Source organism: Emydura macquarii, unplaced genomic scaffold (genome assembly GCF_026122565.2).
Source record: "Emydura macquarii macquarii isolate MOO-44397 ecotype Brisbane River unplaced genomic scaffold, CSIRO-AGI_Emac_v2 contig_3451, whole genome shotgun sequence".
Lineage (NCBI taxonomy): Eukaryota > Metazoa > Chordata > Testudines > Chelidae > Emydura > Emydura macquarii.
Window position 1 is genome coordinate 7,096,482 of NW_027133588.1, and position 1,153,433 is coordinate 8,249,914.

Below are 1,153,433 nucleotides of genomic sequence, written 5' to 3' on the forward strand. Positions count from 1 at the left end.
TGGAGGCAGGCTTGCCAAATATCAGTCATAAATGTGGTCTATACAATGAAAGCAACCCGCTCAAAAAAAAAATACTGTGACTCCTGATCATTGTTTTTTAACATTAGAATCAGCATAGTTTAATATCAATGGCTTACTTGCTATTTGCATGCAACTATATTTTTAGACGTAAAGCAGTTTTATTTTAAAAGTGGTCCACTGCAAATCAAAGTACTTTCCCCACGAATTATTTGTCCCATATTTCTTTATTGCCACTGTATCAACCTCCCATATCTTGCCTATCAAGTGCTCTTCTTTTGTACCACTTTTTGTCAAAGCCTTCCAGCACTAGTATCAGGCCAACACTACCCTCTTGCAATCCTCATACAAAGGTAAAAAGACAGGAAAACAGTTCTAACTCCTAGTTCTTTGCATCCATAGGTCTCAAAGCTCTTGACAAAAGATGGCCATTGTATCATCCCCATTTTACAGATGGGGAAACTAAGGCACATTGAGATGCTTTTCCCATGGCCACATAATAGACCAGAGGCAGAGCCAGGACTAGAATTCAGGTCTACTGAGTCCTCTCCCAGTGCTCTGTCCACTAGGTAATATTGCCTGATTTTTCTCAGCAGTTTTGTATAAGTGAATTAGAGTCTGATCCTACACTAGTTAAGTCAATGGGAGTTTTGAGATTGTCCTCAAGATTAGGCAAAACTCCTATTAACTTCAGTGAGGATGTAATCAAATCTTTAGCTTGTAAGTGCTTCAGGATTCTCGAGCTTGAGTCTACACTGATGTAACTTCATTGACCTCTAAGTCTAAGCAGCGATTAGAAGGAAAGGAATGGACAATCAGTTGTTAGTGTCATTTTTGATTTACTACAAGCTGACGAAGGGCATTATATGGGCCAGATCTAACCCAAGTGAAGTCAGTGAAAAGTTAACATCAGTGTACTCTAGATCCAGCCAAGTATCATCACCTCATCACTGGCCAAATAGGCAACATTAAGGGGTCCCCAGCCTTCTGAAACAGCTTGATTCTCATTCTGCTAAAACTGTTGTCTATGTAGTTCGTAGAATAATTGGAATTTGACACGGGCTGCTTAATTTTTCTCCCTGATGAGAGTAGTGTTTTACTGCCCATTTGTTCTTTTTCCTGCAAATTTAACGGGGAAAAAAAGCGGGGGGGGGGGGGGAGATACTAGCCCTGTAAAAACCAAAATGAAGTGATAATGACCAAGTAAATGTCACTTGAAGGGCCAGTGAAAAGTCAGTTTTGCGATGCTGCAGAACTTAAGGCAGGTCTAAACTTCAAATGCTGCAGAAGCGCTGCTGTAGCACTTCAGTGAAGACACTATTACACTGATGGGAGAGCTTCTCCCCCAGTGTAGTTAATCCATCTCCACATACGGCGGGTAGCCATGTTGACAGAAGAAGACTCCCATTGACTTAGCACTGTCTACACCGGGGGTTAGGGCAGTATAACTGCATTGCTTAGGGATGTGAATTTTTCACACCCTAGCATGGTCTAGTTTATACCGATGTAAATTTATAGTATAGACCTGGCCATAGTGCAGTATTTCCCTTGCTTGGAATGAGCTAGATGGGAGAAACATTCTACTACAAGACAGTAGATGTTGATTTTTAAAAGGCACAATTACAAAAGTTTTATGGTCTGTGTATTCCTTACATGATACATAGTTTCTGTATTATATGGCTGCTTTCTTCACAATTCCTTCATTTTCTGACCCCCAGATTAATACTCTTCTTTCACCAGAAAATTCAAAATGAAAATACAACACAAACCCTTTAAAAAAAAATTATATAGCCCAGGTCCTCAACTGATGTAAATGTATGCACTCACTTCAATGAAACTATGCATATTTACACAAACTGAGGATCTGGTTTAATATGTTCAAATTAATAAAACATGAAGCATGTGCAAACAGCAGCAAATTGAGGCCTTACCTAAATATAGCAATTGTACCACTTTAACTATACTGGTATAGGTATAGCAGTACAATTTCCCTAGTCTAGATTATATTGCATCAGTATAAGGTACCTTTATACCCATGTAGCTTTTCCTGTAGGGAAAGGGGAATGAGTTATTTGGAAGATCCTGACAAGCTATATATTTCACCCTTTCATTTGCCTTTGAAAATTGCCTATTAAACTATGAGGTTTTCAGCTCTGCTATTACAGACTTTTACTGTGCTTTATTAGATTGCTAGGTTCTCACTTCTTTTCACTGGTAAAAAACAGTGAATCAGATCCTTGATGTGTTCTGGGTACCCACAACTCATTATTCTTGCTCCCATTGTGAGCAGAACCTCAGATCTGTCAGTATTTGTCCCGTGGTTCTTTTGTAATTTAACTTGGTTCTAAATGATAGAGCTAACAAGATGGATTGACTTGCACTGATCTTCAAGTTAGCACAAACAAACATTGGCCCATTCCTGTAGTGCACTGATGTGGTTTAATATTCTCCTCTTTTTAGATGACTGCTGCCATTTGGGGAGTGTTATTAGACCGACCCACGCTCCTGTCACTAACTCTTCATACCAAAGGCTAGCTGACGAATGGAAAGTGAGTAATGTTTTATATGACTCTATTGTACATTGGCTAATACAGAAAAGTGCAGCACAACTGCATGCTCATTATTTTAGACTTAAAAGGCTGAAGACTAAATCATTTGATCTTTTTAATCAAAGCTAAGGTTTTAGAGGCCCTTTGCCATATCGCTTTCATGATTACCCGTGACACAGCCCTGTCACCTTGGGCAACCAGCAAGTCTCCTTAATAGAAATAATACCTGTAGTAGCCATTAGCAGCAGGGAGGCTTAGTCAAGGGAATTAGGAATTAGAATAAAGCTAATACCAAGAGCGGACATTTGCACCTACTCTTGCAGTGTAGCAAAGCTTAAAAAAACCCAAAAACAACCAAACCTCCAGGAGTTGAGAGCTATGGGAATCGTTTGATTTTACACCAAACACGATCTGCATACATGTAGAACTAACATATTTCAAGGCTATGTTGCTTTCCCTATGTCTGACAAGGTAGGTTTTCTTTTTCTTTTTTTAGACTAGATGAGAGTTTAAAGCTAATTGAACTGGAGGCTGTTGTAATGGGGAATCTGTGGCATTATCTGTCCAAAAAAAAAAACCCCACAACAACTTGTGGCTTTGGCAAACCAGTGTGCTGTAAGGGTTGCCTGTTGGTCTGCCAGTCTGAGGAAAGCAAGGACTGTGGTATCTCTCACTGTCCCTTCCCTGGTTGTTTATGCACAAAGTGCGCAGTATTGATCACAACCTTCTGTATTAGATTTCTGGCATATTGTTACCATTTTGAATGTTGGAATTAACTTGTTCAAGAAGGACTTTAGCTGTTCTTTTAATGCATTGAAGCATAACTTCAAACTGATATTTGGAGTACCTTTTACCGAAGTCAAGAGGGATCATATCCAGTATATCTGTTAATTGGGAATCATTCCAATATTCATGGATTATTAGATGTAAGCTATAAGTTTGGTGAAGCATGTTTTGGAATAAGCATCGGCATGAATACATTTCTTTTGCTATGTATGTGACCCACCAATGTTCAGATTCCTTCAATATCTTCTATGCTCTCTACACCTGATGGTTTCACCACGCTGTTTCATTTCCCACAGACTGATGGTATATTAAATTTTGATTTTAATTAAAATGCACTGAATATTGTAAGTAGGATTTTTAAAAAGTGTTAATGATAAAGATGGTTTTCCTTTCTCACGAGTATATGAGGGATGGGGTGTCACAAGTTAGCCAGTGAGATATAAGAACGACTTGAAGTGAAGTGAGAGCCCAGCTGTGATATTGTGAACCTTGTTTTATTGAATAATTGTGAAAGTGTACTTGTGTTTTAAGACGTGAAGAGTGTAAGTAACAACTAATAAAGGTCATATTTAATGAAATGCCAGAGATATCGATCGAACCTTTATCTACACAACAGTATAAAAGATATACTGTTCCTACTTTTGCCATGCGTAACACACAATGTTTGATTACTTTCTAAGACTGCAGAACATAGACTTTTGCTCTTCCTAATACTGTCTGTCTCTAATTCCTGTTGTGAAATAGGCTACAAATGCAATAAAAATAAGGTATTCAAAAGTTAAACGAGTTGGGGGGGAAGTACTGAAGATGCTTCTTGCCTAGGGCGCCATTTGGTGTAGGGCCAGCCCTGTCTAGAAGCATCTCATAAAGTGTTAATTGTGAATAGTGAAATCACAAATCACACCATTTACATTCATGCAATGGGGCTATAAGGCTATTATTTATGTATTTTGTATTATAGTAACACCTATGAGCCCAAGTTATGAACCCTACTGTGTTAGGTGCTCCACAAACAGAATAAAAAGACAGTTTCTATTCCCAAGGGAGCTTTCAATCTAAGTAAAATTAAATAATGTATACATGAGGTTACACTGTAAATTAAATCCAGATTCATATATTTACTTAATTTGGTCACCATTATAAAGTTGTCTTATTGTGCGCTTCCTTTAGGCTCCTGTACTGTAATAGGCCTACTTCTACGCCCTTTAAAGTCAGTGGCAAAACTCCCATCATGGCGTATTTGCCAGGAATTTTCTTACTTTTGTGGAACAGCAGTGCAGGAGCATCCTACTTCACAGGAGGTCTGATCCTGTAGATTCTAGGCAAGCAAAACCCACGTTGATTATACTGAGGGTGAAATTCATCTCAGTGCAGACGGTCAGCACCAAAGTCTATTACACATTTAAGTCCTCAAATATGCCTTGTGCTGGCTTTCTGAAGTAGGATGAATTTCACTCTTGGAGTTTTACCTACATAGGGTCTGCAGGATTAGGCCCAGTAAGCAGTACTAGAAATTCCCCCTGTGAGAGACTGCTACAAAACCATCTGGTAGCAAAAGTGAAGGAACCGCACTGTGTGTTGAAATCTCTTCTGATGTTCAAGATGTTTTCCTCATCTTATGTTGAGTGAATGAGAGACACTAGCAGAGGAATCTTAGAATTCATGCATTATGTACAAATTTACTTTGAAAGCTGTGTTTTCTCTAATGAAATATTTACCCAAGATTTTTTTCCCCATTGCATTTGTTTCTTTTAGAGGGGTGTCTTGAGACGAAACTAGCCCTCCTTAGGGGATTGATTAGGAAGTATTTATTGGGAAGGATTACCTATCAATTTACATCAGCTGGGTACATGCCTTTTTACTTGTGCAGCTTTTATGTATGCCGTTACTGAGCCAGTGAGCTAGTAACATGAAGCTATTCCTCTTCAAAACTTTAAGCCCTGATGCAGGATAGTTTTGAAACTTGCACAGGCAGAGATATCTGATGGTTATATGAAGAGACAGTTACTCCCCTGTGCAAAATCCCTTCTAGTCTAGCACTGCTCCCAGCCCCCTTTACAATAGTGGCTCTTCAGACATTTGCAGCGTTGGTAGTTATCATTTATTTGTGCTTCAGACATAGTTTGGGGTTAAAGAGTTGAAACGATGACCTCAGCTCAATTTCTGAAGGATAATGGGGTTTCGAAGGCGTAACTGAAAGCATTGTTGTTTGCAGACAGTGGGCTTGAACAAGCGGAGCAGGGGGTTTGATATGACCTGCTACATCTTGTCGCTGGTGGAAAAACAGGGAGAAACAAGATTACTTCCTCTTCCTTTCCTTCATCAAAATTGCTCTGCATCTTGCTGTCAGGAGAGAAGATTCCTCCTTCTGCCCACTAGAGGAAAACCCATTGCACTGTCCAGTACTTAGGGCTGGAGTACACTACAGAGTTTTGTCAACAAAAATCAGCTTTTGTGAACCAAACAGTGGAGGTGTACACACTGAAATGCTCCTCCCACTAATGTAGCTCCCCTGCTATGCCGACATAATAAAACCACCTCAACGAGAGGTGTAGGGCTTATGTCGGTGTAGTCAGGGCAACAAGTGTCAGTGTAGATGCCGCATTCCTTACATCAGCTGTTGGCTGTCGTTCTTGTGAATTTCATGGCTCCTGGTGAGGATGCACACCACTGACCCAAGGAGGGTAGAGTGGACATCAGCCACCGCAGTAATTAGTGCAGTGGCTGTAAGTTGACCTAATGTAGGTCAACTTATCTTTGTAGTGTAAACAAGGCCTTAGTCTTTGTGCTAAAGTACAGAATTTGGCTCTAAATGGGAAGTCAGTGAAAGTCATTGAGACAGTGTTCTTCCCTTGCCAGATTTCTGACAGCCCAAATGCTAATTCCTAGACAGCATAAGAGGCTTTGAGCTGTAATATCACACACTGATTTGCTCATGCTGGGTTTCATGAACACACACAGTACGCTTTAAGGATTTATTTAAAGACCATTTTCTTTGACCCCCCCTTTAATTTCCATTCAGTGGAGCAGCAGTACCCTCAACTAGCCAGCAACACACCCGCAGTGCTGTGAGGAACGGGCCATTTCAACAGAGCTGAGTTTTACGCTCTTGGTTCTTCCACAAGCAAGTGGGTAAATGTAGTCCTAGCTGAATGGTTAGGGAAAGATTAGTTTACTTCAGTGGACTTACAGTAAAGCAAGGACCAATCTGTCATGGATTAATCCAAATGTGATCCTATTACAGCGAGGTCAGATGGGATTGTACTGGTTTTGATTGCCTCAGTTTGTTAGTTTGTTTTGACTTTCTCCATTTTGTATATTTTTAAGCATTCCTTTTCTTTACCAGTGGCCCTCTGAGACATGACTCATGCGCCTGATCTTTTTGCTAAGTGTAATCAAACAATGTTGTAGAGTGGCTATGACTAGAAAGGGGTGGAGGTTTAAAGAAGAGAGACTTGGTGTCCCATTACCAATATTGCTCATTGCAATCCAGAGAGCAGCGAACGAAAGTCATTACAATTTGTCAGCAGCTTGGAGATGTATGTGAAATGGATTGGTCAACTAGAGTATGTTGTTGTGCTAAGTGTTCTTAGCACAAATAGCTGGAAAAGCTGTAACTGATGCAGAAGCTGGTGACTTTGTGAATTCCCAATCTAGTATCTGGTGGACAAATGTCCATGTCTTAAAAATAGCCAGTATTAATCTGCATCATATCAGGAGAGAAAGCAAGGTTTAAATTGGCAGGGACACATGTGGTGCCCTCTCCAGGACTGAGTAACAATGACAAGGCAGCGTGGGAAAGACTACATTTTCACAATCCATGCTTTTTTACCTGTTCTGTAGCTGAACAGAGGATTTGTGTTTTCCAGTCACTAATATGGCACCTTTCACCGTTGATCACAGACAGGATCTGATTTCTTGTTCATTAGATAAAAGGGATCAAGTGTTCCAAACTCTCCATTAGTGAGAATGCATGGCATTGTCTTTCTCCGGCACTAGTATTTAAGTAACCCTCACTGGACATTGCTTATGAAATCAGGCAAAAAAAATCCCTTCATTTTTTCTTATTTTTTCATCTGGCTATTGTACATAAATGGCAATAAAATACTATATCTTTTTGAGGCTTATGTAAAGCAATCAGCAAATCATACAACATTTGATAAAGAGATGGGAACAACGGATTCTCTCCTAACTGATTTCTTAAAATCTCCCTTCATTTGGTTATGTTCCGTTCCTGTCAGGGACATTTCCCTTTCTTATTTATATGATCAAATTTCCTTCAGTAAAAGCTTGAAACATTGATTAACAATGAAAAAACTCTCACTACAAGTCTAAAACTGAACAGGACTTCATGGAGTTTGAGTAACAATCGGTGGTAACCAACAAAAAAAAAAAAAAAAAAAGGTGATGTTTAAATATGACAGACAGTGCTGTATGCCAGTGATTCATTCATTGCTCATTGACCTGCTAAAGACTGTACCAAGTTGGACTTCATGGTTTTGAACTTTGGAGGTGAAGTGCCTGTAGTTCTCATGAATTCTAGTACTACAATAACAATCCAGAAAGATGTGATCTGTGCTAGTGACATCATATGTATGTGCATTGCACTTCCTTCTAGTGATGAATAAACCCCTAATTATGGTTCAAATATCCTTTCTTTCTGCTGATCCTTTAAATGCACGTGCTTAGCCATTCCTCTGATTTTCTCCTCCTTCCCTCAATTCTAGTTCAAGTTTGCAAAGTACTTTGAAAATATACGATGCTTGATAAATGTTGTGATTATTACTTACTTTGACAGTTTCTGACCCCCTCTCTGTTGATTGTTGTGATGGGATTGCAAACTCAGTATCACTGAGACCATAACAGTCTGTGCGGGGGAGTGTCAGCTGGTTTTGATACTGAAAATAATAACAATAATGAATATTATTATTTACATCCAAGGATCCTGGAGAACTTTTCAAACATTAATGAACTCAGTCCCAGGCTAGGTAAACATTATTGTTCTTGTTGTACAAATGAGGAAACAGAGGCACAGACAGGTCAAAGGACTTGCTCAAGATCACACAGAGAAGCATTGACAGAGCCAGGAATAGAACCCAAACCACCTGATTCAAGTCCTGTATTTTATCTACTCAGCTATGCTCCACCCAAAATTTACTTTTATCATTTTTCAGCCAGTCCAAGGGTTTCCGTAACTGACACACACACAATATCCCAATTTGATTTCTCCTAGCTCTCATGTGACACACATTTTCAACTGAAATGCCATCACTTCTCTAAAATATGCCATGACCTGTTCGCTCAGTAGGCATGCATATGATTTTTAGCTGGTTGCTTTGACAGATACAGAGGCTCCCCTATATGTTCTGATTTTTGAAACATCATTTTGTGTGTCTGCTTCCAAGTTAATCACTTATTTACTTATTTCTGTTTGGATAAACACCAGAAATAAATTTGCCAGAAGCGAAAATAGTAACATTCCATTTTACCCAGTACTGTACAGTTTATTCTTCTTTCTCTTTCTGCTATTACCATGTACTTATGTTTTACTGTGGCCTGTTTTAGAATGTCTGTGGTACGAGCTATACATTATAGAGAATTGTTTGCTGAGTGACTGCTTTTTATGTAATATCTAAACAGAAATTTTGCTTCATGCTAGACCTGTAATAGTTTTAAATTATTCTACCAATTCATAGGCTAGTAATTAGTCAGTTTCTTTCTCAGGATACATCTACTTAGGGATAAAAGACCCGCACCCTGGATAGCCCGGGTTAGCAGACTCGGGCTCAGGCTGCAGGGCTAAAAAATCACTAAAAAAAACCTTGCAGGATCTGAAAGCTTGGGCGAATTTCAGCCCTGCAGCCAAGCTCCTCAAGCCTGAGTCAGCTGACCCAAGCCAGCTACAGGTTGGTTGTTTTTTTTTTAATCCCTGTGTAGACATACACTTAGGCCTGGTCTACATTGCCAGCAAAATTCAGTGGCAGTCGGGGGAAGTTGTGCAAGAGACTCTGTGTAGCTTGCGTAACTCCCGTCGACTTCATAACTTCCCTTTAGCGTGCTGTCTCCACTGTGCTGCGCTTTTTGGGGAGGTAGTTTTATTAGAATGACTTCTGGATCGATTGAGCATGTCTTCACTGCTGCTCAATCAAACTGGAAAAAATTCCATCTGACAGCAGCAGATTTGCCGCTATCAGTGTGTACGTATGTACAAATTCACCGCTGTCATATCGTTTTTTCTTTTGTTTCTTCCCTCCACCAGTTCGATTGAGCAGCAGAGAAGACCCGCTCAATTGATCCAGAAGTTGATCTAATAAAACCACCTCCCCCAAAACACGTAGTGATTCGTCAACGGGAATGCATTTCCTGTCGGTGCAGCATAGTGGAGATGGCACACTAAAGGGAAGTTACGAAGTCGACAGGAGTTACACAAGCTACTCTGTGTAACTCCCATCGACTGCCGCCAAATTTTGCCAGCAGTGTAGACCAGGCCTTAGTGACACATTTCTCTGAAAATGCCTGCTTTCATCTTGGCAGATTGCCAGGGAAATCGGTTTGCTGTATTTCTTCATTTAGACTAAATTAGTGACTCTAGACTGACTATTCTGAAATCCATTAGTCTTTCAAATAGAAAAAATGTGTTTCTATTAACTAAACAGCAGTCTTGTCTCTAGGCATTTCATCCTGAAAAATGGAAAATCTGTAATGTTCTCCTGGACAGAGAAACGAATGCGTTATGATTCTGATGTGTTCTTACCAGACCTGGATGAATAATTCACGATAAAGCATTCAATTAACTTCACCCCTTTTTCTGTTTATGAATTGTCTATGAGCAGATCATGATTTTCTCAAATGTATTCATTGTTCAAAATTGTCCACTGAATAATTTCTCCAAATTTTGGGCTTTTATGAAAAAATTAGCTGCAAGGATTTATGTTCTAAATTCCATTCATGTTGCTTGGTTTTTATTGGAGTCTTATGTCAAATGGTATATTTCTATTTACTGACTGGATCATCATAATGCTTAAAATTGGATCTCTGGTATAAATACTCATGCTTCTGTATTCGACATCATATCCAATAGTTAAATGTCTTCCCTGATTGTCCTCTTTTATCTAGTGAACCCCGATATAGGCTTAAACCTTGCATGTGTAAAGCCCAGTACAGTTTGTTGCATATATATGTTGTTGTCATTTAATAGGATGCAGCAATCCTGATTGAGTTTATATAAACATAGAAATGCCCTAATGTCCTTTACTGGAATTTGTGCAGAAGTACTATGGTAAAACAATAGTCTGTCTAAAAACCAAACTTTATTGATGGTTTTAGTTGTGGTCTGACTTAATGCTCTAAAGCACTGAGTTTAATATAGTAAAGTCCAAGAAATGTTCTGAGTATAAGTCTAATTCCTGAGAAAGAAATACTGTAAAGTATGGATTAATGGAAAGCCTAACTCTGAAAACCCTATTAAAAAGCTAAGCTATGGCTGTCCTAGTATTAATGAATAGGGTGCAGGGAGCAATCCATTCTAACTGATTCTCAGGGGCAGAGGAGAGGTTTGTTGCAGCAGTATCTTGTGCAGCCTGAATATACAAGGCAACACAGGCACAAGAGCCAACCCTCTAGCACAGTCACACTTCCTTTTCCCTCCTTCAGATGGACTGGCAGACAAGAGGAGAAGGAAGGTGAGGGCAGTGCTTAATTTGTAATGAAATTGGTGCTGGGACTCAAACCATTTTTTTTACATTCATAACTGATGCAGCAAGCCCAGAGGTGCCAGAGCTATGAACCGGCAAGCCTAGAGGGTGAGGGTCAGTGTCACTAGTAGATCCTGTAAGTGTCACATAGTGGACGTCCTACCGAATGTTACAGGATTGGATAGCAGTTGTTCTGAAGACCTATAATATTTAAGAGAAAATGATCCCTCTTGCTGTAGCTATTTTTACACCAATCCATACATCTCTGTAGCAGAGAGATAATTCACTATTACATTCTAGAAGAGGGTTCAAAAAGCCTGTCAAAAAGTTACCATTTTCTATTAACTTCTATAGAACTTGTCCATTGGGGCAGGACAGGGGGAAGGACCGTGAACACCAGCTGAAGACAAAAGAAGCAGGAGAAAGTGAACAGCAAGCCATCCCTCAGCAGACTGCATTAAATGTGAAGGGCCCTGCTGCATAAAATGTTTCTAATGTGTCATATAGTATTTGGGGCGACCATTTGTTAGCCAATTATATTAAGGCCTGATCCTGCAAGCCATACTCCAACAAGTAGTCCCACTGTCTTTACTAAATAACAAGATACGGCTCTCAGAAGTGTTCCAGCGTCGCCAAGAGGAAAGGAGGAAAGAGCCAGATGTTCGACTTCTCCAGGATTTAGCATGTGAGTAAGAGTTGCAACTTGGGCTGTAAGACCCTAAATGCACTTAATCTGGACCTGCTGATTTGTATGTGTGTGCATTTTGCAGAGTTCCCAGGTTATCTGTGCATTACAATTTTCCATTGCTGCCTAATTCTGTGAATTGTTTTCCTCCTGTGTGTCCCTTTACCACCTGCAGCCCCCACATTAAAGACAGATGTTCAAAGTCACAGGCCTTGGGGTTCTGTTGGATACATCTAAACTGTATCAGAAAAAATCATTGGCCAGTTAGCTTTCTTCTCTTATCCAGCCATTTTAAAATCTGACCTAGATACACTGAAAATACAAAAACAAATTTAATCAGATTCGTGATTTTTATTTCAAACTAATTTAGTGTAAAGTAAAATAAAATAAGTGTAACATATTTAATAAGCTGTAATATATCTACATATCAGAACTAAAGTAGTGCAGTGATGGTGGTAACAACACAAACACAAACTACACTCTAAAATGCTTTATTTTTTTCTTCAAGAAGATATAATTCTGCAAAATACCCAGCAGATGGTGCTGCTGATACTAAAAAATGCTGTTTGTGAGTGAGGGAAGCAAGTTAGAAACTGTTCATCTTTAAAAGTGACAGAGCAAAGTAGGCATGTGAAATATTTATTTGTCCTTCCAAAGCTAAACCTTATTTATCTGTGTCATAATGCTATAAGTGATGTATAATTAGGTGGTCAACAAAGTGGTTAATGGAAAGTCCATTTATAGCACTATGTAAGAGTTCAGTGCAGGTAGCAATTCCATTCTCCTCGACCAAGGAATGGTTACTTTCCTCCCTCTTAACAATGCTGGAGCACTGTTGGGAGCCTCGTTTCATTATTTAGTGAGTTTACCAGCACGCCACGACTTAAGAGTAACCTGTTACCCAGACCCTCCAGTGAAGCTAGCAAGATTTGGGAGGATGCTTTTATCACAGGTTGTACATTTTGTCTCGGGACAGAAGTAAACTGCTCTTCTACAGGGTTATGGGCCCATACTTCCATGACTCAGGTCAATAGGGATACGTCTACACAGCAGCTGGGAGATGTGATTCCCAGCGTGGATAGACAGATTCATGCTAGCGCAAATCGAGCGAGCGTGCTAGAAATAACGGTATGGATGTTGCAGCATGAGCAATGGCTCAGGCCATTGAGCTCGGACTCGGGAGGGTTGGACAGGCTTGGGTTTGGGTGGCTAGCCTGAGCCACACCAGTGCCTCAACATCCACACTGCAATTTTTAGTGCACTAGCTCAAACTGAACTAGCGTGAGTCTGTCTGCCCATGCTGGAAATTACATGGCCCATTTGGAGTGCAGACATACCCTAGGAGTTTTGCTATTGGCTTCAGTGATGCAGGAGTAAGACCTTAATGCTTATATTTAGATTCATCACACTGATTTTGTTTTTCACCAGCCCCCACACACACTTTACCTTAATGCCCAAGACCAGTAGGCAGGCAAAGTTGACTTCTCCCTCCTCACTCTTTAGTCTAATTATTATTAAATATAGAAATTATATAAATGTATTTCACTGTTATTGCCTGAGGTGGCAGAACATTTCAGTACAAGGAATATAGTTAAATGATGGCAGCTCTTTGCTCAGTTTATACAGGGACTGGACTTGTATATGGGCTTAAGCATTGTCTCATAGCTGGTGAACATAGAGTGATGATAGAAATATAGAGGGTGAAATCCTGCTCTAATGTAAGTCAATGGAAAAACTTCCTTTGACTTCAAGATTGTAAGCTCTTTGGGGCAGCGACTGTCTTTATTGGTGCTGTTTGTACAGCACCTAGCACAACTGAGTTTTGTTCATTGACTGGGGCTCCTATGTGTTATTGCAGTGCAAATAATAATATATAATAATGGGGCCAGGATTTCACCCAGGACATTTAATTTTCATTAAGGAAAAGTACTGTGTGTACTTCTACACTAACTTCACTAATCATGCCCAGTGATATAGAAGGAGACAATAACTACAGGCGTTAGTGTGAAATATTTAAGGGTGTTCTGTTTGCCACAACCAAATGTTTGAGAATAAATAAGGTGCTTATAAGGTAACATTGAAATAGGGGAATTCAAGAGAAATTATGGAGCTTGGTTTCATTACTCAGGTAAATTCATCACGATGTTCCTTCAGAAGTTGAAATTGTCAGTAGTTATTGCCATCTGGTGGACTTGGATAATAGATATTTTAATTTAACTTCAGGAAGATGCTTTGTCATATAGACAATCTGAGTGCACTGACAAAAATCTTTCTTCAGAGTTAATGGTGTACAGGAAATGGGGAGAGCTGTAGTATGGCTGTTCTTTACAGTGGGCACATAAAGTACAGTCCACAGCTATTTATTATGCAGTTGTGAATTATGACAGCATCAGGTGCTAAAAGGGGCAGGAGGGGACTTGCACTTGTGCATGCCCCTACAATTAAGGAGGGTCAATTAAAAGACTGTGAGGTTTAAAGAGCATCAGCAGTGTAATTAGTATGTAGCCTGTGAAATAGAAAATATCCCTATACCAGATGTAGAAGTCCAACACATTTTTAAGGGCTCAGTTTTGTCCTGTAAGACCAGGTCAAAGTGCTGGGCAGTGCAGAGTCGCAGTACCCAGAAGGAGCACCAGGAGGCATTCCACCCAGTGGTCCTGGAACAATTTGAATAGTAGAGGTGCTGACAAACTGTAAGCCCTGTATATGATGTAAACCACTTCAAGGTAGTGGGTGCAGAAGCACCCCTAGTTCCAGCACCTATGGTTCTGCCTGAAGGAGGCAATATGTCTTGCAGTGGCCATGCGCTTACAGCTCTGGTTCAGTCCTGTTTCTGGTTCAGTTTACCACCACCACAAAGCCAGCCAGTTCTACAAATTGCAGGACGGGGGTATAAAAAATTAAACTCTGGCCCTTCCTTCCTTCCTGCCCTTCCTCCCTCCCCGCCCCCACTTCCTCTCTTAGGGCTACTGTGTGGCACCTAAGGGTATAAGATTAGAATTCTGCCTGGCTCAGGGGATTGGGAGGATTTTCCTTATGTTGCATATCCACAAATGGCCTATCAGAGGCTCTCCCCAAGTTAATACATTCCAGTGCTGATATTTACAGAATCGTGAGCACATATCTCTACTGGTTACAGTTACCATTTGGTCCATATACCTCTGCACCATTTGACTTGGAAGAAGACCTACAGTTATCACTGATAAAGTCTACAGATGATACACAAATGGGTAAATAAGGAAGCGGACAAGTCACTGATTCAGAGAAATCTGGATCACTTGGTAAACTGGGCACAATACAGCTAAATAGTAAATGTATTCATCAAGGAACAAAGAATGTATGCCATAATTTTAGGATGGGGAACTCTGAAAAAGATTTGGGTGTCATGGATAATCAGCTGAAGATGAGCTTCCAGTATGATGCTGTGACCAAACGAGCTAATGCAATCCTGGGATGCATTAACGGGAAGCTTGAGTCGGAGCAGAGAGGTACTTGGCCCCAGTGAGACACCTGCTGGAATATTGTATCCAGTTGTGCCCCCAGTTCAAGAAGGGTATTGATAGGGTGATCGTATGTCCCGTTTTGGTTAGGACAGTCCCTTTTTTAAGCCATCCCAGCTGTCCTGACTTTTTTGGCAAAAGTGGGCATTTGTCCCTTTTGCTCTTGCCAACTTCATCAGCTGGAGTAACAATTTTGCCAAGGGTTGTGGTGGATTCTCCATCCTGACCATTTTAAAATTACATTGGATGGTAAGATAGTCTACCTTACCACCCACAAATCTGGTGAGATTCCAGTGAAAGATGCGAAACAAAATCTGCACACCTGTAGCTTAATCTATATGTAGAAAAGCTATATTATTTACCCTCTAAAGCAAGGACACTTTTTCCTTTGGTGCTCTGTACAACACAGAAATGATTCCCTATGGAAATAAACTCCTTATCAACATAATGAATGTGAGTGATAAACCCATTACAAGTATAATATTCTAACATACACCAGGCAGGCTGCTCCTGAAAAGGACATGAAAATATTTAGTAAATAAAAATGTACCACTAGAAAGTTCTTTATGCATTTTTTGTTAGTTGCTGATCCTGTCTAAATCTTTTTTTACATTAGTTCTTTAGTCATAAGTTTTATAAAAGAACACAGCTTCCATATAATTGTAATGGCCCAGCTGCCTTTCTGAGATAGGAATTTACTAGGATTGCCCTGGCAACTTCCTGTTCTGAGATTGCAATGGACAATTTAACAAGAGCAGCAGACACGTTCTGCCTCGTGCCAACTATTGGTTGCCTTGGTATCAGTTTTGTAGCTAAGTGCAGAAGCAAATGAAACCGAGGGTTGTTTTCTTTTTTCTTTTGTTTTTCTTTCCACTCTGTTGGCTACTCCTGTACTTCTTCACTAAGAAACAGCAACAGTAAAAGGACACGGAGAGAGAAATTTAGCTGACTCTTCCCCCTACTCTTCTCTTTACAAAAGTATTTTAATTTACAGAAGTTTCTGACTATTAACTGCATAGAACAACTTAGCTCCTTTTTCACAGAGGAAGTGGAAGGCAACGCCAGCCTAAAAAGTTAACTTTCAACATAAAGATCCTACATTCTACAACAGTGGCTCTCAACCTTTCCAGACCACTGAACCCCTTTCAGGAGTCTCATTTGTCTTATGTAGCCCCAAGTTACACCTCGCTTAAACTATTTGCTTACAAATCAGACCTATCAATACAAAAGTGTCACAGCACACTATTACTGAAAAACTGCTTACTTGCTCATTTTTACCATATAATTATAAAATAAATCAATTGGAATATAAACCTTGTACTTACAGTTCAGTGTATAGTATATAGAGCAATATAAAAAGGTCATTATCTGTATGAAATTTTAGTTTGTACTGATTTTGCTAGTGCTTTTTATGTAGCCTATATAAAACTAGCCAAATATCTAGATTAACTGATGTGCCCCTGGAAGACCTTTGCTTACCCCAGCGGTAACCTCTAGTTGAGAACCACTGCTCTACAACATTAAAACTAACACATCCCCTGAATAATTGAAAGTTAATTTAGATCTGAGGTTTACAATATTTTTAAAATATTCCTCTTTGGATATTTGCCTTGCTCTTCATTTGACATTCTGACTCTGAAGACACAATATAAGTTTGTTTGGAGAAGGTATTTCTGGGTAACCCAGAAAATGGTATGGGATACAGCAACCTTCACTTCTAGATCTGACTCCAGTCCAGACTGGCTATGATAGACTGACTGCCATATGACTATGCAGTAGCCGATGTGAAATGATCTTAGCACAGTAATTCAGGTTCCCAGTTAAGTGTCCCTATATAACTATCTTCTTTGCAAATAGCTCTAATTGGCACACTTACTGGCAGTGTCTGCGGAGAGGCCAAAGACAGAATGGACATGGAGACCCTGGGAGATCATCCCTCCAGGTCAAGGTTGAGACCAATTAGTGGGACAGTGAAGGGAAGATAGTCTTGTCCCTGCCTTGGTTGTTCCTGTTCCATAGATAAATAAGACCTAAGAGCTATCAGTTACAAATAATTCACACACATGCAATTTAAAAAAAAAGATAATATGCTAATAGTTTGCATTTCCACAGAACCTTTCAGTGGAGGATCTCAGAGCACTTTAGAACTACTGATACTCATGAAACTTCACTCTGGAAATGTACAGTTGACATTATTATCCTTATTTCATTGATGGGCAAAATGAGACCGAAGTTAACTGACTTGCAAAAAGTAGTCAGTGAGGTATGTAGAGAGACAATGACACCATTGATAAGAGAGTTACTTCTGCTGCCTAGACATGCTCTCTAATAACTAAACCATTCTCCTGTATCCATTACCATCCCCCTCCCCCCCCCCTCCCCCCTGCCATTTAGACCAAATTCCCAATAACTTGCTGTGGAAGGGATTTACCAGTGTATTCAGTGGGAGCAGAGTTAAGGGAACATTGTGCACTTTTGCAAATCTCACCCTAAATTCCATCCGTGGTTCAATGAAGTAACAATAGCTGAAATTTTAATTAATTTTTGGTTCATAAAAACACAGAGCAAAGAAACATTAGAGTCTACATAAGCCAGACCCAAATAGCTCAGCATGGAAATCTAATTTAGGCTTTTCATTGGGCAAAAACATGATGATTTATGCTAGGTGAAGGCCTGAAATGCCACATCACCACTGACCAGCTGCATTATTTTCAGACTCTTTGATTACTCCCCACAAAGACAGTTATCGAAGTGCCTGTAAAACGTTTTTAATTTACATGCAATATTGTTTCAAGTATCTTTACAACTACTTTATTACAATTCATGTTCTGGTCCACCTACCTGTGATCTGAGCACATAAAGCCAACAAATCTCTCTTCTTTTCCTTTTCTAATAGGGAACATAAGAACAGTCGTTCTGTGTCAAACCAATAGTCCATCTAGCCCAGTATCCTGTCTTCTGACAGTGACCAATGCCAGGTGCTTCAGAGGGAATGAATAGAATAGGTAATCATTCCCAGCCTCCAGCAAACAGTAATCTCTGCCTATCCTAGGTAATGGCCATTGATGGACCTATCCTCCATGAAATTATCTAGTTCTTTTTTTAAGCCCTTTATAGTCTTGGCCTTCACAACATCATTTGGCAAGGAGTTCCACAGGTTAACTGTGCGTTTGTGTGAAGAAATGCTTCCTTTTGTTCGTTTTGAACCTGCTGTCTAATAATTTCATTTGGTGACCCCTAGTTTTTGTAATATGAGAAGGAGTAAATAACACTTCCTTATTTACTTTCTCCACACCACTCATGATTTTATAGACCTCTATCATATCCCCCCTTAGTCGTCTCTTTTCCAAGCTGAAAAGTCCCAGTCTTACTTATCTCTCCTCATATGGAAGCTTTTCTATACCTCAATCATTTTAGTTGTCCTTTTCTGTACCTTTTCCAATTCCAATACATCTTTTTTGAGATGGGGTGACCAGATGTGCATGCAGTATTCAAGGTGTGGGTGTACCATGGATTTATAAAAAGGCAATATGATATTTTCTGTCTTATCTATTCCTGTCCTAGGGGAAATGGAGCTGTTTTCAGATTTTTGGGTTGAGATGCAGGACTGATATGTTGGAGCATGTCGGTTTATCGGAGCATGTGCTCACTGAATACTCCAGCTTAATTATATATCACACATTTACATCCATGAAATGAATCAGTGGGATGAAGGGGACTGTGTTCTTTTCCTTTTGGGGCAGGAGGGAGAAAAGTAAAGCTGAAAACAATACTGTGGCTCCTAGGTGCTACTATAATAAAAATAAGATGTTACTAGCTGTTGTTGGTATTAATAGCCCGTTAAGGAAAGTGCTAAGCAGGAGGATGCTCTTGACTATAAAGAAAAAAGTCTCCCCAGCATGGGGGCAGAAGCAACAGGAGGACACTTGCTTCCCCCGCAGCTGGAGCCCTCGGGCGCTGGCAGGCCTGAGCTGGGGTCGGTGCGACTCCCGGGCCCTGGCACCTGCAATAGCGGGAGCCCAGCCGGCACCCGGAGCCAAGGCTCCCCACTCGGTACGCCGCTGCTGCAGCCTCCGCTTACATGAGCTGGAGTTGTTAAGCACCTCTAAAAATTGGGCCTTGGGTGTCTCATGTTCGACACCCAAAGATAGTAAGCCCTTTAAAAAATGTCCATTAACTGCTGTGTCTCTCTCCTCATCCGTGCAATGAAGAAAATAATGCCTTCCTTACTGGAGTCTTACGAGTAGTGTTAATAATCTAATGTTTGTAAAAACCTTGCGATACATGGATGGTGGACGCCATGATACTGCAAAGAACTGATTAGGTATTTTTAATCTTTATTATTGGAGGCATGATCTAGTAGTTAAAAAGCACAAGACTTGGAGTTAGGAAATGTACATCTTCTTGTTATCTGTTATGTTGCACATTTGTTGTGTGACCTGGATTGCCATGTGGTGTCCCAGTGCAATGTTAAACAGTGTTGCATTTCAACTCCAGAGGTGATTGCAGTACAGTCGTGAGTAGAAGCCTGTTAGTAATGTGCTTTGGGATCCTTTGGGAAGAGAGGTGCCATATAAATGCAAGATAATCATACTGTCTATGAAGACACTGTACCAGGGTGACCTCTTTTAGGACACTGCATGAGGATGTAGGGTTTCTTTGCTAAGTTATCCTGATGTGAGGGGCTTGAATCCAGCACAGAAATACAAAACTGCTTTAAGATTAGATCGGATGTGTCCACTCTAGCTGCAAACTAGCAACATAAGAGATTTGAACCTGTCTCTGAGGCCAAGGGAATGAAGAGAACATGTAGCTATCTCCTCCTGTATGGGGAAAAAGGCCCTAGGAGCAATCCAACTTTGAGAGAGAGATTGGCTGAAGCTTGTTTTGTTGTTCAAATTGCCAGTATTTGAGAGTTTCTAATTTATTAGCAAAAGTGGTGGGAATGTCACCAGTTTACAGGCACGTTGGAAGAAGTAGAGCTCATTTCCCAGGATCTACTTAACCTCACTTTAAACCTATTTCTGCATTTTAACAGAGAGGGGAAAAAATTAGATCTGGAATAACTGATCAGAAAAATAGCTGAATTAAAAATTATGTGTTTTAATAATCAGTAACTGGAGTAAATGAAGTACTTGAAGCAGCAGTGAGCCTTTCACCAAGCCTCTTAACCATCAAATACAAATCTTAAAGGGACCTTGCTTTCAGAACAGATATTACAAAACTTTTCTCTGTTTTGTAATTTGCCACATTTTAAATAAAAACTGCACTTTCTTGGAAGGTTTGGTTAACAAATCACCATTTTGAGGATATATAGATTACACTGGGCTAAAATAACCACGACAGTTTGCTTACTTACGGCTCCAATCCCAACAGACGGCGCTGTATGCCCTTTTTATGGTATGTAATCAACAATGTTCTGGCTATGTTAGATCCAAGGAGAGAAACAGAAACAATTGCTAATCTGCAGAGTCACTTCTTCATAACAAGGCATGTAATCTGTAAAACCTCTGCCTGAGCTAAGAGAATACTGTAACTTCCTATATCAGAAGAAATATCCATGTCAGAAACCCTAGCCATTCTGCTATCATCACAAGTGATCTCCTCACCTATTTTCATGTCATTTAATCAAAACTAATAAGAGCTCTGCAAAAATGGTGTATATTTTTCATAACAATGTTCATTGTTTCAGTCCCCCCATCAAGGCCCTGGCCATAAGCAGATCTCTTTGCCCACATGGAGCTCCATGATTGGGGCCAGATTGTGGGGATTCTGTAAAATGTTGATAAATAATCATTCCATCAAAAATGTCTTTGATTTGAACTAATTTTCTTGCCAAAGGAAAAAAACTAAAATGTACTTGTTTTGTTTGATAATGGCTGTATTTTTTAAGGAAAAACCATGCCATTTCATGGGGAGGAGTTCATGACTTGGCCCATTTTAAAAATTTGACACAGGATGTGACATCTCTATTTTTGAGGCCTTCAGCTTTGTTGCACACCTCTGCTAATAAAGTGAAGGGACTGCATGGCACCTTTGTGTTGCTGGTTTGACTCTTGTTCAGGTTTAGTAGTGTGACCAAAAATCACTACCATGCATGTAGTGGTGGCTTATTTTGATTGAAAGTTCTTGGTTCAGTACCTAGTGTCAGCTTCAGTCCACGTGGAGGAGGAATAAAAAGCACTATTGAATTTGAAACTAATTGGCATGCTTATTACTGAGGCAGAAGTCTGGAATGAGGTTGGGGCCTTAATTCCTCTTTCTGCAACAGGCCTATCTGGATTAGAATTGAGAGAAACCTGCACTAGGGAGGCTGGTGCAGTATTTGTTTCGTTGAAGAATAGAGGACTTCAGTCTTCTTGCCATCAGCCTGGTACCTTTAGATGTGAGCACTAGATTCTTTCTTTTTTAATACACAAATGGTATTTGATATTTTAGCCTCTCTTAGTCCTGAGTATCTCAAGGTCAAATAGTGGTGTAAGGACAGTTATTTAAAACAAAACACTTCAGCTTCTACTGAAATGTACTAGGTGAAGGAACTTAAATACTTCTGGGGGAAGAAAATGTTGCTTTGACTAAAAGCAAAAGCTTTTATAATAAGGACTGTGGAGCTTGTCTCTTGGCAGATACTGAAGCCTAGTGGTTGTGTTTCTTGTATGTTTTTGAAACACATCTCTAAGTAATATGCCTATTATTCTCCTCATCTACTGGATTCCTTTTGAACCATATCTGAAATTCAGAGTGCATGGACTGTTACAGTAGAGTTCAGATATAAGTGAATGCCAAGTAATTTGCATGAAAAGCCCTTTTCAGGGTTATGTGTGAGGAAAGGAGGATTCAGGAGGCCAGTGAGAAGTCAGGATAACCAGATATCTGTAATTTTTCAAATGTTAAAATTGCATCTATAGCTTAATGTCCATAAACTTCCCCTTTTGAAGGGGTGGGGGTGTTTATACTCCTTTTTGAAAGCTGAATCTGCCACTCCAAAAATATCTTATTTTTAGCAAGCAGAGCAATTAGCCAGGATTCAGCACAGGAGGCTTTCTCATTCCTTTACCTTAACTAGCACCTAAAATATTATAAATCCCTGATCTCATTCTGTTCCTTCTGACTTTAAGGGGCACAGAATTGAGCCTTCCATTATTTCCTTCTGGGCTTATTTGTGCAAAGCCATGAAGGTTTATTCTTATTGTTTGCTGCTTATGAATGTATGGATTGCAACAGTAACAGAAAAATTGGATGATCTGAGAAGTTTGTGTATTTTAAGAGAGTTAAAAATATTTTGAATTTGTAAACTGGCATTGCAAAGCCAGCCAACCTGAAAAAAGCATGTAAATGGATTAACAGGATTAAGTCTTTTTGCAGAGCAATTTTGACATTTCTCTTTGTTTTCATTTTGGGAGAAGAGCAGATTTATCCTGGAGGGTTACAAAACAGATGGGCTGCTTAAAGAGTTGAGCGGGTTTGAAATAATAATAGGTAGCTCACATTACTGTATGATTTCACATATTCCTTGTTTAGAACCCAGTCTTTATGAAGAAAAATTCCCATTAAAGTTTAAAAATCATTTTTGTTGGCAAACTGGGCCATTAGGCTGGATGTATTGGTAAATTGGGAGCTTTTCAGTTCACCCTAATGCATCAGGTTCAGGTTATTGGGGAGAATGTATATAACAAAGAGAACTCTTTTTACATATTTTTATTACACTAATTCATTAGTTATACATCTTTAATGGAATGCTGACCTTTTATAAGGCTATTAATTGTCATGGGCTTCTAAACTGATTGTGTTAGAAGTGTCAATTTCAGATGGATACCAACATATTTTTAACAAACATTTCAATTACGGTTTCAAATTCAACACCATAGGACTTTTCTTATTCTCTTGTAGTTTTTGATTAACATTAGACCTTATCAGCATGTATATACTTAGGTTTTAGTCAACGTTTACTCGGGCCTCCATAATCTGGCCCCAAATTAAGAACCTCAGGATTTGGGCACTGTTCGGGAGAAGAAAATAAGGCCAGAACTCTGCCATCAGGGTGAGCCTCCAGAATTAATGGGACCCTAGAAACTAGAACAAAGTATAGGCCTGATCCTGAAACACTCTTTCATGTGAGACATTTTTACATACATACAGCTCCATCTGAACTTGGGATTCTGTGTATGAATAAAGATTGCAAAATAGTGCGCTGCAACATCCCTCATTTGATGGAAGTTTTCTATCTGGGGATTTTTGTATTACTTTGTGTGGGGTTTTTCTTAATCTAAGTGACCTCATCTTGACTAACAGTGGAATGACTTAGTGGCACAAATTCCAAAATCCGATGGGACTTATGCTCCTAAGTAACTTGGGCGCTTTTGAAAAATCCCATCTTGGTGCACGTTTTATTCTTTGCACATAGAAAACTGTGAGGCTAAATTTTTCTAAGGAGTATGGGACCTGATCTTCAACTTCTCAACAACTGTAATTGAGGCCAAATTTTTCTAAGAGCTCAGTTCCCATTTAGGCACCTAAATAAGTGGCCAGATTTTCATAAGCACTCAGCACCAAACAGCTCCCATTGTAACTTTCACAGGTGATGGGTGCTGAGTTCTTCTGGACATTTGGTCCACATTATTTTGTTACATATCAGAGACATTCCCAAGGGGAAGAATTAAAACTCACAGGATTACCAGAGCAATGTGCCTAAAATAAAAATGAATTCCCATTCAACTTCTAAATGATGCCTTAGAAAATAACTCATACTGAGTTTTTTACCTTCTGAGTAAAGTGTGTTGTCTTGCAGCAAAATAATCATGATGTGAACTTAATCACAATTCAGAAAACGTCTAGTAGTTATGGAGAGTTATTAAACTGGAGAGAAATTACTCAAAGTACATGAAAATAAAGGCAGAATAAAAGGAGGTGGAGGAATGATGATAGAGCAGATTAGAGAAATTAATCCTAATTTTTTTCACTGTATAATGTATTTAGTCCATTTGGCTTCAGTGTTGGCATCTGCAGTTAATGATCTTATCTTATGCCTAGAGGTCAGCTATATTGTTTGTTTGCCAAGGGCCCCAGAGGGACTAACAGCATGCTTTGCAGTTCGGTACATGATTTAAAGCGTTACTGGATCAGGCCAGAGTGCCCAGTACTTTGCAGGACTAAAGCTGAAGTGAATTGCTTCAGTTGCGTCACATCCAGTTTTCAAAAATAAGTGAGAATGAAAAGATGTCTCCATTCTATACAGCATTGTGGTCACCCTCAAATGTGATGGGAGCATGGTAAATGCTTTTCATGGTAACCATGGTAGAGCTTTATCTCATGTTAAATTTCTCATGGGCAATCACATTTGGGCCTGTGTTTTTAACAATATTTTTTCTGTCCCTCATTCACAATTCTTCCTAACTCTTGCAGACTGACCTGTGTCTTTAATTTGCCTGAGAACCCAGTCAGAGTACTAGGGTTTAAAGAGAATAGAGCACACTTACCCCCAACTTTCCCATGCTGAGTAAGCCCCACACACATTTGAACAAGCTTATTTTTTCTCCTTTCCAGAAGTACCACGTGTCACCTCTTCTGGCTAACGCAATATGGCAATGCTTCATGAAATTGCTTTGTTATGGCAAGACATACTTCAATACCATGTAACATGCAGTGCTGAGGATATACCTCAGAGGTCTGTTTTGCGTTCCTAGAGACAAGTTACAGAAAAGTAACTGGAAAACAATCCCTTAGATCTATATTTATTCTTCATCAACAGCATACATGTTGAATTCGTTTACATTACAAATTCAAAATGAGGATGGGCCTCATGTGGATCTGGTAGTCTGCCTACGTGCTGTCAATTACGGGATTAGGGACTAAGGTTCTCAACCCATTCCAACCCTCCAGGAAAAAGTGCTGGTTCTCCCCTCTTCCCCACAGAAGAACAAAATGGTAAATTTCATGGGAGAACAATAACTTGTACAAACACATTTTAATGATAAGCATCAACCAAACCGTGTCCTTGAAGGGACTGATTTTTTTTCCCCCAGGACATCCTGAAAAGAAAAATGTAGAGTTCCCACTTCTTTTTAGCTTGTTGAAGCTTTGTTTTATTGATATTACCAGTTAGTGCCTGATTTGCAGAATGTCCTTCTCAGCCAATTGAAACAAGGAGCCATTCTGCCAACTAAGCCATTGAGAACAGTAGAGGGAGAAGGAAGAAATGGAAAGCACACAGAGTTAGAACAGGAGAAGATGGCCCTGCAGTTTGAGCACAATGCTGGTTTTATTGGAAGAACCAGACCTCCACTTCCCCTAAAATTTTGTGGGTTTGTTTTTTCCCCTGTTGTTTTCAATGGTCTCTTCCAAAGGAATCAAAGAGCAGACCAAATGGCTTCAAACAACATCCTGTCCACATGTGCTTTGTGCTCCATCCTCTCTGTAATGAGATCCACAGCTCTCGGGCTTGTCTCTGCACAGAGCCAGTAAGAAGAGGGGGGGGAAACAGGCGTGAAGTCTCAATTTCACATTTTCATGGCATAGTCTTTTTCACGTTTTCTATTGAAACACAGATGACCGAGAACCTAGACACACTTAATGATTAGGAAGATGACTTTCTGGGCTACTCTCTCCCATTTGGGTTTTCACTTCTGTAATGGCAAATTGAGCTATCTTATAGTGCCAACGGCAAGAGAAAGAGAGAAATACAGGCACTCCAGCTTAATGGTCAAACTCCCAGACAAAAGCTTTCCTGTTTTTATGTTTTAAACATGTCACATTGTCTACTTTTAATCCAGTTTGTGGTGTTACAAGGCAGTAAAAATGAAGCGAGTAAACGAAAAGAAACCTACATGTTTGCATCTTGTCAGGTGTTGTGATTTAATTAATTAGAGCAAGAAAAATTCAATAGGGATTGCAGGACACTGATTGCTTGCTCATCCCACCTGAGGGTTGGAGCCCAGGGCTTTGAGATTGCCCAGCTAGGCCAAAGAGGCCCAGAAATTTCTAATTTCTCCCCTGTAGCTGAAGCCTTCCCACAGGACGTAGCAGTCGGGAGGTATGGCCTCCCTCAGAGATTGACAGTGAGGGAGGGCCACCACTCCCAGCCCACGCTGGGGATCACCTACAGTGTAGCACCAACAATCACTAGTCACTTCATAGGCACATATGAAGACAATATGCCTGCTCCATTGCTCTTACAATCGAGTCAGACAAGAAACAAGTGCAGGGAAAGGGAAGCATCAGCAAGCTGTAGGATCAAAGAGTGAAGTTAAACTTGCATCTTATTTTCATGACTTTTGCCTCCCAGTCTTCTTTACAAAGGGCACATCAACTAAAATGAGAGATTTAGGGAGGGAATTCTGAATTGTTCCTGTGAAGAAAGTATTAATGGGTGCTGCTCATGTTCTGTGAGAGGAAAATATACCTTTTAAGAATCAGAAGTTGTACAGTGGTCTGTGTAACTTCGCCCCTTTCAGCAGATCAGAAAATAATTTGCAATGGCGAGATACATTTGAGAGTAGAATCTAGCCCAAGATCTCCCTACAGTGACATTTAAAATGCTCTAAAAATCAATTAACATCATAAAGGAACATTGGCTTATGTGATGAGGTTTAATTTTACAAGCTTAAAGTCTACGTAGATAAAGTCTAGGTAGATAGAGGGCTGATTCCAATTTTGTAATGTTCTGCCACATTATCTCATTCACCTGTGTCACAGTTGCAGGGTGAGCTGCACTTTAGACCCCTTAGTCCCCCTTGAGTGCACCTTGCTGGTGATAGGTTTTGTTGCCGTCTCTCCTCTCTGGCCAGAGCCTGGTGGTTCAGCCACTGTTAGATGGTGTCTCTGGCTGAAGCCAGGCAAGTGGGCATTCCCTGATTAATAGTTTCTCCTTAAGAAAGAGATCTTGGAGTCACCATGGATGGTTCTCTGAAAACTTCGGCTCAATGCACAGCAGTGCACAAAAAGACTAACAGTAGGTACTATTAGGAAAGGGATAGAATATAAGACAGAAATTATCTCAATGATTCTATATAAATCCTTGGTGTGCCAACACCTTGAATACTGTGTCTAGTTATGGTGGCCCCATTTCAAAAAGTATATAGTGGAACTGGGAAAAAATTCAGAGAAGGGGCCACAAATGTGATCAAGGAACAGGTTGCTTCTATGCAAGCAGTGACTAAAAAGATTTGGGCTGTTCATCTTAGAAAAAAGATGACTAAGGGAGGATATGGTAGAGTTCTATAAAATCATGAATGGTGTGGAAAAAGTGAATTGAGAAGTGTTATTCCCTTTCCCACAATACAAAAACCAGGGGTTACCCAATGAAATTAATAAGCAGCAGGTTTAATACAAACAAAAGGAAATACCTTTCACACAATACATAATTAACATGTGGATCTCATTGCCATAGGATGTTGTGATGCATAACTGTGTTGAAAAAAGAACTAGATAAGTTCATGGAGGATAGGTCCAGCAATGAATATTAGCCAAGATGTCATGACCCTAAACTTCAGACTGCCAGAAGCAGGGCAGGGAAAATGGGTGGATTGCTCCAGCTGCCCTATTCTGTACACTTTCCCTGAAGCTCTGGTACTAGCCACGGCCAGAGACAGGATATGGGGCTTGATTGACCATTGGTCTGACCCAGTTTGGCAGTTCTTAGGGTCCCTTAAGGGAACAGAGGACCATATCTCGGTCATTGTTTGATTTTTCTGTTTTGTCATCCATTTCCCCCCTCTCCCCTCCACCAAACATCCTCCTTTGATTGACGTATATGCAGTCAGACAGAACAACATCAAAGAGAGAAACCGAGATACATATGCTATCCCTCATGCGCCACAACCTGCTACTTGACTAACATTACGGTTGCTTGTGACCTTGAGGGTTTTGAAATCTTGACTTTATCATGGCTTTTCCATCCCGAGATCTGCTGTAGGCACTTCTCCCATCAGCAGCAATGCTGAATGTTCCACCAAGCCTCTAACCTCTAGACTGCTGAGGACCATCTGCTCTTTTCATGCGCCCTTCTGCTGATACCAAAATCATTTCCATCTGACCGCTCCATGCTTTGCATGAATAAAAAACCTTTCACGCTGCTGCTTCTAAAGTAGATTTACCTTCAATCACCATTTATTAAATCTCCATCCATTAAAAACCATAGCTTGCAGTAGCTGTGTGCATTAAGCCTGATTATAGAGTCTGTAGAGAAGGAGGGAGGGGGACAGCAGTTTGTACCATTTCACTGCCTTCTTTTTCTGCTTCTGTAGCCTGGCTTGTAACACTTGTAACCGGGTGCACATCAGAGCAGGACTCTCATGTTCTTGGGCTTTGATTTTGTTTTACACAGCCATCTTTTTTTCTGTTTAGCTGTAATTTGCTGATCTTTGGCTTCAGTGAACGACAGCGTGGACTATATGAATAAAATTAGAGTTTCCCTTGGTGTCAGGGTGCTAGGTCACACATGGAGGGTAAGGGGCAGGGAACTAAAAAAGGAAGAGGAGGGAAGTTCACGGGTTCCTTAAGGAGGATGAGTGGCTCCTTCAAACGCACTTCACTAAAGAGCTCAGCATCTGGATCTCAAAAGGTAAGTCTGCAGTTATCTAAGGGATAGAATAGGAGGCAAATGGCTGGAGAAATGTTTTGCTCCCTGTTCATATCTGTTTAACCACCAACACCGCAAAAGAACTGTTCTCGCCATCCCTCTGTATTCTTGTAACTTGTGAAGGCAGCAATCATGTTAATTGCAGTGATTGTACCAATAACTATTCTCCCCCCCCCCCCATGGAAATTATTTCATACACATATATATACATTGTAAAAGCAACTGAGATGCAGAAAGTTTTTTTTCCCATAAAAGGGTTTGACTCTGATGCTATCAAAAAGTGTAAAATTTCTTAATGAACATTGATATTTTGTGTTGATGCTAAATCAATATGCAATTGGTGTGGAGAGTGATAACATGTTAAAGGGATTTTTGTGATTCACAGGGAGTCTAAAGCAGGCAGATACTAAAGAAATATAATTAATAGTTAAATTATGTGCTGTGTACAGTGTCATGTGAAGTGAAGAAAAAAAAACCGAGCTGGATGAAATTTCCTGGTGATATCTCTAAGTTCAGCTTCTCAATGTCATTAACTTGCAACTACAGGATGAGCTTTTAAAGTTAATCATGACAGATGATGTGTTCATTTTTTTATGCTTGTAGGATTTTTTAATACACATTTTTTAACTATGGATTGGTGAGCTAATTTGAAACGAATCTGAACTGCCTCAGACCAGGACTTCCTAGGGTTTCTGAACTCAACTGGAACTTTTCTCAGTGGTTGAATCATTTGAAGTAATGAAAAATGTCTTCCTCCTTTCCTGTAACCCAGTGGCTTTTCCTTTTAAACCAACTGCTGCTGCCACCTACTGAATTTCAGATGCATAGAATTTGGTAAAGGGGTGAAAGTAAATGCAGCTGGGCAATAGTAAGATAAAATTGGGTTTGGAAACTTCTTGGAGGAAGAAGATCAATACAAATAGAGAGACAAGGTGGATGAGGCAAAAATCATTTATTGGACCAAGCTCTGTGAGAGCTTGAAAGCTTGTCTCTTTTCACCAAAAGAAGTTGATCCAATAAAAGATATCCCCTCACGCACCCTATCTCTCTAATATCCTGGGACCAACATGGCTACAACTACTCTGGAAGCAATACAAATACAGGCAGCTAAGTAGGTATAAGAAGTGTCCTTGTTTAGAGTCATCTTTCTAAGTTGGGTAATGCATTTTGTAGTCAGTTGTGGATGCTAGCAAGAATAGGGTTTGGCTAGGGGAAACCCACAACAGCAGACAGATTTCTCCTTTATAATTGAAATCAAGGGCTTTAGTTTATGGAATTTTGAGAACCATAAAGGACCATTTAATATTATTTGTATTGTGGTAGGTCCTGGAGGCCTCAGCCCCATTATGGTAGTTGGCACTATAGAAACATGTTACGAAGAGATAGTCCTTGCTCCAAAGAGCTTGGATCAGATAACAAGTTGGTACAAGAACCAGACAATCCTGATCACTGTGATAAGCTGTGGTCAGAGAAAGAGATTTTTTTTGTAGGCATCAGCGCAGAGGGGAGTCCTTATAGCCGCATTTTGAGTGGATGTAAGTGGGGCTAGGTTTTAGAGATCTTGTACAGAAAAAAACAGCAAATTTTAGACATGTCCTGTGTGGATTGAGAGAGAAAGAGAGAGAGAGGGCTGAGGCAAAGATGATGTTGAGGTTACAGTCCTAATTGCTGGGAGGACCAAGGGAAAGGAGTGGGTCTTCCAAGCCGTTGTACTCAAGTGTGATATTCCACAAACACATCACATTGAGAGAGAAAACTGAGAACCAAGAAGCCTTCACATCTGGGTTATCTTTATTCTATACCATTATGTACAAAACTATAATTGAAGCAAAACAGTGTGTTACTGTATCGATTAAAGCCTAGCAAAACTATCATGGACATTTACCATCCCAAGCAAAAGAAATCTACATTCCAGGCCTTGCTACTATAATTGCTTATTATCTGTGTATAATAGCACCTCCACTGGGATCAGAGCCTCATTATGCTATGCACCGTGCATACGCAGAGTAAAAGGACAGACAAAGAGCTTACAGTCAATTCAAACAAGTATTTATTATTAGTTTATCAACAAAATTACTCACCATAAGTGAACAGAATTTTGGTAGGCTTATAAAATTGAAGGTATTTGTTGACTAATACAGTATCCTAGTGGAAAAGGGAAAAAATGAATAAAAGGAAAGTCAATTTTCCCCTTTGCAATGTAATTTTCTGTGCTGATACTCTTTAAACTTGCAAAATTGGTAAGGAAGATCCACAATAAATACCTATTATTTAGCAAAAATATTTTAACACAAGTGCAGTCAACATTTTTTTAAAGTCCTTGAGCTCATCTCATGATTGTAAAACATACATAACTTCATTTCCCATTAATGAAAGGCCAAACTGAAATACCCAGATGACAATGGCTTCTTCTGACCCTGTTTATCTTAGGGGTTAGGTTAAGCCAATCAGGGATAGAGGGAAAATACAAAGTTGAATTTGCAGTGGGCAATGCTACAATTATAACACTCTAAGAAGCACTCTGAATTTTAGGAGCTGCACTTTATTTATTTAGGATTTCTGATTTCATTGAATTTCTTTGTCCTTACTTTTAATGTTTGGTTTTAGACAAGTTAAGACTTATTTTTTAAGAGAGAGAATCACTTATCGGTATTTGCTAAAATTTTCCTTGATTTATATGAAAGTGTGACTGTTACGCTGCTGGCTTTGATCATGTGAGAGACTGGTGGTCTTGATCCAGCCAAGAGAGGCTTAAGTGGGTTCAGCTGACTCATTGAGGCAGACGGAACATTATTTCACAGCATACAAGGCAGATGAAAGTGGCTGAGAGATAGAGATGTGGGATGAGATGTCCTGAAGTAGGAATTCTGGGTGCAGCTACAGCTAGGGAAAAAGCTGAAACCAGGAAGGAGTTGAATTTAACTGTGGTGTAGATTTAAAACTAATCCCAGATTTTGGTCCTAGGCCAGTTTTGTTTTTGTCTTTTTATTACTGGGATTTAGTGTTTTCAGACAGAGGTTGGAAATCCCAGCTATGAAATGACATAACTTCTGTGAGGTGGTTGAAGGATATATAGATTTATAAGGAATAATTCACCTGCTACTTTAAGCCCTTTGGGGCAGAGACTGTCCTTTTCAATGTTTGTACAGGGCTTGGCACAATGGGGTCTTGGTCCATGATTGGGTTCTTCAGCGTTACCTCAATACACATAAATAAAAATCGTAATAAGAAAATGCCCAGCAACTCTACTCAACAATTTAGGACAGAAAGTGAAGAGGCCTACTGTGGAATAATGGCCATACAATAGCGCTTGATTTACACCACTAGCAGAATTTGTCCCAACTTCTTATATCCAACCAAAAGGCCAGATTTTGATGCCCTTATTCATGAAAAGCACCATCTTACTGCACAATGGTACCACTGAAGATACTACCCCGTGTGAGTAAGGGCACCTTCATCTACCCCAAAAGTAACTACCCTTGGTGTGGTTCAAGAATGGCAGTGTCTAGGTAAAGGAATACTTATTTTGTTGTGTTGGATGAATTTATTGCGCTTAAATGTTCAAATTTCCAAGATTAGTCTATGAGGAAACATCTTCTCTGGATGTACATCAGTTTGCATGTAACTCCCATTAACACTAATGGCAATTACACTGGTAAATTCCAGTGCCATGTGTTGATACTCTACAGTGCACTTATCTATTCATCCCATTCTCACTTACTTGTTCTAAAAATATGTTAAATGTACTGAATGTGACCAATTTCCCATGACTTTTTGGATAGAATTTTATTACTGAAACTCTGCTTCTCTTCTCTCTGTATATTCTTTTCTATTCATCTCTAATTCTGAAACCTCATTATTTCCATGTCTGTGAACATGGTCAATTCTTTTAAATAGGGATGTATCCAATAAAAGCTTTTGTAATGCTTGGATTTCCACTGAGTATATTGCTAGCAAAGCTTTATTGGCTCATACCTTACATCTGTGCCCTGTTTCTAGGTATCAAATTGCAGAAACCATCAGATCATTTACCAAAAAATGTCTAGAATAAAACCATGGTTGAGATAGTCTTAAGATGTGTCTAAATCCCCTAGCATGACTGGTATTAGACTGGTATTAGGCTGCCTGGTATTAGAATTGTGTTACTTGGTTATGATTGATTTGATTAGATATGTCATTTGATTGATTAGATATATCATTTGCTTATTGTATAAGCATTTTGGCACACACACTCACGCTTGGACACTTAAAATTCAGTTTCTGTAAATACTCCTGGTTATGACTTTGAAATTCTTATCTCACAAATATTTGGGTCAATAGCCTTCATGTTATTGAGGTAAATCCATTGTCTTGTGCCGCACAGGTTTCCAGTGGTGAGAATGGGAAGATAACCTGGGGATAATCTTCCTTTCTTCCCTCCACACAAGTACAGCAGGGTAGGATCTATATATTACTTAGTGGTCTGGAAACATTAGGAGGATAGCCAAACTTCCACGCCAGCTGGCCTTCCACGACCCCAAAGGGGTATTGTCGGAACCCTAGATGACAACTAGTGTACAAGATCCTGTCTGGAGAATAAACTAGTAAGGGAACAGGCTGCTCCATTTCAAAGGAACAGCAAAGTGTGCTTACCAGCCCCAACTCTAAGCCATCAGGAGATAGAAAGTATGGCTAGTACCCTTCTGCTTGCATTCTCCTGCATCTCTGGGAAGATTTGCCTGTTGTGGGAAGTTGACTAATTAATCTCACTAGCAAAGTCACATACTGTAGCTGGATTTTAAAAGGGGCTGATTGATGTTTTGGCCAAGAATATCATTTGAAGTTCTAATACTTTTGCAGAGAGGCTTATACTGAGTCGTTTAATTGGATGATTGTTGTCTAGGCATTGGTACAATTTAACAGTTAAATTTAGTATTTAATGTCCTTCAATTTTGTGTGTGTTCAAAGAAATTAGATAAGTGTTTTAGAAGTCCAGTAAATAATTAGTGCATGCTGCAAGGTGCCAGCTGATTACAATGGGAAAGGAAAGAATTTTTTACGGCAGCACTGCACAGTTGGCCAGGTGAACTACGCCGCAAGGCTTCTTTCCTCTGAAGCACAAGCTGCTGCCAGAGACAGGATGCCAAATTTGATGGACTATTAATCCAGTCTTGGGTGTCAAACCTAACATCCCTAATAGGACAGTCCTTGGACTGGTCTACACTGGCAATGGAGGTCGACGTAACGCCGCTTACGTCGACCCCCTGAAGTATGCGTCTCCAGTGGCACGTAGGTTCCACTGACCTAAAGCGCAGTAAAAGTCGACCTAATAAACCACCTCCGCAAGTGGTGTAGTGCTGAAGTCTAATTCCATGGGTTGCATTAGTGTAAATGTAGGCAGAGCGCAGCATAAATTGACGCCGTTGGCCTCCAAGAGATATCCCATAATGCTCTGTTGTGACTGCTCTGGACTTTTTCGCTCTGCTGTATCATGGCCACATAAACAGGAAATAGCTCCTCAAGCCCCAGGAAATTTTGAATTCCCATTTCTGATTTGGTCAGTGTGGAGAGAGCTTTGGAGCTGAACCACCCATGGTGACTGCACGGCCCAAACATGCTCCAGCATGGAGTCAGCCAGAAGTCTTGGATCTCATCGGTCTGTGGGGCAAAGAGTCTGTTCTGGCTCAGCTCCGAGCCAGCAAAAGAAATTTGGATATCTACGAGGAGATATCTTGTGGCATGTTAGAGAAGGGGCACAACAGGGACGCGCAGCAGTGTCGCGTTAAGATCAAAGAGCTGAGGCAGGCTTATCGGAAAACTAGGGAAGCTAACAGCCGTTCTGGCTCCTTGCCCAAAACATGCCACTTTTACGAGGAGCTGCTTGTGATTCTCAGCAGTGACCCCACCACTGTGCCACCATGCAGCATCGATACCTCCAAAGAATCAGTCTAGGACAAAGGAGGAGGACTGTGTGGATGAGGAAGAGGATGACAGCAGGATGCAGGGGAGCAGTGTATCCATTCTTCCTGGGAGCCAGGACCTGTTTATTACCCCAGAGCAGCCCAGCCACACACAGGACAGCAGAACTTATCGAGATGCCAGGGAAGGCACATCTGGTGAGTGTGTGGAAAATCTCATTTTTGTGGTTATGTTCCCAGTCCAGCTTCTTAAAAGGATTTTTTGTTTTTGAGAGGATGGGCTTCTTGTGTGTTGGCAAATTTCAGCGGAGGATTACCCCCAGAAAAGACTATTAATATGCAGAGGTATGCTCCGAGAATACTCTGTGGATATCTCAAGGAAATTTTCATGTAGGTAATCTTTAAATTTCTGGGGAGGGCAGCCTTATTTCTTCCACCATGGTAGGAGACTTTACCCCGCCATTCTGCTATTAAATGAGCAGGCATCATCGCGGAACATAGCATAGCAGCATAAGGGCCAGGCCTGTGTCCCTATGCTTGCATCAAATCTTCCCTTTCCACCTGTGTTACCCTCAGGAGGCTGATATCACACATGGTCACCTAGGGAAGATGGTGCAATTTTTATATACCCGACCAATATAGTCACTCGGTGTTATTCCTCTGTCATGGATGGTGTCCCTGGCCACCTCCACAAGACAATTCCTAATCATGGTATTGTTGCTATGGGCGTAAGGGGTCGGGACACTGGCTGCCCTATGTTTTCTGCTGTGACACTTCACCCACAGCATCCTCTAATCTATTTTGCCCTTCTCCTCCCAAACCAGTCTTTGGCATGTTACAGGGAAGCCTGGTGATCCCTCTCCTTGCTCAAGTGGGGATTGTGGAGTTTAGTGTTAATGAAAACTGTCTATAATGGATACAAGGGCCCCTTGCTTACCATGTCTGGAACACCACTCCAACCCGTCTGATACGTACAGATTGGAATGCGGGTCTGGCTTCACCTTGTGACCATGAAGGGGAGTTCTTTTTACATTGTAACATTTCTTTAACTACTTTGGATCAGCTAACAATGGCAACTTTATGCTTTGCTTTTCTTACAGTCGACACCTCGGCCTTCAGCCCACCTTGCAGAAATCCTGCTGAAAGACTTTCCCAGATTAGGAAACAGAAAAAAACCCCGCAGGATGACATGTTCAGCAAACTAATGAATGCTTCCACAGCTGCTGATACAGAGCTGAGAGCCTGGAAGATGTCCTTATCTGAAAAACTAGACATGGACATGGAACACAGAAGATCGGCGCAGGAGCGTGATACGCAACAAGAGATGTTGCGTATTATGACAAATCAGTCCGATGTACTGAGGCATCTGTAGAGTTCCAGGAAGAGCAGTGGCAGGACAGACTCCCTCTGCAGCCCCTCCAAAATGCTTAACTGCCTACCACTTTCTTATCAACCCCCACCCCCAAGCGCTCTAGGAGGAGGCTGAGCCGTACGTGCAATACGTGCTGCACTCTACACCAGTGGAGGCAAGCAGAGAGACGCGACAGCCCCTTTAAGAACTGCACACAACCACAGTTGCTTGCACAGTGACACTTTCTTTCCTCCCACTAAAACGGGTAACAAATAAAACTTTGCTGCTTTAAAAAAACATCTGTCTTTATTCATTCATAGCTTGGAAGGGGAGGGAGCCAGTGGTGCGAGGGTGGGGGATGGGAAAGAAAGGCACAGCGGAGACATACATTACTGCAGTTCATTGCAAAACTGGTTTTTCAATGCTTCCCATAGGTGAAGTGCTCCGCAGTTGGCTCTGAGCATAGCGCTGGAATCTGGCTGCTCAAAATTTGTGGCCAGCCTATCAGCCTCCACGCAGCACACAGATGAGTTCCAGAGAGGTAGCCGTGTTAGTCTGTATACAGCAAAAACACGAGAATTCTGTAGCACTTTAAAGACTAACAAATTTAATTTCATCAGGCATAAGCTTTCGTGAGCTTCAGCTCACTTCCTCAGATGCAGTTGGTAGAAATGATAAAGCAAAGAGGAAACATATATAGGAGGTAACATTATGCATATCCAAGGGCATAGATAACAATGGGGTAGGTGGATAAAAGCAGGGTAAGCAGATATAACTGATGGGATGTTCTTTTCACTGATGTCAAGCCTAGTAAGTAGACATCTCCATCTGGCTTTTAAACGGCCAAATGCACATTCCACCACCATTCTGCACTTGTTGAGCCTGTTATTGAAACGCTCCTTCTCACTGTCCAGGTGCCAGGTGTAGGGTTTCATTGGCCAAGGGAGCAAGGGGTAGGCAGGATCCCCCAGGATCACTATTGGCATTTCAACATCGCCAATATTTATTTTTTGGTCAGGGAAGAAAGTGCCTGCCTGCATCTTATTGAACAGACCTGAGTTTCTAAAGATACACATGTCATGCATCTTTCCAAACCACCCCACATTGATGTTGGTGAAACGTCCCTTGTGATCCACACGGGCCTGCAACACCATTGAGAAGTATCCCTTCCCGTTTATGTACTCTGTGGCAAAGTGGTCAGGTGCTAGGATAGGGATATGTATGCCATCCATCTTCCCCCCCCCCCCTTTGGGAACCCCATTGGGGCAAACCCGTCCAGTATGTCCTGCATGTTTCCCAAAGTCACTACTCTTTGTAGCAGAAGTCTATTGATGGCCCTGCACACTTGCATCACAGATCAACAGATTGTGGATATTCTACAGCACATTGTGTGGACATACTGCAAGTAATGTATACCCAGCTTGAAGATGACAGGTTACCAAAAAGGCACAAACAGTATGGCTGAAGATGTGGTGTGTCAGAATGGGATCTGAGTCAATATTTTGTAAATTTTATAGCTGTAAACCCTTCACTTTTCTCTAACTTAAACCTTCCCCGTAGGTTATTGTTCACATGTAACGTGGTACCAGGACATTTGGGTATTGCTGGAAGCTGTAAAAATTAACATTCTCCCGTATGTCTGAGCCCAAGGTTGGCAAATATAAGTGACAATTGCCATTGGCTTGGAACAGGGAACATTTGGGGGAACATCTATACATCTGGGCACAATATTATAGGTCAGCAATTTACAGTAAATGCAGGCTGTTCAGCACTAGAAATAGCAGTGGGTTGTGGGTTTTTTTTTTTTTTTTTTTTTTTACGGGAAATAAAACTTATCCAGGTTTGCCGATTTTTCAGGAAAATAGAGTAACTAATTTCCTTAAATGTCCAAGTCTTTATTGGTGAGAAATCAATTACCCCAGGAATATATTAATTCTTCCACAGTTAAACCCACTAGCTAAAATATATTGAATAAAGAGACAGTTGAGTGCAAATGAAAATGGCTAAAGTAAATACAATTATATCTAGAATCTCTAGAATAAAAGTTCACAGCAGCTGCCTGGAGCTCTGCAGCAGTCTTCACAGTTGGATTTCAGAGGATTATATAGGCTATGCAAAACACTGAATAAAAGGATCTAAAATTAGATCCATATCCATTGTGAAAATGGATAAATAGCTAACTCTCCTAAATGACAGTAAAAATGGCTGCTGCTTCTGGTGTGTTTGTCCTTCATGACATGTTTGTCCTTCATGACATCTGAGCTAGTTGTGGAAAGATAACTGCCCAGTAAATAAATTAATATTAACTTGAGCACCAATTAACCAGAAGATTATAACAGAGACAGGCTCATGCCCAGTGTATAGTTCATGTTGTAGGTAATATCTCTTCTATTGTCTTAGAGACTATAACTGACATTTAAACAGGTATATTGTTGGCGCCACTACATATATCACAAAGCCAGGTCATTCCTATTTGAGTGATAGAACTGTTGTTGACCATACTCGTATATTGTACAACAGCTGTACTACTTACAAAATCTATTGGATGCCTGATGTTGCTGTCAGTCAGGGGTTCCCCTGAAATCCCAAATAGGAATGCTTGTTTTTTGCGCTATGCTTGACATTAATTTACAGTTTCAGATTAACAGAACATTAATGAGGTTCTGCGTTGTAATTGCTGTATTAAAATAGCTCAGAGATTGACAACCAGAAGCAAGGGAGAAGTGGGGAATGACAGAGAGGTGACAAGAAGAAAGAGGTGAGGTAATTGACTAGAAGAAGGGTAGGGAAAGGGAGATCAGGGGAAGGAGAAAGAAATGGGAAAGGAGAAGGGAGGCCCAGGATAGGGAGCGTGGATAGATGCTTGCTCTCCAAAGTAAGCCCCAGCCAGAACAAACATTACAGTTAGAAAGATCATGCTTACTAGATTTCAGATATTTTGTTTTTATTTTAAAACAGTTCTGGGCTAAGCTATCGGTAAGTGCTACTGAAACCAGAAACCCGACTGAATCTTCTCTGAGAAAAATAGTCAGCTCTTCATTTTCTTTTTTGTCCTATTCCATGAGAGTGACATAGCAGTAGGGGAATGTGATCCCAGACCATCACACAGCTATGGAGTATGTGGGCTAATTTCTGACTGGCCAGACAGTCTCAGAAGCATAAGAAGGCAGGGCACCCTGGAGACAATACATTCAGCTGCACACCTTACTGTTGGTCCAGAAAGCATCCTGGATCTGGCCCCACCACAGATACAAGGATACCAGGAGGAATGAATCATGTGTCCCACCTAGCGCTATGTCACCAATCTGCCTGGCTTCTATGCTATATGTGCTGGACTTGGGGGGAAATACTTTCTGTATCCCAGCACTACCAATGCATTCCACACAATATCAGACAGAACTTATGTCTGTGTTTGTGTGTAAGCAACACTTTTATGCATATGGCATGAGGGCAGCTGATATTCTCAAGCATGAGGCATTAGGATAAGCAGAGCCATGGCCATAGAATTATCTTTACCACACAGTCATCGTGAATGGCATAATGCACAACTCCACAGACACTGGCTGGAATGATGATATTAATGGTAAGCTATTGATACCATTGTTCACTACAGAGAAACAAAATTGCATCTAATTCTTAGAAAAGTACACAGGGCCATATTCTGCTCTCAATTTCACCCAAGGCAAAAATCTCTGGAGTCAATGGGAGTTGTGCATGTACCTCCAAGTGCAGGATTTGACCTACATTAAATAAAAGAAAGAGCAGTTCACAGTGTTACTTTTTAATGTAAAGCTATAAAAACAGTCATTTCTTTTCCCTGATAAATTGAACTGATAGAGAGAGTTGCCAAGTTTTCATGATCTCTCAGGATCATCCATTATCTATGAAAGTGGCTCAGAATAGAATACAGAAAACTGAAGGAGTGATTTACATGCTCTCCTGAGAGGCAAGCAGGGAAGATGAGCCCAGTTTTAGTTGACAAGGCCATGAGCTAGAAGACTGCAAAATATTTAACACATACAAGGAGAGAAACAGGAGTAGAGAGGCAGGGCACCAGAAAACAGGCATTAGTATGAAAAATCTGTTCTGTATAACAAGCTAGAGATGAGACCCCAATAAACGTGCTTTGCATGGGTTAACAATAGCACAGATACATAATAGGAAAATAAAAATATTGGGTACAAAGGCAAATCGGTTTAAAGCTTTCTCATAGATAGTAAAGTAAGTATTAAATCTCACATGGATGGGACTCTTTTTTCTACTGCCTTTTGGGTCACTCGTGCCCCTGCTTCCAATTACAATATATTGCTAAGCATCATCCTCATGCTAAACAGTTTGATTTTGCTTCAGAAGATCAGATGCAAAACCAGACGAGAACTTGACGTGGAAGGCAAGAGAAAACTGGCGTCAGATATTCAAAGAGAGAAATGTTGTGGTCAGAGCAGACAGAGATCTGTTTAGTGATGGGATTTTCTAGTGATCTCCGAAGAAGTTACTGAGATATCAGGGGCCAGAAGTTAGAAGGTTGCAGTAGCTGAAGCAAGAGATGGCTAAGACTTGGGCAAAAGTTTTCATAGCATGGATGGAGTAATTATGATGTTGAATAAGGACCTGGGCATCATACCTATCCTGAAACCCTCCGCTAAGGCAACCCCTAAACCTCTGGCAGTGCTAAGTGGGTGCATGGGAAAGCCAGTGTGCTATGAAAAATGGCCAGAATAGGGTATTGAAGGTTCTATAATCCTGGATATTGGGGGAAAAAGAGAAAGAGAAGACAAATATGATACTGGCGTTACACATACAGATGACAGCTGAATACTCAGTAGTGATGGAAAAGGTTAGGGATGGCAGTGGAGATGTCAGAAGGGCAGCTGTAGATGCAGGACTAGACAGAAGGAACAGATGAGAGGTTTCGGGGGGGGAGGGTAGATTTTGGAGTCTTCAGAGCAGAGAAGATAGCTGGAACCATGGAAGCAGAAGAGGTTGCCCAAACAGAGTGTGTGCAGAGAGAGAAGAAAAGCTGGAGGGATAGTTGCAGATTCTGGGAGAGGGAATTAGTAGGAGCTACCAAGGAGTTACTGAAGGAACTGTTGGGGTGGAACAAGGAAGTGCAAGAGAGAGCAGAGTCAAGAACTCTAAGAGTAAAGGACCATTTCTCACATTTCAGTTCATGCTGTTAAATTAATTCATGTGCAATCTTTAAGTAAGAACTAAAGTCCCAATGAACAAAAACCACAGATACCCTGATGAACAATTACCATGCATAATTCAAGAATCATTGCTGCAATAGCAATGATATTTCACAAAATTTGGAAGCTACAGTATAAAGAAAGCAGATTTTCTGTAACTGTGACAGCAGCTTTCCCTAGTGTACTTTGTATTCCCCATAACACTTTATGTATCTCCTCCAGAAGTCAGGAAACTGATTAGAAGCTTATTTTTAATGGTAATCTGATAATCTTTAATAGAGAAAGCTGGCCTCTTCTGACAAATCTAATATTTGTGGAATAATGTGATAATTTTGTGATTTTGAATCATATTCCATCAACCACTGAGTTCACACCAATTTCCAGAGGGTCTGCAGATCTGACCAGCTAAAAGTCTCCAGGTAAGAAGAGCAATATCTTCAGCCCAATTAAGAGTGTCCAATTCTCTAAAGCAGTAGAGAGTTCACGTGGTTAAAACTGGGGGTCCACTTGAAAGAGGTTTTGCACTTCACTAGAAAGTACTAGCTGAAAATGATCATTGTTAAACTTCTATTGCAATGCTAAATATCCCACATTATTGTCCTCTCAGAAAATAGCACATATTATTAGATGTTTCTTCTTTTACTTAATTCACTCCCTCCTACTGTTGATTGTAAATGACTGCACTCCTTACAGAAGCATACACTAAAGAACGTCAGTATTCTTTTTTCTTTTAAAATAAATAGCAGTTCCAAGATTTGTGCAGTAAAAGAGCAATTATAATTTCTGACTGGACTATCAGTATCCCTAATAAATATAAATGTCTCAGATTCTAAGGATACTAACAGACATTACAATTTACCCATATAACCATTATTCTCTTGCCTTTTTGTGCTTCTTAATGCAGATATGTTGTAAAACAGTATCGGCTTGTATGATGTTCACTTGGAAATGGCATGAAAAGGCAGCCTTGCTATATAAAGATTAATCTCTGATAATAGCATAGTAAAAGATGTAACAGCTGGTGTGGATTAATATTCCTTTAATATCTGCTTTCATGTGATTAATAGATGTATGGATAAAACCTTTACCAGAAAAGCAAGCAGAGATTACCAAGCTCTCAGAAATGCACCATTTGTAATGTTTCACAGAGTGGATATTTAAAAGTCAAATGACTTTCTGCCAAACTTGATATCTTAGTTTTTATTTCCTTTTTTGTTTTCAGTGTATTCATCATTCCAGGTCATGTGTTACAAACGTTCATTCTCAGAAGGGTAGAAGTAAGTTAAAACCCAAAAAATAGTTACCAATAACTTATGACAGCTCAGGGCACTGCACACATATCTGCGTGCACTGGCCCTTTCTCCTGTACACGGAGCTGTTTACAAGCTTGTGCCTTTTGTGGAATATCCGAGACTATCCCCAATATAATTCAGCAAAGAATCATTGGTTTATTTGTTGGAGCTATGCACAAAGAGGCAAGGTGAAGGGAAAAAATGATGGATTTTGCTTTTGTTGTTCATGTTACCTGGTAAATATTTTTCACCAGCATAACATTTTCCTTTGTCTCAACAGAGGGCGGAGTTGAAGGTCAAAGGGTGAATTCCAAAGCATTTTGAAAGGTTTAATCAGCATGTGATTAGCTGTGTCAGGATTCATAGTGGGGAGAAGTGGAAAGAGAGCTGCTTTCTTGAAATTGCCTCTAAAACTCTTAGTAATTTAGCTGGGCTTTAACTGGAGTTCCCCCATAATGTTTGGTTATTAAATTGTGAATTTGGTGCTCATGAAAGCAAGGGATTAATGAGTATGGTTAGAGTCAGGCATAACAGAGTTAAGAACTGGAGAAGCTTTCCACATTTATATGTGCTAATGTACTTCTGTTCAGCTCTGAAGCAAGATGCGTGATCCTCCAAAGGCTTGGAAATTGGCTTTAGATGATCAGCTTTGTAAAAACAAGCTTTTCTTCTTTTGGTGAGTTTTCTTTATCATGGTTCTAGCGAGGCCAGAAAAACTGTTACAAGAACAGTCTTTCTCATGTATACCAGCGCTTTCTTTCCAGAAATCTGAAGTGCTGACATCCACAACAAAAGGGAAACCAAACTCAGTCTGTTTAAGATTGCTAAACTTTAAACTAAAATTTAAACTCAGTCTGTCTCAGTCTGTTTAAGATTTGGTTCTTGTTTTACTTGAACTATTTTGCTCAGCCTTCTTTACATCATTTCCTGCTTCTTTGCTAGTAAAACCACCAGTTTTTGGTTTCCACTTGTGATTTGAACTAGGATTTGAGTGCAGGACTCCAAAGGTGGAAGGCCAGTGAACTTAGCCAATGTGCAGGTCCTACAGCGCAATATGCTCTGCACAGCTTGACTGTTTACATTGTGAAAACATTGACAGCATTACAGGATATCTAGTGAAGATCATACCCATCACAAGGCTGGCAGAATATAGCCTATTCATATCCTATATTTTTGTAGTGTTTTTCATCCCAAAGAATCCCAAAGAGCTTTACAAAACCCTGTGTCTCCCTAAGAATCAATTCACCACTGAAATACAGCCATCTCTGGGAAGCAAGGTGGCACCAGGATTCTGCGCGTCACTCTATTTGAACTCTTTGTCTCACTCACCAACAGAAGTTGGTCCAAGAAAAAATATTACCTCATCCACCTTGTCTCTCCATTTGAACATTGGCATTTTCATAGGGATATACCAGCTACAGTTCATAAGGGATTTTATAAGTGTCTTTCTGGTAATCCTGGAAAAGATTTAGCAAGAGGGGAGTCTTGCAGCATGATCTAAAGATGCTCACACTCTGGATTAATCTAATCTCCTCTGGAAGGCTTTTCCCCAGTTGGGTCCCAATGACTCAGAGTGCCTTATCTCTGGCTCTCACTGCTTTGTCTTGGCAGTTATGTTCTCCCTTGTCCCAGAGGAACACAAATATTTGGTGGTTTATAGAAGGAGATGGAGTCTTGAATGTAGATGGTGACCTGATCTATTAATGGCTTTGAAGATCAGGACCCTTGCCTTAAACTGGGAGGGAAAGAGGGCTGGGAGCTAGCATAGGGACAGACGCACAAGGGTTTTCCAAGAGTTTTGTATTAGTTTTTCAGTTGTCAATAATTTATTCCAATACAAAAAGTTTTTCTCTGTTGCGCAAGTAACTAGTCCATTATATTAGTCATTATGAGCTTTCCCAAGGTTGAGACCTAGACAGATGTTAGGCAAATAATGATGCAAACAGAAGCTCTCTCTCCCATAGAGAATCCCATGGTCTCATCCAGAGTTAAATAGCAACTGGCAAAACATTCAGATCAGTTTTTTAAGAAGTCCTGCTAGAGATGGGTGAATATCAGAAGGCTCAGAGATTCTATCAATCAACTATTCTTCCATTTAATTCAAATGCTTCACATCTATCCTTACCAAGAAATCAGCTGTTCAGTTAGAGCTGATTTATCATTTGATTTTTCCCAAAGTCAGATCTTCACTTGAATTTTTATTTATGTAAGAATTGATCAATAACAAATTCATGGAACAAACAGTAACTTTAAAAAACAAAAGTACCATCAGAAAAAATCCCGGTAAGTTAGAGCAATGGAAAAAATTCACATGTACTCAGTGGAAAATGCCATATGAAACAGGCCTGAACAGACAGTCTGTAAGCCCTGCATGTTTATGTAGGCCTTGTTCTTTAAGCAGACACTTATTCATTGAGAACAGTCACTGTTAAATGGAGCGGGTCAGAAACTGGAATTTCTATTCCACAGGAAATTTGGTGGGGTGGGAAAGGAAAAGCTCTGAATTAGAATAAAAAGCTGAAATTTCTGCTGAATTAATATGTTTAAAAATTATTTGGAACCTTTTGAAAAGTTTCATTTCAAACGCTGAAACTTTCATTTCTATAAAGGAAAACATTTTATTCACTCTTATGTTCAAATTAACTTTTAAAGTAATATAAAAGTCCAAATGAATCAATATGATGAAGTCAAAATGAAACATTTCTATCTCATTGAAATTAAATGGTTCAACTTTTTTCCATAAACATTTTCATCAAAATGAACAAGTTCCCACAAAACATCCAGATTTTGACAAAACTGCATTTTCCAAATGGAAAATTGTATTTCTTTACCTGCTCTACTGTTAAAGATGCAACATGCAGTAAAGGAGTTGGACAAAGCAAATAACTTAGAGGAAGCAGTTTGAATATAGGCTTTGAGTGCTACCATAAGATAAATATTTAACACATTGGTTGAGAAGTAAATAGAGACTGAGCTACAAACCTTCTCTAGCCTATTTAACTCATGTATGTGAAATAATAAAGCTTACGTTCATGTTACTGTCTGGAACAACGTATAGAGAATAAAGATGCAGCTGAACAAGATATTCTGGCTAGAGCTTTCACAGATCAGAGTAATCTAACACTAGTGCCAAGAATATTGATGGGCAGTATTCTTTTGTCCTAATGGCACTAAAAGAAATGTGGCTGCCTTGTTTTCTAGAAAAACATTATGTAACATTCAGAGCTATTTCATTGATCCACTTTGTGGGCTTAACCCTGAGCAGTGTTCGAAGTCACTATGTTGTATTCTGGTGTTAGCCATTTACAGATGCTTCATGACTTTCAGTGCTACTTTTCCCCTGTAGCTATGTTTTATTACCTTGAGATGTTTAACAGAATTTTGAAATCTTTTGATTTTTTGGCATCATACTTAATATAAACCATTATTAAGATGATTAACCAAAGCTAAATTTAAGATGATTAAAGCATTGATAATGTACTGATAACCTTGTACTGGTATTCTTGTGATTGTCTCTGTTCCCAAAACCCTACAAGTATTTCTTTAGTGCTGTGAAGGTGTGAACTATTTCCTTAAATCTCTAGCTGGCAGACAGCCAAGATAGAGTTGGAGACGATTGTAGGCACAAAAGTAAATATCTTTCTTAGAAAAAAATTCCTTGTTCAGCATTAGGCATAAATGAAAAGTGTTTGACCATATCCAAAACTGGCTTGGCATGTCCTCTTGGAACTTTAGAGTGCTTTAGGCCCATCTCCTGGCCCTCCAATGTTCAAGGAGGCAGTTTTCTGCCTATATCCTGGTTTGTAAGAAGGGAGAAACTCCCAGCACTCCATCTTTCCCCTCTTCCCAAACCCACTCATTGTGGGCAAAGCAGAGTTTAGGGCCCAGTTTAGAAAAAAGCATGTACATAGTTGTAAGCATGTGATTTGCCCCATTTTGAGTTCAGTGTGACTACTCATGCTTCAAGTTCAAGTCCTTTCCTGAATTAGAACCGTAGCCCCAAGAGTCTGATCCTGCAAACACTTGTGATGAGAAGAGTGTTTCTGAAGCTGTGTTACTAAATATTTGCCAGAATCAGGACTTTAGTTAGCAATGTTATCATTAATTAAAGTAACTAAAAATAGCTCATCATCATTCTTTACTAATGCAGCATGCTGGTCATGCAGGGCGAATGAACCATGACCAGAAGACAATAGAGACAGCTTGCTGAAAGATAACTTATTATTTTTGTGCATCATTCACCTATTGAACAACATAATATTGCTGATGTTCCCATCATGCCCTTCTTTTATGTCCTCTTACCACAAAGTGAAATTAGAATCTTTAGCCACTAGATAGCACCATGGTAAATATAAATGCACTATATTCCATGCATTATGAAGTTTTACAGTGATTTAAAATTTTTCATTGATCACATTACCAGAGATATGTTAACAGTAACAGTCAACGCTGAGATGGGGAGGAGGAAGAATCCTATCTTCCAGCTAATATTAGCTTAAATTGTTTTTTAAAATAATAAATATAAGAATAATTGCTTTAGTACAAAAGAACATAATGTCACCACTTAATACATAGAAACTTTTATGTCCTTTCATGCAATTATTAAACAAGCCATGTCTTTAAATCACAGCAGCAATTAATATTTAATTAAGCAGTTACTGTACATCTTACATTATTTGTTGTTATAGCATTATTACAGACCTGGCTCTCTCAAGCAAAACTTATTAGCCTTTTTATGTGCTATTGGGAAATGGTCACGTGTTGATCAAAAGATCATAAACATTAGAGAAGTAAAATACCTAATAATGATGCCATTTAATCAAGCCCTCTAACAATGTAGGATTGTTCCCTACAGGAACATCTGCAATATTTTGTCCTACTCATGTAGTTTCTGTTAGTGAACTTACTTTTAACTGAGTGTTGGTTCTAGAGAACTAGAGAAGTGCCTCTTATAATAGCTCATCAGTAAAAGAACTAATGAAGGGATTAGTCTTCTGATTGTGTAGAGGAATTTGTTTGCACTAAAGCCACGTAAAAGCCCCATACATCATATTCTGCAGCTCTGTGGATTGTGATTATGATATAATTCAGACTCTGAAAATATGTAGAGGAGTAACTCAACCAATGGAGCTGGTTGGAACCTTTTCGACAAAATTTTAATTGAGTCTAAGTATGCTGTTTCAGCGAAGCAGACATGGTTCATGGAGACATCAGTTTTCATCAGAGGGGGGAAAAAGGGATGAGAACTTCACACTCCATAGCCTGGTAGTTTGGGCACTGGCCTGGGACGTGGGAAACCAGGTTCAAGTCCATTCTCTGCCTGAGTGATTTGGGATGGAAAACTTCTGCTCTGAATCTGGCAGAGTGGGGTCTTGAACCCACATTCCAGGCCAGTACCCAAACTACACATACACATTTTGGGCTTAAACAAGAAATTTAATTGTTCAAAAGGTTTTGGGTTTATTACAATGCAGAACAGAACCAAATTTTAAAACCTCAAAAGTTGCCACAAAACAGAATTGTCACCCTCTGGTCAGTTCAAGTAACAAACCATTTTGTTTCTTTCTGCTTAAGATAAATATTAGTGCTAAGTTTACTGGTTAACAACAAAAGGAAAATGACAATGTCCTGTAGTTTTCCACAGAAAGAAGAATAAAATGGACAGTGATGGTGCAAGATAGGCTCATGCTATCCTGCCAATATGCCTCAACCCTGAACTGGAGGGACCATATCTAGGTATTTCTTAATGGCATACCCAGATGAGGTTCAGTTCTTAACCTCCCCTGACCTTGTCAACAGAGTCAATTTAAATTTGAGACTTAACTACAGACCCAGGAGCCTCTTAAAGGAACTGTGCAATTGTAATTGAACATCTCAATTTTGAAATGTACATCATTTGTTTTTTACACATTTATTTTCAATTTTTCTTTGTCTAAACTGCAGTCAACATTACTCCTAAGACTTGTCATTTTTCAGACCTGAACAAACATTTCTGAATACACATGAAGTGTGTATTTCACTCCATTTTTAAAGTTCAGCTTGATTCTTGCTTCCTGTCGGTATCATGGCACCCAGCCTGCTGGTTGAGTGGTTTTGTAATTCTCTCCAAGGATCAGCCATGGATTAGTGAGGTGCAGCTGGTATGTTCCACATGCCAAGAGGTTTTGGCACATTTTTAAAATTTTAATGTCCTTTTCTGAATAAATCCTTTCTTTATTCTCCCCCCCCCCCCTTTTTTTTCCCCTGGGGATTTGTTGGTTTTTTTTCTGTAGTATATTTTATCTTTCACTAATTGTGTATTATGAGACTGTGTGTGTGGCCAGCAGTCAAGTGACTCTTGTATCAAAGGGAAAATTCAAGAAATAAATTGTTCTGATTTAACAAGTTTAAACCTCTTCAAAATAGAGGTATAAAATAGTTACCTTTAAAAAACTTTTTAATTATCTATCATAAATGTAAATGGAGATCATATACTTCGTTGGTCTCTTTTCATGTATTTTGCATTTCAAGAAACCAAGAGCTTTCTAAGTCATTCCTCTGTTCCCCTCTGGAAACAAGATAAAAATTATTGTGTACTATAGAGAATACATATTGTCTGTTTTTATTTTATTTTTTTTAAAGTAAGTATTTTTAGTCCGGTTCAAGTCATATTGTTCTATGTCCATCCATCATTAAATAAACTTAAAGATTAGAAAGCTCAACATTACTCTTATGCTTTACACAAGTGTCACTGTTGCCAGGCAAGTTGTGCTTTACACCCCTTTTTGGCCTTCTCAAGGGTGGGTCTACATAGTCCTATCACTCTAGACTGCAGCCCAGAGAGTATGGGTGATGGATGGATAGTGCCCCCTCCCTTGTGTGAAAGTTTAAAGCTCAATTTCGTGCATGTGTCTGTCTTCCATTTTGCCGCTGTGTCCACATCAATGACTGCACTGAATGCAAAACACACTGCAGTTCCAAGCACACAATCTCTTTCATAGTTACTAGATAGAAGTGTGATTATTTCTAATTAAAATATTGGCATTGCTAATGTTTCCTTTGGATCTGCAATTAGCTGTTATTAGATTTGACTGGCAAACAATCCTGATAGCTCAGTCTGTGTTACTCAAATAAATGAATTTGCCATTAAATTGTTTTTAAAGTTTTAACCCCAAATTATCCAGGTTAATAAATTTATTTGAACTTTTTTCTTTAAAATTAAGCTTCAAAACTTGTGTTTATATCTCTAAAACTCTGTAGGTGCTATCTTTGAGTTTTTGGCTCAGTTTGCTTATGTTGGATATTTCTTTATGGTATTCTTTCTAAAGACATGGTCATCTGATAGGTGAATCAGTATCACCCACTACCAAAATGAACCAGAAAGTCTGATCTTTGAAATCTTTTAATAGAAACATCCAAATTAATAATTTAGAAAGAGCTCTCCACTGTAAATAATTGAATTTATTGCAAGGTATCCATTTGCCAATATGTACTGCAAGCAGTAGTCTCTGACCCATACAAAATAAGAGTTATATTAGTAGACTAATCTGTTTCAGACTAAGTACCTGTAGTGTCCCTGAATACTTATGTGGCCCCTAAGTACTTAAAAATAGAAATGACAATATCTCTTGCTGGCTATTTCCCAGCCTTTAGGAGAAAAAGCTGGGTGGGGGGAAGCATTACATATGTTTGTGTGAGAGAATGAACAGGTATTTTGTGTGTCTGTGTGAAGAACTTGTTGAAGGGAAGCTGAGGCCTGGTCTATACAAAAGTCCTACATATTCAGTACAGAAACTGATGTAGTGAATGTGCAACCCCCTTATGTGAACACTCTTAAATTGGTTTCAGTGCTATATATCAACTTAGCTTAATTCAGTAAGGAAACAGCTTAAGTTAAATCTGTTCATTAGATTTTAAGAATGTCTATGCAAGTTACATCAATGTAATTACATCTGTTTCTGCAGCTTCTTTGAGTAGATAAGGCCTAGGTCAAAGAAATAAATTTTGCATTAGGTTCTACAAGCGGTGAAGTCCAGGGTCATTCTTATCTCATGAAGGGGTGAGCTATGGAGTTCACCCCTTCACAGGACATAGATTCATGTCCTGTGAAAGTTCTGTATCCTGCACTGACAAGTCTGCTCCCATTGGTCAATAGTTTCATTGGTCAGAAAGAGAGGCTAGGGCCAATTCTATGGATGTCTGTGAAAATCAGGAAAGAGGCCTTCAGCTAGACTCTGTATTCAATAGGTAGACAGTACACAGGGCAGAAATCAAATCAGTATCTTAAATGTCTGTATACTAATGCAGGAGGTATGAGGAATAAGCAGGAAGAACTAAAAATGCTAGTTAATAAACCCAGTTATGACAGATGGTATCACAGAGACTTGGTGAGATAATAAACATGACTGGGATAGAAGAGTACAGCTTGCTCAGGAGGAAACATGCAAGGAAAAAAGGGAGGAGGTGTGTTGCCTTATATATAAAAAATGTATGCACTTGTACTGAGGTTGAGATGGAAATAGGAGACAGACTTGTTGAAAATCTCTGGTTAAGGATAAAAGGGGTAAAAAACAAGGGTGATGTCCTGGTAGGGGTCTACTACCTTCTAAGCAGGAAGAAGGGGTGGATGAGGCTTTTTATAAACAACTCACAAAATCATCCATAACACGTGACTTGGTGGTGATGGGGGACTTCAACTACCCAGACATCTGTTGGGAAAAGCAGGATACAGATTTTCCAACAAGCTCTTGGAATGTATTGGAGACCATTTTTTATTTCAGAAGGTGGAGAAAGCTAGTAGGGGAGAGGCTGTTCTAGATTTGATTTTGACAAATAGGGAGAACCTGGCTGAGAATTTGAAAGTGGAAGGCAGCTGGGGTGGAAGTGATCATGAAATGATGAGTTCATGATTCTAAGGAATGGTTGGAGGGAAAACAGCACAATAAAGATAATGGATTTCAAGAAGGCAGACTGTAGCAAACTCTGGAGCTGGTAGGTAAGATCCCATGGGAAGCAAGTCTAAGGTGAAAAAACAGTTCAAAAGAGTTGGCAGCTTTTCACAGAGACGTTATTAAGGGCTCAAGAGCAAACTATCCCACTGTGTAGGAAATATAGAAAGTATGGCAAGAGACCATCCTGCCTTAACAGATCTTCAAAAATCTGAAACGCAAAAGAGAGTCCTACAAAAAGTGGGAACTAGATCAAATTACAAAGGATAAATATAAACAAACAGCATAAGTATGTAGGGACAAAATTAAAAAAGCCAAGGCACAAAATGAGATTAAACTAGCTAGAGACATAAAGAGTAACCAGAAAACATTCTACAAATATGTTAGAAGCAAGAGGAAGCTCAAGGACAGGGTAGGCCCGTTAATCAATTGGGGGAGGGGGGCGGGAGAGAAGTAACAGAAAATGTGGAAATGGCAGAAGTGTTACATGACTTTTTTTTGTTTGTTTTCACCAAAACGTTTGTTAGCGATTGGACATCTAACTTAATGAATGCCAGTGAAAATGATATAGGATGAGAGGCTAAAATAGGGAAAGAACTATTTAAAAATTACTTAGACAAGTTGGATGTCTTCAAGTCACCAGGGCCTGATAAAATGCATCTTAGAATATTCAAAGAGCTGACTGAGGGGAGATATCAGCCATTAGCAATTATCTTTGAAAAGTCATGGAAGACCGGAGAGATTCAAAAGGACTGGAAAAGGGCAAATATAGAGCCAATTTATAAAAATGGAAGTAAGAACAACCTGGGGAATTACAGACCAGTCAATATAACTTCAGTATATGGAAAGATAATGGAGCAAATAATCAATCAATCAGTTAATTTGCAAACACCTAGAGAAGATGATAAGTAACCACATGGATTTGTCAAGAACAAATCATGTCAAGGCAACCTAATAGCTCTCTTTGACAGGATAACAAGCCTTGTGGATGGGGGGAAGCAGTAGATGTGGTATGTCTTGACTTTAGTAAGACTTTTGATACTGTCTCACATGACCTTCTCATAAACAAACGAGCTACTAAATTGTGGGTGCATAACTGGTTGGAAAACCATTCCCAGAGATTAGTTATCAGTGGTTCACAGTCAAGCTGGTAGGGCATATTGAGTGGAGTCCCGCGGGGATCCGTTCTGGGTCCAGTTATGTTAAATATCTTTATCGATGATTTAGATAATGGCATAGAGAATACACTTATAAAATTTGCAGACAATACCAATTTGGGAGGGTTGTAAGTGCTTTGGAGGTTAGGATTAAAATTAAAAATGATCTAGACAAACTGGAGAAATGGTCTGAAGTAAATAGGAGGAAAGTCAATAATGACAAATGCAAAGTACTCCACTTAGGAAGGAACAATAAGTTGCACACACAAAATGGGAAATGACTACCAAGGAAGGAGTACTATGGAAAGGGGTCATAGTGGATCACAAGCTAAATGAATCTCCAGAGTAACACCGTTGCAAAAGAACCCGAACATAATTCTGGGATTTATTAGCAGGAGTGTTGTAAGTAAAACACAGGAAGTAATTCTTCTGCACTACTCTGCACTGATTAGGTCTCAGCTGAAGTCCAGAGAAGAGCAACAAAAATGATTAAAGGTCTAGAAAACATGCCCTATGAGGAAATATTGAATAAATTGGGTTTATTTAGTTTGGAGAAGAGAGGACTGAGGGGGAACATAAGTTTTTAAATTCAGAAAAGGTTGTTACAAGGAGGAGGAGAAAAATTGTTCTCCTTAACCTCTGAGGATAGGACAAGAGGCAATGGGCTTAAATTGCAGCAAGGGCGATTTAGGTTGGACATTAGGAAGAACTTCCTAACTGTCAGGGTAGTTACAGCACTGAAATAAATTGCCTAGGGAGCTTGTGGAATCTCCATCATTGGAAATTTTTAATAATAGGTTGGACAGACACCTGTCACGGATGGTCTAGATAATGTTTGGTCCTGCCTTGAGTGCAGGGGACTGGACTAGAAGACCTCTTGAAGTCCCTTTCAGTCCTACGATCTTGTGATTCTACGAGTCTAGTACACAGAACAGAGCAGTGATGAGATATATCCACAGCTAAGCAAATATGCTGGTGCATTTTGTAGAACTTGGTGTTTATTCAAGGTGTGTGGGCATTAATTTTGGCCAGGGATTGAAAGAACTAGGAGAGGGCAATCTTTACAATTGACACAAAAGGAGATATATAGCTTCTGGCACTTCAGCCCACATTGTCTGTCTCACCAGCCCTCCCAATGGCATTATAAAGCTATCTTGATGTCTGAGGGGAAAGGATTGAACTTGGGGGATGATGGCTTTGAGCTATAGGAAAGACTTGAGTCATTTCAGTTTTTCTCTTCATCCCATGGGTCCTTGGAGGCAGGACAGGAGAATATGATGATCAAATGTACTAAATACAGCAGAGACATCCAAAAAGATAAGTATGTACAGATAAATGGGAGGTTTCGTCCATAATATTACTTTACAGTGAGCATTACAGGAAAATAACTGCATTTGGTGTGCTGCCACAGACACACAGAGCTGTGCAAATAACCAATTTTTCAGTTCAGTGGACTCTTTAGCAAGCAGAGAATGGTGGTTTTCTCTTTTCATGTGTGAATAAAGGTTGCTTTTCTTCCCTGTCTTTCCAAGGCAATCCTTCCTTTCACATGCTTGTTCTTTATCACATGAAACTCCACTTTGGAGGGAAAAAGATTCTATAGTGTTTGCCATTTAAAGACACTGTGCAGCTCCTTGCCACCATTTCTCCTAGCCTCAGAACCATGCCTTGTGAGTCAGCCTGTGAAAATGTGTCAGAAATCTGCATATTGCTGTCTTTGCAACCAAGAGGTTTTATGTTTCTTTTTTATCCCAGCAATTTCAACTTTGGTATTAAAAGATCATCCCTGACAAACATAGAGATGCTTTACAAGATAATGTCTGTTCCCTGGCTGGAAAATAGCTCAGTTTCTATATTATTCTCAGTAATAGCTAAGCACCAGTCTCAATTTTCAGATTTGTGACAGGTAACGGAATTACCCACTGTGCGGTGCTTTGCCAGTCTGTAAATCTAGTTGTGAGTGTTCCAGTGTCATGCAGCTATCAGATCAGAAATGTGAAAGTAATTTACAGTTTCTACTTTAGAACCCTACTGAGGGTTAGGATGTGTCTTCAAATAAACCTTTCAGTCAGCAGGTCTTGATGCTCTATAATTGTAGTGAGTTTAGAGCTTTCTGCTGTATTTCCTAAAGACCAAGAGGGGTCATACACAAGACCTTGAAATTGTTCTCAAATGCTATTTAGAGAGAGAGAGAGAGAGAGAGAGAGGGAGGGGGAAAAAAAGGTAAAACTCGACAGGTATAGGAATCTTCACCAAAAAAGAAGTGTTCAGAATCACAGCCCCCTGGTCCTATACGAGCTGGGAGAGGTGAGAAGGTCAGTGTATTGCTGTCTGCTGTTGTCTGCCTCTGAGTTCTGCTAAAATAACTGCTTTGTGTCAGCGCTTGTGTGGAGCCTCTGTGTTTTGTTGCGTGTTGCAGCACAATAGACAGAGTATGATAGTTTCTCAGTACAAAAACTGTTAGGGACGTTGCTCACTCTGCTGATGTCATAAAATTAGATACACGTAAAGCACCCGAAAAGGGTTCTTCTGTCTATCCAGTGGCTCAGTTAGCAGGACATTGCATGTCCTCTTGTACAGTGGGACTCCTGCATTGTCAGTGCTGAAGAGGGAAGGTTTTCTAGTGTATGTGTTTATATTTTAAAACAAGCTCTGTGCACGCTAACCTATTCCTCTTTGCAGTGTACTGGATTGGGGTCCCAAAGCATGGGCTCCTGTTCCATGCCTGCCAGAAAGCTTGCCTGTTCCTCTTATCGGTGCTCGGGGCTGGGATATTGAAGCTCTGCATCTGTTGGCAAGCCAAGCCAACCTGCTCCTCTTCACAGATCTGTAAGTCGTGGCCTTCAAGGACACCTTTTCTCACATGGCCACTTAGTAGGCTGCCATCGCCCTATTCATCAGACTCATGGTTGGCGAAATACAGCCCAGGTTCTTGCCCCTTGCCCGCATATTGTCCAGTACATTCCTGGGTCCTGTCTGCCGTGCATATAGAGCACTGGTTTCTCTTCAGTGCCAGTTGGCAAGCATAGTCCCAGACCTTTCCACCTTCAAACTTGCCATGACTGAAATGCAGAACAACTGTTTTCGTGTTGTGCCTTCATTATAAAGATTTTTTGTACTGTAAAACCTGTTAAGGATATTTTCTCACTGTGTAAATTAAATATACTAGTTTAAAAAGAAAAAACACTGGAAAAACAAATTCCATCATGTACAAGTGCTCCCCTCCTGGGTCATCGGCAGCATTTGAACTCTAGACCATCAGATCCCCAGTCCAGGCCTTTGCTACTCAAGCTAAAAGGAATGACTGTTAGCCTATATGTGGACCAGGAAGGTGTGAAAAACATTTGCAAGAGGGTTATGCAACTATTTGCTAGAAAGCAGCAAAATGGTGGAGATCAGGAACCCTAGGGTCTCTTCCTAGATCTGAAAGGAACTATGGTATAACGGTTAGATCAGTTATTAGGTACTGGATAGACAAGCCCATGGATTTAACACATTCATTCTGAGAGGAAGTATGATTGAGTGTATATGACATAGGTCTGCCATATTTGAGATATGGGTGGGTTCTATTCAAAGGTCTGCCAGAGGAAACTTTTTCATAATACCCAAAAGAGACAAGCAGGAGAACCCTTATGCATGTGCATAAATTGTTGTAATTTAATGACATTCAGATAGGTGTCGAGATTAGAGAATTGTTTTTCAACATGAAATGTTTGTTGGACTCATAATTGCTATTCATTCTATAGAAATGCTAAGCTGAGCTGAAGATAGGAAATTTAAAATATCTTATAAGATCATTGTATAGTATTGTGATATAAGACAAAACTGAGTTTGGTATGTTTTTAGAAATAAATAATTTTGTTCGCAAACACTATTACATTGATTTGTGAGAGGGAAACATATTTGTATAAAAAGTTAAAAAGTAAGTATAGTGGGAAGAAAATTCCTAAATTCCTTTCTTGCAACTATGCAAACAAAGCTTACTGAAACCAAATACGATTTAGAGATTTTTGCAATAATAATGACAAAATCTCTCTAACGAGTATTTACTGTTTGTTTGCATTTCTGTATTAATTGGAGGGAAATAATGAGTTTAACAAAGCTGAAAACAGCAGTACCTCATCCTGTTTTAGCAATTTGTGGTGGTGGTTTCCTCTAACAACCCACATGTGTTTTATCCCATCAGCAGACCTGCATTTATGGTAGCAAGTTTCTATTAAAGTGTTTTCCACCAGCTAGGGGGCTGGCTTTCAGAGCTCCTTGGTTCTTGTCCTGACTCAGCTGTTTGGCCCTGGGATGGATTTAACCTCACATGGTTAGTTTGTCCATTTGTAAAATGAGTATAAGAATTATTTACTTTACAGAGACACTATGAAACTTAATTTATGTTTAGAAAATGCTTTGAGACACTTCGATAAAAGTCCCAACAAAAGTATAAAGTATTTTTGTTACTTAAGTTAATGTGTAGAAGATAGTATTTTATGTCAGATACTTTTTAAGGGAAATGAAGTGCTCATTAAGGCCCTAATCCTACAAATGCTTATGCACATGTTTAGTTTTACTCTCATTCATCCTCCCATTGACTCCATGGGAACAACTTTATGCCCTTGTGTTTTCTCATGGAAGTCAATGGAACTATTCCTGGGTGTAAAGTTAAGCACCTGAATAAGTTTTTACAGGATCAGGGACTAAGCAAATACTCGTTTCTACTAAAGAGAGGCTGAACTAACTGCTTGCAGTCCAGGTCGGACTAGGAGTCAGACATTTGCTCTCTAATGGGTGGTATAATATTCTAATTTGCTGCCTCTAGTGACTAGTATCTTTTTCCAATTATTACATCTCATCTTGAATTTCTGTTGTACTTAACCAGCACATGCATTTTGTTACCATTAGTCTAAAGGTTCATTTTCATCCAAATGCATTCACTAAAAAACAAAACAAAAACAAAAAAAACCAAGGAAAGAGAGGAAAGGGTGGGGGGAGAGATACAGAACATATGATATATAATCCCCACTTTTGCTATTCAAGATGTCCAAAAAAAAATTTCCATGAGGGAGCAGTAACTCTTTAAGGCATCTGATTGAATTGCAAAATCATTTACCAGTGGGAGAAATCTCACCAAAAATAAGTTATTTCCTTCTCCTTATAGCTCTCATTGGATGGGACAGCCTTTCTTATGAGAGAGCCACATAGACCAAGGAGCGGTGTCAGTTTCTTAGTTCTGCATTAGAAATATTCATCAAAAGTTTAAACTGCTGACAGTTTCATATGTCATCCAAAGAAGACTGCAGATGAGTTCAGAGTAATAATCCTACCCAGAGGTAAATTTGGATAATAAACAGAGTCATTGTTCTAGTTTCAGACACAAATTGCAGTGACAATGTTCTAATGGTGAAAGTAACCATCAAATCTATTTTACAGACCTGTCCAGTCAAAAGCCCTCTTTCCTTGCAGGAAGGAAGAGTGTTGTTTTTTACAGGAACTCAGTGTTGTTCAATAGAACATACCCTGCAGGGCAGGAAATCCCATGCAGCAAAGAATGCTAAATAGAGAGGACGTGGTTTATTGCTAGTGTATTGCACAGTTTTCATCGGTGCTGTTGAAGATCATAATAAACATGCTGTGGATAAGAGCCTTGTCCTTAGAGCTAGGTGATTCCTTTGTGGATCCAACTGAATTTTACAAAAAGATTGTTTATTTTTATTCAGAAACTGCAGATTACTTTATATGAATTGAAATGGGAACTAAACCATTCTCCAGCCCCAGTGTTCATGGGTTATACTGTTACTTGATCATTCTTTAAGGCTTGAGTTTGTTCTAATGTTAGCTAGCCATTCAGAAAGGAGTGACTTTTATTTAGTATTGAGAGAATTTCTGTTTACTTTCCTTCCAAACGTATTTTCTTTTCTTTTTTTTCTTTCCAGAATGAGTTCAGGATTTGTAAAGTGTGCTAGATTGACAGCCATGGAGACTGCCCATCAGCAGTCCTGTACTTTTCCACACAACATACTGGCCTACATAGTGCTTCAACCTTCCTTACACCCAAATTGCCAATTTAGCTGCACCCTCAATGCGAGGACTTCCTCTGGGGGTGAATCAATCTCTATGGCTAGCCCTTGACCTTTCTGTTTATGACCCCACAGTTAGTGCCCACTTTGTATAGTATGTTTTTGTGAGGTTTGCTAGGGATGAAATCCTAGCCCCGTTGAAGTCAGCGTGGCCAAGATGTCACCCTAGGTATTTTACTGAGACTACCAACTTACACATTACACATAGGTCACTCAGTAGCGCTTAGGTAATAACAAGTTACTTGGTACAAGAACAAACCATTGACTCTGTGGAGAAATGGAATTTACCCACCCCCTGAGAGAGTTTGGATTTAAATCGCCCATTCACTGGCATTCGTATTGGTCAGTAGTTACAGTTCCCAAAGTACTGTGAAATGGATCCTCTCTCAGCTTTTTCCATCCATTGCTATATTTTTAACAATCTTTTCTGCTTTCCAGCCAGTCCATCTTGTGGATTTCTGGATGATGGCGAGGTGATTTCTGTGCTATACCTGAATTTGCTGGGATGTGCATGTTTTTTAGAATTTAATTTTATAAAACTGTAGCCCAGGGCTTGGTTTTATCTTTTCAGATATACTGTTGCTTCCGATGATGGATTCTGTGTGGCCAATCAAAGCATTGCTGTGGGTGTTCAAGAATTCTTCTGTTTCAAAATATTACTGAGTAGTAGGATAGCCTGAATAAATACTCCATTCCTATTTCATGTGAACAAGTCTGCCATAAACAATTTAGCTTTTATCTCCATCCGTCTCTGAGCTAGTTTGTTTTCCCTCACAGGCAGATTGCATACTATCATGTGTCATTTGTCATCTATTCTGATGTCCATCTACATGATATCTGCATGAATGCTCATCACAAGTCTCACTAGTTTAATATTGTCACATTCTGTGAAATTCTAATCTTTGGTTCAGGATTTAATTTGGCTATCAAAAACTGCAGAACTCTTGGTTTATAGTTTGTCCAATAACATGCTCTCACTTTTAACTAATACCTGGTTCAATCCATATACTGAAGCCCAGGCTACTGGTTTGTGGGGTTTTTATCTGTATTATTTTAACATTTTTCTTCTTAATTAACTATGTCATAATCCCTACAAAATTCTTAATTTTTGTTCACTCTTTCTTTAATATTTTTGCCCCTTCACACTACTGCAAAGTTTAAAAAAAGAAAAAGAAACCAGGTATTTGATCTGCTAATGGAAGGTCTCTTTTAAAAAGAGGCTACTGTCTATTCTCTAGCCAACTTACATTTGTGTATTGTTCAGTTCTTTCTGCTGTGGAGTTGTATATATATGCTTTTTCAGAACAAATTTGTTCTCACATAATATTAATTGTGGTTCCTAATCATTTTTTTCTGTTCTATAATAATACCTCCTATAATAACTAGTTCTGCTATGAAGTTGCATTCTATCCTGTCCAGCCCCTCTGCCTTAGTGCAGGGGGCTGGACTAGATGATCTCCTGAAGTCCAGCCCTACATTTGTATGATTCTGTTATACCATCTTCATTAAGATGTCTATACTTGTGTAATTTTTGGTTCTGGGTCCATATTTCAAATGCTGCAAAGTTCAGGGGGTTTTCTATCGGGAGTTTTCTGTTCAGCCCTTTGAAGAGAAGAGAGGCACCAGGGGCTCCGACATACTGATGGATGCCATATAAGAACCTAGTGAAAAAAGTAGTTGCAGAATTCCAATCTAGATCCCACCCTCCTCTCACCCCCTACTTTGGATGGGAAGGGGTTCAGATCTATCCCACATTTACTCAGTGCATTTTACTTTTGAAATATGATTTAACAAACCATCATTTAAGATATGAAGTGTCTGTTGGGTGAGTGCATTATAAAATCCTGGAGGGACCTGATGTTCCACTTTCTATTTCAAGGGAATGCATGAGGAGTAAGCAGAAAAAAGGTTATTTTCTTCAGAAATACATCAAACTGCTTCTGCTGGGAAAATACTTCCCTGTGTCTCTGGAAGGAATGTAATCTATTGTGAATAGGCTGCTGAATATTGACATCATTATATTTCTTTCAATTATATGGGCACATTGGGTGCTGTAGCTATAGATGTCAGATCCTTAGAAGTATGTAATGTATTTTATCCTTAATGGTAACTTCTTAACCAAGCTCTGTGCAGGATTCAGGCTTCACCAAGCATGCCAGCCAAAAAATGGAAACTATTCTGCCATTGGCCTTAGATAAAACTAGTTGGTTGGTTGAGTTATTGGGTTGTATATTGTTCTAATATAAATATACACAACAACCAATTCAATGTCATATTTGTATACACTTTGTAAAGTCTTATTTAAAAGTTTCAGATTCTGTCGTTCTAAATTCACATCAAATTTTCAAAACATTTAAACCAGAGCATGAATTAGTTGTAATACAAATACAGGTCATGTATTTACTTATCTTCTAAAATAACAGATTCTAAATGGAGAGGTTATACTATCAGTGAAGTCAGGAATAAATAACATGTTGGCAGTGAAAGGGCTGTTGCTTCCCTCCGTGTGTGAGCATTTTGTTTAAATAGGAAAACAAATTTAATTGATTTTCCATGCTCTTGTTCCTGTTCCCTGCAAGCACCTCCATCCTTGGTACACAGGAAGTGTTGCAGACTGACCGAGAGTATTTTTGTGGGAACCGCTCTGAAGGAGTGGAGAGATGCGTATCTTTACCCTGTTAGTACACAGTGCATTTATAGCAAGCTATTTCACAAAACAAGATCCAAGTTCCACAATCTTCCCATAGTATGAGTGCAGGCATCCATGAGCACTGTCTTTTGGATAGCTGCATTTTCTCTGGGAGTGGCATATTTTTTGTGCAACTGTGTTGTTTGAACTCTGAATGTGCACTTTGGTTGAAGTTGACAGAATTATATGTTAAAAAGCCAATGCCAGTGGCGTCTTCCTATTTCCATGCAATACTTTATGGGACAAGTAAATCAGACAATAAGGTAGTTAGGCTTTACCATCGAAGTGCATATTTTTTGTCAATTTGTTCTAACTATTATAATAACATGCATAGTACATTCCATGGTTTATTTTGCTTTTTCATACATACATAATTGTTTCTTCCCTTACCTAAAGCTGCCAAGGTGTGTCAGAGCACACGGACCACCATTTTATCCACCAAAATTTTCCCAAGGCATCTCTTATAATTTTACATGGAGGACTGTGATGTCCCAACATTAGAGAGATCAGGTGGGTGAGGTAATATCTTTTATTGGACCAACTTCTGTTGGTGAGAGAGACAAGCTTGTCTCTCTAATATTCTGGGACCAACATGCTACACTGCACGTCCCAACATTGGCATTTAGAGCCACTCATATATCAAGCATTACAGTACAAGTTAGATTATAACCCATAGATGTCTATTTCAGGACAGGTAAAGCTGGACAGGAATCTGTCTTCCAGATCTTTGATTAAATCAAATAACTACAATTTTAACATTGTTACGGCCAGTGAAATTAAACTCTTGCTTTGGATTATTAAACACAGGTAATATAAATGCTTTGACGATTGCAGTACCCATGACTGCACAGAGGCACCTGTGAATTCATCTACTGTAGCAAACCTGTGGATTCATGGTAAAAATTTGGGCCTGTTCCTGCTTGGAATACCCAGATCTTTACTAACCTTCCACTGATGACCTAGTTTCATTTTGAAGTCTTATTCTGGGACTGAAAATATTGCTGTTTAACCTGTACTTTACATATGAAACCATCAGACATCTGCCACTAAGTTACAATACTATTAATTGCCCTTTTCTCCATAGACCATGAGGAATTAGAGGATGGATTTTTGGGGGGTTTTTTTTTAGGTTGAATGGCTAGTCATGTATGACCTGAGATAAATCAATGCACTTTTAGCAGTTGGTATAACAAAGATGTAGAAAATGATTTTCCTCCCATTTGATAATTCAGCCTAGAGTATTTTATGAGGAAAAAATGAGTTCCAGAGCTAAGCACTCTCCCAATATGAAGCACTCTCCATCAAGGGTACCATGGGTGAACTCGTGGCCTCACCGAAGTCAATGGCAAAACTCCCACTGACGTCAGGATTTCACCCCAAAGCTCCAGCTTCCAGACACGTACCTTTTTAAGAGCCATCATCAAGACCTCTTCAACCAATTCCTTATGCTTGTTTTGGATACAAGGAGCAAGGTGGTTTCAAAGCAACCGGGACCTAAACTGTATGTGACTTCAAAGCTCAGAACCAGCAACTTGAACTGCACTCGGAAACAAAGTAGAAGCTTATACTGCTTTGGAGTACAACTGTAATATACCCTCTAAGAATCTGATAAGTGTCTATTGAATTTCAATCTATGGAAAGTCTTCCATTAACTTTAATGAGCTTCTGATCAGACCATAAGTGAGAAATGCCCTCAGAGTAAGTGGACAGCTACACTGTGCACAGAGAGGATTCTCTCTGAACCTACATTTATATTTATAATATGTGCTCTTCATTTGTAACTGTTTGAAATGGGTAGATTTTGTAGGAAGTGACAGACAAAAATTATTTAAATCCAAAATTGTTTTGGCATCATCATTTCCCAGATGATAGACTAATCCTTCTCTTCTCATTCAGTTAAAACTGACACTGAAGTCCATCATTGTGAAATCAATGGGAGTTTTGATTGAGTAAGAAGTTCAGGTCAGGTCCTACATGCATACTCTTTAAACTGGATGTATAGGCCTTGAGGGGAAGGTCATGTGTTGAAATTTTGTCTATGAAAACGTTTCTTTGCCAGTCAAAACCAGATGTGGTGTTAGTATTTTGAGGAGGGATTGAGTGCCTGGATACAGGGTCACTGAAGGCGAGGGAGTAGCAGGCTACATATTTTTATGATACAGTGCAACAAAAGAGGTGAATTAGATCATATTTAAGTGTGTTGGAGATGTGGTCTTTATTTATTGTCATTCACTATATTGGCAACCTAAACAAAAAGAAAGATGAATCATTTCACAGGAAGTTAGAGCAGCAAAATGAAGAGCTAACCATAGACTGTGTCATCTGCCATTAATAATGTACATGTAATGGAAGATACAGAATAAACTTTCATAGTAAACTAGTTAATTCAAGTGGCAGCAGCAACAGGGGATGAAAATGTGTGTGAGCTGAAAAGTATAAAGTTCCATAATGGATGGCTTATTTACTACTTTGGCTGTTTTAATACAGACATCTTGCCTAACTTCAAATTGTTCTAAAAAGGATTAGATATAATTAATGCTGTATGACCTCTTTTTTTCCTTCATTTTCAAAGAATGTAGAGCTGTGCATCTAATGAGGACCCCTGAAAGGACAATTATGTCCAATTGTCTCAATTATGCAAATAACGTTGAAATTTTAGCAGAAGGGAAGGGACACTTCAAATTAAAAGTTTCAGCTTCTGCATTTAGTCTTTCTGCAGTACCAGCATTCTTACAGTGAGCAGAGCCACTGTTTGGAGAGAGAAAAAAAGGCTTAACAAATTGGAGATTTGGGCACTATCAAAGTAGATTTGTTGTGCCTTGTTCTACCATGAGATGAAAATACCCTGTGGGCAGAGAGATGGGTCATGAGACTTCTAAAGGATTACCTTCAAAGGGAGTCATGAGATTGGTTTGAACAAAGAAACTGCTCACATGGTTATCATATGAGATTCTCTTCTTAAAGTGGTGGAAACCCATTTCCTTGGGGATTCTCAGGAACTTCAGAGAGGCTGGAAGTCTTAGCAGGAAGATAAGAGAGAAATCTGAACAATAAAAAGAAAGGTGGAACAGAAACTCAGAGTTAAATTCAACTTATTTCTATTACATTTAAATCATCTTTCCAAACTCTGAAACAAAACTTTCCAGCAACAAGCAGGTAGGACTTTTGACTTAGTTTTAAAACTACTTTTCTGTGTATTTTTCACACTCTTCTGCTTTCTCTTTTAACGTGATCAAATGTATTTGAGATTTAGGCTAAAAAGATGTATAATTAATTATGCAAAGTTGGGTGTTGTAATTAAGGTGCAATTACAGTAGTACAACTATGTTGCTACCTAAGCTTTTCATTGTTTGTTGTGATGGATATGTAATTTGAAATAGGAATTGCGAGAAGGAAAAGGGAGAATGGGGCAATATTCCAAATTTATTTTGTGAATAGTTTTAAGTCTTCCTTTAAACAAGTTGTTCTGAATAAGCAAATTCTTTCAATATGACAATAATAAGGAGAAATGCTGTAGCTGATAGATAAGTATATAGAGCATATTTTCCCCAGTCAAGTGTGTGAATGTTAAACTGGCATCACATTTGCGCCAAATACAAAAAGAATTCTAGTTTGGTTGGTTTGTTTTCTTCCCAAACTGAGTGAAAGTCAACCAATAGTCTTTCTGTTTTGGAACTCAGTATTGATTTCAATGCTCACCCCTTGATAACCAAACTTTTTTCTTTTTAACTGGGATTTATCAGATTCTGGTGATATTTGGGTATTATGGAAGTCTGATAAGGTGAACAAAGCATGATCCTGATTTAGGCCTGCATTGCCAGCTGGTTCTCCCTTACAAAGAGATGATGAACGTTTACTTCACCAGCATCCTTCCTAGTTCATCATGAAATACTGTTGCTCTAACTTATGGGCCAGGTGGTGTCTTCTCAGGATAAAACACATGGGAGTGGGCTCTGAGGGTCAGAAGTCTCAATGGGGATCACCTCACTGAGATCCTCCCTCACAACATCCCAGAAATGGCCATGGAGCTCAACTTCAAAACTTGCAAATCTGGAGGATCCATTGGAGGCCAGGTTCAGCCTTCCCTTCGTTATCCCTCAGCTCTCTGGCAGCATGACTCCAATGGAGCCACACTACCAAAACCTACCCCCAGCCATGGTGGGCCCCAGCTGCTCACGGGGGAGCACCACATAAAAGGTAATATCAGTCACCGGTGCAATTATCTTTCTTGTATTCTCTTATGGGGCTAGAAGGAGAGCCATGTGTATCAGCACACCACTGCCTCTGACCTACTGGTCTTTTGGAGTATGTTTTGAGAACCATGTACATCTTACTCTGCAGACTTTATGAAAGAGGCTTTCCTGAAAGGACAGTGAGGATTAATGTACCCCACTGTGTATCAAATTTGCCATTATCTGGTAATGATTTTAACTTCCACCTGTCTTCAACTAACTTCTTAGTGCAGAATATGTTGGTAAGTCATCATTTTTAGACAGATGCAGTAGTCAATGTTTACAGCATGTGAGCATCAGTAGTAGTAATGTATTTCATGTATTTATAACCAGTTTATGTTATCTTTTGTTGAAGTTAAGGGCTATATATTTTTTTTCTGTCTTCAGAAAATATCCATTTCTTTGGATGCAATTCAGAAGTGTGCCTTACCATACCAGAGCGTGCGGTGTTCTGGTCACAACGGGCCCAGCCTGCTGCGCCTACGCATTCCTTACTCAAGAAAAACTCCCATTGACCTCAACCTCCATTGACAGCTATGGAATTTTTACTTCAGTGAGGAGGAGTAGAGGGTTGACCCCAAATGCTGAAAATTGCGTTTATTTACACATTTTTTTAAAAACCATTTTTGAAATTGTTGCTTTTACTTTCTGTGATGATTTCAGTCCTGGAATAGTCAAATTTTTAGAAAGTTCTCAACTAGTGTTGACATTTTTCAGAACATCCTTTTATTATATAATATAGTTTGTTTATTTATTTATTTATCGCCTCTCCAGGAAGGTGTTTTAACCACTGAGTTCCAGTGTTTCTATTATGGCCATTAAAAGAATGTGGGGAACATTTCTGTGCGATCACAGCAGCCTAAGGGTTAAACAGTCTGGAAATTTTTTACATTTTCAAAATGACAAAAGGCAGCAGGGCGCAAAATGTGGCCAACTCTGCCATGATATATTAGATTATAGCTTACATACCAACCAGTGTCTGTAAAGTAATTGCTTTACTGAGTGCAAAATTAGCCACAGCAATTAGCAAATTCTCTACAGCCAGAACTATTTAGCAGACTTTTGCCTGCAGATTCTTGCTTTCAGGAAAAAGTACAGCATAGACTGCAAATTAATGTTAATTTCCAAAGGGAATAAATTGGGTAAACAGTATAGAGCCTTAATGTCTATACTCGGAGGTGTGGGGGTGGGAATGTATGTTTGTGCAACTTTTTACAGAAGAAACATTTGTGCATCCTACAGGACATAGGAGATTAAAGTTTATTGTGCTTAGGAGTCACCCTAGTCAAAGTCATATAGCTTTTTTAAACGTTTTATACATTTTGATTATAAATAGGAATAGCACTATGCAGTAATGAAATAACGTTTATATTTTACAGCATGCCTAGCATTAGTATATACTGGTATTCCTTCCCCTTCCAGCCCACCCCATTTTAAAATGTAATTATAAATCCTTTAAAAGAGTGAATAATTCAAATACTGAATTTCCCCACTCATTATCATCCTTGTAATGTTGTTGCTTGTGAATCATGAGATCATAGCAAAGTGAGAATAGCACAGGAGGAATTCATGTTCAGTGCACTATCAACTCCCACTAGTACTAATTCGATCTGTGCATTTAGGGCCCAGTCTTGCAAACATTTACATGAGTAATCCTTACTCTCACAAATAGTCTGCTGAAGTTAATGAGGCTACCTTGATGTGCATAAGGATTTGTAGGATGAGGCCCATCGTTCCCTGTTAAATAAAGCATCCTATTCTAATCACAGAGATACAGCAACGTGCATCATGAACTCTTGCACCAGTGTCTGAGTGTTTAAAGAACATTAAAAATGCAGTTAAAATAGAATGAGTTTCTGCTACTTCTAAAGTACATGCACAGGTATCTTCTGCATTTATCTCTTGCCAACGATTTTAATTGTTACAAGCTAAGATTGTACTCCAGGTTTAGCATATAGCAGCATCTTTTCCAATTTATCAAATCCCTGCTATGATAGCTTTACTTTCTAATACACCATTGTTCATAGTGTCCTCTTTTAAAATATCTTTTCAAGTAAATGGGAGTGTGATTAATTCATTCATTTTAACAAGGCTATTCATAGGAGCATGTATTGTTCTTATCAAAATAATTTCATTTTGGTGATACTAGCAATGTATCCTTTGTATGAATTCTTGACCAAATTTAAATAATTATGTTAAACATTTTATATATATAAAATATATATAATATATAAAATGGGGCCAAATCCTCACGTGTGTAAATTGGAATAGCTCCATGAATGTCAGTGGAAAATTGATGTAGCTTCATTCTCATCAGAGGAGCTATGCCAGTTTACACTAGTTGAAGACCTGGTTTATAAAATTACATTTTTAAAGTAATTTATATTATGGAGGGGCCATCCTTTCAGGAAATGTAGTCACTTCTTTGTAGAACATAAAGACAGCTTAAAATCCCTTGCAAAACCAGAAATCTGAAATAATAAAATCCACATTTAAAACACCATTTGAATAAGACCTAAAATCTGAATGCACAAAATTAAGAATATTGTAGTTTAGGGTTATCCCTTTGCTTTATTTTAATGTATCTTGCTGGAGTTAAGAATTACAGTTTACTGTTCTGTATTCTGGATCCTTGAACAGTAGGAAATCGCCTTGACGTAATGTAACCTTTTAAGAAAAATGTCCTGGTTCACAACTGGCTGAAAACAATTGTGCGATGAGTCAGCATATTTGTACTACTTTCTCAGAGATGAATTATAACGAGGACTCAAACAAAATTAACTATGAGATCCCAAATGCAAATCTGTATTTCCAGATTGGCTCACGTAGCTGTTATTTCTAGACCTGTAATTTCATCTCCTTTTACGAATGTAAATTTTAATGAAGATTATTCCAAATATTTCTGAGGATGATTTCCATGGCCCAATTCTGCCTTGATCATGAAGGTGAAAACGCCATACCAAATCAATAAAATTTTGTCTGTGTAGCTTAGGGCAGATTGGTCTTATGACTGTATGTATAAAAAACTGCCATTAATTTAGTCTTTCAGGTCCTAATTCAGCAAGGGACATAACGTGCAAAACTTTAAATATATGAAAGTCCCATTAAAATTACATACCTGCTTAAGTACCTTGCTGAGTTGATATCATAAATATCAAGAATTTGTCATTTAAAGCACAATGTTTTTAGGGGGTTGCATAGGATAGATTTTTCCTTTTAATACCTGCTATTCAGCTAATCTAGCCTCTAATGTTTCCATTCAGTATGAGCCTGTATTAAACACACTTTTTTTTTTTGGAAAATGATCATTTGGTACAATTTTACCTTCTTGTTACGGTGTGTGTAGCAAAGACTCTCTGTGTTACTAGTGGATGGGCTGCTAATTAATATGAAGTAGAACCCTTTCCTAAGCCTCACCAAATTCAGCTAACGTGGTTATCATCTAGCCTCAATTAAGACTTATTGATTTTATAGCAGAATATAAGTAACTGCCATACCCTATGGAGTTGTGCAGCATGAAATTTCCAGGTGGGTTGCTTTATTCTTGCATGTCCTTCTCTGCCGGTTCAGCTAATGCATATGCGACTCTGGTACCAATGCTGTTTGCTATCTTTACACAAAACTTCAATGAGAGCTTTGCCCAAGGAAGGACTGAAGAACAAGCCTTGTAGTAGACTTTCCAAAACAGTCCAAATAACTTTTATTTCATTTTACCAGCCAACTGGAGTGAGATGGGATTTCCTCCTCAACTCACTTATCAGACATGAAAAATATTTGTTTACTAATCCAGTAGTGCTGTACATCTCTAGCCCTCTGCCTGCCTTTCTCTGAGTGTGAGCAGCAGGCTGCTTTCTGGATTCTTAGGGCACAACAAAAGGACAGCTGGCTTTTCTAACATTAATTATTGCTTGAATCTAGTCTTAACTATTGAGCATATTTTGAAGGCCTTGGTCTTATTACCTGCATGGTCTACATACTAAGCAACAATGCTCTCCATTTCTCACTGCAGGATACAAGCACCGTCACTGAAGGCAATGGGAACTACTCAAAACCCTGTGACGGGAGAATAAAGCCCAATATTAATGAATGTTCTTTCCAGACAGAGCAGTAGATTCGAGGCTGCAGTCCAAGAATTAGCAAAGGTTTCAAGTTGTTTTGTTTTACCTTAATTGAAGAGACCTTTGTCAGTTTTCACAAAGGAGAATAAATATGCCACTGAGCATTTGAAATGCATCTTTTCAAGACTCGGTTTTGATTAGAGCATTTTGTGTTTGTAATAATAAGAGTTTTGAACTTCAGTACGCTCAACAAGTTTAGGTTTCGCACTATTGTGTTTCTTACAGATCAATAGAAAACCTGCAAAGAGCATTTGTTAGTGGCATGATCTTGCTGGCAATACCTATTTGTCTCTCAGCATAAATACACCCACTGGCTCTTGGCCTGAAAACTCTAGTTAATCTGTCCTCATCCTTTCAAAATTATTCTGTTCAGAGGCTGTTAAAAAGTACTTAGTTTTTCTAAACTCACCAGGGATAGTAGGCATGCTTATATTTTTCTCAAGAAACCAAATAAGTTCCCATCCAGAGTGATTGTAGCGGCTTTTCAGAATTGTACAGAATCCATATCAAATAAATGGGTAAGGTGCCTATTTTCTGACAGTGGATGTGTCTGCTGAAGTATTTGCACTGGATTATAATCAAGCTCTGAGTAAGAAGATTAAACAGACAAGGGCAGTGAAACTTCAAAGGCTGACTGAACATGCTTTGTGAGTTTTTATTCCACTGATCTGTAATGCCTGCTTTTCCCTTCCTCTCATTAACATTGAAAAATAAGCCAGCAGTGTTTTATTTGTATGTGGTGCATTTGAGGTGTGGACGTGCAATGCTTTTTTAGTGCAGTGACAGATAAGACTTCATTAAAAATAACTATAATACAATTAATGCACATCTGGGAATTCAGATACTGTAGAGCACAATTTAGAAACTTCACTGCAAAATCTTTCCTTCCAAACATTAAATGAGGAGCAGACATAGTCTTAGACTTCAGGTTGTTGCTCCAAATTGTAGCTAACTTTAATACTTCTCCACGAAGAAAATCAAGTAGCAATGAAAAGTTTGTTCTCTGTGCAGAGTAAAAAGAATAAGGAGAAATAACAGCCTGCATGGACAGTATACAATCAAGTTGTTTTGATAATTGTCAGGTTGTCTTTCAGCATGCTGTTTGGAGGAGGTCATTTGCACAGCATCCTTTATTGACCACATCCTGAACGTATACATATATGCTTACAGTAGGGTTTCTACAAATATGGGTTACAGATCCCTTGAGGAGTTCATGGAGAGGATGTATGTATCTATCCAGGCACTTACATGGCCCTCATTTCTACAGTAGCTTAGCACCTGAGGAGGGGAGTTAGGAAAGGTTATTTTGCCCACACACACAATTTAATATATTTAAAATGGAAAAAAATGGATAAGCATAAGCCTGGAATGTCTACCCCTTTAAAAAACCACAATAGCGATATAAGTACCCTACCGAGGGGTTTGGTGTAGACTAGAACAGCATGTGTGTGCATGTGAAACAGGCTGCTAGAGACTCCACTAGTGAAACATCACTAATCGCTTATGGGAGGATGGTTATATGGGAGTGCTTGGATTTACCTCACACAAAATGGTACAGGTCCAATTAAAAATGTTATTTAATGTGTACCACAAATCACAAATATCGATGCACGTGGTCCATGGCAAAATGTGCCACTGAACTGGAAAACTGGATGTTCACTGTAATCACTAAGTTCTGACAGCGCTGCTGAGTCTCATACAGCCACATGGTATCTGTCATTCAGTCAGTGGAGCTCACTTCTGGCCACAGGTTGACTGAGAAAGATTGACTATCTGAAAATGAAGGTGGCACAGCAATATGTTACCGTGATAGCTCAGAAAAGTCAAAGAAAATGCCACATATGGTGACATGTGACATATGGTTTTACATCAATTGATTCAAAAGCACTGGTTGTAGTGTGCTCTAAAATACTGGCTGCTGCCGAGAGCATGATGCCTTCAAAGTTATTGCAATATTTAAAAATGGAACATTGAAAGATAAGTGTGGAGTTTTGGGAGGAGAGAGCCTGATACAAGGCTTGATTACTCAGGCTGGCATTGTCAGCAGGAGTGCCCTTCAAACATCTTATTTGGTACCTGTACAATCATACAGCTGCAAAAGTCACTTAACATTGCGGAAAATCTTAGCTTACATTCACAATAGACATGGTTTCAAAAGTTACAGAGACTGAAGCAGGTATATTTTATCAGATAGCACTGTTTTATGCCATATTAGCCACATGGCTCAAGAAATCAGAGACCAAACTGATTTCAAAACTCAGGAAAAGTTATTACTCAGCAATTTAGTTTCATAAATATCCAAAGTTTTTGACACTGCAAACCTTCCAGCATATTTGAGCTATGTTTCTGTTGGTACTATTGCAAAAGACTTGCTGTCTTGTAAAGCTGTGCCAAATACATACAAGGAGAATGTTTATTTAAAACTTTTGGAAAACAAATATTTCTGTGTTCATTGCAAGGGGTGTATTGCAATTTACACGGGTGGTGCCAAGGCAGTGTCTGGAAAGAAGTAGCGCCAGGCCATACTGATCCACAGCACTGCCTCTAGTACCTGATGGCTGCACTGTTTCAGACTCCATCAAATTCCTGATGCTAAGAAAATACCTGAAAGCCTATTCCATGTGGTTCATGAAGCTGTAGTAAATTTCCTTAAGTGCTGTCTAATGAATTCTTGACTTTTGCATTGCTCTGTGAATGCATGGGTTCCATTCACCTGCAATTCCTGTCAAAATGAAGGGAGGTGGCTCTTCCTTGGTATATTGATAACTTGGCTGTTTGAAATAAGAGCAGGAGTGCAGGCTTTCCTGAAGGATTGGCTTTCTCTTTGGGCACCTAAGGGAAGTGAACTTTTCTCTCCTGGGACAGAATATTTAATCCATCTGGAAGACAAATTTATCCATATCCTTGAATTGCGAGTGTGATTAACATTTTGTACCTCTTTACATTCAAAGTATGCTTTTCAAATCTTCCTACTTTGCTGTTATAATGGTGACAAGGTTTTGCCTGCACAGGGCCAAGGTTACAGGTTTTGAGGAAGGCTGGCAATTGCAAGCCCAGAGTTTGGAAAACCTTGGTGTACGGCTATTTTTGAGCTGTACTCCATTTAGTGTTTTCAAATCTAATTGAACTCTGTTGCTGCAATAGACTTTCTCATTGCATTGGCCAGAACTGTGGCATTGTTTTAGTTCATCTATAATTCTTGTTTGAAAAAGATTGCGAGCTTGATCTGAGTAGTTCTGGTTTGCATTTGCAGGGGAAAATGGTCTCACACAATTCCAGTTTGTCTTCATAATTAGTGCCGTTCTTCTCCACTCCCACTTCACCACGGTACATTGGTGGAGGAGTTCATGCTTTCCTCAATAGATGGGAGCACCCTGCTAGAATTTAAGGAGTCTATCTTCCTGAAATGCATATTGTAAATATCTCATTTGACAATGAAAACTATATTTCAGGAAGTAAACTAAGAGGTAGATATTTTGCTGAATTGGCCACTCAGCAAATATATCAATATTTGATTTCCCTTTTCCTATTTCAGGGTCAAAAGGCTTGGATAGAGAAGACCTTTTCAAAAAGAGAATGCATCTACATAATTGCCAACAACAAAGATGTTAACAGGTGACAATTTTTAAGCTTTTACATTAGTAGATAAAACAAAAGTTAACAATGAAGTCAATGAAATTATTCTGGATTTATATGGGATAACTGAGAGCTGATTTTTACTCCATTGTCCTTGACGGAAAGAAGACAAGGGAGCAAAAGTGAAAGTGAGACATAGGGCTTGTCTACATGGATCAGCAATGCACACTGAGCGGTGTGGAGGGACTCCTAAAGCAAACTAATGTGTTGCTCATTAATTAGTCTATGTAGAAATTGCTGGAGTGCACTAAAAGTACTGTAGTACTTCAATATAGTACTGTTTGAGACAGCAGGATGTACACCGCCAATTAATGTGCAATACGTTATTGCGCTTTAGAAATCTCTCTCTCTGTCGTGCACGCACGCACACACATGCGCACACACACACGGTGCATTACTTCACCATTCAGACAAGCTTATACACTCGCACACTCTGCTCCTTTCCTTCTGTTCTATGCAGAAAGGAGGCCCAGACTGGAGGTGTGGAATGAGTGTTAGGGGAAGAAGATGGAGGTAAGGCCAGAGAAACAGAATGTAGCAAATCCTTAGAGATTTCATAAAACCAGAACACAACTTTACATTGGAACCTAAGTTAGATGAGAAGCCAGGAGAATGGTATAATCCTGGTTCATGAAGCAAGATAACAGCATGGCCTCATTGTTCTGGATGTAGTACTATAATATTACTATTCCTGCTACTGTATTATCAATTTACTATTATCAATTTAATTATCAATTTTACTATTCATTTACTATTATCTATTTAATTATTAATTTACGATTAATTTACAATTACTGCGACTGTATTATCAATTAGCTAAATTGTGCCCTGCTTGAGTGGCTGCCCACAAGTGGAAGGGGGTTCAAGGTGCCCTCTTTTGCCCTTGCACAGGCTGTGCCCACATTGTGGGTAGCAGCAGAAAAATAGAGGTAGACTCCACACACAGGCTATTTTCCCCTGGCACAGGAACCATATCCTCAGTGTCCAATCCTCTTACAGAAGTGAAGTGAAATATTTGGTCCTTAAATACTAAGAAATAGCTGTGAGCTGGCACCTCTGAAAAGTGGGTTGGTATGTGTGCCTAGGTATGGCTCATAAGAAGTGTTTCAGTGACTCACAGAAAGTCCTATATGCCAAGTAGAATATAGGTAGGTAAGCAAGTATCGTTTGTGTCTGAAATCTTATTTTTTGTTTCTGGGGAAGTTTGGTTTCTTTTTTGAAGAGGACAGTATCTGGTATTGGAGACAATATGTTCATCATCAGTGCAAAGTCTAACTTTGATTTCAGGTGCTGCTGTGGCCAGCTTATTAGTCAACATATTCCAATACCCCCAAGCACAACATCTAACAAAAATGGAGAGGAAACAAAGCAGTTGGAACCTCAGCCAGAAAAGTGGTCCGTCAGTAAACACACCCAAACATGTCCAACAGATGCCTATGGAAATCTTGAGTTCCAGGGAGGTGGACATTCAAATAAGGCCATGGTAAGGAACAGAACACATACTATACAAACATCTGTCATCTAGATCCTCAGATCATTGAGAGCCTGATCCAAGTTTGACAATGTTGGAGACTAAAGTCCTGTGTTTCTTTCAAGAGAGCAGGTATAATATATGTAGCCGCAATCTAAGCTTCTCCACTCAAACATTCCTCTGTGCCTGATCTCTGTTCTGGAAGGAGCCACTCCTGGTCCCTGTGCACATTTGTTCCATGGCCTCTCTGTAAGACTGCCAAATGAGATATGCAAAGGAGAACAACATATTGCAAAACCAAAAAAAGATAAAATAAGAAAAAAGTTACAAAACAACAAGCACACGTGGTTCTCCCATCCACATTTAATAGAATGTCAGTAGTTTAAAAAGAAATTACCATAAAGTCATGATTTTTTAAGTAAATATAATATAAAAAGCCAATGCTTCAGAGGTAGAAAAACTAACAAAACAATGAAACAGGATAAAATGATGCATAAACCTACTACTGGCTATGTAGATGAGGACTCTTGTTTGGTAGACAAACCAGAATTGGATGAACCAAAGAAAACATCTTGATCTTTTTTAGGGAGGTAATTTCCCCCAGTTCAAATTCTTAATGAGAGTTTTGTATCTCCGCTTTCCAACACAAGCTGGGTTTTTTAAACTGGGCACCAGTTTTATTCAAAGATTTAATAGAGTCATAGACTCCAAGGCCAGAAGAGACCACTGTAATCATCTAGTCTGACCTCCCATATAACATGGGCCGCAGAACTCTCCCCCCGCCAAAATTCCTAGAGCATATCTCTTAGAAAAACATTTAATCTTTATTTAAAAGTTGCCAGTGGTGGAAAAACCACCACAATCCTTCGTAAATTGTTCCAGTGGTTAATTCTCACTGCTAAAAATTTGCCTTATTTCTAGTCTGAATTTGGCTAACTTTAACTTCCAGCCGTGGAATCGTGCTTTATAACTTTCTCTGCTAGATTGACTATTATTCGATATTTGTTCCCTGTGTAATAAATGGCATGTTCTTGGCTCCTCAACAGTGGAGCAATGCATACTAATTCTTCTTATTACACGCAATATAGAAACTTTGATACAGTGTTTAAAAAGCATTGAAATCCTTCCTTGCTCATGTGAGACTTGATGGTTCCTCAATTCTCAGTCAATGAAAGAAAAAAACAAAGAAAATAGCATGGTAATATTAAGTCACTATTATAAACTATTTTGCAGTATATCCGTGTGTCGTATGACACCAAACCAGATTCACTGCTTCATCTCATGGTGAAAGACTGGCAACTGGAACTTCCCAAACTTTTAATCTCTGTCCATGGAGGCCTCCAGAATTTTGAATTGCAACCTAAATTGAAACAGGTATTTGGAAAAGGCCTGATCAAGGCTGCCATGACGACAGGAGCCTGGATTTTCACTGGAGGAGTTAGTACTGGTAAGAAATTACCATCTTCTGAATTTTATTTATGGATTAAATGTTTCTACATACTGTCTTTCTCAGTGGTAGAAGACATGTAAGGGCCAGAAGGAACTACTGAAACCCTCTAGTCTGATCTCTTGCATAACACAAGCCATAGGACTTCCCTGAACTAATTCCTGTTTGAACTAGCACATATCTTTTAGAAAAACATCTACACTTGATTTAAAATTTTCCTGTGATGGCGAATCCACAACATTTGATAACTTTGTACCTTCCCTGTCAAAAATCTGCACCTTATTTCTAATCTGAATTTGTCTAGCTTCATCTCCCAGTCATTGAATCTAATTATGTCTTTATCTGCTAGGTTGTAGAACCCTCTATTATCAAATTTCTGTTCCCCATGTTGGTATTTATAAACTATGATCAAATCACCCTTTAACTTTCTCTTTGTCAAATTCAACAGATTGAGATCTTTGAGTCTTTCACTATAAGGCATGATTTTCAATCTTGAATCATTCTCCTGGCTCTTCTCTGAACCCTCTCTAATTTTTCAGCATCCTTCTTGAATTGTGAACACCACAACTGGATACAGTATTCCAGTAGTAGTTGTACTAGTGATCATATAGCCTATCTTACTTCTACTCAAGATTTCTCTGTTTATACATCCAAGGATCACATTAACCCCCTTTGGCCTGGGTGCTCATGTTCAACTGATTATCCACTATGATCCCGAGGTCTTTTTCAAAGTCACTGTTTCCAATGATAGAGACCCACATCTTATAAATATGGCCTGTAATTTTTGTTCCTGGATATTATGACTTTATATTTGACTGTACTGAAACACAAATGGCTTGGCCCAGTTTACCAAGCAATCCAGATTGCTCTGTATCAGTCACCTGTCCTCTTAAGAACATAAGAATGGTCATATTGGCTCAGGCCCATGGTCCATCAAGCCAAATATCCTGTCTTCTGGATGCTTCAGAGGGAGTAAACAGAATAGGGCAATTTTTTGTGTGACCCATTCCCTGTCATCCAGTCCCAGCTTCTAACACTTGGTAGTTTAGGGACACCCAGAGCATGGGGTTGTGCCCCTAGCCATCTTGGCTAATAGCCATTGATGAAGCTGTCCTCCATGAACATATCTCATTCCTTTTTTAACCCAGTTATGCTTTTGGCCCCCACAACAACCACTGGCAACAGGTTCGACAGGTTGACTATGCATTGTGTGAAGAAGTACTTCCTTATGTTTGTTTTAATCCTGCTGCCTATTAATTTCATTTCATGATCCCTGGTTCATGTTGTGTGATGGGGTAAATAATACTTCCTTATTCACTTTCTCCATATCATCCATTTTATAGACCTCTGTAATACATTCTCCGTTTCTAAGCTGAACAGTTCCAGTCTTTTTAATCTCTCCTCACATGAAAGCTGTTCCATATCCCTAATCATCTTGTTGCCCTTCTCTGTACTTTTTCCAATTCTAATTTTTTTTGATGGGGTGACCAGAACTGCACACAATATTCAAGCTGTGGATAGGCCGTGGATTTAGGCCTGCCGATGGGGGGGTGCAAAGGTAGCAATTGTCCAGGGGCCCGGCGATTTTAAAAGGACCCGGGTCATTGGCAGCGGGTGAAACTTCCCATCATTGCAGCTAGCTCCCTGTCCCACCTCTTCCACCTGTGGCCTCGCCCATAGACCATCCCTGCTCTGCCTTGGGCCCCACTCCACCTGAGGCTCTGGCTCCACCCCCTCTCTTGCTAGCCACTCTGTCTCTCCCCCCATCCCCACTTGGCCTCCATCCTCTCTTCCATACACACCCCCATCCCCTCTTGGCCTCCCTGCTGCCGCATCTCTCCTCCCCGCTCAGCCCCCCTGCCGTCGCTCCCCACATCCCTCCTCCCCCCTCCCACTCATGCCCCTCCCACCACACTGTCGCTCTCCACCTGGGAGAAAGAAGGATGAGGAAGAGAGGAGGGGGACCGAGCGGTGGGGGAGGGATGTGGCAGTGAGCAGGACGATTGGGGAAGGGCGTGGGGCCTGGGAGCGGAGTGTGGGCAGGGATGGGGGTGGAAGAGGTGGGATGGGGAGCTAGCCTTCCAAGAGGAAGCTTCACCCAACGCGCATGGTCGTAAACCTCAGCCCTCCCTTTCTAGGGAAGTTGGATCCATTGACTGTTCTGCCCTGGGACCCCAAATTGCTGTTGGCAGGCCTGCCTGGATTTGTATAGAGGCATTATGATATTTTCTGTCTTATTATCTATCCATTTCCTAATGGTTCCTAACATTCTGTTGGCTTTTTTGGTTGCTGCTGCACACTGAGCAGACGTTTTCAGAGGCCTATCCACATTGACTCCAAAATCTCTTTCTTGAGTGGTAACAGCTAATTTAGACCCCGTCATTTTATATGTATTGTTGTGATTATGTTTTGCAATGTGCATCACTTTGCATTTATCAACACTGAATTTCATCTGCCATTTTCTTGTCCACTCACCCAGTTTTGTGAGATCCCTTCTCTGTCAGCTTTACACTTAACTATCTTCAGTAATTTTGTATCGTCTACAAACTTTGTCATCTCACTCTTTGCCCCTTTTGCAGATCATTTATGTTTATGTTGAATAGTACTGGTCCCAGCACAGACCCTTGGGGACACCACTATTGATCTCTATCCATTCTGAAAACTGACTAGTTATTCCTACCCTTTGTTTCCTGTCTTTTAACCAGTCACTGATCCATAAGAAGACCTTCTGTTTGCCAGAGCTGGGAGTGGACAACAGAGGGTGGATTGTTTGATTGCCTGTTCTGTTCATTCCCTCTAAAGCACCTGGCATTGGCCACTATCAGAAGTCAGAATACTGAGCTAGATGGACCACTGAACTGACCCAGTGTGGCCATTCTTATGTTTGTCCAGTGGTCCCACTGATTTATTTTATTTTTTTTGACCCACTCCTCATTATTTACTACTTCCCCAATCTTTGTGTCATCTGCAAACTTTATCAGTGATGATAAAGATGTTAGATAGCATAGGCCCAAGAACCAGTCTTTGTGGGATCCCATTAGAAATACATATACTCAGTGATGATTTCCCATTTACAATTACATTTTGAGGTCTGTCAGCCAGTTTTTAACCTGTTTGAGGTGTGCTGTGTTGATACTGACTGAGCTTTCAAATATTCAGATGTAGTGTATGATGGATTTTTTAATTACACTACATCTTTACAATTGGTTATTTAATAGAAAACTATATGAACTAAGGCCCTGATTTCGCATTATGATGCATGCAGGCCGACCTCTGTGCCTGCGTGGAGCCTCTTTGACAGATGTTTCATAGGTGTATATATATATATATTACACGTCTTCCGAAGACCCTCACAAAAGTACGATGCTAATTGCTCTTGATGAGAACAATTTTTAAATAAAGAAATGTTTTGTTTATTAGATATCTGTCATTTGGCTTGCTGCCATATCAACACAAAAAAAGACCCCAATCTTACCAAGACTTACACGTGCTTAAGCTGAGACACTGTGAATAGTCTTACTGAAGCCAATGGTACTAATCACAGTGTGTCAGTTTAAGCAACTACTATGAGTCTTTGCAGGACTGGGGTTGAAATGACTTCAGTGGGGCTTAATGAGGATGCAGGAGTTCACCCACACACATTACAATATAAGATCAGTGCCTAAGAAGGCAAATGGAATAAGGATGGTTTCTCTCTTTGGGCTCTGCTACTACTAAGTGTAATCTAAGTGCAGCTCCTCATAGGAGGGAGAGTTACCTGCCTCAGCTTCAATTTTGACTGTTTCATTTTAATTTCCGGGACTTCCATGTAGTATCTAAATTATTGCAATTCCTCAAGCTAAAGTAAAGTTGACCGTTCCAGGTGTATCCTAAATCATAGATGTCAGAAGTGGTAAAGACTTATTTGGTCATTTAGACCCATCTCATTTTCAATGCAGGATTATTTTCCATAGTATATTCCCAGTGCTTTGTCCAATTCAGTTATAAATTATTCAAGCAATGGTTCTTCCATCAATTCCCCTGAAAGGCTATTCCATTGTAAATGTGTCAACAAAATGAAGAGACAATGTAGAATGGGGGCAGTGTTATAACAATATTTTTCACTCATATCTTACGTTTTTTATATTTAAATGGGCTCTGTCAACTTGAAACTCACATTTCCCAGCCAAAAAAAAAATCTCCTTTAGTTACAAGTAGCACCGAAGATTGCTAGAACTGAAAAATTTTAGCAAAATATACTTTTCTCTATTTTTGTTTGTTTTTGTTTGTGTATTTTATAGTGCTTTCTCCCCCTTGCTTGTGAAGATCCTTGTGCATGGAGCAAGGAAACAGAAAACTGTTTTATTAAAACAAAATTTTAAGGATTTTTTTTATTTCAAAGCACATTATTTAAAAGATGCTTTATCAGACACTAGAGTTTTCTGAAAATAGTTTAAAAATATGTGCATTTCAAATATATTAGTATAAAGATTGAAAATAGTAGCTAAGTACCTGTCAGCACTTTAGCATAAGCCTCTAAAGTGTCAAGAATGAATTTAAATGAACTGTACTTGTAGGTGTAATTCGCCATGTGGGAGATGCCTTGAAAGATCATTCTTCCAAGTCCAGAGGACGAATCTGTGCCATAGGAATTGCACCATGGGGTATTGTGGAAAATAAGGAGGATCTGATTGGAAAAGATGTAAGTCTCTTCTGTAAGAAAACTCTCATGTAGTGGGACATCAACTGTGTAACAAAATGCATGTTTCATCTTTTTGCAGTTCTTTCCCCCTTCCTCATTTCCAGAATATTTCTAGAGCTAAAATTAATGTACATTATTGTCACTAATTTTCAGTCCGATTCTGCTCAGAATATTTTGCTGAGGAAAGGAGGAAGAAGGTAACAATAGCTGGGCAGGTAAGTGGCATCTGCTCCATATACAGAGAGGAAAGGAAGAAGCTGAAAGTGATAACTTACCTTTAGTCCCTCAGTGGAGACATGAGAGAGGAATAATTGTCATCAGCGTCCTGCGGGTTAATAGATGTTGGTTGATTTAACTCTTGAATTCCAACATAGTGCATATGGCTCTGTGATCTCAAGTGGCTATTGTTGATGACACTAAGGACCATTCATGCAAGCTATGAAACGTGTTCTGTTTTCAGCACATCTACAGATGTAATATATGAGTCCTTCTAGGAAGCTGATTATTCTTGAGAATGTTTTTTCGATAAAGATATACTTATTATATATACATTTCGCTTGCTGCCATATCAACGTAAAATAAGTATCGTGTGTGGAGCTAAAGAGGTACTACTTTAGTGCAAGCAGCAGGGGTCTTTTTTGTGTAATGGAAAGTGTTGGGTTCTAACCCCAATGACATATGCTGAGAGTTTTGTAGGCAACCATGGATTCATTGAATATGAGTTACAGGAGGCTCCAGGTGTTCAGGAGAAAATTTCGTCAAACTGGATGAGGGAACTACATAGTACAATGATTATGGAAAGGGTGTTTAGCATTTGTAAGGGAGCATGTGAGAGATCTTTTAGTTACTGGATGGATAGCTAAAGACAGGCTCTTCTTTATTTCAGATGATAAAGGCTCTATTGCTAGATTCTCTTCCTGGTGCTGCATATCATTATGTTGAAAATTATGACTCTCTTGGTTACCTGTGTATGTAGTAGCAAGTAAAGCCATTTTTTTCATCTTTATGCACGTATCGTTTTGACAGGTGTCAAGGGTTTACCAAACAATGTCAAACCCTCTAAGTAAGCTCTGCGTGCTCAACAGTTCACATACACACTTCATCCTGGCGGACAACGGCACACTTGGTAAATACGGAGCTGAAGTTAAGTTGCGACGTCAGCTGGAAAAACACATCTCCCTTCAGAAAATTAACACACGTAAGTGCAGGGGGAGATTTTAGACAAACTGTGAACATATCTTGAATGAAGTGGATTTAAAAAAAATATTTTGGTTGGACTGAAAGTTAGATTTTTCTCCCAGCTGTTGACCAGAGACTGAAATTTGATCAGATCAGTGTAACTGGAACAAAAACATTTGCTGCCACTTAACACAGAAAGCTTGAATCTAACAGGAGGGAAACCTAGAAGAGTAAGAATCAGAAAAAAGAGGAAGGGAAGGGGAGAAATAATAGGGAGAAGGAAATCCAATGACACAAGACCTAAAGTGACGTAGGGTCATGAAGGAAAAGGAAGATCAAGATATTTTGTCTACTCTTAGACAATGTGCAGAGGCATCACTGAATACACAAGCTTCATCTAATTCCTGTTAACCAGCATTTTGTGAATAGCTGTGGTTCATGTTTCCAAAAGTTCGTGCTAACATATTTTATTTCTCTTTATTTGGGTTTGAATCCCTTGAGTTTCGCTTTGATGTTCACAGTCAAAATTCTGAAAATCTTCTAATGAACGTGACCAGAGAATTGGATTTTTAATGAATCTCCAACCCAGGCAAATCTCACCCAGTTTATGGGTTTCATGTGTAAAGTTTCATGCAGATCTGATGTTTATTTCTTCCCCATTATCCATTTCTAAATCATTTATCAGATGCCTTTTATATGATTTCTCTCAAGACTTGATCAGTTATTTCTTTCTCCATTGAACCTTCTCTAGCATCCTGAGCTTGAAAAACTTTTATATAAAAAAAGTAGATATATAAATGAGAGAGCTGACTGGGCTGGTTTTCCTGTGGTTGCCGAGCAGCAATTATTTTTATTTTAAATAATGCATAGTGATTTAATAATGTCTCAAAACAGGAGGCCGATTTGGGAATCTGCAACTGAGACAAGGGCAAAAGGAAAACGGCATTCATCGACATGTCAGCTTTAAAATTTCCCTGCCGCCTCTTCAGACATGACATATCATTGAAGTTTGAGTCTCTTGGGCTTATTATCTGAGGACTGGAAATGGGCACACTTTTTTAAAATGACAATAAAAATGTTAATTAGATCTCCTGAGTTTGAGAATTTGGCATTCACCAGGTACGGATTCCTAAACTGTCGCAGGAATAACTAGTCTTGGAATTACTCAGTTTTATTCAGTAAATATTAATAATCATTGATTTTTTCCCCTAATCCAAAAATCAGTGGGAGGAAAAACACCATCATTAATAATTGACACTACTTTTTAAGTAGTCTGTGATCTTGTGGGGTGGGGATTTGAGGAGGTGTGAGAGAAAGAAGTTAACATGAAATAATGTTTTCTCTTTCTGACACCCCATGATTTCATAAAGGTCTTATGAAATATCTGAAACCTTTGTAAAACCAGGGTTTTGTAAAACTAAATTTTGGTTTTGATGTGTATTTCAGAGAACATGGAGATTTGGGATCAGAAAATCTGGTTTTACAGAAGTAATATGATTTTTGGTTTTGAACCTTTTAGGAATCTCAATTTCTTCAATTAGTGGGCCAATTTTTTCTCTCAGTTGCAATCAGATGCCCAGTGCTTTTGCAGTAGTGTAACTGAGAGGAGAATTTGGCCCACTACTTTTCAAATCAATAATAATTAGTATATGTAAAGGGGGCTTTTTAATTTCATGATTGAAAAAATAGGATGATTTTAAAAAAGACATTAAAAAATAAAATCCTTCCTATGATTCAAATAAATGTTAGTATTTTGATATCTCAAGTAATGCTGATAGCCACTGAGAGCTTCCGAGGATTGTCATTTCTTAAAAATAACAGGAAATCAATTCAAAATAGTAGTGGCATAGGGACTGTATAGCAGCTACTAATTGGATTTTTAAATGGTATTAAAAGACAGAGCAGAAGAACAGAGTAGAGTGTCAGGTAAAGGCTAAAGCACCCTTTGTTTGGATAGCTAACGGAAAACATTCTGGAACTGCTTAGGCTGTTGCTTGTCTCCTGTATAGGCTGAATGAACTGAACGTGGCCTGAATAATACATTTTGCCAGTGAACATTGAGACACATGTCATATTGTCTCTCACACACAGAGCTATCTAAAGAGGATAATCTGGCTGTGCTTTTGTCATCTTTTTCTTCTGCAGATGTGCTGGGAAGCGTGCAGTACTTGTAAAAAAAAGCATCAGCATGAGAGATAAGGAAATTTAGGGCTAGAGAGGCAAAATGTGCTGTGTAAATTATTTTTATACCCTTTTGCAGTTTGGTTTGCTTCCTTTCTTGTTTAATTGGTGTTTGATCATTTCACCATCTATAAAACTAAAGTTGTGGATCTGATAAAGTACAGGAGTTAACAGCATGCTGGGTGGGGAGCCTCAGTCCAGTTACTAGTGATCACATAATTTAAAAAAAAAAAAAACAAAACCCACCATTTGTGGCACTATTTGGCACCCTTGTTCTGCGCAGGGATGTTTAAGGATTGGGCATAAAGGCATGAACCAGTCTCTGGGATCCCTCCAGATCAGAGGTGGGATGCACTGGTGGGGAAGTGTGGGGAGGCTTGAGCTTCCGCTGTCCATGCTGTACCTGCTCTGCAGAGAGAGGAATTAAATCTACAGTGTTGCTTATGTGGTACCTTTCACAATCTCTCAACCTCCTTATGAAAAGTTGATCATTTTACAGAATTAAGAACTTGATCTAAATGCTCCCGGTCATGAAATTTCACACCATGCTTTTTGCCTTGTATTTTCCTGGGTTGTAAGTGATCATTGGACCAAGACTCCGGTGACCATGTGACCTGTGGGCTTCCCTTTGTCATCCTATGCCTGGAGTTTATAGTGAGGCAGGGACAGCAAAGGGATGCTCAGCTGTCGTCTCTTACATCGGCCAGCCATTTCAGCCTAATGATACAGAGAGCAAATTAATGCGTCTATCTTAGGAGAAAGCATAGGTGGATGTCATGTTGATGACAACATGGTGTATAAGTAACAAATGAGTCAAAAGGAGCCAGGAGATAATAGCCTGGAGCCATCAGAATATTAATTGGGCTAATAAGGTATTATATTTAGCATAGCTGATCTATCTGCAGATGGATTCTGACAAGATTCCCATGCAACTGAGATTGCAAAACAGATCACCTACCGCATGTGTGAATATACAGACAGTAAACAACAGGACTGAAGAAAGTCACCTTGCGTTATGATGGCATGGGACTGTGGAGCTGTGGAGAAGCATAGACGATATCTTTCAAGCTATCATTCAATAATGCTCACCCTCTATTTCTTTTTCTGAAGCTTCCACGCTGCTCTGGTTTGCTGTGAAGCTATAACACAGAATTCAAACACATTGACAGCATTCCACCTCTTTGAAACAAACCCTAGCATTGCTACTTGGGGTTTAATGACACACCTGTTTGTTTTACAGGACTGGGGCAAGGTGTGCCCGTGGTTGGGCTGATAGTTGAAGGGGGTCCCAATGTGATCTCCATTGTCCTGGAATGCCTGCGAGAAGAGCCCCCTCTCCCTGTTGTGGTCTGTGATGGCAGCGGACGAGCATCTGACATTCTGTCTTTCGCGCACAAGTATTCTGAAGAAGGGGGGTAAGATTTTTGGGACCATTACAAAAGAGAGCTACCAAGGCTGTGGTTGGGTCAGCACAATGTTGGGCAATACTACACTGTTTGCCTCTATGTTGCCAGTAGAGGTGGTTGAAAAACTTGAAATTTTGACACATTGGAGTTTCAAAATTGAATTTTTAAGAAAAGGGATAAAAGTTCACAAAATGGTCCTGTTTTTCAACCAGCTCTAGGTGCCAGTTTGATTCTAGCCCAGGTGGCAGTGATTAAAAGTTACCACTGTTATTTGGCTGTTCTGTGGCCTACTGAAATGTGTTTGGCTGTCCCATCCCTATCGTAGTAAGTTGCACTGTCACACAATCCCCCACCGCAAACGACACTATAATTTACAGTTTGTTGGGTGTCTTGGCAGTGAGGCCATGGACTAAATGGGCCCAAAGAATGACCTTCCATGTCAGGACGGAGAAAAATTGGCCGGGTGGGGAGAGGTGTTAGGAGATGCTTGTGCTATCATACCATGTGTCAGAACTTCTTTCTCCAGGGTGTCAAACCGGCACCAATTCTGTGTCTTCACTGAAAGAAATGTGTGTGAGATAGCTCCCTTCAAGTGAAATCCTAGTGGAGGCAAGTCACTGTCATTTTTACCTTGATGCAACTAGTTGAGGTAAAACCTGTATACCGAGCCCAACCTGAGGTTGAGCTTGACCGGCTGTAGTGAGATTAAAAACTACAGTCTCTTGTCTCCACTAAGATTTTGCATCAAGATAGCTAACTCAATGTCAAAATATTTTTTTTAAATTTTTTTAAATTTATTTTTGCAGTGAAGACACAGCCTAGGGTGTGGATTCAACTAGGTAATTAGTATGTATGCACGTGCTTAACTTTAAGCACAAGAGTAGTCCTGCTGAAGTCCCTTAAAGTTAATGCTTTACATAAATACCTTGCTTAATTAGGGCCTAAATTCACACACACAAGTTTGGGGTGTTCTTTACATGGTGTAAATCTAATTTTTTCAGCTTGCTGACGCTAGTAATATTTGTAATTCACCAGCACATTTCTCAGTTTTCCTTCCTTCACTGTCTTTCTAGTGTCCTCTAGAATATTTAAATTTAGTTGAAGTGACTTATCAGAAATCAGTCTGTTTGATATCTCTCTTCTGCATGGCTGTTTCTTGCAGTATGCATGATGCTATGTCCAATTTTCCTATCAGATGATGATATTCTGTGTTAAGATAACTGTGTTCAGGCTATAGAGGTTGCTTGATGAGGAGGGATCTTTGAAGTCTCTGCTTTCAGATTAGAAAGAATAATTTTCGGATGAGCTCTGAGTTTATCTGCATTTTGTAGCTTCAGCAGTTTTGTTGCTCTGAGTGCCTGCCGGTAATATTTGCCATCTTCTTGAAATAAATGTGTTTTATGAAGAATCCAGTGAAGATTGGAGGGCTCACACTCGTTTTTCTTTGATAGACCAAATCAAATCAATTAAACATTGCTAAAACATTTTCAACTTGATTTTTTAAAAATAATTCATTGTTTTATATTTTTATTTAGATTTCATATTATTAAATAGCCTGTATGAGCTTCCAGGCACACCTTGACAAGAACTAAATTCATAGTCCACTTACAAATACCACCCAGCAGCATAATACAATAGTAAAAGTTAACATGCCAGCAATGAAATATTTCCCATCCCACTGTACCAAAAATCCCATTTCTTCAGCTTTACAGAAAAGTATTTGCAGCATTTTATGGTGAAATTAATGGTCTTGTAAAGTGTGCCCTTGAGATCTCTGATGACTGTTTGATCCTTGGGTGATCCTTTTGGTTCCTATATTAAGATTTTCAGACCTCCATGCAGGAATCAATTTTGGTATGGATCTCATGAGAGTGCTTCTAATTCTTTTCATAAGTCCTTTAATCTTATATCATACAATAGGAAGATCCTGGATAAATTATATATTCTCGAAACAAAGAAACTGAATGGAAGTAAAATTTTGCTAGTTTTGTTTTGTTTTAATACTGGAGTGTAATCTATATTTTTTTTAGGTATTTTCTCTTTTGTTTCTTTCTTTTTTCTTTTTTTTTTTATTAGGATAATAAGTGAATCCCTAAGGGACCAGCTTCTAGTTACCATTCAAAAAACCTTCAGCTATAACCGTAACCAAGCCCATCAGCTGTTTGTCATTCTCATGGAGTGTATGAAAAAGAAGGAACTTGTAAGTGCCATAATGTTCATTCACAAATGCCTTAATCTCAGTACAACACTACCCTTCCTTTCAAATGCCATTTACATAATATTATTATTTATCTTTCATTCACAGAGTGCCAGAAATGTACACGATGACTCACAAATATAGACTAAGGCAAGATCATTTCTATCCCAAACCAGTTACAACTCAATGGCCAGATTCTGCCCTCATTTAAGTGAATGGGAACGTTCCGATGGATTTCAGTGGGACAGGTCTGGGCCCTAAAATAGGCATGAGAGAGGATCAGATGCAGAAGGTAGTGAAAATATAATTGGAGGAAGGATTCCCAGAAAAAGTGATTTTAGTCTTTTGTAATGCAGTCTTTTACAATAGACTGGTCTTTCTAAGTCCTGCAAAAAAAAAATTTTTTTCTTAAGCATCAATGTATGCATGGTCCATGTTTGCCATGATAGCATTATCCACATAATTGATTCAGACTTCTTCAAGTCCCACCAGGGAAAAACTTACTTGTAAGGAAAAGAAAATTGGCTAGGATCCATAAATGTTTTCATCCACTAACAATCAATAGTACTTGTACTCAGGGGGTTACGGTCTGTTGTATTTAGCATGCAAAAGGAACCAGTGAATGTTTCCACTTGGTTAATTGCAGCTGTGGATCTTATATTCATATTTTCATTATATGAATGCCCTTTCTTGTGTCAAGGGATAGATTTCTAGTTAATTGTTTTTGGTTGCAAGTCTTAAGGAGCCACTTTCAAACAACAATGACATTTTAAAAGCTTTGTTTTTAACAGCAGTTTCAACTGGTGAAGTCTAGTTTTTTCTATTTTCAATGTTTTCTTTTCTAAATGCTGGTTATTTTTAGAAGTGGGAGTGGGACTGAAATACCAAACCCCTCTCTCCTAATTACCTGCGGGTTACTGGATGTGCCAGGCTTTTTAGTATGAAATTTAGGACAATTGCCTTATCTCCGCTACACCAGATTCTCTCCCTGGTGAAGCGATGCCACGTCTCCATGAGGTAGACTATGGGGAGGTAACTAGACAAAACATTAGGTGGAAAGAGGTGCTCTCTTCTCTTGGGGGAAAAGAACACTTGTCCGTTTATGGTAAGAAAGGGAAAGTCAGTATTTATCTCCTCTATTTCATCTTCCAGAATGTTTCCTGCTCCTTAGGGCTAAGCATGGCAATTCCTGTCTGCCAAAGAAGTGTGGGACCTGAATTCTGGTCCTCACAAGTTTTACACTTTCCTAACGGACACTAAAGGTGACGCCCATGCTGCAAGTGAAGGCGTGACTGTAGCAAGCTAGGCCTCCAGTGATAGTTTAGATCTACCTAGCACAGGTAACAGTACTAGAGAAGACACAGACTTCAGCCTGGGCTAGCAACCCCATTAGGTTGCTGCTGGACAACAAGCCTGAGTACTGCCACATCTTCACCTCGGTTGTTACCTGAGCTAGCTAGATTCAAGCTAGCATGGGTGTGCCTGCCTGTCTTTGCAGTGAAAACATACCCTGAGATGCTTTTTGGTAAGAGGATTGCGAGCAACGTTTTCTGCATCTGTTCATTTCAATGGGGAAGTTTTTGCATGTATCAGGCTTTGATACCGAACACCCAACCAGCGGGTTGCTCAAAGAGTCTGTGTCATGAGGGCTGGCCTTTTCAGAGCTGTCAGGGACCAGCCTACCGGTGACAGGCTCCGCTAAGGAGAATGAGCCAACCCAGATCCACCTGAGAGTAGTTTAATTTCCTGGGTGGCAGTTAATTAGCTTAACAAACACTTGGGAGGGTGGAGAGAGATCAGTCTGGCAGCTGGAACCACAGGGAGCAGCCAGGCTCCTGTGGAAGGCCTTGGGCAGGGCCTGCATGGAAATGGTACTCCAGAGGAACAAGCCTCGAGCCAGCGCTCTAGCCCAGAGCTGAGAGAGAAACTCTCAAAGGTAGCCCGGAATAGGGTTCAGGGGGTGGTCTGAAGAGAAGGCCCAAAGGGCAGAAGAACCTTTTTATTTCTTGGGAATTTTTACTTGTTTTGTGATTTGCCCAGAGGGCTAAGACACACCTCCAGAACTGACTGGTGTGCGAGGAGCTGAGGAGACCCACCTCAGAGAGGGAAAATGAAGCAGGGAGCAGCTAGGAGTGGAACGTCTGGTTGATCACTGTGAACATGTAGGCTCAGATCCTCAAAGATATTTAGGTGCCTAACTCGCATTGAAATAATTGAAATCCATGGGCGTTAGGCACAAAAATACCTTTGAGGAATGGAACTATAGTCCATCATAACATGGCACTGTTTGCTGAGACATGTCAGGGAAAAGAAAGGAGATTAGTGTTTGTTTTCTCCCAGATAGTTACGTGATATCTGCAGCTGTTTGTATTTCCAGTATGGGATCTCAGATTCTGGCAGGTTAGATGAACACAGATGTTTTAACCTAAGCCTGAATAGTAACGCTTTTGTTTGAGGCCCAGTTCATCCACGCTTACACTGCAATAAAGGCAGTACTCATGGAGTGAGGTGCTACTCCTTGTGTGTAAGGGTAGCAGATTCCAGCTGCTGCTCCCTACTCATGCATACTCCATTGACTCACAATGACAGTTTTGATTGAATAAGATACAAGTTAAGGACTTCAGAATTTGGTCCAATGAATGTGTGAAGCTGGTGAAAGATTCCACTGGGTCAGTTCTGCCCCCAGTTCCATTAATGCTGTCTTCACCATAATCAGCAGGAGCTGCATCTGTGTAACTGAGCCATGTATTTCTGTTCATCTCAAATTGATGTATGTACAGTATTATATGGTTATCATGATAAGGCCACTATTTCAGACCTGATTGCAGGTAAAATGTATGGAACCCAACCCAACACCATTAATATGAACCAGCATCCAAAGACTACATCAGAAAACCTTTTCAGAATCCTCAAGTCACATGTTATACTAGTCTGAAAGGCATCCTCTTTTATTATATAAACTGACTCCAGCAGGCAAAGCATCAATCAAAGGATGATTTTTCATAGCCTTTCGCTGCCAAAACAAAATTAAGTAAGTTACAGAATGAGTATTTAGCAATTAGGGTAAATAATGGGAGTTATGAGACCAATTTTATCGTCTTAAATATTAATCCTGGTGTCCCACTTTGGGGATAAACAGCAGCAAACAGAACATCCAGAAATCCAATTAATCAAATCTTCTCCATCAAATCAACTCTGAGTCTCAGCCGCCTCCAACTTTCTTTCCCCTTCTTCTATAATATCCTTCTCCATAAAAATATATAAAAAAAGAAGCTGGTAAAGATCTTGGAATCATAATATAGAGATATAATGAATTTTAGAAACTTTAACTATTTTTCTAGTCCTGTTAGGAGCTAGGCATTAATATTAAAGTCCTGATATTTTTCTCTGGTTTCTCTGGCAAAACTCCTGTTCAATATTGATCAATATTCCCTGGCGAGGAAGGATGATCTAGCAGTCAAGGCACTATATAGGGACTCAGAAGATCTGGGTTCAATTTCCAGCTCTCCTATATAATTACTTATTTGCATTAGGGTACCCTTTAGGCGCCTCAGTTGTGGATCAGGACCCCATTGTGCAAAGCATTGTACATACACATAGCTAGAAAGATGGTCCCTGCCCCAGAGAGTTTACAGTCCAGTAGATGCCCTCTTTGACCTTGGTTGAATTGCTTAATTTCTCTGTGTTTCAATCCCCATCTGTAAAATGGGAACAATAATTTCCTTTCCTCCCCCTTGTTGTCTCCTTGGGACAGGGACTGTTTCTTATTAGATGTGTGTAAAGCACCTAACACAATGGGACTCTGATCTTGTTTGGGGCTTCTAGGTGTTATTCTAATACTAATTTTAATAATCATTCTAATAATTGTTAGACTATTATTCTAATAATGCATAACAATCATTAATGCACAAAGTTATTTACCTGATTATTCTTCTAATTTAGTTACTTTTATTGCGCAATCATATGGAAACATAAATCTGCACATTCTCCTTACGGCATATAGAAATACTTTTCAGAAGGCCACTGTGAATATATTAAGTCTCATTCAAGTAGATGTTCTGGGGTAACATGAAAACGATGCAGAGTAAAGGACTATTAGAGTTGTAAGGTGCTCTAGTCTCATAATCAGTGACAAACTGTCGGATACTTTCATTGAAAGCTAAACGATATTTAAGTCCATTTTTCTCTCCAGTTCTCTGCTGCAGAAGTAGTATTTTCTAACTGGGCAGGATGTTTATTAATACTTGAAGCACTGGCTATAAGGAAGTCAGTGTTCCTATATTCCTTCATCACACTTTTTTTTCAAATCCAGATCAAGTTTGCATAGAATGTGAGTCTCATATCAACTTTTTACTGACTACTTCTTCTTGCGTGCGGTGTAGAGTTCCATTCGAACATTCATTCAGCAACTGTATATAGCAGACCTCAGACATTCCAGTGCATTGTCGGTCAGGAGGTTGAGGGAGACCCATCCTCCTTCAAGGCAGTGGATGGGGCATTCCTCCACAAGACGGTCCACTGTTAGTATTTCTCTGCACTCACAGGTTGCAGTAGCACAAAGGTTCCAGCTGTGCATGCAGGAGTTAAAGCTCCCGACACCAGCCCTTAGGCGGTTTAAGCAGGTCCGCTCCTTTCATGGCAGGCTGCAGCCTATGGGTGAGGTGGAGATGGGAGGCAGTTGTTGCCATCTGCCAGGGTGTTGTTCCTTCTTCCACTGGCTCATGACCCACTCACTCTGGCTTTGGCCATTATCTGCTTGTATGAAGGCCTGACCCGCTCTTATGAAAGGCCTGTGGCTCCTGAGGCGTTGAGCTGGCAGAGGCTGGAGGATCCTTTCATGAAGGGGGTGGAGTAGGCTGTTAGCAGCTTTGAGTGCTGCTTGCCTGGTTGCAACCAGCTGTCTCAGGTGGTGGGGTGGAACACCAGACAGAACGGGCAATTTGTAAGGTGGTGTGGGGCGCAGGCATCTGCTGATAATGTGAAGAGCAGTATTGAGATGTGTGTCCAGCTTAGGTGTATGTGTACTGCTGCCCCAAGCAGACACGCAGTATTCTGCTAGAGCGTACACAAGTGCCAACACAGCAGAGTGCAGGGTTGTGAAATCCGCACCCCAGTCATAACTGCACAGCCTCCGCAGCGGGTTGACCCATGCTGCCACTTTTGCTACTACTCCATTGATATGATGGCGAAAAGAAAGGGTTCTATCCAGCTTTACCCCTGAATAAATTGGGGTGCTCAAGAATGGCAGGGACGATCAATTGAGTCGGATGATAAGTTCTTTGTTTGCCTCCCTGTTGTTCTGGTGGAAGGCTGAGCAGGTTGTTTTCTGAATGTTAAGGTGAAGCTGCCACTGATGATAATAAGTACGCGTTGCTTGGACGTCCCTTTCTAAGATCTGTCGTGTGTCCTCAAAGGACTTGCTGGAATAGAATTGGAATATGGAATATGAATTCAAATCTGCATCGGACACCCTTAAACCCAGAAAGGCACCAGGCCCTGACAACATACACCCCAACTAGCTCATCCATGCAGCTCCTCTACTTTTAGACTGGCTGAGGGACTTCATGTCATATTACCTAACCAGAGCAAAATTTCCCCGCCTGTGGAAAAGAGCCAATGTTGTTGCCATATTGAAACCACATAAATCAAACCATGATCCAAAGAGCTACCACCCCATTTCCCTCCTGTCAGTGCCATTTAAACTTATGGAACGTTTAATATTAAACAGGATTGAGCCACAGTTTGAGCAGGCCTTACCTAACAAGCAGGTCGGCTTTAGGAAGAAAAGGAGAACAGAAATCAGGTCCTTGCAGCCACAGACTAAATTGAAGCAGCCTTTGAGTCCAACCAAAAGTGTGGTGCTGTGTTCATCAACCTCTCCTCAGCCTACAACACTGTCTGGCTCAGTGGCCTTCTCCTCAAGCTATATAATTGCCTCCAGGATCGTCATATGATACATGCAATACCAGAAATCATCAGCAACAGTTGCTTCCGCGTCATAGTAAATGGACAGTCCAGCCAGACAAGGCTTCTCAAAAATGGTGTCCCACAAGGGTCGGTTTTGGCCCCTGCACTCTTCAACCTCTATACTGCTGACCTTCCACACACCTCAGGCATGAAACTCGCATATGTCGACAACATGGTCATTCTCTATCTTTTTACTGTAGCTGTGATTAATAAAATACATTGTAAAGCCATTGTGGTTTCTGTGTTCAGCCCTCCAGGATGCTGTGCACTCTGGCCCTGATCCAGCAAAGCACTTAAGCACATTTTTAAATTTAAGCATATAAATAGTCCCAGGGACTACTCTTGGACTTAAGTGCTTGGCTGGATCAACGCCAGCATGCTCATCCTCTGGCAGGTTTGAGCCGTTTGTTTCCAATGAGGTATCTAATGACACTAAGCAGATGGAATCATAAGAAATCTTGCCTTTCTTAGGGCATGTCTACACTGCTATGGCGGCAGGCATCAATGCAGTGGTATTGATTGAGTGGGCCTGTGTAGAGTGGGTCTGCTCTCCCATCAACTGAATTAGTCCACCTCCCTGGAAGGCACTTTCCCGTCAACATAGAGTCATGAAGACCCCTGCGGTGTAGACCAGGCCTTACAGTGCTTTGGCACTTCTGTTTCTAATGCCAGCCAGAACCCAGAAAGGCAGAGTCACAAATATGAAAAATAATGGTGCAGAAAATTAAATAGACTTTTTTTCCAAACTATTTTTCTTGTTGAAGAGGTTAAGATTCAGATTTGTTTTTGTTTTAGCCACCTATCCCTTTGAAAAAGGGCTGTGAACAGTTGCCATTGCAATGCTTATGAGAGCACAGGGAGTGTTCTCTTTGTGAGCCTGGAAAGGTGCAGTCCACCCCAAAGGAGGTGAGGAGGGTCAGGGAGAAGAGGGTGCTTGGTGTGAAACGAGGTGACAAGCGGTACCATCCAAAGGGTGTACTTTCCACTAGTATGCTTTGGGCAGGAATGGTGCTACCGGAGGCAAATCCCTGCTGGAGTTCTCCACCACCCAGAACACAGGTCACTGACTGTATGTGCAAGTCACATGCGAGAGGAGTGTTTTGAGAGGCAAAGCACAGGAAAGCAAGGGAGCAGAAAGACTGTCCCAAGGAACTTGCTTTGTTAGGGCACTGTTTTGCACTTTTAACTCAGTAGTAGATTGGGTTGAGTAAAGAGGTTCTGCAGGGACTTGCCTTAATGAAGTTTTTGGAATTAAAGAATGCTAAATCACAGGAGGCTTCATCTGCTGAGTAATAAATGAGGCCGTAAACTCATTAAGCAGAGGGTGGCTCAAGGATTCAGATAAGACTGGTTGGCCTGAGCAGGGTGATGATTTGCTTGACTGAGCAAGTCTTCCACCTTGAATGATTCTTGGATCACTTTGTTTATTTCCCTGTCAATGGATGTAACTTTTCCTATGCCTCTTCCCTCTGCTAAATCAATGTACCTTTACCAAACACATCTCTCCTGTGTACAAAAATGATACAAGTTATTGAAAGTTGAAAAAATTGCCATACCCAATGGTTGCACTAGTTTATACAGTGAAAGAATGCTTTTGGATGGAAATGAATTTGGCAACACTTTGTCTGCTATATGTGAAATTATCATAATTTAGACATGTGAAATACTATTAGATTATCCTCGGTGTTTGAATCCTACATTACATTATTTTTCTTCCTGTTCTTTTTGTAATGCAGGGCTTCACCTCAGTTATCATTTCTTAAAGGCAGCAACTATTTTCGTAGTTTCATAGGTACTAATAAGCAATTGAACCAAACATTAATACAAATATTCACTTTTGTTTACAAAATAGTTGCCCCAAGGTTCATCTAGGGTTGTACTTTTTGCCAAATGTATTACTTAACTTGCATCTCAAATTTGTGTGTATGTTAAATTCAGTCAAAGACATGCTGTAATGGTTATTTCAGGTATTAGTGGGTAATTCATGATACTGGAAAATACTAAGGATGGTTGGAAAACAATATAAAATTGGCACAACAATTTTGTCCTGTGCTTTCTGTCAAAATCTGAGATGTCAAGAAAATAATTTCATCAAAACTTAATTTATTGATTTATTTATTTTTTACTAGCTGTATAGCTGGTCAAAGAAAAGGACAATGATATGGAAGTTTTCACCCCCTTTTTATTTGTCAAAGTTAGAAATGTCAATGAAAAATTTAATTGAAATTGCAAATTTAATTTTTTTTCTAACAATATAGAAAATCTGCAATTTATCTGCTCTTCTCTTTTTTTCTCTTTTCTCTCACAACATTTTTATTCTTTTCCTTCACTTATTCACTTTCTTTCATTTGTTCTAACTTACCTTCCTGAATTAATCGTGTGCTTGGTTTTACTCTGTCCTTTAGATAACTGTGTTCCGAATGGGTTCTGAGGGGCAACAGGACATAGAGATGTCTATTTTAACTGCTCTGCTTAAAGGTGAGTTTTTATTATGCAGGCAACAAATAAGGATGAACAAACCAACTGGAAATAAAAACTAAAATAAACACTTGGTCTTTGTGGGTCATTCTAAATGCCAAAGCTTTCAGTGGTTCTCCACCCATGGCCCTTGGGCTGCTTGCGGCCCAATCAGCACACAGCTGCGGCCCAGGTGACATCCTCAGGGCCCTACAGATAGTATATATATTGTGTGGATGCGACCCACATAACACATAGAGCTGCATATGTGGCCCAAAATGGTAATAGGTTGAGAACCACCACTTTTGACTATTCTTATCAGTTCAGATTAGTAACGACAAAGCGTTTGGTGTTTTATGTTCAGGTCTGATAAGAGATATATAAGGTTTTTATAGATTTACCCTGAAGTTTCCACAGTTTCCTGCTCCTACTTTCTGGGCTGGAAATGCCAGAAGGACAACTTTTCTCATTTTTGTTTGCAGTGTTGTTGTAGCTGTGTTGGTCCCAAGATATTAGAGACAAGGTGGGTGAGGTAACATCTTTTATTGGACCAATTTCTGCTGGTGAAAAAGACAAGCTTTAGAGCTGCACAGAGCTGCTCTTCAGGACTGGGAAAGGTACTCGGAGAGGGTCACAGGTAAATATAAGGTGAAACAGATTGTTTAGCATAAGTAATTAGCACACGTTGTAAGGGATCATTCAAAGTGAAGTGGCCCATTAACACCACTGCAGTCAGAGTACAGAAAAGGGGGGTTAGTGGGTTACAGATTGTTGTAATAAATCATAAATCCAGTGTCTTTATTAAAACCATGATTTTTAGTGTCTAGCAAAGTAATGAATTTAAGCTCCTTTGCTCGTCTTTTGAAGGTGTCATGTAGGTTTCCTTTGAGGATGAGGACTGAGAGGTCAGATATGTGATCGCTTTGCGAAAAGTGTTCATCCACGGGTGATATGGTGTTTTGTCTTCTATCATTTCTCTGTGTGAGTTCATTCAAGAGCATAGTGATTGTCTCGTTTTGCCCACATAGTTGTTGTTGAAGCATTTACTGCATTGGATGAGGTATGTCACATGTTGTGACAGGTATGTGTGGGACCCATGGATTTTGAAAAGTGTGTTGTGGAGGGTATTGATGTAACTGTGGAGATATGTCTGCAGGTTTTGCATCTGTTGTGGCAAGGTCTGGTGCCAGTTTGAGTTGGTGGGTCCTGGGTCTGTGGGGAGCGTGCTTCTGATGATGAGTTTGGCAAGATTGGGGGATTGTTTGAAGGCCAGAATAGGTGGTTCAGGAAAGATTTCCTTCAGTGTGTGTGTTCCCCATCAAGAACGGGTCTTCAAAGGACCAGCCGAGAAGCTTAAATTAATAACTTTATTAAGACCATGATTTTGTGTGTCTAGCAAAGACACTGGATTTATATTTTATTACAACAATCTGTAATCCACTAACCTCCCTTTTTTGTCCTATAACTGCAGTGGTGTTAATGGGCCAATTCATCTTGAATGGTACCTTAGAATGTGTATTAACTACTTATGCTAAACAATCTATTCCACCCTGTATTTAGCTGTGACGCTGAGAGAGTTCCTTTCCCAGAGCTGAAGAAGAGCTCTGTGTAGCTTGAAAGCTTGTCTCTTTCACCAACAGAAGTTGGTCCTATAAAAGATATTGCCTCCCCCATCCTGTCTCGCCAACCTATCTAAATACATTCAATTCTAATCCTGGCCAGTGAATGCAAAATAATAAATAACTTGGGGAGAAATAAAAAGTTAACCAGATTTTTCAAACCTCAATAAAAAAGGTTAGTTCAAGTATTGGAGTGAGGTTTATGGACACTTCTTAATGTAGTTGGTTTCTCTGTCTAATAAGATCTCTCTCTCTCTCTCTCTCTCTGCAAATCTAAGATCTGTTCTGCACCCAATAACCCTCCTTACCTTTGCAGCTGAGCCTGTCAGTCTTTGTTGGAACAACTGCTGTTATCACATTTTATGCACTTCGGAAGTTGATACCAGTTTATTACAAAAGAGTGAAGATTCTTAGGTGAAGGATGTAGGGAGAAGAGACGCATGGGATTAAGGAATCTCCAGACCTGTGTTTATGGCATCAACCAGACTGCTGATTATACTGTATGGAAGGGAGGGGGAGCAGGATTAGTGATAAAGTCAGCAGGGTTTAGAAAAGTAAGAAGCCTTTCAGAGGAGCTGGTTAAGCTCTGATAAACATCTAAACTCTTAGCAAGGACTGTGTGTAAGAGTGAGGATTTGTTATGGAGTGGCAGTAGCCCCTGAAACCAACCACCCACACTTATCATAGCCCCACAAAACTTGCAAAAATATACCCGAAGTTCAACATAGCAAGCGACCCATTTCCCGTCATCTCCTACTAAATTATTTACCTTTACAGAGGTTTTAACGAAAGTGTCCCATTAACAAATGAAGTTTCAGTGTGTGGTGTAAATCAGATGGGTGGTGATGAGGATGGAGGATAATATGGCAGTGGAGAAAAACATGGATCACGCAACTGGCTGGATTAAGGGATCCAGCTAATTCCCTCTGCCGTATAATTTCCAAACATTCTAACATTTGAGTTTTGGTTTTGTTGTTTTTAAAGTAAATCTTTGTAAAGCAAGTAATGTTGGTTTAGACTCTTAGCTGGATTCCAAAGCACATTCTAAGCCATATTGCTCTTCTCATGAAGATTTTTGTTTGTGAGCTAATCTGAACCTTTTGAGATTATTCTATCGCTTCTGACAATTATTCATTAAAATTTAAACTACATAATGTTGTTTAAACAACATTTATATAAAGTGATGTTGTATCCCTGATGTTGATGAATGAGACAAGACTAATACCCTTGCTAAAATAAGTCAGGGACTAAAATCCATTTCTGTGAACTGCAGGGAGCAATTTTACTATTCCCTATTTTGACAGGAATATTGGACCGAATCCTCAGTTGGTGTAAAACATCATAGCTCCATTCATGGCAACAGAACTACTCTCCTTTACACCAGCTGAAGATCTGATCTAACCCCCAGAGAATTAAATTACAGTGGTGTCCACTCATTATTTACATGAAGCATGAAATGCCAAATATTCGTTTGCGCTTAGGTACCAACGCATCTGCACCAGATCAGCTGAGTTTGGCATTGGCCTGGAACCGAGTGGACATTGCACGCAGCCAAATCTTTGTCTTTGGACATCACTGGCCGGTAAAGCCTCTTTTCCTAGGCAGATTATTTATTATTTAATTATTTTAAATTAAGTGGCTAATATCCCTTCCTTTGATTTTCTTGGCAATGACAGTAATAATGTTCAATTCTTTTGGTATGCGTGATGATCTGATGTGGGTTATTCCATATGTACTGTTCATTATCGCTAGTCTGCAGATTGCAAAAATTTAACAACAAAACACGTGTGTTTTTAAAAGGAGAAATAGCAGCATAAAATCAGCAAATTAATGTATTCAAGATTCCTCCGGAGGCAAGAAATTCAAATAATGGAAATCATATGGGGCCTGGTTTACACTCTGCATTATCAGTTATCACACCCACAGTGAACTGCATTTTCTAGTAATACCACTTAGACCTCAGGCTGCTTGATGCGTGGATGCAAGCAGGTGGTTAGATGTCTAGCTCTAATAAATTACACAGTTAAGATGGAATTTACAAAGGCACTTAGGAGACTCCTTTGAAAATCCCAATTTGAATTAATGGGACACAATCATGACCACAGCCAGAAACCAATGCTGAAAATCGGGCCCTTGGTGTGTGGGATTATGCAAAATGAATCTACGGGTAAGATTTTGCAGGAGTGCCTAAGGCATTGGGATGGGTCTTGTGCTCCTAAATCATTTGAAGTGTGATACTGCACCCATTGAAGTTAACAGTAAAGCTCCCATTGACTTCAATGAGGGAAGATCAGACACTTGATTTGCTTTTGAAAATTCTACCCCTAGAGTCATTCATGTAACTAAAAAAACCTTGTTTTAAGCCAGTTTGCTGATTCAATATGCTGATGCATTTTGCTTTACTACATGAGCCATCTGGTATCAAATTATTATAAAGTGTTCTGAGGAACAAGGAAGAAACAGGCCGTAAGAGTTAAGTAAGGTTCTTTTTTTTTTAATTAGATGTCTTTCTTGAAATTACGTACAATAAAATGGTCAGTAAAATACTTAACATACATCCTATGTACTTCATCGAGGTTTTATTTCATTTAGAAACCTCAGTCGTTAAAAATCTAACCAACAAAGCTTCCTGTACATGCTGTTTTATTCCTTCCCTGATAGTAATGGGATGTTTCCAAATAGTCACGGTCCATTAAACCATTTTTATAAAGAGGATTTAGGGATCCTAAGCAATATAAGGTATTATTATAAACCCATTTATAATTTCCAATCTCCACATTATTGTGTTTAGATTAAAAAGTACCAACTGGCAAACAAAACCTATTACTGCTTTGTCCTGTTTCATCTTTGTACTCTTCAACTATTTGTGGAAATTACATGAGCCAATTTCAATTCATTGTCATTTCAAATTCATGAAGATTGCCTTTGAACTAGTGTTTCTTCTGAGTTTACAGATCAATTTCTGTCCTAGCTTGTAAATGCTTTCATGGTAGGATAGTGTGAGAGGACTTTGTGCAAAAAAGAAAGCTTTGTTAAGCAAAAGTTTATGGCTTTGATCCTGCAGTTCTTTGTACAATTAACTAATTTATTGTGGTCTAGCATAAATGTTTGTGGAATGTTATGTCTGAGGACAAGTAAAGAGTTAGATGCAGCCCTCCAAAGTGAGAGGAAGTAGTCTCAAAAATTTTCAGCCAAAACATTTTCCATTGCAAAATGCACATTTGGTGGCATTGAAACATTTTGTGAATTCATGTTGGTTTCACCGAATTGTTGGCTTAAGAAAAAAACAAACAGATTCTGAAAAAATGGATTTTTCCATTTAAAATTATTTTTGTTTCCAAATTTTCCTTACTATTTTAAAAAATTCAAAACCCTTAAATAATCAAAGTCTAAATGACAGGCCTTGTTTGATCTGGAATGAATATCTTTCAACTGTTAAAAATAGCTAATTTTTCAGTTGATCAGTAATTTGCCCAGTTCTAGCCTCAGGCATGCCTTTCTCCCTGCTCCGAAGAGCACAGATTAAAATGGAGAAGGGTGTAGTGGAGAATAGGCATGTTCGAGGAGACATGAGCATGATCTATTAGCATGTAAATGAGCTACTTAAGTGCACTCTTCCCTCTTTGGTGGTCATGTGGTACTCTTATTAACGCCAGTCCCTTCTGCTCTTTATCCTCTTGTTACTTTTACTTTAACATTCCACTGTTTCCTTACATACGTTAAAAAGTGGAAAGACTGTAAAGTGCCAGGCGCATACTCAGCATTGTACCATATATCTCAGATGAACCGTATTTTGAAAGACAACCACTTGAGTCCCAGACTTACCTACTCCAAAATCCGGTGGTAATGCACTTTTAAATGGTGTTGCTCAGATCAGAAATAAAGAATCATGCAAATGGTTATGGAATGGGTTATTTGCTCTCAGGGAATGAATCCCTACATGAATTTGTTGAGCATGGTGTTCCTCATTTTGGGTCTCTCTCACACATTATGTCCCAATTTGGGCCTTGGTGTTTGGAGAGATTTGCCACTTCAGATAAGGACAGTTGAAAAAGCAATGCCTAGTACACAGTGAGTTCTCTGCCTACTCGTTTTTTTCTCTTTGTGCTCCTGAGTAAGTCATAAGCAGCCAGGGTCAAACCTGGGATGCCTAGAATGAAATTAAAGCACGAGCCTCTACACTGCCTGAGCTGAAAGCCCCAGGTCTGTTAGCTAAGACTACCAGGCTCATCGACCTCTATGTATGGCCCAGTAGCCACTAGAAGGGGACAGCATGCCACACTGAGTGAGTGTAGGTTACACATAGCACCGCTGTAAAAGTGTGCGGCAGTAATAGATTCAACAGAACATTCTGCTGTACAATCCTCCATTTGCCAAAACGATTGTATTATCTTAATACTTGTGCATTATTAAATGTAGCCTTTAGGAAGCCTTACAGTGACTGATGGGACAGCACCCGCCGAGAAGGAAAAGAAATCCCCAGCAGCTCAAACTAAAGCAGCCAGAGGGAAAGGAAAAGGGAAAAAAAAAGGAGGGAAAGTGAAAGATGAGCCGGAAGAAGAAACAGATCCACGGAAGCTTGAACTACTGAACTGGGTAAGATGGAAGTGTGTAATCTTTCTTCCAGTTGCTGCTCTGTTCTTTGTCTTGTTTGACTCCTCCTTCTAACCTATTCTTCTCAGTTGTCATATGCACACACCCAGCCTATCCCGAAGCTAAATTAAAGAATGAGTTACCTAGACAGAACTAGTTCTTAAATTTTCTACAAGGCCCTTGAAGTGAAGCAAACAGACATATTAATCCTATATGGGATGAAAGGAATTAACTTCTGGTGAGAGATATATTATTCCTAGATGCCCAGAATATTTTCAGTCCTGGGAGACCTTGTATGTATTTTAGTGTCTTCATAATAACTATAGGTAGATTGCATAGATATGCATATAGTTAAGGTTATACAAGCATTTCCATTTGAAGTAGTAATTTTAAGTTGCTATTAATACTTGTACATTTTACACACTTTTGCTTTCCTGCCTGAAATGTGGCAGGTTTGTTTTCAGTTCAGGAGAAAATTGTTTTGGAAGGTTTGAACCAAAGTGATTAAACCATATTTGGGAACAGAAAGAGTGGGAAAATATATACTTTTTTCCATTATAAAAAGGTATTCTTCTGAATGTTTCTAAACCATCAGTGATTGGTGGGAGAGACGTCACATTTGACAAGCAGACAGTTCTTTTGTTTTGAATTTCCAATGAGGTTTTATTTTAAGTTTTTTAAAAGTTGAATATTCTATTGAGTTGCTTCCATATTTGGCCATATTAAGGGAAGTTCTTGTATGTTTTCTGACCAATATTTCCAGACACAATTTGGGGGTTCCTTTTCAGAAGATCTGAGCCTTTCACCAGTATATATTTCCACTTCTGTCTATCTGAAGCAACAGCTTGTAAATTGAATTGATGTTGCCTATGTGGCTTCTTATGACACAGAACATCAGACTCTTTTTACATTCGTGCAGTGCATTCTTTTTAAATTGAACAATCTCCTATCACACTCTGCAAGCAAACTTTCCCCGTCATATAATGTATTTCACTTGATTTAGCTATAAGATACCAAATAGAAAGTACTGAAAGCTACAGTCATGCTCTTAAAGATTTCATTTACTGCTTTCATTACTTCCCCATTAAGGATGCATCCAAAAAACCACACAACATCTATATCCACCTGCAGAGGATGTTTTCATGTTTCAAAATGGCATTTGACTAACAAGTGACTGAACATAGCTGGAAATTCACATGTAAATTCTCTTATCAAACAACCAAAACAATTCTGTTTAGCAGTTGCTGGCGCGGCAACTCTTACTCATTTCCCCAAGGTTTGCATTGCTTGCTTATGTGTTCTCTGTTCTGAACTTGCAGGTGAATTCCCTGGAGCAGGCTATGCTGGACGCTCTGGTACTGGATCGAGTTGATTTTGTGAAACTCCTGATTGAAAATGGAGTGAACATGCAACGTTTCCTCACTATTCCTCGACTAGAAGAGCTTTATAATACTGTGAGTGAGCTGAAATTCTGATATAAACTGTGGCATCTCTCACTATTGAGTTCAATGTGACACCTTTTTCCTTTCTCTCTTTCTCTTCCTAATAATTGGCACAGAAACTGTCCAAACTGGTGGTTTCACTTTATACTTCTACAATTCAAGGAAAAAAGCTGGGAGTTCTGACAGTCCATGACTGGTGCATAGCACTAGAGAGAGTCACTGTAATAACTCATTGCTTCATAATACTTAAGATACACAGAGTATTAATGACTAAACCTAGAGCAGCTCTTAGAAGTTCTTATGGTTTATCATGTAAATAGTGAAGAATTTTTAAAATGTGTATTAAGAACTCTTCAATAACTAGTATTGCCATTAAAACCATAATATCACCCAATTACTGTGGCTTTTTTACCTGCATTTTCTTAACTCCCTCACTGATGTGTGACACAATCATGTTGACCCTCAGTTAATTTTTCTTTTGTTATCCTTATTATTGTTGTAATAATAAAGCAGTACATAGAAACTTTCATCCATAAATCCCAAAGCACTTTACACTGGAGGTGAGTATCATTATTCCCATTTACCAGAGGGGAAACACAGGAACAGAGAGGCAAAGCCCCCCCCTGAATCCTGCAGAGGCACAGAGTTGACATAAATTACTTCTACATCACCTCTCCCTGCTGCTAGTATGGGAGGTGTGGCCAAAGGTCATTGCCAAGGCATCCCAATACCTGGCAATTCCTAGGTGGGCAATACAGCCTCTTGTAGCTGTTAGCAATCAGTGCAAGTTAAGGCAACCTGAAGGTACTGTGACAGGTATCTGAGACCTGGACCATTGCACAGGGTTCCTAGGATGATAGTAGCACAAAGGTGGCTGTTAACTCTACTAGTGAATCGTTACTTTTGGCCAGTTATGCCTCCCATCTTTTTATCCATGAAGTTGTTCTGATAATGACCAAATGCTGGTTCTGAGAATTCACATCCAAATCTCTTATGCTCTGCAGAAACGACATATTTTTATTTTAAAATAAAGCCAGGAAGAATTTGAGCACTAACAAAATCTGAATGGTCTCTCTTTCAGAGATTGGGTCCACCAAATACACTGCATTTGCTAGTCAGGGATGTGAAAAAGGTAAGATTTTTATATTATTTCCAGATACTGGAATTTATTTTCATGATTATTTTAATTATACTAATCAATTGGGGAAAGTGAACATAAAATAGGTGGAAAACAAAACTTTGAAATTAAATTATAGTTTTTAAGGAGAGGGAAATTAAATCACTAGCAGTGCAGGATATTCAGACCAGATTTAAATATTCCTAATTTCTTTTCATATCAAAAGAAGCCTACATACAACATTATAATGGAAAAATATTTCCTTGCAAAATTACAGAATCAGAGAAGTCAGAGAGAGAAAATACCTATTCCATTATCTAGTCCATCCACCTTCCAATGCAGGATTATTCCCTTTTGTATAATTGCTAGTGTGTTTTTCAAACTCCCAAGCAGTGTTACTTCCACCACTCCCTTGGGAAAAAGTCACTTCTACTCTTCAGAGTTAGAAGTCATAAATCTGTTATTCATTACCATCCACTGCATATAAATTTACTGTAAGGCTTAGTGTTAAATTCACTATATTTGATGGGGTTTTGCATCTGTCATTTTGCTACACAGAGTATATCCTGCATTCCTATTGCAAGGAAAACTCCCACTGATTTCCGTGAGAGTTCCTCGTGAAAAATTTGCAGGATTGGGTCCATGTATAATGCACAATGATCCATTTCAGGGTTTAATTCTTACCTAATTTTTCATTATTCACATTTTCCAATGGTACTAACCCTCTTCTGTGTATTTTTCCTATTTGTCTCTCCATTTTTCTCCTGGTCATCGCATTTCCATGGCTCACTCTCATTCAGCGACAAGTTCGGGGATTTGGTTGGGTTAACATGGAGGTGATTTGCTTCCCTAGAATGTAGCTCTTTCATGCTAGTTTATTGCTCAGTGGTGTTCTAGACTAAATCTTGCTGTTGTGTGGAAAAAGGATACAGTTAGAACAGTGAAAAATAGCTTCCAGGTCACAGCTCTGGAAGATTTAATGTAATTGTCTGATCTTTAACAATATGACAATATGTGTTATTCAACCGGCTTGTTTACTGAGTTTGGACTGCAGTTTAACCCAAATCTCCCTGTACATGATTGGCTGGGAATTGTAGATGATAATGAGGTGGGGATGTGGGGGTAAGGGGTGGAAATCTGATTTATCCTGAAATAAATAGATTAATTAAAACAAATCCTAATTTAGTAGTTCAATTTCTAATCACAGACTTGATCCAAAGTCAACTGAAGTAAACAGGAGTCTTTCCATTGACTTAAATTGATGACAGCCAAGTCAAATATGATGGGGATTACTGAAAATCTTTATCCTTTATATGAAAAACGTTCCACCAATCCCAGAGGATCAAATACATTACCAAACAGGTCAATGAACAGTTCAGATCTTACCCAAATGCACACTTAAAGCCAATGATTATTAACTAAACTCTAACCCTAAACTAATATTTATTTTTTAAAAAGTAAAGAGTAATGGTTAAAAGCTCAGTATACATGCACAGATGAAAATAAAGCTCTTAGGTCAGTTTCAAAGTAGAGATGATAACTGAATTACAAAATTCTTAAATTGCAAAGTCTCTAAAATTACCCAAACAGCTTGGGGTCATCAGTTCTTGTTTAGTTTCTTTGTTAGAAATCCAGTCCAGAGAAATGAAGACTAGATAGTCCATGTACAAAGTTCATTCTAATTCTCCCATGAGAATTAGCAAGGTGATTCCAAGATGGTGCTGGGATCCTAATCTTGCGATCCAAACTTTCCCTGACAAGCTTGGACAGATTTGAGATAAAAAGGATCAGTCCACTAGAGTGTTTTATAGATCCGTGCAGGCTCACTGATATCTTCTTGACAGCAGGTACCTCCTTGAACAGTTAATAGGTGATTACTTGTGGCTCTGAAGTATCATCTCCTATGTCCTGTGCACATCTGTAACTAGTTACATTAACACATAATCATCCACAGATATTTACTACTTAAACTTCAAAGAGAAATAAAAACAATAGTATTGTTACATTCAAGTTCCATCTAAATGTTAATATGTTCCTTTTGAACTATTAATCAATAGAAGAGTGATGGACAGGAAAGCAGTTTATATCGTTAACCTCCAACAAGATATACGTAAAGAACATCATATAATTACCAACAATACACTTTCATCTCAAAGCTCTAGTCTACTTGTAAGAAATGGCCCTCGCTATTATCTGTATTTTCCTTTAATATGTCTTTAAAGGTCAGATTTGGGCCATGCAACTTGCAAAGCTGCTTAGCCTTTTCTGGCCCAGTGTCACACCATGGTATCTGAGCACCTCGTATGCTATAGAGTTTGCAAGTACTATGATGTTCTCCATAACTGAATATACTTAGTAGCATAGTATAGTTATAGTTTATCAAATTTAGTTTAAAATTAAGTTTATAAGCTTTCATTGTATACAATTATTAGTGATTATATGTATACATTAGGAGTACGAGCAGTACAATGATATTTCACTAAATTATTGCACAGATCATAAGTATTCAAGCAATGTATTAGTGGAAAGGTTTTAGTAATAAAATGTTGGTTTTGATTTTATTAAGGGGTACAGAAAAAAATACCCACTCCATTATACAAAAAGCCAGCTTTAAACCATATCAAAACCAAAATGAATTCTTGCATGAATAAAACCTTAAAATAGACAAAGCTGTTCCGATTAGTTTGCAGTTTGAAAACCCATTCAAACACAGAGGCACCAATGCTTGTAAAGATGTAATGTTATTAATTGAATTCAAAGAACTCAAAGCCACTGGGAGCCATCCCGCAAGCCCTGTTTCCCATGAGCAGTCCCATTGACTTCAGAGGAACTACTTGTGCATGTGAAGAGTTCTTTTATCAGGAAGGCTCTGCAGAACCAAGCCTCATGGCTATTATACACTTCGTTTTTATTTTTAAAATTAAAAATGGTTTCAAATTAATTTCTCAGCACCATGTACCTCTAGTAAGATTGGTCATCACTTTAATCTTTCAGCCATGAGATAGTCACACTAAAATTAAGCAAGTTATCTATAAAAGTAAAACCTATTAAATTATATCATATGTCAATGGAGCACATATGCAACAGTATGTTTATAAATCTTCAGCTGCATTTATTTATTAAAAATGTGATATCCATTTGAGCAGAAATATTTAAAAAACTATAAAGCTCTTGCATCAGACAAAGGAAGAAGACATTTATTGTTCCATTACATATTACACTGCTGCAAATTACTCTGTACTGATATATATGGTACCAATGACCACTGCTGTAATTCTACCCTTAGATACACAGACAGATCCCATGGGAGAATTTAGCCCCAAGTAAAAAACTTTCCCTGGCTGGATATATTAATAATTAATAAAATACTAAAGTCTACCAAGTATCAGTATAAATGTATCATATTGTGTATAGCCAGGGCACCTCTCTATATATGCTTTATTGTTGTTTTATATGCTGAAAACACACTTTGTATTTTGTAGGGAAATCTTCCACCCGATTATCATATCAGCCTCATAGATATTGGTCTTGTACTTGAATATCTTATGGGTGGAGCTTATCGCTGCAACTATACTCGAAAAAGTTTTCGGACCCTTTATAATAATTTATTTGGACCAAAGAGGGTAAGACTGAGTTAATGCTGTATTTCCCCATAGTGCTGATAATCAAAATAACTAATTCCCCACTTCTTCAGTCTTGTCAACCATTGTTTGTCCAGTTCAGAGCAGATGCTTTAGGATTTGACTTGATCTTCATTTAATAGCCTGTGGAGTGAAGATCAGGATAGTGCAAAATATCCTGAGCTGAAGAACAAAGACAAAGACAATATGTGCAGGTGTGCACTTTTCACACTTCTTGGTAGGTTTATCCAGACCTAGTTTTAATTTGTGAGTATGACTTCCCAAAGATGCTGTAACTGCATAAAACAGTTACATAGAACAAAAACCAGGATAAACTACAACTCAGTGAGCAAGTAATTGTAATAATCACGGTAAGCCAAAGGAGCCACCTCAGAAGAGGAACAGCTTTGCAAATATTGACTAGCAATCCTGTAAAAGATTGCTTCCACGCTTAGGGCTTATTACCCAAAACAAACTGTTCTCTTTCCAGAATATAGCATTGTTCATGAAGTGAATGGAACATAAAGAGGAGTCATTTTAAGAAAATGTAATAGAACAAAGATTCTCATTTCTTAAGGGAAATATGATAGTAACAAACTTGAAAATAGGTTTCACCTTTGTTTTCTATGAGTGGCTTCAACCTGTCACTGAGATAGTAAGCTCTTTTGTACAGCACCTAACACAATGGGGTCCATGACTGAGGCTATGATATTACAAATAATAAATAATACTAATAATAATTAAAGTTTTGAAATCTGACCTGCTTTGTGGTTACATGACAAGGGCTTATTTCTCATAGCTGCCTCTGATTAAATTTTTTTTTTAATTCAAAAGTGGTCTTTTTGTATCAGAATTAAAGGATTATTTCCTTTAGAGGCAGGATGAGAAACTTGGTTTTATCTCTTCAACCAAATATAGTTAGAGGTATTAGCCAGGTAATGTTCCTATCTATGCAAATGAAAAGATTACTTTCTTTGGCACTTTCACCTTTTTGCATTTTCCCCTCCATCTAACTAGATTTTTTTTTTTTCTTTTAAATATGCAGCCAAAAGCTCTTAAACTTTTAGGAATGGAGGTAAGTTGGATTTTTTTTCCATATAACTAGGAAAAACACCTTTCTGCATCATTCTGAGCTTTCTCGGTTTTATGCTGGTTTAATATAAATTGTATCTGGCTGTGATCTTCTATTTTATAGACTACGTTTGAAACACCAGCAACCTGCTTTATATTTAAGGTCTTGAGTTATTCATAGACATTTGTACACATAATCCTCAAACAGTTTCTAGCAGTCCTATGTAATTACACACACGTGTTGGAAAATGTTGTCGATAAAACCATTTTAGATGTGAACGCAGATAACATAGTGATGAGAGAGAATACTTCAGCTGAGTAATTTGTGGTCAAATCCTCTTTATATTTAAATTACACTTTACGCATGAAAGATTTAAGCTATCACTACACCTACAGCAGCATGTAGAGTACAGGCACTACTCATGTAGTCACACACCGCATTGAAAGGCAGGCTGTGTCCACACTGATCGCTGTGGTGTGTAGCTATACACTGCAATGAAAGTCTTCGGCAGTGGAAAGGAAAGGCTCTCGCAAGGGAGAGGCAGCAAGATGTGCACAGTTTGGTCAAGTAGTGAGCTGTGTATGGTATATACCCTGGGGGTTAAGGTGTGTAGGGCACTCTACTCTTCTCACCTAAGCCATATCTCACATCTACAATGCTATTTATGACTGTGCTAGCTGTGCCTGCAGTGTCTATACTTACATGCTACCATGTAGGCGTAGCGTAGACCTAGCCTTAGCTAGCTCAGAGGGGGAAATATTTAACTTGACAGAAAAAGCAAGGTTTTATGGTATGTTAGTTATTTTCTTCCATTGTAAAACATAGCTGATTATTTCAGAGCATATCAGCACTGTTCTGTAGTAAACAGCACAGAGATGAGATGGACCTGAACCAGAACCCCAGGTAGGAGCCCTGTCCCAACCACCCTAGAAATTCAGGGAAGTTGAGATTTGGATCCAAATGTTGTACCTGGGGCCTGTCTCTCCCATGAGCCCAAACCAGAACCCTGATTCAGATTCCATCCAATTTTGGAAAAGCTTAGTATCTGATCTGAAGACAGAGCTAAACATTTCTAAAAGATACCTTAGAACATACCAGTTAGATACTTGGTACGTGAAAAGGTTAGGGACCTTTGTTTATGAAGTATATAAGTAAGCTTGTATTATCACTGTGTGAATACAGTTTTATGTCCAAGCTAAAATCAGTTGTAAAATATATACCTACAAAGGCCTATGTTTTCCAAAGCAGATATGCAGCTTTTCCCTGTATAGAAGAAGTGTAAATGAAACTTAATTACCTCTCACATCTACTTCATATTTTCTAGCATCTTCAGGGCAAAGTGCTCAGATTACAGATGAGTGGAGACAGGACTTGAAGAGATGTGGTCTCATTTATATACCAAGGAATTGAGCTCTGATATGTGGTCTTATTCACATGCAAGTCACTCTGAATTGATTTTATAAAATGTTTATCACCACTACTCGCACTCCCTCTCTGATAGTGGAAACAAGCCCTAAAAATTATCACTAACTCTATCTATATATGCAGTATTCTTCCCACATTGTTTAAACCCTAATTTTCCCAATCGTGGCTTTTCTCCCTTTAGGATCCTGCTCCATTGTCTGTATCTCCTTTCAGTTACTTCCATGTTGGTTCCGGTAGTAATAACCTATCCTCCTTATGCTTTTAGGAAATGGAATAGTTATACCTTCAGTTTGTACTGCATACATACGAGGAGATTCCTTATTGAAAGGTGAACATTCCCTTTAGTATCTTAACACTGTTCTTAAGGACTCAGTCTACCTGCCCTTTCTCTTTGCCTGTTTTTCCTTCTCTTCATCTGCATGTTGATCTAAACATTGCTTTTTATGACTGATATGAAGCATTATTCTGCAGGAATAGATGTAGAGCATATCAAATTAGAGACTGGAGTGGAAACTTCTTCTATTAACTGTCAGCTTCACTAAGAAAAGTCCTAAGTTGTTTCAGTTCACTGCAAAGCAACCAGTGCGACTACATATGCAGCACAACTCCACCTATATTATAGCTGGTCTGTGTAACATGAAGACTTTAATATAATAGAGTTGTACTGTATTTATAGAACACTAGTGACTCATAATGAAGCATGCAAGTAATGGTTCTATGGCCAAAATATTAACCTAGAGGTGCTAACCAAGTGCATGATCTGTTGATAAGGTATTATTTCATTATTATTGGCATTCTTTGTCGAAACAAATCAGGAATTAAACTACAAAACATTATGTAATTCAGGAATGTAGGCTGCTTGTCAATGGGAAGTTCACCATTTCCTTTGGAAATGCCAATAGTCATCTCAACATCTATTTTTGTGCATGGAATATGTGTCACAATAGCTTTCAGAATTCAGTGGCAAGAATTTTGTTTTGTTTTCCTTTAGGATGATGAGCCTCCAACCAAAGGGAAGAAGAAAAAGAAGAAGAAAAAGGAGGAAGAGATAGATATTGATGTAGATGACCCAGAAGTCAGCCGCTTTCAGTACCCATTCCATGAACTCATGGTATGGGCAGTGTTGATGAAAAGGCAGAAGATGGCACTGTTTCTTTGGCAGCGAGGGGAGGAGACCATGGCCAAGGCACTTGTGGCATGTAAACTGTACAAATCCATGGCCCATGAGTCTTCAGAAAGTGAACTGGTGGATGACATCTCTCAGGATTTGGACAACAACTCAAAGTTAGTTAACTGGAATGTAGTGCATGGCTAATTTCTAGATATGGGGCCTATGGACTCCTCAGAAGTTAATTTTTGAGCAATTGCAGTTAATTTTTAAGATGGTGGGTCACAGGGATGATTGTTTGACCCATTTTACTGATCATATACAAAAAAAGTTGAAGTCTGAGGATATAAGGACAAGACTGGGGTACAGGTTGAGTTCTTATCACAGCTTGGAGTCCCTCTATGGCCTTAGGAAAATTGCTTAACCTCTCCACCCCAGTTTTTTCCTTTATAAAACACAATTAGCTTACCTTACTAGGTCAGGATTAACTGATGTAGATGAGTTCTCTAAAGAGGAAATTTTTGTCTACTAAGTATTATTACAAACAGTCTCACAGAAGCTGTGAAAGAAGTTGACATGTTGGAAGAAATGTGATTAAAAATAAGAAAAAGTTTGAAGGGAATGGAAATTACATGCACTCTACTTCTTTTTTGTTAGTCTCTGTGCCTCATTACTTTTTTAGTTTTAAACATTTCTTCAAAACTTTCAAATGTAATTGACTTTATTTTAACTGTCCTTAGAATGTTGGAAGTTTACAAAATGACAGTTACAACTTCTATAGTGCCTTAATCAAAGGATAAAAAATTTCAAAGCAATAATGACATTTTTAATCAATAGTTTCTTACTTAAGCACCTACATTAGTTAATTATCATTTATATTTATTTGTGTGGAGCTTTTGCATGCTACCACAAATCATGATTGAGACACAGTTGTGCCTGATGCTGTGCAAAACAAATGGGAAAACACAGTCCCAGCCCAAAGAGTTTACAATCAAATATAAGGGAACACTATAATTTTTAAGCAAAGTTTATCAGATTATTTTTGTGTGTCTCCTTTTCTCTAGAGACTTTGGCCAGCTGGCTGTTGAGTTGTTAGATCAATCCTATAAACATGATGAACAGGTTGCCATGAAATTACTGACCTATGAACTGAAAAACTGGAGTAACTCCACATGTTTAAAACTTGCTGTGGCAGCTAAACACAGGGACTTCATAGCTCACACCTGCAGCCAGATGTTATTAACAGACATGTGGATGGGGCGACTACGCATGCGGAAAAACCCAGGCCTTAAGGTATTTCTTCTACGCAATCGCAGTAATTTCCTTGACATTGTTATTGAAGGTACAACTATGGCACATAGCATTGTATCATATTTAGTATATTTATTCATATTAGCTGTTCAGCCCCCTAATTAGAGGAGTGCTTTAAAAGTATTTCTGTTATGAAGCTAATTTTTTTGGCTTCCAACCTCAGAATGCTTAAGGGACAGCATTCCCATGGCAGAGGGGTGTAGAAGGCAATAAAAGGCTTAGTATGCTTTAAATCTGGAAGCAAAGCCAAAGCATTTGATAATGACAAAAGCTGTTCATTTTAAGTTTATACCCCAGCCATGAAAATTAGTTATATTACATAACAAGCCAAAAGAAATTAATCATGCTCAAATATTACTGTGGTGAGGGTCATACAATGAAAGGCAAGAGAGAAAACAAACCACATGTGACAGATGCTAGTCACAGCTCTTAATGCAGTACTAAAAGGAGTTCAGATACTACGGTGAAGATGGTGGTATAAGAACCTATGTAGAATAGTATAGAGTAGAATTATGGGGGGAAACACATTATTTAAAAACAATCTTCTCTTGTTTTGAGGACTTGAATACTTGTTCTGCTGATTTCTCTGTTTTTCCATTGATTGGGCTCAGGTGGTCGTTCAAGAGTAGGTTCAAAGAGTGAATAAGTGCTAAGAGTGAATCATGTTAGGAGAGTGGCCTGCGTGGAAAGGAGAGACATATAATGCACACACTGAGGAGTGTTTTGATGTTGCTTGTGATTTTCTGGTCTATGATTAGGTGAAATCCTTCTCTCATCATTTAATGTAATCACTGCCTTCCACGTGTAGGCCAGTCACCTTTGGTGTCATTCCCAACCCATCTCTCATTATTCCAGGTCATCACCAAATCCAGTTCATTTTCCCACTATAACTTCTACAAAATCCATCTGTTTTCCTACTTCTCCTGCCAAAACTCCTGATCCACTCTCCATTTTTCTCTCTCCTTGACCTGTTTCATTGTCAACTCTCTTACTCTCCACTTTCCCAGGTCTCTCCCACTTAAATGACTCAAAATCTTGAGTCAAATCTCATGATCCTCCCACCTTTCAGATCACATCACCCTTTTCTTAAATCTGTTCACTGACTTCCCTTTCTCTTCCATGCAAAATTCAACCATTCCTAACCTTCCAGTTTTATCCTCCTCACCTTATGTCAACCAAACCTCCTATTCTCATTTCTTCCCCTCACTACACCTTTTATCTCCTTCTCTAACTCTTTTTATGTGCCTTCTTTCATGCCGTCTCTCATACTTACAAAGCTCTCCCAGTTGTCGTCTGCCAAGCTTCGCCCCTTTATTCTTTCAGAACCCTTCTGAGAACCCGCCTGTTTCATATCAGAATGTGATTGATAAGCTTTGGTAAGAACCTGCTCCCCTCACCATTCTGCTGTATATTGTTTCACAGAATTTAGCTGTTAAACTCTGTGCTACAACACTTTTGCCTTCTGATGTCTTCATCAGTTTTATTGCAATGTAACTACAGAGATAAGTCTTCCAGAGCAAGCTCCATGTTATATCTTACATCTCTTTATGCCATGTGTAATACTGGTGCTTTGTACATACTAATTACTTCAGTAGCTTCCTGTATGTTGAATGTTATTCAGAGAGATTACTGCAACAAAAGAAATAATTTTGTTTAAAAAAAATCTAATGACGTAATCAATGATGCATTGAATTAATACTTCTTTTCTTGCACAGGTTATAATGGGGATTATCTTCCCACCCACCATCCTGTTCCTAGAGTTTCGCACATCTGATGATTTTTCTTATCAGACATCAAGAGAAAATGAAGATGGCAAAGAAAAAGAGGAGGAAAATGTGGTCAGTGCTACACCTTATCAGAATGTTATTAACTTCTCCAGTATACTTGATATTCAGAATTGTCTACAATAATGCCATTGGCCACTTAAAATTGAAATCTGCAAATTTTCCATGCCACCTGCCTGTGTCAGAACAGAAGTTCCTGTATATCAGAGTACTGAGAGTATGTGGGCCAAATTCTCAGCCAGTGTAAATTGATGTAGCCATACTGAGGTCAGTGGAGGTATGCCAATTTACAGCAGCTGATAACCTGGCCTTATATTTTTCAAAGAGCAGTGGAACCGGGTAATTAGAGAATAAAGTCTTATTATTCAGAAGGAAGCTTTGTGTAGCTACCAGATGATTGAGCATCATGACTGAAAGAATTTCCTCTAGGTGACATTATATTGGTGACAAGAAGCCAATTTCTGTCTTCCAGGATGCAAATGCTGATACCGGCTCCCGAAAAGGAGATGAAGAGAATGGAAACAAAAAGCAACGGAGCCTTCCAATTGGAAAAAAAATCTATGAATTCTATAATGCACCTATTGTAAAGTTCTGGTTTTACACAGTGAGTATGTCATCTTGACTTCTGATGATGAACAATTTGTTACATTTATGTAACATCAAGGATTCAAATGGAAAAGTAAAAATAATATAAATATTGACTTCCATGAAATTTCCAAGCGCACTCCTCAAGGAAGGATTTACTCTATTAGGAAAGAAATGAGTGGACAGAATGAAGAGATAATGATAGTCTATTTTATTTATAGTATATAAAGTTCCTGCAGAATATCACATTGAAGAAAGAGCAGTATTAAATAGCAATGCAGCACTGTTTGTGTGTATTGTCACAATCCACGGCCAATGCATATTGCACTTTGAATGCTATTCCTGCCTGATCCTAGTCCATTTATAATTGCTTCTTTTCATTTCCACAAGGCTCTGGTCCCTGATTCTTCTCTCACATACAGTGGTTTTATACTGATGTAAGTCCATTGACTTGAGTGTAATTATTGTTGATTTACATGAGTATGAATGAGATCAAAATCTGGATGTAGATTCCTTCTTTAATGCCCTGTGTGGGCTACAAATACAACCATGTCAAGAAATCAAGTTACAATGCAGCCATCCTCTAACCTGCTTGTGAAAAGTTACAATTTGTAGTATAGATTGGACCTTAGTCATGTTTTATTTCTATGCTAAAGCCATTGTTAGTCTTTATTTACATAAATGCTCTCCATTTCCTTGTTTGATATCTATGTTTATGCATACACACCCTAACCAGAAGCACAGATCAACACATAACTTAGACGTGCTATTACATTTTCTAAGTACATAAGTGACAAACGCAATCTAAATGCTGCTCACTTTTCATTCTTTACTGGAATTAGAGTACTATGTATCAGAAAATATCTGGTACCCACGTTACTGACCTTAACCTTCCTACACAGCCTGTATAAAAGATATAATTTCCTAAGACACAGATACAGCTATGTCTATATCACATACACGGTCTTTAAACAATAGGTTAGGAAAATTAATAAATCTTGGCTACTAGGTTTCTGGTTATAGGACATTGTAATCACAGCTCACTACACTGATCTCTTGCTGCTAACTATATTAATACTTTAAAAACAAAATTCCAGTTTATTTCACAAAGAAAAATACTTAACATGTTTTTCATAGGTATTTATGAAACTGACTAAAAATAGCTACAAGCATTAAGGGCCAGATCCCAAGCCTGCTGGAATCAATGGGAATCTTTCCATTGACTTTACTGGGCTTTGGATGAGGCTCCTATAACTGAATCCTAAATTCTACAGCAGCTTTCATCACTCCAGCTGCTTGAACTGTACAATATGCCCTGCAGGTGCAGCCTGGGATTCACACTGTTCTCTCTTTCAGAAATGAAAAAAAACTTATTTTCTCCTGGTCAGCCAAATCCAGGCCTTCAGTACTAAAATCCAGTCAGGAGAAAGAGGACAATTGACTGGAAATCCTGGCAGTTCTGGAAAGATCATACAAACTGCAGTTGCCTCAAACATCCAAGGGCTGGCAGCACAATTTTCACAGTTTAGACTGAGAAGGCCTGTGTACCGAAAGCAGCTTTAGCGATGCTGTAATTTAACAGACGGCTGAAGCTTATCTGTATCTACATTCACTTAAGACAAAATAATGGGATATCACCTTGATATCTACTTTAAAGAATGGGTATAAACAAAATACACATTAGTGTAGGTATCTGTTTCTCTTATGAATTTATCCTGCTCCTAGCATCGTTGTATCTGAGAACGTAACAAAATTCTCATCACACATGGTCTAAATCCCTTTAAAACTTAAGGAGATATAGTTAAAATCTTTTTAATCATTTTTCCATTTTCTATGCTGCTTTATTGAATCTAATTTTTTTAAATACCAAAAAGTTCAAAGGTCTCTACTCATTCTGGATTTCCAGCTTGCGGCACCTGTGGCCATTATTTCCCCATTTGACTTTTATTAAAGCTGTGAGCACCCGGTATGTTTTGCAAATCAGGCCCTAGCATCAGGAGGAGGTCAAAGGGTGATTTGATTGCAATTGGTAAGTACCTACATGGGGAACAAATATTTAACAATGGTTTCTTCAGTCTAGCAGACAGAGGTATAACATGATCCAATGACTGCAAGTTGAATCTAGACAAATTCAGACTGGAAACAAGGTGTAATTTTTTAACAGAGAGAGTAATTAACCATTGGAACAATTTACCAAGGGTCATGGTGGCAATTTACCAAGAGTTTCCATCACTAGCCATTTTGAAATCAAGATTGGATGCTTTCCTAAAAGCTCTGCTCCAGGAATTATTTTGGGGAAGTTGTATGGCCCGTGTTTTACAGGAAGTCAGACTAGAAGCTCACCAAAGTTAGTGGACAATTATGAACATTTGGACCTGAATATTTAGGTATGTTTCTGCTGATATACATTTATGTTCTGTACTTTAAACTTGGTGGAAATGACTTTGTGCACAAATTTTGGAAGACTTCCAATTAACGTAGTGCTGTCTATGCTGCCATGGACAAAGCAGTCACTGTGTAATAGCCTTGCAAACTAACGCCTGGAGTCCATGCACATAAAGGATTCTTTTTTCCAGATATCATACCTGGCTTACTTAATGTTGTTCAATTATATAATCTTGGTGCGGATGGACCGCTGGCCTTCACTCCAGGAATGGATTGTCATCTCCTATATTGTGACTCTGGCTCTAGAGAAAGTAAGAGAGGTAATGCTAAGCACACCAATAACTGCTATTTTACATAATCATGGGGAAGAACTTGCCATTTATAAATAATGGTGACAGGTGCTGGAGGAGTAGTGTAGACAGGCATGCGACAGGCGATTCCCTTCCCTGCAGCTCCTCCCAATCCACATAATTGATGAGGGACTTCAACTACTGCCCACTCCATGGCTCTCAGAATCTCTCCTGTCTGAGCAAAAGATCAGTCAAAAATTCCATTAGGTCAAATTTGCAGTTTCCTGAATTCAATGCCTCTTTCTTACATGTATTTCCCTGGGAGGGCATGAGGATATAACCCATAAACAGCCTCATGTTATGTCCTATTAGTGTATGTTGCATTGATCAGTTATGATGTATGATCAAGAGGTTGGGGGGAGGAAGGTGTTTTATATGTAAATTAGCAGTAATATTTAACTCTTTATCATCTCAGCCCTTACAGATTGATAGCATAGCACAAAAAGTCCACTGCTAAAACAACTCACCCCGCTGTAGTTCCCTCACAGTATGTTTCCCCACCCACCATATCCCCAAAATAAACTCCTCATATAATTTTGATGTGGACATAAATGTGGACAAAATGTTAATGGGTCTCACCTGGTGAATTAAGTGAAAATGATGAAATCCTACAGTTTAAAGAAAGTTGGGTCAAACTAGAAAAATTAAATAGAGTCTGTAAGCAGCAATGCGTTCTGCTGCAGGGGCAAATCCTGCTTACCACACAAGTAGTCCTGCTGAAAACCATTACACCTGTCAGACTGCCCTCTGTCTCACCATTATTTTAGAAATGCACCCTAAAGATTTTCTTCAGGATTTGTTTCCTTTTGCTTTCAGATTCTGATGTCAGAGCCAGGCAAGCTGAGCCAGAAAGTAAAAGTCTGGCTGCAGGAATACTGGAATATCACCGATATGGTGGCTATTTCAGTATTTATAATTGGAGCAATTCTTCGCCTACAGAACCAGCCTTACATGGGTTATGGAAGAGTAATCTACTGTGTGGATATCATTTTCTGGTACATTCGAGTACTGGATATCTTTGGTGTGAACAAGTATTTGGGACCCTATGTCATGATGATTGGAAAAATGGTGAGTACATCTTAAAGTATGTAAGAAAGCAGATTTGGGAAAGTAAAATCATTTCCTGTTCTAGATGCCAATCCTGCAACTGTTACTCATCTGAGTTGGTCTGTGAATAAGGACTGCAGAACAAGGCTCTTAATTCTGACTCATGAATTACATACTCCCACAGAGATTTTTCGATACACTAATAATAACCTTAATTCAAGTGACAGAATATTTCTTTAACTATTTCAATACCCTGTATCTTTAACACCCTGCTTCCTGTCCTATTGCAGTCTCTTCAGAATAGTCTACTTAATATCAGTGTGAATCTGAGTGAATAATTTGACCATGTGAGGGTATTTTAGGTTATTCCCCTTCAGAAAAGTGGGGTTTAAAATTTATAAGCTTAGGTCTGATTCTCAGAGACCCTTTTAGATCTTCAACTCCCATTGACTTCAGTTAGAATTGTGGTTGCCCAGAGCTAGTGGTTCTTAATATCAGAGCCAAACTGGTTTCCCTCTCTCAAAGCATGGTATTAAACCACCTTCCAGTTAATGGAAGCTAATATTTTTGGAACTTTGTGCTGTCGATATTATAACAATAGGTTCCCATAGCCTGCTTAGCCTGTAATAAATCCAGTATATTAGGGATGTCTGGGGAGTCCACTTGATTTCCCATTTAAATGAATATAAATGTAACTAAGGAAGGAAGTGAAACTACAACACAGACTTCTGTTAAGATGAACTTTGCTGGAACTATGTATTTTGGGTCTTAAGCTCCTAGATTGCTGAGGTAGCTATGAAAATTTTGCCCTCTGTTCCAAAAAAATATATTGAGTATATTGATGATACAAGGGAACATTCAATTTGAGAGGGATGAGGCCCTGAATTTGCACTTAGAGATTAAAATGCACTTTCACTTGGTGCAATGTGGTGCATTCCAAAGGCCAAAATGTTGCTCTTCAGAAGTGTTTACATGTGAGCCTCTCGGGCAGGGGTGACTTAGCAGCATACAGAGAGGGAAAGCACCAGCAGCAGCAGAGAAGTCATCGCATTCTTCCCTTCAAGTCAGTGGCAGAATTTTAACAAGAGCCACTGTCCAACATTTCACTACCTATGTGCTCAGGGAAAGCATGGCTGGGAAAAGTTGAAATACATACTTTTGTCACTGGCCCAAGCGCTTATCTGAAGATGCACATTCTGCTTTCTTTTTTTGAAAATAGGAATGTTATTTATTTGCAATTACTGTCATTGTTATTGTTATACATTTCCATGGCACCCTAAATGTACATACATCATATCATACAAGGAATAGAAAAGGACAAAGGCCCAGAACCTCCACTATGACTGAGAAGCATCCAGTCTTACTCAGGAGAGATGTTGCAAAGGTGGCTTTAAGGACACTGAAGACTGCTCTGACTTAAACTGACTGTCTTCAGCTCAAGGGCACATTACAGCAGCAAGAGATTGCCAGGGCACAGGAATGCCCTCTAAGCTAACAGTTAACACTGTAGCCAGTTATGCTGGCTTGAGGAGAGGTCTGTTGGCAGGGCAGAGTAGAGTGTTTCTGATGCAGTGGGAATCTTGTCTGTAAAGCCATATGGTCTGATAGTCCTTTTAGTCATAAAACATGTAACAAGTTTAAATGGATCTCGGGTATGTTTTTCTGTACTTTATATGTTTTCAGATCATGAGCAGCATTTGTAATAGCACAATAGTATCAGGGAAGCAACTAGTTTTGGGAAAACATTTTATTCTCATGAGTCTTTTTCTTGGTGGTTTTTCTGCACACACTCAAATGCACACATTCTTTCATGTATGTTAACCTTGATTATGACAAAACGCTTTGTATGATCCCTCTGTCCAGATGATTGACATGCTGTACTTTGTGGTCATCATGCTTGTGGTTCTGATGAGTTTTGGAGTAGCCCGCCAAGCTATCCTGCACCCAGATGAGGAGCCCTCTTGGAGATTAGCCCGCAACATCTTCTATATGCCATACTGGATGATCTATGGAGAGGTGTTTGCAGACCAGATAGACCGTAAGAGTAGAATTCATAGTAAGATTCTGTTTCCTGTTTCTGAGGCAGATGATCAGATCCAAATTAATGAAAATGATTGTTTTTAATTTGGAATTAGTGTGTTTGTCTTTGGTTGGTTTTTGTGGCAGATTCCGGACTTCCAAACATCATTTTCTTCTCCCTAGCAGAGTACAATTGGAACCATGTACCTGTCAGCATATGTTCTAATTCAGTTACTGTTGAGAGTGATGCAGTCTGAAACACTCCCCAGTCTTGGAGGTTGTTAAGAATATCACCTCGGAGATGCTCCACTTCCTCAGATGGTTCAAGAAGAGATAATCCTTGAGTTACTGCTGAACCTGGTTCATCACCAGACTCTGATTCAGGAAAGCACTTAAGCACAAGCTTAACTTCTAAATTCACGCTGAAACCCTGTTGACTTCAACGAGACTTAAACATGTTCTTCCCTGACATTATTGAGCCATAGGCCTGTACGTGCTCTAGAGCAGGGGTTCTCAACTTGTTCAGTACTAGAGCCTCTTTCCTTTTGCAATATGTGAAGGGCAGGGTGGTCACAACCCCTGCCTACTGCTTATCACCCCCAGGTTTAGAACACATGTCCCTAGAGTATTTTAAGTGATGATTAACTTTTGAAACGAGTCTTTTGGCAAGACAGTCTGGATATATCACAAAGGTCCTGTCTCCCTCCATTTCTGGGGGCAGGGTAGTGTTTATCAAAACATGAGCCCTGCCAGCTGGAAGAAAAGCTGCAGTATCATCAACTGGGAATGCAGACGCTTGTTGTTAATGTTCCGACAGGTTAGTGATCCCCCAGAGTCAATAATGAGTCAGTTAGGGAATAAATGAGTTTTATTATAAAAACAGGAGTAATATAGATTTTTAACTAGTTATACTCATCTAAACAAACAATTAACTATGAAATATAGACTAATATAAAAGGATATAAAAACAATTAAGCACAAAACATAAATTGATATAAGAAAGTATTAAACAGGCAACTAACTATAAAGACCTAAACTAATATTAAACAGACAGTGGTTCCCTGCCCGGGAATCAAACCCTGGTCTCCCACATAGCACACAGGGACACTTACCACTGTGCTACACAGATGATTAGTTAATTGGTGGACACAGAAAGAGGTTACACAGATGGTTAACTGCAAGGCACAGAGGCAGTTAACTGCAAGACAGAAGGATTTTACACAGACACACAGCGATTTCACACAGACAGTTAACTGCAAGACACAAACGGGCAGTTAAACAGACAACGTAGCTGTAAAATACAGACTGATAGTTAACTCCTCACCACACAGACTAGAATCCACAGCATTATTTGTTTTCGGCTGGCAAAAAGACGTTTCGCACTCGGGGGGGGAGGGAGGGGGACGGGACGGACACATGGGAGCGGGAGAGTCGGGACCAGATGATCAGGCTGGTTGCGATGAGGCTCTCAGCGGGGGCTTGGGAAAGACCCCTCTTTATGAACTAAATGGGCCATGAAGGGTTAACTGATTGGCCAAGGGATGGGATATGGGCTTCGTGCCAGCACTGGATTGGCCGGGGACACTTGCAGTTTTCCTGGTTGCTGGGGAGTTTCGTCTCCCATGGTCAGTTACATTCCTCATATATGACGTGGGAGCCAAAGGTGCAGCCGATTCCATGGTTACGCCCTAATAAGGTCAGGTCGTGGGTTGACTGTTAGCCCGAATGGATGGGGAGGGGGGAGGGGTGGCCATGTGCAGGAATTCGTCCTGCAACAGTTAACACAGGAATGAGATGGAGGGAGCAAGAAACAGGGCTAATAATAATTTCTAATAAAAATAATTTTAAATGTGAAAATCCTCTTTGCACGGCTTACAAAATGTAATGACCAAAGTGGCCCTTTGCTCTGGTTTCATGGCTCAGCAACACACTGATGTTAAGAATGCTGCAATCCAAACAGTAATTCTAGTTAGTTTTTGGTCAGGATGAATAGTGTTAAGTAGGAGTGGGGAATAAAATCAAGGCGAAAAGAGAGAAAACGATTTCCAGATATATCCTCCTCCTCCACCCTTGCTTTGGCCACCTTGAACTCACTAGGAGCCCCTTGCCCCTCTGTCTGAGAACAAAACATGGCCGTTAGTAAGATCCGCTGCTTTTTGGAGGTATAGGCTTACCTTCAGCATAACAGCAGAGTTAACTTAATTTGGAATAAAGTTTCTGCCTTAACTCTGGATTCCTTTGATTATGTGTTGTAATGAGATCCTTACATTTTACATTATTTTGTAATTGTTAACCTTCAATATTTTCCCCTTATACAAGGGCTTATATGGTCTAATCATTAATGGTCAGAACTCCCTAGTGCATGGGAGGGAGGAAATGGCTATAGGGGTTGTGCCATTAACCTGGTCCTGAAGTTACATTGTGGTAGTGCTGTTTTGTTTAGTTAGGACGCTGAAACACTCTTATCTTCTTCCTTTCCCCCATAAATTATCATATTATTGTAACTTACAATATGTAAAATTGTTCTTGGAAATAATTGGGTCAACCCAGTTACATATTACATGATGCCTCAGCTTCCATGTGTCTGGATAAGTCTCAAATGCGTTGATTCTCCTGTTGGGAGGAAATGACTAAAGCGGAGACTGAGGATATTCCTGCAGTTTATGTGGTTCATAGTATGTACAACAAATTCCTGTTCACCATGAACACAAATAGTAAAAGTAACATCAAAGTCTCAAGTAAACAGGTCTGTTTTCTCAAAAGTCAGTCAAAACACAGGCTGTTCTCTGCACCTGTAGCCAGCAGCAGCTCTCTCTGTCTCTGTATCTTGCTTTACATGCACACTGTCACAGCTCTGATCTTCATTCTCAATTGTACCCCAACTATACACCATAAACTCCTATTGTGGGGAAATGTAGCTAGCCAAGAACTCAGAAAATCCTACCTCAGCAAGGTGAAAGACCATCCGGGGAACCCCTGGCCTAACAGAAGGTAGGTTATATGGGGCTTATCTACACAAGAGATTTCTCTGGTTATACTAGTATAGTTATACTGGTATAGTCAAACCGATGTAGTTATTCTGATATAACTCTCCATGTGAACACTCCTACTTCAGAAAAAGAGTAGTTTTATTCATCTTAACTTAAACTGCTTCCAAAGTCACACAAGCTAAACTGGAAAAAGGCAGTCTTACACTGGAATAAGAATGTCCACATGGGAAGTTATACCAGTTTAATTATATGGGTTTAAAATTCACACATTATCTGATACAAGTATAACTTTCCTGTGTAGACAAGCCCATAGGCTCCTACTTTCTAAACAGCATTCTGCTTCAAAGACAATAGGTTTCAATCTAATCTTTCTATGATTGTAGGTAAGCGCCACTTAACAATTCACCTGGGTATGACTACGGTAGGCAGTCCAACAAGTATGTCAGATACTTGACGTCCTTTTGCCAATACCCTGAGGTGTAAATGATTTATGGGAAAGTATCATCATAAATGTCTATCTCAATAGTTCAATAAAATGCATTGCTATGCCACTTTCCTTTGTCACAATTGTACATCAAAGATAAAACCCTGGTATCATTGAAGTCAAAAGGAGTTTTGCCATTGACTTCAAGGGAGCCAGGATTTTGCCCTAAGGATGAAATACACTCCAGTGCTCCAATGTAGAAGATCCACATGAGCATGAAATCAGAAGCACCTAATACTTAGTAGGATCAAGTTCATAAGCAGCAGGAGGGCCTCTCTGTCTTCCTATAAATAGTAGGGTGACCCTGCTTACAACTTTTTGAGGACAGGCATGCCAGTACCTATAATGATAACCAAATTAGACTTTAATGATATTAGATATTGTAATAATATGTCAATATCATAGCTATTGATCGTTTTAATATAAAATGATAATGGGAAAGGCAGAAGCCAAGAAAGTCAGTGCCAGGACTCTGCTTCCAGGAAACAGGAGGAAGTTTGTTTCCATAACACCTAAGATTAATTTTGTGTGGTAACTTCGTGTTGTTTATGTTTGTGGTGACTCTCAATTGTGTTTACTGAAATATCTTGTATATTTAAATGATCATCTGCCAGCAGCATTTTGTGATTTATTTTTACCGTCATGAATTTGCTGCCACGTGTAGCCTTTGGGGAAGACAAAGTGAAAAGGAAATTGCAGAATGTACTGTAACTCTAACAAAGCCATTGTTTCTAAGCATATGTCCCTACTGTTCTGATATTTAAGTTGCTTATCTTTTCTTGGCAGCAAACCAGATACTGTATTGTCAATCATTTGTTTTCTTTTTCTCCCCCTATTATTCTGTTGTTTTCTTTCCCTTTTTTGCTTTCAAATTGCTGTGTAGTCTATGCCATGGAAATTAATCGTAAGTCTATGTGGAGAACTGATTATTTCATTTAGTTAAATGTGTTCATTAGTTTTTTCCCTGGATATTGGTATTTTAATTTTAATGTTCTGACAAAATTCAGGTGTCAATTTTTTGTCTTTCTACTGAATCGATTTCAAGTATCGAAGAAGCAGGGAATCTTTTTTTAAATAAAAAGAACTGATTGGGTTCTACTTTCTTGATTTGCAATCAAGCGCCAATGTTGTTGCTCATTCTATTGAGTTACTACCACAACAATCCTTTTTTATGATATTATGTGAGTTGTGGCACAGAGAGAATTTAATTTCCTTTGATTATTCAAATTCTACATTAACTTTTTAAAAAGCTAGTTGGACAATCTGTGTGTTTTCTGAGAGATACTTGACTTTCCATGTCCAGTTTCCACATGATAACCAGAAATACAAGACTAGTGTAGAACTTCGTACCATGTTTGGAAACCAAGTTTGAACTTTGCTTAAATATGGTTCTGGCTAACCCAGGTTTAATATGTGTTTTCAGGTTAGCATAGACAGGACCAAGCTGATTTCAAATCACTTTTAAAAAATGATCTTCAAAAGAGGTTGAAAAAGTTTGTTTGTTTTTTTGTAAACACTTTTAAAATAAATTGGTTTATGCTGGCAAACCAGATCTTGCAACAAATTTCTGCTGGGCGTAGTGTCAATTATAAGATTTCAGTGGGAGAGTACTTGCCGTTGGTTAAGCATGCCATCTAATGATAAGTGTTTGCAGAATCAAGCCCCATGTTTGAAGCCAAATGAACTGGAACTATATTTTAAAGAACAAACTTAGGGCTTCTCTAAACGGTGGCATAATGCACTCTACAGGGCTGTGATTTCTAAAGCACACTAACTAGTTACATATGAATTGGTTCGTGGAGACCTGCTGGCATGCCCTTTAACATAGTACTGTTTCTAGCAGTTAAACGTGCACGGGGGCAGCCTTTAGTGCACACTGGTAGGGTCTATACAGACCAATTCATGCACAGCACATTAGTGCGATTTAGAAATCACAGCCCAGTAGAGCACATTACCCTAGAGTGTAGACAAGCCCTTACTTTTCAAACATGGTTCATGGGCCAATATCTTCAAACGCAACTAGTGACTTTGGGTGCCTGACTGGAGACATCTGAAACAACCCTGATTTTCAGAACTTAGTGCCAATCCACTGAAATTCAGGCCCCTGTTAAACAAGTGTCTCACCACTTGTTTGCCTCTGATATTAGTTTTTTAGTCCTTGTATTGTTTTAAATTCCTCTTAAATGAGGAATACTTCTGATCCTGCACTGTTTAACGCAATAGGAGTTTTGCCATTGACAAAGAACTTGGTCTAACTAGGAGCTCTGGGAGGGAGGAAGCTTAAATATCTAGGCTGTGGCTACACGACAGAGCTTACAGCGGCGCAGCTGTGGTGCTGCTAGTGCACATGCTCTAAACGAACAGGAAAGAGCTCTCCCATTCACCTAATTACTCCAGCCCTGCAGACAGTGGTAGCTATGTCAGCTGGAGAAGCTCTCCCACCAACATAGCCCTGTCCACACCGGCGCTTAGGTTGGTGTAATTTACGTCACTTGGGGGGATGGCATATTCACACCCCTGAGCCACATAACTTAAGCTGTAGTGTGTACATAGCCCTAGTCTCCTCACCCTCCAGCAACTTCAGATTTCCCCATGTTAGCTTCATTCGCCACTTTTAAGTGGATCTTTATTAATTCTAATATCAAAAGATTTACATGTGCTTAGATGTATGAGATCTCTTTCTAGATCCAGTTTTGCTATTGAAAAAAAAATCCAAATGTCCTAAAGGTCAAATTCTAATCTCAGTTACATCACTCTAAATCTGGAGTAACTATTCACTATGATGGGAGGTTGCTTTGCATTTACATGGTGTAACTGGAAACTCCATTTAATTCTACTGGAAATAAACTCTTAACATCTATATTTGTCCTAGCAAATTTTATGGAGATCTGATCTTTACATAAATATGATCAGTGTTTTCAATGTCAGGCAAACACTGAAAAATAAACCTTCAATTGTCTCTTCAGCTCCTTGTGGGGATAATCTTTATGATGAGGATGGTAAACGTCTCCCTCCATGCATACCTGGGGCCTGGCTCACTCCTGCTATCATGGCTTGTTACCTTCTGGTAGCAAACATTCTACTGGTAAATCTGCTGATTGCTGTCTTCAAGTAAGTGCTTAACCATATGACTGTTAACTTAACTTTCTTATGTTCTTAATTCTGAAATGATATGCCTGTGAAAGTGTGAGAGCCTATCAGTAGGACCAAATTATACTATGGTTTTGCAAGTACAGTAGATAGCAACTTGTGAATCTGCACATACACCCAAAGTCTAAATGTTCTGTGAATGTGATTGACAAATACTCGGATTTGATAGAAAATCAGTTTACAAGTCAGGGATGTTGTGATAATTGGGCCTACAAATTTACCTAATTGTGAGCTGAACTGTAAAAGGTGAGGTGAGTTCATAAAATGTCACAACAGCCTATGGGAAAAGGTATAAAAAGAGAGACTGAATTAGTCCAAAAAAAAAGACCTTGCTATAACTCAAGGACTGTGTTAAGATCATGCCTGGTAAACAAGAACAGTGCAGAACCGGAAATCAATTAACCAAAATTGATGTGTCAGAAATTAGACCTAATTGGTGGACAAAATAATGAGGGAATGGACTATTCCACCCCTTACTCCCTTTTGGGGTGTTTTTGTTTGGGCGGGGGCGGAGGGTTGGGTTTTTTTTTAAAGGAGGGGGTACACAGAGAGAGAGAAACTTTGGGGGAAAAGTTTGGATACTTGAGCAAGTTTCACCATCATGACTGCTGTCCCTTCCATCTCCTGGGGCCTCAAGCCTTCATCTTTCTGATTCTCATAGAGTTCCTGACCAGTCTGGGCCAGAGAGACCCAGATGATATATCCACTTCTGCCGGCTCTGGATGAATCCCAGCCACCATTCTGGATAAGAGATTTTCTCTCCTTCCTCCCCATCCACTCCACTTTTCCTTCCCTGTCTTATTTCTTCTCTTTCCTTTGTTTCTCCTTTTTCCTTCTGGGAGTTTGTGGAGCAGCTGGGCTCTCAGCTCCCCACACTGCCCCTCCTAGGTTGGTGGAAGCGCTCCTGGTGAGGACATGCACCACTGACCCAGGGAGGGTAGTGTGGATATCAGCCACCGCAGTAATTAATGTTAGATGGACTTCTCTTTGTAGTGTAGAAAAGGCCTTATTTTTCTCAGAAACTGCTGACAGGCTTTACGGACTGGGGCAAATATTCTAAAAGGGTGACCTTCTGGGAAGGATACCAAGTGTGCTGCTGTTTTACCACAGTCAAAAGGAGAGCTGAATTATCCGTTCAACTGGATCAGCAGTCTAACACGCTCTTCCACCTAGAGCCTCCAGGCTTTATCATAACTGCTGAAACTATTGGCTACAACCAAGCAATTCATGTCAAATATTGCAACTGCTATTTAATATCGGTTGTATTTTTAATTGTGTTCTTGTTCATGGCAAAGGATCGTAGGGACCTACGGAAAACAATACACCCAGCTATAACCTCTCTTTCAGCAATACTTTCTTTGAAGTGAAGTCCATATCCAACCAAGTCTGGAAATTCCAGCGATATCAGCTGATCATGACATTTAATGACAGACCTGTCCTACCGCCACCTATGATCATCCTCAGCCACCTCTACATAATCATCATCCGCCTCTGCTGTCGCTGTAGGAAGAAACAAGAAGGAGACCAAGATGAACGTGACCGGGGACTAAGTATGTGAAGGATTCTCTGTTCTAAATAGAGCTCTTTATACCATTTCAAACACAAAGCAGTCACTTAGCCTGTGCTAATAGCCATTTATTTTCTTCACCTTGGCTGTTGGCGGTATTAATAGAAGTCAGCACAGTATGTGACAACACTTGCATCAGACTAATAAACTCATAGAGGTCTCCAGGGTCCTGAGTCCCCAGAATATCATGCTGCACTGCTGCTGCCAATCTTTTCTTAGCATTTTTTTAAAGTGGCAGACTCTATTGTGTTCACATCTGTTTAGTCCAGATTAACCAAATTATAACAAAAACCACCCAGTGGGAGGGAAAGAGTAGGAAATGGAGGTCATTCACAAAGAAATTGAGGAGAGACAGGAATTATGGTTTCTAAATTCATCTGTGATATTGACTCTTTCTCTGGCTTTTAACAGTTCACGTATGACAGTTCATGTATCTGTGCCTCAGTTTCCCCACATGTAATAATACCTACCTATCTCATAGGAATGCTGTGAGGATTAATTATTATAATTTGTAAAATGCTTTGAAGATGGAAATGCTCTGTAATTGTTACTTTTAACATAATAATAATAATAATAATAAAGAAGAAAAAACTGATTAAATCAAACAGGTGTTTACATTCATTTAGTAATTTTACCTATCCTGGTTTCTATTTTTCATAGGAAACATATTTTGTAGGTAACTATATTTTTGTTACGTATGCCCCTGATTCAAAAGAACTGCATATATAAAACTCTCTGAAAATATAACAGGTCAATAACCTTAATACAATATGAAGCATTCCCAAGGGTATTTATTTCTCTGATATATTCTCCTGCACCCTTTTTAAAAAAAATAATAATTGCAATTTTTAAAAAAGTCCTTACCAAATCTATCAGTGGAACAAACTGATGCATTGTGATGGCATCCCTTTTTCAAAAGAGAGGTAAAAAAGAAGATTCCTCTAAACGAGCAATCGGATTGGCTGAGTATGATAACCAAAGTCCTGAGAGCAATGTTAAGTGTTGGCTGGTTGCCTGTTTACAAAATATCCTGTTTATTAAGTGCTCAAGCAAGAATTGCAGGAACAAAACCTTGAATTCCTTCCCCTGTCTCCTCCCGCTCCAAATAGCAAAAGAAAAAACTACAAAAAAAAAAAAAAAATCCCACTTGCTATATTGGATTTTGAAGAATTGGAATCTTGGGCAATTAAACTAATACATTTTACAATTTTATGCAGAATTGTTTCTGAATGATGAAGAGCTGAAGAAATTGTATGAATTTGAAGAGCAATGTGTTGAGGAATATTTTCAGGAAAAAGAGGATGAACAACAATCCTCTAATGATGAACGTATCAGAGTTACATCTGAAAGGTAACTAGTGAAAACAAAAACAAACAAACCCTAACTTTACTAGTGATTAAAAAGCTTTTTCTTTTTCTGTTCATTAACAGCTGGTGTTGGTCAAGCTATGAAATGTATGTAGCCTCGAAGAAAGGCATTAAAAGTTTTTATGCTTATCTTAACCATACCTAACAAGCTGTCTCCAAAACTGAATCTCTCACAAGAGCAAGCTTTCTCATGAGGTCTCTAGCACTGTTTGCTTCTGTGGTCTGGATGTACCATAAGAGCCTTGCCCACATCTTACTTCTACACTTCCTGTTCCCCCTCAGCTGTGTGAAATTCAGAGTCATTTTCTTTACCTAATTTAACAAATGACTACTTGCTCAGCTTCCAACAGATTGATTCCACTTAGTCTAATACAATTGGAAAAATGACAAGAACAGTGAGATAGAAAGACAGACATATGTTCTAGTGGTTTGCATGTTGGGTCCGGCACCCACGACTCCTGAATTCTAATCTCAGTTCTGATACAGATTCCCTCTGAGGCCTTGGGCAAATCATTTAGACTCTCTAAATCAGATTCCCCATCTGTAAATAGGGATCATATCTATGTGTACCTCACTGACGGGTTGTGGGGCTTAGTTAATATTTGTAAATCAGTATATAAGCACTAAGTAGTGGTAGTATATGTCCCTATCACTAGGTCATCTGATCAACAAAACCTGCCAGGGCAGGGTTGTCCCCTATAGAATGTTTTCAAAAGTTCTACATATTCCAGTGGCAGTTTTAAAATAACTCAAATGATGGGCCTTCTGTCACATCCTTTGGATGACTATTCCACAAAATAAGAAAACTCTCTATTAAGAAAATGATATCTGAAATTCAGTCTAAATATTTCTTTACCCTGTTGCATCTCACTAATCCCTCGTTATAGCCCCAACCTGAGACCATCCTAAATAATTCTATACCGGCTGTTTTTACACCCTTAGAATAATAATAGCCAAATATAATAAATCCTTTTAGTCATCGTTTAGCCAAGTCATAACATTTACCATGTGCAAATAGTGTGACTGTGATAGTAAAGGGAATGCCTGCAATGCCACAGTAATGCTAATTAACTCAGAAAAGTAGATGTCAACATTTTAATAGTGACTACTCTATCCATATGTTTCTTTTAACATATTCTCATAAATCAGTGCCATCACTACTTAAATGTCTTTCTCTGAATTCCTTAGCATCTTTCTGATTGGGAAGTGTCTGAACATCAAGCAGTGTCTATGTGCAGACTAGAAGTCAGAGAGTAAATGAAATGTGCATGTGTGTGTAATTTCTACTGCATTGTTTATGCCATGGCAATTTGTCAAATCCAGGGCTATTGTGACAGTGAATAGAGTAGAAACAACATGCCTCTCTGATTTATTATGGTACATGGTCACAAGTAGATCTGCATATTTCTCATGGCTACTTGTTCCAGATGCTCCCCCAGCTTTTGTGTGTGGGAGAAAAAGAATGTTAATTTAATTCTCACAGTTGATTTGCTAGTGTATGATCTCTAGTCTCAACCCTGTATGAAGCTTTTATATCCAGCCTTCTTCTACCATTATTTTCAATATGATATAAATGATACAAAAAAGGGAAAGAGATTTTTTTTTTATTGAACTAGACAATGATTCTACTGTCTGCAAATCTGGTATATAAATGGAAGGTAGAAATAAAAAGCTAAAGTACTGTACAATTCCATAAACTCCAGAGTACATTCTCTTTCATGCAGCAATCAAATATGTTTCTCTTGATCTTATATCAAGTCAACATTTGAGCCGGTCATTAGAAAATACTTCCCATAGAATTAATAGAGTTCCTGATAGAGAAGAATGACTATTATACCTGAAGAGGTTGACATGTGTGGAAAGAAATGTAAAAACATACTGACCTCAAGGCTCACATGTCTTCTACTTGCATGGACACATAACAACTAAGAGGGGGAGAGAGCTTAAATTTCCATTTTATTTAGCGTGATGAGAGTAGCTTGACAGAAAGAGCAGAATCTTTCAATAATGTGTATATGAATCAGAACAATAAACTGCTTTAGTGTATTGATAAGGAGCTGATAAAATTATTTTAGAAAGTTCTTTTTTTCAGATTGTTTAGGGAACTAGACCTGATTTCTACAAATTTATTCATAAATATTCACTGAATAACATGCAAATAGACTTCAACCTATGGATAGTTTGTGTACCATTCACTTTAACTGTTGATCATGGTGTGTGATTGGTTAGCTAGGTCACAGTGGATATTGTTTCTGCTTCACGACTGGATGTCTGAGAGTTTTTAAACAGAAGACTAAAGAATGGCAATCGTATATAATATGTTTCCATTATGAATTTTTGGATGAATAACAATTGGTGGTAGAAACTGTGAAGCTTACAAGGTTCTCAGACGTTTTCATGAATTCCCAATGATCATCCAAATACTCATGAACAGCAAATTATTGGAGTGGGATGGAACAAAGGTAAGGCAATAGGAAATGGAAAGAGGTTTACAGCAAGAGAATCTGATGTTAAAGCTCCTTACTTAAAGTAAGAATCTATCCAAAACTCTCTTTGGGATATTCTCATTCATTGCACAAACTCTTGTACGAAATGGAGAGAAGTTTGTGCATTAGAAAAGTGAACTGTTCCTTAAAATAAACGGATAGTGCATATGTTGTAAAATTCATCCCTATGCAGAGGTGAGCACAAAACTTATAAACTACTTAAGTCCTGTTTTAAAAGCATAAGTGCTGCAGAAATCTTGTTTTGGTTTTCACCCTGTATGTGAAAATTGCACATTCAGCACTTATGACCTTTGACCTAGTTATCTGTAAGGAACATGTATTGAGCAAAGTTCAACTCTAATTGAATAAAAACATTCAATGCTTTATTTAATGAATCCTTATTTTTATATTCCACAGAGTTGAAAACATGTCCATGAGGTTAGAAGAAGTGAATGAAAGGGAACATTTTATGAAAGCTTCTCTTCAGACAGTTGACCTTCGACTTTCTCAACTGGAAGAGCTATCTGGTCGGATGGTGAATGCCCTCGAAAAGCTGGCGGGTATCGACAAATCCGAGCTGACGCATACACGCTCACGAGCTTCTTCTGAATGTGATGCTGCTTACCTCCTAAGGCAAAGCAGTGTCAACAGCTCTGATGGCTACAGCATGTACAGATATCATGTCAGTGGCGATGAGTTAACATATGATGATAGTACCACCCCTATGTCACCAGCCATGGGATTGTGCAAAAGAGCCTATTATTTTGGTACAAAAGAAGAGAAAGACTGTGCAGACTCAAAGATGCAGCTGGTTCCAGAACGCCAGGGTAGTCTCCGCTATACCTCCAGCGCTAATGCAGTTGCCACTACAGATTACAATAAAACTGCATTAGAAATTGGACAGTATGTCCCTAGACCCCATTCTGATTCAGAGGTTTGTGTTTCATCTGATGACAAGAAAGGGATTTCCAAGGGGGATGAAACAATTCCACAAAGCAAAAATCAAACAGATGTTGTTATGAATGGGCAATCAGTCACACGACCAGATTTTCAGAACACTCATTTAACATTAGAAAGGACCAAGTTAGAAGCTACTATCTCTTATCCCTTGGACAAATCTAAGGCAATGCGTTACTACCCTGCTGAAACTTTCAATGCTTGTCAAACAACCATGCTGAAGTCAAGGAGCTTTATATTTGCACAAGGAGGGAAGCTGGTTGGAGGGGTCAACAAGTGGACCGCAGAATATAGTACCATAATGGATCAAGTGTGCCCTTCCACAGTTGAACAGTGGACTAGTGAGTGGAAATACCAGGTTGAACAGAAAGTTTTGAATGAAGCCAGTCCAGGCTATCTTGATGTGTCTGAAGGAGAAAGGCAAGAAGAGCAGAAACAGTTACTGACAGATACAGAAGATGACAGCGATGTTGGCGAAGCAGGTGTCAGTGCCTCTCATACTTCTACACCTGTCACCGACAGAACTGAGACAGAAAACTTACTGTCAGTGAAGCCTGACAGGACTTGTGGATTCCCGTCTGTACGATCGAAGAGTTTACACAGCCATTCTCGGAAAGCCAAGTCCATTAAGGACAAATTAAATAGACCAGGACATGCCAGCAGTGTAACTAATCTAGTGGTGGCCTGTGGCAGTGCAACAGAAGAAAAAAAAGCTAAGCAAGAAATCCCTTCCACGGAAACTGAGTGCTAAAATGGATCACAATCCATGTGGCAGTGATGGTCAAGAATCTGTTTGGATTAGTTTTACAAATATACCACACTGAATAGAAATGTTTGAAAATTTAATTCCTAAAAAATCTTGCATTTACTGATTTATATATATATATATTTTTTTTGTATTTTTAATTCTGTAGAAATGTTAATGCCCTGTCTCAAGCAAATATGTTGTGATTTGCATGAAAGGAAGACATTCCCGTTAGGAGTGCATGTAAGGCTAGGTATGGTAAGAAAATGCCAAGTGAGTCAGATCTTTCTTGGGCCACATTCATTTATTGACCGACTCTTTAGAAGCACTGGTTGAAAACTGGAAAATATTTTCATAAAAAATTGAGAAAATTCTCTCCCTTTTTTTCATTGGAAAGCTGCTAAATTCAAAGCTTTTTGATTAGCTTTATCTTCACATATGCATCTGATTTCCTTATGGATGTAGTCTTTAAAGGAAAAAAAAAGTACTGAATGCAAAGGAAAGTTGTACAATCTCCTTGATTTCATGGATACCTCTTAGTTAAATAACCAAGGAATGCACATCAGAAGTGACTTTCAGTCAATAAAATAGACATAAACTGAGTTAAAACAAAAACATGGCAGGTTTCTCCAAGCACAGCAGGACTTGGAAGCCATCAGTTTGGTCTGGTACCAAAATACTTCACCTGTCTTTGAACATGGGTGACAGCATCTTGTTTTCTGTTACAATACAACCTGACCAGCCTCTTCAGTTTTATTAAATGCAAAATAGTGTGAATCTCACCTGTCTCTTTGAACATTTCTTATATAGGAAGATCAGGTTGTTTTCCCCTGAAATCTCTCCCCAAATGAGAGCAGAAACTGAATATTTTCCTTTGAATCACTGCTATAATTTACAAAACAATTGACACAGGGAAAACAAAACAAGCTCCATAAAATAAATTCTGGCCCTCTCCCCCCTTTATTTTCTTCCATGAAGGGGGGGGGGCCTAAATTTCACAATTTATAGTTACTATTTTTCCAACACAACTTTCAAATGTGACTTCTTGTCTACACCGCAGACTCCGCAGCGATCAATGCAGTGGGAACGATTGAGCAGGTCGAGTAGACCCACTCAATTGATCCCAGATGGGCTTTCTGGTCAACGCTGTAATCCACTCCCCAAACGATGGGAGGGTATCTACTGTCAACACAGGGCCATGAAGACGCTGCGGTACGTCAACATAAGTACGTTAATGTAGCTTGCATATCTCCTGTCAACCACCGCCGCCAGTGTAGACCAGTTATCATTCAAAGGTATTGTGGACTACAGTACTGAAAAGTACTTGTTCTCACAATTTTGTTGGTGATTTTATACTTTGATTACCTCAGTCTTATTTGTTACTTTTCAGGGCTACTTTTCTAAAATATTCAAGGCGGCCCCCTTATTGTAGGGCAAATGTACCATTTAACAGGTAAGAAAGAAAATAAGCTAATTGATTTTCAATATTAATTTTTACAGACTGCTGTTCAAAGGTTTACACTCAAGTCCTGTTGTTAGTAGCCAGGATTTTTGCATGAACAATTTTGAAATTTTAGAGTTTAATATGTATATTCTTCTATCATCAGATCCACTGTAGCATGAGTCCTACTGTACACAATTATAGCTTGACTACAATATTTGAAAAAGAGAGGAGAATAAGTATAGGGGTGTGTGCGCATGTGGGTGTGTGTGAGAGATTCTAGTAAGGTTTTTGTTGTTGGCATTTTGTATCATATCTCCATATAAAACCTGTACCTATGCTAAAAAGAGCTGCTAAACTTAAATGAAATGGACTGTTACAGAAGTTCATTCTTCACTAACTACAGCATTTCTCCCTCCTGTTGTCATTCACAAGCTTGCCAATACTATCAGTATCTCAAGACAGGATTTTTTTTCATGAGGGCTTTTTTATTCAGTGTTTCAGAATTTGAGATTTGCTGTTGTAAAATAGAACAACATTTGATATTGTTGCTGCTGTATGACAGTTTGATGCAATTTCATGGTCATTTTGTATGTGTAGTTAAAACACTTGTTCTAATTTGCAGATGCCTTTTATTGTTTGCCTGTACACTCTTGCCGTAAACTGATTCATCAGCAAACTCAAAAGAGATACAAAAATTTTCAGTATTTTTGCTAAATGAGCAGTATCCATTTCAATATGCAGTACAATATGTTGCATGCATCTTGTTGTAACATCTTTATAAATTATGTTAAATCATGCTTTATTTGCCCAGAGTCGCTTTCTAATTTTAAATTATTAAATTATCTCAAATTAACCATTGAATTAGACTAACATGGAACTCTCTCAAATTAAAGCTTTTTAAACTTTATATTTATTGATTTTCTTTGTGTACAAATAACCAGTTATATTAGCTTCCCTAGGAATAATACCAAAAAGATATGAAATAATAAATACAATGTAACAAATTTGTCACTATAAGGATACTGAAAACACTGCGAACTGTCTGTTCTTTTTTATAGAATACATGAAGTAAAGCAAAATTTCAATTAACAAACAGTTGCCAGTAATTTTGATTTAGATGGGATTCTATGGAGTAATACCTTTATAAGGCCTTAATCCTGCAATCCTAGTGAATATATAAAAAAAATGCTGGGTTCTTTTTATTTGCCTTCAGGTTCATGTTTTCAAGCTTTTTCCTCCACAACCATGAGGGCTAGAAATTTTTTTTAAAATGTGACTCTGAATTTCAGGTTTCATGACTTCAGGATCTTTAAGAAAAACACCAAATATCATGAGACTCATAATTAAATCAAGAGAGTTGGCATTGCTGGTTCAAAACAAAAATGTTTCCACAAAAAGGAATTCTAAAAAAATCTTTTATTTCAGGACAATCAAAATGGACTTTTTTTTTTTTTAAATGCAGGGCGGCTGGCCAGCCAACAGGCAGCTTGAAAGTTGGGGAACTGGGAAGCTTACCAATCAGGCTGCTGGGGCGCAGGTGGGTTGGCAGGAAACCAGGCCAGCTGGCTGGCCTGCTCTCATAAAAAAAATGTTGAGGAATTGACACAATGAACATTTTGATTTTGTCAAATCAGCATTTTCTGCTGGAGAACTATTGCAGTTCCGAAAATTTCAATAGCTTTTAAACTCCATGATCCTTTGCTGAACAAGTCATTTTTTCAGAGTAGAACTGTATTTCAATCTATTCCTTAATGGATGTTTGTCCACATCACAAAACCATTATACGTAAGTAAGAAGATTGCATTTGCAGTTTTATTTCAAGAGGGCTAATGCTGAAACCAAGTGCTGTTGCAGATCTGGTGTGATATAAATTAGTTGTTATTTTTAATAATATGGAGACAAATTGATAAGTGCAATTTCAGGCTTTTTTACTGCGTTTTGTGGTGGGTTTTTTTGTTTGTTTTTGTTTTTTGGGATTTGTTTGTTTTTTTGCAAAGTCTGCAATGCTGTTGGAAGAAGGGGGTTCATACTAAAGTTTTGTTTCTTTTTCCCTTTATATTTTTTTAAAGATGCTAGTAGCCTAGCTCACATAATGGACGTATGCAATAACAGAACATTGTGTACAGTTTATGGGCAATGGAGGAAAAAGAATTTGTAAAAAACCAGATTTCAGCTGCAAATTTCCAAGTGTTAGAATATGATATGCTTATTTAGGCAATCTCATACCTAAACTTCTCAAATAATACAATTGACTTCAGTGAGTCTACTCAGTGTGAATAAGAGTATAGGGAGAATATTTATTTGATGAAGGAAAAATACTTTGACAGTGTCTGTTAGAGAGAGAAGCTATGACAATATATCATCCCATAACAGACAACTTCAAATTAACAAGACAAACAATGGTCATAGCAGAGATACCATGATGCAGAGATATAGTGACAGACAGGACACAAACAGGAAAAAACTCTTTCTCTCTCTCTCTCTCTCTATATATATATATATATGTGTGTATTGTATTGTATTGTTGTATTATATATATAGAGAGAGAGAGAGAGAGAGAGAAGGGCAGAACTGTCATGTTAAATTTCAAAAACATAATCTATCATCTGTGGAAGATAGAAACATTTGTAATTAACTACTCTGTCAAGTTGTGTTCCTGTTATGTGACTCCATCATAACCAGTAACCTAATTGAACTGGGAATCAAGCCTTTTTGTCCTTTTGCGTCAATCTCATTCATGAAACCAAACCTCTCAAAAATCTGTCTCATTTTTTAATTTATCTTCAGTAACCTTTTTGAATGTTAATAGAGTGCTTTCTGTGCAGAATACAGAAGATGAAACAAGCTTCTGCACAACTTCTCATTTAACAAACCCATAAGGAATTTTAACTTATAAAACAGGATCTATCACCAGTAGAAAAGCAGAAGGAAATTCGTAGGGGGGATCCCTGGAACTGCTATGAAAAGAGTATCACAACAGCAAGAGCTTTTGCAGAGAAATCTACTCTCCTAAAATAAAAAGTGGTTGATTCCAGAAAGGATGCAGGGTAAAAATACTGCAACAGAGATGATGACTTACGAGTGTCTTTAAAATGTCAAATAAAAACTTAGATGAGCAAGTACAGAATAAAATGTGAGGAATTGCATGCCAAGATTTAATCTAATGGTGCCTTTCTGCAAGCTGCTCCATATGCTTCAAAAAATACAGGTTTTTTCTTTTTCAAACTCTACCACAGAGCATGATGGTCATATAAAATTCTCCATTTATGTCAATTGCGTGTTTTGTCTGGATAAGGCAAGGATCAGGCCCTGAAATCTCAACTCTTAATTTTAATACTCTCAAAAACATATGGGACTATATTTTATGCCCGTGGCCCAGGTACTCTCATGCAACCCCATTAAGTTTAACAAGAACATAATTTGGCCATGGTACTAATGCTGGATGCTATGTGCATCATGTGTCCTAATCTGAGCTTTTCTGAGCAAGTCAACAAAATTTGGGTTTTGATAAAAGTAAAACTAATATTGGAAATATGTTCACAAATTAAATCTTTTTAAATTGGATAGAAATAGTCCCCTGCATAGTTTGCAACCCAAACACTACACTATAGTGCATAAGAATGAGAAAGTGACTGGTATGTTATCATTGTTCCAGCTTAATTAAAGAGTGGGAGCAGAGTAAACAAACGGCACAAACAATTAATAATAAATGTGATAATGTGGTGCAATTAGTTGTATTTTAAACATAATTACTAAGCGGTGACCCTTTAATAACACATCCAAATCCATAAGTAATAAACAAAACCAATAAATTAGAATGGCTGAGTACTCATTGTCATTGTCTAAATTACATAGCTAGGTCATCGGACTGCCCCCTGACAGCTGGCAGTTTCATCTTTATCTGCAATCTCTCTTCTCCCTCAGCCTTTTCTGATGATTGACTGGCTCTTACTATCTCAGTTTTCGGTTCCTGATCATGCATTTCCATCTAAATTGCTGGTTTTTAAAGGATGTCTTTCCACTGCAGATGCCAAGTTCATATAACTGGGTGATCACGATTACTCCCATAGCATCCATGTGTTTGCCAGCTAAACAATGTGAATATTCAGCTTCTTGCTTTCCTTCTAACCACCAAAGGCAGTATCAGAAGTTCTTTTTTTGCTTCTAAAATCAAGTGCGACAATAAACTGTGGAACCTTAAATACTTTGCATTTTCACATAAAAGATGAAACACAAAACATGGTAAAATCTGTTTCCCATTATTTTTTCCCATTGCTCCTTACTTGTCCATAAGTTGTGTCAAGCAGACACTACAGCAGACTTAACAAATTAGTAGAGTTCTTCATCCTGTGGTTGGACTCAGGCTGTTTGCATTCTGTGGGTTACTGCAGCCAAACCTAGAACAAGGATCTTCATGACAGCTCGTACTGGATGAGGCAAAAGAAATCAAACCAACTGGAGTTATGCTAAGATTCTCACCTGCCTTGAACATTGTTCTTTGCATGTCTTAACATTTTGCACCATTCCTAGATATGAATCTCAGCAGAAGATTCAAAGCAAACAAGTAGGAGATAGACTTGGCCAAAATGGGAGTTTGTGTCCGTGCTTGCTAAAAAGAAGCAAAACATGAACATTTCCCCCAAAAGGCTAATGCATAGTATGAGCTGTATGAGAATAACTTCAAACTACAAACCATATGTACCTAAAGAAACAGACACAAAACCATGATTTGCATGTTGTAGCTTTTTACAATGTACAGAAAAATACTTATTGTCATTAAACAAATATTTTCCAAAGCTGTAATTAGGTTTCTTCTCTATAACATATTGTATTAATACTTTCAACACACAAGTGATGTAGGCACATATATTTTTGTGATCAGAGGTACTGGTGAGTACCTACGTCACTTTAGGGTCTTGATTATGACCTTCACTTACTATAACTATCAGGACAAGTTAATCACAACCTCTTTTGTCTTAGCTGGTGGGTTTGTGAACCCATCCAGTTTTGCACTGAATGGGCAGTGGGGTTTTGCTGAGTGTTGTGTTGTTTGGGTAGGGAGCGTTTAAGAGGAAAGGGAGGCAGAGCAGACAAAAACGAGACTCAGAGGAAGAAAGAGAGCCAAGGAGCAGCAGCCTATAAGCCATGCCAGTGCACAGTGTGATCCTGAAGAAGCCTTGAGTCAAGTTCTGGGTCTAGTGCTACCTAACAGGTTTGGGCATGTAAACAACACTTTCTCTAATTGACAAAATGTTCAGATTGTTGGTTGAACGGGTGGTAGGGAAAGAAGTTAATCCAGAAATTATTTCAATCAATTCACATGGTGTAAAGCCTGACAGAATAACAAATAATCAGACCAGCCCACCATTTAATTTTCTTTAGCTAGAACTGATGCTGAGCTCTCACTGAAGTGAGTGTCAGTTTCCAAGTGATGCAGCATTTATGATGAATGCTCTAGTCAGGATTATTCCATCAGACATTAAAATTATTATATTTATCGTATTTGCTCACAGCCAAGTGCACAGAGAGACAAAAGAGTTTGACAGAATGAGCAGTAGATAGACTAAACCAAGAACACCTAAATTCTGTTCTTGGTCTGCTACCTCTATGCTGTGCGGCTTTGAGCATGTTATTTAACCTGTCTGTCTCATTTTCATTATCTGAAATGGATGTAATATTCACTTCATAAAGTGATTAAATAGTTAATGGTTTTTCAGCCCTCTGAAGTTGCCACACTATACATGTGCTAAGTATTACTATGTTTATAGATATATCCAACACTTTATTTTTGTAATTTTAATAATTATGCAAAATTAATACAGGCAGCTACTCCTATAAAGTACTAAAATCTCTAATGTGAAATATTTTTCTGAGCTATTTGGCTGACAAGGGAATAGGATAGTGGTTAGGCCTGCAGTGCCACACAAGTATTCTTTGAAAGTATTTTTATTCTTTTCTTGGTTGTTCTTCGTCTGTTTCACAGTTGTGTTGGAACTGATCCCAGCATCTGAAAAAGAAACAAGAAGAAGTGACCTTGAAATACCCTAATATCTCACAATAGAGTAAAAATACAGTATGATTAAACTAAACATTCATATAGAACCATATTTTCGCCACCTATACTCACATGGGGTCGTTCCTGACTCCGAGTACTCATATGGATTTAATTCAACATGACTTAACGATAATAGAATATGGCCATGGAGCCTGATTCTCATCCTACTGACAGTAATGAAAGTTTTGTCAGATAGACATATAGCAGTAGCTAGGACATTCTTGTTTCAGGTTTCTCTTTGATCCTGGTAAGATGGCATGAGAAAGGGATGGCAACAGAGGGGGGGAAAAAAGGACCATTACAGTTTTTCCAAAAGTGATGTAATTACGCCTAGAGCTGCCTGTCACAGGGAAAGGAAAAGCCTGATACTTTCCTCTGGAATGAATGCGCGCACACACAAATGCACACAGCGATGCCTAGCCAGTCAAACAAATATTGCCTATGTTGTTACTTTTGACTTCAGTGGTTATTTTTTTTTTAAATCTTGAAAGTACACTGTCCTTGACGTCAAGTCACGTTTGAAAACGGGGACTTCAGGTGCCAGATGCTGCCTCCGTCAGAGCCTAGCGGGGCAGGACTCATCCCTCTGGTCTCCCTGTCATCAATCTATTTGATGCCACTTCCATGCCGGTGGCACTGCAGCCATGAGGCCCGTCGCCCCACCCAACGGCCCACGATTTCGAAGCCAGGCCTGACGCCCTCCAAAAGCCCAAGTGGCGGGTCCGAGGCCAGCTCCGGGCACGCGCAGGCCTCTTGTGGCAGCAGCGGCGTGTCCAGCGAACCTGGAGAGGTGCAGGCAGGACGGCGGTGCCTCTGGCGCCAGGCTCGCGCCCTGGGGCTGCCGGGGCGTTACGGAGCCTGGCCCAGGGCATGGAGCTGGGGCAAAACCAGAGCTGGCAGTGGAGCGCAGCAGCTGCCCCAAGAGCACAGGCCCGGGGCAGCTGCCCCTTCCCTGGGGGGAAGCCAGGCTCAGGGGACGGGCATCGCCTAGCCCGCAGCCAGGCTCAGGGGACGGGGATCATCGAGCTCCCACCTCAGGGCTGCGGCTTGGCAGATGTCCCTGGGCCTGGAACGGCCCCGCCCCGCCCCGCCCCGCCCGTGGTCACCGGGCCCCGCCCGAGGCAGCCCCTGACCCCGTGACGAGGCAGGCGAGGCCGGGCTGCCCGCAGAGCGGGAGCGGGGGTGGGGCGGGGGGAACGGCTCTAGGGGCGGCCGCTTGGCCCTTCCGCGCTGCCGTACACATTCATCCAGCCGCCTCGCCTCCAACATGGCCGCCCGGCCCCCCGCCGCCGGGGCCCCGTAGGGCCGTCGTTGCTGCCTGTTGCGGCGGCAGGGAGTTGCTAGGGCGGGGAGGCTCGCGGGCCCCTCACGCGCCCCCCCCCTCGCCCGCCCGCCGGGGAGGGAGCAGCGGGGCTGACGGGGCTCCATGAGGGGCCGGGGCAGCCCCAGGCCGGACCTGCCCAGCCGGCTGGCTCCTCCCTTGGGGAAGTGGGGCCGCCTCCGTCCAGTGCCGCCGCCGCGGAGCTCCAGAGCGGCGCCGGCAGCCTGCAGCCCTGGGCCGCGGGGGAAGCTCGGGCAGGACTGGACAACTCAGGGGGGCGCCCCGCCGCCTTGCCTCCCGCCGGGGGCAGCCGCGATGTTTTCCCTCAAGCCAACCAAACCCACCTTCAAGTCCTACCTTCTGCCGCTGCCGCAGGTAACAGCCCTCCGGGTCCATTGCCCAGCCCGACCCGGCCCGGCGGAGCGCCCGCGAGTTGGGGCTGGGCCCGGGGCAGAGCTTCCCCTTGGGCCGCGTCCCCCTGAGCAAAGCTCTTCCCCGAGGCTTCGCCCCGGGCTTCCCGTCAGCAACGTTTGCCAGCCTGGGAACGGCTCTCGGGGGGTTCACACGGCACCTGCGCCGGGGAGACACCCCGGCCGTGCGGGGAAAACGTCCCGCGGGCAGAGCAGCCGCCGAGGGAAGGCAGCATCGCTGGAACGGGCCGGGCTGTGGGCGTCGTTGACCCCTTTTTGTCTAGGTCTCGCTCTGCCGTCAGGCCCAACTGTATTGAAATCGCTTGCTCTGAAATTAGGGACAAGCCACAACTTTTTACCAAACACAGTCACGAGCTAATTAAAGTGTGTCCACCTAATGGAAGTTAGCGCTAACTGCCAATGTGTGAATGGCTTTCCCTTCCTTTCCTTTCCTTTCCTTTCCACTGTGATTCCCTGCTAGACCCTTGTTTTCGCAGTAGGCAAATGTTGGGTTCCTTTAAAGAGAAAACATACGTGCTTGTCCCTTATATGCAAGTTAAGCAGCTGCAATAGTCATTAAACTTATCATCACTAGCTAGATATCAAAAGCTGACCAACAAGAAAATAGTATGTTTCAGTAAACTATTATGAACAGGTTCTAATCTATGTTTACTTCAGTGTTAGTTTCTGCACTGCACCAAACAATGAGTGATTTTTAAATCTAGATTTATGGGGTGGGACTTAATAGTTGAAAAATTGGATACGGTGTCATATTAACATCTGTGGCCAAATATAGAAAACTGGATATCTTTTCACATTTTCCCAGTGTAGTAGAAATGTCAGTGGAAAAAATGTTTGCAGTGTTCTGTTTGTTTTTGGGGTTTTTTCTGGGTAGGGCATCCCTGTCTCCGTGGGAAATGTAAATAATTACGTTGTGTCAACTGAGGTTTTCTGTATCTGTTTAATGGTAAGGTGTGTGTTGGGTTTTTTAAGATCTGGAATTTAAAAATAAAAAAGGATTATAAGATACTTTTTAAAAATAAAAACCACACACCATAGAATTTAGGCATTGATCTTATACATCTTTCTACTCAGATAGATGGTTATACATGCGTGAAGCCTTGTTTAAATCACTGGGCGTCTGTGCAGGCACATGGATCCATCTGCATATATCTTATTGCAGGACACCGCTTTAGGACACTAGACTTACTTATGTGCTTAAGTTAACACACTATGAATAGCCCCATTAAAGTCGATGGAGTGTGTAATATTAAATGTGTACATAACTCTCTGCACAATCGGGACCTGAGATTTAAGACTCAAAAAGTTTTAAACTAAAAAAGTTGTCCAAATAAAATCAGAAAATCATGTATATTTTTAATTTTATGAATAGTTTACTTTTTTGTGGTGTTGCTATTGTGTTTCAGGTTGAAGACAAAATAATCCCAGAACCCAAGATTAAAAAACTGGAACCAGTACTTTTGCCAGGTAAACGTTAATCAACGATTTGACAGTTGTCTACATAGATTGTTCTGTCTGTTTTTTTGTTTGTTTGTTAATGCCTTCTATTCACTCTGGTAGTATTTGTAGGATTAGCAGCATGCATATAACTCCATTTCTATCTACTTTTTGACTAATACTAATATTTATTCTACCTTTAATGTAGTAATTAAGGAGTGCAGCTTGTAACTCAATAAGACAATCTACTGACTTTTGTCTGAGAGAGATTCTAATTTTGTTTAGTTGTTGACTCTTGAAACTAACTAAACATAGGTAGGCATTTGTTTTGTTACTCATGCCTTGATATTTACTTGCTTATCTGGAAGTGGTAGTCACAGTAATTTGATAGCCATGGTGACAGTGTTTAAGGGTTTCTCTTTTTGGATGATCAGATTTAGTGTCCGATTCTGTATTTGGATCCACATGGGCAGACCTTTGCACCTGTGCTTAGTCCTGCCTGCATGACCTGGGTTGCAGCCCTTCATTCCTTTTCTCTTCCTGAATATCCATTATCTGATTCTAAGCTTTTTGAACCTGAGAAATAGTTTGAAATTCTAATCCATAATAATACTATTTCAAATGAGTGTGAGTGAAGTTCTGGAATAGCCTTCCAAAGGGAGAAGTGGGGGCAAAAAACCTAGCTGGCTTCAAAACTGAGCTTGATAAATTTATGGAGGAGATGATATGATGGGAATTAACTGATCTTTGACTACTTGTGGTAAATATGCCAATGGTCTGTGATGGGACATTTGATGGGGTGGGTTCTTAGTTACTACAGAGAATTCTTTCTTGGGTGTCTGGCTGGTGAGTCTTGCCCATGTGCTCAGGGTTTAGCTGGATTGCCATATTTGGGGTTGGGAAGGAATTTTCCCCCAGGGCAGATTGGCAGAGGCACTGGAGGTTTTTCGCTTCCTCTGTAGCATGAGGCACAGCTCACTTGCTGATGGATTCTCTGTACCTTGAAGTCTTTAAACAATGATTTGAGGACTTCAATAACTCAGTCATAGGTCAGGGGTCTATTACAGGAGTGGGTGGGTGAGGTTCTGTGGCCTGCATTGTGCAGGAGGTCAGACTGGATGATCATATTGGTCCTCCTGACCTCAGAGTCTATTATGAGTCTGAGTCTATAAGGAAGGAATAGTTTTTTGTCATTCTTCATAATCAGTAGTTTATATCACAATCCAAGATGTATGACTGCTTGTACCACTTTTTATTAAGAAAATAAAACTTTTGATTTAGCTGTATTACTGCCGAGAAATGTGTAATTGTAAAATCTTGATCTGACATTAAAAATTCCATCAGCCTACTATACTATAGATGTTACTCAAATCACAAACTATTCATTACTAATTAGAGCAGTAAGTATGGTGGTCGATTGCAAACATTGCTTGTTTGCTTTTGAGGGATTATTTTTGCTAGAACATATCTAAGTGGCGTATCTATTTTAAATATAGATAAGAAAAATAGATGATCTAAAGTATCACTTATTTTAGTGGGACATTATCGTGGTTAAAGAATATTTAGATAAGTCAGATGTATTCAAGTTAGCAGGGCCTGATAAAATTAATCCTAGGGTACTTAAGGAACTAGCTGAAGCAATCTTGGAGCCCTTAGCGATTATCTTTGAACTCCTGGAGGACAGTAGAGGTCCCTGGAGAAGGGCAAACATAATGCCTATCTTTAAAAAGGAAAACAAAGGGGACCCAGAGAATTATAGACTAGTCAGCCTGTCTTCAATACCTGGAAAGATATTGGAGCAAATTATTAAACAATCAATTTGTAAGCATCTAGAGGATAATGGGATTATAAGGAATAGTCAGCGTAGATTTGTCCAAAACAAATCATGCCAAACCAATTTAATTTCCTTTGTTGATAGGGTTACCGACCTAGTGGACGGGAGAAGCAGTAGACACGATATACCTTGATTTTAGTAAGGCTTTTTTTTTTTACATAGTTCCACATGACATTCTCATAAGCAATCTAGTGAAATGTAGTCTAGATGAAATTACTATCAGATGGGTGCACAACTGGTTGAAAGACCATACTCAGAGTAGTTATGAATGGTTTGCTGTCAAATTGGAAAGGTATATCTAGTGGGGTCCCTTAATATTTTCATTAATGACTTGGATAATGGAGTAGAGTAGATTTCTTATAAAATCTGCAGATGACACCAAGCTGGGATGCAAGGATTTTGGAGGACAGGTTTAAAATTCAAAATGACCTTAACAAATTGGAGGATTGGTCTGAATTCAACAAGATGAAATTTAATAAAGAGAAGTGCAAAATACTTCACTTAAGAAGGAAAAATAAAATGCACAACTACAAAATGAGGAATAACTATCTAGGGGGTGGTACTGCTGCGAAGGATCTGGGCATTATAGTGGACCACAAACTGAATGAGTCGTCAATATGTTGCAGCTACAAAAAAAGCTAATATGATTCTGGGGTATATTAAAAGGAGTGTTGTATGTTGTATGTCACAGGAGGTAATTGTCCCACTCTATTCTGTGCTAGTCAGGCCTCAGCTGGAGTACTGTGTCCAATTCTGGGCACCACAATTTAGGAAGTATGTGGACAAATTGGAAAGAGTCCAGAGGAGAGCAACAAAAATGATAAAAGGTTTAGAAAACTTGACCGATGAGGAAAGTTTACAAAAAAACAAACAAACCAAAAAAAAACTTGGAATGTTTAGTCTTGGAAAAAGGAAGACTGAGGGGGCAACCTGATGAGTCTTCCAATATGTAAGCATCTATTGTAAAGAGGATGGTGATCGGTTGTTCTCCATGTCCATTTAAGATAGCACAAGAAATGGTGGTCATAAGCTTCACTGAGGTAGATTTAGGTTAGATATTAGGAAAAATAACACTATAACACTAGGCAAGCTCTGGAATAGGCTTCCAAGGGAAGTTGTGGGGAGTCCCCATCATTGGAAGCTTTTTAAAATAAGTTGGAGAAACACCGGCCAGGGATGATGTAGGTTTACTTGGTCCTGCCACAGCGCAGGGGGTTGGATTAGATGACTTTTTGAGTTCTCTTCCAGCCCTACATTTTTATGATTATCATTACAACCCTCCAAGTGAACAATAGAATTAATAAGTAACTGTTCCACGTGTCTACGTTAATTATTCACCTGCTTACTACCTGGCATTTGACTATTGTTAATCATCAAGCAGTATTAACTACTGCATGCTGTGATGTATTGAGATAAAGTTCAATGAGCTCAAATTGTGAGGAGTGGGGAAAATTTTTTGGTTAGAGTTCAGTATCTTATTTTTAGCTGAATGAATAAATACTGATTGACTGCATCATCTTATGAAAGAAAGTATAGGATCTTGTTTTGGGTCTTATAAAACCTAGATACAATGCAAACAGCAAAGATTGTTGTTTATCTGTAGAAAACAGTTAAAAGTTCTTTGTTATTCAACATCTTCATGTTACATTACAGTAACAAACAATGAAAATGTAGGGTTGGTTTGTTTAAGGACAAATTCAGTTTATGTTTTTTCCATGGGGGAATAGGCTTTTGTGTACTCTGAATTGTTGAGAATTTTGCCTGCTCATTCCCATTACTGCTATTCTTTCCTGAGGTCACTATCCTTCTGCATTAAAAGCATTTTTTCAGGAAATCACTTATACCTTGTTAAAACTGTTCTGTAATTGGTCTGAGCTAATTTCAAATTAGTACCCCAGCATGGTGTGAGGGCAGAGAAGTGTAGTGTTATGAGTAAGACATTGAACTGGAACTCAACACATGCACTCTGTTCTGCTAGAGGTGTTGACTTCTCCATGAGACATAAAACCAAGTTTGTGGCCAAATTCAAACTTGTTTAATTACATTCTGCTTTACTTGCATTCCCCTTGCAATCAATGAATGTGGTATTCTTCATTTCCTGACAATAATTGTTATATAATGTTGCCTGTGCTGTTTAAAAAAGTCACTGTATGTTACCCCAGGGGAGCTGAATTTCAGGGGTTGAAGGCTGATGTATAGTTAGTAAGTTGTTTTAGAATCCTTTGATATGAAACTATATACATACGGGTAATTATTAATCTCAGTAATTCTGACAACTGCAAATAGCTGGTGTCTCAAACTGTTAATTCCTAAAATATAATAGTTTTGAGAAAGCAGTTGACTTAGCAGAAACTAGAATCCAAAGCTAGAAGTTTGGTGAAATACTCATCCTGTCTTCAAACTTTTTTTGGGGGGGGGAGTCGGGGAGAGTCGAGGGAAGATGGAGTGCCATGACTGGACTGCAGTATTGCCAACCTCAAGCATTCAAAAATCATGAGATGTTGTTAAAAAATAAATCAACTGAGTCTCTAGAATTCACATTTTTCATCTTTTATTCTGCCACCAGGAGGCTTGCCCTTTTTGTTTTGAAATGAAAACTCAGAATTTAGTGTAATCGCATGACTTCAGGAAGGTGGAGGGAGCGCTAAGAAAAAATATCATGAGTTTTGCAGTTAAAACCGGGAGAGCTGTTACACTGAGACTGTAGTAGTAGATAGTGGAAAACTAATCATTTTATGGCCTCAGAGTGTTTTCATTCTCATATTAAGTTTTAAAGTTTCTTCATGTGTAATTGTATTCAGAATTAAAATCTGTTTTCTTTTACCTTCCCCTATGTTCTTCAAATCCTGTTTCTTGATCAAGAATGCTTGCCACAATTGTTTGGAGCACTGGCCTCAGCAACAGTTTCTCCTCCTTTTGTTTTATTAGTTTATTGCTCTGTCTGAACAGGTTACATTTTAAACATTTTTAATAAGCAAAGTAGAGAAACAGCAAGTAGTCTGGCAAGTAGTCCCTGGTGTAACATACCCAGTTAATAGGATATTAGCTGGCTTCCTTTTAAAGAGTTGTAGTTATGACTAATGATTTTACAAATTGTATATTAGAGTAAAACTTGTGTGTGAGTTTTCTGCTTACAAGCAATCGTCAGGGAATTAGTTACACTAGTTGCTGTTCCACTAAGAAACTCTATAGCATTTTTTAAATTGTATAGTATATGAAATGTGTCCTGAGTGTTATACCAACTGTCTTATGTTTAGATAAATTATCAGCCACACTGTGCAACAGAACAATGCAAGCTGACAATAGACCTCAGTGGATTTTTAAAAAAAGTTTTGATTCATATTTATACCCAGGACCTTTCTTTCTGCTCCCATCTAGTCTGTTCTATATTTTGCGTAAAGTCTAAATCATGGTATAGCGTTTCGCCAGGATGCAGGCAAATGGATACATGTTCCTGTGCTGTTTGTTCATCTTCCATTTGTGACTCCACTTCTTAATGGTAAAATTAAAAATACTGTGTAGATCAGGGGTGGCCAACCATTCAGGGACGAAGAGCCGCAAAGAGCCACATTTACCTTTTCAGTTTCCCCTTGTCTCTTACCCTCCCCCTGAAAATTCGCACTGATCTGTCAATTTCGGTGGCCCCTTGTCAAAGTGAAATTGACAAGCTCTGGTCTCTTACCCTCTGCTGAAAAGCCTGTCAATTTCAAAGAGCGGCATGCAAAGAGCCCTGAGCCACATTTGTATGACCAAAGAGCCGCATGCGGCTCGTGAGCCGTGGGTTGGCCACCCCTGGTGTGGATGAAGATTTTAAATCTTTCTTTTGTAGACAATATCATACCTAATTTTGAAACTATAATATCCAAGTTGTGCTTTCTGGAGGAGTACTTAATGAAAACCAAGGTCCTCTTCTGTTTTTACAGGAGGTAAAATTACATCTTAAAGGCAGCACTATGGTCTATCCAAATGGTGAGATACATACTTACTGCGCACATAGCTCTGTTCATCTGCACATCTCACAGTGCTTTATAAAAAGGGGGTAAGATTTATTATCCCAACTTTTCAGATGGGAAAACTGAAGCTCAGATAGAAGTAGTGACTTACCCAAAGACATGCAGCAGGTCAATGGGAGAAGCAGGAATCTGAGAGTTTACAAAACATGTGGCTTTTCTCATGTTTTGGAAGTCTTAGAGCTCCCCTTTCAAGGGAATGACCTATCTTACAGTTTCAGTACATTAAAGAAAGTTTCTGAAGCCCATGCCTATTCCCTGGCATGCAACCCTGAACACCTTCCTGATTCAGCCAAGCTCTCCTGGTGTGGAAAGTAAAACAGATTACAGATGTCCTGCTCAGTAGTTGCCATTCATGTCTATACAGCTGCTGATCTCTAACCCCTCCACTGGATGCTGAATCAAGGATTATGGCAGTGTTGGAACACTGGAGAGTCATGTGAATGAAAGCTTTCTGCTTTCAGACTTGGGTGCGAGATTCCACCATGTGAGTGAAAACTGATGAAAGTGAAGATAGACCATCTCATAGACCTAGCTGACAATTCTGAAATTGAGCTGTTTGATGGGGAAGGTAGGCCCCTCAGGGCTAAAGATCTCCATCCTAGGGCAGTGAAGATGTAGAGGTTATGAGCAAATGTACAATCCCCCAGGATTCCCATCCACAAACCATTTTAGCCTCTCAGTCGTCTTTTTTGGTCCCCACCCACCCCTTTGCAGAACTTAGAGAAGTCTCAGAAGCACAGTAGCTTTGACTGGAGTGAGCGTAGGGCAGGACAAACAACTTCCTGCTGCCCCATGCAGTCCCTTAATTCACATTAGCTCGTCACTTCTTTCAGTAGCTCCACTGGTAGGACTGGTCAGAAATTTTCCATCAGAATTTTTTTTCAATGGAAAGTTGGGCTTTCAATAAAAACAATTTTTGCAGAACATGTCTTTCTGTAGAAAACTTTGACTAATAATATCCAGCTCTTACATAGATGTAAGAGTGCTTTACAAAGAATGTCAGTATCATGATTCCCTTTTTATGTATGTTTTCCACGTGTGGAGGGAAACCATTTTCCACCCAGCTCTATCTGCTGGTCTAGAGCCACTCTTCTGTATCAGCCTGACCATCTTTTGAATTGAGCTGGCGTAGTCTCTCTGTGTAGGGACATATGGGGCTAATAAGTTCCTTTAAAATCATAGGAGAGAGGGTCAGGCTTTGGTCCATACTGCAAAAAACTAAATGGATCAGTGGAGGTTTATGTGCTGATTTCTGTCACCCTCTAATTGTGCTTAAAATCTGACTAATTTAAGTAGCAGTTGTCTGTAATAAAATAAAATTGTGATGGAAATTCTGAGTTCCTCAGCTAAAAAGGAAGTTTAGTTTCTGGATCCTTTTTTGTCACTCATATATAGAGGGGGAGGAGGAACAGTGTCTGTATTTTGTGTGGTTACCAACATCTACAATTAGTCTACAGTCTACAATTAACTATTAAGAAACACATTCTTTATAGTGAAGTGAAAATGAACATTTCTCTATTTAAGAGGAGCAGCACCATTTTTTCACTTAGGCACTATATATCCATATCTGTAATAATTCCTTTAAAATGTTGCTTCTATATAATAATCTGCTGCCAGGTAAATGAACAAAACTTAATAACTGGCTTCTAGAAATGTGCCTTCATAATAATCTAGCTAAGGAAGGCTGTTTAGCTTGCCTTTTATTTAAAAAAAAATTATAGAGTATAAATTAAGTAAAACAAATTAGGTAGCACTTGAATTTTTCCAGAACCTGTCTGTATCAGTGCTATAAAGGGTGTGGTAATAGTACTGGTTAGACAACTCTGCTACAGGAGGAGGAAGAAAGGGGGGGGGCAGGCCTTTTTGACTCATCTGTTGGTCCAGGATCAGACCCCAAAAACACAGCATAGAAGTCAATAGCAAAATTCCCACTGACTTCACTGGTACAGGATGAAACCTTTAGTAAGTTTGTAGTCTGGTTGTCACATGGCTGACTCCACAAGCTATTCATGTTCACACAGACACATGGTTTATAACCAAGTGAGTGTACCATGTTTTTGAGCCTGTCTGTTAGTGGATCTATGCCATGATTCTTCGACACAGAACTGTTCTTCAGCTGTGTTGGTGGTAATGCCTAACCCTGCTTCTTTAAGTGAGCTAAATAGTCTGGCTTCAGAAGTCTCTTATACAGGAGGACATCCCAAAGTTTAGTACCATGTGAAAGACACACAGTCACTTGTTCTTTGGTCCTGACAGCTGAAGCATTATGGTATTATTGCCCATGTTTTCTAGAATGCACTGGCGAGTATGCTGAATACATACACGTAATAGTATAAGGTAATGGTTTTGGATCACGTTTCCCATGGTTTTGGGAAATGTGCTATTTTGTGGATGAGCTTAAACTATGCTGCTTATGTAACCATGTCAGCTGAGCATGCCAGAGTCTGGTTACACTTAATATACTGTGATTTTATTCTTTGTACAGAGACCCTTGTATGTTATAGATCCTTTGCATTTGGCCTTATGTGGGTTTTTTATTGTAAATGGAAAGCAAATAAAATGTTGTGGTACTGAGGGCCTGCTTCTGCTTTCACTTCGCTGTTCAGGTAGTGTAAAACTAGCGAGAGCAGACGCAGCTCCTAAGACTACAGAGAACTCTCCTTAGCAAAACAGAAAAATTTTAATGTAAGCTCATCTTTGTACCCAGATGTATTGTCACTCAATTATTTGATAGCTTTCCTCAGTTCTCACTTGGAAAGCACTCTGTGGAAAAGTAGATATACACATACACTTTCAAACCTTGCAGCTATTGGCTTTTATCCCACCCTTTGTTTGTACAGTCTTCCCATAATCCCTCTTTTGTACATGTGTGATTGCAGTGGTTGAAATGTGCAGTACATCTTCAACAAGGGCTGCTGTTTTAATGTCACTTGAAAGAAAGCAGATTTATGTAGTAGGGCTTGTGCTATGTGTGATAGGTGACTTCTTTAAATGTAGTACTCATTTCATAGCTGTGTATTTAATGACTACATCAAAAAAAGAAGAAATGAAACATGAACATTTAAATGTGGGTGCTTTTTTGCTTTGAGTTAGTATATTTAACTTCAAACATACTTTTTAATACAAATGTGAAGGACACCAGTAAATTCAATATAATGGATTGTTATTTACTTGAAAATGTACAGAAGTTTCTATAGCATAATCAGACTTTTTAGCTAGTGTACCCTCCCAACAGGTAACATTTTTATTAAAGGGAAGCTTCTGATATCCTGATACTACTGAGAATCTGGGTGTGACAAGTTGGCCTCTCCTGGGGCAGCCTCCAGAATAAAGTCACAGCGTGACTGGTGTACCTTCCTCAGTTTTCCCTTCAGTGGTTCCCACATAAGTCCATAAAGGCTTTCCAAGTGTGTATGAATAGCCCTTGCTGGGCTCTCCTTTTACAAAAGAAATCCCCATGCACATAAACAATAACAGAAGTTCCACAAACATAATCCAGAGTTCACCAGAATAGTCTAAATCAATGATGCTCCGACTCCAGTGGTTCACAAGCCAAATCAGCAATCAACAATACCCAAAAGAGCCACAGTAGTGTAAATTCATTGTTTCATTTACTAGAGTACTATATATTCATAGTTAAACAGTTTGATGGGAAATATTTTGGTTTTTATATATACATTATTTTTATATATATATAATATATATGTAACACACGTTCTCACAGCAAAAAGACTGAACAAGTAGTATTTTTATCAACTACAGTTGGTTATAACATAGTAAAAGCATCCTGATTGGTTAGTAATTAAATCACACAGTGTTCTAATATCATGTGCTGCAAAGAACCACAGGAGATGCATTAAAGAGCCACTTGCAGCTCTTGAGCTTCAGTCTGAGTATCACTGGTCTAAATGGTACATTCAGTCTTCAAGTTCCAAGAAGGCAATAAGGGCACACTGTTGACTCATATTCAGCTTTTTGTCCACTGTAACCCCCAGGTCCTTTTCTGCAGAACTGCTGCCTAGCCAGTTGGTCCCCAGTCTGTAGCAGTGCATGGGATTCTTCCGTCCTAATTTTAGGACTCTGCACTTGTCCTTGCTGAACCATATCAGGGTTTTGTCTTGTTTTTTTTTTTTTTTTTTTTGGCCCAATCTTTCAATTTGTCCAGGTCACTCTGTATTCTATCCCTACCCTCCATGGTATCCATCACTCCCCCGGCTCAGGGTGTGGTGCAATCCACCCCATTCTCTAGATCATTAATGAAGATGCTGACAAAACCGACCCCAACACTGACCCATGGGGCCCTTTGCTTGTTACTGCTAACTAGACATCGAGCCGTTGATCACTATCAGTTGAGCCCGATGATCTAGCCAGCTTTCTATTCATCTTATGGACCATTCATCCAACCCATATTTCTTTAATTTACTGATAAGAATATTGTGGGAGACTGTATCAAAAGCTTTGCTAATGTCAAGCATATCTTGTGCACTGCTTTCCCCACATCTACAGAGCCAGTCACCTTTTCATAGAAGGCAGTCAGGTTGGTCAGGTATGACTTGCCCTTGGTGAATTCATGCTGACTGTTCCTGATCACCTTCCTCTCTTCCAAGTGCCTCAAAATGGATTCCTTGAGGACCTGCTTCATGATTTTTCCAGGGACTGAGGTGAGGCTATCCAGTCCGTAACTCTCTGGTTCCTCCTCCTTCTCTGTTTTGAAGATGGGCACTATATTTGCCTTTTCCAATCATCCGGGACCTCCTCCAATTGCCATGAGTTTTCAGAGATAATGGCCAGTGTCTGCAATCACAGCAGCCTACTCCCACAGATGCATTGCATCTGGCCACTTGGACTTGTGCATGTCCAGCTGTATCTGTCATATAGGACAATGCTTTCTTTCCCATTATTTTATTATATGATTCTAAATCTACATCCACAAAGATGATTTTCCAGATATAATTTACTGCCTCATAATTATATTTTAATCTTTTCTAGTTCTCTTTCACTTAACTCTTTTATCCACATTCAAACCCAAAGAGCATGAGGGAGTGTATCGGGTCAGGCTGCATTTCGTCCACTTAATTCCCAACATTCTTCATATATTTTTCCAGTGTTCTTATCTTTGCTATTTCCCTTGACTTCAGACCAAACTGTCAGATCTAACACTTTCACTCTTAAATTGACAGACATTTCTCCAACATCTACCCAGATTACACACACTGGTGTTAGAAATGCATCACATGCAATTCATACTGCCAGCTCAGGCTGTCCGGGCTTTCCCATTTATATGGCCTGGATGCCCACTCTTAAAACTCAGAAGGCAGCTGAGGAGTCACAAGTAGACTGGCCCCATTAAAAGGAAGCGGGATCCAGTGCATCTGTGACTACTGGGCTAAGATCTGTTAAATATTTTATGATTTTTTTTCCCTGCCTAATTCTATTTTGACTGTGTTATACAGCCGCCTGGAAGTCAAACAGCTAAAAGAGGTATTGGGTGTTGAACTTTGATTGTGTGTCCTGAGGTAAAGGCTGAATTTTGCTATGATGCAGCCTTAAAAATTGCCACCCTAAAATTAAAACTCCTTCCTGTGTCTAGTGTCCTCCCTCTCCTTCAGATTTCTTGTTTAAAACCCATGGCTCTTGTTTAATAAATAGTATGATCTCATTAGTTTTCTGCCACATTGCAACCACTTCTTCCATAATTTATATTGTATTTTGTCTGTTAGATTGTAAGTATCTTAGAATAGAGGATATTTGATCTTAAAAGTAGCACTGTTTGAATATGTTATAAGTAACATCTAACAACTGAAAGAAAATTGACTTTAAATTTGCTTTCTGTATGGTCCATTTAACTGTTTCACAAATATAGTCCAATTAAATAGGCTTACATTCCACAATGCAGTTCACTAGCACAGGCCCCCTGTGGCCAAGTGGTATCCCATTAACTTTTTAGTTAGACATTAGATCACATTCCAGGATTAGAATCTTAGTCCTTCGTCTACCCCTTTTTAAAATAATAATTGAAAATAACTTGTGATGGTAAAACTATCAGTTAGCAGGAGGAGTTCAGCACAGGTGTAGCAGCTGACACTGTTTTTTAACTTCATTTTTGAAGTCCATATCATGCAAGTGTGTGGAGTTCTGTTCACCATTGCAGAAATTACTGGATTTTTATTTGGAAAATATTTGAAATAATTTTCTGAAGTTTTTCTTTTTGCACTGTATTTGATCTTATGCAAAGGATAATACATTGCTAATATGTTGTAAGAGCTCGCAACAATTCCCTTATAAAAAAAAAAAAAAAAAAAAAACCTTTAAAAACTACTTCATGAGTTCACAAGTAGAATCTCATCAGAACTTCAAAGGGAAAAAATTAAGTCACTACTGAGCATGCTGAATAGAAGATTCCTTTAGAAGTGGATTAGAGGAAATTTACATTTAAATGCTTAGAGCATGCTAATAAACCCAGACTATTTTAGTATTCTACTTTCCAGCAAGGAACTAGAAAAAGGCAGTTAATGATTGAAGGTGCTTGAAGACTTCAGTTTAGCTTCATAATTAAGTTACTGAATACTTCACTTTCTTACATAAGAAATTGTTCAGTTTAAATTTGTCTTCAGATCCATGTATATTTTGCCCATTATGTTTGTAACAAATATAAACTATTATGCTAGTTAAAAAATCTTGTTAAACATACCCGTCTAAATATGCTATTGCACTACCAGGATACTGACGCATACATACTTTAATTGCTAAATAGTAATTGAAATTAGCTTTTGATTTATTTTATAATGTGAACTTTTCAAGATACCATTCAGTCCTTCCATAGAAGTTATTTTGCCATTTTAATAGAAATGTAAGGCATGAGAGGTCATCTAGTCCAGCCTCCAGCAGTTTGGCAGGACCAGGTATACCTAGACTATCCTTGACTGGTGTTAGTCTAACTGGTTCTTAAAAATCTCCAGTGACAGGGATTCCACAGCCTCCCTTGGAAGCCAGTTTCAGTGTTTAGCTATCCTTAGGGTTAGAAAGATTTTCCTAATATCTAACCTAAACCACCCTCACTGCAGATTAAGCTGATTAGATCTTGTCCTATCTTCAATGGACATGGAGAACAATTGATCACAATATTTTTTATAACAGCCCTTAACATATTGGAAGACTGTTGAGAAAAGAAGCCTGTGAGTGGACTTAAGTGTAAACATGCCCCATTTTATTAACCATACGTCATAGTTCAGGTTTTCCAGACATTTTATCATTTATTGTTGCTCTCCTCTGGATTTTTTCCAGTTTATCTACATCTTTCTTAAAGCATGAACTAGACCCAGAACTGGGCACAGTACTCTTGCTGAGGCCTCCCCAGTGCTGAGTAAAGCAGGACAGTTACTGCCCTTGTCTTACATATGATGCTCCTATTAATACACCCTGGAGTGGTATCAGCCATTTTCACAACTGTATCACATCGTTGGTTCATATTCAGTTTGTGATCCACTGTGACCTCCAGATCCTTTTCTGCAGCACTGCTGCCTAGCTAGTAATTCCCCATTTTGTGTTTGTACATTTGATTTTTTTCCAAGTACTTTGCATTTTTGTGTTAATTGAATTTCATCTTGTTGATTTCAGACCACTCTCCTATTTATCAAGATCATTTTGAATTTTAATCCTGTCCTTCAAAGTATTTTCAATCCCTCACAGCTTGATATCTCCAGGTTTTATAAGCATACTCTGGCTTCCATGATCCAATTCATTAATGAGAATATCGAAAAGTTCCAGGCCCAGCAAAGACCCCATGTGGGACCCCACTAGATATGGTCCCCCCGCTTTGACAGCAAGCCAATAATAACTGTTCTTTGAGTATGTTCTTTCAAACAATTGTGCACCCACCTTATAGTAATTTCATCTAGACCACATTTGTCTCGTTTGCTTATGAGACAGTCATGAGGGATTGTCTCAAAAGCCTTACAAAAATGACTGTGTATCATATCTGTTGCTCCTCCTCCCCTTCCATCCACTAGTCCAGTAACATTTTCAAAGAAGGAAATTAGGCTGGTTTGGCATGACTTGAATTTTGTTAGGCCCTGACAACTTGAATGTATTTAACTTCTCTAAATAATCTTTAACCTGTCTCTTCCCTGTTCTGACTTGTTTCTTTCTCCCTCATTGTTAAACCTCTGGTCACAATTAACCTTTTTAGTGAAGATTTAAGCAAAACAGGCATTAAACACCTCCGCTTTCTGGATGTCCTCCGTTATTAGCCCTCCATCTCAGCTAAATAGAGGACCTGTACTTCACTTTCTCTTGATCCTAATGTGTTCATAAAATCTTCTGATTGTCTTTTGTGTCCTTTGCTAGGTGCAGTTCATTTTGTTCTTTAGCCTTTCTGATTTTGTCCTTACAGGACTGCACAATTCTTTTGTATTCATCTTTAGCAATTTGTCCATGTTTCCACTTTTTGTATGGTTCCTTTTTTGATCAGCTGTACTTCATATCTCAATTCTCCTTGTGTTTTATAATGTAGATGATATCTCCCCAGCTGGCAGATATTATTCCTGGCTGAAGGTAAAATGACTGCCCCTGAAAAACTTGTTTTACTATAGAGAGGAGAGGATTTGGGGGCATGAAATTTATTAGTAGGATTGTTTTTTTTGTTTTTGTTGAATTCAGTAATTGTAGTCTGTGTATAGCTTAGGTCTGGGAGTTAGCTGATCCAAGATCTGTTACTGTTTGTCACAAACTTTCCGTGCACATGAGAAAAGTTGATAAATCTCACTATGCTCCAGTACTGCCATCAGGAAAATAGAAACTATGCCTACCACTCCGGGGTGATTGTGAGACTTTGTTTGTAAGGTCCTTTGAGAACTCCAGTGAAAGGCATAATGTACGTGCAGAATGATGGTACTAAGCAAGTAGTCAGGCATGCCCTTTACACAATGAAACTGCTTCCGCATTCCAGAAGTAGTTTCAGATCTGTTTAATACATGATGAAATAGACACAGTATTGTTCATTCTGAAACTAAGATCATGGACCTGAACTACAATCAGGAAAATTCAGTTCATACATCTATATCTAGTTGTTTTTTTTTTAAATATATCCCCATTTCTGTCCTCCCAGGCCAGTAGAACCGTTAGAAATTGGTTTAGATAGAACTATGTTTAATGGCTATATAAAGGAGGCCTTGGTGATTGCTGTAGTGAGCAGTCAGAGGTCTAGAATGTATTTGGTTGTCTCTCTTCTCTACCTGCTCAACATATTCCTTGAGCTGCCAGCCATAAAACAGCACCCTAAAATCTCATGCATCAAAATTGTAAAAATAACATATAGGGGTATGTCTATACTGACAGTGGCAAAGTCGCTGCTGCCAGATCGATCTTTCTGGATCGATTGAGTGGTCAGTGTAGACCCGCTCAATCGATCAGGAAGTCAACTGAGTAAGACCACCCCCTCAAGTAGCGTAGTGCTATGTCGAGAGGAACACAGTTCCCGTCGGTGCAGTGCAGTGAAGACACCGCACAGAAGTGAAGTACAGCAGTCGACGGGAGTTATGCAAGCTACTTTGTGCAGCTTGTGTAACTCCTGTTGACTGATGCCGAATTGCCAGGTCAGTGTAGACCAGGGCTAAGATATTGGTATATGAATAAGAAGACCTCTTATTGCCCTTCAAGAGTCAATGCCTGAACATTAGGGTTGATTATGGAAGCTTTAAGGATTCAAAGTCAGATGCAACAAACCCCAACTACTAATCTTGTTACAATCCTAATTCCAACAGTTCTCACCCAGTTCATTTAAATCCTATGAAATTGACCAAGTCGAAAGTTTGCCCTATTAAACATTGGCCATATTGTCAAAAATGACAATATATGTACAAAACTGGTTGAGGAAATCTCCATATAATTTATGGATAGTGTTAATTCTTTCAAATGAATATTGTAAAGATAGCAACATCTAAAGCCCTTGGCCCACAAGCACAATAGTAGAGCTGAAGTCCTTGCTGATGAACTACAGGAGTTTTGCCACAGGGAGCCTTGGTGATGTCTTTCTCTCTGCCTGTTTTTAGGCCACCTTGCTATGATGGGAAGGGGAAGGAAAAGGGCAACATTTGGAGCTGAAGACTGGAGACCCAAACTGGGTTTAAAACACCTTTCTCATCCAGCAGAATCCTCCTGTAGTTTGCTGGCAAGGAGTCCAATTCAGACAAACCAGAGGAACTTTATTACACTGTCAACCATCCCTTGAGGTCTTCTCAAAGTCCCTTACAGCCAATGGTGTTGTATTAATTTTGATGGAATAAGTAGGCCCAGAGAGTCAAAGGTGATAACAGTTTTAAACAAGGTTTGGGGTTTCTAGTACAGAGACTTAGGATGCTTAGGACCATGGCAAACACCTTTAAAAATCTTTGTAACCTTTTAATAAAGATATAGACAAAGAAAAACAGATCAAGCATTTGAAAGACGAAGTATTAAGTATGGTTTTCATTTGAACATCCCGTGTTCCCTTTTCCTTTAGCTAGAGACTTTTAGAAGGAAAGTCCCTGTGTGACAGCTTTTTAGATGGCAATAACTGTCTTATTTTGGGGGGAGGAGGGAGAAAAATAGTAGTTGAAATTGGAGCTGTTGTTGCTGCTGCTGTTTACAGTCCAATTCTGTTTCCAAAAATAACAAAATAAGAGAGGTGGGGGGAAAAGCAAAGATATAAAATGTGACTTCTGTCTTGTGTTGACCCTCACTTGCAGCTTCAGCCTCACTGCTGGTTTTATTAGCCATGCTGGCAAACTTGTACCAGCATTGGGTTGTTTAGGGCATTGCTATAATCTGCCTCTTTGATCGCAGACTCACTGCAGTGTTGCAAAATATGCACTTTTGGCCAGCCTGACCAAATTCTCCTTAGGTAAAAGGCAAAAGGCCAGACTAGGAAAGAGAAGAAATAGTGTGAGAAAGGAAACACATCTAGGGGTGGGAGTCCAATATCTGGGATTTAGCTAGAGTAGGTGGAGGTGGCGATAATATCTGGGTCCATCTCTCTCTATCCCGATCTTGTCAGGATAACTCTCTGGATCAGGATAGTGAAGGTCCAGTAACGTCACAGTGGATTCTGGGTTCCAGGAGACAGCTGGGATGGTAGCCATGATGAATAACTGCAATCTTCCTCTGTTTTCCACATCTAAGGTCATCTTCCCCACCCATCCTCTGCACTTAGGAGGCTCATTGATTTTTCCCCTTGAAAAGCAAAGTTGCCTTCTATACCAAAAGGGATACAATTTGGTCATGGATTCTGTGACCTAAATGGACCTCTGTGACTTCTTTGGCTTCAATTTCAGCTGCACGACAGAGTTGGAGTTGTCAGCTCCCACAGCAGCAGTCAGTGCCACTCCCTCCTCTCCACCCCCCCCCCCCAACAGGTTGTGAGCGTCTGTTAATTTTTGTTTATTGCATGCAATCTGTCCTTGACTCTTACTAAAAGTAACTGTGACAAAATCTTAACCTTACCTGTAAGCAACTATGGTCTCTCCATGAGCGATCACCTTACAAGCAAAAATATGAAGGCAAGGTCCCTGCCACAAGTCTCATAGACTCTAAGGTCAGAAGGGACCAATATGATCATCCAGTCTGACCTCCTGCACAGTGCAGGCCACAGAACCTCACCCACCCACTCCTGTAATAAACCTCTAACCTATGACTGAGTTACTGAAGTCCTCAAATCATGGTTTAAAGTCTTCAAGGTTCAGAGACTCCACCAGCAAGTGAGCCATGTGCCATGCTATGGAGGAAGGCGAAAAACCCCCAGAGCTTTTGCCAATCTGCCCTGGGGGAAAATTCCTTCCCGACCCCAGATATGGCGATCAATTAAACCCTGAGCATGTTAGCAAGACTCACCAGCCAGACATCTAAAGAAAGAAAGAATTCTCTGTATTAACTCAGAACTCACCCCATCTAACATCCCTTCACAGGCCATTGGCATATCCACCACCAGTAGTCAAAGATCAGTCAATTGCCAAATTAGGCTGTCCCATCATACCATCTCCTCCATAAATTTATCAAACTCAGTTTTGAAGCCAGCTAGGTTTTTTGCCCCCACTGCTCCCCTTGGAAGGCTATTCCAGAACTTCACTCCTCTGATGGTTAGAAACCTGCATCTAATTTCAAGTCTAAACTTCCTGATGGCCACTTTATATGCATTAGTTCTTGTGTCCACATTGGCGCTGAACTTAAATAATTCCTTTCCCTCCCTGGTATTTATTTATCCCTCTGATGTATTTATAGAGAGCAATCATATCTCCCCTTAGCCTTCTTTTGGTTAGGCTAAACAAGCCAAGCTCTTTGAGCCTCCTCTCTTAAGGCAGGTTTTCCATTCCACGGATCATCTTAGTAGCCCTTCTCTGCATCTGTTCCAGTTTGACTTCATCTTTCTTAAACATGGGGGACAGAACTGCACACAATATTCAAGATGAGGTCTCACCAGCATCTTGTATAACGGCACTAACACCTCCCTATCTCTACTGGAAATACCTCGTCTGATGCAGCCAAGGACCGCATTAGCTTTTTTTCACGGCCACATCACATTGACGGCTCATAGTCATCCAGTGTTCAGCCAATACACCCCAGGTCCTTCTCCTCCTCCGTCACTTCCCACTGATGCATCCCCAGCTTATAGCAGTAATTCTTATTAGCCCCTAAATGCATGACCTTGCACTTACCACTATTAAATTTCATTCTATTACTCCAGTTTACAAGGTCATCCAGATTTTCCTCTATGATATCCCGATCCTTCTCTGTATTGGCAATACCTCCCAACTTTGTGACATCCTCAAACTTTATTAGCACATTCCCACTTTTTGTGCCAAGGACAGTAATAAAAAGGTTAAATAAGATTGATCCCAAGACTGATCCCTGAGGAACTCCACTAGTAACCTCCCTGCAGCATGACAGTTCACTTTTCAGTATGACCCGTTGTTGTCTCCCCACTAACCAGTTCCTTTTCCACCTTTCAATTTTCATATTAATCCCCATCTTTTCCAATTTAACTAATAATTCCCCATGTGTAACCATATCAATGCCTTACTGAAATCTAGGTAAATTAGATCCACTGCATTCCTGTTATCTAAAAAATCTGTTATCTTCTCAAAAAAGGAGATCAGGTTGGTTTGGCATGATGTACCTTTTGAAAGCCATGTTGTATTTTATCTTAATTACCATTGACCTTGATGTCCTTAACTACTTTCTCTTTCAAAAAATTTTTTCCAAGACCTTGCATACTACTGAAATCAAATTAACTGGCCTGTAGTTACCTGGATCACTTCTTTCCGTTTCTTAAAAATAGAAACTATGTTAGCAACCCTCCAGTCATACGGCACAGCCCCTAAGTTTACAGATTCATTAAAAATCCTTGCTAATAGGTTTGCAGTTTCATATGCTAGTTCCTTTAATATTCTTGGATGGAGATGATCCGGTCCCCCTGATTTAGTCCCATTAAGCTGTTCAAGTTTGGCTTCTATCTCGGATGTGGTAATTTCTACCTCCATATTCTCATTCCCATTAGCCACCCTACCACTATTCCCAAGCTCATCATTAGCCTCATAAATACTTTGCCTCCATTTTTAGTTTAGCTATTCGGCCATGCCTAGATTATCCTTAACCTCCACCCCATCCTCAGTGCTTAGTGGTCATGGTCCCACTTCTTCTTTCTTTGTTTTCTTCCTATTTATATGTCTATAAAACCTTTTTATTGGTTTTAATTCCCTTTGCAAGATCCAACTCTACTTGGCTTTTGGCCTGCACCACTTTACCTCTTGGAAGTCAGAACATGTTGAGATAGCTTTCCTGCTGATCCCTCCCATCTTCCATTCCTTGTAGGCTTTCTGCTTTCTCTTAATTACCTGTCTGAAATGCTTACTCATCCAGCTTGGTCTACAGTTCTTACCTCTGAATTATTTCCCCTTCCTTGGGATGCAGGCTTCAGATAGTTCCTGCAACTTTGACTTGAAGTAATTCCAAGCCTCCTCCACCTTTAGATCCGTGAGTTCTTCAGTCCAGTTCACTTCCCCAACTAATTCCCTCAATTTTTTTAAAGTTAGCCCTTTTGAAGTCAGACCCTAGTCACAGATATATTTTTGTTTATCCTTTCATTTAGTTTGAACTGAATTAGTTCCTGATCACTCAAACCAGGGTTGTCCCCTACAGCCGGTTCTTCTGTGAGGTCCTCACTACTCACCAATACCAAATCTGAAATGGCATCCCCTCTTAGTTCAGTAACTATTTGGTGAAGGAATCCATCAGCTATCACATCCAGGAAAATCTGGGCCCTATTATTACTACTAGCACTTGTCCTCCAGTCTATATCTGGGAAGTTAAAGTGTCCCATAATCACACAGTTCCCAGTAGTATTTACTTCATTAAAAGCCTTAAAGAGGTCTCTATCCATGTCCAAATCAGATCCTGGGTCTGTAGCACACCCCAAGCACTATCTCAGGGGAAACTCTAGTAGTTTTCTTCCCCAATGTGATTTTTACCCAGACAGACTCTATCTTATCAATTCCATCACTTTTAATTTCTTTACAATCTACCTCATCATTGATATACAATGCTACTCCACCACCTTGGCCTTTATATCTGGCTTTCCTAAACAGCACATACCTGTAAATACTGTTCACCAGTCATCACTGCTATTCCACCATGTTTCTGTTATCCCTGTAATATCTGGTTTCACTTCCTCTACCAGTAGCTCTAGTTTCTCCATTTTGTTACCTAGGCTCCTCACATTGGTATACAAACATCTTAATTTTTGCTGTTTGGCTTCGCTCACGTTCCTTACCTGATTTGGCACAGTCATTCTACTGCCAATATCACCTGTTAGGCTGGTATCTACACTATCCTTCCTCCTAATGTCCATTCTGCTCCCCGCTGCTGTGTACTTTCTTACTTCATTTTCCTCCCTCTCAATGCTAAAATCAGGCGTGGAGATTACCTGGGCATCTCCCAACCATCTCCCCCAGCTTCCTAGTTTAAAGCTCTCAATCAGTTGTGCCAGCCTGCATCCTAGAAGTGCATTTCCCTCCCTACTCAGGTGAAATCCATCCCAAGAGACCAGCCCTCTATCCATGAATGCCTCCCAGTGACCATACATCCCAAAGCTCTCCTTATAACACCACTGCCTGAGCCATCTGTTGATCATCAGAATCTTGTCACGCCTTTGTTGTCCTCCTCCTAGGGACAGGCACAATCCCACTGAAGATCACCTGAGACTCGATTTCCTTAAGAATCTTCCCCAACCTGGCATAGTCTCCTTTGATTCGTTCCAGCGAGAATCTAGCTGTGTCATTTGTACCCACATGAAGGACAATCAGCGGATTCTTTCCCGTTCCCATTAGGATCCTCTTCAGCCTCAGGTCCACATCCCATATTTTAGCACCTGGCAGACAGCACACCCTTCTGTTCTCCAGATCAGCTCTGGTTAAAGGCCTGTCTGTTCTTCTCAGCAGGGAGTCCCCAGTCACATAGGCCTGCCTTTTCCTGGTAACAGTGTGATTCACTGACTTATCCCCTGTTCTTTCTGGCTGCAAGTCATCTCGTCTAGTATTCTTCTTTGCAATCCTCTGCAACTGTTCCTGTATCCTCCTGTGGCTCTTATCTGGCGGTATCTCCATTGGCCCATCCACTCTTTGTATAGGACTAGCTGCTCTTCTCTTCTTCCTTGCCCTCCCACCTTCAGTATCCACCTGCTGTGCCCCTTCTTCATTTTCCAACTCCGCAAACCCATTTCTGAGCTCTATTTCTCCTTCACTATCCTGTCTTTTCCTCTGCCGGGTTCTAGCAGTTATATGCTTCCATTGGCCACTCTCCTCACCCAGCATTCTCCCCTCAGAGTTTGTTGGTCCTGCTTCCATCTGCCGGTCTGGGTTTTTCCATTCAGCATCCACATTCCCTTGCTCCGTCATCTGCTTGAACCCCCTTCTAAACTCAACCAGAGTTTCCACCTGCATCTCCAACCCTCGAATGTTCTCTTCCATCAGCCCTATGAGGTGGCACTTCATACAAACAAAGCTCTTATGAGGCACCCTCACCAGGATCTCATGTACATCCAGTCATCTACACTGTCTCTTCCACTGCTTGAGTGACTTCCACTACCACCTCTGTATCTGTCATAGCCTTTCCCCCTACTTCCTGCCAGTGAGAGAGAGACACACACACAACTCCACAAAATGCACCCACTGCCCTAAGGCCCATTCAAACTTCCCGTTTTCAGCTCTCTTTGCTGGCCCCTGTGCCACTGCACAGCTATCCATGCATTGTTTAATTTTTTTTGCATAAGGAGAAAAGAATGGAATAGAATGTTTGACTTGTTTCCTTGACTACAATATTGCTTTTTCATTCACCTAAAAAAATCATTTTGTTTACGGAGATTTAATAAAGCTATCTAACATGATCTGAAGACTTAGTGTGTTCATGTCTACCTTATATAATGAACAGGTGATTTCAGAAAAGTGCAATACTTAAATAACTACAGTTAACTGAGAACAATCTTTGGTTTTACCTAGAAAATTAGATATTGTAGGTATTGAATGTATTGATTAAGATTTTATTTATGTTGATTGTTAATCTCTGATTTTTACAATTGTGGGATGTAGGAGGTAGTGATGTAATAATACAATGGATCAATTACATAAATTCTCATGGATTCTCATTCATCTGCTTTTATGGAATGTTTATCAATCTCAGAAATCCTTAATTCTCTAAAATTGTATGTTTTAAAATGTAGAGATTTAATAACACAAGAGCCCAAAGCTTCTTAGTAGTTATTGTGAATCATGTATTTAATTTGGGTAGATTTTTATTACTTGAATACACTTCATATATAATGGGTGGTAACCCTGTAATTTTGGTCTAGCTTCCTCTCAAAGTTAATACAAACTGCTCTCTTGTCTCCTGAGATCACACTTCGACTGTTCAAATCACATGACCATGTTGACTGCTCTTCCGTATCTGGAACAGCTTGTGACTGTTTACTGGAAAAAGAAGCAGCTACATTGTAAAAATGTGCAGAGTAATATCTCTCAATAGCTTAATCATAGACACTTTCATAGAAAAAAACATCTTTTAAGCTGTGGATTTTGCAAAAGCGGAATGTAGTTTCCTGGTATAAGATCAAGAATTTTTTTCACTTTAGTTAGTTTTTCCTCTGTTTTACAGAGATTTAGATTGCACCCTTCATGTTGTTCAATATAGCCAATGAATAACAAGTGTTAAAGGTAAAGTGTCTTAATATGAAATTCCAGGGTGAATGTTTGGGATCCCACTAAGAAAAAGTGCAGACTTACACTAAGTCCCTCGAACACTCCATTTGTTAAAGGTTAAGTGCATTGCAAACTTTCACGCTTGATTGTTTTTAAACTTCAAAATCCTTATTAAAAAATGGTTGTGTGTGGGGGTGGGGAGTTCCACTTCTGTCAAAAGGACTGGCATGTACTTTCTTCTGCCTTACATTTATGATGTAAGAGTTTTCTGAAATAGATGATTGAAAACTAATATATTAAAAAGTCTCTGCACAAACGTGAGGAATGGAGGGAAGAAGCAAGGAGGACTAGATATGAAGATTACCTAGTAGGCATATCCCAAATGTTGGTTGGTTCTCATTAGCGACGTGAGAAGTTGTTTTACAAATGCAGGGTTACTAATGATGAAAGAGGTCCATTAATAAAAGAGCAAAACAATACTGATGACTCTGAGGTTACTGAACTGCTTCATAAAAAGACACATTTACTAAGTTGTATAACAAGAGAACTGTAAATTGGAAGCCTGAACAACAGTAAGGAATTGAACATTTAAAAAAAAATCCAGTTGACAGAACATTAAAGGAATACCATACTTGAAAAATGTTAGCATGTACAAATCTGCCATTCTGAATTACATGTTTGAGTGTTAAGGAAAATAGTGTGTTCATTCCTGGGCACCACATTATCAGAGAAATAATGGTGCATTGGATGGGCTTGGAGAAGAGCAACTACATTATCAAGGGGCTGGAAGGATTCACTTATGAGGAAAGAGCAAAAATGTTTGGCTCAGGGACTAATCCAGGCAGGAGGTGTGGGAGGGAACGTGGTGTAAAGTATATGAAGGTTGTTAGCGCCAAAGATGAAGAGGCATTTTAATGTGATATTTGGTGGTACTTTACAAGAAAATATAAAGAGTACAATTTGGACATCATGTAGATGGGATATCAGGGAAAACATCTTGACAGTAAGGTGTATTAGGATGTGGAATAGTAATGGAAGCACAGAAACGTTATCACTTGGAAACATTAAAACTACTGAATACTGGAAAATGTGCTGACCAGGGAGCTGAACTGTGGATGACCCAGTGGGGTCTCTTTCCGTGTCTGATTCTGTAAATGATTTCTGCTACCATTTAACTCTAGTCTATGAAGTAATGAATAGTAAAATCTATAGAGCAACTGGGGCATGTTCCTGCGAGCTGCTGAGCACCATCAGTCCCATATCAGTCAACTGGAGGTAACCTTGGAGAATTAAGCCCTAGATGAGCAATTTAGTCTTCATCACTATTAAATCAGCCGGATGCACTATTTAGGACTTATTTTTTAATAATTTAAAATATTTAAACTATTATAAACTTAAATTTCCATATGCATGCTCTTGTTACCTATGGCAGCTGACTCCTCAGCTATGGAAGAGAGCTTCGTTTATATGTGGGGATTCAGCAAATGACAGATGGCACATCCTGAAGTAAAAAGTGGAAGCTGTATGTAGGTTGTAATTTAGCTTCCAGAAATTTCAATTTCAGATGCTAATAGGTTAAATTATCAGAGGTGAGCTATAAATGCTGCTTGAATATATATAGGTGTAGGGTGACCAGATAGCAAGAGAGAAAAATTGGGACAGGGATGGGGGATAATCACCTATATAAGAAAAAGCCCCCAATATTGGGACATCTGGTCACCCTATATAGGCCTCTGTGTGCTCCTCTTGTTTAAAGCTTAATTTCTCCTAGAAAAGTCTTTGTACTTGAGAGACTTCTGTCTGGGAAGTATCCTGGATGAATTAAAATATATGAATATTAAGTAACCTCTTTTACCAGAGAAACATTTTAGTCTCATGCATCAGATGGTCATGGTAGAAGCTTTGAAAAGGAGAGTGATATTTGCATGTAGTGTTAGTGTTACACATTGTGTGTCTTTTTTTTCAGGGATTTACTTTGAATATTAATCTGAATACAAATCAGACAATTAGTTGTGCAAATGAGGATTTTGTTAGCTATCTGATGATTGATTCTGCAATTTGGGATCCTGCAGGTTCACAAAAGAACTGGAATATACATATATCTCATACATTTTAGCTGAGGCTTTTAAAACAAATAATTCTTATAATTTCCCATTTTAAACTCATTGCTTTTAAAGGGGGGGGAAAAAAGAAAAAAACTTTAGTGGTGGCATATCACAGTTTTCCTGGACCCATGCACTCATGACTGAGGGTTTTTTATTACTGCCTGATTCAGTACTAATATAAGTGGTGGTTACAGTTCTGGTTTCCCCTGCCCAACTTTCATGTTAAAATCCAAATTAGTATGTTTTCTGGCCTATCATTTGAAAATGCTAAAAGGTTAAGGGGAACACTTCATTTGAAATCACCAAAATACAATGTTTCTATCTTTAAGAAGATTTAAATATCTTACTTTTTCCCTCTGGTTTTGTTTTAGGTGAAATTGTGGTAAATGAAGTCAATTTTGTGAGAAAATGTATTGCAACCGATACAAGTCAGTATGATCTCTGGGGAAAGTTGGTTTGCAGTAACTTCAAGATTTCATTTATTACAGAGGATCCCATGCCACTTCAGGTTTGTTTTTCTTTACAATTGATATTTCATGATTTATGATAAATATGATTGACAAAATAGATTTAGTTAAACCACAATAAATTCCTTAAGTAATTGAGGGGTCCAACCTCATTCTATAAAACAAAGGAAGTTCAAATATCAATCCTGAATTATTGGTGTGCCAATCTTTAATTTGCCCTATTGAATCTACAGAATGTAGGTGTTTGACATCAGAGTATTATTTTCTGAATTAATTGGACTATGGTATCAAAGCATTTAATGATGGAAGTACAGTGAGCAATTGTTTGTAGGACGCCTTTTTGGAGAATGCTGTTAAAAAGCCAAAAACTTTACTATTAGTTGGAAAATATAATGGGGCATCCTACTGAAAAACGGAATTCCAAGTTTCCTTTTATGTAGATATAAGCACCAGTTCAGCAAAACCTTCAGCATGTGCCAAAGCCCTATTTGAAGTCAGTGAGAGAGAGGACAAGATGACAATGAAATTGTCATATTTAGTATAGAAGCAGCAATATATAACAGTTAAGGCTAGTTATTCATAATAATAGAAAAGGGAAAAGTCAGAGCAACACATGCAGAAGTCAGCCTTAGTTTAATTTGTAAACATCTTTGCGTAAACTATTTTTAATACATTAATGATTGTTGAAACTGAGTTGTCAATGATACTTTATTTTGCTATTAAAATTACTTCATCATCTACAACATATTTAAAGTACTCAATTGCCTGGACATGTATTTAACTTCATTAATGAAAATACATGAGGGAGTCATGCTCAGTAGTGGCAAACAAGGTAACAAAGGCCGTAGCTTTTATGAAAAAGCAAACTTATTTTGTGTTATGGAAATTATGGCTATAACAGCCTTAAAGTTTAATAATATTCTAGTCCATGATATTCAGTGTCTTAATTTTGGAAACCAATAATATATAAGGGTTGGAAAGTATATTACTTTTAAATTAATATGTAAAATTAGCATTGTCATCCTTATCAGATGCATTCTTCGCCATTTTCTCTCTTCTGCTGGCATTTTTCTCATTCTTTCTAACAACCCACAATCCAGCATGTTAGATTAGAGAAATATTGTTGGATCACTTCTACTCTTCAAGTTATGAGTCTAGACTTGTAAACTATAAAAATTACACTCCTTTGCACGCACTTATTCCTTGAAGCTCCTACACTTGTAAAATAGTATGTGGCAATAGTAGCTGATGGCTAATTGCAGTATATACATTAATTATGTGTTTGGCTTGAAGTATTGTTTTTGAACTTTCCAACCTGGAGTCTGCAACTGCTCTGAGGACCAGTCCTCCACACTTAATCTGTTTTGTTACATCTGGTGTTATAAAAAGGAAGCTTTGATTTTTTGGTCATTTTTCTTTTCATAGTTGCAGTTATGGTTTTTCATCTTAAACTGCAGCCAACTTGAAACTGAAAGAATTTGTGATTAGGCTAAAAAACTCAAAGTAAATATTGGTTGTTTAACTTTTATTTTTTCTATACAATCTACATTGTTTTTATTTGAGAAATATCTGTCCATGTTCTCTTTAAACTATGTTGTAAAATCCTATGCTAAAATCAATATGGCTGTAAAACTCCTGTTATGAGCTTCTCTCTTTCTTCCAGAAATTCCATTATAAAAACCTGCTCCTTGGTGAACATGATGTGCCACTAACATGCATTGAACAAATTGTCACAGGTATGGAAAAGCCATTTAAGTATTATGAAAAGCTTAAAAGATGAGTTGGTATATTAAAGTTTAAAATGATCAGTGTTTTCTATATTAAGGCACAGTTATTAAGGTTGGACTTTATTAATCTTTCTATGAAGTTAGGCCTAAATTTAAATTTGTAAATCAGAAAAGCAATATAAAGACTGAGTAAAATTGAAAAGAGACACTTTGCAAGATTTGCATTAAACCCAGTTTTCATGTTCTTTCAAAGTATGAGATTACGATTCTGAATCCATAATTGTTCAAGAAATAGTACCTTTTTAACAACTGTTGGTTTTCCATTTTATTTATAACTACTTTTACGTATAGTTGAACATCTCTTCCACCTTATGATTTTAGATTGTAATTCTTATCACCATTAGTTATCTTTTTTCAGTTATTTACAGCCAATTGGGCCATACACAACAAAATACAGCATTATATTGCGGTTTTTATTTTAAGGTGGTCTTGTTTCTCTGACTTTGATGACCTGTTTAAAAACCACTATAATCAGCAACCTCTGGAGGTGTATTTCTGTCTTCTGCCAGAAATTATGGCTAGAGTGTGTTTTATTTCTGATTTTGAAGCTGTAAATTTGAAGCTAATTAAGTAGAAAGTATTAGTTAAGTTTAAAATTGAAGAGACACTCTTACCCTATTTAGAAGCACCAGCTTTTGGACCTTAGTAATCCAGCATAAGATCACATAGTATTTATTAAGATTGTATCAAAAGGCTGATAAGCATCGCTGTACTGATTATCTTGTAATTTTGACAGTCTATCTCTTTGGACCTTGCCTGTTGCCCCTTTCTGGAATGACTAATTTTCACAGTACTGGTATCATCTGAATGTCACTAAGTATATACTCTCTGCTTGATCTTTAACAATGTGTCTTGTTTTTGTTTTTCATTTTTTAGTAAATGACACAAAGAGGAAACAGAAGGTCCTTGGTCCCAACCAGAAACTTAAATTTAATCCAACAGAATTAATTATTTATTGCAAAGATTTCCGTATTGTTCGATTTCGTTTTGATGAAGCAGGCCCTGAAAGTGCAAAAAAGGTATTTAAAAACATGCGATTTTTCCTTAAAGTTCCTTATTGTGTTGGGGTATGTGTAATTCCAGCTCTGGTATTATGGAACTTCTCAGTTTTTTTTTTTAAGCTCTTGATAGAGATTGGTGAGATTGAATTTGTCTTTCTTAAGTAAAAACCACCTTGTAGTTTTTCTAAAACCCATATATGTATCTATAATAGTGTTTTAAGATAATTTTTGGTTACAGAAAATCATCTCGGGGTGAAATATGAATCTTTTCTTCTACAGATGAGGTTTATATACCTAAAAATTGGTGTATGTAGATATTATGAATGCTTCTAGATTAAAGGAGGTAGTGTCTGAACTCTGCTCACTTAAGAGGTGCAGTTACAGGAAGTGTTGTTTTCCTAACTTTGTTCTGGAAATCCCTCAGTGAGGGGGTGAGTAGTTTAGTCTCCCATTCCCATTCATTCTTTCTACTGAGGCAGTCAACAGGTGTGCTAATTATAATAGTGATGTGCTTTGATGTGGATACCTGTTCACTAGAAAATGGAACTCCCTTTTACATATGCCACCACACAACTTTTGGGTGATGATCCATTTTCTGCCATTGCGAGAGGTCATATTCAGACCAATGACCTAAAGGTGAAAGGCCAGTTACCAGTCTCCTGCACCATTCAACCTTAAAGCCTGATTTTTTCACCTCAAGTAGACACACGTTTATACATCTGCTTTATATGTTCCCTTCCAGATGTGTACTCACTTATCTCCTATTGTGCATGTACAGTGCTAAACGTATATTTTAGCCATGTGCATGCACAAACTGGAAACTTGTGCAAATATTTTCTAATGTGCACTTACAGTGTATGCCTATAATTTCCTTTCCAGGTAAGTGCACTCTTTCTATGCATTAGTGAAGTCAAATCTGTTCTACTTTAAAAATTGACTGCAGATTTAGGGAACCAGTATTTTAAAGGTTCTTGGTTTAAAGCTTCCAAGTCTGCAGTCAGATGATATATTAGAAATACACATCCCACTGTAGAGATTTTGTTACAAGTAAAAAATGGAAAATGTTATGTACTTCCATTTGTGTAGCTTTTAACCTAAAGTTACCCAAGGTTAGAATGTTGAAATTTAAATATACTTCCTGGAATCTTTGAATAACAGATATTCTCTGGCAAATGCTTGGAGTTCCAAATTTGTTAAAAATTCCAAGTGAATGTTTGGAGTTCAGTAAAGGGTGAACAACAAGACCATTCATTAACACTTCCTGATATATTGCTGCTGGGCTTTCAAATTCCAAGAACACTGATGTAGAAAAAGTCTGATCCCTTGGGGGAGGGGGGAGGAAAGGAGAGTGTAAAAACGGTAGCATCTTCCATCCAAAACACATTAGATAATTTATTAGCTGCATTCATATTTTCAGTGTTTAAATAAAAGGATTTTTTCCTGACCTGCAAGCTGGTTTGTATTCATTAAACAAGCAACCTCGATTGTTGGCATTTTCTTCCAGTACTGATGATGTAAACTTTCCTGCCTCTCCTGTTGAATTGTTCTCTGGCTCTCTGCACTTTTTCTTCATTTTCCTGTTTATTTAAAAAAAAAAAAAATACCCTGCTTGTACAAGTTGCATTTTTTATCTGGCATCACCACTTTTACATGCCTAGTTAGTTGGCACTAACAAAATAAACCAACCAACAGGTTCTTTTAACCAATAAAGATCTGGGAAGGTTCAAATAGCTGTTTTGATGAGCAGAAATTCAGTTTATATAACCATTTCAGCTCATTGACCCATTGGTCTAGAGTGAGGGTATACAGTATTTTGAATATATAAATGCTATATAAGTACAAATTATTATACAACATGGTGCCTGTGATCTGTAAGTGAGTCAACTTTCAAATTTCAAATATCAGAATGTGTTTGCTGGAGGGAATGGAAGAAACAGTTAATGCACATCTTAACTTTTTAATTATGTGGGTTCTGGGCTTCAAAATTATGTATGTGCACAAAGTACATTTAGGTAGTAGAAGCATCTTTCCTTCTCTGGAGGGTGGAATGACAAGAAATCAACTTTCTGGCGAACACAGAATAAGAACACTTTGCATAGGTAATTGAAGTTTTGGTCTAGTCAGGATTTTGTTTAATTGGATTATTTTAGGATGCAGCTTAATCAAAGAAGGGACCTATGGTATCTCGGATCAGATACTTCTGTCTCTAGACATTTAGCTTACATCTTTCAAATCTGTGCTGTGGCGTGCTTTTTAATCTGGCCCGTTTCTTCCATACCTAGTTTTACAGCAGTGAATAAGAGACTGTTTTGTTTGTTGGTGAATCTTTGTTAGGGAAGCCTGGTCAGCCTTTTCACACCTACAATTTTTTAAGACTCCTTTAACATCACTTGTGTCCACAGGTTTAGATAAATGTCCAAATGACATTAATTGTGGGTACAAAATTCTGTCTACAATTTTGCCCACAATTTGTGGGTGCAAAAAGGGAGGGCCACATCTTTAAAAAGCAGGGCCTTGTCAAATTCTATTGAGAGAAAATCTTGTCGAGTTTTCTTTGGCTCGAAGGTGGCATAGTGTAGTGAAGGCTGTATAAAGTTGTAGAGAAATCCCGACTTTTCCTCTGGGAAAAATCAAAATGTGTCTGCTATACCATATTTTGGCTGATGGATTTGTGTGCTGCTTTTTGTGCTAGGTTATGAACTATTCATGAAAACTATGAGTTGTAGGGAATTGTATATTTATAAATTCCTCCAAGGTCTTGTTGATTGGACAGTTTAGTTTGAAGGATGCCTGTTTCAAATATTGGGTAATGAGACCATAAAGCTGAGCAGTACTGTCATGGACTGTGAATTGGTCAGACTAATTTGACTCAAGACATATGTGCGAGATTTATAACAGTTAGAAAAAGGTGGTCCTTAGCTAGCATTTTTTCTCTCTTGGCAGTTAAAAATAATTGGGAAGAAAAGTCAAATAGTAGAACTGACCTATTGTTATAGATTGAGTTCCGCGGTCTGAGGTACCTTCCATTTAAAATCAGAAGCCTACCAATAAAGCAGTTATAGTGACTGAATTTTAATGATTTATAAATCAAATCCCCAACATGACATTTAACTTGGCAAATCTTGCATAACTGAACTTGGCTGTGCAGGTTGAAGCAAGGGAATTCTCCTCTCTCCCAAAGTGAGCATGGCCTCCTTAGGCTGTGTTCCTCTGTGTTATGAATGAAGTCACTGTTGAAGAAAAACAAAGACACTTACCTTTTCACTGTGCCTATAGAAGACCTTGAGATATCTAAACATAGTCAAACATCAAAAAATGTAGTCATGCTGGAAACTTCGACAACTTTGAGTTGCACTCTGCCAACCAAGACTTTGGCTTCTTTTTAAAAGCTGGTATTTAGAAACATTGTGAGTAGAATTATTTTTTAAGATAGCTTTAAATTCCTTTTAACCTTTCCACACACTTGATGTCTGGAGGCCTGATACTGCGAACACCTCTGAAGCTGAGTAACTTGAGTCATGTGAGTAGTCCCTTGAATTGTGTGCGCCAGTATTTTCAGCCTTGGGCCCAACCCTAAGGGAGTGAGCGTATATTGTTTGGGGAGGAAGAGGATGGGGAAAAAGCTCTAGTAGCAAAGTTGCTTATTAGTATTCCAGCAGGCATGAGACATTCAGGAACTGATAGTACTGATCTGTCTCTTAAGTGGGAAAAAATTAAGTTTGAAGCCAATTGTAGACATCCTGATTTAGTTGATTATTTGACTGTGTTTGTAAACAAATATGCTGTGTTGATGATACTGATACAACTTGAAAAGCTCATTTTTCTGATTTTCCCCACCTACAGCCTATACCCAGCCTATACCTATGCTCAGAAAATCTTTTACCTTGGGATGCTAGAATGTTTGAAATTTCAGGAGGATTAATTTATTTTGCGGGAAATTATGAAGGGGTTTGAAAATCAAGATTATAATAAGAAACTATCTTCAGTGTTAACTATGGAGAAGCAGCCAATGCACTTCTTAAATGCTCCCTTGCACCCTTAAGTTACATGTCCATTTGGGGGACATTATATCCAGAAGAATGTAGATACAGGGTTGGACTCGTGAATAATGGGGGGAATCTCCAGACCCATCAGCATTTTACAATTTAATTCTGCTGTTTTGCCATCAATTTAAAGCTGAAAAGTCTTGAATGGAGGAAAACAGATAGGTGTGGGAGGAAGGGGAAGTAGGAGTAATAGGGTTGAGGAAGGCTTAAGCCAGGAAACTTGAAAGGAGAAGTAATGGCGATTTTCACAATGTAATGAAAAACCAAAAATTTTAATTTAAATTCAATTATAATTAAATGTGTTAATCATCAAAAAGGACTGCTGTCTTCTGGCCATTACAGCAGCTGGCTTAAGAGTGCAATTTAAAAGGTTTGAAATCTTGAGGACTGAGATTTTTACTGACTGCACAGGTTTAACTATAATGTATCACTTAATTTTAAATTAATAAGTATTTGGTGCCACAATATTGAAGTGTTAAAAATCAGTCTGTTTTCCTAATTATACTATGGCCCAATTTCAGTATTATCAAATAAGACTGACTGGGGATATATCATTCTGTGATATTATCACTTCTTTGGGGGGTGCAATATTTTGCCTTTGGCATGTTGCCTGATGATGCCTGTGGGACTTGGCAATACAACAGAATGGTGCACACTCTGAAGTGCCTAAATACAGTATCAGTTTCTTGGTCTTTCCAGTCTCCAACACCCCCATCTCCATTCCTCTGAGAAACCTTTTTAAAGTGTGTGAGGTTTATGTGATCTAAATTATATACACGGACACATAACTAAATAGGAAGAAGGAGAAAAACTAATCCATGCTGAGTCCTGTTCAGTCAAAACCAGCTCTCCCCCCACTAGAGTGACCAGATAGCAAGTGTGAAAAATCAAGATGGGGTGAGGGTGATAGACACCTATATAAGACAGAGCCCCAAATATTGCAACTGTCCCTATAAAACTGGGACATCTGGTCACCCTACTTCCCACAAGCCATATTTTTTTTTTTTTTTTTTTTTCTGAGTGGAGGTAACATTTTTGTTTTCAGTTGCCACCTTCTGTACACAGCGACAATATTGCAGAGACCCAATCCAGATTGAGGAGCTCACACAAAAGGTGACTGAGCATGTTCTAATTGTTTGTTACACAAATCATTGGAATTAGTTATCTGTCAGGTTCAGGAACATCAAAGGTCTGACCTTTGTTGGGCCTTCGAAGGTGCCTATGTCTTTAGAGCCTTTGGAGGCATAGGCCCTTGGAGTGCTTAAAAAAATGTACTTACGTTTCATTTTGAGAAACTGTATTTTAGTGTTTCTTTTATGGGTTACTAGAAAATACTGTGCAATTCAATAATTAACATGTTTTCATAAACAAAGATTCTGAAATGAGAAACAATTGCAACTTAATCTTCAGTGTGTAGAAATAGTTATACTCTTACCTATTACCTATGCTTTCTGTATTGTTACACACAAACTAAATAGATGCTGCATGTAATTGGCCTTTATGGGTATGTCTACACTGCAATACAATGCCCATGACTGGCTCATATCAGCTGACTTGGGCCCAGGCTGTGGGGCTATAAAATTATCCAGACTTGGGCTGGTACCTTCTCCTCTCATAGGGTCCAAGAACCCAGGCTCCAGTCCAAGTCCAGCATCTGCACGGCACTGCAATTATAGAGCCCTGCAGCCGGAGCCCCTGGAGTCCATGCGGGTATCATATTGCAGTGTAGACCTACCCTAAGAGTTATTACAAAGTAGAAGAAAATTCCCTTAACTTTTTAAATTGGACTGAGAATGGCATAAGAGCTAAGGACCATTATCTGAGACTAAAACAACACTACGAGCTAGGGGTGTGATTTTCAGTCAGACATGCTAGCTCTTATCTGAACTAGCACACTAAAAATAGTAACATAGGCAGTGACAACACTAGTTGACCCTTGAGTTCAAATCTGCCTGAATCCCTTGATGAGCTTATTGCTTCTAGTACTTACTGCTGTTATCAGTGCCACTGTGGCCATCCTGGTATTTTTGCCAGGCTAGCTCAAATGAGAGCTAGCACAAGTCCATCCATGCAAGCTGGAATCACACCTCTAGCTTGTACAATAGATGTAGCCTGTGTGTTGGGGTCAAGAGGGTCATTATCTCACTGTGCAAAAAGAGCACTCACAAATGCGGAACATGTATTCATGAAACTCGATTCAGTCCTTGTTACGTGCCTTTCCATTGGCAAACCTCTGCCTCCAGTGCAGAGTTGCAATGCCATGGGGAGCCTGCATCCAGCCAGTGAAACTGTAAAAGCAGTTGGTGTGGGCTGGGGAGTTGAATGGCCTGCATGACCAGGGTCATGTGCTTGTCTGGTACGTGCCTCCGTCGGCCTCCGCTAATGGGACGGCTGATGAGCCTTGATGCTGAATTAGAGCTCTCCTACTTTGTTAGAAATGTGGTGGGGAGGTTTGCAGTGCAAATGTCACTTGCATTTCCGAGATATGGAATTGCTCTTGCGGCCCTGCTAGTACAGGGAGATGCAGTTTGCAACAGTGTGCACTGATGGGGTAATTAAGTCCATCATTTTACTTTTTAATTAACTATCTCTCCTATAAATGAAAACTGTTCTCATGTTTTTTAAATGATGATTCAGAATATCTGCGGTTTTGCACAATTGCAGTTGGCAGAAATACTGAACATTTATCAGTTTGGTACAAGAACACTTCCTGCAAAACATGCTTGTCCTCTAGTTTAAGAGCTTTCGGCTTCGGATGGCATTCTTCTGAGAACTATGGAATTTGCTTGTCTTTAAAGTCCCAGACAGACAATAACGCTACTATATGGAGTTGCATAGTCAGGAATAAATAGAGAACAAATCTGGCTTTAGTGCTTGTCAGCAAATAAATTGTTGTTAGGATGCATTAGTTTCACTGGTCTAAAATTCCAAGTGAAAATTAAAGCAGAACAAAATGCTAACATTTATGTGGAAGAAAGAAAGGCCCTGACTCTACACACTATGATCAGCACAGGTGGACAACTGCACCTGAGAAACACTTTATTCACGTCATTTGGGGTCCCTCTGGCTGCAGCAGTCCGCCTGCTGAGTTCACAGTGCAGAATCAGGGCCTGAATTGGCAGTTGCTCTGTTTTTGTGTTCCAGTTGTTTGCTTCACTGCATATGTAAACCTCATTAAATCTTATTTAATTTTTAATAAATACTGAATTTTCTTCAGGTTTGCATGTATTCCAGAGGGAAATTAATGGTGATCTTTAAAGATTATTTACATATGTGTTCATAGTGATTTGGGATCTTAGATAATAGTTGCTTTTGTTTTCAACTAAAAAATTACAAGTATGTTAACATATTAAAACAAAAATAGACAAAACACTAGAAAAATGCAGTAAGTAACAGCCTTATTGAGAGGAGAGATGGACCATGTATATATGTGACCTAAATCATTTTCACTTTTTCTGTGATTCTGCATTAAAATAAAGATTTTTGAAAAGGTGCCCCTCCTCAATTTATTTTGCAAACTCCAAGATTAGCATTTCCCTGTAGTAGTGAAGGTCACTACCACCTAAAACAATGCAGGAAGGTGCTGTTTCAGGTAGTTGTGGTAATATCGCAAAATCCTGAACTCAAGCCATGGCAGGTAAATGGAGATGGAGTCAGGTTTCAACAACTTTATTTTAAAATTAGCTGTTTTTAATTTTCTGATTTGGAACTCGAGCCTTTTCTGTGCTGCTCGCAGTTCATCTTCAAGTCTCAAATTTAATCAGACTAGTACAACTAGGGGGCTTTGACTCTTATCCCATAGAAGTGTGTATTCAGAGTAACTCTGCTGACTTCAGTGGAGTTACACTGGTGTAAAACTGATTGATAAATTAGAGAATTAAGCCCAGCACATACACGTTTGCAACCTCTGTTCTTGTTTTAGTGCAATAGATTGATTGATTAATCAAATAATTAATTAGAATGATTCTTATCCTTTTTAATAGGATAAGAAAGGTGCTCATTATGTTACAGAAATTACATAGCTGGAAATAGCAACAGTATGAGATGCTCTTTCTGAAGTCTAGAAGTCTGATATTAAAATGAATACCTACTTTGCCAGTCAGCTAAGATTTGTATGTTAAAACACAAAGTATATATCGAAATTTCATGTGCGTGACTTCTAGCAATTCAAATGGAGTTATCCTGTCCTACTCTTGGAACACCGTGAAATGGCTGAAATAATTTCCTAAATGGAGTATATAATCAGTAGTGTAATGAACCGTGTTTCACCTTAAGTTTGTGACCACTTTTAAAGAAATGGACCAACCGTCCTCTACCACCTGTGTGTGTGCACGCGTGTGTGTTTTAAAAAAAAAAAAAAAAAAAGGCAAACAAAAACCAACCAAGAATCTGCTTAATTAACAATCTGCTTTCAAAGCCCATGCTAAGTAATTTTCCAGTGATTACTTAGATTGGTGTTTTGCCAGGAATGACATCAGACTCAACCTGTTTTGAGCTGCAGTTTCATTGTTGAGCTGAAAACACTAATATGGGAGAAGAGGAATATGGGACTGTTCTTTTAAGACTGTGTAAGGATTTTAATGACCTTTATAGTGTGCAAAAAAACCCAGTTTACAATTAGTCATACGCAGCCATTAAAAGTTGATTCTATAAATAGTGAATGTTCTCATCAAAAGCCAAATCAAAATGAAAACAGCCAATATAAGCTCTTTTTATGTGTGGGAGACATAAGGGCTAGAAATACCGTAGTAATCCCTGCAAAGAGTTCAGCCCGAGTGTGCTCTCTGACTCTTCTGAGGCATTATGCCATCAGTATTATTAATCCCTTCATGGCCTGCCCCAGCCATCTTATTTTCATGTGTATAACCATAAAAAAATGTTTCCCCATAACAAAAGAAACAAAACATGAAAACTTTCTCAACCCCTTGGAAGCAAAGAATGTTGTTGGGTTTTTTAAATAGTGCCCTACGTGTACCTAACTCTGCCGTACAGTGGCAAAAATGTGGCAAAATAAAGAGGTGGCAGGCAAAATTTGATGAAGTACCAAAAATACCTAATAGAGTGGGGTGTGATCTTTGTAGTGAAGGTGCCAGCAGTTGTCATTGTGTGCATGTGGGTCGTCATCTTGTAATGTAACGCAAACTGAGCAACAAAAACGAATAGTCATACTGCTGATTATCTTTGCCCACGTTAACTTGTTAAGGTCTCTTTACTATTGAATAGGATTACTTAATATAAATCTTACTAAAGGTTTAAGACTTTATCCGTGTTAAAATCTTTAACAAAATCATTTTTGGCAAATCAAGTGGCCATACTGTATTTTATGGTGTGCTTGGGGTGTGAAGAGGCACAAAGTATATATGTCTAGGTTTCATAGCCTCCTCTTACATGAGCTTTTGCCTACAATCTTCAAGCCTGAAAAAATCAAATGGTGAGCGCCTACAACTTCAAGTAAAGTCAGTGCAGTCGGTACCTGTGAAAACTGGCCTATTGTATTACTTTTCATATGTAATTTGATACAACTTGGAATACATAAATAATTAAAATGTATTTTTTGCCTCTCAAAAACTAGCTTCCTCTCTTAATGTTTGAATCGTCCCATTGCATTTGGATGCAATGCTATTTACATATCAGTAAGTGTGTTTAAGAAAAGATAAATAAGACATTCAGTCTAAGTATTCAAAACCAAAAGCATCTTTAAGATGTTCAATCCATGATCCTGTGGCAGCAGTAGCCGTGATTCCATGCAGGAGACTCTTCAGTGCTTTGAATGTCAAGAAGCTCTGGGTAGCAGGTCTCAACAGCTCCTTGCAGATCACAATGACTCAGCCTGGTCTACTCTGATCATTCTTATAAGAGATGTTGGCACTTGCTGAGTTCACAGACTTTCTAATATGATAAGCAGGTGTTTCCTTGTCTGACTAAATACCAGTCATCTAGAGGCAGAATTTCTAAGGGCAAGGCCCACAGTCGTCAGGCTGACAGCCATTTTCAAGACCATTTCAGGAATGGAGAAGAGGCCACTTACTGATATATGTAACTAATTGTAAATTCTCATGCCTGATCAAAATAACACAATACCTTGATTTTTTTTTTTTCCCCCAAGAGGGGCTCTGCACCCATAGCTTCCATTTAAATTGTAAGTTGATGGGAAACTACAGGTGCTCAGCCCTTTTGAAAAACAAGCCAGAAGTGACTAGACGGAGGAGAGCACCCCACATAATGGCGGTTTGGCCATTCCTTATTCCTAGATAATCCCTTTACTTCTATTCCAAAATTCTTGGAGCCATCTGTCCCCTGCATCAGGGAATGGGATTTATTTTACTGCAGGACTAACATAACTCGTGCAGGCCTTGGAGGTAAAAATGGGAGGCTGCTGTTTCAAGAAATAATATGAGGGTTGGGCTCTAACACACAAGACTTACATATTATTTATTTTATTTGTGATTGTTACAGTCATGCCTAAGGACCAAACAAGAATGGAGCCCCATTGTGCCGTTTTCTCTATCTGCTCCCCTCTGATTTGTACACAAACACACACACACCAGCTTGTGTGTAGCTGTCGATAAACTGAGAATTGTATATTCTGTAGCTGGCAATCTTTCTGCTAAAAATTAAGTCCTATTAAAGCACTGAGAAATTATATTACTTAAATCAGTCTATAACTTCAAGTCACTCTTGATGTAAGATGAGTTATTGACCTTACAATGTTGACTGCTATAACATTTTTCCAGCAAATATTAGCCAACTGAATCAAATATCAAAATATGTCATCCCCTTCTCTTAAATCAAATCTGCAAATATTACATCAGACCATTTTTTAACATCAGTCTTTTGTTTATATTCTTACAGTGCCATAATTCCTGGTAATCACTTCCTTTTTTTGAACAGATGTTTTGATTCTTACTCTAAAGTACTTTTACATTCAAGTAATGCTGAACAGTAAAAACAAAATTATTTTTCCTTAGGTGTGCCTTGCCATAGCACATTATTCCCAGCCAACAGATCTCCAGCTCCTCTTTGCATTTGAATATGTTGGGAAAAAATATCATCATCCAGGTAACTGTGTAAATATTTTTTTCCATTCTGTCATATGTGCACGTGTTTTAATGTTAGTAAGACTGGCTACTTTTAGCCAAAATGGTAGGAATGTTTTGAAGTTTGCTCTGGAAGGTGACTTAAATTAGTTTACACGGCACCTGAGCCCCCTGCTGTGTATAAATTAATTAGTGTGATGGTAACTCATTATCAAAAACAAAACAAACTTAGCTTTATCCAAAACAAAACTATCCATACCAGCATGAGTACCATTATCTCTCATTCCACGCTTAAATCCTTCTAGTGTGTGTCTATACTGATACTCTGGGTACCTAGATAATCCCCCTTCAGGCAGGTTTGTTCACCTGCCCTTCTCTTGGGAATAAGTGTGTCTTCTGGTGGTATTGCAGGAGGATTGGTGCAACTTGGGACTCCATACCTCCTTTCCTAGAGGCTTACTAGGTATTACCTCCCACTCAAATCTTCCACCACCCCTGCTGAGTTGGAGCACACCCTCTCTGCTCAAGGCCAGTCTCCAACTGAACCTTGTCAGTTCGGTAAGCTTGGAAAAGATGCCTTTGGAACTTCATTTCTAGTGTAATGCTGCAAGGTCACTGCTTCATGCTCCCCAGCCGATATATGGCTACAAATTCCATCACATGTAGAAAGTGCTGCCGATGTGGTTCAGTGGCATTGAAACTTTTCTTTACTCTGCCATTTGCATTAGAAACAAAGGATCTAGTTACTATACAAGCGGAATGAGTGTGTTTGAAAATTTGAATGAGTAATTCCATGAAAAAGAAGTGTTTGCTCATTTCTGCATGTGCATGCACGCTCAAGTAGAGGTTCGTATGTGACAGTGCAAGTGGCAGATACTTGAAAATGGGCAGCCATTTAAAAAAGGACTTCATTAAGTTCCACATCCTCCCCCCAGCTGCATAGCCCAATAGGGAGCAAATTTGTAGAGAGAACCACAGCTGGGAACTGGAGAGGCAGAAGCAGGTAAACGAAATGCGGGGCCCACCACAACCTCCATAAAGCCACCTTTACCCCCCCCTCCATGAAATATCCCTGTGCCACATGGGAAAAGGGCCAGTGGAAGAGCTGCACAAAGTGGGTAAAATAAGCAGTGTGCTAATGTTGATCCTTCAGAGTTGCAGTGAACCAGTGAACGAAGCAAGTGGTCTTGCCGTGTTGCAGTGGCTTGGAGTAGAGAAGGCTAGAGAGCACTTCAGCGTGCGAAGTCCCGCTGTGCAGTAAGGCATGCTCTGCAGTGGTCATGGCTGGGATCCCTGGTGGTCCGGTCACTTTTCCAGCACCGCATTCTAGCCAAGCTGCACCCTTGCCACTCCCAGGGAAAATGGAAGCTGCAGTGTTTTTTCCATTATTTCTTCCAGTTCTCTGTGCTTTTGCACAGAAGAACATATGGCTCATGTTGTATTGTTTTCTTCCCAGTATGTTTTTACCACCTGTATTAATAATACTAGTATTTCCCTCTGTGAAAAGACAGCAAAAAAAAAACCAACCCAAGTTTGCACAGGTGAGCTTTTTTCTCACCTTTCCTAAAACACTAATAGTTTTAATCATGAAGAGGGGGTGGAGGGAGGAAGCAAATTACTGCATGCATACATACTTCACTGTTCTGAATTCAAATAAAAGTTGACGTTTCTCCCCACGCCCGTCCCCTTCAAAAATATATTGGGAGCTAAGGGCCAGATTCCTAAAGGTATTGGGAGCTGAGCACCTAGTCTGTTCAGGCATGTTTGAAAATCCCAGTAAGTGCCTATCTGCATCTCTAGGTACCTATTACCTTTGAAAATCAGGTCCCACACCTTGTGCAGGACTCCTAAGGTTGTGTGTTTTATCTCTAATGTGTGGGTGAGTATACAGCTTGTTTTGTCAGTGCATGACAATGCCCGGCCGGCAGCATCCCCTGCTGTTTCATTTCTGGGCCTACAGAACAGAAAGTATCCCTCTTGGCATCAAGTATGTGGTGGTTTTTGTGATGTGCACAGATGACAGTAGGATGAGGTTATCAAATTAATCTTCATTTATGACCTAATCTGAAACTTTAACTAGATCTGCAGGAATTGGTCCATCTTCTATTTATTTTATAAAGCATTTAGGAAATAAAAAGATGACGCATATACAAATAATCTGGGCATCAGCATTATTTTGATGTCACTGAGAAATATAAAGGGACTGCTTTAGTATCGGTTCTTGAATATAACTTTTTTTTTCTTACTCTAGTTTGAAATATCTTTAAATCACCTGGAAACCAACAAAAAAGAAACCATCAGATTAGCTTTTGAGATGCCATTTGTTCAAGGGTATAATTTCAAATTCCCTCTTCCCTTCCTCCCCCTCCACGCACACTTTATGTAAAAGATACCGTGGTGATTGGCACAGTAGTAATTTGTATATACATAGATAATAAGAGAATTGGTAGCGGGTTGAAGCTTTGGCCAATGTAAATAACTATATATTGGGTGTTAGTTGAACAGCCCATTGGAACATAAATACCACTTCTATCTTGATTTTTGGCATAGGTTTCTTTTGAAAAGCATAAAAAGAGAGAGTGCTTCTGTACCACTGAACAGATTGAAATGTTGATGTATAAACAGCAGGCAAAGACTCTTACGGGGACAATGATATGGCCATAATCCTGCAGTCTGATCTGCTCGGTCACATCCTTATGCCCTTGCAGACTCCCATTGTCGACAAAAGAGGTTGCACCCATGGATCGGATCACAGGACTTGGGCTAAATTTGTGTCATTCATTTACAACTAAAATCAAAATAAGTTTCAGAAAACAAAATGTAATTCCAATTAGCATGGCTGACCACCCCTCTGTCATTATAAGGAGAGAACAGTTGAATTTAACTCAGTATCATAGTACAATTCTGTCTTGTAGAACCAAGGCTATTCTCCAGAATACCCCCATCAGCTTTATCAGGATGAATAATTTAATGTGATGTTACTAAGAGTTGTTACTTCAGCAATTTTTACCATAGCCTTTGTGTTAACAGCAAAAAAAAAAATAAAAAAATCAACAGCTTCTTTCACCTCTTCACTGTCTGAATGTAATAGCTTGCCTGAAAAGCAACCGCAGAAGAAAAACTGAAACAGTGTAAGGGGAGATGAATCAGCCCTGCCTTGTAAGGGGTAGGACTCAATAATAGTCAAACTGCTCAGAATCTTTACTTTACTTTTAGTGGCAGGTGGTAATTGAGCTACAAGAATAACTTTTTAACACAGAATTTCCTTTTTAAAAAAGAATAGTGTATTGTAGCAGGTCAATATTGTAATATGGAGTTAGTTTTGGCGTGATTTAGAGGGAGACCCCCATGAGTTAATTTGACACTTTTTTGTTTCCAATTTCCCTTAGCCTCTGTCTTCCAGCACAGCAGTTTTCCTCTGCTTGGTCTGTTAAAACAGAAGGAAAGATACACTTGTCACTCTTGCATATTGCCAAACAGTACCACTACTGGTTATTCTATAAAGTGGCAACATCCCTTCTAATAGAGATGCTTAACTACCTTTGTGTGGTGTGGGAGAGAGCATTATAGCAATTTGCATGACGAAGAGCTGAAAGGGATGTTTTTATAAATCTTGCACTGATTGTTTTCTTCTTCCTAGCAACAGTGAATGGAATAGACCCAGGAGGTGGGGGCAGTGGCAGCGGCAGCAGTGGCAGTGGTCAACAGACTCCTTTATTTGAAACTTACTCGGACTGGGATAGAGAAATCAAAAGAACGGGCGCGGCAGAATGGAGAGTTTGTTCAGTTAATGAAGGTTACATGATTTCTACTTGGTAAGTTTAAACAAAGAATGAAAAAAAAAGCTAATTTGACTCTGGCATCACTTTGATATTCTTCTAGTAGCCCAAGGAGAGAGCAGATACTTGGGGAGGTGGGGAGGGAAACCGATGTATTCAGATGAGAGATGAGTGTTTGTAAAGGTTCTATAAAGATATCTAAGGTGACTTTTTATAAAATGTTTTGTAATAGCCACAATCCCTTTGAAGAGATGCCCCAAGAGTCAGAGCAATTTGACTGTCTTGTGTATCCCATAGCTTATTACTATATTTATATCAAATTAAGTGACAAAAAAAATCCAGGTTTGTTTTTACTGTATTCTTTATAGTTTTATCCTTGCGGTACAAACGATTAGTAATGTTTAATACAAATGTGTATGCCTGTAAAAGAAATATTAGCAAGATTTGAAGTTTTATAAGAGGAAATGAGTAAAATAATGGGATCAGTTTGACCAGCACTGACTGACTGCTGCTAAAGTGCTTCTTTACACACTCGTTTATCTCGGTGGCCCGCTTTTGGTCTCATCTATAATTTAATTTAATTTAATAAATATATATATTAATTAATTAGTGGGCCACTTTTATGCATGCACACCATCCATGAATTCCTTTTCCTCAGGGTCAGATCCCATGGAGGGCAGAATAACCAGTTAGCACATTATAGTACTAATATTGGTAAGCTACCAGTGCAGTAAGTGGCGCTGTGGGTTTGACTTCCTGTTTGGGTCATATTTTTTGGCTTACTTTCAGATGGTTTGGTTGGAGGTGGGGAGATCTGTGCTCCTCTTTTCCCTTTCCCCCAACACATACACTGCTGCTGCCAATGACCAAGTGCGAAGATTGCATGTTTTGTTTTTCCTCCTGGTATCCAAGCAGTTGTAGTGGTGGGACCTAGGAGTGTGAGTGGCCCATCCATCATAATACCAGAAGTGCTGGTATTGTGAGTGACTCAGCAGGAACGCGCGAGGAAGAGTGTGGTAACAGAAGTCAGCATGGCTGTCATTATACTGTGACAAAATATAGCCCGTATAACTTGGATTGTCATTCTGTGGCACAGGTTGTTATGCACTAACACTCCTTGTTATGTTTTCTGGATTACAACCTTTTATTTCCAGAAAAGTAGGTAAAATACCTAAAAGAAAAATGACTGTGTGTTGTGTTTTCTCCCCCAAGCCTTCCGGAATACTTTGTCGTCCCATCGTCCTTAGCAGATCAAGATCTAAAGCTCTATTCTTACTCTTTTATTGGAAGACGAATGCCAGTAAGTGTAAATTTTATTCTGCTGCTGTTCACGATTGCTGTGCAATGTCCATGACAGTGATATGTCTGAGTGAACATGTTTTGTGTACTGTATACCCAGGCTATCCGGCAATGCTAACAAATTATCTCTTTCTGTTAGTTTTGGTGCTGGAATCACTCTAATGGGAGTGCTCTTGTGAGAATGGCCAACATTAAAGATGTATTGCAACAAAGAAAAATAGATCAAAGGTAAATGATAACCTAGCACAATTTCTTAATCAGACGTATAATATGAGGCAAATAGTGCCTGTATGGAATGCTTAGCTGTACTTCATAATTGCAATAAGGGAGCCCCAAATCAGAAAATCCTATAGCCCACTCACATGAAAGGATGCAGCTCCCAGTTCAAATCTCTTCTCCCTCTTGAGGGGACAGTGAACCAAAGATCTCCCACATCCCAGGCGAGTACCCCAACCACTTGAGCTAAAAGTTGAGAGCTGCTCCTCCTCCTCCCCCCTCCACCATTTTGAGTAAGCTCATCCATATGCACCCAATGTGATAGATGAGCTGTAAGCGCCGTTACCAGATCAGGCCATGCAGAGGACTTAGGTGGAAAACTCCTGTATTTCCCATTTGTGCATCATGCTGGGACGGACGTAGATGTCCAGATACCAGACTTGGGGCTACAGTACCATACTCAGAGGCAGAAACATAGGTAAGCTATGGTAGCTTTGACTGAAAAAATTTAGTGGCCAAGCATGTGTAGGCAGCTGAGTGGGGTTTTTTGAATCCTAGTGGGACCTGATTATGGGATTGAGGTGCCTAAAGTGACAAATTAGGCATCTAAGTTCTTTTGTGACTCTAGCCCTTAATATCTGGCAGAAATTCACACCACCTTGCAAGATCACTTGCTTGGTATCTTTTTGGTCTGTGTTTTAATTTGTTGAGACTTTGTAAACCTTCTGTTGCAACTATTAGTGTATTTTTGCTTCATACTTAATTATAAAAAAAAAAAAAAAGGGGGGGCCATACATTTAAAGAAGAAGCAGTTGGGCCGTTAATCAGACTCTCTTGGCATATGCTTTTATACACTGCTTTCCTATCGTAGGTGTTTTGCGAGCTATTGAACACTGAAAATTGGCTAAAGATCATCAGTTTAGCTTTTGTAATTAAGATACAATGTCCCTCAAACTTTTACTTCCACTATTGGGGTTTTGGTGGTCTAGTTATAGCCAGAATTCTTGAATAATAGATTTTCATCGTCAACATTACCTAATGTTTATATTATTTGCCTCAGTTTCTCTGACTGTAAAATGAGGGGTATCGGTTATGTAACTTTCTCAAGACTGTAGACTGGAGAAAGCTGGTGTTGGAACTGGGACAAAACTGAGGAGTTTAGGCTTCCAGCCCTGTACTCAGATCACCTGGCCAGGCCTCTACTTATATACACTGGAATATGTTACAAGAAATACCACCTAGTTCGATACCACCTAAAGGCTTTATTTCTTACCCTGTCTGTGTTGCTGTAAAGGATCGCTGTTTCTTGTAGATTTTTAAACAATACATTGTTTTTCAATGTTTCCAAATATGTCTCAACAATAATGGGAACTGAATGTTTCTGAAATGTGTTAACAGTTTTGCCTCCACATGGCATTCCATACGACCAAAAATGTATGACATGTATTCTTGCTGAATGCTGATCAGAAGCCTGTGCTCTTCCATTTTGCTGTTTTGAACGAATATCTTTGCTATGGAAGCCAGTTGCCTTTCTAATTACAAGGAAAACCTTTTAAAAAAAATAGGAAACTGGGCACCTATTTTTAAGTGCTTTCAGATGCTTACACTTCTCTGTTTTCTGCACAACTTAATTTGAAAAGCTTTTCTCCTTGTCAAGTAATACAGTTTGGTTTTTTTGGGTTAGGATTTGTAATGCAATAACTCGAAGTCATCCACAGAGAAGTGACATTCACAAATCAGATTTGGACAAGTGCCTGCCCAGTATCCAGGAAATCCAGGCAGCATTTATCAAACTCAAACAATTATGCGTTAATGGTAAGTCATGATATCATCATTCTTCTGGAGTGTGTGTGTGTTTGTTTTTGTTGTTGTTGAGACGTTGGGGGATATGGTTACAAGAATGTAATGTGTCAAACTTTTTTAGGAAGCAATTGACTTACCTGCAATTGAAATTCTACATAAAGTGTGTTGGTGCGTGTAGGTTATAATATAATATAATATAGATCTACATTCGCTTTCTCCTCTTTGAGACCTGGGCTTTATTCATGCATGAGGTAAGTGCTTAAAGTAGTCTTTGTGCTTTTCTGAGGATTTAAAGTCATGTGGAAAATTACGGGCAGCGTAGTCTGTTGATCTGACTTGCTAACAAAACTAGCTAAAGTAAATTGCTATTTAAAAATGCATCCAGACATTCCTACTTTTCTTGCTGCAGAACCTTTTGAAGAAACAGAAGAGAAATGGTTATCCTCGCTGGAAAATACTCATTGGCTCGAGTATGTCAGGTACGTACAAATATTATGACTAGAAAGTAATGGTTAATAGTGTCTTTAATTTTTCATCAACGTGTAAATATGCGATAAAACAAATACAGATGGGATTTGTATATTGTAAAATGAATGAGAGAAATAGACAGAGATTTGGAAGGTTTATACACTTAAACATACACTACATATATAGGCCTGAATCCTGCAAAGACTTAAGTGAATGCTTAAGTGTAACTACTTCAGTGAGACTTGTATGCTTCAAACTAAGCACGCACACAGATCTTTGTAGTATCAGGACTATAATGAGCATCATGACAAATGCAGTATTCAGACAGGCATTTTTATGGTACTACAATCGTATTGGGAAAAGCTGAGGTTTTTATATGATTTGAATATACGTTTGATTTGGGATGGGAATTTTCAAAAGTACCTAAGTGACTTAGGAGCATAAATCACAGCGAACATCAATGGCAGTTGTGCTCCAAATCCCTTCAGTCTTTTTGAAAAGCCCATCCTCATTGCTTAGAAAATGTGCAATATCTATAGTCTTAACAGTTAAATTAAACCACTTTTTCTTTTTGCCTAGATCCTTCCTTAAGCATTCTGCTGAACTCGTATATCTGCTAGACAGTAAGCATGTCTCAGTAGTTCTGCAAGGTAATATAATTGTATAGTGTGCTGTAATTGTTATGATTGGTAGGTTGCAATGTTTAAGATGTTAGGTAAACTACATTTAGGGTCTGTATACTTTACTGAAGTGTTAAAATATTTTAATTTAATAAAATTCCCTCCTTGTAGTTGATATGTACCTGTACTGTAACAACCAGTAGCATCGGGTAAATCCTCCCCACCCCCCCTTTTTTTCCTCTGATGATGCACATCTGATGTGATAAAATCAAAACTATAGACTTAAGTGAGTTTGTAGATCAGAATGTTTGTCTACTCTAGCTATATTATATATTTAACTGGCATGTGATGCTGTCTTGGTCATTTCCCCAGATAACATGCTGCTTCTAAGAATTACTTCAGTGTTGGGCAGAGTTGATTAGTTGACTCTGATACTCCTTCTGGAGGTAGTAATGCCAGAAACGGTATTAAAAGCGGTACTGCACACCAATTCAGAGTACCTATAACTCAGAAAGAGAGTTTGAAGCTCTCTACAAATTTGGACTCTCTCCATTTCAGCCCATATCAAATGGTAAGCATCTGGTTTTTGGACAAACACTTAGCAAGTTATTCTTGAGTTAGGGTTATTTACATACCAGTGCTGTATATCGTTGGGAATTTTAACTAGAGCGTGAGGTTCACTGAGGTAAAGTTTCTGGCTACATTGTGTTGCAGTGTAAGTGTATTTTGATATTCACCCTAATCTGAATTACCAGTTTCTGCCCTCTTTATATAATTATACACAAATGCTCTTAATGTGTTCCACAGAGGATGAAGGACGGGACCTGAGCTGTTTTGTAGCCTCTCTCATTCAAGTAATGCTGGATCCTTATTTTCGGACAATTGTTGGATTTCAGAGCCTAATACAGAAGGAATGGGTCATGGCAGGATATCAGTTTCTAGATCGGTGTAACCACTTAAAAAGAGCTGAAAAAGAGGTAACTAAGTTGTATTGATAGTCGGATCACATGTATGCAGTGAAATGACTTGTCCCCACAAGTTAATGTCCAAAATCTTAGTATAATTTTTTTCAATAGTTTTGAAAGACATGAAGCTTAATGTGTAACAAAAGAATGGTCATTGATCAGATGAATCTCCTTTTTATTCTTAACTGTTGTATCAGAATCATTAATACACTGGGTGAAATCAAATGTCCATGTTGATATTGATGTTGTAATCACGTTCAAATAAGCCTTTTCAAGTCTATTTTACAATGTTTAAACCATCGGGGCCCAAGACTTTGACCCAACAAGGATTTCAGGAGCCTCTTTTCAACAGCTCCTGCTCTTTTCCTCACCTCCTTACTAGTATGTGGTTATTGATGCAATTATCACAACGCTCTTCTGATAGAGAGGCCTGTGAAGCAAAGTATATAATCTTATATACTGTTGCACAATTTCCAAATTGCAATCTAGAGCTCACTGGTGGTACTTCACAAATTGGTGGGTGGTGACATGGTGCCTGGATTTGGTGGCTTTCAGACACTTCCAGTTTTCCAGGCTTTTCTCTGCAAAGAGTCTGGAGACCTGTAAAAGCATCTGGGGGCAGAGGAAACAGTGTCTCTTGGGGAGGCACTTGAGAATAAAAAGAAAATGCCCTCACGGACGGGAGCCACCAGCAGGAGTCTAGAGCTGCCAAGATCAGCAGTGAAGAACTATGTCTGGGTGCAAAGGAAATAAGGCGGTTAGGCAAAGGAATAGGAAATAAGACAACACAGCCTCAGAAAAGCACGTGGAAAATGAGGGAGAGGAGCTGATCAGACTGGGAGAGATTGAAGAAACAGCCATGCTGTCCCTTTTTGCTCTTTGACTTCTTTCCAAACACTCATTGCATTATAGACAGTAAACATGCATTACTTTCCTACTACTGTGTCATGCATGGAATTGCTATATTTGGCACAAGGGTGTTTTGTGATTTATGATCCACTGAGATGTTCTTTGGAGAAGATTCTTGGCACGTTGTGAAAAAAGTTAGGAAATATTGAAGGGAAAAAATTAATTAAAATATTGCTAGAACTGAAAAACACACAAATGGCCTCACAGAATTTCTTTTCCGCCTTAATAGATGCAACCAGTGAATTTTTGCTTTCTGTAGTATATTTTGGGCTCATTAAAGGTTTTTTCATGGAAATTAACACCAGACTCATAGAATTAATTACTTTATGCCAGAAGGGACCATTTATGACCATCTAGTTGACTTCCTGCATAGCACAGGCCATACAGTTTCACTAGGTGGTTCCTCCATTGATCCCATAATTACTATACTGAGGTAGAACAGCAAAAAAAGGTATTCAGTTAGATATCAAGTAGTTTAAACTACTCCAGATATCATTGAGCCCATCTTAATTTATCTACAACCCCACAATACAGACCAAGATTTGGAGTGCTGCTGTGAGCAAATTCTAGTATTAATTTATGGCAACAGAGCACATTCTAACATTTAAAAAAACAATCATCTTCCTTCATCGTTCAGTGAAAATGGGTCACTTGGTTTTTTTGTTGTGTTTTGTTTTTGCTGGGTAAAAACACATTTTTAAACTAAATTTAAACGGAAATGTTATGAAAATAGACACAATGATTCAAAATATGGCTGGAAAGAGGCCTACCCTTTCAACGTACTATAATTTACAGGTCACAGCCTTCCCGTGGTTTTGTTAGAGAGATTTTCTGATAGTGCATGTAACAATTTAAATCTATTTGAATGAGAAAACAGAGAGAAAATATAGTCTTCAGAATTTTTTCCTCGCCTACTCACAAAATTTAATATTTGCTTAGTCCAGAGATGATGATGACACTGTAATTCCTTTGTATCACTCATTGGGAAGCACATGAAATCAATTTGTTTGGTCAATGTACATTGCTACAGTTTCTTGAGTTGTCCAGCTCATATAGTCATTGAGGGTGAAAGTGCTAACCTTGGGTATTGAGTATTTGTGTTATAGGTTGTGTGATTTTTGTTTAGCTACAAACTTCTCTTCCCGTTGAGGAGCATATTAAATTTGTGGTTAACAAGCTGGTAAGGTTTTGACAAAGGTTATGTTAATTCTAATTACTTATGTCCATTTATTCTCAAGTCTCCCTTGTTCTTGATGTTTCTGGACTCTGTTTGGCAACTGCTAGAACAATACCCATCGGCCTTTGAGTTTTCTGAAACATATTTAACCATATTGTATGACAGTACATGGATCTCGTTGTTTGGCACCTTCCTTTTCAACTGTCCACACCAGCGAGTAAAGCAGAGCACTGTGAGTATGAAGAAATGTTACCCTTACCTTTAAAATAATTGATCTTAGACCTGAGTTGTACTTGGGGGGAAAAAAAATAAAATCTAAACTAAATGGCATTAATTCACTTTTGCAAAATACCACAATTGCAACATGAGCTTTTAAGGAAAACATTGAACAAAAATATTCAATGCAAGATGAGTGTTCTTCAGATTGTGCTTACAATGCTCTTTGCATATACTGAAAATGGTAACAGTTTGGGGCAGTGGAGGCAGAGCGGGGAACAATCTCTATTTTCCATACCTTATTTCTATAAGAGCATTGTTATTAACAAGTGCACCATCGTTTCCTTTATCTGTTCTCCCATAAAAACCTGACAGTGCTGCATTCTTGCAGTGAGATTAGTATGCAGCTTCCTTTCATCTGTATGATCGACAGTGACTTGGATGGTATCTGATGCTACAAACAAACTTTGAAATCTCATGTGATGTGGCCACATAATTATTTAAAAATACCCAATGACAGCTTTATAAAAAGAATGCTAAAACTCTGAGTAGTAGTGATCAAGTATTCTTCATACAGAAAGAGAGAACAGTGGTGCTTAAACCTAAAAAAGAGCCTCTGATAAATATCTAAAAAATCCCAACCTTCAAAGGAAGTACACACACAAATGGCTGACTTGTATACTCTGAATGGTACAGGATATGAGCCATTTGTCTCATGCATCTCCAAGGGCAGGACAAAAACCAGGAGACCTAAATGTTTCTCAGACAACTCTTCTACAATCATTACTGTTTAAAAGAATCAGTTTAGATTTAATTTATATTTAGAACAGTGCAAGGCAATTCTAATATACACCAATACACCCATAAAATTCTTTAAACTAGAATTAAGATTGTAAATATTTACAATGTTCTCTTCATGCTATTCCTCCACCAGTTGTTTTTTCAAACCCATACGTTAGCATAGAAATAAAGTTTAGAGGTTTTATTTTTAAAAAGCAAATAACCACATTTCCATAATTTTTAATGTTAAATTTATCCTTAACTAAACATTAGCTCTCCCCCAGCATTTCACCCACTGAACAAGCAGAAACCAGGATTCAGTTCTGTCTTTCAGCAGTGGTCACCTTTGTTGCCCTATATACTTTGACATTTGGTCTGTAGACACCCATGCTTGAAGCCCTGCCCCCTGCTCCCCTGAGCGACATGTAATAATTATAAAGAGCTTTATATAATCAGATTTGTAAGTAATTAAATTAGTTTGTTTTTAATATGTCTGAATATTTCTTCTTGCAGGAATTCGGTATAAGCAAAAACATCCAGTTGGGTGATGAAAAAGGTCTAAAATTTCCTTCTGTTTGGGACTGGTCTCTTCAGTTTACAACAAGGGATCGCTTGCTCTTTCACAACCCCTGGTATATTGGGAAGAGTGCCCCATGTGTACAAAATGGGGCTGTGAAAACTTTTAAAAGAACAAAGGTAATAATAATGGAAGTGCATTGAAATCAAACTTCTGCCAGTGGACTTGTCCTTTCAGCCGTTCAGTTACAATGCCTTTATTGCATAGTGTCCCAGCCTATAGGTAAGGTATTAAAAATTAATTTCCCTAGAGGTACAACTGTCCAGTGTTGGGCCATTTGGCTTCCAATGCATCCTCTGGTATGCTTGGGCTTACTGCCTACATCTGAGACTTACTGCATCACTACAGCTATGGTGTGATAGAAAGGTGCTTTGGATTAACACTCTTCTCCTTATAGTTTCATAGATCTTTAGAGTTTTTTCATAGATTAGACAACTGATTTAATATTGTAGTATTCAGTTAAAAAGTACAACTATTTTATTAATCATGAATGATCAAATTATTTGCCATGCAAGCCACACAGTAATTAGAATTGTTGCCTTACAATGACCGCGAAATGTTACCTCTCAGTCCTCCAGTGGAGAATTGTAAGCATGCATAAACACCGCTGTTGCAGCAGATTACATCTGAGGAAAATTAACCATGTTTATGTCCTATCTTTGTTTTCTGCAGAAAAACTATAGCTCAACGCTAAGAGGAATTCCCCCATCATTAAAGAATGGGATCATCAACGATCAAGAGTTTCTTCCAAGAAGAAATTCATTGATACTAAAACTGAAACCAGACTTTCTTCAGCAGATGGATAGCCAGACCAATAACATGGAGCAATATTTTAGAGACTGGTTTTCAAAGCCTGTCGACTTGCATGGTGTAATTATACCCCGTCTGTCTGGAACACACATAAAACTGTGGAAACTCTGTTACTTCCGCTGGGTTCCCGAGGCCCAAATTAATAATGGTGGCTTCATCACTGCCTTCCATAAAATCTCTTTGCTGACAGACCAAGTAGACATGCTCAACAGGAGTCTTCGGCAGCACAAAAGCAGCTCTTCTTTGCAAGCTAACTTTTCGGAACTGGATCAAAGCAGGATGTACTTCAGAGCAAATGGTTTAAATGACACTGCTGGCACCCCAGATTTTCTCTCCTCCTCATTCCCATTTTCTCCAATAGGGAACCTATGCAGACGGAGCATTCTGGGAACACCTTTAAGTAAATTTTTAAGTGGTGCCAAAATCTGGCTGTCCACTGAGACACTTGCAAATGAGGACTAAGGTATTGTGGTGCCTAAATATTTGGGGGGAAATCGCAGACCATTGTGTCTTCTCTAAGTTAACACTGCTAACTGCAGCATCTGAAGCTGTAATAATTTTATTTACAAATATTACATAAGTTTTTGCACAAATATTTAAAAGCAAATCATGCTTCAAATCGCACAATTTTGTTTTCAGTGGTGTCACATAAACATCTTGTCTGGTATCTGACCATTCTTTCTGTATTCTCTAGGTCTGGCTCAACATGTAAGGTGCAGAGATTTCATTCACTCATGCGAAGGTTCCATGTGGTCACTAATCGGGTTTTCTTTTTGTTTGCAATGTCTGTTTTCCCAGCTGTTGACTGAAGCTAATATGTCAGCACAGATTAGCAAATCAAATTAGTGAAAACAAACATCGAAGAAACTTAGCATTACTGTAGACAGTATTGACTGGCAGTTGTAGAAATCCGGGAACAAACTACTTTATCACAGTACAGGTTTAGTAAGGACACATTTATATGCTTCCGTGCTATCTTTCTGTGACTTGGTTTATTTAGTATATGTTGCTTTGGTGCCATGTACCTAATTATTTTTTCAATTATCCATTAGAAAGACCATTCAAATCTTTGCTCCAATGTCATGAGCTTGCCTTTAGTTCACAGGAACTGACTTCAGGACAATATGCACTGTTAACCTTAAAATGTTCACTGTAGGTAATATTGTAGTCTTAAAAGTGCCTTTAATTGGAATGAAGTACTAGTAAGATGTCTTATGCAGCATGAAACATAACTTCTTTTTCCAATAGGTTATAAAGTACCCACTAATATAAACATAATTTCCATATTCTAGTTAGTCAAACTAACTCTAGAAATCACCAAAAAGCCATTATCATTTAGCCTTCTGAACAGCAAAAACCTTAAATGACAATACGCAAATTAGTAGACAAATTCTGTTTAGCCCGAAACCAGAATGATTTCCTGTCAGGCCCAGAATATAATTAATCTTGATCAGTTTTTGTTAATTGTTTTTAAGTTTCTTATGCCCTATTAAGAGGAGTGGAGGTTGTGCTGGGGAAGTCCAATTTGTAACATGTAATTTAGTTGCTTTTTTCCCTTGAACTACAGAATAGTTAGGGAATGTATTCTCTTGGCTTCCACACACCATTTTAAAAAATATATATATTTCTGTGAAGTTTTTTTCAATTTTAAAGATAAAGCAGATTGGTTTTTTTAACATTTGTTTGGCAAAACTTCCTTTTCCAAACACCTTGTTTTGCAGCAGGAGAGAACTGGTTAGGAATTTTCCCGTTTTGTTGAAGAAACATTACTTGAAGCTGAACAGAACACTTCCCATCAATGTGCCACAACGTTACAGTAGCCTGATTTTTCTCAAAGAAAATCTGATCCTGCGAAGTCTTCCACAAAATAGCTGAGAGAGACTAAAATAAGTAAAATTTACTGACAGGTCTGTTGAACCAACAGGTTGGCTTTTCTGTTAATTTTTTTAATTTGGGCAAAGCTTTCCCTCGCCTGATACTTGACATACAAGACTTCAACCTGTGTGCTAATTTTTGGTACCAAATTTTTAAATGAATAAACCACTTTTACTGCTTATAGCATAAAAAAATTTTCCTAAAATGGTTAATGCACCTAAGAGTCCAATTACCAAAGTTTGGAATTACTTTAATCAGATAAGCATCTGAGGGCAAAAAGCGTTAATATTTGGGATTTTAACCTTTGAAAAAAGGGTGCTGTACCAGAACAGGAACTGCTTTGGTAAGGCTTTCTAGCTTGCATTTTCAGTATTTTTAATTCCTATCCTGTATATCCTATATCTGTATTTTACATGCTACAAATGTTCTTGTTGGTAAATATGCCTTTACAAAAACTGTCTACAAATCTATTTACCGAACAGAACAGCTTTTGGAGGCTAAGTAAGCAGAAGAGGTATTACGCTAATAAGTGATATTCAGATTACTCTAAAAATTAGGGCTGTCAAATGGTTTTTTAAAAAAATCACAATCACAAGATTAAAAAAACAGTCACGATTAAAAGCAGTTTTAATTGCACTGTTAAAGAATAATAGAATACCAATTTAAATTTATTATAAATATTTGTGGGTGTTTTTCTACATTTCCAATATAAGCTAGGAATGGAACTGATTTATCTGTTCTGTTCATTCCCTCTGAAGCACCTGACCACTGTCAGAAGACAGGATACTGGGGTAGATGGACTTCTGCTCTGAACCAGTGTGATCTTTCGTATCATTTTAATGACAACACAGAATAAAAAGTGTACAGTGCTCCCTTCATACTATTCTTTTTATTACAAATATTTGCACTGTAAAAAAGAAACACAAGAAATAGGATTTTGCATTTGCCCCTAGAAGTACTGTAGTGCAATCCCTTTACTGTGAAAGTGCAATTTACAAATGTGGAATTACTTTTTTAACATAACTGCACTCAATGTAAAACTTTAGTGCCTACGAGTATGAAGAGGGTATACAAATATCTGGCATGTAACACCTTGCGACGCTGGCTACAACAATGCCATATGAACACCTGTTCTCATTTTCAGGTGACACTGTAAATAAGCGGGCAGCATTATCTCCTGTAAATGTAAACAAACTTATTTGTCTTATCGATTTGGTTGAACAAGAAGTAGGACTGTGGATTTAAGTGAACAATACTATTGGTATTTATTATTATTTAACAGTCTGATTTAAAACTGCAATTAATTGTGACCATTTTTAAATCTAACTAACACAAAATGCAAAACAAATTAATCACCTGCATTAATTGCGATTAATTGACAGCCCTACTCAAAAATCTGTCCTGTTGCATCCTTGGGTCCTGATTCTGCGTACTAATCACTCTGATGTGTTTGTTTTACCCTGAGTGTTTTAAATACATTAAAAACTGAATGTACTGTGGAAAGGCAGCTCCTAATGTATAGTTCAGGAGCTGTCTGCCTGTGTAAACTGTTACATTCCCTACTGTAAACAGCTGCCTTACTGACCATACCAACTGCTCCGAACTTGCCTAATGGCTGGCTCTTCTTGCCAGTAGCTCTGAGGACTGAGTACGTATCTACAGCTCTCTTCCCTAGCCAAGCTCACATCTCTTTCAAGTCTAGTTGGCAACTTTGAAACTAGTGCTTTGTAAAAGTACAACAACTATAAACAAGCTTATTTTAGATCTTTGTTTTCTAACCACATGCACTGCTTTGGTTGATAGTGAGCTGTTGTATCATGATTATTTTACTAGATTGTAAACAATATTAACATACCTACTGGGATATGAAATGCTGGTTGATATGGTTAAAATACAACTCTAATGCCTTTAGCTACTGCAGAGTGGAGGTCATGGTGATGTCAGGAGTCATGGTAGTGCAATTTCATTCACTGAATTACTGCCATGTACCAAAGAAATGCCTACAACTTTAGAAACCTATTGAATGGTGTGTATTTTTTTAAACATGCAGATGAAATACCACTCTAATATTTAAACCACCTTTGTGCTTTTAATGATGTGTGTAGTAGGGGCAAAGGTTTTGGCTGTTAATCTCAGATGGAAAGATACATTAAAACCAAAAAATTTCTAACCTTTTAAGGAAAGGAAGAAATGTCAATCTGCATCCCACAAGAGCCTGAACAACTGGTTTCCCAAATCCCTTTAGGTAATAGATTGCTAATGCTGTTGCTGCAGCAGGTTACAGCGTTGACTATTTTAATTGAAACTAAAACCTTTGTGCCTAATGCTGATGACTTACTGAGAAAAGTAGAATTGCCAGGATGAACACAAAACCCTGGCAGTGAGGTTGTGAATGTGAAGTAAATTAGACTGTTAATAAAAGTTCATGCCTTTCCGTTGTAATTCTGAATTTATTTTTACTGATTTCAGAAAATGGTGCAGCAGTCGACTAGTCTACAGAAAGGTGAAGCAGTATTTCAGCAGGGTAGCCCCTGTGATGTTTGGGTTTTTTTATTGCCTGCCTGACTCTCTTTTTTGCTTACCAAACACACCTATTGACACCCCCTTCCAAAAAAAAAAAAAAGACCATTTTGTGATTTGTTTGGTTTTTTTCCCCTCAAACTCAGACAACCCACTTTGGTTAGAGGCAGAGACAGGTTCTGGAGTAACATTTGTTGATAAGTCAGATGCTCAGAATGATCTTTCCTGGTGGTTACCCTCTATTTATTACATAAACCACCTACCATATTACTGTAAGTACTGCTGTAATAAGTAGCTATCTAGCCAGCTGCAATTGTGTATGAAGGAATCGTAGTATGTGCCCCTTTAATCATTTCACATGTCAAAATCCTAGTATACAGTATATGTAACAGCAAAACTATCCTCAAAAGCTTCAGTGATAAAATGGCCAACTTAAGAATAAGAAAATGGAGCTGTAATGATTATTTTCCCCCACCTAAATTGTAACAAGTTTTCTATAAGAGCAGTCACTACTCTCTGTTAAAAGCTGATTCTGTTCTCCTAGTGTACTGCTATTCTATTTTGAGTCTCCATTTAATCTATCCATCCCTTATTTACAGCTTTAACTATCTTTTTGGAGAGTTAATTCCTCACCCCACATCCAGTGAGCTAGTGCCTCTCAAGCTGTTTCATGGATGGAAGTAGGACAGCTGGGGTTGATCTCAGGCAGTACTGAGGTGCATAAAAGCCATTCAATAGGTGTGCCTAGGAGTAGTATTAAAAGAGCAGAATTTGGTGTTTAAACATGGTTTAATTAGCTAAGCAAAGTGAGGCTGTGCAGTCATTCTATAGCACATCTCTCTGTAACATAAATACAGCAGCCAATCAATCAGGGACTGTTCTAGAGCTCAGCTGGGAGAATGATCCCCTATCATCTGGTTGTATGCCTCTTCAATTATGTCTGTGGAGACCTGATTTATAGTAAATAAAACCTCTTAGTTCTTCATCAAAAAAAGCAAGTGTCTTCAAATCTACATTATTTCCAGTTGGCAGGGGCCTAATTATCTAAAGTAAGACATGTCCATGGTGGCAGATGCTTAAAATAAATGCAACCATTAGCAGGCATTCATGTTTGGTTTTTTTAATCAAATCCCCCCCTAAACACCAAATGTGCAAGATAGTTTTAGTCAAGTGAGGCATTTACTCTTAGCTCCGATTGCAGCCACATGACAAACTTCTACTGCAGCACCCAACTTCTTCAGTTCACCCAGCCAAATCATCTGTTTGTGGGAGAGGCGATCATTGGGACCCTTAACTTCCACCAGCTGAAATGTTAAAAAAAATAAATAAATAATAATCCTATGCTTAAGTTTAGGAACTGAAACAATCATCCAGGCCCATAACACCATCTGTTTCCTATAGTGACAGGTAAGAATTCTCATATCCAAGAATGAAGTTCAACATCTTCCCCCTTAACTTTTTGAAACAAAATTTGAATACTCATGTTAAAGGAAGGCCAGGAAGATGTTTAATGACACAAATCAGCTTCCAGTGTTTACGAAGAGCCCTGTGTACATAAATTGGCTGTTAGTAACTGGCTAGCATCTGGGTGACCTCTTCTAAGGAAAAGACAGTTCCAGCAGAAGAGCATAGAATCATAGAATATTAGAGTTGGAAGGGACCTCAGGAGGTCATCTTGTCCAACCCCCTGCTCAAAGCAGGACTAACCTCAGCTATATCATCCCAGCCAGGGCTTTGTCAAGCCTCAGCTTAAAGATGGAGATTCCACCACCTCCCTAGGTAACCTATTCCAGTGCTTCACCACCCTCCTAGTAAAAAACTTTTTCCTAATGTCCAACCTAGACCTCCCGCCCTGCAACTTGAGACCGTTGCTCCTTGTTCTGTCATCTGCCACCACCGAGAACAGCCTAGCCCCATCCTCCCTGGAACCCCCTTTCAGGTAGTTAAAGGCTGCTATCAAATCCCCCCTCATTCTTCTCTTTTGCAGACTAAACAAGCCCAGTTCCCTCAGCCTCTCCTCATAAGTCCTGTGCTCCAGCCCCCTCATCATTTCTGTTGCCCTCTGCTGGACTCTCTCCAACTTGTCCACATCCTTTTTGTAGTGGGGGACCCAAAACTGGACACAATACTCTAAATGCAGCCTCACCAATGCCGAATAGAGGGGAATAATCACTTCCCACGACCTGCTGGCAATGCTCCTACTAATGCAGCCCAATATGCCATTAGCCATCTTGACAACCAGGGCACACTGCTGTCTTATATCCAGCTTTTTATCCACTGTTACCCCCAGGTCCTTTTCTGCAGAACTGCTGCCCAGCTCGTCGGTCCCCAGTCTATAGCTGTGCATGGGATTCTTCCGTCCTAAGTGGAGGACTCTGCACTTTTCTTTGTTGAACCTCATTAGATTTCTTTTGGCCCAATCCTCCAGTTTGTTTAGGTCCTTCTGTATCCTATCCCTACCTTGCAGGGTATCTTTGCACGTTGGGCAAAGACGCAGCCTCAGGAACCAATTTGCCTTAACCGCTATGTTAAATAGTTTATGTAATCCACAATTGCTGAGGATCCCACACCAGAACAAACAATGCCTGTCAACCTGAAGGCAAAGTGAAGTGTGTTCATGCAATTGGCCCCGGCAGCGAGTTTTTGCCATTTTACAATTTTTGGAAACAGCCCCCATTTAAAAGAAAGATCCAGCAGCCAGGTTCTGGCGCATGTCCACTTGTAAAAGGTAGGGGAAGAGAGACCAAAAGTTGAAAAGAATTCTTAATGGTAAATCAATGATGCAACTTATTCCCTAGCAGCCCAACTCATCGTTTCCTGCTAGAGCTATACTATAACCTACCTCAGGAGCATTCCCCTTAATTGCTGTAGAAGAACGGCCATACTGGATCAGACTCTATGGTCCAGCTAGCCCAGTATTCTGGCTTCAGAGCGCATGACTAGAACAGGTAATCATATGATCCATCCTGTTGCCCATTCTCTGTTTGTTTCTGGCAAACAGCAGTCCCTACGAATCTGGCTAATAATAGCTGGTTCCATCCTCCATGAACTTGTCTAGCTCTTTTTTGAACCCCATTATACTCTTGGCCTTCCCAACATCCTCTGGCAAGGAGTTCCACAGGTTGACTGGGTGTTGTGTGAATAAATACTTCCTTTTTCATCATTTTAAACTTGTTGGCTATTAATTTTACTAGTTCTTATGTTAAGGAAGTAAATAATATTTACTTTCTCCACACCAGCCATCATTTTATAGACCTTTATCATATTCTCCCTTAGTCATCTCTTTTTCCAAGCTGAAAAGGCCCAGTCTTATTAATCGCTCCACCTAGGGAAGCTTTTCCATATACCTAATCATTTTGTTGCCCTTTTCTGTACCTTTTCCAATTCCAATTTTTGTGTCAGATGGGACAACCAGAACTGCACCGGTTGGTGCAAAAGGAAAGCTTACAAGGCAAGCTCTCCACCTCTCAACTGACTTTTCACAACTGTTTGATAGTCAACCAACAGGTTCCTTACAAGACAATATTATCTGTGCCTCTCCCTGTACTCAAAATGGCTCAAATAGTCTAGCTGGAAAAAAACTAAGGATTTTCAGTACATAGGTCTGTTGGAGGAACCCAGCAGGCAGACTAAAGGCTTCTGGTATAAAGCCCTTAGTTTTTGATTACATACCACAGGGTGAGTAAAAGCTGCAGAATGTAAGAGTGCTTTATAGCAGTGTTATAGTCAGCACGAGGTGCTGCTCTACTGGACCTGGCAACTGATTACTACATTGAAATTACTGTAAAGCAATCATCTGTGGTCCATGAAGTATTTGACATTCATCCACGCAGACCTAGCTGGTCACATAGTGCTGGCTCTCGTCCAACTAATAAGCTGCATTAAAAGGTATGCTAAAATGACCTCAATATTTTCCATATAAGCAATTACTGCAGTGGTGTGTAGTCCAGAGCTCTGTGAATAGCATGTGGTCCAGGCTACAAAAAGTTTGAGGACCCCTGCTGTGACAGATGGAAGTTTTTCTTTTGTAGCCATACCACTTACGCCCCAATGAATTATTTCAATTTAAGTTTAGGAGGACACGCCCTCATATGCTGCTTTCACGCCAAAGCTAGGAACATACCTTGAAGTGGTGCTCTTGAGTACTCCACACGACTAGATCAGGAAGACCTCCTCGGCAATGGCGCAGATCTTTGGAAAGCCTCCTACACACACCACTTAGAAAAGGGCCCCTGAAGCAAGACGCTAGACTCTGTAAATAAGTACATTAATGAAGTCTTTATCTTGCCATTTCCAGTCTTACAAAGGTAAGCCAACTGTATGCCATTTCTGTTGTCTTGTTTTACGTATTCCCCGCCTTCAGCATTCCCAGCTTCAGTACAGGAAAACTGGCACCAGGGTCACAGATTATTTCTATGCACCAAAAGAGAATGCTGGGTTAAGCATTAGCGTAAAGAGCTAGATTCAAGTCTTGGATCTGCACAGAATTCCATTGAGACCGTCGGAAAGTTGCTTAGTGCCTCCGTTCCCCATTTGTAAACTGGAAATAAAACAGGGCTACTTACCAGTAACTGTTGTTCTTCGAGATGTGTTGCTCATGTCCATTCCAATTAGGTGTGCGCGCGCCCCGTGCACAGATTCCCGCAACCTTTTTCCTTAGCATACCCACAGGGCCGGGTACGGCGCCCCCTGGAGTGCCGCGCTCATGTCGCGGTATATAGGGCACTGCCGGCCCCACGGGTCCCCAGTCCCTTCTTTCTGCCGACTCCGGCAGCGGGGACGGAGGGTGGGTTTGTTAACATGGAAAGGACCAGGTTTAAATCCCAGGGAGGGATGGGGTCTCGGACCTGTGGAAACACCCTTTCAACCCCTTTAAGGAATCTGACGGACATGGGGTGAGAAAAAGGGAACGCCCCTCCATCGGCCGATGGATGGAAGGCCGAGATGGCCACCAGGTGTACCTTTAGGGAGGCCAGGGCTAGGCCCTGAGTTTTAAGGTGTAGAAGGTATTCCAGGACCACCTGTATGGGCGAGCTGTCTGGGGAGATACCCAACTAATAAAGCGCCTCCACTTTGCCCGGTATGTAAACTGTGTGGAGGGTTTCCTCCTACCCAGCAGAATGTGTTGGACCTGCAAGGAGCAGGCCCTTTCTCCCTCCGTCAGCCAGAGAGTCTCCAGGCCGTCAGGTGGAGGGGGTCCAGGTCCGGGTGCAACAAGCGCCCCGGTCCTGGGAAAGCAGGTCGTATCGCCTGGGGAGCGTGATCGGAGTAGCGATGGAGAGGTCGATCAGGGTACTGTACCAGTACTGCCTCGGCCACAACGGGGCAATCAGAATGATATTCGCTCTGTCCCTCTTGATTTTGAGCAGGACTTGAGGGAGGAGCGGAATAGGGGGAAATGCATACATCAGCCCCCCCACCCACTGTATTAGGAAAGCGTCGGACAAGGAGCCCGGCTCGCGACCTCGAAGCGAGCAGTATCTCGGGCATTTCCTGTTCAAGGATGACGCGAACAGGTCCAGTTGGGGAGTGCCCCACTCTCAGAAGATTGAAGCTGCTACCTCCGGATGCAATGACCATTCGTGGCGGGGTGAGAACGATCTGCTGAGGCGATCTGCCTCGTCGTTCCTGCTCCCAGGGAGGTGAGAGGCGACTAAATGAAAGTCGTGTCTCACTGCAAAGTCCCATAGACATGTAGCTTCCTGGCACAGGGCCGAGGAACGCGCTCCCCCCTGCCTGTTCCTGTAGAACATGGCTGCGGTGTTGTCTGTGAGGACCTGCACCACCTTGTCCCTCAGGAATCTGAGGAAGGTCTTGCAGGCCAGCCAGACCGCTCTGTGCTCTCGAACGTTGATATGCAGGGCTCTCTCCGCCAGAGACCACAACCCTTGGGTACCTAGGTCTCTGCTGATGTGGGTTCCCCATCCCACATCCGAGGTGTCCGTGATAAGAACCACTGACGGAGTCAGGTCTGTGAACGGGACTCCCTTGAGCACCTCCCTCGGAGTCCTCCACCATTCGAGGGAGGACAGCACCTGTGGGGGAACCGTGACCACCTTGGTCAGTAAATGTCTAGAAGGGGCATAGACCGAAGCCAACCAAGCCTGTAGAGGTCTTAACTTGAGACGTGCCAGCTTAACCACGCACGTGGAAGCTGCCATATGCCGCAACAGCTGTAGGCAATGCCTGGCTGTCGTCGTGGGGGACCTGCAAAGGTCCGCAATAATGGAACCCATCGCCTGGAATCGGGGCTGTGGAAGGAAGGCTCTTGCGCTATTAGTGTCTAGGGTGGCTCCTATGAAATCTATGCGCTGCACCGGGGTAAGAGTGGACTTGGTGCATGTGGCGCAAGTCAGCTCAAGGCTGTTCTGGACATGGATTCTGGATCTGCCCTTGATGAGCCAGTCGTCCAGGTAGGGGAAAATCTGTACCCCATTGCGGCGGAAGTGGGCCGCCACCACCACCATTCATTTGGTAAAAACCCTAGGAGCCGAAGACAGGCCAAATGGGAGAGCCGTAAATTGATAATGATCTCCCCTGATCCTGAATCTCAGGAACTTCTTGTGTCCTGGGAAAATGGAGATGTGAAAGTACGCATCCTTCAAATCCAGGGCAGCGTACCAATCCCCGGGATCTAAGGCGGGGATTATAGAAGCCAAGGAGACCATACGAAATTTAATTCATCTAATAAACCTATTCAGGCGACGGAGGTCCAGTATAGGTCTCAGACCTCCCTTGGCCTTGGGGACCAGGAAATACCTGGAGTAAAAACCCCTTCCCCTTTCTCCTCGCGGAACCTCCTCTATAGCGCCTAGTCGCAAAAGGGAGTGAACCTCTTGCACGAGCAGGTGTTCGTGAGCTGGGACCCCTTAGGGGGATGGGGCAGGAGGAGAATTCGGGGGAAAGGCCGTGAGTTGAAGGGCATATCCGTTAAGGACCACCCCCAGAACCCAGCGGTCCGTAGTAATTGTCTCCCAGGTGTGATAGTATGGCCGAAGCCTGTTTTCAAAGGGCCGGCTAACTTCCAGGGTAAAAGGAAGAGTGCCAACCTCAAAACCGCTGTCAAAAGCGTTTATTACCGTTTCCGGATCCAGGCTTGCCACCCTGCTGCGCCCATGCCGAAGAGCCCTGCCGGTCCCGGCGATTGGGCCCTCTAAACCGCTCCCGACCCCTTCTTGGTTGGGTGGCCCTAGGAGGTGGCCTGGGCGGGGGGGGGTGGGCGGCGTTGAGGTTGAGGTCGAGACTGACGTCCCGATGTCTGGGGGGTGTAGAGTCCCAGGGACCTAAGGGTGGCCCTAGAATCCTTTAGGGCATGCAACCTGTCATCGGTCCTCTCAGAAAAGAGGCATGACCCCTCAAATGGCAGGTCCTGAATCGCTTGCTGGACCTCAGTAGACAACCCAGAAGCCTGCAACCAAGAGCAGCGGCGCATGACGATGGCCGAAGCCATCGCCCTGCCTGCAGTGTCTGCGGCATCACTAGCCGACTGTAAGGCTGCTCGGGCCACAACCTCTCCCTCCTGAGCCACAGTGGCGAGGTCTGCAGCTTGGTCCGGGGGAAGCGCTGCAACTAAGTGCTGCAGGGAGGCCCACAAGTTCTGGTTGTATTTACTCAGAAGCGCCTGGTGGTTGGCTACCCTCAATTGTAAGGCGGCAGTGGAGTAAACCCTGCGGCCAAAGAGGTCTAATTTTTTTCCCTCCTTGTCTTTGGGAGTACTTCCCTGAACCCCCTGGCGGTCCCTTTGGTTGGCCGCATCCACTACTAAAGTTCCCGGGGCAGGGTGGTTATAAAGGAACTCAAAGTTTTCCTTGGGGACATAGTATTTTCTCTCCGTTCCCTTAGATGTAGGGGGAACAGAAGAAGGCGTCTGCCAAACTGCCCTAACTATTTTCATGACTCTGTCATGAACTGGAAGGGCCACTCGAGAAGGCCCAAAGAGGGGGTCGTCCTCCTCGGACATTTCCTTAAGGGTTAGCCCAGATTATTGGCTACCCTCTTAAGGAGGTCTTGATGCGCCCAAAAATCAAAAAGGGTGACTTATGATCCCTCGAGGTCCCTTCATCAGAGGACGACGAGGAGGATAAGGGAGTAGGCCCTGTAGAGGGGCCCTCCTCGGGGTCAGACTCCGCTTCTGAGGGCACGTGCGGAGCTGGTTGAATTGGGGGTGGTGGAGGCTGAACCACCCCCGAATGGAGTGACTCCACCCCCTGGGTTGGATGGGAGCCCCATGGACCCCAGTATGGCCCTTGCCAAGGGCCTTGGGCCCAGCCCGGAATTGGGTACTGAAAGGCCTCCCCATGTCTGTCACGGTGGCCAGAGCCCGCTGACCGCCTCTTACGGGCTTTAGGCGGGGAGCGGCTTCGTGAGGAAGAAGAGGTCGAGACGTGTCTACGCCTGTGGCGCCGTCTAGAAGACCAGCTAGAGGAGCTGGATCTCCTATGTCTATGGCATGACCTCTTGTAACGCTGCTTGCCACCTCTGGAGTGCGAACGGCGATGTCTGCGGCTATGTGCCGGGGACTCTGAGCGGGAACGCAGCTTTCCCGCCGCGCCGGTCAGTCGGTACTGTGCCAGGATCGAGCGTAGAGTATGCCGGTATCGTCGGAGCCGAGGGAATCGGTGCTGGTCTCATCGGTGCCGAGGGAATCGGTGCCGGTCTCATCAGGGTCAGTGCCGGTCCCACCAGTGCCGAGTGCGTCGGTACCAAAGTCATCAGTGCCTGTTGTGACGGTACCGAGGTCGTCATCACCGAGTGCGTCGGTGCCGGTAACATCGGTACCAATGACGTGGGGTATGGCGGTACCGGGTACGGCGGTGCCGGAGCGCTTAGGGTGCCGATGCTGACAACGCAGCGTCCGGTGCCGTAGCAAGGGTGCTCGGCAGAACCTCCTGGCCCGGTGCCGTCAGTCTGTGATGGTGACCGGGGCTGCCAGTAGGTGAGCCGGTGCGGTGCCGAGATGTTTCCCGCACCGGGGTGCTCAAGCCCGAGCTGCGATCGGTGCCGGAGCCGGCGCTGGAGCTTCTGCGTCGGCTCTTGGGGCCTCTTGACCGCCCCCGGTGCCGAGGCGCTCGACGACTGAGAGTCGGAGCTCGGAGGGGAGCGGCTCTCCACCCTCCTTGACCGTCTGGGCGAGGATCGGGAGCGGTGTTTCCTCCACCCACCGGGGCCACCCAGCGCGGGTTTGCCCCGAGACGCAGGTCCCTTGTCCCTCGGCCGAGGGGGGGACGGAGGCGTAGGCAAGGCCATGAGGGCCCCTGCCGTGGCGAACGCCTCCGGCGTCGACGGCCCTTGTAGAGGCGCTCCCCCACTCGCATGAGTCGGGGGAGGCTCCCTATGAGGAGACACCGGTGCCAGAGGAGCCTCCACGGCACGTGGCTGGGGTGTCTCCTGGACAGCTCCCTGCTTAGGTGGTCGCAGGGAGGAGTCCGTCGAAGGGATCTCCAACCGCTTCTTCTTCTTAGTTGGCACCGAGGATTTCGGTGCCGCTGCCGGAGGCGCACTCTGCACCGAAGAGACGCTCGGTGCCGAGGATCTCGACGGCTCGGAGGCCGGGCGCAGCGCGGACTCCATAAGTAAAGCCTTCAGTCTCGTGTCCCGTTCTTTTTGGGTGCGAGGCTTAAATGACTTACAGATTCGGCACTTGTCTTTTCGGTGCTGCTCCCCGAGGCAACGAAGGCAGCGATCGTGAGGGTCACTCACTGGAAATTGCTTAGAGCAAAGAGTACAACTCTTGAAGCCTGTGGAGCCAGGCATGACTCCGCAGGAGCCCTTAAGGGCACTTAACAAGTAACACAGTCACCAACTGACTTTTTTGAATAACAAAAAGAAAACTAAATTAACAGTAATGGTTGTTGACCAAGAACGATAAGCTAAGGACTACTGCTTGCAATAGCAAGGGGCAGAAGTTCCAGCAACTGTCAGAGGCGGAAAGAAGGAACTGGGGACCCGCGGGGCCGGCAGTGCCCTATATACCGCGACATGAGCGCGGCACTCCAGGGGGCGCCGTACCCGGCCCTGCGGGTGTGCTAAGGAAAAAGGTTCCGGGAATCTGTGCATGGGGCGCGCACACACCTAATTGGAATGGAAATGAGCAATCACTCGAAGATAGAACAGCTCTTCCCTACCTCACTGGGGTACCCATTACATATGGTGGGGTGCTGGGATACTATGGTAAAGTACCTTCGATGGCTAGATGCATATGTGACTTAACACAAAGGACTGGATTCCCAAAAGGAATCTCTCTGGCCTGGTGGTGAAGCTGCTCCACTGTGGATAAGTAATGAAAGCATCATTGGACTAGAGAGAGAGAAAACATGAGAATGACTATGGGATGATGGTTGGCACACTCAGCTGGGAGATGGGAGACCTGGGATCCAGTGCCCCTGCACCAATGACTTTTTAAAATTATTTATGCAATGGGGAACAGAGAGACTGAGGGAGCCCCACATCAATGTCCTGAGGCTAGAGCACTCACCTGGGGGCAGGGGCGGTGACAGATACTTACTCAAATCCCTGCTTGCCCTCAGGTGGAAGGGGGGTGAGAACCCCAACTAAAGCTCTGAGGGAGGTGGTTCTCCCCACCACCCAGCTTCTTGCTAAAACATCACCAGGCCTAATGCCTTGAGAAGACGCCCAGCTGAGAATCCCAAGCAGTGGAGGCACGTCCCTGCAGGCCAAATGTAGGTGCCTATCTTCAAGTGGGGTGGGACTTAGCACACCTCCCTCCTCTTGATATCCCCCAATGGTTGGCGTAGGCAAGACACTGCCTAGCAACCTGGAGTCACCAGGCCTGAGGTCCTTCTAGGCCTAAGTGTGATGCGATGTTTGCTATTTTACCTGAGCCTGCTGGAGAGAAGTAAATCGGTCCCAGCTAACTAGTGCTGCTGCTTTTCCCACTTGAGAAGTCCAGACATTGGCAATCATCTCTTTCAGGGTCTCTGAGGAAGCTGCATGCAGTAGCTGGAGTCTGGATTCAATAGCATCCCTCCTGTTCTCATAGAAGCTGTCAGTATACAAATCCAGGGGGAATGTCTGTATGAAAATGGAAACACATTCCTCAGTAACTGCTGCCTGAAAATAATTTGAGGGCACTTGGAGAAATGGCAATTCTGACATGGTAAATGCTCTGCTTTGAAAGATGGGCTACAATTTAATCAAACCCTGACTCCTGCAGATTTAAAGGTAAGTAATTTCAAAACACAGCAGCCACAGAAACCTTAATCTAATGGAATAGGTTACACTTGCATTTACACATTTCAGATAATTTCATCAAACACTGCCACATTCAAGAGCCTGACATATTGGTCTAATGAATCACAGCATCTAATTAAGGAAGAAGAGTCATGTCTAGGGTCTTGTTAATTTAGAAATCTTTAACTACAGAAGCTCCCCTTTTAACCAGATATAGTTCTCAAGACTAGCTAAGAAACTAGGGCCCCCAGAGGTACTAATTAACAGTTCAGGGTTATAGTCTGCATGGAGGATGTAGACTCAGAAGAAAATATTTCCCTCCCCTTTGAAATGTGTGACAAGGACAATGACAGTCTGGGGAACACGTTTCCAGGAAGTGTATTGAATTTCAAACATCACTACACACCGCATGGCACTGTGCCATTCCCTGGGATGGGGTGAGAGCAATGGTTCTATTTTTGCTGTCTGCAGAGAGAACAAAGACTCTTATCTACCGAATAGAGGGGTTTTCAGGCAGGAAACTCCCAGCTCTCAGAGTTCCCTATCAGTTGCTCATCTGATTTTTCATGCATGTGCTTGCTGCACAATAATAATGACTGAAATTTGGATTTCTGAATCACACATGCAGAACATTTCAGTGATCTGGATTTCTATCTTCCTCACTTCGCTGCTGCGTGTATGCTCAGAGCAGAGCACAGTGTAGGAATCAGAAGCAGGGAAGGAAGAATAAATTGGAGGAGAGAGGGAGGGGGACGGGTGAGCTTTCAACCTCTTCTGTGCTCAGGCATGAGTCTCCTGCCACCTTTAATCTGCATTAACAAATGAAATTTGCCACACAAGGGACCCAGCTATGAAAGAGCTGTACAGACCAGTATCGTGTATGTTTAAATTCGGTTATAAGCAGGCTCTGAGTTGTTTTAAAATGGAATGATGTGTGTATAACAAGCTAAATTTTATAAAAGAGATTGGAGTTATGAAAGAATGGGCTTCAGTAGAGTTTTAGTATAGGGGAAAGCAGTACTAATAGAAATCATCTAAACTCACACAGACCACCCACTCACTGTATGTATGTTTGTACTAAACTAGATTCGTGAAATTTAGTATATTCACGTATGTGCCTCTGAACTGAAAGAAAAGTTGACCTCCAATCAGAAGTCACCAAAAGATTAATGTCTCAGGTTGCAAGCATTCTCTGGCCTTTACCTATGTGTTGGGCATGGGGCCTCCACTCTGGAAAAATGAAGGACATCTGAGGTCTTTAGTACTAGTCAGATTTTAGTCAAGAACAATCACCACAGATAAGTGAATACAGCACACTGACTGTGTCAGTCAAGGCAAACTAATACCAACTAGCAAAGAAGAACATTTCAGTAACATGATACAACCATTTCTGTGTATAACAGCAAGAGCAAGTGATAAAAGCAAACTAGTGCCAAGGTGTTCGGAATTTCCATCAGATTAAAACGTTGTAAATCCAGAATAGACCATAACAGATGTTTATCATAATTATCTATTTCTGTAAACAAAGCTTTTGATAGGGAAAATACCATTCATGAATACCTGATAAGAATTTCTGAAGACATCTGGTATGCCATCCATGAAAATAATATCCCACATTAGAAGGCCATAGAGTGTACTAAATGTGGACCCTTCCCCATGAATCCCTGAAGGACAAAAATCACATTCAGATTTCTAGCCATGGAAACAAAGACAGGCATATTTCAATCTCTGAGTAGTTAAAGTAACCTCTCCTGAAATACAGATTAAAATGTTCAGCAAGAGCAATGTGTCACGTTTAGGATTACACGGTAACACAACAAATGTAGTGAAGTGTGAGGTGTTTTAATGGCACTGATACCACTTTCCACAATTTGCTAAAGCGATTTGTTTAATGCCAATATACCTGACTAAAAGTGGCAAGCTTAAACAAGGCAAGACCCTTTTGAAGGTTACCAAATAACATTTTGGACATTTCAAAGCCTTAAGAATCTCGTCTATTACCCAAGAAAGCTACTGCAACATTGGCTGCTTCACTGAAATTATCATTTTAAAAGGAATTTCATGGCTGGCACCACACACTATCTGGAGATAGCACTGTATGAAAAGTCATCTTTGTGTAAGGCAGGAGTAGGAATCTAGCACCACCCACTAATAAACCACGTAGCATGCATAACATCACTTGTTGCGCCACCATTCCCTGTAACTTTCTCACAGCCTCATTGATCCAACAGATACTTCACTTGGTTCCCCCCTCCATTATTTGGATCTCTGGCTATGACGTGAGTTGGTGCAATGCGTGGCCTCTCTGTTCTCCCTTGAGATATGATATTTTTAATGCTTGCCTACTCTGTTCTACTACATTCAGATTTTTACTGCCACGATACAGATAAAACAAGAAAAAGATTACTAACCTCTCAAAAACCTCTGAAGCTGTTGGGATTATGGTAAATTTTAGAAAGTCATGAGCAAATGAAAATGAAATAAAGGAATCTGTTATGTGACCTCAACTAAAGCAGTTGCTGATGCTCTTGCTATAATAGACGTACATGTGTCTACTGTTAACTGCAGTGACTCTGAAATGGCAGAAGACTAGGGAGAGATGATCACCTAATCTGGATAATCACAATGGGAGCTCTATAAAATCCTTTTCTTTACAATTTCTTTCCATAAACAGGTTCTATGGTGGCACTCTTGCACCTGCTAGAACTCAGCCACTTACAGTTACAGTGACTTTTGGAGTCCCAAACTTCTAAACGTGTGAATAAAACAATTTCAAGTAAAAGCCTATTGCTCTGACAGGCAAGAGGAGAAACTTCTAAAGGACTTGGATGTCGAGAATGATAAAGGAACATATTTTTTCCATTTCAAAATAGCAGCTGGGATGTGGAGGAGAAAAGGAATCAAAGTCCAGGAGAAAGGCTCTAAAATGCCATTTCCAACTACTTTTTGGAAGGGAAAGGAATTGGCACCGTTTCATAGACTTTCAAACAAGGGGAGCATCGACTGCTAAAATTGGGTTAAAAGACTCTCTTTGCAGGCTGATACTCCATTCCTTAATATTATTGTATTGGTAGAAGAGAATTGTTACCATTACCCTGATCAAAGCCATTCTGTCTGTAATACGTTAATGCCAGCTCCTCAACTGAGCACATGACTGTTGACAGAGTGAAGTCTTCTCCTTCCTCTTGGTCATCAACGTCCTCCACTAGAAACACAGATTTTCCCACCCCAGTCTGGGGACACATCTTTCCTTTGATTGTAACCTGAATACATAAAAATATCTAGTTAATGTGAACATTAAAGGTGAACAGCCTTATTTAAGTATCTCAACCTCTCCTAAGGAATACACAACTCCCTAGCCCTGCTTTTACAAAGAGAAATAGACAGACTTTCAAAAAACAAGTGAATTAATGGTCAGCTAAATATAAAGTATTCAGAGTTTAAGCTGCCATTTCTTTGATAACTTTTTGCTAATGGAGCCAATTTTTGGATGACAAATCAGACTGAAATAGCAAATGTTCATAAAGGAATCACACTAGCACAGCTTCTGGGTTAAAGGGAATGTTAGAAGTCGGAATACAAAGGATCAAAAACCTGATTCTACCAGTCCTGCATTCTCACAAGCCCTTCAAACAGCACTAACAAACCCCCAGTGAGGTTGATAACATCCACCCACATCTTACACATGGAAAATTGAGGCACACTGTGATTAAAAGTCATACAGTAAGTCAGAGGCACAGAAAGCAACATTTTATAGCTTTACTGGAGAGCTGGGAGTGTACACATCGGGTCAGATCGACAGCTGGTATAAATCAACATTTAAATCAGTGGTGCTTCACTGATATACACCAGTTGAGAGTCAGGCCCGTTGTGTTGCAGAGTATATAATACCAACACAGGGCATACATACACACACACACACCCAGTTTCCAAGATTACCCTCCCAGACAGAAGGAAAAGACTTCAGGCATTTATAGGTTCTCAGGAACAGTTTACTCACATGTGTAACATCTTCCACAGTTATGACAGGCAGCTCCTGAAAGAGGCTCCTGAACTTCTTGCAGCTTGGTGAGTCTCTCAATCGCAGAGCCCGCTGGTAGAGAGCGAGCCGATGGCCTGTGCGCACAAATGGATCTGACAGCCCTTTTTTAATGCACTCGATGGCCTAGGAAATAAGATCTCAGGTAATGATCTGGGAAGAATATATGAGTCTATTTCTACTGAGCCTTAAGGAACATCTTATTTAAAGAGCACAAAAAATGAAAGTGAGAGAGAATAAAGAATGGCGTTAAAGGGGAATTAGTTTCCTTTCTCATTCTTATTATACTGAATAAATTCCTTTTAAGTGATATTTTGCACTAAATAGCAGAAGACAGAATTTCAGATTCTGATCCCAGTAACACTGGAGTTACTCCCCATTTACACCACTGAAACCTAAGACTAAACTCTTCCCAAAGAGTACCTGAAAGTTATAACTTCTACTCCATACATGGATGTGATTCAAATGACATATTTTAAACTGCCTGGTACTTGATTCAAAAGCAATTAAAATGCTCATGCATTTAACATCTAACATACTTTTGACCAAGATGTGGCCATATTTTTCCCCACCACCTTAAATCACTGCAATGCATTTAAATGCAGCAGCTAAGCAAACAAAGACCTAGAGAGAATCAAAGTAATCCATTCAGCCTGAGTGGCAGGCAGAAACGAAGAGTAGGAAGCCACTGAACACAGAGGATGTCCTAAAATGACAGGAGAGACTTGGCTTAATAACTTCATCTCCATGAGAGGCAGTAGCTGTGGTGGTGCAAGAAGCTCTCCGGCCGAGACAGCGCTGTCTACACAGGGGGTTGCTGTCGGTATAACTACGTTCCTCAGGGTGTGACGTAGTTATACCGAAGTTTAAGTATGTAGTGTAGACCAAGCCTTAGCTTCTTACAACCCTCAGCCCTCCAGTTCATATAAAATACAAGCACAATGTTTTTAACTCCCAGCTCGTATTGTTCTCCTGCGACAGACTATGCAGCTAGGAGATACCTTCTCCGTGTGTTTCAAGTGCTGGTGTAAATTTAGAGCCAGCCGATCCCACCATCGTCCTCTGCTGTCAGTACAATACACTTCATGAGACAAAAGATTCTGCAGCTCTTCCACAGCCTCCTACAGCAATGCAAAACTCTTCCATTAGGTGACACAGGAAAGCAAGCTGAAGCTTTCATTATACAATTAAGCAGCTACATTTCCCATGGTGCTGTAATAACAACACAGTAGATTTACCCTTTCAGGTATCTTTTCTTCCCACACCCATAGTGGCTACTTTAACTCTCAGCAATTCTCAGCTCGAGTCCTTTTTACCCTTTAATATCCCTTTCAATAACATACACATCCCACAGCTACTATGAACATAGAGTCATTTAGACATAGGTCAACTGCAAAGAGGAAAATGCTTTTTCCCTTTTTTGTTTTTTTTATGATATACAAAGAAGGCCTGGAAGTTGCTTGCTTGTTTTTTTGGTTAAAGAGGTTTTTTTTCCTGTTTTTCTTTCTTATATTATAAAGATGTGTTCCCGAGCAGGAACTTCTTGAGTGGGAGATTCCTAGTTTTCAACTGAAGAAGCAGAGCATTTCAGAGCCAGCTTCTTCCCCAGAAGAGTTTGGCTTTCCAAGGTGTTAACGAAATCCAGTGAAAAGGAAATATCTTTAAACAGTCTAAGTAACAAAACCTCAGTGTTAGACTCTTGCCATGTATAATCCCCATTTGAGTCTGCAGATACAACAGGGAAGTCATAACCTAATGTTTTCATGCAAGAAAAAAAGTAAGTAAAAAAAATTCTTCCAAAAAGTTCTTCCTTACACTTCCTAATGCAGCAAGAAATATGGCACACTTTTTTTCTTCACAGGTTACCTTTAAGCAAAGCTGCATCAGGTCCTGTCATCTCTAAAGCTACACAACAGATAAACTATTGCAATGTCAAAGCCTTCTACAATATTCCCATAAACTGTACCATTAGCGAGCTCAGACACTGCACATTTATAATGTATTAAGACTGTCACCCAAGGAAAATGTAGGGATTTTACACTTGAGACCTAGCTATGGTAATTTCATTACAGAAATATTAGCCACTAAAAATGAACCACTGTCTTGCATCACTGCTTTACCTCATACATATGAAGTCTCTGCAATATTTCAACCCCTCGCGAGAGGATCCTTGTATACATCCACCCAACCGTAAAATGTCGCAGATACTCAGGTAAGTCTCTATGGCATCTTAAAAAATAAAGACCACATCAGAGATCATTTAAATAGGAATGACTATCCAAATCATTTAGAATCTTTCTTACAAAGTATACAAAGAGTTGAGCACTTATAAAAACAAAATACATTGAATATATATAAAAATGCAGTAAAAAGAACTTCAAACTTGCAAAATCTAGCATTCCAAAGTTAGCAAGTGACAGAATCAAGGTGACTGGTGCAATCAGTAGTTTACTATTAGTATATTTGCAGCCATGTTCTTTGTCTCAACAATCAGCAAAATTAAAGATTCACATATCACAACTCAGTTAAAAGAAAATTTAGTTACACCACATTGATTTTTACAGGTGTTCTCTACCAAGCCAGAAGCTCAGCTAGCAGACAAATAGCTGAACAAAATGACACTGACTGAAACAGCCATTTCCTGCCCTAATAAATTTATTTAACTTATAGATATTACCCATCTCTTTTCAATGGTATATACTATTCAAGGGCATGATACTAGTCTCACTGAAGGGAAGTTTTGCCATTGATTTCAACAGGAGAAAGATCAAGCCTCAAATGACCCTCCATGAATATGATTTTAAGTCAGTGCCATGAGAATGAATATGATGGCAAACACAGGGCTATGATTTTCAAGGTATCATCAAGCTAGCAGAAAAATAATTAAAATGAAAAATGATGAAGGACACTTGAACAACAATACACAAGTTCAGTTCTCAGATTTATAATGCTTCCCGCATAATGCCCACTTGGAAGTTTCAGCCGATGAATAACCGATATATTTTCCCATAACCTTTGCAACATTCCTTTGTTCTTTGTGAATTTTAAATTCTGCTGATTGTTGTTTGCCTAGCAGCCATAAACACAAACTATGCCAGGTGAAAAATAGATTCTTGTTCTCCTTCATTTTAGCATGTAAGATACAGAGCTGGTTTAGTGCTTTATCTTTGTCTACCAATTCACTCTGCGCTTTTACAAAAAGATTCTCCAATTTAAACCATTTAAAAGCTAAACAACAAAGCAGAAAGTTCAAAATGTTCAAGAACAATGAAACTGCTATATTCAACAGGCTTGGGTTAGAACATAAGAATACAAGCCTCCTTCAATAGGATCTGCACCAAAAGTGAGATCATGAACCTGCTAGTTGCATATGAATTTGTATGTGCATTTCTGCTTTAGTACCTCAAAGAAGGATGATTTTTCAATTCATGCCAGGTTTCCTTTGCACACATATAGAGACGTTTAGCTTCTGTCCAGTTCCCATTAGCCATTGCAATGGCTACATCATTTGACATGTGAGCAGCTGTTGCATATCTAACAAACAAAAAACCAAATACAAATACCAGGTGCAAGAGCATTTACAGTTAAAAATAACCTATTTTCTTTATATGATGTTATCTGATTTCCCTCCCACCCTCATCTCCAAAGACATAAAAAAAACCCCACAAGGCCAATTTTATTCTTGGAGTAAGCCTCTGAAGTGAATGGAGTTTACATCAGGGTTCATTAAGTTTAAAACGTTTTCTCTAGTATAAAACATGTATGTAATCTTTTCATTGCTCTAGAATTCATTCTAACAGCAAGCATGGCAATTTAATAAGCAGCTTTCATCAGTAGATGAGCATGAAGCAATGAGGTAAGCTACTTTGGTTCAGAATATAAGGCCACCATGCAGTACAAATTTTGCGTGGGTTCTTAGTAGACTCTACAGTAAGCAACCACAAATATTCTGTTGTCTGTTTCCCTCAGGTCTTCTATGGTAAATCTGTATTTGCCCTACAATTTGTGGCAACAGCACAGATAAGTTGGCAAGGTACAGGCAATAACAGTGCTTATTCAAGAAGTAAACACACGGATGTCATTGCTGCATTTCACATGCTGTCCCCATGAATCGGTTTACAGATAGCCAAAGTTCTTCCTACCTGACGAGATCTTCTCTGTCCTGGAAAATTGCTGTTTTCCTATTTACTGTGTAACTGGGAAACACTGTACGACCCATGTTTACCATAAGAACGATGGAAAGCTGGCTTTGGCCACCACTAGCTGCTTCCTCATCCTCCATTGAATCAGTCAGGGAGAACAGCAGCAGAACTCGAGAGAATACAGCCCGGGGGCCTTTACAGACCCTGACAGACTTCCCAGAAAGGTCTTTAGCCCTAGAAGCCAAGCAAAATGTTTATCCAGATGTAATATACTTCCAAACCAATTATTATACAGCTTGATTTTGCCTACTGTATGAAGGAGCTTGAGAAATTAAATAGTATATGTGGTCTCTGATGAAAAGCCAGATACAGGGACTTAATACAGTAGCAAAGCTTCCCTCAGAGGCAAATATAACATTTCAGTAAGTGAAGTGGAATAATCTAATTATATATATGGCTCTACAAAAAGTAAGATTCTTTCACTCTGCCAACGACTTGCTGTATGACTTTGGGCAAGTCAATAAAAATCATGTCCTAAAGTGGAATGCTCAAAATTGAAGGCACTCAAAATCAGAGGCCACTTTTGAAAATACATCCTTTCACTTTACTGCGGATTTTCCAGACTTAATTAATTACATTTACCAAATGCTTTTAGATTCTCTGATGGAAGATTTATAATGCTTTGCCCTTCTACTAAATTATTATTTATTATTATTATTGAACCTACATTCAAATTGTATATTTAAACCCTTATTAGAGGTTTTTGCTGACAAAAATATGGAAATTCAGCCTCAAATTTAAAATGCAGTCCCCACCAGGACGTGAGATTTTTGCCTAGATACTGTAATGGATAATTCTTCTATCATAGGATCTTTACCAGTACACGATCTTTATCGGAACATGACCTCCACATATACAAAGGGCAGCCAAGGATGGCGGTCTAGCCATTATTGTGAATTTCACTGATTTTTCTTTTCCATTCCGCTGCCCCATGTAGCGAGGGGGTGTGGCCTTCCTCAGAGACGGACAGGGAAGGGCGGCATGTTTCGGTGGGATCCCTGCTAACTCAGTGGCAGAACCATCCTCCACTGTTAGAGCCCTGGGATGGGACACAGGGTCCCATGGGTGAAGTAGGGTGGAGCCTGGGTCCCTCTACCCCCTGCGGCCAACTCCATTTGGGGTGGCAACCTTTCCACCTTAGGCCAAGGTGTTTGCTTTCTGCCTGAGCTTTCCTGTCAAGTGAAAGACTGGTGCTCCAACTGGCCTGAGGGCCTGAGCTCCAAAGACCGCTAATTCCCTATTAAGGGCTATCTTTATCGATATGTGGCAGCAAGGTGGTGTGGCCTCCCTCCAAGGCTGATGGGGAGGGACGGCCATCATCCCCTTACACTCTTAATGATATTTCAACAGTGTATGCTGCCACATTTCTTTTAATACAGTTTAGAGATGAAAAATCCAAATGAAAATGGTTTAAACAATTGTCTAAATAAATATCTATCTACTAGGCCATTGCAGACATCCTTGCATGTGAATATTTAAACAATTAGGGAAATGGTAGTTAATCCATAATCCTAAAGGTCCTATTGTTTTAAATCTGCATTCTGGTCCTGTGGAGAAGTAAAAAAGATCTCCTGAATCAAAGGGAAAGTATAAATGGGTGGTGACAGCCCAATCTTGGAGGAGTAAACTTGTAGCTAAATGTATGCTAGTAAAAGTGCTTTAACACAGATCAGTGGAACTTAAAGGTAGCAGTTTCATGTACAACTAAAGTAATGTCAGGAGTCTTTTGTAGTGAGCAGCATTCTAGTACATACAGGTCTGTGCAGTGGTGCTGGAATTAGGGGTGCTGCTGCTGCTGCATCTCCTGGCTTCAAGCAGTAATGATGAACACCAAATACATGGTTTCCATGATCAGCACGCCCATTATGAAAATTGTTACAGCACCCCTGGATCTGTGCCAAGGGCAAAATCCTGAAGCCTTTACAAGAGTGATGCGAATCCAGTGAGACTATTACCTGCAGAATCAAGCCTACGTCAGAAACTGCCACTTACTTCAACAGTTTTATACTTCGCACCTAAAAATATTTAGACAAGAAAATCATAAAAAAATGAGCAGGCACATTATACCACTTAACGTATTAAAAGGATATACGGAGGGAAGAGGAGAGAATTACAAGGGCTATTTTAGAAGTAAGGAAACTCAAGGGGAACAATCATGCCCCAGCAATACAGAAACTTCTGGCTTCTCCCTTAATATGAAAAATCAAGAAAAAAGAAGGCAAAACACCTGTAAATATTAGTGGTCTAAATAATGGAAACAGCAGGAAAAAGATGACAAAAATCTAGGGCATATCGTGTCTTTGCTTAAAGTTGTCTGTCTCTCAGGATTCAAGGCTTCAGGGAAAAAGATTCTCAAGATTTTCCCAATAACGAGAGCAAGTCTAGCAGGCACAAATAAACTTGTTAAAAATAAATTTATACACTGATTCTTTTAAAACAGATACTAACAGACCCTTCCCTTCTCATAAGTGTTAGCTAAAGAAACTCTAATTACAATATCAGCCACACTTTCACAGTAACAATGCTGTTTCCAGAATTCCTTAATCCTCAGGGTTTCTAACGATTTAATTTAAATTTAACAATTTAACTCTCAAAGATGCTTTCAAGTACTTATTTTAGTAATTTTACTGTTAAAGTTTTACACACATGCCCCTTGTTCCTGATAACCTCTTGCAAGCTTCAAAACAACATTTCAGAACACAAGTTCAGTCCTGCCACTCACACAAGCAGTTCTATTGAGTTCAATGGGACGGCTCACATTTTGCATCACCAGGGACTAGCTTTGCCCTTTTTGGTTTGGCTATTGAAGTAAGTGGAGTTTATGACATAGACTTCATTCTGCAGGTGAGGTAGTTCTCAAATCCTTCAGGTGTTCATTCCACAGTTTTCGACCAGCCCCCACAAACTTTATGCCCTGGTGGCAGGTAACTCCATTGTGCTAGAATGGGGGGGTCACTGACAGAAGAAAAGTCCTTATACCACAGCTTAAGGCAATCTTTTTGGCATCCTGAGCCCACATCATTAAGCACTTTGTAGATAAGGACTTAGATATTCAACTCAATGCAACATTACTTGGCAAGTCAGTCAGTGTTCACTAGAGAGGAGAGGGCAGGTGGATGTGCTCTTTTTGTTTGTTAGCTCTGGAGAATCACAGTAAAATTATTAGGGTCGGACAAAGTACTGTCTGTTTTGGGTGGTTTTTTTAAGTTCTCATCACTTCTGGTGAATTTAAAAAGATAAAAAGGACAGATAATAAGGATTAGAGAAAATTTCAAAAAATATTTGGCAAATTTTAAGATAAAGCTTTGGTCTTAAACTACTAGAAAGCTTTTTAAAAATCTTATACTATAACTGATATCCACATTAGGTAGGCTAGAAACATTGCAAAATACAGTATAACCTGTCACAGCAGTAGAACTACAAACTATATACTGAGGACACTTAATTCTTTTTCAGTTTTATTACATTCCATTATAAGGGATTTAATGTAAGGTCTTAAGATGTCTCTCTAAAGTAAAATAACGCCAACGTATCCAAACCGGTGAGAAACTTCATTTAATAAAACAAATATTTTTTTAGCCTCTCTTTGTATTTATTGGACTCCATATTCCTAAATCAAGTAAGCTTCAATACTGTGATATTTATGCAAATTATGCAAATATCAACCGAGAAGTTCTTTCCTCAAAATGATAATGTAGTTCAAGTATCTGATATCAAAGAGTGAAACTGAAATCTCATGGGATGCAAGTATTTTCAAACAGCAGTATTTTAAAACTGGGTTAGACTTCAGAAACAACTGCATCTCCTGAAGCCAAAGCTATTTTATTAGCAAAATCAGACACAGGAGCCAGTATTTTAAACTGACATGAAAGTGCCATACTTCGGGTACTTTCATCTGTTCTCCTCCAGGCCAAATGAAATGAAATGTTGCCAGAGCCAAAGATGAGCTGTTCTTTGCTGCCATTAGACTATATTTAACAGGAAGGGGAAACGCAAATGTCATATTGTAACATACTAAGAATGATTGAACCCGCTTCTAAAATAGCTAACATGCACAGAAACACAACCTACAGTATCACCACACACTACAAAACCTTCCTGGTCATGAAACTTTGTAGGATATTAGCCAGCTTGAGTCAGCTTTATGTTTTGCCTATCTTCCACCCCTAAGAGAGGGGCAAGAAAACATTTTGCTTCAGATTAGTCTCCTTCCATAACTAGGGAATTCCAAATCTCATTTTTCAACATTCCAAATTTTCAGCATTGTAACCCTCAAAGCCAACTAGCAAGGGAATCAGAATATTCTGATCCTAGCATGTATCTTCTGGTTCACCAAAGGCAACAATTTGAGATCTTAAATGAAAGTCAGGGTCATGCTGGTCATTAATATTGTGTGCAATGTTTGTACAGATACTATATAAGGAGTTATGTGTATTTATACTGAAAATATGTTCCAACAGTCTGTATCAAGGCAGAGTTGACAAACAGGTTTCTGTCAGGCAAAAGATGTTTATTTACCTATCAGTTGGCATGTAAATTAAGCATTATAAGCCAACACAATGAAAGCCCTATTTAAGTCAACAGGAAAAAGGAGGATTCAGGAAAAAAAGCAAGGACAGTGTGTGGTGTGGGGATTACTGTCTCTAAGGACAGCCTATGAACTTTGGGGATATAAGTAGAAGGCAAGAGACACTTTTTTATCCTGTACGTAGGAAGTAAATTAACAGTGTGTTTACATTCATGAAAACGGGGTCTCAACCAGGCTTGGTTGAAACACTACAAAAGATAAGAGAACTTCTTTAGATAGGTTATCCTATTAAGTTTAGTCTCTAGAAATTGTGTTATGATTTTGTTTTATATATAACCCTTTTGTTTCCATTATCTTTACTCACTTTCTCTTGAATCTCAAAGCTTTGATAAATTTACATTGTTTTCACTATAAATATATCCCAGGGCTGTAGTATTATACAAGGAGCTGATCCTGAGTTGAATCATTCAACCTGGTGTGTACACTGTTTCTCTGGGGCAGCAGACCTAGTATTTCTGTGAATGTTCTATGGTTACGGGTTGGACACTACATGGGAAAACTTCAAAGCAGCCTGGGAACTGGTGTGCACCTATTGTTAACCTGCAAGGCAAAGGAGGCAGAGGAGATTTTTGGGTGAGTAACAGACTGATGGTGTCAGGGAGCTGAAACCTAGTTTAGCAGCAACAAGTCTCCCTCTTGCTGAAGACAGGGGGGTAACAAGGTGTCTCACAGTCCTGGGCATCCCAAGAACCATCACAAACACCAAGGACACTACTGTTTTGGGTAACATAAAAGAAACTTTATTGGGGGGAGGGGTGACGCTGGCTGAATTAGGGGGACAATTTATGATAGTATTTAACATCAATATTTCAAAATTATAATAATTCATGAGATATGCCATTTCAGGTACTGTTAGAAAGGCTAAATATGATGATATTGTTTGTGTGTGTGTGTCACATTTGTGTTGGAAGTTATGGATATGTTTGATGTATGTGTATTTCAACTTGTGCTGTGTTTCTGGGCAATACTCCAGACAGGATGGCTGTAGCAATAGCCGGCCCATTAAGGGAACTCAAAGATAAAATAAACCTAAGGAAAGAATCCAGGGGCTACACCCTATGAGTCACCAGGACTTACTCATGTGACCCGGACTCCATCTTATTTCTGTACATTTCCACAAGCAGCATGGCAAAGGCCAAGGGACAAAAGGCAGCTGCACCACATCCATTTTGTCTTTAGTCTTCTTCAGCCTTCACCTACCTCTAAATTAACTTATCTACAACTGAAGCTGTGAAACAAAGGACTGAGACCCATCCAGGTACTGGATGTATACAAGCCTGCAAACCACACAATTCTACTGGAAACCTGATATATATGGATTTTTAAATTATTTGTACGGATCTGATTGCTTTAATCCTTTACCATTTCTCTTGTAATTTGTTTCTTTCCTTTTATAATAAATCTTTAGTTTTAGTTACTAAAGGATTGGCTGTCAGTGTGGTATTTTGGGTAAGAACCAAACATACTGATCTGGTAATGTGGCTGGCTCTTTGTGGTCAGGAGAACCTTTCTGGTAAAGAGCATAGAGTTTTGAATAACTTATCTCTTTACTGCACCTACTGGCTGATTGAGAGCCAGAGACTGAAATGCAGTAAAGGGGGCTATGTAGATTTTGTTTTAGCTTCTTGATAACCAGTATGAGGAATCAGAAGCATTGTTTGTGGTTGGTTGGGAAGTCTGACTTCAGTGTCACCCATCAGTGCTGGGAGAATCTGCTCTCCTTTTGCAGCCTGCCCTGCCCGTAGCATTTTCAGGTGGCTACCCTAGGCACGAACAGGTCACAGAGGGGACGAACATTGCAGTATTTTGAGATGAACATTTGTCCAAAGCACAAAACTACACAAAATTTAAAACAGCTTCTGCCACTGCCAGAAGAACAGAGATCTCAGGGAATTGGACTGAAGTATGGGAAAATGGGAAAATGGGAAATCTTGTACAATGACATTCCACGATATAACCACCTCCATCTCTCTATCCACAGTCTTCACCTAGTGTAGTGGCAAAGGTAGAGATGGGACCAGATCAAAAACCTTAAAACTGAACCTAACCCCAGAAAGGTTGGATCAAGTAAGCCAAATCAGAGCTGCTATTCCCACCCTAAAGGTTTTGCTTCAGAAAAATATCCAAACTTGGGGAAAGGAGAGACACGGGAAATGGGGAGGAGAGGGAAGGAAACAGGAGAAAGGGGCCCAATGATGGATGACTACAGGTGAAGGAGAACAGAGTTTCAGGGCTGGTGGACAGAGTGGCAATCTGCTGGAGTAAGCAGATGGTCTTCCCTGCCACTTTCTTTCTTAAGAGACTATCAAAGGCTACTACTGCCCCACCCCAGCCACAAGGCCAGTCACCTTAAGGAAAGTGGTTACTACTCTGCCCCTGACTCTAGCAGGGCCAGCAAACGAAAAACAGGTGGCAACGGCCTTATCTTTATAGGCAGGGACCAAGAAAAGCCTCTCCTCCAGGCTCAGGAGCTGTTGATTTTGTACATCTACTGTAGTCTGCACTATGTTTTGTTTCATGCATCTAATCATATTGCAGACAACTTGGGGGGCTGTTTTGCTGCTTGCTCCAATACATATTTGAGGCAATGCAAGTGGATGGCTAACAACATACTCCTTATAAACAGACCAAACTGTATTTGCCTTGTACAAGTAATCTCATTGATGCAGTTGCAGTAGTAAGAGGAGAAGGATTAGGCCCAGTAAACATATTCAGATTTGTGCTGCTGATGCCTTACTACTTCCATGAAGTTCCACAAACATAGCAAGAATTATTTACAAAAGTAAAACAAATTAAACTAAAACATGTCATGAGTGACATGGGGAAACTTGGAAATACTCTGTACTACTATAGACTATGCTTTTGGTTTTGTCCTTGGAAATGTAAAACTGAGAGACTGAGCTTTAGCCAAAACCAAAGCACAGTCATCCGAGCCCAAGTCTGAAGAGAAGAAAAAGGTTGAGGCACTAAAGACCCTCCTCTGGCAGCCCTTTTAATTTTGTATTTGACCCATGATATAACACAGTTACTAAAATTATTAATAAAACCTTAATGCTTTTCGGGTGTTAGTTACTGCTGCTCTTGATGCTTTAATTCACAATACATATGAAATGTATTTCATTTCCAAAATACATCTAAACTCATGGTCATCTCGCAGATAATTTATATTCATCTGCAGAATTAAGTAGAAGATTTTACATAAAAAGCCCAAACGGTACCTTTTCAAAATCATTGCCCCAATACCAGCCGGATTCCTGCTGAATATCGAAGGTTGTTTCGCCAGTCTGAGAAAGTCCTCCATCAGCTGCTGTTTCTGACTATTTGGGTTCTTCAGGTGAAACGTCTTTGCTAATGTTTTTAGCTCAGGAGCAGAAAGCAAGTCCAGCCCCTCAGAAAGGTCTTCTAATTCAGATTCTGCAGGTACACAGGAAAATACTTGAGCATTCAAAATATTACATAGGGCAGTTTAAAGTACAGCGAGTTTCTGGACAGTAAGTAGAAAGTTCTACCTATGTATGAAATAGCTATGGACCAGTAATTTAAACTAACTTTCCAAATACAATTTGAAATTTATTTATTATGGAAATTAATAATGGTGCACTCGCAGAAGTACAAGAATCAGGAAAATTGCACGGCAATTTCAAAACAAAACACGAGTATACAGAAATCTGGTCCAGCTAAATCGGAATTAAACTGACAATACAGGCTAATATGAATTAACTTTTATCTTCTCATCCTAATGACTGAAATCTAGCCTGCTCAGTCAAAAAAAACCATGCCCAGCTCTCCCTCTTCAACTGATTTGCACTACTAACTTAATTTAATGGAGCAAGCTGCCAATCTGCCTGAATTGCTCAACTAGAATGCTCCTCAACTTGACTCTCTTAATTGGCCACCCCAAGACACAGACTGGCAGCAGCCGCCAGAGAACAGAATTTAATTCTAACAACGTGCCGGTCGTTTCCCATACCTGTTTGCAGAAAGCCTGCTTCAACCAGTTCTCCAATTACTGGCAACAAATCTGCACTGATCTCCGCATACTCTATTTTGTTAATTTTTATCCAATTCAGCTTGCGTTGAAAAAGTCTCACATACAACTTCTGTCCACTAGCTGTAGTTTATATTTAAATCGGGAAAGAGACAAAAAATCATTAAAGCATAAAAGGTTGCATTATACATATACACAGAACCTACAAAAATTATCACTCTGATGCAGCTTGTCTGTTAAAAGAGTTAGGCAGCTTTAAGATATTTTTACAAGTTGATTCAGTTAAATATCAGATTTCAGCCTTTGAAATAACATGAGAAGCCCATAACTTCGTATGTGGGCTTGCAAAACTGATGGAATGGTTGTTAAAAATGTATTTTGCACATTCAGTGCTAACCTCACAAGGATTTTTATAAATTTTCTTTGAAATGGTAACTCCACTTTTCAAATGTAAATAGTCCAAATGCTTACATTCTCTCTCTTCAAACGCGCAAGTCTCTTGTGTGACACTCTCTGGAATATGAGTGACCATTTATTATAATATAGATACCAATATTGCAAAATTACAACAAATCTTACAAAATATGCCATGTAAGGTATCATTGGAAAAGGTATGATTTACTGAATGTGATAAGCTCATCTATATGTGTGTATTGTCTTTGTAGGGTAAGTATTGAACGTGTGATATTTCTATATCTAAAACCTGTGCTGAGCTATTGGGTGACACACCCAACAGATTACCATCCGTACTGTCCAGCCTGCTTGAGGGCCAATCAGGGGCAATCAGCTATACAATGCACTCAGGGAGAGAAGCCAGCGGCTACACCTATGAGTCATCACATGTAGAGACATGCCTCTGGCTATGGGCTTGGACTCTTGAGTACTTTTCCATGCACATTTGCCACGGGCTTGTGTTTGAAACAGGCAACATGGCAAAGAATATAAAAGGCAGCTTCACCATCACAATTTTGTCTTGATCCAGAGGTAAGAAGCAGGAATGAACTACTTCACTGGATCAGCTGAAGCTTAGAAACAAAGGACTGAGACCCATCCAGGTACTGAATGTACTCCAAAGGAACTGTACAAGCCAGAAACTCATCAATACTGCTGAAAATCTGATATATATGGACTCTGAAGTCATTTGTATTTAACATCTCTCATCTTGTTTGTTTCTTTTCTTTTATAATAAACCTTTAGCTTTAGATACTAAAAGATTGGCTGGCCGTGTGGTATTTGGGTAAGATTTGAACTAGTATTGATCTGGTAATGTGGCTGACTCTCTGGAGATCAGGAGAACATTTTATACAGTAAGCAGAGTTTTAAATAACGTCTCACTTTACTGGACCTAGTTGCTGATTTGCAGCCAGAGACTGAATGCAATACAGGGGGCTGTGTATTTCTTTTTTGGGGCTTCCTGTTAACCAGTGTAGGGGATTCCCCAACCAGTCACACAGGGCTCCTAACTTCAGTGTTAGCCACCAGTTTTGGGAGAATCTGCTCTCCTTTTTGCAGCATGCCCTGACCCTGGCATTTTCAGGTGGGCGACCGTAGATACGTACTGGTCACATCTGGTTCTGAAGAAAAGGAGTACACAGAGGATTTTTAGTGGACCTTTGTGCTTTGGGCAACTATATGTATATATATATATATATATTTTTTTTTTTTGCTGAGCTATGTTTTTATACCACAGTCACAGCACTATCTGATTTGCCTCTGAATGGGGATCCTTATTTTTGCCAAATACAGACACTGATTAAGCCATGCATTGTTAATAGGTCTCCACTTAAATTGCAATTCTGCCCTGAAAAGATGCCATTTTGAGGTCAGATGTTATCAATTAAATTACTCTAGGTCAAATCTAATCTGATCAGATCAGTACAAAGATATTTTAACTGCTAACTATGCTAAATTCTTCCTGGAATCAGAAAGTTAAACTTGTTTCTTTCCTTCTCATGTATCAACACGAGCATTTTAGAGGCCAAATTATGCCAATTACACCTGTGCAGCTCTTCTGCTGGCAAATTATGCCCTCAGACTCATGAAACCCCAGTGGTTTTAAAAGGATTACATAGATGAAACTATCTTTGCTCGTGTGGCACAAGGATAACAAGAATTCCATTGATGCTGGAAATTTTGCACATACTCATACCTTTGGACAACTAACAAGAATAGAGTGTTTTAGAGCCAAGTTTTACCCTCAGACTTTACTAAGGCGCACCATCTGCACCACTGCCACTAATATAAAGGGAGAGGACTCCAAATACACCCAGGGAGTAGGTCTTTTGACTCAGAGTGTGCCATTTTTACAAACACTTCAGAGTAGAACCACTCTTCTGGCTAAATTGTGTTTCATTCTGGCTGTCCAAGCCTGATCTACTTTTCTAGTCACTTTCTTAACCAAGATGAGGCAAGTGTATAGGATTAGCATTGTGTCCTTAGCCAAAACCTACTGAAGTCACCCAAAACATCTGTATGACTTCAGTTGGTTTTTTGGATCAGACTTCACAGAAGGAATATCCTATTTTTGTCTTAATGGACAAGTTCTGTACTTGAAAAAATTTGTAATGTATCTTCAAGTAGATTTTACAACTTATTCCTACTGAGAAATAATTCTTATGTTTCAAATTTTCAGATGTCTGGTCAGATCAAATAGGGTTTGCTTTTCTTTCAGCATTAAATATATCAGAGCCAGATCTGCCACCAGTAAAATTATTCAATCCATTTACTCATGTGCAGAACCAAAGTCTTCCAAGAAGTGTCAAATTCATCTGATATCCGTATGAAATTTTGCATTTGGATCTTTGGTTTGGCTGAAAGACAGGAAAAAATCACATACAGTAGAACATCAGAGTTATGAACTGACCAGTCAATCACACACCTCATTTGGAACTAGAAGTACACAAACAGGCAGCAGCAGAGACCAAAAAAATTCAAATTCAATTTGAAAAGCAAATTCAGTACAGTCTTGTGTTAAATGTGAATTACTAAACAAAATAAAGGGAAAGTTTTGTAAAAGATTTGACAAATTAAGGAACTGTTTCTGTGCTTGTTTTATTTAAATAAAGATGGTTAAAAGCAGCATTTTTCTTCTGCGGAGTAAAATTTCAAAGCTGTATTGTCAATGTTTAGATGTAAACTTTTGAAAGAACAACCATAATGTTTTCTTCAAGAGTTACGAACAACCTCCATTCTCGTAACTTTGAGATTCTATTGTATAGCCAAATAGTTCCTTATTGGCTACAGATATTGAAGAATGCAAGTTAAACCACGTAAGGTTGGCATTAACCTGCCCCTGAAAGACAGTCTGTTTGAAATCTAGTCATTTAAAAAAAACAGAAGGTGTTTCAGGTATAGCACTGCTTCCCCTGTGACATTTTTTCTGGTTTTATAATAAAATGTTCATATTTGACAACAGATCTCTCCTTGTTGCTGTGTGAAAGACCCAAACAAAAGGAGATAAGATCAATCCATTCATATAGTGTGTAGGTGCACAAGGTGTTTTGCAAACATAAGACAAGGCCCTTGCAACAAGGATCTTACATTTTAAGAACTTGATGCTTCAAACACTAATAGGATAAGTTACAAGCAGTCCCACACTGGAACCACTCACCCGTATAAAGTTACTTTTAGGTGCTTTTCAGAATCTAACACTGCAGCAGTGTGCTCATAAAGGAACAAGAACTAATTTCTCACTGTCTAAGATGAAAGAAATGCAAAAATTAAAATATTGACCATAATTTAATTTGAACATTAAAAAACCTCATTAATCGAAGATTGTCTGGTTGGTGGATTTAAATGTGTTTACTTTCAGCATCCTCCTGCATGCACGTAGTTCTCTGACTCCTGATGAGCTTCTAACGCGTTTACCGCTTTCTGTTCCTGCTCAACTATAACTGATAATAAAAACAGACATATTAATTTGAACACCGTCAATTCTGATGTAATTAGAAAATAGCAGCTGACTTATACATGCTTATTAAACTTTTCTTTTGGCTGTAAACTTACTTCTGTCCTCCAGACTCTTTTTCTCTATCTCTTTCAATAAATCAGATGGATCATTCCACTGAGAGAACTCTATTCAAAGACACAATTTGTCGCTTCCCCAGTGGTCTTACAGTTTCTTTGAAATGTCTTTGATTCTTTGCAAATCAGAGACAGAGAGAGAGAAAATGCTGACTTGCACAAGAGTATCCTACTCCTCTTACCCCCCCATTGGAAAATGACAAAACTAAGTCTGAAATTCAATAACTGCAGTGAAAAGATGGCTTTAACGCAAAGGGATTTGAAAGGCAGACAGGAAAATAAAAGGTCCTGTGCTAAAAACTTACTTCTATTCAAGCATTATATTCTGCAGCATGTTACCTGGGGGTAGGGTTTTTTTAGTTGTTGTTGCTATTGTTAGTAAGATGGTTTCACTCATATGAAAAAGCAGTATCAGGTGTTCAGCTGAAATTAACAATCTCATTTTAAGTGAAAATATGATTGGGAAAAGATGCAAAAAGCCTGAGGAGAGTGATTACATGGTAATTATTTTCTTCTGCATTTTTAAGTAAGCATAACTGGCAATCATATTTGCTTTGTTTAGTTCCCTGATTGTGCATTAGTACCAGTTTGGTCTGTAGGAACATGTTACTCCAAGATTGGCATGTCATTTGCAGACTAGAATGAGGAGCTCCCATAGTGCATTAAGGAGTGTTACCAAAATGGTATTTTAATTTTTCCAATAGCGATATGGATTTTAAACAAACAAACATGTAAAATACAGAAAACATTCCTCACCAAGATTATCCATCTTGAATAAAGTAGGCAATAATGATAATGAGACAAAGTAGGACACATTTTAAGCCTACAGGTTTTGGTAATGCACCTTTACATTAACTGCTACTATATTATTTTAAAACTCAAGAACACCTCACAGGTTTTCAGCTAACAATGCTACAGAACAACTCACAACAAATCTAACAATGGTACAGAAAACTGCTTAATGATGGGCATTTAGAACCAGGAAGTATCTAACCAGTATATGAGCTTTTCTTTAGAACATTTGATTTTTATCTTTTTTTTGCATCCATTGCTTAAACAAATGGACAGTTAACCTGTTCTCAACATAAAGCACTTCCTTTCTTGTAAAGACTGGGGTGGGAGAGGGAGAATGAAAAGTTGCTTTAAAAGGCATTTGATCTTTAAAAATACATAGTCTCCTGCATAATAAGCACTGCAGCTAAAAAAGCTTACTGCAGAACAGATAGCAACCATACTCTGTAAAAGTAAATTGCTGGATGGAGCAATGCTGTCATAACATGTACTACTGGCTTGTCCTAATAAACATTCCTACATCAAAAACCATCAGCTGCAGAAATCAGATATGCATTTTAGCAGAAACGAATGAATTAGTGAAGTATACATACTATGCAAATATCTTAAATAATGCATTAGGTATATAGCAACAAGAAAACAGCCTTTTCCAATAAACGTTTTTATTGAAGCAGCATGACTTTGCATTAGAGTGGACTGATTTAAATCAAAGCAATTTAAATAACCGATTTTAATCATCATTTGAATCAGCAAGCACAAAACTTTCATCTAAATAATCCATTTCAATCTTGTTTTGCATTTGTACTTTTCAGTTATTTTCCTAAAAACTATCTTGATTTGCAACCAAATATAGTCTTTATGCTAAATTTGGTACTACTTTTTGCTAATCAAGAGGATGTGTATATCTATACACATTTATTTAAGCAATTATATATTAACAAATGTATTCAGATTCCTAATTTTTATTACATCATAAAATAGTGAATGATGCATTTCTTTCTTACTACATGATTCATCTTTTAATGGTAATGTGTCAAGCTGCAATTAAAAAGGCACAAAACCAGCATTTTTTAAAAGTTATTATTTAAATAAGACTACCTTAAATGTACTGGATATACAAGGAAAAAAAGTTTATCAAAAAAAAGTTCTGCACTTAAAACAAACTAATTTAATACACAAAAGAAGTATTATCCCTAGTTAGTGAACTGAATTTATTGTTTCTGGCTACCATGCCCTTAAGGGTTTAGAACTAGTAAATCTTAATCTTCATTCTTAGATTGGAAGAGAAAAGAAAACTTTCTTGTATTTTCAACTGCCAATCAGTTTCTCAACTTTGAATTAACATTGAATAGAACTAACTGAATAAACTGAAATGAAGAAAATATTCTCTCTGCACCTACAAACTGGTTTAGCACTTCAACAAACTCTGGCTCCAGGGGCCTGGTTAGTGACTCCAGCAGTCTAGTGGTTTAATTTTCTTTAAAACCTCACAAATAAAGGGTTCTGGGTTTTTTTAATTTGATTTATATTATTTTAGTAGAGCATAGTAAGGCATTAACATAGGTTATTATAATTTCTAATTTAATTTTAAAATAGGTTTATTTTTTCAGAAAAAGGCATTTAATTTAAACTAAAAAATCCAACAAAGAAATCACTGATTTTTATCCACACTGTATCGTACATAGCTGTTCAAATGACAACACAGGCTTTGGCAGCAAGATCTAATAGGGAACAGGGAATAAGTTTGTCGGAACGTTTAATCTATTTTGTCCAATATATGTTAAACTGAAGATTCTCTCATTTTATAGTAGCTTCTGTACAATCCATTATCTGTTGCTTTAATGCTATCCAGTCACTTCCTCAAAGCAACACTTCTCAGGGAGTCACCATGCTCCATCTCCTAGAGCAGGGGTGGGGAACGTCCGGCCCGCGGGCCGGATAAGGCCCGCCAAATCATTTGGTCTGGCCCTGGCAGTGGGGGGAATTCGGCGGCGGCACAGTTTCAAGGCGGCGGCGGGGTTCCGTTTGGGGGGCGGGGGGCAGTGCCTGCCACCGAAACCCTGCCGCTGTTTGCCTGTTTGGCGGCGGGGGGGAATTCGGCGGCGGACACTCAGCCGTCTTCCGCATACCACCATCAGGCCCTTAGCAGAAAAAAGGTTCCCCACCCCTGTCCTAGAGAAAAGGAGATCCCAATTTTACTATGATGCTGGGACACCACAGATAATTTATCAGCAATGCTTTGCAGTCACACTTATTCTATGCTCCCTGAACCATTGGGGGAAAAATATTTAGATTACACATTGCAAAAAAAAGCTCCCTCTATATAAAAGAGTCAGTGGAACTGCTCTGACATATTCTATGGGTTGATTCCAGGGTTTCTACAGTAACTAACTTGATTTGCACCTCATCACTGTACTTACATAACATGTTTACAGCCCATATAGGAACATTGATCCATTCTTTGTGTATGTTTCTATTTTACTTATTTACCATATCTTCAAACTGTCACCATACACATTTAAATGAGACAGAAGAGTTCTCAAAGAGCAAATTGTTCTAAAGCATCTCCACATCTGTTGTTCACTTATGTTCACATTGTATGTTTTCTCCATGCATTTATGAATTCTTTAAAATTTTATACAATATTAATTATAAAAATGTCTCCTCTTCCTCTAGTGGCAAGAGGACACCAGCATACTGTATTGCATTACTGCGTTCTCTACAGTGGTATGTATAGCTTCAGATCTTTAAGAAACAAACCTTACGGATTAGGTATGTATATGAACTGCAGCTACAAAACTACTCGTCCTAACAAGCATGAACCAATGTTTTCATATTCTGTCATCCAACTCCCGTTTGGTATTAAGCACCTGGTGATGTCAAACAAGTGAAACAAAAAACGTGCAGTATTAACCTTTAGTCCAAGATATGAATATTAAGAAAATGTTCAATGAAAGCTTCCTACTTTCTGTGATGACATTTCAGAGGATGCCTATCCAAAAATTCTGGATCTTTAGAGATTTATTTTTTATTATTATTGTGCCATGCATCAGAGTTTAAGATCATTTGGGACTTTTAAGAAGACTATTAATGGACAAAAAACTAACAGCTTTGGAGTCATGGTCCCCTAACAGCATTTATTTAACCAGCTTTCTTCTATTTTAATTTAAAAAGTGAAAAAACACACACGAGAAATTTTAAACTAGCACAAAAGAAAATGAATGTGAATAATTCACTTTAGATAGCAATGCAAAGGAACTGAACATACAAAAGGTTCCACTAGAAGAAATATTCCCCTTCTGAATTACAATGAAGCATTTCATCCATTAGTTAATCCAAACTGAGTTAATATAATTCATTAATTAGTGCAGCCAATTCAATGCTTTCAGGCTCACGTTTTCAAAAAGGTATGCATGGAAGTGCCTGGCACTTTTGTGCAGTCAGCTCAAACATACACTGATGTTGCACGAGCACATACCTATTATGCACACAAGCCTAACGTGCATTGTGAGGGAGCTGCACATCAGACTGGGATCTTGCAAAAATACAACAAAACTTAGGCATTTTGGAAATTTGGTATTTAGTGCCTTCAACAGCTATCTGTCAACATGACCAGGTGCCAGCTTCATTTTGTGCACCTTCCTCAGGAGGGAACTGCAACAGTAAAAACAGATAGGGAGCAATGGGAACTCCCATTACTTCCAGTCTGAAGCTGCTGGAGAGAAATGGGTGCTACCGATGTCAACATCACCCCTACTCACATCTTTGTTACTGCTAGTCGTTACTCTCATCTGAACAGACAGCAGAATGCAGGTTCTCTCTACTTGCAAGCAGTACCGGGTTTATAATGGCGCTGTTGTGCCGGACCCACACTCGGAAGGGGCCCATTATGGTCGCTAGGCAGGAGCGACGGAAGCTTCCTGGGGTGGGAAGGGGCACTGGTGCCCAGACTGTGGCCCTGCCTCTCCCCCGTTCCACCTCTCCCCCTCTGATCTTGCCCGTGCTCCGCCCTGAGTCCCCACCCCTGCTCCACCTCTTCCCCAAGGCCCGGCTCTGCCCACTGCTCGCTCTGCTCAGCCCCTAAGACTCCCACCTCCCCCACTGCTTGCCCCTAAGGCAGGAAAAAAATGGGAGAACACAACCCTCCCACTTTTAAAAGTGATGGGGCTATGAACCCGTGGCCCCTCCGATCCGCCAGGCGGCCAATTTTTAACCAGAAAGTATTGCTGACTGGACACTAAAAGACCAGTCACAGGAGGAACCACAATCAGCTTCCCCGCCAGGCAAGCAGAAAGAGCAGCTGCTGCTGCCTGGAGGAGCAGCAGTTCAGCTGGACAGAGAGAGCGAGAACTGGCTCCCCCCGGCCCTGTTGTGCTCTGGCCCCTGCCTTGCTCCGGACACTGACCCTCCAGTCCGCCCCACTGTACTCTTGGCCCAGGCCCCTGCCTCGCTCTGAGGACTGAACCCCTCCCCCTCTGCCCCACTGCATCAAAGACAACTTCTGTGTCCATCGCCTGTCTTCTACAATCATTCCCACAGGGGCCCAGAAAAGGTTAATTGGGCCCTGCTTGCAAGGTTAGAGTTGCTAGGATTCCTTCCTCCACTGTCTGCAAGACAGTAGTTTATGACATATATGGATTTGTTGTAGACTGCCCTCACTGCAGACTGCCACCATTCTGATAGATTGCATGGACCTGAACACGGGTGCAACTAAGAGAGTGAGAGAACAAACTTTGACAGAGATAATGACCACTGCAGATGGACAGAAAATGGAGCATCTCATAAAACCGAGAATCGCATGTAGTACTCAGCTGCCCTCATACTGCCCAGTCTAAAGAAAGTTCTGCACCTACAGCGTAACTCAGGAGTTCAAGATTGAGGGTTGATAGCCTCACTCTGGGTGATGCGCTCCTTTTAGCCCAGTGCTTGTGATATTTAACAACTCCATATGCTGATCAGAGAGGAGACCATGCTGCAATATAGGTTATAGCCAAACTCCCAAAATGTGGAGAGTTTTACTCTCCAAAATTCAAAATATTTGTACAAGGTTTAGAAACTATCTTAATAAAATGTTCTTATCAGTTCCCAGCAAATCTTTTATATATTTTACAGCAACCAAAGTCAAAATTGCTTTTCATTTTTTATACAATGTTTTATACATAATGCTATAGAATTCTGCCAGGATAGATTTTTAAGTCTATCTTTATTTCATACAAATTTCACCGGGTCAAAATGAAAATCACTTTTCCATATAAGATGCTTGTAGTGCTGTAAACATGTTGGTCCCAGGATATGAGAGAGACAAGGTGAATGAGATAGTATCTTTTATTGGACCAACTTCTGTTGGTGGAAGAAACAAGATTTCGAACTCCATAGAGCTCTTCTTTATGTTTGGAAAAGATAACCAAAGTGTCACAGCTAATTAAAAGGTGGGACAGATTGTTAAACAAAAGGAGTTAATACAAGTTTCAAGAAACCACCTAAAATGAAGTGGGCAACTATCACCTCTCCAGGTATAAGACAAAAAAGGATTCTTGGTTACAAATTGCAATGAGCCATAAAATCAGTGTCTCTGTTGAGACAATGATCTTTATTATTTAGTAGAGTTATGAATGTAAGTTCCCAGGATCATCTTTTGAAGATGTTGTACAGGTTTCTTTTGAGGAAGAAGACTGATAGGTCAGATATGGAGTGATTGCTTTGTAAAAAGTTTTTGCCCATAGGTTAGTGTTTTTGTCTTTTATCATGTTTTATCATGTTTCTGTAAAGTTCATTTGAGACTGTCTGGTTTCACCCACACAGAAACCACAAAGTTGGTCCAACCAGACCAACCAGACCGGTTATCTCAACCACCTTGCTTTTCCCATACAATGATTATTAAGGAAGATTTAATCACGATTGTTGCTGTTTCTCTTTTTGTTTGTATTTTTTGGGAAGGAGGAAGAGGGGGTTTCATCCTCACACTATCTACCTTGGGGTTTTATACTGTTGTCTATCATCATAGCATCTGAACATCTTCAATGTAAAAATGATAGCAATAGCCAAGACACTCAACACAACAATAAAGTAACTAAAGTAAAATATACCTGACAGTTGGTGGAACTTTGCAATAGTGTTGGTGTCCTGCTCATCAAAAAGTCTCATATCATCATAATTCTCCAGGACTGCTTTCAGCACCATCAGGAAATTCCGGAGATAATACGGGTGACCAGAAGAGTCCGACGCAGAACTAAGTGTACCACTTACTTTGTCTAAAATTTCACTGGAAGTACTCTGAAAATCCACCCTTTGCACAGGTTCTGAGAAAGCGTAATAAATCATCTCATTCCTTAAATCTTCATGATCTTCCATAGGAAGTACTCCTGTATTACCCTTCACTGGGCAGTTTTGTGTATGGCTCTCACACCTCACTTGTGTCCTCGATGAAGCAATATCCTTAACAGAAAACTGAGTTTTGGCTTCTGAACTATCAGATCTCTCTACTTTATTATAAGTTGCTGGATGTGTTGTGTGTTTGCCAAAATTAGGCACCAGGCCTTCAGAACAAATGTCTTTCTTGGTGTTCCCTGCAGCAGACACTAGTTCCTTGGCAACAATGCTACCTGAGGGTACTAATCCCGGAGCAGAACCCACAAGTGTCTCTTTATCACACTCTCGTGTTTCTCCCTGACTTTCAAGTTCTTTTGTTAAACTGTCTTTTGGGACATGCTGTTTCTGGGACCCTGCCAGAATTAAGTGATTCTCTTTCTGAGAGCCATTCCCAGCACAAGTCTCTCCATCACCCCATTCTGCAGCATTGTCACACATACTGTGAACAGCTAGAGGCGAGGAATTCTTCTTCTGGTTTTGTTCTGCCAGTTGTCTATTCTGGATATGGTGCCTTCTGGATAGTTTAGATGACAAGCTTCCCAAAGAGATACTTTTAACCATTTGCACCCTTGGCTCATTCTGAAGGTTGCTTATTGGAGCATTATTCTTCTTAAAGTAAGGACTAGTCTGCTGTCCTACGCCTGCTCTCATTGTCAACAAGTTGCTTTCGAAGAAACTTGTATTTTTCTCTGGAGTCAAGGTTTTTTTTGCAATGTATGGGCTGGAACTAGTGTTCAGATCTACACCCGATGGACTCTCACTCATAGAGCTGTCAAGTCCTGAATTAACCAAAATCATTTCCCCAGGGCTCTTCTGACACATTTCATCTATGTGCTTGTTGATCCCATATCTGGGCACCATCTGCCCGCATATAGGACAGGTGACGTTAGCAGGGGGAGTGTTGTTAAAAAATGAAAGGATAGAGGAAGGAGCTGAAGGTATGAGTGGTGTTCCTTTAATTTCTGCTTCATTCTTTTTCTTATTTTCATTTTTTTCCTTGTTTTTACTGAGGGACAAGCTTCTCCGGGGTCTTTTATTTTCTGGAGACTTGTCTTCCGACATTATGGGCTTAAAAAACATGTAGACTGCATGGGCTGCTTCATTTGAGTGATATTTTCTTATTCTGAAATCATTAAAAAGAGGAGTTTTCTTGGCTTTATGTTATTTGCCTGTCTCCTCTGCCCTGCCTGCAAGGAAATACATGAAAAGTTAAAAACAATTCTGAGTCTACTGATCAAAAAATCTATTAAGCGCCAAATATCACCAATGTGAATAGTGAAGATAAGAAATAGACTGAGCAGGTCTGGAACAATTAACTCCTTTTCAGCCTGCTACCTTTCCCAGTGCTACCACTATCCCTTTAATGTTTCACTGTGCACCAGTAGTGGACAGAACCTACTATATGGAGCAACACAGCTGTGTTTAACCGAACATTTCTAAAAAACTCAGTAACAGTCAAGTAGATAGACAGAACTGTTCCCCCTATCAGCATTTCAAGATCTACTTTGAACAGGAGAGTCTGAACTCTGACCCAGACTCATCAGGAGCCTTAGGCTATATCTAGGCTGAAATCATGAAGCAATAAGCACCTGAAGAGCATATTTGCAAAGCACCTGAAGAGCATATTTGCAACTCCCACTAAAGTCAGTGGGAGTTAGATGCTAAGCAGCTCTAAGGATTTGGCCCTTAATTTGCATATATATTTGAGGATTAGAGCTCACCAATATGCTAAAAAAACTGCTACAGGATGAGTATAGCTGCACTCTAAGGACTGCACTAACAGCTATATTTTGCTCTTGCACCCTGTCAACCTGGCTTCCAAGTACAACTACAGCAAACATTTCCATTTTGGCAGGACTTGTCAGCCACAAAATTGCATCAATGTATTTAAGAAATCTTTACACGGCTGAGGAGAGACAAACACCACAGGAGTGAAAAATAAGGCTGAACTAGAGAAGCTGCCACCTATCCTTTCATGCAGAAGCAGCTTGGCTCTAAATTCTGAAGAGCTGCATCCATATTTGAACATTTCAGTTCCTTTATTGCTAAGCCATATACCTTATGACTGACAATCTAAATGCTCAACAAATGGGAGAAAATGAGGCATAAAGCAGTCGAAGGAACATTGTGAATTTAAAAAAAAACAAAACCTATGGTGTAAGCAAACAAGATTATTTACCTGTTATTAACAGCACAACGGTTTATTTACCAGTGAAAACTTTTAAAAACTCAGTGTTCAGGCTTTTGGCCTTAATCCTGAAAAGACTTTTATGCACACACTTAACTTTACGACCACATGTAGTTCCACTGATTTCAGTGCATGAGTGTTTTCAGAATCAGGACCTAGGTTTTCATGCAACAAGTATCAATGAAGTTAACTTCACCTTGTTTATAGTCAAACATGGCAGGGGAGTGCTTGTTTAAAATGTTTGCATTTGACTGATTTAATTATGGAAACATGTTATGGGCTTAGACTGTTATATGTCATGGTAGCTTGTTTATACAAACTTAAAATTTGGGGCATTTAATTTGAATATCTATTTAACATGCGTAGTCACACAAGTCAGGGACTAAGTTTTCAACCCAGGTCGCCTGACTCTCTCTGTTGTGTCTTTTGCTCTTTACACAAACATACTATGCAGGAAGAATAAGGGCATAGTGGGGCCTAAATAAAGCTTCCTAACTATCTGCAACATGCAAGCCCTAGCTACATATACACTCCGTTGCACTGGCAGCTTCTAATATACAGACCCACTGAGCACCACCACCAGAGCTACACTGTCCCACACTGGGGTAGTCAATAGGTGACCCATGGGCCAAATCCGGACCACCAGATGCTTTAGAATGGAACGTGAAATCTTTTCATTTACTTATTACTATAATAATTATTTTTGTATCTTTTTGTCTGGAGTCTGGACTTTGACTATACCTTGACCAAGAAATTTGGACTTCAACAAAAAATAATTGATTAGCCTTGTCCTATGCTCCCACACCCACCCAGTCCCTGGTCTCGGCACCAACAAGAACGTGCAATACATATTTGTTGGTGGATCCTGCCCGGCATCCAGTACAATTTCCATTTAAAGGCAACATCTTCCATTTAAAACAACCCTGTGTGTTGAAACGGGTTAACAGAGATTCTGATGCTACCCCGGCCAGTTTGCAATCCCGTTTACCGCCCCGCTCCCCTGGCCTTGCTGGTACCCCAGTACCGGTACCCCAGTACCGGTACCCCAGTACCGGTACCCCAGTACCCCAGGACACGGGCAGGGAATTAAACCAGGCACAAAGCGCTGCCAAAGACACCCGGCGAGCGGAGGGGCAGACTCGAGCCCCCGGCGTTACTGTTACCGTTACCAGGCCAGCAGGGCAGCCAGACCACTCCGGTCCCAGCGCCCCGGCCCCCTGCTCGGGGGCAAGGCAGGGCGCTTTCCCAGGCAGTCCGTGCTCCCGCCTGGCACCGGCCCCTGGCCCGCTGCCCAGTGTCACCGAGAGGCGGGGCAGTTACACCCGCCTGCATGGGACGGGCAGCCACGGGGCCCGGGGCACCGGCCTCCACAGAGCGAAGGGCCCCGCCCCGCCCTCAGCGGGAACACTGCTCCGCCCGGGGCGACACGATGACCTCATGCCGTGACGTCATACTCCCGCCGTGACGTCACCGCGCAGGGCTCCAGCTCTGAGGGCGGCGAAGGCGGGAGCCTGTCCCGGTCCCGCCGCCCTGCGCCCGGGCAGGACACACAACAAGCGCAGCGCTACCTGCGACCGACCCCGAGGAGCCGGGCCCGAGCGAGGCGGCGCCATGTTGCGCCCTCCGGCTCCCTCACGCGCCGACAGCCGCTCGCTGCCCCGCGGGCACCTCCCCGCCCCCCTTCCCTCCCTCACCGCTCTGCAGCCCGCGCCGCAGGGCCAGGCGCGATGAGCCGAACCCGGAGTGATCGATACGACACGACACGATAGCCCCGGCTGCCAGCTCAGTCAGCTCGGCCCGGCCCGGCCCGGCGAGAGCCCGCGCGCTAAGGCAGCGAGCGGGGTGGGTGGGCGGGAGATGAACGGCTCGCAAAGAGCGCCGCGCCCGGCCACGTGCGAGCCGGGGCCGGGCCGGGCCCCGCGTGCGAGGAGCGGGAGCTGTGGGCAGGCCGGCAGGCAGCCTGCGGGAAGGAGGGTTGTCGCTGCACCAGGTGTACGGAGGCCGTGTGGGGCCGGGCCGCGCCGGGCTCTTCCCTGCGAGGGCGGCTCGGCTGGGAAGGGAAGGGAAGGGCAGGGCCGTACGGGGCCGCGCGCGGTTGGGCTCGGGGCACGTGCGGGCCAACCTCCGGCCTGCCCCGCCCCGCCCCCTCGCAGCTGCTCGGCCGAGTGACGTCGGGAAGGACGCCGCCTTCCCACGGACGGTGCCGCGTGGCCGGCTCGGCGCGGCGCAGCCGGGGCTAGTTGCGTGGCGCGCTGACTCCGCTCTAGAATACTGCCACTTTCGCAAGGGGGGAGGGCAGGGCAGGTCCCGGCGGTCTGCCCCACTGCGTTCTGCTCAGCTGGTCTGCACCTGACTGCAGACTAATAACCCTCCTGCTGCTGCTCCTGCCCCGAGCACGGGCCGGGCGTGCTGCGGCCGAGTGCTGGAGTGACGGCTTTACACAGGACGGCTGGTGAAGCTGGGAAGGATGTTACACGTGAATGGAAATTCTTTGCATTTAACATGAGCATTCAGGCTAACGACAGGCAATAGAGATGTAATAACGCAGGCACTCAGCCTGCACTAGATCAACAGAGGGATCATCTCTGCATAAGCAGGAGGGTACGTGAGCATCTGTCCAGGCCTATCCAATTGCAGTCAAGGTCTTGGTAACGCCCTGCTCCTGCACTGAGTCCCTCCCTCCAGGCTGTAAAACACCTTGCTTTATGGTTTAAAGAAAATACACATGAAAAATGCTTGGTCATAGGCAGGTGTAATTCTTTAATCATTAGATAGTTTGGCTCTCAGAAAATCTTATTTACCTAACCTCTTGTAACAAATATAGCGTATGACTAGCATCAAGAAGTTCAGCAAAGATATTCCACATTAAACCAGAGCCATCATACAAAGGCCAGGCTGAGATCACAAACTATTCTAATAGACAGTAGGTGTGGGATGGATTAATGGTTGAAAGGAAGTAACAGAAAAGGGGGGGAAAAAAAGAAAACCTGAAGCTGCATCCCTTAAAAAATTATTTTGTGAGTTGAAAGGTTTAAAAATGCTTACAACAGTATCTCCAAGGAGACTGAAAAAAGGCTCCAAATCCTAAAAGATGAACAGCTGCTCTTGAAGCTCCACGGGGAGGCTGAATCTGGCAAGTGTAAGATAAAGCATCCAACTTTCTATTTATCATTCAACCAAAGCAAGAAGCTGAGAGATCTCCAGAACTCCCAATTTTAAAGTCTATTGAGAAAGTTCTTGAAGCCAGAAAAATGTTTATCCTTAATCATTAGAAGGTTGAAAAATTGAGCTTAAGCAGTTTCACAACACTGGGTTACTAAATCACATACATTATAAGGGAAAGGAAAGGATGTTCCTTATTAATTTGAAAGGGTGGTAGCATTTGCAGTGGCATACACCCTATCCAGTGCATTATTGTATTTTGACTGAAGTGGTTCAGTAAGATACTATTCAGCCATCATTTCCTGGAAAGCATCTTACAGACAGCGTTACAACAGACAAGTGCTGAATAGTTAAGTCATCCACGACTAAGCTTCTCAGATAGTGAAATATTGGATTTAGGCAATGTTTTTAAACCTGCCTCCCCCCCCTTTTCTGTGTACATGGGGAGAAGTAAGAAAGGTAATAATTTAAAGACAAATATATAAAAATACTGAATTTTCACACGTGCTGTGATTACTTATCTGCCTGTTTGAGGCTTTACTTCTAGAGGAAGAAGAAACACTGAATTCCTAGCAGAGAAAAGGGAAGCAGAAGGTTGAAAGAAAAAGCATGAACAGTCTAGCACATTTTCATCACTAGCAGAAAGACAGACACTCAAATGAACTTCAGTTTACAGAAGACTTTTGAACACTATATAAAATAAAAACTACTATTCAAAGTGCAATAACAAATTAGAAACGTTTAATATATACAAGTTACATCATGTATAAAATGTATTATAATTTAAGTTTTTGAGCAGAAATTTCTCGCTTTGTCTTCTGTATTTTCTTTGCACCTTTGATTTGCATTTTTATTTGATCTTGTAATTGAGAAAAGAATGCTTGTGATGATTTCAAAGCTTTGTCTTTACCTTCATCCTGTCAATAGACAAAGTGTTTATTTTTAACAGAGGACAAGACAGCAAAATGCTCCCATGGACTGATGTAACTACACAATTACTAATTTAAACCTTTTTATTTTAAATATACTGTACTCTACTTATGATCTAATAACTGATTTGCAGACAGCTGTTATGCCACTCTGGGTTTTGGTCAGATCATAACTTCAAAAGACTAAGGGATGTGTTCTCTTGTCTTGCGCATGCTTTAACACCTATTAATGTCAATGAGAGGTGTGTATGCTCACCCAGGAGTGAATCCTTGGATATTATCAGTTCCCTCTAGAGAAATGCAAATTATTTGTTGCTTTTACAAAAATAAAGTGCAAATGCACAAATGTTTTAGATGTATTAAGGAAAACTACTTTCCATATTCTCTTTTCACTAATGTTTTTAAAACCTCTCAAATTTGGAATTAATGGTCTCTTGTACATGGTAAACCCCAAAGAAATCCTATAAAATTAGGTATTTGTTCTTTTAAGATTTGATATTAGTTTTTGTTTGAATTTAAAGTAGTATTCTGAATTATATCTACAAAGCTCAGGAGGAACTAGCTAGGATCCAATACTTATGCATGCAAGTAATTCCACTGACTACTCACATGCATAAAATTAAGCATGTGTGCAATTTTTTCCAAGATCGCAGCTCAAGTTGTGAACTTAGAAATAAACCAGCAAAGAATATAAATAGTGCATGTCACTTATACTTTTAGATTAAAGATCAATTCCAAAATAACTGTTGTACAGTTCATATATTCTTTGCTGGATCCACAGATTAAGTTATTTGCACATACTAAAGGAAAGGGCAAGATGCCTTTAAATATTATGAGATATCCTCATCTGGAAATAGCAATTGCAAAAGAAAGCATCTATGTAAATGTTCCTAACAATCATTTAAAATCATCATGGTTTATGCAAAGTAGAAACAAAAAGCAACACAAATACTGCAAATAGCAATAAACATAACTGGTCAGACTTCTCTTTGTTTTGAAATTAAATATCGATACCTTGGGTCCATTCTCATATTGTCAGTCAAGGAAGTGCTCAGTCCAGGTAGGAATAAAAAGGCATTCTTTGCCTTCTCCCAATACTGGTGATTTATCTGGACAGAGCTCGTCCCGGCCACAGGTTAAAACAGCCTTAGCATCCCAAGGAATCAATATAGCAGCTGCAGTTTACCAGGGTGCAGGAATGCCCCAACCTGAGCGGGCTGCAGAGGAAGGATGATGACTTAAGAGTTCCTGTGACAGTGCGTGCTGTTTGGGTGCAAGGCTGCTTTATACCAGGGTGGGGGAGGAAATAGGATGAGACAAAGCAGATGTGCGACCTAGCACTAAGGACTTGTTATTTAAACACAAAAAAAAAAATTATTTTTTTTTTAAATGAAAGACAGGAAACCAATACCTAATTACTAAGGCCTTGTCTACACTTAAAAAATAAAAAGTCAACCTAAAATAGGTCAATTTGCAGCCACAGCTGTAATTACAACTGTCCACACTCCCTCCTTGGGTCAGTGGAGTGTGTCTTCATCAGGAGCACTTCCACTGACCTATGGGGTAGTGTGGGGAGCTGGGAGCCCTGTCTCTCTGCTGTGGGCTCCTGGGTTTCTTGTGGTCTGCCCCCCCATTCCTCAGTCCCAGCAGGGAGCCTGGTGAAGCTGCTGGGGACTTCCCCCCTCCTCTTTCTCTCCCAGGAGCTGAGGAAAGCTGTGCTGGTCCTCTCCATTCCAGCAGGCAGGCATGTCAATTTCACAGCTCAGCTGTGTAACTGACAAGGCTGCCAGGGAAGGGAGCAGGTGGAGAAGCACCAGGACTTCTTGCCCTGGCTCCCAACTGAGAGGAGCCCAGCTTGCAGCAGCCCAGGCTTGGGTTTTCTTGTCAATTTCACCGCTCCAAGTGATAAAGGACAGCCCCAACACCAACATAAGGGGACGCTGACACTGCGTCTCTCTAACTAAGCCAACAAAAGCCCTACACCTCTCCTTGAGGTGGTTTTATTTTATCAAAAAAACAGGGTAGTTTTGTTGGCGGGGAGTTGATTGCAGTGTGTACACCACCTCTGTTTTGTCGACCGAGCTGACTTGGGTCAACAAAATTCTCTAGTGTAGACCAAGCCTAAATATATAGATTTGAAATTACTACTAGACTACATAAGACAGTCTTACCTTCAGCAAAGTTGTTTTGCCTTCTTTGGTGAGCTTTTTTAATTTTGCCGCAGCAGCTTGTTTATTGAGTTGTGTGCCTTGTTCCGGTTTTGTTTTTTCCAGGAGTTTTTGACGCTTCTTCTTCTCCCTTAGCTTCATACATCTGTGAAGCTTCTTTTTTCTTCGTTCTCGTTTTTTGTCTGTGGTGGTCTTTTCTGCCTCTGTTTTCACATCTCCAGCTTTGCTCTTTTCCTAAAGATATAATTACATAACTTTGGATCCAAAAATGCTGTCTAGGCTAATGATGAGTACAAATAGATTGGCTACCCTTGTATGTACCCTATACATCTCATTGACTAGCCAGCATAAATTAGTTTTTGTGATTATTTCATTTCTCCTGTACCTTGTTTCCTGCAGCTGAGAGTGTCCCTGAGAGTTAGTAAAATAGTTGGCCCCAAATGGCATAACTCACTAATGCTAGCCATGGAACTAAAGATTCTTACAGATTGTATTATGCATGTATATATTTTATTCCCCCTTCTTAACTTTCTCCCTATATGTACACACTCATATACATATGGGAAAACAAACTAAGTCAGAGGAGTAACTGTCTAAAGATAAAGATGGCTTAATGCAGATTAGGTATAGTACATTTTCTTAAAAATTAGAGGTATTAGGCAGTCAAACAGTCTACATAGTAGGGTAGTTTTCAAAAACAGAATAACCCATGTTGGAAAGAAAGCTCAGAGTTTCCAGCATGTGGCAAGGAAGACAGTCAAATCTAGTTAAACAAAGCTAGCTCATCCCACTCCCTCCAACTTCACTGTGCTGGAATCCTTAAATCTCTATGAAGGGGGTTACAAGCGAAGAATGTTACAGAAAATTAGTACTCTCTTCTAAGGGTGCAGGGTACCCTCAGTGTGCATACGCGAGGGAGCCTGTCTACAGCTCTAGATTAATTTCTTACCTTAATCTCTTCTGGAGCCAGGAGAGCTGCATCACTAACACTAACTGGTGCTACTTCCTCCATACTTATAGCTGGAAGATTTGAGATGATTTTAACTTCTGGCACGGGCTAGAAAGAAAGAAATGCCATTCATGTACATGCATATCATGTCATAGCAACGTATTACTAACTGAATTAGGCACACTAAATAAATTCCCATTTATATTAAGGCTGTTTATAATAAAAGTTTCTAAAATACATAATATGCAATTGCATTGAATGTATCCCTCACTTTAGTGAGTATTTCCCAAATGTATTTATTGTATGGAATTTAGGAAAGTGTGAAAACTAATGGACTCACTGGTTTAGGTGTGAAGTGGAAGTTGGAAAGAGCATCCAGTTTTAGGAAGAGCGAGTCCATCATTTTCTGAATTTCTACATGTTCAGGATTTTCTTCCTCTTCAGTTTTTTGCTGTATTAATGATAATATAATGTTAATAGCAACACTTATAGGGCAACTTGCATATAAAGACATTAAAGCATTTTACATTATAGCTCGTAATGCTGCAGTATGCAGTTTATACCCATTTTACAGATGGGTACATTGAGCCACAGAGGGTTTAAATGATCTTCAATATGTCAATAGCTGAGAGGAAGATTTCCAAAGAGAAGTGGGAGTCAGGCACCCAACTTGCAGTGAAAAAAATCAAGGAGAAGTAGGTACCTCTTACTTATGCCTTTGAAAAAAAACTCCCCTCCCACTCAGGAGCCCAGAGTCTCAGACTCAGTAGATCAAAATCTGGGGTGATGTTTCACATTGATAAGTGGTTGTGCGGCTCAATATCATATGGAGTTGGCTAGAAAAGGGGAAGTTAGGGCAGCTTAGGCTCCTATATATTCACTTTAAGCCAAATTCACATGTGAATTTCTGTGTTTCTCCACACTCCCATTAGATGTAGTAAAAAAGACTAAAACAAAGGCCTCATAAGTTCAAGTTTGAGATTTACTGAACTCTTAATATTTTTTAAAGTGATCTGAAGGATCTGCATTATTAGCGAAACTCAAAGACTTCAGCCAAATAATTATTCTGATGGTACAAACTGGAGTGGTTTAATCAAAATAGGAGAACAATTGTATCAAATGTGAGTTATTCAAAAGATGGTCCAATATTAATCTTCCCTGATGGACATCTTTTAAAGCAATCACTGTTCCAGAATGTAACTTCTCTATTATCTTTTATGCTGTATTTTAAAACAATGGGTCAGTCGTCAGTATTTGTTCAAATTTAACAGTACATGTTGAATTTTTGGTATCATTTCAGCTGCTCTGGTTGTAGCAATTGAACACATCAGATTTTCCAATACTTATGGTAGTTCAGTGTTTAAAAAAATCAACATGAAAACTTCCAAGCAGTCACTGATTCATCCAACAAACAGCAATGGCGTGTGTGTGTGTGTGTCCCCCCCATTATCATAACTTACTTGGTTGAGCGTCAAATACTCTTGCTCATAGATTTCAGCAAGACTCAATTTGCTCTTTTCATGATCCAGAGTTAGACGCTTCTTGTATTCAAAGGCATCCTCTTTTGGTTTTTCTTTACGTATTACATCATCCCAAGCCTAAAACAAAACCATAAAATGGTTAACAAGATGCAAATGCATCAAATAAGCTTCAATGGACCATATTTATACATCATTTTCTATCAGACATCTAATTTGTTGTTTTAGCTAACACATACACTTGATTTTACAACATTGCATTGAGCAATTTCTTATACAATGTGAACTACCTTTTATTTTGCTACAACACTGGCAATTACTAAATCTGCTAGCACCATACTATAATTAAGATAGTGCCTTTTAAGGAATTTTATTTAATCGAGTTAAACAAAACTGAAGCATAGACACCTTCACTTGCCAGAGTTTGTTGTTTTTTTTTTTGGCACTGATACAACCAAAGATAATATATTAACAATCAAGAATTAAATTTTGAAAAAAAAATTCATATGAATTACAAAACAGTAATATGGTTTCTGTTCAATTAAACAAACCACCAATTTGAACGGTTGCAAAAAAAAACTATATTATACTTATTTACCCACAGAATATTTATTCTAAAAAAAATAATTCTTGGTCAATATTCTGAGTAGAGATTATTAAACAGAGATTTCCATATCTTCATTATATAAATTCCATGTACACAACTCCAAAGGAGTCCTTTTATAGTTGTATCTGTATACTGTGACAGTAATTTCAATTATCTATCTTAAGATAGTTTGAGATATGTTATAGCACCCAAAGCATACAGAATGGGGCCCTTAAGAATGCACTATCAGCATTAAGCAAAAGCAATAATCAGTTATTTTATTTCTTCTGGAAATGCTCAGGAGATAAACCAATATCTAAAAAACTTTAAGGACCTTAAACTTATGCTTGGAATTTATTCCTGTGCCCTCAAAACCCCAAGTCAATGTGAGTACATTTCAATGTTCCAGTGTTTAGGGTTGGTTTTTGAAATACATAAGCTTCCAAATAAAATAAAGAAGTTAAGTCAAATCTTATTGACCTGATCTTTTATCCTCTGTTTGATGATATCTTCAAGCTGAAAGGTGGTTTCCTCTGTGATCACAGGTGCTAAGAGGGCAAAACAAAGCAAGTTTAAAGTATTTAGAAACTAATTAATTAAATAAAAAGGAGGAGATTAACAGCTTTGGAGATATTATTTTTGCTTAGATTTTAGCTAGTACTTCTTGTTCTATAAACCTCTGAACAAAAACAAAAAGATTGACAAAAATGCTAGAAAATATATATATGAAGCATGTTGCCCTGGAATGAAGATAGACTAGGTAAGTTTATTTCCCCAGGAGAGATTGCACAGCATGAAAGATTGAGAAAGATAACCAAAATTGTGTTTGCTCTATAAATAGGTGGATCATAAACAATGGGTCATTCTCATTTGATAAAGCTTAGTTTATATCTGAAAGTTCAACAAATGGGTGAGGTTACAAAATTTTTATAGGAGAAAATGTGGTCTTATAAATATTCAAGTTTAGTTCCTGTTCCCATGTTACTTAGGTCCTGGGTCTGTAGGCCTGGGCAATGTTTGGCAAGCTTGTAAGGATGGTGGGGGGACTGAGGGGAGTTTGGGGAAAAAAAAGATAGCAGTTGTGCACAACCCTCACCAGGTAAAAACAAACAAATTACCTAGCATAATGTCTGAAATTTGCCATAACAATATTTACCCATTCTGACTGCATGGTCAAAGAGCAAAGTTTCCTCCAAAAGGCTGTTTTCAGGTCGTTTTTGTCCAGTCACTTCTCCTGTAAGCTGCCAAGGTTTTTCCTCCAACAACTCCTTTTCTAGAGATTTAATTTTTTTATTCATCTGAAAGATAAAATTTCCTGAAAGTTAAAACATTTAAAAAGTTAAACACACTTATGTAGCAATAATCAAAGGGAAATCAAGTTAGAGAAAAGAATATGAATCATTATTACAGGTCTTTCTAGATTCTTTCCACATCTTTTGCCTTCTCTTTCTGTAAATATACCATTATTTGATCATATTTTCTTCTAAAATTGTTCTGAAGTTTTCAGAAAACAATGATATTTACAAATACAATCAATTTATTAATAATCTACACGCCTTTGGATCAATGTTTTAGTGGAAAACTTCAAATCAATTGCTCATGAAGGGATACTAAAACATCTCAGTTACCTTTTCCTGCCTTTTCTCAAAAGAAGATTTTATTCCAATGGGATGAGTTCTCTTTTCATCTGGTATATCTGTATTGTCGTCTTCTTCACCGTCTTCTGGTAAGTTAAAAGTAACTTTTTTAGCGACTTCTTTAGCTTTTGTATTCTGCTCCATTATTTCCATTTCATTATTTTCCTCAATCCTATAAACATTAAAATGCCATTGTATAAATGGAAGTAGAACGTGCTTGTGACATTTGTTTAATATATTATAGGAGCCACAGGTAAAAAACTTCCCCCTTTTAGGTGATATAGCTGCCAACCTATTATTGCAACTAGATAAAATACATTTTCAGAGATTCTCAAAACTTTTACTGCACTTTCCATAAGATCTACCATAACTCCAAAGGTGGGCTTTTGGGTGACCTGCTACACATCGAGTGGAGATATGCTTCCCAATTGAAGCAATACATTATTAATTTAGTTAAAGTAATTTACTCAAATCCCACAGGGCAACAAAAAAACTTTCTAATAAGTACTTTTTGACTGAGAAAAGAACAGTCAATTAGTGAACATGTTACACTGACATTACAGAAAGACAAAAACAAGCACATTAACAGATAATGAAATACTTGCTACAAGTGTTAAAAGGCTGCTCCTTCCTTAATACAACAGTATTATCTCTGCCAAAGAGATTTCTAATTTTCCATTTTATTTTCCGTTCACACTGTCAGTGACAATTCAAATAACTGTGCAGAGCCCACAGAACAGTTACAAATCATTCAAATGTACATACTCGTCAAAAATGCTTTCTTCATCCTCCTCCTCTTCAAAGTCACCTTCCTCTTCCTCATTCTGATCATTTTCACCATCATCATTAGCTAAGTCATTATTGTCATCAATAGGGTCAAAGAAATCTTTATATTTCAAATTTCTAGAACTTTTAACTGGCTGGGGAGAAGAGAAAATAAGAGGTTACCCAGTGACAGTGTACATGAATAAGAATCTTTCATTAACATGAGGACCGTGTTACATACCTACAATGTAAAATTTGCAATGGAAATTCAATGGACTTCAACATTAACCATTGGTCTGACAGACTGTGGCCTTAGTACAAGTGAGACATTTTTAATGTCATCAGTTTATAGTCAATTCTATTTTAATTTGCTCAGAGACCCAGGCATGGAAAAGAAGTGAATGTGCCGTTAACAACTGAAGTATTTGCAGAGCTGTGTGGGGAAGCTCAAATCCCCAGACAGCATCACACATGGGTCTGATGTGCATCAGTTTATGACATCCAGAAGCACCTTATTTTTCTCTCTTATCAACTCACAAATAAGATACTGAAAGAACAGAATTGTCACAAGCAATGTTAGTTTAAAACGCCTGAATGTAATTTTCAAGCCAAAATACAGCAGTTTGTTTATTCACAGCCTTATAAAACCCTATGTCTTCCCATAAAAGAAATCTACAAAACCCTTATGACATGTATACTACTCACCTAAGGCTATGTCTACCCTACAGCTTATGTCAGCATAATTTATGTCACTCAGGGGTGTGAATAAACCAACTCCATTGAGGGATGTAAGTTACGTCAATATATGCGTTAGTATAGACAGCACTATGTCAGGAGAGCTTCTCTCACTGACGTAGCTACCACTGCTCATGGAGGTGCTTTTATTTTGCCAACAGGAGAGCTCTCTCCCATTGACATACAGCGTCTTCACCAGATGTGCAGCTGTGCAACTGCAATGCTGCATATGTAGACAAGCCCTAAGTGACCATGTAACCTTGTTCTTTCCTCCCTCTACCTCTCAGAGTTTATCACCAACTCCTGTTTTGTCTTAAATTGAGCAGACTCCTGTGCTCATGAAGAGTCCCAATGACTTCAGTATGAAAGCACGAAGATCCATCCAAATGTATGTTGTAAACTCTTTTGGGTAGGGACTTGTTTATTTGATCCCACAAATTTATGGTAATATATGTTAATAGAGTAATAGATTTTTTTAGTCTAGAAGGGGTCATTATTGTCATCTAGTCTGATCTCCTGCATAATACATGCTATAGAATTTAATCTAGTAATTCCTACTTTAAATCTAATAATTGGTGGTTGAACTACAGCATATCTTTTGGCATCTGATCTTGATCTTAAGGTTTCAAGTAATGGGAACCCACCAAATCTTTGTTAATTATTTCAATGTTTAATTACACTATTTTTTTTTAAAGTCTGCATTTTGTTTCTGATTTGAATTGCAATTTCAATTTCTTGTCAGTTTTTCTACTGGATTGTAACAAAAGAATTTCTACTTCTGGGTGCATTATTTCCTTACCTTGATTTTATCTTTTTCAGATCCCTCTTCATCCTCATCCGAAAGAATGTCTTCAAAATAATCGATCTCATCGTCCTCATCCTTCTCCATCCTTTCTTCCTTCTCTACATCTTCCAAAAAGGCCTCCATCTCAGCCAATCTGAAAAATTTATCATCCACTATGGACTTTTCTCTTGATTTTTTCAAGGTAGTCTTCTTCAACTTTTGAATTTGTTGCTCCAGCTCATCAACATCAAAGTCAACATCAGAATCCTCATCACTACATATCTGTCTTTTCCTTGCTCTGGATTTACTTTGCCTTTCTTCAGCCTCACTTTCATCTTCATCTTCAGTATGGGCAGATTCTGCTTCCATGCTGTCTTCCTGTTCCAGTTGCTTCTCACTGTTAGCCTCTGCCTCAAAATCATCCTCTTCTTGGACTGGAAGAAGGTAAAGGTCTTTGTCTTTAACATCTCTAGCAACAGCTTTCTTGAAGTAGTCTAGAACTGCATTATTCTGGAGCTCTACTTGTTGCCAGATCTGTTCTTCATCAAAGTTTTCTATCACCAGTTCTTTTAAAGGACTCCCACGAACTAGTTTTGTCCCTAGTGCTTTATGCAAATCATAAAGAGTCTTTGTCAATGAACTGAAGTCTGCAGCCAGTACATCTTGCACACTAGTAAAAACAAAATTAAAAACATCACTGCACATAAAGATAGCAAACTGAAAAAAAATGTTAACATTCAAAAATCAATTAGAAATTGACCATTTTAAAATTACTTTTTAAAAATATGTTTCTCTCAGAAAGCAACCTGAGTTAAGGCAAATGCATTTTTACAGAGGGACACTTGTATAGGTTTAATATTGTTTCTTTTTTAGATATCTGTGGAGTTTAGTTGTTGGGTGCTGGGTTTTACCAAATAGTCCCTCTGCTGCTCACTTTATGTCTGTTCTTTTTTTCCTTGGGATTAACTAGTTTGCCATCTTTTTCTCAAAATATATTTATTTTTAAGATTTCTTCCAATATTTTTGGTAGTCTATTAAAAAAAAGCTCAACAAAACCAAAGCAGTCATAACAGAAATTCTCATAGGATAAAACCTAAAGACTCCAATCTTGCAACCAAATCCATGCAGAATACCATCAAATCGTGGAATAAGGGCCTAAAATTGCTAGTTAGAATTCAGACATGCCCCAAGTTTTACACACATATGCAAGGATTTTCTCATTTATAAGTAGTTTTTAAAATATCTTCCCCTTGTTAAAAAGGATTTTGCTCTGTGTGTTTCACTAAGATTTGAAGTCTCTTTTTTAACCTTAACTCAATCACATCAGCAGAAGGCCACAGGTTTGAGCCTTAATGTATAGCTACATTAAATATTTCCCTCAGTGACAAAAAGCAGATTTAGGTCCATTTAAAGTTAATTTTTATTTCTACAGTTCAACAGTTTATTTTAATCAATCAAGTATAACTTTTAGAGCCTTTTTCTCCCTGACATGGAAGATGAGGTTGGGTGGCGAGTCTTGAAAAAAAATCACAAACCAAGTTCTCAAAAATCATGAGATAACTTTTTTAAAATCTCATGATTAAGACTATTTCTTGTTTTTAAATTTTTACTTTATGTTCAGATCACATTTTCAAGCTTTTCCCTGCAACCATGAGTGCCTACAAAAGTAAAAGTACGTTTCAATGAAGGTTAAAATCTCCTTGCCCCACCATCCAAATCAGATAAATCCAGGACCCAAGGCTTTAAGAAAAGCACCATTTGTATTGTAAGAGTAGCGATACAATCCTGAGTCTGTCACACGCTAACACTCCTAGAGATGCCAGCTGGACCCCAAAGCAGGCTTAGATTATAAGTCCTTTTGCTCTGTGTTTGAGCAACATCTCGCACAACATCTAGGGTCCTGATCTAGGACTGGGGCCCCAAAGCACTTGTTATTTTATTATCATTATTATTATTATTGTATTGTGTTTCTGGAGAACTCCACACCGCAGAACAGGAGGGTTCTTAGCTCGGCTGGTGAAAACGCCACCATTTGTGATGCGCTCTCACAGAGGGGCCCCAGACCCGGCGAGCTAGGACCCGCCCCCGTCCCCTTCCTCCCCACACCAGGGCAGGCAGCGGGGCCGCGGTGTACGGCGGTTACCCAGGGAAGCACAGAGGGAGCAACACAAGGGACCTGGCCAGGGGCTGAACTTGGAGCTCTCCCCCGGGATGGGTGAAGGGAGCAGGGGGCAGGGCGGGGCACCGGAGGCTGCTGAGCTTCTCCAAGAGCAGCGTCCGCTGCGCTGCGCTGCCCAGCCCGGGCAAGAGGACGAGCGATGCACGGCGGCCAGGGATCCCGGCTGCCCCCCTTCGCGGGATGGGGTCGGGGGCCGGGAGGAAGTTTCACCTCAGGAAGCGCTCCGGCTGGGACGTGGCAGCGCCCAGCACCTTCAGACACGTCTCCAGCCGCCGGGCCGCCGCCATCTTCCGCCTCCTCAGCCCGCCTCAGCCCCACGCGTGTGTTGGGCCTGGGACAGGGCGGAGCGCGGCGCCGGCGAGCACGTCCGCCAACCCGCCCCGGCGAGCAACGCGGGCGCCGGCAGAACGGTTCCGCCTCGCAAAGGTTCCGCCGAGGGATGCTCCCTCGCTACCGGCGCCGGGCCCGTGTGCCGCCGGGTGGAGAACACGCCACGGTGGTGGCAGGGTCGCAAAGGCCTGGTGGGGAAATTAGCCACACCTAGCAAACTGCCGGCCCCACAACGGCTTTCCGATTTACCGGAGAGGAGAGGCTCTGGCCCCCACAGAAACCGCGCTGCCCCCTGCCTGCACCATATGGGTCGTCACGGGTCTGTTGGCCCGCGCCCTAACACCCAGGGGCCGGGCCTTGCCCTGCTCGCAGGGCGCTTCTGACACACAGAGGGAGGCTGCTCTGTCCCCAGCCCTTTCAGAGGCCGGCTAAGTAGGCCCCTCCTGCACTGCCTCTGCCAATGTCCTGCCTGCCTCCGTCCCAGCCAGGGGCTCCCACCGGACTCTCAGCATGCTTGGTGGTGTTGCCGCAGTAGATGCTCTGGAAGGGAAGAGTCCCAAAGAAGGCCATTCAAACTTACCAACATGGTGTTATTGGTCAGTCCCCTAGCACCGAGGCTGCAATGGTGCCTTCTACGATGAGATGACTGGCTCCCTGGATGTGGGGGAAGCAGTGGATGTGATATACCTTGACTTTAGCAAAGCTTTTGGTACAGTCTCCCACAGCATTCTTGTCAGCAAAATAAAGGAGTTGGATGAATGGACTATAAGGTGGATAGAAAGCTGGCTAGATCATCAGACTCAATGGGCAGAAATCAAAGGCTTGATGTCTAGTTGGCAGCCTGTATCAAGTGGAGGACCCCCAGAGGTCAGTTCTGTGGCTGGTTTTGTCAATATCTTCATTAATGATCTGGAGGGTGGGGTGGATTGCACCCTCAGCAAGTTTGCGGATGACACTGAACTGCAGGGAGTGATAGATAAGTTGGAAGTTAGGGATAGGATACAGAGTGACCTAGACAAATTGGAAGATTGGGCCAAAAGAAATCTGATAAGGTTCAACAAGGACAAGTGCAGAGTCCTGCACTTAGGATGGAAGAACCCCATGCATTGCTATAGACTGGGGACCAACTAGCTAAGCAGCAGTTCTGCAGAAAAGAACCTGGGGGTTACAGTGGACAAGAAGCTGGATATGAGTCAACAGTGTGCCCTTGTTGCCTAGAAGGCTAACGGCATATTGGGCTGCATTAATAGGAGCATTGCCACTTGCCAGCAGATCGAGGGAAGTGATTATTCCCCCGTATTCGACAGTGGTGAGGCCACATCTAGAGTACTGTGTCAGTTTTGGGACCCACACTACAGAAAAGATATGGACAAATTGGAGAGAGTCTAGCAGAGGGCAATGACAATTATTAGGGGGCTGAGGCACATGACTTATGAGGCAAGGCTGAGGGAACTGGGTTTATTTAGTCTGCAGAAGAGACAAGCAAGGAAGAATTTGATAGCAGCCTTCAACTACATGAAAGGGGGTTCCAAAGAGGATGGAGTTAGGCTGTTCTCAGTGATGGCAAATGACAGAACAAGGAGCAATGGTCTCAAGTTGAAGTGGGGGAGGATATTGGGGGGAAAAATCAGTAGGAGGGTGGTGAAGCACTGGAATAGGTTCCCTAGGGAGGTGGTGGAATTTCCATCCTTAGAGGTTTTTAAGTCCTGGCTTAACAAAGCCCTGGCTGGGATGATTTAGTTGGAGTTGGTCCTGCTTTGAGCAGGGGGTTGGACTAGATGACCTCCTGAGGTCCCATCCAACCTTAATCTTCTATTATTCTATACAAGATTTTTCTCATTTAATTTTGAAAATGGTAGTGGGTTATTTTTTCCCATAGGAAAGAGAAATCCAGGGAATCACTGATGACTTATATCCCCAAATAAGTCCTGTGTCTGTAGGTGACTCAGATCCACCATCCTCTGCCTATATCTCCTATTGTCACTCACCTCTGATCTTGCTCATCTCATACATACCCATTAGATACCCTTTCCCATTATTGCAACCTCCCTGCTTACAATTGCACCCAGACATTCCCTCTTTGTGCCTCCAATTACCCCCTCTATACATCCCCCAACTTCCTACCCATTTCCTTCCCCCTCCCCAAACTCTCCTCCCCAGGAATCCCACTTTCCCACCTTCCACATACAGGTATATTTATCCAGAACTTTTTATCCTCCACCTTTGCCTGGAATTCTCTCCCCCTCCCATTCCTCCACAAGCTCATCATCCCCACTCACTATATAGAGCTTCTGAAATCTTTTTTTTCTTAACTTGGAGGTAGCAAATAATTGTTCCTCTTAAGGCTACAATTCTCTCTCTTCCCCCACCCCCACACCAAGAACCTGCAATGGCAGGACCATCTCAGATATCCCCAAAGGACAAATCACAAGCCTTGTTAGCAATTAATAAATTCTCAGTAAGCAATATGCCAGCTATAGTTACTTTTGAAAGAGGGATTATAACTTGCTTGCAATCTAGAAAACCATATGGTTTTATCCAGTTATTTTGATAATTGTATTAATTCTATTCAGACAGACTCTTTTTTTTAATTATTATTCATTTCATTTAATAAGATGAGTGTGGATGGTGGGGACAGAAATCATAATAATGTTATATATTTATATAGTAAATAAAGTATTAGACATTGTTACTATCATAACAATTTTAATACTGTACCTTTTTTCCCTCTATTCCTTTGCCTGCTCCCTGCACTAAAGTAAAACTTTCCTCCTCTCTTTCCTTTCCCACAGTCTCACCACTATTTACGTAAGAACCTTGTCCTCTGCAGTTCCCACCTTCTGGAGTAGTCATCCAAGCATACCACTGTGTCATTGACTCTTTACCTTTTTAAATCTCCTTTTAAACAAAATATTTCAGTCTATGCCTTTTGAATGGAATCTTTTTGTTTATTTACCATACAATATCTTTCCTCCACCATTCCCTGGATTTTACACTATTTACTGCCTGCACTTGGTAGATCCAATGAGGATTTTCACAGGGTCAGGGACCTGTCATAAAAAGGGAGTTACAGATTCAGGCCTAATTTTGCAAAGTGTTTTAGAGATATACCTTGTTTGGAAGACCCTATATAAAAATAAGTTCTGATCCTCAATCCTTTGCTAACATGAATAATTCTTACTTATATGAGTAATCCCATTGATTTAAATGGGACTATTTGTGAGAATAAAGATTTACAACAGCAGGCCCTAAAACTATATTTTGCGTAATCATTGGTTTGCTGTTGTTTTCTCCCCTTGGGTGACTTTAATACTATGCTAAATTTGGAGAGTTATCAGCACTGAACACATTTTCTAAGTATGGTAACAGTATAGTCATCTTACTATGCAGTTTTGTCTCTCTGACCTAGATTCTAGGATATTTTTAAACTTACATTTTCAGCAGACAGAACAAAATGCTTGATGGTATTTTGCATCACTAAGCACAACATTCACCTAGGCACATATTCACAGAACTGGTTTATTAGCATGGATTAATGTTTTTCTTTCCTTTTTAATACAGTTACATTACATGATAATTTCCTTCAAGATTATTTCCTAAAGTCAAACTATGCACTAAGGCTAAGTAAACAGCCTCGATGCAGGAACTTCTGCAGCAGTTGGGGAGTGGTGTGGGAAGGGAGGAATCCACCTATCTGCCAGGCTGCAATTTGCAAAGATGCCCTGAAACTGTTATTCTCTGAGGTTACAGCAACCTTGTCTGCTGTTGTTCTTCCCGTTCTGCAGAGTTTTGGCAGGTAGATCCACATAGTAATGGATCTATTGGCCTCATCCCAGCTGCTGCCACAGTCCACCTCTTAAAACCTCCCCTGTGTGCTGGGATGGAGGGAGATCTCCGTTATGAGGCTGAGCTCTATAATGCATAGAATGTTCATATGTGCTGCATAGACTCCCCATACACTCTTTTAACTGCACTTAGAGCCTTCCACACTCTCTTATAGGAAGAGGGGTGAGAGAAAGATCCCTATTTGATGAAAGCAGATAGCCTGTTTTGAGAGTCTTGCAGTTTGTTTCAGTTAGGAGAAGAAATTGATGGTGGAGTCAGGTATTTCTTTGATACAAAGCTGTTTATCTACAATTAATTATAAAATCCTGTTTCCTGGAACACGGTAGGACTCAAGCAACAGAAGACAGATTGCCTGCTCTCCCAGGGCTTTCAGAGGTTCCAAGAGCCGTGCCAAAGCCCAGTTCTGCAAAAGGAAATCAGCCTCTGGCTGTGAGCACCAGCAGAGACCCAGTGGAGAAGCAATTCTGTTGTTTGCTCAAAAATAACATGTTTAATATTTTGAAACTTGCTGATTTTTTATTTTGTGGAGAAAATTTCTCCTGGAAACAGATTATTTGTAAGGTTTTTATAAACGTATATTCATGAGGAGAAAAATGAATCAATCGAATACATGCTTACATCTACATTAGCTTTTCCCTCAGGCCTATGGCCATGTTTGTGGCTCCACTTCATTAACTGAAACACAAATGATAGGGAGACTAAAGTTCCAATTCTGTGTCTAGCGTGTCCACTACTGCAGTGTCTAGGTGCTATGCAGTTCTATTAAAACTGGAACCATGTCATTCTAGTAATTTTTTTAATTTTTATTAAGTTTAAAAAGACCTTGAAAAAAATAAAGCTACTGTGGTATGTGCACAGTTTTCTATTATGCTTCATGAATTTTAATTATTTGGAAAGACACTGCCAATTTAAAGTTCATATATTGCAAAGAAAAGCCTAATCTTACAAGTTACTCTTGTGCAGGCAAGCTTCTGTGCCCACAAAGAGTAACCTGCAGGACAGGGCCAGTTTTCTTTTCCTCTGTTGATAACTTATTGGGTCACTAAAATTAAAATACAGTAGAACCTCAGAGTTATGAACACCAGAGTTATGAATGACTGGCCAACCACACACCTTATTTGGAACCAGAAGTATGCAATCAGGCAGCAGCAGAGACCAAACAAAACAAACAAAAAAAAAGCAAAAAATCCCAAACAAATACAGTACAGTACTGTGTTAAATGTAAACTACTAAAAAAAAAGGAAAGTTTTAAAAAAATTTAATGAGGTAAGGAAACTGTTTCTTTGCTTGTTTCATTTAAATTAAGATGGTTAAAAGCAGCATTATTCTTCTGCATAGTAAAGTTTCAAAGCTTTATTAAGTCAATGTTCAGCTGTAAACTTTTGAAAGAACAACCATAATGTTTTGTTCAGAATTACAAACATTTCAGAGTTACGAACAACCTCCATTCCCAAGGTATTCGTAACTCTGAGGTTCTACTGTAATTGTAAAAGTTCATGTACATATTACTATGGGCTTTATTTATTTTTGCATTTCTGTTAGCTTGGACAATGAAAATCAGTGTTACCAACTTTTCTGATTTTTATTGTGAGTTTTGCAGTAATTATATTTTTCCTTGAAGCCCCAGCTCATGGAGTCAGGAACTATGTTTCTGTGTGAGAGAAACAGCAAAGACAGAGAAGGAAAGATTAAAGAAACCCAGACACAACAAGGGAAGCCCCAGTAGTATGACCCTCAGAAAAAAGCTAACAAAGAGAGCTTTTTGGGTAAAGTGCTATTAGGAAGAGGCTGGAATTGGTTGCCAAGTGTCACAACTGACAAAAGCAGCACTGCCAATCAAAATAAGCGCAAGACAAGCAGTCCATCCATCATGTATCATGACCAGAAGTGAGTGACACCCATGTCATGTGACCGGAAGTGGCGGCCATGTCATGTGACTAGAAGGGACGGGGATGGGGAGTGCCAGCTGCCAGACTGCTGCTGGTGCCAGGTACCAGGTGGTGGTGGGTGGGGACTCGTGACAGATCGGAGATGCACGCAATGATAGTCAGTTTGCTTCCTGCTGCAGCTTATGCCTATTGCCCAGCCAGGCCAGATCAGTAGGAGGGAAATGCTGCAGTACTGCCATGAAGACATCCCATCCATAGGGCACAGAGTACCAAAGAGAGCAGAAAGCCTACTTCTTCCCTTTGTTAGATAGGCATAACTCTCACTGAGTTTGGGAGTTAAATCTACCTAAGGTAGATCCTGGTTCAGGAAACACTTAAACATGAAGTCAATGGCACCCGAAGTGGGTATATTTACACAAAAAAACAGAGAGGCCTGTAGCACTTTAAAGACTAACAAATTTAATTTCTGCAGGCATAAGTTTTGTGGGCTGCAACCCACTTCGTCAGATGCAAGAAATAGAAATCAGATGTGGGTATATATATACATCCAAGGGTAAGGAACAACAATGGGGAGGGTAGGTGTTAGCAAAGTTAGCTAATGCCTGCAGAAATGAAATATGTTAGCCTTTAAAGTGCTACAGGACTCTTGTTGTTTTTGCTGTATACAGACTAACACGGCTACCCCTCTGGAACTTATATTTACACAGTAGCTGGGAGCGCACTAGAAAATCACAGTGGTACCAGTGGAGGGTAGGTCTAGCCACCCGAGCTTGGACCCAGGAGATAGGATGGGCTTGAGCTCAGTGGCTAGCCCAAGCCTCCACCAGTACCACAACATCCATACTGCTATTTTTGGTGTGCTAGTGTGAGCCCTGCCAGCACATCAGCCTCCCAGCCCAGGTAGACAATCTTCCTTCTGCAGTGTAGATGTACCCAGTGAGGCTGGAAATAAGCCCTAGTGCCCATGAGGGAGACTGTGATGTCCCAAGTTATTGCAGAACCTGTTAAAACAAGGCCCTGTGACTTCAGATGAGTACCGTACACCAAGCAGTGTTGAACATGTCAGCCCTGCCTAGGGATCCAAGCAAAAAAGCCCAAGTCCTGTTCCAGCATGCACTGGGATGGATTTTATGGAAGCTGGTTTCTTCTTCAGTGGTTCCAAAATCTTGGAAGGCAGCTAGAGGGGATGTGCTCAATGTAGTGCAGACAGTACTGACAGGCCACAGAGATGCAACAAAATCCGTCAGCGCCATCTGTGCTACCCTTCACTTCAGTAGGGTGAGGTTCCTGTGCTTTATTAGAGAGGATATTCTGCAAAGCAAGGTGCATCTGCAGTCTGAGCTCACAGGAGATGTTGCGGTAATGTCAAGAGTGTGGTGTGGTATTTGTTTACTTTTACATGGCAACAGTCATATGCCAATCTGTCCCACTGCTCACCCGGCCATCTACCACCTGCCTCATCTTGCAGAGACAAAACAATGATTTATGTAGCAATGCTAGAACTGGAAGTACAGATAAAAAAGGTCATCCTCAGTCTCTCCATCTCTTTCTCCATCCTGCTGCGTGGTCTTTGTTGCCTCGTGTGTATATTCCCTTGTTGAACCGCTGAAGCATATCCTGAATTGGGACAAAACCCTTACAATAAATCCCCAGTCATCTTAACCCATAGCGGATATGCAGTTTACTGGTCAAAGTCTGTTGACTCATCCTGTATTCTGGAGCTTGGACTTGACAACGTTCAAGTGAGAGAACACCCGTTCCACCTCAGCATCAGTCAGAGGCATGACAAGTAGGGAAAACACAAAGAGGGGTAGCTCTTTAAAGCATCTTTCACTGCTGTTGTCTTGGAAGTTGTATCCTGTCAACCAGAATTTTTTGTCATCTGTCGTCTTCCATTTTTGGAAGTTGATGACTAGATACTGGGCATCCAAGACCCCCAGGTCACCTTTGAAAATTTTCAGCACAGAGAGGGTATGTAGTTGAGGTTTTCCCTGACCCTGAGAAAGAATGACTTAGGGACTGAACGCCGACATAGAGTTCCACAGGTTAATGTTTGCAGGAAGTCTCAACTGCATTTGTTTTGCAGCTTCAACAAGAAAGTCTCGCCATCTATTCTTTATACCATCTTCAATAGGTCTGTCAAGCTTTTTATCTCGTATAGCCATACTAAATGCTGTGCCAAAACTAACAGCAGATAAGGGCAAGTAGCTGCCTGGATCGTTCAAATGGACTTCCAGGAGACTAGCATCAGATACAAGGATCCTTTCTGGACACAACACTCTTGATGCAAGAGAACAGAAGAAAGACTGGCGGCAGTCCAGCATTTTGAAGGCATTACCTCCAGATTCCAGTTGGAACAGTTTATTGATTCTAGCAAATTAATGCAGAACTGATATTAGAAACTATAAATAGAGTTTATTCACAGGGTCATGATACATCTGATACAGGACATCTGCCTCAACGCATCATTGTTTATCTCTGCTCGGTTGGAAATGCAACTTTAACTCTTCCCACTGATCCAGTTCGCACACACTGCGATCGTGAATGGCAGGCCACCTCAGGGCTGATAGCTGAAGGAGCTTGAGTCAAAGGCATGTTCCTGTGATGGATCACTGGGTATATTTTCACATATTCATGCGGTCTTGGGGAGCAGAGAGAAAACCAGATGTGGGGACATGGAATGCTCTACTCTACTCTAGATGGTATGGCGGTGTACCCACAGCTTTACCGGCGCACAGCTGGACTGAGGGACGTGGTATCACATGGTGATGGAGGCACTCCATCCAGCAGGATTTGGTTCCCCTGGACAACAGGCCGGGAAGGTGAGAGGTCTGACACCTGACGGGGCACGCCCTCCAGCAGCATGGGATCGCTCCGGAGCAGAGAATTCCCCAGAGCACGGGGAAAGGAAGCACATTCGGCCCGGCCCGGCCCGGCCCGGCCCGCTGAAAGGCCCTGTCCCAACGCCACAGAGACCGGGACGGCGGCGAGCTCCGGCCGGACACAGTCACAGGGGCTCTGGGCAGCAGCTCAGTCAGTGCCGGGCAGCCGCCAGCCGCCAGCCGCCCTCCTCCCGCCGGCTCTGGGCGGGGTGAGCGGGTCCCTCTCCCCGCCGGCAGGGCACCTCTCGGCGGGCGGCTCGGGCCAGGCCTGGCGGGGCGGGACGGGGCGGGGCGGGGTCCGGCCGCCGCTGACTCGCAGCGTGGCTCTGCCCGGCCCGGCCCCTCCCGCCTTTGCCGGCTGTGCTGCTCGCGGGCGGGAGCTGTCGATAAAGTTAGATCTGAACAAGCAGCAGACAGACAGACAGAGGCAAGATGGCGGCCGCCTGCATGGGGAAAGCGGCCGCAGCAGGTAGTCGGGGTTTCCGGGAGCCGGCCCGCCCTGCCCCCTACCCAGCGGGGACCCCACAGCACGGCCCCGCTCGGTGGCCCGGCCCGGCCCGGCCCGGCCCAGCCCCGTCTCCTCTGCGGGCCCTGCACAGGCGGAGCTGAATGAGGGGGCAGGTGAATTGCGCCAGTGGGGACGGGCCCGCGGCGAGACACGTGTCACATGGGCCCTGGCCGGGATGTGTGGGGCAGGGGGCGGGTGCAGATCGTGCAGGCTGAGCAGGCGGGTGCAAACGGCTGGTTGTCCATGCTGAGTAAATGGCTGGTGGGATGTGGGGCTTAGAGTCAGGACTAAGAGCCCTGGCTTCTTTTCTTTCCTTTCTTTCTTTATTTGACTCTGCCCTGGGCTTGTGTGACCTTTGGTCAGTCACTTAGCTTCCGTGACTCAGTTTCCCTGCCTGTGAAATAGCACTAGCCTTGTGAAAGGCTATTGATGGTGGCAGATCAACCTTTATTATTTTAATTCATTGTGGAGAGTCATGACATTGCGTGTGATAAATATTTCTGTACAGTTTAAATGCTCTTTTTTTTTTTGGTGTCCTAATAATTCAAACCACTGGGCGAAGGAGTGTTGCAGGTTTTGATTCTGATCCTTCAAGTTGCTCTGCCTGGTCAGATCTCTGCATAGAGCCCTGTTGACTTTAATAGGTGCAGAATGCTATCCACATGCAGCTCCTTGAAGGATCAGAACATAATTTTTCTTAGCCATGTAGAATTAAGCCTCTTACAAGCAAACTTCCCTGTCTCCCATAGATGAAATGTACTACACACCCACATTTGTTCTTATTTTCAAACATAGTTTCTACATTAATCAACTTTTGCAGTGTTTTTCGTTAGCTATATTGTTAAATGTAGACTGCTTTAATTGATTTACAAACAAAGTCCTCATCCAGATTGTCAGTGCAAGAGAGTTATACCAGTTGGTGGCTTTTAATGTTAAGCATGACAACAAAGAAAATTTGGATGTATTTACTCTATGAATAGGACTTTCTGGTATGTACAGTTAATTGTTAGAATAACTCTTAAAATTGGATCTTGGCTTGGTTAGAATCTTGTTTTCTAGTGAAAATAAAGATTGTTAACCCTTACGGGGGAAAGCTTGACATATGATGCCCACTTTTTTAATGCTCAGTTTGGAGGTTACATGCAAACTTCTTCTTCCTTTATAATGACATTGCCTTATGTGGAGACATGACTCTTTTCCCTCTGGAGAGTTAAAGATCATTTGATCTCAATTTACTGTACCTAAAACTAAATTATGTTGCAAATTTAGGCATGGATGATCTAAACAGGGACTATCAAAGAAGAGGCACAATGCTGTCTAGTGATTAGTATGAGGCAGGGAGTTAAGATACCTAGGAGCACTCAGTCCACCTTACGGGGTTGTGCAACCTTTCTGATTCCCTGGATTCTGGGATCATCTGGGGCAGTCCCCAGTATAAATTACAGAAGCTCAAAGGCTGTGTAAATTGTGTTGGCTTGTTAATGTCACGTGGAGATTGCTGATGTTTAGGAATAACCAACCCATACACTATATCCACTGTCCTCAGGGACTTGGAGGTGGTGTTGGATATACTACAATGGCTCTATGCCACATGAGGATTCTTCCCCATGGCCAAACCCTCTGGGGTTAGGGTTGCTTTCCTCAAGCATATTGGAGAATTGTGCCGTCATGTAATGGTGACACACAGATGTATAACCTCTCTCACATGTATTATTACTGGGTTCAGTGAGACTCAGCATGTGTTTGATGTAACCATTAGGTTGGTTGTGCAGTGCCCATTGTCTTCAGTGGGGCAGGATCAGACGTATTTTTATGAGGAAGTATGTGCTGACTTAATTTTATGATGGATGCTGCACCAGCCCCCCAGCTTTTTTAATCATTTTGTCTGTACTAGAGTTTAAGCTTCTTGGGGAGGGAGGGAGTTAATTATTACGTGTCTGAACAGAGCTGAACACTCTGCTGGTGGTCAGTGATCACTAATATAATGAACTGAGTAGGTATATATAATGAGTAGGTAGTCCAAATAGATACTGCTTAGAATCATTAAGAATTATTTTGTGAAATACTGTAGTTGAAATAAGTGACATAACAAGCATTCCACTATAATCTCAGTGAAATTTCTCAAAGAAATACAAGAAAACAGGATCTGCAGAATTTTCTTTAAAGGGCAAAGTCTCTGAACCATCCCTAGAAACGTGAGACCTTCAGATGGGTACATTTTAGAAGTAGGTCTTCATGATACCCTCTGGAGACTGACTGACTGCATTGGAAGAAGAAAAAAGGGATTGCATGTAAGAATTTTTTTTCTATCTCCACATGGTCAGCATCTGCAAATTTTGCAATCAGGAAAAATGCTTCAGTCAAAATAACTATGGGCTATGCAATGATCAGAGAGAGCCTGTTTTTTTTCTTATGTACAGTGGAGTAAATCAAGAATAATTAAGTTGAAGTCAATGGAGAGTCATTTGTGTGACTAAAGAATCTATCCAGAGACCACAAAACCAGTCACCAGAAGAAAACAAACTTTAGAATGAGTTTTGTGACACAGGCAGAGTTCTCAGTATCTGTCTCTTGACAAGTCAATAGTAAAGCTCCCATGGACTTTAATGAGACCGTGATTTTATCCTTTGCTTTTATGTTTTATTTACGTAGATTGGAGGAGACTGCATAGTCCCAGCCATCAGAATGTTTGTTCAGTATGATGATTAATATTCATGAGTGGTTATCTATAGAGCTGGATGGGTTTCTGTAAATAAATATTTTACATTGTGCTGATCTATTTATCAGTCCAAAAAGAATTTCTGAATTATTGTATTTACTCTTTTTAATTGTTTGCATTGTGCCTGTAAAATCTGTAGACTTAAACATTGAAGAACACGTACAATTTATCAATTGTAGCTTAGCCAGGCATAACATTCTCTCTAAGCTTGAAATTTTTTGCTTGGTGTGTATCTATTGGTCAGTGCTCAGTGAGGCTTGGGTTCAGGGTCCGAACCCCCTAGTGTCTTCTGTGTGCAGTGAACCCAGGCCCTGCATTGAAGAATGAAGTGGAAATTCCATGAGTGGATGTGTGTGAAGTCTGAATAGCTTACTGGAGTTCATCACTTTTAATTTCCGAGAATAAGAAGCTAATTTAGGATTTAAACTACAGCTACTGTTAACTTGTTTTCTGTTACACAGGCCATGTTTATGCTATGGGTGCTACAGGAGCATAGTATACCACCATAGCTATGCAAATGTAACTCAGTAGTGTAGACACAGCCTATAGCAACAGAAGAGGTTTTTCTGTTCCTGTAGGAACTCCACCTTCCTGAGAGACAGCAGCTTGGTTGACAGAAACATTCTTCCATCAACCTAGCTGTGTCAAAACCGGGTCTTAGTTTGGTAAAGCTATGGCGCTCAGAGGTGTGAATTTATCACAGCCTTGAGCTCCATAACTATGTCAACTTTGTTTTAAGTATAGACCAGGCCAAAGAAGACAGAAACTGGAAAATATGTGAGCCAAGCTATTCTGTATGTTCTACAAAACATCCAAAGCCTTGGTGCGTCCATGGCACAATCTCATAGTAGAATGGTGCATTTGAAGATGTGAAGAAGTTGAGAATACATCAAAGGCTTCTGATACTCAAGCTTGGCCCTGAGGCATTGGGAGCTTTGACGTGGTCTAAAGCAAACTGGCATAAATGTAACCATTGGCTTCAAGTATACATGCTTTTATCTCATTCTGGCCCCAGTGTTCTAGAGATGGGAGATATGCCATACCCTGCACCGCTGTCTCTGTCCCCACTGCACGCCCCCTCCTCTCAATTTCAGCACCCACTATCAACAGCTTAACTTTTTAGCAACCCATTCATTTCATGCATCAGGATATGCAATTTCCTGCAATATCATGGACAAACCTTATTGAATTAAGTTTAGTATTTTAGGAGTTAATTGTATTAAAAAGGCAAACGTGTATGCATTGTTGTGGGATTATATGGGACTTCTTTAGGCAACATTACTAATGTAAACCCTAGGAATTGTTATGAACTTCAGAAGACTCTTCTAAACAATGGGCCAGATAGGAATGAACTTTTAAAGTTAAGTGTGTTTCCCAGGAAGTCTTTAAGGGGTGGTGTATGCAAATGTAAGAACTCAGTCTTTGAAGTTTTGCAAGGAGGAGAGGACCTCTTTTGTTGGCTGATCACTTGTTACATGAGGACAGATCAGAAAGACCCAAACTGGATAAAAGAGCGACTCACAGATTAATGGGGGTTCACCTGTTTTAAGCCAAGCCAGTTGTGAACTTGTGACCACAGATGAACCTTTGGTGGGTTTTGAAGGATTGTCCACCTGCCAGAGCCCTTCTTGGAGTTGGGGTGATCTCTGATAAGCTTATTAGCATGTGGGTACATTCCTTTACTGTTTTTAATGTTTTCTTTGTAATGCTTTTACCTTTAGTATAAATACCACACTCCTCTTTCTGAGCGAGCATAACTGTGGGCAATTACACGGCTAATAGCCTCTGAGGATAAAAGCAAAGCAGTCTGCCTTGCTGGGGACTTCATTGTGTAGTGAGGGAACTGTGCAGCCTGGCAAACCCGTCAGAAGGGAGGCAAACCCAGGGCTCTGTCTGAGAGATGTAATGTTTGAGGAGCTGGAAGCCTGAGGGTGGGTGCTCTTGCTGGAGTTTGTAATCCTAATTTCAACCCTCTGTCTTATGCTGTAGTTTCCTCTGATTATCTCTGCAGTCAGTTGAGGAGGCCCTAGATATTCACACAGCCAGACCATATGTTTGTGTTGTTTCCTGTTCATAATAGCTAGGGTTAGTGGCTTGTTTCCATTAATTATCTGGAAAGTCATGATGGAAAAAAGCAAGAGTAATCCATTTATGTAAAAACATCAAAAATCATGGGTTTTAATTTTAATAAAAATATTTATTTTACAATGAAGACAGTTAGTTAAAATTATTTAAATAATGATTTAAACTATTTACAATCCCTATTCTAGGGCCTGCCAGTTCAATTTTGCATTCTTAAAAATCAAGCATTCTTAGCAAGCTAAGCAAAAATGGGATAGTTCAGTCATGGAAAGAGGAAACCAACCCGATTATTATAGGCGAATCAGTAGGTGATACTTGGCCTCAGAAAGACCTGATTGCACACTTAGTGAAGTCAATGTCAAAGCTCCTATAGATTTCAGTAGTGTAGAATCAAGGCATAGTTCTTCAGTATTACTCGACAACCTGTAGCCTTATTATGCCATCAATCAGTAATCAGTCTATCTCTTAGACTGCAGTGGTCAATAAAAATTCAGTCTCCTGAGGTCTACAGCATCAGGAATATTGATCAGTATTATTAGAATAAGAGACCCTAGAAGAAGATGAGAAACAATTGCAATTTATCACAAGTCCCTTTATTGATAAATCCAGTAAGCAGATAAACAATCCCACCAACACTGAAATAAAAGAGCACATAAGAGAGATAGTGTTAAGCCCTATGACTGGCATCACTCACATCTTCTCCTGGGGGTCCCTAGAGTGTCAGTCATTATCTTCATCATCATCATCTTCATTGTCCTCATCACCTGTGGTTGTCCTGGTGGCTCCCTGTGTGTTCTCCTCATTCCCACCCCAGCACACAGTCTGGACAATAATTTTTTATCCTGAGTTATGCTTATGCCGGCTAACGCTTTTTATATATATGCATAAAGATTCCAACCCCTTTTTCCCTATCCATACTTCCATACCCCAGTAATTTAGGGCTGCCCCATCTCTTACTGGTTATCCACTTAGTTCCCCTTAGTCTCATTAATATTTATGTACCATAGCAACTTGAGGTTATTACAGAATCCCCCAAAACATTACCATCAGGAATCTTGTGGTATTAACTGGTACATTGTACCACAGTTTCCAGTCTATTGCTGCATAGTTTCCAGAACATCAGCATTTAACATATAGTTTACTGCAATTTTACGCTTCACTGCTACAGGATTATCTTTCAGTCAACTAGTCATGCAAATCTGTTTCAGGCCTTAGGCTTTGTGTGGCTAAGCTGTATTACAACATTAATTAATACTTATATTTCACCTCTATATTCTAAATATACTTAATATCTCTTATTCTTTGCCACGGACCTCATCCTCTCCAAAGGCAACAGGAGCAGCATTGCTGTATAGATGCCTCTTAAACAAGCTGTACAAATTTGCAGAACTTCTCTATCCCTCAAAAAAATTCCCACAACCCAGAGAAATCACAAAATCCATGAACCACCATAGCAAACTACTATTCCTAGTTATGAGATCCTTCCTTCTCTAAGCCTGTCATGAATCCACGCTTTTAATGCCACAGCTCTCAAAGTTCTCAGTGCAATTGGTTCACAATCAGTCATTCACAAGTAAAAATCATAATGCCACTTGTTCCACTGACAAATATACAGCCCTAATAATAGTCCAATATGAATAGAGACGAGTCCACAGAAGCAGGTTAAAGTTCAACAGGTGCCTCCTCAGAGAAATCCAGAAAGATGCTCAGTTGCCATAATTGTCCATGTTTTCCATGACTAAATTGTCCCAGATCTTATTCACCCATTTCTGCATGGTTGTAGATTCCTGTCTTTATGTCATTGAATGACTATATTTTTAGTGACCTCATGTATATATTCTGAGCCTAATTCTGCTCAGTTTCTCATGGAAGTAGTCACACTGAAGTCAGAAGAACTATTTGCATTAATAGGGCAAACAAGCTTTGGCCCTAGCAAATGCTTTGAGATGGAATACCCTTAAAATGGCTAAGAAGAATACTGTATTCTAAGAAGAATAATGTTTAGAATTCTTTCTGGTTTCAGAGCGTTCACTAACTTTTACTTTTTATCCTCAAACAGGCCTGTGACATAGGAATTATTAGTCCATTATACAAATGTGAAAACTGAGAAAGAGAGAAGCAAAATGATCTACCCAACATCACAGAGGGATTGAATAGAAGAGATGGAATAAAACTTGGGAGTTACTGGCTCTCACTCTTGTGATTTAACCACTCGATCACATATCCCTCCACTGGGAGGCAACTAAGATTCTTTACCTTTCAATTGGTATTTGGACTTTAGGAATAACTATATTAGTTCTGTATTATGTTGACAGGTTTTTTACATCCTCATTTCTATTTCAATTTCTGTTTTATTAAATGTGAAGCTCTGAATAATACAGAAATAATGTACAGGTTGGTGTGTAGCGGCCTTTAAATTGTATAAACTTGTGCATATAATTATGAAAATCTTATTTTCATAATAAGCTCAACTGAAGCTTAAAATTAACTTTTTTTATTCCTATTAGTGTTATTTGTAATGGACATATCAGAGCATTCAGGTTATACATTCTTCATTTACCTTCTCTGAATTAATTTAAGTTTCTGAACAAAAAAAAAAAGCTATTGAACTGATAGCACTAGAAGAAGAAATGCTTCCCTCTATCTCATTATCTCTGTCTTTAGCATACTGGCGAATCATAATTTGTAAATGTAATGACATAGAAGTTATTTGCATTTTATTAAAAGGGGAAAGGATTTTGTTTCAAAAGCATTATGATGACGCTATTCAATTTTTCAGGGCTTCTTACAAGATTGCAAACTACAGCAGCCACAGTACGGACTTTATCAATGTCACACTCCTTGACTCAAAAAGTTCCATGCTCTTTGTGGAAGCTGGGGCGACTCAATCACATAGCAATTGCAGTACCTGATTTGGAGAAGGCCCAGTCTTTTTACAAGAGTGTTTTAGGAGCCCAGGTGAGCGAGACAGTTCCTCTTCCTGAACATGGCGTCTACACTATTTTTGTGGAGCTGGGAAATACGAAGCTGGAACTGCTGTATCCTCTGGGAGAAAAAAGTCCAATTGCAGGCTTTCTGCAAAAAAACAAGGCTGGAGGAATGCATCATATCTGCATTGAGGTATTATACAAACATACTTTGTATTATATTTTTAATAAATATCTTGTTAAAGAACTTCATACTTTCTAATAGATTGAACCTGAATAAAAAACTACATTTGTTATGCTGAGTCATTATAATTTGGGAATTTCTACTGAAAACCAACAAATAGAAAGTGAAGTTGCAGTGATGTAATTCAGGCCAATTTTACATTGTCGTGATACAAGCAATTTTATTTTCTTTTTATCTGCCCAAACTAAATTTGGGATTTGTCATGTCCCGCCTGAAAGAAATGGGGACAAACTAATGGAATGTAACAATGTACTACAAAGGTCATTAGGCATGTGGCAATTCCAGGATGTTCAAAATACATGCACTGGGAATACCTGTGTGTGTCAATTTTTATATATTGCTTGAGATGATGTGTACAGGTATAAATTAGAGCATAATTTGAAGAGAGTGGTCCTGCATTTGATATTTAGTTGACCATTACATATGCAAATCAGAAAAGAATCCTGGGCAAACACATACAGCTGTGTTGGTTCTCAGAGCTGAGAGTAGTAAAAACTTTTTTTCAAGTAACTAGAGATTAATTTGGATGTACACAGGAAGTAGAACTACTCAGCAAGGTGATGTCTCTTTTGTGTGTGTGTGTGTGTGTGTGTGTGTGTGTGTTTGGTTTTTTACAATCAGTTTTCAGAATAGAATCAAAGTTAAAAGTTATCACAATATTCATGTAGTTGTGTTGCATATTGTTTATGGTCCTCATATACTTTATCGGTCTCCGTGTTGTAAACATACATGCATAAGTTTAATTGCATGAGTAGTTCTGTTAAAGTTAATGGGACTATTCACATGAATAAAGTTAAACACACAAAAAGTAATTGATTGCCAGATTGTGGCCATAAACTGTAAGTGTAGTAAAGTACATACTTATAAAGAAAAATGGAAAATTCTGCACATGCACAACATATCCAAGTTAAGCCTCCATATTTTCAAAGTAGAGATTGTCAGAATAGACAGGCCAGTCACCATATAACACCACTCAAATGACATGTAGAGCAGTTGGTATTACAAACCCACCAGCTCACCTTATTCTTACAGAAAAAAATTCAGAAGTATATTACAAAATTATAAAAATTGGATAGGACAACTCTCAGGCTGTTAATTGCACTAATATCCAGTATTGTCATAACTTTTTTACCTGAAACTGAAAGACACCTTTATGCTTTTAGAGCCTTTTGTCTATGTTAAAGTCTGTAAATTGATAGGAAATTAATGCATTAATTTCCTATTTTCTTTATCACAACTGAAATATAATTGCCCTGAAGATTCTTATTATTTAATATTAAAACTTTAGGATATATTCTCCATTGTACACTAAATTAAATCTTGAAGGCAATGGATTAGAATTAACAAGTAACATTCAAAAATACAATTAAGTGCTTAGATGGAAACTCCACAATTTTCAGTTGCTATGGAAATTTGTCATTGACTGTAGAAAAGATGCAAGTGAAGATTAAAACAAGAAGCCTTAATTAATTTGGATGTTCTTACATATGAATTGGAAGCTTGTCATATATAGAAGAAAGGCTACAATGGGCTGTTTATGAGACAGGGAAAACAAACTCCCACATTTTACTATCTGTTGGAATAGCAGAAGGACTACAGGTCAATGTTGAATTGACAGAGTGGGGAGAAAATATTGCTCATTAATAGTTGCACTTATATAGGTCTGTCACAGAAGGAACTCAAAACATTTCACAAACATTAAAAACTCCAGAGATATTCCTATTTTATAAAGGCATTAAATAAATAAGAGAGAATTTAAATTAGTAGTTCTCGGCTAGATAGTAAATCAATAGTATAGGAGGGAATAGAACACAAGAGTCTCGGTTACCAGTTCCCTGCTTTTACCCCTGAATGATGCTCCTTCCAAGGCTGAATGTTTTATATTGGCAATAGGCAATTATAGATTCTGTTTTGTGATTCACGCTAGCATAGACTTCCTGGACTGCATTTATTCTATACTTGTCTCAATAATTTAGAGCCTTGCTAATTTATTAAATCATATTAGTCTATTTCTGAAGTAGTAAGAAGTTACTTTAAATAAAATACTTTTAATTAATGACTTACACAGGAAAAAAATAGAACCAACATGACAAAAGGTGGAGGGAGTAATGATTTGCCCATGTATGGCAGTGTATGATTGTGCAGAATGCTATATTTAAGCATATTGAAGTTTAATAGAAGGGATGATTTAGTGTACCATTGATGGTTGTGGGAAAAAATGGGACAAAAAGCATGCTTTTATGACAGTTCTCTTTTCTGGTTCCTTCACTGATTTTGTCTTTTTGAATAAGATGCATTTTTGCTGCATTAAATTATTATATACCATTGCCAAAAAAATACAATTCCGTTTCAGAAGTGTAGATTTTTCCCCACAGAAGGAAATTTCTGCCTATGGCTGTGTATCAGGGAGGGATGACTATCCCTTCTTCCATTTCCCAAACAATGAAGAGGAGGGAGGAAAACATTTAAGACTTTATCCTGTAAATACTAAGCCTTGTTTACACTAGGAAATTAGGTCAGTATAACTGTCACTCAGGGGTGTTTATTCTCCTGTCCAGTGTCCCTGGGGAGGTGGAGTATCTATGCCAATAGGAGAAGCTCTTTTGTTAGCATAGGTAAGTGTCTTCACAGAAGTGCTACAGCAGTGCTGCTGTACTGTTTTAAGTGTAGACAAGCCCGTAAATGTGCTTTAGTTGACTACCATGACTGGTCCCATTGAAATCAAAGTTAAGCACATATATATATATAGTGGATAATAAATCAGAGGTGGCCACTGTTCTCTTTATAAATGCTGTTTTAATGACTCAGCAATTACATTCAAATTCAGCAGATCAGAATATTTTATATTTCTTTTAACTATAGTATCTATTTGCAGTTATTTAAGAAATTAAGATTAATTCAATCTGCTCAAATTGCTGTTAAGCAGAATTGTTATTCAGTGCCTTTAGGGGAATGTGAAAGACTACAGGAGAACTCAGGAAGTGGGGGTGGGGAAGACAGAAATAATATGTGATAAGGGAGGTTTAAAAAAAAAAAAATCCCAAACTGCTAAATTAATAAAAATAGCGACACTGCTTAGTTACAGATACAAGAAGAGGAACAAAGTAAAAATCTTTAAAATGACTATATCTACTTAAAGCTTTTAGAAGCCGGGAGTGTTTTTTATTTGTTTCAAAGATACTTCAAGAAGCGTTCTGTTAGCAACACTGATATTATTCAGTGCAGAGCTCTGTTCAGCAAGAGATCTGTGACCTTCCATGGTGCAGAAGTTACCAAAGATGACTGTCAAAAGATGGCATGCTGTTAAGTCTGAAAAATACAAGAAATGTGGCACGCAGTCCTCCCTCGCTGGGAAATGTAAAAATACTATGTTAAAAAGAAAAATGTATTAGGTGTAACAGGTCCAGTGAGCCCAGATGAAAAAAATTCAGGGGTCAGAGTTTAAATTAAATGGATGAGATAAGGCTTCTGGCAGCTAGGGTTTTGCTGTGTGAAGCCAAGAGATTCTTAGTGCTAACATTTCTCTAAACAAACTCAAAAGAGTTCAAATAAGACCATCCGTAAAGGTTTCCTCTATATCTAGGGTTTTCATTAGGATGGTCTGGTTCCTAAGGCCAAATGACAATGAGCAGCCCTAATCTATCCTAGAAAAATGACCCAGTGTGTTGAACTCCCTTTAAGTGGGGTTGAAAATAATTTGCCACTGGCATAGAATAGTTAGAACACTTTAACACCTGTTACAGAAAGCATATAGGACACCTAATGGAACAGGATTGGAACCTGTTCTTGACACATACAGTCACCAAGCAGATATTTTCCTAATGTAGATGTACTCGGAGACTCTTCACAACTTACTCTCATTATTGTCCCTTGGGATGCAGTAATTCACTCCAGCTGAGCCCAGCCACATTTCCCCTTCTGGCTGCTTTAGCTAGCTATCTCTGCAGTAAGTGCAGGCAGCTGTGATGATTTCTCTACTCAGGGAACTAACCTAGAGGGGTCACAACCCCTCATAGCATGCATTACACTTGCTTTCTGATTTTAGAGAATCCTTAATCATATTTTTTTAAAAGCAAGCTGGTAACAGTATGTGGGTATGACTGTACCAATTTTAGGATTGTTACAAACAAAACTCAGTTGAAAAGGATTAACACTTAATTGAACTCTACTTTCTCTGCATTTATATGTAAACTTTGTTTTCACAATTACATCTGTTAAGCTTATCCATTTAGCTATGTCCAGGCATCTCAGTCTTGTAAAACAGCAGCCCTGTTATTCTAATGCCAGGATTTTATTAACTGCTAGTTGTGCTAAACTGAGTGTTAATTTTGTTCTTCCAACAAGAATGCATTAGAGATCTGGGTGAATCAAAGTCTTGCTTTATATCAGCACATCAGCAGTAAAACCATTTGACACAACTTAAGGACTGGCCCATGTTACATACTCTTTCTTATTAGGTTGCCCTGAAATTACAGGTGTGATGCTACTTTTATTATTAAGTACAGTTGCCCAATAGGAAAACGGGCTACAGTGTGTATTATCCTCTAGTATTCCTGACAGTTCTCAAGGTGTCTGTGAGGAGACCAATTAATATCAAACCTAACTAGTAAGATGAAGGTGAACCTAAGTGAAATGGTACATCACCCCAACATTTAGTGAGTCAGGATTCTGTCTTCAATTAGACAGGGAAGCATTATTTGGCTAATGATATTCTAAAGCTATACAATCTACTATTTAGGAGCAATGTGGAGCTTATAGCTACTGATTTTGATTATTTATGAATATTTAATTATAAAGTAACTAAAAGGTCAGTGGTGTATTATAAGAGTGATTTTCCTAACAAACAGAACTATTAAATATAGCATAATCTTCTTGATGTTATATTTCTTGATAGAATTTTCAGATAATAGCATATTTCTGTAGTATTTTTTGGTTTTTAGAATTACGTAGTGCTTTATGTTTATTATGGCACTATACACTATTGTTCCTAATGTAGAATATGTGAAACATAACACTTTAATGTTCCACATTGCATACATTTTTATTTTTTTTAAGGTTGATGATATAAAAGCAGCTATGGCAGAACTGAAGGAGAAGAAGATCCGAATACTGAGTGAAGAGGCCAAAATAGGTGCACATGGCAAACCAGTGATTTTTCTCCACCCTAAAGATTGTGATGGAGTCCTTATAGAACTTGAGCAAGCCTGAGATGTAATCCTAAAAGATGGAACTATGAATTAATTGCAAACCTAATTGTGTTGGAATTTTTTATTGTGCATTGCACTGTGTAAAAGTAATTGTACTTAATTTTTTCTTGTTGATTAAACACATTACAGCTCTTAAGTAGTGAAATGTGGGGAAATAACACTACATACAGGAGGAAGCTAAAGCACTGTTAACCCTCCTAGTTGTTTGGGGCCATGACTTTTGCTTTGCTGTTCAGAACATCAAAAATAATACATTTAAGTGTGTTTGGATTCCATTAGACTATGAATCTAAATAGTAACATAAAGTGAGGTACATATACAAGATTTATGGTATGTCTATACTGACGGCCACAAAGTCATTGCCATCAGATCAATCTTTCTGGATCGATTGAGCGGTCAGTTTAGACCCGCTCAATCGATCAGGAAGTCGACGTTAGTAAACCATCCCCTCGAGTGGTATAGCGCTGTGTCGACGGGAACACAGTTCCCGGTGGTGCAGTGAAGACGGCATACGGAAGGGAAGCACAGCAGTCCACGGGAGTTATGCAAGCTACGCAGAGTAGCTTGCATAAGTCCTGTCATCTGCCTCCAAATCTCTAGGTGAGTGTAGACCAGGGCATAGTCACTTATTTTCTGTTGTATCACAGTTTGCAGCATAATTTTTATATAGAGATTTCTAGGTTACCCTACATCATTTTGTTCCATATTGCCCACTTCTTAATGACAAGATAGCTCAGATATTCCTGTAAGAAAGAAGTCAACAAGGGAACATTTTATTTTCTGTCTCCACTATTATAAGCATTATCTGAACTTCACACTTGATTGGTTCACTCAATTATAGGATCCTTGCATTATTGTATAGATGTCTGTGATTGCTAAGCAACTGTTATGTACCATAAGAATTGCTGCTACAAAAACTGTTGTGTCTAAATCACCATTTTGTAGCTTTATGTACTATATATGTATGTGAATAATCAAAACTTATAGAGGAACAAATGGTTTCTTTTAAATATACTGTGATTACAAAATGCTTATTTTGTTTTACTTTTGTTAGCAGATATATCTTTGATCTTTAAATTTAGTCCATACTGTTTTATTCTGTTTTCTTCCTAATTGAGCTCAACTGCCTGCACTGAAACCTGACTGTTAGGAAAATATCTGGGATATACACAAGAGGCTAATGACTAATATTTTAATTTATATTTATAGTTTCTTGTTTTCCTATACAAAAACATTTTCAAGTGATATCTTATTAAAATTTGTATGGACTTTTATTTTAACTACAGATAAATAAAGCCATCTAGGTTTGGATCCTGCAAATACTAACTTTACATAGGTGAGTAATTCCATTGAAGTCAGTGGGACTACTCATGTTTACAAGTGTTTACTAGATTGGGGCCATACTTTGCAAATGGCCAAATCCTGTTCACCTTATTCACGTGAAGGCTCCTCTTCACTTTAATGAAGCTAATGACGTGAGTAAAGTGAACGCCATTTGGCCCAATCTCTTCTTTCACAGATTTTTTGGCATTTACAGCAGATACTGAAATTACATATTTGATGGTCACATCTTTAAGTGTTAAATAAATATTCAATCTTTAAAGGAGTTTTAAAGAATTAAATTATTCTGTATTTTATAGAACAAAGCATATTTCTTAATTTCACTCTTTCTTAGATCTCTGAATACAATATAGATGAAGTGTTTCATCCTTTTAGGAACAGAGTTTTTTTTAAATCCAGTTTAATCTACACTGGTGCCCACTTGTTATGGAAATTGAATAGTTTGTGCTCTATTTCCTGTTTGCTACAATAAAAGCAACAGATATATTATGGGGATCTGAGTCAGATTTAATCAGGATGGATGCGGATAGCATGTGTGATCTTCTGAAGCAAGAACCTTAATAATGCAAGAAATCAATTTTTATACATTAGAGGTGTTAACTTTGTACTCACAGTTCTACTCCTACAGGAGAACCAATTTTTACTTCAAGGGAAATGCACTGAGCCTTGTGCAGGGCTATGACATCTGTTCAGTGAACAGTTTATAGAACAGTGAGATACTGCAAGTCTATATTTTGTAGATAACTAAGCCACTGAAAGGAAAGCACTTAATTTTTTTTCTTGAAATTTTGTTCTGCTAATCGAGAAATCCCAGTTATTTTAAGTAGGGCTGCTCTTATTTTCAGATCATATCATGTGAGGAACCGGAGGCTTTTTTTCCTTTCAGAAAGGATCAAGATTTAAAATGTCAAGATTATAGTTGTCTGTTAAAATTAACGTTAATGTTAAATTATGTTAAACATGTTAACATTTTTTTAAAAAATGTGATAACGTTTTTCTTCACACACTATATCTGGTACAGGACTCCAATGGATCTTAACCAGTTTCCCAAATACTCACTGGAAAATTATCTGCCATATTTGCAGCAACAATTACTAGCAAGTTCTTAATTAATTGATTTCAGAGGGGGTTGCATGGGGTGTAGACAACTACTACATTTGGCTCACTGTAGCTATCTTGTTTTGGGTTGAAGTAAAAACTTTTAAAATAGTTTTAAATAGGGTTCTCACCTTACTCTGAAGAGAGCACACCCTATATACATCCAAACTTATTATTTCTTTAGAGTAACTGGCCATTCAAAAATAAGCCTACACTGTCTCTTCAAATTTAGCCACTCTCACTACATACAGGAAAGATGCTCAAGCCCTCTTATGCTGCTACTAGATTGGAGCTAATTGGACATGCCTGCTCTGTCTTTCAGCACTTCTCAGTGGTTGCTCAGTGCCTTGCAGGATCAGGCTGTGTGTACACTTGCCTGGTCATGCACCATAGTACATTTTCAGTGAGCCTTTCAAAGGTCCCCATAGTCAAAAGCCAGACTAGAAATACTGTTCTTTAAATCTTACTGTTAGTCTTTAAGGCCATTTATAACTTTAAGTAAAGATGGGGTCTGAAGTACAAATCCAAAATTCATGTATATTCAGGTCCAGGCATTTGTCTGACATCCAGCTCTAGTTATAAATCCCAAAGAAAACCAGATCATTTCTCACCAAAGAGATGTACAGTCTCTCTACTACAAAATATAACAGCATGTGGTAGTCCTTTAAGTCAGGATCAGGATCAACTGTGGTAGTCCTTTATCAGGCTCTGGATCAACTTCTAACATGTTCCTGGCTCCAGTTCAGAGGAATACTGGGATTTGTAGGTCATCTGGATGAAGAAAGAACTGAGGAGGAAAGTTGCCTGCTGTCTCACTCAATGATAAAGTAGGAGATTGTGATGCATACAAAAGCAGAACAGTATAAAGACCACCCAACCTATTGCAAACTATTACCTAACTGGGAAAAGAATCTTCTTTGTGATGAGTTTTGAGGTGCTTTCTAATGGCAAATATTTTTCTACAGCATCCCTCACCTGGAGAAGCTTAAAGCCTGCTCCCTTGACCAAAGTTTTCCTGTCTCTATACTTTACCATGGGTGACATAAAGAATAAATTGTTATCTAATTGTAACACACTTGTCTGCTTTCTAAATTCCTCTTTCAAAGTCAGTGGAATCCATGGGTGAGCTCTGCCTTGCAGGACTGACTTCCCATCACGTGCACACACACAATACTCTTGCACTATCCTCTTAATACTGGAGTCACCTAAGTAGAAAATCTGTTCTGTCCTGATGTTTGATTCCTTCCCTCCCCACCCTAATTTTTGGATCAGGGTGGAACCGACTTACATAAATGCCTATAAACATCTTGAATTTGAAGAATTGCAATCATTAGTGTACTTCTGGCAGACCCAGAATTGGCCATCTTTCCTTGTGTTACTTTTTGGCTGGATGTAATGTTCTGATGATTGCTTAAACAGCTTTATAGCTGTTATCTAACTTTGCTGAATACTTTATCAGGCTGTGGTAACAGGTACAGATTCCTTCTGCACTTTCATACTAGCTTAAGGGGGACATAAAATTTCTACTTAAAGGCACCTTTATTTAACAATACATTGTCTCAATATTTTATACATCACTTTTCCAGGTAGGTAGTTAAAGAAAACTTTTGATTTCAGTTATAAATTTAGCTTTAGTCAAAATGGAATAATTTATCACACATCTAATGTAATATGCTTGAAATATGGGAATATTACATGCTGTAGGATGCATAATTTAAGCCTGATTTTCTAAATTTCTAACTTCAGTAACAGTTCAACTTTCACTGAAGTACAATATCTGTCTTTTATATTTGTGATATTAAAAAATAAGGTAGCCTCATAACAAAGTAGTGAGATTTAGTACCAGAGTTAAAAACAAAAAAAAAAACCCTCTAGAAACACCTTTATACAAATTTTAATATAAAATTATAAAATATTCAAGATGGCAAATACTCCAATGTGCAAATGACATTTAGAATCTTGACTTTGTTCTTGAGGTGCAGGGCAATAGCTTCACTGTGACACTTTCAAAAGTCTCTTCTTTCATAAGAAAGCACAGCAAAGGATAATTTTACAGTACTCATATAATATTGTCATATTTGACATTGTTTTCTAGATAGCAAACATAAGAGTATAAGAAAAAATAATGATGCTCTGCATTATTGTAAGAGATGAAGATTTTAATCCTTTGCTGCTTTGCTCCTTCATTGTCAAGCATAACACAGAACCTGAACCTGTTTCGATGACAAAACTATTTTGGACTTCACTGGGAGCAGGAGTGGCTCTAGTCTCTTAGTAACAATTCCAATCCATCCCCTTAAGTTAAATGGCTGTCACAAAGGTCACTGAGGACCTTCCCCTAATCGTATCCAGGGCCTTCTCTTTGTTCTTGTTGGGCCTGATTCTGCTCTCACTTATAATGTAAATGAGGAGTAATGTTAATAGAATAAATAAGCCTTGTTCAGTATATTTCCTTGAAAAAAATAGGTTGGTCAATTTAGTGGCCCTCCCAGCAGCTGCTGGTGAAGGGAAATCAGTGTGTCAGTTCCCTTCTTGCTGTGGTCCCACTGCTAGAGAGAGGGTGTTCTACTGGTGGCACTAGGGTAGATCAGACAGATCTATGAATTACTCATTGAGCAATTCATATATGTTGCAAAGGAGGATCCCCAAATGGTGTCTTGTGGCGCTGGTCTTTAAATCCAACCCTGCTTTCTAGTAAAGAAATGTCAACCTTTAAATGGAATCATAGGGGTCACTGGGTAGGAGTTGAGGGGGATTAATGATTAAACTTCCCATTGAAATGCATAGGTAGGCACTTTGTAGAGGGATATGGGTTGGTGAGGAGGAAGGGTAGGCAACATTAACATCTGCCACTTCCAATAGTGGGTGCTCAAGGTGTCATAGGCACAGATATTACAGCTGTGAAAGTGATGCTGTACAGAGAAAAACCCCTGATTCTGAGCCTTGGATTAACTGAATTTGGCATAGCTGGTGGTGGGAGGGAGAAATAGGTGCGGCAAGGCACTTGTATATTATCTTTGATCACCAAGATTCTGGACCTGGGTGGGGACTAGTCTGTTCCTTGGCAGAAGCTAAGGGCTGCTCTAACTTATTCTGCTGCAACAGCCCATGGGAAGGAGTTGTGGCAACTGAATAGTTGTAGGGTACAGGCACTCTGGTGCCAGGCCCATGTCATGCTCCTTATTTGGGTTGTGTAATTTAGAGCTGTTCTGCTGATACTATGCTTCTTAGGGAGTCCCTTTGCGCTGGGGAAGTGGTACCATTGTAAAGGAGTTACAGAAGAACATAGAACGGGGCCCAAAGAGCCAGGTGTGGCCCAAAGGACAGTCCTTGACTTCCATCCTTGGAGTATCACCTGCTTTGTGAAGTGCCAGTCTGTGGAATTTTTTTAAATATAAAAATGCATGTCTGACTTTTTTTCCAAACAGTGCACAGAAAATGTCACCACAGTAGCTGAGGTGAAGCTACTTCACCATTTGTAGGCGGGCATCAGCTGCCTGAGCTGAAGAGGGGAGTGTGGGATTAGCGCTGACCTAAAATACCTTGAATAACGTGTCTGACTCACTTCCCGATATTTTAAAGCAAAGTATCCCGTTGATTTTCACCCCTTTTCTAGCTCTTTGTCCACCACGCAGAGCAAATAGGGTCGGTGAAGTATCTGGTTGGAGGTCAAATGAAGTATTAAAGGGTATTCGGTCTGGCCCAGCTAGAGGCGCCTCTGTACCACCCCCAGAATCAAACACTCCCCAACTTCACCAGGGCAGGGGCAGGCCAGGCCGGGGCAGGGCAGGGCAATAACCCCAGCTCTGCCCCAGCTCTGATCTGGGGGCTTGAAGCCGCTCCAGTTAATACCCTAGAGAAGCTGGGGAAGGCTCTCTCAGGACAGTCCTGTTAGCCGTGGTTCTTGCTCTGCCGCCGCCAGGCAGGGCCAGGGACCAGGGGACAGTGTGAGCACGGTGAGGAGGGAGCGGGCGGGCAGCGGGAGAGGGGGGCTGCAGTGGTGGCCGCCCCTTGCTGAAGCCTCAGACCCCCAAGGCGGCCGGGGCTGGGCTGGGCTGGCCTTCCCGGAGTCCCCTCCCTGGAACGCAGGAGGCCGGGCTGACGCGCCGTGCAGGGTCCCGGGCGGCTGAGGGGCGGTATCCGCCGCTTCCCGCCCCGGGCTCATTAGTAGTCACTCTCCGTGTGCGGCGCTGGAGCCGTCACACAAAAGAGCTGCTCCTGCAGCTGCCCCCGCGCGGTCTGCGAGGCGCCGGGGCGGAGGGAGGGAGCCCCAGCCCCAGCCCCAGCCCCAGCCCCAGCCCAGGTAAGGCGGGGAGCCGGCGGAGCGCCCCTGGGGCTTTGCTCCCGGAGCGCGGTCAGCAGAGGAGGGGGCCGGGCCGGGCCGGGCCGGGCCGGCAGAATGAGGCGCTGAGGCGAGCCCCTGCGCCCCGGGCACCGAGCGGGGGAGCCGCTGGAGTCGCCTCCCCCGCCGCGAGCTGCCTCAGGCGCGGGAGGCGGGCGGGCTGCTGCCTGCGGCGGTGCTGGCGGCCCCCGAGCTCCGGGCGGGGCGGGCCGGGGCGGGGGAGATGCTGCCTGTGGGTCCCACTGCCCCCTGCCCCGAGCTCTTTGCAGTGTGTCTGTCTGTCTTGTCTGTCTGTGTGGGGAGGGGGGGAGGAGAGGCAGATACTGCGAGCAGCTCCCCTTCCCCGAGCCCGGCTCCTTGCCGTGCGTGAGGCGATGGAGGGGGAGGAGGGAGGTGCGGATGCTGCCAGTCCCGCTGCCCCTGCCCTGAGCGCCGTGTGGTGGGATGCTTATTGCTGCTGCTGACAGGATGGTGCGGGCAGTCTCAGCCTCCCCCCTCAGCCAGCCAGCCAGCCGCGCTGTAGCTCCAGCTCGTCCGGGTGGGGGGGGGAGGGAATTAAGCTTCTAGAAAGGGGGCTGGGGGCGGAGAGCTGCCTGCAGTGCAACCCTTGGGCTCCTTGCGAAGCGAGGGTTTTGCTGCCACCAAATCTCATCCCCATCCTCTCGCTGTTGCGGGGGAGGGAAGGAAACCAGCCCTGCCAGCCGTGCAAAGAGAAGCCAGGTTGGAAAGAGACTCCAGCAGGAAAAGAGTAATGTTACTAACCTGATTGTTTATTGTTTAATGCTTAGCAGGCGATGAGAGAGGGCTTTGCTTGGTGGGTCTGTTGCTATAGTCTTGTGAGATAACAGTATTGATGGTATTTATATAGCTCTGCCTGGTGCATGAATGCAGAGATGGATGTAGACGATGTTCTCTGCCTGGTACAGAAGAGCTTTTCTTTCTGTTGTGGTAACATAGTGGTGGCAGGGAAGCTTTAATGCTGCTGCCTAATTTCAGTCAGATGAGAGAGAACTGGAAATGGGAAGTGTTTCTAGCCAGAAAGTTGCTGCTGCTGGGATCACCTTTTTCTTTGACTGCAGTGTATGCTTTATTCTGTTTTTTTTAATGTTGTGCCTCTGTCCCTCTTCTACTAATTTATGTATGCAATATATTAGAGTGTAACTTTCACAATTTTTGATATTACCTCGTTATCTAATATCTTGTATGAAGTGTGTGTATTTGTGGAATGTTTATATAGTGTATCTATCTATATATATTTCATTATTACCTAGCGCTCTGTGTGTGTGTGTGTGTGTGTGTGTGTGTGTGTATCTGTACACATTGCTCATCTACAGTGCTGGAAAATTCAGAGTTAATTTGTTTTAAGAGATCTGAAAACCACAAAAGAAGACCCCATGTAAGGCACCACTTTTTAGAATTTTTATTTGTTTCTGGTTTATCATGCCTCCAGTGTAGCAACTGAATTAGAGCTTTTGATCAACTTTTTTTTTTCTCCCTTTCCCTTCATAATGACGTCTGGAGGGAAAAGCTACTCAATTAAAAATTCTCCACTTAATTTTTCTTGGGGTAAACAGTGGTGACAAATTATAACATGATTCCTCCCCCCCCCCCTTTTTTTTTTTGTGTGTGTGTGCAAGCTTTACTATGATGCGGTTGACAGATGATGGGGTTTTTGGTATTGCCAGAAAGGAAGGGGGATGCTGTGTGTATAAGGCTCAATGTTCAATAGGGAAGAATTGGCATGGTTTACCTTAACAACTGGTGGGCTGTGCTTTTGATTTACGAAGTTAGTTTGCTCAGTACCCTTCTGTTAGTGGTTACATATGAGCAAGGGCATAAAAGGAGATATAAGAAAAAGAAAACCTTACTGAATTCTCTATAATATAATCTTTATGTAGTTATACTTTATAGTTGCTTTCTACTCTGCCTAATCTACATACCTTGAGATGGTTTAAAAAACCCAGTCATCTTCGCTTTGCAAACAGGCCATAGTAATTTAAGTGATGATTTTCAATCATATTAGCCTGTCGAGAGCCACAGAATATCCCAGGATATGGTGGTGGTTTTGCAGGAGGGGTATTTTAGGTGTTAGTTGAGTCTTTTGCTCAAAAAACCTTATTAGTTCTGCAAGACAATGGAACTATAGATACTTTGAAGCTGTTATCTTCTTTTATCTTAATTTAACTTGGATATCTGTAGCGTGCAGTATATTATGGCATATAGTGATAAAATGGTAAAGGTCTTTTTGCAAATAGTTTGGTATTCTTGAGGTTTCCCATGCAAGACTGTAAGCTGGCCAGCAATTATGGCTATGATAGAAGCAATACTTGTCTATATCTTGGCTTTTTTTTTTTTCTGATTTTAGCCGACTGTATTGAGAAGCTATGTTCTGGAAATGAGTCGTCTTATTTGCTGCCTTTAAAATGGAAAACTCTTTGAAACTGACATTTCTCAATATGTCTGAGTTGCACAGACCTTTCTTAAGAAAGTGCAGAGAATTGTATATGTTTTCTTCTATTCCTTCAACTGTGTTTAACTTCATCTTATGATTATAGATAGGTGGGGAAAACAGCTGTCTTGACACTTTTTGTGTTAGTACATCTGCTGATGTCTATGGATGTCTTAATGTCTTTGCAGATTGCAAACCTGCTTTTCATAGGCTCTGGCTCCTTGAGACTTCTTAAATCTGCATTTTCTAGTATATTAACTCCTCTTCTTTCTGCTTTTAAACTAATGTTGTTGACTAGAGGCAACCAGTGCTTAATTTGTAATGAAAGAGGTGCTGGGGCTCAAGCAATTTTTTTGCCTTCATAACTGATGCAGCAAGCCCAAAGATGCCAGGGCTTGCCAGGACTAAGCCCTGGCACCTCTAGGCTTGGCAGTTCATAGCCCTGGCACAAATTAAGCACTGGAGGGAGTGTCATTCATGTCAAAAAGAGGCAAACAAAATTAATCAAAACCTTTCCCCCTTCCTCACTTGCTGCCCTTGACCTTTTAAAGTCATTTAAAATGTTTAGAAAACACCATTGCCACCTGAGTCTTCTGGTCATATGTCCATTGACATTCGAGTTCGGTCCCCCCAGAAGCGGAATTTCATAGCAGTCACTCAGCAGATGCTACTTCCTACGTGTAGGATGGGTGCTGTAGATGAGAGGATTTAAATGAGATCTGTGATGGGAAGTCTTAAAAACTGAGCTCTGCTTGAGGCAACAAACTTGTTTTGAGCTGGAAAACAGCATAACAATATACTAGGATTTGCCTTGCTTTGCCACTGACCCTGTTAGAGGTGGAGCACAGATGTCACAGATTCTTTCACCCACTATGTTGGATGAGGGCATGTGCCAAAAAGGCCTTTAACTTTTCAGAGCTGGGAATATAGCTTTGCTTAAACCTCTCCAAATAGCTTATCCTAGAATGTTTTTTACTGCTGCCAATTTCCATCCCCCTCCTCCCTAATCAGCAAAGGCAACTTGGTCAACTACCTGAAAGGGGGTTCTAGGGAGGATGGGGCTAGGCTGTTCTCGGTGGTGGCAGATGACAGAACAAGGAGCAACGGTCTCAAGTTGCAGGGGGGGAGGTCTAGGTTGGACATTAGGAAAAAGTTTTTTACTAGGAGGGTGGTGAAGCATTGGAATGGGTTACCTAGGGAGGTGGTGGAATCTCCATCCTTACAGGTTTTTAAGCTGAGGCTTGACAAAGCCCTGGTTGGGATGATATAGCTGAGGTTAGTCCTGCTTTGAGCAGGGGGTTGGACTAGATGACCTCCTGAGGTCCCTTCCAACTCTAATATTCTATGATTCTATGATTCTAACCTAGTGAAAAGAGAGAGTGTTTCTGCATGATGTGTACTAACTTGTGTGGAGAAACACACAACGTTAAGTTTTGTTTCTCCCTCTAAAGAAACCTAGTGAGATGGTCTCAAAGTTCATGCCCAAGATGTGGTTGGTCAAAAGAGTTACAGTTCTAACAGGCTTCAGGCACTTAACAAATGCTAACAGCACTTTTATGCTACTGTGCAGGAGAAATCAACATCGCTAAGTTTCTTTATTTTTGTAACTCTTATTTTTCCCTGTAACCTTTTCATCTTTTCCCTTTCTTGTATATAAGAACTTGCTTAAAATACATTAAAAATCATGCAGGGATCGAGAGAGACAAATGACATGGTAGGTAGATTGCTTGACTTTTGGAGGCATTTATATAGCCTCCTTCCTCCTCCTTCCATATTTAGCTGAAGAAAAATGAAAGAAATATATCTATTTTAAAAATTATATACATGAATTAGGGGAGACACTCTGGTCCTCGTCGTGATATCTGATTGATGTTGGTGAACTCTGATCCATCTTCACCAGATTGTAGGATTGAGACCTTAATTTGAAATGTGTAGCTTTTGAATTAATAATATTCTTGTAATACTTCAAAAATATTTTGCACTTGTGGTGCCTCTCATCCAAGTATTGTGGTTTTATGAGCACTTGTGAGCAAATTAAGCCTTACACTGATGTGAGGAATGGTAATGTTTCTTACAGATGGGGAAACCAAGGGACAGAGGTAAAGTGGCTTGCCTGAGTCCACACACTTAGTTGGAGAATTTGAAGTAGAATCCACAATTCCTGACTCCCAGACCTACGTTCTCTATTTTAGTCAATACTCCTACTCATGTGATGTGATTCTGTTGTATTCATAGAACAATCTGCTGACCAAAATAACAACTTTCAATACTGATAGATGTTAGTAAAAATATCTTATTGTAGATACAGGTGGTCTTATATTTCAGATAGAACCCAAACAGGATTTGAACTCTTATTTTTAAATAAAAATAATCATATTACTTTGTTCTCTGTGACAATGTCAACAATTATCTTTATTATCCAAAAATATTTGACCAAAAATACTTTTCTTTTGGTTGAAGAACCAAATTCTTAAAAAGTCTTACAAATTCTTCATGCCTGGGGGAGTGTGTACCCTCTAGTACTCAGCTTCTTCTGAAAGTGCCTGAGGACTTTCCCCTAAGGACAAATGTGAAGATGGAGAGTGGAGTTTGGAAATGAGGGTTCAGATAGCCTTGTCTGTGTGTCTCAATATATCCAGATAACTTCTTCTGAATGTTTATCGAGTTAAGTTTCTGGATGGTTATCAAAACTTTTGAAAACATCCGCCAGAATGCATCCTACCTATAATTTTATTTGGGGAATTGTCCCTGGGATACTCATCTTCCAAGCAGTTGGCAACTATTTGAGGGGAATTTGTGTCTAGAAAGTTATTGCTAAAAAGGCTGTGCATTCAAACTTAGATAGTACAGTGATTGTGAGCCATGCAGGTACCTAGGTAAGCTTATATCACCTGTACTTTAATAGCTTGTCTCAACTCTAATAAAAGTCAATGCTTGGAATGTGTTTCCATTATATTTATTTAACTTTATGGGCTCTCTCTGGTGTCTGATATTGTATTGTGGGAGATGCTCAAAGGCACAGAACAGTTCAGTATGCGTCTGCCATTGACTTTCAATGAGAGTTAAGTGCCTAATTGCCCTTCATGCCTTTTAAAACATCTCTCCCTCATCTTTACAGTTTCCCATAAACTATTTTAGATGTTGTGTATTAAAGTTTTGATTGAGATTTTTCTATCTGAGTAATTACATCTAATAAAATGCTACTTTGTCCTCTTATAATGCCTTTTTGTCCAAGGATCTCCTCGCAGTCACTACAGAGTAGGGGCTTGATTCTGCAAGCCTTTCTCTCATTGAACTCCATACAAAGGAAGACTGGTCTTGCCAGATCCAGTCCTATGAAGATTTGAAAGTAACTTCAAGTGAGAGTCCTGCTTCATTATAGAGGTTGGATTGGCCCCACTAGCTGATCAAGGCTGTGCTCAACACCATGCACAACAATATGGAGTATCATGTATAAATGTGGCCTGAACATCATTTGACAACCTGTATAATGCCTTTTTGCCCAAGGATCTTGCAGTCAGGCCAAATTCAGGCCAACCAGTTCTGATATGACTCTTCAGCCTTGAGCTCAACTCCTAAAGCTGTTTTTCACCCCTGCATGATGCCAACAGCTGTCCCAGATTCTAAGTCTACTGTGTTGGCAAAGAGAACAAGGTTTTCTGTCCTGCATAAATGTGTTTATACATCAACTGTCACTCAGCTACAGATCTGTCAGTGCATGCACGGTAATAAACGTAGTCTTCTGTAGAGAGATAAGATGGGTGAGGTAATAGCTTATATTGGACCAACTTCTGTTGGTGAGAGAGACAAGCTTTCGATCCACACAGACCTGAAGAAGAGCTCAGTGTGGCTCTAAAGCTTGTCTCTCTCACCAACAGAAGTTGGTCCAATACAAGATATTACTTCACCTACCTTGCCTCTCTAATATCCTGAGACCAACACAGCTTCAACTACACTGCACTAGCCTTCTTTATGCATTTCTGAGATACTGCAATAGCCCCTCTAAAGTCTCTTTCATCCTAACTTATGTCAAGATTAAAGCTATTTTTGACCTGCATGCTCAAGTACGTGTGGTTAAACAAAAACAAAAAACCCCCTCTAAATTCAGAAGCAAATGCTTAGCAACTGTAAGCAGTATGTGTTGAGGTGGCAAACTTAGGATTTCCTTGTTGCATTTTACGAAACAATTGTCATAAGAACATCGTGTGGACAAATGACAACTTAGGAAAAATCTGCAGATCCGTTACAATGGGTCTTATTCCTTGCAGCTCTTTAACAGGTCTGAATTCTGCCTCCAGTCAAGGCATACATCCTTGAAATCCAGCTAGTATAAACTGATTCCAGTTGCTGCAAGACGGCTTTTTCTGCTCAGAGCAACAAGAGAACAAAACAACCAGAATGGATCCTTTTTATTTGGTTTATTATATTCTAAGCATTACTGAGTTGTTACTTAGCCTTGGGTATCTGCAGCAAGATTGTAGACACCCCCTTCTTGGGACAGCAGGTTCCAGCACATGTTTGGGCAGGAACATCTCATGGACAACCAGAGGAATAGAAAATGTGACTGAAATGCCTGGGGTAATTGGACTCTGCTAAATATCATGGGCCGGCTGTTGCCACATCTGCTGGGCTAAAGGGACCCTGCTCATGCCGCAGGTTGGCCATTGCCAAGCCACTTTCTCTATCTCCTCATGCAGCTATCCCTGGAAGGATGAGAAGAAAATGTCCCAGTTGTGGAGGAAGAAGCAGGTGGTAAGTGGTAAGCCAAGGGGCCCCTAATTTCTGACTATTTCCTCATATCCTTTAACAAGGTGTGAGTCAAGCTTTTATGTAACCCTGCTTGGCTCACTGTGGGATACAGTGAGTCTAAATAGCTGCCACATGTGAAGGCTTCCCTCACCCCTCCCTCAAGCAGGGGCTTAGGGCTCACCTGTAAAGTTTAAGGAGCCCATGTAGGGATCATCTGAAGAATGAACATTTCTAGTGTTACACTTATTTCTATAGCACAGACCTGGGGTTAGAACTCACAAAGGAAGGACCTCAGAATCGGTGTTTTGAGGCGGAGTAATATGAAACTATTCTCAGGAGTATTATGTGGATTCTGTATTCCTCCATATAGACTCTCTGTAAAAGGAAGCGTGGGGGAGAAGGGGAGTTAATCCACCTGCAAGTAAATCTGTTCTGATTGATACTCCCATCAGTTGATGCCAACCTAGTGTCTGGTTAAAGAAAAAGCAAGTCTTTTTAAAATAAAGAATAATATAATAAAAACAAGGTCAACTCAGCAGTGCTTCTGAATCTGCTGCCTCCATGTCTTGTGCTAGAGCCATACCTGCATGGTCAGACTTCTGTTGTAAAATTGTGTCCCCACCTCCCCTGTTCCCTACCTGAGATTTACAATATGAGCAATGAACCTCTCTCACAACCACAATACCGCTTCTGCCTGAGGCCATGGAAAGCCAAACCCCAGGCAATTGGTAACTGTTAAGCATCCCTGTTAAGCAGGTGTTGTGGTGAGTATACGTAGATCTGTTGTGGGAATGCCATTAAAAAATAAAATCTGAGGCCTTACAGCCCAAAAAGAAATTTAGAGCTTATAGGTCTTGACAATTCTTTCATCCAGCCTAAAATTAGTGGAGAGAGCAAGCAAGCATGACTACAGGCTGACTGTGTGTGAGGTGGTCGCCCAAACAGAGGACAAGTGGCAGGAAATTTCAGTGTTGGGACTTTGAAAGTATTCAGTACTACATCAGAAGAGTGAATCTTGGGGAAAGATGTCTAACCTAGCTAACACTTTTGAACTAAATGCAATTCCAAAACCAATTTTATTGATATCCCGCCTCTTCCTTCAGAACAGATTTGAAATACCAGAATACAAAGACTGTAGAATATCCTGTGCTTCACACTGAGTAATCAATTTCCAGGGAACAAGACGGCTTAGCACTCTACTCCATCCTCTTTCCTAGTGCCCAAGCATTCCAAAGACAGAATTCCCTCAACCAGGAGCTCTTGAACAGACTCTTCCAGAAGTCATAGTTCAGGATGGAGACCCTAAATTTCACGATGCGGCAATTTACAAAGGCCTTTTTTTATCAGTAGATATGAAGAACATCTATCTACACATTATTATATGAACCTTCCAGAGGATAGATCTCAGCTTCACATGCAGCATACGATGTTACTAGTATGCTCCTTTGCCTACTGGCTTACTTGCCTTTCTGCGATGCTTTCCAAAATGCTAGTTAACACTGTATTATACTTGGGAAGAAAATGGTTAATGTATACCGATTCTAAGATGATAGAGGAAACTGAGGCAGGGATTCACTTGCAGTGCTACACTGGGTTGACCTCCATTCCATTATAGGTATCAATTAAAGTAGTCTTTTCAGATGTTTTTATAACCCTTGTGGTTTTTTGCCTTGAGACTGCATTCTACAAAGAGGGGATCTTCTGAGGCATGGATGGATCTAGTCAATACAAGAGCAAAGCAAATTCCCCCCCCCCCCAGATTTCTTACAGTAAAGTCTTAAAATGGGCCTCAGAATCTAAAATCCAGTTGTGGCTATTTCCAGCTTACTAGAGACAGCAGGCAGGCACAGGACTGTCTTCCCATCTGGACACACAAAGTTTTCTTAGAGCTGGCATGCTTCTCAAATCCACACCAAGGAGGAGAGCTCCCTCCCAGAACTAAATCTTGTGTTAAATGACCTGACTCACCATCTTTTTAATTCCCTTGTCAAAAGTTCCTATTTCTAGAGTTTCTCTCTTTAAAGGTTGCCATCCTGATTGCAGTCACTTGGACAAGGAGTATTGTTGGAAATTAAGTTCTTAGCAGGGAACAGTAGTACTTACTGTATCTCTCATGAGGGCAATTTTTTGTTGTTGTTAAAAGATAATGCAGCATTTATTCCCAAGATAAATCTGGTTAAAAGAAATTATTTCTTTTCCAACCCTTTTGCCCACATGCAAAACACCCTTTTTCTAAAAAAGCGCTAAATAGGAGCTAAATATTAACAGACGTGACTCTGGAACAGGCACAGCCTGAGGTATGCTCAGCTTCTCCCAAAACATTGCTGATATCATGTAGGCCCATCTGCCTTTAAGAACTCAGCTGTATTTTTCTGCTCATAGCTCTTCCTTCTTCCTCCTTCTCTTTGATTAGTAGCCCACTTTTTTCCTTCTTTTGCTCCTGTGCCCTCTCTGCTCATGAACCTACTGACAGGCAGTTTGAAACTGCGATGTATGATGTCACTCAGCCCTGCTCCAGCTTTTCCTGTTGTCTTCATCTTGTGGGTAAGAAAAGCTGCTGCTTCTTTAACCATGTGTTGGCTTCTGGGCAGCGGGACTGTTCCCAGTCTGCCACACTGAATGCACCTGCTCTTTTTACCTTACCAATCACAAGTGGTCAGCACCTTGGTTTTATGTCTTATCCAAAAGACTGCACTGTCATCATTGTTTTACCCTGTCCTGGGGCACTGGTTCAGTGGTGCCACCTATTGAATCACCAGTCATACTCAATGCAGGTCCTACTGCTACTTAGAGGCCTCCCTTCCATGCCAGAGCTAACAAAATCCTATTTATCTTGTGATATTTGATTGGGTAGCTCCACAAGCTGGGGCTGCACAGTAGCTGACCATAAAACAAACCAAACTTAATTGTGTATCTCGCATTATCCTGTGAAAAAACGTTAAGCTACCATTTATCGTTACTTCATTAGTGTTCGTTGCTTTCAAGTACTTCCTTGACAAGTGTTTTTATCTCTTGAATGTGGTTTCATTCTGGTTTTGAACATAGTTATGTCTTGTTAGATATGTTCAAGTGTATCAAAGGAATGCAAAATGTTATAAACCAAATTATGTTACCAAGTACATAATTAAGTTCGGAAACATAAGAATGGCCATACTGGGTCAGACCAATGGTCCATCTAGTCCAGTATTCTGTTTTCCAACAGTGGCCAATGCCAGGGGGTTCAGAGAGAATGAACAGAATAGGTAATTATCAAAAGAATACAGTACTTCACTTACAAAGTGCTGATGTTGATAGCTACAAAACCAGCCGTATATAGAAAGGTTCTTTGGATGATTATTCCATATATGTGGTGTTTGTTTTTTAAACAAATGTTTTGGGGCTATGTGGATGGAGAAAGCTTAGAGATCCAGTAGCAACAGGCAGTTCTTCACCGTGTAATAGTCTCTATTGTGTGGCTACCTATTGGGACATTATAGCTAGATGTAGCCTTTCTGCTATTGTGCTCCATGCTGGCATCTTCCCTTATGCTCCATAATGTAGGCTTCTTGAATGTGTTGGGCCTGGGATTTTCATATCGCCTTTCCAATGGATAGTTTTTCCTTTGTCTTCTGTTTTCTGAAGCCACATCTCATTGTTAGTCAGATGGACTGGTGAGACGTGTCATCTGAATCAGATGATGTACACATTTAAAGTGTGGGCTACTCTAGCACTTTCCTTTAAGTATTTCCCATGTACAGAAAAGCAAATCTATGCTTGACAACCATAGTCAAACATGGTTATAACTACTAGAACAGTAAAGTGTAAAGAATTCTGTGTACACTGGAACAAACAACCATATTAGCCAAAACTCTGCTTGCTATACCATCTAACAAGGATCAAGCACAGTTTCTAGCTGCTATCTTGAGTGGGATGCAAACCTTCTTCCATCTGTTTCAAATGCTGTTACAAGTACTAATGTGGGCAAAGTCTAAAGGACAGTTCAGCAAAGGGTACAAAAATTTCCATTATAAACTGATCCAGGATGGGGAAGAGCTAAAAACTGTATTTAGTTCCAGACTTTTACTATGCAGGATGGTGTGTGTTTTGTTGCTATCCCACCAGAATTGCTTGCCTAGATATTTAAATTTATCCTTAAGATATTTGCAAGCTTTCTAAAATGTAATTGTTATAGGAATACATGGACGTATATAATAACCTGACAAACTATAAATCTTGCCATTAATCTGTTCATGTGGTGTTGACCTCTGTGATTCAGCAGATTCATTTGTTTCTTCTTTTAATGATGGAATGAATAAACCAAGGGAAATATGGAAACCTAACTTCTCTTTGCCAGTGCAGTAAAAATGTGTAGCAAAAGGACCATAAGAGAGGAATACAAATTACAGCTTCTATCATGAGTAGAAAATGCATAGCTTTTTTACTTTGTACATGTCCCTCTCACGATCCTTCAGAGTCAGTGAATATATTTTGATACAGTATTACAAAGGAGAATCAGAGCACAACGTTTTTCTTCTTGTAAAACCTGGGTTGTGGAGGGGGGAGAAGCTGTGGTGGTTCTGCCTTTTAAATAGAAAATATATTCTCTAGGTTCAGAACGCTGTTAATTGAAGATAACTGGATTACAGATAAGACCGGTTTAAAAAGAATTGTATCTCTGTGATACACTGTGGCAGTTAGTCTATCAGTATAGCTTTAATTATGCAGAACTACTTGACATATTATGGCCCAAGGAGATCAGAGCTTTGGCATATTGGATGATAAATAGAAAGGGAAGGAATTCTGTTGATGATTGAAGATTTTACAGCCCATGCTGCAGCAATGGTCCAAGCCATTGGTGGCATGTGATGCCTGCCTTTGGGGAGGCTGGACCAGGGAGGCACGGGCCCTCCTCCTGAGATGCCTATCCCTCCCCCGAGGCCCCACCCACACTCCACTTCCACCCTCTACATGCAGCCATGGAACGAGTTGGCCTGGTCCATCCCTAGTGGCGGCTTCTAATCTCCACACAACAGTCAGGATACCCAGCCTGGGACGGGCCCGGTGCTGTAGCTAGTCACCCTCCAGCGCCACAGGTACATGGGTGGGGCATGGGTTGTGCCCACAGAAAGCAAAGGACGCCTGCCCTCCCATGTCCAAGAAGAACATGAAAACAATCTATTGGGTCAGACCAATGGTCTATCTAATTCAGTATCCTGTCTTCTGACAGTGGTCAATGCCATGTGTTTCTGAGGGAATGGACAGGACCGGGCAATTATCTAGCGATCCATCCCCTGTCATCCACTCCCAGCTTCTGGCAGTCAGAGGCTAAAGACACCCAGAGCATGGGGTTGCATCTTTGACCATCTTGGCTAATAGCCAAGCTATCCTTCATGAATTTACTTAAGTCTTTGTTGAATCCAGTTATAGTTTTGACCTGACAAAAGGTGCATTTGGTCTCCTGTCTGACACAAATGTCATGAGGACTGTCAGGAATCTTTCAGCTCCTTGCTACTATTGGTTACTTGGTTCCTTCACAGAAGACTTGCCCTGAACATACAGGAAAATATTTGTCAGTTATCAGCAATATACATCTTAAATCAATTGTTTTATAAGAAAAGTATTCTTTGTGTTTGAGGAGGTAGGAGAAAATCTTACTGTATTCTCCTCTGAGATAGCAATCACCATGTATAGGTGTTGTGGTGCTCTCTTTCCATGTTTTGTGAAGAGGCACAACTTAGGGGTGTGTTGTTTTATTTTGTGGGTTGTTTTTAAGCAATTTTGTCATCGTAAATAGGTTTAGAATAGAAAATGATCTCTAAAGCATGTGTTTCGGTTGATATTTATCCCCCGTTCATTATGCTGCACATCATAACTGGAGCCATCAACTAACAGCTGATCTAATTAGAAATAATGATTTGAACAAAAAAAAGCTATTAAGATTATTTTACTCTGGGGAAGAATATCTTAGCATCAGTTTTATTTCAGCATGAAACGCATGTGTTGGTGCATTAATTCTTTTGTACTGATGTGCTAGATAATAATATTACCTAGCTCTTATAACGCTTTTCATCAGTAGACCTCAAAGCGCTTTACAAAGGAGGTAATCATCATTATCCTCAAATTTACAGATGAGGAAACTAAGGCATAGAGGTGTGGAATGGCTTTTTCCAAGATCATCCATCAGGCCAGTGGCAGAGCTGGGGTTAGAATCCAGATTGCCTACATCCCAGTACAGTGCTCTGTCCACTAGGATAAATTTAAGTGGGGCTTTGTTTTGGCTTTTCTAGCTGGCATCCCTTCTAATGGGCGGGAAATAGAATGATAGCTGGTTATCTTTCCGTCATACAAATTCCTTTTATCAGTCCTGTACAAAAGTACATTTTACTGGATGAATAGTTTACTGGGCTTTTGGACAAAACTTAATGCATCTGCTTGCTAGAGGTTGATATTAAAGGAAAACTGAGCTGTCTTTATGTATTATGTTAAAACTTTGTGGAGGAAAAGCTTTCTCTGAATGTATTTTTAAAAATTTGATCTATTACAGCACTTGAGCTAGGTTTTATTTCTGAGCCTGTATTAATATCTAAAAAACCCAGTGGTGCAGACCGCTCTCACTTTATGATAAGTCTTGTGATACTTGGTTTTTTACTTATTGTCCCTTCTACTGGAATCGCATGAATATGTGAAATCTCAGCTTTCATTAAATAATTTAAATTTATATCAGGGCACACTCCTAATAGAGATATGCTGAATTGGTGTGACTTGCACGAGGAGTAAGTCACTGATGTTGCACCAGTTCAATTCCCCAATTTTGCACTAATTCAGTGCACCTACATTAGAAGTCTGAACTAGTGTAGCTACACCAGTTCAAATTTCTCTGACATACGTTGGTCCTTAAAATTTCCCATCACCACCAGTAATATAGTGCAGCTGCACCTGTGTTAGCAACATTAGGCGCCCTTGTTAAGATGAGGATCCAGTGGCCACAGTTGTTTAGCACCATGTCAATTAAACCTGCTAAGAAAGAGCCTAACTGACTTGGTGTTGAAAAATAGCTGTGACCCCAGGAGTTTTGTCTGTGCACCTACTTCCCTAGTGTGAACAATGCCATTTAATAATACACCATTCACTTTGGACTAGAATCGGGCAATCTTGTAATTCCATTGAAGAAATTGGGACAATTCCTGGAACCAAGATACTATGCAACATGGGTGGTTGTGGCAGAATCTGATCTTCTACTGAAAACAGACAAATTCTGTCCTGAAAATCAACTGAAGAAAAGCCAAAGTACTAAAGAATACGAGTCATCCAAAACCATTGCTATTTATACCCCTATTCAGCAACTCTTTTAATTGTATGCTTAATGACTCTGAAAGATTCCAAGTACTGATGAGAGAATTCATAAATGGGGAGAACAAATAATACCAAAATTGGGACATTGCAGTTCTTGTTTAATATCTCTAGTCATATGTATCAGTGGTCTATGGCGTACGTCATTCTGAAAGAAAAACATTGAATTCCTGAAAGTCCTATCCAAACGCCTACATTTGCCAAGGATGATAGCAGATGGGTAGTTCATTAAAATAACTAAGGAAGAGAGAATTATATTGTCATAAGCGATACAAAATCGGCCAAATGCTTGTTTTTGACTGAGCATGCATGCTGCACTCAGAATGTAGTTGTGGGGGGGAAACGTTCCCGTAACCAGCTCTCTAATCCTTTGCTACCCTGTGCTGTAGCAAGTCAGGGAGGGGGCAAGCAAAGAGCTTGGAACTAATTGCAAGTTTCAGTGGTTATTTAAAGGTCCCTTGGAGTTCTTTCTTTTTATCTTTATTTCTTTATCTTTCTTTTAGTAGTTTCACTGAAATATAAATAATGGGAAAAGAGCACACGTGACATCTAAATTCAGGACCCTTCAGGCCAGTGACTGCACTTATGTATTTTTCACAGAAGCTGAATTGACAGCATCCTTCCAGATGAAGCGTCCCCACCAGTACCACACAATGAGATGAGTTTTCAGTATGAAGACCTGTTTATGCTGTAAATGATTGTCATATATTATATTAGGTTGGACAGTCTGCCATTGTCATAGCAGATGTGGCATTACATTTTTCCATAATTTTTTTCTGAAAGACACATCAACTATTTCTCTTCATTTTGCTTTATGATCTGCAGATTGCATGGTACAGTGCTTTTCCATCTGTGGTCCTTAGATCCTGGGGGGTCTGCAGACTATGTCTAAGATTTCCAAAGGGATCTGCACCTTCATTTGAAATTTTTTAGAGGTCTGCAAAAGAAAAACAGGTTGAAAACCACTTGCAGCAGAGTGTAAACTTAAATATTGGACCAGAATTTTGGCCCTGCTATATTTGTTTTGTGTCATTCTGGAAAGCATAGAAGCTGTAAAGCTGGCATAACTATCTGGTAGTTCTCACCCTTAAGAATCTCAACATATCGACCATTTCCTAGTGGATAAGATATTGTATTTCAGAAGCATACAAGTTAAAACATAATTCCATTTTCCAAAAGTCAGAGCTCACTACCTCAGTTATGGCAGCTTCATGGGTAGAATGATCACATGCTCATAAGAGGAAATCTATAAATTACTTGGTCATTTGTTCATACCTCCTCCAAATTCTGCAAGCTGGGCATCCAGACATCGTCTGAGGTTGCATTCAGTAGATGCTTGCTCTTTGCTGTAGCATCCCAGTTACTATTAGGAAAGGGTTTCCTGCTTTCACATCTGAACATAACTATTTTATAGGTGTACTTAATCATGCTTCTTATGTACGCTCTCTTGGTTTTGAGTGAACATATCAGTCTGTTAAGTATATTTAAAAATTTTTTGCTACCTTTCATACAAGTATGGCTGAAGAATTGGCAGACTGGGAGCGGAAAATTCTCTTTCTACAGGTCATATCTAATATACTGCAGAAAACCTGAGTTCAAACAATCTACAACATCCTAAACTTCATCTAGTGTTAATTTAGAGTAAGAGAGATACCTAGGGTACTGCGTCATGACCAGCAGCAGCTGATTGCTTTTTTTGAATTGCATTGATTAGTATGGTGAAATTTACATTCCAGATTTATAGCTAAACCAAATTAATTTTACCAGGGTCCTCAGCCATTGTCCTGGAAATGGAAAGTTACCAGATGGAAGCCTATTGGCCACCTTTTGTTTGTTTAGTTAAATTATTTTGTACTGAACATGAGGGATGGATAAATTTGTAAATTAACTGTTGGGTTTCCTTGATACAGGTTTAAGGGGATTATTTATGCAGTAGGATTTAATATCTGCCAACATGCTGCTCATTTGCTTGATATCACTAGAGACTGGTTCTTTTATTTGCAATTTATAAATCCACATCATCAGACACTCAGCTTTTCACTGAGAGCTGAATGTTTGAAACATCCTGCAATTACCATATTCTTAATGCCATGCATTTTATCTCAAATGGGCTGTGACAGTATTCATCCAATCAGCATTATATACATTTTATATATTATAGGCCCCATTTTTAATTCTCTATTTAAATAGAATAGCTAAAGCTACCCCAGTGGTTTGGCAAGGGGGGACCTGGTGCTCTCCCTGAGCTTGGATGTGGTTATTGAAGAGTGCTGTCTTTTTTTTCCTTTGTTGACCAGTTAGTGGATTTGGATTTTCAGTGTCTTTGGCGTTGAGGTACTGTAGTAGTGGCTGTAGAATGAAGGAGGAATGAAATACAAATGCTTGGCCTTCATAGAATCATAGCAATTAGAGATGAAAAAAGTACTGTTCCATTTTCTAGTTTGTCGTCTTGTATAATGAGACCTCAAACCCTAACACATTGTCAGCAAGGATAGGACTTGGGACCTTCATCAAAGATCTCAACTACTTGAAATATGCAGATAAGAGAAGACTTCTATTCTGTGCAAACAAACTACTAGAGGGGATGCAGTGTACTTAGCCAGTATGTTTGGATCGTCTTTACAGGTGTAATACCTTACAGTGTACTCTGGTATATTAGTGGTTAATTCTTTGTAGTCTAGTTTTAACTGCCAAATGAGACTTCTGTCACTTCTCTTAGGAGAATATTCCTCAGTGTTATAGATGGAAGAGTTGGTGTTTAGACCTCTAATTTTTTTTTCTTTGCCAGGGTTCTTGTCTGCTCAGCTGCTCCCTATCAGCTTGTACAGGAGTTGAAGTGGCTGGTTCCAGAGAGCTGCTCTCTCAGACTTCCCATGCAGTAAGTGATAACCTTCTTGTAATGCAGGATTCTTGAACCGTTAAAATGCAAGAGTAGAAGATGAAATCAAAACTTGAGTCTTGTGTGTGAAATGCCTTGTTTGATTTAGCCAAATCTTTATGCTGTTTTTAAAGGGACACCACCAATTCCTTTCTAGTTAAAACTTTAAATAATTTTATTTACACTACACTGCTCAGATTCCTGGGTGATGAGAACCTTAGAAACGCCTAAGTCAGAGATCTTATTAATAGTGATATCTTCTTAGAAACTTGAAGATCTCACTTTCCCCTGGTGTGTTTGTCCTATTCCATTTGGCATGTACTGTCGTATGGTGTTTCAAGTGCTGCATGAGCTACTCTAGATTGCTGCTAGGCTCAGAATTCAATTAGTTTGTAGTCAAATGAGCAACTGCTTGGGTACCATGGACTGCCAAAAATGCAACCCAGGAATGTCACACAATCCTGATTTTTATAAGATCACAGTTCCCTATGGTTTTAGTCATGGCACATACTGTGCTCAGTTTTCTTCTGGCTGTGAACAGCTGATGGAGCTGCAATTTCCCGTTTCAAGCTTAATGTCATTTCCTTTGCTATTAAATCAGGACTAGAGTGTTATGACTTGCTTTGAAATTACACTTTGTTGCCTGTTGAACCTTTCTTTTGTAATGCCCCAATAATATAAATATTTTGTGGTACTGCCCCCCTGCATCCCATTGCCATGCTCTCTCTATCTTGCATGAACCTGGAAGGCTGTGAACACAGAGGAACTAGAATAGTGCTACTGCATGGGGGTTTCAGGAAGAGGAGAGCAGGTGTGCATCTTCACTCCTTGAATGCCATGGAACTGTCCTTTTCACCATCTCCACAAGTTCCCAGTATGAGAGGAGGCAGGTGAGGTCTGGAAGTGGGGCCAGTGGACAACAAAGATCCACTCACTAATCTCTATGTTCGTATTTGGGTGTAGAGTAGCCTAGGGTAAATATTGCATCTCAGTACTGTCAACCAAATGTGCTAGCTGGAAATACCTTCAGTTTTAGTATAGGATGTCTCACTGAATTCACCCCGTCTAAAATTGCTCAGTTTTGCTTCATAGTCTTAAAGCTTGGAACTAGAACTTTTTGTGAGGCATCTTGTAATACATAGAAAGGCACCCTCAGGGCATTGTATAAATTAATATTCTATCCATGGTAGTAGCTAGTAGTTAATTTATCTCTTTTTCTGAAGTGAGAAGCAAGAGGCTAGATTTACTGATTTGATTATAATCAAGCTTGCATAGTGTTCAGATGTATACTGAAGTGGAGGCATTCATACACCACTGACTACCTTTTGCTGTTTCACTTGGAAGGTATTTTGGTGTTGTTAAATTTGGTTTGCATTCATTCATTCATTTCTGGGCAAAAAAATGAACACTTGTGAACAGTAGCATTACCTTAATTTAGCAAATTAAACTTCTATGGGTAGCACAGGTATTTATGCACCTTTCAAAGTTTGGCAAAAGGAAATAAAAACTCGCAAGAGTTGGTTTTTCTGCAGTCTGTCATATCTTGTTACAATATTTCCAACTCCTACTGATTTTAAAACAAAACAAGCCAAACTTTCCTTTATTTTTCTATATAAAGAACAGGAAAGAGTATGCAGTAACCACAGCCAGTAAGCAAATCCAAACAACAGCTAGTAAGTAAATACTATAACTGAACTAAACACTCTTCTCTAGGTATGTAAAAACTATCAAATAAGTATATCTAAGAATAATTAGCACCTCTCTCTTGGGAAAAGCCTTCAGGACAAAACTGGGGGAAATGCTCAGAAATTTTAATAACTGTGTATCAGGATGGTTATCAGATGAAATAGAAATAAACACAAGTATGTGGTTTCCTAAGGCCAGGCCACCCACTAGCCAAAAACATGGGAGAGAGGTGTGTGTGTGTGTGTGTGTGTGTGTGCGCACGTGTGCAAGGAAAAAAGTTGCCACTGAGCAAATGGCCACTCTGCATCCTTCTGCTGACCATCACCAGCTGCTTCAGATATGTCTTTACAGGTACTCCTGTAATTGGACTGGAATTAAATATTTTCCAGCAAATTAGCCCAACCTTTGGTGCACAGCAGCTATCTGTGTTTCCAATCTCAAACATTCAAAAACCATGAGATTTCTAAAAATAATAAACTTTGGGTTCCCTCCATTTGTTTTATGGCTTTTGACCCTAAGTGTTAGGGTTTCCATTTTTTAAAGTTTTTCTTTGTACCATGAGAGCTAGCAACTTCCTTTTTAAATGAAAGCTGAGATTCTTGTGTAATCATGTCACCCCAGGAGCTGTGGATTTAAAAACCAACCCACCAGACAGTGGGAGACTTTGATGATATCACAAGACTTGCCAGAACAACATAAGGAAGCCTGCCGTTGGCTACACCCAGTTTCCACCCACACTGCCTGTTTCCCCTCTTTTGTGGCTGATGTTATGTTAATGGCTCAAATTCAGTTCTCAGGGATGCTGGTGTAATTCTTGAGGGAGATACTTCCTGTGGCTCTCTTGGATCACAAGTCAGAGCAGCTGTTGCTACTAGCTTTGGGATTGTGTAGCATGAGGCAAGGAACATGATTCTTCCCTGACCCACTTACTCAGGTGATGCCACTTTCAGCCCCACCCTCAAGCCATCCCTGTACTCCCTGAAGGAAACGGCTAAGAATGTGCTCTTAGTTGTCAGATGTTGTTCCCTCTAATGAACACGTGTGCACCAGTGCAGGGCCAGATGAAGCCTGACTGAAAATATGTCCTGTTTCTCAATTTGTCGCAGGATAGAGGGAGAGTCCCTTTTTAAAATAACCACTACCGTTGTTGCAAAACAGTTGTGTTAAGGACATGGCTGGATGAGGTTGGCTCTGAGCTTGGCGGGGAGGTGTGTGGTGATGTGGGGAAAACTAATTAAGACATGACTGCTGTAATAGAGACAGTCGAAAAATCTGACAACTTCTCACCACATCCTGTACTCCACAACTCCACCACCAGCTTTCTTATTCAAAACTAGTCTGAAAGGCCTAGATGCACAAAAGGAGTGAGGCGCCTAAGTCTCTGTTTTAGGTGTCTATGTCCCAGTTTCAGATCTATTGCAATGGACAAAATTCCCGCTGACCCCTGTATGCGCCTAAACTCACTCAGCATCTGAGTTTTTGCAGTGAAAGTTCCCTAGGCACCTGTGTTCCTGGCTCTGGGCATGTGAAGTGCTGCCTCCCTCCAGGTATTTGGATGCCTATCTCCTGCCCAAGCTCCAGAGAGAATAGCGGTTCACAAACCAGGGGAAGATAGGCATTTGGCCGCCTCAGTCACACATGGGGTAGATTCCCTCAGAGTATACCTGCCACAGTGGGCCCCTCAAGGAAATTCACACAAAGCAGCCCAGGATGGGGTGGGAGGAGGAGGACCTCCCTCATAACTCTTAGTTAGAGTTTTCACTTGAGAGGTAGCAGAGGCCAGTTCAAATCCCTGCTCCTCCTCGGGTGGAGGGGGACTTGACATGGGGGTCTCCCACATGCCAGGTGAACACTCTAACCACTGTGCTAATAGTGATGAAGGGTGGTCCTCCTTCTGTCCCTCCCCCAGCCTCTTGTTATAATGTCATTGGTCCTAAGTCTGAAGAGAGTTTTCAGCTGTGAATGGCTAACAGATAGAGGCAGCTCCTTCCAGCCTGGACTTAGGAACCTGCTGGCTAACCCAGTCGATCATGCTGACTTCTGTGAATCACGCTGAAAGGGTACGTCTACACAGCAAAAATCAACAGTGCAGCAGTGAGTCTGAGACTGGATCAACTGATTTGGGCTCGCAGGGTTCATGCAATGGGGCTAAAAATAGCAGTGTAGATATATGGGCTGCAGTCTGGGTTCTGAGACCCCACATAGAGGGGACGGTGATTTTCTAGGTGCTTAAAAGTTAGATGCTCTGATGCTTAGTGTCAAAACGCCTAACTACTTTTATGCATCCAGTGGAGACATGCCATTAAACACATTAGTAGCCCCCTGCCTGCATCCTTCCCAGGTGCTGCATGGGTGTATTGCGAAGGGCAGAGGCTCTCTGACAATCTTCAGCAAACACTCAGAAAGGACAAGGCTGTGCCCCAAGTATTGATTCGAAGTGCAGATTACTTGATAATGCTGCATGATTACTTGATAATGCTGCATGATTCTTCTCTCTCTCTTACCTGTGTAAATTGGGATTCATACCACTGAAGTTAACTTCACCAGTGAAAGCGTGGAGCAAGTGAAATCTGTACTGAGGCCAATTCAGATTCCACTTGCTCTACTCTTTCACTGGTGAAGCTCAATTAATTGAGTCATCTCCACACTCCTAAAGGGAACAAGCCATACACGATAAAAGCAGGTTTATGGAAAACTTCCATGTTGGTTCCCCCTTCTTGCTTTGATCCTGAGAACATGAGGCTTTCATTTTGGAAAATGGATGAGAGTTACAGGCTTTTTAAAATCTGTTCCCTTCGGTTCTTCTTTCTGGGTGGTTTGTGTAAAGAGGACCTTTCAAAGAGGATTTGGTTAAGGGAAGACTTACTTTTTTATTGAACTGCCTTTCATAGAGTCGTAGATTCTGAGGCTAGAAAGGACCATTATGATCTAGTCTGGCCTAGCGTAGCCTTGGATTGTTCAATAAAGTACTGAAAATATTATGTTCTTGTCTTGATGTGCATGTCCATATTCTCTGTAACTACAGGAGTTATTTAGGTGCCTGCACCACTTGGTGTTATCCTTTAATGTGTTTTTTCTCTTTTGACTCTGTTTATTTTACAGATCACTAGTTCATAGTTTGATGCTTCGGATTGCCTTTCAGGTTTTAAAAATGTTACTTAGAAGTTTAGTTTTGTTTATATTTTTCACATGGGACCATTAAGATTTTTGTATCTCCTTTGTCATGCCCTTTTTGCTTTTGCTAAAACACTCATTATTTTGTTCTAATGCCTGAAACTGCCTTTCTTGGGTTGGTGTGTTGCAAATATCTTCACAGTCATGGTTAGTACAGATTCTTTGTTTCTATGGACAGCCTTTCAATTTATTTATTTCCTTCTACTTTTTAATGGTTACATTATGCTTATTGTCTTTGTTTCTGGCTTGTGTTAAGCATTCCTTAGAATTGTAAAATTATTTGTCCTGGAAAGTATCTTTACCAGGTCATTTAGCCCATTGCCATGGATGACAGGATTTCAAGGACACTGAATTTAGATAAAAGACCTAAGTTTGGCTAAATTTGAATGAAAGAAAAATTAGGAAAAAAAAACCCTTGAATTTTACCTTGTCTGTCCTGAGCAAACCAGATAGCTGATAGGAGATTACAGTGTTGGAAGGATATAGGTACAGGCTATGTTGTATGCATATTGCTATATTCTCTCAGGGTGCCCTGCAGCCTGAGATAGCCTTCGCATTTGTCGTGCAATGTGTGCATATTTGCAGACCTGCACAATAATGATAAGACACCCAAGTCTATTTCAGCACTGCATAGGATTTACAAGGGGGTATAATGTAGGGAATTTTTGCCATATTTTATTTGCAGGTCTATCAGTATTGATACTCTGTGGGCAAAGCAGCAGCTGTTTTATTTTCTTTCGAAAACCTGCCAGAACGGTGTCTGGATTTATGGGAAATCTTTCTCAAGATGTGAATGAACGTTTTAGGATTAAAAATACTTGGCCCTGGTACTGCGTGTCCCGGCTCAGTGGCTAATCCTACTCCCTTGAACAGTTCTGTAGCCTTCAGATGGACTGCTCAAATGGGTAAAGTGGGACTACCCATGAGAGTAACGAAGGATTTTCAGGATAAGAGTCTTCATTAATGAAGTGAGAACATTTTATTTTTATAGGCTAATCATGCTTTAGCCTTCCTGTGCAGATCTGTAAAATGATTGGTCCCCAGACTGGGACTGAAGTTGCTTCTCCACAGGTTAGTGATGTTCTTAGGCTGTGGTTGAAAGAGAATAGAGAGAAGAGAAAAAATAAGAATAGATAGCTACTGTCATTATGGTTTCATGTCAAAATGATGAAACTGAAATATCTGTGGTTAGCTACTTAAATCTTCAGTGACTAAAGTAATTTGGATTAGAGGCAAATTGGAATATTTTTGAAGGGATTTCAAGAGACATCTCATGATAATCCTAATAAGCTATAAAACAACTGATTATGTATTCAGAGCTACTTAGAACTGATAGTAGAGCATTACATTCATTTGAATTTTTACAATTTAATTTCTCTCACATAATGTGCATAGTCTGGGTATGTTTACTTACCATTTGGTAATATAAATGTATGGGTGTTTCTTGTTTAGTTCATTTTTTTAGCTCATTTGACAGCTGTTATCTGTCATTTCTCACCCACTCCTTCACCGCCAATTATATCCAATTTCAGTTCTCCAGCATCAGCCATGCAGTAGCTGGGTGAGGAGCACTGACCAATCTTTGTCAATTTTTTTAAAATTGGTTTTTCAGTTAAACTATGTATTCGCGTGAAGGGCCATTTTTAATACATTAATGTATGTATTTTGGAGGCCATTGCGGGAGCTGTACCCTGAGTATTCAGCCTCCCGTGCAGCTAGTGTGCATGTGTGTGTGGGGGGAGGGGGGAATGGCATGATACAAATTTCCCCAAAAGAGGCAGGGAGGAGATAGGGCCAACCTTTCTCTCTACCAGCCTGATGAGCTGACCCAGTGCACCAGAGGAGAAGGCAGCTTCATCTCAAAGGCCATTGTGCACGAAGGAGCTTGAGGGAGTGAGGGAGTTTTGAGGGTCAGCACTGCTCAGCTCTTGCTGTAAACTGTAGCTAAAGGCCACAATCTGCTCCAAAGTAAGTGTAACGTGAATCCCGAAGAGTTTAAAAAAATTCCTATTATAGCTTAACAGTAAAATGGGCTGCTTTGAAGTTCACCCTATTTACAAAAAGCTGGGACTATGATGATGATGATGTATGATGTATGATGAAGTCATGACAGTCTGATAACTCACAGGACATTCCAGACATTATCAAAATAGCTTGTTCTGAGAGTGATGGGATTGGGAGGGAGCTGAGCATTCTGATTAGCATGCCCTCCTGTGGTGTAATTTTAAATAGCCAAGTGTAATAATCTGAATTTAATTTAGTCATTTGGTAAGCGTTTCACTAATTTTAAATTTATGCTAATTTGCAATTTGGAATGAGTATCAAGTCAAATAGTATAGTGGGTGTCTTAAATGTGGATAAAATATAACTTACCATTGCCAGCGTGCAAACTAATGGACAAAATAAGCACCAGAATATTTTAAGTTGCTTTTTGTTTCTCCTGTTTGATATTGTTGCTTATAACTATATTGAAAACTAGACTTTCTTATTCACTGCATGCCTTTCTTAGCCTATTGCATAAAGTATGTATTGCCATAACTCTGTTAAAATGCTCCTTTTAAAAAATATGAAAGGGATAAAGGAAAGAAACAACTATGTTGAGACCTTAATGAAATCATGCACCTTTTTCACTACTGTGGGCCAGATTCTGATTTCATATTGGTGTAAATCTATAGTAACTGTTGATTTCACTGTTACTCTTATCTGAGGCCTGGTCTACACTGGCAACTTAGGTCGATTTAAAGTCCCTTAATTCGAACTAATAACTACCGTGTTTACACTGGCACTGCTGTTAATTTGAATTAAGGTGCCTGTAAAATCGAATTAATAAGACCACCTCTGCAAGTGGCGTAGAGCCTAATTCGAATTTGTTCATTCGAATTAGTGTCAGTGTAAACGCAATAGGACTTAATTCAAATTAATTGACCTCTGGAAGGTATCCCATAATGCCTCATTTTAAAGTCCCCTCCCCTCAAGCAGCCCCGGGAAGATTTGAATCTTCATTTCCTGTGCTTGCTGCCAGCGTGGAGAGAGCTTTGTCACTGTTCTCAGCATGGCTACTGCAAAGCCCAAATGTGCTTCAGCATGGAGTCGACCAGAGGTCTTAGACCTCATCGGTCTGTGGGGCGAGGAGTCAGTTCTGGATCAGCTCAGAGCCAGCAAAAGGAATCTGGACATTTATGGGAAGATATCACAGGGCATGCTGGAGAAGAGACACCAGAGGGATGCTCAGCAGTGCCGAGTGAAGATCAAGGAGCTGCGCCAGTTGGATCAGAAAGCCTGGGAAGCTAACAGCTGATCTGGCTCCTTTCCCAAAACATGCAGGTTCTATGGTGAGGTGCACGCAATTCTAGGTGGCGATCCCACCATGGTGCCTCCATGCACCATTGATACTTTCACAGTCCAAGATCAATGAGGAAGACTCTGTGGACGAAGAGGAGGAGGAAGCGGTGGATAGCAGGATGCAGGAGAGTGGGGTGTCCATCTCCCACAAAGTCAGGAGTTATTCCTGACCCCTGAGCAGTCCAGCAGCACACAGGACAGCACAAATGATCCTGTGGAAGGCACATCTGGTGAGTTTACTTTCTTATTAGCATTTCTGTCCTTGTACATTGGGTGGTGGGGGGGACGAAGGGGATCTTATGTGTTTCATTGACTGCCATGGGTGCTTACCCAGGGCTTAGTTTTTGTGTGTGTTGATAAACGCTACGTTTATCATCTGTTGATATCACATGGAAAATTTAATGTATGTACTCTGTGAAAAAGTTTTCAGGGGAGGGCTGTCTTGTTCCTCACTCCACGGTAGGATTGTTCTCTGCAATCAAGGCAGCCAGCATCCCCCACCCCCCCCGCGGTCCGCAGTTGGTCTCTGAATGAGTTTTAAATGCAAACAACGATTCCCAACCCACAACAAGCCCTTTGGAGTTTGTCTCTGTAAGGGTTTGAAATACAAGCAGAGATTTCACCCCTCCACCCCTCACAGCGCGGTCTGCAATTGGTCTCTGAATGGGTTTGAAATGCAAGCAGAGAGAGGAAATCATTTGCTACATTGTTTCATGGGCTCATTATGGAAATTGTTATTTTTGTATGAGTTTCTTCACTATGCTACATGTGGCTACATTTTATCATGGGCTCATTATTGAGATAGAAACATTTGTATCGGTTTCTTTACTATGCTAACTGGGGCTCCCTTGTTGTTTATATTTCATTCTGCAGATACCTTGGCAGTGGACCGACCCTTAAGAAGTGCTGCTGACAGACTGTCTCAGATTAGAAAAAGGAAAAAAAACCAGAGATGACATGTTTGCGGAACTCATGAACGCCTCAGCCGCCGCAGAGACAGAGCAAAGAGTGAGGTGGCTGAGCTTGTCCCATAACAAATGCAGGACAGTGATCGCAGCACCACGCAGGAGATGCTGTGACTCATGCACAACCAGGCAGACATTCTACGGTGTCTTGTGGACAGAGTCCCGCTGCAGCCCCTCCATAATGCTCCTCAACCGATAGCTATGCCGCCCTCCCCCTTAGCCACCCCCAAAAGGTCACAGAGGAAATTATCCAGGCTGCAGTATGTGCTCTCCTCTACCTCTGTGGAGGCGAGCAGAAAGCTGCGGTGGCCACACTGAGTGCTGGCCAGCAAGCTACACCCTACCCCTGGAAACACTGAATGAACCCTCCCTCCCCTCCCCCCATGACTTGAATGTTAAAAAATAAAGGTTTGCATCATTCCACAACTTTTCTTTATTAAATCATATCTAGTTCAGGAGTCATTTCTCGGGCACAGATATCGAAGGGGGTTGGGGGTGGGATGATCATTAAAGGTAAACAACATACGGGAGGGTGTATGGGGGGGATCATCAAAGGCAAGCAATATACAGGGGAAGTGGGGGGATCATCAAAGGCAAACAACATACACTCCTGCATCTCACTCCTGCATCTCATTGCAGAACCTAGTTTTCAAAGCTTCCCTAATGCAAAGCGCTCCGCGGTTAGCTCTCAGCGTAGTGCTGGCATCTGGCTGCTCATAATTGGTGGCCAGTCTTTCTGCCTCCACAGCCCAACCCTGGGGGAACCTTTCACCCTTCGCTTCACACACATTATGAAGAACACAGCAAGCAAATATCACAGAAGGGACATTCTTCTCAGTCATGTACAGCCCAGTCAGAAGACTCCTACATCTACCCTTTAAATGCCCAAAGGCACATTCTACAACCATTCTGCAACTACTTAACCTCTTATTAAAACACTCCTTGTCACTGTCAAGCTGACCGGTGTATGGGTTCATTAGCCAAGGGAGCAAGGGGTAAGCAGAATCCCCCAGGATCACTGAGCATTTCCACACCCCGATGTGAATTTTTTGGTCAGGGAAGAAAGTGCCCGCCTGCATCTTAGAGAACAGCCCTGAATTACGAAATACACGAGCGTCATGCACCTTCCCAGACCACCCTACATAGTTGTTTGTGAAACGACCCCTGTGATCCACAAGCCCTGCAGGACCATGGAAAAGTACCCCTTGCGGTTTATGTACTTGGTCGCCATGTGTGCAGGCGCTAAGATGGGGATGTGCGTCCCATCAGTGCCCCCCTGCAGTTTGGGAAGCCCATCGTGGCAAACCCTCCACTATGTCCTGCATGTTTCCCAAAGTCACTAGCCTTCATAGCAGAAGTCTGTTTATGGCACTGCACACTTGAATCGTGGCAGCTCCCACTGTAGATTTACCAACTCCAAATTGATTCCTAACCGAATGGTAACAGTCGGGGGTTGCCAGCTTCCAGAGAGCGATGGCTACTCTCTTCTCCACCGTCATAGCTAGTCTTAAGCGAGTGTTCATGCGCTTCAGGGACGGTGCCAGCTCCGAGCACAGTTTGAGGAAAGTTTCCTTTTGCATATGAAAGTTTTGCAGCCACTAATCATCATCCCACAGCTGCAAAATGATGGGGCCCCACCAGTCTGTGCTTGTTTCCCTGCACCAGAACCTGTGCTCCACGGACTGCAGATGACATGTTACAGCCTGCAGCAATCAGGAATTGTTCTGCTTGATGTCTTGTAGCAGGGCAGCCACGGAGGCATAGATCAATCTGCTGTGCATTCTTGCTCTATTTCTAAAATACTCTAGGATAAGCTGCGATGTATTTGTCACGCTCCCAATTATAGTGCAGAGTTCAGCTGGCTCCATGTCTCTGCAGCAATGGCGTTCGGGGGGAGTAAAAAAAGGCGCAAAAATCCTTTTCCTGTTTGTTTGGTGGGGGAGGCGAAGGTAGGGGAAGCGGCGTTGCATCATGGGACAAAGACACTCGTCCCAACAGCCACCGTGGCTAGTTGCACTGTGGGATAGCTACCCACATTGCACTGCTTTCTAATTCGAATTAAGGCTGCCCAGTGTGAATGCAAGAGACCAGCACAAGCAGCGTAGTGTGGACAGTCTGCTGCGATTTCTATAAATCAGTTTCTGAAAGTCGAATTAAACTAATTTGAATTAGCGCTGCAGTGTAGACATGGCTTTAGTTACATCAAAGGAAGTCCAGAGTCTGGTTTTATTGCTTTAAGAGCCAAGGAATGAAGCGGATAAGTTATCTAAATTAGCTTATATTTATAATATAAATTGACAGTTAAAATGAAATATGATCATGTCACTTTGCATTTCTTTACATCAGAACGATTGTTTTCCTGAAGCAGAACTCTGTGCAGCTCGAAACCTTCTCTCACTAAAAGAAGTTGGGCCAATAAAAGATGATATCTCACCCACCTTGTCTTTCTGTTTTCCAGAATACACACTGCACTTCAGGGCCATATGCTGCTTTGCCAACGATAACCACATGTAAAGCAGGTGCTTATAGTGGTGTAAGTGCATAGTGTCAGAAATTCAGAAGCTGAGTTGCACAATTCTGCACTGTCATAGGGCCAGGCCAGTTGCTGCTAACAGTTACAGACATGGTCTGAAAAATCACAGAAAAGCTACTCTGTTGAAGACATGAAGTATTAGGGAACTCCATGTGTTATAAGTCTCTGGTGCTTCCTCTCAGCACCATACATCAACCCCTCTTCCCCCTCAGTATTTGTCTTGCCATCTTGCCATTGGCTTTCCACTATCAGCTGCATGGATAGGACTCCTCAAAGAGGTTTGCATCAGCAACTCTGTGTTGCCTTTTGCAATAGCAGCAGTGATTAATTCTCTCCTTTCCCTATTGCTGTCAGTTTTGGAGGGGGATAGTGGCAATCACAACTCGGTGGGAGTTCATTCTTCCCATGTGCTTCTGGGTGAGCACATCCATTTTTGACAAGTTGCAAATGTATTGTGTAAATGTACTGTACCATTGAGCATTTGCTTACATATAGACTTCTTCCCCCTGCGCTGCATTATGGATGGAAGCATCTGACCCTTGATAAGTGATGATGATAGTAGTTAGAGGTTCTTCACAAAGACATTAGCTAATTAATCATCCCAGTGCAGTTGCAAAATGGGCAACCAATGTCCTTCCTGTCACATATTATCTAATGTTTGCATTTAACTGACGTATTCTTGTTGTTTTGAAGAAAAAGAAGAATACTTGCTAATTTTGCACAATGAAAGTTTTGATGCTTTGTTTTATTTAGCACCTGGGACCTCAGAGTGCAGCACTTTCAATGAAATCATCATATATTAGCATATAAATTAAGCAACTCTGTTATCCTGATTTTCTCCAAACACTTCTTTCACAAATCAAAGGAATGAATTGATGTTGAATTGAGTGCACAAACAGGAAGGAAGCTGTTCATGTCCTGAATACAAGTAACTGAACAAAGAGGTTTTACGTACGGGGACTGAATAGCACCAAGTTTTAAGATGGTAATTATAAATCTTGAGTTCTTTCCTTAAGAATAAATTGCTTTGGATTTAAGCTGACATAAAATATTTTCCCCCTTTGTCTGGTAAAACTAATACAAGTTGGTACTATTAAACTAATTGTCATCCTCTTTATTGCTGAAGTTCAATGAAGATTTAATGCAGGTCTTTTTACGTACTTCACCATCTGTGTAATAACTTGCATGCAACGTGACTTAGTGGTTCACCCAAAATTTAGAGAGTAGGATGAAGTGAGTGCCCAAAGTGCTGTGTATTGGACACGGAAAACATTTTTTAGCGTACAGCTGAATTCGGGTTTTGGAATGAAGATGAAGCTTCTTGTAATCTATAACTAGGAAGAAAAGGGTGGCCCTTCAGCAGACTGATCTTACAGTTCTGCTTACAAAATTTAAGGCATGTTGTTATGCATGAAAGTGAATTTATCTGGCAAAGCACTGAGAATCTTCTCTTCAGGATAATGGGAGATGAGGTTGCTGAAAGCACTTGGCCTTGCTGATCAGCATAAACTTGTGTGCCACCAAGCACAGCTGCTTTATGAGACATTTTATTAACTCTCAGCTGGTAATTCTTGTGAATAAAATCCATATGCTGCTTTTGGGTGGCCAAAATCTCATGAGAAATACTGCTGCTAGTGGTCTTTTGTGAGATTTAAGCTGAATCTAAATTGGAATTAAAAAGGATTTTTTTCCTGATCTGGAAGCAAAATTGGAGGGGTGGAAAAAAATTGGCCTGTCCCAGAAACGTCTCCAAACTCAGAGCCTCCTGGAACTCAAAGGAGTTTAGACCAAGGTTTTGGTTCTGGCTCCTTTAGCTTTAACAGAGCAGTTGGTAGATGCTTTTTTTCCTCTGGAATCTCTTCCATTCTGTAACTTGTTGGTCAGCCCTAAAAGTACAAAGAAGAGCTGTAAAAATCAGTATTCACAGTAGAGTTTAGCTATTTATCTGTGGAGTGTCTAGCTCTAGAATGTGCTGAAGTCAGTGGAAACTGCTATTGAGAGAGTGGTTTATGAGCATATATTTCTTAACAAGGCCATTTTGCACAGTATACTCTAGGCTTTGTTTTTCTGAGTTTCTTTGCAGAATGATACCCCTCTTGTCCAGTTTCTCACATAGACACTTTTTTTTTTTAATGTGTAACCATAGCTTTAATCCATGCTTTAGGTTCTTCCCTCCCACTTCACACCTGTCACTGATTCAGAGCGATTTGGAGTGCTTTGTAAACTGGGTGCAAGTAAACAATCTGTGTTTTTAATATACCTAAATGTATATATCTAGGAACAAAGAATGTAGGCCATATTTACAGGATGGGAGACTCTATCCTGGGAAGCACTGATTCTGAAAAAGTTTTGGGAGTCCAAGTGGATAATCAGCAGAACATGAGTTCATAGTGAACAAAAGAGCTCATGCAATCTGGGAATACATACATGGGGGTATTTTGAGTAGCAATAGAGAGGTTATTTTACCACTAAATATGGTGTCCAGTTCTGGTGCCCACGGTTCAAGAAGGATGTTGATGAATTGGAGAGGGTTCAGAGAAGAGCCTGAGAATGATTAGAAAACGTGCCTTAGAGCAGTGGTCTTCAAACTGGGGTACAGAAGTATGCAAGAAAAATCCTGTAATGGCAGACAATGAATTTTATTTAGTAAGACTTGGCAATCTAATCATAGGTATATTATGACCCTATTTCAGATGGGGGTACACGGTAGACTACGTTATTTGGAAAAGGAAACAGCCTAAAAAGTTTGAAAGCCACTGCCTTAGAGTGATAGATTGAAGGAGCTCAATCTAGTTAGCTTAACGAAGAGAAGGTTAAGGGATGACTTGATTACAGTCTTATAAGGATCTACATGAGAGACAAATATTTAATGATGGGCTCTTCAGTCTAACAGAGAAAGATAAAACATGATCCAATGGCCAGAGGTTGAAGCTAGGCAAAATCAAACTGAAAATAAGGTGTACATTTTTAACAATGAGAGTAATTAAGAATTGGAGCAACTTACCAAGGGGTACTGTTTGGATTCTCCATCACTGATAATTTTTAAGTCAAGATTGTATGTTTTTCTAAAAGATCTGCTCTAGGAATTATTTTATGGACGTTCTATGGCCTGTGCTATATGGGAGGTCAGACTGGATGATCATATTGGTCCCCTCTGGCCTAAGAATCTATAAGAGGTGCTGTCTCTCTAAAGAAAGCTGCTCACTACAGCATCCACACTTCTTTAATTTTGTGCTCAAAAAGTTAAACTCAAGAAGGAAACAATACTCCCTTAACAACCATGCTTTCTAAAGGTTTGTTTTGACTGGAATCTGTCAAATTATCCTTTAGGGAACCTGCCAGTACTTCAGCAAATGCTTACCTTGGAGTTCTGTTTGTTCATTCAGAGTGGATACATAGTTTTGTGGCTTAGACTTCTGAAATTGCTGCAGTATAATGCAGTGGTATATCAGCTAACTGCCCCCTTTGGCACTGAGCCCCAGGATTCTTTCTCACTGCAACTGGGTTTGTTAGTATTGTATAAAGGACCTGTGATGTCCGTATAATTAGAGATGAATTAATTTCATCAAGCAGGTTGCAATAAAATAATGTAATATAGTATAAATTGCATAGTCTGGAATCCTATTGTACAGCAGAGGCATCTTGATAAGTGAAGAGAATGTGTTCAGAATTCTGTGGAACGAGATTATCAAAGCAAGCTCAATTAAGTCTGACCTTAAGGTGTCTGTCAAATCACTTCAATAGAAAGCATCAGGATCTGTATTGATGAGTATTATCCATCAGAACTGTACCATATTCATTGTTTTTCTCTTCACAGTCTTTTTAGTAAGTGGGCAAATAATTCTGGTGCATTTATTATAAAAAGTTGGACATCTTAAAGGAAAAAGGTGAATTAGAATGTTAAGTTAAATTCCAGTTCTGGACAGGACACTTTTTAATATGTCCGGAATCTTTAATAAATAAAAAAAAAAAAGAAAGAAAGAAATGGACAAAACCCCTTCTTTAACCATACTTGTTTATTGAAGTCCCATCTGTAAGAAAGAAACTGACTGTACAAAGTGCTGGCAAATGCACAAATTTAAATAAATTGAAATACGATGGAAAATGTCATTTTGCTGACTTCTTTCATTTATGGTAACCGTAGATGTTGTAATAATTATAGATGGTAAAGAATTTTCAGACAAATGTAACTTTATTTTCCCAAATTGATAGTATTTTTAATACATGTTGAAGCAGGTGAACACCTTTTAGTATATAGACCTACTGGATTCACCATTAACTACATGCCTCTCCAATCTGATTTCATTTAGTTTAGAGAATGGTTATTCTATCCATTTGTATGTTCAGTTAAAATTTTGCTATTTAGAATACGGGACTGAAGTCAAGTTGAGCAACAAAATTGCTGTGGAACTCATTGCCCTTAGTAAGAATTTGCATCACAGCCACATTAGATTATTGCCTTGATGGTCAAGTTAGATAGATCAGAGTATACTAACTGCAGTCAGTTCACCTCCTAACAACTAACACACAGCTGCAATCTAAGACTGATTCAGCGAAGCACTTCATATGCTTCGCCTTAAGCATGTGGGTAGTCCCATCCTTACTCAGCTAAGCACTTAAGCATGTGTCTGAGTCCCATTGACTTCAGTAGGGTGTGCTTAAGTATCTTGCTAAATTTGAGCACCTGTGGGCCAATCCTGTTGATGTTTACCACCAGGTATAGTGCTTAATACTGTGAGTAGTCCTGTTGACTTCATTGGGGCTAGTTACAGTATTAAGCAATGCACCCAGTAGTGTTTGCACGATTGTGCCCTAAAACTGTACCATTTGTGATGTGCCTTCAATGTGAGACCCATCATAATTTCGAAGAACTTTGGCTCTTAATGATTCTAGTTATAGGGGTGATGCCCCTTACTTAGTATTCTTGTTTAATTAACTTCTTCCACATAATTCCAGATGTGATCTCATTAGCTGCTGTTTCTCTTCTTTTGTTCTACAGGAATTAAATGCCAAAGTGTTTTGAGGGCTGGCTGGCTGGTAATGTAGAAAATACTGTTCAAACTAAATTTATTAAAAACTGAATTTAACCTAAAATTGGAGTCAAGCTTTAAAATCTCAGTCTACCTCGGAAAACAAAGCACATCCAAATCCTAACACTTAACTCAAGTCTAAAAATGAAACAAATTAACATTAACTGAATCTGGAGTTGTGTATGGAGAGTTCAAAGGCACAGACTCTATTTCAGTGCCAAGGAAGAGAACCTAATTTCACTCCTGAATTCTCCTTCTATGTTAAATTATTTTTAGTAGCTTGACTATATTATAGCTAGTGTAAAGAGGCCTCCATTGGTATGTGTAGTATATTTATATTGAGGCACAGTTTACCTCTGCTTTGTGCCTAATCTTCTGTGTATAAAAGTTAGAGGGTAACCTCTGCTTTAAGCAAAGGAGGATGTTAAGAAAAATGGGTAACAAAAATTTTTATACTTGGTTTAATTATGGGCTCTGTACCTCAAGCAGAAATATTCTGAGGTTATAGTTCAGTTGTGATTTCCTGTGATTGTCTTGTTCTAGGGAGAATTGTAGGATTGCCCCTGTTTCTCCCTTTTACTAGTTTCAAGTACTACTCTCTAAGCCATCAAGGTGACCTTCTCTTTCAAGCTGAGAAGGAATGGATGGTATGCTGGGGAGCTTGGCACATTCAGTTCAGTTCCTATTAATTAACTTCTTAAAATAAGCATCTGTTTGTTTATTTAATGAGGTGGGAGGCTGCAGTCTTCTCATTTTGCCTTTCTGATGTTTTTTTTGTGGACAGAGTGTATGGAGGAAACTGGATGAAATTAGAATAGTATCTTGCCCAGACAGCTAGTCAAATGATCACTATAACAGGATTGTATTTGTCCTTTCATTTATCCTAAATAAAATCTTTTTTTATAGCTGCAGCTACAATTTGTGATTTATTAACATGAAAGTTGGCTTTAAAGCCAGAGTTAATTTTTTTCAGACTAACACAGTAAAACTGCGAATCTGAGTGTAGGGGAAGGCAGGACTTTTCAGATCAAAGAGAAGTTGGGGAGTTTCAAATAGTTCTGTATAAATCTTGTTGAACCTGCTTTTCTGGGTTTCTAAAATATCTTGTTAATTTCCCTTTTCCAGTAAAGTATAATTGTCATGTAAAATAAACTAACTTGTCCAATAAGAATCAGGTGAAATATTCTTTATGTAAACAGAGGGGTTGTGATTACATGAGCTCTTTGGAAATAGAAATTAATGGTCATAAAAGGTGCTCTTGTTCTTGTACTTCCATGAAGAAAGGACAATCAATGCAACTTGGATTTCAGTGTAAATTTTCAGCTTTATATGGTTATGTCTGTTTCTCCTACCCTCTTTCATTTGATTTGACAGATGCATGTGAGAGATGTGGAGAGCCAAATGAGAATTTTGGTCCACAGAAGGTATTCAAGATGTCTTTTTATTAGAAGCATGGAAATGAACTCTCTGGAAAAGTCAGGTCATGAGAGAATCCACAATGCTTGGTGTGAGAGGCATGTTGCATCTTCCCCATCTTAACATCACTCCTTGGGGATTGCAGTTAAGATAATTGGAACCTATTTAAGGCTCACAAGTGCCTAGAGTAAGGTTCTTCCCTTCCACACCGTTCTTCATTCACATTATGTGATCAAATCTCCCCCCACAGGATCACATTTAAGACTGGAACAAACATTTTATACCTTTGAGGGCCTGACAGCAGCCTCCTTGCTTAAAACATGGCCTACATGTCACCTGCTGCTGGTCAGAAAGGGTCGACTTCCAGATCCATATGGCTTCAGTATCTGTAATGGTATGTCCCCAAGAAAGAACATGGTTTGCTCCAAAGTAGACTATTTAACACCAAATCCTGAGACTCTTGTATCTTACCTTCTTGAACAGTTGTGTACTATCTCATTTTGTGAGAATAAATTACTGCCGACCTTAGATTAATGTATGCATTGCTTAGAAGTGTAGCTAATATCTTACTGTCTAGCTTCGTAATATCCTTCAGCTCAACCAGTGATACAAAAGTTTGCCCTTTGCAGCATCCAGTTCCTGCATGATGTAACTGGGCGGACTTTGGGCTCCTAAACGAATAAAGTAATATATACTTTTCATCTGTGACAGTAATATTATGGAGGGTCAATTTAATGTAATAAAAAAATCCAGACACAATTCAGTAAACATTACTAGCATGCATTGAAATGAAAACGTTTGAGAAAATACTATGTAATGGAAGCTGCTTATACAAAAATTCCTTGCATATTGCTTCAAGTAAATTATATTTCTGATTTATTTTTCCTGTGATTGTAACATTTATGAAAAGACAGGAGACTCTGGAGAAAATTGTATACATTTCCTGCATGTGCGTATGTATTGTGCCCAGCTATTCGGACCCTTTAGTTTCAATCAATGATTGTTTTTCACTTTTTTATGAGAAATCAATAGTAAAGCATGAACACCGTAGATTAAAAAATCTTTATAGATTACACGTGAGCATAGATATAGATTTAGTACTAACAATGTTTGACAAGCATGGATTGGCAGGCAAGCCCTCAGTCAATTCAACAAACACAGATCCACAAAAATCATAGGGCACCCATTCCACACATCTTGTAATCAAAGAAATATGGTAAGTGTGTGAAATGGAAAGTTTGTTTCTTCTAATGAACAAATTTCACCTTCAGTTTGGCAGTCTACACGAGTGCCATTGCCTCTTTAGGAGACAATCCTTTGTTCCTTATCGGCACAGTCATGTATTTTAAATGACACTGGTTGAGTTGAAGAATTTTTTTCACCTCATCAACTGCATCTGCAAAATCTTTACCAGAGGAACTCTCCTGAGCTGTAGGTAATCTTGCCCTGTCTCTGTAACCCTTGCATGTTGGCTCCATAGCAGAGTTGCATTGCCTTGGCTCCATTGCAAACATGTATGTTTATTACTTGTGAGGAACTTTTCTTATTTAGTGGATAGGATCAATCATATCGGAACTGGTCTGACTGCTTCTGTGAAAATGATAGCGTCATGAGAGATGGAAAATGTACCCTTGCTGCTTCAAAGAGCCACTTGGGAGATGGACTCTTGTCCTTTGTGGTTGATGTAAGGCCAGTGGGAGATTTGGGCTCCCTGTTGATTATTACTCTCTGTTAACACTTCTCTTGTGGAGAGCAAGAGCCCAGATGGTCTTTAATAATGAGCAATTAGCTCTGCTATCTTTCAACATTAATGTATTATATGTTTTTATTGACAGCTTGAGATTTTAGTTCCAGTGGCCATTCTCTGTGCAACAACACATTAGTAAGCGATGCTGGGGTAGCTCCAACAAACATGCAATCCTCAGATTTTTTTGGAGCCCTGTGTGTTTTCAGACCAGTAAGTGAAACTGTTGCTCTCAATAGAGGTTCTCCTGCTGGCAGCAGACAAGAATAAAGAGGGTCATGTCGTTGATACTAGTTAACTGTTGACCCTGGGGTACTGTTTACTTGCTTTCAAGAGTGTGCGGACTGGCTATTCAGTGGGTCTAAATTTTCAGAGAAATGCCAAATGTTAGCATTTGGCAGTTGCTAGTCCTCTTCGGAAGGTCTTCTCAACTGGATCTCTTCAATGTATTAGTGTTAGTGATATGGCAGGGGTGATATATTTTGAGCTTCAGTAACATAGGTGTGCTGATAAAGAAATTGAAAAGGAAACTTATGCACTACCATAAGTTTCCTTTTAATCAAAACCAGAGCCTGCAGTTTTACCACTTCACTTGTTTCTAGATGAGATACAGACTTTTATGTAAGTGAACTGTCTGACTCAAAAAGGACAAGTAAGGAAGAGATGTTTGGTAGGAGGAAGCATTTAGAGGATTGGACTGGAGTGACACCTGCACAATTTAGGAAGAGTTTATACTTTTTGTTTGTAACCCAAATGATTGTCAGCCAGGAAAAATTGAGGCCTGAGATCTGATATGTATCAGGAGGTATTTTGGGTGGGTTGATTTAATGGTTTATAGAGTTCTGATATGTGATTTAGTATGGTATGTTATCACCGATGTTCCCTTGACAGGTTGGCAGTGCAGTTAGTGTGGGTAGATATCCAGTATATATTTTTAATTATTGGTTCTTATTTCAAGACCTATGTAGCTTAATTGACTTGGATGGGCTCAGGTTCTTAAACAGATCACATGTTGTCATCCCAGGTTTCAGTGATTAGGTTTATTTGATGGAAAAGGAAAAGGTAGATTCTTTCAGATTTGGAGGGTGGGGGATGTTTGATAATGACAGTAAATAAATTTTTGATCTCTGTAGGGGTTTGTCATTAATTCATTTTTTATTGTATTTTAAAATCTTTTGACCAAGATCCAGAAAAACTGAAATAGAATATATGTTGTTAGGATAGTCTGTAGGGTGTGTGGGGCCAGTATCCACTAATAATAGATGCCTCCATTTTTTAGTGTCCAGTTTAAACTCAAGTAATAGAAATAGGATGAAATTTAATAGTGGGATGTGCAAGGTCATGTATTTAGGGTCTAATAACAAGAATTTTTGCTACAAGCTGGGGATGTATCAGTTGGAAGTGACAGAGGAGAAGGAGGACCTGGGCGTATTGGTCGATCACAGGATGACTATGAGCTGCCAATGTGATGTGGCCATGAAAAAAGCTAATGCGGTCCTTAGATGCATCAGTAGAGGTATTTCCAGTAGAGATAGGGAGGTTTAAGTACTGTTACACAAGGCGCTAGTGAGACCTCATCTGGAATACTGTGTGCAGTTCTGGTCCCCCGTGTTTAAGAAAGATTAATTCAAACTGGAATAGGTGCAGAGAAGGGCTCCTAGGAAAACCTGCCTTATGAGAGGAGACTCAAAGAGCTTGGCTTGTTTAGCCTAACCAAAAGAAGGTTGAGGGGAGATATGATTGCTCTCCATAAATACATCAGAGGGATAATTACTAGGGAGGGAGAGGAATTATTTAAGTTCAGCGCCAACATGGGCACAAGAACTAATGGATATAAACTGGCCATCAGGAAGTTTAGACTTGAAATTAGATGCAGGTTTCTAACCATCAGAGAAGTGAAGTTCTGGAATAGCCTTCCAAGGGGAGCAGTGGTGGCAAAAAACCTAACTGGCTTCAAAATTGAGCTTGATAAATTTGTGGAGGGGATGGTACGATGGGACAGCCTAGTTTGACAATTGACTGATCTTTGACTACTGGTGGTGGATATGCCAATGGCCTGTGATGGGACGTTTGATGAGGTGGGTTCTGAGTTATTACAGAGAATTCTTTCTTGGGTGTCTGGCTGGTGATCTTGCCTATATGCTCAGGGTTTAACTAATCGCCATATCTGGGGTTGGGAAGGAATTTTCCTCCAGGGCAGATTGGCAAAAACTCTGGGTTTTTTCGCCTTTCTCTGTAGCATGGGGCACGGCTCACTTGCTGGTGGATTCTCTGTACCTTAAAGTCTTTAAACGATGATTTGATGACTTTGATAACTCAGTCATAGGTCAGAGGTTTATTACAGGAGTGGGTGGGTGAGGTTCTGTGGCCTGCGCTGTGCAGGAGGTCAGACTAGATGATCATATTGATCCCTTCTGATCTTAGAGTCTATGACACACCTTAGGGCTGAAGAGTCACAACTTTGATTGAAGGCAGTAGTGAAAATGTAAGTACTCAACTTCTCTGAAAGTCAGGCTCAAGTTGGGAAGCAAAAAAACCAGAGACATCCAAAATCATTGACAGTTTTGGAAGATATAGGCTTCTCTGTGACTGTTTCCCCAACTGCAAAATAAAAATGGTGTCTCTACTTTTCCTATTATGAAGATTAACAAATTAACATGCTTTGATGTAGTGAACAATGGGGACTTGTGTCTTTGCATCAAGGAGAGAGCACTCTCTTTTAGTGAGTCCTCAGTGTACAATGTCTTTAGGACTAGTGTGGAATAGGGAACCCATGAATACCTTTGATCCAGTCTTGGTGTCAAATCCTGCAGATCTGCCTTAATCAGAACTCCCATGAAATGGAAGTTTTACTTGCATATGGACTGCAAGATTTGGCTATCAAAAACAAATAAAAAAAATTAAGGAGTTTTCCCCCTTTCTTGACCCTTCCCAAGCAATACGCAGAGATAGAGTGGCAGCCACTGAATATTATACAGTGCAATGTAGTGTAGACATTTACCCATGGCTGCTGTGTGTGAGCTGACTTGGACTGTGGGGCTGTACAATTGCAGTGTAAACCTTCAGCCTCTGGCTGGAGCCCAGGCTCCAGGACCCTGTGTGCGGGGTCCTAGAGCCCAGTCTCCGGCTTGATGCTGAAAGTCTACGCTGCAGTTTTATAGCCGTACAGTCGAAGCCCAAGCCCTGTAAGTCTGAGTCTGTTGACAAGCGCCAGCTGCAGTTGTGTGTTTGCAGTGTAGACATGCTCTGAGTCCGTCTTTTACAGCAGGAACAACGTTACACCTGGAACAATCCTGTCAAGCTGGTTTGAATGTGTATGCGAAGGAGAGCTTTGTACTTCTAACAGCTAATAAAAAACAAATTTTTAATCAAGCTGGGACAGATCACAAAGTGACCTGCTCTGAGTGAAAACAAGGCTTATGTAGTGAGTGAGCAGTAGATGGAGAGCTCACTTTGATTATGCTGAATGGTAATAGATTCCAGAAGAGCTTATAATGCAAATGAGTAATATTGCAGTCTTAAATTGTGTAGGATAAAAATATGCAGTGCTGAAATCCTAATTTTTCTTATGTCATTAGAAGTGTTTGTTCATGAGACCTGTTCATAATCTTCCTGCTCACACAGTGTGCCTGCTGCCAATTAATCTGGAGAGGGATCAGATAAGAAACACTGACGCAGAAATGGGAAAACATGCAACTTGTACAAACAGTGTTGCCATCAAACCAGTGGAACACATCCTAAATGTTGGAGTATGATGTCTCATAAAACATGAACTCAGCTGCTGGTATTAGACCCCAAAGCTTCTAAATCAGAGATCAGAGCATGGGGCATTCTACCTCCGTGATTCCCAATCTTTTTGGCTCGAGGGCCACAGATATAATTTTTACAACTCTGAAGAGCCACTAGTCTCCACCAGCAGGACCCTCCTCCCCAACTGATAGAATCATAGAGTTGGAAGGGACCTCAGGAGATCATCTAGTCCAAACCCCTGCTCAAAGCAGGACTAACCAGGACTAACCTCAGCTAAATAATCCCAGCCAGGGTTTTGTCAAGCTGCAGCTTAAAAACCTCCAAAGATGGAGATTCCACCACCTCCCTAGGTAACCCATTCCAGTGCTTCACCACCCTCCCCCACTGCAACTTGAGACCATTGCTTCTTGTTCTGTCATCTGCCACCACTGAGAACAACCTAGCCCATCCTCCCTGGAACCCCCTTTCAGGTAGTTAAAGGCTGCTATCAAATCCCCCCTCATTCTTCTCTTCTGCAGACTAAACAAGCCTAGTACCCTCAGCCTCTCCTCATAAGTCCTGTGCTCCAGCCCCCTCATCATTTTTGTTGCCCTCCGCTGGACTCTCTCCAACTTCTCCACATCCTTTTTGTAGTGGGGGGCCCAAAATTGGACACAATACTCCCAATGCAGCCTCACCAATGCCGAATAGAAGGGAATAATCACTTCCCGCGATCTGCTGGCAATGCTTCTACTAATGCAGCCCAATATGCTTTTGGCCTTCTTGACAACCAGGGCACACTGCTGACTCATATCCAGCTTCTTATCCACTGCTACCCCCAGGTCCTTTTCTGCAGAACTGCTGCCTAGCTCGTCGGTCCCCAGTCTGTAGCTGTGCATGGGATTCTTCCGTCCTAGGTGCAGGACTCTGCACTTGTCCTTGTTGATCTCCTGTCCCCACAACTGCAGCAGGGAAACTGCATGCATCCTGTAGCCCCGTGAGCTCCACCTGGGTCCCTAGGCAGTGGCTCCCTTCTGCAGCCAGGGGGATGGGAGATCAGTGCTCCCTTCCCTCTGGCTCCATCAGGGACCCCAGCGCCTAGGGACCCGGGTGGAGTGCTTTGCTGTGTTCCCTGCTACAGCCAGGGGGAGGGGAGCGCTGATCTCCTGTCCCCTTGGCTGCAGCAAGGAACCTGCACTGGTCTTGTAGCCCTGTGGCAACACAGTCCGCCTGGGTCCTTAGGCAGTGGCTCCTTTCTGCAGCCAGCGGGAGGGGAGCAGCGGGCATCTTTGAAAGACCCTGCAAGCCACGGGTTGGGAACCACTGTTCTCTACTTTGTCTCCAGGGGTCAATATAACTTGTGCATGGTGGCATTTCAGTACAGCTCTGTGTCACTTTAATTTATGCCTGCAGATCTTTTGCAGTATTTTGCATATCAGAGCAGTAACAGATATTGTACATTTGTGGCTCTTAAAATTATAACAACTTGGGCCTGTCAGCCACAAAACACAGCTCTGACATCCAAGAGTGAGATTAGTCAAGAACTGGGTACACATTTATTTTTAGCTTTGGAAATCTACAGTATGTCACTGCTGGAGTTTAATGAGCAGCTAACAGTCAGGTTTTGTAAAGATATGAAAAGAAGACGATAATAACTTCAGTTTAGGATACTTTATATGCTGGCCCTGGGGAGTTATGCTGGCATGAGTCTCAGTAAGAGAAGGCAGGAGTAGGGGGTGTGTTGCTACTAAAACTTTTCAAAAAGTTGGAATGACATTTTCATGGACGTGTACGTGGATCTATATCTTCCTAGCTCCCCATGCACAGCGTTGACAGCTTATCCGTAGATGATGAATTTCCATGTGTCTCCCACTTTGCATTGGGTGGGTCATCTTTCTTCCTTCCTTTACCTCTCTTTTCCCATCTTAGTGGATTTGCCTTTTCTTCCCCTCTCTTGCTTGGTTTGTCTCTTATATTCTCTTCCCTGTGGTGTCCGTCATTAATCCATTGTCTTGCTCCTTATTCTCATCCTTTGCTATTCATCTTCTTTGTTCCCTTCCATCTTGTTTTCTTAGCTGCTCAATGCCTCTTTGCGGAGATCCTCTGCCACATAGTAACCTCAATGAAACCGGGCGAGACTTTCAAAGGATTCTGTGCTATGCAGGGATTCTTGTATGGGAGAAGAGTCCTCGGAAGCTAGTTAAACTGGCTTTATGGTCTTTTCTGTTGTTAAAGCAGCACAAAGGAGTCAAGGGTTTGGCATGTTCTCATACCTGTCTACACTGAAGACTTGCACTGTGTTGTTCTGTCTAGCTAAATTGGAGTGAACGCTGATGTAGATGTGCTGCACCAATAATAAGGGAGGCTTACACTGATGTGACTTGAGGTTTGTCTACATGGGGACAGTCAGGAAAATTAATCCAAATGAACTAAAGTTGTGAATTTAAAGTGGATTTAGTTAAACCACATTAAATCCTGCATGGACATTCTCATTCAGAATTAGTGTCCAGAAAGGGATTTAATGTGGTTTAACTAAACCACTTTAAATTCACAACTTTAGTTCATTTGGATTAATGTGGTTTAATTAAATCAACTTTAAAAAACTACTTTGGATTAACTTTCCTGACTGTCCCAGTGTAGACAAGCCCTTATTCCTGTAAGGAAGGGTATGTCTACACTATGGGCGCCACAGCAGAACAGCTGCATTGTTGTAGCTATGCTCAGAGTCCTGTGCCAATACAAATATGTGGCTCCACATCCGATCAGCATTTGCTGGAATAAACTTTTACCTGACCTGCCATCTGCCCTCCCTCTTTTAGATTTAACTGCATCCGCACATCAGCTGTTTTGGAACCAGCAGCCCCCAAACAGCTGATCATCCCCGTCCTTCTGCCCAACAGCTGATGAGCTGTTGAGCCCTGCCAGCAGTTTAACAGCTGATCAGCTGTTCAGGCTGCACCCGTCAGGCAGCTGCTCCAGCTCTGCCCCAGAAGTCAGAGGTCTGGAGCGATATGACCCTCTGACCTGTGATCCACAGAAATGGTCCGCCAATATCCACATCTGCAGGGCTCTAGCTATGCTGCTGTGGTGCTATAGCAGAGATGCTTCCTACATCCAAGGAAGGGGTTTTTCTTTCGATTTGTGAGTAAGTAATCCACCTCTCTGAGCGGTGGTAGCTAGGTCGCCAAAAGAATTCTTTTAAGTTTAGACTATGCCTAAGTTGTGCTGCTTTTATATCAGTGTCGTATGTCTATGTGAGGGGTTTGCACTAGTGCGGCTACATCAGTGTAGTTGGACGGGGTTAATGTAGACAAAGCCACTGTCTCACTTGTCTGTAAGGAGAAGCTGCTGATCTGGCCTTCATTTAAAAATGCTGGGTGCAGTGACTGACCAGCATGCCCTACCTGAAACTGAGAATTGTTCTTTTGCCTAAGTTGCCTGGTAAACATAACTAACTAGCAGTTTTTCCCAGTATAGTACTGCATGTTAGGAACTGCACTGGCACAGATGTGCTATCTCTAGCTGGTTAGGGCTAAGCAAAGTAGCAGAAAATAAGTATCCATTGTTCTGCCTCTTTCGTGGTCATGCAAGTGAGCTGAGGGGACAGTTCTCATCTTTGTGGATTCACATTGGAGATGCCAGGTTTCCTGAGTGGAGGTCAGCAGCTTGTGTAGAAAGTGGCAAGTAATTAAATGTCACTTTTCCAGATATAGTTCTGGCTATTCAAAGCTGCTGAGCAATAGGCTTTTTCTAGTCTGCACTGATTGGCATTGAATGGTTAATTTTCAATGTGGCCTGTAGGTATTTAACTATATAATGTCTATTAAGGTTAATGTAGATCATGAGGATTGATCTACACAGATGGCTACAAATATAAAACTCAGAATCATGCAAGAAATCTTTGGTTTTCTGTTGATGTGGTTTTTTGGGGGGAGTTGGGGTGGGAAAGACCGTGCCTTTTTCAACATTCAGTTCATCCTTTTTTAGTATGTGAAATACTTTACTGTCAAATAAGTGGCTTGTTGCGAATAATTTATTGTGTGTATTGTGGTTATTTCTCGCAAAGTGTCATGCACGATGCAGTCTTACTTTGGGGAGGCACTTCACGATTTTCAGTCATTATGCATTTAAAAGTAGGTATTACTATTCATTATTTCAAGGTAGACATATCTGAGCAACTTAAGTTTTTATTCTAGTGTCTCAGGAAATTCACTGTGTAATATCTCTCAAACTCTACCCTTTGGACTACGGCAGAAGGAAACTGGTTTAAAAAAAATAACACGTCAAATTGCACAATGTTTTCTTCTACATGTGTCAAAATATTTGAAGAATATTATATTAGTATATTTCAGAAATTGAATTAGTCCGTAATATTCTCTGATGCTAACCTGGTGTGTGTTTTTATGTTAAGAAGTGATGGAAAGGAATAAATACCTCTAAAAATATTTGGAGACCAATTTAAAAAAAAAAAAATCTATTAAACATCACCATTTCCAGAATTCTTTCAGTGGTTGTGCTGTTAAAACTACATTCTCTTGAAGTTATAACCATTCAAAATGGATTTAATACCAATCATTAATACACAGTGTGCTTTTAGCTAACTCCTTCAATTTAATCTGAGATTAGTCATTCCAAACTACAAGTAACATTGTCATTATATTTTTAAATTAACATTTTACATTCTCAGATCAATTTATTTTTAGCACTCTTTTTCTGTATTTTTATTATGATATATCTCAAATATGAAAATGTGTTACCTAAGTCCATGAAAGTAAAGCCTAGCTGTTTAAATCCGTTACCATTTTGCTATTGTTAGGTTGGAATAGTCAGACTTGCTCTCAGACTTGTAATCTGTTACTTGGTACTTGCATCACTGGAATTACATGTATTATGGTTTTGTTTAATGTTGGTGATATTGGCATCTTTATTTGAAGAACACTTTTATCACAATAAGGAGGAATACAGTTCACTTGGTTAATATAAAAATCACACTATTTATGTTATGGGCCATAGTCTCACATGCACCAAAGGTAACATAGGGAGTGGAGGAGGTGATGGTGATGAGATAATGGTAGAATTGTCACTATAATGTTGCATGAAAATGTGTCCAAATACTTGCCCAAAGCCAAATTCAAAGATTGCTGCTCCTTTTTCTCTAGATCCTTTCTTATTAGAAAGAGTAAGACTTGGGCAGGTTGTCTTTTCTTACGTACAGTAGAACCTCAGAGTTACGAACACCAGAGTTACGAACTGACCAGTGAACCACACACCTCATTTGGAACCAGAAGTACACAATCAGGCAGCCACAAACAAAGTAGGAGGGGGGAGGAAAGCAAATACAGTACAGTATTGTGTTAAACATTAACTACTAAAAAAAAAAAAAAAAGGAAAGCAACATTTTTCTTCTGCATAGTAGTGTTTCAAAGCTGCATTAAGTTAATGTTCAGTTGTAAACTTTTTAAAAAACAACCATAACATTTTGTTCAGAGTTACGAACAACCTCTATTCCTGAGGTGTTGATAACATTGGACTTTATGCCTTGTTTACAGCAGTAACGCAATGTACTGCGAGCTCATTTAACTTTAAAAAACTAGGGTAAGCAGAGGTAGGCTTGATCAGCAGTTGGATGGGAAACTTTTAGGAAAAATATTTGCTTCTTGTGGTATTCTTTGCTGAGTTAGTATTGAATCAGTGACTCAGCATGGTTTTAGGGGACACTGTTATGCACAAAATATTTCAGATGAACTATAATACTGAAGTCTTACTGACTAAGTAATTAAAGGTCTCTTGGCCCTTCTGATAGGGGTACTAACCCCAATGTTCTGAACAAATTTCATCCCGAATAATTCCAATCTGCCTACTTGAATCTCACTGGCACTTTCAGTTGGATAAGTTACTGTTTTTCTGTTTTTAGTTGTTGTGCAACATAGCTGTGTGTTTGAACAGTTGCTCTGTTTCACCCAGAGGTGACTGCATTTCAGTGTTGGATGAAGGGATCCTGGAATATAGTTTGCATATTACTTTGAGTTCTTTTGGTCTGAAAGGAGCTCATACAGGTGAGAAACTGTTGTTAGTGTAGGCAGCACATCCAAATGCACTGGACTGGGACTTGGGAGACTGGGTTGTATCCTGATTCTGCCACTAGCCTGCCATATAACCTTGGGCAACTAACTTTGCTTCTGTTTGCCCTCCCAGCCTTTGGCTAGTCTACTTAGATTATAAATGCTTCAGGGAAGAAACTGCCTCTTACTATGTGTTTGTAAAGTACTTAGCACAATCCCCAATCGTAGAGGAGATGAGTAGGAACTACTGCAATATAAATAATTAGTGGGCTAGGTCAGTGAATTACTCTATTGCCATCTTGGCTGGCACCACAAGCTGGACATCCTGCTTACCTCTGTTCCTCTCTTGCCAGTCCTTCTGCTGAGTATTGATTGGCTGTGGCAGAGGTGCAAGAATTGGTCTTGTACAACACAAGCAAGAAATGAAAGTGAGTTCCCATTCCTAAAAATATACTACTAAAACCCCAAATATATTCTCACATTGATATACTGGGATTTTTTTTGCCTGGCTTCCTTACCTATTGATATGGGATTAGAGCCATAAACATTCTTTCCATCAGTGAAGATGCCCCAGTAATATTGCATGATATTTACGAGATAGTCTCCGGCGTTTTATTGGAAAGTTCTCTTTCTTTCTGCCTTGAAATGTTTTTTACTTTTTGGTACCTCCTGTGGAGGAACAGGGTTGCTACATGCAGTGCCCTAAATTTAAACGGTGTTCATTCCTGAGTGAGACACCAACTTCTTCTTGATAGTGGTTGTGGTGGTTGGAAGGCCACTCTACATGGCAGTTAAACAGCTGTAGCTGTTTTCTTGGGAGTCTATTCAAAACTCCATTTTTGCCTTCCAGTCCAGTTTTAAGGTACACTTCTTTCATTTGTCAGCAGTCTTCTGTCGATGGGTTACGATACTGATCTTGGTAGTTTTTGTATCTGCTTTTGAAAATCTGTTTGAGCTATTTTATTTATATCTGCAGTAGGTATTGCTACATACCAGCTTTGATATATTGTAAACACATTTTCCCTAGCTGCCCTTCCCATGAAAGAGGTACATATTACTTTGTGATGTAGTCACAAGAGACAGCCACTAATAGTGCAAGCAGAGAATTAATTTGCATTTCACACAGCAGAGTCCTTTATCAGACACCAACACAGGCATGCAAAGACAGTGGGGGAGCAACAGTTTTCAAGGCAATTGGAGAAGGGGTACAGATAAAATATTCAGGGAAGATTTTTTTGAAGGAATAAATGGCAGCTGGGACTATTAACTTCCATTTATGCCTTTGAAAATGTACCCCTTCATCTCTAAATCTCAGAAACTCCTTATACAATAACTGGGGGGTAAAAGTTAACTTAAAACAAAAACTAAAATTACAAAAAAGAAAAATTTTAAATTTACGAAGTAGGAATTTAAGTAGAAGCTTTGCCAGGATCCTGTGGTTTGACTGCTATGTTCTGTGTGGGCCTGGGACGGGGGGAGGGCAAAGGTGGGTTTACATCCTTTGTGCTCGCTCAATTCCAGGACCTGCCAGGGAGCTAGTCTACAGGCTGCTCTAATCTATGCCTGGCTGCGCATGGTCCCACCCCAATGGGCTTTTATGGCAGCCAACGATGGGCCACACATTGTGGTTCCTCCACCACACCTCTTTCCCCTAGCCATGCCTTCTATATGGATGACTGGGGAGAAGGGGTATGTACAGCCACTACAGTTCTCTCGCCACCTGAAGATTCTGTTGCACAGGAGAATCCCGGGATATAGGTGGTTAAGCTGGAGCCAGGCAACAAACTGGACCAGTCTTCACAGCTGTGTTTAATTTCTGTGCAAAATAAATGTCTCTATGTCTTAACCTGCTCTGACTTCCTAGGCGTGTCTGCATCTGGAATTAGCCAAGAGTCCTGCAGCCTCAAATATTTAAACTTTCACTATTCATTTTATTCCAGAGATTTTAAAAAAGTATTTTAACCTATTTTTTAATATGTATGAATGTGTATTTCAGATGTTATGAATACTTGCCTCAATAAAGGATGTTTGACAAAAACAAAGAGGAAGTTTTTTGTAATAAAATTGAATTTTAAGAAATCTGCATAAATAAGTCATAGATCCCACTCCTCTGGCCTTTATATACATAATGCAATTCCTAAGTAAATTTCAAACGTGCACACAAACTCATTGTTGAGTATAACTCCCCTCCCCCTTTTATTTTTAGTTAAGGTTTTTATATTCTATCCTTTGTGTCGTGCCTTCCCCCCAAGACACCCACCCTGTCCTTATTCCAAGCATCAGATGTGGTCTTTAGCCAACATATATCTGGTTCACATGTCCTCCTGTCCCCAGTCTTTCTCTCTGATTCATTAAAGTGCCAGTATGGACATAAAACGAATCAAGTGGTCAGATACTTTTGATCCTTCAAACTGATGGCATAAAGGCTGAGGCGCCTTCTGTTACCTTTGCTTTGCTAACTGCTGAAAGTGTCTTTTGTAGGGCTGTTTTGTTTTAATATTCTGTACTGAACAGCTTTGGTACAGTTTTATGGGTAGTGAAGCTGCTTTCGTTCCTAATGTTACTGGGCAGCAGACGTGTAGTTGCAAGACTCTCAACAATGAGGCTTAGTTGTGACTATTAGTTAAACACATGGAATACTTTGGAAGTACAAATCCATTGCCGGCAGGGGAAGCTACTGTGGGGCTTTGAGTGGAGTCTGACATCATAAGTGGTCTTTCGCAAACTCTTGCTTTGGCATAGTGTAGTCTCTTCCTGGTTCTGTCCATGGGAAAAATAATGGTTAACTGGTAGCAATTCAGGTCGTCATATTCCATAAACAGTGTTTCCAGCACAAACTTAGACTCTGGTCAGTGTGTATGGAATACAGGTTTTAGACTGCTTTTCCATCATCACTGCTCTGACTTTGATCATATTTACAGCAGTGCAATCTGTGTCCAAGATAGGACATGTAGTTTCTCCTGAGTTGACTGTTAATACTGTGTTAGCCCTTGAGATAATTGACACTACAGAGGGAAATGCTACCATCCCTGTTTTACAGATGGGGAATAAAGGCACATAGAGATGAAGTGATTTGCTTAAGGTCGCACTGGATGTCTTTGCTGAAACAGAGGATTGAACCCCAGTCTTCTGAGTCCCAGACTAGCACCCTAGCCATCCTCTGCATATTTTTCCCAAGAAAATGTTTGACCTCTGTGAATGTGTCCTGAGGTGAAATTTAAACCTCAGTATTCTATGTAAGATGATGATATAATAGTCCCATCTTACTCAGCTGGGGAAGTGTGTGAGATTTGCAAACAATTTTGTGAACACCTAGAAGATAACAGAGTGATAAATAAGTCAGAATGAATTTGTCAAGAAAAAATCTTGTCAAATCAACCTGATAGCTTTCTCTGACAGGGTAACAAGCCTTGTGGATGGAGGGAAGCGGTAGAGATGGTAGATCTTGAATTTAGTAAGGCTTGTGATACTGTCTTGCATGACATTCTCATAAACAAACTCGGGAAATACAACCAAGATAGAGCTACTGTAAGGTGGATGCATAACTGATTGGAAAATCGTTCCCGGAGAGTAGCTATCAGTGGTTCACAGTCAAGTTGGAAGGGCATATTGAGTGAGGACCTGCAGGGATCAGTTTTGCGTCCAGTTCTGTTCAGTATCTTCATCAGTGATTTAGACAATGGCATAGAGAATACATGAATAAAAATTGCAGATAATACCAAGCTGAGAACGGTTGCAAGTGCTTTGGAGGTTAGGATTAAAATTCAAAATGATCTGGACAAACTGGAGAAATGGTCTGAAGTAAATAGGATGAAATGCAATAAAGACAAATGCAAAGTCCACCACTTAGGAAGGAACAATCAATTGCACACATATAAAATAGGAAATGACTGCCTAGGAAGGAATACTGCAGAAAGGGAGCTGGGTGGGTTATAGTGGAACACACGCTAAATATGTGTGAACAGTGTAAAGTTGCGTGCAAAAAAAAAAAAAGCTGCTAATACATTCCAGAATGATGTTAGGAGTGTTGTAAGCAAGACATCAGAAGAAATTCTTCCACTCTGCTCCGCGCTGATCAGGCCTCACCTGGAGTATTGTGTCTAGTTCTGGGCACCACACATCAGGAAAGATGTGGAGAAATTGTAGAAAATCCAGAGAAGAGCAACAATAATGATTGTCTAGAAAACATGACCTATGAGAAAGATTGAAAAAATTAGGTTTCTTTAGTCTGGAGAAGAGAAGACTCAGAAGGGACATAACAGTTTTCAAATACATAAGAGGTTGTTGCAAGGAAGAGGGAGAAAAATTGTTCTCATTAACCTCTGAGGATAGGACAAGAAGCAATGGGCTTAAATTGCAGCAAGGATGTTTTAGGTTGGACATTAGGAAAAACTTCCTAAGTGTCATGGTATTTTAAGTACTGGAATAAATTGCTTAGGGAGTTGTGGAATCTCCATCATTGGAGATTTTTAAGAGCACATTAGACAAACACCTGTCAGGGATGGTCTGGATAATGCTAGTCCTGCCATAAGTGCAGGGGACTGTATTAGATGAACTCTCGATGTCCCTTTCAGTCCTACAATTGTATGATTCTGTGATTATAGGAGTATTTTGTTATGGTGTGCACAATATAATAAAATGCCTTCTTCTCATCTGTTTTGTAGCAATAAGCGTATAATCAACTATAAAACAGCCATTCCTATAAAACAAATTTTAGTCATGCATGCATGGACACAGCCCCCTTACATTTCTTGTGATGTTAGTTGGCACATACCTAAGAGACCTGTTTTTTCCAGTGTGAATCATTTAAAGAAGGAAACAGGCACAAACATCCATTTTAATACATGTATGAAGCTTTTGATGTAAACATTGGAAGTTAATTTAAAAACAAATATAAAAATCAGATCTTTCAGTGGTCAGACTGAGGGTATTGCAGGGCAGGGTTTATGAAAAAAGAAAAGACCACTAAACAAAGACAGAGGAACTTCTTTCTTAAACTGTCTTTGTTTTCAACAGAATGTTGCCTTCACACTCTTTATTATTATTTTTCCTTTTTGCTGCAATTGCAGTAAATAACACCTTCAGCATGTGTACAGGAACAATTACATCAAAGCAGAACCTAATAATAATAATACAAAAAATAAACCCCCCACAAAAATTGAAATCATCAACCTGATTTTTATAGACTAAAGAAACACTGGCAGTGTAATTTATTTTAATGGACGTATTATTAAGCTTTCACCATCTGTTCTGTCCCTAATTACGAATGCCAACAGAACATATTTCACAGTTACATCAGTAAAAAGACATTATTAAAGCACTTACATGTTTCTTCTACACTGAAGCTTCTGCAGTGTTCTTATGCTGCCTACGCAATTCAGAGAGCAAGCTGCTCACAGCTGAAATTGAAGTTTTTGATATAATGCACGTTTTCAATCATAAACAGTATTTCAGTGGAAGAGAATTCCATTTTGTTATAATACATATTTTAAAGCAAAAAACTGCAGACTTTAAAGCCTTTTGTTTTCATGATACTGTTTCAGATACATTTCTATAACTTGGAAGGAAATTATTTTTATTTTGTTCATCTTTAAGGGGTTTGTCATAGTTAAACTGTAGTGTGCAATATTTTAAAACAAGTTACTCTTCTTGGACAAAGTGTGAACAGTCCTTTTGAATAATTTTGCATCCCTTCAGCTAAATTATCTTATTTTTGTTTATTACTGATGTTAAAAAAAAAAAAAAGACTTCCAGATTTATTTAAAATGAGCAGTTTTAGGCCTTGATTCTGCAAACACTTGTATGGGTATTGGGGTCTCATTGATTTACAGTAGAAATTTGGATATTTATAATAAATTTCAAGATCTTAGGGAAAATTAAAAAATAAGTGGAGCAAGTCTTGAGAATATGTGTAAGATACTTTTAAGTTTGTGACTGAATCAGACCCCTAATAATGGAAGTAGTCCTTTAAGTACATGGGTAGCTTGAGATAGTGTTGTCAAGTTGGGTAAGGCACTGGCCTGAGATACAGACCTGCATTCTATTCTTGGTTCTACCACTGATCTCTAAGGCAAGGGCAGAGAAATAGAGACGTGAAGAGGTGTGAAGTTCATTTTGGCACCTCTGCTTTCCCATCTCTCTTGTCCTTCTCTCTTTTGTCTGTTTAGATTGTAAATCTCTTACTATGTGTTTATACAGCATCATGCACAACAGGGCCTCAAGGCACTACTATAATAACGATAATAAATCGTGGTGTCTAAGTACATATTATAGGAGTTGTAACACCAGATCAGTCGTATAGGCCACCTGGTCCTGTAATGGACCTCTGGGGATGGCCATTTTTCTCCTGCTTCAAAACAGAGGTACTCAAACTCTACATAAATGAAGGCTACCTCATGGCAATCTCCTAGGAGCATCAGGGATGTGCTTAATTTGTTGACAAAAGAGAGCACTTGGTAATAGTTCTTAATGTTTAACATTGAAATGGATGGGGCCAAATTCATCCGGGGTAAAGTGAGTGGACCTCCACTGAAATCAGTTTGGAATTTTATTCTTTTGGTCATACAATGCTTGGTCCAAGCGAGAACACAATGCTGGGACTGTACTCTGTTAGGCTACATCTCTGGTCTGAGATCAGCTCCTAGATACTGTGCTGATTAGCACTTTGTAAATACCTAAGATAGAAACAAGAGTTGGCTGTGTACCGTATTATATGACACCACATTTGGCCACTCATCTTTCAGAGAAAGGCATGGGGGAGAGAAGGGGAACAATCGAGTATAACAGACTGGGCAGGGGGTATGGCTGAGAGTTCAATACTATAATCAGAGCAATTGTAGAGAAACAGATTCTCCCCTTTCACTCCTAACACTTTTAATAATATGCTGTGCTTTATCGTGGGGCTGTAACTCAGCTTTTAATACTTGCTTGGCATTGAAAGTGGTGAGTATTATGACTTATGATGAGAGAGAACTTGAAAGAAGGTAACAAGGAAAGGTGAGAGTACTAGAAAATAGACTTAAGGAAATAAGGCTAATTTAGGGGGAGAGACCTGAGAAAAACAGTTGGTCACAGCAAAAGAAAGGTCTACATTAATATAACTTAAAAAATTAGGGAAAGAATTTGAAGGGAAAACAATTAATTGGCATTATGTAGCTCGCTAGAGAAGGAGTTGAAGACTGATGATAGAAAGAATTCAGGGCATTGAATTCTCAGAAAAAAGAATTTGAACTTTTCTTCTTCCAATAAAAATGCTAAGACAAAAAATGTTGAAGAGTTTTTAAGGATCATTTTTATTTAAAAACAAACAAAAACCCAGTACCCCCAATCTTGAAGAACCTGACTTATTGACAATGGCATGACAGCATCATAGTATAGTGGAACCAACACTGTGCTTAGGGTTGAGAAGGAGCTTTTGTAGTAAGCCTCTAGTTTTCAGGTACTTAACACTTTTTTGTGTGGGAAAATTAGCCATCTAACTAAAATTTTTCTGTGCTTATTCTCTGCCAAATGGTCAATTTCTTTGGAAAAGTAGAAGAAAATCCTTTCAGCTATCTTTAATTTTAGTTTTTTGATTATCAACATGAACATTTTTTTAACTCATTTGAAAAACTGCTTAGTGGTATTGTTGCTCTTATAACTCAACCATGAATATTGTTTTAAAAGTTGAAACTTGGCATATGTAGTTTTTAATAATTAATGTATACTCTCCAATATTTTAAAAGTTTTTCTTAATGTATTATACATTAACATCCTTGTTGATTTAAGCATAATTGAATAGTCACTTGTATATATGTGATTGTACCTGAATATTAACATATTGGAATATTTATCTGAAGTGATCTTGTGTACACTCTGAGAACATTCAGATGTGTTAAAGTTCCAATCCAATGCTCACTGAAATCAGTGCAAGGATTTTTATCAACTTCAGTGGGCATTGGCTCAGGCCCTAAGTGAATTTATTTGACTGTCATTAATATTTCTCCCCCTATTTTCTAAATAAAAACCCAGGAAATCTAAAATGCAATGCAGTCTCAGGCCCATGTTTTCAATGAACAGCCTTCAGTATTGTGGGCAGCCCAAATGGCTACAAAATTGTAAGCATGGTTATTTTGTGCTTGCTTTGCATCCGTTAGATGCCTAATTACTTGAAGGTAGTTACAAATCAAGCAGTTTAGAGAGTAGGCATTAAAGAGCAGAAAATTAAACCAGGTGAGTAGGTACATACTTATAAGGAATTAAAATCTGAATATGCATTGGGAATGGTAGCAGTGGGTGATTAAGATTTTAAAGTCAGTTCAGGAAGTCCCACATAGCTTCCCATGGCTCATTTCCTGCTGCCAGCTAGTGTGTGGTGTGAAGATGTCTGCATTATTTAAACATGAGGAGTAGTATGGTTTCTTACCAGCAAGTCTTGTTCTTTCAGAGAGTTTGTGTCCACTAATCTGAAGAAGACTCCTCTTTTTATCTGTTACAGAAATTTAGGCACAGGCAGCAGTTTTAATACTTTTAACAAGCTTCAAAATTTTGAGATATCCTGCGTGAAAAAAAATCAAAGCAGTCATACAAATTGGAGAAGGTCAAGGCCTGTTGTTAAGTTGTGCTTGTATTTGCAACAACATTCCAAGGTGCACAAAAACTCCCCTATTTCAGGTTTTGTTAGACTCAAAATTCAACCCCTGTTCAGCAAAATGGTTCATTGAGGCCTGCAGATGTTCACCTAATTTCAAATAAACCTGAGACAATTTATTGCTACTTTGTGGATGTTACATGAGTTTGAATTTGACATCTTGGGTTTCTTTAAACCTAAAACTCAGGGAAAACTCTTATGTTATGAGTCCGTCAGAGACAATGCCAAATAATTTTTTGGCACATACTTCGGTGATTTGAAAGAGTTCACTAATGCATGTAACCCCATAAATCTGAAAGCACTATTTATCTGGCTAGTAGAGAGAGAGAGAGAGAGAGAGAGAAGAACAGAGACCTGGCCAGAAAAGCCCCAAACCAATGTTCTCCAGCAGTGATACCATTAATTATGCATTGTATTTGCAGTGGGTTTTCCTTCCTTTGTGTTTCATTTCAGAGACTTTAATTATTAATTGAAGGGTTTATAAACAAGTGAAGTGGTCTAAAAGTTAGAAACAATAAAATTATTTTTTCTGTCCTACCTGTCTATTTAAACCTTTTATCTAATTCTCAAAGTAGTATTTTGAGTTAATGGATGTCTCAGCATAAACAATTATAAATAAAAGCTATTTTGCTTCTAAAGTCACTGACTAGTAATTAAAGCATTAGCTTAAAATTTGGAACATACATTTGAATATAAAAAAATTAGGGGACTATATGATTCCCAATAGGCAAAATAGAATGCAAAGGGTAGATTTAGGTACAGGCAGTTTTGTATAAAAAATGTAAGTCTGTGTGTGATGTTGAAGGAATAGAGTTCTGTGTATGAATGCAGTTTTAAAATGTGATTCCAAAAGTACCCATATCAGTAGCTACTCATGAGTCCCTCTGCATTAAGCATGATAATTTACAAGAGGACATCACCCTCATACACAGGTGTGGGAGGAATGGTCTTGTGTTTCCTTTCTAAGGTATACTATGCATTCATGGGGATCGGTGGGTAGCCAGACCTAGGCCTGGTCTACCCTGCCGCCGAAATTCGGCGGAAGTCGACGGGAGATACACAAGCTACATAGAGTAGCTTGCGTATCTCCCGTTGACCTTCTAACTTCCGATTACCGTGCCATGCTCACTATGCTGCGCCGACTGGAAATGCCCTCCAGTTGACGCAGTGTTACTCTTTTTGTGGGGGTGGATTAACGCAGTCGACTTCCTGATCAATTGAGCAGGTCTCCACTTCCGCTCAATCGATCCCGCTGAATTGATCTGGTGGTGCGGACCATGCTGCCGTCAATGTGCACTTACCCCCAGAGAGCACCTGAAATATAAAAGCTTTATTTTCTGGGGAAAGCACATTTCGGTCTATTCAGACCCAAGTACAAATGTGAAGCACAGTTCTTACTAATACAGCAGAAGACTTTGTGTCTCTCTCTAATTTTCTTGTCACCTCTGCTCTATACAATCTGGGAGGTGGCCAAAAAGAAGTTGTTTGGCTAGAGACATGTTCTTTTGTGCACACTGATTCACTCTCAGAAAATATGCAATATCCCATTCTGCCTAAGCTCCATTTTCTTCCGATGACCTGTTGTAAGTAAAATAGATTGTCACTGTGTTTTTATTAGCAGGTCAGTTCCCCAGTCTTGCAATTTTTAACTGACTATTGGTCCAACATATCCAGATTTACATTGTATGCTTCTGTTCTCTCTGTGTCAGTTCACAATGATGTAGGTGGATAAATGCATCTTGTTAGCAAAGGTGAGAATTAAATGAGTCATTAGGAGGGAAATCTTATTTATACTTGTTATACTTGTAGGGTCTGATTCTTGCCTGGTATTATTTGATGCACCTCCACTGAAATCAGTGGAGCTATATTGATTTACACCAGCTGAGGTGCTGGACCATTTTGTTCAGGCAAGAATTTATCTGACATAAGTAGATAGGGAAATACTATGTTTTTGCTACACTTTAGGTTATGCAAGACAGCCTCTTAACTGCATACCTGCAGTCATTTTAAGCCTGCATTCAAGCCTGCATTGCTAGTCTTTGTGTGAGGCACCTGCAACATTGATTATAGGATATGTTGTCAGTTCTGCTGTGTCAACATGAAATATTTCTTTTGTTGGGGGAGTGGGGAGGTAAGAGATAGGAAGGCATCTGGCATGTGCGTAGCAGGGTTTGTGACTAGAAAGTTAAAGGAAATAATGTGGCAGCCTATGATCCTAGATTGATTTCCTCCTCCCCCTCCACCCCCCGTAGCCTTTTGTAACAAGTATGTTCCCAGTGAGATAATACTTTATTTACAGATTATCTTAATAAATAGAATTGTAAAGAAAAGAACAGCTTTTAACTTGTTCCAAAATGATTTTCATTGGATTGTTCAAATGTATTTCTCTGCAGTTTGCATGAATCAGTCTCATGACTGATCTTGTTGGTAGCACATAAGCTAGAAGAAAATAATTTCATACTGTACTGATTTATGCTTCAGCCTCAAGAATTTCCCATTTTAAAAGTCTCTAACCCAAATCAGATAAAATTGTACATGAAACAGCTTAAACAATGATACATTTTTCTAAGCCTATAAGAACACTGTGTATTTCATATTGGTTGAATGTTAAGCACAAAAAGCCAGTCTACAAGTATAATTTCTAGAGTCTTCATAGAAACCATGCATTAAACTGTCCCTGAGAACTATAAATCTGTAGGAACAGTCTCCTTGTTGTAAATTCTAGATGGACTTCTAGTAGAAGAAACTTTATAGATGTGACAATATAACCCATCAGAACTATACAGTGGTTGGAGATAGAGTTTAAGAATAGAATTTTGCTGCTTGGTTACATTTATGATGGAAATGAGCCTTAAATGTTGAAGTTGCTTTGCTTTGCTTCCCCTTTTTAAGCCCCTCTCCCCAATTTAGAATAAAAAAGTTAAAATAATTATCACTTTATTTACACCGAACTGTCCATTTGTTCATTGCATTTATTAGCTTAGTAGGAAAAAAGAATAAACATACGCCAATGAGATATGTCTGTCATTTAGTATTTTCATAGAACTTTTACTTATGTAAAGTTCATATCACTCTGTAGGTGCACAGTAACATTTAAAAAAAATGTAATCTAGGATATAGTGTGTGGTACAAAGTCAGTTCTCATAAATAGTGCAGGTTTACTCTGTGACAGTGGAAATGACCAGATTAACAGATTTAGTGAATAACTAACAATCGATAAATCTCTTAAATTAGCTATCAACCTCGTTTTGTTTGGTAGCTGTACATTTTCCCCATGTATTCCACCTGAGATGAGATGTAGAAAACATAATAATGGGCCAAAACTTCCATTGGCTGAAGATGAAATCTTCACTACTTTTATTCAGTAGTATTATTTAAAGCCAGAGGCATTTAGAAGGTTAGTTCCTCTCCTTACTAACCATGTGCTCTCTCAGTTCTACATTACTGTTCAAGCACTTACTGCATCTTTGTTGTTGCCACATATGTCCCATTTATGCTCCTTTTTCTTTATAATGTGCTCATCATAAAACATGCTTTTAGGTGCATTGTCTGTTTCAGAGAACAATTTGGTCTTTCATTCCTTTCAGACTGTAGACGTATATTAGGGCCAAATATTTAAAGGAGGTCTCTACATTTTATGGCGTGCTTGATTTGCACATTCTTAAAATCATTTTTGTTAACCTTTTTTTTCATTCAACATTGCAGGCCCAAAGTCACTAGCTGATGGCATTAACTAAAAGAATACCTGGTTCACATTAAATGTGAACTAAGTACCCCCTAATTCATGCCAGCAGGCCTTTAGAGCGCTCTACAAATCACACCTCTCAAATGCACTTTACCATGTCACATAGACAAGCCCTCACACAGGTACCAATCATCCTCAGGGGGGAGAAAAAGAGATGAAGGAAGGAGGACTGTGACAAAATAGCAATTGTAGAAAACCGAATATGGTCCATACAAGATTAAAAAACTATACAGGCAAATACATTAATTGTCTGACTTTACGATTGCAAGAGTAAACACCATCTGTATTAGTCTCTATGGGCTAGATTCTGCCAGGTGCTGATCACTCTTTCACTAAACCAGCAAAGCGCTTAAGCTTGTGCATAACTTCAACCATGTCAATAGACCCATTCAATTGAGGCTTACTTATATGCTTAAAGTTAAGCATGTGCTGGATTGGGGCCAGAGTTCTCAGCCCCTTGCAGGATTGAGGCCTAGTTGCTCTGATTGACCTTCCACCCAGCATTCAGTCTAGCATGTGGACATAATCCTGCAGTTCTTCCACGAGCAGCTACTTGTAAGGGCTAATGGAAATCAATAGAAATATTTGCCTGCGGAAGGATTATTCTCACAAGTAAGAGTTGTGGGTGGTGTTCCTGCATCTGCAGCCTTTTGAGCCATTACCCGTAGTAATGAAGCTTTTAAAATAGTTTATTATGCATATATTCTGTATAAATCTTGAAGAAATGGCTAATGCCTCTACTCTTGATATCTGTGAAATAATTAAATGAAATAAGTTATGAAAGCAGACTTTTAAAAATCTATTAAGGCTGTGGGAAAATTCTATTTCATTTATTTGTAGATAGCATTCAAATTAAAAGCACTTCTGTTTGCATGTTCACATCAGTAAATTCAGCTATTAAGGACATCCAAACTAAATATTAAAACTGAACTAATGCAGAAGTGTAGTACTGTACATCACTTGAAATATTAGGTTGCTTTATGCTGCAGATGATTTTGAATGATGTTTGCAACCAAAATAATATGAATTTCCCTTTCTAAATGTACAACCCCACAAAGTGTGTGCTCTCTTTTCTTTTGTAAATTGAGTAATTTATTGGATAAGTTTATGCTGTTTTGAAGTAATAGTTGTTTATATTTTCAACGTGCAAATAGTTGCGTACTGTAGAAGCAGCTAATATTATTTTAATGCTAGTTTTTAACTCTGAGATCTGTACTTCTGGAGAGTTGAGCAATACATCCATAGGGTCAGAATTATTTACACATCAAGAACTTAGTTTTAAAAAACAAAACTTCACTCTGGTTTCATATTGTGAGTTGAAGGTGGGGGGAGGGAGGTGGCGAGAAAGCATTCTCATGTTTTTCATCCACTTACTGTGGAAATAATATTGCTTACCTCCTTAGTAAAGAAAGCACTTGGGGATCTACAGAGGAAAAGTTGAGATGTAAGTACAGATGAGATGTAAGATGTTGTTAATTATATGTATTTACCACAATTACTGTGCTCCCTCAGCTCAGCCCAATTCCCCACCTCCTTCCAAAAATGTAGATAATCTGAGCAGCTGGGTTTGGCCTTGGGGAGAAATCCACCTTTACATGGCTGAGGAGGCTTCTGCAGCCTAATGACTGGAGTAGCCTCTATAAATCATAATATGCTTTTGCCACAGAGTGGTGTTGGTAGTAAAAACTTGGGGAAAGAGGAGGACAATCTGTGTCGCGTTGGATCCACCAGCTCTTCCCCATACTTCCACTTATCATCCACCACATGGGGATCTTCCACAGAACTGGGCGGCTGCGAAAGTTAGGGATATCCACTATATTCAGTTGAACAACTCAATGGGACCATAGTTATCACAATGGAACAAATGGGATTTCCTAAGCATAAACCGAAAATAGCAAATGAAGTTAATGCATTTCTATCACAAGTCCATTTTTAGGGACAATCCAAAGAGGGGCTGGCTGTGGGTGTGGGGTGTGAGAGAGAGAGAGAGGGAGGGGCGGGAGGAGAGGATGATGGAGATTTGGCTTCTGTTCCTGTCAGATATTTTTCCACAGTCAGAGTTGCACTCTTTTATTCTTATTTGTTTTTTTTTATTTTTTTACCCAGAGAAATACTAATGAGAGACAGTATTATGCACTAGATTTGCTATCAAAAACCTTTCTTTGTACTTAGACATGTGACTTGGGAGGACACAACCTTTTCTGTGGTTGGTAGAGAGACTTTGGTAGCGATCCTCCATCTAGCACAGATATGGAAAACTCATTTGAGATAGATGCCAGCTACTTTTTAACATCCGTCCATTTCTTCAACAGATGTTGAAGTTGGGCAGTGCCTGACTATTGTAAAGGGACGTTAAAATATTTCACACAGTGCCATAGCAAAGACTTATTTTCCAAGCATGTGAATGTCATCTTCCTCCTTATTTTGCCAAATGCCGACTCTACTCTGCTTGATGCCTGTATTGAACAGGATGCAGAGGTCAGCCATACTAAAAACACTGAAATGTTCCTGAATTCTGAGGCACCAAAATGAATCCGGTGTCTCAGATCAAATTGGCAGTGTGGCAGAGGAAGTGGAAGCAAGTGCAGTAAGAATAGAGAGAGCAGGTATTTGGTAGAGTAAGATATCAAAGTCTGGTATCTAAAGGGCGCAACAACAGACAAGGATCCATAACATAGGTTAGCAAATTAGGATTTTTAAGAAAGAAAGATTGTTGTCTAGTTTCTCTATAGCTCATTGATCTATATGTCAATTTTCTATTGAATGAGATTAATATACATGCACTGTGGATCTGTTAACAGCCTTTTGATATCTTGAAAGCAAAGGAGGGGAAGTGGACATTTAAAAAGATGGGATATGAAAGAATAAAATGGACACGACAAAACATTCTATGCTGTTATTTTATGTTCCCATTTTGGGAAAGAACATGTGCTCCCTCCTTCTCCCTCAAAGTCAAAGCAATTTAAAAAGGAAACGGCAGTGTGAGAGAGTTAATGGTGGGATAACACAGCAATAGTCATGTTAGATCATGAGCTTAAAACAGAATTACAGTACTGTATTTAGTAATTGTGAAAGGTGCTGGATTGGCTGACTTGGATACTGAAGTCCTCTAAATATCCACAAAACAGGTAGTGTAGGCACCTGAAATCCAAGCTTTTTCCTGCCAGTGAATCTTAGAATTGATTCTAAGAATTCACCTTTAAGTGTGAAAAGACTGTTAGGTTGCCATGGCCAGTCAGTCTTTGGCATGTCGGTACAGACTGTTGACAAAGTTGGCTATTAGTGCCATTTATGGTGATGGCTTCTGTGATGTGGACATTTCTACACTGGGGAGATTAACAGACACCATGAAATCTGTTTCAGATAGACCAGCAAACAGTCCTCAGATGATAACACAATAAGGATACTTAAAAAATGCAGTAAGCTTGCCTACGTAACTTCTTGGTAGTATGTAGTCAATCAGAAATGGGGGGTTGCTTTTCCTCAGAAAAATTTATTTAAGAAAAAGATGATAGTGTGCTCCTAATTATGGAAGTAGGGCTAAATGAGTGTCATTTTACTGTGATTGCATTAAATGCTTCTTGGAGCAAAGGCATGCTAAAGGAACACTCTCTTTATTAAGAAAGTCTTACGTAATCCTAAACCACTGTGAGGCCAGCCATATTTTCTTTTGTCTTCAGCTCTGCTGAGCAATAATAGAGAACAGCTATGGCTGTCACTTTGGTGACCAGTTTCCTACCTTCCACACTCTTCATCCACTGAAGTGTAACGATGCACAAAAAACCCTGTTTATTGTAAGGTGTCAGTATGATGGGAGAAATGATGTTCCCCAGTTGCTGTGAAAGTAAGGAAGTTTGAATGTCAGTACATTTCCTTTTAGAAAGTCGAATCTGAAAGCAAATATTGCTTACCTCTTTTAGAAAAATCATTTTGCAGAACGCTTGCATGCTCTTCATTTCAGAAGAGCTTTGGGTTACTAGCGCTCTCTAATTTCCAATTTCTTCCAAACAATTTGATCTCCTGGATTATCAAGTGCCAGAGATACAATGACTTTGTCTGACATGCTAATGACTTGACTACAGACATAGTGTTCGTATTTGGTGTTTAATTTTTAAAATTTTAATGAGTATTTCTAGTGATAATTATTAAAGCTCTGTGAGCAAAATCCTCTGTAATATAAATTATGCATCTCTGCAGATAAAAGATGAGATTCTGTGCAGTGCAGATTAAGGGAGATAATTTGGACCTAAAACTTCAGAAAATTACCATGTGTCTACATAAAAACTTTAAATTAATCTTCAGCATAATTAAAATGTTTATAAATTTATATAGTGATGCTATATATTTATTAATAGTCCTAGTAGTAGTGACTGAATTTGTGTAAAAAGAAATGGACACTTAGAGTAAATTATGTACTCAGATACATGCACACAACTCTTGTGAAAGTCAGTGGGACTTATCCAAGGATGGAATTTGACTCGGAGAATTTCATCATTGTTCCTTGTAGAGCATCTCAGAAATACCATTGCCCATTGCTAACCTTCTTTACCCCACTATTTCTTTGCCTGTTATGTTTCCCCAAAAGGCTTTTTCCGTTCTTCTGCCAATCACTAAATGGCCTTTCATCCTCTCTGCATGCTTTCTTCACACTGTTTATTGTTTGTTTTATTTAATCTTTTCATAAGGTTTTAAATCTAAGTTTCCTCTTGCCATTTCTACTCTATGCGGTATCACCTAAGGTATGGAACTGCTGAGAATGAAAAGGAATGGGACGATTGGGGATTGGACTAGATGACCTCATGAGGTCCCTTCCAACCCTAATATTCTATGATCTTGGAGAGGTAGGCCAAAGGCTGCTTGAGTCTAGCTATTTAAACTAGCTAACTGACATCCAGGAAATTCCAGAAGTTATGATTCCACCTGCAGTGTGTTCTGGGTCATGATGACATCTGAACTTCTTAAATGGTATATATAGTGAATTTAACAAGAATAGATTAAAGCTCACACTTTTTAATGGGGAAAAAGGGAAAGTGCACAACATGGTTGAGTTAATTTTAGGCACAACTTTAACTTAGGTGCATTACGTTATATTGGGGGGGAAGACGGGGACATATTTAAAAGAAAAAGAAACCAGGGGAAGAAAATCTGGAGGTAAGTATCTTGGGGTAGTTTCTGGTTCCTTAATCTAGATTGTAAGGGGGCATACAGGTCCTTTGAGTCATGTGGAGGTCGCAGCCCTTGGGTCAGTAACACCCCTTTCCAGGTTTGCCTATTGTTTATCCCATGATCAGGGGACATTTTCACAGAGGCTGAGGAAATAGTCTTGAGGAAGCAGTCTTGGGTTTATAAAGAGGAGGCAGAATTCAAAGAGTAAAGTGGCCTAGGGACTAGCATTTCCCTCTTCTCTTTCTGGTTGTGGATCAGGCAGGCCTTGCTGACTCTAGCCAGTGTCTCAGGGAGAATCAGGAAAGCAGATCAGGTTATGATCCCTACACATCAGCCATGTTTGTAGTCCGAACATCTAGTAAGGCCTGATGAGAAATGTGTATCAAGTTAGGACCTGTTTTCCATAAACCCGTGTTGATTGGTATTAACGTAAGGCCTATATGTACCCAGGTCATCTTGCTTACTCTATGCACATTAAAATAGCTACACATTTGCTTTCTTCTGTACTCCAAGACTTTTTAAAAATCAACATTAATGGTCCAGCAATATCCTTAGCCAGCTTTTGCAAAACTCTTGGGTGCAGCACCTGCTCATTTAAAATGTATAGTTTTAGTGGCTGATGTTTAACATCCTCCTGAGTTACTGTTAGAGAAGAAAGTGTTTCATCATGTGACATCCATTTTCCTCCAAATACGGAATAGAAATATTTACTAAATACTTCTGCCTTTTCTGATAGTAGATGGAAATAGTATAATCATCAATAACAGTCCAGGGCGATTGCTAGGATTCTTTTTGTTCCTAACATACTTTAATTAAAAATCCTTCTTGTCTTTAACTCGGCTGACCATAGATTTTTCCTTGTGTCCTTTGGTTCCCCTATACATTTTCTGCAATTCCTAGCTTCTGATTTATAGTTATTACTGTCAACTTCCCATTTGTTATATATGCTTTATTTTTTGTAGCTGCTTTCACTTCCCTTCTAAGCCGAATTGGTATATAAGAATTTTATTGAAGATAATGTTTAAAAAATGGTCAGGTACAGAGTTTAAACGGAATAGTTTCTGGACATCCAGGCATAATGTACAGATTATCAGCAGGTACAGAGTTTGGTTGGGAGTCAGGGAGGACAATGAAAGGATAATCTGTGGTATTCTGGATGGGGGGGTAATAGGTATAGGTAATAGTTAAGAATACAAGCGATCAGTAATTAGGGAACATCACTTATTGCAGGGGTTACATAGGATGCGGTTAATGGGGAGTAGGCATGTCCATAATACTGGATTGTCCCTCATTGAGTCAGGTAAGTGGTGAAGTTAGTCCATTAATCTATAAATTTCTCCCGGTGGCACTCCGGCTTACTCATCCCGGTACTGTCTGTGTCCGGTGAGGTGTTCGATGTAAATGTCTCTCGACCACCGGATTGCTTTATTTTTTGTAGCTGCTTTCACTTCCCTTCTAAGCCAAATTGGATTTTTAAAGGGCGAAGTTATATATATAAATACTGTGTACACTTCCTGCAGACCAGGAAGAGGCCTGGTAATTTCTCCTGGGTAAGGGATTGGGCCGTCCTGCCCTGTTTGTCTGGGAGGGAGGCTATGCCCCCTTGCTACGGTGCTTCTCTGGATACTGAAGCTATAAGGGGAAATTAGCGTTCGGGAGAGGGGACAACTCCGGCCCCTCTGGCAGTGGGGTGAGCAGGCAACAAGTGCTCTGTGGCCGCAGACCCTCAGGCAGGGCGGGGCAGGGGTGAGCACCAGGGCTGCCACCCCAAGGATGGGATTAGCGGTGAGGGAGAGGGGATGGGGACCAGCCCCACCAATTCCACTGGGTCGCAGCCAAGGGCCCTCCCGGTCAGCAAGACTCCAGCCGAAATGCACTGACATGGCTTCAAGCCACAACAAAACTGGACTAATGTCTGGTTTCCCTGGGCTCCTTCCTACCCCGCTTTCCTGGAGTACATGGACCTCGGGGTCGCTGTCCGTTACCCCTGGGTAAACCGCAAGTGGTAACCCTAATAGCTCCTCAGCGACACAGGCAGGTCCTTTGGATCCCAGACAGCAGCTGGTCAGGCAGGGAACCAGCAACAAGGAAGAGACGTCCCCCTCCAGCAGCTCCTGCCAAAATGAGCTAGAGCCTAGGGCTCACCTTTTGTACTTCCTGTCCTGTCCCTCTGCTTCTGGCAGGGTGGGTGTGGGTGCCCTGGCTCCGCCCACCAGGGATTGGCCCTCCCTCTCTGTCAGACTCCAAGGGAGGCCACGCGCCCTCGATACATCCTGAAAGAGTGGGCAAGAGAAAGCACTCTTAAATTTTTGTTTTGTCATGACCTTACTGCTGTTCCCTTTTGAATGGTGGCTAGAACAATACTTGAACTTGCACAGTTTTGTTCCCTTTGGCAACTGTGCAAAAGAAAATGACCTTGACAAAGGGCATTCATTGGCTATCGACATGTTTCAAGGACTGATTCTGGACTATGTCAAATATTAAATTTAAAAAAAAAACCCACCTGTGTTAAAAGAACATTGTTAAAGTTGTAATGTCAGGCAACGAAAAGTTAGGAAATGCCAGATTTTAAGATTTCTTACGCAACCTTAATTGGGCCCCCTTGTACCCATGCATTATGATACAATCTTTCGTAGCATGATAATATACTACTTTTTCAAAAACAAAACAATTTTTAACGTATTTTTTGTGTGTAATTTCCTGGGTTTTAAAAAAGGCAAATTACAAAACTGAAATTTCATCATGTAGAACCATGTAGCCTCTGACTACCAGATACGGAGACTGCATGACTGGGTGAATCACCGCTCATTGCTCTGTTCTGTTCATTGCCTTTGAAGGATCTAACTTTGGCCATGTCGGAAGACAGGATACTGGGCTGGATGGAACATTGGTCTTACCCAGTATGGCTGTTCTTACGTTCTAAATATATTGACTCCTATCTAGTGGTTCAGCAGGGCTTGAACCTTTAGACCCACAGCACAGACATCTACCATTTGAGTTAACACAGTAAATGATAGCAATAGTAAATTGTCATTCTTTTTGTAGGCTAGCCATTAGAGAGAGATGAGACACACCTCTTGCCTGTGGATTTCACAGCTATTTGCTGACGGGAGAATTGAGACTCAGGAATTTAAGGGTGTAGGGGAGTGTGCTCTAATGGTTAAACACTTCTGTCTCTATCGTCATTGTCATCTGCCCTACTTCCAGCCTGACTCCTTCTGCCCTTAGCCCTTCCAGTCTGTTACTGTCCCAGTCTACTGCCTCTGGGACCTCCCACCCCTCTGCATTGCAATAAGGCTGTTTCTCCATTCTCCTGACTGTTTGGAACCAGCAACTAGAGAACAGCAGAGACCCTCTCTTTGCTCTCAGTTCTTGGGCCTGCCACCACAGTGATCCCAGCCTGTCAAGAGGAACAACTTGTAGGGCAAGTCCTGCTCAGGCATCCCCTGCAGACCTGGCATGAAGCTTGCCAAGTACAAATGAAATCTTGGGAGAATTTAGCTGCCAACCTCTAAGAGCATGTGTGAACTGAGATTATTAGAGACTCATAACTTGCCAGACTTGGGCGGATTTTCACAGGGATAGCAAAAGGCATATCTTGACTCCAGGGAGACCTCCCTTGCCAAATTTCAAGTCTCTGCTCCAAAACATAAAGGTTCTAGAGTGTCTTAGTGAAAAGGTTATGAATTTTTTAACATGCACCAAACAAATTTTTCCCTAACCTCATTCTGATAAACATCTGAACAGTTTTTTGCTGAAATTGTTTAAAACAAACACACACAAAAACCGCACCCCCCACAGTGGTGAGATAGACACACCCGATAGAAAATTTCAGCCCAAACAGTTAGTTTGGCAAAGTTCAGTCGATTATTATAAAACACAGGGTCTTCTAATGGAAAGTGTTAGGCAACCTTGACCACTAGGCATCACTGCTTGCAGCTCCTCCTATAATATTATGTCCAATACATCCTGTGTTGTTTCTTCCTTAATTAAGTTTTCCTTGTAAATTGCTTGTTATGGAACTTTTCAGCCTCTGAAGTTTACTGGCTTAACCAGTAGAATATGTAAATTCCTGGAGGAGGTAATAATAAAAGTTTGATAAGGTGGTCTCACAAAAATCTATAAAACAAACCAGATATAAAGTTCCTATTCTCAGCTGTTTGTGTCATCTGAGTATATTATTGTGGAACTACATGTGAAAATCTTTAAAATAACTCAAATGGGTGAAATTATTTCACTCCATCTGTATAAAATATTCCCCATTTGAATAGCACCAAGCAAAGGAAGCTCTGACCCCAAAGCAATGCATCTGCATTGCAAACAGAAAAGTGGAGGATTGTTAGAATGGAAATTGCATTTCAGATTTGACTATATCAGGTGGTGGTGGTGATGGTGCTGCTATTGTAAATAGGAAAATAATATCTAGAGTTCGAGATCGAGAGATCGAGATCACAATAAGTCTTCAAATATGACTTGACATTTTTCAGGAAAATGAATCTAAAAGTAAAGCACACACTCCGAAATCTATAGGTAGAAATAACTCCTTCCTCTATTACCTGTTGTTCTGAATGGAATTAAATTGAGCAACTCTACAAATAGAATCTTAAATAGTTTCCTGAACTCAGAATATCTTCAGCCTCTTCAAGGATACTAGGCAAAGGTGCCCATTGTCTCCGTTAGTTTTTGATTTGGCTCCTGAGCCCTTGACAGTAGCTATGTGGGCTCATATACATCCTAGGCATGCAACTGAGTTTGATGGAGTATAAAGTAATGTTATATGCAGATGATGTGCTTTTGCATATATCCAAGCCAGAAACCACAGCTCCAGCCCTCCTATCATTAATTCAAAAATTTAGATTAATATCTGGTTACAAAATAAATTGGGGGAAAAATCAGAACTATTGGAAATCTCCTGGTTGTCAGGTAGTGTGATTTTTCTCTCAGTGGAATTTCCATAGGCAAACCAATACAACTTAAATACCTTTGTATAAAAGTACCAGGAAATATTAAACTAGTGAAGATAACTTTAGATCCTGTATTCTTGCAAATAGCGATACAAACAAATAGCATCCTCTCTCCCTGAGCCTGTGCTGAAGGGTTAACATAGTAAAAATAGGAGTTCTGCTTAAGCTTCTCTATGTTCCAAGTGGTCTGCCTGTGTGTGTCCCTGTTTCCTAACTGCATATGTCTCTCCATCTTAATTTAGAAATTTTAATAGCATTATTAGAGCCTTCCTGTGGGGCTTTGACCAGTGTCCACTATCATTTAAAACAAGGGTTTTCAACTGGGGGTGGGGGTGTTGCAGGAAGTCTTTCCACTTACTCACAGGGTCACAATGCCACTCACTTAAATTTGACCCCGCTGCTGCTACATCATGACGAAGATGTGGCTGGGCCAAATTTGAGTGAATGTCATTGCAACCTGGCATGAGAGAGTGGCAACTTTACTAACACTCTTCCATTCTGGAACTGAGAAGTACTTTCCTGAAAACTTTGTGGATATTAAGGTATGTGGTTATAAAAAGTTCCCTAGACTATGTACAGTTAGTAGGATTAAAGGACTGATTTATTTAAAGTAGAATCCCATTTATTGGAATCAATATATCAATGGCCCCAGTTCCATCTAGAATAGATTACATTGGAAAGTCCCATTTTAACACTATTTATTTAGGAAGTTTTAACACGTTTATAATTCCTTGCCATGTAAATATGGAAAGTCCTATTTTGTAAAACTCCCCTCCCTGAAATTTTTTTAAAAAAGTTGAGAACCCTCTGATTTAAAAAACTCCAGCTACATCTAGGCAAAGGAGGTGTTTGGGCTCCCAGACCTCCAAAATTATTATTATGCTTTTATCATACCACAGATTTTAAACTGGTCCCAGCATGCTAACACCCGTATGCTCACATGGGTGGAAATTGAACCTATATTAATGCATACAATTCCCCCTGGAGGTCTCCTCAATTCCTCTTTTTGTCTCATGGAATAAAATAAGGTGCCTTCAATGGTGGCTGTCCTAGCTGAGAGATATCTGGGCTATCCTAGCTGAGAGATAACAATTACATCCTTGGCATCATGCAAAAACGCCTATTTGGGGCAACCCAGACTTGCAAATTGGGGACAAACCTATAATATGGAATAATTGGCTGAACAGGGGCATTATATTCTATTAAAAGAAATTTGGACCCTGTTTCTAGATACATTTGGATACAGAAGTGTGGAGATGGCTCAAAGAATGCCAGATCTCCATTCCACCGAACGCCCCCCATGGTGACCTCCTTTTTTTCTGCTCCCTATTCATGTATGTCCTCCTATTTTATTACTGTTATCCTCACCCTGACATGTTATGTCTATCTGGTATAGTCAGGTTTTTTATTGTCTGGTTTTGCAGTTTTGTCCATTTGTAAAATTGTGTAATTGCATAATTCTGTTGGAGATGATGAGAAGCATACAATATTTGGAAACCTATACATGCTGTAAATCAATCACCTTTTTGTGTTTTTCATTGTCTGTTTCTTTTAAAAAAATCAATAAAATATTAATTTAACACCCCCCCCCCCCACTTCCCACTTTGCATAAGGAAGGTTAGGGTTAAACCAGACCCTTTGGTCCTGATCCTGGTTTTACATCCACTTATGTAAATCAGGAGTTACTCCACTGGCCTCAATGGAGTTAAACTAGTGTAAAACTGATGCAAGTGAAGCCAGAATCAGCCCCATTGACTATAATTGAAGTTGAGAGTACTCAGCACCGTGAAACAGTTGAGCAGCAATTTGCAGGATCTATTTTTCTATCTTTTTCTCTGTGGATTTGTGCTTTCATAAATGAAAGTGCAAATCACAGTGGGATTTTTAAAGTTGGAAGCCATCCGTAGGAAGTGGTAAAGAGAAACCCACTGTCTGCCTGAATTACTAGAGTGGCAGTGTACTGTCTTTTTATTTTCATACATAAATTATTCTCTAGTTTCTGAGCTCCATTAGCTGTTGGTACAGTTATAGCTATAGCCTGTACTTAAAAATATAGGGAGCTGTCAGTGTACAAAAGTCATGAATAATGCACAAGTCTCTTTAGTGGCTGTCCTTGCCTGTCAATAAGTGGAAGCATGTGGTATGTGTTAAATACATGCTGCATTATCTGGCACCTCTAATGCAACAATTACAACTTCTTAAATCTGTATGAAAGCTATTCTAAAGTGCAAAATCAAAAATATGGTAATATGATGCTCTAGAAATTGATTATTGTAATCTATCTGTCTATATTGCACTGATCACCAGGCTATCTAGGCACTAAATACAGAAACTTCTACCTTTAGCATAGTTCAAGTTACTTCTTCAGCTTAAAAAAAAGTACTGATGGAGCGGTACTTGATGGCAGTGTTCCCACTTTCTGGGGTTTGCTATCCATTGTGTTCTGCCTCTGTTGAGGGAAGTCTAGGACAAACAAATTAGCCTCACATTGTGCCCTAAAGGATACAAGACATAAGTATATCCTGATGTGCTGCAGAGATTTCTACATCCAGGCCCCCTTCACTGAAGAGTGCCTTGTTCCAGGGAGTTTTGTCCTGGCTGCATCATACTCATTCTGTAGTGGCTGACGGGAAGAGGCATCCTTTATGTACTTAGATCTTTGCCCCATGAGGGCATTAGTGCTGACCTTGAACTGAACCTGAGAGTGAATGGGAAGCCAGTGTAGTAATACTGTGTACCTGTATGACGTGTTCTTTTGTACCTTCTCTGCTTAGCAGATGGAATTTGTATTTTGAGCTAGGTGTGGTTGTGTGGTTTCCATTGACAGCTCCAGGTGTAACTGTTGTGATAATCCAAAGGATTACAAAGGAATAGATCACTGAGACCATGTCTTCACTTGTGAGGAGCAAGCGTAGTCTTCTTGGAGATGAGAAGAGAAACTTCCAGCCACTTCTGCAGCCAAGGTATTCAAGCACTGGGAAGAGTTGAATTTCACTCTAGACCAGTGATACTCGGACTGAGGTTTGCGAGTCACAAGTGGCTCTTTAATCTGTCTCCTGTGGCTCTTTGCAGCATGTGATATTAGAACACCGTGTGATTTAATTATTAATTAATCTAAGTTATTAAGCAATCAGGATGCTTTCACTATGTTGCAAACCAATTGTAGCTGATAAAATAATACTTGTTCAGTCATTTTGCTGTGAGAATAATATATAACTAAATATATCCCCGCCATACTGTTTAAATATGGATATATCGTACTCTAGTAAATGAAAAATGAATTCACACTACTGTGGCTCTTTTGGGTAATGTTGATTGCTAATAATTTGGCTCCTAAACCACTGAGGTTTGAGTATCACTGTTCTAGACTATGTACCTCCCTGACAATCAGTGGACAGTATCTTTAACACAGCAAGTGGTCAGGAATTCTGTTCTTTCCTCTAACCATGCCACAAATATGAGCTAGTCTTACTTGGGTTAAGTAGAGCAAAGCTCTCGTTATGTAGCTACTTTTTATTTTTCCCCAGAAGATGCTGGCTGGCTTCCTTTAATATATTTAATTCCTACCTTAACTAAAGATTACTGATTCAGTATCAGCAGTTGGCAAGGTTAAATTGTTAAACCTTACATGAAGTATAGATTTATTAAAAATAGTAAACTGGAGTGTATGTATCAGCATATTGTTGATACGCCTCATTTGCACATGGAAATTCCACATTTAGGTGTGCAATCATAGCAACTGCTAGTGCAAATGGCCATTTTACTGGTCATTTGCACTAGCAGAGGTGGATCAATCCTATTGTTAGTGGAGTCAGTTTCTTTTAACTGGCCATTATGGCCATTATGTGACTGTCCAATAACATTGAAGCACGTGGAGAAAGCAGTAAACTGACTTTAGATGCAATATTGCTTCTTTTTTTTAGTCTGTTTAAAGTTTTACACAGCTTGTATCTTATTACATTTCATGCAGTCTTTGCACTATGTTCTCCATGTAATTAATGTGTTATTGGTTGAAGCATATCTATTTTTAATTAAATGGCTTAAAATCCAGAACAACCAGGACCAAATTCTGCTCGCCTTACCTATGTCATTTACTTAAATGGGTTTATTTGCATTAGTAAAGCAAACCTTATTTGACCTGTGTTGGTGCTGCTAACATTTCCTAAACAGTAAAATCTGCCTGAGCCATGTTAAGATCAATGTGCAGTGGACCAACTGTACAGTGTGCTAGTATGGTTGTTGTGGCTGTGTTGAGTCAGAAATTAGATAGCATGTAAGAATGGGCTGGTTTGTTAGAGCCCTTACTCAGATGCTCAGGAGGGCTAGAGGGAGTAAGGCTCTGTTGCTGCATACTCTTTCCTGATACTCAAATTGCAACTCTGGCGAAAGTCAGAGAGCATGGGCTATTCTCTCCTGTGCGCAAGTGGGCAGGGATAGGCACAGAAGGGTGGGGATTGAGAGAAACCTTGGCTCCACCCATTCTCTCTAGTTGATTAGCTTTACTGAGTCCTCCCCTAGATCAAGAGGAGAGGCATGACAACGTGATTGGGGTGTCTCAGTCTGTGTTTCCAAGAGCTACTTCTGGGATGGTTGAGTTTGCAACCACCCTTTGCTCAAGATCCTGCCTAAGGGCAAGATTTAGCTCAGTGTGGTAATACTGAACTGAGACAGATCCATTTTGACTCTTGTTTATTTATTTATTTATTTATTTATTTATTTTACTATACTAGAAGGATTCTGGCAAAGTGGCTTTTTAATTTTATTTAGTTGTGTATTTTCAGTCTGACTGAATAAGAGAAGGATGGTTTGATGGTTCAGGGGCAGGATTGGGAAACAGGAGATGTACTTGTTATGTGACCATAATCACTTCAGGTCCTGATGGAAAACCTCGCATCCTTAAAGTTAGACGTATGCTTAAATACATTGCTGAATAGGGGCCTTAATTTCTCTGCCCAGATTCCTTCATTTGCAGAATAAGTGGGGATAAAAATACTTAATCTGTTTTAATATCTATTTAGATTGTGAATTCTTCAGGCTAGGGGCTGTTTCTGATGTGTTTATACAGCACCTAGCAAAATGGGTGACCCCAGTCTTGCATTGGGCTTCTTTTTTGTACATGTGTAATATAGATAATTACTAATACTTTAAACCACATCAGTATTATTAACGATTTGGTTGTTCCTGCTAATTACAGAGATTAGTAAATTTACTATGCTTTAACAATGTTACACAGAGGAAATGTGGATTATAGGACTGATCATTTCATGTTTAATTGTTGTATTACTGAAAACTCATATTTAGGAGGAAGAGTCTTATTTCTGTAGCATTTGCAGAAAAATTTGCTGCTGACATTTGATGAGAACGATGAGGTGGGAGTTTTCAAGCCATCCTGAATAACCACTAAAATGATTGACAAGAGAAGAGCATTTATCTTCTAACAAGTTATAAATTAGAGAGTGATGAGTAGTAATCCACCAGCAGCTTAAGTGTTTTGTTTGTTTAGGAACAATAACAATAATGTTGTGCTAACAGCAGAAAAATATTTTATAATCCTTTTATGCTAATTGGATGAATTTTTGGTGGGTTCCAGTATTTTCTGTAAGATTTTGGAAAGTCTGGCATTTAAAAAGAACTTCATGTAACTTCCAGGCCTGTTGATCAGTGTTCCGAATGATACTTGGAGTGTATATATTCTCAATTGTACTTTAGTTAAGCTTTTTAAACAGGAAAATGGTGTGGGGAAACTGCTACTTGCTTGAGTAAAATAACTTTTTAATAGGATTCCAATACCTCTGGCTTCATTTTCCGGATGGGACAACATGTACTTAGGGGTTGGTTTCATGGGAAAGCTACTGTGAAATATGCTGTGGTGTGAATTTAAAGTTTAATGGAGTAGGTATTCTGCAATAACTCTCCAAGTGGACACTTTTATTCTGCATTAAGAGAATGCGGTTTAGTGAATGCACTTTGGAAGTGGAGAGGAGTAGCTATTCTGGGCTATTTCGCCATGCAGGCTAACCTTTGTATGCCATATGTAGTGAATAACTAGTTTTAATATAAAACATTTTACTCTCTTAAAATCAAGGCAAAATTCAGTTTTGACTGCAACAAATTCTTTTGGCAGCAGAAATTTGGTGTAACTACTCCAACTAATTTTTTACATTCTTTTTAAAGAGTTACTTACAGTATTATACTATAGATTATTAGCAATACGTAATTGTTACTGCTTGGTATACATTGCTGATAGGGAATTTATTTTGATCAGAGCAGTCTAATTTCTTTAGCATGTAAAGTGTTAGAATGGTGCCATTAATCCTTTTGCCTTAACTGTGGCACGCAAAGGTTTGTTTTCTCTATAATAAAGTTAAGTGAATGCCTGTAAAACGGTGGGAGTTTTAAGGCCAACACTGATTAAAATACATTTGTCTCATAATTTCTGAACTCTGTATGTGCAGTTTTTTGGTGAATGGTCAGATGCAAACTCCTACATTGATTAGTTATACTATAGATTACTAAAAAAGTTAATGTCCTCTTGATTTGTGATAGGTCATTTCAAAGGAATGACTTATGACCATAATTAGGATACATTTTGGCACTTTTAATACTATATAAATATTCCTTAAATGGGTACTGATGCTGTGAGGTGCAGAATGCTCTCATCTACCATTGTTGATAAATAAGCACAATTTGAGATGTTTTGGCACCCTCTATTCTTCACAAACACTTCAATATTTTTCTTTTTTTGTTTTTGTTTTCTCATATCATCCTGTCCCATTGCACATTATGATTCAAATATATTTTACTTACACACCATTTCAAAGATGCCTTTTGCCAATCTTGGAATATGAATTGAAGATTTTTTTGAGGGAAACATTCCCTTTTTGTACATGAAGCTGGGGGAAACCTAAAATGTCAATCCTATTAAAATGATTAATTGATTATTGTTGATAACCATTTCAGTGTTTTATCTAGCCTTGATTCTATTAAATGGATGCATCACAGAAACAAAATTCAAGGACTCTTCTTTTAGTGAACTGTAAACTGCTGCACAAAATACTAAGGCCTTGTCCACACTACACAATTAAGTCGACCTATGTTAGGTCTATGTACATCCACTGCAGTAATTACTGTGGCTTTTCATGTCCACATTACCCTCCTTCTGTCGGTGATGCGTGTACTCGCCAGGAGTGCTGCAGCTGACTTAAGTGGGGCAGTGTGGGGCGCTGGAATGCCTGGGCTGGCAGCTACTGGCGGCAGGGCTCCGCGTGGAGCCAACAGCCCAGGATGTCAGTGCCCAGCAGTGAGACTCACCGCTTACAGGCAATGTAAGTAATATAGTGTCTATACAGACAGTGTCGCCCTAACTACATTGACCTAAACGCTACGCCTCTTGTGGAGTTGGAGTTATTAGGGTGGTAGTGGGGGAGGTACATCGGCAGGAGCAAAGCTGAAGTGTACACACTTAGCGTTAGGTCAAAGTAAGTTGCCTTAAGTTGACCTAATTCTGTAGCGTAGATCTGGCCTAAGCAAATATGTGAGGAAAAATGAACTGTGTCCTGGGAATTACCTTATTTTTGGAATTCAGTATCCTTTTTTCTTTGTAAAGTTCCCAATGATGTCAAATTATATGACATACTAATAATAGACTTGGCTGATTTGTCTTCTATCTTCATTTATTATATTTAGATATAATAAGCTACTGTACCTTTCTACATAGATTGAGATATAAGTTGCACTAAAACATGGAAACTTTGCTACTCACTTCTGTGACATGAGGAAGAAAGCTGATAGAGGAAAGCAAAGAATAATTTTATAGCTGTAAAATAGTAACAGATGGGCTTCTCTGTAAATAAAATCTAGCCAGGAGAGGAATTAGAAGTAATTGTCTAATGAAACCACAGCCAGTTTTTGGAAGACTAAGAGGAGTGAAAGGGTGGTTGTATTTGAAAGTGTGCTATATTTTATTAATGTATAAATGTCAGATCTTCGGTTACATACGTGAAATCCTTGTTGTAGCATTATGTCTACATAAAAATGTATGTCTGGTTGCTAATGGCTTTTAAAAGCCAAGTGTTTATTGTAAATCTAAAATATTGCTACAGTATATTTATAAGCTTTGCATTGTCTCTGAAAAAGTAATTTTTAAAATGTATATATTTTTTTGAAAGCTGTTAGAATAGAGTCTGTTTTATCTGATTATACAGACCTCAGAAATAAATATCGTCTTTGTATCTTAGTTGGAACTGGATGTGTATTGAAGGACTGCAAATACTGAAATTTATGTTTAGTCCATATTTTTTTAAAGAAATGAGATTAGTTAGCCAATGTTCTATTGTTATGATCGTCATTTATCTGTCATTTTAGTAAGTAAACTGATCGTGTATAGTAAGGGCTTTGCAGCCTTTGTGTCATAACAGTTTAAAAAGAAATATAAACAAATTTCAGGAAAAACATACTGGGCAAAAAATATAAAAGCATGAGCATTTATATTATGCTATCATTGTCCCAACATCTTGTGAAGTTAGAGCTTCTGATACAACCTCTTTGGATAGACCCACAGTTTGTGCCTTAACATAAGGAGAGAGGTGAGATGGTGATGCAAAGGTATGAGAATATCTATTAAACACATTTAAACACAGGTGGCAAATTTTTTACGACCCATTGTGATATATAGTAGATACCCATTGAATATATGGCTGGACTTCTCCGAGGTGCAGAGCAGCCACATCCCCAACTAAAGTCAATGGGAGCCATGAGGTAGTGCTCAGCATGTTGGAAAATTGGGTCCCAACATAACAAATACTTTTAAACCATGATGGGCCAAATTCTGCTGTTTTCATCAAAATAAATCTGGCGTGACTCACTGAAATCAATGGAGTTTCTCTAGATTTATGCTGGAACAATAAAGTTTAGAGTTTGGCCTGATAGCTTTAAAATACCAACTTTCTTTCCTTGCTTCCTAAGTAGAGCCCGTGTCCATTGCAATTGCTTACAACATCACAAACTCCAAAAGCGAGGCCATGGTCAGTGAAAGAACTGATTTTTTAAAAAAACGTATCATCTCAACTTGTATTCTGTTACACTGTGAGCCTTTTATAGTATGTGAGAATTTGTGGAATCGATCTACCTACAGCTTATGAATTCTGGTTGATGTTATAATTATATGAAATTGTGTCATGGAAGGCCTAGGTGGTGGGGGTCCAGTTTAACTGCAGGACCCGCCACAGGCAGAGGAAGTTAACCGACACTGGAAAGACTCCATGATTCTGAAGAAGAAATATGAGCTGTATAAGAGGAAAAATGTTATGCCCCAGAGGCCTCTGTCATAGCGCAGAGAACTCTCCAGAATGGTGAAGAACCTGAGGCAGGGAAAGGTGTATAGATGGTGTTCTTTGAATACTTGCTCATGTCCATTCCCAATATAGGTGTGTGCACACCACATGCACTGGTGCCGGGAAACTTTTCCCGTAGTGGTACCCGTACAAGCTGGCTGTAGGGCCCTTGCAGTGGCATGCACATGCGCCCGCATATAGGTGCCACCGGCTCCCCCTCCCACTCAGTTCCTTCTTGCTGCTGGAACATCTCTTGCCTTTGCAAGTTCTCTGGCTAAACCTAGTGGTTTAGTCTTGATTCTAGTGTACATAGTTTCTTGTTTAGTTGTACTTAGTATTAGTTGGTTAGTTGTTAGAGTTCCAGGGTTGGGGCATTCCCCAGGATTTAAACCCTGCTCTTCTTGTAAGAAGCCTATGCCGCAGAGTGACCTGGGGCAATCCTTAAGTGGACCTCTTTGCCACCAGGGTCAACAGGAAATGCCATCGTTTCTGTTCTCGTCAGGGACTCAATGCAGGCTCTATCAACTGATGCCTTTCTCCTTTCCTGGTCTGGGAACCTCTTGTACGCCTTAATCTCTTGTACAATTTAATTCAGTCTTTACTCAAGATCCACATACCTCATTTTGGGGATTTTCCTGAGTAAGGAATAAAAAAGTACTTCAGGATAAGCCAAAGGGAAATAGATCTTTAGGGTAAGAAGGTACAATTTTCACATGCTTGAATTGCACTTTAAGACAACTTTTTAGAGCTAATTCTTGTTGCATTTGTTGTTGCCAGGATGGGGGCAAGACTCAGGAAGAGGAAATCTTCTGTATTATCAAATTGCTACCATTGAATCTTTGAGTTGCAATACTAAGGAACAATATAATATAAATATTCATCAGAAAGTAAAGTCTTAAACCATTGGGAGAAGGAAATTTCATTCTTTTGAGTGTGTATTTGGTTCTGATTTCTCATTTTACAGACTTGGCAAATATTATTAGAATATTTGAAAATAATACCCAGTGGGTATATGGTCTTTTCTCTTGTCTTGATGGCATAGGGCTAATTCCTGTTGACACCATACACACATGTTCCCACTGACCTCAATAGATCTCCTTGGGCAAGTACATCAATCAGGATTTGGATAATATCTTCTACAATTAAAGTCTGCAGTAATCATATCTTACTTAAATTTCAACTATTTTCAACCAGTATGGCTTTCTGTAGTTCTAAGCATTATCACTGGATTGTGTTTGACTGGATTGTGTGACCAACCCCCATTTTGTGGGTTGTGAGGTGTACGTCTCTGGTGGGAGCACCCAGACACATCATGCCTGAATCAGACATCATGCCTCTGGATGCACTGGGTAGCTTGGCAGCTGCTCTGCCAATTTAATGGGTGCAGCTTCCACCACTGACCCTAGTTCTGCTGCCTAGTGTGGATGGGGACAGTGCCTTGGCCATGACCTGGCTCTCTCTGCTCTCTTTCAGAAGGGTAGCATTGATATTGGCAGCACTGAATTTGGGTAATCCTGAGAATCCCCAAGCACAATAACTGGGATTGAGTTAGGCACCTACTCCCTGACTTTCTCTCCTTATGAACTCATCTCCCCCTTAAGGTTCAGTGCTCTGTCATAAAAGTTTCTAATTTTAAAAAGAAGAGCTCCCTGTGGTGTACATAACAGAAAATTAATTTTAAGGAGGACTGTGCATAGTTGATCTGTTAAGAAACACAAGGATAATTTTGTGCTGAGTCAGTGCAGAAGGTGACCTTGCTATTGAGATAAAATATTGCTCAGGAAGTGGGAAAAGATAAACATGGAAAACATGCAGATTAGCAGGAGGCGGAAGGTTTCCCAGACTGTTCTGGGTTATCTCTATAACTGACAGGGAGAGGCTCTGTGAAGAATTGAACACAATTGTACAATCCGTTCTAAAACAATTTTAAAATTCTACTAGAGCTTTGAATGATAGCCAACACACCATGACATAGCATGTTGTAATCTTAAATGTATTTGGTTTAGGTTGGAACTTGGAACGTATGTTTTACATAGTGTAAATATGTAAAAGAGAGTAGAGCATTTTCTCTAATTGCCAATGAACCAAAGGTGTTTCTGAAAGTGTCCCTTTAAGTGACTTAAAACAAACAAACAAAAGCCTTTACTATGAAATAAATTAAAATAGTTAAACTTCCTCTGTACAATTCTTCTTAATGTATTTTTTAAAAATGAGGGTATTTTTGAGTGAGGGCAGAATGTGAGGAATTCTGCTTGGCTATTTGGAAGCAAATTCTCTTAGATTAGATCTAACTATCTCAGCTCTGAGGCCAGAGGATCTCCTTGCCTTAATTTTGGGGATGCATTCCATTGTGCTGTTCTCCAACATCTGTTTCTGCCTGTTCAGTTAGAGGGTTGTCTTTCTACTGGCTGGTGGGGAGGCTCAGAGATACCAGCTGGCTGACCGTGCTCAATTGTTTCCTTAGTACTTGGCAGGTAGAGGCAACTTTTCTGTCAGTCTAGGATGATTTTGTTTCCTGTTGGTGAATTTGTTCCCCTCCATTCTTTCCTTAATTTCAAGATTAAAGTTGCTGTTTTAGGCCTCAGTTCTGCAATTAGAATAGTGCACGGGTAGCCCCTGTCATTGGTGCAGAGCCCCACTATGGTGTAGATCTCCGTATAGGTAAAAGAGCCCGCTGCATAAACCAAGTTGTGAATTGGGGCCTTAGTGACAAAACCTTCTGTTTCCTCCTCCTCCTGTTCTGGGCATGTGACTGACCTGTTGCAGTGTATTGTTTGGGGTTCCTATGAGCAGTTAGACTCTTCCCTTTGGCCTGTCCATGGTGCAATGAAACAGGTCCACTATTGTAACCAAACATTTTAGTCTGGATCGTACAGTCTCTTTACTTAAACAATTGTAGGATTGGGCCCTATAGATTTTTTTTCTTTATTGGGGAATTGCAGGACTAGACCCTAAAGAATTCTTAAGAAGATATAGTCACTAGCTTGAGTTTTGTGCCTGTTCTATTTTTTTTATTTCAGTTGACAGGTTCCAATTATAGGGCATTTTTAGAATGTAATTTAAGAAGTAATTATCAATTTTAAAGGCTCATTAGATTAAACAAAACATGATAGATATTGATTGTAGTTAAACCAAAAATACGCAGTTCAGAATGCAACTTCAACTTCTAATATGAAAAAGAAACTTACATTTCTTAGGTTTTATTGTGTGGTGACTCTAGGTCTTTTTAGGATGTCACTTATACATTGAGTAAATGGTAAGAAAGAGCAGATCTCTGTTTTGCTCGAGTTTCCTCCCTAAGTAAATGTGGTTTTATAATGCTAAAAGTTAGATTTTTTTTCTACTGAGGTAATGCAACACATGAAGTATATTTAATTATATTTCTTTTTAATGTAGCTTAATAGGAACAAGAGGAATTCCACTGCAAATTACCTATTAATTTCCTTTGTGTTTTTGGAGGGCATGCATTAGTATGAGACTAGTCAATATGAGTTAGTCGTTTTTTAATTTTCTGTGTCATCATTTCTTTCAATAAAGCTAAGTAGATTTTTTTTTCTCAGAAGTTTTTCGGTAAGGTGTCTAAGTCCATGTTTCTGGAGACTATCCCCTTTTTTACACTCACCATTAGATCTCCAGCATTGCAGCCACCATTCTTCTGGTGAAGGTAAGGCTAGATCAATGGTTCGGTCAGCCTTTTCTATACCAGGACCACCCCAGGACCCTTGTCTGAACTATTGACATCCAGGTTGAGAATCCCTGGGCTAGATTTATACTTCCGTGTTGTAGCTCTATAGTATGATTCTTAACTGGCCAAAGGGGACAATAGGAGCACTCCCTTTTTTAGTACTGACCATTGTAACACTCTTGTCCTCCCCTACCACAAAGTTGGAAAACAAGACACCAAGGTCTGGAATCAAAATGATTGTCTCCTTTATGACCGTGTAAAGCATTCATGCTAGTCAACTGGGCTTCCACTTTCCTGGTAGTTTTATTTTTAATCATATTTAGCTTAAAAGGAATATCCCTTATTTTTAATCAACCTTTTCTTTAATTAATCAACCTTTTCTTTAATTAAGCTTCTTTCTTTGGCTTTAAAGGTCTATTAGGCAGTGCTGTGTCTACTGGTTACAACAGGAGACTAGAAGTCGGGTTTCTTGTCTCTGCTGCTTAGTCACAGCATGTCTTTGGGCAAGTTATTTAAACCTTTTGTGCCTCACATTACTGATCTGTAAAATGGATAATGATAATGCAATCGCTAAGATAGCTCACAGAGGTGGTGTTAGGCTTATTTAATATTTGGAAGTACTTCTGGATCCCAGGTGAAAGGGGCTGTTAATATCCAGAGAAGTAATAAAAGATGAGGTACATGTTTTTTGGAAATTATTGTTGCTGTTGTATGTGCAGTCAGGATCAGGGTTGTCTTGTGCTAGTTGCAGTAAAGACAGAGATGAATACATTCTTTCCTGAAGAGCTTCATTTTGTTATAGCCAAAAGTTCAGGGAACAAAGTATATGCATTGTGGGCAGTGTTTTTAACCTTCAGGCAAATAAGAAGCATACCAAACCACATGGATAGAGTGGCTGGTGCTTTAGAAATCTCAGACAACTTGTAATATTTGTATTGTGGTGGTAGTTCTATAGTTCTGGACAGAAGCTATGCAGTGCCTAGTGCAATGTGTTTCTAACATATAAAAAAAACACAAGCTCTGCCTCAATGAAACAAACAAAAATAGAGCGGAAGAATGACTACAACAAATAAGTACAGTGGTGGGTGATGACAGCACTTGTCATTTTAGGATTTAGTTCTGTATAACTTCTTGTGATCACTTCCTGACTTTGTTTTCCTAGACTATATTTTTGTGTGTAGTTCTTTTAATCTTGCTGTTTGCTTTGCTGTTCACTTTAGCTCTTGTAAATTTTCTCTTGTTTTATTTTAATTTAAGTTGTACCTCTTCCCTCTGCAAATATTGATCTTAGATACTTTCTTGCACTAGTTATTGTCAGAGGCTGGTTGGTCTTTTAAGGGGGGGATCAGTCTTGTATGATGTGGCAGTTAACTACCAGTTGATACTGTTCTGGGTTCAATTACAACTAGTGATCCCAGCTCTGGAAGGGTCAGGAAGAAGCACATAGAGAGGGAAGAGAACTCAGGGTATGTCTAGGCTGCCAGGGCTGCAGGGATTGATGCAGTGGGATTGATTGAGCGGACTGTGGAGACTCGCACAATCGATTTCAGAAATGGTCTCCGTTCGACGCCATTAATCCACCCCCCACTTTCTGGAACGGGGTAAGGCTACGTTGACTGAAGGGCATCTCGTGTCGACACAGTGCAGTGGAGATGCCGCAGTACGGCTATGTAATTAAGTCATCGGCGTCAGTGTAGACCAGACCTCAGTGAGTGGGAAATCCCCTCTCTCTGCGTAGGCAGGCTGGAGAGAGCCACGGGGAGCAGGTTAAGCTACTGTGGAAGGTGCTGAGATAGGACTTCTAAGAAGGAAAGCCTGGAGAAGGGAGCAAATGGGGGAAGCCTTCTAGGAAGAAAGGCCTCCAGGGAAAAAGTCCTGGGAGTCCATGCTTAGCCTAAGATGCAAAGAAGCTCTGCAATACCCAGGAATAGGAAGGCTCTTCTCTTTAGACGTTGATGTGGATTCTTTAGTTGTACTTCTGTTACCCTGAAAGGGGATAGAACTGGAAAGAGGTGGCCTGACCAGAGGGCTGGGCCACAGAAGATATAGACAGAAACAGACCACAACAGGGCCAAAGAAGTGATTAGCAGGGGATGCTAGAGACAAAGATCCCTGCAATGCCATGGTCCGATGCTAGGAGTGCTACATTGATGCGTGGAACCATTCTCCGTAATACGTGACATACAATCAACTGCTAAATGAATGCCATTTAGGTTGCAAAGTCAAGCAATTGACAGTTAAGAAATGCCAGATTTATGTTTGCTTATAGATCTATAGTTTGGCCCTTGTGTGTTCAGTCCGTGCACCGAATGTCACAGGGATACTGTGAGGAAAAATAGTATCTCATCATGCAATTAAAGATCGCATCGTATATGCACAAAAGGTCAAATTAAGGTTGCAAGGGAAACAGCGTCTGGCATCAGCAGCTTGGTTTGGGTCCCGATCCTTTGGCACCACAGCAGAGACTTCTACTGTTTGCGCTACTGGACTAATTATGTTAGCTGGCAGCAGAACGCTGTTATTCCAGAAGAAGGGGAGGAGCTGCTCGTGGCATGTGCAGTTTCCAGGGGGTGGTCACAAGCAGCACAGCCCAGCTCTCTTCCTGCCTCCAGAAGGATGATGTGGGAGCGCCTGCTCCATGTGGTTTCCAAAAAAGGGGTGAGATGGACTGCTGGGATCTCATGCTCGGTCCTGAAGGATTTACAGTCAGAATCTAAGGCCTGGTCTGCACTATTTTAGGTTGATTTAACTATGTCGGTCAGGGGAATGAAAAATCCACATCCTTCAGGGTCATTGTTAAGTTGACCCAAGTTCCAATGTAGACAGCACTGGGTTGACAGACAAATTCTTCCGTTGACTAGCTGCCACCTTGCAGGGAGTTGGATTACCTATTTCAATGGGAGAATCCCTCCCATCAGCATACATAGTGTCTACACCTAAGGGCTACAATGGTGCGGGTGCAGCAGCGCACCTGTGCCATTGTAGCATTTTAAGTGTAGACAAGCCCTAACTTGGTTCTCTGTCTGTCTTCCTCTGGGAGTTGAGGGAGCTCCTGCCCCATGTGCTGCTCTAGTGGGGGCTGAGATGCTGATTCTGGGTAAAGGAGGTGATGGTTGGAGAAAGTCCAACCTGGCTCTGATGTTGGACTTACTAGAATATTCAGTGATTTTTGGCAGGTTGATAACATTTTCCGGAAGAACACAAGTGCGAGAAGGGAAATAGTGATAAATTACAACTTCAATAAATCTGAATAGAATTTCATGGGACAAAGAAAAGGCATTTCCATAGCCTGACAGGGTCTCCCTGCTGAATATGAAGGGCATGTTGCAAGCAATGGAGGTGCTAATGCTTCTCAAAGAAAAGGTTGCAAGATTTTTTTCGTAAAGGAAAGTGTTGATCAACTTAAATATAGAGGTCTTTATCTGCTCCACCTATAACTTATGCATATAAAATATTTATAGACTACAACCTATTTCCACTCTTATGTACTTGACTCTTTTACGCTTTTATTTTTACCCCTATTTATTTTTTATTTATTATTTGCTTGTTTGTCTCCTTTCATGCTTCTCCCTCCTATGACTGGGATGGGAAGCCATTCTCCTAGGATGGTACTAGAGCTGTACGGTGGGGAAGGAACTGAAAAGCGTGATTTTGAACAAGAAATGTGGCAAACCATCTGGAACTGGTGGTTTCTATAAAAATTATGACTAAATTAACTTTGAGACTTTAGAACACATCTAGCTGTAGAAAAATGACAGCGTACTTCTCGCATTTATTTATACATGCCATCTATTAAAGAAAGAGGCAGAAGCCATTTCTAAACTCTCTATCTTCTGCAGGATTTTCTGTAAAACATTTAGCTAAGCCATTAAAAAACCCTTTTCTCAGATGTGTTCTTTATGCATGATTACTGAGGGAATGAAATTAGGCTCTGCATAAATTTGTTGAGTTGATGCAGTTTTCTTTCTCTGCCTGATTTTGGTATGATTTTTACTGACACTGCCCGTATCTTCCGTTGTATACTACACACTGGAGGGTGAGTTAGTGGGGATGTTTTCAGACTTTCTGCATTCCTTATAATTGTGTTAATAAAAAATGTAGAAAACTTTCGAAGGAAGTGGGCATATTATGCATTACAAAATGCAGAAGTAGCATTAACACCGTTTAAGGACATAATTAGGTTGTTAGACTCTGTACAGAATACTAAACAATTACTAACATTAGTTGTTGGTCCAGTAATCAAAGCTGAATTTTTCAGCTGAAAAATACATGGGTAGGGAAAAACCTCTAAAAATTGATAGGAGTTCCTGCACCCAAAGGCTTTGCTTGTTGCTCTGAGGTAAAACATAAGAGAACAAATGTTTTGTGCCTATCAATTGTAACTGCCATTGTGGAGAGCAATGAGATACGATCTCTAAAACAGCATAGTCCTGACTCACTTTGTTTATAGCAAAAGAACTAGAAAGATGAAACAGGCCTGAAATTGGATCAGGTGCCAAAAGAGAGCCAGGAGAAGGAGGGTAATATGTATCTTCAACACTTATCCCCACCTACAGTAGAAGGCAAACCACTTCATATTGTACCCACTATAGCTTGCATATTGCTAACTCATGTTTTATCACAAATCTCACAATAGTTGGTGTCCTTTTCTTAAAGCCACATCTTCTGGAATCCTGTGATTAAGTGAGACTCTCTCTCTCTCTCTTTTTTAAATAAAGAAAAGCTAAGTTTCTAGCCCCAGTGGTGACAGAAAATATGCCTTGAGTGTACCCTAAAGGATCAAAAACCCAAAAGGCAACCCCTCCCCCAACCAATCACATGATTTTTGCACATTTGGTGTTGGCAATAGTGCACATTATAATAGATATGCAGCAAATGTTTATGGACCAAAATCCTTTGAAGTATCCAACGTCTGCTGGGTGCAGTGGAGGGGGACAGTGGAGAGGAACAGCTTGTGGCTTTCTGGTGTTGGGGCTGTTGGAACGTTAGCCCCAGTGCACTTAAGAGCAGCCTAGGCGCAGCTTAGAATATCTGGAGAAAATCTGCAGAGAATATCTGGAGTGCAGTAGTACTCCTACCTGCTGCGGTACTGGGGCTGTTGGGGATGGTGGTATACAAGCTGGTTGTACCAATTGGGAACTTCCCCATGGGAGATGGGGAGAAATGGCAGCCCTGTACCGTTAGAGCAGTGCAAAGGGGCCGAAATGAATAAGAGAATCTGGCTCTATATTTTTCTGTCTGTTTGCCAGTGGCTACCTATCCCTAAACCTTAAATCGTTGCAAGAGAAACTTTTTTTTTTTTTTTTTTTTATTATTTTCTATATTTTTTTTTAAATCCTTCTGCAAATTTAGATCAAAATCTGATAAGAATAAATACAAAGCAAAATTTATTCTGATGAGGTGAAGTTGGAAAATGAGCCTTCACTCAGTAGTGAATTGACATTGTCACAGAGTTTGATTGACTGCTTCTACACAGTGGGTGGGGGCTTCAGCTGTTTTTAACTCTGGATTGATAACTCTAATTCCAACACCGTTAAGAAAACATAAATTCCAAAGTAAGAAGCTACTCATTTGATATACAGTGCCATCACACTTCTGTTGAAGAATACAGAAATAATGTGAGAAAGTGCTTTGAATTGAATACTGAGAGACTTATGGCAAAATTGCCTCTAATCCCTTTGAATTTTAGAGATCTCCAAGTGCCTTAATAAATTGCATGCTCGGAATCTAGATTTGGTTAGATTTTCATCACTTCATAGAAAAAAATCACCATGGAAACATGAAGTTTCTTAACATGTTTGCTCTCTTTGGAGGCAGAAGGGGAGATAAGAAGTGTCTTGTTTTAGCAGCCTGTTTTGACCAATTAAAGAGCGTGCTGGTGGTTTTTTAAGAAAAACTCATCCACTTCATGATTAGATGGATTATACCCTTGATGTGGGAAAAATATTGGAGGAGGAAACAAAGGAATCCTCAGATTCCCAGCAAAGTAGTGAAGGACCCTATAGTAATAAAAGGAGGGGAAAAAGTGGATGTGCCAGCTGAGAAAAGATCATTTCAAAGAGCTGTGTAGCTGTGTAGCATTATCTGTGATAGTTACTAGCAGCATAATTTTAATTAGTATTGCCCATTACTGTGACCATCTTTTCTTTTTTAATCACATTTATCGTAACAAATCAATATTACAGCATAAACGGACACTGTAGTTGCTTAATTTAATTGTAACATTCACTAACAATTTAAGTATTACCGGGATTGGTATCTGGTTGCTTTTCTGATCAGTAGTGTTTTGAAGCTGCTGTAACCTTCTATGTCCTTTTTACCAAGATGAGCAAGTTCACTTCTTGTGCCAGCATCTGTGGCATTTACAGTATTCCATTCTTTCATTTTAGTAATTAGCATTACGTTTATGAAGACATTGTTTCCACTTACATTTTCTAGTGAGAGACACATGAGGGAAGCAGCATGGGGAGGCAGCTAGCAGATAGGACATTGAACTGTAGCTCAAACATGGGTTCTCTTCCCAGTTCTGCGACTGACCTTGCTTGTGGTTCTGTTTCCCTTACCACCATTTGTCTGTTTAGACCTGTAATCTTTCAGGCCGTTCTCAGTTCACAGAGATTTGATAACTTTGTGCATGTTACAAACCATAGGAATTTGCACTACCTGAGTTTTGCTTTGAGTTTTGGGAAGGCAAAATGAACCACCAAACTAAGTGAATCCTAGTGACTTTAACTCAGATCCAGACAATAGTTGGTGAATTGACCTGGGTAATGCAGTATTTCAAATGAAAATATCCTTCCCTGGAACTATTTGGCAAGGGAAGAGCTTCCTCAAAATGTATCCCAACTTCACTGTAAGCTTGGCTTAAGTTGGCTTTCAAAGCTTATGAGTCTAGTAAATGAAGGTTTCACTACAAAAAGTTTTCTCAAAACAGAGCTTCTAGGGAATACAGCTACAGAACAAGATGGCATTTGTTGGAAGTCCATCCTCCTGATTTTAAAAAGTCTGTGTTTGGCCTTGTTTTTCAGCACAGACTTCACTCACTTTGGCACTTCAAAACTGCAGTAAGTACAAACAAGGATTATGGAATTTAAAAAATAAAATTAAACAGAGAATTTCAAATTATTGTTTAAGAAGCTGATATATCGAAAAGACATTACATAGAATTCTGGATTCTATTTTCCCAAGGAATTGCCTTTTACTAATCAAATTGGCTCCTCTCATCCCTTCCCTGATAAAATTCATATTAACAGCCATATGCTGATAGAACTGCATGAGACCTTTTTTTGGCTTTAAGGTATATTTATTAACTTCTAGCATTTGCTAAACAACAAAAATCTGATGGAAAAATTGTCATCAGAAAACTGAATAGAAGTTAAAGTAATCCTAGTAAATATCTATATTGCAATCATGTTTGCTGTTCAAAAAGCTTAAGCTTCATTTGGTACAGGTAAAAACCAAAATATCTTCTCATCAACATCAGTTTAACTTATCAAGTAATAGTTTGATTTATTAGAAATAATCTGACCACCGTTTAAGTTTTACGAATATAATGGCTGTCATTAAAATATTTACAAGAAATTAATATAGTTTATTATTTGTATTTCTTTAGCACCTCGAGGCTCTAACAAAGATCAAGGTCCCATTGTGCAAGGCACTGTACAAATGCATCGTAAGACTATCTTTCTTGTGTAATTAGATGATAGAGCTTTTCAGGGCAGAGAGAAAGGGTGGCCAGGCAAACAGAGTCACAAAGATGTGAAGTGACTTGGCCAAACAGCTCAGTGTAATACAACCTAGATCACCTGCCTCCCGGGCCAGTATCCATCTGTCATGTTGCAATATTTATGGAGTTTTCATTGCTGCAGTGGGCCGCTGTGCAGCGGAACTGATGTAGTTCTACTGTGCAAAGAGGAAACTTGACTTGAGTAGCTGTGCAGGATGTGAGCACCTTTTACACGGTTCAGAACCTCCGGCATATAAGAAGCAGGGTCTGAATTTTCTTATTCTCCCTCATCCTGCAGAGGGCCATGTAAATGCATTGGCTACTTCAGTCATTGAACAAAAGTGGCCTCCATGGAGTAACTCCTCATGTGTGGCTGACTAGTTGGGCCTAGCACTCAGCCTGTTACTCCAAATGGACTCTAGGATCTGGATTTTTGCTTATATGAAGTGTGGGCGCAGCTAATGTAAAGATTTCAATAGCAACTCCTGGATGTTAAAATAGTCATCAGTGTGCTTTACTGCAGTGGGGAAAGGCACAATTCTTCCCATAAAAATGAAAGCAACCAAGAAGATGGATATTGTAATACTCAGGTTTGAAACCTTGGGGCAAGAACTGCAGAGAAGAAACACAGTGTTCTCGTATTCCTGTACAAAACAAGGCACAGATTAAACAGCGTTGCATTTACAGAATAGAATCTCACTACAAGCCAAATTATTCTACTTTTACTCAAGTTTAATACATTACTTCTGAAATAGTCCCATGGGTTTCAATACGACAGAGAAGGGTACCACTCAAAATGAAGAGTAGCACAATCTGACCCTAGTTTAACAATTTAAGTCTTGAGGATTTCCTTTAATTTCTGGATCACGTTTTCTTAATATGCCACTTACCTGGAGGATTAGAGTTAAATAGACTTACTATATCTATTTGGGACAGGTAGTTATCTTGCCAGTTACTATATTTTCTCTCTCTTCCTTGATCTGCTGACTGTATCCCTTTTTGAGGCTGGTATCGACACATTATTCTTTTGTAAACTTGGCAGAGTTCTCGTGGGACTAAGGAGTCCATTACCTCCTGATCCTAGCAGGCTAAACAGGATTACCTCTGTGCTCAATTCTCAGTGAATCCTGGTTCTGTAGATACTCTACATGAAGATCTCTCATGACCTACAGAATCAGGCCCACTGAAAAATGAGCAAGAAGTTAATGCTGCTTGATGTTTGGGGAATCACATGACTGCAGAATCTAGCAAAATGTTTGCAACCAGTGTTCTGTTATAATCTGCTTGTATTAGAGAATCAGCTTCTTTGTACAGGATCATTTTCAATTCATTTTAGTGGAGTTAGCAGATGGGAATATATTAACTTCTCTGTTCTGGATTAAAATGCTTCTATTAAGAAATTAAGTATGATAGTACTTTAAAAATTGTGAGAAAATTGAAGTTAGAGAGCTTTTTTTCTTTTGATTTGTCTGTTTACACTAATTACACTGATCTGTTCCAATAAAGTAAGCACATAGCCATAACTTCTTGAATGCAGTTCTGCTAAAAAACCAAAATTGTCTAAAAATTAATATTGCACTGAGATTTATAAATGTAGCACTAAATAGAGGCGCAAGTGGAAATGAGTCAAAGTTTTTTCAGTTGCATTTATAGTATCAAGTAGTGTTTAGTGCCGATGCCTGGAAAAACCAGACAATACATACATTTCAATCCTAAACCAAGAAACAAATGGTAACCCAAATATTAATACATCCTAGGTAGATGTGTGCCACAATATTTGTGTTCTACTAAAGGCCAAAATCCCAACTCCTCCCCGACAAACCTCTCTATAATCTGTTACAGAGCATGCAGACCCCTTAGTAGCAGGTGCTATCATCTGGCCTACTGGGATTTGACCTTTATAGGCAAGGAAATTACGGGAGGTGTATTTCCTAGAAGAGACTGATCAAAGGTGTAGTCCCAGATCATGTGACAGAGGAATCTTATAACTGCCAGGATATATAAAGAGGTGCCTGTAGCTCAGAAGGAGAGAGGACTGCACAAAGCAGGCGGTGTTAAGGGATTTGGATGAGGTAAAACGTGGGATGGGAGCTCTCTATCAAGGGATGTGGGTTAGCACTTGGGAAGGGACTGTGAGAGACGGCATGTGATGAGCTGCAGAGAAAGGAGGCCAAAAGGCAGAGGAAGATAAGGGAACCCTTGGGAGCGGTTGGCACCTGAATGAGAGGCCCGAGGAAATAAAATAAAGGTGTGGAACTGTGGCCTGTAATTGGACACTTTTGTACTTATTTAGGATCCCCAGGGTGACATCAGTGTGACTAAAAGGTATGTCTACATTGCAGTTGGACACCAGAGGTTGGCCCATGCCAGCTGACTCAGGCCAGGGCTCCAGCCTGAGCACAGACACCTCTGCTGCAATAACACAGCCGCAACCCCAAGTCAGCTTGCACAGACCAGCTGTGGGTCTTTAATTCCAGTGTAGACATACTCTTAGAGACTGTTTGGCTCTAGAGAGAGGCTAAAGAAACCACTGTTGTTGAGAATCCTGTAGCAACATGGGTATTCAACAGCTCAGCCCATGAAGGGTTATTGGGGTACAGCTACTGAGGGGTGATACAGGTACCCTATGTCAACACAGTAAACTGAGTGAAACCTGGAGAGGGCAAAAAGGTTCCTGAGCTGGCCACTGAGGGACAAAGAGCTTGTTCTTACTGAAGGTTTGAATTTGCATTTCAGCTTTTGTTGAGGTTTGACTGATGGGCTAAACCTCAAATCACCATCTGCCATGGGGTGTTGGGAAAGCAAGGCCAGAGATGTAGGCCAAACTTTTACATTATCTCTGTGCAAAAGGCTCTTAACCTAGCTGAAGAGTTCATTGCTGGGCCCAGTCAACTATCATAATGCTTATCTTAAGAAATGTAGAAAATACTGAAGGGATGATTTTAGCTACAAATCCAGTATTTTCTGCAATTTCAATAGTAGTATCAGAAATTAGTAAGTGAACATTAGCTAATAAGTGAACAAGGCACTCTTGTGCCATGAATTTCATAACAAATGTGGTACAAATGTTATTCCCTGCTGGACAATCTGTATTAGATAACTCAGAAAATATCTGCATTGGACAGTATCAGAACAGCAGAACGGTAACAAACAGTTGAAGAAAATCAATATCTATTTGTGAGAAATAGCTTGTTGAAAATTTATCTGGAGATCTTTGGGGTTCAGTTATGATCATCCAGGCAGATAAATTACTACCCATCTTCCTAAGTCTTCTGGGAAGAAGACAGTGGAGGGTTTATAAGACTGGTTATTACATTATGCTCCTGCTAGCATCCCAGCAGAGACTAGCTCCTTGTTGTGTGACTTAATGGAAGCAGGTAGTGAGACTATAATGTAGAAAAACCTGGGAGAACATAAGCTAAGAGCTTTTCGATTTCTATACTCATGCCTAATGTTAGACCTAAATGCATCTGTAGGAAACCGTCAGAGGTATTTTGAAGCAATAATGAAAGGAAACCAGACTATTCTGTATGTTCTAATCACAGCTGCAATAGCACAGGTGTTCCATTAGCTTAAATAGGTGTAATTATTCTAACAGGAGTTCACATATACTCTTAGAGACATTCATATTTATTCATATAGATATCCTCTTTTTTGAAAATTATACATCAAGTGTGTGTTCCTTGTACCCAAATATCTTTAATAACAACGAGAGTCCTGTAGCACCTTAAAGACGAACAGATTTCTGCGGGCATAAGCTTTTGTGGGCTGCAACCCACTTCGTCGGAAGCATGAAGTGGAAACCACAGATAGGAGGTGTATATATACATCCAAGGGTGAGAAACACAACAATGGTGATGGCAAGTGCTAACAAGTCAGCTCAGTTAGGGTAGATGAGGCCTATTCACAACCATTGATTAGAAGGTGAGAATGTGTGAACAGTGACAATTACTTCTTGTAATGAGAGAACCATTCCAAGTCCCTTGACACAAACTTGACACGATCAGACTGGATCTGAATAGGGACTTGTGCACATCCTGTTTTTGTTATGTTGTCTCCAAAACCACCAACCTGCTTGTTTGTCTCATCCACTCTCTAAGTTCTTTAGGGCAGGGTATGCTGGTTTACTATACTTCTGTACAGAGCATAGCAACGGGGCTGCTTAGTGCTACCACAATAAGTGCTACTTACCACTTTCTAGGTCAGCGACTACTTGGACTTAGTGAGGGTGAGTGGGAACAGGGTCCTGTCCCTAGGCCACTGACTCTCTGTGGCTTCTACTGCAGCCTCAGGGGTACTGCTCCCATTCTGATGGCAGGTGGGCTTGGCCTGAAGATCTGTTTATTAATGGGTAAGGTTAAGATTTTGTCAGTTATTTTTAGTAAAAGTCACAGATAGGTCACGGGCAGTAAACAAAAATTCACGTAACCGAGACCTGTCCCTGAATTTTACTAAAAATAACCATGACAAAATGGGGCTGTCTCGGTGATGAGAGCCCAAGCCATGCTGTGGGATCGGAGTAGAGGAGGATAGGGTCCAGCACCCGCTGCTGTGGAGGCTCAGAGCTCTGGGGTCATCCTGCCGCTGTCATCTGCTCCCCATGGCGGCTTGGAGCTGTGGGGGCTCTGCCCCCTGGGATCTGCAGGAACCAGCTGAGCTCTGGGCGCCCGCTGTCAACTAGGGCAGCAGGAAGCTGCAGCGTCACAGAGCCCTGGGGTCTTCTACAGTCTGTGGGGGCTTGGAGCCCCGGCATTCTTCTGCCACCTGGGGCTGCTCGGAGCTGCGGCGGTTCAGAGCGCCAAACTCCCCCATCATCCGTGGTGACTGGGAGTTACGGTGTTCCAGCTCGGAGCTCCAGGCTTCACCCATGGTGGCTAAGAGCTCCGGGATCTGTCCACCACCCACAGTGGCTTGGAGTCCTGGGCACACCCTGCTGCCCAGGATCCCCCTGCCGCCTGGAGCTACTGGGATCTGCAGGGTGCCCCCCAGAGCCCCGGGCTCCTTCCACTGCCTGCGGTAGCTCAGAGCTGCTGGGCACCGATGTCAGCTGAAGCAGAAAATGTCAGAGTTCTCTGGAAGTCACAAAATCCGTGACAATCTTATCCTTATTAATGGGCTTGCCACGGGTCTCATCTCTAAAATATACTGCACGTTAGGGCGCAAGGAATGTTCTGCCATGCACAGGGTGAACTTGCCATAGGCTCTCCTAATTCTGTCCCTTCCCACCTGGCCCATGCACCTGTTCAGCTGCATTTGTGATCTTCCATGGCACTTGTTTGATCTGCAGGATTTGCTTTGAAATGAGACGAGCCACATCCTGTTTATATAGCTGTTCATCCCAAAGAAAATAACTTAATGATCACACTTCCTGAGACCAGACGGTGAGGGAAATAGACAAAAATACCTGGTTAGAATGTGGGCATGACCAGCCGTAATCCAAAAGGTAATGAAAAAGCCACTGCTGGCCATAGAACCTAACACAACTGGTAACAGTAACTTGTAGCCAGGGCATCCTAGAGTCTCTCTCTCCTAATGAGGAAAATAAAATAAAATTAAAACTCCTTGTTGTAGCTCTAAAAACGTATTTGGTCCCCTGAACATATGTGATATGAAATAGAAACTTACAGAGGTCATAAACAGAAATGAGCTATAGCACGGAAGTGATATCTGCTTTCCCTAAACAAGCAATATCAATAAAAAAATACAAATCACAAAGAGTATAATATTAAAAATACCAGGATTTGATGACAAAGCCTAGTTAAAAATATCATGGTGTACAGCTAGAAGGATGGTATGAGTATGAGTGGCCATATAGAAGTAGGAGACTAGACTAGAGTCAGTCTTTGAATCCTTCCTTGTACAGGACTAGATAGAATTATTATGTTAATTAAACCAGATGATAATGAGATTAAAATAGAGACAAAGGGTAACAAGAAAAAATTCTAAAAATACATTAGAAGCAAGAGGAAGACCAAGGACAGGGTGGGTGTGGGGGAAAAAATAACAGAAAATGTGGAAATGGCAGAAGTGTTAAATGGCTTTTTTGTTTGTTTTCACCAAAAAGTTTAGTAGCAATTGGACGTCTTACATAGTGAGTGCCAGTGAAAATGAGGTAGGATCTGAGGCTAAAATAGGGAAGGAACAAATTAAAAATTACTTACACAAGTTAGATGTCTTCAAGTCTCCAGGGCCTGATGAAATATATCATAGAATACTCAAGGAACTGACTCGGGAGATATTTGAGCCATTAGAGATTATCTCTGAAAAATCATGGAAGACAGGAGAGATTCCAGAGGATTGGAAAAGGACAAGTATAGTGCCAATCTATAAAAAAGGAAATAAGGACAACCCAGGGAATTGCAGACCAGTTATCTTAATTTCGGTACCTGGAAAAGTAAAGGAGCAAATAATCAAGCAATCAATTTGCAAACACCTAGAAGATAATAAGTGATAAGTAACAACATGGATTTGTGAAGAACAAATCATGTCAAACCAACATAATAGCTTTCTTTGACAGGGTAACAAGCCTTGTGGATGCGGAAAGCGATAGATGTGGTAAATCTTGACTTTAGTAAGGCTTCTGATACTGTTTTGCCTAATCGTATCATAAACAAACTAGGGAAATACAACCTAGATGGTGCTACTGTAAGGTGGGTGCAAAACTGGTTGGAAAACTGTTCTCAGAGTAGTTATTGGTGGTTCACATTCAAGTGGGAAAGGCATATCGAGTGGGGTCCTGCAGGGATCAGTTCTGTTCAGTATCTTCATCAGTGATTTAGATAATTGCATAGAGAGTACATGTATAAGCTGGGAGGGGTTACTGCATGTGCTTTGGACAATAGGATTAAAATTCAAAATGACCTGGACAAACTGGAGAAATGGTCTGAAGTAAATAGGATGAAATTCAATAAGGACAAATGCAAAGTGAGTTATCAGGCCTGCTCGCTTACAGATATAAATGCAGTACATGACCTAAACAATCACATTTTATAGGTATATAGTGCTAGCTGGCTTCAGTATTTTTTTCTGTGATACTTTCCCATGTTTTATAAGAATTTTCCATTTGTGCTACTGCCATTTCTATGCAGTTGTCTTGTTGCTATGTGTGCGCGCATGTGACTATACAATTAGTTAACAGACATGATTGTGTTGGTGGCTGAAGTATCTCTATGGTAAAAGGCATAATTTCAATAAATTTCAGAAGTTGGTATGATGATCTAAACTAAATGAACTCTAAGCAGGTGAAGATGACACTAAGCTGGGGCGAGTGGTAGATACCCTGCAAGGTAGGGATAGGCTACAGAAGGACCTAAACAAACTGGAGGATTGGGCCAAAAGAAATCTAATGAGGTTCAACAAAGAAAAGTGCAGAGTCCTCCACTTAGGAAGGAAGAATCCCATGCACAGCTATAGACTGGGGACCGACGAGCTAGGCAGCAGTTCTGCAGAAAAGGACCTGGGGGTAAGAGAGGATAAAAAGCTGGATATGAGTCAGCAGTGTGCCTTGGTTGTCAAGAAGGCTAATAGCATATTGGGCTGCATTAGGAGGGGTATTGCCAGCAGGACACGGGAAGTGATTATTCCCCTCTATTCGGCATTGGTGAGGCCGCATTGGGAGTATTGTGTCCAGTTTTGGGCCCCCCACTACAAAAAGGATGTAGACAAGTTGGAGAGAGTCCAGCGGAGGGCAACAAAAATGATGAGGGGGCTGGAGCACAGGACTTATGAGGAGAGGCTAAGGGAACTGGGCTTGTTTAGTCTGCAAAAGAGAAGAATGAGGGGGGATTTGATAGCAGTCTTTAACTACCTGAAAGGGGGTTCCAGGGAGGATGGGGCTAGGCTGTTCTCGGTGGTGGCAGATGACAGAACAAGGAGCAACGGTCTCAAGTTGCAGTTGGGGAGGTCTAGGTTGGACATTAGGAAAACGTTTTTCACTAGGTGGGTGGTGAAGCACTGGAACGGGTTACCTAGGGAGGTGGTGGAATCTCCATCTTTGGAGGTTTTTAAGCTGCAGCTTGACAAAACCCTCGCTGGGATGATATAGCTGAGGTTAGTCCTGCTTTGAGCACGGGGTTGGACTAGATGACCTCCTGAGGTCCCTTCCAACTCTAATATTCTATGATTCTATGAAGATCAGCAAGGTTCAGTTCACTTGGTTTAATCAATACCACCAGCTTGCGATAACAATGAGGTGTGTAGAGGGAGATAGGTAGGCAATGATGGAGAAAGCGGGCAGATTTGAGAATGACTTAACGTGTAGCCATAAACAGTTCACAAACTTCAAGTCTAATATTTTAACACTGGTGCCATACACATATAGCGTTAACCACTTTCCTCTTGCCCTTAACAGATATGTCAAAGTGATATGCAGTTTATGTAAACAAATTCTATAGTATGTTGTTGAAAGCAGTATTTAGACAAGTAAAATATTTAGTTAAATGCTAGTTAACAGTGTAGATGTGAACAGGCACTAGAAGTAATTAATGTGTCTATAAACGTGTCTGGTTTTTCCCTTGTGTCTAGGTTTAACTGTTTGAAAACAAGTATTTGTTGTGTTTTAACACTACTTGGATCATGTTTGATGCAAATTCAAGTGGTAAACACTGAATTATTGATATTCCTCTGGTTTTATATAGGTGCTTTAGTTTCTTCTATGAAAAAAAGAAGCAGCGAATTGCATTTATTTAGTGCCATAGCCCACTCCCAAATCAATGGACTGTCCTCCCCACCTCATCCTAGCTTCAGTGGGCGCGTAGTCTTGTCTTAAGTGAATAAGATCTACAGTATCCATTGAAGAAACGCCTAATTTGTCTGTTGAAAAGATAATGTTGATTGCTTTATTGCTGCGGGTCAGACCATAACTCATTACTGGGAAAAGGATTTGAGAAAGGAAACCTTGTATGAAGTTTGGTATTAATTTTTAAAATTGATTTACCATTCTAGAAGCATATTCATCAATATAGTATTAGACTATATTTAACACATAATTGTAGGGCTTTCTGTTTGTCTCTTCCTTTCAGTATCCAAGAGATTATTTTTAAAATGTTGGCTGCTTAATATCAATAATATTTTTAAAGTACAAAGATGTATATGAATATAGCTTAAAAACCTTATAAGCCTGTGTGCCTCTCTTGCAAATACAGTAGAATTCCATAAATATACAAATCAGTTTTCCACATATAAATCCTCTCTCAGAAACAAAGCCCCAAGAAACAAATGGTGTTGAAATTACTCATTATTTTCCACATTGTAAAGATGCTTTATGGGAACAGTCTAATACAGAGCTGCAGAATTACCTGTCTAGGTGAAGGTATTACCTTCTTTTGAGTTTCATGACTTCTATAACTGTTTTCATCCTAGTTTTCCACCTTTTCCTATTTTATGCTGTTACTGTTTGTGCATGGACTAGATTCTGATCAGTGTTACACCTATGTGCATCCAGCATAACTCCATTGACTTACCTTTTGACTCCACTGAATGTAGTTTTGATGGGATAGTTTTTAGGAGAGTTCTTTTTAAAGTAGTTGTTTTATATCAAATTAAAAATACCAGTTTCATTGTTTCTCATTATTACTATGACCCCTGTTGGTGACCTTTTTCTGAATATCTTTTTTCATCTTCCCTACAGAATTGCTTAGAAATGATTGTCACATAAAAAGTCAACTATGGCAAACAGGAAACATCAAAGTACTTCAACCGGCATGCTGGATCACAGGGTGATAGCTTGCCCTACTTCATCTCACAACAGGGAGCCTGAAAATGAGGAAAATGACATGCCGAGTGAAGATTACATAGAAAAGGAGGCAGAGCTCACAGCTATCAGAGAAGGTAGCCCTACCCTTGTGGAACACAAATGCAATGATAACAGTGGAGATGGCGATTCCAGCTCTGATTATGTGAACAATACCTCTGAAGAGGAGGACTATGATGAAGGCCTTCCAGAGGAAGAGGAAGGGATCACATACTACATTAGGTACTGCCCAGAGGATGACAGTTATCTGGAAGGAATGGACTGCAACGGGGAAGAGTATGTTCCTCATGAAGAACACCGAGTTGAAACTGATGAATGTCAAGAAGCTGTGGAAGAAGAATGGACAGAAGCTAAGATCCAGCATCAAGATGAAAGTGACGTGACAGAAGGGCAAGACTACCAAGATAATGATGTTCAGATTTTGGAGGATGAAGTGTCTTCTCTGGAGATTCAAGACCAAGAAGAAAACATACAATACTGTGAAAATGAAGAAAGTTATCAGGACTATTACCAACCAGAAGCTAATGGAAACTCGCATGGCATGTCGCCCTATCATTCGAGGAAAGAAAATACTGAGTTGGAAGACCAGGAAGAAGACATTGACCAGATTGTAGCTGAGATTAAAATGAGCATGAGCATGAGCAGCCTTAACAGCACAACAGAAATGAGCCCAGAGCATGCCGGGACTGAAAATGTGCAAAATGACTATAAAGAGACTTGTCTAAAAGGTGATACTAGTCATACTACCAGTAGACATGAGGGCAGGCCAAAATCATTGAATATTCCACCTGCTTCAAAGCATGTTGGAGATATGCCTAGAGGTTTTAAAACAAAGTCAAGAACTCCAGAAGATAGACAGAAATGGCCACAAGAACAGGTATGAAGCTCTCTTTATTTTTTTTTAATAAGAAAGCTATTAATCATGTAGATAGTAACTTCTCAAAGGTATGTCACTGAATTGTCTCTATTGAAAATACATGAGAGTAAGTTTAAAGCAATATTTGCTCTGGATTATAGTTTTATCTCTACATCTACACTATTTAATACATTGAGTTTGTTAGAAAATTGGGCTAGATAAAGCCCACATGGGTAAATTAGTGGTACTAGAAAACAAGGTTTTTTTTGTACAGTGACCAGACATCTCTGAAGATGAAAGATTGGCATGCCTTATTTAAATTAGTTACCAAACACATCAGGCAAAATAGTCTGGGAGTGATGTAGATACATCACATTTTTTCATTATGATTTTTTTCATATGTCGATGGCCTGCCAGAGATGAGGGAAGAACTGAGGGCCAGTAGTGAAGTGGTTAATTAAATTAGTTTTGGTTCGTCTTTTCCTTTCAGTATCCAAGAGATTATTTTTAAAATGTTGGTTGCTTATGGCTAGTGTGCTAATGGCTGATTTTTCAGTCTTTTGCTTTCTTGTTCATATAATTTGAATCTGGATCAAGAGATGGTTATTTGTAAGTTATGTCATAAGCAACCACAATAACTAGTTTGTGGTACTATAGTCTTGTTCTTGACTAACAGGCATCCATACACCAGCATCACCATAATAATTTTTGTTTTGTGGAGGGGGAGTAAAAATAGTGTAAATATTGGCCTTTAACGAATAAATGTACTGAAACTTTCTGATGAGTTGCCCTGCCCTATGTTTAATGTTAGCCAAAAGCAAGTTACGGTTTTGTCTGGATGGGAAAACCTCATGCTGGACCAGACAGTCTTGACATTAGCTCACTATACTAAAAAAACAAACGTATAAATATGTTTACTGACCACTAACATTTGAAGATAACTGATATTGAAAACTGTTAGGGCTGCCTTGCAAGATTGCCTGTTTGCCAGAGTTATTGCCATATTTCAGAACTGTAACACACTGGAAATAAGACAGTATCATTCCTACTTTTGGATTTACAAGATGATTTTATTTTCAGTAAATTGTGACATAAAAAAACCCACCATTTCCACTGAATCAATTAATGAAGCCAACTTGCTATTCAGTACTCCTTGTACAATGAGGAATTCAGATGTGCTTATGAGATTTTCTTTTTAAAAGGTGTAAGGATGGTATATTCAAGAGGGAAGGTGAAATAGTTGCATTTTACAGTGAGAGAGAGTCTTTAGAAAAACAGAAACCATACCTTCACAAGTAGACGGGCATTAAGGGCTATTTCTAGTGCAATAATGTGTCCCCTTTTCTGTTCATGTGCTAAGTGTTGGACAGAAGAAGTGAAAATCAGGCTCAAAACTTTCAGAACTGTGGTATTTTTTAAAAAAAATGATGCTGTTCATTTTTCTTAAAGGGACTTCTGATTCCTTTTAAAAATAATTCGTATTATTTACTTTAGAAGCTTACATTTTTTAATATTGCATTACTGTTACTGTATGGAGTACTAAGCTATAGGAACCAGAGTGTGTAATTATAAAACACTGAAAATAAATATGTAGCTAAGTACTAGTTATTTATTTATGGTGAACAGAGAGCTCCACCTAAAAAAGTAAACAGCTGAGCATACATTTAGGTGACCACCTACTATGTATGCTAGAATAAGTTTTTTTCTTTAATAACAATTTTTATTAAAAGTGCTTTATAAAACATCAAAAGTATAAATTTCCTGTTTCACCCTCACTGAAGTTATCAATAAAAAAATCATAATATTTAATTAAGTATTCCATGGTTAATTATTTAACCAAAAATAAATTAACACAAATGATTCCATTAAAAACCATGACACTGTGGTTCTTCTGGAAAAAAAAGAAAAGAAAAGAATCTTTAGGGTCAAATATATGCCAATGAAGCAGATTAGCTTTTAATAAAAAGATGCTGTTATTGCCTCATGAGCAGAGGAGTTTTTTCAAGGAGAGACGTGTAGTGGTTGGGATGTCTACAACAGATTTAAAATACTCTTTTTTTTTTTTTTTTTTAATGGCTGATTTTAAAAAAAAAGTTGTGTCCAATTGTTCAATCTTTTTTCATGTTCAGTGACTCCAGTGTGACCTGCTAACCAATCTGACTAAGAGTTGCACAATATGGCCATTAATGAGGGAGACAATAATTACTAGACAAGATTTAAAAGATCTGATTAGATTATTTTGCAGTCAAATGACACAAAATGCATTTCACAGGGCCCAGTTCTTACTTAGGCAATACTTTGATTGCTACTGTTGAGAATAATGCCTGAGTAAAGACCACATGATTGGGCCCCCTAGTCTTTCAAAGCTTATTGTCAGGAAGAGCGTCTGAATAAGAAAACTGTGTATTGAATTCATGGTTTGAATATAAGTTTGTGATTTTCCTATATGATTTCTAAGTGGAATTTAAAATCAAACTTTCATTTTGACATCCTTTTGTTCTCTTTTAAAGTTTCTTCAGCACATATTCAGTTGAGCCCCATTGTACACATATTAATCATGCCAGATTATTAATAAGTGGGAGTTTAGGAATGCCAGAAAATTGATATAACTGCCTCTGCTGTGAAAATACAGAGTCCATGCAAGCTTCTGGACTGCCTGTCCAAGCTTTAACTTTGTGTTGTTTCTATTCACTCTTTGGACCAATGCACTGAAACCTTTCCTTGTAATAATGGAGATTGCGCTGCGGTTGTTGCTACATGTCGTCATGTATCAGTAATATGGTGTGCTGTGTTTTTCCAAATCACTTTTCAGACCAAACTATTGTCAAGAGAATGACTACAGGTACCGGGCGCTAACGTGCACAGTATTTCATTGGTGCTGTACCTATCTGTTCAAATATAAGGCCATGTCTACATTTAGAAACTTACAGTGGCACAGCTGTACTGATACAGCTGTGCTGCTGTACCAGCACTTATGTAGCCACGTTATGCTGATGGGAGAGAGCTCTCCCACTGATGTAATAAAACCAGCTCAACACAAATCAAAGTATATTTCACTAAACAAACATTGGTGTCCAAATTATGGACATGTTTGCCACTATAAACCTTTGGCCGGATCGTGCTGTGTACTGTGCTGGTCATCTCCAATTCCAATTGGATCAGGCTTCCTGCAGGGATGTGTCTGGGTTTAAAAGTTCTTGCTATTGGTATTGTCAGTTCTCAAGTGCTGATTTAGGACCCTGTCCTGCAAAGGGACCTGTGTGCATGGGTCCTTAACACATACACCGAGTCCCAGTGACTTAATTGGGGAATCAGACAGGCATAAGCGTCAGGCCATGTGGATTCCTTCGCAGGCTCTGTTCTCTAAATATTTAATATAAATAAATAACTAAACATCAATTATTTAAATTTTATTTTTAAAATGAACCTGTGCTTCACTTGCTTATGAAAATGTCATGGCTATTATCATAATGAGAAGGAATAATTAAAGGCATGCTGTCATATAGTAAAAGCCACAAATTGACTTGCCATAAAACTGTTTGAAATCATCTGGTAAGTGTTTTGCATGCTAAACATGTATTTATTTATTTCTGATTTATTTGCTGAGAATTTGTTTCAGATATTCTTTGTGTTATCATATCTTGCATATTAAAAGTTTTTAAAAAATTAGGAAAAAGTTACCTTGCGTTGCATGGTCCAAAGATGTAACCATAATGTTGCAGAGGTCTAATAAGTGGATATGAAATACTTGCAGATCCTCTCATAATAACTTCCAATCTTGTCAGAGTCAGCTTAGCTCTATCTCTTATGGGTGCTTTTAAATGATATCTCAAACTAAGGTTGTGTGTTAACTTTGAAGATCCCTTTGATAATGACTGAACTGGAAATGACTAGTTATTTCATGTACTTCACATAGATATTCCTCCATAGGTACAGTTTGTATATTCAGTGAATGATACTGACGTGAAATTTCATATTATGCTTTCCAAAAACAACCTTAACACTGACCCACAGCGCGTACTTACACAATCTTCAAAATATGCAGCATTAATTACACAATATATTCAACAAAGCCAAGATAAACATTAACAAGTCATATACAGGTTTTAAGAATTGGAAATGGAAATGGGAAAAGAGGTGGGAAAAGAATGTTATTTTCAAGTTTCGAGTGGCTAAGTTTGTTCTCAGATGCTTGCAACTTTCACTGGCTTCAGTAGACTTGTGTGTGCATGTCTCGGGCACTAAAGGATCATGACAATCAACATGGAACACAAACCAATGATAACAAAGTAGAGGAAACTGTTTCTGATAAAGGTGTAATTCCTGTGGGCCAACTTCTGCTCATAGATACACGTGACACCCATTCAAGTCAGTGGGATGTGTGAGCACATGTCTGGGGGGCAAAATATGGACCTATCTCTGTTACATGCATTATGTATATCTGCCAAAAAAGCAGAAATAGGCTTCTCCTAAGTGGAATCTCAAATGCATTTAAAACTTACTGGTTTTCACGTGTATTTTCTAGAGTTGCTATGTAGCAACTTTTTCTTCCATATTATCAGCAAGAAGACACTTATTTTGTGTCATTTCAGAGACCCAGGAAGACTATAGAAGTTTTTAACAGTTTTCTTAAACATGTTTAACAACCTCTGCAAGTTGTGAATATTTTGCTACATTCGACGTCTTAGTGACTCCAGGCTCTGAGATCATTAATATAGTTGCCACAGATACAGACTTTCTTTCCTTTTGGTTTGTAATTTAAGGTTATATTTTATAAGCATCACCTTTACACACACAAGTTGGAAGTGGTCTAGTAACTCTAATAACAAGAGTGTATTCAGCTCAGTTAGACATCTTTTGTGGATGAATAATTCTGACTTAAGTCAAGTATCTCTCCTAAAGGAAAGCAGTAGGGCAACGAACAGCTTGTGGGACTGGTATTGTTAATGGGCAGTTTGGCTGGAAAATTAAACGATTATAGGACTTTTTGGCAAAAATACTTTACTTTGAAGTAACTGCCAGCACCTACAATTTGGAGGCCTCTTCAACTCAAATCAAACTGTATCCTGAAGCAGAAGAGGTTACTGTTAAATCTGCAAGCTCCAAAAGTTGCTTAGCTATAAAATCTTTGCTGCTTGCTGTTGGAGCATTAATAAACAGCCTATTCAAACGGAAGCTTAGCCTCAATCTTGTTTAGCACTGCACTTACTTTAGGACCGGCCCCCTTCCTGCAAGGCATTCCTTGTGTGGCTGACATCAGGTAGACCCAGCCTGTTCCTCTCTGACCAGCAACTCAGTTCTACTGCTCTGCTCATAGCTATGAGCTTCTCTTAGTTTCTGATATCACTGCTTGTCTGTGCTTAAGTGTCCAGAGCACATCTGTGTAGAATGAGGGAGTTATGTATATTACTTATTTATAACTATCATATGCAAGTCAGTTTAGCTGTGTGATGTTATTCTGCCTGAGAGCATAAGGCTAGATCAAAGGAGACTGTAAGGGGAGGAAGTTGTCAAGAAACAAAACAATGGCAAACATAAGGGACTATAATGGAGAATGTGAAGGTACATAGGAGAAATAATGAGATGGGGGGCTATTAGTTGGGGGAATGTCCCGGTTGTGGTGCCCCCTAGACTGGCAAAGTTCAATCTTCCTAGACTGAAACTGGGATCAAAGAATATACTAAAACCTTAAAGATGCTAGCGTAGGCAGGAAAGTGAGGGGCATGAGTGAGTGGTCAACCCACTGGCTTAGAGACTCACAGGGAGCATGCTACATTAGGGCTATCTGCTTCTCCCTGCCAGAGATGGGGGTTAGCTGGGCTAAGAGGAACTTACAAATACTTGCAAAGAATGATTAGATTGTAGGTTAGGGAAAGTATACCAAAAAATCATCTTCCCTTTGTTCTGTGCGCTTTGTACGTGAGGTGAATGCATAATGTTTTATTTTGAAGAAGCTGTTTTTGAGTCACTTGAATCAGCCAGTGTCACAGTTCTGGGGGGGAAAAGGGTGCCAAATGCAGCTGTATCTGTTGTGTAAACCCAGTTGGGAAAAGGGACCTGTTGCCCAGAGGTCTGGTCCCAGAGTGATTGAACTGGCATCGTTCTACTCTGAGAGAGAGAGAGAGAGAGGTGCAGGCAGCTAGGCCAGTAACTAGATGGTGCGCTTGAGTAGGACCAAAAATAGTCTCAATGACCTAAGTGGGAACAGAACATGGAATGCCATCTCCACCCACCTTGTGTCTCTCAATTCCACTGGGGCATAGACGCTAAATTGTTGCCCAGTATAAGGAGCGAGGGATTATAGTGATCCGATCTCACTTTCTTTGAGAAGGCTTGCAATTTGAATCAGGTTTCCCTTGCAGACAGGTTTCCCCTCTCCTCTTCACTGGAGCCAAAAGCCATAGAGGCATGCAGACCCTAGGGACTACAAAGAATTTAAAGAAAGCTCTGCTCTTTAAATTTGACCTGAAGCCTACAGGAAAGAATTTTTTTGGGGAGGAGAGGGAGACAAAGCTCAAAGGTGTAACGTATATATGGAGGTGGCAAACCAGATGCAGTTCTGATTACCTCTGCAAATAGGGAATTGTGTGTGGCAGTCATTGCCATAGATGCATAGTATGACCTTGTCGAGTTAGAACAGATGGAGAGACATAAGGGTGCTCACCAGGGATGGGAAGAGAGCAAACTCAAGCCATAGAGAGTTAGAGCTCCAAGCTGACCCTCAAGGAAAGGTCTCAAGAAACTGAGGTGTTATACCTGTTGGGGGCTGGGGCACAAGTGGATAAGCTATCAAGTGACTATGCCTCAAGAAACTGGCACTTGCACCATGGCAGATTAACTTTTTGGCAGCCCAACCAGAGGGAAGCTAGGACACTATCCTATTGGTGCATCAGGCTAACTGTGAGTGCAGACAGAGGGGATGAACAGTGTGCAAGCGACTGAATTAACACCTCAACCTTGTACCTGGAGAGCAGCATATGGTCAAATCCCCACTAGAATTGAGAGCTGAGAATCTATGGGGAGACATTATTAAGGTGACAGGACACCGGCACATTTGACGCTTTATTCAAACCCCATGTACCGTATCCTCAGCAAGTGCTGACAAACAGATGTGGGTGAAGGGTGGTGGTCCCTATGGTGAACCCTACTGCCCTGCCAGTGGTCTGAGTTGTGGTGCACACCAAAGAAGGTTCTGGGATCCTGGCAGTGGGGTTATTGGAGGATATTCCTTTTGATGTGGTGTTGGGAAATAATGTAATGGGTGTGAGCCAAACAGGCTCAGAAGCAAACCCACTTAATCCAAGGAATCTGAGACAGTCCTGAGCATTGCTGTGGCCAAAACTCCATCTGGAATTGGGGAAACTCAGGCACAGCTCAAAAGTGCTGTGAGCCAAAACCCTACTGGGAAAAGGGGCATTGAAGCTGGTAAAGAATGCTGCCAGACTACGGTACCTACTCAAAGGTGAGAAAAGCTCCAGATAAGTGTAAAGCAACTGCTTGTAGGGATGTAGAGAAAGCAGTGGCTGAGAGGGAACTCTCAGACCAGTCAAAATGTATATGAACCTAAGAGGGCTGGGGGAGGAAATGGTGCTGCATGCCCTCAGTAGATGGGAAGGAGAAAGGAACTTGGCTTTGGCGAAGGTGGGGAGATTCTGTTCTCCCAAGGAATAGGATCCTTCAGCTATCAGAGGCACTACAGGGCTAAAACCCACTCTACAAGGGGACTGCAGCCCAATGATCCAATCTAAGAGTGATAGGACCACTTGGTTCTACTGACAATACACTGTGCAGGAAGTCAGACCTCTCATTGGAGGGGTGCACTCATGAGGGACTGAAAGGGGTCTAAAGTGCAGCTTGCCTGGTAACCATGATAACCTATTTAGTGGTCTTGCATGTGATAAGTTGCAGATCTTTGACTTCTTATCCCCACTGATGTGCCTGGAAAGTTGAGGATCTGAAGGAAGGAAGGTAAGTAGACTCTTGGGAGTTGGAGTGCCAGACAGTGGTGGTATGTTCTGTAATTCTCTCTGCCTCACCTACTTCCATTGTTATCTGTAAATTGCAAATGAAGTTTACTCTCTCTCCTGATATCTAGAGAAGAAAATATATCTGCTCCATTCATTCCAGTCATTTGTTCAGTAGCCCTCAAGAATAAAAAGCAAAACTTTTTCTAATGTACTATATCCTTACCCCATGTTCTTCTGTAAAAACAATGATATGCCAAAACCTCCATTGACAAAACCAACCCTCAGTGAGGTGAAATTCCTTCTCATTTCCATCTCAGCAAATCCTCTTTCAGTTTTGTATTTATACCAGGAGTATGGTGACATACTGTTGGAGCTCAAAATCCTTATTGGTTTGGCTAAAATATTTGCTGTTGCTTATTGGCTTTGCTTGAGTTTAGTAAATTCCACACTGCTTTGCTACCGCAGACAAAATAAACATTTTTATTTTGCAGTTGTGAGTGCTCTCCATTTCAGCAATGTTCTTATTTGTGCAAATCATCATTTCTCACTTCTGCTTATCTCCCATTAGAAGTCATTTGGACATTTTAGAAGCCAACCATACCAGTAATCCAGTTTATCATCAATTCAGAATCTCAACACACATGTATTTAGAACCATTAGATGAGAAAACATTAATCAAAAACGCATTGGGGCAAGAGGGCAAGTGGAGTCTAATTTTTTTAATGAATCAAAATGCTTCTCCAGCTTCTGATTTCTGATCTGATTGAGTAAGTTCTACAATTTATTTTGGCCAGAGACATGTATGGTAAAATTTCAAAAAGGAGAGCATTCTTTCAACTCATATGAAAATGCTGAATGATGCCTAATCCCATTTCCAAGGTAATAGTTTACTTCTATGAAATAATACAACTTCTTTGACTCTTCAGTCATTTTCATCATATAAACTGCTCTTTTGTGTGTGTTGGCTGAGTCACGGCTTTTTAGTAAGAGCTGCCTGACAACAGAAAATAGAAAAATCAGTCTCTTAGCCAACTTAATAAAATACCTAAAAGAAGTGAACTGATAAATAGCTGTCGACACGACATCAAAACCTGCCTATTTAATCCACACTATTGATGGTGGTTCTGAGTTTTCTTTTTTTAAGTAAGATGACATTTTCTTAGAGAAGAACTATTCTACAGTGGTGTGGAAGTATTCAAAACAACTGAGGGAGCAAAAAGAGGAAGAAAGGAAAAAGTTATTCCAGCGAAATCAATACTCTGAAACATGGGTTTTTCCAATCACGTTCATCACTAGATTAACAGAAATGTAAACAAATTACACGTCACTAAGTGTCTGTGTGCCTGTCTCTAACTGAGGGATAATGAGGATGGTAGCTAATCAAATGAATGCATTTGCAGGTATTGATTGTGCAATCCTTACTCATAAGGTAAGCCCAGGCATGAATCTGGGACCAAGCCTAACACCCCTTGAGTCTACTCACAACTGTGTTAACCTCGAGCTCAAACCTAGGGTCCCTGGAACCTGCAGGGCTGGAGGGTCTGAGCCTGTGTTAAACTGGGACCTAGGGTCCAAGCCTTATTGCCTTTCTGTATGTATGTGGCTTCAGCTTGACTCAGGTCCAGGAAGTTCTCCAGATATATCCCAGAGTTCCTTGGGGCAATTTCCTTAGTCTTCTCTGTGCCAAGGATTTGTGGTGCACTCTATTGCATACAGAAGCCACAGCTCCCTTTGCAAACTGACAGCAGCTCAGATCAGCGTTAACCCATAGTCTGCTGAACACTGGTGTGCAAGCAAGCTATCAGACAGCCTGCAAGCTTTTCAATGGAGGCCGATCAGCAGAAGAAGCTTTTGCAAAGAGAGCTGCTTCCTGGTCACAAGAGCACAACTAGATGTTGGCAACCCAAATGGAAGGTGAGTTTCTGTGCTGTGCAATACAGAGCTCATAGTCAGAAGTAGTGCGGGCTAACGTGGAGCTTTTGCACCATCCCAGTCCTGGGCTGCTCTGGAAGCAGAACCCTCTGGTGTAACTTAAATTGCCTTTGGGGCTGCCTGAAATCTCCATAGCTGTCCCTGACACACAGCAGGGCTTGTATGGGTGTCTTTGGAGGCAGCCTAATAGCTGTCTTCCACAATTCCTGCGTGCAAGGAATCATTACCTAGATAGATACAGAGCTATTAGGGCCCTTTATGCCACTCCAGCCTCATGGATGGCATGAAGGGCCCAGAGAGCGGGTCAGAATCTCACCTGGAAAGTCTTGTCTTATTCCTCCATTTTGACTGTGACAATCATAAAACATTAGGAAACTTACTGTGAAGCATTATATTGTACTAAAGAAGAAATGTTCAGTGCTCAAGATTCATCCATCCCACTGTTTTTAAGATTTTGTTTGTGGAAGTACCATTTAATGAGTCATTCTGAGCTGAACATATGTGGAGATAAAAAGTACCTTCTCCAAGAGGCTATATTCCCTCAAATTTCCACTTTGATTTCCTCATCGGTTTAGTAGTGGTTACCTTAGTTTGATGAATCATTTTTCCCTCATGTAGATCATAAGTCTGTCTCCTGGATCCTAGCTTGTACCAATTAAAACAAAAATTTACAGTGACGACTAAACAAAGTTTAGAAGGTGTAAATGTATTCTTTCGATTAGCTACTGATCTTATAATGTAATATTAGATGCTAAATCATCTTTATGGCCTTGTTTGAGATTTATTATGTCAGTTATGACTGGCAGATATATTGTCAAGATAACCTTTAGTGTGTCTCAGAAGTTTATTTAGATTATCTCCTGGCATGATGCCATTGCTTTTAAAATCTCATTACTCAAAGTATTCTTCTTTGCTCCAGGTTTATATTTTGTCATAACTCTAGGGTGATAACTTTAAAGATATATTTGACCATCTCATTTAAAAATCATTCTGAAAAGTGAAATCTTTACCAGATTTAACCCTTTGGACTTTAAAGACAATCATAGCAAATTTTTCTTTTCTTATAAACCAAACCAAACACATGAGGTCCTAGAGGAAGACCTACCTGCCATGTAAAATATTTAATCATCCAGTTATACCTTTTGTCTCTTAGCTTTGATTTCTCATTCACCTTTCCTCCCAAATGAGTGTGGTTTGTTTGTTTTTTAAAGGGTCCCTTTCAAGAGTGAATTTTCTCTCTCCTCTCTTACATCCATCTCCAATGGGGCACAGTATATAATAGCCATGGATTAATTGACTCAAACATAAAATCCCAATTCTTCAGAGAATCATCTATGCTTCACTAAAAAACCAAAAGAGCAATCCCATACCCTGTGCAGTTTTTGAGACACTTGTCCCACAGTAGTTTTCACATTTCCTTAAAAGAGAAGTTCAACAAGGAAACTATCCTCAACTTTTTCAGTCTTTCATAGAGTTAGGGCATAACTTAGATCTGAAAAGTATGCAGATTTGTTGTCTTTTGGTGTGCTTAACCATAGATTTCTGAACATAGTCTCAATGAGTCTCACTTTTGTACCAGGGATCTGAGGAGAAATAATTCTATTTTATCCTTTGTAATCTAGCAGAAATCCTTGAGATTTTTTTCACTTTCAGTATGGGCTGTTACTTGGCCTGCCTTTGGGACAGTGAGAATTTATAAGGCTGGTACTTCGTTGTAATTAACCTAAAATGTTGTTTATAAACACAGTGCATTCTCACTAATTTTATGATTTGGAGGTGTAGTCCAAACTGCTTTTTGTGACTCAACAAGTTTGAAACACACATGGAAGGAAGCAATACACATTTTTTTCATACAGATCCTTATTTAGGAAATGGGAATTAGGTTGAAGAGAGAGTATCGAATTCTTATGGACAAATTCCTATAGACTTGTATAAAGACAGCTGGATCTGGCTTACAGTATTTTTTTCTTTCCATAAAGTGTGGAGCAGAGATACTCTTGATTACCTCACTCTAATCTGATAGCTACCATATTGTGAAACTTCTTGGATCATCTGTGAAACTGGGCTTGATTCAACCAACGTTAAAATGGGTTAAATTTATTTTTAAGCAACTGCCCAGTTCATGTTAGAATCATGGAGTTATTGAAGGCTTCAAACCAAGTGTGTTTTGGGAATGGAGGTTTTTTTTAATTTAAACAGTCAGCAATATACTACAGAAGATTATTTAGTGTAGGCAGTTTTTTCAAGGTTTGAATTTTCAGATCAAATCTAAAATGGCTGCGTAGATGCATTCCTAGGGTGAGAAAACCCTTCCCAACCCTTCAGTTTTACTAGATATCAGGAGGGAATGGTGTGTGTTGTTTTTAACAGAGATTTACCACATTTTAAAAGCCTGACTTGACCTAAATGAGAACAAGCCCTGGCATTCTTTGTGAAACTACATGAATTCTGGGTTAACAAGCTTTGCAATGCATGGATTTCATCAGAGGTTTTGACATTTGGTCTGTTTGAGGTTCATTAAAGAGTGGGAGAGACTTTTATTTGCCTGACAGAGGAGATTTGCTCATCATAACTATACAAAGTCGTTTGAAGGGGCAGGATTTGGGGATAAACCCTGTATTTTATACCTTTCATTTCCATAACCACACTAACACTGTTGCACAGCACAGCACTACACTATTATGATGCTGTCATTTTAAAAACAATTTTGAATTGACTCTTTCCTGTGTAGCAAGTTCAACATAGGTGGGCTAAAAATAGTCACTTAATTTGGTGGTAAGAGAGCGTATTGGTGTCTTTTGTTTTGAGAATGAGAAAAGAGGTATTCTTGCTGTCTTCCTGGTAAACAAGTGCTTTTCAGGTATGTCTCTGAGATTGAGGAAAAGGTAGGGAAGCTTAAAACGGTTCTATATGAACAAGCTCATAATTAATTTATACTTTAAATCACTTTTAAATATAAATATTTATAGTTGTATAGCCTTCTTCTGGATTGTTGTATGTGCCATACACACATACATAATAGGGATTAACTAAACCCCAGGAGAACAATTCTCAAATGAGGATATCTGAACAAGACGTCCAAATCCTGCATTTGCCTATACAAATTGTCACTGGTACATGAATGGCCATCTTACGTGCCTAAATGCTGATTTGAGTGTCTGGATGGAGGACTAGGATATCTCATTAGGGAACCTATGTAAGAAGAGTACGTCCCCAATCTTTACTTGGTAGACTGATTTAAAGAGAACAAGTTCTATCTCTGACAAATCTGTAGCTCTGTAATCCCAGTTATAAATGAATTATGATCCTAATAGAGCCCAGATTTCCAGTTTTGCTGTTGATTCTGTCATATTACATTAATAACTCCATTCAGATGGCTAATATTTTATAATAATCTTCAGTTGTAGGCAGTTTCCTCAAATTTCATTTTCTAACTGTTCTATCTTTTCTGTCTGTCCCTTACTTCCAGTCTCAATGCAGGCTGGAAATTCTGTAAATTAACATTAAGGAAACAGATGTGTCCAGTAATGGCCACTTTAGTAATGGAACTAATGGCCTTCTAGGCTCCTTTATGGAGTCCTTCTGGAAAATCTAAATTCTAGTATTGTTTTAGCATGTCTATGGCTGGCTCAAAGTCTCAAGGCAGTTGACCAGTGCAAAGCAGGCAATCTCCTTCCGTGTAAGTAAGGCTGCTTGGCTCCTAGCTCTAGCTGTGTATGGGATATGTGAGCAACTGAGCCTAACCTGCACTTTCTACACAGTCTTGTCCTGTGACATCTAAATCAAAGGCTGAGTGTTTTTCCCTTTTGAGGAGGAGGAGGCCCTGGAGTTCTGGCAGCTCTTCTTCCAGGAAAGGAGCACCTTTAGAATGACCTGTCAGCGTTAGATTCTATTGCTGCTGCTGCCCTTACTTGCAGTAAGATCGTAAGACCTAGAAACTCCTCAAACGCCGCCTCCTCTTTTCAGTTCAGATTCCTCTGCCTGGTGAGTCCTCAGTTCATCAGCTAATGAAGAGGCATGGGAGAGCACTGCTCCCTTAGGCCAACAGGTAAGAAGAGGATAGAGTGGTCCCCTGGTTTTTAACTGGACTGCCTCCCCCGGCTCCCCCTGTCCCCTTTGCACTTATATGTAAAATCAAACTCAGGAGATTGATCAGACCTGGAAGACAGTCTGATAAACACACAACCTGATAAACAGTACAGGTAGAAGAATCCTTTGCACCCAACATGTTGTGTAAATAAAACCATAGAGTGGGGCTCATAATTATTTAAAGGAGTCACTGGAAAAACTAGTCTTCATGCATGGAGGCTAAGTAGTAAATAAAGAGACTTTTATGAGTGGTGGAGAGGTGGTGTAAAGGATCTCTACAAAATCTCTGCAGAATGGGGTCCTGATATTAGTCGTAGCCTTTAGAACTAATACATAACTTACACAGTAAATATGCGACTGCAAATGTTAAAGGAATGAAGTAAACCCAACGTCTCTTCTGAAAACAGCAATTCTAGTGAATGTCTACTATAAATAATAAAAAATTAAAACAGTGTCTCATCTAAATGATGAAATAGTTAGATCTAACATTAGGATAGCATGGAATTGCATATGAAATTGAGCATAACTACTATCAAAGGGGGATTGTTTGTATCAGAACCACGTCTGGCTACCTAATGTCCAGCTATATCTTTTATAATAGGCTCTATTTCTTGGTGTATATTGCGATCTCAATCCAATTTACTACCGCCAGTATATGCTCACTAAACCAGTTCAGTTGTATTGTAATCCAGTTCATTTGTTACACGCTGCTGCATTTTTCAGTTCAGCCAAGTATGCAGTAATCAGAACTGACAGTCTTCTTAAAATAAATAAATTTAAAATGCTCTTTCACATACTTGAACCAACATATTTACTGTCATTCTTTTTACAAATTGATGTATTTCCATTACAGCCATATCATTACCCCTGCTTATAGCATTTGTGATCTAATTCCAGTATTTTAAAAATAATTTGGCTATGGTAGTTGTGGTGTTCTGAGTCTGTGGGTATTAATTCACCCATATTAACTTAAATTTCACTGCACATCAGCACATATTGTACCATATTAGTTTAACCATCCAACATAATAAAATTTGTCTTGTCTCAAACAGAATAACATTTATAGACATTAAGAGAATGTGGTAAGCGTCTTGATTATCAATTCCATGTACCACTATCCAGCTCAAAGTCACCCTTGAAATTTCATGAAGCTCCTCCCATAACCCTTGGTCCCGTGGGTAGTTCAGACATTTGTTTCCTGAAACTATCACGTTTTCGGAGGAGGAGTCTTGGACTATGCCCTTACCAAGTTGCCATATTTGGAAATCAAGCTAATGAGAATGAGTTTAGAGAGCTTGACTCTGTAGTACTCCTGCAGGGGACACAAGTTTTTGCCCTGCTGACTGTTATCCCACCAGGGAAAAATTTGTCCCTGACTCAGATACAAACTCCCTCTAGTTTACAGCTATGGTTTGGCATGTAAGTGTCCAGAAATCATTTTTCACACTGCCACCTGGAAATAAGAAACTAGCAACATCTTGCATTTACGTAGCATTCTAAATCCAAAGATCTCAAAGCAGTTCACAAAGCTTAATAAGGGAAGCCTTGCAACACCACTTTGAGGCATGCAAGTATAATTCTCTTTATAATTTTGAGCAAGTCACTTGACCTGTGTGTCTTGATTCCCCCTACATATAAAGAGGGGCTGTGGCAGAACCAGAAATATAACTCTGTGTTCTAGGTTTCTCAGAACAGAACTTGAGTCTGAGCCTTGCTGCATAGCGCCACAACAATCCTTGCCTGGCAACTGAGGAATAGGGTTGTCCCTCATACTAGCAGACTGTCAGTGCTCCACCGCATAGATCAGAAGCGGGGCATGGGTTCTGCTCCTGAGGAAAAACGGGTTTGCAAAGAGAATGAGCTCTGCTTGATCTGAAATGCTCTGCAATTCCCTGGTGTGGAGTGTGAAGATTTTCTCTCTGAGTTTCCATGGTAGGCTGGAAGTCCTGCTGCTACTGTTCCAGCATTCTCCTTAAAACGTGCATGCCTAAAAGGCTGTAGATATGGTAACTGGGGGGGATCTGTCAGAGTGATGGTTCCTTTTCTCAGATCTGAAATGTCCATTTCTGTGAGGCCCCACTACCACTCTATTGATTCTGCATGCCATTGAGGGCCTTCCACTCGCACTGTAGTCGAAGGTTGTTGAGGCCACTCAGCAACTTGTAGGAGACACCCTTCACGGTCCAGGATCTAGCCTATGAGGGCCCTACAGAAACAGAACAAGGTGATAGGAAGAATAGAATCCAGTCCTCTTTCTTATTATTAGAACATTCAAATTAAACTGCTTTTGTAAGCTGGCACCGGGATTTTAGCTTTCCTTTCTCCATATTGTGTGAAATTCACCAGTGTGCGTAGGGCCATCGTGAGGTCTATACCTCACTTACGTCCCCTTAAGAACTATTTTGAAGGCTTGAGAGGAACAATATAGACTGTTTATTTGAACTACTTTTGCTTCAAACACGTTGTGGGTGCATTACAGGTTGGGTGTCTTCCTTTAATGCAGATGACATCTTAGGCACTTTTTGCTGCCATTGTCTTACCATATCCTCAATCAGTAATATTCAAGGAAACACGCAGCCTGCTGTTTATTTTGTGATTTATTTAGGAGAGGATGGAAAAAAGAATGAAAATGTTTCTCTGATTCCTTACAGGTGTGCAATGGTTTAGAACAGCCAAGGAAACAACAACGTTCTGACCTAAATGGACCAATTGACAACAATAATATACCAGAGGTAAGTACCTTAGGCCCCTATTTTCCCCTCACAAAATTTCTCCCCACCCTGGGCAATAAATATTGCATTTAAAAGGGGTGGATGGCCTATTCTCTGTCTTTCTGAATTGACAGCAGCTTTCATGACTGCATATTTCTGGCAGCTCACAAAGCTTCCATGAACCAGTAGCTGCAGCAATCACTTTTTGTAACAGCCCATTTATGGATAAGCCCTAAAACGCTCAGGTGACATGAATACTAGAAATTCTTGTTTTGTGGCCATTGGAAAGTTAAAGGCAACATCAGCATGTGCCTGGTTTCCCCTCTCTCTCTTTCTTCTTGTGAAATTGCTGCATTTGGAGTCAAAGGACTGCTAGAATTCCTGTAGGAATAGCCTCTCTTTGAATAATCTGTACCAGCTGATCCATACATCGCAACTTTCACTGCTGAAGGTCCAACTGATTCACAACCTTGCAAGTGGCCTCTGTGATGAGCTGAGCACCTGCTCAATCCGCTGTGAAAAGGATGCTGGGATAGAGTCCAGATATGGGATAGTGGCACTGAATAATGGAGCAAAGAAAGTCTAGGAATGCAGAGTGAAGGTGGTGTACTTGGGGCCAGACATGATAAAAAAGTAAAATCTAGACTTAAAATCTGAGGGGTCTGTTACTTCAAAAATGCACAAGGGAATTGTAGCAGCAGTAGTAGTAGCCTGTAATGTAAATGAAGACTTGCACACACACACAAACCCCTCTTCCCTTATTGGGGAAATTAATCTCTGTATTGGAGACATTAATGCTCAAACTGGTGTAACATCACCATCAAGAGTGTCTATGAACTGAACTTTCATTTATTAATATTAAAGTAGCACATAGGGGCACTGTACCAACACAAAGAGGGTTCCAGTATAGACCAAGACTAGTTTTGTGGGATATTTTTAGTATTTATTTTTTTAAATTACAGACCCGTGAAATTAATTAATTAATGGTATTTAAAACATTATACTGTCTAAATAGCAGCCATGCAAAACTATAAAGAGAAAATTAAATGTTTAAGAATTCAGTATAAAAATGAAGCTTTCATGATATTAAATATCATAGAAGTTATCTTTTATGGTCTGAACTTGATTTTGCTGTTTTGATAGTTCTCTAGTGAATTATTTTTACTTCCTAACAGACAAAGAAGGTGTCTTCGTTTCCAAGTTTTGTTGATGGTAAGTAAATTTTGACTATATTCTAAGGTTACAGAAGTATAAAAGAATATACTAAAAAAACCTCCCTCCCCGAATCCAAGATGATGTACTATAAAGTTGAGTAAGAAACAGACATGATATATTTATGTACAAAACCGGTAAAGTTCTCACCCTGCTCTCAACGGAGCATATATGCAATGAAAGGTTTGAACATTAATCACTACTTTAGGTTTGGCTCAACTGAGTTCTCAGTAAAAACACAATGTAAATTTCAGCCTGACCTTTGTTCCCAGACTTGGTTGGTCCTTGAATTTTCTCTGCAGAACAAGTCAGTCCCAGACTTTAATTCACTCTGCTCCTCACAAAGGGTCTGTCCGTTCTTATCCCTTGGTTGGAACTAATTGAATCATTTTGGGAGTCTGAACTGGATGTAATGATGCTGCTTCCATGCATGGTTCAGACATCTAATAACAGGAAGGCTCAACACAGGAGCCCTGCATCCCTATGCAGGCTCTTAGGCTGTCCTCTTTAAATATGCTGTGAAGTTTAGTTTCATTATTCATATTGTTCCATCAGATTGAATTAGGGGAAACCTCTAGCCTGATTCAGTAAAATATTTATGCATGTGCCTAACTTTATGCACATGACTTCAAGTGTGGGAACTCAAAGGTAGGCCTAAAGCAAGGCACATGAGGTTTAAGCACTTTTCTGAATCAAGGCTTTAGGTGTCATTTTAATAATCATCTTAAATGCTGGCAAATTAAATTAAACTCTGTTAATTTCATTTGCCAGTGTTTAAGATGGTTATTAAAAGGGGACCATTATGATGATCTAGTCTGACCTCATGAATGTCAAGTGATTCCTGCATCCAACCCATAACTTCTGGTTGAGCTAGATTAGAACATCTCCTTTAGAATGAATGTCATCTGCACAATCACTTTATTGCATAACAATCATATTCTGATCACAGTGGGTACAAGGTTCACTTAGCTGCATCATTTCTATTTATTCTGATCTTTTCCAGACTGACAACCTCGATGTTTTCTTTATTAAAAGTTTACCTTTTGCTGGAAAGAAAAAAAAATACAAAAAACTAACCAACACTCCTCCTCCTCATGAATTTTGAGTTACTGAAGTAATAAATGTATGATACTTGCCTTTACAGAAGATTAAAGGGAACTACAGTTTTCATTGAAAAAATATCCGCTTGCCAGAACAAACATGCATATTAAGGTCTGATCCTAAAGGATTGGATCCCCAGTTTAAATCCTGAAAGATGAACTCTTCAGGTGTTTTACTGTATTGATGAATTTCTCTGCGGATAACTGAAATATCACCTCAAGTCATGCATCTCAAATCATGACTGTACTTGTTTGTTTTATAATGCTGACACATACAATTCTCCATACACATTTTAAGCAGGACTCCTTAACTGGGGTAGCAGAATTTGCAGTTATAACTATTTGCATATGCAAACTGTCTGCACATGCAGTTACCTGTCTTGCGGGTGCAAACAATTGTGCTTGCAAAAAAGTCTAAGGGAGCCTATTGAACATTCAGCCTGTTGTTAGACTTGCCCTGGCAATAGATTCCTTCTCTTGAATTCAGTTGATTTTTCTTGCAATAGCTCATGCCTCCAAGTACTGTATTGTTGTGTTCTTCCCCACCCTCCCACCCCCGTATATTTACTGCTAGAAGAGCCTCATTCTACGTGATACTTACACTGGAAAGCAAATAAATGGACAAATGGCTGAAATATGGTGTTTGTAGATACGCATTCTGCAAAGTGGCATATGCCTATATAAATAGTTTCTTATGCATTGTCCATGTAAGACTCATGCAGAACAGTAGTGTTTGAAGATGAGGGTAGTGCATATCCTCAACTCACTGTGACTTCATTGGCAGTTGAGAGTGCTCAGCACCATACAAGAATGCTCGGTATCCTGAAGGATCAAGGTCTTAATATATATTTGCCTTCTCTTTGGCTTCACTGGGGATTAAAGATGTTTTTAGGTGGATGAATAAAGAAGTTTCTGGAAGATCCTCAGATTCAGAAGTGCATATATACAGAGCTGTTCTGAGTGTATTTTCTTTTTTACATTTAAAAAATATGCAAGTTAGAGGTCATTTAAAATTTTCAGTTTTTCATTGCAATTTACTCTAGAAATGTGCTTGATATATACTCTCACAATTGATTAGCACAGACTGCTAGTCCTTGCTATATTACATATTAAGATGGCCTTAAATAGTATTGCTAAACGTTACATTGCCATAATAAAAACCCAGGACAGCAAATGCCTTTATAAAGGGATACTGTCCAAACTTAAAATCATGTTTTTTTTTAAAAGAAATAATTGTTTTATCACTAACATCACATGGCAGGATATGCAAGCGACGCTAGATCTCTTTAACGCTTCATATAAGAGACTTGGCCTGTCCTTGAACGTTGCCAAGGCAAAGGTCCTCCACCAACCTCCCACAGGCCAGCTGAACATCCCTCGTGCCATCCACATAGACAGGGAGGCTCTGCAGTATGTGGAACATTTCCCTCCCAGGGGGGTAGTCACCTCTCCCAATGGGCTGCTGTCAATGAAGAATTCCAGCACCAGGTCAGCTGCGCCAGTGCTGCTGCCTTCAAGCTGTGGTAACGTGTCTTTGAAAACAGCGACCTTCAGAAGTTTTAAGGCTGTTGTGCTGACTACCCTCCTCTACTGCAGTGAAACCTGGACCATCTACCGATGCCTCATTAAGACCCTTGAGAGCTTTCATCTGCAGTGCTTGTGTCGAATCCTGGGGATCAAATGGGAGGACTGCCAGACCAGTGCAAGTGTGTTCCATGGAGCTGCATCCACCAGCATCGAAGCCTTGCTCTTGAGAAATCAACTCTGATGGACAGGCTGCTGCATCCGGATGCCTGAGAACCACCTCCCTCACCAGCTTCTCTTCTCCTAGCTCTCTGTTGGCCAACGCTCAAAGGAAGGCTAAAGGAAATGGTACAAAGACACGCTAAAGGTCGCCCTCAAGCACGGCGGTATCAACATTAACGACTGGGAGGAGCAAGCTGCTGACTGCTCGGTGTGACGCCACCTTGTTCATCAAGATGCGTGCCAATTCAAGGCCCAACGTCTCGATACCGAGGCGGAATAGCTGCAGCAGAGGCAGGAGACCAACCTGGGGTTGCGAATCCCACTCTCCTGTGCAACAACATGCCCCCACTGCCGAAGAACGTGCATCCAGAATCGGGCTTCTCAGTCATCTGAAGACCCTGACGGATGTCATTCTCATTTCTGAGGGACTGCCGCCACCACTGACGGGGCAGCATAAAAAACTTAAATCTACTTTAAACTAAATTTGTCTTCTCTCCAGTTTTGCAGTGTATTCTTTTCCCCTTCCTTGCCTTCTCTCTCAGTGGGACTTATATACTTGCTTAAAGTCAAGGACATGCTTAAGTGCCTCGCTGAATTGGGATCTTAGCCAAGTCTATATGTGAACTGGTTTTTTTCAAAAGCTATAATTGATCTCAAAAGGACTACTCAGGTTGACCCCTTGCAGTTTGCAGTAATGCTTCCTACATCACTCCCACAAATGTCTTCTCATCTCAAGGATATCACCATTTCCTTCTTGATGGAAAACTGTTGGAAGATTTATCTACATAGCATGCTTCCCCTCACCCACTCTCCCTTTGAATAAGCTCTTGAGATATAAGTTATTAAAAGTGTTTCTGAGGTTTTGATAACTGTATAGTCAGCCACCATCTGTTGATGACATTTGCAAGATCACTATGCTATCTGCTAAAGTTTCTGTTTGAAGAGATGGAGGGGACATATTAAGGTGAATCAAAATCCTTAAAAAGTCCTTAAATGTAGCTATTTAAAGATATATTCTGCTGTCCCTACTCAAGCAATAATAAAATTATTTAAGAGTCTTTTTAGGTAATAATTTACTTTTACAACACACGTCTTTTAAAACAAACTAGCTGAAAGTCATGTTCACCATCACTGAACTGTTGGGATACATGACATGAATTCCTAGCTCTTTTTTCTTTTGTAACAATCAGTAATTCCATAGACACCTAAAGTAGGGCAGGGATTATAGCTCTATGCTCTGCTTGAAGTGTTAGTGATGTCTTTAAATATAACAGAGGAAACACAGAACTCTTGGCTTATGTCTGTGAAGGTAAAGTGTCTTTCAAGTAGCTTCCCAGTTCTTTGGAACAGAAAGGGAGTCAAAAATCTATTCCTGTAGAGACTTACAAAGCATGGGATATTGCTAAGGATAGACCAAACTCTACATTTTGTGAGCACTTTAGACGCCCTTGAATTCAGTAGATGGAGTGTATGAAGAAAACTGGGTAGGGCCTATATTTGTAGATAAGTGTCACTTCCTTTTCTGAAGTGTTTTGTTGCAAATCCTGCAGCATTATGGATCAAACTTCTGGTCATTGCTTAACCTGCCAGTGATTGTATCGGAGAGAATTTGTAAGTATTATCTCAGTATATTTAGTTGTATGCTGTAGAAGAGACAAAGACAATGAGATGAAAAGCAAAGAGTTGCATCAGTTCTGTGTAACGTATATTCCTTTTGGTGAAGCAGGGTAGAGGGGACTGGAACACTCTAAAGAGAAGCTGCTGAAATCAGTTCAACAGATGGGATCACAAATCTAAAATCTGGTGTCTATGTGGAATTTTTGCTCTGTTGATTCTTACTCATTCAGTGGTTTAGAACTGCACCTACAGTAATTGTTTCTTGAGATACTACTAGGTAAATGACTTGACCTGCCGTGGAATTGGTCATGGAGCTTCTTTGATGAATAGATTCCTAAAGACTTAGTTGAGGTTCCTTCTAATTTTTTAGAGGGTCCTGCCAAGGTATATTTAATTATTTTACAAAATTCTCTCCCCAACATACTGGGCTAAATTCTGCAGTGAGTTACACTGTCAAGATGCAGAATAACTTAACTGAGGTTAGTAGATTAGCACTGGATTTACACTAGTTTAGTTTATAGCAAAATCTATTCCATTGTTGTATATAATTACTCTTTGGAAGTTTGAAACTGCCGTGTTCCCTTACGAAACAAATTGCTCCAATTTGTGTGAATGTTGGTTAGTTAATGTTAAGTCTCTGAAGACCGTGGAGCTTTTATTATTGATTTTTTTTTAAATGTACTGTGATTACCAAATTACAAAGACTGGTTCATTTCTGCAGCAGGCTGACATTACAACAATCAGATGTCTGGTCTGAATGGAAACATAAGAGGCAGTAGCATTTCCTGATGAAGAAGTTGAAAGGTTTAATCTCACTGATTTTGTGTTTGATGATTTTTTAAAATGATAGTTTAGGACAACGAGGAATTAGAAGTGTTCCCTAATTAAAGTAGATACGAGTGTTTCCCTCTGTGCATTCTATCAAAGTAGTATGCTATTTATTTTTCTTGTTCAAAGGCTTACACGTGTGCATCAGATAAGCTGAGTTGGTTGTATAAGTAAGAAAATTCAATTTACCAGAAAATTGTTGTAGGGTTTTAGGTTTTTTAAAAGAAAATTAGCATCTCCATTTAGTGTCCCTTTTTCCCCATCACACAAAAATTGGTTTACTTGGGAGAGATTCTTTAGCAGTTTGGCATGTTGATATGGCTCGTAGCACATTCCCACTGTAGAACTATTGGAGAACACGGAGTATTTACAGTCCAGGGATTGATGCCAGTATTGTGGAATGACTGCCTGTTTGGTGCTGATGTAATCAAACTGAAAATAAGGCTTAGCCATTGAATAAAGGAGATGAGCATAACACAAGTACAGTATAAATACCATCCTTGATTTCTCTCTCCCTCCCTCCTTCCCGCTGCCGCTCCTTTTTCCATCCCTGGAAAATTATCCTGGCAGTTGCTAAAGCAGTTTGTAAAATGATAATTAATTTGAAAATCTCACTGAAGTCACTAAGTCTATCTATAAGCTAAACATGTGCATAGATGCTTTGCTAGATATGGGCTTAAATTATGTCATATTAATAAAAATAAGTTCCATGTGTCCTTATTTTCTTTTTGTACTCAATTTTTAAAAAATTTGTCCACTTTTTCCTCCTCTTCAGCTGCCATCTGGCATCTTCCCTTCTTTCAGAGGGATGGGGTGATTGATGTGCTGTGCAGCTCCACTCTTAGTGTTAATCCTTGGCAGGCTATTGGGACTTCTTTATTCCCCCAGTTATTAGTTTACACCATCTGTACCAGTCTGGAAGTTGTCAGTCTGAATCAGTTCCTGAACTCAGATCCTGCATATGGCCAGAGAGTACAAAGACAGGTAGCTGCTTCTTTTCTTTTTTTTTTGTGGATAGCATTGTCCTCAGAGGAGGTCCTCTCTTGAAGCAAAGTACACAAATGTTCTCCAGATCTTCTATTTCTGGCTAATTTTTTTTTTTTTTTGTCCTGACTTATAGCCCTACCCTGGGTTGCTGATCTACTTCGTGTTTCTTGGTCCAATGGAGACAGCTTTCTCTGTGAAACCTGCTCTTTTCTACTAAATGTGTCCTTAGAATATCTGTTGAGTCCTTCCTACTTCTGCCAAATGACCTTAGCCAGGTCATTAGCAGGAAGTGCTTGTTTGTGTGACTGCAGTCTTACCTAGTAGTTTGAATTTTTTTTCTTTCCTTATTTTAAGGCAGTTTATTAAATTCAGTACATTCAGCATATGCGCTTTTAGGCGGATGTTTACATAGATAATGATTGTTAAAGTAGATGTTAAGTGCTCATTTATATTACCAACCACCTAATTATTTTGTGTATTTTTGCATACAGAATTTCTTTTATAATTTCAGACAGTTATGGAGTGCATAGGAAACATATTTAAAATGGAAACATCAGTGATGCAGATGTGAAGAGTCTCCTCACAGCTTTTGTTCCTTTTTAAAGTACTTGGGTGTGTTGAATGAAGTGCTGTTTTGATTGTGCATTTTTGTGTTAATGTCATTTACCACAGCAAAGAAATACCTCTGTCTCAGATCTGCCAGGTGTTGCACATTGGGTGTGATGCTCAGACATTTGACCCGCCTACCTCTCACCTACCTGCATCAACACTAAAATGTCATACATGAAGTGGGCTTGTGTTTCCTTATTTGATGATTCACAATATGCAGTTGTTCCCCAAGGGTGTCTTAGTCATTAGTGTGAACTAACAAGGTTCTACTGTAGTTGGCAAAGAGTTTGGGGATCCATGCACTTTTTTCATTCCCCTTGACAAATACGAGTACCCAAGAAACTCAAATACAAGAACAGAATTTGGCCCACAGATAAGAACAATCAATACAGGTAACCTATTATGAATGTTCCATTCATGTGAATGGGAAGGAATCTCGTGCATGCATTTGAAAGCAGCATTTGGCCTAGTGTAGTGAAGAGCTCTATTGTGTTTTCCCACAGCAGCATGCTGCAACGAACTACTCTGTAGTTCCAAGATAAAATATTACGCAGATTCTTAAATACCACACATCTGCTTTTTAGGTTTTTTGAGACAGAATTATGGGAAATAAATGTACTGTTTAATATATGCTGGACTGTTCGGTGCTTCTTTTAATTAAGCTGTTGCAAGTAAAGAAATGTATTAAGGAAAGGTTGTGCGAGTATCAATACCCTTCATTAAGCTTTTTGTCATCCTACTCGCTTTTGGAAGGTGGTAATTGTATCCCTGTCACTTTAGTTCCAGGACCCTGTGAACCTGAAGATCTCATTGATGGAATCATCTTTGCCGCCAATTACTTGGGTTCTACACAGCTGCTCTCCGAACGTAACCCTTCCAAAAATATAAGAATGATGCAAGCTCAAGAGGCAGTGAGCCGTGTCAAGGTAGGTGATTTTTCTGGTCTGTAGAAAAGACTCCCGTGATAACTGAACTCTAAGTAGTCTGAAATGTCTGAAGCTTCAAATCTACTGAGAGGTGCACTCAAGTGAGTATGTATCTGCTGCTGTAAAAATCTTCACCATTTCCAGTATCTAGCATGGTAGAACATACAAATCCTCCAAAGAACAGAATATAAATTATTGCAAAGGCTATTCCAAATTGCACAGCATAAATACTGAAGGTAAAATCTAGGCTGTAAAAAGAAAACATTCCAACTGTGAAGCATAAAAGACTGATTTATGACTGATTTCTTCCGGTCACCATGTTAGATCCTGTAATATGTTATGTAAGTTGTTGTAAGCATTTCAAATACATCAAAATATTATTTTCTTACAGCAAGAAGGTTCGTTATCAGATCTGTATTTGTCATTTAAAACCATGGCTTTGCATGGAAATGTTTTAACACAGTGCTTTCTATGAACAATGCAGTAAATGCATTTTATTTGAATATATAGTCCAGTAAGGAGAATTTTTTTAGCAACGCTTTGTAGAATTAATGTATACAGATTTGTACCATTAGATAGAATCTACATATAGATAAGGACATGATATGAAATGTGTAGATTGAAATGTTAATGGGGAAAACTACATATTTAATTGAAAATAATTTAGTCAGTAGAATTAGAATTTGTTTGGAGATACCCAGTTTGGGTCAAGTCATCTGCTCAGCGAGAAGTCTCCAAATATATGCAGTTTTTACTGATTACATATTTAATTAAAAATAATTTAGTTTTTTCTAATTAACATTTCAGTCTACACATTTCATATCATGTCCTTATCTGTATGTAGATTTGATATAATGGTACAAGTGGAAAGCATTAAAGATAGTTATTCTGATGCTACAGATTCTTGAGTATTCCAGACCTTGGAATTCCTACTCAAGAGATTCTTGAGAAGTCACAAGCAGCACATGAGCATTGACTATGATTTAGCACCAAGGAACAGTTTTGTTAGTTAATTCTGATGCTAAACTGTCAGGTGTACACCTAAGGCAGTCCTGATAGAAGCTTTCAACTGTATACTTTGCAGAGCAGTTTGATGTATGTACATGTGGCTATGATTTGACTATAATTATACAAGAGAAGTGAGGTGTTGGCTACATTTGAAATGCTACAGTGGCAGAGCTGCACTGCTTCAGTTTGGATACTATAGCAAAGGGAGGGATTTTCCGGTCAGTTTAGTTAATCTGCCTCCCCAAGAGGCAGTAGCTAGGTTGACAGAATTTTTTTTCTGTCGACCTAGCACTGTCTGAACTGTGGGTTAGGTCAGCTTAATTATGTCATGCAGGGGTGAGAATTTTTCACATTAGCTTAACTTTTGAATGTACGCATGCCCTGACTTACACCGGTTAGCACAATAAAAATTGCTAGCTCATCCTAGCTCCATTAGCTTACAAGAGGGGCTGACTTTATTATTAATAAAATTGTAACCTTTTTGTGCCTTTTGTAAATATACTTTGTAAAAATGTTAATGCCATTTGCAGTGCACTTGCAGTGAAGTGAAAAGCAGCCCCAATGTTGCTGAAGTAAGAGATATTATCATCATCGTGCATTGTCTCCCTGCGCTTGAAATAGGAGGCATAGTAACTTGGCATGTTAAAAAAGGATGCATAGAATTCCATTGTAGATGAACTTGATAGTACTTCAAAAAATGGTGCCCCTGAGGTATCTGAAGTTTGTGGCAGAGCTGAATGTAACACTACAAGTCTAAGAAAATCATGGCATCCAAGAGTAGCATTCAGTGGTGGTTCTTTGGGTGCTTGCTCATGTCCATTCCACTATAGATGTGTGCATGCCTCCGTGCACGGTTACCCGGAACGTTTTTCCACTTAGCAGATCCCATAGGGCCGGCTCCGGTGCCCCCTGCAGTCCTGCGCACATGCCGTGGTATATGAGGCGCTGCCAGCCATACACCCCTTCAGTTCCTTCTTTCCACCCCTGACGGTTGCTGGAACTAGCCTTTCTCTCAGCAAGTACTATTCCCCTTGTTTGGACTTGTTTGATATTCTAAGTTAGTTTTAGTTAGTTAAGTAGTTGTTAAGTGTTGTTAAGAGTAGTTAGAGATAAGGAAAGTCCCTGCGAGGACTTAGAGTGTCTGGGCCATGCCCCGGTTGCTGGGATTCAAGCCGTGTGCCTCCTGCGGGAAGGCCTTCCTGCTCAGCGACTCCCCTGACTGCTGCCTTAAGTGCTTGAAGGAAGCCCACAGGAAAGAGAAGTGTAAGATATGCAGTGCTTTTAAACCGAGGACTCCAAAGGACTGAGAGATCCGGTTGAAAGCTCTGTTGATGGAGGCAGCACTCTGCCTGGCATCCAAGCTGGCCCGCTCCACCTCGGCACCGAGCATGACCTTGGTACAGAGCGCACCGCCAGTACTGCCCTTGATTCAGCACTGCGCAACATTGCTGGGACCAAAGAGGAAGAAGCAGCGCGCGGAGTGTGGACACTCCCCTGCGCTGTCGGTATGGACAGGGTTGAGTACGGAGATGCACTGGACCCGGCCCGTCGAATCATCTCCAGTGCCTGCATCTCCGGTCAGTGAGCCTCCCCCGACTCCTGGGAGTGGGGGAGCACCCCTGCTGACGCCGTCAACACCGGAGGCTTTTCAGGCGGCAAGAGCCTTGTTGGCCTTGCCTACGCCACCTCCGCCCCCCCCTCTGCCGAGGGAGAAGGGGCCGGTGTCACAGGGGAAACCTACATTGGGTCCCCCTGAATGGCAATGGAGATCCCTGGTACAGGGAGGAAGATCTCCCACCGGATGGTCCCCGAGAGTAGAGCAGAGCCGCTCCCCGAGTAGTCGCTCCAGGTCGGTGTCATCGAGCCAACCTGCTTCGACACAGGATGTGGAGTCCCCCTGCCAGTGCCAAAGTCGATCCCTGGCACCAGAGACAGGGCAGGCCAGGAAGCAGTACTGGTCGAGATCCTCCAGGCTGCACTCGGACAGCTCCTGTTCCAGAACCCCGGCACCGAGGAGTTTGCCTGTACCTAGACGGTGCAGAACCTGGTTGCTGTCGGAGGACCTGGCACCGAGGAGTTTGCTTGCACCAAGACGGCACAGAACCTGGTCGCTGTCGGAGGACCCGGCACCACGCAGTCCACGTGAGGAACCAGGTCGCCGGAGTCTGGGTCAGCACCGAGGAGCTCGGAGCGGCACCAACCTTGGTCATCATAGGTGCCTGCAGGGCCGCAGGACGAGCGGCAGCGGAAATCATCGGTACCGAGATGACGCTCCATTACTTGTAGCTCTTCGGAGTGTGCCTCCATTTGTCGGCACTGCTCATGGCAACGGAGGCAGTCCTCATCGTCGTCCAGGTGAGAGGCATTGAGAGGGCAGTCCCCGGCACAGAAGGGTGTCCGGGACCGAGAACGTACACAGCACCGCCGGTCCTGTGCCTCTGACTATGAGGATGGCTTGGGGTCTCCCGGGGAGGACAGTCGTCGGGAGTCCCCACAAAGTATCACAGCCTGTAGCGCCAGGGACAATGGCCGCAACAATGGCTTTATTGGGCCCCTTGGGGTATCCAGGTGGGGCTGAGGCCCCAATCCATTATGTCATCGGGGATGCAGTCCGTGCCTCTGGCACAGGAGAAGGCCCATAGACACCACTCCTTGGATGAGGAGTCGGACCCCATGGAGGGACCCTCAGTGGGTGCAATCCTTTGCCAGGAGGGGGTGCACCCGCAGGACGCATCTCGGCAGTCTTCTTCCTCCACACCTGATGAGGCAGTCTCTTGGGACCACTCTGAACCTGGTCCTCTTGAGACTCAGGGGACCCCCCTTTGAACCCATGGCTTCATGTTTTTTGCTCCTGCTTTAATGAAAGGTGGCCTTCCTGGTGACCATTACCTCAGCCAGGAGGGTCTCTGAGATTAGGGCCTTGACCTCGGAGCCACCTTATACAGTATTCTATAAGGAGAAGGTTCCACTGAGGCCGCATCCATAACCAGGATATTTTTCTCCCTGTGTTTTTTCTCAAACCGCACGATTCGGAGGGGGAGAGGAGATGGCATTTGCTGGACGTGAGATTAGCCCTGGCCTTCTGTACAAAGCCGTTCCAGAAAGCAACGCAGCTCTTCGTCGCAGTGGTGGACCGGATGAAAGGCTCACCTGTCTCCACCCAGCGCATCTCCTTGTGGATTACATCATGCATCAAGTTCTGCTACGAGCAGGTGAGGGTGCTGCTTCCGGGAACCATCACAGCGCACTCAACCAGAGCTCAAGCCTCATCTACAGCCTTCCTGGAGAGAGTGCCCCTGCAGGACACCTGCAAAGCCACCACCTGGTCATCGATGCACACCTTCATTTCCCACTACGCCATTGTCTAGCAGGTGAGAGAGGACGCGGGATTCGGCAGAGCGGTGCTGAGGGCGGCTCACCGGTAACTCCTACGCACCTCCAAAGGTATTGGTTGTTAGTCACCTATAGTGGAATGGACATGAGCAAGCACCCGAAGAAGAAAACAAGGTTACTTACCAGTAACTGATGTTCTTCGAGATGTGTTGCTCATGTCCATTCCACAACCCACCCCCACTGCCGGAATTGGCAGAAAGAAGGGACTGAGGGGGCGTAGGGCCGGCAGCACCTCAAATACCACGGCATGTGCGCGGGACTCCAGGGGGCACCGGAGCTGGCCCTACGGGATCTGCTAAGGGGAAAAAAGTTCCGGGTAACCGTGCACGGAGGCATGCACACACCTAGAGTGGAATGGACGTGAACAACACACCTCGAACAGCATCAGTTACTGGTACGTAACCTTGTTTTTTCAGTGTTAATAAAGATTTAAAGATCTGCACAACCGAATTCTTATCTATTATTTCTCTAGCACATTTTTAATGGCTTGATTACATAAAATACCATCTTTGGCAGCACCTACCAAGCTTATAAATCAATCAGTTTTACCTGAGTGTTTGCTATTTGTTGATTGGGTGGTACAGTGGTTCCACTAGCACTGTCAGCAGATCTCAAAGGTGTTTCTCAGATCATTGTTTTTCCACTTTACCGTAGTTCTAAGACAGAGCCATTTAGGCCTTGCAAACTTTTTTAAAAAACCTCACTTCAAAATCTGCCTTTCACCAGGAGATCCATTTTGGAATAGACTTCTTGTAAAATGAGCAAAAAACTAGACACATGGTGCTTCTTCTCAGCATCGCTTTACATGGGGTGTGGAAGTGGTGGCGCTCTCTCAAAAATCCATAGTGTTTTAGAATTAATTTACTGGAGATTCCTCTTTAGTGTGTGCTTCACTCTCTAAATGCGGCAGTGATATGCTAAGAAGTTGCAGTGTGCATCATCATCGTATTAATAGGTTTTCTCAAAAGCAGGGTGGGAAGGTTGGTTGGGAGAGGAAAAACCTGCAGAAGGGAGCTCTCGTGGGAGGGGAAATGAGAGTTCCCTCACCATCCTTCATGGGGCAGTGATAAGGCTGATTCTTTAAGAAGCCTGGGGACCACAATACATGAGTATTCCTATAGGTATCATTCACTAAGAGCTAATCAGAACACAGATAATGTTAAAGCTATTAGATATGGACCTGGATAATTGTAAAGTCTGCATGAAATATCCTGACTAGAGAGAGGCCAGATCCAACTCCCATTAAAGTGCATGGGAATCTTTCTATTAACTTCACTGGGAGTTGGATTGCCCCCTTAGGAGTGCAGCATAAAAGAGGTATAGCAAAAGGTGTGTACTAGATCACTGAACTGGAATGCATTTGCTTTTACCAAATCAGCAGAGTGTGGTGCATGGATTCTTTGTAGAATTTCAAAGAGAATGCACTCAGTGTCATATCTAAGTGTAAAGTGCTTTGCTGTGTCACATATGCTCCTGCCTTTTGTGTTAACTACTGCACTGTAGATCCTACTTCTTCACTAACTCTCATAAGGGAATGCTAAGTTACCATTGATATCTATGCTTTTCAAACAGACTAAAACTACATATATTTCTTTCATATGCTTGATTCCCCACAAATATTAACACACACATACAGAAATTAGGTGGATCTTTCATTCCCATGCACTTCTATACAGTATACATAGTGCACATAACTGAATGATGTGTTTTGCAGCTTGTTAGGACAAAGACCACACAGGTAAAATAAGTAGCCTTTCAGGGAGTGACAGAAATTTGATTCCCCTTGAAGACCTTTTGCAATCTCTCTTCTGCAGAGTTGTCCAGGCTCTACCCAAAGATTGTTTTGTACTGTATCTGCGCTCTGCATGTGTCTTTTTCAAAAGTATCCAATGAAATATGATCCTGATCTAAAAATTATGAGACACAGTGATCCTTAAATCCTTTTGTTCCAAAAACTATATCCATTAATTTAAGGGAATTATCCACCTTTCATATTTTGATGCATTTCATTTAGGATAGTTTGTAGGAATGACCATATTTTATAAACATAGCCTGATGTTGAACTGTTAGTGACATAATAGTACTTCTGGGACTAATAGGACTTTTGTAGGCACAACTATATGTCTCTTTTGAATGCCGAAAGATGGGATTTAGACATTCTGTAAGTGCACACGTTTGAACATTGGGTCTGATATGTAGCTTTAGGTAATGGTGTATACAGCAGGAAAAAATGTAATGAGCAGCTTCAACACTGTACAGTATTTCTGTAATTAGTTGACAATATTGCATAACCCCATTAAAGCCAATATGCTTCAAACCTGTTTAGCTTGTAAACCAATCTTTCCTTCCTTTTTTGCAAATAAAAGTTTTAAGAGTCTGGAATCATAATCAAAAGGTTTCCCTGACTTCACGCACTGTCTTTTCTCTTTTTTTGTGTGTGTGCATCTGTCTGCTTTCTTTTTTATGCTTCTCAGAGGATGCAAAAGGCGGCTAAAATCAAGAAAAAAGCGGTGTGTAAACTGTTTTTCTTGAATGCTAATGTTTGTTTACACTTTTGTTGTTCTTGTTCCCTTGGAGTGTTGTGATTTTCATTACAGATCCTCATAACATTGTAATTTTGGTTTTACTTGTTCAATGGTAGGCCACTGGATGGAACAAGAAACACTTGTTTATTTCTTTCATCTTTCACTTGCTGGAGTTCCTGTCTGTTACTGCTCTTCTTCTGTTTAATGTCACAATGTCCTGTGGTTTGTTTAGTCCAAATAAACAGCCTATTGTAGGAGAGAGAGAATTTAAAAAAATCTAATGTTTTCGCTTGTTTTAACAGGAGAAGCAGTTAATGCTGACTATGTAATTTAGTATGACTGAGACTTACTGTGTTTGTATTAATTAAATTATTCTGGATATTTAGGTGCACACGAAGTTTAATTTTCCAACTCAAGATGGTAACTAGCACAATTTGCTTATGAGATATTTCACCCAATTAAACAAAATATACTTCAGTAGGGTCAGGCCAAATGTAATTGTCGAAAGTATCATTAGTATGAATCTTACTATTTTTGGTAGTCTTGATTGTAAATGATGCAGTTAGTTTTTTGCCAAAGTGTAATGTGGCTTTCACTCTTCATGTTGTTTGACCCAACTGGAATATAATTAAAAACAATGCTTTTTTTTTTTTTTTACTGAATTCAGTCTGGTGAATGGTCCTGGATTGATACTCCTTGGAGAATGAGGTATCCACCATACAGGGAGAGTGCAGGCTCTAATAGCGGCATGCTGCCCTATGCTGCTTCATGAGTGAGCCAAGCCTCACCTGGAAGGGAACAACTCTTCTGATGAAAGTGTAGTTCAACCTGCATGGTCATTCAGTCCTTGGTTTCTGCTGAGACTGCCAGCAAAGGTGCTACTATGTGTCCACTGTGATGGTAGACATGATGTGGACACTTCTCCACTGAGAACTAGATTGGTAATGGGATGTAGAATCTTTTACCGTAGATCTTGGATCCTAATCCAGCAAAACTCAGAAGTGACCAGACATTCTCCTTTGGGTGCTCTCTGTAAGCACATTCCACTGATGGTGTGCATGCACCTCATGTGCTAGAGATCAGTGTCTTTTTGGCCAGCAGTACCCGTAGAGCAGACATACAATCTTCAGTCCCCATGCTACGCTGTGAGGGCATATAAGGGTGAGGCACAATGACCACCAATCAGTTCCTGTCACCATCTCACAGCTTAGTCAGAAATCAACTGTCCAAGAGACTGCCAACCTTACCCTTAGAGTTCTTAGCAATGGTTTTTACAGTTTAGTTTATATTGCTGGCTTTTATGGTTCTTAATTTTAATTGTTTGGTTCCTTGTTGCAACTTTTAGTTGTTAGAATTACTTCTCATTGGTATAGTGTCGTCCAGTTCTTCTGTATTTAAGTGCAGGCCCTCATGTGAGGGAGCCATCCTAGATTCAGAGGGAAGCTCAAAGTGCCTCAGTTGCATGGGAGAATCACACATCACTGTAAATGTATGATTTGCAAGTCTTTCGGCTCCTGAGCTAAGGAGGACAGAGGCCTGCCTTCAGGTTTCCCTAATAACTAAATCCGTGAGATCGGTTTCTAAGGCGATCTTCAGAGCCCAAGAGCATGAATGCATGTTTTATCTTTGTCTTCGAGGGCCCTGACTCATACCACGACCATGACAACGTCTTGTCCTCAGACAGGCCGCAAGGAGCTAGAAGTCCCAGAGGTAGACCTCATCCTAACACATCTTCTAAGAGAAACCCACCCAGTGGCACCGAACATCATATGAGCCTTTGTGGGTCAGAACTGTTCTTGCTAAAGCTCAGTCCTGGGCCAATTCTGAGCATATGGCACCAAAGTGCCCAGCACTAAAATCTGAGACTTCGGGGAAAGAGTTCGGCACTGTCTCTCTCAACATCCTTGTCATTGACTCTCTTGGGACTGGAAGAAGGCTGATCGGGGCAGCACACTATCTCCCTGGGAGATATTACTCTAATCCATTTCCCTCTCATCTGTCTATGCTACCCCTCACAGTACTATTCAGATACTCAGCACTGGTGGAGCTGCAATTACACCTGGAACAGTAATCTCCCCTTCTGTCGACCTCAGTGCTATAGTCAGCACTGACTTTGTTCTCTAGTTCAGCACCGTCAGAACCTAATTCTCGGGTGCTGTCCATGGAACCAAGTTATGTAATATCCTCAGCTTCATCTTCAGAATTGAAGGGAGGAAGATCCATACTAGCAACATCTTTGCTCACATAGATTCTCATTGCAGCCCTCGACATCTTACAGAGAAACCAGACTCTCCTCATATGAGAGAGCTACTGGGACAGCCTTATGATTCCCTATTCCCTGGCCACCAGGCTCCTACCCACTCATGCCCATGTGGCCCTGTTAGGGACCCTGATTGGCTCTGAGCAATTTTGGTCTGTGGGAACAACTGCACTGCCAAAAGACTGCCTCATCCACAGCACCGCACACTCAGATACGCCAACCACCCTTCCCACTTCTAATACCGCTACAAGCAGGGGAGGAAGAAATGGAAGAGCAGGCACTGGGAGATGACCGTCCTGCACTAATAATCCTTTCCTCTTCGACCCCTGATGAGGCTGTAGTGCTACCAATGGCTCCACAAATGGACAGCTATAAGGGTTTCCAAGACCTACTAAAGAGTATTGCTGAGGCCCTCCAAATCCCTGTTGAGGTACAGGAACAGACCTATAAGTTGCTGGACATATTTCAGGCCTCCTTACCAGAAGCAATAGCCTTCCCTGTCAACAGGGTTATCGTGGACCTCGCTAGAACCCTATGGAAGATGCTTGTTTCGGCACCACTTAGATGTCACAAGGCAGTTAAAAATATCAGGTGCTTCCTAAAGGTGTGGAATTCTTTTAAACACACCCTACTCCATTCTCCTTTGTGGTCACTGGAAAATGAAAAAGCAAAACAATTCAGGTCCACACCAAAGGAAAGAGAGCCAAAGAGACTAGATTTATTTGACCAGAAAGCCTACTCCTCAACAAGTCTACAATTTCACCTGGCCAATTAGCAAGTCATAATGACCAAGTATGACTTTTGCATACACAAGAGAGAGCTTGTCTTTGTGGATATTCTACCCACTGAGACCTACCGAGGACTTCATTTTGCTAGTGTAATATGGCCAACTTGCAACTGGATTAAGTCTCCAAGCAGTGCTCAATGTGGTAGATACAGCTGCGAGATCAGTGACAGTGGTGTTCGTTATGTGATGGGCATTGTGGCTTGAGGGACTGGGATTCTCTGGAGAAGTCCAAACGAAAGTGGAGGATCTGCCTTTTGAAGGAGCTGAATTGTTCATCTCTTAGACAGACAAAGCCCTCCATTTGCTTAAGGACTCATGAGTCATCTTGTGTTCCCTTTTAGTCTACATGCCAGTTCTTCAGAGGAAACACATAAAACAACCATATCCTTGGAGAGACCAATTCCCCCTGAGTTCCTCTACCACCAAAGATCATCAGAACCACCCAGGGAATGGCAACGGTGCTACAAGAGGGGACAGTTCACTGCTCTGTCACAAACCACCTAACTTTCCCAGTCTCAGGAGCACTTGATGGGATGGTCAAGAGATGTGCACTACCTCCAATGATTCCAGAAATTGGCTGGCTTGCTTCAGGCATGCTTGGTCTTTCATCACCATTGATGAATGGGCCACGGACACAATAATACATGGCTACTCCGTCCAGTCTTCTGCACGTCATCAGTGGAATGTGCATATGTTGAATGTCTTGAAGAATTCCGGTTACTGTACACTGTACGTAACTTCCCATTAACAGCTAGATGCCGTTTGGCCTTATGTGAAATAATTTGGGTCTCAGTCCAGTTCTCAATTAATGGTGTTCACAAAAAACTAAGTCACCACAAACATTTGCTCTAATTTGCATCCATTTTAGTAATTCAGTAGTACTGGCAAGGATTGAATAGATATGGAAATAGACTACTCTCACATTTGTATTTGTGTGCCTCAAGAACAGAGATGAAGCATGTAGGTGAGACAGTGTGGGAAAGCCTCCGTGCCATTTCTCCAGCTATGTCAATAAATACAGGACTTTGGTTCCCCAGGTTGTCAATCCAGCACCATCCATGAGCTCTGAAAGTTCATACTCGCCTACAAAATAAAAATATATCTCTTCCTCTGCAGTAAATGTCCTCTGATACTAAATGTGCATGTTTATGGAAACACCTTTGAATAGCTGTTTTTATAGTAGTTCAGCAATGTAATTGTTCAGCATTACATTGTGCTTGAAGTGATCAGTGGAGTTGTCATTTTAAATAGAAATTTATAATTCCTTTTGTAACAATGCAACTGTTTTTTAGACTTCTGAGGGAGATTCCCAGGCCTTGACTGAAGTGGATCTGTTCATCTCCACACAGAGGATTAAAGTTCTGAATGCAGATACACAGGTAAGTGTTTAATCATAACACTTACAAAAATACTGCTGATTTTACACAATGGCTCTCACTTTAGAATAATGTGTTCTCACGTTTACAATGAAAATTGCCTTTACTGAATATGTGGTCAAACACACCATTGCAAGGGGTACCAGCATTTGGAAAGGATATACCCTATTGTTCATGTAGAAAGTATTGTTGGTATTACAGTTGCTGCTTGTCAATGTTTTATTTTTATGCTGTGGGTTCTGGGGGGTTTATTATTATTTTGCTGTATTTGATGTGTTTGGAAGAAGTCTGCATATTATCAAGGTGCACAAAGCAGTTAGGGAATGATCGTGAAAGCCTTTCATGTGTGCATGTCCACCTACTCCATTTCAGCTTTGGTATGTCTTTAACAGCTATCTGGAGTTTCAGGTCTGGTTCTTTGTTCCATTCTCTTTTTTTCCTAAGAGAGGATATTTGCCACTTTGACTGAGTCTTCCATTTCTTTCTGTTTTCTCTACTTAACTTCCTGACTTTCAAGAAACCATATCTGAACTGTCATCCTTCCTCCCCAACGTCTATTATTATTTATTACGGTAGTGTCTAGAAGCTATGACCGAGATTGGGGCTTTGTTGTGCTAGATGTGTGTTGTACCTACACATAGTGAAAGATGGTCTTTGTCCTGAAGAAGTACAATCCAATTAAATTTAATTTAGTAAATAGAATCTAAATTTTAAGTAGGCTGTTAAGGTGACAAAATCTCTTAAACTTTGGGGAGATCAGGAAAGAGGGTGGAAAATCCCCTTCAACAAAATAAGAAGGCAGCAAGGAATCCTCTGTAATAGTGTTATTCAGAGGGCTCAGAACAAACTTTCATAGCCTGTTATCTGCTTCTTATGTTCATTTTTTACAGCCAGCTTTATGATTATCATAAAACTTGGTTTTGAAGCCACCTTCACTGGAATATTATGTACCTCGTACATTAGCAAAACTACTGCACAAATGGCTACTGCTGAATTTACAACTATAGCTAAGATACAGGCCACCTCATAAGGTTTTTCAGTGATATATTTAATGCTTTTCATTATTCTCTAATGAATATGTAGAATTGTCTTGACTGACTGTAATCATACATCCTGAGAATAACTCCTTAATATTTGCGAACATTAATTCTAGAGTAGATGAATAACTAGAGCTCTTAGAGGCTGGAGATTTAGCAGGCAGTATGGAATTATTTTTTTCTCCTAATTGTTTTGTTTTTATTCTATAGGTACAATCTGAGAGATGATCTTTTGTCTCTTAAATATTGGGTCGTTCTAGTACTTGTTAAAGTAAGGAATTAAGCCAGTAATGTTAATTTTTTACTTTAACAAGTACTAGAACGACCCAAAATTTGAGACAAAAGATCATCTCTCAGATTGTACCTATAGAATAAAAACAAAACAATTAGGAGAAAAAAATACTTCCATACTGCCTGCTAAATCTCCAGCCTCTAAGAGCTCTAGCTATTCATCTGGCTGAAGCCAGTGTATTTTTCTTTTACTATGGACACATTAGAAACCTTCCATATTTGCACAGATGAAGAATAGAATATACCATGTAATGTGGCAGCTGCATTGCAATCTGCCACACCCAGCTCTGCCAGTGTACTTCAACCCTGACCAGCAATACCTGTACTGATTCAGTCCTATAACTTTTTCCAGCCTAATGATAACAATGTTGTGTCTTGTACAGTGCAGAGCATGTCATCAGTGCTTATGCTGGATAGCAAAATCCATCTTCATTGTTGAAACATACATTTAATATTTTCATATCTGCTGTGTGCAAATAATCAAGTCAGATCAAGGGTGAAAAGAGCAAATTATAGATGAATGAGCAGCTACATTCTAGATACAGCTAGATGTATGGGATGAAGATAGTGATACTCGGGTTGGTTTGTAATTTCAGTTGGTTTACTGTGGGTTGCTCTCAATGCACTTCACTCCCTCCTTTCCTTAAATATTTCAATATGAGCAGTTACTCTGAATGGGCTTTTAACACACGGAAAAGCAAAAGCACTCTGAGGCAGATTCTGATACCCTTACTTAAGGTGAGTATTACCTTATTCCACAGGTCCAACTGATTGCACTGGGACTTACCCTGGCATAAGGCACTATTCACTGTGAGTGAGAGTACCAGAGTCGGGCCCTGTAGATTGAAAAAAATTAAAAAGCTGATATTGGAATTGATTGTTAGAGTATTTTATTAAAACCTACTTTAAATGTTGCTGCTTTTCCTGTTTACAGGAGGTCTGAGTAGCCAAAGGCTTTACTTCCCTGTATTTTAGTATTCACTGTAGATGAGCTTTTGCATTTTTAACTTGACTGTGTTTTTACCAGTGCTAGAGAAGTTTCTTGACTTACTTCATTACTGTGGCTCTATCGTAACTGGTGTAGCAGCTGGCACAGACAGTCTGCAGTTTTATATCTGTCAATTATATAAAACCAATTTTTGCAATAATTTGTTCAGTGTTCTAACCCATATGTAATTTTATTGTATGTCGTGCATAGAAGCATCTGGTGGCATTAACTGGATTTAAAGAATTCTAATCTCTCTCTCTCACTCACTCACTCACACACACACACACACACACACACACACACACAACTTGATTTATGCTGGGTTTTGAACTAGGACAGTATTGGCAGTAAGGCATATTATCACTTTGGACCAAGGCCAGCTCTAGTGGGTTTGTTGCCCTAAGCAAAACAGCAAATGGTTGCTCCTACCAGCCTGAAGTCACTCTCACATGCCGTTACTGAAAGTTTTCAGCCCGAGGTGTTCAACTCACATGCGAGAAATAACCCTGCTTTTTGACAGCATGCCATGCTTCTGATATGAGCAGAGCTTCCCCTAGCTGCTCTGCTCCATGCGCTGGGCTTGCAATCAGGGAGTGAAACTGGCAGAAGTGCCACAGCAACCTTCTCCTGCTTTTCACGCACACAATGTGTAAAAGCTGGGATAGTGAAGCAGCAGGGCATGCTGTCAGCAAAGGAGAGGAACAACATGAGGTTGGCAAGTCGGTATGCCTGACCCCACAACCCACTCACTCACTGGTGAAGCTGATGATGAATAGGACGCCATTTTGCACAGTATTCTGCTCCGACCCGGCTGATGTGACCTCACACACCATGTGATCAGACTCACGCCATTCTAGAATACTGGAGGGGCTGGTGTTCTGTCAGTGGCCTCCCTAAGGAGTGTCCCTATGAAGGCCTTTGAGTTATCCAGTGGTTTGACTCATACTCCCATGGCCCTAGTGCAGCCACAGGAGCTATACAGGTAGAGGCCCCTAGCTCCTATTCAGTTCCTGGCAGCCACCTGGGAGAGCTGTGGGAGAACATGCAGCCCCTCTGTCCCCATCCCAACCCCTTCTTTCAGATCTTCAGATTTCATCAACGGATCCTCAGAGTAGCCACGGCCCTTTTTCCACACTCCCAGCGGAGGCCCTGGTAAAAGGGGGAATGGAGGGAGCCACTAAAGGAGAAGGAAAAATGGAACACATGAAAGGGAGAATGAAGAAATCAGGAAACCAGGATATGGGAAAGAAAACCATGAGGGGTAGCAACAGGGACTTTTAGGAGAGCAACACATATAGAGGAAGGAGATTTGGATGACAGGAAACCCGGATGGCCATTTGGAAGAAGGAGAACCAGGTCTGGGGAAGGGGAAAAAGATTTGGTTTTCCAAGGACAGAGATATGGGTGAGAGGGTTGGGATAGGGAGACCTGGGATAGGGAAAGTTTAGGGAGCCAGGCAGGAAGAGATGGAGGGATGTGGGGAGAGAAGACAAATGGAGGATTTAGGGTTAGGGACATGCTAAGGGAAATGGGGAGAGAAACAAGGGGAGAAGAGGGAAAGTAATACAAGGGGGAGAGGATCCTGAAAGTAGAGAAAAGAGCGATGGTGTAGAGAGAAAAGGAGAAAAATATGGAGATGGAGGAAGGGGAAGAAATGTGGATATGTGTGGTTAATGTATTTTATGTGGCGTATGCTTAGTCCTCCAGGGGAGAATCTACTTTTGGGACTGTTAGGGGAAAAAAATCTGTGAGCTGCTTGTGGGGGACAGAAACACTGGTAAGATGGGATGAAATGCATAGACGTATTTATTTCTCCACCTCCATTCTTTCCTGTGAACCTTGTGTGTATGATTAGGATACATGGAACAGACTCCTGAAAAACAATTATCCCTGCAGAGTTTCTATCCCCTACTGGGAGATGTCCATTATAACACATTTTCCCCTCCACGGAGAGGAGTTTTATAGATCCTGCTGGACCCTGCAAATCCTCACAGAAACCCCCAAGCCTTTCCATGGCTATCATCAACTTATACCTACCACAATTTAGGGATAAACACAACATTTTATTGGAGACTGAAAAGAATTGTTAAAAGCATTTTCAGGAGAGTGTCTGGAAAAAAGGAAAAAGATTTTTCTTATCAATATACCAGGTCGTTCCAATCAACTGTCACTATTATTTTCCTAGCTCTGTCAGGTTACATTACATTATGGTTCTTAAAACAATTATTCTTCCTGACCCGAAAAACTCTTCCATTCTCTCAGACATGGGAGAGAAGCGTTGTAATTTGGTAGATGAATGCCCACATACCTGGCTCTTTGCATCAGTGATGAGAAGAATGAGCTAATGAATAGGTAGAGGAGGGGAAGGGACATTCTTTGGAATGGATCAGATTTCATTTTAAATTATTGGCTGTGGTCTAGGACAGCGGTTCCCAACCCGTGGTCCACGGTCCCCTGGTGGTACGTGAGGCTACTACAGAAGGTCTGCGGAAAAGAAGAATAACATCCTCACCAAGGAAATGTACAATTTCAAATAAAAAATTTCATATGGTTTCTAAAAACCTACTACTGTAATTTAGTTTACAACTAATAGCATGTGGTGGTCTGCGAAACGTTTGGAGGTTGAAAAGGGGTCCGCACACTCAAAAAGGCTGGGAACCACTGGTCTAGGATATATATTTTTCACTATATATTATCTTCTATCCACAGCAGAGCTCCCACTGGGACAATTACACAAGGGTTGAGGGCAGAATATGACCTTTATGTAGCTAGTAAACTTTTTTAGTTATTTGTCACATTCAGCATCACATAGTGGAAAACAATCTCACTTGTAGGACCACTGCTATTTCTACTCTTTCATCTCTTCCTCACCTATCCACCTTCCTCTCTTTCCCCTGTCTTTGTGTGTGTCTCCTTTTTTTTCCCTCTGCATTTCTGTCTCTGCAGCTCCTCTCAATTTGATCCCCTGGACTTCACTCCCACCCATTTGAAAAATAGTAAGCAATGGCATAGTTGATGATGCACAAAGTATCATAATTGGCCTTGAGTTTACATCCCACTGAGATTCATGGAGACTATGGGTGTTCACACCTCACAGAGATGTTGTTTGAAGCTATCTGCAGATTCAGACAGAGAGCACTGAGATTGCTTGTTTTATGTCTCAGGATTATCTCCATAACCATGAAGTTTGGAAACATATTTTTAACAGAAGCTGAGGTTCTGCAAGATTTTAATATGCCAAGTAGCATCAACATTATTGACTGGGCCAGATGTTGTTCCCAACTCTGATTTAGGTAAATCCAGCGTCTGTCAAGCTAAGTTCTAATATGGACCATACTACGATGGTGTAGAAGGCTGGACTGTCGCTGCCTTGGTAATGCCATCCACGGTGCTTGAGCTGTTCTAGCTGCTTGGTGCTTCTCTTCTTGGAGCTCCGGTGTTATCAGCCCTAGCAGAGGGTGCAGCCTGCTAATTTAGCAGACCTCGATGTTGCTCATAAAGAAAGACCACAGGCACGGTTTGGTGACAGGCACAGTATTAGTGTACCTGTAGCACAGTATTAGTGTACCTGTAGCTCCTATGGGATACTAACACATGAGTGCCCAGTGGCACAGAAATGCTCAGTCAGAAGCAGGAATTTCTGCTGTACGCTCAGCTGCACGAAGGGTTCAGGTGAGGTATCCCAACATTTATAGACTGAAACAAACATCTTGTGTACCACCTTACATGTACCGTGCTCCAGATATCTCAGGCAAAACATCCCTATTCATCATGTCTGTCAAACCCTCTTATCTTGTGCTGTGTCAGGATGTACCTGTGTTAATCTTTTGGAATGTGTTCACATGCATACTTACTTGCTCCTTAGGAGCGCCTGTGTTTTAGCAGCACTAGCAGTACCCTTGCTAAGTTCATGTACTGGACAGTGAACTTGTAAGCATCTGCTTGAATATATGGCCTCACTTTGGATCACAGCATGGCCTGACTTTGCTTATTGTGTTTCATGCTTCAGGTCTTGCACCAGCCCAGTGCTCCAGGCTCTCGCTTTCTCTCCTACAGATAGTTTGTAACACCTTGCAGAATTCTGAAGTGTATGCAAGATCTTCTCTCTCTCCTTCCTGCAGTCAGAAAGGACTGGTGCTATTATTGTGGTGCTATTTGGGAAAAGCAAGAACAAAATAAGGCTTTACATTTTGCTCTGGAATTGCTGGGGTTTTTTGGTCAGCCTGATGTCCGGATCCACTCTGAAAGATTTCCTTGGTATCAGTTTATCTCTTTTGATTATAAGTTTTCCATGCCATTCTGAGTCAGACTGGTCCCAGAAAGCCATATGTAGTGGCTCTTCAGAAGATCAGCTTGACAGGAGGCAGATCATTCTGCTGTATGAGGCCAAAGGCAGAGCCCCACTATGTTGTGTGCATTAGATTGCTGAGAAAGGGCCAGGGAGGAAAGCTAAATCAAAGGAGCTCCCTTTAAATTGTCAACTCCATGACCTCAGCCAGTCAGCACTGACCCATTGGGCATTTGTTAATGTTTCTACATGAGATGCCAGACTGCAATAGGGTGGAAAAAGTTCTTTGGCAGTTTCTGTTCAGAACAATCTGATCTGTGCCATATCTTCATTGTCATTAGCCCAATTGCTATGTATCTCAGTTAGACTGGGTGAAATCTGACATCACAGTGCCAAGTGATTGCTGGCCTCAGCAGGATATGTAATGTCACATTGCATGACCACAACTAATGGAAAAACATCCCTTTGGGAACAGGGAGCAGGAATGATAGCTGCAGACCTTACCTGGGCCACAAGCTGCAGTAGCTCCTCCTTGCCCAAAATGTTTAGAAAGGAAACAATATATTGATTTTAGACTAAATACACAAGACCTGGGGAAGATCCAGAAAACAATGATTCAAGAACAAATGTTTGTATTCCAGTGCAGGCAGAAGATGTGATGGATGTTTTACCTCTTTCAACCAAATATTTCAAGAGTGCTGCTTAAAACCTGTATGAATTTACAAGTAATTACCTAGATTCTCAGTACAAAAATTACTTGGCTTTACTATTCTAAATGTTTAAAGTTCTTTCAGAACTGATACAGAACTGTAATAGCATTATTTAGCTGCAGAGCACTTCATAAATGAGGAGTCTTCTAAGATAGCTGGTGGGCCACATTCATTTATTCATAGTCAGTGCAAGTTCACTAATAATAAAACTTATTGCAAATTTATACCCAGTGGTGCAAAGGAGCAATGATTAAAAATGCCCTTGAAGACTCTCCCTCTGAGATCACTGCTTTTTGATAGAACAAACAAATGACAGAAGTATGAACTAGAAATCAATAATACAAAGATTTAGATCATTGCAAAAGACAAACATGTAGTAATATCTGGGATAAAAGAAATTTGTTGACCAAAAAAATCATTCTTCCCTGACTGCAAACATTAACTGACGTCACGTTTGCCCAAGGATAACTTTATCAGTTATGTAATGATACATTCCTAGGAGAAAACTTCTGGAGATGAGATTTCCCTGGTAATTTCCTTGGTCAAAGCATGTCTAGTGTGATTGAATTGGCAGCCTGACAACCCTAATTTGACTCTAGGCTGAGGAAGATTTTGACCAGTTATGCTGGTGAAGCCTCAATAGCTTTAATTATGCTGGTGCCATAGAGAGAATTTGCCCAGAGCTTTCCTATTGTGCAATGTGTTGTTATCCATCTGCCTACCACCTACATCTTACAGGTGACTGAACTTCATTAGTCCTGTACAGATGTTGCAAATGTCAGCACATACCCACTGAGGACCAAATTCAGAGATGAAATGAACTCAGACTAGGAGCAGCAAAGGTACTAAAGCATGTGCCTCTCTTTAAGCATGTGAATAGTGCCACTGACTTCAGTGGTCTATGAGTGCTTTGTGTACCTTTCTGAATCCAGACTCTAGGCTAGACGCCCTTTCATATATCTATGTCCTAGCTGGTGTGACTTGCATGGCAAGGTGTTCGGAGAATGGGGTAAGAATATTTGTAAAAATTTGCCCCTCGTTATTAGAAAAAGGCAACACAATATTTATAATTTACGATGAAAGAAAAGAACTTTCTACTGTATTTTGGAAAATGTTATGTTATGGTTTGTTGAATCCTCCTTTACCTTGTCCTGTCATAGCAGAAGATGTTTGTGACTGTGTTATAAACTGCTTCTGTCACTGTGAAATGTATCTGCTTCACTTTGGAGTTTAATCATTTGCAAAAGCCATGTATTTTCAAACATGATGAAATTGTTTCTAAAATAGTGGTATGTATTTTCCTTTTACTCGAGGTCTGATGCTTTTTAACTTTTTGTAATAGGGTCCATGGGTCAAATATCTGCAGTTGATATTCAGACAAAATTTCCCCTGAAGCCCATGGGATTTCAGTAATTTAGGCTATGACTTCAATGGCAGTTTAGATTGAGAAATTGAGTAAAGGCTTCAAGATCTGGCCCCATGTGAATTGCAGAGATGCAAGTTTAGTTGCCCATTGTGATGTTCAAGAAATTAGATGATATGGGAGAGGGAAAAAGTGACATTTATGGAGTAATATTGTGCATGTGGAACACTTTCATTTATCTTTTGCTTTGTGCAGGAAACCATGATGGATCATGCATTGCGCACAATCTCATACATCGCTGATATTGGTAATATTGTTGTTTTAATGGCGAGACGACGAATGCCAAGATCTGCTTCTCAAGACTGTATTGAGACGACACCTGGTGCCCAGGAAGGAAAGAAACAGTACAAAATGATATGTCATGTCTTTGAATCTGAGGATGTAAGTAAATTAAATTATTCTTTAATACAAGACATCTTTTAGAGCACCTCAGAAATCTAATGGTGTCTCTCATGAATGCATTTTCATTGCCAATAATTGCTTTTCTGATTGGCTGATCCTTTCAAAGGTTTACAAGTTAACTTTTATAATAGTTGTTACTGTTCTATCCCAAAGAGGTCTCACCTTTTTTTCCCACCTATGCTGCAAATCACTCGCATTTCCTTCCTCAACCCCCAAAATCTTCCCCTTTTTCTCCACTATACCAGAATTGTTTGTGCTCTTTTAACCAACACTCCCCTCTAAATAGTCTAAACTTGGATGTTTAAGTTCATTTTACCATATATGGCCAAAGTATTTATTTTACATTCAATGGGTACAAAATTGATATCTTGAGTCAAAAATCTTTGTTCTGGCTGAATTGTACTTAATGCCATGTTTATACTCCCTCAATCCTGGGACTAGTCATAGACCAGTTTGGTCTTTGTCTTTAAGTTAGAGCTGCTGTAACTTATGACCAGTTGCTGACACCTCAGAAAGGCTATTTCAGCAGCCAAAGATCAGTCATGTGTAAGGATGCCCTGGCCAGACCCCCTTTTGCTTGCTATTTCCCTACTGGGAGGAGAAATCTTTAAGGACAGATCTGCTGATATTAGGTATGTGCAAAGTGCTCTTATTGGATTTGGAAATCAGGTCCCTTGTATTTAAAAACATCAAAATGCCTTCATTTATATGTTCTGCACTGAAAGTGTTATAAATTGCACTTCTTCGAGTGATTGCTCATGTCCATTCCATTATAGGTGTGTGCACGGCTACCAGAACTTTTTTCCCCTTAGCAGATCCCGTAGGGCCAGCTCTGGTGCCCCCTGGAGTTCCGCGCACATGCCACAGTATATGAGGCACTGCCAGCCCTACGCCCCCTCAGTTCCTTCTTTCCGCCCATGGTGGTTACAGGAACTGCCAAGCGCTTCATTCCCCATGTTTAAACTTTAGACAAGGTTTTTTTTTTGGTGTTAATTAGTTAGTTAGAGATAATAACTGTTGTAGTGGTAGTTAGAGACTTAAAGATAGTCTAGCTCACACTTTACTGGGAGCAGGTATGCTCCAGTGTCATGGCTTCAAGCCACGCGCTTTTGGTGGGAAGGCTTTCCCACTAGCTGGTGGGGGGGGAAAGCCCTTCGTGGAAGGGGAGAGGCTTTTAGACCTGGAAAATCCACCTGAAAGCCTGGCTCATGTAGCCCAGACCCAGCTCCAAGCCATCCCGCTTCGCCACAGTATCCAGCGTGCTGCCGGTGCAGAGGGCACCGTTGGCACCAACCCAACTCAGCACCGCGAAGACTGAGCACAAACACTGCCCTGCACTGTTGGAGCAGGCGGGGTGGAGCACCTACCGGCACCGTTGACTCCGGTGGCCGAAGGGCGGCAAGAGCCTTGTTGGCTTTGCATACACCACCGCCGCCCATGCCTCCATGAGGGAGAAGGGGCTGGTGTTAAGGGGAAGCCTGTGTTGGGACCCCCTGAATGGCTCAGGAGATCCCTGGTATGGGGAGGAAGATCTCCTGCAGACTGGTTCCTAGGGTAGAGCAGAAATGCTCCCCTAGAAGTCATCCCAGGTCGCGGTTGTCGTGCATCAAGGCGGAGAGTGAAGTCGCCCGCCCGACACCAGTCTTGACCCCCAGCACTGGGCGAGGTCCATCCCACCACCCTGGCATCAAGGAGTTCGCCTACAACTATGCAGAACTGATCCCAGTCACTGCAGACAGTCTTGGTACTGAGGAGTTCTCTGGGGAGTACAGAACCTGGTAGCCGGAGACAGGCTTGGCACCGAGGAGTTCACCCCGCGCCGAGGCACCACTGGACTCGGCACCGAGGAGTTCGCTGGGCAGTGCAGAACCCGGCATCCTGAGACAGCCTTGGCACTGAGGGGTTTTGCCCTCGTAATGAGGCTGCGCCAAACTCAGTGCTGAGACAGGCTCGGCACCAAAGAGTTCGCCCGGCACCGAGGCTGGGCATAGCTGGTCACCAGAGCTTGACTTGGCAACGAAACGCATGTAGAGTGCAAAGTCCTTGATGCAAGGATGATGCTTGGGTCAACCCAGCCTGCCAGAGCATTGTCCATACGCTTGCTCCGGCTGCAGCAGCCACGACGAACCTGGTAGTTGAGGCCGTCGTCGCTGAGGGGTCGCTCTCTGGAGCGACGATACCGCATAGTAAGAGGCTTTTGGGCAGCCCCAGCAGTGGTCCGCCAACGGTGCCTCAGTATCCCTTCGGGGATGCAGTTACCTGGGGGAGCAACCATCAGCGGAAGGTGCCAGAGCCCCAGGCGGATGTCCTCAGAGGCAATGGTCACCCCAAAGGCTGTATGGCCTTGAGGGTTTCCTGGGGGGGTCGGACCATGGTCTGTCAACTCCTCAGGGATGCAGTCAGTGCCTTGAGTACAGAGGCTCCTGGGGGGGGACTGCCTGTCAGTGGAAGAGGGCTGCGGCTCCTCCCTTCTCTCCTCCCTTCTCTCCTCCCCGCCAGATGAAGCACGCGCCCAAGCCCGGGTTCATTCTAGGGCCAACAGGAACTGCTCAAGAGGCAGCCTTCACCTTGAGGCTGGAGGCCAAGGAGAAAAAGGGGTGGCGGACAACCTTTAATGTGATACCGGTGGGCTGCGTAGCCCTCTTTGTCCACAGAGGGGTGCCAGGCATAGAGAAGGTCTCGTGGCAACCCCCTCCTCTGTAGCCCAATGCCTAGAGGGAAGAGTATTACACCCACCCAAGGGGTTTGAATACTGTTCACCACCCGCCCCAGGTCCCTGGTGGTGGTGGCCACCAATCACAGGGCAGGCAGGGCAGACAGTGTCTACTCCAGAAAACAAGGGTGACTGCAAGCCAGACTTGTTAGAGAAAATTGTATTTAATAGTGCTACCAGCAGATGGAAAGGGAGCCCTCGGGACTCAGTGAGCCCCTTTGCTGAGGCTCTGCCCAATAGCAGTTGCAGAACCTGTAGGCCATTGCAGAAGAGGGAACCACGGGAGCTAAGCAGCGCTCCAGGCACCCTCAGTCGCTGCTGATTTGGTGGGCTGAGACATGCCCCCCGTCACCAGCATGCCCAGAGGTTAGTGGCTGCAATCCTGGACTATCCCAAAAGGTCCAGCAGCCTATCCGGGGCCCTTCCTTGGATGAGTCAGCCTTCTCCTTGGCTCGAATAGAGGCGAAGCTGCATGGTCTCAGGGCTTCCTAGACCACGTCCTGTCCCCTGGGCTGCTACGCTCCACAGACCTTCAGGTGTCAGGCACGTCTCCAGCGACAGCAGCAGCAGGAGTGCCAGCCACGGCCATCTCCCAACCTACGGGCAAAGAGACAGAGTCAGGGGGTCTGGGAGACACCATCCGCCCTGACTGGCTCCTTAGGCCCTCAGTAAGGGTCCTCTCGGCAATAGGAAAAGGCCTTTCTGCTGGTGAACGCAAGGGCAGCACCCTAGCCTATACCCTCCTGCAGGCTTGGGTGAGCCAGAAGGCCTTTGGACCACTGGGTCCTTGAGATAGTTCGGTGAGCTAGGCTCCTCCCCCTTCCTCCCTCTCAGTGGCATTTCCACATCCAAGAGGTTGAGGGCGCCTCAGCCCCGAGCAGCAGGAGAGATCCCGCAGGCAATGGTGGAAGAGGCCCTAATCGAGGTACTCCCTCGTCGTTCACCCCCACCCCCACCCCCCCAAAAAAGAGGGGGATTTGAGGAGTGGCAAACCTATGTCGTCCCATAAATACCGAACAAGGGGCTCAACTCCTGCATGATTCCCCCAGCTCCAGTAGTGGAAGCGTGCTGACCTGGATGTCAGGGACACACATCCTCAAAGGTTCCCTCACTTCGTAGGGGTCGACTCCCTCTAATGCTTTACAGCTTACCCCGCGGTCTGTTACTTGGCCGGCGGTGTCTACTGAAGGCCTGGCAGTGGTAGCGTGCTGACGGTGCATGATCTGCCCACGCAGGCCCAGGTCCCAAGCCCAGAGCAGCGCGAGCCAGTCAGACGGGTCCTGCTGATAAACACACAAGTTCACGTTAACGCCGGTGCAGCCTACGGAATGCATCGGTGTGACCGACCTTGCCTCAGCCGTGCTGTGGGACAGAGTCCCACACGGGAGCCCACTCATCAGCCTTATAAAGGGAACCTATCGGTCCTTGGACCTGGCGGTGATCACCTCCCGGGGGTGAGGAACGGCCAGGCGGACCGCGTCAAGGGGTCGCTCTTCCTCACCATGAGGGGTCGCTGCGCCAACTAAGGGCCTTTACGACTGTCTGGAGGGTGGAAGTGGAAGTGGCTGTGGCCTGCCGGGACACTCCCGAGACACTCTGCCCGGCCTTTCGTCAGTATAGGCGGTCTGGGAAATGCTTGCTGTAGCTAGCAGCCATATCGGCCTTCCATCAGCCGTTGGAAGGGGGATTGCGGTCCTCCCGTCAGATGGCAGTTCGGTCCCGGAAGGGGCTGGGGGCCTCTACTTGTAGGCCTGCGACCCAATGCCTCCCTGGGATCTCGACCTGGTCCTTCCTAGCCCACGGCCCCCACCCCTCCCCAGAAACTCACAGCGTCATGCCCTCTACTCTGGCCTTCCAGGAAGGTGGTCTTCCTGGGGGTATATTACCTTGGCAAAGAAGGTCTCCAGGATCAGAGCTCTGACCTCAAAGCTCCTCCCTCATGCTGTAGTCTATAAGATAAGTTTCAGATAGGACCGCACCAGGCTTTCCGGCCCAAGGTGGTTGCCCAGTTCATTGGACCAATCATATATTCTCCCCAAGTTTCCCTGAACCACATGGCTCGGAGGAGAGGGGAAGGAAGCACTCGCTAAAACACAAGTGGGGCCCTGGCTTCTACACCAGATGTACGAGGCTGTTCTGGAGAGCGACGCAGCTCTTCCTCGGAGCATCCGACCGGATGAATGGTTCACTGGTCACCGACTGGCGCAGTTTCCTTGCGAATAAATTCCTGCATCGCGTTCGGCCACGATCAGGTGAAGGTGCCACTTCCAGACGCCACAGCTCTCCCAACAGAGCTCAAGCTCCATCTACAGCCGCCTTAGCAGAAGTGCTAGGGCATGGCATCTGCAAAGCAGCTGCCAGGCTGGCAGTACATACCTTCACATCCCATCACACCTCTGTCCAACAAAATGAAATTCAATAAAGATAAGGACAAAGTACGTCACTTAGAAAGGAAAAAAATCAAATTCACAGCTACAGAATGAGGAATATCTGTCTAGGTGGTAGTACTGCTGAAAAATATCTGGGGGTTCTAGCGGATCAAATTGAATAGGAGTCAGTGTGATGCAGCTGTCAAAAAGGCTGAGGTGTATTAACAGAGTAAGATACAGGAGCTGATTGTCCCACTCTACTCAACACTGGTGAAGCCTCTGCTGGAATAGTGTGTCCAGTTCTGAGTGCCACACTTGAAGAAGGATTTGGACAAATTGGAGAGAGTTCGGGGGGGGGGACGATTTTTTTTTAAAGAAAAGGTTAAAAGAAAAAAAGTGTCAAGTTAGTAAAAATTAGAAGCAAGAAAAGTACTAATATTAGTTTCTAATTTATAAAGATATTTTGAAGTACTAGCGCCCATAATAGGAAGAACTGATCATTTAAATCTACCAATTTAATGGGCAGTTTCAAAATCTATTTCTTAACATATTATTTTGAAAATAAAGCTAGCTCTTTGTCTGAGATAGTTTTAGCTCCAGATTGCATGTTTTGTAAAGTGGGAAATCTCTTTTTAGTAAAAGTTTTAACCCAGTTTAATCTTTGGATTAGGAGGCAGCATTGTCTAGTGGATAGAACACTGGACTGGGGTTCAAGAGACCTGGGTTCTGTTCCTAGCTCTGCTACTGCCTGCAGGGTGACCTTGGCAAAGTGGCTTTGCCTCCCTGTGCCTCCATTTTCCCATCTGTAAAATAGGGATAATGATACTTACCTTCTTTGTAAAGCCCTTTGAGAGCTACTGATGTAAAGCACTATATGAGAAATAGGTATTATTAAAAACTATAATTGGTTCTAAGGCTGAATCTGATTTAAATCTGTTTCTGAGATGTTGATGGTGGACTTGAAGCAGAGGGAAGAGGAATGGACAGAACACCCAGAAACTGATACCAGTGGAGACAGAAAACACAAATAAGTGGTAGGAAGGGACGACAGGTGACAAACCATAATAAGATGGGTTATAAAAATATTTATTGATTACTTCTCCATTATTGACATTTACATGTCTTGAGCATATTGATCTGTATTGTTGTTCATAGTGTGATGGGTCATTTAGTTGAAAAGAAGTTCCAGAATAGACAGTAATGCCACATGATTAGGTTAGTGGATCATTTTCCAGGATTTTCTAAATCTGTTTTCAAATGGTAAAATATTCACCTCTGTCTGTCTTTAAACAATGGAGTTTATTGCAACATGTTATTGTAAAGCACAAATTAAACAAGAACGCCATCTATGTTTAATACCAGAAATAAATCATTTAGCATCTGATTGGTGGATTTTGGGAATAAAGAGTTATAGATGTTAGGCAATGTTCTATCATGTGTAGTGATAGTGTGGGTATCCCTGACTGTATTTAGGTTGTGCCCATTCTCTGACAAAGAGCATTGAATTTTCAGAACAAAAACACCTCCAAAACTCAGGTTGTTGGACCGATTGCTTCCCCATATATCATGTGTGTTCCATGGTTGATCACTAGTATTTTAAGGGACCCTGTACTGCAGGATAAGAGCAACTCCTATTTAAGTCAGTAGGAGTTATTCATACCCTTTGATGGAAGAATAGGGTTCCTGGAAATCACGTTGACCTATCAAATCTAACCTAGCACTCTCCTATAATCTGCAGTGGATCCATATAGGATAAGTAAAAAAAATCCAGTAAGAAAACTAATTTTGCACATAATACCTCCTGCTTGTTCCTACCTCTCTCTCTCTCTGCTGCAGTGACCTCCAGTGGAACTAAAAGGCAAAGTTTGCTACAAAGTTCTATGATTCGGTCTTAATTATGTAACATTTGTACAGTGCTCTGAATGTGTAAAGGGCTCAGTATTATCATTAATTACCATCCCTCTCTTCATGTCTAATGTGTGTATTGCCCTAGGCTTCCAGACATTAGTCAGTGCAATTCAACTCTCTTATTGCAGAGACTGCATAGCCAGAGGAGCTCTCCAGAAAAACACTAGAGAATGTCTTAAGAGCTGGAGTCCAGCAGTTTCCCCTAAATGTGGCTAGGATATGCCCAGCAGTGTTTGGCCGGTATGCACCATGATCATAAAAGGAATCATGGTCACAAAACCATACAGAGGCACAGACACATTACTAAACATGGTTGATGCTGGCAGACTGCTCTGAGTTATGGAAAGCAATCAGCGTGTGGGTGGGGGGTTGTTTGAACCTATGGGGCAGGTACAAGGGCTATGTAACACGGTCCAACTCACCGCCTTGGCACGTTTTGCTGGCTATCTGGGGAATCAGCTCTCAGCTGGGCAGATGCCCCCTCCGTGGTGTCTCACTTTCCATTGTGTCGCTGCTGGACCCTCCTTCTCGTGACTTGGCCCTCCAGCTGAGTCACAGTCTGTGTTTCAGGGGATTCTGCAGTCCTGGCACCACTCCTATGGCAATCTGGGGGAGGAGGGGAGGGATATGGGTCCACCCACTACTCTGGGTCTAGGCCCAGAGACCCTGTGTGTAGCAGCCTTTCACTACATTTCCGCAACTCGTCAATGGATTTCCCTGAGCCACTTCCATGCAGCCCCAGTACCTTCTCCACCCTTGCTTCAGGGCATTCGGCTCTGCTGAGTCCCAGCAGCCAGCCACTGCTCTGTCCACGGTGCTGACAGTCCTCTCTCTTTAAGATCCTGAGAGTTACTCCTTGCTCTGCTATGCAGCTCCCTTATATATTGGCCTCTTGGGCTCTGATTGGCTGCCATGCAGCCCCTTCTAATTGGCTACTTCTCGTGCAGCCTCTCCAAGGGCCCTCTGACCCCTTTCCTGGCCAGTGAGGGGCAGGCGCCCCATCACAGGTCGTAAATTGAAAGCAGATGGATTTGCAGAAGTAGTACATATGGTATGATATCCAAGGGTATTTAATATACTGGTGATGGAGGAGTCCAAGCCCACCATGCATCCATCTGGGCTGGTGTGAGGGTGGCCTTAATAATCACAAACAGGGGAACTCTGCTGTGGTCATACATGCAAGTACAAACCCTCTTCTCTGCTGCACAGGGGACTGCAGTTGTGGTCAGAACATACTGAGTGTCTAGAACATGTGACAATCTCTCTTTTTAAGATATGGACCATGCTGTGAAAAAGTCTGAGAACTCCTGATCTACCATAAACTTCTTCAGTGCTTATAGAAACAGGTGTATTATTACTATTACTATTACTATTATTACTACAGCATATTACTAGCCACTGGCAAGCTTCTTGGTGAAAGGAGGTCATAAGAACAGCCATACTGGATCAGACCAATGGTCCAGCTAACTCCGTATCCTGACTTCTGACAGTGGCCAATGCCAGGTGCTTCAGAGAGAATTAACAGAACAAGCAATCACTGAGTGATCGATCTGCCATCGTCCACTCCCAGCTTCTGGCAGTCAGAGGGTAGGGACATAGAGCCTGGGGTTGAATCCTGACCATCTTGGCTAATAGCCATTGATGGACCGATCCTCCATGAACTTACCCAGTTCTTTCTTGAACCCCATTCTAGTTTTGGCCTTGACAATTTCCCTGGCAAAGAGTTCCACAGATGGACTGTGCATTGTGTGAAGAAATACTTCCTTTTGTTCGTTTTAAACCTGCTGGCTATTCATTTCATTGGGTGACCCCTGGTTCTTGTGTTATGTGAACAGTAAATAACATGTCCTTATTCATTTTCTCCACACCAGTCATGATTTTATGGACCTCTATCATCCCATCTTAGCTGTCTCTTTTCCAATCTGAAAAGTCCCAGTCATCTTAAACTGTCCTCATACAGAAGCTGCTCCATGTCCTTAATAATTTTTGTTGCCCTTCTCTATACCTTTTCCAATTCTACGGCCTTATCTACACTAGCATTTATGCTGGCAAAACTTTCGTCGCTTAGGGGCGTGAAAAAAACCCACCCTCCTGAGCGACATAAATTTTGCCGACATAAGTGTTTGTGTGGACAGTGCAATATTGGCAGGAGATGTTACACCGCTCGTTAAGGTGGTTTTATGATGTTGACTGGAGAGCTCTCTTCCATTGACATAATGTCGCTACACAAACATTCTTACAGTGGCACAGATGTACTGATACAGTAAATTTTAAGCGTAGACTAATCCTAAGTCATCTTTTTTGAGATGGGGTGACCATAAGAGTCCAAGAGGTCAAGAGTTTGCCATATTGAGTTTGTAATTAGCTTGTTTTCAGATATAACGGATGCATTTCTAAGAGAGATTTATATTAGTATTGCATTCTCTCTCATTTTCAGTAAATCTCAAAAGCAGGCTAGCTCTGTTATGTTTGAGGGTTTCATTGCTACTCTGTGTTGTTCGTCCTTTTCAGCTGCATCTTATTTTATTTTACAGGCACAGCTGATAGCTCAATCAATTGGTCAGGCTTTCAGTGTGGCCTACCAGGAGTTTCTGAGAGCCAACGGAATTAATCCAGAGGATCTTAGTCAGAAAGAATATAGTGACATCATCAACACCCAGGAGATGTATAATGATGATCTTATACACTTCTCCAATTCAGAGAACTGCAAGGAGGTAAATTCTTTTTTTTTAATTTTTATTTCATATTGTTAGGCGTTTTCCTATTTTTAATACTGATGAAAACACTGAGCTCTCAAATGGCATTTTAAGAATACATTTGCATGGGAAATTAATTGTTTTGTTAGTATTCTGCTAGTAAAATCAGCCTTAGGAGCTTTTTATTTTTCTTCCCTACTTTACTTTCAAGGCCTTTCTGCCTCCATCATCATAATAATTACATTTACATTTCATATAAATGGGGAACAGTGACAGCTTTACACAATGCTTAGGGTATCAGGTACTCGTGTGTTATATGAAGTGTTGATAGAACACGGGAGATGGTAATCAGGTTTTAACGACCTTGAAAATTTACATTTTAATAGATTTTATACCTACTGTTTGGTACTAGACATCTCTGTAAATAAGCTGACATTTCTCATCTCAGTAAGATATATTTGGTGTATCTTCTATACTAAGACAGTGTATTTTAATGCCCATTCTGGCATAAAATCATATCTGTTTAATTTAAATGTCAGAGGTGCATATAGGCAAGAGATCACTTCCAAAATATTACCTGCAAAACTGTGAGTGGACCATTCATCTGACATAGAAGTAATGGCCTTTAATCAAAAGCGTTAGGCCAAAAATCATGGGACAGGATCCAAACACATACACTATGACCTCGAAGGCCAGATTGTTCTTGAGTCTTGTGTGGGTGTTGAGGGCAATGGGTGGAACAGAGATAGGGACAATTACAATCTGTGTGCTTGGGCAACACGGAGACTGCTCTTTTGCACTCCCATGATCCAGTCCACCTTGAGGAGCTAGTGGGAGCATGGCTAAGGGTTGGTGCAGTGTGTGCATTCGCTCTGTACATACAGAAGTTGCTAGGGAAGGGGTTTTGTCTCCTGAAGAGAAACTCTTTCAGGGCTCAGGGTGCTTCTGTCAATCACTAGTACATCTCGGTAGTTAAATACCCTAGAATGGCCCTAATATAGCATTGCTTCTAGGCCATGACAAGGGTACTATGGAGATTCTGGCTCTGCATGGGACAAGCATGGCTGGTATAGATGCTCTTATGGTTCTGTTATATTATAGCTACTCCAAATCTCATTCATTTTATACTCAACTAACTACTCACTAACAAATGTAAAGTGGACTTCTGCTCTGAAAAGTGACCATGTAAAATAAAAATAGCACCTTTTAAGATGCATCTTCTCCCTCTGTGTTTGACAAGTCATATTACTACGAACCAAGTGGGTCCAATGAAGTTATGGCATTAAGTAGACGAGTTTCTGTTCCCTTTCCCACCAAATAACAGCAGCAAAATTGCCCTCTGAAAACTGATTGCAGAATCTTCATTGCTGGTAGTGTATGAAGCAGAGAGAACTTCCTTTAAATCAATACCAGGCTTAGCATGGTGTGTTGGCATAATGACTTACACTTATAATAATGGAGGACATTTCATATTTTACCTTTCATCCAGGAAGGTCTCTCAGCACCTCAAAAAGATAATGAGGCACATAGGACCAAACCCTGTTCCTCCATTGAAGTTCTCCTTGGTTTCAGTGTGGTGAAGATTGGGCCTGTGTTCTAATGGTCTGAGTGCAGAGAGCACAACTTCTGTGTTTTAAAAAGGTCTTATTTTGTGACCTTGGGCAAATCACTTTATCTTTCTGTCACAGTTTCCTAGTCTGTGAAATTATAGGAATACATGTAATAGCACTTCCCTGCCTCACGGGTATTGTGAGGATTAATTAACTGAGGTTTATAAGACACTTTTAAAAATTAAAAGTGCTACATGAGAACTAAATGTTATTTCCAAGTTGATGGATCATGCAATTTCACTGCGGGTTTTGCCTGGATAAGGATTGCAGATTTTGATCCTATACATAGGAAATGCAGTCACTTCTGGGTGAATCATGGTGACTGGAAATGAAGGTGAAAATCCATATTCAACTGAGAACCAGTCCTTAATGTTGGAAAGATACAAGTAAATTGTAATTTATAGAGTTACAAATAAAAAAGGGAAAGAAATGGATGTGTGGTTTATATGGTTACATTCATTGGACTTGACAAGGTATTGCTTATGTACATGTAACAATTGGAAAATATTTGAAATTGGTCACACAAGGGAAAACAAACTTAATTAGAAAAACTTGTTTTTACTTGTAATCGGAACTCCATGGATATAAATGTGTAAAACCAAGATGTCAGCTTTATAATCACTTCTTTGCGCATAAGCATGCTTCAGAATAATTAATATGGCTACCCTTCCTGCTGCCCAATTGCTCCTTGGTTCCCAGTTCTCCCAATTGAGCATGTTTATGACTAATGATGGATTGTCTGATCATATTGAAGCTGTTGCACTCTGGCTGCATTTCAGTAAGTCCACGGAAAACCCCTGCAGAATCCAGCAAGCCTTCCTGGTTTTTACAAACAAGAAGACCCCTACCTTGCCTTCTCTTTATTGAGAAGGCTGACCTGACTGTAGTGATGCAGCTGAGTCTCCAGTGCTAAATAGGCCTTGCATACTACATCTAGATTAGTCATAGCATTATTTGTTTGGGGAGGAAATGTTCTTATCCACTATTTTATTAAAAAAGACACTCAATTTGAAAATCACACTTCTGTTTAGAAACATTATACATCCTATACTCACAAGTGACCCCAAGATTACTATATCTGAGAGAAGATAATGTTATTTTTATTACGGTAAGCACCTAGAGGGTCTAACAGAGATTAGGGCCCCATTGTGCTAGGTGCTGTACGAACAGGTAAAATGCACAGAGAAATTAAGTGAATTGTTGAAGGTCACACGGGATGTCTGTAGCAGAGCTGGAAATTGCATCTAGAACTCCTAAGTTCCAGTGTCTTAGCTGCAAGGTCTTAAGATCTCCCCTGATAGCTGTGTTTCAGTGAGGAAAATTATTTCTGTTTATTTGACAAAGCACATTATGTATAGACAGTTCCCCTACTTCCCCTGTAGAGTCTGTAATTTTTTAGTTCTTCGAGTGATTGCTCATGTCCATTCCACTATAGGTAAGTGCACGCCACCATGTATGGTTCCCGGAACTTTTTTCCCCTTAGCAGACCCCGTAGGGCCGGCTCTGGTGCCCCCTGGAGTCCTGTGCGCATGCCGCGGTATATGAGGCGCTGCCAGCCCAACGCCCCCTCAATTCCTTCTTTCCATCTGTGATGGTTGCTGGAACTAGCCTTGCTCTCTGCAAGTACTATTCCCCTTGTTTGAACTCTTTGTTATTCGAAGTACTTTAGTTAGTTTTAAGTAGCTGTTAAATACTGTAGTTAGATAAGAAGTACCTGAGGGACTTAGAGCAGGTGGGCCATGCCCCAGTGGCCTGGATTTAAGCCATGTGCTTCCTGGGGGAAGACTTTCCCGCTCAGCGACCTCCACGATTGGTGCCTTAAGTGCTTGGGGGAAGAGCACAGGAAAGACAAGTGTAAGATCTGCAGGACTTTTAAACCGCAGACTCAGAAGGACCAAGAGATCAGGTTAAAAGCCCTGCTCATGGAGGCAGCGCTCCGCCCAGCGTCCGAGCCGTCCTGGTCCACCTCTGCGCTGAGAGTCATCTCGGTGCAGAGTGCACCGCTGGCACCAGCCTCCACTCGGCACAAAAAGAAGAGAGCGCGCGGAGCACGGATACTCCTCTGTGCCGTTAGTACGGGCAGGGTTGAGTGCGGAGATGCACCAGCCACGGCCCGTCGAGTCTTCTCCAGTGCCTGCATCTCCGAGCAGGAAGCCTCCCCCGACTCCTGGAAGTGGGAGAGTGCCTCTGTCGACATCGGAGGCTTTTCAGGCGGCAAGAGCCTTGTTGGCCTTGCCTACGCCCCCTCCGCCGAGGGAGAAGGTGCCCGTGTCCCAAGGCAAGCCCGTGCTGGGTCCTCCTGAAGGGCGGTGGAGATCCCTGGTATGGGGAGGAAGATCTCCCACCAGACGGCCACCAGGGATAGAGCGAGGACGCTCCCCCAGTAGTCGCTCCAGGTCGACGTCGTTGAGCCGGCCTGCTTCGACTCAGGATGCGGAATCTCCCTCTTGGCCCTGACATCGGTCCCCAGCACCAGAGGCAGTGCAGGCCAAGAGGTGGCACCGGTCGAGGTCCGCCAGGCAGCACTCAGACAGATCCTGCTCCAGATCCCTGGCATTGAGGAGTTCGCTCGCACCGAGGTGGCGCAGAACCCCGTCACCATTGGAGGACTCAGCAGCAAGGCGGCGCAGAACCCGGTTGCCACATGAAGATCCCGCAACACACAGTCCCCGACGTGGAACCTGGTCGCCGGAGTCAGGCTCAGCACCGCGGAGTTCAGAGCAGCGCCAGTCTCGATCGCCAAGGGGCAAGCGACGCTGCAAGTCCTCGGTACCGAGACGGCGCTCCAATACCAAGAGCTCTTCAGAGTGCGCCTCCATCTGTTGGCACCTCTCGTGGCGACGGAGGCGGTCCTTGTTGTCCTCCATGTCAGAGGCATCGAGAAGACGGTCCCCAGCACGGCACCCGGGACCTAGGACGGCCAAGGCACCGCCGGTCTAGTGGCTCAGGGTCCCATAGGGGGGACAGTCGTCAGGACAGCTGGCGCCCCCACAAGGCATCACAGCAGGTGGCACAGTCAGCCCTGGTTTGGCCCTAGGGACAATGGCCACAACAATGGCCTTATTGGGCCCCATAGGGCATCCAGATGGGACCAGGGCCCCAATCCACCCTGTCAACAGGGGTGCAGTCCGTGCCCCCGGCACAGGAGAAGGCCCATAGACACCGTTCCTCGGACGAGGAGTCAAACCCCATGGAGGAACCCTCTATGGGTGCATCCCTTCGGCAGGCAGGGGAGCACCTGCAGGACATGCTCAGCAATCCTCTTCCTACTCCCCGGACGAGGCAGTCTCCCGGGACAACATGGCGCCACTGGAGGATTTCAGGGTGCACCAGGAGCTGCTCAAGAGGGTGGCATCTAACTTGGGGCTGGAGGTCAAGGAGTTAGTGGAGGCCGATGATACCCTGTTCAATATGCTGACGGCGGCTGCCCCAGCGAGAGTGGCCCTACCACTCCATGATAGGGTCCTCAAAATTGTTAAGGCCCTGTGGCAAACCCCTTCCTCGGTCGCCCCTACGGCGAAGGTGGCTGAGAAAAAGTATTATGTCCCGGCCGAAGCGTTCGAGTATCTGTTCACTCACCCAGCCCCAGGAACCCTGGTGGTAGATGCAGCCAACCAGCGGGACAGGCAAGGTCAGCCTGGTTCCACTCCCAAGAACAAAGACAACAAAAAGCTGGATTTGTTTGGGAGAAATATTTATTCCACGGCAGCCCTGCAGTTCAGGATTGCCAACCATCAGGCCCTCCTGGGGAGATATAATTTTAATTTGTGGGACTCCCTCTGGCAGTTTGCTGAGGCCCTGCCCCAGGACCAGGCCGCAGACTTCACCACCATCCTGGATGAAGGAATCACGGTGACACTGCTGACTTGGCATGTAGGGTCATAGCCTCCGTCATTTCCATGAGGAGGTGCTTGTGGCTGCAATCCTCAGGCCTGTCCCAGGAGGTGCAGCAATCGATCCAGGACCTCCGCTTCGATGGGTCGGCCCTCTTCTCCGATCAGACCGATGCGAAGTTGCACGGTCTGAAGGACTCCAGGGCCATGCTTCGCTCCCTGGGCCTGTACACACCCCAGGCTTCCAGGCGGCAGTCACAGCCCCAGGCGCAGCAGCAACCAAGGCCGCCGCCTAGGCCCTTTCAACCCTACAGAAATAGGGAAAGAAATAGGGGGTTTAGAAGATTGAATCAGCCCCCCAGCTCATCCCCAGCCCCCCAGCAAAAGCCCCCCAGGGGGTCAGACAATTGTAGGAGGCAGTTTTGATGGTGCACCCTAGGGTGGTGCCCTTACTGTACTCCTGGATCCACCCCACCCCTTCCTGAACAGGTTAAGGTTTACCTCTACCCCCCCCCCCCCCAACAACCCCTCCCACTGTCCCTCTTCAGGGACCCGTCTCATGAGGAACTCCTCTTGCAGGAGGTGGATACTGTCCTCAACATAGGAGCGGTGGTTATGGTTCCTCAGGGCAGAAGGGGGAAGGGGTTCTATTCAAGGTACTTCCTCATCCCCGAGGCAAAGGGGGTTTGGTACCTATATTAGACCTGCGTCGTCGAAACAAATATGTCAAATGACTCAGATTTCGCATGGTTTTCCTAGCCTCCATTATCCCTTCCCTGGATCCAGGAGACTGATGTGCCGCCCTCGACCTCAAGGACGCATACTTTCATGTGTCCATCATCCCTAGCCACAGACGCTTCCTCTGTTTCATGGTGGCTGGCTCCCACTGCCAATTTACAACCCTGCCCTTTGGCCTATCTTGTTCACCAAGTGCATGGCGGTAGTGGCTGCCCACCTGAGACGAAAGGGTGTGCAAATCTTCCCTTACCTGGACGATTGGCTGATCAGAGGCAGGTCCAGGTCCCAAGTGCAGGAGACTGTGACCCTCACTTGCTCCACGTGCAGCAGGCTGGGACTGCTCATAAGGAGCAGAAGTCCACACTAACCCCAGTGCAACGCATAGAATTCATTAGGGCCACCCTGGACGCTTCCCAGGCCAGAGCCTTCCTGCCTCAGCCACGTTTCGAGGCGATGGTCTCTATCATCTCCCAGCTGCACCAATGCCCCACAACAACAGCCAGGCACTGCCTACAGCTGTTAGGCCACGTGGCGGCCTGCACTTATGTAGTGAGACTAGCTCGCCTGAGGCTCAGACCACTTAGATATGGTTGGCCTCGGTATATGTGCCGAGCAGACACCCATTGGACCGGGTGGTCACAGTTCCCTTGCCCATCTTAGCCTCCCTAAACTGGGGGCGGACTCCCAGGGCAGTGATGAAGGGCGTTCCATTCAGGGAACTGGTCCCGTCGGTCACCCTAATTTCCGATGCATCTGATGTAGGTTGGGGAGCCCAATTCAGCGCCAACCTAGGCACTCAGGGGCTCTGGTCGGGGGAGGACAGGCGCTTGCACATCAATGTGAAGGAGCTGAGGGCTATTCGCCTAGCGTGCAGAGTGTTCCTCTGATTCCTGACAGGCAGGGTGGTGCAGGTGCTGACAGACAACACTGCAGCCATGTTTTATATAAACAGGCAGGGAGGGGCGCACTCCTCGGCTCTCTTCAAGGAAGCCACCGTCTGTGGGACTTTGCCTGAGGCACGATTTCCACTTGACTGCCTCTCACCTCCCGGGAGTGAGGAACGACGAGGCAGATCTCCTCACCACAACTGGTCGCTGCACCCAGAGGTAGTGACTACGATCTTCCGAAAGTGGGGTGTTCCCCATCTGGACCTATTCACGTCGGCCTGGAACGTGAAGTGCCCGAGGTTCTGCTCGCTCCGGGGTCGCGAGACCGGGTCGATTTCCGACGCGTTTCTTATTGACTGGACCGGGACCCTCATGTACGCGTTCGTCCATTCCGCTCCTGCCCAAGGTCCTACTGAAAATAAAGAGGGACAGGGCGGATGTTATACTCATCGCTCCAGCCTGGCCGAGACAGCACTGGTTCAGCATGCTGCTGGACCTCTCGATCGCCCCACCCCTGGAGCTCCCGAAGCGGCACGACCTTCTCTCCCAGGACCATGGTCGCCTGTTGCACCCGGACCTGGACTCCCTGCACCTCGTGGCCTGGAGGCTCTGTGGCTGACGGAGGAAGAGAGCAATAAGTCCTGTTGGGCAGCAGGAAACCTTATACACAGCTCGTGTGTCGAGCTAAGTGGAAACGGTTTACCTCTTGGGCAGAGTCCTGGGGTATTCCGCCCAGCCTCTCGCCTCTGCAGGCGATCCTGGAGTACCTGCTCCAGCTAAAGCTCCAGAGTCTGGTGCTGGCCTCATTGAAGATTCACTTGGCAGCCATTTCGGCCTTCCATCAGCCACTAGAGGGGAGATCCCTGTTCTCCCATCCCATGTCGGTCAGGTTCCTCAAGGGGGTGGAGAGGATTTATCCGCAGGTCCGCAACCCGGTGCCTCCCTGGGATCTCAACCTGGTCCTCTTGAGACTCACTTTGGAGTCCCCCTTTGAACCCAGGGCTTCATGTCCTCTGCTCATGCTTTCATGGAAGGTAGCCTTCCTGGGGGCCATCACCTCAGCTAGGGGGGGTCTCCGAAATTTGGGCTGTGACTTCGGACCCCCCTTATACAGTATTCTATAAGGATAAGGTGCAGTTGAGGCCGCACCTAGCCTTCCTGCCCAAGGTGGTTTCCCAATTTCATTGTAACCAGGATATTTTTCTCCCTGTGTTTTTTCCCAAACCGCACAGTTCGGAGGAGGAGAAGAAATGGCATTCGCTGGACGTGAGACGAGCCCTGGCCTTCTACATCAAGCGTATAAAGTCGTTCCGGAAATCAACGCAGCTCTTCGTCGCAGTGGTGGACCGGATGAAAGGCTCACCTGTCTCCACCCAGCGCATCTCCTTGTGGATTACATCATCCATCAAGTTCTGCTACGAGCAGGCGAAGGTGCCGCTTCCAGGAACCATCACAGCGCACTCAACCAGAGCTCAAGCCTCATCTACATTCCTGGGAGAAGTGCCCCTGCAGGACACCGGCAAAGCCGCCACCTGGTCGTCGGTGCACACCTTCACGTCCCACTATGACATCGTCCAGCAGGCGAGAGAGGACGCAGGATTTGGCAGAGCCGTGCTGAGGGCGGCTCACCAGTAACTCCTACCCACCTCCAAGGTATTGCTTGTTAGTCACCTATAGTGGAATGGACGTGAGCAATCACTCGAAGAAGAAAAAACAGGGTTACTGACCAGTAACTGCTGGGGCTGACAGTGCCACCTGCTTGGACACCTTATGGGGGCGTCGGCCGTCCTGACGACTGTCCCCCCCGTGGGACTGGAGCCGCTACACAGGCGGCCGTGTTTGTCCCGGGTGTTGTGCCCATGCCGGGGACTGTGTTTTCGCTGCCTCCGCCATGGAGAACGACGAGGACCTCCTGTGTCGGTATGAGGGGGAGGGGGACCGCCAAGGGGCAGCTCCGACAAGCCCTCGGCATAGTGGAGAGCCTCGGTGCCGTTTGGGGCTGTGGTGCCGCTGAGAGCGCCGGCACCGCCTGGAGCTGCGGTGCCGGGAGAGCCCCGCTACCGCCGGGAACCCCACTACCGCCGGGAGCCTTGGAGTGCTCTGGAGGGCTCGGTACTGCGGGAAGGAGCCTCGGCACCCAGGACTTGCAGCGCCGCTGACCTGCTGGGGGGAGCGTCCTCGCTCTACCCCCGGTGACCGTCTGGTGGGAGATCTTCCTTCCCGGACTGGGGATCTCCACCGCCCTTCGGGGAACCCCACGCGGGCTTGCCCCGGGACCCCAGCCCCTTCTCCCTCGGCAGGGGGAGGGGGCGGGGGGCGGAGATGGTGTAGGCAGGCCAACCGGGCTCTTGCCGCCTGAAACCTCCGCATTGGCAGGGGCACTCTCCCACTCCCAGGAGTCGGGGGTGGCTCCCTGCTCAGAGATGCAGACCCGGAGGGGACTCGATGGGTCGTGGCTGGGGCATCTCTGTCCGCGACCCTGCCCGTACCCACGGCGCAGGGGAGTGTCCATGCTCCATGCGCTCTCCTCGTCGTCGGCACCGGGGATACTGCTCCTGCCGAGTGGAATCCGGTGCCGATGGTGCCGACGATGCGCTCCGCAGCGAGGGGAGCAGGACGACCCGGACACAGAGCGGAGCACTGTGATAGGAGCAAGGCTTTAAACCTGATCTCTCCGCCTCTGGCTCACTGTTTAAAAGCCTTGCATATCTTACTCTTGTCTGCTGTCCCCCAGGCACTTAAGGTACCGAGTGGGGGGGACGGGGGGTGGGTTAAACCCAGGACATAGCCCGGCCACCTTAAGTCCGTCAGGGACTTCTTCCTAAACTACAGCACTTAACAACTACTTAAACTAACTAGGTACTTTGATTAACAAAGAGATAGAAGAAGGGGAATGGCACTTGGAGGGAGCAAGGCTAGTTCCATCCGACCGTCAGGGGTGGAAAGAAGAGACTGAAGGGGCATGGGGCCGGCAGTGCCTCATATGCCGCGGCATGGGCGCAGCACTCCAGGGGGCACCAGAGCCGGCCCTCTGGGGTCTGCTAAGGGGGAAAAAGTTCTGGGAACCGTGTACGGTGGCATGCACTCAGCTATAGTAGAATGGACATGAGCAACATGTCTCGAAGAACATCAGTTACTGGTAAGTAACCTTGTTTTTCTCCTTGGTTATAAAGACCTGTATGAATTTCAACATGAGAGCAGAAGATCCTCTGTAAAAAATTATTTTAAAGGAGTTAGAAAAAAATCAGGGCAGCCTATTTAATGAGTGCTAGAAAGTGGAATTTGTAACGGTATTCACTTAAAAAAAAATTGACTGTCTTTTGAAGTAACTTCTCAGGCTTAATAGGAAAGTGATTTAGTTTTGTTTGTAAATGTTTAACTTTAATTAACCACTGAAATATTAGTGTTCAAAGTGCAGAGGAAATGTAATTAAAATAAAACAATGATTTATATACATTTTCTTTGCAGCTGCAGCTAGAAAAACAGAAGGGAGAAATTCTCGGGGTGGTGATTGTGGAATCAGGATGGGGATCCATCCTACCCACAGTTATCCTGGCTAACATGATGAATGGAGGCCCTGCAGCTCGTTCAGGGAAACTAAGCATTGGAGACCAGATTATGTCAATTAATGGGACCAGTTTAGTTGGTCTTCCTCTTGTAACATGCCAAGGGATCATAAAGGTACCCAACTCATATTTTTATATATGCATATTTGTAGAGTGTACGCCTCCAGGGATGAGATGATGTCTTTATAAAGTGCTCTAAAGTTTCTGATGCTTATGTGTATTAACAATCTTGCACCAGTAAAACGTGAATTATAGACTCAGACATTTCAGGTCTTTGCTTGGAACAGATTTTAGTAGGAACAAGCGAGTGAAGGTTCTGTAAGGAAGCATAGCTGCAAGAGTATTTCACAAAGACTAAAAAGAGACAGATCGTGCCGCAGATATCTCCTAGACCTAGAATGTACTACATGTGGGTCTCCACACTTAACAGTGGGAGGAAAACTCAGATGCATCCACAGCACTGTCCTTCCTACAAATATACAGAAGCCTTCCTTTTGGAGTCCAGGGTCCATGCAGGTTGAAGGGGTGGTGGACTGGAGGGAAGAGATTGTTTTATTTTTGGGCACTGTTGCTAGCACAGATTCAGCAGCAGCTGCCAGCTATTGGTGACAACTTGCATTGTGCCATGTAACTCTGATCAGAACGAGTCTAATTGACCTGGTGCTTAAAACTGTCATAGACCTTAGGGCCAAAAGGATCATGTAGTCTGACCTCCTTCACCCTATAGGCCACAGAACTTCACCCACCCTCTCCTGTAATTTGCCCATAAACTCTGGCTGAATTACTGAAATCTTCAAATCTTGTTTAAAGACTTGATTTTAAGACAAATCTTGATTTAAAGAGACTCCATCGTTTATTCGACTTCAAACCAGCAAGTGACTTGTGCCCCTGCTGTAGAGGAAGGCAAAAAACCCCAAGGTGTCTGCCAATCTGACCTGGGGAAACATTCCTTCCTGACCCCAAATATGGCGGTCAATTAGACCCTGAGCACGTGGGCAAGACCCAGCAGCCAGACACCTGGCAAAGAATTTTCTATAGTAACTCAGAGCCCTCCCCATCTAGTATCACATCTCCGGGCTTTGGAGATATTTGCTAATAGCAGTTGTGGATGGGCCATATGCCGTAGTAGGCAATCTCATCATACTATCCCTCCATAAACATATCAAGCTCAGTCTTGAAATAAATTCAGGTTTTTTTGCTCACGCTATTCCACAGATTTTATTAGCACATTCCTCCTTTTTGTGCCAAGGCCGTTAATGAAGATGTTTAATAAAATTGATCCCAAGACTGGTCCCTGAGGAACTCCACTAGTTACCCAACTCCAACCTGACAGTTCACCTTTCAGCATGACCCAATGTAGTCTCCATTTTACCAGTTCCTTACCCACCTTTTGATTCTCTCATTAATCTCCATTTTCCCCAATGTAATTAATAATTTCCCGTGTGGAACTGTATCAAATGCTTTACTGAAATCCAGGTAGATCTACTGTATTTCCTTTGTCTAGATAACAGGTTTTCTTCTCAAAGAGATCAGGTTGGCCTGGCACAATCTACCTTGTGTAAAACCATGTTGTATTTTATCCCAATTACCGTTTACCTCTGTCCTTAATTACTTTCTGTTTCAAAATGTGTTCTAAGACTTTACATACACTTGAGGTCAAGCTAACAGGCCTGTAGTTTCCCAGCTCGCTTTTGGTTCCTTTTTTAAATGTAGGTACTATGTTTGCAATTCTCCAGTCATAGGGTACACCTTCTAAGTTTACAGATTCATTAAAAAGCCTTGCTATCGGGCTTGCAATTTCTTGTGCCAGTTCCTTTCATATTCATGGATGGTGGTTATCCGGGCCCCCTGATTTGGTTCCATTAAGCTAGTTTTGGCTTCCACCCCGAACGTGGTAATTTCTACTTTCATGTCCTCATTCCCATTAGCCACTCTGCCTCTGCCCCCAAGCTCCTTATTACTCTTATTCAAAACTGAGACAAAGTATTCATTTATGTATTGGGCCATACCTAGATTATCTTTAATTTCCATCCGATCATCAGTTTTTAGCAGTCCCACTTCTTCTTTCCTTGTTTTCTTTTTATTTATATGGCTAAAGAACCATTTAACATTGCTTTAATTTTCTTTGCAATGTCCAACTTTGCTTGGCTTTTAGCTATTCTCACCTTTTTTCCCTACACTTTCTGATCTACGAGAGGTTGTTTTCCTTCCTGATCCATCCCATCTTCCGTTCCTTTCAGGCTTTCTCTTAATAACCTGTTTGAGATGCTTGTTCATGCAGTTTGGTCTGTAACCTTTCCCTACATTTTTCCCCTTGCTTTGGATGCTGACTCCAGGCAGTTCCTGCAACTTTGACTTAAAGTAATTCCAAGCCTTCTCCACCATCAGATCCTTGAGTTCTTCAGTCCAGTTCCATAACTAATGCCCTTAATTTTTTAAAGTTTGCCCTTTAAGGGTCCTATTGCAAACCTATTTTTGTTTGTTTTTGCATTTAGTTTAAACCGAATTAATTCATTGTCACTCAAACAAAGGTTGTCCTCTGCAAGATTGTCAATTCTTCTATGAGGTCCTTTCTACTTATCAATACCAAATCTAAAATGGCTTCACCTCTTGTTGGTTTGGTGATTATTTGGTGAAGAAATCTGTCAGCTGTCACATCCAGGAATATCTGGGCCCTACCATTATTAGTAGCACTTCTCCTCCAATTTATATCTGGGAAATGAACATAAGAATGGCCGTACTGGGTCAGACCAATTGTCCATCTAGCCCAGTGTCCTGTCTCCTGACAGAGGCCAGTGCCATGTGCTTCAGAAGGAATGAACAGAATAAGGCAGTTTATTGAGTGGTCCCCACCCCCCTGTCATCTGGTCCCAGGTTCTGACATAGGTTTAGGGACAACCAGAGCATGGGGTTGCATCCCTGTCCATCTTGGCTAATAGCATTAGCATATCATCCATGAACTTATCGAATTCTTTTTTTGAATCCAGTTACACTTTTGCCCTTCACAAAATAACACTTCCCTATTCATTTTCTCCACGCCATTCATGGTTTGATAGAACTCTTATCATATTGCCCTTTAGTCATCTCTTTGCTAAAATGAACAATCCCTGGTTTATTAATGTCTTGGTATGGAAACTGTTCCATACCCCTTATCATCTTTGTTGCCCTTCTGTTTACTTTTCCCAATTCTAATACATCTTTTGAGATGGGACTTCAAGATCTGCACATAGTATTCAAGGTTTGGGCGTACCATATATTTATTTCATGGCATTATGATATTTTATATCTTATCTATCCATTTCCTAATGATTCCTAATGTTCTGTTAGCTTTTTTTGACTGTAGCTGCACATTGAGCAGATTTTTCAGAGAACTATCCCTGGTGACTCCAAGATCTCTTTTTTGAGTGGTAACAGCTAATTTAGACGCTGTTATTTTTTATGTGTAGCTGGGATTATGTTTTCCAATGTGCATTGCTTTGCATTTATCAACATTGAATTTCATCTGCCATTTTGTTGCCCAGTCACCCAGTTTAGTGAGATCCCTTTTTAACTCTTCACAGTCAGCTTTGGACTTAACTACCTTGAGTAATTTTTTATTGTCTGCAACCTTTGCCACTTCACTGTTTTCCTCTTTTTCTAGATCATTTATGAATATGTTGAACAGCACTGGTCCCAGGACAGATCCCTAGGGGACACCGCCGTTTACTTCTCTCCTCTGTGAAAACTGACCATTTATTCCTACCCTTTGTTTCCTATCTTTCAACCAGTTACTGATCCATGAGAGGACCTTCCCTCTTATGCCATGACTGCCTACTTTGCCTAGGAGGCTTTGGTTTGGGACCTTGTCAGAGGCTTTCTGAAAGTCCAAAAACACTATATCCACTGGATCACCCTTGTCCACATGCTTGCTGACACCCTCAAAGAATTAATAGATTGGTGAGGCATGATTTCCCTTTACAAAAGCCATGTTAACTCTTCCCCATCATATCATGTTAATCTGTGAATCTGCGTGTCTGATAATTCTGTTCTTTACTTATAGTTTCAACCAATTTGCCTGGTACTGAAATTAGGTTTACTGGCCTGTAATTTGTCAGGATTACCTCTGGATCCTTTTTTTTAAAAAATCAGCATTTTCGTTGTTGTGTGCTTGCTTGCTTGCTGTGTGCCTGCTTGACTGAAGTTTATTGTGTGGTCTGTTTGGGGGGCTGTGTGCTCAACCGAGCAGCCTGCTAGGTAAGGCTGAGAGCTTTCACCTGAGATTCTAGCCTGCCATTCTTTGATCCCTAATCCCTTTTGGATCCCTTGACAAGGTGGCAGGGCTAACTCAGGCAGAAGAGGGGTTTAAAAAGCCAGCTCATAAGCGACCAGAGGAGCTAGTGAACAGGAGCAGAAAACGGGAGTTTTGAGAGGGACTTTAGAGACAAAACATTCTCTGAATTTAGGCTAATAATCCTCCGCTCACCTATCCCTACACACACACACACACACACACACACACACACACACACACACACACACACACACACACACACACACACACACACACGAGAGAGAGAGAGAGAGAACCCTGCAAAAGTAAAAATCATGGAGGGAGAAATCCAGCAACAGAGTGGGGGCTAGCCAATTTATTGCACTAAACAGCAGGGATGGATTACCTGCCTTGTGAGCATGTGGCATATGTGTGCCTTTGATGCAAGCAGCTCATGGCCCTCAGAGAGTGAGTACAGGCAGTTGCGACCAGAGTGGCTGAACTGGAGGACCTAAGGGAGACAGAGAGGTACACAGAATAGACTTTCCAGGACTTGGTGAATTGCCTGCTGGGTGTGAAGGTTGCTATCCCCTAAAGACATCTAAACAGATTTATGTGCAGTGCTGAAGAAGAGCCAGTGGTCTCGTACACATAGGTACGAATCACATAGGGAAATGTAGGAGAGAGAGAGCCTGCAGACTTTTAGGTAAGAGATTAAAAGCCAGGAGCTCCACGATTGCATTCTCTGAAATGCTTCCAGTTCCATGCGCAGGGCCAGTTAGAAAGGCAGAACTGCAGGGTCTCGATGTGTGGATAAGATGATGCTGTTCAGGGGAGGGATTTAGATTTGTTAGGAACTGGGAAACTTTTGGGAAAGGAGGTGCTGACACAGGAAGGGATAGGTTCTGCCTAAACCAAAACAGAATCAGGTTACTCGCATGTAAAATAGAGGAGTTTTTAAACTAAGGGCTGGGGAAAAGCTGACAGATGTGGAGGAGCCCATGGTTCGGACAGACACATCCCTTAGGGGGAGGAATTATTAAAGGAGAAACTCTAAATCGTAGTAAAGAAGAGAAGATAGAATTTGATAGAGTACAGGTAGGAACAGAAGAGAAACTGTCCAATGAAAGAGTCCCATTCAGCTGCATCACATGAAGACAGACAACTAAATATTGACAAATGTTATAAGTCCTTGTGTAAAAATGCAAGTCTAAATACTAAGAGGGGTGAAATTCAGTGCCTGGTATTAGATGAGGACATTGGTAATTAGTCTCCCATAATCACACAATTCCCAGTGGTAGTATTTAATTAAAATATTGAAAAGGTCTCTATATATCCAAATCAGATCCGGGATCTATAGCAGACCCTAAGCACTATCCGAGTGGAGCTCTGCTATCTTTCTTCCCTAAAGTGATTTTGACCCAAACAGATTCCGTTTTATCCCTTCCATTACTTCTAATTTCTTTACAGTCTGCCGTGTCATTAATGCACAATGCTACTCCACCACCTTCAATTTTACTTGTGTCTTCCCTGAACAGTACATACCCTTCAATAACTGTATTCTGGTCATGACTACGATTATACCTAGTTTTCATTATCCTTATACCATCTGGTTTCACTTCCTGCACCAGTAGTTTGAGTTCCTTCATATTGTTACCCAGGCTCCTTGCATTGATGTACAGGCACCTTAGTTGTTTTTGCTTGGCTTCGCCCAGATTCTTCATCTGATTAGGTACAGTCTTTTTATTGCCAGTATTGCCTACCTGACTGTTACTTTCAGTGCTGTTGGCACTGTCTATTCTCCTACCCTCTGTCGTTCCTTTTGGCATTGCATTCTCTTTTACTTGATTTTTCCTCCCGATGAATGTTAAAATCAGGTGTGGAGATTACATAAGCCATGTCCCAACCATCTCCGCCGAATTCCTAGTTTAAAGTTCAAGTGGGCCAGCCTCCACTTAGTCTGTTACCCTCCCTACTCAGGTGGAGTCCATCCCATGAGAACAGTCATCTGTGAATGCCTCCCAGTGGTTGAACATCCCAAAGACCTTGTTACAGCAACGCTGCCAGAGCCCTCTGTTGATTATTATAATCTTGTCTCACCTTCACTCTCCTCTTGTAAAGACAAGTGGAATCCCAACGAAGATCACCTGAGCCTCCATTTCTTTGAGTCCTCCCCAACCTGGTGTAGTCTTCCTAGGTGTGCCCCCGTGACAGTGCAGCAGTATCATTTGTTCCCATGTGAAGGACAATCAGTAGATTCTTTCCTGTTGCCATTAGGATCCTCTACAGCTGCAGGTCCATATCCTCTGTCTTAGCTCCCAGCAGACAGCACACCCATCTGTTCTCCGGATCAACTCTGGTGACAGGCTGTCCGTTCTTCTTAGTAGGGAGTCCCCAGTCACATATATCTGCCTCTTCCTGGTGTTGGTGCAATTCTCTGGCCTCCCCCTTTCTGTTCTTTCTGGCTGCAAGTTGTCTTGCCTTTTGTTCCCCCTTGCAACCTTCTGTAAGTCATCCTCTGTCCTCATGGGGCTCCAGACTCTGACTGTCTCCATTGTCTTTTCCCCTCTTCTTGTAGACTAGCAGATCTTCTATTTGCGCTTGTTCTCCCAGCTGTTATCGCCTGCCTCTCCCTTTCATTTTCCAACTCAGCAAGCCTGTTCCTCAGTTCTGTTTCTCCTTCTCTAGCCTGTCTTTTCCTCTGCCTTCTTATAATCACATGCTTCCACTGGCCACTTTCCTCATCTAGCAGTATACCCTTACAGTTCTCTGATCCAAGCACACACCTGCAAGTCTTGAGGTTTCCCGTTAGCCCCCCCCCTCCTTTCATCCATTATCCTCCAAATCCCCTTCAAAACTCAACCATAGTTTCTAGATGCCTCTCCAGACCTCAGATGTTCTCTTCCATTGGATCTATCAGGCCACACATCATAGAAACGAAACATCTTTCAGGTACCCCCTCCAGAATAATGTAGATGCTGCAGCTTCCACATCCAGTCATCTTCATTGGGAGCCAATTAGCACTAGGACCCCAAGCAATGCTAATGAGGTTGGAGTTGGTTCAGTATTATTGTTGGTACACAAGGGAGGTAAGATAAGAACCAGGAAGCAAGACAAAGACACAGGGACATTATATTTCCCTGCTGTGACTTTATAAAATATATTTTCAAGGTGAGACAAACCTTCTAAATCCTCCTGGCATGTTGTCCAACAAAACTGATCTTTAACAATTACAAAGGGCTGTGAGATCCTTGGATTGGAGGTGCTGTATAAGAGTGAATTATTATTGTTGGTAAGGTTTTGGGATGGCCAGCTGGACTGATAGTTTGGAAAGAGTCCCGGACTTCTCTCCTCAGGAGCAATAGGATAATTTTCATTGTGGAATGGCAATATGTTCCTTCCTATGGGGAGTCCGATGTTAGTTGTATTTGCGGGGGCGGGAGGGGGGTGTAGGTACAGGGTTTCCAGCTCAGCTGCTTCACATACTTCCAGTGAGGAGAGCACCAAAAAAAGAATGAACTAAGAATACTTCAGCAAAAGCTAACGTTTGGGATATTTTTCAGGGTCTTAAGAACCAGACACAAGTGAAACTGAACATTGTCAGCTGTCCTCCTGTTACAACTGTCCTCATAAAACGACCAGACCTGAAATACCAGCTGGGCTTCAGTGTACAGAATGGAATTGTAAGTTTGTACTTTCATTGTTTATGGCTTTTACCTGGAAATATGCTAAAAAGCTGAATAACTGGGCTATTTTAAAAAGCTAAATTGTGTGCTTTATGTGAACCTTTTGAGCTTCCTGACTTATAAAGTAGAGACAGAATGTTACATCTGTATGTTGTGGAGATAAGTGTTTGTACACTCTGTATAATGTTTGTTGGAGGACGTACCCAATGCAAAGTACAGTTTGATTTTTAGGAGTTGGATGTCCTAGCAGCTGTCTAGCAGAAGGAACAGATGGCTGGGTGAGGGAAGCAAAGTGAGAAGCTGCTGATGTGGGGCATGTGGTAACCTAAAGTCAGAAAGTCCGTGTTCCTGAATTCATTGCTGCTGATGCACTTGAAGAGAAGGGACTGTTCATAGCCAGTTACATTTTGTGTAGAGCTTGTATGTGTGCTTGAGTCATCACCACTCATTAACGAAGACCTTCAGTATGGGTACAGACCTTCAGTTTATCTGGTCTGTACCCATATTCCACAAACACAGGGCCTCAGTTTTTGCATTTTGATCCCTTGATTTATCAAACCTTCTTAATAAATCTACTCTTTAATCTACTTATTAAATCTACGTTTACATCCTCAAATTTACTGCCCTCCCTTTGTGCTTCCTCTGATCTACTATATGCCACATCCTCCACTTGAATCAACTCTCCTATGTGGTGCTGTGCCCCGTGAAACCTTTCCATTAGCAACATAACTGCTCACATGTTGTTGGTAACATCTGTAGTGATTCACCATTCTACGTTCAAAGGATATTGCAGATGTTCAGTAAATAGAAGTAGAAGCACTGAATGGAAAGCTTTTTAAAAAGTCTGTGCCCAATACACACATGGTGAAACCTACTTACAGTGGAGTCTTTGGAGGAAAGGGCTCACTTTCAGAGGAGTTTCACCATAAATAGAACATCTGCCATTTAAAAGAGGGAGCTAGGAAATGCCTGCTTCTTTTCTTCCACCCACCCTGCCAGCAGGATGGGTTGGATGAATGGACTATAAAATGGATAGAGAACTGGCTAGAGCATAGGGCTCAACGAGTAGTGATCAATGGCTCCATGTCTAGCTGGCAACTGGTCACAAGCGGAGTTCCCCAGGGGTCCGTCCTGGGCTGGTTTTGTTCAACATCTTCATTAATGATCTGGAGGATGGGGTAGATTGCACCCTCAGCAAGTTTGCAGATGACACTAAGCTGTGGGGGTGGGGAGGTGGTAGATACCCTGGAAGGTAGGGATAGGATACAGAAGGACCTAAACAAACTGGAGGATTGGGCCAAAAGAAATCTAATGAGGTTCAACAAAGAAAAGTGCAGAGTCCTCCACTTAAGAAGGAAGAATCCCATGCACAGCTATAGACTGGGACCGACTGAGCTGGGCAGCAGTTCTGCAGAAAAGGACCTGGGGGTAACAGTGGATAAAAAGCTGGATATGAGTCAGCAGTGTGCCTTGGTTGTCAAGAAGGCTAATGGCATATTGGGCTGCATTAGGAGGGGCATTGCCAGCAGGTCACGGGAAGGTGATTATTCCCCTCTATTCGGCATTGGTAAGGCCGCATTTAGAGTATTTTGGGCCCCCCACTACAAAAAGGATGTAGACAAGTTGGAGAGAGTCCAGCAGAGGGCAACAAAAATGATGAGGGGGCTGGAGCACAGGACTTATGAGGAGAGGCTAAGGAAACTGGGCTTGTTTAGTCTGCAAAAGAGAAGAATGAGGGGGATTTGATAGCAGCCTTTAACTACCCGAAAGGGGGTTCCAGGTAGGATGGGCTAGGCTGTTCTCGGTGGTGGCAGATGACAGAACAAGGAGCAATGGTCTCAAGTTGCAGTTGGGGAGGTCTAGGTTGGATATTAGGAAAAAGTTTTTCACTAGGAGGGTGGTGAAGCACTGGAATGGGTTACCTAGGGAGGTGGTGGAATCTCCATCTTTAGAGGTTTTTAAGCTGAGGCTTGACAAAGCCCTGGCTGGGATGATATAGCTGAGGTTAGTCCTGCTTTGAGCAGGGGGTTGGACTAGATGACCTCCTGAGGTCCCTGCCAACTCTAATATTTTATGATTCTAACTGCCTCTTTTACTCTGTTGTTTAGGTATGGTGGTGGTGTTTTTGATCCCCTTTTTACTGTTTTATTTTTATTTTGGGTATACATTTAATTTGAGCCTCTGTTATGGTGGTTTTAAACCGTTTCCATGCAGCTTGCAAGCATTTGACTCTTGTGACTGTTCCTTTTAATTTCAGTTTAACTCATTTTTGTGTAGTTCCCCCTTTTTGAAGTTATGCTGCTGTGGTGTGTTTCTATGGTATTGTCTCCCCTACATGGATGCTACATTTAATTACCTTATAGTCACTATTACTGAGTGATTCAGCTGTCTTCAGCTCTTGGAGCAGATCATGTGATCGATTTAGGACTAAGTCAGGTAGTGCTTCTCCCCTTGTAGATTCAGGACTAGCTGCTCTAAGAAACACTCATTAATGTCCCCAGTACATCTGGGGTTAGTTGAAATCTCCCATCATTACTGGGTTTTTTGTTTTTGTAGCCTTTCTAATCTCTCTGAGCATTTCACAGTCACTGTCACAATCCTGGCCAGGTGGTCAGTAGTATATTCGTACTGATATACTCTTATTAGTCAAGCATGGCATTTCTGTCTGTAGAGTTTGTCCAGTAGTTTAGTTCATTTAAGATTTCATTACATTTGACTGTGTGCTTTCTTTCATATGTAGGGCCATTCCCCCGTCAGTGCAACCTCCTGTATCTTTTGTACCCTGCTATTACCAGGTCCCACTAATAATCATGATGCTACCAAGTTTCTGTGATGCCTATTGTATCAATGTCCTCATTTAACACCAGGCACGCAAGTTCACCCATCTTAATATTTAAACTCCTAGCATTTGTGTATGAGTGCTTATAAAATGTGTCATTATTTAGTTGTCTGCTTTCATGTGATGTAACTGAATGGGACTCTTTCGTTGGACTGTTTCACTTCAGTTCCTACTTGTACTTTATCAACTTCTCTCCTCTCTTTACTAGGCTATAGAGTACCCCTTTAATAAATCCTCCCCACAGGGATGTGTCTGTCTGAACTGTGTGTTCCTCCGCCCCTCTGAATCCCTTGGAGACAATTCTGGAGTGAGCTTGGGCAGAATGGGGGAGCAGTGGGCACGGATGGGAGCATGGGAATAATTTCCCCCAACTCCAGTCAGAAAAGCTAATGCAAACGGAGGCACACATCTAGTGGGAGGAATGATTTCTCTGCCTCTCTCCACTTCCTTCACCCCTGCACCTCCACCTGTGCACACGTTTACCACCTTAACCGAATTGATTTTCAGGAAGTCACAGGTGTTTCAGTTCATGGTGGTTTATCGCCACCTAGTGGACATTTACCATATTCACCATTTGGTTGGTGTATGGTCGCAGTTGGAATTGGTCTCAACATTTACATTAGTGTTCAAAATGAAGTAAACAATTCCCCAAACAAGTCTCAGCAGTGACAGTAAGCAGTGGAGAATAAGAAGGCCCTGCAACACAATTCAGTAATGACAAGGCGCAGTTGGGATTTGTAGGCCAGTAATCAGTGATGGATATGCACGCTGATATTTTAAAATACATAACTCAAATAATGCAACGCTCATCGTTTGACACTCTTTTAAAAAGCAGAATTTTCTAATGACTAGATGTGTGATTATAAAGGATCACTGGCTCAAAAAAATAAAATCCTTAGGCACTTTTTCCTCTGGTTCAGCATTAGCTCAGAGAAGGGATAACTTGCCTGAATGGCTATAATTAAATGTCCTGCACTTCTATGCCATTATCTTGTTATGCATGCATCTGCTAGTTGTTTACATGCCTCATCAGAAGACAGCCTTGTTGTATTTGCTTTCATTCTGCATATCTCCTTTGTGCAGGATGTAAAGCCATTAAATTCCTGAATGGTCTGTAAACAACCTGAATATATTTAATTAAAAAAAAAAAAGCAAGTCTTTTAAGCTGGGTTTTGTTCCCACAGCACATCAGGCAGATATGTGGGGTGGGCGTGATGAAAAGTAGGCTACTGCAATGCTTCCCTATCTCTGCAGAATGTAATTTACTTGCTCATTGCAGAGCTGTGGTCTGGGAGACACTTTCTGGTGCTCTGCAAACAGATTGCTGGTCAGGTTGTGCTAGCTTCCTTCCTTTCCAGCTGAGGGAACTGAAGCAAATGGGAAAAGAAATGAGCAGAAGTAGAAAATGCAGAACAAAACCAAACTCTTCTTGCTCCAAAGTCAGCTAAAAATGCACACATAGAAGTAATGGCTGCTAGTTGCCACAGGGATATTGTGCAATCATGAATGGAGCAGGAAGTGGACAATCTCTCAAGATGTGGTTCACCTTTTGTGAAAAAGCTTAGGAGCCACTTGCGTGGAAATGATAGTAATATTCAAATGTACCAGTTTCCCTTTAAAGGGACATGATATTTGCTGTTCATTGGTTATATCAGCTTGGTGTGTGTCCAATCCTATCTTTGATATATCAATAGTATATATATATATATCAGTAGTACTTTTCATCTGTAATCTCAAAACTCTTTACAAAAGAGGGGTTCTGTTTTTAAAGTGCAGTAAAATGGCTCTAATTTAACAAGCGGTGATTTTTTTTTTTTTTCCTCCATCTTATCCTTACATGGCGAGAATTCCCCCCCCTCCCCCCTTAATTTATATTTAACATATATATTTAACAAAATGTGTGCTGCAGGATTTAAAACCTATGCAGTAGCTAATGGTCAAAATGATTTCAGTGAAAAAATAAATTATGTATCAGGTTTTAGCCATTAGCGCTGAATAAATGGTTGAAAAAGCAAAGAATTTAACTGGCAGAGTTTTATTTTTAATATGTTACTGTCTGTTCAGTAAGTCCATAGTGAGCAAACTGGAATAAAACTCGTTATTTATTTAAGTGCTTAGGTTTTTCCCTGTATTACAGCTTGTCACCTAACATAGTGGAAAATTTGTAACAGATGAAAGAACTAAATCTGCATGGTTTTACCTTTTGTTCTGCTACTTTTTTCCATTCACCCAGAAAATAGGATATAGGCTCTTGCTCACGAGAATTAGATCCAAATCAATCATGCTTTATTTAATCATCTCCGTGGCTGTCACCATGTTCAACAAATAGGGCAAACTAAACATCCTGGCTGAATACATCTTTGTCTCAACTTACTTAGCGGTAGTGTCCTGTTTGAATTTGCCAGTCGAATCTGGTACTGTGGCTATGTCTACTACAAGGGGCAATGCTGCCATGTATCTGGTCTTCTGATGGAAGCTTAACAAGCTAAGAGTGCTAAATTTTCTGCCTGTTTGGTTGTATTCATTATGGAGACAGATAATGAAGTCATACAGATTTTGGAAGGGGAGGGGTGATTTTGGGGTAGCATATTTTAGCCCAGGATGCTTGTGCTCTCTATAGTATGAGTCCTCGTCTGGTATGACTAGTCTCCTAGTGAGCATGTTTTGTAGTTGTAGTTCGTTGTTTTGGTCTTTTTGCAGACACATTGACAGAGTTGCAGAACAAGGGAAGAGATCAGCATGGTGTTCTAGATGCATTCCTGTTTTTGTCCATTGTATTAATACTTCTACTATCCAATGAAAATAAATGATTTCTGATACAATTACCTATATTTAAATGGCCCTTTTGGCTTACTGTGCTCTGATGATAAGCATTGAAAAAAATGCTGCCATTGTCATGATAAACGATAGCAGCTCATATATTGATACCTTCAATAAATCATTGCTTTAAGAACATCGTCTCTCTGGCTGCTCTGCAGAACATGCCCCTTAATGAAGTATAGCTGTTAAAAGGAGACTGTAAATGTCATTTTCGTTTTCAATTCTATCTGGTCTGAACTGACCCCTGCGCATAGGTCCTAGATGGTACATAGGCTTTGTGCTGGCCTTATGCACAGGGGTGAATTGCACCTGTTGTTATCGAAGTCCATTGTGATAGTCAGTGCTTGGTCTTCCTGGGCTGTCTGTGAAGAAGTATGTCATTCCCCACCCAGTTCTCTTCCCACATATGAGCAGGTCACCCGCACACATCATGACCCCCCACTTGCCTGAAACCCTCACCCTCTCATGAGGCTGCACAGCCTCTGCTGAACCAACCGCTGGCCTGGAACAGGAAGCCAGGAGGTGGAGCCAAAGCACAACTTCCTAAGCCATGTGTGGGGTAAGGCAGTTAGGCCATTCATTCTCTGTTGTGGCCCACAGGTGCTGGATTTAGATGGGATGGAGACTTGAAGTGATCCTCTGACCAGCAGCTGTCTGTGTGATGTAGGGGCCCTACTACAGACAGGCCTAATGCTACCACTGTTTTTTAGTCATGAGCATAGGTTCACACTCAACATGTTTTCCTAAAGTACTCCTACAATCATGGTGCTCATCCCATTGTTAGAAGTGTGGACTGTATGGTCTCCTCTGAGGAATTAATGTTGATTAACTTACTAGTTACCAGAGAGTATTCATTACAATGATGCAGTCAGCATTCCCCCCCACTGCGACTCAGTGCTTCTCTGCAATGCCTCCAATGGCCAGAGACAAAGGGGATCCCAAAAGGTTACGTTGCATCAGAGTCTTACAAATACAGGCGCAACAGCAGGGGATAGTGCTTAAAGCACAAAACTTGAGATCTGTGCCTAATAATATATTTCTCGTGACACCCACAAAGTGCAAGGCGTGGTCCCTGCTCTGATGAGATCACATTCTAAAATGAGGATAAAATATTACTGCTTTTTCTCACAGATTATTGTGAAGGCTTTTAATTCTCTGATGGTTGTAAAGTGCTATCAGAGCATCAGATGGAAACCGCCACGGAAACACAGACTTCTCATTACAAGGCTGACAGTTCACATTTCCGTTTTCCTCTGAACGCTTGTACTGTAGGTGGATCTGTTGTCTGCAGTTTTGATACTTAGGAAAACGGAGTTACAGGGTTCTTTGGGCACATGATGGCTTTTTCCTGTCTGATTACTATGTACAAATCTCCTGTGGCAGGTAATACACTTCTAATTTTAACACTGAGCAGTTAAATGAAAAATTTTGTATTGGTAAAAGAGCTGAGCTAAATGTATGTACTGCAGTATGAAAGAGTTTTGTCAGTTGTATAATTAGAAGTTAAACTCTGCAAAATTATACGTTCTGTGGGAGTGAAATCAAGGTTGCAATTCTGTGGACGGTTCTGCTGGCTTTTTTAACCATGAAAGGGTAGCTGGATTCGTTTAGGAGCCACAGCAGAATCCTGAGATCTAATTACAGCCCATGTGTTTGATGGCACAGCTCAGACTGTTATTTACAATACAGACGAAAATATCTTTCAAAAGGCTGAAGGAGGCTGCTTTCACAAACAAGGAGCAATGATTACAGAGACATTTTACCTCCCTTACATTGCATGAGCTCTGACAGAGTAAGAAAGGAGTCCATTGTTTGTGGCATTGTATTTAGAGAGAGATGCTTCTAAGGAAATTGTCAATATTGTACAGAAAGGATGTTTTTTATCCACACAAAGCCTTTCAACTCAGGTACGGCCACTGCTTCCAGTTTGCCCCATCGCCAGGGTATTGTATCTGTGTCTGAAGTAAACTCCTTGCAGCACATGGCCAAGTTGTTTTATGCTTATATTTAGCACTGAACAAAATGCCCAGAGCTCAACAAATAAATAATCCTTGACATGTGGTTATAATAAGGATAGTGAATGCAAAAATTGCCATCAAGGGCTTCATACAGTATTGATCCTTTCTACTTTAGGATCACTTTTTTCTCAAAAGACAATTTTAATATTTTTTCTCAGTTTCAAAAAGATAAAATGTTCAGTTTTCTAAATCTCAGTTCTGCTAAGTGCACCTCAGATATGCCCCTCCTGCCTCTTATCAGGAGACAGACTAGACCCCAGCTTAGTCTTCTGCAGAGTGTGGTCTATGAAAAAAAGGATACAATTTACTACACTTCCTACCCTACTGTAGCTGCTATACTGGTGTCACTCTTCTGTTAGTACGCCCCCCCTCTATTTCTATCTCAGATACTGCTCGTAAACAGTTTTGTAGTTGCCATATTGGCTCTGTAGTGCCTTTTTTAGCACAGGAGTCAGGACATTTGTCAGACGTGAGGGGAAAACTATTGACTTGGTGCAATTTTGATGTATTTATTTTTTCTGACAGAATTCTAAGGATTTCTGTCTAAATGTAAAAGCTGCAGCTTTGTTCCAAATATGCATTGTATTTTTTTTGACTGTGAAGGGCCAAATTTTTGGCCTCCTTCATGTGCATGCAACATGAATATACCAGATTACTTAAAATAGATGTGTAGTATACAAAAATCACACTCCACTCCAAGCAAGGCATAAGGATGTTGCACTTCTTTGGAATTTACACATCTGAAAAAGGGAATACTGTAAACAAGAGTAATCTGGGTTTATCTGCGAGAGCTGAATATTTGTGGCATTTGAAGACAACCAGAGATGCAGCTAGACTTTGTTGTGAGGATCACAATTCTCCAGCTGGGTTGGGTCTGCCTTGAGTGCAAAGTATTAGTTGAACAAGTCTCCATTGGTGTCAGGTAGGTGCCAGGCCTGTGGGGGTAATACAATAGTAACTAAATCCATGGCAGTGCAGTAGAGTAGCTATTACTACAGCTCATTCAGAACTACTGTGACAGAAGCAGAGCCACTGTTTTGAGAGTCAGCCTCCCCCCCTCTGTTCCTGTTCCATGTGGGCTTGGTGAAGTAGCAGTGCCAGCTGGACATGTGGTATGTGGAAGTGAAGGTTTGGGAGGGCACTGATGTGGCTCACACAGAACAGGACTCAAAACACAAGTGATACTTGTTTTACAGGAGAGAGGCAGTGACTGGGGTAGGGAGGTGTCCTTCCTGGAAGTGCAGAGGTGATTAGGGCTGGGGCAGGTCCATATGCACAGAGGCCAGGAACACGATTGATTAGTTTGTTTATTTGTTTGGTGCTTAGAGCACTTATATTTAGACCCTAGCCGGTTCCGGCGTATTGTCAGAATGCTCCTTTGAGGGCATGTGCACAACATAATCCCTTTCATGTTCTATTAATTTCAATTTAGCTGAGTTATTGTGCAGCATAAGTCCAGTTCTCTTGATCTCCCTGAAAAATGTGCTGATGTCAGTTAGTTTTGGTCCAATGCTTTTTAGTTTCAAGTTCATTACTCGAAAAGTACAACACAGTATTTTGCAGAAAGATCATAGTGTAGTTAAAGCTATTTAAAAACCAGTTTTTCTTCCCATCCCCACCATCTTTTAAGATATTGCTCTCCCCCCCCAGCCCGAAGTAATGTGTGCAAATCAGAAGTCTTCCTGGAAAAATAGGATGTGCCATAAAGGACAAATGGCCTGTTAGTGTGTGTTTGTATAATCAGATTTGTATTCATTTTACAGCAGCTCAGGCAAACAGTGGATCGAACAAATGAGAATATTGGCCATCTGAGCATTGCAAGATACAGCAGAGATAATTGGAGCACCAGGACCTCAGAGGATAGGCCTATTCTAAACTAGGGATCCTGACCCTGTGTTTACTTGAGTTAACCAAGTGCCTCCAATGCCTCCCCCAGTGTCAATCCAGACCCTCCGCAAAAGTCTATTCCACAATAGAATTGTAGCTTCCTGTACGCTGAGTCCTTTTCAGAAAACTGTATTGAGGGTAAACGACAAACCTGTGATCATCTAGACTGACCTCTCGAGTGCCCTTTGCATCCCTGCCAGACTGGTAGCTGCTCCTTTTGAAAACAAACACACCGGAAATGTTTGAAAGCCTTTTCTTCTGGACTTTAATGAAACCTGAAACTACCAGGTTGCTTTTAAATTCCTTTGCTGCAGGATGAGTGACCATTCCAGTCTAAACTACAAATAAAAATGGGAAAGCGATGAAGGAGGAAGCTGTTCTTTTCAGTATATTTCAGAACAAATATTTTCTGACAGCTGACAGATGTGCAGTATTTCTCTCTCCTTTGTTTGTATTGTATTTTCACCAGTCTGTTAAGTAGACAATCAGCTGAAAAGAAGAAGAGCTAAACAAAGTTTCTCTAAATGTGATTGTGGAAGGACTCAACCTATCAAGACAATTTCCGATCTCTTTTACTAACTCATGCCCAGAATTGAAACTCTGAAAGGGATTTGGTTACACATTTGTACATTCAAGTCATGCTGTGTAAGGGATCTCTACTCCGAATCAGTGATCATATTACAGCCTGGCTCAGCCCGCTTCTTCTTCTTATTGGACCCAAAGGCTGGGTCCCAAGTCAGGTGGGTCAGAGTGAGTCTAATCAGTTTGTAACTTCGGGTCTATAGGGTGTGCTCCCTAGCACAGATCTCTTGTGTGAGCCATTCTCTGAGACATGGGACTCCACAGTCCGACCAACTCAGACCCCGGAACTACTGCCTCAGACTTCCCAGCACCCCTAGTTGTTTACACACGCTCTCCCAGAATTTCACCTAGCTATGGCTTCCACTTTAACCCCATGGCAGGAAAGCAAGGGGGACAGCTTTAGCCAAGTAATTTCTTAACCACAGTCACATCACTGTTTAAAAAAACCCCAAAACACTAGAGTTACAAATCTTTGCAAAACAGTAGACGTCCCACCGCACAGCCTGCCACCATCGTCAATCCCACCCCTTCTGAGAATCAGGTTTTGCCAACATTTCAGGTTAGCAGAGTCCCTGCCTTCTCTCTCTCCAGCTTCGTCTTCTTTGGGGCACTGGATGGCCCCCCCTCAGAGAAGCACCCCTCCTTAAGTACAGTCTCGGTCCCTTTTTCTGTGTTCCATAGACATGCTTGTGTCCTGCCCACTCCAGGCTCCATTGTTCCATGGGGATGGTCTGGGAGTTGAGAGAGAATCTGACTCAAATGGCCTTAGAATATTTTCTTGATGACTTCTTAGAGATTGTCCTTCACCAAGACATCAAGCACCTTTCCTGGGCAGGGTAGCTGACTAGAAAATGATCATAGTAACCTTGCTCTGGGCAAGGTTAGACAGGAGTTCAGCACATAACACAAAATGGATGTGCTAATACAAAATGAAGGATGCAGTACAAATAGAGATCACAGTTGGACCCAGACCTAAAACTCACTCTACCACAACCATTTCACTTCTAGAACAGTGGCCCTCCGGTACCTCATCTTGGCAAAATCTCCCAAGAGTCCCTCTCCAGGACTCCATTCAAATTGTTCCTATGTGTGCTTTTTACTGCTTCCAGCACTATCTCGCGTTCTGTCTTTATATGGCAACAGAAATTTAGTCTGATTAAGGACCGCAGGATTGAAATCATTATTACACTCTTATTTATTTTTGTGACCTTTTAAACCTTTTCTGTTTTTTCAGTTAAAGATTTCATTTTAGATTTACGGTGATACTGTCAGGTTAAATACATGTTAAAAGTAAAAACTTTTTCACATATGTTGCTAACACCACATTCATTTTTGAAACAGGAATTTAAGTTGTAATACGTATTAGCTGTTTACTTTTTTGCATTTCTCTGATTTTTGGAAAAGAACATACAGAGAGTGTTCAATTTCATCTTTGTTTACAGAAAGTTTCTAATCCATTTATCTTTTGGGTTCTTCTAATTCACATGATGGCTCTTGCATGCTAACAATAGATTTTTATCCTGTTCTCATATTGGTATAAATTGACAGTAGCTCTATTGAAACTAAGGGAGTAGCAGGAATACAGAGGAGAATTGCGTCCAGGCTTCATACATGTGGAAGGGGTAATGTTTGTTTCCAGTTGGGGAAAAGAATCACTGTAATTTGTCTGTTGCTATTATTGCTGTAAATGCTTGTTTTTACCTAATCCTCCGATTTGGCTCTAATGTGAACAAAGTGTCCCTTTAAAAGGAGCATTATGCCAAGATCCCGCAGATAGTAATGGCACCACAATTAAAAAACAAAACATTACAATCTACTGTAAGGAAAGGCTGCAGACAACTGCAGTGAAAATATATCAAATGGTCACCAAAATAAGAGATGCAGGGACAGAAATTACACTGGGTCATTAGCTCTTGTACTTCTAACAAAATAATTTGCAATAAATGTTTCCTGCAGGTTCTTTAGGGCAGATTTTTTTATAAAGTCACCTCTGTATTTGTTCTAAAAAGAGGCAGAAAGATAACTGAATGCAGTCATGTTGGAGCTCAGTCTAAAAATAGTAAAGCTGGTTGCAGAAGAGAGAAATGTTTGGCAACTTGTAAAATCTACCTTCTTTCAAATTTTGAAACTTGAAAAACTTGGACCAGCTCCATTTAAATAGTCAACATTGCTTCTTCCACCAGAGGCTTATGTAAATGAGAACATAGTCCCAGGCCAATTCTTATGGGAAGGTATATACATCACCCAAAAAATTCCTGCTGAAGAGTCCAACGATGGAATGAGTCAAGATACTAAGCTGTCGTCCTGCCCTTAGTGGTGATGTAGGAAGAACAGTGCTAACGTATGTTCACTGGCCTGCCGCTCTGGCTGTGAAACACTAGATCTCTCTCCATGATCTTGGAGTACATGGGAAAAATGCACATTTTAATATAATCTGGTCTGAGTCATGTATACCCTGGATTTAGAGAATCTTACTATTGGAGACTGGGCTAATGCAGTGCTAAGTATTATTTTTATATAGATGCCATAGTTTTAAATTTGCAGAGCGTACCCAGAGAGAAACTCCCACAGCAACCCTTGGGATGATGTTACAACTGATACCTCTGCAATAGTCGTCTCTCTCACAGGAAACACACCCAGGAAAATGTCATTTTAACATATCATGTTGCTTGGCTATTTTAGCCATTAACATTTTCTCATTCATTACTTAGTCACTTCTACAGACACATTTAAATACCATGTAATTTTGGAAGAATTAACTTGTGGTATAAACAAAAATCTAGGTTAAGGTTTAATTTGGCGTCTGCATAGTTATGGACAAAAGGAACATCTATTCTTTTGGTTCTGTTTGATCTGCTTTGAGATAGCAACAAGATAGCAGCTATTGTTCATAAGGCTCCAGTCCGCCCTCCACCCCCCCTTTTTTTTGTGCACAGGCCTGACACTTCATTTTCATTCAATAGTAATGCAGCTATTTTGAATTTCATTGGGTGATCTGTACACAGTGATAGAGTCCAAGGCCAGAAAGGGACCATTTTGATCATCTAGTCTGACCTCCTATGTATTCCAACTCCTTATGAACAACGGGAAAAATGGTGAGGCTCTTTGCAAAAATTTTAAAAAAACCAAACAAAACAACCATACAGTTAAAATCATTTTATTTTTCTATCGACATCGTTTGGAGGCACCACAAAACACCTCTTAAGCACAGGTAGACAGACTTTGAGCTAACATGCTGAAAATAGTGTGGCCATGGTGGCACAAGTGGCAACTCGGGTTAGCTACCTGACTACAATCCTGACCAACTCCCTAGATATGTATTTAGGAGGCTAGGCAGAGCCACCACAGTCACACGGCTATCTTTAGTGCACTAGCTTAGACAGAGCTGGCACGTCTGTCTACCCAGTTCCGAGTGACCTGCTACAGCTTCACAACTCTTAATTTAATTAAACTCTGACTTCTCGTGCCAGATCTGCAGCTTGATGCGAGGTGGAATAGCCGAAAGGGGAGGGGTCCGTGTGGGACATCGCATCATTGAAATCAACGGGCAAAGTGTTGTGGCCACTGCTCATGAGAAGATAGTACAAGCCTTGTCTAACTCAGTGGGAGAGGTAAGAAACGTCTGAATTTACCATTCACTCACCGGTCTTACTACTTTGATAAAATATCTCCCTCTATATGCCTGCTGTTGAAAACAATATAGTGCTAAAACTGTATTAAAAGCCCCAAATCAAACCATAAATGTAAAGCTGTTGGGGCTACATTACCTGCATTTTACCATTAGTTTTCAAGAAATATTGTCCTGACTGATTCTGAAGTTTGAAGCTGCAGTCAGACATCCACCATTCAGGTAGGTGAAAAAATCAATCCATCATTGTCTAGCCGAGAGCTATGAAAAATGTTGCTAGCTGTTTTAAAGATTTTCCAGCAATAAAAATAATTGATAGTCAGAAAAGTGAGGAATTCAGACTAATTTTAATCCTTTCATTTCTGTTGAGGTTCTCTGACTTGATGAGGGCATGGGTTGGCGAGTAAAATATGTCTCTGTTCCTCATCATGTTTAGATAAACAAGACATGTTGGTGATATGCCTTCTCATCCCTTTTGCATTTCAAGTAACATGACTATGCTCAGCCGACGGAAATACTGACTAGGTATTCCAGTAAGTCAGCACAGCTCTCCCTTCGCAAAGCCTTAACTGGACTCAGCAGAGAATGCCACAAGGATGGGGAGATGGAGTTCACACAGCACACAGCTCTGTGGATTACACTAGAGCAAGTAGCCAGTGCTCCTTCCACCCCCTTGGTTAGGGTGAGCTAGTATAGAGAACTTCCAAAAGGGTAAAGCAGTCTTTAAGTGCTGGTTGGTGAGGGCCCATACATGGCAGAATCACCCCTTACGAATTGACACAGCCCATACTTCTAGTGGTGAAATGATTATCACTAATTCAGAATAGTGGTCCTTTATTATTTATTTTCTAACTGATTTCATTGTGGATTGTTATACTCCGGTAATAGTTTTAATGTGAAAAAATCTTTGTATATAAAAATCTTAAAATGGAAGCTGTAGCAGATAAAAACATAGCCAAAGTAGTTTATGATTTTTGGAATACTGCACCAGCTAGAGTTTGAGCTGTCCTAAGTACTTCTACATTTATAGAAGTCTAGGGACTGAATGTGCAAAGCCTGGTTTGTTTGTTGTTTTTTTTTTTTACAGAGTCTGAAAAGTGCAGATTATAATTAATTGTAAATGTTCACTGAAATCTAAAATCATGCTTGTTTCCTTGCAGCTTATATTGTAGCAATACATCTCCTGGTGTAAAATCCAAAGTGGCAGGTCCATCTGTGCTTATTTTGCTTCAGGTGATAGGTTGTTTATTTCTCATACCTGCAAAAAAGTTCGTTATAATGATTTGTTCAGACAGAGCTGTATCTTTAACAATGTCTAATGAAATCTCTGCTTACCTTCCACTCTTCCTTTGAATATTTACTAGTGTTACTGCCTTGTTAATTAGAGATGGATTGTTTGATCATTTGACACCTTTACACCTATCAATCAGACAGAGCTAACAGGATTGAAAATATTTCTTGTCAATTGCTGATGTAGTAAGAATGGGGGACTTGTTTTACCTAAATTTGAACACACTTGAACATTGTGAATGGTGAAGTGAGCTGAATGTTCAAAGGTTCACATTCCACTTTGGAGAAAGTGTGTGTGTGTAAGGGTAGGGAAACAGAAGAAAATACACCACTAGTCAGTATTTGAGTAGGCAAGGTGAATTTTCATGTACAAGAAATTTTCTTCCTTGCAAATATCCTTAGCCTAGACAGTGGTGATTGGAAGAAATCGGTAATAGCAGCAGGTTTTCAATTGCTTTTGCAATTCTGATATGTCATTTAAAAACAAATGAACAAAAAAACCCACACCCAACCCCCAGCTCTAGCTAGGAATCAGGAATAACTACTCCCCTGAAGTCAATGAATGCAGTTAGTGATATATACATCAGGCTAGTGATGTATCCCTAGTGATTATCCACTGTTAATTCTGTTATTAAAGTTTATGTAAATCAATTGACAGATTCATATGAAGACTATGCCAGCTGCCATGTTCAGGCTTCTAACTGGCCAAGAGACACCCCTATACATCTAGCACGAGACTCTCGCCAAAAGAACTAAATGATTCCATCAAAGTTGAAGTCTGCACAGCTGAAGAGAATTTTGTATTTTGTATGAATGAAAGGCTTTGAAACAGGATCTGAAGATTTCACACACTTAATGGCCAGGCTTCTCTTTTCTCTTCCTTGCCAAAAAGTGATGGCCATCTTTATCAAGGACAATAATCACTGACACACCATCTTTCTAAAACATAGTATTTTGTGACATCTTCTAAACTCTTTTCTCATTGAAACTTAAACATATTTATTTGTAATTTTCATGTGGCAAGGTGTACATATGTCTGTCATGTTTGATAATGTGATGAATGAGTCTGCAGAGAACTTACTGCAAAGACAAGCAATTAAACAGCAGCCTCAAGTAAAAAAACATCCAGGTCCCATATAATGGTCCACCATAGCATAATTTGACAACTGATCCCAGCGCAGATGGTATTGTAACATTTCAGTGGTTAGGAATGTGTGCTATTAGATTCTAATGTAAAGTAAAACAGTTGTAGTATGGTATCATTTTGACAAATGTAACGTGTACGGCAAGGTCTGAATGTAAGTGTATAAGAAAAGAACAGGAAAGTGTTTCTTATGCTAAATAAAGAATAAATGCCACAAAGATTAAAATCAAAATATTTACATTTATTTTTATGGTTTAACTGACCTACTTCTCTGATATTTAAATTTGTTCCACTGTGTGTGTAATATTTTTTATTACCCTTTGATTTATATTAGCTCAAACTGGGAGAACCATCCTTAGTCTTTTATAAAAACATTCGTGTTCCTAAGGCATTGAATTTTTTTTCTGGCTAATGAGGAGGAACTAGCATCATCAAGCAGTACTAGAATGTGTATAGATAAAATCAGTAGTAGTAAAGTTGTATTCATTATGAGAAACTGTTGACTAATGTAACTGTGTCTTGATTTGTGGGGGGCAAGGGGTGGCAAGACGTTGAAGAAAATACACTGTGACTTTAGAAGCCTTACCGTGCAGTAACTAAAGTTTTAGGATTACTGTATTTCAAGGACTAACTAACATATATGTTGCATGCAACTGACCTTAGGAAAGAATTAATCCTAGTATTACTAATAAATCTGGAGTAATGAAGACAACCTGCTTATTTTGTTTGTTCTGTTAGTAAGTTTACAGAATTCAAAAATCTTACTAGACATATCCCCATTTAATTCTTCATCTAAGTGCAGTTGCAAAGAATCAGGTAGTTGATCTCCACTAGAATCTATTTGCTGCCTTGAAATCAGAATTATAGTAGGTGGTATCATGTGCAGAATTCATAGTGAATGGATGCTTGTAGTTACCCTACCTTGTTGCCACTGGATGTCACTGTAGCTTCACACCAATGTAGTTGAAGCAGCATCAACTTAAAATATGTTGGTACTGATGACTGACAAACCCACAGTCTGACCTACCGTTACACATCTTTGTCACCTTTTCACAGATTACATGTCAAGTTCAGAGTGACAAATGAAAACAGTCAAACAAATAAAAATTAAAATTCAGCAAATTATACTGGATTCCTTAGGAGAACACTGTGTTTGTGCCCTTTCCTATCTCCGCTGAGTTGTAGCTTGCACTGCTGTGTTCTTAACAAAGACCTGTCAGGCACGTCTGATGCTGGTATCAGCCTTGGTTGAGGTTTATTGAGACCAATTTTTAACTCCTCACAAATGCAGAACTACTAGAAGAAAATTTTAGTAATAAAATGATCCATGTTAACAAATGGTATAAAACAAAGCAGAGAAGGATGAGGGCCCAATTGGAAGCCAAAAATATATCTAGATACACAGCTTCAAAGAGATTTATTGGGTCCTGCAGTAAATTCTGAAACGGAGGCCCTCACACCCTTCCAAAATATGATCATAGAGATGAAAGCGTGTAAGGGGGGGTGGATAGGGGAGATCAGAAATAGGGTTCAGGGTTGTGGGATGGCTACTCTCCCGAGAAGGAAAGAGGACTCTGGCCCTCCTACTGGTGGGACTGGTATCCCCAACCCTACCTCTCTCTCAACCTGGTGGGTGGCTTTAGACCTGCCAGATGATGACGGTGGCAATCTGGGCCTGGCCAAGATGAGGGAGTTACTCCCCAAACTATCAATGTTGGGTGCCAAACCTGAGCAGCACTGTGACCCTCTGCTCCATGATGCAATGCCACTCACTTAAATTTGGCCCGACTACCTCCCCATCATTTTGGGAGCCTCTCAAATAGGGTGGGGGGTGGCAAACTGCCCCTTTTGCACTCCTCCTCCCTGCCCCCAGGTGGCCCTGTCTGGATTCAGCTCAGTTGGTGTCCATGAACGGTTATGGAAGTCAGCTTTTAGGCAGTTCCAGCAGTGCAGGAGCATCTTCCATGATGCAACTGCTGGACATGATTTGTAGTGAATTTAGACCTCGATTTAAAATGGCATCTTCCCAAATGATCAAACTCATGAGCATTCAGAACAAAGCAAATAAAACCACTCTGCAGCCTTTGCTATAATTTAAATGGGGAAGGGACATTTGAGAGAGAAAACAACTCTAGCAGAAGACAAGGATTTGCTCAGCATCATGAAACCTATGTACACTTAGATATGGAAAGAAAGGGGACTAGTGGAAGCAGCATATGCTCCTGTAATAAGAGCGAATCTTTGTATTTCTACCCAAATCTGTTTTTGCAGAAGGAAAGTTCAGAAATACTTTTTGTTAAGCCCCATTGAGGTACATTGAATAAATGCAACTTGTAAGTTGTAAAATGTCTCTTGGTGATGGGTTTCAGAAAACGCTGCGTGGCAGCAGCATCTCCATCAGTATGTTCACATTGATGCATGTCTGTTTGGCAAAACATTTGTTACAAATTTAATAACCTATTATATTTTGCAAAATGCAGGGCTTAAATTTACATTCAGAAAAAGATGGGTGGTGTTCTATTGTTAAATAAAAAGTGGAATTCCAAAAGGAAGACACTTCCTTTTTTAAGCCATCCATTACTTGCATCTCTCTGTGTGCTGGACCCTTCTCTTTGCTGGAATCAGCTTTTCCTAGCATACCTGTGAGCTGTGATCAAAGGATGGTCTCCCGGCAAACTCCAATCAAACTGTGCGGCCTGACCCGCTCTAAACTGCGAGTAAGATGGTTTCTGCGTAAGAAGGCAATTGGAGAACTTAGAGCACCACAACTCTGAAGGTGAAGATCTTCTTGAAGTCGCTTTCTAGAGGTATTCACATTCTGCTGGGAACTTGTAATTACCTGATGGAGGCAGGAGGAAGAAAAGAGACAGGATAAGAACTGTGTGTTTCACTGCAAAGGTTCAGCCACTTCTGTTACAGTCACAGTTTTCTGTTTTATTAAATAGGAGCTAAGTGTGTGGGCTCATGATGCTTCCTACTGGTTGGCTCAGAGGATAAAATCCTGACACTACCACCAGCCAATGGCCTTGAATTCAAGTGGTAGGCAAGCTGCTGGAAATCTCAGCTTCATTCCTCACTGACAACCCATGAAGCATCATCATGTAGCGTCTGCCAGGACAAAGCATGTGGAAACCGCCCGCCTCCTTTTAAAAAAAAGTGTCTTGGTTTAAAGAAAAAATGTTCCACCTTCTCATATGGGAAAGAAATTTTAACTGGGGACTTGCAAATGGCCAGACCTGTGTGCTGCTATACAGGAAGCCTGGGTTAAGCTGGAGAAACCTCAGGCTCTTGCTCTTTATACTGGTTTGGGCTGCTCTGTACAGATTTTTATTGGAAATGTGGAGATAGAGAGCACTGCCGTGATTGGCTTCAGCTGACCAGAGAGTAAGTGGTGGAATGTGCGACTCCTGCTAAGGCATGAAAGGATGGGCATTAGGTGTTTTCCTAGAACACAGCTTTACCTTTTAGTCCTTAAGTTTAAGTTGGGACAATGAAACTCCATCCATTTGCTTTGGGGCAAAAGGGCAATATCTTTTGGGAATGGGGGGGAGAGTGATTTTCCCACCTATTACATTTGTGTTCTCAAACCATTTAAAGATCAACCCTTTTGTAGAGTAGCTTGTCCCTTCCATGTACACATCTAGCTCTGAAGTACATAATGGTTATTGAAAAGCCTCTGAGCTTTAAGAGCAGATTCATGGAGCTGCTTGGACTTTGAGTGACTGATGACTGGAAAAATAACTTTACTGGGATTGTTCCCTTTATCTGAGGCAGTCATGTGTCTCCTCAGATCTCAAAAGCCTACACTTGACAAACATTGCACTATTGGTTCCCATTTTTACTATCTGTCTAAAACAATTCATCTATAGTATTTTTCTTTTTGAGACACTATGGTTTTCCATTACAGCCCTAATATATTGTTTTCAGCTTTCTAACCTTGGGGAGTGAATGACCTATAATGTTTGCGAAGCAATAAAAATGTTGATGACATAGTGTCACTATGGAATTCTTAAGGATCTCAGGCTATTACTGCGTTTCCGATGATGTGACTAGATACAGTAAGGTTAGTATTTCACTTTTGTCTACTTGCCAGCTAGCAAAAGGCTAATGCAAGTTATCTCACGAGCAGGCCTTCGTCACGGGTGGACACTTTCTACAGCTCTTAAGTCTCTCCCACAATGCTATTTGGCTGCCACTGTATCATGTACTTTTAAAGACACAGGAAGTTTTCCTACTGCTATGGAAAAGAGTGAACAGCAGGCAAATAGATAGAGATAATGACCTCCAGGATATGCGGTTGCTCCCATTTACATATCCTCAGTCCTCCATTCAGATAGGTACAACCCCCGAGTCTTACGGCAAGGGGCTGGCAGGTCTCTGACAGCCAATGTTCTACCCACCCAAGCGATAGCGAGAAGAAACTCCATTTCTAAAGCTGATATTTTTGTTACAAAATGAATAAGAGGCCAATCCTGTGGCCGTATTCAAGTAAAACTCCCACTGAAGTCAAGGACTTCAACATTTGGCCAATGTGCATTAGAAAATCAGGGGACAAAAAAGGTTTATTTTGAATCAGGCTTTAGATTACAAAATACGTTAAGCTTTATGCATTGTTCACAGTGCTTTGTGTTTTCATGGTCTCATCCACGCATGTGAACCCAACTTATTTCTCAGTCAAAGGTGTGAGGACCCTCTATTCCTTAATTCTGAGAATTAGAATTTGCCAGCTCTCTTCCTAAAAAATTAACAAAATTGGTGTTCGTCTTCTAGCCAGAAACGGGTGAGCACTGCCCTCCTACACAACAGATGCTAATATCACTTGTGTATCTATCCATTCTTGTCAGTTGGTAGACTCCATCCCTCCCTTCTGCCTCCAAACGTATCTGCTACAAAATGTAGCTGAGCTTCACTAGTTCAAGAAGTAAAAGCTCCAAGTCGGTTTCCCTCAAATACTTTTTCCACCTCCAGGCTTACACAGGGGGAGAAGAGAGTAAACTTAAAAATCTAAGGTGAGAATTCCCTAAATATCTTCTGCTATATCATCAGTATAAATTCCTGCCCTGTGGAGCTTAGTCCTAAAGGCCATCTTTAAAATCATGTCTTGTTCAATACAAAATATGTCATTACTTGACAAAATTAATACTCTAAAGCCAACCCATTACACAAGTATGTTAGCACCTGCTTATTATAAACACCATAATGGTCTTACCTGATCTATAATGTTGGCACTGAAGATGGCTTCTTCCATGTGTCTTTCATCAGATTTGATTACAGATCTTATGCTGTTCACCACATGACGCACTTCTGGAGGGAGATTACAGTTTGAATGTTCCAAAAATTTAGCCACCAAAATTTTTGTGTCTTTATAGGCCTTAAGGTCTACTAAAGAGTGCGGTCGCTCTTTGGAGATGGTGTGCAAGGCCTTTGGCTTTAACTGTAGGTCAGTTTTCCTTGTTTCTCTTTGTTTTCCAGTGGGTAGGAAACGGCTTACAGAGTCCTGGCAAGCAGAGGCAGCCACATGAGAACTAGAAACGGGAACTAAAAATAAAGGGGGGAAAATGCATCTTTAAAAAAAAAAAGGCTAGAATAAGAAAGGTGTCAAATCAAACATCCTCACAGGGGAATATTATATCATTCTGACTACAACCTATTACTCCTAGTAGATTAACAGTGCAACAAAAACATAAAGCCAAGGAAACTTTTAAAAACAGCTATTTTAAAGACTTCTAATACTTGAATTGAATGCTGGTGAAACATTTCATACTGGCATTCCTGGAAATGTCCTCCATTTATCAACAGAAAGCGTACAGCACTGAGAGTGGCAGGGAAAGATTCCTCCCCAGGACCAAGCGGGACCCTTCTGCTAACACTATCATGAATGCCTGGGGATACTAATTGTGTAAAGGGAAATTTGTCCGCTACAGACTGGGCTGAGACAAACATTATACACAATAAACACAATTTATAAGATTGCAGACTAAAGTTACCAGGAGAATCAGTCAGACCAAAAAAAGCTTAAGACTGGTCTGGTGCCCTCAAGAGAAAGCCTGCTTCCCAAAATATGTAGATGTGCTGCATTATAATTTGTCATCAAACCCTGCCCTATGCCTACTGCAGGGGTTCCCAAACTTCTTACTACGGTAACTTACCAACTGCATTTAGTCCTTTCATTGCAATCCACCATTAGAGTTCTGTACCCTGGCATTGCAACCCTAACTGGTGTGGTGGGTACGTGACAGAGGGGTGGCAGTGCCAAATGTGAGTGGTGGTGCAGTCCGTGAATGGGGTGGGCTCACTCTCCACCCACCGCTGCCCCTCTGCACCACGCTGTGAGAAGTGTACGTGTGCCTAGGTCCCCGCGACCCATTGGTGTGTTGGGACCTACCATTTGGGAACCTTCTCTTTAACTGGGAAACTGTAATGAAGTATTACAGTAAAAGATAAGACAAGCTCGGAGGCCCCAGGCTCAGCACTAGAAAGAGTGGTAGCATCTGGATCCAAGAATCATGTGCATAGAAAGTGGTGTCGTGATACAGAACATCATTTATATATATTATTAGCAACAGAATTTAGGGGAAAGAGTCACAAATTAATTGATTTTATTTTTCAGTCTGTAGCTTGGTTTAATTATTCATAGGAAAAAAAAACCCTATAATCCAATTTTAGGAAATTGACTCCTCACCTGTTTCTAATGCAGCCTGAAATAATCCTGTTTCCTAACATTAGCTACAGTGTGCAGGCAAATTATCACCTTTAACAAAAATCCCCCAAACCACCTCCCGCATCATACACTGTATTCACTGCTAAAAGCAAAGGAAAATGCATAGTCCAGATTTGCAACGGCAACATCTATTACAATTTCCCTCCCAGAAAGAAACTGCACAGATCTAGTAGTAGTACTGAAGATGTGTTTAAAATGAACCTTATTTATAAGCCAAGTTTGTGCAGCAATAGCCCTTTGCCCTGTCAACAAATGTTTCCAGGGTTAAGATATACAACAAAGAAGAAAATGTATTTATCAAAGTTGCACATCTATGGGCCTAATCTTGAAAGCTAGTTGACATCAATGAGGGGACTCAGCTTCTCTTGGGAGCAGGCCCTATTATAATTCCTCACGAGACCCAATTGACCATAGAGGTATCTAGGATGTACTAGAAACAAGTAAGATGAATTCCTCTTGTCTCTGTCTGGAGGAGCTGGAGTTCTGTTTAATAATTCCATCCCCCTTTACAGGTTCATTCTGCTGCAGGGCAAGTGGCATGTGTCACTAATTTTAGTTAATGTGCACATTCTGGAGAATGATCTCACCATCTTTTCCTGAGTTCCATCCTATCGGTTCAGTCGCCAAAGCATCAATGAACTGCAGAGGGGTTACTGAAGCATCTGCAAACAGCTCCCGAGGCATCTTGCCCTCTGATGAGAGGGTGACTGAGATGCCAGCACAACTACTATGTGATGATGTCACATAGTAATTACCACCACAGTCTTTTTTACCTCAGGCTTCTGACAGTCAAAAAGGACTAAATCCCTCCATTTGTGTTTATTACTCTTTCCAGCACTGAAAACTATTTTGAACTTCTAGGTACATCAGAGGATGTTTTTCTTCTGCATCTTCAGGGCAAAGCCTATAATGAAAAATTGGTCTAATCCTTCCTGGCAGAGTGTATAATTAAACCAGAAAAAAAGAACATTGTGTCTCGCAAACTCAAAAAAGACAATGAAATTATGAGTGATGGCTGCTTCTCTGTCCTTAACTTGGTAGATGGCTTTCCAGTTAAGAGGAGACATTTCAGTGGATTTAAGTGGAGTTTGTCTTGGCAGCCTTTGTCACACTGGTGGATGCTTAACATGCCTGGAGCATAGAGCAAAACAAAACACTAGACATTCTGTTATCTGTCACACTAGTTACTATAGCGTATGCCAACAATGATGGGGTTACTCTGGGCTATACTGGCAAATCCTCCCAGTGTAGATACAGTTTATATTAGAATCACTAATTGAGTTAGTCCTCCTGTGTTATGGTAATAGTTTAATGAAACAGTGCAAACAATTAATTTCTAAATAGTTTTAAAATTAAGAACCCATTTCTTAACTGATATTATATGTGAACCTACCACAGTCACAACCAGAGTTCTGTAGCACTTTAAAGACTAACAAATTTAATTTCAGTAGGCACCCCACTTCCTCAGATGCAGTTGGTAGAAATAATATAGCAAATATTTATTTCTACCAACTGCATCTGAGAAAGTGGGGTGCAACCCATGAAAGCTTATGCCTACTGAAATTAAATTTGTTAGTCTTTAAAGTGCTACAGAACTCTCGTTGTTTTTGCTGTATACAGACTAACACGGCTACCCCTCTGGAACGCTACCACAGTCAGGGATTATTGACCATAAGAATATGAAGGAATCTGTTACACCACAGGTATTTTTATTGTTCTTGTATCTGAAAGAGGAGGTTTACTTACTGTAACTGGAAGTTCTTTGAGATGTGTGGTTCTTATTTAGATTCCAGATGTGGGATGCGCATGCACACCATGCGCCGGAGCTAGAATGGTTTGTAGTAGTGTATGTTGACCTGCACGTGCATTGTGCGTTGGCCGCGTGGTGGATCCGAGGCTTTAAGGAGTTGTGCAGATCGATGCCGCTCCAGGTCCCTCTTACCTGCAAGCAATGTAGTCTGCAGCAGAGGGGATGGAGGATGGGATTGGAATCCAAACAGGGACCACATATGTCAAAGAATCGCTAGTTACAGTAAATAACCTCCCCTTCTTCTTTGAGTGATGGTCCCTATATGGATTCCAGATACGGGAGAGTAGCAAGCAGTGCTCAGCATGGAGGTGGGTGTGAGGACACGAAAGAAGTCCCGACCTACAGGACGACACGGCCAACTGCTGCATCTGCTACTGTCACGGGGGTGATGACATAGTGAGTAGAAAAGGTGTGGATGGAGGAACATGTGGCTGCCCTACAACTGTCCTGCCATGGGATGTCCCCGAGGAAGGCCAACGTGGTGGTATGTGCCCGCATGGAGTGTGCGTGACTCCCAGGGGTGGAGGAACATGAGAGAGCAAGTAGCATTCCACAATACAATCCATTTAGAGAGGCATTGCGAGGAGAGGGTGTGGCCTCGGCACGCTCCACGATGGTGAGGAAGAGGCAAGGTGAGGCACAGAAGTCGCAGGTGTGCTGGCAATAAAAGGCCAGCGCCTAGTGGACATTGAAAGAATGCAATGTTCACGCCCTAGGGGAGGCATGCAGTTTTGAGTAGAAGACGAGGGGTGTATGCACTGGTTCAGGTGGAACAGAGAGGTCACCTTAGGGAGAAACTTAGGATGTAGTCAATCGCAGGGAGACCTTGTCCTTCTGAAAGAAGATACGGGTGGGTCAGCCATCATGGCCACCAGCTCGCTAATGCCTCATGCTGAGGTGATAGCCACCAAAAAGATCATCTTCATAGAGAGGTGAGCAAGGCAGGAGATCCCAAGGGGTTCAAAGGAAGGCTTAGTGAGGGCACAGAGGACAAGATTCAGGTCCCAGAAGGGGGTAGGCTTCTGTACTGATGGAAAGGTGTTGAGGAAACCATGAAGGAAGCAGGAGGTGGCCAGATGTGTGAAGATGGAAGAACTAGGAGTGGGCGAGTCCTGACAGCCAGAGGTGGAGAAGATAATCCAGGAGAATGGGAATGGAGACGGATTCCAGAGAGAATCAGTGGCAGTGCACCCAGGCGAAGTGTAGCCATTTAGCTTGGTAGCAGGCTCAAGCACACAGTTGTGTGAGGATGTCACACATGGAGCATGCCCTATCTAAATACCCACGAGCCCCATCAAAACACCAAGTTGTGAGGTAAAGTGGCCCCGGATTGGGGTGTGTCCGGCAGCCGTGCACCTGTGTGAGGAGATCCGGGTGGGTGAGAAGGCGGATCAGGGGGAAGTGGAGAGGTGGAGGAGATCAGTGAACCAGTGTGGCCAGAAGGGGGCTATCAGAATGAGCATTGTGCAATCCCGCCGCAACTTGCGCAGGACTTGCAGAAGCAGGGGAATGGGTGGGAAGGTGTAGCAGAGGTCAGAGGTCCAGTGGAGGAGAAAGGTGTCATTCTGTGAGCCTAGTCTGAGAGCTCCTCTGGAGCAGAAAAGGGGAAGTTTGTGGTTTGCGGCAGTCACAAAGAGACCCCAGCACAGCATGTCCCATTGGCAAAAAACTGAGTGGAGCATGAGATTGTGGAGCTCCCACTTGAGATTCATGTAGAAGGACTGCTGAGCGTGTCTGCCAGAGAATTGCTGGTGCCCAGGAGATGCCCGGTGTGGGGAGTGACCACATGCCTGAGACACCAGTGTCAGAGGAGGATGGCCTCTGCGTAGATGGAGGGAAACCAGGCGCTGCCCTGCTTATTGATATACACAACTGCTATCATGTGGTCAGACAGCACTTGAATGTGGCGGGATCTGATGAGTGGCACGAACATCCGACAGGCAAGGCGGGCAATCCGCAACGCCACTCTATTGATGTGCATTCAGGCCTTGTGCAGTTCCCAGAGGCCTTGGGCTATATGGCCCTCCAAGTGAGCACCCCACCCAATGAGGGAGGCATTGCTGGTGAGAGTGGTGGGGGAAGTGGGGAGAGCGAATGGGATGTCAGCCAAGACCTTGGACAGGTTTGTCCACCACATGAGGGAAGTCAGGACGGAGGAGGGGAAGCAGAACTGGCTTGCTCAAGTGGCCTATCTGCAGCTTGTAGTTCAATCTGAGCCACAGTTGGAGGCAGCACATATGCAGATGGGCATGTGGAGCGATGGATATGCAGGCAGCCATTGTGTCCCAGGAAAGAAAGGCAGCTGCAGATTGTAATCGGATTGTGTCGGAATTGCACAATGAGGGAGGTGAGGGTGGCAAAATGGTCCATCAGGAGAAAAGCATGGTCCGCAAGAGAATCCAGATGCCCTGAGGAACGTGAATGTATGCACGGGGATAAGAACAGATTCATTGATTCAGATATCCAGGCTGTCCTCCTTGATGCAGATACTCAGGCTGGCAAAGAGAGCACAGAGGGTCTGGATAATGGAGAGGAGGTTGGTGCGCGATGGCACAACGAGGAGCCAGTCGTCCAGGTAGGGAAACGGAGTGGACAAGGCAACGCAGGTGGGCTGCGGTGATGGCAAAGACCTTCATGACTATGTGTGGAGTGGTAGCAATATTAAAGGGGAGGACCTGGAACTGACAATGGGAGCGCCCTCCTGTGAAATGGATGAACTTCCTATGCGCCGGGTGGATGTCGACATGGAAGTAGGCAGCCTTCATACCAAGAACTGCGAATCAGGCCCTGCGGGGGAGGGTTGAAAGAATGAAAGGAAGAGTGACCATATAGAACCAGAATTTGTATATAAATTTGTTCAGTGCCTGGAGGTCCAGAATGGGACAGCGGCCATCTCCCTTCTCCAACACAAGGAAACAGGAGGAATAAAAACCAGGGCCATGGTAATGGCAGGGGATGCATTCAATGGTGCACTTCTAGAGAAGAGCTCACACTTCCTCGTGGAGGAGGTCATGTTAGAAGGGATCCTCACGGCCCCCAAATGGTGAGCGATGAGGGGAAAACGAGAAGAACTCTATCAAGTACTCCTGATGGATGACATCCAAAACTCATCGATCAGTGGTGATCTTGCCCCAGTTGAGGGCAAAGAGGGCAAGATGGCCCCCTAAGATGATTCAGAGTGCTGTGGGAGATTCGGGTCTTGGGGGAGGTGTCAAAATAGCTGTTTGGACAGACAGTGCATTGGGACCAATACAGCGGAGGTGGAAGCGGCAGAATAGCAGGATCGCTGGGTATGTGGGTGATGGCGAGTGGGCTCCTGCAGGCACTGGAAGTAAGGTTGGTAGGTGGCTCAGGGACAGAAATACTATCTCTGCTGCTGGCAGGTAGGAACCAGGGTGTTGATGCAAAGTGACTGCAGGGTAATCCTTAAGAGAGCAGAGAGATTCGTCCATCTTGTCACTGAAGAGCTTGTGTTGTCAAAAGGGAGGTCCTCCAGTGTGGTCTGGAATGCCTTAAGAAAGCTGAACAGCTGGAGTCCGGAATCCTAGCAGAGTACGACGCCAGACACTACAGTGTGGAACACAGTTGTCAGCGACGTTGACCACACTTGAAGGGCCACCTTAGCGACAAGCTTCCCCTCATCAAGCAGTGCCTGGAACTCCCCTTCTTAGTCTACCGGAAGGTAGGGCTGAAACTCTGCCAACTTGGAGTAGAAGAATAAATTGTATTTCGCCAAGATGACCTGATAATTGGTGATACAGAAGTGGAGGCTCACAGATGATTAAACCTTGCGCCTAAGAAGCTCCAACTTGTTCACTGCCTGGTCCAGAGGGGTGTCCTTGAGGTGTTGCTACCGGGTGCGCTCAGTCTCTGCATGGACCATGAGTGATTTGGGACGAAATAGCAGTGTTCAGCACATTTTGGGGTGGGGGCATAGGAAGCTGGAGTGTGCCAGACCGCCTGGGCTGGTTGTAGAATGGCCTCGTGGATCGGTAGGGCAGTCTGGGAGGGCCATTAGGGTTGGAGAATATCCAGGAACTGGTTTTGCATATCCTGGACTTCCTCTACTGGGAGTTTGAGGGCCATTGCCATGTGGTGATTCAAGCAAGTCCTGGTGCTGTCCCTGGTCATCCACAGGAGAGAGAGTGCGCAGAATGACATCGTCGTCCGGGGACGATGAGGCCCTGGTGGGCACCGGCGGTACCAGTGGTGCTGGTGGCATGGGAGCGCCCTAAGGTTCATCATAGATGGAGGGAGGCACAATGCAGGAAGAAGACAGCCATCGAGGTGGAAGCACTGGCACCCCATGACCCCAGTAAGGGTCCCAAGCTGCCAGTAGGGTCAAGCAGATAGGTTGCTGGGCAATGATGGCCTCCGGGGGTAGCGGAACCACACATCAGTGGAGGGTCCATATAGCAGGTAAGGTGGCTGGTGCAGCAGATCTGGGCTGTATGAGTGTGCAGGAAAGGAGGAGGAGTACATCTCAGAACCACACTCAGACTCCAAGGATAGGTCTGGCAGGGGCAGGGCTATTGGTACCGACAGTGCAAGGCGGTGGTGGAACAGAGCTTTGCTCAGGAAGCAGGAGTGCTTCATTCACCGGAAAGGGGAGCTGCGAGGCACGGGTACCATGAGGAGCTAGCATACGGTAGCATCAGCTTGGCCATAGGCAGCAGCAGAGACAGGAGTCTGGGGAAGCAGACAGGAGAGTTCGGAGGCACCTGGAGGTGTGGACAGCACCAGCAGTGAAGGCAAGTGACTGGCAGACATGCCTGGATGTGGCACAGAGGGCTCACGGTGGTGCCTCAACTTATGCTCCATGCGGGACTTCTTGAGAGGTAGAACATCCAAATTCTCACCTGACCTGGTACAGCTGGAGGAGGCAAAGGGTGGTCCCCAATAGGGAGCCGCCCTTTATACTAATGGCTGTGCTTCTTATTTGCACAGTGCTTCTGCGATGGTGAGCGGCAAATGGAGCACTGGGGAAATAAGGTGAGCTTTGCTGAGGCAATAGAGGCAACACTGCCCACAGAGAAGGAGCATGGGCACAAAGCACAGTTCTTGAAGCCGGCGGGTCACAAGTCCAAAAGAAGAATATATGTAACCAACTAACTAAAGACTAGAGAAACTATAAAACTATGTACAATGGTAGGAACAGAAAATTAGTTCTCTTAGCAAGCTAAGAGTGCTGAGAAAGAAGGATTCCGACTCTGGCCATGCGGCTGTAAGAGGGAACTAGAGCAGCATCAACCTGCACAGCCTCTTAAAGCTGTGAACGGACCACTCGGCCGACTCGTGTGGGTCAACGGACACAACTACGAACAGTTCTGGCTCTGGTGCATGGCATGCATGCACACCCCATTCAGAGGCCATCACTTGAAGAAGAAAAGTAGATATTCTGCTTTAAACAAACAGACAGACTCCCAGCATCAAGAGGTAAATGGGCTGATTATTAATCAAATAGACCATAATGGCTCTATCATGTCAAGGCTTACTTGGTGGCACATTAATCTGAGAATTACTGACACAAAAATCCATGAAGTTTTAAACCTGCTTGGAAACAAACACTTTAATTCCTGGATTATTAATACATTAGGCCTAATGGCTGTTGTGTTACTGTAAATACTGTGCAAGTACAATAATTCTGCTTGTATATTTTATGCTGGAAACTAGTTGCTGTGCAGTGGCTATAGCATCTGGCAGAGACCCGCCACATCAATGTGTAGCATTACATTCATGAATCCCTAAAAATCAGGATTTATGTAGTGGAAACATGGCAGATACCTAAGAGAAGTTAATCTGTGGTGCCCAGAAGTGGAAACTGAGTTCTAATTAACATTTTCCTACAACTTCTCCAGCAGGAGACACACAACTGATTTTCCGCCATGAAAGACGGACCACACACAAATCTACCAATGTAAGCTTGGGCTAAATCACTTTATTTTCTGTGCTTCAGTTCCCCACCTGTAAAATGGAGATCGTAAATAATTTCTCTGCTCCACCCTTTCTCTTTTGTCTATTTAGACTAATCTCTTTGGGGTAGGGACTCTTGGGACCTGTAGGTGCTACCATAATACAAATTATAATAAAAGGGCAGAGAGCTAAATAGTATATTACTGGCAACTACTAGCTTTTCCTCTGGGTTTTGGGTGGAGCCCAGCTGGTACCCAGCATCCCATCCTTTATCCTCAAACTCCGTGGATTCCCAAGTCCCATTTCTGCAAAGCCACAACTGCCCGCAGTGCAGACCCTTAGGCACAGATCCCTCCCTGTGAAGAAGTAGAAACAAGCACAAAGGAGACTGTGTCGATTTTCGGTATCTTTGCATGCCTAGGGAGAACACTGTTTGGTGTGGCTCGTGATCAAGAAGCTGATGTTTCCTTTCCCTTCTCTTACTCTTCTCCCCTACGGAAAGCAGAGACCTGTGTGTACTTTAATATCAGAAGCTTTCTTCCTACTTCTGCCAACACATTCTGAACACAAATACAGAGCCATTGGGGCCCCTTTCACTGGCGTGAATCCACCTCACTGCAATTCGCCCACCTAGCTGGACTTGGCACAAAGGAGTCACATACGTAGATGAGCTATATAATCATCCTCCCCCAGCATGGAACATCAGTAGAGTTCAGGGCCAGATACTGCAGCAACCCTGCTGAATGCTGTTCCCTACTGCAAGGAGTACTGGGCCTACCTCATCCCCACCCACTCCTGCTGGCCACTTTCACCTTGTTCCCATGACTCAATACACGGTACTGGGCCAGGGGTGTGGACCCTTTGAATGGGCTACAGATCTTCCACCTCTCCTGAGCTGAAACTACAGCTATTCCACTGTGCCTCAGGCCTTCCCTGCTGCACAGGAGTTTTCCCACTGAATGAACAATGTACAGCCTAAAGCAATGACCAGATTGTAATTTCCAGTATCTAAACGTTCCATGCTAAACACTACAGCTCCATAGCCCGTCCCTGAAGTATCCAGATCAAATGCTTAGGCAGAGCTAGCCAAAGGTAAGCAACTCCTGCTGTGTATCACAAGAGAAAGCACCTTAGGAAAGATGAAGCTCCAGGGGCTGATACAAACAGCTGCTACATGTCATTGGAAATATGCTTCTTGTAATATTTATGTGATTTCCAAATAATGTTAAGAAAACTTCACCCAGAGCAGGGAGGAAAGCGGCGAATGTTATGAGTAGGGATGGGAACTTCATGAAGCTAGAGTTTTTATGAATCTCTCAAACTGTTTCTGAAGTTTGCAAAATGGTTTGAATTTGCAAACTTCTGTTTCTTTCACTTAAACTCATCCATTTCTTCAAAGGGATTTAATTTTAAGGAACAAACAATTTGGTGATGAAAGAATCTCTCACAAGCTAGGTCAGCATAAATAAGCTTCCTGTATGTTACATACACTCAGGTGCATATTGATGTTGTCTTTAGATCGGGGTGTCAAACTTGCTGATGGTGACGGGCCAAATTCTCATAAACTGCACTTCACAGGGGCCATGCAATACCCTCCGCCGAAAAATTCGGGCCATCTTCCCCTTTTCGGCGGCACGGCATCAGTCCTTTTCGGCGGCGGGATTTTGCGGTGGGCCGTGTTGCCGGACTGAGTGCATTGCCGCTTTAAGGGATTTCTCTGCGTCCGACATCAACACTTTAAGACATTTCACGGACTCTCAAACCGTCAATGCTGTAGGCAGAGAAATCTCTTTAAGTGCCAATGCCCTCACTTTCGGCGGCAGCACGTCTCAAAAAAACTGGCCAGACGTGGGCCAGATCAAAAAGGTTCGCGGGACGGATGTTTGACACCTCTGCTTTAGATCTTTCTCTGCCTCTTTATTTGAGTCTCTCCTAAGCAGAACACAAACCTAATATCTGAGTTAAGTGGGTTGGAAATTAAACAAAATGAGTTCCCATATCTCTAGTTTTAATCTACACATCTGCTTCTTACTAGATATGTAGCATTACAATAACATTCACATATAAGAAATCCAGCATATACTATTTTTAGATTAAGGATACACATTTCTTGGGTGGCAATTTGAAGCCAGGTTTCTAGATGTAAAATGCCAGTGCATTAACTCACTGTCCCATGGAGCTCACAGAACTAGGTGTTAATATCTCAAATTCATTGAATCACAATAAAGATGTAAAAGTCCTAGTAGATCTTTTAGCCCATCATCCTGCTGGTGCAGGGTTATTCTACATATTATTTTCCTCTCCTGTTTTGTCCACTTCTGCTTTAAATTAGCCAAGCAATGATTTAGCCACCCCTTGGAAAACTATTCAACAGTCCAATTGATATCACTGTTAGGACAACTTTTCCTCCTTTTACTTTCAATCCATTTCTCCAATTTACTCCTTTGACCATCCCTGAACAACTTACTTCCTTTTGGGATGTCTACCCCTTTTCAAATAGTTGTAGACCATTATGTCATCGATGCTATCATTTGGCCAAATTATTCTACTGTAACAAATAGTTTCTCTTTCACAGTAAACAACTGGTTTTGTAATGAAGGGTTTGCAGCTGCTAAGCAAGACCTCTTCCTGCTTGGCTCAGAGGGTTTTTTTTATAGCAGACTGCAGCTGGAAAGCTAGAGGCTACCACCAACTTGTTAGTCTCCTCATCACATTAGTTCACCGTCCTTCTGAAACTAACTCACCAGCTTGTCACTACACCGTACACCTGCGGCCTCTAGTGCCAGTGCTGTTTGTGTATTGCTTGCTGATCCTATTAAAGACAATGCCACCTCAGGGATGCAAACCGGAAGCCAGGCCTGCTGCACTACAAGTATGTCTGCTCGGCCATTCCCCTCCCCTGAACTGTACCCCAGCTTCCACTCAACTCAACTCAACTCAACTCTGTAGTCTTGGTGTTCAGTGTGACAGTAGCAGACTGTTCTTCATATGCTGCCCCAGGTTTCAGTTTTTGAGTCAGTGGAGAAAGGTGAATACAATTAAGAACAACAATTATTTACTTCACACTTGTAGGTTTTTCCACATTCATTCCGCCTATAGCTTTTAAATGTGGGAAATCTACAAGGAGTTAAACTCTGCATGTGTAAATCACCCTCAAAGCTTCAAATAACTTCCAGCAATACTAGCTGCAGGATAAATCAACTGCTTGATTTATTCCATACTACATTGCCTTAGTGGCCCCCACTTACCTTCTGTGCTGGATGAACAAGATACAGGGTCACTAGTGGATCGGACTATGTTTGGAATTCTGTATTTTCTAATGCAATGCTGCTGGGCAGTTCTCTCGGTGCAGCCACAGTGCGATGAAGAACTTGCAGGAACAGAACAGGAAGAAGACTGAGAGTGTACAGCAGCAGAATGGTTAAAGACCCCACAACACATTTTCATTTGTTTCAAGGATGGCATGGCTTTGTTTTCTCTAACAGAGCTATGAGATTCTCTTTCTGATGGGCTGAAATTCTCTGAGGAGCAGTTTGAGGCTCTGCCATGAACATAGTTTTCACATTCCTGGCCTTGAGACCTGTCTGTAGAGGCTCTGCTGTGGGAACTGCCATCCTCATCAGGGGAACATTGAGACTTAGTCCTAGGAAACCCAGAGCGAATGCTGTGATCCAAACTGGTGCAGCTCCTGTTTGTGGCTCCTTTGTGGGTTGTACTGTATGGAGAAAAGTCTGTAGAACGGACAGACCCTTGAACTTCCAGAGAATAAAGATCCTCTGAGGAGTAGCTATGATCTGGGATATCAGCAATCTCAGAGACCATCAGAGAGGTACTGTCAACAGACACTGCAAAACAAGGCATTTGGAGTATTATCACATTGCAACGCTGCATATCATCATTAGTATCTCGTTCTGTTTTTAAGCCAGCTATGTGCCACTGCGGTACAAGACACAACATGAAGAGAGTCCTTGTCCGAAAGAGATAATGATCTAATGGTTCAACTAATGGATTTCAAGCAATATATTAAAATAATTAAAATATTTTAAATGACAAAATGCCAGGACACTAAAGACTGAAGTCATCTTCCTGCTTTTAGTCTCTCAAGCAAAATGCTTTGAGCAATTCTCATCTATTTTCTTTCACTGATAAAGCTCATACCATATATTTTCCAACTACAGTTAGAGTGGGGTATAGTCCTTCCTTTATTGGTTTCTTTGATAAACATTTCTTTTAATGCTATAAGGAATGTGTGTGGTGGGAACAATAATACTTTACACAGATTCTCAGAAGGCACTGATCAAAGTTTTACACATATCACTACAGTCAATGCTAGTTTTGTATCTAACATCTTGTAACTAGGCATCGCATGTGTCTCGAATACACATCAAAGAACTTTTAGAAAAAGAATCCAGCCTTGTACCACTTCTCTAGCATACAAAATGTATAGCGTATCAGAGATTTCTTTGTCTCTACACGGCAGATGACAGGTCTACAGTCTCTGCAGATATACATCATCTTGGAAGCCCTTAGTATTAGAAGCTGAGATTTATATCACTTCTTCTAAGATGCTCACACATTTATATTATAAATGAAAACTTATCTTTATGTTACATAAAGCTGTGTTTGTCTCCTCTTTGTTACCAGAAATGATTTTCAAAGAGAACAAAGGAAATCCCTTTGATGGAGGAAACACTCCTACATCCTTGCCTATACATTCTTTTTTGCCTAACTTCAGAATACAACCAATTATTTATCCACAGTGTACTAAAATTGAAGAGGAGTTATCAGGTGTCATCCCAAATTATATACAGAATATACATGGCTTAAAATAAATTGTTCCATTCAGCTCAGCAGTCTCTGCTGCATCTTTTCATGTAAATTATTGCTAGCACTACTGGTAAGCTAAACAGATTCTCACTTTTGAGTTCACGGATGGGACAACAGGATCCGTTAGCAGGTTTACAAATGTTTGGTAAAGTGCCTCTGAACTCCCATGGTCTGGTTAGCAAGAGGCAGTGGAAGTGCTGAAATGAAAGAGAGCCTCTCATAGTGCAGTGTTCCTGGCCTGACAAGAAATACTGTAGACTTCAAAAAGGGAGCCGTTGTATTTGGGGGGCTTATCAGATCACCCTGGAACTCCAAAGGTGTGGAGAAGGACCCATCATTGCATATGATGTGAAATATCCAAAAGGCTAAATTTTATGAAGCTGAAAAATTGCTGAATGAAACCTAATATTTTCATCTGGGCATGGGTGAAATAAACATGTATTTGCCAGGAAATATAAAATCACCAAAGGAAACAGTCAATTATGTAAATATCTATTTAGACATGTTAAAATGCATAATATTTACTATTTCTCAAAGTGTAATAGCTCCTTTGAAATTTAAGTTTGGTGATGTAAATACTTAGACAATTTTTAAGAAGCATCATTTGTTAAATATACCACAATGTCTCCAAAAGCTTCTTACTTGGATATTTAAGATGAATCTGTGTAACATACCACATTGTCATGATTTAAAATCTTTAGAATATTAATACAGATGTGTGGATGAGCTGAATCCATACCCCATCTTCAGAGCACAAACCTTGAAGTAGTGTCTAAACTCTGACTGGAACTTCTCCTCCAGGATTTGGTTTTATTGATAACTCAAAAACAATCAGAGTGGTTCTCAACCAGGGGTATGCATACCCTTGAGGGTAACCATAGGTCTTCCAGGGGGGTACATCAACTCATCTAGATATTTGAGTAGTTTTACAACAGGCTACATAAAAAGCACTAACGAAGTCAGTACAAACTAAAATTTCATACAGCCAAAATGAGAAAGCAAGCAATCTTTCAGTAATAGAGTGCTGTGACACTTTTGAATTTTCATGTCTCATTTTGTAAGCAAGTAGTTTTAAAGTGAGGTGAAACTTGGGGTACACAAGACAAATCAGACTTCTGAAAAGGGTACAGTAGTCTGGAAAGGTTGAGAACCACTGAACCTTCCAAAGAGAGATTCCCACTCTCTCTATAGCCTGGTTGGAGATGTTTGGACCCATTGGTCAGCCTGCCTCAAGGGCCTTAGGATATATTTACACTTTCTCATGATCGCTCCACTCCACTGGAGCAGTTTCCCTGGTGGTACTAACAGAAGGAGCTGTAGTAGAGGCTAGTCACCATCATCTCAACTACCATGAGGTCTGGCTGCCACAACGACTGTTTTACAGTGGCACTCAACAGTGGCAATGTGTTTTGTTTTGTTTGTGGAGGGGAAGGGGGGGAGAATCTAGTGTGAAACAGACATAGCATGTTAATGCATAATATAATTAAGCAGAATGTGTCTCTCACTATGCAGGTTTGTTGTAGCTGTGTTGGTCCCGAGATATTAGAGAGACAAGGTGGGTGAGGTAGTATCTTTTATTGGATCAACTTCTATTGGTGACAGAAAATCTTCCGAGCTCACATAGAGCTCTTCTTCAGAACTCTTGGTAAGCCTGAAAGTTTTTCTCTCACCAACAGAAGTTGATCCAATAAAAGATACTAACTACCTCAATAAAAGATATTACCTCACCCACCTTCTCTCTTTCTCAGTGCATTCCTGTGGTTGGAGGCAGAACCTCTTTAAAAAAGAGAATATACATTTGAATGTTAGGTTCATAGTCACTGTATGTATTCCAGCAGATTGGTAATTCCAACATTTAATAAAAATGTAATGAAGAGTTACATGAGTCATTTTAAAAAGATGCACATATACTTTTATACCCTCCCTCATTGTGTGTCACAGAAATAGTATGCATTTTTAAAATGTCTACACAATAAATACATATGCATAGTGTTAGAAAATGCTTGACTGAATAACTGATTCTTAATTCAACTACAGCATCACGTATTATTTCAAATCAAACAGAAAGGAGATACATTCTACTCATCATAGTGACCCAATGACTTCAATTTTGAGAAAACAAATTAAATATCTCCTATGAGTATAGATGAAAACTCATTGTAAATAACACCTCCTCAACAATAGAAACTGGTCACCTTGAGTCTTCAGCATCACACTTCACTACACAAAGATGTCAAACAAACAGGTTTTTCTTGTAAAGAATAATTTAGTGCTAGTGAAAAGTGAAGGACAGACATTCTGGAGACTGATGTCTTCCAGTTATCCACAAAACAGGTATATCATGGAAAGTACTTGACTCACAACACTGATTTGTCAGGGTGCCCTGACCCTCTTTTGGAGTATAACAGAGGACAGGTCAGTCTTCAGACCTTTTAAAATTTAGCCTCTCTTCTCAGATTATCAGCAAAGGTGCCAACTGGTAATACCTACAGGGTGTTAATGCTAGCTATGATGTGGACACCTATCTGCTGGGAATTAGACTGAGACCACCACCTCATTTCATATAAGCCAATGAACAGCCACCATCTAGTAACAAGTTCTGGTCATTGAACTGAATTTAAAACAGTGACCTAGCGGAGAAAAGCTCTCAATGTCAATCAGACTTGTTACAGAAAGGCTGTTCTGACAAACTTGATTAAAAGAAGGAGCTGGCCCTGTGCTACTGATGGTAATCAGCACCTCTACTCAAGAAACTCACCTTCATTCTTCATCTTCTGGAGACTATGCACATTACACAGCTAACGTACTACAGAGCAGCAGGAGAGAAGAGCAATGTGGGTGTACCACTCCAAAGGCAGCCACAGTTGTTTATTAGTATTATTTACAGACTGCCACAGGCATGCGTGGTGTGTTAAAGGCAACTAAAAATCTCAGTCCCTGCCTCAAGAAAGCTTCCAATCAAAGTAAACTCTGCATAGAGCTTTGGAGAAAAAAAACCGCTTCCTTTGTTGCCATTCTAGCCACATCAGTTTGTGAAGAAAAGTAATGAGTGACTGGAACAAAAGTGCTTTTTATCATGACCAAGATGGGACCAAATCCTTCCTCTTCAAGGTGAAAAAGAACAAACAGTCCACGCTAATGCCTGGTAACTTAAAATTTAGGTTGACATAGCTATGAGCTCAAGTGTGTGAAAAAGTCACATTCTTGAGTGCCGTAGTTAAACCAACCTAATCCCCAGTGCAGATATGGCTAGACTGATGGAAGAATTCTGTCAACCCAGCTACCATTGTTTGGGGAGATGGATTACCTACATCAATGGATAAGCTCTTTCTCTCACTCTAGGCACTAAGGGCTTGTCTACACTTACCTTGGAAATTCGGTGTCAGTCAATCGGAGTTACGCAAACTACGCAAAAAACGTGCGTACCTCCTGTCGACTTCTGTGCTTCTGTTCTGCGCTCCGTCTTCAATGCACTGCGCCACTTGAGGAGGTGGTCTTAATACGTCAATTTTTGGATCGACTGAGCGGGTCTTCGCTGACCGCTCAGTCGATCCAGATAAGTCGATCTGACAGCGGTGTCAGTGTAGACATAGCCTAAGTCTAGGTTCTAGTCTATAGCACTATAGTGGTATAGCTGCAGCAGTGTAGCTGTGCCACTGGCACCCATTGGATAGAAATTGCCTTAGTGACAACTGCACGCCCCCAAAATAAATAAAAAGAACAGTAAAGTCACCTTGTGTGCTAAAGCCGGCTGTTGTGTTTCTTTCACTCAAACTGAATTCGGTCACGTGCTGATCTGTACCGGTGGTGAGCTGCATGGAAAGAGTATAACAGAACAGTGCGTTAGCCTGCAGATGGCGTTACCTGCAAATACTGGCCTGAAACATGCTGTCAGGAATCTAAAGGGTAGGACTGGTAATGTGAAAAAGCTATCCTACAAGTTGCTATTCAAATCAAGAGGTATTCATAGACATAGTAGTTTACTAACACTTAGTAATTTACTAAGCAGTAGATGTAGAGCAAGTGAACATGCATAAAGCTGGATTTTCCAGAACTATAAGCTAACCTATCTTGAGTTCACAGGCATTTAGGGCTTCAGGCTAACATTACAAAGCATAATGACTGCAGTGCTTAAAATTAATGCCCTATTACCAACAGTCTTTATGCATTAGTCTGTTTGTCCCGCTATCCCCTCCCACATGGCCTTGGGGAAAACAACAGTGAGAAACCAGCAGAGACTACACCTGATAAAAGCAGTTTCAGAAACAGCCAAAGCGTGCACACAGAACTTCCTACAGTTTTGACTGGACTTTCTCTGCCCTCTGCTGATTGTCTGCTTTCTCCAAACCTCTTCTATCACACCCTCACAGTCTCTTCACCTCAGCTTCACTCCACACTTCGCCCTCATACCCTTGTCGCCCTCACCCTTCTTCCCTTCAGTGTACCCTCTCTCCCTTCACTTTTCTTTCCATGTACTTTATCCCCTCCTAAATAATCATGGAACTATCATGCTAGCTGCTTCTATCATACTGTTCACTCCACTTTTGTGTTATACCCCTTTTCCCCCATCTTCTGTCTATCTTGTCTGTTTAGACTGTGAGCTCTTTGGGACAGTGACGGTCTGATACTCTGGGTTTGTACAGAACATAGCACAACAGGCCCCATTCTTGGTTGATCCCTAGGTTTTACCATAATAAACAGTAATAATATTCTTTACTTTCAGTCCTTGAACAACTAGAGCAGAATAGCTTTTGGGTTTACTTTGCAGAAGTATCTGCATTTAAGTGCTGGATGTAGTAATCTGAAATGCTACAGGGTCCTTTTAGATGGAAGGTGCTCTGTAAGAGTAGGGCATTATTATTATTTGTATAAGTTATATAAGTCATTACCATTGCCAACAATTTGCAAGGGTGGATTATTGTCAACAAATGGTTCCTTCTGTCAGAAGGAAATTCAAGGATGCTTCCCCCTCTCCCCCAAATTATTCATTCGTGCAGCTTAGTTTGTTCGTTTTAAAAAGTTCTTCAAAACCATTTTCCAATCATTTAAAATATTTTTCTCCTTGAAATGCAGTTCCAAATGTCACTTTAAATACAGCTGATGAAAGTCAGCTGATGGGTTTCTGTAAATCACAAAGTCTCATGGTAACAAGGGATGATATAACATTTTTTTCTGAAAAAAAACATAGATGGGCGTGTGCCAGAGGAGAATTTGCAAAACAAACTACAAATAAATGACTGATTTATTTCTCAGTCAGAGAGGAGAGTTAGCATTAGAAAGCTATCAACTTGATTAAGGTTAGATACAACATTCACAACTCCAGATTCATGTGAATTGCTGTTGGAGATTTCCCTGCAAAATCACTAGGAGGGAGCAGACCTGAAAGAGAGCATGCTAAAAAGAAAGAATTTTTAAAAAGCTAGACAATTATTTAAGAATTTGATTCAAAGCCTAGTGAAGACAATGGGCTTTAGACCAGGCCCTTAACCTTGTTTTTAACCCCTCCATCATATTTTTAGCAGTTCTTTGGGTACCTGCTATTGAAAAAGAATAAATGGTAATTATAAATAAAACAAGAGTACCAAAATATACCCTAACAAAGTCAGGATATCATGAGAAGTATGTCATCTTTAGCAGAACACATCACATCTGCTTCTGTATGGCCACATTTAACTCGCATAAGTTCATTGCAATAGGTGACAGAGCCTAGAAATCATCAATCACATCTGTGCAAGCTCTGGTGTCAAGGGCTTAATTTGTATTTGGACCTCTATAAAATTGAATGTGACATTACTACACTAAACCCATTAAGAAAAAAGCTCTGAGTAAACATGACATTTTAGATTAAAATGTATATCTTACCAAGTGATGAAGAGACTGTTTTGCTGTAAAGTTTGACTTTAAAAGAGACTTTTTAAAAAGTGTTTGTGAATATGACTCTCTCTATGAAAAATGGTATCAGAGATATTCCAAGTGCAGACACAGCTTCCATGATGCAGAACTGCAGACCAGACCAATATTTAAAGTGATAGGGTCTCGATGTGACATGATTTGTTCACACAATGTTTTATCTTTAAAGCATCTTTCTTCACTGTATGAGGGAAAGCCTAACTACTTACCTTATACAGTAGCTGGAGTTCTTCGAGATGCATATTCCATTTGAGGTGTGTATGCACTCCATATACCTGAGACTGGAAGATTTTTCGTTGGTCCGCACTCACACCCTTCTCCCTCCCCATGCTTCAAACCGAAGGTATGTGGGGGCAGGCATGGACTAACTGCCTCTGCAGTTCCTTCTCTACCATGAATAACTTGTTACTGTACACGGTAAGTAACCAGACTCTCTTTTTTGAGTGAGGGTCTCTATGTGTATTCCACTTGAGGTGACCCACAATCAGTGTTCATCGAGGAGGAGGGTGCAAGGAACCTTGCTCTATCACAGACAAAAGGACCGTTCTTCCGAAGGATGCATCTGTTGTAGATGCTTATACTAGGATGTAATGCTTCACAAAGGTGTACACAGAGCCCCATGCTGCCACCCTACAGATCTCCAGAAAAGGAAACATCTCAAAGTGAAGGTATCAATGTAGTCTGGACTCTTGTCAAGTGGGCCCTCGCACTTGTGGTGGTGGAGTCATCATCAGTTCATTGAAAAGGAGGATGCAGCCTGAAATCCACTAGAAAAGTCTCTGTGAGGACCAGAAAGGCAACGTTCATGGGCAGATGAGCAAAGAAACATGAGGCTAAAGGTCTAAGTGGGGAATTCGTTAGTGTGGATAGGACTAGCTCTTATTGGGTAGGTTTCTTTACAGGAGGAGAGGTTCTGATAAGTTCCTTTGAAAACCTTACTGTAATCAGATAGGCATAGACCGTATGGTTGTCCACTCACAGGCAAAAGGCACTAATAGCTGCCAAGTGTACTCGCAAACAGCTGAGACAACCGTAACATTTTCAGAGAGACGAGTTAGTCCAGAACATTAGTGATCTCTGAATCCTCTGGGGCTAGCTGATGATGTTGACACCATGGAAAGAATCACTTTCATCTTGCGGTATAGTGTTTTCTTGTGGAGTCTTTTCTGCTATTGCTAAGGATGGATTGTACAGCCTCCATCCATGATCTTTTAAGTTTTGTGCCCATCCAAATACAAAGCTGCTAGACTGAGAGATGCTGGGTTGCGATGGAGGATCACCGACACTTTGTCCTGTCTGATCTTCCTTTGGACTCAATGCAAGAGAGGAATGGATGGAAATGCATACATTAGTGGTTCTGACCATAGTATTAGAAATGCATTCCATCTGAAGCTGTGTTCTCATGCCACTTGAGAGCAGTAGGCTGGGCATTTCCTGTTTTTGTGAGATGCAAAGAGATCCCATGATGGGAATCGCCATTGTTGAAAGATGTTCTATACCACCAAGTTGTGTAGTTCCCCCTTGTGGTGTTTGGAGAAATGTCCATTGATGCTGTTTGCCAGAGTATTCTGCACCCCTGGAAGAGGCACTTCTCAAAGGGTGACATGATGGCAGATGCTCTAATTCTAGAGATTGACGGTCTCTATGCATAGAAAGGCAGACTCTGCTCCTCCCTGTTTGTTGATATAATAAACTGTTCTAATGTTGCCCAACATGAATTGAAAGTGCAAGTTCCAGATATATGTCAGGAATTGTTTGCAAGCCTCATGCACTGTATTCAATTCTGAATTCCTGCAGGGTCCAAGTACCTTATGGTATGTGTTTGTCTAGATAGCTCCCAAACCTAGGTTAAGGGGTCAGAGTGCAAAAAAGAACCCCTAAACACTGACTTCATGTTTTCCTACCTGATGGAGTGGGACCATCCAGACCATCAACAAGGGAAAGGAGCACTCCAGCCACTTGTGCTCCTGCTCCAAAAAACGTCTAAAGGGGCAGAATGCTTATTCTCACACTTTGCTGCAAACTCTTTGGTGGTGCAAGCTGTCTGCAGAAGGAATAAGCAACACCAACCCAGATCTACATCCACCAAAAAAGGAGGAGGCCAAACATCAACAGGTCATGGGGGGTGGCAGTTTGCAGAATGGGTTCTGTTCCTCAGCCTCTAAGCTAAAAAGACAGGGAGCTACTGGTGTTGTGAGCTCGCTGCAGCTTCTGCAGAGAATCCTCTCTCTGTTTTCTGTACCCGAGAACTAACTCGTCTCTTGCACAAGACACACTATGATGACCTTAAAGGGAAAGGTTCCGTTATCCCCTCTACTCCCCATCTCCTGCACCCCAGCACCTAATTATTTTTAAGTTAAATTTCAGGTTTCATATATATATATATATATATATATATATGTTTCACCTGCAGTTCTGACAGTAAAACAACAGAGCTGACCAAAACCTACTTTTCATTCACTCAATTCCTTTTTCTGAAAGGAGACAGCACCAATACAAACACATGGCCTATTCTGGAAAATCCTGTATGGACATGAGTAAGGGTACGTCTACACTTAAAATGCTACAGCGACACAACTGTGCTGCTGCCGCTCGTCAGTACAGACACCGCCTATGCTGATGGGAGGAGTTCCTTCCATCAGCATAGTTAATGCACCTCCCTGAGAGGTGATAGCTATGTCAATGGAAGAATTCTTCCATTGACCTAGCGCTGGCTACATCAGAGGTTAGGTTGACTTAACTACACCACTCAGGGGGGTGGATTTTTCACACCCAAGAGCGACATACTTAAGCCAACTTAATTTTCTAGCATAGACCATGCCTTAATCAAGTTAATGTCTTGCCTTCTGAATCAGACACCAGCTATTTCCTACCAATGCTCATCTCCAGTAATGCCAGAATATCTTGTACATTGTGACATGGAACATACAGAGAACACAGCCTGTACTTTTCAGCAATAGCAGGAGGTTTAAATAAATGTTTTCACCTATGCAGTGGCTCAGTTGCTAACACTGAGACACCACCATCTCCTCCAGGAAGAGGGGAAATCTTTTATTCAGAGAGTGGATTATACAGGGAGAATTTGAAGATAACACTCTTTCTCCAGGCTAAGGGTGAAGATTAATCATTCTCTCTCAACTCTCCCTTTGGAGATTATTCTGGGGGAACAAGATCAACTTCAAAGTGAGTCACTTGCCTTCTCAACCTTAGAACCACCACACGGACCAAGACCTCCTTTAGCACATTCCTAAGAGAAAGGGCTGAATGAACAAGATAGCGTGCTTGGAAATTTAGGGCTCTTCCACTGAAAATTGATAAGAAAAGGTTCCTGTGATAAATGAAAAGGCTCTCAGCTTAACCTCTGGGCTCTTGCCTGTAATGTGAGACTCTTTACATTGGTTTATAGCTTTCTTTAAATATAACATTTGGCCTTCTTAGCAGAGGTACTTTGCTGGCAGACTGGAAATCAAGATGAGGAATAGATGGGCATTTACGCACAGTCCTTCTACCAATAGAGCATCCTCTCTGTATACAGAAGAGATCCCAATATCTTTAATCTCTACATAAAAATAGCAACTGCCTGAGGCTTCAGTTGCTCAGTGGCATACAAAACAGTGGAAAGATGAGTGGAGAGTTTTTAATCACTTGCGGAGGCCTAGATAGATAGAGAGTTAAAATCACTTATAGTTCTCAGATTTTTTTTTCCTCTCATTGATCACTTTATCAACATTTTCAGGTTCCATTTTAGTAGAATAAAAGCCATTTAAGTCTGTCTGGTCAGTGTGTTCACTGTTTGCATTTCCTTCACCCTCTCTTTCTCCATTTATCAGAATAATTGCTGAAATGTAATTTATATGCAGTTTACACTAATAAGTAGAATTGATTAACCTTCTCCTTGCTTGGGGGAAGGGGAGCTATGCTTTTAACAGTAACAATCCCATAATGTTTAATCAGGTCAAAGCTCTCGCTCACCGCTGGGAGAGAGCGCAGGTGGTACTGGCGCAGGTTCTCTCCCCCCGCCTGGTAATAGATTTAATCAATTTGAATACCCTCAGGAACTGTGGCTGGATTAAAAGATAGTCACTAAACTGTTAAGACTCAAAGAATAGCTAAACTATGCTTTCAACAACCCTACACAACCTACAAGTTAGTAAAGCTTACAAGACATTCGCTGGTATAATTCATCTGGAGACTGGGTCTTTCCGTTCTTGTCTTTTTCCATACCCTAACAGATATCACCTTGGAAAAGTAGTGTGAAAAGCTCTCTTTTCAAGGCAATAAAACAAGTTGTAGAATTCCTAATCAGCATGGATGACAACTGCAAATTGTATTAAGAAGCAACTGCTGTTACTAGCACTGACATTTTCTGTTTCTATCCAAGAAATAGCTAAGTCTGATTTGATATAATTTGATAAAATTCTGAAGATCTTAAGTCACATAAAAACAAATAAAAAATATGCCTGATGCTCAGTAAGAAGCTTAATAATTATCATTGCTTAAAGGTTCCTAGCAGCACTTCTGTAGCAAAAGCTCTGCCATTATTTCCATTGGAAAGTCTGCCTTAGAGGAGTTTATATATCTGGTCAATTCAATTCACACCGTGCTACAACTTGTATGTACTTGTAGAACTTATATGAGAGCGTGTAGCATGTATGTAAGAATTTGAGGCTCCATCCTTATTCCTTGCAGACCAAATTTTTTCACTGACTTTAAGGCTGTGTTCTTCAGCTTTCAAATGTTTTCAATACAATTGTTTTCAAAATTTACCATTGCCAATGCACTTCACTCCTCAACTTCCACACCTCTTGCCATTCTATTCTTAGAGCTTTCCTGTATAGAAATGGCCAGGCATACAGTGGGGTAATGTGGATTAACACCCAATAAGAGCTTTATAATAATTATAACGTAATAATTAAAAAATCACCACTCATTTTCACGTGGGTCCAGAACCAACATTGGAAACCTGGTGCCCAGAGATGAATGCACTGACACTGACCCAACTGCAAAGTGATTTATGGACAATGCATCTGGTTAGCAGGGCTTTTGGGCAGGCCTGATATAATAGGGTAATGTATGATTTTGCTGTTTTAAATTACTGGCTGGACAATGAGTTGCTCGTGAGAAGGGTCCCTGAAGAGGAATAGAGATTGGGAGGTTGGAGGGAGGGGTGGATAAAAACTGAAGGGTATAGTTAATTGTCACTGTAGTTAGCATGTATTTGTCTGATGTTATGCAGGACCACACTGGGTTGAAGTGGGACAGATGGTCCAAAAATAAAGGGGAGAATGGATTTGAAGCAGGGACTGGTATAGTGCCATCAGGCGCACCTTCAAAAGGCCTGCTTGGGCTCCCTGGTGTACCTCTGAGACCCTGGCTGGGAGGCTGAGGTGGACAGGAGTGGTTGGTACCGCTTATAATCTCTCCCTTGTTTTTGTAGGGCTGCTGTCTCTGAGGCACCAAGAAAAGAGGAGATTGCTGGGGCGTGAAGTGTTTTCTGGAAGCTGATGGCATGTAAAGGCCTAAGGATCGAAGGGTGGCCCTTGAATCCATCAAGCTGTGAAATCTCGTGGAGCCTTCAAAGGGGAGATCTTAGGTGGATTGTTGGACCCTGTGAAAAAGTCCCAAGGACTGGAGCCAAGAACAAACACCTCCATGGTTACAGCAGAGGCCACTGTCCTGGCTGCTGAGTCCTCTACATCCGGAGCCACCTGGGGAGAGGTCCTGGCCACATTCCTACCCTCCTGCAAGAGGGCAGCGAACTCCTGACTTGAATCTTGAGGCAGAAAGTCTTTACATTTAGCCAAAGAGTCCCACAGATTATAATCGTATCTCCCCAGCAAAGCTTGCTGGTTAGAGATACATAGTTGAATAAACCTTTCTTCCAAATAGGTCCAGTTTTTTAGCATCTTTGTTTGGGGGTAGCGCTCGACTAGTCCTGCCTGTCCCTCTCCTTGGCTGCTGACACAACGGGCGACCCTGGGTGTGTATGTAAGTATAAGTATTCAAACCCGCTTGCAGGTACGTATTTCTTTTCTGCCCGCTTTGAGGTGGAGAGCGGAGAATAAGGGGTTTGCCATAGAGATTTGACTGGACCCATTATGGCCTCATTAATGGGTAAGGCCACTTTGGAGGAAGCTGCTGCAGCCAGACGGTCAATAAGGCTGTGTGATGTTTTTTAAGCTCCTCAATTTCCAGACCCAGGTTAGCTGCTACCCGCTTCAGAAGGTCCAGGTTCAGGGTCCAGTGCCGAGCAGGAAGGGGCAGTAGCTTGCCTCTTGGAAACACCAAGTAAGAGGGATGGAAGGGAGGACCTGGTACCGGAGGAAACCCCCAAGGGTTCCAGTAAGGCACTGAAGTGACCAGTGACCTGTTGGCCACGTGCCTGGGGGAGGACCGGTACCAAAGTCCAGTGGTGACACTTCAGCTGCACAGAGGGTTCCCCTTCGGACTCAGATGAGGAGTCTTCTCTCAAGAGACCACATTGGAGTGGTACACCCCTCCCCGCCTCCATGCAGTGCCAAGGGTCCAGAGACTGATGATGGGCCAGAGATGGTCGGGACAACAGGATCAGGGGCGGCTTGCCCCTATTGAGTGCTGGTGGGCCTGGTGCCAAAAAGGAGATCAATGCTTCTTGCTCCTTCCTGCTCCCAGTCACTAGAGCTGGCAGATGTCCCATTTCAGTCGGGGGAACCGGGAGTGATTGTAAATCCTTAGCCACTTGAAAACCTACCAGCGTCAATGGAACAGTGAGACTGCTGCTGCCGCAATGGCTTCCAGGTGTCAGCGGAGGGTCCTACACCAGACAACGTTCTAGGCGGTATTGATGGTGCCATCATGGGCCTAGAAGAGTGGCTTAGCATGGGTCTCACCGTGCTGCCTCCCCCCCTGCCCCGTCCTTTTTCTGCACCGGTGAATGTCCTCAGTCACTGCACTGCTTTTTGTGCTTCTTCCTCGACACTGGAGATGGTGAGCGGTGCCAGGAAGAGTTTGGTGCCAGCGGAGCATTTTGCACTGAGGCTGAAGTGCTTGGTGTGGAATTGGAGCAGCTCAGCTCTGAGGATGGTCTGAGAGCAGTTTCCATGGGGATAGCCTTCAACCTAATTGCTCTGTCTTTTTTAGTACAGGGGCCAAAGTCCCAACAAATCTGCACCTATCCTTCACAGGAGTCTCTCCCAAGCACTTCCAAGCAGCTGGAGTGCAGGTCACTCATGGGCATAGGTTTGCCACAGGAGGCAGCACAAGGTCTGGAGCCCAGGACATGCCCAGTACTTGGGGCGAAGAAGTGCTCTGACGATAGGGACTCTCTGGTTACACTAAAGATCATTACAATAACTATATATGCTAAACTATGAAAAATTAACAAACTAAGAATTAAAGTCCAAAGGTCACGGAAAGAAGCCTTGACAAATGAAGAAGGGTCATTCCAGCAACCGTCATGGTAAGAAGGAACTGAGAGGGTGTGTGGCCAGCAGTGCCCCTTATACTGGCGCATAGGGGTGTGGCTCCGTAGGGTGCTGGAGCCAGCCCAACCGATGCCACTGAGGGAAAAATTCCTGGCACCGGTACACACAGTGCACACACACCTAATGTGGAATGGACATGAGCAAACACTCAAATGGAATTCGAGGTTGGGATGTCAGATGTGCCTCATTTAAGCCTAGCTTCACATCCTCTGAGCATCCACCATTTCTGCTTTCTTGAAACAATTTGTAAATTGTCTCAGCAATTTCCCCGGTGTGGTGGTGGTCATGTATTCATATTTTAATCTAATTTTAATGTTGTTTTCCCTGAGGCAGAGAAACCACAAGTTATTTCTTGTATATTCTGGGTGGATGTGAAGGACTCCTGTCAGCCATAGTATAGACAGGTGCTACGTGAACCAGCTACATGCACATAGCTCTGCAAATGTTCACCTCAATCCTGACAAGCAGTAGCTAGGATGTTCCATTGCATTGCCCAGACTTCCTTGAGTTTTTACTGAAATGTGAAGAAAATGAAAAATCCCAGAAACAATTAAAAAACAGAAATTGAGACTGTTATATAGGGTGCCAGTTAATTAGAAAAATCACAAAGCATATCCCCTCAAATATCACTGCTTAATTTGGCATTAACTGTGTCTCCAATGTGTACCATAATCCTGTAACTCATTGTCTGAATGGATCTGGAGTCACATGGTATGAAATAAATGCAGCAAATACAATTAATTGAAAAATATAAGTGAGATATACTGGACCTTTTGTTAAAGCTCATAATGGAATTAAGGGGTTTTCAGAATATTGTTACTGATACAATATATCAGACATTACTGCAAGTAATAGCATCAAAAAGTATGAGCAACAGCAAAATTACAAATGAATGTAGATTCTACTCTTTGCTTTGTTACAGAAATACATCCTTATTTCTTATAGTTCAATATATGGTTTCTTGTAACATAGATGCAGGTCAATTCGCAGTATTCTGGTGCCAGCTTGGTTTCTGTTCCTGGGGGCTAAATGTTACAACTGGCAGAGAATAAATTTTGACACTGGGTATAAGCTTTTCTGTCAAGACTTGGACAAGTCATTATAGGAAAACTTATGCCAGCTCTTTTCGACAAAGATAATTTGAGATCCAGTGCCAACTGGCGACTGCACAGCACCTTTTTTTAAATTGATCTAATTAATGTATAGTCCTTTGCAGGGAATTTCTCCAAACTCAAATGTGGTGCTTAATGGAATTTTATATAAAAATTTGTATTAATCTAAGCTCAGACCACAGACATGATAAAATTGTGTGTCCCATGAGCTGCATTTCTAACACGTACTCAGATGGTATCATCACATTTCGTACCAAACAAAATTACCTTCTTGCTTATCAGATCTGATTTTTGTACTGTTCCCTACCTATGAACAGTACATTAAAGTAAGGCAATCCCCTGTTGTAGATACTAGGGGTAAATAAAATTTAACTACTGGAAAGTTTTGAATAAAGAAAAACTGCTTCCTACCTGAGGATTCTTCTTACCAAAAGGACCAAAGCAGCCCAATCTCACTTCAAAACATCATTCTCCCTCCTCACCTAAAAAATGGTTCCTTGTAGGGTTGTCACCTTTCTAATGGCTGGTAACCAGACCCTGTCCCCTGCCCCACCTCTTCCCCCAAGGCCCTGCCCCTTCTCCACCTCCTTCCCCAGTCCCGCCCCTGAATGCCACGTGCCACCCTGAGCCGCATGGCCCCAGAGGCAGCGGTGGCAGCTGCTGCACTGCCTTCTTCCCTCCTCTTAGGGTTGCCACAGATCAAAAACATTGGATTTCAAGTCTTGTCAAATGGCACCCAGACATACAAGTCAAAACCTGAACTGCCCGGGTGAAAACTGGATGGATGGCAACCCTAATTCCTTACTTCAATGGCTCAATTGCTTCTCCTAGGTTTTCTTCAGTGATGGTCCAAGGTTCTGTGATTAATTTTGTGATTTTTTTTAAATGGATGGCCTCAACTGAAATGCTGTGTCTTATATAAACATTTCTCCAAGCATGCACATAGAATTCAGGAGAATGCAGACTTACAGGTGACGGTCACAAGTTAGGTATTGGGAAGGGAAAACACCAATTTTAAGTTAAAGACAGTGGACCGGAAATTATCAATTTAAAGAATGCAAAAGTGCTCACACCTCAAACATATTTATCACTGTGTCCTTACAGTATTATTACCTTCTGTATTCTTTAGTTGCCATTAAGAGAATGGCCAAAGAGAATTCTTCCCTATTTCCTTTCCTTACCTGATTGGCAGGTGTCTGTCCAATCACTGCCTCATAAGGAGGGGGCAGCTCCGTTGGATATAGCATTCCTGGGCTGTTAATGGTGACTTCATATAAAGCGCTGAAGGGGGAATGAGGAAAATCCAAAAGGAGACCTCTGTTAAAGAAAATAAGTGTTTAATTATCAGGTCACTGAACTGGATTTATCTGGAAAACTAATATAGTCCACAATGATGTGGTGAGCAGATGCATGCCTCTAAATTCACGACCCATCCCATCACAAAGCACTCCACTGAAAAGATTCATCAGACAGGTGAAATGAAGCCTTAATTCATAGGATAGTTTAAAAATTGTATTCCATTTTTGGATACTGGCCATTTATAGCTATCTAGTCTATAGGCATTAATGTTTTGCACATACTCCGCAGCAACGCACATTAAATTAAAGGCAATTTCCTCAAAAGATTAAATCTCACATTTAACTTATGTATAATGCTAACAATTGTGGTAGAATTATTAGTAAATCTGAATCCCTGTTTTATGTTCAATATTGTTATCTCTGTCTTGTTTGAATTCATCCCGTTCTCCATGGTCTTTCTTGCAAGCAGAACTACTACAAACAAATGAATGTTTTAAAATGTGTTCTAGCAGACTTTGTGAAACATGCATGAGACTACACTTCATATTCTTGGAAAAGACATCCACTATAAAGGAAGGACACAATGGGACTGTTTGTATTGTATAATTCATTTTTCCCTGAAGAAGTCTCATAATCTGTGACCCAGAGCTATGAAGGAATGACAGTAATGTTCAGGGACAAAGGTTCACCTCTGTGCTTCCATCACAGGTGCGCAGGTATATTCAGGTGGGTAGTAGGGTGGTGGTGGTATTGGAGGTATGAATTCATCGAAGTCCAGGGTCTGATGCAGAATAGTTCCATGGGGAGTCATACAGTCTGGGTTGGTGGAATGTGATCTCTGTGGCAGAAACTGAAAATAAATAAAAAGAGGTAAGGTCTCTTCGGGTGGTAATGGTAGAAATAGCAAAAATAACAATAATAAGACATTCTGCCATCCTTATTCATATTGAGTAGTACCTTAGCACTATGGCAATCAATAGGTCTGCTTCAGGGAGTAGAGTATTACTCAGTTTGAGTGAGGATGATGGAATCGGGATCACAAGGAGGATGGGGAAATGGGTAGAAGTAAAACAAGATTTTATTAAGATCTTAGAGGACACCCAAAATCTTCATCAAGTTAGGGGAGAAGTACAAAATCCTACCATCAGGATGGAGAACACAGACATTTCAGATTAAACAGTCGTTTAAGTGTTTTCTTATAAAGCAATTTTTTTCATTAAAGCATTAAGTGATTAACAGCATAACCTGTTCAGAAATAACAAACACTTGGTTATAACTATTAAAATAACTATTTGCAATCAAAATAGGTTTATAGAAAATAGATCCTGTCAGACTGCTTCTTTAGTCTGTGTCATTGGAATGTTTTTTAAAAATCATAATAATGCAATTGAATAATAATGCAATGAGACAACAGTACAAACAGATGTATTCACTTGATAAAAACAAATACAAATTAGGTCCAATTCTCATTACGTGAAAAATTGATTTGAGGGATACTTATTTCTTTTTAAAAAACTACACACTTAGCATGTAGCCCTTGATTTTCAATATGATGCTTTGCAAACTGGTGGTAAGAATGTGCAAATAGTTATTTTAATAGTTATAACCAAGTGTTTATTATGTGTTTGGTATATAACATAATGGACCCTGATCCCACTTGGGACATCTGTGCTACCATAATAAATGTAATGTAATGTAATGTAATGTAATATAATATAATATAATTTTATGCACCTCCTGACTTCAGAAAATGCTAAGTACTCAACAGTTCCTAAGAGACAGGCTAAAATTTTCAACAATGGGATTTTAACGTTAGGCTCCTAAATCCATATTTAAATACCCAAAATAGTATTTTCAAAAGTTTCTAAGCCATTTGTGCACTTTTGAAAACCCACACTTAGGTGCCTAAATATGACCTTGAAAAATTAGGTTACTAATTATTAGGTTATAGCCCCTGGCCCAAATAACTTGCAATCTAAACAGACAAGGCAAAGTAGGAGGGAGAACAGGTGCACAAACTAGTAAGGAACTTAATCAAAATCACACAGCAGGTCATTGGCAGAGCCAGAATAAACTGCAGGCTGCCTGATTTCTAGTCTAGCACCCTATCCATTATACCACACTGCCTCCCAATGGATTTAGTTTGTGGATATGGATTTAGGACCCTAATTTTAGGCATTTATGTTTGAAAATCATGACTTTGATCATTTACCCAATTGGCATATGCAGCCAGAGTAATTGTGTCAGCAGCTGTGATGGAGATATGAGATGTTAGTTATGCTGAACAAGATTTAATCTTAAATCTTAAAATTAAATCTTTGAAAAAGATTACAAATAAGCATTCTTTCCCAGGACATCTTGCAGGAGCCAAATAATACTTCAGGTACAAGATTCTATATACAAGGGAAAGACTCAATCCCTGCTAAAGAAAATCCACTTATGTGAACGCACATAGTTAAAAAAAACAAAAACAAAAAAACCTCACCAGAACTGCACCACATGCACAGGTATTTCTGTACAGTTTCTATTTACAATTATTTAAGGCCTTGCTCCTACAAACACTTATGCATGTATAAATACGTTATTTAAGTGAATAGTTATACTGAAGTTAATGGGACTGCTCAAGCGAGTATAGTTATGCATGAATTAGGTGTTTGCAAGATCTAGGTTTAAACGTATAAACCTTTCTATTTTGAAGCGAACAAAAAGGAGACTATTTTCAAGTGTTCAGAGAGACTAATTTTTAATTAACTTTAACTTCAAAACCATTTAATGGAATTACCTGACATTGATGGAGGACACCCTAATCCTAGAAGTAGTGGCTTCAGTTTTCAGCTGACAATTTTACTCTGTCCTAATTGAGGGAAAGGTTTGAAATTGATCTTATAACCAATCCTGATTGGTGACATTAAGCCACCTTAATGAACAAATGACTGTCTTTCCATAACAATAATGGAAAACTGCTAATCAGCCAAAACAACACACGTCTGGTTCAGCCATAATGACATTTTCTGCTTTACTGTGGTGCTTTAGAGATATAATAATCACTATTGTGGAGTAGGACTCAGAGATGTTTAAAGAATTGCATAATTACAAGACTACTACATTAAAGATAATGTAGTATTCACAGAATACAACAGACCAAAGAACTAAAAACAATACTATACTATAGCCTTCTGATGCACAAAGTAACAATGCCGTCTTTGCCTAGACACTTCCTTCTTCCTATAATCAGATTGCAAAATTTTGACATTTTAAAACTCTATTGGCTTAATATTTACAATTTATGGTTACAGTGTTGAAACCCTGCATTGTAAATACTAGCCCATACACTAATTAACCTTTCCTATATCATACACGCTTAAGAAATTGATTAGCATTAGGCCTCAATACACAAAGTCACAAGTTCATTGCTGTTCCATAAATGTTTAATTACATACTTTTCTGACAACTGTAACCTCTACAAAAGGTTAGTAACTGCCGTGACAGCTTTAGTGGATTTATACTACTAGAGAGGGTTTGTGCAGTATATACAGTTAAAGTGGAAGATTTTCTTAATCTTCGTAATGAAGCACTAAAAATACACTATAGGCCCCACAGCAGATGCTTAAATGTCATAACAACAGCACAAGCTAAATGAAGAGGAGACACTAAAATAGAAAAGTCTTTTTACAGTGGCAACATTATTCTTTTTATATAGTGAAATATAAATTGAGTTTATCTTGGGCTTTAAAAATAAAAGACTAGCCAAAGAAAATTTTAATTTCTCTCTGACCAGTTTTTGTTCTTCCCAAAAGAGAACTCTTATTTTCTTTGTGTAATCATTCATTCAACAGATGCCAAAGCACTTTACAAATGACTCTAAATAATTATGCAACCTATATATGCTGTATAGAGGAATTACTTTGCCCACTGCCACAGTACTGCTACTTAAGAGGCAAAATATAGTAATGTTTAACAACCTCCAGCAACATTACACAGAAGTCCAATGAGAAAGTAAAGAATACTTCAACCAATAAAAGGAGATTGGAAATTTAGGTAAGTATAACATACTTATACTGAAATTAGAATTTGGCCAGGACGGTGGGGGCGTTAAGCTGACTAACAACATTAAGGGAATATTGTACAGTTTCTAATAATCAAGAGGACAGATTTGGTATGGATAACAGGAACATGACTTTCATCCCTTCACACTATCAATGAACTTTATTTCTATGTGGACTGATTTCTGCTACTTTGGTGTCAGAGCTCTTAAGAAGAGGTCACTAGCTATCACACTTTTAACAGGCAATGGTAAAAAACTACAGCATAAAAACACTGTTAAAAAAACACAAGTCACTGGTTTCCATCAAATGTTTCTTAGTTGTGAATTCACTATAATATTTTGAAACAGCAAAATGATAAGAGATAAATGATCAGGAGGAACTTATCTCTTGTTCTTCCTGCAGAATTCAGATAGTTCTTAGGAGATATATTCAACTACTGCAGACCCTAGGCGGTGCTCAGGAGGGAAGCTATCACAAGCCTAGGAATCTTGTACCAGAGAAAACTTTATATATCCAATTAATAAAATTTTCTATTGAGACTAATAGGAAACTCGTGCTACTGAAAATATGAATTAATAAAAAGGACTCAAAATAGACAGTTTTCTTTGTCTGGCACTTTAGGGTGTCTATTCCAACACAGTTTCAGTTCTAGTTTCTCCTTAGGGAGGAAAATTCTGCTTTCATTTACAGTGGTGTAAACCTAGAGAAGCACACTGAAGGAGTTTGTCTGGATTTTCACCAGTGTAATTGAGATCAGAAAGTGGCCTTATATATTTCTCTTAAACACAAACACACAGATAGTTTACTGTTAAGTTCACTATATTAAATAATAGAACCCTCATATTAAACAAACAAGAACATTAAAATTAAAAAAATCAGTTAAAAGCGATGACATTTTGAACTGAGGTAATTTATATATTCTGTTACCCTAACCGTTCATACAGTGTCTGAACAAGGGAAACATGAAAATGCATGTTTTCATTCCAACATCACCTGACTCACAAGACACACAAACTCTGCCAACATCTATAAAACTAATTACTACTTTACGTTACACAAGATATACATGTATTACAGGTGTGAAATATAAGCATCAAAGCACTCCTAAAGCAGTGCTAGGTCACTGGCTCAGTTACTAATCCAAAGGAAAACATTACAATAACTATGGTTCCTGAACAGCACTGTTTTCCTTAAAGACCTCCTATTTATGCACTAACCAAGCACTGTATCTTGTGCCAACTAAAGTTAATGGGCTCTATGCCATTGACTGCAGCAGGTTCAAGATCACAGTCTAGGGTGTTATGACTATATTACATAAACCTTGAATACAAGAGCATGATAAAAATTTGTTAAGCAATTTGCCATATTCAATTAGGTAATGCAAAAAGTTAGCTAACCTAGCAAGACACATACTGAATTATCAGAATGGCTGATGACAACAGTAATCGAATGCTACATTTGTGTCATCATTAACTTATTCCCCTTACACAATAATGGATTGTTTCACATACCGTGTAAGAAACACCATGAACTATTAATAACAATGGTGGTGGTAAAAGGCACATTGATGGATGACATTACTCTTATGAGTGATAATATATCAACGTTCTGGGAGTTGAAGAAGTCTGGAGTGGATGCAATTAATGCTTTATCATGGTTATAATCAATTTCCAACATCGTTTTGCCTAAATCCGGAAGCTTAATTGTAAAAGTTAATGCAGTAGCCATTCATTAATCAAGATGTGAATTTAAAGAGGCCTTAAAATACAAATAAAATCTCTTTGGTGTGACAGCCTGGTAATTAATGTACATTTCTTCAAATTAGAGAATCTTCATGTAATTTGACTTGATTAGCATCTCTGTGTGAGAGGTGCTTGTACACAGAAAAGCATTAGCTATTGTGATGATCCCTAACCCAGGATGCAGTCTTAAATTGGCCACAGTGGTGAAAGTGGTGGCACAATGTAATTTTAACCTATAACCATGTTATGTAAAATTGCTGTTGAAAGGACAGAGTAGAGTCTAAGGAATACTTTAAAATGAGTTTGTCTTGAACCCAAAGAACTTTTGATTAGGGTTTTTCACAGTTTCTAGTGGGGTGACAAGTATTTTAATGACAGTCAAGACAATAATGTTCCCAAGACAAAAGTAAGTGTCTATAACATGGATCACTGGAAATCTATCTTCACTGATCAAATTTGTCAGGGGAAAGTTGCCATCTCCTTTGGTAGTTTCTTTCCTGGGATAAGCACGGCAATGAGCTTGGAGCATCATCACCTTCACATCATCCAGTGTCAGCACCTCACATCGCCATCACACCAAAACCATCAAACAAGTATTCAGGGATTTACCATCACACCAGTGGAGATTTTTTTTCTCCTGATCTGTTTCTCCTGTTCTCACCAAGTCAGACAAGAAGAGGGAACCATCTCCATGGCTGTGGCCTTGAATCACAAACCTAATGTTCTATCCTTACCCTTATTCCCCCAATACCTTTCCTAGCATTGTCTTTTTGCTTTGTAGCTAATAAGAGTCAAGTTTCATCAACCAGAACATATTTAACATAACAGCCCTTTGCTGTGACCAGGCTGGCAAGCTGAAAATTGTTTCTAGCAGCCTGATCATTATTTGAAAGAGGAGAGAGGGGGAAAATGTACCAATATCCAAACTGATTACACTGAAACAGAGCAAACTAGAATAGTCTTCCAAGACAGAGAATAAACCTGGAGTTCCAGAATGACTAATTTGATCTTGTGCCATATGCTGTGCCTGCAATTTTCGAGTTCCTGAACTGTAAGCATCAAAAGCAGAAGCTGCGTTTTCGTATCTTTTGCTATTCTTTTCTCTCTCCTTCTGTGAGCATTTCTCTTGTTAAACAGAACTAGATTTTAACAGCATAATCCAAGAACCACCACCTAAAATTGGCTCACTATTTTTTCTCCCAAAAAGGACCAGCTGAGAAAGACTCAGCAAAGGCTTATCCCTTTAGAACAATGGTTCTCAACCTTTCCAGACTGCTGTACCCCTTTCAGAAGTCTGAAGCTCCAGCCCCACTACCCGGGGTTGAAGCATGTAACTTAGTTTTGTGGGGCCCCAGACAATTGAACTGCTTGCCACCCCCTGATGCTAGCCCTGCACTTGCGACCCCCCCCCTAAACCCACCCTGCGACTCCTAGGGTTTGTGACCCTCAGATTGAGAAACACTGATCTAGATGAGTTGACATACGGCCTGCAAGACCTCTGCGTACCCCCAGGGGTGCACATACTGTTGGTTGAGAACCCCTGCTTTAAAAGACTCTATTACAACTTTTTGTAACAAAGAGTCTATTACAAATACTCTAAAATTACAACACGTTATAAATACTAGCCAATACTAGCCAATCTTCCCAACAGATTTGCAGTGAGAAATTAATACCATTATCAGAGTTGTGTGTGGGACTTTCACCAAAGATCTGTCTGTTCCATGGCTGGCTCTTAATAGTGCTATTATTCCTTTATTAGTTACACAAGCACTTATTATTTTTACAAAATCATAACTAATAAGTGATAAGAGATTGATGGCTGCAAGTTCTAAGTGGAACACCTGCCAGGCATGGAGGCTGAGAGAGATTTGGGAGGTTTCAAAAAGCTCCAACAATGTTAACTTATTAACACAAAGCGTGACAATCATCACAACAGCAAATAATATATACAACTCAATCCTGAATATCTAAACCGCATTTATCTTAAATGTCCTGGTATACAATAAGGTCATATCCCCTTATGTCTATATGTTACACTGAAAATTCCCTAGATTACCAAATATCCCCCATGAGATTCAGATAATCAAGGTTATTCTTTAATATTATCTCAACAAGAGAATCTCTGAGGACACTCATACAAAAATATATGGCAACGTTTTAAAAGGTAATTTTTCAGAAGTGTGTTAGAATTCAGCCAAGTAACAAGTGACTAACTAACCTGCACTTAACTGTACCCTGAAATGTCTTGAATAAACTTTTGATTAAATATAAAATATACATTTAATAAGCATAAAATCATAACCTATTACATCTAATTGGCGGAGCTTGTGAGGCCTTACATACAACTCAATGGCATTAATCTGTTTGTCTGAATTTATGTAATGCAATAATAATTGAAAGCCCCATCTGATCAATTACAAAATTTAAGGACATATTCTGGAAATGAATGGGGAGATTTTGGGGAAAAATCAGAGCATTTGCAAGGGGTGGGTGAATGAGGGACAAATGGAGCCACTATTATCTGTTGATGGCACCCATGGTCAGTATAACAAAAACCCTGCTCATCCTCTCTCTGCTCATCCTCTCATCCTTGACCCCCTACATGACTTAACTCTGCAACAGACGGAGTAGAAGTAATTGCATTCCCTCTGGGAGCCAGGGGGTGAATGCTCATCCTGAAGGGGAGAAAAGCAGACTTCCTTCCTCCCTCCTAATGTCCTGCCTCCTCAAAGCCTGCTCCATGGTGGGAGACAGAGGGAACCAACCGTCCATTCCTCCCATCCACTCTAGGAGGAAGAAAGGTACATTGGGGGAAAAGGAGACACACACACACAGAGCACTTGTCATGGGGGAGGAGAAGGCAATCAAGGTAACAGAGCCATTGGTCTGGTGAGGAGAATATGGGGAGAGAATGGGTGGTCCCCTGCTGTGAAGATTTGCAACCGAGACCCTTTGGCAAAGGATCCCCTGTTCTTTGTGAAAACTGTCACCTTATACCTGACAAACTCACTACATCAAACAAATATCTTACAGGATATTAATCCATAAAGAGTAACATGTAAGTTATCTACAGAAAGCTCAGATCTTGTCAAGATTCATAATAATTGAGAGATGAATATATAGGTAACTTTAAAGGAATAATGTATTTATCCTGAAAGCATGCTTTACAGATTTAAGAGTAAAAATTAGTGATCAGGGATTATGTGTTTCAGTGATGGCACACTCAGGAAATGGGGAGTTGTCACCCTGCCTTGTTTAGCTGGTGATGCAATACAAGGGTCAATTGCTTAGCCTTGTGCAATACTAAGACTTGAATGGAAAACCACCAAAAACATCTGCAAACAATCAAAACCATCCCAAGATTAAAAAAAGGAACTGTACAACAAGACAAGGTTTGCCCTGTCTGTGAGGAGAAACAAAAGGCTGTTTTCAGTATAAGATAGAGGAGAGAGATGCATTCTGGATCCATTCACTGAGGAAAACCTTGGTGGAGCAGGAATGTTTTCATGAATATTTGGACCCTGGTTCTTAGAATACTAGTCAGCTCTGCAACAAGCTGAATTTGGTGGGGGGAGATGGGGGAAAGCTTCCTCCATCAGACAGGTAAGGTAACTATTAATAATTGTTGACCCAGGTTCACGTTTTGTGACCAGGTTCATGTTTTGTGATTTTGTTATGTATTGCAGCCATTTGTTCCCAGCACGCTCGCTCTCATTTCTAGTTAAATCTTTTTTTCTTTCTTAAATAAACACACTTTTATTATAAGTGCTCACAAGTGCTGTGTGGTTTAAGATAAAGCTAGTAAAACTGGGGAACACCGCCCCTTCGGGAGCAAAGGATCTGAGATTTTGGTGAGTAGCCAGTGTCAGGGGCCAGATATCAGAGGGGAATGATCCAAAGGGACTCGGGGATTGGGCTGTGTCTATGGTTAACCTGCAAGGCGAAGTTAGGGCTGGTATAGCCCACAGGAGAATCCCTGAATGGCTGAAAGACAGATGGTGTTAGGGAGCTGACAATCTGCCAGACTAAAAGCAAGACTCCCTCACTTCTAAAGCAAGGGTAACAAGGAAACTCACTGTCCTGGGTACCCCGAGAACTGTCACAAGGGGAGGAGGGAATGGGGGAACAGACAGCCCTTGGCTTAAGGGGAGAATGAGGGACCATGGTATGAGGGGAAGGGAGTAATGGGGAACATAAAGAATCCCTAGTGGGGGGAAATTGGGGACTCCTGGGTTGGGAGGAATGGGAATGCACAGAGAGCACCTCCGATGGGAGGGAAGGTGGGTAGTGAGGGCAGACGGAGTCCTTGGCAAGGGGGGGGGGGGGGGAGAATGGGAGATAGGAGGAATGGGGGGGACATACTGAAGCTCTAGTGGCAGGAGTTTGTTGATCCTGGTGTGCTGGGAAGGGGGCACACAAAGCACCTGTCACGTGGGCAGACTGGGGGAATAGGGGCATAGAGGAAAATGGGGGAATGGGGACACATACAGAGAATCTGCCCTGGAGAAGAATGGGGGACTCTGGACTGGGAAACTCACAGAATATCTAGCAGGGGAAAGTTGCAGAGAGTTGCTGAAACGGAGGGGGATGGGAGCTTGTGGGGATGATGGAGGAATGGAAGGAGCCACTGGTGTGGTATGTGCAATAAACTTGGCCTACAGAAACTATGAAATGTGTGACACCCTCATGTATGTGTTTGAGATTTAACAAAGCATTACAAAATATATGCTGTATATACAGTACCCAGAGTGCTGTGCAGGATGTTAAATACATGTGTCTATGGACTTTAATGGAAGCTGTGGAGGTAAATCCGTGTAAACCGCTTTGAACATGTAAGGTGTAGATATTGTTCTAGTGCATTCCTTTTAATTAAGCTGTCGGTACTTAATCAAGCAATGCCATATACTATAATTAGGCAAACTTATGTTTAGGTTTTATTAGGTTCAAATAATCAAGTGAAATAACAGAAATATATTGGATTTCTTGGGTTAAAAATAACTGGTCCTATCCTTGCCTGCCTTATGATCATGAGTAAGAGAGCAGATTTTGGCTGACTACTACAAAATAGATCATTTTATTTAGAAATAAAGCTGTCTGGGAATTTTCTGATGAAAAACGGTTTAATCTGTGTGACGCAGGCTGGATGGGGGGGAGGGGGGGCCATTTATTATATTTTTTAACATCAATATGTCGAAATCATAATAATTCAAGTGAAATATGCCATGTCAGGTACCGTTAGAAAGGCTATAATGTGCAAAGTAAGATGATAATGTTTATGTTCATGTGGTATATGTGTAATGGAAGTTATGAATATGTTTGTATCTATATTTCAATTAGTACTATGTTTCTGAGCGACACCCCAGACAGGATGGCTGCAGCACTAGCCTGCTTAATGGCCCATTAAAGAAATTCACAGGTACAATGGGCCCAGGGGGAGAAGCCAGGAATATACCTGATGAGTCACCAGGAATTACTCATGTGACTCTGGACTCCATCTTATTCCTGTACATTTCCACAAGATGCATGGAAAAGGCCAAAGGACATAAAAGGCAGCTGCACCACATCCATTTTGTCTTCAGCCTACCTCTGAATCAACTCATCTACAACTGAACTGAACTGAAGCTGGGAAACAAAGGACTGAGACCCATCCAGGTACTAGATGTACACCAGAGGAACTATACAAGCCTGCAAACTTCACAATTCTACTAGAAACCTGATGTATATGGACTTTCAAATCAATTGTATGTGTCTGATTGCTTTAATCCTTTAACATTTCTCTTATAGTTTGTTTCTTTCTTTTTATAATAAACCCTTAGTTTGAGTTACTAAAGGATTGGCTGGCAGCATGGTATTTTGGGTAAGATTCAAACTTATATTGGTCTGGTACTGTGGCTGACCCTTTGTGGTCAGGACAAACCTTTTTGGTAAAGAGCAGAGAGTTTTAAATAACTGATCTTTTTACTGGACCTAGTGGCTGATTTGGAGCCAGACACTGAAATGCAATAAAGGGGGCTGTGTGTATCTTTATTTTAGCTTCTTGATAACCAGTGTGGGGAATCAGAAGCACTGTTTGTGGCTGGTGGGAAGTCTGACTTCAGTGTCACCCACCAGTGCTGGGAGAATCTGCTCTCCTTTTGCAGTCTGCCCTGCCCTGCACATTTTCAGGTGGCTACCCTAGGCACGGACGGGGTCACAATCTGAAAACGCTGTTTCGCTGAAACCAGAACCATTCATGCGCAGCTGTTTGCAAAAATGTATCAGATTTGACTAAATTTTCATCAAGAAAGATTTCTCAGGTCCAGGATGGAATTTCTTGTTAAAATGAGAGAGACACCCACTCCCGAATAGCCAATATTCCAGTGCTGGGGACAGTCACCAGGGATGTGGAGCGTAGGTTCAAGTCCCTGATTAACAGCAGGGATTTGAATGTCTGCCACAACCCATGTGAGTTCCCTAACCACCAAGCTAGTGGCTCTCCAGAGTGGGTCTCTCTCAATCTCTCCTAGTGGAGTTGTCCAACTTTGTATAAATAATTAAGCATTTATTGGGCTAGAGAAAGAGAGACTGACACTGTATCCCTGTGGTTATGGCTGTATAGTCAGAGCAGGGACTTGAACCAGGGTCTCTCTCATCCCATATAAATGCCTTAGCCACTGGGCAATTAGCTATTCTGATGTGGGTCTGTGTCTCATTTTATAGTGAAATTTCACCCCAAAATAGAATTTATTTAGATGTTTTTTGTAATCTCAAAATTTTTCATGGGACAGGAGAACCATTTCCCACATAGCTGCATTTAGGAGTTGATATTTTCCATGGCGCTAGTTTTTTAACAATTTACATATAGCAAAGGGATCTCAAGCAGCTCTTTTGTTTTTGGGGTGGTGGAGAAGCTAGTTACTCAGTACACAGTTGAAAGCCTTTTTATTTGCAATCCAATTGATAGACAGCACTGAAAACTGAGTTAGTGACAACATCAGCAGCAGACAGCACAGGTCATGTTGGCGGTGGCCATGTGCAGAATTTTAGAATTAAAAAAAATTAAGGGTTAAGCCTAATTAAAGGCCAAGATTCTGTCTGGTACATTTATTCCTTGAATATTATTATGTATTACTACATTTGAATGGTGCTAGCACCAAGAGGGCCCAATCAGGACTGAGCCTCACTCTGTTAGCCACTGTTCCCACAAGTCATGAAAGGATGATCTGTGCCCTAAAGATTTCAATGCAGCTTCTTAAAGAGCAAGGTACTATTCAAGAGGACAAAGAATATCAAAATCTGGCCCTAAGAAATTTGAATTTGGAGAGAGGATTATTTTAAAGGGGGAGGAGGATAATGCTAAAAACAGAGCTCTAAGTGTAATTTAAAATGTACACTTTAGTACACTGCTTACAATGCACTGAACAGACAGGTGGTGTTTGAACACCATCCAAAATACATAAGCAAATATAAAATTAAATGAGCGTTATGCAAAAAAGTGACATTTAAATGAACACCTATATAAAAAGCAAGGAGACCCTAGTTTGTGTTAAGCAAGTCTGGATAAGAAAATAATATATCAAGAAGGTGTGTGTGTGTGTAGGGGGGAGGAGGAGGGAGGGGAAGGGAGAGGAACTGTTAGACTCCAAGAAATGAATAATGTAGGCAAGTGTAATTACCATGCATTTCGTTAAGGTCTGATTTCACATGCTTATTCTATTTATTTGTTCCCATATGTATAGCTTAATCTTCATCCTCAAACTAGCTAAATTAGTTTGGGGTTAATTGTGATCGATTTCCTTGTCTAGAGAGTAAAAAAAAAAGATGTCTCTGTGAGGACACAAATGGGAAAACAATTTATTTATGCTCATATTGATGAATTCCTGTGTCACTGCCAGTTCAGCTTTATACCTCTTAAGTATAGGTGGCAGAACTGTTTACTGTCATTCAAAAATCCATGTGTTTTAGACCCGTGATTTCAAGGAGGGAGCTGTTAGCATAAAACTAAGACCAATATGTTTTCCTTAAGGCTTGAAAGTTCAGGGTTTTTTTTTAAACTACTAAGAATCTTCAAATTCACTGGCAAATTTACCCTAGGGTTAGTATAAATATGTAGAGTTTCTGGACAACTTGTCTATATTTTGCAAAACATTTAAACTTCAAGATCAGTGCATCAGATGTACATAATGTAAATGTCTATATGCAATAAAATATAGTGACGTCCAACATGTGACTTGGATAAATACTGTATGCACAAGTCAAAGAAAAAAGAAGATTCATGAAGCATAGCTGCAGATTTGCTCATGGTTATGATATATGTAAATTCAGTGTTGCTAAGCAATAGAACACCTATAGCATATGGGAAAATGTAGTATCCTGGATCAAACTGGATACTACAAAAGAATTATATAATATGATTTTAAAAAGCCACCATTCTTATCAACAGCTGTTATCCAAAGCCCACCATGGAGTCCTGATTCCAAATAAGAAGTTTTTTCCATCTGGCTAACTGGGGCAAGGAAAACACTAATGCTGAATACAGAATCATAGATAGAAGAGACAGATCGGGCCATATAGTCTACTCTACATCAGTTCAGGGTTGTACCTGCAGTTTGATTACGTATGGTAACGAAGAAGTATATTTTACTGGCACAGGAGAAGGATCTAACTATTCAGTAGAGTAATAACAAAGCACTGAGTGAAATATGTTTCAAATGGCCAAATGTACTGACCCTCTGAGACTCGCCCTCCCCGCTGGGCAAAATCCTCTAGCCCCACCACCCTGCTACAGAGCAGCAGCTCTGAGCTCCCCACCCCAGTCTGGTGGGCGGAGAATGGGGTGGCGGGGGGGGGGAGAGAGAGAGGAGGACACATAGGGGACTGCATGAGCCGCACTTTAATTGTAAAAGAGCCGCATGTGGCATACAAGCTGTGCTTTGACCACCTATTATAATATTTAAATTATTTTCATCTACAACTGCCAGCATCTCCCCATGTTACTATCTTAACACTGCCAAGGTGGGGCCCTCCTGCCACAAAATGACAATAAGGATTTATTGTGCTTTAATGAGGAGGAAGAAGCGGAAATAGGGAACATGGACTTGTAAGCAAGGAAGAAGGAAGTGAATCAGATTGCAGAGCCTACAGTAAGAAGGGGAAAAACAATTACAGAGCCTACAATAGGAAGAGGAGAAACAAACTTTCATGTTTTTTGTGTGAACAGGGCCATTGGGGTTAAGACAGCGAAAAGCAAAGAAAACATGTGGGCCAGATGTTCAGCTAATGTAAGAAGAAGAGGTTACTCACCTTGTGAAGTAACGATGGTTCTTCAAGATGTATGTCTCTATGGGTGCTCCACTGCAGGTGTGACTGCATCCCTGCACTGCTGATTGCAGAATTTTGGTAGCAGTGTCCTTACAGCCGGCACATGAGCTGCCCCCCACCCTCTGCCTAGTGCTCTGCCAGGAGGCAAACCAGCATTGCATGGGCAAACTTTCCTCAGTTCCTTTTTTATCCACAGAGTTTATGATGAGAACTCCGAAGTAGAGGGGAAGAGGGTGGGTCGTGGAGCACCCACAGGGATGCACATCTCAAAGAACCATCCTTCACAAGGTGAGTAAGCTCTTCTTCTTCTTCTTTGAGTAGTGTCCCTATGGGTGCTCCACTGGAGGTGACTCCCAAGCAATATCCCCCATTGGAGGCTGAGGCTTCAGAATTGAGTCTGTTATGGATGACAGTACCACGGCACCGAATGTGGCGTCCGCAGCAGAGTCCCCCAAGATGGCATAATGTTCTGCAAAGGTATGTGCAGATGCTCAGATAGCTGCTCTGAAGATTTCTGATATAGGGATACCTTTGGAGAAGGTGACCGACAAGGAAACTGATCTCAGAGTGTGTTCAGATTGTAGATGAGGGTGCTAAATTGAGAACCTTATAACAGAGTTTGATACACGTCGAGACTCATTTATAGAGTCTTTGAGCTGAAATTGCTGTGCCTGTAGACCTGTCTGCAATGGAGAGGAAAAGTCTTGGAGATTTTCTAAAAACTCTTGTCCTGTCCAAATAGAAGGCCAAGGCTCTCCTTCCATCGAGTGTATGGAGCATGACTTCCCTGTTATTCTAGTGAGAGTTGGGATAAAAGGTTGGAAGGTGAATGAGTTGGTTCATTCATGAAATGCGGAAGTCACTTTGCAGGAGAACTTCAGATGTAATCTAAGTGTGACTTAGGGAAGAACATGTTGAAAGTGGGATGCACCATCAGAGTTGCTATCTCCCCTATCCTTCTTGCCGAGGTAATGGTGATCAGGAACACCATCTTCATGGAAAGTTGAGTTAAAGAACAAATGGCCATGGGATCAAAGGACAGTTTAGTCAATCCTTTTAATACTAGATTGAGATCCCATTGTGAGGTAGGAAGCCTGGGTTGGGGAAAGAGGTTTGTTAGCCCTTTGAGAAACTTCTTTGTAGTCATGTGGGGAAAAAATTGAGTACCCTTCTGCCTACTGGTAGAAAGTCGTTACTGCTGCTAAGTGTACTTTTAGCGAGCTAATGGGAAGTCCCAATTTCCTGAGATTCAGCAAATACATAGACTGGCAGTATCCGGGATGACTCTTTTGGATCAGTACCAGATCCAAAATCTGGTCCACTTTTGTAGGTAAGCATGATGGGTAGCCACTTTCCTGCTGTGTAACAACACTTCCTGGACCTCTTCAGAGCATGATGTTTCTATGTGCTGGAACCCTGAAGGAGCCAGGCTTTGATCCATAATATCTGCAGGCTGGGATGGAAAGTGTATCTTTCATTCTGAAAGAGAAGGTAAGGAATGGTTGGAAGAGTCAACGGTGGACACAGCGTCAGTTGTGACAGGTAAAGGTACTACGTCTGTCTGGGCCAGGTGGGAGTGATCAGTATGATGTTTCCTTTTTAATTTTCAACAGGATTTTCAGCAATAAAGGAAATAGGGGAAAGGCATAAAAAAGTCCCTTGTCCCATGAGAGGAGGAAAGCATTCCCCATGTAGTGCTGGCTGATGCCCGCTCTGAAGCAGTGCCATGGATATTTCTTGTTCTGGTATGTAGTGAACAAGTCTATTATTGGTGTCCCCCATTGTTGGAGCATGTCATGGAATATCATTGAGTCTAACTCTCATTTGTGGTCGTGTGGGAATTTGCAGCTGAGACTGTCCACTGCCATGTTATGCACTGCTGATTGGTATGCCACTGATATTGTAACACTGTGGGAAATGCAACACCACAGAGAAATGAGACCTGGCACCACCCTGTCAGTTTATGTAAGACATGTAGGCCATGTTGTCCATCATGATCCTTGTGTGCATGTCTTTGATCATCGGGAAGAAATGAGTGCGTACACTTCTGATCACTCTGAGTTCAAGCAAGTTGATGTGGAGGCAAGTCTTCGCTGGAGACCATTTGCCCTGTATTGTGTGGCCATTGAGATGCACACCCCATCCTATGAAGTATGCATCTTGCTTAGGAGTAGAGATGAGGAAGACTGAACAAACGGGATTCCCCTATGGATGTTTACTGGGTTCTTCCCCCGTTCAAAGATTGCTTGATCCTGATGGACATCAACAGTAGTTTCCTTATGCTGTTTCTGTTCAGCTTGTAATATGAACCGAAACATGTTTGGAGGCACCTCCTGTGAAGTCTGGCATAAGCAAGTACCTGCAACCACATTCCTCAGAAGCTGGAGGCAATGTCTGGCCGAAATTTGGGGGCTCCTCTGTCAATGGAGTTGAGGTTGACTCCTATGAATTGTAGCCTCTTTACCGGTGTTCATTGATCTGTAGGCCCAGATTGAGAAACAGGTCCAGTGTGGTCTCAGTTTCTCATTGGGCCTCTGTGAAGGACTGTGCCCTGAGAAGGCAGTCATCCAGGTAAGAATAAATCATGATGCCTTGAGAGAGTAAGTGGGCTGCCATTACCGAGAGGATGTTGGAGAATACCCTGGGGGCTGAAGAGAGGCCAAAAGAAAGTGCTCTGTATTGGTAGTGGTCCTGGCCCAGAGTGAATCTGAGGTAATGCCTGTGACTTGGTATGATGGAAATGTGGAAGTATGCATCTTGAAGGTCGAGGACTGAGAACCAGTCTCCTTTCTCTAATACTGGAATGATCATTGATAGGGGATCATCTTGAATTTTTGCGCTTTGACATATTTGTTGAGGGCGCTGATGTCCAGTATGGATCTCCAACCTCCCTTTTTTTTTTTTTTTTTTTTTTTTTGGAGGGGTATCAGGAAGTAGCGAGAGTAAAAGCCTTTGCTTCTGAGATGCATGGGCACCAGTTCTATGGCTCCTATGCTGAGGAGATGGTTTGTATCTTGGCATAGTAAACTCTCATGAGAAAGATACCTGAGGAGAGACAGGGAGGCGCGCTGGGAGGAGAAATGTAATGCATATCCATTCTGAACGATCTCCACTACCCACTTGTCAGAGGTTATCTGTTCCCAGGTGTTGCGGAATGGGGTAAGACAGTCTCCGAAGGGATGGGCAAGGTTTCCTGCATGATATGGTGAAGAGAGTGTTCTACAGGCACCTTGACCAACCCATCAAAACTTCTGCTTCGAGGTGAAGGGCTAAGATGAAGTTGCGTGGGGTCCCGATTGCTTTTGCCTGTGGTAACTCGGCTTCTTCTTCTGTGGTTCATAAGACCTTTTGATGAGTACTGAGACATGTATTGTGATGATCTGGGCTTGAACCATGTCTGAGGGCTGTACTTTCTTTTATAGGCTGGAGTATAGATTTCAAGGAATTGAAGAGTTGCCCAAAAAATCCTTCGACGTGTATAGAGATGTGGTGTTCTTCTCTGTGAATAATTTCATTCCCTCAAAAGGGAAATCCTCAATGTGGTTTGGATTTCTCTAGGGAAGCCAGACAAACAAAGCCACGAAGCCCGTCTCATCAGCAACAGCTGTTGAAATTGATTGTGCTGCTCTGTCAGGCGCATCTAGGCTGGACTGGAGGGACATATTAGCCACCAGTTCACCCTTGTTAACTATGGCTCTGAATTGGTCCTTATGAGAGTCTGGGAGTCGCTCAACAAAGGAATCGAGTTTCATGTAGTTCTGGCAGTCATACTTTGCTAACAAGAAGAATAGTTCCAGAGGGGTAGACGTGTTAGTCTGTATACAGCAAAGACAACGAGAGTTCTGTGGCACTTTAAAAACTAACAAATTTAATATTTGTAGACATAAGCTTTCGAGAGACTTAGCTCTCTTTTTCAGATGCAGTAATACAGAAAATAGGTAACACAGAGGTATCTTATAGGTATCCAGGTGCATTGAGAACAATGGGGGAGGTGGAGTCCGGTGGCAGACCCATCCTGGCTTACAGACAGCCCCCCAACCTGAAGCAAATACTCACCACCAACCATACACCCTACAAAAAATCCTACCCAGGGACCTATCCCTGCAACAAACCCTGTTGTCAGCTCTGCCCACACATCGTCTCTAATGACATCATCACTGGTCCTAACCACATCAATCACACCATAAGGGGCTCATTCACCTGCATATCCACTAATGTTATATATGCCATCATGTGCCAGCAATGCCCCTCTGCCATGTACATTGGCCAAACTGGACTATCACTACGCACAAGGATAAATGGACACAAATCAGACATAAAAAATAATAACATCCATAAACCAGTGGGAAAACACTTTAATTCCCAGGGCATTCTGTCTCTGACATGAAAGTTGCTGTACTTCTCCAAAAAAACTCCAAAAACAGACTTCAAAGAGAAACTGCTGAATTAGAAATGATCTGCAAACTTGACACATTCAAACTGGGTTTAAACAGAGACTTGGAATGGCTATCTCACTACCGAAGGTAAATTACTTTGCTCACTCATTCTCACCTCCTACTCAATGGTCGTCATTAGGTCTTAAGTACCGGACTCCACCTCCCCCATTGTTCTCAATGCACCTGGATACCTATAAGATACCTCTGTGTTACCTATTTTCTGTATTACTGCATCTGAAGAAGAGAGCTAAGTCTCTCGAAAGCTTGTGTCTGCAAATATTAAATTTGTTAGTCTTTAAAGTGCCACAGAACTCTCGTTGTCTTTGCTAACAAGGCTTTGTAGTTTGCTACACGGTGGCTGATAAATATGCTTTCCTGCCGAACAGGTCCAAACATTTCCAGTCCTGATCATAAGGGGTGGATTTAAACTGGTGCTGGTGGCCCTTAGCGTTAACCATGTCCATGTCCATGGAATAAGGAGATGGGTGAGAAAAGAGAAAGTCTGTGTCCTTTGCTGGCACATAATACTTTGTGTGCACCCACCTGCATGTTGGCAGGACAGACGCCGTGGTCTGCTATACGACTCTGGCAGGGCCTAGTATGGCCTCATTAATCAGAAGGGCCACTCTGGAGGAGATGGAAGAGTGTAAAATGTCCACCAGCTTGTGGTGGGACTCTGTCACTTCCTGTAATGGCATTTGCAGGACCTTTGCCACCCTCTGTGCCAGGTCCTGGAATAGCTAGAAGTCATCTGCCATCGAGGGCAGAGGGGGCATCACCATCTTGTCTGGTAACGATGATGAGAGATGGGCTTGGGGGTGACTTCTTCCTCTACCTCTGCTTCAATTTCTTCCCCTTGTCTGGGGGGATTCAGAAGCTCTTGAACCCGCAGCTGAAGGAGGGTATGTCCTTGCTTGTGGAAATGCCGCGTTGGAGGCATGCGAGGCTTGCTGTCTCTGAGCCTGCTTAGGGTCCCAATACGGCTATTGGGTATGGGCCTGCAGTTAGTATCACAGCTGGCCAAACCAGGAGGTTGCGGATCAGGTAGGCGATACGCCTGATGCCCCTAGTGAAATTTGGCCCCATACGGCAGGTGACAAGAGAGGCGGGAACTTTCTGACTCCAATGATGAGAACAGAGGCGTGCGGCAAGGAGACAGCGGTGAATCTGGGGTTCTGGGTGAGCTCGATACCAGGACTCTGGTATTAAGTAAGCGTGAATCCGGTGCATTGGACACTGAAAGATCTGTTGTGCACTGGAAATCTAGTGGTTGTCGGTGCCAAGAAGCTTGCACTGATGGAGTTGAAGATGTGGACCCGGCTATGATGCCTGTTGGTGACATGTGCACCAGAGGTACTGGTGCCAGTGTCCGTACCGACAGAGCCTTCCCCAGGCGGATTTTCTATGTCTTTCATGCCCCTGTGTTACCGGTGCTTCTTTTCCCATGTCCACTGGGTCTTTGAACAGTCCGACTTGTTCTGTCAGCTCGGTACCATGCGTGCCTTGTGTACCAGTTTTAGGAGGCTTCAGTGCCATTGGTACCAATGATACCGGGGATTGTTTTTGGCTTGATTGGGGCTCATTACAGGGACTCACAGACCTTTTCTTAGTGATCTTGAGTGAGTGGCTCATCTCTCTCGTCTCACCTCCCTTCAATGTACAAGGTTGTGGAGAGAGTTCCTGCCAGGATTCTGGGGGTTGAAGGGCGGACTCCATGAGCAGGAGTTTGAGCCTCAACTCTGTCTTTCCTGGACCTGGTCTTCAGTTGTTGGCACAAACCAAACTTTTGTGGAATGTGCTTCCCCCCCCGACAGCGAACCCACTGGGAGAGTCTGTCAATTACTGGGATAGATTCCTTGCAACTGAAGCACTTTTTGAAGCCCAAGAGCCAGGCATATCCTTGATAGGATCGACAGGAGGCAAACACTTCTTCTTTTTTTTTTTTTTTTGGCATAGCCAAATAAAATGTAAACCAAGTAACAAAGAAAAAAAGGTTTCAGGGGAAGCTAAAATTAGCAAATCTAGAAGGAGTTAATGATCCACGAATGGACAGCTTTAGCTCCGTCTCTAGCCGGGGCAGTTGAGAAGGAACCGAGGAGGTTCTGTGCACGCTGGACAGCCTCGTGGTAGATGAGGAGTAGCACATGCATGATGGACTGCTACCAAAGTTCTCCAATCAGCACCACAGGGACGCAGACACACCTACAGTGGAGCACCCATAGGGACCCTACTGGAAGAAGAAGAATCTTCAGGGCCATCATGGCCATTGGGAAAAGAAGACCAAGCAGTTTAATATTCCAGTGGGAACACTGTCATCTGTATGTTTCTGTTCCTGTGAAACGTTTCTAAACAACATAAAACAATCATGAGTTAAATTTCTCTGAATATTCATGACTACATTCCTGGGTGTCTGACATTATTGCTATGCTAGACAGATGGCTCTTATCAGGTCTGAGTATCAGTTATTCTCCATTTCATTATTGAAAGGTGAGAAAAATCCTTTGTAATCAGGACCTTCAGTTATCAGGCATCTCGCAGCTGAGATCATTTATGGAAAAGGAAAAAAAAAGATCTATGGTTCTGTATAAAATACAAAATACAATAAAAATCTTTGTTTGATTAATGTTTTGAACACACTGTCCCATGAGCTGAAATGAGAGAACTTTTTCTCAATGCTATTTATGACCTTCTATTATGTGATGGGGCTATCCAGTGAGAAATTGCATTTATCGTGCACGTTTGGAGCCTTAATTGCATTGCACCTACTAATAAACATATTCCCCCCTGCTCCTCCATCTCCCCTATTCAAGGTCCTGTACACACAAAACCTTTTGACCAAGTTTGTAACCAGCCGTTGGCACATTTGGTTGTAAAGGTGGTTTGCATCCATATATCACATGATTAAAATGAAGTAACTATGACAGCTAACTATATTTTGCACCAGCCAAAGGCCTACATGGCACATGGCTGTCTTTCTGTAACCAGTTCAAGCTCGTTGTTATTTTTTCCAGCTTACACAGCACTCTCAAACTATGCCCATGTAACTAGTTGGGCCAGTCCTTCTTTCTAACTCTGTGCAGCACACCAAAGTGCATGACTGCACATGTAGCTGTTGCTGCTTTGTGTATTCCTCTATTATTGCTGAGACACTAATGAATAGCTGCCCAGATTTGCCAGAACTTACTTATACAAACAGGCAGTGTGATAGCTGAAAACTGAACCTTGTTACTTGTCCAGTTAAAGGTCACATCTTAGCAGTTCCAAAATGTCTCTTCCAGACAAAACTTTTATACCACCATCAACCATCATTGATTTTACACTCCCTCATGTATAAATTATAAATACATATATGTAAATATAGCTGTATGTAACAGACAGACATATTGACAGAGAATAGAATTGTAAAATCATTGAAATCTACTCACCATTTGCAGAACATCAGACGAAACCATCTGCATGCAGCACATTGCTGTTGCTAATGCACAGACAATTGTGGAGATGATATTGAGAGCACACACGCTGAACAACAGATCCTGTGAAAAGACACACAGCAGAATGTCACTTCTTATCTTAGTGATGCAGATGACAGGATTGCAAATATTTTTAGCAGATTTGACAATAAATGCTGTCAATTGTTATCTATTTGATATAATCTTAATTAGCTGTATACAATTCACTCAGCATGTAACCCTTTCTCTTACCCCAATTCCCGCCCCACACACACATTTAGAATCATGTAAAAACAAAAAGCAAACTATTATTAAGAGATGTATCTAAGGTCTAAAAATATGTTTTTAAATGTTTCAGGTTCCACACTCCACTGATGTTACAAAAACTACTACAGCTTTTCTTGCATACAAAATCCAACAACTGTTGCCAAAGAGAAAATGAGAGTCTCACTTCTAATTTTTAAAAATACATTGCCAGTTTACTTGCTTTAAATACTTTAAACATACAAGTTAGAATTTTATTTGATGCTTAAAAAGGTCAGTAGAAAAACTGTTGAGAAATGAAGAGTTGTACGCTCTTATTTCAGATAGTTTGTATCTATGGGATAGCATAATGGAAACCCTATAATGGCAAAAGACAAAGGAGTCCATCTAGGTCTGTTACCTTGTGTTCAGTTAGCATCTGCACAGTGCTATGTTTTGAAGAACAACAATACCAAGAACTTAAAAGAAAAAACAGAATTAAATAATATATTGCCCATATTTAAATATCTGAAATTAAAATAGCAATATTTTTCCCAACATATTTACAATTTTAAAAATGTATCCATGTCTTACAATCACCTGATTTGCATTTAATGTATCTATTGCTGGAAAAAGATAACTGATTTAGTGTCAATACAAAATTAAAAAGTTAATATACTTTTTTCCATATTTAGTAATTATGCAGCTGCTGTCCAGCTGATGTACTTATGCCAGTTTTATTGCTGAAAGCACAGTGAAAGTGGTTCACAGCAGATATATGAAAAAACACTGTTAAACACGGGACAATAGAACTCAGTGGGTGAAGAACATTCTTCAGAATCTAAGTCTTTATCTTAAAAACTATGACATTTCTATCCCTTCCAATTGCTAAAATAACTTACATGCTGTAAATCTATGTACTGCTATCTTATTGGCTGCAGGAAGACAAGCAATAGTACCAACAGTGCAAATTTACTCCTGCCATCTTAATTACATACTCCCCAAGTGACCATCATTTGAATATGGAAACCTGCCAACCCATGGGAAGCACAGTAAATCCAGCAAATGGGTCAGCAGGTTCCAGTCACTTAACAGGATACACTGAGCCAGATCTGTTCTTGCTGCTCTGCTCAGCTGTTTGCTGGCTCCTCAGCCAGCTGACTGACAGTGGAAAAAAGGATCAATTGGGTCCACAGCAGAAAGGCAGGAAGACAGCCAGTCTCTCCCTCCTAGAAGACAGAGGTGAAGGAGGACTGGTTCAAGCAAATGGATGTACTGAAAAATATCAAGAGTGTCAGGATACTTAAAATGGGGGTAAACTGGGGAGGTTCTGCAGATATGCAGCTGGTAAGCAGGAGGCACAAGAAACAGAAAGAGAAGGGGAACAAGAAGAAAAGATTGTGAAAGTTCTTTGCTCGATAGGTAAAGCCCAGGTGACAAGCAGGAGACCGACACACACAACATTTAAAGGAAAAGGAGTGTCAATTACCAGAAACAAGAAATTTGGTGCCATCAGATGACATTATGCAAGTGAAAACCCTCATCACAACAAAATTCTAGAGCAAGTTCACCAAAGTAGTATACATTACAATAATAATAATATGTCCTTTGAATCCCCAGGCAGGAATGTAAACGGTACAGTTCATGGATTCAGAAATCCACGTCTCTTTCAAAAAAGGATTCTGAAGGAAAACTCAGAATGTGAGGAAGAACATGCAGCAGACACCAAATAATACACAAAAGATATTCATGGAACACTACATTTAACATCATCTCTAAAAATTTACTATTGCTGTTTCAGTTTAATAATTTCTCTCTCTTTAATTCATTTTTTTAAAGCTTATGCAAAATACAGTATTAACACATATACTTTAATTATTTTTTAAAAAATCAATAGAAATAGTCACGTTAGATTCAAATGTTCACAATCGCTTTTTGCAACTCAAAGACTGCACTCGTATGTTATGAGTACCCAATCTAATTTCATTGTGTTAGTTTAGTGAAATGTAAAAAGGGAACACAAAATATAAATGGTAAAAAAATTTAATAGTGAAATTTTTATATTCTTTGGGTTTATTAATTCAAAGGGTTGTTAGAGAAGAGCAACGGGGTTGTTGTTATTACGTTTGTCTGTCCATCCTTAAATTGTGAGCTCCTTTGAGTACAGCTCATCCTTCTAGAATGTTGGGAGAGTGGCTTGAACATAATGGACATTGCTATAAATAAGTAGATGACGATAATGATAATAAGCAACAATTATAATTTTATCTTGTAATCTTAAAAGATTGCATCATTGCAATAATATACCGAAACTAAAATGTCACATAGGTATTCTACAGCCATGCTACTATAAAATGCACCAGGAGGAGGATATTTTAAATATTGTAAGATAGGTAAGACAATTATAAAAGCATCCTAGGAGAAATGTGTTGGCTAGACTGAAAAATCTGCAAAAGCAGAAAATAATCCTTTTTTTCGCTGATTCACCTGACCTCATTTTACAAGCCCACTATATTGAATGTGATGTCATCAACCCGTACAGCAACACTGGGATTTTAAGGCAGCATTCTTTGCAGAAAACCTCACTTTAAACAGTCTTTGAGATGTCAAGTAAACTGCTTGTGGTTTTTATTTTCAGTTTCTCTTTTGAGGGAGTTGTGGACTGTAAAATGTTTTGGTTTTTAAACTACTTATTACTTAGTCAAAAGATTCAAACAATAGGATGGTCAGATAAATACATGCTTTGCCTGAAGGTTTGTTTATCCTGTTCTGGCTGGACATATCACACCTGAATTCTACTCCTATTTCTCTAATGCTGCTCTTGGGATTCTATATGACATTTCATGTTGTTATGCAGCATATGCTACAAGAAGAGATTTGTAATGAGCTTCAGAGAAAAGCTTAAAAGGCCAAATCAGGAGGTAGCCTTCGTAGAGTCAGTGACCCAGTAATGGCTGACTACATATTTTTCAATACTACTCTCCTATTTTGTACTATACAAAAGCAATCCTCCTCTGAAAATTCATGATAAATTTCAAGTATCTGTAGGTAAATCTCATTAAAACATATTGTTATATTATTACACACTCTACATATAAACAAAAACACTCAAAGAATGCCCAGTGAAGTGGGGCTGAAAACAGATTTGAGAAATGTTCTGTAATTACATACATTAATAATGTTCTCTCTCTCCCTTTAGCTTGCAAATTTTAATCACCAGCATATTTTCCTGAAATAAGAATAAAGAGGCTCTTGTTTTCCACAACGCGCACTTACGTACACAGTGGTATATATGACACAGCCAAAGAACTGTTTATTTAAAGCATTCCACAAAACAGAACATAAACCACAAGTTTTTGTATTATAAACATAAGGCACTTCATAAAGTGAAGGCTTATTTATACTTCATGAAGTGAATTAGTTTTGCACACAAAACAAGAAGATATTTGTTTCCTTCTCTGTCAGCTATTCTAAAGTGTTTGGCTTTGTTCCATGAAGCTGCACTCTGCATGACTCACTGCTATGTTTGCCTATTCAGAATTCTCTTTCCAGTCATAATAATGCTCTCACCTATGCATGTCTCCAGCTTCAGCAGCGTGACTTTTGAAAGCACACATATCAGCACTGTGCTAAAAGAGCTTTCCACTATATTCAAAAAAGGAGATATAAAAATTAGGTACTCCTTTATAATTGATCATGGTCTCATGGCATTTTGCATAATGGTTTTTAAATGATTCAACTAAAGTGGAATTAAGTCAATTTATTCAGTACATTACTCAAGCAGACAGCAGCTCTCACACAGTTTTGTTTATCTGCTAACAGGTAAAGAGAAAGGCAAACTATAAGTCCTTAATTGCTATTAATAGGGGAAAAGAAAGCCCCCAAATAATTCTTGTTCTCACAAATACTTCACCGTGTTTATGAACTTCATTGATGGATGTGTTACCTTTTCGGCAAACCTCGCATTAGCTCATGTTAAGCAAAGCTCATTCCAGAGATGAAAAGAAATGAAACGGAGAAAACATAACACAGCCTATAAAATTACTTCTTAACTGCAGAAAAACACAGGTTGTGTTAAGCTGACAGGTGCCAGATGACAAAAATTATAAAAGCATGAAAGCTCAGAAGCACTTGGGATTCAGGCTTCTAGAATGTTTAATCCATGACTATTTCCATATTGTATTCAACCAGTAGGCCTTTTGTTATTATTGCTGTGGTTTAGATTATTACATGACTCAACGGCCTGCTATTAGCCTTTTACAGAGCATGGATTGAAATATCTAAGGGATATTAGCAATTCTTTCTACAGAAAAAAGTAATATATGGATGGCGCAGGCCCATAACAAGTTGAAGGGTCATAAAATATTGTATTCTTTCCACTCCTAAGAGAGCACGATCACTGTAAATACTAGAAGTCTATTTCCAGTATAAAGCATTATTTTGTAATATTTTTTATGTTCAAAATGTAAAAGCAGCAGCTAAGGCTATAGAAAATAGATATGCATATAAAATATGCTACAACAGCAACACTGGTGCCATTAAGAGTACAGGTAATACAGAAAAGTCAAACAGTAGGACAAATCTGACATGAATCATTAGCTTTTTATTTACAGTATTCTATATGTCACCTTCAACACTGAACCACCACTTGCCACACTGAAAGAGGGTAGGAAAAGGTTAAAATTATTCCCTTTCTTCCACTCTGGAAGCTCCAGGAACAAAATATAACCCAAGTGTTACTGCCCATTCTGTTTTTGTCTGTTTTCTTAGTCCCCCGTGGGAATCTTTCTAGGACCTCACAGAAACCATTGCTTCCTTTTTACTCTTTTCTAACTCCTTTAGAACAATAGCCCAGCTAATTTTCAGTGGCTCTCCAGGTGCTGACCACTGGAGAAGCAGCGCACACCAAGTAGCCAAGTGCTTCCGCAAGGAAGCACACATCCCTCTCAGTTTTTCCACTCCCACAGGCTTCTCTCTCTGATTTGCCTCTTTTTTGCATTCTTTTAATTTGGTTCCGATTGCTTTCCAAGGTTAAATTAACTGTTTGGAGCAGGAATTATGGCACAAAGCAAGAATGTCTCTCTTTCCAAGGACTTCTTTTTCAGATGCAAAAGGCCCTTGACAGAGTCAAGGAGTTCAATCTTTTCAGTTTATCAAAGAGAAGGTTAAGGAGTGAATGGATCATAGTCTGTAAGTATCTACAAGAGGAACAGAAATTTGATAATAGAAGGCTCCTCACTATAGCAGACAAAGGTATAAATAAGATCCAATGACTGGAAGTTGGAAGTTAGATACATTTAGACTAGAAATAAAGTGAACATTTTAAACCGTAAAAGCAATTCATCTTTGGAACAGTTTACCAAGGTTATTGTGGATTCTACACCAGTGGAAATTTTAAAATTAAGATTGGATGTTTTTCCAGATCAAACAGGAACTAATTCCAGGAAGTCCCACAGCCTATATTATACAGTATGTGAACCAGATGACCACAATGATGCCTTCTGGCCTTGAAATGCATAAATCTATGAACTTATAGCCACTGCATGCTGTACAATCTTATTATAGCCACATTCGATAATTATGTAATTAATTATGTTACTAATTTCATAATTGTCTATTGTTTTTATTCCCCTCCCCCATAGATTATGTTTTTTTGTTTTGCTGTGGTCACAGAAAAGGATATTAGTGTGAAAAGAATTTAAGAATGCTCATAAACTTCTGTTTTACTTGGTCTGAGAGAGTTTATTTCTTCTTTCATTCATCACTGTGCTAGATTGCTATCTGCTTTCACTGACAATATGCAACAACATACACTACAGGAATTCATGAAGCTTTGCCTCTTAGCATACACCAAAACAACAAACATAACACAAAATAGTAAAAGAATTATTTTGTAAAATGAACAAGTACAAAATGGGGAATTTACTAATATCTGATTATGACTAAACACATAACTGTGGGGCGATGTGTCATTGTCAGAAAGGGAGTCAGCTGTTTGCATGCTGGCAGTTTGAATTAATATCCTCTAAAAAGGCACTTGGTAAGATCAGAAGCAGGGAGTCCAAACTGCCCGCTGTTTCTTGCATTCAGCAGACAAGATGCTGTTCCTAGAACAGAGGCTGGGGCAAGATATGCTTTGGGGCATGCTCATCCCCAGTCCGGGTATCTTGGCGGTGTGCTGAGGATCTCTGCAAATGGGTGGGAATAAGGCCTGGGATCAGAAAGAGGCAACTAAAAGCAATGCCGCAAACAGCCTGACATTGGTACAAGTTTGCCAGGTCTTGAAGTAGCTGCAAGACCTTGTACTGTGTGGATCACCGACCGCCTTGGATGCTGTCCCACCGAGCCCACAGAACTGAATCACACATCACAGAAGTGATGTGCATACCCTGTGCAGTCTTCCGAAATCCTGCCACCTCCTCACATGCTCATCCTCTTGCCCCAGGGCTACATAAATCTACAGAGAAAGGAGCAGGATATTTATTTTTATGAATAATCCTTTAATTGGTTTCCTAATTTTTGACCGCTTCCTACTGTTCCTTTATATCATTAACAGCTAACTCCAAGTGATCCCTTTCTCACAGAAGCCCTTCTGTGCATTCTGTGCTCTCTCCTCCATTACAGCCCCAGACACACTTAGGAGTTTGTAAATTGTTGAAATAAATTGTTGCTATGTCTCTGAGAGTTCAGAACTGCTTCAAAACAGTAAGAAATGTTAGTCTCACAGACTTGTGGTCCTATAAAATGTCACAGTTGAAGATACGGCAGAGGGGCTACACAGGAGAAAATCAAAAGTTAAGTATAATTCCTCAAATGAACAAAGAACCTCAGGCAGAGATATTCACAGGGCAACCAATCCCATAAGCATCTAATTTTGAAAGTTATATTAGATGAGCTAGATTAAAATGCTTTTTATGTGGAAAAAGGGGTGAGTTAAGGGAGGGGGGGAAAGCTGGAGTTTAACCCATTGTTTTATATTCCTCCTTCAAGATTTAAACCAGAGTTTCAAAATAGCCAAATATTCCTTAGAACCTTTTACAATTTGAGATTGAGATATAAAAAAAAGGTAATTTTATTAAAATGACCTGAGTTATATAGCATGGTTTCCATATATAGGGAACATCTCCAAGTTCCTAATCTCTGACCAATAAGTAGTGACAACATCTGGAGTAAATACCAAGTTTTAAGAAGAATAACCATTTTTATTCAACTGATTTTGCCAAACTATGTTAGTGGTAGATACAACCAACTTGTCAAGTATTGTCTTGATCTTACAAAAAAGAGATATGGCAAATTAATATGTGGGGATTGTGACCCTGAGATGACAGTGTGATCTCTGGCTAATTAAATAGTGCATTACTGTAAGTCCGCGCCTTCGTGTCCCTAACGGTTCTCTATGTTGTCCCTACTTTCTATTAAATGTGTTATAAAGCCAGCAAGCTGAACCATTCAATGATGGGGATCAAATTCAGGATAGAGCTTGTGACCCTTCTGCACCTAGGGGTAGCCACCTCAAAATGCCAATGTCAGGGCAGGCTGTGAAAGGAAAGCAGATTCTCCCAACACTGGTGGGTGACACTGAAGTCAGACTTCCCAACCAGCCACAAACTGTGCTTCTGATTCCCCAAACCGGTTATCAAGAAGCCAGTACACAAATACACACAGCCCCTTTTACTGAATTTCATCTCCGGCTCCCAATCAGCCACTAGTCCAGTAAAGAGACCAGTTATTTAAACTCTATGCTCTTTACCAAAAAGGTTTCTCCTGACCCCAAAGGGTCAGCCACAGCACCAGATCAATACAAGTTTGGATCTTACCCAAAATACCACGCTGCCAGCCAATCCTTTAGTAACTAAAACTAAAGGTTTATTATACAAACAAAAAAACAAACTATATGAGAAATGTTAAAGGCTTAAAGCAATCAGATACATACAAATGATTTGAAAGTCCATATATATCAGGTTTCTAGAAGAATTGTGGAGTTTGCAGGCTTGTATAGTCCCTCCGGTGTACATCCAGTCTCAGTCCTTTGTTTCACAGCTTCAGTTGCAGATGACTTGATCCAGAGGTAGATAGGTGGCTGAAGGCTGAACCCGACTGAAGACAAAATGGATCCCAGGCCTCTGCCTTTTATGTCCTCTGGTCCTTGCCATGCTGCTTGTGGAATTTCACAGAACCAAAATGGAGTCCAGAGTCACATGTGCAAGTCCTGGAGACTCATCAGATATATCCCTGGCTTCTCCCTCTGGGCCCGTTGCATCTGTGAATTTCTTAATGGGCCATCAGGCAGGCTTTTGTTCTGCAGCCATCCTGTCTGGGGTGTGACCCAGACATAGCACAATTTGAAATACAGATATATCAAACATATCCATAACTTCCATACACATATACCACATGAACATAAACATTATCACCTTACTTTGCACATCATAGCCTTTTTAACAATACCTGACATGGCATATCTTACATGAATTACTATGATTTTGACATTCTGATGTCAAACAGTATAATACATGCCGCCCCAATCCAGCCAGCGTGACACCCCCAATGCAAGACTGGTGTAGAAGGGAGTAATCAGAGCTCCTGAATACACCTCAAGGGCCCCCCATGCCAGCGTGACATAGGTCTCAAGGAGAAATATAAAAAACAAGTAATTTGCATAAAGTGCTGTTTCAAACAGATGGCAAAAATATTAATGCTGCCAAGGTGAGAATATGGGTTAGCTGCTGAGTGGCATGAAGGGTTTATAATAAAATCCAAAACATTGAAAAAGAAAAAAAAATCACTGTATAACCTGCAAAACCTAAGAAAACATTTACACAAAACTTTCATGGGACTAAATTAGGGGCTGTCTACTAATCTGGTGGCAACTCTTACACAGATGGCGAAAAGTGTGTGTCTCTTTCCCCAAAACCCTTACAAGACTCTTACATCCCCTAACAACCCTTACATTGGTGAATGATATTATCAATGTTTGTGCGTGGAATAGACTGCTCATGGGAAACTGCACCATATACCCCAAGAAAATGCCAACGGAAAGATTTCAGTGTCTGAAAAAAAAAAAATCAACTATAGATGTTCGTATGTCTACAGTCTAGAGTGGGTAGAAATTTTTTCAAACAATTTTTTGTCAATAAATGCAGATTTGTTGAAATAAAGGTTTCACAAAAATACTTTGATTAAAATTTTAAAAAATTCAAAATGAAACAAAATAATCAATTTGAAGTTAAACAAAATGTTCATTTTACTTACAATTTATTCCATAAAGAATGACTTTTTTTTGTGAAAATTGTTTGAAATTTTTTGTGGAATTTTTTGTTGGTGATTTTTTGACTAGATCTAGCGCGTAGTAATTATGTGACAGAACTATTAATGCTGGGATAGGTGAAGAACAGGAGTAGAGGTATCACTTTTTTTCTTCTCCATCCCATTTACTCACCCTCTCAAGTGTAAATTTTGAGGTTAGATTGCAAGTCTGATTAGGTTGTGGTATGTATTACTTCCATTTCCAACAGATACTGATAAGTGAAAGCTTTATGGAATATCTTATTGATAGAATGCACAAGCTTTCTCCCTTAACTTCTTATTTCCTTGATTTTACAGTTTTAGATGGACGGGATAGATTCAGCCACAACCTTAACTGTCACTAAACGTAGAATTTATTTTTTCATCGTTGAATGGATGGTCATGCTGCATACACTGAGTCCAAGTCTCCCTAGACAGCTCACCTATAGGAGGCTTTAGCCTACAAATATCAAAATCAGAGGTCAGGCTTTGGAAACTGATCTGTAGCATATAAACAAACAGAACAAACATGTTTTAAAATATACTACTGTATCTTTCATTTTTCCACACATTTTCCTGAGTTATGGAAACACAGCCTGGAAGAGATCCCAAGCTGTGAAGTCAGCCTCTGCTGCAACTAGTTCCTGCACACGTAGTTCTGCGTGGATGACATCCAAGCAGACACTTACAAAAGAAGCTAAAATTAGACTGCTACTTGGAAAGGTTAAATGATTCAGAGAAGAGGCGCTTCAAGCTGTGATTTGAAAATCTTCAAGACCTTTTTGGGAGCCCTGACAATTTAAACAGATAGAAGTCACATTTTGTGTTGCTGTGTTCTGTCAAGTGCTGCCAACAGTTAATCCAAATCCAATCACACAATAACAATTTCTCGCCAGTAAACTGACAGCTTAATATTTTGCACAGCCATTCTTTCAGAACTCTAAACCATGGTGGCCCTGTAAAGAGACCTAAATGCCTCCTTTGGACATTCTACATGCTAGTTGATCATTCAAAACATGGTTACTACTTCTTTGAAGCAACTGCTTTTAGACTTCAGTTGATGAATGTAAACAGCGTAAACTATAATCTTTGAAAATAACTGTAATTTGCAGACTATGTTGTTCCTCCAACTACATCTCTCTACTAAGTCATGGAAAAATAAAATTTATGCTATCTCACAAATATTCAAAAAATTCTGCTACGTTTATACAAAAATACACCAATGGTCAACTTTTAAAGGTAAATTTCCCCCTTTTGGTGCCTAATCATCTTGAGCAGACTTATACATATCTACAAAGTAGATCATTTCAGTCTGCTGAAGTGTCATACATCCAAAATAGACACTGAACCCTATTCTCTGAAGGACTGGTGGGTCCCTTATCTCAAGTAAGGATTGAAGGACATAAATTGAACGAATTTTTTAAAATACTATGCAATTCTGTGGCTATACACTGCTTAGCAGAATCCTTGGAGTATCATGTTTTGACTTGGATGCAATCTGTAAACTATTTGAATGAAAAGTGTACTAAACTTGAACATTGTACTTGCCACAGCCACTCTACAGCCTATTACTGTTGCCTGATGGTGACATATGGGATTTTTTTGTTTGGTTTGGTTTTTTTACTATAATCACGGATTATAGTGGAAAAAAAAGAAAGAACCTCTGACTTTTATTTTCGTGCTACAAGGTGTGGGATCAAAATTGCACCAACAGACAGACGTTTGCCCCCTCCCAATTACTTATACATTAATTGATGAATAAGTAAGATGAGTAAATGCCTGTTTGCAGACACCATAGGGTACTTACATATCTAAGTTACCTAATTTATGATAGAAAAACTGGGGGCACAAAATTAGAGGCTGGTAATATGGCCTATGGTGAATCTATGGAATTTGTACACACACACCCACCCACCCACCCTTTAGGTAATAAAAAGTAAAAATGGAAAATATACATAAACCAAAATAAGTCTTTGAAATCTGAATTTTCTAAATTATATACTGTTTATATGAAGCTCATTCTTTGAGGGGCACATTTTCAAAGAGCAGGTTTCTTTTAACAATGAAAATCAGAGAGTTGGAGGACCAAGTACAAGGACAAGTAGTTTTGCTGGAGTGTCACAGGCACACCTCAGCGCTAGGTTCTCTCTCCTGGCTGCACTGGGGATTAGCCCTTTCCATGTCCAACGCCCCCTTCTATCACTCATTCACACGCCCCACAGCCATTCTCTCTCTCTCTGCACCTGGGGGTGCTCTCTCTTCATGGCATGACCCTCCAGCCTGGTCACTGAGTGTTTTCCCCCTTCCAGGGCCTCAAACTCCCACAGGATGAACTGTCCCAGGGAATCTTCAAACCCACTCCCCAACAGCTGATAGGGGAACCCAGGCCCACCCTCTACTCCAAGTTCCAGCTCAAGGACCCTCTAATCAGTGGCCAAGGTCTCCATCTTATACTGTTTCCCTAGCCCTTTTTCTACTCTGCCTCTCTCAGGCTTTTGCTCCACCACCCTTCTAGGTAAACCCTTCCTTCAGGGCCTTGATCTTCAGGGTTTCTAGTCTCTCCCCTGAGTTTCCTCCTTTCCTGACTTACTTTGCAGAAGCAGCTACCCCCCTCTCCAACTGACCTGGTCCAATAATGAAGTTGATAGGTTTCCTAAATTGCTTGGTTGCTCAAACTGCAGCAAGAGGAGCATGGGGGATTTTGCTGCCTGTCTTGATCTATAACTTCCCCTTTCCCTGTATACCAGGGGAGGAAGTGGAGGGTGTTAGGAGGATAGGGAAGATAGGATGTCGAAGGCGGGAAAGCAGCCTTATAGGGAATGAGCTGCAGACAGCTGCTTCCCCACCTTTGATATCCTATATACAGTACACACACCTGCACACAGACGTGCCTCCTGAGAGGCACTGTGAGATAGCGCACTTCTGCATGCGTGGTGCGGATGTGGATACAGATAAAAGATGGAGTGCGGATCGCAGATTGGATAGAAGGCGATTCTTGCGGATGTGGATCCACATTTTTGTATCTGCGCAAGCCTCTATACATGGATTCAGTAGCCAGATCACTCACTCACTCATGGAGGGGGAATGGTCTGAGGCTGAAAACAAAACTGCAGCCCAAAGTCTGCAGAGAGCACCTATGGCCAGAAGAGGATTTTATCACCTACTTGGCCCAAAAAGACCCCAGCACAAAGTACTTGATTTGACCTAATATGAGAAACAGTCATTTTCTTTGCACATTTTTTTCTTCTAACTCTGCAAGTACAGTAGGATGAGACAGTTAGTGGTATTTTAGTCCATAGAGAACAAAACGTGTTCAAATTTAATATACTTAAAACAATTTTGCAATTAATTATATGCCTGAACAATTTTTATTGTATTATCATATTTCTTAGATTCAAATTATTAGCATAGGCACAAAATTGCACGAGAGCAACAAGTTCCTATAATAGATTTGACACCTTTTCAAGGCTCCTGAAATCTAAGATAACTCAAATGTCAAACATGCTGCTTTTTCCTATTAGCACCTAACTTTACTTGAAAGTACAATGTATAGTGGCATTTACAGTAGTAGAACTATTCCATTATTTGTGTGTGAGAAAGTGTCCAGATTAGTGTAAGTGAAAAACATGGATATTTATTTAATTGTTTTGATTAAGAGACAACATGGAATACACATATAAATATTGTATCAGCAGACAAATACCAACCCAAAAGTCGGACACGTGAACCTGGAGCTTTGCTAAAAGTAGGGAGGTCCTAGGGTGATCAGATAACAAGAGTGAAAAATTGGGACGGGGGTGGGCAGCAACAGTCATCTATATAAGAAAAAGCTCTGACTAGAAGGACTGTCCCTATAAAACTGGAACATCTTATCACCCTAGGAGGCCCAGAGTGGGGATTAGCCAAAGGAGTGGACCTGGGTGCAAGGCCCACATTACTGAGGGGCCCACAGAAACATTTCCGCACAGGTCCACACCCCTATTTTCTTCCATTTCTGTGAATAACTCCTGAGCATCAGTTAAGGACTTCTCCAAAAGGCATGTAAAGTTTTAAACGCAGTGGATATTGTTTCACCAGCTCTCCACGTTCACTAGTCTGCTCTTTGGTCATCTCTCCCCGAGACCCTCAGCCAGTCTCCATCCGTTGGTTTAAGTGGCAGCTACGTATCTTCTGCCTCCCTAGGCACTGTCCTTTGTCCACTATCCAACCTCCAATGCCCTGTCCAGTTTTCTGCTTGTAAGCAGAATCTTAGGTCAAAATCTAAAGCACAGCCTACTTTTTCAGTTTAAAGTGTTAATGTTATTTACACAGTTAGTTATAACTGTTTCTATCTATGTCAGAATGAACCTTGTAGAATATTCCGGTCATCAAATATTTATATCACTGAAGAAATCTGATGATGGATGTTCCAGAGACTAAAGGTCCATTTAAAAATAAATTTCTAGTATTCATGGTTGTAAAAGTATGCTTAAAATGTGAATTGAGTGGAACTGATGCAGTGTTTCTGCATAATTCTTCATGCCTTGCCCCCTCCACAGCCCTGCTCAGCCCCACGCACCTTCAGACATTATATGGCTCCCTACACAATAGTCCATTGCCACGCAGCAGCATCTCTACTGTCCCCATGTCTCCCCTCAATATAATCCCCTAGTTCCTCATCCCAAACAAACCTGCTCACCTCATGCCTACCCATATGCAGACCTGCTCTCCACTTCTAACCCACACTAACCCATATGTGAGGTGATGGGGAGAAGTGAGACTTTGAACTAGAAGAAGTTTGGGGGAGTTGTAGAGTGGAGAACATCTCTTATTCCCACAATTCAATCCCTACATCTCCCCCATTCTGGCCCCCATGGTTGTTCTTCACATCTCCATTTACCCTATTGCATGCCCCCTGGCTTCCCAGGGTGCTCTTGTCTCAGTGCACTGGGATGGCAAGACATCAGTGTGAAGAAAGCACACAGTGCCAATGTCCTGGGGAGCTCAGTTCCCCACTCCAGCCCAGGAACCTCGCACAGTCCTGTTTCCTCCCCAAACGACCCCGCAAACAAAATTTCTTCAACCTTGAAACTGCCCCCACCCCACATCCTCACTTTCCTTTCACACCCCATCATTTGGCTGTCCACATGCAAAGTTGAGGGAAGCTATTAAGTCTGTGTCATTTAATTAACCATTCTTTAGCAGGTATTGTGTTCCTGAAAATACCTGTAACAGTCATTTAGTAGCTATATTCTGGAGACCATGTTATACAATAAAGAATATGTGGTACAACACATTGAAAAAATAATTTTGTCACAAAAACCCCATTGTGCTTGTTTTTAATCAAGCTGATGGAAAATACCCTCTGACTTCATTATTAAACTGGACTGGGAAAAAACTTGAGTGATCAATTTATTACTCAGAGAATTCAATTGCAGAAAAATCATTTGGCAAAGTAATTTACAGCAGCTGCTAACCTAAACAATCACATGGTGGGAACAAAAGAAAAATTCTGATGTAATACTGAATCCAAAACAAAGACAACAAACAGCATGGGACCTAATTCATTGTTGGAAATGGTGATAGAATCTGGTCCTATGTAATCAAAGAATACTCAAAGCTAAGTAAGTGCATTCACATTTTCAAAGATTCGCCCCTCAAAATGTAATTGGTACCTCTTATCATAACAACTAGACACTATTAAAGGAATGTTAATTTGCTGTAAAATACTGTCTCATACCCCAAATCTTTCTTTCATCTTCGAGTAAACAGAAAATTATAATTAAGTTTATGTTTGATAATTACTGAGTGCCTGTAAGAGACAGATGTAGGGAAATCTTATTAGCTAATCACATCTGCAGTTAAGGGTATAATAAGAACATTCAACATTGACAGAAAAGAATACCATTTTAGGATCAAAGTGGGAAAGATTACGTAATTTACAAACAGCCTATATTGGAGATGGTACAACAGGGTGAGTTCCTGAGGGATTGTGCCCCAGTAGGTACACTCCCTCCTGAGCTCCCAGGCATAAAGTATGCAGCAAGATGCACGATCATTTAGTACGGTACAGCATGCCACCATCTCTGCAACCATCTAGTTCACCAAGTGCAGAGGCTCTGAATGTGCTGTTCTTACCACAGAAGACATTCTTTGAGCCTTTCCCCTGGGTGCACCTATATTAGTAAGAGAAACATGTTAGACACTAAAAGGCTTTGGAACAGGCCCTACAAAAGAATGTAATTTTTATTTGGGAAAAGCGCTGAATGGTTTTCTTTACTGGGTATCTTATACCAAAATAATTCACAGTGCTCCCCAATCCATTGTATAACACATGGGAGAACAGTGCCAAAAAAAGTAAGGAAAATTATTGGGGGGGAGGGCAGGGAGGGGCGGCACAAAACACAGATTTTTTGGTAACATCTCTTCAAAACGCAAACAAATGGAGAATTTGCTGTATCTACCTAATCACTCCTTCACCTCCTCATACCCACCACATAAATTGTACCGTCAATTCAGATATATGCCAGAATAGCAAGTCAGTGAATTTAACATTCAAAACACAAACATGCCACTATAAATAAGCCACTCTTACTGTAAAATAGTAAGGCCTTGTGTACACTAGCACTTATGCCGGCAAAACTTTTGTTGCTCAGAGGTGTGAAAAAACAACCCCCCCTGAGCGACATAACTTTTGCTGGCATAAACACTAGTGTGCACAGCATCCCACCAACATAGCTACTGCTGCACGTTAAGGTAGTTTTATTATGTCGGCCGGAGAGCTCTCTCCCGTCGACATAACATGGCTATGTGATGCTGGCTGGCTTTGGGGGATCGTTTATGATATTAACATCAATATGTCAAAAGTAGAGTAATTCATACGAGATAGGCCATGTCAGGCACAGTTAAAAGGTTATAATTTGCTAAGTATGATTATATTGTTTATGTGTATGTGTCATATTTGTACTGGAAGTTATGGGTATGTTTGATGTATCTGTATTTCAACTTGTGCTGTGTTTCTGGGCGACATCCCAGACAGGGTGGCTGCAGCACTAGTCTGTCTAATGGCCCATCAAGGAAACTCACAGGTACAATGGGCCCAGGGAGAGAAGCCAGGGCTACACTGATGAGTAACCAGGACATGTAAGAGCATGTTCTATGGACAGGGAACTCTCTCTGACTCTGAGGCTTTTCCATGCCATGTGCTGAGGGCTTGTGTTTGAAACAAGCCACATAGCAATCTACTACAAAAGGCAGCTCTACCACATCCATATTGTCTTCAGCCCCTGCCAGTCTTTATCTTCACCTACCTCTGGATCAACTCATCTGCAACTAAAACTGTGAAACAAAGGACTAAGGCCCATCCAGATACTGGATGTACACCAGATGTACATGCCTGCAAACGCCACAATTCTACAGAGAACCTGATATAAAACAGGGCTACTTACCAGTAACAGTTGTTCTTCGAGATGTGTTGATCATATCCATTCCAATATAGGTGAGTGTGCGCCCCGTGCACTGGTTCCCAGAACTTTTTTCCCCTTAGCAAGCCCCATAGGGTCGGCTTAGGCGCCCCCTGGAGTACCATGCTCATGCCCCAGGTTCAGGTCCCAGGGAGGCACCAGGTCACGGACCTGTGGGTACAGTCTCTCCACCTCTTTAAGGAACCTGACAGACATGGGGTGTGAGAATAATGATCTCCCTTCCATTGGCCGGTGGAAGGCCGAGATGGCTGCCAGGTGCACCTTTAGGGAGGCCAGTGCTAGACTCTGGAGCTTTAAATGGAGCAGGTACTCCAAGATGGCCTGTATGGGCGAGCAGCTCGGTGGGATTCCCCGGGACTCCGCCCAACAGGAAAACCGCTTCCACTTGGCCCGGTACACCACCTGAGTGGAAGGTTTTCTGCTGACCAGCAGAACCTGTTGGACCTGCGCTGAGCAGGCTCTCTCCCTCCGTCAGCCAGAGAGTCTCCATGATGTCAGGTGGACGGAGTCCAGGTCCGGGTGCAGCAGGCGGCCCTGGTCCTGGGAGAGCAGGTCGTAACGCCTCGGGAGCGGCAGCGGCGAGGCGATGGACAGATCCAGCAGCATGCTGAACCAGTGCTGTCTCGGCCAGGCTGGGGCGATCAGTATGATGTCCACTTTGTCTCTCTTGATCTTCAAGAGGACTTTGGGCAGTAGTGGAATGGGGGGAGACGCGTACATGAGGGTCCCCGTCCATTCTATAAAGAACGTGTCGGAAATGGAGCCAGGTTCGCGACCCTGGAGCGAGCAGAACCTCGGGCAATTCCTGTTCCAGGATGAGGCTACAGGTCCAGTTGGGGAACACCCCACTTGCAGAAGATAAAACTTATCACCTCCGGGTGTAAGGCCTCGTCGTTCCTGAACCCCGGGAGGTGAGAGGCAGATATGTGGAAGTCGTGCCTCACTGCAAAGTCCCAAAATCAGATGGTCATCTGGCAAAGGGCCAAGGAGAGCGCCCTCCCATGCCTGTTCATATAGAACATGGCTGCTGTATTGTCCGTGAGGACCTGCACCATCCTGCCCCTCAGGAATCTGAGGAACACCTTGCAGGCCAGCCGGACTGCCCTGAGCTCCCGGACGTTGATATGGAGACTCATCTCCTCCTCAGACCAGAGCCCCTGGGTGCTCAGGTCGGAGCTGATGTGGGCCCCTCCCCCCACATCCGAAGCGTCCGTAATTAGGGTTACTGCGGGTGCCAAGTCCCTGAAGGGGACTCCTTTCAACACCTCCCCTGGGTCCTTCCACCATACCAGGGAGGTCAGTACCTGCGTGGGAACTGTGACTACCCTGTTTAGGGAGTGCCTGGCTGGTGCATACACTGAGGCTAACCACGCCTGGAGAGGTCTGAGCTTGAGGCGAGCCAGCCTCACCACATACGTACAGGCCGCCATGTGTCCCAACAGCTGAAGGCAGTGCCTGGCTGTCGTCGTGGGGGACCTGTGGAGATCGTCGATTATGGCAGCCATCGCCTCGAAGCGAGGCTATGGGAGGAAGGCTCTGGCCTGGGTGGCGTCCAGGGTGGCCCCGATAAAGTCTATGTGCTGCACCGGGGTGAGAATCAATTTCTGCTCTTTGATGAGCAGCCCCAGCTTGGTGCATGTTGCGCAGCTGAGTTCCAGGCTGTTCCTCACATGGGCCCTGGACTTTCCTCGGATCAGCCAGTCGTCCAGGTAGGGGAAGATCTGAACCCCTCTGTGACGCAGGTAGGCCGCCACGACCGTCATACACTTCGTGAACACCCTGCGGGCGGACAAAAGGCCAAAGGGTAGGGCCGAGAACTGGTAGTGCGAGCCACCTACCACAAACCGGAGGAACCTTCTGTGACCGGGAAGGATTGCAATATGAAAGTAAGCATCCTTTAAATCGAGAGCAGCAAACCAATCCCCTGGATCCAGAGTGGGAATGATAGAGGCTAGGGAGACCATACGGAATCTGAGGCGCCTGATAAATTTGTTCAGACGATGGAGGTCTAAAATGGGCCTCAGGCCCCCCTTCGCCTTGAGAATGAGGAAATAACGTGAGTAGAACCCCTTTCCTGCGGGGAAACCTCTTCCACTGCTCCTAGGAGGAGGAGCGAGTTCACCTCCTGTATGAGGAGTTGCTCACGAGAGAGGTCCCTGAAGAAGGATGGGGTAGGGGGAGAGTCTGGGGGGAAGGCCGTGAGTTGAAGGGCATAGCCCCTGTGGACTCCACCAAGGACCCAGCAGTCCAAGGTGATGTTCTGCCACTTGGTTTAGTACGGCCTTACTCTGTGGGCGAACAGTAGGGTTGGATCCAACGGGACGGTAAGAGTGCCACCCTCGGGCGTGCCATCAAAATTGGCGCTTGTTGTTGTGCCCCTTGGACGGGCCTTATTGGGAGCCCGTCGAGGACTCTTGGCGGTTCTGTCTGTTAGGCCGCCTATACTGATCTCGACCCCTCCTGGGTTGAGCAGGTCTGGGAGGTGGTCTCGGGGCAGGCTGTTGGGCTTGTGGCTGAGACTGATGCCTCGAGGCCTGAGGGGTGTAAAGCCCTAGAGATTTCAACGTGGCACTGGAATCTTTTAGGGCATGCAGTTTGTCACTGGTCCTTTCGGAAAAGAGACCAGCACCATTGAAAAGCAAGTCCTGGATGGACTGCTGGACCTCTTGGGATAGTCCCAATGACAAGAGACAGGAACACCGCCGCATCACAACGGCCGAAGCCATGGCTCTGCTGGCAGTGTCTGCCACATCGCTGGCTGCTTGTAAAGCTGCCCCTGCCACTGCAGCACCTTCTTCAATAACTGTGGCGAAGTCCGCCGCTTGGTCTTGTGGTACTCCCTGCGCAAACCTCTCCAAGGAGGACCAGAGGTTCAGGTTATATCTGCTGAGGAGTGCCTCATGATTCGCGATCCTCAGCTGCAGGGCCCCCGTAGAATAGGCCGTGCGGCCAAAAAGGTCTAGTTTTTTGTAGTCCTTATTCTTGGGGGTATTGCCCTGGGACCCCTGCCTCTCTCGTTGGTTGGCAGCATCAACCACAAGAGTTCCCGGAGCAGGGTGGGTATACAAGTACTCAAACCCCTCCACGGGAACATAGTACTTTTTTTCGGCTCCAAGACCCTCTCGTACACTGGCAGGGCAACTCTAGAGGGCCCTGCTGACCCGGAGACACCAAACAGGGGGTCCTCCTCCTCAGATAACTCCTTGAGCTCAAGGCTCAGATTACTGGCTACCCTCCTTAGTAGTTCCTGGTAAGCTTTAAAGTCAGGAACTGGCGCCCTATAGTCCCTGGCAACCGCATTGTCATGGGAGGAGGAGGAGAATTGTGGGAGGGGCCCCGGGGAGGGACCCTCCCCAGGGTCTGATTTCTCCTCCGAGGAATGGTCCTTGTCTGGCTGGCTTGGAAGGGGGGATGCCGGTTGGGCCACTGAGGAGTGGACCGACACTGTACTCTGGCCCATCTGGGTCCCCCAAGGTCCCCTAGTACGGCCACTGCCAAGGACCATGTGTCCACACCGGTGCCGGCATCAGTGCCGACTGGGATGTCTCCTGATGGTAGGCACGGGACCCCGAGCCGCTGGACTGGTGCTTGTATTTACGGCCTTTGCCCACCCTGGTTGATGACCGACCCTGAGATGATGACGAGGAGGAGGATCGTCAGTGCCGACGCTTGCAGTGCTGGCGGGGTGGAGGGGGAGGTGAGCGGCTAGAGGAGCTGGAAGACGACTGCCGCCTCCACGCTGAGGTCTTGCGGCGGCGCTTCCCCCTCAGGGACTGGGAGCGGTGCCGTTTCCGACTCCAAAGACCGTGAACGGCGGTGCGGTGCCATTGCCACGATCGGTGCCGAGTCCTTTGGCACCAGGATCCTCGCCGGACTACGGTCCGGGGATCGGGACCAGTGCCGTCGTGTCTGTTCTAGCGGTGGACTCCCTGTCGGTGCTGGGGATCCGGACCGGTGCTGAGCGCGTTGGGACTCGGGAACCAGGATCCGCGCAGGCTGCCTGCCAGGGATCTGGACCGGTGCCAAGCGCGTTCTGTCCTGTATCGTCGTCGCCTCTTGCGTGAACCTCTCGACCGCCCTCAATGCCACGGTGCCGAGGAGCTTGACAACTCGGTGTCGGAGCTGGGAGGGGAGGCCACACTCTCCACCCTCCGTGACCATCTGGGGGGAGACTTCGACTCCTGTCTCTGCCACCCACTGGGGCCACCCAGCACGGGTTTACCCCTGGACGCCAGTCCCTGCACCCTCGGCTGAAGGGGGGATGGAGTTGTGGGCATGCCCATGAGGGCGCGTGCTGCAGCGAACGCCTCCGGCGTCGACGGCCCCTGCAGGTGCGCTCCTCCACCCCCAGGAGTTGGGGGAGGCTCCCTGCGAGGAGATGCAGGTGCCGGAGTAATCTCCACGGCACGCAGCTGGTGCATCTCCTGACTCCCCCCAGGCCGGGCGGGCGGTGCGGGGGAGTCCTAGCGCGTTGTGTCCTGCCGCTTCTTCCTTTTTGGCACCGGGTGGGTCGTCACCGGTGCCGGTGAAGCGCTCCACACTGAGGAGACACTCGGTGCCGCAGGGGAACACGTTGGTTCCGAGTCCGGCCGAAGTGCAGACTCCATGAGTATGGCCCTCAAACGTGCGTCCCTCTCCTTTTGGGTGCGTGGTTTGAAGGCCTTACAGATTTTGCATCTGTCCTTTCTATGCTGCTCGCAGAGGCAGCGATTGTGAGGGTCACTCACGGAAAAAACCTTACCGCAAGCGGCACAGGGTTTAAAGCCGGTTGAGCCAGGCATGGCCCAACCTTAAGCCCTGAGGCTATCTACTTATCTATCTATCTAACACTAAACGTGTAACAACTACACTACTTAACACTAATAAACAGTCACTTAACTAAATACAACGGTATACAAAGGGGATGCTACTTTTGTAGAGCAAGAGGCAGACGTTCCAGGATCCGTCACAGGCAGAAAGAAGGAACTGAGGGCCCGCGGGGTCGGTAGCGCCCTATGTACTGCAGCATGAGCACGGTACTCCAGGGGGCGCCTAAGCCGACCCTAGGAGGCTTGCTAAGGGGAAAAAAGTTCCAGGAACCAGTGCATGGAGTGCGCACTCACCTATATTGGAATAGATATGAGCAATCACTCGAAGTAGAATCATTTGTATGTATCTAATTGCGTTAATCATTTAACATTTCTCTCACAGTTTGTTTCTTTCCTTTTATAATAAACCTTTAGTTTTAGTTAATAAAGGATTGGCTGGCACCGTGGTATTTTGGGTAAGATCCAAACTTATACTGGTCTGGTACTGTGGCTGACCCTTTGTGGTCAGGACAAACCTTTTTGGTAAAGAGCAGAGAGTTTTAAATAACTGATCTCTTTACTGGACCTAGTGGCTGATTGGGAGCCAGAGACTGAAATGCAGTAAAGGGGGCTGTATATCTTTTGTTTTAGCTTTTTAATAACCTGTGTTGGGAATCAGAAGCACAGTTATGGCTGGTTGGGGAGTCTGACTTCAGTGTCACCCACCAGTGCTGGGAGAATCTGCTCTCTTTTTGCAGCCAGCCCTGGCATTGGTATTTTCAGGTGATCTACCCTAAACACAGATGGGTCACAGGCTACACAAGTGCTCTTACAGTGGCAGAGGTGTACTGATACAGCTGTGCTGCTGTAAGTTTTAAGTGTAGACTAGCCCTTATTCTTACTGTCAAACATTGTATGGAAAGCTGCCCAACTATACAGCATGGACAGAATTGACAAATTCTCTCTCAATCAGCCCAGGATTACTTTACTCCAGAAATAATACATGCCAATGTTGGGCTTCAGATTTTATCTTCTCAATTCTTATTCTCTTGATTTTAAAATATTGTAATTTTTAGGGGAAAAAAGTGCTTCATTTATTTTGATTTAGTTAAAAAACAGTTGGGGGAAAAGGCCTACCTAAACACACTATTACTGAATTGATAATTCTCTACTGAAGTCTACCTACAATAGGCTTCTAATCTGCTTGCACAACAGACAGGTTTGCTGAGGAGAAATAAAAGATTAATAGCTTTCTAGAAGGTTGTTAATTCCTATGATCTTCTAGAAGTACAATCAACAAACAGGGAAGAGAGTAAAATAAGTTTGTAGACATGAGAACACATGGCTGTAATCAATAACACTGAACACAATGAGATAAATATCAATATCGATCAAGGTCCAAAAGCAACCCCATTTTTGCAGTGCTATAAAGAATATTTCTTTTACTCTTGATTGACTTCAATTACACAGTGTTTCATTTCTTATATCACAACAATCTGAACCGAGATAATGAGCAGTAAAGCTTTTTCACCCATGAAATTACTCTCTATGTATCTCTTTTGCTCGTGAACTCAAGGGCAGTGGTGTTTTTAACTTAGATTATAAATTCAGTTACTTTAACTGGAAGAGTCAAAGAAATTAGAAAAATTGGTTCCCATAAATCCTGGAATATTGTCTATACATAAAAAGGATCAATTCTGAACTATGACCCAGTTTATGATTCCCACCTAATCTCACATGGAGGAATATAGGAGTCTGAGCAGCTAGAAGTGCTGCCTTCTCACAAAAGTGCAACAGGACAGCTGACCCTTTGTTCAAATACCATTAAAATGGGAGAGGGATATAAGCAGATTTATAGTAACAAATTCAGTTGCAAACAAATAAAAATCGCTCTTCACACATGGGAAGGATAACAAAATTTTGCAAAATAAGTTTTATTTTTTGCTTAATACCACAGACAAGGTGACTATTTACCATATTATTGACACAAGGGCCTATTTGGCTCCCAGTTACATGGCTCTAAAACACCATTGATTGGCAGTGGTGTTATTCCAGATTTACAGTGGCATAAACAGAGCAAAGTTTGGCCCATTGTGTTAATGATATGGTAAATTATCACGCTGTCTTTTGACTTAATTACTATAATTCAGTGGGTACTTGAAGATTAATTAAAACAGTAGCCAAAGCAAATGTGATAACAATGGAGGGGTTGAAGAGTGAGAAGAGAAATGATGTTAGTTTAGCTCAGTGGTTCTCAACCTGCAGCCCTAATCAGCACACAGCTGTAGCCCATGTGACATCCTCAGAGCCATACAGGAAGTATTGGATGCAGCCCATTGTGGTAAACAGGTTGAGAACAACTGATTTAGCTGAATAGATTTTTGATGGAGTACAACAGAATATCTGTTCTAGAGTAACTTATTGGTGTAAATTAGAGATATACTTCATTTACATTTTTTTCATCAGGCTGATTGTGACAGAACACAAATGACTGGAAAGTACGTATAAAAATATGAGATCAGACTGCAGCATTTTGCAAAAGTACTATTTTTAAATGATTATTATTTGTTAGGGACTTTTTATCTATGCTGTACAAGAACACAAAGTAACATCAGTCCTTGCTCAGAGGACTTTGCAGTCTAAAAACACAGACACAGATGAGACAACTCAGAGGAAGGTGAATGGATAATGTTTCCCAGAGAGAAGATGGAGAGGGGAAAAAAAGAGAGAGGACAAAGGACCATTCTCTGTGGATGTTCAAAAGGAAGGAGTACAGAGTATGAGAAATAACCACAAAAGGAGACGATGAAAGAGCAAACGGAGAGATAGGAGGAAACAAAGATATAACAGGTCCACAAAAGTCAAGTAAGGACCAAGTGGTAAAAAAGATGCAGTGGACAACAGCATTAAAGGCAGAGAGCAAGATTATGGAGGACAGTGCTTAAAAAATTCCCCAATCCCAAAATTGTACCAATGAATTTTTTCCAGATTAACATGGCAGGGACAGATTGATTTTCTTAGGAGGTGCTTTTGTAGTTTATGAAATCTTACCATTTGGAAATAGTTCAGACTGGGACATTTTCCTAGCATTTAACATTACAGACATGTTACAAGACCGAATAAAAGCATGTATTTTGTTTAGTATCTAAAGTTTTGGAATCAATTTAGGAAATTATTTTGATTTAATGTTTGTTTTTAGTTACTCGAGGGATGAAGAAAGGATGGTTACTATCCTTTTTAACTGTTGTTCTTCCAGATACGTTGCCCAGATTGGCTGCTACTTGTCTGAGTAGCTCTTAGTGAGCCCTAAAATCATCCTGGGGAATGTGGTGGAAGGTCCTGTTACTGCCTCATCATGCAATGAAGATGAGGACTCTGGTAAGGGAGGAGTAGGTGACTGGTTCCCAGCCAGTGGGGTCTCCTCCTCCTGGTCGGTCACCAGTGTCTTCTCTGCCTGGCCTTGTTCATCATCCAAATCCAGGGGTGGTCATGACACTGTTCCTGATCATCTTTCTGATGTCCCTGAAATGGACCAATGCTGAGACCCCAGGACTGAGGGAAACTCCCACGGGTTCCAGAACTACCAATGCTCAGCCCATTGTGTTGGCATTCAAGAGCCTGGTGGTAGGGCAGGGGGAAACCTGGTGGCCATGGCTGGGATACCTATGGACTTTATGTGAGGGACCCTCGTCTTCCTCTGATTCTGAACCAGAGGACCATGGCAGTGCTGATCTTGCCTCTGGTTCCCTGGAGCGCTGGGTGCAATGATCGGTGCTGGGATTCCCTAGGGTGCTGATGTTCCCTAGGGCACTGATGGCAGCAGGATCACTCTGGTGAATGCCTCCTCGAGTTCAGGGATCGGTGCTCTGTACTGGGGTTCTGGTGACCGGTACTGATGGTCTGGCAAGCGGCATCTGGAGTCCAGTTGGCAGCTACTGTGCCTCAGAGACTGAGGGGGTATTGATGACCATTCCCGAGGCGTCGGGGGGCACTGTGGGGATGCTGAGTGGTGCTGTGATACTGAGATCCAAGTGGGGCCCCCATCACAGGCTTGCCCCTTGACCTGCTCTTGGCCAATTGGCCCAGTGCAGTGTCCCGGTGTGTGGGTCTATCGTCCCAAGGGGTGGATGGTATCGAGAGCGAAAGTAAGTCCAAAGGCCTCAGGGGTGGGAGGCACTGCCAGGTGCTGAGGGCCTCTGCTACTACCATGCGTCAGAGGTGGGTCCCAAGGTGGGCTGGGAGCTGTAAGGGGTAAGACCATGGCCAACCCAAGTTCCGGGGAAAACAAGTGGCCCAGCACAGGTCTTGACTCAACCCCCACTCCCGACTTGCTCCACTTCGATGAGGAGTTCCCTCTGTTGGCATGAGTCTTCTTATGCCGCTTCTTTGGCACCTGCGATAGTGATTGGTGCATGTGTCGCACACACACACTTAGCATGGAAGGATATGAGCAAGCACTCGAAGAAGAAACTTTGTTTCTTTAAGCTTTTAGAATGGAAACATTTTATTTCAGTATAATGTTATAGGGTTACTCCTGGGTTAGAAAAAATTAATTTTCAATTGCTGGAGGGCTACAAATATATGTTTGTTTGATGTTTTTAAGTAAATTTTAAAGCTTGAGGAAAAACTCATTTAATTTCTTTCCCCCATAATTATTAGATTTTCATTTCAACCAATAAAAGGATAATATACAGCATTCCATTATTTATGACCCCAGTGCATAAAAGCAAGAATATCTTGGAGACACACTGGAAAATAAAGCTGGATCCTGAAACATGAGGAGAAATCCTTATGCCAACATGAACTCTTACATCCACCTTATCTCCACTGGGCCCCCTTGCAAGAATATTGCAACTACTCAAGACTTCCTAAATGGTTTAATCCTCTCGACATAGAAAGCTAACACCCTCCAAATGTCTAGGGAGTGGAACCTCTGTTCCCAGCTGCTGGCATGTGGGTTGGGGTGAAAAACCAGTAGAAAAATGTCTTGGTTTGAGTAGAACTGTGATACTACCTTCGGAAGGAAGGCCAAATGTGGCAGCAGTTGAACTTTGTTTTTGAAAAAGACCGTACAAGGTGGTTCGGAAGTGAGGGCTTTGAGTTCTGAGCCTCTTCTGGCTGACGTGATGGCCACTAGGAAGGCTACCTTCCAAGAAAGGTACAGGAATAAGCATGTGGCTAATGGCTCAAACAGTGGTTTCATCAGTGCTGACAGAACCAAGTTAAGGTCCCACTAGGGAACCAGTTGATGCATTTGAGAAAACAGCCTATCAAGATTCTTGAGGAAGTGACCTACTATGTGATTTGCGAAGATTGAGTGGCCAGCGACCCATGGATGAAAAGCTGAAATCACAGCCAGGTGCATCTTAACTGAAGATATTGAAAGACATTGGTGTTTAAGGTGTAACAAGTAGTCCAGGATAAAGGGTATGGATGCCCCCTCCAGAGAGGTGCCTTTCTGCATGGACCAGACAGAGAAACTTTCCATTTTGCTAAGTATGTAGCCCTACTGTAGAGTTTTCTACTTGCCAGGAGGATCTCTTTGACTTGTTCCGAACACTCCAGCTCCTGCGGGTTCAGCCATGGAGCTTCCATGCTGTAAAATGTAGGGATTGTAAATCTGGATTTGGAGGTGGCTGTGGTGTAATAATCAGGTGTGGAACTAATGGGAGGCTGACATGGGTCTCTATTGAGAGCTCTAGAAGCATGGCGTAACAGTGATGGCACAGCCAAGCTGGGGCTACCAAGATCATTGCAGATTAGTCTCTGCTGACCTTTAGAAGGACCTTGTGGACCAGTAGCAACAGACGGAACAGGCAGAGCAGATGTTGCATCCACGGAATGAGGAACTGAATAGAATAGGCATGAAACCAGTAAGGTGGTATAGAAATCAATAGAGAATGATATCCTTTGTACAAGATTTTCAAACAATTCTGCAGAATTCTATAGCAGGCATGTAATTTAGTATGATCATTCAAAAGAACCTATATAAAGGCTGTCACTTGCTATTAAACTCTACAGGACTTTTTGTTCTCAAACCCCTTCCACAAAGTGCTGACAAGTAATGCAGTCTCATTTTACGTACCTATCTTCAAGACAGACTCGTCTATACTGGAAAACAACTACTAATATTCAGCAACTTTCTGCTTTTGCTCTTACCTCACCAGCTAACCATTAGTCGGCTATGGGCTTCTGGAGTTGGAGGGGGGAGGAAATACTTTCAGAGTGGTATGCAGACATTCATCCCCGCTGCTCTCTTTAGATTCAGTGAGATTCATGAAGCAAAGTCACTCCATACTATTTTGAAAATGTACTCCCTAGAAGCAGCTCCTTGATCTGTTGGTCAGGAGTGTGCTATTCTAAAAAAAGTAATTTGTAGGATATCAGAAAATGCCCAGAAATAAATATAATAGCTGGAGTCATGTGAAACATTTATAACGAAACCCAACACTATGTTATATACTCATACATTCAGCTTGCCAACCTTTCATGATGATGTGGGCCCAGCGTTGAGTGAACCTAGGTAGAATGTGGCATATCACATGAAAACCATTCTTTCACATATTAATCTGGAGATGACAAAAGCATGTAAGAAGAAAGGATGCAGTTTCCTGCTTCTTTCCTAGACACCGAGGAGTAAAAGCCCAGCTAGTCACTGCTGCTATTTGGTTCTTAAGAAGCAGCTGAGAATGTAACACACTTGAGTGGCTGATATAACCTCAGCCAAATCCACTAGTTGCTTCCCCTAATCCATCATACCCACACCCCTATCTTGTCCAGAATGAGTCTCAGTCAGCTCGCTCCCATCCAACCCCCAATCTTTCCCAGGCACTGGGGAAAATATTCAACTGCACTCAGAGTGTGCACACGCGCGAGAGAGAGAGAGATATCTCGGTGTCATCTGTACAGTGAAAACACTTTATCCCAGACACCTCCTTACTATGTCTACATTGATAAACACAGAAATGCAGGTTCATTTGCTCATTCTCCCAGAAGATGATCAATCCCTTATTATACAAACACTTTACATTAAATCATATTGGTATTTGTTTTTGTATGTTGTGGCCATGTATGTTGTTGACTGGATCTTTGTAAAAAAACAACATTGTTTGACTTGTGTGTATAGTTGTGCTCATCAAAATGATGGTCTAACCACAATGGTTAGAATCAGGGATAGTACAGGGAGGCACTAAGTAAATTTCCATCAGTGACTCTACTTTCTCCTGATATATACTTGCCTCTTCCAACCCTAGGAAATTTATCAAGCAGAAGCAATCAACAGTGCTGAATTATGTAATGACTCTGTGATTTGCACAAACATCCAACTTGTCCCAAAGTGAGAAGTTACAGGCATACAGCAGCACTCTGAATTTGGCCCAACATTCTTAGGCATAGCATGATTCCATCAAATGTAACTTAATAGGCCGCTGCAGTGTCAGAGAGAGCATACATTAAACGTTTTTAATATGATTTTCTCTCAGTAGCAAAGCCTGCTTTATTATGTTGATTAGTCTGTTTGTTCCTCAGTGACAAGATCAAGTTTTACGCATAAAAGTTTTTATCCAGAATGCCTGCATTGCTTTGTCTATAGCATAGTACAATACAAGCCTATCACAAAGCAAACAATGAAAAAGGTCAAAATTAGTCTGCAGCATATTTCTTCCAGTTGGTGGAATTCAATATTGTTTAGTTTTCATCGTCTTTTTACTGCAATTTGTCTCCTCATGCTCCTCACACAATATTTCCTTCTATCCTATTCCTTTCAGATTCTTATACTGCCCTTCACAAAACAAGGTTACTTACCAGTAACTGATGTTCTTCGAGACGTGTTGCTCATGTCCATTCCACTATAGGTGAGTGCACGCCACTGTCCACAGTTCCCGGAACTTTTTTCCCCTTAGCAGACCCCATAGGGCCGGCTCTGATGCCCCCTGGGGTCCCGCACACATGCCATGGTATATGAGGCACTGCCGACCCTAAGGCCCCTCAGTCCCTTCTTTCTGCCAACTCTGACAGTGGGGACGGAGGGTGGGTGTGGAATGGACATGAGCAACATATCTCGAAGAACATCAGTTACTGGTAAGTAACCTTGTTTTCTTCTTCGAGTGATTGCTCATGTCCATTCCTCCATAGGTGATTAACAAGCAATACCTTGGAGGTGGGTAGGAGTTACCGGTGAGCTGCCATCAGCATGGCTCTGCCGAATACCCCGTCCTCTCTCACCTGCTGGACAATGGCGTAGTGGGACGTGAAGGTGTGCACTGATGACCAGGTGGCAGCTTTGCAGATGTCCTGCAGGGGCACTCTCTCCAGGAAGGCCGCAGAGGAGGCCTGAGCTCTGGTTGAGTGCACTGTGATGACACCTGGAAGTGGCACCTTCACCTGCTCATAGCAGAACTTGCTGCAGGATGTGATCCATGCAGAGATGCGCTGGGTGGAGACAGATGAGCCTTTCATCCGGTCCGCCACTGCGACGAAGAGCTGCATTGATTTCCGTAACGGCTTTGTCCTCTCGATGTAGTAGGCCCGGGCTCGTCTCAAGTCCAGCGAATGCCATCTTCGCTCCTCCTCCGAACCGTGTGGTTTGGGTAAAAACACGGGGAGAAAAATATCTTGGCTATAATGAAATTGGGAAACCACCTTGGACAGGAAGGCTGGATGCGGCCTCAACTGCATCTTATCCTTATAGAATACAGTATAAGGGGGATCCGAGGTCAAGGCCCTAATCTCAGAGACCCTTCTAGCTGAGGTAATGGCCACCAGGAAGGCTATCTTCCATGAAAGGATGAGCAGAGGGCATGAAGCCATGGGCTCAAAGAGGGGCCCCGTGAGTCTCAACAGGACCAGGTTGAGATCCCAGGGAGGCACCGGGTCACGGACCTGCGGATAAAGCCTCTCCACCCCCTTGAGGAACCTGACCGACATGGGATGGGAGAACAGGGATCTCCCCTCTAGTGGCTGATGGAAGGCCGAAATGGCCACCAGGTGAACCCTCAGGGAGGCCAACGCCAGACCCTGGAGCTTTAGCTGGAGCAGGTACTCCAGGATCGCCTAAATAGGAGAGAGGCTTGGCACAATACCCCGGGACTCCGCCCAGCAGGTAAACCACTTCCACTTAGCCTGATAAATGACCTGTTCTGAAGGTTTTCTGCTGCCCAGCAGGACTTGTTGGACCTGCGCCAAGCTGGCTCTTTCTCCCTCTGTCAGCTACAGAACCTCCAGGCCATGAGGTGCAGGGAGCCCAGCTCCGGGTGCAACAGGTGACCGTGGTCCTGGGAGAGAAGGTCGTGCCGTCTCGGGAGCTCCATGGGCGGGGCAATCGACAGGTCCATCAGCATACTGAACCAATGCTGCCTTGGCCAGGCCGGGACGATGAGTACCAAATCTGCCATGGCCCCCCTTGATTTTCAAGAGAACTTTGGGCAGGAGCGGAATGGGCGGAAATGCGCACGAGGGTCCCCGTCCATTCGATGAGGAACGTGTCAGATATCTATCCCGGCTCGCGACCCTGGAGCGAGCAGAATCTCGGGCACTTCTTGTTCCAAGACGACACGAACAAGTCCAGTTGGGGAACACCCCACTTGTGGAAGATCGAAGTCATGACCTCCGGGTACAACGACCAGTCGCAGCGGGGTAGAAAGGACCTGCTGAGATGATCCGTCTCGTCGTTCCTCACCCCCGGGAGGTGAGAGGCAGACAAGTGGAAGTCGTGCCTCACAGCAAAGTCCCACAGGCGGATGGCTTCCTGGCAGAGGGCCGAGGAGCATGCTTCCCCCTGCCTGTTTATATAAAACATGGCTGCGGTGTTGTCCGTCAGCACCTGCACCACCCTGCCCGCAAGGAATCGGAGGAACACCCTGCACGCTAGGCGAATAGCCCTCGGCTCCTTCACGTTGATGTGCAGGTGCCTCTCCTCCCCTGACCAGAGCCCTCGAGTACTTAGGTTGGCGCTGATGTGGGCTCCCCATCCCACATCCGAGGCATCTGAGATTAGAGTGACCAACAGAACCAGGTCTCTGAATGGGACTCCCCTCATCACTGCCCTGGGAGTCCACCACCAGTTTAGAGAGGCTAAGACGGGTGGGGGAACTGTGACTACCCTGTCCAAGGGGTATCTGCTCAGCACATATGCCGAGGCCAACCATGCCTGAAGTGGCTTGAGCCTGAGGTGAGCTAGCCTCACTATGTACATGCAGGTCGCCATGCGACCTAACAGTCATAGGCAGTGCCTGGCTGTTGTCGTGGGGCACTGGTGCAGCTGGGCGATGATAGAGGCCATCGCCTCAAACTGCGGTTGAGGGAGGAAGGCTCTGGCTTGGGAAGCGTCCAGGGTGACCCCAATGAATTCTATGCGCTGCACCGGGATTAGCATGGACTTCTGCTCGTTTATAAGCAGTCCCAGACTGCTGCACATAGAGAAAGTGAGGGTCACACTGTTCTGCACATGGGACCTGGACCTGCCCTTGATTAACCAGTCATCCAGGTAAGGGATGATCTGCACACCTCGGCGTCTCAGGTGGGCAGCCACTACCGTCATGCGTTTGGTGAACACCCTGGGGGCTGACAAGAGGCTGACAAAGGGCTGACAAGGGGGCTGACAAAGGGCCCTGGAATCTTTGAGGAGCTTAGCATCGGTCCGGTCCGAAAACAGGTCCGACCCATCAAAGGAGAGGTCCTGAATAGACTGCTGCACCTCCTGAGACAGCCCTGAGGACTGCAGCTATGAGTAGCACCTCATGGCAATGGCGGAGGCCATTGTCCTACTTGCCAAGTCTGCCGCATCGCTGGACGTTTGCAGTGCCACACTAGCCACTGTAATCCCTTTGTCCAGGACAGTGTCGAAGTCTGCGGCCTGGTCTTGGGACAAGGCCTCAGCGAACCGTCTGAGGGAGTCCCATAAGTTAAAATTGTACCTGCCCAGCAGGGCCTGGTGGTCGGCAATCCTGAACCGTAGGGCTGCCGTTGAATAAACCTCTCCCCCAAACAAGTCCAGTTTCTTATTGTCCTTGTTCTTGGGAGTGGACCCCTGATGACCTTGTCTGTCCCGCTGGTTGGCTGCATCCACCATCAGGGTTCCTGGAGCCGGGTGGGTGAACAGGAACTCAAACCCCTCAACCAGGACATAGTACTTTTTCTCGGCCCCCTTAGATGTAGGGGCGACCGAGGCAGGGGTTTGCCACAGGGCCTTGGCAATTTTAAGGACAGTCAGGACGGGTAGAGCAACCCTTGCTGGAGCATCTGCCCCCAGCATATTGAAGAGGGTATCCTCTTCCTCCTCTAACTCCTTGATCTCCAGCAGTAAGTTAGAGGCCACCCTCTTAAGCAGCTCCTGGTGCAACCTGAAGTCTTTCAGCGGCGCCATGTGGTCCCTGGAGGCTGCCTCATCTGGGGAGGTCGCTGAGCAGGAAAGCCTTTCTGCAGGAGGCACACGGCTTAAAGCCAGGTGACCCGGACATGGCCCGGCCACCCTAAGTCCCTCAGGGCTTCTACTCTATCTACTTGACAACTACTTAACTAAGGAATAAAAGAACAAAGAACAAAGTTCAAACTATGGGGAATGGTACTTGTGAAGAGCAAGGCTAGTTCCAGCAACTGTCATGGGCGGAAAGAAAGAACTGAGGGCCCATAGGGTCGGCAGTGCCTCATATACCATGGCATGTGCGCGGGATTCCATGGGACACCAGAGCCGACCCTAATGGGGTCTGCTAAGGGGAAAAAAGTTCCGGAAAAAAAGTCACCTATAGTCGAATGGACACGAACAATCACTCGAAAAAGAATGTACTTTTCCAATAGTACGTGAGACACAGGCAAGGGGTACGTGGTGAAAAACCCAGTGAAGGGAGGTGGGCAGCAGCTGCCGACTTCTGGGGAAGCCAGGAAGCAGCCGCCCATGTCCTGCCCAGTCCCAGCTCCCAGGTGAGAGTCTGGTGGTACCTAGGCTCATAGCCGGGTGGCTGCTACCCGCGCCCAACTCTGAGCCGAGAGACAGCCTCCTGCACCTTGGCTTGAAGATGGGCGGCAGCTGCCTGCCGCCTGCCCACATCCCTGGGTCCCAGTCTGTGGAGGAGGCTTCTGCAACTTGCCCAGGTGGCAGCTCCCCTCCCTGGCTCAAAGCTCGGTCCCCAGAACACCAGGCGAAGAGCCTAGTGGCTTGCCCAGTCCTGGAGCTCGGCTCTACCCACAGGTTTACTTGTCAATTTCACTGCTGTAGTTGAGCAGTGAAATTGAAAACTATGACAGCTCCAGATTTTACCTTTTAAAAATGTTAAGAGGGGCCCACATAGCGTGATTTGATCCAAGCCCGCACCCCCCTAGGGACGGCCATGGGGAGCACTGCTATCCACTCTGGTGGGCCGCTACTGCCTGTTCATACCTCAAAAGTTGCTGCCTATGTGAGGAGAACACCACGTGACCCCGCCGTCAGGCCATAGTGATCGGCTGGCGTTGACCTTTGCTCCTATATGGAGGAAGGGGAGGAGGAAGGCGGGGAGAAACAGCAGGGGGTTTTGTGATCTGCCATAGCCACACAGCACTGCAGAACTCAGAACTCTCCTGCTTTACGAGAAACACAGTCGTCCAGCGGTAAAGGCGGAAAAGATGGTATTTCTCAGAGTGTTGGGGTACTTATTAAAATTTTCAGAAGTTGGGGGTACTTGCTACTTAAAAGGTTGAGAAACACTGCATTAAGTGACATGATTTGTAATTTTCACATGTTGTTCAATCCCTCTCTCCCCCCAAAGGAAAAAAAAATCTGCATGAGGATTAAAATGTATATTTAAGCAGTAAACAGAATCATCAAACAGGAAGGGAAACAAAGGAAGCTCAAACAGGTGAGGAAAAAGCAGCAGGGAACATCCTTCGCCATAGGCATTTTGTCTCCTGGAACCCAGCTGGAAATGTTCTTCAAGAGGGGGACTGAAATGATAAAAAGGAGGGACAAACACCCCAAGGCACCTCCCTCCTCTCTTCCTGCTCATTGCATTCATGGCTCCCAAAGCAACAAAGGAACCATTCACTGGATCCTGGGAGAATCCCGGTCAGGAGAGAGACATGGGTGTCCACTCAAAAGAGGTGACAACTGAGGAGCCAGAAAGCTAGAGTGGGGGCAACTGGTGGATGATGGGAGGGTGAAATACAGGTGTGGTTGCCCTGAACTGTGACAGCGAGCTTGTCGTCCTGCAGCCTATAGAAAATATATAAAAAGAGATAGGGAAGAGGAAGAAGTAAAAGGCGAACAGGAGTAAGGAAAGCAAAAGGAGGAGGGGAGGAATGAGAAAGCAGCAGAAGAGAGGTGGGATGAAACACTTTAGGGGGAGAAGGAAATAGAAAGAAGGAGCTAACTTGGATCGTCCCACTGATGTGATTATTTTTTTTTTTAAACAAGAACAAGTTAGGGCTTTAATTCTTCTAGCATTTGGAGAGGTATTTACTTCAAGGACAATGTATTTCAGAATTTTAAATAATGACCCTTTTTATGTTGTACCTAAAGGACTTCTTGTGCTGGGTCCCTTCAATTTTTCTAATGTCAAGTTCTGTAAGTGTCAATTAATTGTAAGATGAGATGCTCCATAAACCAATAAAATAAATAACATGTATCTTGCAATATTTTAATGCTTTATCTCAATGGCTCCTCTTGCACATTTGTATCATGTTTTTGTGTAGGCTACATCCTTTCCTCCCTCTCTCAACCCATAATACAAATATTAAATCTGAGCAGAGTTGGGAAAAAATATTTTTAACACTATTTCCCATAAATATATGCCTGTTTTAAAAATCATTAACCATGCAAAGAATGGAGGGCAAATCTAGAAATTCTGAGATTCACTGATAGATTTTGATTGGTAATGTAAGTGAGATGGCATAGTTTCTACTGCCGTCATTCATTGTGCCTACAACCTATGTTGCCAGGAGAAATAGCAGAAGCCATTCTAAGTAATTTTTCCAGGGGTCTCCAGATATGGGAAAGATTTTCAAAGGCACAGATGACAGTTAGGGTTGAAAGTCAATGGAAATTGGGTTCCTTGATCTTTTAGCCACTTTTGAATATCTTACCTACTACCTAGGGTTTCCGTGTTCCTGAGCCAGTAGGGGTGGACTGGAGGAGAGTCACTCTGTCAATTGGATTCATGGGTATTTTATGTTTAATTGCCTCTGTAGGGCCAGTATACAGACAATAAGAATCAATAATATTTTAGATACATTGTATCTTTGATAATCACAGTAATAATGCCCTCCACCTAAAATGGCCTTTCCTTATGTTGATTCCCCAAAATTCCAGTTTAACTTACACACGGAATTTGCTCATGCAAGTGTAACCTATGCTTGCTAGGTATGGCACTCTGTCCCCCTCTAGTGGCAGCTAGACCAGCTAGAGATTGATGAGTCTGCTAAAGCCTTAGCTAAGAGATGTATCTTCAGCTCATGAAGTAGAGGCTCATGCATTAAGTTCCTGAGGGCCCCAGTTTGATCCTGGCTGATGACAACCAGGGTCTGTGGGCCTTACAAGTGGGGGTCTCATCTAGGAGATCACCTGGGAAATATCTGACGCTTAAGACGTGCTTCCATAGCTAGGGGAAGTATGTGACCCATGCTTGCTTGGTATGGCATTCGTCCCCCTTCAGTGGCAGCAATAGATTGATGAGTCTGCTATAGCCTTGGCTAAGAGAGATGTGACTTTTAGCTCATTCATTAAACTCCAGCGGTCTCAGGTTTGATCCTGGCCACCGCCAACCGGGGTCTATTGGCATTACACAAGCATGACAGAAAGTAGCGATGAGTTTGAGCAGTCTTCTGAGTGAAGCAAAGGAGATATCACACCCTAGATTTTGAGCCAAAAGTCAGTATAGATAAGCCCTTCAATTCCATTAAGGCATACTCTCTATATATTTCTGTTAGAGAAATTGGATTTGACAGCAAGCATTATAACTCACAGTATTTTATAATATACATGGTACTTCTTGATTCTAAAAATTAAAGGAAACATTAATTCACACAATATGTAGTCAAATCCCATGAAATCCACTGCCCACAGGAGATCTTAAGAGTCAAACATTAGAGCTTTGTTTTAAAGTGCGGTTCCACTCAGAAAAGTGACTTTGTAGAAACGGCATCATAGGGTTCCACATTTATTCTTTCACAACAACTTCCATATCAAAATTTGTTCAGATTACACAGTAAGATTTTTTTTCAAACTGCCACTCTGCAGACCCCACTTCATAATTTATTCTGTGGTCTTTTCGCTTGTGCTTCATTACCACTAATGAAGATTCTGCAGGCCACATGCTATCCTCCATTACACCTGTGCAACCCCTTTGTCTTCAAATTATGCCTTTGGTTATAATCATTCAACTGTAATATTTTCACTGGGATTGCACAGGAGTAATTAAGGGCATATTTTGAAGACAACTGAGTTGCAAAGAAGACATTTAGTTAATTTTGCTGGTTATACGCAAACCATAAAGAAACCAGTTGGTTCTGCAAGGCTGACAATATTAAAATAATATTTTTTCATTAAGATCAATAATCTCCCTCAGAAACTTCAGGGCTCAAAAATTTAATGCACCATAAGATTTGTCATATCAGATCAGAACATCTATCTGCCAGGTATCTTGTTTCCCCAGCTATTGCCTACAGCAGGAGAACTGTTTATTCCGCACGTATAATCGTAAATATTTTATTGCTTTAATGTTACATCCACAGCTGAAATGGCTGGGTAGTTTATTCTGGATTGGACAGCAAGAATGAGGCACGAGGTTTAGAAAAAAAACACACAAAAGAGGCCCTAATTCATCAACATATATAATAACTAAACACTGGCCATATTTATCAAAAGGCACCATAAACAAAGACTGACTTAAAAGCAAATTCACACGTGAGTGTGTGTACATCTTCATACAAACATTAATGTGGATAAGGTTTTGGTAGCCACTGACATTTTTCCTACTATGCTCTCTAGACTTATTCTGAACAAGATTAGACAGCATTGGTAAAAATGCTAATGTCCTATCTTTGCTGCTACCACCAGAGGGGCTGAAGCAGTGATAGTGGAAAGGCAGAAACATTTAAGAAAAAGGGATTGTAGACAGAGCCTACATGCCAACTATTTCAAGTTGGGTGCTTATTTTGAAACAAAAGGCAGATAGAGCCTTGAGTACATGCATCAGCTGTTTTCTATTGGAGCAATCCACAGCCATTACTAATCATAATTATAGATGATGTGCGTTATCACCGTCAGTTGTTTGTCTGATTAGCTGTAATTTCTTCATGTGCCTAGTGAGACATTTTTCTCTAATAAGAACAGTCAGGGAACAAAGAGCTCTCAAAGCCAAACAGCAGAGCTAATAAAATAGGAAATTCACACTGCAAGGATTTTTAAGATTCTTTTTGGATAAACTATTTTTCCTAAATTATTCTCTCTCAAATGGAATATTTTAAAAACATTTAATTAAAGTGGCACCATCAAGATTACAATGATAAGACCTTCACCTACAATAAGATTTTTGTAGGTGTACCCTGGAGCATACTCAAGCTTTAACAAAATGGTTATTCTGCACAAATACTGGCACCAATCCTGCAAACAGGTGAGCAAGTAATTTTACTCACATGAGCAGCTCCATTGATTTCATGTTTGCAGAATCAGGTTCTCATTTTCTGCTAAGCTTCTGTTATGAATAAGTAAGCAGCTGAGAGTGCACAAACACTGCTCGCTTTCACTACATGCCTTTATCAAAATGCATTTGCTGTGTTAAACCCTAATAAAGTGATAATCCTTCTTTCTCCCCACCTTTAGCGTCAGCCTCACAACATTACACTCCTGCAGTGGGTTCAGTTTCAGTGTTTCTCCAAGGTTGCTGCAGCCCGATGTTTGATGCTGCATTTCACAGCAAACACAGACACCATCACTGTCAAATTTAATCTGTAAAAAAAGCAGAGAAAGACTTAGTAATCAAAGCCACATCTTCCTTCCAACCATCATTATAACATTTATCACAAGAAGGCACCAATGAGTGACAATGTCTTGCTATTTGAAAATACAATTCATCATATAATCTGTGATACATCTTAAAGCAGAATGACCAGCAGAAGTCACAAAAATGAGATTAGGTGAGAAATAAAAATATAGTAGAAAAGTAAGGTAGATAAAAGTAGTTGTATCTTAAGGCCTTCTGTGGGCTGTTGAGAAAAGCTGTTTTTAGGAGGGAGAGGACAGTTACGGTACTCTACAGAGCCAGATTAAAACCAGGAGAAATGAACTCAGTAAGTGTGAAAAACATGTGAGGTGAAATAGGGGAAGGCAATATTGTGAGAAATCATGACTGGAAATAAAATCACATTTAAACAATCAGGAAGATGATTAGAATAGAGAGAGGTGGTAATATGAAAACAGAAACAGGAGAGAATGGAGCATGAAGGGAAGGTGAAAGACATGCAATATTTTGAGTGTGTGGGTGCATGCGGGCGCACACACACTAACCTCACATCTAATTTATTTTACTTTGAAGACATTTTAGTCTCTTTTGTGTTTCAAGTTATGTTTGTTTTGAATTCCCTCTTTTTCAAAAAAATACAGTGAACATTCACCATCCTCAAATTTTAGTTTTCACAAAGTTATTTTTGTCTTCCTTTAATTATGTCCCTCCCTTTAACTTGAGGCTTTAAAAGTCACTAAGTATTTCTGATACCTTTTCTTCTTTCAAGATTTTTATTAAAATGTGTTTTATTGAATGTACTGTACCCCAGTCAATGTTTTAATTTTACTTTGACTTTCTTTAAATTCTGATTTATGTGATCTTAAATCTGCAATATTCCCATTCAGCTCAATGGGAGGTTTATTTGTGTAAGTAGTGCGGAACTGGATTCTTTATCCTCATTTTGATTTCTTTGTACAAAACAAAACAAATGCTTGTGTTTTTCTATTGCCTTGCTATAATGATTTTCAGCCAAGATATAACTATATGAATCCTTCCTCAGTTTACGAATTTAAGCCTGAAGCCACTTCCATTTTTTTTTTCAATTACACATTTAGATCTTTCTCCTTTCTCATTTTAAGCCATTTTGTGCAGGTGCAGATGATTCTAAGGTTTGGTAGTGGGATATAATACTTTCCCTCTAGGTCACTGGCTCAAATCCAGCCTGGATCCCTATTGAGTAAAAGTTATTACTATCAGATGGCAGTTCAAGGGCCTATGTGAAATGAACTTAGTGGTCTCAATTCCCAGATTTTCATACTGGAAAAACCAGTAACAAAACATGCTACCAATAGAGCACCTGAATTACATATTGCATATGTATCATAATTAATAATTTGCCTCTTCCCAAATCATCTTTTGCTGCTTGGATGACTGGCTGAACAAACTGAGATGGGCCCTGGAAATGGAAATGTCCTGTCTGAGGTAAGCCACACAGGGAGCATATTTAAATAGATTTCTCTCTTACTAGTTAGCTATTTTTTTCTATCTTCATACAAGGCTCAAATCATTCATTTCTTCTGAGTAGCTAGATGTTTTAAAATATATATTTTACATCCAAGAAAAATACAGAGACAGAAAAAAGAGAAGAGAAAATGTGTGCTCTCTCAGACTAATTTGGTGTGTCTGCTTCAGTGATGTGGAACAGATAAGCAGCTGGGAGAGCAGTAAGAGGCTACTTTTGAAAAAATAATGTTAAGTAAACTTTACAGGAGGAGAGGCTGATAAGTTAATATCAGGCCATATATCAGAATAAAGGCATACTCCAGACAAATTGCCATCTCAGCGGGTCTGAACTCTTGGCACCTCTAGAATGCCCTCTAACCAGTGTAATTACTCAGAATGCTTTTAAAAATGCAGGAAACCTAAATTATACCATTTTCTAGACACTCATGAGCAATAGTGAATGCAGTTGTCTACTGCACTCTAGGCAGCCTGGTGATGCCCTGAGTCATAAATACTGTAAATGAAACACAGAAAAAGCCAGCTAAAATGGAGAGCATCTTTTTATTGATACCTTGATTTCTATACTACTTTTTTTTATAATCAGACCCAGAATTTCAAATGTACAGCTTTTCCTCATAAGAATTTTAACATTTTAAGATAGAAACAGACAGGAATTGAAATACCTAATACTTTTAAAAAAAAAACAAAAAACCCAAGTGAAAGATATCGGAGCTGTACGTGACTTCGGGTATATTGATCCAACAACCTTCAAATTCTTTGATCCCATGATAAACACAAAATGTTCTTGAATCTCAGGAGAAAGGTCTTGCCTCAGAATTCCTCTGGGAACATTAGAAATGGTGCCAGCTGTCAGTTAACTACTACAGAGCACGTTTGAAATTTAAAACTTTGAATTTAGAGTTGTGTCAAATTCAGCAGTCACAAAGTTACAGTACACTTGATATATCAGCAGAGAGCATTCAGCGAAATCAATATACTCTTCAGCTGGTAAAAAGTTTCTATAACAAGGAAAATGTACTTTACACAAAGCTGTCTAAATCAAGATCATTTATTCTTGATACATGCTGTATGTGTTCAATGAAATGTAGTCACCAACAAACACATCGTAGTATGTATCTGACACTTCTAACGTGAAAAATAGATCCTAGGTCTTCTTTCAGCTCATATAATGAACAGCAATAACATAAACAAAGACTGAAAAACAACAACAAAAGCTTCCTAAAAAAGAATTCCACCTGTGACTGTTTCTCTCTTCATGCTAAAATGTAGCTTACAACTGTTTTGTATTGCACATGTATCTTGCTAAAATATTTTTTTTAAAAAGGTTTCTTAATGCGCCATGAAAACTGTTACAATTAAAGCTATCACCAACATTTTAGGGCTGCCTCCAAAAATACATCTGTAATTTTTACATGTGCAAAAACTGTAGGCTTTGCTTGTACAAAACAGGACACAAATATTAGAGACACGTTTATGGAGGGTCTTTGATAATCTGGCCCATTGTGCGCTACTTTTCCTTTACAAAGTGTCCATGAAGTGACCTTTAGGTCAACATAGCATTACTAACGCAGGGCTCGACAAATTTGCTTTGTAGCTAGGAGCCAGCCCAAACATTAAGGAGCCAGACAACATGGCCCCAGTGGCGGGGCGCCCTGGCCGGAGCGCAGCAGCCACTCTCCCTTCCCGTCCGCCACATGGACGCAGTGGCACCCTGGCCGGAGCATGGCGTCCGCTCTCCCCTCCCGGTCCCGCCCCTTCTCCCTGCCCCTCTCCCACAATAGGGGCCCAGCAGCAGGACACCATGGCTGGAGCACAGCGGCCGCAGCGCTCCCCGCTCCCGGCCCCACCACATGGATGACGTGGCGCCCTGGCTGGAGCACGGCGGCCGCTCCTCCCGGGACCCAGTCTTTCACTGGGAGAAATACTAGGCGCCAGAATTAAATTCCTAAGCGCCATGGCGACTTGGCGCCCAGGGTTTGTCAAGCCCTGTACTAATGTCTATGTATGTTGGGATTTTATACTACTGCACATCACCATAGTAGATGAGCTTCTTCCTCATAAAATTGGTACAATAGTGAATCCCCAGCGGACTTCATGAAGTCTCTGGCACTTCTACCTTTTTGGGGTTAAATCTCTGCTTGGGAGAGGATAAGGGGGCTGGATGAGTTTTTGGGGGTGGGCAGAAGGACACATCTTTCTTAGGGCAGAAAAGCCTTTTGAGAGAGGAAGGTTTTGCATATTTCCTAAAGAGGATTAGATTCTAGATTCCTCTAATCTCTGTAATTTTGTTTCACAGACAAACCACTTTCGGGCTGAGAATGTTTTGTTTTCAGTGCTCACGCACTACACCCTTGGCTTTGAGATCTGCATTGTTGATTTTCCATTTCAGCTTCATTTTCAGCTTCCCCTTTCATTCCTCTTCTCTCACAAAGCACAACTGATTTTTTCTAATTACTCCCAGAATATATACGCTTTTGGCTCAATTGTGCAACTTCACCTTGAAGAGCAACAGTGTAGTATGCACCAGACAGACTTTAGCTGTAGTTACAGCTCCTTAAATATACTGTATCTCAAAGGAAACGTGGTAGGCGTTACCGTGAAAATTGATCAAGACCACTTAAAACCAGCAGGTGACTTTTACCTAGCAGGGGATGAAAAAGATGAAAGACTCCTCTGAAAAGAGGGGACACTGGAAACTTCAAGCATATTAAACATACACACACACAAAATTAATCTACATTACAATTATGTTATGACACAAATTGACAAAGACAAGGACATTAAGATTTTTTTGTCTCTTGTAATTCAGTGTCTCTGAACCTTTCCAGACTACTGTACCTCCTTCAGGAGTCTGATTTGTCTTGCGTGCCCCAAGTTTCACCTTGTTTAAAAACTACTTGCTTACAAAATCAAACATAAATATGCAGAAGTGTCACCGCACACCATTACTGAAAAATTGCTTACTTTCTCATTTTTACCATATAATTATAAAATAAATCTACTGGAATATAAATGTTGGACTTACACTGTAGTGTATAGTATAGAGAGCAGCATAAACAAGTTATTGTCTGTATGAAATTTTAGTTTCCACTGACTTCGCTAGTGCTTTTTAATGTAGCCTGTTGTAAAATTAAGCAAATATCTAGATGAACTGATGTACCCCCAGGACGACCTCTGCGTACACCCAAGGCTATGTGTACCCCTGGTTGATAACCACTGTCCTAATTTACCAAGTTTTTGTCTAGCTACTACAAGTTTTGGAAAAGAGTTTGCTATTAGTGCATGTAGCACGTATGCTCCAACACCTTGCCAGAAGAGGATGAGCTAGGGACAAGATAAGCGTCAGTCTTCCACTGTTTTTCTCTTTGTCACAAATCTTAGAGCTATTGCAATATAGATATTCTTATAAATTAATAATATATGGAGGCTGCCAATGTTGAACATAGTCCCCAAACCGTCAACTCATGAGTGTGACATCCCACCAACAATGTATTATATTTTCCCATCCCATAAGCAGTCTGTTTCAGATAGAACTGTTGGATATGGATTCCAGCAGTCCTCACCCATTGTGTTAATATTTATATTGTCTTTTAGATGCTCAAATAGGGAGCATAAAAAAACTCCAGGACAAAATTTAAAGATGAAATATACAAGTTCAAAATTTGATAACACAACCGATAAATGATGCAGAAGCCCTGCTTCGGGTGTGTACTGGAGTGTAACACACAAATAAGGCAGCCCTGGACAGCAGGGTTAATACAAACAGGAGAAGTATTTTTTCACACAATGTACGATTAACCTGTAGAACTCATTGCCATGGGATGTTGTGATGGCCAAAAGTATAAATGGGTTAAAAAAATGAACTAGGTAAGTTCATGGAATATAGGTCCATCAATAGCTATCAAGATGGTTCAGGGATGCAACCCCATCCTGGGGGCAAAACTAAGCCTCTGACTGCCAGAAGCTGGTAAGGGAAGATAGGGGTGGGTCTCTCCAACTGCCCTGTTCTGTGCACTCCTCTTGAAGCTCTGGTATTGTCCACTGTTGAAAACAGGATACTAGGCTAGATGAATAGAGGACCTATCTTTCCTCTGACCCAGTATGGCAGTTCTTACGTTCTGGGAATGGGAAGAGAAAGGAGACTAGCAAGAAAGAAAAGTTTAATGGACCGAGAACCATCAACAGATATGACTAGAAAGGAGAGGGGTGGAGAGAGAAAAAGAAAAATCATTTGTAAGTGCTAAACGAGCATTTATCATGTATTTTATAAAAACTCTTTTCCACTATTCTGATTTTTCATTGACCTGAGAACTAATCTTCACTATTAATCTCAAATTTATTTAAAAGGCAGTGTGGTCTACAGGCTAGGGCTCTGGATTTAGACTAATCCTCCCTTGCAATTCACCTGCTGTTTGAATTTGGGCAAGACAGTTCATCTTCCTACACTCACTCTGTCCTGTCTAAAACTATTCAGGTTGGAGGGGTCTATCATTATGTATTTGTATAGCACAGAATTATAGAATCATAAACATGCAGGGCTGGAAGGGACCTCAAGAAGTCATTAAGTCCAGCCCTGTGCGCTGAGACAGGACCAAGTAAACCTTGACCATCCCTGACAGGTGTTTGTCTAACCTGTTTTATTAAACCTTCAATGATGGGCATTCCACAACCTTTTATGGAAGCTTGTTCCAGAACTTAACTACCCTTTTAGTTAGAACTTTTTTCCTAATCTCATCTAACCTAAATCTCCCTTGCTGCAGATTAAGTCCATTATTTCTTGTCCTTTTGCTCCCCTTTTTAAAGATAGGTACTATGTTTGCCCTTCTCTAGTCATCTGGGATCTCACCTGTCCTCTAGGAGCTCTCAAAGATAATTGCTAATGATTCTGAGATTGTTTCAGCTAGTTCCATAATTATACAAGGATAAATTTCAATCAGGCCTGACAATTTGAATACATCTGACTTATTTAAATATTCTTGTAGCACAATAAGATGCCAGTCTCAATCGGGGTCTCTGGGCACTACTAGAACACAACTAATAGGCAACCCACAATAGGAGATTGAAAACACTGAGAGAGTTCCAGATACTGGATTATCATGAACTCCTGTACGTTTGATTGAGGACCTAGAACAGCATGTTTAAAAAAAATAAAGTAGTTATGACCAAACCACCAAATATGGACTAAGAAATAAAGCAACAACAACAAAAATCTCTACAGCATGTAGTGATGGTGAAAAGTGGATTAAAATAATCAAATCTGGGGCCACAGCATCTACTGATGTAAAATTACTATCAGAGCTAACATGGTGTGTGTGAAAGAAAGTTTCTAAAAGCACTGGAATTATGTTTCTCAAAACACATGTTAATGAAAGAATTGAGCATGCAGCTGCTTTATGCACATGGTGCTCCCACTGAGGTTCTAAAAACAGTGTAGCTACAGGAAACTTTTTTTCTAGTTAAGTTTTCATAATCAAAATTAAAATCACTGGTAGTAGTTTTGTTATAGCGCGTTGTGTTGCTGACTTGTAGTACAAACAACATAAAAAGTAGTCATAAATGCTAATGATCGCAAAATGCATATTCAAAATGCTAGCACATGGTGTATAGTAAAATTTCTCATGTTTATGTGAAAATATATTACATGTAGATTACAACTCTTACTGCATTGCCTTAAACACTGGAGAAGTCCCTGATTTGTCATTTCTCTGTTAAACCAAAGTTGTTGCTGTTTTAAAAACAATTCCCTTATCTTTGAAACTTTGTTGTAGTTAAAATCATCATAAAGAAACTTTACTATATTATTTTTAAACCGCCCATATGTATTCAAGGCTTTGCAGCAATGATTCCTCTGGAAAAATTCAGCAACACTTCAGCTGTTCTGAGAGAACTCTTTTTGCAGTAAAAATGAATAAGCCTGACAGAAATATGTCAAGTCAAGATGAGCATTTATTTGCCTTGTGCATTGAGACTACAGTACTTGCCAGCAACCTGTGAATACCAGGGTGTGTTTTGGAGCATTAGCTTATTTCCCTCACTGATTCTATTTTAAGAAACCGCATACTAAGTGATTTTGAACCTGACATTTGCATTAAACGACCACTTGAAAGTTCACTACCATGATTTAGTCTGGTAGTGGAGTATAATTTATAATTTTATTAAATCAAATCTACAAAAAGTACATTTAAAGACTGATCTTTGCTCCCCACAACTAGCAGATGCCACTGTTAAAGTAAGTTTGTAACTTACATGTGCTATCATTCTCCAAAGTGGCAGAGTTAAAGGACCTAGAGCACTATGCTAATTAATGAGCACTCAAAGTGATAAGATGCAGGTTTGCATTATATCTACACTATTAAACTAAGTAGTCTAAGGATTTAAGCTGAAGCATACAACATGCTTTTAGAATACTGGCAGCTGTAAAACCCTGAATGAAAAAAAGTGTTAAACTATTTACCATACACAACATTGCACTTCACCAATTTGGAATGAAATCCTGTAGCTCTTAAATCACATAAGCAATCCTGTTGATTTCAGTGGAACTGCTCCCATGAGTAAGATTTGCATGCACATACTCTGATTGAAATGTGACTTTGCTGATTAAGGTAAAACTAAATAAGTAGGGTCTGATACATGAACTAATATGATCATCAATTATAATGTGGCACACAGAAAGTAACAGCAAAGGTGATTTGTCCTACTTTTGTAAAGCACAGTGGGACTACTTCTATGAAAAGCTACTGATTAGCGCTTCATCCCAGACATGAAGGTTGCCTACTGATAACCTGTAACTTTATTTCAGCCTCTTCACAGGCCTGGTCTACACTGACCGGCAAATTCGGCGGCGGTCGACAGGAGTTACGCAAACTACGCAGAGTAGCTTCGAACCGAGGTTGCAGGAGGAAGGCCCTGGCCCGGGTAGCGGCCAAAGTGTCCCCAATGAACTCTATACGTTGCACCGGATAAGAGTGGACTTCTGCTCGTTTATGAGCAGCCCCAGTTTGGTGCATGTTGCACAGGTGAAGGATACACTGTTCTGAATGTGGGACCTGAACCTACCTGATTAGCAAGTCGTCCAGGTATGGGAAGATCTGCACCCCTCTGCGGCGCAAGTGGGCCGCCACTACCTCCATACACTTGGTAAATACCCTGGGGGCGGATGAGAGGCCAAAGGGCAGGGTCGTGAATTGGTAATGGCAGCCAGCTATCATAAACCGGAGGAAGCGCCTGTGGCTGGCAAGGATGGAAACATGGAAATACGCATTCTTCAAATCGAGGGCAGCATACCAATCTCCTGGATCCAGAGCTAGGCTAATGGAGGCTAGGGAGACCATGCAAAACCTGAGATGCTTGATAAATTTGTTTAGTCGGTGTAGATTTAATATGGGTCTCAGGCCCCCTTTTGCTTTGGGGGTGAGAAAGTACCTGGAGTAAAATCCCTTCCCTATTTCTTGCAGAAGAACCGCTTCCACTGCCCCCAGGAGGAGGAGGGTATTCACCTCCTGCAAAAGGAGTTGCTTGTGAGAGGGATCCCTAAAGAGGGATGGGGTGGCGGGGAGAGTCTGGGGGGAAGGCTGTGAACTGGAGGGCATATCCCCGGAGAACTACACTGAGGACCCAACGGTCCGAGGTGATGGTTTGCCACTCGGCATAGAAGGGTCTTAGCCTGCCTGAAAACAGAAGGAGAGAGAGGTAGTGGTGCCACCCTCGGGCGCACCATCAAAATTGTTTTTTATGGGTGGCCCCCTTAGAGAGTCCTTGTTGGGAGGTTGCGGATGAGTTGGAGGGTTACATCGTCAGAATCCCCTGCTCCTTTCTCGGCCCCTGGCAGGCTGAGGGGGTCTAGGCAATGGCCTAGGCGGTGGCTGTGTCTGGCATTGGGACTGTGGCCGAGATTGACGCCTTGAGGCCTAGAGAGTGTAGAGTCCCAAGGAATGGAGCGTGGCTCACGAATCCTTAAGAGCGTGCAGCTTCTTGTCAGTCTTATCCGAGAACAGGCCCACCCCATCAAAGGGCAGGTCCTGTATAGATTGCTGCACCTCTTGGGAGAGCCCCGATGACTGCAGCCACAAACACTGCCACATGGCAATTGCAGAGGCCATGGCTCTGCTAGAGGTGTCCGCAGCATCACTGGCGGTTTGCAACACCGCCCCTGCCACCGTGACGCCCTCTTCCAGGACCATGGCAAAGTCCGCCGCCCAGTCCTGGGGCAACCCCTCTGCGAACTGCCTCATGGACTCCCAGAGGTTAAGACTGTACCGCCGTAGGAGGGCCTGGTGGTTCGCAATACAGAGCTGCAAAGCCCCAGTGGAGTATAAGTCAAGTTTTTTATTATCCTTGTTTTTTGGCGTGGTGCCTGGGCCACGTTGCTTGTCCCCTCTGGTTGGCCGCATCCACCACCAGAGTCCCTGGGGCCAGGTGTGTAAACAAACACTCAAACCCCTCTGCTGGGACATAGTATTTTTTCTTGGCGCCCTTGGATGTGGGGGCAACCGAGGCAGGGGTTTGCCACAGGGCCTTGGCCAGGTTAAGGACTCTGTCGTGTACGGACAGAGCCACCCCTGATGGTCCCGCTGACCCAACAACACCGAAGAGGGGGGGTCCTCCTCCTCTGATAGCTCCTTGAGTTCTAAGTTCAGGTTAGAGGCCACCCTTTTCAGGAGCTCCTGGTGCGCTCTGAAGTCTGGGAGGGGCGCCCTGTGGTCTCTAGTGGCTCCCTCATCTGGGGAAGAGGAGGATTGTTGAGGGGGCCCTGCGAAGGGTCCCTCCTCAGGGTCTAATTCCTCCTCCGAGGAATGGCCCTTAGCCTGTTGGCTTGGTAGGGGGGAGGGCACTGGCTGCGCCACTGAGGATGGGACTGACACAGTTCCTTGTCCCATCTGCACCCCCCATGGGACCCAGTAAGGCCACTGCCAGGGCCCTTATGGCCACCCCAGTGCTGGCAATGGTACCGGATGTGGAGCGTCTTGTAGGCGGCGCGTGCCCTTGTCTTTCCGGGACCCGGAGCGGCTGGACCGGTGCTGACGATGTCTTCTCTGGCTTTTGCTGCTCTTAGTTGGGGAGCGGCCTCTAGATGACCCTGACAAGGTGGAAGAGCGTCAATGCCGCCACGAACGGTGCTGACAGGAGGACGCATGCCCCGACGAGCTGGATGACAACGTCCTCCGCCTTGGTCCGGTGCCGGTTGCCCTCGAACACCGAGATCTACAACGGGTCGGAGCGGCCAGGACTTTCGATGCCAGGCTCTGTGCTGGAGATCGGGACCGGTGCCGTGCTGGTGAAGGGCTCAGTGCCAGGGTGCGGAAGCAGGAGTTGCGCGCACTGCGCGAGGTGGTCTTGGAGCGGTGCCGCCTTGAGCGCGATGCCGCCGGTGCCGGGGACTGACCTCGGTGTCGCGGGGAGGACGAGTTCAACAACTCCGAGTCGAAGCTGCGAGGGGAGCCGCCTCACTCTACCCTCCGTGGCTGTCTGGTGGGAGACTTCTCCCCAGACGGGGGTCTCGATCATCCACCGGGGGCACCCAGCACGGGTTTACCCCAGGACACCAGTCCCCTCGGCCGAGGAAGAGATGGAGACGTGGGCATGGCCATCAAGGAAAGCCTCTGGTGTCGACGGGCCTCGCAGGGACGCTCCCACACCCCCAGGAGTCAGGGGAGGCTCCCTGCGTGGAGATGCAGTTTTACAGCATCGACTTCTGATTGAGGTCAGTGAAGACCTGCTCAATCGATCCAGAAAGGTCGATCTGAAGGCAGTGACTTTACCACTGTCAGTGCAGACATACCTTGAGTCATAGCTGCAGACAGGGAAGGAAGTTCTGGGGTGGCATAGTACCTCTCCCTACACTCTCTGCGCTGTGTTCTGCCCTGGCACTGAGGGCCCAGCTTTGCACATCCCACAAAGGGGTTGCTAATAAACAGAAACTAATATAACATACATACGTATGATGTGTATGTGTGCATGCACACATTTGTTTATATCTTTTGGAGCTGAAGAAATGATGCAACTCCATTCCCGGCACATTACTAACCCAAAAGGATACTTGAGAGAACTATTAATTCACCAGTAATCTGTGGGCCTCCAGAACTGTAAGATTGAATTCTGTGGAATTTACCACAAAAGATAATTCTTTTCAAGTTTTCTTCAGGCCTGGGCTTGCAAACCCTACTAAGACCCAGATAGAGTAAGTGATTCTGACAGGCCAGATGCCAACTCTTGCTCAGGCTGCAGGCATTAGCTAAGAACTGACTAACTCAGAGCTGGAGACCAGACCAGTTCACCTGTATAACAATTTTGCTCAACACAGGTATTAGTCTTATAAGAATGTATTTAGTGTTTAGACTTTTTTAAATGCTTGCAAGTTGCTTCATGCATTCATCTCATGTGTAATGTCGGTATTCAATGTTATAAGAAAATATGTAAGTTTTGCTTTATACTTTGAAAACGTTTGCTCTGAATTTGTGAACCTAGGCACTGGAATCATGTCTCTCTGCCCCCCTACCCATCCAGAACTATCAAAATCAGATGGGTCATCAAGGAACATCACAATACAAAGGATTGTTAAATGACCCTATCGCACCTTGGAAATGCCATATGCAAGGAAGCTCATCCTGTGGACTCAGACGCTGAATGGAGGAAATAAAACAAAGTCACAGGAAAATTTTCCATCTCTTCACCGTTTGAACTCGCACAGGGCCAGAGCCACCAAAGTGAAGCCAGAGATCCCAGGGGTTACTTCCTGGGTCCACCCTGGAAGACACTTTGAATTGACAGATCACTACAATTCTGTCACTCTTAGGATTTAGACTGCAACTCATTTGTGCACGTTTGCTTGCTTTAACTTCTAAATAACTGTTCTTTTTCCTAGTTAATAAACCTTTAGATACTTTATTACAGGATTGGCTACGGGTGTTGTCTTTGATGTAAGATTTACGGTACCAACTGATCTGCGGTAAATGAATGGTCTCTTGGGACTGGAAGCAACCTGAGTATTGTGTGATTTTTGGTATAAGTGACCATTTATCACCAAGTCCAGTTTGTCTAGGTGGCAAGATAGACTGGAGAGTCTAATGGGACTGTCTGTGACTCCATGGTAAGATAGTTACAGTGATCCAGGAGTTCATACCTGTTACTGGCTTGGTGAAATCTAAATATAGAACCCACCACCAGTTTGGGGTGCCTGCCCTGAGCTAGGCACTCTCGGTCATGAGCCACTCCAGACAGAGTGACAGCTGAGCAGAGAAAGGTATTCCATTTCACAGAGGATTTGGCTATTTGAAATCCGGTTTAATTCTGATTTGGGACAAAAGCCAAAAATTTCAAGATTCTCTGCATAATGGGATGGAGCATTGGCTCTAGAGCAGTCTGCCTGGCAAGTTGCTCAGAGCCACAAACCCTGGAAGCGATGAAATCTCCAAACCTGATGCAAGCTGCCCTGTAGCCACAGAATCCTGAAACCCTATGGGTTTGCAACCCCAAGCCAGTCCACCTGGCAGGCTGCCCCAGAGCTGCAGACTCTCAGCAGCCTGTCAGGAGGGCTGAAGACGAGCAAGGCATGTTTCCATCAGAATTCTGCCTGGTTTCCAGGGGACCTTCGTAAAAATTGAATCGTCTTTGCAGAACATTTTTATTTTGATGAATCAGCAAATTGCAATGGAAAAATGTTTTTTCCAAGCAGGTTTAGTCCTAGGCTTAGGTTAGTCCTAGGCAGTTTGTACACGTAGAAAGCAGCCTTCTCCAGTGAAGAACGAAGAGGCCTGGGAATCAAAACCTGCGGGTTCTAGGCAAATCAGGTATTTTTTCTGTGACTCAGTACCTGCAACAATAAAATGGGGATATATTATCTACGTTATAAGGAAGTGAGGTGAGGTGATATTAATTAGTGTGTACAAAGAGCTTTGAGATCCTCACATGAAAAGTACCCATTATTATTGCTATTTTTATAGAAAGAGTAGGAAAGCATTTTTCACTTGTGAAAAACTGACTTTCATCATAATGAAAAGGTTCTTTTTGCAAAATCATTTAAAATGTTGCCTGTTGCCTGTAAATAAAGTTTTCCCAGATAATCAAATGAATTACTGAGAAACAAAGTAATCAAAGTAGTCAAATACAAAATAATGACAGAAATAAAAAAGCATACAACAGAAATTATTATGAATTTTTCTCTAAGGTATCAGCAGCTGTAAGAATTTAAGTGTGAAATCTTTCTTCATACGCCATAATCCTAAATCTCTTTTACTGTATTCTATATTAAAACATGCCCAATATCAATCGTTTCTTTTTTATAAATACTCCGTGTATTCTGCTCTTACATCACACAGCCTAACTGCAAAACAATCTTTCCCTTCAAAACAGGACTATACAATACTCCATATAACCTCCTTACATACAATACATTTTTATATTTGTGAGAGTTGTCACTGCAATAAAGTTAGTGAACTCTAATCCTCTTAAGTACTGTCACAGAAAAATGATTTTGTCACTCAGAGAGGCTAAAAAAGGAAATTGGAGATGAACAGAAAATCCTGGTTTCCAAATATGAGCTATAAAGAAAAGTACTAATATTCAATCAACACAGACAGTCTAGTGGTTTTTTTCATAATAAGGTAACTCAGTTGACTATCACAGCCTTCTCTCTACCCTTTCCATAACAGTAATCTGCTCATGAAAATTGTAATGAGTTTATGATTCAAGGATAATTTAGATAGTGAATGGCGATAGCTTATCCTTATCTCTGAGCACCATATGTTCTTGGGAACAATCTTCTGCTTTTGTTTTAAATGTGCATGGAGTTTGCATCTATATTTGTGTACTGACCTGATACATAAATAGCCAACCTGAAGAGAATAATCTCAGTTCCCACACTATACATTTTAATGCAAATGACCTTTATCTATGCAAATTTTCTGACTAAAAATGTGGCTAAACCTATGAAAGGAAAAAATAGAAATTACTTGTTTGTGTGATCATTTTTAGTGCATATTCTTTGATAACAGATTCATGGGAATATCATTCTCTTGTACTATTCTTCTTTAACTTTCTGTGAATTGCAGCTTGAGAATTTGAATAGTCCATATTTTCTTTTTTATATATTTTAGGTTATATAATAAAAAGGGAGAACTCTTGTTTCAGGTTCAGCTGATCAGGGAAGAAAACAGTCTTCAATATTTAAAATAGGGCAATACCTAAGCTCGTGTGGGGAAGCAGGAGGGGTGGGGGATGTTTTGTTTTTTGTATCAAACTAAGATAGGCAGACTAGGAGAAGGTTTGTATAATATAATTAGTTACGATGCTTGTCAAATACCCAAATGTATGTGTGTAATTTAAAACTATTATAATTTCAGTTTATCCTGTTAAAATCTTTAAAATGTAATAGAATTTAATCCATAAAAAATTCAGCCAAAAAACCATTATTTCCAAATTAGAAAAATATACAAAGCAGACTGGACGACTCAGGGCATGTCTACATGGGGATGCTCAAAAAAGTTCAGATGAAACTAGTAAAGCTGTAAGTTAATGTGCATAAATTAAACTGCATTAAACCACATGTGGTTGATCTCATTCAGAAGTAAAGTGGCTTCAGTTCCCTGAAATTTAATTCCCCTTAAAGTTTAACTTTCCTGAGTACCCTTGTGTAGGCAAATCCTTACTGGATTGAAAACGTGATTCAGAGTCTTGGTCACCGATTCAGATTCAGTTCCAGCCTATATTAGTAGTGAATGAGTGTTATTACCAGCTGGCAACCATCGGGCGATTTATTTCAAATGAATAAATCCCAGTGAATCCACAACACAAAAAGCACCATCACAATTGTGGTTAATTGGCACGTTAGCAGAGCCTCTGCAGAGGCCCAAGATGAATGTGTATGCAGACTGAAATAATTTCTCTGCCCTCCAACTCGAAGCTGAAGCACACTGATAAAGTACTGTGGGGCAATTTTCACTGCTCCTGACTATAATGTACCTGTTCCGTGGATAAACGGAGGACCTCTGAGACCAAAGTTGTGAATCTGATGTCTTTCACAAATACTAAATTGACTAAGCTCTCTACCACTTCCCCACCAAAGGGGGAAAAAACAGGTGAGAAAAGGGGGGCATTAAGTGAAAGATCCCAATTTGCACTGCAGATTTCTCTTTATGGTGGGCTGAATCCAAATACTTCAAATATTCCAATATTTGGATCAAGGGTTTTGGTTTGGCACATTATAGAGCGACAATGAACATCTATGGATGTTTTATAAGTCTCTGTTATTGTAATTAGGTCATGTCTGGTCTGCTGGCCTGTTGGAACATAAAATCACTATTCCATGGACCAGCAGTGTTTTACAGTTGCATGACATTTCATTTGGAAGTTTAATTTTAGGTTCTGACAGTTCTAATGCCTTGATCGTTAGTGTTGCCTGAATATGGACTGAATGGTGCTACGTGAACAACTTTTTTGCTTGACGTCACACTGCCTTGTCTGCTGGGGAGCAGCCGACGGTAAATAATAGTCTAGTATTCAGATCTCTGTGCAATATCCAGTGCTTGCAATTTTTTTTCTTTAATGAGAAACATTTATTACAGCATGCAAGACTGTGGACAAACATAGCAAACAAGTCCATAAGCACACATTCTATAAATATTGAAACAATGTTAAAGAAAGCAAGATGATGTTACCCAATCTCAAGAGATCATCCCTGTAGTTCTGAATTCCCCTTTCTACAAAGCTGATCCTACCTGGCTGTGATCAGAGTCAGATCTGTATAGTAGGCTATAACTCAGTGCACCCCTACATAGTATAACCTCTCCTGCAGGAGATATTTATATAAATGGAGTGCCCTGAGTTAGTCGTTCTTCCTACACCAAGAACAGCCCCTGGTGCAGAGATTGTCCAGAAACAGGAAGACTGTAAATCAGTAGCAGGGAATAGGGAAAGGAAGACCAAATGGATGCATGAGATAGCAAAGCCAGGGCTAGTGTACATCTTACGTCTAGCCTGCCTTCTCTCAAACTAAGTAAGGTGTGTGATTTGTGGACTACATATATTCAGTAACTAGGGACCAACTCTCAGCAAACTCAAGAGAAGCTGACATTGATAACCTATTACAAAAGTACAAGAAACAAAATGCCAGCCTTTCTTGAGTTTGCAGAGAGTTGGTCCCTAATTATAAAATATATATATAGAAAGGCTGACTCTGTGTGTGTGTGCGCGCGCGCCCGCGCACCCCCCCCCACACAAATCCACACAGCTTGGAGAAGAAAGGGAAAAATATTTCAGTATTTCCAAGTGCCTTTTCCCCATCTATTGTACATATATACGTTCCAGACCTGGAGATTAAACAACATGTATCCTCTATTTCCTGGACAGCCATTTAAGACAGAATGTTTAATACCATAACCTGATCCTTTTAAAAAGGATCTGTCTGTATCCCACAAAAGACATGAACAGTCCATTGGTAAGCATTAACCCTCGTGTTTAATGCTTGTCAGCACACAGATCACAAGCTTTTTGTTAATGTTTTTAATCCCAGATTGGAATTTCAGAATCTCTCAGTTCTAATGAGGTAGAAAAAAATATTTCTGACTGAAAGGTACATTAGCTTCCATCTGTTTCTACTTCACATGAAGCCATAGAAATAATATGCTGCCAAGTAAAGGCATTTTAAAATAAATTTAATCTCAGAATTTGAAAATAATTATTTTTAACAAAACATTTTGTTATACACGTGATTTATTTTTAAAACTTCTTGGCCCTCATGATCTATGTGCAACTCATTTTCCAATCTGTAAAATGTTCTTTATCTTTTCAAAGCCAACGTCTCCTCATTCACAGAGTTTAGCTCAAGCTAAGTGTCATATTAAAGAATGTCAGCTTTATAAAGACTCTGAATTTTAATAGCATTCCAAGTATTTGCAGAAAGACTAGCATTCAAATACGTCTTTCCCATCACTTCCTCAAATAGTTTGGATTTTTCCCCACATTTGTGGATTTTACAAAGTACTTATAGTAGCCCAAAGAATTTCTTTACTACCCTTTATATCTCACCCACCCCCCTTCAAAGATTTTGTATCATGCTAACAATCCTTCTAGCCAAGGAATGGTGGCAATACCTTCCTTTGGAACCTTTAACAGTGCTATTATCCTAGCCAGAATGAGAGAGAGCATTTCTTTCCTCCCAGGCTCTTAAGCACCTGCCTGCTGGGCATGAAGTCCCAAGAGAGAATCTCAGCTCTGATGAAATGCTTCAGTACCGCTGGATTTTTCTGCCAGTCTAAACAGACTGGATTCTTATTGGTATATTCAGTTACAATCTTTCTAATGGTGTAACATTTTTAATGGTTTACTCAAATAATTTTATCAATTTTTTTAGCTCTAATTCTGCAAAAATACAAAAAACTCCAGTCCCTATTAACCAGTAATAACTGCTAGCAACATTAAAATTTAACTATATTTAACTAATAGGAGCTATTAAAAGAAAAAGATTCTAGAAATTAAAAGTAAAAATCTGGGATAGGAAAGTAGGCTTCTACTTTGGAGTGATTTCTATTTTTCCCCTTTAAAATACCCATTAGGCTGAAAACTTGTATTTCTAATTTCTACCATATTCAGTTTGAAATGAGAGGTATAATTTGAACAATTTCGCATACGCTAATTACTGAATGACTGATTGTATTTCACTTTCAAAACAAAATGATACCGCTCACATAAGCCACTTATTATTAAAATATAGGTAACATGAACAAAGAAAAATCAATATTGATGAACGTAACGGATAAGAGATCCTTAATTTTATTGCTCTTGTAAAAGTTAAACACAAGAGGAACACTGACCCTAGATGTTAGTTATTAATCTTTAATAAAAACTCATTTTAGGCTGTAATAAAAATAGCATTTCGTCCCCAAACATGAATAAAAGCTAAGTTTCTTTTTTATAAAACTAGACAATGGGGCTGATGTCATTTTACTTTACTAGATAAACTTAATGTAGCTCTCAGCCTCACTAATTCTGTATGCATGTGTTTCCAAGTTATGAAGCTACATACCTTCAAAATCCAAAAGCCGTTGTATAGGGTGATGTGATACTCACCTGCACAAGTCTTTAAATTATATAGTTATGGGACTTAATACTTTGTGCGCTAGGGACCTAAGTGATAATGAAAACCAAAATCTTAGGGTCCATCATGGGAGGTACTCAATGCTCTCAACTCCAACTGAATTCAATGGGAGTGGAGAGGGCACGCAGGCCTTCACAGGAGGTGCTGAGCTAGTCATACAGGTACAATCAGGTTTCAGAAGTGGCACTGGCTACATAAATTAAAACTCTTAGTACCATAAACTATATCTCTATTATCACATTGGCAAGACATCTCCCATCAAGGAAGGCTATTATAAATAACATCTCTATCTTTGAGATTATATTTACAATTAAAAACACCACAAACTTAGTTCTAAATTTATTGTTGTCAGCTTTCACTACCACCGACACTACTCCATTTTAATAATAATCATTGTTTGTTTTAAACAAATTTGCTTTAATTCACTTTTAATAGTACATATGATCTAATTGATTGCTGACTGTCTATTTTGCTGTTGGAGGCTCTCAGAGCTCAACACTCAGCAGTGCTTCAATTTAATTTGTGCTCCCTGAATCATAATTCAGAATGCTAATCATGGCATAAAGCACCCTAATTTGCAATATGCCCTCCGAAAATGAATAAACAATGTTGTTTCAAAATGAGTCCTTATGCCTGGAATATCAAGTTCCTGATACTTACCAAGCAAAGTTAAATCACAGAAAGCAAGGTATGAACAATTGGGTTTAAAGATGCTTAGTTGCCAATTATTTTCAACTGCATTTATTTTAAACACATATTTATCACATTCTTTGTTCACGTTTTTGTTCTGACTCAGAGTACAAAAGTACACATAAGTTATAAAATCATGAGTCAGCCACAGAATTAGATTAAAGCTATGTGAGGAAGACTGTTTTGTTTTGTTTTGATTATACAAAGTACATGCATAATGTTCCCCAAATGAGCTTGGCGTTAGAAAGAGACACAAGTGGCAAATAATACCAAAGTCATAGCCAGAAAAATATACAACTGGTATGAAAATATACATTCTTTGGCAACTGTATCATGAATATGACTATTCATCATCTGCAGCGTCTATTGAAAGACAGCACTGCGTTTCTGCATTTCAAGTGAAAGGAAATGTATGAAGTGTGAGCCAGAATGCCAAACAACATCCAAGATATCCACTGAAGGTGTGTGATGATATGGTCATGTGATTTGTAGCTAAGGAAATACGATCACGGAAGAAAGAAAGCAAGAAAGAAAGAAGAAAGAAAGAAAGCAAGCAAGCAAGCAAGCAAGCAAGCAAGAAAGAAAGCTATAGGCAGGTGCAGCACCAGAAAGGATCACCAGAACAACAACTGAGCTCTGTTTTACTAAAGGCCATCAATCCTCAGAGTGCTTCGGGAAAGGGGAGTCTAACAATTAGACTTTCTTCCTGTAAATCAGGGTGGATTGATTTAAAACAAGGCAATTTAAATCACTGATTTAAATCACCAAGAGAAAATCGTTGATTTAAATCAAGTTTCCCACTGATACTTCTTCACATATTTCTTAAACAATGGTGCAAATGTGATCACTAAAACATGTTAATTTACAACTCAATACAGCATTTTACAATGTCTAGGAGGGTATACTTTGTGTAATTTTTTAGATTACTTGATTTTTATTAATTTAGGAAATAGTACATAATATTCATTGCCTGTGTCAAGCTACAGATACAGCCGCAGTACATCAGGAATGGTAAGAACTAAATCACACACACAAACACAATAGCACTTCTATTTTATTAAACTAAATCTTAAATGTTACATAAATGTTTCACATTTGCAATTGCAGCAGTCTCCTGAGTTGCTGACTGTCCTTAACCTTTTTTTTTTTTAATTTTCAAATTTTATTAACTCTAACAGACAAGTCATCACAACCCTAAACGTACGCTGTCCTTAAAAGTTCTACAACTAGCTCTCATCTTCCCCACTTCCATGGTCATTTTTATTCATAGACAGAAATACAAGTTTTCCTGCTTTTTTCAATTCCCAGTTAATTTCTTAGCTTTGACTGAATAATAACAAACGATGAAAATATTCTCCCTTTGCCTGCAGAGGACACTACCGCTGTGAAAAGTTGGCTTAGCAACTGAAGGAACTCTGGGTCAAGGTGCCTGGCTAATGATTTCCACCAATTCAAGGGAGTGATTTTATTCAAAACATCATCAGTAAACATGTACTGTTTAAATGGCTCCACTCCAGCCCTGAAATATATTATGACTGGCATAACTGAGGAGTGATTTTGAGATGCCCATGTCATAGCAGCAGCATCTTCTTCAGAAGTTAGGCATCTACTTTTATATCTGGGGTCGAGAATGTTCGCAAGAAAATGAAGTGGAGTTAATGCTTGATCCATTCGCTTCTTTAGTGCCTGCAGTTTAACTTTCTGGTGAGTAATTCTTTCTTCAATGTCTCTTGAAGTGCCTTACAAATTTCGACAGCATCAGCAATGCAGAAACAATTTCTCTGAAGTTTGTTTAAGGCTATGAATATAGGCTTCAGTATACTGAGCATATCCTCTACATTCCACTTTAATCCAATGTTAGATACTTTGGATGAGATGCTTCCATCTATTTTATTACTGTTTTCCTCACAAAGTTTTATGTGAATAGGCCAGTTCTTAATAAATTGTTCACAACAATCAACCACAGAATTCCACTGAACATTGCTCTCTTCGGTGAAGCTGAGGCAAAAAGGTTGTTACGGAAGTATTTTGTGACTTCAACAACATTTTCTTTTATTCCTGGAGAAGACGTACTTAAGTCTTTGGCTAAAAGATGCATTAAATGGGCATTGCAGCTATGTTATTAAGGAGCATCCTTCCGTTACTTCTTCTAAGTATCTTCTCATCTTTGCCATGTCTGCAGCATTGTCTGTGACAAAACTGCGCACATAACACTTGAATTTTTGTTCATAGTTGATTACAGCTTTCACCGCCACTTCTTTTAAATATTCTATGGCATTTGGGCATTTCCCGATGTATCTACTGTTTCTGAAAGATATGCAACCCCATCTTCTGTTGTCACACAGGCACATATTACTGGATCATTGTGTATATTGCTCCGCCCATCAAGGCTTAAACTGGCAAATTTCCCCTCAGTATTTCTTGCACACTGTTCAAGTTCCTTCTCATACACTGTATCTAGCAACCCTCCACCGATGTCTGCTCTACCAGGTGGAGTGTAGCCTGGTTGTAAGGACTCAACCATGTCAATGAAGTGTTTATTGTTAATGCAAAAAGGAGAATTTGTGGCATAAATGAACCGAAACATCTTTTCATCTACGATGTCTTGTTGGTATTTGCTGGCCCTTACTACAAACCCATCTATGCTAGTGGTTTTACTGGATGATTGAAATCTTTTGCTTACTACTAGAGCCATTAATTCATTTTTATGAGACTATAAGTGTAGGTTTAGCATGTTTGTGATGAGATTTAATTGTAACTATTATTTTTAAATGAGACAGAAATTTAGTATTTTACTGATTTAAAAAAAAATCCGATTTAAATTTAAAAAATCCGTTTTTAAATTTTTTTTTAAATCATTGATTTTTATCCACCCTGCTTTAAATAAGGCATGACTTGATGCTTAGACCTGATAATTACAGCTGATCAAGGGAAAAAATGGATTTTTCCCTCATTTTCATTTTTTTGTCAAAAAATGTCCAAATATGAAATTTTTCAACCACTTCTAGTTATCATGTATCAATATCAAGTTTTGTTTTATATCTGCAGTTAAATAATTAGAATTGTCTTGTATTATTACTTTTAAAATTATGGTTAAGGGGAAAAAATTGCTTAATCATCCAGTACTGTGGGAGGTTCCAAACAAAAATGGAACTGAAGTGAGTCTGTTGAATGAGTGATGATTATAAATGCAACTACTGGGAAATTAGGAGGATATGTTCCCCTCCCTTAACTTTTTACTATTTTAACGATGATCCATCTCAGTGCAACTGCAGGAGTAGCTGAATAGCTAATCTAATCTTTTAAAGTCATAAAGTAAACACATAGTAGAAGCTTGTAAAAGGTAAGAAATGTCTGAGGGCAATCAATTTTGTATTCAGTATGGTGCATGGTACACGGAGATATTAAGTTTGTGTCCCTGATAATCTCCATTTATGCATGGCATTTACACTGGAGAGGGTGAGAGGAGATAAAACGTAATTTTAAGATTATAATTCTCATTAAATGATTCAATAACATAACAGGAAAGTCAGAGCTAATACTGTAACTTGCAGTGTGATTTTCATTTCTTTGATGCATAAATTGAATATCCTATTATTGAATATGTTTATTAGAAATGGCAACAGTGTCTCTATGCAATTGAGCAAGCTAATGCATATCAAAAACAATAGCCAAGCTCCAGGCAAGATACCTTATCTGATCATTAGCTTGATTTTTAGTGTTGGTGGTGGTGTGAGGAAATACGTCTAAGCAAAATGAATTCTAAGTTAACGACTGGTTTTCTGGGGGACTATATATACACAATGTATGTTTGTGTGTGTACATTATGTATACATAAACAAACACACATACACCATATACTTGTATACTGAATGAACGGGGACAGGGAGAAGGGGAAAAGGGTATTTTGTCAGCTGCACATCCTCATTCAGACACCTTGGAAGTGCTTTGTGGGTGCTTGGGTCATCCTGGAAGAATGAGGAAAGACTGGACAGCAACAGTGAGCAGGCTGGGGCTAAGCACTATGGAGATACTCAGGAAAAATAATACATCACCTATGGTTCTAGAGGCAGCTATAGACAGGGAGAATCCAATGGAGCTACTCATCTGAAGGGTTGTTCAGCGGGGTCCAGAGCTTGTCATCTCCCAAGGGGTCAAGTGAAATGGGGGATTCTCATGAGGATTTCCTCCTCTAGGTCCCTGCCATAAATTTTTCTTCTACAGAAGGGGTCAAGCTAGCCCTTTACAAGGATACTAATAATTTTTTTCTCTCTCAACCTTTCATTTGCATCATACTTTTGTGCCTCTGAACTTTAGCTGATATTTCAGACGAAGCAACCCTACAGCTGTAAAACTATTAATATTTTCTGACAACCTTCTTTTATTGATAATTCATTTCAAAATATTTGCAAGCCCAGAGCTGCAAACAGAATATTTTATTAACATGCAAAAAGAGACAAATAATTTAAGGATTTGTCTTTTGGTTTAAATTGCTAGAATGTAACCAAATTTGCTCGGTCTATTGGAAGGTGTTAAAGAGATGCATCCCTGATTGTAGTTCACGCAGTTGTGAACATTGTGCATTTAAAATTAACTCTTATTTAGTTTGGGGTTTGCGGGCAATATGGAAAATGAATTCATTAGTTATAATAAAAGGAAAACAGATAAATGGAAAATAGAAAATGCAGAAATAGAAATGGCTTGAGATTAAAATGTTTAATACGGAAAAACTAAAAGTAACCAAAAGTTATTTTTTCCACAGATATTTTTTTTAAGCAAGCATTGAAAATAACTATATGAAAATTTTACCTTATGGGGGTGGAAAAAAATAGATACAAATGCTTAAGTCACTTTTGAAAACAGGACTTAACACAGTTTTGATACACAAATTTTTCATGGCATATTCAGAACATCAGATCACTAGCAAAGAACTTTTTTTTGAAAATACAACTTCTGCTTACGATGATGATATCCAGTTACCTGCCTAAACTTTACCTAAAAGAGAAAAAAGTTAACAATTTTCCATATTTTCAACCCACCATACTCTTTCCCACTAAGTATTTACATTAAACATAACATGGCATACAAGAATCTGCCTTGTTCAGTAAGACAACTGTTCAGTTTCCATTGCTAGAGTATTCAATCCACTCGTTGAAGACTATAAACATTTTGTGCCAACTACACAGTTTTTGTAATAAGGCTCTCTTCTTTCCACCAGAGAATAGACTTATACTATTAACTCCGTTCATATAGGTCACTGAACAGTTGTCAAATGATAAGAACGGTTCGTTACTACTGACCTGGTTTGAAACCATACAAGTGACTCAAGTGTAAGCTTTCCTATCCCATTACTAACCCCCTCAGTCATTGTATGTGTGCATGGATTTATTATTGTGGTCAACCAAACGTCGAAATCAATAATTAAGTGTTTTTAAACACGTTTATTGGGTGGTATTTTATATAGTAAATAGTGCAACATTTCTAACTAGTCCAGGGCCTAAAGAAAGTTCCTCTGCAACGTCAAGAGGTGGGTATCAGGCAGCAACTCAAGAGTAGCTTATCTGACCAAGAAAGGAGTAAATTGTTTATTTTTCCTTTCATTTTCCACATTCTGTCCTTTTCTCCTTAGATACTGTCCTACACTAGAGATGTGCCAAGATTCCATTACCTGAAAATATGAAATACCACATACCAATCAGTATGCAGCTATCTAGATACAAGCCTCAAGATACTCATTACAATGAACTGTCAAAGTAATGACCTGCAGGTCACAATACAGTAGCTTAAAACCTTGCCAGTTACCTTAGACAATACTTTAGTCCCTTATCCTGAAGACTTACATTCTTAACCCTCTCATTCATCTGAATATTCAAAATGCCAACTCCTATGGAACCAAATCATACGCTTTCTCAGGATCAATAAATCCACATAGCAGCTCCTCGCTCCATAAATCTTTCACAATTCTGTCTTGTTATAAATATTGCATCTATAGCACTCCTTTGCTTCCTAAAGCCATGTTGCTTCCCTCAGTACTTTCTTCCACTGTGCATTTCAACCTTGCCTCCAAAAATAGTATGTACAAATCTGCATCAAACTGTTACCTTCACCTGACACTGTAACCACCATTTAGAAGACTGAGACTTACATTTTGGGTATGTCACTGTAACTGTTTAGAGATGTCAAGGACATACCAAGACAACTTATTATAATGTTTGACACCACCCTGAAGTGACTAACACAAGAGTCCACAACAATGATTGTCTTGACAATGGTTTTGCTACAGAGCGTGGCCAGGCTAAAGGAGACTTATTTTTTCCTGTTGCATTCCTAGGGGGCTGAGACTTCGTGGCTAATCACCTGACTCTGGTTCAGAAATATTGACAGTGGATCACACAACAGAGGGGACAGAATCCTTATTTAAGGGCAGAATCTGTGCAATATCGCTCTCCCCCAAACTGAACATCTCCAGGCAACATGAGGACTGCAAGAGGCAGAGTGGCCTACCCACGTTACACATCGACTGAGCCATGGAATGGGCACATGAAAGGGTGAGCATAGGAACAGGAAGAGCATGTATAGGTTTTTGTTGTTATGCCTAAAAATCTGTCACACTTGTACCTTTTGAGACTAAGAGATAATATGGTATTAGAAATACCTGAGTGATGCCTGTGTTCCTTATTATACCTGCCACTTGGTCCACAAAGAGTTAAAATTTTAAACCAGAATGCCCCCAGAGATGCAACTCTAGGGGGAGCATGCATACATGACTTGGGGGAGTTGGGAAGTTGCAGCACAAGTTTCAGGGCTCAGCGTGGTTGAACTGTAGATGCCCACATCCCAAGGAAGGGTGTCCCGGGTATCCTGATTTTGGGGAGCAAAACTGGGCATTTGTCCCATTTGCTCTTGCCAACTGATCAGGCCAGTCCCGTGTGGGAGAGGGAAAGAGTTCGGGCCAGCTTCGCGTGGTGTCCCGTTTTCCCTTTGGGAAATATAGTCACACTACCCTGAAGGGTTAGTATATACTAACCTAATATATACAAACATGCATGTGTACTATACTTTTTATTAAGTCATAGCATAGACTGTCTTGATAAGTTCATATTTTTATGATTCTCTTTGCTATTGGACTAGCTCCATAGATAATGTATTTGCAATGGAAGCTTTTTTTAAAATCAAACTATAGCAATAAAGTTGACAACTAAAATATTATTGCACAAATACTGAAACATAACTATTTGCATGTCCATGAAACACACTGGTTATAGAAGGAGATATTGGTTTAAATTTTGGCCCTGCTGCAGTCAGGGGGAGTTTTGACTTCATTGAGGCCAAGATTTCACCCATTTTGTATTGATTTTACGCAGTGTATATTGAGCTTCTCTTATATTATTGTAGTATAAGCAAACATTTCTAATGTAACAACTTATGTTTTGAGGAGACAATATCTTATAAAGATTGCAGCATTTTTACTCTGAAGTTTCTTCCAGCAAAATAATCAGTTTTTTAACTTAAAGGTAGCACCAGATACCAGACACATGCAATGACAGGGATAAAACTGATAATTTTATGATTGCCAAGGAGGAACAATAAAAGCCTTTGCCCTTATTAAAAGATTTGTTTTTCATTACTCACCAACTGACAGCCTTCCAGGGAGTTTACCAGCTGAGCATTCTGACATGAGAGAATGGAACCAGCCAAGTTCAACATTACACACACTGCAGACAGTAGCATGAAAAAGGTTATCTGAAAAAAAGAAACCCAAACAGCCCACTGATTATTCATTGCAAGAGGCAAAGGGGAAAAAAGTTTTCTTTAGCCTTTAAAGTGCTTTTATCTTGTCAAATCACATGTATGGCAACATTTTATAATGTTTTAAAGAACAACATAAAACATTTTATATTGTTTCAATCTTACAAGGTCCTGGGCTTCACACCATAAGAAAGGCAATGTCAACACTAGTCTTGACTACCACTTATTTTCTTTTACACACTTTAAGACCTTTTACTTGATCTTCCATTAATAAATCACTCCAAAATTCCATTTGTAACCCAAATATTGAAAACTCAGACTTCGAAAATGAAACTGATGATAAACAGCAATAATAGTGAAAAGCAAATCTGATCTTCAAAAAATATTTTAGTGTTAATAATCTAAGTTGCTATTTGTAGCAAAAAAATTTGTTAACGTGATTTTATGTTACATATTTATGTATAATATTAAATACCATTCTACCTGTTATGCAATCCCTGGCCGGTTATAAGCAAGATAAACAATAGCCACCAAATTAAAATATGATAGTGTCTATACGAATAAAAGTAACATATACATACAGAAGAATGTAAAACACTAAAGTATTATGAAACTGGTGAGAAACATCTCTTTTCTTAATTGGTATTGAAATGTGATTTTTCACTAAAGCCCTCACCGAAATAATCTGTAAATTTTTAGGAACTTCCATCTTTAAAGTTACAAGCAAACTGGTGCCATGTTTTCATTCTTTGTTTCATTCTTATGATTTACACTGAGGTGGTGGCTGTCGTTTCTCAGCTGGACGGTATGTTTTCACTCATCTATTTAACTTTTTTTAAAAACCACTAAGAGCTTCTTCCCCTAATATGCAGTCACATGATCTACTGCTTTGCATCCGTGCATAAGTATAAGAAATGGTTACTAACTTTAACTATGGGGCTTTGAGATGTGATGCAGACATGTATTCCACTTAGCCACCAGAACTGGAGAAATTTGCCTAGCAGTATCCATAGAGGGGCGACGCTCGCACCTCATGGCCATAGCGCCTCTCCTAGCTAATGAGGTGTTGTCTCCCCAATGCTACCTCAGTTCCTTTGCACTGAATGCCCAGATACAAGACACTGATGCAGAGGGGATGGAGTGTGGGTTGTGGAATACATGTCTGCACCGCAGCTCAAAAAAACACAGTTATAGTAAATAACCATTTCTTTGAGTAGATGGAGCCATGTATTCCATGTAGGTGACTCGCAAGCAGTACCTTCCCCAGGAGGTAGGGTTCGGAATCTATCTAAACAGAGCCTGAATCTGCCCTAGAAGATGCAGTTATGGTTTGTGAATGTGTGTATCGATGACCATGTAGCAGCCCTGTGAATGTTTGTTCTGATCCGGTCCAAAGCATTGTGAAAGCAGGCCAGCCTGCCCTCAAAGGGGGGGATGAGGAGAGAGGAGCAATGTTGAACCGTGCTCTTGACCAAGGAGTCAAAATGGGTGCTTGGAAGGTACCAGGAGAAGGTGTGTGAACTAGCTGAACCCCTATCCCAACTGCTTTTTCCTGTGGGATCTATTCCTCTTTCTGGGGTAGTCCACTGCCTCGGAGGAGGGAATGGCTGGCCAAATGTGTGCTGAAGGCGATGCGACTGCTGCACGCTGTAGTGGCACTTCTGTGACTGCCAGCATGTAAACCCCCAAGGACCGCAGGGTGGCCCTGAAGTGCATGAAGGAGTACAGTGTCTCATTAGTTTGGTCCAAGAACAGCATTTGACCATTGAAAGGCAAATGCTCAATGGCTTGCTGGACATCAGGGGAACACCCGAATTCTGCAGCCATGAAATCCTTCTCACCCTGGGCAAGGTGTCCGCAACATCAAGCACAGACTTCAAGGACAGTTTAGTCACCAAGCAGCCCTCAATGACAAAACACCCAGAATTCCTTTTGCGAGGCCCTGAGCAGCTGGTCTGTGAAATTTGACATCGCAGTTCAGTTAACAAAATCATGCTAACCAGTAAGCCTTGCTGTCCAAGTAATTCACATCTGTAAGGAAGAGAAGGTGCAAGTCTTCCTGTCCAAGAGATCCAATCATTACAGTCCCTATCCTAGTAATTCACCGCAGTTATGACTAGGGAATTGGGGGCCAAATGAGAGTAAAACCCCTCAAATTCCTGCACAGGAATGAAATAGCACTTCTCCATGGGCTTAGTTGCAGGCAGTACCAAAGCTGGTGTACTTAGCAGGTTCAAGGAGCACATCATTGATAGGGAGGGTGACTCTCCCAGAGGCAGACAGCTGTAAAATGTCCACCAATTTGTGGGTGTTCTCTTGCAATAACTTTACTTAGATACCAAGGGAAACAACTACATGCCGCAAAAGGTCTTTGTACACCTTAAAATCCTCCAGTACCTAAGGGGAGGATAAGCCAGGCAGCACAGAATTATCTGGAAATAAAAAAGAGACCCTTAGCTGAGCCAAAGCCAGATCTGTTCCAGGGCTGTTGGACCCGGACGGGACGACTCTGGAGGTCTGTAGGGAAAAGGACCACCAGTGCCTGGGCCTGCAGTGGCTCAACGATCACCATCGCAGACCTGGCCAGCGATCTTGCCTTTGAGAGAGATAAAGAGCAGGACTTCCATGGTTGAGGTGCATCCCACAGATTACATGGAAGCCACTGACATGGATAAGGCATTCGTGGCCAGGAGGCGCCGGGCCAGGGACCTCTGTCTTGATCACAAGACATGTATTAATCCTGGACCCCAACAGTCCATCAGTGGCCCTCGATGCTGGTCAGGTGATGACGAGCAGAAGGATGACGACCAACTCAGAAAGGAGTCTCAGGATCCCAAAGATAACAGTGGAGCAAGACCTCAGGGAGCGAGTGGGTAGTCTGACTCATCCATCACCCAGGCTAAGGCAGAAACTGGCACTGCCAATGGAAGTAATACCATCAAGACCAAACATGCTGGTGCCAGAAGCAGTATCTGTCCCGAAGTGAACAGCAGTACCACAGTCGAGGGCAGTGAATGCTGCCATTGAAGCATTTGTGGTGCTGGCTGCAGCGGTACGGAAGAGTTTCCCGGTACTGATGTCCCCTATACCGTTCCTGGTGCCATCCCTATTTCCACAACCTGTGGAAGAGGAACACTGGGGTGTGATACTGATAGACATGAGGGTTCAGTGGGTCGTTCATTTGGGGTTATAGCTGATGCAGCCATCATCAGGACCAAAGGAGAGCTCAAGACCAAAAGGCAGAGGAAATCTTTAGCTACCTGGTATGCCGTCTATGTGAAAACAGTTGATACCAGCATCTTCCTCTTCAGTACTGGTCTCAACGGACACTTGAAGGTTGGAACCGGAGTCAATGGGTTTCTAACTTCCCTACTGGGTACCAGGGAAAGGTTAGAGGTACCCGCACCATCCCAAGTCCCAGCACCAGCTCCATGCCAGTCCACGCTTTCCTTGGGAGAGGTAGAAGAGTCACCCCAAGACCTGGACTGGTCTCAGTTGGTCCTTAGGAGATCTTTTCCTCAATGCAGTTGCTGGGGAATGATCTTCGGAGAGGTGCCTGCTCCGGAACATGAAGTGGCAGCACTCTCATAGCCCAAGGGGGATCTCTGACCCGATGAGGGCCTCAGGACCAAGGCTGCATGGCCTGTTCAAGCAATATGTAGTTCTCTAGACCACACACACTTTAATGTGTAGAACCAGCAACATATCTCTTAGGTCACATCTTCACTGCTAAGAAAGGCAGTGCTAGGCAGCAGTTCTGCAGAAAAGGACCTGGGGGTAACAGTGGATAAGAAGCTGGATATGAGTCAGCAGTGTGCCCTGGTTGCCAAGAAGGCTAATAGCATATTGGGCTGCATTAGTAGGAGCATTGCCAGCAGATCACGGGAAGTGATTATTCCCCTGTATTCGGCTTTGGTAAGGCCGCATTTAGAATATTGTGTCCAGTTTTGGGCCCCCCACTACAAAAAGAATGTAGACAAGTTGGAGAGAGTCCAGCGGAGGACAACAAAAATGATTAGGGAGCTGGAGCACATGACTTATGGGGAGAGGCTGAGGGAACTAGGCTTATTTAGTCTGCAGAAGAGAAGAATGAGGGGGGATTTGATAGCAGCCTTTAACTACCTGAAAGGGGGTTCCAGGGAGGATGGAGCTAGGCTGTTCTCAGTGGTGGCAGATGACAGAACAAGGAGCAATGGTCTCAAGTTGCAGTGGGGGAGGTCTAGGTTGGACATTAGGAAAAAGTTTTTCACTAGGAGGGTGCTGAAGCACTGGAACGAGTTACCTAGGGAGGTGGTGGAATCTCCATCTTTAGAGATTTTTAAGCTGCGGCTTGACAAAACCCTCGCTGGGATTATTTAGCTGAGGTTAGTCCTGCTTTGAGCAGGGGGGTGGACTAGATGACCTCCTGAGGTCCCTTCCAACTCTATGATTCTATGAAAGGGTGGGTTTTAACTCAGGCTAACTAACATGCATGAGCTATCCCAAAGTAAAAACACAATGGAGTCAAGGCACTTTAGTTCTACCATGAGTTTAACTAGGTGTGGTCTACCAGAGACAGGGGTATTGTGCAGACCTCACCTATTTTACCTGGTGGTAAAACTAAAGCGCTTTGTCTTCACTGTGTTTTATCTTGGGATAGCTCACAAAACATATTAGTTATCCTTTTTTAGCAGTGAAGACAAGGCCTCAGTCACAGTTCCTGCCCACCTTCTCCCTCCCTCCCGCAAATCACAGCAGTACAGACGGATCTTTAATCGGTACTCAGTGCGCACTATCAGTTTGACTAAGTTTTATTACACAAAGGATTTAATCTATTCTTCTTCAATAGCTCACGTTTTTCTGCTACCATTGTTGTGCTGATAAAAAATGAAATGATGCAGTTTCACAGACAGTAGGTAATCAGATTAAAGCAGCATACACAATTTTAAAACATTTGTATTGCATCAAATAACTTCCTAGGACATTTGGAGGAAGAGACTGAGAATGCTACAGAGTAGACTTAATGCTGCCTCCCTATGACAGCACAGTTTAATTTGGGGCACCACTGATTCGGGAATTGCAATAACATTTGCTTCAGTTTCTATATTACTAATATAGCAGCGTTGGGAATGGCTAAGAATTGAAAGAGAAACCTTCAACAACTGCAACCCTTCGCATTTCACTTGGCTTTCCATCATAATCCACTTGTTTCTGAAAGGATAACGTTAGTTTCTACATGTCTATTTTGTAAGTTGTGGAACTCTAAAAGAAGTGTTTCCATAAGCTATTTTATGTAATAATTCTGCAGCAACATCAGATAGCAATTTGCCATCACTCCCTCATTAAACAGATTTTATTTAGTATGATGCAAAACTGTAAAAGTGAGACTAAAAATGCAACAATATCCTCATTTCAATAGAGTTGTCTAATTATTTAAGATAATATCTCAATTTATTGATTGTTTACCTAAAATCTCCATCAGGACATTTTTTTTCCTTCAAAAGAGGAAATAGGAAGATATTGTTTAAAGGGATTAATCCATACAGTACTCTGATAGTACAAATGTGCTCAAAGCATTTGTCTATTCCAAAACCCACCCACTTTAAGTCCAATAAAAGTTTGTGAATGCAAAATGAGTTTACTTTTTAATATTATGAAGAATTAATTAGTCTGATGAAGGAAAGTAAGCAAAAAAAAATCATTTGCCTGATACATATAAAGTATTGTTATAGAGAATTTGCAAGTTCAAAGATACATATAGACTACAAGTTTACAGAAAATATTAGGCATGGGGAAGTCTACTACCGCTCCTATAAAATCATCATTAGCCAGAATTGAATTTCATTTCCGAGGTCATCACTACGATAGAAAACAAATTACAAATAGACGGAGAGAACAAAAGAATATGATTCTGAGGGCAGGAAATAGACAGTTTTTTGGCTTCAGGCAAATGGTTCAAATACAGATTTACCAGCCACTGCCACTGCAAAAGATGGAGCTCTTGAAGCTGTGAACAGCAGTGTCCTTTCCTCAACAGTCTGGACTATTAATGGGGAAAGGTGGAGTTATTATAGGGGATCCATCCATCTTAGATAGTCTCTCACTGGTATTTGTCTGGAAAGTTTTTCAAGCTCTATTGGAAAAAAAACACTTTTCCCCCCTAAATATTCCTTGCAATTAGCCCATTTAAGAAGCTAGCTGCACAAAATACTCCTTGTTCAAAATTAAGTGCTTTTATGCTTCTAGCTAGCAAAAATATCAATGAAAACCTGATAATTTCTAAACAATAACTGAAGTACCCCAAACTGCTGAATCAATTTATGTAATTTCTTTTGTAAAATAATTCATAACCAGGGGACAAAATCTTTTTCTAAGAAACCATATGAAAACAACCTTGAATCCAACAACAAAAAGCTTTACATTATAGTTGATACTCTGGTGCACCCTTTAATATGATAGCACTACCAACTGAACACAAAGAATTATGCAAAACTAATAAGATATCTCATCTCATTTAACTAGGAATGAGCAAACTTCCTAGGGTACCAAAGTTTTGTAATCCTTACAAACTATTTTCATGGTTAAAAAAAAAAAAAAAAAAAGACAGAGAATTAACCTTTATCCCCATGTCTCTCACCTCAATGCAAAGATTACTATATATAATAAGTGGCCTTTTCTCCCTCACCCCAAAATAAATGAAGCCAGCAAACTGGGTAGTTTATGGCAAATTATTGCCCTCACTCAAGAATGTACATAAGCATGTGCTTAAGTCCTACTGACTTCAGCTGGAATTAAGCATGTAACCCTCCATTTTCAGTCACTCATCATATTCTGAGACTTCCATCTTTGGAGTTGAAATTTGCCAGGCTTATTTTCTGCTTGAGTGGGAATTGTTGTTGATTTTTAAAAGTTTGAATAAAAATGGTTGAGCTGTTTTTAAGAATGAGGACTGCAAAAAATTGTGCTTCTCTCAAGAAAGAATAAATTGGGCAGTTTAACTGGCTCTAGCTAAAGCTATAATTTGATGTAGAGTTAGCCCTTCTCATTAAGAAGTACCATCCCAAATCCCATTTGATTTAAATGAGTCGTAAACCTTTGGAAACTGCAGAACGCAGATGCACAATATGTTAAGCATGGATTTTCTCACTATGTTTCTAAAGTGCTCATTTAAAGAAAACTGCTCTGTATGCACGAGCGCAGTGAAAATTTAATGAAGGTCACAACAGACCTTGGCTCATCACCAGTGCTGCTGGTGAAAATGTGTGATGTTGCACACAGCATGTTATATTTTCAATGTTGTGTAAAAATAGGTGCAGGGCACCAATTCAGCTAGATTCTTAAGCATTTCCTAGCTTTAACTACATGAATACCACCACTGAAATCAGTGGAATTAAGGAAGAATGTCTCACTGATTTAACATGAAATGTATGGTATGTTACCACTGAATTTACCCTCTGTTCTTTTTTAAATAGTTTCTCTTTTTCATTCTTCCCTTCTGTGCTCCATTTTCTCAGAATTTTTTAGTAGTGGTACTCACAGCAGAGGAAGTGAGAGATCAAGCACAATTTTTAAACCCATTATTTTGGAATGGGCTTAAAATTAGGAAAAGCAAATTCAACAATGCCTATTTTTAAGTATGTAAAAATAGAGTTCTGATGAACATATCCAAGCTCTTTCTTTAAAAAAATAAACCCTGTATTTTGGGGGGAAACTAAAAAAAACATACTACAATTCATATGCATTACAGGTGACACCTTTCCCATCATTGTCAGGGTTTTGCCATCCATGTTTCAATCATTCTTTCCTGAACAATACAGCAGAAAGAATTAATTTTAGAGTGGTCTCCAGTGGTTCACTGAAGGAGAGTTACATTGTAAGATGACTAACATATTTGACGTTAGTATCCAGAATAAATCAGTGTCAAAGTGGCTATCACTCAAATTATATTCTACAAGAAAAAGCACTGAGATTGTCTCCATATATACTGTACTTTAGGGCAGGGTTTCTCAATCTTTTTGATACCAGGAACCAGCTTCCTATACTGTGTCAGGGAGATCTCAGGCTTCCCATACTGTTTCAGGAAGGTCTCAGAGACCAGTGCCGGTCCATGGACCGCTCGTTGAGAAACACTGCTTTAGAGTATTATTTGCTATTCTCAGCTCTTCAGGAGTTTCTTGCAGAAAAAGTAACCTTTTCCACTTCCAAGAATTTCACATGAGAAACAGAGCACTGCTGTTCATGTACTGGTTCAGTTCTAAAGCCCCAGACCTCCATCTAAGGGACCAAAGAGATGTCAATGGAAGCTGTAGGTGATCAGAACATCATAGAGTCAGACCTTTAGTGGCAGAGATTAGTATACACTCTAATATAGTTACATTTCATATGAATGAAAACAATGATGTCAAAAATGAGATTGCATGCTAAATTAGATTTATGAGAGTGCATGGTGTCATGTAAAAACATACGCCCCTATTTCCAAGTGCATCTTGATTAAAAAAAGACTAAGTAGTTTATGCAATTTGTTTCAAATGATATGGACAGTAGAAATCAATACGTTAAAGCTCTTAACTGTGACCTGTTTTCAAGAATTAATTTTAATTGTCAAGAAGTCAGTGGTCCCCTAAGAAAAATAGTTGAAAATTGCAGACTGCAGTCTTCGCGCCTACTCCCCATTTGTATACAGGCAAGTTTCCAACTACATAGAGGTCTATTCATTGAGCTGTCGCTCTGAACAGTTTCTCTCTATTTAATATCATCTGTTTTATTAACAGATGGGTCCTAGAGAGATAAAAAGAGAGAGGTGAACTGTTCCACATCAAAGATTATGATAGCAGCTAATTATTCATTTTCTTTTTCAGGTCCCACACATTACAGATGATCTATAAATGTGATTAAAGTATTAAATCTGAATGAGCTTTGTATTCAGGCAAGAAAGCACCAGACCTGAAAATATCTGTAATGCATTTGAGTATGAATTGCACAAATAACTTAATAGTCCTAAGGGTAATTTTTTAAGACAATATTTTCTACCAAGTGTTTTTTAAACACAATTACTTTTTTTTAAAACCCTAAAAATACAAGTTTATGTTGCACTTCCAGGAAAAAAACTGTGCATTAAGGAGTCTAATAAAATGTCAAAGAATATAGATACCCATCTCTTTCTGAAAAGAGGGAAAAGTCCTCACAGCTACAGAAGGAACTGACTTTTTAAATTTATACATTTCAATTTCCCTGAGCTTGAATTTGACTGACTGAAATATAATTGCCCTAACTTGTAAAGAAATCTGTGAGGCAGCATGTACGGTGAGTGGGGCCACTACTGACAGTGGCAAGTAATTTAGAGGAATACTCGGTATAGCCTTGAATCTCAATTTTCCTGCGTGACTAGGGACACAGAAGCAGTTCTCTACATGTGAATTATAGTAGAACCTCACTCGGGAATGGAGGTTGTTCATGACTCTGAAATGTTTGTAACTCTGAACAAAATGTCTCGGTTGTTCTTTCAAAAGTTTACAACTGAACAGTCACTTAAAACAGCTTTGAAACACTACTATGCAGAAGAAAAATGCTGCTTTCCCTTTATTTTTTTGGTTGTTTACGTTTAACACAGTGCTGTACTGTATTTGCTTCTCCCCCCCCCAATGGTTGCCTGATTGTGTACTTCTGTTTCCAAATGGGGTGTGTGGTTGACTGGTCAGTTCGTAACTCTGGTGTTCTACTGTACTGTATGTGTGTTATGTTCTGCTGGTTAGGATATTGTAGAGAAGCTGTATAACCAACAACAAGAGGCAAGAAACTTTCTCTCTATGCAGTTTGGTCTCACAGTTAGCTAGCAGTAAGTCATCTTTCCCACAGAGCTGAGTGGTTTGGTAGCCCACGCATAGAAAAACCCAATGATGTTTTTATTACTTTTGTGGTGTGGAAGCTAAAAACCCTAACAGAATTAATGGTTTTGATAACAGATTAACCATGGTGTGGAGTCAGGTGGACACAACCAGAGCTGAAATTACAGATGTATGAGCAGGATGTGTAACAAATCAGTGAGACCAGCTACTATATCATTAATAAATTGACATGTGATTATTTCAGTGATTAAGATAAAAGGGTTGAGGTTTCAGGATCTGGGTCACATCAAGTCACAACAAACATTCTGTGTACACATTCTCCTGCAACGGGTCTATCAGAATTAATTTGCTGCAATCTGGAGAAGCCATCAGCAAATTCATTCAGCTACTTCTCATTACCCCCAAGGAGTATCAAATATAGTCATAATGCTGTTCTTACTTCGGTTATGTAAATCATTGAGGTCTAATTTGAAGTCTTCCATATCTCCAACTCATTAGCTCAATTGAAAGAGTCAAGAATAAATGTGCTCAAAATCCTCTCAGTTTTGAAATGGAAAACTGGAAATGACCTGTCATTTTAGAGCATAGAGTCCATAGCCCTGTCAATGCAGGATACAGACTGCTAACACATGACATGTCAGATATTAAACTGATATACAAGGCGCAAGAAACATCTCTCCCATCATCCCTCACAAAATAATATCCACCAAGAGGATAATCTCAACTTGTTCAAAACAACCTCTTCTCCTCCCTCATTGATGCCCACATCACTTCCTTGTAGTATGTTCAAAACAACAGCCACCAAAATGATCTTCTGTGCCCAATCTAATTACATCATGCTCCTCTTTAAATCCCTGCACTGTATCCCCTTGAACATATTAAGTTTAAACTTTTTTTTCCCCTAACTCTGTTCCTGTCTGCATCATAAGCCTTTTCTCATATCACAATGCCTCTGGTCCTGTGGTTAAGACACTAGTCTGGGATTTGGGAGACCCAGATTCAATTTCCTGCTCCGTCACATGCTTCCTCTGTGACTGTCAAGTCACATGGCCTCTCTGTACTTTAGAACCCCATGGATAAAATGGGGATAACGGCACTTCCCTATTTCAGAGAGATATTGTGATGATAAATACATTAAAGATAGTAAGGTGCTCAGATTCCATGGTGAGGAGGCAATATAACTGCCTCAAATAGATTGATGTCTGGAATGCTCCATCCCAATTTACCAAACCGCAACATCATCTTCATTAAGTCCTCCTTAAAAAACTCACTTCTTCCAAAACACTTACAAAAATGAACCTATAATTTTATTTTTAATTTAATTTTTTGTGGGTTACCTCTTCCTTGCCTCTGAGTTTCCCTATGCACATGGTCTTTTGAACTATAAGGTCTTTAAGACCTGTCTATATGTCTGTTGAGCGTACATACAACATCGAGCACATAATTGGCATTAAACCAGCAAACAATAACTGAAGTGTCCCTGCACAAAAACACTTAAGCACAAATATATTTTTAAGCGTGTAAGTGCCACTGAAGTCACATACCTAAAATTATGCATGTGCTTAGCTGCCTCAGAGCCTTAATGAAAAGTACCTTCTGTAACACCAGCTCAAAGAGTGGACAAATGTTATAAGCAGCCATATGTAACTTCTCTAGAGAAAGCAGCAAATTTTTATTTATACAGTAGTATGTGGTAGGAGCTTTAATACAAAGAAAGAGACAAAGTACCTTCCCTCAAGGCATTTACAATTTAATAGATGAGAGATTTTATGGGTTTAAACTAGAGCTGGTCAAAATTTGACAAAAAAAATTTGGTTTTTATTAAATGAACATTCAGTTACACAAACATTTTGCAAACTTGTATTGATTTCACCAAATTGTTTTGGCTGAATAAAAAAGGTGCAAGGCTTTAAAAATTCTGAAAAAAATCAAAACATTTTGTTTTGACATTACTGAAATGAAATCGTTCAAATTTTCAATCTGAAATTACTTTTCATTTTGAAATGTCCTTTATTTATTTTAAAAATTAAAAACTTCTTAAAATACTCAAATGTCAACAAATTAAAGAAAGCCAACTCTTTAATTTGCCCCGAAAAATTTAAAAATTGTCTTTGGTTTGACCTGAAGTGATTTTGCCCACATCCCACGCTAATTTTTCAAAATTTCCAGCAAATTGAAAAAATCTGTTATTTGCCCAGCTCTAGTTTAAACTACTTAAACAACTAATCCAACTGGTACAGATGCTTATACGTTTTGTTACCATAAAGTACATTCTTAAAGCAGACTCTAATATCAGATCCACAGCAGAAATAGCAACTATTTAATTGTGTATATTTCCCTCCTGAGAAGCTCCGGGCACCAAATAACTGCTTGGACTGACTATGCAGCACATCCATGTCAGGCACAAAGATGCTGAAAAGGGCATGGTTTGGCCACAGAGCAAATATTCCACTTCTGAGAATGAAAAATTGGTATGCAACAACTACCGCAGAAGTACAGCCACTAGGGAGACAGATGGAAGTATTAGTGTGAAATATATAAACATTATATACAACTGCTGACAGAAAGGTCACAAACCAAATAAGTGAGCACTCCCTGGAGGATATGTTCCTCAGATCACAGAAATCTGGGCTGACAACTTATGATACAATTTGGGATCTCATGTTTTACACCAGCGGTCCTAAAAGTGTGGGGTGTTACTACCTTTTGATGGATTCAAACCCCTGTACCTTAATTTCTGCCCTGCCTGCAACAAAACCTTCTCGTTCTTTCTAACATTCATGAAGAGCTCGGCAAAGAACACACTACACACTTTCCTTCCTCCCCTTTCAACATATGGGCACCCTGTATGAGTGGCTCAGAACCGGCCCTTATGTTTGCTGGAAACACCTGTAAGTAAAGGAAATTTACCATGAGCACTTGGAGGCAGTTATGGTGGCTTTGCCAATGGAGCCATCTTCTGGGTGCTGCAACACACCAATGGGTTTAGTTCACTGTGTTTTGTGTTAATACTACTGTGCATTCAACAAGATTTACTTGATGCTGTTTATTGGTTCTGTTATGTTGACTCTAACTTACATCTCATATACATACCTCTCAGAAGTGCGTGTCAAAAAGAATTGAACAGTAATTCAAGACATTCAGTTCCCTAAGCATTTTTCCACTGCAGGTAACCCAAGATTGTAATACAGCGAATTGCAGCTCAACCTGCAGTATGCTAAGCAGCACCTGCAGGTTTAGTTATATCTGAGAATTCAAGCCCAAGTTAATTTTTCGGTAAGGTATTTTTAGATATTTGTTTAAAACTCTCTTGGTTGTACTGTGTCCCCGCCACTGCCATATGGACATATAACACCTGCAGCAGTGACAGAAAGAATTCTGCCTCAGCAGGAAACAAAATAATTCCTTCAAGAGTACTGGGGAAGCAAATGCAGGAGCAATAAATATGACACCCTTTAGAATGGTTCAGTATATGTGTAACCTTTGGGTAAGCTAGAGTTCACTTCCCTGCCCTCTTCCAGTGCCCAATAAAACCAGACTCCCATAGAAAAGCAGCTGGAGACCCAGAATTAGTCTCTAGGATTTTCAGCAAGGATTGCACAGGGACAACCTCCTCACATTCAAGTCTTAAAAAATGCAAAAGGAATTAACTTAATTAAGTAGCAACTTTATAAAAATCTTATGATAAACATAATTTTTACAATATACCCTGGCTATTTTATAATCCATATACATTATCTTAACAGCTATACATAAAGAAATTAAATCTAAACAGGTCAGTCCTCACAGAAAACATAGTGAGAGGAAACTCAAGAGTTTCCAAAGGCTTAGGTTGCCGTAAGTCTCAGAGTCAAAATCTAGAGAGTCTGCGGAGTCAAAAACAACATATTTCCATTTGTGCTGGAATCCATGCATACTCTTCCTCCTTCTGAAATCACTTAGCTAGTCAAGTAACCAATTAACCAACCACTAGTTAAGTATTTTTTTAAAAACCCTGTTACAAGAAAAATACAAATCTGAGAATAGCAAATTAAATGACTTTCCCCATTATCACATTTAAATTATCTCAATTAGTATGATTCACCAACTCTTCTTTAACTAAAACTGTTTGGCTAAAATCAAACATTCAAAGTACACAATAAAAAAATATTTCCTTCCCAATTTTCCCTTTCTATAATTAACACTGCCAGGCCTTCCCTGTTGGAGGGTTAGCGATATCACTAACCTGTTCCAAAATGCTTCAGAGTTAGGGAAAACAGCCTGGTTTCTGCTCCTGGCCTCAGCTTCTACCAACCCACACACCTCACATGATCTTCTGTAAAGCAGCTGCCCCTCTGAATCCATCTTACAGGGAACATACTGACCACACCCAAAACTACCACATCCAATTCCAGAAACTTCTGACTGTGGTGGCTAATTGTGCATTGCCTAGCAACAATAACCCAGACAACTCACTCCAACCTTCTCCTTAGCCGCCATAGATCTCTTAAAGAGATATCTCCCTATTAGGTTTGTGGGTTACATATGTTCCCTCCATTTTGCCAATTTGCCATTTGGGTATTGCAGAATGGGTATTGGGAGATGGCAGCACTCAACTCCTGCCATTTGCACTCAAAGGGCCTGATCCAAACCCCACTGAAGTCAAGAGAAGGATTCTCAATAGACTTTGTATCTCATCCAAACAGCACAAGCAATGGGATTCTGGCTACGCCTTATCCAGATGTCCCTTGATTCTTTCCCTACTTCCCACTTCTGCATCTGCAAAATAGAGGACCAGAAATGATATTTAAGATCTTGGATTTCAAAAATTTTCAACCATTACTAAAAATCATCAAAAATGAGTATGAAATAACACAGCTGAACAGATACTCAAAATATAGCAATGAAAGGGGGATTAGAGTATGAGATTCCACATGCATTTGTCAAGGTGTGTACAAAGTTTAGATGAAATTTATAAAGGGAATCAGTAAGGAATGGACTTCTTTTGCACTGTGTTTAATAACTATAGATGAAAAGTGCTATACACATGCTGAGTATTATTATTATTTAAAAGGAATGAGCTTTTGACACTGGAGTTCCTTAATCAATATAAATGGGTGTAACTGAAGTCAATGGAGTTACCCAAAGTACGAGTATGGCTGTGACTGCCTGAATCTTCAAAAATAGAAAAATATGCCTTACTTAACTTCTTTCTTTCAGATTTGCTAATATGAACAGGGAATTTTACACTGATCTTTAAACAACATTAGCAGACTATGTGCTGTGTAAAAAGAAGAGATTCACAGCCTTTAGCAGAAAATGTACAGGCAAATGAAATCCAAACTACATCGTGAGGTATCTAAGTAATCGATCACATTCAGAACATGCCATTTCAGATAGCCATTTTTTATCAAAAACAAAGTTTGCTGCTATATATTTTGATAACGAAATAAATCATCAAAGTATCACCAAATAAAAAATATATATGAAAGGAAGGTAACAGCTAAGTACACCAGAGTACCTGAGGCACAGTTATTTCCATGAAATCATAGAAGCACTGAAAAGACAATTTATTTTCTCTAGCAGTTAGCATATGTGCAAATTAATCAGATAATAGTGTTTATCCATATGGCTAATCACTATAATACATTTTCATGAAAAAGGTATTCTGTTTGATATAGTACATTATGTATCTTATCTTAATCGTTCCTATTTGTATTTATACACCAAAGCTTCCCCAAATGGAAAAACAACTACAGCATGGAAAGCAGACTAATTAATTTTCATAAAAAATATCATTTTGAGAAAAACAATAGACAGCAAGCACTAGGTAACTACTTTAATGAAATGCAAACTATAGCAAAGTTGAAGTGAAATCCTTGATACATCTGTATCACTGCACTGCTGTCAGATGGGGAAAAGCAGCACCTATTTCTTCTGTGACTGTAAACCCACTTCAATACAATTATTTAATGGAATGTTGACAACTTCATCCAGACTGAAAAGTTGCAAGTATGCTTCAAGTATACAATGGCTCAATCTCTCCTTTAATATATTTTCTGAAGTACAAGAAAAATTATAATTCATTTTAATTACCATCTGAAAAGACACTTTCTCAAAAAGGCTCCATGACCTTTGGAAAAGCATGATTTTACATTATTGGTTTTGTACATAGAGAAACAATACATATTTTAGGGAAAACAGGAGACTCAATGCAGCAACCAAAAATTAACAAATTAAAAGAAACATCTTGTTTATTATATATAAAAGAGCCCACACATATTTCCATGGTAGCTGGTTAGCAAATACATTTTTTTCTCTCTCACTCTCACTCACAGACTCACAGCCTTTAAGGTGAGAAAAGACTATCATGATCATCTAGTCAGACCTCATGCACATTGCAGACCACCGAACCTCACCCACCCACTCCTGTAATAGACCTCTAACCTCTGGCTGAGTTACTGAAGTCCTCAAATCCTGGTTTAAAGACTTCAAGTTACAGAGACATTGACACCAGTTTAAACCCACAAGTGACCCGTGCCCCAGGCTGCTTATTTGTGTATATGAATAAAATTTTATTGTTGCTTTTTTTCCTCTCTCTTCTCCGACACGCTCATATTGTTTATATAGCTGTCCATATATTGACCAGACAATTTCAAGGAATATGGATTGAAAGTACTTGCGCTTATAAATACGCAAGTACTATTTCCAAAGCATATTTTTATTTATAAGTACTTCTGTAATGATGTACTTGCCACTTATTCTTAAGTCCTTTTTTATCGGTACTTATGGCTATATTGTTATGAAATTGGACCCTCGCTCATGCTTAATGCTGGGAAGCTTAGTTGACAGTCTAAGGTATCTCATTCAAAAGCCACAGCCTTAGAGATTTCTCTTACCCTTTAGAAGTTCTAGAGGGGAGACTCTCTCATGAATGGTTTCAAGACTTTCTGCTATCCCTTTGAGAGCTGTCTGTGAGCAATAGTCTTTACCAGTCTTGGGGCCTAAGAGAAACAGAGCAGTCCTGTACTTGGGGTGGGAATGTGTTACCAAGAAGATTGAAAGAACAGTTTGCAGGCATGTACCCCAAGATTTCCCAAGGAAAAGAGTAGCCACTTTATAACTTTCTGAGGAACCCTCAGAAGTTGGAAAGGGACAGGAGATAGCTCCAGCTCCCAAGGAAGGGGATCTGAATCACTTCACACCATGCTCCTTGCTGGTGAGTCTGGGCTGAGCAGGGATTGATTGCACAGAATGAGGAGTGAGCTGGAGTCCCCGGGCACAGAAAGGTTGCAGAAGCTGGGAACTTTCATGGCAGATGAGGACTCGCAGGTAAAATAGCCTGTGAGAAAGGAGATATTTTTGCAGTCTTCAATACCATCTCAGCACAAACCTAGCTAATATGCTGGCTAGGAGCAGGAATTTAGTTAAAATCTTTTTCAATTTTCCTATGAACACTCTGCTACAAAGGGTGCGGAGGAGTCCGGCACGAGTGCCAACCTCAGAGAATTCGGGAGAGTTCTTTCTGAGAGGCAGGTCCTAAGCCCAGGCTCAGAGTAAAGATCCACTTTATGTCTCCAGTTGCCATGGAGATGGAGAGCACCCACTATGAAGAGGATTTGACATGAAGGCGAATGAGAACTTGAAATTTTCATATGCATTTTTACTAAACACTGAGGGAGAAATCCTGGCTCAGTGAAGTCAATGGGAGTTTATCTTAACTTTTAGTTTTGTCCATAGTTACTTTTTAATAGGATACATTTCTTTACTATAAATGTTTTGGGATTAAAAAATTTAACCCTCCCCCTCTACACTCACTTAGGGTCAAATCCTGATATCAGCAGGCATTTGCAAGAGGACAATGACCAGGATTACTGCATCACATATTATATAAAATGCTATTCTGGGAAGGAGAACTGCTAGGAAGAGATGGGGTCCACATGACTAAGAATGGGAAAAGCATCTTTGGGACACTGACTTGTGAGGAGGGCTTTGAATTAGGTTCTTAAGGGCCTGGTGACAAAAGCCCACAGGTACATATTAAAAAAGTGACCTTAACAGTAGAATAGAACTGGGGGAGTGGGAATGATGGAAAATTACAACAGGGTCATAGAGCAACAAGAGAGGAAACAGTGAGGCAATCTGTTTAACACCTTAGATAAAGGAGGATGTGGAGTAAACAGGAAGAAGTGAAATGATTAGTACGCAAGCAAAATCATGACTTAACTGGCATCCATGGGATAAATCTCATAATTGGAATATTTGTACAGAGGGATATAACTGGTTCAAGGCGGATAGGCAGGGTAAAAGGGGAGGTGGTATTGCATTATACATCAGGAATATACACACTTGTTCTGAAGTCCAGAAGGAGGTGAGAGGTAAACCACTTGAAAGTCTCTGGTTGAATATAAATGAGGGGAAAAACCAGGGTCAGTATCAGGTAGGGTCTATTATAGACCACCAAATCAGGAGGAGGGGGTGGATGAGGCATTTCTAGAACAAACAACAGAAACATCCAAACACAAAACCTGATACTAATGGGGAACTTTAACTACCCAGATATCTGTTTGCAAAGTAATATGGCAAAACAAAAAATCTCCAATAAGTTACTGGAATGTAATGGGGACAACTTTTTGTTTCAGAAGGTGGAGAAAATAAGTAGATAAACAGATATTTTTCTAATTAACAGGGAGGAATTGGTCATGAATTTGAAGGTTGAATGAAAGTTATCATGAAATGATAGATTTAATAATTCTTAGGAAAGAAAGCCGTGAGAGCAGCCGAATAAAGACAAGAGATTTCAAAAACAGAGACCTTAAATTCAGAGAACGGGTAGGTAAGATCCCCTGGAAAGAAAATCTAAAGGAAAAAGGGCGTCAGGAGAGCTGGCAATTTCTCAAAGAGATAATATTAAAGGTGCAACAACAAACTATCCCAATGTGAAGGAAAGACAGGACAAATAGTAAGAGGCCAATATGGCTCCACCAGGAGTTCTTTAATGACCTGAACATCAAAAAGGGATCCTACAAAAAGTGGAAACAGAAAAATTGCCAATGATGAATATAAAAGAATAGTGCCAGCATGTAGGGACAAAATCAGAAAGCCTAAGGTACAAAAATGAGTTACACTTAGCATGGGACGTAAGAAATAATAAGAGATACTATAAATACATTAGGAGCAAGAGAAAGACAAAGGAAAGTGTAAATTCACTACCTAATGGAGAAGGTTTATTGTGATCAGATGTTTAATACAATTAATATTAACAAGAGGGAAGGAATACAAGCCAGAATAGGGAAAGAACAGTTTAAACCAGCGGTTCTCAACCTTTTTTTCCCCGAGTACCACTCGGGTCAGGTACAGTCAGGTCAAGTACCACTTGAAAATAATTATTGGCATTTAAGCATGGTCAAATGTAACCTTACAAAATAGGCTAGATTCTCTCCTGGGCTTTAGTCAACTCCCAATAAAGTCAACAAAAGGGCTATTGACTTCAGTGGAAGTTGGATCACGTTCTAAGTGTCCTGCTAAATTTTCTTATGATTTCATAGTGTGATTTTCATGTTTCAGAATGTGTTTTTTAAAATCATTTTACATTTAATTTTATGACATTATACAATTTTCCATTATTGGGCAAAAAAGCAGCTGTAATTTGGGCATTTTATGAACTCCTCAACCATCTAAATCTTCTTTTAAGTAAATTAAAAGAATTTCTGATTTTTTAAAGAAAATATTGAATTATGACAAAAAAATTCAGGGGAAATATAATATGAACACATACCTGTTGCTTAACTCTTACTCAGCCCCTCGCACATATTAAATTATATGCTTCTCAAACTCCAGTGGACAGCTCAATTTAATTACGTACAATCATTCAAGTCACTTTACAGCTTGTCTTCCACTTTGTCTTTCCAGTTTAAATTTGTCAGTTAGGTAATTCATCTGGAAATCACACAAATGTGTAGGAAATCTAAATTTTCTTTTCTTTTATAAAGTTGAAACTTTATAGATAGACTCTAGCTTTCTTTTTTATTTCTTTTGAGTTAGAAATGATAAGGCAGCATATAGAGCATACTCTTCATTTTAAATAGTTGTCATCTTCATGAATGATACTACTTATACTGGAAACCAGAAGAAAGTTGTATTCTATATATAGTAAATGGAAACTTAACACTAGCATGTTGTTTCTTCAAAGACATTGTAGAAATATTATTCATATAATATTAAAAATGGTCTTCCTAAATAGAAAATTTGATGCAAACAGAGAAAAAAGAACCTTTATAGAAGGTTTGCAGATCTGGTAAAAGTTGCACTGGATTTTAAAATCATCAGACTTTTATAAAGTTGGAGACACATTTGGATAGAAACCCATAGGGATTCCAGATGAAACACAGGATGTCACTTGCCAATAGACATTACTCATGTCCTTTGTCCCCAGTAATAACATTAACAGGAAATATCATATAAATCTAAACTCTTACAGTTAGTTGTTCCAGAATCAAAAAAGATTAAAAAGTCATGACACAAATGGTGTCTCTGTACACACAGATACACACATTATATATGTGTGAATGATCAAAATTAATGCTTTAGAGGCATTTTAAAGTATTTAATGCGCCAATGTCTCAGTTTGAACTTGCACCTCTTACATACATATTCATTTTATATCTGGGTTATACTTTTCAGTGGAGGTGTCTTCAGAAACCTCTCGTGATTTAAACCTGTTGTTCCCTGTGCTTAAATTTTTTTTGTAAAGTTTAGTAGCTTTTGGAAGCTTTTTCTAGAAAATCTACGCTGAATACATCATTTGGTTTTACTTAATTGGGGCAAAAATCTCTAATCTGTTACCCAACTAGGGATGTAAACTGCTAAATGTTTAAACATTTAAATGGCGAGCAGCAGTCTTACCATTTAATGATTTAAATAAACGTTTAATTAAACCCCCTGTGGGCTGCCCTCCAGGTCCCAGCCTGGGGCAGCTGCACAGGGACTTCTCCTCTCCCTGGTCCCTCCCAGCTGGGAGCCGGGTTGCAGCCGCTTGACAGCCACAAGGGGACTTTTGCCCTCCCCATCCCAGTTCCAGCTGGGAGCTGAGCTGCAGCCACGCGAGGACTTCTCCCCTGCTCTCGCTGGTCCCAACTGGGAGCCAGGCTGCAACAGCGCTTCTCCTCCCCACTCCCAGATCTCAGCTGGGAGCCGGGCCTGCAGCCTGCGGGGACTTCTCCCTTCCCCTCCCCATCCCAGTTGGGAGGCTGCAGCTTCCCCAGTCCCAGCAACTGCAAAGTAAGTTAATGTTTAACTATTTAAACGTTATACTTTTAGAAGTTTAAACGGTTAATTCATTAAACGATTTTTGACATCCCTATACCCAACCATAAGCAGATAATTTAGAAGTCTACAGTTAAACAAACACATTTTTTTGTGGAGGAAGAGGGAAATCTTGTTTTTAAAATTCTTTTGGTGTTCCAGAAGGAAGGAGATACATATGATGTATTTTAGAACAGGGTTTTGGACAGTTTTACAAGCTAAGTTTCTCCTATGAAGATGTTTTGTATGGGTATGTATGCTCCAAGGTACTAAGATGTTTGAGCAAGGAAAAACTGAAGCATATAAGTGGCAAGCATGTACATACATCTAAATGCATGTACATACCAGGAATTTCAAATATGGACATTCAGAATTCTTATTTCATGACTGTATAAAGAATGGAAATTTGAACTTACATGGGTGATATTTACATGATTTTTATATAATGTATAAAATTAAACGAAACAGGGACTGTAATCTCTCTTTAGTTGGCTAAATTGGTCAATTAAACTTTTATTTATTTAGATTTAAAACTACAAAAGATGCCTATTCAAACTTCCAGGCAGAATAACACCTTCCATAATTATACAGCATTGAAATAATAATTCCATCAGGAACTCAGACAACCAGATACCTACAGAAACCTATTTTCATCCCTTTTCACATTAGTATGCATACCATTCAGTCCTCTCCAAAAATTCTCTCAAACAGATGTCTTTTTCAGTATGCCCAAAAGGACATCCAATTCCAAAAGGATATCAGGCTATTTTTGACCATGAGGACAGCAATTCCAGAGTCTCTGCACCCTGAGTGAGAATGCACCACCAGAGGCCCCATCCCTATTTCTAGCAAGGCCGTTCCAGTTATTGAAGCCCTCAAATCATGGTTTAAAGACTTCAAGTTAGAGAGAATCCACCATTTACACTAGTTTAAATCCACAAGTGACCCGTCATCCATGCTGCAGAGAAAGGCAAAAAACTCCAAGGTCTTTGCCAATCTGAACCAGGGGAAAATTCTTCTCCAACTGCAAATATGGAGATCACTTAGTACGTGGGACGACCCACAAGTGAGACACCTAGGAGAGAATTCTTTGTAGTAACTCAGAACCCTCCCCATCTAGTGTCCCATAACCAGCTGCTGGATATATTTGTTCCCTTAAAGATGATCAGATTAAATAAAAACCTCTGTTTTCACTTCAAGAATTGGTTTAATCTCAACGCTCATCCAGGGTGAATTTCACTCCAGTGCAGAGGACCCACATGGGGTCCTTCATGCTACTTAAAGCTCTGTGCCAAGTGTTTGAGCTGAATACTAACTATAAGATCATGAAACCTCACCTGGCCTTCCATAAAGACTCACTCCAGCATGCAAAATTTGCTACACCAGTAAAATTCTCTCTTCATGCATATTCCATTTCTTCTTTCAACCATTTAAATTCACCTCTACTATTCTATTCTTGATCATTATATATGAGATGAATTTGCAACTTTCTTTGATAAGAAAATTGTTTAAAACATTCAACAGTACAACCACTACAAATTCAGCTCACATCTCTCCTTTCCTTTCACTTTCTCCCTGCCACTTTGTTTCATTTCCATTCACAATCTGACTAACATTGTTCTGCCTGTGAATAAGTTGTCCTTCCCTTGAGCCACTTCCAGCTCACATTATGTTACCCTATCTTTTGTCTAGTGCTCATTATACTACAGCCATTATTAATAACTCTCTCTGAAATTATATTTACCCTACATCTTTTTAAATAGCGATTTTTTTCAGAAATCCACCCTCTTTCCCTCACCCCCCCAGATCTTAATTTTCTTTTCAGTCTCTGTTGCCTCTATAAAGTTCTTAAATAATGTTTCTCTCTTCAAAATTCTCTGTATCACTCTGGTTTCTGATTTGGTCAAAGTACATTAAACTGTATGTTACAGTTCCCTGAGAATGGGCAGCATCAGCCTGATTAAGAGGCTAACAACAAGAATGCTACAACTGGAAAGAAGTGATAGCATACACCTCCCTACTTGCTTGCCTGTAACACTGGGTGCCTAAGGAACAATCCTGCAACTGTTGGCTATGTTCTAGATACCACATGGCCAAATGCGTAGAGACATTTACGGTCACCAGTGGGGATCAAACCTGGGCCCTTTTGCATTAAAAACATAGTTTTCTAGCCATGAAGGTAAAGTAGAATTTCTTTATCTGTTTGAAGGCAGTAGGCTTTTACAACCATTGGAGATAAGCACTGAAGGAAAACAGTCACAAGCACTAGGCTATTTTATTACAGAAAGGACAACAATAGGAGATCCCAGCTTCACAATATATTTCAATGATTGTCTCTATAGCCATCATCAGTGAAAAGTATCTATCTACATATGAACATTTTCTGTGGTCAAAAAGATCTCTTATAAACAAGACCATACTCCCTCCAACCTACAAGATCACCAATGGCTTCAGATTCACACAAAATTCTAATCTATATTAGCCTTCCTATTTATAGACTTATTTCCTCATATGATTGTGCCTTCTCCTCCTCCTGTTTTCAACTGTATATACTGATGTGTATACTGTACTTCCTAGTAAAACTCAAAAAGCAATCACCTGCCAACCTCCAGATCATCCAGCTATAGCTGCAAATCTCAATGAAATAAAAATTTTGCATCTCTACTCCTCAGAGAGAAAAAATGAATTTTTAAAAAGCCCTTGGACAGACCATCATTTCTGAACTCATTCCTCCTTGATAGTGAAATGAGGATTAAAAAAAAAAGAAAAAGATAACATTTTCCTATTTTTCAAGAAAAAATTGTTTTCCCCTTCATTTACTCAAACCTGAATGATATTTTAATGGGTAAAAAAAGTGGCTGTAGATATGCGAGTGAGCCTAGTAAATATAGGCAAAGTGATACTATAGAAAAGGATTATAGCATAAACAGAACACAAAAGAGAGAATAGAAAAAAATCTTTTTGCAGTTTAAATTAAAATCTTTTGCAGAAATCTCCACTTTTTACAAAATAAGCTGTCCCAATTCCTCCTTCATAAATGCAACCTCTGAGTTGTATGATCAGCTGATACAATTCTGTCACGTCCCAAGAGACAGAAACAAAAACTTCCAGCATTTGCAGCAAAAAAAAGAATTTAACTCAGGGACATGGATAGGTGCAGACTGTTCATGGCAGATAGTCTCTAAAGTAGTGTTCTTCATTGCAAGGCCCAGAAGCCAGGGGCTGCTTCCCTTATCCCTAAGTGCGGCTCCCTGATTAATCGTTAATGTTCCAATTTATTTTATTTTTAACATTAGAATATGTACCGAGTCTATCAAAGTCCGCCTTCTTTACACGTCACATTGACCACATGGTACAATGTGTGCCAATAAGTACATCTAAGTATATATCCATTCTATAATAACCATAATATTACCATAGCAACCAGTGTGTTAATTTAGTAGTTGATGTGGCTCTCACGTTGAAGGTTTTTTTGCCAAAGTGGACCTCGCTTGAAAAATAGTGACGATCCCTGCTCTAAAGAATGAGAGAACTCCAGCACTTTTTTGACATTCCTCCCCATTACCTGGACACCAATCATCAGTAAATACTGTCAAATTAAAATAGCACATTTGACTGTTCAAGAAGCAAGAGTCAAGTATATAGGATCTACAAACCTATTTTTATTCAAAAATCTTAAAAGGTATTGATTGTTTTATTAATAAAAGTATGTTATATATCAATATGGTTTTGCACCACCTAAGCAATGAGTCACATTTTCAGACCAGGCCTCTGAGTTTGTATGTCAACTTTTATACATGCAACTGCAGCATGCGTGGAAAAGTGGACATGCAATCATCTGTGCATAGAAATTAGGCAGTTGCAAATCAAGCTATCTGATCTATACATGCAAAATATTTTCACAACCACAAACTGGTGGCATACACAAAGGATGATGAACACATGGAAAGGACTGCTTGAGGCTAGCTGAAATTGCTTACCTAAAACAGCATTTGAGAGAGAAATCACAATGAAACCTTCTCTAATCAATGATAAAATTAACTTTTTCTGCTTAAGGAAATCATGTAGTGTTTTCTCCATGATCTCCAGCAGTCACACAGTACCTCCTTGGAACACTTTCCCTGCTATGTCTGTCAGATCCATTCTTGTATTTCATCTGCAAGCTCACTCAGACAGTACACTTTGAAGCTAAACTGAATTAAGGCCATTTTAATTCTGAATGAGAGTGTCCACACAAGGGATTAATGAGGTTTAATTGATCTGCTTTGAATTCACAGTTTAGTTCATTTGGATTAATCTGAATGTCCCTGTGTAGACAAGTCCTAAGAGGAACCATTAAATAAAAAGTTTGCACCCAAATTTAGTGAGGACTGACACAATGGGAGAAGAAAATTTAAGATAAATGCATAATCTACTCAGTTTGTAGGGAGTCCTAACAGGAACAATAGAAGGAAGAATTAAAAAAATAAAGAGGAACCCACAAGGCAAGTAAAACATTTGAATTATTTTTTCTATTTTCATTTAAAAATAGGTGCAGACAGGATGTGATCTTCGTTTTTGTATGCAGGGATGGCCTGAAATGTGCAAGAATTCTGGTTTCTTAGAGTATGTCTAATGGGAAGCAGCTCAGGCTATCCATCCAAGTACAATCATACCTGGCCCCTGCCCTGGGTATGTACTTGTGTGGTTGGCCCAAGTAGTCGCCGGTGCTGCCATGGCCACGCTGCTATTTTTAGCATGCTAGCTCCAGCAGAGCTAGCACATCTCTGTCTACCCATGCTGGGAAGTACACTCCCAGTTACAGTATAGACATATCCTTAGTGCTTTCCAGGTCTTTCACTATCTTAACATTGCACTGAACTATTTTTTTGCCTCAGATGTTGAATTCCACAAGCCCTTAATAATCTTTGCTAACGGTGGAAAAACCTGCTCAGACACACAACAAAATCAGATCTATACTAAAAATAAGGAATTGGCAGGATGAAAAGAAATCACTGGTTTGAATACCTTGAAAACTGAAACCAACAATGGTATTTTGTTTATCAATTGATCGAATGATCTGAAAACAAGTTCCCCATACAGCTGCTCTCTCTATTCTCAAACCAATCATTATTCCTTATCTTTGATTTGGCCCAATCTTGAGTCAACCTACACTCTGCTTTTCAGCTCTGAACAATACTGACCCATAAATCAACCTTATAATCTGATTTAAACATCCCAACTGCCCCAATATACATGAACAGTTGAAGCTTTATAGTTCATTAGTCCACAAGAACTTGAAGGATACATCAACTAGATACTAAACGTACCTGTGGAAGGAGAATGGCAAAACAACTGAAGTGAAGAAAGGTTTTGATTTGGAACAGGAATGTTGCAGGGAGCAGCAGGGAATTGTGTATCCTTCATACAAGGCTCAGTAACAGTTCAGCCAAGCACCCACACTTTTGAAGGTTATTCAAACCTACTTCATATCTAAATCCCTTCCAGCCTTACATTTCTATGATTCTATGATCATCCTTCAGCTAGGAGATCAGTGATGTAAGATATCCTGAAATTCAATGCAAGATCTTCCTACCTATTGTGCTTAATTTCAAAATTCAGTGCTATATTTAAAAGAAACAAGCAAACCACTATTGTCTATGTATCACATTATGCTGATTTTCCTCAGTAATGGCAAACATTTCTCAGGAGCATCATTCCTACAGATCCCTGAAGAATTTTGCTATATTTGTCTTTGCTGCAAAAGCATCTTATACCTCTGTCTCAGACATGTAAACCACGCAAAATCTGTTTTTGATTTAAAAAAAAGAAACTCTTAATAAGGAGATCTGCTTTTGAGATCAACTTAAGCCATGGACTAGATTTTAAATTCAGCATTCTCTCAAGAATGCATATGTATGGCACCAACATAAATACACAAAAATAATGATACAAGGAACCACTCTTGTTTTCTCTTAATAGGCTAGTTCTGCTCTGTACATTGAAGATCTAAAAATATGAAAGCTGAGATTCCACAGCTGGGGAGAATTCAGAGACGAAGAAAAATGGTAGGGACTGGAGAGAGGAACCCTCACACTGCCCTTATACTGCTGTCTTGCCCCTGTGGAAGGAGTTCCAGGGAGAGATTTCCTTCCCTGCTCTCTCCATCGCTGTTACCTGGTCTCATGGAGGGAGACATAAAAACTCAAGACTCTTCTCTTCTCCTGCCCCACCAACCCCAACATTAGTATGCTCTTCAGTCCCCTAACAGTTTCCTGATGGATTGCAGTAGGATTACTGGGCAGCTAAAGAGCCCAATAAGGCTAACTGGGATGGAAGGAGGAGGAGGCATAATGGCGAGTGAAGAACCTGCTCCTCTCACTACATCTTGATGCTACGTTAACCCTAGGCAAAGGATCCTGGGGAAGGGAGGGAGGGAGGGAGAGACAGGTATGAACCCTTGACATGGCCCTCATGCATGGGACCCAGTGAGCATAAACTTCTCCAACTTTTTTTTTTTTTTTTAATTAAGAAGATTCACAGACAAAAATTTAATTTAAATAGAGTTGAAAGTACTTATTGCAAACTTAATGAAGAAAACAACTTACAAGAATGCTGTAGTTATCAGAAATAGTAAGCAACAGAAACCCAGGAAATTCAGAGTTAAAACTAAATATAAAAGAAACCTAAACACTGAATATGCCCTGATAGTGATGCCCTGAGAAATCCTTATCCATTCATGACAGTTTCATCTCACTAGTTATCAGAACACAAGCTTAAATGCTTTGGTGCTGTGTGGTGGTTTTGTGTTTTTGTGCACTATCCATAATTGCCATGGCATCACCATATTTTGAGGCACAAAGCATTGTACATCCAAAGAAGAGCATCTGCCATTCCACCAACTGGGGAAAGTCTTAAAGTAAACACCAATTTGTAAAGTGTATGTTTCCCATTAAACTAAACTCTCATTTCAAAATATAAAATGACAGCTGAAAAGCAGGATGGTACTTTAAAATCCCAGAAGAAAAAAAGAATTCAAATCAATATGTTTCACAGTTTTTCTCTGAAATAATGTGCTTTTCTGAGGGAAGAAGTCACCAATTCAAATATGTATTATATATCAGGTTTACAAAGCACACCCCAACATCAAGCACTACTTGTTCATTTCAAAAGACATTTTCCATGAAACTATTCCAATTAAGAAGAAAAATACTAACTGGTATCTAGAAAAATCCAAAAAACCCAATCAATCAAATAAACTGAAAAGTGAAAGGATAAGGTGGAAATTGTGCAATTTAAAAAAAAATGATTAATGCCATGTTCTTCAAAAGATTTTCTGTTAACTGGAACATAAACATAAATATAGCTATACCCATTGCTACATAAGAGCTAGGTATTATTATTATTATGCTATTCTCCTGGACATTTCAAATATAAAATTTTTCACATGAATGCTTTGCTGTTGTGACTTATGTTTAATGCAGTCTTACGTGTGTGTTTTTTAGTTTCCCTTCTTAATTTCTATTGTGGTGTTTGCTTTTCTGTTTTCATCAATACAGTCAGACACAGGGTCCTTCAGTGATGATTTGTGCAGAAATCCTCCAACAGTTCAAAGAATGAATAGCAAATGAGAATATCAAGTATATAACAAATTAAACTCAAGTGCTATGCTCAGTGTGGTGTGCCCACAAACGTTTAAAAATATTATCAAGGTAACCATGTACATTTTAAAAATATTTTCCCTCTAAGCATGTCTCTCTGTTAAATATAGATCCCTTTCTTTACTGGGAAAGATATCTTTATTTAACAATCTTAAATTAGAAAATAACACCCCCCCACACACTTTTAGGCCCCAAATTTTGTCTTAATATGCACGAGTGGAACCCCAATGGCTAAGTTTTGCACCCAGGTATCTAAGGGCATAATTAAACCCTCATACATTCTAGCATGCCATATACAGTATATTAATGCTATATATAGTATAATAAAGAAGGAAAATCCTGTATTGTAATACCCCATGCAATCTCAGTGATGTCAGTGTAGAATTTGCCTCTTTTATTGCCTCGCCTATTGTTCATAGTTTAATTTCCCCACGCTGCAGTAAAATACAAATGCCATTCTTGAAGTAAAACTGAATATTGAATTTTGTTTATTAGTTCTACTTTGGGTGAGACATATGAGGAAACGAGGAGGGTATCTTCTTATCTTTGGTGAAGTTCTGTTACATTACAGTTTGAATTAGAGATTCTACTGCTTCTTTATTATTATTGACTTAAATTTTATCACATCTTTCTGAGATGGACAGCACAGATATTACAAAATTGATGGATACTCTATTACGGAATACTGGAGTCTGCAGAATGTTGACTTGATATACTTGATAACATGTAAGCACTGATGATTATTTTGCCACAAGACACAAAGATCTAGGTCTCTCTAAAACAATAAAACCACTAAATGAACATGACCAATTGTAGTCTCATTAAAAAAGGCCAAATAAAAACAAATCTGTCTTCCTAATGAGTTTGCAAGTACTCATTTTATACAATAATGCTGCTACCATTACTTACTGTATTTCAAGAAACAAGTTTATAAGCCACTTTCATATACTGTAATTATTAAAGTGGCAGTGAATCAAGTATTCTCCAAAGGCTGTTACAGTTGTAGTAGCAGGAAAAGCCATGCCTAATTGCTTTTTTTCCTTTAGGAATTTAAGAGAAGTTAAAGTCAAGGCTTCACTTGGCAGTTACGAATAAAATTAAAAGCCAATGCCCTGTCATAAATCTGACACTTAATAGTCCCTCACCTACAATAAGACTCAGAAGCATCGTTCGAAGCCATCAGTATTAAATTTAAATACCCCAAACTATAAGTATTTAACAAATACACTAATTTTATCATATGCAGCAGAACTGAATAAGATCTGGAGGTTCAGCTTCTGAAAACTGATAGTGACATTTTTGAAAATCTGTGTAGTGAAGAAATTCTACAAATAACATATGAATTGTTTTTCTTGATTTTTATGCAGAAATAGCTTTAAAATATTTAAGATGAAGAAAGATTGTAAAATGTCATCAATTACAGTAATAATAAACTATACACTAGCAATAAGAGCTCCAGACACATGCCAACAAATATTAAATAATCTTTCCTAATTCTTAATGCACATTTTATGAACGAAAAGTCAGTTTAATTGCTATTTCTTTCTGTTTCTAAAGATAGCCTTAATGGCTATCATTACTTAATACCAAAAGATCACAACTGGACAATTTATGGAATCAGGTTGGCATCAACATGTGATGAAGAGCCTCATTTATATTTAAAGCTGCAATTGTGATGCACAATTGTTACTATCTATTTACCACAGATGTGCAAACTTGACTTCATATACTCTTTTAAGGTAGGGCAGCCCTAAACCTATATGCAAGATCAAGAAAGGATCTTACATGTAAGAAATCAAAGAGAAAAAAAAAGAATTATATATTGTTATACTTAGCACAAGTAACATCACATATATATTTTTAATTGTTATACACACATTAGCTAATTAATAATATCCTTATGAGTTAGGCAAGAACTTTCCTCCCCATTTTACATATGGAGCAATTAAGGAATACAGAGGTGAAGTGACTCTCACAAGCCTTCACAGCAAATTGAGGAGCAACCAGCAAAAGTTTCCAGAAGTCTCTGGCTCCCAGGTCTGATCTTAATCGATGCACCAACACACTGGAAATAAAGTTATAACATTTTGAATCTCCCTTCTCCCCCACAGACTATTTTGTGATTAAATAAAAACAAAAAGATTTTATACCAAAAAGATTCTGCATCTCAAGGTATGCCATCTGGAGTTATGGGCCAGTACACTGGAAAACTGTAAGACCAAGAAAAAATGCAAGATGGGAACTTTTCAAAACTGTTGCTGTTTTCTAACAACATGTATTAAATCTTGCCCTGGCTGGATCTGATAGAAGGATGAGCAGGAACTCCAGCATGCAACTTGTGTTGCAACCAAAGTATAAGTAAGAATGAGGAATGTGCAGATAACAAGGACTAGCACAAAGCTTTCATTTAGAAAAATAAAAACTATAACCCTTTTTAAAAATTTTATCTTAACCTCTTTTCTGCAGGATGGACACTGTGTGCTCATTATTCAAACTGTACCTTTTACATCATATTACCTCAACTGGGAGAAAACTGAGGGCCTCACTAGGGCTGTCAAACAATTAAAAAATAATCACACAATCACGAGATTAAAAAGATGGTTATGATTAATCGTAGTTTTAATCACACTGTTAAACAATACTAAAAAACCAAATTAATTCAGCATGGAAGCATGTCCTCTGGTATGGTGGTTGAAGCATGAAGGGGTATTTGAATGTTTAGCATATCTGACCTGTAAACACATTGCACTGGGTAGACATACACATAATAGCTTTGATTGAGTTTGCTAAACAGACAGAGTAGCCACAGCCGCAGAGGTGACGGACAGCTAGCCAACCCAAGTATATATCTAGTTTCAGAGGCTTGTACTTAAGGCAACCAGCTTGTTCAAAGCTAGTGCAGGTATGTGTACCTGAGCTGAAAATTACACTTCCAGCTCCACTGTAGACAAACCCTAAGTGACAGGACTAACAGCTGTCATGCATGGTTCATTCTCTCTCATACCCACCCCGGGGGAGAAGTGTGTACAGTACAGTATTTTGTTTTGAAGGTACATGTTGCTATGTGCTTATTTTTGAGAATTCAAGATCAAGGAAATGTGCTGTGTACCTACAGCAAAAGATGGTGAGGTTTCTTGGGATCCTTAGTTTCTTCAACAATCTCAAAGGTCCCTGAGAAAGCCATGTCTCCTACACAGATGAGTTTGTTTTCCATAATGTTGTTTAGCATTGGGAAGAGAAGATTCCCAAAACCAAAAGTCCTTTTTAAAGGATTTCAGATGTAATACCAATATTAATGAAAATGACATACCAATGGCTGAACATGTGGCCCATACTTCACTGGAGCTAAAAGACCTCTCTCGAGGTCCCTTCCAGTCCTACAATTCTATGACCTGATTCTCCTCTCGCTTACAAAGTTTAACTGTAACTTCAACAGGAATAACTGTACTGAAGTCAGTGGAGTAAAACTACGTGTAAAATTGGTGGGAGAGGGGAAGTAAGCCCAGTGAGTTGGATCCTGACTTGAAATTCACTTCTTAGAGCCCTCCATTTCAGATTTAGCAGCTTGGGGAGTGGTTGCCTCCAGTAAGTTCTCAAACTTAAATGTGGTGTCTGCAGAGGAAAAGTGTGGTATCCAGGTAAGAGAAATCTTTGTGAAAAACACTAATTCTGATTCTGCATTTCCCTCACTTGTTGTACAGGTAAGTTTGGGCTCCTCAACTGGGAATGAGGTCAGGCCTGGCCACAAATGGAAACTGTCACATATTGCTTTTCTTTGTTGGTTCTTTGGTGAATACTGGTCAGTAGGACCTAATCGCTCCCACGAAATTGCACAGAGTATGAGTCTGATTCATTGCTTACACTCAGCTTCAGTCACTGAAATAGCCTGGGCATGCTTTGGGTGACAGAGTGTACTAATTCAATCTAATCTGGGGTCTGGTTCTGTAGAGCCCTTTCTAGGCAGCTTTCTCCACTTGACATATACCCTGTGTCCTGTATTTCAAACAAAAGCAATCTAAAAAAATACAGCATACACCCTGCTCTCTACTCCTGCACAGAATCTGCAATGTCTAACAAGTGTCCCTTCCTTTCATGATATTATACAGCTTTTAGAAATTTCTCAGTTGATTAACTCACTTGCTCCTTCCCCTTTTCAAATTAATTAGGCACTATTTTTCTCCATTATGCATCTTCTATTTCTGAGTTAGTCTTTGAAAGACCCTGTTCTCTAGTTGTGCTGGTTGGTATGTTTAACCAGTCATAGCCACACACTCAAATAACCGTATGTTTGCCTGAAAGACTTAGTTCCAATACTTTTAATTAGGATTTCAAATTATTTAACTTTGAAAACTTAGTATATGTACACTTTGTTGCACCCAGGCCTACAATATTAAGTACAGGAGGAGAAATGGAAAAAATCCAAAATGTAATAATCTTAGAACACCAAAGATAGGGAATGAAAGGAAGACTGCACAAGAGGTAAAGATAAATATTGTGAAATGTTTCTAGCACATAAAGAAAAAGCAAACAGTGAAGCAGGCTATACGCCTTTAAACAATGAAAAAGGTATTTTACTAAAAGGAGAGAGAAAAAATTGTTCCTAAACAAAATTAATTTATTTGCTCTACTGTTCACAGAGGATGGGAGACAGATGTCAGAAACAGACATTAATTTCCCAGGGAGGAAGAAGAAAATACTGAAGGAAACCAGACTCATGCCAGGAAAGTGTTCAGGAAATTAGAAAGTGTAAAGGCTGCCAAAACTGTAGGACCAGATGGGATGCAGCCTAGATTTCTAAAAGGAGGAGTAAATGAGATGGAAGAACCATTAACAGATATATTTAGAAAGTGTGTGAGAACAGGGGAATTACTAATGGACCGGAGAGAGGCAAATGTAACACCATACCAGACCTTTAATTTAAAAAGCAGCAAAGATATTGGAACTGTAACAGATTTCCATGTTCTGAGGTGCTGTGCTAGTATTAATGTTGCCATGGCAACATGATGCAGTGAGAGCAGAGGGGGAGTATTGCAGTCAGTTTAAGGGTAATTAAGGCATCCTTGTTTATGAAGGGGAGAGTGAAAGCACCCCACAGCAGGTTTTGTGTTCTCTTCAGGTAAAAGCCGTTTGTGGTCTTTTAAAGTCTTGCCATCAGATAGCTAGTTAGCAGGGGGATGCTCCACGGAGGAGCCTGGATTCTGACAGGGTGACAATTGGTGGCAGTTGGGCTGAAGAGCAGGTAGCCTTGGTAGAAAGGATGAGACAAAAGAGAGAGAGACCTGGTAGGAGAGAAAAATCCTTAAGAATACAGAAATAGAGAACAGAACAATAAAATACAGTGAATTTGAAAAGAGAAACAACACCAGGGAGGGAAGAGAGAAACTGAATCAAAGAAGTGGTCCCCATGAAAGGAAAAGGGAAAGAAAAAATAAGTTTTCCTGCAGAAATCTCCAGATGACAGAGTTAAACAGAAATATGCCCATTTTGGATGAGTTTTCTATCAGCCATGTTGTGCTAATGGCAGAGACAGGCATTTGGATACCATGGTAGTGGGTGCTGTATAAGAATATACAAAGACCAATTAAGCTTTAACAGGACATTATGATTTTAATAAATTGCTTCTGTGCCACAATGTAGGGGAAAAAAGGAAGTTGGGAGTCTATGGTCTATGGCCAAGACACTCATGGGCCATACTCCTATACAAAGATGGAGGAGAGGCAGGGAGGTGACTTACATTTGTTAGGCCAGCTCTACACCATTCAAAGATTTCCCTACACAGAGGAAATTCCCAGCTGATCATAACCACCTGGTTTATTGTTTCCTTGTAAAATTCAGAGAGCTTTAGCTTGGCTGTACATAGGATGTTCACTACAATGCAGTATTTTCTGTTGTAGTCAGAATTGTGTGTTAGATGCTGTAAATCTCTTAGACATTAGTAAGCATTTCAATTCGTCAGTAATATTCAGGGAGCTTTAGCTCAGTAAATAGATTTTTGTAATTTATCTAATAACAGCTCAAACATTTGATTAATAGTCTGTGTAGCAATAATATGTTATCGTATTCCTCACTCAAAAAAAGCAATTTTCTTTAACGAGAAACATATTATGAATAAAGCAAAAAAATACATTTGAGGGGTAGACGCAGGGGTCAGATAGAAAAATTTTAGCTTCTTCAGCAAATCCAACCCACTGAAACCGCAATGATCCTATTCATTTCTACCTTACAATACCTGAGATGGCTTTCCACTTAGTCATCTCTCTGGTCACAATGCAATACATTTCACATTTTCTTCATTATATACTCCTATGCATAATACTCCAGATTTGACAACTGAACTAAATAAACTGATTCATTTAACAAACTGATACCACAGCAACAGTCAGGCTGACTAAGCCAATTCATCTCTTCATGCATGTCTTCAAGACAAGTATAAAACATCCTGAAAGATATAATTAATAAGATGTTAAAAATACAAAATATCTGTCAGCATGAGAGAGACAATTTTATGTTACAAAGCCAGTTTACCAACACACTAGCACTGTCACCACAAAATATCATTGCTTAGTGAAGTGGTTATATAGAGTGAGGATCCCCCAAAGCTGTTATTTGTATCACAAACACATTATTTAAAAATAATGCACTCTCCAGTCCTGCATTTAAGATTCACTTTTGCAGTTCATAACTTAACAGTATACAACAGAGCTGGTTGGAAAATTTTTGAAAAACGTTTTCTCGTCAGAATTTGCCAGTTTGTTGAAATCAAAATGTTCTGCATGATGGGGTTGATTTCAACAAAATTCTGCTGGAAAGCAGGCTTGTCTCCAGGGGCACACTGCCTGCCAGGCAGGTTTCAAAACTTGCCTGGTTTCCTGGAGTCCATCTACTGGACTCCATCAACTGGACTCCTCAACAGACCACTTCGCAGGATGACAGGAAGCTGAAAGCCTGAAAGCCCTGATTCATGGCTCCTCAGCAGCATTGGCTCCCTGACTCGGGGGCAACCCACAAGTTACACTGCCTCCAATCCAGGGCTACCAGAGCCCCCTGCCAGGAGAACTGTTGCAGAACTGGGACTCCCAGTACAGCTGGGTGGAGAACGTAATTCAGTTTCATGGAGTGTTTCAAAATATGTAGCTTTAATTCTGAATAAGAACAAAACTAAATGTTGAAATCTCAAAATTCTCCATGAACAGAATTACTATTCTCTGCCCAGTGCAAGTATGGCACACTTTTTGACAGAGCTATTATTAGGAGAGAAATATTTTAGATGTCATGAGCTTTTTTCTGTTACAGACAAGATGTTTTCTGATATTGTTGAAAATGAAATAACAAAGGGCATCTGCACTGCCCTGATTAAAGTTTGTTTGCTTGAATAATACCAGTGCAGAAAAATGAATAACATGAAAGTAATTACTGAGAATAAATATACACCACAGTTGAACTGCAGTCGCTAAGTCAATGACAAATTAAATTGGAAGCAGAAACAGCAAGAACTGAGAGGACTCAAGTATTATCAGATTCAGGGACAAATTCTGGCATCGGATTCCTTTGTAGAGGGGATCGGAGTACAAGATACTGCTGTGGGGAGAGAAAGAGTCGTGCAAGAAGGAAAAGTGTAAAAGTAAATGTAAGAAAGAGAAGTGTAAGTACAAAGAGCATAAGAAGGGTGACAGACTGAAATGGCAGTATCTGGGCAGCTGTGTGTGCAAGGGGCTGACTGAATGGAGGAGACAGTTCTCTGGGTGATCTGAGAGCAAGTGTATAAGTTTGGGGGAGTTGTGAATAATTTTCTTCAGCAAACAGCAAACCACACACTGAACAGCGAGAAATCTTGCTGCCTGACTCATCTGCTTGCTCTCTCTGCCTCAGTTAGCAGCTTACCTGACTGCATCACCACCACTACCTCAGTCACCTTCTCTGATAAAATATAAATATTATGCACAAAAAATATGTTAGAAGATTAAGGTCGCAAAGTGAAGCACTCAAAAGTTTGGAATTGCCAGCACTAGAGATGCCAGGGCAAACTTATTTTGTCCCCCTTGGAGCATTCTAGGACATTATGATACAGTCTTTAATTACATGACTGTGATCCAGGGACCTCTTGGTGCCAACCGGCAGAGGGCAGAGAGATGCATATGAGTTACAGATCTGGGTCTTGTATCTTCATACTAGTTCACTAAATGGTGTCATGTAAGGTCTCTACTGAAAGCCCTATCACACTGGTCATCCAAATTATTGCAAAATGTATATATGGATAGTATGTGCAAAGTTGTGTTTATACTGAATTCAGCATATACTGAATTATGTTCTTCAGCTCTGTGAATTGGGGCTGGTCAGCCAGAGGGTGATAAAAACATGGCTACTTACCAGTAACTGTTGTTCTTCGAGATGTGTTGCTCATATCCATTCCAATATAGGTGTGTGCGCACCCCGTGCACAGATTCCCGGAACTTTTTCCCCTTAGCAAGCTCCGTAGGGTCAGCTCAGGTGTCCCCTGGAGTACCGCACTCATGCTGCGGTACATAGGGCACCGCCGACCCCGCGGGCCCTCAGTCCCTTCTTTCTGCCAACTCCGACAGTGGGGACGGAGGGTGGGTGTGGAATGGATATGAGCAACACATCTCAAAGAACAACAGTTACTGGTAAGTAACCCTGTTTTCTCTCTTCGAGTGATTGCTCATATCCATTCCAATATAGGTGATTAAATAGCCATACTTTGGAGGTGGGTAGGAGTTAAGGGCGAGCTGCTCTCATCAGCACGGCACTGCCAAAGCCCGCATCCTCTCTCACCTGTTGCACGATGGCGTAGTGGGACGTGAAGGTGTGCACCAATGACCAGGTAGCTGCTTTGCAGATGTCCTGCAGGGGCACTTGTTCCAGGAAGGCCGCAGATGAGGCCTGGGCTCTGGTTGAGTGCGCTGTCACAGCTCCTGGAAGCGGCACCTTCGCCCGCTCGTAGCAGGTCCTGATGCAGGCGGTGATCCAGGTGGAGATGCGCTGGGTGGAGACGGGTGAGCCTTTCATCCGGTCCACCACCGCCACAAACAGCTGCGATGACTTCCGGAACAGCTTGGTCCACTCGATGTAGAAGGTCAAGGCTCGTCTAACATCCAGCAAATGCCATCTCCGCTCCTCCTCCGAACCGTGTGGTTTAGGAAAAAACACGGGGAGGAAGATATCCTGGTTATAGTGAAACTGAGACACCACCTTAGGCAGGAAGGCCAGGTGGGGTCTCAGTCGGACCTTATCTTTATAAAAGACCGTGAAGGGGGGCTCCGAGGTCAATGCTCTTATCTCGGAGACCCTCCTAGCCGATGTAATGGCCACCAGGAAGGCTACCTTCCAAGAGAGGACGAGCAGCGGGCATGTAGCCATGGGCTCGAAGGGGGGTCCTGTCAACATGGCGAGGACCAGGTTCAAATCCCAGGGAGGCACCGGGTCACAGACCTGGGGATACAGCCTCTCCACCCTTTGAGGAACCTGACTGAGATGGGGTAGGAGAACAGAGACCGCCCTTCCAACGGCTGGTGGAAGGCCGAGATGGCCGCCAGGTGCACCTTGAGGGAGGCCAGTGCTAGACCTTGGAGCTTCAGGTGGAGGAGATACTCCAAAATCGCCTGTATGGGCGAATAGCTCAAATAGCTCGAATAGCTCAAACCCTTCCTTTGGGACATAGTATTTACGTTCGGCGCCCTTGGAGGTGGGGGCCACTGAGGACGGGGTTTGCCAGTGGGCATTGGCAAGCTTCATGACCCTCTTGTGCACGGGCAGGGCGACTCGTGATGGCCCTGCCGACCTCGATACCCCAAAGAGAAGGTCCTCCTCCACTGACATCTCCCTGAGCTCCATATTAAGGTTGCTCGCCATCCTCTTGAGGAGGTCCTGGTGAACCCGGAAATCAAAGAGAGGAGCCTTATGGTCCCTGGAGGCCGCATCGTCAGGGAAGAAGGGACCTTCCGTGGTGGGACCTTCCTTGGGGTCCAAACCCTCGTCAGAGGGGTGGCCCTGGTCCGGCTGACTCGGAGGTGGGGGCGCTGGCTGGGCAACCGATGAGTGGATAGACATGGTCCCCTGGCCCATCTGGGTATCCCACGGCCCCCAGTATGGCCACTGCCAGGGCCCTTGGGGCCACACCTGTGCAGACATCGGTGCCTGCTGGGTCGCCTCTGGATGGCAGGCCGGGACCCAGAGCCGCAGGATCGTCGTTTGTGGCTCCTGGGTGGTGAGCGACCCCGAGAGGACGAGGACGACCAATGGTGCCAACGCCTACGGTGCTGTTGGGGGGACGAGGTGCTGGAGGAGCTGGATGTCGATCGCCTCCTCCGCCTTGACCTCTTTCAACGACGCTTCCCACCTCGGGACTGGGAGCGGTGTTGCCAATGTCACCGCGGTGCCGACCCCGAACGCGATTGACTCCGCGGTGCCAGAGCAGTCGGTGCCGGAGCAGTCGGTGCCAAGGTAATCTGTGCCGAGGCAGGCGGCACGGGAACAGGCGGCGCCAAGGCAGGCGGTGCCGAGGCAGGCGGCACGGGAACAGGCGGCGCCAAGGCAGGCGGTGCCGAAGCAGTCGGCTCAGCAGTAGTCGGCGCCAGGGCAGGCTGCGCAAGAGTTGGCGCCGGGGCAGCCGGTGCCTGATGGTGGCACGGACTGCGTGCCAGGGATCTTGACCGGTGCCGTCTGCGTGTTGGGCTGCGCACCGGGGTTGGAGATCAGTGCCGAGCCAGGCTCTGTACCGGGGTATGAGAGCTGCAGCTGCGACCTCTGCGCAAGGCGGGACTGGAGCAACATCGCCTCACGCGTGTACCTCTCAACCGCCCATGGTGTCGAGGAGCTTGACGACTCAGAGTCGGAGCTGGGAGGGGAGCCTGCACGCTCGACCCTCCTTGACCATCTGGGGGGAGACCTCGACTCCTGTCTCTGCCACCCACCGGGGGCAGCCAGTGCGGGTTTTCCCCGAGACACCTGTCCCTGCGCCCTCGGCTGAGGGGGGGACGGAGGCGTGGGCATGCCCATGAGGGCGCGTGCCGCCGCGAACGCCTCCGGTGTCGGCGGTCCCTGCAGGTGCGCTCCCCCACCCCCAGGAGTCGGGGGAGGCTCCCTCAGAGGAGATGCCGGTGCCAGAGTACTCTCCACGGCATGTGGCTGGGGCATCTCCTGGGTCACCCCTTGCTGTACCGCTCGCAGGTGGCAGTCCATGTGGGCGGCCTCGGGCCGCTTCTTTTTCTTTGGTACCGAAGGCTTTGGTACCAGTGCTGGCGGAGCGCTCCGCACCGAGGAGACGCTCGGTGCCGCCGGAGATTGAGATGGTTCGGAGGCCGGGCGGAGCGCAGACTCCATCAGTATCGCCTTCAGTCAGGCGTCCCGCTCTTTCTGGGTCCGGGGCTTGAAGGCCTTACAGATTCTACACTTCTCTTTTCTATGCTGCCCTCCGAGGCATCGGAGGCAGCAGTCGTGAGGGTCACTCATGGGGAAAGCCTTCGCGCATGCAGTGCAGGCTTTAAAGCCGGTGGAGCCGGGCATGGCTCAACCGTAAGCCCCTAAGGGCAACTATCTAACTTACTATTAACAACTGACTATTAACAACTACTCAACTGAAACAATTAACTGTACTAGATGCTAAAGGGGTGCTACCTGCTACAGCAAGAGGCAAGAATTCCAGCAACCGTCACAGGCGGAAAGAAGAAACTGAGGGCCCGCAGAGTTGGCGGCGCCCTATGTACCGCGGCATGAGCGCAGTACTCCAGGGGGCGCCTGAGCCGACCCTATGGGGCTTGCTAAGGGGAAAAAGTTCTGGGAATCTGTGCATGGGGTCCGCGCACACCTATATTGGAATGGATATGAGCAATCACTCGAAGAAAGAACAAGTTTATTTCAGATAAGAGATGTTTATCTATCCATCTGACTATATGTAAATTGAGTATTATACAGTTTACAACGGATGCCCATTTACAGTCTGAGGGGCAGTAAATGAATGAAGAGATAGTAAAATCTTCAAGAGAAGGAATTTACAAGAAGAAATAAACCAGTAGCAGAGAGTTCTTTTTACAAGTGAAGACAACAGATTTTTGGACTATAACTGTAGGTACAGGAACTCACTCTGTATTCTTCATCTAAGTAGTCAGATGATTGTGCTTGGTTTATGAAAAAAGGATCAAATGCTGGAAAGACTTTGGAGTGAGCTAATCTTCATTAGCACAAGGGGGTGTCTAGTTAAGTACATCTGGGTTCCACAATGCATGTTATGACTTTATATGTAAGCCTTTGTTTACAATATTTCTAAATTCTATTATTTGAATCTCTGTTTGTTTTTTAAAATACATTAATAATAATTAATAAATTACTTCTTGTTTTTACTATAAACATATCTAGGTGCTATGTGTCAAGCGGAGCTGTGATCTAAGGTGTATCTGGTAAGCTGGGATGTACTGTTCCTTTGGGAACAGAGGATTTGGAAATTCTGTAAATGTCTAATAGATCAGGGATTCGGCACTGCAGTGGAATGCTTGGAGGACTTGGGGGTTGGAGTGTGCCTATCATTAACCCGTAAAGAAACCATGGGGTCTGCAGAGGCCTGGAAGGCAATGTCTGTATTGCCAACAGCTGGTGGAGTTGAGGAACTGACCCACAGCTGGCACAGGAAAGGCTTCTTCATGCTAAGGGCAAGTGGAAGTGAGATGCCTCACAACCCTGGGTGTGCTCAGGAAGCATCACAATGATCACAGACTATTTTTTCAATAGGACCTCTGCCTCATGCAGTGCACATGATGGATGGTGCACAATTAACAAGCAGCTATGCAATAGTTTGTTTTCTCCTCATTGTTCTGTGTCCAGTTCTAGGCCACATTCTTCAAACCTTACTCTAAAGATAGAATTATTAGCATCCTCATGGGCTTCCATATGGTGCTAATTACTGTGAGTGCTTCACAAACTTTACTTTGTCTTCACAAACCCTTGCAAGGTGAGGGGGTAGCACTGTCCCCTTTTTACAGATAATACAAGAACAGCCATACTGGGTTAGACCAATGGTCCATCTAGCCCAGGATCCTGTCTTCTGACAGCAGCCAATGTAAGGTGCTTCAGAGGAAATTAACGGAACAGGTAATCATCAAGTGTTCCAGATAGAGAGCTGAGGCAGAAAGAGAATAAAGAAAAATTTATCCCCTAATTCTGGGTACCTACAACCTGATTTTTTAGAAGACTTAGCCTTATATAGCATTTATATATCCATTCACAGTTCCCATTGACTTCAGTTGCAATTGTGAGTACTCAAAACCTCTGCAGATCAGGCCCAGGATTTCAAATTCCCCAGCAAATGAAGACCACAAATTAGTAACCGCCTGTGAAAAGTTTGATTTAAATAGCTTGCCTAGGTTCACACACGAAATCTGTGAAGAATCCTATTCTCTGAGCAGCATTCAACTGCTATAACCATGATTCCCTAGCAGACCAAGGGTTTAGATGAAATTACTGTAAGGTGGGTGCACAACAGGTTGAAAGAACATACTTAAAGAGTAGTTTTTCATTGGTTCGCTGTCCAACGGCGAGGGTTGGGGTCCTAGGTCTGATACTACTCAATCTTTTCATTAATGACTTGGATAATGGAGTGGAGAGTATGCTTATAAAATCTGCAAATGACACTAAGCTGGAGGGGTCACAAGCACGTTGGAGGATGGATTAGAATTCAAAAAAGACCTTGACAAATTGGAGATTTGGTCTGAAATTCAGTAAAGGTAAGTGCACTTAGGAAGCAAAAATCAAATGCACAAATGCAAAATGGGGAATAACTGGTTAAGTAGTCCTGCTGAAAAGGATCTAGGGGTTATAGTGGATCAAAAATTGAATATGAGTCAACAACATGTTGCAGTTGCAAAAAAGGCTAATATTCTGGTATGTGTTAACAGGAGTAAGACAGGAGGTGATTGTTCTGCTCCAGACAACACCCATGAGACCTCAGCAGAAGAACTGTGTCCAATTCTGGGTGCCACACATTAGGAAGGATATGGATGAATTAGAGAGAGTCCAGAGGAGTTTAAAAAAAAACTGATAAAAGGTTCTGAAAATTTTACTTATGAGGAAAGATTTTTAAAAACGGGCATAATTTAGCCTTAAGAAAAGATGACTGAGGAAGGATCTGAAAACAGTCTTCCAATATGTTATGGGCTTTTATAAAGAGGACAGAGATCAATTGTTCTCCATGTCCACTGAAGGTAGGGCAAGAAATATTAGACTTAATCTGCAGCAAGGGAGATTTACATCAGATATTAGAAAAAACATTCTAATTCTAAGGGTAGTTAAGCTCTGGAACACCCTTTCAAGGGAAGTTGTGGAATACTCATCATTGGACATTTCTAAGAACAGGTTTGTCAAACACGTGTCAGAGATGGTGAAGGTTTACTTGGTCCTGCCAAAGCACAGGAGGCTGGACTTGATGACCTCTCAGGGTCCCTTACAGCCCTACATTTCTATGATTCTTTTTCTTCTCACAATCCCCTGTCTCATTCACTTCACACCTTCCAAACTCTGCAACAAAAGAGGCTTGGGTCCTACAGACAGTTTTATTTACTACACGATCTTGACTTACCTCCAGAGCAGGTATATCCTGTGCACTGAATGAGGTAGGGGTCCTGTGGACAAATAATATATGATCAAGTAAGCAATGACTGTATCATAATGCAAGAGCATACGAGGGCCAAATTATGGTTGCATAGGTCTTAATTATTAACCTTAATTATTTTCTAGATTTTGAGTACTTGAATTTGCAATCTTAGTAATGTTCTTTAATTGTAGTTTTTTGTGCATAATTTCCTAGTTTTTAAAAAAGCAAAGTAGAGAAATAGAAATTCCATCATGTGGCATCATATTGACTCCCATCCGTTACACATACTTCTATAACCTGAGCTAACAGAGTAACTGATAGCAAGAGTAGGTTGTGTTCCTCTATGTAGACTAGTACTACAGCAGGAAGAGACACACACTTTACCAGTGGGTTTCACAGACATTTACTGACATCAGAGGAATGGTAAGCCTCATGAATCTTGGGGAATGTCTACAATGCAGCTGGGAGCAGCTTCCCAGCCCCAAAGACTAGGGCTTTGGATGGGCTTAAGAGCTTGAGCTGGAATGTCCACATTGCCAGTTTTAAAGAGATACCTCGAGTTCCAATAACATGAGTCTGTTTACACAGGCTGGGAGACTCACTCCCAGCTGCAGTGTAGTCATACCCTTCAGTTCCATTCTAGACTCTGGAGGGGAGTGTACTCTAATGAGCACAGGCTCTTCTGCATGTTTTCCCCAAGTTTGATCCCTTCAGTACCAAGCAAATTGGTTGAAACTATAGTAAAGAACAGAACTGTCAGACACACAGATTAATATGATTTGTTAGGAAGAGTCAACATGGATTTTGTAAAAGGAAAATCATGGCTCATCAATCTACTAGAATTCTTTGAGGGGGTCAACAAGCATGTGGACAAGGGTGATCCAGTGGATATAGCATACTTAGATTTTCAAAAAGCCTTTGACAAGGCTTTTAAGCAAAGTAAATGGTCATGAGGTAAGAGGGAAGGTCCTTTCCTGAATCAGTAACTGGTTAAAAGATAAGAAACAAATAAATGGTCAGTTTTCAGAATGGAGACTGTACTGGGACCAGTACAGTTCAACATATTCATCAATGATCTGGAAAAAAGGGGTAAACAGCGAGGTGGCAAAATTTGTAGATGATACAAAACTACTCAGAATAGTTAAGTCCAAAGCAGACTGCAAAGAGTTACATAGGGATTTCACAAAACTGGGTGACTGGGCAACAAAATGGCAGATGAAATTCAACGCTGATAAATGCAAAGTAATGCACATTGGAAAACATAATTAATCCCAACTATACGTATAAAATGATGGGGTCTAACTTAACTGTTACCACTCAAGAAAGAGATCTTATAGTCATTGTGGATAGGTCTCTGAAAACATCCACTCAGTGTGCAGTGGCAGTCAAAAAAGTTAACAGAATGTTGTGAATCATTAGGAAAGGAATAGATAAGACAGAAAATATCATTTTGACTCTTTATAAATCCATGGTATGCTAACACCTTGAATGCTACATGCAGATCTGGTCGCCCCATCTCAAAAAAGATATATTGGAATTGGAAAAGTAACAGAAAAAGGCAACAAAAATGATTAGGGGTATGGAAAAGCTTCCATATGAAGAGAGATTAATAAAACTGGGACTTTTCAGCTTGGAAAAGAGATGACTAAGGGGGGGATATGATAAAGGTCTAAAAAATCATGACTGGTGTGAAGAAAGTAAAAAAGGAAATTTTATTTACTCCTTCTCATAACAAAAAAACTAGGGGTCACCAAATGAAATTAATGGGCAGCAGGCTTAAAAGGAAGTATTTGTTCACACAACACACAGTCAACCCACGGAATTCCTTGTCAGAGGATATTGTGAAGGCCAAGAGTATAATGGGGTTAAAAAAAGAACTAGATAAGTTCATGGAGGATCTTCATCAATGGCTATTAGCCAGGATAGTCAGGGATTGCTCTTTGCCAGAGGCTGGGAATGGCCCACGGGATGGATCACTTGATGATTACCTATTCTATTCATTCCCACTGAAGCACCTGGGATTGCTCACTGTTGGAAGACAGGATACTGGGCTAGACTGACCATTTTTAACATGGACAAAACGTATTTTTCCCTAGCTTCATTCTTAGAGCTGGCTGAAGCATTTTGGCTGAAATTCTCCAAAAAAATTCAGCCTGAGGCAGACATCCAGCATGGAACATTTAAACTCAAATGGTTAACATTTGGCAAAATTATAAGCAAATGAAAATAGGGTCTTATAATGTGAAGTGTCAGACAAACTTAACAATAGGTAGTATTGCCAGACCACTTATTATTTAAAAAAAAAAAAAAAGGGGGGGGTATAAAAATACTGGTTTCAGAAGAACAAGAAGAAAAACAAGCCAGTAAAAATGAGGTGGGATGGGAGAAGGAGAGAAGATGCAGAGGAAACAGTGGTAAATAAGAGTGGATGAATATTTAGAATGGGAACCACTTTTCACATTTTGCTCTGGACCCTGTAAGCCTCAACCGGTATGTTGCATTAGAATAAAGTCCTTGGGTCAAAAGTATCTTTGGTTTTGATTTGGATGAAATTACACTTAATACATTTAATTTAATTTAGCTCCTTGATCCAAAATCAAGTCCATCAGGAAGCATGTTCACAGCTAAATTTCATGCGAAGTGCTTGTGACAGCACTGGCACAATTGCAATGGACTGCACATAATTCTATAATAGGGACATTATATGTCTCCTACATAAAAAGATTTAGCCATTCTTTCAAAAGGAATCAGCACCGGCACATGACATATAACAATAACATCTTGCATCTTCATATCACCCATCATTCTCAAGGATCCCAAAATGCTTTATCGATTTAATGCAGTGATCACTTCATCTACCACTGAAATGCCTCTTCGGTGAAAAATCTAACAGCGCACAGCAACATGACACGGACTTTTAGGTCTGGAAGTGAAAAATACCACACACAGACGAAACTACATTCTACTTACTTACAATTCCTTTGGTAATTACTTAATATATGCACGCACGAATACTATTAATACTTATTAATATCACAAACTGAGTTCAGTAAATACATGGATAGTTATTTGTCTAGGAAAAATTAATTTAAACTCCACATCAAAGGTAGTAAACTTTTTTCCAGGACAACTTTTTTTAAAAATGGTATGTTGTTTCAGGATCAGAATCTAATCATGTGATTAAGGAAGGATGATAATGTGGAATGGAAAAGAATCTGTTACAATTACTACTGCTATCAGGCAGGAAAATTTGGCATCTTCATAGCAATAGAGCTCTCCAGTGTACTAGGTTTAGTAAACATTCCATACTTCAGGCCAACCAGGCTGCCTGTTCTACTGTACTGCCACATCAGGCCATGTTCCTCGGAGATGAGAAAAAGATTTTCCATTTCCAATATCCTGAAGCACAGGGAACGTGTACTGAACTGAGAGCCAGGAGCTCTACGTTTACCTCTGCTGTTCACATTTCTGTGCACTTCACAGCCCTTGCTATTGAACAAGGTCTTGTGTCCTACCCTAATACACACTCAAAAGCCCCTCTCTTATTTTACAAATAAGTTAAGCGAGAGGTTGCACAAGGTCCGTTTAGAGACAGAGATAAGAATAGAGCCCAAGTCTCTCACACAACAGAATCAGGAGTTACTCATTCAGACACACGGACTCTCTGTGTGAATGTGCCAAATCTAGGAGCATTGATTATGGTACATGGAACAAAACACAAGTGAAGAACATCTTAGTTATTTATGATACAGCTTGATTGCTTGTATGATACATTGACAGGGTTTAAACGGTCAGAGGTATGCGTACCAGCATTCTCACTGCAATGAAATCAGGTTTCCCTGCTCTCCTATCTTGCTATTCAGTTTACAATTATATGTACAAGACTTTCTGGATATATCTACATTGCAATTAAGCACCCATGGCTGGCCTGTGCCAGCTGACGTGGGCTCATGGGGCTCAGGCTAAGGAGCTATTTAATTGCAGTCTAGATGTTCGGGCTTGCACTGCAGCCTGGGCTCTAGGACTCTGTGAGATGGGAAGGTTCCAGAGTTTGGGCTCTGCAGCCCAAGCCTGAATGTCTACACCTCTATTGAACAGCTCCTTAGCGTGAGCCCTGGAAGCATCAGTTAGCTTCCAATTAGCATCAGCCGCAGATGTCTAACTGCAGTGTAGCCATACTCTCTATCTTCACTGTGCTGGATCAGTTTTCAAAAGAGTATTACAGTGATCAAGATTAAAAAGTCAGACATCAACAAGTGTTACCACACGATGCAATCTGAAATACCACCACTTCTCTCTATATTTAGACTATAAAATAACTGTGGAAACAGTGGTATCAGTAGGCAAATAACTTCTGCTTCAAGGAAATCAAAATATACAAGTAGTACTGCTGAGATCATAACAAAAACTTGGGTAGGTTCTTGCTTAGCAGAGCCAAATGTCTTAGAGTATGTCTATGCTACAGAGACTATATTGGCATAACTATGCCAGCATAAACCTGAAGTGAAGAACCACCCTACACCAATAGAAAGTTTTTTTCTGTTGGTCCGAAATGATGTTAGCTCTGTTGATGGAAGCACCCTTCAACCAACATAGCTGCGTCTATACTGGAAGTTAGTTAGCATACCTACATTGACCACCGTGCATTTTTTCACACCACTGACAAATGCAGCTATGCTGGTGTAGTTTTTCAGTATAAGACGCAGCTAGACAGAAACTGGCTGATTAAAGCTGCCATTGCCACAGACTTACAATGACATTGTTTTGCTTTCCTACATGTTAGAATATGATAATTTACATTGGTATTTCCAAGGCTTTGCAATGCAGATACCCTCAGAGACGTACATTGCCACCATTTCACCCTTTCTCCCATCAGTTTAGCATCGTTTTTATAATCTACATAGGCTTATACTGACATTGTTTTGATTTTACTCATATGATGTGTAGACTTTGACTTTGCAATTACATGTTTTAACATTTCCTCATGTGAAAGCATCAGCCATAAACTGACACTGACATTTTGTCTGTTTTCATATCTGAACCTCATGTTCATAGACTTGCAATGAAACCAGTTTGCCTTTTCTCATGTTGTAAAATGGCATCTATAAACTTGTAGTGACATCATTTAGCATTTCCGCACATCATAACATCATCCCGGCTACAAGTGTAGATGAACATTATATTGCACATAATTTCTAGAGAAAAACATGTATTAATGTGCATTTCCTCACCACATCGTGACTGTGATCAAATTGCACTATATATCAACTACTTTCAAAATGTCACTTATGTATATTAAATTAAAGTGGCATTAGAATTCTTATGGCAGACATAATTAATGCAATGAAAATTAAAGACAAAAGATAAAATAAGGAATAGATCTGCATTAAAATATGTTGAGAAAGATACATAGCCTAATATTCATTCAATGATAAAGAAGTGGGCACAGACACCTGTAATTTGACTCACTTGTACTTATATCTTTGCCAGTGACTCTCCCAGGGAGCATCTATCTAATATCCTTCCCACATGCACATCCTTGTCTCTTATAGAGGACCAGAGATGCTAAAATGTCGAGACAAGGAAGAGTCATGACACTGATACCAAAGTACCATAATTCAAAAAGTTTCTTTGCTTTCCAGGGTGGCACTATTTTAACAAGCCAATTACTTTAACATTTTTAATTGACTTTCACTTTTTCAACAGAAGTTTGGTTTCAGCAATGAAATCTCACATGGCAGTGACCTCTGTGTGCAATTTTATATCCATTTCGATTAACATTAAGCAGTATATTATACTTTAAATCAAAGTCTTAAAATGAAACTATCCTGACAACTTTAACTGAACAAAACACGAAGGAGATGTACTTGTATTTTACTCTGGTATGGTGATATAGACATGTCTTCGTAGCAATATTTTTAGGGCTGGCTGGAATGTTTTATGACACTACATAGAAACAGGTAGTGATAAAATGTGCCATATTTGTCTTATTTAATGCATGATAACAGCAAGTTATATTTCTTTGTTCTTTTATTTTCTTTTTTGTGATGACATATTACCGTCAGCAATGGATTCTGCACTGGGGAAAAAATTCCAAAAATGTTAACAAATGTAACAAAATTTCAAACTGATACAGTGTGTACAGTGTTGAGAAATGTACTGGCACAATGGATAGACATCTGTTGACTTGAAAATATGTTCAGGCTTATTTCCTAGCTATACTCATTTTAAATAACCTATCCCCTTCTCAAACGGTTAAAACTCAGGCTACATCAAGCGTTACCAGCTTTCTTTTCAGCTGTCATCCACATTGTTTTAGTTCTCTCCCCTCCTGCATCTCTACAGTCCAAAATAAACAAACAAAAGCTTACTGAAAAGAAAAGAAAATTGATAGAAATAATGCTCTTTACCTCCAGTTTTCACTCCAACATCCTCATATTGTCCAGCCCTCTTACCACTAATGTATTATTTTCTATTCCTTCCACCACCTTAGAAAGCAAAATAATCAGTTCCTGAATGTTTGTAAGCTATCTGCAGAGAGCCATTGTTAAAGTTATGAAAACTGTTAATTATCCAACCAGAGGAATATATTTTCAGCTGCCGAAAGTTAGCCTCCAATTTTAAGTCTGCAGATATCAGTGTAAAAATGCATACACAAATGTTTGTACCAGCAAAACTGCACAAGCGCACGCATTTTATATGCAAATTAGATATGTGGAGCTGTGCTCAGATTTCCAAATATGCATCCAAAATAAGTATGCACCCAATTTTGTGAGAATAAAATCAGAGGCATTAGTAAAATCTGGCCTGAATGGCTTCAAATTGATTTCACAATTTATTATTTAGTGCAGAATTGATTTTGGAATGACAATCTCAAAAATCAAATTTACCTCTTTCAGTGCGGAGGCAATGAATCCTGGGCCAAATCTTCAATTGGTGTAAACTGACATTGAAGTCAATGAGCTATGATAATTTACAGTAGGTGAAGATATGATCCCCTATATATACAGCTCAGCTGCTGTACACCACCACCCATCAATCCAAATTAATGTATCAAATGAGATTGACAAATAAGATTGACAAGTACAGAATAACTTTCACAGTTGACACGCTTGTTCTACACGTACAATTCCTGTACGATCTTAACTGTCCTCTGTCTACAATTCTTTTTCTCTATTTTTTTAAGCTATGTTCTTTCCTCTCCCTGCTTACATGGCCCGTCCTTCCTCTCCGAGATTATACCTCTCACTTTCTTATCTCTACTTGTGTATCACAGCTCTTTCTACATCCATCCTTCTTTTAAAGCATGAGGCCTAGTGCTGTTCTGGCTAATAAAAGAGCAACTATACCAGTATGACTAGATTATTGCAAATAATGAGAAAAATTGTTCATATTCACTTCATTAGCTTGTGTCTAAAAATGCCTTTCAACTAGGTTCACTACCTCTTTTTACTCAATTTGCATAATGAACAATTTGCAAACGAACTTTTGCTCATATGAACATTCACATATGGATTTTGGGTTTGCAGTAGAGATTAATTTAATCAGAAATTAAATTTATTTCATGAGGAAGCAAAGCAGTGACCACCTTAGAAACCTCTTTACAAGCTTAATTTATGACGGAACAGAAATACCACTGTGATGGAGTGTATAGGACCTACATGGACAAAGAAGGGGCCAGAGAGGCCCTGGTGGCAGGGCTAGCCTCTGCCATCCAGCCCTGTCAATCATGCATCATAGGGAGGAAGCCTTCAAAATGGAGGAAGCTGCAGTCAGCAGGCGGGGAAGGTGCAGAATTACCCTAAGCAGCATACGGCAGGAAAAACTCCTAGGCAGGAAGCCTTCACCACGACACTGAGGCTGTGTCTTCACTGACGGCGGCAAATTCGCCACCGTCAGATCGACTTCTCAAGATCGACTGAGTGGTCAGTGAAGACCCGCTCAGGCGATCCAGAAATCAACATATTAAGACCACCTCCTCAAGTGGTGTAGCGCTGCGTTGACAGGAATGCTGTTCCCATTGGCACAGTGCAGTGAAGACGGCATGCAGAAGAGAAGTCGACGGGAGTTATGCAAGTTTTTTCCGTAGCTTGCGTAACTCTGGTCAACTGCCGCCAAATCTCGGAGGTAAGTGAAGACAAGCCCTGAGAAGAGTACAGCAGACTCACAGTGTAGGAGATAGGCTGAGCCAGTCCCAGAGACCCAGATAGAGTGATTTCCCCAAACACAGTGCCTGGGGCTGGATTGTTGGCAGCACTGCAGACTTGCTGCCCACCCTCCGCTCCTTTGCTGGGACTGCAAGGAGGGAGTATCCCTGAATGCTTAGAGGTTTCTGACTTTTATATTGACCCCCTAGTTGGAGAGACTTGAGGCTCAAGGGCAGAACACTCGTATGAATAGTGGGGAAGTGGGGCCCAGGTTGTGACCACCCAGTATAGCTAATTGGGTGCGGTCAGGTTCCACCCTGAGAGAGGAACCACCAAGGATTCGGTTACAATCATCATGTGACTTTAAGTGACCAATCACAGCAGGAATATAGAATGGTAACTATCAAATTCACAAATATCTGCAGAGATGAGTTTGTAAAAACTATTACTAGTCAGGCAGAATATCTGTTCATACTAAACATTTGAATAGTGGAAAGTTTGTACAAAAATTCAGCCTATTCAAGATTTATGAACAAGAAAAAAGGCTAAATGTGCACTGTACATTGTTTGTGATGAATTGTTCACCCAGCTCTAGCAACAGATATTCTACTTAAAGTATTTTTAGTCTCAGACTATACACTACTATCCAATGCAAAAAACATAACATACTTTAAACAGTTCGTAGACTAAACTAAACTAGCAAGAAACCATAAGACACATGCAGTGTAACTAAATGTTATTCTTTATCAAAACTGTTTTGTACAGCAAGTTACATTTTCAAGCCTGTTTCTCCTTCTCTTCTGTCTACTTTTGTCCATTTATATTATGACAATTGGGTAATACCAAAGTGAGATTTGTTGTGGAGGTTTTTTTTAAGACAGTATTTGATTTATAGCATGCTCATAGCTAATTAACAATGAGCGATGAATACAGTAAGGCAATGCAGAATTCTTGTGGATCCTCTGTGAAGGAGAGAAAAATACCCACAGATTATGTTAAAACTTTTCCACAGGTTTCTTCCAGGCATGTTGCTCATAAATATGCATGGTAATGTTGGAAGTGTTAATTAATACATCTGAACCTGCTGTCACCTAGAATGCTTTTTAAGAAAAAATATATGAGGAAAACAAGATAGAGATATGGAGTACAGTTGTATTCTTCACAAGAACGGCCTTACGGGGTGAGACTAATGGTCCATCTAGCCCAGTATGCTGTCTTCTGACAGCGACCAATGCCAGGCGCTTCAGACGGAATGAACAGAACAGGCAATCAGAGTAACCTATCCCCTGTCATTCACACCCAGCTTCTGGCAATCAGAGGCTAGGGATATTCAGTGCATGGGGTTGCATCTCTGAATATCTTGGCTAATAGCCATTGATGGACCTATCGTCCATGAACTTATCTAGCTGTTTTTTGAAAACCATTATAGTTTTGGCCTTCACAACATCCCCTCGCAATGAATTCCATAAATTGACTGTGTGCTGTGTGAAGGAATACTTCCTTTTGTGTGTTTTCAACCTGCTGCCTATTAATTTCATTGGGTGACCCCGGTACTTGTGTTATGTGAAAGAGTAACTAACACTTTCTTATTCACTTTCTCCACACCAGCCACAATTTGATAGACCTCTATCTTATGCCCTCATAAGTTGTCTCTTTTCCAATGTGAAAACTCCCATCTTCTTAATCCTCTTAATCCTTCTGTCCTCATACAGAAGCTGTTCCTTAATCATTTGTTGCCCTTCTCTGTACCTTTTCCAATTTTAATATATCTTTTTTGAGATGGGGCAACCTGAACTACATGCAATATTCAAGGTGAGACCGTACCAAGGATTTATGTAGTGGATTATGGTATTTTCTGTTTTATTATCTATCGCTTTCCTAATAGTTCCTAATATTCTATTAACTTTTTTGACTGCCACTGCACATTGGCAGATGTTTTCAGAGAACTATCCACAATGACTCAAAGAGCCTTCTTGAGTTATAATAGCTAATTTAGACCACATCATTTTGTATGTATAGTTGGGATTATGTTTTTCAATGTGCATTACTTTGCATTTATCAACAAAGAATTTCATCTGCCATTTTGTTGCCTACTCACCTAGTTTAGAGAGATCCCTTTATAACTCTTCGCAGTCTGCTTTGGTTTTAACTATCTTGAGTAATTTTGTATCATCTGCAAATTTTGCCCCCTCACTGTTTACCCCCTTTTCCATATCATTTATGAATATGTTCAACAGCACTCATCTCAGTACAAATCCCTCGGGGACACCACTATTTACCTCTCTCCATTCTGAAAAACTAACCATTTATTCCTATCCTTTGTTTTCTGTCTTTTAACCAGTTACTGATCCATGAGATGACCTTCCCTCTTATCTCATGACTGCTCACTCAGCTTAAGAGTCTTTGGTGAGGGACCAGGATTTCTGAAAGTCTAAATACACTGTATCCACAAGATCACCGTTGTCCACGTTTGTTGATCTCTTCAAAATTCCAGTAGATTGGTGAGGCATGATTTCCCTTTACAAAAGCCATGTTGTCTCTTCCCCAACAAATGGTGTTCATCTATGCGTCTGATAATTCTGTTCTTTACCACAGTTTCAACCAGTTTGATTGATCCTGAAGTTAGGTTTACTGGCCTTTAATTGCCAGGATCGCCTGTGGAGCCTTTTTTAAAAATTGCTATCTTCCAGTCATTTGGTATAGAAGCTGATTTAAATGATAGATTACATACCACAGTTAGTAGTTATGCAGTTGCATATTTGAGTTCCTTCAGAATTCTTGGGTGGATATCATCTAGTCCTGGGGACTTAATACTGTTTAATTTATATTTTTGTACCAAAACCTCCTGTACTGACACTTTAATCGGGGACAGTTCTTCAGATTTGTCACCTAAAAGGAATGGTTCGGGTGTGGCAATCTCCTTCTCCTCCTCTTCAGTGATTTTATGGGCCAAGTTTTGAAGCATACACCCCACCTTAGGCATGCCAATGCCTCAACACATATGTACAAGTTGCATTTACATATACACGGTTGTCTGTGTACATGCATCAAGAAGTCGCACACAAGTTGAATGGTGATCCATTCGTATAGTGGTCGTGGATTCAGAGTATTCATAATTCTAGTCATTTTTATTTGACTTCTTTCTCTTTCTGGAAAGGGTAAGTATTACTCTTAGAATTATTTTTAGTGCAAATGCTTGCCGTTAGAATTTGAAAATTTTCTTCTTTACAACTGATCAAAATTCCAAAGAAGTCAGTGAGAAGGTTTCCACTGACATGACTGGGTGCTAAATCAATTAAGTCCCGGTGAACACAAAACCCAAACCATTAGCACACACACACAAAAAAAATTCTTTTATGATAAAGGTAAAGATTACCATACTACACACTTAGTTCTGCCAAATAATTTTTCTATTTCTCCCTATCATTTCAACAGTTTCACATGTAATCTTATTTCTAGAAAGCAACCAGTTTGATTTCTTTAATTTGCTTTTCTACCATCATTTGTGAGTGTTTAAGTTGATGTGTTTCAGTTGATGTGCAATGCTGCCTTCAGGAACATTTTCAATTGCCAAACTGGCACATTTCCACTTTCAATTCCTGGCAAAGAGAGAGTTAAAGTATTCATGAAATTCAGTAATATATATTTTAACATAGGATCAGCAAAACCCATTAAATAATTGAGGATATTTACAAAGAAAATCTGCACGGAACTCCTGCAAATGATTGCTACCATAAACTATTATGCAACAAAACTGATATACAGGAACAACAACTGCATACAATTGTCAATTACTTGCTTTTGAGTTACTAATCTTGTTGAAGTAAACAACCAATAAATACATTATGTTTTATTTCTCCTCCTATAAAAACTTTACTGACGCTGAATTAGATAGACATGAGAGGACCACTTCACAGATCTGAACCTTGAAAAAAGTCTGTCAAGTTGACATCCCTGATAGATATTTTCAAAGAAGACTTCTGTACACTGGACAATTGCAGCAAAATGATAAATCACAAGAAACATAGCTTGTTCTTTTATATTTACATAACTTGTTACAGTAAGGAAAGCATCACAAGTAATACTGATGCTGTAAATGTAACTTCATATTATATAAAACCCTGTCAACACTTTTTTGAACACTTTGAAAATATTTTAAGCAATTAATTATATTTTATTTTAAAATACTTCGCTTTAATCAGGATGCATTTTCTATATTCTCTACTCCCTTCCTTCCTTCTTTTAATATCAAGGAAATAAACATGAGAAAAGAATCCAGATTCACATTCTCAGCTGCACATAATATCCACTGGGTGTAGTTCAGGGGTGTGATGGGAAGAGCGGTATTGCAAAGGAGCGATGTTAAACTTCCCATGTCTGTAGTCAGTTTCTCACCTATATAGTCCCTGATATTTTTTTAGAGCACTCTCAAAGCTGCACTAAATTACACCAGCTCCTGTTGTGACAGCCGGGGAGCACTGGAATGCAGAGACACTCCACAGATGGATACTTCCCACCACACAGACCCACTTAGGTTTAAATCACAGATCGAAAACGGGGTTTTTTTTTTTAAATTTTTCCCGGTTTTTAAGAAGTCCATCTGGCCTGCTGCTGATTCCCCACCTGACATCACAACTTCTGAATATGGCATCACAGTTGTTTGCTGTGGAAATTATTATGGTGACAGAAACAAAAGACTAATGCTTTAACTGAGGAATAAGCAAAAGAAGCAGATGAATTTTTTGGTAATGAACTTCCTATTTTAATGCAATCCTCCGAAACAATAAAGAATCAATCAATCAAGGTAAAAGGTTCTTTACAGAACTGTTCCTATAGAAGTTGCTTTTTCAAGTTTTCCCCTAAAGGATTAGCATCTAAGGTTTTCTGTATTATTTAATTATGAGATCCAAGGAGAAAGTACTGAACATTATTGGGAAAACCTGGAGTCAGAACGAATCTGGTAGATGTAGTATAAAGAAAACAAAATCTGAACCCTGACTGCTTAACTTTTAACCACTACACACACGTTATTACTCAGAATGCACTGCCTCTCACAAATTTTAAAAATGGTGAATTCATCTGAATGAGAAATCAGGAGAGACAATAAACAATACAGGAGGACAAACATCCTCAGTGCCGTGTTCAAAAATATTGTTCTTCCCAGACTTTTTTCCATTGTTCATACTTGCAAAGAGCGATATAGGCAGATGATAACCTAAAACTCTGAAAAAGCAATGATTCTTGTGTAGCAGCAAAACAAGACTAGTGTAATACACAACAATAAAAATTATATAGATTATGGCAGTGTGGTTGGAGAGTTTGATAATAAGCTGGAAGCCAGGAACCCCTACATTCTCATGACAACTTTGGCACTGATGGACTTTGTTACCTTAGGCAAGTAACTTAAAATCTATGGGCCAAGTTATAGCCTGATTTTCATCCTGAGCAACTCTGCTGAAGTCAGCTGGGTTACTATCAGTGTAACTGAGATAAAAATCTAGCCCCTATTTCTCAGTTTCCCCTTCTATAAAATGGAGTTAATGAAACCTACCTACCTACCTAATAGATTACCTGAAGAAGAGATCTGTAAGGTCAAAAGCTTGTCTTTCTCAGCAACAGAAGATATTACCTCACCCACTTTGTCTCTCTGATCTCTTGGGACCAACACAGCTACAACAAGATATCATATAACAGGGGTGTTGTAAAGTATCATAATATTGAGAGATGCATCTTTCCCCCCATACTCATAATTAAGCCTAGCTTCCCAATGTAAGTTCTAAGTGTTGTCATTCTCTGGAAGTTAATGGTGATATCTGAATCTATTTATGATCCTATTATGTAAAAACAGACTTGATGTTTGTATGATAGCTTTTTTTAGAAGTGTTCATTTGTAAAACATTATTGAATATATTATACATTTCTGGATGTAGCAATGTGGAATTTATTAGACACAAATATTCTTGGAGTCAAGTAAGGCTTAAAGCAGACAATACATGCCATCATCTCTTTACTGTTATTGCTTATGCCCTAAAACCTGCATAGTAAAACCATGGCCACAACTTTTAGCTGATCAAGCTATCAATAGTTTTTCCAGTTTCTTCAACTTGTTTTGTTTGCTGAAAAGAACAAGATTTCCAAGGAAGAAACCTAAATAGCTGAAAAAAGTGATGTGACTATAATACTGAGAGCATGTCCACACTATAAAGTTAAGTCGACTTAATTTAAGTCAACATCCAGCCACTGCAGTCATTAAGTCAGTTGGACATGTCTTCATCACACTCATTGCATCAGTGGAGTGCGTCCTCATGAGCAGCAATGTAGAAAGTGGTGCACCATGGGTAGCTATCCCACAGTGCAAGTAACCAAAGGCAGTTCTGGGAAGGGATTGCGATGCCTCAGGGGACCACAATCTCCCCTAGGTGACCCAATGGGATATCAGTCTCGGGAAGGTAACAGAAGCAGCAAGGAAGCAGATACTACAAGTGTCTGGGTACAGACCTGGTCCTTATGCTGCTATGCTATGTACCACAATGATGCCAGCAGAATTAATACTGGAGTGGCGTGGGAAAGTGTCCTACGTGGTGGAACAAACATGGCAGCCCTCCCCAGAAACCTTCTACAGCAGATTTTAGAGAACCTTGATGAAAGTTTCCTGGAGCTCTCCATGAAGGGTCCCCGGGCCTATTGCACCTCATTTTTTCTTCATATTTAAACAAAATATAAGAGCATATAACCCCCACAGTTTGATTGGAATTGCATACTCACTAGAGGTGTTTTCCCCAGCATCACGCTTGGCTGTGATGCTATCCCTGTGACTGAGTGGACTTCTCTGGGGTCAAAAATAGCTCCTGGCTCTTGGGGACAATGGATTCCTGTCTCCCATTCATCTCCTCTTCCTCCTCCTCCTCATCCAAAACCTCCTCTTGGTTGTTGCTTGAGGTGGCCCAGGACTCTGACTCCTGTGAGTTACCCACGCTGCTTTGGGGGTAGTAGCGGGATCACTGCTGAAAATCGTCTAGAAGTGGCATGTCTGTGGTGCAGAACCAGGATGACTGTTTGCTTCCCTTGCCTTCTGGTATGCTTGCAGAAGTTCTTTGATTTTCACAGGACACTGCTGCGTGTCCTGGGTGTAGCCTTTTCTCCCACGCCCTGCGCAATCTTCTCATAGATGTCAACATTCCTCCAGCTGGTTTAGTGCTGTGTCTGCACAGACTCTTCTCCCCGTAGACCAATAAGATCCACCACCTCCTGTGTACTCCAGGCTAGAGTGCGTTTGGGAAGTTGAGTTGCCATGATCAGCTGGGCTGGCAAGCTCTTCACACTGATCAAACAGGAAATGGGAATTCAAAAGTTCCTAGGGATTTAACAGGGGAGGGACTGTTTCATAGAATCATAGAGTTGGAAGGGACCTCAGGGGGTCATCTAGTCCAATCCCCTGTTCGGAGCAGGACTAACCTCAGCTAAATAATCCCAGCCAGGGCTTTGTCAATCCACATCTTAAAAACCTCTAAAGATGAAGATTCCACCACCTCCCTAGGTAACCCATTCCAGTGTACCTGGCTGCTGTGCAGCAGAGTTGAAAACGATTACCAGAGCAGTCACAGCAGAGCACTGTGGGACACCTCCTGGAGGCCAATTCAGTTGACAAACAATGCTGCATCTACACTGCCTCTCTGTCAACCCCATCGACATTGGATTAAACGCTATGCCTCTCAGAGAGGTGAAGTAATTAAGTCAATGCAGCAGGTGAGTTATGTCGGTGGAAGGGACCTGGTATTGTAGACACATACATTATTAGGTCAATGTAAGGCAGTTTTCGTCAACCTACGTTTGTAGTGTAGACCAGGCCTGAGCAAAACAGACTTAATATACTTAAATATTTGCATACAAGCAAATAAGGCAGTATAATTCATTAGCATATGGTTGTACTTTGAACTATGAGGCTGTAGGGTTGTCAGGCATTAATGTTAGCAGGGAAAAAAATAATCAAGAGGCAGACACACTATGCCTTGGAAAATAATCAATAAGCATTGGTTATTTCACAGCATAATCACTCAGTGGCGACATTTATTTTTCAGTAACTGCTTATTATACAGTAAGTGCAAACACAGAAATATGGAACAGAACTAGATACATGAGCATCGACATTGCACCCTGGAAACAAACATTTCCACCTAGATTTTATTTTAGAAAGATGAGCTGTTCAAAAAGACTAGTGATTCTACTTCTTAAATAGTTCCTCCTTTTTCAAAATTTTTAATTTCATAGGCAATAATGAACACAACTGCCAGTTCACTGGAATGATGTTTCTGGTCGTTCTGAACACTGCATTTTGGGACATCCCATTATTTGGGGAATGAACAAACCAAGTCTCATAAAAATTGACTGACATACCTAGCCAGATCTTGTGAACACCACTGAAAACTCTCTTAAGCCTCAGTGACAAGAATAATTTACAGCACTTAGAAGCTGAATGTTTTGGACTATTAAACTGGTCTAATGCTCAGTTGGACCCTCATGGTTATACAAACAAACAATCCTCTCAGAGAGTTACTTTTTTTTTTTATGATTTGTTAATTTTTGTGATAAATACATGGGAAGTAAACATTACCACTGAGTTATGATCTAGGTAACAGTCGCATGCTGCTGTCTTTCCTTACTGAATGTAACACTGTTTGGTAACACCGTTTGCCTTTCAAGTAGCTATGAGTAGGTAAGACTATTTCCAGTCCTATTAGATACATTTACATGCCTGGACATTATTCCAAAGACGGGTGGATTCTCCATTCTATATAGTACTCAGCAAAGCACCAAAGGTAGGATGTTGTTATGTTGGTGGGGAATTTTCTATTTACTTTGTGTTAATACTGAACAAATCATAAGTCCAGTAACTATACCCCGTAGCTATAGTGCTTCATTTTTGCTTGTTGTTGTTAGAACTGGAGCTAGGCAAGAGGTGTTTTCCAGTCCTTGGAGTATCAGAGTACACATTTTTTTGCCAGTCTCAAATCGTGATGACAAGTTAAAATATTTAAAATACTCACACTGAAAAACAAAAAAATGGTTTGGGTCAAAACACTCATTTCCATAAATTTGAAATCTTTCGTTTTGATTTAGATCTTTTGAAGCTTTGTTGTAGTCTAATTAGCTTCCATTTTAAAACAAAAAGTCATTTTGAATTGGAAAAGCAGAACTTTTCAATTTGAAAGTCAAAGCTAAATGTTCCAAGGATTTTGAAATTTTTCCTCCCAACATTTTTTTCGACTTGGCAAAGTCATTTAATCCAAACCTTTTTCATAAACAGTTTCCGTTTTCATGAATAGGCATTTTTAGACTAGAAAATCTTTTGCTGAAAAATTCCTAACTAGTTACCACCTCATTAATCCACACTAATGGTGAGGAGCCACACTGTACACTAGTGAAATGTTTGGATTACCAAGTGCTCAGAAGGGGGACCATGGTACACTATGCCTGGGCTAATGGGGGAGCAAAACCTCATCCCATAGCCACAAACCCCAGCACTTGTCAAGACCTTAATAAAAGGTCTGTGCCCTTACTGTGCTCCTAATTTTCTTGATGATGCTGATACTGCTGAGGAGGCAAAGTCAGGTTTGCTGCTGCCACACGGGTGAAGAGGAAACAGCCACATCCTCACCAGAGAAAGGTAGCCTTTATCTACTTCTCTGCTCTTGTCCTTCAATTGCTGCTGCTGTGCTCCCAGCAATGCTGAACCCTGCAACAGGATGAGATAAGGATGGACATCTCTTTCCTCTTGTGTGAGTAATAGGCTGGTCCTCAGCTCTATCTCCCTCCCCTTCCCTGTGTCCTTACAAAGGAAGGTTGGAGGGAGATGCAACTAGAAGCCACCTTACTTCACTGGTTGCTCTTCACTCCCACGGTGGCAAGCAGAGCTGCAGTGGAAACAGTAAGCCTGGCCATACTCACTGAAGCAGATGTTACCTCAGCAGAAGAAGGGAAGAGCCTCTGAGAACAGAAGAGGCATTATAAGGCTCTAACCCTGATGCAGGGCTTCACTGAATGCTGGGAACAGAGGTGAGTTTGTGTGATATAATCCTCCTCCACTGACCTGCAGCAATATAATATAACCTGCACTGGCCCATCCTAGTACAGCATCAGAATCTTATGCTCTACTTGAAAACCTGCTTTATATTTGAACTTGAAGATTGTAGTTTCGGGAGCAAGTTTCACTGAGGTCCTACTGCACTCAGAACACACAAAAGAAAATCATGAATGTACTATGTATGCAACTTGCATATTAAATGGATATAACAAAAATTCTGTTCTCTTCTAGTGAGAGAAATTGTAAGAGCTTACAAATGTGAAACTTTGTCACAAATCTACTCAAATGCCCCCTTCTTGGACACTCAACATACTGTACAGAGAACCCAATTAAATGGAACTTGTGTGCTTTAAGCCGCTAGAGTGCAAACCAAGTCCAGGCACTGCCCCTAGCTGGAGGTCCCTAGGCACAATCCCAGAATGCAGATCCTCTACCTAGCAATCCCTCCGAAGAGCTGTGATCTCACAGTTCAACTGCCTACCCCTGGCCAGTACTGACATCTCAGATTCCCTCCGTAGTTTAAATACATCCTCCCCCAGAACTCCTTCTGTGTGGGTATTGTGGGTGCACAAGTTAACATAACAAACAGACTTTGCACAGAACTAGAAAACCATTGCTCTTTCTTTAATAGCTTGAGAAATGCATAGCTCAATCCAAAAAATAAGAAACCTAATACGCATTTCCCTGCTTCAGTTTTCTGAACCATGGAACCTCTCTCCCCCTTTAAATTAGATTGCTTTCTCTGATCTTGGTTGGTCCCACAAATAATCGCTACCCCCACTCTGCTACAACAGCATACCCGTCTCTTCCCTTACTGCCCAAAGCTTCCTGTATCTCTCTGAGACCCTCAAGTTTAGATGCCCCACCACCACCACCACCTGGTTCTTCTTGCTGCTGGTAATTTTCCACTCTCCAAATCCCAGCCCCTTACAGACAAGTTAGGGAAAGTGACTTCTTCCGGCTTCACCCAACCGCTCTGGCATATCTATTGACCAGTTACAACAATTTTCATAACAATTTCAAAATATCAACCAGATTTCATAAATTGTACTGAGAAATTCTCCAAATCATTACATACTTGCATGAGCATTGAGTTCTATACTTAGATTTACAAATTTGAAGAGAGTCAAGGACATCTCTTACAACATTACATCCAAAGGAGAATGAAGTATGCAAAATAATATGTATTACTTGTTTCACATTTATAATACAGTATTGCCCAAAGGTTATGATCAGGGTCAGGGTCCAATTATGCTGTACAAACACAAAAAGAAATAGTCTCTGCATTCTCATTTTTGTCTTCTAAGTACTGTACAAACATTAAAAAATCTTTACAAAATTTCTGTCAGGTAGGTGAGTACAATCCCGTTTTAGAGATGGTGAAACTGCAACACAGAGGTTGAGTGATTTACTCCAGGAAGCACAGCAAATCAGTGACAGATATTATTCTAATCTGTACTATGACTGTTAAATTACCCTGATGTCACAATCCTATTACAGTACAATGAGCTCTTTATCCTGAAATCAAACTAAAATAAACGCATAAGAAGGAAGGACTTCAAATATATTAAAGTCTGGCAGTATTTTAGGATTCCTTTCCTGTTTGTCCCTGTATTACACATTTTCTGTATTGTGATATAGCAAGGGCAGAGGGCAGTAGGAGAGTACATCTATTTGCAAACCAGGAAGTGGGCGGGCTGGCTAAGGGGAGGAGCCACTGAGCCTGGAACGCAACTGATTGCTTGGGACAACTAATGTAAAAAACAGGAAGGGACGTGAGGGTCACAGGTTTAAACGAAGGGAGCCAGAAGGGGACACCGAGCAGAGAACCCCGGACAGCGCCCACTGCTCCCGGAAGGTGTCAAGGGAGCCAGTGGACGATGCTCAGAGGAACTCTGCCCGGATGCGTGAATACACAAGGGAACGGAAGTAAGGCCCCACAGTCGCAGAGCACCCCCCCAGCCAACTTCCTCTCCCTGGTCTTGCAGATGGCCAGTTTGGCCAGGGCTAGGAGGAGGTTGACGAGGAGGTCCGGCGACTTCGTGGGGCCACGGATGGGGTGTGCATAAATGAACAGGTGCGGGGAGAAGTGCAGCCAGAACCTCAGCAGGAGGTTCTGGAGGAGCCAGAAGAGGGGCTGTAACCTGGCGCACTCTGACAGGGGGTATGTAAGCCCCAGAATGATCAGGGCTTTATTCCCTGCAGACCAGTAGAGGGCAATTAGAAGCAGCTGAGGCCAGTTAAGGCCCAGCCAGGTGCCTGATAAAAGCCCACTGCTCCAGAGAAACAGGGCACAAGCTGGAAGAAGCAAGTGTGCTGTTCTGCGAGGAGCTGAGGAGCAGACAGGAGTATAGTGGAAGTGTGGAAGAGCGGAGGAGTCCCAAGAGAGGTACTGAGCCCAAGAGAGGGGGGAACCTGCCCCTGGCCAGACTGAAACACTCTCCCAGGCACAGGGGCCTGGGTCAGGAAGCCCAGTTTGGGGCAACAAGGAAACAGGGCCTGAGAGGCCAGAAGGACTGAGGGGGGAAATGTAGCCCAGGGGAAAAAGACTGCAGCTGCAAATACGGTGCCAGCAGCTCACAGCTGCTACTCATAGGGCCCCTGGGCTCGGACCCGGAGGAGCGGGTGGGCCCGGGTCCCTAACCCCTCCCCAGGGGAGACAGGATGACGGGTGACTCCCTGGCCCACTATGAGAAGTGAAGTGTGAGACCCACTAGAGGGAAGCCGGCTGTCTGCCACAGTATGAAGAAACCCACATCAAAATAGCCAATACTTAGAAATGGAAACATTCCCTCCAAGGCCTTGTCTTCACTGCAATGTTAACACAAGTTATAACTCAAGCATTGATCCAAACTCCGGTCCCATCCACACAATATACACCTTTAACTTGAACGTGGTGTACTTTTAACTTGAGTTAAAGGCTAGGGTACAGACCAACTGAAGTTAGCTCCGCTCGTCAGCTGCTAACATGACCAGTCTGCAGGCTAGCTCCATTTGAGTGATGCTAGTTCTCCAATGTCTTCCCACAATTCCCTCACGTGCTGAGAAAGGACAGACAAATCCCACAATTCACAGGCATAGAATTCATAGAGAAGCTCAGCTCATCTTAAGGCAGTGATAAGAACCATGGGATAAACTCTGAGAAGTCTTAGCATCACATGAGTGAGTGCAGCACCTTGTGTGGATTTAGCAGTTTAAATGTTATTTCAGAGTGTGGCTACCCTCACTCCAGAGAAGTAACTCAAGATAATGCTGCAGTGAAGACATGAATGATGTCCTGAACATCGGCCTGAGAAAGTCATTTCCAGAGTGACATGCAGCATTTCCTTCCCTCAGGGGAACCAAACTACTCATATTTCTGCATAACAGCATGTTCTACTGACAACAGACCTCAAAGCTGGCCTTCAACATGCAACTATAATAAAACTATGTCATATCCTCACTCAGAATATTGAACTTTTTTGATATCCTGTGGCCCAGGTGATTTGAAACCTTGAAGAAAAAGACCAAGACCTTGAATTTGACTCTATTCTACAGAAAGCCCAGTATAGAAAATGGAGGACAAGTTTGATCAGCTCAACTCAAGCATTAAAGGGTTCAGAATCTGCTTAGGAGACTGTGAAAAGGAGCAGAAATGACTACAAAAATTGTAGTAAAAAGTAGATCCATGATATAGCCCATATGCTGACCATCCATTTCCATTCCTTTACTGTTTCTCATCTGTCCATTCATCATTTTTCAGCTGTATTCTTTTAAATTTGGCATTTGTCAGCCTTTCTATTCATTTTCATTCACCAACTGCCCAGTTATCATTTGTCAGACTTTTTTAGATATTCTGATGTGCCAGCACTGCGTATTCATTATTTGTCAGCCAAATTTGTCTTTTCCAGTATTCCATCCACTCATTTGTCAGATTTTTTTTCTTTTGCAAGTTGACCGCCTCAAGGATATTAATTGGCTTCAGTTTGGCCTTGTTTTGGCCTCATTTGTTTACTTTCATTCCCCTTTGACGTGTGTCAGCTTTTTTGGTTCATTGCTGCCAGCCCTAAACCCATTTGTCTGTCTCCATTTGTTTACATATACAGGATCATCTACAGCCTGTTTTACTTTCTTGTGCTATTCTGATGTATCAATGGCCAATTGCACGTGACTGTCATTTGTTCATCAACCTAAATGGGGAGTCTCTCCATTAAAATCAATGGAGTAGCTCCCAATACTCACTGCTGTAGAAGAACAGACTCTGGCCTATAATCTAGGCATAACTAGAAAATTATACAAATGATAAAGATGTATTTTCTACTTTATCCCCTATTTTCCTCCAGAAGATCCACCGTAGGACTGAAAGGCAGCGGAAATGAGGGGTCCAGTCTCCATACGACTGAACAGGTTTTTTGGTGGCATGTCAAGGGAAAGATGGGGGTTTGTGAATCCACAACTACAGTATCCATATCCACAAGACAAAAACACACTGCAAAAGGGGCATGACATGAATGTCACTGCAGCAACAGCCAAATAGTAGCTGCACTGATGCTCTAGCATCCAAATAAGAAGGATTCCACCATTCCTTAACGCCCTACAAGAGCACTTGTGCACTTATCTAGAACCACAGAAAAAGAATTAATAGAACTAACAGTATGGGAATTACACCACTCTAATAATAATAATGTATATTAATAACAATTCTTTTTAACATTACACAATTTATGTAATTAAAGAGTACCTATGAATCTGAATCCTGCTGCAGATATGAATGTATCCAATAGACCATAATGGAGTTATACATTTGGTACACATTAATTTTATAGTAAAAATATCTTTGAATATACGTTTACAAGAAAAAAAGATACAATGATGGCAATGGCAGATGAACGGCCCATCAATGTTTGCACTGTAAACGATATGTTTTACACACAAAGAAAGCTGTAGCTTCTGAAGTGTATAAAGATAGGAAAATGTTTGCATATAAAGAGGGGGAAATGTTATTATCAAAGAGAGCTTATGAAACGTGATCTTGAAGTCCCAAAAGCTTTGCACTCAGTGTTTAGTAATATTTATAAACATAATGCTACAAGATAAGCTGTCTCCAAAGGCTTTTTAGGACGTTGTAGAATTGCTGCAAATACATCAGTAATTGCATTGACTAATTGAACTCCATTATTATATGCACTGTATTCCAGTATAAATGTTGGGACTCACTTCAGTTTGGCATTCTATGATGCATCCAGTTGAATACAGTCTGTAAAATAAATGGACCTACTGTACGATGATAGTGGTGTTGACATTAAGGGTCAAAATCTAGTCTACTCTACTGTTGCCAAAATGTGTTACAACATATTATGTATAATCGAAAATGAAAGGAGTACAAACTAGTAGAAGCTGGAAGTGCTTTTAAGAAAATTGACAATCACAATGATTTCTACATGGTATGGGGCAAGACAATTCTACAAATCAACATTCTTATTTGCTTTTGGTTTTCACAGAGCCCTCACATTTTCTCTTTGAATTTCTATCTTCATATTTTAATAAGTGCTCTTTTATGTCAGTTTTCCATTTAGGCTGTTTTTCTTACTGACATTTAATAAGCTTGGTGACTGAGTAGATATACTACACTAAGTTAATAAGCAGGGTTTTATTTTAATTTTTTTAAATACTCAAACTTTACTAGTACAAGAGAACCCTACTAAAGATCTCAAATACCTTGAGTATTTTACATATTTCATACCTTTTCCATGTTTAAAGAATGAAGACCCTAGTTTTAATAAGATCAACTAAGAGATGCATGCTCACTTGAATGAAGGTCAAGATTTTGACTATAATGAGCTCCCAAAGTGGATGTATAATGAATTTTCTGAATAAATTTTCAGCACCAGTACACTTTACATTAAATTGCATTAACCTTTTACTTGCACAGATTTTTGCTAACATCATAAAGTTACATTTGATTCTATTTCTGAGATTTTGAGAGAAAACCCTACAGACTTTCTAGAATTAGTGTGAAAAGTTATTATAATTCATATAGTTTGCAACTACTGCCTATAGAGAGAAAGTAGTACTGTACATGAAGTCAAAAGCTCTTACAGATGAACTATGAAAAAAGCTGATACATTGATGGGACTGACATCCACAGTGCTATTCCATGGAGTAAGGGGAATAACAGGAATAAAATAGAACAGAACAGAAAAGAACATATATGCAGCAATTTATACTTAGATGCCCTATCACAAACATTTTTCAGTGCCCTAGATAGTTCTCTCAGCAGTTCTAATGAACATACGTTAATATAAAGAAAATATGGTTCTAAATTAGCTTCTTAGATTGTATTCTCGTCAGCATGTCACTAATGAGAAAATGCAGATAAAAATATGAAAAAGTCCTTGATATTCTCCTTTGATTGCACTAAGCCCAGAATATATTGTACACAGCGAGGAGCAGGGTGAAAAATAATGGAATCAATGGTCAGTCTAAGGAGAAGAAAAAGAATAACACCGTAAAAACCAAAACCAGCCAACTTTTTATTCTGGTGAATGGAAATCCATTTTGGTAACTCTAAGTTACATGGAACTCGTACTGATATGTAGTATGTAGTGATAGATATAAAAGAAGTTACTGATCTTCTGCAGCAATGATGGTTCTTTGAGATGTATGTCCCTATGGATGCTACACTGTAGGTGTGTCTGCACCCTGCGCCTCTGATCAGATATCTTTGGTAGCAGAGTCCGTTGGGCCTGCATATGTGCTCTCCTTCCCTCCCTAGTGTTCTGCCTCAAGGCTAATTAGCGCTGCACGGGCAAACCATCCTCCTTTCTTTCTCTACCGTAGAGACACTATAGATAACTCTTAAGTAGAGGGGGGAGGGTGGGTTGTGGAGCACCCACAGGGCCACCAACCGGAATTCCTGGCCCCATGACAGAACAGTTCCACTCCGCCTCTTCTGCCTGCAGCCCCAACCACAGTCTGCTCCAGGCCCCGCCCCCACTCTACCCCAGGCCCCGCCTCCTCCCCCCATCACTCAGTCTCCCTCCTCTCCTTCCACACTTCACCTTCCCTCAGGCAGCTGGGGAGGCTGAGTGGGGAAGGGGGGAGGAGGGACAGGGTGAGCAGTGGCAGGGGGCAAGTGGGAGAAGAGAAGAGAGATGCACATGGTGTGCGGCAGCAGGCGGGTTTGAGAGGGGAGGGGAGACGCGACTGTGGGGAGGCCAAGCAGGAAAAGTTACCAGAAGACAGGAGTGGGGCCAAGAGGGGAGGGACATGGCGGTAAGCAAGCAGGGTGGGGCCTGGGGCAAAACAGGGATGGACTGTGGGTGGGGACAGAAGACGCGGGATAGGGAGCTAGCCTCCCCAAGGTGAAGCTTTCACCCCGCTGCCCATGGCCTGGGCCTTTTTAAAATCGCTGGGCCCCCTTAAAATCGCTGGGCCCCTGGGCAATTGCCCTCCCTGGCTGGCAGGCCTGAGCACTCATAGGGACACACATCTCGAAGAACCATCCTTACTGCGCAAGCTGAGTAACTTCTTCTTCAAATAGTGTCCTTTTGAGTGCTCCACTATAGATGACTCCCGAGCAGCATCCCCGATGGAGGGTTGGGGCTTCAGAGTTGAGTCTGTTATGGATGACAATAAAGTGGAGATGAAGATGGCATCGGAAGAGGAGGAGTCTAGTTCTGCATAATCTGCAAAGGTATGAGAAGATACCCAAGTTGCTGCCCTGCAGATTTCTGGAATAGGAATATCCTTTAATAAAGGCAACCAAGGTGGAAACCGACCTTGTGGAATCTGTATGGATTCCAGGTGGAGGTACCAAATTACGAACATGATAGCAGTAGTTAATACAGTTCGAGACCCATGAGAGTTTCTGAGCTGATACTGTTGTGCCTTTCCGCAATTGATAGGATCAGCTTGGGAGATTTCCTAAAGACCTTCATTCTGTCCAAATAGAAGGCCAAGGCTCTCTTAATATCAAGTGTATGTAGTATAGCCTCCCTGTTATCACAGTGAGGCTTTGGGTAAAATGTGGAAGATGAATGAGGAGGTTCATGTGAAAAGACAAAGTCACCCTGGGATTGAATTTTGGGAGTGGTCTCAGAGTGGCCTTGTCTTTAAAGAAAATCATGAAAGGGGTGTGTGCCATTAATGCCACTATTTCTGCTATCCTTAGTGCCAAGGTGATAGCTACTAAGAACGCTGTCTTCATTGATAGGTCTGCAAGAGAACACGTAGCCATAGGCTCAAAGGGTGGTCTAGTTAGACTCCTTAGACCTAGATTCAGCTCACACATTGGCGGAAGAAGTTCCCTATGCCCTTGAGGAATCTCTTTGTTATTGGGTGGGTAAAGACTGAATAATCCTCTATGTGCTGGTAGAAGGTCATTATGGCTGCAAGATGTATTTTGAGTGAGCTGAGGGAGCCCTGTCTTCTTGAGGCCCAGTATGTACGACAGGGAGAGAATTAGATACTGCGGTAATTTTTTTTAGTCGTACACCAAGCCAGGAATCTTTTCCATTTTTGTAGGTAAGTTCAGTGAGGAGCCAATTTCCTACTATGCAACAACACTTCCTATACCTCCTTGGAGCAGTAGTTCTCTATGTGTTGGAACCATGAAGGAGCTAAGCTTTGAGCTGAAGGATCCATAGGTTGGGATGGAGAGTTTGTCCATCATTCTGTGAGGTGGTGAAGAGTGAGTTGAAGAGGGACTGGTGGACACACTGCTAGCTCTGCAAGGTATGGGTACCGCATCTGTCTCAGCCAAGTGGGAGCAATCAGTATAACTCTCGCTTTTTCCCCTCTTTATTTTTATCAGGACCCTCAGCATCAGAGGGCCTATGCAGTGCTAATTAGGCTCAAGGCAGAACATGAGGGTGGGAGAGTGCATGTGCGGGCCCAATGGTCACTGCTACCAAAGATCTCCGCTCAGAGGTGCAGGGTGTAAACACATCTACAGTGGAACACCCATAGGGACACTATTCGAAGAAGCTAAATTAACAAGGTATTCCTATATATCTGCACAGATTATGCACACACAAAGGTTTAAAACATGTTTTACATCTACTAACAGTGCTAATTACATAGTAATACAATAAATACCCACTACAGTCAAAACTACTGCAGTGGAGCCTACTTGAATAAATGCTTGTTCAAGAGTATACTTTTTTCAAAAAGTCATAGGCTAAACCAAAACACACAGAAAAATACAGTGTTAACCATTAGCATTAAATAAATACTTTGCAGTAGAATAAACCTCTTACAAGCTTCCAGAGCATCAAATGATAATAGAAAATAGAAATAATAGATAATAGAAAATAGAAGCCCAGAGTTGCAGAATTGTGTTTATTCAACCCCTATATACATAAACAATTGCATTAATGATCATGGTAATTATACACAAAAATACAGCGTTAACAGTGTTAATACAGTGTTAACCATTAGCATTAAATAAATATTTTGCAGTAGAATAAACCTCTTACAAGCTTCCAGAGCATCAAATGATAATAGAAAATAGAAATAATAGATAATAGAAAATAGAAGCCCAGAGTTGCAGAATTGTGTTTATACAACCCCTATATACATAAACAATTGCATTAATGATCATGGTAATTATACACAAATAATGTATGCACAATTTGGAAAATATGATTCTTAAAGGTATAAAGAATTTAACTATATATTGAAAGAGCAACAAAATGGCTAAAATAATAGAGCGCTATTATGGTGCAAGACAGATGCCTGGTTTCCACTATGTAGCCCATAGGGCTAACTTGCCTTTTCACTGCCTTCCCTTCATTATATTTAGCTGCTTTTATTATATTTAGCAGTAATACATGATATAGACCTGTAGGTTCCTTGCAAGACATTAACTTCAACAAGTTAGCATAAGGCTTGAGGCCTATGAACTTTGAACAGATAAACTTTGAACAGATAAAAGGCCCAACAGAAAACCCCAAGTATTGGGGAACTGAAAATAGAGTGTTTGAGGGGAATTTCTGACCACAGGAACATGACCCAACCATAAGGGCGTCATGGCAACATATCGACATATATAACAGGTACATGAGCTACATCCACAGATACCTAACCACAAGAGGGCCATGGTAATAAATTAACCTATATGATAATAAGTTGAGATTGTTGATATACTAACCAATAGGAAAAGGACATGCCAACATTAGTAAGGTGAAGAAATACAAATAAGAAAAAGGGGAAATACCCCTACTGAATATGCATCAAACATAGTGGCGTCAGCATATCATATTATAAAAGTTGCATCCCAACTAGGGGCAGTAGGATAAAGACGTCCTTGGTAGGTGCCAGAATGATGGCCACTGGCGATGAGGGGAAGGGTGATGGTGATGAGGAAGATGATGGCTAACATTTCAGGTTGTTCAGCAAAAGATGGTGAGAATATCTGGATGTGCAGATGTACATTCTGTAATATCTCTATCTACCTTATTGATTTGGGATGTTTGTAACTATGTTTGTGACTGGGCTAACTGTATTAACAAACTATTTGTAAATATGGAAGAGTTCCTATAGTGTGGGTGTTATGGTTGTGAACATCGGGGTTCCCAACTATATAATAATTTGAATAATACTGGGCTTGATCTTGGGAAAAGAACCTGTCAATCCTCGAAGTGATAACTGAGAATTCTTAAGTAATCAATATAATTAATATGTAATCTATAGCTCAGGCTACAACTGCTACCAAAATTTAGAAAGAATTAACTCTTAAACAGCAAAATTATTCAATAGTAAATATCAATACCATCTCAATCCTTTGACGCATAAGAAAAAAGTAATAAAATAATCTGACGTGGGAACAAATCACAGGTCTTTTAATGGCTACATTACTGTCAAAACATATGTTTTTCTTAGCTGTTGCAAACAAACAGAACCCCCAACACAGCTCCTTTGTTCCAAGTGCTCTGATTTCATTAAGATATTCACAGTATATGATATGTTAGGAATTTTTTAAATGTACAACGCAGTACTAGGAGTACATTTAGGTTTCTGTATAAAGTGTTGCAACCTAAAGTCAAAAGTGTTCAAGGTTTTGCTTTAATTTGCTGTTGGCAAATTAAATCCTTTTTTCCTAAGCGAATCTCCCTAAGTATATCCAATTAATGGACAGGCTCTCTATATAATTTTGGTTGCTCTTTTTGTTGAGAGAATATCTATAGAAACATTCTGTTTGACAAGCTAAAACACGATAAATTATTCAGCTGAGGCTCCTATCCACTTTGGATTAAAGTGAGGACTACTAAATATTTTTTAAACTCATCAGCAAACTGGTCCTGCTGAATTATTATCTAAAGAATATGAAAATGAATACTATTCAATATTGGTTGGATATATCTTGCTCAAACACTAGAAAGTTTCATTGGTTATCTATACTGTGTTTTAACAAGATGACAAATACAAGTAATCCATAATGTTCATCAGTTAAATTTAAATACATTTCCAAAAAATATGTTCAAAACACTTATTTTCTTTAGTGAATAATACCAAATGTTATAAATAATGTGATTTTAGTACATAAACTGGGAGAGGTATGCAACATAGTCCTGTATTACTGAAGTCTATGATTCCGCAGTAAATTAGTTGTGTTAAAGATGAAAACAGTCCCACATCTTTTCATTGGTTCTTTGATGAACATATCTAATGAGAACCATTCTGTTCATAATTTGCATCTGATGTAACAAAATCTCTTTTAGAATAATATTAGCAAGACATTATTTTACTCATTGGGACATTAACTAAACCAGACAAACCAACAATATAGCTGAAAGGTATTGTTTTTAGTGTCCCTTCTGAAGTCTTCTTCCACAAGAATTTGTAATGTCCAAATGGTAAGGATATATTTTGCGTGTAAAAGTTCATCAATATTCTGATTGTATAAATTTCTCTGTGCTCCCCAAAAGTTATTTATTCTATACAGAAATCTTAATTTCTGAGGATGCCGCATGAGAGCTGTGTGAAATGTTCAAAACAAAATTGCAAGGTATATGACACTTACCTGAGCTCAAGTTGAGTTACAAATTCAATTTCATTAACATTTTGAGCAAATCTATATTGAGTTCTGAGTTTGCATTGATTGTGAAATCTGCAGCTTGCCTGATTGAAAAAAACATGGCAAAACTCAAGGGTTTTGACTGAGTTTTACTTTGAGATTTGAGCTAAACTGGACCCCAAGTTCAAAGTGAAAATCCAGTGGGTTCAAACCCATATGGCAAAGCCTCTGAAAATGTTAACACAAATGCCTAAGAAGGAAATTGATGAGATGTATACAGTTTTTAACTGTGTTAGTTTTAAATGTTTAACATCCATTGCAGGTCAAGGAACTGCCTGACATGACTAAGAAAGGATTATCACTTACCACAAGTGAGAGAGGCCTTTTCCATGAGACAACACCAATCAGTCCTGACAACAGCACCTGAAATCAAGTGAAAAGGGTCACCATAGAGACACAGATTTTATATTAATACCTAAAAAAGTAATAATATCTTTTAAGAAAAAGAACAATACTCATAGAAACTGTAAGACAAGTAATTGGTTTTCAGAAGTGTTAGGACTGGAAGGTAAAATACTGCAAGATAGGCTATTGAAACAATAATATAGGCCATACTTACAGGATAGGGGACTCTATCCTGGGAATCAGTGATTCTGAAAAATATTTGGGGATCATAGTGGATAATCAGCTGAACATGAGCCGCAAGGAGGACAGTCTGTCCAAAGGAACTAATGCGATCCTAGCATGCATAGATAGAGGAATCTCAATTAGGAGATTATTTTGCCTCTGTATTTGGCACTGGTGTGACTACTACTGGAATATGGTGTCCAGTTCTAATGCTAACAAATCGAGAATGATGCTGATAAATTGGAGAGGATTCAGAGAAAGCCATGAGAATGATTAAAGGATTTGAAAACATTTCTTGCAGTGATAGACTCAAAGAGCTCAATCTATTTAGTTTAGCTAACAGAAGGTTAAGGGCTGATTTGATTAGTCTAAGTATCTATATGGGGAACAAGTATTTAATAATGGGCTCTTCGATTTAGCAGAGAAAGGTTTAACACAATCCAATGGCTTGAAGTGAAAGCTAGACAGATACAGACGGGAAATAAGATGTAAATTTTTTACCGATGAGAGTAATTAACCATTAAAACAATTTATCAAGGGTAATCAATATTGAATGTTTTTCTAAAAGATATGCTCCAAGAATTATTTTGGTGGAAATTCCATGGCCTGTATTATGCAGGAGGTCAGGTTAGATTATCATAATGATCCTTTTCAGCCTTAGAATCTATGAATTCTCATTCTATTTCCAACATGGATGAAAACATATGGTGCTGTAAAAGTCACAAAACCCTTTCCCACATTTCTACAAAGATTCCAGTCTGATTTCCAGATCAGATTGGTTCTATAAATTCAAAATAAGCCTAGGAACCATTTTCTCACTGTTCACTAGTAAGTCACGCCACTTGATATGCTATATGGTTTATTTTAATTAATATTTTCTGTAACAACATCAACTGCAAGAAGACTTAGAAAGATTTTTTGCACTGCCAAAATGGTTATTTATGTATTGTTCTCCAGCATAATTTAATAGATCAACAGTAGGTGAATATTAGCACAAACATATTGTAATAATAAAACTTAACCTTTCCATTTGCTATGTGCATTAGTGCTAGTCAAAGACCTCTATCTCAGCAATTTAAAATGTCTAATAGCTCACAATGGGTAACCATACCAATTCATACAAAGACAACAATGGAAGTAACTTGGTTTTACCAAAACATACACACACCCTTTGTCTTAATGTGCAATATTATGCCATTATTTATTTGTAATCATGAAAGACTTTTGTTGTGACAGGAAAAAATATGGTCTACAGGATGTCTTCTAAATTATTCAAGTGATTGACAGTTCTTAGGCAGTGATATGACAGATGAGTGACTATCTAAGGGTTATTTCCTAAATCAATGCAGGAAGCCTTCATCACACAACAGAGTGACATGTTTTATAAAGCACATCATCAGAATTTGGAAATACTCATGGTCCAAATTTTGCAGCCCTTACTCCAGCAAAACTGAATCAATGAGAGTTTTACTTTTTGGTTTTCAAGTAAAAGTGTGTTACACCTCCAATGCCTACTCTCACAAACCAATCTGGGCTCTGAGAGTTAAGCAGATTCTTTCCTCTCACACAAAATCTATAATAATAAAAATGGTGAAGGCTAAATTATACCCTAATTTACAATGGAAAAAACAGGTTATAGAAAGAGGCCCCTAGGACCAGCATAGCAGCAGCAAAAGAGAACAGGTACAGAATACGTTATGCTCTGCCTGCTCACCTCTACCAAGACCATATAGCCAGTGGAGCGGCACAAAAGTACACAAAAGCCCAGTAATTTCTAGCCCCTCTACAGTAACCATATGGCAGCTGCCTCAGGACCATCCTCTCAGTGGTGGCAAATCCCCCAGAAACCTCAAAAGGAAAATTGGGGGCATCTTACACAGCTAGAGCACCTTGCTGATATTTAGCAATGACTGTGAAATGTTCAGTAGTCACTGACGCTATCAGAATTAATCTGCTTTGGACTCTAAGAATACCTGAACTGTAGTTTATAACTTCTGTCATGTAAAAGGAAGGTGAGATTTTAAAAAAAAAATTGTGGCCAGGAGGGAGGGAGAGATGAAAAAGAGAGAGAGTGTATGTCTGTGTGCATGAGAGAGATTATGTTCAACTTAAAAAACACTTAAAAACCAAATAGAAACAAGTAAAAAAAAAAGACATGCATGCAGATAGAGAGAGAATATGTGGTATAAGGATGGTGGTTTCACATGAGTTTGACCCAGCTGCAGTACTCACTAGTCACACCCCACCATCATGCATATATACATATACACACACACATATACACACACACATACACACTATATATTACAAAAAACAAAAACAAAACAAAAAACCTCATCCCCCCAAAACCAGTTTAAAATTGTTTTAAACATGTTATTGGGATTACCTCTCCATATCCCTCTGGCTTCAGAGACAGGTGAGAGTTACCATGAGTTCATTTGCATAGGACTAAGAGAGCTAGAAAACTTGATGTACTTAAAGACTATCAGAGTGCATATGCATAAGAAGGCAGCATGGGCAACCTACATTTGGCATTTCCTAACTTTTGAGTGGTTGACCTTGCAAACACAGTGTCCTTTTAAACTTTTTTAAAAATGTAATTATATATAATAATAGGTGAGACCTTTGCCTCACCGAAGTCAATGGCAAAACTTCCACTGACTTCACTGGGATTAGGATTTCACTCTATATATTTCCCTACACTAACAAAAAATAAACTAACTAAAAACAGTTAAAGTTGCTCAAATGCGCACACACAACCAGGCAAAAACAAAAAACCGACAACCCAGAAAACTAAAACAAAGAAACAAAACAACAACAAAAACTCATTAAAGTTTCATCCAACCCTTGTAACCTACAATCGTGATTTCTTCTTCTCCACATTACATCTCCTTATTTACATCCACTTCTCCCAACACATAAGCCCATTCCCTGTTACTCCACACAGAACTTTGGGGGTAAAATCCTTGAGATCTGGACTGAACTGATTAATTCCAGTGCGGTCCTAAAAATACAGTTTATTCCCATCAGGTATCTGAGGAAGAAGTGGTTTGAAAGATATAGATAGTCATACTCAAGAGTTATTAACATTGGTTAATTTTGTGATATTACATGGGCAGTTCAATATATATTAGTGGATAGTAATTTTGTACTGAATTTTTCAATTACTGTAAAGCATATAGAGCTAAAGATAGACATATCAAGAAATCTAAATAAATTCAAGTTTATTTGATCCAAATTCTAATCTCAGGCATGCAAATATAGTCAACACAAACTCCATGGGAACTGAATGCTTATATATGAAAAACAAATTTGGTCCAGAAATTTAGGTTTAAAACTTATAATACAATATGTAAAAATATAACTTGCTCCTTCTATCTGTAATTATAGCCCATTGTTTATGTCAATAAGCACCAAATAAGTCACTACTATAAATGTATGGCTAGGTGGATTTGCTACTTACAAATATTTTTCAGGTCATCATTCTGCAGCATTATTTGTTATCTGCTCTACAAGGTCACTAAAGTCAGATTTTTAGTGTGTTTATTACATTACAAAACATTAATTTCATGCTCTGGAGCAAATATTTCACATTTTAACTATAACTAGTTTTGATGGCATTTAAGTTTGCTGAAGATTTTATGCAAGAAGAGTGCACATTGGAAAAAATACCTTTTTTCATATTTCCTTTAGCACTTGCATAAATTTAAGATAGTTTTCATTGTGAGATTTCAGTGTTGGCATCTGAGCAAAGTGCAACAGGGGAAAACCCATGAAAGCACACTAAAAAGTAAACTGAAATCAAGTTATGGATCCTGATACTAAAGCCAATGTGCAGATAATGCCAAACGTTGTGTATAGTTTATATTCTACAATGTTTCGCGTGTCATATATGCTACATATCCGTTATTACTGGAATTCCACTACAGTACTACATATTTCTGAAAGTTGGGCAAAGCAGAGAAAAGGAATATTTTTTGCAGTTAATTAAATTTGTTCACAGAGCTAGGATAACCTAATATTACTCTTATGATAACTGGGTTGATAATCCTGTAGTGCAGAACTGCGCTCAGGAAGGTAAAATGACAGGATTAGCACATTCAACTTCAGGCTAGACAGCAACACACTCTCAATTAATGGGCTGACTGAAACTGTAAGGTTATTAATAAATTTTTAGGAAAAACAACACAGTCCTTAAAAACAAGGTCTCTCTCTCTCTCTCTCTCTCTCTCTCTCTCAAACACACACACGCACGCACACAAAACCACTATTTCTCAATCCAATACAAGTGAGTAATTTAAAAAGGTGATTTGTTATATTGTAATTCCTATGAGTTGAAAATCATTTGTACAATTATTAATTGTCTGCAACAATTCTCTTCTTCAACACAGGGGGTGCAGGAGCACCCCCAGTACCCTTAGTTCTAGCACCTTTGGTTTTATCTGGATTGAGTCTCAACCTGATAGCTGTCATCCAGCCTCCAATTGAAGTAGACACCTAGTCATCCAATTTGTCACATCAGTGGGGCTAGGTAAGATCCAGATACATAGTCATGTGTCCTCAGCATATGGAAGACAAAGCAGCCCATGACTCTTCACAAACCTTCCCATTGAATTCATATACATTTTGAACAAGAGGATGGAAACTGAATCCTGATGTCAATGGGAGTTTGGCTTAAGTAAAGATATGCCCCTATTTCAGATCGCATGTTACAGTTCATTTGAAAAGGCTCTGCTCATTATTGTCCAAGTCTTGCTTTGTTGCTCCCCCCCCAAAGAATGAAAGAATGTAAATACAGGAGAACCTCTGTTATCCTCATGTCTATGCCATGCAAATCATGGAAAGGCAGGGCTCCATAGCAGGTCTCTATAGCTGCACAAAAAAGGGTAGTGAGGGATGGGGCCAGTGGGATTCATGAGCTAAAGTGCTTATTATGCCATCATGTTGTGGGTCAAAATTCTGACAGACAGGGAACAGAGGAAGCAGCCCATAACTTGTAGTATTTGCTTCATCTATGTACGGGGTTCTCAAACTGGGGGTCGGGACCCCTCTAGCAGTCGCGAGGTTATTTGGGGGGGGGTCGCGAGCTGTCAGCCCCTGCATATGCCGTGGCTGTGACTGTCAGCCCCTTGCATGGCTGACAGCCAGAGCCCTTCAGAGCTGGGTGGCCAGAGAGCAACAGCTGCTGTCTGGGTGCTCTGAAGGTAGCGCCACCTCCAGCAGCAGCACAGAAGTAAGGGTGACATGACCTGGGGGGTGGGGGGTCATCACTTTTTGGGGGGGGGTCATCACAGCCTGAAATATTTTCAAAGGGGGTCCGGGGAAAAAAAGTTTGAGAATCCCTGATCTATGTTCTGTGAAGTGGGTTGAGAACAGAGGGAAAGATTTATACTTTCCAGACTCTTACATAATTATTTCCCTCTCCTTTTGCCCCCCTCACACACATACACCCTCTCCTACCCACCACAGGGTTTTAACACAGGACCATGATCTGGAGTTCAATGTGGTATAAAGGCGCAAACTATTAAGAGACAGCAATTTGTCAATGCACCTAATATACACAGCAATAATTTTCCGTATTTCCAGTTTTTCTCTTTTTCTATTTTACATGTAAAATCATGACTATTTACTAAAAAAAAAAAAAAAAGGGACACCAGTAACTCATTTAGGTTTGGACCTGCCCTCAAACCATAACAGCATGAGGAAAATACCCTCTATTTTCCACATTTTTTAAAATCTATTATTTCATAATTCAAAAAAATTTCAGGCTCCTAGTCTGATGTGAAATAACAACATAGAATTTGAGAGTTTCCTTTAACACTGTTCCCACAACAGCACATTCTGCAGACTAAAATGATGTTCTGCAATAATGTTGGCAATTCACAGACAGAAAACTAACAGACGACATCCATACTAACTTCCTCTGCATCAGAAATACAACAACGTATGCTGACTACAAATGCCTCTCAGTGTGCACGTGAAATATCTATCATCATTAGTGCAAATTGTGCTCATGCATGGAGAGGAGACATTTACTTTAATGCTTGCATATTGAAGCAAGACAAAAACAGTAGAAGGTAAATTTATTTTCAAGTCAAAGGACTGCAGACAATGGGGACTAATCACAATGAGAAATTATTTTTTTAAAAGGCCACTGACAGTATCCTTTTAAAATTTGCTGTTCTCTGCACTCAGTCAAATTAATTGGTCTCTACAAATTCAAAATGCTACAGTTAGGATATGGGACAGATTAGGAGATACAGTCTACTGTCAAATTTGAAACCTTCATCTTTTACCCTCCCCCCTCCAAACATTCTACATAACACATTTTAAACAAAACACATTACTGATCCTTTTTGTGTGTGTAAATTTCCTCTTTGAACTATAAAACAATGTACTTATTGATACAGAACATTAATGCCATTAAATGTAATGAAAAAGCCATCAAAGTATAATTATGCAAACTAATTTACAAAACAGCATGGTCTTAAAACTACTGGAATTACAATATGAACTGAACTTGTGTAATAAACAAATGGTACCTTTATGAAGATACAAGTGCTCATAACACGGTGTATGCTATTGTTATAAGCAGTATATTAGTGACAAGAAGCCCATACCCAAGGAAGCCCTTCATAGGCTCTGCTGCCTACTCATGTTTTTAGTTTCTTGTTGCATGCTAATGTTATATGTTGAGGTGATCTGCTTCTTTTCCGCAGATTTAACAGTTCCCTGATTTCTCAGTTTCTAAAAGCTTGAGAGTAAACCTACATCTGACAGATTCAGTTAATGTTAGAATCATCAGTGTACACTGTTTTAATATATGGTCAAGTTAACTGCAGAAACTCAGCCCTTTTCTAAGATTTTAAATATACTTAAAGCATAAACAACATTTTTACTTAGCATTACCTATTTATCTGTTGTTATAAACATTGTCACTAGCATGACACATTTATATGACTGCTTTTCTTTTCCTCTAAAATTTATAGGAACATGCATATTCTCAAACTATATGGTTTTTTGAAAGAGTGTCAATTGTTCAAATCATACTCAGAGGGCCAATTCTTCTGCTGCAAGAATCTAAGTAAGTCCTGCAGGGTTGAATTAAGCCCAAATGCATAATGATCATAGAAAAACTTTTGTTCAATATTAGCAATAAATAAAATAGAAAACCACATGCCTTCAAATAAAGATATTATCTAGTCTATATTTAAACTATTGCGCTATATTCTTACTTTAGGTATTTTGAGTATGGCCACATAAACAATCATCAGCCTGTATAATTTATGAAGCAACTACAATCAATCATTTCATTTAGCAGTATAACAGATACCTTTATGTCAATAGTGCATGCACCCAGACCACTTCAAAGCAATAAAAAACAACAAGTAGCAATATACCAAACTAACTGAAAGCACAACTAAAGTAAATAGGACCTTAACCGAGTTTCAAAAACCACAAGGGACTCTGCACTTCAAATTCATTAATGGACAGAGAATGCAACAGGTGAGAAGCCTAATGTGCAAAGCCTGAGCAACAAAACAAGAAGTCAAGGCATAACAATGTTTTTTCAACAATCTCTATTGAAACTGAGCACAGGAGATTCCACAAGAACATTTGGCACTAAGAAATCACTTCTGTACAGTATTTTGGTTTATGCCTTACAGTAAATCCATAAAATAGTATAATCTACGAAAGTGACAAACAAGCAATCAATGATGATTAGCCAGACTTTGAGTGATATAATGAACCATTTTGACCAGGTTACAACTTCTGCTGCCAAGATTAATCAAATATGTAAATAACTATTGAAACTGAAACACCTCTTATTAAAGAACAGTAGTTACAACTACCAACTCCAGCAAAAATCCAGCATTTGGGCCAAAGTCTCTCCACCCTGACTGAAAATAGGTGATGCCAGAAACATAACTAAAATAGCAATAAGAACCATGTTAATGCACTTCTCACAAGACAGCCTCAAATTAAAACCATTACCATAATTTTTACCTCAGGTTTCTGGGAGAGCATTTAATCCTTGAAATGCTTACATCAAGAAAAACGCAATAAATGCTCATAGGTTGACGATAGGATATGGTGGTAAAAATGCCTGAGCACTGTCTAAACTATAACCTCGACCTTACGATCATCAGTTGTGAATTACAGTTCTTAATTTTGCCAGTATGTGTGGAGGCTTATTATACAGGTATAAATCTCTAAAAGCATACCTTTGGTATATTTTCTTTAAAAAGCAAGTGTTTTTTTAAAAAAGGCACTATCAGGTTAAAAATTATATTTAACAACAAATAAATGTCTTCTCTTTTCTTACTAAGACCACTTCAGTTGTTAAAAACTGAAGGGATTATAAATGTTTAATGTATTTGTCAAGATGTTGTTTGTTTGTCTCTGAGCATTTCTTTCACTGATACAATGAAAATAAATCTGTCAGTGTCTAGTCAATTTCCCAATACTGCAACCTTTGCACTGCAAAATACTGCAAGGGAGTCTGTATAAAATATCAGCATTTGGAAAATAAATGGAAACTCTCTTTTAAATTGGTCTTTAAACCTCAAATAGAAGCCAAGTTTGACCTTCAAAATACTTTTCTGTCTTGAACTGGATAAACAGCTATTTACCAGTATAAAACTCACAGTTCTATTGAGATAAAACATCACAGTCACCCTTCAAAAATCTAAATAGTTACGCTTTATCTGCACATCTTTGGAGGGGAAGGGACAAAAGCAGGGGAGAACAATCTGATGGAAATCAGTAAATATAGTTAGAAACAAATCAAGGGGCTGTGATCTAAACTCTCTTGTGTTTGTGAAATATTGTTTAAGAGGCTGACAGAACAGAATCAATATTCACCAGTTCATCTTAGAGGAACAATGGTAACTGCAAAGAAACCTCCTTGACAGTTAAGCATTCTAAGGAAAAGAGAACCCAAGGACACTGAAGGAAGTTTACACAGAACTTAAATGCTCTGAGAGGAAGGTTCAAAACTCTGCACTAGAAAATTATTATTTCTGAGGTGAAGGAAAGTCTGATTTTGGCGGCAGTTTTTAAGAACCAGACCACAAAAAGTCTTCATATCCTTTTGAGTTGGGTGGGCCAAGAACATTTTATACCTATACTCCTGTCTTAGCACTGGCTCTAATTTAAAGTGTTGGTTGCTATCAGTAAAGACCTAAATGGTCTTAGCTTTAGTTATCTCCCACCATATCACCACCTACGTTTAGGCTGGAATCTGTCCAAAATTTGAAATTTGTTGGAGCATGGTGTTAGCAGTAATAGGCTTTCACTTCTGCAACTCACTCACCTCCAGAAATATACCTGAGCCCAGTCTGGCACAATGCATCTTTGCCAAGCCTTTCACTAAATCAAAATTCTTGAATTTCTATGTCCCTTAGTCCTCTGGTCAGGTTCCCTTCTTCTTAAGTTTATCTATGGTAGTTCATTGCTCTTTGGGGAGGTAATGAGTATATGCTCCCTTTTTCAGATGTCATTTCTAATAAATCTAGACATGGTAGGCATGTCCAGAGATACCAGCTCTACCACAGACTTTCTGTGTTATTTTGGGAAACTCAATTAACCCCTCGGTGACCTGGTTTCTCTGTTTGTGCACTGGCATCTCCACATATGCTTTGGCAATGAGGGAAGATAACCCCTGGTAACACTTGAGGTATCTGAACCCACAGCTACGGTAACTAGATTCTGTTTTCTAAGTGGTGTCAGGAAATAAGGAAGTGGGGGACACAGCACCTCCATCTGATAAATGATTGGTACACACAAGAGTGCTTCCATCACAAAATCCTGGTTTTATGGAGTACAAAGCACACATCTAAAATAGCAATAGTCTAGAGCACCCCAGAATATTGTTACCCAAAGTCTGAGGTGGTGTTAAGTGGCAGCATCAGGTTTCCAGAGGCCAGCCTTTCTCCTAGTTGGTAGGGAGATTGATGTCAGTGTCTCCTTGCTTCTAGAAAATCCAAACTTCTCCAAAGTACACACTCTTAACTAATCTTTTATGGGTAGTTCAAAACAAAGCATAACTCAAAGTAACTTCTAATAGGCTAACAATCTCCCAGGCAACAGCAAAAACTTTCTTATCAGCAAAGCAGTTCTAGCAGGAAACTTCCAGACATAGGCATCCAGACCAAAGTAATCTATCACACTTTCTTCCATTCTCATGAATCTGTCATTTTTACTCTATCTGTTCTAGTTAGTAACAGCAGCTTTGCAGATGTTTTTGGCCAAATTCTTCTAGACAATGTGATGTCCTTGCTTCCATCTTATGGTGGCTAAGTGCACAAGACAGCTGTGGGTTATGTCAAGTCCAGGTCTCTTGTAACACAAAGAGTAATAAAGATGGGAGTGAAACATCTTTAACAGGGAAGGAAGAGAAAACCAGTTGGACCAGCCATTGCAACTGACAGCAACTAGTATCCATTTGAGCAGTTTGAGGCCTATGAACCAAGATTAAGGAGTATTACCATAAATAATGATTTTGAGCCTTCACAGAGAAAGGCAGAGAAATGGCATTATTAGATTGTACTGATTTATCTACTTTTTTGGCCATAATGAAGGTCTTCTGGACAAACAAAATGAACTGGCTGAGCATTATCCTGCTAGGTATCAAAAAAAATTTAGAGGGCAAGAAGGAGCTCCTGTTGTTCTCACCCTATGAGGCAGAACAAAATATAGGTCACTAAAGAGAGATGCAGCTGTGCCTAGATATATGCCCCAAATTCTACAATTTCATTGGTGTGTTTTGCTGTTTAGAGTGTAACCAGAATTACATGCCTTAAATTAGAGAAAAGAGAGAGCACCAAGGATAAAATCCTACAAGACGTCACAGTTTAAATAGTGTAAAAAATATAGCTATGCTAGCCTCTTTCTTTTCACAAAATTTCTTAAGAATGTCCCTGTAAGAGCAACCCAATCCCACGATCTAATAAAAGCAGCCAACTAGCCTGCCAGCAGGAGCAGGGAAAGGCTCCTTCTCACAGTTATAAAAGTAAGTCAAAGAAAGTTGGTCTCTGTACTATGATGCAATGAAACCTATCCTAGAAACTAACCAAAATATCACCATCATTTAAATGTACTTTCTATAGTCTTGCCACAACTTCTTCTGACTCTTGTGAAAAATGAAATTAGAGTTTGGTCAATAGCATGCTACATTCTTATGAGAAAGATTCTTCACCTGCCACTAGAGAATGGACCAAGTGTCCTATTAGCTCCTTTCCATCTTGAACCATTCTGATTTTTTCAAATAAATGTGGAATCTTGACTACAGGAGTCAAGCAACTTTGTAATGAGAGCTAAATCAAACATTCAAAATAGAAGTACAAATTATTGCAGTAATGGAAACACAATTTAATAAGAAAGTTGTTAACAAGGTACATTAACCCTGGATAAAATGAAGAAAAGCAAATGCCATTAATGACATAATGAACTGTTTTTAATTTACTCAAGGAAACAGAATGAAATTCACAAAATTATCAGCAGGGGACAGAAACTATATCATCAACTATAGTTGATGTAGGGACACATCAACTATAGTAATATTTTTGCTATTTTTCAATAATCAACTTGTTTATTCTTTTTAAAAGGAGAATTGTAACAATTTGTAGAGCCTTCAAAATAAGGATGTTAGCTTAGAGTATTTTTCTAAACAGTTTAACTATATTTCCTTATTGCTATAACATTGGGAAAATGTCAAATTGGACCTGTTTATACTCTAAAATGTAACTCAGCAAAAACACTGATTCCCTCCCAATTCCTCCTGTGTTTTCAGCCAACTGTCTTTATATTTGTTAGCAACTTAGTAAATCAAGAGGAAAAATTAGAGCATTAACATTAAAATCTAGAGTGGGATAGCCCAATCAATAATATTAACAACAGTATAAATATTCACCACATCATCCTCGGAAGTAGGATTTAATCAAAACTTCTTAATAAAAAGTCAAGGCAGACTATTTTGAAAAAAGTGTCATGTAAGTAACAAATGATCAGTGTGAAAGTACAAGCTTTTTGGCAGATATACATCATCACACACATGCATACACGTACACAACAAATTCAAAGAACAGACGTGTCCATGATTCCCACTGAAGATAACTGGAGTCATGACCATGTATCTGACGGGAAAATTTGGCCTCTATATCTGCATAAAATATACTAGTCTTTGTGTTCTTGTGCGTATATAAAATAACTGCAGTTCACATTGCTGATTACTTATATTGGTATTATTGTAATATCTAATCTAGAATCTAACAGCCTTCCCTCAATATCCACAGGAAATTATACCATTTAAAAATTACCTTTCACTTTTGCAGCCACATATCTGTTAGTACCAACTCTATAATAATATTTTTATTCTTAAAAGTATAGTCCTTTCCTGTTTAGTAGAGGAAAGCAATACCCAAAACAAAAACAAAATTAAAATGGTGAAAGCATCTTGTATTTCAGAAAGATTTAAGCTTTCCTAATATTTTAAGTGAGTTGTCAGCCAAATACAGTAGAAAGAAAAGTGATTGCTTTTTACTTTGCCTTTCTTTTATACAAGGGATTTTTAAAAATGTATTTAAATTGTTACTATTACATGCAGTTGGTTAATCAACTCTAAGCAAGGGCAGCCTAATAATGCCTAGCAACATTTCCTAGCAACACACCTCTATTACAAAGATCTCAATCTAAAGTGGGAATGGTTATGGAGACCTGTTTAAACACAATCTCTACCAATACGACAGTATTGCTTCTTTTATTTACTGATTTGTAAATATCAACATATTGTAGTCCAACTTTATGTCTTGTTCCTGTAAACACTTACAACTGAGCCTAGCAGCTACTACTATGACTAACACTTGCGACTTAAGCAAGACTACTCTTGGTAGAAAGCACCATGCCAAACAAGTGTCTGCAGGATTAGGCCATAGTTCATAGAAATTATACTGTAAAATGAGATACATTGACAAATCTTTTTATTTATTCACCTCTCTGTACTTCTACTCCATGATTTTAATCTAAAAACTACAGGAAAGTCCTGGTAATACATGGCTGCATTTCAGTTGCACTAGCTTGCTTGAACAATATTTGTTACCAAACATACACTGCCATTCTCTCCTGGATTCTATCATCAACTGATTTATTTTCTGCAACAAATCTGTTTCCTAAACAAAAAAGTCAAAGTACTATACTCTTTGCTATGCCGACCTCTCAAAAAGTGAGGGCAGTTCAAACACTTTAAATGGGGAGAGAAAAACATTCTGAAACTTGAAAATACTAATTTATAAGTGTTAGCTAAACCTTGTGGCCAGCTCAGGCAGCTCAAGGTCTATAAATGTCCTTCTAAAGAAACTATCCTGTCCACCAAATCCAAGAGAGCTCCACACAATGCTATCTCTCATGCAAGACACCATAGGGGTTCAACACTTTTAGCTTGAGTATGCCATATGAAGGGTACACTTTTATTGACAAAATATTTCAAAAACATAGTTTCAGATTTGACTATGCTAAAATACACGCGAGTCCCAAAAGTTGTTAAACTAAAAAAAACAAGGAAGCATGAAAGTTAACAGCTTTTATCTAAAAGAATACATAACTTCAAAATAACCTGAGAACATAGTGTGGGCACATTACATGGTTATATTAATTTATATTATAAATGCCAAGAAAACACATGTTCAAAATGCATTCCTTTCTATTATACACTACTACCCAGTAGCACTAATAATATGGAAATGAACATAACACCAACACACAATAGTGATCTAATCTTCTCCCATAGAATTAATATACAGTAAATGCCATTAATTTTAGTGGCATTCCAAGAGTATGTATATTAGACATAAATGTCATGTGGTGGTTTTGCATTTCCTTCCTTATTGTCTCTATATATCATATTAATTTATTTTATAAAATAAATACGATCACTTAAATATTGACAGCTTAAAAAGTTTAAATTTTTTTTTAAATGTTTCAGTTCAGCTTCTCCTTTTTAATCTTCTGGAGCAACTCGAAGAAAAAATGCTTAGTGTAAAATTCAGATGCAAGACAGAGTCTGTGAATGCTAATAGTCTAGGCAAAGGAGTGGGAGCCATAAAGATGCAGACAATAATGTGAGCCAAAGCCTGCGAGCCCTCCACACATAGAATTGCTGTTGACTTCCATAGATATTCAAGCATGGAGGGCTTATAGGATCAGTTTTTCCATTATCTAAACCTTGGTAAATCATCTAACCTTGTCACTCAAAATCCTCAGTAGCAAATTAGGAAAAGGGCTCAGATCCCCAGTGTACATGGAAAGAATTTTTCCTTTTTTTTCCCTCTCTCTCTCTTTCTCTCTCACTTTTAAGTATGGTTCAATTCTAAAAAGTAGCTACATAAAAAAAGACATTGTGGGAATCCATGGTTGTTATCTCTCAATGGCTTCTGCATCAACTGTGCTTATGTTTACAAGATGTATTTTTATGTCTGACTGCTCTGCAACACACGAGGACTATGAGTCAAAATAGATTCTTTCCATCTTGTGCATCACTAACTGCAATAAAAGTTTTGCAAATTAGGACTTTAGTGAAATTTGTCCAACGTATTGTTTTACAATTACACCCTAAGTGACAATGTTGCAAGTTCACTGCCTTCAATCAGCTTGCACAGGAAGTAAACTGACTGGAACTTCGTAAACAATTCTGATGAGGATGAAAAAACTCGCACACAGACAGACATCATCTTCCTCTCCAAATGCAAACAAATGGACATCATACCAAATGGACTGAAAGTGAAAAATCCCTTACGATCGACATACAATATAGACTAGGGTGAGATATTGTGTCTCACACACACAAAAAAACTACGAAATCACCTGATCAGCATTCTGTACAGCAAACAGGAGAAGATTAAGAAAGAACTCTCAGTGCTGGATAATCTCATGAAGAGCCAGACTTCTACAGAATATTCCACGTGGCTGATCTTTACAAAAACAAAACAGGCCATTTACAACACTCACTTTGCTTCTCTACAGAGGAAAAAGGACTCTAAACCATCTAAACTCCTACATGCCACAAGAGACCACAACTGAGATACCCTTGACTCATCCAACAATATTGTAAATCTATCCAGCTATACGCTCAACCCAGCAGAAGAGTCCGTCTTATCTCGAGGACTCTCTTTCTGACCTACCACCCCCACACACGATACAATTCTATGGTGACCTGGAATTCGACTTTCGCTGTCTCTGACTCAAGGAATATTTCCACCACATCACTGAACAACACACTAACCCACAGATACCTTCCTACCTGTTGATTCTGGACACTTTGTGATCAGTGTGGATACCAGTGAGACACGGTACGCCCGATTTGCAGATCAATAAGGTTTAATGTGCAAGGTTTTCTATAAATATACTAGTTAGATACAAAGCCTAAAATTAACTACAATATATCATACTCACTAAGCCTGGAGAGCTAAGCAGTTACTCAGAAGGCTGTGTACAGGAACGGCTTTCTTCAGGGACCCCGCCAGGGAGTCAGTGGATCCTCTGGTCCAACCGGCAGCACCTCCCAAGGAGTCAGGTGTTGATGGAGCACCCCCCTTTTTCTAAGTGGCAACTACTTATACCCTTCCATAAACAACCTTCACCTAATTATCTCATTCTCAATATCATATATGCTATTACCTACATTGGGTTTCTACCTTAACTACATTTCATTCTCAACATAATAATTGGGGTCGTCAAAACAACATCTGGTGATAGGAGGGGAGGAGTAAAAATATGTCCCTTGGCAATAAAAGTGTACCCCCAGACATTCAAGGATAGCTTCTTGTTCCCATCACCCTTATCTATGTGCAGCTGCAAGTGTACAGTATCTGTATTTTGTCTTTTTATGTGCCGTGCTATGCAGAAACTGAGACATCTATACTGTTATTCAGTCTCTGCCAACTGAAAGATGTCATGCTACAGGGGTCAGAATAGCCAAGCAAGCAACTGAAGCTATGCTAGGCCTGTAGAACAGTGGTCAAGCAACTCAAATTGTACTGGGCCTCCAACACTACCAATGCTACAAGAAGAAGAATTCTGCATAGACTCCTCCTGATGGTCGAAACAACAGACTAGACTTTTACATAGAGTGTTTCCGCCGACGTACACAAGCTGAGATTGTCGATAAGCAACAGTGCTTGCCCCATAACCTCTGCCATGCAGAACGCAACACCATCCACAGCCTCAATAACAACTCGGACATTATAATCAAAGAGGCAGACAAATGAGGTGCCCTAGTCATCACGAATAGATCGGATTACGAACAGGAAGCTGCCAGACAACTCTCCAACACCACATTCTACAAGCCACTACTGTCCTATCCCACTGAGGAATACCAAAAGAAACTACATCTACTTAAGAAACTCCCTAAAGAAACACAGGAACAAATCTACACAGACCCACCCCCTGAGCCCCGACCAGGGTGATTCTATCTGCTACCCAAGATCCACAAACCTGGGAATCCTGGACGCCTCATCATCTCAGGCACTGGCACTCTCACAGCAGGACTGTCAGGCTATTTGGACTCTCTCCTCAGGCCCTATGCCACCAGCACTCCTAGCTATCTTCGTGATACCACTGACTTCTTGAGAAAACTACAATCCATCAGTGGTCTCGCAGAAAACACCATCCTAGCCACTATGGATGTAGAAGCTCTCTACACCAACATTCCACACAAAGATGGACTACAAGCCATCAGGAACATTTTCCTTGATGATGATATGTCACACCTGGTAGCTGAACTTTGTGACTTTGTCCTGAGCCACAACTACTTCAGATTTGGAGCCAATCTATACCTTCAAGTCAGTGGCACAGCTATGGGCACCCGCATGGCCCCACAATATGCCAACATTTTTATGGCTGACCTAGAACACCACTTCCTCAACACTCATCCCCAAGCACCTCTCCTTTACCTACGCTACATTGAGGACATTCTCATCATCTGGACCCACAGGAAAGAGTCCCTCGAAGAATTCCACTGGGATTTCAATAATTTCCACCCCACCATCAACCTCAGCCTGGATCAGTCCACACAAGAAATCCACTTCCTGGACACTACAATACAAATAAAGGATGGTCACATTAATACCATCCTATACCGAAAACCAGTTGACTGCAATACATATCTTCATGCCTCCAACTTCCACTCTGGACACATTACACGATCCATTGTGTACAGCCAAGCCTTAAGATACAACAGGATTTGCTCCGATCCCTCAGACAGAGACAAACACCTACTGGATCTCCATAAAACATTCTTAAAACTACAATACCCATCTGGAGAGGTGAAGAAACAAATTGACAGAGCCAGACGGGTACCCAGAAGTCACCTACTACAGGACTCTAGGGAAAATGATTTCTGTTCCTTACATCTGACGAAGTGGGTTACAGTCCACAAAAGCTTATGCCTGCAGAAATTAAATTTGTTAGTCTTTAAAGTTGTTTTTGCTGTATACAGACTAACATGGCTACCCCTCTGGAACTAAAAAGACAGAAGAGAATCTAGCTCACTAAGGCTAAGCTATGTTTACTTGGCATTGTTAAAAGGAGTAAAACAAACTTATTTTTGTCACTTAAGTGAACATATCTGTTGAGCACATAAAAGAAACAGATCTGTTGTGTTTCTACAGATTCACTATTCAGACTAAAACCACAATTTAAATATTTTATACACAATGACAACATATTTTTTAAAATCTCCACTGCAGCAGACAACAGGTGCAGGAGCAAAGCATTATTATATACTGTATTTGAAATCCAAATTATATTTAAATTCTGCCATAATCAATCTAGCTACGTCTGGGACAAGGTACTCAGTTTCAATGTGTTTTATAAAGATTCACAGACTGCACAATTCAATCTTTTCCTCTTGACTGTAGATATCAAGGGCTTTTAAAAGCCAAGAGGACAAGTAAAATTTTTCAACACATGCGTACAAGGGATCTCAGAAGGAATCAAACTTACCAGATCTCCATTCTTTATGTCAATCTAGCTTGAAAACAATCAATGGTGCACAATTCGCATTTTATATGCTTTTTGGAAAGATAATGTTTTAAACCGATTTTATAACTGTATGTTTGTCATACTGTTATACAGAAGAACTAAGATAAAATTAAAATGGATCTTTATATACTAGAAATAAAGGAAATGTAATGTTGTCAGTCATTACTAATTGTTCTCAAATAATATGAACTGACATACAGTTGAGCAAGTATAAATCACTCCTATTCATCATTTCAGGACTGAGATGGGGAAAACCAACTTTTCATCAACACTCATCTTCTTCTTTATTTCAGACAGGAAGAGGGCTCAATGAATGAGGAAGGATGCTAGTGCAAAAACACTTCCCTGAGTCTAAGGAGATATCTAAACTACAATTTGTCGTCCTGTTTTAAATAGAGTTTAAAAATCCAGTTTAGATAGAGTTTAGTTTAAATAGAATTTAAATCCAGTTTACTGACCTCAGCCCAGCTTAGGGTAAACTACAAGTATTTGTGTCCTAGAACTGATTGCACATAATGACATTTTTCTTTTCTCTGCTTTATTTAATTAATGGAGTGAGATAACATCTTAAGCAGGTTTAAAAGTTAAAATAACCCTAATAATCTGCAAATTATGGCAAAAAGAACAACAAAACAAGTGCTTTCCATTTTTGTCATGTGTGTTGATGGCATGTGTTGCACACTGGAAGGTTTGAAGATTCAGAGATATGGGGATGCAGGCCGGTGTCAGGTTCTAAAATTGCTTTGCAGAACCCCTTACAACATCTTTCTACTGTGCAGGAAAATGCAGACAGCTAAGCACATGGCTGCAGGACAGAAGCCACTGAGCACTTCTAATATGGGGTAAGCTCAGCAGGAACCTCTCGTGGTAAGGGAATCTGTCACAAGTGCTACCCTCCATTCCAGGGGGAAAATGATAAAGAATCCCTTGTTTCCCAGGGTGAAAGAATCCCCTGAAAATGCCTCTCTGTCAGAGAAGAAAACACACACACGTTATACTTATAAAATAAACAGCAGGATCTTATTCAGGGGATAAGGCAGTATGGCCTGTTTATTATGAATACAAAAAATATTTTGAAAAGCAATTACCTAAAACACACTCTCATTCATACACACAGTTCTGCAGGAGGGATATAATTACCAGTCTCTGTGTTGCCCGAGCTGAATCACTGGCCAGGTGATTCAGACATGAGGGTGGAGCCAGGCTCTGTCGGTCACGACACGATGCTCCTTGGGATTTGCAGAACAAGCCCAAAGTTTAGGTTTTTTTACTTTATTTTTATACTTATCCATTTTTATTCAGGCTTCTGGATTCTGTTATGTCAGATAGTCTCCTTGTTTGATGTAATCATCAATTACGTTTGATATTGCAAGTGTGTCAGCTTTCTCATTATTCTTTCATTCCTGTTTCACACTTTGTCTTGTTCCTGTTCTTGGGTGTTAACTCCCCTGTTTTCTGGAGTTATCTTGATCTTCGGCCATCTGGGTTGTAAAAGTTCTTTAAACAAAAGCATCTTCTCTCCCCTCCTGCCCTTGGAGGCTGAGAACCATTACCTCAGCACTTACATCCTCACCGTCTTATCTCAGCAGACTCAAACTGCATTCACTTTTTATTTATACTTATTAAAAATTATTATATATTTATTTTATTATATTAACACATTATCTTATTCTTACTTACTAACATAATAAAATCTGTATACTTACACTAATTTTTTTAAAATTTTACTAAAAGGAAATAAAAAATCTTATTTGCCCTCTCATTGCCCATGATTTACACATCAACCACATTCCTGATACACATTGGACACTTTCCTTTACTTGTACATTATCACAATTAGATTCCAGGATGTTCCCAAACATTCATTCATAGATGTTTACAAGCAGGGCCACAATGTGTCATAAATGTTAAATCACAAAATGTTTAGGCAGGATGTTCCCACTCATATGTTCAAGCAGTCAATTATCATAGTAGAGCCTGGGGTGGCATGAACAAACAATCAATGTGTCCGGAACATCCCTATCCATAATGCCTAATTTTGTTCTCTCTTAGTGTGAGGGTTAACCCTTAAGCTTCAAATACGTATCCATGGTCCGGCCCTGCTCTGGTTCAGGCCTACATCACAGTGCTGGGGCCTACCCACACACACAGTGGATTGTACTTATTAGTCACCTCTTGGTTCCCAGCAAAAAATTGTTATTACCCAAAAGCTATCAATAAGTAAAAGGAGTGCTTAATTTGTGCCAGGGCTGAGCCCTGGCACTTCTAGGCTTAGCAGTTCATAGCACTGGCACCTCTGGGCTTGTTACATCAGTTATGAATGTAAAAATATTCCTTGAGCCCCAGCACTTCTTTCTTTACAAATTAAGCACTGAGTAAAAGGCAAGACTGCAGGGAAAGAAGTACTGGGATGTGCCTTCTCTGGCTGCAGTCTGGCAAAACTGTCTGTTGACAGGGCCTTTCTTAAAAAAGTTGTCAATAGGTAGCCTACCTGTTACAAATATCAGAATCTCATTAACATTACAGTCAATGGGACTGAATTGGTACCCAGCAAAACATTGCTATTAACTTAAAGTTGTTATGAATTGCTACTAAGCAGCATCCTGTGTACATACATATATACACACATGCGCGCACACACACACACAGAATATATACACAGGATGTTGAAGTACAAATGTCTTAGCATGACTTTTGGATTGTCTCATTATGTAGGTTATTCCTAGTGAAAGCCTATGCAGTGTGCTATACAACGCTTATAACACTAGATTACCATATGTTCAGGATATGCAGAACAATGGTTTTAGGACTGTTCTAAGGAGATTTACGATAATTTATCAGAACAACTTTTACTGATATTTTAGATATGGGAAATGGGGCTTCCATACTCAAGTATGAGGAATGTACATGCACTATTCCCTCATTTAAAGCCCATACCAGTCTTGTGAAATCCAAAAGACACTGGCAACACACCAAGTCTGCCTACCCACTAGGGAAAATGATGCATACTGCAAGATAAACACAATTCAAACAACAGCAGAGAAGGAAACAAAAATTTAAGCATAAATTCTGAGTTATTTTCTACACATCAGGTTCGATATGTCCTAGCCAAACAAACCATCATTGCTTGGTCTCTCTCATTCATCCACTGTGAATCTAAAACTAATCTAATCCTAATTGCCATGGAAACAGGAGCAGAGAAATGAAGTCCCTTGGCGCCTCTCATGAACAGGACATTCCAATTACCTGCACATTCACACAGCTGCCAGAGTTTATTAACAGCATGCAGTTTTGATCTCATTTTCAGTCCATCTTTACATTTTCTTTTTTCTGTGTAATATGCTCGCTGCCATTCAGGAAAATGCATGTTTCACATCTGTAGTTTATTTATGGAAGTGGCCAACAGTTATTGTAAAGTTAAAGTGTAGCATTAAATATTTTCCATAACATTAAGTGTTTATGGAAGATAACTGTCTCGGAGATACAGTTTTGCAGCTGTGCAACAAGTATGAATACTGTGCTAAGAAGCTTCTTGTTTCAAGAACATGTTGCTTTCCAGAAGTGGGATAATACATAACATGGTTCCTATGAATATTCAGGGTCAGTCTAGTCTTATTATACATTGACTGTCACTCATGAGCCTTGTACTTTACCACTGGATCATCCACTGGTAGGCTAAACAAAAAATATTTACATGCAATAATAATTCTCATCCAATACAAATTAAGGGCCTGAATCCTACTGAAACAGAACAAATCATCAGCTTTAAATGAGTTTTGCCTGAGGAAGGTCTCTGGGTCCTAAACATTACAGATTTTGGGGTGTAGGAGGAATGAAAGCAAGGAACCAACCAGGCTAAATAGCACTGGCTCCCAACAGCCTTCTCAAAACCCTCCTTCTGGAGGGACAAAATTTGTGGAGAACTCATTGGTCTAAATCTTGCAGTTTTCCTGCCTCTCTGGCCCTCTTCACAATTATTATCACTATTACAATGTGCTATGCACTTTCCAGACATTAAAAAAAAGACAATTCTGAGAAGCTCACTGTTTAAGAAGGAGAGAGAAATCAAGAAGGAGGGAATTCCCAATAGGAGGGGAAATCTGGCCTAGTATGTCCAACAAGAGAAATAAAAGAGATTGTCATGGAAGAAAAATATAAAAAGGTGCCTATAAAAAGGTAAAATATTTATTTGAAATGTAACTATTGAAGGTACAAAGGGAAGAAAACACAAGGGAATGAGACTGAGGAAAACAGCAACCGAGGAAAACCTGAACACAAAGTGAATGTTGTTAACCTACTGCCACCAGAACATACCACCTGAAATCTAAAATTACAAAAGACATTAGGGCAACAAGTGCGTTGAGGAAAGGAAAAGAAAGATCAAATATTTTTCTTCTCATATTAGAACTGGAATCCCCATTCACCTTTCCCTCATTTTAAAGAAAACAATGAAAATGAATGAATGAAAATGATTGATTTGAAACTATTTGTATTTCTTCCATTGTGAATATGAAGAACCATATATGATTTTGTACTTTGATACTTCAAGGAGTGGCTCACTATTAATTTTATTGTAATATGCAAATCATATTAAAAACCAGTGGACAGGGATTTAGATAGGATGTCAAATATGGCATTATACACCACTGATTCATAATATGGTCTTATTCCTCATCTAATTTTGATTAAACAAATATGCAAACACACTCGACAGTATTAAATAGTCCTAGTACGTAACTCTCAAGTATTAACAAAAGCAATCATTAGCATGGTCATGAGCATGAGAGTATCTAAAACAAAACAAAAATCGAGCAGTTCACAACCTAGTTTCCTGTGCTTTCAATTGTAATTTATTAGAGCTTTTGTGGAGAACAGGAAATAATAAACATATAATTGGTGCTTTTCAATTCTTTATTTTGAATTACCCAAACAACAGAGTAGAATAAGTGACCTTCCCCCCTTCCTCATCCGTCTCTCTCACATGCAACATACAATCAAATCCACTTTAATTACTATATTAAGAGTATTTAGGTAGGTAGGTAGCAAGCTGTCTTACTATCTGTTTATAATTTTAAAATATTGAAGACTTTATAACATTTGCTTCAAATCACAAATGCTATCTACAGTAGCATTCTATAAATGTGCATATCTAAAAATATAACCTGTTACTAAAAGATGCTGTTTTTTTGCTACTCATTTGTATCCTACCTTTTACCAACCAATCTTTACTCTGAGACAGCCAAAGTACAAATACAACCTGTAATCATGGGTTTAAAATGATTAAAATGGGGACCAAGTTCAATATATGCCATTTTATAAACTGGGAGCTCAATACAGGTTGGTGTATAACAGGATACTGGCAAATATCATGTGAGCAGCTTTGATTATGATTTTAGCAACATTTCACAATTCTTTTCTGAAATCAAGACGGTGGTATCCGAGTGGTCCAATTTGTCCAATCCCCTTCCTTCAGTAAAACATTTGAATGAATTGGATTACAAATTACTGTAGTAGAATAAAAAGTAATCTCCTTACAAGTAACCAGTATCACTGACCATAAGCACTTTACATTGCATCCTATTGGACAAACAGAGGAGGTTAGTTATATTATTTTTACTATAGAGTTCTCCCTTGGGCAGTCACAACTAGAGGAGTCTCAGGTAGCACGATTCCAGTGGAACCACACTGTTAGGGCAATGGGATGGATGAGCCAGTGCCAGCACAGAGTTGTTGCAGAGGATCTGCCATGTCTAGTGGCAGAACTTGATCAGGAACTCCACTAGCCATGTCCAGGTGATGCTTGCCTGGTTGATAAAGTGACCTCCATCCAGTTCTTCAAGCAGCTTAGATGAAGATCTGAATTTTGGGTCACAAAGGTACATGAAGTCATCATGCTCAACTTCTGAAGCATGTTCTGACAGAAATCCTGAAATTTAATATGGCTCCAGTTTGGCTCTGATTGATTCTATTTTCAGCATAGGAATCAGCACTGACTTTTCTTATTAACAGACCCAACCGAGAAAACAGAGGGTTCTGGTGTATGCTGTTCTCTAAAATTGTCTCAATCTCTTGTAAACTAACCAACTGTGCCAGTATAAGAATATCAGGATCCCAATTTTTCTGAGGTAGGCTGGCTGCTACAACAGCTAGGCACTTTGTGAATACCCTTGGTGCTGTTAATAGAACGAGTGGTAGAACCTGGCATTGGTAGTGATAGTTCCCAACAACAAACCTCAGATACCATCTGTAGGCTGGGTGGATTGCAATATGGAAATACTTGTCCTGAAGGTCAAGAACAGTGTACCAGTCATTTAGATCTAGGGATGGGATGATGGTGCTTACACATAACATTCTCTACTTGATCTTCTGGATGTAAGTGTTCAGAAGTGACTCTGAAATCTACAAGGCTGAAGCCCTCTCTTCTTCTTGGGGATTAGGAAGTACCTCAAATAAGATTCCTTCCCTTTGCGATGCACCAGAACTTCTTCTCTTGCACAAAAACTGGAAGTGGTTGAACTTCTTGGTTTAATATGCTCTCAAGAGAGAGATCCCTGAACAGGGGTAGGGAAGGTGGTTGAGAGCAAGGGAGGGACTGAAATTGAATCACAGACATGTGCCATTTCTACAATATCCAACACCTCCTATCTATTGTAACATCAATCTAGAAATGGTGGAAATAAGACAAGTGATCAACAAAAAGGAAGAAACAGGATAGGTAGAGCCACAGTAACTGGTAAGCTGCTCCTGAGCAAGCAGTCAAATTTGCTGCTTCAATAATGATGGAAATGGATGAGATGAAGTAGTAGTTGATGGGGGAAAAAAATTAAGAGAAAGCCCTCCTCATTTCCTTGAAGGATCTGATATTTGTTTTGAAAGTATGCAGCCTCCAGTGTGGTTTGGGAGTAGGAGTGCATCCCGCCAGTGACCTGAGGGTTGTATTTGTGTATTTGAGTGTGTGCAAAGTCTGTCTTCTCATCAGTTCCTGGAGTACTGGGAACTTAAAGAGAGAGTGAGCTCTTCCGAATGCCAGCAAGACAGACAGTCCAGAGATTAGTTCTGAAGGTGGTGCCAAAGGCAATAACTTCATGGAGGCTAGTAGTGGAGATCCAGAACTGATACAATAGTCATGTCCCTGGCAGCAAGGTATGGTCTAAGTGCTGAAAAGGGGGACAATGCCATCAGTAATGAAGTTGAAGGCAGGAGAGGTGTCACCACCATCAGTACTGGAGCCACAGCTGCAATCAATGTTGGTACTGTCTGTGACCTGTCTATGCCTAGGGTAGCCACCTGAAAATGCCAAGGTCAGGGCAGGCTGTGAAAGGAGAGCAGATTCTCCCAGCACTAGTGGGTGGCACTAAAGTCAGACTTCCCAACCAGCCACAAACAGTGCTTCTGATTCCCCACACTGGTTATCAAGAAGCTAAAATAAAGATACACACAGCCCCCTTTACTGCATTTCAGTCTCTGGCTCCCAATCGGCCACTAGAGATCAGTTATTTAAAACTCTATGCTCTTTACCACAAAGGTTCTCCTGACCCCAAAGGGTCAGCCACAGCACCAGATCAATATAAGTTTCTATCTTACGCAAAATACCATGTTTCCAGCCAATCCTTTAGTAACTAAAACTAAAGGTTATTATAAAAGGAAAGAAACAAACTATAAGAGAAATGCTAAATGATTAAAGCAATCAGACACAATTGGTTTGAAAGTCCATATATATCAGGTGTCTAGTAGAACTGTGGAGTTTTCAGGCTTGTATAGTTCTTCTGGTGTACATCCAGTACCTGGATGGGTCTCAGTCCTTTGATTCACAGCTTAGCTGTAGATGAGTTGATCCAGAGATAGGTGAAGACTGAAGACAAAATGGATGTGTTGCAGCTGCCTTTTATGTCCTTTGGCCTTTGCCATGCTGCTTGTGGAAATGTACAGGAATAAGATGGAGGCCAGGGTCGCATGAGTAAGTCATGGTGACTCATCAGATATATTCCTGGCTTCTCCCCCTGGGCCCATTGTACCTGTGAGTTTCCTTAATGGGCCATGAAGCAGCCTAGTGCTGCAGCCATCCTGTCTGGGGTGTCACCTAGAAACATAGTATAAGTTGAAACATCCACAACTTCCACTACACATATAACACATGAGCATAAACATCATCATCTTATTTAGCACATTATAGCCTTTCTAGCGGTACCTGACATGGCTTATCTCACATGAATTATTATGATTTTGACATATTCATGTTCAAAAATATAATAAATGGCCCCTCCAATCCAGCCAGCGTCACACTGTCATTGTTGATTCTGGAGTAGTTGGTACTAATGCCTTTGGTACCAGAGTAGATGGTGTGTGATCTGTCCATGAATCCTCAGTACCAATATTCTACAATTGCTCACACTGTACCAGGGATATCTGAGGTAAGTGGGAGTCCACGGTAATGTCAGTCAAACCGATCATGGAAAAGGCACTCAGAGAAACTCTTCTGAGTTTTTAGCTACCTTTACCTTAAAGTTTTGTAAGGTCTCAAAGATGGCTCTGGAGAAAGAGGTCTATGTTTTTTCTCCTTGTGGACCTTATATCAATTTCTACTTCTGCCTCCAAAGGATTTCCTCATACTAGAAGAATTGCTGGCAACCTCAACAATCTGAGAAGATGTAGCAGAAGCCCTTTTAGATCTCTTGCCTGAATCACTGCTGAGTCCTCCTTGTAAGCAATTTTATTGCTAACCTAACTAAGAAATTACAAATTATTTTACAATAGGTCACACAGTATGCTATGAGGCTAAGTAACAAAGCTCTGAATCAAATCCACAGGTGATGAGAAGGAACTGCAGAGCAGTTGGGGCAGCCCTACCTTTTAAGCTCTTGGTTGGAGGCACAAGAACACAAACGTGGGTCTCCCACATCAGTACCCTAACTACCAAGCTATTGACAATTCTGGGGTGGGTCTTGCTTGGTCAGTCTCTCTCTCACCTCTCTGTCCGGGCTTTTGCAAAACAATACAAAAGGTCTTGGTTTTGTCACAATGTGGAAAGGGAAAGTGTTTGAAATCCCATTTACCATCCAGGTCTTGTTACTACCAGCATGGACCAGATTCAAGCCAGCTATTTCAAACCTGAAATGCTCCATTATCCTATTATAGGCAACTACTGCCTTGAAAGTAATATGTTTATGGTAGCTCTCTATCCTTTTGAAGGTGTAACTAGATAAATCTGTATGAAAAGTGTATGTTTTTTTTAGTTTCTTCAGTTCTTTTAGGAAACGTAATAATTTTACACTTGTCTCCAATTAATTGGTTCAGGGTCAAAACCTAAATCTTTTTTCAATTTGATTCTCCCTCAAAACATTCTGAATATTGCAAGCTGCCCATTTTCTCCTCCATTTAGCAAACTTTTTTTCAATTTTACAGAGACGTCTTTTTAAATCCATACCGACTCTGACCTTGTGTTTTATTTCTTCTCATTCTTCAAAGAAGTATTTTTTCTGTTTATTTTTCAACATTTCGTACTCCTCTATATATAAAAATAAAATATGACGAAGTATGAAATGTTGAAAAATCTACTTAGGATGCTATTTCCTAACTGGAAAAGGCTTCACAAAGATCTAAATTTTCTCTTTATGTGAGAGAATAACTCTTTACAAAGCCTTTTCCAATTAGGAAAAAGCAACGTAAATGGGTTCTCAGGTAGAACTGCTCTACCCAATTAGTTTGTTTCTCTTTAAATTGGCTAATGTAATGTTCCCAAAAATGAAAGCCAGATAAATCTAGCTATATTGAGTGTATCATGAATATCTGCACACTGCCCCACACAGCTCTGTCCATTCACCTTAGCTCTGACCTGCAACACTATTCTAATTCAGGGCCTCTCCTGAGGATACACTGCCCATCATACTGAGTTGTGTGGTGATTATGTGTTGTACACTGATGTCACAGCAACAAATAGGTTAAGACCACACAAAGATTTTGAGGTATTTGAAAGAAGCACTGCATAGGTGACAGGCTAGTATAGTACATAAACCTATTGGGTCATTACACTACATTAAAATTGGTTTATGAAATTACTCAGATTATAAACTCTTCAGGGCAAGGAGTGTCTGTGTGTATACATGTCTAGTACAATCAAGCCCTGGATACTACTGCAACACAAATAATAAATACACTAATTCTGAGCTCTTTAATCACTTATCTTTAATTTGCACAAGATTTTGTAAATCATGTCCTATACTCTAACCAACACCACAACAGGATAACACAATGCACTTCCACAGAAAAATCATGGTGATAGCTCTTTTAGAAACCTCTTCTCTCTCATAGTATTGGGAGATGAGAGAGAAAGGAATTAAATCTCAGGGTGTCAGAACTCAATTTGAAATTGATCATATAGTTCCAGGACCAAATATATTGAAAAAATAATAATGTGTAAATTATAAGTTTTTACATTGAAACTTTTTTGCATGCATGTCAAATGTTGTTTAAGAGGTATTTGAGACAGGTTGCCTAAAACGTGGATTCATCAGTTTACTATTCTAAAAAATTCCACATTAAAATAAGTGGAGATAGTTTGTGACTTCAATGGGTTCCTTCTTATCAAGTATCCACAACAAAGATACTGTAAACAAAAAAAAATGGAATAATATTTTTCCTTTCTTCTCTGCTTCAACAGGAGACACGTTGTTTTAGAGGACATATCTTTAACAAGAACACACCCAAAACAAACACTGTCATGCCACATACAGCTGAGGAACTTGGACACATATACTGTAACATGTCACCAGAGCTGACTGGAAAACTGGGGTTGGGGGAGAATTGCAAACACTAAAAAACCTTACCACAAATTCTGTTGCTTTGTTGAAATTTGAGGTTTTGAAATTGAAAGTGTTTTATAACACAGTTGAAAAAAAATCACAAAAATGTAATCCATACTCTCCTTCATTTGATTTTAGAAACCCCCTACCCGCACCAGATTTAAGCAACAGTGACTGCACAGTACCTGTGTACAATCCTACAAAGCCTATACTTGAACGTATGAATTTCAAAGCGTTCGAAGCACAGATTCTGCTGCTGTACTAAGGGCAGCTCACCTCAACGTTCCTGTGGGCCAATACTTTGTTACATTATTTCCTAAATCTACATATTACGTCTTTAAAAAAATCCACAAAAACCTGTGTTTGGTTATATTTCTGATACAATCCATAAAAACAAAGGAAACCTCATAGGCTGGCACTGCTGACTGCCTCCTTAACATTACAATCTATGCTTCAGTGATTATGTATTGGAGATATTCCTTTACCTATGTATTTTCTTATTTTTGTGTGCGTCTCTCACACCCAAAGTCAGAAAAATACACTGATGCATATTTGGTGTCCTTTTTAGATTCACCTAAATCATTACAGATTACAGTAGTGATTCAAGTTAGTCATACAGGTTAAGGCTAGAAGGGACCATCAGATCAGCTAGTCTAGCCACCTGCATTTTACAGGCCAACAACACTACCCAGCACCTGGACACCGAACCCAACAACTGAAATTAGACCAAAATATTATAGCCCATAGATTACTACATTACTGTGTTCCACAAGCAGAGAATAGGAGGGACTGAGATGCACCAGTGCTGGAGTCTTCCACAATGACAGGGAAATAATTAGATGAGATATACCTAGATTATCCTGACAAGTGACTTGAAACAACATACTGCAGACAAGGTGTTGTGTGTGTGTGTGGGGGGGGGAGGGGAGGAGTTTTGTGGTGCCACATAACATACAACAATACCTGATATTTTGATTTATACTCTGTTAGCCAGAAGACTTATTTTCACGGAGTATGGAAATTAATTTCACAGTAGTTCATGTTAATGAGATGGGTATAATGTTGGACCCAACACACGTCCTCTGTAGTAACCATGCAGAAACATTTTGGTTTGAATCTGTCTGTAATAAACTGTAAATCTGAAATCGTGTTTGCACAGTCAAAGACAACTGTATTAAAGAATTCAGTACAACTCAGATGACTTTTAGAACGTTTCAAAATTAGCTCCAGTAATTGCAATTAATTAGTAATGAAACGTTTTTCAAAACTACACTACTTTTAAACAGACTGCATAAAAGCATAGAATATTATAATATGCCCTTTTGTGTGACTGACCTCTGTCACTAATTTCTATTAAAATTTATTTGGAAAGTAAAAGGAACCAAAGGACTTTAGTATGAAGGAAACACAATACGAGTCCAACAAACACAATCAAATCATCCGTGAAGGTCTGTAGACAATGTTACCACAAGAAAATGAGTTTCCACTCGCATTTTGTCTTTGTAATGAAAGCCATCAAGCTCACACAACAGAATGTGCTTTATTGGAATGACCTAGCTGATAGAGAAGTTGCCTTTGCATCAAGTTCTTTGATGGCCTGCTCATACAGACTTAATGGCTTAGATACTATAGCTGTTCTGTAAAGTGGGTGTAGACAGGTCAAATTTCATCCAGAAAGGATACATGTCAAAACTGAAATTCTGTAGACATTAGGTGCAATAAGTAATCAATTTAGCAAGCTCTGGGGTAACATATACACTATGTGCATTTCAGTGACTGACAAGTGAAAATTGAAGTAAACACTGAACAGGCAATCAGATAATTTAAACACAAGCTACCATGGTTACATATATTGTTTGAGTTACTAGCAGGTAACTGGATCAGCAACAAGTTGCCAGTGCCATCCCAATTATGTTATTGCAAAGAGGGCTCCATGGGGCAATGTCATGTCAGTATTTTAACAGAATAAATGACGGCTCCCAAAGGCACAAGCAAAGAGCGGTTCAAGCCCAAATGCGGAAAAAGAAGGCAATCCTAAAAAGAGACATGGTAGGGAAATTCAGATGACAGACATACATGCATACCATAAACAAATTCACAGCACTTCCTGATACAGAATGGTGCTTGGGGCACCGTTGAACACATTTAGACTAGCAGGTCTACGTCATTTTAGACAGGGCTGTTTCGCATGCTTTTCTCCCCCGGTGAACCATTACAGCACAGGTATAAACCAATTTTACATGGAACTAGTAATGAGCCCAAATTTCTCCTATCTTGAATTTGGGAGGGAGGTTTAAATCCAAATTCTTAGATTTGGTCCCCCTCCCTTACAGTTTTGGTTTATTGTTGTTAGTGATTTACAAGATGGAAAGAACCTCACAATATTCACAGATTCACTGCTTCCAAACAAACAGTACACCCCAGCTTACCAGTTCCACCTTCGATCACTGCTCTGCTTAACACACAGCACTTAGATATATTTATAGAGAAATCAAGCATAAGTTTATTTAACCAAGCCTAGGGATTCAAGTAGTATCAAGAAGAATTATTGGAAAGAAACGGTTACCTAGAAGCTAAAATCATCACACACATTCTAGAGCCTACACTTAATTTACAAAATACCCTCATGTCTTGTAGAATATTGCTCATCCAAAGTCCTTGCAGCACTTTACAACCAAGTTGGCTGTGACCCTCTTTTCATGCGACAAGCACACTGTCAATTGCCTCCTCGAGGTGAAGGATCCATTGTGCCGCTTTGCACTTCAAGAGATACGAAAACAATCCTTGGTTGCCATCCATAAACAGGACATCCCCAGCTGTTTGTTTATTCCTGTAGATTTTCTCTTGTGGATTTCACAACCTCTTCTTTTGTGTGTGGTTCAGTACACAAACATGTATACATCCTGAGGCATATGATACACAATATATACAAATGACCAGATAGGGAGATAGTGTCTGTTACCTCCTGTGTGAAAGGAAGAGTTATATTTTCAAGGTATGTCACTTCCTGGTGATGTACCTTAATTCCTTCACACTTCAGAACATAGTTTTTAGAATAAATACAACACTCTTTAAATATAATCAATCCATACATACATTTAATAATTATTATGATGATTGGTGGGCTACTAGCTCTTGGCAGAGACCTCATGTTTCAGTAAACTATTATGCATATATCTGACAGAGGGGATCCCTGTAAAATCCTAAGCACCTTTCCCCTTTACCACTTGGCATGAAAGGGGCCCAGGATCTCAATTATCTGATCTCATGGAGACTTCTCCCATTTTGAACTCTTGAGATTTGGTACTATTGAATCCAGACCCCAACCATACCTTTAGCTTTGCCATAAAACTGAACCCAAACCTAAATTTCTTACTTGCATACCAATACTGTCTCTCTAAACTCAGATACTTTTGACATCCTATGATAAGGACTGGGACATTGGTGGTCTTGCCTAGTGATTGGAGCATAAGTCAGCTCTAGTGGTTGGAGGAGACATCAGGAGCAGAGAAGTGGAACCGAGGGGCAGAACCAGAGCCCAGTGTCAAACCAGAGGGCAGGAATCAGAACTGAAAGCCAGAACCAGAGTCAGAGGCCAGATGCCAGAGTCAAGGTTCAAGCTAGAGTTAGAGCCAGGAATTGGAGCTGAGGGTCCAGAATGGAAACAGGGGTCAAATGTCAGAACCCAGGGTCAAGCCAGAGTCAGAGCCAGGAATCGGTGCCAAAGATCAGAACCAGTTTACCTGAAGTCCGGGAAGGCAGGAGCAGTGCTGGGTCTGAAACAGTAGTGAGGCTGGAACAAGGCAGGAATGGGACTAGAAGAAGACAGGAGCAGAAGCTAACAGAGCCACAGGTGATTGCTTTGAGCAGCCACCATGCTGCTGGTCTTCAGAGCAGGTGTGCTGATCCCCGAAGCCAGCTGGGTGGTTTAGCCAATCTAAATGAGCAGCACTCATTAGACCAGTTCTCTGCTAGTAGCTCAAACAATGTATGTAAGCAGGCGAGCTCTGGGTCCTTACTCCTGACACCATAGAACAATGACTTCTAGTGAGGGGGACAGTGCAAATGGGCAGTAAGCCACATTTTACCCTACTTTACTTTGCAGACCCTCTTTGGGGACCCTCTGTTACCACTTGTCCAAGGGCCATAGTCAACCTCCATTCCAAGAGTAGAATTTCCTTTAAATTGATTGGAAGTTTTGTGCAAAGATTAAAAGGGGGAAAATATACTATACCCCTAAAAGTGCCCATTGTTAAAGTTACCTCTACACCCTGACCCTTTATTCTGAGAAAAAGGAAGTCAGCTTCCAGTGAGTTAACACAACTGCCAGAGTCAGAAGGTACTGATACTTGCAAATGTGACAATTACTTGCTGGCATTCACTGACAAAGGAGACCGACAAATTCTGTGAGCTTCACCTATATTATCACAGATGGACAAAGTAAAAGTCAGGAGAAGTGACTCACACTATAACGTTAAGCATGCCTGCTTAACCAGGATTATGGGAGAACTAGCATTAGGCATGACCTTTACTAGAGATCTACTACTGTGACCAAAAATGGCAAAGTTTAAATGGATTTCACACAGTCCAGTCATTTATAGTATTATGCACTGTGTTGAGCAGCTGTAGATTCTCTTCATAAAACAGCCAGAGTTAACTATTACCATTAACTCTGCCTTTTTCACCTGCACCAATACACTCTGGCCAGTGTGTTATTTACAGTTTTAAAATGAAACCCAGTGTTTTGTGAAAGAACAGATGTAAGCTGTTAGTCAAACACTGCCCTCACATGCACATGCAGGAATCACAATGAAGTCCAGACAGCCCTGCCAATTCTGTCCCATATTTGACCCAATCTCACACCCACCCACTCCCCCAAAAATCTATTCCATCTATTTCAATGGAGTAAACAGTGATCTATCATTTAGTTTTCTATCTTGTCTGTACTCCAGCATCATCAATAATATCAGGAAATATGTGCATGGCATGTGATGGATTCAGTCAAGGAAGAGGGACTCTGCAAATCACGTTGTATAGGGTGACATTTTGAATCCAGGAAGATACCATAAGAAACTGGTAAGAATATGGCAGATATGTGCAGTAGAGTGAAGTCATCTGGAGAAAGTTAAGGATGAAAGAGTGAAAATTCTACTTCAAATTACTCTGAAAGGTATATTAAAATAACTAACAATTTTCACTGTGAAACAATAAGTACACTAAACAAGTGGAAACAGCAAGTGTGACAGTTTGGTGTTGGTACTAGCACTTTAAACAGCAAGTGTGACCGTTTGGTGTTGGTACTAGCACTTTAAACAGCAAGTGTGACAGTTTGGTGTTGGTACTAGCACTTTAAAAACTCGGAGGAACTCAGAGAAAAAAATGGAAGCTTAGAGCGAGAGAAACAAAAGGGACACGATCTCCTAGCAGAAGGGACCTTTTTGCATTGTAGGCCCAGCTGAGATTGAATGAAGCTGGTTGCAGGGGTCAGTTAAAAAAAAAAAAAAAAGAGGATCTTGGACATCTTGAAAGGACACTGACCCAAATCCCAAGGAATGCTCAACAGTCATGAGGAAACTGAGGCAGGGAATAGTGTATAGGGGTTTTATTGTTTTTACTTAGAGCTGTATATCTCTTGTGCTGTCTAAAGAGTAATTGTTTTTAGAAACCTCTGCACAGTCTATGTCTATTTGCTTCCACTATCACATGTCCCTGAAGACTGCCCACAAGGTTGGACCTCTGGGAAAGGGTGTATTAAACAACTGGGAAGTCAAGCTAGCTCTAGTCACAAGACCCAGGCAGTTGGACTGCTGGGTGTCCACTCTCAGAAAGGGTGCTAGGCTAGAAAGAGAATCTGCAATCTGAGTGTGTGCCTGGAAACCCACAGCAAGAAGTGTACCCATATTCTGCTCTGACTCAGGAAAGCTTAAAAGCAAATAGTTCCAGTTTGTGAGACCCAAAGACAGCAGCCTGGTCAGTGTCCCAAAGGAGAAGCTTGATTAGAGGTGTGACAGCAAATTTTTCTATTTCTTCTGTAGTCTATTTTGAAGTTTAAAAATACCTTAATTTGTAACAATGTTTCTGTGACACACAAGGTCTGGAATCAGAACTGCTTTAGATGTTGCTGCATAGGGCACTTACATTTTTTATGTATTCCATATTTTTTAAAATGTATTATGTTTGCCATTAAGCAATGGATTTTTTAAATAGCTCTTTAGAGTCTGACGGATATTCCTTGACAGATGACAATTTTATAAGATGTCAATTACAGTTTTAATTCAAATGTGTCCATCTTTGTAACTTCATTGCATACTTTCAAAGTGTTTTTATTTTAATTAACTTTGCAGAGTTATTTGGAAAGAATACAAGTGAAGACATGCAGTATATCAAACAACTACATTTCAGGGACTATCCGGGCCTTCTTTGGTCTGTTCTACTTGCTTGTGATTTGGTTGCTGTTAAAAACTCAGAAGACAGCTTTGAAGTTTCCATCCCAATGAGATTCTCACAGTTCTGTTGCTTATATTGTTGCAGCTTGACTGGCTACAGACTCAACAAGAGAGAAATGCATACATTTTCATAACAGATGGTATGTCCCTAGCTTAGAAATGCAGAAAAATGTGTTTCCCACAGAAGAATACATTCAGAAGAATAAGGAAGAGAGCAAAATTTTCAAAAATGCATAAGCAATTTGGGAGCCTAATTCAATTTTCATAAATGTACACACTTAACAGTTCACTATGAACTGAAGTATCATAGTTCAAAGTGACTTATTCACTTGGTGCTTTTGAAAATATTCCCCAATCTTTATTTTATAATGGCTTTTTTGTATATATGTGAGGGGGTGGGGGTTGCATTCCTATGCCGCTCTACATACCCGGTTTTAGTGAAGTTAAATGTTTATGATGGAATGCTTCAGTGGGTTTATGTATAACACATTTATCACTCTTTAGAAGTGAGCATCTTCCATTAGACAAGAAGTCCAGTTAGCTGTCCAGAAGTATTATTTCAGCAATCAAAATTATATTTTTAGCTACAGGATAATGAGGAAGACAGCCCTTCCTCAATGCCAGTGTCTGTGATATGGCTCACTGCTTTCTTTTGTGTACTACACTTTGATCAAGTTCATAAAGATGATTGACAGCAATGACTGGCCTGACACACATCCTTAAATGCCAAAGCACTAAATACAGAAAGACTGGCTTCTTCAGTAATATCAAACAGATTCTTATTAAGACCAAACTTTAAAATGGTCCACTGTTCTACTGATGAGTGAAGTTTTTGCCGTCAGCTAAACTTGAACAACTAATTGGCAGCTAAAATCAAGACAATCATCCTCTCACTTCACTTTCATCATGGAAGATTCTCCCAGTTTGTATGGCTGATTTATAAGTTCATGAACAGAGATACTTCAGTAGTTATTTTTTGTTAGGTGGATATCAGACGATAGTACCTTGCTACCAAAAGATTCTCTGTGGAAAAAACCTGTAATACAAATTGCAGCCATGTTAGTAGTACAACAAACATAACCAGGCAGAGAATAAAGGGAATGGAGAACTGAGGCTCTATATGAAAGACAACAAATTAGAGGAAAGTAGGTGCTATATTTCAAAGAAAGAAAAGGAGTCAGAATATTGAAGAAAGAAAACAGACAAGAAAGAGAGACAACAGCACAAAAATGAATAAGATGGATTAAGAGAAAAGGAATGGAGAAAAAGATGGAACAAACAAGATTATATTTTGTGATTAATGAATTTCAAATGTTCCTTTATTTTATTTTCCTGGCAGACACTCTCTATTTTATATCTATATGTTTTGGAGAAGTGATGTGGTAAGTCAGTTTTTGAACATGAATGTTGCTTTAATATTTCTTGTTACTCTATGTTCTGGAGTGAAAATACAGAGAAAATACAGAGAAAATCACCTAAAAGTTATCAGACAGCATACAAAATCTCTCCAGCAAATGAACAGCTAATGGCTCCCAACTTCCACAGCTGTACCTTGAAAACACTTTCAGATGTTGGCAGCTACACAGGGACCCCAGCTCAATATAGTTTTTTATATAATTAAAATATGTTAGGGATAGACCAAACCAACAAAGTTTGGATCTGAACTTCTACAAAACTCAAAGGCGGTCTGATGCTGGCTAGTCTCCAATATCTATTCAGATGTACAGTGTCTCTCTCACAAACACATATTGTGCATGTGTGTATGTGTAGAGGCTGTGGGAGATGCCTATATTATTTTATGAATACTACATATTGTTTGCTACAGGGTTACTAGAGGTTAATTCAATCCTGGGTGGTTTTACACATCAGTAGGAAATTATTTAATGACTTTAGATAACCCCAACATGAGTACTCAAAAAATGCAGGAGTCAACACCTTTGAAGATTTACCCCATCCCTGCTGGGATCAGTTTCCTGGCTTGGCACAGGAGAGCAGTGGGAAGCTCCAGTCAGGAAAATGTAGCAAAGACTTTTGAAATAGATAAGAAGACTTTGAAGAACAGGAAGAGGCACAGGAACAGGGTACTGTTCATGGACAGCAAACTAACACAAAGAGACAGGCCCTGCAATATGGGTCGTAAGCAGCTAGACTTGCTTAAACTTCTAGAAGGATGCTAAGCTTTATCTAAAACAGATGCATATAGCTTATTTGTTGTGTTAAAATCTCTTTTCTTGTTCTGCTTTGTTCTTACTACTATGATGAAAGAAGTTGTTTTGAAGAAGCAGTTCTGAGTCACTGTGTTCATGCCGTTCACATCTCCTGAAGCTAAGATTTGTCAGCAACTGCACACAGTTGGGCCTGCTGAATTACCACAATTGGCTCTCTGTAAACCAGGGACCTGGTCTAAGGGTATGTCTACACTGCAATTAGACTTCCACTGACTCGGGCTTGCAAGGCACTGGCTAAGGGGCGGTTTAATAGCAGAGTACAGGTTGCAGAACTCTGGGACCCTGCCATCAAATATGCAAGGTCCTAGATTTGGACTCCAGCCCAAGCCCAAATATCTGTCTACATCACAATTAAACAGCCCCTTAATCCCATCCCTGTGAGTCCAAGTCAGCAGGCATGGGACAACCACAGGTTTTTAATTGCAGGGTAGATATACCCTTAGAGTAGGGGAAATTGTGGGATTCCACCCAGGAGAGGTGAAAACAAGAGGCCTGATATCTGAAGAGGGTGCACTTAGGAGAGACTGGACTGGTTGAAGGTGCAATTCTCCCTGTAACTGTCACAATAAGACATATATATACATAAATATAGATACACACATTCCATAAATTATAGGAGGGACTGGTAGTGCCGCCTATGATTAAGGTTGCCCAGCACATCCCTGTTTTCAGTTACTTATAACTTTACCAAACTTTAATAATTTCAGCTGCAATTTTCTACACTGGGTTTCTGACTCAGGCAGAGTTTTTTAGTGGCAGAGGGGGAAGCAGGGCAGAGGAATTTCAGACAAAATAGATCAGATGTTTCAGAGAACAAGGCTAGAGAAAAATATGCTGCTTTGCCCATGTTAAAAAATTCTGGAGACCATTTCTTTTAAATGTTCTACTATCCCCACATTTGGGATCAGGGACTTGAAATTTGGCAGGAGTTGGCCTTTGTGTCGGGGATGTGCCCCCATGAAAATCTGCCCAAATATGGTCATGTGATTAGCCTTTGGGGAAAAAACCCCACAGTTCAGATATGCTTAGTAGAGACTTACTAGAGCTTCACAGCTAAAAACTCCAAATATTCCATCTGTATCTATCATGCTTCAGGCTGGGGCTCAGCAGGACTTTCCCTGCACTCGCAGCTCTGGGCTTCTGGAGGCTGTGCCAGAGCTGGAAACTGGAATAGGAAGACTGTCTTCTGTGCTCTCAATGACAGCTTTGGACCCAGGCAGTGTGGATGAGGAAGCTGCCTGATTTGAACACAGAAGGAACAAGAGCTGGACTTGTGGGGAGAGTGGGGAAGAACAGACTGGGACAAAGAACTGAGGATGGAGCTCAAACATGACTGGGACTGGAGACTGGCGGGCGGAAGAGACTGGGAGCTGGGGGCAGAGGATTTCACTGATTTTAAGGCCAGAAAGGACCACTAAGTCATCTAGTCTCACCTGAGAGGAGACTGGGACTGGTTGGGCAAAGACACTAGGACTAGGAACATTGTGGGGTAAAGCCAAGAGTTAGGTAGGGCAAAGAGGCCGGGACAAAGAACAGGAGTGTGTGATTAGATGAGAAACTCATGGAAGGAGACTGGGAGCCAATGGAGATGGGAAACACAGGCAGGAGTGCTGATGACTGTAGGCTCAGGGTGAGAAGAGACAGATGGGGCAAGGAGCTGGGAGGGCAAAAACTTGAACTCACTGGGCATGGACAGTAAGGGGGGAAAGCAGGGAGGAGGGGACAGGCTGGAGAGCACAGGACAGAAGCTGTTAAGGCTTGGGGGAAATGGGAAAAAGAGTCCATGACAATTATAATACACTCTCTTCCAAGAGCCTGGAATGGAACTCAAGATTCATGTGTTTCACCATTCCCCTACTGTCAGAAAATATCTGTGAAACCCACTGGCAAAGTATGTGTCTCATCCCCATCTAGTTACGATCAACATAGGAGACTGACCAACCTACTACTGCCATCAGTTACTCTGTTAGCTCAAGTGGCAGAGATATCTGAGGTGAACCTAATGTTTCCAACCTTGCTGAGGATCCAGTGATGCCACCTTATGAAATTTGTTTTTTTCTGTTTGCTTTTTTAAAAAACCCTAGAAAATTGTGCGCGCGCGCACACACGCACGCACGCACACACACACACAAAATACATTAAAAGAACATTACTAAAGTTGCAAATTCTAGCACTTAAAAGTTAAGAAATGCCCATTTGTGCATTCATTGTAATATAATATTTTATTAAATGATCACATTTTTTCTTCAGTGCCACTGCCCCCTTCAGTGAACAAAATGGATCAATTTTGAAATTCTCCACAAAAGGGAAATGGAGCCCCAGCTCATGGGCAGTCCATCTGGTGGGCTGCCCTGAAGGTCAGTGACACTCGAAGCCTCATCTGTTGAGGTGATACAAGCCTGGAAATAATCACAGAAGGCTTTTGGGCTCCCCATCATTCCACCTGGTGGGCTGAAGGGAAGCAGGAGCCTGGGAGCTGGCACAGGTCCACCCAAGCAAAGCTCATTACAGAATCAAGGTTTCAAACAGCACAATGTTAGTTCCAGTCAGTTCACATTTGGAAGATTCCCATTACAAACTTTATATTTAAAATAAATAAAAGCTTATATTTTGATTAAAAACTGTAAGGGACAGCCATGATAACTTTCTATTATGTCTTTATTTTTGGTTTATTAGAGAAGGAAAAGCCAGAGACTGTAAAGAAAGAAAATACAGTTTTCAAATACCTGTTTTAGTCTGTAAACATTTTTTATTTGTTTCTGCATAACTGATTTAAACTTAATATTTCATGGTCAATTAACATTCCCAGGGAAAAGCACTGAGCAATATCCAGAATGCCTTCACATTTTGTGCTTTTAAATTCACTTATTGTTACAGGTCTCCAGAGCTCAAGGGAACATGTCATTTCTCAAGAAACTTAAGATTTATTTATTTAACCACTTTTTCATATTTAACCACTTTTTCTAAAACAAAACTGGGCAACTCTGATATATGTTTGTAGAAAAAACATTAGAGTCACAGCCATACTGCCCAGTCGCACAGCGGTGCCCTGCTGTGGTAACAGAAAGGATACCCAGTGTCTGGAAATACACGGGCATTGTTATTCCATGAGCCAGGAGAAATTAGGCACATACAATAGTGATGACCTTGGCCTCACAAGGTCACAGCTCTCTTCAACAACTCCTATTTCATGAACATGGACTAGAAATAATGGCAATCAGTGAGAAAACTACAATTCAACCCTCAGCTGTAGAGTAGGTGTATGAGATATTTAACAGTAGATGCAAAACAAAGGAAAGCAGGAAAAGCAATGAGCCAGCAGAAAACTAGGAAACAATAGAGTGGGATAAAGCCTGCATTTAGATTCCGAAGGGACTTCCATGCAGAGGCAGTAATGGTACATGTTTGAAAACAGGAAATACATAGTAAGATCTGTTGAGATGTTTATTATTTATTTCATACAATATCTGAAGAATTAATGGTAGATCTGCTTAAAGTACTAGCACTGGGAAAGTGGGTTAGACCAGAGCATCCTGAACGGTAATCCTTCTCAGCATTCTGATACTTTATAAGTACTGATGTTTCTTTTAACACATTCAATTTGGTAAAGCACCTTCTACAGAGTTTGTTTTGTTCGTTTAAAAACACACACTTTAATAAAAAATGCCCAAATTTAAAAGTAAAGATAATTATTAAGCCCAGGAATTCCTCAAACAGCAGATGTCAGACTGTATCACCACACTGCTCACCTCTCCTACAGTTCTTGCTATTGTTATGGTAGTTATTTCAAGTATACGCATTATTTTCATTTCTAAATCTAATGAATTCAAGTACATAGTGCATAAATTGCACTGAACTTTTCAATGACTAGCAGGACATACTACAACATAATTTAGTTTCCCATAACATTAAAAAAAATCTAAAGGCTCTCCACAACCTTTATTAAAAAGTACTATAGAACATAAGTATGTAACAAACAGAATTTTTTAGAAATTTGACAGGATTCTATAGAACGTACTTTCAAAAAACAATGCAATTTAATAGAGATTGATACTTTAAAGGGGTGCTCACAACCATTCTACAGAATTTTAAAACAAGGATAAAATTTATTTCTACAGGGTGGTTTAAAACACTTATACAATGGTTATAGTTTTATATTAAACTGAATGTTCCCATAAAGGCAAACTGACTGCATTTAAGTATAGGTTTAGAAACAAGATATAAATCAGAGCTATTAGTGATTTATTAGGCTATTTAGTCAGACAGATTGTCTCTGGGACTCCAGATGCTACGTAGCCGTTCTTCAGCTCCCAGTGCTACCATAAAAGTCACATTAAAGCTCATTTTATATGAGGATATATGTTTAACAGCATACCAAAATACTCTGCGTGCGCAAAATGGGTGAGAGTCAGCATTACTAATGAGAACCTTAACTTTTATGTTTCTTGATTTGTTATAATTTTTAAAATGCATATTACTGAAGATTTTTTATTTAACTCTCCCTCTCCTCCCTTTCTATTTTGTAGAAGAAAAGGGAAAAGGAAAAAAGAATATTAACACCCTAATATCTTCATGGATTTTACATGAGAAAGTCACTTACTTTCATAACGGGAGATTCTCTAAGATGTGTGGTCCCTATCTAGTCCACTGTGGGTGTGCAAGCACACGATATGCCATGCACTGAAGAACTTTGAAAGTAGTGTCCATTGTTCTGCACGTGCACCTTTGCTTTCCTCGTACCTACAAATGAGGAAATAAAGGGCCTGGTGGATCGACCACTTCTTCAGTTCCTTCTCTAACACAAATCAAAGATGATCCAAAGCAGAGGGGAAGGAGAGTGAATAATGGAATACAAATAGAGACCAATGTCTTCCAGAACCTCCAGTTAGGAAGGTAAATAATTTCCTCTTCTTCAATTGCTGATCCCTATGTGTATTCCATTTTGCGTGACTGACAAGCATTATTCAAGAAGGAAAAGGATACAAGGATACAGATGGCAGACACTAACAAAGAACTACCATTCCAAAAGATGCATCAGTGGAGGGGTCCTCCACTAAAGCATAATGTGTCTCAAACGTGTGGCTGGAACTCCACATATCTGTTTTACAAATATCAAGAAGAGGTACTTCATGGATATCATAGAGACATTCCGATGAAATCTAAAGTCTGCACTGAGGTAAGGATGGACTTTGCTGAATTTACGCTGACCCATAAGGAAGACAAGAGTTGAAACATTGACTAACTCGACCTGCAAGCTTCTCGAAGAATCCTGGCAAAAAGGAGTCAGTCACTGAGATGGGGAAGATGGTGAAGCCACGATGCCTGATATTGGCTGCTACTACAGAGAATAACTTGGTAAAGACTTCGGGGCAGGTAACAAGGCTGAACAAGAGCACTCTATATTGTAAGTGGCCAGAGTCCATCACAGTCCAACCTGAGAATACATCTGTGAATGGGGTGAATGTCCATGTGAAAACATGCATCCTTCATGTCAAGAGCTGTAAACCACTTGCTCTTTTCTAGTTATGGGATTACAGATGCCAGCATGACCATGTGAGACCTGAGTTTGCAAATAAAACAGTTTAGATGGTGGAGATTAAGAAAGGGTCCCCAGCCATCCTTTTTGGGTACTAGCAAGTAAGTTGAAAAACTCTTCCCTTGGTATTGAAGAAGGACCCACTCTGCTGCTACTCACTGTGAGAGAGATTTTACTTCTTGTTTGAGAAGCAATTTATGAGAATGTACCCTAAAAGGGGGTGAAAAAGTGGGGGGGGGGGGGTTGGATGGGGCAGGAATGGAAACAATCACATAGCCAGAATGGATGATATTTAGCACCAACTCATCTATTGTTATTGTACTTTAGGTGTGGAAAAAGAGTGCTAGATGAACTCCAAAGGGTGTGAGGAATTGGGTGGTGGCATCATTACTGATTTACAGCTCTTGAGTGCCTCTCAAAAATAATGCTTAGGCAGGGGCTGGAGTTGGGATGATGATACAGCTGCAAAAGGTGTAGGGAAGCAGGACTTCTAAGTCCTTTGCCTCTTATAGGGTGGTCATGAGGTCTCTAGTGGTAGAAATATTGAGTCATCAGTCTAGGCTTATATGACTGCCTACAGAATTTTCTTTTCAGGGTGGTGTACATATTCCTAGGGAATGGTGGGTGACCCTAGGATCCTTCAGGGTGTGTAAGGACTTGTCAGTCTTTTAATTAAACATATGAGTTTCATCAAAAGGTAGGTCCTCTACAGTGTTCTGGATCTCCCTGGGAAACCTCAAAGCATGAAGCCATGATTCTTTGCACATTACAATGGCAGTAGCCTTTGCTCTTGAAGATGTATCTACGGCATCTACCACTGATTGAAGAGTGGTCCTGTCAACCATCTTGACTTCTTCTATGGGAGCTTGAAACTAAGTTCTGACCTTGCATGAGTGCTTGACAGCAAAGTCCGAAAACTTGAACTAGTTCAGGTAATATACTTAGCCATTAGTGCTTAGTATCCTGAACTGGAGGTTGGAAGAGAAGACGTTCTGCCCAATAAGTCAAGATTTTGCTCTGTCAGCCGGAGTAGGCTGAGGATGTTGCTGCTTCGGTCTCTCCTTGGCCACCTGAACAACCAAGGAGATAGAGCAGAAAGGGGAAAAAGAAATTCTGCCCCTTTGGCAAGAACAACATAATATTTCTCTGCCCTGCCGCAAGTGGCTGGGGTATGCCAAATTGTTTTAGCTGGCTCCAGGATGGTTTCATTAACACGAAGCACTATTTGGATGGAACCAAAGGACTGAAGGATGTCCAGGAGGGCATGTTGAGAAACATGAATTTCCTCAAGAGAAATATGTAACTCCCCTGCACTTCCACATTACAGTTCCTGGTACTGCTTATGGTTATTATGAGAGGGTGGAGACACTGGAGCCACTTCTTCATTCTGAGACGACAACAAATTGCCGGTACCAGCAGAAGTGCTGGATCCAGCACATATTCCTCCTCTTCAACAGGGTCAGGAGGAAAGTCTGGTTGTCCTCTTGTGGGGGGAGTGATGGACTGACTCTAGTAGATCAAATTGGGGGATGTATGAGTCCCAATATGGCCAATAAGATGAGTCTAATGGAGGCCCCCACTGCATGGGGTACCAATGGCTCCAAGGTAGATGTTGAGGTGGATGGTGGTCTCAAACTGGTCCAGGATGGCATGCCTCAGAGGAGGAAACATCAGTTAATTGTGTGGCTCGGTCTCCCAAAGAAGAAAAGGCTGATTCTAGATCCACTGATGGCACCGACAGTCCCACTGAAGGGAAGTCATAACCGGATGATGGAATGGGAACCAGGCTTCTCCCATGAGTCACATCTCCCAGTGGAGTCATGACCACTCTCCTGAGGGAAGAACCTGATGGGGAAGGAGACACTGGATCCAGGAAACTAAAAATGTCCTCACAAAGAGTGTAAAACGTGGCTTTTCCCCAAATGCAAGGGGTTCTGTTTACCTGAACCAATGAAGCTGGAGTACTTACAGTCTGTGCCACAGATATCCAAGACAGACATGGTACTTACAGGAACTGAGGGTCTCAATGACTGATTTTATTGGTGCTATCGGATCCTGAACTTATGTTAAGATGGTACCGGAGGCACTGCTGTCTTCATATTGCAGTCCAGTACTGATGGAACCCTAGATTCGTGAGCTTTGTCATCATGCCCCTTAGACTTAGGACATCCTAAGTTGTCTTGGGTTGAGCCAGAATACCTGTTTGATTTAGGCAGACCTGAATCTGACTTCCTGAAAGTGGATTTGAAGGAGGATTTATTCTCATGTTTATAAGAACACTCCTGGTTGTCCCAACAGGATCCCATCAAGGGATCTGTGGGGGTAGACTCCCTCACTCCACAGCTGGACTTCAGGGCAGAAGGTGCACTCCTTGCTGAGTCAGCCCGACATACATAGATGTCCCCCAGTCTGGATCCAACTGCAGCCTCACAGTCTTTTGCAGGAGGTGCATCTTAAGGCAAAGTTCCTGTCCCTCTTGGGTGCAACTGGGGAATGAGCACCTGATACTGCACCTTGACATGATGTGGGATTCCCAGAGGCAGTACGGACAGCATTGATGGTGATCACTGACCAAGAATAAATGTGAACAGGAAGCACTGATTTTGAAGTCCAGAGTCCTGGGCATAGTCCAGTACCTATAAAAGGGTACTGGGGAGGGCTTCTCCAGGATGAGAAAGCTGAACTATCTAACTATAATACGGTAAGTAAAACTATAGGATAAACGCTAACATTTCTGAAAACTAATTATGAATATTCATAGGTTTTTATAGCTAAACGGAAAAAGGAGATGAAGCTCTGGATGGCTGAAGGTTTCAACCTAGGCCATGCATTGGTAGGAAGGAAATGGAGAGGCAGTCTGCCTGCCCTGCCCTTTGCCTCCTCAGTTGGATGTGTAGACTGCATGTGTGGACCAACAGACACCTCTTTAAAAGGTCTCCAGCTCAGGGCACATGGAACTCGTGTATCCACACACAGGGACCAGCACTCAAAGAAGAACTAAAGATTATACAGCTCTGGAACTTCACAGTGAAATAGCAGCCTAGGAAAGCACCAACATAGCTACCAAAGTTATCCATCTGTTATTCCATAGTATACATAGTATTACTTTAACTTAGTGGGAATTTCACATGCACATACATACACAAGGCTGATTTTTAAATATTTTTTTTTCCAAACAAATCTAATTTTTAATTGTTCTGCTTTTGCAACCAAGCCTAGACACACACAGATATCAGTGGTTAAACATGATTTCTTCATACTTTCAAAAACAATTCACCTCTGTAGTGAGACTAAGGGCTCAATCCTGCACTCCTTACTCAGGCAAATCACCCATTGATTTTAATGATAGCTTGGCCTAAATGAAGAATTCAGGATCAGGACTCAAGTAAGAAAAAATTCCGCTTAAAAAAATAAACAGACATTTTCAGATGTTTTCCTATGAACATAGCTAAGTTTATAACAAAAGTTAGAAAGAATAGACAGATTAACATTTGCTACTGGCGAATGATATAATATACTGCAATTGGATGCACTGGTTTGATGAAGAAATATAGTAAGAATACTTAATTTTAGCAATTTGTCTATACTATTTTTCAGGTATTTTTGCTAGCTCATTTTCTAGCATAACTATATGGCGAAGTGTATCTGAATATTGTGCTGCATTTGCTTTTCTTGCATATTTATTGTTTTGGTGTAAAACTTATTAATCGTGCAAAGTGCAAAAATAGAAATTTTTTAAAAAATAAAAGGGTTCAAGCACTGGGGTATAACAGATAATCAGTGAGTAATCAGGATGCTTTAAAGATATTTAACTCTTGTAATTTGTATTGTTTTATCACTATGGGAAATCTTCATTAAAGAAATTATGTAATAATTTTAACTTTCAGTGAGTTTGCCATAAAGCTGAAATGAATGAATCACATTGTTTTTTCTAGATCCCATTTCCAACCACTGTGCCACATAACATACCTTTGACCAGCAGAGGCTTTTCACACTGCTGAAGTCTTTGCATTAGCAGCAACCTGTCAGGGCATCATAAAGAGTTAGACTTAAAAAGCTGTGTCCTGAATATTCTCATGAATATTAACCATAAAAACTTCATCACCACTTCAATAGCTTAAAACTTTGTTCTATTTTTCCTGCTATTATCAAGAAAGAAAATATATCTGTTTCCATCTGAAAATGGTTGAAAGAAATCCCTGCTTTAGATTGTCTGAAGTTGGATATCTATAAAAGATAAGGTTGCAATAAAAATGTTATCTTTTTCTTTCAAGGACCATTGAAATTGGAGGCATCAATATCTAAATTGCTTATTTGTTTGGCATTAATTTGTGGTATCACAAATAGTTGTGAAATTGCTGTTACAGCTACATCAACGCCAAATTTAAACACGCCTTAATCAAACTTACTGCCCCCAGTGAGAGTTTGTCAGAATTATGGTAACAAAACTTAAATGTTTTTACTGCAGTTCACAGGTGATGGATTAAGTAGTGACTCAGTGGTCTCTCTGTAACTCTCCTTTTTCCTAGTAGGAATTTTCTTGGCTTCTCTCCCTTCCAGCCTAGCAGCAGTTCTGTTGTAAGATCCTCTCCCTACCAGGATATAAAGGGAATTGGGGAATATGTTCCTGTTTTTGGCACTTCACAGCACTTGGATAGTTTTCTGGGCTAACTTAATTCTTCATTTTTATGGCACAAGTTGAGCACCCCAGAACTCAGATGCACCACAGTCAGTAGTTGCTTTGATGGTCTAATGGTTTGGACAAGAGCTTAAGACTTAGGAGACCTAGGCTCAAATCTCTGCTCTGCCAACCTCTGGCAAGTCCCATAGCCTTTCCAGGTATGTTTACACTGCAGCTGGGAACAAGCCTCCCAGACACCTTGGACAGGCTCAAGCTAGAAAGCTAAAAATAGAGGTATGGATGCTGCTGCTCCAGCAGATACTCAGGCTGTCCACCAGAGCTCAGACTCAGGGGTCAGGCGGGCTCAAGAGTCCAAGCTGTCACCTGATTTGCAACATCCATGCTGCTATTTTTAGTGCAGTAGCTTAAGTAGAGCTAGCATAAGTCTGTCTATCCAAGAAGGGAGGCTCGCTGCTAGGAGCAGTGTAGACATACCCTGTGTGCCTCAGTTCCCCATCTGCAAAAAGAATAATAAATATATTTCCCTACCTTATGGGGATAAATACTTTAAAGATTGTGAGGCTCTCAGGCATTGTGGTAACGGGGGTCATTTAAGTACAGTAGGGGTATTATGCCTGGGTTCTCAATGTTTTTGCAATACCGCTAACATGCCAGCAGGTCCAATAAGTAGAGCTTGGTGAAATTTTTTTTAGCAAGTAATACATTTGCTGAAAAATGCATTTTTCTGGGCACCAAAAGTATTCATGAATTGTGACTGATTTGGTGAACAGTTTCAGCTGAAAAAAGATAAAGCAAAAATTTCGAAGATGTCTAAATGAACTGTTTCGAAAATGTTGAAATGAACCATTTCAACAATTCATTTCAAATAGAAATTTTCAAAACAATTTTGTATTTAATTTTTCAGTTCTGCCACCAAACAAAAAAAAATTATTCACTCAGCTCTTCCGACAAGGAACTTGAGAAATAACTACAAGAGGAATCTTCTGTCTACCACTGACATGTGGAATTAAGGGAGGAAGGAAGTAAATTACAACCAAAATGAAAAGTTCCAGAGGGGTAGCCGTGTTAGTCTGTATACAGCAAAAACAACGAGAGTCCTGTAGCACTTTAAAGACTAACATTTAATTTCTGCAGGCATAAGCTTTTGTGGGCTGTAACCCACTTCATCAGATGTAAGGAATAGAAATCAGATAGGAGGTATATATATACACATCTAAGGGTAGGGAACAACAATGGGGAAGGCAGGTATAAGCAAAGTCCATTCAGTTAGAGTAGTTGAGGCCTATTCACAACCATTGATTAGGAGGTGAGAATGCCTGCAGAAATTATATTTGTTAGTCTTTAAAGTGCTACAGGACTCTCGTTGTTTTTGCTGTATACAGACTAACACAGTTACCCCTCTGGAACTAGTTACTATAAGTAAATCGCTGAAGTATACATAGGTCTCTAATGAATACACACAATAGTGTAATCTGCTCAGATGGGGTAAAATTTTCAAAAGCACCTAAGTGTATGTCTACAGTGCATAAAAAATCCTGCAGCAGCAGCATGTCTCAGAGCCTGGGTGTACAGACTCGGGCTCATGCTACAGCATTATAAATAGCTGTGTAGACATTGCCACTCGGGCTGGTGTTCAAGATCTGAAACCAGATGAGGATGTTTGGTCTCAGAGCCCAAATGGGAACGTCTACATGGTTATTTTTGGCACCATTGCATGAGCCCAAGTCTGTAGACCCCAGCTCTGAGACTCAATGCTGTGGGAGGGTGGAGGGTGATTTGCAGTGCAGACACACCCTCAGTGATTTAGCAGTTTACGTCCCATTTTCGAAAGTGATTTAGGGACAAAAGCGTAAATTGCACTGAATTTCAATGTGACCTAGCATCCGAAGTGCCTATTTCACTTTTAAAAATGGGACTTAGACAGACACTTTTGAAAATTTTACTCCAATCCTTCCTCCTCTTCTACCATCCCTCTCTAATGTTCGGAGATAGGTTTTGTTCTATATTGTGGCTCTATTAATCCTTAGACGACTGCCAAGGCTCCCCACAGTCTCTGGTTAGAGCTCACATTTTGTATTGGATGAAATTTTCAACTAATTGTTTGGAAACATTTAATTTTTGGTTTTTCAACAAAACTCAACAAAATTTCCACCAAAGCAGAACCATTTGCTCATGAAAATTCCTGATTAATCAAAAAGACATTTTTGTTAAAAAACTAAAAAAAACCACAACCTGCCCTATATCTAGTACTTCAGATTAGATCTTCTGAAGAACACAAATGATCAACATTAACAAATATTTTTTTTAAAAATGCACAAAGATGAATTTTGCCAATTTCAGAAGCCCTGGAAATCATCCAGCATCTACAGCATAGCAAATCAAACATGGATTTGTATGGATCTTCTGTGGTGAATCCCAGCACCCACACCTACCTCTGGATGGCATAACACCAAGAAAGCTACAATCCCCAAACTAAGGCAAAAGACATACTCCTTGAATTGGCCCAATTAGGTTATCTAAGCCCTGATCCTGCAAAGATTTAATGTGAGTAATTCCATAGGCTTGTTTTTTATTAAAATTGCTTAATAGTTCCCTGACTGGCACACTTGACTTTAATGGGACTACTCAGATGAGTAAAGTTATTCACGTGCTTAAGTCTTTTCATGACCAGGGCCATAGATTGGGGACCAAATGTAGGTGACTGATTCTCACTAACAAACCTGGCATTCTATAGTCAAAAGTAGTAATACAATCAAATAATATTCATATGTGTCTATAGCTGGACAGACAATGCAGACAAACAGAAAACTATAAAACAGGCAAACAAGTCCAAACAAATAGTATCCATTTGAGTGGTTTCTATATCATCTACATATCTTTATGTAGATTTTTTTAAAATTATTTTTATCCCTGTTCATCTCTACCTCTTTTGTTCAAATAAAGGTAAATTAGGCTAAGTCTACACTACCCTGCAGTTTGACCTATAGTGTGCAAAAAGCAGTGCCAATCAAAGTGATGTGCTGTAACTCCTACATGTGGATGCATTGAGTGCAAATTAAAGGCTGCTAGTTCACGTTAATATAGTTCTCTTCAAACAGCACTACATTAACGTGAACTAGGAACCTTTTAGTTCACACCCTCAGCATCCACATGGGGGAGTTACAGTGCAGCACTTTGGTGCGTACTGCTATTCGCACCCTGCTCCGAGGGGAAACGTAGATAGGTCCTCACTCTAAGCAGAAACTCAGCGCAACAGAGATACCATGTTTTTAAAAGACACTTGAGGTGGAGATGACAAGTGATTGGCAGCTTAAATGGCCTCTCCCTACACTGCCTGCCAGGAATTAATAAAACAGGAGAACTTCTCCTGCTACTTTCCCCTGCAGTATTTCCAGAAAGTGTTGATAACACATTTATCAACTCTTTTATCTTCTTCCTTCTTCGATCACATCTTAGGGGACATTTCAAAGAAAGGGAAGAAACAATGGAATAATGCCTCCTTTAAACTAAACACAATATACTTCATCTGAAGTTGCAAAAAAACCCCAACAAAACCTCACTTGAGATGGGCTACAGTGTGATGTTAAATACCTTAATCCCTTCAAATACAGAAGGGAAAGATCTAAATGACCCCTTTGGCAAGAAAATATCAGTATCACAAATAAGGAATGAATAACAAATCCCTAAACAAAACCTCAGAAATTTTCCCTAATAGTGACACACAGATTTCAACAACAGACAATGGCAAAAACTGTCTGAAAACTCAGTGATGTCTTAAGACTCAAAAGGTCATGAATGTTCTCCTCAGATTGGAGGAGGGACAATGGAGCATGTGTGAAACCATAAAGTGGTTCTTTTAACTGGGGGAAAAGGTTTCCTCTTCTTGTTTTGGTCTGTAAATATAATCCAAAAAATTCCATTAAATTTCAATTTTCCTTTATCTCTTGATGCATTCAATATATCATTTTGCATGGACAGTATTTTACACATTAACATCTGTTCTAGAATTTGGAAAAGTAACACCTTGAAAAAAATTAGGGATCACTCTGGCAGAACTGAATTGAACAGTTTAGTCATTCAGGTGAAGTCCAAGAAGCCTTAAAAAACACACACACTACATTTAAGAGAGACAAAGTGGGTATATACAAGTAATATATTTTATTGGACCGACTTCCAACATCCACGGCTACAACACTGGACACTACAGTTAACATGTTCACCTGACTTCAGTACACTGACAAGCCCTAGACCTCCAATTCTGATTTCAAGTGATCAAAACCTATCAATCGCCACTTTATTTTGCCTTAGAAACTCTTCATTTATAACATAATATCCAGAAACATTACTTTCCAAACTGGGTACTCTGCCATCTACTTAATTTTTTTCAAAAATTTCCTTTTAAAATAACTTAAAATGTACATTTTCAGATTACAAATTACATTTTCTTGCAAAATGACAATACATTCTTGCAACATTTCCAATCTGTGTGTCACAGCTGCTTGGAAAGTTATGTATGTATTGTTGTAGCAGCTGTGTTGGTCTCAGGATATTAGAAAGGCGGGTGATCTTTTACTGGACCAACTTCAGTTAGTGAGAGAGAGGAAGATGTTGTATAAGCTTGAAAGCTTGTCTCTCTCACCAACAGAAGGTGGGTCAATAAAGATATTAACAACTCACCCACCTTGTTTCTAGAAATTTATGATAAAGTCCGAAAAAAACTACTTCAATTATTCTACAAAGAAGGAGGTGACTTGGACCAGTGATCTGTATCTTCACTTGCTGTTATATGAGATTTAGAGGTGGAGGAGGAATCTCTCTCTAAATTTGGATTCTAGGACAAATTGGTATTTGGAGCAGATTGATACCATAGTAGCTTTCATAAGTCTCTTCTCCTAAGCATCACCAGCTCCCAGCACTCACTAACATAAAAACTCATCTATATACACAGGTTTTTTTTTAAACAAATTACCTGAATAATGCTTCTTGGGCTACATTCCCAGTTGTGCAAAACCCCAGACCAGGTGGAGCACATGAATCTTTGACTGGATCACCAAAATGCTTTCTAGCATCTGCAAAAATTCAGCCAAAATTCAGACTGACTGTGATGGAGTTTCAGATTGACAGATATGGATTTTATGAGTATGGGTGGAAAGTAGGCAAAAATCTTCTTCCATGGGTTTCAAACAAACACAAGAACCTGAAGACTTGCATGCGACACAAATACATCAGGCTGTGAGATTTTTCCCCCCTTATCTCCTATGTTTATTTATGCAGTACATTGTTTAAAACCAAAAGAAAATAATCTTCATGCAGGCTGAATGAAGAGTGACAACTCATATACAATCAGTGCATCAATTTTTAGTGGAACCTCAAGCTTTTTCTTATCTTTAGAAGTTTAGAAGTTCTCTACAGGAAACTCAAAAGATTATCATTAAAATCTATGTGATTCACTGTTCTAAATCTATAAGTTGATCTCCCTGTGTTTTAACTTTGCTAAAGTGCATTTTGTAGAACTGACAAAAAATTCACATAAGTGGACTCAGTAATATTTATCTGCATGATAAAACAAAGAATCCATATGGTAGCTAGCCCACACCGCTTTTAGTTAAACCTTTCATTTCTTCTCCCACGTACCATTTCTTAATCAACTAAGTAACTTGGGCTGCTTTTAGACAAAATTATGTTTTCTGCATCATCTAACAGCAGGCTTACTGCCAAATTAAAAACAAAACTTGATATACATTTGCAAAAACGCTCATAATACAAAGCTCACATACCAAGTTTTAAATCAGCAATCATTAGAAAAGAGTTATGGTAAATACAAATGAAAAAATTGGGTTTATAACGGAGATACAATTTGGTTCCTCAGTAAAATGTTATAGGTAGCACCAATTAATTACAGCTTCTGGCCACAAAATGAATGACAGTACTCTAGACAGGCAGCAAGGGAGAAGCAGAAGAGTAAAGAATGGTACAAGCTTTGAGCACAATAAATAATAATATACACTATTCGGTCTTTATTATTATTGTCCAGCAAAAAAAAAAATCCCATTGGCAATCTTTTCTTTGAAAATGTGTGACAATCAGGGGGAGGTCCTGGCTGATTGGAAAAAGTCAAATATAGTGGCCACCTTTAGGAAAGGGAAGGAGGACGGGGAACTACAGACCAGTCAACACCACCTCAGTACCCACAAAAATCATGGAGCAGGTCCTCAAAGAATCTCTTTTGAAGCACTTGGAGGAGAAGAAGGTGATCAGGAACAGTAAGCATGGCCAAAAGCAAATCATGTCTGACCAACCTGATTGCCTTCTATGATGAGATGACTGGCTCTGTGGATGTGGGGAAAGTGGTGGATGTGATATTCTTTGACTTTAGTAAAGCTTTTCATATATATCCCACAGTATTCTTGCCAGCAAGTTAAAGAAGTATGGGTTGGATGAATGGTTAGGAAGCTGGCTAGATCGTCGGGCTCAATGGGTAGTGATCAATGGCTCGATGTCTAGTTGGTAGCCGAGTGCCCCAGTTGTAGGTCCTGGGGCCAGTTTTATTCAACATCTTCATTAATGATCTGAAGGATGGAGTGGATTGCCCCCTCAGCAAGTTCATAGATAACACTAAGATGGGGGTAGTAGTAGATATGTCGGAGGGTAGGGATAGGATTCAGAGTGACCTAGACAAATTGGAGGATTGGGCCAAAAGAAATCTGATGGGGTTCAGCAAAGACAAGTGCAGAGTCCTGCACTTAGGATGGAAGAATCCCATGCACTGCTACAGACTGGGGACCGACCGGCTAAGCAGCAGTTCTGCAGAAAAGGACCTGTGAATTAAAGTGGATCAGAAGCTGAATATGAGTCAACAATGTGTCCTTGTTGCCAAGAAGCCTAACGGCATATTGGGTTGCATTAGTAGGAGCATAGCCAGCAGATCGAGAGAAGTGATTATTCCCCTCTATTTGGCACTGGTGAGGCTATATCTGGAGTATTGTGTCTAGTTTTGGGGCCCCCACTACAGAAGGATGTGGGCAAATTGGAGAGAGTCCAGCAGAGGGCAATGAAAATTATTAGGGGGCTGGAGCACATGACTTATGAGGAGAGGCTCAGGGAACTGGATTTATTTAGTCTTCTTCTCCTTCAGTGAGGGGGTAATTTGAGAGTAGCCTTCAACTACCCGAAGGGGGGTTCCAAAGAGGATGGAGCTAGTCTGTTCTCAGTGGTGGCAGACAACAGAACAAGGAGCAATGGTCTCACGTTGCAGTGGTGGAGGCCTAGGTAGAACATTAGGAAAAACTTTTTCAGTAGGAGAGTGGTGAAGCACTGGAATGAGTTACCAGGGGAGGTGGTGGAATCTCCATCCTTAGAGGTTTTTAAAACCCGGCTTGACAAAGCTCTGGCTGGGATGATTTAGTTGGGTTGGCCCTGCTTTGATTAGGGGGTTGGACTAGATGACCTCCAGAGGTCCATTCCAACCCTAATGTTCTATGATCTTTTCAGTTTTAGATACTATCTCAATAAATCACTCCTGTACAGAATTTCAATTACTACTTTCAAATGATGCTATTTTTTCATCTGGGGGTAAAAACTTGCTTTTTACTGATTTTAAAGGTACTTCTGCACAGCAGAAATTCTGAGCAAGAATGCTAAGGAAGAAACCTTACAGTGCTCTTTACTTACAAAAGTAATGTACAATACCATAATGCCACACACTCTTCCTAATAGGGTTATAGTAACAGTGGGATGATTTATGACTGGAAAATTAACCAAACCCCGTCTAATGGAACACAGATTTAAAAAACAAATCTCAGAAGGAAGAAAATATTAGAAACAAAGAAGAGGGAAGTATGGTCTTGGAGATAAAACAAATGATCAGGAGGTCTCTCGTCTATTCCTGATTCTGGCACAGATTTCCTGTGTGACCTTGGGCAAGTTACATAACTTTCCCATGCCTCAGTTTCCCTATTGCTAAATAAGTCTACTTCAAAGCAGTGTTGTGAATCTTAATAAACTAGGTGTTAAGTGCTTTGAGATGTTGGAATGGAAAGAACCATGTGTAAATATTATGGTAATTATTATATATTGTATTACAGATTGAGGGCATATAAGACTTTGACAAAATAAGTGTTCAAAGTCCATGACCAAAGATCAAAGAAAAATATGTCAAAAACATCATCCATTGTCTCTATTCAAGTTTAGCTAGTGAATAGGGGCAGCTAACAGGAGAGTTTTGCGAGGGAATTGAGTGGAGAGAGTAGGGGAGTATATGCACTTCATTAACATTGTGTAAACTAAAGACAATAACCACCACCCCTGATAAAAACCAAACAATAATAAAAGAAAAGCTGGAGGAGTAATAAGAGAATGCAGGCAGAAGACCAGAAACAGACTGGGGGCTATCCAGTGTATTGCACTAAATGCGACATGTATGATTATCTGCCCTGTGAGCAGATGGCGTATGTGTGTATTCGGTGCAAGGAGCTCCTGGCCCTCAGAGACCGTATACGGGCTTTGGAGACCAGGGTTGATGAACTGGAGGAGCTAAGGGAGATAGAGAGGTTCAGAGATGAGACTTTCCGGGACACAGTAGAATGGTCCCACCCCTGGTATGACAGCCTCTGTACTGTTGAGGAGGATGAAAGTCTCAGGAGAGGAGATCATCAAACTGGAGCAGAGGGAAACGTTCCCTTAGTTGGGATCCTCCTTCCAGATGATGTCATGGTGTCCTCTTGCATGGAGGATACCTCTCGGGGGGAGGGAACTCCAGTTATTAGGAAAAAAAGACAGGTAATAGTAATGGGGGACTCGATCATTAGAAACATAAATAGCTAGGTTTGTGATGACCAGGAGAAATGCGTAGTGACTTGCCTGCTGGGTGCAAAGGTTGCGGATCTCTCGAGACATCTAGACACAGTTATGTGTAGTGTTGGGGAGGAGCTGGTGGTCATGGTACATGAAGGTACCAATGACATAGGGACGGATAGGAGAGAGGTCCTGGAGGCCAAATTTAGGCTGCTAGGTAAGAGACTGAAGTCCAGGATCTCCATGGTAGCATTCTCTGAAATGCTGGTCTATATGGACCATTGGTCTGACCTAGTATGGCTGTTCTTATGTTCTTACCAAACACCGGGTCTTCTACATCAGTGGCTTTCAACTTTTTTTCGTTTGTGGACTCTTACAAATTTCGAAGGGAGGTATGGATCCTTTGGAATTCTTAGACAGTCTGCAGACCACTAGAGTCCATGGACAACAGGTTGAAGACCACTGCTTACATGTCATTTAGCAATAAACATATTTTACGAACTTTGAAAGTAATTTTTAAAATAAGGGGCACCTGTTAAGAGTAGGTGCATCTCTTCACTTCAGGCTCTTACTTGGGCGCGGTGTTGCCTCTAGCTGCCATCCCATCTACACAGAGAATCCTCTCACCTGAATTTAGGGTTGCTTTTCAACCCAGACTAACTGGCCTAGCTGGGGTGTTGTTTATTATTATTTGTATTATCATAGCACCTAAGAGTCCCAGTCACGAGCCAGGTTCCCATTATGCTAGGATTCCGACTGTACCTACACAGAACAAAAAGACAGTCCCCTGCTCCAGGAGCTACAATCTAAGTATAACACAAGAGTTGGAGGCAGATATACAGGGGAGTACAAAGAAACAATAAGACAGTATTAGTCAGTATGAGAGGCAGGGGTCTCAGCACATCAGCAATATAGCGGTATAGGCTAGAGCCCAGGTGAGGCTTTCACTCAGGTTGGTAACCCACCAACTTTGCAATGAGGGTGCAAATTAAATTGCTCAAGGGCTGTTAGTCCTCCAACGCCTTCCCACACTTCCCCATGTGCCCAGGAGGACATATAACTTCTCCAGCAATTCACTGGGAAAGAATCATAGAATAGCTCAACTTACTCAGCATAAAGAATCATGGGATATGTCCCCCAAAGTCCTAGCGACACGTATGTGTGAGTGCAACACCGGTGAAAACACAGTAAGTCGGGTAGGGCTTTGCTGTGTTGCTGCTCACAGCTGGGCTAGACTACCAGGTCTTCAGATCCAAGTGCCAATCTCCCAAGTTAACTCAGCAGTGAAGAAGAAGCTCTGCTTGAACAACACAAGCTATAGTTATCTGCAAGGCCATCAGCCCAAATATCTTAAACACTTCATATATTAAGGATTACAGGCAAGCCAACATGTCAAAAGCTGCGTAACAGGTGGCCCATACAAAAATGGGCATGGACCATAGCAACCTCAAAATTCCTCTTAAGAAGCACCTAGGGTTTCTGTGCATTTGCAAGGCAATTGCTCCTTCTTTCAACCACTCTTCTCTTTACATATGTCAAATAAGTCCCCTTTGTACACACCAGCAATCACAAGCATTCACAACTCTGGGGTTCTTTGGGCACAACGGGTGCATTTTGTATGTGCATTTTGAACAGCTTGCTGATGGTATTGATCTTTGAATATTTGGCCCTTAAGGTGAGAAATGAAACACAAATAGAGAAGAAACACAAACAATACAAGTGATAAACTGGTTAGAACAGGGGTGTCAAACATCCGGCCCGCCAACCACGGCCCCTGGCGGCAGCGCACACTGCCGTGACATCTTGCGGCGTTGTGCTCTCTGGCGGCGGCGCGCACTGCCGCCAGAGGGTACAACGCCGCAAGATCTCATGACAGCGTGCGCTGCCACGAGATCTGTGTACTCTGGTGGCAGCACATGGAGTGAGCGCCGTGTGCACGAGACACAAAGCTCCAAAAGACGGGAGAGGGACAGTGTGGTCTTGGGCCTTATATCTAGCAAATAAAATATAATACTACATGCAAATGGTTGTGCCTAGTATTTCGATGTATGGTATGTATGGCCCACTTGAAGTACATTTAATTCAAATCTGGCCCGCCATAGCAAATGAGTTTGACACCCCTGGTTTAGAAAGTGCTTTGAGCTCCTCAAAGGAGGTTCAAATGATCAGGTATGTTAACCGATGACATCCTCCGTGGTTCACTTACAGTGTAGACTGGATACATTCAATGCAGGCATGTCTTTAGGTGGGGATGCCTATTTGTTTTATGCAGGACTCTTCCATATATGTCTGACCACGCAGAGTTAAAAAGAGAAGCCCAAAGTTTTGAGCACTAAAACATGTTTGTTTCCATTTATAAGCAATTCAGAGAGTTAGAAAGAATGATGAAAAATGTCCTCGCCTTTCTATTTCACACTGCAAAGTTATACAGCAAAGATTTATGCCCCCTTTTATGCCAAAACACAAATGTGGAAATACACTCCCAAATTATTCCAGAAAAGGAGAAAACAAGTTACATCCTATCCATCCACCAAAACCACATCAATTTGCAATGTCAGTCGTAAGCAATAGGAAACATTCCATATACTGAAAAGGCAGTATTTCCCACAGTGTTTTGAAAGCCCCTTCTTTATAGCACTTGGAAATCCAAAATACAGCAGATTCCGTGTAACTGGCTCCAATGTGAGACATCCCTGTGATTCTGACCAAAGTGAATTACGTGAAACTCTAGTGGTTTACTAATTATACAGACATGCCAAGTGTCATGCATCGTGCATGACACACACATGCAGGCACCCTCCCACATTCCCAGAGCTGAGACTGAATGTCAAGCATTCAACCAGTCTGTAAGAATGACTTACAACTGTGGCCCACACCGCAGCACCTGCTGAGTAAACAGCCAAGTGACCTCTGTCTCACTGCTGGATTTGAGTAAGAAGAGCACACAAAAGGAGAGGGCAAGCAGCAGCCAACACAGTCATCAGAAATGATATCAGAGACCAAAGGTGTGGGAAACTCAGTACTGGCCCTGAGCTCCTCCACTCAACAGACAGTCCTCTTCTCCCCTCAACAGGTCTCCAGCTTCCACACAGCCACCCTACCCCTTTATCCCTCTCATGGGGTGCTCTACTCATTGCTGGGTGGTGACTCCTTTGGGTGATTCTGGGGATTAGCTCTGCCCAGTTCCACATCCCCTTCTTGCTCTTCCACCATCTGCAGCTCTCCTCCCGTTCACAGAGTTGCTGCACAGATGCTCCATAACTAGGCCCTTCGGCCAGGTCACACTCTGGTTCCCCTTCAAGGGAGATGGAGTGGGGTTGGGGGGATAATTTCCAAGTCTCTCCGGATAAGCAGTGTTAAAAAGTCCTCTCGTCTGCAGCTCTAACCCTGTCACTCCTGCCATAACTCAGACAGCCTGCTAGTTCACTGCCACAGGCAGTACCACTCAGCCACCCTGCCCTCTACTCTGGGTTCCAGTCCAGGGCCCTTTACCAAGCAGTCAAGGTCTGCAGCTTCCCTAACCTTTCTGCTATCCTCCCTGGACTACTTCCTACCTTGTTTCCACTCTTTCTAGTCAGATCCCTCTGTCCTACAGTCTACTAAGTGTCAGGGATTCCTATCCCTCCTTCCCTCTTTCCTACTTCAGGGAGAGTGATTGCCACTCTTCATGCTGCAGCCTTTTTCTGTTGCCAGTCTCTTAGCTTTACATAGGCCCCGCCTGCTCTCTCACAGGTGAGCTTACTTCCAGTTAGCAGCCTCTTCCTAGCCTGAATCTCTCCTCATTTGCCACGTAATTGATTGATTGGGTCTATCTTGCCTAATTCAATCTTCTCAGGGCCAATGTCCCTGAGAACAGGGCCCAGGGAACCTGCCCCATCATAATCCCCCACACTCACAGTTCTCACAGAGCCTCCCCTACCAGTGTCCCCTGGATACGCCCTATAAACCCAGCAGCCCACAGATCTTCCCCCAAACTGTCAGGTGGTAACTACCCCCAGCCGCCCCGATCCTCAGTCACCCAGCTGCTTCCAGGGACACACCTGTAAATCCAGTTGACCCCACCTTCCATCACTATGCTTGCCTCCCATCTTTCTCAATTTGGATACCTCCCAACACACCTTTACCTATCAGAGCTTAGCTCTCCATTATCCAGCTAACTCCCCACAATCCTAGGTTTCCAATAGCTACCCACCAGCTTCCCTCAAGAACTGCTAGATTCCCTTCACTCCCCACTCCTGACAGCTTCCACTGAGCACCCACCTACCCCCCAGACATCCTTCAGCACCTACCCAACCTGCCACAGATGCTGTGTTTTGTACAGCTCTGTGTCCTAGCCCTACCACTGCTTGGTTGATCATAGGCTGAAATTTATTATTATAAACTTATTTGCAAAATATGCAAATTATTCAATGAACTAATGTGCAAATGTGCACATTTTTAATTAACTAATAGGCTGGGAAACTAGTATACTGACTTTACTGGTTGCACTGTTAAATAGACATTACTAATTGTTCTGGAAGCTAGGTATATTAGTTTTATTTGGAAACTTGTGTACTGCATTTAATGGTTATAAGAGGATCTCCTTCCCATTATTACCAGTATAGTAATTTCTCCATGTAACTTGCAAAACTAGTATACCAGTGTAATCAATAACTCTATAAGAAAATTGCATACTGTTACAAAGCATTAACAGATACTTACAAAAAGTGCAGGTATAAAACCAATTATATTAGGGATTAAGACTTCAGTCCCAGCAGAAAGAATAAAATAAATGGACAATATTAGACAAAAGACAATATCATCTCCTGGCTTTGATATTCAGGTGTACAAAAGTGCTACTCACTTCGTCCAGGAATGATTTCTATAACACAGCTACTGTATTTGCAAATGGTTGTCAGCTCTGCAGTGTTAGAAACAGAATAAGGGTATCTTAAATCAAACTTGTCAGTTACACAGTAAAATAAAACATATTTGAGTCAGACATCTAATGCTCTTAAAGATGAATCTAGCAGGGACACAGTTCTTCACCACTGGAAACTCCTACATCAAACAGTATATATTCCAGTGCTCCTATCTGCTTGTCTGTGTAGTTCAATGTGGTTGGCACTGCTTTTATGCTTCTCTGACACAGACAATACTCAATGCTCGCAGTTTGTCAGTTTTGCAAGGAGGGTATACAAGAAGAACCAAAATGGCTCCCTCCCCCCCCACAAGGGATTGCCACTGTTATTATCTGCAGTTGTCATACAAGATGGTGTTTGGCATCAGTGCTAGCCTAAAGGAAAACAGAAATCTCGTTATCTCCTAACAAGTACAACAGCATTAAAAGCAACTAACTAAAACCCATAAACCTGATGAAAAAACATCACTTAAAGTCATTCTCCTTTAACTAAAATTACTTTATTAAATTAAATAAGCAAAACATTATTTTTTTAAAAGTATGAGAAACTATGGACCAGATTCTCTGTGCTATAGCCCCAAAGTGCCATTCCACCAGTCTGAAAGCAGGCAGGTACAATGGGACACGGACCATGCCCCCTTTGCCTTCTACCATTGGTCAAGAAGTGCCACTATACCACTGCAAGATACCTCAATGCAGGAGCAGATAAGGTGGTTTTATGTCTACTTTAGGCTCTTGTGGTGATGTAAAGCTCACTGTTCGTGCCAGTGAATCAGGCCCATTGTCTCCATTATTCAAAAAAACTCTATTTATACTCTTCTCGTCCATGTTCTGGGTAGAACTGCAAGGATTCAGCAGTCCCCCCCGTTTTACACTTTCGCCTTCAGAGGGGCCAACATTAGACAAGATTTCCTTTGGAGCTCAAAAGTTCTGTTCCTTAGGGTTGGTCTACACTGGCGGCGGTGGTTGATGGGAGATATGCAAGATACGTAACATAGCTTACATATCTCCCATCAATGTGTTTACGCTGACGTACCTCGACGTCTGCATGGTGCTGCATCAATGGGAGATGTCTTCCTGTCGATGCAGTCTTACTCCTTTCAGGGATGTGGACTAACTGAGTCGACCGGAGAGCGCTCTCCGATCAAATGAGTGGGTCTACACAGACCTGCTTAATCGATGCTGCTGCATTGATCCTGCTGCCGCGGCAATGTAGACATACCCTCCGTTGACTAAAAGGGCTACTGCTGAGCAAGGCATTCTTTCCACTCAGAGCAGGGACATGAACAAAGCGGCAAGCATTTCCCTTCGCCCTTCCCACCCCACCCCAAATGCAATTATCAGCAGGGGCACAGAACTCTTCCCATCCCAGGGCCACGGTGGGGAAGGCAAACTCTTCTGGCCCCCAGGGTCACCGCAAGAGACAACAACTCTGCAGGGGCTGTGCCTGAAGACTGTTTAAACTCCTGAACCTAAATAGCCAGGTTCAAGGACTTTGTTTTGACTTTATGAATCTCTAAACTAAGCTCCCACACCTATGGGAAACAGCAGCAAAACAGGTCTGCTTCTGCTGCACCCCGTGTCCCTGAAGAGACGTAAAACAGAGTGCAGCAAGTCCTCTCTACCCTCTCCACTTTGCTCAAGCTCACTTCAGTTCCTGGAAGACATGGAAATTAACAGAAGCATCAGACAAAGTACAGAGGATCTCTGCAGAAAAAGAGGGAGATTGGATGATATACAGAAAGAAAATGTATCATTTTAACTCAACGATAGTAAAAATAAATTGAAAAAATAAAGGATATCCCTAGACAAAAATGAGTTAAAGATAATTACTTAAAATAAACAAAATTAGAATCTAATAGTTATTAAAGTTAGGAAATTCAGAATTAAGAGTCTGAAAATCACCTTATTGTCACTTAAACCAAGAACAACCCCTCCACCCAATTCAACAGCGCACTGATAGTGAGAAATAGGAGTTCCTATCCCTTATTTTATCTCAACATTCCACACACACCAACAAAGACAACACAATATCCCATCCACAATTCCACTAGTAGCTGGACAATCATAAAACGTCAACCAATCTCCAAGCTGCACAGTTATTAGAAAATCCAACTATTAATCAAATGCTCTCCTTTTACTACTCTTCACAGACTTAAACCATTATATAATAACCATATGTTTCCATCTTCTCCTGAATCATATTATCACCTGTAATAACATCAGCTTGCTTTTGGTTACATGACATTTTAGTCCTTCCAATATATTAGGAATGGATTTGATTTGTCAGTAACTGACTTGTTACTGCACCAGTACTCACCATACCCTGCAGCAAATGGATCTACTCAGGCAGACTCAGGCACCTACGCAAAGCCCCACTGTAGTCAATGGGGCCACAAAGGGGTCTGGCTACATGGTTCTGGTTGTAGGATATCACCATTTTTTTTAATAAAAAGTTTCATAAAAATAAGATACTGCAATACTCTAATGAAATACAGGAATTAAAAGGGCACTGTAAAATACTAGTTACTAGAAAGGAACTGACAGTGGGCAGGGAAATATGATTAGAGTTTATCAAAACTTAAGTATATTTTTACTAGTTTGAGAGTGTGTTTTTAATAATATGAACTTTTAAGCTCAAATATCCTAGCTTTTGAAGAACTATGTTCTGTTTCCTCCCTGGAAACACTACCTGAAATCCCACCCCCATCAAAACATTTAAATCAGTGGTTCTCAGCCAGAGGTACATGTACCCCTGGGAGTACGCAGAGGTCTTGCAGGGGGTACATCAACTCATCTAGATGAGTGTTTCTCAGTCAGGGGGTCGCAAACCCCAGGGAGGTTGCGGGACCTTGCAAGTGAAGGGCTGGCATTACGGGGCGGCAAGCAGAGCAACTGCTTGGAGCCCATGCCACAGGGGCCCTGCGAAGCTAAGTTACATGCTTCAGCCCCAGGCGACCGGGCTTGGGAGTCAGATTCCTGAAAGGGGTACAGCAGTCTGGAAAGGTTGAAGACCACTAGTTTAAAATCATTCTTATAATATAGATATATCTTTACAATGCTATTGACACATCACATATAGTCACTAACAAAGAAAGCATTTAAGGAGTACATTAGGTAAAAATGTAATCATTATGTACTTCAGCAATGGCCAACTGCTATTGTTATGGTAATTTTTGATGATGTGTTTCAACACCTATATATATGTAGATATTTCTGATAAAAGATTTAACAATTTATCATAGGAGACAATGTTTTTTCAGTTGCTTATGATAAATTTGAAGGCAGCAGTAATAAAGCTGTATTATAGTTTGATCCCACCTTTAGCTTTTAACTTAGATATCAACTGACAATCTCCAGTGATAATCTGTGTAATCTTTGCTATGGTCTAATATCATTTCACGCTAAATTCAACTAAACTATTTATTACATAACCCCACAAAATTTGAATTCATTAGCCACACACTAAGATTTTTTGGTTTAAATTGTCAAAGTAAACTTCCAGCCATGATAGGGAGGCACTCGTGTTTGTATTACATCAAACAAAAGCTGCTTCTATATATTTTCAAGGCCCTTCATAGTCAATCCCTACCCTACCTACCATCTCTCATTCACTACCGAGCTTTTGATGTTCACCTATGATCAGCCTTCCACTGCCCACTTGTTAAATTTTCAAACAAATACCTCTGTGCCTTTTCCCATGCTGCCCCACCACACTTGGGAGTTGCTCCCAGTAAACCTCCGTAAAGCTACCTCATTAAACACCTTCAAATCCCTCCTCAAAAAAACTCTCTTTTGCCATGATTCTTACAAAAAACTTCATAACAGTTAGCCTTCTGGTGTGCCGAGATCACTGCCTATCATGTCTATCTATATCCATCCGTTGTCTTGTGTCTTATTCTTAGATTGTAAGCCCCTTGGAGAACGGACTGCATTTTGTTTTGTGACTGTACAGTGCCTAGCACAATGGGGTCCTTCCTGGTCTATAACTAGGGCTCTAAGGCACTACAATAATACAAATAAATAAATGCATGCATACATACTAAAGGTGCAATTCTTCCTTATATTTATGGGAGTTATGCAACAAATTCCTCAGCTATCTCAATGAAAACTTAACCCACAAAAAGCTATTTGATTCCATAAAAATCCAGTATTAGGCTGTTTTTCATCTGTTAAATGTTTTAAGGCAATATCAGTAAAGGGAAGGAAAAAAGAAAAACGTCTATTACAGCAGGAACCAAAAAGTATTTTTTGGAATGTTACAATGGACAATGCCATTTTAATTGCAGCAATTCAACATAATGAAAAGTCATTTATTCTTTTTATTTCTCTAGCATCACACAACTAATAGATGGTAAGCAATTCTAGGCGAGGACTCTAACCAGAACGGGAGAAGCTACACAAATGTGGGATTGAGGAGGGACAGCATGAAGGTGAAAACAATAAGACTGTGTAGTCACTTGAAAAGCTGGCATGTGATGGTTACCATTTTTTAGAATTAATAATCCTTCTATTAAATAATTCTAACACCCACTTCTGTAGACTTTAAAATAATAAATTGTTCAGACTTTTCTTAAACATTGAGATCCAATTAAACATTGAGATCAAACTAATTATTTAAAATAACACTTCAAACTAATAAAAATTTGTTACATTAAATTAATAGAACCAAGTAAAACTTATTTTTTAAACAAATTGGACAAATTTAATTAAGAATAATTTAATTTGACACAACAAAACCAATTTAGATCAAAATTTAGAAATATTCTGTCACTGTAGTTGAAACAATTTAACGTTAAAAAAAAGAAATTTGAGATTAAATCTAAGATAGTTCTCAAATAGACATATTTTGAAAACTCCAGATGATGTGACTGAATACGTGCCAAACACAGAGAGAAGCTGAATAGACATCCCATGATAGAATGCACAATCCACAGAAGAATAATTTGTTTATGTCAAAGCGACCTATGTAGATTGCAAGACTCTCTCATTACTGTTCTCTGACTCATGCAGAATGATTTACATCAATTAATAACCTTCTTTTACAATCCAAGGCAAAGATTTCCCCATCAGCCTACATGGGAGAAACTGCCCTCCTTTCAAGTTATCTAACCTACATATGGGCTTCTGATTGGTGGTTGTCTGAACCATCTATGTCTATACAAGCATGTCATTCTGCCAGGCACATCCCACAGATTCTTTTGAGTATTTTACCCAACATCTATGAATTGCTCAAAGTTATGACAGTTCGCTACTCGGGATTAAGAGCGTTTTTATGTTGTAGTGTCTCTGGAACAAATATGCACATTGATGAGGCAGTATGGGGAAGCTTGTGCTGCTGCTGTTGTCTGCACTGCACTTGTTTATGGCTAGGGGACTTCATCTTGCAGCACCATCAACTGAGCATATATCAAGAGCACTAAAGTTACTTGAAAATTTTTTCAGGTGGCAATTCATACCTTCTAATTTGATGGATGCTTCTTTAAGTGTCTTGATACTGATTATACTTAGAGAAGGGGGGCTGGATTCCTTTTCTTGGTCAGGAATTTGAAAGGCCAGTCACTTCACAGAACCACATACCAGTATTTTATATGTGTTTGAAAACGTTTACAGCAAAAAGGGTTCTAAACTCCAGGGAGGAAAGAAAGGCAACAAGGAAAAGAACCCCACAGATTTATATATTGAGGAACATTTTTAAAATTATTTTGTGCTGCAGAAGATACTGAGCAGTGGGGGATGGAAATCTGTACTGCAAAGCAAAACACTTTGCTGTATTAACACACACTGCTCTGTCTTCATTAGAGTCCTGCAACAAACTTTGGAGTGCACTGTAGCTTTATTGCCCAAGCAATTTTTTATGGTCTTTTAAAACCACACCATATATTTGTGCGGGGTAGCATACAATTCCAATGTACAGTTATCAATGGAAAGTTACTTAGGTAAATTGCTCTGTTTATTTTAATAAGTTTCAATATCTCCCACTGAACAAGAAACAGCTGTTCGCAAATCCACTGAACAAGAAACAGCTGCTCACAATGATTTATATGAGGGGAATTTTCTTGTGCCTCTGAAAAAACAAACGAAACCTGGAGGTGATGTGCCATTTAATATCTGCTTAATGACTACAAAGTTTCCTTCTCCAGCACAGACATACAAATGTTAATAAAATATTTGTTCCCTTCCCTGCTCCCCTGAACTGCAACTGCAGTTTCCTTTGGAAGTGTTCCGTGATTATAGCTTGTTAGGTCTAGAGGGAAAGTTTCTGGAGAATAAAACTCCTATCTGTGAATGTAAAACCCCATATATGTGCTAGTATTATCTCTAGAGACAGACTACAATACACCAATTGAAAAGAAACAAATAGTGTGTTCATTTTTTAATACTGACAAGTATATATATTTGTTCTTACAGCTTTTGGGGAAAAGGTATTTTACCCACAAACCATGCATACCACCCACACTTATTTTTATTTAATTAAATGTCCTAGTATATCAATTCACATTTTTATCAGTATTTCTCATTGTTTCACTTACAGAACCTTGATTTGAGACTGGAAAGGTCTTTATCATATGAAGTAAAAGATTGTCTAGTTATCTTTTATATTATCAAATGAAATGGTGTTTCATAAGTTCCTCCAGCAACACCAAGAGAATCAAATCAGGTAGCAACAACAGCACCACAGGGAAAAGATTTTTAACTGCCTTGCCAGTGATGAAAACACCCATGTGTTATAAAGGTTTAAGTTACATCAGGACTGTACTTACTAATACCAATAGGCCCTGCACTTAAAATGTATAAATAACTGAAATTGCATTGTAGCTCCTGCAATTTATTGTATATATTTGGTACATAGGCATCGAAAATCAAATACTATCTTGATTTTGATCATATACAAAGTTATGTTTGCTTTGTCCAAACCTAATTAATCTATAGAGTATCTCTGAGCATTAATAAAATAATGCCAGTTTTCTTATCACAGAGACTAAAGAAGAAGCAGTTGGTATGCTACTGGAAAAGAATAACATTTTATTAAATTGGTGGAAACCATCTCTTATGTAAAACTAACACAAACTGAAAAAAAAAAAAAGTTGAACAGCATCTCTCCAGAACGGGGCCCAGATCAGCATGAGATTAAGGCCTGGACAGAAACTCTTTTAACTCCCTTCCTAACTGATGGTGTAAGCTTTGCTATCTGGGCGAATTGAGACTCAGGAAATAGAACACTGAAGTGTGGGGAAGACTGAGCAAGAGAGTCATTTGCTAGTATGAGACCTAGAGAACCCAAAATGTCATATGACCTAGTGTGAACCTCTTTTACTCTGCTTATGCTGAGGAAGCCAACACTTAATTAGATCCAACAGCTCTGACCAGCAATTCTTAGAAGTTCAAATCTACAAAGAACATATGTATAAGTGGGTTTTTCAGAGGCCACAACATCTCCTAGTATGAAACCAAAAGATTTTTTCCTGCCAAAGCTACAGAGAACCATTATAGTTCAAGGACAGACACGCATCCTGACACTAATGAAATCTATGGGAGTTTTGCCATAGACTTCACTAAAGCAGGATTTCACCATGATGTTTTGCAGTGTAGGTGGGTTCCTAGTCTTTCACCCAGAAGGCAGAAGATAGGTCAAACATGCAACAGCCACCACAAGGTGGAATGACTGGTGGATGTATGATGGGATAGATCAATTGGCCTCACGATCCTCTTTAACAGCTCCATGTAGGCTATGCACCACAGTGTGAAGAAGGTGAAGACAACCAAACTATGCTCCCAAAATCCACGCACTGTCATTTTTTAAAAGTGTTCTGACAATATTACTATGGTTTTATTTACGTTTAACAATGTAACTTTTTGTTTGCAGTGTTATAGCTGTGTGGGTCCCAGCATATGAGAGAGACAAAGTGTGTGAGGTAATATCCTTTTTTTTTTTTTAAACTGTCTGCTCGTGAAAGAAATATGCTTTCGAGATTACACAGAACTTTCCTCAGGTGTGGAACAGGTACTCAATGTCACAGCTAACTACAAGGTGGAACAGATTGATTAGCATAAGTAGTTAAGGGGGGGAAGGAATACAGGGAGATGAGAAGAAAAATTAAAGATATAAGAAGCCATTCCTCTCTCCCATTCCCATAACTGAGAAAATGAGAGAACTCCATAACCCTACTTCCCCAATTCCCTGTAAGAGATGAGGGAGAAGGCCCCCCCAAGGATACTAGATCAGGGAATGGGCCTGCATTTCCCTCACTGAAGAAGCATCCAGAGAGGAGATTGCAGGTTACTGGGGACAACTGAAGATTACTTGCACTTGTTGGGAGAGGTAGTATGGGTAAGGATCTGGGCTTCTATAGTTTCTGGCTACTTTAGAGTTTCCATAATTTTTGAAAACCTTTAGAGACCATGAGATATGCACACACCCATCAACCTCCAGAACCCTGGTTTCTTCACATAAAATTGTCTCAAAAACATTTAAAAAAAATTTTTTTTTAACATTTTTTAAAATTTTCTGTATCAAGTTAAATAATATTAATGAATGCTGATGGTGCAAATGTTTGCAGAGATATAGCTAACCTCTGAAGACCACAAAAAGTGTTTCTATTGAAGAAGTGAACTCCAGTCACTTAAAGCTTATGGGGCAAATCCTGCCTTCTCTCTGAAACCACAGAGATCCCAGATGCAGAATAACTGAGGTAGTTCAACTTTTGGATAGTCTGTTTAGAAGGTTCAGATCCCTGTGCACTGCAGTGCACCTAGAATTACCTGGATCCACTGATCACCAACCCTACCCTTCAATAGGGTCGGAGAACCAGTGCTGCAGATGCTAGATAAATAAAGGATTTCTGTTCTGTAGGATGAGATTGTGGAACTGTGGCACCTATTTGTTGAAACCCTAGTTCAAGGACTAAATCATCAATCAACATCTATCTCTATGAAGCCACTGTAAAATATGTTCTATAAACCACATAGGTACCCTCTGATAGTATTAAATTACTGATTCTTAAAATCAAAGAGAAAGACAGTATTTTTGACAATCCCCAAGAAGTACAGTTGGGTAGTAGCTGCTGTAACCAACCTCTCTCTCAGCCTTTCCTAAATGAGAGGGGAAGACCTGGGAAATGCCCTGATTTTGTAACCACATTCTGTGTCATATGCAATATTTGGGGTAATATGAAACATAAGGTAGGCTTGAGATGTTATGTAGTACAAAAAAACCCCAAAACCTATCAGTCTTGTTCAATTGATGTTTTTCCCTACGTAGTATTTTTACTAAGGATTTGAAAGTGGTGTTATCAAAACAGACGTCTTGACCTAAGGTACTGAAGGCAGACGGTTCCTACAACCCAGAACTAATGACAGAAAAAGTTCACCTAAAACGGATCAGATAGATCAGCACTCCAATTTCCCTGTTATTTTAAAATATATCATATCTATTGTAGACATATGTCTTCGGATTTTTACGGAGCTGCAAGTTCAGGTTTTCTTCTAAAAAATGTTTAGTTAATCATATAAATAAACATTCAGGAAAGGTTCTCTTTGCTAATTTATTGTGCAAAGCTGCTGCTGAGGCTGATTTGTTCAATTATAAAAGGTGTCAAACAGATTTCAAGTGAGGTATAGTGATGGGCAATAAGATGTCAGACAATTTGGAAATGCATCAAAGCATTAGATGTTCTCATCATGTACAGTCGTAGTAGTTGAAAACTGTGAAAATGCTTTTTAAAGTTCTGTCAAAAATGACAAGTGGCAGTGAGTGCCTGGAAGAATCTCTACCAAGAACTCCTACTTATTATGGTGATTAAACTGTACTCCAAATAAGGTCAATATTTATAAATACTATCTCTGAAGCCTCAAATAGTTGAATATAAAAGAGCTTATGGAGGACATGTGCTTTTCATTATATAATCACTGCACATTTACATAATCCCTCACAGTCAGTGAATATGACGTGCCCTGCAAAGCATTAAAGATGTGCAGTATGCAAGTGAAAAACAGGGGATGGGATGCAACACCAAAGCAGTGAAAACAAGGGGGAAGATAAGCACATTTGTTTGTTCTACAGTTTTTATTTGAACGTTTGGGGGGTGGTGTTATTGTTTTGTTTTGAGTATCTGATTTCCAGTCATCTGAATAGTTAACACTTCTCAGCAGGGAGAACTAGACCCTTTGGAAGAAGTGACTTTAAAGGAGGAATTTAAAAGGTGCTTCAGGTTAATGGTTTGCAGTCAAATGATTTCATCAGAAAATCAAAGTATTTTTATGAACTGATAATAAAAACAGTTAGTGCCAGGCACTACTGAGTGACATGTGCATTTAAAAACTTGTTGCCTTACCAGAAATACAGTACCGGAGGCATTTCCCATTTCTAACATCTACATCTCTCTCTGTGTGACCAACGTTAATCATGTATTTAAAAAACCCTAATTTAGCAATAGAGTGAATGTTAGATATACCCACTGTATATGAGGTAGTGCAGTGGTTCTCAAACACGGGCTAGGGCTCCCTGGATTTTGGGGGTGGGGGGGCCCACAAGTAGTTTTCAGAGGGTTTACCAAGCAGAGCCAGCGTTAGACTCGTTGGGGCCCAGGACAGAAAGCCAAAGCCCCAGGACGAATGGGGCTGAAGCTTGGGGCTCTGAGCCCCGCTATCCAGGGCTGAAGCCAAAGCCTGAGCAACTTAGATTTGCAGGACCTCCTGCTTCCCTCTACTTCCCTCCTGCTTCCCTCTACCCTTCTTCACCGTATAATTTACTGCACTTATTTACATGGTTGTAGCCTACTTTTCCCCTTGTGCTGACTCAACTTTGCTCTCCAGACCCAGAATTGTAAATTCTATGAAGCCACTTAACTGGGGGTTGGTTTTTTGTGGGGGATAAGGAGGGGATAGGGGATACCTATGCCCCCTTACTATCCAGTGTGGCTGTGTAGGGCTTAGTAACACCCAGCTCTTTAGAAACAGGGCATTACTAAATTCAGCTAAAAGTTACCTTGAGTTTTCATATTAGGTTTTTTTTTACATTAATATTTTTGAAGTAATTTGCTCCCACTTGAGTCAGAGGGTCTGTTCTTCCCTGTACATGAACGGAAGGGACATGAACTCAGAAGAATTACTCATTAATATCCAGAACATCTAGACACAATCTACAGCATGATTACAGAGTTTACTGGGCAGCTGAAGCAATTTAGTTCATCTCCAAAAACATGCATTGTTCCTGTAGCTACTGCGTTGGAGGAGTGCATAAAGCTACTCCACCAGTGGAAAAGCTAATAGCTAGATCTGATCAAAAATATTCTGGCGGAATAGATTTCTGTTGGATAATATGCTGATGAACACCTCATGGGCATGTGTCAATTCTGTCAAAATTTTTGAGGACCGTCAGGCAGGAAAGGTTCCCCAGGCTGCCCAGCTCCTTGGGCTGCCCTCTGGCAGGCAGGCTGCCCAGCTCCCGGACACCCTGGGAGGTCAGGTTATCAGAGCAGTTGGCTCCCCAGGTGGCAATGTCTGGTAGGTGGACAGCTCCCTAGGGAATGGCGGGAAAATTTTGAAAAACTCCATCTCAGAATTTTGCATTTCTGACTTTTTGTCTCTATTTCAGAAATTAAAAAATTTCAGAAATGTGAAATTTTCCATGGAAAGGCAATTCCATTTCCCACACAGCTCCATTAGTAGCCTATTAAAAATATGTCCCAATAAAGTTTACTTTTTCAGTTCAATTTAAGAGCAAAATTCATGAAACAACAAGAGTGGCTGGGAGTTGCGATTATTAAACTGGTTGCCACAAACACACAAAATACTTTACTACTTGAACTGAAGAAATAAATATACTGCTGTTTCTTGTTTGTCAGTAAAAGATGCACATGTGTTATCAAACACTTCAATGTACAAAACAGCACCCATTTTCTCTGGTCTTTAGTTATTACTGTTTAACTATGTGAAAAACTATGAATAGCATAGGAAGTACTAAATAACCAAGTTCCAAGTTCTTACAGATGCTGATCATAGGTGCCTACTAGAAAACCCACATCAGCTGTTTGGAATCTTGGGTGGAAGTCATCAGTTCTTATTCTGCATCCTGAAACATCCACAGCGGGATTATTCTGCAGGCTGTTTGCCCCAAAAATCACTGAGCTCCCTGGTAGAGTCTCATGGCCAGGGAATGTGGGCCATCTCTTCCATAGCAATGGGTACTATGTACTGACCCCCAAGGAGATTACTTCTGAGCAGATGTATGCTGTGCAGAAAATCTGAGTCTGCCAGAATAAAGGTATACATTATTTTTCCTTTGCTGAGAGTGTGTTTGGGATTGGCTGTTGTTGTCACATTCCCAATATTTTGTTTAACTAAATCCTATTTAAAAAGTGCAGAAACATATTGCATGAGATGCATACATCGCAAGTAAATATTTCATGGTAAATTACATGGAACACTTGCAATAAGGACAGCAACAACTGTTTTGTATGAAAAAGTAATCCTCAGTGCTATACATTTTATACAGTACCATTTACCTTAAGAACAGTATGACACACTGTTTGGATATTTATGTTTCCGTTGTCTAACTTTTTTTCCCCTTTGTGTTATTTTCAGATACCTCTTTTTAAAAAGTACACTGGATGAACCATAACATATTAACACATCACCTGTGCTGCCTCGAACTGCTATCTTTAAAACTATCCCCATGAAGACAGCTTTGAGAATAAAAAGAGTTCCTGCAGGATCCTTCAAGCAGACTCACAAAAATGCTGCCTCCACACTTCCCAGTCAAAGCTCTTTGGCGCTCTGATTCTGTTACTCCAATATTATCTATGCAGTTGCAAGCTCTGGCAATATGCTCTGAGGCCTCAAAGCTATTGCTTTTTTCTAAGATCCCTTTATTACAACAGGGCATCAATATCCCCCGGGTATGTTCTGTAGTATGTTTCATGAGATATGATAAAGTAAGTAACACTTAAAAAAGGCTTTTCTTTTTCTGTAAGACAACAAAATTTTGGTGCAGTTAAGAGGACAGCAACTACATTAATGTAGTATTTACTTCTCATCTAGCAAGTTGTTAAAGTGATTTTACTAATCTTTTCCATCTCTTACGTCTCTATTTTATCGAGTTTCTCTGCCAATTCAAGATTGTTCTCCACTATACATTTATTATGGTTTTGTCTAGCTTAGTTCTGAATGTCTCAGTGTATGGGGCTTCTACCATTTACCTCGGGAAACTATTCCACAGCTTAATACACCTCAATGTCAGGAAATGTATTCTGATGTTCACCTTTAAATTTTCCCTTTTCTGAATTTTATCCCACTAGTTCTTCTCTGTCCTGGGTGTTTCTAAACTTAAAATATTTGTAGATTCATATCTCATTAATCAACTGACCATGTACACAACCTATAAATATTTAACTCTTAATTCACTTTTGCAGCGACCCAGTCTTTTTTGTTCCTCTTCTCTGATCTCCTTCTGTTTGTCAATGTTTATTTTTCTGGTATAAAAGTATTCAGAATTGAAGGCAGTAATCCAAATTCAAATAGCTATACAGGGAGGGACTGTTAACTCTCTGGCCTGTGATGATGCCACTGTGTGTGCAGAACAAATCCATACTTTTTAAACTAATTTATTACAAGCTCATGTGTAATTTACTGTCCACTATCAGTCCGCACATCTATTTTGGAATTATCACTTTCCAGGCTGTTCCCTCCCCTGAGAGTGTGTATTCTGAATTATTTTTTTGTATCTTTTTGAAATAATCCTCATTCTTCATTTATCTGCTTTTTGCCATAACCTTGTTTGATCCCTTTGTATTATTTCTGTCCTCAATGGTGTTTGCAATCCCTCCTCATTTAGGACCATTTATAAGCAATTTCAATTGCAACTGAACCTCTCTACCCTTTCTTCCAGAGCACAGATCAACTTGACATAATACATATGTATTCTTCATGGTGATCATCCATAGAAAGACAGGAAGAACCACCATTCAAGCAGCTGATATATGGCTTCCAATATGTTGTACAATGCTCAATATTTTGAGATCTCATATTCCAAATATTTTCCTTTTAGGTGGATTTGAAAGGTATTAGAGAGAGCCCTGAAGAATTAATTTTTATGTACCCACCATTCTGTAAATGTTGAGTTACCCATCCTGGAGAAACTACATCAAAATGACAGACGATAGTTTAGTCTCCATGTCCATTCAGTTCTTACCTTCTCTGCTGAGGCTGTAAAATCTGTGTCAATTAGTGCCAAACATGATGATAGTTTTGTGATGCAATTGCTTGTCTACTAGCAACTTGACTGAGCTCTGAAAGTCATTTTATATTGGTGACCAAAGAACCATTAGCTGATAATGACTTTAGGCCACTGCTGACATGGACCAAATTCAAATAGATGATCTTGAGACGAAAGGCTCTGTATTCCATTACCAAGCCATCCTGTTCCCCTCCGAACTTAGTTGTAAAAAGATTATCCAAATATGTTCAGATTAACTACAATTCAAAACCCTGCTAGCTTGTACCACAAGAATTCAGACATACAATTAGATAAAAGGAAAAACATGCTAAGTTTTGCTCAGATATTATACCATTTTATATGACTAACCCACATCTTGTACATTTCCAAACTGAAATTATATGCTTTGGGAGCAATCAGCAAATTATTTCTTTAAACAAATGTCTTCCACTCCTTCCAGAGAAATAAATGTCTTCATAAGTCGTTTTATAAAAATATTTTGTACTTCTACAGTACCATTTATCTAAGCATCTCAAATCAATTCATATGCAATTAATTAATTCTCTACCAAGTCAAACAAGTCTTACATACATTTTAGAGAGGGGTTAGCAAACATATAATGGTCTCAGGGTAGAATGTCAGACATACTGAGCACCTGGCTTCAAAAGGAGCTATAAGTGATCAGCATATCTGAACATCTGGGCCTAGCTGTGTGACCCAACATCCTGTGCTAGTGGCAAATCTGAGAACAGAACCTAGAAGTATGGACTCCCAGTCTCTTACTGTGACCATCAGACCAAGCTCCCTCCCAGAAAACCATGTAATATTGACTAACTGATTAAACTATCTGGTTATTAATAATCTACTGCCCCTTTTACACTGTGGTGTTTCTTTTTCAAACAAGAGGCAATAAAACTAGTACATTTCTGGCTCAGAAATAGTCGTGCTTGGCTTTTTTCTTTTCTCAATCCTACCCTCTGAGGTCTACTCCAAGAAAAGCCATACTGTAAACTCTCTCTTTGCAAGGGCTCTATTGCCACTGTCTTTTGATCTAAAATGAAACTCAAGATTTCAATAGAAATACTAATTAGACTAAAAATCAAGTATTGCTGTTATTCACATGTGTGCACATGAAAAGTACTTACTGGGCAAGACGTCAAATTTCCTTTAAAATTCATAATCACCATTCTGGAATCTTATTAAACGTAACTGAATTACACTAGCATTTTCAATAACACTGTTCTTTTTCAGGAGTGGCAACATGAGACAAATTCAACTTTATCGGTTAAACATCGCTACTGATGGGCAGAATGGATACTCCTGTATTGTATTATTACTATAGTGAACCAGTTGTCTGGTGCTTTGCAGGATCTTTGCACAGCTCCAAAATACCCAAAATACCCACCTTTAGCAGGGGAGGTCCATAGACTGGACAGCAGAGAACAAGAGAAATTCAAAATGCATGTGTATTAAGGAGGGGGCTGCTGCACTCCCAGCCCCCCTCTGCTTAGAAGGGCAAGGGGTTGGGCCAACTGATTGACTGCTATGTGCCTCGTCCCTTGCCTATTTAAACTAAGTCTAGGCTTTTCAACAGCCTGTTACCCTCCAGTTAGCTGTAGACTAGGAGCTGTGCCAAGGGCCCCGGTACTGAATGGGAGCTCAGGGCAACATGCTTCCTTCTGCTAACCCTCACGCAGGAGCTTTTGGAATTCAATTTATATTTTCATGCAAAATACTATTAGATTAGAACTATGAATTTCATCATTTTCAGCTCAAAATCTAAAACTTACTTTTTATCGTGCCTTCCACAATAAAAAAAAACCAAAAACATAAAAGCTCAGATATCCTTAATGTGTATAATTTCACAGTTTATAAAATGCTCCAGTAGTAGAATGATGAGCAGGATATAAATGCTTAGACACGTTTTAGGAGAAGAAAATTGTCTGGATTAGCAATTGGCATATACAGATGCATTAATCTACAGTTCAGCTAACCAACTGCCGCACAAATGATTTGCAGGCTCCACACTTACACATGCATTTTACAGGTGAGACATCAAAGCTGGTTTATACAACCATATATCTGGCACTCAGACTGCCTTTGTTCAAAGCAAGAAAAACAGAAGAATCTACACAATTATTTTAACCACATACTATGGGTACAGGATACTGCAGTCTAACAGTTCTTGTTGCTGGAGGTAGAAGAAAAGTGACCATTTGTGTGGGTACCAATATTAAATAGATGTCCATCATTGCCAGATGTGTAGCTAATTGTTCACACACTACATCCCCCCAATACCAAGGTTTTATTATAGTGTGGATTTAACTTTATGTTTGGAACAATCTGTATAGGTTTATTGGAATGTATTAGCATGCATTTCTACTAGTTTCTTAAGAAACAATTGCAATACTTCTTTTTACTATTCAATTTCTAAAGGTAGGTTTCAATTTACAGTTCTCAGTTATTTGTGTGTGTGCGAGTGCACAATTCTCACGTAAAAACATATAACATATTGAAGTTCTCTCAGCGTACGAAGGAATTACACTGATAAAACAGGGTTACTTACCAGTAACTGTTGTTCATCGAGATGTGTTGCTCATATCCATTCCAATACAGGTGTGTGCACGCCCCATGCACAGATTCCCAGAACTTTTTTCCCTTAGCAAGCCCCATAGGGTCGGCTCAGACGCACCCTGGAGTGCCGCGCTCATTCCGCAGTACATAGGGCACCGCCGACCCTGCGGCCCCTCAGTCCCTTCTTTCTGCCGACTCCGACAGCGGGGACGGAGGGTGGGTGTGGAATGGATATGAGCAACACATCTTGAAGAACAACAGTTACTGGTAAGTAACCATGTTTTCTCTCTTCGAGTGATTGCTCATATCCATTCCAATATAGGTGATTAAATAGCCATACCTTGGAGGCGGGTAGGAGTCAACTGTGAGTTGCTCTCGAGAGCACGGCTCTGACGATGCCCGCGTCCTCTCTCGCCTGCTGCACGATGGCGTAGTGGGACGTGAAGGTGTGCACCGGTGACCCGGTCGCTGCTCTGCAGATGTCCTGCAGGGGCACTCATTGCAAGAAGGCCGCGGATGAGGCCTGGGCCCTGGTTGAATGCGCTGTCACAGCTCCTGGAAGCAGCACCTTCGCCCGCTCGTAGCAGGTCTTAATACAGGCGGTGATCCAGGTGGAGATGCGCTGGGTGGAGACAGGTGAGCCTTTCATCCGGTCCGCCACTGCCACGAACAGCTGTGTTGCCTTCCGGAACGGCTTGGTCCGCTCGATGTAATAGGCCAGGGCTCGTCTGACATCCAGCGAGTGCCATCTCCGCTCCTCCTCCGAACTGTGCGGTTTCAGAAAGAACATGGGAAGGAAGATATCCTGGTTATAATGAAACTGGGACACCACTTAGGCAGAAAGGCCGATTGGGGTCTCAGCTGCACTTTGTCTTTGCAGAAGACCATGTGGGGGGCTCCGAGGTTAAAGCTCTTATCTCGGAGATCCTCCTAGCCAATGTAATGGCCACCAGGAAGGATACCTTCCACCAGAGGACGAGCAATGGGCATGTAGCCATGGGCTCGAAGGGGGGTCCTGTCAACATGGTGAGGACCAGGTTCAAGTCCCAGGGAGGCACCGGGTCATGGACCTGCAGGTATAGCCTCTCTACCCCCTTGAGGAATCTAACTGACATAGGGTGGGAGAACAGGGATCTGCCTTCCATCGGCTGGTGGAAGGTCGAGATGGCCGCCAGGTGTACCCTGGGGGAGGCCAGTGCCAGGCCCTGGAGCTTCAGCTGAAGCAGGTACTCCAAAACTGCCTGTATGGGCAAACAAGTCGGTGGGATACCCCTGGACTCCACCCAACAGGTAAAACACTTCCACTTGGGCCGGTATACCACCTGAATGGAAGGTTTCCTGCTACCGAGCAGAACCTGCTGGACCTGTATGGAGCAAGCTCTCTCTCCTTCTGTCATCCAGAGAGTCTCCATGCCGTCAGGTGGAGGAAGTCCAGGTCCGGGTGCAACAGGCGGCCCTGGTCCTGGGAGAGCAGGTCGTAGCACCTCGGGAGCGGGATCGGTGTGTCGATGGACAGGTTGAGCAGCATGCTGTACTAGTGCTGCCTCAGCCAGGCTGGCGCAATCAGTATGATGTCTGCTCTGTCCCTCTTGATCTTCAAGAGGACTTTGGGCAGCAGAGGAATGGGAGGAAACGCGTATGTGAGGGTCCCCGTCCAGTTTAGCAGGAACGTGTCGGAGAGGGAGCCCGGGTCGCGACCCCGGAGCGAGCAGAACCTTGGGCACTTCTGTTCCAGGACGACGCGAACAGGTCCAGTTGGGGAACCCCCCACTTCTGGAAAATGAAAGTCACCACCTCGGGGTGCAGGGACCAGTCGTGGCGGGGTACGCCCCGTCGTTCCTGACCCCCGGGAGGTGAGAGGTGGTTAAATGAAAATCGTGCCTCACTGCTAAATCTCAGAGCCGAATGGCCTCCTGGCACAGAGCCGAGGAGCGCCCCCCCCCCTTGCCTGTTCACATAGAACATGGCCGTCGTGTTGTCCGTGAGGACCTGAACCATCCTGCCCCTCAGGACACTGAGGAAGACCTTGCAGGCCAGACGGATCGCTCTGAGCTCTCTGACATTGATATGGAGAGCTCTCTCTTCCGGCGACCAGAGCCCCTGAGTGCTCAAGTCCTTGCTGATATGGGCCCCCCACCCCACGTCCGAGGCATCCGTTAACAGCATCACTGAAGGAGCCACGTCTCTGAAGCGAACCCCTTTCAGAACCTCCCTTGGGTCTCACCACCAATCCAGGGAGGATAGTTCCTGGGTGGGGACCGTGACCACCCTGTTCAGCGAGTGTCTGGCAGGTACATATACCGAGGCCAGCCACCCTTGTAGAGGTCTGAGTTTGAGGTGAGCCAGCCTCACCACATATGTATACGCCGCCATATGTCCCAACAGCTGGAGGCAGTGCCTGGCTGTTGTGGTGGGGGACCTGTGCAACTCGTTGATTATGGAGGCCATGGTCTCGAACCGTGGCTGTGGGAGGAAGGCCCTGGCCTGGGTGGCGTCTAGGGTGGCCCCTATAAACTCTATACGCTGCACCGGGCTGAGCGTAGACTTCTGCTCGTTGATGAGCAGCCCGTCTGGTGCATGTGGCGCAGGTGAGAGTCAGGCTGTTCTCCACGTGGGCCCTGGACCTGCCCCGTATCAGCCAATCGTCCAAGTATGGAAATATCTGAACCCCTCCGTGGCGCAGATGGGCTGCTACTACCGCCATACATTTCGTGAAGACCCTGGGGGCGGATGAGAGGCCAAAGGGCAGGGCTGCAAATTGGTAATGGCATCCCACTACCACAAATCTGAGGAACTTTCTGTGGCTGGGGAAGATAGTAATGTGGAAATATGCATCCCTGAGGTCGAGGACAGCATACCAGTCCCCTGGAACTAGGGTGGGAATGATGCACGTTAGGGAAACCATGTGGAACCTGGTGCGTCTGATAAACCTGTTCAGACGGCGGAGGTCTAAAATAGGCCCCCTTGGCCTTGGGGATTAAGTAGTACCGTGAGTAGAATCCCCTCCCCCGTTCCTCTGGAGGAACTTCTTCTACTGCTTCGCACCAGAGCAAAGAGTTGACCTCTTGTATGAGGAGCTGCTCGTGAGCGGGGTCCCTGAAGAGGGGCTGGATGGGGGAGAGTTCGGGGGACAGGCTGTAAGCTGGAGGGCATAGCCCCTGAGGACTACCCCGAGGACCCAGCGGTCCATGATGATAGTTTCCCATACTGCGTAGTACAGCCCTAGCCTGTGAGCAAAGGGCCAGGATAGATCCAGGGGGAGAAGAGGAGTGCCACCCTCGTGCAGACCATCAAAACCGTTTATTATTGCCCTTACTTGGGCCTTGCTGAGGGCCTGCCGAGGACCCCTGGCAGTCGTGGCAGTTGGGGCCCCTACGGTCCCGACCCCTCCTAGGTTGGGTGGGTCTGGGGGGCAGCCTAGGTGGTGGCTGTGGCTGCCTCTGGGCCTGAGGCCGAGACTGGCGCCTCGAGGCCTGCGGGGTGTATAGCCCGAGGGACTTTAGGGTGGCTCGCGAGTCCTTCAGGGCATGCAGCTTCTCATCCGTCCTCTCTGAGAAGAGGCCAGTGCCATCAAAAAGGAGGTCCTGAATGGCCTGTTGGACCTCCTGCGACAAGCCTGAAGCTTGGAGCCAGGAGCAGCGGCGCATGACGATGGCTGAAGCCATCGCCCTGCTGGCAGTATCCGCTGCATCACTCGCAGATTGTAAGGCTGCATTCGCTACCGCCACGCCTTCCTGGGACACAGTGGCGAAGTCCGCAGCCTGGTCAGAGGACAACCCTGACTGGAACCTCTGCAGCAAGAACCAGAGGTTTAAGTTGTATCTCCCGAGGAGGGCTTGATAGCTTGCAACCCTCAGCTGCAGGGCTGCAGTGGAGTACATCTTGCAGCAGAACAAGTCCAGCTTCTTACTGCCCTTGTCCTTTGGGGTATTACCCTGGCAACCCTGGCGGTCTCGCTGATTAGCGGCCTCCACGACCAGTGTCCCCGGGGCTGGGTGATTGTAGAGAAAGTCAAAGCCCTCCTTGGGAACGTAATATTTTCGTTCCACCCCTTTAGAGGTGGGGGCCACCGAAGAAGGGGTTTGCCAGAGGGTTCTGGCAATCTTCATTACCCTCTCGTGGACCGGCAAGGCAACTCGAGAGGGGCCTGCTGACCCGGATATCCCAAAGAGGGGGTTCCTCCTCCTCCAACATCTCTAAGTTCCAGGCTTAAATTTCCTGCCACCCTTATCAGCAGGTCCTGGTGGGTCCAGAAATCAAAAAGGGGGGCCTTACGGTCTCGGGCAGCCACCTTATCCTCTGGGTCTGACCCCTCATCCGAGGGCTGACCCTATTCCGGATGTGTCGGTGGTGGGGGTACTGGTTGGGCCACCGAGGAATGAATGGAGGTGATCCCCTGACCCATCTGGGCACTCCAGGGCCCCCAGTATGGCCACTTCCAGGGGCCCTGAGGCCACGCCGGTGCTGGCATCTGCACCAGCTGCATCGTGCCCAGTTGGAGAGTCTGAGACCCAGAGCCACTGGACCGCCGTTTGTGGTACCGGGCAGGTGAACGGCCCCGGGACGATGAAGAAGACGACCGTCGGTGCTGGCGTCTCCGGTGCCGCCAAGGGGACCGACTACTGGAGGAGCCAGATGACCTCCTCCCATGCCTCGAACTCTTTCGGTAGCGCTTCCCATCTCGGGAGTATGAGTGGCATTGCCTGTATCTCCGTGACGATGAGTCGGAGCGCGATCATCTCCTCGGTGCTGAGGCAATCGGTGCCGGCTCAGGTGGTGCCGAGGCGGTTGGTACTGGTGCCGGCGGTGCCAAGGCAAGCTGTGCCTGCACCAGCGGTGCTGACGGTGCCGAGGATGTCGGTGCCGGGGTTGGCGGCGGAGCCAAAGCAGTCAGTCCCGAACTAACCCGTGCCGAGGCGCTGGATGGAGTTACCAGCACCGTAATCCGCACTGGCGTCGGGGATTGGTGCCGAAGTACCAGAGCCAGAGCTGCGACCCCTGCGTGAGGCGGAGCTGGAATGACGTCGCCTCTCGCGCTTGCCTCTCGACTGCCCTTGGTGCCGCAGTGTCGAGGAGCTCGACAACTCAGAGTCGGAGCTAGGAGGGGAGCCCACACACTCTACCCTCCTCGACCGTCTGGGGGGAGACCTCGACTCCTGTCTCCACCACTCACCAGGGCAACCCAGAGCGGGATTACCCCGAGACACCGGTCCCGGAGCCCTCGGCCGAGGGAGGGACGGAGGCGTGGGCAGGCCCATGAGGGCGCGTGCCACCGCAAAAGCCTCCTGAATTGACGGCTCTTGCAGGGGCACTCCCCCACCCCCAGGAGTCGGGGGAGGCTCCCTGCAAGGAGATGCCGGTGCCGGAGTAACCTCCATGGCATGTGGCTGGGGCATCTCCTGTGCTGCTCCCTGCTGTACCAGTCGCAGGGAGGAGTCCATATGTGCGGTCTCGGTCCGCTGCTTCTTCGGCACCGCAGGTTTCAGTGCCGGTGTCGGTGGAGCGCTCCGCACCGAGGAGATGCTCGGTGCCGCCGGCGAACGCGATGGCTCGGAGTCCGGGTGGAGCGCAGACTCCATCAGGATGGCCTTTAGCCTGGCGTCCCGTTCTTTCTGGGTCCGCGGCTTGAAGGCCTTACAGATCTTACATTTTTCACATCTGTGCTGCTCTCCGAGGTACCGGAGGCAGCGGTCGTGAGGATCACTTACAGCGAAAAGTTTTGCACACACGGTGCAGGCTTTAAAGCCAGTGGAGCCAGGCATGGCTCAACTATAGCCCCTGAGGGCTGCTAACTAACTACTTAACTTATCTAACTTAACACTAATCTATGGTAATCAACTGTAACAAAGAACACTCTAAGTACTAAGGGAGCTACTTGCAGTATGCAAGAGGCAAACGTTCCAGCAACCGTCACAGGCGGAAAGAAGGAACTGAGGGGCCGCAGGGTCGGCGGCGCCCTATGTACCGCGGCATGAGCGCGGCACTCCAGGGGGCGCCTGAGCCAACCCTACGGGGAGTGCTAAGGGAAAAAAGTTCCGGGAATCTGTGCACGGGGTACGCACACACCTATATTGGAATGGATATGAGCAATCACTTGAAGAGAGAACTCAATGATTTCCACTACAATATTTGGGATAGATTTCTCCCATTAATACATAAGGTTCATCTGAATCTGTAATGTCGTAGGGCCTGATCCTGAAAAGAAAAAGAAAAGGGTAACTTTGCTCTTTTTGACAGAGATCCTTAGCTGGAGCAAATCAGCCTGCCTTCACTGACTTAAGCAGAGTTAGGCTAACAAACTAGCTGAAAATCTGAAGCTTAATTTTAACAATGCTTTTGGTCTTTTCTCCTTTCTAATGCCTTGGGCTTTGGGTCTGTGCAGCAGGTCTGCTAAGTATTTTGGCACTGATGAAACAGTCTTTATCTATGGCGATGCTTATTTATTGATTTATTTACTTATTTTAATATTCCTCTAATACTGTTGAAGGTGATGTGCTAGTCAGCATATCACAGACCACGATAACTTTTTCTTCTGGAAGCAAAGAAGCACACATGCAGTATTTTGTTCCACTCCATGTATGTAATGAGGTTGGGTGAATAAAATCTAACTAATGTTCAGGGACAAGTGACCAGAGTTAGGAGAAGAAAGTTTTTTGAAACTGCAATTTGGAATTTTTGGACTCTTGTGGAATGAAATCTCACCGTTATTTCTGTATTAGCATAGGTTTTTGTGAATGATCATACAACAGAAACAGGATAGAGATAATATCAACAAAAATTGAGGAACAAAAAAAATTTTGAGCCAACATTGCGAAAGATTATTATGATTTTCTCTTTGCCCTTCAGTTCTCATTCAGAACAGGCTTATGCAAAACTAATTTGCTGAGTTCCTTCTAAAAACATATGTAGAAGATTATAGGACAATGTTATGTAAGCTTCTCTAGACCAGTGTTATTGGTCCAGTCATTCTTTCAATAACACTCCCACTAACTGAAAGAATGTAGGATAAGGCCTTAAATGTTTAAACACAACTAATTATTTCTTCTGTGCTTAGATCTCAAGAGTTATAACTGTGTTTTTATAGTTCAAGTCAAATGCTTGCTGTATATTCTTTAAAAATATAATGATAATTTTACATTTTCCCATAAGTGATATTAAGATTTTGTCATAGTTTTTAATTTGTAAAAATGTGCTGTTTATAACTGTAGAAGAGATTGAAAATTTAAATGTGTTTACTAAAAGGTTGTTTCTCTATGTACTGGATTATTATAGGGATGCTCATAAGTGTCTGGTTGTTGACCTTTTAAAAAAAAAAAAAAAAGAACCACCAGTCTCTGCCTCCCAAACATTTATGAATTAAAAAAATTATGAGATTGCAAACTGATATCTGCGGTGGGTGGGGGAAGGTACAAGGCAAAAGAGCAGATCAAGTGTCCTACCCATACTTAATATTGTCCCTTTAAAAAAAATGTATGCTACAGCTCAAAATGTTGACATTTTCTGTTTGAAAACAGAAAACTGGCTCCACAAAGCTTTTTTTAAGGGATGCAGACTAAAAGAAAAATGCACTCTTTAACCGTAGATAGCTTACTACTTTGGAAGATGTCATCCTTTTAAACCTTAGTGTAGAACACAAATGTCACCCAGCTTTTGACACAATACAAATTTTCACTATTGATTTCTCTATTGCCCATAATCCCTTACGATCTCTTACTGATCTATAAACACCACACTATGAAAGCTGTGTGGTCCACTTATACAACTGCTAGCTTTCACTAAGTATGTCATATATGATAAGCAACGGAGATAGACAAACACCATTCCTCGCATTTTTCCTTCCTGACAGGAATACGTGTGTTCAAAATACATTAAAACAATATTACTCTCCTCTAAGCTCAAAATTCAACTAAATTTTAAATTGCGGTTGATTTACTTTATATACCAAACCATGCTGACTATTAATTTACCCACATTAAAATAATATATTTTAGTAAATCATCTTCATAAAACAATGTAGATAAGATATCACTATTACATTTTAAAGCATAAGTCCAACTTAAAATATAATGTAATATTTTACTGTGTTCTGGAACTTCTTCCCGCTATCCCCAAATATAAATACAAAACGCTGCCATAACACATACACAGAATTTTATTTCAAGGGTTCAACTTGTCTTCCATTCAATTAATCTACTCACACAAGAGGTTATAAAAGCATCACAATATTCACCTACATGGAACCTACTGTGTAAGGCTATGCAGCAGTACTGAAGGAGAATACACTTGAGTACAATTCTTTACATTACCAGTAGTCCCTATAGTAATGGTTCCCAACCTATGGCCCGGGGGCAAAAGTGGCCCACTGGGGCTTTCAGAGTGGCTCACGGCTCCCCTCCTGCTGGCTGCAGAAGGGAGACACTGCCTAAGGACCCAGGCGGAGCACGTTTCCGTGGGGCTAAAAGACCAGTGCAGGCTCCTTACTGCAGCCAAGGGGACGGAAGACCAGCGCTCCCATCCCCCTGGCTGTAGCAGGCAGCACAGCAAAGCGCTCTGCCTAGATCCACAGGCCCTGGGGCCCTTGCTAAAGCCAGAAGGAAGGGAGCCACTGCCTAGGGACCCAGGTGGAGTAATAGGGCTACAGGATGCATGCGGTTTCCCTGCTGCAGCCAGGGTGACGGGAGATCGGTGAGGAGAACTCCTTCCATCTGGCTGCAGTGGGGAGGAGGGGGCCTGCTGGCAGAGACTGGTGGCCCTTCACGGTTGTAAAAATTATATTTGTGGCCCTCAAGCTGAAAAGGTTGGGAACCACTGCCCTACAGCAATTAACAACCTCCACCATAAATGAAGGCTGGATACAGGTGGACGTCATAGTACATTGCAGACTCCATTGCCAAATACCAATTATTTGGATATAGCAATGGAGTCTGCGTAGTAGTTGGGTTCTTTGAAGAAGTAGTTTCCTTGTCTTGTCATGTACAGATTTGATGCATTGGCATTATCAATTGAAAATGCTGTAAATTAAGAAGGTGTAGTCCATAAAATCATTACAAAAAAACAAATTCATACAAAAGCTAAAATCAAATAAGGCCTTATCCAAATTCCACTGATTTCCATTGACTGCAATTGACTTCCATTGACTGCAATGGAAAGACTTCCATTGACTGCAATGGGCTTTGGATCAGTTCCATGGATATTTCTCTTGTATTGTCCCTAGGTGCTCCCTAGGGTCCAATAATCTGCCAAGAAGAGTAAATTCCAAACCCCCATCAGAAGGGTTGAGCCTCCTGTCAAATCTACATACCTGAACTTGAGAAAATAGTTTTTACTATTCAGAAATTTCTTTCAACAAGCTGGAGCCTTCTTAACATCTTTCTCTAACCCTTGACAACTTGGGTGTCAGTGCTACATACAATATATACCTGAGCTACTGGCCAAAAATTACACTGCAACAGAGACACCCATATTCATGTTACATTTTGATGACTAGTTCAACTGAAGTACATTTAAGTGTCCACATTAATAAAAGTGTCAATAAGCTCCATTATGACAATAACATTATCCTCTTGATAAGCAGCAGGACTTAGCCACTCATCCTCATTTTTTAAAATTTAATGTATTTCTTGCAAAGTGGGTTGCAGGGATCCATGCATAGTCTCTTTTAATCAACTCAAACCCAACCAAAAGTGTGTAAAGTTAGTCTCCACATGAGAGTTCTTCAGCTTTTAAGTCAGATGCTTCAAAACTTTTCAGCCATACTGTAGCTATGCTCACACTGCACAGTTCTGCAGCAGCTGGAGTTCTTGCTACTGCAGTACCACCACTTCCTTCCACAAACTAACAGGTGAGCTGGCCTTCTGACTAAAATTCACACACACACAAAATTGAAGTTAACAATCAAATAGAAATTTCAAAATCTACTCCTGCTCCTACTCATACTGATGTTAATGGCAAAACTCCCATTGACTTTAATGGTGCTAGACTGGCCCCCCTCAAATTGGCAAACTAAAGTACTCCCTAAATTCCATCTACCCATAGAGATTTTCACTTACAGGTTTCTAAAGAATAAATATTTTCCCAAATATAAGCCACTATTCTTAACTGAGAACAACCTGATTATTTCCACTGCTTATGACGAGTTTATTCCTCCTGTTTTAAAGATCATCATCCATGATCAAAATTAAAAACTGAAACCTTTTCCTCAAATAAGCATCAAGAACTCAATGCTATTTTTGCACAAAATTGCTGTAAGCATCTTAAAACGCCTTCCTTCAAACCAACCAAGAAAACTTGTGAACACAGACTAAACATTTATCATTTACTCAATTTAGCATTTATTTATAATGTAACACAGAGGAGCCAGATGCACAAATGGAAACTTCAGAATGCAAAATGCAATAGTTTCTAAATTGAAAATTAGGCTCTAGCACCTATTTTCATTCATCAATACAAGATTTTCATTTACAGGAAATATATTTGCAAGCTTTACAAGTAACTTCAATAACTTCTTGACATACTTATAGTCTTCATCCAGATTAGCTCATTTCTACAGTGGCAATGTAATTTAAACAGCACTACATTTACAAAAGAGCCAGAGCTAATTAAGTCCTCAATGAGGTGCATACACAGGAACACTGAACAATTAATATTGACCTATATCTAATGAGCAAGATAAAAAGCTTCCTTTACTTCATCTGTGCTGACAATGAGCTATAAATCCTAATTTTATTTCAGAAGCCTAAATGTTTCACTTCACATCCACTCTGGATTTTAAACCTATAATTGACAACCCTTTAACTGAATTTTACTCTTTCTCATTTTATAGTGGTGTTAGTAACACCATTGACTTCAACTGAGTTACTCCAAGTTTATACAGATGTAAATGAGAAAGGAATTTGACACTGTATGTTTAGTCATAATGATGTTTTAAATTTTTTGGGATTGAGAATTTTATACCTTAGTAAAGATTTACAATTCTAGAGGGGATTTTTTTTGTTTTTTGCTTAATCTTGCACAACTGCCATGAACCATCAAGAGGGCTTCCCATTCAGCTTAATTTATCTCTGTGAATACTGTAAGGTGATCTGTTTTTCTGCTTTCAATACTGAATAAATTATGCATTTGATTATTACACCTTACCATAAGAGATTGATTGATTACCTGCATACTGATTCAATAAAAAAGTATAGCAGCCCACGCTACATCACATAGCCCTCAAGCTGGCAAAACCTGTGAAGATTCATAAGTATTTCAGAGAAATGAAAGCAAGATGAAGTTACTATTGTATTTGATCCTTAAGATTCAAGATGAGGAAAACTCTCCACGAATGCAAAAGGTGAGGATCTAAAAACTTTCCTATTAAATGTATCATCTAAACCAGTATTTCATTGACAAGTTATATATACACAGCATCTTCAAACTTTGCTCTAAATGAGTTACACCCCATGTAAATCTGGAATCATTCGCTGTGTAACTGAGCAGAATTTAACCTGGAGTCTGCAAATTCACTGTTAAACCTGATTTATACAATAAAGCTTTATTGAATTTTTGAGATTACATACATCTCATTCTCAAGTTACCAAATGAAGACATCAAAAAGTGATTCTTTGGGACCTGATCAGATGAATGTCTGTTTTGACAGGATACACTGAAACCTCAATTAAGAAAAAATAAAGATGCACCAGTCATATTACACCTTACACACTGAATATACTGCTTACTGTTCCTATTTAGAAGTTTAGGTGACTGAGACTTACGCTTTGTGAGCATGGACTCCTGCTCACTGAATTGAAGCTGCAGAGATTTGTCTGATACATAGCTTTTTCTGCTGAACACAGCCACCAGCGTGAGAAAGGTTTTACAATATCTGCACATCTCTTGTGTTGGTGCAAGATGATGTAAACTTGTTGGACTACAGTGATCTGCTGAATGATGATAAAATTCAGTTTATGAAATGTAAAGTGATTTACTGTTAAGGTTATATAATTAAATAACATTTTCTTGCCTTGAAAGGAACCTAAAAGAGTTTTGTACTAATATATCCCTCTGTATGAATGAAGTGCATAATCCATAACCAGAAGTGCTCTGGGCATATCACCGGGGGCCGGGGGGGAGGGAGGGAGTGGAGTGGAGTGAATCCTTTAACCCACAGAACTATTTTCCACTCAGTTGCAAAACTGAAAGAATTTTTTCCTTCCTGAAAAATTAGTTAGCACTAAAAATCCTCAGTACCATTACAGGACAATTGAGTTTAACATCTACAGCCAGCAGATAAGGATATAACAAACGTGCTCATACAGAAACTGACTTGTCACTAAATCAAATTCTATAAACTAGTCAAGCAAATTATATATTTTTGGCTAGAAAATCTTTTTTCTTGTAGGGAAAGGACATTTCTTGATAAAAATGGTTTTCTATATTTTTGCATAGTGTAATTGCTTTGCCTCATTCTCTTTAATTTAATAAAATAAATGCACAAATCATATTCCACTTTATTATAGTAACTGGGTCAAATTCAGCCACCAAAAGACATGCTGTGCATTGACCTCAACTGGATTGCACAGGATGACTGTCAGCACTGAATAAGGCTCAATAATATCTAAAGATCCTTACACAGAATTTTAATCTATGAATTTTTTTTTAAGTGTCAGGCATCAAAGATGACTATTTTTAACCTAGAGATAAGGAAAGAGTAAATGAGCATATACACATTTTTCACAGAATTTAAAAGCTAATGTAGCTATTCACATATTTCATGAGCATTTCCAGGATAAATCTACAATCCATCAAGCTGCTGATGAAGTCCACATCTAGATAACAATGTGGGCTGCCTGGGTTTTCTGTTGTGTTTTTTACCTCCACTTATAATGTAAACTGGAGACATATGTACAAATTAATCTCAAATACACAACATCATTGTCTATGCAACTCAATCTCCAAGTGAAGTTACTTCAAATTATTTCCGCTAAAGATTTTGTTTTTGCTAATCTGATTACCTTTTCAGAATTTGGTTACTTTTTGAAACACCATATATAAGAAATCAATATTTTTTTAAAATAAAAGGCATACGGTTATGAGATGGGGACATTTCCCAAGCATGCTATACTTTTTAAGCACTATAATAAATTCCTACAGGCTAAGCAATAACTACAGAGACTCAAACTTTCATTACTTTACCCCCAGCAAAAAAAAAAAAAAAAAACTTTGGAAGAAACGGGCAGGGCAACCACATTTTTTCAGGCCACTGTTGAAATATTTTCCTTTAATCAAAAGAAAAAAAAACAACTGTCTAGGTAAGACTCAGCTGTGATAGCCTTGGGAGCTGATGGAAGGGCCAACAGTTTTCCCAACTTAACTGTTACGGGGATTTCTAAAACTGACTGGTTTTTTTTTATAGCAACATCTTAATAGCCTTGATAGTTTTGTTTGTACGTATCCTTTATTTGCACATGCTAAAGAAGAGCAGAATTGTTGTTAGAGGCAAAGTCATGTGCGTTTTGCCATTAACTACTAAAGGAACAGGAATTGGCCAAATGTAAATAATCATTAGTGAATAGCTGTAGGATGTTCATTTCTTTATACAGAGTTTTTGTTTGACTTATATGAAAAAATATTTACTTGATTATGTGCACTTCTTATTCTGCCTGGCAACCAAGGAGCTGATTATCAAATAGCAGAGTTTAACAGAAACCTTCACTGATGACAGAGGCCTCTGGTACCTCAGCCCTCCTGAAGGAAGACTGGTCAGCTCTGACTACTTCCTGGTGGGTAGCCCTTGTGGTCCTCAACACGCTATAGGTTTACTTCAGAGGAGCATTATTTTAGAACTTTACATTTCTCTTTCTGTTAATGAATCATCAGAAATGGATAGCAAGAGGGATTACAGTCAGAAGGGCTTTGATTATTATTCAACACAAGTAGGTTTTCTTCTTTAAGGCAGGGATGACTTCTGAAACTAATTGCTTTTTGAACCCTCCGAAAACAAAGGATTATGTCACTCTGTCAACTCTTTATATAGGAGCTGATGCTACAAGTTGTTAGGTATTAATTTGGAATGTAAGGTATGTAAGGTAAGGAATCTAAGAGTATGTTTGAACACATTTCCCTTTGTAGAGACTCTCAGCATAGCACTGAAAAACATTGATTCAATGTGTCAAGTAGCGACTGGCTTAACCTTGTATTCCATTGATAATGAATTCTATAATTAGTCCACAGTAATCAAACTCATAACAGACTTCTTGTGACTGTTTAATCATAAGACTAAGGCATATGTAGGCAGAAGAATTCTTAAATCCTAGCATCCATCAGCAAGACATACTTATAGCAGCTAGATGCAATCTGTTTATCCTATTTAAAAATGCTGTTAAATGATGTATTGAGAGAGTCACGTTTACAAAAACATGCACACTAGCATTACCATGTATTCAGAACAGAAACTGGTTAGAAATCTTGTGAACTGATCTAACAATCCCAATCATTTTAGTAAGTGCCCTATACAGTATATAGAGACATGTACAGCTGGAACTTAGGCCATTTTTATTGATCACCACATTTGTTTATTGATGAGTCAAAACAAATTAATTTAAATACTAAATTTATCAGGATAAAAATGTATTTATAAAACCATACATTACATACATTCTTACAGGAATTATTATTAGTAGTAATTGCATTACTAGTGATACGTAGGCAGTGCCCAGAAGAACCAATCAAAATATGGACCCCACTGTGCTCAGCACTGTCTGGTGCTATTGAAGACAGTTTTTGATTAATTGTTTCCGTATAACATTTATCACATTTCTCCTGCAGTCAGAGAACAGCAGCAGAGGAAGGTCTCTTACTGCAACATGTACATTCCCCTAGTTTTAACCAAACAAATAAAGTGTCTGCTTCACCTGTCAAAGGTCACTAGTTCAAATCTATAAAACCACCATGCATTAGCCACAGAAATTTTCAAGTTAAATATGACACAATCAGAGCTAATGTGCTTTTCTCTCAGTAGGTTCATAAACCCACTCAACGGAGCTCTAAAATGGGGATGAGTGGGATCAAATTAGTCTTACTCCCAACTTTGTCTGTTTAATTCAAATATTTGAACTAACTCTTTTCTAATTTTTTTTTAATTAAATACATATTTAAAATGGATGCTCTGTTCTTTTTCAAATGTGGCTTTCTTTTAACAGTAAATATTTTGGATCAAACATATAAAAGAAAGTGACTCATTATTTTGTGATACCACAGTTGTTACACTAAAATAATTTTCTTACTTATAAAAACTACAGAAATTTTAAAAGCAATCTAACACTAGATAAGCTCTTGCAAGAAAACTTGATGAAGAATATTTTAAAGACGAGCGACCAGTAGGTAAAGCACTTGTGCAAATTTTTCAAAATAATTATAGCTCCTTGTTCTACTGCTGTAAAATGTCTAATTACAAATCTTTACCTTGAACTTTTTGTATATTCAATGCAACAATTTAGTATTCAAAAGTTTTATTATAATCTCAGTTATAGAAAATTACCAATACTCTTTTTAAAAAAATGCAGTGAAAAACTGAGATAGGATAATATCCTATGTCCATAGAAAGATTTTACTTCATTTTTTAAAATCATACACTTGCACATAAATCACTTTATTATATTTGTCCTTATATGTGTGTATATATATACATGCAAATAAAAAACTATGATAATATAATGTCATGTTACATCAGCACACAGGAACTATTCACTACAGACATACGTGTGACATCAGTGAGTTGTGCCTGCTTAACAGTGGTGAAATTGTATACTTGCCTGTCCCACAAAATATGCAAATAGTGAAGCTTTATATTAACATTAACTCATATACATTTAACAACCTTACTTATTTATACAAGTATACCTTTACATTCAACACCTTCCTTGGGACCAGCATAGCCTACTTGAGAGCTCAGCTCTCCGCAACTGTGACCTCTCATAAACAGCTGAATTCCATTTAAACCAGGAAGCCACTGACCAATTGGGGAGGCTCATAATTGCAAGAATCAGAACTTATAAGAGCTGGATCTAGAATATGAAATTCACCTTAGGGAAAATTGGACTCAGAGATGGCACTTGCGTGATAACATAAACTGCATTTTCTCTATAAGCTTGATATGAATTGCCTGCTCTATTAGTACCATTATAAAGGACGAATTTCAGTTAGAATGAGGGCCAAAATAGACCCTCATAACACTACTTGTCCAGTCTTTAGTGTAAATATTATATTAAACATGTAAGACAAAATTAATCTTGGGCTCAAAGTGTTGCACAACTGTAGCATTCCTGCCCTTGCAAAGTTTTTCTTGTCTGACATTTTGGATAGTGCTATTCTAAAGTGTGCTGTCACTTAGCCTTCTCACCAGTTTCATCCAGGAGCAGACTCTAACAACACCTGGAAAGGTTGTACTCAGATATTTCTATTTTCTTCTAAGAAAGGGGGGGGGCGGGGGGGCGCGCAGGTAAGTCCTCTACTGCAGACAGTTCCTAATTGGCAGAAAGAGCAAAAGAACCAAGCAGGAGTGAAACAGAGGTATCACTGTTTGTTCACATGGTAGAAGAGAGGGAGGGGACAGTGTTAATATGGATCCCCACAGAACAAAAAGAGGAAATCAAGGTTTTTTTTCTTTTTAAATAATTTGTTATTGTATTTCCATTGAATGTACAAGGAAAAATAATAAAACACTATTGCTTCTTAAACTGTCTGAATTTTAATCTCTCACTTTAAACAGAAATTAAACAGCTTGAATATTCAATATTTAAAGCAGTCACTTCCTCTTCATGTAGAAAAGATACCAAATGTTCATATTAATTGATTCTCACTCTTGCTTCCTCACTTCCAAGTCCTCTCACTTCTTCATCTCTATGAACCCCGAAGCCATTATTTAATAGTCATGAAATGACATGCACTAATCTCTAACCATACCATTAGTAGCCAATTAACACATTTACTATGGCACTGCAATCAATCATATTTGAAATTTTTTTAAAAATGCAACTAAATGAAAACACAGCTCAAAAGAAATATACCCTTAGAGAGGGGACACTATTTTAAACAGAAATGGGGCGTTTATGCATCTAAAACACAGAAGTTTCTTAATGAGTCAAAAACTCTACCACCTGCAGTGAACCATACAAAAGATTTTTTTTTAGTAGTCTAGTGTTTTATCAGCATCATTCAGCACAAATTTCAGATGTGGAAATATAGTATTGAGATGACCCTGTGTGCCCTGCTATCTGTATTAATACTCATTTTCAGCTTCGTTATTTTTCAATCATCTCAAAGGCTATCAGTTCCAAAAGAAATAGAATTCAAAGAAGTGATATTAATGCAAAAATATATCTTCTACTTGCATTTCTTTATTGCTTAACTACTGCGGCCTCCTTTACAGTCAAGTATTATTGCCTGTAATGACAAGCTGAACTCCAATTTCTATCTTTCTTGCTAAAATTATTACTGATCTTTTGATCCCAGGAAGTAATTTGACCAAGAGATGACTCGAGGGCAATCAAAGAGACAATGTATTCCCCTGAGGCATAGTGGTAACAGAAGGTTGAAAGTAATACTTTCTGGATGGTACTATTGTGAGAGAAAACAAGCTGTTCGAACTACTTTCAAAATCCTAAATACTGTTTGATTCACCTAACTGAGAGGCTCTGGAAATCTCTAGACAATAGGTTCCCCTTGCTGACTAAAATATTCATAGAATCCTAAAAGATTATGGTTGGAAGGGACCTGAGGAGGTCGTCTAGTTCAACCCCCTGCTCAAAGCAGGACCAAATCTTCCCAACCAGGGCTTTGTCAAGCCAGGACTTAAAAACTCTTAAGGATGGAGAGTCCACCACCTTCCTAGGTAACCCATTCCAGTGCTTCACCACCCTCCTACTGAAAAGATTTTTCCTAAAATCCAACTTAGATCTCCACCCACTGCAACCTGACAGCATTGCTCTTTGTTCTGTCATCTGCCACCACTGAGAACACACAAGCTCCATCCTCTTTGTAACCCCCCTTCAGGTAGTTGAAGGCTGCTATCAAATCACTCTTCTCTTCTGCAGATTAAATCAGACCAGCTCCCTCAGGCCCTCCTCATAAGTCATGTGCCCCAGCCCCTTATCATTTTCATTGCCCTTCACTGGACTTTCTCCTATTTGTCCACATCCTTTCTGTACTGGGGGGCTCAAAACTGGACACAACACTCCAGATGTGGCCTCATCAATGCTGAATAGAGGGGAATAATCATTTCCCTCGATCTGTTGGCAATGCTCAAAACTAATTCAGCTCAATATTCCGTTAGCCTTCTTGTCAACAAGGGCGCACTGTTGACTCATATCCAGTTTCTTGTCCACTGTAACCTGCAGGTCCTTTTCTGAAGAACTGCTGCCTAGCCAGTCGATCCCCAGTCTGTAGCTGTGCATGGGATTCTTCCATCGTAAGTGCAGGACTCTGCACTTGTCCTTGTTGAACCTCATCAGATTTCTTTTGACCCAATCCTCCAATTTGTCTAGGTCATTCTGAATCCTATCCCTGCCCTCCAACATATCTACCAGTCCTCTCAGCTTGGTGTCATTTGCGAACTTGCTGAGGGTGGAATCCACCCTATCATCCAGATCATAAATAAAGATGTTGAACAAAACCAGCCCTCGGACCGACCCCTGGGGCACTCACTTGATACCGGCTGTCAATTACACATCGACCCACTGATCACTACCTGATGAGCCCAATGATCTATCCAGCTTTCCATCCACATTATAGTCCATTCATCCAACCCATACTTCTTTAACGTGCTGGCAAGAATACTGTGGGAGACCGCAACAAAAGTTATGCTACAGTCAAGATATATCATGTCCACCACTTTCCCCACATCCACAGAGCCAGTCATCTCATCATAGAAAGTAATCAGGTTGGTCAGGCATGACTTGCCCTTGGTGAATGCAGGTGGACTGTTCCTGATCACCTTCCTCTCCTGTAAATGCTTCAGCATGGGCTCCTTGAGGACCTGCTCCATGTCTGTTCTGGGGACTGAGGTCAGGATGACTGGTCTGTAGTTGCCCAGATCTTTCTCCTTCCCTTTTTAAAAGATGGGCACTATATTTGCCTTTTTCCAATCATCCGGGACCTCCCCCTGATCACGAGTTTTCAAAGATAACAGCCAATGACTCTGCAATCACATCTGCCAATTCCCTCAGCACCCTCAGATGCATTTAATCTGGCCCCATGGACTTGTGCATGTCCAGCTTTTCTAAAGAGTCCTGAACTTGTTCTTTCACCGCCGAGGGCTGCTCATCAACTCCCCATACCGTGCTGCCCAGGGCAGGAGTCTGTCCTGTAATATGGCTCTCCCATTTTCATTTGCAGTTTTGGAAACTGAATGATCTACATCTCGAAAGGACAATTTCATTTAAAAACCAAACTGATGAAGGAGAAGTGCTAAGCACAGACCTCCTGAGATGACAGTTTTATTATGTGCACAGATAGCTGCAACAGCCTTAGTTAAGAATGCTTGACATATTCCATTATAAGTCCCTTTTTCAGTTGATTATAACTTTGTCAGCCTGTAGCCATTTGGGCTGAAATTTTCCATGCTTGTTCTCTGTCTTAGGCTGATTGCAGGTTTAGCAGGAACGATTCAGCCATTTCTGAAATTGAGGATAGGGAAAAACAGGTCGTTTTGACAGTATTAAAAATTTTTCCAAGCTGTTTCTCTGAAGGATCTTGGCACCTCCAAGCTTTGAAGCAAAAACTTGAAATCTGGCAGAAAAACTGTGTCGAGGTCTGGATGGTACTTTTTGCTGTCCCCATGAAAATCCATCCAGATTTGGAGGAGTTATAAACCTCTGAAAATTGCTATTAGGTTATGCTTAGAAGAGTTTTCTAGAAGGTTACTGCTGAAGTACACAACCATTCTGAATGCAACAAGCATATTCTCTGGCCACACAAAGCTCCGACATGTCAACTGCACTGACAGTGCTTCCAGATTTTACTCAGTTTCTTACATGGTTGACTGAGAATAAGAGATCAATGAGGGACACTGGCACAGCAGAAATGTGCCCCTCCCCCTTTGCCCTGGAGAAGATGTAGCCATGACATTTTCCTGAAAGGCTATAATAATTCTGTGCAATTCACAGCCCCTATTGCGCAAACCCTGGCACCTCTCCTTAGGAGGCAGGCGAGGTTGCACAAAGTCACTTCTGGCAGATCCAGGAATGGAACCTTGTCTCTAATATGGCAGATCCAACTCTCCTTTATTTAAGCATATGGCTTTTCAAGCTAAATGTGCCAAATCTGTGTGCTTGACTATGATGTCTGTAACCACTAAACCACGTTACCCCCTCCAGAAGCAAAATCCAGAAATATTTCCAACATTCCTCTGCTGTCCAGTAAATAGTTGTATGAGCCAGTAGTGCAGTGTGTGTTCTGTCACCCTGCAGCCATAGAAGTTAATAACCTACTACAGCTACTAGTTACTCCTGTAACTCAAGTTGCAGTGATCTATGCTGTGGCGCTGAAGGTCCAATGTTACAACCTTGCTAATGGTCCTGGGGTCTGGGAGGTGTCCTTTTGGTTCCCATGATATAATTTTTTTTGTTTGCTTTTTTAAAAATCTAGGAATTTATATACAAAAACCCCCTCCCTATGTTAAAGGAATGTTGAAATTCCCCAGGCTAGTACTCAAAATTAAGAAAATGCCAGAATGGTTGTTCTCTCTCTCTTTCTTATATTATTAGAGTTCAGGGAAAAAAAAAAAAAAACTTAAATTCAGCAAGTTAGTTCTTCTACTCACAAACATTTCTAACTATAGAAGCATTCATACATGCTGTCATGTGATTTTCAGCGAGCCTGTGTACTAAATACACAGTGCCTTAATCAGCATTTTATTTACTAACGGAATTATGCTATCTGAAACTGGAAAAAATCTGAATTAAATCAAAATAGTTTTAAGTATGCTTGTGGTTACCTAATCAGAGATTGGATTCATTTTTTTACTCTCTCATTTACACGGATGATGTAACATTCTTGTCCGATGTGATGCAAACATAATTGTAAATATATTTATGAAACACGGCACAAAGTAATTAATGCAATTCAAGAAGTTATTTTTAATATTTAGAAAAATGTTCAAAATTCTATGTTCCTGCTTCATAGAACGGTGTTATTATTAAACAGTTAGCCCTCCCTCCCAAAGCACTTAGGGTTGCTTGTCGTTCAAAATAATTCTTATTTACACATGCCACTAGCTTAAGAACATTGATTCACTTCACATATTAAGAAAAGAAAAGAAAAGAAAAAGAAAAGACGACAGAAATTAGTAGAGATAATGTATTTTTCGTTGTCAATATTTTTTAAAAAACAGGTACGGTAGGAAACTTCATCATCCCAAATATACAGATGGGGAAATTTAAAAGTATCAGAAGGGTTAAGATTGAAGGCCATGTTTAGAACACAGGAGTTCACCTTCCTTTGTCTGTCACTCCTGACTTCATACGTTCTCAATTGCTTCCTCTCACCTTCCACATCAAGTTCAGTCTTCTCCCCATGACCTTCAAGACTCAGCACAACTCCAGCACTGCCCACATCTTCACATTAACCATGCCTGTCTTGCTAAAAGGCTTAGATTTCAACTTAGATTGAAACTTAGATTTCAATTTTAACTAAAGACCTTTCAGACGCCTAGAATTTTGTTCTCATTGTTTATGCCACAAAGTGGCATGTCTGAGATACATAATCACTTTCATCATTTCTGTTTTTCTTTATAGATGTAAAAAGTAATGAAATCAAATCAAAAATGTAAATGCTTAAGATGAGGATTGTGTATAATTAACAGGTACTTGCAAGACATACTCAAGCAGCATTTTGAAAATGGCGAATAATTTATGCACGAAATGAAGATTCTCAAGTTAGAAAACTTTCTACAGACTTCTTTGCACAGAAGGGCCAAATTCATTTTAGGTATAATGCCAGAAGAGTCATGAAGATACCTTAATGGTGAATATGGCCCAAAGAATACATAATCTGGAAAAGATTATATAAAACCATGGTTCTGTCCACCTGTAGTCATTAAAGATTCCAAGCAGTTTTCATAAGAGAAAGTGTTCACCTCAATGTACTGGCTAAATTCCAACTGAATTAGTTACATTCTGCTTATTTAAAATCCTTCAGAAATTTCAATTATATGTAGAATTCTTCATTTTCTGCCCGAAATTTTAATACATTGTGACAGTGTGCTTAACAACTGGAGATCCTCAGAGAAAGCTTTGTCCTACTATGGGAATTTTATCAGGATTATGAGTCTCAAAGATGAGCCAAGGAGCCAGTGCTCAGATCCAGATCCTGATCAGTTTCTGGCTAAGGACTGGGTTAGAGGCTGAATCAGAGTTGGAGTTTCAATTCAAAGGGGGATGAAATCTCATAGAATTATAGAAGTGTAGGACTGGAAGGGACCTCAAGTGGTCTTCAAGTCCAGCCCCCTGCACTTAGGCAGAACTAAGTAAGCCTAGACCATCCTTGACAGGTGTATATCTAACCTCTTCTTAAAAACCTTCCAATGATGTGGATTGCACAACATCACTTGGAAGCCTATTCCAAAACCTAACTACCCTTATAATTAGAAAGTTTTTCCTCATATCTAACCTAAATCTCCCTTGCTGCAGATTAAGCCTACTATTTCTTATCTTTAGAGGACATGGAGAACAATTGATCCCCATTCTCTTTTATAACAACCCTTAACATATTTGAAAACCGTTAGCAGGTCCTCCCCTTAGTCTTCTTTTCTCAAGACTAAGCATGCCCAGTTTAACCTTTCTTCCTGGGTCAAGTTCTCTAAATCTTTCATCCTTTTTGTTGCTCTCCTCTGGACTCTCTCCAGTTTAGCCACATCCTTCCTAAACTGTGACACTCAGAATTGGACACAATACTCCAGCTGAACCTCACCAGTACCAAGTAAAACAGAACAATTAACCCTCACTTCTTACATACAACACTCCAGAATATTCACCTTTTTCGCAACTACATCAGATTGTTGATTTATATTCAATATGTGATGTGCTATAACTCCCAAATTCTTTTCAGCAGTACTACCTGGTTTTTGCAAAACACAAAGCAGCCAAATTCTCATGCAATCACTTGATCTCACAAAATTTCTACCCTGAAAATATAACAATATTTATAAATACAAATATTCTTACATGTCTATTCTCAGTATTATGGTTATTACTATAACATGAGTATATCATTACAAGTATGTACATGACCATGTTTTTTGTTGTTGTTTTTCTAAGGCTGTTGCTAGTTATCATTATTGATGTAACATTGCCAGTTTTTCATATATTATTTCTGCTGCATTCAAGCTAACTAGAAAATAAAAATAAATCCTTTCCTGTTTTAAAACTGACCAAGGATCAGTTCAAAAAACCAAAATGAAATAAAAATAAATCTGTTATGTATCCAAAACCAATGGATAATAGGAAATGCAGGCTTCTTCAGCCACAGATAATGAACTATATACATTTTAATGAGCTCAGGTTTTCCATTCAGCTGAGTCTGTTAGCCAAACTCAAAAAAATGTGAAGCAGCTATCAGACAAAGCCATGGATAACATTATGTCAACGTTTTCTATTTCTAATGTACACAATGCGAACTGCCTTTGTACTGTCAGTTCAAAAACACCCTGCCACTGCCCTTGGTTCTGACTTTCTGCCCACAGCTCTGAATTTATTTCTGATTTAGTCAGCTTGAACTTCGCTTTGCAAATCTTACTTTCTGCAAATCAAAAATGTTTTAAAAGTATTAAAGCAAAATGACATATATTTGTTAAATAAAACATCTTTTAATTTAAATAAGTTATAAATAAATTCACAATCCATAAAAAAAACAATGTAAGATGATCAAAGATGTTGCAGTTATTTGCCAGCTTTAATGTCATCTCTGGTTATCTTTCAGGACAATTCAGGGTTAATATGTAAAGCCAGTTAATGCACAGATTAGTTTAACCGCAGTTTTTCAATATTTAAAAACACCAATATTTTTTCTTCTCCAACTGAAAAAACCAACAAACTATCCATGGAAATGGTGAGTAGCACAGAGTTACTGATTTAAAGAACCCTGCTTGGGATGGACTGCATTATAATATACTACATTAATTACTATTTGGATTGTTTATTTCTTGTCACAGATTTGTGTATTCTGGGATTCAAATGATCTATTGAAGCACAATGTTCAGAATACTTGTTTTTGTATATAAATAGTGGGACAAACTGTGCACTGATTTATTCTGTGCAATCTCACTGAGATTAGTGGACTTGAAGATGGTATAGATCAGGACAGAATTTGTTCCCAAAATCTGTTTTATGCATAATATACATATACATTTATATCACACACACACACAAAGAGGTATAGATCCATAATTACTTTGCAGCAAAAACGTTTTTTTAAAAAGGTAACTTTAAAATATTCTTTTATCATACTTAAAAGTTTTTAAATAAAACGCATTATAGAGTAATGGCCATGTTCTGATTTCAGGCTTCTTATCCATTGCAGAACCAGGATATAGCTAAGTGATGCTGTACAATGTAAATATGGAAGCTTATTTTTAGTGTGATGCAGTGCAATCTTCTAGCAACATTTTTCAATGCAGCTGATGCCCTAAAGAGAGTCTGCATTCTGAATCCTGCATCCAGCTGAGCTGCTCAGTAGGAACATTGACCAGGTAATAGGATCATTTTTAGCTAAATGCCACTTGTCGAGATCTACTAAGAAAATAGAGACTTAATTACAGTATCTTCAGGAAACAACAACTGTTTCACCAGAGTCAAAAACTGGGTTATGACTTTTGGTTTTATAGATGTCTTGGTGCAACTTCAGCCCCATCAATATATGCACTATATAAATGCTGTTTTTTAAAACTATTTTATTTTGGGAACTATTCACATGAAATAAAAGCATGTTAAAAGGAGATCTTGATTTCATGTTCTTCATACATTTTACATGTAATAATAGAAATAAAATTCACATGTCAAGACATGGCTACAATGATTTGGACAGGAGGTAAAGACAGACATTGCCTCAAAGGCCAAATGTTGCCTTTTAAAGCCCTAAGTGATTTCTAGACTGTCAAAATATCTTTTTGCAAAATCACCTTGGACTGTGATCTCATCAGATGTTGCAAGCTAAACAGGTAGTACCTGGAGTGGAGGATTACAAGGAAAACCTCAGCATGATTTAGGAAATGATGTTGGTACTTCAGTGAGTTCTGCTCTTTGCTCTGAACCAATGCCTCAACAAAGTACAAAGAGGTAATAGGCTCCTGGGAGTGGCTTTAGTTTAAAACTAAAATCAAGACAGTGACTTGCAACTGTGAAAGATTCCATGGCACATATAAGAAGTTTTGGGTGTTAGCCTCAGAGTCCTGCCCATTCCAGTTTAGATAATGGTACATCCAAATCTCACCCTGTAGTTTTCAAATGAGTATATTATTCTACTGAACTTCCTGACCTAAACCACTGAGTAGTATTTCTGTGAGTTGTCAAACAGCTGCTATGTTTGTTCAGAGGTGGCTGCACTCCAGTGCAGAGTGAAAGGATTCCTATATAAATATACACAGTCCGCAAAGCATTTTGAATACTTCAGGATATATTAAAATATCAAAATGAGCTGGAGTAATGATAATATCGCTCCACTACCCAAGGAACTGAATCTTTGGAAAAGCTTGAATTTCAGTGCCCTTGGATAGAACCTGGGCTCTAATATCCAAACTAGATTTCCATGCTCTTCGCTGGCATGGCTATATTCAGCCCAGACTGTCAAAACTGCACTGTGCCCACTCACAAGGTGATATGCCAGTTTCAACTGGGCATAGGTGCCAAAGAAAGATGGATTAAAAGGACAGTGTATAAGGTGACATTTTCTGCAAGAAGATCCTTCTGGCAGCAGGCGATGCCAAATCACGCCCACGTTTCAGTATGAAGGATCACATCTGTTGATACATGTGAGCATGAAGGATCACATCTGTTGATACAGTATTTTACATTGTAGAAGAAACCATTATTGTTCTAACTTAAAAATATACATCTATTCATGGAGAACGTAACATCGGATTTATTTGGCTAGGAAGATTGATTCATAATGATCATTCACGTGAATGGCCACAGCCTAGACATAAGCTAAGCAGCAGAAGCCAATCTTCTTGTTCTTCTTTCAGGTGTCCCTTTATTATCTGGTGAATTTGACAGAAAAAGCCCAGCATCCGACTCTAGGAAGCTGACAGAAAACCTGGAACACTTAGAGGTTGATAAGACAGGCGACCCCAAAAGTCATGCCCTGCCCAGCCTTTAAGTGACCTTAACAAGGAAATAAATCAAGTTCTGTGCACTCGCAATAATGGAAAAGTTTATCTGGGAGAAATTCTCATTTGTATGTCAGGTCATTTCCAAAATAAATCATTATAACTAACAAGGTAAGGTAAACTCTATTTGAAAAATTAACTGAGTTTCAATGTACTAAGTAATTCTTTGCAACAGGTAGGTCAACTATTTAAGGGAAAGTCACTAAAAGTAAAGATACAAAAATCAATAAACATTCCATATTCATGGTGGATGGAGGAGGATTTCAACAAAGGCTAGACTAGACATTCATCATAAACAGCATACAGAGAGATTAATGTAAATAGGGAAAGCCATTCACCAAAATGACAGAGTGCTGTTTGCAACTGGTATATATCACTGATCAAATGCTTCAGAGCGTACAAACTAGATAAAACCGCAATACATGATATCATAAGCAAACGACACAGTAATGAGAATGGTCATTGTAGCCATGTCAGTCCCAGGATATTAGACAGAGACAAGGTGGGTGAGGTAATTTCTTTTATTGGACTAACTTCTGTTGGTGAGAGAGACAAGCTTTCAAGTCACACAGAGCTTTTCTGCTCTTTGTGGCTCAAAAACTTGTCTCTCCCACCAACAGAAGTTGGTCCAATAGAAGCTATTGCCTCAGCCACTTGTCATATTGTAATGAGGAAACAGAATTAAAATTAAAACCAAAAATGAGACTAAACATTTTTGAAGCCTTATCAATGAGATGACTAATGTAAAAACAAAGAAACAAAAGCCATCTTTTTTCAAGCCACAGTCAGGAGAGCCAGAATGTATCCAGGCATTCTTTGAGAGCTGTATACTGTTACTTGGACACGGCAGCTAGATCAGTAGCAATGGCTGAAACCCTCCTTGTCTTTAGTTTGAACTTCCAGGGAGAGGTCACAAGTCTAAAGTTGCATTCCTTACTTTCAAAGAATGGGGCCACTTAAGCAGGAAAATGGAAAATAATCTGTTGAGATTTAAATATACCGCTAGTTCTTTGGATTTTCCAAGCCTTCTTTCAAGAAGAAAATTCCTCCTTTAGATACCAGAGAGTTTCCACCAGCAAAGCACTTCAATATTAAAAGGCATCAAAGATGTCTTCTCAAGTATTGCCAAGATGGAAAACACTATAGGATTCACCAGTAACAAAGACCATCTCCCTCAGTGCCTTCAACCTGGGTTTGGAAACAGACAGTAATGCAGGCAGGAAGCCTTACCATGGATCAGCCTTTAGATTTTTCATCCTTTCCCTATTTAAGGATGACTCTATTTTGCTTTGCAGAGTGGAATAGAATTAAAATCAGATCATTGTGGAGATGAGGAAATAGCTATATGATTCAATTCTACCTCTTGCTGCCAAAATCGCCTTCCCTAATTCCTCTTAGGGATGCCCTTCACAAAAAACTGCTAAAACTTGAGGTTACTACACTGATCATTTTTTAAACAAGTCAAGTCACACATCACAGTATATCTTTATACCAGAGACATAATTACAGCCCCTTTCTCGTATTAGGCTAAGTCTAGACTGACGGTGGCGAATTTGGCAGCAAGTGTAGACATAGGCTTAGACTTGAGGAGGCTGAAGAAATTCACTGAAGCTTCAAGTTTCAATGATGACACTGGCAGCCATCAATCCTTCCCTATATCGACAAGACTGACGCAGGGCTCTAAACCTTTGAGACTGGTATTTCCACCACTTAGTCAGGAAATCTCAGACTGACCATTACTAGTATACAGTGCTCCTGTATGGTGTGGTTATGGTTCTCCCTAAGTTTTACCAAATGCCTGGAAATGCCATTTAAGACATCAAGATGATCACTTTCAACTCTTATTTGGGCAACTAGCTCACAAAGGCCTAGTTTCTTCAAGATATCTATGCTGCTCTGGACATAATCTGCTGTCTCTTCAAGAAGCTAGGACTTCCTCAATCAAGAAAAGTCTATCTTCACTCCACCGCATACACACATCAGAACAACCCTTCACTTTATAGGAATTACTGCTTTCTTTTACAAAAGAAAATTTATGGACATTCAAAGGGCAACTCTCTGATGAAGAATCAACACTGTGGAATTGTCACATCTAGTTTTCGCAACCTCTTGTGCTTCCATGTATCAATTTACAAGACTACAACATCTCTGCACAACTGGCTGTATAAATTACTAGCCAGAAAGAAACAACAGACCTGGCTGACAATGCCCTTCTTTGGTGGAAGGTGCCTTCCAATGTTTTAACAGCATTTTGTTCTGTCAGCCAAGTCAGCTGTAACAGGACCAGATAACTTGAGCCTGGGCTGAAAACTCATCAAAATGAGTTTACAAACTCAGAATATGGATAAGTCAAATATATCTCGACTACTGCACAGTACACTAGACTTCCAAGAGATCTGATCAGCAATAAACTATTTTATTTCTTATATCAGATATGCAGTACACACATTTTGAAAAACAGCTCAACTTCCAAGTGGGAAATACATCTCTCTCTTGTGGCACAAAACCACATTCTTTTGGGGATGGTGCACTCATCAACAGGCCTTCTCAACCTCTTTTCATCAGACAGGCAAAATCAGCTCTCCTCTAGACCACAGGCACTAACAGCAGCATAGTGCCTATCAATAGTCAACAATATCTTCAGCAAATTGACACCCCAAAGCAGATTTGGTTGCTTCCAAGAGCAATAGCATATATCCTTTATCTATTCTCCAAGAAAGAGCTATGCTCTAGGCTCCATACAATGATGTAATTCTCCACTGACTGGGGTCAAAGCATCATATATGCCTTCCTGAAAATTTCTCTTCTTCCTCATTACAGAGACAAACAGGAAAAGGTTCATGTCATCCTCACCTCACAGATTAGGCAATTCTTGTACTTGGATCTTCCTATTATAGCACAGATGCATAGCATAACATTGCCTCTTCGATCTTCCTATCACATCATCAGAACTTTCCGTACCTCTTCTCAATGTAATTCTCAAAGGTGACAGAAAAGTTACTTTCCTCAAACTGAAGTTCACAGAGTATATTGCCTCTCCAGATGCACTTGCCAACTGGCCCCCTCCCTATTTCTCTCAAGTCACTAGTTGATATTTTAAATAGCAGAAAGAAGCTGAAACTTCATCTGAGCGTTCAGATGAGTCAGCACACACAACACCATATTCTTTGCTTTCTTAGTGCTTCTATGACTTGCAGTGCTAACATACAGACACTAAAATGATGAGTCTGTAGAAGGTATATAGTCAGTCATCTCCATTTCAGGTGAGTAAGTTTCCTATTCGTATGCTATTATGGTCTATTACTTTTCAAATAAACCATCCAAATAAACCATCCAATCACTATTTGTATTGTTTATATGAAAATCAGCCACTCCACAACAAACTTGTTTTCAGGAGGCATATAAACTTAGGCCTGGTCTACACTGGCGATGGAGGTTGCCATAAAGTCACTTATGTCGACCTCCATACACCTGCGTCTACACTGGACTCTCCCCCCCCCCACACACACACACTACTGTGTATCAGGGGATTCTTGTCTACATTGGTACATTTGTATCATTTTCTTCACTCTGCTAACAGTGGCTACCTTGTTTTTGTTTCTTTTTCATTCTGTAGACACCTCAGCCTTGGCCCCACCCTAATTCGAATTAAGTCGGAATTGTTGGGGGGGGGAGGGGGGGGAGAAGGGCAGGGGAAGGGCAGGGGAAGCAGCATCGCATCATGGGACGATGACACTCGTCCCAACAGCCAGCGTGGCTAGTTGCACTGTGGGATAGCTACCCAGATTGCACTGCTTTGAAATTCGAATTAAGAGTGGTCAGTGTAAATGCAGGAGACCTGCACAAACAGCGTAGTGTATACCTTCTGCTGCGACTTCTAAAAATCGGCTGCTGAAAGTCGACTTAAAGTAAGTCGACTTCACTCGGCAGTGTAGACATGGCCTTAGGCTGGGATTTTCAAAGAAAGAGGAAAGTGAGGCACCCAAATGACTACTGAAATTCAATTCAAGTTGGATACCTAATTCACTTAGTTTTCTTTGAAAATGCCAGCCTCAGTCTCTCTGTACCCTGACTTCCACCCAGCACGGCACACAGAGAGAAGAGACCATTTTGTTCAGAATATTGTTTACACATTGCATTCAATAGCCAAACAAGTTGGAATGTATCATCTTCCAATGACTGCTTTAACGTCAAATAAAAGACGCTATTTGGAAAGCATTAAATGTTCAAAGCTGTGATGCAGTTTCTGCAATATGCATACTTAATCAAGCATGGCTGGATTATATTATAATGTCTGCCTCTTAATTTATAATGCTACCTAGAAATGTTCATAGAAAACAGAAGAGTCATTTTCTTTTAAGCATTTGTGTGATAATTTCTCTGGGAATACAAAAATAAAAAATATAGATGGAAAATATGGGCAGTACTTAACACTAACAGATCTACAAATATGATACATCCCACACACTTGTTAGAGTAATACCAATGACAGCTGTTACACCTACTTCTAAGGGCAGCTCTGATCAACTACACACATTAGAATTACTCAAGTGCTGTAAGATCACTGTTGTCTCCCAAGTAAAAACTTGAATAAACCATTTCAAGTAATAGTCTCACCAAACTCTCAGCACCAGCATTCTAACCTAGATATTTAAATCAAAAAAGTCTACTTTATATGTTATTCTGGCAGGCCTTTTTTAATATTATGCTTAAAAGAAATAAATTATTTCACTTGCCATTAAGCCTCACTTAAAAGAAAAGGGAAAAGAAAAGAGAAAGGCAACTTTTCTTCTCAGAACCCTCTCCAATCTATCAACATTCATCTTCAATTGTGGGCACTAAAACTGGACACAGTATTCCAGCAGGTGACACGAGTGCAAATACAAGGGTAAAATAATCTCTCTGCTCCTAGCTGAGATTCCTATTAATCCATCCAAGGATTGAATTAGCCCTTTTGGCCACAGCATTGCCTTGGGAGCTCATGTTCTGTTGATTATCCATCACAACTCCCACATCTTTTTCAGAGTTACTGTTTTTCAGGATTGAGTCCCCCATTCTGTAAGAATGGCCTACATTCTTTACTCCTAGATGTATAAATTTACAATTAATCATTTAAAAATGCATACTGTCTGCTTGTGCCCAATTTACCTAGTGTGACACTGGGCCTGAAAAAAGCCAAGTAACTTTACAAATTGCATGGCCCAAATCTGACCTTTAGAGGCATATTATAGGAAAATACAACGGTAGTGAGGGTCATTCCTTATAAGTAAACTAGAGCTTTGATATGCAAGTATATGGTTGTAGTTAATTGATGTTGTTTACATGTATCTTGTTAGAGGTTAACAATGTAGATAAACTGCTTTCCTGTCTATCATGGTTCTATTGATAAAGCGTTCAAAAGGAACATATGAACATTTAGATGGAGCTTGAATGTAACAATACTATTGTTTTTATTTCTCTTTGACGTTTAAATAGTAAATACCTGTGAATAGTTGTAAATGGCCAATTACCTTATGCTAATGTAACTAGTTACCAGTGTGCACAGGACATAGGAGATGATACTTCACAGTCCCAAGTAATCATCTATTAACTGTTCAAGGAAGTACCTGCTGTCAAGAAAATATTGATCAGCCTGCATGGATCTATAAAAGACTCTAGCAGACTGATCCTTTTTATCTCAAATCTGTTCAAACTTGTCAGGGAAAGTTTGGATTGCAAGACAGAGATCCCAGCAACAGCCTGGAATCACCTTGCTAATTCTCATGGGACAATTTGAACAAACTCTCTACATAGACTATTTAGTCTTCATTTTTCTGGACTGGATTTCTAACAAAGAAGCTCTAAACAAGGACTGGTGGCCACCAAGCTGTTTGGGTAATTTCAGAGACTTTGCAATTTAAGAACTTTGCAACTCCGTTATCATCTCTACTTTGAAACTAATCCCTAAGAGCTTTATTTTCATCTGTGTAGAATGTATACTGACCTTTTAACCATTACTCTCTTTCCTTTTTTAAAAATAAATATTAGTTTAGTTAATAAGCATTGGCTTTAAGCGTGTATTTGGGTAAGATCAAAACTATTCATTGACCTGTTTGGAATGTGTCCGATCCTTTGGGATGGGTAGAACTTTTTTTACATATGACGATTTTCAGTAATCCCCATCGTATCTGACGTGGCTGTCTGGGTGCTAGCCAAAGGGCTGGATAGCTTTAAGGAAACTGTGTTTTTGTCTATTGAATGACCAGTGAGGTCATCAGAAGCTGTTTGTGGCTGGTTTGGTATATCTCATGGAAGAAAAACCATCAGTATTTAGGGTTTGCCTGCCCCATTCTTCACAGCTTTCCCTGTTTAAGCTATCTCAGCATGGCTATCCTGGAGGCCAATGTCACACCTACCAATCCAAATATCACTGTTATCAGTGATGACTCGTTCTGTGCCATGTTAATTTTATATCATTCTAGTTTTGTAATGAAAGTGTCACGTGGTACCAAGTCAAATGCCTTACCGAAGTAAGCTCCAGCGGCACAGGAGCCAGCAAACTGAGCTGAAAACAGGGAAGTTTGAGTGGGAATGTGTAGTGTTCTAGCATTGTTTGGGTGCTCATTGGGGGTTGTTTTGGTGGAGTTTTTTGTTTTTGTCTCTCTCAGTGACAGGAAGTAGGGGGGAAGGCTATGACAGATACAGAGATGGTAGTGGTAATTACTCAAGCAGGGGAAGAGACAATGAAGATGACTGGATGTGGAAGCTGCAGGATGTACAGGATCCTGGAGGAGATACCTCAAAAGAGCTTTGTTTGTATGAAGTGCCACCTCTTAGAGCTGATGGAAGAGAAGATTCAAGGATTGGAGATGCAGGTAGAAACTCTGATTGAGTTCAGAAGAGGGTTCGAGCAGATGATAGAGCAAAGGAATGAGGAGGCTAAAAGGAAAAACCCAGACCTGCAGATGGAAGCAGGACCAACAAACTCTGAGGGAAGAATGCTGGGTGAGGAAAGTGGCCAGTGGAAACATGTGACTGCAAGAACTCAGCAGAGGAAAAGACCGGCTAATGAAGGAGAAATAAAGTTCAGAAACAGGTTTGTGGAGTTGGAAAATGAAGAAGGGGCACAGCAGTTGGATACTGAAGGTGGGAGGGCAAGAAAGAAGAGAAAGCAGCTAGTCCTATACGAAGAGTGGATGAGCCAATGGAGATACCGCCAAATAAGAGCCACAGGAGGATACAGGAACGGTTGCAGAGGATTACAAAGGAGAATAGCAGACGAGATGACTTGCAGCCAGAAAGAACAGAGGATAGGCTGGAGAATTGCACCATTACCAGGAAAAGGCAGATCTACATGATTGGGGACTCCCTGCCGAGAAGAACAGACAGGCCTGTAACCAGAGCTGATCCGGAGAACAGAAGGGTGTGCTGTCTGCCAGGTGCTAAGATACAGGATGTGGACCTGAGGCTGAAAAGGATCCTAACAGGAGCAGGAAAGAATCCGCTGATTGTCCTTCATGTGGGTACAAATGATATAGCTAGATTCTCGCTGGAACGTATAAAAGGTGACTATGCCAGGTTGGGGAAGACTCTTAAGGAAATCAAGGCTCAGGTGATCTTCAGTGGGATTGTGCCTGTCCTAGAAGAGGACAACAAAGGCGTGACAAGATTCTGATGATCAACAGATGGCTCAGGCAGTGGTGCTATAAGGAGGGTTCTGGGATGTATGGTCACTGGGAGGCATTCATGGATAGAGGGCTGGTCTCTTGGGATGGACTTCACCTGAGTAGGAAGGGAAAGGCACTTCTAGGATGGAGGCTGGCACAATTGATTAAGAGAGCTTTAAACTAGGGAGTTGGGGAAGATGGTTGGGAGATGCCCAGGTAATCTCCACGCCCAATTTTAGCATTGAGAGGGAGGAAAATGACGAAGAAAGGACACAGCAGTGGTGAGCAGAATGGACATTAGGAGGAAGGATAGTGTAGATACCAGCCTAACAGGTGATACTGGCAGTAGAATGACTGTGCCAAATCAGGTAAGAAACATGAGCGAAGCCAAACAGCAAAAATTAAGATGTTTGTATACCAATGTGAGGAGCCTGGGTAACAAAATGGAGAAACGAGAGCTACTGGTAGAGGAAGTGAAACCAGATATTATAGGGATAACAGAAACATGGTGGAATAGTAGTGATGACTGGTGAACAGTATTGAAGGGTATGTGCTGTTGAGGAAAGAGATATAAAGGCTAAGGTGGTGGAGTAGCATTGTATATCAATGATGAGGTAGATTGTAAAGAAATTAGAAGTGATGGAATTGATAAGATAGAGTCTGTCTGGGTAAAAATCACACTGGGGATCTGATTTGGACATGGATAGAGACCTCTTTAAGGCTTTTAATGAAGTAAATACTACTACTGTGTGATTAGAGTTTCCCCCTGGAGGGGATAGTAATAATGCTTGGATGTGGTGTGCTCACCAAATAGTTACTGAACTAACAAGAGGGAATGCCATTTTAGATTTGGTATTGGTGAATAGCGAGGACCTCACAGAAGAACTGGTTGTAGGGGACAACTTTGGTTCGAGCAACCATGAGCTAATTCAGTTCAAACTAAATACAAGGATAAACAAAAATAGATCTGTGACTGGGGACTTTGACTTCAAAAAGGCTAACTTTAAAAAATTAAGGGAATTAGTTGCGGAAGTGGACTGGACTGAAGAACTTATGGATCTAAAGGTGGAGGACGCTTGGAATTATTTCAAGTCAAAGTTGCAGGAACTATCTGAAGCCTGCATACCAAGGAAGGGGAAAAAATTCATAGGCAAGAGTTGTAGACCAAGCTGGATGAGTAAGCATCTCCGACAGATGATGAAGAGAAAGCAGAAAGCCTACAAGAAGTGGAAGATGGGTGAGATCAGCAAGGAAAGCTACCTCTTGCAGGTCAGAACATGTAGAGATAAAGTGAGAGAGGCCAAAAGCCAAGTAGACCTGGACCTTGCAACGGGAATTAAAACCAATAGTAAAAGGTTCTATAGCCATATAAATAGGAAGAAAACAAAGAAAGAAGAAGTGGGACCACTAAGCACTGAGAATGAGGTGGAGGTTAAGAATAATCTAGGCGTGACCGAATATCTAAACAAATACTTTGCCTCCATTTTTAATGAGGTTAATGATGAGCTTGGGGATAGTGGTACAGTGGCTAATGAGAATGAGGATATGGAGGTAGAAGTTACCACATCCGAGGTAGAAGCCAAACTTGAACATCTTAATGGGACTAAATCGGGGGGAGGGGAGGGGTGCAGATCATCTCCATCCAAGAATATTAAAGGAACTAGCACATGAAATTGCAAGCCCATTAGCAAGGATTTTTAGTGAATCTGTAAACTCAGGGGCTGTACTGCATGACTGGAGAACTGCTGACATAGTTCCTATTTTTAGAAAGGGAAAAACATGATGCAGGTAACTATAGGCTATTAGTTTGACCTCAGTAGTATGCAAGGTCTTGGAAAACATTTTGAAAGAGAAAGTAGTTAAGGACATCGAAGTTAACGGTAATTGGGATAAAATACAACATGGCTTTACAAAAGATAGATCGTGCCAGACCAACCTGATCTCCTTTTTTGAGAAGATAACAGATTATTTTAGACAAAGGGAATGCAGTGGATCTAATTTACCTAGATTTCAGTAAGGCATTGATACGGTTACACATGGGGAATTATTAGTTAATTGGAAAAGATGGGGATTAATATGAAAATTCAAAGGTGGATAAAAAACTGGTTAAAGGGGAGACAACAATGGGTCATACTGAATGTGAACTGTCAGGCTGGAGGGAGGTTACTAGTGGAATTCCTCAGGGATCGGTCTTGGGACCAATCTATTTCACCTTTTTATTACTGACCTTGGCTCAAAAAGTGGGAATGTGCTAGTAAAGTTTGCGGATGACAAAAAGTTGGGAGGTATTGCTAATACAGAGAAGGATCAGGATATCATACAGGAATATCTGGATGACCTTGTAAACTGGAGTAATAGAAATAGGATGAAATTTAATAGTGGTAAATGCAAGGTCATGCATTTAGGGACTAATAACAAGAATTTCTTCTATAAGTTGGGGACGCATCAGTTGTAAGTGACAGAGGAGGAAAAGGACCCTGGGCGTATTCGTTGATCACAGGATGACTATGAGCCACCAATGTGATGTGGCCATGAAAAAATGCTAATGCAGTCCTTGGATGCATCAGATGAGGTACTTCCAGTAGAGATAGGGAACTGGTAATACGGTTATACAAGGCACTCTGTGAGTCCTCCCATCTGGAATACTCTGTGCAGTTCTGGTTCCCCATGTTTAAGAAAGATGAATTCAAACTGGAACAGATGCAGAGAAGGGCTACTAGGATGATCCGCAGAATGGAAAACCTGCCTTATGAGAGGAGACTCAAAAAGCTTGGCTTGTTTAGCCTAACCAAAAGAAGGTTGGGGGAGATATGATTGCTGTCTATAAATACATCAGAGGGATAAATACCAGGGAGGGAGAGGAATTATTTAAGTTCAGCGCCAATGTGGACACAAGAACTAATGCATATAAAGTGGCCATCAGGAAGTTCAGACTTGAAATTAGACGCAGGTTTCTAACCATCAGAGGAGTGAAGTTCTGGAATAGCCTTCCAAGGGGAGCAGTGGGGGCAGAAAACCTAGCTGGCTTCAAAATTGAGCTTGATAAATGTATGGAGGAGATGGTATGATGGGACAGCCTTGTTTGGCAATTGACTGATCTTTGATTACTGGTGATAGATATGCCAATGGCCTGTGAAGAGATGTTAGATGAGGTGGGTTCTGAGTTATTACAGAGAATTCTTTCTTGGGTGTCTGGCTGGTGAGTCTTGCCTACATGCTCAGGGTTTAACTGGTCGCCATATTTGGGGTTAGGAAGGAATTTTCCCCCAGGGCAGATTGGCAATGGCTCTGAGGGTTTTTCACCTTCCTCTGTAGCATGGGGCACGGCTCACTTGCTAGTGGAGTCTCTGTACCTTAAAGTCTTTAAACCATGATTTGAGGACTTTAATAACTCAGTCATAAGTTAGAGGTTTATTACAGGAGTGGGTGGGTGAGGTTCTGTGGCCTGCATTGTGCAGAAGATCAGACCAGATGATTATATTGTGACCTTCTGACCTTAAGTCTATGAGTATATACAACAGTACTATTATCTTTATCAACCAAACTTCTCATCTCATCAAAAGACATCCAGTTAGTTTGACAGGTTCTGTTTTCCATAAGCCATGTTGATAGGCCCTGATCACCCTCCTTTATTTCTATATTAATCAAGTCCCATATCAGCCTCTCCATTATTTTGCCCAGCATCGATTTAATTACCTGGGTCATTCCATTCACTCTTTTTAAATATTGGCACATTAGCTTTCTTTCAGTCTTCTGGAATTTCCCCAGTGTTCCAAGACACATTGAAAATCAACATTAATGGTCCAGCAAAGTCCTTAGCCAGCTCTTTTGAAACTCTTGGATGCAAGTTATCCAACCCTGCTGATTTCAAAACGTGTAACTTTAGTAGCTATTGTTTAACATCCTCCCAAGATACTACTGGAGTGGAAGGGATGTTGTCATCATCTGATATAACTTCATCTGATTTTTCCCAAATATAGAACAGAAATATTTATTGAACACTTCTGCCTTTTCTGCATTATTATTGATAATTCTACCACTTCCATCTAGAAATGGACTAATATTGTTTATGAATTCTTTTGTTCCCAATATACTTTAAAAACTCCTCCTTACTGTCCTTAACTTTGCTGGACATAGATTTCCCCTTATGTCCCTTTGTTTCCCTTATCAATTTTCTACAATTCCTAACATCTGATTTATATTGATTACTATCAACTTCCCCTTTCTTCAGTTTGTTACATATTAAATTGTTGTTTTCATCTGCACTCTAAGCCAGGTCAGTTTCTTAATCAGTACAGACTCCTTCCTCGATTGTTGGATTGCAGCTTTTGGGACATCTAGCAAAGTGTTCTTACACAACTCCCAATTATCATTCAAATTTTTCTCATTAAATTCTTCCTTCCAGCTGAACTAGCTCCCAATTGTTTTCAGCTTTATGAAACTGGCTTTTTTGAAGTGCCAAGTACATATATATTACTGCTTTGGACTTGACCACATTTGTAATGTGCAAGCAGAATAAAGTCATCCTCACTTGCACCTAAACAACCATTAATTTTTGTTCTGCTGTCCATTCCTCTTAATCTGTCAAGACAAGCTCGAATACAAAATTCCCCCATGTTGGAAACAACACTCAGAGTTTGGAAACTGTCCTCTATAATACTTAGTAATTCTAAGGATGTTTTAGTATTTGCAGCATGAGACCTCAAGCATACATCACTCAAATTGAAGTCCCTCATGAACACACAAGCTTTTTCCCCCTGCCCTACAACTTATCAATAGGTGCTTAAGGAGCCAGTTATCCTTTCCCTGGTGTGATCTGGAGGTTTGTAGCAGAAACCAACTAATACCACATCTTGTGCTTTATCTGCTAAGGCCGTTGATCCATAAGCATTCAAGATCATTTTCTTCCAAGCTATCAGTGACTCAGAAACAGGTAATGCCATTGACAGAGTGCCACTCCTCCCCTTTTGCCCACTCAATCCTTCCTAAATAGGTTATAACCATTGATTTTAACATTCCAATCATGCAAATCATCCTACCAGGTTTCAGTAATACCAACTAGATTGAATTTATGAGCATAAATGACCGATTCCAGTTCCTTTTGTTTGTTACCTAGGTTCCTACCATTGGTGTATATGAAAATAAAGACTTCCTTCTCTTCATCTCCTTTCACTTCTTGATTATTTTTGTGCTAAATGAGTGCTTATATCCAGGGACCAAGCATAATTTTTTCGGGCCAAGTACAAACTTGCAACACAGGCCCGCTCCCACACACACACCATAATCCCTCATCCCATACATACAATCTTATGGGTCATGAAAAAAGTTTGAATTCTGAAATTACTGTTATATATTCTACATTTCTGAAAAATGCTCCCCCTTTGCTATTTTTGTTTAACATAACATCCAGCCGAAAAGTCCTACAAGTTTGCTGACTATTTTGTACCTTTTTGGTCATTATAAAGGTATTATATCCTGTCAGTGTCTTGATTTTGTTCATCTGCTTCCCTAGTTAGTATATTGCCTGACTGCAGAAAGGCCTTGTCTGATTTGAAAAACTGGAGGATAGATTGGCGTCCTTTAGCTTCTTTTAGTTCCCTTTCTTTTACCTCCTTACATTTCTGGCTGCCTGATTTGTATTTATAGCCACCACCAGACATGGCAGTATGGGGTATGTTAGACTGTGAGTGAGTTAGACATTTACTCACATTTATTTTGGGCCTGCAGATCCTACGAGTAGCAGCAGCATTAGCTCCCACTGTCTTATGGTGCTTTGCTTTGCCCTTCCCACCAGCTGTCCCTCCCTTCGGCCTATGCACAAGGAACTCTGGGACTGGTAGTTCTTGATCTTGATATGACAGCCCATGTCACAGACAGGAGCACAAATCTCTCTGTCTCCCAGTCTCACACGACACGTCCTAGTGTAACTGCACAAGCGCACACACTCTAGTCTAGAGACGGGCCCGGGCTGGGCCAGCAGCCCAACAACGCACTGTTCACAATGTTGCTTAGACTGCTCTAACACTGCTTCTGATTGGCTCCAGCAAATCTCACAAGATCTGGACAATAGACACCTAGATACAGGGAAATAAGTTTCTATAAATATCCTCAGGCATGATCTACAGTTTAGCCTCAATTTTTTCCTCATAGTAATGGGGGTTGAAGCCTGGGCCAGGCCCCCCTCTGGGCCCCGGTAAAGTGTACCCTTTTTTCCCCCCATGTGGGGGCCCTGCTTATATCTCCCCTCTTTTAAACTTCCCCATGTTATTAGTTTAAAACCCTCCTAACTACTCTAGCCAGCCTGTCCCTGAGGAAATTGGCTCCCCTTCTACTGAGGTAGAGGTCATCTTAATTACACAGCCCCTCTTCTCATTAAAGCTGGGCCCAAGTTCCACAAAACCAAAACTCTCCATCCTACACTACTTACCTAACAAGCACGTCACTTCCAGACTCTTCGGTCTTCCTTCAGCTGCAGGACAGAAAAGATTTCTGAGATCATCTGGATCACATAAGCCTACTCAGGGGGACAAAGGATGCTAGCAAGAGACTGCATGCTTTTGTGGAGGTCCCTCTGCCAGTTCCATATACACCAGCATGAAAGGCAGTGTAAGGAGAAAATAAGGAGTAAGCCACAGGCTCCACTATTACATGGATGCAGTGGGCCTACCTTTCACACAAAATGCATAAAGGGATATGGTCACTATCCCAGCTCAAAGAAAGAATAGCAGCTACAGCAAATTGTGCTGCAGCTTCCTACCCATATCACAAGATATGGGGTGAATTTTCAGCACCACTTCACTTCGCCTGATTTGCCCAATTAGCCCTGGCTTTGTGTCTGTAAAGTGAATTTCCACCTACAATCCCAATACCTTCTCACATACAGAGAGCATCAGTATTAAATCTTCACCACTGAATACAAGAGAAGCCCTCACGATTGAGTATGTTCTTTAAGTGCCAGGCACTTCAAAAGGGATATAAGTATATGAGGCAGAATTCAATGTGTTAAGAACATCACAAATCCTAAAACCTAAAGGGCCACTTACATTCACTGTACATGTTCTTATTTTTCTACTCTCATTTTAAGGTATTAATTTCTTTCCCATAAAATCTACTATTGTCATTTTAGATGCTCAAGGCACAGATCCTTTGGAGAAAAAAAAAACAGCATGTGATCATGTAATTAAAGACTCTATCATAATGCACAAAGGAGTTAGTTCCCAAACCCCTTGTGCAAAAGCCACATTAATTCTAGGATTGCTTAAATTTTGAGGGCCCGACTTTGTAATCTTAATATTCTTCTAAAATTATTTTGTGTGTGTAATTCATATATGCATGGGTCAGTTTCTTTGATGTAAATCAGCATAGCTCTATTGAAGTCAACTTGAACCAGCTGAGGATCTGGCCCTGTCTGGCTGCAATTTCTGTTATGATCAAAGAATAGCTCTTGATTTAAACAGACCAGCCAAGTAAATGCAAAATATTTACTCACTTAGAGTTAAAAATCTGTATAATTTCCAATATACCATGGCATGTCCTCTGTGTAAGGTGCCATAATTTCTGTTTGTGTTTGGAGGTGAATGTTTTTCTTTTGCCATAATTCTTTAAAATGAGGTCAGTTTACTGAGGTCACATTCAACAACCATCAGTGATAAAAGTTTCAAATACACTAATGTACTTAACTTTTGGTTGTATTGTACTCTGAGTTTGAATTTGTACACATTATTTTACATACATGTGTGTGTTCGTTCTTGATACTTCTTGGCTTTAATCCAGATGAAAATACCTCTGTATTATTTGTAATATTATTTTCCTAACATTAATATAATGTATTAAATGTGTATGTATATTAGACAGATTATTCACATACTTATTAAGATGTTATTCTTAACAACAACCACATTAATCCTGGACTTTACAAAGGAGCCTTCCCATTCCTACAGGGGTGTGTAGTTTGGAGCTTTCTGCTGTATGTCTTTGCAGCCCTGAATTGTCAGTGTAGTAAGAGTGAACAAGGAGTAAGGAAGAGGCAGGGCCATTTTGCGAACTCCTGTGTACTGAGGAATTTACAGATGGATTGTTGTAAATGAGTTCACACTATGGCACTGCAACTCCGCATTACCTCCTTTCCAAAGTAGTGTCTACATGACACATCTAGCCTCAAATCTATAACATCAAAGAGTTCAAGGCAAATACCACCAACGATGGCCTCCATTTGTCTTCAGGATGCAATTCAAACCTAATTCACATTGCTATGACTGTCCAGTATCTTGACAGATGGCTTTAATTAAGACCTTTGGACTTCCACAATTCTACTGCCATGGGTTGGCACTAAAATTCAGCCTTGGCTGTGAAAGTTTAAAAAAAATTACAGAGGAATTTCTAAATATAGACGAACTGTTAAAGGATCCAGCTGGCATTTAAAAATGACAAAAGCCAATTCTGTTCTCTGGCATCCACATGAGATGGTGTTGCTAAGCTCCTGCTGTTGCCTAGACAATCCTACATCACCAGGTAATTCATGCAGGCCAGTGGTGTCCATAGAACAGAGTTTAATAGTCAAAATGCATTTTTAAGCAACATATCTCAAATCTGCTAATTTAAATTCATTTAAAGTGCTATTACTCTGCTTCCTGCTGACCAAATGATATAAAAATGTGGAAAACTAACTGTGCTTTGTGTTATTTTAGTTTAGGTTCCATGTTAGTTTTACTTCCTGTGTTAAGTTAGGGTTGCTTGTTTTTTGCTATGAACGTAACCATGTAGATTCCATTTTAATTCAATCTAGTCCTTTTGGTTTTGGAGGTCTTTTTTTCTTTTTTTTTTTTTTACATTTACCACACAGGCTTCGTCAAATACATGCCACAACAAGAGTCATGAGCTGGTTCTGAATTCCTTTATCAAGGATAGAGGCTGGAGAATTCTCACAGTGTCTGCACATTTGTAAAAAAGAGAATGGTTGGCAGGGGATCTGAGTGCCCTGTGAAAGTCTCATAAGGTTATAACTAATCTTTTTTTCTAGTATACCAATGTCATCAGGCTTTTTTGGCTGTTTCTGTGTGATTATATTACCAGTCATTTCCTATTCCTATCATTACTATATACACCTAGTTTGTAGCTGCCTGAAGCAAAGACCTTTTTCTGAAACTCTGACCCTGCAGTTTGGTTCTGTAGTATAGCCTAGTCCTGGTTTTGGCTTTAATGAAGTGCATCTCAAGTTTGGAAAGGAGACTGCCTCTTGATTATTGGTAACAGTGCCTGATCCTTGTCATTATTAGATTTTCTTTACAGTGCTCTCTCTCTGACTTTGAGTGTGTCTTTGTAATGAGGCGGAGTGGCGTCCCTCGGATGCAGACAGGGAGGAACCACTCTTAGCCCCCTGTCAGGCCGGGCCTGCCCCTTGAGCCAGAAACAGAGGGGAGGGACAGGAATTATAAGAGGTGGGATCGCCAGCTCAGTTGAGAGAGAGACAGGGAAGGAGTTAGAGGCTACTGCCTTGCTTCCAACCCCTGGACCAGGAACCAAGCTGTATCAATCCTGGAGGAGCTACTGCCAGGCGAATACCCAGAATTGCTGTTAGAACTGCAGGTTGCTGAGTACCCCAAAAGGCCTGAGAGTCTGTGAGCGAAGAAGCCCTACAAACAGGTAGAGTTAGGAAGTAGCCCATGGAAACCAGGCATTAGTCCGGTTCTGATTGCTGAAACCACAGTCAACATGTTTCAGCAGGTTCCCCACTGACCCAGTGGCGGGAAAGGGCCCTGGGCTGGGATCTGGTGGAGTAGGGTGAGCCCATGTCCCCCTACTCCCTGCTACCAACCCCAGCCCTAAGTTGGCAGCCTATCCACCTTCGGCCAGGAGGCCAGGCCAAAAACTGGTAATTGGTCTGCCCTGCCCAGATGGCCAGAGCCCCTTAGACTGCTGTTGCTCTGCCCTGCCCAGAGGGCTTGAGTTTGACTGTCTGCCCCAGCCGGGGAGCGGGGCCATAGACTGTTACCAGTGCTAATCCCCTGTGGATTGCCTCTCAGCCTCTAGGAGACGCAGTGAGGCAGAGTGGCCTCCCTCTGAAGCAAAGAGGGAAGAAGCAATCCAAGCCACTACAATCTTCACTAGTAAAAAAAGTGTGTTGCTAACCTCAGTTAACTAACGAAGTAAAATTCTAGTGAACAGAAGGAAATCTGTAATTTTCACATGCTTTAGCAGGTCAAGCTGAAGACTACAAAGGAATCAAGAGTTTACCTAGACCCACTCATGTGAAAACTATAAATTGTCTTGTTATCACTAAGATTTTAGCCTGCATTAATTACCTGTGTTAGCTAACTCAAGTAAAGAAAACATTTCCCCCCTAATTAATATCCTATCAAGTTGGACACACACAACTCCCACTGAAGTGTGTGCAGCTAAGGGAATGTTAGGAGCAGGAGTGATCCTTCTCGCCCCCACAATGCGTCTGTTTACATTTCAGACTACATGAACTCTACACCTCATGTGAATTTCTCACATTATTTTTGTGCACTAAATTACAGTGATTCAGGAATATTATTTCTGTGTTCTATATTCTTGGTAGCAAGATCCCCAAACACCAGAGTTTGGGTTTTTATTCACATTTCTTGCTCTCCTACACTGATTTACCCCAGATGGGTAATTTTCTTAAATTTCTTCCTACCACTTCTAATTGTCCACTATTGTTGCATTTTTCTCTCACCAGGAAAGCTACACAGTTTATTTGCTGCCAGCCACCTTAATGAACTGGCCACTGTTCATAAACTGGGAAGGCCAGAATACCCACCCTCCAAAACCAAAACAATTAAAGATTGAGGGCCTGGTCCTGCCAAGTGCTGAGACCCTCTTGTAAGAGGAGTTTAACACCTTTTAGGTTCAAGCCTTAAGTTACCCTATTCATGATTTCTGGTATTAACTGGTACATGATTTTATTGATCACACACTGTCACAAGATGGGATCTCAGCTACTGTGAATATACACACACAGGAGTCACAGGATTGTCTACTGACTGGAACAGAGGTCTGGGTACCAGAACTTCTGGGCTCTTGTCTACAATGACTTGCTATGAGATCTTGGTCAAATCCCCTAACTTCCATATGCCTCAGGATGCCTAACTTTAAAATATTTAATAAAACTTACAAGTCTATTACAAAAGTCTGGTGTTGATAACATTTCAGCCTGACTGGCACTAGCAGCGTTTAAATTTTTTTTTTAATTGCCTGACAGTAAAGACCAAATCCTTTAGAAAAATCAGAAAAGACCAATATTTGACAACTTAATATTATTGAGATGATTTAAAGAAAACCTCCAACAAGTGGAGGGGGAAAATAAAAGAAAAGCACTGCTTATTAACAGGCATTTTAAAAAGGAAAAACAAAACAAAAAAACAAAAAACAAACACACCCTTGCAGCTTCTGTCATGGGGGGCCGCCCCCACTGGCCCAGTGAAGGGTTAATACACCCCATCACACAATTGTCTGGACTCCCTGGTGCATCAAATTATTTTGATTAGGGAACTCAGGGCTCCTGGTGGGGTGCAGCAAACAATCAGACTATGCCTCCCAAGCTTCCTGGATGGGGCAAACAATAGCTGCTGAGGGTGGGGGGGCTCTGACCCTCTAGGGAGGGCAGAAAAAACAGTTACAGGGGCAGAGCAAAGAAAACAGTCTTATGGTCTGTGAGCCTCCTGGCTGGAGTAGTCAATAGCAGGGGGCTCTGACCCTGTAGGCAGGGCAGAACAAACAGTCATTATCCCCTGGGTGGGGCACAGCCCAGCAAACAGTCTATGGCCACTGAACCTGCTGGCTGGGGCAGGTAATAGCAGTTGGGAGAGCTGGGGAGGAGATGTGGTGAGGAGGGGAACCCGGGCCCACCCTATTCCACCTGGTTCTGACCCATTATAGTCTACAAAACCACAGACAGCTAACTAACTCTGAACTACCACGCAATCCCCAGAGTTTTGCTATGGGCCACTAGGAGCTAAAATGAAATAATCCAACTCATTGCAAATATAATATTTTGTAGTTGTAACATTTTAAAGTTAATTAAGAAAATAATTTTGGTAGGTCTCGGTAGAACTGACTCTTGAACCCTGGGACAGTAAAAGACAGTAATAAGTCACTAATACACTTACTCTGGTTCTCATCCCATTTGTATAATCTTGCTGCTTGATGTTATTTCATATTTATGATTTTCTAAAAATAAATATCACTTTTCAGATCTTGAAATAAAGAGGGGAAGTCACTGTATCTCCAAAGAAAGTAGGGTTGGAGATGGAATGTGAAGTGTTTCCTTTTAAGAATTTATTATCTGGAAAATTACTAGCTGCTTGTTTTCACCTCCCTGCAATTGAGGTGTTTCAAAGGGTCAGTAAGGAGAGTCAACATTTCTTCCACTTGTGTCTTTTAACAGAAATGAAGCATCTTGGGAACACTAATATTTACATTTTTAATAACAGAACACTGCATTCCACTAAAATAACATTACCAAAAAGTAAATATCTGTTTGAGAAACCATTTCATACAATAGTTACAATTTTACTTTCTTGAATATCTCATTTTTATGATGGCCTCAAATAGGAGAAAACGTAAAGTCCCCAGATGACATATTTCATAGCAGTTCGATTGGAGCTGAATATGTATAGTGAGCTCATTTTTAAATTCTTGTTTCTGTTACAAAAAATATTTTTCAGTCATCTTCAACTGATTTCTACAAAAAATTATTCTATTCTTTTCTCCAAAAGCTTTATTATATTTTACACCAGAGAACCACTTACGTCCAAAAGAACTTGCTGATTCATATAATCACTGTGCATTATTGTTATTCTACTCATTGTTTGTTGGGCGTGATTATTGATTGTTATCCTTTGAGAGCAGAACACTTCAGTAAGCACCATATTATTTTATATCCTCTTCACCTTTGGTGTTTACTATGTGCTATGCTAGTCAGAATTTGTACCAATTCCAACTTTGCTTCTTGCTGTAAAATTACATAAAGCAGAAGTCAGCACAAGTTCTAAAATTCAGAATCAGTCTCCTGTTGTGATTGGATATATGTCTGGACATTTACCTTAATTACTGCCAATACTTCTATGAGACTTTTTTTGAGAGGATTCTGACTTTGGACTTGATCCTGAGAGATGCTGAGCCTCTGCAAGTCCCTTTGACTTTCATGGAAATCTACAGGTACTCCAGATATCTTACCAACAGGTTTTTTGTTTCTTTTTTGCCTGGTTGAATTTGGTGGGCTGTTGATTGAGATGGATCACATGCAGCTCCTGTGCAATCCTCCTGACTGAAAGGTACAGCTCTGTCTTACTTGTTTGCCTAACTTACTTATCTGTAATGTTCTTAGCATTTTATGCATGCCACTTAAAAAAAATGTTTAAGTGAATGTAAAGCTCATGAAAGGTATGATAATCCAGATGACTATTTATCCATACTACAGGTACAGCATATGTGGTAGCAATGCAAGCTTCCACAAGACTGACCATTTCACTGTCCAGACATCTACCACACTATCCTGTACTTAAACCTTGTTCTGGCGAAACCACCTCTAAGAGTGATGCAGCCAATTCAAATCCTAAATGCTCCAAGGCCACAAATGCTATTTTCTGGGTCTAATCTTGTTCCCATTCAAGTTAAAGGCAAAACTCTCATTGAGATCAATGCGAACAAAACCAGACTTCTGGCTGCTATGTTAATTTTGTTTCCTATTACCTTTTTAAACTCTATGAAAAGAGGGTGATTAATGACAGTTATAACAACGAGAGTCCTGCAGCGCTTTAAAGACCAACAAATTTAATTTCTGCAGGCATAAGCTTTCGTGGGCTGTAACCCACTTCGTCAAATCTGAGGAATAGAAATAAGAGAGGAGGTATATATATACATCTAAGGGTAAGGAACAACAATGGGGAAGTTAGGTATGAGCAAAGTCCATTCAGTTAGAGTAGTTGAGGCCTATTCACAACCATTGATTAGGAGGTGAGAATGTGACAGTGACTATTATTTCTTGTAATGAGATAACCATTCCAAGTCCCTATTTAGACCCAGTTTAATTGTGTCGAGTTTGCCTATGAGTTCCAGTTCTGCAGTTTCTCTTTGAAGTCTGTTTTTGAAGTTTGACAGTTATGATCTTTTGGTTTAACACATTTGTCATTTATCATTTTAAAAGTAAGCGTGGAGGAAGAATCACCTATTTTCTTTCACAGTGTTTCACGGCCTCTCTGTATGTACATGATTACTATATGTGAAGTTATCATGTAGAAAGTCAGTATATACACCAAGGTCTGAATGAACTAGAGAATAAAACTATCATCTTTGGGAACTGAGCTCAAGTCTTCACTCAGGTCTCTAAGGAAAACTGGTTTTGTGATCTCAGTCTAGTGCCTATTTTTGTACATGACAACACAACGTGGTTTGCAACAGCCCAATTAGATTTTCATTCTTGAAGAAAAGTGGTTCTGTAGGTGCACAGTAAGGTGGATTGCCAGAAAGGCAGTATGTGGAGAATCTCACAAAGTTTCTAATATATCATATGCTTAGGTACATCCAAGCCCTTGAGTTCCTTCTCACCTTTATGAGCCCTAAAATCACTCAAACATTTTAAAATGCGAGTATCTTTTTCTCATTTTGGATTGAATTTTTCCATCTTCAGTGAAGTATACTACAGCAAAGATGAATTATAAATCAAAAATTAATTCAAACACACGTTAAAGACACTAAGAAATAAATTAGAATATTTCTTGACTGATAATTTGCCTCATAGTGTCTACCAGAAACAAACTTTCTTTTAAAAAAACTAAGTAGGCTGGACACTTACTTTAAAGTTATGGTAAGCCTTAAACTGCTGTGACACACAGACAATTCTCAAACAATACCTAGAGTTTTCCAGTGCTGAATTCTACTTCCACAAGTATGTACATAATACTTCTACTTTAGTTTCGATGTCAGAACAATAAATGTTATTGTTTCCTTTTATCTTTGTTCCAATTACTTTGCATTTATCTATCCATCCCAGGGCACCAATGACGATTATGACTGAATGCCCTAGCTTAGGCGATCCTATTCTGCCACTGGTAGATATTATCCACTGGGAAATTTTTTCCTAATGGCTGTTTAGATATTTATGTTTTCAGCTGCTTCATTCACAGTAAATTAGGTTCTGAGAGAGGACCACGAGGTTCTTAATGGACAACAAAATGATTTTTTAATGCTGGATCTAGTAATTCATCTATATATCTCTTCATTGTCTAAACTGCCAACATTTCTTTCACAATGAAGGCTCTTTACTCAAAGAACCAATACCAGAATACCTAATTTACTTGCTGCAACAGGAATTACAGGCCAGTCTGGTCAGAAGTGTTGGTTTTGTTCATTTGCATCTTAAAGGAAAAACTGCAATAATTATTTATAATATCTTAGGCCTGGTCTACACTTAAAACTTAAGTTGACCTAGCTACATTGCTCAGGGTTCTGAAAAATTTCACACTCTAGGGGAAGTTTTGGTTGTTTGTTTTAAGAAAACTGTCCATTTAAAAATAGCTAAATCAACAGAGATCAGTCAGACTTCTTTAAATAAATCCACTCTCCCAGGCCATATTTCCAAAAATGTCTATATCATTATACTCTTGTGGCAGCTGCTTCTTAGTAAACAGTGGATCATTTTTTTCTTTTGCTCATAAAAATGTGTAATTAGAATTAGTATTTTATATTAAATGTAACTCTTACTATTAGAATCCATTTTTAAAAGTGAATATACAAGTCCTACTTTAATATTTTCCTTTCAGGAAATTCCATATAGTTTGTCTCTCTTTCTTTTATATTTGACACCATTTTATCTTTCACTTGAGGCAACTACACTGTAACAAAGTAGAGAATCCTATTACTCTTACTTGGGACACAATTTTCTTGCATTTATCAATGCCCCCTCACTATTTTCCTTACCTCCCCAAAACATTAATTTACCCAGGGTTAAACCCTATCCTTTCAGAAAACAACTTTAGATTGGAGGGGACCAGCAGCAGGTCCACGGCCATCCAACTGGCATGCAAGACACAGTGCAGACACTGTGCAAGATGTTTTGCAGAAAGCCAACAGAATATGCATTAGGTAATGTGGCCTTTCAGAAATAGCAGCATGTGCTCCCCAACTGCTGCCCTTTATCTGCAGATCATACACTCCTGAGGCCTGGTGAACAGGCCAGTGCATTAGTGAGACATTTCTTCTAGTGCTTTCAGGAATGCTACAGAAAGATCTTGCCTGCTCCTTACGCAGAAAATAGATTTCCTATGCCCTCTTAGCACTTGCACAGCGGCAAAGTAGAAGGCATGATTTAGTTTCCACATTCCTAAAATCTGAACTAAAAGAAGTTTCTGTGATCTAATACTTTGTTTTCATACACTTGGTCAACAAATGTTTTCACTATTATAAATTATAATGAAATAAAATGAATCAATTTAACTTCACAGTAATCACAAGTACAGTAATGCATTACAATAAGGTACTTATTTCCAATCTACTATTAAATTCCCATTTGCTTTTTCCCTTGCTCTGTTTCACTAAACACTGAAACAAGTATCTCATCAAATTAACTTTTTGCAGAAGGCCAAAAATCCAACATCAATCTTTAAAAAATAGCTTTGTTTATAATTTTCACCTGGAAGGAAGCATTAAAGTGAGGTTTTTCCCTGAAAAGTTATTATAAAAGTGGCATTGTGGGGGTTACATGTTTATTACCTCTCAATGGCTCCAGATCAAATATTGTCAGTTTAAAAATAGAGATATTTTAATAATCACCAGCCAACCAGGCTCATGTAGGATCTGAAAGTCAGCCAGGTTCTTTTCTCTTCCCACACTTTCACCAGCAATAACAATTTCATGGACAAATTATGCCCTCACACCAGTGCAACTTTACTGGACACTGAAGGGTTATACCAGTATTATACCTGAGTACCTGGTTTGAAGATCATGGAGTTGCATAGGTATAAATGAGAGCAGAGTTTGTTCTGCAGAACATTTCTGGTGACAATGCCTCAAACAACAGGGAAGCACACAACTTCCCTGTCAGAGTGTTCAAAGCTTTTTAAAATTATTAACTGAACAAATGTTATATAGAATTAGTTTTAAAAAATTACATCATTTCTCTTATCACTTTTTACATCAGAATATATTTAAAGATTAATAACTTGGAAATTCCACTCCACCTCTTTGCTAGAAAAAACAGAAATTACATTGTTCAGGGAAGCTCTAGCTATTAGCTACAGGAAGAATGATCTAGTGATTAGGGCATTAGTATGAACCTGGGCATTACAGGTTCCAATTCTCTGATCCAGCACAGACTTCCTGTGTGAAGCTGGGCAAGTCCCTTTGCCTCAGTTCCACATCTGTAAAGTGAGCCTAAGTATTTACTCATCTTACAGAGGTGTTTTATGGATAAAAACATTAAAGATTGTAAGGTTTGCTCAGGTACTGTGGTATGCGAACCATATAAGTTCCTAGGACAGAAAACTAAATTTGAAAATGCTTTTCATTTTTCTGCATGTATAGTAAAAATTGCAATATGTACAATAACCATACTGATGTCTAAGCACAGACCACATTCAAAATATTTTTTCTGAAGACAAAGCCTAAAAAGCAATATCCTTATTGTAGAGTCTATTTCTTGACAGATTGCTGAGGTAATTACCTCTACAATATTTTGCATTCTGAAAAATCTCAGATGTGCACTCACAAATTGGGAAGACATTTATCTACTTTATTTGTGCATTTAAATGTCATTCATATATACACGGAGTAAAAATTCTATAATAATAAATATGGAGTAACTCCACCGTCTTAAACAGAGTTATGCAGTATTTACACTGAGCAGAACAGAGTATTTCTGGCCCAGAGAGAAAGCAAACATGCAACAACTTACTAAATGAAAAGTGAAATTTTGGAGGCCAAATTGAGGACCCTTTGAGAATTTGGACCAATGAATTTATTCAAACTCTCATGCCGTTGGATTATTTATAGAAAGTAAGAGCAATATATCTTATAATGGCATTAAATGTGCTACCATAGTTACACTTCTGTTAATATTGTGATTACAAATTCAAAAAGTGCTTTCAGAGTATCCTACTCCCATTTGACCTTCCACATTCCACAACTTGAGAGTGAAAACAATTTGAAAAAACAATTTAGTCTTTTTGAGTTTATGGGTCAATGGGTACAAATAGCCAATGTATTAAAGTTAGAGAGCTGATTACTACACGTGACATGTGCATACTGTTCATTTCACAAGGATTTTACTTTTGCAGAGTCATTCTGTATACACAGATCCACTATTCAAAGAATGAAATAAAAGGCAATAAATAACTACAGTTTAGAAAGGATTAAGAATAGATTTTCCAAACATGTTTTATTTACTACATTTTTCATTGATGACAATGGATACAAATTTCAATTATGTGAGTACACATGTCCATTAGTGGAGCTCCAAAGGAGAGAAAAGCTCCTAAGGGCAAGTTGGCAGTGTAACTGCTGAACAAACGTGCTTAAGTTAAATGCTTTTTAAGATGATAATGTCACAATTTGCAGTGCAACTGTCACAGGAACAACTGTATGTATTACTACTGACCAAGACCCTCAACAAGCTTAGAAATAACGTTTTAGTTAAAGTATCTCTATTACATACCACAGAATACAGTCACTCACGAGCACACACAATAGCTCAAATAGAATGAAATTCTGCCTGGTACTGAGGGCTCATGTAAGCGCCTTTGCACTATTTAAGCCCAGTAGGGAAAGCCTATCCTATTCCCTCAATACTGTAGGGGGGGTCTTCATGCTACTCCACACTCTATCTTAGAGGATAGTAATGGGTTAGACCAGGGGAAGAAACAGAATCAGATTCCAGCACTACAGAAGCACTAACCAAAAGTAAGGGATAATGGTCACTACTGCAGTTGTTACAGACCTACACACTGACCCCTTGTTATGGGCGTGGAATTTATTTTTTACTTAGGCCTTGTCTGTACACAAGAGTTGTGCTGCTTTAACTATACTGGTTAAGCTAAAGCTAAGTCAAAGCTGTACAAAACCCCTACTGCGGGTTATACCAGTGTAAATACGCTCATTCCCATACAGGAAGGGGATAAACTATACCAGTGTAGAGCACTTTTATGCCAGCAAAACTACATTCACTCTGGGGTTACCAATATAACTATTTTGATTTAACCAAATAATTATATAGGAAATACAGTTTTTGAACTAGCTTACACCCAACTGCAACCCCATTTCCGTCTTAACCCCTAAATGCAGCAGACATGGAATAGGAGAAGAAAAACAAGTTGTGAAAGACTGGACAATTCATCACAGTAATTCATAACTCATTCCTTCATTAAACTGCAGTATACAACTAAAATAAAATGGGACAGGAGGACACTCACCACTCCTGAGCACCTCCTGTCAGCTGGGTGCAATCTTCCACTTTTTCTCTGCTCCCAGCGCCCGTTTGTCGGCTGTTGGTCTTACTGGGTGGGTCGTCAGTGGCTTAGCCCTCTTGTCAAGTCACACAATCTCAAATGGACAAACACCATCCAGGGTATGCAAGTTCAAAACAAACACAAGTCTTCCAATTCTCTGGCTCAAGCTGGACTTAGCTCTTCCTTCCGGAGGGCGCCTTCTCTCTTCAGCCCCTCTTGGGTCCCTGTAAATCTAGCCCCTTTTCTAGGGCTTTTAGTAGAGAGTCCTCAGGATTTAGGCTACTTTCTCACTAGCCATTGAGGGGACCCAGGCACACCCACTATTCTGGGTCCCAACCCAGGGACCCTGTAAACAGCAGCCATGTACTGCTGCCCTTAACAGTTGCTGCTCCATTCCCTGGGCTGCTCCTGTTCTGATTGGCTGCTTCCCTGCAGCCTTTCTAGGCAGGGACCCACCTTCACTGCAAGACCTCCAGCAGAGGCTTCAAAAAGCCTGATACACCTCCTCACCAAAAGATAGAACTAGTTAGGCAGCTGTTCATGGCTCAGTAAATGACCTTGAAAAAACCAGTCTGAAAAACGATTTGTCCATTCTCAAGTGTTTGAATATACTACATTACACATGGCTAGTTCTGGGTGTGAGGCCCAGTGCCTTTCTGAGGTAAATGTGCTCTCACACGTTTCCAGCACGCAATAAGGCAAACAGAATTGAAATTAAAACATAATGTTTCGTTATTCAACAAAATGTGCAACCCCTCCACCCATTCTACTGGGTATCAATGTCAAAAATAAAACAACCAAATATGTTGGTACTGCTACATATAGCATGAAGTAGTTGTAATACTATCTCAAGACTGGCTGCCTAGAAAAACAACAAAACTTGAAAACTTAGATAATGTATTATACTGCTGGGATGCTAGGATAAGCCATTTTTATGCATGCTTTTCCTATGAATGCCCCCCCACACACACACTCCCCAAGCACCACAATGTGCAGTATTTTTCTTCCTATTCCTTTTCAAAAGCTTTATGCACTGTATTATAGCAGATTTTCAAATCAACCTGCATGACCCAGTGTTCCTCAGCCCCTTGACAATTCGCCTGCAGGAGGTACTCAGGAGCAATAATAGCAGCTCCCTCTCCTGCAACAAATTACACTGGCTCCCATGAATCTTCTAGTCTCCTGTGCCCTGAAGAAAGGAAATCTCAAGATTACTCTTGCACCATGCTGCACCATGCTTCCCCATGCAGATACACAGAGCACTGCTATTGCCTGTAGTTAATATAATTTAAAAAATGTAAACGAGACACTGTCAATTACCTTTTACAGGTGTTACATTTGCAACAGTGCTTTAGAAATATGAAAGTGACATCTCTTCACCTGGCAAACTGCATATTACTGAGGCTACAGTTATACCTGTTCTCCCTCTGCTCTGTCTAATGAGTGCACTATTGCTTCCATGCTGCATTTGCTTTATACCCCAGTCCACACAAACAGTGAGAGGAAAAGGAGAAGCAGCCTCATAATTCTCTTATTCCCCATTGGGAGTCTTGAACGTGGAGGTCCACTTCTTGCTCTGCATATTTGCACAGCACTTACCAAGGATCCTCTCATCCAGTACTCCCTGCCACCTATAACCACCACCAAGTGCAGAGAATATTCTTGATTTCCTTTGGACATGACACAAAGGATTGTGCTCTGGTCCCCAAATTAGCTGAGCTTCTCCTTGATCCACTAACTGATTTTTACCACTGATCCAATCCCTTAATTCCAAAACTCATTTTCTTGAGGTCCTGGGCTCTCTTCCCTTCCTTCAATCTATGTACAATGTACAAACCCTACAGATGGGAGAGCAGATAACAGTGATGGGTATTGGGTTTTTTTCCTTAAGATATCTGTTAAGGGTTCCACACAGGATTATATTCAGCACTTGCACCATAAGGCCCTGTCTTGACAGGCAAAAAAGGTGTCAGCTCAATGGAGTTAGCTTTATGTGATTAACATGTTCCATAAAATGCAGACTGATATATGTGAAGTCATGTGAGCAGATCTGCATCTCAATTTGGGCTTTTTAATCATCTTGCTAACCTAACCTGACTGAGATAACTTGAATGAAAAAAGATAGACTAATAGTTTGTCTACATGAAAAGGTTGCACTGGTTTAACCCTGAAACTGATTTAGTTAAACCAAAGCAAACCTATGTGAACACTCTTATTTCAGTTTAAAAGTGGTTTGGTTTTTTCTTTCTCTGTTATCTTACGTTAATTGCTTAAGCTAAACTAAAGCGAGCTACTCAAAATGAAATAAAGTGACCACACAGGGATTTGAACGGATTTAAATCAAACTGGTACAACTTTCCTATGTAGACAATGCCAACGAAAATGAGATGTTCCAGTTCCTGGCTGTCTGTATAGAGACTGTCCTGAGATCATTCTCAAAGCAAAATTTTACAATGGAGAACAAAAAGTCAAATCACTAAACCAGCTTACTGATTATCTCTCTCTCGCTCTCTCTCTTTTTTTTTAAATATGTAATACATGGTGCACAAATACAAAGATGCCAAGACACATGAAGAGCTATTGTCTATCCTAAAGTAACTAAAGTGGGTTTTTTTTAGATTTGTAGTCAGTCCCACCCCAGGTGGGCATGTGCCTCATGCACACCAGATTGGATTTTTATTTTTTACTAGCTGTGTCTATCAGGGCCACACATGCACCCTATGCCTTTTCATGCTCCCGTATCAGGACATAAAGGGCAGGGCGGCCATGACCCTCTCTCAGTTCCCTCACAATTCAAAGCCCACATTGCTGAGGGCTCCTAGAAGTGGGAATGGAGGGGGTGTTTGTGGGATCCACAATGACGACACCGTCTTTTAAAAAAAAACAAACCACGGTTATTGTAGGTATGTAACTGTTCTCTCTTCTTTTGAGTATCTGTCAGTGTGGATCCCACTACGGTGACTGGCAAGCAGTACAGTCCCTGGATAGTGGGAATGAGGAATTTCAGCTGTATCAGTTAGTTAAACAGACTGAAGTACTACTCTCCTGAACTTGGCAATTGATCTGGCTGCCCTGTCTAGTGTATAACATTTAACTACAGTTAGTGAGTTGTTCCACATAACTGCCTTTCAGATCTCAGAGACTGGTATATTTCTGAAGCACGCAGACAGTGTTGTTTATGACCTGGTGGAATATGCCTTGATGTTCAGAGGCCTTAAGCTCCTCTCTGCCATCATAAGGAAACTTTGCCAGGAAGGGCTTTACCCTGTTCCACATTAGAAAGTCTACTTGGACTGCAGCCCCAAGCAGTTAGCCACACATATCTGCAGCAAAGTGAGGAATATGGCTTATTTCCAAATAAGTCAAGACATTTGGCATCTTTGTCCTTAGTGTGCTTTTGTTAATTCTCCATTTTTCTTCTACAGCTGATACAATTAAGGTACCTGGGCTGGGGTCAAAATACTAAGCTCCTTCTTAAGAGTCTGCCTCATTGCTTGGAGTGGCCTCTTTTGACTTGACTTTGACATTTGAGGTGATGTTGCTGGCTTTCATGCTGAAGCAGAGGTCAGCTTCAATGCCAGTACCAGTGTTGATTCTGATGGCGGTGCTGATGTCAGTGTCAGGTCTTCCCTTGGCACTGTCTTCTTTGCAGTGGTTTTAGGCATCATCTGACTTTTTGGTGGTTGCTATACGATGCTGGGATTCTGGAGCTTGTTTCCTCCATGTCTAATGAGATCTTCATGGACTGTTCCAGAAGGCTGAGTTTCAACCTTGTATCTTGCAATTGGAGGGTCCTCACAGAGAAAGATAAGCATACCAAGCATCTGCTTGGGATATGTGATTCCCCATGACAGAAGAGACTCTTATTGTGTCCATCTTTCAGGGGGATTTAGTCCAGTGCAGACTGAACAGGACTTGGAGCCTGCAGCTTTTACATCTGCTGTTAGAGAAAACTGTGTACAAGGAGGTCTGACCAGAGAAGTTTGGTCCGGACAATTCATGGAAGTTCAAAGAGACAATCAGAAATGGTTCCAATGATTTGCAGAACACTCTGAAGATTAACCCCCTAATTATTATCTCAGGCTAAACATTTACCATATTCAGTCTTACTGCCATGGGGAACACGAGGGGACTGTGGGAGGATCTTCACCACCACACTCTTTATGCCCTTGCAGCGGAGAATGAGGTGTTATGAGGGAGCATGCCCTAATGGACACTTCTAGTAAACAAAAAATAAATTAAAAAAACCCAGTCTTGAACACAAGGTTGCATGTGAATCCATTAGGATCCACAATGACATGTACTCCAAAAACATTCATTTGGAACAAAGTTCACATTTAAATGTGATAGATATGTGATAGCCAGTCACAGCAGAAATAACACTTAAGTGACTGTTCACAGATTTGGCAAAAATTCAGTGCTAAATACAGTAAATCAAAGTAAAATAAAAAATTGCTCAACAGTAGCAGCTGAATTTCTCTTCATCTCTGAAATCTTTACTTCCATAAAAACCAGCTCCCTATTAGTGGCAACCTTTTCTTCAGCCCAAAACAAAAGAACCCCATTCCCCAAAGCTATTAATATCATCACCCTAGGGACTCCTTCACTTCAACTGACTATCTAAGCAATAAGTGAAAGGCCCAAAGGAAAGGGAAAAAAGTCAATGAAGGAACAAAAAAATCTGCTGCTGTAATGGAGAGGAAATGAGCACAACTTATAATTATCACTGTCTTTTTATATTATATTTCTTTTAATCCTCCATTCACCTCTACCACGATTACATATGAAGATGTGCTGAAGCAATTTACTGCATGTGAAGGACAAAAAGGTGTAATGACTGGGAATAGTAGAAGCTTTTAAAGTTAAACTACATACATAGAGAATCCTCCTCTCCAATAATGCATTGGCTATTGGAATCAAATCTATTTTATAATAAAGCCATTATCGAACATAGAGTGCTCCAGAAATCTGCCCAACAAGTTTCTGTCAATATATGATTGCCTCCTCTAACAAGAACATTTTCTGTTTGTTGTACATCTTGCCTGACATTGCACTGGGAAGACTGTTTGCATGTTACCTCGACAACCTCCCTTACAAATGTATTACCCCTTTTACTTACTTCTGAACAGTATAAAACAGCTTTTAACTCATTGAATATTTAATATCTTCAAGGTTCTCATAATATCAAGGTTGCATTTAAGTGAGTATATTATATCTACTTTCAAAATGGAATGGGGCAAAAAACAGAAGAGTTAAGAATGAATTCAAACAGAAAGAAGAGACCGCATTTTAGGAGAAATTCTATAGCTGTGCTGGCTCTCAAGAATAACGTTGTACTGAAATACATATACCCAGGGGAAAAAAAACTATAGTCTAATTTTCTGACCAGAAATACTGAAGCTACAAATATAACCTGAGAAGCCTGAGTAGGAAAAAAATAAAGACCACAACAAAATAATTAATAATAATCTGATTAATTACATGGCAGTTTCATTCATATCCTTTCAGTAAGAGTCCCACCTATGAGACTGGTGATTTTCTGGGGATGCTGGGATCAGAGAGGAAGGGAATATTATCTCTGTAATTGCCTACTTGTAAATGATTTCAAGAAATGACTGCGAGAGCAGACACCACTCCTATAGTTCAATGTAGTTATTATCATGGTTGAACATACACAGGAATTAAGAATTAAATAAATTTATTAAATGTGGTCACCAAATACATTTAAGCTGTCTGGGGAAGACATTCTGGACTAGATTCACCAGTACATTCAAGTGCCACTCTATTGTGGCCATAAAATGTGTCTAAAGTGGCCCTAAACCTAGTTTAACCCCAAATAAGCCAAGTTTACAGCTACTGTATGTCCCAGAAAGCCAGAGCCTAATAGCCAATCTAGTTTTTGTTGGGCATATTCTATGAATTATAAAGGACCATTTGCAGTTATCGCACCACATATATAAACCAATCATCCAAAATGTTTTGGCTTTTGAAGGACAGAGAGTGAAGAATACATATTTTCCTCAAACACCAGTTACACCAAAGTTTCTAGAGTCTCCCATAGAACTTCAATGTTGACATTTTCTGACATGTTTTAATGTTTCAATGGTTTGCTGGAGTAGCCTAATTTTGACAGCCATTTGACAGCCACCTTGATCATCAAGTCAGTGATAGGTTCCTTCATGTTATTAGAAATATAAATAAGGCCTTTATGTTCATATACTCTGTATTAAAAAAAAGTATTCACTTTTCCCTGGTGAGAGAATTAATGAAGCTCAGTCTTACAGTGACTTTCTGAGACAGTTAATAAATGTGGAAACACATTCAGTCACTTGTAATATATACAGTTGCAATATTGTGGATCCAGAGATATTTTGAGAGATCTGGCACAGTGATAGAAGAGAGGTTACTGCCAGTTGTGGTATGATGCTAAAACAATTAATTTACTGTTGTTCACAGTTGTCTCACTATTTGATCAAAAATATGAAGGTGAAGTTAATGAAACAGACTGCAGTTCAAACTAACTGCTTGAATTTTCATTACTCACAGGTTGTGAAGATCCTTCAAGAATTTTCTTCTAAGTAAAAAGATTGTCACTACTTGCCCATATAATCTGGGTACACTTGTGCCCTCCCCTCCTTCTCACTTTATTTCTAAATTTATATTGCCTCATCTTAACTATTGGCATAATCTTGAAATAAGGTTTGAATTCCTCAAAGAAACTTGATAGGAAGTTTGAAAAAGAAAAAAAGGGCACCAGGAAGTGACAACACAACTGCAGAGCTGCTGCAAGCAGGTGAGGAACACATGACAAAGGTAATGCACAAACTATTAAACAAGAATTACAAACAAGAGCGAGTGGTGAACAGGGGAAAGTAACACTAGTGCTGATCTATAAAAAAAGAAAATAAGAGTGAGTGTCAGAACTACAGAGCTTATTGAATGCTCCAGGAAAAGCATTCACTGAGACATTGTGGAGGAGAATGAAGAGGTAATGAGGAGGACTAGTACTAAAAAATGGGACTTGTGAAAATGACATAAAAAGAAGAATCAGACTAGCTGCTACGGCATTCAGAAAACTCTGCAAGAACTGGAAGGCTAATGACATTTCGATAAAAAGTTAAAATCAGTGTATATAAAACAACTGTTGTGCCAATATTGTTATGCGGGTCAGAATGCCGGAATATGAGAAAGGCTGACAAACAAAAGATATTGACTGCAGAAATGAACTCGCTGAAGGGAATACATAGATTTTTAAGATGAAAGAAAATGAAAAATGAAGTGATAAGAAAATGGCTAGGAGAAGAAATAATGCTGTTGAAGAAGATTCAAGAAATATGGCTGCGATGGTTTGAACACGTGGCAAGAATGACCTGGAAAGGATATCACACAGAGCAATACATCCAGAGTGCCAGGAAATAGAGAAAGACTGAGGATGTGTTGGATAGAGATGGTGAAGAATGGCAAAGAATAAAAATGTTTAAAGATGAACAAAACTGTGAAGCTCACACACGACAGAAATTGGTGGAAAGACTTCATTCAGACCCACTTGTCATTGCTGAGCTGACAGACAGGAATCGAAGAAGAAAGTATATATTACACCCCCTTACTCTCATTCTCAAACAAAACATTCCAAATGTTGGGAAGTTATTTGCCACAATTAATTAAAGGCATGATTTTCTAAAATATTTAGAAGGTACTTAGCTGCTTGTAGCTCTGATCTCCATTAACCAATCTCAGAAAGCACAGGACTATGGTAGTCATCATCTGCACTTCTTGGGGCTAAAATTAACATGATTTCTCTGCCCCGGTCTACAGGGAGATTCGGCGGCAGTCGACAGGAGTTATGCAAGCTACGCAGAGTAGCTTGTGTTACTCCCGTCGACTGCTGTGCTTCCCTTCTGCATGCCATATTCACTGCGTCCATGGGAACTGTGTTCCCATCGACGCAGTTCTACGCCACTTGAGGGGGTGGTTTACTAATGTCAACTTCCTGATCTATTGAGCACCCAGAAAGATCGATCTGACACCGGCGACTTTGCCACCGTCAGTATAGACATACCCTCTGTTGTTGTTATAGCCAGGTTGGTCTCAGAATATAGAGACAAGGTGTGTGAGGTAATATCTTTTATTGGACCAGTTTCTGTTAGTGAAAGAGACAAGCTTTTGAGCTACACAGTGCACTTCTTCAGCTCTGGGAAAGGTAATCAGAGTGTCACAGCTAAATACAAGGTGGAACAGATTGTTTAGCATAATTAGTTAACACAAACTGTAAGAGACCATTCAAGGTGAAGTGGCCAGTTAACACCTTTAGCTGTGACAGTTTGAGAACCTTTCCCACACCTGAAGAAGAACTCTGTGTACCTCAAAAATGTGTCTCTTCTACAACAGAAGTTGGTCCAGTAAAAGATATTACCTCACTCACATTGCTTCTCTGTGATTTCCCTATGACAAACTGACAGTGCAGCTAAATTTTTCAGAACGAAGTTAGTGAAAAATCCTCTTAAAAAGCTATTATTTTGTATTCCTCAGGGAACTAATAACTTGATATTTAGCTACTCATTTAATTTGAGATTTAGCTCTGCCAAAGAGCAAAGATAAAACTGAATTCTCATGTTTTTTTAAGGAAATAAAATATATAGAAGCTACTTTCTCTTGCCCTTTAGCGATTTTAAAACTGAAGACTTGGTAGCTTAGTGTAAAAAATATTGGACTGCTCATGTCTGAGTATCAGCATGTACTCAGTCAGAGAAGACTTGCTGCACTATTCCCCAAGGTTCAAGGAAACTGAATTCTAGGGAGTACTTTTTGTTGATATTTTCCATCAACATCCATATCTGATGTATCTTCTTTTCAAAAAGGTAAGTACATTCAGAGTAGTCCAATAAGAATTCTAGAACAGGAGCTTGACCATTAAGAAAGGATTATTAAGGGCTAGAGAAATAACTAAAACTTCAGTTTTAGTGCAGAGAATTTTTGTTTGTTGATGGTTTATATTTGGTTGGAAATGAAGATTGAAAAAAATATTTGAGTTATTTCTCACATCTTTACATAGCTGCTTTTCTAAGCACATTTTCAAGAGGCAAGCAGAAAAACTTCACTCTTTAGTAGGATAGTTTTCCAGATGCGATGCTATGTCTGACTTCTGTTGAAAATACTATAAATATCTTAGAAGAATATTGGATGAGGCTGCACATGTGGCTATTTTTAATTCCCCGGGACTCTTTAAAATTAACCACATAAAAAAAACTGTTTGAATGACAGTTAACTTTTTAACATCCAGGGATAAGCTTTGTCAAAAGGATGGCTTAGTTTATTTTCAATCCCTTCTAGAGACTTGCTCTGTAAAGCAGAAGTGCAATAAATAAAAAATAAAAGCTTTATTGAGGAAACAAAACATGCTTGTCTCATTCTGTAGGAACACGTGAATTGAAATTCAATACCCATTTTACCCATTTGCAATGCCTAGGACAATGAGAGTTTTCCTAACACTATCATAGGTGTGCAATACATTACCTCGTGTTTTGGTCCTTCTAACTGGTTCATAACAATCCATGCTCCCTAGTACATTGTGTATGGGTGAGCAAGCATTAATCATGCTGGCCCTGTCCACGGTATGATTGAACCAGACTAGCAGCAAACATGTTTCTTCCATGTGGTACATTGCATGGAGAGTAGCAAAGAAAAGGAAAAAGAGTAAATAGGCCCCAAAACCAGACGCAAGGGGAAGTAGCTTTGTATCATGTCCTGTTCTATGGGACCCACCAAAAGCATCTCTGCACAAATCCCACGAATGCTCTGCAAAAGAAGTTCTCCAAGTCTGATGGCTTTTCAAGCAATACTAACTCCCCATGTTAGTATTTGATAACTTTTCTTGGCAATATTTTAAACAGATCTAGTAAAAGAACTGTAGCACATCCCACTAGAAACAATTGACATGGTATTGATTATCACTGGTGATTCAAAGTAATGTCATTGCATTAATATCCTATTATTACTGTTCGCATATACCACTACTGTTTCACGCCATGGAAAATGTGGTCCTAGATGTGTCTTAGAAGCAGATTCTGTCTAAGTTATGTCACAAAACAGACTAACATGGCTACCCATCTGGAACTTTTAAGTAAATAATTTTGGTTAGGCATGACCCATTTTGAAAATGTGCCCTTCTGCCAGCTATTTAGGGAAATTGACTTGGGTCTGAATCAAATATAAGTTTGTTTTCTGGACAAATACTTTAAAATCATCTTGTAACCAACAACCTATTAAATTAAATGCAAGACTGAGAGTTTGCTCAGTGATATTAATGCCCTAGTAACCTTTGGTTTCACCACTGATTTGAGTATTCCTGTTTCGCTCTTAATGAAAGAGAAATCTGTGGAAAATTCCTATTTTAATATTACAAGTGCAGATACACTACAGATTTAGGTCACCTGCCCAGACCAAAAAATTTTAAAACATCCTAACATGGCATGATGGAGACAAAACTGACAAAAGGAAACTTAATCAGTAGCATCTTTTAAACACCTGCTTGCACATTCAGAACATGTAGGGTGGGTGAAGGAATTATTTGTCAGAGCTTACATTACTCAGAGAGCTATAGTCTTCTAGTTAGTTAGTAATGTGTTTTAGTGAACTTCTGTGAAACTTCCACACTCAGCAAAGCTAAAACAACACAACAGCAAACAAAATTACATTCCCCAGTGGAGCCGTGCAGTTGCTTTCTGCAACTGTGATGGTTTGTGTTCTGCATGTGTACATTAAAATCTGCTCCTGCTGTACTAATTTCATTTTATAACCTCCAAAACAACCTCCCTGATAGTTACATTTTCATTCATGCATAAACCTGTGCCAAGAAATTCAGAGACATCAACTGATAACAGTGGATCCAGTGGGCTCTAAAGACAGAGTTCTTAAGGTTAGTAGTCAAAATTATTCCAGAGGAGTTATATAACTGACTCCAATAATAATACAGTGGTAAATAGGAATCTGTGTAATACCTTTAAAAAAAACCTATGTTTACACAGAAGTTCAGAACAATGTATCAATTTTTCCACACAAAATATTAACAAAACACCAACCCTCTTTTACTATTGACTTCATCAGAACAAAACTCAGACCTTTTGATGGTCCCACTGATAAGTATTGCCACATCATATCACCTCTAGTTCAATCAGTACAGCATAAGAAAAGTGGGAAGGAGACGTAATGGGTGAAGAGGAAATGTAATTATCACAGCAAATCAGAATAGGAAACTTGACTTATAAAGTAAAGGCTGGCTGTTCCTGTCATCTACAGAAGAAAATAAAGCATTTCTATGGCCTGGTCTACACTTCCTTTCAAATGTGGCGGCAGTCGACAGGAGTTACGTAGAATAGCTTGTGTAACTCCCATCGACTTCGTAACTCCTCTTCTACGCAGCGTCTTCACTGCGCCGCGCCACTTCAGGGGGTGGTTTTAACACGTCTGCTAGATAGATCGATCTAACAGATGGATCGATCGAAGGGCTGCAAATTTGCTGCCATCAGTGAAGATGTTCCCTAAGAGCCTACTTCTCCTTGACTTAAATTCGTGTGTGATCCCATGTCCCTTACAGCAACTCCTCAAACACAATGATGTAGGGAGCAGTTTTTATGTGAAGTAACACTTTTATTATCTGAATATTTTATCTTTTGTAACCCATTGTGGCAGTGTGTGTATAATGGAGTCAATCCATCCACTCTACCATTAAGGCAGCAAGAGCCATTCTATTCCAAAACACTTTTTTCAACCCCCTAACATTTTAAAATAAAAAACAAACAACCTCCACACACTTTGTAAAATTAATTTCAGGCCAAATAATGTATTTCATATGTGCAAAATATAAAACAGATCTTCAGCATCACAATCACATCATTTACAATGGGAAGATGGATAGGGGTATCTTCCCTCATGACATTTTCCAATAGTACTTGTCATTTGGTGCAATCTGGTGCATCCCAAAGGTGCAAATTATCTTCTTGTCAATAGAATCTTCTGAGGCAGGTATGAGAGTACCATGAGCAAGGATACAGTACCACGGGGGAGGGGGGAAATGGAGGGGCACCCACTGGCACAAACTATATTAATCCCCAAAGGAGGCAAAAACACAGCATCCCATCTCGTGAACCTTCCCGACTCACACACTCACATTGAATTTGAAGAGTGTTTATGCCTCAGTGATATACAACAAACTTCGTACATTTCTCTCCATTACTAATGTTGCAGAGGAGAGGAAAACGATGCCCCTGATCCTTACCCTCTCCCCGAAGGGGGTAACTCTAACTCTAACTCTTCCCTCTGCGGGCTGCAGACGGGACAATCACTGTTCGAGAGGCACGCGAGGGAAGCCAAGGAGCTGCCCCAGCACGTCCTGCAGGCGGCACTTACCGAGAAGCCGGCCCAGAAGGGACAGGAGTGCCGAACCCTGGCCGAAGTGGTGAGAGCCAGGGCAGCGAAGCTGACGGCCACGATGAGGCATCCGAGCACCATCTGGGTGACTCCCAGCGACAGCATGATCCGGGAGCGGGTCCGATACTCGCGCAGGCGGGACAAACTGCGGGACAGGGCGGCGGGGCTGAGCGAGCGAGCCCCTCCGGCGGGCTGCACCGCGCTGCCCGCGGCTAGCGGCATCCTGCCCAGGGCACCGGCGTCCGCTGCGCGGGAAGGCAGGGGGCAGCAGGGGGGTAGCGGCCCCGCTCACAGGGTCTCCAGGGGGTCGGGGGCCGCCCGTGGGCCGGCGGCTCTGTCAGCGCGGCTCATCCCCTGCACGGCCGGAGGTAGCGGCCAGGCTGGTCTCTCTGCCGCGCTCCCGGCAGAGGATGCACTTCGCCGGGCAACTCCGTGCAGAGTCCGGGCCACGCCGTGCAGACGGGCGAGCCCCTGTTCATGCTCCGCGGCGCCGGGGCCGGGCTGCCCCCGGGAGACGCGAGCCCCCCGCTGGAGGGCAGCCGCCCGGAGCCCGCAGCCAGGCAAGTGCTCCCGCTCGTCCGCCGCCGCGGAGTCAGGGCGCCGCCGAGCGGACCAGCGCTCCCCGCCCCGGCCAGGCTGCGCGGCCAGCCGGCATGGCCAGCGGCTGCGAGTCGGGCTAGGCAGGCAGGCAGGCAGCTCTCCCCCGCCGCCCGCACGCTCAGGCAGCCGCCGCTACCGCCGCCGCCTCTTCGGATCCTGCCACGCACGCACGCAGCGAGGCGCGGCCGGGTCAGGTGCAGGCGGTGCCGGCGCTGGTTCCGGTTCGGAGCCCGGCAGCGGCGCGTGGCTCTGGGGCGCACGCAGAGGGGTAGGAGAGCCCGGCTCGTTCCCGCTCGGCCGCGGCGGGGCGGGGAGGGAAGGATGGGGAAGGGGAGGTTGTTTACGGCCGGCGGTGGGTGGAGGCAGCGGCAGGACGAACGGCGGCCGCCGCCGGCTCCGGAGGGAGAGCGGCGTGTGCGAGGCGAACAAACAAGGGCGGCGGCGGCAGCAGCACGGCGGAGGAGGCGGGGGAAGGCGACAGTGCGGCAGAGGAGCCGCATGGGATGGTGCCGGCTGCAGGCGTGGAAGACACAGGCCTGGAGGAGGGCAGGGGAATGACACCGATCCACCTTGCAGGAGGACAGAGCGCCCCCGGGGAGGCGGCCGGATGCAGAGCAAAGAAACTCCTAGAAGGGGGGAGACAGTACTCAGAGCCCTAGCTGGGGGTCCCAGTGACAGGACCAGGTGGGAGAAGCCACAGACGCAGAAGGGGACCCAGGACAGCTGCCCACCAGTATTTTTAAAGAGTCAGCTTTAAAAAAATAATAATAATGACAATCACAGGTTGGCTTGGCCCGCGGCTATCTGCACTTGTTAGATGTAACTCCTACATTTTTTAAAACTAAAAGGGATTAGAGGACAATCTCTCTCTCCAGTTTGTTTACTTTGTGCATTTGGCTGCACTACGTCCAGCCAGTTTGTGCTGTTGTCTGTGGTCTTTCATACAGCAACATGGGAGAGAAACACTTTTTTAAAATGTTACACAGAACTCCACAAAATTAGCAGGCAGAGTCCCTGAAGATACTGGGACTCATTTACTTAGCTGACTACAGTTTAAGTTGATGGTGTTAAGCTTCAGCTTGCAGTGGTGTCTGAATTGTCATCAAAACTGCCCCATCCAGGACCCCTATCTACTAGACATTTGTGAAAACTTTTCCACCATTGATGACAGCAAGTAAGTGTTAACAACACTGGGAGAGGTCTGCCAATCCCATTTTAAGTGTCTGTTAGACCTGCTTTCATCTGGGAAGTTGAGGATGTGCTGCAGACACTGAAAAGCAATAAAGCCCCTGGAGTGAAGAACAAAAAAGCAGAACTGATTAAAGGTGGTGAAGCCGTACTCACTGGAACATACCATAAGCTTGTCACTTGTGATTTGGGAATCTGAAAGATGGCCCCAGACTTGGGCACAATTCCTGATGGTTCCTATTCATAAAAAGTGGAACCCAGCAGTTTGTGGAAATTATCACACAACCTCCTTATTGACACACACTACCCACATCCTGAAGAGCACTGCATCCAAGAAAGAGAACTTTCTGGCTAAAGAATAAGCCCATTTTAGATCAAAAAGGGGTATAGTGGAGCAAATATTCAATCTGCATGTGCTATGCAAGAAAATGTTGGAGAACGATGGGACACTAAACAACCCTTAGAGACCCAACATAAAACTGGACTTGTGACTACTGTTTTACTGACACAATCTCATTTGGAGAAGCAAAGTATTGCCATGAAATGTAAAATAAAATTTCTGCCATTTCTTGTCTTCAGCATCTTGCTATATGCATGTGCGACACAGATGCTAGCGAAACAGGATATTAAGAGGCCTCTGAATTGAAATTGCTGCATGTTAGTTATACCTTGTACACCACTAACGAGCAGCATAACTTGAGTGATATCTGATTAGATGAAGAAAACTTGAGTTTGTAAGACATGCGGGTCAGATGAGTGGTGGAAGACTGTCGAAGCAAGTTTTGCAGGGAGCTGTGCCAGGTTTCACGGTGCACTGGTGGCAAGTGTAGTTTGACAATATGGCTGACTGGAAGGGATGCAGTATGGTGCACTGTTCAAGGCTGTGTGAAGACCAGAAGATGTGGAAGAAGATTACTGGCCAATGACTCTTCTGTGTGCATTTATTGTTTGTTGAGATGTGACTACAGTGCAGTAGAAGCTAAGAGTTATGAACACCTCAGGAATGGAGGTTGTTCATAACTCTGAAATGTTCGTAACTCTGAACAAAAAGTTCTGGTTGTTCTTTCAAAAGTTTACAACTGAACATTGACTTAATACAGCTTTGAAACTTTACTGTGCAGAATAAAAATGCTCCTTTCCCTTTATTCTTTAGCAGTTTACATTTAACACAGTGCTATACTGTATTTTCTTTTTCTTTTTCTTTTTTGTCTCTGCTGCTGTCTAATTGCATACTTCCATTTCAAATGAGGTGTGTGGTTGACCAGTCAGTTCGTAACTCTGGTGTTTGAAATTCTGAGGTTCTACTGTAATTTGCACTATGAGGATGACAACAATTATGTTTGTTTTCAGCTGAGGTAGGTAACACTCAATTTAAAGCAGTAGTGGTAACCAGTGGCTCATTAACACCAGAGCATATGCATCAAACCAAAGTTGTACCACTTCAACTGTATCAGTATAGTTTATACTAGTATAACTGCATCCACACTATCAAGGTTGTGCTGCTCATAGTCTAGCAGTACAACCCCTTAGTGTGGATCCAGTAATACCAGTATAATGCATCCTTACTATACAAGAATAAACTATGAGGGTATAAGCATATTTATACCAATAAAAATGCATCCACATTAAGGGAATTATAGTACTTTATTGCTAAAAATTCGCACCCCTAACAGATAGTTATACTGATACAAAAATGGATGTAGACAAGAACTTACATCTTGTATCCTGAGCTGTTCTCTTCTTCCCCAACTCTGTCCCCTGCAGAATGTAGCTTTTCTTGCACAGGGAGATAAGCTTCTCAAGATGGGATTCATGCCTTTTTCATACTTATACATATCATTCACTTATTTGTATCAGCGTGTTCTGCCAGTGCATGTCTCAGAGTGGCCTTTCAAAGCCATATACAAATCTACTTACTTATCCACTGCAGGCAGCATTGATACAAAACAGAAAAGGGCTTTAATCTTGTTTGTCTGAATGTCTATCCGTGCCACAAAGCAATCAGGTCAGAGGGAACCAGTTACAATTAATTTGTCCCCTGACATGGTTAAAATTCAGCTCTGCAGTGCAGTGCAGATGCAACGTAACAGTGTTTTAATCAGATCCTCAAACTGAGCTGAAGAACCACCTTGCCAAAGGCTATAGCACATTTCCAGCACTGTTAGGTACCATTCTATACTCTATGGTAGAACTGTGTTTATCTGTGTTGTAATTAGGTCTTTCTGTTCTAGAACAATTTAGCCCTCAGTTAAAATATTTAATTTTTAAAGTGATCACAATAAGAAGTTGGCTTACAGCATCCTTAGATTCTTCAGCAATCCCAACCAGGTCTTGAACTGAAGTTTTGCTTGTTGAAAGAAATGTATTACCCAAATTCTAGCCTTTGCTGATATCCTGAATTATGGTTCTGTAGGCATTTACAGAGGCCACAAGGCTGGTTTACACCAAAGGTAGCATGGGGCCATTCTGCCAAAAGTATACTCCCTCTCCCTCAAACACCTCACTGTATGGATGTGCTGGGGACACAACAGGGACATGAGGCAGAGACAAATGGGGAGTGGAAGCTAGCCAGATCATACTGACCTCTAAACATTCTAGCCTGCTGGATGGTTCCATAGCAAGCTTAACTGCACGCACAGCAGAAGCTAGGTGAACTCTGAGGCTGGTTTAGTTTATGCTGAATACTGCTCTGGCCAACACCAAAGTCAAGGAGGTGGGAAAGTTAACTCACGCCCTGGGATGTGCTGAACTCAGCTTGGTTACGGCTCCAAATTGGGGCCATTATTTTAAAATATATAAGGAGAGAATAGAATATGAGGAGAGAGTTTGCACTGCTGAATATTTGTAATTCAAGGCCTACTTCTAACTCCTGTCGATCTCTTCAGTGAGAAACTAGGAAAATCAAATGCATGTTTCCTGCATGACTGTGCCTCTCATCTACCAGGCTAGTCAAGACAACATCGGTTTAAAGACCATAGCTTCTATAGCTCATTCAAGAACAGGACTTGAGTGACCTTTGACATTGCATTCATTAGTTGTGAATTCAATATTTTCTTTTTTCCTATATTTTTTCCCTGAAAAGTTCTTAATTTCTGGATTTTGCTTTCAAATTGTCATGAATTTCAAAGGGGATTTCCAACAATTTTAAAATAATCAATAGTTCCATATGTGTATGAGGTTATGTGAAATTTATGTTTCTGATGATAATTTTCATCACCATTAAGTTGGTTATAACCAAAAGGGAGAAATATGGTTACTACAGTTTCGAAAGGCATCACAAAAGTTTGCTGTAGCCAAATTTAAATATAGCAAAAAAACTAAATGCCATTTCCCCCTCACAAATTGATTATTTTCTGAAAGCAGTCAGAAGGGCACTGCCTATAGAACCTTGTTATCAGCTTAGAAAACATCAAAACTCAGACTCCAGCATGGTAACGATCCCTCTTCTATGGAAATTGTCTCATTACTGTCACTCTTTGCTGGCTCCCAACCAGTTCAGGAAGCAACTTCATGAGTAGTTTACTAATAACTATACTGAAAAATGGAAGTTCCCATTTCTGAATACCACCCATACTGTTCAAAACAATTAAATTATATGAAATCCAATGCCCAAAAATCACTTTGCAAGAGTGATGGAACAGTGATATTAATTTTAAAAAGCAAATAAATTCATAGTTGAGGTGAACCTCAAAAACCTAATTTCATCGTGGCTAATAAGAAAGCTGATAAAAAGGCACCCTGTAGGGCTTGGGCATTGGAAATTAGCCTGAGGGCCCTGTTCTGCTGTCAGTTATGCACAACAATAGCATGCCTTCAAAACTGCACACTTTACATGATTTAGTTATGTTAAGCTGCTTTTCATATATCTTAAAGGAAATATTCTGCATTCAGGTGAAAGAAGCATCAGAGATCTGAGTTATACCATATAGGATGTGCATCTAAAGGTATGATAGGAATTAGTCAAAATGAAGTATCACTGTTGAAAAGAAGTAAATTAAACATTTTCTTTCCCAAAAGAAAAAACTTTTGTTTCTCACAAACATGGTTACATTAGAACTACCTGCATAAGTATTACACCATTCACAATATAGATCCTTACAGTAACAGTAGAAGTACTATTTCTGGTGTCTGTGCTGCAGGTATAATATCCATGTATATAATATCCATATCCTCATATGTTAGGATGAGTTCTAATATGAGGTATATCATTTGTTGGTATGTATCTTAAAAATCTGTTATTACTTTTGTATACCTATATTTGAGAAATTATCAGAATACCGTGTATTGCACTACTACTTACTATATCTCAGACTATAATCAAGCCCTTTTTAACACCAATGTTAAAAACATCATGAAGTTGGCTTCATAGACACTTTGGACCTAACAAAAAAGTTTACATCAGTAGTAGAACTGAGCGGCAATATATTCCCACATAATTAAATTTAAGATTTGAGTACATGTTATCATTGAAGAACATTGAAAACCCAGGACATGTAGAGCTAAGACTGTATTTCTAAGACAAGGCACCCAAACTACCTTCACTCTGCCACCACACAAATGCCCTGAGGCGAAAGGGCTTATAGTGAAAATTTAGCTGCAACCTTAACTATGGAGAGAGAAACTATCATTACTATAATTTTACAGAAAAATGCCTTGCTTTATCAACTTTAGAATTTCAGGAGGTTTTTCTGACTTTCAAAACACAATGATTTTTGTAGTAAACTAACTGAAGTGACATTAATAAAACCAATATGATTACTTGCATGGGTAACTGCTTACCAGTATGAGTTAAGGGTTGCACATTTAGGTCCTTAGGCTATATAGTTTATGTCCAACACAAGGCGACATTGCTTCTATTAACACTGTGCTTCCTAATGACAATAACATTTTTGAAAATAGGACAGGTATCCTGCCTTCAAAAGGTTAGTATCTGAGCAATGAGACACTATAGAAAAACATCAGTTTTAAATTTGTGATCTTTCACCTACTGGTGGTGGTTGTTGTTATAATAATAAATAACTGTCTGGTTTTACACATTATAAACCATTGACATCTGAGGAATTAGATTTTGATTTGTATTAGTAAATGACCAATCTGAGCATGAAATTCATATTAAGATGGAAAATAATTGTTTATTGATGGAGACTCACTGAACCAAGTCTTTTAAAGTTGCAACAACAGACCTTTAAAACCATTCCCTTAATATTTTTAAAAATATTAGGATTAATAGAGGATTAAATTCTGCCAACCTTATTCACACTGATTAACACTTATTTTCATAGCTAGTTCCACTGAGGCTCTGACCCAGCACTGAGGTCCAGACAGGCAGACTTGTACTCACACAGAACCCCACTGACCTCAGAGTTTCTTATACCTTCCTATATAAAGCGTCTGGTACAGCCCACTGCCAGAGATGGGATATTGTACTACATGGTCTTCTGTCACACATCAAACGTTGAGCTGAGGCTCTGTGGACATTAAAGATCCCACTGTGTCTTTTGAAACAGTGAAGAAGTTAGAAGCTAAGGGCTTGTTTACACTTCAAATGCTACAGCAGCACAGCTGCAATGCTGTTGCTGCACCATTGTAGTGCTTTGGCGTTGACAAGAGGGGGTCTCCCATCAGCATAGGTAATCCACCTCCTCAACAGGCGGTAGCTAGGTCAGCAGAAGAATTCTTCCCTTTACCTAGCACTGCCTACATTGGGGGTTATGTTGGCTTAACTACATTGCTCAGAGGTGTAGCTGGGTTGACCTAACTGTTAGGGTAGACTCAGGTCTAAGTCTTAACCATGCATTTTATCCTGGCTAAATCCTCCCTGTATAAACTAATGGTAGACAGACCTCTAAAGATAAAGAGTTGAAATACAAATAGCTACTAAACATGTTTGAGATTTATCTGAATTACATGAACCTTTTGAAAAGTCCTTTCAACTCTCCTGCCCTGTCCCAGCATTCCACTACCTGATGATGTCTTCTGCAGCAGGTGGTAATAGCGGACTGCTAATTCCCTATAGCATCTTCCATAGCAACTTGGTGAACCTGTTTTTTCCCCTCTGGATCTTCAGATGAAAGCTTTGTGGGCTTACTGCTGCATCTTCTTCCAGTCCAATCTGTGGACACCCAGAAATGCCACAACAGCAGCCTCTTTCACAGCGCTTTGGTGGTTCCACTTTGGCTGGAAATTAAAAGTGGGAGGGAAGGGTTATTCAAACATTTAAGAACCTCCAGAAATGTTTAGTTTTAGTTTAGCTTTAGTTTAGAATGTGTGATGGATAGAGTGAAGTTCTAGTCTGTCTATCTCTAGTTTTATTAGCTAAGAAAAATCATCATCATCATTTCATTTAAAGCAGTGATGTGTTCCACCTCTACAAGGCTGCACTTCACTGTCTGGAAAGTGAATTTGCAAGCATTTTGTGATTCTGTATTCGTGAAAGGAGCTATACGAATAAAAATTTTATCTGTTCACTTCAAAAATGACAATGCTGAAGTTAGTATATCCAAAGTTTGACCCACATTTAACTTGTTTTGCATTCTTGGAAATGCTGCATAAGTCACTGCACTTTTTAAAGTGTTTTAATGCTTTTAATAAATAAATCATTTCATTCACAACCCAGTGATAACAAACCAGTGTGTTCACAACAAGAGGAATACATTTTAGAAGAAAGGAATACATTTGTGATACATTTTAAGTTTCTAAATCTCATCTTCCTCCTGTCACTATACGGTACAGAGGGGAGGAAGACAGAAAAACAAGTTAACTAATCCCTTAGGTCTGCGAGTCCCATTAGGTAAGTGGGTGTGGTGGTCAGAGGGTGCAGAACCAGCCTAGTAGCCATTAGTGACACAGTGCATCTGCAGTTGTGCTTCCATTGCTGGAGCGGGCTTAACAGAGTGTAGAGAAGGGATTCTCTATGTGGTATGTTTAGGGACTTACTTGGGTCTCTGATTCTGCACATTTTTTTTCCTATCCCCATCTTGTGCTTGCATGTAGACATGTTTCCCTGACCTGGCCATGAGGCTAAGAATGCAGTCAAATGGCTGTACATTTAATCCCACAGCGTTGCACGTTTTGTTTTTTTTACAAGAGGCAGTCACAGCGGGTTCAGGGTTATATAAAAATATTGTCTTTTAACAGTGTCCTTTAAAAAAAATTCATGTCAAAACACTAAAATGACTTCTATATATAAATCAAGAGGTATTTAAAAGGAAAACGAGAGATAAGAGTGAAAGACTTCAGTTTCTATGGTCTGGGTCTCTTCTTCAAAAATACCTACATTGGAATCACCTCCTCTATATGAATGGTTGCCCTGAGGGACATCCTGGAGTGCTAAAGACACTGCTGAAATCAAGATAATTATCCTACTTTTGTGCATCTTTAAAATCAAATCGGATATGTGTTATGGATTTGAAAGGCAGGCTGAGCTGTGATTTTGTGAAAGCGGAGCTAAAACTCTTAACTCAGAACTTTCTCCCATTCCAAACTGAGAAAAAAAGGTAGACACTGTACAGCAAGTGTGAGAAAGCAGTAATGGGAGAAAGAAAATAAAATGTAATATAAAACTCAGTGATTCTATACGGTATTAATACAAGGCTTAATGGAGGAATAAGCCATGGACAGGAATGAATGGTGACACAGTACTGCTCCCCATGTTTGCAAAAATGCTTTGGAATGAAAGTGAGGAGGGGCAATATACAGCACTTTTCATCCATATATCTCAAAACATTTTGCAATGAAGGTTAAATATCATTATCCCCATTTTACAGATGGAGAAACAGAAGCACAGAGAGGTGAAGTATTGTTTCAATGTCATACAGGAAGTTCGAGGCAGGTTTGAGCACAGAATCTTCTCTCCTGATTCTGGGGCACTAGACTATGCTGCCTCTTTTTTAAAAGATTTTAAAAGTATAATACTGCTTTGTATAGATGACCAACAGGAGCAATGATTGCTGGTTTTTTAATTGATCATATTCTTAATTATCCCAAACTACTGAAAATGCATAATATTACATTAATAAAGAATTAGCTACCTTGCACAGTATGCTTTAAAATAATTGGATTCTTATATAAGCAGGGTTTATTCTGATTAGCCTTCATTATAAAACTTGGGATATTTTTTCTAAGGACACCAAGATAAGCAGCCAAAAATCCAGGATAGAAGTTAGTATGCTCAATCTTAGATAAGTAATGGTGCACTATAATCAACATTTCATAAAGAAGCATGTCTGGATTTTTCTGGTTTAACTGAAGAATCTTCTATAAACATTTAGAAGGATAATTTTTGCTTTACTGTAGGAAAAATGGAAGCTAGAATCATGCTTCTGATGTAACAGAATGTGAGACCATTATTAATTTTTTGTTTGCCAAATCCATCATAGTTAATGTCTCAATCTTCTTAAAGGAACTTCATCTCTTTGTCTGGTTCAAAAAAATAAAATTTCTTAGAAACTTCCTCATATGTGTTATAGATGAATGGTATGAGCTATTTGTAGAGCAAATCGAAAGTCGCTCTCTAAATCTCAAGTATCCTGCTGAGATCATGGATTTTCTGATAAAGAGGATGTGATCAGGATTGAATCTGCTAGTGGGGAATCTGTCTATTCTTTTCTCTGGTATGCATGTTACTTGAGGTAGATTTTAAGTCAATGGCTTGAAGGCTATTGAAGTATTAGGAGAATTATTTCTTTTGTTTTTTCTTTCTATATTTTTTAATTATATGGGGCCTAGTGCTGATCTGACACCAATTTTATTGGCTTCTGTGGAGTTATTCCTGATTTATATCAGCATAAATCAGAGCAGAACTAGGCCTATAATTAGAAACAAATGACAGATTCTGTTCCTTAATATCCTAATAAATAGGTAAATTATCTCACTGTATGGCATGTCACTCTGGAAACATAATATGAAATTTCTGATTCCACTAGATAGCAAAAATCACCTATCTTGTTGAATACCTGTTTGGTATTCTAACCAGCAGACTAACTATTTTTCTATAACAATAATTACTTTTTTTTTTTTTTTTACTAGTGCACTAGCATCTATTAATGTCCTCTCTTTTTGTATGGAAAACTAACCTGAGAAGTGAGAATAAGGCAACAATTATATTTGATTATTTCTGTCTTGTCAGTTTAACAGAGACTAGATTTTACAGGTGGCTGAACTCATCCGGGGGCATAATTCTGTTAACTTTTGAACAATGGAGACATCTATGGAAAAGTTGTCAGTAAAATGGTTGAAGAACTATTTATGCTGATCATCTACTAATACAATTATGTTTCTTTAGGAAGGGAATCAATTTATTTTTGAAGATATAGCTAAACTTTGTTTTAAAAAATCATTTATATATCAACACCACAACTTTCTTTGACTGGACAACTACTGATTCTTTTAAAGTTTATTACAAAATGTAGAAAAGAGAAAAAACACTATCCTTTATAAAACTGACTGCAAATGAGAAAATTCAAGTAAAAACACCAGTCCTACACATGTTTTTTAATAAGGAAGATTCAGACCCCACAAAAAAAATCTAGGTGTTATCAGGACAACTGAGAATTGCAAACATCACTTTTTTGTAAGGATATAATGCTTTTCATTATAAAAATGGCAGCTTTCATAATGCTGATTCAATGTCTTGCTCAGCCTGGTTTTGTCTATAGGTCTCTCTGAGCAGGTAATTCTGGTTGAGAATCTGATTGAGGAAACATGATATTAATATAGTTAGCTAAACAATCTTACTAACTTGACACATGCCCCAATCTTCAATAGACTACTCACAGCAAAGTTAAGTGCATGGGGTGGGATTCACAAAGGTACTTAGATGCCCTACTCCCATGGATGTCAATGGGAGTTAAGTGACTGAATACCTGTGTGAATCCCACCCATGATGTTTGCAGAATTAGGACCTTCATTATGTATTGATCTTAAATGTAAGGCCAACATTTTAAAACTCAGGTGCTTAAAGTGATAGAGCAATCTATCAAAGAGAACATGTAAGCCCAGAAATAGGTCTGTAAAATAATTAAGGTAATTAATGCATATAAAACTCTTTATTTAATCTCAAGAAAAAACGGAAAACAAGAAACCAACTGCAGGCTTAGTTTCTTCTTTTATCCTATTAGTTATGCTTATAATAACAGAGATTCTCATATTTTTACCTTTATGTGATGATTTGGTGGAACTTCCTTGGCACTGGGAAAAGCTAGTGTTTGCTGTTAGCTGAGACACTCCATTTTGGGTCAGGTAAATATACTTGATTGGCTAGAACCTACTGAGTAAGGGGCTGGGGGACTATAAAGACTGCTCCAGAGTGGAGACACTCATTCCAGTTTAGTTAGAAATCTGCTTTAGTACTGCAAAGTTCATTCCAATGTGGAGCTCAGTTTAGTCAGAAGACTGTGCTAGCCACAAGGAGCTCTTTCCAGTTGGGGAGTTTAGGACTGCTCAGGAACTCACTCCAGCCTGACAGCATGGCACAGTACAGAAGCTCACTCCATCATGGAAGTTTTGTGTAGCTTGGAAGCTTGCTCCCTAGTTTGGAAGTGTCATTCAGTGCAGGAGCTTGCTCTAGCTTTTGGAACTTAATGAAAGATGGTAGACTTCAGTTAAGGATTTGTTAGAATCCTTTTTGCCCTTTGTGGGGTGAGGAGAGAAGCAACTCAGATGGGGAATTTATTTCTTATGAAGCTCTACTGGAATTTAGTAACTTAATGTTTCCTATCAGACCTTAAATATTTTTTTTAATTCTATAATAATGAACTTCTGACTTTTTGCTCTTTACTGCTTTTATGAGCCTTACATATATCTCACATGCTACAAGCATAATCTCAATACATCTGTAAACACCTAAATAAGTGGCCTAATATTCAGAGATGCAGAATACTTCCAGCTCCAGCTAACTCCCATGGAAGTAGAAAGTAGGCACATACAACTTAACTGCTGCCACTGAGATCAATAGAAGCTGTGAGTTCAAACTGCCTCTGAAAGTTAGTTTCCATTGGCCAGATTTTCAAAAGTGTTCAGTAGAGAGCAAGTGCCTAAAGAGAAGCTAAGCATTTTTTTTAAGTGTGTGTAACTTTACACACCCACAACTGAAAATTGGCTTTAGATGCACTAGATAGACTAAGGGGGATGCTTTTTAAAATTTTCTTCCCTGCCTCATTTATCTAGCTGGTAAGAAATGAACAAGAAATTTTATTAGTCTGCTTACCATGAATGATATATTCCACTCGGCGGACATTTTAAAGCATGTAACCAAGTTCTGAAATGTTGACACAATTATCTCAACCTGTAGAAAATTAACTTAATTCCTAGGTACTGTGCCTATCTGCCCAGAACACGCAGAGATGCTGTTCAGGGAGGAAGGAGACTATAAAACAAGAGACTTTTGGAGAAGAAAAAATGTAGTTGAATAAGTCAACTTAAATCTACCTGCCGAGTGTTCTGCCTTACTCTTCCACTCCACTCCAAAATATTTCAAGATACTCCTGGACAAAGATTCAATGGCCAAGACAGTTACTATGCCATCAGAAAGCTTAGCCAGTGCTTCCCTTGAGTCCATCCAACACACTGCATCCAGACTCAACGAAGCCTGTTAACTTTCATCTGGATGAATTATTAGCAGCAAGCAAAGATTCTGTGGTTCCTGGACTATGAAAAACAGCATGTTAACCTAGTATCAGGTTACACACAAAAAACCTACATAAAAAGGTTTCAAAGTAAAGCATTCCAGAGTTCAGAAAATCAGAATTGTGTTTTCCTGTGCAAGCTTAATTCCACCTTCTTGTACACATGCCCTATGATATAATCTTTAATTGTAAGATCACATACTATTTTTTCCACTGGACCCTTGCCTCATTCAATGCACAAGATGGATGGTAGTCACTTAAAGAGCAGTGAGTTTAATAATCTGTTTTATCCACATTATTCAATGTGTGGCCTCATTCCACATTTACTGCGCACTATTCAAACAGTGCTCTGAAACCAGAATTATTTATTTAATCATGAGCTTTTCTATAGTGTTCATCACTATGGTGGCTGAGTGCTTCACAAACATGATCTTCATAACACCACTGGGATATGAGGTGGTAGCATTATCTCCATTTTACAGATGGGGAACTGAGACACAGATTGAGATCAAAGAGTTCCAGTATTTGAGGCACACTGAATATGATTTTTCAGAGTGCTTAGCATTATATAGAACATTATATGTTCAAAGCACAGATCACAATTAATTCATTTGGAGCTGTGAGTGCTCAGAACATTTGCAAATCAGCAGCCAATATGTTAAATCAGGCTCCAGGAAGTGAGGAACAAGCTCTGGAAAGTTTGATTTAATCGCCTTCCTAGGATCAGACAAGAACTCTGTGGTGGAGGCAGTGACAGAATACAGTTCTCCAGAGGAGCATTCCACCAGTTGTGCCATAATCATGAGACCTTTCTTTTTCTTCCTGCAATCCCGTCCCTCATTTGCTGCACCGTTCTGCAACAAATGAGGCAGGGATCCTACAGACAATAGTTTCCTTCATTAGACAACCCTAATTTATTTCTGGAACAGAACCCTCCTGTGTACTAAATGAGGCCGGGGTTTTGTGGAAAAATAGCATACGATCATGTAATTAAAGGTTGTCTCATAATGTACATAAACAAGGTGCTGAATTAAGGTTGCATATGCAAACTATTCTGACGTTTTCTAATTTCTGAGTGTTTGACTTTTCAACCTTATTAATATTCTTTTAATGTAGATTTGTGTGTGTTTTTTCCGTAGGTTTTAAAAAAAGCAAACTGAAAACCCAGATAGTTTATCTTGTGGCATGATATTGACATCTACATAGAAAAGTCTTGCTTAGCCGCCTGAAGCCCTGAGCTAGCGCACATGCAGTACAGACAGAGTCTTGGGGGAATTAAGCTGCAAAGCTCGAGCAAGTCTCTACTGAGCATGTGTATACCGATTTCTCAAAGATTTATAATTTAGCCAAATTTGGGTGGCTTATCACAGCGACAGCGATAGGCACGTTCCTGAGAGAACGGCCATCCCCTACCAAATTTCAAAGTTCCTGCTCCAAAATATAGAGGTGTTAGAGTTTTTCAAAGAAAATGTCACCAGACTTTTTTAACAGAGGCAAATCAATTTATTTTTCCCTAACCTTGTTCTCAAAAGCTGCTGAACCATTTTGGAATACATTTTTTTAAAAATTCAGCCTGAGGCAGACATCCAGCATGGACAATTCCATCCCAGATAGTTAAAGTTTGGCAAAGATATAAGCAACTAAAAGGAGATGTACCAGGCAACCTTAATAATAGGGAATACTACCCGCTCCAGCTAGGGTTGCCAGGTGTCTGGCTTTTGACTGGAAAGTCTGGTTGGAAAGGGTACCTGGCATGTGCAGTCAGCAGTGCTGACCAGACACTAAATGTCTGGTTACCGCTAGTAACTGGTCTCCACCATGGGGGGGGGGAAGGGGAGGAGGGAGACAGGAAGAGCAGCAACTCTTGCTGCTGGAGCCTGGAGCAGCTGTTCTCTACTCAGCTGCAGACGGTGTGCAGTGGCTGGCTGGCTGTCCGACCCCGGCTCCAGCAGGCCACTCTCTCCTACCGTGCCCTGATATCCCTGACTCTGCCCCAGCCCCTCGCTCCAGGGACCAAACCCTGCATGCCCCGATTGCCCCAGCACCTCATTCTGGGAACCAATCCCTTGTCTGTCCCACTGTGCCCCAATTGCTCCTACCCTGGGGACCAACCACCCCCCTCCGCTCTGCAGCGCATGTAAACCAGTGTATATACATTGTAAATCACTATATAGACTGATTTACTTTATCTATGTTTTGCAAAATGAAATATTATATTCAGTGTATACATCAGTATATATCCACTGTAATTCAATATATACACTGATTTACTTTACCTGTGTTTGGCCAAATGAAATTGAGATGGGCTTTCCTAGCAATTAAACACAGTATTTGAGGGCTAGATCCTCAACTACATCCTCAGCTAATTCGGCATGCCTTCTTAATCAGTTGAGGATATGGCATTGAGTATTTTAAGTAATTACAAACAGGTACATCTGATACAGTCAATCCCAAAGTACTGCACATAGCTAGGGATATCGTGTCTGTGTCACTGTGCATTTGACTAATGCTTTTGAAAGTTATATATACACATACACACACACCTCTCTGTACTCCTGCTGATCCATAAAGAAAATATATCTGCTTTATAGTCTGATTTACTAAACAGTTTCTGGATATTTTTTGAATTGCAAATCAAGACAATTATAATTTGAGTACTGTAACACATTTTATTTTTATTTTTAAGGTCCAGTAGAACAGTTTTAGTTGAAAAACCATGTGTCAAAATGTTGGCTGCAAATGGAACACGAAAGTTATCTTAATTCCATGCAATAAATTAAATAATTTAGCAATGGTTTTCTGACTGAATATATTTTTATATATATAAATATACATACCAATGATTAATTTTCATTGTCCCTTTTCTATATTGTTCTTGAAAGAGATTCTCTTGATTTGCAATGTAAAATTTAGGTTTTTAGGACTATTTTAGTTCATTAACAGAAGTATTTGAATGCTCCTTAATTCTTTTAAATGTCTGAACATAGAGCTGGATCTGGTAACCTTCATTTAGAAGACAAATGGGTTTGGATCAGGACCTTGGAGGTCATCTTCTCATGGATTTTTATTTACAAGATATAAATTTTAAGTATAGAGCAAAAGTGAGTACTGGGCACAATTCTGCTTTGTATGCAGCTATTAGTGATGTCAGTGGGAACCACTTCTATGCATCCCTGCCTGAATTTGGCCCTTAACACAGTTATTGAAGTTACATGACGGAAATATTTTCACTTTGATATGACACATATTTTGGAAATGTTGCCAACCGTGTAAGGGTTAACAACCACATATACTAAAACACAAAAAATAAAAAAAAATTAAAAAAAAAAAAGGGGCTAAGAAAGAAAAAATAAGAAGAAATAGCACAAAAAGCAAGTTATACAGATTCACCACATTTTTTTTTTTGAAAACTTCCATTTGTAAATCAAAACAGCCTTTGAGCAACTTTAAACTTCCACAGCCAGCAATTATACAGCAGATCACTCATTGACTTTGGCAGTATTTCAGGGGTCATATTTTTACTCGGACTTTCTCTTGAAAAATTTCTCTACCTTTCTCTATAGGTTTTTCTCACACATGTAGGACATTGGATTTCACCCCACATGCAGCTCAACTTTCAACGCAATATCAGCTGCTCACCTGCAGAAACTACACTTGCTCAAGGGAAGGGGGAAACGAAATCCAGCCAGGGTCCGCCTCTCCAAAAAGCCAAAACTGTCCAGGGAAGTGGCCCTCTTCTGGCCCAAACAATTCTAACCCATGCTGTAGCCATGTTGGTTTGGGAAAGGGGAGAAGCCAGCCAGATAGACTCAGCAGAAGCAGACTGTATAACAAGGACCTTCAGACACTGATGGTGTAATCAGACTCATTTCTCACTTTTTACTCTGGACAATCTCTCCCCTTCGCTGATTATGCAAACATAAACAGCTAATCAACTTCCCTCTGTCTCACCCCATCTGCCTCACCTCCTCCATCTTTAATGTCTCCTTTTCCTTTCTGCTTACCCAAATTGCCCTCCACCACATCCCCCAAAAGTCCACACTACAAAACACTAAACAAAACATTATGGAATGAATATAATATTTGTAAACCACCATATTGTTCATGCCACTTGGAAATTATAACCCTTTCCCCCAATCCGTTGTCTATCTAGATTGTAAACTCTTCAGGGCAGGAACTGGCTACTATTCTGTGTTTGTACAGTGCCTAGGACAGCTGAGATCTGTTTCATTTGGTCTCTAGGCATTACTGTAATATAAATAATAAATATTTATTGTAGACAGTGATGGAATATAGCGGTCCCTCAGGACTCAATTTGGGGAAACTCCTTGATCTAGAAGCACCTGTCCCAATTTCTTTAATTTGGCAAACCTCCATCAGCTGTAAAAACAGTACTGGGATATTTTCATGTCACTGGCAGTTTCACATTTGTTAAAGCTGAAGGTCCAGAAGTCCAGAGATTTTACACAAATGATTCAATACCCCAGTTTGTACATTTGATGAATTTGCATTATTTTGTACGCAAACTTGTCTTTACTTTTATTTAAAAAGTGGATTTTATTTTCTACTCCTGATGCCTCAACACATTGCCTTTGCTGTAGTGATAAGCATGCCTTATTTTATTGGACATTTAAATTGGTGCCCTTAAGTGTTAGTGAAACTGAAGCGTAATGGCATACTGAAGACAAACAGTTGGATTTACAATTTTTGAAATCATAGACCTGTTCTGTGCATAAAGTTATACCAATATAACTAAAGGCATGATTTTATACTCCTTAAGTTAAAAGAGTGTGACTTTTGTACACTGTCTCTTTATACCCAATTTTAAACAAATATAGCATTTTTAGTTGCACCTGTAAATATACAGGCATAAGTTAAACCAATATAGCTAGTTTCAAAAGATATGAGAGTCCACCCACAAAATTTGTACTAATTTAACTAAACTGATTTAATTTAAACCAGTATAGAGGCTGTGTTTGGATAAGCCCTTATTCAACAACAACCTAATGAGGGCCTCTTCAGTGCCTTCAGAACCACCAGCAGGTACTGAGGAAGGAAGGGCCAGACAACGAGGTGGGTCAAGAGACGAAAGGGGACATTATTATTATGATGACAGCATTGCATAAGAACCAATCACAGTCCGGGCCCCATCATGCCAGGCACAGTGCAAACCACAGAGCAGTAGGCAGTCTCGGCCCTGCCATGTTCAGTTTCACCCGCACCAAGGCACATGCCATGCTAACTCCACTACTACAGTTACCAGCCCCAAGCAGAAGGCGCCCTGAGGCCTGCACCCTGAGGCAGCCAGTGCCTTCAGGGCAGGCTGTTTCTCAGGGGAGGGGAAGGGGTGTTTCAGCTCCAGCTCCCCAACAGTGAGGGGTCAGGAGGCTGGCTGCCCATGCCCCTCTAGTGCCATCCCTCCCTGGTCCCCACGCTCCAAACTCATTTTGAAAGTCACTCCCCCACCCAAACACAAAGAAGGGGAGGCACCTCACTCTGCTGTCTCCATGCCAACGTCGAACAGGAAGTGGCGGTGAGACATTCTATCCACACACTTCTCCTTTCAATGGTCACAGTGAGGTTGTTCCAGCCCGTGACCATAGACCTGGAGTCATAGCGACCAGGAGTGTTTGGCGGGTAGAAAGTCTTGCTTCTACTTCTTGCGTAAGTGACCCTGGGGGACTCCAGCGCCCCCTGGGAGCCTGTGGGAGGGATTGCAAAATGGGAATCCCATGGGTGAATGGACGGGCTGAAGGGCTTTGCCCTGGCCTAGAGAATCACCCACTGCTTGTGAGGACTTGTAGGGCTCTGGCAGGATGGGCTTGTGGCAGCACTAGACTGGGCCCTGGGGTATGCGCTCATTCTCTGCTGCAGCTTCCCTTTGTGACATGGGGTAAGTCACTTGGCCTCTGTGCCTCAGTCGATAAAAATGGAGCTAATAATAATGACACCTGCCCCCTCCCCTTTGTCTGTGGTCTTTGTGGTGGCCTCTCACTGTGTGTCGGTACATAGTTCAGCTGGGTGAGTGACATTCCTTTAGTACAACTAATAACAACAATGAAGAACAAGTGGGTCAGAGTTCCTCCTTCCCCCACTTGCCTTTGCCTCCTAGGTAGCTGCTAATGGCATGAAAACATCCTGGCCTTGTTTGAGTGGAAACAATACAGTTCTTCCGACCCTAAACGTTTCTCTTGGGGTTTATCAGCACAGAACCTAGAACCAAAATAGCTAAATTGGTTGTAATATGCACTTTGTTATTTTGATGCAAGTCTCTTTGTGGAATAAGAGTGCCCTATTTCTTAATTTTTAAATGGTTTATTATTTTCTAAAGTCTTTTGATGTAAGTTATATTGAAATAGGGCATTCTTATTCAGAAACACCAGTTAAAATGAAGCTGGCAGCATCAGTCGGTCAAATTTTGTGCAGAAATTCTATTATGTGCCATAAATCCCAATAGCGCCAGAATTAAGGACACTACAAACAAGCTTATTCAGAGTGAATAGAAAGGAATTGCCTGGTACTTTGCATTTCTCATTAAGCTAGTAGGAATTCTTCCATGTTGGGTCAATAAGTACTAAACTATGCATGATGCATTTTAGTGTAAGCCTGTTTCATATTATAATTTGAGAATCTACCACTGAAGATGACTCTACATCATTATTATGCCCTATTTATTGGTATCACAGACCATGATTTTGTGCTGCTAATAGACACTTCAAACATTGCTGCATTCAATGGACACTGTCTATGGATGAGCTATATTAATCGTCCTTTGAGTAGACATGGGAGAAATAGGTTCTCTCAGCAAGGCTATCTGGTGTTCTATAGAAAGAATAAATTTGGGAAAAACAGAAGTACAAAACTGTCATTACTAGCTTATAAAATTAAGTGGTCTATTCTATTCCTATTCTTCCCTTGATCTGTGCATGCGAGTACTAGTCATGTGTATCAAGGGAAGAACAGTCCTCTCTACCTGTGGGGTGTCACAATCATGTATTCATAACATGCTGCGTTTCCTGAATAATGCATTATCTTTCTTTCCATGAGCTCTCTACATCCATATCAGAATCTTTGTCATGCCCTCATTTGTATCCATTTTACACTTCTCCTCCACCTTTCCCCTGAGATTCCATCTTCTGTAATTTTCAGTCTAACCAAGGAGAACAGTGAGAGGATCCCTTGTTACCAGATTTGCCCGTTACCTTGGGGTATGCTGATTTATGAGGGTTACTTTCTTTGGGGGGAGGGTTGTAATTTTATCAATGTACTGCTTGTGTCACTTGTGTTTTCATATGGAGCTTTACTTCTCCCTTCTGCAAGTCCCCTCCCAATGGAGCTACCCTGAAGGACCTAAGTTTCCCAGGGCTGGGTTCCTTCAGCCCCAGACTCAGATAAACACCCACACACACACACACACATTCACAGATTAACAGAGCGCATCTGAGCAGACTGGGTTAATCAGCACTCTCAAGCTGACCCTTTATATGTCCCTGGACTCAGCAGGCTGGGTAGAGCAGCACTTCCAAGCTGCCACCCTTATATGCCACTGGCACCACACCGGAACAGAGTATGTCTGAGCAGGCTGGGTCAAACAGCACTTTTAATTTGCCATCCTTATGTGCCCCTGGACTCAACAGGTTGGGCCAAGCAGCACTTCCAAACTGCCATCCTTATATGCCACAGGTTCAGCACATCGCTATTCCCACTTTCACTCTACAATTGCTCTAGTAGTAACCCCCTTGATGAGCAAACCCCACAGGATTGTTGGGTGCTACAGGGATCTTTAACTTAGGTAAGAGACGCATTGCTGAAGAGCAAAATAGGGAAGCCAAGAACATGCAAGAGTAAACAAAGTTTGGAGAGAGTCTGGCAACCAGCTTGATTATAAAAGTTATTTTATTGCCAGGTATATAAAACTTATGATACTAATAGTAATAGCCATACAAGGAGAGAAAAACAACCAAACAGTTACAATATTACACGATTTCACTTGGGGCATTGGGGAAATCTAGCCCAAGTTTGATTACAAAAGTCAGGTCTAGAAAGTTATACCTGGACTAAGAGACAGAGAAAGAGAGAGAGATCAAATTAGGTCTAAGGGGAAACGTGGGCTCAACCAGAGGAGAGAGAGAGAGAGAGAGAGAGTTGGGGTCTCACCAATCAGCGCAACATGAAATGGTCAAAGGTTCTCAGGAGACAGGCTGTTCAGCTTGGGGTCTGGAGTGCTTGAGACAGGTAGAGCCCCCCAACATGATCAGTCAGGAAAAGGTGAAGTCCCAGTAGAGCTGATGCAGCTTTTTGATCCAGGGATCAGAACAGAGTTTTGAATGTGGGTAGTGGTTTTTGTAAGGAAGAAACAATGGTTCAATGGAGAACAGTAGGTTTGTTTATGAGTAAACAATGACTCAAAGAAGTATACCAGAGCTGTTTTGTTTAGGCTGGACAATGGGAACTAATCATTCCTGGCTATGGGCAGTGCTCCTTTGAGGGAGCTCACAGTGCAGTCAGGCAGATTCATTGTTTTGGATATCAGTAACGGATCTATTACTAGAATTGGTCTGATAACTGCTGAGCTGGGTGTGTGCAGGCGTGTATTCATTAACATTTGGAGCACAGATCTCCCATCATGCCATACTTCCCTGATTTGCTGATCCCAGAGTTCAGTGCGGTTCCTGCCTCCATTCGGTATGCTAATAGATATGTTTCCTTGTGCCATCTTTGATGCAAATGAGGCGCTCTGTTTTTCATTTGGTATGCTAATGGAGATGCCTCCTTCTCAAATCTTCGCTGTAGATGAGGCTAGGGGAGTTGCCTTAGTCCTGTCACACTTGTCCGGAGGGTTTAGGTGTGTCTCCCACTGCCTTTTAATTGCTTTTGGTAAGTCCGACTCTGATCAGTTCTGGTTCAAGCAGAGGCTGGTGGCAAGGGGGTTCAGGTGAGTCAGACAGTAGAGGTTTTGCACCCTGGTTCCCCAAGAACACAGAGCTGATAGATAACACCCTTTGGAGCCTCTGTACGTCTTGATAATGTGAGGGGAATAAGGCTTTTACTGAGTATGTTTCTGAATACATTTGTACTCTTGTTTGAAGAAGGGAGGGGTACGATGGCACAGGGAAAGAAAAAGGGTTAACCAACTCCCTGAAAAGCCAAGGGAAAAACAACTTAGCACATCCTGAGGGCTGTGTGCAAATTATCATTCATGGAGGGAGGAACAGACAGCTGGATCTCATTAAGGAACGATGTTATAGACTTTGTAGCCTGGACTCTAGTTAGAAAGGAGCTGTTTCTGGGGCCCAGATGACTACAGAACAGGACCATTGACCTCTGCACCAAAGGGAAAAAGACTGCTTATTGTAAAGAGAGAATTCTTAGTTTGGTAATATGTCAGCAAAGAGAAACTGAGGCATAGCTATACTCAAAGGATGAATGAGGTAAGTTCTAATTTGGCAGCCTGATAGTAAGTATTTGCAAGATTGGTCTACTGAAATCAATGGCAATGTTTAAGCACCTATGACTGGAATTAACTGTTTAGAGAGTTGAGTGCTAATGTCGCTTAACTCTGAACTCTGTGTAGTGTATTCTTTACTTTATATTCCTTACAATATGGAATACTATCTTTTCAAGATGACTGGACAAACTCTGGAGATACTAATGAGCAACATGAGCAGGTCTCTATATGCTTTCTTCACCATTTTATATGTATGTTTTGCGATCAGTTAAGTTTGTATGCATCAAGTCCTTTTTAAATGTCTTCTGGTTTTTGTGTTTTATTTCTTTATATCAGAATTTTATGTTTCTCTTTTGCTGTTAAGATCAGGGCAGCAAAAAAATGGTTTTGTTTGTTTCTGAAGAAGAGATAAACCAGAAGAAAACAGAACTAAACATTAGATTTATGAAAATTTCCAGAAGCAAAAAGATACCAGGGAAACTCATTATTGCTCTTTGCTTTCAATAGCAGTTAGTAGATCCATTCTCAGAGGCTCAACTAACTGTTCTGCTTTCTAAGGGGCTTTTACATGAGGAAGGGCTAGACAATAATTTGAGGTCCCTGACAGGTGCCAATGATTCTGGCTCTCTCATAACACATCATCAAGAAAAACCATGTTAGTGCCTTTTAGTGTGACTAAAAAAAATTGAATTCAGAGACGCAAAACCATTCTTGTTGGCAATGCCAAAAAAGAGGTCTATCAAGAATAGACTTTACTTGGATTTGTAAAGTACTAGTGTTTACTGTTCTTATGTTTAATATTCAAGTGCTCTTCTTGGAGGATCCATCCTAAAGAATCTTTCCTCAAGAGTAGAACTTGCTGCTGTGTGAACTATTAGCTATTAATACTTTCTGCATTAACATTGCACATTAATGCAACTTCTTCTCAAAGCCCCAGATCTCATGAACATTTATTTTTGCTATGTTCTTTTCAGTCCAGATAAAATGTATGTGCTAAGCCCTTTGTTTGAGAGCATGCTAACTTTTGGGATCCAGCCTTCTGTCTTGAGAAAAAACTAACTTTTGTAAGTGTTTGACTTGGTTAGCAGAAAAGCTATCCCAAAGATTTTTGGCAAGTCAATTCCTAATAAAATTTTATTTTCCAACGATATGGCTGGGAAGACTCTCCTCTTCATACATTGAAAGGCTCTCACTAGCCAATGGCTATTTTTCAAAAAATTCTTTTTTAAATTATAGTTCCTCAGTAACTGTGACTCTACTTCTTTTGGGATTGTGATTATATTTATATTATTGTAGCCTTGATTAATATTCTGATTATGCCATATTTTAGTGTTAAAGGGATTCCTTTCTGAAGCATAGGAAAGATAAGGTTTCTTTAAAATTCAGCCTATTGAGGGTGCAGGAACAAACCATCCAAATATGCAGAAAGAATAGCAAATATGGCAGGCGACCAGCTTGTCTTAACAGAGAAATATACGGTGAGCTTAAACACAAAAAGGAAGCTTACAAATGGAAACTTGGACAGATGACTAGGGAGAAGTATAAAAATATTGCTCGAGCATGGAGGGGTGAAATCAGGAAGGCCAAAGCAAAACTGGAGTTGCAGCTAGCAAGGGATTTGAAGGGTAACAAGAAGGATTTCTACAGGTATGTTAGTAACAAGATGATGATCAGGGAAAATGTGGGCCCTTTACTGAATGGAGGAGGCAACCTAGTGACAGAGGATATAGAAAAAGCTGAAGTACTCAATGCTTTTTTTTGCCTCTGTCTTCACAGACAAGGTCAGCACCCAGACTACTGCACTGGTCAGCACAGTATGGGATGGAGGTGAGCAGCCCTCAGTGGTGAAAGAACAGGTTCAGGACTATTTAGAAAAGTTGGACATGCACAAGTCCATGGAGCCGGATATAATGTATCTGAGGTGCTAAGGGAGTTGAGTGATGTGATTGCAGAGCCATTGGCCATTATCCTTGAAAACTCATGGCTATCGGGGGAGATCATGGACGATTGGGAAAAGGCAAACATAGCGCCCATCTTTAAAAAAGGGAAAGGGGAGAATCCAGGGAGCTACAAAACTGTCAGCCTGACCTCAGTCCCTGGAAAAATCATGGAGCAGGTCCTCAAGGAATCATTTTTGAAGCACTTGGAGGAGAGGAAGGTGATCAGGAATAATCATCATGGATTAACTAAGGGCAAGTCATGCCTGACCAACCTGATTACTTTCTATGATGAGATGACTGGCTCTGTGGATGTGGCGAAAGTGGTGGACATGTTATACCTTGACTTTAGCAAAACTTTTGTTATGGTCTCCCACAGTATTCTTGCCAGCAAATTAAAGAAGTATCCGTTGGATGAATGGACTATAACGTGCATAGAAAGCTGGTTGGATCATCGGGCTTTATGGGTAGTGATCAACAGCTCCATGTCTAGTTGGCAGCCAGTATCGAGCGGAATGTCCCAGGTGTCAGTCCTGGGGCTGGTTTTGTTCAACAGCTACATTAATTATCTGGATGAGGGGTGGGTTGCACCCTCAGCAAGTTCGCAGATGACACTAAGCTGGGGTAGTGGGAGATATGCTGGAGGGTAGGGATAGAATACACAGTGACCTAGACAAAATTGGAGGATTGGGTCAAAAGAAATCTGATGAGGTTCAACAAGGACAAGTGCAGAGTCTTGCACTTAGGATGGAAGAATCCCATGCCTTGCTACAGACTGGGGACTGACTGGCTAAGTTCTTCAAAAAAGGACCTGTGGGTTACAGTGGACCAGAAGCTGGATATGAGTCAACAGTGTGTACTTGTTGCCAAGAAAGCTAACAGTATATTAGGCTGCATTAGTAGGAGCATTGCCAGCAGATTGAGGGAAGTGATTATTCCCCTCTATTTGGCACTGGTGAGGCCATATCTGGAGTATTGTGTCCAGTTTTGGGCCCCCTACTACACAAAGGATGTGCACAAATAGGAGAGAGTCCAGCGGAGGGCAACAAAAATGATTAGGGGGCTAGGGCACATGACTTATGAGGAGAGGCTGAGGGAACTGGGCTTATTTAGTCTGCAGAAAAGAAGAGTGAGATAGCAGCCTTCAACTATCTGAAGGAGGGTTCCAAAGAGGATGGAGCTAGGCTGTTCTCAGTGGTGCAGATGACAGAACAAGGAGTAATAGTCTCAAGCTGCAGTGGTGGAGGTATAGGTTGGATATTAGGAAAAAGTTTTTAATTAGGAGGGTGGTGAAGCACTGGAATGGGTTATCTAGGGAGGTGGTGGAATGTCCATCCTTAGAGATTTTTCAGGCCCGGCTTGACAAAGCCTTGGCTGGAATGATTTAGTTGGGGTTGGTCCTGCTTTGAGCAAGGGGTTGGACTAGAAGACCTCCTGAGGTCCCTTCCAACCCTAATCTTCTATGATTCTAATACGGAAATGGGGAAGCCAGTGACTATAGTCTTTTCTTGGGTTTTATATATCATCTGTTTAAATAAGCACTCATAGCATCTCTGTATGCACAACGAATGTAGTATGTGCATAGGACCCATACAACCCAAAGTGCAGTACTAAAGACTAATAGGCCAGAAGGCACCATTATGATCATCTAGTCTGACCTCCAGTGTAACTCAGGGCATAGTCAGTCATCACTCTGTAACTGCTGCATCAAAGGCAATAGCTTTTGGTTGAATTTCAACATAGTCTTTAAAGAAGGACACATGAATCAAAATGAGATTTATGATAATGCTTGTGAGCAGGAGACAGGAGATCAGAATGGACATGCAACAGGGTCTCTGAATGTTGTTGATGTATATGAGGGCTACTGGAAGTTTTCCTGTCAATTATCAGCATTCATTAGAATGCTCAAAAAAAAAAAAAAAAAAAAAGTTAAAAAAATCCTAGAAGTTCCAGAGGGGTAGCCGTGTTAGTCTGTATACAGCAAAAACAACAAGAGTCCTGTAGTACTTTAAAGACTAAGAAATTTAATTTCTGCAGGCATAAGTTTTCGTGGGCTGCAACCCACTTCATCAGATGCAAGAAATAGAAATCAAATAGGGGGTGTATATATACATCCAAGGGTAAGAACAACAATGGGGAGGGTAGGTGTTAGCAAAGTCCATTCGGTTAGGGTAGATGAGGCCTATTCACAACCACTGATTAGAAGGTGAGAATGTGTGAACAGGGACAATTACTTCTTGTAATGAGATAACCATTCCAAGTCCCTATTCAGACCCAGTTTTATTGTGTCAAGTTTGCATATGAGTTCCAGCTCTGCAGTTTCTCGCTGAAGTCTGTTTTTGAAGTTTTTTTGTAGAAGTATAGCAACTTTCAAGTCAGCTACAGAGTGTCCTGGGAGATTGAAGTGCTCTTTGACTGGTTTATGGATGTTACCATTTTTTATGTCTGATTTGTGTCCATTTATTCTTTTGTATAGTGACAGTCCGGTTTGGCCAATGTACATGGCAGAGGGGCATTGCTGGCACATGATGGCATATATTACATTAGTAGATGTGCAGGTGAATGAGCTCCTGATGGTGTGGCTGATGTGGTTAGGACCTGTGATTGTGTCACTAGAGTCGATGTGCGGGCAGAGCTGGCAACAGGGTTTGTTGCAGGGATAGGTTCCTGGGTTAGTGTTCTTGTTGTATGGTGTACGGTTGCTAGTGAGTATTTGCTTCAAATTGGGGGGCCTGTCTGTGAGCAAGGATAGGTCTGCCTCCCACGGCTTGAGCGAGTGAGGGATCATCTGCTAGGATAGGTTGTAGATCCTCAATGATGTGTTTGAGAGATTTTAGCTGGGGGCTGTAGGTGATGGTCAGTGGTGTTCTGTTGTTTTCTTTGTTGGCTTTGTCCTGTAGTAGGTGACTTCTGGGTACTCGTCTGGCTCTGTCAATTTGTTTCTTCACCTCTCCAGGTGGGTATTGTAGTTTTAAGAATGTTTTATGGAGATCCAGTAGGTGTTTGTCTCTGTCTGAGGGATCGGAGCAAATCCTGTTGTATCTTAAGGCTTGGCTGTAGACAATGGATCGTGTAATGTGTCCAGAGTGGAAGTTGGAGGCATCAAGATATGTATTGCAGTCAGTTGGTTTTCGGTATAGGGTGGTATTAATGCGACCATCCTTTATTTGTATTGTAGTGTCCAGGAAGTGGATTTCTTGTGTGGACTGGTCCAGGCTGAGGTTGATGGTGAAGTGGAAATTATTGAAATCCCAGTGGAATTCTTCAAGGGACTCTTTCCCGTGAGTCCAGATGATGAAAATGTCATCAATGTAGCGTAGATAAAGGAGAGGTGCTTGGGGACGAGTATTGAGGAAGCGTTGTTCTAGGTCAGCCATAAAAATGTTGGCATATTGTGGGGCCATGCGGGTGCCCATAGCTGTGCCACTGACTTGAAGGTATAGATTGGCTCCAAATCTGAAGTAGTTGTGGCTCAGGACAAAGTCACAAAGTTCAGCTACCAGGTGTGACATATCATCATCAGGGAAAATGTTTCTGATGGCTTGTAGTCCATCTTTGTGTGGAATGTTGGTGTAGAGCTTCTACATCCATAGTGGCTAGGATGGTGTTTTCTGGGAGATCACCGATGGATTGTAATTTTCTCAGGAAGTCAGTAGTATCACGAAGATAGCTAGGAGTGCTGGTGGCATAGGGCCAGAGGAGAGAGTCCAAATAGCCTGACAGTCCTGCTGTGAGAGTGCCAATGCCTGAGATGATGGGGCGTCCAGGATTCCCAGGTTTGTGGATCTTGGGTAGCAGATAGAATAAGCCTGGTTGGGGCTCAGGGGGTGTGTCTGTGTAGATTTGTTTCTGTGTTTCTTTAGGGAGTTTCTTAAGTAGATGTAGTTTCTTTTGGTATTCCTCAGTGGGATCGGACGGTAGTGGCTTGTAGAATGTGGTGTTGGAGAGTTGTCTGGCAGCCTCCTGTTCGTAATCCGATCTATTCATGATGACTACTGCACTTCCTTTGTCTGCCTCTTTGATTATAATATCAGAGTTGTTATTGAGGCTGTGGATGGCGTTGCGTTCTGCTTGGCTGAGGTTATGGGGCAAGCAATGTTGCTTGTCTACAATCTCAGCTTATGCATGTCGGCGGAAACACTCTGTGTAAAAGTCTAGTCTGTTGTTTCGACCATCAGGAGGAGTCCATGCAGAATTCTTCTTCTTGTTGCGTTGGTAGGATGGTATCTGTGGATTAGTGTGTTCAGTGGTGTGGTGGAAATATTCCTCGAGTCGGAGACGGTGAAGGTAGGATTCCAGGTCACTGCGGAATTGTATCGTGTGTGGGGGTGGTGGGGCAGAAAGAGAGTCCCCGAGATAAGACGGACACTTCTGCTGGGTTAAGTGTATAGGTGGATAGATTTACAATATTGTTGGATGAGTCAAGGGTATCTCAGTTGTGGTCTCTTGTGGCATTTAGGAGTTTAGATAGTTTAGAGTTTTTTCTGTTCCCATCTCACAGTACAATTTTATATTCTGTGCTATGTAATATTGCTTTCACGGCTCATTTCAGCCTGCCCTGTTAGACTAGGCATAAATTTAGCATTCTCTTGATAAACATTAAAGGCTTGTACTGGTTTTGCTTTGATTCTAAATCCCTTGCAGTCATGATTGAGTGTCCTAAAAACCCGCTCTATACGGTATGTACATACAGAAGCCCATGATACAGAATAGCGGTTGTGCTGTAGCCCTGGAATTTACCTGCAATGTGGACTCTGTTCCACATACACAGCACACAGGAATACATTTCACCTACTGCATTTGAAAGTATTGATAGGTTATAGTAAATGTATTTTAAAATAAACTGATTACAGTAGGTTTCAGTTAAAATGTCAGTAAAAGCTTGGACTTTTTTTTTAAATCTCAGCTCTTATTCTCTGAGTTTAGGACAAGGCACTGTAAGCTATTAATAGACTTCTTATCATAGTAAGTAAAGACTTATGGTCTCAGATTTCCTAAATGATGTTTTATTTCCCTTCTAACTAACAATCAACTTGGGTATTTGTGTCCTGCTAACAGTATCCCTTTTGAAATGGGAGTCTTTACAGCAGTATTTGAACTACACTGGACTTTGCCTTTTGTTATCTTTTCAGAAAGGAAATAAACAGGGTCACCCAACAAGTAAAAAAACCACAACAGAGAAAACCATGCATTGTCAATTCTCTTATCAAAATTTATTAGGATGCTCAAACAAAGAATCTTTAAAAAATATTCTAAACAGCTACTGCTGTTCCCATCTCACAGTACAATTTTATAGTCTGTGCAATGTAGTGTTATATTCAGGTCTCATTTCAGCCTGCCCTGCCAGACTAAGGCTCAGAACTAGCTGCTGCATTACATTTAAGGGAGGGAAGAACTGCAAAATTCTAATAACAGAATCAATTTAAATATTGTCACTCCAGGTTTTCATATCGCTGTATGGAATTTCTGGTAGAACTTACTTTCCTTATAGCCCTGATGACTGGACCAGGGTAGTGAAAAATATATAGACTTCATTGTGATAATCAATCTCCTAAGGAGCATTGAATGATGTTGATAACAGCACGTTTTTAATTGTCCCCTAGAATTGAAATATATATTTAAGCACGGTTGCCGTCTCTGCCTTTGATACAGCAATTTTTTGTGTACCATTAAAGGTGACTTTCATTATATAATGTTTATTATTTTTATGTAGGGACTAGTAACTATTTGTTCTGTTAGGAATAATACAAAAATAGTTTCAGTGTTAGCAGTAAATTGAAATTTTGCTCCTTTCTTTGGTCCACTTGTAACACTGGCTTGTTTATTATCGTAATTTTTTTTTTTTGGCAGTTGTACATTAGCTAGGGAACATTAAGTTTCAAATCTTGCTCTGCTAGGAAACTAGTTGGTTGGTCTGTCCCAGGTGCAATAAACCAATTTGACAGATCATTTTATTTCCAGCAGCACTGCATGTAGATGAATAAAAGTTACTGGGGGGAAATCTTCTAGAAACTCTCTCATACTTATGGGACCAAATTCTGGCTTTGGGGTACACATATCCAAAAGAATATGGCTGAAAGGGAAAATATCATGTGAAATTATCAGTCTTGTTCCTGGATCCTTTAAAGCAGTGAGAACTATAATTCTTCTGGCCCATTAGGAGGCAGAGCGATGGGGCTGGACTTGAGGATCAGAAGCATGGTCGGAGGTTTTAGAGCAGACTCCCAATCCACTTGTCACCACAACTGCACAGCTTCCTCCATTTGGGTCCTACCATGATTTTTGTCACTTGTAATTTGTGCTGTTTCTGCGCTCATTGAATAGAGAAACAGAATCTGGCTCATGTTGCCTAGCTAATTAATCAGCTCCTGGATAGCAATATATATTGTGATGACTATATGGAACAAGAATAGTTTTAAAACAAAAGTATTGCTATGTAAAATCCTTCCCAAAAAGGTCAAATATAGGGCAGGGGTTTTCACCACCACTGAGAAGATGCAGAGACTCACTAGGAACAAGTGTCTGAGGCTGAGAGGTTGTGTCCTCAACAGAAATTATGGATTCTGCACTGATCACCAATCTCTATGCAGTTAGGATGAATGATGAAGGTAATATCTTGCAAAAACCTGCTGTTAGCATTCCTGAGAGAAGTGTTTCCTGATTTTTATTCTAGAAGTTCTCAAACTTTTTTTCATGGTCTCAGCTACATCTTAATAACTTGAGTGTCTTATAGAAATGTCTCCTACCCACTCGTGATTGCATAGCGCATCTCTCCTCCAATTTGCAATCTACAACATCCCTGTGGAGCCTAAGGCAATGGCTTACAGTTTAACAGAAGGAAAGTTTTTTAAAATAATCTTTTTAAGCAATTTAACAGCTGGATACAAGAAGTAGAGCTAGTCCCATGTGATCAGACAGCAGCTCACTGCAGACCTGGAACTGCTTTATTTTGTCAAATTATTGTGCTTCTGTCTAGATAGTTACTCAACTTTTAGATCCAGTCACGGTTGGAGATATCGCTCACTACCTGCTAGTCTTTTAGATCCAGACATTGATCCAGTCACTGCTAGTCTTTTAGATCCAGTCACGGTTGGAGATATCGCTCACTACCTGCTAGTCTTTTAGATCCAGTCACTGTTGGAGATATCGCTCACTACCTGCTAGTCTTTTAGATCCAGTCACTGTTGGAGATATCGCTTACTACCTGCTAGTCTTTTGTGACATTGCACTGGGCTGAAATTGCTAAGAGCTGCTTTGTCATAATTCTAACATTGTCTTGATATTGTGACCATTGTCGGTTTGTACTGTCTTTGCTTTGTTTCTAAATCCCATCAGGTAAGTGGGGAATTCAGGTAGTCATAAAACACAATGAAAAGTAACTATTTCTCATGAACATCAACTCTACTGAGACTTGCTATATTAGAAGAACAGCATTTGTTTCCATCGCTACTTTCTCTGTGGGACCAAAGTTACTGGGGAATCTAGATGTGTTGCCTTTAAATTATCAAGCACAGAAGTTTTAGGCATATGCAAAACCACATGAATAACCACAATCAGCACACACTAAGAATTGGTAATCAATTCATGGAGAAATATAGCACAAACATAGAATAAGGCTCTAGCTCATCATATGAAAAAAAATCAGTCAATTAAATAGAGATGGACCTAAATTGCAACCATAAATCAACCAATTTTAGTGTGTGCTTCTTTGAAATCTGGATCTTAATTGCATATTTGGGCCTATATTAGCATTATATCAGTACCTCGAAGTCAAACCACTCCAAAATTCTAGATGGGGAGGGGGTGAAAAATCAAAAGGCTTATGATCTTTTCCTTAAATTCAGATCCAAATTTTGCTTCTTTGGACCATATCTAACAGCTGATTTGCACGACATTCTTGATGAACTAGGGAACTCTATAGCCCCTGCTATTCAACTTTTTACATACGTTTTCAGTTTGGTTTTGATATATAGTTTTGTTTTTAATTATTTTAATGCACTGAGCTTACAATAAAGGATTCCTTGTGTAAATTATTTTATATTCAGGATACTATGGATAAAAAGGACTGGGAGAAAGTTAAGCTTAGGAGGCCAAAATATACGCTGCTGCAAGCATAACAGGTTTCCTTGCAGGACACAGAACAGACTGTTTTTGATGGTCTATTCTGATGTTACGCTGGTGGCACTCTCCCCCTACTGAAACTGCTGACTTGTCAGGGATGTCTTATCCTCTCTTGGTCTATCTCTGGTTTCTTTGCTCTCCATAATGCCACAAATTCACATAAGGTGAAAGACAAGGATGAAGCAAATTAGAAAAGTCTACTAGCCTCCTACAAAAGAGGAGCAGTTACTGCCTTCCACAAGTGTGTGGTGGTGGAGTTACCATGATTCAACTGTGTTATGTTTTACACAGTCTGAATTAAAATCTCTCATCCCACACCCCTCAAGAAAAACCAAACCCTGATTTTCACATGTTTGGGGCCTGTGCTATCATCCTATCAGTTCTCCACTCATCCATAGTTTTCCAGGAAAACAGGGTGGACAAGTCTTTAATATGTAAGATGAACTTGTGAAGGTGTGTGTTGGGGGGTGTGTGTGGAATTTTTTAAAAAACATTTTAAGCCTTCATTTGCCCTCTTTGCAGGTTACATTTAAAATGTAATAGTTAATGGAATTGTAAACAGAAATTCACATCTACTCAGGGGCCAGCTTAAGCAGAGGACAAGACAAAATCTTAAACTACTTTAAAATTAAGGGGCAGATTGTCAGCTGGGGAAAACTGGTGTACAGGTATTAAAGTGAGTAGAACTAAACCAGATGACTGACTATCAGCATGTTTAATATTTAGAAGTTTATATTTATCTAGAATTGCCCATCTGAGGATAAAAGCTCTTGACTATTTGTCATTGCTATTGTCAGAAACTAGATTATAGTTCTGATAACCACAAGCATAAATTAAACTACAGTCTAACAGGTGTGGCTGTGACCTATACATCTGAAAAATGGATTCCCTTAGGTGACATAGATGGTATGCAAGTCCTGGAACTCAAAATGAAAACGTTAAAATGGTTTTGATATAACCACCAGATAGTTTTCGTGAGTAACATTTCTTCCACTTCATTAGTGCTCATAAGAGCCCAAGCACCACCCATTTGTTAGTCATAACTAGGTCTGTAATGCTTATGAAATGTTATTGCTGTGATATCAGCAACCAGCTATAAACATAAAATTTGTCACACAAGCAAATTAATACAAGAAGATTAAATAAATGAGTAGAGTATAATAATATCCTAATTACAATTAATTTTTGGAGTTGCGTGTTATTTTAACTAACATTAAAGAAACAGTCCTCGGTGCTCCACCTTTCTGGAGGTCTGCCACTGAAAATGAGTTCTTGCAATCGACCATTGTAGTACTGTGTGTAAGTGGAATGAAGTCCCGTTGGATCATCATGGCACACAGTATTGCAATTCTTTCCACAGATCAATAACCTGTCTAACTTACTGCTGCAAAGCAGAGCTACAGTTGGGTCTAGGGCTACGTATTCTAATGATATATTATGAGAATCATAAATTCTCAGCGACAAATCTTCAAACAGAGTTGAGATGGTGAACTGATTATTCTAATACAAAGCATTTGAAACAGATGACACTTGTAGCTAAGGGTCCAGAGCCAACTTTAATTATCCTGTGGTCTGAATATTAGCACTTTTTCCAGAAATTTTTTTCTGATTAACAGTTATCACAATAAGTGTAAGTATGAAGGGGGCCAAAATTGTGCTTAAATAATAAACTGATTTATAATCTTAACCGAGGCATTACTCTGGTTTCATAATATACCTTCCCTGAATGTCTGATTTATAGCAGCCCCAGTTAGCTCTATATACTCCCCTCAGGATTTTCATTTTAGAAACCAGGGACAAATAGACTAGAAAAATCTTTTCAGAGTTTGTATCTGCACATTGGTGTATATATAAAACTGAATAACTGGGCCATTCAGCTCTGGAAAGCAACCCTAACCCAGCTCCTTGAGATCCAGAGTCAGTGTGGCAGCTTTATGTCACATCACCTTCTGGTCCCCGTGTGTGTATGCAGGGGAGGATATAAAGTAGACCAATACTGAGACTTCTTTACCTTTATGTCAGGGACTTGAGTGGCCCACAGTAAGCCCCAGGATCTGGATTAGAGACACTTGCCATCCTTTCCCAGTTGCACTGAGCATATCTTGTCAGCAGCTGAGGCTCTACCCAATATTTGTATTCTGCTAAGAAAAAAAGTGTTGCAATTAGAAGAAAGCAAGTACTCTGGTAAGCCATTACTATGAGAGGACAGCCCAGGCAAAATGAGAACTTGGCTGAGTGTTTTGTCTGTCTGATGTTTTCATAATGTTTTCTTTGACATTCTTTTAAGAACTGGGATATGCCAGACACTGCCTTAACTAGACCTGCCTTCGTAATTTGAAATCAGTTCAAGTTCCTTCTTACCTTCACAAAAACCTTATAACAACGGAATATGGATGCTACAGAGGCTGCATATTAGGTGAACGTGAACGTGAGCTGCCTTGGATGCTGCCAGTCCGGGCAGCTGAGGAGTTTCCAGGTTGCAAGGTAGGAAGAAAACCAACAAATTTGAGAAACCAGCAAAGAAGCTTCTCTCTTTCCTTGCATGATGTAAGCCAAGAAATAACCTTAACTGTGGCTTTAACAAAACTTTGGCTGATAGCAATGAAGAGCTAGCTTCAGGGGCAGGAAACCTGTATTTTTATTTGTTTCAGCAGTATGCAATATCATCAGATACAGTGCCACATGTTATTCGTAAGAGAGGCTAATGACACTTTACAGTTTGTACTTACATAAGACAGTATAGGCTAACTGATACAATCAGCGAGGAACCTTGCTTTGAACCATCATAGAATTAAACATGCATAGTTCAGCTAGCACGCTAAAATCCTCTTTCCAGATGACTTCCATTTTATTTTATTTAAGCATAGCATTTGTTGATGAAAAAACATTGTCAAAGATGTTGCTTATTTTCTATTTATTTACCAATCACAGATCTATCCAGTTCCTCCAATAAATCAGGTTCTTTGTTTTCACTTCTGTTATGTGGATTTCTTGACTTTATGCTAGATTTACTGCTTATTTGTGACTTTTCTCTCATTAGCTACAATTCATATGATCACTTATTTAGATTTTCTTAATCATTTTTCCCATTTTTTCTCTCAAGTCAAGAAGTTATTTATAGGATCCAACTTCCATCACTATTCAGTTCTTTTTCCAGGCATTGCAAGAAAAAGTTTACTTCCCCCATATTGACTACAATGAAAGAGGTCTCCTCAGTATAACAGAATCCTGTTGTTCAAAAAAAACCCATGTCTGAACAGAAGTTACTTTTCCTGAAATGCATTACTCTGATGAAAATCTCCTATTTGATTCTATTTAAATACATTCTATGTTTCTTTGAGATAAACAGGATCCTAGTGCATTGTATAGAGATCTTAAACAGCTCATCAAGGAAAGACATAGTTTTGAGTTAACAAAGGGCAGCTCCCAATATGACAGAGCTCCTTAGTTACAAAAATGTTGTCTGAGATCCAAATTCTGCCCTTCACTATACAAGTGAGCAAGAAGGGTAGCATTATATCTTAAGTTTTTTCAGTACTTCCAGAATGCCAGTGTTGTCTGCACACCCTCATCCATAACAACTGACTTATAGGAATCTTGGTTATTCTCTCATACATGGTGTGACACACTGTTCACCCTTATAGTGTAATTGTGTATTGTTTATGTTCATTCTTATAGTGTAATTGTATAGTGTTTAATGCAAAATATGTCATGTAAGATGTTTTTGGAATTCTCATGGCATACTGAACATTATGGTTATAGTGATATGTTTGTTGCAGTGTCATGTGTATGGTTATGAGGCTTTGCAATATAATATTCCCAAATATGTATCTCATGGTTTGAGATAGATCTAGGCAAAACTCTACAGAGCTGAAGAGCAATTCACATCTCACGAAGGCATTCATAAAACAAACCTAGCTCTTCCAGGAACAAAGGATTGGCCTGAGCATCAACAAAGGAACCACGATAAGGGGATGCTCACTGATTCAGGACATGGATGAAGCCATACACAGATATTATTTGTCACCTGACCCGGAAGCAGGGGGGAAGCCCCAGAGGGGAGAAGAAACATTTTTAAAAGGAGAGACATTTTGCAATCTCCCTTTCTCTTCCACTTTCATCTGCAAACACCACCGAGCAACTGAAGTACTGACCCAAGGGGAGCCTGGTTGGAAAGGAATCCAGCCAGCCTGTGGTGTGAATCATCTGAGTTTGTAAGGTTCTGAAAGTGTTCAGCATAGTTTAGAATGCAATTTGTCTTTTGTTTTCTCTTGACCCAATCCGACTTGTTTTCCTCTGACTTATAATCACTTAAAATCTTTTTGTACTTAATCCATTTGTTGTTTGATCTAAAGCAGTGCATTTTGTTTAAGGTGTGTTAGAGACTCCACTTGAAGCGACAAGGCTGGTGTATATAAATTTCTTTGATGAATTGACGAACATATGAGCTTGCAGTGTTCAGTGGGCAGCACTGAACATTATAAGATGGCAGTTCCTACAGTTGCATCTGGGACTGAGGATAGTGGCTGGGGTCATTCTGTTGCGTGATCTAAAGAGTGACTTGCCAGGAGCACTTGCTCACTCAGTTGGGAGCAACTTGCTTGCTGGAGGCTGTGTGTGATCTGCCCAGGAGTGGTTCACACAGCAAAGCAGAGTAAGACAGGCACCAGGAGTGGGGGATTGGGGTGACACAGTGATTCACCAGTCGAGATTGAAGGTGGGAATGTCACACATGGTCAGCATAAAGGTAGGAGGATGAAGCACTAAAACATGCCAACATGCCCCCAGGCATGTTTTCCCGTTTAGTCTGCAACTAGGGATAATTTACTCAAGGATTACCCATACATTGCCTAGCAACAAAATATCTTGACAATAAGAGCATAAGTTTCTGGATTTTAAAATCCATTTGTTTGGGTAAGGTGAAGCTACTTGTGAAGGTGAGTCTTGTTTTCTGGTAATTTTAGAACATAACTGTGTGGTGGCTTAGATTGAGGCTGGGACTTGCTTTAAACAAGCCAAAAGATTTGGAATGGAAATATCACTGCAGGGTGTAGGAAGGCTTGGTCTGTTCTTTTCCAAAATTGCATGTTTTCTCTCGGAGATGGCAAAAGCTTTTGCAGACTCAGTTATGCATTTACAAAATTGTTAGGCATATGGACTAAGACAAAAAGCTCTCTGGATATCACCTTATGAACTAACTAGATTCCTTTACAACTTACTATACAGGTACCCACTAAGCATAAAGAGGTGCTAAGCGAGGCCTAGAGGAAATAAAATATTAAAAACACATTTCTTCTGTAACAGGTTGATCTCACCTACCTTTCTTGTACAGTAATATTCTTTCTGGAAATGTTTTTAATTATACTATTTTATATTTATATAGTTCCTTTCATCCTGAGGGATCTCAAAGTCCTTTACAAAATGAATTACAAACTGTGGGCCAGGTTCTTCAATGGAAATTACAGATTTCTTAAAAACATTTCCCTGCTTTATGCAGTAAACCTTATTGGCTATAGTAAGGTGCAGCTCTTCTAGTAATGGAATGCTGCCTGGATCTTCCTAAAAGAATCTCATTGTTGGGCTAGAGCTACACCTACCCCAACTTCATTGCTCCTGCAACACACGCAGCCACAGCAACCTGGTGAGTAAAAAAATGACAGGTGGAACCAAACTCTTGTTCTACATGATAGTGCAGAGCTATATATTACTAAGAAAGCCTCAAACTCTGTACAAAACAACTCAACTTCTTTTTAAAAGACAGTAGTGTCAAAACTGAGATATTTGCTAAGTGCCTTTGTGCTTTTTTAAAAAAACTGCATAGCTTTCTGATAGCCACTGTATTTTAAATATAATTGGTACAAGAAAATATGTCAAGATGGATGTAAACAAAATGCAAGGGTAGGGGTAAAATTTAGTGACAGAGCTAGGAAACAGAACTAGGAAACTAGAACACAGTTTGTAGTAAAAGCAATTGTGACAAAATATTAAATACAGAAGAGTGTGAACAAAGCAATTCCTTTAACAGAGATTTCATTACTGCTGCAATGTTTTAAAAATAGGGTTGTCTTACATGCCAACAATAATTGTTATGCAGATTGTTTTGCTGCCAAACAGAGAAATAGAGGAATTAGTGAGAAATTCCAATAAGGCACTATATTTTTCCCCAAGAAAGAGTCAAATTAACAAGGTCATTGTGGGTATAAATAGGATTGCTTTTTTCCATTTAGCATTGCAGTGTGATTCCTAACATCAGATTTCTTAAAAACAGATTTAAAAACAAAACCTTTCTTCCTAAAGGCCCTTCTTACAGTTTGCCACATTTCCAATGCCTTCTATCTGACCCTGCAGCAATCAGCACTTCCTCTGTTGGCACCAACAGAGAGAGAAGGAGCCAACTTTGCCTCTTGGTTAAACTGGTGCACCTTCACGCACATGATTAAAGTTGTATTGCTTTAACTGAGAGGAGAGTTTGGCCCAAGATACCAAGAACAAGTTGGAGGCAGAAGTCCTGTTACAGGAAATAGGCTAGGCTGAATTCTTATTTTAATTTGTTCAAAATATTCTATCCTGGGAAGCAGTATTAAAAGTTTCATCCTAGAAATGAATACTTCGGAAGAGATCCTTTAGGCTAGGGGAACAGTGGTGAAAAAATAGCATGTGTGGGGGAAATGTTTAGTTGCCTGTTCACTAAAAATCAACCCATCTCTTTATCGCATTCATGATGTTTATCTGCACTTACAGGGGAAAGAAAAGACCAAAAGCTTCACTAAATAAACTATGAGGTCTTGTCAGAAGGGGAAAATATAATTAAAGTGCAGATAGGAATGCATCTGATAATACATGCTCTACACTTACTATGTTAATTTAACCTTTGAGATTCACTTCATTACTTTGTGGCTGCTTATATTGTGTTACAGACATCACATGCCTGTCAAAATACATTCCTTTACTACAGTATTCACTCCCCCAAAGAAATGGCGTAGGAGAGAATCTCCTCCATCTTCTAGTTACTTCCGGATTCACAGGCAAAGCCAACAGTGGCCTGCTTACTAGATAAACTATTCTGGAATCATGTGAGTGAGTCTAGAAATTCCGCTCACTTACAGCATCATATAGCACCACAAGGTGGAAGAAATGCAACACTGTAGTCTCCTCTTGAGATATAACTTGTGTGTTCTGTTCTGTGTTTTGCTTCAGTTTTCTCCTTTATTATTTCATATTACATTAGCACTTAGAAATCTCAATCAAGATGGGAGACCTAGTGTGATAAATGCTGGTACAAATACATAATGAGATGATCCCTGTACCCAGTCTAAATAAACAAGGCAAACAAGAGAGAGAGAAGGGGCACACAGAAATTAGACTGACTTGCCCACAGTCTAACTTTCATTTCAGGGCCCTATCCATTAGATAACACTGCTCCATGTCTCTTCATAAATGGATGCTGTTAGAATCTCCTTTGCATCCAGTTCTCCAGAGATTAAAAATAAATTGTACTGATTGATGTGATATAGTTTATTTCAATCAGAGTGTAATAGATCACTTACCACACTAATTATTGCAGACACTAAAAAACCACTACTACAAACTTGACAGTGAGACATAAACATTAACTCCTTCATGAACACTTTCAAGAAATTGTGGAAGAATGAACATTCTCAAGTATACTTTAAACCTGGCTCAGACTTTGTTGGTTGGAAGTTTACTCGTGTAACTGAATCCTTTGAAAAGTCCTGTATGTTATGAAAAACTAGCGCAGGCATTTGAAGAGAATTTGGGTAAGCTGTGCCAGCAACACCCTGGCTTCTTTTTTCTTCAGGTTCCTCTGCTCCATTACACTGTTCTTACATTTACCCTCCTGTGTGCTAACCTGTGTGAAGGCAGCAAAGTGCAAGTTACTAGGACTTTGCGCTGGTGAGATGCCAGAGAGTAAGGTCAAGATTTATATTAGAATTCTAATAAATTCAACCTTGTGGCGACCAGTCTGTCATGTGACAATGGTAAAGGTCACAATTGCTTTCTTCTAACACTAAACAAGGGATTTTATTAGAATAAAGAAAACGATTCTTCCTAAATCTACTGTGTCTTTGAGCAGAAGCTCTGCAGCGAACCTTTTCCAACCTGCTCCCAACTACAGATGTAATGCCACAGTACAAATCCTCATACAGCCTGTCAAATAGACCTTTTCAAGACAAGATGCTTTGAAAAGGGCAAGATCATTCATGATAGAAACTCTTATGGCTTCTTGCTAACTATATCCCCAGTTGCAGAAACCCAGCTTCCATTCTTGTGCTCCTTGGAGCTGCCTTCAACTCAGACCTCATGGCCAAGAACAATTTCTGTGTGCTTTTTCCATGGCAAATACCACTTAGTTGGTCACAATCAAATCATCAGCTACCTGCCACCTTCTGGGCAGGCATTGATTCTTGCAGCCTCCAGTAAGTCCAGAACATTAAAAAAGGCAAGCACCACTTTCCATAGCTCCTTTGCACTACTCCCTGTGTGGTAGGCATTACCCCTAGAACTTTCTGGGCTAGAGGAACCATTGGTCTGACCCAGTATGGCCATTATGTTCCTATAGAGCATATGAACCAGTAGTTAAATAGAAAACTGGGAATCAGGACACCATAGTTCTACATGCTAATCTGTTGCTGATTTAAAGTTAAATCCAAGTGCTCTGCTGAATCTGGGCTTCAATGTTAACATTGGAGAAGTCATTTTTTTTGTGCCTCAGTTTCTAATCTATAAAGTGGGGTTAATGATTCTTGCCCAGCCTTTGTAAAGTACATTCAACAAGATGCTCAACAAATAGTAAAAATAAAGCACTTTAATATCCGCAAGTGAAAAGCACTGTGTTTTATTAAAGGACAGAATATGACCAGACTCTTCCATATATTTTAGTAAAGCTATCCCCCAATCTTTGCAAAAATCCAAATATTTATTTACTACATGCATGTAGATTTTGATACTGAAGCTTTCCACCCTAACTGCAGTGGGATTCATTTGATAAATTGCAATGGTACTGCTGGCAGGCAGCACTATTTTCTCAATAACTATTTCAGTCACAAGCCAAATAAGGAAATTTGAATAATTTTAAAACTGTGCTAGCATGTTGAAGCAGTGATGCAACTGAATATGTTCATCATGTTGAAAAAAAGTAATTCAGAGACTTATTGCCCAGAGAGCTACTGAAGAGCAATGGGAGACATATACTTATCTCCTAACCTCTTGATCCTTCATTCTGAAAATCGCTACTTAGTTCATTAAATGTGTGTGTATAAAGGGCCTTTTCTGTGAGATACATAGTGTCTGCTACTGAATTTTCACACCCTGTTCAGAGAATTCCCCAGCAGGATGACTCATTGCTGTACATTGGCATATGCGTGCCTTTCTTCGCACACCATATGATTATCTCCTGCTTGGTGTTTCTTAGTTCACTGTTTGGTGACTGTTTTAGAAATAGTGTCCTCTTGTCTAAGCAGATTGGTGTTGCATTTGCTTCCTTATCATAGCCTGGCACGTTCCAATTAAACTGTATCTGCATTCAGCCATTTCAAGCTTTGTAATGTGGCTTTTGCTCTCACCCTTTTTCCACATGCTCAGTTGAGACAGTGAAGTATGGCTGAACAGAAATTCTGAGTTTTAATCAGATCAGGACTGAACATCTTGACAGCATTCAACTTTTTTTTTTTTTTTTTAATTTGCATATCCTGAGCATTGCTAAAATATCTGAGGCTCACTGCATAGTTCACAGTAAAGTTTCTCTTGTCAACACCATTGTGTTAAACTTCAGCATCTTACAGATTCACTCTAATTCAGTGCTTTTGTTTCAAACTATTGCATGATATACAGATGTGAAACTTTAGCCAAAAAAAATCTGTGCATCCAGTAAAACCCGTTTATCTTTGCTCAACAGTCTAAGCTGCACAGTCTAAGCTGCTTCAGTCCTGTCTTTCCTCACTCTGACCCAGGCACTACTTTCCTCTTCAGTCACTCATATAGGTATACATATGCTTATAATTACAATTAAATATTTTTATAGCTTTGCTCTAATATGACAGTGGATTCATACATTTTCATTTTAGTTTCAGAACTGGGACATTTTCAGTTATACCAACTTTTAAAAAATCAATATTGCCACTAAACGATCTATAATTTAATAAATTAAGCAAATGGGCGGGGTAGAATTCTTGCTGTTAGCTTAAAGCAGTTTGAAGTAATCTATAAGCAGTGGAACCATTACATTTTGCATTTTACACCACATGAGGACAGGAGAAAGCCCAGATATCTCATTTCAATATAGTACTAGGTCAGAGGGCCTGTCACAGTGACAATTGTTTCTGTGGACATCATTAGCCAGAATCTGTACTATTAAATCACCTCCTTAGAGAGCAGAGCAAAGGTCCCCAAGTACCAAATTGATAACAGCTAAGTGTTTTCTTAACTAGCCAACCAGGATATATATATAAGGGTAAATCCTGTTACATATAGCTATAATAAAAGAAAACAGAGTGCTTCTCGACTTGTAGTAGTCCTCAGGGGGCCAGGGGGCCTAGTGGGTAGCACACCAAGTTTCTAGTCTCATGTCCCCCAGCTGGAAGGACTTTGAGTCTGCTATCTAACCCTTATATGGGGGCTTAGCTTCAGCTGAAGGTTTTCAACAACTTTGCTACAACAGGAGTGGGGTGGAAATGAGGCTTATGCCCTTCTTGCAACACAGGCAGTTAGTAGGGGAGCCAGGGCCCTATAAGAGCCCATGGTGTCCAGCCCTCTCAGATTCCCTCAGAGCTGCCTCCCTGGGTCACTTCTGACCACCCAGCTGCACCCCTCCCCCCCATCTCCAAAATCCAGTCAAGTGTAACCCCCAAGGAGATTACCTAGCGTCCTGGGGTGCTGTGTGCAGGTAGCTCCGTCAGGGAGAAACACACTGTCCCTCCCTGGGAGGAAGGGAGAGCCCAGGGCAGACTCAGCATCTGCTACCAGGTAACGAGGAGGGCAGAGGAGAGAGAGTGTTTAGAACAACAGGGCCTTTTTGGCATGGGGGGAGGATTGCAGGTGGCCTGCTCACAGCAGGGGGGAGAGTCAGATGACTGATAAGGGAAACCTGGGAAGCAGAGCTAGCCTGACCAATAGGGAGTGAGATGCCCTCCCCAGGAGAGGGGAGAAGCCATTTTGGAGCAGTCTGGACTCTGAGCCAACCAGCCAGGGGAAGGGCAGGACTGCTTGTGGGGGGAGCTGGTGAGTCCCAGGCCTGCATGCAGGGTTCCCCCTGAGAACTGACCTCTGGGGACCTGGCCCTTTCCCTCTCCACGGGGACTCCCTGTTTGTATAGCTCTGTTGGAAGAACTCCCCCCAGCCAGGCTGAGTTAGCCCTGCAGCTCCCTAGGTCAGGTCAGTCACCACATGGTGAGCTCTGCTCTGGCTGCTCCTGCTGAGTGAGTGTCCGGGTGCTGGGGTGGGAGACTGACATTTGGATTTTGTACCGTGTTGTAGCCTGCACCCCTTTGTGCTGAGGGGAAATCCTGGTACCAGAAGCAGCCTGACTCCTGCATGAAGAGGACGCCTGCCAGCAGTGATTGTCAGCCACGGCAGTGACTGAGGAGTGCAGCGTCATCTCTGAACCTGAGGATCTGTCACGCAGCTGTGAGTGCACCATCTTTTAGTTAGCTAGTCAGGGGAATTGTTTGGGAGACCCCTACTCCCTGAACTGTGTTCTCAAGCCAAGGGGTAAGGGTTTGGGGATTTTATTACCTGCTGCCTATTAAATTGGCAGAGGGACTCAGACCCTGTCTACACTCACCTCCGAGATTCGGCGGCAGTCGACGGGAGATACGCAAGCTACACAAAAACTTGTGTAACTCCCGTCGACTTCTCTGCTCCTCTTCTGCGCGCCGTCTTCACTGCAGTGCGCCGATGGGAACCGCGTTCCCGGCGACGCAGCCCTACGCCACTTGTGAAGGTGGTCTTAGTACGTTGATTTCTGGATCGACTGTGCCGGATCCAGAGAAATTGATCTGAGGGCGGCGACTTTGCCGCTGTCAGTGTAGCCGTAGCCTCAGTCACCACCTCATCCCATGTGAGAGTCTTTGCATTGCTAACTGCTACACAGAAGATACTGTGATCACACAGGTCATCAGGGGCCCCTACAAAGTGCACGTACTAAGAGGACAGTAATTTTACATTTGCTAAATTAGGTCACGTGACTGGGGAAATGTACAGGTATGATCAGCATTGGCACCGGCGATCCTGAGAATAGTGTTTTACCCTCTTACATTTATCTCCTGCTTAATATAATGTGTTTACATATATTGTATGTGTTTGTGTTATTCCTTGGAAATCTCTAACTATCTGGCAAGTAAGTGGGGGTTACCCTGCAATTAGAATTTTCCTCCAGAGCTGCCCTGGTGATCCTGCCAGGAAGGAGCAAGGGGGGGTGGAGGCACCACCAAATAAATTCATAGAGAAAGAAAAAAAGTTACACTCTGCTGGTTGAGTGGTGGGATCCAGAAGAACCCAAGCCTGTTCATCAAAACCTATAAGGAGATTGGTGCTAAAGGAGGTAATTGGATAGGGGATGCTACAAAAGGGGAGCACAAAGAAAAGATGAGACAACTAAACTTTCAGCCCCAGTCATGCTCAGCAGGTACTCTTCTTCCTAACAGCTAGGATTCTTCAGCCCCCTTATTCAGGAGCCATCAGGGTAGGTATGTTTTCCTTCCTCCTTTTAAGCTGAATTGCTCCCTTTTATGCTTCCTCTCCAGTTAGAGAATGCTCTGCAGGTGCAGGGCCACTTGGACCTAGTATTGTCCTTTAACCTCTTCAGGCCCTGTGTGTGCGTTGTGCACACCATTACACAACTATATGAAGTACACACAGCATTACTGCAGTGCACCCTTCGCTAGAGTGGAGAGCAGCGGGGGAATGGGTCCACAGCACGAAAGTTAAGATGGGTGAATTTTGCAAGACCGAAAGCTGTCCGTAAATTTTGGACACCAGAATCCTCACAGATAGGTGCATTAGAATTTCAGAGATGGTTCTGCAAAAGCTCCTCTGGCTTTGACCATCTGTTTAACTATATATTACTGCAAGATGGAACAGTATGCAAATTGTGCCTTGTTCTTTTAGCTGAGAATGAATTAGTTCCAAATGAGAAACAATAAAAATTTCTATGGAGACTGACAGAATAAAATGTGTCCTTTCAAAACAAAAACACTAATAATGCAGTACTAATGGGACAATTACAAAGTTATCTTGTTGTAACAGTGTGTTTGTTATGAGATCATACTTTAACCATTTGGTAGAAATCCAGCTTTCACATCCTGGTAAGGAGAATATGCTATTTTAAATTCAGCTGTGTTTAATATGATTAAACTAAGAAAAAAATTTCAAAGTGTCCATGCCTTCAAGGGCATAGATATCATAAAGTCATTAGTATTTTAGGACAGATACCACTCCAGTAATAATGGTTATTATGGGCCAGTGTATAAATGTTCACATTATCCACTGAAACAATTATTCTAATTCATTTGACGACAAATGTGCTTTAATGACTGGATCATTAACCTTAACAATGTCAAAGTGTTCTCACTATGCAATTCAGCTAAATTACTGCCTAAGATATTAGTTAGGCACACATTTTGCATAAATGATTTTTCTAATACTTGATTGGGTCCTAATAAATGAAGCAACCCACTCAGTCACTGTAAGTGATTTTGGAGGTAAAGATTTTCAGAGAGAAGAGTGGACTGGGGGCAGGGGGAGATCTGTAACCATTCATTTTAGAATGATTGTAGTCGGCTATATTTTCTCTTTTTAAAAAGTGAGTTTTCTAATGCTTGCAAACAGATGAGCATGACCCACCTGAGGTGGTGTTTGTGATGTTGACCATAGTCTTCTAATAACTGAAGAGAGACTACCAACTTGGGTCACTACAGTTGCGTGTAACAACTTTAAATAACAGCCTCATATTTGAATCAGTGAGTTAGACTTGCATATGAACTTGTCCATGGGACTGAGGTTATTAACACTTCCAGGGAACATTGTGTCTGGTGCTAACCACTGATTCAAACACAGTTAAGAGATCACTCCATGCCACGTGAGCACATGTAGTACTTGTTACTTAGGCCTTAATCCTGGGATTGGATCCATGCAGGCACATCTCCACCAGTAGAGAGACCCATTGAAGGCAATAGTGCTACATAAGAATTCACTTGTGCAGATCCTATAGGAGGATGAGAACTTTAGATTGTTCATTTGAGGGTAGTGGCTCATGTTCGTATGACTTTGTGTAAGCACTGTGCAAACTGTCAATGTTTAAACAATATCAATGAGAAGTGCAAGAAGAGATTTATTTCTGAAGGTGGTTTCTAAATACTTGATGCCATTATCTTATTTTTTTTCTTTTAAATTCTCAGTCATGGATAATTTTCCAAGTATAATATCCCACAGATGCAGGACGTGTCCCCTGGGGCATTTCAGGTTTCCATAGTACAACCCCTGTTCATAATGCAGAACTATACAATATGCATACACTAACATTTCCACTGCATTAACAAATATCCTGATAATGCCCTTGACTGCACAATAATGTGCCCCCATCGCACACAAAAAAAAGTTGTCAGCAAACAGGGTCTAGTTTAATACACTATTTTTCTAACCCAATCTACTGCAGTACAAGAGAGCATCTGTGAATTCTCTACGCAGGAACTTACTTGTGAGCCGACCACCTAACCATAGTATTACCAATTATATGAGATTCAGACAATATATAACTGACTTATAAAGGTGTATGCAGGAAAATAAAAGCATAAAATAGCAGTGACAATATTAGACTAGTGCGAGTCTTGTGAAAATCACCATATGCTGATATAATGGAAGTTTGTTACAAGCAGGGCACGCAAACTATTTAAATATACACCTTATTTTAATGCCAAAAATTTCACTATCTGCATGGTGGCCAAGTACTTGGGATCTAGCCAAATATCAAATATGTTCAAATATTCTCCTGTTTCAGACAATGAATCACTACATTTTCCAAAGACAGAGTGGGATTTTTATCAGCCTCTGGTTTAGTGAGGTAATTTTCCCAAGGAAGAACAAAAGATCAGTTTTACTTCTGTGTGTCTACTGATGGTGACAACAGCTGACCTTTGGGGTCATCTGCACCCTTGTTGACTCTTCAAGTAGTATGAAAACGCAACTGCATTATAAAATCAGAGAGAGAACATGGACCGTCTATCTTGTTGGAGCAGGTGAGCCTTTGTTTAGTCCTTGTGAAAAATAGTGAAATGCATGGTGCTTATTTTTCTAAGATATTTATATGGCCCAAGAAAATGCTTTAGTATATAAACGTGCTTTGTGAATGAGAATACCATGGTTGGATATACTATGCTGGAAGAGGGTTTGACAGAAAAAAGGTACTTTATTGGGGGGGAGGGGGAAGCAAAAAAATCCATTGTGGAGTCAAGGACATTATGAGGACCATTTTCAGAGTGCTATGGAAATATTACTATATGCAAATTATGTAAGTCTGCATTATGCAAAGTGTGCGTATCACAGGAACATTCTTGAAGAAACATAGAAAAGTGCATGTTGCCTAGATGCTAGACACAGAGCACAATTAAATAGGGATGCTGCTGTGCTAGAAGTACAAAAAATGCATTTCACCGTTATGTGGGGAGAATTTTAGAGGAAAGAAATCTTGGAACCATGGGTAAATTACAAATAATCTATTCTGTTAATAATACATAGTACTTTCCCCTCTTAGCATGCTCTAAACAACACTAACCATAAATCATCTTGTTAATCAGAGGTTAATATTAACATAAAAAGGAACTTTCACAAGTATATAGCATTACAAACTATAGGGATGCATGTATTTTATGAAATACACTACAGAATTTAGCAGCTTTTATTTATGGTGACAGAAACGCTATACAACTACTTTATGGCCATGATGTGAAGAAAAATACTCAGGTAACTGGAAATATCAGGAGAAGTAAAGTAAGCAGAATGCATTTGGGCAATTCGTTTGTTCAGAAACTTTTGTCCAGTAGCCTTGCATAAATTTTGGGGTTTTTGTGGTTTTTTTAATGACTCTACAGTGGCCATGAATGGTCAGAACATTGTCTTTGCATTGCTGCAGAAAAGTGACTCTCCCAGAAGCATCATGCTCTTTAGCATTATTGGTTCAGTACTGGAGCAGGGCCCTGTGCACAATAGTACTTAGGAAGGTGTTGACTTAATGAAGCTTAAGTATGTCCTTAAGTGTTTCTCATTAGGGCTTGGGTTAGGCATGTTATGCTTTTCTGAATTTGAACTCAGTGGGAAGAGAGATACTGTCATCTGCACCTAAAACTTTCCCTGAAAAAGCTTAAATTTTGTAGTGCCTAAAAGTAGATGTTTTTGATATGGAACAAGTTTTTTCCTCTTTGTTTTGGAATGAAACACTATAGCAGATTAGAAAGACACATTCAAAAGGAAACTAGTACTCCTCTTCCTTGCCTTAGTGTGGATGCTCACTATGTAGTGCCTGACCTAAATAAATACATCTTTTAGAACAACATGTTCTAAGTGGCCCATTTTTTAAATTTGCTGCAATTAAGGACTATAGGCGAGTCTTTTTATCTCACCACCTTTGGCGACTGAGTGTGACTTTGACTAATAAACTGTATATTAAGGGGCTGATGAAAGCTTGTAGGGAAGCCAGTAAGGCTTTTTGAATGTTGTTCATAAGCATTTGAATCATAAATGTTTTCCATAGTTTTCTTACATACCCTATACTTAAGCACAGCAAATGCCTCGCCCCTGCAACTATCAGCCAAACAGCACTACGTCAAGGCTGCATTTCAAAGTTGATCTAATGCTTTAGCAGTCGTACTAGTAGTGTTCCTCAAAGATGACAGAGCTGAAATACTGTGGTAATTTTCTTAAGGCTCCTCCAATACATCACTGTTTAAGGAATAATTTCTTGTGTATCAAATACAAATTTTCTGGGTGTTCTCTTGAATTTATTTAAAAGTGCATCTTTTATAAAGTTTACGGTACTAATGAATAGACTATTTGTATAAAATATCTAGTGAACCAACTTGTCCACTGGTCATATTATTGCTGGGTTTTTTAATGGCATTTGATAAGGAGATCCAGACACACAGATTATAAACCTGCACTGGTGCAGAGGTGGGTGCGTGTGTTTGTATGTATGGGTGGAGGGAATCATCTTTAACAATAATTGCTCTGTTAGCATCTCTTCTTTCTCACCTGTTCTATTTCTACTTCACATTGTTTCAGATTAGTGCTTCTAATGGCATTTCACATGTTATCTCCATCCAAAAGTACATGCTCACATGTACTCAAAACCATTCTGTATTGTTTCAAGCAGGTGAGCTGCTATGGGATTTGTAGATCAGTGTTCTGTGTACCCTACATTGAAAGCTGTCTAATGCTAAGTAAAAATTCATCCACAGCTCCCTCTTCTTTATTCTTAAAGTTCAGTTGGAATGATTAGGTATGACCTTTCTTTCATAAATTCATGTTGCCTCTGATGAATCTATACATAGTATAGTGCACAATGGTTTTGTGCCACTTACATATTTTCCAAATGTTGCCACTGCCTATTGACCTTACAGTGCTTCCATGGCCACTGCTGCTTATCAGCTTCTTTCCACACTGCTGCTCTGCCCATCTTTATAACAAATTGATTGGCTGCTTATATAGGAGCTAGGGAAGATTAATAAATGAACCATCACTTAAACTCCCTGAGCCTTATACCTTCAGTCAGCCTTGAAGCAAAGTTGTTGAAATTAAGAACTGGCACAAGTTGATTTTGTGTGTCACATGTGGTACCTAGCTCAGCTTTAGCTCACACTGAATGTGAATTACACAGCATTACACACAGATCTTAAACTGGGAAGCTTGTAGAGGACCAAATATATGGTTACAGTTTCCAAGACAAGAAAACAGTTGCCACAAACGTCACTGCCAAGTTTGGAGTAGAGGAAAAAAGTGGGACATCGCTGAACCAGGTGGGTGTTTAGAGAAGCTGTGTACTGTATAATCATAACTTTGCAGTTAGTTATCACTATTAGCTTGATCCTGCAAGTTGCTAAGCACACTGGCCTAAATTAGATCCAGCAGAGCACTGAAGCATGTGCCTAGACATAGGCACATGAGTAATCCCATTAGGACTAAGCACATACTTAAATGTTCTGCTGTATCAGGATATTATAAAAATGACTGTCGAGATTAAAAAGAAAATCAGGAATCAGATTCAACCAAACTCCTACATTCCACATGTGACAAAATTAGCAATCTATAAATTTAGAGAGAAGATTTTCCTTTTGATGCAGAGGTTCTCTTTCAGACTTGTCTGACATATAGTTTGAGGTCATTATCACAGTTTAGATATTCTCTCCTTTAGAATAAAGAAAAGCCTGTAATTAACATTTTGTTTGAGTCCCAGGGGATTGAAATAGACATTCTCTTGTGCTCAATTTTCAAGTAATCTAATACCATTCCAGCATGATTTATGTGGCTATTTAAAGGAGACTTAAATTCCTACCCCAGAGATAAAGCTATTGAAACAATACATCAACTTTTTATGAGATTTTATGACATGTTATTTGTTTGGTTTGCTTATCTTGATATTACTAAATGTTCTGTTTTATGTTCCTATAATGGTCTCATTGTCAATCAAGCATTATGGATAACTCTGAAATTAGAGTGTACTCCTAGAACAGTGATGCACACAGACCACAGAGGCTATTCTGGTAAATAAAAATAAAAATGAAAATTGCAGTCTCCATTGAAGTTGCCAGGAAGCCAAGGGCCTGAGCCAGTTCAGAATATAGGGCCTTTGTGTGGATAACAGGACTGGGGCAAACCACACCCACTCCTACCTGTTAATAGCATGTGTTGGGGGAAATAGTTGCAATGGAACTCTTGCAAAGACTTCCTCACATCCACAGCTTTACAGCTAGTAACAAAACAAAACAAAAAAAAAAGGCAATTTATTTTGGTTGGACACACGGGGGGGGGCGAAATATTTTTAATTTTCCACAATTTCTTTAAAAAAGACCAAAACACTTTTACTGACATTTTTGGTTTACATTTTTCATTTAAAAATACTTGACCAAAACAGTTTTCCAGGAAAGTTTTTTTACTTTTGGTTAAAAACCCAATTTTGTTCTTTAGCACTCCATTTTCCCCAAAAATTTCATCTAGCTCTGTTGTCAGTATAGCAGAGGGACACAAGCTGACAAAATAGAAATAATCCAAATGAAAACTTTATAGCTGAGGCTTATCAATAATTTCTATTTTAGATACATCAGAATGAAACTCAGTTAGCTTGCTCCTCCCATGTAATGTTAGGATCAAAGTAGTTCAGCCAAATATGCAGTTGATAGTAAGAGTGTATAACAGAAGACAAAACATAATACGCACTTTATATTCTAGCTGGTCTCCTAACTCTTATAATAAATATATTTGCCAATGCATAGAAAACAACACCTTGTTTCCAAGGTTTTATGTTGTGGACATTCCAAAACAAGATCCACGTGGGGCTTGTTCTACCCTGGTGTAAATCCATAGCCTTTTGGGGAGTTACCTCTGATTTACTGTGGTATAAGTGAGGGTATATACAATATCAGTTGTGAGCTTGGCTATTTTTATTTCTATCAGGAATGGTATTGAACTATAAGATTAGTTTTCTCCATATTCTTTAATTGCTTTACTCCCCTCCCTTTCTTTGCTTTTGTATGTGATTGTTTTGAGGGGGCATAGTTCAAGGACTGAAAGAATTATATTGGTTTTCCTTCCAAAACTAGACTGTTATCGCCCACTATTATTCATGCACAATTATCCCACTCAGCAAAACAAATGAAATGAAGAGTGTTTAATAAAAAGTAGTGGGAAAAAATCAATCCTGCCATTTGTAAAATAATGTACTGTTTGCATTAGACTGAACAGTGCTTTCTGCAACAAGATTTCATTGCTAGAGCTATAAGCACAGGGAAAGCAGACTTATTGACAAGAATAGCAAAAAACCCAGGAATGATAACTAGAGTTCTTAGTGTGGTCATCGTCATAAATACACTGAACATGCTTCCATCCTTCAGAAGATATTTCTAAGTTCTAGCACCCTGAGCTACCCAAATAAAGTTATTCACTAGTTTTTGACCCAGTGGTGAAATCCTTACTAACATTTAGTAGTACTTTATTCCATGGGCTTGTCTACATAAACATCAGTTGGGGCAAGCTGGGCTGTAAATCTAGGCTGCCATGCGCTGTGTCCAACACTGCTGTCATGCACTAAAAGTTCCCTAGTGTGCTTTGATCTACTCCTGTTTCCAAGTGGGGTAGACAAAAGCACACTGGGGAATGTTTAGAATTTGGCAGCAAGGTCCACACAGACAAAGTGTGTGGCAGGCTAGTGTGGGCTAGATTTACACCCCAGCTTGCTGCAGCCTAAGGCTGTGTTTACATTTGGGTGAGGAGGTGCAATTCTCAGTTTACATAGACATACCTGCTCTAGCTCCATGTGAGTTAGCTCACTAAAAATAGCAGTGTAGCTGGGTAGCATGGATGACAGCTTGGCTAGCTGCTCAAGTATGTACCCAGAGGGTCTGCACCGGTATGCACATTCAGGTGCTAGCCTGAGTCTCCACCTATGCTACCCCAGTTACTCTGCTATTTTTAACTTACTAGTGGGGGGTACATGTATATGAGCTGGGAATCACACTTTCCAAATGCAGATGTACTCTAAGGCTATGTCTACACTGCAGCACTAATTCGAATTAGCTTAATTCAAATTACAGAAAGCGATTTATAGAAAGCGCTGCAGACTGTCCACACTACAGTGTTTGTGCTGGTTTCTTGCGTCCAGACTGGCCAGCCTTAATTCGAATTAGAAAGCAGTGCAATGTGGGAAGCTATCCCACAGTGCAACTAACCATAGAGGCTGTTGTGACAAGTGTCATCATCCCAGGATGCAGCGCTGCTTCCCCCACCCTCTTCCCCCACTCCCAAACAAACAGGAAAAGGATTTTCATGTTGTTTTTTTACTCCCCCAGTCGCCATTGCTGCAGGTATATGGAGCCAGCTGAACTATGCTCTCATTTTGACCGTGACAAATACATCGCAGCTTATCCTGGATTACTTTAGAACTGTATGCTGTTTACCTTTTATGCTCCCTCTCCCCCCTGTATATTGCTTGCCTTTGATTTTGATTCTACAAGTGTCTGTAGAATGTAAGATAAATAACAATGGAGACAGTTCATATATTAATACAGTGATACAAATGTTTCCATTTCAGTGATGGAAAGCATGATATAATGTATCCACATGTAGCGCTGTGAATAAACGCTTAAAAAGTATCAATTTCCATGATTGGCCACTGAAACAATGTAGCAAAGAATTTCCTCTCACTGTGGGCATTTAAAAGGCATTCACCACATGGGGAGAAGGGTGGGTGGTGAAATCTTTCAAAGGGACAAACTTTAAAGGGCTAAACTTTCAAAGGACTTACTGGGCAGTTAAAACGCATTCACCACGCGGGGAGGGGGGTGAAATCTTTCAAATCCTTAGAGACAAACTGCAAAGGGCTTGTTGTGTGTGTGTGGGGGGGGGAGGGGGGGGTTGAGCACAGCTTGGATTTTAAACTCATTCACCACAGGAAATTAAGATTTAAATCTTCCCCGGGGCTATTTTGGGGGAAGGTACTGAAATGGGGCATCATGGGACACAGTCTGGAGGCCAATTATTTCGAATTAAGTCCCATTGCATCCACACTCACACTAATGCGAATTAATTGATGCGCTTCAGGTGCTAATCCACTTGCAGAGGTGGTTTTATTAATTCAATTTTAAAGACTCCTTAATTTGAATTAACAATGTGCAAATGTAGACGCGGGAGTAATTAATTCGAATTAAGGGACTTTCATTCGAATTAAGCCACCAGTGTAGACCAGGCCTAAGTGTTTGTAGAAAAGCCCCACCTGAAGATTCATTTAAGTCAATGGAACTATTTGCAAAGTAAGGCATTAGCAAATGTGAGTGAGAATAGTGCAATCTGGACCATTAGTTGGGAATATTGCCAAATTAGTTGGTTTCTTTTGAAACCTAGGACACATCAGACCTAATGTCTTGCTTATGTCTCCATTTACTTTTTCTTATCTTTAAGAGTCAACTTCCCCCCCTTTTTTTTAGTGTTCTTTTGTTCTCTCCCATGTACATTTCTGAAACACTCAACTGATTTTTCAAAGCTGAATCTGTTTTTCTCTGAAAACATAACTTTCTCTTGTTTCTTAACTCCGTACCATAAAACTTCCTTCCTCCCTGCATTTGTTTAATTTTTCTCTCACAAGACTATTTTCTAAATATGCAAAGGCTTGTAAGAAAGTGTTAGGCTCTAAATCAAGGACAGTTTAAGTGAACTTTCCTTTCAAAGCTTGATTTTACACCATCCTCTTCTACCAAGATGAAAGCTATTATCTACCTTTAATTTCATAAAGATGAAAGGAGGCAGTTCCCCTTTGCACATCCCCCCCCGAAATTTTGAGGCAAATCAGACAAGGAATTTTGGAGATTTGGGCAGGGGTTCAAAAATAAAGTGACTTCACTTATTGCTGTTAACTTTTTGGGTTCCTCATGTCTCTGAAACATTAGGACCCAGAAACTCAAGATTATGTACATCTGATAGTCTCTGTGAGGATTGATGCCTTTGATTAGTTTTGAAATGGGATTGGAGATTAATTATTTAGTGTTAAATTTTCATTTTGGCTTTTACAGAGCTTAGAAAGCCTATACTAGCTGCTTACCAGGTTCCAAGCTATGCATTCATTTTGTGTCTCAGGAAACTTGCTTAAAAACCCATGCAGCTAATTGGTGAGAACTTTCCAAAGTCCAGAAAGGAGCAGGTTGTGGTAGTTTAGACTAGAGGAATTAACACAGGGCTAAAAGCCAAAAATCCTACATTCTAACCAGCTCTGCCAATGGGCCATAAAAATAGTGCGACACCTTTAGTTATTTACTCATACAAATTCTGTATGAGAAAAATAATACTGCCCAGATTTTAGTTGGGGAAACAATCTCAGGGAGGCTAAGCAAATTGTGGACTGTGGTAGAACAAGTCCATGTCAGAGCCAAGATTCAAACTTGACTACCAATTCCACTGCTAATCCATTAGACCACAGAGCCTCCAGGCAAATGATTTACTCTCTTTCCCCACCTAGAAAATAATAATACTACTTGCCTATTTGATGGAAGGAGGGTGGTGTAGGATTTAATTGATATTTGTACGGTGCCACCAGTGCTATCCAGCATTAAACATGTGAAATAGCAGTTATTCTTGCCATTTGTGCATATCTAACAAACATGGAGGGTGCATATGATGGCAGTAAAAGGTTTAGATCATTTGGGGCAACTTTATTTTGCATTTCTGTATTTTTCCAGTGTTTGAAGTATAACTCTTAACGATCCCAAATATCAGACTCCAGGAAATTCAAATGACAACATTCCATTAATGATCAGGCATTTCCCTTTTCAATTTCTGACTTTAATTAAACCAGAGTTAAGGTTGTAAATACAATTTATTTTCTTGGAACTTAAGAACCCAACTTTAGATCTCTGCTATTGACAGTGTACTGCTGCATTGTATCTTTGCTTCTTTTTCCACGATCTTATATAATAATTGCACTGTTTGATCATCTTTAAGCTTTTTATGTACCAGATGTTGAGCAATTCCAGATTTTGTTTAATCTAGAGATGGACACCAACTGAAATCCTGGCTCCAAATAGTGACAGTGTTTGGGGAAGTTGAGGTCTGAACTTTTTATCTTTGGCTTCTAGATTCACAGATTGAATAACTGAAAGCTGTGAAACCCAAATTGTCCCTGCATTTCCCACATCTTTGTATTACAGGCATTTTTACAAAAGTATTCTTATAATTTAAACTGTTTCTTTATTCATTCTAGAGTTTTCTTCCCATTCCCCCCTCATTACATTTTTAGATCTGCAGGGTTTTGTAGGACTATCAGAGGGGGACATTTTGACATATCTGTAAACGTGCTGGCATTTTAATAAAAAGGGTGGGTTTTTGGGCATTTACAGATACCATCTCTTTTGAGTGACTCACAGATGTTCCATATTTATCTTTTCTGTGAAATATGGAATCTGTCCCTCCATTAAGGATTTTGAAAAAAAGCATACAATGGCAGTCTTACGTCAATTAAAAATAATTAAACGTTAGAGAAGCTAAATCAATACACTTATCACAAGTAAATATTATTAAAGATCTGTGCATCAAATTAAATAGTTTTTTTTTTTTTGATAGAAAAGGAAAAATTGCTAGTAGGTTTTGAATAATTAGCTTTGAAATAGGGGGATGTAACACTATTTTCCTTTCTGAAAATTGCAGTAATCTCATTCCTCCTTCTTGGTTCTTTACAAACTGAATGATAAAATAGGCCTTGCAGATTCCAAACACACACACAGGCAATGTAATGATGGGCTTTCCATTAGTTACATTAGTACAATGTGTTTTTGGAATTTCAAGAGGAAGCTACAGGAAGACTGAGCCATTCTATGGGTATTTCAATAAATCACCTAGCATTTTGCTTAATTAAGCCCCTTTTAATAGTAAGGCTTGAAACATGGAGAGAAATTTAGTGAGAAAAGGTTAGATACAGAATGCAGGCATTTTTAAGTCCTTCCACTCACCTGATAAAACATACAGCTTATAGGGCCTGATCCCATGGATTTCAATGGGAATATTAACAGCAGTAAGCACTATGCCCAGGGGCAAGTGTTTTACATGATTGGAGCCTTATATTGTAAAGACCTCCAGATCCCTCAGCCAGAACCCATTGGAGGACCTAGGAGCCTGTACGAGTAGGTTTACACTGCAGTTCAAAACCCATGCCAGCTGACTCGGCTCATGAGGCTCAGGTTAAGGGGTTGCTTAACTGCAATGTAGAAATTTAGGCTCGGGTTGGAGCCCGGGCTCTGGGACCCTCCCACCTAACAGGTGTTAGAGTCTAGGTTCCAGTCTGAGCTCAAATGTCTACACCACAGTTCAACAGCCCCTGAGCCTGAGCCCATGAGCCTCAGTCAGCTGGCACCAGCTGGCCACGGGTGTCCAATTGCAGTGTGGACCTACCCTGTAATGCTACGTTATTGCACAGGCTGCTCCCCACCAACCTGAACTCCCTCAGGGGGGAGGAGGCTAACCTTTTTTTGAGAGGGAGCCCCATCTCATTGGGCTGGAAGCTGCCACTCCACTTCTGCCTGGCCTAGCTCACTTCCTACCAACAGCTACTTGATCTGGTACTGACACTTGAAGCAGGAGTCCTTCACAAGCTGGGACTCAGCAGCTAGGCTGCTAACATGCTCTTTCCTCGTGCAAGAGAAGGAAAAACCTGTTCTGTTGTTCACCAGGTGGGATAAAGCTGAGAGGGAGAGGTAGGGGGATCGTTGAGTGTGAGAGGCTTGTTATTGAGGATATGGCTATGATATGCTGAAGTAGCCTTGGACCTGAGGGAGGGAAGGGGAGATTTTTTTTGGGGGGGGCAGGAGGGGAGATGCATGGAGGCGTGTTCAGGTTTTTTTTAAAGATATGTTACAGCTTCTCTTTGCTGTAGGGAATAATAATTCACGTGTGCACCTAATAATTGCCCTAGTCTATGTGGCAGGGGGACCGCTACATAAACATGATCTCCATGTGTGAAGGCGGGAGCTTTTGGGAAGGTGAGAGTTTGGTTGTACTGTGGGGCAATGGAAAATGAAGGGAGTGGGGTAGGGTTGTGAGTATGAATATCTCTTGGTTTTGGGACGTGTGATGGGGTGCACCACTCACTGCTAGGATGGCACCGCCTCCTGCTTACTGTGGGGATTAGCTTTGCATGGTCAACAGCCCTGGCACCACACTGCACATCACTTCCGTCTGGGTCGACAGCTCCTCTCTCACTCAGGAGCTGTAGCCTCCTTGTCATGACAGCCCTGCAGCCTGTATTTTCCCCTTCCCGGATATCAAAATCTTCCTTCAGCAATCCTGGGCAGTCTTCCCATTCACTATTGCAGGGGAACCCAGGCCCACCCATGACTCTGGGACCCACTAACTAATAGTCAAGATCTGTTCTCTTGTAGGCCTTACAGCCTTTCCCCGAGTCCTTTCCTTACCAACTAGCACTCTGCCCCAGTGTTGCCAGCTCCACTACTCCCCCCTCTCAGGAAGCAACCACAGGCTACATGTCTCTTCACTTCCTGGGAGGAGTGTTTGGAGGCTGATTAGTCTATTTCCTAGCAGCGCTCTCAGCTGTCAGTTTCCTGTCTTCATAGTCCCAGCCCAACCCTTCTTCCTCACTCAGTCAGAGGACTACTTGGCCACCTGATTCCCCTCAGCTGTGGCTTGCTGTGTAAATTAACCCCTGTCTCACTCTGCATTAACCCTTTCTGGGCAAGTGTGGGATAAACACCCCAGCGTAGGGAGTGAGAGGATTGGCCAGGGAGTAGGTAACCTGTGGGTATGAATATGCTGAGACAGAGCTTGAAAACTTCTCTCTATGCTGTTTCAGTTACAGTAGGATTTGGGGAAGGATTAAGAGGCCTTTGGCAAGGAATAGCATAGGCTGATGGGTTTAAATATTCCTTATAGTGACTGGTTGTGAAAGAAGTATGAGAAGAACATGATGGAGGATTGAAGATTGTTGTTGAAATTTTGTGATGGAAAACACCTGTGGGTGAAAGGAATGTGTTCGTGGATAAGGGCTTTATTTTATGGAGGTTGGTTAGATTTGTTTGGGAGGGGGGGGGGTTGGTTTAGTTTTGTTTTGGGTTTTTTTTCCTTTGTCTTCAGCTGGCTGACCTGGAGATGCTGCTTTATGTGTTTGGCTGTGGCAGCTGCATCTCTTTGCCCCTTTTGAGTGGTGAAGAGGGTAGAGCGACGTTGCCATGTTTTGGCGATACAGAGGCATAGGAGAGGGTAATGTGCGGTTTCAATTTCTTGATGGTTGTGGTGGTGGACAGGAAAAGGGGGGAAAATTCTGGAAGATTATATAAATTGGGTTCAAGGTGTTTAATCTTGGTTCTGCTGGTTTCACCTATAATTATATCAGTAAAAACAGTAAACCCATTCTTTGGTTTACAATTAATACCCAGCGTGTAGTACATTTTCAGTCCTCCATGACTTTATAAAGGATGAGGCCTCTGTCTTTGTGTGTATTACTATCACTTGGTCAAATGACATTACTAACCAGTTTTGGTGTAGTTGGCAGTGGTGTAGTCATTCTGGCTGCATGCAATCTACAATGGTTGAAGGTCTCCCTGCCAAGAGAGAACATATCACCAACTCATGTAGAACATTTTTAGGGAACCTTTTGTTAGGTTAGATGGCCACTGGTGACGAAGGGGAAGGTGATGAGGAAGATGATGGCTAACATTTCAGGTTGTTCTACAAAGGGTGGTGTGAGTGTATGGATGTGCAGATGCACATTCCATAAATCTCTTATCACCTTACTGAGTTGGGGAGTTTGTAACTCTACTAAATGTATTAATACACTCTTTGTAATTATAGAAGAGTTCCTATAGTGTGAGTGTTGTAACTGCACATAGGGGTTCCCAACTATGTAATAATTTTTAATAATACGGGGCCCAATCTTGGGATAAGCACCAGTCAACCCTCAAAGTGATAACTGGGGATTCTTAAATAATCAATATAATCTATAGATCCGGCTACAATGGCAAGGATGGTCATTACGCAACCAATTGCTAATGGAGTTTTGAAGGTGGATGCATACAAAATAGACACAGCTCTGGGATGTGATCCTGCCCTGTACTATATGGCAAACCTGGGGTACTATAAAAGGGACAGAAAGGAATTCAACCCTAAATAAGGAATTTGACTTGTTTTTCAATGTCACAATAAATGGTTGCTCAACAAAATATGAAGACAGACACCATTTCTGTCTTGTATTGTATTGTGATTCATATTGTGTAGAAATTGTTAAATAGGTCTTCCTTAACAAAGTAAAACTGGCTTTATATTTGTATGCCAAGGTCAATGAAACTTTAAGCTATTTTATAAGTGGAAGCCAGATGTCTGAAGAGGGGTTTGGCTTTTACGGGATACAAGGGGTTAATACTCCATCTGGTTCTAATCTATACATTCCGACTGCACAGTAGGCTTCAGTTGTATTTCAGTAAACCTGGTGTCTGGCAGTGTAGTTGTTGATGGATCTTTACACCAGAATAGTCTAGGCTTGAGTAGTAGCACCACAGGTAAAAACTAAGATTCAGTGGTGGGCATAGGTGGAAAAGCCTGCAAAGTGCTTAATTGCACTAGACTTAGCCTTACCACTTCTGTCAGACTCCCTCAATGTGTATAATCTTTTCCATAGGCTTAAGCTGTATATTGCTGGTGACACTTCTTTATGGTGTCCTAGCCTGTGTGTAGTATTCAAAGGTCTGATTTTCCACTCCCTTACAGCAATGTACATCAGGAGTAACTTGTCTTTTACACTTTTGTGTTAAAACCACTGTAAATAAGAGAATCAAGATCAGAGAGACTTACTGTAGAGAAGGAAACAGCAGGTTGTGTGTGTGTGTGTGTGTGTGTGTGTGTGTGTGTGTGTGTGTGTGTGTGTGTGCACCTCCTCTCTGTCTGAGCAACACTCCCAAATTAATGTCACCCTTTATTTTACTGGTTAATCACATTACAATTGAGAAAGATTTGCTATTACTTAAATATTAAATTGTGTGTTGGCTGTACACAAGTGTGCATAGCTTATTAATTGTAGAAAGGTGAATAGTTAGTCTTTTATGCCTGAGAAGCACATTTAAAATGGAGATACAGATTGTTTAATTGATCCAGGATGGCAGTTTGTAAATTAAATATATTCCATAAAGGTCCTTCAAGAAAGTTTGCTATCAGTTGTCAAATGAAATCAAGTATTTCTTGCAAAATTATGTCTCTTCAAGGTTAAGGTGGTATAGTTAGTCGCACACAGGTGAGAAAATACAGCATTGAAGTTGAACCCTTAACACTACAGTGTATATATGATCTAGTAACATCAACTTCTATTGTTTCTATATTAGACAGATTTATAAAAATGCTGTCATATACATTCATGTGGATAGCACTATTGCTTATATTATTTACACAGTGATTCTGGTAGATGTCCAGTTTTATCAAATTTGCAGACTGCAGATGCTGCACAACGGGATTTGAATGCCTCTGCTAGGCTACATTTCATGAATATTGCATGCAGATTGCCATCTTTTGGCAGTCTAAAGGCCAGTGTTCATGTCATGATCCTTTTTTTTTTTGTTTAAAGTTTTTTAATTTTATTTTAATTTACAGATCTGGTGTTTTACTCCCTAAAGATTTAAATACTAACTCAGCTTTTTAATGACATAAGTTTGGTGTGATGCTAGTGAGACTAGAAGTATGGATTTTTTCCCCCATCCTCAATAACTGATCTAGCTAAAAACAAGACCAGTTTCCACTCATAAAAGTGCACTAAAATGCACAGTGTGGTGATAAAAAACAGGGCTACTTACCAGTAACTGTTGTTCTTCGAGATGTGTTGCTCATATCCATTCCAATATAGGTGTGTGCGTGCCCCGTGCACAGGTTCCCAGAACTTTTTTCCCCTTAGCAAGCTCTGTAGGGTTGGCTCAGGTGCCCCCTGGAGTGCTGCACTCATGCCATGGTACATAGGGCGCTGCCGACCCCGCGGGCCCTCAGTCCCTTCTTTCTGCCGACTCCGACAGCGGGGACAGAGGGTGGGTGTGGAATGGACATGAGCAACACATCTCAAAGAACAACAGTTACTGGTAAATAACCCTGTTTTCTCTCTTCGAGTGATTGCTCATATCCATTCCAATAGAGGTGATTAAATAGCCATACCTTGGAGGTGGGTAGGAGTTAACGGTGAGCTGCTCTCATCAGCACGGCTCTGCCGACGCCCGCATCCTCTCTCGCCTGCTGCACGATGGCGTAGTGGGACGTGAAAGTGTGCACCGGTGACCAGGTAGCTGCTTTGCAGATGTCCTGCAGGGGCACTTGTTCCAGGAAGGCCGCAGATGAGGCCTGGGCCCTGGTTGAATGCGCTGTCACAGCTCCTGGAAGCGGCACCTTCACCCGCTCGTAACAGGTCCTGATACAGGTGGTGATCCATGTGGAGATGCGCTGGGTGGAAACAGGTGAGCCCTTCATCCGGTCTGCCACGGCCACGAACAGCTGCGTCGACTTCCGGAACGGTCGGGTCCAGTCGATGTAGTGGGAGAGGGCTCATCTCACATCCAGCAAGTGTCATCTCCGTTCCTCCGAACAGTGTGGTTTAGGAAAAAACACGGGGAGGAATATATCCTGGTTATAATGAAACTGGGACACCACCTTCGGCAGGAAGGCTGGGTGGGGTCTCAGTCGCACCTTGTTTTTGTAGAAGACAGTATAGGGGGGCTCCGAGGTCAAGGCCCTTATCTCGGAGTCCCTTCTAGCCAATGTGATGGCCACCAGGAAGGATACCTTCCATGAGAGGACGAGCAGTGGGCATGTAGCCATGGGCTCGAAGGGGGGTCCTGTCAGCATGGCGAGGACCAGGTTCAGGTCCCAGGGAGGCACTGGGTCACAGACCTGGGGGTACAGCCTCTCCACCCCTTTAAGGAACCTGATGGATATGGGGTGTGAGAATAATGATCTCCCTTCCATTGGCCAGTGGAAGGCTGAGATGGCTGCCAGGTGCACCTTTAGGGAGGCCAGTGCTAGACCCTGGAGCTTTAAATGGAGCAGGTACTCCAAGATCACCTGTATGGGCGAGCAGCTCAGTGGGATTCCCCGGGACTTCGCCCAACAGGTGAACTGCTTCCACTTGGCCCAGTACACCACCTGAGTGGAAGGTTTTCTATTGCCCAGCAGAACCTGTTGGACTTGCGCCGAGCAGGCTCTCTCTCTCCGTCAGCCAGAGAGTCTCCATGCCGTCAGGTGGAGGGAGTCCAGGTCCGGGTGCAGCAGGCGGCCCTGGTCCTGGGAGAGCAGGTCATAACGCCTTGGGAGCGGCAGCGGCGAGGCGATGGACAGCTCCAGCAGCATGCTGAACCGGTGCTGTCTCGGCCAGGCTGGGGCGATCAGTATGATGTCCACTTTGTCTCTCTTGATCTTCAAGAGGACTTTGCGCAGTAGTGGAATGGGGGGAAACGTGTACATGAGGGTCCCTGTCCATTCTATAAGGAACGCGTCGGAAATGGAGCCAGGCTCGCGACCCCGGAGGGAGCAGAACCTTGGGCACTTCCTGTTCCAGGACGATGCGAACAGGTCCAGTTGGGGAACACCCCACTTGCAGAAGATAAAACTTATCACCTCCGGGTGTAGAGACCTGTCGTATTGGGGTAGAAACGACCTGCTGAGGCCGTCCGCCTCGTCATTCCTGACCCCAGGGAGGTGAGAGGCAGATATGTGGAAGTCGTGCCTCACCGCAAAGTCCCAAGGCCTCCTGGCAAAGGGCCGAGGAGTGTCCCCGCCTCCCCCCCGCCTGTTCATATTGAACATGGCTGCTGTATTGTCCGTGAGGACCTGCACCATCCTGCCCCTCCGGAATCTGAGGAACACCTTGCAGGCCAGCCGAACTGCCCTGAGCTCCCGGACGTTGATATGGAGACTCATCTCCTCCTCTGACCAGAGCCCCTGGGTGCTCAGGTCGGAGCGGATGTGCGCCCCCCACCCCCAAAGCGTCCGTAATTAGGGTTACTGCGGGTGTCAAGTCCCTGAAGGGGACTCCTTTCAACACCTCCCCTGGGTCCTTCCACCATACCAGGGAGGTCAGTACCTGCGTGGGAACTGTGACTACCCTGTTTAGGGAGTGCCTGGCTGGTGCATATACCGAGGCTAACCACGCCTGGAGAGGTCTGAGCTTGAGGCAAGCCAGCCTCACCCCATACGTACAGGCCACCATGTGTCCCAACAGCTGAAGGCAGTGCCTGGCTGTCGTCGTGGGGGACCTGTGGAGATCATCGATTATGGCAGCCATCGCCTCGAAGCGAGGCTATGGGAGGAAGGCTCTGGCCTGGGTGGCGTCCAGGGTGGCCCCGATAAAGTCTATGTGCTGCACCGGGGTGAGAATCGATTTCTGCTCTTTGATGAGCAGCCCCAGCTTGGTGCATGTTGCGCAGGTGAGTTCCAGGCTGTTCCTCACATGGGCCCTGGACTTGCCTCGGATCAGCCAGTCGTCCAGGTAGGGGAAGATCTGAACCCCTCTGTGACGCAGGTAGGCCGCCACGACCGTCATACACTTCGTGAACACCCTGGGGGCGGACAAAAGGCCAAAGGGTAGGGCCGAGAACTGGTAGTGCGAGCCACCTACCACAAACCGGAGGAACCTTCTGTGACCGGGAAGGATTGCAATATGAAAGTAAGCGTCCTTTAAATCGAGGGCAGCAAACCAATCCCCTGGATCCCAAGTGGGAATGAGGAAATAGCGTGAATAAAACCCCTTTCCCCTTTCCTGCGGGGAAACCTCCTCCACAGCTCCTAGGCGGAGGAGCAAGTTCACTTCCTGTATGAGGAATTGCTCATGAGAGGAGTCCCTGAAGAGGGACGGGGTAGGGGGAGAGTCTGGGGGGAAGGCTGTGAGTTGAAGGGCATAGCCCTTGCGGACTACACCGAGGACCCAGCAGTCCAAGGTGATGTTCTGCCACTTGGTGTAGTACGGCCTTAGTCTGTGGGCGAACAGTAGAGTTGGATCCAATGGGACGGTAAGAGTGCCACCCTCGGGCGCGCCATCAAAATTGGCGCTTGTTGTTGAGCCCCTTGGACGGGCCTTATTGGGAGCCCGTCGAGGACTCTTGGCGGTCCTGTCTGTTAGGCCGCCTATACTGATCTCGACCCCTCCTGGGTTGAGTGGGTCTGGGAGGCGGTCTCAGGGCAGGCTGCTGCGCTTGTGTCTGAGACTGACGCTTCGAGGTCTAAGGGGTGTACAGCCCTAGAGATCTCAATGTGGCACTGGAATCTTTTAGGGCATGCAGTTTGTCATTGGTCCTTTCATAAAAGAGGCCAGCACCATCAAAGGGCAAGTCCTGGATGGACTGCTGGACCTCTTGGGATAGTCCCGATGACAAGAGCCAGGAACACCGCCGCATCACAATGGCCGAAGCCATAGATCTGCTGGCAGTATCTGCCGCATCGCTGGCTGCTTGTAAGGCTGCCCTGGCTACTGCAGCACCCTTGTCGATAACAGTGGCGAAGTCCGCTGCCTGGTCCTGTGGAACTCCCTGCGTGAACCTCTGTAAGGAGGACCAGAGGTTCAGGTTATATCTGCCGAGGAGTGCCTGATGATTTGCGATTCTCAGCTGCAGGGCCCCCGTAGAATAGACCTTGCGGCCGAAAAGGTCTAGTTTTTTGTAATCTTTGTTCTTGGGGGTATTGCCCTGGGACTCCTGCCTTTCTCGTTGGTTGGCGGCATCAACCATGAGCGTTCCCGGAGCAGGGTGGGTATACAAGTACTCGAACCCCTCCGTGGGAACATAGTACTTTTTTTCGGCACCCTTGGACGTAGGGGCAACCAATGCAGGGGTTTGCCAGAGGGCCTTGGCCAGCTCCAAGACCAGACCGGTGCCAAGCGCGTTGGGATTCAGGAACCGGGATCTACGCCGGGCTGCCTGCCGGGGATCTGGACTGGTGCCGAGCGCTTTCTGTCGTCGTGCGTGATCCGTGCCGGGCTGCGTGCCGGGGATCTGGACCGGTGCCGAGCTGGACTCAGTGCTGGGGTGCTGGAGCTGGAACTGTGACCCCCACGCGAGGTGGAACTGTATCGTCGTCGCCTCTTGCATGAACCTCTCGATCGTCCTTGGTGCCGCGGTGTCGAAGAGCTCGATGACTCAGTGTCGGAGCTGGGAGGGGAGCCCACGCTCTCCACCCTCTGTGACCGGCTAGGGGGAGACTTCGACTCGTCTCTGCCACCCACCAGGGCCACCCAGCGCGGGTTTACCCCGGGACGCGGGTCCCTGCACCCTCAGTCGAGGGGGGGGGGGGACGGACGGAGTTGTGGGCATGCCCATGAGGGCGCGTGCTGCAGCGAACACCGCCGGTGTCGACAGCCCTTGCAGGTGCGCTCCTCCACCCCCAGGAGTTGGGGGAGGCTCCCTGCGAGGAGATGCAGGTGCTGGAGTAATCCCCATGGCACGCGGCTGGTGCATCTCCTGACTCCCCCCAGGCCGGGCGGGCGGTGCGGGGGAGTCCTAGCGCGTTGTGTCCTGCCGCTTCTTTCTCGGCACCGGGTGGGTCGTCACCGGTGCCGGTGAAGCGCTCCACACTGAGGAGACACTCGGTGCCGCAGGGGAACACGTTGGTTCCAAGTCAGACCGAAGTGCAGACTCCATGAGTATGGCCCTCAAACGTGCGTCCCTCTCCTTTTGGGTGCGTGGTTTGAAGGCCTTACAGATTTTGCATCTGTCCTTTCTATGCTGCTCTCCAAAGCAGCAATCGTGAGGGTCACTCACGGAAAAAACCTTACCGCAAGCGGCACAGGGTTTAAAGCCGGTTGAGCCAGGCATGGCCCAACCTTAAGCCCTGAGGCTATCTACTTATCTATCTATCTAACACTAAACGTGTAACAACTACACTACTTAACACTAATAAACAGTCACTTAACTAAATACAACGGTATACAAAGGGGATGCTACTTTTGTAGAGCAAGAGGCAGACGTTCCAGGATCCGTCACGGGCGGAAAGAAGAAACTGAGGGCCTGCGGGGTCGGCAGCGCCCTATGCACCGTGGCATGAGTGCGGTACTCCAGGGGGCCCCTAAGCCGACCCTACGGGGCTTGCTAAGGGGAAAAAAGTTCCGGGAACCAGTGCACGGAGTGCGCACTCACCTATATTGGAATGGATATGAGCAATCACTCGAAGTAGAAGATCTAATTTCAGTATTGGAAATGAAAGCTATAATGCAGAGGAAAGTTCAGTACCTCTGAGAAAGTGTTCAAGCGTGGAAAGACAGTAATAATACACACACATTTTCACAGAAAATGTAACCATTACCTTGACCTTGAATTTATATAGACTAGAACAGCTGGAGACATGCATGATCCACAGTGTCATTTGTTTTTGTCCAAAGAAAGCATGAATCTGTCAAAGCTCTCTTCCTACTTTTAGACACTAAGCATAGTGATTTGGAAAAAAAAAGATACTGAAGTAGTTTCAGTACTACTCAAGTGAACAAGCTTAATAGACTTTACTGCCAAGTATTACTACTGCTAGAAATATCAAAGCACTTCAAGTATCACAGCTTAACACCTTTTGATATTGGGCACTGAAGAAACCTGGAGGGCTGAAATGGTGGCAGCTAACCTGAAAAGAAAGGAAGACATAAGTCATTAAAATAGGCTGAGGAAGTTTAAAAAAAACCCAAACACTTTACTACACTAATGTAGTGTACAGCAGAGTGGAAATTTTCTGAGCATTACAAGAAAAGAAAATTTTCCTGAAGGGGTCACCAACAACATCCCTGCAAATCAGTTCAACTCAGAAAGCTTTAGCACAGCTGAATTAAGGTACAGGTGGTGTTGGGGGGGAGAAGGGGGGGTCAGCTGTGTATTGCAGGCTAAAACTGATTGCCCAACTAATATCAAAAGCATCCCAAATGCTGCATCAATTTACAATCCAAATAACCCAGAGATTGAGCTATAATTGATTGTATTTATTTTAACTAGTCTCCTCCAAATACAATTTCCAAACAAGAAGCTCTGAAAGCAGAGACTGAAACTTGGCACTAGGATAAGATGGAATGATGGCAACTGAGCTCTTCTATTAGCTGATTTTTAAACCCTCTGACAATTTTTCAAAGCAGTGTCCCTACGTAGTAATGCAAGACCATGCCCAGGTCTTTTTAAAAAAAACCAAAACACTTTTGGCTGTATAATGAATAATATAGTTAAGATGGTCAAAATAAACAAGTATATAGCTATTATAGTCCGTGCATAATATTTTCAGTTAGTATCTAAAACTAAATTCCAAATTAAAATAAAATAACCTTTGCAAAATTATGTTTAAGCACGTCTGAATATAATTCCTGGAATCAGACTAGTGGTACATTTCATACAGAAAACACTTGTCTTTCCATTATACACTTGCCTTAGAACCTCTGGATGGATTGACTCTTTCAAAAACTGGACACCATATCATCTGTCACTTAGGCCTGAAGTCTTTCTTTTGAATCCAAACACTTTCTCATTTTGATTAATACAACTGAACAGCATAGTAGGCTTATAAATCATTGGAAAGGAGGCAAAGAGCGGAGAGGAACTACTGGCAGGAGAAGATTGACCAAAGGGGGAAGAGAAGAGCAGACTGACCAATAGAGGCAATACAAAACAAGGAGTAAAAGAATGGAGGATAAAGAAACCTAGTCCATCTCTCTAGATCATGGCAGATTTCACTTAATTATTCCCAAACTATCTATGACAGATGGTTGTCTAATCTTCTAGCCTTGAATATTTCTAGTGAAGGAAATTCTGCAGCCTCCCTTGGCAACTTGTTCCATTTCCTCACTGTTTGTATAATTCTAAAGCTTTTTCTAACATTAAATGCAAGTTTTATGGGTTTGTTCTAATGTCCCCTTTTTATATAGTGGAATTGCTTTCCCCCTCCCTCCCCAATTTGTCTGACGTTTATTGGCATATGAGCTGTTTTGGATTGGAAAACTGTTTGTAAATAGGTAAAGAAATTTGATATAGAAGATTGGCCTTTAATGTGCTCATTATTCAGTGAGGACTACACAACAGAGTAATAGAGCTATGTCTTTCTCTACCTATTTGTTGACCAGTTTGAGGCTGATCTTAACATGAAGACTTCAGGACCTCAAATGTAGCAAAACAATGCAACCAATTTCCACAACCAGCACAGAAAAGCTCCAAAAGTTTACATTGTAAACAGAACCCTATAATTCCCCCTGCCCCAATTTCACAGCCATGGAATTTGTCCTGGCCATAGTATTTTGCTTTAGAATTGCAACTTCTTATTAAAAATAAGTTTCTAGCACTTATAATTTGCAGAAATAACCAAGTGTAAACTGGTGCAGGGTTATCTGCCTGAGTTTGCAGACAGCCTGAAACAATATCACTGAGGTGTGTGAACTTCCCCTGTTAACCTCAGTCATAGCCCTGTGGATTTTGCAATTCCACAGCCACAGAATTTGGCATTTTTCCTAACCTAATGGGGAATCCAGCATTTTTACTGTGACTTTCACCACTTTACTGCACCCAGGCATACTATTTTGTTTTGTTTCTGCCTTGCTAGGACCTGTTTCAGGTTGCCTCTTGTTTTCTAGCATTCTCCCATAATTGTGAGTTAATTTGATTACAGTGTGTTTGCTCTGCCCTCTTCCATGGAGCCAGAGCTGTAATGCAGCTTGCAGCCAAGGAGCATGGTGGAGACAAAAACAGAAATGTGGAGAGCTGAGTTGCCTGGAGAACAGCACAGCAGCCAAGATGTGGGGAACCGGGGGGAGGAGGGGGATGAGCTGCTGAAACTAGCTGCAAGCCCTCTTTTTCTGACATGCATAGGGGAAGAGGTTCAGAGACAGGCCACCTGGCCAAAAGAGGGCAGCTCAGGACCATAGAGAACATAGTTGAAGATTTGTTAATGACTATTTTGATTATGGCTGTTTTTCCCCACTAATGAGCTGTAGAGTTTGCAGGGCTTTTTGACAGAAGTGGGAGGTAGAGTGGTATGGAAATAAAGGGGATTTCATGGAGATGTTAAATTAGCATTGCTGGGAAATTCAGTCCCCTTGTGTCTTAGAATAAATGATTCCTGGCTGTAAGGTGTACATTTTTTCTCTCCTGTGAATACTTCATTTATGGCCTTGGAGAAGTAGAAATTGTCGATGTAAATGGAAGCACATTAGTTAGAAAAGGACAAAGATTTTAAAGGATAAATGTTTCTTTAAACATCTTTGGTCAAATTAATCTGCTAGTATTCAGTGCATTTGATTGGATTCAGTTTTTCTTATATTCTGTTCCCAATAGGCAGTGTGATCATGAATAATGCAACATTCCCTGATTTCATTTCATGTAGACAGTCCTCTTCCATTTTTGTTTTGACAAAAAAAGTTGCTGAGAATATTCAAGACTTGAGACTATCTACATTCAGTGTTGAAATTTTTGTTTACAAAACAGTAATTGGGATCATTTCTCACTGTGCTTGGCTGAAATTTTTAAATGTTTAAAAACACAGAACCGTTGCAATTTAATGTTGGTACCTAAAAATCAAGGATTGCACTATGACTATTATCTACAATCTGCATGACCTCCACATGAATGGCAAAATAATGTTTTTACAAATGAAAATCAGAAGAATGATGGTCTACCACTTAATGTAATATATTACCATCAATAATGAAACAAAGAAATGACTGAGTAATTCTTCTAGTTAAAGGTAAATCTTTTAGGGTGGTTTATAGTAACCTGATGATACAGCACCTCTTTCAAAGTGGAAAATCATATTGTACATTGTAGTAATATTTTGATCCAGTCTCTTCTCTTACTACTTATGTGATTAATACATTATTCTGTAGACAATCCACTATAAATAAAGATCAACAAATTACACTATTTCGAGATCTTACCAGCATTTCTGATTAAAACACATGCTTTCTTCAGAAGGGAAAGGCGTAATATATAATTCTTAATATCGGGGCATATTCTATAATCTTTTTATTTAGTGTTAGAATTCTGTTATGAAGAGAATTGATACCTCTAACAAGCATGGTATATGAATCGGGACCTGCAAACCTTGCTTAGGCAAGTAATCTCTTTTACTTCAGTGGGACTACTCGTGTGATTTGGGGTTTGCAGAACCAAACCTTATATTTTTAAAGAGGGGTTTAGTGTGTGTCTTTATTCAGAGTGCAGAAAATAGTTTGAGAGAACAGACTTATTTATTGTAATTAAATTTTTGGTGCAAGATGATTACTGCCTGACTTTCATTTAAATTCATTCAGGCTGTCCTCAAATTGTAGTGTGGGGGAGAAGCAGCAAAGGGATGGTGGCAGATGTGCAGTTGATTCTGTTCTTTCTTAACACAATGCACACCCCACTTGAGGCTATTTATAAAACATCTGAGACAACTTCCACTGCTGGTGGCAATATTACTATTTACATTTTGAACGCCTTCTCATTTTTCTTGTCTTTGAACTGTATCTTAATGTATAATCCATGTAATTAAGCGCATAAAACTCCACAGTCTCAAATTGGGGGAGAGAGGGGGTGTTGTCAGGGATGGGGCAGGAAAACAGGGTTACTTACCAGTAACTGTTGTTCTTCGAGATGTATTGCTCATATCCATTCCAATACAGGTGTGTGCGCGCCCCGTGCACAGATTCCCAGAACTTTTTCCCCTTAGCAAGCCCCATAGGGTCGGCTCAGGCATCCCCTGGAGTGCCACGCTCATGCTGCGGTACATAGGGCGCTGCCAACCCCACGGGCCCTCAGTCCCTTCTTTCTGCTGACTCCGACAGTGGGGACAGAGGGTGGGTGTGGAATGGATATGAGCAACACATCTTGAAGAACAACAGTTACTGGTAAGTAACCCTGTTTTCTCTCTTCGAGTGATTGCTCATATCCATTCCAATATAGGTGATTAAATAGCCACACCTTGGAGGTGGGTAGGAGTTAACTGTGAGCTGCTCTCATCAGCACGGCTCTGCCGACGCCCGCATCCTCTCTCACCTGCTGCACGATGGCGTAGTGGGACGTGAAGGTGTGCACCGGTGACCAGGTAGCTGCTTTGCAGATGTCCTGCAGGGGCACTCGCTCCAGGAAGGCCGCGGATGAGGCCTGGGCTCCGGTTGAGTGCGCTGTCACAGCTCCTGGAAGCGGCACCTTCGCCCGCTCGTAGCAGGTTTTAATACAGGCGGTGATCCATGTGGAGATGCGCTGGGTGGAGACAGGTGAGCCTTTCATCCGGTCCGCCACTGCCACAAACAGCTGCACTGACTTCCGGAACAGCTTGGTCCACTCAGTGTAATAGGCCAGGGCTCGTCTGACATCCAGCGAGTGCCATCTCCGCTCCTCCTCCGAACTGTGCGGTTTAGGAAAGAACACGGGGAGGAAGATATCCTGGTTATAGTGAAACTGAGACACCACCTTAGGCAGAAAGGCCGATTGGGGTCTCAGCTGCACTTTGTCTTTGCAGAAGACCATGTGGGGGGCTCCGAGGTTAAAGCTCTTATCTCGGAGATCCTCCTAGCCAATGTAATGGCCCCCAGGAAGGCTACCTTCCACGAGAGGACGAGCAATGGGCATGTAGCCATGGGCTCGAAGGGGGGTCCTGTCAACATGGTGAGGACCAGGTTCAAGTCCCAGGGAGGCACCGGGTCATGGACCTGCGGATAAAGCCTCTCTACTCCCTTGAGGAACCTGACTGACATGGGGTGGGAGAACAGGGATCGTCCTTCCATTGGCTGGTGGAAGGCCGAGATGGACGCCAGATGTACCCTGAGGGAGGCCAGTGCCAGGCCCTGGAGCTTCAGCTGGAGCAGGTACTCCAAAATCACCTGTATGGGCGAACAGCTCGGTGGGATGCCCCAGGACTCTGCCGAAACGGTAAAACGCTTCCACTTAGCCTGGTACACCACTTGAGTGGAAGGTTTTCTGCTACCGAGCAGAACCTGCCGGACCTATATGGAGCAGGCCCTCTCCGTCAGCCAGAGAGTCTCCATGCCGTCAGGTGGATGGAGTCCAGGTCCGGGTGCAGCAGGCGGCCCTGGTCCTGGGAGAGCAAGTCGTAGCGCCTCGGGAGCGGGATCAGCGTGTCGATGGACAGGTTGAGCAGCATGCTTTACCAGTGCTGCCTCGGCCAGGCTGGCACAATCAGTATGATGTCTGCTCTGTCCCTCTTGGTCTTTAAGAGGACTTTGGGCAGCAGAGGAATGGGGGGAAACACATGTGAGGGTCCCCGTCCAGTTTAGCAGGAATGCGTTGGAGAGGGAGCCCGGCTCGCGACCTTGGAGCGAGCAGAACCTCCGGCACTTCTTGTTCCAGGACGATGCGAACAGGTCCAGTGGGCGAACCCCCCACTTTCGGAAAATTGAAGTCATCAACTTGAGGTGCAGGGACCAGTCGTGGCGGGGTAAGAACGACCTGCTGAGGCGGTCCGCCTCGTCGTTCCTGACTCGCGGGAGGTGAGAGGCAGATAAATGAAAGTCGTGCCTCACTGAGGTCCCACAGTCGAATAGCCTTCTGGCAGAGAGCCGAGGAGCGCCCCCCGCCTGTTCACGTAGAACCTGAGGAAGACCTTGCAGGCTGAACGGACTGCTCTGAGCTCTCTGACATTGATATGGAGAGCCCTTTCGTCTGATGACCAGAGCCCCTGGGTTCTCAGGTCCTTGCTGATGTGGGCCCCCCACCCCACGTCTGAGGCGTCCGTTATTAAAGTCACTGAAGGGAACCTCCTTCAGAACCTCTCTCGGGTTCCGCCACCAGTCCAGGGAGGACAGTACCTGGGTGGGAATCGTGACCACCCTGTTTAGCGAGTGTCTGGCAGGTACATATACCGAGGCCAGCCACCCTTGGAGAGGCCTGAGCTTCAGACGAGCCAGCCACACTACATATGTACATGCCGCCATATGTCCCAACAGCTGGAGGCAGTGCCTGGCTGTCGGCGTGGGGGACCTGTGCAGATCAGCGATTATGGCGGCCATGGTCTTGAACTGAGGCCGTGGGAGGAAGGCCCTGGCCTGGGTGGCATCCAGGGTGGCCCCTATAAACTCTATGCATTGCACCGGGGTGAGCGTGGACTTCTGCTCATTGATGAGCAGCCCCAGTCTGGTGCATGTGGCGCAGGTGAGAGTCAGGCTGTTCTCCACGTGGGCCCTGGACCTGCCCTGAATCAGCCAATCATCCAGGTATGGGAATAGCTGGCCGCTACCACCACCATGTATTTTGTAAAGACCCTGGGGGCGGACGAGAGGCCAAAGGGCAGGGCTGCAAATTGGTAGTGGCAGCCAGCTACCACAAACCTGAGGAACCTTCTGTGACCGGGAAGGAGTGTGATGTGGAAATAAGCATCCTTGAGGTTGAAGGCAGCATACCAGTCCCCTGGATCTAGAGTGGGAATGATGGACGCTAGGGAAACCATGTGAAAACTGGTGCGTCTGATGAACCTGTTCAGATGGCGGAGGTCTAAGATTGGCCTCAGGCCCCCCTTGGCCTTGGGGATTAGGAAGTACCGTGAATAAAATCCCCTCCCCCATTCATGTGGAGGAACTTCTTCTACGGCTGCGAGCAAGAGGAGGGAGTTGACCTCCTGTATAAGGAGTTGCTTGTGAGCTGAGTCCCTGAAGAGGGACTGGGTAGGGGGAGAGGGTGGGGGGAAGGCCGTAAGCTGAAGGGCGTAGCCCCTGAGGACTACCCCGAGGACCCGGTCGTCCGTGGTGATGATTTCCCATTCTGCGTAGTACGGCCAGAGCCTGTGGGCAAAGGGCCAGGAGAGATCCAGGGGGAAAAGAGGAGTCCCACCCTCGTGCAGACCATCAAAACTGTTTATTATTGTTATTGCCATTGCTTGGGCCTTGCTGAGGCCCCGCCGAGGACCCCAGGTGGTCAAGGTGGTTGGGGGCCCTGTAACGGTCCCGACCCCTCCTGGGCTGGGCGGGTCTGGTGGGCGGCCTGGGTGGAGGCTGAGGCTGCCTCTGGGCCTGAGGCCGAGACTGGCGTCTTGAGGCCTGCAGGGTGTAGAGCCCAAGGGACCTTAGGGTGGCTCGCGAGTCCTTCAGGGCATGAAGCTTCTCATCTGTCCTCTCTGAGAAGAGGCCAGTGCCGTCAAAGGGGAGGTCCTGTATGGCCTGTTGGACCTCCTGCGACAAGCTTGGAGCCAGGAGCAGCGGCGCATGACGATGGCTGAAGCCATCGCCCTGCTGGCGGTGTCCGCTGCATCGCTGGCAGATTGCAAGGCCGCATTCGCTACCGCCACGCCTTCCTGGGACACAGTGGTGAAGTCTGCGGCCTGGTCCGTGGGTAACCCTGACTGGAACCTCTGCAGCCACGACCACACATTTAAGTTGTGTCTCCCGAGGAGCGCTTGATGGTTTGCAACCCTCCGCTGCAGAGCCGCCGTGGAGTACATTTTGCGGCCGAACAAGTCCAGCTTCTTGCTGTCCTTGTCTTTAGGGGTGTTGCCCTGGCGGTCTCGCTGATTAGTGGCCTCCACCAGGAGTGTGCCCGGGGCGGGGTGATTGTAGAGAAAGTCAAATCCCTTCTTGGGAACATAATATTTACGTTCGGCGCCCTTGGAGGTGGGGGCCACCAAAGATGGGGTCTGCCAGAGGGCCTTGGCAATCTTCATCAGCCTCTCATGAACGGGCAGGGCGACTCGAGAGGGTCCTGCCAACCCGGATACCCCAAAGAGGGGGTCCTCCTCCTCGGACATCTCCTTAAGTTCCAGGTTTAAATTTCCTGCCACCCTCATTAGGAGGTCTTGATGGGCCCGGAAATCAAAAAGGGGGGCCTTGCGGTCCCGGCAGTCGCCTCATCAGGAGACGAGGACGACGACTGTGGAAGGGGCCCCGTGGAGGGGCCTCCTCAGGGTCTGACCCCTCATCCGAGGGGTGGCCCTGTTCCAGGTGGCTCGGTGGTGGGGGCACTGGCTGGGCCACCGAGGAATGGACTGAGGTGGTCCCTTGGCCTCATCTGGGCACCCCAAGGCCCCCAGTATGGCCACTGCCAGGGGCCCTGGGGCCACGCCGGTGCTGGCATCTGCACCTGCTGCCGTTTGTGGCTCCGGGGTGATGAACGGCCCCAAGACGATGAAGACAACGAGTGGCAGTGCCGACGTCTCCAGTGCCCTCGAGGGGACAAACTGCTGGAGGAGCCGGATGATGTCTGCAATGTTTTCCCCCCCCCTCGACCTCTGCAGAGGCAGCAAGAGCAGCCATACCACAAGAATTTCTCAAACCAGCCATGAAACTTGACTTTTTAAAACTGCAGCAACAGTAGCATTTATGGCAATCTATGACAAACCACTAACCTGTCAGAGAGATCCTGTTCTCTCCCCCTCCTCTCATTACAGGTAAAATTTTAAAACTGGCAGCCCTCACTGATCTTGATGAAACTGGTTCAGCAGTTATGATCACGGCCACTGCAATCCCCAAATGTCAAGTCACGGATGTTATTTTAAAACCAGAAATCCATGACTCTCTTGCCAGCAATGACAAAAACAGCCTTACTTACAGGTGATCCATCATGTAAGGAGCTAGGCATGAGTGTGGGAGAATAGGGCACAAGAGAAAACAGTGGAAGAGAGATTGAATACATATTAGTGCAATTTGCCAAAAGTGAGTGAAAACCTTCTATTGGCCTGTCTCCCAATAAATTTAGCTCTTAAAAACAGCGAGTGTAAAATTAAATCTTCCAAAAAGATAGCGTGGAGAAGAACTGCATGATGAAACCTGTCTCCTCCAATAATGATCCTTCTATACATGAAGAGCAAATCATCTTTAAATAATTAATTAACACACCACCTATTCAGAATGGCTGATGCTGAGGGGCAAAAGCAAGTGGCAGCAGGCTAGAATCCGGGCAGTAAGGCTCAGACCCAAAGTGAGTTGTAGTTACTCTGTCAGACAACACACGTGGATGAAAGAAAATTGCCCTGTTTGGGCTGCAGTGAGTGGGGAAACAATCTTCTAGCAGCATAGGCGGTCATGCAGTGAGTTGGTGGCTCTGCAGCCAGAGAGGATATGTTTGTGAGTAGCAATGGGGTACAATACCAACAGCAGTGCACACAGACAAACACAGAATCACCACGTGAAGCTTCAGCTACACAGTGGGGTCTTACGCTACTTGAGCGCCCCAAGTGAACTGGAGCGGGACGTGACCATTGCACAAGGCAGCCTCTCATAATAAATATCAAGAGCACAATGCTGCCAGTAGGAGAAGAGTTTTCACATTAACAGCCTGATAAACAGGATACCAACTGAAGTTTGTAGTAGTGGATAGAAATTGCCCATGACCACCCCTCTTTTAGGGAATACAGCTATTCAGGCCATGGATCTGATCAGGGTTCTGCACCAAAGCTTCATATGCACAGGATTAGTCCCATGGACAATTCAGAGTCTTAAAATATTGGAATGTTTCCAATGGTAATGGGTCTCTGGAAAGAGAACTGTGGCTAGAAACAGATTCACAGGATGAGCTGGTGCACTTATTTAGGAAAATCCCAGTGGCAATGTTTGGTCCAGTCTGCAAGGAGTCTGAAGAGGAGGGTTAGTGGAAGACTCCAACAAGCCCCGGATAAGCAGCATGGTAGTTGTAAATAAGACTCAGGCAGACTATAGAGTTGCCTAGACCCGAAGCCATTGTACCATGCATTGAAAAGATGCCACTACCCACAACTAATATCTTGCCAGACTCTTTTTAGAGCCAGCATTTTTACTGTCTGTTAGCAATGGGTTCCAGAACAAAGCTGGATGAAGAGTTTAGCAAATTTATGACCTTTACCATCCTTCAGTCATTACAGATTGCTGTGCATTCTGATGAGAAAAGGCCATACACCTGACATGTTTCAGCAAAAGCTCAACTAGACACTTGAAGGGTTGCCTGGCATGAAAATAACTGCAGACATCCTCATTGAAGAAGAACAGTGACCGAGGCAAAAACAGACCATGATAGTAAACTAGGTGGATTCTTGCAGCAGTGCAGAGAAAACCCAGTTCAAACCCAGAAAAAAAGTGTCCGATGACAAACATCTGTTATGTTCAGGCAGACCCAAGAAAAATCAAGCCAGTTGGGGGCATTCCAGCCCCATGGCTGAGAGCTGGGCTTATCAATAGATAAAGATGTAAGCTTCATGTCAATATTTTTCTCCTCATCTTGCAGCAATAGCAGAGCCCCCTCTGCTTACTGAAGAGGCTGAAAGGAGTGGAATGGGCCAGCGCCACAGAGACTGGAAAAGCAGATTATAGAGGTCCTTGTCCTACAAGCTTGAAGCGTAACTGCTGCAATGCCTCGGAAAAGGACTAGATAGAGTTGTGCTGCCAGGACAGCCAGTCGCATGTGCCAGCAGAGCTGTGTTGTAAACTGAACAAGGTAGCGTCAAATAATTGGCTGCAGTGTTAGGGTAGAGTAGTTTCAGTACCAAGGCCACATTGTAATAGTACAAATCAGATTCCAAATCACTAGAGATAATTATGGCTAAATGTCTCAGTGGCTGTAGCACATGCTGCTGAACCTTTAGCGCTACCAGTTAAGAGATCCGATACTGTCCAGGGTGATAAAGTGTTGACTGACGCACTGTTCCCAACAGTGGGGAGAGATGGTGTAAGGTAATCCAGATATTGACTTGGGCAGCATGGCATCTGTGACCCATCTAATGTCCACAGACCCCACCCACTGCTACGCTTCTCTTATCTGTCCCCACGTGTGTATCCCACCCCACCCGTTTCCTACATCCCTGATCCCCACCTGATCTCTGGCTTCAAATCCTGGGTCTCAAATGTATGCCTAGTTGGAGGGAAGCAAGCACGTCTTACATGCTCCCAACTTAATCCAGGTATGAAAGAAATTAGAAACTTCCTGATGTGCTGTAAGCAAGAGGAAAGCTGGCCATTTCCTCATAACACCCCTTCCAGCTAAGTTGGCTTGTACTAACCCACAGCCCGTCAGCAGCCCCACAGCAGAGAAGGAAGAGTTTGAGGTCAGGGACTGATTTCCTGTTCCCTCTGACATGACTACAAATTAGGTGGAGGGTGAGGAGCAAGGATTAAAAGCAGGTTTGTTCAGTAAAGCATGGAAGTTTAAAGCGGTCACTATAGCCTGTTTCGCCATGGCAGCAAGTCGAGAACCAGGTGCAGGGACTGAGGCTACGTCTACACTTAAAAGTGGTACAGTGGCAGCTATGCTGCTGTAGCACTTCTGTTGCTGTAGCAGGTCTACAATGAAGGGTTCTCCCATTGCTGTAATTAATCCATCTCCCTGAGCAGCGATAGTTAAGTCAAAAGAATTCTTCCATCAACCTAGCACGGTCTACACTGAGGGATTAGGTCATTATAGCTACATCTCTCTGGCATGTGGATTTTTCACTCCCCTGATATAAGTTTGCAGTGTAGACCAGCCCTAAGACAGCAAATACATGCAGATTAAGTGCAGAAACTAGAATATTATATTGGCATTACTACCTGAGTCAGGAGTGTGGGTTTTTGTTTTTTGTTTTGTTTAAAAACACATTCCTGACCAGCATAACTATGCCAACAAAACCTTCGGTGTAATGCACTGATGTTGACCCTGCTGGGGATGAGGGTCTCAGACTCCAGCTGAAGCCCCCATCTACACTGCTCTTTTTAGCTCCATGAGCCCAAGTCAGTTAACTCAGGCTCTGAAACTCAGTGCTGTGTGTTTTTTATTGCAGTATAGAAGTCCTCTTAAAGATTTTGCTACTTCCCTGTTTGAAACCATTTATACTGTATTTAATGGATCTAGCTCACAGGTTCAGGGAAATAGTTTCTTTTTTATATGGCACTTTGAAGACAAGTTTTCTACTCCAAGGAGCTTACAAACTACAGAGGCAACAAAGAGGAAGGATGGGAAGCAATAAAAAGGAACCCGAACAGTAAAGTTGAGCATATAATGGTAGGGGTGTGGGATTTTTTTGGCCTGGCTAATTGCAATACTGTACTTGTTGGTTTCCAAAGGTATCTACTGGTTTTCTGCTATAGCTGGTTTAATAAAGTTGCATCTGTTAGAAGGTATGCATGTCTTGAGATATATTGCTTTTTACGCCTCCCACTGGGAACATTAAAAGATTGGAATACACCATTTTAATCTTTTGTGGTATCTGGTTCAAAATCAGATGAGTAAATTCCTGCTCAGAGCTCTAAATTCCAACATCTTCCTGTTGGATGTGAAATCAAATTCCACCCGATACTAAGGGCAAGATACTGCATGAAATGTTTGAAGTGAAGAAAGATAATCACCTATTGAAATCAAATTTTTTTTTTATACCCTCTGTCTTGTTAACTGCTCATCTTCAGTGCTGCGTCCATCGGTATGGTTTGGCTTTTCTTCTTTGCTCTTCTCTCTGGGCTTAAAGGTGATCTGCAACGCATCTTTAAAGGTGTCTGGTGCCCTTTTCTCTCTTTATATTCATGAATGTGCATCAAAATTACTAATATCAGGAATGTTAACTCTGGTCTTTATTTTGCTGGAGGACATGTGGGGAGGTCTCAGAAGATACTTGTGAGATCTCACATCTTATGGAAGGTGAGTGTTGAATATTTAACAAAATGTTAGTCAGTTGAAATTAAATCAGTGGTGTTAAAACCAAACCCAGCATTTTAAATAGACTAAAATCTCTCTTCCCCTCATACTTGCTCAGTTTTCACTCAAATCTTGTACTTCGCCAGTCCATCTTCCAAGATGGACAGGATCTGAATTTCAAATAAAAAAGCCAGAATAGCAACACCCCCTTCCTCTCCCCTTTCAATTAAGAGGGTCATTTCAGGCCACCCTATATACAGTAAAGCAGCAGAAAAGTACTCCAGACACCCCTCCACCCCAACCTCAGGTCTCTGTTACCTACTTCTAAGTTTCACTCTAATCATCTTTAAAAAAGATTAACCTACCTGCTCTCTAATCCACTCTTCCTTTTGAAACCATATCTACATTATAGATTTTTGGACTTAGAGCACCTGCTTTATCTAACACCCATCTACACACAAGTGCTTTCAGCAGCATACAAGTGTTACCAGCACCACGGTAACTGCACTTATTCAAAGTAAAACCCACAGTTGTACTCTGCATTATATTGCAATTGTCCCCACTACAATGGTACTGATGCAAGTGGTTCAAATGGCATATAATCCTACCAGGTGTTTGCAGCCCCGTTAATGACTACCGTTTGCAGTGTCTTGTATTCACCTCACTGATCTCTTACTTCTAGCTGCTGGACAGCTTCTGTAAATGTGTATGTTGGAGTTCACCGCTCGTGTTAAAAATGGTTACAGATTTCTTCTGCTCTGGGTTCCAACTACCACAAACCCGACATGGGGACCCATAATATGCAACTACTGAAATAAGTGGAGAAAATGCTGTGCTTAGATATGCTGGACACATTTAATACTAGTTTGGACACTTCAGTTTCAACAGTTCATCTAAGCCATTGCAAGCATCAGCAGTGTTTTCTAATGCACAAAGGGCTTGAGGGATTGCATTGTCTGCTAATTATCTACCTAGTAAGAACAAGACTTAGAATGGAAGCACTTTCGTCTTAAGTCATTTTAACCTGATTAAGAGACTATGCCTTGATCATCAGTGACTGAACACTCAAGTGACAGCCATGCCTGTGTAATTCTAGTGAAATATATTAAGTTTTAAACCAGAAAAATACTGTGCAGATTATGCAGCCCATTAAGTTTGTGTACATGTATTATTTAAATCAGTTTGGAGCAACCAAAGGGCATGATTTTTCTTTTATACTAAATGTACCCAAGGGACAGTTGGCTTTTATTTAGTGTAAATCCTCTTCTAAACTTTTGGCTTTAGACATAAGATAGCTTGTAAGCCTATTGAGGACCTTCTAAGTGCCAAACCAATAATGGATTTTCCCTCTATAGGACAATTCCCTTAAGCTTTGGAGTAGATCTCAGGAAATGAAAATGTGATTGCTAACTTGCCAGTATGTTTTAGAAAGTAATTCGCACAGTTGATACAATCAAGAACCTAATGTAACCATGGCAATTCATGGCACAATTCTGCCACCCATACTTGCTTTGAGTATACCCTACTCCTTGAGTAGCCCCACTGGATTCACTCCACAGTTGCACCTTGATTGATTTGCGGTAAGAGTGCAGACTATTCAAGGGGGATTCTCACAAAAGTAAAGTTTTACTTAGCATGAGTAAGGATGGCAGAATCTGGTCTTAAAAATAAAGCTAAACTGATTTGGAATTGTGCACAAATGCATTTTGAAAACAATAAGATACTGAAAATCTCCTTTGTTATTTTAAAAACAGTTTTATTCTGTATATTTAGAAATGTGTAATTTTAATAACTGCAAAGAAAAAATCAGCCACACCTGAATAGCTAATAACTGATTAACAGAATGCAGTGGTATATTATCTAAACAGTAGTAGTGCTGATGTGCCATAATAAATTGTCTATTAGTAAAAAAATACATTTCAGGGCACATAGTATAGCATCCTTATCACAAATTACAGTAGGGATATTTTTCAAGATTTACTCAAACTAGAGAATTCCGAGTTATATTCTTCAAATGCAGCACTTAAAAAGGTAACAACATTGTGCATTTTAAAAAAATGTCCTTGTTTGTATATTGTAGAAATGCTGCTTTATTGCTGCAGATGTCAAAATTCAAGGCTCAAAAGGTATGAGAATACAAAGATATCCTTAAGAAACTTTGTTTTGTTTTTATATATATTTATATATAAAAAGGTAAAGCTTATAAAAGTTAATTTACAAACCAAGAACAAAAGTGGTATGCACGCATTATATACAGGCATTCTATAGCATCTATAAATTTTCAAATGCATAGCAGAAAACATACCATCATTTTCTTCTGGTTCTTTTCTGGTTGATGAACACAAACAGTACTTGTTCTCTAAACCAGCAAGTTCACAATAAGTCACTTTGTCAATCTGTTTCATGATATATTATCTAGTTGAGCACAAAAGCCATACAAACTTAGTAATACGAGAACTATGAGACCTAAGACTATTAAAAACATGAGGATAAGGCATCCCTGCTGGTTAATATGTCTGTCGTAACGTGTGGTTGGTTAATTTACAAATCCACAGAGGCAACTGAACCATAGTCATCTCACATGCTTTCTATCTTTCCCATGACAAAGAAAACTAACAATGTTTTCATGTACAGTAAGTAGACGTGCTTGTATAAGCCTCACAGTAGAGGAAAACATCTAAGTTGTGCTAGTCAAAAGTTTACCACTACTTTATGGGACATGTACACCAAAAACGCCATCTAAAAACCAGAGACTGAAATATAGTTTTGTGTATTTTAACGCACAGGTTAAAAAAAAAAAAAAAAACCCAAACCACCAACCCCCCCAAAAATAAAAAAACCATGCCAAATCTTGTATTCCAACTAGTGGACTATAAACTAAATTCATTTCTTCTGTATATATTCCATTGCTTCATTGGTATTTTAAAGTTTTAACAATGAAACATTAGCTGTGTCCATTTAAAAAAAATCCCAACATTCAGAACCTACAAAAACCCCACCTTTTTTCATAGTACACTTCCTGTTTGTGGCATGTATGCTGACCATGGTTCAAGAGTGTACTTGCTAACCATTGTTAGTTAAAGCAAGATGCTTAAACACTAAGTTCTGTTAATACTTGATAGAGCATTTCAATTTATATGTTAAGGTCCATCTCAGTTTCACATTATTTACTCAGTCAGCTAATTTAAGGATTAGAAGTGGTCAATTAGGACTGAGACACAGTTTGCGCCAACAAGATAGTTTGGATCGCCAGGAAGAGACTTGTTCTGCCAGGTTTTGGGGTCACCTGTGGAAGGAAAACATAATGTTGGTGTTTAGAATCCAATGTCAAACAGTGTACATTTTGAAAGAACCATGTTTTTGGATAGTACCTTTTAGTTCAGAATCAACATGTTTTGCACTGAAAACTATAGTTTGTATTTTATTCAGAAGGAGTCCAAGGATGGTACAGTTTTAATATAGTAAACTGCTGATTGTTGTGGTAATTCAAAGCAAACTTGGTGGCATTCAAGGACTGTTGTACATGCACAACAGATTTGCTCTGCAGCAGCACCAACATAGTACTTTCCCTTTGAATGATCAAAACTCTAATCTATATTGGATACTTACAGGAGTTTCGTATTAAAAGCCAGAAAATAAGGACATTTTACAAGGCTACAAGAATGACTGATTTAAAATCATTTCATAATTTTAAACAAAGATGAGTCAAAACTCAAGATGGGGTTATTCTACTTTGTGTACATAATTATTTTGTATCTGAACTCAATATAGCAATAGTGCAGTATAACTGACTGAAAAAAGATGCTTACTTACCTGTGTCATGACTATTGTTCTTCAAGATGTGGATGCAAACATGTACCACGCAGGTGTGTGTGCCTGGCGCACCAAAGCCCGAGAAATATGCCTAACAGTACCAGTAGGGATGGTGCTTGTGCCTTTTGCTTAATAGCCCCTCAGGTGCTACTGCCCCAACCCCCTCACTTCCTCGCCACCAAATCTTAGGTTGGAAACTCTGCTGCAGAGGGGACAGAAGGTGAGTTATTGAATATGTCTGCATCCGCATCTTGCAGAACAACTACAACACAGGTAAGTTCATCTTTTCTTCTTCGAATGGCTGCAGAAATATATATACCACTCAGGTGACTCAAGCCATTCAATGAAGAGGTGGGCTCAGAGTCTATTTAAAAAGCAACTGCAGAACTGCCTTCAAAAAGTTTGCATCAGCCCTTGATGCCGTGGTGATAGAATGTCTAGCAAAGGTGTGAGCTGAAGACCACATTGCAACTCTGCAGATATCCACTATGGAAACATTTAAGAAATGCTATTGATGTTGCTTAAGCTCTTGGTGAATGAGCCCATAATGACTTTGGGGACGTAATCTAAGTTGCTTACGATGCCATAGTAATAGAGAGAGTTACCCATTTACAAATGGTTTGAGCTGAGACCAATTATCCTTTCATCCACTCAGTGTAAGATATAAATAGATGAGGTGATGAACAAAATGGTTTAGTCCCTTCCAGATAAAATGCCAAGTACCTTCTCACATCTAAGGTATGAAGGTGATGGTCTTCTTCATCCAAATGTAGTTTGGGGGGAAAAATACAGGTAAGTATGCCTGATTAAGGCAAAACAGATATCACTTTTCACAGAAATTTTGGGTGTGGCCTTAAAGCTATCTTCTCTTTGCAAAATTTAGTGTACAGGGGATCTGCTATTAAGACCTGTAATTCACGGACTTGCCTAGCAGATGTGATAGCTACCAGGAACATAGTCTTCTGGGAGAGGAGAGCCAATGAGCATGTTATCAGCTCTAACAGTGAACACATTAATGCTGTCAGCACCATATTAAGGTCCCACAATGGAACTATTTTCTTCACTAGTGGGAAGAGACAGACAGTGCCTTTCAGAAATATCCCTGCCATAGGATTTGAAAATACTGACTTCCCCAAACAGGAGTGTGGAAAGCTGAAATCACAGCCAAATGAACTTTCAAGTTGCTGAGAGACAGGTCTGAAGATTTCAAGTGCAAAAAATTGTCCAAAATGTTCTTAATCTGGGCTGACATATGATGAATTCCCTTAGAGGTTACCCAAGTCAAAAAACTGCTTCCTTTTAGACAAGTAGATGGCTCTCGTAGATGATTCTTTCCTAACTGCCTCCAAACACTGCACGCCCTCCTTGTCTAGCCACACAGCATCTACACCGTAAGGTGTAGACTGTCCGGATGAACACCCTGGCCATGATGTTGAGTCAATAGGTCGGGGAGACAAGGGAAAGACTTCGGAGGTTAAATTGATTGCATATGGAGATCAGAGAACCAGCATTGTCTCAGCCACGCTGGTGCACTCAGGATCAGCATGGCATGGTCCAATTTGAATTTGAGGATAATAGAGATAAGGGAAGGCACACTAATTCTGACCCCAGTTCAAATGAAATCCATCTGTGAGGGATCCTGAACTGACACACATTCAGTAACAGCACTGACGACAGTTCCAATTGTCCTTTCTCATGAATGTCAATGGAAGGGATGCCTCATTTTTGGAAAAGAGCCCTCAGCACAATGTTTTTACTTGTTTGTCTGAAAAGGTTCTGCTAAGGTGACCAGCCAACTGATTCTGAGAGCCAGGTAAGTGAGCCACTACTAGCATAATATTTTCTTTGATGCGTAAGTGCCAAAATTTTATTGCTTCATGATAAAGTTGATTGAAATAGGCTCCTTCCTGCTTGTTGACATAGTACATTACAGTGGTATTGTCCATGACTATTGTACACCATTGTTCCCTGGATGTGATGCTGAAAGGCCAGTCACACGTATATTGCCCAAGTTCCAGCACACTGATATGACAGGATGCTTCTTGTTCCAACCACAATCTCTGAATTGATAATGATCCCAGATGTACTTCTTAATCTGTGAAGGAGGCACCAGTAACCAACATTCTGTAGACAAGGGAACCATTGACACATTGTCCTGAATTGTCCACCACTGTTGGTATTTCCAGAGATCCTAGCACAAGAATGTCTAGTGAATAACTTGGACAATAGACAAGCCTCAACCATGAGTGAAGAGACCACCTCACATGCTGCATTGTGCAGGTACATAATGCCGTATGGCATAATAGTTTCAGGCACACTCTGGCTGTTGTGGTAGGATGCCTAGAGACAGATGATTTTAGGATTCTTTTGCTTGGAGGACCTGAGGAAGAGGAACCATCTATCTTCCTGGTAGAGGCCACCTCTGAATGCTGTGGAGGAACATTGGCACACTGTGGCTTCCACAATAGCTGAGGAGGTGGTACCATCTCCTGTGCTGAGCTAGGCCTCGTGGCTTGCTCCATCAGACACTGCTTGAGTCTCAAGTCCCTTGCCATCTGGACTTAGAGGGAGCATCTGTCCTTAATGTGCCCCTCTCCCAGGCCCAATGAACACCACAATGGGCAATGTTTAAATCCTGATGAAGACATTCCATCAGGAAACTATAGCTAACTAACCTATGGTACAACTAGCCAATAAACAACTCACTAAACTATTTACAAGGAGTTCTCAAAGACGGAGAGAAAAAAAAATGGCAGTGTGAAGAAACACTACTCAGAGTGCTCCAACTCTAGCCTGAGGCATTAAGAAACTGAGAGGGGTCAGGGCAGCACCACCCTGAAGCAGCAAACCAAAGAGTGTGAGCGCCACTCCTAGGGGTAAGCTAGGCGAATTTCTACAGCTTTGGTGTGGTGGGCATGTGTACATCTAAATGGAATACATGTCTGCAGCCACTCGAACTATTAATCTTATTAAGAAACTTTGCTAAAGCACTTATGTTCTAATGATCGTAATTTGGTGGTATTTACTTTAGATACGATTTACAAACTGAGATGTCCACTTATGGTCACTTAAGATCCTGAGGCACTTTCTTTAAAAACAGGGATTATTCTTAGTTGTCATTTGACAGAATTCAGGAGGTTAATTCTAGTCTATACTTATTGTCCCTCATAGTTCCAACTGAAGAAATTCCCCATCCAATAAACCATTGCAAAATGTCACTGATGCAAAATTATAGTTATGCAAAATTATATACCATTTCAGTGGTAGATTAAGATAAACAGCAAAGTTATTTAATGCCTGCAGGATAAATGGCACTAAAATATTTAAGTAAGATGGGCCAAAAAAAAATCCATTTTAAGAGATGTATAACAGATTTGGAGACCTCATTTACATAATGCAGCATCCCAAACCTGTGTGTGTTAAAGGAGACATGTAAATTCCACAGTTTTCTGGAGAAACACATGAAAACAAACATGAAGTACAGAATATGCTGAAATGATAAAACGCCTGATGTGAAGACTAGGAAAAAGTATATATGGCCTAGAGTTGTCATGTATATTTAGAGAATTTAAATACAAATCAATTGATTGCATCCAAGAAATGCTAATTATTTAAAACTCTCAGTTCTGTAAATACAGCATTTCCACTCAATCTGGAAACTCGAGTCTTTGTAAAATACCTGACTACATTTGTGAAAGGTTAAAAATCAGATTGTAATAAGGGATGAGGCAATCTAAAACATATTTTAAAACACACCCAGGTTGTAGATTAGATTCTAACCAATGCAATCTATAACGGTTGCTCCACAAGTTGAATATAAGAATACTTTCCCATGATTTGCACATTTAAGTCCTTTGAAGGAATGACCATCTAATATCAAACTAATTCAGTGCAACAAGTGTAATATAAAAGGCAATGAATGTACTGCTGGTCATTTAAAGATGCAATTTAAATTCTCTCCACTCAAAAGTTAAAATGAAATTAATCAAGAATTTCAGATGTTTTAGGGCTAATATACAAGTATTTCTGAGTTAAGTATAGCAGGGAATAGGTCAGTATATGTAATTAAATATTCATTTTAAGAACAGGACATGGAAACAATTTAGAAAAAGCTGAGATAGAGCAAAAGATTGAATAGAAAAAGCATCATAATGTTGCAAACCAGTACTAAGAAAGCATCTGAAAAATCAGAGTCCTGTAACCAGCTAATTTAAAAAGAGAAAACAAATATTTATTTAAGACACAGTATGGTCTACTTACATATCAGAAGACAGAATTGCCTAAATCTGAAATTGTCTCCAAAAGCAAGATTACTGATACATCCCATTTCAATTAAACAGAATAAAATGTTGTGTTATAACTCCAATACAGAAAGTCTTAGCACTTGTCTATGCTTTCTTTCTCTTACACAAGCAGGTTAACTTAGGAGAGGAAAAAGATCTATCCTAAAGAAGTTTTGATTACTGTTGGGGAGGACTAGAGTTTCTCCTTTCATTTCAAATAAATTCATGAAGAGATTTTTCTGTTGCAAAATACGAGAGCTTTTTAAAATTTTATGTAGTTGTGGTGGTGGGTTTTTTTGGGTCCCTGTCACTTAAGTGTCAATGTTTTAACACTTTCAAATATGTACATACAGTTAAGTCGATGCATGCAACACATGCATAAAACCCATCCGAAAGTTAATTTCTCTCTATTGGATCCCCATAATGAAAACTGATGCTCTAATCTTTCAGTGTCAATGCATTGTTATAGATACGTTAGTGACAATACATTGTTTTAAATACTGTATACAGAAAAATACTTTGTTATATATTATATACAGATGTACAAATTAGGCGTGTAAATCTTTCCTTTGTAATGTTAGAAAGTAGCTGAATAAAACCGTAAGATTTTCTGCATCTGTGCAGATATTAATTTTTAAATTGCTGTAACTTCACAGACATGTCATGAAATTGCTTGAAACTTACATAAAAATTCTACTTCAGCCTAATACTGATCACCCAGAATTTCAGCCAACAACGTTTTCTCTGTTCCAAGTAAGAGAAGGTGGAAGTGGTAGTGAATGTAGGGGGGGGGGGGGGGGAAGAACAGGCATATAAAACTGAAACCTAATTGCAAATTCAACTAGGAAAAGCCTCTCTCCATAATTCTAGGTGCAAAAAGGAGGTGGTGGAGAAACAGGTGAAAGCAAGCAAGAAAAGGCTTGTGGAAAATCCAGTCATATTAGAATGAACTATAAAATGTTTTACAGACATACACTGTAGTTGTCTTAAATGGTCAGATTATAAGCATCAACTTGCAAACATGAAAACAGTTAACACTTACTAAGTCGTGATTTATGAGTGTGGAGGTTAAGTTTAGCAAATTGTAAAGTACTATATGACCAATTAAGCAAAAGACACGAGTTTGTGGTATAAAAGCCAATTAGGGGTACAATATTTTTCCCAATTTATTTTAGTGCAGATTTACTATTTTAAAGTGTTGGCAGCTGTATCCGTCCTCAAGCAAGAAATCAAAGTGGAAAGTGGGATACCATTTAATGGACCAAGGATAAGGAAGATGATAATACTGTATTTCTTTACCATTTTGGTTTGTCAATTGTGATTTTAGCCATGAATTTGCACCGTGAGTAATGAAAGCGAAATGGAGAGTTTGACACAAATACAATGATTGAGTAATATATTACACACTGTCACCTTTGCCAAGTGATCTTAAATTATACGATAGCACCCAAAAGCCCCAAAAGGACAGAGGGAGGACAGCATACCCGACGAGGAGTCGGAGGATTTTAGAGCAAAAGACCAACCATCAGGGGTCATAGACGCACAATGTGGTAAGCGCAGCTCCACTGGCTTCAGGAATTTTAGTCCATGGGGCCCACACATTACCAACGGGCTAAGCAGTGTTTCACCTACAAGTTAAGAGAAACAAAAATAAAAGGTTAACATTGGAAACCTGTTCTCCTTGAAATACATTCAATATTTTTTTAATACACACCAAACTCAAGAGCAAAAATAAATCAGTTTATGAAAGTGATGAAAATTTAACCTTGCAAATAAGACAGAGCTATTCAGCAAGGTTTTTTCTGGTTGCCTTTCCTATTAGCATATTCCAGTGAATTTCAACTGGCCTGGATCATATCATCCCAAAATGAAAGACAGGCCAGACTATTTGATTACATTAGGATTTTTCTGACTTGTAATTCCAAACATGTGCTGCTATACCAGAGGTAGAAACATATGAACCTCTAAGTGCCTTGCCAACACTACAGCTTCTGCTGATGCTACTGCTAGTGGTGGTTTACTATATTAGGATGCCAACAATCCTAGTGCTGACAAGGGAATGCACTGGGTTGAAGCAAGAACCCAAAAAGAGACCTGTTGAAAGGGAGCTGGCAGATAGCTGCCTACGAGACTACCAGCCACCTCTTCATAGTCAAAAGGCACGGTACAAGGATTTGTGAGTTTATTTTGGATTAGCTGCTCAAGATGGTAATGAGAACATGTTCATGAACTAAACAATCCCATATTTAGATGATGGGGCTGGGATTGCTTTGAATCTTGTTTTGCAATGTATCAATAGTGCCTCAATTGTAAATTCCTAAAATTGAAACCCTGAAGGAGAGTAAAACTTCTCCTTAATTTACTGAAATGAGACAACTATATAATCTGTATTGTGTCTAAAGGATTACTAGTTTCCATTTACCTAGGTTCTGGGTGGCTATTGATAAAACAAACTTACTACAATAAAAAAGATTTCTAGGATATATGCTATTGTACTTGCCACTTTAATATACAGTAAAAGATATGTGTTTTACGAAACAGTGGTAGTCACTGCCTCATTTGCTCGTCTGAAAATAAAGACAAAAAATTCTCGCTTGATTACTGTGTACCTCAGACCTATATTTATAAAGCAAAGGACAGAAAAAAATGGGCTGTTACAGCATCTGAGGTAAATTTTTTCAATGTATTTAGTTAACACTTAATTTAAAAAAAAAAAAAATTGTATAATTCTTTCAGTCCTATCATGTGAGGAAATATTAACCTGGCAGACCAGAATACACCCATTCACTGAATCTATACTGAAGCAATGAAAGACATTTCTAAAAATCATTTTCAAACTTATAGCAACGTATTAGAGTTTTCCTTTAATGTATGTTAAAAGTTTGTTGACATGCACACATTAAAAACTTAGATATTAAAAGTTATAGTCAAAATGGAGACTCCCTGAATTATTCTCCCACCTGAATAACTGAACAGAATACTACTTCCTCTGTATTTCTAGTTTGTTAACTTGTTGGGGCAGAGACCATGTCTTCCTACGTTTTGCAATGCTTAGATAATGAATAGTAGTAGATGGAATATTAAGATACAAAGACAACTCTTACCTTTTTCTTTGTCTAAAGGTGGGAGGATACTATTATCTCTGCAGACCTTGAAATAGATTTCTTGCTCTATTCCCTCTGGAATGGCTCCTTGTGGTATAATTATACTAACTCCTGTCTCTATGGAGCTTAATACACCACCATTGCTGTTAAAGACACCTCTTGCTGTGGCTACAACTGTATGTCCATCCTCTTCCTCATCATCCTCTAGAGCTGAAGGGCTAAATGTGAGATACATATATTAAGCCTAGTAGTTTTATATACCTCCCCCAAAATCAGTAGCGCACACTGTAAATTGAATTTATTAACCAATGCAAAAGTTACATTAGGCAGGCAAGCCTTCTTAAAGTTTAGTCAGTCTCAATTGTGTGGGACACCTAAGAAATAAGTCAAATACAATAGTATAATTTTTGAGAGAAAGGGTAAATGGAGATGTATTTCTACTATAGCCAGGAAAAAAATTAACTTGGAAATTTACCCACAGCATCAGTTAACTAAAGATGTTGGACCACTCAACTGCTGTCAAATGAATGCTGCAGAGGAGTGGGAAAAAACCTCTCATTTTATTGGAGGTTTATTGTACTTAAAATGATTTTAGGTCCATTTCAGAAGTACTCATCTCTTTTGGGAAGAGACCAATAATTTAACAACTCAATATCATTTCAATTTCTTATAGCATAAAGCCCCCCAACTGCTTTAGTACAAACTGCTCATTCTTGTGTTACATTTCTGAACTTTAAAAAACAGCAAAAACTACTTCAAGTTTCAATCATATGATTACATAACACTGGGCAAATGAGACATAGTATTTTGCAAAGATTTTACAGATCCTATTTTCAAAAATACCCTATTTTCAAACAAATGAATTGAGGAAAAGCTCAGGTTGGTTAGAAGTATGTGTCTCAGATTCAGTTTTACTGTAGCTCCATAATCTGAGAGAAATGACTATCATTTATTTTCAAAAGAGTGCTTTTAAAATTGACCTGAAATAAGAATATAGCCTCCTCGACACACACAAGACCACTCACACTAAATTTGCCGTATTAAATTGTGAGACTAAATTTAATAATTCCAGCTTCTGGGAGACAGGACACCCCACATCTCAAAAGCCATTGCCACGTGCTTCCCCCCATTCTCCGATCAACCTCCAGTGTTAGTCCCAGGGGCTGCATCCTTGCTTTTGGATTAGAGAGTCTGGTCAGACTAACAGCAATTAACCAAGGGGTGGACACACTGCCTAAAACATTGCAGTTTCACAAGCAACCCAGTCTTTAAAAATGTATAAAAGAAAAAAGAAAAAAAACCCACTTACCTTACAGGAATGGCTTTAGGCACAGCATTAACATTATTTGGTTGATATTTAGGCTTATCTGCCTGAATAGAGAATGTATCCACTCCACTGTCAAACTCGGAAGGCTGCAACGAGCTGTGTGCTTTTAAAATTGGTTGAGGAGAATTTGGAGACTTTGAGGGCAACTCTGGTTTATGCTGAGTTTCATTTGGCAAGAGATTGTGGTTGAATTTAGGACTTTCAAACTTTCGCTCAAATGGCCTGGCAGCACTTGTGTAAGGTTTTGTTGAAAAGCGATTATAAGCAGGGGTGACTGTTTTCTGAGTCTGCTCAGTTCCATTAATTGGACCTTTGTCAGGGAAGCTTTTCTGAGGATAGAAGGTAGACTGCACCGTGTCCTCTCGGCTGGAAGATCTGAAAGTTGCTGGTTTATTTTGAGATGGAGGTGGGTCAGGCTTGGGCACTGTGGAATTCTGGAAATCCACTGATCCAGCGTTAACTGTAACACAAAATGAAATAAAATTATACATGAAAAATCCATAATATGTAAGCCTTGATATTCAATTTTAGAACTCAGACATTTAGGTCTATTATGAAAAAAATTGTATTTGCCTTAGATATAGTAGGATGTGATCATGTGTTACTCACAAAATTAGCATTAAGGGTTTCAGAATAACATTGAAATTAAGCTATTGTTTAGAAGAAACATTAAGATTTTTTTTAGAAAGGTAAAAACTTACTGCCCATTTCTGGTCCTACATAACCATGGCATCGGAATAAATAGTTTTCAAGAAATGTAAGACTCATAGCCTAGCTTTGGTTTTCTATAAGAACGTGTGTTACATTTCGGTATGTAACTCTTAGATATCAGCCCTGCCATCTTCCTAGTTGTAGGATAAATATGAAATTAAAGAATTAGAGTTAGCTTAAGTTTGGTTAAGAAAAATGTGTTGTAAAAAAGGGCCCTGACCAGCAAGTAGAATGAAGGCCTTAAAAATAATAAGATATAAGGCCAGAAGGAATAAAGCAGGGAGGATGTCTGGTTCAAGGAATAACGAACGAGAGAAGCGGGAAACGTTTTAAAAAGGCCTCTAACCGATAGGGATAACTGCAGCTGGTTTTAAAGACAAAAAGAGAATGTATTTGAATGAGCCAACATGGCCCTTTCCAGTGCATACACCAATGTTAAAGCCTATGAAAAACCTGTTGGGTATTAAAGAGGAGGGGACGAAAGGCCTTAGGAAGAAAAAAGGTTGTAAATCTTATCTGAATTAGGACTGGAAATAAGTGTGAACTGTCTCAAATTGGTTTTTAGATGAAGTCAGTAATTGGCAATATCACATCACTTGTTTGTTAAAGGGTATAAAAAGTTTTTAATGGGTTCATTGCTAATACCTGCCTGACCATAGTGGAGCCAGTCAATAGTGTTTAAGTACCCATGGGTTTAGCCCATTTGTAAGCATCTTGATCAAATGCTTGCAACTGTTGTGTTACTGTTTGACTGTAGTAAATTGCTTATTACTTGGGCTTTTTAGACAGGTTTAGAGCAATTGTACAAATTGGCCTTTAGATTTTAATAAAGGAATTTATGGTTAGTGTTCGGTGGTTTCCCATATTAATATTAATCATTTCAAATATTTAATTCCAGCACTGGTTTACTTTAGTGGCATGTCACCTATGCTTTTGTTACTTGTGTTATAGCACATGTACAAACAGTACATACAACAGCATGTCTTTCCATAAAATGTATGCCTTATTTACACAGCACAAATTTACTCTAACACTTTTAATGAAGTGAAGTAAAACAGAGCCACAAATAACTGAAGTGGCTGGAACAAAGAGACGAGCGACACTGCATCATCATCATAAACTTGATCTAAAAGAAAGGACATTATTTTTTAAGGCTGCCTAAACAAAGTAGAAAATTCTCTTATTTTTGAAGACTTGAGAGAGACTACTTGTCATGCTCAAAGAGTTGGGGCATAGGGAGTAGAAGCTGGGAGACTGCCTCTAAGGGACAAAAAGAAATTTGTAGTGGATGTGAAGCATAAAAAGCGCCTGTGCCATGGAATATGGAAGTATGCGTCCTTCAGGTTGAGGGTGGCATTCCAGTCTCCCAGATCCAGGGAGGGAATAATGGAGGCTAGTGAAACCATACGGAACCTCAGTTTCTTGAGATATTTGTTGAGGTGATGCGGGTCCAGTATGGGTTGCAGACCCCTTTGGCTTTCAGGATTATAAAGTAACAGGAGTAAAACTCTTTTCCTCTCAGGTGTAGGGGAATTTCATCTACAGCCCCTATCCACAGGAGGGCTTGCTCATGAGACAGGTCCCTAAAGAGGAACAGGGATGGGAAGGAGGAATTGAAATGATCTGAAGGGTGTACCCCACTGCAATGGCATTTAGAACCCTCTTGTCTGATGATGTAGCCACCCATACAGGGAGGAAGGGGGAGAGGCATTTTGAAAAGGACAGGGTTGGATCATGGGTTGAAATTGCTAGGTCACACCCTCAAGAGGGCTGGCCTGCCACTTGGTGGATAGCAGCCTGAGTTGAGCTGGAACATGGCAGAAAAAGGTTGACCCAGACAATACTTATAGCATCTGTTTCTCCTTTTATAGGGCTCGCTCCTAGCCTGGACTGCAAACTGTTGTTGCTGGGGCCTGAAATGCTTCCTGGAAGCCGGTGGAGTGTATAGCCCTAAGGAGCAGAGTGTTGCCCTAGGGCCCTTATGGCTGCACAGCCTGGTGTCTGTTTGGTCAGAGAACAGACCTGTGACATTGAAGGGGAGGTCCTGGATGGACTGTTTGACCTCTGCCGAGAGACCAGATGACTGCAGCCACAAGGCTCTTTGCATCGACACTACTGAGGCCATTGTTCTAGCCGCTGAATCTGCCATGTTGGAGGCTGCCTGGAGGGAAGCTGCTGATTCGCCCTCCTCCGGAATGGCCATAAACTCCTGCTTAGACTCCTGGAGGAAGGAGTCAGCAACTTTGGCCATGGAATGCTATACATTAAAGTCTCATCTCCCCAGAAAAGCTTGCTGGTTCAATATGCTGAATTGGAGACTCATGGTTGAATACATTTTTTGCCCCCTTATTTGTAGACGTTGAGCTTCACTGCCCTTGCCTCTCTCTTGTTGGCTGCTGACACTACCAACAATCCCAGGGATGAGTGGGAGTAGAGATACTCAAACCCCTTAGTGGGCGCATAATATTTTTTCTCTGACCTTTTAGACATAGGGGACAGAAAGGAGGGGTTTTGTCATAGAGCTTTGACCAGCTTGATGACTACTTAATGGACGGGAAAGGCCACTCTGGAAAGAGCTGCTGCTGCCAGAATATCAAAGAGTGAGTCAGCTGGCTCCTTTAGCGCCTCTGCTTCCAGGCTTGCATTCATCACTACTCTCTTGAGCAGCTCTTGGTGTGCCCTATGGTCATCCTGCGGGACCGTGGCAGACAGTCTGATCAGGTAATGACGACAAAAAGGCCAGTAGAGGAGGAGTGGGCAACTGTTCCCCCAGAGGTGGGATGGCTTCATCTTGGGGGATCCCTAAAGCCCCCCCTGCTTGATCTGGATCCTCACCGAAGTCTGGGGGTGGGCATGACACTGTTGCCGAGTGTCTCTCGGATGTCCCCCAGACACACTGAAGATATTGCGACCTTGGGACAGTAGACAAACCCCATGGGTTCCAGAACTGCCATGGTCTAAGCCATTGCATTGGTGGCCACGAGCCTGGTGGTAGAGTGGGAGGGAACCCCCCAGCTGTAGCAGGGTAACCATGGCCCTTGGGTAAGGCTCTCTCCTCTCTATCGAAATCCAAGCCCGAGGACTACTGCGGTGCCAACCATGTCTCTGATTCCTTGGAACACTAGTGGATGCGGTGTTCCAGTGCTGGGGAGTGGTGCCGGGCCTCCCTAGTTTGCCAAGGTTCTGGCGACTAGCAATAGCACTCTGGAGACTACTATCTTGAATCCAGGGATCGGTGCTGAGACCCTGGTGCCCTACATCAAAGCTCTGGTGACTGACACAGGGGGTCTGGAGAGCGGTACCAGGGGCCTGGGTGACAGCAGCAGTACTCCAGGGACTGGTAAGGGACCGGTGACCACTGTCGGGGCACCAGTGAACGAAAGAGGATGATGAGCGGCGCTAGAGACCTGTGCAGAGCATCCATCATAAGCTTGTCCCTTGATCTGCCCTTGACAGACTGCCCCAGTATGGGGTCTCGGCGCAAAGGTCCGAAAGCACTGGGAGCAAAAGCAGATCCTTGAGTGTGGATGGCATTGTAAGGTGGCGGGGGCACCTGCCGCTGCCCTGCATCAGAGGTGGGTCCCCAGGGAGGACTGGCAGCTCTGAGGGATGAGGCTGCAGCCAACCCGAGTTCTGGGGAAGATGAGCAGCCCAGTGGGGGTCTCGGCTTGTCCTCCGCTTCCAACTTGTCCTTTTGAAGTGCCTGTGAGCGCTCTCTCCCAGTGTGCATCTTCCTGTACCGCTTCTTTGGCCTAGAGAAGGTGACCAGTACCAGGATGAACTCAGTGCTGGGGGAGCGCTTTGGGTAGATGCCGATGTACTGGGTGCTGAATCCGAGCAGTTGGGCTCAGAAACCGGTCTGAGGGCTGACTCCATAAGGAGTACTCTTAGCCTGACGTCCTGGTCCTTTGTTTGTTTGTTGCTGATCTAAAGATTTTGCAGATTCTGCACTTGTCCCAAATGCTTTTCTCACGCAGGCACTTAAAGCAGTGCTGGCGAGGGTTGTTCACGGGCATGCTCTATTTACAAGAAGCGCATGGTTTAAAGCTAATTACACGTAACCTACTAATTTTAACTAAATGAACTTGATTAATGACTACACTACTACACAAAAAACCACTGGCTAAAGGCTTGTCAAGGCAAGGACATTCCAGCACTGTCACTGGTGGTAAGAAGGAACAGAGGGAGATGAGGCTGGCAGTGTCCTTAAGACAGTGCATAAGTGCACCACTGCAGATGGCGCTAGAGCTGCCCTGCTGATACCACTGAGGGAAAAATCTCTGGCAACTGTGAATGTGGCATGCACACTCACCTTTCAGGGAATGGACGTGAGCAAGCACTTGAGGAAGAACTGAACTGTACAATTTTAAAGTTTGTGCGGTAACTTAAATCTGTACAGGGAGTAAGGATGCTAGTCAAACAGAAAACTTGCATAAATTCAATACTGCAATCTATTAGACATGCTCACTTTCAGATTTCATACCCTCAGAAAGTGCAGACTTCGGATGTGCCTGAAGAAACACAACAGGGTTATTAATTGACTGAGGTTGAGTATACTGTACTGGAGGTGGGGGAGGAGGAGGAGCAACTTGAGAAACCGGCTCATAGCGCTTTTCACCAACAGGTCTATCCATGGGCTCAGCATCAGTAGTTTTCCCCCTGTTGGAAATAAAAAAAGAAAAAAAAACAATAGTAGACGGGTCCAATTTTACAAAAGTCCTCAGTTCCTACATTCACCACTATATCTTCTTCTATAACACCTGATTTTCATCTCTTCCTATGAACATTAATTTCTGTACAACATCCAGTCCTAAGTAAAAAAACACTCATTTAAAAGCACGAGAGATTTCAAGACAACAACGAATCTTTAAAAAGCTTAGTAACACAAATCAAAAGATGTCAAACAAAAGGCAGATGACATTTGAGGTGTATTTTTGTAATGTTTACCTCTAAATCCTTAGTTTTCAATTTAGTTTTGGGGGATTTTCAAATGAGGAACTTTGCTATAATTCAGGTAGGTATGAAAACAATTTAATTTTCATCATCTAGGTTTTTAAAAAAGCAAATTGGATGTGCAATATAAAGACTGATTTCTATTAACTTCTAAATACACCTAATATTTCAACAATGCCATCTTAATTAAAAATGCAATCAGCTTAAGCGTCACTAGCTTTATGTGCATACATTTTAGCTAGTTAAAAAAAAGGAGATAATTTAAAATTAAAATTTTAAATATTTCTCACATTTACCATATGAATTTCTCCAACACATGATCTTTCAGGAAATGGCCAATTTTCAAAAATATCTATATTGTTCGGCTATCGTAACTTAAACTTACTTTCAAAATCAGTGTGTTTAAAATTTTAGGTGCACATAATGCCTGTGATAAATGTAACAGTGAGAGGAGACCTTAAAACATCCTCACATCAACAGCAATCTTACCACTCGATGTTCCTTTTCAAGTAGTCATAGCTAGTGTAAGAGCCAAGAAATCTAGGTGATAGCAAAGCAAACAGCAATAGAAGAATGAAAGAAAATGGTCATTCTATCTTAAGCACGTCATTTTCTCATACATTGTGTTAATCCTAGAACAGTTAACATGACAAGACATTGTACAAAGAGACAGCATTAAGTTAGTCAGCTATCACTCTGATAAGACCTTTATTGTATATGTATGTACAGTGATCAAAACGCTATGCTTAATATTAAACTTTTGTCCATGAATTATGGGCAGAGGAGGCCTCAAAGCAGCCTCTCCCTTCAGTAGCTAGAGGTAAAAGTTCGTGAGACTGAAACAGAAGCCTTCATTATATTTTGAATAATACTTTAGTATGTGAATTTTATATACTGTAAGTACAATGCTTATTTATCTCATTCTTGGGCTATTTACTACACATATGGTGTAGCTACTAGTGCACTGCAGGTAACTGGCTAAGATTGCTTTTATAGTGAAGAGTTTAATCTTATCCCTAGACCAACTCTTTCAGCTCTCCACTATCAGTGTCTGCATATTAAAAAATGTTTCTGGTCAGCATTACCATGTCCTGTAGTTACACTACCAAATAACTGTGTTCTATTTTAATTCTGCTTACTGGGAGAAGATAAAAATTCATTTAGAAAAAATTCAATCTCACAATAGAAAAAATATTCCCCCTTCCCTCCTTGGTACATAAACCCAACAGGAAACAATACTCAATTGTGGTGATAAACTACAGCTGTGTGTTCACAGGTCATGCTGATGCACAAGCAATGTATTACAGATTACACACACAAACTCCCTAAAATGACACTTTGATTAATAGAAATGACTAAAAGGTGATAAATGGAGTTGTTTTGCCCAAATCAACCAATTAACGGAAAGGATGGTATTAGACTACGTCAAGAGGGTGGCCACTACCTACATCAAAGGGGGCAGAACGAAAGTGTATGTAACAATGTATAAAAGAGGATGTCAGAGGGAATAATGTTGTCCGGTCTGGGGGATAACTGAAAGTCCCGCCATTGGGCCGTGGCCATTGTAATGCTGCCTATATGAAACTGACCCAGAGATACTCTGTAGGTCACTTATTGTGCCGCACGCAATAAACCTGGCCTGGGTGCCTTTGTTGCTCAGCTAATCCGTGGTCGTGTCGATCCATTCAATCGTGAGAGCCGTCTCTGTTTCCTGATCAGAGCTGGGACAGCATCTGCACAGGGACACACGCACGCAGCCTACACTGATAAACACCGGTGGCCAACACACCGTACCATACCTCTGTGTCAAAAAGGGACTGGTTCTACAGCACCCAATCGTAGGAGGTAATTATTTTGTCTCACAGAAGGAACTTGTGAGAAGGGTCCCTGAAGGAGGATAGGGTGGACAGGTGGAGGAAGAGCAATGGAATCAAGTACACATTGCTGATGATTTCCAGTACCCACTTGTCAGAGATGATCTTCCTTCACATTGAGTGTAATGGTATCAAACAGTCGACAAACTGATATAGTATTTCTGATGGATTCAGCATATTGTCCAGGGGGAGGCTTCTCAGGGCCTCAACCAAGTTTTCAAAACTTGTTTTGAGGTTGGTGGGTGGGGCATCAACGACTGTGGAGGTTTTGAGGAGGCAGTCTCTATCATCAGTGTTGCTTTTCGACGTGTCGTTGTGGAAGGAAAAATTGAAGTAGAGATCTCGGGGTAGGTTGGTATCTACTTGGTCCTCTCTTTGGCACTGGTGTTTAGATATTGAATGATCATAATATTGCTCTAGAATCCTTTAGTGAATGGAGGGATTCATCAGTTTGCTCGTTGAACAGCATGGAGCCTTCAAGTGGAAGATCTTCCACAGTGGCCTGGACTTCTTTTGGGAATCCAAAGAAGTATAGCCACAAAGCCTGTCCTATGACCGCCAATGTTGCTATGGACCAGAGGAGGCTTGCAGTGCTGTTTGTGCCAGTAACTGACCTTCAGCTATAAGTGCCTGGGAACTATTCTTTTTTGTCTTCAAGGATGAGTTAAATAAATTCATTTAGTTTGGAGTAGTTTATGTGGTTGTGCTTTGGACAAAAACACCTCATAGTTGGTGATTCTAAACTGGAGCGCAGATGACAAGTACACCTTACGTGTGAAGAAATCTAGCCTCTTTCAATCCTCATCATAAGAGATTATCCTAGATGATGTCGTCCCTTCTCATTTACTGCATTAACCACGTGGAAATTCGAAATAGCGTGCAAGAATAAAAAGTCCATGTCTTTTGCAGGGACATAGTACTTCTTATCAGCCCACTTACACATAGAAGTATCAAGGCTAGGGTCTGCCAGACCACCTTGGCTGGATCTAATAAGGCCTCATTGACTGGGAGTGTAATTTTAGCCGATGTGGAAGTGTGCAATATGTCCAACAGCTGGTGGTGTGGTTCTCGCACTTCCTCCAATGGGATCTGGAGAGAGAGTCTGCTATTCTCCAAAACAGTTCTTGAAATTGTTTAGTCATCAGCAGTCATGTGGGATGTTGTCCTTGCCGGATAAGGCAGTTGTGCCAAGGAGATGTTGGTTGGTGGTGTGACTTCTTCCTCCAGTGCCTCCTCATGCTCTTCAAAAAGTTCTACCTCAAGTTCCGGAAACCTGGATATAGAGAAGTCTGTGTCGGTACCTCTGAGTAATGGGCAGTTTGGGAAACTGCTGCCTGTATGCAGGCAGCCCAAGGATCCCAACAGGGCCAGTGTGGGGACATAGGCATGTGTCCTAGATCGGTTCTGGTCTCCTGATAATGAGGATGTGCGCATGATGTTTGTATTGCGTAGCCTTCTGGTATGGAGGAATGGGAGCATGGTGTAACTGAGTAAGGTTCTTCATCCTCTTCACTTGAGAAGAAGGGACAGTTCTACATGGTGATGGGGAGTGGTGGGGTATTAGTTGTATCTCCAGGGGAGACATATGTACTGCTGGGAGCTTGGAATGGAGGAGGGGTGACTCCAGGGTTTCTAAGAGACCTTCTTGCCTCGGAAACCTGAACTCCTGTGGTACTGGCATCAGCATCATTGGTACTATGGGTTGCACTTGCATCGGTGCTGTGTAAAGTCTAGGCGTCGGTATGGATTTTGTCAGTGCCGACAGTGCCAAGTTCAATTTGCATTCTCCCAAATGGCCACTCGGTGGTGCCAAAAGCCTTCATCAGTGCCAAAGCACTCAGTGCTGTATGTTTAGTTGGAGCAGCCAGTGCCAACTTTGGGCCTGTCTTTGCTGGTTTCATGTAATGGTACCATCTTATGTTGTCCTGTCCTCTTAGGATCCTTGGACTTATCAATAGCACCGGTACTGGAGGTCCCTGTAGCTAAATCTCATTGTGGAAGATGTCGAGGCTACCAGCCTCTTTGGGAGAGACTTTTCTGGAATGGCTCCTTGATAGGTGAGCTTCAGGTCCGTATCATGCCATCTTTCTGAGAGCCTGTGGGGTGGCAAGACGACAGTGCCAGCAGTGACCGCTGCCCAGGAGAGGTATCAGGGTCAGGGCCAATCTGGCCGCAGTGCACTCTCCATCATTAATTTTTAACTTCAGGTCACAGTTCTTTTGGGTCTGCGCCTTTACGCTGAGGCAAATTAGTGCACTTCTGTAGTATTTGTGCCCCTCTCCCAAGAAATGAATGCATCATGAGCGCCAGTCGCTTATGGGGATGACCTCACAGGAGGAGACGCATCTCAAACCTGGGGTATCTGTGCGTAACCGTGTGTAGGGGGGAACTTCCCTGTAGGGAAGAACATAAAAAATAAAAACATTCTAACCTAACGAGTAATAAAGAGAAAAGAAAAATAAAAAATAAAAAAAAAGTACCTGTTCTCTGGTTCTTTCGCATGGAGGACTGTGGAGACCCTGGGATTCTGGGCCAGCCTTGAACCTACATTGCCCAGGTTTCCCTGCACGTGCCATGCAGCTAAATAAAGGCTGACAACAATCTGCCCCCCCCCCCCCGTAGAAGCCAGGCAATAAACTAGGCATAATGGAACTGATCTCCAGAGAAAACGGAGGTTACTTATCTGTAACTGGAGGTTGCTCAAGATACATTCAAGAGACCTATACGTATGCACGTATTCCAAGCACCTCAGACTGGATATTCCTAGCAAGTAACGTGCATAGGTCCACACCTGTGCAGTTGCTCTTCTTGTGCTCCATACTGGTCATTTAGGGCAGTGTGGACTGACACCTATCCACTTCTGACCACAAACCAGGTAAGAGATGAAGCAGAGGATAAGGAAGATGGGTAAGTGCAATACAGGTAGGGACCACACATCTTGAAAAACCTCCAGTTGCAGGGAAGTAATCTCCATTTTTTTGACTGCTGGTCCATATGTATATTCTACACATGGCTGATTGATAAGCAGTATTCAAACAAGAAGTGGGGGTGAAGGTGCAGTTGGTATAGAGATCTGTAATACTGCTAGCCCAAACAACTGCATCTGCAGAAGAGGCCTGGACTAAGGAATAATGCTGTATGAAAATATGAATGGAACTCCAGGTTGCTGCCTTACAAAGTTCCAGTATAGATACTTCTCAAAAGATGCTTTTGAGGTTGCTTGTGCTGTAGTGGAATGGGTTCTCACCCTGTCTGGAAGAGGAATATACGCCATCTGATAAAGAATGATGCAGCAGGAGATCCACTTAAGAGAGTCTGAGCAGATAATGCAACCATCCTACTATAGAAAGAAATAACCTCACGGAGACCTTCACGGAAAATAGGATACTGGACACATGACCAATGGTTCAAAGTGTGGTTGGTAAGTACTGAGATTATAAGGTTGAAGTTGCACTTTGTTGTTGGTTTCACCACTGTTGTTGACTGAGTAAAAACAGTGTGGCCTTCTACCAGAGGATGGAAGGCACTCGTTGCTAGATAGCTAATGGAAAGGCCTGACATCTTCAGCATTTGAGTCTTTTTTGCTTTGACTGAGAATAGATTGAACGGCTTCTGAGCATGAACACTCTAGGACTGATCCCCATTCAAATACTGTGAAGTGAAAAGGGTTTGGGTTGGGATGTTTGATCTTGTTCTCTCCTGAGTTAACATATCCAGGTGGGGACAGATACTGATTGGAGGACATATTGATATTCATAAGAGGTCTGGAAACCAGGATTGTTTAGACCAGTTGAGTGCAGTGATTCAAGCTTTGTTGTGACAAATCTTTCATAGAATGTGTGATAGTAATGGGATCAGAAGGACAGGTCAGGTGGTCTATCCAGGATAATAGAAGGGCATCTCCCCTAGAGTCTCAACCAAGTGCTGCTCTTGAGCAGCAAAGGTGAAATTTCTTTTCCCATCAGGGACATTACAAGTCCCAAGATAGCATTCCCCATTGAGCAAAGATGTTACTCAGAACATCATAGTTCATTTCCCACTCTTAGTCTGTAGAGAGGTGCCTACTGGGGTTGTCCATCAGAATTCTGCACACCTGACATATGTTGCCATGAGTGTGATGTGGTTCCTGATGCACCAATTCCATAAATGAACTGCCTCCATATGGAGAGGAAGACATTTTTACTCTGTTTTGTTTGTATATGTAGAATATGGTGGTCATTTTATCTGACATTAAGTGGACATGATGGGAAAAGACAAGTGAAAGGAATGCACTGCAGGCTAGATGGACTGCCCTCGGCTCTAGTAAGTTGATATGCACCCTGGCCTCCTAAGGAGTCCATGTTCCTTGTGCAGTGTTACTGTCCATTTGGGCTTTGCATCATGATTATGGTCGCACTGGGTATGGGTGGAATGAAAGGGATTCCCACATGCATCACTTCTGGGTTTGTCCACTATATGAAAGAAGCCATGACCTTGGTAGGGATTATCTTGGTATTTATGTTGTCACTGTCTAATGAGGAAAGTAACTGGAGCCAGACCTGCAGGCAACTGAGGTGAAGTCTAGCAAACGGGATTATGTAGGTACATGAGGCCATGTGGCCTAGCAGACAAAGACAAACCTTGACTGTAGTTCAAGGTGTGCAAGAGACTTGTCTTATCTGGCTGGTCATAGTCTGGAATCTGGCTTATGGAGATAGGCCTTCACTGAGGTTGAGTCTAGGGTCTCCGCCTATAAAGTCTATGATTTTTGTGGGAGTCAAAGTGAAAAGTTTTTGTTTACAGAGATCATGGATACCACAAGACCGAGTAAGGATATGGTTGCTGACTGGACCTCCTGGCTAGATTTACCTGTTAATAACCAATCATTCAGGTATGAGAAGATGGTGCAGCCATTGTGTCTCATCTGGACCACTACTACTGAGAAGACTTTCATGGAAACCCTGGGTGCTATAGCTAGTCAGAACAGGAATACTGAGAACTAGTAGTGCTCTTCTCCTATCACAAATCTAAGGAAAGTTATGTAAACATATGAAATTTTGATTTTCAAATAAAAAAACATTTAACTGGCATAGATTGAGAATTAGTCTCTATCCTTAGACTACTGGATCTCCTAGTGAGAGTGGTCTCTGAAGGAGAAGCCAGGAAGGAGATTTGAGGGGGGGAATGGAGAGAAACTTGATTGTATAGCCAGAATAGATTATCTGTAATACAGACTTGTCTATTATTGCTCTCCAGTTGTGGGCAAAAAAGGACAATGTGACCCCCAAAGTTTTGGGGAGCACTAGGGAATGGCATCAATAAGGATACATGGTTTTAAACGCCTGTCAAAAGTAATTCCTGGTTGGTGGGTGGGGTTGAGCAACAGCAGTTGAAGTGGAGGAGGCTGCATTCCCAGTTCTTTACAGTCTCTGGCATTTCCACAGTAATCCATAAGGGTAATTAATGGTGGTAAAAACAGGTATGGGGAAGGTCTGGGCTTATACACCTGCTTCTGGTGTTCTCTCTTCAGGGATGACATATAAATGCCCAGGGAACAGAGGGTTGTCCTGGAGTCCTTTAGTGAATGTAGCAACTAATCAGTCTTTTCACTAAAGAGATTAGACTCAAAGGACAAGTTACTGATATTTTGGAGTTCCCTGGGGAACCCTGAAGAATGGAGCTACTGTTCACGCCGCATGACTGGGGGCTGCAGCTATAACTCTAGATGCAGTGTCAGCTGTGTCTACTGCTGCTTGGAGCAAAGTCTTAGCCACCAGCTTATCCTCATCGATGTCGGCTTGGAATTTGTGCTTTGTCCTCCTAGGGAAGTCTGTTCTTGAATTCCACAAATTTGGAGTAATTACTTCAATCGTATTTTGTTAACAGGGCCTGGTAGTTAGCAATTCTGAACTGGAGACTGTCAATGAAAAGACCTTCCTCCCAAGGTCAAGGCATTTGGTGCTTTTGTTTGCAAGGGTTGCCTTCGGTATTGCAGCCTGGGGAGGGCCCCAAGGCATTGGATATCATCAGTGTCTTGGTTGGGCAGTCATACCTGGGAGGACAACAGCTCCAAGTTCTCCTGGAGACTCTCCCCCCGTGAGGCAAAAGTTCACCTAGAATATTGGGCTTGGACGACAAACTTTTACTTCAGTGGTTTTTATGGTACCAGTGGATACTTGCTTCAGCTTGTGGCAGGGTAGGGGAAAATCCCCTTCTCCTCAATGTGGTTTCTTCTTCTGATGTTGAGATGTCCCTGAGGAGCAAAGGAGAGAAGATTGCAGATAGGGTAGGGAAAAAATTCACCCTCCAGAGCAGTAAAGGTTTCAGTTTGTCCAGAGTGCAAGGGGTCCCAGAGGTGAGTACTGATGATCTGGTGCATCCAAGATCAGCCGATCTTTCTTGGAACATGGAAGTACTGTCAAAGGGGATTCCAATATGGAGCTCCAAGTTGGTGCCAGCGGATGCCAATCCTTTGGCTTCTGAGTTGGATCCAGTGCCAGCACAGATGGTGCCTTCCTCCTTCACACCTTATCCTTTTAGTCAGGTTTCTTTATGCCTTCATGCATGCCCCTTACGTTTGATAGGCCTGAGGCAGGTAGGGGGGTTGGGGAAGATGTTAGCAACGCTGGCCTCTATTCCAGAACTTGTGCTTGGAGGGGTACTGCTCGCAACAGCCTCAGGCTGGAAGCAGCGCCCCTCCAAGGATAGCAGAGTCTCCCTGGCTTGGGTCCAACTGGGTTCTCATGGCCTTCTCCACGAGATGCTTCCTCAGACAGGGCCTCCCATACTCTCACGTTCAGGGAGGGAAGGAGCAACAGATACTGCACTTGGTGGTGATGGGAGCTTCCCCAAGGAGGCTGATGTCAGTTACTGATGGAGAAGAAACAGGGGCAGAAGACAGTTCTTAAACTACAGAACTCTGGGCATAGTTTTTCTCCCAATGTGGGGAGCAAGGTAGGATCCCTGAGACAGGGAAGGAACTATCCTATACTCACTACAACAACTAGGAAAAAAACCCACCAAAAACACTGACCTATTTTCAGTATATATTACAGATAAGAAGGCTATGAAGAAGCTTTGAACACAGAGGATTTTGACTCAGGCCATGAAGCAGTGAGAAGGACCTGGAGAGCTGTTGGTCTGCACCAACCCTAATGCCCTTAATATGGAGCATGAAGACAGCAACCACACAGGTGGACACTGCTTGCTAGAAAAATCCTGTCTCAGGACATGGAGCACGTGTACCCACGTGTGCAATACTCCAGCCCTCAGAGGAGGAGGAGGTTTATTTTCATCAGGTTTTATACTGGATTGTACAGACATTTTTAGCCCTATTTATATTCTTGGAAGAACACTCACAATGCATTCTGAGGTTAAGACTTTGCTCTCCTCTAATTTACACCATTTTCACATTACCTACATTGACTTCAATTAAGCTACTTGTGATACCAGGACAAATAAAAGGACCATCAAACTCACAGGCCAGGGGTCGGCAACCTGTGGCATGTGTGCCGAAGGTGGCGTGCATGACCATTTTCAGTGGCACACTGCGCCCCTCCCTGCCCCAAAGCAGGGCTGCGCTGCAGCCGCTCCCCCCTTCTGGCCCCACCCCCTCCCACATGGCAGGTGGGGGACAGGAGGCTGAGGAGCCAGGTCAGTGTGCCAGCCAAGAGCCGCACAGCGGCTGCTCCCCCCTTCCAGCCCCACCCCTCTCCTTGGGGCAGGTGGGGGCTAGGAGGACAAGAGGCTGGGCCGGCACACCACTGGCCCTGACTAGGAGCTGTGCCGCAGCCGCTCCCCCCACAGCCAGGGCACTGCTAGGCCCACATGGGAGAGGGGCGGTCGCCAGGGATGTCAGCGGAGGTACCCCCCGGGTACGTCACTGCCACAGCGGGGGGAGGCAAAAAGGGGAGTGCAGGAAACTGGCCCGCAGCCCTCCCACCACTGCCACCTAACACCCTGGCCAGGGCCCTGGGCCCACCGAACGTGGGAGAGGGCTGGGGGGGGAGGAAGAGTTGGCACCCCCTTTCCAAAAGGTTGCCAACCTCTGTCTCAGGCTGTGTCTCCATTGGAAAAATTTACTAAAAGATTCTCAGTGGTTCCAACACCTGCTGCAGAGCTCTTTGTAGAGTGACGGCTCTGGCTCCTGGACTCACTATTTCCCACTCTCTCAGTTAAGCCTGCTGAAAAGTAAGTTCAATCAAAATGGTGTTAATACGCCGAACTACAGGTCCTGGATCTACACTATGGCTCCCACAACTTCTCAATACACATCCTTTCCTCTCTTTGATAGAGCAGTGCAGAGAAATGAAACATACCACTCATTTTCTACATTAGTGACAAATCTACAAACCTTGTTGAAGTTTAAAATAAAGTCACTTTTTTCATACTACAAAACTGGTAGGAATATTGTTACAAGTGTAGAGAAGGCCATGGTTTTATCCTAAGATGCAAAGCCAACTCCGAGACAGAGTCTTCAAACGTTATTTTTATCTTTTCCTACCATATGTGGACAAGACTGTAATTTGTCATTGCTGATAAAGAAGGTGCAAATGACCTAGTGCTGAACACAGTTTAACCTCAAGTGTAGAGGTGGCCAAATCATCTTAATAATGCAGGAATAGTGATGAAGCTGACCAGAAACAGCCAGCCATGTTTCATAAAGAATGTTAGTGCAGAGATCCGGGCCAACATGAACTTTTTAAATTTGTGAAGTCTAACATTACCACTTTACTACAAGGCAACCAGAATAATTATGAAAGAAAACTTATGGGAGAAAGAAAAAGTGAACAGCTAAGACTAAACCGAGTAAAATAATATCTCCAAACACATCACCTAAACTTAACAGTTCAAAACAGCCACCCTTTTACAAGCAGCTTTTAAATAAAAGGTCACACTGCAAAGGAGAGTTTTGCTCTAGTGTCTATAACTGAGAATACACCTCTCCTAAGCAATAGACCTATAAAGCAAAGGAGAAGAGGGAAGAGACAAAACTATTCCATGTACTACATTTGCTGACAACTAGAAGACACAAATGTGACATTACCCTTACAAAGGAGCTTCATTGGTGCCACATATTTCCTAAAATGGACTTTTTGTAGTGATTTCCCCATGAAGAACGCCTGATTGGTGGACATAAATATGAAGAATAAAAACATTTGTACTCACACAATGGAAAAACTCACATGCACATTTCTCAGTGCTAAACCTGTAACATGAGGCTCTTTCAAATGTAAGGTTACAACTTGACATTTCTTGAAGGAAGACCAAACCATTCAAACTGCTAAATAGATTAGTTAGCTTACAGTATATATTTAGTTTATTGGTACCAAGTAGACAGATGTTACTGCTTATTTTACTAGTCTATTTTGTTTCTAAAACAGCTATGTAAATCTGTTAGCGGCAGGATATTTAATGTATATAATATATAAAATATTAATACCAAATTTGCAGTTAGAATAAAATTTGTCAGCCAATCAATGAAAAATATTTTAAAATTCATGGAGTCTGTCTAGTTTACATTGCACAGATGTACAGTGAAATTGTAATCCCAGACGCTATAGTATAGTTTTCTTCTAAAAAAAGCCACTAATAAGACAAGTGCTAAATTACATCATTAGAAATTTATAATTATGTGAATCCTCACACAGAAGACTCATATAAGTATTTAACTTTGGCTTGTCATAAACAACTGTTTTGCATGTGACCAACATGCACTGTTTCCTTCTCAATATAAAATAACTTTAAAGATTGTAAACTTTAACTACAAAGATTTATACGCATTTAACCTTAGGCATAGCAAACTATTGATTTCAATAGGGCTACTCACACTGCATAAAGCTAAGCAGAAGTCTCTCTTCAGAATCAGGGCTTCTATATGGTTATTCAAGGCAAGTTGCCAGGAAATGTACAAAAATAGACATTTTATGCAGCAAATATCTAGATGTGCAAGTGTCTTTAGGAGACAAATATAAACTTGGTGGGGGGAGGACAGTAGATACTAATTCTAGGCTCAGAATTTCTTTAACGACACCCCTCCTTTACTTGTTTCATTAGTAATTTCTTATCTGTTAGTGGTTAATCTATATCCTATGAGATTTGTGCAAAAATCTAAGTCATTTTCTTGCTACTGGTGAGTAAGAAAAGCCAAACACCATAACATATTAACAAAAATAACTGGATATTGGGATAAACATCAGTATTTTAATATGCAAAAACCAAACCCAAAGTGCTGTTGCATTTAACTCTGTTATTGCATGCTCCAAGAACACAGTGCATTTGTCTCAGATCTCTTTTGGGTCTACTTTTAAAATGGTCTCAGAAGGCCCTCCCTCTCCAACAACTTCAGGTGTTTATTTTAAACATTAAATACTCTAGTAGGTCCTATTGCAAAATCTGACTAGACTACATGAAGATCACATGCTGAAAAACTACTCTTCATAAAAAGCATCCTGATTAGCACTACGGGAATTTCAGCCCAAAAAGGTATTTTCCTCAATGAGAAATTTGAAGGGAAGAATGAAAATGCCTTCTCCTTCCCATAACCACATAGTTATTGTTGCAACTTTAACCATTAACACTAGTCAGTTTAACAAATTAAAATTACTAATACAACAAACTATCCCCATGCTAGCAGAGTTTAGGATCATGGGTATTCTTCACAAGTGCCCACTCTCCTTAGGAGCCTAAATCACATATTTCAAAAGCTCCTACCTAAGTCCCACTGAAAGTCAATGGGACATCAGTTCCTAAGTACTTCTGAAAATTTGACCCATCATGATGCTATTATGTGATATAGTATGTCCCCCTTTTCCTCTTCAGTGATATACTCCATTACATGGTGGTTTTATGCACGCATATTTTCCCCTTTCCCAATTAATGCCACCATGCAGTCTAGTATCATTGCACTTTTGCTGCCTTTCTATTGTAGTGCAACTGGAGACAGTGCACAAGGAACAGTGCTTCTTTCTGCCTAACAAAATGCCCCTTACAGTACTGCAGGGACACTTTATTTACAGTAGCTAATATAGATTAATCTGAAATGGTGGATCAGTTTTGTCTTCAAAAGGTTTCAATTTTTTTTTAAAAACAAGAAATTCCCTCCTGTATTATCTATTTCCATCTCATTTACACACCACCTGCTTTTCTCAGGGAAATATGCAACACTTCCAATGCACCTACAGTGACATCAGGAATGTTGCCAAGAGCTCACAGTAAAAGTAGACAAGGCTTTTAAAAAGATCCAGTCTCTAAATGTTTCTCTGCTCTCTGAAGAGCTGTCTTGAACCTGATAACTTAACAGATCCAAAAGACAATTTTATGACAGAATTGCGCATTTGCAAACAGCACCAAGAATACTGTCCCTCATCTCCTGAGCATAGTAGGTTTCATATTTGTTAAATCCTGATGAAGTCTTACAGCGCAGCCAGGCTGGACTTTGTTCAGCCATTATTACTCCCACCTTAAGTGGTTATTTTGTTTACAGTTGATTGATTGCATTTCCTTCTTACAGGTTAGACTGTGCAACTCGCTCAGATTTCACCATTTTCTATTTGGTAAATGTGAATTTCTTCTAAATGAATAGACACTAACCTTAACTTTGTTTGAAAGCAAGCACCTATGACAGCAGCAGAAAAGATACAGATGAGGAACCACAGTACTTGTTCATTGACATTGCAAAGCCACAAAGGTGTGCGCTCATTTCTCTCTCAATGTATATTTTGCATTCACAGGATATTCTCAATCAGTGTAGGGTGATTTGTGAAGGTCAGTTAAATTTGGGGCATGCATTACAAACATTTGTGTTAGCTTTGCAAACTTGCACAAGCTCACTCTAACTCATCTAATAGCAATTAGTGCACTTATTTTAAATTGTACTGGGGAACTAGATTTCCAATATTTGTGCCAACTGCTTTGTCTAAGACTACTTGGATTGTCATCAAAATTTAAGAGAAACAGCATTTCAAAACACCTTAATTCAAACTGCTGCTTTGTTCTTCTTACACACTTCTTATTATAAATGGATCTGAACCAATAATTTGCCATCAGTGATTTATCTAATGGATAAATGTATCTTTTGCTCACAGATCAGGATTTCCTCAAACATCATAATCCAAAAGGTGAATTTTATTTATTAATTTTGCCAACTTTTGTACCTCTGCACTGATTGCAAATAGTTCCCTGGAAGTCTTTCATGATAGTCATTCAAGCTGCATTAATTGTGAATGGTCAGAGTAGAGCCAGGATGCAGTTTGTATTCTCTGATCACAACTGCTTCCTAAGCCAATACTCATGTATACAGATTTAAAATTTAGCTTCTTCACATACTCATGTGAAACCGACATTCAGTGGAGATTCATGCCAATAAAGGACATTTCATGGAAGGCGAATACAAAGGGGTGCAATCATGGCCAAATTAATTTTTTAAGTATTTATTTCTGGAGGGTAATTTTGGCCATCTTTGCCCATTTCTATTTTTTTTTTTATTCCTTAAATTGTCCAAACTATTGTTTAGAAATTACTATAACAGCAGCAGCAACAAAATCTTAATGGAAGAAAAATATTAAAGTAACAGAGACATTTGCTTAAGTTCCTCTCATTTCTAGTGTTTGTAATGAATCATACAGAGAAGAAAGCTATTAAAATGCATTTCAGTACTGTGATTTGGTTTGAAAACAATTTTCATTATGCCCCTGCCTCATTTCTACCACAAAACTGCATTTATTAACTAGAGTGGTGTAACTCATTGAAGAGCTGAGGTGCTCAGTGTTAACAGACACTTATATAGAAGGATTAGATTTTTATCAGTAAATGTCAGTAAACATGGATTTCACTGTACACACATAAACCAACAAAATATTTCCATCAATAATAATCAAAAAACTTACAGAGAGGCAAAGAAAAGTGAGAACCTGTTAGAGTTTGATTAAGGATAATTACTTTGTATATTTTGACTTATGATGTTGACAAGGTGTGTTTTAGTGGTTTTTTGAATTCTCAACCTCTACTGCCATTAAATAATTTCCCACAACTGTGAAAATTTAAATTGATAAAAACTGGAAAAAGCTTAAAAGTAAAGACTGATATGCAATGAAATTATAAAAAAGTAAAAATCAAATTACAGTAAGCCTACTTATATAAATTAAATATATAGCTTTTTAAAAAAGTTAACTGATGAGTATTTGAGATTGGCAGCTAACACTATTAAACCACTTTAAAAAATTAGTTCCTTAAAACAAGATACATGGATTACTCAAGAACAAGATGTCGCAGCCCTGTAAAAAATTTCCTATCACCACCACCAATTAACCCCACATTTATTTTTGGAAAAAATAATGAAATATACAGAGTTGCAACCAATGCCTGAGTATTTTGGAGAAAGTTACTAAACAAAGCCTCCAGGCACAGATTAGAAATTGGCTGAATAAGAGGGAACACTCATTAAAACAAAAATCTCTAACTGGGGAACAATATCTTATGTGTGCATATACACACGTAGGGGTATCTTAAGAATCAGTACGGGGGAGCGTATTATCTGATTCATTTCCTTGCTCTTCTATTCTTACTGTCGCAGCGGTGTGTGGGGGTGGGGGCCAGGTCCACTGGGCCGGCCCTTCATGATGCACAGGGGGTGGGGCACACAGGAGATTCTGAGGGCAGCTGGAAGGAGCCCCGGGGCAGGGGTGGGGTGCTGTGGCTGACCAGGAGGAGTTCTCCCCTCCCCCACTACCCCATGGCCAGGGAGTGAAGCTGCCCCACCCAAGCCGGCACTGGGCTGGAGCAGGAAAGTGCAGGGGGGGAAGGGGAGTGCAGCAGAAAGGCCCCCACGCAGGAAGAGGTAAACAGCGTGTCCCTCCTGCAGGTACAGACCCCCCTCCCTGGGGGATGGCACGGTGGTGGGAGCCAGGGACCCCTCCTGCCCTGCACGGAGGAGGGAGGGGGCAAAACAAAGTAGGATATTATTGCAGTATGCAGGTCTCTTACCTAGAAAAGTAGCAATCTAGTAACTGGATGATTTTTTTAAACCATTCAGTTGACTTTTGCAAATTTTAGGTCCCGCCCAAAAAAGATACCTTGCAGCAAATTCAATAAATCATTTGGAATTTTATATACCAAGTTTCACAACTCCTGGACTGCTATTTTCCCCAGAGATTCTTGTGATTTCCCTGATAATGCACCGACACTATTTTACACTCCATAACTGTATCTACGCTGAACTTTAGTGAATTCACGCCCCCATTAGTATAGTGCTGGGATCATTCTATTTGAGAGATTTCCCTAAAAGCCCCAGCACACACAAAGCCTGTGAAAAAGGTACTATCATTTTAAATTTTCAGATGGAGAAAGTGAAGGTCAGAGAGGTGAAGAGTCAGAGTTAAGAATAGAATCCAGGTGCCTTGACTCAGTCCTCTACTCCAGACTCTAGAGCTTGCAATGAGGTAAATGGGTAGAACAAATGACTAGGAACCAGAGAGATCCTAAAACACTGAAAGAACTTGGGAAAGTCTGTTGACTACCCAGTGGTGATATTCTCAATTAAAAACAGAGAAAGAAGTAAAAATGTGTATACACACACACACCACACCATATGCGAACTAAATTTGTGTAGGCGCTTTCATAAAGCTTCTGTACAAATATTCCAAATCAAAGAAGTGGTTCAACACAGGGAACAGATGTTTCCATCTACAGAGAAAGACTTCTAGCATCAACATCACATCCAAAAGGTGCAACGAAGTTGCTCTAGTCTTGGTAAACATCTTATGGCTGATTTGTTAAAGTTTTTGCCTGCAGAACAAAGTTACTTAGAACTGCAATAGAGTTAGAACCTCTTTTCTGGAAGATATTTAATTGCTCAGTATAGCTTATGCTAAGAGAAAAATGTTGTGCACATTGCACTGCCTATGCATCTAAGGGCCAGTAAAATAAATTGTTCAGCTCCAGAAGTCTCTAATTTTCATTAAATTCAACCAAGATACAAATGCAATATTTTTAGGCTTTCAAACGAATTTCACACAAATAAACTCCCTTGACAGTAAAACTGTATTTTTTGTTACGTAATAGCTATGCTTTTTAATCAGGTACCACAATCATTTGGGAATCCATCTTGGTGGTTGTAGAAATTCATATATAGTAAGTTCAGTTTTACTCCTAAAAATACACTTTAAAAATAAATGAATAAGACAACATAAACTGAAAGATCTTACTTAGAATAGTTAGTGAAGTTCAGTTGATTCTGAGGAAGTACTGGCTTAGCTGGCTCAGGGTGATGGCTGGCGGGAACCTGTGCAGAGGGCTTATTTTCAAAACTTCTGCGATCAAAATATGAAAGCTGCTTTCGATAGTATTCTTCATCTTCCTCAGGATCATAGTGATTTGAACGTACTATGTCTTCAGGTGGCTTCACTTGAGGTCTCTGTTGTTCGTGGGCCCTAACCGGCAACAACAACAATGCTTTGCTTTCTTGGTTGTTGGTTTTGGGTATTTTTGTTTTTGCAGTTGTTTATATTTTAATTAATTAGAGTTCCACATTCCAAATGCTTCTTTCTAATCTAGCTAACCACAATGCAATTTACAAGCAACTCTCATACAACTATGTAGAAATATATTAAAGCTGCCTCTCAAATATTAGTCATTGGCATAAATAGAAATACATTTAGTTGCCAAGATATGAAGGCTTATATACGACTAATCAGTGTACAGAGCAAAATCTTTAAGCTTTTAACATATACTGTATTGAGGTTAGTTAACTAAGGAGGCTGTACCATGCAACAGTAAAAATCCCTCACCACTCTTCCTACAACTTTACCCATTTCTAACTTATCTAGAATAAATATTAATAAGGACTCCACCTTGCTTATATCTTTTCTTATGCCATAATTATTTCTTTCTTAAAAGGATCTGATAAAGGGCAAAGTGAAGTTCATCCTTTAAGATAAGTGTCTTAGTGGCTTTTATTACAGATATGCATGTCACACTGATATATGCTTCTACTGTAATTTTAAATACCAAAACAGAAATATCTAATAATTAATATTAGATTACATACTTGTGTGTTAATGATAAATGTTACATTTACCTGTAAGTTGTTTTGTCATGTTCATACTGATTTTGAGAGGTTGGTTTGGGACCACTCACTGTGGCAATGGTAGGTTTAGGTGCTAGTTCTGGAGGCTGTGAAGCAAAGAACTATATGAATCAAAGTATCAATAAGGGGCGCATTTATGTAGCAAATAAGGGGTGCATTTAGTGTAGCAAGATCCCCTAAAATCTTCCACTTCCTGTTTTTAACTTCTAGTATACTGAAGTTAGGTAGCTAAGAAGACAGTACAACAAACAAAGAACTCCCTCTCTATATATACACAGAAAGATTTCACTGTTTCTGGTACAACTTCAGTATACCATCAGTTTAATAATAAGGAAGTGGAAGCTTATTTATATGTATAAATTATTTACCTTGACAGCTGATGTATCATTGAGATCCTTGATTTTTTCCACCGATGCTGATCTTTTGTTTTCAAACATCTTAACTCTAGTTAGCACTGATTGTGGTTTCATGGCTGGATCATCTTCTTCCTCTGTTAGAGATGGCGGTGTAGGCAGTGGTTTATTGCTGGAGGGCAGTACTTCCGGTTTGGTTTGTGATGAAGGGGGGGGAGGAGGAGGAACACCTGCAGCACTATGAGCAGGCTCATACTGTCCTGCTTTAGCATTAAATGCTTGTGGTGGGCCTTGTTCATAGCCCCTCATATGTTGATCGAAGTACTGCTTAGGTTCAGGAGATATTGCTGAAGGGTAGGTCTCGGCTTCTGGTTTATATCTACTGTGAATATCATATCCAGCAGCAGGCTGTTCTTCATATCGCAGTTGTGGTAGACTGAAGTTTTTAGGTGCATGTTCATAGCGAGGCTTGCTGTCATAAATCATTGGAGGTGGTTCTTCAAAGCGAGGTTGTGCTGAATAGTAGCTGCGTTCTGTGCTCTCTTCTGCTCTGGGGTTAAAGTCCCTAGGAGGTTGGTTATCATAAGGTGGTCTTGGCTGGTAGGGCTGTTTTTCATCATAATATGCCCAATGGTCCTCATAGGGAGGTATATGCTCATCATAATGCAGACGAGGGTCATAACCACGAGAAAACTGATCTACATAGTTTGTAGAATCATACCTATATGGTGACTGCTCATACTCTCTACCGGGTTGTTTCTCTGCATACTGAGCCTGGGATTCATAGATCAGATTTGAGTCTCTCTCCTGTCTCTGTACTGGGTGATTAACTGCTGGTTGTTTCAAGACATAGTTCTGTCTAGGTGCCTCCTCGTTAACATATGGATCCTTTTTGTAAACCTGCAGCAAGATAAGATCTCATGTGTAACGTGAAAAAGGTGACTGCGCCTACATTTATTTAAAGTGTTACACAGGATTAGGTAGCTTTGGAGTTTATTTAAACTAAAGAAAAAGCCAAGGGTCACAAACATATTTTGTTTGTTTTTTAAGAATGAATGTCTTCAAACATTAAAATTAATTCCCACATTCTTGAGAATCTATTCAGGTGTTTTATATTTATCTGTTTCCATTTAGTATATGGGAAACCATAACACATTGAGACCAGGTTAGCATCATTTTGAGTACAAAACAGGTTTCTCACAAAGGCTCATTAATAAACAGCATAGAATGTTGATAAAATCAAATATGCAAACTAAAAATAAAACAGACTGAAAGCAACTTTCATTTAAGACTTCTTGTTTTCTAGAAGTAGTGGAAGATGTACAGTTTGAAGCCATGCAAACAAAAAATAGGATGGTTCTTAGTAATTTAGATGCACTGTTGTATATTTCATGAACCCTTAGAAAAATCAAAACGGAATCCTCCAATGAGGAGCAAAACAGAATGATCATGTGCTAGCTCGATGTACAGCAGCAAGTTAGTGCAATGACGCAGCACAGGTACCTTTGTTGGATCTATATGCGGTGATAAGGATGATGACTCTTGATCTCTTAGCATTATGTGAACTCCCTCAGTGCTTGGTGTTCTTAAGGGGTCAGCTTGTAGTTGATAAGAGTTGTAAGGAGCTGGGGTGGGCTCCTCCAGTCTGAGATTAGTTAGGTTTACATTAGGATTAACAGCAGAAGGTGATGAGGTTGCAGGGTTTGTTTCAGGCGACGGGGAAAGGTAAGGGACTGCAGGTGAGGCTTCTGCTTTCTGTGAAGTGTTTAAAATATTTTAAATGTAGTGCTCTTGTATAATGCTATGACTTTCCAGTCTATATTAAAAATAAATACTTGTTTTGATCAAACATCTACAACATGTATAGTTGTTTAAAGAGCACTGACAGAAAATATCAGGCACTAGCACTTTTCAGAAGTTTTAGAAATTAATTTCATCATATTTTACAAAATAAAGCACACATCTAAATATAGAAAGAAGATTGAACTTCAGGTATTTTCACACCAAAATAAATCACAGCTCCTTTATATGAAACAAAATTCTCTAATCCATTCTGGCATTGTTATTGGCAACCCCTGGTGTGCTTTCACAAGATTGCTAGGGACTGTACAAACACAAAAGTCCCTGCTCCAGAGAGATTACACTCTAAGGAGAATACCTCTTATTAAAAAGTGTAAAAGTTGCTGCTTACCGGTTGAGAGGCAGCTGTTTTAAATCCTGGAGAGGATATTCTATGATTTGGCTGGGTCTGAGTTTGCGATGCATAAGGAGGATATGTTTGACTTTCATGATGCATGCCAGAGGAATCCTCTCTTACAGGTTCAGAGGACCGTGTAATAGCAGATTCAGGAGGAGTCCCGCCCTCATCATTGAGCGTTTCATCGAGTTCTTGATCAGTGTAGGCACCCCCTTCTGTATCCGTGTCATCATAGTCTGAAGTGTGTCTACTGTCTGTGCTGTACATGGAATATTCACTACCTGGAGCTGACAGGTAGGAAAGGCGATCATCATGTAAGTCAAGGTCATCGCTTGTAGCACCATCTGCCTGTGGCAAACAAAATGAAATTAAAATTTTCATCATTTTCAAAGGATGCCCTTCACCTTTCATGGAAAACGGGAAAGGACATTTTCTTGTGGAGAGCTAAAAACATATGTAATTCAACATGCTGTATGTACCTGCTTCCAATTTGTGATGGGAAGGTAAAATGCCTGGGTTCTTTAAAGTGATTAAGGACCTGATTTTCAGATGTACTGAACAATTCACTAGGAGCTGTAGCTGCTCAACAACTCTGAACTCCTCTGAAAAATCAAGCTCTTATTGTTGGATGCTGTCATACAAAAATGCTCTGAGGGTATGAGTCTGATAGTTCTCGTCTCTCCATTGCTCCTCTATTTCAGTATCTGCTGGCCTCTCCAGCTACTACACACACGCACTTCCCCTAGTCCCTTGGGATCAACCAGAATGGGGCAGCACATAGGGGGAAATCACACCTTTTCTGTTCCCCCCTCACCAATGGTTCTGTGGGATAAGTGGCATTAGCCACTGCATGCAGCTGAAACTGCAGTGCTCCCATTCCCCACACCCACATATCATATGCCTGCACAAAGGGAGTCTCCCCTACAGGTTAGTAACCACTGCCTGACGGTATGTCTACACAGCAATTAGACACCTGCAGCTGGCTTGTGCCAGCTAACTCAGGTTTTCAGGGCTCAGGCTAAGGGCTGTCCAGTTGTGGGTGTAGACCTTCAGATTTAGGCTACAATCTAAGCTCTGGGACTCTCCTGCCTTACAGGGTCTCAGAGCCCAGGCTCCAGCCTAATCCGGAATGTCTACAATGCAATTAGACAGCCCCTTGACCTGAGCCCCACGAGCCTGAGTCAGCTGACACAGTCCAGCCACAAGTGACTATATGCAGTGTAGACATACTCTTAGAGCCACTAGTTTGAATTTTAGGCATATCAGAGATTAAGAGTAATTCCCATTTGACAGCTGTTTAGTGGCCTACCCAAAATGAATCAGTCATTTCTACTCAGTTTTTCAGGGCTTATCTGCTGTTGGCACTCTTCTTGATATCAAAACCACCAGCGACTGAACGTAATTGATAATGTAACAAAGCACCAGGGTTGGGGTATTTTAGTGTGGTAGTATGGGGAAGCTTACTAAGCAAAGGCCTGTGCTGTGTGTGTTGTGGGATTCATAGATTTTAAGGCAAGAAGGGACCATCAAACTCTACCCTGACCTCCTTCATAAACATAGGCCAAAGAATTACTTCCACTAAGTCCTGTATTTAGCCCATAATTTCTGGTTAAACTAGAGCATATCTTTTACAAAGCCAGCAATCCCGATAAACTTCAATGAACAGATAACCCACCACTGTTTCTAGAACCACAAGGACAAAAACATAGTTAAGTCTCTACTTTTATCTTGCTAGAAATCAGTCTAGAGCTGTTAATAGTTAGTCAGCTGATTCCTTTAGACCTTGAAGCAATAGGCAGAACTAGAAAAAGTTATTTAATTCAAAGAGAAAACGCAATTGTTTTGAAAGCACAACTGAGAGGAACAAAGTCTAGAGAAGTGTACAGATACAGTGGTGACCACTAACAGCAGCACTAATGTCACAAGGATTGTTTTTAAGCAACAAACACCCATCCCTCCCCACAGTTACTTCACAGCAATCTTGATATGAACATGAAAAAGGGAAAGGAAAGCCCACTCACTACTGTATTTATTGTACAAGACCAATAATGTTTTATCATTCCCATTCAAACAAAGGGAAAAGTGACATTTCTTACCTTTCCTTCCGAAACCCATACCAACTGGTTCTGTTGCTGCTGAACTGCTTCCTTCAGTGCTCCATACCAGCCATCATTCATTGAATTCAAGTTAATGGTAGCTAAAAATAAAATGGGATGAATATGACTTCTTAGCTAACATTTCTTTTTCATTTTGAGAAAGTTCTTGACCATTACCACCAAATGCAATGTGAACTGTGAATTTAAATCTCTCTTGGGGCACTCCGCATACATATTTATTGTATGTCTGCCTTTTATATAAAAAGTATTTTGGGGCATTTTATCACAGTTAACAATGAGAGCTGAGTTCAAGCACAATTTTACTCTAAAAGATACTCTTAATATGGCCTCTTCACTAAAATTCTTTCCTCTTGTGTTTGTTATTCAGCATCCTGTTTGCTTCTTTCAGATTTCATTATAAGTTTCGACTGATTTTTACTCCTGTTGGCCTTCCCAAGCCAACACAGCTAAGAGACATTGAGGTGGATTAAATTCCTACCTGTGTTTCAGCAAGACAGATCTTTATTCAAGTCCATCTGAGACTGCACAAAATAGAGCAGATGTAATTTGGTCTGCAAAACCCATATTACTAGTGATGTCACTCATGGAAGAAAGAACCTAGCTTGATTCAGACTGATTTTTGCTGGCAATTATGAATTTTTTTTTTAAACTAGAGAAACTGATCACATTTGATTCAGAAATTAAATATAGAAAACCGCAGCATCCTACTATGTCAATTTTTACAGTTGCTTTCAAAGCAGAATCATGTGTTAAGCCATCACAGCTCTCCCACCATTAATACTCTTTGCAATTATGGGGCAACAGATAAATCTGAAAGTGAATCAGGACTAAAGAGCAAGAAGGAAGGCCAGTCGTGGATACAGTGGGAATCAGTCACAGGGGGAGCAGGATAGAATACCAAGAAATGGAAAAAAGAGCTTGGGAAGGAGCCAAATGTGCCAAGGATCATGAAGGGAACTGTGGTCTGCTGCCGCCTCTTCATGAGAGGCAGGAAGAAAGGAGAAATACAAGAAGAAAAGAACCCCACAGAATACACATTAGTACTGATACTGGCAGAGCTTTGAAACTTTTGAAAACCACTAGCCAACTTTTTATTAAAATTTGAGGGGTTTAGCTGTGATGGGTTCTACTGGTACCCAGTTAGCTAGCAATACAAATCTAAAAATCTATGGCAGAGGCCCCCAAACTGTGGAGTGTCCCCCTGGGCATGGAGGAATTAATTGTGTGTGTGTGTGTGTGTGTGTGTGTGTGTGTTTGGGGGGGGGGGGGGGGGGGGGGGGAAGCGCGCGGAGGACAGCAGGGCCCAGGCCAGCCCCATGCATATCATGAATATGCATTAATTGCCATAGATCAGTGGTCCCCACACTTTTTATGTCACCCCTCTCCTTACCCGTCCACCCCGCCCCCGGCTGGGAGGGGTGGGGAGGCAGACAGGTAGGGGAGGCACAACATAAAAAGTGTGTGTGTGTGTGGGGTGGGGACGACACCACTGATCTATGGCAATTAATGCATATTTACAAGAGATGCTGTTTGAACCTCTGTTGGATACATTACCCTACCCCAATTTAAGTTGGGCTTAGTTCATAAACATTTCTTGCTGTTTACATACTTGTGAAGAGATGATGATTATTTTTCCGTAGCTTGTGAGCTCTTTCATACAATTTTCTGGCACTTTTCCGTGATTCTGGACACAGTCTCATTCTCATGGTCTTTACACCCAGCTTGGAATCAGGGTTCAGGAACACCACAATGGGATACCATTGTGCATAATTCAGACGATCCACTGCATTTGGAGTGACATCTAATAAAGCATGTTTGTCCTGCAGAGAAAAGTAGTACATATGCAAGAAAGTAAAGTTTTCAAGCTCTCTCTAGATCATGCATTTTTAATGTCTTCTACAGATTCGTTTTCCATTTCCCTTACAGAATTCACTATTGCATCTAGGTACTGATAAATAACTAACTCACTAACCTTTTCTATTCTGATAATGGGAAAATATATGGGAAATCCCAATATAGCTAGGCTGCCTATGCCATCAGTCCCATCAATATCAGTGCTACTTTAAATTGATATGCCTAACCATGAACTGTTATTACCTATAATGCATTTTAACCCCTGTAAATCAGCCTAGAAAAAGGGCAAGCCACAAAGAGGCCCTGTACCAGAGAAGAAACAAAGTCTGAGGTCACTAGGAAGAAAGGCCAGGTCCAGATTCCTATGCAGAGCTAGTTTTCATGTCTCTTCCAAGAAATCCCTGCCCTGCACATGGGACTTGACCAGCTTGCCCCTGCCAGAGTCAATTTCAGGAACACAGAGTATTAGAAGTCTCCAGGAACCTAAATGAGGGAGATTGGCATCACTTTCTTCAATTAAGTGATCTCATTTGCATAAAGAAATGCATGTGAGCACCGCATCCCAGCTGCAAGGTCCCACCCTGTCTTCATGTGAGGAGAGCAGAAGAGTGTAGGCAACTTAGAACAGCAGTAATGGAGCAACAGAGACTTCCTGAAACAGAGCCTGGAAGCACGTCCAGGTTGAAGAGTTTAATGGCAAGAAGGGGAAATTAAGTTTTTCAAGTGATAGTCTGCATTATATTCCACAACTGGTTACTGCATGCCCAGGGCACATGCATTGGAGAACTTTTTAGTTAGCAGTACCTGGAGAGGTGGAACATTCACCCTTCATTTCATGAACCTGAGCAAGGTATAAAAGGCAGAACAGCTCAGTACTGCCCATGATTCCACATTGTGAAGCACAAGTCCCTGGGCATAAAGCACTGCCCCTCCTGGGAGGCCATCATACCTCTCAACAGCCACACAGATGACTGTTCTGCCTTGGCAAGAGGCACGTTCTGGACCAGTGAGAGATCTGTAGGTCCTTTTCAAAGCTGGCCCAGCATTCAAGGAAGTAGTGCTTGAGGGCCTTTTCTTGCTGGGAGAAGTCCATACACCCAGACTTGGATCCTGAGCCCCGGACCACTGAACGTTGTGTGTGTGTGTGTGTGTGTGGGTGTGTGGGGGGGGGGGGGGGGGGGGGGGGGGAGGGGGGAAGGAGGGGAAAGAAGAACGACACGACTAGACATCCTCAAGGTTTGCATCAAAAACACTATCAAAACAAATGGAGATGCTCTCCCCAAAGTAGCCTTGGTACCAATGGAGACTCAGGTCCAGCCAGCCAGAGAGCCAGGAGAAAAGAGGTGTAGAATGCCTGCCCTACACTTGGACATTAAACCTCAAAAAATGACAAGTCTATCAATTATCAAAGATATATCAAAGCTAAGGAAAAGCTCCCTGAGCACTGGGGCAAGCACCAACCAGGATGTCCCAAAAGTCTCACCTACCATGGTCTCAGCCATGCTGGAACAGCCTCAAATGGGGCATGACCCAAAGCTTCAACCCGTACTGGTTCTGTGACCATTCATACCAGCTCCCAGAGCCTCCCCTACCATAAAATGTTAACTTATGGGATATATGGGTCCTGTAAGCACTCCTGTTTGCCAAGGACCCAGCTTCTCCAGAGTACTTCAGGCACTGGTCAAATATGCTCTAACCCTAAAGCACCTCCATCTCCTCCACGGATCCAACAAAAGTTAAAGATCTGCAGTCAACACCACTTTCTCCTCACTAGGCCCTGTTACCAAACAAGGCATTCGCCACTCCAGAGACCTCAAAATCAACCAGCGCCTTATGCAGCAAGTAGCTGTAACCTTCAAGATCACCACAGAAAAGGTGCAGTGTTTGCCGCACAGGCTGCTGACATATTAAATTCATCTGTACTAGGCTGCGTAGCAATATCCATGAACCTGCTGGAACCAGCCAAGGTCTTGTGGCAAATTCCAACGTTGGTAGCTCCAACCTTGAAACAGGTTGACAAGACAGTACCAGCTACTGGCCACAGCTACAAATAGTTCTTCTCACTCAGTACTGAAATTGCTAGTTGTAACAGTGGTGAATTAATATATGTGCCAAAATTGACACCAGAAGATAAGGAACAGAAGCAAATGGACTTGCTTGGTAGGAAATCATAGTATGTTGAGCCTCCAAATGAGCATCTCAAATGGTCAAGTTGTCCTGGGAAAGTATGGCCTTGTCAACTGGGGCACAACAGCACAATTTGTGGATAGGTTCCCACAGGAATCAGTTCCAGGCCTTGGCATCAGAGGGGCTGCTGGTAGGAAAAATAACCCTTCCTGCAGCCGTAGAGGTGGAAGAGACAGCTCCTAGGGCAATAGGAACGTAGTGATGAAGCAGCATTTGTCCTGTATATGCTCTTCTGGGGTTCCAAAGGAAAAATAGATGACAACTGAGGATCTGCCCCCTTTGAAAACTGTTCCTTGTTCCATGACAAGACTGATGAAGCCATGGCTCTATGGGGGTCTATATTCTGGCCATCAAGAGGCAGCACTTTAGGCCTCAGGCCACGACTGGGGGAAGGACTCTTGCAATGTGTGCAGGGGAAACTTATTCAGGGGCAGCAGAACCAAGGAGGCAGTTGGGGCTAGTGCCCCCATAATAGAAATATTGAGAGTGCCTATTCTATTTTTCCATCCCCATACAATTTCCTCTGTACCTAGGGAGGATATAAGACAGGGCAACTTGGGCCCTGCTCCTCCTCCAGCCTGGAAGCTGGGGAGAGGGGGTGCCTAGAGGCAGAGGAGGGGGAGGCCTGACTGAGCTGCATCTTTTGGAGCATGAGCGAAGGCTGTTTTCCCTCCATGACAGAAGCCACTGCCAGTTGTGTAGATGCAGCAAACAGGGCAGGGAGGGTGGCTGCTCTCAGTGCTTGGGATGGTGGAATGGAGACACCATGTACCACAGCTGCCCTGATCACACTGCTTCATCAGCTTGCCTTGCATCTAGGATTCCACTTACTGGGAGCACACGACATGCTAGCAGACAATCTGAGCAGACATTTCAAGAAGAGCCGCATACGGTCAGTGCCTCAGGGAACTCTATCTTTGTGAGATGGGGGAATCCCGCATCTTGTCCACAGTTGCAAACAGATCCAAAAGCAAGTGCCACAGATACCACATGAGGAGAGGCAGAAGTCCAGGTCCCTTTCAGGAGCATGCCTCCTTTCTTGGATGTGGGGATTTTCTATGCCTCCCCCCCATCCCGTTGCTTCTGAATGTGTTGCAGAAGATATGGCATGAGAAGGCGACAGTGATCTTGCTGGTCCCAGCACGCCCAAAGGAGATCTAGTACTCAGGCCTACACAACCTCTCAAATCACACTTCTGGTGATCCCAAATCATTTGAATGAGAGTGAGGGTGCCCAGATCTCCCCTCTCCCTATGTGACAACAAGGCTACTTGCTGGTGGATGCCAGCAAAAAAGTCATGTTCAAGCGCAGTGCAAGAGATACAGATAAACAGCAGAAAGGAGCCAACAAGGACAAAGTATCTACCAAAATGGATGAGATTCACCAAATATGCCAATTCATCACATTCAATCAGATTGGGCAAGAATCCAGGATATACTAGAAACAGACAGGACTCGTGTTAAATTTAATATGGATGCACGCAGCAGCCATATTGGCCATTTACCCACCGACTGACTGTACCCTCTGTGTTCTCGTACCCAATATAGCAAAGGGATCCCTGGACTGCATCTCTACACTCCTTCCGCCAGTTAAGGATCCTACCGCAGCATGGGACCTCAACCTGGTCCTCTTCAGGCTCTTGAAAGCCCCATTCAAGCCTATGGCAACACAGTCAGAGTTCAAGGTCAGAAGGGACCACGAGATCATCCAGTCTGACTTCCTGTATCACAAGCCACCAACACTTGTGCGTTGAAAATGATCCTGACCTATGAAAAATACAGGAACCTTCTGTAGGACGGATGTATCACCATGTGGAAGTATGCATCTTCAAGACCAAGGGAGAGCAATCCCTGAATTTAGAGAAGCCATATAATTGTCAGAGTCCCCATCCTGAACTTTTGAGACCTCATTAATTTATTTATGAGTTTTAAATCTAAGATCGGTCTCCAATCTCCATTTTTCTTTGACATAAGGAAGTACTTTGAGTAAATGCCTCTTCCTTTTTGCTGATCAGGGACCAGCTCTATTGCCCAGTATTAAGGGATTTTTTTCTTGTCTTAGTGAGAGCTCGTCAGAAGGGTCCATGAAGAGGGATGGGGGAAAGTGGATGGGGAGGGAGGGAAGTAAAATGGAGGATTTAGCCCAATAGTATTATTTCCAGCATCCATTTGTCTGAGGTGACACGCTCCCATGCTTACTGGAAATGGGAAAGTCGGTCTTCACCCATCTGGGGGAAAAGTGAGCAACTAGTTGCATCTGACAGGCCAAAGAAAGGGAAGGGTCTGAAACTTTGACCATTCCATCAAAACTGGTGCTTTGAAGATGAAGTCTACTGTGAACTTGCATCAGGTTAGCAGATCTCTTTTTTCTGGAACCTATTTCTCTTGGAGGTTCCACTGGTCTGTGGAACCCAGAGAATTCCATCAGACAGGATCTGTGGTCTGTTTGTGATCTACTGAACATTCCTTTGTTCTCAGGAGCATAGAGGCCCAGTGAATGTAACATGATTCTGGAGTCAGTATTCTCCATGAACAACTTCAGTCCATCAAAAGGGAGATCCTCTACCATATTCTTGACTTCTCTGGGAAACCAGTGAATATAGCCAGGGTGCCCTGCGTATCATCACCGCTATGGAGAATGAGTAGCCTGTGGTATCTGCAGCATCCAGAGCTGCCTGAAGGGATGTCCTGGTCAGTAACGGTATCTCAGCAATGATAAGCCTGAAACTGTTCCCTTTGGTCTGGCGGAAGGTATTGAATAAAAGAATCAAATTTTGCATAATTTGTGAAGTTATATTTGGCCATCAGTGCTCAATTTGCGATGTGGCATTCTAGGGTTGTGGATGAATAGGATTTCCTCCCTAGAAGGTCCAGGATCTTCTGATCTTGGTTGTATGGGGTGAACTTATAACAGTGTTTGCCCCATTCATTCACCACATCAACCATCCAACAGCTGGGTGAAGGGTGGGAAACCTAACACTTTTAGAATCCACGGTGGGAACATATTTTTAATCAGCTCTCTTATACATAGGTGTTACTGTGGCTGGGGTTTGCTAACCTGTTTTTGCAGGTTCCAGCAGAGTCTCGTTGATAGGAAGGGCAACTCTGGATGGTGTCAGAGTGAAGAATATCCAACTGCTTGTGTAATGATTCTTCGACCTCCTTGAGAGGTATTTGTAGGGAGTATGCCATCTGTTGCAATGAGGTCTTGAAATTTCAGAAAATCACCAGCCATAGATAGAGGAGGAAGTATTACGGTCTCATCTCATGAGGACGATATGGTAGTCTGAGGGAAGCTTTTTTGTCTGCTCTCGCCTCCTGATCCTCAAATACTTCCTCCCGCTGAGTGTTGTGCTGGGGAGGAGAGACTTGAGTTTTCCTATCATCTCGATAGGAGAGAGTCAGGGTCCTGGCGAACTGGTGGAGATAAGCTGCCTTAGGGTTCCCATACAGCCATTGAGGACCATATCTGGCTGGAGGTGGCATTCATGCTCCCCAGAAATCCTCCGTTTCTTTGAGAAAGAGGGGTCTTATGTAGGTATGTAGGAGAACCCTGGATAGACACTGATAATACTGAAGGGAGGTCGCATTCATCATCGTCTTCCTTCTCTAAGGGAAGCTATGACTGAAAAGGGGGATGAACTGGGAAGTGTATGAGGTCCGGCAACTGAGTGGTCTCAGTACCGAGGGACGCTCTGTACTTGCAAGCAATGAACACACTGATTCAGCAGGCACTGATAAGTCCTTTCGTTACCTAAAGTCTTGAGGTACAGAGCAGACTTGCAGTATTGAGTGAGGCTGTAGTACCAAGTGAGTGGAATGCTTGCCCTGGCAAGGTTGTACCAAGGATTTTGAGTGCTTTTACAGAAAGCACTGATGTAGATGGAGGCTTAGTTTTTACACGGTGTTCAAGAACCCGAGAGGAATACAGGGGGAGGGGTTAAGTCTGACGGTACTGATCTTCTGTGTTTGCTTTGGCCATCTCCACCAAATGGTACTGGAGCCTTCTTGGAGCCAGGCTTACTCTTAGAAGTATGGTGTTTTCCCACCTCACCAATACCTGAGGAGCCCTTTACCTCTGTGGTACTGACCCTCAAGGTCTAAGTCTCAGACCACTGACTAGCCAAGAGAATGAGATCTTTTTCAGGTGGACTCAACAGGAAAATTACAGCACCTCTTCTTGGGATCTTTAGAGGAGGTCTCTAAGGCTTTCCCTTTTCCAGGAGAGTGTTGCACCAAGCTTGATGGGGCGCTAGATACCCCCAGAGACTGATATGCAAAAGGGGGAAAGGGGTGGTCTCCTGACCTAGCACCACAGCAGGGCAAAGGGAGCACTCCTTCATTAACAGTTGCAGCTTGATTTCCCAGTTCTTTCAAGCCCTGGATCTGAAGGCTAAACAGAAGTTACACTTCTGTGGGACACGGGACTCCCCTATGAAGTGAACACACTTAGAGTGTCTGTCACCAACCAGAATGGTCTCTACGCGTGCGGCAGCATTTAAACCCCAGGGAACTGGGCATGTCCCTTTCAGAGAGGGCCTCTGGGGAGAAAATAAAGCAATCTTCTAAATAATTAGTTCATAGTTCGTTAAACTGGTTAACTTACTAACTAAAACGAACTAAGTTAGCCCAAAGTCAGAAAGTAGATAAGGCACGCATGCTAAGCTGTGTCTCAGGCCAAGGCAACTGAGAAGGAACTGAAGGCGGTTTACCTGCACCACCTGCTATGGCTTTGGTGCAGGGCACGAGGATGTCAGAGCGCATGTGTGGGCCAAATGGACATTGCTAATGAAAATCTCCAATCAGAGGTGCATGAGGCGCACCCTGAAATGGAAGACTTATAGGGACACTACTCAAAGAACATCCCTTACTGCCCAAGTAAGTAATATTTTATTCCAGCTTGTGGTGAGGGGGGGGTGCTGGAATTGTATTTCAGTGACTGGAGGCTAGGAATTTGGGCATGGGAGGTCAGAAAAGTGTGTATGAATTATAACTGGAAAGACTAGAAAGGGACGAATAGTAGAGGGCAGAAAGGCAGAAGGTAGAGAGAGATGGGAGCTTATTCAAGCATGTTCAGTATTAGGGCTTTAAAATTTGTTACTGACTGGTCTATGTCTTTGTGCGCCCATGCTAGTAAGAGATGATAATAGTCACTGGAGCAGGGTCTGGAACTCAGGCATCCCCCATGAGGACCTTAACAACTGAGGTATAGAGTCACTCATACTCTCGCTTTCTCTCTGGACAAGTGAGTATTCAAGTGTTTTATACCAAGTGGAACAGCTTCAACAGGACAGACTGAAAGACACCCACCGCAGAATAGCCATTAACTTAGTGGTTAGGCACTCACCTGGAAGGAAGGAGGCCTGGGTTCAAGTCCCTGCTCCAGAGCAGGGATTTAAACCTGGGCTATTGGGCATAAGGAGGCATCACGGCCAACCTTCTCTCTGAATGGTGTCTAAATCACACTGTGAATCTATCCCCCAAAACACTGATGTTTTGATGTCAAAAAGGTTTCCTTAGACATTTCTAAATTTTTCTTTTTTCATTTCCACAACTCCCTGAAATTGACACAAATTTGCTAAATGTTTTGTTTCACCTTCAGTGAAAAAATGTTTTACCTAAAAGATTTTGCCCAGCTTCAGTAATGAGCCCAGATAAGTGCTCAATCTGATAAAGAACAAGGCATTTTTCTTTACATCAACTTTTAAAAGCTTCTATATAGAGAAAATAATTTCATTCAACATTATCATTGTTTAATTTATATAAACAGAGTATAAAAGTTAGTGTGCCTAGAGACAAATTATGTATATATTTTTTGCTTTTTTTAAATCTGATTTATACTTTGATATTTATGCCATTGTATGTAAAAACCTCAGTATTTCTTGTTATGGATATTAGGTTTATTCACATGATTAGTCATTCATTCAATTAATTCAGCTCCTGTTCACTCATTTCTTTTCACAGTCAACTACACATTTAATAAAACAAAGCATATTTTTACCACTTACTCTGTCAATTATCTGTTTTATTGTATGAAGACGAATAATGCCAGAACTACGTTGGTCAGTACCAGCATCTCTTGGTTCACTTTCTGTTCAAGAGAACACAGTTAAAGTAATAATTTCTTAGCCACCTATTTATTGGTCAATTATACAATCCTGTTTATACCCCCGTTAATATAAAACGACCATCTCCTTTTCTAGCTCAAAATACTGGTTCAGACATTATTTAAGTTACGGTGCTGAAGATATACTTCTTACTTAAAAATAATGCAGGAATTAAATCATTAGTTCTACAGTTTAGTTATATAATCCTAAGAATTTGCTAGGTATTTACTAGGGATCTTCATTCTGAATGCTTTTTGCACAGTACTGAATTAAGGGGAGGGAGGGAAGCCTGAGGAAGCTTAGCATGTTACAGGATTGGGTCCTATGACAGCAACAACAATAAATTGAGTTTGCATTCATAGGAATGTTTCCTGAAGAGTCCTCTAGCAAATCTTTATTACTTTACCTTTAAGGTATCTGTATCAATCACTAGTTAATTGTGACTGAATATAAGCCTTTTAGAGTGCTTCCATAAATTGCTGACAATGAAAAAAAAGAGACTTTAAAACATTAACAGCTGCAGGAATAATGTAGGAAAAGCTAGAAAAATAGGTGATTATATCATTATAATTTTATATTAATTTAATCAAAGAGAGAGAGATTTACTTGCAACTTGATAAATATCTGGTTCTTCTCTTGCCAGTTTCTCTCGTGCAACATCAGCAATTGGTCCAAAGATGGTTACAGGCCTGAGAAAGCCAGCTGGAATAAGAAAAATCAAAGCAAATTGACTTAAATGTATTTTATGAGGCTATTTTTCCATCATGAAGATTAAAACGTTGAACTGAAACAGCAAATATTTTAATCTTTTTAAAAGGAAGCTACCTTCCCGAAGAACAACTCTTTCATATGCAGGAAATTTGGTCTGAACAGGTTGGGCAGAAAGATCTTCTCTGCTTTTTCGGAGATTTCTCTTTGAGCTGCGTAGGCCGCGGAACCTCCAAAAATCTGCACGATCCCCCCCTGCTGTCTTTGGAAGTGTGTACTGTACACTAGCTAGTTGTTCAGCTCTAAGTGGAGAAAAGATTCCAGGAGTCAAAAAAAGACAAAAAACCCCAACCAAAAAGCAAGCAAATCAGCTTTTGAAATGACACTTGATTAACAGTTTAAACCTGTAAACACATTATAATGACGCAACAGGCTGACGTACCACTAATCACCAATGAGGGGTTCCTCACGTTTTCCACTACATCTTAACACAGTAATTGGCTTTTGGATCCTTCTCCTGCCATTGGTGATCATTTAACACTGATGAGGCAACTACAGCAATTGCTTACAAAGCAGGGTGAAATCAATTGACTTTTTTTAATTTAAAACAGTTTTTTTTTTAAAAATCAATAAAATACTAAATTTCTATCTCGTTTAAAAAACAACAGTTACAATTAAATTTCATCATAAACATGCTAAACCTACACTTACAGTCTCATAAAAATGAATTAATAGCTCTAGTCTGTTCAGCCTAAGTACCAGCTCTTGCTTCTTGAAAGTTCTGGGCTTTGTTTCTGTTTCTCAGCAGACTAAAGTCACATGTGCAAAGAAAGACACAGACTGCATAGGATTGTTGTTTTGTGCTTATGTGCTGGTGGAGCTGGGCCAAGCAACGCAGGGGAGTTAGTTAAGAATATTTTCATTGTTTGGTATTATTCACTCCATGCTGCAAACGTAGCAAAGACGAGAAGAAATGGAGGGATGCTCCTTAATAACATAGCTGCAATGCCCATTTAATGCATCTTTTAGCCAAAGACTTAAGTACATCTTCTCCAGGAATAAAAGAAAGTTGTTGAAGTCGCAAAATACTTCCGTAACAACCATTTTGTTTCAGCTTCATTGAAGAGAGCAGGAGGATCCAAACTAATTCTCCCTCAAGATATTCGATGGAATTCTATGGTTGATTGTTTTGAACAATTTATTAAGAACTGGCGTATTCTCATAAAACTTTGTAAAGAAAATCGTGATACTTCCATCTATTTTATCTCATCCAAAGTAATTAACATTGGATTAAAGAGGAATGTAGAGGGTATGCTCAGTATACTGAAGCCTATATCCATAGCCTTAAACAAACTTCAGAGAAATTGTTGCTGCATTGCTGATGCTGTCGAAATTTGGAAGGCACTTCAAGAGACATTGAAGAAAGAAAGAAATACCTCACCAGAAAGTTAAACTGCAGGCAATAAAGAAGCAAATGGATCAAGCACTAACTCCACCTCATTTTCTTGCGAACATTCTCGATGCCAGATATAAAGGTAGATGCCTAACTTCTGAAGATGATGCTGCTGCCATGTCAACTCCTAAGTTATGCCAGTTATAATAAATTTCAGGGCTGGAGCGGAACCATTTAAACAGTACATGTTTACTGATGATGTTTTGAACAAAGTCACTCCCCTGAATTGGTGGAAATGATTACCAGGCACCTTCAAACAGTTCCTTCAGTTGCTAAGCCAATTTTTCATAGCAGTAGCTTCCTCTGCAGGCACAGAGAATATTTTCATTGTTTGGTATTATTCACTCAAAGCTAAGAAATCGACTGGGTGTTGAAAAAAAGCAGGAAAACTAATATTTCTGTTTCAGTCTATGAAGAAAAATGACAGTGGGAGTGGGGAAGATGAGAGCTAGTTGTAGAAGTTTTTAAGGAAAGTGTACGTTTAGGGTTGTGATGACTTGTCTGTTTGGAGTTAATAAAATTTTGAAAATCAAAAAAGAAAAAGTTTAAGGACAACCATCAGCTGGCAACTCAGGAGACTGCTGCAATTGCAAATGTGAAATATTTAAGATTTAGTTTAATAAAATAGAAGTGCTACTGTGTTTGTGTGTGTGATTTTGTTCTTACAATTCCTAATGTACTGCTGCTGTATCTGCAGCTTGACACAGGCAATGAATATTATGTACTATTTACTAAATAAATAAAAATCAAGTTATCTAAAAAATTACACAAAGTATACCCTCCTAGATATTGTAAAATGCTGTATTGAATTGTAAATTAACATGTTTTAGTGATCAGATTTGCACCATTGTTTAACAAATACGTGAAGAAGTATCAGTGGGAAACTTGATTTAAAATCAATGATTTTCTTGGTGATTTAAATCAATGATTTCAATCAATCCACCCTGTTACAAAATATGTATTTTTCAGAGTATTTATATATTCGTAATTCTTTAGTGAGATACATGTTTTGTCCACTAAAACTCTACCTTTGCTCTTCATTAGGCCCCATTTAGAGTAGGAAAAAAGACGACAGATTCCACACTAGGCTTTAATTTCACAAGATTAGCACATGCTGTAATACAATTGCTTTGTCTTGACTAGAGTTTTAGAAGGCATTAATTGGATAGAGTTAGCTAATTCAATCTGACATCACACCTTTAAGGCCTTGTCTGGACTAAGATTTACTCTCCCCTCCGGAAACAGGCAGAGCTAACTCCATGTGACTAGCCTATGGACTGTCCAAGGACCACCATTTGTGAGCCTATTTTCTAAACCAAACCCAAATGCAATTTTGGTACTCAAACTGCATACGTCTAATTTCAAACTATTTGGGGTTCAACAATGTTTAAAAAGGTATAAAATGTCAGAGTGACAAGGAGATTTGGTGACTAAAGCAGCATTAAACAAATGCAGAACTTGCATAAACTTGGGCCACAGATTTAACAAGTGCTTGTTTCAAGATCATACCTGTTTTTGTTGGGTATGATGCCTCTTTCCACTTCTTTGTGATTCTTGCCAATTCGAATAGCCAACCAGGACCCAAGCTTGCCGTTGTACAAAGTATCCACCACCCGGAACACCTCACCTTTGTTGAAACTTAGCCCATAGGGAGATTCCTTTTCATATTCAAAATGAGTTCTGATATAGAAAGAATCTCCTACATCGGACTCAACAATGCGACGATAAACTGTAATAAAAAAGTTAGATGAATTGCAGCACATTAAAGGATTCCTAATGCTCACAGCAGTGTTATAAAAAGATTTTGAGCAGAAATCTCACCTATTCTCATTTTAATTGAAGTATTTTGGAAACCCATAAGACTAAATCCCCATGTCAACATGTGAAACGTATGTGAAGTCCACATACAGTCCATATCATGTTAGTGTGTTGCATTCAGAAACCATTGGTATCCTTCTCCAATTCCCAGTACTTTTACTATGTCTTTTTTCCCCTCAAATGAGTTCAGAGTTGATTTAGTGAATTTTGGATATCAAGCCATACTGACAGCACTGGAATCAGACATCACCTGTTACAGAACACATGAATCATAAAGCACTGGTAGTGCAAGTTCTCTCATATTGTCCAGCCACTGTTTTTCAACCATTATTTAGGCCCGGACTACACAGTTTGTACTGGTATAACTCTTTCAGTTAGGGCTTTGTGGTTTTTAAAAAGAATAGTTACACTGGTACAAGCCCATTCACTTGGAGAAGGATTGAGACCACAGACTCATTTAAACACAAGCTATTGAACTGTTGTCAGATAATTAATCTATTGCTACTGTACAATCTCTACTGTGTATGAAATAGTGACCTACAAATGAATGGCTCCATATTAGCAATCTTCTTGAGTTGCCACTCCCTGGGCAAAGCAAGTTATCAAAGGTTAGAAGTACTGTCTCAATCTGGCCTCAGAAACATCTGCCAAGCAGTTCCTGTTCTTCTATTAGAGGAAAATACTTACCATCCTTTTTCTTCTGTGCCAAAATTGTCACCTCCTCTCCTTTTGGGAGATCAAGCAGAAAAAGCACAGCTTCCTCTCTGATGATATTTGTGAAGTCTACATTATTTACCTAGTATCCATACAATAACAGTTTTGAATTACTACACAATGTAACAAAACATGTACACGGTGATAAATACATTTCATATACATTGTGAAAAACAGCATTATTTATTAGTGTTAAAATTGTTTATCCAGGTAAGTATATGACTTAACTGCATGAACTTCAAGAGGCTTTTTACATGTATTTCTCAGAATAAGTGAAAAATACCCCATTGCTATTTAACAAAAAACATGCAGTATCTGAAGAGTACAAACTGAACTGTTTAAAAAAAAACAAAAAAACAACAAAAAAAAACTGCGTACTTCTCGGTCACCCATCACGGCTGATCTAGAAGTAGCAGAGATTTCAAAGGGCCAGTGGAAGCTGCAGGAATTTTTACCACCATCATCTAACCCTATTCAGAGTAGGCACAGATAAGCAGTCTACACTAAAATACCCAAATTCTGTTGCCTTACTGAACAACACATTCTTTGTATGAAAGATTTTGACCTACCCTGAGAATTTGATCTCCTTCTTCTAATCCTTCTTTCGCTGCAGGGCTGTCCTCCAGAACACCAGCTACAAATATGCCTACATCATTGCCACCAGCCAACCGCAAGCCCACGCTGTCTCCTTTTTTGAATTTTACCAGCTTCATGCTTGGCCTGTAGGTTTATGAAAAATTCCAATTAACAGACACAATAGTTGAAAATGCGGTCATAGATTAGAAACTGTTAAGTTAAGTCAGCAGAGAATTTGTTCATTATTGTAGTTTATCATCATCATAGCCACACCATTTCTTTCAGCAATACACTAACTATAATAGCATGATATTCTTATCAGCTGAGCTTCTGAAATTAATGAATTAACATTCACTTGCTTAGGAGATTTTGTTGTTCACTTTAAATAAATTAATTTATATAAATCATATTTTAAAATGGAATACTTGAAAATTTGTTGGTTTTTTTTTTTTTTTTTTTAAATACAGTCAACCTTCCCTTGGAGGGGGGCGGGGGAAGGGGGCGAACACATAGCACACAACATGGTAACTTATTATTGGGTTCTCCTGAATGCAAGACTGTTTTAGCTTAAAAGAGAAGAAAAGTAGTGTTAGGAGAGACGGAACAAGAACCAAAACATGTTATTAGAATAATACCTATAAAGTGATTAGTAAGTTTCAAAAATTACAAAATATGTAATATAACTGTTGACAAAGCACCCAAAGCTCACAGATGAGCCTAAATTCCCCCACCCCTAACACTTAAACAGATTAGAAATGTATATTAAGACAAAGCCCTACATGTCTCCATGCAAACGTAATGCTCGTTGACTTAAACGAAAGGTTGGTCTGCTCAAGGACTGTGGGACCAGGGTCAAATAAAGAATGTTGAGTGACATTACCGAAGCACTCCATCTTCATGAGTCGAATTGGGTAAAGGACCGTCAGATGGACTGACTGGTAAATCCACATCTGGTTGTCCTGCTTGAGCATACACTGGCTTTGGCTCTATTAAGGGAAAAAAACAAAAACAAAAACAAAACCCAACTTGCCATGCTACAAATTCTTTAAAGATGTAGAATCAGTACAGTTTAGCTCATGCTTGCAAAATCCACTACCCATCCCTTCCTCCAACTCCATCCTAGATGCTCTCCAATACAACTCCTGCCCCTTTCACTCCACTAAAACTGCTCTTTCTAAAGTCTCTAATGACCTCGCCCTAGTCAAATCTCAGAACCAGTACTCCATTCTCATCTTCTTGACCAGTCGGCCATCTTAAACGCAGTTGACCATGCTCCTCCTCCTCAAATTCTTGTCCTCCCTTGGTTGTCTCCGCTCTGTCTTCAACTCTCCTCAATCTCCAATGACTCCTTCAGCATCTCCTTTGGATGAACCTCCTCATCCTTCCTTCAGCTTTCTGTGGGTATTCTACAGGGATGTCTGTGGTCCCTTTCTTTGGTCCCTCTACACATCATCTCTGGGTAATTTCATCCACAAAAATCCAAATTCAACCACAGTCTATGATGACAACTCTCAGATCTCTCTACTCCAGGTCTATCTCCTTCCATCTAATGTGGTATAGCAACCCCCCTGGTCTAGTCTATTGGCAGCAGTCTCCTTTGGCAGTGGGGCCTGAGGTAACTCTGTCCCAACCTGGACAAGTCTTTTGTCTCTTCCCTTCAGCACCTTTCACGCGGAGTGTTTGGTGCAGGCCTTATTTCAGGCCGGTGGAGTGTCCTTCAACCCCACGGGGGAGGGTAGTCCCAGTCTGTGTATATGACCTAGGGCCCAGGGAGGTACCTTGCCATGGCTCCTTCTCAGGGATGTAGAGGTGGTGGTAAAGCCCTGGAGGATTGAAGAAGCACTAGTCCTTCCTGCAAGCTGGGGCCAAGGGTCTTTCCTTCTTTGCTTCTCCGGCCGCAGAGAAGCACTGTCTCCTAGTCCGGGGGAGTCTCTCCTCCAGCTGCCAAAACCTGCTGGCAGCTCCTTTCTCTCCTTCTCCTTTGTTTCCCCCCTGCCCTTTAGGGAAGGCAGGGTTTAAGTACACCTGGAGTAGCCCCTAATTGGGTCCAGGTGTCTCTAATTGACCTGCAGTAACCTCTCCTCTGCCTGCAGGGAAAAGGGCCTTTAGCATTCCAGGGCTCACATACTGGCCCTGGTATACCCTTTTGTAGCCATCTGGCCCAACTTTACCACACTAAACTAAAATCACTGCCTGTCTCCGACATGGACAACTAGGACTTCCGTATAGGTACTCACATCCAGTTTGTGTCTAAATCTTGCCAATTCTTTCTGCATCACATCCTCAAACATGGCGTTTCCTAATCATCTAGGCTCTAAACAATTACTGCAACTTCCTTTTCTCTGGCCTTCACAAATGCAATCTTGCCTTGCTTGTATGCATTCAGAATGCTGCTGCAAAAGTCATTTTTCTACCTCATGACTTTGACCGCGTCACCCACTGTCTCTGAAGCCCTACATTGGTTCCTCCTTCTCTATTGAATCAAATTTAAGTTACTTGTCCTCACTTTCAAGGCCCATCACAGCCTATCCCCACCCTACCTATCACCTCATTCACTGTCAAGATGGCCTCCAATTGAACACAGTGACAGCCTCCATCATCCATTTGTTATATTTTCAGAAAAGCACCTTTGTTTTCTCCCAGATGGCCCCTCACATTTGGGAGGAGCGCCTGCAAATATCAACAAAGCTACCTCATTATCTTCCTTCATATCCCTTGTTAAAATTCTCCTTAGGCCCTGGTGCACTGAGACCACTATCTATCATGTAGACCAGTAATACATCATTCTTTCCTCTAAGTCCCCAATCTGTATCTGTTGTCTCTTGTTTTATACTTCAGATTGTAATCTATCTGGGGCACAGACTGCCTTTTTGTTCTGTGTCTGTACAGTGCATGGCACAGTGGGGTCGTGGTGCATGACAAGGGCCCTAAGCGCTGTGATAATACAAATAATAAAAAAACACTGAGCTCAAAACTGCATTAGTTACATCTAAGTTTAAATAGGTTAATATAGCAAAGCTACAGCATGGTTCTCAGGGAAAAAAGCTCTCCATCTTACCCCAGTCTTGGAAAACATGACAGAATCCTCTTACCAACAGCCATGTTCAAACACAGCTGTAACCAACACAGTTTTCAATCCCACAGTGGAAAGCACATTGGTGTGACCTTCCAGAATTGAAAACCACAAATACCACAAGATGAACTATGCTCACAGGGAATCTTGCATATTCAGAAAAATGATAAAAACTTTGGGCCCACTTCTGCCATTACTTAAACTGGCTTCACCAAGGGAAACTGGGGCAGAGCTGTGCCCTTTGAATTTGCATATTCTTAGTATTTATGCAGTTGTATATTTTAACATCTTGAGAAAAGTTATCCTGCAGATATGAAGCGGTGCAAGTTCCTACTGGATATCCATTATAGGCAGCAGGCATAACGTAGTGTTTTACCGTATTTACCTGGCAGAGGTGGAGTCTGTTTTTCACTTCTTTCAACTACAGCCTCATCTACGGTTTTAGAAACAGGGATATCATCTGCATTCTTTACAGGTGTAGAAATAGCTCCTGGTTTTGATATTCTCTCATCTCTGCTCCGGAGACTATATATATCAGAAAAATAAAACATAGGGCATTTAGTTGATTTTCCATACTACACCACAGTATTATTGTAAAACCATGATTTCTGCATTTCAGGTCAAACAGATTTACTACCGAATTCATCCCCAAATAATTTGCATAGAGGAAGCTCTATACATGTAGATCCCTGAAAAAGGGAGGGCAAGGTAGAACAGAATGCTCTTTTCACTGCTCCATGTCCTTCCCACGCCTTGTGTGGATACTCTTCCACTGAATCTTTAAGTTCTGAAGCAGGAATGGATATGGGAGCAGGTGATCTGCTACTTTCTGACACACTTTTCCCTGTGGAGTCCAGGGATTTCTGGTAATAAATTCAGGATTTACCACGACCCTTTGGACTCTTCCTGTGGTTGCTGACTCAGCAGGGACTCAGCCAATGGCAGCCTGCAACAGGGGAAGGAGATGAGCAGAGGTTCCCTTCCCTCTAGATCCCTTGAGGTTGGGAGAGGGAGGAACCTTCAAAATCCACAGCTCCTCCAAATCGTCTCCACTTCAGATTGGTGCAATGGGGGAAAAAGTGAGTGCCCGCCTCCCACACCAGCTCTCTTCTGCATGTTTTTTCATTGAGAACAAGACTGGCCTCATGTTTTTTGCTCCAGAATGTCTCTGCATATGCTTACAGCATTCAACATCTAAAGAGAATATCATGCAAGTGCAACAGCACCCTTTGCTAGATAGTCTCTGAGGAGTGAACCTGGGACCTCTATATCTAAAAGCATGAGCGCCTCCATTGTTTGAGCTAGAGGACCAGGTACTTTAGCAAAGTGGCAATAAAAAAAACTCAACCTGTATACATGAATAGAACCTCAGGCACAAACAAGATTCAAAATCTATATAGGCTTAAGAGGAGTATGCCACCATCTTACAACTACTCCTAAATATCCTTCAGGTCAGAATTCCTGGCATTTATAAAATTTGGATACTTTCTATGTACTATGGCTAACCATAATCAGCATCAATGAATAGCTTAATCCATCAATAAATTGTGATACTAAAAACAAACCAAAATTCCAAAACATATTCATTATAAAAGACATTAGTACACAAAATAGTCAAACCCTGCAGAAGTGTTCAATACAGATGCATACAAAAATAAAATTGTTAGCAGAAGATCCTTACTATCAGCTTGTGTGTCAATACAAACGCAATGCGTGTTCTAAAGGGATGATAGATTTGAAAGGTGCTAGAGGAGACTGCATTTGACTGTTACTTTTTCCTGAACAGCCACTAGGAGAGACCTTGGGTAGAAGGAGTCCTTGGTGAAGTATACTGTACAAGATAGCACAATACGATCAGACCATGCTCCTTTTGGGTTTTTATCTACACATCCATGGTGAAAGATACCACCTTTCTCAAATTGCTGCTGTTTCTAGCAGCTAGATGGAGCTATTACGCAGTGACTTGTATTTGCATCCATTTAAAAAAAATCATATCCCCTGAAGCACATTATGTACAGCAGCATTATTTTAGTAATACTAAAATTACTTCAAAGCTGTGTATTAATTATAATTACGAGAAACAAGACTTTTTTTTAAGTTAGAGACTCTACTGGAACGAAGACTGTACTGAAAGACAAAACCACTGAATTTATAAACATTGGTGCAAAGTACTTTCTCTGGCAATACTAAGTAGCAAGGTTTACACCATTCACTGATGTGTTATTACTCAGTATAAGCTATTAAAATTTGATGTAGTGCCTGCTTATGCCAAAATTTTCAAACTTGAGTGCCTCAAAATTAGGCACTTAACTAAAAACTTGATTTTCAAAAGTGCTGATAACCCACAAATCCCACTGCAACCAATGGGAGATACAGATGCTCTTCACCTTTGGAAGTCTGGCCAATTATTCTTAGATAATAAAACAACTAAAGTAACTGTACTTTAGGCATCCAAGTTTGAAAATTTTGGTCTTTGAACTTCAATTTACACAGATCTCTTTCTAGAAAATAATTCTTTGAATGCTTATCTGACTCCCCTTTTCTCATAATGATATAAACTATTCATTTTGAACAATGTGAATAACTTTTTTTCCCCTTGGTAGTAATTTGGTACTCATGAAAGTGAAACTAACAACACTGGCTTGAGCAAGGACTGGGGGCAGGCACTGCAAGTTTTCCCACCTTGCGTTGCATAAGTAACACATTAACTTTTTCTGTAAAGCCTTTGCTACTCCATTTCTAGATTTCCAGCATACATGTCTCACTGGACAGTTGTTTAGGATGTGGACAAATGACTGTCTTTTCACTTCTCAACTATGCTAAGATTTGAATCTGCATTCTCTGGAAGTAAAACGCCAGTTTCCATTAATATATGGGTATATTTGAAGGCATGTCTAACAAGGAAACTTTTTTAAAAGCTGAGAAAACTAAGAAATTAAAATAAATCCCACGATAAATGTGGCCCAAAACAAATTTTTCATATTTTTGGACACTGAATACTAGTTAATGATATTCTACAATACAACTTTATTTTGTACAGCATTTTGCATACAATCACTCTCCCAAACTGGCTTTCTTCTTGCAATATTTCTATTTCTGACATTTTATATTAGTTAATTTAGACCTTCGGCCTCTTCTACATGCAACTTAAGGACTTTGTATTTTCACATTCTTCTGTGTTTATATCCTTTACTGGTATTCTTGCATAAGTGTATTTGCTATTTTTAATTAGTGCAGCTAAAATATTTAATAAAGATTTTTAAAAGTTGAGTCTGCCCGGAATAAAAAAGTTTCAAAAAGGAAATTTTCCCCCCTACTTCCCTTTTGATTTTTCCTTGTGTTATAAATAAAATATTAGTCCATTTATGTACAAGCTAACTCTTTATACAGTGATTCTCATGAATCTGTCTGCTTGCTTTCATTCTAGACATCTGTCTGTCTCATCACACCTTCTAAATTACAGAATACGTAACAGAGGATGTCAACCATCACACATGGATGGATAAAAATAATGTATCTCAATAGTTGTTCCCTCAAAAATGGGGAAAGGGCCTCAGGCTTCCAGCTCCTATGGGCAAGTCTCACTGCAATAAGCAATTATTTATTCTTGGATCTTTTATCAGAATTCTAAAAAAGTTATTTATTTCCCAGCTCCTGCAAATTAGCATGTGTACACAGCCCCCTCAGAAATCTGATTTTAATGAAGGTTTCATTTGAGCTTTGCAGCTGACTGCAGGTACGTTGTTATCCTAAACTCACAAAAATATGTTATTCAAGTTTCTTACTATACAGTATTTTACATATTATACCTAAGCATTATTATACAGCCATATTAGTAACAGAAGAACATGAAGTTTATACTCTATACACTATCTCTCTGGTAAAACAAATAAACCATTATGTAAAGCCCATCTCATATATACGTATTATAAATGACTTTGCAGTACTACTTAGGGGCTTCACTTCACTCTGTCATCCTTCACTTGGGCAGTCAATCTCTAATGAAAAGACATGTTTACATGTTCACTGTCATGTACTCTCTACGCTAGAGAAGGACAGAAACATTAAGACACCATGTACAGAAAAAAAGTATCTGAAAGATGTCACAGCAAAACCTACAAATTATGTGTTTATGATGTTCACAATCAATGGTCAAAAATCAAAGTTGCTTCATGGCATCTACAACTCAAACATTTTGAAGAGCAGCCATTGTTAAGACTTCAGACAAAGTCACTCAAGCTCACTTGCCATCACATGGACACCACTGTCAAAATTAAAATACATAATTAAAGTTTCCTTAAAAGCACATTTCAAATCACAGAGCTATAAATCCATGAAGGGGGCTAATATGTGTTATCTTTTATAATATCAACCCCTCAATGGAATTATAGTCTTGTAATACAAAATTAGCTTTTTTATTTTAGGATCCAGGTATCTGACAGTCATGCAATTTGAATACTGGTGCACATTATAGCCCAAGCACTGAGAAAGACAGAATATCAACGTAGCCGAAAACTTTCACACTCTCTTTTTGCCCTTCTCTTAGGGCAGATCTACACTTAAAATGCTGCAGCTGCACAGCTGTGCCGCCATAGTGCTTCAGTGAAGACACTGCCTATGCTGACAGGATGGCTTCTCCCATCAGCATAGGTACCCTCCTTCCTCAAGAAGCAGCATCTAGGTCAATGGAAGATTTCTCCGGTCGAGCTAGTGTTGTCAGCACCGGGGTTAGGTCCGTTTAAATGCACTACTCAGGGGGTGTGGATTTTTCACACCTGAGTGACTAAGTTATACTGACCAATTTCCTAGCATAGACAAGGCCATGCATTTTATCGGGAAGATTTGCCCTATAAGAGTCAAACCAGAAACAAACTATGGTAGAGCAACTACAATGAGCAGATTTAAAGTCAGAGTCCATTTAAAATGAGTGGGGAGTTTTCTACAGCAAACATGGAATAACCAAAATAGATTCATTAAAAGATACTGGGCCTGATTCTCTTGTGTTAGTCCAATTTTACCAGTGTAACTCTAATCATCTCAATGAAGTTACACTAGCATAAATATGTAATGAAATCACGCAAATACATTAGCATAAATATGTAATGAAATCATTGGGTGAATCACGCCCAATTACCTGCTTATGAAATTACAAAATTCTCATTATTACTTTTTAAAAACACATTTTCTTCATTTTATTTTCGAAGTTTTATTTCAAACAAAATCTAAAACTGTATTTTAACATAGTAGTAAGTGGTGTTTCACTTGCCCCTCTGGCCACATTCCCCCTCTCACTTCCAAATTTCTTTGTCCTGGTGATGAGAACCGACTAGAGATTTAGATTTTATACAGCCACATGAAATCATAGAGAGAAGTAGAGGGAAACAAAAACCTTAAGGTGGCATGATAAGGAGATGGGGAAAGGTAGAGGTCGAAAACAATCTAATGGGTCAATCCTGCAAACGTTACTGGAAGTAGTCCCATGGAGCTCAATGTCACGATAGAAGCACTGTGCCTAGGAGTGAGTTATTTGGAGGAGTAGATCCTAAATAAGGAAATCAAAAGAAAAACAACATGTGGAAATCGCATGTGGAAATATACATTTATTTGTCATGTACTTTTAAACCCTGATGTGGTGTTGCAAGGATTACCAACCAACCTTTTCAAAGTTTCATTATGATTAATTTCATAATGTTTAGAAAGGGTCATTTTAGAATCCTAACAGGTTGAGTAGTATATGTTGGGATATCACCACTTTTCTGGTGGTTGCAGCTTTGCCTTCAATCTCATACTTAAAATTACCAGAGATGGATAAATACTCTTGAATTGAACACACCTAAATCTTTTCATATTGTTGAAATTATCCATTCAAAAATACAGTAATTTAAAAAAATAAAAGTTTGCACTTAATTCATAGATTTACAGCCAGAAGGGACAATTATCATAATCTAGTCTGAGCTGATTATATAGGTCATAGAATTTCATCAAGTAAATTTATGTTGGTAGCCCAAAAAATTATTGCTGAACTAGAGCATACCTTTTAGAAAGGCATCCAAGTCTTAACTTAAAAATGCCAGATTATGGCAAATTTTCCACACCTTGGTAAAATGTTCCTGTGTGGTTAATTATCCTCACCATTAAAAAGCTAGAGTTTCACTTCCCGTGGGTATTTTTCTGACTTCAACTTCAAATCACTGGATCTTGTTCTTATTTTGGTCTGTTAGATTAAAGACTCCTTCAGAGCTCTTAAAATTGGATCACTTTTCTAGGTAAGTATTTAGACTATGATCAAGTCACCTCAATCTTTTCTTTGATAAGCTAAACAGCATGACCTCATCAAGTCTTTCATTATAAGGCATGTTTTACAGAAAAAGTCTCTCTCTCAGAAAAACTGCAGAGTTCAGAGGAAGAGCTAACATTCTTTTAAAAGTATGGACAACAGAACTGGACACAATTCCAATAGTGATCTAAACAATGCCATATACAAAAAGGAATATATCACCTCTATTCTCCAATTGTATGATCCACTTTTATACATTCAAGGATTGTGTTAACCCCACTTGCCACCGAACTGCAGTGGGAGCTCTCACATAGTTGGTTATTGCAATGATCCCTAAATTATTTTCAGAAAAAATGCTAATATTCTTTTCAGTACAGATCTTGACAAATCTATATTTCTCCCCCTTTAGTTTCTATACATTGCTAGGCATCCAGACAGTGAACAGGAATAGTGGAAACCCTAAAGTAGATGAGGTCCCCAGAGCCCAGTTCCATTTTACACTAAAAAGTTTTTGTAATCCATTGCTTCTAGAAATATAGCTCTGAAATCTAGCAAAGTCAATGCGTAAGAGCTTCACTATATTTAACCATCCAGCAAATTTCAAGATTATGGACTTGTCTACACTACAGAACCTTAGTCAGCATAGGACTTCTTCTGCTGGCATTGCTACACCACCTCCCCAAATGACAGTAGCTATACCAAAGTTGCATCTTACACTAGAGGTTTTGCTGGCAAAGCTGTCGACTCAGGTGTGAGAGTTATCCCCGCCCGCCCTAGCTGACAGATATGCCAGCAAAGCTTTGTAGTGTAAGCCATGTCTATGTCTTCATACTTGGAGTAATTCTCCCAGGTAACAGGGAACTTTCACTCTTCAGAACAGCAAAGAAAGACACTGTAAAATTCTCATTCTTAGTAAGGTACTCAGTATCCAGTACTCTAATATCAATTACAAAATCCCCAGAAGATCCACCCTGAAGTACATCAGAAGAAAGCAACTGAAGCCTAAGTAGGAAAAAGAGGATCACTTTAAATGACAGGAAACAAAATATGGCTGGAATCCTAAGGCACTAGGATTTGGATTTTTTAAATCTGATATTAAGCACTTTGTATTTCATTTTGCAAGAAGATAGCACCAAATCACTTCCTATGATATTGTTTTTAGGTGATAAAATGCTGTTAAAAAGCACAGCTGTATTTCCCATGAGTTGAAGGTGTTTGTTATTTTGCTTTGTATGTGTTCTGACAGTACTGCTTTTTCTTCAAACATCTGTGCTGTGTCAGGGAGAGGTTTCTGTTGTTGTTAAGTATGCTTAACACAGCAGAATTTTTAAATAACCTTCAATCACAAAACAAAGTCAGCTTCTTGTTAGTTCCATCAATGGACTGCTTTTACTTTTTAAACAAATTTCATGCTTAAAGTGACAAAGAAAATTAAAACAAACGAGAGTTCTGTGGCACTTTAAAGACTAACACATTTAATATTTGCAGGCATAAGCTTTCGAGAGACTTCAGCTGTCTTCTTCGGATGCAGTAATACAGAAAATAGGTAACACAGAGGTATCTTATAGGTATCCAAGTGCATTGAAAACAATGGGGGAGGCGGAGTCCGGTACTTAAGACCTAATGACAACCATTGAGTAGGAGGTGAGAATGGGAACCCTGAAGCAGGTGTTTGGTGCAGTGTTTCTCAACCTTTAAAGTAGCAAGTACCCCCTAACTTATTAAAATTTTAATAAGTACCCGAACGCTCAATTTTCCACAGGATTTTATGTTTACAGACTAATGTGAGCTATATGTTGGAAGAAGGGCTGCGTATATAAGGCCGTGATATGACAGATGTCAGATCTAGTGTGGGTAGGGTTACCACCTTTACACCAGGGATGCACAACTCAAGTATGTACCTGGGCTAGAGGTGAAGTTGGCCAAAGCTAGGAAGCTTTCAGTGGCATGCCAATTCTGGGGAACAAAGCGACAAGGCAAAATTTTTGCCATAGATTCGCGAGGAGGAAGGGGTGGGAGAGAGACAGGGAAGGAAGGCGAGAGAGACAGGAAAAAAGGGTAACTGGTAAAACCTGGGGCTGTCATAGCTGTCAATTTCACTGCTCTAGGTGAAGTTTTCTGGGCACTGGGCGTTGCACCAGGGAGGAAGGCTGCCACCTGGGCAAGTTGCAGGCAGCTGCTGCCCGCCTCCCCCAGAAGCTGGGGGCACCTCCCCTTCACTCTGTTTTTCCCCAGGTACCCCCTGCCTGTGTCTCACGTACCACAGGTTGAGAAACTATGGTATGGAGAACTCAGACTACTGGAAAGTCAGCCAGTAAACACAGTGATCCTGACCCCTGGAAGGGTGAGGAAAAAACTGTGGACCTTAGGGCCCCTTACAGACTGCCTGGATGTCATCTGAGTTATCATAGCTCTCACTACGTTTTTGGTGGGAGTTCCAAGTAGACAATGTTAGAAGTTAGCCTCAGTCTGAGCCCATCTTAGCATCCTGTCCCCACTGATGTGGTAGCAGGTTTCTTCTGCCTAGGAGTGCTCCTCTTTCTGATCTACCAGAGCAATCACATGCATGGCATCTAGTGTGCGGAAATGGATCAGTCCCAGAGAGAGAGAGGAGGGACAATCATCTGTCCTCCTTATTTCTTCTCAGATCCCCCAATGGTGTCTCAGATGTCGATGGAGAAAATTCTTCTAGGCCAGGGAGAAAATGAAAGATGGGGTGACATGGTCACTGCAGAAAACAAAACAGGATCCCATCTAAGTACCCCTCAAAGCTGGCCTCTCTGTTTGCACTTTTTTCACCATTGCAGCAGCCACTTGGGACATAACTGCACCCATTAGTCTCTGGAACAGATAGGAGGAAATGTGGGAGAAAAATCGCCTTCAGGGCTTACTGTAGCTAACACAGCCCAACCCACCCGAACAGCCAAATTTAATTTAAGATTTTGAAATATTTCTAATTGCGCTGAGCAGACATTTTGATTAAGCTTGCCAACAGCAGCTGGAGGCAGAATACAATTGATAGGGTCCTCAGGAGTGTGGTCACGTCAATCCTCTCCTGACTGACAAGTCTGGTTCTGCCTCCAAGCAAGGGGCAAAACAGAAGAAGATCTGCTGTAAAATACCTGTAGATCTTCCCTGTGAAGATGAAAAGTGAAGTGCTTTTATGCTATATTTATGAGTAAGCAAAGGGATATAAAATGAAGTTCAAGGTCTCTAATCATTAAACCACACCAAATAAACTTAAACATTATAAACAGAAATACCATAAATTGGAATGTCAGTATTTAATGGATACACTGTGCAAAAGTGAAATGGACAGATTTATGTTGGTATTCTCTAAAACTGAATTCCATCTATTGGAAGGGATAAGAATCTAAACCAATACTAAATTATCCAATTCTGAATCCATATAACATGGCCTTGCCCAGGTTTGAACACGAACAGATACACTATGCCCCACTTTTAGCCGGTATCGTTTTCTTACCATCAAGCACTAATATTTTTGATTAAATATTTGAACTACTTCTTTTTCCAAACAGAGTTAAAAACTTTTTTGAAATATGTTTGAAAACAAATTCTGCCTGTGTCAAAGAATGAAAACAAAGCTGTTAGGTAAAAAACCACCACACTGCAATAACTTCACTCAGAATGAATCATCAGTGGGACTTGCACTATTCAGCTATCACAATCCACACCTAACTCTTGGAAACTGAGATAGTGAGATCATTTATATACTTCAGTAATCTACGTCTCTAATGTCAAATTGAGTAAGCCACATAAAAGGAATACCATTTAATTTTGATAATTTCCTTATAGGACAGGATAAAATAGAGAAGAGTCCAAGCCATAAAATTTAGGTCCAGGTCCAAATTTCCCTGAAGTTCAAAGATGTCTGAATCAAGAGTTTAATTCAGGCCATCTCTAGATACATAATTTCAGTACTGTATCATGCTACCATTCCCACAATACTGTGGAACTGTGTGCCACATTTGTAATGCTGTAAAAAAACAAAAATCAAAAAACAAACAAAAAAAACAATCCTAGTACTTAATGTCACGTTAATTTAATTAAAAATAATATAATGCTGCCATCACCTGCCGTTGCTGGGCTGCTGTGGAGAATGTCTGGAATGGTCTGAAGGCTCTGACCTCTGGTCAGGAGATCGTGAACGACTGCGGCGGGGCCTGTCATGTGATCGGTTGGAATGATCTGATGCCAACGACTGAATTTCTGAAATGTCTGTTAAATAAAAGTTGTTTTTCATGAAATGATTGTAATTAAAATGATGATGCGACCTGCCCAAAATGAAAGTAAGTTTTGCAGAAAATACATATGAAGTATGTCAGATCTTCTGCACTGACTTCAAAATAAAATCACCTAAAGCTAACATTCCTTTTCTTCCAACTGCTTTTATTCGGATAGTCTTTTTCCATACTCTTGAAGATGTGAATTCCAATGGTGTTTGAACAAAATTTATCCGCTCAGATATCTAACCCTCTTCTTTTATTCTCCTTCATCCTCCAACTTCTTTCTACACTAGGGTTTCACATCTCCATGATCCAGATAAATAAGCAATACATTATTACCTTGGCAAACAGTTTATACTAACCGTCTCTTTCTGAAGCATTAGCAGAGTGAACACTGTCAGAAAGATCAGGGACATTCAAAAGAGTCGCTCGCTCATCTCGTTGAACCACCATCTTCAACTTGCCTTTTGACCTTTCTATTAGCGTTTTTGCATCTGTCAGTGACATATTTTCTGTGACTGTGCCATTTATCTGTAATACAGCAAAGGGACTAGAGACAGGAACTGAATAGAAAACAAAACAATGTAGCTCTATTAGCTAACTTGTTTGAAGCAAACAAACAAACGAGTTCTCCCCTCCCTATGTTAAATAATTTTAACTCTTAATTGGTCAAAATTACCCCTTCAAAATTAGTAAATAAAATTCTGTTAACTGGTCTTCAACCGTGTTTTAAAAATGGAATGACGGGGTGGTCTATTCCTTAATCTCTTCCTTTTTGGGGGCTCCTTAAAAGAAAACACTTTGGGGTAATTAAAAAGCTGCCTGCCAACAACCGTGATTAACACAGGAGAACAGGAAACGAATGAGCTTTACCATCATGGCTGCCACGCCCACTAGTTCCTGGAACCACAGGGGATTTACCATAACACCATTAGGTCTTTCTTGGACCTGTCTGGTAAGGACATCTCTCAGGATCAGGACAGTAGAGTAACCCAGATGACATCATTATCTCCACTGGCTCTAGGTAAATCCCAACCCCACATAGGCTATGAGACTGTCCCACTCACATGTCCTTTTCTTTCCCCATCTTATTTCTTCTCTTTATCTTCTCTCTTTGCCTTCTGTCTAATAAGAGCATGGCTTAGCAGACCAAGACCATATGCTATGCAACACTGCTGTGAGCCCATGACCAAAGAGGCAACTAAATGCAATACCCTAACAGCCCAATGCCGGTACAAGTTTGCCAGGTCTCAGAGGGACCTGAGGAATGTGGTCTCAGAGGAATGTATGACACGCCTGTGTTTCTGCAGCAAGGAAGCTGAAATTGCAAGTAAACCCCAGCAGCTGAATTTTCCATCTTTGGTGTCTTTCTTTCCCCTTTTGTGTGCTTTTGTCTTATTTTGTCTTCTAAGAAATGGGACTGGACTTTAACAACATCTGCAATAGCTCCAGTCCATCTCAGCTAACTTTTTCTCTTTTTTCCCTAAAAAAGGATAGTTACCACCTTTTCTATTGTCAAAACAAGTTTACCTTCTAAAAACTCTCTCCAGCTAAAGGGAAAGGGAACAAGAGATGTTGTTAAAATGAAAGCCTTATTTAATACTTTATATTTCAAATGCTTTAACGTGTTTTTCCTTTAATTCTGTATTTTTAATAAAAGTTAAAAATATAATGCCATGTTTGCCATGACATTAAGCAGGCTGAGATTTCTGTATACTAAACACAAAATCTTGTTTAAGACTGTGTTGGACATTGACAGCATATTAGCACCTTTGACACTTTGGGCCCATATAATCCATCAAAATTAATACAAGACTACTCATGTGAATAAGGACTACTTGAATGAGTAAAGGTTGCAGAATCAAATTCAACCTTCCACCCTCAAGAACCAGAACGCAAAAAGTATGAAGTTTGACATTTCTTCTATTGACAGAAACATGCAGCTGTGAGACAGTTACTTCTAGTAAAATCAATGTACCATTTCCTTTGCTAAGTAAAGATAGTCATTTACTGTACCTTCAATACAACATCACCTTCTTGAATATTGCCATCTCTTGCTGCCAAACTATCTTGAGATATTTCTTTCACAAATATGTGACTGGCCAAGCGCAGACCATACTCTATTTAGAATAAAAAAATAAATCAAATATGAAATCACAATTTTAAGAAGAAACATTTATGGATTTACAAAGCTGCTTTCCAGATTTACATTCAAATCAGAAAGGGAGCCCAGTAAAAACACAAATGTTTTTAATACAGTTGTGTATTAAGGGTTATGGTGAAATAGTATTGCTAAGTCAGAGTACGGAGACATTGTACAATTGCCTAATTATGAAATTCCCTGGATTCTGAATGACTGCGAAAAATCTTACTTGTGTGATTAGGAAATAGTTATTTCTTGGTAATTAAGGTATGCCAATCCCTTTTTTCACATTGTCTGGCAGTCAATGGCTACCAGGGTAGAGATTTGCATGAGTGCTGTATTCCTCAACTGTTCTATTATCTAAATTCTTCTTTCGACTGGCCCTATAATCAGAACAACCAACCTGTTTGTCAGCAACAAAGATGCTGCCTCCAACTCTGACTCCCGCAACAAAACTGTCAAATGTTTACACAAAATATTTAAAAAGCGAATAAAGCTGTCAAGCTGCTGAAAGTGGAATATTTAAGTGAAAGCCTTATGCCCTCACTTCCTTCCTTCCCAAAATTTCTCTCTTTACAGAAAGATTACTGATCTCATAGCACCTCCCTAGTCAGAACAAGATACTGTGAGACAACTTTCTCCATCCATCACATACCGAGGTTTATCTTGGGAATGACCACCAAAAGTTTCAGATCGTACTCAATTATATAGCAGTTGTGTGATTTTTTTTTAAAATAACCACACGGTAAATGGAAAATGACATTAACCATGATTCTGTGTCTGCTGAGTATTGTTGTTTATTTCTTTTGTTTTGCTGTGTTTTTTAAAATACGATAGCCATCTTTCAAAAAAGATGGTAGATATGCTTAACCTTAATTCAATGTTAACAAATTTCATCACACACACACACTATTCAGTATGTATTTGTAAAATTTTAGTGAATAGCAGAAGTTGGACATGCCGTTATACTATTTCTTCACATTTCCAGTTCAAATGGAATTTGTGTGTTCCCTTCATCAATCACTTACATTGGTACAAGAAAACATGCAGAAGACCTAGCACTAGAAGTAGTAGCTATTTTTAATTTTCAGACAATTACTTATAAACTTTTGTGAGCACCTGTAGGTAGCTCTCTAATCTAATCTAACAAGCCCTTAGCAACATAACATTCAATCTTCAATATTTGGGTATAAAATGACAATGAAAAATATGAAGAAGATAGCAAAAAGTCACTGGGCATGGCAGAACATACCTTCATTTTTCCTGGATTTCACCAGTGTTACTTTGGTAGGTTTTGCAGGCTGACTGGAAGCAACAGATCTCCTATCTGATCTCGGCGATAAACTTCTTTCTCTGCTTCCACTTCGGTCTCTTACCCAGCTCTTCTCATGCCTTCTGCTGCCACCTGGCCCACTGCGTGCACTTCTTGACTCGTGCATTTCCTCTTCATAACTATCCTCCTCATTTTCAGATACTGGCTCAGGTTCCGGTCGGGGTACTGGAAGCTGAATTTTCTTCATTCTTCGAATTGTCTGTAACCAGTAGCATTATCAACTTAGTTTCTGGTTAAATGCAAAGTACATTTTTAAAAACTTTTAGAATTGGGCAATGGGCCAACACAGATTTATACTTCTGTATCTAAAGACAGGTGCACTAGGGACCTCAAAACTGATATGAAAGTCAACATCCATATCCCAAAGGCCTTACAATCAAATATTCGGATGACTGAAGGAGAAAAACAAGGAGGGGAGGGTGAAATGCAGAGAGTAAGGGGAACTTTACTAAGTAATATGAATAAAGTAGATGCAGGGCTTCTTACAGATCTGTGGGCATGAGGAAACCAGTTATCATGGAAGACAGCTATGATGAACAAGCTACAGTATTGTAACAGGCTGCATTAATCAGTGATCTTTGTAGTACTAATTAATCCATTAAAAATTCCAACAAAGTGCCAATATTGAAAGAAACAGCAGCAAGGCTAACCCGAAATGAGCTATTGTGGATGCCACATACAAGCAAAGTCAGGCAAGCAGCTTTTCACTGCATTCCACGGTTGGAGGACAGAAAGCAAACATTTCAGAATCCAACTGATTAGCTTCCTACTTCACTCGAAGACTGTGTGTTGCTCTACGCAGGGTCTTTGAATAAACCAGTGTGATAATGCATTGCAATTAAAAAAAACCAAAAAACATTTCTCCCCCACTTAATTCATTTCTGTGTTTCTCTTGAATGAATGCAAATCAGATGTTCATGAAGGATATGTTCATTTAAGAGACTAGTTAGGTATCTGACTAATGGATTTCATACATGTTTGAATGAGATTGCATTAATATCTTAAAAGCACAATGCCAACAGGGATGAGAAACCCAGAGGCAATAACTGTCAGATTTCTCATTCTGTGAGCCTCCCTATTACAATCATCCTTACATTTAACAGCCGCAGTAACTTAAATTGTTCATTCAGATATGAATGAATTTGGTTTGTAAGACCAAGTCAAACTTCAGGCCCAGCATTTTACTGCCTTCTGCTTGTAATGTTACTGATATTTCTTCAAGCATCAGATAAAATGCCCAATTACATATAGAAACATCATTCCTTGTTACCAGATACTGAAAAATACAACAGTTATGAAATGTAAAATTAATTGTGACCATAAGCATTGTAATATAGTAGAAATACAAAGCTGTTTTATACTTACAAATAGTAGAGTACCAAGCATGAACAAGGAGGCTAGTATAGATACCACAAGATTTTGCAGTGGCAAATAAAGGGAAAATAAACAGTTGCTTTACCAGATGGCTTCTATGATCAAGGTCCATAACTAAGGAAGTAGTAAATTCATGAATTCAAGAAGAGGTGAGTGACAGCCTCTTACTTGGTCAAAACACGTGGAAAATAGGGACAGAATATAGGGCATAAACACATTCCATAATCTATTGGCAACTTCATCTGCAATTGAGGCTGACAAGAAGACCAAAGTTAAAACCAATTAAAAATAAATTGGTCATCATGTAGGATGAAAGTGGCCAAAGATATGATGTAGATTCTCTCCTCAAAAGTTAGAAAGCTAATTTTCAGTCCTTTGAATTCCCTCCATTTTAAGTTTCAACCTATATTCTAAGTTTATTTTTAATCCAATACTCAAAGACAAACTTCAAGTGTACTACTGTTATTAAAAGCTAATTAAATATCTTCCTCTCCTTAACAATTGTTCTTCTAAATTACAAATATTGTTTAAAATGCTTTTGAACAGAAAACAACATTGGAAATAGCATTACCCTCAACATTACAAAGAGAGTGGCATGAAAGAAGATTGCTTCCAGGCCTCACAAAAAGTAGTAATTGAAAAGTCATCAGCCAGAATTATGAACAAAAATAACCCCCTTCAAAACAGTTTGGTTCACTTGGGAAAAGTTATGTCGGAATTAAGGGTCTAAAGTGATGGATCACACATGAGACATCAAGGCCACGAGTGGGATGTGTAATCAGCCTGACAAAAACTGAATCTATAGAAGGGTTTCAAGAAGAGCAACACTTAGGCAGAATGCTGTCAGAACCTCCCACCCTTCAACTACTAAATATAGACTTCGGCTACCCTATGAGACAAAGTTCTGCTAACACAAGGCAGAGTCCAACAGTAGCCTCAAGAAAGATGGGTTGTGGAAAGCCATCCAGGAAAACTGATTGAAGGTAAATCTGATGAAAAATCTTGCTGCAGAGCAAAAGTGGACATATGCCAGAGCATAATAATGCCACAGGGAGATTGGTCCAGGAAGGAGCTGTCTAACAAGTCTCTCAAAAAGCTATCAAGCGTCAAGTAAAGTTGCAAAAGCCCAGAATGGAAGATAGCTTATTGTTCGCTATGACAAGATGCAGATCAAGACACATTTTCCTAATCTGGAGTCCTCGACCATTTTAGCCCTAGATAAACTAGCTGTACTCCAGAGCAGTACATTAGAAGTTTCCATCTATAAGTCTATGCTCTTTTATACAAGAACAGAAGGAACTCAGATAATAATAGCCCAGGAAAATCTAGTTTGTGAGAGAATAGAGTTGAAAGTGCATAAAGGGGTCCAAGGCAACTTCAATCCCTTCTAATTTATAGGCTTTGCCCTTTAAAAGTGAAAATGTCCCTTGTGAAGCCTGTGTGATGGTCACAGTGCAAGTAATGTGGCTGCTGTGCAGCTAGGCCCCAAATCCACATCTATTTGAAGATAGTATCACATCTGCACGGAACAGGAATAAAGCTAAGCAGAAAGCAGAAGAAAGTACAATAGATGGACTTATGTTGTGTCTAAATTCCTGCGTTTTTCTGGCAGCTCTATCCAACAGATGGAGAGAGAGAAGAAAACCCATTAGTCCAGACTGCTGGAGCACTCTGCTTTATTGTCAGTTACATTATCCATTCTGCCATATCAGCACATATTAGTTTTGCCATTGCAGTCCAAGCAAAGGAGCAATTGCTAACAAAATAAGAGTAACAGCTATTGCAGTGCAATGTCACATTCTATTTTCACAGAGCTGCAAGTCTGATTAATTCCCCCTTCAACTAAAGCCATACAAGCCAGTTATTGGAACTAACCAAAACTCTATTCCCTAACATATAATCTACTACACACTGAATATCTTATTGACAGTAATTCTGTTTGGGTTTGAAATTGCCAATCTTCCTGGGTTGCGTTTATGCAAACTACAGAGGGAAGATAGGATTAGTACTGAAAGTTCAAAGTTGAGTTTTATCCTGGAAATGACAATCTATAATTTTAGAGGGAACTAACTATGTTTGAATATTCTATTTCAGTAATAATACCCTGTAAATATTTGGGAACTATTTAATATTTTCCTCCATTAACTGCTGTTAACCCTTGTGGGTAAGTCCAAAAAATACTGTACTTCCACTACAGAACATGTCATTTCTGTAGCAAAACCCCAGAACTTGCACTGGTTTGCTTTGCAGCATTATTCTGAAATGTCAGCTTTCCCAATATGAAAATCTGTAAGCTTGACATGCAGGTTATTTTTGACATCTGCAAGCCCAGTGGACGGCCAGATTTATAAGTGTATAGCATTGCAATTATTGCAAGTCTGTATGAGCATGTTAAAAGAGCATCACAGAACTCTCAGGGGGAAAAAGTTAGCTTTTAAACCCTAGAAACAAACCCATTTCCCAAATTAAACAATTGCCAAACAATATTTTCTGTTCTTTTTTTTTTTTTTAATAAATATAAATCTGCAAAGTTTACAGAAAACCAGATTACTACCTTTCAGTAATAACCAGTTTTGTTGTTCTGCAAGTTAAAAAGCCACTATGCCCTCTGAATAAGTCTGAAATTACAGGAATTAAGGTAATTACACATTATTTTGGCAAATTGTGTTTACTGAACACAAATATGTGCTTGTTGGAGTTTGAATAATGAGTAAAGACTAGCACTTGAAAAGCCTGATAAAAGTATCCTTGCAGAAGAAAAAAAAATACAGAAATGAACCTTCTGAGCAGCCTGGGAAAAGTCTCCTGTAAAGGTGAGGAGAGGAGCTTCTGTTACCTAAAGTCTTATCTTCTGACCGCATGTCTTGCTAATCAAACACTATGGGCTAAGTTTTTCAAGAGTGATTTTGAGTGTCCTACTTGACACACATCTCTTTAGCAAAATAATATACACATTTCCACCAGCCACTGACTACACCGGTATTTATACTAAATTTAAGGCTTAAACACATTCACTTACTATTTTGGCATTTTTTCCACTTTTCCTCAACTGTTGAACAGCAAATGCATGCTCCACATTATCCATTGAGACTCCATTAACCATTGCCACACGGTCATTTTCCCTAAACAAAAAGTAATGCAATGTGTAATAAAGAAAAACTTTTTCAGTTGCCTAAAAGAAATCACCTTAAAGAAAGGAGTTCTTGAAGAAGCCACTTGCAGTATCACAGGATCATTGTGCAACTATCCTATCTTGAGATCTCTTGCAAGGTAACTAGGAAGTTAATCTGAATCAAGCATTGATACCCCCAAAGCACAATGAAGTTGCAATTTGCCATAGAAGGAAAAAAAAAACATAACACTTACTGGAGCAGTCCTTCTGCTGGACCTCCTTTCAGGACATCAGAAATAACTATTGATGTTTCACCACTCTGAAAGTGGGGATTATCTCTTCCTCCAGATATTGCAATGCCAAACCCAAATCCTGGAGCCTAAAAGAGAACATAAGAACCGTGCTCAGACATCACATGACCATTCGTCTGATTTCATCAAAAAATTAGAATACCACCATTTTAACACATATCCCAGCACAAATAATAATAAGTAGTTAAGGAGTAAGAATACTTTGCTCTTCTATAGTATCTTTCATCCAAGGTTTTGAAATTATTTTACAAAAATTAAGTCTCACAACAGCCCTGTAAGGAAAGAAAGGGGGTATGCCAATGGGGAACATAATACCAACCCCTAAAATGAAGTTGCCTCTCGAGAGGAACACAGCAGCTAATAAAACATGCTGGAGACTATACAACATAAGGGCAGAAAATGAACAGAAACGTTCTACAATTGAAACTGCAAGGGAAAATTTGAATGGTCTACTTGAATTTCCCCAAGTTGGAATTTGGGCAGAAGGCTAGAGTTCACACCCATACTTTTATAAAGAAGGCCCCAGTTTGGTCACACCTCAATTTCGTGCCTTATCGCACAGGCTGCACCTCCAACAAGCACAATACCGCTTAACATTACACTGAGGTAATGGTTCAGTACGACTCGCTTCCTGCAGCACGTAAGTGATTCTTAGAGATCTCATATTGCAGTATTCACCCAGCCTGTCCCTTCTAAGCTCAAGAGAGGACAGGATCACAGTACAAAATAGTATAGCTCCAAGCTCACTTATCAGTAGTAACAGTAGGACCACTTGTACCATTAAATACATCAAAATCTTGTCAGCACTGGCAAGTCATCTGCATCTTAACAAGAGTCATGTGCTTCAGTCTTTTCCCTCTAGGGTGCCCTCTCTCTTCAGCAAGGTCAATGCCTCTGAAAAGTCATTGCTAGGAGGTATTTCGAGATATGACAATTAAGCTTACAATTTCTAGTCTGCTTGGAAATAGCAATGGTGGAAAGTAAATTTTAAGTCTGTAAATCAGTTAGATTTAGTAAACTTTCTGCCTAGCTTTTCCATCACCTGGGAAGCATGAATGTTTGTGGGGAAACAAGACACTGTCTTAAGTATGATATACATTGCTGCAATATTTGATTTTACTTAGAATTTTAAAGTATCTGTGCAGTAGATTTTTTCATGCACTGGAAATAAACTGTTTGGGTTTCAATGAATTCCTCTCTTCATTTTCCATCACACAGTGTTGCAGTACTTCTGTATTTCTCCCTCTCTTTTTCAGCAAAGGAAAGGATCCACTAACACATGAGATCACTGAAGATACATATTCTCTCTAGCAAGCCACTTAAACAACGAAACAGCTAGGCTTCTATAACGAATTACCAAAGGAAGTGATGGATTCTCCATTACTTAAGTCTTCAAATCAAGACTGGATGTCTTTCTAAAACACATGCGCTAACTCAACCAGGAGATATGGGCTAGAACCAGAAATGACAGGGTGAAATTCTATGGCCTGTATTATGCAGGAGATCAGATTAGCTGATCATGGAAGTAGAGCCTTTTAAGGCCAGACGTGGCCATTATAAAATGAAAATATTAAGAGTATCTTGGTTTAAGAACTGAAATTCACAACACTAGAATCAGTCCCATGCAAGTTTTGCGTCAATGCACTGACTTCAACTCCACTGACATTAGTGTATCAGCAGAACTTGGCTCATGCTTTTTATTTGGTGGGCTGATGAAGAAAAAACAAGGTTGTGTGGAGACTAAATATATTTAGATTTGTCCTCTCCTCACCCTCCCTTAAATGCATAAGCACAGAAAAGGTTTTTGGTTTTTTTTGGTTTTTTTTTTAAAATTAACTTGATAGTCCTTCACTCAAGTGAAAAGAAGTCTTTCATCTCTCCAAGTTTCTCCACTGACATTTATGGGGTTTGCTTCAAGTTTCACAGATACTTTAAAAGCAGTATCAGAAATCTAGTAGCTTTTATTTCTCCAACTCCTAGGTACATACATGTTGCTTAATAAATGTGAACATAGATGAGTCAATTTAGATGACTGGCATGTAGGACTGGCATGAGAAGAAGGGAACAATAAAATTCTACCTGCTGTAACTACAAATCAGATAATCTGACTCTAGTTCTAATTAGGCTTATTTAATTAGGGCTATAAAATCATTCCATCATAAATCTCTATTTTCAAAACACTCAAATTTTTCTCAAACATTAGAGCAGAAGTTTTCCATTTTCTGGCTCTGCCTTTAGATCAAATGTACTTAAATCAAGCAAAATTTTATCAGCAGTTACTGAATTTAGAGATGGTAAGGATGCGAGAAGCAGCATTCACTATTTTCTGCTTTTTCAAAAAAAATTCTATTCACACTTCAAGACTGCAAAAACAAAAGCAGAAGACATTCGAAAAACTAGACATGAACATCATTTTCAGTGGCTTTCCATTGTCTGACAAGGAAGTTGCATTCACTAAATTTATGACCATTTGAACGTTCTCCTGAACTTTCTCGGTATGCCAAATTCCATTGTCTACAGGTACATACATAGAGAGCGATATACCTTGGATATACATTTTCAAACATTCTTTTGCAAAATTAACATTAAGTTTAAACCCGCTGGACTTATTTTCTGTAAGTTTAACTTCGGGTCAAACTCTAACATTATTCACTAGTTGCTTGAGTAAGTAAGGTGAGCATGATTTACCCCTTTATTTTGTCAATTTCAGTGAGCCCGAACAGTCAATATTTGAAGAAAATCGATTCATAAATTTAAAACTATGGAACATTTAACTTCAGCAACTCCCAGGACTACCTTAACTGTCACAAACATAGAAGGGTATATTCAAAAGGCAACAACATTAGGTGGGAGTAAAGGCTGTAATGATAAACTTTAGGGGAAAAGTTTTAATAAACTTCCTATAATTTTAAAATATCACAAAGCCAGAAAGTTAAAATAAAACTTCAAACACTGGAAAATATGAAAGTTTACATCTATTAACTTACCACAAGTAACAGATATGTAAAAGCCCTAAGATACTATGATAGTTTGGCTGAGAACCCTGAGAGATGGGAATACTTTACTACTTGGTACTTTAACAGTTGTGAATGTCTTAAAATGATGTCCACTGTAGTACATGCACACATAATACAGATAACCTCATTACAAGATTTTGAGAAGTCTGCAGCCATATGAACTCAAGCATTGTAGAGACAGATGGGATAAAATGGTTGTAAACTTTTCATGACCTGGAGTAAGGGGAAGGTGGAAAGAGACTTGCATTTATGAATTGTAAAAAGCATGGAACATTCTCCATTAGCTCTGAGCACAAAATTTAATTCCAAGATGGGGGAAACTCACAAGTTAGGCAGGTAGAGAAAATAAGTATAACTCCTTTTAAAAAACCTGTGCTCTGGGCCCAGATCTCTTATGAAATAACAAGTAGTCCACTATGGGAGTGTAATAAAGAAATACCCTTTTTAGAAGTCCAAGCAGATAATCATTTTGTCCAAGTATAGCTCTTCCTTGTAAAAGGCTTCTGGTTTTCCAACAAAATTCAAAGAGATCTCTTGAGAGCTAACAACCTTGGAGTTCACCATAGTACTATATTCTACACCAGCACACTCAGACCTCTTACATGGACGGATGATCTCTTCTCGATTCTAGGAACTGGAAGCAACTGGATTAGAGGATTTGGTGCCAGAACTAGACGAGAATACCAGAACTCTCATGCCTAGGTTGCAGCTACTAGGATTAAGAGTGCTCTGACCCCAAAGAGGAAGCAAAGAAGAAGCATTTTGAGTTGTCTTTCCCTGAAAATAAGTTGATTTGGGGTTCCCTCTTCTCTTCTTGGGAAGAACTGAAGTTACTGTGTTGTCCTCTAAAGACCACTCATATTGGGAATTATATCTTTGGCTTACAGAATTTGCCTTCTCTAGACTACAGACAGCCTCCACTAGCATCTGATGAAGGAGGCACCAGGGTCACATGCAAACTGCTGCTTAACACAGGATGAGCAAGCCTTTCCCCACAATGAATTGAGAACAACTGATATGGATACACTACCTGATGTGAGAAAAATGCTCGGAGAAGTATATAAACTGGTCTTAATTACACAAAATTTAACTGCAATCTGGACTGGTTGGTTGGTTCTGTGATGGTTCTGGGCTCCTCAGTGAGCCTAAGAGTCATGGTTTGTCCAGAATTCTTCAGCTGAGACTCTTAAAGCAGAGAGCGTGTGGTCCCTCAGTGAGCCTAGGAATTATTAATGTCGTAGGCAATGCCGATGAGCCTCTTAAGGTTCCAGTGGGAAAGAACGGTTACTTACCTTCATAACTGTTGTTCTTTGAGATTGTTGCTCATGTCCATTCTTAAATTAGGTGTATGTGCATCACATGCACCAGTGCCAGAAATTTCCCCCTAGTGGTATCCATAGCGCCTTCTCTAGTGCCCCCTGCAGCAGCACGCACATACGCCAGTATATGTATGCTGCCAGCCCACCTTCCCTCCCAGTTCCTTCTTGCCAGAACTCCAATATGAGAGGAAGGAAGGTGGGGGTTGTCAAAGGAACATGAGTAACATCTCCAAGAACAACAGCTACAAAGGTAAGTAACCGTTCTTTCTTCGAGTGCTTGCTCATGTCCATTCTTAAATTAGGTGACTCACCAGTAGCATCCCTGGAGGCGGGCAAGAGTTCACAGACGTGCTGACTGTAGTACAGCCCTGCCAAAGCCAGTGTTGTCCTGGGTCTGCTGCGTAAGGCCATAGTGGGCCGCAAAGATGTGTATCAAAGACCAGATAGTCACCCTACAGATGCCTGGATAGGGACCTGGGCCAGGAAAGCCACTGAAGATGCCTGTGCTCTAATTGAGTAGGCCATAAGCTGGAGAAGCAAACCCTGCTTGCTCATAGCAGGCACAGAGGCAGGCTGTGATCCAGGATGATCTTCTCTGTGATGATACCTGTTGCCCTTTCATCCATTCAGCAATGGTGGTGAAGACGTGCAGAAGGGCTTAGTCCTATCGATGTAGAAAGCTAAAGCCCTCCTGACATCAAGAATGTGGAGACCCTCTCCTCCTCAGAGTTGTGGGGCTTTGGAAAGGAGACTGGAAGGAATGTCGTCTGGTTAACATGGAAATCCGATATCTTCTGCAGGAAAGCCAAGTGAGAACGTAGCTGGACCTTTTCCTTGTGAAAGACTGTGTAAGGAGGCTCAGAGGTTAGGGCCCTAATTTCCGAAACCATTCTCACTGACATAAATACTCACCAGGAACGCCACCTTCCAGGACATGTGTAGAAGACAGCAGGAGGCTAGGGGCTCAAAGGGTGGTCTGGTAAGTCCAGACAAGGCCAAGTTAACATCCCATTAGGGAATTGGGTCCCGTATACACAGAAAAAGATGTTCTGGGCCCTTGAGGAATCTGAACGTCATCTCGTGAGAGAATACCATTCTACCTTGTACAGGGTGATGAAAAGCTGAAATGGCCGCCAGATGTATCTTAACTGAGGATAAAGCCAGACCCTCTCTGTTCAGATGGATTAAGTAATCCAAGACTACTTGGATGGGGAGATATTGCAAAGGGAAAGCGTCTTCACTTGGCCAGGTAAGACATTCTGGAGGAAGGTTTCCTGCTTTCCAACAGGATTTGGTGGCTTTGCTCCAAGCAGGATCGCTCATCGAAGCTTAGCCACGGAGAAGCCACGCCATCAGGTGCAGGGAGGCCAGGTCCATGTGAAGCAGTGGCCCTGGTTCTGAAAGAAGGTCCAGTCATGATGGAAATGCCCTGGGGCAGGCCACTGATAGATGGAGCAGCATCCTGAACCAATGCTGGTGGGGCCATGCTGGGGCTAACAAAATGACCCACACCTTGTCTCGAGTTTTATGAGGACCTTGTGGATCAGCAGTATCGGTGGAAAGGCATACATGAGACCGTCCAATCATGGAAACAGGAAGGCATCAGTCAGACCCTGCAGAGAGTAGAATTGCTCGCACTTCCTGTTCCACCTGTTGGCAAACAGGTCCACTTGGGGAGTGCCCCATCTCTGCAAGATTGCCTCAGCCACATCCTGGTGCAGAGACCACTTGTGGCGAGAGAAAAAGCTGCTGAGGCAATCCACAAAGATATTCCTAGCCCCTGGAAAGTGCACAGCTTCCAGAAGAATGCTGTGGGCTATGCAAATTTCATAGATGCACGGCCTCTTGACAAAGGGCAGGGACCTGGCCCCCTGTTGCCTGTTTATATAGTACATTGAGGCTGTATTGTCCGTTAACACCTTGTCAGATAGCTGGGGCAGGAGCACTTAGCGGGCCAACCGAATTGCTCTGAGCTTCCAGACATTGATATGCAATGCTAACTTGTCCTTGGACCCTAGTTCTGAGGTGTCTGATACGAGTCACAGCACTGGTCATCGGGCTGTGAAAGGTACTGCTCTGAGCATAATGCAGTATTGTCCACCACAAAAGGGAGGTCAGTATCGGTGGTGGGATTGTAAGGACTGTTTCCGGATGGTGAATATACCATCACCAGCCATATTTGCAGAGGTCTGAAGGTGTAACCTAGCATACTAGACCACACAAGTGCAGGCTGCCAAGTGACCCAGAAGCCTGAGGCACACATTTGCTGTGGTGAATGGGTGGGTTTACACCCGGACTATAAGTTCTGACATGGCCCAGAACCTGGATTCTGGCATTAATGCTCTGGCCCAGGTGGAGTCTAGGACCGCACCTATAAACTCTATCCTCTGGACTGGTATGAGTGTTGACTTTTTCTGTTTATCGACTGGCCCAATGTTTGGCAGGTGAGCTGGACAATCTCGATACTGCAATGGAGTTGGATCCTTGATCAACCCCGATGAGCCAATTGTACAGATAAGGGAAGGCCTGTATACCCCACTGCCTCAGGTGGGCCACAACCATTGCCATGCATTTGGTGAACATGCAAGGTGAGGTTAACAGGCCAAAGGAGAGTGCTGTAAATTGGTAATGTTGCTTGCCAACCGTGATATGCAGGAACCTCCTGTGGCCCTGAAAGATAGAAATATGCATCCTTTAAATCAAGGGTGGTGTACCAGTCGCCTGGATCCAGAGAGGGGATAATAGAGATAAGCAAGACCATACAGAATTTTAACTTTTTTGAGGTACTTGTTGGAGGTCTCTCAGGCCCAGGATAGGCCTTAAGCCTCCTTTTGCCTTTGGTATCAGAAAGTACCAGGAATAAAAACCTTTCCCCCTCCATTCTTGAGGAACGATTTCCACACTCCCACTCATAAGACGGCTTGCACCTCCGGAGCGAGAAGCTGCTCATGAGAGGGGTCCCTGAAGAGGGACAGGGGAGGTGGGTGGAAAGGTGACAATGAAATGAACTGAAGGGTGTACCCAGAAGCTACTGTGAACTGAGGACCTAATGGTCTCCCTTAGGCTGGTTCCAAGATCTCTGTGACTGCTGAGGTTTGAAGTGCTGTCTAGCGGGCAACTGAGTGTACAGCCCCAAAGAGCACAATGTGGCCCTCGAGTCTTTCTGCCCATGCAGCTTGGAGTCTGTCTGGTCGGCGAACAGGGCTGCTCCACTGAAAGGGAGATCCTGGATGGATTGCTGGATCTCCAACGAGAGGCCAGACAACTGGAGCCATGACAGCCTTCTCATTGAGACTGCGGATGCCATGATTCCGGCCGTGGAATCCGCTGCATCTAAGGCTACCTTTAGAGAAGCTCTAGCTACTGCCATCTCCTTGGCCACAACCACCTCAAATTCCTACCTGGGAGCTTGTGGCAGAGAGTCCACGATTTTTTCCAACAAGTGCCAGATGTTACATATATCTAACCAGCAGGCCTTGCTGGGTAGATATGATTTTAACTGTAAGCTTGCCGTGGAATGAAATTTACTCCCAAAAACGTCAAGCGTTTTTGCGTCCTTGTTTTTTGGGGTAGAACTCATCTGACCCTGCCTGTCCCAGTTCGTTAACTGCTGTTACTACCAATGACCCTGGGGAGGAGTGGGTGTAAAGGTACTCAAACTCATTCACGGGAACATGGTGTTTCTTTTCCCACGCATGTAGATGTTGGTGGCAGGGAGGCCAGTCAGGGTCTGCCATGACTGGGTCTTGTCCTTTGACTTCCTGTATGGGCTTGGTGGCTGGGGTTGGGAAGTCGAGGATCTGTGCCGGTACACCAAAGGTCAGTGCCAGCCCTCGGGGACCAACGATATTCTGCGAATCGGTGCTTTCCCTCCGTAGCCCGGTGCTGGGAAATTGGGGACTGGCGACTTGAGACCGATAGCTCCCAGTGCCGTAACTCATGCCAGTACCATGGGTCCAGAGAATGCTTGCGGACTGGAGAATGGTGCCTTGGCATTGGGGAGCGCTGCGGGGTCTCATTGCAGGCTTCCCTCTCAAAGATGCTGGGGACGACGTTGTTGCCTGGTCCCAGTGTAGGGGTCTTACCTCTTGAGGTATCTGTGGCACCAGCATAGCCAAGAGATCTTTCAAGTCTGGAAAGCCTCCAGCATTGTGGGGACTGCCAGGTGTCGCAGGCCTTTGCCACTCCCAGAAGTCAGCAGTGGGTATGGGTTAGAGCTTGGAACCTGGGTGGGTGACACTGGGAATTTTTGGGGACCAGTGGCCCAACTCAGGTCTTGCTTGGGCTCCCATGCCCTTCCCACCCCTCTTCGGTGCTGGTGAACACGCCCACTCCACTTGTGTCTTCTGCTTCTTCTTTGGCACTGAAGATACGGATTGGCACTGGGAAGACGCTGGGGCCGGGGGTGTGTGTGTGTATGCATGCGCACACTCTGTACCAAGGTTGACAGGCTCAGTCTCGAGTCCAACCGGCTCAGCTCCAATGCCGGCCTAAGTGCCAACTCCATTAAGATAGCCCTTAGCCAAATACCCTGGTCCGTTTTGGTACACGGCTGGAATCCTTTGCAAATTCTGTATCTTTCCCACACATGGGCCTCTCCCAGACACTTGAGACAGCTCTGGTGTGGATTGCTGATTGGCATCAGTTTTTTACATTAAATGCAAGGTTTAAAACCAGGAGATCGGGGCATGCCCCGTCTCTAGGTGACTAAATTTAACTCTAACTTTAAAACTTATTTAACAGCAAAAACTAGAACTATATACACGAAGACAACTGAAACCACTAAGTTGGGAGAAAAACCTTGTGACACCAGAGAGCATTCCAGCACCATCACAGGCAGTAAGAAGGAATGGAGAGTGAGAGGGGCCAGCAGCGAATATATACTGGAACACATGCGTGACGCTGCAGGGGGGCGCTAGAGCCGCTCCTACAGATACCACTAGTGAAAAAATTTCCAGAACTGGAGCATGTGGCGCACATACACCTAATTTAAGAATGGACATGAGCAAGCACTCGAAGAAGAAGGGCATTAGCTGAAGGTTCAGGGGTGGAGATGTCCCCCATCCCCAATTAAATCTCATAAGAATTGCATCAATGGAACTTCACCCCAAACTTCAAGTGTTCTTGTCGATTAGATTTGCTTAAAAATAGCATTTTGTCCTTTTTCAAATGAGCTCAGTAAAAATCCAGAGCAATACACTGAAAACAGAACATGTGAATCTTTCAGGCTATGTAACAAAATCTTTTTTTTTTTTTTTTTAATGCCTTGAACCATTGTCCTGATCTGATTTATATTTAGCTCAATGTACAGACACTAGACTATCTCACCACATGAAAGCAGCAAGACAATTGAAAGGCTATTATACAATTTCTGAATAGTCAAAGGATATCAGAAAAGAAGCGGATGCTTATCGAAGTTGGGAGAATAACGGATTTCAGTTTGCTGGCAGTTCTGGGGGGGAATTAAAAAAATCAGTTTGGATTAAACCAAATGTGAAAAATTTCAGCAAATCAGAAAGTCGACAAAAATTCATTCCTCATCAATCAAAATGTTTAATTTGACATAAAATGAATAGATTTGTTTAGTTAATGAGAATGTTTTCGCAAAAGAAAAGAAAATAAGGACTAAATTAATAAAACAGGCTATGGTACCTACCCTACAGCTTTCAGCTCAATTCTTAGGGCTCTCACCCAGGATGCGGGAGACCCGGGTTCAATTCCCTCCTTTGCCTGATGTTGAGAACGGATTTGAATTAACAGCCCACGACCGCTCAAGAGCAGACAGTGGTGATATAGCGTTAAATACACTATATTGCCACATAGTATTTACTACTTAAACGTTCTGACCTTTTAAAGCATAGTTCTGCTCTGAAAAGCAATGATGTATAAAATGCACCTTCTTACTTAAATCCACTCTGCTGACTTTATTTACTAAACTGAATTTTTACTACTTTAGAACTCCTGAAAAAGCACAGAGCCAGAATAGCTCAGAGAGTAAGGAATTTTAACTCTAGTTTGCATATCAGCAACTAAATCATTAACTAAATCCCACTGGAGAATGTTTACTGTTGGTGATGCCTGAGCCAGAAATAACCCAGCTGAGTTTGCAGGGGTGGCAGCCAGAACAAAAAACATTTTATTTGTAAACTGAGCAGGTCACTCAGGGGCTAATGCAGAATCTCACAATGTCATTTCTGCAGTCACTTCTCAGAAATGAACTGTACTTTAAACACTGGGTTTAGTTATGATCAAATAATAAGTGGCAATTTACATGGCACATAATTTAAGTGCTGTACAAATCAAGACCCTAGACCCTACAATTGAATCCTTATAGAACTCATGCTTTTGTGTGAAGCCCCAGTGAAATCAATGGGGCTCCAGAGAAATCCACTCGGGTACAAATCCTGCACAATGTATTAAACCGCTGCACCCCATGAAGTATCACCCATTTAAAAAAAAAAAAAAAAAAGATAGGGAAACAGACAAAGAGGAGGTAAAAAAAACATTCCAAACAACACCAAGGAGACAGGATTAAGATTTTGATTTAGGAATTCCCCACTCCCAGTCTGAAAACCCACAGGACCCGGCTGCTCCTAATAAAATGTACTTCTTTATTTATGGAAAAAGACCCACCATGTTTTATGAAGGGAGATAAAGTTATTTTTATAACGCTGACTTTGTCATTGGAATTATCCAGCAACAAAGCCAATTACCAGCAGGGCACAAATGTGAGCCTTAGGCACCAGTGAATGAAATCCAACCATTGAGGAATTCTGCACTTTCACTGAACCACACACTTCACAACTCAAAGTATTAGTGCTTGCCCCTTGCCTCTCAAAAGGTTGCCTATTATAGCAGATGGTTGAGTAGTTCTTATTACTAAGTATTTATTTTACAATGCACATTACTTTTACTAGGATTATCAAAATTAAAACAAACTAGAAATGAAAAAGATGTACATATGGTACGTTCTGTGATATACTTGTGGGTTTTTTCTTGTATTTATTTACTAATTTATGCAGTTCAGTAATTCACAACAGTTCTCAGTCATTAGTGTGAATTAGCCAGGTCCCACCGTAGTTCTAAGTCCTTAATTACAATTAAGAAGGTGTAGTGCCATCTGTAGAACCCTGCGCGGATACAAAATTTGTATCTGATCCACAAAAAATGATCTGTGAATATCCGCATCTGATATCTATAGATATAAAGCGGATATCCATGGATTTGCAGAGCTCTAGCCATCTAGTGTCATGGTGTCAAATACTTTTTTGCTGTTTGAGATTTTTTGATTTTTTGAACGTTTTAGGCCTTGTCTGTACAGTTGAAACTGTGCTAGCTATAGCCTTATTTAAATATGGTTCCCTGATTGATTCAGAAAACTTATATGCTAGCAAAGTTATTGTGCCTCACCCTTAAAGTAACTTCTAAAACATAGATTAGAGAAACAGTGCTGGAACTTGTGCTGTCATTTCCTTTAACAGACACAGTATCTAAAAGTTGTCCACAACGAAGCTGCTAGCAGCAACAAGATCCTTGCCAGTCACTATCTTTCCTCCTTGAACTACACAATATCAGAAGAGTCGGGAGTTTTTAAAGAACCTCAACGTAGACGAAAATATTTGCTCCCCGTCAAGAAGTGTACTGAGATTAAATATATTAAAGATTGTAAGGCGCTCGGATACTATGGTAGTGGAGCCTATAAAAGTATCTTTGATAGACACGTCATATAAATCAATGTAAATAAAATGGCAAGGCGTTTCCCCTGCCACTCCTGTCGCCCAGTCAAACAAACAAGACATTTTTTGTCACTTCCAAGTATCCAAACAAAACTTCACTATCAAGTGTCCACATGGAATTATGAAGATACATAAAGCTAACCACACTGAGTGTATTTGCTGTTTAAACTTCATGAAAATTAGTGGGATGTTACTTGAATTGTTTTAATTTATCTGTACCCCATTATAATGGAGTAGCAAAGATTTCCATTATGTATACTGTTGCAACTAAATAATCCTTCAAACGAGGAAGAAGCCTTGTGGAATGCAAATGAAGAACTGATAACAGAAGAGTGTTAATTTCAATGTAAGTAGTCACTGTATGTGATGATTGGAGGTCAAAGAATCAAAATGTATTCCTCATTCTACATCAAAGGAAAAGCCCATGTGGGTAGGGGCACTATCAGCTTGCATTCTGTGAGAAGTTACAAGTATGGATTCAAGGGGAGATCCTGGTTGTCTGTACTCTTACAGGGAACTGTACCAGATGCAAAGCAGAGATCCCCCGAAGACAAACTGGATACCTATGAAAAGACTTTTGGGAAACTGGCAGTTTATCACATCACTGCCACCATTTGGAATTACAAACTGAGACTCACCTGTGCATATATTTTACCTGCTTTAACCTCTCAATAACATTTCCTTTTCTTAGCTAATAAATCTTTTATTATAGATCTGACTAGCAGCGTTGCCTTTGGTGTAAAATCTGGAGTACCAATTGATTTGGGGTAAGTGATAGGTCTCTTGGGACTGGGAGCAACCTGATGTGGCATGATTTTTGGTTTAAGTGATATTTTATCATAAAAGTCCAGTTTGTCTGGATGGCAAGACAGACTGGAGAGTCTTAGGTGACTGTCTGATGCCACAGTAAGACTGGTATAGTGATCCAGGAGTTCATATTTGTCACTGACTTGATGAAATCTAACTACAGAATACACCACCAGCTTGGGGTATCTGCCCTGAGTCAGCCACTCAAAGTTGTGAGCCATTCCAGACAGCTTGAGAGTTTATAAAAGTGATCTACTCTACTTGCCACAGGTCACCATAAGCAGCAAATGTTTGTATGCACAAGTAGATGACTGAGGCCTCAAACACAATTTCTAGCCAGTTCTGGTCAGTACATGGTCAAAGTACATGTTCCAGAAGTGCAGGTTTGTAGAGGCCATTCTCAAATACAACAACATTTTATTTGTGAAATTTTATTCTATTTAGATTTAACCACTCTCTCCTACAGAAGTTTCTGCAGAACAAGGGTTTGTAATACATTTTTATGTTTAAGTTATATCGTTAAAACTCTTTTAGCTTTGCAATGCATGAAATACATTTAAACACCATTTTCAATTGCTTGGAGACATGCACAAAAAAAGATATTTATTTAAGAAACTTAGGCACGCTTAAGAGCGACCCGGCAATAAGTTCTTGTCAAGCTTTACTCATAACTACTGTTTGAGCAGATAATTTACAACAATTCTAATTTTAAACAAAGGAATGTGACAAAACCAGTTTCCTTTTCTTTCGCTTCCTGACATCTGGCTCTTTTCTATTGTTTTCAAAAGCTGCCGTATCCTGAGTTATGCGTACAGAATTAATTGTTGTAATAACTTACTCTGTGAAGAGTCACTGTGTGTTGTTCCCATATAGCTGTTTCTTCCATTGCTGTGCTCTGATTAAAAAAGAAAAATAAAGTTAGATTTTGCTGTCAGTATATGGAAGGTTTTATTAACTGTGCAGTACCCTCAACTGAAAATTGACAAATTTATATTAATAGTTAGCTACTCATTTTGAGAATTAAAGCTGAGGAAACAGATTTTTATATAAAGACAGGAAACTGCTCAATGGAACTTCCTGTGTTTCTAATGGAAATGTTTGGAAAAGGACTCTCCATTATATTCATCTTGTACTAGTTGCATGACACTTTTCAGTGCCTAAACAAGTACTAAGTTCGTACTATGATGCATCTAGCTGCTGTGCAGTTTTTGCTTATGTTAACAGCACTTTCCCCAATCCAGAAGTTTGCCTTTTCAGAACCAAGTGAAAAATACAGAAAGAAATTGTGTCCAATTTTAAACAGTTTGGCAAACCCATTCTTGCACTCAAATTCAGACACTTCACCATCAACGAATCCTAATAGTGCCTATTTGATTTTACCTTACCACAGAGAAAACTTAAGTGTGTCACTTCCTATTTTCTTGGATTATTTCAATAAGAATTTGAATACCAAATGAACATAGCAGTACTATTCTTTCAAAGAGGTTCTGAATTCCCTTGATTCCCACTTTGCAGTATGAGGCCCAAAAGGGGATTTTAATTTTATTTTATTTTTAAAATAATTTTATTGTTTATTCTTTATGCTTGTTCTGTTAGGGACATGTAAAAGAAATTAAATACAATTTGTAACATCCCAAACTTTGGTCACCAATACAATGAAAATGTTTAGAGAGGTGTAAGGTCTGTGGAGTTGAACAAAAAGGATGAAATGCCAAATGTTTCTAACCCTTAGAATTATAAGTAAGTTTAACAGAAGACATGCAAGCATTCGTTATGTAGGTTCGCACTTGTTCAATGAGCAATGCCGGTTTAATGCCCAGTTTTAGTTTTACTATAATCAAAGTTGTATTATTATAAACTAATAAATCAACCTCATGTTTTGCGAGTATTCCATCTTTCATTTCTTTGTTCTAATTATACCTATATTATACACCCCCACCCCCACACACCTATTGATCAGAAATGCCTAGCCATTGATCACAATACTAAGCTACTGTACTATACTATGCACATGGGTCACATTTAACTAACTCTGCAGTTCAATGTTTGCTAAATCTTCTTTTATCTGAACACTAGCAGTGCAAAGCAAAACAAGGTCCTGTGTAAGGGAACAAGATTAGAGAATAGCAATATGAAAACATTTATAAGCCCTGCATTTTTGCCTTGAAAATAAACACTTGCAAGACAACTCAGTGTACCACAAGAAACAAGCATTTGAGGGGGGAAATAAAACAGCCAGGAGGGACCAGGGGCTTTGGAGAAAAAGCAGGGAAGTCAGCAGGCAAATAAATGGGCGCAACATTGAGCCTCCAGCTATCCTGCTGCTGAATTTTCTTTATTTTCAAAGGGAGTGTCCAGTCAGTCTAGAACCTTTCATAAGCAAACAAATGAGTCATCTACTTAATAAAAGTGAAATAAAACTAGGTGAACACACAAAACAGCTTCAATAAAAACAGGTCTAAAACCAGAAATAAAACCTGTATTAAATTGGCAGCCACCACAAAAATCCTGTCAACACTGACATAGGATGATACAGTTAACTGCAAACGCTAAGAGTCAGTACATAAATATATACAGACTGCTTATGATGCAAAATGAAAATATCCACTACTATACTCTACTTTTGAGAACTTTATCCTAACACCAGACCCAGAAGGTGTACTCTTATTCCTTCATGTAATACCTTAAAACCTCACATCATCAAGTACTACAGGTATATAGAATACTTTACAAGTAAAGAGAAAGTGAAGACTTTGCCTGGCCCTAAGGAGCTTATTTCACACTTTATACTAAAATATCGCCACTGAAAAACCTTGTTTTCTTTTTTTCTAGTGTACATTCTGTTTCCTAAAATGTATTTTACTAAACTGCAACTTCCTTTACATTCAGTACTCTATAACTGCTTTGAATTGGAAAAATTATGGCTTTTTAACTCTTACCCATAACAAAAGTATAGCATTTAATAGTGGAATTATGCCAAACATTAAAAAAAATATTGAACACCATTATCACGAATATAGCTAGCACTAGTGAGATTTTTGTTTATATACTAAAAGGAAGTCACTTTTGCAACAAAAGAGAATACATGAAGTTCGTATTATTTGCTTAACAATTAGCCAATACTACTTGTTATTTTTGCTTCTGGATGCTCTCATTCTGCCAACTTAAACTTAGTCTTGGCAAGAAAGTGCTTTTAGCCTGAATACTCCTCCCAAGCAAATGAAGAACTGCCTGTGCAAATCAACTAAGATTTCTTCATCCAATTTTGTCTAAAAAACACCCATTCATTTATATTGTGGTTTGGTTAAGCCTCGCTCTTAGAAAGAGAAGTTTCTGGTTGATTGCTGTCTTTGTGGGCTTTAATATTGGAGTCAACAGCAAAAGATAAGGAAACTACTTAAGTGCCTTCTAAGATGGAACATGAGTGTATTAAACAGAAAGCACAACCCAAGACATTACATAACTTTTTATAGTAATCAAGTGCTTGCCTGGGTTTTTAAAACGTATATAATTCATTAGTTCTGAACAATGATGGCAGCCCGATTTCTACCGTTGAATAGTGCATCTAATTCCTTATGATAATTTAAAATTAAGCTCCAATATTTTACTTCAGGTTACAATTTGCAATGTTACAAGCATCAGGCAAATACTGTGTAGCCATAAATCACACACTTTGTTAAAGATACAATAATGCTCAGGAATAAGACAATTCAATCAGAACGCAACCCTATAATCTTACTGAGTGACAAAACTGACATGGACAGAAGCATATGCAATATTAGACACAGAAATTAATCCCAGGCACTATTAGATGGTTTGCTGTGTCTTTATTTGACTACCTGGGTCATCTGCAATATTATTGAGATTGAAATGTTTTTTGTGCCAACCCTACTAAATTCAGAATCACCACTTCCCATTAAGTTACATCACCTCAGACTGATAAAAAATGTCATCAATAATTTAAGAATGAGTGTAAAAAAAAAAAAAAGGAGCCTAACATTAAGGATATACATGTTCAATATTCAAAAGATGTGTATTTAATCTTTATTCATTTAACTTTTTAACTCCTGACAACAACAATTTCTAATCCTTTTCCTGCTATATATACAGTTGAACAAATAAAATAGTTTAATGACAACACATCAAAATAGTTTCATAATACCTGCTGAATCTTAACTTGCTTATTGGAGGTAGTTATAACTGTGTGCAAAAACTAGACTATTATCCAAACACTTTTTAAGAGAAGTGACAAAGTCAGTTTTTGATGAAATAGCATTATAAGAGAGAAATAAAAAAAGTTGATATAATTACACTACAACCAAAGAGAAAGGGATTTGATTGAAAAGTTATAGCTTTAGAAGTAATCTTGATGTGTCATCTTTCATATTAAGAATGAGCAGCTTTATAGTATGAATATTTAGTAATTAAATACCTGTTCTACAATACTTAAATCAGTGGTTCCTACCCTTTTTGGCTTGAGGGCCACAAACACCATTTTTACAACCCTGAAGGGCAACCACTCTATCAACTCATAAAGTATGTACTGACGTATACACCAGTAAGGACTACAAATCACTACGTATTTGAAGCAAACATTTTGATGCTATTGTGCTCAATTTTACATTCACTATTTTACACCTACGAATTGCTCACAGTATGCTACACACTCACAGACCAAGCATTAGTGTAGACGAGTGACTGTCACTACACACTGAAGCACATGGCCTGGTAGCTAAGGCACATGGCCTGGTAGCTAAGTCTCGGTGGGTGGCCTTCTAAGTGCAGGCCAAACTGCAAGGCACTGATTTTTAAGAGTCCTGCCCCTTTCCTCAAGCATAGTAGGTCCTGGCTGCTCCACTAGCAGCCTCCCTCCCCGCCACCCATTGCAGCCAGATGGAAGGAGTTCAGTGAGGAGGCTGCCTCCTTGATGATTTCCCATTCCCCTGGCTGCAGCAGGGAAACTGCATGTGTCCTGTAGCACTGTGCACTCCAACTGGGTCTCTAGGCAGTGGTGGGGACAGGAAATCAGTGGTCCCCTCTCTCCGGCTCCTGCAGGGACCCCAGCACCTATGGACCCAGGCAGAGTGCTTTACTGTGCTCCCTGCTACAGCCAGGGGGAGGGGAACACTGATCTCCCTTCCCCTTGGCTGTAGAAAGAAGCCTGCACCGGTCTTGCAGCTCCACAGCAATGTGCTCCGTCTGAATCCTTAAGCAGCAGCTCCCGTCTTCAGCCAGCAGGAGGGAAGTGGTGGGCCACTTTGAAAGGCCCCATGGGCCACCCCGGGTCACAGGTTGGGAACCGGTGACTTAAATACTCCATCAAAACATAAAAAGTCATCTTGTTCCATTTTCAAGTAAAAAAAAAAAAACCCCAGTTGTTTTGAAGTTTTGCGGGAAGAAAACGACTGTGCGAATTTCATAACCATTAACACTTCTTATAAATGTTATATAATTTCTATTCTAATATCTTTCATCATGCACAGCCCTCTCTTTGCTTAATCCCAACCACCCAAAGTACTGATACAAAACAATTAGTGGACATGTTTCAGAATTTAATCAAAATAAAGTGTGACAGGAATGCTACAGGCTTTTTGGAATCAGGTCACTTCTGTATTGTTTATTGAATGGGTCCTTTATAATTGAACAGATGGTACCTTAAAGAATTTCTCATTGTGGAAACTCCATATCAAGTTTTCCTTCAGTTGCTGAGGCTGTATGAAGATATAAGCCCACATAGTGTTTGACCATGGTAAGTTAGCTGCTTATATGGAGTATGTATAGCTACAATTGGCAACAGAATTCTTTGCAGGCATTTATAATTGGTGGTTGACTACAATTATGTTTATCACTTATCTTTTAGAATATTGCACCATTAAAGGAAAACAAGAACACACAGACGGTTCTAGAAATAAATACCAGGCACTGCCCTGAAGAGAGTGAAACACATTTCAGAAACAAGCTCTGTGGCTTAACAGTAGCATATTACTGGGGCTTGAAATATTTATCCATATCTACCAGCCCAAAGACTAACAATACTAGCAATGGCAAAAAACATTTACACTGTGATTGGTTCCGTCATCCTAAAAACTGTTCTTTTGGTCAAATCCTGCAATTTGAAGAAATCTCTCCTTTGTGGACAGTCTATTTTAGTGCATTTAATTGGAACATATTGTCAAACAGCTTTCCTTTTAATCGAGTTTTAAAATGTGACTTACTATAGCTCTCTGGCTTTTGTTGGATATTCTCTTCTTGGCTTCATTCCATTACATTTCTCTTGTCTTTCTCCTAACAACTGATGATATATCTTTCTGTATTGCTGTCAGTGTTTTTTCTTTCTTCCCCACCTCCGTATCTCTCCTCCCCACTCACATAGTAGAGAAAACAATCTCCATCTCCTCCTCTTCCTCCTCCCAGAATCTCAGTCTGTCCATTTACCATACTTGCCTTTTCCAAATTTTCTATCAACATTCTTTCAATCTCATCCACTTATACTCACACACAGAGTATGGAAATGTCAAACATCTAATAGCCAGGAGACTAAGTCAAGTAAAATCTCTCTCACTTTCCCCACCACAACTCACCCACGCTCCCATCCCAGGATGGACTTAGAGTTAAGTCATAAAAAGGCTTTAAGGAGACGTGACTGTCAGTGATTCACTGTGTGATCTCCTGCAAATCATTTAGTCTCTCTCTGCCTAATGTATAAAATAGGGATAATAATTCCATACCTCACAGAGAAGTTGCAAAGTTTAATTGATGTTTGTGAGGAACTCTGATATTATGACAACAGATTAGATAATCGCTGTAGGATACAAACGAGAAGCCAACCCATGACATTCTCTAGCAGCTGACATTCCTTCCATGGTGCTGACCCCAGACAAAACCTGTTAAGTCACCTGTTTCCTGCAGCAGATTCCTGATTTTGGGTGCCACCATGGGCTCTTGAGCAAGTTCCTGAATCTCTTGGGGGAAAAACAGGAAAAACAGGACATGGGGTGGACCTAAATATTCTTATACACAACTACTCCAAGGAGATTACTTACCAGTAACAAAGGTTCTTCGAGATGTGTGGTCCCTATATGTATTCCACTGAAAGTTATAAGCATGTGCCATGCGTCTGGAGCCAGAGAACTTGAAGTAATAATGCCCATTGGTCTGCACATGCGCCCTTGCTCCGCCTCATGGTTTCATCCAAATCAATGGGGGGCAGGGGAGAGAGACTGACGGTGCCCTCAGTTCCTTCTCCACCACAAATCTAACAGATCCATAGCGGAGGGGAAGATGGGCAGGAAGTGGAATACAGACAGGGACCACACGTCTCGAAAAACCTCCAGTTACAAGTTAGTAACCTCCTCTTCAAGTGATAGTCCCTGTTGTAGTCCACTGAGAGTCATCAACAAGCAGTACTTAATCTGGAGGAGGGTGCATGGTAAAAGGGGGGGCTGCCATCATGGCCCCCAGTTCACCAACACTTCTTGTGGAAGTAAACTACCAGGAAGGCAACCTTCATGGAAAGGAGACAGACAGCACAAGGCCAAAGAGTGATTTCATTAATGTTGAGAGGACAAGGTTGAGGAGCAATAGCTTGAATGGGTCGATGAGACCCTTCCAAAACCTAGTAGTCAATGGATGTGTAAATAGAGAGTATCCCACTACGGGGAAGTGGAAGGCACGGATAGCTGCTATGTGCATCTTGATGGGATTGAGAGCGAGTCTTAATGTCTTCAAAGACAGAAGGTAATCACTGCTTGTATCATGAAGTAATTAGGTAGGGGGTGAGAGAACAAACTCAGGCTCCTTTGCCGATATGCAGTACTTTTCTCTGCCCCCTTGAAGATGGGTGCGCAAGTGGCATGAGTGTGCCACACAGTTCGAGCTGGGTGAAGAATGGCATTGTTGATTGGTACTGAGGCATGCAGGATGTCAAGAAGCTGATGCTGTTTGTCCTGAACTTCCTCCGGTGGAATATCGAGGTCCTCAGCCACCCTGTGCAAAAGGTCCTGGAAGTGATGAAAGTCACCTGGAAGGAAGAGGGAAGCCAAAGACACAGTAGCATCTGGTCTGGTGGTACTGTCGGAGTTGAACTGAGCGGCTCATCCTCCAAAACTGGTTCTGAACGCCTACTCGAGAATGCCTGAAGAAGGGAGAGGGGTCAATCCTCTCTTCCTGAACAGGAAGGCTCCAAAGGTGCTGAGGCCAGGACCCCCAATACAGCCAACAAGATGGATCCATCGGATGCTGTGGAGGGCCCCACAGAGTGGGATAGAAGAGATCTCTCTGTTGGGGAAAGGGAGGGTACTGCCACCAAGTTGGTAAGCCTTAGAGTACTCATTTTGGTGATATGGGATAGATGGCCCCTGCGCTCAACCTGAGTCCTCCAATGACAGTAAGTCGGAGCCCAGTTCCAATGGTGATACAGTCAGAACCATAGGAGAGCAGGTGGAAGCCCAACTTGAGTGAGGCAAGTCCAGGACAGGAGAACATGTCTCCCCGGGTGCCAACTGTAGAGGAAGACGCGGAGACTTAACTCCCCCAAGAGCAAAAAATGTTCGTGGGGCCTGGACACCAACCCAAACCTCCCATGTAGCAGCATGTACTCCATAGCCAGAAGCAAAGCCAGAGCGAAGGACTACTTCAGAATCTATTGTTCCCTTGACTTAGGGGGTGCCAATTTGGAAGGCTAAGAGATTCAGTGGATGGTACTTGTGAATCCGCTGATCTGTACGACTTGTTGCGATTGAGAGCTTTAGAATGCACTGCTTCTCCTTGGCTGCAACTCAGAGAAGGCACATAGTCGTTCTTGGGCCTGGAGGAAGACTTACTGCCATGTTTATGAGCATGCTTCCTTGCCTCATGACCAGGCCCCGGTACAGAGTCCGTTGCACTGGTACCATCAGAACCAGACTTCATCTCTGCAGTCGTAAGCCACGCCTAGGTTTCTCAGCCGATGTACAGGAAGGTTCCTTGGCCTGGATCCGACTGCAGCCTGATGGCAGCCTCCATGGAGGCACTTCTTCAAGCCTAGAGCCCAAACGTCCCAGGTAAGGCTTGGGAAGGAGAGGCAGATACTGTACCTGGATGAAATGTAGGCTTCTCCCAAGCATTAAAGGCAGCACTGGTTACTGACTGAGAATGAACATGGGCAGGAGGTGCAGATCTTGAAACCCGGTGTCTTTGACATAATCCAGTTCTCAGGCATGGGTGCTGAGGAGAGAGCAGGGACTGGAGAAAATGGGAGTCCCCAAAGTCTCTTAATTTCTAAAATTACTACTAAATACTAAAACTACAATAAAAACAGAAAAACCAACCATGTACAACTCTAAAAAGCAGAGATTTAGTTCTGGCTTTTTTGTTTTGTTTTGTTAAAAAAGTGTGTCAGAGACAAGAGGACACTAGAGGCTCTGACTCAGACCACACTGCACTGAGAAGGAATTGAGGGTGTGGTTGGTCCACCCCACCCTTTTACCACCTTGAACAAAACTCATGAGGCTGAGTAAAAGTGCATGTCCAGACCAACAGACACCATTACTTTCAAATTCTCTGGACGCATGGCACAGGCATATAACCCTCAGTGGAATACAGATAGGGACCATCACTTGAAAAAAAACTGAAGGTTGCTCCAGTCTATGGCTAGGGAAACCTAGCTAAGACCAAACACTTTTTGGAGGGTGTTTGGGCAGAGAGTGACACTATTCCTACTCACTCCAAAGATTATGTTCTCAGTTACAGTTTGCCTCCCCCAACCACAGACATAAAAGAGGTAGGAGAGGGAGACAGAGACCAAGAGAGAAGGTGGTATCTAGCTTCACGTGTCATATTAAGTGGTATTTATGCTCCCATTTCACTAAAATTCAGAGGTGCCTAAATATCTTTAAAATTTTGGAATGACTTTAATGCTATGTGTGCCAGTAGCATAACCATTGATAAATCAGATGAGGGCTAGGAGTGGAAACTAAAGCTTTTTTCATTTTAAAAAAAAAAAAAAGCTATGCAAATGACATTGAATATTAATTGATATAGATAGATGGGGTGAATCATTTTCATAAATACTTCAGATTTCTGGAACTTCAGCTTTAACAGGTACACCCAAATCTGCTCAGGGGCTCCAACATTTGTACCAGCCTGGATTGCTAAATATCTGATAAACCAAATACCCCTCACCCCACAACAGGCCTTCTCTGGCAGCTGAACTGGAGAAGGAGCATTCTCTCTCTATTCACCCCTTTTCCCTCCAGTAGCTCCTGCCTACTAAAAGGGAGGGTGAAAGTCAGGGGCCTCCAATCTCTTCCCAAATGTGTGTGTGTGTGTGGAGGAGGGGGGAGAGAGGGCAAGGTGGGGGACGCTGTTTGCTTTGTTCTGTGCAAGTGCTCCTGCTCATTAGATTTTTCCCAAGCAGCAGAGAAAACCCCCTCTGATTCTTGGCAGTTTCACTTATGCCCCCAGGTTTCTAAATATAGTCTGGTCAGTTTTCACTCTGTCCCAGCTTGGAAAAGCAATATCAACAGTATTGGAGGTGCCTACAGACTTGGGAAGAGATCTCAGTGCACATTTAGAATTATTTAAAATCATAACGATAACAGCTAACAATATTTTTTTTTAAATGAAATCTGATTCTGCACGCGTTTTTGCCTTAAAAAACCCTCTCTGTTCTTTAAAAGTTCTTGAAAAGTGCCCACTCTCAGGACTAAGTTCAGAAGCTGTTCTAGCAGCCAAAAATGGCCATAACAGAACAACCTCCTATGACAATGCAACCATAAATCTGGGGGATGGGGAGGGGGACAAAAGGGAAAAACAAAACAAAACCAAAAAAAAGTATTGCTTGATGCTGGAAATGGAAGCTCTTAGAAATTTGCAAAGCACAGCCAAATCAGATTTTAACATTAATTCAGCTGTGACTGAGTTAATCAAACTATAACACAATTTGGCTTGGTTTGTACAGATGAAGCCAAAAGCATTTTATAAAATATAACCTAAACTTCTGAGAAATAAGCCATCACTTGCTCAGGTAGAGACCTGAGCTTGGCTACTACTAAATTTCATTGTTAAACTCTGTGTAGATAGGGTTTTTCAAGAACAATCAGCCTCAAGAAATTTTTAGAGCTTTTTAAACTTTTGTTTCACCCTTTATTTCTATATCATTCAGTCACAGAGAAAGCATAAAGATTACCAGGTTTTCAGAGAACTAGGCATTCAACTATAAATTGAAGGATGGGGTGGAATTTTAAATTTACTAAGTCAAATTGTGATCCATGCTGTACACCCATATACACCAGTATACACACTGTATACCCTATGCTGTACACCCCCAGAGGGGGCTACCTGTGCCACAGATCCCTGTGGTGGAAGCTAGCAGAACGTGAAAAGGAGACCCACACAGAACCATTTCTCCCTCCTTCACATAGCAGGACAGGGAACAGGTGGACAAGGACAAGCAGCAAGTCAGTCTTGACTTTATTCCCCAGTTCTGCCCCAAACACACCAGCTAGTGCAGCTAAACCACCATGCAACCATACCTCACACCAGGAACTGTATGGTGACAGTTACAATTCAGTTCCTGTTCTGTTACTGGAACTATATGATGTCCCTTTCTCAGGGCTCACGGTAACTCCATGATGTAGACTTTGGGTAAATTTTTCAAAGAGAGCTATGACCCATTGACTCAGTATGACTTTAGGCTCTTAAGTACCTAAATCATAAAAATTAAATTTCTGTACTAATTTTACTAACTTGGAGTAAAGTTTTAAAAACTACTTTATTCACTGTAGAGACTCTCCACAAAGCCATCTTCCCACCAGCCACACATTTTAAATCTTTTGAAATTACCCACTATTTTCTAAGAAATGTTCAGATTCCTTTAGCTATGGGTCATAAAAGCACTGAAACAAGTTTATCGATGTTCTTTATTGAGGAGTGGGAACAGAAGATGGGAAGGAAAGTTATATTCAGGACTAGTCTGTACAGACAGGCATGTGAAAGACTATCAAGTGTTTGTAAATATGCCTTCACAAGAAACATACTCTCTCCCCCTTTAAAGAGCATTCTGAATTTCGTTTCAACAAAGTGTTATGTCATTCCCTGAAATATCACTCTTGGGGAAATTTATTTAGTAGACGTTATAGCATTGTTGACTATTAAACTTATGTCAAATGCAGAATGAACATGTTTTGATTCTATCTATAGGAGCAATAGTTTAGATTACAACAGCCACAACCGCTGAAATTCATGTAAGGCTTTTCTTTGCCAGTCTTTCAGAATCTAGTGGCTGATACCCATTCCCCAGCTGCTGCTAAAGACAACTTGGCCACCTACAGCCAGAGTCAAAATCCAGAACAAACGGCTTATCTCAGTTGGAATTTCATAACCAAAAATGGAATCAAGATTCCCCAGGCAGTCTTAAGCAGACAAAGACGACAGACATTCCCCACATGCAAGGGCCTTTCACAGCACCACACACACCTCTATTCTTCAAAGCAGAGTAGGAGGAGGGCTTCCTCCGATCAGTCTTATCTTTGTTTCAATCAAGTCCCTAAGCTAGTTCAATTTCCCATCTGTTTACTCTAGTCAGTTCCTCACTCTTCAGTCACAAAGTCTCCAGCTGACCAAAGATCCATCTCTCCTAAGGCTGGACTCCTTTGCAATCACTGCACTGAGGGCATACACCTGTCATCAGACACTCTTTCAGGGCTACAGCTGTAATCCCAATTCCCTCTGTCAACGTGTCCCAGTCTTTAGGAGAAAAACTCCCATTCAAAACTGACGTTTAGAGGCCACTCTGAACTCGCATGCATTTTGTTTTACTATAACTCAGCAGCCTAATCCAGATACAGTATAAATGACTTTGCTCTGAATCTTTCAGCGAGCATGCAGAGGAATCTTACTCCACTGTATGACAGTGGTAATCACACCAGGTTACTGCAATACAAGTTGAAATATTTTTCTTATGCCCATTTTACCCAAATTGTACATACTGCTTAATCTAAGTTCCTGCCCTCCCCTCCTTTACCTTGTGCTGTTAAACCCAATCTTCTTGATTATATGCAGCCACCCTTGTCTTGCTTATTTCCCAGGAGATTTCCATGCGCAAGCACGAGATACAAATCTCAAATCGAATACATGGATTTGAGACACAAAAACAACAACTTTAATGTATCTTCCATAATACCTTGGGTGTAAGAGCTGCTGCGCAGCATTAACCTTCTCTGTGCCAAACACCCAATGGAGTCTAGCCATGGTGGTTGAATAATCAATATAGTCACAAGACATGGAACTTCAAAGAACAGGTTTTGCCTTTTAATAAAATAAATTAAGGAAGAATAGGCTGAATTCTGTGCTGAATGCCCTTGACTAGCCAGTATATAGGGGCATTAAAGATCATTTAAAAACACAGGCCCCAAAACCTGCAATCGGGTCTACCTCAGCTGTACAAATGCAGGACCAGGGCCTTAGTTTTTAATTAAAAACATTATATTTACACACACACACACACACACACACACACACACACAAAGCAGCATCTGATCAATTCTATATTTGTTGATCTCCCAGCAATCCAAATATTGAACAAAACATTGATTATACAAGACAATCCAGAGAGATTCAAATAAATAAGGAGGCTATTTTATCAGTCATGAAGTTTTCTAAATTTCATTAATCACCTTCCTAAAGATTTTTAAAAAGTCTCCCTTGCTGTGGTGTGTGTCTCTTTCATTTGTAGCACACAAGTATCCCACCTGCTTGCGTTATGAACAGTTGGTAAATAGCTATGAGTGAACTAATTTGCTACAAAAATTAGATTACTTCACTGTTCTGCCCAAATGTTGCAATGCCATGGTATTCTCTTCTACAATATGCCCTCAATAGGCAAATACAAAATTAAGTATTCAATTTCTGCCACCCCCGTGGCCTCATGGAATAGTGGGCCTGTGGATCTCCAGATGTGTGTTCTGTATGCCACTAAGGAATCATTTGACCAACGGGTGGGTAAAAATAGTCTTTTCTGCTATTTTCAGGTGAAAAGTAGTTATAGCAGCCAAATGAACTTTAAGAGAACTGAACGACAGGCCTGAATTTTTTAGTTCAAGCATGTAACTGCAGTACATTTGAGATTTAAGCCAATACAGGTAAGATATGTCTATTTTTACACCATTCATTGTATCTAGTCCATTTTTGGAGGTAAGTTTTGAGAGTCATTGATTTTCTGCTGTTTAACAACACGTTTTTGATTTGGGTTGAACATTCTAACTCTTCACCTTGAAACCATGTAGGAGCCATGCCAGGAGGTGGAGTTTGTCTATGCGTGGGTGCAGGGTGTGGCTGTTGTCTTGATGGAGTAGGTGTCCACATGCTGGAAGGTCTGCTGGTGTGCACACCAACATCTGAAGCAGGTAAAAATACCACACTTGTCTCGCCATGCAAGAGCTATGAGGATTACTCTCGCTTTGTCTGACCATATTTTGTGTAAGACTTTCAAGATCATTGGTATGGGGGAAAAATGCGTATAGTAGATCCTTGTTCCAGCTGATGAGGAAGGCATCGCCCATGGATCTGGTATGTAAGTTCCCTCTGGAACAGAATAGGAGGCATTTCCGGTTCTGTGAGGTTGCAATGAGGTTGATGGCCCCATTGTCGAAAGATGTCTCATAATACTGACTAATTTAGTTCTCACTCATGTTTCTGTATGAAGTTCCTGCTGAGGGCATCTGCCATTATATTCTGGCACCCTGGGAGATATGAAGCTGAGATAGTGCATCCATCATGGCATCAGTAACTCCATAGCTTCATGGCCTCCCTGCATAGCAAGTATGATCGGGCTCTCCCTCAATAGTTTATATAATACATGCATGCGATGTTGTCTGTTATTACTTTTATCGTTTTGTTCTTTAAGCAGGAGGAAATGTGAGCATGTGTTGCGTACCACCTAAAGTTCTAGCAAGTTCATGCATAGACACGTTTCTGTTCAAGACCACCTGCCCTGTACGATGTTGTGTAATAGATGTGCTCATGAGGGATGCATCTCTTGAGTATAATTGAGGGCAGCTCCTGACAGAATGGGATGCCAGCCATAATGTTGGAGAGGTGTGTCCACCACAGTAGTGAGTCCTTCATGTGGTTAGGCATTGTTAGCACTTTGAGTAGGCAATATCTGTGAGGTTTGTATACAGTGGATAGCCATGCTTGTAGGCAGCACATCTGTAGACACGCGTGCCTTACTACATACGTTGTGGCTGCCATGTGGCCCAGAAGTTGGAGACGTGTGGGCTGCGAGAGTAGGGCTGTTTCTTATAGAAGAAATTATATTTCTGATGGTATTGAATCTCTTTTCGGTAGTGATACCTTTGCTGATGTTGGATTGAGGTACGCACCTATGAATTCTAGATGTTGTACTGGGACCAGTGTGGATTTTGGGTGGATTTATCATGATTCCCAGGACTTGGAACAGAGATGATGTTCACTGGGTGGCTCGTAATGCCTGTATTTAATAGGCAGTTGTCTAGGTATGGAAACATGATTTCCTGCCTGTGAAGATATGCAGTTACTACAGCTAGTGTCTTTGAGAATACTTTGGCACTGTGGGAAGGCCAAAAGGGAAGTATTCTGTATTGATAGTGTTTGTCTTCCAGGAGAAACCATTTGTGTGCCGGGTGTATGGTGACATGAAAGTAGGCGTCCCGCAGGTAGAGGCTGAAAACCAGTCCCCTTGTTCCAACGCTGCTATGATGGCCGATAGTGTGACCGTTTTGAATCTCTGTACTCTTATGAACTTGTTTAGCCTTCTGAGGTCTAATCTGGGTCTCCCACCCTCCACTTTTCTTCTGGGTTAAAAAGTATCGGGAATAGAAACCCTTCTCTATGTATTGTTGTAGCACCCGTTCTACTGCACTGAGGGATACTAGATGATCTACTTCTTGCTGAAGGAGGTGCTCATGAGTTGGGCCCCAGAAGAGGGACAGGGAAAGGGATTGGATAGTAGAGATGTTGGTGAAAGGGGTGGAGTACCCTGAGCATATAATCTCCAGGATTATATAATCTCCATCTGTCTGACGTTATGGATGCCCAGCTATTTTGGAATGAACGGAAATGGTGGCCGAATTGTGTGGTAAGTAAATTTCTGCACTGGAACTTGAGGGAGGTCATTCAGGCCCTCGACCAATCTTTCAAAATTATTGTTTTGATGACGATGGATGGGATGTTGACTGTTGCTGGTTATTTTGTCATCTTCTCTGAAGTCTTTGTTTGGATCGATTCATGTCATTGTCTGTGTTGATAGGGATATTGAGGGTCTCTCTTTTGATAAGGTTGTTATCTACTTTATCTCCTTCTCGTTGCAGGACTGTATTTACCTACGGTCTGCAACGTCACTCACAAATCCTTCATAAAGGACTTAGCTTATCTTTTCACCAAATAATTTGGCTTTATCAAATGGGAGATCCTCAATGGTCGATTGTAGATCCCAGGCAGGGCCGCCAAATGGAGTCAGGAAGCCTCCTCATGATGATTGCTGTGGCCATAGTTCTGATAGCTGTTTCCGCTGCATCGTGAGCCGCCCGCGGGGCTGTTCGAGATATCAGCTGACTCTCTGTAACAAGAGATTGAAATTGCTCCCTTCTTTCCTGCGGTGTGACGTCAATGAAGTCCAAGAATTTTGAATATATGTCATGGTCATAGTTGGAAAGTAACATACTTGGCTACGTGTAGTTGTAAAGTAGTCAAGAAGTAAACTTTCTGTCTGAATAAATCCACTCTTCCAGTCCTTATCCTGGGGTGTGGATTTGTGGTGAGTTTGCTTGCCCCTTTGATGTGCTGCTTCCACGACCAGGGAATTGAGTTCCTGTTTACCCATCATCCGCCCAGCACCCTTAGAATGGACATGGTATTTTTAAATCAGCTCTTTTGCACGTGGGTAAGATCGTGGCAGGAGTTTGCCATGTGTTATTCACCAGTTCCATTAGTGCTTCGTTCATTAGCAAAGCTATCTTAGATGATACTGTGGAGTGCAAGATCTTCTAGAGCTTATGACATTTCTCCCATACCTCTAAGAAGTATCTCCAAGTCTTGTGCCACTCTTTTAAACAGGTCTTGGAATTGCCTGAAATCATCCGCACTAATAAGTGGAGACGGTATTATGGTGTCATCCAGAGAGGTGGTGGTGTTGTGTGGTGTTGATGATGCTTGCGGTTCTACTGCATCATCCACCTGCTCAATGGCTTCTAATGGAGGGTCTACAGCCGATTGTATTGAGTGTTGTGGGGGCATCTCTATCCCTATAGGAAGTAGAGGGTCTGTTGTAATCCCTGGCGTACTGAGACCATGGTCCCAATTACGCCACTGCATCAGGTATGGCATGGGTGGGACAAACCACAGGGGAGCATACCACGGTTGTCCTGAGTAACTGCCATATCCCCTATGACCAGAAAGGAAAGACGTGGGTCTACAAAGTAAAGAGTGTTGAGGAGAGAAGACTGCTTCCTCAATATTGTCATCTTCCCCGCTGGATAACACTAGGAACATGGTCCCATGTGGTGGCGGAGACGTGTCCATGCCATATAGTGGTGAATCCTCCTGTTCTTGGTGCTTTGTCTTAGATTTGTGTTTCCTACCCCGTGCTGGGCTTGGTGCTGTGGAGTTGATTGGTGCTGATGTCTGAGCAGGTTCCGATGGAATAGTCGTGCCATTGTCATCTGCATGTCTGTCTATTTTGGTGCCAGAGTTGTGTCCAGTGTCAAAGCTGCAGTCCGCACCATAATGCGAGTTGGTGCCGAGGTCATGGTTGGAGCCGTTTTCACAGTCGGTGCCATTTTCAGCACCATGGCTGCTGGTGCCAACATGCGTTCCATCAGTGTCAAATCAGGAGGAGGTTTTTACTGTTTTGACCCTCGACTCCGTGCCATTGTTGACTCTCTCATTGAGGCTGCAGGCTCCGAAGGGGTCTGAGCAACCGTTGTTTTGGCCAGTATTGGCCTCTTCATTGGCAGGCTTTTAAGATGGCGTTGAAGTCCTCTTTCTAAGGAATTTCTCAGAAGGTAACAGCGAAGGCTCACGCCTAGGATCTGAGGCAGGCCTCAGGGAATTCTCCATAAAATCATTTTTAACCTGAGTTCTCTGTCCTTCCTGACCTTTGCCTTGAGGTTCTTACAATGGGGATATTTCTGTGTGACACATCTCTCACTGAGGCATCAAATACATTGGCATGCCCATCAGACGCCGGCATGGCATCTCTGCACAAAGTACATCTTTTGAAGCCTGGGGAACCAGGCATGATAATTGTATAACTACTATCTACACTAAACGATGGGGAAGTAATTTTAATTTTTTTTTCCCCTGGAAAAAGGGTAAGGAGGTGGTAACTAACTAAACTAACTGACGAGTCTATTCTAACTTTTCTCTCAGAACAAGCGGTTGAAGGAAACTGCTGCGGCCTCATCTCAGACCATGGATGGTTGAGAAGGAACCGCATGTGCGACCCAATCTGTCTCTGCTGACGAAGATCTCTGATCCAAATGCGAGGACATGACAGGCACCTGGAGTGGAGCACCCACAGGAACACCACTCAAAGGATTTTTTACACTCAACAGGCAGAGAAACAAGAACACAAATTCCATGCTTTGTTCTCCTTCACATTTATTAATCTAGTTCTTTAGAAAGTAAGATTTGGGAGGAAAATATTCCTATAAGTCATAGTCTCCTTGTGAATGGTGACGCTAGTTGCAGACTAGTTTTGCAGTATGGAATTCCAAAGATTTAAAAAAAAAAAAAAAAAATTTTTTTTAAACTGCAACAACTGGAGACATGAGAAAAGTACAGTATCTGTTTGCCTATTAAAGCTTTTAAATAAAGAACTAGTGAAATGCATGATTCTAAAGTACAGCTAACTACTTTCAGCAAAATTTCTTAATCAGGAATACATGGCAGCTGGCCTTTGCTCCCATTAAGAGAAACTCCCAATTAAGAAGATATTATTTTAACAGTGATGAGACTACTTGGGTATCCACAGAATGCATTAGAGCTATTTTACAACCTACAAAAAGCCCATATCAATTTCACTAATTCCAAAGAGAAAGATCAGAAGGCAAAAATCATTCTGAAGAATTAGTCAGACAAGTAAGAATTAAATTAAGAGATGAGAAACCAAAGGAAAGTGATGAATGGTATTGAATGTAACAGGGAGATGGAACAGAGAATTACTCCTTCAGTTTAGCTAGGAAATGGTTAGTGGTTTTAGAGTGGGGTGTGAACTAGTTTGGAGGGGAAAAATAAAGGCAAGAGATAAAGATGAAGAGAGAAGGAAACAGGAGAGAGAAAGTCAAGGCAACGTGATAACACTAGCATCCGAAGAGAAAAAATGTGAAATACAAAATGTTTAAAATAGGGGGATTGAGAAGTTTCCTCCTCTGAATAGAGATACAAGTGTGTGCTTGGAGGCTGAAGAAGAGGGGCAGGAGTGAGTTAGCCAACAAGAAATTCAAGGGAATGGATCAAGAGAACAGGAGAAGGGAGACCTCAGAATAAAGGGCAGTAGGAAGGAGGCAGGTTTTTGTTTGTTTGTTTTAAACTGGCTAAATCCTGAGCAAAGGGAAGAGAAGGTTACACCCCATTCAGGAAAAGGGACTAGCCTATTGCCACTAACACTGCTTGGTTTTGTTTTGCTGAAGTCCTTAATAATGAAAATAATCTCAAGATTATCTGGCTTCCCAAACACACGTTTTGTTTTTTAAAATTAATCAATCTGATTTAATAAGGCAGTTAGTGTTGAATGATAAATCGGTCTACATATCGTGCTTTGAGTCATAATTATTGTTTTACAGGAAGCTAACATACATATTTTTACTGTACTTAAACATTTCCTTCTTATCTTAAGGGGAGAACCAAAAATAGAAAATACAAAGGAAAAACCCAGAAGTTAGCTGACATACTGACTGAAAAACCGAGCAAACAAAATGAAACTGTATGAAAAGTTACCAATGTGTAACTTTGTTCGCTAACCTTATTACTGCCATAACAACTTTAAGAGAAAAGGTATTAGCATCAAAGTGGGGGAGCGTAGTTTGTTTCTAACTACCAGTTTGACAAATCAAAATATAACTCAGCAACTGACGGGTATGAAAAATTCACTTCCGAGAGAAGTAGTTAGACCGACCAACGCCTTGGCGTAGCCACGGCTAGGTCAATGGAAGAATTCTTTCATTCTTTCATACCTTCTGCCTTTCAGAGAGGTGGATTTACTACAGCGGTGGAAGAACCTCTTCTATCACTGTAGTAAGTGTCCACACTGCAGCACTAGAGCAGCACAGCTGTAATGTTTCTAGTGTAGATATACTTTAAGTGAAATGAGGGCAAAAAGTAGCAAATGACCAAAAAGCGTTTGAAAGAATGTGACACTGTAACATCGCCATTTGTGTTTTCCTCTCTCCCTACAGTTACTAGTTCTTCCTTTATGAATGTAGATGTCCTGATCTCCCTGCTCATCAGTGGCCTCAAGAGAACTGTGGAGGCGGCATGGGGCAGGAGAGAGGGACAGGGAGACAATCACTAAAGCATCCCTGCACCCTCCTTCCCCTCTTCACCAACCTTTTGGCAGCCAAAAAAGAGGGCAAAGAGCATTCCTAAAAAGAGATGGGAAGTTAGGGCAGCTCTGCTGTCTGGGAATTAAAGACTGGTGAAAAGACAGTAAAAGTTAGCTAAGAGCACTGAGTTTCCAGCTATCCCCTGCACATCTGCAGGGCAGTCCTAACTATAATCTTCCTCTTCCACCTACTAATGGCAATGATCCCACTCAGTCTTTCCTAAACTATTCCTAACCCGCTGGGTTAGAGGAAACTCCCAACACTCGCAAGCTCTGAGGGGCTGCAGTAATGGGAACACTCATTCTACATCTCTTTGCCAGATTAAAGGGCTTCAGAAAGGGGATTAGATGTGGGCCTCACCAGCAGAGAAAAAGAAACAGAATTTGGGACTGGTGTTACTGACTGGTGACCAGTCCAGAGATCCCTAACAACAGTGGTGTCCACCTATGGGCTAAGTTAAAGAAAAAACATTTTTCAAGGTGACTAAGAATGATCATCCTCATGATGACACACTTTTCTAGAAGTGAGTCCTGAAGCTCTAAATTTAATATTTTAGTAGTTCTCCAATTTAGTGGAAATATTTCAGTTACCACTCAAGTTAAAAATCTTCATAAATCACACTAACAAAAAGTAACCTCAAAAAGATCAAGCAACTTCAAGAACATTCAAGAGCACAAAACAAGTTACACAAATTCCCTCCCAATCTTCCTAATAAGTCTTAATTTAAATGAAACAAGCACAGAAAGTTCTTACCTTGTCAATTATTTTTTTAAACCTTCCCTTTATTTTATTTTTTAAGCAGTTTATGTTTAACAGTACTGAACTGTAAAGTATTTGCTTTTTTTGGTCTCTGCTGCCCGATTGCATACTTCCAGTTCCAAATGAGGTGTGTGGTTGATCAGTCAGTTTGCAATTCTGGTGTTCATAACTCTGAGGTTCTACTGCATTTACATCTCTTACCTAGACAGCTTTCAAAGCATTCTAGTCTAAGACATTCAAAAAAGCAATCAAGGGATATCTTTAGAACTAGTCACTTCTGCTAGCTACAGAGAAAATGTTTTGCTCAAATTGGTCAATTGTTAATATATGCCTAAGATTCTTTTTTCAGCAAAATAGACCTCCCCCAGCAACCTTAATCACACGGCATCATCCCTTCCCCCACCACAAAATTCTTTGCTTGTACTAGTTGAAATATTGTCCAATAAGACAAAAAGTATGATGTCAATGGTCCTGCGGTACCTTCTTGATTAAGTGTTTATGGAGTCCATTTACCCACCTTTTCGGTATACATGTCTCTACGAGGCTAGAAAACTATATAAACACAGCACTATTTTAAAATATGCATAGTGCCCATCTACAGCACTGAAATTTTCTATCAAGAATCATGTTTAAAACATGACTTAGCTTCCTTGTTCGTTTTTTTAAAAAAATACACAAGCCAGGAAGAAGTTACTTGACAAAGTTCTACTAGTGAAGTTAACGCTAATGGTAAAATATATATATATATATATATATCAGAAAGTAGCAATTCAAACTAAAGTTTTTGCTTTCAAATAAACACAGAATGAACCCTTGTGGCAGATACATAGTCCAGAAAGAAGCTTATTTCCAAAAAATAAACATGAACTTCTGTGATAGCCCGCCACTTTCATCCAAGGTAAGCCATCAGTTACAACATTTTATAAACAATATTTTGTTTGTTGGTTAACAAAGTGATGGACAAAAAGATGAGACATGCAAAAGTGTCTTAGAAAGAAAGGAATTCTGAAAATCAAATCTAAAAATAAAAAGTAACTATTCAAACATACTACCAGGCCACACCCACATCTTGGCAAATGTTCCTTGAGTGCTCCTATCAGACAAAAGGATTTTTAGGTTACTCAGCACATTTCTAATGAAAAAGCATGAATGACATGCTAGTTGTTTATCCAAGCAACTGGAAAAGAAACAGGATAAGCACTTTAACAGCTGAAATTCTCATATAATTCTTTGCCAATGATCTGTTTATTCTAGGTTATAACTGCAGTTCGTTTGACTATTGCTCCAGATGCAACGACACGCTATCAAGAATGAAGAACCACACGTACTAAAATCAACTACACAATGCTATTAAGTTTTAAGTAAAGTTTTTTTCTCCTCTTAGGAAACTCCAGAGCACTTTCCTTCCATCCAATTCCTCCACTGTTAAAAAAAACCCTGTAAATTGCAAATGGATTAATAAAAGTTATTGGGGCAAAACTAGAAAAAACACACGACGTGAAACACATTCCTATCCTTCTCTTCTGCAGGTTCTGTACTAGTTGGGTTCTCTGCGGTATATGAAAGGGGCACCAACATTTTCCCCAAACATCTCTCTGGCTGGTCAAGGTAAACTCTAAAGGAGGAAGTGAGGAGGAAAGGGAAATCTAGGCAGTAATTCTATCACAAGACCATAATGTGTGCAATAGGTGCTGAGGAGTGTTGACACACCAACAATTTGCAGGGAGTTTGTCAGTCTGACTGAGCAGAATCTTGTAGTTCTACTATTTCTATTTAAAATTTTGTTCTGATGCAACAGGAGATAGTAAGCGAGGACAGCGGTCTGACATTGTGCCAAATATAAATCTAGTTCTCATGGAAAAGCTTCCAATCAGCCCCTTACTCTAAGTTATTCGAGGAAAAAAAATGTTTAACTCCTATTAGGTTATCATCGTAAGTACAATCAAAATTCTTTCTATTCATCACTCAGTGTCCCAATCTAAAGTAATACTTCCTTCTGTACAGACAAAGTGAACCAAACAGATTTTTACATAGCAGATTTTTGAACCGAACAGCTCCACTGTATAGGAGAAACTAAGAATAAGCTTCTAAGCTAGCCACTCAAGTGACCACATCATCATACCATTCAGTCTCTCTTTTCTCTGCTCTGCATTAGTTTTCTATTTTGTTTGTTCCACAATCTGAATTCAGATTATAAATTGAGACAGCAAGTCTAACTGAGTTGAATTTATATGCATTTTAAAGTGCCTTGCATATTTATGGCACCAAAATTCATATCCTAAATTTCTATGCAACTTGACTAACAGTTGCACATAATGCTAATGCCACTAATGCCGCCACTGCGCTAGGAAAGTAAAATGTGTGTATCTCCTATTTTCTATACATTTAGACCAAAACTATTTTAAAGACATGTTTCTCAAGTTGGGCACCTAAATAACCTGATTTTCTATGATACTGAACACCCACTACAAGCAATAGCAGGATGGGGCATATGAACTAGAAGAGGAACTGCATGAACTTTCAATCTTGGATGACTAGAGTGTCTGTCTAATTGTCTGCAAGACAAAACCTGTAGTCCTTTTGCAGTCCTGTGACAGACATTTGACTTAGACTTATATGCAATGTTGCTGTATTTGTGTTGGTCCCAGGATATTAGAGACATAAGTTGGGTGAAATAATATCTTTTATTGAATCAGCTTCTGTTGGTGAGAGAGACAAGCTTTCAAGCTACACAGCTCTTATTCAGGTCTGGGAAAGGTCACTCAGCGTCACAGCTAAATACAAGATCGAGATAGCACAAGCAGTTAGCACATATTGTTAAGGGACCATTTGAGGTGAAGTTGCCCATTAATACCCTTGTAGTCATAGTACAAAAAGGGGGGCTAGATAATTAGATTGTTGTAATAAGCCATAAATCCAGTGTCTTTATTAAGACCATGATTTTTCATATCTAACACAATTATGAATTTAAGTTCCCAGTTTCAATTTTGAAAGTGTTGTGCAGGTTTCCTTGGAAGTTGAGAGCTGATGTCAGATATAGAGTGATCACCTTGTGAAAAAAGTCATTGCACAATTGAAATTTCTTAGTTAAATAAAGGTATCAAAAATAGATGGGCTTTCCTTGTGTTTAATACTCATATCAGCTTTCGATTAATTAAAAGGCTTAAAAACAGATTACTTAGTGAGGCTGCAAATGTTCAAGGCTTGATCCTGCATTTTCTGTGTATTCAGAATTCTCAATGTCTTCAGCGGGAGTTTTATGGAGCCCAAATCTGCAGTCTTTGTGCAATGAAAAACAAAATATACACTATAAAGATATAAAACCATGTGATGCTTGATTTCCTCTGCTACTGTATTTAACATCTGCAGAAAGTAGTTTCACTAACACAAAGTCAAGAAAGAATATCAATAAAAATGTGATCATCCTCAACTGCCCGCAGTAAGCATGAACAAGTTCCAGTATTGAAAAAGGCCTATCACATATACCTTAACTCGGAGGTTTTCCTAGAGGCTCATCTATGGAGTTGCAACAGGCACTGCAGCCCACTATTAACACTGAGGAAAATTATTTTATGTATGTAATAATTAAAATTAAATTGCAACACTGTAAATAAACATACATTTCCTTTTCATTTTGATGTAAACAATTGTAATGACAGAAACCCCTAACATGCACTCAGAGAAATGTTTCAAGATGTTTGAAACCAGTTTTAGTAAAGCTATATTTTAAAAAAATAAAAAAGGGGAAAAAAAAGTTGAGCACAAACTGTGATGTTCCAACAGGTAAACACAATTTTGTATAAAACTGAACAAAAAGTAACACAGCAATGTTGTTAAAATTGTTTAAAAAACATGTTATTTGATTTTAAAACAAAATAGTTTTCCAACTTTGAAAACTACATTGTGTTTTCAATTATTTTAGTGTAAAATGTGAATTCCTGTGATGTGTAAGTGAAGATCCACCCCATTCTCTACTAATTAGAAAAGAATAAAATATAAATAAAGATATAAAATAATTTACAGACCAGGAGTCTTCTTAATGGAATGGATGTGTCTGCTTCTCTTTACACAGTTTTTCCAGCTGGGGACATATGTTAGTAAGACTCAACCTGCTACCTTCTCATTTCAGCCAGCTCAGGGTGCAGGGAAAGGGGTAGCTAAGGCTGTGTGCCAGGAAGGGTGTAGTTCAGGATGCAGGGAGGGATTGTGTCCAAAGGAGTGTTGCTGCTGCAGGGCCCAGCCATGCATGCAGTCCCTAGTTGGCACAGTGATTGCAGCTCTGCTCCTTGTGGCTGTGTGCAGGCCAGGTCGGGCCATGCCATCCTACACAGTCACTGTGGCCACTGGCACCCAATGGTTCACGGGTACCAAGGACTACACCTAACTGAGCCTGAAGGGCGTGGCGGCCGTTACCCAGCCCACATGGGGAACTGATCTGAAACACAAAGAGTGCCTGGAATCACCACTCCTCCCCCCCCACACACAAATCAGCTTGGGCTCAGAGGTGCAAGTGACAACACCAATAGTTCTGTGCATCCAGCTCTGTTTCCCCACGTGGGCTGTTTTGTGAAGTATCAAGAGCTGCTTTCCTGCCCTCCGCTCACTGTGGCTCTCAGTTTGGGAACCCTTGCCTTAACTCACTCAATATTCTGCTCAAGTCAAGTTGTAGTTATTTGTCCAACAAATGAAGGCTACGCCTCTATTTTCTTCTCTCGCCTTCTCTACATTATTTTCTCTCCAGGCCTGCATGATTCTAGTCAGTTTCATTCCATATGTGAAATGTTTCTCATCAGTAGAACTGCAGTGACGTTAATGGCCCTAGTTTCCACAATAGTACACTTTATAGTCAAAGTTTGTCTGTGAGAGTGGCAGACTACCACCTAGAAACATGGCAAGGGTGCCTACATGTGGCAAAATCAAGTAAAAGTGTGTTTTACGGAAATACACCATAACCTGTCTAAATTTTAATACACATGGTCTTTAGGCAATGGATGCCAAATGACAAATCAAATTTTAAGTGATTATGAAAGTTTGCTTCAAGAACTAAAAGTACCAGTACATGTTCAGCTTCTTACCTCTTTTCTGGAATGACATTATGAGTGTGTATTTAAAATAGCCATGTAGTCTATTTCATGGTGCAGCACACCTACAGTTCATATAAGTTCTGAAAATAGTTAAGATTGTATCAGCAACAGTTTTGTATCTCACACATAAATCACACAAACCCAAAAACATTTTATGTAGCAGAATTGCTCTTTAGAGACCCAATCCTGCAAGCAGACCCTTGTGACCATGCAGAGTTCAAGAGAATCCAACTGAAGTCAGTGTTAGTTACACATCCAAATGCATGACGACTGGTTATAGTCCCTACAATCAACTAGTCATTTCACAAATCTAAAAAAACCCAGAAAAGTATAGTTGTTTTAACCAGACAGACAAAGAAAGTATACTGACCACAGTCTTTTTTAATTCATTTTGACAATTTACATTACACACAACCATCAAGTCTTCTACTGCAATTTCTCTGTAGTGTAGGTTATCATCTTCTGGAGATTTTCCAGATTTTTTTTTAAAGTACATTAATTATTTAATTAGTCAGTAGGCTGAAATGAGTACATTTTAACTTACTGAAGCCATTTTAATCAAGTTAAGTACGTAAAACTATAATTCACATTTTATCATCGAGATGCTAGGACAAGAGCCAGGAACTTCTAAATTAGTACTGAATCTGCCTGATCAGCCCATTCTCCTCAGGATAGTTTGGGGAAAACGTAGCATTTTCATGAAATAACTTTCCATCCCTAAACCACTGTTACAAACTTCATGTGACTTTATATTTAAATTACGTATCATTCCAATTGTAAGTAAAACCTAAATACTTTCTGTACCTATTTACCATAATCTAACAAACAGCACTAGGTTTATTTTATACTAAAGAAATTTCCTCTTACACAAAACACTCATAATATACTTGCACAACTTCTAACTGTGCTAAAGTTAGTTAAAATTCAAGTATGTCTTCACTGCAGAGTTAACGTGGAGTCTTACTCGAATGGTGCCTTCAACCTCTCTCCCATTCACACACAAAACATTCTCACCTGAGTTTGGTGGTGCTTTCAACCTGGGCTTCGCTGGTTTGTCTGTGGTATAAGCAAAAAGCCGGAGTGAAGCTTTCACTCGGATTGGTTATCCACCCACTTTGCAGTAAGGAAGCAGAGTAGCCCTTTCCAGTGCTGGTAATCCTCCAATGCTTTCCACAATTTCCCCTGTGTCCCAAGGACGGGCACCTTCTTCCATAATTCAATGGGATATGGCCTCAGGAGTCCTAGTGATACATGGCTGAATGCAGCAGTGAGAACACCAACTCGAATGTAGCCTTGCAGTACGGCTGCTCACATCCATGCTAGGCTAACAAAAATACTCAGACCCAGATGCTAATCACCCAAGTTAGTCATGCTGCGCAGACTTAGAGGAGTTGTCTGCACTTTAAAAATCGAAGGTGTGAATGCAGCGCACATAAGCATACTAGAGCTAGATTTAATATAGTTATTTTGGAAACCAATAGCAGTGAAGTCGCAGCAGCACAGACTGTACAAGATTACCCATGATCCTGAGTACATTTTGGGTGGCTAGCCCATGCTGTAGTAGCATCACTGCCATTGGTACTCACACTATCTAGATTAAAGCTAGCTCTAGTAGGCTACGTGCTGTAATCTCACACCCTCAATTGCAATGTCAATCAACATTCCATGCCAAGATCACTCCTGTATAAGATTCATATAGAGCCTGATTCTGCACAATTGACATCAAAGAGAGCTTTGCCACTGATTTTTAAATGAGAGTAGGTTCAGATCCATGACGCCTACATTATGGGGTGTTTGAATGCTTTTATGTATTACATGCTTTTTTTACTAGCATCATCACCCACAGGTGATACGAATTGGGGGTTTTTCTTTTTGTCTTTTATCATTTTTCTGGGTACTTGGTGGGGACCACAACTGTTAGTGATATTCAGTATGAGTTCCAGTGTGGGGCGAACTCTCAGGGAAAAATGAAAAAACCCATCACAAAAATCACCATTTCACAAACTGATCACTCCATATCTGACCCTAGTCCTCGTCCTCAGAAGAAACCTAGACAACACCTTCAAAAGAAGAACCTGGGATCTAATATTCATAACTTCACCAGACACTAAAAATCATTAAAGACATTGTTGTAGTAAGCCCTAAATTCAATCTGTAAACCACTAATCCTCCTTTGTCCTATGACTGCAGAGGTACTAACTCCCTGCTTTACCTTGAATGGTCTCTTGCAACACTTGTTAACTGCTTATATTTAACAATCTGTTCCACCTTGTAGTTAGATTGCAGTCTGTATTTAGCTTAGGACTTGTCTATGTACAGTTTTGGTACCAATTCAACACTAGAAAAAGTTTGTGGATATGGTTATACTGGCAAACCCCTCGGGTATTCACAACTTGTAAAATCAAAAGTGTTTTCTACTAATTTGGTTAAACTAGTGAAAAAAACTGAATGTAAACCAGACCTGAGACTATGGTTGAAATCATCTGATCTGCCCAATTTATTCATTCCAGGTCATCCAGCTGGGACAGGGCAAAAAGTCCAGGCTGCTGGTCTGGTCTTCACTCCTGGCTGGGAGCTGGGGCCAGAAGTCTGGGTGCTTCTTCACCAGTTCCCCCGCTGGGGCAGCCTTCCACAAAATTGACATGGCTGCCTGTTCAAGAGGGAAAAGGGAAACAGAGAAGCCCTCCGCAACTTCCCCCAGCTCACAGCAGGGAAAGGGGAGAGAAGAAGTCCACGGCAGCTTTCCCTGGCTTGGAACAGGAAGGGGGTAGGGACAGCCCACAGGGAGCCCAGGAGCTAAGAGACAGGGTTCTCAGCTCCCCAGACTGCCCCTCAGGTCAGTGGAAGTGCTCTGATGAGGGCCAAGGAGGGCAGTGTGGACATCAGCTAAGCTGTAATTACAGCAGTGGCTGTTAAATAAATCGACCTAATATAGATCTATTTATTTTTTAAACGTAGAGAAGGCCTTAGTGTTTTACTGCATCTACCATTGTATCCAGTTCATTTATATGGGAAAATTTTAGTTGTTCCCCGCCCCCTTTCCCCCATCTTTCTTGTAACTTCGTCTTGTGAAATTTAATCCCCAAAATCAGGACCCAAAACACAAATTTGTGGGCATTCTTTCAATATCCTCCTTGCTATAGTTTACCATTGCAAATAAAAGATTATATATCTGTTCTAAAGTGAGCCATAGAAAATAAGAACTATTTTAATAGAAATTAAAATACTGAAGTAAAGAAAAACTGATAACTTTTGTAAATTGAGGGTCTAATTCAGCAGTAGACAGTCTGGTTATGACTTGAATGCATGCTCTATTCTCTTTATTGCACCTGCGAAGTCTGCAACCACATTCCTTCACAAGATTAAATCTGCATGCTAACATTCTGTTACTGTAGTGGCCTTTGCCAAATAACAAAAACCATTTTAAATACACCAGATGCTCAGTCCTAGAAGTTCACTACTAGCTCAAGAGAAAAATATGGCACCACATGTTTGAATCTTGGCGTTACTGTATTTCACTTTCATGTTGGCTTTTCACCCTCTAAATAAATCTACTACTATCCTCAGCCCTAAAATTACACTAGCATGAACAGAGATGTAGAGAGAACATCAAGAGAATCTTAAACCATTCCAAAAAGAAAGGATTTATTTTTCCCTCTGAAGGAAAAACTGAAGGTGATGAAGGTTTAGGTCCTAATCCAAAGCTCATAGAAGTCAAAGCGAATCCTTTCCGTCTACTTCAAACGGGCTTTGAATCAGACTACGAGTGCTCAATACCTGAAATATCTCAACTCCCTGCACTGCAGGTTCAAATCCTGGCAGGGTAAATTTAGCCCTTCATCCATTTGAGGTTAGGCTCACACAGCACCATGATGCTTACTGTACGAAGATTATTTGGATTAGACCTTAATACCATAACTATCTGCTCTCCATGGATATCAAAGGCTGCATTTTATTTTCCATAAAAAAGTGTGGATACATCCAGCTATCCTTGGGCAAGCCAGGGCCAACTTTCTTCCTATAGCATATTAGTTACTGTCAAGTTTTAAAAAGATTTCATTTTTTAATTTACGGTGGGCCTTACAAGTCAGACAAGAAATGCCTCTCCCTCACTGTTGAAAAACCTGCCCTTTAAAGCAAGAAACAAGGATAATGACATTCATAAAGTTTCAATAGGGATGAATTTTGTTCATTAGGTCATGAACTCTCAGTTTTCTTGGTTAAAGTTTTAATTCATTTGGTCTTCTGTCCTCACTATTTCCTCCTACTTTTGTTCAAGAGTTTATTAGCATTGTAGTTGACAATATTCACTCATTAATATTCACGTATTCAGTAGACAAACTTGACTGAGCACATTCTTGACAGTTATAGTCAGGTATTTCCTTTGCTTTGGCACATGATCCAGGCAGACAGACATCTTTTTCAAAAACGTGTGTTTACATCATGTGCTACACATTAAGTGAAGTTTCTTCCCTTTCAAGTTAATCTGCCATACATAAAATGACCATTGTCTTTTGATTCTCTCACAAACCCACTATATCCACCTTCTGAGACTATTTGTAGCAGTTACCTATCCTCAATGGATAGCTTAAAAAATAAGCCATCAGCTGTATTTTGAAAGAACAAAATAAAATGGGAATGAATGACAGGAACACAATTTGAAGGAGACAGTAAATGAGGCTTAGATGGGGAGGAAGTGGTTCTCGTGGAAAATGAAGGCTAAACATGTAGTAATAGAGCCAACTCTGTTCAGTCAGTAGCCTAAGCGCCCATCAGCCAGCAACAGATTTTTTTTAAAAAGAGCAATCTCATTGCTTTCTGCAAGTAAATCACCATGTAATGGGACAGCACCTTATAACAATAGCTACCTCTGCATTTAGAAGTCCTCATACTGACCTAAAGCGTCAGGTGTTTTCAGAAGTCCAGTAACCTCCAAGTTGCTTTGGCTTAACACTTTAAAGAAACAATTAAATTTGCATGCGTGGGTGGAGGTTAGATGACATTTTATTTATCTAAAATCAAATTTTGATCATCTACTATTAGATTTGCCATATTTCCTAAATCTACTATATGTGATTAACTATCAAAGGAAGAACAAAATCAGCTGTGACTATTCTGAATTCACTTTGTACAGCATACTATGTTATTTTTTTACATAGTTGTATTTTAATGATCAAGCATAGATACGTTTTGAGAGTTTATTTAGGCCTAAGGTTTTAAATCCTACTGTTTTTAAATGGGTTTTTATTTAAGATTAACAAGTTTGGAATACATGGGCAGCTCTGGGGTAGAAAAGAGCAAATTCTAAACAGTTTAACTGATCCATTTTAGAAAAATACCACAAGCCAAGAAAGATTTGGTGACCCACATTAAACTTCAGGTTCTGCTTGAAATCATGACCCTTCCTGCAAACCAGGAATGAAAGTAGAGAAAAGATAACCCACCTAGCGAACCTAATACATTGACAGTAACTGACTTGCTTTGCTAATGCCACTCCAAATCTTGCCAGGAAAACTGACAGCACCCAGGAAATAATATTTATCCTAAATTGAGATACGAAGGCACAAGATTAAAAAACCGAAAGTTTTAGTAGCTATCATCCTGCATCTTTACATATTATTTCAACCCATATGAGTTACTGGCTGCTTCTCTGCTCTGGTATTTGCGATGTCAACCTCTCTAGAAGGCTCAAGAACAAACGTCTGTAGTTGTGCGTCATCACATACAAACCATTCTTGTTCACATTACCGTATTTCCCCATGTATAAGACGCACCTTTTTTCAAAAAATTTGTGGTCTAAAAACTGGGTGCGTCTTATACAGTGGTTTTAGATTTTTTTTACTGTAATACATTTTTTTTCAAATTTCGGGCCCCAAAATTAAGGTGCGTCTTATACATGGGAGCATCTTATACATGGGGAAATACGGTATTTAATTTATTACACAGAAAGCCACTGACTGCCTACTTTACACAACAAGGCTGCTTCCTGCCATCTCTCTTCTAGACTACCATTCCAGTTTTCCTTCATCTACCCAACAAAACAAAAAAAGGGGGGGGAGAAAAGGAGGGTAAACATAACTGAATACAGAGGAAGCAGCATTTCAAAAGTTTCCACCCACAAAATTTAATCCAGGTATGATACAAAAAGACAACTTTAACAGTCTCCGAGACAACCCATTATTAAAAGGCTATTTGAAACATTTACCAGTTTAAAAAATATATATTTTATATATATGGTCCCTTGCCTTGTTACCAGACTTCAGTCTGAGGAAGAACCTCATCATGCTCTAGCTGGTATGATTTATGTTCCTGGTACCTATTAGTGCTTGAAAACACAAAATATACATGTAGATCGGATATGAACAAATGGGTTATAATTCTGCTTTAAGAAGAGTCAATGCAGAACACAAAGTGGTTAAAAAGGACAATTCCAAAATACTTAGAGACAAGGTAGACAGTTATAATATTTGACAGGAAAAAAATGGTGCAATTCAGCCCTGGCATACATGGGTGTAACTTACTGAATTTGGTCTGGAAATCCTAAAATACTGTACACATCCTCATCTGCATTTCAAAATATCTTTTCTTTTTTAAAATAAAATTTAAGTTCAATGAACAGTTTGAGGCAGTCTAATTTCAGAAGTACAGATTCCACTTTTGATAAACACAAAATCCCATCTTGGAAAAACAACTTCACTATTCCAATCTTTCTTCGTATTACATAGTAAATTTACTAGTTTTCTTGTGAAAACTACGTCTCTCATAATCCACTTGCTTTATTCAAAAGTTGATGTTACTAAAATTTTTAGAAAACACTTCCAGTAAATCCTGTGTTGCCAACATAATACTGTACATGTAGCAGGACAACAGCAACATTGAGAAAAAAGAACAAGAATGCCTTAGTCAAGAATGTTTGCTATATTATTGTAGCAGCACTGATCCAAGGATATTAGAAAAACAAGGTGGGTGAGGCAGTATCTTTTAATCAGACCTACTTCTGTTGGTGAAAGAGACAAGCTTTCTAGCTTACACAGATAAAAGACCTTGAGAGCTTCTCTCTTTCACTAACAGAAGTTGGTCCAGTAAAAGATACTGCCTCACCCACCTAGTCTCTTAAGTGAAGTATTACAGCTTCCTAGAATGTGGAGAAAAAAAAAAAAGATTTCATACTCTCAAAGTTAAAATATTATTTTTACTGGTGTACTGTAAGTTTCAGCTGCAATTTCAATAAGAACTTGATGTTATTGCACGACCTCCTTGCAACTTAATCTGACATGGGAGCTCAAGTTAAAAACATTTCTCCCAGTGAAACAGGAATAAAGTCATCTTTTTTTTAAACCTGAACACTTATCTGGTTACATATATGTTATTTTATGATTCTCTCTTTTTGATTAAATCCATCAACTTCACTATGCATTTCTTACTCATCCTTGTCACTACATATCAATATTCCTTTCACGTTAAGAGGCATTTGTGGCTCATATGTACTGAGGAACAGTGCTATTGTCCGAGATTTTGTATGTAACAATATCATTGCTGAAAACAAGTTTGTTTTCTACAAAAAGAACTTTAGAAAAATCAGTAGTCCTGAAATTGGTTATTACAATCACTTTTACATGCACCGCCGATTGAACCACTTACAGATAATACAGAACTTTCTGTACGTAAAGGGCATGTGAAGTGTTTCTGAATATTAACTAATTTTTTTTTAAATTTGTCAGGCCTGAGATACTGTCAAGTATTAACATAAACTAGATTAAAATAGATATAAATTCATGGGTCTATAAAACTTCAGTTTCTGTATGATGAATTTATTAGTATGAAGATAGTGAGAAACTAAGGGAATGAGAGCCTCTACAGTCTATGGATTTCTTTTCCTGGCAGAGTACCCTCTCTTTCACTGCTGACAGAGCTAATCATTTTAGCATCTGGAAAACTAGCACAGGGAAGAATTTGTTGTTTGAAACATTCCTTTGGTTGGCTGTTTCAAATAGTTCTCTTCTTAAAATGGTCATCAGCAACAATATATTTTAATTTTTCTGGAAACGTTACTTCAAGGGAAATACTTTTGTTGCCATAATCAAAAGTTTAGTCCAACAAAACCCACACCACAGAAGTAAAAAGAAATCTAACATTCCAGTGGTTTTAAAAAAACAAAAACAAAAACAACCCACAACCTCTCTTACCTTGGTAGTGTGCACAAATTCTAGGTCAAACAATGCCTTTAGACCAAATTAGCTTTCTAGAACTATTTTTAACCATTTGGTGAAAAAAAACAACTGACAATACAAGCTTTTAAAGGGCAAGATGTAAACCTTAAATAGTTTGTTTGACAAACTAAATTTACAGACCAAAAAAACCCCAACCCCTCCCCCCCCCCCAAACAGTCCTAGCATTATCACTAATCAAGTTGATAAAAAGAACTCAGGACTCTTGGGAGAAAACAGCACAGCTCATTCTACAACACAAGAGTGATCTCAGCAACACTGGCTTCTTACTATTGTTAACACTTTTTTCCAAGATAAAAAGAGGCATTGACTGATATTAGACAATGAATGATGCAAACAAGGGTTGTTTTAAGTTAGTATTGGTTCATTTAAAAAAAAAAAAAAAAAAAAAAAAAAAGCCATCTCTGACTTGGCATACCCCAGACTGCCAGCACAACAAATTTCTTCAAACATGTGCCAAGTTTCAACTCAACATTGCTCTTAAATAGGAAAAGTAGCATTAATTCTTGCCAGAAAAGACCTAAACTTGAAATTAAGCATATGAATTAGAAGATTTCATCTGAAATCAGGCATGTATTATTAGACTGCAAAACCTGATCTTCTCGGATGACTAATTTCATCAAAATCTGAACCTGGGTTTGCTGAAACACTTCTGAAGTACTTGACTTGAGACAGGATCTAAGCTATTGTTAATGCTGGAGCAAAGAAAAACACATGCGCACAACAGTATCAGGAGAATGTTGCCCACAAATAAAATGCTGACGGCCCTCTTGCAGTTGAAACCAGAGCAGTCTTTGTATGTTAGCAGTTACCCATTTCTTGATGTCTCTTTAGATAGCATACAGACATTTGCAGGTGCTCAGGCACCTCTGAAACTCAGGCAACTAACATCTTTAGTTACCATGGCAGAAACTCAGGTAACTGGTGTGATCAGTTACTCTGCAACTACTATTCACATGAATAAAGCTTGGTCATAGGGTAGTCTCATTAAGTTTAATGGCACAGTTTGCATTTAAAGATTACTACTGTTAATCAAGGTTTCAGGATCCGAATCAAGCTCTGAAAGAAATATAATTAGAATTTAAAATACTGAGTTGCAGGAGTGAAATTCTCACTAAACTGGCTGAAGTTATTTTATGCCAAAACACTTGGGTTATTATTGTCTGTAGATGCAAACAGAATGCAATCTATGTAGACATCTATAAAAGTGTTTAAGAACTTGAAGAAGGAGCTCAAGTTGCGTTTTATTTTCTCTCACATGCAATCCAACTTGAGGATTCCATGCTAATAGTCTTCCCAAAACACAGCCTTCAAGAGTAAGCTATCTGCATCACAAAGCCTAGATTAGTCACTTGGAGTCCTAAAGGAGAAGGAGGATGCATTATTTCAAGAACCCTAAGTATCAGGCAGACATATTCCTTAACACAAGCCTATGCACTATTCCAGAACTGCAATACTTTCAAATGTAGTACTAACAGAGGAGAGAATTATCAATTAACTATCTCCTACAGACTTTAAGGCTGTAGCCTCAGCAGCCTGAAATGCGATCATCTCCTCTCTCACTGCATCCAGAAGGTAGCAAGAATTCTGCAGGAGACTACCTTGGTTATTTTCCCTCCATTTTATTAAACTTTTCCCAGAACACTCTTAATCATGTATACAGAACAAAGATGGCAAAATAGCAGGTTTTGTTCAGATTAAATTCTAATTTGGGAAAGGAGGAGCCTTGACTTTAGAAGATCGGATTTGGCAAGATGCATCCCACTAAAAATACCTGATTTTCATAAATCTGGTGTAGACACGCACCAAAATAAATAGAACCTTAAGGCCTTTTTATCTCTGCCATTTGAGCCACCTATTTAGGTTGGAATCAAGCTAGCAGTTCAGATTAAAATTGAGAATCCATCTCTTTCACGATGGGTAAACTAGAACAGGAGGAAATAAATATTCTGACACAGTCATGCAAAGGTTTTAAAAAATGATTTATCTTTAAAGTGGTAATCTGAATTAGTTCAAGAACTAAGCAGACCAAGTTTCTCCAGGAAGAGAACAGTGTAGTGATAAATTTTCTGGATTTTAATATAAGCTTGTTTTCCCCAGATGTAAACCAAGCTAATTTAAAAAAAGACTGATGAGAAGCCACAGTTTCCATTCACTTGAGAGAAAATTTTATAGAGTTTAAGATGGCTAGATATCACTTGAAATTTAGAGCATCCGCTGTCTCCCATATTCTGGTTGAGAGGAACAATAAATTAACAATCTAAAGTGGTACAGAAAAATAGTGGTTAGGTTCTGTAGTCAGGTGTCTGCAATCTTCTCAATCAAAAAAGAAATATGATTTTACTTGGAGAGTGGTTAAAAAGCCAGTACATTTCCCTCACATACACACTTCCTTCTTCTCCATCACACCACAAAAAAAAGGAAGCGATGTACGCATAAACACTACAAATAAGGTTTAACAAGTATACCCGCATGCACAAGCTCAGTGATTAAGCCTACTTGTCACAGTGAAAAATGCATGTGCTACCATGCCCCCCCCCAACCCATGCCATCTCCATCCATATAAATAAAACTAGTGGGTATTTTTATATTTGATTGCAACAGATTGTCAATTAACTTTCTATTGAATACATTTTAAGCTTACTTTATCCGTTTGGTTTTTCTTACCCCACCTTTCTCTTACCAGCTTCACTCCATTTCTCTTTCCTATGACAGTCTCTCTTTTCCTCTTTGGAATCTATTGTTTCCCCTTTATCTTCTCTCTCCTTCTCTGTATTCCATTCTCTATTTCCTACCCGATAAGTTAGAAAGGAGATGTATGATAATGAGGAGGAAATAAATTATCTCATTGATCCCTTTTTGCCTCCTCCACATACACACTCACCAAGAGGGCTTGGAAATTGCCAGATATCAAATAGCTAGAGGACTAAAACTACCAGATAAAAACTGACCTCAAAGACGTGCTGCTTTCCTTACACCACCACCGTCCCTGGGCAACTGAAAAGCTCCACCCCAAAGTTCCACAGCAAAGAGGTTTCTAGGATTCCAACTCTAGGATATTATTCCAAGATTCTACATAGGTCTCCTTCTTTCAGATCAGAGTTGGTGGCCAGAAAATGTCAAGGAACAAGCATAACTGGTCTAAAAAAGGCACCCGAAACAGAAAGCGGGAGGGAGGGAGGGTGATACACCAGTGTGGGGGCAGAGTATGAATCATCAGGCTGGGCATGGGGGTGGGATTTGTGCCTTTGACTCATGCTGCACACACTGGGTTTGGGAATGGGGTTTGCCTCTATGTCATCACACTGGGATAGGACTGAGGCATGGTCCAAGGGGGAAAAAAAAGCCCAGAGAAAAAGGAGCCCCTGAGTTAAGCAGAAAAACCCACAGGACTCCAGTGAATCAAAACACTCACCCAGTCTAAGTCTTGTAGTGCCTACAAGTCATTAATTTTAAGTCACTCGGCAGTTTCTGGCTATTACATATACGATGAATTAGACTACCCTGTTGCTTCAGAAATGGAGATGGAACAGCCTGTTTCCCATCTTCCACTCTAGATACTTTTCGCTGCTGCAAGAGAGGGTTGTGGATCTCTACTATTCTACCGTACCCCGGCCTCAAGTTTTGACTCTCTCTCCTAGTTAAGAGCTCCACTGTTTGACTCTGCTGCTATTCATAACTTTGTCAAGCAGCAGCGGAAAGAAACTGATCCATTCTTGTTGAGTATTCTTTAGGTATTTACAAAACGGACAAAGACAATACTCTGAAAACTTTTTTGCAGCAGTTTGACAAAGCTACGAGCAACAGCAAATGTATCCGCAGATGTCAGAAGACAGCACTGTATTGGCTTACACTCTCTTCACATCTGAAAGTTAACTTTGCAACCCCAAGAGTAAGAAACTGAGGTTGTTTTTGTTTTGATTATTTAAGTGAAACCTTCAATCCTGCAGAAGTTGACGGCACTAATCTGTGAAAGATCCCTACTTGCTCCAGCCAAGTAGATTTTTCATTCCCACATTATCAGCACATTGCAGAATGTAATTATTTTTCAATCCAATTGATACTGAATCACACAGTAAAAAAACCAGAGTTACTAGTACTCATTATATACATTACAAATAGTCAAGATGACATAAAAAAGTTACACATCAATGTGTTCTAATGATGTGGAACCCACAATTTGTTTCTGAACAATTCTGTGTATCCCTATAAGGATACATTATGCCCAAGTGCACTAATAAGATCAATACTCATTTTATAAGCAAGAGGACTTTTTTAAATGAAACCTTGAGAAAATGTTAATGTTCCTGTTACAGCATCTCCCTGTTGGAACAGAGGATTTGTTTGATGTTTGTGGAACGAATGTGTAGTATACAAACTAAGGCTTCCTAGACCTCCCCAATTGTATGCCTAGATCACTCACTGCAGAAAAATAGAAAACTAAGCAGTCACTGTGAGATTTATGCTCTTCCTGTAGTTCAGCTTGAAGTACGGGCTGAAGGTACTCTTCAATAAAAGTTTTAAAGCAGTGTCTTATCACACATTTTTGCAATGATAGCTGTATTCCATATTGCCACCTCTTTTAGCATATACAGATGCAAGGAGCTGAACACAAAGGCAGCACTGCTGTATGGCAGGCCCAGGCACTTCTAACCCAGAGATTAAATGGTTCCCCCATCCCTAGGAAGGAGATCACTTGATTAGAACCCACAGCAGTCATCTTACTGGTAGCACCAAAGTTGCTTCAAAACTACTGGTAGCACTTGTTCCTTCAAAAGCTCCATTTCAGGTGATACCAAAGGAGAATGAGTGGGAGATGAATGCTCTTAGGCTGACCTAGGCATCAATAAGTGGTGATAGAAGTTATGAATCATTGTCTCTCCTACCCTCTTAATGGGGAGGCAGTTACTGGAACCTTATCAGCACCACATAAAATTGGGCTCAAGCAGCTCCAGGTCCTGAAAGATAAGAAGAGGGCACCAAATAACTTAAGATGGAGTGAGCTTCCAATTTTGGATATAGAAAGAATATTAAGAATTTGAGAGCACACACAATTTGTTTAAGCAGCCAACGTTTATGTGCAATTCTATAATTATTATGCAGTTTGGGTTCAATTTTATCATGCTTCATGCATGTGGAGGCCTGCGACAGAGTTTCTTCAACACAACTGAATAATGTGTTTAATGACTGAAATACACATCTTGTCTAGTCATGCATTCTCACTAGATATGTCACAAATAGTAGCAACAAAAAAAATTCCAGAAACATGGGAAGTTGTCATTCACATAATAGCCACACTGAATAATATTTAGTCTCATCAAGACTGCGTATTTCCTTGTGGTTTCACCACTGGAGGTTTCTTGCTGCTCATCATCTCTCAAAAGTGAAACTAAGTTTTAAGTATTGTTATATTGTGGGTTGGCCAATCACACACTCTCCCTGAAGATAATGGGCATGATAACCTCCTTCCATTCAAGTGAAATGAGGTAACAATTAAACACCCCTTTGTTTAGTGATAGCTGAAACAATGGACAACCACCAGACTGACCCGCATGCAAATCAGGGCAGTGAATGGGCCATGAAGTCTGAGGGCTATGTACACACTACCGCTTAAGTCGGTACAAGTAATGTCGCTCAGGGGCGTGAATAAGCCACCCTCCCGAATGACATAAGTTACACCAACCTATGCGCCAGTGTGGACAAGGCTATGTCAGCAGGAGGCTTCTCAAGCTGACAATTACTCCAGCTCCCAGAAAGGGTGGCAGTTAAGTTGATGGACAAACTCTGTTAGAGCACCTGCATCAGCAGCACTGCAGCTGCGCCACAGTACGCTTGGTAGCGTAGCCATAGCCTAAGGGGAATGTGAGAGACAGAGGCAGCAGAAACAGTACAGAAGCACAAAGCCAAAGGATATGTCCACACAGCAACCAGACACCTGCAGCTGGCCCATGCCAGCCAACTCAGGCTTGCACTGTTCCATTGCTGGGTAGACTTCTGAGCTCAGGCTGGAAGCCTCCCAACTCACAGGGTTCTACAGCCTAGGCTACAGCCCAAGCCCAGAAGTGTATACAGCAATGAAACAACCTTGCAGCTCAAGACCCACAAGCCCGGGTCATCTTGCACAGGCCAGCCAGGGGTGTCTAGTTGCTGTACAGACATATCCTAAGAGACTGCCAGAGAAATACTTGTAGCATGATCTTGAGAAAAAGCTAAGAAAACTTTGGGTAGACTCCTGGCTGGAAAGAGGTTTGAGACTGACAAAGAAACTGTCTCTGGCTGTTTGATTCCTACTGTGTTCAGGGAAACAGAACTTTATATACAAAAGAATATATACATAAACAGGACTGCAACAAAGAAATATCTGACTCCATCATTAATTTCTCCTCCTAACAGAGAAACTGTGAAGCAATTGTGAATTCTGGCCTACTGTTTAGGTCCAAAGAGATATGAATAAATCTTTACATTTATCAGGAGAATATTGAAGTCTCCAATGCAATGCTCCCTACTACTGTTCTGTTGGAGTTGATTCAACCCCACCGTCCCTGGACAGAGCATCTAGTTATAATGCATTAGTAAACAGAGAATCCTGTTAAAGATTATAATAGACTTGAGAAAATAAATACTATTAACATAAAAGTTAATATTTAAATTTCTCACACCTATGATTTGTTCAACATTTTGAAGTGATTAAACAGACCAGAATACATGGTGTCTGGAAAGCACTCTTAAAATGATTACTGCAGACGCCACTGACTTATGAATTTGCAGATTATGTGTCCAGTCCCACAGACACTGGGCCAATTCCTCAGTCCAGGTACATAAATGGGCTAGAAGTAGAACAGAGGATTCATCAGAATGCTGGGTTAAGCAGTCAGTTGAGGATTCCCACAGCATAGATCCCTGGGTGAAACAGAGCTGACACTGCTAGCCATATGTAACCTCTTACATTGGTGGATGTGATGAGGGCATGGTGGGGTATGTGGCCATGGCACTGTTGCTCTCCAAGGGTCACCAGCGCCTGTAATAGCCTCCCAAGGGTTACTTCAGGCAGGAACAACTTACAGCATATAAAGCCACTGTTTCCCTAATCTTCACAGAACCTGTGCTAAGCACAGACCTAAGAATCATATGTACAAAAAGTACACTCACAACAAATGCTATGGGCAGTATCGTTTGCAGAATTTGACCCTAAAATGGCACTGCTGTGTAAGCTATCATAAAAAAAAGATAATGGCTGAATTTCAAAATTTCTCTTTCAGACACAGAGTGCAAATATGCTGTATGGAATCCTGAGATTTATATACATCCCTTTAATGGCTTTTTCCTGATCAAAACTAAGATATTGTGTAACCACTGGAGAGCATATCCACTGAAGAAGTCATTACTAATGTTACTATCTCTGGAAAAACATGGCTAGGGAGGGTGGAATACAGACACAACAAAAATGAATTCATAATTGTCATGACTGAAGGAAAGAACTGAAGGAAACACAAATGGCTAAAGCCTTATTTAATCTTGGGCTGTTTAAGTTACATAATATCAAATATTTGCTAAACTTCTTAGTAAATATTTGCTTCAAAGTACCCATAAACAGCCCTAGAGGACACTTAAAACTTGACAGTGCCAGCAAAACAAAGGTAGGACAACTATACAGAGTAGCATGTAAGGATGAATATGGTTTTACTTTCCTTCACATTATGTTTGTAACTCACTATATCCCAGGTTTGTTACCTTTCTGGGTACACTAAGGAGCTTCTCTTTCTTCTTGGGCACTTAAGGTGTAGAAAGGATTAATGTATTTATCTGTAGCCAGAACTGCGGTTATAAAGACTGCAAGAGGTTGACATAAGCAGTTTTATCTGAGAGTCATTGGTTATTTTGATGAATTAAACTTTTGGAGGACTGCCCTGAAATTGGGATAGGCATTTGTTATCTTTGTTTTACTATTCCAGATAAATAAAACCACAGCATATGCCATATACTTCACAATATAAAAAGTTTTTCACCAGTGCAGTTTTTTTTGGGGGGTAGGGGTCAGAGCCATACACCATAAGATTTTGGGTACAATAGCACATTTTCAGTATCAAAATGGACACAGGTTCAACCTTACAAGAACTTGGTATTTCATCTGTTTGATTCAATAAGGTTTCAAGATATCACTTTTAGATTTGTACAGGCAACAACATTTGATGTTCAGTATCATAATATACAAATAAATCTCACACTCCCTAATCTTCTATGATTCTAAGTTAGATGGGACCTCAGGAGGTCATCTAGTCCAAACCCCTGCTCAAGGCAGGACCAACCTTGACTAAATCAGTCCAATGGCTCTTTTAGTACAACATTTGCCTGAAGAATGTTTTTGCAAGTGAGGTTACTTGTATTTTTACGCAGCAGCTTTCCTGACACAAAGATGTTCAACCAACCATTAGTGATATCTTAGTGAGTTTATTTTCCTTCTATAAAAGTAAAATCAACTTAGTCACAGCCATAGTCAGACTTTGTTAGTACTACAGTAATCTTTTTCCGGCATATTGAACAGGAAACACACTGCAGTATACACTCTCTGACAACAATGTACAGAATGTGGATCACTTCCAACCATATAACTTATGGCTCTTTGTTGTGTCTTTAAATAATTTTGCTTCACAGCATAATTGTTACTGAAAATGTAGCTGTACTTTTATCAAAATACTACAGTTGCCAAAAGTAATACCAGACAGATGACAAACAGAAGATCTGAGATTTTTAAAGAGACCTTCATATTGAAAAAGGTTGAAAAAGTAACAAACATTTTCAATGCAAGTTATAGGGACATCAAAATTAAATCTTTTGACTATAAAGAAAAAACAGGAGTTTAAAATAGCCTCTGGTATTACAGATATTCCAAGTCCCCTGCCAGTTTTTGTGGTTTTTACAAATCTAATTTTTACAGATTTCTCTCTTCCGTTGATGAATGCAAATAACCTTACACCCAAACAATAGAAGATTGGTCTGACACTACAAGAAGTGCTCTGAAACACACAAGTAAAATGGAAAAAAACGTACGGAAACTCCTGCTCCCCAGCTCCAATCTTTCAAGTTAACTTATTAATCTTAGGTGGTAGTTGTAACAATATTAGGTATGAATTTTAAGTTGATAGTACCCTTTAAAGGCTTGCACACAAGTTTCCAAGAGGAAATAAATATATGGGTGTTTGAAAGTCAGGTTTTGGAATGCCTGGAAAATCAGGTTTTGGTGACCTATATTTATGGTGGTTGAGATGTCATCCCCTCTGGCAGAGGAATCAGGAAGTGTACAGTTCAGATTCCTCAAGATCATCTGAAAAGGGTAATGAGTATTGCAAGTTTTGTTAAACACAGCACTAACTTCATTTTTAAGCAGCTTTTTTTGGGGGGGTAGGTAGGGATGGATATTAAATATGAGCTTAAAAGGGAGAAGGTAAAACCAAATTATTACAGTACACTTGAGTAATACCCTGTGTTTTTATACACAGGAGTCTGCACTCTTCAATTTGTTCTTTGAAAACACCCTTTATTATTTTCTGTGAAACTTTATGGGGGGCCAGGGGAAAGAGTACAGCACATATGAATTTAATACTGATGAAAGATGCAAGACTGAAAATCCTCTATTTAGCTACAAAACAGGTATATATCAAAGGCAACAGGATCATAACTTTAGTGGAAGCCAGTAGTGTTGGTTGTTTTCATGATGTGCACACTCACCAATAAAAAGTGAATGGATACCAAAATTATTTCTCATATGCCAAACAACTATCATATGGTAACCATTTTTGTTCACTACCAGCTTGGGCTGGATATGAACTTGCAATATAAAGGCAAAAAGCTCAACATCTCATCACCATTATCCCAGCTCCCATTAGTATTAAACCACAAAAGCATATGAGAAGAGATTACGCTCCCTACATTTTGCAATCAAATTCACCATAAGAGTAGACTGCAACGGAGAAATTACAATGAAAATTAGAGAGAATCTACAGTATATCAATAGGTACAGCAAGGATTTCAACTCTTGAACAGTGAAATTATCAGAAAATATGTTCTTAACCTAATGTGAAAAAGAAGAATTAAGAGAACCAAATCTGAGCTATTTAAAAATGACCATCTAACCCTGGGCAAACTAACATAAAATGAACAATAATTAAAACACCTAGAAGTATCCCAGCTAAGGTATTATATATGTGGTCAAAACTTTATTTTTTCTTTTAAAGCTGAATATTAGTCAGTATGCCAAACAAATACTGAGTTATGCAAAAAAAAAAAAATTAACAGGTTAGAACGTGCTAAACAATTCTTTTCTAACCACTTACAAAAATTTGGGAAAATTACTGCAGTTATTCTTACTATACCTAGTCCAAAAGTGAGAAATTAAGTATCCTCTCTTTACCGCTGACTAAATCAAAATTTGAAACTGGAATATGAAAGGTATTAGTCCTTCAAAGATCTAACATTTCTGAAATACTTAAAGCTAAATTTGTCTTCCTTGTGTCTCCAACTATGGATTAGAGAAGTGGCATGGGGCATAGGTCACAACACAAAGATCAGCCTGGGGGCTAATCACTTAAGCAGGAATACCAGCATGCTATGAGTGTTAATAGTTTTATACAGAAATTCAAGTGAGCTGTAAATATTCATTCTCCCACCCACATTAGAAGCTACAATTTCTGAGACAAAAAAGAAAAAGATAAAGGTAGAACTTAAGTGAAAAAAAGTTATATAAGATTTCTTGAATGCGCCCTTTTGAGAGAGCTATTTTTATAGCTTACCCTTACAATTTTGAAAATAATATAAATATCGCTTTTCAAGAACTTTATTTAAATTAACCATCTTTTTTGTTTAAATCCATTTGTGAATACCAACACACACACTCATCTTCAATTTGGTATGGAAAAGGCCCAGAGTTGTTTCAGTTAACGGCTACTACAGTAAGCAGAGAGAATCAGTAGTATAGGTCCACACACACACGCACGCACCAAAATAATTAAATGTTGCAACCAGAAAATCCACATGCAGTTTTGCACCAAAACAACAAAAGGCGTGAATTTAAAACAAATTTCACCATGTTGGTGAAAGTCTGTGTTTGGACCAAGCTTAGTATATTTTCTTCCAGAGGATGGTTGATCTCTTTCACAGGTTATTTTATTTTATATGGGTCCATGAACAGTGGCTATTTCCTAACAGTACCTAGAGAGCTCAAGACTACATTCCCTACTACATAACAATGGGTAAAGTTTAAAGCCTAAAGAGACTGGCACTGTCCCTCACATTGTATTTACATGGTGATATGGCACTCTCTTATCTAGCATGCTTGAAAGATAAGGACTGCACTCATTTTAGAAAGAAATATTAACTTTCAATGCATACATTTGTTACTCACTACATAAATGGATCGGACACAGAAATCTAAGGTGCACTATAATTTTGTTCTTATTCAAGAAGTAACTAAGTAACAAACATGTTTTAGTAAAACTGGAAGTTTAAGAAACAAAACATTTTCAAAAAGGATTACTAAAAACCAAACAAATATGAAGTTCTTATAATGTAAGCTACATTCGTGTAGCTTATTTTAATTTTATTTTAAAAATCTCTTTAAATCACTGCACTTAAATTTGAAATGTAACTTTAAATTAAAATGTTCACAATACCTGGTATGTGAATAATAGTCACATTTGGGTATTTTGAATAAAAGTCTTAACAGGACAATCAATAAAATTAAGAAATCCTAATGTATGCAAATTAGCCTGGTTAACTAGAGTTTACAATTAATGTATATCATACTACTACAGTATCTTCAGTTCCAGGTACTTCTAGTATGCAGATCTCGCATAGCAAAGGGCAAGCGTTACCACTTTAGTGCCTCATCCCGCAGAGGAGCACTACTACGTGTATGTCTGTACCAACAAATGACATCAGACCGAAACTGCATAGTTTCACTTGAGAGCAAACATTTCCATCAGAACAATATTCGTTAACACCCCGTGGAACTTGTTCTAAGGAGTCCACGGGGCCCTGTCTGGGGTCATTTATTACTAAAATTAGTTCGCTTTTAAACACTTTTTTAAACACTTTTCAGCACTTTCAAATCAAACCTTTACTTTCACGCGTAGGAAGAAATAACCTGTTGAATGTTCCTAACTCCACCTCCTTGGCCCTGGGGAAGTGAGACAATTACGCACAGCAGCATTGCTGAGCGAGGTCAGAGTACACACCCCGCAACAGGCACCTGCACCTGCAGCTCACAAACCTACCGATCAGCTGCAGACGTTTCTCAAGGGCCATCGCCACCCAAATACATTTGCCGTAAGTCAGCAGCAGCCTTCCCCAGCTGATTCAGAGGCGGCCACTGAAAAATCCTGTATTACTGGGCTCTACATCTGGCCAAGTCTGTTCTTCCTTCACCTCTCGTGGCCCTCCCACAAAAGGGCATCTCCTCCCTGAGCACAAACACCACACACACACACACAAACACCACACACACAAACACGTCCACCTGACACATTTCCACTCCACGCCCTGCCCACAGCGCCTCGGGCAGGGCCGGGCCGGGCCGGGCTCCCAGGGAGCTTCGACCCTCCTCCCTCTTTCCTGCGCCCGAACATGTCTTCCAACTTTTTCTGTTCACACCGCCTCTCTCGGTAGCGCCTCCGAGAGCAAACCGGCGCAGAGCCCGGCCCTGAGTGACCAGGCGGGGCTGGGGGGCCTCACCTGAGCGAGCCAGCGACCGACCGACCGACCGACCGACCCCCGGCAGCGGTTCGCAGCGGCAGCGCCGCTTCCTCCCCCGGCCCCATCACCCAGCCGAGGGACGCCGCCCCGGCCAGCCGGCCTCTCCCCCTGCGCCCGGCCCAGTCCCCGGTCCCCGTGCGCGCTCGGCCAAGGCCGGCCGCCCGCCCAACAGGTGGGAGAAGCCGAGCGGCCGGCGCCGATCCTCCCCGGGCGGGGAGGGGGCGAGAGGTTCCGCGCGCCCCGCTGTAGGGGGAGGGGCAGTAACGGCCAGCGGCTCGAGCGCCCCCCCTCCCCCCGCCCGGGGTGAAAGGCGCTGCAGGCTGCCCGGCGCGGCCAGCGGAACAGCCCCGGGGGGGGGGGTAACGACACAGGGCAGCGACTGACTGACCGACCGGGGGGGCTCACCCCGCAAGGAGCCGGCCCGGCCCGGCCCGGCGGGAGGGAAGGAGAAGTCGGGGGGGTGCTGCTGCTCCCGGGGAGGGGGTTGGTGTGGACGGACCCAGTCTCCTACCTTAGAGGGAGCCGCCGCCGCCGCTCTGGCAGACATTTTGTCTCCTCCTCTCCCCGGAGTCGAGCGTGTCTCCAGCCGCTCCGGCCAGGCAGCAATTCCCAGCGCCGCCCGCCCGCGGCTCACGCAGCCGCCGGTGCCCAGATCAGCATCGCCCGGGGGCGGGGCGGGGGAGGGGCGGCGGCAAGTTGCCGAAAAGTCCGGCAGCTGCTCAGGCTGCCTCCTGGCGGGAGCCGCCGGCCCGCAGCGCGGTGCCGAGGGGGCGGGGAGCCGATGCCGGGCCCCACTGGCGGCCCTACCGCAGCCGCCCGGCGCCTGATCCCCTGCGCCCCGCCGCCGCCGCCGCAGCTACACGCCTTTCTCCGCGAGCAACCCCTGACATGTCTGGCTGCCGGCACTGCCCATTCGCCGCGCTCCGGCAGGGGGGAGCACGCAGCTCCCCTCCGCTGCCCCAGCCCGGCCGCCCCCCACGCCACCGGGCACCGCACGGCGATGAACCCACAAAGCCCCGAGGCTGAGCGCCCCCTTCCCCGGCTCGTCTCTGGGCAGGAGCCTCGCCGAAAGCCGCCCGCAGCCCTGCTCGTCTCCCCGCGCTTCCCGGCGCTTTGGTTTGGACTGACGACGCTGGTGACTGGGGCAAAGAGTTCTCCAGACCACACAGGGGCCTATCGGAGGCCAGGGGGATGGTTTGAAATGCCTGGCACCGAGCAGGCCGGGCCTGGAGTTCATCAGAGAGAGAATAAACCAGGGCCAAGCGACCACAAAAGACGAGAATCGCCCCCCTGCCCTTCGGGGCCGAGTCAGCTGCACGGGAGTTGTGGAAACATTCCCGGGAGTCCAATACACCCCGGGTTAAAAGGTCTGTTATTCCTCGTCACACACCACTCAACTTGCTATGAGAGTTGGGGAGGAAAAAACATTTATCTGGATTTAATGGAAAAAAGATGGCTTTCATTTTGTATTATTCCTATTTTCTGTAATCTGTGCTCTGATCTGATTTTTACTATGCTGTTTATTTTACTTTTCAAATACTAAAGAAATGCAATTATTTCACACACAGCCTTGCACTTAGCATAGTCATTTACCTAGGCAAAGTGAGTGGAAAGTGGGTGTAAAGCACTTCCAAATCACAATGGCAGTATTTTACGTGCACTTTGCACCCATTTGGCTAGGTATAGATGACTACACAGGTGGAAGGGAGCAGAGAATCAGTCCACGTTTTTTCTATTGTATTTTCTAGTCTATTGTTTTTTCTATTGTATTTTCTCATGGACAGCTTCAACTGAATCAGTCCACGTTTTTTCTATTGTATTTTCTCATGGACAGCTTCAACTGAAACTCTTGACCGCTTTAACAATCCCTCCAGCCTTATATAATATCTCTAAAAGCTTAAACAAGGCAAATATTTAATCATTCTTTTAATCTCTCTTTTACATTTACCAAACATTATGGGCACTGAAAATTATTTTCTTTTGAACAATAATATTTCCAGGAAATAATTGATACAAATTTAGGAGCCAACAGTCAGAAATCAACATGGAAAGCCACATTGTCAGCTATGCTTGAGGAGTGCTGGGCATAGTTCAGTTGAGAGAGACCATTGTGGCCCCTCTCCCCCTCTGATCGTGGCGCAAACTCTGTGCCAGCCCCTTCTCTGGTGTGGATTAGGGCAGCTACAAATCCCTTCCACACTGTACTGGCTGCTAGCCACCTCAGGGGCTCTTCTGGCAATTGGTGATTACTGGGGCATATGGATGTCAGCAGCCATGCTTTTTTTTTTTTTTTTTCTCCCTCCAGACATCCCATGTTGAAGTGGAGGAATGCTGCTCTGGCTAGATCTGCTGACTTTAGAACAGCATTGCACAAAGCAGAAGTGCAAATCTGCACTTATTATTTTATTAATTTCTTGAAGTAACTTTGAGCTTTGCTTTACATTTCTTTTGATACACTTACATTCTGGTTAAGAAAAAAAGTAGTGTTTTATACCCACATATTCAATTTACAGTGGCTACAAATACACACACAGAGAGAGGGGCAGGAAGGAAAGGGTGTGATCACAACAGGAAAGAACAGGAAAACTTCAAGGTGTGGGAAAAACTCACTGACAGCAGAAAAGAGAATGACCCCCAAGAAGGGGTAAAACAGGAATAGGAATGGGCCAAGGAAAGGAAGACAACCCCTGGGATTCAGGGATGTGGAAAGAATCAGATGAAAACAGAGTGAAAAACAGAGGAAATGGGTGGAAGAAAGAGGAGGCACCTGAGGAGTTAAAGCAGGAGTTCTCAAACTGGGGATCGGGATCTCTCAAGGGGTCACGAGGTTATTATGTGGGGTGTGGGGTGGTTGCAAGCTGTCAGGCCCCCCACATGCCTTGCATGGCTGACAGCCAGAACCCTGCAGAGACGGATGGCCAGAGAGCAACAGTTGCTGACCTGGTGCTCTGAAGGCAGCACCGCTCCCAGCAGCAGCGCAGAAGTAAGGGTGACAGGGCATGGGGAGTCATCACTTTTTTGGGGGGTCACCACAGCCTGAAATATTTTCAAAGGGGGTCCCAGAAAAAAAGTTTGAGAACCCCTGAGTGAGTGAGCAGAGGGAAGAGGAGAGTTCTGGGGAGGGGCAGAGAGAGAGAGATGAGGTGGATAGCTGAGGTGGGGAAGAGAGTGGAATGGGGCAGAGAGGACTAGAGTCAGGGAAGAGAAGGAAAAAGTGTGAAAAAGAAAAATTACCATTAGGAATTCAGATGCTGAAAAAGACTGGGGGAAAGAGAAGCAGATAAACAAAAGAAACTATCAAGCAAAGAAAGAACAGAACAAACAGTTAGCAGATATAGCCAGTTACTTTTTTATTGTTTTATAGAAAACTGGATGCCATAGTGTTACAAATTCATATGGCATATTTTATTGTATTTATCAGGAGACCTACTGGCATGATTCTCTAGGACATGCAGAAATTTGAGAGACCTGGGTGTGGATAAGGGGTGATCAGAGTGTTCTGCCATTCTGGGGGAGGAGATAACCTGTTTTGTCCTGATTGCACATGGGTTTTGGGTTTTTTAACAAGGCTGGTGCTAGCTATCTAAATATTTCTTTATACAATATCTGCTTCTGTCAGTATCTCTTGGGGGAAATGTGAGGGCATAAATCTTGTTCTATTGGGTCTAGGGTGCACTTAGCCGTATTCTAACAGAAAATAACTTGCCCCATGCCACATCATGCTAGCACAGGATTTCAGATAAGTACCAGCAGATGCAGATTTTTTTACATAAGCTTTTTGTTTTTAAATTTTTTTAAATTATCCAGAGTGTAGGGAACTGCTCCTGTCATTTCAAAGTATTATTTCCTCGAGAAGAACCTTTGCATCTCCTGCTTTTCGCTTCCTAGAGCCTTTCCCTCTTCCACCTGGCTAGCTGTGGGCCAAAGGATCTAGATCAGAATTTGTGGCTTAGCCCATCTTTAAGTAAAAGGAGAAAGAGAATTTTAATTGTTACTTTTAAATCAGCTAGAGTGCTTTTTAACTTCCCCCACCTAACACGGTTGAGAACATTATGCTTTAAAAAGCTAATATAAAAAGATTTCCTGAGGAATGTCCTTTATTTTCCAAAGAGCTTGAAAACTCTTTAGGCAAATAACTATGGCCTCAATCCTCCAACTGCTTCTGCATAAGCAAACCTTGCACCCACACTATTCCCAACCCCGAGTGTTCAAAAATCAAGAGGTTGGGGACCACAAAAATTATGAGATTTCCTTAAAAATCATTATATTTTGAAAATAATATAGCTGGAGTTCTTTTTATTTGCCTTCTGGCTTTTGAACCTTTATAGGCCACATTTTCAAGCTTGTCTCTGCAACCATGAGGGTTAGAGACTTACTTTATACTTTTAATAAAAGGTGAGATTCTTGTATATTCACATGCTTCCAGAGTTGGAAAACACCAAACGCATGGGAATACATAACTGGAGAACTTTAGCCTCCCGCACAAAATTAGTAATTGCACTAATAAATAAAGGAAATACTGAGGTTTTTTAGCCCTAGCTCCCTCCCCCCAAAAAAACCCATTGTTTACACCCCTGAAATGTCATGAGAGTTGGCAATACTGCATGCATAAAGAACCTTGTTGACTTCAATGGGAATCTGGGTGCATATAAGAGTTCACCTGAGAGATCAAATTGCAGGATCAGAGCCTTTATTCATGTTCTCCTCAGCAATAACAGGGCCTGCTCCTACACTCTTTTCAGAGGTTAAAATCCTGTTGAAGTGATTGGTCTCCTTATTTTGGGTCATTTAAGGATTGCAGGGCTAGGTTCCATCTTCCTTATTCTTAAAGAAATAAAAATATGTAATTATTCTTTTCATAAGTATCTGTTGGCAGATATCTAGAAGTATTTAATTATTTTCTTTATCTCGGGAGAGAGAGTTTAAAAAAACACCTTTTATGACTCAACCAGTAACAACTCCTAAGAAGTTAAAGCCAAGATGAATACAATTTTTATTAATTTAAAGGACACAGACAAATGATCACATGTGGATTCTTAATTCTAATTTATGGTATGTGCACATCATACACTGAGATGAAAGGAAGTCTGTTCTGTAACTTCTAATGATTTAACTTTTCTGATTGTTTAATGGCAAGAAAGAAAGGAAACGGAGAACCACAGCAGCTGTACTGACAACTTCCTCTGTGGTTTTTTTGGTGTCTGTGGCCCAGAAAAAAAAACAATTTTACACAAGATCTTTCAAAGATACCAGAAAGAGCAGGTTTCACTCATTTGTTTTCGCTGCTGTAACAAATTAGTTTTGCAAAAAGTGAAATAAAATATGTGTATGTGTGTATTATCATCAACGATTCTGCTGAGTGATTTTTGGTTATTATTGTACATTGCATTTTTGTGAAAATTGCCCAGATTCAGGATTTTCAGAAATGAAGGAGGAAGGGACAGAGTGGAATACATACTGCAGCCACAGGAAAAAGAAGAACATCAGGAACACAAATTAATAGGCTTCCTCATCAAGAAATTATAAGGTGGTTAGAGAAATCAGTGGGACCATGCATGTGCTTAAAGTTAGACATACGCTTAAGAACCTTGCTGAACTGAGGTCTTAGGGAACAAAGTTCATGTGATATTGACATCTAGTATGTTTTTTTTTTAATTCCCTGTGATCAAAGCTCTATACTCACATATTTCCCTGTCTTCTGAAAAAACTGTATGCAGCTCCAGTCTCCTCCCCCTAGGCACTGCAGAAGATTTGCACAGTGTTCTCAGTATGTAAAAGTCACCCAGACTTCCAAGACCCTCTCTCTCATTGAATAAAAACTACTGGGGAAGGGCAATACTGCAAAGCTACAGTTTGTCCTACATTAATAGCTACAATATATTGGTACCTACAAGTGCCATTTTTAACAGTATATAAATAAGAGATTGGGTGATGCAGTCTGGAGCATCCCACCCTCTATGAGCTGCACTCTGACTGAGCCACAACACAGTTTTATTTATTTTTATTCCATATGCATCTGCCTGACCTTTCCCTGATGAGCAAGCAGCATATATGGCCTTCTGGGCTTGTGTGCTGTAGGTAGCCATGTATATACTTAAGTTTGAATATGCCCTTGGATGGCAATAGACCTGAATTGGCTTGCCAGCCAGCCCCCAAACCTATGCTTGTTATTTTTGCTACATTAATTATTTCTGTGTGTTAAAAATTCAGTTATTTCTCATTTGTCCTCCTAAAGAAGGTATAGCAGGTTTAAAGCAGAGCCTGGTTTGTGCTGTTCAGCCAGGCCATCACTTTAATTTTTAATCTAGTGGTGCAAATGATGTTAAAAGTATACTGAGATGGCACAGCAAGATAATTTTCAGCCCTAAAATATTTAAAGAATTTGTTACTGTAAAGAGCTGAAGGGACCTCAGGCTGCTCACTTTGGTGGGAGCATACACTGAGGAATTCTTCTAGAATTCTTCCTTTTCTTTGTGTTTGATTTTGACTAGCTCACAGAAAACTTCTTATCCATGTACTTACTGATTGCCTCTGTCATCCATATTACTATGTCTAGTGACAGAATCTGAGACCAGTGCTCAGGAAAATGTTATCCAAAAGTTTTAATCTTGGTTCATGACAGCTCAGCTATTTTATCTGAGGGTCTTATATAAAATTGTTCTACTTGCTCATCTCAGATCCCAGCTCTTTGTGAATGGGACTGTGTATTTTAAATGCACCATAGCTAATCTGCCATTTTTATATATTGATCCAGCATGTATAGTCTATGTCCCACGGTGGATGGCAAAATGCCAGATATGCTTACCTTTTATTATTCCATTTGTTTGTTTGTTTTTGACTTATTAGGTGAAAAAGGGAAGGTGGAAGTAATAAAAGACAGCTGAGAAACTTAACAGGGCCTATGTTTACCCCTTGTATAGCTCCATCCACATCAATGGTGTTACACCACAGATGAATCTGGTCTAAAGGGATAAAAATATGTTCCAGCCATCAAACATTGTTACTAGTCATGTTTTGCTTTATTCATGACTGCATTCAAAGCACTCTCAGCACCATGTACATGGTATGTGGGTAGCATTTAATTACTACATATTCTTGACCTGACAAAAGATACCTTTTACATAAGAACAACAGTCCATCTTCACATAAAGTTCACTATTACCAGAATTTAGCGTGAAAGGCTAAGTATCTTTTTCTCTTTCAAGCTACAAACCTTTTGGAAAAGCAACCCAAAGGTGGCCCATTTTTTTTAGGTTATCAAAAGCATTTAATTTATTTCTCTTTTTGATAAGCAATCATGTAGTCGCAATTAGTATTTTTCAGAAATGATTGCACATTATAAAAGGGCAAAACTGCTTCTGAAAGCCAAGGAAAAAAATCCCCAAATATTCAGAAAGATAAAACTGTGCGTGTCTGTTTTGCAAGGGTGTGGTTTTCCTGTTCCTGGACTGTTTTGAAATTTGAATTCCCGTCTCTGATCTCTAAAACAAAGCACACAAATGCCCCTGTTAGGAGGAGTGCTTCTTTAATCCAAAAGAAAATGTTGTGACTGATATTGTTGATGAGAAGGATATGTATCTTGAACAGGAAAATATACATTCAAATTATTATATTGGTAATTAATTGGCAAGATGACCAAAAAAATACCCTAAAGACTTGAGATCTTGATTCCTAATTCTTTTTATTATAAAAGTTTAATTGCCTAATTATGAGAGTTTAGAAAACTTAGACATGCAACTTTCTATTGTTTATTCTCTACAGATTTCTCCTTTTTAAAATTCCTTCCTCTTTCTTCTCACAATTTTTTTTGGACTCTGTCTTATCCCCAGGAATGCACATCCCTAGCCCCATAAGGTAGAACGATTAACAGCCACCCTTAATGGAGAGGGACTTGGCTATATCCAAAACTGCAACTGTGAGCCCTGCCTCAGTTGGTATCTATGACAGGACCTGTTGTTCCACCAATGGGAAAGATGCCCATTGAGTTCAACATGAGCTGGATAAGGATCTTGATGATGTAGCCCTTAGGATGTTGAACTCTGCCCACCTGGATACCTGCCTTTGCTTTTTCTTATTCTTCGTGTTTATTCTTAAAACAGGGAAAAGAACATTTTCAGAGCATTTCAGAACATTGTTTCATCTTGATCATCGTTTGCTTCCAAGCAGGAAACTCAACTCCTTTTGATGATGCCACTTTGGCTTTTTAATATTGTATTCTTCCATTTTATGATGGATTAATTGTACAGTACTGTAGCCATTTGCTTAGAAAATTCAAAAGCTTTCTTGGGGATGCTTTAAAAATAAACCATTCTTATTTATTATTATTCTGCAAAAAGGATGTTAAGCCATTTTCAAATGGTTTATATTTTAACCAAAAGTTTTAGCCCTATGTATCAGTTATTCATACTTTGCCATCTGACACATGCCTATCTAAAGCAAATTTATTGAACACCATATAGTCAACACTTTGGTTGGAATGAGCCCTGCTCCCTTGCCAAGGGATCCTAATGAGACCACGGATCAAAGATTGGCAGGCTAGAGTATTAGGAAGCTCTCACCCTTGCCTAGCAGGCTGCTTGGCTCAGCACACCGACTGTCAGACAGACCGCACTATGCACTTCAATCAAGCAGACACGGGTGTGCACAAGGGAGGACAAGCAGGGACACTGGCCCCCCCAATAATTGACGGGGGGCATAGAGCTCCTCCGCTCTTCTAGAGCCCCGGCGGGAAGAGTGCGCACAGAAGTCCTCTGGGGCCTTGGCGGGGAAGGGCCCATGCTCCTCTCCAGGGACACAAAATGTGCCCTTCCAAGAGGGCTGGAATTTAAATTCCTGAACATGCCCCTGAGCAGACACATGGCAAGAAAGCAAGCAGACAATAACAAATGAAAAGACAACACACTCACCCCAAGAGTCATGTAGTTGCTCCTCCTTCACCTGGAGAATTCCCTTGCAAAACTCCCGTTTGCTAGCTCAGAGACCGCATAAGACAACCAAGGAAGGCAAGAGGAACTGCCTTAAAGAGCGAGGACCAACTGGATGTGACACATTTATGTAACCATTCCAGACTTTGTATCCCTCTAGTTTTCCCACAGCTCTGGTCAGATTGTTGTTTAGCAGACTCCTAAGGCCTCATTAGTTTTCCCATCTACGGTAAGGCCTCGGATGTGGAGTTCCTCAAGCTAAAAAGTAAAATGTTATTCTACAGCATCACCATTCAGCATTTTCTCCATCTGTAAAGAGTTGAATTTTGCCTCTGAAACTATAATCAATTCAGCCAGGTAAAATCACTCCAGCATTAACGTGCCCCGTGCAATAATGGGAGCAGGAGTGCCTTTCAGAATTCATGCATGTAAGGTTAGCTGGGAATAACCATGTCATTTACACGGGGCTAAACTCAGCTCTCCATGGGACCAGTGATTTGCAAACTGTACATCCTTGCACAGCCTGGTCTGCTGGACCCCAGAGGGGGAAATCACCTGAGATGGGGTAGGTGATGAGGTAGTGGTGTCCACCCACCTTCCTCTGAGTTTTAGTATGAGAAAGGCATCCTTAGGACTAGTGTTCACTTAAAATTTACAGCTGTATCAACATAGCTGTGCCACTGTAAGAGTGCTTGTGTAGCCACATTATGTCGACGGAGAGACATATTCAAACCACCTAAACGAGCGGCAGCAGTTATGTTGGTGGGACGGGGTCTCCCACCGACATAGTGCTGTCCACACAAGCGCTTATGCTGGCAAAATTTATGCTGGTCAGTGGTATGTTTTTTCAAACCCCCAAGCGACAAAAGTTTTGCCGGTATAAGTGCTAATGTAGACAAGGCCTTAATCTCTTGCAGAGAGCTCTACTGAAACGCTGCCAGTAGGGCTGGCTACAGGAAGTACTGAATCAGGCCATTCTCACCAATGGCCGATCACCACCACAGGCCAATCCTCTGTGACCAATGTCATTCACTTTGTGATCACAGACTCATAGAAATGTAGGGCTGGAAGAGACCTTGAGAGGTCATCCACTCCAGCTTCCTGTGCTGAGGCAAAACCAAGTACACCTAGACCATCCCTGACAGATGTTTGTCTAACCTGTTCTTAAAAACCACCAAAGACAGTGATTCCACAACATCCCTTGGGAACCTATTCCAGCACTTAACTGTCCTTATAGTTAGAAAGTTTTCCCTAATGATGTTCACTTCATATTACTGCAATCCTCTTCCCTAGGAAGAATTTCTTTCATTGGTCATCCTCTTCGCACTCTGGGTGAATCTAGCTCTGTAACTCTGTTTCTTAACATTTTTAGCAAATGACCTTGTTGCTGCAATTTATTGCAACAAACTGTGATATATAATATATTTACATTTATATTGCATCTTTCTCCCCAGAGGAATATACATACAACCAACACAGAAATGCAGCCTGCTCTAAGGTACAAGCAACGAAGTGGGCATTTGGCACATTGTACACTGCATAAAATTGGGGTGGCGAGCAGAATATTTAAGTTAAGTTGAACATTCCCTCATTCTATCAAAAAGTGCTATGGGTTCTTTATTGTCAATGCATGGACAACAGCCAAGTTCTCAGTTGTTAAAAGGTTTTGTCCAAAACACACACACTAAACTCCAAGCAGCTGAACATATCTTCCTTGCAAGAATGAAGAGATGAACCAACCCTACTGGTATATGAACCTTTTGTTCCAGGGAATCTAGATATTTCAAATTTCTGCAATCCTTTCCATCTATTTTTCCAGCAACTCCAAGGAGCTTTGATTCTACAGGAGTGTACCCCAACATATTGCATTACAACTTTGGAGCTGTGTGTATATAAATCGTATATGAGTTGCAGCACAAAATGCTGGGACACCAGCTGAGATTTCAACTCACTGAGGCACCAGTCATGTTCCAGCAACTCTTGGAAAAGCAAAAATCTGCCTCTGAGCGCATAGGAAAGCAAACGATAGGCAAAACAAATAATGTACTAATCTTCACAACCAATCGGATAGTTATTTTGGATACCTTTCTCTGATATATTCTCTAGGGAAGTCAGTACTGATTATGAAATCATATTTAACTACAACATTCCACAAGCAAAAAATTTATCAGTATTTCTAAATTCTAAAATTTGTTTAGGCATTTTAAATATAGATTTGATTTTAATTAGTGAATTTACCAATATGTGACACATCATCCCCAAATTCTTCCTATATTATCCTTCCTTGCTACTTGGAAGACCCATGTGATGGGTAAATTTCCATATAAATACAGATTCACATACACAGATAATTTTTTTGTAGACAAACTCGTTTATGAAAATACAAAAGCAGCTACAACCCCAGCTGACACATACATGCCTGTGATTACAGTTCTGACTAAATACCTGTTTCTGTTGCCAGAAATATTTGTTGAACTCCACCTTAATAGGAGCAGTTTGAAAGCAATCAGCTGTGATCACACCCAGGGTTTATTGTGGCAGCAGCAGGATACAGATGTCAGGTTCAGAACTTGTGTTTTATGTAGGTGTGTAAATGGCTTCCCATCTGGTCACTTATAATGTTTCTTTTCTAATTTTTTGATAGCTCTAGCATTAGTGGCATTATATTAGTGGAATTATATAGTGGAATTTAGGGAGAAATTATTTGGCTCTTGTTTCTTTCTATTTATAGGTATTTAAAGAAAAAAAAGCTGTAAAGTGGTGTTTGAGGTATAGCTGATTTTTCGCTATTATTATTTTTCTGCCCTGTTTGTTAAGAAAATGTGCAGAGTACATACTGGACTGACTTTGTTCTTGAGGCATCGTGTAGTAGATTCAGCCCAAGATCAAACAGCAGGATCCTGTGGGTTTTCAGCCCACTTCTGCCACAGAGACCTCCTCTGTGACACTGGGGAAATCACTTGACTTTAACCTCTCTGTGCATGGAGATATCCTTCTGGGGGGCTTAATTATTATTTTTGAAGTGCTTTGAAACCCGATGGTAGATAGCCCCACATACATGCAAAGAACTGCTATTAATTAGCGGTTTCAAAGCACAAAGTTAAGTGCTGTGTATTATTAGTTGCTCTTCAAAATTCAGACAACGTGCACTTTAATTTGCTCTCTCTATATATAGCTTTTACTCTTCCCTTCTGAACCATAATACTTTTGCTCATGCAGTCCAAATGGCTCTAGCTTTTTGGGGAACCCATATCACATTGCAAACTAGTATATAATTTCCTTCCACTATTACGCCTGAAAACTCTCTTTCAGCATAACTAACTCCCAGGATTCCGCCTGAAACTGCAACTCTGGATATATGATGAATTACACTTTCTGTGTTAGTCTGTATTTTACAAACTGATATTTTGTTACACACTGCATGTTTTTTATCTCACTAACTCTTTTTGCATTAGTTTTTTGTTCTAACTGGTATTCGTAGCTCATCCTATTTTTCTATATTCCTTTGTCCAGGAGAAACTATACCAACTCCAAAGGCATTATAGTCCTATACTCTCCCATAAGATTATTTCTCTTTTCTTCAAAGAGAATTAACATAAAAACCAAAATATATTAACATATTAGAAAACTTAGTAAAATAACTATTGGAATCTGGAATCAACAGTGAGAAATCAGGAAATGTACAGCTAAGACTTAATATTTTGTCCTAACTGTGCTTGGGTTTTGCAATATACATGTGTCACTATGTTATCACCAAGGACCATGCAGTACCCAGGCCCAAGTACTCTCAATTTTCTTGCTTTTGTAGATTTAATATTCTTAACAACAACAATAGCTTTTTCTTTGCACATATAAGATGGTATAAATGGCTCTAGTGAGTAATTTTTCCTTAAGGGCAACCGCAGAAGTCTGACATATTTTCTGACTATTCATATTATTGAAGGTTGTTTACTGCTCGGAGCAAAACAGAGAAAATACTGCCACCCTCGTGATCAAGCAATCTGAGAAGACAATTGTTTTGATAGCTACAGAAAAAGAACTCAAGTATATCTAAGATCACCTTTCAGTTTCTTCCTAAAACTCAGATCCACACAATGCTATGAAATACTGGGGTGGTGAAAGAGTAGTGAAATGCAAATTAGCATTCCAACTTTACTTCAGAATTCTAGGGCTGATTCACAATGACCGCGCGATTCGGCGGCAGTCGACGGGAGTTACGCAAACTACACAGAGTAGTTTGCGTAACTGACGTCGACTGCTCTGCTTCCCTTCTGCGCGCTGTTCTCACTGCACTGAGCCGACGGGAACTGCGTTCCCGTCAGCTCAGCGCTACACAACTTGAGGGGGTGGACTTACTCAGTCGACTTCCTGATCAATTGAGCAGGTCTCACTGACCCCTCAATCGATCAAGAAAGATCGATCTGGTGGCGGCAAAAGTCTGAACATAGCCCTAGTAGTTAATACTGCTACAAGAAATAGATTTTTTCCCAACTGAAGTATCCCTGTGCTGCATCCCCAGAGATTTGTATCTCTTGTTAAAAAAAAAAAAAAAAAAAAAAATCGATAGTGGAATTTAACAGCCAGAGATATCTTTCACCAAAGTATTCTTTTATGGAACTTTCTTGTTGACCCCAGTGTGGTATTTGGAAGTGCTTCACTTGTTTTCAAGATACATAATATCATTTGCTATTACCAACCAATTCAGTGGTGCAATAAGATCATAATTCCTAACAGTGCATCTCACGGTTTGTGGCATACTATACAAAATGGTGGTGTCCTTACACGAATAGCTCCACCATTGAGAGGAGAGGACCCAGGGAAAACACTGATTTAGCTGAAGAGCCCTAAAGCAGCAGCAGCTCAGAGTTCTGTCTCCAAAAGAAACTTGCTGGGAGCCAACTGCTGCTGCTTCTTTCCTTGCTTTCTGTTCCTGACAAGATTGGATCTATTTTTTATTGACATGCCACTTATAATGTGCTGTGAAATGAGGACAAAATGCAAAGGGAGATCGCAATTTGTCTCAATTAACAAAAGTTTTCAACATTTAGAAATTCTTTTGCAGTACTTTGAGTTTATGCAGCACAGGGAGCTGGTTTAGCTCTTCAGTAGGTGTAGTTTTTGCTACATCTACCAATACTTTACATATAGAGAAATGTCAGAACTGTGAGATGAACTGTTACCCAACCTGAAATACAGTGTCCCCATATCTTTAAAATTAGAGTGCTGTTAATAGGAAGAATATTATAGTGGTTAAACCACACAACTGGGAGTCAGAAGATCAGGGTTACATTATTTGCTTAGCTACTGCCTTCTTATTTAACTTTGGGCAATCACTTAACTAAGCCTCAGTTTACTCATCTGTAAAATGTAAGTATTAATAATACTTACCCCCCCTTTGTAAAGAACGTTGAGATCTTGGGATGAGAAATACTTCAATATTATTATTTCTCCCATCCTATGTCACATTCACATTTTTTCTTTGTCTCCTAATGCAATTCAAAATGCCTCCTAGTTTTCCAAACCCTGCAAAATTACCTTTTCGCTCTGTCACACTTATTTTAAAGGCAACTACCCCCTGCTTGCTCACTCCACTCCTCCAATCTTGTTCTCTTCTCTGTCCCCTCTCATCTTCATCGCTTTCATTTATGCTGCTCCATCTATCTAGAAATCACTTCCTCCCTGCCTTTGAATCACTGAGTCATTTCCTCGCTTCAGATGGTACCTACAAACTTTCCTGTTCATGGGTAGCCCAGCCATGACTGACTCTTCAAACACATTTCCCTTCCTCCACCATAACACATCCTCATGTTCTCCTCATTGGAAGTAGGATGGCAGGAAGTTTACTTCAATCTGTACTGCATTTCAATTTCAGTTGTTCTCTCTGCGTCATTTTCCCTTTTGCTCTTTATGAGATTTCCTGCACCTACTTGGTTGGAGTTTTTCTTCCTTTATTCTGCCTCTTTTTGTAAATCATTTCATAACACCTCTCAACAATAACAAAAATAATGTTATCTAAGGATTCAGGTACCTCTGTATGTATTAATAAAACGTAGCTAAAACATATTTTTGACAATAATCCCAGCACAAAATAAAGCAAATCTCAGGAAGAGCATTATATTAAAATAAACAAGGAGGTTCTAGAACAGGGATGGGGAACCTTTTTTCTCTCAAGGGCCTGACGGTGGCCCTGGCGGCAGGGGGGAATTCGGCGGCGACGCGGTTTCACAGCGGCGGCGGGGTTCCGTGGGGGGCGTGGGGCAGTGCCCGCCGCCGAAGTCCCCCCGCCGCCGAAAAGTGTCTCAAAGTGGACTTCATTTTAACAGATTGTCCTGTGGACACCTCCCCTCCTTTTCATGATTGTGCAGACCACCTCCTCTCCCATTTGGGGGTGCATGCCATCTCTGTTGTAACTAAAGCAATTACCTCAAAGGGCAATATTATTAGGAAAGTATTTCAGGAATGTTTAGCAGTTCATGATTCTAAAGAAAGATGAAAGTCAGAACCAGTTCTCCATGGCCCACAGTTTGGCAATGTCTGTTCTAGGGTAATGTCTAATCTGTATAAGTGACATCAAGGGTCACTAGAGCATACGGACTGGCAGACCTTTTTTTAGCATTCTGTATAAACCCAAAGAAATAAAAGAACTGAGTAATGTAACAATAAGCACACAACACTTCTCATATGGAGACACAGCAGGGGTTTAGAGAGCTGAGTATGGGAGTAGGATCTACGAGTTTCAGAATTCTAATCCCACTGCCACCACTGACTCACTGGGTGACCTTGGCTAACTAAAATTAAACTTCTCTGTGTCTGGTTCTTTTGGGGCAGATTCTATACTACTTATCTCATGGAAGGTGCAGCCCAGGGGATTGTAGAAGGGGAAAAAGTGGCTTTCAACCATCTCTACATTGCCTGGATTTGCCTGTGCGTGGGTCACTGCAGCTCCTGGTGTAAATTAGTAGAATGCTACAAGCATGCCCCATCCTGTCCTCAGGGCACCTCCTACAATGGGAGTTACAAGGGACTTACATCAGCCCTATGCTGTTTCTCAGCCAGGGATTTCTCCCTTGGCTCCTTGCAGCCCCTGCATACTGCTGCAGCAGATTATAGGGGCTGTGGGTGAGGACCAGAATCAGCCTTCCATCTGTCAAATGGGAATAGTAATACTTATCCAACCTGGTAACTCACAGGGAGTGGCGTTGAAAATTACAATCAATAATGTGTCCAGTGCCTTGAAAACAAAGCACTGTGTAAGTTCTATCTATGATCAACTTAGACACATATTATGGCTCTACAACCTATCCTAGCAGAAGATCCTTCACTCGCTCAAGCTGTGGGAGGCTGACCTATCCTTGCTTACAGACAGCCCCCCAATCTGAAGCAAATACTCACCACCAACCATACACCCTACAAGAAGGCCAATCCAGGAACCTATCCCTGCAACAAACCCCGTTGCCAGCTCTGCCCACACATCGATTCTAGTGACACCATCACAAGTCCTAACCACATCACCCACACCATGAGGAGCTCATTCACCTGCACATCTACTAATGTAATATATGCCATCATGTGCCAGCAATGCCCCTCTGCCATGTACATTGGCCAAACCGAACTGTCACTATGCAAAAGAATAAATGGACACAAATCAGACATAAAAATGGTAACATCCATAAACCAGTTGGAGAGCACTTCAGTCTTCCAGGACATTCAGTCACTGACTTGAAAGTTGCTATACTCCTACAAAAAAACTTCAGAAACAGACTTCAAAGAGAAACTACTGAGCTTGAAATCATCTGCAAACCTGACACAATCCAACTGGGTCTGAACCATTCCAAGTCCCGATTATCTCATTACAATAAGTAATTGCCACTGATCACACATTCTCACCTCCTAATCAATGGTTGTGAATAGGCCTCAACTGCTCTGACTTAATAGATTTTGCTTTCATCCACCTTCTCCATTGTTGTTACTTCCCTTGGATATGTATATATATATGCCTCCTATGTGATTTCTATTCCTTACATCTGACGAAGTGGGTTACAGCCCATGAAAGCTTATGCCTGCAGAAATTAAATTTGTTAGTCTTTAAAGTGCTACAGAACTCTCGTTGTTTAGACACATATGCAGCCCAGATATATCTAGTTCTGTATAATACACTGGAAAATAACAGGAGGAACGTATCATATGATGACGACTCTCTTTCCATTCCACTAGTATCCCAGGAGGATGTTAAATAGTAGCTACTAAAGTTAGACATTTTTAAATCAATAGTCCTAGATAACTTGCATCCAGAAGTTTAAGGGAGTGTCTGAGGAGCTTGTTGGATCATTCATGTTGATTTTCAATACACCGTGGAATACTGGGGAAATTCCAGAGCCTGGAAGAAAGCTAATGTTTTGCCACTGTGTAAAAGGATGGCCCAGGTAATTAAAGGCATGTCAATCTGACATTAATCTTGAGCAAGATAATAGAGTGCTTGATACAGAACTCAGTTAAAGAATTGAAGGAGGGTAATATAAATTAATTCCAATAAAATGAAAATAGATCCTGTTAAACTAACTTTTTATCCGATTACAAGTTTGGTTGATAAAAGCAATAGTGTTGATGTAATATACTTAGACTTCTGTAAGCGTTTTACTTGGTACCATGCAATATTTTTATTAAAACAATAAAACAATAAAAAATTAACATGGCATACACTGAATGGATTAAAAACTGGCTAACTGATAGGTCTCAAAATATAATTGTAAACACGGATTTATCATTGAGCAGGTGTGTTTCTAGTGGGCTCCCTCAGGGATTAGTTCTTGGCCCTACACTATGTAATATTTTTATCAGTAACCTGGAAGAAAACATAAAATCATCACTGATAAAGTTTGTAAATGACAAAAAGGTTGGGGGAGTAGTAAATAATGAAGAGGACAGGTCACTGATACAGAGTGACCTGGATCGCTTGGTACACTGGGTGCAAGCAAACTATATGTATTTTAATATGGTTATCTGCAAATGTACACATCTCGGAACAAAGAATGTAGGTCATAGTTACAGGATGGGGGACTGTAGAAGCGGTTGGCACGGTCCAGCTGGGGCGTCACGACCCTTACTCGGTCCCAGGCTCTGAGGAAGGCCACAGCGCCTCTACTGAGGGGAATTAGCAGCCGGTTTAGGAGTCAATTGCCCTGGCCCTTAGGCAGGGCGGGCAAGCAAGCAGTGGCTCCGCTGTCGATAGCGGTAAGGGAGCACACGTTCACCCAGGTTGGCTAGGGGAGGAGGAAGGGGTATGCAGGCCCACCCGTCTCCACTGCATCCCAGCTCAGGGCCCTAGCAGTGGCAAAGGCGTTTGCCATCGAGTCGGCGGGGCTCCTGCCGCAACACACCGACGGGGTTCTTGCCCCTGACTCAGCCATTGTCTATGGCTGTCCCTGGGCCACTTCCTCCCCCTGGTCCCCCGATACCTGTGCCCATGTATTTCCCTCTGGGTCACTGGGGAAGGTGGTGAGTGGGCGTCTGGTGAGTCCCTCACCATCGACTGGCGGCAGGTCTGGAAACACCTGAGGGTCGTCGGTGAGCAATAGCTCCTCCAGGTCGCAGGGGCCCAGGGGTTCCTCCGGTCTGCTAGGGCCAATCCATGCTGGTGAGTCCTCCACGCCAGGCAGCTTCTCCAGGTCAGGGCCGGCCTCAGGGGGCTTCTCCCATCCAGCGGGGGGGGATAGCTTTTCCCAGCTATGAGGGTCTGGCAGTCCTTCCCCGTCAACAGGGTCTGGCGGCCCTCTCCAGCCCTCCAGGCCGGGCGGCCTTACCCAGTCAACAGGATCGGGTAGCCCCCTCCAATCCCTCGGGCCTGACAGGTCCGGCCAGGGTTGGAGACTCCGGTCGGCGGGGCGTCTCTGCCAAACAGCTGCGGGGCCCAGATCAGGCCTAGGCTGCAGCCTCCGGGTAGACACGTCTGCTTCCCACGGCAGCCTTCCCCCAACTGAGTGGCTGGGCCTGTCTTTTATACTGCCAGCCCTGGGCCTGGGTCCACCTCTCTGCTTCCGGGTGGCTGGGCCTGCAGGGCCTGGTTCTGTCCAGCGGGGGCAGAGCGACCCTTCCTCGGGCCCAGGCTCCGAGGAAGGCCACAGCGCCTTGCTACAGGGACTCTATCCTGGGAAGCAGTGACTCTGAAAAAGATTTGGGGATAATGGTGGATAATCAGCTGAACACGAGCTCCCCGTGCAATGCTTTGACTAAAAGGATGGATGCACAAACAAGGGGATCTCAAGTAGGAGTGGAGAGGTTATTTTACCCCTTCATTTGGCACTGATGAGACTGCTACTGGAATATTGTGTCCAGTTCTGGTGTCCACAAACCAAGAAGGACATTGATAAATTGGAGAGGGTTCAGAGAAGAGCCACGAGAATGATTAAAGGATTAGAAAACTTGCCTTAGAGTGAGGCACAAAAATATTTAGTGTGCTTCCCCATTGAGTTTATATGGGCAAAACATATATTCACCTATAGAAAGACACAAGGTGGAACAAATATTGAAACACCAACTAACATATGAAAATGTTAGAACTTTTTGATTTAACATGATGATTCGCCAAAATTTAACAAAAATAAAAAGGAGATGCCAAAAGAAAGAAAAACAAAACCCAAAGGTTGCTCTTCGTTTTCAAGGCCATTTGGGCTCAAGACACTGACCCTGCTGCTCCCATTGATCTCTGTTTTAGGTTGAACGTACGTTGGTATATAGTTCAGTGTTAACAAGTACATTGTTAGTAGTGTAACAAAGTGCCTGGTTGCTCAGACTGTCCCTCCACTCCCTGTTTTCCACTGTTCTTTCCTTTCTGTGTTGTTCTACTTTTAGTATCCTTTTACACTGCATTTATTCTCTTGTCATTATTACAAGATCTAATGAAGCAACATTTTAAATTAAGTATTTATTAGTAAGTGGGAAAGAAGCATGGATTTGGACTGAGAATAATTCAAAAGAACAATGGAAAAATGCAACATAGTTTTGGAATGTTATACAAGATTCAAGTATAGTGTAAGGCTTGAGGTTGTTTTCAGCTAACAAGTTATAGGTCGAAACCCATTTAAATGGCTAACGAGCATACCTGAGCCTCAAGGACAATGGCTAGTGTAAACATCTGATGGCTCAGGAAGTCAGATGTCCTCTCAGTGATTCTAATTCCAATGAGAACAGCACACTTGCTTTTAGAATTTCTGTCTCATCTGACACCTATCTGTAAGGACTCCCACCCCCTTCTTCCTCCATCCTACCCCCACCCCGAGTGTAACCTAGCTAGCATCCTTGATGTAAGTAGAGTGATTAAAGTGTCTCTGCATGTATGTAACGACCATTATCACTGTTGTTCTTTCCGGATGGGACAATGTCTGTATTTGTAAGTGAATAGATAAAGAATTTAAAACATACTATGTAATCAATAAGAAAGTGTATATAATTGACCACTGTAACATCATGAAGTTGAAGCTGATTTATCAGACTTCCCGGTATCATGAATAAACCTCTTCAGTATTGTCTGTGCTGCCTGATTCTTGGAGAAAGAATCCTTCGTGCTTTACAACAGGGAACAATGTTTACTAGCTTTTATTCTGTAACTAGCCAATGTCATCAACTAAAAAATTAATACACAATTTTCAACAAAGGAGTCACATAAAAAAGTAGACATTCCTGTTGACTGAACACTAATTTATAGCACACATGGAAAATTAACTTCTTAAAAAAAATACGTTATACCTCCTTTTACATATATCATTTGATCTTGATACAGAGTTTCATGTTTTCATTTCTTCTTTAGGCTCTTTGCCGAGAAATTCAGACACTAACGTTTCAGGTGTTGGTATTTTTGGCCAGGGACACCTCCAGAAATATTTCATATGATACGCAAAACTCAGGCACTCTCACTTTAACTTAGTATGGTACCACACAGTTTTGTCCCAGCCACCTCTCCATTGTGGCAGAAGAGCTGCAGGGACAATTGCAGTGAGTGACATTGTGACCTGGCATGCCAGGTCGGTTTTGGGGTACTCTCAAACAGGAATACTGGGGAAAACTGCTTCTTTTGCACCCTCCTGGAAGCCCCTACCATGGCCAATGGTATGCACCGTGTGCAATGTATGTTCAGCTGCGGGTGATACTGTTTTTGGCAGACAAGAAGAAAGACTCTGCAGTATGTTTATCACATTCCAGGCACAGCTCCTTGTTATTTTGAATCTATCAAAATGGCAATGATATTGTAACAATCTCAGAAAGACTTGAAAGATTTATGAAAGACCTCAGAAGAACTGATCTGAAGTATATGAAACACATGGAAGGAGTAGGACACCTGAAACTGAATTGTCAGAGTATCTAACATCATTAAAACTGCAAATCTACAATCAAACTATAATTCAAGTTCAAACTGACAATATGATCCCTCTAACAAGCTTGACACATCTCCAGTTGCCTTGGTGCAGGAATAACAGTCAGACATCAAAAGATTTTAACTTGTTTTGGAAATGTGCTAGCATATGGGTGCCAACCCATGCAGGTTTGGCCAAGATTTCAATTCTGCAAACAAGGAGGCAGTTTTAGAGTGGAAAGTAATCCCTGATGAGATCAGGCGCTGTTCAAGAGCACCATTAAATGGATGGAATATCTTGTTTCAACTTCATAACACAACTGACTGTTTTTTATATGAGGCTAGAATCACAGTATCAGCAATTTTTAATGGACACAAAAACACCGCTGACCAGTAGAATACAGATCACTAAAAGGAATTGTTTCCTGTTCTGTACATGGGGGACAACCTGTATGGCTCTTATGTTAATGGGGTTCTGTAGCTATCAGTGAAGGAGCCCTTTGCAGTCCTAGTGATGTAGACAAGACCTTCAGCTACACCAGAGCTCTGATCTCAGCACAGATTGGTGAGGGGGTAAAAGTAGATTTAAGCTGCCTTTCTGTTCCCCTGACGTTTGGATCCGCAGGGCTTTTGCCAGCATAACTATGTCGGTCAGGGGTGTGAAGAGGTGTGATTTTTGAGCAACATAGCTGTACTAGTAGAAGTTCCTAATGTGGATACAATTACACCATGTACTTTTACCGGTAAAGATTTTTTCGCTCATGATTGGTAGTTTTACTATACTAGTAAAAAGAGCTGCTTTGCTTGTGTAGCTGTGTCCCCACTAGGAGTACTTTGCTGGTATAGTAGACCACTATTCCTATACAGAGAAATGCTCCTAATGTAGACATGGCGATAGAGATGCTTCAGACGTACTTTAAACCTGGCTGGTAAGGGCTCAAGTCACTATTCCATGGCTGGGGCTCTGAGGTGGGTGTTCCTATGCTGGCTCTATGCCCAGTGTCACTTGCGGAATCCCTATATAGCTTCAAAGCTACTTTGTGCCATTGCAGCACAGAGCAGATACCACTGACCTAGCAATTTCAAATTGTTGTTGAACATCACAAGCTCTTCCTGTTTTTCATCTGTTTGTCAATGGGGTCTTCTGGGGACTTAGCACTTCTGAAAATCAGGCCACTGATCCAGATGCCTAAAAACAGATTTAATAGCCTAACTTTAGGCATCTATTTTTAAAAAGCTTGTGCTTTGGTTTAAGTCTTAGTTATGATGGAGATAGGGTTGTAGAGAAACGTGAACATTTATCAGAAAAACAAAGAGGTTAACATTCCTTTTTGATTATGTGAACTCCCCACACACTATGTCATGAGGAATTTGTGTGGGTACTTATTTACTAAACTAGAACTCACTGTCATTATAGTGCACTAATGCAGAAAAAAAATAAATTAACATGCTGGAAGTCAAATGTCACATCAGAACTTAATACACTGGAATTCTTGGAAAGTGTTTCAGTCCTACCAGCTTGAACAGTGGATGTTGCTTTTTACAGTGAGGAATTTTAATTATTATTCATTTCTGGCAATGCTCATATTATACGAGGCCCTTTCCAACAGAAATGAAGGAGCAGTCCCTGGCTCACCAAGCTCACAACCTAAAGAGAGAAAGAAGGTTGTGGGAAGTGATAGAATGCCTAAATAAAGTGGTCAGGGTAGTAATGTCTTGGTAAAAGCCATGACTTGGTAATACAATGTAATGTGAGCATGGTTTTAGTGTGCAAAAACTCTTTCCATTTACCCCTGAAATTTAGTATTATCAGTCAACTGGTTTCTTGTAGGTGTCAGGGCAAAAGTAGGTCCTCAGAAGGGGCTGGATCCAGTGGCCAGAATACCCTGGATGGCCTATAGGCACAGAAGAATCAGATGCTACAACAATTTAGGGCGGGAGGAATCTCTCCACTCCCTACAGCCACTGCAGATCACCCCAGCACAGTGCCCGTGTTTCTCAGGCTGTGAGCTGGAAAGAGAATTTGCCCCTAAGTCAGACATAATTTAGGAAAAAAAAGAAAAGAAAAAAAAAAGAGGTAGAAGGGATGTAGCACAGTAGATCATGTTTCATTTATGTTCCTAATACATCTCCTTAGTTCCAAGTTTCATATACATTCAAGATATACTGCATCAGAGGAGGTGACGTGTGTCATAAATTGCACAGTCATGTGATTAAACTGCAGAGCTGTGTGATCACACAACTGGTTCTGTCCACTATCCACTTCCCCAGGACTTGTTTTAACATCCAACGTTTCTGAACATTTAAAAAATTCAACCTGTCAGAAAAATGTATGTTTATTCTCCCCCAAAATTCCATCTTCCCAAACAGAGGTGACACATGGGGGAGCATGTAGGGTCACATATCCCTCAAAATTTCTGTTGAGGTGAGAATCGGGCTAAGCACGGCTGAGGGGGCCATGCCTGGGAAAGGCACCGGCACCTAGCTCTCCCGCTGAGCCCTGCCAGGAGGCGCCCAGAGCAGGGAAGAGAGAATTTTCCCCCTTAACCCAATCAAATCCCTCATTGTCCTCCCCTCTCCCTTCCTTTCCTATTTACACTGTCCTGTCTTCTCTTTGTGTTATGCTCTCCCATCCCAAACTCCTTCTTTGATCTGATTTCCCATCTATCTCCAAACAACTCTAAGATCAGTATTATACTCCGACCCCTTGGCCTCTCGTCCACAGGCAGGACCGTGAGTAGATCTGGGGAAAGGACTAGATCCAGAAGTTTAGAAGCAGCATTAAGAGAGCTCACGCCCTAGTTCAGGGCAGATAGACTGGTCTCAACTCAGGAATGAGTATCCAGGCTGATTTGTGCCATGGTTTTGCCAGCCAGTGGAAATAAGTCTAAACTATGTTTGAACCTTATTTGAAAAACATGTTCAATCCTAACAGTGTTTAAATACAATCCCCAAACTCAGTTTAAAGGCCACACTTGATAAGGCTGATAAGTTAAATGTTGTCACCAGCCACCTCCCCATACAGAATTTCCCCAGTCAAACATATATAAAGGTGCATTTGGGGGAGTAACTGCTGTGATGCCAGGTATCACTTCTAAACTATCTTATGGTTGCAGAGACCAGCTTTATCACACCTTACTCTATAGACATTTGACAGGGAAGGGTACATCGGCTAATTGCATTCAAATTATGACAAGAACTTAAGTTTGAAAGCAGTAAAACTTTATCCATCTACCAAAGTACTTCCAACCTGTCCTCTGCCTGCCAAAAAATAATCCTTGAATGCAGATTTCATATGACTTGACCCCCTCAACTATAGATCCTGTCAACTTGCATTAGGGATGGATAACACAAATATTAAAGACATACCCTCTAGTAAAAAGCTTACACAGCTTTTTTGGTGTGAGCAGAATAAATATCAGACAGCTACAGCGCCAAGAAAATATCTCAAATCTCGATAAACAACTGGAAGTAGAAAATATTTGTATGTATCATTTCTTGAACATATTAGTATTGTAGAACTAATTGTGGAACATCAATATTGTTCTTTTTAAATTCGTTTTTTAAAATCAGCTGTTTTAAGACTACAAAGATCCTGGTGATTTAATGGCAGTATGTTTTAGGAAGAAAGCTAATGGAAATAGATAAAAGAGATAATCTTGGAGGGCTAATTCTTCCACCATTCAAAGTACTCAAAGTCCTTCTCCCTTCTAATTGAAACGCTGTATCATCCTAAAAGACGTCTGATACCTACAGTGAACTTTCAGTCCTAAACAATGTAGTAATGAATAATCCAGACACAGATTTTTATATCTTCATTTAAAAAGTCATTCACATTTTTCAGTGCCAAAAAAAAAATTGCATTGAAATATGGAGGGGACTCTGAAATACACATTTTTCATGGATTTTTACACCAAATCCATACTTTTAGGCTGATGGATTTATCTCCTGGATAGTGAAAGCCTGCAGCAAAATAATATAATACATTGTTCTTCTTAACAAAGTAGCTTACAATGTGCTTTGCTGATGATATTTAAACAATAAATAGATAATGCCAAAAGAGCTTGGTAATATCGATTATATCTGGGACATGTCATTTACGTTTTGTTCTGCTTTTATTTTTACCTTTGTCAAATTTGATGGAACAATATTCAATGGAACAATATCCCAACTTTGTACAATCTTCCTTGGTTGAGTAATGGAAAAATAATGAAGTTATTTCAGCTCTTTTTCAAGAATGAGACAAGTTTACATTTTGCAAACCTGTGAAAACATAACATGATAATTCAGAGCCCAAACTGAAAAATTAAAGAAATTAAGCCAAAGAAGCCTCCAATTGTCACTAACATAGGAAAACTGGAGTGGAGTGAAGAGTAATTCTTCTGTTGAGAGACCCATGGCAAGCATTTTTTTTTTTACTCCCTTCCAATCTTGGCTATGAAGGATTCAATCCAATGCTAAGAAATCAGTGACATGTTGTAGAGAGAGAATTGGCATGTTAACTGCTATAATGGAAAAATGACTGCATTGGCTTATATATTATGAGGCTAAATTATGTGTGGTACGGTTCATGAAGGCAGACGTAATAATGTCCCCCAACAAGGCGGCTATTCCCATTTAAGTCAATAGAGGTTTTGTTACTGACTTCAACAGAAGTAGAATCCACCCCTAAATGGGAGCACATATACACTGGAAAAGCAGAGCTAAGTGTGTCTGTATACTGACCAAGACAGGCTCCCTCCTGCAATCTGCTCTTCCTAAAGCTGGGAATAATTTTTCCCCAAATATGTGCATATGGACCATTGCTGGGTCAGAGAGCATGCGTCATAAATGAGTGGACCACACTCCTGATTGTCTGTCTGCAGCTCCTGTCCAAAAGGTATATGGAGTCACTAGGAGCACAACATTTTAGAAGCAGATGATGGAGTTTACAAACCCCACATGAAGACTAAGGAAAGGAAGAAGCAGTACAGGCCAAGAGGGCCTCACACCTCAGCAGCTATGGACCATGCTCCAAATGGAGGATCTCCTAAAAAAGGGACTCAGAATCAAGCAGAGAAGGGAAGTGAAGGGGAGACTGTTTGAAAGAGGCCAATTTGTACCTTCTGGAGACAAACAATCCATAGGAGAAGGTCTGGACCATGTGTAAGACCCAACCAGGAGAATAGGCACCTGACCTTTTTCCCTCTCCCACTTGCTGCAGAGGGAGAATAACTAGACAAGAGGAAGAGAGCTGGGGTATGCTTATGTGACTGACTGAGCTGCTGATACTGATTGGGAACTCCCCAGGGGAGAGGGAGAGAGAGGGAGGGGGGAGGGAAGGGAAGTAGGGTGGTGTGATCATACCCCAAACCAAAGAAAGAGTGGGGAAGTTGGAAGCAGCCCAAGGGAGGCTGGTCAGGTGCACCAGGAAGAGGTGACCGAGACACTCCATGCTTCTCCCACCTTGGTCCAGGACCTGATGGAGAGGGAGGGCCTAGGTTCCTCTACCTTCCCCCCCTCGCGACACTTCCAGGACCTTGGGGGTGAAAGGACTGTTGAGTGAAACCTGCTAAAATGGGCTGGAATAGGCACAGCACATTTCCCACACTTTTGCAGCTGAGCATGGGTTTCTTGTCACGTGCTGATGAAAATCAGCCTCCAAAATTTGGTCCACGATACTAAACAAGGACATTTTAAAAAGCAACTAATAAACGATGCTCTGAATATTACAATGGAAAAATATGTGCATTAGAAATCTATGAGATATAATTTACAGGCATTTCTATTTCTGTCTTGTCATAGGCTCAAAAGATACATAAAACATCTTGAATTTATATGTTAGATCATTGAAAAGGCACAAACATGACTTTTGCAGAATGCCTGAAACTCTGCTAATGGCAACATAGAGATGTCTAAAAATATCCCTTGGAAAGCAAGACAATGGCATATTTAATAGACAAAGTGTTTAAGAAAGAAAGAAAGAAAGACTTAACTTCTATTCTATTTAAAAACAAAATAAACCAACATTAAGGTGCAGTATTTCAGAGACTACAAAGACAATCAGGAAAAATGGAATACTGAGAACAAAACCTTCCCAGAAACATTCATCATTCTTCAAACAATAGACATGAAGGTTGGGATTCTCTTCTGCTAAAATACAACTATGGGCCAGGAGCCACTCATATAAACAACCATTGTTACATTATGAAAATTTATGGAATAAATATCAGGGTTTCGGCTGCTTTGCTTGTTTAGCTCAGTAGATGGATGGTTGCCCAAAGACCTTCACGCCAAATCCTTCATGACTTCTCCTCATCAATTATTTGTAAATAGGTATGTATTGTTCATTTAGGGCACAGTCCTGCTGTCACTCAACTCAATGGAAATGTTGCCATGGACTTCAGTGAGAGCAGATTTTGGCCCCAAAGGAGTTTTGTGATGAGTTGCACTCTTTATGTAAGTGTCACAACAATAACTCACAGACTGAGGATAATTCCATTGATGATAATGAGACTTATCAGCGCCAATTCCATTTACAGATTGGCCTTAATCTGAAACGTCTGCAACAATGAAGTAAATGACAGTTAAACAATTAAAGAATTAATTCATTAATCAAGTTTTTATTTCTTTCAAATTTCTACCAGGACAATTTTATCTCTAATGGGGTTCTAAAAATGTATTAACCAAATCTACCTGCCTCATATCACATATACAAACCCTAGTGGAAATTCCTGTTGAAAATGTTCAGTTATTTCTTCCTGGTTTCAGTTGGCCATCTAGATTTTGGAACATAGCAAATGATCTTTTACTAAATTGGTTCCAACTTATTTCCATGACTCAGGATAGACACAGTATATCAAACTGGTTATAACAGCACTGAATTACATTCTAGTAGTTTCCTCTGGTACATAAGGAGGTTTGGCTAAATCTAAATTGACATTAAAAACATGGAGCCAAATTCTGGCCCATCACATTAAAACGGACCTCCATTATGATTAGCAATAGGCCCCATATATTTTGTCTCCAACAAATATTATACTATTATACTATATTATAATAGTATTACAGGGGTCTGTACTGGGACCAGTACTGTTCAACATATTCATAAATGATCTGGAAAAAGGGGGTAAACTATGAGGTTGCAAAATTTGCAGATGATACAAAACTACTCAAGAGAGTTAAATACAAAGCAGACTGTGAAGAGTTACAAAGGAATCTTACAAAACTGGGTAACTGGGCAACAAAATGGCAGATGAAATTCAATATTGATAAATGCAGAATAATGCACATTGGAAAACATAATTCCAACTATACATATAAAATGATGAGGTCTAAATTAGTTGTTACCACTCAAGAAAGAGATCTTGGAGTCACTGTGGATAGTTCTCTGAAAACATCCACTCAATATGCAGCGGCAGTAAAAAAAGATAATAGAATGTTAGGAATCATTATGAAAGGGATAGATAATAAGACAGAAAATATCATATTGTGTCTTTATAAATCCATGGTACACCCACATCTTGAATACGGTGTGCAGACCTGGTCACCCCATCTCAAAAAAGATATATCAGCATTGGAAAAGGTGCAGAAAAGGGCAACAAAAATTATTAGAGGTATAGAAAAACTTCAATATGAGGAGAGATTAATAGAACTGGAACTTTTCAGCTTTGAAAAGAGACGACTAAGGAGAGAATATGATTGGTGGTCTATAAAATCATGACTGGTATGGAGAAAGTAAATAAGGAAGTGTTATTTACTCTTTCTCATAACACAAGAACTAGGGGGTCACCAAATGAAATTAATAGGCAGCAGGTTTAAAACAAACAAAAGGAAGTATTTCTTCACACACTGCACAGTCAACCTGTGGAACTTCTTGTCAGAGGATGTTGTGGAGGCCAAGACTATAACGAGGTTCAAAAAAGAACTAGATAAATTCATGGAGGATAGGTCCATCAATGGCTATTAGCCGTATGGGCAGGGATTGGTGTTTGCCAGAAGCTGTGAATGGGCAACGGGATGGATCACTTGATGATTACCTGTTCTGGTCATTCCCTCTGAAGCACCTGGCATTGGCTACTATCAGAAGACAGGGTACTGGGCTAGATGGATCGTTCGCCTGACCCAGTATGGCCGTTCTTATGTTCTTATTTTGCTAGGAGTACAAAGTATCTGTGAGGATGTGGGTGAGTAGAGTCCATGACTGGACAAAGGAAAGTCTACACATACTCATGAGCAGACCTTGACCCTTACACGCCTGCTACAATGTCACACCATGACTCCTGCAGAGAACACCTGAAGCAATGGGAATCAGGGCAAAAAACTTCTGTCCAGAAACCACCTCTACCTGTGGATGTTCTGGTGTGTGCACACAGCAGACAGAATTTGGCCCTAAAAGCTACTAGACCTATTAATAGTAATTGGTAAATAAATAGATCTTCCCCATGGTTTATTTATAAAGAAAGTTAAAAAAACGATTTACAATTGTGCTAACAGATGTAGAGCACAAAATTATACATTTTACAGAACTCCTACTGAGTTCTTCAGCACTACACGTATCCTTTCCTTCATATCGTTTCTTGGCAAATCATCCTCTCTAACCAAAGACTGTATTGTATCTGTAACAAAGCACTCTTTGTATCCTGCATAATAAACTAACTTCTATACTGTACCAAATATTATGGGATTGTTGGCTTTTTTTTTTGTTTAAATAGCAAATTTTTACAATATTATATCATTATTTCCATAAAATACACAACAGCATTCATTGCTGGTATAAATGTCTTAATCAAAAGAGTTAAAGGAATTACACAAAAATAGACTCAAATATAGTACATGTATGGACATAAGACCTTGAGGATGAATACTGCTATAGCACAAGGTATTTTGGGCCAGCTCCTGGGCTCCAGATCCATCACTTTTGCACTGCTACAATAACACAAAGGGACTAGAGAGCTTCCCTTGTAGGACAACTAGGAATTCCTCATGTTGGGAAATATCCAGATGGTGTACAATTGATATTGTTTGCTGTATGTCACCCACATCTGGGTCCCCAGCCTAGTGGGTGTGCAGAAGTAAGATGGGGAGCAGCCAAAACATGCTGCATTCCAGTGACCTGGAGAGAGTGTGAGGGCTGCCTATTCCAATTAGGGTAAAGTAAATTAGCCCTAAGACTGCTGTAACTTGCACTGTAGGGCTAATCTAGCTCCTCAGACCCCAAGGATCAGGGGAGGCAAAAAGACAGAAGAAAATCATCTATGAAGCCTCTCATGTTACACTAAGTGGAACTCAAGCACATTTAAAGGACTAGCTTTTGACTTTTATTCTTGCCAATTCTGTTTTTCTCCTGGTCCTTAAAGACACATGCTGTTCAATTTATGACTGCAATAGTGTAAGTTTTGAATCTGACATTCCATTGCAAATATTTTCACAGGCAAATTTGTTACTACTGCAGCATAATTCAGAGTTGTTAATTGTTTGGCAGTGATAACATAAATATGACTTTATGCAATCTTGTGACTCAGCATATAAGACAGCTCACAAAGACATCAGAATAAAGCTCACTGCTTTCGAGGATTGTGATTTAGTTGTTGTCCTACTAAATGAATCAGGAACACTAGCCAAAATAAATGATTGTTTAGAGAACAGTTACTTTGCACTGTAATTTTCTGCAAGAAAACATTTAGAAACTTTTAGATAAGGTGTGCAGGGCTTTTTGTTCTGCTTTGGTTTTTTTTGTTTGATTCTTAAAATGTGGATTTAATTTTTTTTCCCAGCAGCCTTTCTGTTTATTTTTATTTATTTGTCTAGCCCAGAGGTACAGACAAGAGGTAAACATCTTTCACAAGGATGCCAGGAGAGAAGCCTCAAGAGCAATGATGGTTTATTTGTATCAAACATCTGACTGTTAAACAGACTTCTTGGCACTTACTAACATCAGGTCAAAAATCTCCTTCAAAAAAATCTGTAGATACAAATGTAGAGTCTGATCCTACTATTGTATTTATTATTGTGTGTAATCTCATTGAGATCAATTCTATTAGTTGAGGTAGTAAGCACTACACCTGTCAGAAAGTGTTTGGAGGATCTGGTCCTTAGACTGAAACAGTGATACTGTGCATCAGATACAGTATTTTCAAAGACCCTAGATAAATAAGACGTATTTCAAAATGTCCACCTATGACACCTAGTTGTATCTGGACATATTATTTACAGTTTTATTGGAGTCTATCTGAAGTCAAGATGTATCTGCTATCTACCATCTGTAATTTCTACTTGATATTCTTTTCCTAAATAACTTTTTAATATGGTATTGATGGACGTCAGCATTACTGTTCACTGTTAGCCTGGGAAACTTCAGTGAAAGGTGCAGCCCAATTAACCTGGGGCTCAGCAGTGTTCTTTACCTAATATTGTTGACTGATAGTTATGCATTTGACTATAAAAGGATCTAGCACTAGTCTTAATACTGCCTTCAAAACCCCTTATTCTGATACGGGCCAGAAATTTACATATATTTTGATCTCCCTCTGATGTACAATTGTCAAACAGAGAGAAGAGTGTCTGACAGCTACATGGGGGGAGTCGCAGGCTTGTTGGGAGTGTTTGGCAACTGGGAAGGAGATGAGGGAATTGTCACTGAGCCTTTTTTAAGACAGGCAGCAATAGAAAATCTGTGCCAATTTCTAGCATCAAATGAATTAATCACAAAGACTATTATTAATAATTTTAGTACTTATATAACACTTTAAATGTTCCAAGCACTTTACAAACATTTTTAATACTAAATAATAGTATTAATAAAATTATGTAAATTAACTTGAACAAACTCAGTGACAATAAAATGTAGGAGAATGAAGAGCAAGTTAAAAGCAAGATTCTAAAACTGATTAAGATGAGGAAGTCCCTTGTGTGGCAGAGCCCTCTGAAACTATTTATTCCACCCTTTAGACACTGTCTGCTTTTAATCTAAAACATCATAGCTTCAAGGGAAAATAAATGCATAAAACTTGCAACCACAGCAAATCCTGGTGGTAACTGCATAAAGCAAACCTATGCCAAGTAGAACTCTCACTTTAATAGTCATAAATGCTTTCTTGATGCCAAAGTACTGGACTGTAGTCTTTATGGGGGTAAAAATCTAGAATTCAGATTTTTAATTGATGTGCTAATAGCTTCTTAAATTTCCATCTACTTCCAAAAGTTACACATTCCTGAATTACCATACGAGGTATTGTAAAGAGTCTAATATTAGCCATCCTTCTAAGCATCCCCAGAGTCAGGTATAAAAAAATAAGTTTCTCCTTTCCAGACTAGTTCATTGGTCTGCAACTGAACCCTGTAAAGCTTGAGATAGGTATAGCTATAAAGTGCATTGTTATTCATCCAATTAAGATGATAGCGTTCATTGCCAAACTCACAACAGTTTACAGAGAATTTACATCAGGCTGTAATTCCTTAAATCCTCGAATACTGTCCCAAACAGCCGTACTTTAAGAACCCTGTTTAGTGCACAGCCAAGTGAATACTAATCAATACAATAAGGTGACAGTGACGGAGGTGGAGCTGTTATGGAACAACATTAGAGTACTGATATGTAACCTAGTTATTGAGATAGACTGTATAACTTATATTGGGGTAGCAGAATATTTATTTTACACCTATACTGCTTTAGGGGCTGTTGGAAGAAGAAATGGCTCGACAACATTTTTTGTTTGAAACTTATTTTTACTGGAAAATGCAGATTGAAGTCAAATGGAACATTTCATGACTTCATGTCTGCTTTGATGAATTGTTTCTGTCAAAAAAAATCAGAAATGTTGGGCTAGCTTCCCAAAATGGAGAAGGAGGTGGTAATCCCCTGCCCCTAAAACGCTATAGTTCGAGCACTCACCTGGCATTATGGAAGACCCAGATTCATATTCTCACTCTGTGTTCAGAACAGGGACTTTAACTTGGGTCTCCCACATTGTAGGTAAGTACCTAAAGCATCAGGCTATAGGGTCTTCTTAGGTGGGTTTCTCTCAATCTCTCCCTGTTGAAGCTGTTCCACGTGGTATAAATACTTAAATGTTCACTGGAGCAAGGACAGGAACCTGGATGTGTCCCCCTCTCCCAGGTTAGTCCCATAATCACCAGGCTCTAGAATCATGCTCACCTTTTCTCTGGTCCCAGAATACCCTATGGATTTGGAGACACTCACCTGCAATGTAGGAGATTTAAGTCTCTGCGCTAGAGCAGGGATTTAAACCTGGGTCTCCCATGTCCCACGTGAGTGCTCTTGCTACTGGGCTATTGGTCACAGGGAACAACACTTCCGTCTTCTCCTCCTCATCAGTGTTGCCCCTAATTTCATTTACTTTGGTCAAAAATGCCCAAAATTGAAATGAAACACAGTTTGGATCAAATAAAAATTTCACGTTGAACAAAAACAATTGTTTTTTGGTCTTTTCAATTAAAAAAACAAATTGTCATAATTTTGGTTTTGGGTTGAACCAAAACACATTTTCTCACATTTTTCAGAACTGCCAGCAAAACATAAAACCAGTTATTCACACAGCTCTAGGAACAGGCAACATAGCGGCTCCCCAGATAAGAACATCGCAACGCACACCTAAAAGATAATGGGGCAGACTATTAGCTTAAAGGATCCTGTCTCCAACATAGATATAAGCCGTGTTTTGCCAGGCAGGGACCCAAAGATCAGAACAGACACTGTTCAGACACTGAACAGTTAAAAACCCTACTCAGAAGGGGAGGGGTCCACTGCCAGGGGTTGTCCAAAGGGACAGGCTGACAAAGAAAGAAACTCAGCAGGGGAGTCTGAAGAAGTTGGATGTACTAGACTAAGATCAGAAGGATTGTAGGATGTGGGTAGAGAGGCCTGGTTTTATTGTTTTACAATCTGTTTTATGATCTTTTATTCTAAATAAATAATATTTTGCTTTAACAGGATGTTTGGTTACTGGACACCACTGTCATTTGTTCCTGAAGAAAGAAAACTGCAGGTGCTGAAGTAAGTCAGACCTGCTGAGGTAATCATAATTCACATACTGGGTGGAGGGGCTGCAGCCAGGGCCTGGTCTGAGAGTGGGAGAATCACATGATTACATCCTGAGAGAGACTCCTCAGCCAGGATGCACTGGAAGAAACCAGGAGAAGTCAGAGGAACAGTTAGCCTGGTAACTGTGACAATGAGATTTTTAGGGGTTTCTTAACCAACTAGAACCCTACTCAGCTGGGGGCTTGGGAATGACTTAGATCTACAGTGAGATGTAGAATCAATAGCAACAGTCCCTGAAGCTATACAAACTGTTACCTTCTCTCCATCAGTTCTTCCATTTATGTCTCAATTATGCCTGTGAAGCAAAGCAGAATTCTTTCAACTGCATGAGGACACCCAAGGGCAGCACTCCCTGCTACTCCTTTCTAGGGGGTGCAGAACTCTCCCCTCTAGGTGCCCAGCTAGCTCTGCTGGTTTGTGGCACGGAAGGGGAAACTCCTTCTGACTCCCTTTGGGATGTCTTGAACCCCAGGGAGCACAAAGAGGGAAAAGTCGCTGCACTCTGGGGAGCAGAGAGAATATAATTGTGTCCCACTGCTACACAGGGCACGTAAGGAGCTCCATGTGCTCTCTTCCCACACCACCAGAGAGTTGAGGTAAGCCTCAAAAATATAATTTTTAGAAAATGAGTGCAGTAGTACCATCCCATTTCCTTTATACCTTGGGCCTGATATTCCTTTCCTGGCACCTTGCATCTTTATTTAAGAGTGCACAGTGAGTGCTACCATTCTGAGTACTAGCATTTTATCTTGTCTTTGCATTCACTTTCCACAGTGTAAATGACTGCACAAGGTGTAAGACAGAGGAGACTCCAACTCATTGTATCTTAAACTTGTAGGGAATGCTGCAACCACTGGCTCCTATGAGCTTCAGCTTTCTGGATTCTAAATTATGTTCTAAGTGGGAGAAGCGTGGGTTCCTTCGCCCCTCCTTTCTGTGTGCATCACTGTGATGGTTACATATTTCATTACTTCCAACAAAAGTTATGAAACAACATCTTGTTCCCAGATAATATGATCATATAGTGTATAAAGAAGTTACTATGTGTCATAAACATCCTGCATATCCAAAGAAGCTGAGTTTCTAAGGATCTGTTACAGCTGGAGAAGTGGGCAGCTTCATCCAAACACTGAGGCTTGGCCATGCCAGACATATCAGTCTCCTTGCCAAAATCTTGTTGCCAGTATTGCCTTTCACATATTTTTTGGTTGTTTCCCATGGTTTTTATTGAATTGAAAGTTGCAAATTTATATTTTAAAAAATTGAATTTCTTTTCCTTACAGGTATGTCAAGCAATGCATGACTCATTCACAACTCCCATCTCAGCCCCAACCTCAACAGAGGAAGAACTTTATCACAAGAATTCAAACACGCATACACCCAACACACTGGATCAAAATTATTATAATTAATTATAATATGGTCATCCCTAGAGATCTAAACCCATCAGGACCCCCTTATGCCAAGCACTATATAAACACATGGTAAAAAAACAATCCTGCCTCAAAGAGTTTATAATCCAAGTTGACAAGAGAGACAAAAGATGGGAGTGGAGACAGAGTCACTGAGACATGAAGTCATATGCCCAAGGTCACATAGCAGGTCCGTGGCAGAGAGGAACAGAACTCAGATTTCCTGCTCCCAGTCTTATTAGACTATACTGCTTTCCCTGAAATTATCTTTTGTTTCTTTATAGCCCCAGTATGCCTCTACCTTGTGCCAAATGTTAAAAAGAGAATAACTTTTAACATTCGTTTCATTTTAGATATCACCAGGCTTGCATGGAGATACAATACCAAGCGGTCTTTAAATATGGAATGAGTTGCATGCCCTAACTAGAAAAAGAAATAGAAGAAATCTAAATGGGCTGTGAAATACTGGGAAATCTAGAAAAGTTATGACTAATTTCTTAAAATGGCTTTGTGTATTTTATTCTTAAAGATCACTGAAGCGCATTACTTAATAGGTTCTAATAACTAGGATAGAAAATGAGTAGGAGAGAAACCACAAATGAATCAGATTTTTTGTCACATAACAAGGCTCTTTCAGCTTTAGCTACCCCACTATTTTCCCCAGGCTTTGAGGCTGTTTCTGATTTCATTTATATCAACATAATTGCACTGGCTTCAATAGAATAACTCCTGAATTGCACTGCTGTGAGAGCAAATGGAAGCCCTTAGCACAGATCTACACCAGTGGCGTACCAAGGGGGATGGCAGGAGGGGCAGGCCCCTGAGCGCCGTCCTGTGGGGGGGGGCACCGGGCCAGCCCTTCACCATGCACAGGAGGCAGGGGACACAGGAGGCTCTGAAGGGAGCCCCTCAGCGCCTCCCCCTCCTGCGTGTCAAGGAGGGGCTTCCTGGCGCTCCCCCAGGGCCAGGGGGGTGAGGCTGCCCTGTCCAAGCTTAAATGCTCACAAATCGGTCAAATCAAAACCAATTTCTTATAGACTAAGACCATGCACTGCTATTAGGTGAGGACTATTTAAATGCCATATTCAGCCTTCTGCCCCAGCAATAGGGTTGCTTTAAAAAAATGTTTGCTCAGACTTTCCAGAAAAATTCATTTTTGGGCAGACAGCAAAAATGGAAAAATGTAGCCCTAAAGTGGAGAGGTTTAGGAAGTGAAGAGCAACTGTAACTAGGTGGTTATAATGGAAACTATTATGCCACCTAATTATATAGGCTGATAACCAGCCTTCTCTTATAACAGTTTGTTCATCTGCACCTAAAATAATGCTAAATGATAATGTATATCATATTTAGTATTTGTTTTTAAATCTGTCATGAATTAGAGATCCCTGTCCAAAGGTTTTAAAAAATAGGTCACTACAACACTTTGAATAGATTTGTAAGAAAAACTGATTTACAAATAACTAGATAAATAGTTTGGAGCCTGATTTTAAATAAAACACGATAACTTGTGTAACTTGCAGTACTACAAACCCTTTATCACTGAATATTGAACTGGACTTTGAGACCCACTCCCCCAAACAAATAAATGTCTATTGAAAACATAAGAGCTATCCTTACTACTATGGAACTTGCCTGGAAAGATAATACAGTTCCAGACTGTACTACCTATTCCATATAGCCCCTCAGTCCCTGCTCATATGTCACAGCCTTTAAAACAACAGGGATCAGGGACAGAATAAAAGGATTCTTTGCAAAATTGCCAGAGAAGCAGAATTTGTAGCTCTACTAAGTAGGGTTTGCCTATGTTGTGGATGCTTATCTAATGAAACTGAAAGGAAGTTTGTTGTGGTAGCATGGAGTCTATGCATATATTTGGGTGGTAATGATTGTGAATTGAGTCTGCATGCTAATATGATCTTAACAGGTGATTTCCTGGATTTTTAGTGACTGCACTGATGGGAAATGGACTTGAGCAACCTTAACTGTAAGTGAACAAAGTTTTTTAATGTGGGAATAGTACAGATGTGGAAACAGGATGACACCCACATGCTGACTGCTCTGTGGTTTCATTTCTACGGTACCAGTGTAAGGCGAATGTCAGTGAGATCAGAATGGGATCCATCATTGCCATCATTACTGTATACAGAAGGCATGAGTCACCATTTCTGTCAAGCCCATATGACAGTGAATTTGTACACTAATCACAGATGAATCTGTTTACTAATCACTTGAGCTCCCATAGAGATAATACTTTGTCAGCATTGGGTAGGAAACAGTCATATGACTTGTATCATTTGCCGAGGGGAGGACAATAAAAACAGAAGCTGAGGAGACACTGTGCCTCTCAATGGAATGCTAGCAAAAAAAATAGCAAACAAAAATGAATAACTTTGATAACTGGCTTACACATGACTCCCATGACTAACATTGACAATACCAATGCAACACTAGTGTTTTTAAACCAGCCTGTTGCATTGTGTCTCTGCAGAACCCTGGAATGCAAGCTCTGAAAAATATGCTCTTTGAGCATGTCGGAAGCACTAATTTATCTGCTTTACTGAATTTGCATGGTAACACTGAATAGCTCTGTAACTGCAACAGTAACAGGCTTCACTTTCCCCAATAATTTTTTAAATGATTTTGTGCTGACATTGTGGATGAAATTCAGCCCTAATGTTAATGTCAGTGGAGTTGCACTGCTCACACCAGGGCAGAATTTGGCACTCTGTTCTGCTTCCAAATATTGGCTGTGTGCAACTTTATTTTAAATCTATTGTTATCTATTGCTAATAATGAAAAAATAATCATGCAAACTTCTCAATGAAGGTCAGTTTAAACGAATGTTTATTAAGGCATGCTCATTGCTGCTTTTATCTAGGTAACCACAGTCTTCACTTGCCTTTATCCATAATTTAATAAACAATGAAAATGGTATTAACATTTTACATGTTGCTACCCTATTCCACCATGGATACATTTCTGTACAGAGTTAGGAACACCAGAGTTACAAACTGACTATTCAACCACACACCTCATTTGGAACTGGAAGTATGCAATCAGGCGGCAGCAGGGACAAAAAAAAAAAAGGAAAGAAAATACAGTACAGCACTGGGTTAAATGTAAACTACTAAAAAAATAAAGGGAAAGAGACAATCTAGTGACAGATGATGTGGAAAAAGCTAAGTACTCAACGCTTTTTTGTCTCTGTCTTCACAGACAAGGTCAGCTCACAGACTACTGCACTGGTCAGCACAGTATGGGGAGGAGGTGAGCAGCTCTTAATGCCAAGAAGGTAACAGCATATTGGGCTGCATTAGTAGGAGCATTGCCAGCAGAGCAAGGGAAGTGATTATTTCCCTCTATTCTGCACCGGTGAGGCTACATCTGGAGTACTGTGTCCAGTTTTGGGTCCCCCATACAGAAAGGATGTGGACAAATTAGACAGAGTCCAATGAAGGGCAATGAAAATGATTGGGAGGCTGGGGCACATGACTTATGAGGAGGGGCTGGGAGAAGAGTGAGAAGAGATTTGATATCAGTCTTCAACTACCTGAAAGGGGGTTCCAAAGAGAATGGAGCTAGGCTGTTCTCAGTGGTGGCAGATGACAGAACAAAGAGCAATGGTCTCAAGTTGCAGGGGGTGAGGTCTAGGTTGGATATTAGGAAAAACTTTTACACTAGGAGGTGGTGAAGCACTGGAATGGGTTACCTAGGGAGGTGATGGAATCTCCATCCTTAGAGGTTTTTAAGGCCCAGCTTGACAAAGCCCTGGCTGGGATGATTTAGTTGGGGTTATCCTGATTTGAGCAGAGGTTTGGACTTGATCTCCTGAGGTCCCTTCCAACCCTAGTCTTTTATGATTCTATGAAAGTTTAAAAAAAAGATTTGACAAGGTAAGGAAACTGTTTCTGTGCTTGTTTCATTTAAATTAAGATGGTTAAAAGCAGCATTTTTCTTCTGCGTAGTAAATTTTCAAAGCTATATTAAGTCAATGTTCAATTGTAAACTTTTGCAAGAACAACCATAACATTTTGTTCAGAGTTATGAACATTTCCAAGTTACGAACAACCTCCATTCCCAAGGTAACTGCAACTCTGAAGTTCTACTGTAGTTGAAGTGATTGAAAGCAGTGACATCCTATATAAACTCATTAGTGGGGAATGGGTATGCCATAAAGGGACTTCTTGTTGTTGTAAGTAGAAATAGAGCAAAAAGACTCCAAAGAGGTACTGCATAAAGGTGAAGATAGTCTACTATTGTATAGACAAATGTCCAAAAAGCAACACAGAATGACAGTTAATTTACACACTTCTTCTGAAGTTGCTGATCAGTGGAACTGCCAATCCCAGCTTTTGTTCACGTAAACAGAGGAAGACAGTTCTTGTAACAAACTTGCCCCCGTGTGCTCTGCAGGGATTCATGTTGCAATTCTTTATTGACCCACTCTGCCAGCTTGTAACACGGCAGTAGGGCAAGTCTGTATAAAGAAGCGCTCAGCAAGAGAACTGCACTAGCTTATCTTTCTACATGCTGAATACACCGAATGCATGGGGACCATACTGCAGATATGCAATTGACAAAAGAGCTAAATCTGATTTTTTTTAGTTGATTTGAACTACTGTATATACAATGGACAGATCTGGGGACCTGCTAAGGCTTCATTGGGCAGCTTCTGAGGCTGCTTGCTGCCAGTTAAACTTCAGGACTGGCCCAGCATTTAGTAGCCCAAGGATCAGGAGGCCACAAATGTAGCTCAGTCATCTTTGTAGCACCCCTTACTGTTGAGTATTGTCCCCTCCCTCAGCACAGGAAGCACTGGTGAAGCATGACATGAACCTGAAGCAAAGACCAGGAATGGAGCTCAGAGCTTCGCTGTGGGTATGTCAACACTGCAATGTAAGCCCGTGCTTGAACCCAGGCTGAAGCCTAATCCCCCTTGCGTCTACTCTACAATTGCTCTAACCCAGAGCTAGGATCCAGGGTCCCAGGTCCCTGCAGGACTGGAGGGTCCGAGCTCGAGTTAAGCCAGGATCCAGGGTTTGAGCCCTATTGCTTTGCAGTGTAGACACAGCCCCGCTTGAGTGGGGTCGCAGGAGTCAGCAGCAAGTATCCCACAATTCAATAGGACAACTTCGTTATATCCTCTCGATCCCAACAATCTGCTATCCACTCTACTGAAAATGGAAGCCACCCCACTAACCCTGGGCTTATCTTGCAGTGTAGACAAACCCTCTGCTGAAGAGCAAGCTAGCTATTCCCGAGAGGTGAGCAGACAAGGGGACTGGGACTCGACATCTCTTTAGGGAATCATAAAGAGGGATTAGGCAAGGACAAAATAATTGGGGCAGGGTTTATTCTGAAATGGGGAAAACAACAGAGGAATAGGATGTGGATCATGTTGTAAGGGGATGGGGGAGAACTTAAAGGATCCAGGACAAATATACTTGTTCCCAGTAATATACTGAGGAGAAGCATTGTCCTTAGGATAAAATTGTAACAGTAGATAGAACAGTCTATTATTCAAGTCTATTTTCTTATGCATTTAAATTACTTGGAAAGTGAATGTACCCACACATGTGCACACATTTTTTTTTGGAAAACAAAACCCAAGCCCTCCTTACAGATGTATGAAGGGTCCTTTGGTTTTGGGCAGAGAAGATGGAAAAGAATTCTGAGAGCCAGTTAAGCTCTGGTGAAAAGTCTCTGAACCATTAAACTACAATAAGGTAAAATTGTTTTATGCTGAGTTGGAATCAGACCGAAAAGTATGTATTTCTTGTTCATACATATAAAATATATCATGACAGTTATTTCATTAGGGTCATGCAAGTTCAGCAGTTACAGAGGATGGAAACAAAGGTATCCAGTGTACCACTACATCAGTTCTTTGAAATCTCAGATCTTGTGAGCATGCTTAAGAAAATCTTCCAAAGCAGATTTTGCAATAATCAACTCATCGCTGACATGCTGGTTTAAAGGCATAAGACAGCACTGGAGGGGGGTTAGAAATAAGGTTAGAAGGAATACACTTTCACATCTGAGTGTTCTAGTCAAATCTTTATCAGATATTCCTAGAGACAGTTAGCAATGATAGCATGCATGTTTTTATTTTATTTTGTTACATAATGTGAACACATTTTTATGGTCAACAGCAGTGACCACACTGAACAAGCACTGTTCCAAGATTTCTAGTGCCGTTCATTCACAAGAGCCCTTCTGAAGTTTATTCTTGTAAAAACAAAGAAAACGTTTTTGTCCATATAATCAGAATTTAATTCTCCTAGATTTGAATGCAGAGTGGTTTGTGCAGTCTCTTTAAAACTGAACTTAAAACTTTCTCATGTCATTTAAAAGGAGGGCTCTTCCCTGCTGTACCGTGCTCAGTACAATAATAATGATACACAACAGGCATGTTTTTAAGAAGTATCTGAATAATGAAAACAGGCTTTGGGGCTGACAGCTAAAAGCAGTAGGCTGGATTGTAACTTTACAATCTCCCCTGAGCATGATGCTCTGCCCCAGGAGAAGAACACTGAATGGATTGTGATTCAGAGGCTACCAATTCCTCTTCTACGGCCCCGAACCTCTGGTGGACGAGGAGTAAGTTACTTTTCTCATCTTCATGGAAACAGTTTGTTTGTGTTCCCTCTGTAATGGGCCAGCTATTTTGGCCTGTAACTGGGTGAGGTGAGGGGGCAGACCTAAGGCTTATCCTACTCCCTGCCCTTCTCCATCTTCTTCCTCCCCCCTTCCCACTTATTTGCTCACAGAGACTAGCAGCTCCTTCTTCCCCTCCCCTGTGGCCAACTAGAATCACAATCTAAGCAGGGGAATAAGGGTATGGGGAGAGCCTTGCTTCCAGTGCAGACGAGTGAGGGCTGTGACAATCATATCCACAGTAAACAACCTTCTGTCATCCTCGTTTATAACAGTATTCACTAAATAATATTACTTGCAGTGTAGTTCACAGTTAACTTTGTTTCCTTATCACTCTACTGATACGGTAACGTTTTTCAAGCTAAGACACAATGGTGCCCTGTACAGTCCAGATTCATCTATGGCACTGCTCCCTGTTCTAAGGGGATACTTTCCTGGTGGCAGCTGTGAACAACTATTACCCCCTCACATCATTCCCTCCATCCAACTGGCGTATGTGGCAAGAAGTTTAAAGAAATTGCAATGTGACCCAGCATCTGTGGAATGAAAGCTATATTTATCCCCAAAGATATGCCACCATCCTACCCCATAAAAATCAGTGATAGAAGGATCTGCTAGCAGATCTCCAATGGGGGAGTTCTGATACAATTAGACTGGGTACGGGGAGATTGGAAAGTCATTCTGTCACTTTGAAAGCATAAGGAATTTTTCCCACCAGGGTCTGGGCAAAAGAATTACTATAGTCCAGGCAGCAGGAATTCTGGTAAGTTGTACAACCCTAGAAGAGGGAGAGGATTGGATCCAGCTTAGGGAACCGTGTGGAATGTCAGAGGCAGAGCGCTAATTTAGATGGGCTCTACTCCTCCTGAACATACTTGCCATTCCCTATCATACAGCTAGAGAACGGTAGGTGTCCTGAGGCAGCAGGCCTGCCTTTTCCCTGAAAAAGTTGGACTTTTATGGATCCAGCATCCAGAAAGCAGCCTAGAAAGCCACTGGTATTTTTTTTTTTTTTTTGCTAACACAATTCCACACTTACAGTACATACAAATATATATATATAAGACCTGTTTCAAGACTCTGCTACTTATTCATTTGTAATATTTTAAATCACGATAGAAATGTCTATGTCTGACAAAGTAATGTGAAACAATTCCTGCAAACTCTGGAGTTGAAATTTGCTACGCAATCATGGCCAACTCACAGTGAAAGCAGGCAATGGACGTAAAATGTCTTTGTAAATTGTTATATGAGGCTAAGATTTCGTATTTGCTAGGTCCACTATCTCCCTTTATAAATTAGTAAAGACTAAGTATACTTTTTATATATAAATAGCAGCTACATTAAAATACCTTTCCCACCCTAGTTCAAACCATAATACTTGAAACTTTGCCAAACTGTTTGGCATTTTGCTAGAGAATACTAAAGCACTGCACTGTTTTCCAGCACTGGTCTGCCACTCCTTTGTACTTTCTCTTTCCAAATATTTGCTCAGGACTTCTTTTATTACAGTATTTTTATCTTTCTGCAAACAATGACTTAAGTTGTATTTAAGTGCACAACTTTTTTCCTGAGTATAAATGGTACTGTTATTGTTTGCAGTTGGATCTATAAATAATGCAAAAAATGTTAGTCAGTACATATAAAGTTTGATTCCCTCATGCCCAAAAGATTTTAAATTTTCATAAATCAAACAAAACAAAGATTTTTGCAGTCAGAACTGGAGGAAAAGCACCTCATCGGTGAGCCCCCTTAGCCCTTGTAGCGTTAGACTGAATATGTATTTGGATGGGAGGCCACCATGAAGAAAATCCTGGTGTTGCAAGAAATGATGATTTAATATGCAGGTCTATTGACTCACAACACTGCACCAGTGTCACAGCATCGGGTATTAAAATGCTGTTGTCCTTCATACAAGACATAAAAACAAGGTCCTGACAACTTGTAGTCATTAAAAAACTCAAGGCATTTGTGCGTGTGATTAAGACTGTCAGCTTTGATGTCCTGGCCAAATTTTAAACATGGATAGCTACCTGTTAACCTTTCCCTGTAGTTATAATGGCTCAAACTTTCTAAACTGCTGTATGTAATTATTGCACACTGTTAAGCAATTGCCATGTTCCAGCCCAGAGGTAGCCTCATTTCAGTGATGGGTGAAGTGTTTTGGTTTGGTTTTTGGGTTTTTTTTTTAATCTAACTTGTATAATTAATTAGTTAGCATGGCCAGATTTTGTATTTGTGAAACTAGAACATCTGTCACTGGGGGGAAGTGGTGGGGAAAGTGTGTAATGTGTTTTTGACAACTGTGGGAGTGTGGTCACAGGAAAGGTGACTACTTGTTTTTCCTAATCTTTATCTTTCCAGCCACCCACCCTATATCATTCCAAATTCTCTCTCTCTTTCCTAGCATGTTCCCTCTTCTTCTCTAGGGACAGGGAGAAAGTAACCAAACAGACACCTGGTCACTCCTAGCAAAATAAGAACAACACCTTGATTTCACTAGAACTAGGCAGGTGTGTCAGGACAGTTCCTCATCATTGGGACATCTTGCCACCTATGCCATTTAAGGCTAGTCCTTTCATTGGAGTCTATGGGAGTTGAGACCCAAATCCCATTGAAATTTGATGGTTAATTAACTAGGCTCCATTGAAGTTCCTGTCTTAATTTTATAAAGCACTCTTTGGCTACACAAAGAGCAGATCATAAGGATGTACACACCCACACACTCACTCACTCTTTTCTGGATCACTCACCTAACCCAGGAAATAGTTGTTCTCTCAATTGAAAGTGACAGCTCAGCTTAATGATAACAAGAAAAATAATATAGACTACCAATATGCTTTGTGAAGGGGTCAAAAAATCCAGCTCATGGTTTACCAGTCACACCCCTAAAAGATTAGCTAAAGAAGCTGCACCATGTCACAATGCCCCTCTACATAGAAACACACTAAAACGGTCAGTGCTTAGAGTGATGTTGAGGGCCCAGAAAGGATGGATAGAATGCTGGATCAAATCATGGATAGAAAATGTGGGGGAATGGGACCATGGGCAATGTGGCTTGGAACTCTATAGGTGCTGCAGAAAAGACCTCCTTTGTGTGGGGCAGCTCATGAGATATCCATGCAAATATGTATTTATCCATATCCAGTGGCCCCAATAGCCTAAAAAAGGGCACTGCAGGCACTATACTAACCCATGGGATGAAATATCAGCCACAAGGGGATAGTCAGAGCCACTCAGCCTGGCCCGAGCATGAGGATATATTTCATATCCTAAATTTACCACACTCCACTTGGATACCACCAGTATACTTGGTCTCCATAGGGATGGAGTGAATTTCACCCTTATTCCTTAAATGGAATGTTTGTTATGAGGTAGGTTAAACCTTGTTATAAATTGAGTTAAAGCCTCATTGAAAATGATGTGTTAATGTGCCCCTTATTTAAGATAGTTGTAAAAGACAGTTAAGGGGCCATACCTAAAACAAGTTATAATGGAGTCTGTCCAGAAATTAGCATCCTGTGGACACAGCCTTCCAATGGATATTGTTCTCATCTGTGTTTGTGTGTGTGTGCATGTAACAGGCTAGCTGGGTGTGGTGGGGCCAACCAGGAACTGAAAGAGATACGGGGCAAGAGAAGCAAAGCAAAGCAGCATCCTGTAAGCAAGCACAGTGTAACCCTGGAAAAGAGGAAGGTTCTGGGTCTGATACTGGAAAAAGAGGCTTGGGGTTGTAAGCTAAGAAACTGCTTATTTTGGTTTTGGTCCCTCCTGCAATCAGAGAAGTAGGATTTTGTACATTCCTTGTAAATGAGCAAGATTGCATCGAAGAAACTACTAGACTATATCATCAATTTCTACTCCCAACTGGAACTTCCCCAGAGCTCTGAACTTTGACTAGCTGCTCAGTTAAAAAAGGAACAACTCATTAATCCAGCACCAAATATATTTCAGGCAGTAATTTTCCAGCATCAGTGTTTCCTGCAAACCCTTTGAGATTGAAAACTCCACTGCATTTTCATTCCTCTGCATTTTATTCTGGAAAAGCTCTCCCCATCTTTAGATTAAAGCAATAACAAGAGAGATAACTTAAACTGCAATTCATTAACTTTCCAAATTTTTCCCACTTTGACGGTGCATATTGAAACCATTTGTTAGCCTTCCCACCCTCTCTAAAAACGATGGGTAAAACAGTAACTACTTCCCCACAACCTCTTCCATATAAATTATTTTAGAAATATTTTTTGTTATTGCATTCTATTAGTTATGTAGTGCATGTACCCATGCTGTCATCAGTGCTCTTACTTACTTTTATCTTGTGAGAGGGTCTCTTATCTTCAGTGCCGTGGGGTTCTTGTTTCTTATTGAGAAGACTTGAGATAAGGACTAGAAATGTCTGGAATAAACAGGAACAACACGGCAATCAAGACTGGAAAATCCTCTTGGCACTAAGGAAAAGGTACTCAATACACAGAGAAATTCCCTTATAACATTGGATTCTTTACAATATTTCCTCAGTGGCTATATATCTTCTGCCAGAGATCTGCTCACTTAGCCAGAATCATGCATCTCAAGAAAACACACCATCACAGGAAGCTATTCTATCTGCATATCTTGCAATGCATTAATTCATTTGGAGGACTGCAATACCTAACTTTTTCACTTGTGACCTTTGCAAATCTGAGATTGGTTCTGTAGGCTCCCCTCACCCTGAAATACTCCCGGCTGTAGACACAGGTACAACACATGCCGTGATCATGTTGGAATGCAAAAATAAAAAGCAGTTGATAAAAAGTGCTTCAAAGTCATTCTCAGCAAAAGACCTTTTCCCCTGCCATCGAGCGCCTGCTAACCACCATGATAACATGGAATATTTCAGTAGTGTGGTGAGGGAAGGAATGATATTCACGTCATTCAGATGGGGGAGTTTAACATGCATATCTGAGTCAAGCAGACTCAAAAAATAGCAACCAAAGATAAGATTGCCCTTTGAGGGCTTATCAACAGTTCTGTTTGGATTTTTCCACATACAAGAATTCAACTACTCAGTGCAGCTTGACTCCAGTGAGTAGAAATTCACTCAGTTACAGGACACTTACTATAGGAACCCAATATATATAGGTCCCAATCCTACAAAATTCTCAGCTGGTGTAAAATAGTGCATCTCCTTTGACTTCAAAGGAGCAATGCCAATTTCTGTCAACTGAGGATCTAGTCCTTTGTGTGCAGAACTCCCATGGCTTCACTGAGAGTGAAGGGCTTACAGAATCAAGTCCATAGGTGGTGCATTTTATACTACTAAATGGTCTGTCAGTGTTTCCAGCAAAACATTAATTTTAGCAGTTATTTATAAGTCAACTATTAAGATTGGTTTCAGGCTGAAACTTGTAATGCAGGGTCACAATTCACCTTGGGCTGAAATTTGTTTTCATATAACATGGGGGAAAACTGTTTGTTTCAGTTTTAATAATATGTTATAATCAGCCAATTCCTGTTTCACACTCTTTTACCTAACAACTTCAGTTTTTAAACATAATTCTGGCTAAAGTACTTGATAAGCTTCTACAAATTTGAGAGGGAAAAAAGTTTGTTTAGAAAAATATTTGAATAAACATGTACAAAATGACTTTCAGTGAAAATTTCATAAAGATTTTTTTTTGCCAGTGGTGAACAGCTACATGCTTATCACCCACAGTGACCCAATAGACCATAATGGCTCCACTGGATCAATGAACCATGAAGCCAAGTGTCTCTAAATAGAATCTGAGGTATTAGACTATAAATTTAGCCACAAAATAACTACATTTAAATAATCTGAAAGGTGTGGCTTAAACACACAGAAGAAGCAAAGATAATCAGGATCTAAATTAATTTTTCTGGTGGAGACTGGCCTCTGTTAACCCAATTTTTTATGCTGAAAAATGAAGGCCAAAATTCTACAATGTGGATAGCCTAATTTTAGATGCCTACAGATATATTTAGTATTAAAATCCATACTGAAGCCAATGGGAGTCCTCACAGTATGCAAAGTTAAACTTCCATGTAAGTCTTTGTGGGGCTAGCTTCTTAAGTACTGTTTTATTTAATACGGATTAAGGTGCCCAAGATTTAAAATTTTGGCCATGGCTTTTACAAAAATTGGGAATCAAGAAATCTTTCCATATGTTTAATTCCAATGGAAACAGTTAAAAATAAACACAAATCTCCAGTGTGTTTGCAACACTAATATTGCATCATTGTGCATGAGAACCTGAAAGCTAAACAGAATATTAACTATGCAGCAAAAGATGAAACTGACATTGTCCAAGGTGACTGAAATGGAAACTAACTAAGGTAAACTTCATTTTTTAAATTATTTTTTTAAATAATACAAAAAATTATTTTAAAATCATGATCCTTTATCTAGTTATTTCTATAACACTGAATGTTGAGACTTTGGGGGGCGTGAATTAGTCCAAGTCACCCTGGTGATAGTAATATTTCACAATTCCTTGGCTTTTGTAAATTTTAAACTAAGCCTTTAAAATAAAAGTTGAGGAATTCCATCCATGCTAACTAAAGTCTCCCTGTTTAGGAGAGATGATCGCTCTTTTTCAGCAAACTATTAATCACTTTCCCGCTCTCTACAAGTTTTCCTAATCTAATACATTTAAAAAAAGAGTTTAAATGGATTTTCCCATTTTCTTCCCAAATCTCCCTGTTTATAACTTTCAAATGTGGAGGGTTTTTGTTGATAAACAATATGTATAAAGAGCCAGATTCTGATCTCATTTACACTAGTGTCTGGCACCCAATTCAGCAAAGTGCTTAAGCATACGCTTAATTTTAAGCATGTGAATACTTCTATTGAAGCATTAAGTCCCAGTCCTGAAATTAGTTCATCATGGGTGGACCCTTGCACTCATGCAGAGCCCTAATGTTTTATTTTAATTGCACCCTAGATAATGAGCTTTTATTTTTAATTTGGAGTTTTTATATATATTGGATTTATATTGCTAAATACAAGACAGAACAATCCTCCTCTGATAGGCTTTACTGAATCAGTGGAAACAGTGAATGATTTCATTCTCTACAGTAGCACCTCACTAAAGCACTGAGTGCACATTTACATTCTTTTTTTTTTTTTTTTCAGATCCTTATTTCTTCAAAAGAAAATTGTAACGTATCACTTTTAATTTGGGATGGCTAAAACAGTTCTTTAGCAGTTGAGGGCTATGATTCAGTTGAAATGTAGAAAACTGCCCAGAGCAAGCTTCAGTTTGTGTTCACTTTACCTGTTTTGTTCCAGATGTCTGATAGAAAAAAGTGCTTTTCTCAGATTATGGTGTGTCATTTTAATGTATGCTTTGATTTTATTTTGAGGTACCTATATATGACATGCCCATTTGAAATTAATTCAGGAAGACAATTTCATGTAACATTTTACTGTTCATTTGTAAATTGTTTATGAGCATGAGCTTTAAAACTTAACACTGCACTTGAAATTCTGACCAAATAAATATGGAAACTATAGCAGAATAGCAAAATGTACCTTGCCACAGACCTAAAAATGTTCATGTCCAATTTTTTCCCTTCTGCATTGATCAGTTTTAGTTTGTTATGCTGTAAAACCTATGGCAGTAACAATTGAGTTGATATGGGAGCTTAAGTTGATTAGATGTTCAAAGTCTTCTTTGTAGCAAAGAACACACCATTAGAGTTGGCTGATTACTGAGACTGATAAATAATGGCTGTGAGCCAGATGGCAGCTTATGTTGTCGCTTCCTTTCCAAACAATATAGGTAAAAAAAGTCAGAGCTATTTCTGGAATAAGCAAAAAATATATACATAGGAGATATGTAAAAAAACCAACCCCAAAACCCAAACCTATGAGTTCATGAATTAATAAAGTATTTAATATTTAGAAAGCTTAGCCTGCATTTTTTCATATCTCTTGATACAGAGGAGCAGCTCTTAATGTAAATGTTCAGCCCTAAATCTGAACCTAATTCTAACTTTCTCTGACCAGTAGACACAGCCAACACCACATGTAATGAGATGGAAGAATTTACTTGTTGTTTCCTTCTCCAGAGAGATAACTACTGTTTGTTTCTCTCTGTCTGTTTGCATGCATGACTTCTCATCCAACTATTCAGCTGATTCTTATTGTCACAGTCAATGCAGTGATCCACCTGGGAGCTGTGACCATGATGCACTGTCAGCATTCTAAAGCTAGCCCCTAGTTTGCTGAGCCCAGCTGTCCTTTATCGCTGCAATGTCTGTTTGCCTACAGCTAAGATGGTATATATGTGCATCCGTGTCAATGTCGATGTGTCAATTACTCACAAAGCAAATATTGCACTTTAACAAGACAGAACTCTGGACAGGTATCTTCCTTTCAAGACCATTTCATATTTTATTTAATAAAATGGGGTTTTGGAAATTGCTTACCATCATGCAGGCCTCAGAAGTAACTTTATGGAGAGCAGCTGGCTTTTGCTGCTTATCTGTAAAAGAAATAGTATGCATCTCTGGATTATCTGAATGGCAGTCACATTCCCAAACTGTGGAATGTGGACCACCAGTTGTTGGCAGAGTATGTGCCGGTAGTCTGTGGAGAACTGGATACTCCTTGTTTCCAGCTGCTAAATTGCATTAAAAGAAGCTAGAAATAAATTTAACTTTCCTAATACAACATTTCCAAACAACTGTTTCCAAACAATTATTGTAGTTGCCACAGAGGTAGCATTTGATTGCCAGCATGGGCGACACATAAATGGGAATAGACTATAACTGTGAATGGAACATGAGGTGGTTTGACAATGTTACCTGACCTTTTTGATACCAGGGACTGGCTTGCTGCTTTCCTAAACTGTGTCAGGAAGATCTCAGGAACCAGCACCAGTTCCCAGACTGGTCATTGAAAAAAACACTGGTCTATGAGATAATCTCCTAAATAAGATGTAGTCCACACCAATTTGATGATAATGAGTGAACCTGGAAGTATAAATATCATTTTCATGCTATAGGCAGAGGTGGAATGAATAAACAGAGAGAGATGCTGGACCTGAAATACAGACAAAATATAGTCAAGTGACAAGCCTTCCTAATTATATACTTCATAGAAATGTTAGGTGAGAGATGTCTTTGAAGAAAAGAGAAAATTGATTTGTCCATGACAAGCATTGTGCATCAGGGAAAGATAAAAGTATCAAAACAGGAATATTGCAAACTCAATTCAGACTTCCAAGTAATTTTTCCTACCGTCTTCAGAATACTATTATTTTAGGCACTAACAAATGGAGTGCCAGTCCTGTGAATGTAACTGTGGAAATGTCCTATATTATTTCTACAATATCTATTATATTTTATGCTGTTGCTTTTGTTGTTGCTTGGTCCTTTTAAGCCAAAGCACATCACTAAATTTGATTCTGGGTTATAATTATTCAGAAAAGAGCAAAGTTAGGGGATTTAGTTAATATTAATTTCATAATGTCTGAATCTCTTTCTGAATCTAGCTGAGTTGTACACTTCCCTGTAGTCCCTGAGTCAATATTCTTTGGAATTAAAAAAAAAAAAAGTAACAGCTATTATATCAGTTATAATCCCCAAAATGGAAATGTGCTGTAGTAAGGGAAGCAACTATTTCCCCATCTACTGTACATTCAAGCAGTAATTCTGCCATCTGGAGGATTTTTTAAAATGTTCTCCAAACTCAAACACAACACAGTTTGCTCAAGAATGTATTTAAAAGGTAATGGTCATACTGCAGTTTCTCAGCTAGAGATGATAATAATTTTGACAGGATGCTTTTCTATATTTATGCCACATTTTCATAGCCTTAAAGAGTTTGATGTTCTCTTGTAGCAAACTCCCATTTATCATCCTTTACAAATTGCAATATAACCTAACAGCTGTATATCTTGAGTATCTTAAGTTTTCTTTGGTGTTCTGATATAGGAGAATGCTGTTAAGAATTATGAACTGAGTTGAAGTATATTTCATTAACTATTTTCTGTCTGTCATTTTGTGTTTCAAACCTTATTCTAATTAGAGTGAAGATCAGTTAGCACATAAAGCTCCATCTGCTGATTCTTCTGATCACCAGAAAAATCTCAAGAACCCCAATTGCTATTTCCTTCTTAAGCACCCTATTTTATGATGCCCTTTAAAGTGGTTATTGATCTTTAGGATTTAGGACAGGATGACACAAGGTTATAACAATGACCCATGGGGCCCTGGTGCAATGCCCCTTTCCCAATTCCACCCCCAACACTTCGCACTTAGCCCATCAACAACTCGCCCCCAGTTCCTTTCCACCACCCTTGGGATCTTCCTGGCCACTCACTGACACTCCACCTCCCCCCACACCCAGTTCAGTGCTGCACTGTGATACCAGATGTTCAGTAGCTGTGCTTGTTAACACCACCCAACCCGCACTCACACAACACAAGCCAAATGTGAGTGAATTGCGTTGTGACCTAGGTCACAGGGTCACAGCACCACTCAGGTTTGGCCCAGCCACACCTCTGTCATGAAGGAGGGGCAGTGGGCCAAACTTGAGTGGTGCTTGAGACCCTGTGAACCAAGTTGCAACACTACTCACTCAAATGCCGTCCCGCTGCCCAATGGAGGGGCAGCCAGGTGAAATGCTGGAGCATTGCTCCATCTTTTGGGCCCCCACAACTTTGTGGGCCCTGGCACAACTGCATCACTTGCACCACTGAAGCTATGCCAGTGGGATAAGATTCACTTTAGAGGTTGTCAACACTCACCCTAAATTGTCTGGAAAAGATGGCCACTGAAGCTCTTTCTCTATGAATATTTTCCTTACCCCACCCAAATGTAAGAAAGCTACATTTGAAGTGTTCCTAGTGCTTGTGTTTTTCTCTAACTACAGCTTGATTCAGAGAGGCAGTCTGGTCTAGTGGATAGAGCACTGGTCTGGGCACCAGGAAACCTGGATTCTATTCCTAGTTCTGCCCCAGATTAGATGTGTGACGTTGGACAAGGGACTTCATCTTTCTGTGTCCATTTCCTCTCCGATCATTTGTTTGTCTTTCTTATTCAGAACGTAGGGGTCAGGGACTGTCTCTTAGGCCAGGTTTATGCTAAAACTTTTGCCAATATATTAATGGTAGTAGGGATATGATTTTCTGTGTCATTTCTATACTTGCAAAAGCCCTAATGTAGACACAGTATAAAAGTATTTTTCCAGTATAGCTTATTTTGCTCACTGAACTAATATAAACTATACCAGCAAAAGCACTTTTCTGGCAGTATAAGTTGTGCCCACAGTAGAAGGGTTTGCTGGTATTGCTATACCAGCATAGCTATACTAGCAAATCTTTTCAAGTGTAGGCATGGCCTTACTACTAAGTACAATGCCTAACATAATGGCTTCCCAGTCTCAGTTGAGGCCTCTGGGTGCTATTAACACAAATAATAAATACTGTTATGATGGGAGTTGCTAGACGACATTGTTACATGCAGTCTTACAAATTCTTTTCTTACCATATGAGCAATGGACAGTCTTTGGAGAAATGATGTATTGTTGTTTTGTGATGCGAATTCTGTGAGGGGGGAGCTGTTGCAAATAGCAAAAGAGTTTGCCTTTACTTTATCTCTCCAACTATAAAACATTATTATAGGTGTAGGGTTGCTTCCTATGAATGGGATATTGATGTCGGAGCTGTGAAATTCCCTGCAATGCCTACCCATTTGTGACCCACACTATTCAAGGACTGGTCTATATAATGTAATTAAACAAGTTACACTAAGAAAATACCCAGATTCCACATCACTGATTTCTCCCCGAAAGGGAAACTGACCTGCAAGACTGCAAATTCTGATACTACTAAGCAGAGGGGTAACAATACTAACAGAATGATGACTCATCTTTGCTATCCTTCCTCAGTTGAAAAATGAGGTGATTAGATACAATTAGGCACCATTCATTGTGATGGATACCCAGATACACTGTTGGTTAAATAGCATCCTACTTTTAGAGAAGATGACAGAGAATCTTCAAAGCAGCTAATGTAGTGTGTCATCTGATTGATCTGCATATATACTGTGCAGTAATTTGCATTGAAGTAAATTGAAGTATATTGTCTAAAATCATTCTCAGAAACAAGTGCAGAATGTCCAAGACACTTACTTACGCTTTGTATCAAAAGACGAACATGCTGGAAGAAAGGCATATAAACTCAGAAAAACTGTGGGATTATTACACAAGATTTTCTCCTTGTCATTTTTATATGACAGATATGTTATACACAAGCTCTAGAGATCTTCTCTTTTGTACTAGTGGCATCTGAGCAATTTGGGTGAGCCAAAGGACTGCAAAATGAAACTAGCTTCTTGATCAAGATGACACTCTAACACAAGAAGATACAGACTACTGAGGGTATATATAAATATATCATAAAGACATGATTTTTTTAATTTAAAAAAATTAACAAAATATTTAGGACTTTAAAACTGAGCAGGTTTTGTTGCTGCTAAACCCACAGTACAAAGCAATGTCTCTTTTCAAAAGAGAGCTGAATTTTTCAGTCCTGCCCACTGATAGGTATTTATACTGCACCCAACAAACAATGTGATTAATACAGTTTTACAAACACACAATCATGTGTTAAAATATTGTGCTTGTGTGTAGTAAGAGAGAAAGTAAGACAAATAACTTTGAATAAAGAGTTCCAGGCATCCCTAACTAAGCTTAGCAGTTATAACCAAATTAAATATTCTTGGGAAGCATATGTATTGCACAGCCAGTGGAAAACTAGTGGATTCATTTTCACTCCAGTAAGAAGGTTGGAGTTTATACTAAATATGCTTGCACTATAATATTATGTAATTCTATCTGCATTTATAAAGCACTTTTGCCACACTATGTAAGCTAATTCCATATACAAATGTCACATATTTTTAACACATTAGGATGCCTCTATACTGGAAAAAATATTAATTCACCATTGGTGCATCTCCATCAGTGACACAAATGGAGAAAATATAGTATAGATAGTGCTCAAGCGTAGTATTACCTTTGATCTAAGCAGAGTAAGACAGCACAGTGGTGAAAATGCCAGAACCCTGTCTACACTACTGCTTTCACCACCAGAGCCTCCACATGGGAGGGAAAAAGGGTACGCTTTACTGGGGTCCAGAGGCCCTGGGAGGTCTGACCCAGGCTGCAACCTCCACTGCCATGAGGAAAAAATTGAGGCTAAACTGTAGATCATGCCTGAGGATATTTATAGAAACTTATTTCCCTGTATCTAGGTATCTATTGTCCAGATCTTGTGGGATTTGCTGGAGCCAATCAGAAGCAGTGTTAGAGCAGTCTAAGCAACATTGTGAACAGTGCGTTGTTGGGCTGCTGGCCCAGCCCAGGCCCGTCTCTAGACTAGAGTGTGTGCGCTTGTGCAGTTACACTAGGACGTGTCGTGTGAGACTGAGAGAGAGACAGAGAGATTTGTGCTCCTCTCTGTGACATGGGCTGTCATATCAAGATCAAGAACTACCAGTCCCAGAGTTCCTTGTGCATAGGCGGAAGGGAGGGACAGCTGGTGGGAGGGGTAAAGCAAAGCACCATAAGACAGTGGGAGCTAATGCTGCTGCTGCTACTTCTTGTAAGATCTGCAGGCCCAAAATAAATGTGAGTAAATGTCTAACTCACTCACAGTCTAACATACCCCATACTGCCATGTCTGGTGGTGGCTATAAATACAAATCAGGCAGCCAGAAATGTAAGGAGGCAAAAGAAAGGGAACTAAAAGAAGCTAAAGGACGCCAATCTATCCGCCAGTTTTTCAAATCAGACAAGGCCTTTCTGCAGTCAGGCAATATACTAACTAGGGAAGCAGATAAACAAAATCAAGACACTGACAGGATATAATACCTTTACAATGACCAAAAAGGTACAAAATAGTCAGCAAACTTGTAGGATTGTCAGGCTGGGTGTTATGTTAAACAAAAATAGCAAAGGGGGAGCATTTTTCAGAAATGTAGAATATGTAACAGTAATTTCAGAATTCAGATGTTTTTCAGGGGTCATGAGATTGTATGTGTGGGATGAGGGACTGCGGTATGTGTGTGGGAGCGGGCCCGTGTTACAAGTTTGTACTGGGCCTGAAAAAATTATGCTTGGGCCCTGTCCACCACCAGTGGAACTACATCAGTGGTGAATTACCAGTCCCATTTTTGACAGGGTGCACAAAATCACCAAGAGTGACATGTAAGAAAAACCTAAAAATGTTTTAAAGTATAGAACACTTGTGAACATTGGCCAAAAGAGGACCTGTAATTCAAATAATTATTGTAGATTAATATGGCCCCATTTTTGAATTAACACCCCATTGAAGTATACTGTTCACAGTATTTACATAGAAAATTCACCAAACATCTCTTTCATGTGAAGAGTGTGAAAATATCCACCAAAAACGATTACTCACTTAAACGGGAGCAGGAAGGGCATTGTTATAAGGGAGTGAATATTGCACAAAACTTGATACGTGAGTTAAAGACTTTGGCTGACCTGCTTCCAAGCTACTGTATGCTCTCACTATACTGTACTCGTCACAAATGCTGCCTGTTAAATCCCAAGTGTGTTTGGAAACGCAATGAATACAGATGAGTGTAATTCACCATACATGACCAATAGCAATATGATTTGGATTTCATAATCCTGCTTCGCTCTTACACAGCACTTTTCTACAGTATTTATTAAAGTACTTCACAGAGGGAGGTAATCATCATTATCCCTTCTTAACAGCTGGGGAAACTGAGGTACAGAGAGGTTTAAGTGACTTTGCAAGGTCACTCAACCAGTGGCCAAGGCAGCTGTAGAGGCTAAGGGTCCAGAGCCCCACTCTAAGGCCATGTCCACTAGACCACCCTGACTCCTAAGAGTTAAGAGACTGATCATACAAATGTGCTGAACATCCTCAATGCAAGTTGAGAGTAGTCAGCACCTCCCAAAGGCATTCAGCACCTTGCATGATCAGACTGTTAAATTTGCAATGGCATGATTTTGATTTCCAGAGACCAGGGATAACATTTTCTAAAGCACCTAAGTTCCATTTTCAAAAGTGACTTAGGCACTTCAGAGCAAATAAGCCACTTTTGAAAAAGTGATTTAAGGTTCTAAATCTTTATGTGCTTTTGAAAATGTTACCTTATGTAATTATTAATCCACCTGGAGGTGGAAAGGCGGGATTGGAGAGGAAAAGGGGGGAGGTATGTTAATTTTTTTGTAAATTTCAATATACTTCCATGCTCCTCTCTTACTGAATATAAGAAGTAAGGTTAAGGGTTAGTGAATCAACAGAAAAGAATTGACTTAGTTTACACCTTAAAAAGCATAAGGCAAACTTTATTCTATTATAGGAAAAACTCACCAGACAGACAGATTCTGAATACACCACAATAAGCTGACCATTAGTAGGACGTGTTTTTTCCCTTCTGTCTAAGGAGTTGTGGAGTTTAAGTGGACAACAGGTCCAGCTATTGTCCAAATTCTTATTGCTGTTGAGCCAAATTCTCCTGTTACACCCGTGCAGCTCTACTGAAGCAAATAGGATTTCATAGGTTTAAATTAAATAATTTGACTCATTCTATTTTTATATTTATGAGGTTGATTTTAGTGCCCATGAAGCTAATTCATCTCTCATTTACACCTGTGTTACCCCACTGTCCTCCAAAGAGAATTAAGTATAATGATAGTAAATGTATATGCAGCTGCTTGTAGTGAGAATCAATCTATAAGATTGGTAGCTTTTCTGTGACACTGCTCATCTTGGGAGTAGATTTTAGATATTTGCTTTATGAATAATTGCATAGGCCCTTTGCACTAGAAAGACACTGGACCAGATTCTGGCAGCATACAAGGCCTGTAAATGTTTACTAAATGAGCCACAATATTTCTCCACTGGGAGAAATACCCTAGCACAGAAGCAGTGCAGGATGACCAGCAAACATAGCCCTGTGTCACCCACACTTGCAGTCTCTGGCACATGCCAGGAGTGGGATTGAGATGGGAGGAGTAGTAGCCACAGTGCTTTATTCTGGGAGTGGCCACAGTGTCTTTATTTTGGGCTGTAGAGCAGTCCATAAGCAGCAGGAAAAACTGCAGTAAGAATTAAAATCCAGGCACAGCAAAAGTATCTTAAAGCTACTTCCCTCTATTCCCACCCCTATGGCTTCCACGCTGTGCTTACTGAGAGACACAGGACCCAGTCTGTCCCACTATTGATAGTTTGGGTCAAAATTTTAACAAATAAAGCAGCTGAACGTGTTTGAGATTTGGAAACAATTGATTCTTGGGGGGGAAAATCTTCATAGTATTCTGTAGGGCACAATGTTTATTCTCATGGTCCCAAAAGTTTTATGCATACACCTTCAGCCTCCATGTCCTCCTTCTTTGTTGTTAAATCTGCAGCAGTTGTCCAAGTCAATGGTCTAAAATGTGAAGCCTATCAGCAAAGATCTTGAGAGATGTGGACTTCCTTAAATATAATGTTCTAAAGATAAAACTGTTCTTTGAAGAGGAAAAAAATCCTATAGATACCTCCCTTGAGATGAGATGAGCAGCATTTAAAATGATCACCCAAGGTTATGTGGTATCCTTCTCTACTTAGAGAAATGTCGACACCTTTCTCTGTCAATTAGAGCATAAAATATAACATTTGAAAAGAAGCTATCCAACTGGGAATTCTCTCCATATTACAGAGAAACAGCCTGAACTAAAGACAGAGTGCATCCTACTTCATATCCAATAGGAAGAGAAATTGTTGATGGGATTTAAAAGTAGGGTTCATCAGTAGGGTAACATACTTGCCAATATTTTTAAATATGAGTCATCACACAAGAAATGATGGTCTCTGTGTGTGCACAAATGCACACACACAGAAATTAGAAAATATATTGAGTAGGTTTACACTGCAGCTGGGAGGATACAATGCCTGTTAGCTCAGCTTAAATTAGCACTCTAAAAATAGCAAAGTGGCCAGGCAGCAGGGGTGACTAGCCAGCTGAGTACAATTACACCTGACCCCCAGATACGTATGTGGGTGGCTAGCTCAAGCCATCACCTATGCTGCCATGGCTACAATTCTATTTTTTGCACACTGGTTCCAGCAAAGCTAGCCCATGTCTGTCTATCCATGCTGGGAAGCCCCTGTGCAGCTGAAGTGCAAACATACCTGTTGATTACCTCCAAGAGTGGCCTAATTTTGTAATTTAACAACTGTTTACTCTCCCTAGAACCCATTCAAAAGCAGCCAGAGGCTTGTCTTTATTACACAGCTTGTACTTGTGTATCTCAATTTTAAATCAATTTAATTTGTTACACCAGTGCACATCTTAACGTAGCTGCATTCAAACTGGTTTCTGCTGCTCTTCTACTGCGTTAGCATAATTTGATACATGGCTGGAATAAATTAAACTACTGAGTGTGATTTAAATTGGTTCAAGTGTCTATAGTAGAGGTTTGCACCAATATAATTAAATTGAATTAGTGCACTAGGGACCACCCCCAAAACAAACAAACAAACACCATTCAAGCACAGACTAAGCTGTAGAGGTTTCTGAATACATTGTATCACTTCCAGTTATGACAACATCAGTCAGTCTTCAAACTTATTACATCATCCCAAAAGAGACATCCCCTTTTCACTCTGTGCAGATCACTACCAAAGATACTAAAAAATGCTTAGCAAATTGATTTTGAAAATAACCAGAGACATCCCTAGCTAGTTTACTGCATACTGATGTGAACATTCTGGCCAAGCTTTGGGCATTTATACTGAGCAGAGTAATCAATAAAGCTATCCACTCAGATCAAAATAGCTGTATCCTCTAAGTTCAACCACTCACGTAAGCTTTTTGCCATCTATGAAGTAGTCAGCTACATAGAACATTCTTCAATAATTGCTGTGCTAGTTGCTGAGTTAGGAGTTTGATTCATTCCAGTGTGGGTGGAAATTAAAACCCTGAAGAAAATAGATTTTTATTCCAATTTTAACACCTGGGTCCATTTGTTCTGATAATACCCCCGTCTTGAGGAAAGCAAATCCTGTCAATTAAAATGGGCAGAAACACAGGTCAATGCATTAAATGCAGGGGGAAGGAGAAGAGAAGTTTTAATTGCATATTAGGAAGTGGGGAAAGGAGAAACCACTTACTCCTAGCATTTCTGAAGCTACTCCCAGCTGGGAATGATACGACACTGGGTATGATTAACCAGGGGCAGTGATATGACCTTCCAGGCCCCCTTCCCTAGAAACAACTACAGGGGGTAAAGAGAGGCCCTAGCACCAGTCCTGGAGTGAAAAGAAGATTTTTTTCTAAGCAGATCCTCTCCTCTTTTAGTGAAGGTCTGTTTATAAGTATACTGTAAATCCACTGGATTCCATGTTTATCCAAGGCTGTTTCAGTTGACAGAGCTAGATATTAAGCATAAGTTTATTCACATCAAGGAGATGAACAGATTACACTTTAGTAAGAAGTCAGTATGGTTTAGTTGACTATACACATGACTGGAAAGCATAATCTCTTGAATTTCAATCCTGCATCTGCCACTGTGGTACCAGCTGGCTTTGTGCAAATCACTTAATCTCTGTGGGCCAAATTCAGACCTAGTTAAGTAGCTGGAGCTCCACTAACTTCAGTGGGGTTGTGCCTGCTTACACCAAGGTTGAATTTAGCTGTATGTACTTTTCTACCTTATTAGGATGGGGTGAGGATTAGATAGGCCCCAATCATCATCTCCACTACTATGAGTGAAGGGAACCTTAGATGGGTGAATCTCACCCTGGAAAAGCATGGATGTGTGTGCCATCTCCCTGGCATTATTCTTCATCCTTCCATCTCAGCTTTAAAGAAGTATATTTTCCATAGCAGCTTTGTGGCGTTTGGTTCTTTACAGGATTTGGAGGGTGTGAGGGATTGCAGAAAAGAGTTATGTGTCATTGTCCTTTGCTGACCTTGCACAGTTTTGCAATGGAAGGGGACCATTTGACTCTTTGTGTTTAGGCAGTGCTTTGTAAAGTGCTGTAAATGCTTTTATTAGTATTATTCTTACTGTCACATATAAAGTAGAATGAGCCCCTTGTTTCTGTGTTTTAAGGAAATCTAGCTGCATTAGGACAGTCCATATTAAGAATATTTATTAACTACATAGATGTATTTACACTGCTACAAACAGCTAATGCAGCTGAGCTGCACTAGCATGAAATAGCCTTACACTGCTGCTTACACTAGTTCTTTGATAAATTACCAGATTAAGTGACACCAGTGGAAGCCCCACTTTGCACCAGTGAAGAATACCTCCATAGAGGGTTTGCATTAGTGTAACTATATCAGTGTACACATTTCTTTAATGTAGGCAAGCCTCCGCTCATAGGACAAACTTTACTGCTTTATATCTTATGTAATCATTTACGCTTGTGACCGGTGAATGCCAGGCCGGTGTCTGCCATTCTCATCTGGTAATGTTTTCAAGTTAGTTTGCTCAGGAGTGAATGACTATGTAGAAGGCAAGGCCCTATTTTTAAAGCATATTTGTACAAGTGTTTTACAACACAGACACATGGTAAGAAAAATCATTTCTGCAGAACATGATTTTACCAGTTTCTCTGCTATAAGGTTTAGAGATAATCTCTAGGGTAACATATAATAACATTATACTTGCTAAAAGAAATCTTCCATTAAATAACAATCTCCAGAGCTGTCAACATACTAATTAAATACCCTGATAGCAAGACTGATCTTCCAAAGAAATTAGATAATTTACCATTGACCAAAATCCAAGTTTACAGAGCTGATAGAATGAGCCCTAATGGTAGAGACTGTTGAGAGGACAATGCAAAGGCTATAAACATTTATGATATATAACTGCTCTTTATAGATTTTGTTTTAAAAAGAAAGGACAACTGGATCCAGAAGTCTAATATTGCATTTGTTTTATACTTTGTGTAAACTCAGTGGTACTGTGATTGATAGAATGTCATATTTAGGGACAAATACTCTCCAGCACAAAGAAACAGCCCCATTTAAGTCAAGGGAATTGTTCACATAAGTAAACTGAGCAGAATTTGACCCCACCCATGAAAAAAAAAATATGGACTTTAAATAGTGAAACAAAATGTTTATTTGTTTAATTATTGGTTGTATGGAAACAAAACCATTAAAAATACAGGGTGGGAATTTCAAAAGCAGTCAGTGTTTACCTAGCTACACCCAATGAAGTCAATGGTATAAAGATTTGGGAATCTGTCTGTACAAGTTATGAATCTCATGTGAGATTATGAACTCTGTGTATGTATCTTTACCAAGCTGCATGCTCTATTTTGAATGGACAGCACTTTGCTTTCTCTATTGTGCATTTACCTTCATACTGCACTGGCATTCCCAAGGTGGGTGGCAAAGGGCTAAGAAAAGCAGGTTGTTGACTTAAGTGCTCAACCACTGAAATGTAATTACTCTAGACAGAAGGCTGGCTCCTGTCCAGAGGAACTGGTTGGGCATAGGAGAGGTCACCTAGCAACTAAATCACTTGGTAGCACTCGGGGGTCACCTGTTGAGGCTGATTAAGCAGTCACCTGACAAAGAGATTGTAAGATTACAAAAGAGCAGAGGCTGCTCTATGGGGTCTGTCTTCAGTTATTTTTCACCATCTTAAAATGAGGGAAGGTGCTGCAGGAGCTGGATAAGGTGAGGTGAGGTGAGGGGATCCCCTGGCTTGTTGAACACAAATAGTTTCCCCAAAAGACTCCCAAGGGAAGGAGAGGATAGAGTGAGGGGAAATGTATGTAGAGTTTATTACTTTTGTACAGATCTTTGTATTTCTCATGTAGTTAAATAAAGAGCAACAACATTGTAGAATTCTATGCAGTGTCTGTGTGTGTTATGTTCTATACCTACAACATGCCCCCTAAGAGAGTTAAACTGGAACCCAGAATGCTTAAGTCTTTGTTGGGAGGTGTGTTTAAGCAACAGGGGGATCTCAGGAGTCAGCACTAGTTAGTTCCTATATTTCTTTAATATTACCTTTAATTGTCCTAGTACTTGTATCTACTACTCACATGCATAAAATGAATGATAAAATTGATTTTACAAAGGACATGATACCATGACCTTAACTGTGGCCCCTGCTGGATTCCCAGGGTGATAACAAGGTTTTATAACTATTCAGGGTCACTTGAGTGGATAGGGCAAAGATCTTGCTGATGTTATAGCTGGTGCCTTTTTGTCCTATGACATTTTATAAACTAATGTGTTTCCTTCATGATTTTAATAAAGGTTGAATGAAAAGCATTTAACTGGGAAGTAAGAAGCTCTGGCTATAGAGAAGAAGGAGGCTTTTGGAGAGTGACAAATTAATTGGTAGATCAAAGATTAAGAAAATATTTTTGGAAGCAAAAGGGCATCATTTAGATAGGTAACAAAATGGGGCTGTCCTAATAGCAGTGTTCATAGTAATGACATTGGGAAGCCTAGACATAAAGAATCTGCAAGATTCAAGGACTCAGCTGGTCAGAAAAAACACAGATGAGTGGTTTGCAGCTAGGAAGATCAACTGCTAAGGAATACCTAGTAAAAGAATTGAAATGGGACCAAGAATAATTGAACAGTGGTTTTTTGTTTGTTTGTTTTAAATTAAAAAATTATTTATTTGTGGCAAGGAAAGACTGTAAACTAATCCTGGGAATGGCAAGAACCTAAACAATGAAGTGGTGCAGGATCAGTGTTGTTCTGCAGTGCTGTAAGTTTCTATAATACACCTGAGTAAAAAATGAAAAAACAATCAGGCAGCAACTATGTAGCAAAAAGCTCCTGTTCTTTATTTTCATACATCATGCTCCACTGACAGGTTCTGCTGCCTTAAGAATCTCATTCTCTCACAGTAAATGCAGTAACATTTTGGGATGGAAGGCAGCTGAGCTTTCCATCTGGATCTGCCCACCTTTCTGTCTTTCAGTCTTTGGTACCTGCTTTTTCACTTACTGGAGATCAGAGATGCTGACTCTAGGCCTCTGTAACCTTGAATTCTGTTTATATGAAAGGAAGAAACATTGCACAATACCCTTTTGCTTTTAATTTATTGAGAATTTATTTTTTACTATTCAGCATAATACCAAATTGAATATTTGTTGTTTGTCATGGACTGTGAGCTACACTGTCCTCATGATCATACAAGATCTGGCAGATAGCGGTATGAATTCACCAGTAACAGGGCTACCTGAAAGCAAGAAATCTCCATGTCATCAGCTTATAAGAAAGAAATGGAAGCTGATGAAATGGGGCACACACTTTTATTCCCCAGCAACTCCACTTAACTTTCTGTGAACTTGCTTACTAGGATCTGCTTCTACAAGGTTGATGGTGGAGGCAGAAGGGCGTACAAATGAAGGAGGCATCTGAGCTGCCATTTCTGCCATAGAAGAAGCTAAATTTCATGGGGAATGAATGAACCCTGGCTCCTGTTCCACCAGAGTGTCTGTAACTAGGCTTACCAAGTCTGGTTCTAGGCACTGCCCTGGCCTCAGTTTCCCTTTCTTCTCCAGTTAAGGAAGGGAAGCTTCACAGTGCCGGTGTTCGCTCATTTACCCTCCCCATTTGGGATTCTGTTTTGATAATAAAGCCACACCGATTTTCCACCCAGCATTCCCAGATAGCTCATAGCTCCTGTACCCCCTTTGGCCTTCCTAGCTCAATCCGCTCCCTGCAGGCTTGCTTACCTTAAGCTTTCTGTCATCTGCTTAGAAACTCAGGCAAGTCTATCTGTATGCAACAACTCACATAGCCCTCTGACTCCACTGAGTCTTTTTCATAATGACCAGAGGGTGCTTGTTATATCTACCAGCAGGTCTGGTCTGAGTCACGTGCTCCTCCTGTCTGCCACAGGATCTTTGTACTCAATTCCCTCTATCTGAGGTGGGCAAAACATGGCACCGGGATGCTGAACCTCAAACTCATTAACAAGCCAACTCTCCCTGTGACATGTCTAATAAACTTCTGAGCCTATACAATATCACCAATACAATTGTTACCAAGATCAAGAACAATGAAAAGGCAAAAGGAAAGTGGGCAGACAGAAGTGTTAGGCAGAGAGGCTGTAGCCTCCACTCTGTTGACAAGTGGAGAAGTTACTGAGGGTTCATGGCAATTTTGTTGCAGCAAACCCATGAAATTTCAAAAAGAAGGATGGATCTGAAGGAAACACCTCACACTATCATGCTCAATCAAAGGACTAAAGCCAGCCCATGAGCTTAAAATCTGCCACAAACTACTGCCACAGCAGCAAACTGCACCCCGGGATGGATAAAGGAGATATCCACTCTGCCACCAAACAGAGTTTAAAACCTGTTGTCCTGTTACATATAGTTGGAAGACTGAGCATGGTGAAATGAAGGCAGAAAACAGGGGGAATGAAGCTATTTAATTATTCATAAAACTTAATTTCAGGGGTTTAGTGTCTTACTTTTTCATTGATGAATTTAACTGGATTACAGAGGATTAATGCAGTGTATTAAGTACCAGGCATGTATAGCCAGTTTCCATATCTTGCTCATTAAAGCAATATATTTAATTAAATTCGTTAATGTTCACATCCTGTTTTGGAAATGTAACATGCCATATAAATACATTAGGTGTATGTAGTCTACTCAGGATCTGCACAGGGAGGAGAACCTCGCCATGTGGAAAGAGATCAGCTACTTCTGCAGCAGCATAGTAACAATGAATAAATACTTAGTTCTTATCATTTGCAGATCTCAATGCATTGTACAAATTATCATCCCCATTTTACAGTTGGGGAAACAGGCATAAAAAGTGCAGTGACTTGCCCAAGATCACCCAGCAGGCCGGTGACAGAGCTAGGAATAGCACCAAGGTCTCCTGAGTTTCAGCCCAGTTCCTCTGTTCAGTAGGTCATGGAGCCAAGGCACTTGTTCTCCATTCCTCCAGAAACCTTAGAAAGTGCTTCGTGGGCAGTGATCAGAATTGAAGAGTTGATAGGCAGAAAAAGTGACCCAAAAAAGAACCGCCTCTGCGCTTCCCCCCCCCCCCTTTTTTTTTTTGCTTCTTTATGAAAACATAAACAAAACAATTAAATAGCCTTTTCTACTATAGAAATGTGATGCTCATGTAGCCAGGAAGACTCTATGGTGATGAGAGACCTATTGAAATCAAAATAATTAAGAGACTGAAAGCTGAGTAGGAAAGGGTTCTTAGTCAGTTTAAAATTCCTGGTTTTATTTGGGGTTTTTGTTAACTATTAAATTTCAGTGTTTAACAGTTTGGATAAATGATGTATAAGTTAAAGATTTAACACCAATCTCTTCAATTAAGGTCACAATAAACATCCTAGGCACTCAAGTGGCCCTCTTATAAAACCAAAAAATTCCAGAAATATGTGTTTAAAAACAAGCAACAACATACTTTTTTTTTTTTTTTGAACAAACCTTTATACATGATTTTAAAAAAAAGGGCACACACCTGATATTTAAATAACTTTGGAAAGTCATCTTTGACAACACCATTTATCCTAAGCAAGAAATATGATTCACAGACTCATGGCATTCTCATTACATTAATTATTGGGATTAGTAGTCTTATTGGGATTAGTAGGTTTTGCTAAATAGTGGGAGGAGTAGGGCTGGGCAGTAACTGGATTAGTAATGCTCTCATTAGAGAGAGAAGGTGGGTGAGGAGATGATTTTTACTGGATCAACTTCTGTAAGTGAGAGAGACAAGCTTTCAAGCCACACAGAGCTTTTTGTCAAGTCGAAAGCTTCTCTCTCTTACCAACAGAAGTTGGTCCAATAAAAGATATTACCTCACCTACCTTGCCTCTCTAATTTCCTGGGACCAACACAGCTACAACTACACTGCATACAATAATGTCATTCTGATTTTCCCAAGCCTGTCCACTCCAATGACATCATGTATCTAAAACCTATCAAAAGCTTGCTCCATCCACAATGACTCCTAGTAGAGCCATGGTCATTACCATCTCTGAATGAATCCGCTATAGGAAATGTAAACAAACTCAGCAAAACTAGAAAGTTGACTTTTTTGCTTTCCTTTTGTTTCCATTCAGAACTGGTGGATTCCAAATTTACAGGTGATAATATTACAAATGTATTGTCAATCCTCACATATAGGAACTAAAGGGTTCTTCAACTGATTGATATAAGCAATCTAAATTCTTGCAATTTATCTTTTGGCAAGAATTTAAAGGGACACTGTTAGTTTGAAATGCAAATTAACAGTGCCATAAGAACAGCCATACTGGTCAGCCCAATGGTCCATCTAGCCTAATATGCTGCCTTCTGACAGTGGTCAATGCCAGGTGCTTCAGAGGTAATGAACAGAACAGGTAATTTTCAAGTGATCCATCTCCTGTTGCCCATTCACAGCTTCTGGCAAACAGAGGCTAGGAATGCTTAGGTTTTGCATCCCTACCCATCCTGGCTAATAGCCATTGAATTTATCTAGCTCTTTTTGAACCTGTGATAGTCTTGGCCTTCACAACATCCTCTGGCAAAGAGTTCTAGAGGTTGACTGTGCAGTGTGTGAAGAAATACTTCCTTTTGTTTGTTTTAAATCTGCTGCCTATTAATTTCATTTGATGAACCCTAGTTCTTGTGTTATGAGGAGTAAATAACACTTCCTTAATTACTTTCTCCACACCAGTCATGATTTTATAGACCTCTATCATACCTCCCCATAGTCATCTCTTTAGCAAGATGAAAAGTCCCAATCTTATTAATTTCTCCTCATATGGAAGCTGTTTCATACCCCAGTCATTTCTGTTGTGCTTTTCTGTACCTTTTCCAATTCCAATATAGCTTTTTTGAGATGAGGCGACCAGATCTGCATGCAGTATTCAAGATGTGGGCATACCATGCATTTATAAAGAGGTAATATGATATTTTCTGTCTCATCTACCCCTTTCCTAATGATTCCCAGCTTTGTGTCCCTTTTAATATCTTTGTGTAATATGTGTAATAAATTCCATGTATGGAAATATTTTTATAACCATGTGACTATGAATGTGATTTTTCTTTTCTTTATATTTTTCAATGGAATCTTTTGAAAGCAGCATAGATAACTATTGGAAGTGATGTACTTCCAAAAATAATTCAATTCAAACTCTACAGCTCAGTTTCAATCAATTTTTTTATTTTACATACTGTGAAATGTGTCCTGACAACAGGCAAAATTGTCAGTATTAATACTCCATAAGAATAATACAAATAATTTGGAATTATTGTATTTTTGTATTACTGTATTCTTTCTCAAATGGATATAATTTCTTAAAGTAGTTTTAAGAGGGACTGGATTAGTAACATTGTCATTAAAGAGACAAAGTGGGTGGGGTAATATCTTTTATTGGACCAACTTCTTTTGGTGAAAGAGACAAGCTTCTGAGATCCACAGAGCTCAAAATAAAAGATATGACCTCACTCACTTTGTCTCTCTCATCTTCTGGGACCAAGATGGGTGCAACAACACCAAAAACAATTATAGTAGTTTTGCTCACCTTAGGGTAGGGTCAAGTTACAAAGACTGAAAAATTGTGAGATGTCTTTCTATTTAAAAAAAAAATTGCACACAATTTTCCTGTTTTGCAGAACAGGATTATTTGTGCATGCAAATGGACCATTTCCAAATATTGTGGATGCAGTTAGTGAGGACATTTGAAAAGTTGGCCCATACTGTATGAATGATTCTTCCATTAAACTGTATGACCTAGACACTAAGGTGCAGCCAAGCCATGCATTACCCATCTAAAGTGTGTGTGTGGAGGGGGGGGAAGGGAAATGTGGCTGTACGCTAACTATTGGGATAGCTGGATGTTGATCTGGTCACCATCTTTGTTTAGAGAAGCTAAAAAGCTGATCTGATTTATGAATGGCTGCTCACGATGAGACCAAGAGGTTGAACCAGTATCCAGTGATCACTGGAGTACACAGGAACTCTGGCTGAACTCTCTCTACCTCCATCACACCCGCTGCAGTGAAGGCTGATCTATCTGGTGGCGGCGGTGCAGAGCCACAAAAATTATGCCACAAAAAGGTTCTCTTAGGAACAGGGAATTCCCAGATATCTAGTTAAGCCAGCTTTCCTATGCAGAAAAACCAATGCAGGAGCCAGAATACAGCCCAATTAGTAATAGTAGTAAATACTTATATTATGGTAGTGCCTACAGGCCTCAATCAGAGTTGGTTATCCCTTGTTCTGGGCAGTATACAAACACAGAAGAGAGACAATCTGTGTTCAGAAGGCATGCTCTACAGGGGCTGTTTAGCTGTAGTTGCTAACACCACAGATCCACAGAAAATTTGGCAAATTTTGCTGAGATTATTATGTTAAACTCCTAAAACTATCTATGTTTGCCCTGTTGGTCCCAACTTCTCTTCTTCAGGAGCTCTGTGTAGCTTGAAAGCCTGACTCTCTCAGCAACAGAAGCTGGTTCAATAAATATATTAATATTACTTCACCCACCATGTCTCTCTAATAATACTATATGTCCCTTCAGCAACTCACTTTTTAATCCTTTCTCCAGCTGTACTTTTATAAACAGTCTTTTTATAAGACTGCATCTGAATGACTATAACAATAATGTTACATTTAATTTAAGAAATCCAATTTTGCAACATCAAAATATCAGTGTGCTTTCATCTGTCCTAAGCTTTCCATTCCCAAGGTATCTAAGAGGTTAAACACTGCAAAGATTGATTGATTAACATTTGTACCTCACTTTGAAGTGCTTTGTAAGTGCTAATTATTTATTAATATAGGTATTTGCTTAGTCCCCAATGTTGCAGTGCAAGTCAGATCACTCCTCAGCATCTTATACATGGTGTTTTTGGCAGCCATTTAAAGGTGACCTGCAATCTTTCTAGCAAAATTAGATGGTTTGGGGATCAGTCCCTAGTGATGACCCATTTTGGGAGCTGTTTCAGAGGGCTTGTCTACACTTAAAATGCTACAGTGACACAGTCTGCAGTTGTGCTGCTGTAGCTCTTTAGTGTGGACTCCGGTGGGATTCTCCCGTTGACGGAGGTAATCCACCTCCCGAGAGCTGATAGCGAGGACGACAGAAAAATTCTTCCATTGACCTAATGCTGTCTACATAAGTGTGAATTTTTTAGGGAATGGAACCTTTACCCAAACCTTAGGTAGAGTGCAGGCACCTGCATTGCTGAGCCGTGGCAATCCTTGCCACGTGGGCTTTGTCGGCCGTGGATCTGTGTATCCAGTGGATCAAAGTACTGCTCTCCCCATGACCCCATGAAAGACCTACTACTGAGGTCAGCCCCATGATATGGTGTTGCAGAGTCACCCTGCACAGCCTATAGCCCCCCCATGAAGAGGAACCACCGTGGTTCTGCTATCATTTGGGACCTCCGTATCCTAGATGGAATTTACTGTATATGAAGAACAAGTCTTTGGCCTGAACTGCATAGTCCAGATAGTTTAGCTAATTCATTATTAGGCCCTAAACGTATGATTTGTCTCCATTTTCCATATTCTATTCCTTGCTGGTTCCATCAAAAATGTATGTAGCTTAGCAAAACAGTGTAACCAACATACACTCTATCATTCTTTGTATAAACAAGAAACTTGTGAGGTACATCGGGGGCCATAAAAGAGTCTATAATACAGACAGCCAGGACCTAATTCTGATCAAATGGTGTAAATCAGAAGTAACACTTGTATGGCATTAGACCAATGTAACAATGGCAAAAGTGAGATCAGAATTAAGCCCCTAATTTAAAATCATGAAAAATAATTAAACTGCTATCAGTAATGTTAATCCCAATGATAGAGAAGGTAATAGCTGTTCTTTACCACAGGAATGAAAATGGCTTCAAAATATTTTATAAGCATTTAATTGTACTTACTCAGTTCTTAAAATATATCTAGTAATATCCACATGACTACAGTGAAAAGATCTGGCTCCTGACTACAGTTAATTAAAAGTCAGATTTTAAACTTGGAACTCCTTCTCCTTATAAATTTTCAAACTTTTGTCTTTAAAAAGAACTATTCCTTTTTTCAACAGGGCAAAGATGGAAAACTGCCAACCTGTTATCCAAAATAATGAAGCAATTTCTCAAAGAGGGGTACATCACATGAAAGTACATGAAATATTGAGGGATTAAAATTTAAGGACTATCCAGTTTTTTACCTTCCATTAACTATCAAAAATTACATAGTAGGTTTGTTCCAAATCAGTTTTCAGGACTTTAAGAATACATAATAAATTAAGAACCTGTTCTTAAATTCCCTATACTGTATATTATTGTCTGCCCAAGAACTGCAGATTCAAACCCTAAATGGATTGGGGGAGAAAAGGAAATATGATACATCACTGTTACAGACTTCAACTGTCGACATCACTTACCAAGGAGGTTAGTTGTTGATGTAAGCTGAAGAGCTTTTTACCTAGTCTTTCTTTTTTGTGCTACAAATGAGTTAAAGTTAATAATGTTTCAAGTTTATCTGTTTTTCTACATCCATAGATAGCCTTTATGAAATAACATAACTAATATTTGTTAATTTGTCTCTTAGCCTGTGATACTGCTACTACATCCATATGGGCAGACCCTTACCCCTGATGGAACTCTATTGATGTCAGTGGAGCTTTGTGTGGACGCAGGGGTCAGCTTGGGAAGTTGAGAATTGGACCCTATAAAGCTAAATAAAGAGGGGGAAATTTTTAAAAATGTGTGTGTGTACTTTTATTTTATCTATATAGTATGAGATTTTATAAGTAGTTGTTAGTTAAAGCTACTGTCTTGGGACCAGTTCTTGGGAGATGTGTTCATTTCCTAAAAGTTGAAGCCTAAAACCTTACAGGATCAGTCCCTTAATTATAAAACCTACCTCTTATCAAGAGACGAGTTAGGTAATATGAAGTAGAACAAACTAAAATTTCCTATAAGAGAACATGGGGAATCATAAAGTTTCAAAGTTCTAAAGAAAATTATGTAGGTATTTTTTTCTTCATATAATTTAACAACTTACTTACAAGTATCTTACAAGAACACTAAAACTTTCTGATTTCTAACGAGAAAATGGATTTCTTCAGTCTCACTATTCCTCATAAAATTGTCAAAAGGGAGGCTCTCTACTTGCATTGTTTTTTAAACACTAAACATTCCAAGCACTAATTTACTCATATTTGTAACGAAATACAGTAATGGAACATTTCTACATTACACTGAGATATTCCTTTAAAAACTTTTCATTTGCTATAGGGAAGGTAATTATCCATTTAAGTATTCATTTTAGAGAAACGGCCACTGTCGCTTGCAGATTGCTACTAGCACTAACTTACTATGTACGGTTTTACAAATTACATTGTACAAGCAGCCTGCAATTTAAGAAGTATTACCATACATCTTTCCAAAAAAGAGGCTTAGCAAATTGAGTTAAGAGCCTGTATGCTGTTCAAAATTCAGGCTTATTTTTAGTTCTTTTTTTATGGCAAATACACTTATTTTAGCTTATCCAAAAATATTTTAATTTATATATGTGACTGAGATTAGTTTGCAATCAATCTCAATAGGGAAAGTTATGCTAGTATGACAGGAGAGCTTGCAATTCTCTTAAGTCATCAGGCAATGGGCTCTGTACAAACAGTTCATTCAAGGCTTTTGTCAGGAACACAGACTTCAATCTTTCCTAAAAATACCATCCCATATTTATTTATTTTAAATCTACATCATTTTACTGATAAGTGATTTTTCTTATCAGTAGATCCATCAGCCAGCTTTGCTCAATTCAAAATTGTACCAGAAATATTATCAACTTGAAAAGACAATCACTGATATATTAAATTAATATATTCAGTCATTGATGTTCAATTCCTGGGCAAGAACTGCCTGGTGCTCCAGAAATATAATGATAGTCTGTTCAATCATTCTGCCCTTCTAGATACTGCTGACGGATATTTCCTTTTATTTTGCCAGAATTCATTCATGCCTTTTGCATATGATACACCACAGTCATCCTCATGCCTTGGATCTACAGTTAGTCATAATTTGGATTGTTTCCAGGTCAAGGTTCATGTGGACACAAGAGAAATGCTTCCAGAAAATATGGTGTCCCTATGGACAGGGTATCTGCAATTGGGCTTTCTAAGCTGAAGGGATTGCAGAGCAAGCCTGAGTAGGCAACACACTATAACTAAGTTGTATGGAACAGTCTTTCAATGACAGAGGGATGGGCTAGATAACCTAATAAGTATTTTCCATCACTAAAATCTATAATTCCATGAACTTCATGCCAGGTGACAGTATTAAAAGTTTCGACAGGCATTTATCTTCAGAAAAGGGACAAAGATCACTAAAAATTAGCATCAACTAAAAAGTTCACAAGAGGCAACAGTAGTGGCAGTGGGCAAAATAACAAGAAAAACACTTCACATTCAGAAAAGCACTCACTACTTGCCACTTTTGTACATGATAAACAAACAGTGACCAAAGTACTAAATCAAGGAGGAAGGCATGAGATCCATGTGAAGTCAGTTATCTACATCAGTCTGTCTGTGGCAATAATAAAAAGAAAAACACTAAGAACCAAAAAAGCATAAATAGTGTGGTGTTCATAATCAAATGTAGGCAAAACAGATACCAAAATTAAATCCCAAACCTAACTTGCAATGGAAATAGCAACTAGACAAAAAGTCAACTATTGCATTTCATCAGATTTCATCACTAAGGGAGCAATCCATTGCTCACTGAAGTCAGACTCTAGACAAAAAAAAAGTTAAATATCTATTTGTATTGCACATGTCCATTCCATTTTAGGTGCATGTGCTCCAGTGCACCAGAGCCAAAGAACTTTTTCCCATAGTGGTACCTTTCAGGGCAGCAGATGTGCCCTCTGCACCCTCATGCTACCAGCCAAGATATAGAGGGGGTGGACCTGCCCTAATCCTCCTCAGTTCCTTCACACTGGATGCCATGTTTGCTGTTACTCTACTGTAGAGAGGAAGGAGGGTGGGTTATACATGTGCAATACATTTTGAAGAAGAGCAGTTACTGAACAAGTATGTAACCGTTTTGTCATCTTTAAGTACTTGTACATGTCCATTCCACTTTAGGTGACTCACAAGCAGTTCCAGATGGAGGAGTATATCCAGGTCTACTTACAGAAGGACTGCAGCACTACTCTCCCAAATTGATCATGGTCTCTTGAGGAGAAAGCAAAATGATCAGCGAAGGTATGAACAGCTGACAAGTTGCAGTCCTGTAAATGTCATGTAGTACCTTACCCAGAGCTGAAGAAGAGCTAGCTCTGTGTAGCTCAAAAGCTTGTGTCTCACTAACAGAATTCGGTCCAATAAAAATTACATCACCCACTTTGTCTCTCTAATAGCCTGGGACAGACACTGCTACAACAAGGTTGCACGTGGGAGATTTAGGCTGGAAGCAGCTAATTACAGGCTGGGCCTGTATAAAGCGGGGTAGCTGGATGCAGAGAGGGGGCCTGCTGGGGAAGGATGCAGGAAAGCATGCAGCAGTCACTCCCTGGGAAGAGGGAGGAGGGTTTTGGATCTGGTACATCCAGAGAAAGAAGGAGAACTAGGTGTGGTAATCAGTTCATAGAAGGAGCAATGAGGGCTAAGAAAGGAAAGCACAGAATTGGTTAGCTGAAGGTCGCTGGATGGAACCCAGAATAGAGGGTAGGCCTTGGTTTCCCTGCCAGCCACTGAGGGAGTGGCAGCGAGGCAGTGGATGGGAGGACTGCCTAGGACTGCTAGGGAGAAAGGACTTTGCTATCCCAGAAGGAGGGAATACTGAGTGATCCAGCTGGAGGGCTGAGTCCCAAAGAGGATGCTGCGGTTCATAGAACACGAGAGGAACTGCAGATCTGGGAGAGAGACAGACTGACGGCATGCAAGCTATGCAAATGGGCACTGACCTCATGAGATAACTCCCAGAGTGATCAGGAGGAAGTGCCAGACTAGCAGTGAGTCGTGCACCTTGTGTGATCTTTGCTCACAGATCTGCTGAGATTGTCCACTACACAGTTTTGAGACCCAAGGAGATGAGATGTTTTGAGTGTAATCCTGGCAAAGGGGGATTGACCTGGCATGGCTTTCTCCCAAATACTTTAAACAGTGGAAATGAGCATTGCTGACTGGTGTAGACTTGTTACACCAGAACAGCACTTACATTCCGGGAAAATAGGCATCCCCTTGTAGTGAGCCAAAAGCTAGAAGAAAACACTGTTAAAAACAAGGACAATTTTTAGAAAGAGCAAGTACCACTAACTAACAATAGCAATCATTTACTATAACTATTCAAAATAAGTTTTCTCTAGAAAGCTTTCTAGAGGGACAAAGGGGGGGAAAAGTGAGATATTCACACACAATCTTACTATGGACTATCGGTGATGAGAAGGAACTGAGGGAGGTCACGTCTGCTCCATCCTTTTATACCTTCAGCTGGCAGCACAAAGGTGCACGTGTCACTCCAACAAGAAAAAGTTCCCCGGTTTCAGAACAGTGAACACCTAAAGTGGAATGGACACCTGCAAGAACTCAAGGAAGAATTTATTTTTTGCCATTGCTGAATGCAAGTGATTTGAGTAAAGGTGATTTCAGAAAAAATCCTAAAGCAGTTGAGGAAAATATTTTATACTCTTTTCACTCATTGCTTCCCTCCGCAATAAGGACACATTGACTTTAATGGGAAATAGACGCTTAAATATCTTTGAGAATCTGGGTCTTTAATGCTTCTTGTCTTGTAAAACCATCTACTTTACTGGGGCATACACATGCAGTCACAAACAATACACGTTACCCGATGCCTTATAAGGCAGGACCAAACCTGATCAATCTATGCAGCATCACCAGAAAGAGTATGTGTGCACACAAATAGGCGTAATAGAAATACATATAGAAAGGGTTAATTTTAACACTTTTGCTAACACATATCACCACAGAAGGAATCCCTCTTAACAAGACAACATAAAAATTATTATCTATTGGACATTTCACAGTTTGTCCTCTCCACAAAACATCACAAAGCTCTTTCCTTCCCTAAGCATCACAATCACAGACCTTTCATAAAGAATACATTTTCTGTTCAGTGGCTCTCACAGGAACAAAGTGACCACGTACTTAAGATTCTGCTTAGACATTATATACTCCTGAGACCCATCTTCACTAGGGGTCATATCTTCACCCCTCTGGTTTCTTTACACTAGGTAGAAATGTTGGAGTAGCATAATGGGGCCCTAAAAGTCCCAGTTATAACCTGGGGAAGATTTTCCCAGTGCAGGCACAGCAGAAGTTAGCCATAAGGCTAACCCTCTGGCATAAGGAGTATGTTAGGGGTCTGGCAGAGAAAGGGAGGATTGTGTCTGGCACAGAGGTTCAGTGCAGCGCTGAGGAAAGTTTGTAGGCCCATGACAGGACAGCCAGCTGCAATTGCAGCATCTCTATAAATAGTTCTGTTAATAAAAAGCCAGTTTAGTTTTACACAATGGAATCCTCTCATATTATTACCCAGCATTAGACACATGAAAGAGAAACCTCCAGAGCAGGTCAGGACTGGAAGGGTACACAGGTGGCTTAAAGCCATCTTCCCCCCTACTCCCAACCCATGGGCTATGAATTCTGTGCTTCACTTCTAAAAAGGAGCAGTACAGACTCTCACTCCAGGAAAAACAGGAGATGTCATCACTAGTGGTGGAAAAAATTGTCTCTTGCAGTGCCTCCAAAATGCTTCACTTCTACATGGAAAAACTCACACAGGCATTTCTGTAAGAGGTTGTTTAGTTGTGATAAATCACTTTAAAAGTGGTTTCTCCTCACCATAGATGCAGATTAATTTCATGTGAGCTAGTGGTGTAGTTTTGGAATAAATTCTTCTGCAGGCTAGTGGGGGTTCAGCAGGAATGGTTAATGTTGACTTTGTTCTTGATTTTTGTTTTCTAAACCAGAAGGTGCAACACAACAGAATGAGACTCCATAGTATTAACTAGTGAATGCACCTCAGATGTCACTCGTGTCTTCACTACAACTTAATGAGTTTGTAACCTGTTATTGACTTGGGTTGGCTCTACATATGGTCTATGCTTGGACTACACATGCTTAAAATTTCATTAATAACCATGGCAACCTTCATCCCTTATAAACAGCATTAGCCAAAGGAATTTGCTAGTTGACTGCGCAGCTTACACTCTCTATACAAAATCTATCATATAGCAATCTGGGTCCAAGAGCCAAGATGATTAAATCACCTTTTTGTGAAATCAGTAATATTTCCACAAGAAATATGCCTCCCCTCCCCCCCCCCTTTGTAGGGCTTGTAAAGGAAGGGGCACAGCAGAGAAACTTTGACTGGGCCTGAGAAGAGGCAGAGAGATATTCTCTTTGAGCCAGGGCCAGGATTGCTGACATTTGGCTGGGCCAACTCCAAATCTTCAGCTTGACACCTTGGCTGAACTGATACACTGAACCAACAGAGTGCTGTCTCTTTCTTCAGATCTTCAAGCACACCCACGCAAGCAAGGGGTTAGGGCTGTAAACTGTAGGTGACTATACACACTCTGGAGGTGGGGTAAATAGTGGCAGTGTAAATGCCAGTTAGACACGTTTCATTTGTTACTGTATACTACATTTATTAATTGATTTATTCAACTGCCCTTGTGAATTTAAAATAGTAATGATATTTAATTTCAGTCTATTATGCCATATTTCCTTAATTTGTTAAGTAAAGGTGTGTTAACTCTAATTTAAGTATAGTTTGCATAATTGGTATTTTTGAGTTAGACCCATGCCACAAATTATTATTATTATTATTATTAGAATAGGTTTAGTCCTGGAAACTCCCAATGCATGCTATTGAGCATGTACAGTGTCCAGTCAGGTGGAGGCACTGCCAATTTTAAATTCCTTTAGAAGTAAAGGGACTGCAGCAGAGGGGTGGATAGAGGATTCCCACCTATCCTACTCAGGATCTCCTTTGTTGTCAGCAACCTTGGTGCCAGTGCACACAGGTGAGTGTTGCATGCTCCCAAGTAACCCAGAAAAAAAGGGGGGTTACAGGAGATAAGAATGACATGCTCTAGAAGTTGCAGACAAATACTCAGGAGAATTATGAGCAGGCTACTCACTGAGTTTGTTTGGTTCAGGAATTGCTATTATCTTCTACTTCCAGGTTTCTGATTTTCTTTCATCTAGAACCAGCCGACTGCACATGCAACATTCTCTGAACAATGTAGAATGAGAGATATTCTGAGACACTTCTATTTTATTCTCCATGTTTTTATACAGATACCATAGGTGTGCTCATGACTCATACTATAAAAAACAGTGGTGTGGGAAGCATTACACCACACAGTGTGAATGTCAGTCATTCTTCCAGGGATGAACTAAAACCAGACAGCAAGGTACTTGCAACATGACTAATCTGACATTTAAAGAAGATTTACTCATACAAACAATGAACTTCCTTTCTATCAGCAGGTTTTGTGGTTTCTTTGAAGAAAGCACTAATGAAGGAATTACAGGTTTAACAAGAGAACATGACAGATGCCAAGATGCTTAAGCAATGCCACTTGGAGTGAGAAAAAAAGCTAACAATGGAAGGCTTAAAAGAAGTTATAACAAAGCATTTCAGGAAATATTTAAATATTCTGATATGTGGGAGGCTGTGAAGTCAGTGGAAAATAGCTTGGCACAGTAGTGACTACAAATCTTTTCCCCCATCGTATCTTCGTTGCTGATTTTAGTACTGTTCATGGTGCATATGTTCCTACGTCACAAAAGTCATCATTGCAACTGATGCCTTGTTGGCAGCCTCAACAACAAAGTTAAATAATAAATGGATTTTTCTTTCGTATGGCATTTGAAATACAACAGACTAGGATTATAATTGAATTTTAAGATTTGAAAGCCATTCTACTGCTTCTGGGGTAGCTAGATGGATCCCCCTTGTACCACTACTGTAAGCGTAAATAGGGCAGTTGCCCATGATGTGTTGTATGGTATGTATATCACCACAGTCACAATTTTGTGATTCTTTGATTTTCCATTTGTGGAGAAAATATCCACACCTTTCATGCATTGTCTGAATGCATTTGAGTGCTGTCCACTGCCTCCAGGGAAGGCAGTATCCCTGAACTTCTTTCATTGGTTCTTCAGTCATGTCTTTGTTTGGGACGTCACAAGTATCCCACAGTTCGAGCCAGTGAATGCTGGTGTCCTTTCCGTTGGCATGAAACATTGATGCATGGATCCAGAAAGGCTTCCTGGATTTGAGTTGGGAGAGTGGCAGTGAACTGAGATCTTGGTGTATCTTGATGGAGATGACAGCCTTCACATGGTCTCCCCTGTTATGTATGAAAACACAATAAATGTCATCAAATCGGCAACTGAATGACCTTAAAGGACCTCCTGGTCAGAAAAGTAATGGCAATAACGGCCCATCAGGGCCAAACCTTCCTTTCAGTAGACCAATTACTGCAAATTATGCAGTTCAACATCAAGGGCCTATCCAACACAAAGTGCAATTACGTCACAATGATCCTGTGGACTCAAAACATCGATGTCCTTGATCTACAAGAAACACACCTGGAGAGTGAAGGCCACTGATCCACGATCCAAGTCCTCGTATCTGCAAGCCATCACCAAATATGGACTCGCAATGTATGTAAAACATGAACTTAAGCATTCCATCCAGGTCATGCCTATCACAAAACTTTACTCAATCACATCAAGATGGGCGATCTGACGATCATAAACGTGTACAAACCACCATCAATGAAATGGCCATGTCCAGTGCCACCAACACCAAACCATCCTACCATCCATGTCCGTGATTTCAATTGCCACCACAGCCAATGGGTCTATAACAAAAATGACCACGGTGGAGAACAGCTGACATGCTGGGCTTTCACTGAAGACCAGCATCTCCTTTATGATGCCAAAGATTGTGGCATGTTCAGGTTGGCTCTATGGAGGAAGTGCTACACTCCTGACCTTTGTTTTGCATTATGCAATATTAGCAGCCATCCAATACCATCTACAAGGTCAGTTCTTGATCACTTGCCTAACAGCCAACATCATCCAACTGGTAGGCTTACAAGGTCCATTCATTCAATCCCTCCCAAAACCATGCTGGAATTCGCAGTCTCCTGACTGGTCCTGCTACATGGTGATCGTAGAGAGCTCAGTAAACCGGATTCCACCATATCCGCTTTTATTTGTTATAACTAGCCCACTTTGTAGGCCTATTAATATTGGCCACCAAATCAAGCAATGTAAGGGGCTTCAGAAAAGCATTCACTTCTTGCTGGACAGAAGAGAGCGAGGCATTCTTCCGGCAATATCAAGCCAACAAAAGCCTCGAAACCACAATGGCATTAATGAACTCAGCAAGAAGAAAAAGGTGGTGTGAAGCCGTGATGGCTCTTGACTTCACAAGTTCAAGCCACAAAGCTTGAAAACTCCTCCATCTTTTAGACAGTGCATCTCCAGCAGCTTACAAACCACCTCAAGTAAATGCAAATGCCATTGCTGCACAATTAATTGCCAACTCCCATGTGCCAACAGATAAAAACATAAGGCAGCAAGTCCACAAACAACTTTACTGCGCACAGTTGTCTCCACCCCTTTTTGCCCCCTACACAGTAGATGAAGAGGATAGGGGTCTCTCCAACACTAAGTCTAGGAAAGTGGCAGGAATGGATAGAATATACCCAGAATTCGTGAAGAACCTTGGCCCAAAGGCAAGAAGATGGGTGGCAGGCTTCCTCAGCAACATCCACTCTTCTGGCATAAAACTAAAACAGTGGAAGGTAGCTAATATCATAGCCATTTTGAAGCCCGGAAAAGCTACCCACCCATCTCCCTCCTGAGTTGTTGCTGTAAACTATGGGAGCTGCTCTGACTTCAAAGGTTATAGCTAATACTGGAGCAACAGGTTCCCAAAGAACAGGCTGGATTTAGAACCGGTCACAACTGCTGTGACCAGGTGCTGGCTTTAACTAACTACATAGAATCTGAATAGAAAATTAAAAACAGCAGCAGCATACATTAATCTTTCTTCAGCGTACAACACTGTATGGCGTAAAGGTCTCCTGCTGAAGATATCATTAGCTTCCCATGCCAAGCATCCATCAAACTCATAATCGAGATGCTGAGTAATAGAAGATTCATTGTACACCTTGATGAATCTGCTAGCAAATCACGTAGACTGAACAATGGCTTTCCACAGGGATCTGTTTTAGCACCTGCACTGTTCAATCTTATACCAGTGACATTCTGGTCCGATCATCCCATAAATTCATCTGTGCAGATGATATTGCATTAGAACCACAAACGTCCTCTCTGAAAGCCACAGGAAAGGTTATGAACAATGCCTCTGGAGACGTGAGCTATATTTCAAAGCTTGGCAACTAAAACCCAATGCTTTGACAACATTCATCTCTGCCTTTCACTTGAACAACCAGGAGGCCAAAGTGCCGCTGAAAGTGGACTTTTGTGGTCTGCCTTTCTTACACGATCACAATTCATGGTACTTCGGAGTTATTCTCAATTGGATGCTGAGCTATTGCTAACACCTTAACAATACCAAAAAACAAGGGTCAACATACTTCAGACACTCACTGGCACATCCTGGGGTTGTGATGCACATACACTTCAAATGTCAGTAGGAGCCCTGGTTTTTTTAACAGTGGACTATTGCACTCCAGTTTGGTGCAACAGCTCCTGCACCAACCTCATGACACTGAAATCAGTGCTCTGCTCAGGACTGTTAGTAGCTCTCTCAAATCAACACCAATATTATGGCTCCCAATTTTAGTGGGAATCACATCAGTCAATATCAGGCAAGACACTGCTGTGGTCTAGGAGTACAATAAGATCTGGCCAGCATGGCCCTGCACATACACCAAGATCTGAGTGAATAGATACTGAAGAAAGAAGTACTCCAAAAAGTAAACACACTAAAGGACAGTCTACATGGGGAAATTGACTAAATTATAACACTATAATTATACCAGTATAACTCCCTGCATGGACACTCTTATTTAAGAATGCGTGCCTTTTTTCTATTTTAGCTTAAATTGCTTTCAAAGCAGCACAGTCATACAGGTAAATATCCCTGTGTGGCCAAGCCCTGAGAAGCTGATATGAGGAAGCTGCATTGCTGTATCTATCCTGGGGACAAATAAAGGACTTTGGTCTCTGGGAATGTCAAAACAGCACTTTTCATAAGCACTAAATGCATTCTACAAATTAAACAATAAAAATTATAGAAGTTACGTAGAACAATGTGCTGGTTTGAACTACGTAAGACAACTCTGAACAGGAGCTTGGAATAGTGGGTGGGTTAGGAGCTCCTACATTTGCTATAATGTTGTATTTTTTTAATCAGAAAATCTTGACGATGATTTAAGACTATCCTAACTCTCTAAACTCTGCCCTCTTAAATGTGTGGTGTATTGTTTGTTTGCCTAAATCAGACTAGAGATTCCATAATTCTGCAAATAAGCCTTTCTAGTTATGATGACAGGACATCTATTAGTATGGAGCGCTGACATCACATGGGTGTATGGAGAAACATACTTTTTTGGTATGTTCTCAGACTGAGCACACAGTACATTCACCTACTGAAGTTTCCATGGGATCTTCTATCCCTTGCTTTCTCAGACAGCAGCAACAATGTGAAACAGAATTTGCCACATTACATTTAAGGTTTTCTATCTGTTATTTCTTACTCTCCCAGTTACTGGCATATTATCTGCTGCTAGACTTGTTGCCAAAACCTAGGTAAAATTAAGTCCAACTGGCATGATAGACATGAAAATGTTTTATTTTTTTAAATGGACTCCCCTTCAACCCAACCTGTTTGAATTATTGGACCATCTTTCAATTTGTTCTCTGTTTGGCTCACAGGGGTATGGAGAATATATTTGGATTTCAAGCTGAAACTGCCTTAAACCCCCCAACAAAACCTATGGGGGAGGGGTGTCTCAGTAAGAAAATCTCTATGAGGATCCTCTTGCAATGATTCTACCCGGTTTCTCCTCTCTTCCCCTACCCACAGTTTTCCTGAAGGAGGCAAAGATTAGGGTTTGTCCTCTACAGAAAAGGCTCTGGGATGTGCCCACAAATCTGTGTATCTCAGGGGATCTATGGGAGGGCCAGCTCCCTGGCAGTGCAGTTCCCTTAGAAAGCCCCAACCCCATGGAAATCTGGTGGAAGAATTTCCAGAGAATATAGGTAGGACAAGAGCGATGTCCAAAAACTAGCATTCTGCCTTCTTTCCACTTTATGTGCCAGACCTCTTAGAGATGGTCCTTCTTGCTCACAGAAGCACGGGAAGTATCCAGCTCTATGATTCTCAGGCTCATAATAAGTAAATATTCCTATAAACTTCTTTATCAATGGTAGTACGTGCACATCGTAAAAAAATCACAACCAACCTCAGAGGATTCCCTTCAAATGCTTGGATATCAGAAAGAATAATCCCATTTATAGGATTAAAGGATTTAATGGAAGGCTATTAAAAGTGAAGCAAGATAGCACCAGTGATGAGTGCATGGCAATAAAAAGAGAAAAATAGCAAAGACAGATACTGACAAAACTGAAAGAAAGTGTTTTCATTCCGTTTGTAGTTTCTTTCATTTTCCTACAATTTTCAATTATTTTTGTCTGTCCTCTAAGTGTGGCTTTTTACTGAAAAAAAGTTTTCAGTCAGAGCTTCAGCTATTAAATTACCAGAGTTCAAGTAAAAGCTAAAATGTTGAGATACTTATTTAGCATTTACTTATTTAAGAGACAGAGGAAAGCATTACAAATTTATACAGACTGAAATTAATAGCTTCCTTCATCAGTTTTCTCCTATCTCACTTTGCAAACATGTTTCCATATGTGTCTAAAAAGAGCTTGATCATGACATGACAAAGTCCTGTTCACTTATTTCTTTATGGACCTGCATCAGTGATGGTGCCAATGTAGTTCCATTAATATGTAATATAGATATGCACTATTTCAGAAAGGAAGTCTGACAAAGCTCTGAGGTTATTGTCTGTGCCTCACCACTGTAGTGCCCTAGTACCTTTATCTTTAAACATTATAGGCTGGTTTGCATTCTGGCCCCTTTACACCACACCTGCAACATAAAGGGACTGGAGAGCAGTTGAAGTCCTTTAGCTAGAAATTCCATCAACACAGGTGGCGTCCCTTGGCAACATAGGACTGTTGTAATGGTCCTTTAGCACCCTGTCTTTCAGGCATAGCATAGAGATGTGTTGTGGACCAAAAAAGTTGTGTCTGAGCACACAGTGCTCTATGTATTCTGATCTGCTGGACAGTCCCTTGGGGTATGTCTACACTGCAGCTGGGAGCAAGCCTCCAGCCTGGATAGATGGACTTGTGTTAGTGGGGCTTGAGCTAACATGCTAAAAATAGCTGTGTAGACATTGTGGCATTGGGCTCAGACCCACCTTACCCTGGGTCCAAGCTTGGATGGCTAACCTGAGCCTCTGCTGGTCCCACAGTCTTCACACAGCTATTTTTAATGCACTAGAGGAAGCCCCATTAGCATAAGTCCTTTCACCTGGAATGGGAGGCTCGCTCCCAGCTGCAGTGTAGACATATCCTTGGGGACCATTACAGCACAGGCTTAAGTTAGAGCAGCCATTGGGTTGGTGGCCTTTCTTGTTTCTTTGCAATATAAAGAAGATCTGCAAAAAATTGTCTCTTCTCCTCTCCCCATCCAAAAAGGAGGGCGATGGGAAGGTTCTGTTTTTTTTCTTTATTATTACTTATTATTTATTATTAACACTAGAAAATCAAGTCAGGTCTACACTGGAAGACTCGAGAACTTTATAGACTATAACCATGTTCAAATCAAATCCCCTTTCTTAGTTGTAATTTGTAGTATAGATGGATTCGTAGGATGTGGACTTCATTTTGGTCATCCTGATGTAGAGCAAAAACATTGTTTTGAATGGTTTAACGTAAATGGTGGCTATTGATATTTTTAATGTCTTGGAGATAGAAGAGTTGGATTAGTGTTCTGTGTTTAGAAGGTCTATCCTGCTTAGCTCTTTCTAGAATAACAAAGGTACACTCTTGAGCTGTTTGGGTATACCACATACTATGTACCACAAATGACTAAAAATCACCAGATTTAAACTATTCTACCCTACTGTAAATCTGATTTTGTACCTGAATTACATGACAGTGTACCTTTAAACTTCTTCATATTTATGGCTAAAGTAATTTTATGAGATGTTTTAAATTTGTGTATTATATAACATTTCCATTACACACCTCTGCTTTTAGGGTCTTTGTACCTTTGCTGTAAAAATGTGCCTGGGGGTGACACTTAGCATTCAGCGATTCAGCCTTCAGGAAAGTAAAATCAGTTTTCATCTGTTTTTTAAATACATGTGAGCCAAAAAAAAAGGAAAGTAGTTTTCTGATTTCAGATTCTTTTTGCACTTTTCTAACTTAAAGCCAACATATTTAATAACAAAAATTTCAGGCTTTTAATTCCTCAACCTTTGGGTGTATACATAAAAAGTTTAAATAGACAATTTATTTCACTTAGAAAAGCAGCTATTGCACATTCGCTATAAATACTATTTATAAAAACCTTCATAGGAATTTTTACTAGATTTGGTTACTTTGCCTGAATACACATTTGCAAACCTGCTAATGGCGCTAAGGAAGTCTTTAGCACAGGACCTAACAAGCTTTTAATGACTGTGACACATACACTTCCACTGGGATTGCAATGGCCCAATTACAAATATTTGTTTCCTTTTTAAAAACATAGGAAAGATAAATTAATACAAAAAAACTACACTTTAGCAAAGTTATGGCTGACAAACTGACAGAAGAAAAGACATTTGGAGTTTTAAGATTAGACATTCCAAGCATATATTTTTAATCCTAAACACAAGGCTCTGAGAGTAAAGCTGGCACTTTAATGACCAGTAATAAAGATTCTGCAGGCAAAATAGTGCAAACCTAAAATCTGCAAGTAAATATTTTCTCTGTAATACTGTTACACAGGTATAAAGGAGGACATCATTTGACCTGCAGAGTATTATTGATACTGATGCATCAGAAGGAAAGAATCCGACTTGATTGTCTGATACCAGGATGAATTTGTAAGGTTAGAATCTACAAAAAACATCTGTTTACTTCTAAAATGTACAACTGATCCCTGTGCATAGGGCCAGCATAAGGACTATTCACCATTCATCCATTTAAACCCTATTTTGAATTCCATGAGTTGTACTTAAGTTTGCACAGGGTCTATGGCAATGGGGTCCGGGTCCAAGACTGTTATTACTAGACACTATCACAATACAAATAATAATAATAAAAATAATAACAGGCCATTTAAACAGAGGTGAATTTCACCCAAACTAAGCAAATTTGCTATGCAATCCCTGAACCACAAAAGAACCTAGAAAATCTCAAACAGAATTTATACTGGTTGTAAACACTGCACTTCGAAAAAGCATTTTCAGAAAAGTATTTTCTTCTGGTGAGAGAGTATAATAATACCATACAATTTAGATAACAGCTGCTAAATAATCATCATTAATGTACCTATCAACATTGTAGCTCAAAATAAAATTGATTCTAGAATGTTTTAACAAGCTGGTTATGAGACCTATAATTTATTTAATTTATCTTTATGCATGAACTTAAAATGAAGAAGAGATGCTAAAAAGGAAAAAATAAAGTTTCATAAAAAAATACATAAAACACCTTTTAACTATTAATGCCTGTAAAGGGGGAACATCAAGTGCTTTTTCACACGTAGATAGACATGGTGAAGAATTCTTTGAATGAGTCAATAAAGTAGTGGAGAAAGGAGAACCAGCTAACATAATTTACTTAGTCTCCCAAAAGCCCTTTGACAAGGTCTCTCCCAAGAGGCTACTAAAGAAGCTAAGTAGTCAAGGCATGAAAGGCAAAGTATTATCTGGGTTGAAAAACTAGCTAGGAGACAGAAAGCAAAAAAGGGGATTAAATGTCAATTTTCATTTAAGCAAATGGTTAACAGTGAGGTGCCTCAAGCTTCTGTAGTAGGCCCATATTAATATATTTATTAATAATCTGCAAAAAATGGGTGGTTCTGAGGTAGCAAAATTTACAGATGACAAAGTTATTTAAGTTAGTCAGGACTGTGAGGAACTTCGGAGAAACCTAAATAAGCCAGGTGTAAAGGCAACATGATGACAAATGAAGTCCAGTGTCTACATATAATAATAATAAGCATTGGAAGAAAAAATGAAACTGTTCTGACACCTTACAGAGTTCTGAAGTAACTGTATCAACTCAAGAAAGGGACCTGGGCATCACTGTAAACAGCTCAATGAAAACCTCTGCTCAATGCACAGCTATGGTCAAAAAAGCTAATAAGATGGCTGCATAAGGAATGGGACAGAGAATAACACCAAAAATATAATACCTTTACAGAAATCAATGATGTAGCCTCACCAGAAATACTGTGTGCAGTACTGGTCCACACTTCTCAAAAAGGATATTACAGGGCTGAGGCGATTCAGTGAAGAGCAAAGAGAATGAACAGAAAAAACTCCCATATTAAGAGATTGGAAAGATTGGGATTGTTTACTTTAGAAAGGAGATAAATAAATAAGAAGGGACATGATAAAAGTATATAAAAGAATGACTGGTCTAGAGAAGATAGAGCAGGAATTTCTGTCCTCCTGGTCTCATAGTGCAAGAAGAACGAGATATTCAATTAAATAAAAGGTAGGAAATTCAAAACTGATAAAAGGAAATGCTTTTTTCACACAGTATGTGACTAAACTGTGAAACTCATTGCCACAGGAAGTCTCTGAGACCAGGAACTTAAAAAGATTCCAAAAGTGAGTGGATATTTATAGAAATATTAAGAATATCCTGTTATCATAATTAAACACAATAACAATTTTGGAAGGGATATTGAAACTTGTGCTTAAGGACTTCAATTAATCCCTAATTATTACAGACCAGGATGAGACCTTTGTGGGGGGGCAGATTGTTCCATATATGCCTAGCAGAAAATTCTTGTGCTAGTCACTCAAACATCTGCTTCTGGCCAGTGTCAGAGATAGGATACTGGATTAGATGGAGCATTGGTCTGTTCCATTATGGCAGTTCTTGTGTTTCTAGAATTTGCTGTCATTATACACACAAACTAGGATAGGTGTTTATATTTAGCATATGGTTTATTTTCTCTCAGGGGTAGAGCAGTCATTTGGCAATGATCACCTAAGCAGATACAGCATCCCCAATGAACATCTCCTCCAGTAGCCTTTTTCTGTAGTATTTATGGTGCACTGCTGTGCAAATATGCTATGCAGTATACCAGTGCCAACTTGCCTGCTACCATGCCTTGCCCACCATCATCACAGCATCTCGCTGTGCATTCCTGCTTCTGGAAGACTAAAAAGGGACATACAGGAGATGGAAGGGGCAAAGCAAAGATACAGCCAAAGGTGTTGATTGCATGAGGAGTAGCATCTTTTGGCCAATAGTAACGGTCTCCATGCAGTGACTACTGATAGCGGTATACAGTTGGAGAGGTACATCTGTTGTGCTAACATACCCAATGCTAATATATAATGTACATGTGACGACATATATTTTTGAAAAAATCTAAATTTCTAATATGTAATTACATGATGCACATATGACCATTTGGAGTTTTCACATATCAGTCCAGTAAATAAAAAAATTAATATATTCAGCACATGGAGAGATGGAACTGAGCCAGCATAAGACAGGAGAGGGATGCAGGCACCGAACATGGTATGGGATGGTGAGAGTTTGCGATGAGAAAAAGCAGGTAAGGGACTAACCGACACAAGGTTAGGATACTGGGAGAAGGTGTAGCTGAGAAAGAGGGAGAGAAGAAGCAGCTGGGCCTCACTAAAGGAAACCTCCAGAGCCTTTTTCTGAATTATACAGCCTATTATATAAAAAGGGGGTTTAAAAGAAATAACAATTTACTGTATTTAACAATAAATCCTATTCATTCCATGGAGGCTGTTTCTGTTTCTGTGAGCAGATAAAGAATATTTCTCTCTTGCACATGCACTCTCCTTTGAGAGGTTTTTAGTACGAATCAACACAGTATCTTTTGTGGGTTTTGTGTAGTTTGTTTTAAGTTCACTTGTTTTGTATGGGCAGATGAAGTGTGTAGAATTGTAGATGATGAGAGATAACATATCATATGTATCACCAATTCCCTTATTTTATCGTATTACTTCTTACACACTCCATTTAGCTGCTTTTCCAATATTTACTTGTTTTGTAAATTCAGTAAAATTGTTTAACCATACTTACACTTTGTATTGATGACAAACTGCTTTCCCTCAGTGATTTTCTGTTGTTATAGAAAAAATTCTATCATATCCGTACACTGCAATGTTTAAAAATCACACTAAGTAAAATGAAATAAGCAGAGTGTGAATGAGCCATGGAAGCCAGAGGCATGATTCATTAACCAACTGTTTATTGTTTAATTGAAAACTGAGCCAATTTATCTGAATAAGAAATAATCAATTGTTTCAAACAGGCAGACAATCACGTACATCATGTATGCAGAGCTTGTGCCTTCCTTGCTCATGTAAGGATGGTCCAGGACAGAACATTCCAGGCTCTCAACCTGAAATGACTGCGAGAGCGGTAACTTGGAGGAGAACAGTTTTCAGGTTCTATTGTTTTTCTGAAGTCAATATTTTGTGGTTTTAATTTATATTAAATTGTGTTTTTATACATTTTATGTGAGGGTAAGATCTATATATAATGGGCTGGATTCTTAGGTATGCTGAGTTCACTTTGAACTTTGAGCCATGCAAAATTAACTCACACCAGCTGAAGAAAGCCTACTGTGCCACCCACTAATGCCACTTCTCCACCAAGCATGGGCTATGCTGTGCATTTTGTGTATGTGTGTGTGTGTGTATTGGGGGCAAGGAAGTGGTATATATCATCTCTGAGGTAGAGGGAGGTCCAAAGTCTAGGGACCCCAACGTAATACAATAAATAAAATCCAAGAACCATTAAAGTAACCATTTCAACAGGAACTCAGCCAGACAGATTCCTTTCCACTCCATCATTCTGGGAAGAATATCCTCACCCGCTCCAAACCTATTAAGCAGACATCTTTTGCATCTTTGTGTGGTGTTCAGACATAATGGCTTTCTCTTTTGCAGAGAGGCAGTAGTGTTTGGGGGTAAGAAGAAGGTGATATATTCTGAAATACAGGAAGACATAACCTCAGAACTTTAACATACAGGGGACTTGTACCTTTTCTAATATAACCTTGATCGCCTTTGTGTATAATGCAAATACAGGAACAAATCCTCAAGCAAGGTGTCACATACTGACCAAACAGACAAACTCATCACAGATTAAATCTATGTTTTGGATTCTAACTTCTTGTTCTTCTGCCTTCTTCATTGTCCATAAGAATAATAAATCTAGTGACCTGAGTTACGTTTGTGGATATGGAAGGAGGGACTTTCATTTTCCCTGAAAAATCACCTTTGTGCAAAGATAAAACATAAAAATATTTTGGGATTGAAACTTTGAGACAATTATAAACGGGTGAAAAAAGGGGTTTATGATGGAAAATTCATGCTTAAATATATTTATACTATATATTTGGTCATAAGTTATCACAAATACCTACATTTAAAAAGTCATGATGTAAATTTCAAATATTTATATACATTGGCTTTATACTTTACTTGTGGAGTTCTCTAAATTATGCCCAAACCAAGGACATTGTTTCTATAAATAAATGGGAAAAAATCTGGAAACTAGAAAACAAAAGGTAAATAGGATCTTAAAATGAGAATGTTTTTGGTCCTCTAATCAAGTTTCACAGGCTATGAATACTATGGTTATTCCATATTAATGGCAATGAAAACTTGGCAGCATCCTACATATTGACATGTTTCACACAGAAACATACACTTTCAAATATGATAAGAAGGTAAATAGAATCTAAAAATGATGTTTTGGTCTTCCAACCAAGAGACAGGTCAACTGATTTAAATACAGATCAAGAGGATTGGCCTTGCAGTTCTTCAGAAAGTGGTTTTACAAAGACATTAACTCTATATAGAAAAACTACCCTCAAGCATTAAGAAAAAAAAACAAAAAAAAAAACCCTGCAACTTACTATTTCTAAAAGTGTGGTTTTTTACTAGGTAGACCATCACATTTTATTAAGTTGGGACATTAAAATAGTCACTGTTCTTTAAATTACATAACAAGATGATATTATGACATCTTTGACATATGATAAGTGTTTTAAAACATTTCCAATATTTTGTTAAAAATTATATTATATAAAATAATTTACTATATGTTCAAACACATTTTAATTAGTTTACTAGAAAAGAAAAAAGGTTTTAGTTAGTATTTTATTCTTTGGATATCAAGGTATTTTCTTTAAAAACCATGTGAAATCAATAATTCCTCTAAGTTAATTAAAGCACAGTGTTCCAAGGAGTCAGGTAAGACCCTCTATGGACATGCAGAGCTCTTCTCTGCTGATTCACCCTGGTATCAAGTGCTAAAAACCTTGCACAGATTCAGAGTTATTTCTGTTGACTCACTCTGGCAGCTAGAGCTAGACTAGATGATTCCTCTTAGCTTCAAAGAGGGTGAAATCTTCATCTTGCTTCAGCCTATTTACAGTATGTAAAAGGACCAGAGTGGCATAACTGGATTGTGATGGCGTTTATAGACCCCACACAGACTCTAAGAGGGAGTGAAGGAGCAGCACTGGGCCATGAGCACAGTATTCCTTCCTGTTGTTCTTCTTAAACTGCAGGAAAATTACTGCCAGTTTCTAATCTTAAAATATCCTCTCAGCTCACTAGACATTCTGATATTAAATTTTTCAACACATCAGGTACATTTTGGGAGCAATTCCACATGTGCCACTGTATTTCTTCTCTTTGTGCACCCTGATGCCTATTCAGGAGGATTGCAAGTCTGGCCCAGAGGCCTTTTTCTGCTGATTGATGATTTCTGGAACTTACACTAATAATATCTGATGACCTTTAATTTGCAATGATGGCTATCAGACCAACTAAGACCCTTTAATTTTTAATGTTGTGTGTCTCAGTGGATCATTTATTAAATGCCATGTCATTTTTATTTTTCTTTAGTATTTATATTAAGGTAGTTCCCTGGAGCTCCAAGATCAGGGAGCATAAAAGCAACCAATTAGTGTGCCATATCTTCCTTCTGGACATCTTCTAGTGCTGAGTGGGTCGTTCTGTCTCCTTGCTTATTCAATTCTTGGTTCTTCACTGGGACTGCCAACAATTGTGGCAATGATGAGTTTTATGAATGTGAACTTTGGTCAACAAGGAACTGGACTGGGATCACAACTTTTCTTTTTACATAGGTCCAACAGACACATGTAATGACTTTCAATTGCTATAAATCTGAGGATAGTTGTGTTCTCACTTATTCAGTAGCAACCCCATTGACTTCCTTGCACCAGTGTAACTGAGAGTAGAACTTTGCCTCTGCTCTGGATTCACAGTAATGACTTTGAGGTAAAAAGCTCTCTTTTTCATGAGAACCAGTGTTGCATTTCAAGATCTAGCCATTTTGCATTCCATCTTATGTTCTTTGATTAAATGTGTCTTTGGGCTTATCAAATATAAATTGTGTCTGCATGGTTTCCAAAAAAAGCTTTGTATGTTTCTCCAATTTTTGGAAGAAGGTTACAAAAGTCCAAAAAGGACTCTCTGCTGAGCTGTCAGCCTGATATAGGGATTGCTGGGTCACAAAATCAATAAATAAGAGATTGTATAATGCCACAACCTGGGGAAGACTGAGTACGCAAAAAAGACCCCAGAAAACACAAACAAGGGCAATAGCAGGTAAAACTTTTCATATCATTTATTACATTAATTTCTTTCACTTGGGTGGTGGGAATAATTTAAGACCCAACCCTATTTTTCTGCCCACCAACTTCAAATTCCCCATGCTGCACAATCTCCCTTTGCCCAAGGAGAGCTGTATGCATTTTTTTTCCAAAGCTCATCAACATTGCTGAGTCTTGACCAGGGGCATCATGTGAGGTGCTGCAGAGTAACACAAATTCATCTTCTCTAGAGAGTCAAATTTCTTCACTAAAAATAATTCATTTTTCTGTAAAAATGTGTCTTTTTACCAGCTCTACTTTTCTTTTCTTCCCTTTTGTTCTGGGGCTGAATGTGCTATCATTTTACAGATGATTCTTTCTTTTCTACTCACACATAATTAACAGATTTGTGGGGACTGGCCTGTACTAGCTACCTAAGTAAGACATTTCAGGACAGAAACCTTTAGCCAGCATTCACAAGCAAACAACTCACATGCGTTTTTATATTTAAAAGTAGTATTAAAGGAACCTTTTAATTCTGATTTCCAAGAAATAAAGGGTTGGTTCCAGCATGGCCAAAACAGTTCTCAGAAGTGAATGCCAAACAGAATATTAAGACAGACATACTACTAGAATTTTCAGTGTATAAAATCTAGTGAAGTATTTGAAAAGCCATTCATACTGACACTTGTTATTTGCTATTTTTAGACACAATGCTGTGAACCTACACCAGGAATTGCCACTGCCATTGTTTCCTCATATATAAAACAGTCCATCTTTTTTAATGGTGGAAGAAAATAAAAGAATAACCATTCTGCAAGGCAAATTAAAACTACGGCCCAGTTTCTGGCATGAGCTATACATGGGTTTTGGCTAAAAAATTAAAATAAATTCACACACATTTGATTATAAACACCTCTAGGCATTTACTATATGTTTGTACAGCAGCTAGCATGAGGGTTCCAACCTGGTTTATGCTTCTAAGCAGTATCCCAAATCAAATAAAAAGTGTAAGGAAAAATCTACTTTCAAGAGCAGAAGAACCTGAAATTGTTGTATTGCACTTCTTTATACATTGGTCAAGAAACCTTATTTTTCAAAGTAAAAATACTAGATTAGGAAGACTAACAGGTAAACCACTCATTTTCAAGATGCTTATATTTAAGTCAAGAAGTGTGCCCAATTTTTCTAAATAGGCAATGACATGGAACAGCAAACAAGTTGATCTTTGAGTGACTACACACAAGAACCTAGTTCAGGAATTAAAATATTTGAGGCTAGACCAGCGGTTCCCAACCTTGGGGTCGTGACCACATTTAGGGTCATAACAATAAAAAATGGGGTTGCAAAGATGCTCGACAGCTCCTGGCCGGGGTCACTGCAGTGCGGGGCAGGGCTCCAGCCCGCTCGGGGCAGCAGCAGCACCAGCCCAGCCGGGTCATGGACAGGCGGCCTCACTCCTCCCCACCTGCGCATCCTTCCCGCCGCAGTGAGTCCTGGGTGCGTCACAACACCCAGCAGTGCCCAGCTCGGGGTGGTGGCACTGGAATGGGGAGAGGCACTGCTGGGGGCTGGGGCAGGAGGGAGGCACAGTACGGGAGGATGGCAGGAGTGTCACAGTATTTGGTGTTGGGCTGCCTGAGACAGGAGAGCGGGAAGTGGGGAGGGAGGCGTCAGTGCTGGGGGGTTGCCTGGGACAGGAGAGATGGGGAGGTGTCACAGTGCTGGGGGCTGCCTGGGGCAGGAGAGCAAGAGGGTGTCACAGTGCGGGGTGTGAGGCTGCCTGGGGCAGGAAAGCGGGGAGAGGGTGTGATCACAATGTTGTGGATGGGGCCTAAGTGAGATGAATGAGGACAATTACTGCAAGGCGCTAAAGAGGTGCAGCACAACAAAATTTGCAGCCCAGGGGAAAAGGGATAAGGTGGCTTTATGTCACTTTGTATCCTCCGGTGTCTGGGCTGATCTGGGAGCCAGAGCCACCCATGGCAAAACTGAGACAGCATGGGGAACAGCCTACATTACAGCAGTCTGTTTGTTGCAGGATACCTATACATAGCAGCAGTGCCCATAATCTCTGCAGAGTTCCCCCTTCCCACACTTTTAAGTCTCAATTTAGCAACTGTGAAATCTAGGGTTGTTTAACAGTATGACAGCACTAGTAACTATAATCCACAGTTAAAGCAAAAGTAAAATGTCAGATAAATAGATTTAATAGCTATTTTAGGCTTTGTATTTAATGTTGTATTTTTTATTTTAAAAAAGTTAAAATTATTTTAAATATTTTAAATGAAAAATATAAATACCGTAAGCATTGCTATGCCATGGCTTATCTGCTGGGGTTGCCAAAATTTTTCAGTGTTTAAATGGGGTCACGCTGAGTAAAAGGTTGGGAACCCCTGGGCTAGATTCTCAGCTGCATCAGGCAGGGAAGCAATGCAGCCCCCACTAAAAATCAGAGTAGCCACAGGCTGTGGTCCCAGTTTTATACTGCCAGAAGAATCCCCTGTGTCTTTAGGATTTGCCTTTACCTTTATGTCAGCTTTAAGTCCCCTTTCCATTGTTGAACTGGTGCAAAGGAGTCTCAACCAGGACCAGGAATCTGATCCTTTGATTCAAATATTTCAAGCTATAATGAAAGAGGGGCACAATTTTCTCTAGCTTATGCCTATGGCTAATTATCTTGCTGTATTGCTACTTTATAAAGACTGATCATCTCAGACTGAAACAAGGGGGCTTTCACAAAATACTTTCTTTGAGGCTATGCTTAAACCCCATGCACGTGGAATGCATATGCTTCCATAGTGAAGGGGTGAATGTCTGGGGAGTCTATTCACTTATTTTTTTATTCAATCATACTATCAAATTTATATGAAGGGCACATCTCTGGAAATGTTAATACTTGGTTCTTGAAAATATAAGGTAAAATCCACCCTGTGCAGAGATCCAGCCCAAGGTCTACAGCCTATTAATTCCCACTTACACTCCCAAAGATACGGTTAAAATGGGACTTCAGTGATTCACAGGCTTTATGCTGGTCATTAGCACATAGATGAATTTTACTCATAGTGACTGCGTCCAGTGTTCAACTTGTGTAGTCTGCAATGAGGGTGAAGACTCTATGGTGGAGTTGGTTATCACCTTCTCCTGTACTGAAATAAAAAACAAAACAAAACCAAAAAACCCTAATAATATTTGGTGAAATCTGGTATACTCTAAAGAAAAAAATTGTTCGTCAAAGTATTTTAATTAGTCCCAGGATGAAGTAATTGCTATCAGGGTAATTTAGCAGTATCCAGACAGCAAGTTGTATGGTCTGAAAGGCAGGGAAATCACCCCAATCCTGCATTCAAATGGTGATGAATCTTTAACAATCGGTCGACTTCGCTATTCCCATCATACATGGTAAAATAGCGATATATTTTTAAAAGGCCCTAAATTAAAACTCTATTTCTAAATAACTGTAAGGTCCTCAAAGAAGGGTCTGTCTTCTTGTGTGTTTGTACTGTACTTAGCACAAGACGGCCATGATCCTGCTTGTGGTCTCAATTTAAGAGAGAGAGGGAATGTGTGTAGATGTGGATGTAAATATTGAAAGTGAAGGAATACTGTAAGCTGGAAGGCTATACAATCACATGAAAGGGATCTGATATTATATAATATGAAGAGAGCATACATGATGGCCTAGATCTTTTTTGACATTTTTCTTCATGAATACGGACAGACCTGACAACTCAAGAGCAGATATGCAAACAGTATGATGGCTCTGAAGTAATCAACCAGATACCACTTGAAGCATTTCCATTCACTCCAGCAGAGTCCCTGCAGCTCCAATTTCAAATATGGTTGTTGCTTGTGAGAGCAGTGAGAATAGTTTCTAATGTGTACAATTGTACCCACTTCAAAAGTACATTTCTAAATCAAACGAAATGGAAATCCTATAGTTGGTGTAATCATTATTAAGGAGTTTGTGTCTGCTGTAGATTTAAAATGGCATTCTGAACCTATTCAGGGACTTAATCTTGATGTTTATTTTGAACATGGAAATGCCATATTTAATTTGCTCCTCTTTACTTAACATTACAGAACATAGGCGTTTCTGAGAAATATAAAAGAAATAAATTTGAAGGATTTCCACTAATGCAACAGTGATGGTATTCTGATTTTTAATAATGGGAAGAAAGTCAGTCAATTTGAAACTTAGCAAATTAAACTAGTTCTTCACTTATGCTTCACATCCTCACATTAAACTTAAAGCTGTTTTAAGTTTCACACAGCGAGCATGATGTCTGAAACATAACAGTCTGCCTCAATATTTAAATGTTACTTTAATAAATACTTAGGATATTTTTTAATAAAAAGGCATGATGGGAGAAGTGAAGAACATTGAAAATATTCCTCTTTCCCATCAGTGCTGAAAAAGAGAGACGTTGGAACAGATGTGTCAGTAATATTTTGCTCTTTCAGTCAAACTGGTGGAAAGAAGTGAAATGCCAGACAAAGCATATTTTATATTTCAAAGTTGCCACAGCAACATCAGTATAAGATAATTGTTATTTTTTCCCTGAATTTAATATGACTAATTGTTTGTGTTAAATAATAGCAATAATAAATATTGCCCTTGAAACAGTTTTTCCATTCAATGGATTAGTCAAATATGAAAAAGCTCTAAAATATTTTTATTTCACTCAACGTAAAATATGTTAATAATTTAAGAATTATAGTTATTACAAGATGGGAGAGATTCATCTTAGTTATCTTAGAAAGATAACCACAGACTACATTAAAACTGCTTTATCATAAGGGACTGATGCAGAATAAATCTGGGTATCAGTAGATGAAAACATTATCCTACTGAATTATTTCACTTGCAGTGAATGTCTTGCTGTTCTTTACTATAATATTATTAAGCACATATGAGCTACTACAAAGGGTCTAATTCTCAGAAACAGCTGCATAATGACCACCCTGCCATGAACAATAACAAATTAAGGGCATCTACAGGAGTCCATCTGGGATAGTGAGTATCATTCCACTTATATAAAGGCAAGACTAAAATAATTGCAGGACTTTTTAAAATGTCATTCTTCTTATGTCTTAGTCCTGGGAAAAGATTGAAAAAGATTTAATTTATATTCTAATTCATGCATTTTGACTCATTTTACAGATATGTACATGAGTGAATTATTTTTTCCTGATGTAGTTGCACTCTTAAAGTACCTAAAAAATCAAATCGTTCTGTTTAAAAATCATACTTAACTAAATAAAATTTACCACCCCAAAAGCCATTTTATTGAAAGCTTTAAAAGAAAAATTTTCTGGCTACAGAAAAATATAATAAAAGATTGCAATAAATCCATATTTTTCAGTAAAGTCCAGAAAAACCATAACAGCATATTATGCAGAAAGCTAGCTAACAGCACAATCTGCTGCTTGAATTATTTTATTTCTTCACTGCTGATTTTATTTACAGCTGTAATAAAACCAATGATTTCTGGATAATAATATTTTCAAACAAGGGAGTGATTCTTCACAGCATATCCTAAATTTAAAAAACTGAGCAGAGAGATTACTGCAGTGCTATAAGGCTGTCATCACATGCTTCTATGAAAGTTAACAAGAAGCAAGGCCTAAAAACCCTCAAAACATCACTACACACAATAAAGAGTGAAATTAATAATACAGGCAGCAACAAAGCATAAAATACACATCCACCCCCACACACAGCATTCTGGGTTAATCTTCTGCTTCTGACCACAGCAGTACAGTCAGCATAGGCAGCAGTAAGAGAAATTCAGAACTCTTCCATCTTCTCTATATGAGATTTTACAGTAAAAGTAAGCTTGAAAGAATTTGATTTTTATTATTGTATAGTTTTGACAGATAATATTGATGTTTATTTTAAATAATTTTGTCAATTTTTATCAATTTAAATGTACACTTGTGGGACATCATGGGGGGAAGGGAGTAAGAAAATAGGGAGAGTCAGACCATTATTTAATGACAGCAGATGTTGAGATTAAAAAAGTTAAAGTTTTATAACTTTCAAAACACAAATTGTCAACATCACATCAAACTAAAATCCTTAAATTTACACTAAGTTCTCAAGCAGCATTTTCTTACCTTGCTTTTTTGTACATTTTTATTATTATTTTTGTGGGTTTGTGTAGGTATGGTGAAATAGACATTTACCTACCAACATTTACTAATAAAAATCTAATCCTTCCAAGCCTAACTAAATGAGAAAAATGGAACTGTACTTTGTCCTTTAGCTGAAATTTCACTGGTTACATAAAAAAAATTAGAAAAAAACAATCGTCCTCCTAGGCCCCCCCACCCCACCAGTATCTCCTGTTGATTTCCTGTTCCTAAAGTGGATTGTCGTCAGTGTGGCAAATGCATTCAACAGCACGTTTACTACAATGAACTAACATGTAAAATAATAAAAAGGGTATATGATCATCATGTGCAATATACACTCATATAGGTGATGTTTTGCCTGATTTAAATTGCATATCAGTAGACAGTTAAGTGTTAGTTAATTCTCATTCTCTTTCTACTAATCTAGTTTCTTGCTGCCTCTTCCATTCTGAGTGTTTTTCTTTAGTCTCCATACTTTGTTATCTCTGTGTAACCTTCTGTTACTCTTCTCTCCATTTTACATGGCTTTCAATGCTTTCTAAAGCATTATTAAACAGTAATTATAGCCAGTTTCACTTTATGCTGTGAAGGAGCAATGTATCTGGAAAGAATAAAACAAGAAAATAATCTGAACAAATAAAGACCAAGCCTCTCTATAACAGCTGGTCAAATTCATTCCTGGAATAACTCCACCAATGTCAATGGAGTTACACCAGGGATGAATTTAAGAACATAATAATGGCCATACTGGGCCAGACCAATGGTCCATCTAGCCCAGTGTCCTGTATTCTGAGAGTGGCCAATGCCAGATGCTTCAAAGTGAATGAACAAAACAGGTAATCATCGAGTTAACCAGTCCCATTGTCCACTCCCAGCTTCTGACAGTCAGAAGCTAGGGACACCCAGAGCCTGGAGTTGCATCTCTGACCATCTTCACTAATAGTCATTGATCGACATATCCTCCGTGAACTTATCTAGATCTTTGTTGAACCCCGTTATAGTTTTAGCATTCACAACATCCCCTGGCAACGAGTTCCAGAGGTTAATTGTGCATTGTGTGAAGAAGTACTCCTTTTTTTTGTTTTAAACCTACTGCCTATTCATTTCATTGGCTGACCCCTAGTTCTTGTGTTATGTGAAGGAGTAAATAACACTTCCTTATTCACTTTCTCCACATCATTTATGATTTTATAGATGTTTATCATATCCTCCTTAGTGGTCTCTTTTCCAAGCTGAAAAGACCCAGTCTTCTTAATTTCTCCTCATATGGAAGCTGTTCCATACCCTTAATCATTTTTGTTGCCCTTCTCTCCACATCTTTTTTGAGATGGGGCAATCAGAACTGCATGCCGTATTCAAGGTGTGAATGTATAAATCCATGGTATAGTGGCATTATGATATCAATGGTTGTGAATAGGCCTCAACTACTCTAACTGAATGGACTTTGCTTATACCTAACTTCCCCATTGTTGCTCCTTATCCTTAGATGTGTATATATACCCCCTATCTGATTTCTATTTCTTGCATCTGACAAAGTGGATTACAGCCCACGAAAGCATATGCCTCCAGAAATTAAATTTGTTAATCTTTAAAGTGCTACAGGACTCTCAATGTTTATACTTAATATATATAGTTACCAGGATGCTGGCTGCATGTCATTAGCCCACTTAAAGAAAACAGTTACACCATTCATAAACATCAGGCGTAACATTTTAAAAAATGCGTAAAGTGACTTAGAAGCCCAGGGCTCATTTAGACTCTTAAAGGACTAAGTCAAAATGGGACTTAGGTGTTTTAAATTTTTTAGCCTATATCACATATAATTTTCAAGTAATTTTTATTTAGAAGCAATATGATTATAAGCCAGCCGACCTTACACCCACAGCAGCCTTGGAACAATAAAACACATTAATTCCCTATATTACATAACAACCACATTGTCATGACATTACTTCATGCACCTGATGTAAAATTACTACTATTTCTTACAGTATCATTTGTCAATTATACAATTATTTAAAATACAACACAATTCAGTGTATTTGCAATGAATTACAAAGAGCAAATGACATTATTTATGTGTACTACCTATTAACAATACTCAATACTGAAAATGCAAGAATCCTTAAGCAGTTCTAGTATACTTAAACTCTGACTCAAAGCACTTAAGCACAATCTTAAACAAATTCGATTTAAACGTGTTTAAAGTTAAGCATATGCTTAAATGATTTTCTGAATTGCCGCTTAAATAATCAAAACCTCTCATTTTCTTCTTAGCCTCTTAAAATACTTATAACACAACCCCTAGCAAGACAATGTATAAGTAATCATGGTTCCTACGTTCTATTAATTCAGTAACAATCAACTTAAATCCAAGATAATAATCCTCACAAGATTTTCAATACTAATACCAATAGTCTAATTTAAATCTATTGCCTATTACCAACAATCTTATTTCTGTAATTGTATGAATCATAAAACAACCAGAGCATAAACATACCAACAGATAACAATCTCCTAATTAAATCACATTCAGGATGAGTAACAGATGGTGCTGAAAATCAACCACTTACATTTGTATCATTCACAAAAAGCATAGTAGTATGTGACACAATAAAAATAAAATAATAAAATTCTTTAACTCTCCAGTACTGATGACTGACGGATCATACAATACAGTGCAGAATCCAGAATCAGTTACCTCAGTAACAGAACTCCTATTGTCTTCAGTGGGTTCAGGACTCTATCCACAAAGGCTCTAAATCTCAGAGGCCTTAAGGACTTCCAACTCACTTAAAGTCAATAGGATGTGGAGCTGCTCATTACCTCTCAGGGTTCAGCCCTTTGTGTGTGAAACAAATATCCAAAAGATATCCTCCTCAATATGGCTTTTCACTATAAATAGGTAATTGTATTGGCAGGATTTTTCAAAGGTGCCTGACTCCCATCAGTTGAGCACCCTTATGCCCTGTTGAAAATTTAAGCCATTTTTTCAATTATGTAAGAAATATGTTGGTATATTTGAATCAGAACATAACTGCTGTATATCGTCAATCAAAATGATAAGATAAGGGGTTGGGTCCTCCTGTATTACTTGCCTAATGTTAATTGAACATGACCGTACCATATTTTTTTAAATGAAGAAATATGGCAAAAGGAAACAATTAAAATGTAAAGCTTTAATACAATATATTTCTATTCTTTTTATAAGGCTTATAAACTTAGAATTCTGAGGTCTTTTTAGTTGCTCAGACTAAACTTTGGCTACCATAAAAAAGTCTGAAGATTATTGTTAAATATACTGAAAATGCAAAATATTCTTGAGCACTGTCCTTTTTCAAATCCCTTCTTAAAATTCTGCCTACAAAAAATTTGACAACAACTAGGCAGGTGGTGTGCTGAGACCATTGGCTATCATGCTGACTACCATTGTTTCTTTGTTTCCTTCTGCTCCCCGTCTGTCTGTTTCCACCTATTGTCTCTTGCTTTACACTTAGATTGTAAACTTCTTAGGGCAGGGACCATCTTTTTGTTGTGTTTGTACAGCACCTAACACTATGGGGTCCTGGTCTATGACTCGGGCTCCTAGGTCATACTGCATTACAAAGAAATAATAATTAAAATAGCTGGTGTAACGCCTAGTGAGACATATCTCCCAGTGATGTAAATACTAAAAAATGATATAAGACATAAGTCAAAAACGTAGCATGATTAGCTTGTTTTATAAAGAAAATACTGGGTGCTATTTCAGCTCCAAAATGTTTTGAAGTAGTATATCATCCAGAGTACTAAGGATTTTCCCTAATTTACTGTGAAGAGGAAAGGTTTCTTCAATTGTTTCCCTTCCCCATGCACATATGATATTTGAAATTCTTGCCCTTTTTCTGAATGAAATCAGCCTGCAGTTTTCTTGAGAGTGGAGTGGAAAGGGCCGTAAAAGTTTAATTTACCTTCACAATTTTGTTGTTTTACATGTCTGTAACATTTCTAAGCTGCAGGTAGATGCCTAGCTATTGACATGTACCACAGGATTTGTACTTTGATATGTGCCATTGAAGCTGAACATTTCAAGGGCTGTCTACCATCTAGGGAAGCACAATATCTTCTAGAGAAGAACTGGAGATTGAGGGCTAACCTGATGGGCTGAGGGCAGAAGTGCTGGAAAAGGATACAAAAAGGAAAGGGATATGAGAAACTGGAGTTAGATTCTGTCTTTTACAGGAGTTGCTATACTTATCCCCATGTCTGAAGGCTGCAAAACTCTTGCCCTATTTCATCATCCTGTTTTCTTCCTCTGTGAGACTCTAGTTATCACAATCCACTCGCTGCCCACACACAGCCATTACAGATATCACTAAAAAAAACCCAAGAACCTACGCTTCCAGAAAACACAAGCTTCCATCAGTTGAGGTTGGGAAGAATCTCTGTTAACTGGAATTAATAGTACTTGGATTTTCACCCTTTGTGGACCAACTATAGATGCAACGTAGATGCAAACACTAACTTGCATATCAACCAATCAGTTTGACAAAGCCTTCCCCAACCATCTGGGGTTTGCCGTAATTCATATACATCAACAACGTGCCCACCTGTCATGACTATGTCCTGCACACATAAAGACCCCATATTAGTCATCAATACATGTCATACAATCACCTACATGTGGTACCATGGATAAAACTCAGGACCATTAGCACCCCAAACACAGGCTTCTGCCATCTAAGCTAAAGTAGAATCTTGACAGCACCACTTCCTTTCAGATCACCCTTTATTGCCAGGGCTCCCAGAAAAAGAAGCAGGAGCAAAGTCACTCTTTAGCCATTACAGCAGCCTCATGACTGCATTAGCCTCCACTCTGCTTGTTCCCTGAACTCTCCTCTGAGGGACACAGGAGAAATCCATAAATATACACATCTACCAGCCTACCCCAGTCCCATCACCAACCTTCTCTGCAATAGTGAGGAAAATGGCCCCATGCAGCTGGATGCACGTTCCTAGCATGGGATCCCAGTAATCTGTCTCCCCTGTACCTTAGAACCAGTTTAGTTCTAATCTGGGTGCAGCTCTTCATGTCTGTGGAAGAGGGGGCACAATTTGCCCCTCAGGACTTTATCCCTTCAAAGTGTTTTACAATCATTAGTTGAGACTGAGACTAAGCGATTGTATAGGGTCTTGGGAATTGTAAGAGTGTTCTCAGGGATGAAGAGCAGAACATTTTCAAAAAGGCTGCTTTGGATTTCTATTAAGTTATTTCCTATCAGCAGTACTACTTATTTCACTTTGAAATTTTTTTCACCATCAGCATTACTGTATCCTTTCTCCTTGTATGATAATGCAAGCATCTAACGAACTATTAGTAATTAATGAAAGTGACATCTTAGACCGCATCAGCATATATAACAGTCACAACCTTTTGATGTAAAGCTTTTCATGTTTGTTCTGCATAATCTGGATTTATTATAAGCACAACAGTTATAAAGAATGAGTTTCGATCGGTCATCCTTTTCCCCATATAAAGCATTTTTCTTTTCTAATCCATCTTTTCTCTTCAAACTTCGTCTATGTGACAGTCTTGCAGACTGCTGCTAAGAAGAAAACGCTATATAACTGGAGAGGGAAGTCAAGTGTTTTTAGAGGAAAAAAGAATACTTGTGTTTTAAACTATACTTGTCCAGAGCTAATTCCAACATGTCACTGGAGTAGGGGTCAAAGGCTTATACATTACTAGCATCATTCATACATTTTTCTCTGTACTTACTTTTCTGATATTTACATTGATTGACAACGAGAATCACATAAATTCCTGTGAAAATTTTTAAAAATAATTCAGTAAGATTCTTAGTCCACAGAAGCAAGCAAATTCAGAGTAAAATTCTTAACTCGTCTCTTTGTGCTTAGTTATTTTTAGTTGTGCCATTTTCTAACAAAACATTAGAATACAAAGTAATCTTCCATCCTGGGTCATAATTATTAATACGTAGAGATAATTTGGATTTTGTAAATGTGCACTCTATTTACTTTTACAGTGTGATTTCTTTATTTCTGTTTAAAATATTCCTATAAAACATAAGTAAGTAAACAACTCATATGTACATATACTTAGGGAGCTGCTGAAACCTATATAATTAGCCTATTAGATTTCATTAACTCTTATAATTCATTATAGGAGTTACTGCAATTTAATGTAGTAGTAAAAATAAAGTACATTTTATTTTCGCATTAGTTAAAACATCTGAAAAAATATGTGTACAACAGAGGCATTTACACATGATGAGCTTGCTCTGGAAGAAAAGACATCCAGGTTTCTGGGTCATACTAGCCCTAGAAGGCTATGGACAGTGGCAGCTCAGTGGGAAGGCTTGCCCTGAAGAGAGGCCAGGAAAGAAAGCAAGCGTGGAAAAAGTGCAGCTCTGCAGTAGGATGCTGTTGAGTTGCTTGTGGCAGGATAGACAATCTATAATAAATGAGCTCCCCTTGCCTAAGTTTTTTTGCTAGGTTGACAGAGCATACACCTGAGTCTGTAATAAACTTCTTCCTATATGCCTCTAAGGGTGGGGGCAAATTTAAATAAAATTCTTTAAAAAGGATGTCATAAATTGAGACTTGTATATCAAAAACTGCTGTATAGATCAATAATATTTAACTAATTTTGCTATTAAAATTTCCTGCATTGAGATAGTTTAGCCAGTCATGGACTCAAGGACAATTTAAGAGTAAGATCCAAGATTCCAACCACCGACCAAGAATTTAACTGAATTTAACTGAACTCATGGCATGTCCTGAAAGTTAACAAATCCAGGATCTGTTAGACTACAGAGTGTGGAGTGAGTAAGCTCCAGAGTCGAGGACCTCTCAAAAGGAAACACCTTGCCATCAGCAAGTCATTATTAAGTAGCTGTTAGCTCAACCACTATGGCTAGCCACAACAGCAACTGTGTCACAAACAAAACCATTTAGTGCTTTATAGAGCAAACCCAACATCCTAAATTGCAGTAGTCTAACCTGGAGATGACAAGAATATAGATCAGTGTCTAGTTTCTCATCTGAGAAGAACGGCAATCTCCTGCTAGCTGAAGTTGGAAGTGTATATTGACACTGTGCGTCTAGGAGGACTAATGAATCCAGAAGACCCCCAAGAGCACAGGATTCATTATGCTATCCAGAAATCAGGTTGACCACAGATCATAACATTTTCAAAGCAAAATGCAAGAGCAATCTCTTTGCAAAAGCCTTCTCTAAAATATGTGTATGTGTGAGCTACACTTCATTGAAGAGCGTTCTGAAATACTCCAGTGCTTTAGCCAATATACATTAATAAAAACCAAAAAGCTCACTAATTGGCATAACACAAGGAAGGACTGGAGAATACAATCCTCTAGGATGATTGCTGTGCTATATACAGTTGTTGCTACCCAGATACCATATTTTGACATACACTGTAAAAGTCTCTGCCCTTTTTCACCCTCTATCCTTTTAGCAGTTCTTCAGCCCACTGTGTCAGGTGAACAGCAACAGAAGTACAGTACAGGATATACAACTGTGAAACATTGCACTATTTTCTTTATTTCTGTTAGCAAGCGAGCAAACAAACAGAGAACAAGTTCACCTCTGTTCAGGAATGTAAACCCACAACCCTATTAATCTCAAACAAACTTGTCCCTGTACAAAATGTTTCTGATCCTGTCAGCATCTTCTTCCCTGAAAGCTCCATGTTGAACATAAGAACTAGAGGCCTTTCTGAGATAGATGAGTTTTTCCCATCTGGAAGATGATGTGGCCTCATATCATTAAGTGTCAACATTAATCCTTACATTTATATCACCCATGTTTCTGTAATGCCAGCCAATTACAGTGCCTCTCCTGTAGCATTAGTTCTCCATTTGTTTTGTACACTATCTAAAGAACAGCATCAATTTCCTTCTTATATTCCTATTTCCTTCTTATACTTAATGATAGGTTCATAACTTAATTTTAAAATATTCACTGACCCATTATTTCATTTACAAAGTAATCAATAATATTCCAATAGCGCATTTATTTGTCAGACTTTTACTTCACTTTGGGGCAAATTCTATCCCTAGATACATAGTGTAGCTCCTACTGACTTTAGTACATCAATCAAAGAGCATAATTTCACCCTATGGGCCTGATTCTGATCTCATGTAATTGTACACCAATTTTACACCCACATACCTCCATTGATGTTAATGGCATTACTTTTGCTGTACATCAGTGCAACTGCCAGGAAAATCAAACCCTATGTCTCTGTAGTTATTCATTTGTTTAAAGAATTATTTTCCTTTTTTATTTTAATTGAAATGCCTCCTCTAGAACGTAAGCTTGTGCACATCTATTTCACTCCAATTTTCCTAATTTCAGATATCTCTTTCAATATCATGTACTCAAGCCTGTTAAAACCACAAAGTTGTTAAATTTGCTGAAGCTATATTTTCACAATCAGAAGATCTAATAGTCCATACAAGAAGAACCAAATAAGGTTATAACATTACCACTTAATTAAAATAGAAATGATCTGCTCTCATCAACTTTAAACATTAAATGTTACATACACACGTACACATTTTAAAAACAGATTTTTCTTTTCTCTAGAACTACATAGTATTCATACACTATAAATACTATTAAGTAATTTCTTTTGAGGTACCCCCTACAGGATCATGTACATCCCGCAGCTTCGGCTTCATTTGTATGAAGTGCCTCCTCATAGAGCTGATGGAAGAGAAGATTCGAGGGTTGGAGATGCAGGTGGAAACTCTGGTTTAGTTTAGAAGGGGATTCAAGCAGATGATGGAGCAAAGGAATGAGGAGGCTGAAGGGAAAAACCCAGATCTGCAGATGGAAGCAGGACCGACGAACTCTGAGGGGAGAATGCTGGGTGAGGAAAGTGGCCAGTGGAAGCATGTGACTGCAAGAACCCAGCAGAGGAAAAGACGGGCTAGTAAAGGAGAAATAAAGCTCAGAAACAAAGTTTGGGAGTTTGCGGAGTTGGAAAATGAAGAAGGGGCACAGCAAGTGGTTGCTGAAGATGGGAGGGCAAGGAAGAAGAGAAGAGCAGCTAGTCCTATACAAAGAATGGATGAACCAATGGAGATACCACCAAATAAGAGCCCCAGAAGATTACAGGAATGATTGCAGAGGAGAATAGTAGATGAGATGACTTGCAGCCAGAAAGAACAGAGGATAGGCTGGGGAATTGCACCGTTACCAGGAAAAGGCTGGTCTACATGATTGGGGATTCCCTGCTGAGACAAACAGTCAGGCCTGTAACCAGGGCTGATCCAGAGAACAGAAAGTTGTGCTGTTTGCCGCATCTTAAGATATGGGATGTGGACCTGAGGCTGAAAAGGATCCTAACGGGAGCAGGAAAGAATCCACTGATTGTCCTTTATGTGGGTACAAATGATATAGCTAGATTCTTGCTGGAACGTGTCAAAGGAGACTATGTCAGGCTGGGAAAGATTCCTAAGGCAAATCGAGACTCAGGTGATCTTCAGTGGGATTGTGCTGTCCCTAGAGGAGGAGAACAAAGGCGTGACAAGATTCTGATGATCAACAGATGGCTCAGGCAGTGGTGCTATAAGAAGGGTTTGGGGATGTACGGTCACTGGGAGGGATTCATGGACAGAGGACTGTTCTCTTGGCAGGGACTTCACCTGAGAAGGAAGGGAAAGGCACTTCTAGGATGGAGGCTGGCACAACTGATTAAGAGAGCTTTAAACTAGGAAGTTGGGGAAGATGGTTGGGAGATGCCCAGGTAATCTGCACGCCTGATTTTAGCATTGAGAAGGAGGAAAATGGAGTAAGAAAGGACACAGCAGTGGGGAGCAGAATGGACATTAGGAGGAAGGATAGTGTAGATACCAGCCTAACAAGCGATATTGGCAATAGAATGACTGTGCCAAATCAGGTAAGGAACGTGAGCGAAGCCAAACAGCAAAAATTAAGATGTTTGTATACCAATGTGAGGAGCCTGGGTAACAAAATGGAGAAACTAGAGCTACTGGTAGAGGAAGTGAAACCAGATATTACAGGGATAACAGAAACATGGTGGAATAGTAGTGATGACTGGTGAACAGTATTGAAGGGTATGTGCTGTTTAGGAAAGACAGATATAAAGGCCAAGGTGGTGGAGTAGCATTGTATATCAGTGATGAGGTAGATTGTAAAGAAATCAGAAGTGATGGAATTGATAAGATAGAGTCTGTCTGGGTAAAAATCACACTGGGGAAGGAAACTACTAGGGTTTCCCCTGGGATAATGCTTGGGGTGTGCTACAGACCACCAGGATCTGATCTGGACATGGATAGAGACCTCTTTAAGGCTTTTAATGAAGTAAATACTACTGGGAACTGTGTGATTATGGGAGACTAACTTCCCAGATATAGACTGGAGGACAAGTGCTAGTAGTAATAATAGAGCCCATATTTTTTGGATGTGACAGCTGACAGATTTCTTCACCAAATAGTTACTGAACCAACAAGAGGGGATGCCATTTTAGATTTGGTATTGGTGAATAGTGAGGACCTCATAGAAGAACTGGTTGTAGGGGACAATCTTGGTTTGAGCGACCATGAGTTAATTCAGTTCAAAATAAATGGAAGGATAAAAAAAATAGATCTGTGACTAGGGTCTTTGACTTCAAAAGGGCTAACTTTAAAAAATTAAGGGAATTAATTGGGGAAGTAGACTGGACTGAAGAACTCATGGATCTAAAGGTGAAGGAGGCTTGGAATTACTTCAAGTCAGAATTGCAGGAACTATCTGAAACCTGCATCCCAAGGAAGGGGAAAAAATTCAGAGGCAAGAGTTGTAGACCAAGCTGGATGAGTAAGCATTTCAGACAGGTAATTAAGAGAAAGCAGAAAGCCTACAAGCAGTAGTAGATGGGAGGGATCAGCTTTAGGAAAGC

General features: G+C 40.7%; 9 protein-coding genes and 3 long non-coding RNA genes across 33 annotated transcripts; 6 read left to right on the forward strand and 6 right to left on the reverse strand.

The window, feature by feature from the left end:
• The first annotated feature begins 74,803 nt into the window (after nucleotides 1-74,803).
• Nucleotides 74,804-85,742, forward strand: LOC137144448 (transient receptor potential cation channel subfamily M member 1-like). Its single transcript, XM_067534771.1, has 5 exons — nucleotides 74,804-74,847; nucleotides 76,069-76,282; nucleotides 80,839-80,963; nucleotides 81,990-82,161; nucleotides 85,564-85,742. The coding sequence occupies exons 1-5, from the start codon at nucleotides 74,845-74,847 to the stop codon at nucleotides 85,740-85,742; spliced, it is 693 nt and encodes a 230-aa protein (XP_067390872.1). The 5' UTR covers nucleotides 74,804-74,844.
• Nucleotides 85,743-99,413: 13,671 nt separating this feature from the next.
• Nucleotides 99,414-135,579, forward strand: TRPM1 (transient receptor potential cation channel subfamily M member 1). Its single transcript, XM_067534691.1, has 16 exons — nucleotides 99,414-99,551; nucleotides 102,389-102,565; nucleotides 103,882-104,016; nucleotides 105,086-105,136; nucleotides 108,604-108,744; nucleotides 109,787-109,816; nucleotides 112,230-112,522; nucleotides 113,411-113,639; nucleotides 115,373-115,495; nucleotides 115,914-116,045; nucleotides 119,578-119,829; nucleotides 121,672-121,846; nucleotides 128,268-128,412; nucleotides 129,799-130,001; nucleotides 131,236-131,368; nucleotides 134,289-135,579. Exons 1-16 carry the CDS (start codon nucleotides 99,414-99,416, stop codon nucleotides 135,577-135,579), a joined length of 3,648 nt encoding a protein of 1,215 aa, XP_067390792.1.
• A 7,187-nt stretch (nucleotides 135,580-142,766) lies between these two features.
• LOC137144344 (uncharacterized) lies at nucleotides 142,767-145,110 on the reverse strand. Its single transcript, XR_010917374.1, has 2 exons — nucleotides 144,751-145,110; nucleotides 142,767-143,024 (listed from the first exon to the last, which is right to left on the reverse strand). It is a non-coding gene; the product is annotated as an uncharacterized lncRNA (long non-coding RNA).
• MTMR10 (myotubularin related protein 10) lies at nucleotides 144,359-201,949 on the forward strand. The gene is made up of 16 exons (XM_067534552.1): nucleotides 144,359-144,768; nucleotides 146,231-146,291; nucleotides 171,804-171,940; nucleotides 173,563-173,635; nucleotides 174,563-174,705; nucleotides 185,702-185,792; nucleotides 189,411-189,585; nucleotides 190,762-190,849; nucleotides 190,988-191,076; nucleotides 192,749-192,879; nucleotides 193,277-193,346; nucleotides 193,915-193,985; nucleotides 194,763-194,932; nucleotides 197,068-197,238; nucleotides 198,516-198,698; nucleotides 199,252-201,949. Exons 1-16 carry the CDS (start codon nucleotides 144,499-144,501, stop codon nucleotides 199,849-199,851), a joined length of 2,523 nt encoding a protein of 840 aa, XP_067390653.1. The 5' UTR covers nucleotides 144,359-144,498; the 3' UTR covers nucleotides 199,852-201,949.
• Nucleotides 201,950-204,799: 2,850 nt separating this feature from the next.
• Nucleotides 204,800-247,071, reverse strand: FAN1 (FANCD2 and FANCI associated nuclease 1). Of its 3 annotated transcripts, none has more exons than XM_067534549.1 (14): nucleotides 246,858-247,071; nucleotides 242,693-244,162; nucleotides 231,774-231,914; nucleotides 231,022-231,217; nucleotides 223,156-223,389; nucleotides 222,416-222,547; nucleotides 221,134-221,242; nucleotides 220,015-220,134; nucleotides 218,975-219,139; nucleotides 218,069-218,237; nucleotides 216,535-216,638; nucleotides 214,621-214,815; nucleotides 207,908-208,036; nucleotides 204,800-205,088 (listed from the first exon to the last, which is right to left on the reverse strand). In XM_067534549.1, exons 2-14 carry the CDS (start codon nucleotides 244,053-244,055, stop codon nucleotides 204,951-204,953), a joined length of 3,195 nt encoding a protein of 1,064 aa, XP_067390650.1. In that variant the 5' UTR covers nucleotides 244,056-244,162; nucleotides 246,858-247,071; the 3' UTR covers nucleotides 204,800-204,950. The 3 variants fall into 3 exon arrangements, with proteins under 3 accessions (XP_067390650.1, XP_067390651.1, XP_067390652.1); XM_067534550.1 differs by having other exon boundaries at nucleotides 246,732-247,071; XM_067534551.1 differs by lacking the exon at nucleotides 220,015-220,134.
• Nucleotides 247,072-249,037: 1,966 nt separating this feature from the next.
• On the reverse strand, nucleotides 249,038-260,869 carry MPHOSPH10 (M-phase phosphoprotein 10). Its single transcript, XM_067534727.1, has 11 exons — nucleotides 260,746-260,869; nucleotides 258,372-259,026; nucleotides 256,838-256,992; nucleotides 256,064-256,244; nucleotides 255,592-255,733; nucleotides 254,916-254,983; nucleotides 253,832-253,969; nucleotides 252,712-252,822; nucleotides 252,372-252,479; nucleotides 251,426-251,656; nucleotides 249,038-249,242 (listed from the first exon to the last, which is right to left on the reverse strand). Exons 1-11 carry the CDS (start codon nucleotides 260,820-260,822, stop codon nucleotides 249,102-249,104), a joined length of 2,007 nt encoding a protein of 668 aa, XP_067390828.1. The 5' UTR covers nucleotides 260,823-260,869; the 3' UTR covers nucleotides 249,038-249,101.
• Nucleotides 260,870-269,702: 8,833 nt separating this feature from the next.
• Nucleotides 269,703-284,199, forward strand: MCEE (methylmalonyl-CoA epimerase). 2 transcript variants are annotated; one of them, XM_067534696.1, is made up of 3 exons: nucleotides 269,703-269,951; nucleotides 277,571-277,911; nucleotides 283,018-284,199. In XM_067534696.1, exons 1-3 carry the CDS (start codon nucleotides 269,915-269,917, stop codon nucleotides 283,168-283,170), a joined length of 531 nt encoding a protein of 176 aa, XP_067390797.1. In that variant the 5' UTR covers nucleotides 269,703-269,914; the 3' UTR covers nucleotides 283,171-284,199. The 2 variants fall into 2 exon arrangements, with proteins under 2 accessions (XP_067390797.1, XP_067390798.1); XM_067534697.1 differs by lacking the exon at nucleotides 269,703-269,951 and adding an exon at nucleotides 270,911-272,281.
• Nucleotides 284,200-290,601: 6,402 nt separating this feature from the next.
• APBA2 (amyloid beta precursor protein binding family A member 2) lies at nucleotides 290,602-512,292 on the forward strand. Of its 6 annotated transcripts, none has more exons than XM_067534558.1 (14): nucleotides 290,602-290,698; nucleotides 307,266-307,355; nucleotides 389,912-390,911; nucleotides 407,530-407,610; nucleotides 408,765-408,801; nucleotides 416,469-416,614; nucleotides 423,490-423,525; nucleotides 427,880-427,966; nucleotides 436,896-437,081; nucleotides 446,627-446,806; nucleotides 457,325-457,537; nucleotides 465,235-465,354; nucleotides 478,974-479,114; nucleotides 512,184-512,292. In XM_067534558.1, the coding sequence occupies exons 3-14, from the start codon at nucleotides 389,949-389,951 to the stop codon at nucleotides 512,196-512,198; spliced, it is 2,205 nt and encodes a 734-aa protein (XP_067390659.1). In that variant the 5' UTR covers nucleotides 290,602-290,698; nucleotides 307,266-307,355; nucleotides 389,912-389,948; the 3' UTR covers nucleotides 512,199-512,292. The 6 variants fall into 6 exon arrangements, with proteins under 6 accessions (XP_067390659.1, XP_067390654.1, XP_067390657.1 ...); XM_067534553.1 differs by lacking the exon at nucleotides 512,184-512,292 and adding an exon at nucleotides 481,080-482,277; XM_067534556.1 differs by lacking the exon at nucleotides 512,184-512,292 and adding an exon at nucleotides 479,288-479,368.
• ENTREP2 (endosomal transmembrane epsin interactor 2) lies at nucleotides 480,038-824,286 on the reverse strand. Of its 5 annotated transcripts, none has more exons than XM_067534559.1 (12): nucleotides 823,568-824,286; nucleotides 679,268-679,324; nucleotides 605,216-605,326; nucleotides 578,154-578,285; nucleotides 539,569-539,676; nucleotides 517,309-517,469; nucleotides 516,503-516,638; nucleotides 504,570-504,648; nucleotides 499,258-499,854; nucleotides 486,775-487,103; nucleotides 484,206-484,404; nucleotides 480,038-480,389 (listed from the first exon to the last, which is right to left on the reverse strand). In XM_067534559.1, the coding sequence occupies exons 1-11, from the start codon at nucleotides 823,808-823,810 to the stop codon at nucleotides 484,219-484,221; spliced, it is 2,139 nt and encodes a 712-aa protein (XP_067390660.1). In that variant the 5' UTR covers nucleotides 823,811-824,286; the 3' UTR covers nucleotides 480,038-480,389; nucleotides 484,206-484,218. The 5 variants fall into 5 exon arrangements, with proteins under 5 accessions (XP_067390660.1, XP_067390661.1, XP_067390664.1 ...); XM_067534560.1 differs by lacking the exon at nucleotides 480,038-480,389 and adding an exon at nucleotides 482,415-483,987; XM_067534563.1 differs by lacking the exons at nucleotides 480,038-480,389; nucleotides 499,258-499,854 and having other exon boundaries at nucleotides 482,415-484,404.
• Nucleotides 824,287-867,073: 42,787 nt separating this feature from the next.
• Nucleotides 867,074-920,320, forward strand: LOC137144389 (uncharacterized). Its single transcript, XR_010917391.1, has 3 exons — nucleotides 867,074-867,489; nucleotides 868,000-868,149; nucleotides 919,852-920,320. It is a non-coding gene; the product is annotated as an uncharacterized lncRNA (long non-coding RNA).
• Nucleotides 906,478-1,043,927, reverse strand: TJP1 (tight junction protein 1). 10 transcript variants are annotated; one of them, XM_067534667.1, is made up of 28 exons: nucleotides 1,043,593-1,043,927; nucleotides 996,541-996,597; nucleotides 982,767-982,891; nucleotides 982,420-982,522; nucleotides 977,946-978,225; nucleotides 976,567-976,670; nucleotides 974,913-975,081; nucleotides 974,398-974,542; nucleotides 964,412-964,551; nucleotides 961,834-961,939; nucleotides 960,947-961,097; nucleotides 960,351-960,459; nucleotides 959,355-959,574; nucleotides 956,510-956,694; nucleotides 956,291-956,386; nucleotides 955,586-955,668; nucleotides 947,147-947,357; nucleotides 945,517-945,617; nucleotides 943,415-943,768; nucleotides 942,727-942,978; nucleotides 941,239-942,123; nucleotides 940,862-940,956; nucleotides 939,990-940,214; nucleotides 922,464-922,639; nucleotides 917,252-917,729; nucleotides 915,943-916,160; nucleotides 914,383-914,466; nucleotides 906,478-908,028 (listed from the first exon to the last, which is right to left on the reverse strand). In XM_067534667.1, the coding sequence occupies exons 1-28, from the start codon at nucleotides 1,043,626-1,043,628 to the stop codon at nucleotides 907,934-907,936; spliced, it is 5,283 nt and encodes a 1,760-aa protein (XP_067390768.1). In that variant the 5' UTR covers nucleotides 1,043,629-1,043,927; the 3' UTR covers nucleotides 906,478-907,933. The 10 variants fall into 10 exon arrangements, with proteins under 10 accessions (XP_067390768.1, XP_067390765.1, XP_067390762.1 ...); XM_067534664.1 differs by having other exon boundaries at nucleotides 914,362-914,466; XM_067534661.1 differs by having other exon boundaries at nucleotides 914,323-914,466.
• A 3,862-nt stretch (nucleotides 1,043,928-1,047,789) lies between these two features.
• On the reverse strand, nucleotides 1,047,790-1,103,417 carry LOC137144388 (uncharacterized). Its single transcript, XR_010917390.1, has 4 exons — nucleotides 1,103,322-1,103,417; nucleotides 1,093,896-1,093,951; nucleotides 1,089,775-1,089,861; nucleotides 1,047,790-1,047,905 (listed from the first exon to the last, which is right to left on the reverse strand). It is a non-coding gene; the product is annotated as an uncharacterized lncRNA (long non-coding RNA).
• Nucleotides 1,103,418-1,153,433: the final 50,016 nt, after the last annotated feature.

What these genes read in the sequence shown, in the direction of transcription:
- MPHOSPH10 (XM_067534727.1), bottom strand. Translation starts at nt 260,822, where the DNA reads ATGGCGGCGGCCCGGCGGCTGGAGACGTGTCTGAAGGTGCTGGGCGCT. An exon ending in CTGAAAAAGATAAAATCAAG is followed by an intron (nt 256,993 to 258,371) that starts GTAAGGAAATAA and finishes TCTTCTCCCCAG; the next exon opens with CCAGTTAAAAGTTCTAGAAA. An exon ending in TGGCTCCAGAAGAGATTAAG is followed by an intron (nt 251,657 to 252,371) that starts GTAAGAAATTAA and finishes TTATATCTTTAG; the next exon opens with GAAAAGAGCAAAGCTGGAGA.
- FAN1 (XM_067534549.1), bottom strand. Translation starts at nt 244,055, where the DNA reads ATGTTTTTTAAGCCCATAATGTCGGAAGACAAGTCTCCAGAAAATAAA. An exon ending in GGGGCAATGATTTTGAAAAG is followed by an intron (nt 223,390 to 231,021) that starts GTACCGTTTGGG and finishes CTTGGCTTCTAG; the next exon opens with GGCTAAAGACCTTTCTGGGA. An exon ending in ACAGAATGGCTTTGATCAGG is followed by an intron (nt 216,639 to 218,068) that starts GTAATGGTAACA and finishes TTTGTCCTTCAG; the next exon opens with GGATTCATGGGGAAGGGTCC.
- LOC137144448 (XM_067534771.1), top strand. An exon ending in AGGATCTGATTGGAAAAGAT is followed by an intron (nt 80,964 to 81,989) that starts GTAAGTCTCTTC and finishes TCGTTTTGACAG; the next exon opens with GTGTCAAGGGTTTACCAAAC. An exon ending in CCTTCAGAAAATTAACACAC is followed by an intron (nt 82,162 to 85,563) that starts GTAAGTGCAGGG and finishes TTTGTTTTACAG; the next exon opens with GACTGGGGCAAGGTGTGCCC.
- MCEE (XM_067534696.1), top strand. Translation starts at nt 269,915, where the DNA reads ATGGCGGCCGCCTGCATGGGGAAAGCGGCCGCAGCAG. An exon ending in GGGGAAAGCGGCCGCAGCAG is followed by an intron (nt 269,952 to 277,570) that starts GTAGTCGGGGTT and finishes TCAATTTTTCAG; the next exon opens with GGCTTCTTACAAGATTGCAA. An exon ending in TGCATCATATCTGCATTGAG is followed by an intron (nt 277,912 to 283,017) that starts GTATTATACAAA and finishes ATTTTTTTTAAG; the next exon opens with GTTGATGATATAAAAGCAGC.
- APBA2 (XM_067534553.1), top strand. Translation starts at nt 389,949, where the DNA reads ATGGCAAACAGGAAACATCAAAGTACTTCAACCGGCATGCTGGATCAC. An exon ending in ATTCAGAGAACTGCAAGGAG is followed by an intron (nt 446,807 to 457,324) that starts GTAAATTCTTTT and finishes TTTTCTTTGCAG; the next exon opens with CTGCAGCTAGAAAAACAGAA. An exon ending in TGTCTAACTCAGTGGGAGAG is followed by an intron (nt 479,115 to 481,079) that starts GTAAGAAACGTC and finishes ATCAATTGACAG; the next exon opens with ATTCATATGAAGACTATGCC.
- TRPM1 (XM_067534691.1), top strand. Translation starts at nt 99,414, where the DNA reads ATGAAGCATGAAATGCCAAATATTCGTTTGCGCTTAGGTACCAACGCA. An exon ending in TTAAACTTTTAGGAATGGAG is followed by an intron (nt 109,817 to 112,229) that starts GTAAGTTGGATT and finishes GTTTTCCTTTAG; the next exon opens with GATGATGAGCCTCCAACCAA. An exon ending in GGAAAAACCCAGGCCTTAAG is followed by an intron (nt 113,640 to 115,372) that starts GTATTTCTTCTA and finishes TTTCTTGCACAG; the next exon opens with GTTATAATGGGGATTATCTT.
- ENTREP2 (XM_067534559.1), bottom strand. Translation starts at nt 823,810, where the DNA reads ATGCCGCTAGCCGCGGGCAGCGCGGTGCAGCCCGCCGGAGGGGCTCGC. An exon ending in AAAGGCCTCTCTCACTTGTG is followed by an intron (nt 605,327 to 679,267) that starts GTAAGTGATAAT and finishes TCTTTTTTTCAG; the next exon opens with ATAACCTTTTTCATGCTACT. An exon ending in CCTGTGATGGAAGCACAGAG is followed by an intron (nt 516,639 to 517,308) that starts GTGAACCTTTGT and finishes TTTCTTTAACAG; the next exon opens with AGGTCTCCTTTTGGATTTTC.
- MTMR10 (XM_067534552.1), top strand. Translation starts at nt 144,499, where the DNA reads ATGAGGGGCCGGGGCAGCCCCAGGCCGGACCTGCCCAGCCGGCTGGCT. An exon ending in GGTTACATGATTTCTACTTG is followed by an intron (nt 189,586 to 190,761) that starts GTAAGTTTAAAC and finishes TTCTCCCCCAAG; the next exon opens with CCTTCCGGAATACTTTGTCG. An exon ending in TGTCTCAGTAGTTCTGCAAG is followed by an intron (nt 193,986 to 194,762) that starts GTAATATAATTG and finishes TGTGTTCCACAG; the next exon opens with AGGATGAAGGACGGGACCTG.
- TJP1 (XM_067534660.1), bottom strand. Translation starts at nt 1,043,628, where the DNA reads ATGTCTGCCAGAGCGGCGGCGGCGGCTCCCTCTAAG. An exon ending in ACAGACTCCACCTCTGCCAG is followed by an intron (nt 961,940 to 964,411) that starts GTAAATACGGTA and finishes TTCCCTTAATAG; the next exon opens with AGCCAAAGCCAGTGTATGCT. An exon ending in CATGACAAAACAACTTACAG is followed by an intron (nt 940,215 to 940,861) that starts GTAAATGTAACA and finishes GTTGCCGGTTAG; the next exon opens with GGCCCACGAACAACAGAGAC.